Raw genomic sequence first — 1153433 nt, forward strand, 5'->3', positions numbered from 1 at the left:
ATGAAACTATTTGTTAGGCACACTTAAGCTATTAGAAGGTTCTTGGGGATGTCCAATAATTTTTATTTGATCCATTGCCTCACAATTTCCTCTAACCTGGTCCATTATCTGCTTTCATTCAGTCTTTTGCTTTATTTCAAAGTACAGAGTCCAAAATGGTCTTTTATTGAATATTTTGAGTTGTCTTGCTGAGCACATACAACACTAAAATTTTTTTGCATTAATCATTGCTTTTATTTGTTCAAATAAGGGTACAGGAAAAGTTAATGGAATTTATAGAAAGGTGCATCAACCAACCAAAACTTGTCAATATTTTTTACGCTCTGGGCCATCTATGTATAAGGGGCTCATTTTAGTCATATAACTTCACTTTAAAATTTCAGTAGTGGAATGTTTTAGTTAAAACCTGAGGAAACAATATTACAATTTTACTTGAAAAACATTTACTTCCTTTTAAAAAATGGCAGCATCCAAGAGCTTACAAAGGTTTAAAGTGGACTTTATTTTTTAAGTTTATATATTTTTTAGAGTACTTTAGATTTACAGCAAATTTGAGAGGAAAGTACAGAGTTCCCATATACCCCTTGCTCCCACAAGTGCATGGCCTCCGTCTTTATCAATATCCCCCACCAAAGTGGTATATATGCTACAGTTGATTAATCTGCGTTTGACACATCATAGGCACCCAAAGTCCATGGTTTCTATTAGGATTCACTCTTGGTGTTGTACATTCTGTGGGTTTCAGCATATGTGTAATGACGAGTATCTACTATTACAATATCATACAGAATAGTTCCACTGCCCTAAAAATCCTTTAAGCTCCTCTTGTTCATCTCTACCAACCTCCTGCTACTGGCAGCCAGTGATCTTTTTACTGTCTACATAATTTTGCCTTTTCCAGAATGTCATATAACTGGCATCATACAGTATGTGAGCCCTTTTCAAGCTTCTTTCACGTAGTAACGTGAATTTCAGTTTCCTTGACATCAGGAGATCTCAAATATAGCATCCTTCTTCTTTAATAGTCCAGCTAAAAGTTTTCATATTAAGTAACTTTTGTTTTCCCATTTAAAATATTCTGATTCCACATTAGATCTAAAGTGAGACTGGTAAAAGCTTTGGTTATTGATTACTGAAGTTTCCCAAGTAGCCTGTTTTTACCCTATTGACCTCCAATATTTTGTTTTCATAACTAGTATCAAAAATTTATTTTCCTACTAATGGGATTTCCCATGTAACATCACTTCTTTCCCTTTTCAAATCCTATGGTTTGTAGATACAAACATACACATATATTTATTTACAAATATGTATACGTTTTGAAATTTTAAGATTTTCGTATATTTAAAAGTGACAAGATGTTTTCTTTTACCCAACACCTCTTTAACAATTAGGTCTATGGCTATTACCTTTTTTAGTCATCTTCTGAAAAGTTATTTTTAAAAAGAATTATTAGTGTACCAATAAGATGAATTATGGCAATAAGCAATACTTATATTATTTGTTAAAGAAAAATTTAATAAAGAATCATAATTATAAATCAATCTTTTATTTGTTTAACACATACCATTTAATGATTGTATTGTATATTGTACTGGCATGTCACTAAATTTAATTCATATTGATTAACATAAAGGTAAAGAAGTAGAACTATAAAAGAAAATATTTATATTCTTTGTCTGAATTCCAGGTTGAGACATCCATTGCATGTCATGTATTATTTAAGTTTCCAATCTGAAATCATAACATAACGTAATTTTATGTCTGGGAAATTGCGGAGGTTTGAAGAAAAATGTATTTCTTTTTCAGTTGTTTTCCTACATTGACATGTGATTCTTAAATTCTTATTACATTCTGAAAGAGATTTATTCATCTGTAAAATAGTTCAAAAATACACTTGCATTTTACAAATTCTCTATTGCGATATCAGTGACAGATACATTAAACATTGGTCAACAGGTTCAGTGGTCTTCAGAGTAGGGCACCTGCACACCTAAATCACTATGCAAATTGACCCAGTGGTGTTAGGGAAGAAAATGTTAGAACATACATTCTTGTTAACTTTTGAAAATCTGATCCATTTAACATGGCTATTTTTATGAATGATTATATATAATATTTGTACAGGAACACATGTATGTTATTTATAAATAAATAATAGATTTAGCACTTCTTTTTTTCCTAATAGTATTGCCCAACTTAAAAATTTTGTAGATGCTGACTCTAGATATAAACATTATTGTTCTCTTTTGTATGGCTCATACCTCATATAGTGCTTGACACAGAGTAGAGATGCTCAGTAAACATTTGTAAATGCATAATTAATCAGAATGGGTAGAGAAGAGCTCCATGCATTATTTAAACCTGGGAGTGCCATGGAAACAGGCCCAATATATAAATAGGCAGAGTAAATGTTTTCCAGACTCTTTTTAGGACACATAGACTGAGTGGTTGCTGTGATACTGGATTGTTCTGGGAAGCACAGAGCCTTCTGAAATACATTCCTCCCTTTTTTTTAAACTTTCTATAGAATTAGAACAAAAGCAAATCAACATAAGTGGTTGATAGGCTAGAATTCCATTTGAACTTAACGAAGAGGGGATTAGGGAAGAATTTACTATTGACTCTAAAAATATGGAATGGGAGCAAAATGAGGTACTGATACAGATACTTACAAAGCCATAACTTCTGCTAATGTTCAAAGCCCAAACTTTAAGAAGGAATGTAATTTAAATTTGTCATGTATTTATATCTTTAAGTTTATATAGGTTTCTTAGAGTCTTTAAAATTAAGGAGAAACAGAAATTCAGGAGAGGATTCTTTTCAAAAAGGAATGAGTGCTTAGCTTCTCATACAGAAATGATAGCCCTATTGTTTAGGAGGGAATGGTAGTATTTCTGCAGTGTGGGCCTCAGCAAGGTGTAGGAAAGGAAGAAAATAAGATTACTTTTGTACAGTTGAACTTGGCGATCAAAGCAGACTATGTATGCAAAGTAACTAGAAAGATAAGAGTCTTGGCTGCATGAATTACCATGTCCAAAGGAAGACTTGCCGATAAGGTGGGGGATACTCAGTCAACGAGCACCTGCCTACCTAGTAGCTGGGCTTTATAGTATTTGATCTCCAATGAGTCTTGGTGTAGTTATGGATGCAGAGAATGATATCAGTGAACTTTAAAGGGGATTTTTTGCTTTTGTTTTTTTAAAGCAAGACCATATTCCTTCTGAAGTTCAAGTTAGTGTTTCTGCTTGATCTGATTTCATCCCAACAAAGGGCCTTCTGAACAAATGGCCTTTTTCTGATTTGGCTGCTCACAAGGGCTCACCTACAAGGAGAAAAATATACTGATGATATGAATTTGGGTTTTTCCTGATTCTTATGACAGTGGTTTCTTAAAGTGAACCAATTAAGCAGTTTCCGATGATGTTGGGGGTCCAAGCTGAGAAGGTGACCATGCTGAAGAGGCTAGCACTCCAATCTATGAGAGTTTTTGTCATGCATGAACTGGTGTTTTCTTCTAGTTCAAATTCACCTTAGGAACCATGAACCTTGCCCAGGTCTTATCATTCTTGATGAGGATAAAAGTGAAGTAATTGGCATTACAAAATGGCCTGAATCATTGGCAGTCCAATGAACTAGCCTTTGCTTAAAGAACTTAGTTTGGCTACTTCTTCTGTGTTCTCTCTCCTGTACCCAAAAAGGAATTTGAACACAAAGCACAGAGTCCTTTCACTTCTGTGTAAAAGAACAAAGAAACTACAAAAATAGAATTATTGAATAACTTGGACATTTTTTTGAATTTTCTTAAAAGGGCTGCACAGTAATTTTTCACTATTCAGCATACAGCAAACAACCCTCCCTACCCCCCAACATCCCTCCCCCAAACACAAAGACACAAATATTAGCAGCTCTTCTTCTCCAGGCTTTCATTGTTGAGCAGCTATTTAAAAATGAGTCTCTTTCCCCATACCTTCTCTTTCCAAGTAGTTCTCTCTATCACCCACATACCCTGCACTTAACCCTCTGCCTAGACCCCTCCAAAATCCTGCTTGACATCTGGTTTGCCGTCCCCCCAAAATAAGGGATAATTTCTTATTTTAGCATAGGCATAAATTCTTTAAAAATATGAAAATAGCATATTGGGAGAAAATGATTACTCAGACCTTTGAATTAGGTAATAAATGACCTTATCACAGCTATAAAAGAAAGAGTTTTGAAAAGAATTCCAGGAATATTTGGAAGTATCTACTAATGAAGAAATAAAAGAAATGCATTTATTTTTAATATTACAGAGCCAATTGCTAGAAAAACCTTCTTCCTAATCTCAAACTATTACCCAGGTTACTGTATTTAAAAAAATAAATTGGTGGTCTTTTACTTTTCTGTTATTATAACCATACTATAAATTCATTGTATGGATTTCTTTTTTCCCCAGCTTTATTGAGATATGATTGACATCTGTATTGATTTGATACATGTATATATATTGCAAAATTATTATCCCATAGCATTAGCTAACACCATCACATTACATAATTGCTACTTCTTTTTTTGTGGTGAGAATATTTGAGATTTACTCCCTTGAAAGAAAATTGAAAGTGTTAATCACTCAGTTGTGTCCAACCTTTTGCAAACCCACAGACTATAGCCCACCAGGCTCCTCTGTCCATGAAATTCTCTAGGCAAGAATACTGGGATGGTAGCTATTCTCTTCTCCAGGGGATCTTCCTGACCCAGGAACTGAATTCAGGTCTCCTGCATTGCAGGCAGATTTTTAAAGGTCCTTGTATGTTGTTTTTATCGTATTTTAAGGAAAACCACTTGGCTAGACTTGGCCCTATGTCAAGCCACGTGATGTTACTTTTCTTTGAACTTAATTTTCTTCATCTGTAATGTAGAATTAATATTTGCCCTGCTACAAGATTAAATTATATTATAAATATCTGTGTAATGAGGAAAATTTTAACAACTGGCACCATGGTCCTTCCTAGGGAGAAAGTTAGGGGACAATTGTATATATGCTAGAACGTAAGGTGAGAGTTTTGGTTTTTTTGCCTTTGAGACTGTTTATCCCTCCCATAGAGATAACAAATCTTAAATTCAAATCTTATGAGACATTATTTCAGAAGTTTCATGTTGGACGACTAACAATTGTTTGGGGAAGACCTGCCTGATACTGCTTCAATCAATGTTAATTTCAGTTGTTTATCAAGGTCACTCAAGAGACTCAGTTACAAAAAAAAAGGCAAAGAAATTTAACCCAGCTGTAATCATTATTCCCCAGGACAATCTCTCAATTGCAAGTGTTGAATGTCATTGTGAATAAGACTTAAAGGTCACTTTAAAAAGCAATAAATTAAGTGGTTACATTATGGAGAACACAAATAACAGGTTGATTCTTATGGTTTGGGATAAAATTTCAGTGCCAGCAGGCTGACTGGGTTAAATATGGTGTGTTTGTTGGCCGCTCAGTTGTGTCCAACTCTTTGCACCCTGTGTCCTTCAAATTAGTTAGAAAGAAATGAGCTTAGTGAGTTTTAGAAAGCTGTGTTGGGTGACTCAACAATGGTTCTATTGGTGGCAAAGACACCATGTCAAATATGAAGAATTTGTCTCCCCAAGTCCTGTGGAGCTCCTGTACTTAAGTCCCATGGGCCTTCAAAGCCAACAGCTTTGGGGATTCCTCCTCCTGATGCCAGACCTTCAGGTTGGGGAACCTGACAGTCTCGGAACTCTCACTTTGGTGGGAGAAACTCTGCAATCTGTTCAATAAGTGGTGCCAGGAAAACTACAACTACATGTAAAAGGATGAAATTAGAACACCCCCTAACACCATACGCAAAAATATACTTGAAATGGATCAAAGAACTAAATATAAAGCTGGGTACTATAAACCTTAGAGGAAAAAGTAGGCAGAACAGTCTTCAACATAAATCCTAGCAATATCTTTTTGGATCCATCTCCTAGAGTAATAAAAATAAAAGCAAAAATAAATAAGTGGAACCTAATTAAACTTAAAAGCTCCTGCACAGCAAAGGAAGCCATAAACAAAATGAAAAGATGGCACACAGGATGGGAGAAAATATGTGCAAATGAAGCAAATGACAAGGGATTAATCTCCAAAATATAGAATCAGCTCATGCAGATCTACATCAAAAAATAAATAAATAAATAAAGGTCAATCAAAAAATGGGCAGGAGATCTAAATAGATATTTCTCCAAAGAGGACATTCAGACAGCCATAAAGCACATTAAAAGATGCCCAACATCACTAATTATCAGAGAATGCAAATCAAAGTTGCAAAGACATATCACCTCACACTGGTTAGAATGGCCATCATCAAAAAGTCTACAAACAAGAAATGCTGGAGAAGATATGGAGAAAAAAGAGAACCCTCCTACACAATGGGAGCAAATGTTAAGTGGTTCAACCACAATGGAGAACAGTATGGAGATTCCTAAAAAAACAAAAATAGAACTACCATATGATCTAGCTGGGCATATATCCAGAGAGAATCATACTTTGAAAAGATACATGCATCCCAGTGTTCATTGCAGCACTATTTACAATAACCAGGACATGGAGGCAATGTAAATGTCCATTGACAGATGAATGGTTGAAGAAGGTGTGGAACATATATGCTATGGAATATTACTCAGCCATGAAAAGAATGAGATAATGTCCTTTGTAGCAACATGGATAGACCTAGAAATTATCATACCAAGTGAAATAAGTTAGAGAAAGAATCATGTTATTACTCATATGTAGAATCTAATTTAAAAAAAAACAAGCTTATTTACAAAACAGAAATAGATTTGCAGATATCAAAAACAAACATGGTTATGAAAGGAGAAACACTGGTGGGAGGGATAAATCAGAAGTTTGGAATGAACATACACGCTACTGTAGATAAGATAGATAACCAACAAGGACCAACTGTGTAGTACAGGGGATTCTACTAAATATTATGTGATAAGCTGTATGAAAAAATAGTCTAAAAAAGAATGAATATATGTACATGTATAACTGAATCACTTTGCTGTACACCTGAAACTAACCCAACACTGTAAATCAACTATACTCCAATTTTAAAAAGCAATATAGGTCTCTATAATGGATTCTTTTAAGTATGATTGTGTGATTAAATTGATAAGCTCAAAACTGTAAGTAGACATTTGACTATTCTATATCAATAATTTATATACATGTTTAAGTTGGCTAAAACTTCTTAAAGAGGATCTTCTCTTTTGGAAAATACATTCTTGGTCTCTTATATTCAGGCATATTTAGTATATTGATGAGCATCTTGTTGTAGAAATTGTGACTCTAGAGATGGAGAGACAAATTTGTTTACCCCTGAGGCAGGTAGAGATAGAACCTTCTGAAAGTATGGGCCAAGAATCTCCATGGGGAGAAGGGCCAGAGCACATTCCCCATGATGGAGAGACTGAAGGATAGGGAAAAAGCAGAGAGGAATATGTTCATCTGAAATTACTTGTGTGCTGAAAGATAAGCCCTTCCAAGTCTTCCATCAGACATAATCTTCAGAAAATTCTGTATACTTTGACAAGCTTTTGGAGAGCAGAATTTTCTGGGGAACTTGAGAAGGGGGATGTTTTGCATCTGAGTTAACACTGGAGCTAGGTCAGAAGGAGCCTGGTGGCCAAACTGACCTTAAGAATACAGAATATTCTCTATCCTCTCACCTTGTACTTGTGTAAAACTTGAGGAAGGCTCAGAGATTTCACCAAGCTAAAGTCAGGTCAGCCTCTCCCAGACTCCATGGGAAGGGGACCCAGATGATATGTGGGCCACAAGCATGAGAGTTGGCAACACTAATTCACTTCATAAAGTTAAGAGCATATTATTATCTAATGTAATTACTATTGCCTTCTACCCAGTAACTTGTAATTACTCAGCCATAAAAAAGGAAAAATTTGAGTCAGTTGAAATGAAGTGGGTGAACCTAGAACTTACTATACAGAATGAAGTAAGAATGAGAAAAATAAATATAGTATATTAATACTATTAACAGACTATTAATCTGTTAGTATTAACAGATTCTATATATCTGGAATCTACAAAAATGGTACTGATGAACCTATTGGCAGGGCAGGAACAGACATAGATGTGGAAGAAGCTCTTGTGAACACAGAAGGGGAAGAAGAGGGTGGGATGAATCAAGAGAGTAGCACTGACATATATACACCATCATGTATAAAGTAGATAGCTAATGGGAACTTGCTATATAGCAGAAGGAGCCCTGTGCTCTGTGATGTGCTAGAGGGCTGTGATGGGGTGGAGGTGGGAGGGAGGATCAAGAGGGAGGAGATATACACATATATATATATATATATGGCTTATTTGCATTGTTCTATAGCAGAAACCAACACAGCAGAGCAAAGCAATTACCCTGCAATTAAAAAAAAAATTAACTATGTTTGATAAAAATACAGTGCAATATGTTCAATATGTTAACTTTGTGTAATTTTATAACTCATATTAATTTTATCCTATCTCATTTGAGCCCTATTTTTTAAAAAGAATATTTGAGTAATTATTAATTTGGAAATAAGTACTTTATGAAATAAATTATGGACCTAACAGAAGCAGAGATATTAAGAAGATGTGGCAAAATAAACAGAAGAACTATACAAAAAAGATCTTCATGACCCAGAAAACAATGATGGTGTGATTGCTTATCTAGAGCCAGACATTCTGGAATGCAAAGTCAAGTGGGTCCAGTTGAGCTATTTCAAATTCTAAATGCTATGAAAGTGCTGCACTTAATATGCAAGCAAATTTGGAAAAATCAGCAGTGGCCACAGGACTGGAAAAGGTCAGTTTTCATTCCAATCTCAAAGAATGTTCAAACTACCACACAGTTGCACTCATCTCACATGCTAGCAAAGTAATGCTCAAAATTCTCCAAGCCAGGCTTCAATAGTACATGAGCCGTGAACTTCCAGATATTCAAGCTGGGTTTAGAAAAGGCAGAGGAGCCAGAGATCAAATTGCCAACATCTGTTGGATCATTGAAAAAGCATGAGAGTTCCAGAAAAATATCTATTTCTACTTTATTGACTACACCAAATCCTTTGACTGTGTGGATCACAACAAACTGTGGAAAATTCTGAAAGAGATGGAAATACCAGACCACCTGACCTGCCTCCTGAGAAATCTGTATGCAGGTCAGGAAGCAACAGCTAGAACTGGACATGGAACAACAGACTGGTTCCAAATCAGTAAAGGAGTATGTTAAGGCTGTATACTGTCACCCTGCTTATTTAATTTATATGCAGAGTACATCATGTGAAATGCCTTGCTGGATGAAACACAAGGTGGAATCAAGATTGCCGGGAGAAATATCAGTAACCTCAGATATGCAGATGACACCACCCGTATGGCAGAAAGCAAAGAAGAACTAAAGAGCCTCTTGATGAAAGTAAAAGAGGAGAATGAAAAACTTGACTTAAAACTCAACATTTGGAAAACTAAGATCATGGAATCTGGTCCCATCACTTCATGGCAAATAGATGGGGAAACAATGGAAGCAGTGAGAGACTTTATTTTGGGGGGCTCCAAAATCACTGCAAATGGTGATTGAAGCCATGAAATTTAAAGACACTTGCTCCTTGGAAGAAAAGCTATGGAAGAAAAGCTATGGAAGAAAAGCAAACTTAGACAGCATATTCAAAAGCAGAGACATTACTTTGCCAACAAAGGTCCATCTAGTCAAAACTATGGTTTTTTCAGTAGTCATGTATGGATGTGAGTGTTGGACCATAAAGAAAGCTGAGTACCAAAGAATTGATGCCTTTGAAATGTGGTGTTCGAGAAGACTCTTACGAGTCCCTTGGACTGCAAGGAAATCCAACCAATCAATCCTAAAGGAAATCAGTCCTTAATATTCATTGGAAGGATTGATGCTAAAGCTGAAACTCCAATACTTTGGCCACCTGATTTGAATAACTGACTCATTTGAAAAGACCCTGATGCTGGGAAAGATAGAAGGCAGGAGGAGACAGGGACAACAGAGGATGAGATGGTTGGATGGCATCATCGACTCAAAGGACATGAGTTTGAGTAAGCTCCCGGAGTTGGTGATGAACAGGGAGGCCTGACATGCTGCAGTCCATGGGGTCGCAAAGAGTTGGACATGATTGAGCGACTGAACTGAACTGAACTGAATGAAGCAACTTTATTCAAAACCTTGATTGATGACTGTGTCTTGAATTTCAGACTTTTTATCTATTGCTATTAAAAAGAGTTTATTATTTGAGGCCTTGGCACAGAGAAGGGACTCTTCCCTAATCTTTAGCCAAATATCGCCTTAAGAGATTCTGGGGGAAAGAGAAGAAGTTGGGGCAGAGAAGGAAAGTGGAGAAAGAGAATAGAAAGAAGAAGAGGGGACAGAGAAAAGGAAGGGTGGGGAATAAAAATTTGGGGGGAAATTTTCCAGCTCTTTGGGACTAATGGGCTAAACTGCTTCAGTTGCCTGTTAGAGGTGAGTGGCCTGCTTGACTACAACTCTACTTTATAATGTCAGCTGTGCTTTGTTAAAGGAAGCCCTACCCAACTAAGACAAAAAAGGGCAAAACATATGCCTGTTTCAGTTTTCCAAAGAAAACATAAGAATAACATTGACTTCCATGCATGTATCATCAGACATTTTGCAAAGGTCATCACAACCAGTATAAAATTAGATCCTAACTGAAGACTTACCTGGTACATCATGATAGTCATTTTTACAAACTGGGAAAGCAGAAGAAGGAAGGTGATTTGTGCAGTGTGACACGGGGTGATTTTGTGTGCATGTGTGTGTGTGTGTGGTTTAACACAATAAAAATTAATTTCTTGTTCCTACAAAGTCCATTATAGGTTGGGGGACTCTCTAGAACAGATACGTCTCCCCAGTGTGGGGGCTTGACATTGCAGACTGTTCAGACTTGTGGCTTCTCTCTCTGTATGTGTAAGTTCAGATGTTTGAACTTGAACCCAGACCACTGTTCCTTGTAAAACCCTAAACTTCTCTCATAACAGCCAGTCTTCACACCATGATGTCATCTGAAAATCTAATAAGAAGGTTTTAATATCTTCATGAAAAATCAATAAAAGTATTTAAAGGGCAATTGTTAGACATATCTTCTAAAGATGACATATGGATTTCATCTTGCAAGCCAACTATGATCGTTTGGGAGGGGCTGCCAATCCTGTGTATTGACGAGGATTCTGAGGTCATATTAGGAAAGAAAACCAAAATTAACAATGTTAGCTACAGGCACAGGAAGTGGGGTGTACGGCACGTGAACTCAGGATGACAAATGCTACTCCAGCCCTGAGAACAGTATGGGGTCCTCTTGGTTGAACAAAAGAGTTTTCCAGTGGGAAGAACGAAAATATAAACAAGGTTAGCCAAAGACATTTTTAAAAATTCTGCTTTGAGTTGCTTCTCTCTGGTTGCCTCTCTCTGACCTTATTCTCTGTCAGTATGGAAAGTTGGAACCTCAAAATTAAATTCTAAAATATATTCCTCACATGAAGCTTTATGTATGTGGAAGATAATGAGTATCTGAAGGATAAGGTCTTCAAGATTTTACAGTAAATGCATAAGGATTGATAAGGAGAAGCAAAATTTGTTCAAGAACATTCCTAGCAACTGTTTCACGGTTGGTAGAACAACTGGATATATAATCAGGGAGTATACAACTTTGATTATAGTGGATTACACCAAGAGACATAATAATACTGCTATAATTACATATCAGTAGTTAGGCCTCAAATTCTTTTTTTAGAAAATAGCTATGAGTTTTGTAAAGCTACAAGTTTTACATAAATAGATCCAAGATAACAAGAAACAAAAGGATCAGAGTAAAAATCCTTTGTGACTAAGAATGTGGCATACTGTCCCTCCCCACTCCTCCATCTTAAACCTCCTCAAAAATAAGTCCTTCCTACACAGGACAGTAAACAGCAAAGCATATTTAGTTTTTAACTTAATTGTTTTTCAAGCATAAGATAGATGTCTGCTTTCAAAACAGATACATGCTTAAAATGATTTAAGAAGTTAAATAGCTCAAAAGAGACTGACCAATTTAGCAATATTTACTAACAAATAACTTCATATAACTGCTTTCCTTATGGAAGCTTATAAAATGCCACTTTATAAGAATGATGGAAGTTTTTTTATTGCTATGGAAATAAGAAATATATAAAGATCACTTTAGAATAAAATCAGAATATGTTTTAATTCAATATTATTAACTTTTAAAAAGTTATGATTCTTAAAGCTAAAGTTTTTTCCAATTTTAAAGTGATTTTTCTAAAGATATCTGAGCTATGGGCGAGATGATTGCTTCTTCTAGTATTTATGTTTCTTAGAAAACCTCTCTAGTAACATAAATAATAAAATCGACTTCTAACATGGTTCTTTGTAAAATAAAGTTATTAACTAAATTATAAAATTATATACAGAAAAATTGAGCAACTATGTGACTCTAGCAAAAACAGTCACATTTCATGTAAAGATGAAGGGAGGAGGATTCAGACTGATTCAGTGACAGGCCTGACTCACTAAAAACATGGAACTTTCCTTTTTTCACAAAGTTCAGTTCAGTTCAGTCACTTGGTCATGCCCAACTCTTTGAGACCCCAAGGACTGCAGACCGCCAGGCCTCCCTGTCCATCACCAACTCCTGGAGCTTACTCAAACTCATGTCCATTGATTCGGTGATGCCATCCAATCATCTCATCCTCTGTTGTCCCCTTTTCCTCCCACCTTCAATCTTTCCCAGCATCAGGGTCTTTTCAAATAAGTCAGTTTTTTTAATCAGGTGGCCAAAGTATTAGAGTTTCAGCTTCAGCCTTCCAATGAATCAGTCCTTCCAATGAATATTCAGGACTGATTTCCTTTAGGATGGACTGGTTGGATCTCCTTCCTGTTCAAGGGACTCTCAAGAGTCTTCTCCAACACCACAGTTCAAAACATCAATTCTTCAGTGCTCAGCGTTCTTTATAGTCCAACTCTCACATCCATACATGACTACTGGAAAAATCATAGCTTTGACTAGCTATGTAATATCTCTGCTTTTAAAGTAATGTCTCTGCTTTTTAATATGCTGTCCAGGTTGGTTACAACTTTTCTTCCAAGGAGCAAGCATCTTTTAAATTACATGGCTGCAGTCACCATCTGCAGTGATTCCGGAGCCAAAAAGAATAAATTCTGCCACTATTTTCACTGTTTCCCCATCTATTTGCCATGAAGTGATGGGACCAGATGCCATGATCTTAGTTTTCTGAATGTTCAGTTTTAAGCCAACTTTTTCACTCTCTTCTTTCACTTTCATCAAGAGGCTCTTTAGTGTCTCTTTCTTTGAGTTCTGCCATAAGTGTGGTGTCATCTGAATATCTGAGGTTACTGATATTCATCTACTGAAAAAAAAAAAGTGAGGTAATAGTCAGATGTTACCTGCACTGGTTTAAATGCAATGTCCCCCACTGCAAGGTTAGTGCCAGTTCTGGCCACAGAAATTTATCAGTACTAACACTCAAAAGCTATCTACTGTCAGTAAGAGTCACCTTAGCTTTCCAGCCCGTATTTGGTCAGGCTAATCTGCGTATATCCAATAATACCAAGAGTGTGAAGAACAATAAATTCTGGTGAAATAGTCATAGAATAGGAGCACTTCACTACAGAGAGCAGAACCCCAGGCTTCTATGGCTGGATGGCCTTGCTCCCACAGCAGGGAGCCATTGCTCTCTTTTCTCCACACAAAAGTTGAGGCTCTAGCCAGAGATGTGGATTCCACTTGACTCTCACAATGCAATTTTCTGTCTAACAGCAGCCCAGACAGTTTCATGGGAGAGAGGAAGCTTTCATACCTACAAGGCAACCAATGGAACAATGCAGGTATCCACCTAGAGACCTCACCCGTCAGGAATGTATGTGTGAGGGAGGAAGTTGCATGTATTAATGGAAATGGCTCTACATTTGTAATTCTGTAACAACTGTAAGAGAATTATATTCCACTTAGTACATCAAGGTTGTGGATGTTATACTGCCACTGTCTATCTGACCCACCAGAAGCTTTTAGGCAATAGTTTCAATCTCTCAGTACTTTGGGAGTTCTTTTCCAGAAAGTCCCCCACTCCAAGGTTAGACTCTTCTGGAAATGAGAAGATCCCCAGTGATTATATTAACTATGGCAAGTCCCGCTCACCCCAAGTCCCAGTCCTGTGAGGCAAACAGGCCCACACTGATGGATCTGGGGAGACCCACTCTGGCTGATTCTGACAACTGTAGGACTGAACAGGGGCATTAGGAACTTTCATCTTGCCTGTGGTGGGCGGAGTGGGAATAGACATAGTTTTCGGTTTAGTATTCAGCAAATCTTGGGCCTCCATGTATTGAAAGCACTGGTCTTCCATGCTGATCAGTCCCTGCAGTGAGGGTCTGGTCAGTCTACTACTTCTGCCTCAATTTTCTGTCCAGCATTCCAATTCTCTAGAGAATTATTTACTCTAGTACAGCCCTTAAACCTGAGCAGAAAAGGCCCCCGTCCTGAGCCTTGAACTTTGGGTAGCCTGCGTATCAGAAATATCAAATTGCAAAGATTATGAGAATGTTATTTTGGATGCTTGGTGATGATAGAACAAATGGGAATTATAGGAGAGGAATTTATGAACTGAACTGGGCATTCATCCAGCCCAGAAGATACAGCGCTGAGAACCCTCATTTGTGAATGTGATGGTGAGAGTGGGAAGGGGTGGATAGAATAAGATCACAGCCTCTGCCCTGGGGAAGCAGGGAGAGGGAGTAGTTGCTCTTATTTGAAGCTGGCCACTATTTATTCAAAGTTACACCTATGCAAACTGGATTCCAAAGATAACAGTTCTCCCTTCTTTTTTGGGAAATGTTAAAAATTCTACGAAGGAAAAAGTTCATTTGGGAAGGAGAACTTACTCCCTTCAATATTTTGGGGATTTTTTCTGTATCTTTGGGCTAAGGCTCAGTTTCTGCCCTGCCCTGCCTTACCCCAGCTAATCTGTGCTTGACCAGGAGACAGGCTTTATCCTTCAGCCATCAAGGCTTCAAGGCATTACCTGGGATACCAGTGGGAGAGGAGGTGCCTTGGAAAAGAATGTGGGCCACACACTACACTTTTGCCAGGCCCTCGTGCTGGGTAACATGATGGGGATTGAAATCTGCTTCTGAGAATCAGGTCATGGTCTGGAGTCTGACTCAATAAACTGACTACCTGGAAGAACAATGCTACTGCCTGGTCTTCTGGGTTTGAGTTGTTGCTGCCTAGGGACTTCTGTTGCTATGCCCGTCCTCCCTAGAAACCTCAGTATCTCAACATCAGCAGCACAACTATCTTGGATAACTTAGCCTGAGCTAATCCCCAGTTTGCCTTGGGATGTTGGATATTAAGCAAAATCAATTCTCCCTTAATCCTATTTCCTTCTAGGCCTGACTCCCTGGTAAACAAGATTTCAGGCCATGTGAAAAAAGATTTCAAAAACTGTGGGTTAGTCACTGTGGTTCATTTTCTAGGGCTGCCATAGCAAACTACCACAGACTGGGTAGCTTAAAAAAGAGAGATTTATTTTCTCACAATTTTGGAGGCTAACAGTTCAAGTTAAAGGAATTGGCAGGGTTGGTTTTTTCCTGAGCCCTGTCTCCTTGACTTGCAGGTTACTGTCTTCTCACAATGTCTTTCCTCTGTGGGCACATGTACCTGGTAGCTCTCTTCTCTTACAAAGACAGCAGTCAGATTGGATTAGCATCCACCCTAATGATTTAATTTTCACTTAATTATTTCTTTAAATTACTCCTTTTTTTCTGCCTCACTATTGCAGCTGGGACATCTCATTTCATCTCTTGCCCTCAGATTGAGATTTATACCATTGGCTTCCCTGCTTCTTAAGTCTTCAGACTCAGACTAAACTATACTGCCAGCTTAGGTCTCTAGCTTTCGAACAGCAGACATGGGATTTCTCATCCTCTATAATCACATGAGCCAGTTCCTCTTAATAAATCTCTCTCTGTGTGTATATATATAGGAAATATATATTGAAAATTGATTCTATGAAATCAGAGTGTTTCAAATACCTAAAAGTGTGGACACAGCTTTGGAACTGCATAGTGGGTACAGGCTGAAAGAGTTTTGAAGTTCATGTTATATAATGGCTACATTTTGAATGGATCATTAAAGGTCATTTTGGTGAGAGCTTAGAGAGGAAAGAATAGAGCTGTAAAGAAAACTTCAGTCATCTTAGAGAATACCTGAGTAATGCTTAACAAAATATTGGCAGAGACATGGATGGTAAAGACCATTGTGGTGAGATATCAGATGGACATGAAGAACATGTTATTAGAAACTGGAGAAAAGATAATCCTTATTATAAAATGGCAAAGAACTTGACTGATTTGTATTCATGTTGTAGTGTTTTATAGAATATAGAACTTGTGAACAGTGAAACTTGATATTTTGCTGAGGAGATCTCTAAGGAAAATGTTAAAGGTTCTTTCCGTCTGCTTACAGGAAGATGTGACAAGAGATAAATCTTTTATTTAAAAAATAGAATTGTTAAGCAAAAAAGAATTGGAACTTAAAGACTTGGAAAATTCTCAGCCTATCAATACTGCAAAAATGAGAACGTGTATTCTAAAGAGAACATTAAGGGCACAGCCAAGAGATAATTTGATAAGCAGATTAATGTGGATGTGAATCATGGACCTAAAGGACCATCTCAGCAGAAGCCAGACACTCTTGTCCAAGACAGGGGAAGAATGATACCCTGTCTTCCCAAAGTGATGCAGATATCATCAGGATTGTCACTTCCACCACAGGCCCAGAGTGAAAGGGGCTGCGGGGCAGAATGGTTTCAAAAGGTGAGTCTGCCTCTCCAGTTCAGATGGTCTAGAGTGTCCTTGTCCAGAGCCTCTGTGATAGGGCCCCAGTAGAGCTGCAGCAAGGGCAGGGCCACTGCAGACAGCATGGCGTGAACAGCACCCCACTGAGTCATGGGGTGATATTGTTACCGCAGTGGGACCAGAGGGCAGAACCTTGAGCCAAAGAGGATTATTCCTGAGCCTCAAGGCTTAATATTACTGCCAGGTTAGGTTTTGGATTTGAAACCACTAGTCCTTAAGGTCCATGTAGTCAAAGCTATGGTTTTTCCAGTAGTCATGTACAAATGTGAAAGTTGGACCATAAAGAAGGCTGAGTGTCAAATAATTGATGTTTTCAAACTGTGATGCTGGAGAAGACTCTTGAGAGTCCCTTGGACAGCAGAGAGATCAAACCAGTCAATTGTATTTAGGAAGTCAATCCTGAATATTCATTGGAAGGGCTGATGCTGAAGCTGAAACTTTAATACTTTGGCCTCCTGATGCAAACAGCTGACTCACTGGAAAAGACCCTGATGCTGGGAAAGATTGAAGGCAGGAGGAGAAGCGGATGTCAGAGGATGAGATAGTTAGATGGCATAACCAATTCAATGGACATGAATTTGAGCAAAGTATGGGAGATAGTGAAGAACAGGGAAGCCTGGCTTGCTGCAGTCCATGGGGTTACAAAGAGTCAGACACAACTTAGCAACTGAACTGCAAAAAGTTCATTTTTCTTTCTTACTTCTCTCTTTTGGAATGGCAATGTTCACCCTACCATTGTATTTTGGAAGCTCGCAACTTGTTTGATTTGAGAAGTTTAAAGTTGTAGAGGAATTTACTTCAGGATAAATTTTACCTTCTGTCTCATCCATATCTGATTTAGATGATAAATTAGATAAGACTTTGGATTTAGACTTTAGTGTTGATACTGCAACAAATTAAGACATTTTGAGTTGTTGGGATGAAATACATGTATTTTGCACATAAGAAGAACATTAATTTGGGGAGCTCAGGAATGGAAAGCTACCTACTGAATATTTGTGTTTCCTCAAAACTTGTATGTTGAATCCTAATTCCTAATATGATGGTATTCAAGGTGGGGACTTTGGAAGGTTATTAGGGTCATAAGATTATTGCCTTTACAAATGAGAACTCAGAGAGCTCTCCTGCCCTTTCTTACTGTGTATGGACTTAGCAAGAAGACAGTCATCTATGAACCAAGTGGTAGACTCTCACCAGACAATAAATCTGCTGGTGCCATGATCTTGGTCTTTCTCTAGAATTGTTAGAAATAAATGTTTGTTTGTTTAAGTCACATAGTTTATGATAATTTTGGTATAGGAGCCAAAACTGACCTTTGTCACATTGATTTGGGGGGCAATGTTTTACCCTATAACCTCACTGCTGTGATAGATCGAGTCATTAATTTGTTCAAGTTCATACTTTTTATTAGAAAAGAGAAATAACTTCTAGGATCCTTTCATGCTGGGCTGGATACCAGAAGTCCCTGCTGAAATTATTTTTTCAGAAACACATTTTTGATTAGGGCTGAAAAGCAAGATTAAAGGTTATATTACCAGGTTAGTATGAGATTAATAGTATCCAAAGCACTAAATATTTATTCAACATGTATTTATTTGGTCCACTAAGTTGTGTATTAAGGCTCTAAAATTGTACTAGCTACTGAGAATATAACAGGAACCAGATACAATTATCATCCTCAAAAAGTTAGAGGCAAGCAAGATAGGAAAAACATGTAATTACATTTTGAAAAAGAAAAAAATTGTTCCAAATCTGATCTGAAAAAGAACATGCTTTGAGTGATATACGTCATATTGTCCTTTTGGGAGAAATTATTACTTCTGATTAACTTTTAAATAATTTCCATACAAACTTTAATAGCTAAAATGTTGCTCTGAGGAATCAAGTAACTCACCATCCAGATGACTCTCAGTTGAAAGTCTGATGAACTTCTACCAAATATTCTTTCCTTCTTTCTCTGATTCAACAATGACTATCTAATCATTCTTTTGACTATAAAAATCTCTCACCAAGAAAGAATCTTTAGCATATTCATAGGCCTTTTCCTCACAGCAAAGTTGTAATGAAACTTTGACACATGTTCATAACTAAATTGGCTGAAAAGCAGCACCAAGTGGCCCTCAACAGATAACTAGATGAAGAAGATGTGGTGTATATGCACAATGAAATATTACCCAGACATAAAAAGAGTGAAATATTGCCCTTTGCAGCAATGTGGATGAATCTGGAGAATACTATGCTTAGTAAATGAGTTAGACAGAGAAAAATAAATACTATATAATATTACTTTTATGTGGAATCTAAAAAATAATACAGATGAGATATATGTACAAAATGGAAACAGACTCACAGATAAGAGAAAACAAACTTGTGGGCTTCCCTGGTGGTGCTGTGGGTAGGAATCCACCTACCAGTGCAGCGGCAAGGGTTAGATCACTGCTTGGAAAGAGTCTACGTACTGTGGAGCAACATGCCCCGCAGCTGCTGAGCCCACGCTCTAGAGCCCACAAGCCACAACCACTGGGCCTGTGTGCTGGAGCTACTGAAGCCCGAGAACTTAGAGCCTGTGCTCCACAACAAGGAAGCCACCACAATGTGACGCCCATGCACTGCAGCTAGAGAAAGCCCATGTGCAGTAACAAAGACTGACTGCAACCAAAAATGAAATTAACTCATTCATTAAAAAATCTTTAAAAGAAAAGAAAAGCCTAGGGTTATGAAAGGAGAGATAAATTAGAGGTATGGTACTAACAGATCCAAACTACTATGTATAAAATAGATAAGCAACAAGGATATACTATATAGCACAAGAAATTATAGCCATTCTCTTATAATAACCTATAATGGAGTGTAATCTACAAAAATACTGAATCATTATGCTGTATATCTGAAACTAACACAGTATTGTAAATCAGCTATACTTCAGTTTAAAAAAATAGAAAGAAAATTACTAAGCATTATAATAAAAGCACACAGATAGGGGAGGCATTTGAATTTGGGTTGTAAGAGTGGGTGAGGTTGGGGATGGGGAAAATTTTTCCAGAAGTGACATCTAAATTAAATACTACAGAGTGAATAGAACAAAGGGCTGTGGGGAGATAAGAGGAATCTAAGAGTAGTAAAGACAAGAAACCTAGAAGACGGAAAACATTATCTGTATAGCAGGCCTGTCAGATAGGGCAGGCCTGCCCTATCTATGTCCCTTGGCTTGAAAACATCCTTGTTCTCAGGGCACTCCCACCTCTTTGTACCTGCATCTCCACCTGAGACTTTTCCCCAGGACAGCAGAAGGCCATTCTTTCCTCTTTTGGGAAATGCTGGTAAAAAAAAACTTGAGGACTGACATCTCCAATAGCAGCCCTGAACCAATGACAGAGTGGTGCAGTTAATATGAAAACACCCTAGTTCCTTCTCCTCCTATCTCCTTCAAGTGGGATAATTCTGGTAAGTTTCCCAGAATTTCCCCAGGGATTTAGTTCCAATCCCCCCTTGTGGGTCTGGCTTCCTTTTCCTGTGCTGTTTCTCAGCTCCCTACCAATGTTTTCCCTACTTTTCAAAATGCTTTCCCTCTAGCCCTTGTCACATGGTCTGCTCTGGGGAATCCAGACTATGCAGTCTTATTGAGTGAGTTGCAAGTGGCTGGACAACAGAGAAAATTTGTAATATCCAAAGAGGTTTAAGCAAGGTTTGGCCAGAGTATACAGGGCCCTATTTTACCAATTTAACATATAAAACAACAGAATGCTTGGGTAAGCTTTAATTTCAGATAAATACTAAGTAACATTATAGTATAAGTATGTCCCACGTATTGAAAAACTACTTATTATTTATCTGAAATTTAACTAGGCATCCTGCATTTTATCTGGCATTGCTACACAATCTAGAAAGGATTTGGAGCGTTATCTATAGGATACTTTGATTACAGCTTGAAACATGGATTTGGGAAAGGCTGGGGAAACCAGTGAGGAGGCCTGGGCCTGGAAAGGTCAGGGAGATGGGAAGAGTGAATAGAAAGCATAAGGGCATTTAGAAAGCTATCTGCACATCTCAGACTAGCTCCAGGGCAACAGAACTCTCTCGCTGGACAGAATGGGAAAAGACTTCCAAAAACTGAGTTCAAGATGTCTGAAAATACCCCCCTAACTGTTTAGACAAAGATATCAAAGTAGCAGTAGAGGCCTCCTTCCCCTGCCTCACCTGTGCGCTTATGCCCATACAGTGAAGCACTCTTCTTTGGACCCAAACACCCAGCCCTCTAAATCAGGCTGCAGGGACCCTTTGGGCCTAGACCACTTCTCCTAAGCTGTTCTGAAGACCTGCATTAGAATGGACTCGGCTCAGCCTTGTCCCCAGACAAGCCTCTAACCAGATCTTCTGGGAATTACCAGCTGTGCATGGCAAAGAGCACTAAGGAAAAGCAAATTCTCTTGTTGGTCATTTTCTCTTTGTTACTGTGGCTTTACCCCGAGATGGACCTTGCCCTATCTGATAATTCCAGCCATAAAGCCCACATGTCTCAGTGATCTCGCTGAAAATTCAACCTCATTATGGAGATGAATGGAGAGCATACTTTGCTTTATCATATGGCTTTCTCTGTGTAAAGAACTCTTCAGTTTCATTTCAACTTTCATGAAGGAAATTCTACTCCTGTGGGAATCTACTTCAAAAACAATATATTAAAAAAGAAGAAAAATGAAACCCATTTTACCAATGGTAGATTCTTTATCTGTTTCATACTGTTTCTTCAATTTGTAAAATGCGCACCAAAGACCACTAGGGAACATAATTTGAATTTCTTTATAGGAAAGTTAAACTGTTGAAAGATTAAAAAAAGAGAAAAAACTGCATCAAAATGAAAACAGGCCTTCATCATTTTCTAACACCTGAATTTGATTATAACTTTCATTTCTGGAATTGCATAAGGCTATTTCTTCAAACTAAATTGTGAATACTTGTGTCAGACATTAGAAAGGCATATGCATGAATGGTTATCTTGAAGTCATCTGTTTTCTACCCACATTCACATACACACAGACACCACTGTATGAGTGATTTGAGTTAGCATGTAACTGGGAAGGGTTAATTTTGATCCCATATTGGATCTGTGTCTGTAAGTTTAACCCTTGTTTTGCCACTTTTGTAATTATAGCAAATATAATGATCTACCTCAAGGAACTCTGCCCCCCTCCGCCTGACCCTTAAACTAAAGTGCCTTTGTTTAGCTCACAGGGAGATAACCTGACCCTGCCCACCTGTGAAGGACTGTGACATTCAGGCGTGGCTCAAAAATTCACATTTGGGGGGCCAGAATACAGATAGCTGTGGCATCCTTATTTATTAATATGGCATGAGATATTCCATTTCACACCACCTATGAAATGGCTATCAGGAAGTGAAACTAGCACATTCTCCTACCTGAGCTTTGCCATTTTAGGAGATATTTGCAAGAATTAAATGGTCTTTTTACTTTGTTTCCCCTCCTCTCATCTCTGATCCATAAAAGAACCTGGCATCCAGGCCCCAACAAGATGGTTATTTTAAGACATTAGTCTGCTGTCTTCTTGGTCAGCCAGCTTTTCAAATAAAATCACATTCCTTGCCTCAACAACTCATCTCTCAGATCTATTGGCCTATCATGGGGTGAGCAACATGAGCTTGGACTCAGTAACAAGCAGAGCTGTTAATCACATTAAGCCATCCCACAGTAATCTTGGTACCCTAGGGTCTCTGATCTACTCTGTGCCAAGGATCATTTTTATTATTTACATATAGTATATGTTTAATTCTCATAATAACTTCATTCTCTCAAAAAACCTTCTCTACTTTACAGCTGTAGAAACTGAGACTTAAAAAATTGAATAATTTTCCCAAGGTCACATAGTCAATAAATGAAAGCTTTGTGCTGAATTTTGTCCCCTCTAAAATGTATGTATATTTAGGTCCTAACCTCTAATATGTCAGAATATAACTGTACTCCTTCCTCTGCCTTTTATTCTATTCAGGCCTTCACTGGATTGGATGATGCCCACCAACATTGGAGAAGGCAATCTACTTTACTAAACCCACGGATTCAAGTGCAAATCTCATTCAGAAATTCTGTCAAATTTACCCAGATATAATATTTATTCATTCCTCAGGTACTCTATGGCTAGACAAGTTGATACATAAATGTAACCATCTCAATTGAAGAGACAGATAGACACAGAGAATCAAAACTAGCTAGATCAGCAACCCATGAGAGCCTGTGCCAAGGTTGGAAAATTTAAGCTATAATTGATGAATTGTCAGAGGCTTAGTGTGGACAAATTTGAGAATTAAAAACTCCAAAGAGACCCAATCATAGAGAGAACCCACAGTATTGTGAGATTTACCTCCAGGAGTTTCTACCAGGCCCTCATAGTGAATATCAGAGACAAATCTCATCATGCTTCCAGCAGTGGGAGGGGAAAAGGATTTTTCTGTATTTTCAAATTCACCAGAGCATTCTGTTCTTTTTTTTATTTTAAGTGTTATTGGAGTATAGTTGATTTACAATTAGTTTCTGCTGTACAGCAAGGTGAATCAGTTATCAGTTCTGTTCAACTCACTTCAGTCGCTCAGTCATGTCCAACTCTCTGCGACCCCATGAATAGCAGCACGCCAGGCCTCCCTGTCCATCGCCAACGCCCAGAATTCACTCAGACTCACGTCCATCGAGTCAGTGATGCCATCCAGCCATCTCATCCTCTGTCGTCCCCTTCTCCTCCTGCCCCCAATCCCTCCCAGCATCAGAGTCTTTTCCAACGAGTCAACAGTTTACATGAGGTGGCCAAAGTACTGGAGTTTCAGCTTTAGCATCATTCCTTCCAAAGAAATCCATTCAGAATGGACTGGTTGGATCTTCTTGCAGTCCAAAGGACTCTCAAGAGTCTTCTCCAACAGCACAGTTCAAAAGTATCAATTCTTCAGCGCTCAGTTTTCTTCACAGTCCAGCTCTCACATCCATACATGACCACTGGAAAAACCAGTTATAAGTATATATATATCCACTCTTTTTATGATTCTATTCCCATATAGGTCATTAGAGAGTATTGGGTAGAGTTCCCTGTGCTATACAGTAGGTTCTTATTAGTTATCTATTTTATATATAGTAGTGTATATCTGTTAATCCCAATCTCCCAATTTACCCCTCCCTCCCACCTTTCCCCTTGGAGAGCATTCTGTTCCTAATGAATTTTGCCCTCAGGAGAAATTATTTTACCAGAACCTAACTTGCTCGGATTTTGTCAGAGCTTAATCTACTTGAAGGAAGGGAAATAACCAAATCCTACTGATTTAGCCTTCCATGTGGGAGAAACAGGAACATATGACTTCCCAGGTAAACTTCACCAAACATTTAAAGAAGAGTTGATACCTATTCTTCTCAAATATTCTGAAAAATTCAAGGTTAAGGAACACTTCCAAGCTTATTCTATGAGGCTAGTGTTACTGTGATACCAAAATCCAACAAAACACTCCAAAAAGAACAAAAACTTATAGGTCAATGTCTCTGATAAGCATAGATGCAAACTACCCCGCCCCAAATATTAGCAAACCAAATTCAGCAATACATTAAAAAGATCATATGCCATGATTATTTGGAATATATTTCAAGGATGTAAGGATGCTTCAATACACACAAATCAGTCAATCTGATGCACAGCATTAATGAAATGAAGGATGGAACTCACATGGTAACTTCCATAGATGCTTAAAAAGCATTTGACAAAATCCAACATCCATGTACAACAAAACTCTTAACAAAGTGTGTGTAGAGGAAATATCTCAACATAGCAACAGTCATATACAACAAACCCACAGCTAACATTATACTCTATGATGAAAAGCTGAAAGCTTTTCCTCTAAGATCAGGAATAGGACGAGAATGTGATCTCACTGAGGCAGAAGATCAATGTTGGAAGTCTTAGCTACAGAAATAAGCAAGGAAAAGAAATAAGAGCATCCAAATGGAAAGGGAAGAAGTTTCACTATAGAAATATAACTATTTGCAGACAACATGATATGATATATAGAAAATCATAAAGATATCAAAAGACTGTTAGAACTAATAAATGAATTCAGTAAAGTTGCAAGATAAAATTAATATATAGAAATCTGTTACATTCTATACACTCATAACAAGCTATCAGAAAAATAAGAAAACAATCCCGTTTACAATTTTACTAAAAAGAGTGAAGTACCTAGGAACAAATTTAACTGAGAAGATGAAAGACCTGTACCCTGAAAACTGTAAGACATTGATGAAAGAAACTGATAATGACACAAATAAATGGAAGAATATGTCATGCTCATGGATTGGAAGAACTAATATTGTTAAAAATATCCATACTACCAAAAGCAATCTATAGATTCAATGCAATTATTAAAATAATATCTTTCACAAAACTAGAACAAATAATTCTAAAATTTGTATGGAACTGCAAAAGACCCCAAATATCCAAAGCAAACTTAAGAACAAGGATGGAGGTATCATACTCCTTGATTTCAAAGTATACCACAAAATTATAGTAATCAAAGCATAATGGTACTGGCACAAAAACAGACATAAAAATCAGTGGAACAACAACAAAAAAATCAGTGGAACAGAATAGAGAGCCAGAAATAAACCCACACTTATATGACTAATTAATCTATGACAAAAGAGGCAAGAATATGCAATGAGGGAAAAATTAAGCTCTTGAATAAATAGTGCTGGGAAAATTACACACAAAAGAATCAAATCAGACTACCTTCTCACACTACACACAAAAATAAACTCAAAATCAATTAACAATTTAAACATAAGACCCGCAACCATAAAACTTCTGGAAGTAAACATAGGCAGTATGCTCTTTGACGTTAGTTTTACCAATAATTTCAAGGGTTTTTTTCCCAAAGGCAAGGGAAACAAAAGGATGGGACTACATCAAACTAAAAAGTCTTTGCATAACAAAAGAAACTATCAAGAAAACAAGAAAGCAGCCTTCTGAATGGAAGAAGGTATTTGCAAATAACATATCTGATAAGGGATTATAAAATCCATTTGTAATATGCAAAATATACAAAGAACTCATAATGCAATATCCAAAACAAAACCTGATTAAAAAATAGGCAAAGGATCTGAATAGATATCTTTCCAAAAAACAAACACAAATGGCCAACAGACACATGAAAAGATGCTGAACATTGCTAATCATCAGAAAAATGCAAATCAAAACCACAATGAGATATCACCACACCTGTCAGAATAGTTATTATAAAAAATATAATCAATAACAAGTGTTGGTGAGGATATAGAAAAAAGAAAACCCACATGCACTGTAGACAGAATGTAAATTGGCACAACCACTATGGAAAACAATATATAGATTTTTCAAAATATTAAGTTTAAAAATACCATACAATCCAGCAGTTCTACTCCTTGGTATTTTTCTGAAAGAAAACAAACCATTAATTTGAAAAGATATATGCACTCCTATGTTCACTGCAGCATTCTTTGCAAAAGTTAAGACATGAATATGGCCTAGGTGTCCATAAATTGTTGACTAGATAAAGAAGATATAGTATATATATATATCTATAATGGAACGTTACTCAGCATTAAAAAAGAATGAAATCTTACCATTAGCAGCAATCTGGATGAACCTATAGGGTATTATGCTATGTGAAATGTCACTTATATATGAAATCTAACAAAACAAATGAACACACACACACACACAAAACAGAAACACACATACCAATAAAGGAAATAAACTAGTTGTTGTCAGAGGGCAGGGAAGTGGGATAAATGAGCAAAATAGGTGAAAGGGATTAAGAAGTACAACTTCTAGTTATAGAATAAAAAAGTCATGAGGATGTAATGTACAGCACAAAGAATAGTATTGTGATAACTTTTACAGTGACAGATGGGAACTATACTCATAATGGTGATTACTTCATAATGTATAAAAGTGTTGAATTACTAGAACTGAAACAAATATTACTTCGTAAGTCAACAAAACTCCAATAAAAATTGAAATAATAGTTGTGAGATTTAAAAGGAAAAAGAAAAACCAGAGCTGAATAGCCAAGAACTGTGAGACAACTATAAAATGTAACATCTAGAAAGATTAGGAAGAGATAAAGAAACAGAAAAGAACATTGAAGCAGTTATGGCCGAGAATTCCCCAAATTATTGTCAGACACCAAACCAGATTCAATAAGCATAAAGAACATGAAACAGAATAAATGTCAAAAATACCTACACTTAGACATAGCATACTCAAGTTTCAGAAAATGAAAGAGCAAGAAAAATCTTGAGAGAAGCCAGAAACAAAAAAAAACCTTACCTTTAGAGGAGCAAAGAAACCTTGCAAGGAAGAAGAGCATGGAGTAAAACATTTGAAGTCTAGACAAAAACAAAATGAAAGAACTACCCAGAATCCTGTACACTGGAAGACTAGGCTTCAAATAAAGGAGAAATACTTTCTCACACAAACAAAAGTTGAAGGAATTTGTTTCCAGTAGACCTACCTTGCATGAAATATTACAAGAAGTTCTTTAGAGAGAAGGAAAATGATAAAGATCAGAAATTCAGATCTGCATAAAGGAACACCATTGAAGAATGAATTTGGGAAGATAAAATAATTTCACTTTTATTTTTAATCTAACCATTTGTTCAAAATAATAAAAGCAACAATGTACTGAATTATAACTTTACATATCAGTCAGTTCAGTCGCTCAGTCGTGTCCAACTCTGCGACCCCATGAACCTCAGCACACCGGGCCTCCCTGTCCATCACTGACTCCCAGAGTCCAACCAAACCCATGTCCATTGAGTCTGTGATGCCATCCAACCATCTCATCCTCTGTCATCGCCTTCTCCTCCTGCCCTCAATGTTTCCCAGCATCAGGGTCTTTTCAAACGAGTCAGCTCTTCACGTCAGGTGGCCAAAGTATTGGAGTTTCAGCTTCAACATCAGTCCTACCAGTGAACAACCAGGACTGATCTCCTTTAGGATGGACTGGTTGGATCTCCTTGCTGTCCAAGGGACTCTCAAGAGTCTTCTCCAACACCACAATTCAAAACATCAATTCTTCAGTGCTCAGCTTTCTTTATAGTCCAACTCTCACATCCATACATGACCACTGGAAAAACAATAGCCTTGACTAGATGGATCTTTGTTGACAAAGTAATATCTCTGTTTTTTAATATGCTGTCTAGGTTGGTCATAACTTTCCTTCCAAGGAGTAAGCGTCTTTTAATTTCATGGCTGCAATCACCATCTGCAGTGATTTTGGAGCCCAGAAAAATAAATTCTGCCACTGTTTCCACTGTTTCCCCATCTATTTGCCATGAAGTGTTGAGACCAGATGCCATGATCTTAGTTTTTGTATAGATTTTATGAATTATGGCAATGACACAATGAATTGGAAAGAGAAATTAGAAATATTTTATTATTATAAGGTCATACACTATCTGTGAATTGCTACAGTGTTATTTGAAAGTGGATTTGGACTAATTGTAAATGTATCTTCACCAAAGAAGATATACAGATGATGAAAAGCATATGGAATGATGTTCCACATCATATGTCACCAGGAAATTGCAAATTAAAGCAATGATGAGATATCCCTACAGACCTATTATAAAGGCCAGAATTTAAAACACTGACAACACCAACTGCCTGTGAGGATGTGGAGTAAGAGAGACTCTCACTCATTGTTGGTGGGAATGCAAAGTGGTACAGCCACTTTGGAAGACAGTTCAGTAGTTTCTTACAAAACTGAACATACTCTTACCATAATCATACTCTTTGGTATTTATTGAAAACATTTTTGTTGTTTACTTGATAAGTTGTGTCCAACTTTTCTGCAACCCTATGGACTGTAGCTTATGTCTACACAAAAAACCTGCTTAAAGAGGTTTAAAACAGCTTTATTCATAATTGCCAAGACTTTCAAGAAACTAGGATATCCTTCAGTAAGTGAATGGATAAATAAACTGTGGTACATCTAAACAACACAATATTATTCAATGCTAAAAAGAAATAAGATACTAAACCACAGAAAGACATGGAAAAACCTTAAATACATATTAGTAAATTAAAGAAGACAAACTGAAAGCTACATACTACATGATTCCAACAGTATGATACTCTGAATAAGGCAAAAATATGGAAACAGTAAAAGATCAGTGATTGCCAGGGACTGGCGGTAGTGGGGTGGGATGAATAGGCAAAGCCTATCCCAGAGGAATTTTAGGATAGAGCAATGATTCTGTGTGATACCACAATGGTGGATAGATGTTATACATTTGTCAAAACTCACAGACTATACACCACGACAAATGAAACAATGTGAACTACAGACTTTGAGTGACAATCCCTGGTGGCTCAATGGTAATGAATTTGCCTGCAATGAAGGACCTGCGGGAGACGCTGGTTGGATCCGTGAGTTGGGAGGTTCCCCTGGAGGAGGAAATGGCTACCTACTCCAGTATTCTTGTCTGGGAAATCTCACAGATAGAGGAGCCTGGCTGGCTACAGTCCATGGGGTTGCAAAAATTCGGATGTGTTTGAGTGTGCATGCATGCATATGTAGCATAGGTTCATCGTTTGTAAATAATGTACCTCTCTAGTGTGGGAGGTTCATAATGGATGTGGTTGTACATGTGTTAGAACAGGAGGTATATGAGAGCTCTCTGTACTTTCCACTCAATTGTACTATGAATCTAAAATTGCTCTAAAAAAGGAGTTTATTAATTAAGAAATTTATTTGTACAGAGATTTTCTTTTTCCCCCCTTTTGTCTCCAAAAGCCTCATCAGATCCAGTCATTTCCCAAGGTGAGAATAATGGAAAAGGCCTTTTAGTAAAGCTGACTAAAAGAGCTGCTAAAAAGATTTTACCCAGGTAGTGTTTACCTTGCAGTTACCTCCTAATACAGGATTAGAATCTCTTTCTGTCCCTAGCTCTGTCTGGCTAGGAACAATCTAACTCAAGAGGTTAAACCTTTGGTTTAACCTTTGATTAAAGAAGAGAGTGGACTCTGAAAGATAGTGAAGAAAATATTGCATGATCCCATCTGTGTGCAATGTCCAGAATAGGCAAATCCATAGTGACAAAAAATAGATTACTGGTAGTCAGGGTCTGTGGGAAAAGGGCCACAGCTAAGGAATGTGGGTTTTTGGAGGGACTGATGAATATGTCCTAAAATTTATTTTTGTGATGGTTGCACAAATCTGTGACTATACTAAAAACCATAGAAGTATATTATATGGTTTATAATTTATATTCCAATAAAATTGTTTTTGAAAAAGGAAGGCAAGGCAAAACAAGAGCTAAAATGACCAAGGAGTGGGAAAAAGAAGAGGGACAGGAAAGATAAAATCAAAAGGGGCAAAGTTTCCTGGTCATCCTGCAATGTCCAGCCTCAGAGGAATGACCACATGGGTATGCCTTAGCATTTTAAATTTTGAGCTTCAAGTTTTTAAGGAAATACAGACAAGAGTGAAGAAGTCAACTCTGAATCTCAGTGCTTCTGTGAGCCATGTAGAGACTGCAATAATCAACTGGAACCCAAGAGACAGTTTTGCACATGCTTCTGGACTCTCTCTGTGTGCCTGTCTATCTAACGGTGGTTGTTTGGGATCCATCTGTTTTTACTACAAAGGGAAACTCACAGTAAAGAGTTACTTACTTTTGAATTCCTCTTGATGTTTTAAATTTTAGGGTAGGATCAAACATAAACCTCAGAGAACTGTGTACTCATATTGTATTCTTTAGTCATCATAAATTGCTTGTAGTTAGTTGGGTTTTGTTGTTTTGCCATCTGCCTCCATTGAAGAATGCACTGAAAAAACAATCTTTAAAATTCAGCATCATCTTTATTGAGTTCACAAGACCTGATATCAAAAGCACCTGAAGCTCTTATCAAATGCACAGATGCAAAGATAGTGAATTATAATCCTGAGACTGCAACCAGAAATATGATTCTATATGTTAACATATAATTATATGTTAACAAAGGCTTCTTCTGTTGCATTTCCCAGCTGAAAACTACTGTGGTACATCACCTTTTCCTTCTTTATAACACCCCAGAAATGTTTTTGAGAAAAAAGTTGAAGTCCAGAAATAAAGTTATTTAGAGAGTGAGAAGGCTTGGATAAGATGGCAGATCTCTTGAGTCTTCACTCAGTGTTTTTCTTACCACACCATATCGATGTCACTTACTGATCTGCTAATTTTTAGGGATCAATAAAGGAGAGTCAGTGCTTCTCATTCCATGTAAATACTAACCTGAGGGAAATACTGTGGCTTACCCAAGACTTTAGAATTAGGAAGACCTTACCAACTGAGATTAGCACATGAAAGGAGTTGGGAACTGCAGGGCCTTGAGTCATCAGGTGTGAAACAGTCCAGAAGTTCACAGGCCTTTGCTTCATTGCCTGCTGGGTTAGTCTGACCTTCCTCCAATCTATCCCTAAAATTCCAATCTCTCCACCTTTCAATGAGAGCACCTCTTAGAAATATGAGATGCCTTATATTTCTGTGGAGAAGCTCCATATGATATAAGCATTTTCAAAGAAAAGACAGTTCTTTGAAGAACATTTTATTGATGGGATTTTTCCCCCTAAGAAATAAAAGGTTTAATTTGAAAAGCCCAGATATTAGATGGAATTATTCATACTTTGGGGTTTCCAGGGACCAAAAAATGTGCAAAATCACAATACTCAGAAGGGTAATTTATTTATATTATATGTCAATTAGCAATATGTAGATGTCCCAAAATTGGTTATAGTTATATACTGCAATGGGAATTCCCTGGCCACTCAGTGGTAAAGAATCTGCATACAATACAGGAGACAGGGGTTTGATCCATGGGTCGGGAAAATCCTCTGGAGAAGGAAATGCCAACCCACTCCAGTATTCTTGCCTGGGAAATCCCAGAGACAGAGGAACCTGGCAGGCTACAGTCCATGGGGTCACAAGAGTTGGAAACGATTTAGCAACTAAACAGCAACAACAGATATACTGCAATAACTTCTAATCTGTTACTCATGTAATGACAATGACAAATTGCAAATTACAAAATGCAACAACAACAAACCTGATTCTTCTTGACTGAGACTGCTTCCATTCTGGTTCACTTATTCATTTTTTTCTCTCTACGCACACACTTGCACACACAAACAGGGCATTTCAGTCACTCAAAGCTACAGCAGTTTGGAGATCAAAGTCTCTACATGTTCAGGTTAGAAGTTCTCTTGAATAGTTAAAACTAGTGTGAAATCACTTAAATTTCCATAAATTTCATTTGCTTTTTTCAAGACACATCTTACCTGGCTCATCAAGATGGAGTGGTAAGGAAATTGCTTGAGATTAATATTCAAATGGTCCTAGAAATAAACCAACAAGTTGAATTAAAGGTAATATGCATTTGTAGCAATTGTTCAACTACTTAGATTCAGTTTTTTTGATTCCAGAATTTATGCAACTGAATATAGGGCCCACCTTACAGTTTGTGGTCTGCTCCTTAGATTGATAATGCTTTGGGTTGTATTGTCGGTTTAAATTCTTGAGCCTTAAAGGGAAATAATGCAAATGTGACCAAGTTAGACAAGTTACCTTACTTCTCAGAATCTGTTCCCCACCTATTAGTTTCTCATCTTTCAAGTTTGTAGTGAGAAATGGAGATCATTGATGTGAATCACTAAGTATAGTGACTGGCATATTAGAGAAAGTTATTGTTATTAATGATACTAACAAAGAAACTTTTGCTCAGCCATGATTAAAAAAATCAACTGGTTTTATAGCACAAGTAGAACAATTTTAATTAGAAATTACTTTCCATTTTGTTCTACAAGCAGCACCTCTATTTTCCTTGAAATCCCTAAGAATTATCAAACAGTTCCTGAGTATTTACAGTCCAAAATTTTCTGTAAAATTATGTATTGATAATATAGCATATTGACACAGCTTTTTTCAACATAATAGTGCCTCATTTCTGCACAAATAAAGTAATGTTATATTGACTGACACCTTTTGTAGAAGCAAATGTAGGAGCCAATGAATAAGCTGATCCATAACCTCTTTATTAGCAAAATTTGTTTTGATATCCTTTACTTTAACACATTTTATAATGTGCCAAAATTTTCTTCTTCCTTTCTGGTTGTGTATGGTCACTTTTTGATATTCTTCTGGCATTTTTTGTACTAGAACACCTGTCACTAGCAATATATTTTTTTAATAGACCTTATTTTTTTTAAGCAGTTTTAGCTCTTTTGACATCAGTCCTGAGGAAACTTTGATGCTACAGTTGCTTCCTTACTCCACCCGAGTTGGCACAGATGAGAAGATCACGGTTGTTGGTTGTAAGCTGCTTAGTTTTACAGCCAATGATGGTGACACAACTGCAAAAACCAAAATAAAAGAAATATTTCTTCCAGGTTCTCATGAGTGGATTATAGTATATATAAAGATAAAGATAATTGCACATTTTAAAATATTTTGTTGAAAATAAAAAAGCTGTAACCATAACAAAAGATCACAAAAATGGCAGTCAATGTTGTTATCTTTTTCTTCTGGTTCATCTAGTATTCAAAAATGAAATACTGATAATGCATATTGTGATATTCTATAACTTCTTATTAGGATGTATTTCCAGAAATCGATGTCTCTAAAATCAAAAGCTTTTAACAAGATCTACAAACATTAATATTGAAGTATTGTACTAGTTCTGACTGCCATAACAAGTACCAGAGACTGGATGGCTTAAATAACAGAAATTAACTTCTCACATTCTGGAGGTTGGGAAGTCCAAGAACAAGATGCAGGAAAAGTCAGTCCCTGGTTATGGCTTCCTGGATTGCAGGCAGCTGCCTTCTTGCTGTACCCTCACATGGTAGAGAGACAGACAAAGAAGGATCTAGCTTCCTCTTCTTATAGGACTACCAATCCTATTGGATTAGAACCTCAGTCCTACAACCTCATTTAACCTTGGTTACCTCCTAAAATCTCTATCTCCAAGTACAGTCACATTGCAGATTAGCACTCAATTCTATGAATTCTGTGGGAACACAATTCAATCCATAGCAGGTATGTTCCCTGGTAGTTCAGCTGGTAAAGAATCCACCTGCAATGCAGGAGACCCCGGTTCAACTCCTGGGTCAGGAAGATCCCCTGGAGAAGGGATAGGCTACCCACTCCAGTATTCTGTCCTGGAGAATTCCATGGATTGTATAGTCCATGGGGTTGCAAAGAGTTGGACATGACTGAGCAACTTTCACTTTTACTTTCTAAAATAGAATAGGAAGGGAGGGCAAAAAATGAGGGAAGGGAGAGAAATTTTTCAGGGTGTGAAGATATAACTGTTGGTGTCTTGGTCTTTTCAGCTTCTGAATGAGCTGCCCTTAAGTTTATGGCCTTAAGTTTTACCGCTACAAGCAGCCATTAGCTGTAAGAAACATTTCCTGGCAGTCTGTCCCACACAAAGGTGTAAGCTAGCATCTTCTAGCAAGTTTCCACAGAATTCTCTGTTAGCTGGCATTGTTATAGCAACCGAAGTGCCAATGGAGGCAGTCATGGTCTTCATCATCAAGTATCACTATGGCAACAGGAGTCTCTGGAAAGTAAAAGTAAAGAAAAAAAAAAAACACCTTAAACTGTCATCTGGAATCAAAGAGGTTTGTGAAGGAAAAAAGGTGGAGGCTGAAATGAACATGAGGCTGGAGCAAGGGGCAGAGCAAAGAGAAATGATTGTACAGAAGCTGAACAAACAAGAGAGAAAGGAAACAAAACAGAGGGCAGAGACGTGGCTCACATAAGAAATAAGGCAGGAAAAAACATATTCACACAAAATGGTGAAAAGTGTTCCCCAGTGAAGGATTTGTAATATTTATTGATTTAATAAACATAGGATAGTAAGGTCTATGTTGTTGGAACTATCCAGTATGTTACTATTGCTATTTTTTCATGTATTTATTTTTTAATTGAAGGATAATTGTTTTACAGAATTTTGTTATTTTCTGTCAAACATCAACATGATGTCACTATTACTATTAAAGAAATATTTAGAATGAGGCCACAAGATAGTAAGAAAGGATAAACCAATTTATGGAGTACTTTTGGCATAGCATCCTGCTGACTAGGAATTCTTGTAATACTTGATGTTCAGAGGCACCACACTTAAATGTGCTTCTTTCTTTATTGGACAATGTGATTGCTTCAGACAAGGGCATATTGCCATTTGGTCCATTACAAATATATATTTCCTTCATTAGAGGTTCTAAATGGATGTTGTTTTCCAAGAAAGAATTAAGGTAATTACTCTAATACTATTAAAAAGTAAGTGGTAATGTCATTGGGCATAAAACATTTTTCACTTAATATTTTCTATTTTATTAGTGCTCAGACATTGAAGTTTTTCATGGCCCAATATTAATTTTTGTAAAGGGAAAAAGATCTACTTTATGAAAATGTGTCACTAAATGTTGATACATTTTTTTTTAGAATTAAGAGATGATTTTGAGAAATGAGAGATTAAAGAATAAAAATAGAGACAGGAAAAGATGTGAGATGGTGCAATCATAAAGAAATAAAACAAATGAAAAATAACAAAAGCTTGAGATTAAAACAGAAAAAAACCAGCAGTCTTGGTGCTTTGCAGAACTCTGTTCTCAAGAATTTTTGTTGTTGTTGTTCAGTTGCTGAGTCATGTCTGACTCTTTGTGACCCGTGGATTGCAGCTCGCCAGGCTTCTCTGTCCTTCACCATCTCCCAGAGTTTGCTCAGACTCATGTCCATTGAGTCAGTGATGCTTTCTAACTAAGAATTTTAATAGGATTTTAATTTTTCCTGATTTTTACTTTCACGACAACTATTTCTTTCAAGCACCTGTATTTCATGTGTCATTTGCTAACTTGATAAGGAGTGGTTTGTGGTCATTTCTCTTCTGCTCAGAAAAATGTCAGCTGCTTAACACTAGAGAGGAGCAAACCTCATCAGGAAGGCCCACATTTTAGTAGCCATTGGCCCCCATGACCTGTTCCCACTGGAAGTACAGACCAAGCTCCTGAGCAGATCATAGGAGAGATACCCATCTGGTCTCTCAGATCCTTCCCCAAAGCTTGGATGACAGCAGTGATAATGCCTTTTTGTCAAAGTTCATGATTAGAAAACCAATGCAAAGTTTTTACTAGATGACACACACTTTCAAACAAAGTTTATTTTTCTTTTGAATATTAGTTATGTTTTAATTTTTCCCTATTTTTCTAACAACACATACACCAAGCATCATCATTTATAGAAAATGTATAAAGTTTTATGAAAAGCATAAATTAAATAGCCAATTTTTAAAATTCCAGATACTTAAGAAATGAAACAAAAGTGAGATAGCATGCAAACAGAAGTCAAATTATGGATTATAACTTAAAAAAAGAAACCTTTTTTGTGAAGTATAATATATAAGCACAAACTACCTAAAAATCATAAATGCATTGTTTGATGAATTATCACATAGTGAACATACCTGTTTAATCACCCAAATCATGCTGTGGAACATTATACTTTTCTAGTGGTTTTCTGATTGTGTCAGAAAAGAATTTTGACATATTTTAAAACCACATCCATTTACATTATAAGATGGATAAGCAAAATGAAAATATTCTATTCCATCTTCTAAGAATTTATTGTACCATGTGCAGAGAGAGACCCCTGCTGGAACGATTTTTTTTTAAAGACAATGTCTGAACCAACCCAAGGAAATTATTTTTTGGGGAAAAAAAAGCTGCCACCAGTTCTTATAGCACCCTTGTAAAAATTAGAAGGTGCCCATTTTTTAGTACCCCTTACTTATCTCTGCCAGGAGATTGATTTACTATACTTATGTTAACAAATTAACATTTGTTAAGAGCAGCCCAGAGTATTGAACGGTGAGCCACAGTTCAGCAACAGATCCAAGAGAAACTGAAATAAAGAAGTTATTGTTCACAAATCCTGGAGGAAATGCCCAGTACATCTCAACGGGCCACATACAAGGGTCAAGTCAGAAAGAGAGAGGCAAGATCTTGGCACATACCTTGATTAAGCACTGGTGAAGTGCTTTGGGATTTCCAAACAAGGGCCAGATTGACCAATTCAAACCAAAAGAGCTGGGTTTTGGTAGGTCCCATGAGGGTCTTACCTAAGGGACACATAAGGCTAACCAGGCTCTGGGAGGCAGGGGAAATCTGATCACAAGGGCTGTTGGAGAAGTCATGTGAGGAACTGTTTTTTGCTTCTGATTCTATTGTCTGCTGCTGTCTGGGGCAAATACTTGTATGGCAGATCTAGTGTCCATTTAAAGTTACAGTAGGCTTCTTGGGTGAACAAAATGGATGTGGAAGCAAGAATACTATAGAGTAGCTTAGCAAAATTCTCAATACCTTAGTTTGTTGAAACAAAACACATTTCTTCTATCTGCCAGAAAAAAGTGTTGCAATAACTCTAGGATGTCTGCAGTGGGAATGATGCCCCTTTATATGTGGTTCCCCTAAGGATTGCAGACCTGCATAATGGTATACAGCGTTTATGGTCATGAGAAAAAGACGCAATATGTTAGCATGCCTTGGAAATCCCCAGAAGTATTTGAGTGCGAGAAACTGCTAATGGAAGTAAGTTAGGACTGGCTAAAGAGAACATTACTACTTTTGTTTGCATGCATGAATGATGTTTTTAAACAGTTACACGGAATGTATATTAATGCCAGACTAGGCATTAATATAGATGACTACATAGACACTATAGTCCAGTGCATCTACAGTCATCAGAAAGTCCCCTGTGAAGACAGTCTAAGACTTTTCCCCAGACACTTCTTTAAAAAAGAAAGACCGAGATGTCTGGTCACCTTGTTCAAATCCAAAGAACTGGATCCTTGTTGACTCTGGCTTAATCTTCCTCTGTCCTGAAAGATGTAAGATGTCTAGCATTTTCTGTTTATTTCTGAAATCATCTATTCTTACTTTTCAGGCAGCAAAGAATTGGAACGCTAACTGAGGTGACCAATGCCAGGGCTAGATGTGAGAGCTGTCTGGTTGGCCTGTGGACTATGAAATGCAAAGAGAAACGAATTCTGCTTTGGCGAATGGGGGTAGCTAGTAAGATTGGATTGATATGGAATATTTGATCTCATGGGGGAAATGGGAACAACAAGCATATGAGAAGCAGAGAGTCTAGAACAGATGAAAACTGATTTGGCAGGGTCAGGAGGTGAAAGTGGAGAAGATACCTTGGGTTGATGCTGCAAGAGAAGACAACCCACATGGAGAAACCCAAGGGAGAGGAGGGAAGTACTACAAGGTTAAGCTGGTTCAGAGGGGAAATTTGTCACCTCTGTGATTGTTCAGAATCCAAACAGCATTTTTAAAAATTCATTTGGCTGCTCCACATCTTAATTGTGGCACATGGGATCTAGTTCCCTGATCAGGGGTTGAACCCTGGCCCCCTGCACTGGAAGCAAAGAGTCTTTAACAACCAGACCACCAGGGAAGTCCCCAGAATCCAAACACTTTTCCTAGCTGAGGTTAATTCCAAATAGATGAGAGACAGGACTCCCCTTCTCACCAGAGGATCATAAATGAGGCAGGGGCACTCTTCCAGCTTACTGACGTGGGACATGAGCATTGCAACCCAATATCAACCATCTGACTGCTCCAGCCTGGAAATGTGAAAGTTAAGGGTATGACACTGACATAGCACTGGTTCTCTAGACAAAAGGGCCTAGAAGAAAATCTTAGATGCCAAGTTGTTGTTGTTGTTTTAATTTGCCAGGGAAACAAGAGTGAGGAGAAAAAGAAGTGGAGTAGAGCAGGAGGAAAGAAAATACAAAGTGGTGGATTACAGATCTGGCCACAGCTTCTCAAGAAGATACCATTGGTAGCTTCATTATGTGAGACACAACCACAGTGTGTGCCCAGAGGTCAGTCTCAGAACAGCCCAACAGGGGCAGAGAAGAGGAAGAACTACCAAAGTCCTCCTCATTTGGGTATTAACTCTCCTGCACTTTAGGCTGTGTTAACCTGCTCTCAGGAGCAAAAGCTCAGCATTTGTGGACAGATTGGACCAGCCCTGGACCTGCTTTGGCCATGCAAAACCTAACCCCGTCTCCAGGGAGACTGATAAAGTAGATGGTAGTAGAGATGTGTTGACATTTGCAACAAAGTGTTTAGCACCACAGAAAGAGCATGAACCCTCTTTGGAGCTGGGTAGGCTGCAGTCCATGGGGTCGCTAAGAGTTGGACACGACTGAGCGACTTCACTTTCACTTTTCACTTTCATGCATTGGAGAAGGAAATGGCAACCCACTCCAGTGTTCTTGCCTGGAGAATCCCAGGGACGGGGGAGCCTGGTGGCTCCCATCTGTGGGGTCGCACAGAGTCGGACACGACTGAAGTGACTTAGCAGCAGCAGCAGCAGCAAGCCAGGCAAGTGGCTCAGGCCTGAGGGCATGAGGGCTCAGTAGCCCTGGGGTGGCACCAGGAGATAGTCAAGGAAACCAGTGAAGATTATTTAAGGACACATCTAGTGTCTCGAGGTGGCCATGCCAATAGCAATATGGTAACAACTGTCCCCATGACCGCAGAAAAATGTAAATGAGCAAACATTTTTTTAGTTTTCTGTGGTTGCTTTAGCTACTAGATTTCATTCCAATAAATCAGCTGTCAGCATGAATAACCAAAGTGGAGCTTTCTTGCTTACATCAGAATCCCCAGATATCCATCATGGCCATTTACCCTTTGGTTTGCTAAATGCATTACTCTCTACTTGCTCTGGATGGAGCGTGTGTGTGAACATTAGCATATATGCTGGGCTTGAGACAGGAAAAACTGTTTTTATGGCTCTAGAACAAATCACCAGTGAAATATTTTGGAAATTATTTCAAGTTTGTGAGATACTATATTACAGAGTATGAAGAAAGGAATTACCATTTGCTGGGGGCTCATTCAATTCACCATATACATTATGTATGCTATTTAAGTATCAGAACAATTTTTGTGATAGGCATAAACCAAGATCCCACAGAAAGTTTCAACATAGAGTGGGCAGGCAGTCCTTAATTGCCATTTCTTAGACATCTAAACCTCTGTTTTATATAACACTCTCCTCCTTAGATATCTTTATTAATGTTTTTGCTGATATCTTTGAATTCTTTGCAATACTTCTAACATAGTAGGCCTTCAAAACATTCAGCAAATGGAGTTGGACTTATATGCCATATACTAACAAAAGCTGCCTTTACAGAGTACATAAAAAGCTACTTTGTATTCACTCTGCAGGTTTTAGCAATGGATTTACATTTTCTTAGGGACCCTGATCAGCATAGCAATTGATGTCTCATCAAACTTGTTAAGAGAAGAATTTACCTGTCTGTAGATGTCTGTGCATGTATAAATCTTTTGTTTTGGAAAATGACAGTGACTGTGGTTACTACCTGCAAATCACTTAAATGACTGCTGTATAATTAGCAATCATTTCTACATTGTGCACACACAGAGTCTCGTTTGGTTTTAACCCATTGTTGCTATTTGTGTGCTGTTTGCACTTCTGTTTATGATTGCAAGCCATTACTTAGATTTACTTTCAGGCTTTATGAGACAGACAGGCATCTCTTGCCCCAACAGCTCCTGATGGTGCCACATTTGTTCACTTAGTGACTATTTATGAAGCAGCTGCTGTGAGGGCTTTGGTACTATTGGCTCAAATGGATTCTAAACATTAACTTGATTTTTCACGGGGGACCTAGATTTTTCTAGTCTAAATTGCTGTAACAAGGAGCCCAAAAAGCCAGGGGATTAAGGAAGATTATTTCTCTCATCTAATAGTGGTCCAGGGTGGGTTGGTGAGCTGGTCCCCAGCTATTCAGGGACCCAGCTTCCTTCTCTCTGGCTTCCACTGGAGGTTGTCACCCTCATTCATGTGGTCAGAGGTGGGTCATAAGCACCAACCTGTTCCATTTCACAGAAGGGAAAAGTGGAAAGGAGGCTGTATATAAAGGCTCAGGCCTGGAGTGAAGCACATCACTTCTGTTCACAGGGCATGGTCACACCTGGATGCAAAGAGGCCTGGCACATGGTAGTCCCCGGATAAGTGATCACATATGTAGGTACAACTGTGCTCACGTGCAGAAAGGGAAAGTGGAAATTTGTCTGTCACAGACATAGGACATTTGGAACTTCTTATGTTTTACAGCTAATTTTTTTGAGCAGCATCAATCACTCCCTTTTTATAATCACCATCACAGAGCCATTCTGAGGCCTCACTTTTGGAAATGAAGGTTTTGATGGCCAACTTCTCTAGAATTTTATGCTGGTCCAGGAAAATGACATTTTTCTTCCCGGTTTTGAGGCAGCACCTTCCCTTCATCTATTATTTCACTTTCCTAGATTCATTCCTAAGCCCAGATCACCCCACCTCTACCATATCTCATTGTTCATGGAACTTGCTTGCTCAGAAATCTGTTATTGTTAAAGTTAATTCTTGTGGCCAGGTAATTTATTAAAATACCTACTGAGATATTAATTGGTGTCTTTATTTTCTGTTTTCAGAAAAATCAGAGAGATACTTATGTTTTTTATTCTCTAAATATTTATTGCACACCTATTTAATTGAGATATAATTGATATATAATATTATTTTAGTTTTAGATGTATGGCACCATTCAATATTTGTAGATATTGTGAAATGATCACCATAATTAGTCTAGTTAACTTCCTTTACCATAAATTGTTACAAAGGTTTTTTTTTATCTTGTGATGAGAACTTTTGATTTACTCTCTTAGCAACTTTCAAATATGTAAAACAGTATATCTAACTATAGTTACCATATTTGATGTTACATAGCCATGACTTTCTAGTTTTATAATTGGAAGCTTAAACTTTTTAACTCCCTTCACCAGTTTTGCCCACTTCCCATCCCCTACATCTGGCAACCATCAATCTGAAACCTGTAGGTACGTGCTCATTTTTTTTTTTAATGTTCCACATATAAGTAAGATCATACAGTATTTGCCTTTGTCTGACTTATCTTACTTAATATAATGCCCTCAGGGTAAGATCTTATTCTTTTTTATGCTTGAATACTGTTCTTTTTTATATATACCACACTTTTTTTAATCTATTCATCCACTGATGGATGAACAGTTAGCTTTTATATCTTGGCTACTATAAATAATGCTGCAATGAATGCGGGGGTGCATATATTTCTCTGAGTTAGTATTTTCGATTTTTTTAGATAGATAAACAGAAGTGGAATTGCTGGATCGTATGGTAATCACTGCAGATGGTGATTGCAGCCATGAAATTTTAAAAGACGCTTACTCCTTGGAAGGAAAGTTATGACCAACCTAGATAGCATATTCAAAAGCAGAGACATTACTTTGCCAACAAAGGTCCGTCTAGTCAAGGCTATGGTTTTTCCAGTGGTCATATATGGATGTGAGAGTTGGACTGTGAACAAAGCTGAGCGCCAAAGAATTGATGATTTTGAACTGTGGTGTTCGAGAAGACTCTTGAGAGTACCATGGACTGCAAGGAGATCCAATCGGTCCATTCTAAAGGAGATCAGTCCTGGGTTTTCTATGGAAGGAATGATGTTGAAGCTGAAACTCCAGTACTTTGGCCACCTCATGCGAAGAGTTGACTCATTGGAAAAGACTCTGATGCTAGGAGGGAATGGGGGCAGGAGGAAAAGGGGACGACAGAGGATGAGATGGCTGGATGGCATTACCGACTCAATGGGCATGAGTTTGAATAAACTCTGGGAGTTGGTGATGGACAGGGAGGCCTGATGTGCTGCAATTCATGGTGTCGCAAAGAGTCAGACATGATTGAGCAACTGAACTGAAGTGAACTGAACTGATGGTAATTTTATTTCTAATTTTTTGAGAGGCCTCCATATGTTTCCCATAGTGGCTGCGTTAATTTACATTCCTACCAACAGTGCACAAAGATTCCTTGTTTTCCACATCCTTGCCAACGCTTGCTACCTTTTATCTTTTTAGTAATAGTCATTTTAATAAGAGTGAGGTGAAGTCTTACTGTGGCTTTGATTTGCATTCACGGAAGATTTGTAATGTTGAGCGTCTTTTCATGTGTCTGTTGGCCATCTGTATGCCTTCTTTGGAAAAATATCTGTTCAGATCCTTTGCTGTGCAAGATGCTTATGTGTTGTGTTATGTGTTTATTTTATTTTATTTTATTTTTTTGTTACATCCAGGCTTCTTCCTTCCTTGTCCTCAAGTTGGGGTGGAGTGCTATTTTTGAAAGCTAAAAACAAAAATTACCTAAGTTCTTGCTTTCAAAACTGAGTTATTGAATGCATTGTGTTAAGGTCAGTCATTCTTAAAATGTACCCTAGAATTAGAGTCATGTGGAGGATTTGTTAAAACACTTCTTTCTGGCCCTCTACATCAAGACTCTAATAATTTACATTTCTGACAATCTGCCTCTAGTACTGCTGCTGCTGATCTTAAGATCACAGAGAACCCGGGGAGAGAGGGAAGGCGGGGAGGAGAGTGGCCCAAGAGTACTTCAGAAACAGCATAAGAAAGGAAAGCAATTTCCTCAGGCTGAGAAGGGGTCAGAGTTCCCAGGGACCTGAGGCCTACTAGGTGTCCTGGGGAGATCCTTCTCCCTAAGAGAAGCAGTGCCCCTGACTTCAAAGGAAATGTGGGCTTTGCTAACGTGCATAACGAAGAAGGACTGAACTTCTGGCTGCTTCTCATCCTTTGAACTATTCTTTGCCGTGCAAGATCCCCAGGACTTTCCCATGACCCTGGCGAGTGGGCCTAATAATCCTGACACTGAATTTCCCAACAGCTCTGATCCATCAAGACTGAGATTGAATTTGAATAAATAAAATGCCATTCTTGCACATCTAGGGCTATAGGGTAAAATTCCTACATGTTTCATTGACTAAGTTACTATTGGCTTAAGGGACTAACTTTTCTCTTTGTCCCTGTACATCTTTCCAAGGCCACAGGGAGAGTACTTCAGAAGGTCACTTATAAGCTCTGTGACTTAGATCTAGAAGAGGAAGGAGCAAGAGAAAACTTCCTAAGCTCATGTCCATGACCATGATCCTCTGTCCATCCAGCACAGCCAATACAAGTGTTCTGAGGTTAAGAGGGAGGAGATCTGGAACCCCAAGTCAGTTGACCTTCATTTAATCTAGACCTCAGGGCTACACTCTACTGCTACACTTCTATAAACTCTTTCTCATTAAAGTAGCACTGAAAATGTTTTGCAAAATTTATTACAGTTCCCCAATTATCCCAAACAAAAGGCTATTTTGTATACACCAAGATGTTTAAACATTTGTCTTAATGTTCTAAGTCAGAAATGTTTACTATCCAGACATTATAAACAAAGGAACTTTTTTTTCATACACTTACCCAAACAAAGTGTTTACTGGGACCAAGTTTCTTCTGAGCTTCTAATGAGGGAAATCTTCAAGGTATCTGGAATATTTCTTATAATGCTTTTCTCTGTCCATTCAAAATTATCCTTCATTTTAACTTTAGCCTGTTCTTTATTGACTGAAGTTCTAAGCATAGCCAAGAATAATATTTGTTTTCTGAATTATTTTCTGGCCATTTTCACAGAAACATGGAAGGAGATTGTCATTATACTTAAAGGACCTGACAGTAGAAAGAGAAGATGACATAAATAAGGCTTAAATACTTATCAGGTATTGATAGTGAGATAAACATTCATGAAAGAAAGCAGAAAATATCCCTATTATAAAAGCATGATGTTCACACTGGATCATTAATTCATATCCTGCTCTGTATAGATCACACAACTATTTGACACAGAACTTGCCAAGTTTAGTCTCAGACTTTTGGGACTTGAGTATGGCTCAATGGTTCATACAGTAAAGAATCTGCCTGCAATGCAGGACACCAGGGTTTGATCCCTGGGTCAGGAAGATCCCCTAGAGGAGGGTATGGCAACCTCCTCCAGTATTCTTGCCTGGAGAACCCCATCGGCAGAGAAACCTGGCTGGCAACAATCCATGGGGTTGCAAAGAGTCAGACACAGCTGAGTGATTAACACTTTCACTTTTCACTTTCAAGCTCTACATTGTTTGCACAGAGGCCCTAACTCCTCACTTTCTGCACAAAGATGAACTCTGTCAAGTTGTATAATATATGGCTCTATTTAGTACTTTATTGGATGTGGCATAAATGGAATACAACATGCAGCACCCCTTCAAAAGGCAACAATGGATTATTATTTATATATTGTTATAGATTGGGCCTGATATGTTTGGTAGTTGCAGAAATTGATGACTATAAAAATAAACAAATTGCACATTGGGACCTCTATTGCTTCACAGTTCTAATTTCAAAATAAATTAGTCAAAAAATATCAACTTCTGCTATTGTAAATGTATCATTGGATCCAAAACAGCAAAGAGATATTGTGTATAGAAGTTAATTCCAAGTCAACCTCTATCCACTGTCATTTCAAGCTCTCTTTTTTGGTTAAAATGTAGAGAGCTCTTATATTTGCCATTTGAATAAGATATAGAGAATTCTTATATACTGTGCTAGGAAATGTGCATATATTTCTCATTTAATCCTCACAATAACTCTATGAGGTTGGCACTTGTTTTAACTCTGACTGCCATAACAAAATACAATAGACTGGGTGCCTTAAACAAGAAAATATTTCTCACAGTTCTAGATGCTGTAGGTACAGACTCAAGGTGCTATCAGGGTTGTTGTCTGCTGAGAGTTCTCTCCTTAGGTTGCAGACAGCCACCATCTCCCTCTGTCCTCACTTCACCTTTCTTTGGTACATTTGGATAGGGAGGACAAGCAAGTTCTCTGGTATCTCTTCTTTAAGGGCACTAATCCCACCATAAGGGCCTCACCCTTATGACATCATCTAAGCCTTAGTATCTCCTAAAGGCCTTATCTTCTAATATAATCATATTGGGCATGATGATTTCAACATATAACTTTTGAAGGAAATAATTCATCTCATAGCAGTACTATTATTATTTCCATTTCATGCATAGAGAAATCAAGCACTGAGAGGCTTAGTCAATCAGTGGAGGAGCCAGGAATTATACCCATTGTGTCTCCAAATTCTGATCCCTGGAAGACCATACGACCTTCATAGACCTATCCCTGGGACCTAATCTCCCAGCCTTAACAACTTGTTTCTGTAAATGAAACTGCACTTCCAATTGGACTTTTCAGCTTATTCAGGAGCTCATCCCTTTTCAGATTGCAGCCCTCCTGTCTTTTAAGGAAATGACAGTCAGATATCTCCTGTGGGCAATAATAATGAGCCTCAGTAAGACTGTCTCTCCACAGGTACCTGTCCTCTCCATCCGCAAATACTATGCTTCACCTCAGGCTGAGATCCTGGAACCTTCAAACCTCAGACTTCCTACTGGAAATGTTTATTGAATGTCTTCTGTGTTCTTGGCACTGTGCTTCATTTACCACCATGGGTGAAACAGCATATAACTAGTGAAGTATTATGTATGTATGTAACTACAAATTTTGATACATGTTTGAAGGTTTCAAACACACGTTTTTCAAAGGGAAAAGTACATCTTTCTCTTTTTACGAATGTATAAAGAAAAAAAATCTAAAACTTAGAAATAAAGGCAAAAACATAACTGTGTGCTCTTTCAAAATCATACTAGACTAGTGATTCTCAACCATGGAAATTTTGTCCCCAAGTGTCATTTGGCAATATCTGGAAACATTTTTAATTTTAGAAGAACTAAAGAGCCTCTTGATGCAAGTGAAAGAGGAGAGTGAAAAAACTGGATTAAAATTCAGCATTCAGATAACTAAGATCATGCCATCTGGTCCCATCACTTCATGGCAAATAGATGAGGAAACAGTGACAGACTTTATTTTTTTTGGCCTCCAAAATTACTGCAGATGGTGACTTCAGCCATGTAATTAAAAGATGCTTGTTCCTTGGAAGAAAAGCTATGACCAGCCTAGACAGCATATTAAAAAGCAGAGACATCACATTGCCAAAAAAGGTCCGTCTAGTCAAAGCTATGGTTTTTCCAGTAGTCAAGTATAGATGTGAGAGTTGGACTATAAAGACCACTGAGCACCAAAGAATTGATGCTTTTGAACTGTGGTATTGGAGAAGACTCTTGAGAGTCCCTTGGACAGCAAGGAAATCCAACCAGTCCATCCTAAAGGAAATCAGCCCTGAATATTCATTGGAAGGACGGATGCTGGATCTGGAACTCCAATACTTTGGCCATCTGATGCAAAGAATTGACTCATTTGAAAAGACCCCGAGGCTAGAAAAGATTGAAGGCAGGAGGAGAAGGGGATGACAGAGGATGAGATGGTTGGATGGCATCACCGACTCAATGGTCATGAGCTTGAGTAAACTCCAGGAATTGGTGATGGACAGGGAGGCTGGCGTGCTGCAGTCCATGGGGTTGCAAAGAGTCGGGCATGAATGAGCAACTGAACTGAACTGAAGATTGGGAGTGGAGGTGCTATTGTTTACAGAGGGTAGAGGCAAAAGTTCTGCAGAACATCACACAGCATACAGCATCATACATCATACAGAATAACCCCCCACAACAGTTATCCAAATTTTCTGGCCCAACGTGTCAACTGTGCTGAGACTGAGAAACCCCGTACTCTAGAGTATTGTCTACCAAGCCTGATTAAGGGTCACCTGGTGCTCCAGGGACTATAACTTTGATTTCCTTTTTACTGTTGATTAAGTCTTAGACAATGTAAAGTTGGTTGTTAACATATAGAAGATTGATAAGCTGCCAGTGATTTCTGTCTAGTAGAAAAGTTGTATTGCCCTGGTAGTCATTGACCAGTTTTTTTAAATCTAACTTTGCAGTTTATTCCAGCATTCTTTTTCTCTGAGTCTATATATACAGTTTATGCTCATTGTTTGTAGTAGTTATATTCTATAAAGTCACTGTGAATTCTGAATTAGTGAATACTGAACCATTGCTCCTAGAGGAAATATGGGGTTAGGTTCCTTCAAGCTTCTGGTCACATTTAATCAATTAAATCAGTATTTAATCTTGATTTGTATCAAAGTGTTTCTTTTTAAAGGCAACTTATTTAATGTATGCTCTTGATTCTTTTGGAGAAGGCAACAGCAACCCACTCCAGTACTCTTGCCTGGAAAATCCCATGGATGGAGGAGCCTGGTAGGCTGCAGTCCATGGGGTCGCTAAGAGTCAGACAGGACTGAACGACTTCACTCTCACTTTTCACTTTCCTGCGTTGGAGAAGGAAATGGCAACCCACTCAAGTGTTCTTGCCTGGAGAATCCCAGGGACGGGGGAGCCTGGTGGGCTGCCATCTATGGGGTCGCACAGAGTCGGACACGACTGAAGTGACTTAGCAGCAGCAGCAGCAGCAGCTTGATTCTTTAGCATTGAACTCTCACTCAACAGCACTACAACTCATGCCCCATCAAAACTCTATGTAACAAACAAAATTTCTCTGTGAGGTGTATCACAGCTTTCTTGAGTTTAGAAGTAATAGACAGAATCCTAACAACATATGTGGGACTTAATCTGAACAATAAAGTCACCAAGAAAAATACAAAAATGGAAAAAATGTGGCAATAAGTAGACCTCAAAAAAGACATTTGTTTACAATATGAGAACTGAAACAAGAAGGCAGAGTATATATTTGTTTGACCTTGGCTAGGAACTTATGTGTTGGGAGACTGGAATTTTTTGCCTCTCCTAAAATGACCTCTGCATGTCTTTGAACACTCTGCAAATGATGACAAAAGTAGTGCAAGTATTGATTTGGGGATTACAAATCAATTTTAGTGAGCAGACAAATTTGCAACTATGGAATCTGTGAGTAGTGAGGATCTACTATATTAGTTTGTAACGTTCTATTTTGAAACAGCTTTTCAAAATGGATGTTAGTTCCTTCATAACTGAATTAAAAATTTGACACATGCTCATTATATTGGCATGAGTTATGTTTCTAGCTTTTTGAAAATTAAAATAGAAAATTTAACCCTTTTCAGGTGGCACAATTTGTTATTTAGATACAAATGCCCAGTGTTTTATGATGATTTAGCCTCTTGATGAAAGTGAAAGAGGAGAGTGAAAAAGTTGGCTTAAAGCTCAACATTCAGAAAACTAAGATCATGGCATCTGGTCCCATCACTTCATGGCAAATAGATGGGGAAACAGTGGAAACAGTGTCAGACTTTATTTTGGGGGCTCCAAAATCACTGCAAATGGTGATTGCAGCCATGAAATTCAAAGATGCTTACTCCTTGGAAGGAAAGTTATGACCAACCTAGATAGCATAATCAAAAGCAGAGACATTACGTTGCCAACAAAGGTCCGTCTAGTCAAGGCTATGGTTTTTCCAGTGGTCATGTATGAATGTGAGAGTTGGACTGTGAAGAAAGCTGAGCGCCGAAGAATTGGTGCTTTTGAACTGTGGTGTTGGAGAAGACTCCTGAGAGTCCCTTGGACAGCAAGGAGATCCAATCGGTCCATTCTGAAGGAGATCAGCCCTGGGATTTCTTTGGAAGGAATGATGCTAAAGCTGAAGCTCCAGTACTTTGGCCATCTCATGTGAAGAGTTGACTCATTGGAAAAGACTCTGATGCTGGGAGGGATTGGGGGCAGGAGGAGAAGGGGACGACAGAGGATGAGATGGCTGGATGGCATCACTGACTCGATGGACGTTGAGTCTGAGTGAACTCCGGGAGTTGGTGATGGATAGGGAGGCCTGGCGTGCTGCAATTCATGGGGTCGCAAAGAGTCGGACATGACTGAGCAGCTGAACCAAACCGAACTGAGGGCAGTAGCTCTTCCAGGTGTATTTTAGGGACATAAGTCAAGTGGGACTGGACTCAGAAACAAATGTACATGGTAGACAGCTTGCTGTGTTCACAGTCTTCTGTCCCTTCAGGTGTTCCTGGCTAAGCCCCTGTGTCTGACACCTATTTTCCTCAGTGTGAGTTCTCCCTCAGGAGGCTCTTAGCCGTCAGGGAAACAGGTTGCTACTGAGCCCACTGGATGCTTTCCAGAAATGCCAGGCTAAATTCAATCTGGGACTTTTAGGAAGAGGTGGTAAGCTAGTCTTTGAGGTCACGGCAAGGGTAAAGTCCAGAGGCTAAAGTCATGAAAGTTTCAACAAGGTTAAACCAAAAATAATTCTGAGGAAAAAGGCTCTCCACAGAGTGAATTTTCACTTTAGGGACCAAAGAAATTCTCTTTCATCATAGAACTTTCTGGAACCTAAAGAAATAAGGCCCAGGTAAATAAGGCCCTATAGTAAAATAAGTGTGCAGCATCTTCAGTATGCAATTGAAAGTTTATCAGAAGATTAACATGCAAATAGTCTTTTCCAGTAGGAAATGCTACATTATATGGTATAATGGGGCTGCTAAAGGAAGGCTGATATCTTGAGAATAAAAAGTAGCTTTATAATCCCTACATAACTAGAATCCATATGAGTTATATTTTTAAATACTATTATACATTTTTTTGCTTGAGAAGTTTTAAAATTAAAAATAGTATTGAGGGCTTCCCTGGTGGCTCAGTGCTAAAGAATCTACCTGCCAATGCAATAGACGTGGGTTTGATCCCTGGTCCAGGGAGATCCCACATGCTGAGGAGCAAATAAGCCTGTGTGCCACAACTGTTGAGCCTGTGCTCTAGAGCTTGGGACCCACAACTACTGAGCTCATGCTCCACCTGCTGAAGCCCATGCATTGTAGAACCTGTGTTCCAAAACAAGAGAAGCCTGGGCACCACAGCTAGAGAGTTGCCCCAACTCGATGCAACCAGAGAGAAGCCAACACAACAACAAAGACCCAACATGGCCAAGAATAAATAAATGAATAAAGTGATTTTTAAAATAGTATTTTAAAAGTTCAGCAAGGGATAAAGTAACATCTTTTTTCTTTCCCTTCCCTTCCTCCTTCTTGTCTTTTCACAATCTTCCTTTTAGGCTTGTGATGATTCCTGGGTTGGTGTTTTCATCACTTTAAGCAGTGGTTCTGTTACTGACCTGTCTTGGTCTGCATTGGACCCCAACAAGGGTTCTTCTGCCCAGTGTCAATCGAGAAAATAGAATGAGACCAAGCTCCTTTCAGAAGCAAAGGAAAGCTATGTCTGATTCATGTTGATATTTGGCAGAAAACAACAAAATTCTGTAAAGCAATTAGCCTTCAATTTAAAAAAAAAAAAGAATGGAGAGGTACGAGCTTGGCTCTGGAGTACACTCTGTCCCTTGCTGGATTTTGGAGGGGCTTCTGCATAGGGTTCTCCACTACAGAGGGGGGTTCTCCACTACAGAAGGGGGTTCTCCACTATGGATGGAGTGCTTACGGGTCCTTGTAGTTGTGTTGGTCACAGTGCTTCAAACTGAAGTGCTGGGCATCGCTTCTCTGTACCCAGTGTGCTATTGCCATCTTGAATTGCAGTGCTGTGGGCAGCACTTCTGCACACAATCTGCCAAGTTGGGGTGTGGTGCTTCTGAGCTGGGAGCTCTAATCCACGAGGTAGGTGCAAGACTTTGTCACCAAGATTCCATCTTATTCCCTTCACCCCAGTCCCCAGTGAGCTTCGCCCATGACACTTTTCAACCAGGAAAGATTTTTGCCCCTCAGTGAACATTTGGTGATGTCTAGAGATGTTTTTTGATAAAGGATGGAAGGGTGGTTAGGGAGTGGTTCAAAATATCAATAGTGCTGAGGTTTTGAAACTAGTCTAATCAGGGATCAGAAAACTGCTTCTGTAAAGGACCAGATAAGCATTTTAGGCCATACTCTGTTGTAACAACTCAACTCTGTTTGTAATTTGAAACTAGCCATGGGCAATGTGTAAATAAATGGGCAGCTGTGTTACAATAAAATTGTATTTATGGACACTGTTAAATTAATTAAGCAAGGAGGCCATTAGGCTGAGGTAGGTCTAATGCTGGGACTGCCTACATAAGCAAACCAAAATCTAAGCCTATAAATGCCACAAACATAGGAAATTGAAACCTAAAGCCAATCAACCACAAACAGCCAACTAGCCTTCAAGCTGTACCAATCAATAATTTCCTTTCTTTGCTTCCGCATTGCTCTATAAAAGTCTCTCCTGAGTTCCTGTCAGCAGAGCTGTCCTAACCACTTCTGGTTTGGCAATGCCCCATTTAAATCAATTTTTACTCCCAAATAAACTCTTAGAATTTTTAATATGAATCAGTTTATCTTTTAATAACATCAAAATTTGAATTTCATATAATTTTCACATATCATAAAATATGATTCTTCATTTGATTTTTTTCTTTTTCAACAATTAAAAAATATAAATGAAAAACCAATTCTAGCCTGCAACCATACAAGAGGTTGTGGGCTTGATTTGGTCACAATGATCCCAGTGAATAGACAGACTTTTCCTTCTTTTTTAAAGGAAGCACAGTGTTTTCATTCAGCAAAACCATTTATTCTTTTCTTTTTTTTTTTTTTGCTTGCAGCATTTTAATGTATGATTTGTGTCGTGTGATTCAGTGATTCAGCTAAGAAGAGCTGTGGATGAAGAATAGCCCTTTTTATGTAAGCAGTTCTGTTGTGTTCTGGTCATTAAGAACTGAATTTTTAACAGACTCATAGACTGAGGAAACTTATTCTTTTTCTTAAGTGTTTATGATTTGCTTATTTAATCTTTGTCCCCTTTTCAGTTTTCTTGGCTTCTTTTGGCTCAGCACTGGATATTCCGAGTGAAGCAGACTCAATTTTCTGTGGGTCTGAAATTTCACCAGGGGTAAGTTCATTCAGATTCGGGGTCATTTACATTTCAAGTCTGCAATTTGATCTGATTATCACTGGCTGAAAAGAAACACCAAGGGCCTTTTAATGTGGGTTGAACTGGATAACCCATTCCAAGGGCTAGGTAAAACAGGGAAACTGGGAAGTCTGGAAGGTACTTGCTTTTTATTTCTCAGCAGGGGGATATCATGGGAGAGTCTTATAAACACTAATTTCCAAAGAACAACTGAGAAAAACTTGAGATTTTTAGTGAAGAACCAGGGACAGAGAAAGGCTTCCTGCCGGGTTGAAAAAGAAGAATGGAAAAGGAACAAAAAGGGGTTATTGTGGAACAGGCTGAAATGTGCCTGAGGGTGAAGGGTATAGTTATCATACTTCCAGTACTTTCTCTTTTCCTAAGAGATGTAAAGAGTACCTGAAAAAACTTCTAGAACTGATAAGAGTTTGTGAAAGTGCCTAGATACCATATAAAATATACAAAATTCATTAATTTCTCTGTTTACCTATTAGAAGACAGGATATGGAAAACAAAGGATCCCATTCTCAGTGTCAACAAAAGACATACAATAGCTAAGAATAAGCCTACCAGTAAGTGTGTAAAGCATACATAATGAAAACTATATTTTACTGAGAGGTATTAAAGAAAAATTGAATAAATGGAGAGCCGGTTTTCTGGCAGTGAGGCAGAACCATTAAGAGTAAAGAGAGTAAGGGATTTTTTTCAAAGATTAGACCTTACACGACTGTGGTAACCAGTTGAGAAATCCATGTAGAATAGTTGGCTTTATGCATCTGGTGCTGACCTCATGTCAGCAGAGTTGGCAAATGGGAAAGAAAGGTGGTCTAAGGTGGGGAGAGCAGGGAAAGACTGGAAGTTGCTATTTTTTTCTTTTTCTTATCACCTCCAGCCTTAGTGACATGGGTGATCTGGAGGGTAACTGGGACCCTTCACCGTGGTGACCCTGGCACATGAAGCTGATGCTGAGAGCTGGAGGAGGAGATCTAGCGTTAACTGGTGGAACTTAGGTCCGGATGCTCTTCATTTCTTCCCTTCAGATATTTCTCTTAGTCAGTCCCAAGAGAAACAAAGTGCTGTGCTAAGTCACTTCAGTGGTGTCCTATGGACAACTCTTTGCAATCCTATGGACTGTAGCCCACCAGGCTCCTCTGTCCATGGGATTCTCCAGGCAAGAATACTGGAGTGGGTTGCCATGCCTTCCTCCAGGGGAGCTTTGCAACCTAGGGATCAAACCCAAGTCTCTTGTGTCTCCTGCATTGCAGGCAGATTCTTTACCCACTGAGTCACTTGGGAAGCCCATATAGGGGAGGAAAGTAAAGCATAGTTCCAGCTTAGCTAAGGTGACACTGCATAAAATGACCATACAGACTTTGTCTCTTGATGACGATGATGATGATATAGCAAATATGACATTAACTACATGTTACACACTTTTCTAGGTTTTTTACATTAACTCATTTTAACTCTCACCACAACTCTCTGAGATAGGGATGATTAGTAGCCTTATTTTGTAAATGAGGAAACAGCCTTGAGCGGTTAACAGCCTGCTGGTGGCCACATAACTTACAAGTGGCAAAGTCATCATTCAAACCCAGACAGTCTGGAAAGACTGCACTTCTTAAAATGTTAAGTCTCCTCAGGTTAATGTATTTTAATACAAGCTGTTAAAATCCCAATGGGCTGGGTATTGAGAATTTGTAAGAATTTTTCTAAAGCACTTCTTAAAGCCTACATGTGAATACATGTGTATGTGAATACATACAATAAAACTCCAGTAACTGAAACAGCATATTTCCATATAAATCAGCAAAGAATCGAAGATAGCTCTAAACAGAGCTTAGTATACAAACCTAGAAAAGAAGAGCTGCTGCTGCTGCTAAGTCACTTCAGTCGTGTCTGACTCTGTGCGACCCCATAGACGGCAGCCCACCAGGTGCTAGAACATGACAAATGCATCCTTGAACAACTGGCTTCTGGAGAAGAATGCAATGAGACCCTCCTCTCCCTGTGACTCACTGTGACTGTGACATCACAGAGGGGAGGCAACATCACTTTCATACTTTCTCATGCCATCCTGGCAAACCTGCACATCGGCCCTGTTTCTTTCTTTCTTTTTTTTTCCCCCTGTGCACTTGAGAACTGTCCTGGGCAGATAGGTCCTACCATTTTTCAGCCATATTTAGATAATAAGTCTCTCTAGTCACATCAGTCATAATAGTAGGAGTGAAAGGGGGCAGAAAGTTTTGACAGGGAGAGCTCCTCTGCTATTCACTCCCCGGGGCTGTTGAATATGTTTAAAGTTGGCTCCTTATTATGCAAAAGTTTTCCGAAGATGAGGAGGGGTTTACCCTAAAATACTTCTGCTGGATCGCTTTCACAGCAGATCCCAGGAGAGGCAGTGTCTCCTGACTTGGTTCTTCTACCTTAGCCTCTTCTGAGGTCTGTTTTGCCTCTTTTTTCATAACTTCTTGAGCAGTTGTGCAAGGTGACCAACCACCTTGGTTAGGCTGGGACTAAGGAGTTTCCCAGGATATGAGACTTTCAGCGCCAAAACTTCAACAGCCCTGAACAAACCAGAAGGATTGATCACTGTCAAAGTTCCCTTTTGAATACCTCTGCACAGCCGTGCCTGTCTACCTTGGCTCCTGAGCAATGAACACTTCTGGTCCACTATTACATCCTAAATACAGCTTTCTGAGTCCATGGATCACTATTCGTAAGAGACTTCCGTGTTACTCTGGTCCACTGTGTCCCCAGATACCAGGCAACTATACATCAAGCTCTCAGAGTGGCCTTCTAAAAGCCTCCAACAGGGCTTGAGGTGAAAGGAAAGAGAGCTACCAATCCCCGCCTTCAGAGTAGGTGTGGAACTTGCACAGACAACTCTCGGTAGAGAAAGCCGCCCCCTCTTGGCTTTTTTCACTGTCAGTCCTTGTAGGGGCTTTCTCTACTGCTGGCTCAGGGCCACACACTGGTGTTTGTCATTCTTTTGCAGTGCTGTTGAGGCAGTAAAGTTTAGCCATCCCACTTTAGCATGTGGGAGCACCTGACATGCACTTTTTTGGTCATGAATTTTTAAGCCTCAGAAAAAAACTGTGACATGATGGATTAGAGTTTTAATATTATATTTCATAAAACTTTTAAGCAAAAAAAAAAAAAGAAAGGAAAATTTCAGGGCAAGTGAGGATAATGAAGTTGGAAAATAATTGACTTGATACATAGAATTGTTAAGTATCTGTACATCAAAAATTGTATACAAATTTAAAAGCTAAATGACAACCAAGAATGTATCTCCAACAAAGTAACAAATAAGAAGCTAATATACATAATTATGTAAACAAAACACTTTTACAAGTAATAGAGTCCACATCTCACCACCTGTACCCCCAGTTCCCCTTCCCAAATCACTCCAGTTTTCTGCCCTAAAAAGCATAGCGATTTAGGATAATGGATACCTCTCTCGTCTCCTTATGTTCTATTCAGTACCAATAGTCCGAATAATCTTTTAAAATTGTAAATAAGATCCTGTCATAGCTCTATCTAAATTGTCTTTATGGCTTTTCTTACATTTAAAAATGAAATCCAAAGTCCTTACACACCATAGTGCAGAAGGCCTCATGCCATCTGGTGCTGGCTACATCTCTGACCTTATTCACACCCTAGCCCTCTGTGGGAGCAGGAACTTTGTTTATCAGTTATCTCTTTGTCCAATATCACAAAATGCTATCACTGAGAACAGCACCTAGCACAGAGCAGAGCACCACTAAATATCTTTTGAGTGAATAAATGAATGGATGGATGACTGTAAGTAAAAAAGATCAATGAACTATGAGGAGTTTTCTAAAAGAAAGAATACTATGCATCATTGGTTAAGAGCACAAGCTGGAATCAAGATTGCCTGGAGAAATATCAATAATCTCAGATATGCAGATGACATTACCCTTATGGCAGAAAGCGAAGAGCCTCTTGATGAAAGTGAAAGAGGAGAGTGAAAAAAGGCTTAAAACTCAACGTTCAAAAAACTAAGGTCAAAAAAAAAAAAAGTAAGGTCATGACATGCAGTCCCATCACTTCACAAATAGATGGGAAAACAATGGAAACAGTGACATACTTTATTTTCTTGGGCTCCAAAATCACTGCAGATGGTGACTGCAGCCATGAAATTAAAAACACTTGCTCCTTGGAAGAAAAGCTATGACAAACCTAGACTGCACATTAAAAAGCAGAGACATTACTTTGCCGACAAAGGTCCATCTAGTCAAAGCTATAGTTTTTCCAGTAGTCATGTATGGATGTGAGAGCTGGGCCATAAAGAAAGCTGAGTGCTGAAGAACTGATGCTTTTGAACTATGGTGTTGGACAAGACTCTTGAGAGTCCTTTGGACTGCAAGGAGATCAAACCAATCAATCCTAAAGGAAATCAATCCTGAATATTCACTGGAAGGACTGATGCTGAAGCTGAAGCTCCAATACTTTGGCCGCCTGATGTGATGAACTGACTTTTTAGAAAAGACCCTGATGTTGGAAAAGAAGGCTGGCAGAGAAGGGTATGTCACAGGATGAGGTGGTTGGACGGCATCACTGACTCGATGGACATGAGTTTGAGCAAGCTCTAGGAGTTAGTGATGAACAGGGAAGCTTGGCATGCTGCAGTTCTTGGGTCACAGAGTTGGACACGACTGAGTGACTGAACTGACATATACTGCTTGAGGACGTATATTTTTAGACAATTTGCAGGGAAAACAATTTGGAAATAATGTAAAGTATATGAAGTTCATATAATTTTAAGATTTAGAAATTTCAATTCTAGAAATTCAGAATATACACACCTATTGATCAGAAAAAGAAGCTTATTATAGCATTATTAGTCATAATAAAAAATTGGAAACAATCTAAATGCCCAACAATAGCAGAAAAGTTTAATACATGTGTGCTTATTCACATGATGGAAAGTTACATAGGTATTACCATGATTTCCAAACAAATTTTTGCTTCAGATTCATCGCTAAGTAAAAGAACAAAATACAAAATTTAATATATTGTATGATTATAATTAAAATGCTATGCTAAGTCACTTCAGTCACGTCTGACTCTGTGCAACCCCATAGACAGCAGCCCACCAGGCTCCCCCATCCCTGGGATTCTCCAGGCAAGAACACTGGAGTGGGTTGCCATTTCCTTCTCCAATGCATGCAAGTGAAAAGTGAAAGTGAAGTCGCTCAGTCGTTCCCGACTCTTAGCTACCCCATGAACTGCAGCCCACCAGGCTCCTCTGTCCATGGGATTTTCCAGGCAAGAGTACTGGAGTGAGGTGCCATTGCCTTCTCCGTATAATTAAAAAACATATGTATAAATTAAAAATCTGAGCAAATCATTAATGTTACCATTGATTAATTTTGTTGATGGGATAAGTAGTGATTTAAATTTTCTTCATTATACTTTGTTTAAATTTCAAATTTTGTTATGTTTAGAATCAGAAAAGACTACAAAACTTACTTTTAAAATAATTACAGTTGATAGAGAAACTACTGATCAATGAATGCTTGCAGTCTTTAGTATTTCCACAAACAGATGTGGGCCAGTGACATGATGATTGTGAATCAAATGTGCATAAAATTAATTTCCAACAAAACAAGGCCAGAGAACCTTATAAGAAGATTTCAGTTCATGCCTGTGGCTCAGATATGCATAAAAAGGAACTTCCTCCATTTTATTCTACATTTTTTCATGCTTGTGATAGAAAATACTTGATTTGTCAGGTGAAGTTGTCTCCATCTCATACAATTTGAAATGGTAATTGCTCCTTGCTATTCCATCTCTTCCTTCTCTGGTTGATGTAAATTTGGGGGTCATGGTTTATAGGTTTGCTCTAGAGATGTGTCATTTCATCCTTGCTGGACCTGGTTACAGTATTTCACTTCATTTGACCACTTGCCACATCTACCTCAGTGTCTCTTGACCCCTCAGTGATTGGAGTCCTATTCCATCAATTGTGAGAGGGAGGTTGGTCTCATCTGGTGTTCGGGGCAGTGTTCGCAACTGATGCTTATAACAACTAAGTTTTATTGAACACATGTCACGTGCAAGATCATGTGTTCTAACAACTTGAGGGGCACTAGCTTGTGCAATTCTCATGGCAGCCAGCTCTGTGAGACAGATACGGCTAAGGAAACTGTGGCTCAGAAAGGGTAGGTACTTTGCCCATAGTCTATCACGTGTCAAAGACAGAATGTCCATGGACCTTGTTATTGCCCCCAGTTGTCAGGTCCCCTCTTACTGTGGCCTTCTCATTTGACCCTGGGTCTCCTTGGGACCCTTTCTTTACAGTTCCGGGAACCCTCGATTGCTTCTTCACAGGAGAAGTTGGGTGCTATGAGATTGTGCTCATACTTAGGTACAGGTCTTTACCTGTTCCCCAAGCATTGCTGCATTACCTTGCCTTGCCCCGGTGTGTTGGAGTCTGTAATGACAGGCTGGAAGTTTTCCGAGGATTCTCTCAGGAAAAGTAGGGAATTTGACTTGCTGTCTTCAGTTTTCCAGAACCTGCCTTCCCAAGAACTTCCCAGAGACTCACTTTCTCCCCAGTCTGTTTTTCTAGCTTCTGGACAAGCTTTTTCCTTTGTGAGCTTTCTCCTTTTTCTTCCTTGTCTGATCTTCAAACTTTAGAACTTGATGAGTGATACCCAGGTGTGGGATATGTGATAAAATCATTAAAAAGTCAGGTTATTAGTATGAAAAAAAGTCTTACTAGAAAAAGAGTTCAAATAAGTCTTCCTACATGCAGTTTGTTACTTTTCTGGCTTTGTCTTTGTGATGAAGAGTTGAAGAGGAAAAAAAAAAAAAATTACACAAGAAAGGACATGGGTGATATTTGAAAACATTATCTTCAGCCCTGAAGGTCCATGCCATCCTGTCTGCCCCTATCTGGATGCACTTCTTCCTGTTTTGGTCAGTGGTCCTGCCTTTGCCATCCTGCCGTTGCACACTCAGTAGCTATTAATATCTACATTCTGCCACTCATGATAGCATTTGGAAGGCTCTTGGGTTTCAAAGGGCCCTTATTTGAACTCCACACTGGTGAAAATAAAATCTTAAGCATCAAATGCTGACATCTTAGCCACAACTCACTTATGTGTTATGAGCGAAGGTGAGAAAAAGATCTCAGAGAGGGAGCCCATAGAGGGCCAGTGAGACCATCAGCATGTTGCCCAGAAGACCCTCTTCTTTCTAGTGTGAATGCTCTCATTGCACAGGGGCAGCACTGTGCTACCGGTGCAGAAATAGTCGTTGTTGTTCAGTTGCTCAGTCTTGTCTGACTCTTTACCATCCCGTGGACTACAGCGCTAGCTCACTTTGACGCTCAGCCTTCTTAATGATCCAACTCTCACATCCATACATGACTACTTGAAAAACCATAGCTTTGAGTCTAAGTACCTTTGTTGGCAAAGTAACGTCTCTGCTTTTTAATACACTGTCTAGATTTGTCATAGCTTTTCTTCCAAGGAGCATGTATCTTTTAATTTCATGGTTGCAGTCACTATCTGCAGTGATTTTGGAGCCCAAGAATACAGTCTGTTACTGTTTCCATTGTTTCCCCATCTATTTGCCATGAAGTGATGGGACTGAATGTCATGATCTTCGTTTTTTGAATGTTGAGTTTTAAGCCAGTTTTTTCACTCTCCTCTTTCACCTTCATCAAGAGACTCTTTAGTTCCACTTCACTTTCTGCCGTAATGGTGGTGTCATCTGCATATCTGAGATTATTGATATTTCTCCTTGGCAGCCTTGATTCCAACTTCTGCTTCATCTACCTTGGAATTTCAAACGATGTACTCGGCATGTAAATTGAATAAGCGGGGTGACAATATACAGCCTTGGCATACTCCTTTCCCAATTTTGAACCAGTCCCTTGTTCCATGTCCTGTTCTAACTGTTGCTTCTTGACCTGCACTCAGGTTTCGCAGGAGGCAGGTAACATGGTCTGGAATTGTCCACAGTTTGCTGTGATCCACACAATCAAAGGCTTTCGTGTAATCAATGAAGCAGAAATAAATGTTTTTCTGGAATTCTCTTGCTTTTTCTATGATCCAATATTTGTTGACAATTTGATCTCTGGTTTTTTTCTAAATCCAGCTTGAACATCTGGGAGTTTTTGATTCACATACAGTTGAAACCTAGCTTGGAGGATTTTGAGGATTACTTTGCTAGCATGTGGGGCTTCCCTGGTGGCTCAGCTGGTAACGAATCCACCTGCAATGCAGGAGACCTGGGTTCAATCCCCAGGTTGTGAAGATCCCCTGGAGAAGGGAAGCCACTCACTCCAGCATTCTGGCCTAGAGAATCCTATGGACTGTATAGCCCAGGGGGTTGCAAAGAGTTGGGCACAACTGAATGACTTTCACTTGCTAGCATGTGAAATGAGTGAAATTGTATGGTAGTTTGAACATACTTTGACATTGCCTTTCTTTGGGATTGAAATGAAAACTGACCTTTTCCAGTCCTATGGCCACTGCTGATTTTTCCAAATTTGCTGGCATAGTGAGTTCAGAAATACAGTTGCAGTTTAATGTATCTGTTTAATACTAGCAAGTCAGTTATCTTTCATTTTGTCCATATATCCAGGTTCCCGGTTATGTTTTACTTATGCAGGAGAAATAATCAATATTCTCTTTTCATATCAATGTGTTTAGACTCACATTATAAACTTTGTTTAAACATATTCTATATTTTGATACGTATTCTCCAGCTTGGGAACTTTCTAAGGTGAATAAAAGTGAACAAACAGGCATGCAAAACCCATAGACTATGTTTACAGTAGAAGAAAATAACCCGAAGAATCGCTTTTCACAATTCTTAGATAGTGTTACAAAACCGAACTTGGGTCCTCTTATCCACCACCCAGCAAAGCCAGTCTACTGACACCTCTTGGTGGTGAGGGAAAGTACAGTGTTTATTGCAGGTGCCATTCAAGGAGTACACAGGTGGCTCATGTTCAAAAGACCCAAACTTCTCAATGGTTTTCAGGGAAGCATGCTGCTGCTACGGCTGCTAAGTCGCTTCAGTCGTGTCCGACTCCGTGCGACCCCATAGACAGCAGCCCACCAGGCTCCTCTGTCCATGGGATTCTCCAGGCAAGAACATGAGTGGGTTCAGGGAAGCATATTTAAAGGTAAAATTTGGGGAAAGGGCTGCTGCAGGGTATGTTTCTTTCTTCTCATTTGTTGGTGGTAAGGTAACAGGTGGTGTTCCAGGAATCTCAGTCCTCAGCCTACTGTTTCTAACCAGTCTGGGTCCAGTGCTGGTACTCGGCCTGGACTAAACATTCTCCACTTGGGTGGGGACTTTCATTCCTGTGGAAGAACTCAAAGATAAGCATCCGATTGTTATGTATATCCCTTGAGGAGGACCAGGACACTGCTTTGTTGCTGCACAATTGTTCCTTGACTGCTTTTCCTTTGTTTCTGAATTCTCTCACTTCCCTAGTCAGTAACTGTATCTGCCATTTGGAGCTCAGGGAAGGTCTAGGAGGCTGAAGGCTTTTTCTTGCCAACAAGAAACAGGGACACAGAAAGGCTTTTATAGGCAGAAGGAACTGACCTCAGGGCCCTGCTTGCTTTTAATACCTTTACCATAATAATTTTAATCAAAACAGTTTTGCCTCAAAGTTGAGTCAACAGACAGTCCACACTCCTGTGAAATTTGATTCTTCCTGCTTTCAAGGGCTCAACTAAGTAGAGGAACTACTGCTCTTCAAGAAATCTCATCCTGCCTTAGAGACAAGTTCTAACTTAGCATTTAACAGTTTTCCTCTTTCTTCATTCTTTAAATATTGTCATGTGCATGATTCCTTAAGTTATTAAAAATAAAGAAAACTCCCCTCTTATCATTGGTTAGCTTAGAGGCATTGTAACATTTGAATCATGAAATTTTTAAAAAAGCAAACACATCAAGAAGACATTTCTTCTCTGATGTCCATTATTATAAGGTTCTTGCCTTATAGGAAGGAACTGTCTCTGTCTCTGTCTGTACCTTTGACCTCCGCACTCAGAGAGGCTTTGAAAGCAGTGGTTGCCAGTGGGTGAGAGCGGGTTCATTGCAGAGAAGCAAGATAATAATAATGATGATGATGATGATGAAGTTTTTGCTTCACTCTTTGGAGGACCAAGAGTCTGAGCAGAAATTCAAAGGAAAGGAAATGTGATTGCACAGAGGCTTAGCACCATTCATAACGAGAGAAATGCTTATTACTCAGATATACCAGTTTCACCCACTAGATTGACAAAGATCAGCAAGTCTGATAACACTCTCAGAGAACATTTTGGAAAACAGAACCAATACTCTCAAAATTAGTGCTGAGATTTGGCAAGATCTAGCAAAATTGCCAAAGCACATAGTTGTTGATCCATAAGCTTCATTCCAGTAGATTTACCCTATAAATATACTCACACACATGCAAAGTGATATAAAAGTTTACTGTATAGTTGTTTTTAAACTTTTTTATTGGAAACAATCTTAAATATGTCAACTACAAATTGGCACTTGCCAAGAGCATTGCCAGCAATTGAACAAGAACAAGGGCATTTGCCATCTGCCTCTGTGGAGACCGAACCCTGTGCTGCAACTGCTGACCTTCAACACCCTCTGAGGGGAATTCAGGGTGGAGAGTGAGATTCTGCTCCAGAGAAACTTGTGCAATAGGTCTTTAGATAGATATTTCTGTCACGCAAGTGTATGTTCCTCGGTTCTTTGTCTCATCACAACAAAGATTTGGAGCGACGGACATTAAAGCCCTCAGCGCATCACAGCTCTCGGGTCTCGGACAAACCGTGCTACAGCTCTTAGGCAAATCAGTGTTACAGCTCTATTTTATTTAGAAGATAGCAGGAGAGTGAGAGAGAGAGAGAGAGAGAGAGAGAGAGAAAGAAAAGAGTGCATGCACGCGGGAGAGAGAGTCCGTGAGAAAGCGCTATGGCTCCTCCTTTTATATGTTTTTTCCTCCACCTGGGCCTGCCCTATGCAAATTGGGCGTAGCCAGGAGTGCTGTTTGTTCTGCCTGCAGTCTTCACTCTGGTCCTCGGACCTTCCTTGTCTTTTAGCCACCGCCATTTTAGACTCCTCTTCCCTATTCTACCTACCTAACATTTCCAAGAATCAATTTTAAGATCCCAATCCTTGCATCTCTCTTATCTAAAAAAAAATCACTAAATCCCTTCATGGTGACATCAGCTCCTCATGACTAGTGAAAAACCTTTTGTAAAATAAGAGTTTGATTGCATTGAACTCCTCCTTCACCAAAATTTTATATATTGACCACCCTCCACTGCCTCTTTGGAGCAGTCTCTCAGAGCTATCTGAGGCCCTGTCTCCCAGGCTGCAGTCCTCATTTTGCCTGAAATAATACTTAACTCGCAACTCTCACCTTGCACATCCTTTGAGTCAACAAATGTTTATTAACAGGTCACAGGTTGAATACTACATCCTTACATCTGACTAAGCAGCTTTAAAAAGACTGAGAAAAATACATAGATACATAATGAGCTCTAAATATGGGTTAAAGAGCAAAGTACTGAAACAGGGGATACCATTTGTATAAAAGACTTGCAGGGGAGCTCTTTATATATGTGCATTTTCTTATAGTGTCAAGAAATAGCCCAGGAAACTGATGTCACATGTTCCCTCAGAGGGGACCCAAAGGTCTCAGGAGTGGAAAGGGAGTGACATTTTCCACTATATTTCTATCTATCTATATAGATGCAAACAAAAACACAAATTATTTGTGTTTGAATTTGGACCACACAAATACATTATCTATCTAAAAAGTACACACACTTTTCTGTATAAGTAGCAAACACTTTTACTTTTTAAGTAACTGTGAGCTGTTTCTTGTCAAGCCTGTATATTGTCACCCTGCTTATTTAACTTATATGCAGAGTACATCATGAGAAACACTGGGTTGGATGAAGCACAGGCTGGGATCAAGATTGCTAGGAGGGATATCAACAACCTCAGATATGCAGATGACACCACCCTTAAGGCAGAAAACGAAGAACTAAAGAGCCTCTTGATGAAAGTGAAAGAGGACAGTGAAAAAGTTGGCTTAAAGCTCAACATTCAGAAAACGAAGATCATGGCATCCGGTCCCATCACTTCATGGGAAATAGATGGGGAAACAGTGGAAACAGTGTCAGACTTTATTTTGGGGGGCTCCAAAATCACTGCAGATGATGATTGCAGCCATGAAACTGAAAGACACTTACTCCTTGGAAGGAAAGTTATGACCAACCTAGACAGCATATTAAAAAGCAGAGACATTACTTTGCCAACAAAGGTCTGTCTAGTCAAGGCTATGGTTTTTCCAGTAGTCATGTGTGAATATGAGAGTTGGAATATAAAGAACGCTGAGCACTGAAGGATTGATGCTTTTAAACTATGGTGTTGGAGAAGACTCTTGAGAGTCCCTTGGACAGCAAACAGATCCAACCAGTCCATCCTAAACGAAATCAGTCCTGAATATTCATTGTAAGGACTGATGTTGAAGCTGAAACTCCAATATTTTGGCCACCTCATGCAAAGAACTGACTCATTTGAAAAGACCCTGATGCTGGGAAAGATTGAAAGCAGGAGTAGAAAGAGTCAACAGAGGATGAGATGGTTGGATGGCGTCCCCAACTCAATGGACATGAGTTTGACTAAACTCCAGGAATTGGTGATGGATAGGGAGGCCTGGCCAGAGAAGGTAATGGCACCCCACTCCAGTACTCTTGCCTGGAAAATCCCATGGATGGAAGAGCCTGGTGGGCTGCAGTCCATGGGGTTGCTAAGAGTCGGACACGACTGAGCAACTTCACTTTCACTTTTCACTTTCATGCACTGGAGAAGGAAATGGCAACCCACTCTAGTGTTCTTGCCTGGAGAATCCCAGGGACGGGGGAGCCTGATGGGCTGCCATCCATGGGGTCGCACAGAGTCAGACACGACTGAAGCAACTTAGCAGCAGCAGCAGCAGCAGGGAGGCCTGGCATGTTGCAGTCCATGAGGTTGCAAAGAGTTGGACACAACTGAACAACTGAACTGAGCTGAACTGAGCTGTTTCTACTCATAACACTTCTGACATAAAATGCATGGTTTTTCCAGCATCAACAAATCCTCCAACTATTCAACCATCGACTGGGTGTTCTATAATTTAATTTAATTCTTAATTAATTAATTCTATAATTTAATTTAATTACCTAGAGTTAGCACAGAACCCATAGGCTAAGGGTCATTCCCAGGTAGTACTGACCCTACCTCAAACATCAATTGCAGGTCCCAGACCACCCTACTTCTGATCAACCAGTTATAAAGAGGGTGTTCCCATTATTCCCTCCTCGGGTTGATAATCTGCTAGTATAGCTTAGAAAACTTAAGAAACACCTTAATCATGAATACTGGTTTATTATGGGCTTCTCAGGTGGTGCTAGTGGTAAAGAACCTGCCTGCCAATGCAGGAGACATTAGAGACTCAGGTTTGATCCCTGGGTCCAAAAGATCCCCTGGAGAAGAGAATGGCTATGCTCTCCAGTATTCTTGCCTGGAGAATTCCATGGACAGGAGAGCCTGGCAGGCTACATACAGTTCATAGGATCGCAGAGTTGGACGTGACTGAAATGACTGAGTGTGCATACACACACTGGTTTATATAAAGGGTACAACTCAGGAATTAACTCAAGGGCTTCTGTTCCTTTCCTGTAGGTTAGGCAATGGTGCCAAAAGTTCTAACCCTCTAGTCATGCCTTGGTCTTTTTTGCAACCAGCCCCCATTCTGAACTTACCTAGGGTCCCTCAGTCAGCAGTCATCTCACTAGCATACAAGAGACACTCTATGGCTCCAGAGAGTCTAAGGGTTTTAGGAGTTGTATGTGGAACCACATACAAAGACAAAACTTACATTTGTTGTATCACAGTAACACAATATCACTTTACAGAGGATGTGACAGATTATATTTTCCAAAAGTAGCTACACCAGTGTATCACACCTCACAAGCTCTTCTTATAAGACATGCTGACGCTCCCCTTGAATCTGGGTGGGCCTGGAACCACGTGGAAGTGACTATTTGACCTTCAAGGTGAGGTCATAAAAGATGAACTAGCTGCTCCAGACTCTTCCTTGCTAGGGATGTTTGCTCCTGGAATCCAGCTACACTGTTATAAGGAAGTCAAGTAGCCCTTTAGAAAAGTTCTGTGAAGTTGTTTCCACCCTCGCCCCAACTGAGGTCCAGATGGCAGCCAGTATCAACTGCCAGACTTGGGGTTAAGAGAGTCAGCCCCCAGCCTTCAAGCCATCTCAACTGGTGCTGAGTAGAGCAGAGACAAACTGTCCCCTCCCAGCTCTGCCCAAACTTATAAGCAAGATAGATGATACGTTGTTTTAAACTACTAAGTTTTGGACGGTTTACTGTTACACAGCAATGAGTGAATAACTAGAACAGAAGATAAGTTGCTGGAAGGCTTTGAGTAGACCTCTGGAGCACTTTCATGAAATAAAGGAATGGTGAAGCTTGATGTTGTGCACAGCTAGAATCAGATTGGTCACTTCCACAATTTCCCCTCTATCAGTTTCTTGCCATGTGTTGGTCACTGCTGCTTCTCTTTTTCTGCATATTATTTTCTTAGATCATTTGATTTCACAGCACACTTTCCCAATGTCCAATTCCCAACTTGGCCCTTCAAGAAGAACTAAACCTCTTTTCCTTGTTACAGGTTTCAATATGCTATAAACAACTTTGGATCAATCAAATGTGCCTATAGGGAAAGTCTTATAACATTTGGCCTAGGGGCTTGCTGGAGAGTTGGCGTTATTTTCTGAGAAGAGAAAACTGCAAAATGAGTAGCCCTCATTTTTGACTTTGGGTGATTATTTAGGGAAATAATAAATTGCTTTCTGTGTGAGTTTAAATCCCAGAGTCTCAAGCAAAATGAAGCTCTAATTTTATGATAGAAATCAGTGGCATGTAAGATTAGCTGAACAGGAATTCCTCTAATGGTACCATCTTGGATACTTCTATAAAATCATCAAGATCAACTAATTAGGGAGCTTTCAGGATGTCAATGGTAAATGTAAAGGGAGATTGAGAAGGACAAATTCATCCAATGTGGCTTTGTGTGTTAACTAATTTTACGCAGCAGCAATACATTATAGTTGTTAGAGACCTGGGCCCTGGAGCCAGATGGCTCTGCTCAGTGTGGCTCCAACACTGGTTGTCTTTACAACATTTAGCAAGTAATCTATGTGCCTCAATTTTCTCACCTGAACATTGGCTCTAATAACATTCCTGCCATACAACATTATTATGGGATTTAATAAATTATATGCTAGGCATTAATATTACTGTTTGACACAAAAATGAGTCCTCAAGAAATAATGACTCTTGCTTTTGCATTTCAGACATCAGATATGATATCTGCAGAATTTGTCCTTAATTGTCTTTGTCATTAGAACTTATAATCCAGTTAAATTTTTAAAGTGTGAGCAAGTCCTAGCCAAAACTTAGTTGCTAAAGGGAAATTGCTTTCTATTGCCCTTTGGTCCTTGTCTCTGTCCATATTTTGGAGTGGAGAGGTGTTATAGAATGGTAGATTGCCCCTCAGCATCAGTTCCAGCCTCCTCCACATATGTTTGGAGTCTTGAAGATACTCATGTACTAAAACCTACTTTCCTAAACTTCCACATAGGTGGTGTTCTGGATACTGATTAGACTCTTTAGTCAGATGCATTTATGCAAAGCCTTTAAAGTGGATATGAGATGGGTGCCATCTTCCTGTTGCTCTGAATCCTTCTACTGGCAAATATGATTGTGAGAGATTTGAGTTTTTCTGGAGAAGTCCAGTGTCCCTTACTATTTCTGTGTGTACTGAGAGGCAGCTGTGAGGGGAGGCCAGTGGCTGCAGTTCCCTGATTCCAGGTCACAGTAGGTGGCAGTAGGTGGGTTTTGAGGTCAACCAACACAAACTTTCTCAGCTGGTACAGAATCTGCCAGCAATGCAGGAGACCTGAGTTGGATCCCTGGGTCAGAAAGATCCCCTGGAGGAGGGCATGGCAACCCACTCAAGTATTCTTGCCTGGAGAATCCCCATGGACTGAGGAGCCTGGCGGGCTGCAGTCCATGGGGTTGCAAAGAGTTGGACATGACTAAGCGACTAAGCACAGCACAGCACAACCCAAACATAATCTCCTAAAACCCCACATTTCTGAACATATCAGAAGTAACAGCTCTTTTGGCTAGCCTGTTATATGATGTTGTTTGGGAGTGATTTCTCCAGCCCCTACACCAATAAGCACCCAATTTCTAACACTGTACCCTCTCAGCTCCTTTTCTTGCAACCAAACTGACTGATTCAGACAGGGAGCCACAGAGGCTGTCTTCCCTTGGCTGTCCTCTGTCAAGTGACTAATTTTTCCAACTTATTCCATATGAACTTGCCAAGCTTCTCTGTAAAATGGAGATAAACAGGAAAAGGAGGGTGCGGGCTGAGGAGCTGGATTGCTGATAAAGGACGATTCCTCAAAAAATAAGCAAGTTGATCACGTACACAATGGGGAAAGCCACTTATCCGCTGCAGCACTGTTACGGCAGTACGATGGGGTCGTGTAGCGAAAGCACCTGTGGTAGCCCCCAGGGTGATCACCCCCAAAAGAATTTCACTTGACTTTACAAGTTATTGTTAGATCTTTCCACTTGAGCAGAGTGATTCGGATCTGTTTTAATCTCAGCTGTGCCACCTTGAAAAACTTAACTTTTTAATGCCTGTCCTTTTTCATCAACACCAGTACTGGGTTCCCCAAATGTTCCCAGCTGCTTTCTTCCTTGCCCCTATCTCCACAGAGCATAGAAGTTATACACTACTGCCCTCTCTTCTCTCGCCCTAGCAGGAGTCATATGATCCAACTCTAGTGGAACTCTCCCTGGAGTAGTTTCTAGAAAAGCTTTTGTTTTCCTTTAAAAAAAAAAATATGGTTGTAAGAGTTTCTTCCTCCTTTCTCTCCTAACTTAAAAACATAAATGTAGTATCTGGAGTCATAGCAGCCATTTTGTGAACATGAGGTGACAAGCCAATTTACCAAAGACGATAGAGGGGAAAAAAAAAATGAGTTAAGACCGTTGATGACACCATAGAGTCTCTACATTTGCCATGAATTTCTTACCCCCTGGGCTTTTCCTTAAGTGAGAATAATAAATTTCTATTTGTTTAAGCAAGTACTTGTAGGGTATTCTATTCCTTGTAGTCTCATTTCTATATATTTGTTATTTATACCTCTTAGGGATTTTGTGGGATCTAGCAAGATAACTGGTATGAGAGTACTTTGAAAAACTATAAAAAGAGACCTAATTTTAAAGTCCTGTTTTAAAGGGAATCAAATGTTTTCCGAGTAGCTCAAGGTAGAGGAAGTTTCAGTGAAATGATAAATGATTGAAATAAATATCCCACATATTTCTTTCAACAACTCAGATGAAGGCTTGCTTCTTTCTTAAATTATTAATAACCCCATTTAGTACTTTCAAAGTGCTTTGCTATCATTTGATATTTAAGCCTCAGAATTTCCCTAGCAGATTGCAAAATCTCATTTTACAAGGGTAAAAGTGAAAGCAAGGTTTTTCAAAGACTTTCTCAGAGACACACACGCCTGTGGCAGACTCAGAATTAAAAATCAAAGAATCTAACAGTCCGGTGTGTAATTGGCTTCCTCATATAAGTTTGATATGCAGGAAATGACACAGCCTAAGGAAGCCCTAAGGCCAAAGCATTTAAAGTTTCAAAGTATATGTATATTCAAGCTAAGGTCCAGCTAACCACATACTTTATACTCTTTATCCTTGTGAATAAAAGTCTTTATGAACAACATCAGAAGAGGGCAAGGAAATAACATCCTCAACCAGTAGTGAACTTAAAGTCTGTTTACACACTGCTCTATACATGTAATAGTTATGTGTGCCCCTCCCCCCTCCAATTCATATGCTGAACCTAATCCCCAGTGTGATGTGGAGCATTTGGGAGATGACTAGGTCATGATGGTGAAGCCTTCATGGATGGGATTAATACCCTAAAAAAGAGACCCCAGAGGGCTCTTTAATCCCTTCTATCGTGAATACAGAAAGATGGCAGTTTTTGAAACAAAAAGTAGTCTCCTTAAATATTGAATCTGCTGGTGCCTTGGCCTTAGGCTTTCCAGCCTCCAGAGCTCTGAGAAATAAATTTTTGTTGTTCATAAATCGCCCAGTCTACAATTTGTTATAGCTGCCCAAACTAAGGCACACATTGAAAGCATCATCCTACCATGGCATAAGAGATTAGATCATATTACTTTCTGAATGTACACTGTTATAAGCAGTAAGAAGGTGATTCCTTTGACACTATTTTGCCCCTATTTAAATGGGCAAAATGTCTAACTGCCTATATAGGAAGTGGATTCATACTTTTAAAAGCAAGGGAAGAAAAATCATTAGTGATCAAAACTTCTTTCAGGATTGTGCTGCTGAGAATGTCCCTCCACCTTCAACCCAAGAAAATGTTCTGGTAATTTTAATCATATTTTGTTCGATGAAAGGAAACTTGGTCTTTAATTAATGGTGGTATTTTCAAGAACAAATTTATGCATTTAAAATCCTTATATTCTAATTCTGATTTAGTGAGACTTACATGACATGAGATCAAAGAGAGGAAAAGGAAAAAAGAGTCCAAAAAGAAATGCAAAAAAGTCTTAATAAGTCTATATTATTACGATCTTTATTTTCACATCCAGAGAGGGATGATGTAGGAGTTTCCTGTCCCAATTCTACTACTTCCTAGCTGTGGGACTTCAGGCAAATGACTCCCTCTGTGTTTAATTTCCTCAAGTAGTAAATAGGCATAACGATAGTACCTACTCCACTGGGTGGTTAAGAGGATTGCATGAAATGGTATTGTAACAGTAATGTTAGCTATTACTGTTGTCTGTAAAAACCAGGAAACAATAGGCACAACGAAGTCAGGGACACCTACAACACATACTACAAAGCTGCAGGACCTGTGTCAAACAAATTTTGTAAAATACTAAAGGGTAGGTTGTTGAGAGATGACAGAGAGCACACTTAGATCCAGCTCTGCTGTTTCCAAGGGCAACAATGGTCACTGGATTGAAGAGGACACAGTTGAATTTGAGGAATCAAAAAGGTGGTGCTCAGCAAGAAACAGGGATGTTCCTGAGCAGAAATCCACTGTAAATGGAGAAAATTACCAAAAATTATAAAGGGATTATTATTGGTCACAACAAGGAGCAGATGGCTTCCCAGAAATGTGCTTCCAGAAAGCCTGAATAGTGGAACTATGATTAGCCCTCTGGATTCTTGTTGAAGCTTGTGAATTTATGGGGGAACAGCACACACCCTGGGAGGATGAGAATTTTGTTAAGATGTTTAAATCCTTGTGCCTGGTGTTTTAAAGGCTGCTGTATATGCACATTTTATATTAACTGCTTCTTCTTTTTTTTTTTTTAACAAATTAGGTTTTAAATTTGTTGTTGTTGTTGTTTTATTTTTTTAATTATTATTATTTTTTTTGGCCACACTGTGAGGCATATGGGATCGTAGTTCCCTGACCGTAGATCTTGCTGTAGAAGTGCAGAGTCCTACCCACTGGACCACCAGGAAAGTCCCTGTAAACAACGTCTTCTGCAGCAGTCTCATAATAATTAGAATAGAGGAGTGAAGTATCTTGCCTGTTTCATATAGCAGATATGTTTAGGATGCAGTGTAATTGCATTGGGGGAGAGATAGGAAAATGCAGCCAGAGAAGGCAAGTGCTTGAAACTGGTAGAATGAAACTGGCTAAACTCCAGGAAAATAAATGTTCCTAGCATAAATGTCAGGCCAATCTTGGCTTCTAAGTTTTGTTACTTTCAGGAGTGCCCAGACAGGACAAGACCCTTCACCAAGTGTCTGCAAGGTCCCAAGAGCACCTCTAGTGTTCCCTGTTTGCCTTCCGTGTGGCTCAGTCTCTCCTGAGTAAGTGGACTGAAAGCGGAAGTAAGATGAAAAAAGGGTGAGGAAGAAGAGACAACAATGAAAAAGAGGGAACCAATGAAGAATACAGAGAAGTAAGAGAACACTGAGAAGAAGGGAAAGAGAAAGGAAAAGAAAGGAGGAACTGAGATAAAATATGGGGAAGAAAGAGAAGAAAGCATGAGACTGGGACAAGCACGGAATCACAAAGATGTCACCAGGAAGCTTGGACTGGAGTGTTGAGCTAGCGCTGGATACAGGAAAGGAGGGAGGAGACACTGTGTCAGGCAGGGCTTCCTGAGAGCAAAAGAGGTAGGATAAAAGGAGGCTAGAGGAATAACGGAGAAGGCAATGGCACCCTACTCCAGTACTCTTGCCTGGAAAATCCCATGGACGGAGGAGCCTGGTGGGCTGCAGTCAATGGGGTCGTGAAGAGTCGGACACAACTGAGCGACTTCACTTTCACTTTTCACTTTCATGCACTGGAGAAGGAAATGGCAACCCACTCCAGCGTTCTTGCCTGGAGAATCCTAGGGACGGGGGAGCCTGGTGGGCTGCCCGTCTATGGGGTCTCACAGAGTCGGACACGACTGAAACGACTTAGCAGCAGCAGCAGCAGCAGCAGAGGAATAAAGAACACACTACTTGTTATCCCAGATGTCTACATCAATAATAATCTTTAAATCTATTGTGTCAAAGCTCTTAGTGACATTGTGGGCAGAACCACATCCGACACTGTTTCAAAATAATGATGCCTTTTGGTGAGGCGGAGTGTATAAAGGAGAAGAGAAACTGGATCAATCATGAAGGAAGAGATAGGAAGCCAGGACAGTGAGACACCACAGGGAGATGCTGATGTTGAACCCTTGGGAATGAGGGTGATGCAATGCCTGTGAAAATGAGCAGGATGTTTACTATCTTTCTGCACAGTTTAAGAAAAGGGAATAATTATAGCACTGGCTACACGCAACACTTTCTTAAAGAAGAACGTATTGGCATCTGTTTTATCTAAGATTGAGTTGTCACCTTGAGTATTTGGCATATGTTGTTTTATTTACGTGTGATGTTGCATACTAGTTATTTACTGTTTTTTTTTTTAATCAGGCTTTGGCTCCTTTCTACATTTGCTCTTTTTATTTTATGATGTAAGTCATTTATTGCCTTATCCATACATTTATCAAGTTATCTCTTGGACCAGTTGTTCTCAAATTTTAATGAGCATCAGAACCATCTGGAAGGCTAGTTAAACATAGATTTCTGGGCATTTCCCTGTCAGCATTTCTTATGTATTCAGTGGTCTGAAGTGGAAGAGTTTTCATTTCTAACACGTTTCCAGGCCATGCTGATGCTGCTGGTCCAGACCTTGCTTTCAGAACCACAATATTTGACAAATAATAGTGTTCCTACTGGAGAAGGAAACGGCAACCCACTCCAGTATTCTTGCCTGGAGAATCCCAGGGACAGAGGAGCCTGGTGGGCTGCCATCTACGGGGTCGCATGCATGCGTTGGAGAAGGAAATGGCAACTCACTCCAGTGTTATTGCCTGGAGAACCCAAGGGATGGAGGAGCCTGGTAGGCTGCCATCTATGGGGTCGCATGCATGCGTTGGAGAAGGAAATGGCAACCCACTCCAGTATTCTTGCCTGGAGAATCCCAGGGATGGAGGAGCCTGGTAGGCTGCCATCTATGGGGTCGCACAGAGTCGGACATGATTGAAGCAACTTAGCAGCAGCAACAGCAGCAGTGTTCCTACTGGATGCAAATTCTGTTACTGCAAAGATATTGAAACACAAGATGGTATTTCCAAGGATGGAATTCTTAGCATACAGAAAATGTTAGAAGCAGTACTACACCAAATTGTCAGTTTGCTATTATATCAATAGTAAAAATCAAAGAGTTTTATGAATGTTTTCAGGAAACTTCTGAATTTGTGAATCTCTGATTACATGACTCATTTGAAGTTCTGGCCTTACCACTGTAGTTTCCTCAATTTTAAAACCTCAAACTTAAGAGTTGTGAAGGAAATATACCTGAAACTAACACAACATTGTAAATCAACTATACTTCAATTAAAAAAAAGTTGCAAATAAAAATTTCCCCTCTTCTTCACATGATTGCATCTTGGCCCAGATAGAGGACACATTCACCAATAACTGTCCTCTCAGAATAGCCCCGGTGAGGAAGCTTGCTCTCCCGTATCCACCTGAGCTGGACAGAGTGTGATACTCACTGGGCCATGTTGCTGTGTGAGGACTGTGCCCAAAAAAAGAGAGGGGGCCACCTTTGTCTCTGTGACTCCCTGAACTCTTAGGTGCCAACAGGCTTATCTGCACTTCTCATGCCAAGCAGTAAGCCCACCTGGGCAGCATTCTTCTATAGGCAGCAGTCTGCACAAATTCAGACTCATCTTGCAATTGACTGGGTGAGTGGATGTAGAGTCCTTCTGCAACCTGGCCACAGCCCCAGGGTGAATGTGCAGATCTTAGATCTAAGATAACTTCAGGTCTAAGCTGCACACTCCAACATACTTTACCAGAAGCCCTGCTAAACCTTTAGTACAATTGACTGTTCTGTAAGTGTTTGCTTTATCAGTCAGCTCTCTGAAGGGGAGCAGAATAGAATTTTAGATCTAAAAGGCCTTTAAAATATAGGCTGGGAAACAAGTATACACATAAGATGGGCATGTGGGCAATAAAAGGCAACCTAAGGAGAGCAAATATCTCAATGTAGGACTCACTGGTAAGGTTGGGCCAGGCAGCTCACAGCGGTTTACACCACAGCCGTAGCTGCTACAGCAGGCATGGGATGCTCAAAAGCAGGGTTCTGATTAAGTGCCTCCTCAAAATATGTGGTCTTCACTTGTGAGGCTTTTTTAGACATTTGTGGAAAACATGATTGCTACTTTCATGGTGTCTTTTTTCTCCGTAGAGTGCTTGGGGGCACAGGACTCTAACGTGTTCATTCTGACCTCCAGTTTGTTAGGATCAGGCCTGAGTAACAGCTCTAAATCAGTTCCAAATCTGACTTCTTCACCTTATTTTAAATTACATCAAAAGTCAAATAGTCTTTTGGACTCATGAGGCTCCATTATAGGATTCTGGAAATATACAATCTCTACCTTTGGGTTGCAAATTAGCTCTGAAATGGGTACGTTAGAAATTCTTCTCGTGGGTGTGGATTTATCCCAGCTATAGCGTCAACCATGGAAGGGTAGTACAACAGACAAAGTGGGATGTGGAATTTCTCCAAAGGAGCTATGTCACATTTTTAAGCTGGAGTAGAGTTCAGAAGAAAACCATCCTCACTATTAGCCAATGGCTAGGAGGATCAATTTCAAGATTTCCTTCCAGGACACTCTGTCATTTAGAATTTGGCTTGCCAAGTAACATACTGAAGAGAGAAAAGTGGAAAGAGGTTTAATCTTGCAATCAAAACATCAATGAGAAAAAGTAAAAACAAAAAATGAAGACATACGCATTGAGAAGATCAGTAGAATAGAGAATGAACTTTTATCTTTGATGAAAGATTGAATTCTTGAAAATAGATATTACTAGGGAAAAGGGAAATATTTTAGCTGTTATTCAGTCTGGGAGTTTGGGGAGCTCACAAAGTCAAATAAAGGAAATGAGATTGAGAGAGCTAACTGGATTAATTCTCCCAGTAAGAGTCCTGATAGAGAATACTGTTGACTTAAATCTTTATTGGAGTATAATTGATTAAAAATGTTGTGTTAGTTTTCTTCTGTATAGCAAAGTGAATTGGTTATACATATACATGTATGTGTGTGTGTTTTAGTCACTCAGTCACGTCTGACTCTTTGTGACCTCATGGATTATAACCCACCAAGCTCCTTTGTCCATGGAATTCTCCAGGCAAGAATACTGCAGTGGGGTGACATTTCCTTCTTCAGGAGATTTTTCCCATCCAGGGGTCGAACCTGGGTCTCCTGCATTCTTTGCCTTCTGAGACTGCAGGGAAGTCCCATGCATATGCATATATCCAGTATTTTTTTAAGATTCTTTTCCCATATAGGTCATTACAGAGTATTGAGTAGAGTTCCCCATGCCATATAGCAGGTTTTTATTAGTTATCTATTTTATATATAGTAGTGTGTACATGTCAATCCCAATCTCCCAATTAACACACTCCTCACCCCCAGGTAACCATACATTTGTTTTCTACATCTGTGATTCTACTTCTGTTTTGTAAATAAGTTCATTTGTACCCTTCTTTTTTAGATTCCACATGTAAGCGATATCATATATCTCTCTCTCTATCTGACTTACTTCACTCAGTATGACAGTCTCTAGGTCCATTCATGTTGCTACAGATGGCATTATTTTGCTCTTTTTTATAACTGAGTAGTATTCCTTTGTATATGTACCATATCTTCTTTATCCATTCACCTGTCAATGGACATTTTTGAGAGAGAAACGTTCCTTTCCTTTTCCTCTCCTCTCTTCTCTTCTCTCCTGTCCTCCCTATCCCTTCCCTTCTCTTCCTTTCTTTTTCCTTCCTTTGTTTTCTCCTCCTCTTTCTTATTTTTAAAAATATTTTAACTACAGCAATTTTCTAACATACACAAAAGAGTGAATGTATTCCGTTCTCTTCCATATGTTCATCTTGCAGCTCTACCAATTACCAACATACGGTCCTTCTCGTTTCATCCGTACCCCTCCATTCTACCCTCAGCCCCTCCTTACCTGCTGGATTATTTTAAAGTTAATTTCAGGCACCATATGATTTCATCTGTATTGTCTTAAAGAAATGAGGATTTTAAAAAAAATTTTGGCTGCACTGCACAGCATGTGGGGCCTTAGCTCCTCAACCAGGGATCTAACCCACATCCTTATTGGAAGGCAGAGTCTTAACCACTGGACCACAGGGGAAGTCCTGAAATAAGGATTTTAAAAAGCAAAATTTAGCTGCAAGGTCTTTTCATGTCTAAAAATATTAATAATGACTCTAGGAGTTCATAAGCTATTATACCAAAGTTCCAGTATACAATGTTAACATACAAAAGTCAGTTGTTATCCTACTCACAAACAATAAGCAAGTGGAATCTGAAATAAAAAATGCAGTATCATTGAGAATTCCCTGGTAGGGTCCAGTGGTTAAGACTCCCTGTTTCCACTGCAGGGGTACACATTTTATCCCTAGTTGGGGAACTAAGATCCTGCATGCTGCATGATGTGGTGGGGGGGAAAAAAGTGATATCATTAACATTGACAGACTCACCTCAAAGAACTACTTAGCTGTAAATCTAAAAAATATGTACAAGATCTATGAAGAAAATCTTAAAAACCTGGTGAATGAAATCAAAGAACTAAATAAATGGAGATACATTCCATGTTCATGAGTGAGAAGATTCAGTATTGTCAAGATAGTTCTTCCCAACTTGATCTGTAGATTTAAGCAAAATTCCAGCAAGTTATTTAAGGAATAAGTTAGCATACTCATTCTGAAGTTAATGTGGAGAGGACAAAAGACCCAGAATAGCCAAAACTGTAGTGAAAGAGAGGAACAAAGTTGGAGAACTGAAACTACTCAACTTCAACACTAACTGTAAAGCTACATTAATCAAGATGGCTTGGTATTGTACAACATGGGGAATATAGCCAATATTTTATAATAACTATAAATGGAGTATAACCTTTAAAATTGTGAATCACTATATTGTAAAACTTTCAGTGTGGTGAAATAATTTTTGTGGCCATTGTTTGGGAGATGTTCAGGGAAATCATAATGTTAAGACTCTCAGCAAAGATTTAGGGAAGATGAGGTACAGTGAAAGGGAGCCGTGGAGATTTAAAAGGGGTCAGTTCTGGACCAGGGTCAGGTGCTGAGCTGATGGAAGGCACTTTGGGTAGAATTATCAAGCTTGGGACAGTGAGGGTGACTAGGTATGTTTGAACAGTGAACACATTTGGCTGAGCCAGAACTCACTGATTTCATGCAAGGGATCCCAGAACAACTGTCTGGTTTGAAAAAAAAAAAAAAAATGAGGTCAGGAACTCTGACCTAGCAATAAGTGTTATACACGAGGAAAGAAAATTCAAAGCTTTGCTGAGCCTGCAGAATTTATGGAAGAAAAGGAAATGGAGCAACAAGGGATATCAAACTGCTGTAGGAAAAGAGGTAGCTAGAGGAATAGCTCTACTACTAATGATGTGGGGAAAGAGATGTTCAGGGTCTGAAAAGCCCAAAAGCCAAGGAAAGGTTACGTTTTGGGGGAAAGCATGTGAAAAGGAACAAAGTGATCCTCACCTAGAACTATCCACAGCTAGGGGTTTACTGAGGCTCATTCTTTATTATTATTATTTTTATTTTGAGGATTATTCTTTAAATGAGTTCATCAGGGTGGTAAGAGGGAACTGCATCTGTAATAAATGGCTCCTTCAATTAAGATTAGAGGAATTCCAGCACCAAATCTTTTCCAGTACAGGCTAAAACCCTCTTGAGTTTCTACTGTGGATGGAGAAATAGAGAAGGGAAAGACATTAAGATTATATAGAGTGGAGGTCATGAGTGTACTTAGAAGGGGATGAGGGCTACATCACTAGGCAGAGTTCAAGCTCTGAGAGGAACTGGATACTCCAAAAGCAGAAATCAAGAAGGAACTAAAACTATAGTTAAAAATTTTGAATTATACATAAAAATAGAATAATATATCATTCCCATCATGCAGCCCCAACAGTCATAAAATTGTTGTCATTTTTGTTTTGACTATCCCTTCACGTGATTTTATGGTGGAGTATGTTAAAGGTCCAGATGTTTATCATTTAATTAATAAATAATTAAGAGGGTTTCACCATATAGGACAGATACAGAGCAGACCAATGAAGCCTTAGGTTAATGCAGAGGAGTGGACTAGAGGTGTCACGCTTGCACATTTCAAAGTTACAGAAGATAGTATTTTATTTTTTAATGTTTTAATACAACCATAGTTGATTTACAATACTGTGTTAATTTCAGGTGTACAGCAAAGTGCTTCAGATATATATAGATAAATTTTTTTTTCAAATACATTTCCATTATTGGTTATTCCCAGATATTAGTTCCCTATTCTATATAAGAAATTATTGATTATCCATCAATATTTATATATAGTAGGAGAAGGAAATGGCAACCCACTCCAGTGTTCTTGCCTGGAGAATCCCAGGGACGGGGGAGCCTGGTGGGCTGCTGTCTATGGGGTCGCACAGAGTCGGACACGACTGAAGCGACTTAGCGGCAGCAGCAGCAGCAGCAGAATTACATTTGGAGAAGGCAATGGCATCCCACTCCGATACTCTTGCCTGAAAAATCCCGTGGACGGGGAGCCTGGTAGGTTGCAGTCCATAGGGTCGCTAACAGTCAGACACAACTGAGCAACTTCACTCTCACTTTTCACTTTCCTGCATTGGAGGAGGAAATGGCAACCCACTCCAGTGTTCTTACCTGGAGAATCCCAGGGACGGGGGAGCCTGGCGGGCTGCCGTCTATGGGGTCACAGAGTCGGACATAACTGAAGCAACTTAGCGTCAGCAGCAGCAGGAGCAGCAGCAGCAGTGTATATCTGTTATTGCCAAATTCTCAATTTATCCCTCGCTACTCTTTCCCCTTTAGTAACCATAAGTATGTTTTGTACATCTGTGAGTCTGTTTCTGTTTTGTAAGTTAGTTAATTTGTATTATTTTTTTAGATTCCACATACAAGTGATATCTGACTACTTCACTTAGTATGATAATCTCTAGGTCCATCCACGTTGCTGCAAATGAGAATATGTCATTCTTTTTATGGGCCACACATATTCCATTACATATACTGTTGCTGTTGTTCAGTTGCTCAGTTGTGTCCGACTGTTTGAGACCCCGTGGACTAGAGCATGCCAAGCTTTCCTGTACATAGATAGAGAGAGCTATAGATATAGATATCACAGGTGGGCAGTGGTAAAGAATTCACCTGTCAATGAAGGAGATGCAGGTTTGTTCCCTGGGTTGGGAAGATTCCCTGGAGTAGAAAATGGCAACTCACTCCAGAATAGCTGCCTGGAAAATTCCATGGACAGAGGAACCTGACGGGTTACAGTCCATGGGGTCACAAGTATTGTACACAACTGAGCACACGTGCACACGCATTTTATATATATCACATTTTCTTTATTTATTCTTCTCTTGAGGGACAGTCAGGTTGCTTCCTTGTCTTGAGTGCTGTGAACAGTTCTGTTATGAACATTGGAGTGCATATATCTTTTCAAATTAGAGTTTTTATCTTTTCTGGATATATATCTAGGAGTGATATTGCTGGTTCTTATGGAAACTCTAGCTTCAGTTTTTCAAATGACCCTCGATACTGTTTTCCATAGTAGCTGTACCATTTACATTCCCACCAACAGTGTAGGAGGGTTCCTTTTTCTGTTCATCCTCTCCAACATTTATTATTTGTAGACTTTTTTGAAGATGGCCATTCTGACTAGTATGAGGTGATACCTCATTGTAGTTTTGATTTACTATTCCTTTAATATTTGGCAGTTTTGAGCATCTTTTCATGTGTCTGTTGGCCATCTATATGTCTTCTTTAAAGAAATGACTATTTAGGCCTTCTGCTCATTTTTTTATTGGGTTGCTTGTTTTTGTTTTGTTTTTTTTTAATATTGAGCTGTGTGAACTGTTTGTGTGTTTTGGAAATTAAGCCAAATTACATTGTTTGCAAGTATTTTCCCCCAGGTTGTCCTCTTCTTTTGCTTGTTTATGGCTTCCTTTGCTGTGCAAAACACTGTAAGTTTGATCAGGTCCCACTTGTTTATGTTTACTTTCATTTCTTTTGCCTTGGGAGACTGATCTAAGAAAATATTGCTCATTTATGTCAGAAAACATTTTGTCTATGTTTTCTTCTAGGAGTGCTATGGTGTCATGTCTTATATAAGTTTTTAAGCCATTTTGAGCTTATTTTTGGGTACGTGTGAGGGAGTGTTCTAACTACATTGATTTACGTGAGGCTGTCCAGCTTTCCCAACACCACTTGCTGAAGAGACTGTGTTCCTTCCATTGTATATCCTTGCCTCCTTTGTTGAAGATTAATTGACCATAGGTGTGTAGGTTTATTTCTGGATTCTCTATTTTATTCCATTGATCTATATGTCTGTTTTTATACCAATATCCATGCTGTTCCAATACTTATCTTTGAAGTATTGTCTGAAGTCAGGGAGGATTATGTCTCCAGCTTTGTTTTTTCCTCAGGATTGCTTTGGCAATTCTGGGTCTTTTGCAGATTCATATGAGTTTTAGGGTTATTTGTTCTAGTTCTAGGAAAAATGTCATTGGGTAGATTGATAGTGATTGCATTAAATCTGTAGAATGTTTTGGATAAAATTGCCATTTTAACAATATTAATATTAATCCTTCCCATCCAAGAGCATAAGGTATCTTTTTATTTCTTTGAGTCATCTTTGGTTTCTTTTATCATGTTTATAGTTCTCATTATATAGGTCTTTCACCTCTTTGGTTAGGTTTATTCCTAGGTTTTGTTTTTTTTAACCTAATTTTAAACAGGGTTGTCTTTTACTTTCTCTTTCTATTTAATTGTTAGTGTAAAGAAATGTAACAGATTTCTATATATTAATCTGTATCCTGGTACCCTGCTGAATTCACTTATTAGTTCTAATAGTTTTTGTGTGAGTTCTTTAGGGTTTTCTATATAAAGTATCATGCCATCTGTATATAATTTTACTTATTCTCTTCCAATCTGAATACTTCTTATTAATCTTGTCTGATTGCTGTGGCTAAGACTTTGAATTTGAATAGTAGTGGCAAGAGTGTGTATCCTTGGCTTGTTTCAGGATTTAGTGGGAAGGCTTTCAGTTTTTTACCATTGGATATTATATTGGCTGTGGATTTGTCATAAATGGCTTTTATTGAGATATATTCTCTCTATACCCACTGTGGTAAAAGTTTTTATCATAAATGGATGTTGGTTTTATCAAATTCTTTTTCTATAAGGAGATAGCACTCTCAATGCTTCTCTCTAATGGTGAAATGAATTTCCAAATGAATTTCCCCATCGTTGCAGGAAATGTGGTATGGCCATTAATGGGCAATTTCTCCCATGTGGGTTTAAATTTGCTGGAAAGGATTTCTCGACCACATACCCAGATTGATGTCTGTGTTGGTTAGCCTGAAAACAAAATATTTTATCTATAATTGTGCTTTCTTCATGTGCCTGTCTTTCCCTAGGATACAGCTCAGTAATGTTCCTGCAGATAACAAAGAATAGACCTAGACTGTACAGTTTACAAAACTGGAAACAAATAATTTTGCTTGGGATAAGGCTCTAGTGGCAAAGAAATTGCTTGCTTGTATTTTGTAAAGTTTGTTATAATAAGCTTGGTGCAGTGATTCTCGGGCACTGCAGAATGCATGAGTAATTTGTAACTGGGTAAATTCAACTTTGTAGCTGCTGAAGAAGCTATAATTATTCTAGTGCTTCAAAGATGGCACAAAATACTGCAGCTGCTAAAAGAAATCTGGCTCCATCACAGTTTGATAAATCCATTAAAACCAGAAAAATACAGAAAAAAATGTTGAATTTCGTTTACAAGGGGAAGGGGAATTTGATTTAGAATATTAGTACTCTCTTACTTTAACAATCAAATAATTAATATTCAAATTTGGGGTATTTGAATGTTGTTTGTATGGTGTGTTTTTTGAGTAGTTTTATGCTGGCATGTGGATCTTGTATACATTTTTGAGCTGTGATTTGCACAATGTGGATCAAAACAACTTCCTAAAAAAAGAATTGAATAGGAATGAGTTTCTACCCTTTGGTGTGGGGTGGAGTTTAGGCAAATTGAAAGAGTTCTTATCCTTCTTCTAGGCTTCAGGGCCAACAGTTAGATCACTCAACACACTGTCCCAGGAGGATGCAAAAGAAGCATCCTCATGAACACGGGAGCAGCATTGCTCAGACAAAATGCTGATTTCTATTCTGAAGTGGGTTGATCTGCTCTGGTTGACCGCAAGCCTGAAGCAAAGCCCAACGAACACCTGGGAAGAGTTCATGGGGGACATTTTGTTCCTATCCTCACATTCTCACACTGGTTCATACAGGAGGAAATGTCCACCTATGCTTCTGAACTTTTGCAAGTGCCATGAAGGAGCTTCTGCCTCACTCTTGATCACTTGGAATAAGAATGTTCAGTGGGTGATCCAGACGTCACATTGGCTTGGTCACGTCTTATTAGAGGAGTTTCCTGGGCTCAGGAGCAAACAAGTTTGAACTGTTCCTTTCTTTGAATTATACTGTCAAAGTGAGGTTAAGGGGTGACTGAAGCTCCAACATTCTTTCTTTCTTTTTCCTGCTGTGTTGCTGCAGGAGATCTCCCTTCTTAAAACAGGCTGAGTACATGGATGTGAATTCTGCTTTGCAGGAAAGGTCTTACATCAGCAGGTGTGTCTTTGAGTGTTCTCTCCTCAGCCTCTTTGTAGATTTGGGATGAGGTGAGAGACCTGAGGTCTAAATAACTTGTTCAAACATAGTTCACCAAAAATCTTACATTTTGTATGTGACTATGTTGTTCAGCTGTTTGTTTTGCCTGTATTCTCTTTTGATTAAGGTGGTGGCAGGGAGGAGCTCCAACAGAACAGTTCCATTTTGCACATGGAGATGAATCTAGCTATTATAGTAGATTTTGGTGGAATACAATAATATTTCAATCTGACAAGCAATTGACTCTGCTTTTTCCAAATTCAGTATTTCTTAAATATAGTGCCTTAACAGATTAGGTTTACATAAGTTCAAAGTAGAGTTAGAAAGACTTTTTCACTTAAAAAAAAAAAAAGATTCTTCATTTAACATTTCAAAACAAGTAGTTTATAGTTCCTCAGTTTTGAAGTTCAAATGTACTAAAGAAAAATTCTTCTTTTAGCAGGATACTAAGAGTGAGTAAATATTCAAAATTATCCTTTTTTTTTTTTTTTTAGTAATTTTGTTGAGGAACCTGGCAACCTGGATGAGCTGCTCTAACACAGTGTTCTCTGTTAAGCTTTAATTGAGATTTATAACCCCTGATAATGTTTTGAGGAACACTTCTTTTCCCCATCTAGGGTCTTAGTATATCTGGGCTGCTATCACCAAAATACCATAAACTAGATGGCTTACACAGCATTTGTTTTTCACAGGTGTGGAGGTTGGGGACTGCACAATCAAGGTGCCAGCAGATGTGGTGTCTGGTGGAGACCCACTCCCTGGTTTACAGATGGCAGCTGTCTTCTAGCTGGGTCCTCACACGGTGGAGGGAGCAAGGGAACACTCTAAGGTCTCTTTTGTAAGGGCACTAATCCTCCCATTTGTGAGAGTTCTGCCTCCATGACCCAATCATCTCCCAAAGGTCCCACCTCCAAATCTCATCAAATGGGGACAGGTTTCAACATATGAATTTGGGAGGGGAGAGAATACAAACATCCAGCTAGAGCTTAGAAATGAAAAAGGATGATTTAGGTATTTGGATCTTACTGAATAATTTAATTATTATTTATGTATCCATAAAGGAGTACATCAAGGCTGTATATTATCACCCTGTTTATTTAACTTATATGCAGAGTATATCATGAGAAATGCTGGACTGGAAGAAACACAAGCTGGAATCAAGACTGCCGGGAGAAATATCAATAACCTCAGATATGCAGATGACACCACCCTTATGGCAGAAAGTGAAGAGGAACTAAAAAGCCTCTTGATGAAAGTGAAAGTGGAGAGTGAAAAAGTTGGCTTAAAGCTCAACATTCAGAAAACGAAGATCATGGCATCTGGTCCTATCACTTCATGGGAAATAGATGGGGAAACAGTGGAAACAGTGTCAGACTTGATTTTTTTGGGCTCTAAAATCACTGCAGATGGTGACTGCAGCCATGAAATTAAAAGACACTTACTCCTTGGAAGGAAAGTTATGAACAACCTAGATGGCATATTGAAAAACAGAGACATTATTTTGCCAACAAAAGTCCGTCTAGTCAAGGCTATGGTTTTTCCAGTGGTCATGTATGGATGTGAGAGTTGGACTGTGAAGAAGGCTGAGCGCCGAAGAATTGATGCTTTTGAACTGTGGTGTTGGAGAAGACTCTTGGACTGAGAGTCCCTTGGACTGCAAGGAGATCCAACCAGTCCATTCTGAAGGAGATCAGCCCTGGGATTTCTTTGGAAGGAATGATGCTAAAGCTGAAACTCCAGTTCTTTGGCCACCTCATGCAAAGAGTTGACTCATTGGAAAAGACTCTGATGCTGGGAGGGATTGGGGGCAGGAGGAGAAGGGGACGACAGAGGATGAGATGGCTGGATGGCATCACTGACTCGATGGACGTGAGTCTGAGTGAACTCCAGGGGTTGGTGATGGACAGGGAGGCCTGGCGTGCTGCGATTCATGGGGTCACAAAGAGTTGGACATGACTGAGCGACTGAACTGAACTGAACTTAGCCCAGGTAACAAACATTCTTGCATCTACATATGATGAAACAACAAAATTATGATTGTAAGCTTTATCATTCTTTGTGAATTTTTATTATTTTTCCACAGCAATGCAGGTTATTTTTACAGAAATAAAATCACATGGTCCTATGACATTTCTTAAAACTGCTAGACTGGATTGAAATGAATATGTAACCACATATTGTTCATTTAAAATTTATTTGGAGGAAGACCATGATAGAGTTTCAGTGAAGTGCATTTTAGTATGTGCATATGCCAAATTACATAGCCTTCAATCATGGCACCCCACTCCAGTACTCTTGCCTGGAAAATCCCATGGGCAGAGGAGCCTGGTAGGCTGCAGTCCATGGGGTTGCAAACAGTCGGACACGACTGAGCGACTTCACTTTCACTTTTCACTTTCATGCATTGGAGAAGGAAATGGCAGCCCACTCCAGTGTTCTTGCCTGGAGAATCCCAGGGAAGGGGGAGCCTGGTGGACTGCTGTCTATGGGGTCGCACAGAGTTGGACATGACTGAAGTGACTTAGCAGCAGCAACAATGAGTCCCAGAGTAGTTTTAAACTTTTAGTTTAAAATTTAAACTTTAGATATGACATATCCACCACAAAGTGACATTTCAAAGCGAACTGAATTTCCTCTCCACAGCTGATAGGAGACTTTAATTCTGCCGGCCATTGGGCATGATTTGCCTTCTTATCTAAGAGACCTATACTGTTTGTCATTGAATTTATCATGTAGTTTTGTTGCTTTAAGCATAAATAAAATTTAACTTATGTGCTGCTTATGGGATGTTTTGGCCACACGCATAAGGTGGGGTTTCCCGAGTAAAGAATGCACTTGCCAGTGCAGGAGATGCAGTTTTGATCCCTGGATTAGGAAGCTCCCTTGGAGAAGGAATGGCAACCTACTCCATCATTCTTGCCTGGAAAATTCCGTGGGCACAGGAGTCTGGCAGGCTATACTCCATGGAGTTGCAGGAAAGTTGAGCACAACTTAGCAACTGAACAGCAGCAGCAGCATAAGTTGTGGTATTAAAGTTTCAAAGTGCATAGACCCTACGAAGATATGGATGAAATGGGGAACGGATTAGGGTAAAATTTTATTTCTGAAAAATGGTATTTCCTAGTCTTTGTGCAATCTTCCTCAGTTGGGATTTTTGGGGGCCATCTCCTGACTAAATCATCTGCACCCAAATCCTTGTCTCAGGCTCTACTTTTTTTTAGGGAACCCACATTGAGATGTCCTCCAACAAAGGCTGTTTTAAAGACTGCTTTTTAAATTAGATTTAGGAGGGACTGAAAGAAATTTCTGTCAAAATCTGCTTGGCATTTGTGTACTTCATTTCAGAAAAATATTCCAAGCTTACACAACATCACCTTGTTAGGAATTCTGTCTTCTCTGTACCTTTCACTGGAGAAATATGTAGAGGTAGGGAAAGGCGAGGGGCATGGCACCTTCCTTTGTTAGTTCATATAACATTTTTTATAATTTAATAAATAAATGATAGGGCAAACTATCTTTTCGCTAATCAGGTCAGAGTTATTAATTTGTAAGACACAGAGTAGAAGTTACTTCCAAGAAGATTGTGAATTCATCATGTGGATGCTTAGGTCAAAGAAATGCATTTTTCAGGTCTTTGGTTGCAGGAAGTTTGCATTACAGCAAGCTGCAGCTTGGAGTGTCAGTGCTCCATCTTGTTCTCCCATCCTTGGCTTCAGAGCTCGTACTTCTTCCCAACTCTGAAGCCTCCATCCTGGGTTGTAGCGGAGGTTTTAGCCACTGTGGCTGGCCTGCATTTACTCTGCCTTGTGGAGAGCAGACAGAGACCGAACACAATAAAAAGCCAATGGGTGATTTTTTTTTTTTTTTTCACAACTGACCTGTCAATATGTTTAAGACAGAAGTGGGGACCAATGGAGTGAAACATTTCTTTTTTAAAAAACATTTTAAAAACTGAGATATAATTAGCATGTAACCTTTATCATTTCTTAAAAAAGGTTCTGTCTACAAAAGAAAAGGGGATGATATCCCATGGATAGACATCTAGGGACAAAGGAAGAGGAGAGACAGAATGAGAAATCAAGGGATATTCAGGTGGGACCCTCCTCTGAGGCTTTAGCTGTGAGGCCCTGGCCCTTTGATGACACAGAGATGATGCAGCTGGATCACAGGCAAAAGGCAAGACTTGCCTCCCTGCAGCTCTGTACAGCTTTGAGATTCTCTGATAAACTACTTAGACCCAGAGGGATGGGATGGGGAGGGAAGGGGAAGGGGGTTCAGGATGGGGAACACATGTACACCCATGGCGGATTCATCTCAATGTATGACAAAACCAATACAGTAAAGTAATTAGCCTCCAATTAAAATAAATAAATTTATATTTAAATAAAAACCTTAAATAACAAGTGGGACCCAGTGTGTATTTGCTGGCACAAAGCCAACAAGTACATCTAGTGCAAATGCAAGCAGATTCCCCTGTTCTCTGCTCATCACTGGTTTGGGGACCTTATTATGTACTCACACACATCTAGCATGAAAAATCCAGAGACAAGGCCTCACTGGGAAAGCAGTAAGCTCTGTACCCCAGAGAATAGCTGGAACCTGATAGGGTAGAAAAAGGAAGAGGTCTTCATTTATACATACATTTCTATATATGAGTTGTTTTACAAAATTATACAGGACCTCTCATTTTCACTTGTTTTCAGTGTTCTTTATTTCACCTTGCCACCAGAATGAAGAACAGTGGAAAGAACATGCACTTGAGAATTATGTCCTAGGTTCACGGTTCTTAGCCCGATAGATTTGGACTCTTCAGAGTCTGAAGAGGAAAACCAGTTATTAGTGAATTTCTTTGGGACTTACTATTGTCCAAGCATTTATCATGGAATTTAACTTTCTGTGAAAGTTTTGAACCTTCATATCTCTGGAGAAATCTACTGATGGGACTGGTTCATATTGTTCAAATTACTGGCATTCTTATGCTAAACATGTGACTTCTGGGGAGTAGGGAAAGCTAAGATGTGGTAAAAGATAAACTAAGGCATGTTAAAAATTTCAAGAGTGTATCTGTGCACATGTGCACGTCAACTTTCAGTTCAGTTCAATCACTCAGTCGTGTCCGACTCTTTGCGACCCCATGAACCGCAGCATGCCAGGCCTCCCTGTCCATCACCAACTCCCAGAATCCACCCAAACCCGTGTCCATTGAGTTGGTGATGCCATCCAACCATCTTATCCTCTGCCGTCCCCTTCTCATCCTGGCCTCAAATCTTTCCCAGCATCAGGGTCTTTTCCAATGAGTCAGCTCTTCGCATCAGGTGGCCAAAGCATTGGAGTTTCAGCTTCAACATCAGTCCTTCCAATGAACACCCAGGACTGATCACCTTTAGGATGGACTGGTTGGATCTCCTTGCAGTCCAAGGGACTCTCAAGAGTCTTCTCCAACACCACAGTTCAAAAGCATCAATTCTTCGGTGCTCAGCTTTCTTTATATTTATAGACCAGCTCTCTCAGTCCATACATGACCACTGGAAAAACCATAGCCTTGACTAGAAAGACCTTCGTCGACAAAGTATGTCTCTGCTTCATAATATGTTGTCTAGGTTGGTCATAACTTTCCTTCTAAGGAGTAAGTGTCTTTTAATTTCATGGCTGCAGTCACCATCTGCAGTGATTTTGGAGCCCAGAAAAATAAAGTCAGCCACTGTTTCTACTGTTCCCCCATCTATTTGCCATAAAGTGATGGGACCAGATGCCATGATCTTAGTTTTCTGAATGCTGAGCCTTAAGCCAACTTTTCACTCTCCTCTTTCACTTGCATCAAGAGGCTCTTTAGTTCTTCATTTTCTGCCATAAGGATGGTGTTAACTGCATATCTGAGGTTATTGATATTTCTCCCAGCAATCTTGATTCCAGCTTGGGCTTCTTCCAGCCCAGCATTTCTCATGATGTACTCTGCATAGAAGTTAAATAAGCAGGGTGACAGTATACAGCCTTGACATACTCCTTTTCCTATTTGGAACCAGACTGCTGTTTCATGTCCAGTTCTAACAATTGCTTCCTGACATGCATACAGGTTTCTCAAGAGGCAGGTCAGGTGGTCTGGTATTCCCGTCTCTTTAAGAATTTTCCACAGTTTATTGTGATCCACACAGTCAAAGGCTTTGGCATAGTCAATAAAGCAGAAATAGATGTTTTTCTGGAACTCGCTTGCTTTTTCCATGATCCAGCAGATGTTGGCAATTTGATCTCTGGTTCCTCTGCCTTACTAAAACCAGCTTGAACATCTGAAAGTTCACGATTCACGTATTGCTGAAGCCTGCCTTGGAGAATTTTAAGCATCACTTTACTAGCGTGTAAGATGAGTGCAATTGTGTGGTAGTTTCAGCATTCTTTGGCATTGCCTTTCTTTGGAATTGGAATGAAAACTGACCTTTTCCAGTCCTGTGGCCACTGCTGAGTTTTCCAGATTTGCTGGCATATTGAGTGCAGCACTTTCACAGCATCATCTTTCAGGATTTGAAATAGCTCAACTGGAATTCCATCACCTCCATTAGCTTTGTTCGTAGTGATGCTTCCTAAGGCCCACTTGACTTCACATTTCAGGATGTCTGGCTCTGGGTGAATGATCACACCATCGTGATTATCTGGGTCATGAATATCTTTTTTGTATAGTTCTTCTGTCTATTGTTGCGCCTCTTCTTAATATCTTCTGCTTCTGTTAGGTCCCTACCATTTCTGTCCTTTATTGAGCCCATCTTTCATGAAATGTTCCCTTGGTGTCTAATTTTCTTGAAGAGATCTCTAGTCTTCCCCATTCTGTTGTTTTCCTCTATTTCTTTGCATTGATCACTGAGGAAGGCTTTCTTACCTCTCCTTGCTATTCTTTGGAACTCTGCATTCAAATGGGTATATCTTTCCTTTTCTCCTTTGCCTTTTGCTTCCCTTCTTTTCACAGCTATTTGTAAGGCCTCCTCAGACAGCCATTTTGCTTTTTTTCATTTCTTTTTCTTGGGGATGGTCTTAAATTCTGTCTCCTGTACAATGTCACAAACCTCCGTCCATAGTTCATCAGGCACTCTGTCTATCAGATCTAGGCCCTTAAATCTATTTCTCACTTCCACTGTATAGTCATAAGGGATTTGATTTAGGTCATTCCTGAATGGTCTGGTGGTTTTCTCCACTTTCTTCAATTTCAGTCTGAATTTGGCAATAAGGAGTTTATGATCTGAGCCACAGTCAGCTCCCAGTCTTGCTTTAAACAGCCTTGTCTAACTCAGTGAAACTAAGCCATGCTGTGTGGGGCCACCCAAGATGGACAGGTCATGGTGGAGAGGTCTGACAGAATGTGGTCCACTAAAGAAGGGAATGGCAAACCACTTTAGTATCTTGCCTTGAGAACACCGTGAACAGTATGAAAATGCAAAAAGATAGGACACTGAAAGATGAACTCCCCAGGTCGGTAGGTGCCCAATATGCTATTGGAGATCAGTGGAGAAATAACTCCAGAAAGAATGAAGCGATGGAAGCAAAGCAAAAACAACACCCAGTTGTGGATGGGACTGGTGATAGAAGCAAGGTTCGATGCTGTAAAGAGCAATATTGCATAGGAACCTGGAATGTCAGGTCCATGAATCAAGGCAAATTGGAAGTGGTCAAACAGGAGATGACAAGAGTGAACATTGACATTCTAGGAATCAGCAAACTAAATGGACTGGAATGGGTGAATTTAACTCAGATGACCATTATATCTACTACTGTGGGCAGGAATCCCATAGAAGAATTGGAGTAGCCATCATGGTCAACAAAAGAGTTTGAAATGCAGTACTTGGATGCAATCTCAAAAACGACAGAATGATCTCTGTTTTTCCCCCAAGGCAAACCATTCAATATCACAGTAATCCAAGTCTATGCCCCGACCAGTAACTCTGAAGAAGCTGAAGTTGAACAGTTCTATGAAGATCTACAAGACCTTTTAAAACTAACACCCCAAAAAGGTGTCCTTTTCATTATAGGGGACTGGAATGCAAAAGTAGGAAGTCAGGAAATACCTGGAGTAACAGGCAAATTTGGCCTTGGAGTACAGAATGAAGCAGGGCAAAGGCTAACAGAGTTCTGCCAAGAGAATGCACTGGTCATAGCAAACACCCTCTTCCAACAACACAAGAGAAGACTCTACACATGGACATCAACAGGTGGTCGACACTGAAATCAGATTGATCATATTCCTTGCAGCCAAACATGAAGAAGCGCTATACAGTCAGCACTTCAACTTGGGCAACACCAAACTGACAATGATTAGGAACGTTCCACCAATGGAAGCTTAGAGGGAAGTTTTTATAGAAAAGATGGGGAAATAAGCAAGGACACTATTTGACTTGCTGTAGATTACCTGGCTACCTTGTTTGGGAAATCTCCGTTGGCCATTTGTGATTGGTTGTTCTTAAATTCCTCAGATTTGAGCTCATTGACTCTGGCTTAGGTTTGTTCTGCATGCATAGGTACCAAGACGTTGGAGTTACCCTGGTCTAATAGTGCCTCATTTAACCACTTTAAGTCTTCCCAGGTGGTGCTCGTGGTAAAGAATCTGCCTGCCAATGCAGGAGACATAAAAGATGCGGGTTTGATCCCTGGGTCAGGAAGATCCATCCTCTGGAGGAGGAAATGACAACCCACTCCTGTATTCTTCCCTGGAGAATCCCATGGACAGAAGAGCCTGGAGGGCTACAGTCCATAGAGTCTCACAGAGTTGGACATGACTGAAGTGACTTAGCACTGCAAAATCACTTTAACAGATGGATTCATGGCAAGTTTGAAAATAGAACTTTGGTTGGGTGCATTGTGTGGCTTTCAAGTAAACTTAGTTTCAGTCCTGTCCTAGTCTATTTTATAACCTTGGGGCAAGATATGAAACTCCCCTCTCACTAGTCTCAGAGAGGGTTAAGTATCAGGGAAGAGGACAAGAGAGTGAGGAAATGGGATTTCCCTCAAACTCAGGGCCTGGGTTGACTTGAGAATTTTCTGTTAAGCCCAGTGGTTGAGAGGGTAGCAGCTCTTACACTAGGAAAGCATCCCTTCTTGATCCTCTGAGCCCACAATCTCCATTGTCCTCTCCAAGCAAAGGAACCCTCAAGTGATTGGCTAGATTATGGAACACATTCTCTGGGTTCTAACTGGTCAGATTCACTAATAGGTGAGGTTACTCTGCTATACAAGGTTATTGGCTTGGAGGCCTCATTAAGTTTTTCCTTCCATGGGACTGGATGGACAAGCTGAGGCAGGGCATATTCACTGCATAAACTGGACCATCCGGCTTTTCTCTTTACTTTCTTCCTCTTACCAGCATGTTGCACCTTGCAGCAAGAACCTCTGACTCAGTGGCCAACAGGTGTTAAGATCTGTAAGAGACAATCAACAATTCCTCTTTGAGCCTTATGTTTAAGTTTTAAGTTCTATCCCAACTTCATTAGAGACCTAGTACTAAGGTTTATGTCACCAGCTAATAAAATAGTGCCTTAATTTTTAACTGACTTTTTTTTTTTTTTTGCTGAATATCTCCCTCAGGAATCTCATAAACAACAGTCATTTTTGATGGTACCAGATTTGTAAATTTGGGGAATCTTAAGGTTGACCTATTGTCCTGGTTTGCTTGTGTCTGAAGAGTTTCCTGGTTTGTAGCACTTCTAGTACTAAAACCAAGAAAGTTTCTGACAAGCTAAGATACATTAATCACTCTAGCTGAAATTCCATCTTTTTTTCCCAAACTTTATTAGACCTTTACTTCAGGAGAGCAAGATGTAAAGGAAGGAAAAGTGCTTATCAAATAGTCAATTATCAACTAGGAGGCTATGCATAATAACAACACAAAATATTTTATATTATCTAACATATAATTTTTTATATATGTTATAACATGAAAAAATAAAAAGCAAAAAAATTTGAACATAAATGTTTAGCTCTAACACATCAACATTTGTTTGTTTGTTTGTTTTTCTTTTTGGTCTCAAGCAAGATTTCCTCAAATTTTACAGCAAGTTTTCCTCACTCTCTTGAGTCATGGCTGTGGATTACAGCTGTGAAATGCCATTGTAATACCATTAAATCCAACCTGTAAATTTAATTCTTACAGGCTGTGAAAACTGGATATATTACCAACCCTCTCTGAGCCTTAAGTGCTTCACATACAGGTTTTCTATAAATATTATATTAAACTCAATTAAATTTCCCAGCATATTTCCTGGTTCGTGTGTGTCTGCATGCCAAGTTGCTTCAGTCGTGTCCGACTCTTTGCAACCCTATGGACTGTAGCCCGCCAGGCTCCTCTGTCCATGGGATTCTCCAGGCAAGAATACTGGAATGCATTGCCAGGCCCTCCTCCAGGGGATCTTCTCAACCCAGGGATTGAACCTGCATCTCTTACATCTCCTGCATTGTCAGGATGGTTCTTTACCACTAGCACCACCTGGGAAGCTCTTCCTGGATCATGAATATGTGTATGAAAGTTGCTCAGCCATGTGGACTCTTTGCGACCCCATGGACTATAGCCTGCCAGGCTCCTCTGTCCACGGAATTCTCCAGGTAAGAATACTGAAGTGGGTAGCCGTTCCCTTCTCCAGGAGATCTTCCCAACCCAAGGTTCAAACCCCGGTCTCCCAAGTTGCAGGCAGATTCTTGTCAGTCTGAGCCACCAGGGAAGCCAGGTTCATAGTAGATACCAAATTAATATGTGCTCCTAGTTCACTTTCTCATTTTTCTTGGCACAGAAGAATATTAAATGATATCCTGTGAGGAAAACACAATATAGGGGGAATTCAAATACTTTTCTGAATTGAAGAATTGGAAAAGATTCTTAAGTCTACTTTTCAATTTAATGAAAAGAAATTTTCCTGATGTTAAATAGTATCAGGATTAGACAATGGAATAGTGAATGCATTCCATTACTGGAATAAACCAGGGGCCACATATTCAAGTGACTGTGGAGGCCATGCAGGGAACATAAAAATGAGTGAAATAGGATGAATGGGACTGTGGCAGACAGGTACCCCTCAGCCCAGATTGTGGCCACATGAGAAGGAGTCCAATGTGACAGATCCTACCAGTTTTTCCTAGAGAAACCATGTGTTTGACTTTTTTTTATGTGAAACATACCTTTTTTCATATGTTTACATCAAGTTTAGGATTTTCTAAAACAGTGTATTAGCCAATCAAAACATTCCATAAGCCTTTAATCCTCTCACTGAGTTGCTTCATTGAGTAAGAGAGTGAAACTGGATGTTGTAATAAGACAACCAAAGAAAGTTAATTCTGCCCAGATGGAATAATCATCATTATTAAAAGTAGCCAAAGCAATTAAATGATGACAGAAAATTTTTAAAAAGTTACGAAATTGTCAAGTTTTGAACTTGGGTATCTTGTAAATCTAATAACTCAAGGCTAACTTTGTGGGTTTGCAAAATTATAAAGGTTGAACCTGCTAGCAAAGCTTGGTAAAATGCTTGCAAGCATTATCTGACAGATTTCAAAACAGTTTGAATATTAGTCATCACAAATAAGTCTGCCAAAAAGGGTAGTGTAAAACATCTGCAGCCCACATAAATACCCCCTGCTGAGTTAAACTCAGGAAATCAGCTTCAAAAGTTGCAGGAGGCAAAGAAGCTGAAATGGCAGAATTTTCTACTAAGTGGTTGATAGACTTTCTATGTGAGTAAAACTGTTGGGGAGGAACCAGTGAGCTTTCAGTATATCCTGTGTTTAAACTTCGGCTTTTGGTGACAAGATATTCTGAAGCTCTATTGGACTTATCCTACTTAGTGAATCCCTCACACGGTATAAACTGAATCCTAATTCTGTTGAGTTAGGGGATGTTAGACAACTATTAAACTCCTGAGCTACAATAATTTTATGAAATGATGAAAAACCTCACTTAACTGCATTTAATTGTACTGCAGAACCAATAAGGCAAACGTATCATCACAGTTATTAAGAAAACAGCAGAGCCTAGAGTCTTGAACTTTTTCAAAAAGCATAAAATTTTAATTCAAACAGAACTAACCTGCCAAAGGCAAAATGATCTGAAGAATCATCACTGTCCGTGTCCTGGAATCCTGGAAACTTCAGTGTTAGTGGCAGACTATTCCTCAGTGAGCCACATCATTTTGCCATAAGACAGAGGAGGTTTGTGATCTGTGGCAGATTCTGTGAGTCCTGAATGTCTGGATCAGGAAGTTTATAAAGAGAAATCCACTAATGTGGCATTACTGGGAATGGCTGCACGGTTTCTTCCTTCAGAGATACATTTCTTTTCTTTTTTTTGACTCAATACATAAAAACAGCACAGCTGTAGAGAGGAGGACAAAATTCTTTTTGTCTTGTGTTTTCATTTATTCTTGTTAAAAGAAAAACAACTGATTCAGGTTTAAATACTGTTGTGGTGACTACCAGTTATGTAAAACCAAACAGAGAGAGAGAGTGTGTCATATACAAATTATTTTCTTCTCAATTAAAAAAAAAAATCCTTATGAAATCATTTTCAATCAGTCCCCATCACATTGCTAGGCTTTGGTTGGAAAGGAAAAATCTTGCATATGAATGAGGTTATGATTCAGGAATTGGCTTTTTGAACTTAGAAAATGTTGCTGATGTAAGATGATCTGTTCTATTATTAATCTACAATTCACCAGTTATGCAGCTTAAGAAGACTTGTTCTAAATGATAAGATCATGATTTGATATTTCAGAACAACTGCTAGCAGGTTTGTCCAATATGAAAGTTAATTTCTTGGAATGAATCATTTAAAGACAGTAAGAGTCGATGATGAAACCACTCTCTGGAGTTTGAAAAGAGACGGGGCTGCTTTAAGAGAGAAACAGGAAGTTGTAACTAGAAGCCATCTGAATACTAAGCCAAGGCAGAATGCTCATGAAGTAGCAACTTAAGTGGCAGTGTTTATCCTGAAATCCTCAGGCAGCCAGACCGTCTTAGGCAAATCTTGATAAAATAGTCCTTGTCCAGGTTTTTATCTAAGGAATCCTGAGAAGACTGGAGAATGGAGAGAAAGCAAAGATTCATGTCAGAGAAGGATGAGTATCAGTTTCAACATCAGGGAGCGGTGGAGCTGCTTGTCTTTAATTTTTTGCTCATCCTTACCATTTTGACAATCTGGTTATTTAAAAATCATCGATTTCGCTTCTTGCATGAAACCGGGGGAGCGATGGTGTACGGTGAGTGCAGAAATTGTAGGATTGATGTGAAACTTGTTGCTTGGGCGTAATTAGAGACGTGCTCAGATGGCAAAGTACCAAAACTGGAGAAAATGTGCTGATTGAAATGTCATTAGCTTGATGAAAGGTGCTGCAGCATAATGAATGCTCATCTCTTTCCAGATGAGCTGCTGAAATTTGCCTTGTCACAAAAGTAAATGCCACAGTCATGTTCTCAAGAGGCACATAATGCGAGTCTGTTGACAGATGCGGGTCCATTGTCATGTGGGAAGTCAAACCGGGCTAGTTGTTTGTTTTTGTAATGATAGATATTGGGAAGTGATGGCTCTGCAGTCCGCTCTCTCTGGAGGGGCTGATGAGCATTATAAAGTTCTAGAAATAACATCACTTAAACATGTATTGAGAAAAACTCGGAGAAAGCACAGAGTTTCAAGAAGAAAACTTGCAGAAATGTATGTATTCCTCCCCTCCTATTGAAGCAATTTTGTTCAAATCTACTTAAATTATATGAGTGTTTTATTTTCTTAAAATACCAAGAGTTTCTTTATGCAGTGCTCTTCATTTCTTAGCCTGATTTCATACTTTCTAATTAACAATTATTAGTATTATTTGCTAAGTATCTTCTTTTTTTTTTTGGAGGTACGGACAAGATGTGGAAAAACATTTAACCTTTAAACTCCCGAGGTATTGCTCTTTCTGTGCAATTTACCATATCATTCCTTTCAGAAAGTTTATTAAAACATGACAGAGATTATCTAGTCTGTATTCTCATCTTTTAAAGTAATGGGTAAGACACTGGTAGTTTTAAAACTGATTTGGTTTATGAAATAGTTTTCTGTACCACTCTTATCTCTGCCTGATAATGGATAGGAAATTTGAACACAATGGAAATGGCTGAGGTATTGTTATAATTCATAAAAGAATATACTTTTATATTTCACTTCCCTTATTTTGGAAGTTCTGAAGCCTTTTACACTCCTGAGTTTCAGGGAATAGGATCAGTGCACATCTTATATGCTAACAACGTGACGTCCTGATAATAACAATATACAGTCATGATTTGAGACCATGAGAAACCCTATGCCTTAATTGGATCCAACTGTGAGATATTTGAGCTAAGTAGTTTTAGGCTAAGCAGAGTAATTTCTTTCAGGAGACTGATGTGCTGCTCCATTCAGAGAACAGTTAGGTTCTTTCCATCGAGGGTCTTAAAGCACACACAAACTCTCATTTGAGGAGAAAAAACTCACACTCAGGTTTAAGAGAAATAGTCAAAGAAAGTGATACCACTCGATGTAAAGCTCTGGGTGCCAGTCACTGCCCTCCTCCATCATCACTGGACCAGGCTTTCTCCTGACTTGTCTAATAAATAATCAATGAGGATGTGGGATGTAATCTGAGAAGTTAGAAACAGTGTAATACCTAGCATTAAATTATAGGGCGATTTATAGTTTAGAAAAACAGCCCAGGTTTTAAAATAACAAACCTTTATTAGAGGGAAGGATTTCTTCACAGCCCTGAATTTGATTGGCCATGACTCATTTACCAATTAAAGTTTATCTATGATGGAGATACTGTTTTGTAAAAGTTTTGATTAAATTTTGGTGACCTATTAAAATTCAACATACTTTGTACTCACAACACGTAAATGTAACTTTTACTTTGGAACATGAAAATTCCCAGGTTAACTTTAGTACTTAAACAGCTCCATGAAGTACTTTTAAGTTATGGTTAAACTCATAAAATATTAGCACATTTACTGCATAGCACAGGGAGCTATGCTCAATATCTTTTAATATGCTATCCTGGGAAAGAATCGAAAAAAAAGAGTATATATACAAGTCACTTTGCTGTACATCTGAAACTACCAATATTTCAAATGAGATGTAGTTTAATAAAAAGAAAAATAATTATCACATTGAACATTAGTTGAGATAGCATTTCTCTTAATTGCTATTCCTAAGGCAGTTTAAGCTTAAGGTTGTGTGAGATTAAGTTGAGCTATCTGATTTCTGTCCCTCTTTCATAAATTTTTTATACAAAAGTTATTGAAAGCAAGTTCTGAAACAGTGCAATGTATAAGGATATAAAAATTATGGAGACATGCACATATATGTGTAACTATCCCATTACTAGAAATTTTAGTATCCTTGAGTTATCTTGAACTGTATACATCAATGAAAAGACTTTTAGTGTTGCTTAATGTTTTTGTTGTTGACATAGAATTATAATTGTTGGAATTTAAGGAGATCTTAGAGGTTATTTTCTCTAGCCACCTCATTATACAGAGGAAGAAGCTAAATCTCAAAGAAGTGAACTTCCCCCAAACTGAATAGCCCCTCATAATAGCACCCTTGTGCTTTTGAGTACTCAAAAAAGCCTTAACTGATAATCCATGAGAATAGTCCATATGGATAGCACTGGTAATATCTGTGTTCTTTTTCAGGGATGATATAAATGTTATAGGTAAAATAATTCATAGGCAGTTTCTCTCAACGATGTAATAAAATCATTTGAATCTACAACAAAGAAACAAGATGGAACATTCTGATAAACTTTTTTAAATGGTAAGGGGAAAGGAGGTACCAAGTGAATGAATCTCCCAGTAGCTACAAATGAATTTGAAATTCATTTATTGGGAAGAAGTCAGAAATTATAAGTTCAGTATCTTCATCTCATGGATGAGGAAATTAAGACTTAGAGATGTGAAAGTCATGAAAGTAGCCAATACACCTGTAGCTGTAACCGACCTATGGCTTGGTTACATATTCACGTAACTGAGCTGATAGGCCTCTATCTCTTTTAAGAGATGCTGAAGATGCTTTAACATAAATTCTTTCAATGATTGTCCTAGAGAGAGGATGTATCTGTGAGATCCAGATGCATCCTCACATTGTTTACACTTTCAACATTAGTCAGAGAGATTCTATTTTCCAGGAAGTCCAAGAGAATGAAATTTCAGAGTAAGACCATGTAAGCCCTCATCGTCAAAGTATGGAGACCAGGGTTCTTGCTAGAGTCCTGTCAGAGGCATGGTGATAATCAATGTGGTAGAAAAGAAACAAAACTGTGGTTGAAATCAACTTTGAACTTTTTTTTTGGCTATTCTGAGTCTTGAGGCTCTTGTTGTATGCAGGCTTTCTCTAGTTGTAGCAAGCAGGGCCACTCTAGTATGAGGGCTTCTCATTGTGGTGGCTTCTCTTGTTGCAGAGCCCAGACTCTAGAATGTATGAGTTTCAGTGGTTGTGGGACACAGGGTTAGTTGTCCCACAGCATGTGGGATCTGCCTGGACCAGGGATCGAATCTGTGTCCCTTGCATTGGCAGGCAGACTCTTAACTACTGGACCACAAGGGAAGTCCCCACATTGAACTTCTAAAGGTTTTTTTGTCTTAGATGAATACTTGATAGTAAACTGTACTTTAGTCATCTCCATCTTTCCGACAGATATACTTGTAATGAAACATCTAAGATTGCTTGGTCCTGTATCTGATGCTTATCAATGAATTTGACCAGTAGTTCCCCTACTGGACAGAGTAGTGCTCTTACTCTCATCAACTATCTGTATAATGTGCCATTTTCCTCTGTGTCAAGAATCATAAATATTTTCTAAGGCACTGGATTTCCTCTAATACTTTAGCCCAGCCAGCATGTTACCTTTCTGCAGGCATCCCACTGATATGTATCTGTTATCTTTTAGAAAACACAATAGATGTTGGTTCATTTTATCTGTATATTGTTGTTCAGTCGCTCAGTTGTGTCTGATTCTCTGTAACCCTATGGACTGTAGCAAGCTAGGCTTGCTTATCCTTCATTATCTCCTGGAGTTTGCTAAAAGTCAAGTCCATTGAGTCGGTGATACCATCCAGCCATCTCATCCTCTGTCTTCCCCTTCTCCTCCTGCCCTCAGCCTTCCTGGGCATCAGGAAATGAGTCAGGTCTTTGCATCAGGTGGCCAGTGTTGGAGTTTCAACTTCAGCATCAGTCCTTTCAATGAATATTCAGGACTGATTTCCTTTAGGATGGACTGGTTGGATCTCCTTGCAGTCCAAGGGACTCTCAAAAGTCTTCTCCAACACCACAGTTCAAAGGCATCAATTCTTTGGCACTCAGCTTTCTTTATAGTCCAACTCTCACATCCATACATGACTACTGGAAAAAGCATAGCCTTGACTAGATGGACCTTTGTTGGCAAAGTAATGTCTCTGCCTTTTAATATGCTGTCTAGACTGGTCATAAGTTTCCTCCCAAGGAGCATGCATCTTTTAACTTCATGGCTGCAGTCACCATCCACAGTGATTTTGGAGTCCAGAAAAATAAAGTCAGCCACTGTTTCCCCATCTATTTGCCAAGAAGTGATGGGACCGGATGCCATGATCTCAGTTTTCTGAATGTTGAGCTTTAAGCCAACTTTTTCACTTTCCTCTTTCACTTTCATCAAGAAGCTGTTTAGTTCTTCACTTTCTGCCAAGAGGGTGGTGTCATCTGCATATCTGAGGTTATTGATATTTCTCCCGGCAATCTTGATCCCAGCTTGTGCTTCATCCAGCTCCGTGTTTCTCATGATGTACTTTGCATATAGTTAAATAAGCAGGGTGACAATATACAGCCTTGACGTACTCTGCCGGGGTCCAGCCCCAGTGGATCCAAGGGTTTCGAAGGGGAGACGGCTTCGGCGATCAGGAAACAACAGCTTACTTAAATGTTAATTAAAGATATAAAGAGTGGTTAAATAAGGATAGCTCAGTGAGGAAATTCAGTGGAGAAAAGAGGCTGAATAATTCAGCCAGAAGGTGAGAGAAAGAACGACATGGGGAGACCAAGCTTCGGTGAACAAGGCCCGCACTTTATTTTTCAAAGTAGTTTTTATACCTTAAGTTATGCACAGAGGATAATGGGGGACGGGGTAGAGTCATGCAGTAAGCCAGGCTTTCTTCCTGCAAACTTATCATATGCAAAAGATTAGGTGATTTGCATCATCTTCTGGCCTGGAGGCCTATTAACATTTTAAGACCCTTTCTTCAGAAAACTTATTTCTCTCTAAAGGTGATTAGTCAAGCACCACCCTCCAAAAGCACTAGATAAAGTTGCATTCCTACAGAGCAAAGGTGTGGTGGGCTATAACAAGAAAAAGAATTAACTCAAGGGTCCAAGGTTACAAACATTAAAGCTACTACTTACACCAATCATATTAATCAATACACTGCCAGGGACACAGCAGGTAAGGGATATGGAGACTTAGCAGTAAACATTGGCCCAAGAAGTGAAAAACTCTTCACCAATACAATTTCTAATCAATCTTTTAACTGCTCAAAGGAATCTGTATTTAGACAGTTTAGAACATCTCATGCCTCTCACAGTTGGGAGGCTCTGAGCAATCACCTGTGGCCGGAAAAACTATTCAGGCAGGCTAGAGGACTTCCAAAGGAGTTTGTAGGTTGAAACACTATCATACCCAGGAACTTTATTAACTGGAACTGTAAGTTAACTCTTTTTGTCAGAGAGAGGTAGTGGGGGACAGCCCCCCGTAAAGTCAGAGGTGTAGGTGAGAGCACAAAGCAGAAAGTAGGCAGACTCTGGTTTTGGGGGTAGATGCTCGAGAATTTCCAGGGGGACTCCTGAGGCTCGATCTCGCCTTTGCGTGTGCCGAGCCTCCTTCCTCATGACCTTTGCCGGGGCGGAGCTCCTGCTCCCAGCAGTACTCTTTTTCCTATTTGGAACCAGTCTGTTGTTCCATGTCCAGTTCTAATTGTTCAAGGGTCCTGCTGCTGCTGCTGCTGCTGCTGCTGCTAAGTCGCTTCAGTCGTGTCCAACTCTGTGTGACCCCATAGATGGCAGCCCACCAGGCTCTGCTGTCCCTGGGATTCTCCAGGCAAGAACACTGGAGTGGGTTGCCATTTCCTTCTCCAATGTATGAAAGTGAAAAGTGAAAGTGAAGTCGCTCAGTCGTGTCTGACTCTTAGCGACTCCGTGGACTGCAGCCCACCAGGCTCCTCTGACCATGGGATTTTCCAGGCAAGAGTACTGGAGTGGGGTGCCATTGCCTTCTCCAGTTCAAGGGTCCTAGGATGCTTTTAAAAATTAATGGTAACATTTTAACAATATTTTTGCTTCACTGATAACAGTGGTTGGTAATTGTGTCTCATGACATTCTACAATTCTCATTATTTCAAAATTGAAGGATTAAAATCCATAACTGATTTAACGTATAAACCGTGATGATATTCATTTAAATTGGACTAAAAGCTTAGAAGACTACTAATGGTCAAATATTGATTGGCAGCAGATGGTGCACTTAGCGCTGCTCACTTAGGGCCCTGTATCCCCTTCTCATTGTTCATAAAAGAAAAATTGCTTCTTGTTCTCTGATAGCATTAACAATTCCATTATACATCACTGGCAGCTCCCTTACTTTGTAGGACATTCCTAATGCCATGCATTTGAGGGGTGGGATCTGAACTTAGGAACAAAATAGTTTAAACCTCTTAGAATTCTGCCTTTGATTTCATGGCCTTACAATATAAGAAACAGTTTCTAAATGCACATGGAAATCTTGTTTAGCGGGCTGAAGGGAAAAATTAAGCTACAAAATTTAGATTTTGAATTCATTAAAGTATGTTAAACTATTGGGCTTCTCAGGTGGTTCAGTGGTAAAGAACCCACCTGTGAAACAAGAGACACAGGGCCTATCCCTGAGTTGGGAAGATCCCCTGGAGAGGGAAATGGCAGCCCACTCCAGTATCCTTGCCTGGAGAATCCCATGGACAGGGGAGCCTGGCAGGCTAAAATTCATGGGGTTGCAAAGAGTTGGACATGACCGAGTGACTAAACAACAGCAACATATTAAACTACTGACCTATGTTCCTCTAAAAAGATATTTACCAGTTTAATAGGTCCCATTGAGTTCACTCAACATCCTGTTTTTCAAGATTTAAAGAAAATATAGTTCACAGTCAATCACTAACCCTATCTTTCTTTAACAATCACAAGGCATTCATTTTACCCTGGCACTGCTTGGAGGCTCCTCAGGACAAGGCCGGGCTGTTGGACATGGTGTGGCTGTCCCCTACTGATCCATTTCACTCTGCTGCGGTCCAGCCCTGCCTCCATGACCTCCAGGCCCATAGGAGACGTTGACTGCCACTTTATACCCTTCTCCCTGCCTGGAAGCCCCGTCTGAGGCTTTTTCCTTATTCAAATGTGGCCTGCTTTATGGAGAAAGCGTTGGATGCTCTCTTGTGGATTTGAGTTTTAAATCCTTATGATTTTCCTTCTTTCTTTCTTTCTTTTTTTTCAGTAGCTAAATGCATTACTTTGGGCAAGTGACTTAATTTCTAGCCTTACTTTTCCCACCTATAAAATGAGGAGGAAGTGAAATAGATGATCACTAACCTTCCTTCCAGCTGCAAAAGTCCTTCAAAATTCAGGTCAAGGCTGACTTTTTCCATCAGGCATCTCAGTTACTCCAACCCAAATCAAGACCTTTCCTCCCAGAACCAGCCTATAGTGACATCCAGGTCCTTCTCCCAGGCAGAATTTTAGTTAGTGTTATATTGTCATTCTTAGTTCTTCCAATCCCTCTCTGATTTTGTATTGCATGCTCAGTAAATCCTGTTGAATTCCTGTTAGAAAGTTAAAGAGAGAAAGTTATCCTGTCAGAACAGTGAGGGCTGGCTGTGGATTTGAGGGTCTGTGGATGCATATCCTATGAAAGTCAGAGTGGCTCTGGTTTAATCTGAAAGGGTCTGCAGGAAAGGAAATTACGGTTAAGAGCCTAAGGAAGGAAACTTGCTTTCCCCTTTCGTTTAAAAAAAAAAAAAAAAGGTTGGTTTTAAGGACGCCAGAGATCAGGGCAAGGTTTTCCATGCTGTAAAGTGTTAGCCAGAGAAAGTTTGAAAAAGTGGAAAAAATTGAAGGCAAATTGCTCTGTGTAGGTTTCTGAAAGTTGATTTTAAGAAATTAACCTCCTATGTATTCTGCTGTGCTCCTGAATCAGCAGGGAGCTACAGAGAAAGCTCTGAGAGCAAACTGTGTTGCCTCAAAGAATCTTGTCTCAGGTTCTAAAGACTAATGGGCGAGCACATCAAGAAAATGAATTTATGATTTGAACTGTTTATGGAGATATTATATGTAGTCTGAATTAAAATTATATGGTCAGCAAGTGGGGACATGAAGAACAAACATTTGTTAGGGTTTATTATAAAATCAGTCAGTTCAGTCACTCAGTTGTGTCCGACTCTTTGCGACCCCATGAACCACAGCACACCAGGCCTCCCTGTCCATCACCAACTCCCAGAGTCTACCCAAACCCATGTCCATTGAGTCGGTGATGCCATCCAACTATCTCATCCTCTGTCGTCCCCTTCTCCTGCCCTCAATCTTTCCCAGCATGAGGATCTTTTCAAATGAGTCAGCTCTTCACATCAGATGGCCAAAGTATTGGAGTTTCAGCTTCAGCATCAGTCCTTCCAATGAACACTCAGGACTGATCTCCTTTAGGATGAACTAGTTGCAGTCCAAGGAGCATCAATTCTTCAGCGCTCAGCTTTCTTCACAGTCCAACTCTCACATCCATACATGACCACAGGAAAAATCATAGCCTTGACTAGATAGACCTTTGTTGATAAAGTAATGTCTCTGCTTTTTAATATGGTGTCTAGGTTGATCATAACTTTCCTTCCAAGGAGTAAGCGTCTTAATTTCATGGCTACAATCACCATCTGCAGTGGTTTTCGAGCCCAGAAAAATAAAGTCAGCCACTGTTTCTACTGTTTCCCCATCTATTTGCCAAGAAGTGATGGTACCAGATGCCATGATCTTAGTTTTCTGAATGTTGAGCTTTAAGCCAACTTTTTTCACTCTTTGCTTTCACTTACTTCATCAAGAGGCGCTTTAGTTCCTCTTCACTTTCTGCCATAAGGGTGGTGTCATCTGCATATCTGAGGTTATTGATGTTTCTCCCGGCAATCTTGATTCCAGCTTGTGCTTCTTTCAGCCCAGCATTTCTCATGATGTACTCTGCATATAAGTTCAATAAGCAGGGTGACAATATACAGCCTTGGCGTACTCTGTTTCCTATTTGGAACCAGTCTGTTGTTCCATGTCCAGTTCTAACTGTTGCTTCCTGACCTGCATACAGGTTTCTGAAGAGGCAGGTCAGGTGGTCTGGTATTCCCATCTCTTTCAGAATTTTCCACAATTTATTGTGATCCACACAGTCAAAGGCTTTGGCATAGTCAATAAAGCAGAAATAGATGTTTTTCTGGAACTCTCTTGCTTTTTCAATAAATAACATATAATAAAAAACAATAAAACAAATGACAATAATAGCTACCACAAATGGCATTTGCTGTGGGAACTATGCTCTCATAAGTACTTATATATATATTAACTCATTTAACCCTCACAATCACCATTTTATAGATGGGGAAACTGAGGCACCCCAAATTAAATAACTTGCCTAATGTCACACATCTACTAGATGCCACAGCTGGGACTCAAGCCTTGGTAGTTTGGCTCCATGAGGCCACAGGGTATCACAAACATGGGTGTGTGTGTGTGTTACAGGGAAAGATATTATCATTTTTTTAAGTTACAGATGCTGAAACAAACATTCAGAGACATGCTGTGACTTGCTGGTAACCACCAGGGCTGAACTTCAAACCATAAAACCCATGTTCTTTTTCCTGAATCACACATTTAGTTCTAGGAAGGTTGCTGTTATTCAGTTAAATGTCTACTCTGTGCCAGGTGATAGTTCCTTAGAAAGTTTATAGAAGTAAGACAGAGAATGAGAGATCTAACTTTATACTAAACCTCATTGCTAGTCATCACTGTATCCATGCCAAAATAGGCCTGAAGACCTTCAGTTTGTATGTTAGGAAACAGAAACTCAAAAAATTTACAACTATGGCCAAGGTTTCCCACAATAATTGGCATGAACACCATTTTTGGAAGCTAGTGCTCTCAAATTCTGGCCACAGTTGACTACTCATCGAAGTCTTCTGCTGATATTTAGCTCTCCCATGAAGTCAGGAGTGGGGAGAAGTAGGGGAAGGAAGGTATTAAGTTTTCTTTTTTACCTTGAGGCCTCAGAAACAGTATACTGTCCATAGCAAAAAGCCCAGGATGGAAAACAGATGATAAATCATTTCAGTCATGTCCAACTCTTTGTCACCCTATGAACTGTAGCCCACCAGGCTCCTCTGTCTGTGGGATTCTCCAGGCAAGAATACTGGAGTGGGTTGCCGTGCCCTCCTTCAGGGGATCAGCCTGGGGATTTAACCCATGTCTCTTACTTCTCCTGCATTGGGAGTTGGGTTCTTTACCACTAGCATGGGAAAGACAGTGGGAGCAACATTGTGAAAGTGTGTTATGCCAAGTAGCTAGGTTGCAATGTCCCAGGGAGAGTGATAAGGCTGACCAAGAAACACTTGCTCCAGCATCAGGGTGGGTGGTGTTGCAAGTCCACAGTCATTCTGGTTTTAAATGCCTATGGTTGTTGGAATGGGTGGGGAAGATCCTGCAAATGCCTTATTTATGTGGAGTGGGCAAAGTAGGCTTTCATAATATGTTAGGTTAATTGAGTTAAATTTTTGGAAGAGATTGAAGATAAAATTGATTATACGTCTGGACTCTCCAAGCTTGATGAAACCTATGTGCATGAACCTGAGGTGACATGGATATTGATAGAGTTCTATGACTGTGATGTCAATCAGACTGGTAGAAACTGTTGTCTTCCAGGATAGTACTTGTCACAGTAGGGTCCCAGGACCAGCAGCATCAGCATTATCTGAAAACTCACTTGAAATGCTCATATGTGGGCCCCAGCCCAGACTTATTAGGTCAAAAATTTGGGGCAGAATCCAGCAAAGCAGTTTTTCAACAGACCTTCTAGAGGGTTCTGATGTGCCAAAGTACAACCACTTCATGTCACTCCTACTTTTGTTTCTTTTGTTTTCTTTTATATTTTTTTCTTTCTCACTTCATTACCCTATTGTGACAAAAAGGGGAGTTTGGGAGACAATCTCCATGTATTGGAGAGTCTGTTCCTCTTTCACTATCTATAATACTTCATGAAATTTCCACCTGTGGTCTGAGAAAAAAAAAAAGAGACTGTTTTTGTGTAAACATTATAAAGTAAGAAATTAATTTATTTTAGTCAGTGTGTATCTAGTTTGATATCTCTATTTTCGTATTTCTTCTGTAAACTTGCAAAGCTGATTTCATGGAAGCATGTTAGCTCTGTATAAGCTGGTGTCTGAGATAGTTTCTAGAGAAAAGTTACCTATAGTGCTGTGTTAGGAATCCAGAGTACTATGAAATGTGTGTGTTGTGTGTTTGTGTGCTTGCATGTATGTGTTTGTGTATGTTGTGTGCATGAGTGTGTTTGATATACACCAAGGAAGGAAGTGTGCTTTGAACAGCCTACCATGGTAGAAGATCTCATGGTTGGAGTTCTGTCATTTCCCATATGACTCTAACCTGTGAGGAGACAGAACTTTGAATGGATGAGGCATCCCAAGGTGGAACAGCTTCACAGAGACCACTTTCCCACCTTGGGATATCATGGGATACTGTTGCTGGCAGATGCCCCAGACAGACTTGTTCTGAAATCCTATGGGATGCTTTTTCTCAACAAGTTGATAATGAGCCAGCACCAAGCAATAAATTATGTCCCTTTTAGCAGCACCCACACTTTCTTTTAGTCCTTTGAATTTAGGAGGTTGGTGGGAGGGCAGAGAGAGAACAAAAGCCCTAAATAACAGAATGCACTGTGTATTTTTACTTTTGGTCCTATCCCTGACTAATCTTAGTGTAAAATTAAACTGCTAGAGTAAAATGTTAGGGAATGCATTTAGCATTTGAAACTCAAACCCACATCATCTCTCTAAGTCAGTGTTCTGACAAAGACTTTGATAAGATGGTAGAGGTGGACAAATACCAAATAAACAGTTAAAAATTGTGGAGATGCCAGGTAATGTCTAATATTTGTGAATCTCCACATTTGGATCCCTAGTTCATACATATTTGTTTTAATCTGAGTGACTAAAATAACATCTTACATTCCCTGCCTTAAAGAGTCTCCTGCTGTAAAAAGTCTTAAGATTGGTAAAGAACACTCTTTCTTCCTTGGGCTTTATTTTATTCCTGTCATCTTGAAATTCCTCTACTCAAATTCCTTTGCTAAATTCTTTTTCACATAAATATACACTGATTCTGATGGTAACTTTCTCTGCAGTTGCCCACTGTATCTCATTTCTCTTTTCTCTCTTCTGATAATTGTCTCCAAATGCTCTTTCCTCTGCTCCAAAACAGAGCAAATCTGCCTCCCCCAAAGCGGGTTACCCTGCCTTTCCTCAGGATCTTCTCGGGAACCATTTCTCCTTCTTGAACAGCCTCTGTTTCTCAGTTGTGCTGGGGCCCTTGGCCTCACGTGCCTGAGTGGGCCACCCCAATTGCTCCAGGGTCCTGATTAGGACCCTGCTCATTGATTTCCATGGGCTTCTCCCTAAAAAACTCCACACCCTCTTCTCTACCTGGCAAACCCTATGCATCCTTAAGAACCTTTTCTGTAAGGCCTTCCTTAATGCTTTCATGGGGCAGAGTTAGGGTTCCTGGGGACTTTTATATTCACTTAAAAATTATGTCTGTTAGCATGTATTCAGCTGTATAGTCACAGAAATCCTGACTCAAACACTCTTAAGCAGTGTGGTCATTTATTATCTCACATAGCTGAAGCCTAGAGGAGAGTAATCTTCAGGGCTGGTTGACTCAGCAGCCTGCTATTGTGTTCAAGGACCCCGGCTCTTTCCTTTACTCTGCTATTCCTGGTGCTGACTTCCATGTCAGACTGAGAGTGAAGTGGACATGGCAGTTTCTACTGTCCTAACCAGGCCCAATAATAGTCTGAGGCAGAAGACAACTCATCTCTCTTCTGCCTCTCTCTTAGGATGACAAAGCTTTTCTAGGGAGCCTCCTAGCAAGCTTCCCTTCACATCTTACTGACTGAAATAGAGTCACATGCCTTCTAGTACCAGTGGCTCAGATGGACAAGTATCCTGCTGCAGGCAATGCAGGCGATCTCCAGGTTCAATCCCTGGGTCAGGAAGCTCCCCTAGAGAAGGAAATGGCTACCCACTCCAGTATTCTTGCCTGGAGAATCCCATGGACAGAGGAGCCATGGGATTAGCTGAACAAATCAGGGTTTTATTGGGATAAAGGGGAGATGGACATGAGTTGTCAGTCAACAATATCTGATACCCTTATCAAGTTGAAATATTATATTATACACCTTAAGGATTCATCTTTTTTTGTAAGGGACAATAATTCATTTATCTAGATTATTCTTAGAAGCCACTCAGTGCATAGAGTGAAAGAAATATAAAACTTGATTCTTCTTCAGACTTCATGTATTAATTGCATTTTCTTTCAGTTCAGTTCAGTTCAGTTGCTCAGTCGTGTCCGACTCTTTGCAACCCCATGAATCACAGCACTCCAGGCCTCCCTGTCCATCACCAACTCCCAGAGTTCACTCAGACTCACGTCCATCGAGTCAGTGATGCCATCCAGCCATCTCATCCTCTGTTGTCCCCTTCTCCTCCTGCCCCCAATCCCTCCCAGCATCAGAGTCTTTTCCAATGAGTCAGCTCTTCGCATGAGGTGGCCAAAGTACTGGAGTTTCAGCTTTAGCATCATTCCTTCCAAAGAAATCCCAGGGCTGATCTCCTTCAGAATGGACTGGTTGGATCTCCTTGCAGTCCAAGGGACTCTCAAGAGTCTTCTCCAACACCACAGTTCAAAAGCATCCATTCTTCGGCACTCAGCTTTCTTCACAGTCCAACTCTCACATACATACATGACCACTGGAAAAACCATAGCCTTGACTAGATGGACCTTTGTTGGCAAAGTAATGTCTCTGCTTTTGAATATGCTATCTAGGTTGGTCATAACTTTTTTTCCAAGGAGTAAGCGTCTTTTAATTTCATGGCTGCAGTCACCATATGCAGTGATTTTGGAGCCTCAAAAAAAGTCTGACACTGTTTCCACTATTTCCCCATCTATTTGCCATGAAGTGATGGGACCAGATGCCATGATCTTAGTTTTCTGAATGTTGAGTTTTAAGCCAATTTTTTCATTCTCCTCATTCACCTTCATCAAGAGGCTTTTTAGTTCCTCTTCACTTTCTGCCATAAAGGTGGTGTCATCTGCATATCTGAGGTTATTGATATTTCTCCCGGCAATCTTGATTCCAGCTTGTGCTTCTTCCAGCTCAGCGTTTCTCATGATGTACTCTGCATAGAAGTTAAATAAGCAGGGTGACAATATACAGCCTTGACGAACTCCTTTTCCTATTTGGAACCAGTCTGTTGTTCCATGTCCAGTTCTAACTGTTGCTTCCTGACCTGCATACAAATTTCTCAAGAGGCATGTCAGATGGTCATATTCCCATCTCTTTCAGAATTTTCCACAGTTTATTGTGATCCACACAGTCATAGGCTTTGGCATAGTCAATAAAGCAGAAATAGATGTTTTTCTGGAACTCGCTTGCTTTTTCCATGATCCAGCAGATGTTGGCAATTTGATCTCTGGTTCCTCTGCCTTTTCTAAAACCAGCTTGAACATCTGGAATTTCACGGTTCACATATTGCTGAAGCCTGGCTTGGAGAATTTTGAGCATTACTTTACTAGCATGTGAGATGAGTGCAATTGTGAGGTAGTTTGAGCATTCTTTGGCATTGCCTTTCTTTGGGATTGGAATGAAAACTGCCCTTTTCCAGTCCTGTGGCCACTGCTGAGTATTCCAAATTTGCTGGCATATTGAATGTAACACTTTCACAGCATCATCTTTCAGGATTTGAAATAGCTCAACTGGAATTCCATCACCTCCACTAGCTTTGTTCGTAGTGATGCTTTCTAAGACCCACTTGACTTCACATTCCAGGATGTCTGGCTCCAGGTGAGTGATCACACCATCATGATTATCTGGGTCATAAAGATCTTTTTTGTATAGTTCTTCTGTGTATTCTTGCCATCTCTTCTTAATATCTTCTGCTTCTGTTAGGTCCCTGCCATTTCTGTCCTTTATTGAGCCCATCTTTGCATGAAATGTTCCCTTGGTATCTCTAATTTTCTTGAAGAGATCTCTAGTCTTTCCCATTCTGTTGTTTTCCTCTATTTCTTTGCATTGATCACTGAGGAAGGCTTTCTTATCTCTTCTTGCTATTCTTTGGAACTCTGCATTCAGATGCTTATATCTTTCCTTTCTCCTTTGCTTTTTTTTTTTTAAATTTTATTTTATTTTTATTTTATTTATTTATTTTTTCTTCATATATATATTTTATTGAAGTATAGTTGACTTACAGTGTTTCAGGTGCACAGCAAGGTAATTCAGTTATACATATACATTGTTTATATTATTTTTCAGATTATTTTCCATTATAGGTTATTACAAAATATTGACTATAGTTTCCCGTGCTATACAGTTAACCTTTGTTGCTTGTGTTGCATATCTATTTTTTTCTGAATTTTAGATATAAGAAAGAGGAGGATTATACCTCAACACTTTATTTTTTTTATTTATTTATTTTTTTATTTGATAAATTTAACGCCTTTTATTGCCATAGCTCATTTTACTGTGCTTTGCTTTAGTGAGCTTTATAGATACATGTTTTTTTTTTTTTTTCCTTGTTAATTTTCTGTTTGGTTGATCTATCCATAAGTGTGAGTGGGGTATTAAAGTTTCCCACTATTATTGTGTTATTGTTAATTTCTCCTTTCATACTTGTTAGGATTTGTCTTACATACTGCGGTGCTCCCATGTTGGGTGGATATATATTTATAATTGTTATATCTTCTTCTTGGATTGATCCTTTGATCATTATGTAGTGACCTTCTTTGTCTCTTTTCACAGCCTTTGTTTTAAAGTCTATTTTATCTGATATGAGTATTGCTACTCCTGCTTTCTTTTGGTCCCAATTTGCATGGAAAATCTTTTTCCAGCCCTTCACTTTCAGTCTGTATGTGTCCCCTGTTTTGAGGTGGGTCTCTTGTAGACAACATATGTAGGGGTCTTGTTTTTGTATCCATTCAGCCAGTCTTTGTCTTTTGGTTGGGGCATTCAACCCATTTATGTTTAAGGTAATTACTAATAAGTATGATCCCGTTGCCATTTACTTTATTGTTTTGGGTTCGAGTTTATACACCATTTTTGTGTTTCCTGTCTAGAGAATATCCTTTAGTATTTGTTGGAGAGCTGGTTTGGTGGTGCAGAATTCTCTCAGCTTTTGCTTGTCTGAAAAGCTTTTGATTTCTCCTTCATACTTGAATGAGATCCTTGCTGGGTACAATAATCTGGGCTGTAGGTTATTTTCTTTCATCATTTTAAGTATGTCTTGCCATTCCCTCCTGGCTTGAAGAGTTTCTATTGAAAGATCAGCTGTTATCCTTATGGGAATTCCCTTGTGTGTTATTTGTTGTTTTTCCCTTGCTGCTTATAATTTTATTTTATTTTTAAACTTTACATAATTGTATTAGTTTTGCCAAATATCAAAATGAATCCACCACAGGTATACATGTGTTCCGCTTTTCACTTCTCTTCTTTCCACAGCTATTTGTAAGGCCTCCTCAGACAGCCATTTTGCTTTTTTGCATTTCTTTTCCATGGGGATGATCTTGATCCCTATCTCCTGTACAATGTCATGCACCTCAGTCCATAGTTCATCAGGTACTCTATCTATCAGATCTAGTCCCTTAAATCTATTTCTCACTTCCACTGTATAATCATAAGGGATTTGATTTAGGTCATACCTGAATGGTCTAGGCTCCTAAATTCTCTCCAATATCTTGTGGCATTGAAATATACCTGTGTAGTCATCTGATTATCAGATGTATGTGTATAGTTGGGCTTGTTGCTTTATGTTACTCCAGAGAAGTACCACCCCTACAGAATAAGAATCTGAAGGGAGCTTTCTGTGTGTGCCATGCGGGTGGCAGTGTGTGTGACAGTGTGTGAACACAACTGTTGGTCTGAACGTAGCCAAAGAGGTTTCAACATGTGATGTTTTCAAAACCATTCTGTAATCCATTTTATTATATATAAATATAACCATTATATGTCAAAGTAAATCCCCATCCATATTTCTCTTAGAAAACACCCTTTTAGGAGGACATTTCATCATCATGTAGAATGACTGTCAGTAAGATGCAGGGGAACTGGTTATGAAACGCAGGCTTAATATAAGAAGACACTTAGGAAACACCTGTTGTACCTTCTTCTTACCAGAAATTAGGATCACAGGACTGGGCAGAAGGTAGATTAAAGTATTTTAATATTGTATGATCAGAGCCATATTTTGTTCATTTTTATAACTCCTACAAGTCCTAGAACAATTCCTGTCATGTCTATAGCATGAAAGCAGAAGGAGGAAAGAAGGGAGCGTGTTTGTTTTTTTTTTCATATTTTCAATATGAAGAGTGGAGAGTCAGTTTGGAGAGATGAGGCTCACGTTTCTAAATGCTTCTCATTTTGAGTGCTCATGAGGCTCTTTTTTGTCCTTCCCTCTTTTCTCCCACAAACATCACCATGTCCACTGTATGTCAGGCATCTGCTATGAGAATTATACTGCAAGCAAGCTCTGTAAGGATGGGAACATCACAGCATTTGGTGTGATGCTCCTCACATGTGACATTTTAAAATGCTGGTCCCGACTGACTACATAAACTCAGAGGAGTTTTCTTCTTGAAATCTCCCTTTTCGTCTTGAATCCAAGGGAGTTTGTGAACTTGGAGGAAGTTGGGCTGTAACTGCCTAAAGTGTTTGGCATTTCAAGAGGGAAAAATAGAGATGAGAAATAGCACAGCTTCTGCCCTAAACCATCTCCTTGTCTAGTGGTGACAAAGCCGAAGTCTGCATAGCAATGCTGAACAATTTATGTCTTTATATAACATTGGACCCAAAAGGGTGTGGTTCAAACTGTAAGTATTTAAAGATTAGGGAACTTAGTACAGGCCGCATCAGAGCCCAGGTCTCCCTGCTGGGACTTGGGATGTTCTTTGTTGGACTGTGAGTACTTTAGGGATGAGGACTGTTTGTCCAGCTCTGACTTGGGGGTTGTATGCTGCTGGAGCAACACCAGGGCTCACTTGAGAACAGCTTCCCACCGCTGTCACTCTAGTTACCCAGAAGCTCAGACTTGTAGACCCAGGGGACACATTTGGACTAGAGTTTCTGCTTGAAGAAGGTAATGCCACCAGCCGGCCAGGTAACAGAGCTCAGCAAAGTGTCATACTTGGAGGATAAACCTGGGACCAGGGCTGTGTGCACATGTGTTGGTGATATTGTTTTGCTGGGAGAGGCTGCCTTCTTTTCTCCCTGGGCAGGTGGGGTCAGCTTCATGACTTACCAAAGAGACTGCTAGTTTGTGTCTATAAATCATGGTAGATAGTCTCCTCTTTCCTTCTTCTGCATACAAGTGGCTGATACTTTCTTTATCCTGTATCTTTGTGGGGGTGTAAAAACGATCCCTTTTCATTAGCATTTTCTTCTTAGCAGTCCTTCTTTATCTGTCACCTACTCTAATACTGGGTAGGAGCGTGTTCACTCAAGACTCCACATTTGTGTCAAGATACAGCTAAAGCTGTGAGTGATTTAGCTAGAGCTAAAATTGTGAAGCTCTGTGAGTAAGTAGTCTGGCCTCCAACATTAAGGATTTTCTAGTTGCTGCTACTGCACACAGATGGGTGGATGTGTTTGTTAACCAAGTTCATAGGGAAGCTGCAGCTCCTCCACTGATCCTTATCCTAGGCTAAGATGACTCCTCTCAACCCTTGGGGTAGGGGAGAAGGAGGGCCAGGGTCTTTTGTCTAGTGTGTTAATTTGAGTCTTCCAAGAAGCAGATACTGGAAAGAGATTAGTTGTGCAAAAAATTTATTAGGGGAAATTCTTTTGAGGAAAAATGGGGAGGGAGACTGAGGATGCTGGGCCAGCTGTCAGGCCTTGGTGCAGCCCCAACCAACTCCTGTGGAGAGAGGGAAGGACAGGAGGCTGGGGAGGAAAAGGTTTAAGCTGCAGTCCAGCTTTAAAAAAGGTTTGACAAGGCTGTTAAACAGTCTTTGAGCCTGGGGCCTTCAGAGGCCTGCTTAGTGCCCCTGATGAGATCAGTCATTGGCTGATTTCTTAAGTGCCTCCAGTTGCCTCTTCTCAAAGGCTGGACCCAGGGATGGCACAGAGGGCCAGGCACGGCCATTTAGGTTTTGATTCACTTGTTTTTATGACAAATTCTCATTTTCCCTGCTTAGGAAAGAATGATGGACACTTCATGTTTACTCCCTGTTATTGTACCGAAAGCACATTGCAAAAATAAAACGACTCACCCTTTGGGAATTTCAGCCCTTATCAACAATATAGTTTCTCTCTATTCAGGTGCACATAGTACCTTGTTTCTCTTCTATATTTTCCACTAAGCAGAAAGCTTAAGAGGTCATAGTATCATGGTACTTGCCAAGTGACACTTAGAGAATAAATTCTCCCTGAGATTTCACTAGAGTGTTGGAAAAGTGATGTTCTCACACAGGCATCCTAAGCCATGCGCAGCGTATATGGTGTGTCTTCCCTCCTCTTTCCCGACTAGTTTTATTACAGTCATTTGACGCTGCACGTGGAGGGCTGCTCACTGCTCTGTGATAGGTCAAGTGCTCATGGTGGTTACAAACCCATCACTTATTTTTTTCTTTCTGACAAAAGTTAGCATTAAATATTTCTCACTATTATGGGGGAGTGGACCAAATAGCGAAGCAGGAATAAGTAAGATAAAAATATTCTTGACAGAAATCTGCTTTCATTCTCACCTCTCACTCAAGTTTTCTGCTTTATCACCAGAGTGATGGCTCTTACATGAAAATGTGATTTTACTGTCCTGCCTAAAATTTTACAACACTTTCATATTACCACTGGGTTAGAAGTAAGAACTCCTTAGCAGGACAGAGGAGCCTCTTTATAACCTGGCCCCTGTAGTCTAGTTTCTCTCTCTTTCTCTCTCTCTCCCTCTCTTCCACTTACTCTCTTCTTACAATCCACTGCTGATTTCCTAAATCCATCAGATTTCTCAAGTTCCTTTGTATTTATATGGTATAATGTTAGGTTGTCCTAGTGATCGTTAACACAGAAGCACTCACATTTCAGTGAGTGCACAAGAGAAGTTCACCTTTCACTCACATAATGGTCCAGTGCAGGTTTTCCTGGTTTGTGGATGGCTTTCCCCCACCTGGTGTCTCAGGGACTCAGGCTTCTTCAGTGTCGTGACTCTGTCTACCTACAGTATTGTTTTCCCCCCTCCATGTCCATCTGATAGATGGCGAAAGAGAAGGGAGAAAGCACACCTACTTCTTCAACACTTCTGTGGCACACATCACTTTTTCTTATAATCCATCGGTGAGAACCCATCCAAACTCGAGACAGCCAGAAACACAGTCTCTGGGTGAGCAGCCACTCCCTGACAACTATTCCACGCGCTGGTGAATCAAAATCCTGGGGAACATTTAGTTGTCTCTGCTGTTACTCACGTGCTGCTACCAACATGTGCAGCCTGGATCCCAACTCATTCCCTGATTCAGCTCATCTGGACAAATCTTATGTGACCTTTTAAGATTCATCTAAAGCTTTGCAGCATTCAAAGGGCTTTGGAGTGTCTCCTCTCTGTACTCATATAGCACAGAATCCTTACCAGCTGTCATAGCGCATGTCATGTTGTATTATAATTGTTTGCTTATGGATCTTCATTTCACAAACTTCAGCTCCTGTAGGACTGGGAACTGTATCTTTATTTTAAATCTATAAATGTCTGGCACAAAATATGCACCCAAATATCCACATTCATTTATTTAATGTATTATTAAATAAATGAAAGGCAATTAGATGACTTGATTCAGAGAAGAATGGCAAAACCCCCAGCATTTGATTTTTTTTAAAGAGTAAACTGTGGATTTATCCTAAAACAAATACATCAGTTCTAATTTTAAACTGAGGAATGTGTACACTTCTAAAGTTTCTTTGCTTTTTTTGTTAATAAATCCATAATATTAAGAGAATTCACATTTATCAGATTACCGTGAGCATCCAAACAGTTTATAAACTTAAAAGCCAAAGATTGTCACTTGAGTCCGACACTTTGCTAAAGGAATATTGTGTCATTAAAATGTGTTTGGCTGCAGGTAAGGATAAACTTGACTTTAAATAGTTTGAAAAAAATTAGGAAATGTGTTATGTCACATAATAAGAAGTCTAGAGTTAGGGTAGGGCTTCCCAAGTGGCAAAAGGGTAAGGAATTCTCCAGCCAATGCAGGAGACATGGGTTCAATCCCTGGGTGGGAAAGATCCCCTGGAGTAGGAAATGGCAACCAACTCTGGTACCCTTGCCTGGAAAATCCCATGAACAGAGGAGCGTGGTGAGCTACAGTCCATGGGGTCGCAAAGAGTTGGACATGACTGAGCGCCTGAACACACACTCAGATTAGGCTCCGGGTAGGTTGATCCAGGGCTCAGTGAAGTTATTCAGGACCTAGATTCTGTCTATATCTCAGTCCCACCATCCTGAGTGTTCTGACTCTGTCCATGGACTGTATCCCCTTAAGGTGACAGGATACCTGCCAGCAAAATGTGGAGAAATGTATTGCCTTGATCATGTCCTGAGGGCGAGAGAGAATAAGAAGACTTGTCCCCTAACCGTAGTACATAAGTGCTGCCTACTAGGCTGATGGGGCTCTCTCAGATATGTGCTCATCTGTGGACCAGAAACTTTCTCCAGGGGAATTCCATCTCCTGACTGATGAGATTACTCAGTATCTGTCACAGAGCCAAGGTTTTCTTGAAGCAATTGGATGGAAAAAAAGAGGTGGGTAGCTCTTCTCTCCAAAATCTGTGGGTCCATTAGGAAGGGAAAAAAGGAGAGGTACTAAGTGTCCACTGCAAATACTGTAAGAATACAATCTTATCGACTCACAAAGAGTCAGACATGACTTAGTGACTGAACAACAAAAATCTAGTGGATTGGTGCCAATGGAAGGGTAAACAATTTTCTAAGCCAGGTAATGATCCTTCCAAATCGTATATTTGAAAACATGGAGTAATAAACATTTTAGATTATGTTCTCCAGTACAGTTATTTATTCTTTATTTTAGGCCTCGTAATGGGATTAATTTTACGATATGCTACAGCACCAACTGATATTGAAAGTGGAACTGTATATGATTGTGGAAAACTGGTCTTCAGCCCATCAACTCTTCTGATTAATATCACTGATCAAGTTTATGAATATAAATACAAGAGAGAAATAAGCCAACACAACATCAATCCTCACCAAGGCAATGCTATACTTGAAAAGGTAAGGACCCTTTCTATCTGGTCACATATTTTTGCTTCCCAGTGTAAATAATTGTGTCATATATAAGCCATCATAGAGAGTGCATTCACACACATACATATGCCCCCTTAAACACCATACTCATGGGGCAATTTCATTTACTAAGTGGTTAATGTCTTGATATGCTCTTATTGTAAGCTCGGTTGTCTGTATGTTTCTTCTAGAAGTTGAGAAAGAGTGCTTCTTATTATAACTGTTTTGCAAACCACAGTTATATTAGGGAAAAAGATAACAATAAAATTCAGCTGACTCTACCTTTAATGATACTTGATTCAAGTTTTCACACGTGTGTTTTAAGTGTCACTGCATATATATATATTGTGGTTGTTGTATATGTTACCAGCTGGGTACGAAGTTTAAATCTCCCTTAAGCCAAAGGGAAAATGAAGGAGAACGAAGACATTTGCACTTGCAAACCTTGATCTAGAATCTGACTTTTAGCTGCCAACATAAAACACTGGCCCCTTGGCTGTTTATAAATGCACTGACACACAGTCGCTCTCAAAAGATCTTGACTCCATCTGTCTAGTTAGAGAATCTTAGATTGAAAAAAGAAAAATCGTGAAGTTATTCACCTTCTAAAAATGGTTTTATTATTGCAAATGTGTTAACCGCTTCAGTTATTTTGGAAGAGAAAATTTCTTTTGCTCTCAGGACTCTGGGTTAGAAAACAAGTGAGGTGACCTTTCTGCTGCCTTGAGTGTGGCTCAGTCTTTGTAATAAAGTGAATTTGTGTTTAATAACACAAGTGCATGCTAAGAATCAGGATCTCGCATGACTTATTCTAGCTCCTTTTGTCAGAGCTGAGTACTTCCTTGAAATTATGGAAGTGCATTTTATCACTTTTATTCCATACAGATTTAATTTTCTTTTAAAATACACTTTTTTTCCCCTCTCCATTTTGAGAGATCTGGGGCGGGAGGGAGATACATGACCTGCCATTTTTCCTCATTCAAGAGGAGTAATCTTTAGTATTTTTTTCACACTATCTCCCAACTAGCAAATTTCTAGATTAACTTCCTCCTAGCACATGGAAGGGCTCTGGAAAGTCAAACTGATTATAATACTAACCTAAATCATGCTTAGGGAAGTGAAGCGAAGCACAAGAAAGAAAATTAAATAATGTTTCTGAAGTAAGCAGGAGCAACTTCTAGATCTTTGACTTTCTTGAGTGATCTCTTCTGTGAGATTCTTTCTATTCCCGTGAACAGTGGAAAATAATCTATCTTGAAATAAATAATTTTTTAAAGTGACCTTGTTAGCAGCATAGGATTTAAACAGCCTTGTCTGTTTTAATTTTCTTAGTACCAGAATTTAACTTATTTCCCTTCTCACTCTCTTATCTGGTTTTTATCTGCATTTCTAAGCAGCACTACTTCTTCAAACAGGTTTGAGTCCCATCCCCCACAAAGGTGCTGATAATTATCTCTGTCATTATAGCAATTTGTTTTATAACAGGACGGCCAACGAGCACCTGTTCAGAAATTCTGTTATGGTGTTACTGACATATTGATTTTTATCAACAGCCAATTACAGTGTTTGCTTTTAAAAAATTAAGGCAAGAGATGGAGAAAAATATGGAGCCTTCTTGGTTTTTCCTCTTGGTTGGATTTTGAGTTCTCACATGAAATGTTGAATTGACTTTGAATGGTTCAAGTATTTTATAGACTAACTTCTAAAGCATGTGACTTATTGAATCACAATTAGCATTTGTTCCTCTGGGCATTCCAGGCTGGCCATGGGCAGCTCAGTACCCAGGGTAAATCCCCAACAAGTCCCTTGCTGGTGGAACAAGGAGCATCTACTGATACACTTACCTTATTAGACAACTTTAAGTAGAAACGATGTTTTTAATAAATAACCAGAGTATATTTTAACATACATTTGTTGCTTATGTGCTAATGTTGGGGGACCCTACTTAGTCTGTGAAAAGGAAATGCTCATAGTCTGTCTTCCTTACTGAGAATTCTCCACTGCATGCAGTTATTCATATGAATCAAGCAATTGCTCAGTCTATGTCAGATGCAAAAGAATTCCAAAATGAGTCCAGTTTTTGAAAGGTTTAACATGGAGTTACAGAGGTAACATGGAATAATGGGGAAGAAATTCAGGACCAGAAAGACCTGTCATCTATCTTTAGTAAGTTCTTTGAACTTCCTAAGCTCCAACTTTCTTATTTGTAAGGTGGGTAGATTAGAACGGTTTTGTAGGTTGTTTCAATGTTTAAGTGAGATGATGTATAGAAAGTGCCTGACTGCCATGGGCCTTTTATACTGCATGGCCCTCACTCCTTGTTACTGTTTCCACTGCCACTTCTAATACCACCACCGATACGATCACCACTGCATGACTTTTAAGACCATTTAAGTGCTACCATTGCTACTTCTAGATAATATTGGAATGCTTAATGTATTCCAGGGATTAATGGAATATATGTTTTTTCCCTCATTTATTTAATATCTTTGGGGGAGATAAGACCAACATATAATATATGTTAGCATATGATTCAGTTCTAAATTATATAGACTATGAGTTTTCTTAAAACTTTACAGATTAGTTGTCATAGATATTTGAGCTTGTTAGGGAGGCTTCCTGGAGGAGGTGGCACTTGAGAGGGCTTTCAAAGGTGGGGGTGGCTTGGATAGGCAGCAGGATTGAGTTCAGAAAGATCTGGGCAGGATTGGAGGATGAGGCTGCACGAAGTGGTTAACTAGGTGGGAAGGGAAGAGGGTCTCATGGATTCTTTGGGTCAATAGAATCTGCTTGATTTATAGGAAGAGTGTGAAGAGAAGAATCTAAGGTTCCAGGGTTTCAAGCCTGGCTGGGAGAATATGAGGGTCCCCGGATAGTGGGAAGGGAGAGAAAGATTTGTGGAAAAGGATGGGTGAAAATGACCTGTGGATCTGCAATTAGAGAGAGATCATCTAATTCAGAGCAAGAAAAAGACCTGATTTCATGATGTTGAACTCCGTCATTTAATAGATGAGTAAACGAACTTGAGCACTAAAATTGATTTAGTGCTTTATTCGGTAATTTTCAAATTTGTCTGAAATTTGGAATCACTTGAAGCTTCAAAAAATTCTGACGCTTGTATTCTGTCCCTGGAGTTGGCGATTTTACTGGTTTGGGGTGTAGCCTGAGCACTGGAAATTTTGGAAGATCGCCAGATGAATCTAATACACAGGCAAGTTCTGGAGCCACTTATTTAGGTCCTATGTTATGTTTGGGTGAATATAGTGAGGAAATAAATGCCGTGTTTCTGCTTCTTCTCACTTCTACTGCTGCAGATCTAACAGCCCGCTTTACACGCAAAGCACTTTTCTCACTTCAAGACCTCTACACATGTTGTTCTTAGCATATGTTGTTTAAATTGGTCTTATTTCTGCTCTTTGGATGTCAGAGCAATGACAGGAATACTTCCTATTCCTGGAATCTTGAAATACCATCTCTTCAGAGAGGGCTTGTCCTGTGATTTTCTCACATTGCATCCCCTCTCTCTCTTTTGCCCTCTCTCTTATTTCAAAGTACTTTTAGCACCATCTGAAATTTTATATGTATTTTCTTGCTTATTAATTATAATTCTTACATCATTTGATGTCCACTAGATGGTATACTTCACAAAGCAGGGTCCATGCCTTTTTTTATTGACCAATGTGTCCCCAAAGCCTACCATAAAGCCCAGTGCATACTGCTGCTAAATAAATAGTTTGTGAATGAATGAATGAATGAACGGAGGAATCTGAGTGCTTGGTAGAGTATATGCTGCTGCTAAGTCACTTCAGTCATATCCGACTCTGTGCGACCCCATACACGGCAGCCCACCAGGCTCCCCCGTCCCTGGGATTCTCCAGGCAACAACACTGGAGTGGGTTGCCATTTCCTTCTCCAGTGCATGAAAGTGAAAAGTGAAAAGTGAAAGTGAAGTCGCTCAGTCGTATCCAACTCTTAGCGACCCCATAGACTGCAGCCTATCAGGCTCCTCCGTCCATAGGATTTTCCAGGCAAGAGTACTGGAGTGGGGTGCCATTGCCTTCTCCAGGTAGAGTATATACAGCTGGAAAAATTGAAAGATATTATCTTGGAGTTGGTAGGAGAATGTCCTAGACACTTAGTGGTTGAAGAGACTAAGATATTATATAATCTTAGTTGTGTTCATTGCAGCCATGAAATTAAAAGACGCTTACTCCTTGGAAGGAAAGTTATGACCAACCTAGATAGCATATTCAAAAGCAGAGACACTACTTTGCCAACAAAGGTCCATCTAGTCAAGGCTATGGTTTTTCCAGTGGTCATGTATGGATGTGAGAGTTGGACTGTGAAGAAAGCTGAGCGCTGAAGAATTGATGCTTTTGAACTATGGTGTTGGAGAAGACTCTTGAGAGTCCCTTGGACTGCAAGGAGATCCAACCAGTCCATTCTAAAGGAGATCAGTCCTGGGTGTTCTTTGAAAAGACTGATGCTAAAGCTGAAACTCCAATACTTTGGCCACCTCATGCGAAGAGTTGACTAATTGGAAAAGACTCTGATGCTGGGAGGGATTGGGGGCAGGAGCAGAAGGGGACAACAGAGATGAGATGGCTGGATGGTGTCACCGACTCGATGGACATGAGTTTGAGTGGACTCCGGGAGTTGGTGATGGACAGGGAGGCCTGGCGTGCTGCAATTCATGGGGTCACAAAGAGTCGTGTCTGACTGAGCGACTGAACTTAACTGAGTTGTGTTCATATAGATATAAATTCACATACAGAGAAATTACATGGTGGGCCCAGGGTCCCAGTAATTCTATTACTGGTCAGAGGCAGAACTGAGGCCCATAGCACTTTACTCTGAGTACTGAGTAGTTTATCAAATTGCATACCACTGGACAAGCTCCGGAGTGGCCTTGTGGACAGAGAAGGGCTGAGGCCTGAACAATCTGACACTGAGATGTGTGGGGGGAGATGAGGACCAGTACTAGAAAGGGAAGATTTACAGAATTGCAGAAACAGGCCTAGCACAAGGGTGTCACGGAAGCCACTGGTGTGGCTGCACTGGGTCCTTTTCTTTGTGGTGCAGGTTAAAGGGAGTACTTGGCCTTTGTCTCTAAAAGTTACAGGATGAGGAAGTAAGTTTTACTCTCAAGATGCAGTTTAGGGGCTTGGATGAAATTTCTGACTTCAGGATTTGAAGAGGCTGGAATAAATTCTTGAGCTATATAATCATCTCTTGGAATACCAATAAAAGCACATGTATTTCTGGGATGGTTAGGCCTTGACGTGCTTGGAAACAGCACTGGGCTTGATGGCTCCCTGGGTTTCTTCCAATAATATGGTATAAAACTGGAAAATAGGAGAGCTGTTGGCATCTATATAAGCAGCAGTGTACTGTGCTTTCATACCACATTGTAAACATATAAAATTTTTAAGAATTACCATATGCCAAGCTTCTTTTGTTCATGCTCAATACAGATAAAAGTGTAGAGAAGAAAAAATATTTTCACTTAAAGATGTGTGAGAACAGTATTTTTCTATATATTACGAGCAGCTGATGATCTCAAAACCATCTTCTGAGAGACTAAAACTAAAATTATGTTGATTTATATCTATTCAATTGACATTTCCAGAACTGTTTGTCAAATTGTTCTGTGGATCCACTATATCCTTTAGTAATTTTAATTGAGTGGGGCCTATATTCTATTATATAATATCTTTACAGACATTAATTTGTTACAAAATATTTAGGAATACAAAAATGTCTACTAAGTATTTTCTGAATTTAACATCAATAGGAAGTTAAAACTTGTTTTTGAAAAAAGATCTGTCTTTCATTCCTTCAAAACAAATGAACTGATTTCCATCAGTTTTGATTCTAAATAGGAATGATCTCAAGGAGTTTATTAGTAAATCTGGGGGAAATGCAGCATATGAATAAGTGAATAAATATACCACAAGACAGCTATCAAAGGAGTGGGTCACATACCATAGACGTTCAGAGTGGGTGACGTTATTTCTTGTTAGGGTGATAGGCTAAGCACCGAAGAATTTATACTTTTGAACTGTGGTGTTGAAGAAGACTCTTGAGAGTCCCTTGGACAGCAAGGAGATCAACCCAGTCAATCCTAAAGGAAATTAACCCTGAATATTCATTGGAAAGACTGATGCTGAAGCTGAAGCTCCAATACTTTGCTGCCTGATGCAAAGAGCTAACTCATTAGAAAAGACCCTGATGCTGGGAAAGATTGAAGGCAGGAAGAGAAGGGGATGACGGAGGATGAGATGGTTGGATGACATTACTGATGCAATGGACATGAGTTTAAGTGAGCTCTGGGAGATGGTGAAGGATAGGGAAGCCTGGTGTGCTGCAGTCCATGGTGTCACAGAGTCAGAAATGACTGAGCGACTGAACAACAACAAAGGGTGATAGGAATGATTTTGCGGAAAGATTGACTCTGGTAGTGATGTATGTAGTGTTTGGAGGTTGGAGAGTCATTCCAAGCATGGGTAGGAAAAGGGGTAGAGACTACTCCGAGAAAGAAAGTCACTTCTAAGTTGTTGAACTATGGAAGATCAGTGAAGCATAGGGTGGGATAAGGGCAGAGTCTGGCTACAGAATCACTTAAATTCCAGGCTGAGTAATGCCCACTGTATTTGTAGTCAGTGGGAGAGTGCAGTGTTGACAAAAGCAAAGAAATAGGCTGCTGTGTACAAGGTAGAGAGTGAAAGCAGAGGGACAGCTAAGTTTTAAGGTTGAATGGTAACCAAGGGGCAGATAGAAGAGAAACAAGGAAGGAAGACACTGTAAAGTTTAGATCGGTTGGGCACGAGGAGGAAGGATGAAGAGCTAATTCTGCTGTTGTGTCTTGTGGGTTCATAGAAAGTGGCAGGACAGAAGTGGGTACCTTAGAAGTTAAAGGAAGGAGCTGTTTTATAGTGAAAAATCACACATATAGTTTAAAACTATGATGAATGAATGAATCAATCTTATTTATTTATTTTTCATTGATTTAACACATTATGATTTTTCTACATTGAATTGGAAAGGTCAGCAGACCATTTGGCTAGAAAAGTCTTGCAGACCTAGTAGATTTTCAAAAAGTTGTCAGCACAGTTAAATTTATACTTCCTATAATTTATAAATCAGTTGACTGTAGTGTCAAAAGTCAAAGGAAACCCCAGTGAAAAGTTTGCCAAACCTTCACTTCCTGTGTGACAAATGACACTATCATTTGGTAACGAAAGTTATTTTAGGGCAAGTTAAACTTCCAAACAATCTGTCTTGTCTACTGTTTCAATGAAGAGAATTATCAGGGAAATAGGTAACACTGAAGCTATTATCAATTGTGTTCATAGTACTGTGTATTTTTGAGATATTGACGTGAGTCTGAGTGAACTCTGGGAGTTGGTGATGGACAGGGAGGCCTGGCATGCTGCGATTCATGGGGTCTCGAAGAGTTTGACACGACTGAGCGACTGAACTGAACTGAACTGAACTGAAGGAAGTCCTTACAGCAACAGTAATTATATGACTTTAAAAAAATAACTTTGTATGTGCAGTATTAAAATATCAGTGTCTGATATTTTCTCACTGTCCGACTTTTTCTGAAGATGATTTTGACTGTTTGTGGTTCAGAGTCTTAATTCTCACATATTTATTTGTAAACTACTTTTGTTCTTTCCAGTCTTTCTTTTTACTTGATTATTCTGGCTGCAGAGTCCAGAAGGCAAAACTCTTCTGCTAACAGGGACAGCTTGATCAGAAAGAGTTATTAGACCATGAGATAAATATGTGCACTTAGTGCTGGGACACTTTGGGGGAGGATAAAGTAAAGACAGGAAAGGAATGTCTAAAACCGTTCTGGCCACAATGAGAGAAGCAAGTGTCACGATGAATCAGCACTTGGGGTTTGGAGAAACCCTTATAGAATACTATCAATTATTTCTCCACTCTGTAGAGATCAGGGATTCATGATGTATGTTTCTCTATCAAGACCAGTCTTGATTCTTACACATGAGGTGGTTGCAGGGAATCTCAAGTTTAGCAGTGCATGGGATGAGTCTCTTTGGATAGACTTAGATACTTTTATCGTAAACCTTCCTTAAGAGATTTATTGTTAACAAAGAAACCTAACATTTTTAATTCATTTTATCTATTTTCTTCCACCTTTGCTCAACTTTCTTTGTAGAATTTTGGCCTGATACATGATTTCAGAAATGTCTCAAGACTCAGTATTCCGTTAAACTTTTTCCAGTTCTATTGAGATAAATTAACACATAAGATTATGTTAGTTTAAGCTGTACAACATAATGATTTTATATAGCTACATAGATATCTATCTATAGGGCTTCCAAGGTGGCGCTAGTGGTAAAGAACTCATCTGCCAATGCAGGAGATCTAGGAGATAGGAGTTCAATCCCCTGGAGAAGGAAACGGCAACCCACTCCAATATTCTTGGCTGGGAAATGCCATGCACAGAGGAGCCTGGTGGGTTACAGTCCACAGGGTCACAAAGATTTGGACACAACTGGAGGGACTTAGCATGCATGCACGCATGCATATATATCTATGTATGTGTCAAATGCAAAATGATTATCACAATAAGGTTAGTTAACCTTCATCAAGTCATGTAGTTACAAATTTTTTGTCTTGAGAACTTTTGAGTTCTTAGCAACTTTTGAATATACAATGCAATGTTATTAACTATAGTCACCATGCTGTACTTATATCCTCAGGATTTATTTATTTTATAACTGGGAATTTGTATCTTTTGATGACCTTCAACCTTTTTTCCATCCCTCTTCTCTCACCTCTGGCAACAGTCAATCTGTTCTCTGTTTCTATAGTTCTTTTTAGACTCCAAATAAGTGAGATGATATAGTTTTGCCTTTCTCTATCTTATTTCACTTAGCATAATGTTTTCAAGTTCCATCCGTGTTGTTGCACACAGTGGACTTTCCTGCTTTTGCATGGCCAAATAATTCTATTGCGTGTTAATCCAATTATCCATCAATGGACACTTAGGTTATTTCCATGTCTTGGTTATTGTAAATAATGAGACAGTGAACATAGGAGTGCAGCTATCTCTACAAGATTGTAATTTCAATTTGGGGGGATATATTCTCAGAAGTGGGATTTCCGGATCATAATGTAGTCCTATTTTTCATTTTTTTGAGAAACTGCCATACTGTTTTCCTTGCTGGCTGCACCAATTTACTTTCCCATAAACAGTGTGCAAGTGTTCCTTTTTCTATTCCACATCCTGTGGAATAGAAAGATAACACTTGTTACCTTTTGTCTTTTCTATGATAGGCATTTTAACAAGTGGAAGATGGTATCTCCTATTTCTTTGTGCTTCTGACTTGCATTTCCCTGATGATTAGTTCCATTTGGTTTTAATTTAGTCATTGAACAACATAAATTTTCTGTATTCATTTAGTCATTCAACAACTATTTATTGGACACTATTCATATGCTAAGTACTCGTTTTAAGTGATGCAGATACAATAGTGAACAAAACAAAGCCCTCACTCTCATGGTGCTCACATCCTAAGGGGGAGCTAGAAAAGGTACAGTTCAGTGTAAGTATTTATAATCTAATGTCAGGAGAAGACATGTGCTATGAAGCCAGGTTAACAACATGAGAAGATGTCAAGAGAAGTGTATTTAGATATGCTTTGCAGGGAAGCCCTCATTGAAAAGGTGAATTTGGAGCCTAAATTATGAGGAATGAATGAATGAATGAATTTGGGAGTAAGCCACACAGAGAACAGGAAGAAGAGAACCAAACTAAATAATAGAAGATGTCTTTACTTTCTTGAGGTCAGTTTTTCCCTTTGCCAGTTCTTTGCTGTATTTTCATGAATATCCAAGATCATTTTGTCTATAATAGAAGTTCTGGAAAAATTATATTCATTGTGATTGAGAAAGGTGGAGGGGAAGTAGAGAGATGTCAGCTTGGAATGGGCAGTGAAAATACAGAAAATGCAGAAATAAGAGGAACGTCATGCCCCAAAGGCTGGCGCTCTTGACCTAACATCCAGGCCACTTTTGCAGTCTTGGCTTTAGAATGCAGAGTCCAAATATGAAGTTGTTTTGTGACAGTTTAGTTGTAACTTGGAGCACTCCAAAGGTGAGATTAGTAATTACCCTTGTTGTTGTTTAGTTGCTAAGTTGAGTCTGACTCTTTTGTGACCTCATGGACTGTAGCCCCCCAGGCTTCTCTGTCCATGGGATTTCCTAAGCAAGAATACTTGAGTGGGTTGCCATTTCCTTCTCCAGGGGATCTTCCTGACCCAGTAATTGAACCCATGTCTCCTGCATTAGCAGGTGGGTTCTTTACCACTGAGCCACCAGGGAAGCCCAAGAATAACCCTAGACAGCTCTGTTAGACAGTTTGGGTTAAGTCCTTGCCACCTGGAATGCAGCTTGGCTTTTTCACACAGTGGTATGGACGCAGCACTCAAAAATCCTTCTGACTTCCTATCTTCTTCACAGTTCATCACACATCATCACTCAGTGTTCTAAGGAAGCTGACTACTGGGACATTTATTTGTAGCAGGATTGAATTCCAACCAGATGTCTAGTTTTATTTCTTAACAAAAAACCTAGCTATTCAAAATAATGTAGAAGCTGCTGGTGGCAATGATCTCTTGGATGTCATGTGATTAGAGCACAGATTGTACTGATGTCTCTCACACTCACTCTTGGATGGCAAAGAAAAGGAGTCATGTGAAAGTGTATGAGCAGGATGAACACTGGCCTTGGTGTACTTCCTAATGTGACAAAACTGGATAAGAGGAGAGTGGCTATGGAGTAAAGGGAACGCGTCTCAGGTTCTGGACTTTGAGCCCAAGAAAGTACCCCTGACCACCGTGGGGAGAAACAGCTGATATGCCCACCCATCTCCCAATCACGCCTTCCTCCCGACTGATGCCTGGTTTTGGACCATCTCAGGTCATCCATTTGCCTAGTTCCAGAAAGGCCTTAGTGGCATCACAGACACTTTTTAGGAACTACAGGAGCCAGCATGGCAGACTGCAACATGGACTAGCATTTTGGGATGTTGAGTAGCCGTCCACTTAGATATCAAAGTTTCCTGGTAGCTCAGATGGTAAAGAATCTGCCTGTAGTGCAGGAGACCAGATTCAATCCCTGGGTCAGGAGGATCCCCTGAAGAAGGGAATGGCTACCTATTCAAAGGATAGGTTTCCAAAGCTATTTTAGGGAGTTGTGGGTGACTGGGGGCTCTAAAGCTATTCTATTCCCCTGTCCTACTCAGTTCAAGATCGTGGTGAAACATGTTCCGTGAGAGGCAATCTTTAAAAACTGACTTAAAACTTGTTATTTGATACTATTTTCTGTATTTACTAATGTTTTATATTTATTGTGTGTTATCTCAGAACAAAGTATTCCTCATAAGAGACCTTTCCAAAAAACCACAAAATATTATTCTTTTAAATATCAACACATACATGATAGGAACTGGCATGTATGAGACAGCATAATATGTTAAGAGCCCCATTCTGCAATCAAAATCCTTGGGTTTAAACCTCTGGTCTACCTTTAACCTGCTGGGTGATCTTCAGCATCTGACTTAATCCTTGATGCCTTTGTTTTGTCAAATGAGGCGATACTAGTACCAACCTCAAAAAGTTATTATGAGAACTAAATGAAATAATTCATATAACCAGCTAATGAGCTTTAGCATTAATAAATCCTCAGTAAATATTACTTGTTATTATTGAGCATCAGGTACTTGCCAAGTAATTTAAAACACTGATTTCCAAAGTTTGATACATGCATCAGTTAAACTATTGAGTATGTGGACCTTATATTTGCCCATTTATTTATAAATGACTTGCAAGTGCTATTGTACAATGTATTGTATATATTATAAAGTGAAAGTGTTAGTCACTCAGTCATGTCTGACTCTTTATGACCACATGGTCTGTAGCCCACCAGGCTCCTCTGTCCATGGAATTCTCCAGGCACGCATACTGGAGTGGGTAGCCATTCCCTTCTCCAGGCAATCTTCCCAACTCAGGGACTGAACCCCATCTCCTGCATTACAGTCAGATTCTTCACCATTAGCGCCACCTAGGAAGCTCAGGTAATACTGCTATGAGAAAAGAGTATCAAACTAGAATTTTTTAAAGGATGAGAAAAAATACAAAAAGTTTTTTGCACACTTAAGTGGATAACATATATTCACCTCAACTTAAAGAGCAATAAACAGGTCATATTTTATTAAAATTTTATTTTTACTTTATTTTTGATATTTTTCTTGAAAATAATTTTCTTGAAAAATTTTGCTTTTTTCTGAAATCTCACTGTATTCTGAGTCTCAGCAGTACCGATATGCACATGGGCTCTAGGCCTGAGGCAGGGATGCTTTTAGGGGTTGTGAGCTTTGTGGAAACATTCAGTCCCACCCCAGGAGACCCCACATTACTATACTTCAGTGTCTAGTTCTAACGTCTTAAGGCTCCAGCTGATGTTCGCCCACTATATCTTAGCTCAGATGTAAATTAATATTTATGTCTATGATGTTGGGTTACTGTCTATCTTCTCACCAGACTTCAGGAGGGCAGGGACCAGCTCTGTCCATGGTCCACTGTATTCCCAGCTCACAGCAGCGTGCCTGGCACCTGGTTGATACTCTGTGGACCCTGGCAAGTGAGTGGATGATATAATGAAGTATCTGTCTCTGCTTGTCAGTTGCTACTTCTCAGTGCCACTCTGTCCTGTCTTCGCTGTTGGCCATTTTATTCCCAAGCATCTATCACAGATTTCTCCTCAGAGTGAAGTATCAGGGCTCTGTGATGGTTTTTTAGCTACTCAGACAGTTGAATTGTTGGCAGTCTTTTTTTTTTTTTTTGGTGGTTGTTTATTTATTATTGTGGTATAATTCCTTAACAATGTTGTGTTGGTTTCTGCTGTACAATGAAGTGAATCAGCTATATGTATACATATAGTCACCTCCCTCTTGAGCCTCCCTTATCTCCTCCCCCATATCACCCCGCTAGGTCACCACAGAGCACTGAGCTGAGCTCCCTGTACTATACAGCAGGATCCCATTAGCTATCTATTTTACGCACAATATTGTATATATGTCAATCCCCATCTCCTAGTTTATACCCCAGTCCCAACCCTCCATGTCCACTCATCTGTTCTCTGCATCTGTGTCTCTATTGCTGCCCTGAAAATGGCTTCCTCTGTACCATTTTTGTCTAGATCCCATATATTTGTGTTAATATATGATATTTTTCTCTTTTCTGACTTATATCACTCTGTATGACAGACTCTAGATCCATCCATGTCTCTACAAATGACCCAATTTCATTCCTTTTAGATGGTAGCCTTATCTCCAAATAATTGATCAAGGATAGAAGGAGAGGGAGACAAGGAGCTGGGCACAGGAGAGACAGAGAAGGAGGGAAAAAGGAAGGGAGAAAAAGAGATTTCTCGTGAAGATTTATAGTATGAGTACATACAACTTAAAATGGATCTTTCAATTCCTTTCCTGTTTGCTCTATTCCTTCTAAAACATTCAACTTAGGCAAGACTGCACATTTATCATCGCTGGTCTCTCGCGAGCAATTATATAAGGGTCCATCCAACTGCATTTCCTGGTTCTTCTCTAAGGTCACTAAGAAGCTCCTCATTAGTAGCTTACACAGCCTGAAGGCAGGGTAAACATAAGTGGCACAGAGGGCTGAGAACAATCAGAAGGAGTGAGGACCTTAAAGAAGCTGCGCATTTAACTGGCTTGTCTCCTGATGCTATTTAAGCCTGTCTTGTGTTAGGGGTCTCCCAGCTGCTCCTCTCAGATCCATTTTTAGTTATACTAAGTCTCCTACATACGAACCTTCAAGTTGTGAGCTTTCAAAGATATGTATGTGTATTTGTGTGTCCAATCATGTAAGTTAGTTCATGTGTCTGGTGTACATTGTCGCATGTGTAATCCTCTGCCAGAGATTGTGCTTTTGTATACTTTATAGTACTGTAGAGAGTATAGTAGTACAGTATCTTTATGTCAAGCCCAGGGCTGTAAGCAAGCGTAAAAACAGCAGTGATGTATCTGGTACTACTGTGCTTTTCAGGGTACTATACTGTAAGATTAAAAATGTTTGATCTTTTGTGCTTTTTATGTATTATTTGGGTGAAAAGTATTCTAAATCTATTACAGTACAGTACTACACAGCTGGCTGTGGTAGTCGGGTATGTATGGGCTGTGTGCTCAGTCATGTCTGACCCCTTGCGACCTCATGGACCGTAGCCCACCAGGCTCCTCTGTCCATGGGATTCTCCAGGCAGGAATACTGGAGTGGGTTTCCATTTCCTTCTCCAGGTAGTTGGGTACTAAGTAACTTTGTGTACTTATGAACATGCTCTCAGAACAGGACTCAACTATATGTAGGTGACTTACTGTATAAGGCTAACTGGACATGGTCTGATTTACAGAGTTCTGCCTCAGGTGGAGAAGGCAATGGCACCCCACTCCAGTATTCTTGCCTGGAAAATCCCATGGATGGAGGAGCCTGGTGGGCTGCAGTCCATGGGGTCGCTAAGAGTCGGACACGACTGAGCGACTTCATTTTCACTTTTCACTTTCATGCATTGGAGAAGGAAATGGCAACCCACTCCAGTGTTCTTGCCTCGAGAATCCCAGGGATGGGGGAGCCTGGTGGGTTGCCATCTATGGGGTCGCACAGAGTCAGACACGACTGAAGCGACTTAGCAGCAGCAGCAGCCTCAGGTGGAGGTGTGTTGAATGAGGATGTCTCACAGATTCAGTTTCTTTTACTGTTGTTGTTGTTTGTTTGTGTCACATGGCATACAGGGTCTTAGTTCCCCGACCAGGGACCAAAGCTGCGCCCCCTGAAGTAGAAGTGCAGTACCAATCGCTGGACCACCAGGGAACTCCCCTCTACACCATTCTTTCTGACCATTGAGTTCCTAGAGGACTCCGAGGTAGAGTTTAGTGAGCAGAATGGTTAAGTGAGCTTGAGATCAATATCTTATGAATGGAAGAGGAAGGAAACCAGAGAAGGCCAAGGGAGAAGTTAAGCTATGATGCAGGCTTGACAATTTTGTCTAACTCCTTGGCAAGTTCTGAAGTTAGAGTGGCTCTTCAGAGTCCTCTGCCATTGGACTGAGATGGCCTGGACTCTAAAACACCAAATCTTTTTGTCTTTGGATGTGGGCCTCTCTGGAAAGGGCATGACTTTGTGTGGGGCAGTTCTTTTCAGTCTTACCAATCTCTGAAGGTAAGCAGCAGAGGTGACAAGGCCTTCATTGGAGGAAAAGCCCAGTATCTAACATATTGTAACCCTAATAGGGGAGGAAAATCTTTCTTTCTACCTGTCTAGGTTTTTGCCTTAGGGCCCTTGTAACAAAAGACAGATGAACAAGAGAAAGACACACAGAAGTTTATTTCATATAGGCCTGAGAGAAATCTAGAGAATGAGCAGTCCAAAGAGCTGGCTTAGAATTCAGGCTTCAATACCATCCTCAGCTAAGATAAAGAAAAGTGTATAGGGGTGGCAAGTTTTAGGAAGGTGACCTGGAAATGTCTGGTGAACAAGGGTAAAACTGTTGTGCAGATTTAAGTCTGTGCCTTTTTTATTGATAAATTTCATATGATTTAGACTTATCTTTCTCTTCCTGGTATCAAGCAGGGGACACCCTTACAAATGGAGGTTTCCTTGATGTAAATTTCCCTTGCTGTTGTTGTTGTCCAGTTGGCCAGTCGTATCTACTGTTTGCGACCCCATGGACTGCAGCACGCCAGGCCTCCCTGTCCCCCACCATCTCCCAGAGTTTGCCCAAGTTCATGTTCATTGCATCAGTGATGCTGTCCAGCCATCTCATCCTCTGACATCCTCTTCTCCTTCTGCCCTCGATCTTCTCCAGCATCAGGGTCTCATCCAACGAGCCATCTGTTTGCATCAGATGACCAAAATCCTGGAGCTTCAACTTCAGCATCAGTCTGTCAGGCGAGTGTATGCTCCTCGGTTCTGTCTCATCTCAACAAAGATTTGGAGTGACGGACATTAAAGCCCTTGGTGCGTCACAGCTCTTGGGTCTTGGACAGACCATGTTATAGCTCTCAGGTCTCGAACAGACAAATCAGTGTTACAGCTCTGTGTTACAGCTCTATTTTATTTAGAAAACAGCAGGAAAATCCATCCTCGAGGCATGAGGGCACGTTGACCCAAAGACGTGAAGAGAAGAGAGCCTCAGCACACGAGAAAGAGAGATCCTTGGCTCTTTGGCTCCTCTTTTTATATGTTTTTTTCTCCCCCTGGGCCTGCCCTATGTAAATTGGGCTAGCCAGGATTGTTGTTTGTTCTACCTGAGGTCTTCACTCCGGTCCTCGGATCTTCCTTTGTTCTGTCTTCGCAGGCTTTTCTCTTCCTTGTCTTTTAGCCACCGCCATTCTGGACTTCTGTTTCCTATTCTAACTGCCTAACAAGTCCTTCTAGTGAATATTCAGGGTTAATCTCCTTTACGATTGACTGGTTTGGTCTCCTTGCAGTCCAAGGGACTTTCAGGAGTCTTCTTGTGCACCGCAGTTCCAAGGCATCAATTCTTTGGCATTCTGCTTCTTTACAGTCCAGCTCTCACCACTGTACGTGACCACTGGAGAGACCATAGCCTTGACTCTATGAACCTTTGTCAGCAGGGCAATGTCTCTGCTTTTAAACCACTGTCCAGGTTTGTCATCTCTTTCCTTGCAAGAAGCAATCATCTTCTGATTTCATGGCTGCAGTCACCGTCCGCAGTGATTTTGGAGCCCAAGAAGAGGAGGTCTGTCACTACTCTACCTTTCCCCCTTCTATTTGCCATGCAATATAGGGCTAGATGCCATGATCTTAGTTTAATATTAAGTCTTAAGCTGGCTCTTTCACTTTCCTCCTTCACCTTCAGTTCAGTTCAGTCGCTCAGTCGTGTCCGACTCTTTGCGACCCCATGAATCGCAGCACACCAGGCCTCCCTGTCCATCACCAACTCCTGGACTTCACTCAGACTCACATCCATCGAGTCAGTGATACCATCCAGCCATCTCATCCTCTGTCGTCCCCTTCTCCTCCTGCCCCTAATCCCTCCCAGCATCAGTCTTTTCCAATGAGTCAACTCTTCCCATGAGGTGGCCAAAGTCCTTCACCTTACAAAAGGGTAATTTCTAGTCTGTTTTCAGAGCATCTCCTTGTCTACTCTTTCTCAAAATAATCAGTTCAAAATAATTCTATGTCTAAAAGGCAAGTTTTTTGGGGAGGTTATGTAATAGATTCTGGTCTCCTATACCCTCCACAGTGTGAGAAGCTTTATATATTTACGTAGGTCATGTGCTCAAGCTGCTAAGTCACTTCAGTCGTGTCCGACTCTGCGCGACCCCATAGATGGCAGCCCACCAGGCTCCCCCGTCCCTGGGATTCTCCAGGCAAGAATTCTGGAGTGGGTTGCCATTTCCTTCTCCAATACATGAAAGTGAAGAGTGAAAGTGAAGTTGTTCAGTCTTGTCCGACTTGTAGCGACCCCATGGACTGCAGCCCACCAGGCTCCTCCATCCATGGGATTTTCCAGGCAAGAGTACTGGAGTGGGGAGAGTACCCAAATGATGAGTTAACACACAGCTGAAGTAAAAGAATGCAGTGGAGTACTAGAACAGGCTTGTCTGTTCTCTGAGAGCTGATTATTTATTTAATATCCATAATCTTACAAGCCAGTTGACAAACATTGGCAGCTTGAAATGGGTCATGGTGGGAGTATTTAGAAACACCATCAACTGCTGCAAATCCAGGCTTGTAGGCTTTTTTCTCTCTCCAGAGAGATGATTTACTAACATACCACTAAATATATGCCTACTCTTTGCATTTTTAGGAGAACTGGAAATATCCACACACCTCATGTTTCATCTCACAAAAAAGTTTTTTCTCACATGAGGCTTGTCTTAAAATCCCACTGTTAGAGATTCCTATCTTTAGCTTGAACTAACTGCTTCTACGGTGATACAGAGAAAAGCATAAGGATTTTGTCTTAGTCCTTTTTGTCACCTGTAACAAAAATACCATATCCTGGGTGACTTAAACAACAAACATTTATTTCTCACAGTTTTAGAAGCTGGAAAGTTCAAGATCAAGTCATCAGCATATTTGGAGTCTGGTGGGAGCTAACTTCCTGATTCATAGATGGCTGTCTTCCTGCTGTGTCCTTATGTGGCTGAAAGAATGAGAGCCCTCTCAGTTTTCTTTTATAAGGACATTAATCCCCTGTATGAGAGTTCTATCCTCATGACCTAATCACCTCCCAAAGGCCCCACCTCCTAAGACCATCATCTTAGGGGTTAGATTTCAACATATGAATTTTGACAAGACATACATATTCAGTCCATTGCAGTTTTGCAATTATACCTTGGGCTGAATCCTATCTCTGCCACTTCTAGCACTGAGACCTTGGAGAAGTTAACCTCTCATATTTTTCTTTATAAAACAGGGATCGATCATATCCACTTTACAAAATGAATGAGAAAAAGTTGTTAGAAGTGCTGTAAATATTACTCTTCTTCCTTAACATCTGCCCTTGGCAAGCATGGATTTCCCCCTTGGGACAAAGTTTGAAGTAGTTATGTTGAAGGAAGTTTGGTATTGTTTTTTAATGCATCATTTTTAAGGTGAAAGCACTGTTTGAAAAACACATCATTTTAATTTTAAATCAAGCTGTTTGGCATCTATTTTCTGCTGATTTCAGCTCATCCCCTCTACTTCCCCCAAATCCCCTCAAGCATGCCTGCTGTGACTGGTCCTTGCTGATTCAGCCCTTCCCTGTCCAGCTTCCCCAAGCCAGTTGCTCCCTGCTGAGGCCTTATGATGGGGAAGCTGCATGCACAATTCAAAGCTAAGGACCGAAAAAGATAATGGAAACTCAGAAAATTGTAAGGCAAAAAGAAACTCTGTGGGACTGTGATATTCCTATATATAATGAAGGTCAGAAAGCAGTTTCTTTTGCTTTATAATATTAAGATTGGCCAAGATGAATATCAATTCCAGATGGAGAGGGAATCATTCTTGATGCACAGGCTTGTCTTTCCTTTTGAAATCCTCACCCAGGTATTGAGGGATGAATACTCTTGGTGAGATGAAGAACCAAGCCCTTCTCACATTCACCTGTTATTTTCTCTTCCCTTGTTGATATGAAGCCAGGAAGTCCCCTTGTCATGTTAATACCACTTCTAGTGGGGTGATGGGAGGTAGGAAACTCACAGCAAGGGGCAGGCCTATAGGGGACCAGCAGCCAATCCAAGCTATGGATAAGGAAATAAAGGCCAGGAGTCTGTCCAGAGTTAGCAATAGAAAACCTTATCATTTGATTTTCAAGCTAGAACTCTTGTGTGTGAATGAGGGGCGTGAGTATTAATTAAATCAGGACAACAGCTACTACCTGGGACTGTTCTGGTTAAGCTGGAAGGTATAGTTACCTTAGTAAAGAGTCACAAAGGTAACAGAGGTAAGTTCACGTGTCAAGAATCTTGTTCCGAAACATAGGAGACTCTGGCCATTGGTGTCTAAATGCTGTAGCAATGACTTGGAAAATGGAGGTGGTCTTTTTGTATTTGCAGCTAATGAGGACACATCCAGTAGTGGGGTGGGTAACCTGAACCCATAGGTGGATGGAAGATGGAATATTTTCGTTAAGAAGGTAGTCCCTGGAGCCATATTACTTGGTTCAGCTGCTTTTTACCAGCTAAGTGATATTGAGTAAGATGATTGGTTTCTTGGTGCTTCAATTATCCGTTCGTAAAATGGGATATCCCTAACTACTTGGTAGGATAATTGTGAGTTGCAAATGAGAAAAACTTGTAAAGCACTTAGACTAGTGCCTAGCTCATAGTAAGGGTTCAAAGTATACTATTAGTTTTATCATTATTGTTATCAATAAAACAATGGACTCACAATTAGAAGCTAAGATATGAGTACAGGTCTTGATACTTACAAAGTCTGTAACTGTAAAAGTCATGTAACTGTGTGGGATGTTCACAGTACTTACCTCAAACAGTTGTTGCAAAGAAAATATGAGAGTCTATGTATGAAGGTGCTTTTAAAAAAATATATATATTACTTACTGTTACGATTAATTGACAAGTGGTAATAGCAATCTATTAGTGAGGAAGACAGACTCTGAACTTCAGCTCTGCTTAAATTACAATAAATATGCCTTCCCTTTTCAAAGATTGTTATTTCCATTTTAGTCTCACCATGTTTCCATGAGGTGAACAGATATCACCCCCATGTCTCAGAAACTGAGACTCTGAAAACTTATGTGACTTGGTCATGATTGATCTGTGGCAGAACTGGTCTTAGGAAAAGGTCTTCTGGCTCTGAGTTCAGTGTACTTTCCACAACTCCATGCTGCCAAGCTAAATATTTAGAATTATATGAATGTTTTATTCTAAATTCTCCAGTTAAATTTGCCTGGGTTTGTAGACATTACCTGGGCTTCCCAGGTAGCGCTAGTGGTAAAGAATCCACCTGCCATAAGAGATACGGGTTCGATCCCTGGATTGGGAAGATCCCCTGGCAACCCACTGCAGTATTCTTGCCTGGAAAATCCAATGAACAGAGAAGCCTGGAGGGCTATAGTCCACAGGGTCACACAGAGTTGGACAGGACTGAAGCAATTTAGCATGCCTGCACACACATAGACATTACCTACCTCCGATAAAATATCAATGTTTATATCTGTCATTTTTGCACGTATAAATTTCACAATAGTGTATTTCTAACTTCTGGAATTTCAACTACTTCAAAAGTCACCATGGTTTTGTGGTATGATAGTCTCATAATTTCTCAGTGATATTAATAATTCATGATTATCATTACAAGGAAAAGTATTTACATTCATTTTACATTTTTCCTATGTGATTTAAATCAGGTGGTCTCTAAAACTTTGTAACTTGCTTTATTTATATTCAAACCCTAACCTTTCCTCAGGCTTTTAAAAATTTAGGGTAAATAGCCAATTATAAAACCTTAGGAGAAAATATATCTAGTCATAAATATAAATATAGTCAGGATAAGGAAAGATTTTTTAAAGATGTTACCAAAAGCTGAATCAAAGTAAAAAATGGAATAAATTTTACTACGTTAAAATGAAAAAAATCGGCATGAAAAAGACACCAGTGACAAATTTAAAAAAATGTTAAAGGTTTAAGAAGGTAAGAGAATAGAAGAATATATTTGAAATGTAAATAACCAAAACTGAATAGTAACCATATTGTGTGAAGCATTAATAAATGAGAAAAAGTCATACTGGGTAAAAGGTATGATCCAAAAACTCATTAAAGAGATGTCACAAAAGACCAAAAAAGACACAAAATATACTTATTTCGTTAGTAATGGGAAATGCAAAGAAAACAGTAATATTAAGCAGCCCTGATTGGTAAAAATTGGAATTTGTTAATACTAAGCATTGGTTAGAATGTGGGAAAATGCTCCTACACTCTTCTATAGAGTGTAAATTGGTGTGACCACTTTAAAGTAACTTCAGTCTAGTAAAGTTGAAGATTCAGCATCCAGCAATTCTACCTTTAGTGTTTTCCACTTCTAGAGAACTTCACAAGCATTATATGCAAAGGCTTAAGTGCAGGAATATCTACTGCATTATTTCTAGTCATAGTAAAAAATAGGAAACAACCTAATTGCCCTCATTCTCTTGTTAGAGTAGGGAAAAAAACAATCATGATATATTCTTCCTACAGAAGGCTATACTGCAGTTAAGCACATGGACAAGATCCACTTGTAGTAATACAGATAAGTTGTAAAAAAAAATTCTAAATGTAAAAAGCAGGATATAAAAGGTTGGTGTTGTGTATTTAGTCACTTTAAGCCATGTCCAGCTCTTTTGTGACCCCATGGACTATAGCTCACCAGGCTCCCCTGTCCATGGGATTTCCCAGGCAAGAATACTGGAGTGGGATGCCCATTTCCTTCTCCAAGGATCTTCCTGACCCAGGGATACGACCTACGCTTCCTGCATTGCAGGCAGATTCTTTACCATTGAACCGCCAAAGAATCCCATATAAAAGGCTATTTATAGCTAAAATTCTGTAAAACTTAAAGATGCACAAATAATAGTAATCATTGCTATGGATACCTGTATATGAAGTATAAGAACACAGTCATGGAAGAAAAGAACACTCTCTAACTTCAGGGTATTGGTCACTTCTGGCGAAGGGGGAAAGAAGGGTCTTTAACTCTGACATATCATTTAAAACTTGTTTAAAGCAAAGTTAAGAATATACTATAATAAAAAGAGGAATAGCTCTGGTCTAGAATTTTTAAGTTCAGTGGTGCCTCTGAGTGACACCTTGACATTTCACATGTTCCTTGAACTTTCTAGGGGACAATATTAGGTCAGGGTCTGCTTCAAATGAAGCAGAGGAATGCTTCATTCAAAGAAAATCTTAAAACCCTTCTCAATGTGTAAAACAAATCAAAACTGCTCAGGCAGAACCGGAGGGCAGAGCCAGGGTGGAGACCAACACTCTTGTTCCCACGTCCCATCACCACCACTCCCTCCGCAGAGCCCAGGAATTGACAGAGATCAGTTTGCAGACCCCTAAAACAGGGGACCTCTCAGGCAGGTTCTCCCTTTGACTGCCTGTGGCTCTGTGTATTTCTTAATAAACAGCCTGCTTGAGGTAGAGCCTGTTTCACTGAGGAGTCCCTGCCACATATATGGGCCCAGCAGGAAACCATCTGGGGAACAGAAGAATACTTTTCACTGTGAATAACTATCTCTTAACCTGGCTGCTCCACAAATTTGAAGTTTGAGAGAAAGATTTCTTTCCATATTTTTTTTAAATTAATTCATTATCATTTTGCTGCTTATATTGCTTCCTTGGGGCTTCCTTGGTTGCTCAAACTTCTGCAGTGTGGGAGACCCAGTTCAATCCCTGGGTTGAGAAGATCCCCTGAAGAAAGGAATGACTACCCACTAGTATTCTTGTCTGGAGAATTCCATGGACAGAGGAGCCTGGTTCAGGCTACAATCCATAGGGTCTCAGAGTCAGATACAACTGAGTGACTAGCACACACACACACACACACACCCCACTTCCTTACCTCCCTAAACTTAAGCCTTCACCATTCTTTGTCCTGATCTGCTCCTTTGCTTCCTTCTTTCTTAGCCTTTATCCTTTTGTTTTTCCTTCATCTCCTCCTAGAGCAAGTTATTGGACTCCTGAAAGTGCTTGACACTCAATCTCCCAAATGAAGGTTCTAAACCCATTGCTTCTACATTCCCATCACTCACTTTTTCCTTTACTCCCTGTATCCATTTCTTGATTGGAATCAATCGAAAAGGATTGACAACCACTTCCTAATTAAGAAATTCAAAGGATTCTCCTCAATCTTTGAAATTCTTTTCTTAGTCATTGATATTGGGCTGAAGAGTCAGTGGCTCCTTGGTTATTCATCTCCTCAGTCAGTTCAGTTCAGTCGCTTACTCGTGTCCGACTCTTTGGGACCCCATGAATCGCAGCACGCCAGGCCTCCCTGTCCATCACCAACTCCCAGAGTTCACTCAGACTCACGTCCATTGAGTCAGTGATGCCATCCAGCCATCTCATCCTCTGTTGTCCTCTTCTCCTCCTGCCCTCAATCCCTCCCAGCATCAGAGTCTTTTCCAATGAGTCAACTCTTCGAATGAGGTGGCCAAAGTACTAGGGTTTCAGCTTTAGTATCATTCCTTCCAAAGAAATCCCAGGGCTGATCTCCTTCAGAATGGACTGGTTGGATCTCCTTGCAGTCCAAGGGACTCTTCAAGAGTCTTCTCCAACACCACAGTTCAAAAGTATCAATTCTTCAGCACTCAGCTTTCTTCACAGTCCAACTCTCACATCCATACATGACCACAGGAAAAACCATAGCCTTGACTAGACAGACCTTTGTTGGCAAAGTAATGTCTCTGCTTTTGAATATGCTATCTAGGTTGGTCATAACTTTTTTTCCAAGGAGTAAGCGTCTTTTAATTTCATGGCTGCAGTCACCATCTGCAGTGATTTTGGAGCCCCCAAAAATAAAGTCTGACACTGTTTCCCCATCTATTTGCCATGAAGTGATGGGACCAGATGCCATGATCTTCGTTTTCTGAATGTTGAGCTTTAAGCCAGCTTTTTCATTCTCCTCTTTCACTTTCATCAAGAGGCTTTTTAGTTCCTCTTCACTTTCTGCCATAAGGGTGGTATCATCTGCATATCTGAGGTTATTGATATTTCTCCTGGCAATCTTGATTTCAGCTTGTGCTTCTTCTGGCCCAGCGTTTCTCATGATGTACTCTGCAGATGCAAAAACACAGGTTCACTTTTGATTTTCTATTTTTTGTTGTTTTCAGTTGATCAGTTATGTCTGAATCTTTTGTGACCTCATGGATGGTAGTCCTCCAGACTCCTCTGTCCATGGGGTTTTCCAGGCAGGAATACTGAAGTGGGTTGCCATTTCCTTCTCCAGGGAATCTTCCTGACCTAGGGACTGAACCCACATCTGCATTGCAGGCAGATTCTTTACTGCTGAACCACCAGGGAAGCCCCTTACTATTTTTGCTTCTCTGTTTATTGAGTTTCAGGTAAGTAACAAATAATTGAGCAAAGCATATCCCAAATGCAGTGCTAAGAAACTGTTTTGAAAAATTATTGCTTATCTGAAGTTCCCATTAAACTGGGTGTATTTTTACTTGCTAAATCTGCAGTCTTGTACAGGGAAGAACACCTCCTTCTTATACCACACTTCTCCTTAGTTTTCTGTGGCCCTGACCCTCATTCTGCTTGTCTCGTGATTGCTCACTCATTGTCCTTTCCCATGATAGTACCACCTCTTCCCATCCCAGGGTCTGTTCTTGATTTTCTTCTCTTTCCTATAGTACTTACTCCTTCAAAGGTCCTGCCTATACTTGACAACTCCTTTCCTCTATGCTGATGATTTTGAACCGTTTCTCCTTGGCCCACCTGTCCCCAAGCATGTATTTCCAAGTGTGTCACAGACACCTCAGACTCAGGGAACCAAGACTTCAATTAGTCCTGAGCTTTCCTGACTCCTCTTACCTCTGCCAAGTCAGCTTCTCTTCAATCATTTTTTATTCATCCATACTCCTAAGTGCAAAAATATGGGTTCCTTCTGTTCTTTTTTATCATTATTTTTGCCTCTCTATTTTACCTGCAAGCTCTGCTGCTCCTCCTTGCCATGTGCCTGGCTTATTCTCAGTAAATATTGTTGAATGGATGAATGTCTCCTGGGTCTGTTTCTTTCTTTCCATTCTGTGATAAACACCTTCATTCACATTGTTGTTACCTTGTGCTCATTCTGGCAACCGTGGCCTGATAATGGTTTCCCTTCATCCAGGCCAATACTTAGGGCCCTTCAAACCAATCTACCTGAGACATCTTTTTGGGGGGGAATTACTTCAATTTATTTTTTGAGTAGGTAATGCATTCATGTGGCTCACATTCAAAAGGTACAAAAGGGTATGTTGAAATCTTAAAGTTAATGATACTTAAAGTTATTCAGTATCATCTCTTATGCCAATCTGAGTTTTTAGTTGATAGTATTTATTAAAATTTTTGTTGTTGCTGAGGTAGAGTTGCCCATCTGATTTTGAGCTAGTTGAGACATAGATACAGCAATGAGAAAGATGGAGATCAAAAGCTAGGTAAAATAATGAGGCTCAGTTTGTAAGCTGGCTTGCTCATCTTTAGCCCCAGAATTAGAAAGACTTATCAAACCAGCCGCAGATCCAGCTGGACAGAAAGCCTTCCCTATGTTTGGGAGGAGCTAGGGGCATCCACTTTGAGCAAACAGGCTGATTTCAACATGGAGAGAGAGGAGGCTGAGATGCACACTCTCAATTTCTTTTCTCCAACTTAGATTGGTCACTCTCTGTGTCCTGGGGAGGATGAGTGAACTATGATGAAATGAGGGCCAGGAGTATTCAGTTCTGTATGGCGCTCCCCAGCTGATGTGCTAATGGATTACAGCTGCTCCACAGGCTTTAAATCCCTTCATCCTTGGGCTGAGGATGGTCAGAGTCCCAGTCTCATCCTTTTAGCCCTGAATTGTCTTACCAGGACCCTAATTTCCCCACAGTTTCCTCCACTGACCAAATATAATCACTTTCTGTGTGTATGTAATGATGGCAAAAATCCTGGATGCACTGCACTAAGCAGCAGTCACTCTGTATCTATAGATAAAAGCCAGGGCGAAGAGAGTCATCCTTCCCTAAGTAAATACAGAAAAGCCTTCTCCAAGCCACCACCCTTCCTGCCACCAAGTTCTAATCCCTGGTCTCCCCAGAGGAACTGATTGTGTGTGTATATATATATATATATATATATATATATAGAACATGGTAACAATGGTGGTTTAGTCACTAAGTTCGACTCTTGTGACCCTATGGACTATATAGCCCAATAGGCTCCTGTGTCTGTGGAATTTTCCAGGCAAGAATACTAGAGTGGGTTGCCATTTTCTTCTCTGGGGGATCTTTCTGACCCAGGGATCGAACCCAGGTCTCCTGCATTGCCCATGAATTCTTTACCATCTGAGTCACCAGGGAAGCCCCATATATAACATATATGATAATATAGATACAATTTACAATAGTATGTGTATGCACACACACACACATATATATAATATGCAGGTAAATATTCTACACTTCCTCCTTTTCCACATAAATCTTGGAACAGGCCAAATACTTTAACAGACTACCCCCAAATCTCAATGTGAGGTGGAGTGAAAGTCATTCAATCATGTCCAACTCTGTGCAATCCCATGGACTATACAGTCTATGGAATTCTCCAGGCCAGAATACTGGAGTGAGTAGCCTTTCCCTTTTCCAGGGGATCTTTCCAACCCAGGGATTGAATACAGGTCTCCCACACTGCAGGTGGATTCTTTACTAGCTGAGCCACAAGGAAGCCCAAGAATACTGGAGTGGGTAGCCTATCCCTTCTCCAATGGATCTTCCCAACCCATAAATCAAACCCAGTGTCCCCTGCATTGCAGGCGGATTCTTTACCAACTGAGCTATCAGGGAAGCCCAAATCTCAACAACTTAGTACACTGAAGTTTATTTATTGCTTGTGTTCAAGTCCACTGTGGCCTTTGCAGTCTTTTCCAGAGGCCAGTAATCATTTCCAGCTTCCTTTAATCTAGTGGCTCTGCCACTCCCTAGTATTTGGGACCTCTGCCAGATGTTCTCTGGGAACCAACAATGGCAGAAAGACAGAGAACATAGGAGATCTAGGGGATTTTATAGACCAGGGTTGGAAAGGTCTCTAAAGACAGAGAACATAGGACATCTAGGGGATTTTAGAGACCAGGGTTACTTATATTACTGTTATCCATATTCAACTGGTCAGACCTTTGTCATATGTCACACGTGATGACAAGTAAATGTAGTCTAGGTATCAGTCCAGAACAGAAAAGAAAAGAAGTGTGGTGAGAACATAGCAAGTTTTATTACACATGCCAGATGGACTGTTTTACACCTTGCTGTTTTAGCTTCACAACAAATTTTAGAAAGCAGCCATATCAGTTCCTAGACAGTTTCCTCAGCCTTTCTAACAGTTGCATAGTATTCAGTTTTACAGATTGTAGTTGACTCTTGAACAACACAGGTTTGAACTGTGTGGGTCCACTTATGTGCAGATTTTTTTCAATAGCAAATACCACAGTCCTACATGATCCACAGTTGGTGGAATCTGCAGAGGCAGAATCATAGATAAGTAGGAGTTGCAGAAAGAGAAGAATCTCGTATATAGAGGGCCAACTGTGAGTTATACCCAGATTTTCGAGCATGGGGAGTCGGCACTCCCCTACCCTGATCAAGGCTCAGCTGTATACTGTGATTTTTTAACCAGTCTGTGGCTCAGCCATCCTCAATGTTTTCTTTTTTTCCCATTCATCCATCTGCAATGAATACTCTTGTCCTTATGTCATTCCACACATTTGCAAGCATATCTGTGGGATAAATTCTCAAATTAGGTGTTGCTGAATCAAACAGTATGGATATTTGACATTTTGATAGCTGTCGCTAAATTACCCTACTAAAAAGTTATACAAATTTATACTCTCAATAGCCATTTTATTGTTTAATCTTGCTGGGTAAAACATTTCTACTTTTCTCTGTGTTTGAATGAATATTTCTGTGCCTCGTGCTTCCAATCCTCAATCCATTGTGTCAATAGTTTCTTTCATTTCAATTCAAGAACAGTGACAATTTCTTGAGAAACAATCAGTGTTGGGTACCACGTAGACCCCTTTACATCTCTTATTACATCTAATCATAAAAAGCAAGTCTAGGAGGTAGGCAAATTACAAATGAGGAAACTGAGGCTCAGAGAGATTAAGTAGACAAAGCTCATCTAATTTGTAGGTGGTATATTTTCATTATATATTCTGAAGTTATTCATCTTTTACCCCCTCTGGTACTTCTCACACCAAAGCATAACCTAGGGCAGAGGAAAGGAAACTCTCATTCTTATGTTGTCTAGAGCTGCCTTCCCTAAGCAAGCCAAGATTTCTTTGAAGTCTTCTATATATATTAAAAATGCATGCAAGTTTTGATTTTCACTTTTAAGTATATCTGCATGCTTAAAATATTCAAAATATTTCAAACTACTTGCTCTTAAGTATAACTGAAACTTCAGGAAGCCGCCAGTTTCCCCTGTGGCTTGGTGAACCCTGGCCCAGTGCTCCCAGGGCAGACAAGGGAGCATGGTTTTGTATGTTGGTGCCCCATGGAGAGGCTTCTATTCATCCTTCAAAACCCAGCTCATGTGCTGCTTCAAGATCAAGGCTCCCTGCAGGGTCAGCAAGCCCAGAGTGCTATCTGTCTTCTAAAGAACTCTGGATTGCAGCAGAGAAGGGGCTCACTAGATTTCTAATGAACAAATCATTGCAGATAAGCAAACACATTATTGTGTTAACTACTTTTATTTTTCCAAAGGAGTCGGGAATTGCCAAAATAATGAAGCCTATTTCTGAGTGCCAACCTCTCTTAAACACTCCTAAATCTTGGTTTAAGCAGTTGTGTTAGCCCGGTTCTCAACTGAAAAGCACACGTTTAGTTTGCCCCTGCATACATACTCTGTTCCCAGTGATATCCCTGTCACATTGATTGACACCGGGCATGCCTTTCATTTCTTCTCCTGTCTCTGGAAAAAGGGCATAATTGCATCTGCCAGCTACCACGCAGGAATGCTGTCAGAGTTGATGAAACAATGTTTTTAAAAGGCCTCTTTGGAAGGAATATGCCACATAAATCACAGTCCCCCATTAAAGTGGTTATTTTAGTGCTTATTTAGTTAGTAGTTGCATAGAACACATACTTTTTCCCAGGTAATTCATATTGAGTCACTGGATACCTTAATACTTAAGCCCAAACAGAATTTTGTATCTATAACCTTCTGATGACCTTGAGAGTTGAACTTGGTAGCTTTCCTTTCTACTCTTGGAAGTTTTCAAGTTGATTATCTCTCTGAATGTATGTCTGGGCCATTCCTAGCCAAACACTAGTGCATATTTGAGATAATAGTTAAAACTACTGCACCCTTGTAGTAGTTGGACATATTGGTATTTTTATGTCTCATACTATCTGATGTTTTAAGAATCGAATCCCAATATTTTAAAATCTCGGTTTTCATGACGCAGTCATAATTCTACCATCTGAGTGGCAGGTCTGTTGCTCCAAATTAATCATTCCTTATGTAGGGCGATAAACCATCTAAAAACTGAATGGTCTGAAGTTTTAAATTCTAGTACCTGTCTGTAAATATACTGTCCCATAGTTACTGGCCACAGAAAAATAAAAATTTCAGTCCCTCCGTTCCAGTAGTCTCCAGTTCAATTGCTCAATAGATCATATGACCCATGGCTACTCTATTGGGCAGGACAGTAACAGAATACTTCCACCATCACACAAAGTTCTGTTGGATGGTAGGGTCTCTAAAACTTGTATTTTAAGAAAAGTGTATTTAGCTTTCTGTCCTTCCATTACACACCTCTCTTAGATTTTTTCCCCCCTCATACTATAATGAAAACTTTTAATTGTTTGGGCTTTTAAACCAGTCTCACCTCCAAGGCCATGATTTGAACACAAAGTCTGAAGAAGATGGCATGTGGAACCGCCATCTGGAGGCTGGTGCAGTGGCAGATCCAGCCATTTCTGAGAAATTATCTGGGTTTGGAGATACTCCCAGAACTCTGATTTAGCAGTTCCTAAGCTTATAGCAAGTCTGAAAGGAACACAAATCTGTTTTGTATATACAAATAAATCCTCGTACTCTGCATGCCATTCTCAGCCTGCCAGTTTCATCTGGCTGCTCCAGAAAATATAATTCAATAGCACATTAGTTAACCTGCATGCAGGGAATGGGGCACTCTGATTATTGAAATGTTCTGGTTGAGTGATTAACCTTATTTTTGCAGAAAAACTGCAGAGGCGAGGGATTTTCTGCCCAAGATGTTGTGCCACTGTAATCCTCTCTTCCAGATGATCACAGATCACAGCTATATGGCTTCACTCCTCCAGAACACAGAAATACATCTCTTTGCAAAAGCCTTCAAATATGCAATTGATAGACTCTTGAAGAGGCCTCAAAAATAGATCAATAATGGTGTTTTAGATAATCTTAGAAAAAAAGAGTAAACTTAGAAGGAGAAGTAATCTCTTTGCCCAAATGTTGCACGCTGTAACACTTAAGAGTTCCTGACAATGGGGCAGTTTCTTCAAATCATATAACTTTACCGTATCAATTCAGATATTTCCTTTTCTTTAGTAATGAATTCTTAAAAGTGCTTGCTAGATGTTAGGCAATGCTGCAAGAGCTTTACAAGTATTAATTCACTTAATTTTTCCAACCACCTTAGAAATTAGGTATAAAATTATTGTATTCATCTTAAAGATGAAGAAACATGAGAGGCACAAGAAAGCTATGGATGGGCCAAGCTGATCTACCCGAATACTCACTGGTCCAAGAGGTTGTGGCATCAGTGAGAGAATAACTAGGTTTATAAGTGGGCACCCAACTGAGTTACATGGCTCCTACTTCCCCAGCCTACCCCTTCCCGAATATTAGATGGGTAGAGTCAAGGAGCCAGTGTGGGGAAGGGAGAAGAGGGACTCTGGCAATGCTCAATTAGGCCCAAAGTAAATAGTGGAGTTAAGAAAAGCTTTTCTTAATTTTTACTTAAGTAATTCATACCTGTGATATGTAAGGTTTTTAGGGATATATATATATATATAAAATTAATTCCCTGGTGGCTCAGATGGTAAAGAATCTGCTTGCAATGTGGGAGACCTGGGTTTGATCCGTAGGTGGGAAAGATCCCCTGGAGAAGGGAACAGCAACCAGTGTTCTTGCCTGGAGAATTCCATGAGTAGAGGAGCCTGGTAGACTACAGTCCATGGGGTCGCAAGAATCAGACACAATTGAGTGGCTAACATTTTCACTTTTTCATAATTCACTCTATTTTACTAGATTTGACTTTCAAAGGCAATTAATTTTTTTCCCAATTGAGATAAATGTATCGAGCAATAAGCTAGCCCTGGGAGGGTGAAAGCAACACAGAATTGACCAAAGCATCACTGTGATCCTTGATGGGTCCCCAGTCTAGTGGAAGAGACAGTCAAACAGAAACTGATAACTTATGTTATGAAATATATGCTACAAGGGAGGGTATAGAATGCTGAAAGAGCACAGAAGAAAGTACAGTCGGTTTTAACTGCGGAAATCAGCATGCTTCAGAGAGAAGTAGTTTTTGAGAATCAGCTTCAGAATGAGCAAGAATTCGGGCAAAAAAGTATAGAAAGTGTAGTTGTAAGACCTGTACGTCTGAAAGGTTTTGATGAGTGTTGTAATGGTAAGAAGGCCTTAGTGGAGAAATAATGAATGGCAGTGTGTGTGTGTGTGTGTGTGTGTGTGTGTGTGCGTATGAGAGCGAAAGACAGAGTGTGAGAGAAGTAGAGAAGAGGATGAATCTAAGGAAGCTTTTAAAGATTAAATTAGTTTTCATTTTCAGACTACTCAGCACAGAGCATGTATTGGATTCAAGAATTTCTACATCTCATTTCATCATACTTCACACTAAGGAATTTTTGCCAAGTTTATTTTACCATTTAAGTAAAAGCCAATAAACAAACACTAGAAAAATCCTGTTTCTCTTTCAAATGTGTTTTTCCAGAGTCTGGAAAATATTTTGAACTTTGGAATAGGATAAAGTAGGGAAAACTAAGACTAAATTTCTAAAAATGTTTTTATTTGGGAAAATTTTAAATAAATCCTGTCAGAAGCTAAAATGTTTGAACGCTACCAATCCCCTCAACCAGAAAAAAATAAAATAGAATAAAAGCTTTTAAAATATGAAGAATGAATAGCTAATCAAAATAAAAGCAAAAAATTTTCTTTGCCTAGAAAGGTTTCATTCAGATTTTATGTTGTTCATATTAGCTACAGAATGGAACATAAGTTTTACATTTAATATATTACTTTATAAGTTATACTCAATCATAAATTTCTAAGTTTGCATTTTCTCTTATTTTTATCTCTACTAATTTAATAGCATGTTGATATGTCTCATACAACTTTAGCAAAGACAACTGTAACTTTTTTTAAATTTATTTTTATTAGCCCAAAAGAGCATCTTCCTAACTACATATTTGTCTTTTTTGGCAGATGACATTTGATCCAGAAATCTTCTTCAATGTTTTACTGCCGCCAATTATATTTCATGCTGGATATAGTCTAAAGAAGGTAAATATACAGTGATTGTTTTCTTCTTTTATCATTAAGTAGAGAATCTTGCCAGCACTAATGAAAAAAAAAAAAGCATCATTTTATTTTACGTGTTTACCTATTTGGTAAAAATACCATTATCTTAGATTATGTGATGCAGATTCAAATCTGACATGCTTAGAATTCTAAACTGGCTCTGTCCAGTATACTGATTGATAGTCACGTGCAGCTATTTAGCCCTTGAAACTTGACTAGTCTGAATGAAGATGCACTTTAAGTATACAATATGCACTGGATTTTGCAGGCTCGGTATAAAAAAAGAATGTAAAATATTTCTACAATGTTTTATATTTATTTCATGTAGAAATGATAATTTTTGAATACATTATATTATAAATGTTCATTTTACTTTTTAAAAACTTAATATGACTACTAGAAAAGTACATATGTCATTTTATTTTTTTACATATGTCATTTTAAATGACATATATGGTTTACATTATATTTCTATTGGGCAATATTATTCTAGATGATTATAACCAGAGTTTGCTTTTAATTAACATTGAGTTTATAGAAAGTTGAGTCTTACATTTTTTGCACCTGCAAAACATGACTTATGTGTAGCCTCAACATGTACATTTCCTAAATTAGTAATTCACACCAACGTCTACATGCTAGCCTCCCCAGGGCCAAAGATCAAGGCTCCAGTCTGAATGAGTTTTGAGATGCAGAGTTAATGTGGTTGCTTTCCTGCTGCCCACTCCTAACTCCAGAGATTCCTAGGGCTCTCCTCCCTTTGGCCTGTGGGCTTCAGCAGCCTTTACTTGTTCAGTACAGACTTGATTTTCTTGTGTACTTTGGGCTCCCTCTTGCTGTCAGTTCTGGCTACTTAGCTACCATTTACAGAACTGGAAGGGAGTTTTTCCAAGCAAGCGTTTGAAAAGATTTAGAAAGCTGGATTTATTCCGCTCATCCTTCTTCATCCAAGCCCCAAGACTAAGCATCATTTTGTGTGATTCATTAAAATAAACTGTTGTAGGTGATTAAGGTTTGGTTTCATCACTTTCAGAAAAACAGTAAATCAGAGATCCAATAAAAGTCAAACGGCAACTTAAATCTTTTAGAACAGTATATTTAAAGTGCTAAAGGGGTTTCAGTGACAACAAAACTTCTTAAAAACTCTGTCTTCCTTTAATCATTCCAGAGTCCTGCCTGACCATTGCCCCAATCCCTTCCTCCTCTCTCAGGGCCAGCCAGTTCTGGCCTGTCACTTTCCAGATGTATTTTTTCCCTATTTGTTGGCAACCTCTGTCCTTTACAGTGTAAATCAGTTAAGTTATCTTTGTACAATAAGGCCAGCAACTGAGGCTCCAAAAACAAAATCGGCCTTAACAGTGAGGAAAGGGAGAGGCTGTGAAAACACATGCATTTGTTTTTATTTCTTGTTATGCTAAGAAGAAAAAATCTGATGTACTATATGAAATCTATCTTTTCCTCCCCAGAGACACTTTTTTCAAAACTTGGGATCTATTTTAACATATGCCTTCTTGGGAACGGCCATCTCCTGCATCGTCATAGGGTAAGTGACATTTGGAGCTTAAGTTCCAGAAGGCTGTGGGGCCAATCTCACATTTCCTGGCCTCACACTGTGTGGGTGAATTTTTTTTTTTTTTTCAGTATATCACATTTTGACACTTTTTTTCTGACTCAATTCCAAGGCTTGCATGTCTTCTGAGAAACACAAGGCTTCAAATCAAAGCAAACTAGAATTAGATTGTTGGATTTTCTCTGTGAGTTTTGAACTTCTGACTTAGACAATGTGGCTAATTTGGTTTGAATTATGTGAAGCACATTGCCTTTTTTTGGCATAAATAATGCAGATAAGCACACACTGTATTCTTTTTCCATCTTTGCAGGATCTTACCTGTATTTGACAGGACTACAATAGTAATATATATCAGGGGTTTTCTTTCTAAGGGAAAGTTAACAAGAGAGCAGTCTGAGACAGACATTTCTAAATATCAGCAGAGTTGTTTAATGCTGGGATGGCTTTTTGGTCGATACACTGTAGAATGCAGACTTGTTTTTTTCTCATTATATTTTATTGGTTATGCTGTGAGCCCCAAACTCTGGCTTGCAACTCATCATAAAGCAGAATGTGGTGCAAAATGGTGAAGCCAATCCAATTCACTTACAATTCTATCCAATACATTAAATCTCCACTGTAGAAAACACATCCAGCTGCTCTGACTATGATGGTGTGGATGTCTTAAATTGTCTAATACAGCCAGTTCTACCCTGAAATTTTACTGCATACAGCTGTTATATCCCTAAAACAAGAAACTGAGGCTAAAAACACACATTAGTCACTCACCCAGCCCTTTCCTTATGAAGTGTTTAGTGTGTGTCACTGGAAGGCTAAGGAGCTATCATTACTTGGACCTGAAAATGGGGAGTAGGGGGGGTTATGTTGAATTCGCTCTTAAATTTTTATTGGTTCAAGCCTAGAACAACTCAGGCTACATTATATGAAAATGTCCAGCATGGTTAAGTTAGTGAGGAAGCTGAAGATTTTAACAGCTGAAGCTGGAGGCTTGCAGAGATGTAGACTGGGGACCCTCATAAAGTCTGGACAACTAAGGGGTCTATCAACTGTTTGTGATTGAGAGTCACAGTGCATTGGATCCTTCTGGAAGCTTGTTCAAGGGAGGGCTTTTCTGCTCTGTGAGTATGCCATAGCTAAATATTCAAACTTCAAAGCTGGCAAGGGCCTCAGAGATCTGTGTGATTAAACTCTTCCTTCTGAAGATGAGAAATGTAACATCTTGAAAGGCTAATTAATTGTTTCAGTCTCACCATCTATAAGTAGTAGGACCTTGGTCAGGACAAAATTAAAAACTGCTGCTCTTGATCCAGCAGCTCTTGCTATCACCCTCTCTTTATTTAACAATTTATCTTTAATTCCTACACATCCCTAATCATTGTTCCTATACCTCGACTCAAGACTCTGAGATGTGTAAACTTTCAACAGATACTTATCAGTTTATAGCAAAGATTGATTTTTATCAGTTCTATAATATGGAAATCTGAAATTTATAATAGATCTAAATTCTAAACTTGTAGCCAAAATTATGGCATAATCAGTTTCATTATTACTCTGTTTCCTTGCATAACTGACTTCAAGTATACTTGTTTGTGCATTTACATAACATGCTTTTGCTATTATTAAAACTCTATACATCTCTTTTGTAAAGCACAATATATTGTGTGTGTGTGTGTGTGTGTGTGTATACTAACATGCATGCATTGTATGTAATTGACTTGTTCTTAAAAATTTCAGTTCAAGAGATCCAGTAATACATATTTATTGGAGCTGAGAAACTCTTCTAATTGATTTTTAAGGCCACAGTTAACCATTTATAATAGAAAGTGATTTGAGTAAGATATGCAGCTTGGCAAAACCTTTAGAACCATGTTCTTTGCTTGAACAACAAAAACTTATAGGGTGCCTTCCTAATGTGGATCATTAGATTGAAATGCAGAAGGGATAGATAAGTTAAAGATTTTAGGATCTTATGCAGCAAGGTAAGGGAAACCCTTAAAGAGCTTTAGCTCGAGAGTGACAAGATCAGATTTACACTTTGGGAAGGTCATTCTGGTGGCCATGTGAAGTGGGAAAAAGGCAGCAAGGGGACTATTTCTTGAGACAATTTCCAAGCTAGGTTGGAAATGATGAGGGCTTAGTATCAGGCAGTGGCAGTAAAGATGGATATCGAATCATCAATTTATTGAAATCCTGAGAGAATGAGGTCATACAGAGCAAGTATGTGGAGTGAGAAAGGTAGGTATCTGGGCAACAGCACTATCTGAAGAAGGGGAGAGGTGCCCACAAAAGACTACGAAGTACTGGGCCAAATAAACAGGAAGCAAACCAGCAAGGAATGTCTGGAAAACAAAGAAAAAGGTAGACGGAGGGTGGACCGTGTCTAACACAGGAGTGGTTAAGTGGGACAGAGGTAGATCTCCATTGGATTCAGTCCCTGGGAAATGATGGGTGACTCCACACTTGTGCGATGGGCAGAAATAGAGGAAGAACACTGGCAGGTTCGATTGCTCAGGGTATTGTATGATGACAAACAATCATTGTTTTATGCTGCTCTCCAGAAACAATTTCAAAAATTTTGAAGTGAAGTTAGTGGTGGTTTAGTCACTAAGTTATGTCCAACTCTTGTGACCATATGGACTGTAGCCCACCAGGCTCCTCTGTCCATGGGGTTATCTAGGCAAGAATACTCAAGTGGGTTGCCATCTCCTTCTCCAGGGGAACTTTCTGACTCAGGGATCAAACTCACGTCTCCTGCATTGGCAAGCACATTCTTTAAAACTGAGCCACCTGGCAAGCCCCAGCTTAATTTATAGGTATGCTCAAAACATTCCATAAGCAGCACCTAAGATAAATTTTATTTATGCTTAAAGCAACTAAATTACATAATAAATCCCACGACAAACAATATGGGTCTCTTAGATAAGGAAATCCCCCATTTCCTTCTTCAGGGGATCTTCCCAATCCAGGGATTGAACCCAAGTCTACTGTATTACAGGTGGTCTCCTGCATTGCAGGCGGATTCTTTACCAACTGAGCCACCAGGGAAGTTCATTGAAGGAAAGGCACACACTTAAATTCAGTGATACTTTCATAATTTGGTAACTCCCATTTTGTGAATCACTCGAATTTAAACTTAAATCTTAGAAAACAACCAGTTCTATTCTCCTGATAAATTAATAGTGACAAGAACAATACAACAAACATTTATTGAAAGCTTGATATGTACCATGCCCTTTTAAAAACTGCTTTACAAGGATTATTTCATTTAATTCTCCAAATAATCCTATTAAGTAGATACTATTATTACCCTCATTTAACAGTTGAGACAGCTGAAGTTCAGAGAATAACACGGTATAAGTAGTAGGGCTGATATTAGTAACCAAATAGTTTGGCTCCTGAGTCATATTCTTCATGCCAAAAAATTGCTTTACTTCTATTTTTATTAGCACAAAACATTTAAAATATTAAAATAAAAAATAAAATGGTAGAATAAATATTTACTAACATGCCACATGTTTCTTTATTTATCCCCTTAAAAGTTCTCATAGACATGAGAGATTTTTATCAAGAATCCCATCTAAAAAGAGTCCACATTTTTAAGGGGAAGAAGGAATGCCTGAGTTTATGCAGATATATTTATATTTGGATAAAATAGGCAAGAGGAGGGACTGAGGACAATCAGTTAGAATGGAGGCTGAGAATAATTTTAAAAAGTGGGTAGATCCTGGGTAGTGATTTAGTGAAGAGGGATGAAGAAGTTGGATTTTACATACTATAAAGTGTGTTAGTCCTGGTGGGTATTAGGAATATTGTGCAATTTTCCATGTTGGAGATCAGTCTCACAGAGTGATGTAAGAGAATGTGGGAACTGGAGTGCTGGAGAGTCAGCTGACAGATGCCCGTGAATCTCAGGATCAGAAATGTATGAGGATGTGAAGATCATGAAGAGTGATTGTGGAATATGCATGAAAACTCAGCCTGTGGGCCATGATCTTCTCCTGGTAAACCCTGTAACCAAACTACAGGTTAGTACTAGAGCTGGACTCAGATGTTCTATAGGATTTGAGATTGTTGAGTCCATTTAAATGAAAAAGCTCTTAAGTTTTATTAACTTCATTTCATTTAAAAAAATTAGGTGTAAGTCATCTTTCAATTTACATGGGAAAGTTTAACAATATCCCCCTGGGAATAAAGTTGAAGAAATTTTTAAACATTTTTTTAAGGTTAAATTGTTCATCTTTTCTAGTTGTCTCCCCCATTTTATCACTTAAGAAATATTTAAAATATGTCTCTGCTTTTAAATAAAATCCATGTATTTGAATTATTTTGCTATTCGTTTCCTCCAGCTTTGAGAGCTATTCCTTTACTGTTGACTCAGTGTCTCCACTTTCATGGTCACATAGGTGTATCATCACAATGCCAACCTACCTAGGGTTTACTGGCATCATGTTTATTTTTGTCCTAAGAACTGATCAGTGTCTGTGAAACACTTCTTTAAGAGAATTGAAAATGATATACTTTTAGCTTCTCTGTTAAGGACAAATTAAAACAAGTACCACAGCTTAAAAAAATATTTTGAAAAAGGGGGTATGGATCTAAATGATGAAGAATGGGGTGTTAATTTTAAGAAAAGCTCACTTTTTAAATTGCATTCCATGTGCCAGACATTGACCTATGCTTTTTACAAGTATTATCTCATCTTATTCTCATAGTGCCCCTATGAGACAGGTACTATTATCATCTTTCTTTTACATGCAAGGATGCTGAAGTTGAGACTTGCTCAAGGTTACATAGCAAGTAAGTGGTAATAAATGGCACAGCCTGTCTGACTTGAGAACAATACTCTTAGAGTCTCTTTGTCTTCCTCCTAAGATGAGGCATTATATTTCCTATAGTGTTTTGCAATTAATAATTAAATATGCAAGACAAACCAAGCCCTCAGTAATTTTATATTTTCACATTTATCGTTGTTGCTATTTGTCACTCAGTCATGTCTGACTGTTTGCAACCCCATGAACTGCAGCATACCAGGCTTCCCTGTCCTTCACTATCTCCCAGAGTTGCTCAAACTCATGTCCATGAGGCAGTGATGCCATCCAACCATCCCATCCTAGCAATTATGAAAAATATGAATGTTTGATAATGAGCTATGAATATAACTGCAGTGTAGAAATTGAACCTGTCCTTTCTTACTGGAGATAGTTGGAAGGATGGTATGACTTCATTTTACTTCCTTAGAATTGCTGGATTTGGGGTAACTCACTCTGGAAAGCCTGGATTCAGGTGTGAGGTTGTTTATATTATTCGTATCAACATTCTTCAGGAATGTTGTTTTACCTGCTGGACTCTCTAATACGCCACAGAAGCGTGCCTGACACAACCCTCTTGTGTGATCATGCCCGCTGAGCTGGGGCCTGTAGGCCTGAGTGCCCATGGAGCTAGTTATGGAATCAGTGTTTCTCTGTCGTTGAAAGGAATAAGGTTTGTTGATGTTCAGCAGTCTCAAAAGGCTGACTCCTAAACCTGGAAGAAGGGACAAGGGTCTAGAATCAAAACCTGAAGAAGTATGGTTCATGGATGGAGGCCAATATGTCAGTGCCTTAAGCTCTAACGCTGTAAAGAGAATGATTTACAGCAGTTCTTAGTTACTAATCCAGTTCTTAATCCAGGAAACACAGACCATTAGATGTGCATAGAAGGACTTCAGCAAGGCAGTCAACCCCCTTAAATCATCCATGAATTTTTTATGAGAGAGAGTCTATATAGATTTCACTGTTTCATCAGCTTTGCTAGGGAGTTTTTTTTTTTTTTTCTAATTTTATTTTATTTTTAAACTTTACATAATTGTATTAGTTTTGCCAAATATCAAAATGAATCCGCCACAGGTATACATGTTGCAGTTCCCAAAGAAGATGTTTTTCAAGAACCTAAGCAAAGAGAGAGCTGGGAAAGGAAGGATTTTACACATCTCCATGTTTAATTAGAACTGAAGAATTCTCTAGACTGCATTCAGGGTAGCTCTAAAGTCCGAAAATATGTGTGCTATTATTTTATCTGGACTATAGAGTAATAACAATAAACCAACTATTAGGTATTTGCCTGTGTTCCCAGACTTGGTGGCCATTCTGTATCCATGCCTAAGACTGGAAGTGCCGGTGGTAGGGTCTACAAAATGATATTCATTTTTACAAATGAAAAATCGTCTCCAAAGCAATTGTTCCTTGTAATTTTTGGCAATTTAATTGGAATGATATGAAATTCTACTGTAGTCTTTATTTTTATTTTCCTGATTGTTAATGAAATAGATTATATTTTCATATGATACCTGACCAAACTTTTTATCCATTTTTCTAATGAATTGTTTTATTATATTTTTATTATTGTTGTTTTATCATATTTTCATTATTTTGCCTGGTTTCCTTATATATTCTACATGATGATCTGTACTTAGTTACGGATGCCACAAATATTTTCTTCCAGTTTGTGTCTTATGCTTTTACTTTTTTCATGATTCTCTTAATGAACAGAATTTTTAAATTTTAATGTAGTTAAACTTATAATGTTTTTCTTTTACAGCTAGCATCTTAAAATTTTATTTACTAAATCCTTCCTGGCCCCCAAACCAGAAAGATATTTTCTTCTAAAGTGTATTCAAGTTTTACCTTTTGTAGTAAGTCCATTTTCTGAAATAGATTTTTGTGTATAATATGCAGTAGACATCTAATGAATTTTTTTCTCTCTCAAAGTGACAACTAATTATTCTAACGTCATTTATTGTTCTGCCCCACTTTCCCCCCAGATCTGCAGTGCCTCCTGCGCTGTGTTGTAGTTTCTGTTTGGGGCCATTAATTCTTTCTAATTGATCTCTAATCTCTCCCTGCACCAGTACCACACTGTCCTAATTATGATAGCTTAATAATTAGTCTTTACCCTTCTTCACGAGCACCTTGTCTAATATTATTTCTTTACTCTAGAATATAAATTTATTCCAATGTTTACATTTATGAGTAAATAATTTTAAAATTTATAAATACATTCTTACATACTTTGTACATATTTGTATATCTTATATTTCTTTTTTTTAAATTTTATTTTATTTTTAAACTTTACAATATTGTATTGGTTTTGCAAAATATCGAAATGAATCAACCACAGGTATACATGTGTTCCCCATCCTGAACCCCCCTCCCTCCACCCTCCCCATACCATCCCTCTGGGTCGTCCCAGTGCACCAGCCTCAAGCATCCAGTATCGTGCATCGAACCTGGACTGGCGACTCGTTTCATACATGATATTCTACATGTTTCAATGCCATTCTCCCAAATCTTCCCACCCTCTCCCTCTCCCACAGAGTCCATAAGACTGTTCTATACATCAGTGTCTCTTTTGCTGTCTCGTATACAGGCTTATTGTTACCATCTTTCTAAATTCCATATATATGCATTAGTATACTGTATTGGTGTTTTTCTTTCTGGCTTACTTCACTCTGTATAATAGGCTCCAGTTTCATCCACCTCATTAGAACTGACTCAAATGTATTCTTTGTAATGGCTGAGTAATACTCCATTGTGTATATGTACCACAGCTTTCTTATCCATTCATCTGCTGATGGACATCTAGGTTGCTTCCATGTCCTGGCTATTATAAACAGTGCTACGATGAACATTGGGGTACACGTGTCTCTTTCCCTTCTGGTTTCCTCAGTGTGTATGCCAAGCAGTGGGATTGCTGGGTCATATGGCAGTTCTATTTCCAGTTTTTTAAGGAATCTCCACACTGTTCTCCATAGTGGCTGTACTGGTTTGCATTCCCACCAACAGTGTAAGAAGGTTCCCTTTTCTCCACACCCTCTCCAGCATTTATTGCTTGTAGACTTTTGGATCGCAGCCATTCTGACTGGCGTGAAATGGTACCTCATGGTGGTTTTGATTTGCATTTCTTTGATAATGAGTGATGTTGTGCATCTTTTCATGTGTTTGTTAGCCATCTGTATGTCTTCTTTGGAGAAATTTCTATTTAGTTCTTTGGCCCATTTTTTGATTGGGTCATTTATTTTTCTGGAATTGAGCTGTAGGAGTTGCTTGTATATTTTTGAGATTAGTTGTTTGTCAGTTGCTTCATTTGCTATTATTTTCTCCCATTCTGAAGGCTGTCTTTTCACCTTGCTTATAGTTTCTTTTGTTGTGCAGAAGCTTTTAAGTTTAATTAGGTCCCATTTGTTTATTTTTGCTTTTATTTCCACTATTCTGGGAGGTGGGTCATAGAGGATCCTGCTGTGATGTATGTCAGAGAGTGTTTTGCCTATGTTCTCCTCTAGGAGTTTTATAGTTTCTGGTCTTACGTTGAGATCTTTAATCCATTTTGAGTTTATTTTTGTGTATGGTGTTAGAAAGTGTTCTAGTTTCATTCTTTTACAAGTGGTTGACCAGTTTTCCCAGCACCACTTGTTAAAGAGATTGTCTTTAATCCATTGTATATTCTTGCCTCCTTTGTCAAAGATAAGGTGTCCATATGTGTGTGGATTTATCTCTGGGCTTTCTATTTTGTTCCATTGATCTATATTTCTGTCTTTGTGCCAGTGCCATACTGTCTTGATAACTGTGGCTTTGTAGTAGAGCCTGAAGTCAGGTAGGTTGATTCCTCCAGTTCTATTCTTCTTTCTCAAGATAGCTTTGGCTATTCGAGGTTTTTTGTATTTCCATACAAATTGTGAAATTATTTGTTCTAGCTCTGTGAAGAATACCGTTGGTAGCTTGATAGGGATTGCATTGAATCTATAAATTGCTTTGGGTAGTATACTCATTTTCACTATATTGATTCTTCCAATCCATGAACATGGTATATTTCTCCATCTATTAGTGTCCTCTTTGATTTCTTTTACCAGTGTTTTATAGTTTTCTATATATAGGTCTTTAGTTTCTTTAGGTAGATATATTCCTAAGTATTTTATTCTTTCTGTTGCAATGGTGAATGGAACTGTTTCCTTAATTTCTCCTTCTGTTTTCTCATTATTAGTGTATAGGAATGCAAGGGATTTCTGTGTGTTGATTTTATATCCTGCAACTTTACTATAATCATTGATTAGTTCTAGTAATTTTCTGGTGGAGTCTTTAGTTTTCTATGTAGAGGATCATGTCATCTGCAAATAGTGAGAGTTTTACTTCTTCTTTTCCAATCTGGATTCTTTTTATTTCTTCTTCTGCTCTGATTGCTGTGGCCAAAACTTCCAAAACTATGTTGAATAGTAGTGGTGAGAGTGGGCACCCTTGTCTTGTTCCTGACTTTAGAGGAAACACTTTCAATTTTTCACCGTTGAAGATAATGTTTGCTGTGGGTTTGTCATATATAGCTTTTATTATGTTGAGGTATGTTCCTTCTATTTCTGCTTTCTGGAGAGTTTTTATCATAAATGGATGTTGAATTTTGTCAAAGGCTTTCTCTGCATCTATTGATATAATCATATGGTTTTTATTTTTCAATTTTTTAATGTGGTGTATTACATTGATTGATTTGCAGATATTGAAGAATCCTTGCATCCCTGGGATAAAGCCCACTTGGTCATGGTGTATGATCTTTTTAATGTGTTGTTGGATTCTGATTGCTAGAATTTTGTTAAGGATTTTTGCGTCTATGTTCATCAGTGATATTGCCCTGTGGTTTTCTTTTTTTGTGGGATCTTTATCAGGTTTTGGTATTGGGGTGATGGTGGCCTCATAGAATGAGTTTGGAAGTTTACCTTCCTCTGCAATTTTCTGGAAGAGTTTGAGCAGGATAGGTGTTAGCTCTTCTCTAAATTTTTGGTAGAATTCAGCTGTGAAGCCGTCTGGACCTGGGCTTTTGTTTGCTGGAAGATTTTTGATTACAGTTTCAATTTCCGTGCTTGTGATGAGTCTGTTAAGATTTTCTATTTCTTCCTGGTCCAGTTTTGGAAAGTTGTACTTTTCTAAGAATTTGTCCATTTCTTCCACGTTGTCCATTTTATTGGCATATAATTGTTGATAGTAGTCTCTTATGATCCTTTGTATTTCTGTGTTGTCTGTTGTGATCTCTCCATTTTCATTTCTAATTTTATTGATTTGATTTTTCTCCCTTTGTTTCTTGATGAATCTGGCTAATGATTTGTCAATTTTATTTATCCTTTCAAAGAACCAGCTTTTGGCTTTGTTGATTTTTGATATGGTCTCTTGTTTCTTTTGCATTTATTTCTGCCCTAATTTTTAAGATTTCTTTCCTTCTACTAACCCTGGGGTTCTTCATTTCTTCCTTTTCTAGTTGCTTTAGGCGTAGAGTTAGGTTATTTATTTGACTTTTTTCTTGTTTCTTGAGGTATGCCTGTATTGCTATCAACTTTCCCCTTAGGACTGCTTTTAAAGTGTCCCACAGGTTTTGGGTTGTTGTGTTTTCATTTTCATTCATTTCTATGCAAATTTTGATTTCTTTTTTGATTTCTTCTGTGATTTGTTGGTTATTCAGCAGCGTGTTGTTCAGCCTCCATATGTTGGAATTTTTAATAGTTTTTCTTCTGTAATTGAGATCTAATCTTACTGCATTGTGGTCAGAAAAGATGCTTGGAATGATTTCTATTTTTTTGAATTTACCAAGGCTAGATTTATGGCCCAGGATGTGATCTATCCTGGAGAAGGTTCCATGTGCGCTTGAGAAAAAGGTGAAATTCATTGTTTTGGGATGAAATGTCCTATAGATATCAATTAGGTCTAACTGGTCTATTGTATCATTTAAAGCTTGTGTTTCCTTGTTAATTTTCTGTTTAGTTGATCTATCCATAGGTGTGAGTGGGGTATTAAAGTCTCCCACTATTATTGTGTTATTGTTAATTTCTCCTTTCATACTTGTTAGCATTTGTCTTACATATTGCGGTGCTCCTGTGTTGGGTGCATATATATTTATAATTGTTATATCTTCTTCTTGGATTGATCCTTTGATCATTATGTAGTGACCGTCTTTGTCTCTTTTCACAGCCTTTGTTTTAAAGTCTATTTTATCTGATATGAGTATTGCTACTCCTGCTTTCTTTTGGTCCCTATTTGCATGGAAAATCTTTTTCCAGCCCTTCACTTTCAGTCTGTATGTGTCCCCTGTTTTGAGGTGGGTCTCTTGTAGACAACATATGTAGGGGTCTTGTTTTTGTATCCATTCAGCCAGGCTTTGTCTTTTGGTTGGGGCATTCAACCCATTTATGTTTAAGGTAATTACTGATAAGTATGATCCCGTTGCCATTTACTTTATTGTTTGGGGTTCGAATTTATACACCGTTTTTGTGTTTCCTGTCTAGAGAATATCCTTTAGTATTTGTTGGAGAGCTGGTTTGGTGGTGCTGAATTCTCTCAGCTTTTGCTTGTCTGAGAAGCTTTTGATTTCTCCTTCATATTTGAATGAGATCCTTGCTGGGTACAATAATCTGGGCTGTAGGTTATTTTCTTTCATCACTTTAAGTATGTCTTGCCATTCCCTCCTGGCTTGAAGAGTTTCTATTGAAAGATCAGCTGTTATCCTTATGGGAATTCCTTTGTGTGTTATTTGTTGTTTTTCCCTTGCTGCTTTTAATATTTGTTCTTTGTGTTTGATCTTTGTTAATTTGATTAATATGTGTCTTGGGGTGTTTCTCCTTGGGTTTATCCTGTTTGGGACTCTCTGGGTTTCTTGGACTTGAGTGATTATTTCCTTCCCCATTTTAGGGAAGTTTTCAACTATTATCTCCTCAAGTATTTTCTCATGGTCTTTCTTTTTGTCTTCTTCTTCTGGGGCCCCTATGATTCGAATGTTGTAGCGTTTAATATTGTCCTGGAGGTCTCTGAAATTGTCCTCATTTCTTTTAATTCGTTTTTCTTTTTTTCTCTCTGATTCATTTATTTCTACCATTCTATCTTCTAATAAACTAATCCTATCTTCTGCCTCTGTTATTCTACTATTTGTTGCCTCCAGAGTGTTTTTAATTTCATTTATTGCATTATTCATTATATATTGACTCTTTTTTATTTCTTCTAGGTCCTTGTTAAACCTTTCTTGCATATTCTCAATCCTTGTCGCCAGGCTATTTATCTGTGATTCCATTTTGATTTCAAGATTTTGGATCAATTTCACTATCATTATTCGGAATTCTTTATCAGGTAGATTCCCTATCTCTTCCTCTTTTGTTTGGTTTGGTGGGCATTTATCCTGTTCCTTTATCTGCTGGGTATTCCTCTGTCTCTTCATCTTGTTTAAATTGCTGAGTTTGGGGTGTCCTTTCTGTATTCTGGCAGTTTGTGGAGTTCTCTTTATTGTGGCATTTCCTCGCTGTGTGTGGGTTTGTACAGGTAGCTTGTCAAGGTTTCTTGGTTAGGAAAGCTTGTGTCAGTGTTCTAGTGGGTGGAGGTGTATTTTTTCTCTCTGGAGTGCAATGAAGTGTCCAGTAATGAGTTATGAGATGTCTATGGTTTTGGGGTGACTTTGGGCAGCCTGTATCTTGGAGCTCAGGGCTGTGTTCCTTTGTTGCTGGAGAATTTGCTTGGTATGTCTTGCCCTGGAACTTGTTGGCCCTTGTGTGGTGCTTGGTTTCAGTGTCGGTAGGGAGGCATTTGATGAGCTCCTGTCAGGGTTTGGACTTAAGTCTCCTGCTTCCAATTATCAGTCTTATTTTTACAGTCGTTTCAAAACTTCTCCTTCTATACAGCACCATTGATAAAACATCTAGGTTAAAGATGAAAAGTTTCTCCGCCATGAGGGTCACCCAGAGAGGTTCACAGCGTTACATGGAGAAGAAAAGAGGGAGGAGGGAGTTAGAGGTGACCCAAATGAGATGAGGTGGAATCAATAGAGGAGAGAGTGAGTGTGTTTTCCTTAGGCACCCTCTTGCACACATGCACCATGTATAAAAATGTTTGTATCAACATTATTCATAATAGCAAACACTTTTAGACAACTCATATTTCATGAAAAAAAGGAAAATAAATGTATATAATATTATACAGCACTGAAAACAATGAAATAAATAAAACTGCTGATGCCAATGTAGGTGAACCTTGGAAACAATGTAAGATCAATAAATCAAGCTCCATGTTACCTTTTTATAAAGTTCATAAATGACCAAGATTAAACAATGTTGTGTAAGCATACATGCATATAGGTGAGAATGCATATATGTATATGTGTAGCAAATAGGGAATTAAGATCACAAGATTCAGCAACGTGGTGATTTCTGGGAAAGAGGGAAATGAATGGGATGGAAAGAAACACACAGAGGAAATAAGTTATTGGTAATATTCTGTCTCATGGCTTGAAGTGGGTTTCCTGGTAGTCAGTATGCTATTATAATTTATAATTTGCATATATATTCTATATATTCTCCTCCATGTGTCAATTATATTAAAAAGAAAATAAAAGGGAAAACAAGTTGAGGGGGCTATCTAATAGGTTTATGAATATAAGCAGCTTGATTATGCTGCTTACTTCAAGAAACTCTGATTCTTCTATTGTTTCTCTTTGTGTGTGTTTTAATAAGAAGAACTCTGGTTGGCCGGCAATAGCAGAGATGCAAAGTGCCAAAAGTGTATTTGCCAGTATCCCCTGGTTAATTCTTATCAACTACAAAGCTCTCTATTTTCCCTCTCTCTTATCTGTCTCCACCTTCTCTCTTGTTTCTCCCCGCTCTCTTCCCCTCGTTCCCAACCATGTTTGTCTCACTGTCCCCTGAGACTCTGGGCTGCTGCTCTCTGAGACTCCATGTTCAGGAGGCTGCAGCCCAGCAGAGCTCAGGAGGCTGTGGGGAGTCTGACTAGAAGGCCCCATGCCTCTTCAGTGCATTCATTTACTCTCTGGATGTGGAGCTGGCACAGTAATAGCTGTCACTGCTGTCAGAGAGTAAAATAAATAATGCTGCTGCCCTGACACAACCAAATAAGAAAAAAATAATCTCTAATCTGTCAAGGACAGCCTGAGCTGCTTAGCAGTGTGGTTTCTCATATCCATATCACAGCAGGCACGGGCTGTATTTCTGGCAGCAAAGAGAAGAGTGAAGTTTGTTAGGAAAAGAAACACAAGGCAGGTTAGAGGGGATGCTGGAGAAATCAGAGATGTAGTTTGGAGGTATAGTTTGGAGGTGATGTCTTACAGCCGTATGTGTTAGTCCATTTAGTCCTTCTATCACAAACCTGAAGTTGTGGGCAATAAGGATGACAGCACAGGACAGAGAAAATAAACAGATTCTAAAAGGAAGAGAAATGTGGAAAGTCATGTGGAAGGAACAGAAGGATGTGTGAGATTGTTGACATGAAAGAAGAGAAATGTCTTATAATAAGAAAGCATAAAAATAATTCAAACAAAAAAACATAATAATTCAAACATACTCTATTCTGAAAAAGAATTTACCTGACAAGTCTCATTATTAAATAACTCATTCTAAAGATCCTAACTATGGGATTCCTTTTAAATGAAATATTTAAGTCTTTGAATTATCTAGTTTATCTTCATCTCCAGGACCCTTGGGTACAATGTCAAACATTTTTTTCAATTTGACCAAAATCTGATGGAGGAGCTACAGTAAATGTGGCACACATACACATACCCCACATCACATGCAGAAAAGGGTTAAAAAAAAAAAAGCTAAGGGAACTGTATCAGTTATCTGTTGCTTATATAACAAACCACTCTCCAAACTTAGCGGCTTAAGACAGCAACTGTTCTCTCTATGTGTGCTCAGTCACTTCAGTTATGTCCAGCTCTTTTCGACGCCATGGACCATATCCCACCAGGCTCCTCTGTCCATGGATTTTCCAGACAAAAATACTGGAGTGCGTTGCCATTTCCTCCTCCACAGGATCTTCCCAACCCAGGGATTGAACCTGCATCTCCTGCATTGCAGGTGGATTCTTTTACCACTGAGCCACTGGAAGCCCATTAGTTCACAGTTATGTAGCTCAGCCATTTAGGTTGGAATTGGTTGGGCAGTTCTCAGACACTCATCTGAGGTCATTCATGTGACCAGTCATCTGGGATTTGACAGGGAAAGGGTGGTCTAATATGTGCCTCCCGGTAGGCTAGCCATGGCTTTTTCCCATGGTGGTCTCAGGGCGGTATTCCAAGATGGTGGGAACTGAAGTGTAAGACTCTTAAGGCTCAAGACCAGAAGTCCTGCAGTATCGTTTTCACTGCATTGTCTTGGTCAAATTATCATAAGAGCAGCCAAGATTCAAAGCAAGGGGAAGTAGGCTCTTGATGCAATATGTGATAAAGTCACATTACAAAGGGATATATATATACAGGGATGGAAAAATTATTGTGGTCATTTTTGTGAATAATCTAGCACAGGAAGGAGCTATAAAATATCTTCAAGATAAGAGCTTGCATTAAAAAATGGGGCTCAACTCATTGCTATTTACCTGAAACTATCACATTGTTATGGAGAAGGCAACAGCACCCCACTCCAGTACTCTTGCCTGGAAAATCCCATGGACGGAGGAGCCTGGTAGGCTGCAGTCCATGGGGTCACTGAGGGTCGGACACGACTGAGCGACTTCACTTTCACTTTTCACTTTCATGCATTGGAGAAGGAAATGGCAACCCACTCCATTGTTCTTGCCTGGAGAATCCCAGGGATGGGGGAGCCTGGTGGGCTGCCGTCTATGGGGTCGCACAGAGTCGGACACGACTGAAGCAACTTAGCATCACATTGTTAACTGGCTCTACCCCAATACAAAATTTAAAAAGTTAAAAAAAAATGGGACTCAAAACTTGTTATGAAACCTATGGCTATGAAATGAAAACATGGTGGTGAATCAAGTTGACCTTACAAGGGTTAACTCATTGGCCTCCTCTGTTAGGCTTCCTGATAGCCTGAAACCAGTAACAATGAATATGTACCCTGATGATCTGAGTGACTTACGAAGAAGTATCTTACAACGTTCTTTGTTTGTACATAAAATGTCTATGGAAAAATATGCATAAAGTTCAAAGAAAATAAAGTGGAGAACATGGCTCACTAAGATTTTATGCTACCAAAAAAACGGCATTCATGTTAAACTGAGCCTTACTCAGCTACAGTGGGGAAGTATGAAAAATTTTTATTTAACTTGAGAATTTCAATTTCTCCTTAACCACAAGTGATGCAGAAAATGTGGAGGCCATGTTATCTGCAAAGGCAACAGTCTCTGTTGAGGAGGTTTCTCTCATGACTGCACATCCTTGTGAAAGGCTGTCATGTCAAGCCTGGTTTGTATCCTTGTTTGTCTGGCTGGTCATGGTGCTTTGGGAAAGGGCGGCGCTTTGGGGATGACTAAAGCTTGATCTTGGCAGCTTATTCATTTTTCTTGAACAGCTTAAGAAAAAAATAGGTTAAGGAGTTATGCCACATGGCCTTTATTGCACTTTTTCAAGGCCTGGAGGATTACCTTAGAATGAAAACCCATGAATTCTTCACTGACTGTAAGCTCCATTGCCAAAGCTGTCCAACTTTCCTGGGCTCCTCCCCATGGTCCTTTCCCCGCATCCCCAGAGGTAGATCTTATACTGAATTTTTACTTATAGTTTTTCTATATGCTTTCAAAATTTATGAGAACTGTATCATACTTTGTCATCAAGCCATTTTTTCTTTTTTTTGCCCACTCATGATTTTTCTAAGATTCATCCATTTTATGGTTTTCAGCTGTGGTTCATTCACTGTCATTGGTAATATGCAAAAGTGGGAATATTTCATGCTTTGCTGCTGCTAAGTTGCTTCAGTCACGTCTGACTCTGTGCGACCCCATAGACAGCAGCCCACCAGGCTCCCCCATCCCTGGGATTCTCCAGGCAAGAACACTGGAGTGGGTTGCCATTTCCTTCTCCAATGCATGACAGTGAAAAGTGAAAGTGAAGTCACTCAGTTGTGTCTGACTCTTAGAGACCCCATGGACTGCAGCCTACCAGGCTCCTCCGTCCATGGGATTTTCCAGGCAAGAGTACTGGAGTGGGGTGCCATTGCCTTCTCTGATTTCATGCTTTACTTATTCTCTTATTGATGGAGTAACTTCCATCCATGAATGTTCTTATACAAGTCACCTGGGGCCCTTGTAAAAGATTCTTTAAACAATGAACTTAGAGTGATATGTGCAATACCAAATTCTTTTTCCAAAGTAGTATTCCTACTCCAGCTGGTCCTGTTACTTCATGGCAAATAGATGGGGAAACAGTGGAAACGGTTAGAGACTTTACTTTCTTGTGCTCAAAAATCTCTGCAGATGATGACTGCAACCATGAAATTAAAAGATGCTTGGAAGAAAAGCTATGAACAACCTAGACAGCATATTAAAAAGCAGAGACATTACTTTGCCCATAAAGTTCCATCTAGTGAAAGCTATGTTTTTTTCCAGTAATCATGTATGGATGTGAGAGTTGGAGTATAAAGAAAGCTGAGCACTGAAGAATTGATGCTTTTGAACTGTGATGTTACGGAAGACTCTTGAGAGTCCCTTGGACTGCAAGGAGATCCAACCCGTCCATCCTAAAGGAAATCAGTCCTGAATATTCATTGGAAGGACTGATGCTGAAGCTGAAACTCCAATGCTTTGGCCACCTGATGCAAAGAACTGACTCATTTGAAAAGACCCTGATACTTAGAAAGATTGAAGGTGGGAGGAGAAGGGAATGACAGAGGATAAGATGGCTGGATGGCATCACCAACTCGATGGACATGAGTTTGAGTAAGCTCCAGGAGTTGGTGATGGACAGGGAAACCTGGCTTGCTGCAGTCCATGGGGTTGCAAAGGGTAGGACATGACTGAGTGACTGAACTAAACTGAACTGATTCCTATCAGATGGTATAAATGTTTCCATTGCACAGCACGCTCACCAAAGCTTATTATTGTCAGACTTCATGATCAATCTGTCTAACCCTGTGACAATATCACACTATTTTAATTATCACTGCCTTCTACTAATTAACTCTTGATATTTAATAGGAATAATCTGTCCCCCCTCCCCACCACACACACCCTGCAATATTCTTCCTCAGTGTTGTGATAGCTATTTGGATCTTTTTTTACTGTAAACATTTTAGAACCATCTCATCAAATTCTTTGACTCACTATATCAATATTTTGATTAGAATTACATCAAATCTATAGATCAGTTTAGGGAAAATTGATGTATTTATTATATTGTTTCTCTATTCTTAAACTTTTATATCTCTTTTTACTTAGGTTTTCAAGACTCTTCCAATAAGAGTCTTGAATAAATTTTACAAAATTTATTCCTAGGAATAGTGTATCATATTATAAATTGTTTTATTTTCAACATTTTATTTTCTTGGTGTTACAATTTAGCGATCTTGATGAGCAGGAAAATGGCCCAGTCCCAGCTGGCCTGGAGCTAACAGTCTATAAGGGAGGCAGACATTCATGAGGGAGTCACACATTCATGAGGGAGTCACACACACACGGAAGAGCACAACTGCCATGTGTGTGAGCAAGGAGAAGTGAATGGTGCAAAGAGATCAGAGACTTGGAGGATCTGCTTGAGGGTTGGGTCAGGATGATATGACTGTGATGCGAGAGGTAAGGGAGCTGTGGGAGCACACTGAGGGGACCAAGAGAGGCTTCTGGGAAAATGACCAATAACCTGAGACCTTACATTTATTCAGAGGACACCAGGAAAAGATCTGGGAGAAGGCATGCCAGGCAGAGAGGATGTTATGTGGGAGGCCAGAGTATGGATAGGAAGCAGTAGGAGATAAACAGGGAATTTATCCCAGGGACTAGAGACCTTGTTCTGGAGGTTGGACATAACTCTGTAGGCTGTAGAGAACTACAGGAGATATGCCCTTTTATATTTTTACTCAAATTGGAATATGAAAATGGGTGAGAGAAGGTCAAGATGGGAAGCAGAACAGTTAGGAGGTGATGCTACTTTAAACCTGGGCTGCTTGGGAGATGGAATTGATAGTACATGGCTATTGCCAGATTTAGAGACATAAAGGCCATCATGGTAACTGTCAATTTTCTGGCTTCAGCCATAAGCTCACTCTGAACTTGTCAAACCTAGCACAATTTGTACCTCATGTCCAAATGAGTGCTATCCCCTTCCATCCTTATTTTATGTTCCCTGGTAGAATTAAACTCTTGGTTATTATGCCCTTACTTTTAGTAAAAGTCAAGAACTCTATTGCCAAGTGAATTAATGAAAAGATTTGGAAAATGTATATCATTTGGCTGACAAAGGGGTCATAAAAATGACAAAAGTTACAACAAAAGCTAGCTTTTGGTGCATTTTTTGTTGTTGTTTCTGACCTTGAACTGACCATTCTGCATTTATTATCTCATCTAATCTTCACAGCAAACAGCAGAAATGGGTAATTTCTATTGTTCCCTTTTTGTAAGTGAGAAGCTTGCAGCTTGCATCCCTTAAGTAACTGTTCCAAAGTATGACTGACTCCAGTGCTTGTATGCTAAACTCATCCTTGAAACTTAAGTTGCATCTTTGAACCTGCAGTAGCACCTGGAGCTTGTTAGAAATGCAGAGTCTTGGGCTTCGTGCCAGACTTCCTGAATCATAATCTATATATTGGGCTTCCCTGGTGGCTCAGACAGTAAAGAATAAGCTTGCAATGCTGGAGATACAGGTTCGAACCCTGGGTTGGGGAGATCCCCTGGAGAAGGGAATGGCAACCCACTCCAGTATTCTTGCTTGGAGAATTCCATGAATAGAGGAACCCGGCGGGCTACAGTCCATGGGCTTGCAAAGAGTCAGAGATGACTGAGCAACTAACACTTTCACTTTCAACCTGAATGTATATTAATGAAGTAAAGTGAAAGTTGCCCAGTCGTGTCCGACTCTTTGTGACTCCATGGACTATACAGTCCATGGAATTCTCCAGGCCAGAATACTGGAGTAGCCATTCCCTTCTCCAGGGGATCTTCCCAACCCGTGATCAAACCCAGATCTCCTACATTGCAGGTGGATTCTTTACCAGTTGACTCACCAGGGAAGCCCAATATTAATGACAGCCCTGAGTAAATTTGTTATACCTCACTTCCAAACCAGTAGTGAGATTTAATATCTTACTTAGGGATTTAGTAAGAACAGGCTATAGGAATCAAGATGATTGTAACTTATGTTTAATCCATATTACCCAGGTGTCATTGAAACAACCAAGTTAATTTTAATTTCATAATTCATGTCCTCAAGATTTATATAGCTACCTATGTCAGTGCACATGTTCAGGGCAAATATTGTATGTGTGGTATGTAGAGTATAATTGGTAGATTACTGTTAGTTGGGCACACAGAGCCATCTCAGTGAGAAACGCTCAATGTGCTGGTCTAAGAGTTTCAGTGTGGGAGGTGCTCAAGCTGATTTAGCAATTACACTCTGATGTCATTAAAATGAAATGGCTCCAATAAAAGGAATAGAAGTCAATCTTAACTACAGTTCTGAGATGCTTTATTGCTCTATCTCATCCTTACTTACTAATTCTCACTGTGTGAGAGGTAGCTATAAAGGTTTCCAATAGGCAGGCTACATTATCAACAGAATCATGAATATGAATGATGACATCATTGTTTTAGCTTCAGTGAGCTATTTTAAACTTGAAGGTCACTGCTACTGGATGATAGGTACCTATCATTTATTTATACACAATTCTTGACTACTTGCCCTGTGGTTGCACCTCCTTCCTGCATGTGATTTCAACATCTATATGAATTTGACCTGCTTTTGACTGGATTTTTCTTGAAGCCTCTGTTCTAGTGTTTGGTGAAGTGGATTACTCAATCTTTTCTTTTAATTTCTCTAGGATAACATTTCATTTGGTCCCCTTCTTTGAATAAGGTTTACAACTATGAGAACTATCAACTGTAGTGATGATAGATGCTTGCACTGAAGCGAGTTCTGTCCCTGGGTTGGGAAGATCCCTCCCCTGGGTGGAGGAGTGCATTGCAACCCATTCCAGTATTTTTGCCCGGAGAATCCCCATGGACAGAGGAGCCTGGTGGGTTATAGTCTATGGGGTCAAAGAGAATCAGATACAACTGAGCATGAGCACCTCACTGAGTATTTACTTTGTGCCAGTTACTGAAATGCACTCTACACACATTAAACTTATTCATTACCCCAATCCCCCATTTAAAGGTTTTTCTCACCACAAGAATATATGTTTTTATATTGCTTATTAAAACAATTTAAAATTTTCCTTAGAATGTTAAGAAGTTTAGCATAATATTTTTATAAATATTCTTATTTATAGAATAGATTTTGCTGAACTTTTGCTAATATGCAGTAGAAACTTAGGGTTCTTAACGAAGAAAGTCCTCAAGGATGAAAAGAATGAAGCCTATTATAGACTATAGACTTTAATAATAATGCATCAATATTGACTTATAGTACTGGAAACTGGAGGAGAGTTATGGGATATATAGGCACCTATTTTGAGATTTTTTTTTAGTACTTTCTACTCAATCTTTTTGTAAACCACTCAAAAATAGAGCCTATTAATTTTTAAAGCATCCACATTATTAATCTCTTACAATCTCTTTCTTCTATAACACACAGAATATACCAAATATTTCCCAAGGCCCCAGTGGTTCAATGTTGTATGAAAACTAGAGGTTCTTATCCTTCTCTAAACCTAAGACTCTAACTCTTTTTGGCTCCTGGACTCTAAAAGCCTACTCAGCCTGTTTTAATGGTAGCATCTAGGTTTACCAGTTTGGCAGTGGCCCTACTATGCTTCATCTCTATTACAGTATCAGGGTCCTAAGAATAGCACTAAAAGCTGAGCTCTTTATGGCTACTGGGAAACTTTCCCTCTGGTAAGTTTCCATTATATGGTGGCCACCTTCCCAATCCCTTAGAATAGTACTATGAGGATGATGCTTTCTTAATCGCCCAAGTTATATCATATTTCTTCTATTATTTTTGTTTTATTTTTACATTTTTGAATTATTTTTTAATTGGAACATAATTGCTTTACAATGTTGTGTTGGTTTCTACTCTACAACAATGTAAATCAGCAATAAATGTACCTACATCCCCTCCCCCTTGAGCATCACTCTCCCATCCCGTTTCTCTGGGTGATCACAGAGCACTGAGCTGAGCTTCTTGTGATACACAGCAGCCTCCCACTACCTATTTCTTTTACACGTGATAGTGTATATATGTCAGTGCTACCTTCTCAGTTTGTCCTACCCTCTCCTCCTCATGCTGCGTCCACCACTCTGTTTCTTCTTACTTCTCCTCTTTAAGTGTCCAAACTACACTACGGACAAGTCATGATTGAATACAAGCTTTTCATGGGAGTGATCATAGTGTATCATCAATCCCTGATTGACTGTGATTCACTAATCCCATTTCTCAAGATCATTTTCTCCATGGCTATGATCATAATATCTTCATTATGTTTTTTGGTTGCATGTAATGTGCCAATGTTTTCTTCTGTCCAAAATATTAACTGTAATTTACTCATCTGTTGCTAATTGATTCTCTCTCTGTGTGTAATGCATGCTTTCTGTTTCCAAGTTTACTTATGTATTTAATTTTTCCTGTTGATTTTGAACCACTTGGCTTCTGTTATTGGGCTGTCCTCTATTCAGGTAACCTAAGGGTTCTAACATATATAGATAAATCCCTTACATGATTGTGAAGGCATTGCTTTTAATTTGCAGCAAAAATGTATCTATACTAGGTTGTGAATTAAAGGCTTCTACTGGAATCAATAACCTGATTATTGATAACTTATCTACTGTGCTTCACAGGGCTAAATACAATTACAGCCTTATTCCAGCGGAGAGAAATTAAGAGTATAGGAAAAGGCAAACAGTATCCTCTAAGAGTGGAAAGTAAATGGAGACTCATTTGGAAGAATGTTAGTGGTTATTGTGGATGGCACAAGGTTTAGGAAAGAATTTTACTTTAAAATGACCTGTTTTTATAGGACTGATATGTTAAAAATATGGACAAAATTTACTATTTTCATAGTTCCCTCCTCACAAAATGTATTCATTTGCATTTTATAACAACCACACCAGACAGGCAGGAACAGAAATTATCCTACTTTATGGATAAGAAGTATTTGTCAAAACTGGTAATAATACCTATTTTTTGTAATTCCTAGATCTCTTCAAATGCTCTTCATTCTTGGTTAAGGTCTATCCCAGTTTTGAAACCTACTCTCTTGTTGATCATTCAATACAACAAGGAAAGTTTGAGATTTAGAACAAACATGATAAATAATAATAGTATATTGCTATGCTATGCTAAGTCACTTCAGTCGTGTCCGACTCTGTGTGACCCCATGGACAGCAGCCCACCAGGCTCCCCCGTCCCTGGGATTCTCCAGGCAAGAACACTGGAGTGGGTTGCCATTTCCTTCTCCAATGCATGAAAGTGAAAAGTGAAAGTGAAGTCGCTCAGTCGTGTCCGACCCTCAGCGACCCCATGGACTGCAGCCCACCAGGCTCCTCCGTCCATGGGATTTTCCAGGCAAGAGCACTGGAGTGGAGTGCCATTGCCTTCTCCGAATAGTATATTACATATACTTTATGTATATATGTGCATATATATGCATATATACACATACTTATACACACACACACACACACACACACACATAGACACCACGTTCAACTTTTAATTTTTTTTAACTTCCCATCAAGCCAGCTGGGATGTAAGATTTTGCCCCAAAGACATCCCTAAGCCAGATGCAGAAATGAATATAAATCCAGTGAAATTGTTTAGGACATTGGAGGTGTAATTTCATATCATTGCAAGAGTCCTACATTAGAAATAGTCCTCTGTTCACAGAGGTTTGGAGAACCGTATTTAGTTAATCTCTGGAGGAAATTACATACACAGAGCATGCAAGTCAACCAGCATTAACTCACCCAACTGCAGCCCAAATTATACTTTTCAGGAGCTGTGCCTCTAATCTTTACTTAGATTCAACTGTTCTATTACTTCCACTGATGTGCAGTTTAGCTTGGCTACTTCGAATGAATAACTCTTTGTAAGCAAATTGATTTTCCTGTTGGAAAAAAGTACAGAAGTTTCCCCAAAGCTTTTTCTCTTTTTCCTTCTAAATGTAACTAACTTTCCACAAATCAGATTAGGGAAAATACAGCTTTTTTAAAGATATTTTCTTTAGAAAATAGAGTTGCCTGATGATTTCCAACCCTCTTTTTTCTCTTCCTCCCTGCCTCCCAGATGGATATGTTTACAAGGGACATACTTAGTTAGGCACTGATATTCAGTTCCAAAAGCTGTTCTCTGACTCCATTCCTCCCATATTGAATAATTTCAGCATTCAGCAAGTTATGGGGTTTTTCTTTTAAAGTTTACAAGATGAAAGGGACTTTACTTAAACCTTGAGTCATTCATAGCTATTTAGATACTTTGAAACATATTTTGAGCAGTGTTAGTACTCTTCCAACAATGTAGTTATGAGAACATATCAATTTTTTTACAACCTTGCTATAAGAAGAAAGACCATGAGCAAAATTCTACTGAAAGTGTTGTCTGCAGACCCATACCAATCTGTGAGCTGAGTGCTACTGGATTGGGATTAATAAATGCAAAAAGTGAGAATAAGCATATAGGAACATTAACAGTCACTTGATATCTGTTGAATAATAAAATATCTGGACTTGCATTTTGTGCAATGTAAAAATACAATTTATGGAACTCTAATTTTTATTGCATTTTATAAAATCAGTAGCAATAACTTAGAAATAAGAATAATAGGCTAATTAATTAATACTCATTTACCACAGAGAGTTTAAGAAGTAGTGCTCAGGAAGGTCAATTCAAAGATGTCCTTATGGTAGGGGTATTTCATATAGGAAAAGAAAGTGGTTAGAAAATGATTTCTAGGTTATGGTTAAAAAGAAGTTTGGTTAAAGTTCTCTGGGCTTCCCTGGTAGCTCAATCAGTAAAGAATCTGCCTGTAGTTCAGGAGACCTGGGTTCAATCCCTGGGTCAGGAGGATCCCTTGGAGAAGGAAATAGCAACCCACTCAGTGTTCTTGCCTGGAAAATCCTATGGACAGAGGAGCCCAATAGGCTACAGTCCACGGGGTGGCGAGAGTTGGACACAACTTGGTGACTAAACCACCACCAAAGTTCACTAGGTGGATAACTAGTTTCTCAGAACAAATCTTAATTCTATTAAAGTTTATCAGAAAATTACTTAACCATTTTTAAGATGTGGCATTTATTTTTATAGGAGATTTTCAATTATACACACACACACACACACATATATATATATATAAAATTCAGATAAACTTTGCTTCAAATTTTCTTTTATCAGAATCAGGGAGGAAAGAGGTCAGTTTTGCTGAATACTTGAAATCTAACTTAAGTATATTTCCTCCTGACATAAGCTTCCCATATTGAGTGAGTTTCTTTGAGGCAACTGGGCTTGCTTCATGTAATTCTGGCTATCCAGTTTTTACTGAAAATGGATGCTTTCTAGGAAGGGCCCAGTAGAACTGAGCTGTAGGTACAATCTCTGATGGGTACACCAACAACAGTCTAGATTTTTAAGAAAGACAGAATGGGGCCAAGGAAGAGGTGACAAAGTGCCCTTTAGGGACTTACCTGATGGTCCATTGGTTAAGATTCTGTGTTCCCACTGCAGGGGGCCAGGGTTGGACCCCTGGTCAGGAACTAGGATCCCACATGCTGCAACTAAGCACGTGTGCCATAAAGAAGACTTGCTGCAACCTAAACAAGGGAATAATCAAAATAAAATTATTTTTTTAAATGCTCTTTAGTAACCTCCTTGGTACCCCAAAGAACTAAACGAATGCACCATTCACCAGGTAGATATTCAGTTCCTGAATGTTATGAGTTGCTTCCCCAAAAGAAAAACTTTATATTGAGAATATATCTTAGCTCTCTCTTAAGTGAGTTTACAAAATTCTTATGATGAGAAGTGTTCAAATTTTTCAATCTTTCTAAAATGACAAACATACTCAGGGATGGTTTTTTTCTCAGTAGAAGCAACAATCCTACCAAGGTGTGAAATTCATCATATTGAAAGGGAAATAAAATATTGCTTTAGAACATCACTTATAATTAAAAAGAAATCTGATCTAGAAAATTATCCCCCTCTCAATTTTTATATTTCAACATCTAATGATATTTATGAGACTTTTTGTTTTATTACTATGAATTTTAGTCTTTTTTCTTCAACGTCCCAAGAAGAAGTTATAATTATGGAACATAGCTTTTATTTTAAATGGCATATCCCTACTCTGTCCTTTGGAGAAAGAGAGGTGAAAACTATACAAATTGCATTCCTTAGAATGGAAGAGTTGATTTTATAATTCTTTATAATTTATTTTCATCACCAGCCTAGCTGTTCACATTGTTCCAGGTGTTCAGATGTTTTCGTATTAGTTTGCAACTTCACTGGATAAGTCCATTAAATCACTTTGAAAAACATTTCAATACTAGGGGAAACTCCAGGGTTTGGTGATGGACAGGGAGGCCTGGCATGCTGCAGTCCATGGGGTCGCAGAGTTGGACACAACAGTTCAGTTACTCACTCGTGTCCGACTCTTTGCGACCCCATGAACCGCAGCATGCCAGGCCTCCCTGTCCATCACCAACTCCCGGAGCCCACCCAAACCCATGTCCATAGAGTCGGTGATGCCATCCAACCATCTCATCCTCTGTCGTCCCCTTCTCCTCCTGCCCTCAATCTTTCCCAGCATCAGGGTCTTTTCAAATGAGTCATCTCTTCACATCAGGTGGCCAAAGTATTGGAGTTTCAGTTTCAACATCAATCCTACCAATGAACACCAAGAACTGATCCCAGGGAAAAAAACCTTTTAACATAATTTGATTTGAAGAGATGGAAAAAATTATACAATTGGCACAAAGATATACATAAAAGATCTAATGATGATCTTTATACCTGCTCCTTTTGAAGGATAGGATTAATACATAGGATAGGATAATACATTAACACATTATTATATGTGTTAAAATCCTTTCAAACCATGTTAAATATACACATGTTTTGAGAAAGCAGAAAATATAGTTTTTTTTTTTAAATTGTGATGTTTTATATTTAAAGAACATACATTTGAATTTTGAAGATTAGATTTTATTTAGAACATGATAAGGATGTGTATTTTTTCAGTGTCCTAAGAATTTACATATAAACTAGATTCACAGCACAAAACAAATTGATAAAGCTTCATCCTTTGCTTTTTAACCAAACACCCACGCCGAGTTGAAGCCAGATTTTAGCAGTGTTTAAAGGCAACACAGTGTGTTATTGTAAGTTTAAATTTCAAATTCATCTCAAAGTTACAATTTTTTGCCTATTGGAAAGAAGAATTGGAACTTTAAAAAGGTCTGTTTCAATAAGCAGATGTGAAAAGCCATTTTGGTAAATTTATTTGCAGATTTCAGACTCAGGCAAACCTTAAACATGAGAAGAATGGAGTGTGGATTATATTAGAATGGATGTTAAACAGGAGGGGGCAACTGTCACCACCTAGGAAGCTGAAACTCCATTCCAAAATCAACAGAATGAAATAATTATATATGGTAAATGAAACACCAGCTGGAGCTCCACAGTCATTGGCTTTTATATTGTGCCCTCTGGTGGGAAAATGTATAAATCACAATTTTAACAGTTACGAACTGAGAAAACATGTTTATTGTTTCTTACTTCTGAGCTTTATGTATAATCAAACTTTAGCTTAAGGGAGATTGCATGATGATTTTTTTTTTGTTTTTTGAGGTAGAGTTGCCTTAGGTATCAACTAATCCAACCTCCAAGTTTTACCTGGAGATAATAAATAATTTAATCAAGGTTAAAAAAAAGAAAAAAAAATTTTATTATTTAGGTCTCCTGTGTCCCAGGAAAGTATTAATTATTGAATATCCTTTAAGTGCCAGACCCTATATAAGCATCATTTCATTTAACTTCATTAACATGGAACAACATGGAACAACAGACTGGTTCCAAATAGGAAAAGGAGTACATCAAGGCTGTATATTGTCACCCTGCTTATTTAACTTATATGCAGAGTACATCATGAGAAACACTGGGCTGGAGGAAGCACAAGCTGGAATCAAGATTGCCGGGAGAAATATCAATAACCTCAGATATGCAGATAACACCACCCTTATGGCAGAAAGTGAAGAGGAACTAAAAAGCCTCTTGATGAAAGTGAAAGAGGAGAGTGAAAAAGTTGGCTTAAAGCTCAACATTCAGAAAACAAAGATCATGGCATCTGGTCCCATCACTTCATGGGAAAGAGATGGGGAAACAGTGGAAACAGTGTCAGACTTTATTTTTCTGGGCTCCAAAATCACTACAGATGGTGACTGCAGCCATGAAATTAAAAGACACTTATTCTTGGAAGGAAAGTTATGGCCAACCTAGATAGCATATTGAAAAGCAGAGACATTACTTTGCCAACAAAGGTTCGTCTAGTCAAGGCTATGGTTTTTCCTGTGGTCATGTATGGATGTGAGAGTTGGACTGTGAAGAAGGCTGAGTGTCGAAGAATTGATGCTTTTGAACTGTGGTGTTGGAGAAGACTCTTGAGAGTCCCTTGGACTGCAAGGAGATCCAACCAGTCCATTCTAAAGGAGATCAGCCCTGGGATTTCTTTGGAAGGAATGATGCTAAAGCTGAAACTCCAGTACTTTGGCCACCTCATGTGAAGAGTTGACTCATTGAAAAAGACTCTGATGCTGGGAGGGATTGGGGGCAGGAGGAGAAGGGGACGACAGAGGCTGAGATGGCTGGATGGCATCACCGACTCGATGGACGTGAGTCTGAGTGAACTCTGGGAGTTGGTGATGGACAGGGAGGCCTGGCGTGCTGTGATTCATGGGATTGCAAAGAGTCAGACATGACTGAGAGACTGAACTGAACTGAACTGAACGATGAACTTAGCCCTGCCCTATTACCTTAAGATCTTTCCTGTGCTAAAACATCACCTCCAGTCTATTCATATTTGCCAATACAAATTTTAAATGTTATTTGTTTCCTTTCCCCTTTCAGAGAGGGATCAAAGAGGGGCAAGACCAGCAGAGCAGGAAAGGGTCCCAGGAGGTGCTACTCTTTTCAGCTAATGAGACTAGAAGCCTGAGACCTGGGGTCCTTCACACAAATTAGCAGTGGGACTGGGAAATCCAACTCCAGTCACTTATCCTGGGCCAGATATGGACAAAAGTCCATGGCAATGACCCACAATGAGGCTTGTGAGCTGAGAAAGCTGAGCAGGCAGGTGAGAGGAGGCTGATAGGGTCCAGGGATCAGGGACGGGGTCGCGGGAACACCATGGGGCATTTTCACCCATCCCTGGGCTTGTCCACATGTGCTAGGTCAATTTGGAAGGCTCAGAATTGGCCAATGTGTATATACTATGAACATTTTTAGAACTAGAAAATGTTGCAACAATATGTAGTTCAACTTTTAGATTTTTTAAAATTGCCTTTTTTTCTGTATAACATGATACATGTATGATACACATAATAATATAATAGCTCACCTTACAGGCCATCTTTTGTGCATGTATTTTATTCCAAGTCTTTCATGTATCTTAACCCATTCAGTCCTCATATACATCTCATGGAGTGGATGGCATTTTCGTCCTCAGTTTGCCAATGAATAGATCAGAGCCCAGCCCATGACAGACATCACGTGGACAACACTTGTGAAGAATTAAGGCTCAAACTCAGGCCAGCTGGCTTCAACCTATGCTCCTAACGAATATGCCATGCCTACATGAAATTATGAAGCATAATAATAAATCAGCTATAACCCTTGGTTCAACTTTTAAAATGGACGGCATCACTGGTAGCAGGGAAGGCCCCAACCAGTGAAGATGCTTTTCTCAGAATGGCTAAGTGACTGTCCCACAACTCGTTATTATATCTTACTGAGTTTAAAACTCAGCTGTTGAGTTTATATGGATGCTACATAGTAGCTAAAGTAGAAGTTTACTAGTTGATTTATTATTTACTGAAGCCAAGAAAATAGAACTTTTGTCTTCCATGCCTTTCTGCCTGGAGAAGGGAATGGCAAACCACTTCAGTATTCTTGCCTTGAGAACCCCATGAACAGAATGAAAAGGCAAAAAGATAAGACACTGAAAGATGAATTCCTCAGGTCAGTAGGTGCCTAAAATGCATCTGGAGATCAGTGGAGAAATAACTGCAGAAAGAATGAAGAGATGGAGCCAAAGCAAAAACAACACCCAATTGTGGTTGAGACTGGTGATGGAAGCAAGGTATCATGCTATAAAGAGCAATATTGCATAGCTACCTGGAATGTTAGGTCCACAAATCAAGGCAAATTGGAAGCGGTCAAACAGGAGATGGCAAGAGTTAACATTGACATTTTAGGAATCAGCAAACTAAAATGAACTGAAATAGGTGAATTTAATTCAGATGACCATTATATCTACTACTGTGGGCAAGAATCCCTTAGAAGAAATGGAGTAACCTTCATAGTAAAAAAGAGTCCAAAATGCAGTACTTGTGTGCAATCTCAAAAACGAAAGAATGATCTCTGTTCATTTCCAAGGAAAACCATTCAATATCATGGTAATCCAAGTCTATGCCCTGACCAGTAATGCTGAAGAAGCTGAAGTTGAATGGTTCTATGAAGACCTACAAGACCTTTTAGAACTAACACCCAAAAAAGATGTCCTTTTCATTATAGGGGACTGGAATGCAAAAGTAGAAAATCAAGAAACACCTGGAGTAACAGGCAAATTTGGCCTTGGAGTACAGGATGAAGCAGGGCAAACACTAACAGAGTTTTGCCAAGATAACACTACTGGTCATAAACACCATCCTCCAACAACACAAGAGAAGACTCTACAAATGGACATCACCAGATAGAAGGTCAACATCAAAAGCATGTTGATTATCTTCTTTGCAGCCAAAGATGGAGAAGCTCTATACAGTCAGCAAAAATAAAACCAGGAGCTGACTGTGGCTCAGATCATGAAATCCTTATTGCCAAATTCAGACTTAAATTGAAGAAAGTAGCGAAAACCACTAGACTATTCAGATATAAAAGATCTAAATCAAATCTCTTACAATTATACAGTGGAAGTGAGATATAGATTTAAAGGACTAGATCTGACAGACAGAGTGCCTGATGAACATTGTACAGGAGACAGGGCGCAAGACCATCCCCAAAAATAGAAATGCAAAAAAGTAAAATGGCTGTCTGAAGAGGCCTTACAAATAGCTGTGGAAAGAAGAGAAGTGAAAAGCAAAGGAGAAAAGGAAAGCTATATTCATTTAAATGCAGAGTTCCAAAGAATAGCAAGCAGAGACAAGAAAGCCTTCTCAGTGACCAGTGCAAAGAAATAGAGGGGAAAACAATAGAATGAGAAAGACTAGAGATCTCTTCAGGAAAATTAGAGATACCAAGGAAACATTTCATGCAAAGATGGGCTCGATAAAGGACAGAAATGGTATGGACATAACAGAAGCAGAAGATATTAAGAAGAGGTGGCAAGAATACACAGAAGAACTATACAAAAAAGATCTTCAGGACCCAGATAATCACAGTGGTGTGATCATTCACCTCGAGCCAGACATCCTGGAATGTGAAGTCAAGTGGGCCTTAAAGCATTACTATGAACAAAGCTAGTGGAGATGATGGAATTCCAGTTGAGCCATTTCAAATCCTTGAAGATTATGCAGTGAAAGTGCTGCACTCAATATGCCAGCAAATTTGGAAAACTCAGCAGTGGCCACAGGACTGGAAAAGGTCAGTTTTCATTCCAATCCCAAAGAAAGGCAATGCCAAAGAATGGTCAAACTACAACACAATTGCACTCATCTCACATACTAGTAAAGTAATGCTCAAAATTCTCCAAGCTAGGCTTAAGCTATATGTGAACCATGAACTTCCTGATGTTCAAGCTGGTTTTAGAAAAGGCAGAAGAACCAAAGATCAAATTGCCAACATCTGCTGGATCATCGAAAAAGCAAGAGAATTCCAGAAAATCATCTATTTCTGCTTTATTGACTATGCCAAAGCCTTTGACTGTGTAGATCACCACAAACTGTGGAAAATTCTCAAAGAGACAGGAATAGCAGACCACCTGACCTGCCTTTTGAGAAATCTGTATGCAGGTCAGGAAGCAACAGTTAGAACTGGACATGGAATAACAGACTGGTTCCAAACAAGAAAAGGAGTACATCAAGGCTGTATATTGTTGCCCTGCTTATTTAACTTCTATTCAGAGTACATTATGAGAAACACTAGGCTGGATGAAACACAAGCTGGGATCAAGATTTCCGGGAGAAATATCAATAACCTCATATATGCAGATGACACCCTTATAGCAGAAATTAAAGAAGAACTAAAGAGCCCTTGACAAAAGTGAAAGAGGAGAGTGAAAAAGCTGGCTTAAAGCTCAACATTCAGAAAACGAAGATCATGGCATCCAGTCCCATCACTTCATGGCAAATAGATGGGAAACAGTGGAAACAGTGGCAGACATTATTTTTTTCGGCTCCAAAGTCACTGCAGGTGACTGCAAAACCATGGAATTAAAAGACACTTATTCCTTGGAAGAAAAGTTATGACCAACCTAGACAGCATATTAAAAAACAGAGACACTACTTTGCCAACAAAGGTCCATCTAGTCAAGGCTATGGTTTTTCCAGTGGTCATGTATGAATGTGAGAATTGGACTATAAAGAAAACTGAGCGCTGAAGAATTGATGCTTTTGAACTGTGGTGTTGGAGAAGTCTCTTGAGAGTCCCTTGAACTGCAAGGAGATCCAACCAGTCCATCCTTAAAAAAATCAGTTTTGAATATTCATTGGAAGGAGTGATGTTGAAGCTGAAGCTCCAATACTTTAGCCACCTGATGCGAAGAAGTGACTCGTTTGAAAAGATCTTGATGCTGGGAAAGATTGGAGGAGGTAGGAGAAGGGTATGATAGAGGATAAGATGGCTAGATAGCATCACCGACTCAATGGACCTGAATTTGAGTAAACTCTGGGAGTTGGTGATGGACAGGGAGCTCTGGTGTGCTGCAATCCATGGGGTCGCAAAGAGTCAAACAGGATTGAGTAACTGAACTGAACTGAACTGCCTTATATGTGGGGATCATCCCATCCACCCCTTACTTGATTTTAAACAGACCTGAATCTTACTGCATTTGCATTTGGAAGACTTCTAGACTCAGATAAGTACTCACTAATGAACCAGTTAATTCACCAAGCATATGTATAACACCTACTAGGTGGCAATCACCATGCAAAGGACAGGGCAACAATTAGTAGTGCACTCTAGTGGCTTGTACTAGTTCCCAAAAGCCAACTGTTAACAATTCAGGACTTTTGTGAGTCAGTTGTCAAGTATATCCATTATCAAAAATTAAATTATATGAATGTACAAATATATAAATTATAATAAAACAAAGTTAATAAATGGTGAAACTTATCAGTTTCTCATCTTTTGCTACATTTTTATTATGCATGCTCTTGAGGTTATTTAGAATTGTATGGTGGAAAGAGTATGCTAGCAATTGTGCTTTTTTTCCTACTCTACTTCAGAAATCTTACACTGGTCGCTTGAAATTCCCCATTGTGCGTTTATGTCATAGAAATCATCAGATGCTATAAACCAGGGCTTTTCTTCTCAAATAGCTACTTTTTCCACTTTTAGCAGCACACCATCAGATACAGTGAAGATTAATATACAATCTCTACTAAAAAAAGTAGAGATCTAATATAACTAGTTATTTGAGCAATGTTAGTGTTAGTCGCTGGAGAAGGCAATGGCAACCCACTCCAGTACTCTTGCCTGGAAAATCCCATGGGTGGAGGAGCCTGGTAGGCTGCAGTCCATGGGGTTGCTAAGCATCAGACACGACTGAGTGACTTCACTTTCACTTTTCACTTTTCACTTTCATGCATTGGAGAAGGAAACAGCAACTCACTTCAGTGTTCTTGCCTGGAGAATCCCAGGGACAGCAGAGCCTGGTGGGCTGCCGTCTATGGGGTCGCACAGAGTTGGACACGACTGAGGCAACTTAGCAGCAGCAGTGTTAGTCGCTCAGTTGTATGCGACTCTTTGCGACCCCATGGACTGTAATCTACCAGGCTCCTCTGTCCATGGTGATTCTCCAGGCAAGAATTCTGGAGTGAGTAGCCATTCCCTTTTCTAGGGGATCTTCCGCACGCAGGTATCAAACCCACGTCTCCTGTATTGAAGGCAAATCTTTACCACCTGAGCCACCTACACACACTCAATATGAAAAAAGAAAGGAAAATAGCTGAACAAATTAAACACCAAAATCCACCAGGGTCTCCAACAATGATAATTTTATACTGTTACCTTTTAACATAGTTAAAATCAACTTCATTTCCATATTTCTCTGGAATTTAAAGTTGGAAATACAGAACTGATGCCATGCTTCCAAAATTGAAATCTGTTGGGCAGGACCTCTGAAGGGCAGTGGTAAACGTTTCTAGTCACAGCTCCAGTCACAGTTTTCCACAGACTGGACTTTGGAGCAACCAGTGAGCTTGCTAATTAGCACTTCACAACAGTGGTCACCACTCTAGTTTTGAAGTGAAAAGACTTTCTGAAGGTTTTAACTAAAAACAATGGGGGTTAAGTGCTACAGTTCCTTCCAGAACTTGTTCTCCCTTCAGGTTACACCCGGCAGAGAGAATGCTCGGAAACATCCACTCGGTCTGCGAGCTTACAGGATGAACTGCTCATGACCAATCTGGAATTTGAGGTCCTTCTAACTAGAACTTTCCTTCTTAAATATCTATATTCAATTATACTGACTGTCCTTAATCCACAAGCTTTAATGTACCAGAAAGAAACTTTTTTTTTCATGGACTTTGGTTGCTTTACTTTTGGCCCCAATTTTTCTCTGGTGTGTGTGTGTGTGTGTGTTTCTTTCCATTGGAGGATAATTGCATTACAGTCTTCTGGTGATCTCTGCCATACATCAACACACATCAGTCATAATTAGAAATATATCCCCTCCCTCTTGAGCCTCCCTCCCGCATCATTCCACACCTTTAAGGTACTCACAGAACACCAGGCTTGCCTCCCTGTGTTATACAGCAGGTTGAATGTTAATGCTGCTTTCTCAATTTGTCTTACCCTTTCCTTCCCCTGCTGTGCCCACCAGACCATACTCTACATCTGTGCCTCCATTTCTTCTCTGTAAATACGTTCATCAGTACTATTTTTCTAGGTTCCATATATATGCATTAATATATGATATTTGCTTTTCTCTTTCTGACTGACTTCATTCTGTATAACAGGCTCTAGGATCATGCACCTCATTAGAACTGACTCAAATTCAATTTGTATGGCTGAATAGTATTCCATTTTATATATATAATGAAATACTATATACATCTGTCAGTGAACATCTAGGTTGCTTCCATGTCCTGGCTATTATAAATAGTGCTGCAATGAACATTGGGGTGCATGTGTCTTTCTGAAAGTAGTTTTCTCAGGGTATATGCCCAGTGGTGGGGTAGTGGGTCATATGGTAATTTTATTCCTAGTTTGTTAAGGAACCTCCATACTATCCTCCATAGTGGCTATACCAATTTACATTCCCACCAGCGTGCAGTAGGATTCCCTTTTCTCCACATCCTCTTAAGCATTTATTGTTTATATATGTATATTTTTTATAATGGCCATTCTTTTTTCTTTAATAATTCTTTTAAATTTTTTAAAATTAAGTTATGAAAGTATGATAACACAGTTACAGGAGACTTGGAAAATACAGAAAAAAAGTTACATTTAGTTCCACTATATGTTACAATTATTTTTAAGTGGATAAATGAATATTTTTAGTTGGAGTTTCAATATCAAGCTCTCTATTAATTCTAGAATTAATAGACAGAAAAGCAGAAGGATATAGTATTCCTGAAAAGCTCTATGAACCAATTCAACACAAATCTTAAGATTTATACAATTTTCACTCAACAGCAGAATACAAATTCTATTCAAGTTCCCATAGACTATAAGCCAGGAGACACTGGAACATATCCAGGGACATAAAACAAGGTGCAAAAATTTCATGGTATCTAAATCATATGGAGTCTATTCTCTTATCACTGTGGGATCATGTTAGGAATCAACAGGTGATGGCCATTCTGATTGCTGTGAGGTGTTCCCTCATTGTAGTTTTGATTTGTATTTCTCTAATAATGAGTGATGTTGAGTTTTTTTTATATGGTTATTGGCCATCTGTTTGTCTTCTTTAGAAAAATGTCTGTTTAGATCTTTTGCCCAGTTTTTTTTTTTTTTTAATTAGACTGTTTTTCTGATATCAAGCTGGATAAGCTGCTTGTATATTTTGGAGATTAATCCTTTGTCAGTTGCTTCATTTGCAATTATTTTCTCCCGTTCAGAGGATTGTCTTTTAATCTTGTTTATTGTTCCCTTTGTTGTGTAAATGTTTTTAAATTTAATTATGTCCCATTTATTTTTGTTTTTATTTCCATTACCCCAAAGATGCTACCAGAAAACTACTAGAGCTCTTTATATAGTTAAGACAAAAGATATAAAATTAATACACAGAAATCCCTTACATTCCTATACACTAACAATGAAAAATCAGAAAGAGAAATTAAGGAAACAATCCCATTCACCACCACAACAAAAAGAATAAAATACCTAGGAATAAACCTACCTACCTTCCCTGGTGGGTCAGACAGTAAAGAATATGCATGCAATGTGGGAGACCTGGGTTCGATCCCTGGGTCTGGAAGATCCCCTGGAGAAGGGAATGGCTACCCACTCCAGTATTCTTGCCTGGAGAATTCCATGGATAGAGGAGACTTGTGAGTTAAAGTCCATGGGTTCCCAAAGAGTCAGACACAACTCAATGACTAACAGCAATAACTAAGAGCAGCAACAAAAAGACAAAAGACCTGTATTCAGAAAACTATAAGACACTGATGAAGGAAATCAAGGATTACACAAACAGATGGAGAGATATATCAAGTTCTTGGATTGGAAGAATCAATATTGTGAAAATGCCTATACTTCCCAAAGCAATCTACAGATTCAACACAATCCCTATCAAACTACCAATGGTATTTTTTACAGAACTAGAACAAAAAATTTCAGTTTGTGTAGAAACACAAAAGACCCTGAATAACCAAAGCAATCTTGAGAAAGAAAAACAGAGCTGGAGGAATCAGCTCTGACTTTCTGACTTCAGACTGTACTACAAAGCTACAGTCATCAAAAGAGCATGGTACCAACATAAAAACAAAAATATACACCAATGGAACAATTTAGAAAGCCCAGGGGATAAACCCACCTATGAGCGCCTTATCTTTGACAAAGGAGGCAAGAATAACAATGGAGAAATTCCAGCTTCAATAAGTGGTACTGGGAAAACCGGGCAGCTGCAAGTAAAAGAATGAAACTATAACACTTCCTAACGCCAGAAAGGCCAGAAACTATGTGTAAAGCTCTTACTGGAGAACATAGGCAGTATACTCTTTGACATAAATCACAGCAAGATCCTCTTTGACCCACCTCCAAGAAATTTTCTTTACTTTTTCTCTATAACTAAAATTAGTTTCTATTTTGAGGTTTTACTATCCTGTCTGGATGGCTGAAACTAAATCTCTTCCCTATGATCATGTCCAATACTAGGAGACTTTGGAGCCCTAAGGTATCGTGGGTGGGAGAGCATCCTCTAGGCATACTAGCTTTCACAGAGACACCATAGGCTGGACTTCAGGCATTGGTCTACACGTTTCACTTGTATATTCTCCCTGTCCTAGCAGCAAAGTCTCACTAAGACTGCCTGCAATCTGAGTCATGTGTGTGCCACCCTGGAACCCATGAAAAACATTCTGCTGCCCCCATCCCCAACACACACACACACACACACACACACACACATTCTAGGGCTCTTCTGAGGCTGCCTTGGACCATATGACCAGGTTGGAAGCCTAGCTGTGGTTTAGCAGACCATCTGGCCATCCACTAGCACTTCCTCTTCCATTTCTGCTGCCCAGAATGGAGGCTAGTCTGGAAAGGAAGCTGGTTCTTCCTCTCTTGTCAATTCAGGAACAAATGTGGTCAGTTCTCCAAGTGATGACAAGAGGCAAAAAGAGTCTGAGTAGTTTCCACTACTTTCACAGCCAAAAACATGACAAGGAATGGCAACAAGAATAGAGAGGAAATCATAATGTCTTATTAACTGAGTCCACTCCAATGTCAGTAAAATTCCTCAGTTATAACTGAGGAGTTTCCTGGGTTTTCAATGACACGTTAGCCTGAAATGGGACAGTTCAGAGTAGAGGATAAATTTCCATTCAGTGTCGTAATTCTCGAGCTTGAGATCTTAGCCTTTCCCCCATGGCACCTACTGTTTGCAAGGTCAGAGTGTCTGTCTATGTGTATGTGTGTGTGACTAATAACAACCGTATTTGTCTTTAAAAAAAAAAACAACAAACAAGCTTTATTCAGTCTAGTTGCTCCATCACTTCCCTTCCTTGGTACACACCACATACTACATGCAGTTGAATCAGAATCCCACCTAACATGTCATAAGAAGAAAATATATATCATAAAAATATCTCCTCCTTAACCTGACTGACATTCAATGAGCATTGGTTGTATGTAGAAAATACTCCTTTTCCAGTTCCCTACAGATGTTCTCATCAGCTATTATAGTTCAGGCCTGTTCTGAGATCTCTTTGCTTCTTTGCATTGTTGTGTTGTATGAACAGAGTATTTGTGTCCCCCTCCTAAAATTGATATGTTGAAACCCTAAAATGCCCCAAAGTGATGGAATTTGGAGGTGGGGTCTTTGGGAGGTAATTAAATTTAGATGAGAGCATAAAGGTAGGATCCAATGATGCAGTTCTTGTTTTTATAAGAAGAAGAAGAGAGATTAGAGCTTTCTCTGCCAATGTGAGGAGAGTGAGAAAGCAACTTGTCTGCAAGCCTGGAAGAGGTCTCTCACCAGGAATGGAATCTGCTAGGACCTTGATTGTGGACTTCCCAACCTCCAGAACTATGAGAAATAAATGCCTAAGCCACCCAGTGTATGGTATTCTGTTATAGCAGCCCAGCTAGAAGATTATATAATATGTGCTTGGAATCAGGTCTGCAAGTGAAACATAATAGGGAAAGCATTTTCCCTCTATAAACCTTTTGATCTGATTGTTGACATTTTGATAGGTGAAAAATAATAACTTTTAGTTTTCATTTATATCTCTTACTGTGAGTAAGGCTGAGTATTTTTACATTTGTTTAAGAATTGTTTATATTTCCTTTCAGGAACCATCTTCATAATTTTTATCTATTTTGTCTTTTATTAAGTTGTATGGGCTTCTCCGGTGGCTCAGATAGCAAAGAGTCTGCTTGCAATGCAGGAGATCTGAGTTTGATCCCTGGGTCAGGGAGATCTCCTGGAGAAGGGAATGGCTACCCACTCTAGTATTCTTGCCTGGAGAATTCCATGCAGAGAGGAGCCTGAGGCGGCTACAATCCATGGGGTGGCAAAGAGTTGGACACAACTGAGTGCCTAACATTTTCAGGAGCTCTTTATACATCAACAAGACCATCTTCAGTGATGTGAGCAGCAAATAATTTTTCCAGCTTGTCATTTGTTTGTAATAGGGCTTTCTTTTCCAGGAAAATATATATATTTTTTAATGTCACTAATGTTATCAATACTTTATTTTGTGGATTTAGGTCATTCTTACAAAGGCCTTTCCCAGTCTACATTTTATTTCATTTCTTTGTTTTCTCTAAGTGTTTTCATGTCTGTTTATTTGTATTGTAGTAATTATTTGGCCTATCTTCAATTTCTGGAATAAAAGTTGTGATGTAAGGCTCTAACTTTATCCACCCTCTATCCAACTCCCCGCCAAACACACACACAGTATAGTTACTCATTTATTTCTAAAGGCATTTGTCTAACAACTCATCTTTTGCCCACTCATTTTAAATATTATTTTTATTAGATACAAAATTTGCACATTTATTTGGGGTTAATCCTGAATAGTATACTCTGTTTTATTTGTTGTTTTTTCCCTAAGAACGAGTACCTCACTATCTTAATTATTATGGCTGTAAAATATGTTTTAATATATGTTAAGGTTAATGTCTTTTCTTATTTTTCCCCAAACTTTTCTGACTATTCTTGTTTGCTTATTTTCAATATTAGCTTATGAATCACCTGTATGGTCTTGAATCAAATTCATCTAGAATCCCACCTGTTCTTACTGGAATTGTATTAAATTGATAAATTAACTTCTGAAAAATTTACATATGAGGTCTAGTCCTCATCTTTGAGAAATATGATATATTGCAAGTATCAATAATTTATTATGAATAGTAAAGTATCAATAAGAGGAAATAATTTATATCTTTATGTAGTTAGAATGAATTTCAGGCTACCCATAAGCATGCATGCTTACTTGCATGCAGATACATCTTTTCTTGAGTTGGGGAAAAAGACCACCGTTGCAACTAGTTCCCTAGGAGTTCCACACACCTCTTGACATCTCTTATCTCTGTACACAAGAGTGTGTATTCTTCATGTAAGCATCATCCATCCTTGTGTCACAGTGGGGAGAAAAAGGTTTTGAATTTTAGCCAGGGCATATGCTCTGACTTATCTAACACAGATTGCTGTGCTTTCTTGACCTTTTCCTTGAGTACTACCTTTTTCAGATCACCATTGTCCTAACTAGCCACTATATTTTTATGTTTTTGCATGTTTGCACTTTTTATTTATTAGCTCACATGGAATTTCAAGTTAGCATAGCTTCTTGGAAATTTGGCAGCTACAAGGCTACCTTTAGAAAACAGCAAAAGACAACATTTTTAATAGTGTGGAAAAGAAACGGTTCTTATCATTTCTAGTGTTTTTGCCCAATTTTGCTTTTGTTTTAGAGGAGCAAAGAATCGGACATGACTGAGCGACTGAACTGAACTGAACTGAACTTAGGGAATGAAGAATGAAACATTAAATAGACTAGGCTAGTATCAGCAACTGAATTCAGTATGGGCTTGTTTTCACTAACATTAACATGGATAAGGATGGTATAAATGCCCTGATTCACATAATAGTAAGAGCTGAAGAAGCTATTCTCTATTTTTAAGATTATAAATACTATTTTATTTTCATTAACTTTTACAGCTTCTCGGTTCCCCTTTAATTACTAGTAGTAACAATATTTCTTATCTACTGTGTGTCAGTTGTGAGTAAGCATTTTACTTACATTTTCTCCTTTAATCTGATAACTCTATCATGTTGTTTCTTCCCACTCTGTAGATGAGGAAATCTAGGCTTAAAAACGTTAAGTAATTTGGTTAAAGTCACACAGACAGTAAATGGGAAAACTTGAGTGAATACTTGAACTCTTAACCACTAATCCATGCTTAACCTTTTATAACAGAATAAAACACCTTATTATTTTAAAGTATTTATATTTTAATTTGAAATATTTACACAAAGTGCCAAAAAATAAACATTTGTACTAAATGTTGCATAGAGGTATATAATCTCATTTTAAATAACATTAGTACTTTGGAATTGGAAACTTTACCAAGACATCCCATTTCCTTTTATTTCCCTTATTTTACTGAATGAAGACATTCATGGAGCATTAATATGCCATGCCATTTATTCAGCAGTTACTTTTAAAGCATGTATATAGATCTTCCCTGGTGTTTCAGACAGTAAAGAATCTGCCTGCAGTGCAGGAGACCTGGGTTTCATCCCTGGTTAGGAAGGATCCTCTAGAGAAGGGAATGGCTACCCACTCCAATATTCTTGCCTGGAAAATTCTATGGACAGAGAAGCCTGGTGGGCTACAGTCCTTGGGGTCTCAGAGTCAGACACCACTGAGTGACTTACACTTTCACTTTTTTTCATCATGTATAGAGCACTGGATATCTCAGTAGCCTCACTGTAATGAATCTGTGTCTATGTGTATGCACGCATGTTTGTGTGCTCAGTCATGTCTGACTCTTTGCAACCCGATAGACTGTAGCCTGGCCAGGTTCCTCTGGCCATGAAATTTTCCCATCAAGAATACTGAAGTGGGTTGCCATTTCCTTCTCCATTCGCATGCAAGAGTAGGAGTTATTTCCCTTGAAATTGCCCCTTGGTATCTGAAACACATTTCCTCCTGTGTTTTGTTAGATGAGATACACTCCATCCACTTTCAATACCTCATTAAGTAGCGTTCTGTTACTAGATTCATATGCTCAGAGGAATGTGTTGCATCTGATTCTGAGAGAACAATGCTTCATTCTCTTAAAAAAAATGGAACAAATTTTCTTCAACATCTCTAATTTGGGGACAAAATACAGGGCAGTTTGTTGTCAAGATTAAATGAACTAGTATATATGTAGTTCTTAGAATTATGTGAGACTCATTTTGTCCCCTCAGAGAGTAGTGTTCTGATTGCTTATTAACATGGCCATCACTGTTATTTATAAGTAGAAATGTTTATTTTTTTTCCTCTTGACTGAGAGTCATTGAGAGACAGCAGCCCTTCAGGTGTGTAACCTTAGTTAGTGTCTAGCAGTTAATGGGTGAATGTTGTATGAATGCAAGAAGAGGGCATGGTGTGAAGAATAAGAAGGGGAAGGAAATGGTAAGAAATGTGGAAAAGTCTAGCTGGAGGAGGGGTAGCAAGCAGGATGGTTATAGAGAGGACCTGTACAGCTGCCATCTATTTACCTTTAATTACCTGCCAGAAACTTTGCAAGCATGAGAATTTATACCAGCTCTCTTCAAGAGAATATATATTGGTCATTAAAAAATTCTGAGGGAGTGAGAGGCTTGAAAGATATAATTACTGTCTGTGTAGTTAATTCTAAATCATTAAGCTTCCCATTTATAATCATTTAGTTATAAGATAGAGAGGTGTCACAGAAATGCATGAAGTGATAAAGATGATTGGGAAACCAGCCATCTAAATGGCCATTTCATTAAGGAAATAGGCTGTTATTTTTAAACAGTCAATGAAATTTTTTTTAAATCATGCTGTGAAGGATGAAGGAAAATTCATACTTACTATTGAAAAAATTCTAAACCTTTCATGGGTATAAAAACAAGGCTGCACTAAAAGTTTCCTGCTATGAAAGAATAGAAACAATGGAACATATTTGTTGAGAGTCCATGATGTTCATTCCAATGGGCTCAAATGCTACAGGTATTTAAGAGTTAAGATGAGTTCCTGGCCATAGTGAAGTCACTCAGTCGTGTCCGGCTCTTTGTGACCCCATGGACTGTAGCCCACCAGGCTCCTCCATCCATGGAATTTTCTAGGCAAGAGTACTGGAGTGCGTTGCTGCTTCCTTCTCCAGGGGATCTTCCCGACCCAGGGATCGAACCTGGGTCTCCTGCATTGCAGGCAGACGCTTTACTGTCTGAGCCACCATAGGGAGCTTTCTAATTGAGGTTAATGAGATGTTTGTTTATGTAACTATCCTTCCAAAAAAAAACAAAACATGATAGTCAGTTAAGGTAGCCCTTGAAGTCAATTTGTTTTTTCACTTTCTTGCCCTTTCTGTTTGAGTAACAGAATCATATGAAGGGCAGTGATGGAGGATCATCCACATCGTCAAAGGTCTCATTGCCCAATCTTGTCTGAAGATATCCTGGCATGAATAACATGCATGAGGTTTGATCAAGTTATTCTAGTTAAACATCAATTCTTTCCTTCTGTCCCCTGCAAAAACATCTAGAGATCTGATCAAGGGGCATACCTCCTGAATGGGACATATGCTTTCAACATCCTAACCATGTTATTAGCATAATTCTCATGAAGTATTCCTCAGCTCAGACACACTCAGATCATGGTAGTATTAAATGCTACAGACATGACTTTCTGACTGCATACAAGAGTTGTGGGCATGACTACCATGCATAGTTTCTCAAAGCAATTGGTATACTGAAATAATAGTTATGGGACATGTGGATAGACTCCTCTAGCCTATCCCTCCACTTACAGCCAAAAAATCCCAATACTTACTTGTAGAAATGCAATTTGGAGTTCCTTAATATTAGCAATCATCCCACTATTTTTAAATGTGATGAGAGGGAAATCCTGTTTGGTAGCCATTCTCTTCTGGCAGAATCCCTCCCTTCCATACATGTTAGTTAATAATGGTTTTATTGATTCTGGTCTTGTGGCCTGATACTATATCCTTTTCAACTTTCTTAAATGTCAGCTTAGCTTCAGCATGGAGGATTTCCTCACTTTTGTTCCCTCTAGTTCTCATTTTTCAAACTCCCATGCTGCTACAGTTCTTCTTTGCCCTCAGGAGACCATTTCTCAATAAGAACTTCCTCTGGTTAACCCCTAAACCATCTCAAAACATAGTGTGCATCCTCTATCGGTTACTTATTGCCTCATTAATGCTGCATAATGAACTACTACAAAAACCAGTGGCTTAAGGTACTAGTAGCTCAAGAATCTATAGGTCAGTGATTCAGGCTTTGCTCTGTTGGCTGGTTCTTCTTGTATCACTTGGTCTCAAACATATGTCTGATATTCAGCTACGGTGACAAGAATGATTGGGCCACTTACCTCTCATCTTTGAGCAGGCTTGCCTGATACATCTTTTCATGATGGTGGCTGTGATGTGAGAGAGCAGAATTGTGCAAGTACCTTGTCAGGCTTCTGTTTGAGCCAAGTCTACTAACATTCAATTGGCAAACAAGTCACAGGGCTGAGGCTATAGGCAGACTGGAGAGCACTACAAAGTGACGTGGCAGACAGATGGGAAGGTGAGCAAGTAAGGCCGGTAATGTAATCATTACACCATAATATGACAGGAAAGTAATACTGAATTTGACTACACAGAGCTCAGGGTGACTATGAAGCACAAATTTATGTCAATGATTTATATGAGCAATCACAGACATATCTTTCATAGATAGCAGTCTTTTTACCAACTGCCAACTAATGCTTTTTGGTTTTGGAGTAAAAAAACTATTACTATGTGAATTGAATGCCAATTTATTTAATAAGCATTTATTTACCAAATATGATGTGTTGGTCATGAATAAATGGCTAATCTGTTGAACAACGTACTTAAACAAGATCCCTACTGAACCCCAAATGGATAGTGTGACAGACTCATAGAATCTAAACTCAAGGTGTTAAAAAAGAGGGAGCCCTCTTGGTTCAATGAACTCTCAGGGATCACTGGTAATGAACACAAGTGCCAGAAATGAAATACCAGACATGAAGAAGAGAAAATGGGAAATTCAGGGAAGGAAGTCTTAGTCTTTCCGTATCACTGGGGTGGCCATGAGGCAGTAGCTACACCTAAAGGTTTTCTGGAAGTTACTCTGAAGGCAGCATTTAGCTCTGCTTGTAGAAGTGTAATTTGCATTGCATATGTTTTACCTTTAAAGGGAAAAAAGATCATAAGTGGTCTGTCTGGAAAATGACATGCTATCATTGAAATTTCTTCAGTTGGCTGCACAGAAACAGTCTGTCTTCATCCTGAGAAGTAGATGAGAACCCATGATTTATTATGTCTCCTTAACCTATCTGAGAGTACTCACATCATCTCTTAGATACCATATTAGCAACTTTCTCCATCAAACTTTTGATGAGAATTAATGACTGGGAGAAAAATGACCTTTCCTGGGCAACTGTCCCCTTATCTTTCCCTAACCATTCAAAGTGGATTTTTTTTAAAGCAGTGTCTTCCAGTATAAACTTGGCAAAGGGAAGAAAGAGCCCAACTATCTTGCTTAGTCTATGACAAAGAATGGTTTTCAGAGGTTAGAGATCTTAGTAGAAAAGATCTCTTAATAGTAACCTGGGAAAATGTGAACTCTCCCAGTTAAAAAGAAGCAATATTGACTTATCATATCAGACTCTCAATAAATATATTCTGTGTAGAAAAAAAAATCACTCATCTGATTTGATGGCCCCATTTCCTCAAGTTTCTTCTGTTTTAGAGCTTTTACAACAGAGTTATCATCTTAAACATTCCACTAGGTGGAGATCCTGAGCCATATTCCACGCTTTATGACAAAAATGAAGAAACATGAAAAATATTTTATTTTGCTTTCTACTTCATTTTTCATGGCTTTTTTCCTTTTGAAAGATTGCAGAGTACAACTATTTATTGGTTGCTATATTAAAGAAAATCTGGCATGTACAAACAAGCTCTCCAAAGACTTTTAGTAACACCTATCACACAAGATTGAATTGATACCAGAAACTAGAAGTATAAAATACCATGATGGTATTTTTTTGTGAAAAAGAAGACAGGTTTTTGTTCTTTGTTTTGGAACCACAGTGACCAAATCACACACCTACTATTTGAACTTATCTGTTTATAAAGACATTTACCTTAAATCAGATTAAGGGATTTTTTTTTTAACTCAAAATTTCTCTGTCCAGAGTCTAGTAAGATGAAGTCAAGATGGAAAAAAAGTAGACGGGTGTAAATTTCCAAAGCTTGTGAACTAAAGGCTCACTTTGGTAATTGACACAGCTATCTGAATGTCATTGTGGGTTATATCTCATCACATTATCCAGGTTCTGAAGGAAGAGGGTGGGGAACTCCCATGGCTCACAAGAAGAGAAAATGAATTTCCATTTCTGCCCACTGTATAGGAAGCCAGTAGAGAAGCTGCCACCGAGAGCCCCAATGAAAAGCTAGCTAGGTCTTCTAGAAGCATCTGTTCTGTGCTATTCTAAATCATTTCAGCAGTGTCCAATTCTTTGTGACCCTATGGACTGTAGCCTGCGAGGCTCCTCTTTCCACAGGATTCTCCAGTCAAGAATACTGGGCTAGATAGCCATGCCCTCCTCCAGGAGATCTTCCTGACCCAGGGATTGAACCTGCGTCTCTTACATCTCCTGCATTGATTGTCAGGTGGGTTCTTTACCACTAGTGCCGCCTGGGAAGTGCAGAGCCATCTGAGGACTCTCCAAAATATCAAGAAACCTTTAGGACTAGTTTTATCTCCTTTCCTTTTTTTCAAGTGGAACCCCAAAACAGCTCTGTAAATGGCTATTCAACTGGCTGCTTCTCATGTGAATTGATCTGAGTTTCTCAACCGTAGGTTACCTCTTAATGTTATGAAACTCGTAAAAGCCACAAAGCCTCTTCAAAGAAGTGAAATGTAAAGAGCTTTAAATCAGGAATGTCAGCTAACTCAGGATCCAATGCTAACCATGCCCCTAAACTGTGTGACCTTGCTCTTTAGGCCTCAGCATCCTTATCTGCAAAATGAGGACAATGGGGAGAAAGTCTCTTTGTTCTATCTGTTTATCCACAGGTATATTCATTGCTTGGGCAAGTTCAGGTCAATTTGAGAAAATAACCATGGTCAGTATCCTTGCTTCCATCTCCCTCATAACAACATAGTTCATGTGGGAAAGTTGCCTTGGAGAGCATCACACTATTTAAGCAAACCATTGCAGTTTTATTTGGGGGTATAAATTCAAGCTTCTATCTGGCTGTTTTAATTATTTATCAAGGATTACAGTAGAATTCCATTTTAATGAAACTGGTAGACTATCAAAATAGCCCAAATACCACTAAAATTAAAGTCCACTCTACAAATAAAAAGGGTATTTATGGTATTAGATGTGATGGTGGTGATGACTATTGTTATCATTTTAAAAGCCATTTCTATAAAGCAAAAGTGTAGTGTACACCCTGTTCCCAGTATTTCTAGTAGGAAGTGGAAGTCTACTAGTGTCTGTGATATTATTATTGTCCTAAGACTAAATCTCAGAGGGATTTAGCAAAGTGTTCCTCATCTGAAAGAAGACAGAAAATGTTGATGAAAGGGATACATGCTTAAGGCAGTAAAGTGCATAAGAGGAGATCGAAACTACAGATTGGAGATCTCTTTGTTGTTTTAGTTATACCTCTTTGGTTGTAAGTGACAGAAACCAATTCAGGGCAGGTTTGGCAAAAAGTCGGTGCTCATTATGAGAACGGAAGGTATCTCATCAAATCTGATGGCAGAAAGGAGCTGGTCTGGAAAAGGGGACTGGACATATACTAAGGACCTAGGCAATGCTCCCTTCCTATCTCTGTTCTGTGTCCTTCCAGTCATTCCCCATCTTCTGCCTCTAAGTAGACCTGAAGGGAAGGAGGCAGACACCTGGTAGTCCCTGCACTGCCATTTTCTCAGCATAAAAGACTGATCCAAACTGACTGGTTATTTCTATCTGAATTCCAAATGATTGGGGCAGGGGAAGAATCTGAATGGATAACTTGGTGCCAGGTGCCCACCTTGACTTGAACAATTCTGTCCTGGGGAGGGGCTAGTTGTTGTACCCAAGGCTTCTGGGGTGTCCACTCTTGGCAGAGGGTAGGGATAATTCTCAAGGAGTCTGTCATCCTGGGAGTAACAGAGAGTGTGAGATGTGAAATGAGGCAGGGTCACTTGACAGTTAAAAGCGGAAATTTGGAACCAGATGCCCGCCTTCAGATTCCCATTCATACCCATGTGACTGAGTTGAACAAGCTTTTTAACCTTCTCCGCCTTAGTTTCTTCAGCTGTCAAATGAGGATGCCTGTAGTGTTGAGATGAAAAAAGTTAATTCATCTATTTATGACATAACATTGCCTACAGCATAACTAATGAATATTAGTTGCTGATATTATCATAATTATTAAAAGGTACTGAGGTCTTAAAAACACATCCAGAGTAATTTTGAATCAGTTCTGAAGCTGTTAGTGACCTCTTATTTTGCAATCCTCCCTTCTTTGTCAATAAGCAAGGACATTACATTTAAAAGCCCATCTTTATAACAAGGCTTAGAGGGTTCCTTCCTTCCCCCTCTTCCACCCCTCTCTCATGTCCCCTCTCTCCCTTGCAATGCATATCCAGAATACTAGTCTTTGCTTCTTTGCTAGAACCAAGCTTAGTATCAGTTATACCTCCTGACCTTTCACTGCCCTGGTTATTCCACCTGGCTTTACCTATATCTGACACTCCTCTATTTTGAATTTTTGAAATTGTCTTGACCCAGAGGGATGGTATGGGGAGGGAGGTGGGAGGGGGGTTCAGGATGGGGAACACATGTACACCTGTGGCAGATGCATGTTGATGTATGGCAAAACCTATACAAAAAAAAAAAAAAAAAACCAATACAATATTGTAAAGTAAAAAAATAATAAGATTTTAAAAAAATACTAAAAAAAAAAAAAGAAATTGTCTGACACCTATATTCCCACCCCCTCCTCGGTTCATTTCCTATTCTCTGTTAACAATTTTATTCCAAACATCTTCAAATCTGCATATCCCTGAGACCCTTTTTTTTTTTAAACCTTTTTTAAAGATATGAGTTTCTCTGGTGGCTCAGATGGTAAAGAATCCACCTGCAATAAGGGAGACCGGGGTTCAATCCCTGGGTTGGGAAGATCCCCTGGAGAAGGCAATGGCTACCCACTCCAGTATTCTGGCCTGGAGAATTCCATGGACAGAGGAGCCTGGCAGGCTAAAGTCCATGGGGTTGCAAAGAGTTGGACATGACTGAGCAGCTTTCACTTCACTTCACTTCAAAGATGTGAGGGTCATTACTCCAACAGGGAGACTCTCAACAGTCATTAAGTCCTTATAGGCAACAACATTCTCCACTCAGAGAAAACGAAAAACTGTACTTTGAGAATTGATGCCAGATTCACACAGGATATTATAACATGTGATCATTCAAAAGTAGTTTCTATTTCTGAATGAAACAGTATATCAACAGATGTGTTAACTAGGTTGACTGGTAAATGAACAATGATTTGGGAATACAAAACTCTGTCTTACATGAGTTTTTCGTTTAAAGAAGCTAATTATATCCATAACAGCAACCTTGGGTTACTGTGGGTTGTTGACCATGAGTTGGCAATGGCCTCATTATGTAGAATTGGATGTTATAAATGGTAGTCATTAAGACAGGATTCTAACTTAGTTTAGGGACCAAAGATATGAATGCAAAGTTTCTCAAATTGGGCATTCTGGGAAAGTTCCAAGGTGATGGAAGAGGATGAAAGGGAGCAGCTTTGAAAAACTGTGCAGTGGTAGCAATAATAAAAATCACTAGTCCAGCCTCCTTCCCCACATACTTTCCCTGCTGTTTCCTTTGCCTAGTGACTGCATTGACTTGTCCTTTGATCAGTTTCTCCTCATCTCATTATCTTCATATTTCCTGCCAACCCCTTTATAGTACCCTTTCTAATCTAATGTAAAACAAAGGAAATGATCCACTATTGTACTGTTCTCCTTAAATCCTGAAAATCATGTTGTGAATAAGGAAAAATATGAGGTCAGATATAAAAATATAGAGAGGCAGAATAGTTTAGCCGTGGAACCAGACCCTGGTTCTTACTTTTGGGGTGAGGTGGGAAATGCATTTGAAATTTGGGATGTTGAGGGGAACACTCTCATTTGCCTGAATGCTTCTATAGCTTTTGATTCCTGGGAGACCTGCATGTCCATACACATGCAAAATCCTGCACAGTGAAAACTTATTCCACTCCAAGTGCCAGCATTTCCACTGTTGAGCAACTTTAGTGGGGTGAAATAGGTTGATTATTTAGAGCAGGGGTCACAATATAGCCATTGAGCCAATAACCGTGGTCAACAGGTATGTTTTGTCTGCCTTGAGGCTTGTTTTATAAAAAAATTAAATGTGAATGGTGGGAAGGAATATTTTTCATTTCCCCATAAGACCCACCCTCTACCCCACCTGCTGTGGTTTTTTACCACTTCATTAATAGCACCCACTTACAACTTGAAATTGCTTGGTGATTTTGGTTTAGGTGTCACAAATCTGTATTTTTGAAAAGAAAAGAGAACCCCAAGTTCTCCCAGTTACTGTTTTGATTTTCCTCCTCCAGCATCATAAACTGTTTGGCCCTGTGGACCTGACATTGTTCCTGGAGACAGTTTTGGGGATATCAGAGGAGCCTTTATTCTCTCGTTTGTCCTGTGCCCTGATATGGATCTCTTGGTTCATCCTGCATCTTACCTAAATCCCTGTAGGAAGCACTTGTGTTTTATTACATTTGCTTATACATTATTTATATCTTTTAAAAAAGACTTTGAGTCAGCTTACAGTAGCAAGACAAAAACAGAAACAGGACCATTTAAGAGATCAATTAAAAGGAGAACTACTAGGATTAATTTGATACTTGAGTCAGACATTTAATTTAAGTCTGTGCTTTGGATTAATCAAAGAATAGATTATAGAATTCTCTTGCCCAATTAAGGGAAGCACGCACCTTTGTTTGGAGAGACAGACCTCTTGTGCTGATACTGAAGTCTACAAATATGTTATTGCACAAATTCTTATAATGTGGTAATTCCTATGAATATTTTCAGCCTGTCTCTATTTATTATTACAAAAACAGATTATCCATTCAATAAACCAACAGTCTCCCCAGAGTGCCTTGGTTTCTTAGGTTCGAAGGTGTGGAGGACCAATGAATGGTTTTGAAAGTAAGCACTTTTAAAAATCTTTGCCTGCTTAACATACACAGGGTAACGATTATAAGGTAAATGGATGTTTGTTCTAAAATTTGTTAGGCAACAGAAGCATAGATATTTTTAAGAAAGAACTCTAAATACACGGGACTAGAATGAGACAGTGTGTGAGAATGACAACTGTAAATCTCTTTTCATGTAAAGCCCTTGCCTGGTGAGTCAATGGCTTTAATTGGTTTATTCCAAGGATTTATAAAACCTGGATACTGCCACTGTTCTGTGAAGAAGAGCTTTTCTTTCCTGAATACTGAGGTCTAATTATGGGATTGTGGCCTTCATGTTTTGTAACCACAGGTACAGAAAGGCCTGTATATATTTTCTCTTTATGAGACAGTGTGATGGATGAAAAGTGATTTGTTTGACTTTGGGTGCAGAGATTAGAAAGAGGTCCCAATTGGTAGCAAACGGTGATTTAGAGACTTGGTCCCTGGAGTCCCCACTGCATCACCAAAGACATGCCACTGAGCAGGTTTCTCAGTTCTTCCAATAGTGTCCTTTTGTCTCCCCCATTCCCCTTTGTCTTTTTCTTGCAAAGAGAAATTTACAGCCAAATTACTTTAACTTGCATCTTAATAGCCAACACAATTCTCTCCTGCTCATTCTTTGCTACATTTTAAAAATTACATACACATACATGCATTCATGCATATTTGCACATGTATAATAGATATATTCGGCATAATATAGATTAGACATTATATTCTAAGTGACTTCAAGCTATTTTTGGAAATCAGAGGAGTATATATTATAAATACATTAGATACGTAATAAATTATGATTTTTTAGTACGTTTACGTTTTAGAGATCCTGCCATATTTCTGTCTCCCACCTGACTGTTTAACAGGACTGTTTAACATGTGGGCACCTAGGAGGCTCACAATAAATATGTCTTGGATTTCTTGAACCCCATTGCTTCCAATAGGAGTCTAACACAGTTTCAAAACAGGTCTTATAAATTTTACTTTTTTTTTTTTTTAGTTCTACCAGTTTATTGTTACCAACCCATCTCCCTCCACCCTCATGCCTGCATGCTCAGTCATGTAACCCCAAAGACTGCAGCCCACCAGGCTCCTCTGTCCATGGACTTTTCCAGGCAAGAATACTGGAGTGGGTTGCCATTTCCTTCTCCAGAATTTTACTATTAAATTACCATGACCTAGGTTGCATACTCATTTATGCAGTCCCTCTTTCCCTGTGTCCTTGACTAATCTGTAAAGCTCCTCTTTGCTCAGAGATGCCCATGAATATGTTAAATGCTTGAGAACACACTTGTAGTCATTTCAAGGAGTACCCTTTTGGAAGAATCAACAAATCTCATAGATGTGTATACTAATGTGGATATAAATGTGTTCACCTTGAGAAGCCAATGCAGTGAGCCTTGGCATTCTATGGAGAGGGGATGTGTCTTCAATTCATTCAAGGGTGGCCTGGGGGCAGCTGGAAAGAGCCCACAGGCTCCCAGTTCTCCCTGAGAAGGGCTGGAAGCTCCTAAATCACCCATTGTACAAACACCTATTCACTGGCAAGATGTGGTTATAAGATTCTATGTCCACAGCAAGGTTTTGATGGTGTTGTAAACCACTCAAGCTCAGCTCTTGTAATTTATAGAAACATCAATTCCCCTCAAGGGAATTACAGGCTGATAATTACCATTTGTCCAGGTGCCATAAACGTCAAAAGACCCGGGTTTCTCCATGGCAGAACTAAATATTATCCTATGTTGCAATAATAGTGTGTAGGGGGGGCAGAAAGCTTTTCTAAAAATTAAACAGCCTAACAGACAAGAACTGTGCCTCCCAGATGAGGTTCTTTTGCTACACATATTCCCTCACCTTTCCTCTTTCCACCCTTGTCTTAATCCCTGAAAATTCCTTCTTTTGGAGGAGCTTCTGTGATAACCAGCTCTCCTTTGAACATCTCAGGAAGCTTCTGCGTTCATCACAGGCTTTGTCTCAGGACTTCTGGCCCCGTTTCCACCCCTCTGTTTTCCCCTTGTCACTTTGCTCTCCGGCGCCTGCCTCTGTCTGACTCGTCCTTTTCAGTGGCTCAGCCTTTTCAGCCACTCGACCACATGGGGAAAAGCCTATTCTGTTCAGGGACCCACTGAGGCTTCCACATCAATAAGGCAAATTGATGGCAGGTTTAACACATTTCCCAATTATTGTCTGCAGATGCTTTTCAGAACAAACAATCCCCAAAACCCTTCACATGCAAGAAAACACTCCCCTGGCAAAATGATCTTGTTGGGAGCTTGAAAAGGAAAACCCCGACAAAGGAAGAATAGAAAATATTCATTGGCAAGAGTTTCCTGGCAATAGACCTTACTCCTGTTCAGAGGGATAAGAGCAGGAAAACACCCCAAAGCATCACAGCCTGACACTGGGGTTGCCATATTGGAATTAGCTTTTAATGAGAGAGGGAAGCTGCAAGAACACTTTATTTCATCAGCTCAGTGGCTATGTTTTTCTATATTTTCTATTTCCTTGGTCTCACTTTTCCACTATTGTGGATTCAGGTGACTAATCCTGACAGCTGGTCCTCTCTTTTCCATACTTCTATCTTGAGTCTTGCAGAGATGATTTCTGAAAGGTCTATCCAAAACTGTGGAGGATGGTTGGGCTTCAGGCCCTTCCCGTGGCCCCTAGGAAGAGAAAGAGAGATCCTGAGATATCCAGACACGCTCGATTACGGGGGAATGTTCAGCACCTGTGTTGGTCTGTTCCCTGGTGGCAGGCAAGGTCTTGGGAGTTATTTGCTTTTTCTCTTTGTAAAAAATCAGTAACCCTTTTTCCTTCCTCACTCTCCATAAAGAATTAGAGCATATACTTAGACAAAACTACAATTCAAAAAGATACATGCACCCCTATGGTCATAGCAGCAGTATTCACAATAGCATGGAAACGACCTAAAAATCTATTGACAGAACAATGGATGTTGTACATAAACACAATGGAATACTACTCAGCCATGAGAAAGAAAGAACGTCATTGGCAGCAACATGGATGAACCTAGAGACGCTCATACTAAGTGAAATAAGTCAGGAGGAGGAATACAAATCCATACGAATTTACTAATATGTGAAATCTAACATACCATACAAATCGACATACTTGTGAAACAAAAACAGACACTGATATAGAGAACAGACGTGGTTGCTAAGGGCGGGGTGGTTTAAGGGAGGGAAAGAGTGGGAGTTTGGGAGAACAGAGGCAAAAGATTATATATAGGACGAGTAAACAAGGTTCTACTGTATAGCACAGGGTACTATATTCAATATCCTGTGATAAATCATAATGGAAAATAATATGAGAAAGAATATATACATATTAGTGAGTCACTTTACAGAAGAAATTAACATAGCACTGTAAATCAACTATACCTCAATGAAATTTTAAAAAAGATCAACTCCTAAAAGAAAAAAAAAATTGTTTCATGATCTTTTTTTATATCTGTTATTATTACACACCTTTCTGGGAAGCAGTGGTATGCAGGCAATGCCAGCAAGCCTGAGGATCAACAAGACTGAAGGTCTGAGAAGACTGAGTCCCCTCCCCGCTCAGCGGTGCCCATGTACAGCAAGCGGCCACCAGGGTTTGAAAAGCTCTAGGGGCTGCCACAGTGGAGCGTCAGTCCTGGAAATCCTCTAATGTTGCTGTGGGTGGTCACTCTTCTGAAACTCACCTGTAATAACCTGTTAGGGCCCTAAAGGAAACCAGGAAAGAACAAAGACCAGTGGTGCACCAGGCCCAGGGGAGAGCCTCCATCAGCTTCCTCTCTCTTCCTCTCTTGGAAGAAAAATTCCACCTTATTTTCCCACCCATCCAAAGAAGGGGCTGGAGCTCTATATGGTTACAATTAACAAAAATGGTGTGTGTGTTGGGGGTGTGGGGAAAGTAAAATTTTCAATCGATATTTGGTGTCTCTGCAAAGTTCCACAGTCTGTTACTTCCTAACTTGCATGCATGTAGAGTCAGTAAAGTAAAAGATCCACGCTTTTTTTTTTTTTCCCCCACATAGACCAAATCCTAATTTCAAGGAGACAGAAAAAATCTTCCAAATATGGCAAAATGCAAAGCGAAACTACAACCAAGGGGTGGATGTGAGCTTTCTAAAAGCAGAGCAAAACTTCTTGGAGCCATTCTGCTCAAGGGAGTGGGGCAAGAGAAGGAATGAAGGCCTGAACTTCAAAGAAATGTAAATAAAACATTCCTCCTGCTCTGATTTTAATCTCTTTGTTGGCCGCTTTCTGTGAGAGGGTGCCTAAGTGACTGTATTTGCCTACCCCTTCAACAAATCAAAGCTTTTCAGAACAGGATCATCAGTGGGGACTCCTTACCCCAGGCAACTGTAATAGGTGGTAAATATTAATTTCAGAGGAAGGCCTTTGAGCCTAGAAGTGCAGCAACAATGTGCCTCCAAGGAGCCACTTCTTTTCTTTTCTGTATCCATTGGAAGCAGGTTGTGGGAGCAAAGCTTATCTCCCATTTTTTATCCATTTTAACAATGCTCTGCCTACTGCTAGTTAAACTGAGCTGCCTTAAGCTCAATACAAAAAGCTCTTTTCAGAGCATCTAACAGATAACTTAAAAAAAAAAAAAGGAATCTTTTCACACAGCCTTCCTGGTGCCCTTTCAAGAGATATGGCTGTGTGCAGACAGCAGGCCTGAGGTGGCTTTTGGGGACAAAGGCAACACCAAGAATTAAGTCTACGCTTACTCTTTAAAGTTGTCACCATCTTCTTGTCTCTACCTTCTGCTTTTCCTCCAGTGCCCACCCTCACTCCCCGCAAGTGGGTAGGCCCATGCTGGCAGATTTGATGATGGTTTTTCTTTGCACATTGGTCAGTCACGCCTGGTGAGGTGAGGATCTCCTGTTTTAAATCATGTCTCACCTTCAAGTTGAAGTGAAAGTGAGTTGCTCAGTCCTGTCTGACTCCTTGAGACCCCATGGACTGCAACCTGCCAGGCTCCTCAGTCCATGGCATTCATCAAGTAATTGTGTCTAAAACCCACAGTGTCATCTGGAGACCCACTAGACCACCTGTAGTGAAGGTGATAAAAAGGAGAATTCATAACAGGCAGGGTGGTGGCTGGATTCTGCTAGAGGTCTGTGAACAGTTTGTTTCCATACCAGCCTTGCTGAACGTGGATTTCTGTTCTCTCTGCTAATGAGACAGACCACTGGACTGCCATTTCCCTTCTCAGGTAAGGGCAGGAGAGGAGCCCTTTCTGCTGCTGCTGATGAGGAGATTTCTGAGAACACTGGAGTTTATTTTAAAATCTCTGAACCTCCCTTTGAAGTAAGGCTTCTTTGAAGTCACTCTGAAGTTGTTTCTGAAGAGCTTGATGAGTGTCTGAGAGGTGATTAAAAATACTGTGGATGGAGGAACAGCCTTTCCTCCCAACCTGAGTTGTCCTTTTCTCTCAACAGCAGGCCAGGTTGGCGAGAATGATTTTTCACTAGTCAGACTCATTGAGGATGCCCCTGGCTCTGGTCCAGAATCCACTTGACTCAACTCAGTCTGAGGGGAGAGGAAGACATTGCCCACTTCATTTTGGTCTTCAGTGTGGCCTCCTTCTCCCCCATACTTCCAACTACTTTCCCTTATATCCATCAACATGTGCTTACTGATGCCATGCCCACCTTGTTAATCTGCCTTTGATCAGTGTCATGCCATTTACTTCTTCTGGAAAGGAATTTTCTGTCATCTCTGTCACAGGCCAGTTTCTCAGGAAGCCAACTCTGCAGAAGACGTTAGTGTTATGATGCAGGCCTGTGGAGAAAGGATGGGGTGGAGGGAAAAGCTGAGCTACAACACAGTTCCAAGAAAGGTCTCACCTTACCTTAGAGGATGGGAGGCCCTGGAGCCAGGATGGCCCTTCAGAGTTGTCCCAAACTGACACAAGGAGGCCAGGCCTTTATCCTCTTTATATCATTAAATGCAAGCTGCCCCTGGAAGGAAGTATGCCCTTGCAAAAGGTGGGTCTCTTCAACCAAGGCGATCCCTGTAGGGGCCTGACAGCAGCAGGAAAATAAGTCCTGCGTTCCTGAAGGGATATGAGGCCGTGCCTCACATCTACTATAGTCTCCATGTTAAACCATCACGTGGGCCTGCCAGAAACATCCTACTAGTGATTTAAAGGCGATAGGTACTTAGAAAGAAGGATGCCCTCCAGTAGCGTGCATCCTCCTGTTCATATAGCGGGAACCTGATTGAGCAGTGGCAAGAAGGGCAACCTCGATACAGTGTCACATTGGGGTCCCAGCTAGCCTGGCTTCAAACACAGAATTGTCCATAATGATGACTTCCTATTTTATTGAAGTAGCATCTGCTGTGTATCTCCTCCAGCAGCCCTGGAAACCGGTTCTGCCAGCTGCAGAGGAGAGAGCCAACAGCTAGACACAACAGGAAGCTTGGATTTCAACACAGAGAAAAAAATATAAATATTTATCTAATCACATAATTAAAGAAATCCACTGTTCCTGTACAGTTGCTATCTAAATGGCCCACTTCATTAAAATGCAAAAGTTTTGTGAATTACTTTAAAATATTTCCTGAAAATGTTCTTCCCTTCATGGATTTATTTTTTTTAAAAGAGGAAACAAACCAATATATTTAAAAGAATACATTTTTATTTAAGTATATATTTTGTGTGCCATATGTATATGTATATGATTATGTTTTGCTTTTACTCTGTACCTTCTTCCCACTTTACTACAGAATGGTTATCAGTTATTGGCACTTAACAAAAACGTTACCAAACAGTATTATGAAACATTTTCTTCTCTGCTGTATTACCAGGTAGCGGGTAGATTCATCTACACAGGTGAGGAAAGTGGAGAGCTGAATTATTCAATGACTTTGATTAATGTTTATGTCAGAGCCGGAACTAATGTATCAGTAATGGGGAAGTTCAATTAGTGCTTTAATTAATTAGATTCCTGTTTTTAGCTCTATTGTGAAGGATAATTATTTGTTAGATTTGCTTAGGACCTGGGTGAAGGCCTTGATTACAGGTATCACCAAAAATATGGCGCTGAGTTTGGGGCTCTTTGAAGAAATGTGAAGCTTGTGAAAATAGAAAATGTCAGTGAAAATTCAAACACATTGTCATTTGCTAAGCCATTAAAGGCTTAGAACAAAGTTCAAAATAAATAATTTAACTGAAGATAGGATTATAAGCAAGACCTCTTAGATACAATAATTGTCTTCTATTTGAATTTAGGGCCACTTTGACTATAGTATCAAGACAATACAGTCTTATGCACTTAACCAAGAAGCTGACTTGAGACACTCTCTCTCCCTCTTTCTGTTGGCTAGGAACTTTTATCCTTACAATGATAAATCTACTAACAAATATCAAGATCACAGAGGTGTAGTCTTAACAAAAAATGGAGTAACCCCTGCAGAGGAATCTGCATGATTTAGATTTCTCCCGGTTCTCGCTGCTAGGATTTAATCACATCTGAAGGGCAGAGTAATTTTGATGCCTAAGCATCTACATAGATTCCCCTTTGTTCCTTATTTTAGTCTGACCAGTATTTCTGAAACATTAAGGTGTGCTCAAAGATTACTGAAGTATGTTCTTAAAACTAGGATAGTTGTACCTCATGGACCAATTAACAGGCATTCAAGGACAATTTTGGCTGAGAATTATAATAAGAAGCACATCAACGATTTAGCCACTTGGGTCTAATGTGAACTAAAGATCAAAAGTGTTGTCCCAACTAACTAGCTATTCTCCTCAACTCTAGCTTTCAGATGTAACACAAATATTAGGCTTCTGATAAAGTATTGAGCCTTATGAATGATTTGCTTTTTACTTTTGAATGAAGTAGAGAACATTAAATGTTAGACCCATAAAGGAGCATGCCTAATCTCTGGCATCTAGGAATGTTTCCCTAAGTGGGAGAAAAGGAATTCCAACTAAGTCTCCAGAAGTAGAATTCTTAGCCTAGTTCTTTAATGCTGTGGGTTGTCTTTGAAAGTACTGTAGTGTTTCTGAAATGTGATTTTGCAGTGAATTTTCTTCTTAACTCTTAACTGTGGATACATTTTTCTAAAAGGAAGAAACAAAGAATAGAGGAAGAAAACATCTTGATTGTGTGTGATAAAGAGTGACACCATAGCTATCTGTTTTTAACATCTAAAAAGTTTCAGTTCTTTTAAAACAGGGCAAAGAGATTTATGTAGCATTTATGAATATCAATTTAAAATAACAAGCAAATACATGAAAGTATGTGTTCACAATATTTACAGTAATAAAATACTTTCAATTTTTAAATAGTCTATACTTGTCTTTGAGAACCACATGAAAGTCTAGAAGGAAACCAAAATTTAAAAACTTAAGTTCAGGGAGAGGGAGAGGGTGGGGAGATTTGGGAGAATGGCATTGAAACATGTGTAATATCATGAATGAGACAAGTTGCCAGTCCAGGTTTGATGCACGATGCTGGATGCTTGGGGCTGGTGCACTGGGACGGCCCAGAAGGAGGGTATGGGGAGGGAGGAGGGAGGAGGGTTCAGGATGGGGAGCACGGGTATACCTGTGGCGGATTCATTTCGATGTTGGGCAAAACTAATACAATATTGTAAAGTTTAAAAATAAAATAAAATTTAAAAAAATAAAAAAAAGAAAAATCATCAATTCAAACTAAAAAAAAATACATATGCCATATTTAACTTTTTTATAAAAATGACACTTCTATTATTTGTGTGCTTGTGTAATGCTACTAGGTACATCTTTATCTTTATGTTTGTTTTTTTTTTGCTCTACAATTTTAGTTTTATTCCTGTCTTCAGTTAGTACCTTCCTTTTTTTAAATATCTTCTTTTACTGCTCTTTCAACTATTTTATATAGTTGAAATAAATCTCTCATATTTTATATTACCCCTTTAAGACTTCTGAAAACTTTTTTATGAAGAAAGTGTGTATATGTTTGTGTGCATGTGGGTATATTTGGGAAGGAGGATAGTGGCACCAAGCAAGCAAGTAAATAAACAAAGACACCTTAAAATATTTTTGTTGTTGTTTAGTTGCTAAGGCATGTCTCACTCTTTGCAATGCCCTAGACTTCAGCATGACAGGCTTCCTTGTCCTTTACTATCTCCCAGAGTTTGCACAAACTCGTGTCCATTGATTCATAGATGCCATCTAACCATCTTATCCTCTTGTTGCCCACTTCTCCTGCCCTCAATCTTTCCCAGCATCAGGATCTTTCCCTAAACACACACACACACACACACACACACACACACACATATATATATCTTTTCTATGTTATATATATATATGTATACATGGCCCTGCATCTCTTACACAGCTATACTTTGATAAACAAATTAATGCAAACAAGAAGAAAGGCTGTTCTTAGATTTCATATGTATTACATGTATGTAATTAACATACATATTCTTGGGGTTATTAGATGTGCTTCTCACTAACAGGAAAAAAATGATTGATAAGATGTGACACTTGCTTTCAGGCAGCTCATGGTCATAGGAAAAGACAGAACAGTATACAACCTATCACTCACTGTTCCATGAGATAGTGAAAGTCACTCAGTCGTGTCCGGCTCTTTGTGACCCTATGGACTGTATAGTCCCTGGAATTATCCAGGCCAGAATACTGGAGTGGGTAGCCTTTCCCTTTTTTAGGGGATCTTCCCAACCCAGGGATCAAACCCAGGCCTCCGGCATTGTAGGCAGATTCTTTTATCAGCTGAGCTACAAGGGAAGCCCTCCAATGAGATAAGTTCTGGAAATACTTGTGCTTAGGCCTGAAGGAATTGGAAAAGGAAATGGCAACCCACTCCAGTGTTCTTGCCTGGAGAATCCCAGGGATGGCAGAGCCTGGTGGGCTACCATTTATGGGGTCACACAGAGTCGGACACGACTGAAGCAACTTAGCAGCAGCAGCAGCAGCTGGCCTGAAGGAAGAATAGGAACTCCCCATTAGAAAGGTCCTCTCTGTTATCAAGGCAGCAACATCCAAAGCAGCAAAAGTATAATAGTCAAGTCTCCGAGGTCCATTGGAGGAATAGGTTCTTTCTGTTTATGATGGGAAAGAGAAGCACCGGGGTACCAGTTAAGGCGTGAACATTCCTGAAGCAAGGAAGAGGTAGTGAGCCCAGAGAGTCATCAATCACATATCTTGTCAAAGGGATGAGGGTGAAGAAGACTGGCATTTATTAAAAATCTCATGTGAGATGACTGACAGGCTCATTGAGCCCTCAGAGCAAGCCTATGATAAGTGTTCATTCAGGATATAGTTATGAGCACAACGCTATGCTAGGCACTGAGAATACAGCTGGGAAACAGCAAATCCCTGTCCGCACAAGGCTTCCACTTCATCAGGAGAATCAGTCAATAAGGAAACCGACTAGTGAACATGTGATAGCATGACCCTGGGAGGGACACTCAGGAAATGATAGTTGATCTGGGAAGTGCTTGGAAGAAGGGGTCTAGGCCTGAGGCAATGTGACGGAAGAACATTCTATGCAAATACAAAGGCCCCCAAAATGGAAATGAACAGAGAGTCTTCAAGGAACAAAGGAAGGAAGGTGGGTCTAGAGTAGAGACTCTGAGGTCACTACAATGGGGAGGTGACAGGCAGGTGAGGCTTCATGAACTTACAGGATGTGCCCAGTGGTGGAGCACAGATTTGAGGCCAAGTCTGACTCCAAAGCCCCAATTCTCTCCTATTGGATCCTCTCCCCTGTTAGTTGTAGTAATGTGCCAGGAACTTGTACAAGCACTCTGATCATGGAGTTCAAGAACGCAGAATGCTTTTTCAACTGGCTATCCAACACTAGGACTTGTGCAAACCAGAGGAAGTCCCAGACCTATTCCTGGGTCTCTAACATTTGTGGGGCCCAGGACAAGAGCGTAAAGAGACGCTCATATATGTGCTTAAATATTTTAAGTTAAAAGGCAAGGAAATTCCCTGGGGTCCAGTGATTAGGACTCCAAGCTTTCTCTGCCAAGGGTGTGGATTCAATCCCTGGTCAAAGAACTAAGATCCTGCGAGCTGTGCAGTGTAGCGAAAAAAGAAGAAAAAAAAAGGAATGGTTAAAAATAAAATTAGTAAAGTTAAAAGGAAGGCCAGAAGACTGCTAAATACACATTCACACTTAAGCCTTGACAAATATACCTTTATAATGACCTAGAAGATCTGTTCCAATTTGCAGTTCTCAAGATGCCAAGTTCAGGGCCAGAATACAGGGGCAGTGAGAGTGTGAGTCTCTGACCTCTGACTCGCAGCCTACTTTAGGTCCATCTCAGACTCAGGAAAAGGACCCACAGAATCCCAGGAGCTGGCTTGGCACCATTACTGGCAGGGGATCCTGGGAGTCAGAGCCAGTGTGTACCCTAGACATGGGGGTTATGTGTTCAGTGTGGTCACATCTTCTTGGCCTGTGAGCCTTTCACCATGTGAAAGGAGAAGAGACAAGGTCGATAGCTGGGGCTCTAGATCACGAGTGCTTCCTTGGCCAGAGGATCATTTTACCAGATCTGAGAGCAGTGCTGCCTGCCCAGTGAGCCTAGAGGTGAAGTGGGAAGCTACGGAAGACAGAAAGCAGACTAAACCCCCAAATATAATTCTTTAAAAATGTAACTCAAAGCATGCTGCTGCTGCTAAGTCACCTCATTCCTGTCCAACTCTTTGCAACCCTATGAACTATAGCCCACCAGGCTCCTCTGTCCATGGGATTCTCCAGGCAAGAATACGGGAATGGGTTGCCATGCCCTCCTCCAGGGGATCTTCCCAACCCAGGGATAGAACCCAGGTCTCTTGTGTCTCCTGCATTTCCTGGTGGGTTCTTTATCACTAGCACCACCTAGGAAGCCTAACTCAAAGCACATTTCTGTATTGCTTTCTATGACTGCTGTATGAATTTCTACAAACTTGGAAGCATAAAATAACAGAAATCTATTCTCTCACAGTTCTGGAGGCCAAATCCGGAAATCAGTTTCCCTGAGCTAAAATCAAGGTCTCAGCAGGCCTGCTTTTCTGCTAGGAGTTCTAATGGGGAATCAATCCTTTCCTTCCTCCAGTTTCTGGTTGTGGTAGCGGCTGGCATTCCAGCTTCCTGTGGCTGCACCACTCTGATAGTCAAGGCCAGCATCTTCGAATCTCTCTTCTCCATTTTCACCTCTCCTTCTCTCTGTGTTAACATCTCTCTCTTCCTCTCTTATAAAGATATATGTAATTGCATTTAAGACCCATATGAATAATCTAGAATAATCTCCCTACTTTGAGATTTTTAACTTAATCATAACTTCAAAGTTCCTGTGTCCATATAAGGTAGTTACCAGGTTCTGGTCATTAGGACCTGATCTAGGCCCATGGTTCAGCCTACCACAGCACTGTCTTTGATGGTTCAAGTTGTAATATTGGTCAAAAAGAATTAAAAATATTACTTTTGAGGTAAAAAGCAATTAGATTTGTCACATAATTTAATGTTGTGTTAGTTGCTCAGCCATGTCTGATTCTTTGTGATCCCATGGACTATAGCCCACCAGACTCCTTTGTCCATGAAATTCTCCAGGCAAGAATACTGGAGTGGATAGATATTCTCTTCTCCAGGGGATTTAATATAGAGAGATAAATATTTTCATTTTGAATATTGTCAAGACCATCACCAGGGAAGACAAAAATTTTCTATTTGGTCTTCTTTTTCCGTGGTTAGGGATGATAACTGATAGCAGATGACCAAGAAAGCAAAGATTTCTAGCCAGTTGTTTTCCAGTTTTTTTTTTTTTTTTTTTTTTTTTTTTATCAGCACTATTTTTATTTAGAATAGGCAGGTGACAAACCTGTCTATTTCCACCACATTGGAAAGAAATTATTCCAACACTTAAAAAAATGGTGAATGTACTCAAATAGGCAGGGCTTGATGGCAAAGCTTTTTCCCTGAGAATTTGAGATAGGAGTCTTGAATTCCGTTCAACATTTTAATTAAACCAAAAACATTTGAGACACTACTAGATGCCAGGCGCTGGGCTTTGGAAAGAGAAAGATAAATTATATCCCATACATGTCCTCCAAGAGCTCACAATTTAGTATGTGTGAGAGGCACAGAAACAAACAATTAAGAAAATGAAAACACAATGTGTTATGTGCTATGAGAGGGATGATTGAAGTGCTGAGGCTAAAGGTTCAAGAGGAGAAACAAGAGAACTCAGGAAACTATCGGATATACAAGGAGCACTCAATAAATATCTGAATGATTGAGCCACTGCTATCTCCTTCCCAACACCTCCTCCACCAGCTCTGAGTTTAAGTTACCATCATCTCTTGTCTGAACCACTCTATGCCTTCCAAATTAGTCCACCAGATCTATTGTCATGCCAGAAATCCATGGCTTCTTTGCTTAAATCCTCTAATTTTTTCTCACCAAATTGAGAATAAGATTCCATCTATTTGCCATGGTCTGAGCAACATAGTTTAGCCCTGCCTACCTTCTGATTGTTGCTTCTGTTCAGCTGTCTCCAACCACACCAGCCTTCTTTCTCTTGCTGGAAACTTAATTATTCCTGCCTCAGAGCCTTCTCTTCTTGAGGTTTCCTTTGTATCTTGGCTTCTGTTTAACCAGTCTCTGCTCAGGTATTCTCTATTCCCTGATAGAGGAATTTGTCTGATCACCCATTGTATGGGTTTCCAAAGTGATTTCCTGTGTTTATTTATTTTCTTTCTTTTCTTTTCAATTGAAATGCAATTTCCATGAGGCAGGACCTTGTTAATCTTATACAATGTTTTTCCCCATTGTTTGTCAGAAGATAGATGTAAACTTTGACCCCTGCCATAATATGAAAACTGTAAATCTATACTGCCCCAAATCAAGGCCTTAATGACAAGAATTGCCAGAAAAATATACAGCAAACTCCAGTGTTCTAGGTATTGGTGACAGTATTATCCTGATCCTTTAAGTAGGCTTAAGAGTTAATCCCATAAAGGCTGCATTGCACAGCTGTAAAGTTTTCATGAAAGATGATTTTCGTTTTCTTTCCAGACTTCTAGGCTAGTCATTGGGCTAGAATTATGACACAAAAGTAAATATGGACTTAAAAAAATACAGGATCACTTTAAAATGAGAATAGTCCAGGAGATAAAATTGTGACAATCTGAATTCATTATTTGAAAATCTCCTTGTTTTCTTTCTCTGGAGGCTTTTATCTGCAACAATAAAAATATCTGTAAATGCTTTGCAATCAGAGAAGCTTATTATAAAAACATATCTCGGTTACTTGAAAATGCTCACTGGTCAGTACTTTTCATTTATTAGTCTCTATGCAGTGCTTTGTCTGAAAGCTCCATCTCTCTCTCCTCTGAGTTATTGCCTGAGCATCAGACTAGTATATTTTGTATGCCAGTTATATTAAATTGGGGGTTAAACTGAAAAAGCTCCTTTGTGGAAAGGTCAAGCTCTCTTTAAAAAGCTCTGGCATTCAAAGCTAAAGCAGTAAACAACAAAAGAGGATGGCAAAGTTGAACAAATGGGGCTTAATTGGCTGTTAGACTTGGACTGATTTAAAAAAATAAATGCCTAACTTTGCATTCTGGGTATCCAACTCTAAGGTAGTCCCCCTTAGTGGGCTCACTTCAGATAAATATCACCTAATTCCTTTCTCATTAAAAACTTCCTCTGGATATTGGCACAGTGAATACCTGCCATAAAAGGCTACCCCTGGCTCATCCCCCTTGCCTCTGCTTCTCCACTTAATCAGACTTAATCATTATTCATTTGCCTAATTCAGGAAACATTTAAAGCTGTTTTTCTCTTAATCATTTTGACTAAAATAGCTACAAGACCAGTGGAGATTTTTTTTTTAAGCCCGTTAAAACCTTTAGAGCATAAAATGGTGAATTCTAATTATTATCTAATAACAGGGGAAAAAAAGAAACAGGAAGTTCTTTTTAATGGCAGAGGAACACATGCAGGGCCTGGGCAAGCTGCGGAGCGAGTGGGGTCCTGGGGAGAGAGGAGCCATTTTCTATTCTTGTGGCGGAGCTCTGCAGGGGTTTTGAGTTAGGGACACCTGTGTGGGAATGACTATGCAGGTCACTGTCATTTTTGATTAGCACTGCCTGGAGTCCTGCGACGAGGGAGACACATTCAGGGCCTGGAAGAGTCGGTCTCCCCAGGCAATAGGTGCCACGAGGGATGTCTTTGACAGGTGTGAAGTAGCCATTGCCAACGTTCCTAAAGAGGATGGGGCAGCAGCAGGTTTCTACCAGCTGAGCGGACGTCTGGGAGCACCAGAGCCTAGAGCACAACTGGGACTCTGGGATGCTCTGAAGCAAAATTGAGAACTGGCATTAACTTGGAGGCATGAAAGACTCTGAACTTGTCAAAAATTGCCTTGAATTCTATATGGCTGGTGCCTGGGACTTGGTTAAGTATTTAATTGATGTTGCTATTATTATTACTATTAATCATATTAGCTACTCACCACCTGCATCCACAGAATCAGAAAGCCTAGATGGTCATCTGGTCCATCAAACCTCTGCCTTTAGGGGCTTAAAAGTGTCAGAATATATTAAAGTTAAACTTCTCACTTGCATTCATGTCTAAAGAATTACACAGCCAAAGGAAAAAAAAATATTCTCCTCACCGTCATGCTTTCTGTCTCAAAACAGGAATGCCGCAGGAAACGGACACAGGAACCAGCACGTACTAACGCCTTTCTACAAATTAAACAGAGCTGACCCCTGTGAAGGGGTGCAGTCTCTTACCTAGGCCATGGACTGTGTAGGCAGAGTGGGAGTTGGGTTGCAGCCTTGACTCACCCACCTAAACTGGTATAAATTGGAACGAGATGAACAGAACCTCCTGGGAACAGGCAGCAGGCTCTCTTAGAGAGCTGCGATATATTTATTTTCATTTTTTAAATAATAGGCTATATTTTAGAACAGTTGCAGAGTTAACAGAAAAATTGAGAGACAGTACAGCGTGTTCTTATTATGTCTCCCGCTATGCTCCCCACTTCGAGGTTTCCCTTATAATTAATGTCCTAGCATTAGTTTTGTTAAATAACAACAATTCAACTGAGTAAATTTTAAAGATCTGATTGACTTTATTGAATGAATCATGAGTCAGGCAGCAACCCCTCTAGCAAATAGAAAGGACTCTGAGGAGCTGTACAAAATGGAAGGCTTTTCTAGGCAGAGGGTGGAGAGGAGGAGGTTTCAGGCTTAGGTACCTACCTATGGGGGATGGAAGGGGACACGTGGCACATCACTTCTTTGGTTCTCACTAGAAAATTCCAGACTGATTGGTTGAGACTACATTCCTGGGAAAGGTTGCAGCTGCAATTAGGGTAGGTATTAAGTCTTTTTTCACAGATGTGAGGCTTGCCACAAGTGACTCCATTTTGGGCCAGTTGTTTCCTTTATAATAGTTTGGTACATTTGTTACAGGCTTTCCAGGGGGCACAGTGGTAAAGAATCCACCTGTCAGTGCAGGAGACACAAGAGACATGGGTTTTATCTCTGCGTCATGAAGATCCTCTAGAGTAGGAAATGGCAGCCCACTCCAGTATTCTTGCCTGGAAAATTCCATGGACAGAGGAGCTTGGTGGGCTCCAGTTCGTGGGGTCGCAGAGAGTTGCACATGACTTAGCAGCTGAACAACAATGAACCAACACAATACTGATATATTCCTATTAACTAATTTTCTCTCCAAAAGGGAGAACCATTTGCTTAATTAATTCCAAAATAAGTACAGCAGTATCAGAGTTTTTAATTCATATGTCCATGAAACAATTTTGTCAGCCAAAGTATTTATGTACAGTTCCTTTTGCCTTTAGTTTTAGGTCAGCCTTTTCCCCCTTCTTTTTTGAGTGACTTGTTTCATGTTTGTGATACAGCTAGATACTCTTATCTCAGTCTGCATTTTTTTCCTGGGATTCTTTAATGAAGAGATGTGATAATTTAACACATTAATTAATCTCATGTTTACCAAGCATATCACTGGTGGTATGCAAGATGATTTTTAAATAGACCTTTTTATTTTAATAGCTATGCATTTATTTTAATTTGTACTAGAAAAAAGTATTTAGCCTATCAAAGCTATGATTTCATGACTATTATTGATTAGAACAAAGGTAAATATATTTAATTTTCAGACTGGGTCATACTAATGAAAAATAGCAGAGACAGGGAAAGGCCTAAGTTGGGGAAAAACTGAAGTAATTTAGTTTTTTAATTTTAGTTTTTTCACCAGGCCCATCTCTATCCTACCACAGCCAATTAAGAATTCTACTTCAGCTTCAGATTCTCAACCTATAACAACCTATAACATTCTCAACAGTTCGAAACAATAATCTGGTGTACAGATAATAATGATCTGTTACACATTCTATACTTTCTCTTTTATCTCAAGTAGTGATGCTGCTTTCTCTGATCTGCTGCTGCTGCTGATGCTAAGTCACTTCAGTCAGGCCTGACTCTGTGAGACCGCATAGACGGCAGCCCACCAGGCTCCCCTGTCTCTGGGATTCTCCAGGCAAGAACACTGGAGTGGGTTGCCATTTCCTTCTCCAATTCATGAAAGTGAAAAGTCAAAGTGAAGTCGCTCAGCTGTGTCCGACTCTTCCTGACCCCATGGACTGCAGCCCATGAGGCTCCTCTGTCCATGGGGTACCAGAATGGGGTGCCATCGCCTTCTCCAATGCATGACAGTGAAAAGTGAAAGTGAAGTCGCTCAGTCATGTCCAACTCTTCGAGACCCCATGGACTGCAGCCTATGAGGCTCCTCCGTCCATGGGATTTTCCAGGCAAGAGTACTGGAGTGGGTGCCATCGCCTTCTCCACTCTCTGATCTAGTCTCATATAATTTTATGACACATGAGGCAGCTCTCAGTTCATAACTCTGGCCAACTTCTCACTAAGTTCACAACTTCTTCAAATGGTATAACCTATAGAACTCCAGGATATTGATGTGGCAGAAGCTGGATTTCATCTGACTCTTAAAGAAGACAGCTCTGATTGACAACACTAGCTTTCTAACTTACCTTATGGAAACCCAATTAAGAGAAATAGCATCTCATTGGAGCATCAATAGGACCAAGATACCTTGACATGAATAGGAATAGAGATGTGAAAACTAGGCAAAAAAACCTTAGAGGATTTATTAAACACAGATTTCTAGGTCCCACTCTCGGAGAAGGCAATGGCAACCCACTCCAGTACTCTCGCCTGGAAAATCCCATGGACGGAGGAGCCTGGTAGGCTGCAGTCCATGGGGTCGATAAGAGTCTGACATGACTGAGCGACTTTACTTTCACTTTTCACTTTCATTCATTGGAGAAGGAAATGGCAACCCACTCCAGTGTTCTTGCCTGGAGAATCCCAGGGACAGGGGAGCCTGGTGGGCTGCCGTCTATGGGGTCGCACACAGTCGGACACGACTGAAAGGACTTAGCAGCAGCAGCAGCAGGTCCCACTCCAGAGTTTCTAATTCAGTAGGTATAAGTGGGCCCCAAGAATTTGCATTTTTAACAAATTTCCAGGAGATACTGAAGTTTGGGTTACAGGAACCACACTGTGAGAACCATTGGTTCAGGTGCTCAAGCAGTGGCTTAATGGAAGCAAAAGAACAGATTAGCCCTTTATATGTTATTATGTGCTAAGTTGCTTCAGTCATATCTGACTCCTTGCAATCCCAGGACTGTAGTCTGCCAGGTTCCTCTGTCCATGGGATTCTCCAGGCATGAATATTGGAATGGGTTGCTATTTCCTTCTCTTCTATGTTATTATAGAAAATATAACTGCTTGAAGGAAAATACAATTTTAAGTATCTAAATGAAATTAAACTTGAATTTGGAATTTCCTTAATTTTATTGTGGCCATTGATCTCAAGACCAGGTAAGGTTAGTAAGAAAATATTAACCTATAAATTTAATAAATGTGACAGTTATCAGCATCATCATCTTTGATTCCTTTCATGACAGATTTTAAGTAAGTATTGGATAGTTATTCTATTTGGGTTTGACCTTTTTAAAATTAGGAATATTTTTGTTGTATTTTTCAAGAGGATTGATTAATAGGAGCAAGTGGTTTGGGCAATAAGAATTTTTTTTCATTTTTCTAAATTTTGTTTAGTTTGAAAACATACTTCAAATTTGCTTCATTTTCTCATTTGAAGATTTTTTAATACAAGTTAAATATCAAAGAAATTTGTTGCCTGAGATATAGTAACCTAATTTGTAGGCATCTCTCTTTATGGTACAATACAAAATGCAGGTAAAGTTGGGAGCATTATTTAAGAGTAAAAAATGGAATTTGTCTCAATCTCCAATATTAAAGGAATGTTTAAATATGTTAAGTAAAATGAAATGTCCTGTGACTCTTATAAGTTAAGGTATAAATAAAGAAAATCATGTACCATATGAAAAAAAGCAATTTGCAACATTTTGTAAATAGTATGAGTCACAAAGGGGCTATCCAGGTGGCACTAATGGTAAAGAACCCCCCTGCCAGTGCAGGAGATGTAAGAGCCTCCGGTTCCATCCCTGGGTGGGGAAGATCCCCTGGAGAAGAAAACAGCAACCCACTCCAGTATTCCTGCCTGGAGAATCCCATAGACAGAGGAGCCCGGTGGTCTACAATACATGGGATGACAGAGTCAGACATGACTGAATCACTTTGGCACAGCATGATGACACATGGGTCACAAATGGGTTAAAATACATAAAAATTAGATTGGTATAAAATGTATTGAAGTTATATACAATTTTCATAGGGCTTAAAGTGCTGCCTCTGGATGCAGACTGTATGAGCATAAACCTCAGCTCGAACACTTGGTAGCCATGTGCCCTTGAATGAGGCTGTTAGTCTTTTTGTTCTCCACCATGAAATGGTACAATGGGAAATATATATTTGATCTCTGTCTTGGGTTTCTGGCACACAGCTTCTAAAACCTTTAGAAGTTTTAGAGTGATAGGCGTGTCTTTCATTATTTATAATAAGCTCGTTTCAACTGTACCTGTGTTTGTGCTTATGAGGTAACTCTTGCCGTCCTCTAGATAGTTTCAGGATGAGGGTTGATTGACAGAAAGATCAAGGCATGATTAGAAGCCTGGACTTTCAGCTCTGCCGCACAACCTCCAGGGAAGCGAGAAGGGCTAGAGATAAAGTCAGCCACCAAAGGCCAATCATTTAATCAACAAAGTCTTTGTAATAGAACCTCCTTCCAAGCCCTAAATGATGGGTTTCAAATATGTGTTCCAGGTTGGTGAACACACCAAGGTACTGCAGGGCGCTGTGCCTGGAGACAGCTTGGGAACTCCGTGTCTTTTTACCCCAGCCCCTATCCCCTGCCACCCCACTGCCATTACACCCACTGCCATTACACCCGCTGCCATTACACCCGCTGCCATTACACCCGCTGCCATTACACCCGCTGCCACTATCCTTGCCTCGTACATCCCATTTGGCAGTTCCCAAGCTGTGTCTTTTATAATACATCAGTATTAGTAAGGAAAAAGTTTTTAATGTGTTCTCTGAGCTATTCTAGCATGTTATTAAACTGAGAGGGGGCTGTGGAAACTCGTGATGTGTAGCTGGTCAGATCAGATCAGATCAGTCGCTCAGTCTTGTCCGACTCTTTGTGACCCCATGAATCGCAGCACGCCAGGCCTCCCTGTCCATCACCAACTCCCGGAGTTCACTCAGACTCATGTCCATCGAGTCAGTGATGCCATCCAGCCATCTCATCCTCTCTCGTCCCCTTCTCCTCCTGCCCCCAATCCCTCCCAGCATCAGAGTCTTTTTCAATGAGTCAACTCTTCGCATGAGGTGGCCAAAGTACTGGAGTTTCAGCTTTAGCATCATTCCTTCCAAAGAAATCCCAGGGCTGATCTCCTTTAGAATGGACTGGTTGGATCTCCTTGCAGTCCAAGGGACTCTCAAGAGTCTTCTCGTATAGCTGGTGGGTCAGAACTAAAAGTGACTCAGGACTTGTGACTGGTATTTGAATTGAGGAGTGTCTTGTGGAACTGAGCCCTTTAACCTGTGGAATTTGATGCTAACTCCAGGTTGATAGTGTTAGAATTGAATTGAGTTGTTGGTCATCCAATTGGGGGCCAGATAATTGGAGAACTGGTTATTGACCTTGTAAAATACCCCAGGAGTCATATTATTATTTAGCTATAACACTAACCGTTCATTTAAGAAAACAGATCCACTCTAGATATTTCAAGCAGAAAAGATGTAATAATATTTGGGGTTTACAAAACTGTTCAAAGGGCCAGAGAGGGAAGTCAAGAGGGTGGCCACTAGATTTTACAACTGTGTCCCAGAGATCCCACCCAGTGGTGAGGGACTGTAGGAAACCTTGCTATTATCCAGTTACGCATATGTCCTATGGCATGTGACTGGAAGGGGATTCAGAAGACATTGAAAGATCAATTTCTCTCAAGGCTCACATATCTGTCTTTGAAGGAGGAAGAAGAATGAATTCTGACTCCTCTTGTCTCCCAAATCTAGTGCTAGAGTATTTCACTAAATTGCAAAATGTGAATTACTTGTAGAACCCAAGTGATAATGGAGTCTAGGACACGTAGTTCTTGGTCTTCCAACCCCTCAGACAAAGGGATAAACACAAAGATCCATGGGAATATTATAAGCTAATCACTTAAAATAGTTTTAAAAATCCAGCATATTATCTCCAAGGGTTTTGGGGGGACTAAATTTAGAGAAATTCACGAAAAGTATTAGCATGAAGAGCACGTGAGCACATTTTAAGTATTAAGTTAGTGTAAACATTCTTGATAATGATAATGATTAGGAAGTGAGGGAGATGATGGATAATCTCTTGCTCTATACTTTTCCCATAGTTTCACATTTTCAATAGTAAAAACTTACTATATATTTAGAAGAAAACTAAATAAAACCAGCATAAATGCTAGGAAATTATATTTTCTGTAGGTATATATAAAATATTAGTATAGAGTACCATATTAGAAGAAATTATATATAAATTCATAAGCAAAGTATATTTTCTACACAAACCAAATACATTGACCTTCACTCCTGCACGTATTTGAAACTTGAGATTGAAACATGCCATCAGCACAATCTTTACTAGCTTTGCCATGCATGGGAGTTTTCAAACTCTCTTTGGTAGGGTTCTTATTTTAGTTATTGAGTGAACTCTGAATCAGGCCTTTATTTCTGTGATTCAAACTTAATTATTCTACCTGCTGTCTTCCAAAAATAAAAGTGCATCCAATTCCTGTGAGAACATCTTGGTAAAAATTGGAAAAGGCAAATGACTAACAGGAAGAACATCAAATGTACCTGGAACATAAAGAGTAATAGGAACATGAAAATAGCTAATTTTTCAGTGAACCCAGGGAGACAATTCCAGTTAAAGGACTAATTAAAATACTGGGACAGAAAATGTTGTTTTCATGATGAAATGATGTAAAGACTTAGAAAGAATGGTGCTTCCAGGGCAAATCTTAAAATACGACCTTCTGCCTTGACATTTATAATGTGGTGAAGTCTACTGAGTTATTATTATCATAAATCTTTAATAATATAAAATATTATAACCTAGCATTTTAATCAAAGAGTATTATTAGAATGACTCAATATCTGAGCTTTGCTCTACTTAGTGCATTAAAATAATTCTTTCAAATACACCAATTATGATTGTCGGAGTAAGTGGAAAATAATTTATTTAGGAAGTAACCACATTCTAATGTTCCCTATCCACTGACTCAGAGCTGATTAATACTTTACAAACCAGATGTGATTAGCTGGCAGCCTGGCTCAGAAGATTCATCTCATTACTGGCCCATTATCCTGTTAGCCCTTTGCTCAAAAACTGATTAGTGAGCCAATTAACTATCCTCTCCTTAGTGTACAGGAGCATAGCATTATGGTGTGTTCATCTTTTACAGATGTCACCTACCATCATCATTTATTTTGCATGTCATGAGAACTAAGAACAATGAGAAGAGAGATTTCCCAGTCTTAGACCTTCTTGCTATGGGTTAAAACAAAACACCAGAAATTTAGATAAAACTTGAAACAGGGAGTAAATAGTTACTTCCACAGAGCCCCCCTGTTTAGAGTATGCTCTGTGTCTGTTCAACATCTATTGAATATTCACTTCCACTAAAATATTGCTTCTAAGAGGGTAGGGTTTTATCCTGATTACCTTGGAATCCACATGCTGAGAATTTTGCCTGCCATATAATAGATGTTCAATAAACATCTGTTGAATGAGTAAGTTAACACTTGACATGATGCTAGCGTATAATGGCAAAAATAATTAGAAGAGAAACACATGAATTTACTTAAATATAGGGTAGTAGGTGACAAATTATAATAAGATAGGAGCAAGGAAGACTGTGAGTCAGTTCAATTCAGTTCAGTTGCTCAATTGTGTCCAACTCTGTGACCCCATGAATTGCAGCATGCCAGGCTTCCCTATCCATCACCAACTCCTGGAGCTTGCTCAAATTCATGTCCATCAAGTCGGCGAAGCCATCCAAACATCTTATCCTCTGTCGTCCCCTTCTCCTCCCACCTTCAATCTTTCCCAGCATCAGGGTCTTTTCCACTGAGTCAGTTCTTCCCATCAGGTGGCCAAAGTATTGGAGTTTTAGCTTCAGTATCAGTCCTTCCAATGAATATTCAGGACTTATTTCCTTTAGGATTCAGTAGTTGGATCTCCTTGCAGTCCAAGGGACTCTCAAGAGTCTTCTCCAATGCCACAGTTCAAAAGCATCAGTTCTTTGGCACTCAGCTTTCTTTATGGTCCAACTCTCACATCCATACATGACCACTGGAAAAACCTTGGCTTTGACTAGATGGACCTTTGTTGGCAAAGTAATGTCTCTGCTTTTTAAAATGCTGTCTAAGTTGGTCATAGCTTTTCTTCCAAGGAACAAGTGTCTTTTAATTTCATGGCTGCAGTCACCATCTGCAGTGATTTTGGAGCCCCCCAAAATAAAGTCTCTCACTGTTTCCATTGTTTCCCTATCTATTTGCCATGAAGTGATAGGACCAGATGTCATGATCTTAGTTTTCCAAATGTTGAGTTTTAAGCCAACTTTTTAACTCTCCTCTTTCACTTTCATCAAGAGGCTCTTTAGTTCTTCTTTGCTTTCTGCCATAAGGGTGGTGCCATCTGAATATCTGAGGTTATTGATATTTCTCCCGGCAATCTTGATTCCAGCTTGTGTTTCATCCAGCCTGGCATTTTGCAGGATGTACTCTATGTATAAGTTAAATAAGCAGGGTGACAATATGCAACCTTGTTGTACTCCTTTCCCTATTTGGAACCAGTCTGTTGTTCCATGTCCAGTTCTTTTGCTCCTTGATCTGCATACAGATTTCTCAGGAGGCAGGTCAGGTGGTCTGGTATTCCCATCCCTTGAAGAATTTTCCACAGTTTGTTGTGATTCACACATTCAAAGGCTTTGGCATAGTCTAAAGCAGAAGTAGATTTTTTTGGCACTCTCTTGCTTTCTTGATGATCCAATGGATGTTGGCAATTTGATCTCTGGTTCATCTGCCTTTTCTAAATCCAGCTTGAACATCTTGAAGTGCACAGTTCACAAACTGTTGAAACCTGACTTGGAAAATTTTGAGCATTACTTTGCTAGCATATGAGATGAGTACAGTTGTTTGGTAGTTTGAACTTGCTTTGGCATTGCCTTTCAATAGGATTGGAATGAAAAGTGACCTTTTCCAGTCCTGTGACCACTGCTGAGTTTTCCAAATTTGCTTCCATACTGAGTGCAGCACTTTCACAGCATCATCTTTTAGGGTTTGAAATAGCTCAACTGGAATTCCATCACCTCCACTAGCTTTGTTCATAGTGATGCTTCCTGAGGCCCACTTGACTTCACATTCCAGGATGTCTAGTTCAAGGTGAGTGATCACACCATCATGATTATCTGTTTCATGAAGATCTTTTATATATAGTTCTTCTGTGTATTCTTGCCACCTCTTCTTAATATCTTCTGCTTCTGTTAGGTCCATACCGTTTCTGTCCTTTATCGAGCCCATCTTTGCATAAAATATTCCTTTGGTATCTCTCATTTTCTTGAAGAGCTGTCTAGTCTTTCCCATTCTGTTGTTTTCCTCTATTTCTTTGCATTGATCGTTGAGGAAGGCTTTCTTATCTCTTCTTGCTATTCTTTGGAACTCTGCATTCAAATGGGTATATCTTTCCTTTTTTCCTTTGCCTTTCACTTCTCTTATTTTCTCAGCTATTTATAAGACCTCCTCAGACAACCATTTTGCCTTTCTTTTCTTAGAAATGGCCTTGATCACTGCCTCCTGTACAATGTCATGAGGCTCTGTCCATAGTTCTTCAAGCACTCTATCAGATCTAATCCCTTGAATCTGTTTGTCACTTCCACTGTATAATTATAAGGGATGTGATTTAGGTCATACCTGAATGGTCCAGTGGTTTTCCCTACTTTCTTCAATTTAAGTATGAGTTTGGCAATAAGGCGTTCATGATCTGAGGTGCAGTCAGCTCCCAGCCTTGCTTTTGCTGACTGTATAGAGCTTCTTCATCTTTGGCTGCAAAGAATAAGATCAATTTGATTTTGGTATTGACTATCTGGTGATGTCCATGTGTAGAGTCTTCTCTTGTGTTGTTGGAAGAGGGTGTTTGCTATGACCAGTGTGTTCTCTTAGTAAAACTCTGTTATCCTTTGCCCTGCTTCATTTTGTACTCCAAGACCCAACTTGCCTGTTACTCCAGGTATCTCTTGACTTCCTCCTTTTGCATTCCAGTCCCTTATGATGAAATGACATCTTTTTGGGGTGTTGGTTCTAGAAGGTCTTGTAGGTCTTCATACAACCATTCAGCTTCAGCTTTTTCAACATTACTGGTTGGAGCGTAGACTTGGATTACTGTGATATTGAATGGTTTGCTTTGGAAACGAACAGAGATCATCCTGTCGTTTTTGAGATTGCATCCAAGTACTGCATTTCAGACTCTTTTTGTTGACTATAAGGGCTACTCATAGTCCTGTGAGTCAGAGAGAGACTAAATTTAGTGTCAGGAGGAGGTGTTTGGGGTAGGGGCAGAGCAAACTTTCCAGGGATGAGGATGCATAGATTTTAAATAATTGTCAGGAAGTCCACAAGCCAAATGGAAGGTTCCAGGGAAAGAAGACTACATATATAAAGGTATGGTTTCCTAGCAAAGAATCATCTATTAGAAATATCTCAAGGGAAATTATCAGTATAACCCACACTGTTTTGAGGTTTCATGGTTATGATTTTCAAAAAGAGAAATGATAAGATCTAGAGAAAGAACAAATAAGTTGTAAGGGGAATCTGAAAATGGCACATTAAAATCATTTTTGAAGAAACTAAAGTTTAGAGAGACTAAGTAACTTGCTCAGTGTTAGACAGGTAGCAAATGGGAAATCAGGAATTTGAACTCATCTCTAACTCTGACCTTTGCTGACAAAGGTCCCTATAGTCAAAGTTATGGTTTTTCCAGTAGTCATGTACTGATGTGAGAGTTGGACCATAAAGAAGGCTAAGTGCTGAAGAATTGGTGTTTTCAAATTGTGGTGCTAGAGAAGACTCTCAAGAGTGACTTGGACTGCATGCAAATCAAACCAGTCAATTCTAAAGGAAATCAACCCTCAATATTCATTGGAAGGACTGATGCTGAAGCTGAAGCTCCAATACTTTGGCCACCTGATAAGATGAACCAACTCATTGGAAAAGACCTTGATGCTCGGAAAGATTGAGGGCAGGAGGAGAAGGGGGCATAGAGAATGAGATGGTTGGATGGCATCACCAACTCAGTAGACATGAGTTTGAGCTAACTCTGAGGGATAGTGAATTACAGGAAAGTTTGGCATGCTTCAGTCCATGGGGTCATAAGAGTTGGGCATGACTTAGTGACTGAATGACAGTTACTCTCCAACCCATGATCTTACTAACTCTTGACAGCATCTGTGAGGCATCTGCTTAGTTCATTTTTTCCTTGAATTACTATATGCCTGAGAAATCAAATTAGTTATTCAAAGCCTTATTTCCTGAGTATGAAATGTGTGGTTTTTTCCCTAAAGGAAGCCTACTGTTTGAATGTTTTCTAGAATCCGACTTTCATATTAGCTTTCCACAGGTTCATTGCTTCCTTCTTTCAGTCAGCAGTCCCTAGCTCGTGTATGCCAGATGCCGTTGAACACTGACTCATAACATTCCTTGTCCTGGGCTTTATGCAGCAGACAATGAGAAGAGTCTTAATTTCCAACTTTACTTTATCAGGCTCACTGGAGTGTTAATGCAAATCTAATTTGGCAGATAGCATATCTTTTAAATCTACAATTCCAAGGTTGAACGAAATATAAATTGAGTAATTCTTGGAGTTCCCCAAAGGGCAGGAGTTCTTTTATTTGAGGCCTTTGGGGTCTAATGTCTACTTTGCTGCTACACATTATTGATTGCAGAAGCTTTAATCATTATTAAGATTTTCATTTAGGTAGTTGGTCCTCAAAAGTCATTCCGGTGATTGCTTTCTCACTGAGGAATGGGGAGAAAGAAGAGAGCTTATTTTCATTCTTATATTACCCGCAGGGCAAGAGATATGGCTCTCAAATGCGTTAAGGTTAATTTTGTCAGGAATTGCATTCTGTATCCTAGCAAACAGGTCCTTCCTTCTACACAAAACAAGTGTGTGACTCTGAGTCCACTAATTATTGTCATTTGTTAAATGAAACTGATTGAGCAATAGCCAGATTAAATCGGTGCATCTTTACCAAAGTGCTGGCCATCTTAGCCATTTAGAGAGGGAAAGTAGAGCAGAGTATGGTCATGTTATTCCACCTTAGTTTATCTCCTAACTCTGTCACCTCTGTGTCCTTGAAATGTTATTGAATCTCTCCATGATAGAGTCTGCTCATTCACAAACCTCCCAGCAGAGTATTTATGAAGATTAGAGACAGTGCCTGCATGTAAAGTAACCAGAACATTATCAGTAGTTAGTGAGTGCTAAGTGCTGATATTATTATCTGGGAACTCATTAGGGTGGTAGCACATATACATGGGAAAACATGAGAACATTGAAAAAGAGTTAGAGAAGAACCACAAGATTAATTTGAAGGTTGAAGAATGAGCTTTGGAATAGAAGGCTAGGGAGACTGAAGTTTGTGATGTTATAGACAAGAAGGAGAAAGATAATTCATTGTCTTTGAGGTGTTGAGCAATATGAAGTGTTATTATCCTAAAGACAGCTATCAGCTGTTTGTTATTTAAATGAATAAAAAGTAGGAAAATTGGAGTCTATAGTATAGAATGGGGACTAAAGGTAAGGTGAACTGTTCCCACAGTGTTTGCACACACTAGACTCTTGATACACTGGTTGAATGAAAACTTACATGAACTAATGAGCAAATTTAGAATAATTTTCTAGCACTTATGTTTCTTGAACATAGATTATTACTGAGAGGGGTTAAGGAACTCTTCTATCTGGTGAAATAAGGAGATCGGAGATGTGATTAAAGAGAGGCCATCAATTGTCTTGAAAACATTGTTTGAGCTCTGTGCATATGTATTCACTATAGTTGTATATTGATTTATTCATTATTTTTTAATATGTTAAATATTGCATAATACATTTAGAAATAAAATATTATTATAGATTCAGGTGTCTTACTCTCCAATACTTTGGCCATCTGATGCAAAAAGTTGACTCGTTGGAGAACACCCTGATGCTGTGAAAGATTGAGGGCAGGAGGAGAAGGGCACGACAGAGGGTGAGATGGTTGGATGGCATCACTGACTCGATGGACATGAGTTTGAGCAAGCTCTGGGAGATAGTGAATGACAGGGAAGCCTGGCGTGCTATAGTTCATGGGGTTGCAAAGAGTCGGACACGACAGAGTGACTGAACAACAACGCAGGATAGAGTCTTTTGGCAGTGAGGCTTAGTGATGAGAAGGAATGACGGGAGAAAAGGATGCCAAAGTGCTCCTTTTGACCGCGCCTGTGGAATATTCTGATCCAGCTGTCCAGGATTCAGCATCCAGGGGCTGGGCCACAGATACACATTGTTCCACTGCTCTAGTGGTCTCTGCCCCAGGATGGAGACTGCTGTAAAGCAGGAAGCAAAAGCATCCTGCTGGAGACAGCTCACAACTCCTGAGGTCTTTCCCAGGAGAAGCCAGGCTGGCTCTGAGCACATAACATGAGGGGATGTGACCTCATGCTCTCCTCTTGGCATCTCATTGGTCTGCAGTGGTGACAAGTATCATCAGGATTCTGTGTTTTCCTATCAGATTAGGAAAAATTTAAACTAGTGCTCAGAGGTAGTTAAGTGTCAAGTGAATGAAAATAGGGCATCTTTCCAAATACTAAAAATAAAATTGTAGAGAAATATGATCAATTAACAGTTATGAGTATTATTGATTCGAGTAGATAGACTTTCCTCCTTTTGTTTCCACTGGGCAGTTGCTTACAGCTTTGGCTCCAATTTGGTCTTTCTCCCAGAGTACCTTTTGGAATACTCTGTTCAGTGATCAAAATGCCTGTAAGTTACAAGCAGTTATTGTGTATCCTGGACCCTTACAGATGGAGGGCCAAAAGGAGACCAGTTATCCCTGTTCTTCCTTCCTCTGAATTGTGAACCCCTAACTTGTGACCATTAGCTTGCTCTTCTTTCTCCCCTGATGCCTGTCAACATCTTCTTTGTGGCTATCCTGAGTATAAGACCCATGAGTGGTAGGCAGTAGGGACAGGGTTCCTTCATTTTTTTTTAATTGTAAAAATATATATATGTAACATAAAACCTGTCATTTTAAACATTGTGAGTGTACAATTCAGTGGCATTAATTGCATGTCCAATGTTGTACAACCATGATCACTATTTTCAAATCTTTTCAAGATACCAAATAGAAACTTCTTAATCATGAAGTAATAACTCTCCATTTTCCCCCTCTCCAAGCACCTGATAACCTCTAATCTGTTTTCTGTCTCTATGAACTTCAGTTCAGTGGCTCAGTAACATCCTACTCTTGGCGACCCCATGGACTGCAGCATGCCAGGCTTCCCTGTCCATCACCAACTCCTAGAGGCTACTCAAACTCATGTCCATCGAGTCAGTGATGTCATCCAACCATCTCATCCTCTGTCGTCCCCTTCTCCACCTGCCTTCAATCTTTCCCAGCATCAGGGTCTCTATGAACTTACCTGTTCTGTGATAGATATTTCGTGTAAGTGGAATCACACAATATTTTTTCTTTGGTGCCTGGCTTATTTCGTTTAGTGTAATGCTGTCAGGGCTTATCCATATGGTAGTGCATGTTAAATGGAGAAGAAGATGGCAACTCACCCCAGTATTCTTGTCTCATCCTCTGTTGTCCCCTTCTCCTCCTGCCCTCAATCTTTCTCAGCATTGGGGTCTTTTCAAATAAGTCAGTTCTTCGCATCAGGTGGCCAAAGTATTGGAGTTTCAGCTTCAACATCAGTCCTTCCAATGAACACCCAGGACTGATCTCTTTTAGGATGGACCGGTTGGATCTCCTTTCAGTCCAAGGCACTCTCAAGAGTCTTCTCCGGCACCACATTTCAAAAGCATCAATTCTTCAGAGCTCAGCCTTCTGTATGGTCCAACTCTCACATCCAGATGTGATGACTACTAGATAACTACTGGAAAAACCATAGCTTTGACTATACAGACCTCTGTTGGCAGTGATGTCTCTGCTTTTTAATACACTGTCTAGATTTGTCATAGCTTTTCTTCCAAGGAACATGTGTCTTGTAATTTCGTGACTGCAGTCACCATCCACATTGATTTTGGAGCCCAAGAAAATGAAATCTTACACACCATTTCCAATTTTTACCCATATATTTACCATTAAATGATAAGACTGGATGCCATGATCTTAGTTTTTTTTGAATGTTGAGTTTAAAGCCAGCTTTTTCACTCTTTTCTTCCACCTTCATCAAAAGGTTCTTTAGTTCCTCTTCACTTTCTGCCATTAAAGTGGTGTGCTCAGTTGCTCAGTCATGTCCAACTCTCTGTGACCCCAAGGCTGTAGCCTACAAGGCTCCTCTGTGCATGAAATTCTCCAGGCAAGAATATTGGATTGCCATTTCCTGCTCTAGGGATTAAAGTGGTATCATCTGCCTATTTGAGGTTGTTAATATTTTTTTCCAGCAATCTTGATTCCAGCTTGTGAGTCATCCATCCCAGTATTTCATGTGATGTACTTAGCATATAAGTTAAATAAGCAGGGTGACAATATAAAGCCTTGACACACTCCTTTTCCAATTTTGAACCAGTCCATTTTTCCATGTCAAGGTCTTACTGTTGCTTCTTGTCATGAATACATGTTTCTCAGGAGGCAGGTAAGGTAGTCTGGTATTTCTATAAATACATACCTTCCCATGTATACATATATATGTATTATATATACATATAATCTGTCCAAAATCTCATGTATAAAAGCTATGTAACTTTATTTTCCATAATTTAAATCAACATTAAACCTGAGGGCAAAAACAAAATCTTGACTAGTTATATTAATTCAAGGTTTCAATTAGTCAATCTAAGTTATCCTCAGTCAGTTCAAGATATTCTCTATTTTCTTGAGGATTCTCTAAATTCCAGGAGTTATGATGTTGGACTCCTGGAATTTAGGAGAGAAATGGAAAGTCAAGTCATGGGTATTTCATTGTTTTCTGTCCACAGTCCATGACTAGGTCTGAACACTGGGTAGTTTCTCATCTTTGGTTCAAATAGATGACCACTATGTCTTCATTGTTTGTACACTAAGACCTCTTAGGTCTGTTGGTGATCATCCTGTCTGTTTACCAAGAATCACACCAGGGTACCTAGCAAAAGTTGCCTTAGATAGGTACCTCATGCCCCTATTTCTACCTGACACCTCTCAAGGCAGGTTCCACCAACGACCACCTCCATCCAGTGAGGTGGATGCCTTCACTAGGGCCTAGCTAGAAAACAGTCCATACAGCCTGTACTCTCGGATTGCCCCAAGTCTATCTGAAGAGTGGCATCTCTCTTCCCATCCCTACTCCTACCCTGCAGCCAGGGAAAAACCCAGGTGTAAAATCTTTTCTTCACCCTCCTCCCATCCCCATCTCTTCTCTCCTTCCAGTTTCTATCTCTGATCTGGATTTGGTGCTAGGATATAGAGACTACAAAAAACCTGCCTGTGGCTGAGATGGCATCCTCCCACAACTATTCATTATGATTGAATCCCTCAAGGACTTGCTTTGGTCATTCAAAACCTCAGCTTCTGAGAAAAACTCAAAAGCCATTTTCTCCCCAGCCTTTGTCTATTTTAAAGTTCAAAATCTGAGAATTAGAAAGCCAAAAGCTGAGCCGAAGTGAAACCAAAAATAAATAATAATAGTTCATGGACAGACTATTTGGGGGAAAAAATCAAATATCCAGTTGATGTAGAAAATAAGACAAAATGTAGTCTTTACTTACTCATGGGTCAGCTGATGGTTGTGAAAACTTTTTAATCCTTGTTTCACCATTCCAGACGCTAGTTACCACTCAGTATATTCAGTCTAAGACAGCCATGTGTTCTCACTGAATTTTTTCTAAGGATAGTCATGCCATATTTTACTACTTCTCTTATCTCTGATCCAAATTTCATTTCTTTTAAGTTCACAAACTGGTCATTGTTATTTTCTATGTATAAGAAAAGCTCCTTTAGAGAAGATAGCTCAGCAGTGTCTTGAATTCCTAGGACGTGTGGCCAGGGAGGAGGTTAATGAAGTATTTAGATGGATTCCATTGAAGCATGGATTTATGTGTTGTAAACTGGACATTAAACATTTAAGGAAGGCTTTGTTAATGAGAAGTTAAAGTCAAAGTGGTCAGAGGCTATCTTCAAATCCCCACTCACAATCCCCATGGGTCTCTCTGAGATGTTCACATACAAAGCTGAAGGCAGTGTTGCATAAAGCTCTTTCTTTCAGGCTAACATGATAAACACATGCTTTCATTTATAAGAAAAGGGTTATTAATGGTACGTGTGGGGTATCAGTCACATAAAGAGAGAAGGATGAAGAGCTGCCCCACTCTTCTTTGTAAACTCTACATTGTCCATGATTAGATAACAGATTAGACACAAATTAAGACATTTACAGACAAAATACAGAATAGAATTTAGAAGGTCAAAATAAGAGGCTTATGGATTTTTCACAGAGAGGCATAAACTGCCACCAAGTTTCAGACAAAGTGAAACACTTTAAATTCATAGCACAGCATGCTTATCTTTTGAAGTGTGAGATCTGGGCCTTCTGTTGTCGTCAAGTTCATCCTCTGAATCAGTGACACATGCTCCAATAAACATCAAGTGACAGCTCCTAGTCACTAACCAACACAGGGTTCCTGGAGCGAATCCAATCCTCAAGAACAGAAGCCATGTAAATAAACTCTGTTGGGCAGGTCATGCACTGAGAGCGAACCAGACTAAGACATCAAGGAAATTCCTGGACAGATTGCTATAGCTGAACAGATGGCAGGCAAGAGGAGTGCTTAAAGGAGCCACTGGAGCACAATTTCAAGTGATGTCTCACATCGTTTGATGGCTGGAGAGTGATAGAAGCAAGCAGATCATGGGGATGTATTATCGCTTGGAAAGGAATGATTTCGTTCAAAGATGACCTGGGCAAAAGACACAGTAGATCTCCTCAGAAAAGGGCAATGGATATGGAGAGGTGACTGCAACTTGGACACCATGGACCTATCCTGGGTCAGAAGTATAGCAAGGGTGACTTTTTCACATCTCAAGAGTCTCATGTTCACTGTGGGCCACTGCATCCCAAATCATCTTAACTGTAAGAATATTCGATATTATCAGAGGCCAGGTATATTCAAGCACTTCTTGGCTCAGAAGTATGGTTGAGAACATGTTATGAGGTTGAGCCTGCAGGTAGGAGGATGAGTGAGGACAAATTGTGGAGCAGGAGAACCAAGACACAGAGGGAAGATAGTGAAGGCTGCTGAAAGCAGGAGCACTGTCCTCATCCTGTGATGGACACTGCATAGGCCCGGGCAGGAGCAGTAGAACTGGGGATGCACATTGTATAAGGGAGTCAGTTGGGAATTATGACTGCCCAGCATCCTCTCTTCCTCCCCGCTGCTACCAGAACCTCTATTCTGTTTAGGCAGCTACCCATTATCCACATGGCTCTGAGGATGGTGATCTCCTCCCTAGTTCAAGAGTAAAACTCTGTAGATGTGACTAGACCCCTTGCCAGAGACTGGTTGGGATTGTGAACTAGTTCTAGCTGGTGAAACTTATGGGAGAAATCTCTGAAGGGCTTCTTTGGAAAGGTGTCCTCTCCCCTAAGGGGAGATAGCCCTTTCATCTAGATTTAAGGGTTGGAGGGGCTTCCCAAGTGGTGCTAGTGATAAAGAACCTGCCTGCTAATGCAGGAGGTATAAGAGATGTCAGTTCAATCCTTGTGTTGGGAAGATCCCTTCATAAGGGCATGGCAACCAACTCCAGTATTATTGCCTGAAAAATCCCATGGACAGAGGAGCCTGGCAGACTATGATCCATAGGGTCGCAAAGAGTTGGATGCATCTGAAGCGACTTAGCATGCATGTGCACTTAAAGGTTGAAACACCTTGTTTCAACCATCTTGTGACCACAAAAGAACCAGCATATGTTGATCAAGTGAAAATGGCTGAGCAGGAAAATTACCAATATGAGTCAAGGGTTTTTTGGTCACTGTACCTATAGCATCTTAATTTCTAGTTTTGTTTTTTTTTTTTTAAAGTCAGGTTAACTTTTCTGAAAGTTTAGTAGAAGTCTAAGGGAGGGAAGCTGGCTTTGTTTGAAAGGCTCTATCTTCTGCTCTGCTCATCCATCCATCCATCTGTCATTTATTATGTGCTTGCAATATGCCAGACATTTAGATGATGACTGAAGATACGAAGATAAAGTGGAAATAGCCCTGCCCTTGCAGTGCACAATAGTCCTTTATTATCAGATGGTATTATTATATGTGTCTTGTAAGATAGGGATGTACAAAATATCTTGGTAGTCCAGTGTGGGTAGTGATGAGCTCTAATCTCCAGATTAGATGTAGAGTAGGACAGAGATGGATTAGAACTTGCCCAGCAGAAAGTATGTTTCAGGGAGTAGAAACTGAAGAAGTGAATAGAGGTAGTAAGGAAAGCCCAATCACTTCACTCCAAGATGTATATCCATGCAGAAAGGCAGGCCATATAGAAGTGGACTGTCTGCATCTTAAGGGAAGCCCAGAAAATGGTGAACAAAATAGTCAGTTTACTTATTTAGATGCTGCAAGAGGAAGAAGGTAGGTTTGAGAAAGTATGAGGGATGTTTTATAAGACTAATCCTTGCTCTTGAGTTACACAGTCACACCAAAGTCCCCCAAATACCCTCCTTTCAAAGGTGTTCCAACAAGTGAATATGCTTCATGAAGCCTTTGTGACCTCCTTTCTGCTTCTAATTTTCAGAATTATATAGGGCCACTCCCCTTGGCCTTAACATGTGCACTTCAGTTCCAAAAGCACTTATGTATTCAACCACTTGCTATATGTGATATAATTTTAAGAACAAGATACAAATACCAGGATTTGTACCCAAATAACTCAAAGGATTGAAAAGAAAACACACACATAACACACACCTATCATAAAATAGAAAGCAATTATAATAAAAGTATGTGCATAGGTGAGATCCTTGAGGGATACAATGGAGAGAGATTGACCGGGTACAGAGAATAGATTATATTTCTGTTGGTCCTGAATGATAAGTAATGGTAGGAGTTTCTAAGTTGGGAAGGGACTTTCAGATTAAAAGACCAACAAAAACAAGGAAGCCCATAAGAAGAGGACATTTAAAGTGAGAAGATAATCTAGGGGACAAGAAGTTACAGTGAGGTGAACTGGATGGCGTTAACACAGAGGAGTGGATGAGCAGAGTACATCATGAGAAATGCTGGGCTGGAAGAAGCACAAGCTGGAATCAAGATTGCCAGAAGAAATATCAATAACCTCAGATATGCAGGTGACACCAAACTTATGGCAGAAAGTGAAGAAAAACTAAAGAGCCTCTTGATGAAAGTGAAAAAGGAGAGTGAAAAAGTTGGCTTAAAGCTCAACATTCAGAAAACTAAGATCATGGCATCCAGTCCCATCACTTCATGGGAAATAGGTGGGGAAACAATGGAAACAGTGGCTGACTTTATTTTTCTGGGCTCCAAAATCACTGTAGATGGTGACTGCAGCCATGAAATTAAAAGGCACTTACTCCTTGGAAGGAAAGTTATGACCAACCTAGATAGCATATTCAAAAGCAGAGACATTACTTTGCCAACAAAATCCGTCTATGGTTTTCCCAGTGGTCATGTATCGATGTGAGAGTTGGACTATAAAGAAAGCTGAGCACCAAAGAATTGATGCTTTTGAATTGTGGTGTTGGAGAAGTCTCTTGAGAGTGCCTTGGACTGAAAGGAGATCCAACCAGTCCATCCTAAAGGAGATCAGTCCTGGGTGTTCATTGGAAGCACTGATGTTGAAGCTGAAACTCCAATCCTTTGGCCACCTGATGCAAAGGGCTGACTCATTTGAAAAGACCCTGATGCTGAGAAAGATTGAGGGCAGGAGGAGAAGGGGACGACAGAGGATGAGATGGTTGGATGGCATCACCAACTCAATGGACACGGGTTTGGGTGGACTCTGGGAGTTGGTGATGGACAGAGAGGCCTGGCATGCTGTGGTTCATGGGGCCGCAAAGAGTCAGACACAAATGAGCGACTAAATTGATTGATTGATTGAATTGAGTGGTTGAGAGAGGTGACAAGATGAGAAAGAGCTTACAGACTAGTGAAGATACTGTATATATTTTTGAGGAGTCTTCATTTAATTGATTTTGTATGTGTCAGGTGTCTCCCATGTGCCCAGGAATTTTAGGATCCACAGATACAAAGACAAGTCTTAGTCCATACTCTCGAGGACATCTGGACCAATGGAGGAGTCAGATGTATAGATAGCAGTAAGGGGAGTCATTGTTTGAAGAGCCTTGACCTTGTACCACACTCTACTTCAGTTATATGATGTTTGCCTCACAGTGTACCATGAAGTAGATACTATTATTCTGGTTTTACAGACAAGGAACTGAGGTAAAGCATAGCCAAATAAATTTTCCAAGACCTCACAGCTAAAACAACAGGGAATCTAGATTCAGACTCAGGTCTGTTGGATTCCAGGGTCAACACAACGATGGGGTTGCAAAGAGTCAGACATGATTGAGTAACTTTCACTTTCTAAGCTCAATAGAGTGGTACTTAACTCAGGCTGAGGATCAAAGGAAGGCTTCCTTAAGGAGATGACGTGTAAGCTAAGTTTTAAAAATTAGAAGCACTTGGCAAGGTGATGAAGGGAGGACATTCCAGGCAGAGGGAAGAGCATAGGCAAGGATGTGAAGGTGTGAATATAGGGAACTATCTGGTGTTAGAGCGAATTAGGTGTTGGTATCACATATATTATGAGGCAAGAGGGAAAGGAGATGAGTCTAAATATGTAAGCAGCAGCCAGATTATGGATGACCTGTACATTATAAGGAGGAGATGTTGTCTATTCTAACATGAGAAAAAACATTTCTTTTTCAACCATTTCACCATTGGCTTCCTGCAAAATATCTCCACCATACTAGTTATTGAAACCATTATGTACCCGGTTGTTAAAACTAGACTTTTATAGTCATCCTTGATTTTTTCATACCCCAATCCCCTTATCTAATGAATCAAGAGTTAAGTGAGATCATTTCTCCCTTCTAAATATATTTCTAATCTTCTCCCCACTCCATCCCCATTGCAACTTCCCGAGTCTAAGCAGCTCAGTCTTCACCTGGATACAGTGAGAGCCTTCTTTGTGACCTTGCATTTCTGCTCAGCAACCACAGCAGTTTTCTAAAAATATCACTCAGACCACCTACCTCCTCATCCCTGCTTGAAATCCTTCTGTGGCTTCTCTTACATTTCACATGAAACCCAGATACCTTACTATGACTGGCAAAGCTCTGCTTTCCTTTCCAAGCTGACCTCACCCCTCTGTCTCTTTCATCCATTTTGCTCTTCTTCCTTAAAGACTTTAGAATACGCTCTACCCCTTGTCTTGAGGCCTTTGTCCATGCTGGACTCCTGCCTGCAAGGATCACCTTCCAGATCTTGACATGACTTCCTCCTTGCCATCTTTCCGATTCCAGCTTAAACAATGCTTTTGTTGATGCATCCTTCCATTCTCCTCCATCCCACTTTGATTTCTTCTCCATTATTGAATATTGTGATTTTCTTAGCATTCCCACCACAAGCAGTCACCATATATTTTTCTTATTAAATGTGTCTCTTCTGTTGCTCTCTAAACTTGCAAAATGACAGAAGTTTGTTATTTTGTTCATTCTACCCTGAATGCCTAGCCCAGAATAGTCACAGTCCTTAGAAGTATGGCTGTCTTCCATTGTTTAATAACAGCTCCACCAACTAACAACTGGAGACTTAAAACAACTTTAAGGAACAGTATGAGATATAGAAGAATATGGAGAAGAAATAAAATTTGTGTAGGAAATATAGGGAAGCATGATGATAAATTCAATTTAGCAGGCATGGGGAGAGTGACTCCTCTGGACAGTGCCTGGCACAAAACAGCCATCAATAAATATTTGTTAAATCAATTAATGTTAGTTAAATAATTGAATCTATTGACATAGATGACTAATCCAGTTCTAACAGACCTCATAGTGACAAACAAAAGTAACAGCCCAAGTTGTGCATGCATACATGATCAGTCACTTCAGTCATATCTGACTCTGTACCCCTGTGGACTATAGCCCACCAGGCTCCTCTGTCCATGGGATTTTCCAGGTAAGAATACAGGAGTGGGTTGCCGTGTCCTCCTTTAGCCTAAGGTGAGTCATTGTCAAGAGCATTTTCTTCATCTGTGATGGGAAAGCACTCAGTGAATTAATGTTTTATTTTCTCAGCCGTTTTTTTTTTTTTTTTCAATATACAAATCTGAAGCCAAGATATAAGTTGTTATGGAAGATGAGCCCTGCTGGCCATATCATTTTGGCAGGAGAGAGGCATAAGTCTTTTCCCTTGGTGGTAAATAGAATACAGTTCACTAAGAGTAATCTAATTCAGTGAGAGAAACAAGTATCAAACCTAAAGAGTGTCCAGAGAATCTTTGGTTCTTGTAGGCTAATCATGGATGGGGATATATTTTAACTCTAAATTTTATAATTCAAACAGCACAACACACCAGGTCATTGGAGTTGGATTTGAAAACATAGCGACGGTTCCCTTGATGCTCCAAGTAGGACTTACAGAGAGAGTGTTTAATAATGCAGATTTTCTTTACTCTTCCCCTTTGATATTTGGATGTGCAGTCTATGTTTGAGCTGCCTTGGTTAGAAACAAAGATAAGATTTTAGACAGTTGTATCCTCTTCTTACAGTACTCAGAAAAAAATTTTTATCCCTGCTTATCAGACAAGTATTTATTGAATATCTGCCATGTGCCAGACAGTATTAATTAAAATTTGTTTCTCCTTTGTCATGTTAAAAATCTAGGCCTTTGTCATTGTTTGCCCTATAATTACGAAGGTGATTTCTTTTCTTACTATTCATGGTTTTGTTTTTACAATTACTCAGGACTTTTTGTAGGGGTATGGGGCCTCATGTGTAAAATCTTTTAGGATTCATCTCAAAACTCAAGTGATTACTAAAGAGTCCCACAGATGGAGGAAGTCCAGTCTTCAAGCACTGGGATGAGACCTTTATACTTTCTGCTGGAATGATGGATTCCTTGAGAATTAAGTAAAGATAACTACTATCTTCACTATTGTATTTCCAGTTAAGCACATTCTCCCAGAGAATTCCCCTCAAGCATTTCAGAAAGGAGGTACTTTTTTTTTTTTTTTCAGTGTTTAAAGACACTGGCTCGATACTTTTTTAAAACTCTGACTACAAAAATATACATTCACCTCTCCCTGCCTCCTTCTCAACATACTTATAGCTTATTCATGGACAAGTAGCTTATCCACTGAAGAGAGACATCAAAGACTATATTCAGTCAGGGGCAAACACAAGTCCCATAATGATGAGACAGAAGATTAACAATATATATGATTATCTTTTCTTTTACCTTTTAAGATGAACTTTATCATGTATAATCTTCATACAGTAAAAGGCACACATTGTATGTGTACAGTCAGATGAGTTTTAACAAATGTAAGCCCATTTAAATACCATCTCAATCAATATGAAGAATGTTTCCATCATCCCCAAAGTTTTCTTGGTGCCTCTCTGTAGTCAGCCACCCTCAACCTCGTCATAGGCAACATTGATTAGGGCTCTATTTCTATTATTCTAATCACTGGGCAGAATAAAGGACAAGACACATCTCCTCTACATCTGTGTCTCTATTCCTGCTCTGGAAATATGTTCATTCATACCATTTTTCTAGATTCCAATGTGTTAATATTCGATATTTGTTTTTCTTTTCCTGACTTCATTCTGTGTGACAGACTCTAGGTCCATCTACAGCTTGAAGCTCTGTGATGACCTACATGGATGGAATGGTGTGGAAAGAGAGGTCCAAGAGGGAGGGGATATATGTATACATGCAGCTGATTCACTTCATTTTATAGCAGAAACTAACACAACATTGTAAAGAAACTATGAAAGTGAAAATTGCTCAGTCATGTCCAACATTTTGCAACCCCATGGACTATACAGTCTATGGAATCTCCAGGCCAGAATACTGGAGAGGGTAGCCTTTCCCTTCTTCAGGTGATCTTCCCCACCTAGGGATCAAACCCAGGTCTCCCACATTGCAGGCAGATTCTTTACCAGCTGAGCCACAAGGGAAGCCCAAGAATACTGGAGTGGGCACCTATCCCTTCTCCAGGGGATCTTCCCGACCCAGGAAATGAACGGAGTCTAGTGCACTGCAGGTGGATTCTTTACCAACTGAGCTATCAGGGAAGCCATGAAAAGCAACTATACTCCAATTAAAAAAAAAGAGAGAGAGAGAGAAAAGAAATATCTCCTGCCTTAGAAGTCTTATAGAACAATGGAAATAATGGAAACCAAAAAAATTCAGTAGCAAGATAGTCATATACTCAAGAATCACTGGGGTAGGGAGCAGGCAGAGCTGGGCTGGGAGGAGGCCTAGACTAAGCAATCCAAGGCTTGGGTTCTTTCTTGTACAAACTCTTTTTCTAACCCCCTGTCTTAGTTTTCTACTTATAACCTGAGAAACTTGAACTACCTGACCTCTAAAGGCCCTTCTAGTGTCCCACCTTTATGTTTTACTTATAAGGAGGGAATGCTCGAGTCCCTGGGACTGCCGTTGGTGTGGAAGTCTGTAATTACTTTGTGACAGGTAAAAAAGTCTAACTTCACTTGCCAAATACATTTTCATAAAAGTTAATTTTTTTAATGTTTAGTATATTAGGCTCTTCTCATCAGAAGCAATCAATGGAGTTTTATTTAGTCTATTTACATAATTTGAAATAATTGAAGGAGCAACTTTTTGGTTCAGTTTGAGAAATATGTTAATTGATGTTTCCTAGCCAGGATATTGGCTTCCCTCATAGCTCAGTTGGTAAAGAATCTGCCTGCAACAGAGGAGACCGTGGTTCAATTCCTGGGTCGGGAAGATCCACTGGTGAAGAGATAGGCTACCCACTCTGGTATTCTTGGGCTTCCCTTATGGCACAGCTGGTAAAGAATCCGCCTGCAGTGCAAGAGTTCAATCCCTGGGTTGAGAAGCTCCCCTGGAGAAAGGAAGCTAGGTTCAATCCCTGGGTTGAGAAGCTCCCCTGGAGATCGGAAAGGCTACCCACTCCAGTATTCTGGCCTGGAGAATTCCATGGAATCTATAGTCCATGGGATTGCAAAGAGTCGGACACGACTGAGTGGCTTTCACTTTCATTTTCAGCCAGGATATAGCTGCTAGAGATGGCCTTAATTCCCCATGATCTCCCCTGCTGGCCGGTCTCCTTTACTCAGAGGTGGCTTTCCACAAAGTTAAATCTCCAGAAGTTACAACTCAGACAGGAAATGAGATAGGGGGTGAAGGAAGAGGTAAAGAGATCTCCACAGTGGCCTTCAATTCTAGCAAGGGTAAAACTTCCATCCCGAAAAGTGAATAAATAATTGGGCAATTATTTAAACATTGTTATAGCTTCTCTGACTGATAGGAGTGTTTTATTTTTCTTCAGTAGGCTTCTCAGACTTCCATGAGTTAAACTTCTCAAATTCTCATCACCTGGGAATCTTGTTAAAATGCACGTTCCAAGTCAGCAAGTCTGGGGAGGGGTCTGAGATGCTGCATTTCTAACACACTCCTGGGTGGTGCGCATGCTCCTGGATCAAGGACTTGGACAGGTGACTGGAGTGGTGAGATGTCAGATGGGTTACCTTTTCTGGATAACTGATCGACTGAGTCCAAGTCATAACTCCAAGTTACATATGTTATTCAAGGTGCATAGTTTGGAAATGTCAAATTATTCAGGAACCATGCTTCCTAGAAGTTGAGTCTACTATAGAATCAGCCCTCTGAAAATGTTATTGAAATACACATTTTTCCATTGGGCAACCAACCCACTAGTTTAACCTTTTGGTCAGAAAGTGTTTCATCCTTTGGATTAACATGAGAAATAGGAAAATTCTCTCCTGCCCTAAAACTTGTATTCAGGAAGTAGAGGCCTCATCCATTACCATCCTGGCTTTCTGATGGACTTAAACTTGAGGCAATGGCATGTTTGGATCCCTCTACCCAGGATACTTGTTTTTAGTGTTTAGCTTCTAACTCTCTGTGTGCAGGAGTCTGATCAAATTTTTGTCCTGACTGTGGTTTTCAGGAACACAAGTTTTTTTTTTTTCTTCTGTTTATTGGTTTGTTGATTTCTAAAAGCAATCTTTGTCCCATCAATCACTTACCAGGGAGACATATTATTTTTATCACCTAAAGAAGACAGATACTGCAACTCAGAGCAGATTTATATGTTGTTGGATTTATTTATCTGCAGGGGTACCAGAACTCAATCAGCCTGTGACTAGTGAGGAGTGCAGTGGACAGTAATCAGCAAACTGTAGTCAGGAGGCCTGGGGAAAAGTTAGGAGACAGTCATGTTATTGGTGTCCTGAGCCCTGTTTGTACTCAGCAAATATTAAAATACCAATTTTCAAAAATAATTGGTCCTTGAGTATTTCTAAGTTATTTCTAAGGTATTCCTAAGAGAATGAGTAAATAAATAGAAAATAGTCTTGGAAAACATAATACAAATTACTGCCCACTGAAGACAAAATTGACCAAAATGAAAAGGACATTGGGAAGGAGTTGGGGAGTAAAAAGAAAATGTCCTTTTCCCAAGGAAGCCAACAAAAGGAAAAGAAAATTAAGGCCAGAGGACTTTGGATCAGGCAGAGAGAGAGGGAAGCGTACATTCTGTGTGATTCTACAGTTTGTATGGGACTTCAGGAAGCCAGATCTTTGGTACACTGGCTTGGCCCTGGGGTGTGCCATCAATTTTATTGATGACTACAATGGCACCCCACTCCAGTACTCTTGCCTGGAAAATCCCATGGACGGAGGAGCCTGGTAGGCTGCAGTCCATGGGGTCGCGAAGAGTCAGACATGCCTGAGCGACTTCACTTTCACTTTTCACTTTCATGCATTGGAGAAGGAAATGGCTACCCACTCCAGTGTTCTTGCCTGGAGAATCCCAGGGATGGGGGAGCCTGGTGGGCTGCCGTCTATGGGGTCATACAGAGTCGAACACGACTGAAGCGACTTAGCAGCAGCATGACTCATTTTAACCTGCAGAAAACTGATGAATTTAGGAGGAAGGAGAGTGTTACCAGATTTACATCTGACACAACTTCACTTTATTTCCCAATCTTAACCCATTAAATTCTTTAAAACTTAACACGATACTGCCTTTCTTCATTCACTTAAAAAAATTGTTTTGGTTTACAAAAATCTTTGTAAAGGTTATGTTTTCAGTAATACTTTTGTTTTAGACACTGACTAGTCAGAATGCTGAGATGAAAAGTAAATCTTCTGTTGAAAAATTGATATGTTTTTCCTAGGCTCTTCTTCATATGTCTTTGTCTGACTTCCATCCAACCCTCAGTGTTAAAGGTCACCTCAGAAATGGCTCCCCACTTTCTCTCCTTGTATGGGCTGCTACTGTGTGGGGATTTCTCTCCCTCCTCCCCTGTCCTCTGTCTCCACTACTGCTGAGCCTTACAACCATAACCACCAGTGATTCAGTGCCTCACTTCTTCCCAAGGCTGGTAGTAAAGTATAGTAAAGTAACTATAAAGTTACTGGGGAAAAGTTAAGGGGATGGGGTTAGAGCAGGGTTACCCACCTCAGAGCCACTGTTGCAAAGCCTCTCCCCAGGACCTAGGATGGATTACTGGGGCAGCGCTTCCCCTCCACTCTCTTTATTAACCACCTCCTTCTCCAGAGACTCCCTTCCTTCACCTTTACAGGCATCCTCAGATTCAGAGAGTGGAAACTCACCACTTCTAAGTGTTTCTTTATACCATTACATTAAAAAGATACATCAGTGGAAGTTGCTAGCATTTCTCCTCCCTATATCTGCCCACACAAGGAGGTTCTGACTTGGTCCTCTCCTGTAGCTCCCTCCCACCAGCTCTGAGGGAGCATGTGGTGGTAGCAGATGGAAGATATAAGGGAGAATTTTTAACAGGTATTGCTGGGACTTTTGAAGGTACAAAAATTATACCTGATGACCTGACTGTACTTTTTAGGTATAAAAATTATATCTTATAACAAAGATAAAGCTTAAGGAAAATACTTAAGAACTGAAATATATATGGGTTATTGTGGAAAAATATTAAGTCAGCCCTCCCTGTACCTAAACAGCTAACATGTTCATTTCCCAATTCTTCTGCCTGCCTAGACTGAACCTAGAAAAGAGATGAACATAAGAACCTAAGAAGACACTTTTCAACACTGTCCATTTTCATGTTGAAGGCTCAGGGATAGGTGGGTGGGGTGGAAAGGAGGGAGGAGATGAGACTGCTGGAAGCAACAGAAGGTGGAGGTGGAACAGGATACTTTGCAGTTATGAAGGGTGTGACAGGACACCCGTGGGCCCAGGAGGCATTTTGAGGAGGCTTCCTGACATCTCTGTGTGTATGGGTTGAATTTAAAAAATAAAAAAAGTAAAAACTCTGCACCTGCTCCTTTGCTTTTTCCTCAGCAAGTGAGGCCCGAGGCATTGGCAGCCAAAGCCATTCTCCTCGGGTGGCCTCCAGTCTCACAGTAAGTCCTGACTTCAATTGCCAGGCAAAGAACAGCAAAGAAAAACTCTAGGTCTGGGTAGAAATCTCTCTTGCTTTTTTCAAACTATTTATCGTGTGTATAGCTATATGGATAGAGCCTTTGGAATATCTGCCTTATACTTCCAGTAGAGCAGCCATACCCAACCTTTTTGACACAAGGAAATCGATTTTATGGAAGACAGTTTTTTCCACAGATTGGAGTGGGGGTGGTTTTGAGATGATTCAAGCTCATTACATGTATTGTGCACTTTATTTCTATTATTATCACATCAGCTGCACCTCAGATCATCAGGCATTAGATCCCGAAGGTTGTGGACCCTTGCAGTAGAGAACCCAAGTGTGGCATATTTGTGTGTGTGTATACTTGCATATCAGAATCTTTACAGATATCAATTAAGTTTAATTTAGAACGCTTATTTGGAAACCTTTTAAAAAGACTGCCAGATATTTAGGGTTAGAAATTACTGGCAAGCATGAGAAAAAAATAGATGAACTATTTAGTCGTATAATTATTGGCCATCTACACAGTAGTAGGAACAGTAGTCTAAGCAGTTTTTTCAAGATGAAACTTCAGGGAGTCTCCATGTAAGAGGGTCTCTGATTCTCTGATTAAAAGTATTACCCTTTTTTACCTGCATACATATGAGGGGATGAGGGAAAAAGGGAGAGTGATATCCCAGAATGACAAGAGGTCATACACAGAAGTAGGATTGGAGAGAGTTCAATATTGCTACCAGAGTATGGCTTTTTTTCATTTCATAATTTTTTTTTCAAGCAGTGCTTTATTGGGGTCCCTTCTACAACAGTAGGGAGCAAAAACAAACATTATTTACCTGTTTTCTAAAGGGGATGGGGAGCCGGTTCCTTCAATGTGGTGAGGGTAGGGTTGTGGCCAGGGGGTCAGGCTGGAAGGGTGGCTTAGGTATTTTGCCCACCCCTTAGGTAGTGTTGCTTGCAGGGGGCATGTGCAGTATCCTGCTTTTGTTCCCGACCCCCTTATCATAAATGTTTTCAACAAGCAATTATTCATCACCTCGTAAGTGCCAGGACCTGTGCTAGGTACGAAAATAAAAGAAGAATTAAATACGGTGCCTGCCAAGGGAATCCGCAGCCTGGTTACAGCAAGTAAACAAATGTTCCAAAACAGTGAGATAAGCTACACCTACCAGGGATCCCAAAGATTTCGACAGGACTGAGTGAGCGCACACCAGGGAATCATGGATGGGAAAAGAAAGGAGAGAACACTACTTTGGAAGACCCAGTGTGAATGGTGGATAAGTCCAGATGCCTTCCCAAAGATAGTGGCCCCTGAATTGAAACTTAGAGAATAAGCACCAAAGAAAAGATGCTTTGGACTGTAGTACTGCTGCTAAGTCGCCTCAGTCATGTCCGACTCTATGCGACCCCATAGATGGCAGCCCACCAGGCTCCCCCATCCCTGGGATTCTCCAGGCAAGAACACTGGAGTGGGTTGCCATTTCCTTCTCCAATGCATGAAAGTGGAAGTGAAAGTGAAGTCGCTCAGTCGTGTCTGACTCTCTGCGATCCCATGGACTGCAGCCCACCAGGCTCCTCCGTCCATGGAATTTTCCAGACAAGAGTACTGGAGTGGGGTGCCATCACCTTCTCCGAACTGTAGTACTAGAGCAGACTCTTGAGAGTCCCTTGGACAGCAAAGAGATCACACCAGTCAATCCTAAAGGAATATTCATTGGAAGGACTGATTGCTGAAACTCCTATACTTTGGCCACCTGATGCAAAGGGCCGTCTTTGGAAAAGACCCCGATGCTGCGAAAGATTGAAGGCAAAAGGAGAGGAGGATGGCAGAGAATGAGATCACTTGATGGCATCACTGACTCAATGGAAATGAATTTGAGTAGACTCTTGAAAATAGTGAAGGACAAGAAAGCCTGGCATGCTGCAGTCCATAGGGTCGCAAAGAGTCAGACATGATTTACCGACTGAATAATAACAACAAAGATTATTTCAAGGGCTGTTCAAGGGTAGGAGTGGTGAAAGTGGAAGGTATTCCATGTGAAGGAAACAGCAAGTACCGAGGTGCTATTTTATCAGCCCTACATGTTGTTCAGCAAGGAACATCATGTACATACTTGAAAATATTTTATTTTCAAGTAAAATATGGACCCTTGTATTTCTCTAGTACCACCACCTTCCACATTGTTAAGGCTCTTACCATCTCCCAATTAGGAAAAATAACCAAATACTCAAATAAAATAGTAACTAGATTAATTAAGGCAAAGAAAATTAAAAGCTGAAGATCCCAAAACTGTCTTTTAAATGAATTTCTTCCATTCCTGAAAGGGCTTATTTGAAAGCTAAAGAATATATTTTGATTGCTTGTGTTTTTATTAAAGATACAAAAAGAGACTTTTTCCCAAGTGAAAACAGATTGTAAATTCACAATTGACTTTACCATCATCTAGCATCATGCCTGTGCATTTGGTGCCCCTGGGCTGCAGCAGCCCACATGCCTCCCCATAGGAATGGAGGTGCCTTGGGGGAGCTGTGAGTCCTACCCAGAGATCTTATAAAATAGAAAATGGCAAGTCACCTGTCTGCAGGAGGAAAATCTGAGCCCTTTATCTGCTCAGATTTGTATTCATGGAATACAAATTCCCACAGTTGGAACCTCTCAGTAGTGTGCATTGTGTTCTATAAAGAAGCAAACATGAATGGAAAGAACACATTAAGAAATTAACGTCCAGAGCACATTAGCATGGATTTTTAAAAATCTTTTTAAGATTCAACAGCCATTTGTTTGGCTACCTGCTGTGTAACAACCTCCCAGGTCGGTTTTGTTATCCTCATCTTACAGAGAAGGAGACTGACTTTCTGAGAGGCCAAACTGTCCTCATTCAGTTCAGTTCAGTCGCTCAGTCGTGTCCTACTCTTTGCAACCCCATGAATGACAGCACGCCAGGCCTCCCTATCCATCACCAACTCCCGGAGTTCACTCAACTCACATCCATCGAGTCGGTGATGCCATCCAGCCATCTCATCCTCTGTCGTCCCCTTCTCCTCCTGCCCCCAATCCCCCCCAGCATCAGAGTCTTTTCCAATGAGTCAACTCTTCGCATCAGGTGGCCAAAGTATTGGAGTTTCAGCTTTAGCATCGTTCCTTCCAAAGAAATCCCAGGGCTGATCTCCTTCAGAATGGACTGGTTGGATCTCCTTGCAGTCCAAGGGACTCTCAAGAGTTTTCTCCAACACCACAGTTCTAAAGCATCAATTCTTCAGCGCTCAGCCTTCTTCACAGTCCAACTCTCACATCCATACACGACCACAGGAAAAACCATAGCCTTGACTAGACGAACCTTTCTTGGCAAAGTAATGTCTCTGCTTTTGAATATGCTATCTAGGTTGGTCATAACTTTTCTTCCAAGGAGTAAGCGTCTTTTAATTTCATGGCTGCAGTCACCATCTGCAGTAATTTTGGAGCCCCCAAAAATAAAGTCTGACACTGTTTCCACTGTTTCCCCTCATTCAAGCAGCTACTAAATAGCAGTGTTTGGAGTTGAACCCAGAGTTTCTGACTATAGGTCAACTATTCTTCCCCTATATTCAGTTCTCACCTTGAAATTCAGAAAGCAACATCCTCAGGAATGAAATTCATGATTAAATAATTTTTATAGGAGACACGATAAGGAAATTTTCAATGCATAAGATACCTGGGTGGGCTGACCCAGGTGAGCTGCTGCGAGGCTGGGCCACTTGTGGTAGTCGCTCAGTTGTGCCCGACTCTTTGCAACCCCATGGAATGTAGCCTGCCAGGCTCCTCTGTCCATGGGATTCTCCAGGCAGGAGTACGGGAGTGGGTAGCCATTCCCTTCTCCAGGAGATCTTCCCCACCCAGGGACTGAACCTGGGTCTCCTGCATTGCAGGCAGATTCTTTGTTGTCTGAGTCACCAGGGAAGCTCATGGAGGGTCAGGACAATAGCAGAAGCTGCCTGTCCAGGCAGTAGGTGGGAATGGGCTGAGAAGGCCTGGAGCCCAGGCATTTCACCCTGGGAGGGGTTCAGCTCCAGGTGAGATGTGCTGGTACAGCAGGCATGACAGCCTGCTCCAGTCTCACTCACACTTCGCTGCCTGAAAGCTCTTAATTCCATAGCAAGGGCAGAAATGTTCATTCTGCAGGGACTCTGCTGGATACCGCTTCAACAAAAACAAGAAAGAATTATGAAAGGAAAACATTTTCCCCTGAGTTTCTTCTCAAAATTGTATGTGTGGGGGAGAGAAATATGTAAGAGGAACAGAAAAATGTAAGTAAACAGTGCAAATCAAACCAGTAGGCGAGCTAGCACAGCCAGCACATCCCAAGGCTGAAAGAGGAAAAAGGAGTTATTCCAGCCTTATGTTGTTCTCTCTGAATGTTTCTTTTTTGTTCTTGATGTTTTCAAGTCAGAGGCTTGTAAACTTGCCAATTTCTAAGAAATGGCTTCAGTGGGGTATGCTGTCTTTCTTCCTCTTCTTGGCTTCAGTCTTTCTTTCTCCCCTGTTTAACTCCCCATAATCTATTTAATCTTGAGCTTCTGTGGCTTGAATTTCCTTCACCAATAGGATCTTTCAGTTGTCATTGAACTTGATTAGCTGCTTGATTCTTACCCCTTGAGAACGTTACATTGTGATGTGTGAACCTACTAACCCCGCCACTGTTTATTCAACTAATCATTCTTTCTCTCTTTTTCTGCAAAAGGGTAAAGCCACCTTGCCAGAGAAAATGTGTTCTTTCTGGACTCGCTTGCATCCTTTTTAACAGTGACATAGCTTTCTAAAATGGAAAATTGTGTTGATAATGAAAAAGACTTTCTGGAAGCAAAATTGTCTTTCAAAAAGAGAATGTATCTCAGTTCCAACTAGCATATCTGAATTTAGACACAAATTCAGAGGGGGATTAGGCAGGGGATGTAACGATGGAAGCTACCTAGATGTAAAAGTAGTTCAGACTATGGCAAGATAGGGAAGCAGGAAGCCACCGTTCATTTCCAACGGGCTGCTTCCATGAGGGAACAACATTCCAACATTGCTGGATCTTATTTTCCAAAAGACGCTCGTAGTCTGAATTTTTTAAATAAATTTAAAATTGAAGGATAATTGTTGTATAGTATTGTGTTGGTTTCTACCAAACATCAACATGAATCAGTCATAGGTTCACCCATGTTCCCTCCCACTTGAACATCCTTTCCACCTCCTCTCCCATCCCGCCCCTCTAGGTTGTTACTGAGCTCCGGTTTGAGTTCCCTGAGTCATACAACAATTTCCCATTGGCTATCTATTTTACATATGGTAATGTATATTTCCATGTTACTCTCCATACATCCCACCCTCTCCTCCCCCAGCACCCCCAGCCGTGTCCTTGTAGTCTGAATTTTTATGTGTGGTCTTTTACTCTTAGCCACTAATCCTAGCGATTTTCAAGGCATTCAACTGCCACTCAACAGCCAGCTTAAAGTCTCTGTGGTAGGTGAGAAATGAAATAGACATGCCATGCTGGGATAGCACCATTCACTGAAAAATACTGACCTTGTGTATAGTTTGGGCTCTTGCTCCTTGTAGTGTGGTCCATTGACCAGCAGTATTCATATCACCTGTATTCAAATCTGAATGTATCAGAATTCAGAATTTCAGACCCCATCCTACATCTGCTGAACCAGAGTCTACATTTTAACAAGGTCTCTACGTGTTTGGTGTGCACATTAGAGTTTGAGAAGCATTGATATCTGTGTAAGATGATGACTAGTGTAATGACCACTTCGATGTTCTTGAAGTCGTCTTCACCTTGTTCGCCCATCCTGGAAGGCATCAAGGAAGCTTGGTTAAGTTCTAGGAGCCACAGACTGTAAAGCAGCCAAAGGCTGTAATTCATTTGCAGTTCTCTCTCCCTCACCTCTTGCCCATCCTCCTTTGCCCCACCCCGGTCTCACCAGTTGTGGTTGGAGAAAACCTTTTTGTTGCTCCCCACGGATGTCCCACAGGGCTTCCCCGGTGGTGTTAGTGGTAAAGAAACTGATTGCCAATGCAGGAGACATAAGAGACACTGGTTTGATCCCTGGGTTGGGAAGATCCCTTGGAGAAGAGCATGGCAACTACTCCAGTATTCTTGCCTGGAGAATCACAGGGACATAGGGTCACAAAGAATCAGAGAGGACTGAAGTGACTTAACATGCATAGATGTCCCAGACATCCAAGTCAACAGGAAAAGAGCCACAAAAAAGGCTTTAGCAACCTCCTCTACTTTCACTCTGTAATTATCTCTCCCTTTTCCCCTTTGTCTGCTGTACATTCCCTTACCTACCACCTTCCCCTTGGTCATCCATCATCTTGCTTATTTTTTGTTTGGTTGTTTGATTTTATTTTGTTTTGTAGCAGCCTTTGTTCATCAGCATTTGAAATGACAACCCCATGCTGGGCTGATTTTCTAAACTTGGCCTTGTATTCCCTTGGGATGTTTCTCTGTGCGGCCTTCCTCCTTTCACAACCACAGAGCAGGAGGAACACGCCTGAGTTTAGCATAGGGTTAATGGTGACCACTCTTCTCTATTTGTCAGGAGTCTGGAATGAAGCTCTTTGATTAATTTCTTCTTTGATGTGAACTGATAATTAACTGGTAATGCTTAATAAGAAATTAAGTTTGTGGTTTTTTTCTGAGAAATATGAAATTTGAAGAGAAAAAAAACTCCATTTTTCATTTGAAAATAACTCAAAGTAATACCTGTGTCAAATCCAGCCAACTTTCTTGTGGTGGCTTGGTGTGCAGTAACAGAAAATAAATTACTCTTTGGGGTATAAACCTCATATTTTAAAAATCCATGTAATTGAAGATAGTCTCTTCAATTGACAAATAATCTATTGTGAAAAGTATCTTTCCAAAGATTGTTGTTGTTGTTGTTTTAATGTCATACCTCCCCCAACTTATCTATGACAGTGAGAGGATAATCTATGGTTTGTGATGGTTCTAATCACTCTGACTGGGGATCTTTCACTCCTGCCTTGGCCTTTCTCTCTACCTCCCCTTCTACCCCACTCTCACCAACCCTCTTATTTGATAAATAATTATTGAGCACCTGTGTGTAAGCCATGGTGTTACAGACAATAAAGAATCTGTCTGTCTATAATGGGGGAGATCTGGGTGCAATTCCTGGGTTGGGAAGATCCCCTGGAGAAGGAAATGACAATCAGCTCCAGTCTTCTTGCCTGGAAAATCCCATGGACAAAGGAACCTAGCAGGCTACAATCAATGGGGTCACAAAGAGTTGGACACAACTGAGTGACTAAGACATATGTGTAAGTGTTCCAGGGATTGGGAAATGGCTAATACAGGGATGGCTCCTATTCTCATCCTAGCAGGAAAGACAGATATCAGACAGTCTGTTACCCAATTAACCATTTAATTTTATGGTGAGTGCTTGGAAGAAGGATAGCATTACAAAAGCTTCTATTAGGCAGATCTGACTCTTGCAGAAGGATCCAGAAGAGTTTCCATGAAAGAGTGATGTTTGAGGACTATTTAAAAGATATGTGGAGGGCAAAGAAAAGACCTAAAGGGTAGACCAGTTTCCCAGGGCTAGTAATGGGGGGGGGGGTACCATTATCTGAGGAGGAAAGTGATGAAACCATACTAGAATCTGAAGACATCTGTGTAGACAGGACCAACTGAATGGAGATGTGACCTTTTTGAAGGACAAAGAGCACATGCAGACCCTGAAGGGAGAGAACTGAAAGGGTAAAGAATAAATATCCCAACCTTACTCTTGTTTCCCTCCCTGGACTCCTGCCTGTGTCCCTCTACCCCTTTGCCCTGTTGGTCAAATCTAAACAAAATGCAGAGATTAAGAGGAGCCCATTGATGGAACCCATACATATTAGCCTCTTGGGATACAGAACAGGGTGGAAAGGATGAAGAATGGACCTGGAAAGGAATAACCACCACAAGTATTTTGGCCTTTAATCTGTGAGCAATGGGAAGTCATGAAAATGATTTTAACATAGAAATGCATGGTCAGATTTGTGTTTTACAATGATTCTGGCTACACATTGGTGGGAAGTGAGGGGATAAAGGAAGACAATTTCAGCAGGCATAGAGATAGCTGGAGGAGATGTGGTCTAGGCTAGACAATGGATGTATCTGAAACCAATTCAAGAGATAAACAACAGTTTAGCAATGGATTGCCTGTGGGGAGGGGCATGGGAAGGAGAGAGCTAGAGATGTGTCTAAGATGACCTCCAGTCTACTGGGTAGGAGTTGCTGCCTTTGCTGGGAAAAAAAAAATGGAGACACTGTAATAACCCCAGTGTTCTGGATAAGATCCTAGTTTAGACTCAAAGCTAGTGAGTTTGAGGTGCCCACAGGTCCTCCCAGAAGCCAGAACAGGAGCCTGGGTATTAGATAAGGTAGAGAAACTGCTAGACATCCTGTTCAGAGTCATCCAGGAAAGAAAAATGAGTGGTTCCCCAGACTTGAGGAATTAAATGACTTTTGTGGATGTCTCTTCCCATCTGCTGGGAGGGCTGAGGCATTTGACACAGACAAGGATAACTTCATCTGTTTTCATTCTAATCCCAAACTAAACGTTTGTGAAAAAGCTACTGTCAGGTTAGGAAAAGAGTACTGGTTAATCAAATCAGTTCCTGGTGCCAGATTTTAGGTCCCATCAAACTTGTCTTTATCTGTACTTTGACAACTGACTAAATGCTAAAAAATATTGTCAATTACAAAGTTTCCCATCTTCCTCTCTTGGTCTTTGCTTTCATTTTTTTTTCTTGAGATTTTTATAAAATCATTAAGTTCTAGAGTTAGAAATTATCTTAAAATTCATTTAGTTCCACCTCCTAAATTCCCTCCCTCAAGTACACCTGAATCCTTTTTATATAATAGACTAATATCATTTATGCATAGAATATTTAAGGGATGCTAAAGCTCCTCCAAGGAAGGAAACTCCTTCCCTCCCACAGTACTGCATTCCTACCACACTTTGGACAGGACAATAGGTTGATCTGACTCTTTGTAATGTCCACCTCTCTCCCTCCCTGGTTTCCCTCTAGTTTTCTGGAGGAACACAGGTTAGATTCTCTTTCTCTCTTCTTACGACCACCCTCCCATTGCAAACTCTGGACCCCATATTGCTTCTTGGTCTTCTCTAGGTAGCAAACCCAGCTCTGCATTTCTTGCCCATCTAACATGTTTCTAACCCTTCAGTAGCTTAAGTGGCATTTTCTAACAGGGTATTTTGAATAATAAAATATTTTAGCTAAGATGTGACCAATGTTGAATACAGTGGAATTAGTCTGCATCAAGGTCTGCACAAATATACCTCCATTGATATAGGTGTCTTTTCCCTCAACTACTTTTGCCATAGATCTGCCTTCTCTTCTCTTGTCATATCACTAGGCTTTGGGATTTTTGTGATATTTGTTTGAATATCTTTATTATGTGGGTGACTAAACACTATTAATCTATTTGTGACCTCCTGGCAAGCTGCTCTTCACCATCTTAAGCTTGGCGACTTGATTATTTTCTTCAGGGGGACCCAAAATTGGATATGATGGGGTCAGGAGAGGTGGTCTTTCTGATGCATGCTGTGGCAATGACTCTAGATCCAGTTTAAGAATCATTTAAAGAAGTAGTATCTTTGCCAGTGAGGTCTTGGCAAATTCCTATGGTGAAATTAGATGAGAACGTATGTTGCTATGCTTCTTTTGCTAGCTCCAAATCTGAGTCTTTCTCAGTTTGCTGATTCTCAGAGGGAGATGTTAATGCTAAATGGCCTTTTGTGTTTCTAGACAAAAGTAATAGCTGACAGAACTAAATAAACCCTTGGGTCATTCAGCAGTGGTTCTCCGGTAATAATACGAAAGGATGAATTTTTATACCTATTTTATGGATAAGGAAATTAAGGGAAAGTTGAGATAAGTAAATTGCCTAGTGTCAAAGAGCCTGAAAGTGGCAGAAACATTATAGCTATAACTTAGTAGATATTAATAACTTAATAGATATTAACAATCTGTTTATTTCTCTACAGACCCAAGTAGATTGCTCATTATCTTTTATTTTTCTTTCCATTTTATGCTCAGCACCTAGCAGGGTTCTGGGATTTAGAGTTGTTATTTTTCAGTTGTTCTGTCATATCCAACTCTTTGCAACCCCATGGACTGCAGCATGCCAGGCTTCCCTGTCCATCACCAACTCCCAGAGCTTGCTCAAACTCATGTCCATTAAGTCGGTAATGCCATACATCCATTTCATCCTCTGTCATCCTCTTCTCCTCCTGCCTTCAATCTTTCCAAACATCAGGGTCTTTTCCAGTGAGTTGGTTCTTTGCATCAGGTGGCCAAAGTACTGAAGCTTCAGCTTCAGCATCAGCCCTTGCAATGAATATTTAGAGTTGATTTCCTTTAGGATTGACTGGTTTGATCTCCTTGCAGTCCAAAGGACTCTCAAGAGTCTTCTCTAACACCACAGTTCAAATGTATGTGGGTATATAGTCGGCACTCAATTAAAAATGTATTGTATGGCTTGATATTTAAATTTGATTCTTACCTCTCCCTCTGAGCCTCATTTTTATAAAGAAGATGCTTATTCCATCTACATTATATTTTTAAAGATTAAATTATGCTTAATCATATCAGGTGCAATTCCTCTCAAGAGGAATGGAGTTATTAAGAAATCAAATTATGAGCTATTGGCCACGTACTTGGGTGAGTCATCTGCATATGGATCATACCATGTCTGTCTTACAGCAGAATTAAATGCCCATTCAACTCCAGTCACATGGGAGCATGCTCAGCTGTCTACATCTTAGTTTAATGCCTGGTAGAGTAAAGCAAGTCCATATATCAGGTGGATGGGGTTTAGTAAACAGTGGTAGGGGCACAGGTGCAGAGTAAGTTATATCCAAATTCATGGTTACCGGGGAGAAGGATGGGTAGAAGGGATAGTTAGGGAGTTGGGGATGAACATGTACACACTGCTATATTTAAAATGGATAACCAACAAGGACCCCTTACTTAACACAGGGAACTCTGCTCAATGTTTTGTGGCAGTCTGGATGGGAGGGGAGTTTGGAGGAGAATCGGTACCTTATATGTAGGCATGAGTCCCTTTTCTGTCCGCCTGAAACTATCACAACATTATGTTGTTCAGTTGCTTGGTCATGTCTGACTCTTTGCAACCCCATGGACTACAGCAAGCCAGGCTTCCCTGTCCTTCATTATCTCTCATAGTTTGCTCAAATTCATGTCCATTGAGTCACTGATGCCATCCAACCATCTCATCCTCTGTTGTCCCCTTCTCCTCTTGATCTCAATCTTTCCCAATATCATGGTCTTTTCCAATAAGTTGGCTCTTCTCACCAGGTGGCCAAAGTATTGAAGCTTCAGCTTCAGCATCAGTCCTTCCAATGGATATTCAGGGTTGATTTCCTTTAGGATTGACTGGTTTGATCTCCTTGTTGCCCAAGGGACTCTCGAGAGTCTTCTGTAGTACCACAGAAGCATCAATTCTTCAGCTCTCAGCCTTCTGTATAGTCCAACTCTCACATCTGTACATGACTACTGAAGAAACTGTAGCTTTGACTATATGGACCTTTGTCAGCAATATTAAATTTTTTAAAAATTGTTTTTTAAAAAAGTGAGTTATATCAATTATCTGGTGCTGTGTACTGGTGGATAATTGTCAGAAATGTTCCCATAGATTGGTCAGGCTGGCCCCGTGTAGATCTAGCCATGGAGTCTGGTCATTTAATATTACAGCAGGGAAACTTGGGAATAACAGGATGTGTGTGTTGAAAATGTGTGTGTTGCTGGGGTGATGGGGAGCAGCAGCAGTGATCCAAGCTCAGGATCGATAAGGGAATACATAATTTCCTTATGGATCTAAATATTTTATTATTTTCTAAATGTTTTCTAAATCATTTTGGTGATTTCTTCTATGTTTGATTAGTTGGTAAACTCTGTTATTAGTAGAAAAGCCCATGAGGACAACCTGTCTCTAGGCTCCAAAAAGTGATTTGAAATATTGCAAAAGAAATACACATTACAACTACGAAGGGATTTCAAGTAAAAGCTTGTATTACATGCGTCATAAGCAAAACGGGCTATCTGAAATTCTCCATTCTAGATCAAACAGTTTTTAAAAATATATTGAAGTGGTTGAAAAAGAAGAATCAGGGCAAGAAATGAATGTTTGATTTTCATCACTCTCAAGATAAATTATTCATTCTATCTTGTTACCAATAATGATAATATATTTTAAAGCCATCAATCAAACAGTAAATAGTGTAACATCTTACTCTGAGCTAAATATGTTTTAAAAATCTACATTATTTATGAACTTGCTACTTGCTAGAAAATTGATCTGATTGGAGAAAATCCAGAGAGTTGCATTTTCTTGTTATTTACTTTCTGTTGCCACCAGCAGTTGGCTTTAGGGTTCCAAATGGTACAGCTGAAGAACATAAATATGCTTTAGGGAATATGAGAAAGGATGAAAAGTTTTCTAGGAATAATAGATTAGGCAAGTTATATTCAGATCACAGATTCTAATCCCTTTGCTGAAAGGGATTAGAGATGCTCTCCTAAGCAACTGAGCATCTACGGAAACTGCGAGTTCTGGTAAAATTTCTTTAGGAAAAAACTGGGCGTCCAGTTCTGGCTCCTCTATCAACTGAGTTCAGTGTGAATTTGACCAAGACCTTAGCCTAGGTGGGCCATGGTTTATATCTTTAAATAGGGATTCTGAATTGAATTTTTTTTTCTGGATCTAAATAACTGTTCCAAAGTGTTTCTCTTTCAAACCTGAAGAAAGTGGTAGAATAAAGACTGTGAAGTGGCGAATAGGTTGCTCAGGTCCTTGTGACAGTTACTCCCTCTGTGAAAGTAAGATGATGGAGCTTGACTTTACCCACCTCCCAGGGAGAGCAAGAAGGGCAAGAGCAAGAGAGGCAGCAGCTATGCATGTGCTTTTCCTTTTGATAGCTTTATTTATTTATTTAGCTGTGCTGGGTCTTACTGCATATGGGAATGGGATCTAGTTCCCCAAGCAGGGGTCAAACCTGGGCCCCCTGTCCTGGGATTGTGCAGGCTTAGTCACTGGACCACCAAGAAAGTCCTGTGAATGTGTTTTTAATGATGAAGAGTAATGGTCAAGGGCCCAGCTGTACAGGGTAGCAGGCTTCTCTCTTGCTGCTTTAGGCTGGATGAATTTCATAGCTGTAGATATGTTGTACAAGTTTCAGTTCAGTTCAGCTGCTCAGTTGTGTCTGATTCTTTGCAACCCCATGGACTGCAGCACTCCAGGCCTCCCTGTCCATCACCAGCCCCTGGAGCTTGCTCAAACTCAGATCCATTGAGTTGGTGATTCCATTGAACCATCTTATCTTCTGTTGTCCCTTTCTCCTCCTGCCTTCAATCTTTCCCAGCATCAGGGTCTTTTCCAATGAGTCAACTCTTCCCATCAGATGGCCAAAGTATTTGAGATTCAGCTTCAGCATCAGTCCTTCCAATGAATATTTAGAACTCATTTCCTTTAGGATTAACTGGTTTGATCTCCTTGCAGTCTAAGAGACTTTCAAAAGTCTTCTCCAACAACCACAGTTCAAAAGCATCAGTTCTTTGGCACTCAGATTTCTTTATAGTCCAGCTCTCACATCTGTACATGACTACTGGACAAACCATAACTTTGACTAGACAGACCTTTGTTGGCAAAGTAATGTCTCTGCTTTTTACAAGTTTACTTTTTGGTAATAAAAAATTCTATGTATATATGGGTATATACATACACATATTTGTACTGCCATCAGAGCTTCTAAGTTGAAGTAGTTCAGCTGAAAACAAAGAAACCAGTTGCCTTTTTTTTTTTTTTTTTTTAATAGGCACAGTATTCCTTTGATGGGCTTCCCTGGTGGCTCAGATGGTAAAGAATCTGCCTGCAACGCAGAAAATCTGGGTTTGATCCCTGGGTCAGGAAGATCCCCTAGAAGGAAATGTCTACCCACTCCAGTATTCTTGCCTGCAGAATTCCAAGGACAACATGCAAATTTCTGCTAGAATTAAAAAAAAAAAGTTAAAAGAAAAATTTGAAGATTCCCTTTACCACTTTTGAAAATGGTAGAGCACTGCAGTGACCAGCTTCAGATGTGATGAGACCAAAGCAGTCATCCTGTGTCAGTGAAGGGCAGGTCTTTGTACCTAGGACAGAAGTGTCCGTGGACCTATAGATCAAAGGCATAGCAGCAGTCTGTTAACTTTTACATTTTACTGGGGAGACATTCTTTCACTCCCTCTTCCCCACCCCTTTTCATTTTCTTCTACAAAGAGCTCCAAATTGGAACTGAGATGTAACAGTACCTTGATTCCTAATACACTATTCAATAATTCTCATCACTCATCCACAGATCAGCAGGGAGACCAAGTCACCATGCAGTGGGTATTAGGTGCTTAACTGTATGTGATCCCGTATTAACTGCATGTCAGGCAGGCTCCATTTGTGACTACAAAGCGCTTCCTCCTTAAAGAGTACACAGTGAGATCCAGAATGAACACAAGTGGCTGAGTGATTTTGCTTAGTTAGCAGCCTCCTCATTTACAGTCTGTGACTCAAAGTGTGGCATGGGACAAACAGCATCAGCACCTGCAAGATATCAGAAAGGCAGAATCTCAGGCCCCACTCCACAAGCTCATCCCTTAGCTCGTTGGTCTGGATACTAGAGACATTATGTATTGATTTAAAACAGTAGTTCCCAAACTTTTTGGCATCAGGGACTAATTTCATGGAAGACAGGTTTTCCATGGACCATGGGTGAGGGGATGGTTTGGGGATGATTCAAGTGCATTGCATTCATTGTACACTTTATTTTCTAATCTAACACTGCCACTGATCTGACAGGAGGGACTGATCTGTGGCCTGGAGGTTGGAGACCACTGATTTAGAAGATTTGTTCTAGATCTGGCTGCATAGTCAAGCAATATAAGAACTTTAAAAAATACTGATGACTGGGTCCCACCTACAGAGATTCTAACATGCTTGGTCTGGGATGTAGCCCGGGCATCATGATTTTTCAAAACTCCCTATATGATTCTAATATCCTATGTATGCACCAAAATTTGAGAGCCATTGAATTAGACTATATAGTAATTCATAGTGGAAGAATCTATTGGGTACTCACCCTGAATTACCCAACTTTCATTGTCCACACTTCATGTGTTGACACCTACTGTTTTGGGGGCCATGTTAAATTTTCCATAGTGACCACCCCTTTCCGTGACCACAATTCATGTCTGACTCTGTCAGTCCTTCAAGAAATATGCATCTCCAATGCTTTCTTCCCCCAGACCATGGTTCTCCTTTCCTCCCCTGAACCCTGTATGACTTTAGCTTTCTTCCCAAACGTGTTATTTTTCACTTAGCAGTCCAATTATTCACACACACAGTTTGTCCCTTTTCCTAAGCTGTCAGCTCCCAGAGGGCAGAAGCTGTATCAGATTCATCTTTGTAACCCTTAGTGTCTAGAAAGCTGGGTAATGTGTGAATAGAATGGAGATGGGAAAAGAGAAAGCAGAAGGCAGAATAGAACAGATGCGCGAATTCTCTTCAAATTAGTCAAGTAAGATAGTACACAAAGGACACAAGAGTGGAATTTAGAATCTGAATGAAAGAAGGGAGATTTGTTAACCACATAAAGGGACAGATAATGCGGATACAAGTTGGATGCAGGGTACAGGGATGGAAGGAGGAGAGAATGATGGCATCCAGTAAGCATTAAGTGAGGTTCTCTGAAAGGGCAAGATGCAGGATACAAGGATGGAAGCAGGAGAGAATGATGGCATCCAGTAAGCATTAAGTGAGGTTCTCTGAAAGGGCAAGGCAGGAGGCCCAGGTTGTAGAGAGAGATGAAGAGCTGAGGTTCCTCAGAGCACTTTAAGGGCCAGGCCACCCCAGGTCCTGACACAAGCTGACCAGCTCTGCAAGGGAGGTTGTCATTTAGGGTCCATGATGCCTTTAGTGTGACTGTGTCCCACACTGCCTTCATCATTCCTCAGTCTTCTCAGAAGCAATCTTCTTTCAGGCCCAAATGAGCCAGCATGCTCCCAGAAAGTGGATATGAGTAGACATGAAGTCAGGATGCCTGGTCAAGTTCTCACCTGTGTGTAGTTCACCTTTCAGTAGATCTCAGCTTCTTATGCATTTCAGCATTGCAACTTACATCCAATCCATATGCATGCTTGAAATTTGTATCATTTTTCCTCCAAGAACTGTGAAACACTTAATAGGAAGGAAGCTTGTTTCCCTGAAGGCACCTCTGTAGATTGCTGTTGGGCCTCCAGGGAAGACCCAAGAAAGTGACATGTTGACAGGCAAGTGGGCAGTAGAGTATGGGAAAATGGACTCACTTAACTCTGTTCCAAGGGTCTCAAGATCCCAAAGCCTTATACCCCAGCTATGGTTAAAGACAAATATATTTCATCACAACTGCCTCTCTGCAGTCTTTCCATTCTTACAAATCATAGTGACCATGTTTTTTTCTAGGCCCATAGGAAGCCTGATATAAAACTGACTTAAAGGAAAATCATGAAAGGCCTGGTGCTTTCCATATCCTCTTACAGTCAAATTTGATGCTGAAAAGCAAGGTCTTCTAGGCCATTCCTAACTCTTGAAAAGCTGGTCTCATTGTGTATCATGTCAAAAACATTCTACCAAAATAATATAATTGTACAATAAGGATTGGCAGTATCTCACCATGACTGCATATGAATGTAACTTTTCACTCAATAATCCTATTTATATCAATTTACTTTGAAGATTCATCTTCAAAAATTGAAACAAAATATGCACAAGTTTATTCATTGTAGTATTATTTATAATAGCAAAATATTGAGAACAATCTACATGCATATATGCAGAGCAGATTGATAGAATGTCACTATATGTCCATGCAATGGAATAATATGCAGCTATAAAAATGAGAAATATCTCTATAAATTGATATGAAGTGATTTTCAGAGTATTTTAAATAGAAGACACAAGTACTATGCTATATTTTTGTAAGAAAGTATGGGAAATAAGAATACATAACCATTTTTGCAAAAGAAACATAGGAAGGATAAATCAGAAGTGAGTGAAACTGATCATCTGAAGGGGGTGAGTTGAAATAAAGAAGAAAAACCAACAAAGAGACAGAGATGTCTCTAAATGTACTGTTTTTATAGTTTTGATTTTTGACCCATGTAAATATTTTACCATACAAAAAATAAAATGAAATTATCAAATATGCAGAAAGATCCTAAAACTGAATACAAAAAGAAAGAAAGAAACCCATCCAAATATTAAATTGGTAAGATAACTATACAGAAGGAAAAAATCTAATATAAATAATTTTTGGTGATAGTAATTGGACTATACTTCTCAATGAGACATATTCTAAAAATAACTGTGAAGAAATTTTGAAACTTTCTAACAGTATTTTTTTGGTATTCACATGAATGTAATAATTTCAAAATCATTTGCATATATCACAGCAATGAGCAAAGGAGTAAATATATTGGTATTGTTGAGAACCAGGGAGGTTGAGAACTTGGAGAAAATCATTGTGGAGGAATGTGATACAAAGAAAGAATGGGAAAAAGAGAGGAAAAATCTGTAGTATTGGATTGGAATTATAGGTGTTAATGGGCTTCCCTGGTGGCTCGGATGGTAAACAATTCGCCTACAATGCAGGAGACCCGGGTTGGATCCCTGGGTTGGGAAGATGCCTTGGAGAAGAGAACTGGCTACCTACTCCCATATTCTTGCCTGGAGAATTCCATGGTCAGAGGAGCCTGGTGGGCTACAGTCCATGGGTTTGTAAAGAGTTGGACATGACTGAGCAACTAACACTTTCACTTTTCACACAATAAAGATAACAAATATTTCCATCATTAAAAAAAAAAAAATTCTACCAGAAACAAAGAATGTAGCAATTGACTTTTTGAATTCGAGAAGTCAAGGCAAAGATATCTTAAATTTTTCCACATAATACTAAATGCTAAATAGTAGTACTAAATACTAAAAAGTACAAAGGAACATATGTCGAAGTCTCATTTCTATCCTTTGCTGGATTTTCTTGTCTGTAATATCTGTAATATAAGATTCATGATGGCTGCTTAACTGGTGTGTGTGTGTGTGTGAGAGAGAGAGGATATAAAAAATAGAAAATGCATTAACATGGTAGCTCTACAGAGTAAGAACTCAACAAATGCTCATATGTTCACTCTCTTCTTCCTTCACCCATTTTTATTTCTATTATTTTCATTCCTTCTTAAAATCTCAGGGCCAGAGAGCCACCTACCCAATGACAGATAAGTGCCTTAAGAAGAACTAAAGTTTTAATCCCATGAACTGTAGCCTTCCAGGTTCCTCTGTCCATGGAATTCTCTAGGCAAGAATACTGAAGTGGGTTGCCATTCCCTTCTCCAGAGAATGTTCCTGACCCAGGGTTTGAACCCAGGTCTCCCACATTGGCAGGCAGATTCTTTACTATCTGAGCTGCCAGGGAAAGCAAGAAGAGAGTAGGGGGGTAGAAGCCATGGACAAAAATGTGGGACTACAGTCATCTTTATGATGACTGTTGCAAACATTTTTGATTGGTCAAATGTCCTGGCATAGAATTTTCCAACCTCAGTACACACTTCTGCTGTTGACAATGAACACTCCCCTCATCCCTCTCTTCCTCCTACCCCCGTCCCATTCCCTTATCAGCCTCCTCTTTCCACACAAGGACAGAAAAGTTGGATGCAACCTTTCCCTTCATCTAAAACCTGTCTCCCTCTACCCCTTTCAGAGGAAAGAGGATCAAGGGCAGGCAGTCTGCAGTCTTCCTAGGTCCTTGTCCAAGAACTGGACAGGGGCTCGCTTGTCACCATGGCAAAGCTGAGTGAGGCTACTTGATCCCCCATTTTCTTTTAAGTTGTCCACAACCCACCCAGTTGACTCCTTCATCCTATTCTTCTCTCCAGTTTTCAATAAAACAGAAGGAGACACAAAATCTTGGGACTGGTGGGAAAAGTAGAATGGGCCAAAGAGGTCATCTAGTTTGTGAGATCTTAGTTCTTGATTTAGCTACAGTAGGGCCCACAGACTTCATGGGTTTCTTGGGGCAGAGCGATCTGTACTGGTTGCTGAGGTAAATGCCATAAATAGAACCACAAAGGAGATAGGACAAGCCTTTCCCCATCACCTCTGCCGTGAGCAATAGATGGCAGATGGTTCTCCAGATTGCTAAAGCAGAGGTTTCATTTCTTTGTCCGTTGGATTGTGTACTGTTCCATAAAGAAACTACCTTTAGTAGGAAAGGAATTCCCTGGTGGTTCAGATGGTAAAGAGTCTGCCTACAATGCGGAAGACCCAAGTTTGATCCCTGGATCAGGAAGATCCCCTGGATAAGAAAATTGCAACCCACTGCAGTATTCTTGCCTGGAAAATCCCATGGACAGGGGAGCCTGGTTGGCTATAGTCCACAGGTTCGCAAAGAGTCAGACATGACCGAGCAACTTCACCTTCACTTTTCTTAGTACGAAAGGTTTTGCATTCTAAGGGAAAAAAATCAGTAGTTTGGGCATCTCATATATAGGTAGGGCATTACAGGCAGTCTCCTTACTTGAATGTGTATTTCACATTCAGCAAATATGCTACTTTCTTCTCAAAGTCTTTCCTGTGTCCCCAAGGGAGCTGCTTCTCCTCTGGGAATTGAACGCCCTTGATGTGCACCTCTCCTGCAACACTTAGCACTTTCTGTCATGTATTCTGCTTTTGTAGGTGACTTGTCTCTCACTCCTGAGGATGTAAGTCATGGCTGGCTTATTTTTGCATTTCTCATAGGCTTTAGTAAAAACTTTTATGACAGGAAATACTGTATATGTACATATGTATGTATACACACACACACACACACACATATATAGAGAGAGAGCATTTACTATCATATATATATATATACACACACACACACACACATACACACACACACACACACACACACATGCATACATACTCAGTGAAGAACAATGACAAAGAGGAGAATCATCTCTATGACACCTGTAGGAGTTGCCCATGGTCCTATAGACCCTCTAAGGTTCATATAATTTCACCCAAATTCAGAGACTCACCATTTTGTGCCACTGATCTTGATAATGCAGAATTCTTATTTTGTAACTCTTTTTTTGTGTGTAACAGATGTTTGTGAGCATCTGTGAGATTTGAACCTCTTCACAACTTCTTCCTCATATCTTTTATATCAACTCAAGTCTCATCCCAATGTTCCTAATGGAGAAAGACCTGACTCCCCTCAAAACCAAACTCCCCAAAGGATGTTGCCTGTCTCAATTTCCTCATTTTCTAATCTCACTTTAGTTCCCACATTCCAAATGACCCCAAATAAAAGGGCCCTCTTCTCAGCACTCAGCTCTATGCATCGTTCCTCCTTGAAGCACTCTTCTCCTGACTCCTATGACACTCTACCAGATTTCCACTCATGTCTCTGTTGACTGATTCTTGATATCCTTTGCTCCTCATCATCTCTACCTCATCTTCAAATGCTGGAGTTCCCAGGCCCCAGTCATGGGTCCTCGTCCACTTTATGTTCTCTTCACTCTTTCATCCACACCCAAGGCTGCAATAACACATACCACACAGTTCTCTCATATTTGCTTTTAAGCAAATCTTCATTCAGTCCAACTCCGAATGCCCTACAAGCTAGAAGACCTTGGCAATCCCACCCATCCCAGTATTGATTAATTATGAATTCTCTCATAGAAACAGAACAGATTGATGGTTGCAGGAACAGAGGGCAAGGGGGAGATGGGAGAAGTGAATGAAGATGGTGTAAGATGCAAACTTCCAGTTGTAAAATGAATAAGATCTGGGGATGTAATATGTATATGGTAACTATAGTTAATAACACTTTCTGGTGCATTTGAAAGTTGCTAAGATAATAAATCATAAAAATTCTTCAAAGTTCTCAGCACATAAAAAAACAGACTATAACTGTGAGGTGATGGATATGTTAATCAACCCTATTGTAATCATTTTGCTATATACATATATATAAAATCATCATATTGTACACCTTAAACTGACATAATGTTATATGTGAATTATATCTCAATAAAGCTATAAAGAAAAAGAATTTCTTATTTTTCCAGTGGGATATTGCCCTTGAATGTGTGGCAGAAAAAAATAAACTGTGAGATTGAAACTGTCTAAAATGTGAATAAATAAATGGAGAAACAACTTATCCAGAGGAAATGTTTTGAGTGTAGAAATAAGAAATCTAGGTGCAGATTATAATCTTTGTATTGCTTTCATATTCTGTTGGTGCTGTGCTTTCCCACTGCAGAGTGAGGTCCATGTAATGGTCAGTTTCACGTGCCTTCACAGACAAGGATGTGTCTCTTCTGACAGTTAACAGGCCTGGTCCATACAGCTGTCTCCAAACTAACAGCAAGTCCCCTTGCTTGTCTCTAGCAATTCAAAAAACTGCCTTTTCTAGTGGATCTATTCATAGCTTGATCAAGATTGTTTTTTTAAAAGAAGATGTATTCTCAAAAAAAAAAAAAAAAAAATTCCTGAGAGAGACTGAGATGGCACACTTAAAAATCATCCAAGCAATTGAGACTTCTGGAACTTTTTGTTTTGAAACATTTTTGCAGCATGCCTTTAGGTGTGGAGCTTTAACAGTGTGAAACAAGCTCATGGAATTTAAAATCAGTATATGTGTCACAAACACTCAAGTATCTGGAGCTTTGTGTAGAGCATTTCCCCAAATTCTTTTTTATCCAATGCCTTCTGTTGGCATAAATTATATGACTGCCATCCTGTAATACTCTGTTCTTTGAAGGCAGGTCATGGATTTTCACCTTTGTATCCTCCATAGCATAAGCACTCTGCTTTTTAAAGAATAATTCTAAGTGGCTATTTGTTGAGATCAGTGTTATCAGCAATTTTGCTTTGTATATGGAAGTTCTTCTGCTTCTGCCCTTCTCTGTGGCCTATGAAAGTCACTCAGTCATGTTTGACTCTTTGTGACCCCATGGACTGTATAATCCATGGAATTCTCCAGACCTGAATACTGGAATGGATAGCCATTTCCTTCTCCAGGGGATCTTCCTAACCCAGGGGTTGAACCCAGGTCTCCCACATTGCAGGCAGATTCTTTACCAGCTGAGCCACCAGGGAAGCCCTCTCTGTTACCTGGGATGTCCCCCACAGACTGACCCCAGAAGGACATCTCACTTGGTTTCATCTACCATCTTCACAGCATTGCATGCACTGGACTTCACCGGCTCCCCTCTCCCTACCAGACCATATCTTTCCTGTATCCTGAGCCATCTGAGATGCTTCCTGTGAAGTGTTGATAGAACATGCTGCTCTACGAGAATGTGGTGGTTGCTAATGGGTTCACTTTTTAATTCTCCCAGTTAATATAGTTATAACTAGTTGGTTACAATAATGTAGCAACAATAGCAATAGTTACCATTTATTATAAAAGTGCCTGGCATATAACAGATACACACCAATTATTGACAGTGTAATCACCAGTGACAATGACCATTGTTATTAATAATAGCAAAAAGATCATATTGAGCTCGTACTGCACCGGGCTGTTTTTCTCTTGCCTATCTCAAAGAAGATATTGGAATTATAGTTATTTTGTGTCCGGGATTTATTTTGGAGTTACAAGTCATTTAATTTTTTTTTAAAGCATACAAACTGTGTATACAGGGGTGTGTGTGTGTGTGTGTGTGTGTGTGTGTGTGTGTGTACATGCACACGTGTTTCTCTTCATTTCAAAGCAATTCCAAAGCTTTGTGGAATGGCGGTTATGTATGCAGGTTTTGGCATCTAGCTGTGCTTGTGCTTAGTCACTCAGTCGTGTCTGACTCTTTGCGACCCCGTGGACTGTAGCCTCCACCAGGCTCCTCTGTCCCTGGGGATTCTCCAGGCAAGAACACTGGAGGGGGTTGCCATGCCCTCCCCCAGAGCCTGGGTTCAAATTCAGCTTTGTCACAAGCTAACTTCTGTGATCTTTGGCAACTTAACCTCTCTTTTTAAAGAATAGCACTTTCACCTTTGTAAAAAGGAATAATTATAGTATCTAGCTCATAGTATTGTGAAGATTAAATGACATAATGAGTGTCTGTTGGGTCATACAATAGCACTCACTAGTGTACATTGCTTTTCTTTTTATTATTACTGTTATTTTAAAAGAACTGGAAAATACAGAAAAGGAAAAAAGAAAATAGTCACATACAATTCCATTTTAATAACCAGTAGTAACATCCCAGACTATGTGCTTCAGATCTTTTTCTGTTTATAGATATGCCTATGTTCAGTTTTTGTAAAATTAGAAATTATTATATATCACCACTTTATAAGTTTACTTTTCTTTGCCTAATATACACTCTTGTATGTTGTATTGAGTTGCATATTAGTTCATTATATGTGTGTTCTGTAATTTATTCATTGGACATTTAGATTGCTATGAATTTTTCACTCATGAATACCAGCAATGTGAAATAATCTAATTACCTTTGGGGTTGTATTCAGATTAATTTCTTGGTAATTTATAGAAAATCATTTAATAAGCTATAGATATAAAACATTTAATACTTTTAAATAAATTTGAAAATTGGCTTTCATAAAAACTTTAATTTTATTTTCATCAATAGTATATAATGTTTTTAGTTTCCATGTAACCTTGCCAAGCCAGCATAATATATATGCGTGCATATATCTTATCTTACCCAGTCTAATGACTTCTATTGAGCAATATGGGGCAAGTTGTTTTAATTCTGAGCCTCAGATTCCTAACCTGTAAAATTAACTAACGAGAGTAGAATTCAGAAATACAGTCACAGGTTCTAAAGTTGATATTGATTGCAGAGCCTCTCCGTGCTCCATCTGGGAAGTGTAGCTCAAATGAGAAAAGACTGTAGTGGAGTCGGGTTAACACCAGATGAGGCTGAGGGGATGATTGTCAGCGAGCATCTCCCTGGTGCTGTCATGACTGCTCAGAATGTCTCAGTGTTTATCAATGTTCATCAGACATGCATATTCTAATTCAGAGGGTGATGTGCATAACATATATAATTAAAATCTATTTTATTTTATTGCCAGCTGCTTTGCTTTAAAATGCATGCTCCATAAGGACAGAGATCTTTGTCTTATTTATTGATGTATTTTAAACACCTAACACAGAGCCTGACATGTAGTAAAGTTTCAGTAATAAATATCTATTGAATAAGCAAATAAACTGAATGAAGCTACCCTATAGCTTTCCAGAGGCTTCACCCTCTGGTAACCAGCAGAATGCCCTCCCCAGGATAACCGTAGATGAGCTGCCATGACTGGGACCTCTTTCCAGAAACCACTGCTATGTCCCATGACACAGTCTTTCTCAGATGTGTTAATACCTGCAGACTGGTTAAGATCCAGCCTCCCCTTCTAGAATCCACATACTTCACAGAAATATTGGGTCTTTCTACTTGAACTCATGTTGGTTGTGTTAATGGTTTGACTCAAGAGGAGTATTATTTCCAAGTTCCTAGGGACCCTTTCATTGCTGCCCCTTAGTACTATGTAGAACTACCACTTTATGGACTAGTTGAGAGAATATTATATGATATAACATATAGTAAGAAAGATAGAACCGTTCATCTAAGCAATATGCTGTGGTGGTTAAAAACCCAGGACCCAGAGTCAAATTTCCTCAGTTCAAACCTGGATTCCAAAATTTAACAGTTCTGTCAACTTCAGCAAGTTACTTGATCACACAGTGTTCAGTTTTCTCATCTGTAAAATGCAGCTCGTACCTACACTATAGAATCGATGTGTGGGTGAAATGAGTTAAAACATATGAAGAAGTAGAAATAGTAAGTGAATATTATTACTATATCTGTAATAATTGCATTGAAAATTTACTATGTGTCAAAACCCAAATTTATATTACTTCAGATAGTCTTTAAAACAACTCTGTAGACTGACCATTATTGTTATTCATAACTCATGAATGAGGATATTGAGGTTCAGAAGGTTTTAGTAATGCTCTAAAATCACATAGCTAGTGAATGGTGGAAACTGGGTTTAAATGCAGATGTGTATGAAATATTCTCTCATGGAGAAATTTTTCTTAGAATTAAAATATCTACATTCTCACTGACATTACGATTACTATTATCTGATTTATAGTATTTTTAGTCATGCTTACAACCCTAGAACATTTTTCAAGAAACTAGCTTTACATGAATATGAATATCTAAGCAACCATCTGTGGGTCTGAGGGTCTATTGTTTCTAAAGACTCTTACAGTCACTTTTAGTGATTCAACTGTGGTCCAGTTTATGCGTGTCTGTATTTCCTTTCCTAGGACTTAGAAAAACTCAGTCAATTAAATAGTGAAATACAATTTAAAAATTATAAGGTGACAAAAGATGACCAAAAACAGATAATTTGCATTCCATGGTGCTGGTTTGGTAAACATTATAATCTCATCAAAAGAACAGCTATCCTTGAAGATCAAAATGCAATGATTTCAGGATTCATTCAGCAGTGTGTTGAAGTTACAGGCACGCTAACCCAACAGTGATTCTGTGGGTGTGGAAGTGCCCTGACACCAGCAGTTGTAGAGACTCATGCACTCTAAAGTAACTGGTTGACCAAGGGCCCTGTGAGTGGCCAATATCCTTCTCATCACAGTAACAGACTTGAAATTTGAACCCTTTTCAGATATCCTAGCAGACAAAACAATAAAACTGAAAAGTAATCCATTTAAAATGTCTGTGCACCTCTGTATTTGTGGGCATGATTTGCTATGCCATATTTCACGGATAATTTTTTATACCCCTGAGATACGTGTTTTCATTGAAGCACACTGTAAAACGTTGTGCTATCTTTTGCCAGGGGAATGAGTTGTGATATTTGGTAGGCAGTGTCCTGAGAACTAGCATTGCTACAAATTAGCAGAATAGCGGTAATTTGTGCATCCTGCTTATTCAGGAAACCCATTAGAATGTTAACTCTGATGGCATGGGTTTACACAGGATTCAACTTGATGTTTAAAGATCCTTTTTTCTCCTCAACAGGTTAATTATGTATGGCTTTGTGAAGGCTATGGTATATGCTGACCAGCTGAAAAATGGAGACTTTCATTTCACTGACTGTTTGTTTTTTGGTTCACTGATGTCTGCTACAGATCCAGGTAATTGCCCAAATAATATGTTTTCTTCTTTCTGAGAGTCAAACATTTAAATTGAATTTTTCTCTAAAGAGCATCACCTGAGTCAACATAATAATTCCTTATTCCTTTTCACCTGCAGTTGACATATCTGTTAGTGATTTTAAAAAGCAGGTGAATATTCTAACAGCTCTCAAAAAATGGTTCTCAAAGCAACTTAAAGTAATGGGGAAGACTCTTTGAAATTCTCCATTGTCCGCTTCCCTAGAACATGTAGCCATCTTGACTTATGGCTCTTAATTCTTCTCTGTTTAACTTGTCTTCTTTCAAAAATGCTCCATCGCAGTGGTCCCCAACCTTTTTTGGCAGCAGGGACCAGTTCTGAAGAAGACAGTTTATCCATGTACCAGCAGATTGGGGGGTGGGGTGCGGTGAATAGTTTGGGGTTGATTCAAGCATCTATTAATGCCACCACTGATCTGACAGGAGGTAGAGCTCAGGTCATAATTCCAGCAATGGGGAGAGGCTGCAAATACAGATGAAGCTTCGTTCATTCAACCACTGCTCACCTCCCCCTGTGCGGGCCAGTGCCTAACAAGCCATGGACTTGGTACTGGCCTATGGCCCAGGGGTTCAGGACCCTTGCTCTATTGAGTTAAATGGTAAAAGATAATTTTGAAAATTGATTGCTATATGTTTCAAGCATATTAAGAATAGGGAAAATAGTAAAAAGAGTTGTCATATACCTTCATATTATCAAATTATGATAATAATCAAATCTGGCCAAAGTGTTTTATCAATATCCTCCTACATTCCTTCTCACTATGACTAAATTATATTAAAAACAAGTCTCAGACATCATATCATTTTATTTGCAAATGTTTTAAAAAATGACAGTTGTCATTATGAAACCTAAAAATATTAACAATCTTAATATTATCAAAGTGCTATCCTCTGTTCAAAAAGGCAGAATTTTCTTATTGTCATTATCATTATTAGTTCATGTAGTAGTTTGTACAAATTAGAACCCAAATAAGGGCTATACATTACAATTGATGGATATGGCATCTAGTATTTTTTTAATCTATATGTTACCCTTCCATCTTCTATTTTTCTTGTCACTTATTTATTGCAAAAAGAAAGACAATTGTCTATGGTTGAATTAAATATGATTGCTTAAAATGTTCCCCTAGCCTCAGGATTTCTTGTAAACTGATGGTTAAATCTAGAAATTGAGTCAGATCAGGGTTCATTTGTTTGGCAAGATTACTTGCGTGCTCTGAATCTCTACAGAGTCACATCAGGAAGCACAGTGTTTGGTGACCCAGCCATCAGTCTGATCCATCACACTGCTGAATTGCTGCTCCAGCAAAGACCACCAGAACACACCTGTAGTTGAATAAGACATGTTTATTACATGTTATAATGAAGAAACTGCTCATCAGAGGAACACTGGGACCTCTCAGAGCGTGTTAGAAAGGAATTGTTATAGGATGTGGGCTAATGCTTGGTGATTTTAGGGAGGGCTTAAGGAATCGGGGTTTTTCTCTGGATGAGATGCTGTCAGAAAGCACGAATGATTGGACATTTTAGTAAATCTTCTCTAGCAGGAGGAAAGACTGAATAGAGCCGAAGCCTACAATTGGTAAAGGAACAGCATCACTCATAATAACCAGGATAGAGATGCTGTGGTTTGGACAGTGTTCATTATTTGGGTTTAAATGTGATTACCCAGTAGTCTTGTTTTTGTCTTGATTCTTTATGGTCACAGAGTGAACTTGTCTGATGTTTTATGTGAAATTGTTTACACTCAACAAGAGAACAACAAGGCCCAGCTGATAGTAACAGGCCAGCTCCCACATACCAGGGGCTGCTCCTCTCTTTCTTAGAATAGCCCAGCAGCATTGGCACCATGTGGCACCTTGTTTTAAATACAGCACCAGAGCTGCTGAATCAGCTTCTAAAATTTAACAATATCCTCAGGTGGTTTATTAATGCATGCATGCTTGCCGGCTCAGTCACTTCAGTTGTGTCCAACTCTTTGTGACCGTATGGACTGCTGCCCACCAGGCTTCTCTGTCCATGGGATTCTCCAGGCAAGAATACTGGAGTGGGTTGCCATGCCTCCTCCAGGGGATTTTCCCAGCCCAGGGTTTGAACCTGCATCTCTTGCATCACCTGCATTGCAGGTGGATTCTTTACCCACTGAGCCACCTGGGAAGCCCCAAGTGGTTTATATGCACACTAAATTTTGAAATTTAGCTAGTCAAATCAAATCCCAGTCATGGGGAAGTTCTGTAATCAAATGACCTTCAACCAGACCAATTTACCTGGCTCCTGAGAAATTTGTATGCTGGTCAAGAAGCAACAGTTAGAACTGCACATGGAACAATGGACTGGTTCAAAAGCAGGAAAGAAGCACATCAAGGTTGTATATTGTCACCTGACTTATTTAACTCATATGCAGAGTACAGCATGTGAGAGGCTCAAGCTGGAATCAAGGTTGCCAGGAGAAATATCAATAACCTCAGATAGGTAGATGATACCACCCTTATGGCAGAAAGCAAAGAGGAACTGAAGAACATCTTGATGAAAGTGAAAGAAGAGAGTTAAAAATTTGGCTTAAAACTCAACATTCAAAAAACTAAGATCATGGCATCTGGCCCCATCATTTCATGGCAAATAGATAGGGAAACAATGGAAACAGTGAGAGACTTTATTATCTTGGTCTCCAAAATCACTGCAGATAGTGACTGCAGCCATGAAATTAAAAAAGACACTTGCTCCTTGGAATAAAAGCTATGACAAATCTAGACATTATATTAAAAATCAGAGACATCACTTTGCCGACAAAGATCCGTATTGTCAAAGCTATGGTTTTTCCAGTAGTCACATACAGATGTGAGAGTTGGATCATAAAGAAGACTGAGTGTCCAGGAATTGATGCTTTTGAACTGTGATGTTGGAGAAGACTCTTGAGAGTGCCTTAGACAGCAAAGAGATCAAACCAGTCATTCCTAAAGGAAATCAACTCTGAATATTCATTGGAAGGACTGATGCTGAACCTGAAGCTCCAATACTTTGGCCACTAATGCAAACAGTTGACTCATTGAAAAAGACCCTGATGTTGGGAAAGATTGAAGGCAGGAGAAGAAGGGGATGACAGAGGATGAGATTGTTGGATGGTATCACTTACTCTATGGACATGAGTTTGAATAAGTTCCAGGAGTTGGTGATGGACAGGGAAGCCTGGTGTGCTGTAGTCCATGGGGTTGAAAAGAGTCAGACACCACTGAGTGAGTGAACAACAACAAATTTTAGCTAATGACGTTAGTACCCATCAATGATTATGTTTAGTCTAGTATGTATTAGGGGTTATAAACTAGTGCTGTGTTAATTCTATCCTACCTTTTTGCATGTATTAGCTGGTACTCTCCCAAAAGAAGTAGTTTTCCAGATCAACAATTTGAGTGCCTGTGATATTATTTAAACAAAAAAAATCAGGATAAATTATTGATCTTTGTATTTACTAATTTTCAAAATAATGAATTATTTCTCTAGCATCTCCCACATATGATCAAGGAAGTAAATTTTTCCTTTTCTTACTTTTTTTTTTTGCTTGTCTTTTTTAAAAAATTTATTTATTTATTTTAATTGGAGGCTAATAACTTTACAATATTGTAGAGGCTTTTGTCATACACTGACATGAATCAGCCATGGGTGCACATGTGTCCCTCATTCTGAAGCCCCCCTCCTACTGCCCTCCCCATCCCATCTCTCAGGGTCATCCCAGTGCACTGGCCCTGAGTTCCCTGTCTCATGCTTCAAACCTAGACTGGCGATCTATTTCACATATGGTAATATACATGTTTCATTGATATTTCATTGATCTGATAGAGTGCCTGATGAACTATGGAATGAGGTTCGTGACATTGTACAGGAGACAGGGATCAAGACCATCCCCATGGAAAAGAAGTGCAAAAAAGCAAAATGGCTGTCTGGGGAGGCCTTACAAATAGCTGTGAAAAGAAGAGAAGCGAAAAGCAAAGGAGAAAAGGAAAGATATAAACATCTGAATGCAGAGTTCCAAAGAATAGCAAGAAGAAATAAGAAAGCCTTCTTCAGCGATCAATGCAAAGAAATAGAGGAAAACAACAGAATGGGAAAGACTAGAGATCTCTTCAAGAAAATTAGAGATACCAAAGGAACATTTCATGCAAAGATGGGCTCGATAAAGGACAGAAATGGTATGGACCTTACAGAAGCAGAAGATATGAAGAAGAAATGGCAAGAATACACAGAAGAACTGTACAAAAAAGATCTTCATGACCCAGATAATCACGATGGTGTGATCACTGACCTAGAGCCAGACATCTTGGAATGTGAAGTCAAGTGGGCCTTAGAAAGCATCACTACAAACAAAGCTAGTGGAGGTGATGGAATTCCAGTTGAGCTATTCCAAATCCTGAAAGATGATGCTGTGAAAGTGCTGCACTCAATATGCCAGCAAATTTGGACAACTCAGCAGTGGCCACAGGACTGGGAAAGATCAGTTTTCATTCCAATCCCAAAGAAAGGCAATGCCAAAGAATGCTCAAACTACCGCACAATTGCACTCATCTCACACGCTAGTAAAGTAATGCTCAAAATTCTCCAAGCCAGGCTTCAGCAATATGTGAACCGTGAACTTCCTGATGTTCAAGCTGATTTTAGAAAAGGCAGAGGAACCAGAGATCAAATTGCCAACATCTGCTGGATCATAGAAAAAGCAAGAGAGTTACAGAAAAACATCTGTTTCTGCTTTATTGACTATGCCAAAGCCTTTGGCTGTGTGGATCACAATAAAATCACAATAAACTGTGGAAAATTCTGAAAGAGATGGGAATACCAGACCACCTGATCAGCCTCTTGAGAAATTTGTATGCAGGTCAGGAAGCAACAGTTAGAACTGGACATGGAACAACAGACTGGTTCCAAATAGGAAAAGGAGTTCGTCAAGGCTGTATATTGTCACCCTGTTTATTTAACTTATATGCAGAGTACATCATGAGAAACGCTGGACTGGAAGAAACACAAGCTGGAATCAAGGTTGCTGGGAGAAATATCAATAACCTCAGATATGCAGATGACACCACCCTTATGGCAGAAAGTGAAGAGGAACTCAAAAGCCTCTTGATGAAAGTGAAAGTAGAGAGTGAAAAAGTTGGCTTAAAGCTCAACATTCAGAAAATGAAGATCATGGCATCTGGTCCCACCACTTCATGGGAAATAGATGGGGAAACAGTGTCAGACTTTATTTTTGGGGCTCCAAAATCACTGCAGATGGTGACTGCAGCCATGAAATTAAAAGACGCTTACTCCTTGGAAGGAAAGTTATGATCAACCTAGATAGCATATTCAAAAGCAGAGACATTACTTTGCCAACAAAGGTTCGTCTAGTCAAGGCTATGGTTTTTCCTGTGGTCATGTATGGATGTGAGAGTTGGACTGTGAAGAAGGCTGAGCGCCGAAGAATTGATGCTTTTGAAGTGTGGTGTTGGAGAAGACTCTTGAGAGTCCCTTGGACTGCAAGGAGATCCAACCAGTCCATTCTGAAGGAGGTCAGCCCTGGGATTTCTTTGGAAGGAATGATGCTAAAGCTGAAACTCCAGTACTTTGGCCACCTGATGCGAAGAGTTGACTCATTGGCAAAGACTCTGATGCTGGGAGGGATTGGGGGCAGGAGGAGAAGGGGATGACAGAGGATGAGATGGCTGGATGGCATCACTGACTCGATGGACATGAGTCTGAGTGAACTCCGGGAGGGAGTTTGTGATGGACAGGGAGGCCTGGCGTGCTGCGATTCATGGGGTCGCAAAGAGTCGGACAGGACTGAGTGACTGATCTGATCTGATCTGAATATACATGTTTCAGTGTTAAAGTATCATATCAATACATGGATTTAAACATAGTTGATATGTTCCCATCTACTACAGCAATTATACTTTTTGATGAGCAAAATATTCCATTTTTGACAACTAGGGGACTCTTCAGATTTCTCCTACATCCTTTTGCCATAAACCAAAGTCTTTCAGACATTTCTTATTTTGGTGCAGGACTAGACGTTCCAACCTTATCTTGTATGTTTCCTGTACCCTGACGTGGAAACAAACATTTCTCTAAGAAATCTTGGTTCTTTATAAGAGGGAAATTTATTTAGAGCTTAAAATGTGGGCACTACTTGTTTTCATTGCTATTGGATTAGTCATTGTTTCTAGATATTTTTATTTGTTTCGAAGGAGAAATAATATCACAAGTTCATATGAATATTGTTAGTTTCAATTTATGTTTACTTAACTGCCTTGAATTTACTTTGCATTTAAATTTTTCTTCTGCTACTTTTCTTCTTTCTGTTACATTAATATAATTTCTTATGTCCTTTAAATATATTTTTTCAAGGTTACGATACACATTATCACTAAAAATATGACTATTGAAAACTGCTTAGATTTCATTGCAGTTCTTTTTAAACTTTATATATATGCCACTAGGATGAATAGCTAAAAATTACTCTGTTTTAAGAGTTCTTCAAATAATCCTCTATTTTCCACAAGTCAAATATACAATAATGTTCATGTGCTTCACTTTGCTTTTAATTTCTGTTTTAAAATTAGATTAAATATCTACAGAATTCCAAAATGAAAACAGTAGAAATGAAGAGAAATCTAGCTTTTATCCCTGTCCTCTCTACTGTGATTTTTCAACCATTTTGGCTGGTTTTTAGTTTACTCTTCTGCTTTAAATCTAAGCAAATATGCATGAATACACCCAACCAGGCACCCATGGTTCATCACCTTGCTGTTCTTTAATTAGCAGTATTTTGAAGAGTAATCCATAGCGACATATAAAGAGCTTTTTCATTTTCTTTTATAGCTGCGGAGCACTCTGTAGTTTATTCAACCAGTTGTCTGTTGATAGACATTAAGGGGATTTTTTTGTCTTTTGTAGTTAATGGTGTAATAAAAAAACTTTAATAGCTTTTAGCATTTTGCCACTGTTTCTTTGGGACAGGTTTCTAGAAATAGGTTAAAAAGTATTTGTAATTTTCCTGGATGCCAAATTCCTCCCCATAAAGTTTGTACCATTTTCCATTCAAACTAGCAATGTATTCTAGTGTTACATGTTCTGCACAGCCTTGCCAATGCAGAATTCTGTTACAATTTTTAATTTTTACCCACACAATAGGTGAGGGTTTTTATTTCTCTGTGGTTTGACTTATTGCTTTTCTTATTATGAGTAAGATTGAATATTTGCTTATATGTTTAGGGTACATATGCATTTTTCTTGCCACAAACCAAATGCTTTTAAGTTGCCCTTTTCCTGGTAAGGTTGTTGATATATTTATTTTTCATGTTTCAGAAGCCCTTAATATATTAACCCTTTGTCTATAATTTAAGTTACAAATACTTTTTGCAGTTTTTTTTTTAATGTATTATTTTGTTTATGGGATGTGGGAGTAAAAAGCACTTATTAATGCCTGATGTTGACCTGTTTTCTGGAAGAAGGTGAAATGAAAGTATGTCTCAGATTTGGAGCCTGAGGTATTGATTAGAGGATCATAGCTGCAGAGTGGAATATGGGGATAGACCACTTCATCTCCAGGCCTGGAGACGACTGGCCATGAAGTCATTGCTGGAACATTTCCGCCTATTGACTCTCAGTGCCAGGGAAATGTAGAAGTCCTTTGGCATCCGTAGAAGCAAGACCCGCAGATAAAGTATTTTGAACCCATCAGTGACTTCTAGTTTGTTAGAGTTGTTGGATACTTTGTTTTTCATGGTCAAGTCCCACTTTAGGTCCCCTTTGAACAAATCTGCATGTTGAAAAGCACTGTATTCACTGTCTCTTAGTTCCAGTGCTCATGGCCAAGTTGTTGCCGTCTATGGAACGACTCAGCCAGCTCCAAGCACAAGCTTTGCTCCTCTGTGACTAGTGATCATTCCTGAAGTTATGTTTACATGACACGGGAAAAGTGATTGAAATAGAAAAAAATATCTAGCTCAGTAAGATGGCTATTAATCTGTATCGTATCAAACAACTGAGCTGACTGACTTTTTTTAAAATACAGAATTGACTCACAGCCATAAAGAGAATCTTGGGAACCAAGTCCACTTTTCAAGCCTGGCACAGACCAGCTGTGCAACTCTGGGCACCACTTTACCTCTCTAGATTTTATGGGTTCCTGGAAGTGGAAGATATTTGATCTCATCTTTTCCAACCACTTCATTTTACAGATGAAGAAACTGACTTTTCATCTGTAAAATGAAAAGTTTTGACTAGAGCCCTTTGCAGCTCTAACATTTTGTGATTCATAAGAATTTCTGTGACATTTTTTAAAATTTTAAACAAGTTTTTTTTTTTTTTTAATAGTAGTTCAAAGTGAAGCTAAAGCCCTTCACCCAGACATTTTGGAGTTCTAACCCCAACTCAGCAAATGTTAGAGAAGATCTCACATAGCAGAGACCCACAGATGAACAGAAATACTTACGCTCCCTTCTATTCTGGGAATTAATTGTTATATTAAAACACACTGAGTATACTGTCTGCTAAATTGGTACAATTTAAGATCTTCAACAACCTTTACACACCTAGTTAATCTTATCCCACAATTACACATTTATTGCCTAAATTATTGTGACTCACTAATGAGAACCTATGCTTGTTCTCCAGGTCTGATTTTTCTTGGCCTTCTTTAAATTAATTCTTTCCCATTTAGCCTTAGCTAAATCTTAGATAGCTATTATTAACTATCCATATTTTTCTTTTATAGATACATATTTAGACTTAAATCTAATTCTTCCTCCATGTTTCTGACTCTCTTCAGCCAATTTTCAGTTTACCTCCAGTTAGGATGATTTGGCCATTATTTGATTGATTTAACTTCCTCCTTTCCTCTCTGAAGTTAAATCGGGGTCGCTAAGAGTCGGACATGACTGAGAGACTTCACTTTCACTTTTCACTTTCCTGCATCGGAGAAGGAAATGGCAACCCACTCCAGTGTTCTTGCCTGGAGAATCCCAGGGACGGGGGAGCCTGGTGGGCTGTCGTCTATGGGATCGCACAGAGTCGGACACGACTGAAGTGACTTAGCAGTTAGCAGTTTCCTCTCTGATGAAGGTCTTATTAATGATGTAAAGGTCATCAGCATCCCTTAACAAAAAGAGTGGATAAGTAAAGGCAGAGGCCCCAAAGAGACTGTGTATAAGAAATTGCAGGGTAGAGGAAGAGAGAAAGAGGGCTTGGTCACTGAACTAGCTCATACTCAGTTGTGTCCCGTATGTGTGTGCTCAGTTGCTAAGTCATGTCTGACTCTTTGTCACCCATGGACTATAGTCTGCCAGGCTCCTCTGTCCATGGAATTTCCCAGGCAAGAATACTGGAGTGGGTTACCATTTCCTCCTACAGGGGATTTTCCCCTTCCAGGGATCAAACCTGCATCTCCTGTGTCTCTTGCATTGGCTGGTGAATTCTTTACCACTGAGCTACCTGGGAAGCCCCAGGTTTATGTAGACAATGATAATAGGAGGATGGGGAAGGGGAGAGAAACAACTGATAACATGGCAATACTGTACAGTAAAATTCCCAGCAACTGGAAATAGATGCCATAGTTAACATCCTTTACTTTACAAATGGTCAAAGCCTATCAGGAAACCCTCTGGCCTAATATTATCCTCCAGTCTCTTTCCTCATTGACTTGGGTTCCAGTTTGGTACATTTAGATTATCTAAGATAATTATTTTTATTATTAAGTTTGAAAAATCCCTTTATATGGAGTGGGTGAGACAGAGAGGTCATCAATGTATGTAAAGACACTTGGGAATCACAAAGTACCTGTGTGCTGTTCTTTAAACATGTCAATCTTATTTTTTATTACTGACTAGTCAATTTACAATATTATATTAGTTTCAGAAGTACAACAAAGTGATTCAATATTTTATATATTATACTCCATTTAAAGTTATTGCAAAATAGCAGTTATATTTCCCTGTGCTGTACAATATATCCTTGTTGTTATTTTATGCATATTAGTTGGTATCTCTTAATACCATACTTATATCTCGCCCTTCCTCCCTTTTTCCTCACTGGTAAATACTAGTTTGTTCTCTATATCCGCAAGTTTTTTTCTGTTTTGTTATATACATTCACCTGTTTTACTTTTTAGACTGTACATATAAGTGGTAACATGGGCTTCCCTGGTGGCTCAGACAGTAAAGAATCTGCCTGCAATGCAGGAGACCTGGGTTCGATCCCTGGGTTGGGACAATCCTCTGGAGAAGGGCATGGCAACCCACTCCAGTAATATGACCTGGAGAATCCCCATGGACAGAGGAGCCTGACTGACTATATAGTCCATGGGGTCAGAAAGAGTCAGACATGGCTGAGCGACTAATCGCATAAGGGATAGCACAGTGTACTTGTCTTTCTCCAACTTATTTCACTAAGCAGGATACCCTGTAGGTCCATCCACACTGCTGTGAGTGGCAGAAACTTTTTGGTGGCCAAGTAACAATCTGTTGTGTATATAAACCACATCTTCTTTAACCATTTGTCCATAGCTGGACACTTAGGTTGCTTCCATAACTTGGCTATTGTGAATAATTGTGTTATAGATATTGAGGCACATGTGTCTTTTGGAATTAGTGTTTCCTTTTTCTATGGATATATACCCAGCAGTGGGATTGCTGGATCATATATAGTTCTACTTTTAGTTTTGGAGTAATCTTCTACACTGTTTTCCATAGTGGCTGGAACAATTTACAATTCCACCAGCAGGATACTAGAGTTCCCTTTTCACCACATCCTTGCCAACATTTGTTATTTGCAGAATTTTTGATGATGGCCATTTTGGCAGGTGTGAGATGATATCTCATTGTAATTTTGATTTGCATTTCTCTGGTGATTAGCATTGTTGAGCATTTTTTCATGTACCTATTGGCCATCTGTATATCTTCTTGGAAAAAAATGTCTATTCAGGTCTTCTGCTCATTTTTTAATCAGGTTGTTTGCTTTTTGATATTGAGTTATATGAACTATTTATTTATTTTAGATATTAACCCCGTATTGGTCATATCATTTGCAAATATTTTCTCCCATTCAGTAGATTGTTTTCTTTTTGTCAATGTTTAAATTTGTTGAAATTTAAACTGTTGAAAGCTGTTAAATTTAATTAGGTCCCACTTGTTTATTTTTGCTTTTATTTGTTTTGCCTTAGAAAAGAGATCCAAGAAAATTTTGCTAAGATTTATGTCAAAGAGTGTTCTACCTATATTCTTTTCTAGATTTTTCATGGTTTACATCCTTATAGTTAAATCTTTAATTCACTTTTAGTCTGTTTTTGAATATGGTCTGAGGAAATGTTCTAATCTCATTGCCTTCCTTGTAACTGTCCAGTTTTTCCAGCACCACTTACTGAAGACACTATCTTTGCCCCATTGTATATTCTTTCCTCCTTTGAATTGAAGTCACTGACTCAATTCCAAAGTGTCCGACTCTCTTCGAACCCATGGACTGTAGCCTACAGGGCTCTTCTGGCCATTGGATTTTCCAGGCAACAGTACTGGAGTGGGTTGCCATTTCCTTCTCCAGGGAATCTTCCCAACCCAGGGATCGAACCTGGGTCTCCTGCATTGCAGGCAGACACTTTACCATCTGAGCCACCAGGGTGCCTCTTTTATCATAAATGAATTGGCTCTAAGTGTATGGGTTTATTTCTGAACTCTCTACTCTTTTCCATTGCTCTATGAGTCTGTTTATGTATCAGTACTATGCTATTTTGATGACTGTAGTTTTTTGTAGTCTGAAATCAGAAAGTGTGATACCTCTAGTTTTGTTCTTTTTTCTCAAGATTGCTTTGACAATTCTGGATCTTTGTGGTTCCATATAAACTTTACAATTATTTGTTCTAGTAAAAATGCCATGGGTTTGTTAATAGGGATTGCATTAAATCACTGCTTCAGATAGTATGGCTATTTTAACAATATTACTTCTTCTAATCCAAGAGTATGAGATATCTTTCTATTTACTTGTATCATTTTCAAATTCTTTCATCAGTGTTTTAGAGTTTACAGGGTATAGATATTTTACCACCTTGATTTAGTTTATTCCTAGATATTTTATTCTTTTTGATGTGATTTTAAACAGTATTATTTTCTTGCCTTCTCTTTTTGATAATTCATTATTGATGTATAGAAAAACAACAAATTTCTGTATATTAATCTTGTAACTCTACTAGATTCATATATTAGTTCTAATAGTTTGGAGGCTTTAGGATTTTCTGATAGAGTAAGATTTCTCATGATAGAGTACCATGTCATCTGCAGATAGTGACGATTATACTCTTTCCTTTCTAATCTGGATGACTTTAATTATTTTTCTCGTCTGGTTACTACAGCTAGGACTTTGAATACTGTGTTAAATAGAAGTGGTGAGAGTGGACATCCTGTCTTTTTCCCAATGTTAAAGGAAAAACTTTAAGCTTTTCACCTTTGAGTATGATGTTATCTGGGACACACCAGAGGCACAGTCTGGCTGCTGCCTCTGGGCATTTGCATTTGTTGTCTCTTTCTCCTCAATTTCTTCAGGTCTTTGCTCAAATATCACCTCAATGAGATCTTCTCTAAACATCCTATCAAAAATCATACACTTCATTCCCCTGAACACAGTTGACCCCAAATCATTGTTTTTCCCCACATTTTCCTTGACTTATATTCTTATACAGCATTAATCACTGTTGATCCATTATTTATTTCCTTATTTTTGTCCCCTTTGAAAGAGAAGCTTTTTTTCTATTTTTTCTGTTGTTTTCACTCTTCTATTTCTAGTATTTAGAATAGTAGGTTTTCAACAAATGTTTATTAAATTGATGAATAAATAAATTTGTGGAAGAAACTGCAGTGTGGAGCTTGAAAGGGTATCTCTTCTCAAATATGAAACGTGAAGCAGGTGAATGTCCCAGCTCACTGTTGGAGATAAGGAGTCTCATGGCCCCAGGAGGGACAGTGACTCAAAATGAAGGTGGAACTCCTAGCACATAGCTGAACTTCAAGCACAAGCTGGGTGGAAATATTAGTTTCTGTCCTCAGGAAAAAAAAAAAAAGATATATTCAACTAAAACAAAAATATGTGTCTTTATTCTTGTTCAACCATACAGCCAGTATTTATTTCCCGTTTTTCATTGTTGGTCAGTGGTTTAACACTTTCCAGAAAGCACCAAGCCATAGGTTGTAGACTTACAGAAGCAGTTATAATAGTGTGGAATTTTTTTTTCTTCAGTCAGAAGATGTCCAAAATAGGAGCTTCCTTTAGGAAAAGGAAGAACTCAGCACAATACCTTAAATATTAATCACCCAGAAGATGCCAGAAACTCATGCTGGTATTTACAGGACTAACATTTCTTCCAGGGTCTGCAGGAAGCCATTCATTCAGGCACACGTGGACTGTGCATTATTTCACGTCATCAATTTTCCTGTTTCCTATTTGGATTAAAATGTCTTCATTTTATATGATGCAGCTGCATTGAGATTCAAATACAGCTGTGCTATTCTGAATTCCAGAAGTATTAGTCCAGTATTTAAAACTAGAAAAGAATTCTTACTTTGTAGAATAGTCCTATTTTTTCTCAATAAAATTAATCCAGGTTGTCCTGATTTAGGTAACCTCAGACAGGGTTTACTCGCGTGTTCCTGTGTCCAACATGGTGGCCAGAAGCCACATGTGGCTACTTGAAATAATACTGGTCAAAACTGACAGGCTGTATATATAAAATACACCCTAGATTTCAAAAACGTAATGTGAAAAAAGTAAAATATGTCACTAATAATTTTTATAGTGATTATATTTTGAAATTATAACATTAATTGTATATTGAGTTAAATAACATATACTATTAGAATTCAGTTCAGTTCAGTTGCTTAGTGGTATCTGACTCTTTGAGACCCCATGGACTGCAGCACGCCAGGCTTTCCTGTCCGTCACCAACTCCCAGAAGTTGTTCAAACTCATGTCCATAGAGTCGGTGATACCATCCAACCATCTCATCCTCTGTTGTCCCCTTCTCCTCCTGCCTTCTATCTTTCCCAGAATCAGGGTCTTTTTCAGTGAGTCAGTTCTTTGCATCAGGTGGGCAAAGTCTTGGAGTTTCAGCTTTAGCATCAGTCCTTCCAATGAATGTTCAGGACTGATTTCCTTTAGGATGGACTGGTTGGATCTCCTTGCAGTCCAAGAGACTCTCAAGAGTTTTCTCCAACACCACAGTTCAAAAGCATCAATTCTTTGGCACTTAGCTTTCTTAATAGTCCAACTCTCAGATCCATACATGGCTACTGGAAGAGCCATACCTTTGACTATATGGACCTTTGTTGGCAAAGTAATGTCTCTGCTTTTTAATATGCTGTCTAGGTTGGTCATAGCTTTTCTTTTAAGGAAACTGGAAAGATAGAAAGTGAAGTTGTTCAGTCGTGTCCGAATCTTTGTGAGCCCATGGACTGTAGTCTACCAGGCTCCTCAGTCCGTGGTATTTTCCAGGCAAGAGTACTGGAGTGGGTTGCCATTTCCTTCTCCAGGGGATCGTCCCAACCCAGGGATTGAACCTGGGTCTCCCAAATTGCACGCAGATGCTTTACTATCTGAGCCACCAGGGAAGCCCTCTTTTCCAAGGAACAAACGTCTTTTAATTTCATGGTTGCAGACACCATCTGCAGTGATTCTGGAGCCCCCCCAAAATAGTCTCTCACTGTTTCCATTGTTTCCCCATCTATTTACCATGAAGTGATGGGACCAGATGCCATGATCTTAGTTTTCTGAATATTGAGCTTTAAGCCAACTTTTTCACTCTCCTCTTTCACTTTCATCAAGAGACTCTTTAGTTCTTTGCTTTCTGCCATAAGGGTGGTGTCATCTGCATATCTGAGGTTATTGATATTTCTCCCAGCACTCTTGATTCTAGGTTGTGCTATTAGAATTAATTTTGCCCATTTCATTTTACTTTTTTAAGGTGGTCACTATATAATTCTGAATTATATATGTGGCTTACATTATGTTTTTATCAAACAGCACTGCTATAGAGCAATATAGATAGGGAACTGTTTTAAGACAAAAGTATGATTTTTCCCAGCTTTGTTGAGATATTATTGACATATAACATATGTACATTTAAAGTGTACAGGATGAAAATTTGATATTCATATGTATCATGAAATGATTACCACAATATGGTTAGTTAACACCTATCCCCTCACATAATTACCTTATGTGTATGTGTGTGTGTGGCGGGGTCGGGGGGGGTTATTATTCAAGATCTGCTTACTTAACAATACTCAAGAGTATAATACAGTATTATTAACTGTATTCACTGTGTTGTATCTTAGATCCCCAGAACTTATTCATCTTATCATTGAATATTTATACCTCCTCTCCTCTTTTCCAGACCCCGGCAACCACCATTCTACTCTCTGTTTCTGCGAGTTCAGCTTTTTTCCATTTCACACAAATCGTGTTCCTTAATAGAAATTCCACAATTTAAAGTTGAGCAGAAAAATTAAGCACATGTAAACACACTGTACAAATTATGACTTTTGGTGAAATACAGGCACTTTATTTTTACAAGATTGAACTAATATGTCTGAAATTTTCTTTCTAAAGTCTCTTTTCTTGGTCTTATTTTTCTTCTCCAACGCATAGTAACCCATAAACTAGTTCACACCCGTGTTTCAGAAGCAAAGCAAAAAGAAATAAGAGTAAATATCTGTCTGATTTTAAATATCACACAACAACCTCTGACTTGAGAGAAGCAGATTAAATAAATTCCTGTCCAAATGTCTCAATTGTGTTCCTTTCCCTTAGTAGGACATAAATAATAAGTTCTCAAAGTCTGACAATCTGAGTTGTTTTTTTAATGCCCATTACTGTTTTGCTTTATGTAGCTTGTCAGAAACTCAAGAAACTTGACATTCATTTTGTTAGCTCTGTTTCAAAGTGCGTTTAATATCCCTAAATTGGGTGGACTCAATATCAGGAATAAATATTTATCCCAAAGTAATAAAGAGGCTACCTGTGTAGCCTGTGGGTAAAATACGGTTGTTATTCTTTTTATTAAATTTAAAAATCAAGTTGATGTAAATTATTAGTTCAGTGCTCCAATTAAAGTCAAAATAAACATAGTGCTTAATAGAATCCATTGGTTTTTCTTTTTTTGTTTTGTTTTGTCCATGCCATGTGGCCTGTGGGATTGTAGTTTCCCTAACCAAGGATGAAACCTGGGCCCCCTGCAGTAAAAGCGCAGAGTCCTAACTACTGGACTATCAGGGAGTACCTGAGAATCCATTTCTTTATTGACTTTCCTATTGGCTCGGATGGCAAAGAGTCTACCTGCAATACAGGAAACTCAGGTTTAATCCCTGGGTCAGGAAGATCCCCTGGAGAAGGGAATGGCAACCCACTCCAGTAGTCCTGCTAGAGAATTCCATGGACAGAGAGAGTCTGACAGGCCAGCATCCATAGGGTCACATAGAGCCAGACAATACTGAGTGACTTTCACTTTCATTTCTTTTTAAATAATATTTAATCACTAGAACTAAGAAAGCATCTACAGATGTATCAAAGTACAGAAGGTCTAGTGAGTTTTGCACAGTGTACAAATAAATATTTATTGAATAAATGCAATGTCATTGAATATTGGTTAGAAACACTGTCCATGGCATGTTTAAATCCCCATTCTGTCTGACCCATTTGAGCCCCAGTTAATGATAATAATAAGACTTATTTTAAAGGTTCTTTATAAGAATTAAATGAGATGACAATTTTAAAACCATTAAGTTGTCATTTTTATGTCATTCTAAGCTAAGGCTGCTATTTTACCATCAGCAAGCTGTTGCATATTTTTGCTTATTTTCCTAGTAATAGTAGTGGCTTTCCATAAATCTACATACTTATTTAGTTACTTCCCTTGACTGACTCATTTGGTCATGAGTTGGGAGTGTAATATATAAAATATGGCTATTTTGCTTTGGATAAAACACAAATAAGGGCACAATAAAGGACAAAAATGGTATGGACCTAACTGAAGCAGAAGACATTAAGAAGAGCTGGCAAGAATACACAGAAGAACTATGCAGAAAAGATCTTCATGATCCAGATAACCACAATGATGTGATCACTGGACTAGAGCCAGACATCCTGGAATGTGAAGTCAAATGGGCCTTAGAAAGCATCACTACGAACAAAGCTAGTGGAGGTGATGGAATTCCAGTGGAGCTATTTAAAATCCTGAAAGATGATGCTGTGAAAGTGCTGCATTCAAAATGCCAGCAAATTTGGACAACTCAGCAGTGGCCACAGAACTGGAAAAGGTCCGTTTTCATTCCAATCCCAAAGAAAGGCAATGCCAAAGAATGTTCAAACTACCACATAGCATTCATCTCACACGCTAGCAAAGTAATGTTCAAAATTCTCCAAGTGAGGCTTCAACAGTACATGAACCATGAACTTCCAGATGTTCAAGCAGGATTTAGAAAAGGCAGAGGAACCAGAGATCAAATTGCCAACATCTGCTGGATCATCAAGAAAGCAAGAGAGTTCCAGAAAAACATCTACTCTGCTTTATTGACTACACCAAAGCCTTTGATTATGTGCATCACAACAAACTGTGGAAAATTCTCAAAGAGACGGGAATACCAGACCACCTGACCTGCCTCCTGAGAAATCTCTAGGCAGGTCAAGAAGCAACAGTTAGAACTGGAAATGGAACAACAGACTGGTTCCAAATACGGAGAGGAGTATGTCAAGGATGTATATTGTCACCCTGCTTATTTAACTCCTATGCAGAGTGCATCATGTTAAATGCCAGGCTGGATGAAACTCAAGCTGGAATCAAGATTGCTAGGAGAAATATCAGTTACCTCAGATACGCAGATGACACTACTTTATAGCAGAAAGCAAAGAAGAACTAAAGAGCCTCTTGATGAAAGTGAAAGAGGAGAGTGAAAAAGCTGTCTTAAAACTCAGCATTCAGAAAACAAAGATCATGGCATCTGGTCCCATCACTTCATGGCAAATAGTTGGGAAAACAATGGAAACAGTGAGAGAATTTATTTTCTTGGGCTCCAAAATCACTGCAGGTGGTGACTGTAACCATGAAGTTAAAAGATGCTTGTTCCTTGGAAGAAAAGCTATGACCAACCTAGACACCATATTAAAAAGCAGACATTACTTTGCTGAAAAAGGCTCATATAGTCAAAGCTATGGTTTTTCCAGTAGTCATGTATGGATCTGAGAAATGGATTATAAAGAAAGCTGAGCACCAAAGAATTGATGCTTTTGAACTGTGGTGTTGGAAAAGACTGTTGAGAGTCCCTTGGACTGCAAGGAGATCCAACCAGTACATCCTAAAGGAAATCAGTCCTGAATATTCACTGGAAGGACTGATGCTAAAGCTGAAACTCCAATACTTTGGCCACCTGATGCGAAGAGCTGACTCCTTGGAAAAGACCCTGATGCTGGGAAAGATAGAAGGCAGGAGGAGAAGGGGACAACACAGGATGAGATGGTTGGATGGCATCACCATTTTGATGGATATGAGTTTGAGTTGGCTCCAGGAGTTGGTGATGGACAGGGAAGACTGGCATGCTGCAGTGCATGGGGTCACAAAGAGTTGGACAAGGCTGAGCAACTGAACTGAACTGAAAACACAAATATATTTTTAGATTTATATTTCACAGGTAGAAGATAGCAATCTGTGAAAGCAAATCCCAGACCTTGTCATGTATCCTCATATATATTGGTATGCATATCTGTAGTTATGAACATTATTTTCACATGACCATGAAGTGATTATCAAATCTGCGAATTTTCCCATAATCCAGTGGCATTATCTAATACCCAGTCCACATTCACTTTCTCTAATTTTTTCCTTTTACTTCAATCAGAGCTTCACATTTGACTTCTAGGTATTATATATCTGCATTCTCTTTTAGTCCAGGACAGTGTTTCCCTCTTTCATGTCACCACTTTTTGTGCTATTGAGTTATTGAGGATGTTGGTCAGCTGTATAGGATGTCCCACAATCTAGATTTGTATATTACCTTACCACAAGTGTCATTTTATTTTTCCTGTATTTCTATGTTGAGAATTAGTTCAAAAAAATCTTGATTAGATTCAGGTTCACCAGTTTTTCCAAAAATATTACATGGCGGGGGCGGGGGGGTGGTTCTGTATAGCTTATGTTGCATCACATCAAAAGTTATACATTCTCTGGGTGTTGACTTTTAGTGACCAGTTGGGTTTAAGTGGTCATTACCTGATTCCATGTGATTAAAGACTTGCAGTATGGATATTACCTGGAATTATCTGGGTTGCCTCAAGCTTCTCACCTGCAAGCATGCTCAGGCTTGTCTGACTCTTGGCAGCTCTATGGACAGTAGGCTGCAAGGCCCCTCTGTCCATAGAATTTTCCAGGCAACAATACTGGAGTGGGTTGCTATTTCCTCATCCAAGGGATCTTCCTGACCCAGAGACTGAACCCTTGTCTTCTGCATCTCCTGCATTGGCAGGAGGATTCTTCTGCCACTAAGTGACCTGGGAAGCCCAATCACATGGGTCTGTAAAAGCTAGAGAACCTTTCCTGGCTATGATCAGGGATAGATGTGACTATGGAAGAAAGATACATAGAGTGAACAATTTTCTAGATTTGAAGATAAAGAAAAGGGGCTATTGACCAAGGAATGTGGAGGATGGTCTCTAGAAGCCGAAAAGGACAAGGAAACCAATTCTTCTTCAGAATCTCCAGAACGTCCTGCTGACAACTTGACTTTATTCCATGGAGACTCATGTTAGACTTCTGACCTCCAGAACCATGAGAGAATCCATTTATGTTGTTTTAAGCCACTGAGTTTGTGATAGTTTGTTATAGCAACAATAGAAAACTAATTTTTAAGTGTTATGAAATATGTAGCTAGATTTAAATATCTTGAATTATCTCATGAAACTTTTTATAGCTTCTCTCTTAGACCAAGTATCAAGACAATATCTCCACATTCCTTTTAGATGATATAAGGAATTCCTTTTAGATGACAGAATGAATAATTTGAAGTAATAAAAGTGTGGGATATTTTTGCAGAACGAGGCTTTAGAAATCATTTAATGTAACACTCTTAACTTTACAAAGACCGAACTAAGGTTTAGAGGTGAATGACTTGATCCTAAGACAGTCATGTCAAAACAACATTATAATCACTCCAAAAAATTTATGAAGGTCTGCAGTGAGTTCTGGGAAAGTGATGGCCTTAACTTGACTTCTTTGCTTTAGTTACACACACCAACCTACCTGATTTTGCTAAAATCAAATAGATGCCTATATGCAACCAAGGGCTGGTGAAGCAGTGAGCTCAGCACAGGTGAGATAGCAAGCACTGAACTTTCTCTACCATGAGGAGAATGAGCATCTAGATGCCATCTTCACAGATGTTTCAGATGGCCACTGGAAAGCTGTGAATATTCACCAAAGATTTGGGTTTGCAGAAATCTGTGGGTCTTGGTGAGGAAAAAGGAGGAATAGGTTGAACAGCTCGCTCCTGTGTTAGTGAACTTGGTCTCCTCGATTGCTGGGCAAGGGGGTAGCCTTCTCACAAGTGCCTGAGGGTAGCCCACCTGCTTCTACGCCACTGGCCGAATTTCTGCCACTTGTACTGTGCTGTGCGTAGTTGCTCAGTCATGTCCGACTCTGCAATCCCATGGACTGTAGCCTGCCAGGCACCTCTGTCCATGAGGATTTTCCAGGCAAGAATACTGGAGTGGGTTACCATGCCCTCCTCCAGGGGATCTTCCCAACTCAGGGATCGAACGCAGGTCTCCTGCATTGCAGGCAGATTCTTTACCGTCTGAGCCACCAGGGAAGCCCACTCTCTACCCCTTATGCTATGCTAAGTCACTTCAGTCATGTCCGACTCTGTGCGACCCCATAGACGGCAGCCCACCAGGCTGCCCCGTCCCTGGGATTCTCCAGGCAAGAACACTGGAGTGGGTTGCCATTTCCTTCTCCAATGCATGAAAGTGAAAAGTGAAAGTGAAGTCGCTCAGTCGTGTCCAACTTCTACCCCTTACAGGACTGCTATTTGTAGGGTAGTCCAACAGTCTTAAGCTCCAATAACCCAACAAAGAAAAATAAAAACACAACATTAATTTTTATTAGCCTGAGGGAGGAAGATCAGTCGAAAACAGAGCACACTAAATTACTGAAGTAGTCAGAAGACAATTTGAATAACATTCTTATGAGAAAACTTAAGAGGGTTGGGGGGCGAGGGGGGGCAGATAAAATTTATGATTTTTCAGAATAAACAACTGAATAGATAAATTAAAAGATGATACAGTTAAGACTTTCCCTTCACAACAGACAATTATCTGGCCCCAAATGTCAATAGTTCGAAAATTGAGAAACCTACATTAGCTAATTTCTTGGGTCAGGGTTTAGACCCTTGGGGAGAGACAGCATTGGTAATCTGCCAGCTGCAGGATTTGTATGGAAAGAGAACGCCTAAAATTCTCCGTAACTCGTCACCCCAGGAGATCTTTTGTACTGGTGTGATATTACTGTCATGAATACCTGTCCTAGTGTTTAGCTAATTGTGTATGCTTTGTGTGGCAAGGACCTGGGCAATAATTACTCCATGAAAAGCAAATGAGCCAAAAGGGTGGGGCTTATATATATATATATATATATTTTTTTTTTTTTTCCTAATTTGTCTTTTCACTGCTGTGTCTAGCTGCCTTTTCTGGAATCTGATGGACCCCTCCCACCTCCCTCACCTCCCTTTCACAAGCTACAGTTCAAAACCACCTTCTTTCTTCCTGAGGACTTCTCATGGTTTTTGTTGGTATTATCATTATTATTTGTTTGTTACAAGTCCATTTTCTTTGTATAATCTCTCTATCAGTGATTTGGGGGAAGAAACCAGTAGCTTACACTAGCTTATCGTCTTGCTGATAGGAAGAATGTACGATAAATATGCCACTTTTACCTAAAATAATATCAAAATTTAATGCAATTCTCATGAAAATCTAACATTTTAAAAACTGGAACTGGATAAAATTATCTTAAAGTTTATAAATTAGAATAAAAGCATGAGGGCAACTGCCTAACCAGATGTAAGCATATACTACAAAGCTATTATAATAAAATTAATATGGTGCTGGCCTAGGAATAGGGAGATCAGTGGGAAAAAAAGAGAGGATCTAGAAACAAGTCTTAGTATAAGTGAGAATTTGAGGAATCGTATTTTAGTTCAGTGGGGAAAGGACTGTATATTTAACAAATGGTACTTGCATAAATTGCTGGCTATCCATTTAGAAGATTTTAAAATTGGATGCTTATCTAACCATCTGCAAAAATATACCCAGCAGAATTAAAATGTAAATGAAAAAATAAAGTAAATGAACTCCTGAAATAAGATCTGTACATTTATATTTGCAGATTATTGATAAGGAATTTCTACTTAACAAAGAATGAAAATCCAGAATCTATAAATAAAGAATAGACATATTTGACTTTATAAAATTGTTTTAAATGAGAAAAGATACCATAAACAAAGACAATAGACAGGAAATAGCTTGGGGAAGAAAGCATTTAAATATAGAGGACAGCGTATTCATATGTCTACTATATTAAAGCACTTAAAAAGTGACAGTCTGGCAATAAGTAAAGGAAAAATGGGCAAAGACAATAAAGAAGCGATTCATAGAAGTGGAAATCCACTTGGGCCACAAATGTGAAAAGTTATTCAAACTCATCAGAAATCATGGAAATGTAAAATAAAGTAACAGCATATCACTTTACCCCGAGCAGTTTGGCAACAATTATAAGGCCAAGTAATAGTCATGGCTGGCAGGGAGGCAGGAAAAAAAGTGCACTCTTACACATTTCCACTGGAAATTTAAATCATGAACAGACTTTTGGAAAGCAATTTGGCAACAGCTATTAGAATTTAAAATACATAGCCTCTTCTCCCAGTGATCTGACTCCTGGGAAACTGCCCCACACAAGTAAAAAGTCTAGTTCTTAAGGATATATGGACAGGGATGTTTATTGCAACTTTTTTTTTTAAGTGGAGAGTGGGTTAAAAAAAGAAGCATAATGAATCCTGTCAATAAGGTGATCTACCCAATGTTGTGTAGCCATTAAAAAGATAAATTAGTGTTCTTCAAGCTAACTTGAAAGTTTTCCAGGAGACATTGTTGACTATGTAAAGCAAAATATGGAAAAGTATATATTATTTATGATTCAAATTTTTTAAACAACAATCATCCCCATATATTTATGTATAGATAACTAACACCCATGCCTGTATTAGTATTTACATATATATATTTATATATACTTGTAAATTCATTTACAAATATGTAAATACATATTTACATATATATATATATATATATACACACACACACATACAGCAGGAATCAGGAGGTATAACCATAGAAGCTGCTTTTTTTGTCCATTGCTCCTTTAAAAATATTCTTTTAAAGGGCTACTCCTTTCCTACCTGCTCAAAAACTTTTGGCTTTTAAATTTCAATCAGAATGTCAATTCACCAATGAACATGTCCAATATCATGTAATATTACAAATTTTCAATTTAAGTTAAGACTTTGCCCTACCTTTCCTAGCCCATTGAAAGCAAATATGGTTGGGGTCTTCTTTCTCACATGTGTCATCTACCCCTTGCTAGATGCTGTCCTGACTTCTACAAGATGGGAGTATGAGATAAGGAAATCTTTTATTTGATTAATGATGAGCCACCTGGGCTTCCCAGGTGGCGCTTAGTGGCAAAGACCCCGCCCATCACTGCAGGAGATATACGAGGCACAGGTCCAATCCCTGGGTTGAGAAGATCTCCTGGAGGAGGGCACAGCGGCCCACTCCAGTATTCTTGCCTGAAGAGTCTCATTGACAGAGAAGCCTGGTGGGATCCATGGGATCCCAAAGAGTCAGACACGACTGAAACAACAGCACGTACACGTGTAGCACATGCAAGCCACCGTTAGAGCAACTGGACAGCCACATCCCATCAGACTTCTCAGGTGAGAGTCAACCAGTATCCCACTGTACTCTCAAACTCCAGGGGTCACATCTTAAGCTGTCTGATTGTCGAGACAAAGGCACTTTTCATTGGATCACGGTAAGGTCAAACATCCCCAGCTCTCCTCTTACTGGAGTGTGAGATTCACAATTCACAAGTGGCAGAACACCATTCACAAATCTTTAGCCTGCTAGGCTAAAGTCTAGAGACCCTTTCACCTTCTTAAGGTAGGTGAGAAGTTTAAAGGAGTCATGTAACTGGTTTTTGGATAAGTACTTTAAAATTGAGCATCTCACTATGGAAAATGTGAAAATATGTTTTCTTTCCTTTCAGTTTAAACTTCTGATTTAATCTGTTATAAATGCATATGTATGTGATTATTATAAACAGACTTCTCATTTGAAGAGATATTGTTGGGACATATACTAGATTGTAGAGTTGGATTATTTGGGAAGGAAAGGAAGAGATGGGGAAAGGCAGTCATGCGAAATAGGAAAAAAAAAAGTTATTAAAACAAAGCAAACAGGGCTTCCCTGGTGGGGTGAAGAATTCCCCTGCCAATGCAGGAGACAAGAGTTTGATATCTGGTCTGGGAAAATTCCTCATGCCTCCGAGCAACCAAGCCCATCTACCACAACTATTGAGCCTGTGCCCTAGACCCCGGGAGTCACAACAAGAGGAGCCACTGCACTGAACGGCTGGAGCAACTCAGGTAGAGAGAAGCCCTCACTCAAAAAACGTAGCCACCACTGGAGAAAAAGCCGGCACAGCGAGAAAGAGCCAGAGCAGTCAAAAATAAAATGAAGAAATAAAAATTTTAAAACTCAAAGCAAACAAATAAACAAGAATATTTACAACATGACATTTATAGCAAAGGAGAAAAGAAAAGATATAAGCATCTGAATGCAGAGTTCAAAAGAATAGCAAGAAGAGATAAGAAAGCCTTCTTCAGCAATCAGTGCAAAGAAATAGAGGGAAACAACAGAATGGGAAAGACTAGAGATCTCTTCAAGAAAATTAGAGATACCAAGGGAACATTTCATGCAAAGATGGGCTCGATAAAGGACAGAAATGGTATGGACCTAACAGAAGCAGAAGATATTAAGAATAGGTGGCAAGAATACACAGAAGAACTGTACAAAAAAGATCTTCATGACCCAAATAATCACGATGGTGTGATCACTGACCTAGAGCCAGACATCCTGGAATGTGAAGTCACGTGGGCCTTAGAAAGCATCACTAGGAACAAAGCTAGTGGAGGTGATGGAATCCCAGTTGAGCTATTTCAAATCCTGAAAGATGGTGCTGTAAAGGTGCTGCACTCAATATGCCAGCAAATTTGGAAAACTCAGCAGTGGCCACAGGACTGGAAAAGGTCAGTTTTCATTCCAATCCCAAAGAAAGGCAATGCCAAAGAATGCTCAGACTACCGCACAATTGCACTCATCTCACACGCTAGTAAAGTAATGCTCAAAATTCTCCAAGGCAGGCTTCAGCAATACGTGAACCGTGAACTTCCAGATGTTCAAGCTGATTTTAGAAAAGGCAGAGGAACCAGAGATCAAATTGCCAACATCCGCTGGATCATCGAAAAAAGCAAGAGAGTTCCAGAAAAACATCTGTTTCTGCTTAATTGACTATGCCAAAGCCTTTGACTGTGTGGATCACAATAAACTGTGGAAAATTCTGAAAGAGATGGGAATACCAGACCACCTGATCTGCCTCTTGAGAAATTTGTATGCAGATCAGGAAGCAACAGTTAGAACTGGACATGAAACAACAGACTGATTCCAAATAGGAAAAGGAGTATGTCAAGGCTGCATATTGTCACCCTGGTTATTTAACTTATATGCAGAGTACATCATGAGAAACGCTGGGCTGGAAGAAGCACAAGCTGGAATCAAGATTGCTGGGAGAAATATCAGTAACCTCAGATATGCAGATGACACCACCCTTATGGCAGAAAGTGAAGAGGAACTAAAAAGCCTCTTGATGAAAGTGAAAGTGGAGACTGAAAAAGTTGGCTTAAAACTCAACATTCAGAAAACGAAGATCATGGCGTCTGGTCCCATCACTTCATGGGAAATAGATGGGGAAACAGTGGAAACAGTGTCAGACTTTATTTTTCTGGGCTGCAAAATCACTACAGATGGTGACTGCAGCCATGAAATTAAAAGACGCTTACTCCTTGGAAGGAAAGTTATGATCAACCTAGATAGCATATTCAAAAGCAGAGACATTACTTTGCCAACAAAGATCCGTCTAGTCAAGGCTATGGTTTTTCCAGTGGTCATGTATGGATGTGAGAGTTGGACTGTGAAGAAGGCTGAGCGTCGAAGAATTGATGCTTTTGAACTGTGGTGTTGGAGAAGACTCTTGAGAGTCCCTTGGACTGCAAGGAGATCCAACCAGTCCATTCTGAAGGAGATCAGCCCTGGGATTTCTTTGGAAGGAATGATGCTAAAGCTGAAACTTTGGCCACCTCATGAGAAGAGTTGACTCATTGGCAAAGACTCTGATGCTGGGAGGGATTGGGGGCAGGAGGAGAAGGGGACGACAGAGGATGAGATGGCTGGATGGCATCATTGACTCGATGGATGTGAGTCTGAGTGAACTCCGGGAGGGAGTTGGTGATGGACAGGGAGGCCTGGCGTGCTGCGATTCACGGGGTCGCAAAGAGTCGGACACGACTGAGCGACTGAACTGAACTGAACTGATGCACCCATATGGAAGCACATCTATGTATATAAACAAGAAAATTTCAAATTTTCATAGAAATGGGAAAATGAAAGGATTTTTAATATATTGTTAGTAAATTACTATGATGTGTACTGAGAAGATGTTAAAGGCATATGTTCAAACTCAATATATTATGCATAGCATGAATTTTAAAAAATTCAATGACTGCATACATATTATGTAAGCCACATATCTTGACTTGCTCCAGCAACTAAAGTGTGCTAAGAATCCCAGGTGCTTGATGAAGCCCTTAGCACTGGGTTTTCGTTTTCACAAGGAGACTGCTGGCTCATGTTAATTGAATTTACAATATTCATTCTGGCATTATCCTGTCTGAAGCCCAAATTAAATGCATGGATGATAATTCATTTATTGAAATTAGAACCCAGGAGGAATATAGATACAAAGTCTCTGCTTTACTAATATCAAGCCCAACTAGCTCCTACTTGATAAGTGTTGTAGCACCATGTTATTTATATTGTGGGGCACTAGGAGATCAATGGCACCCCACTCCAGTACTCTTGCCTGGAAAATCCGGTGGATGGAGGAGCCTAGTAGGCTGCAGTCCATGGGGTCTCGAAGAGTCGGACATGACTGAGCGACTTCACTTTCACTTTTCACTTTTCACTTTCATGCACTGCAGAAGGAAATGGCAACCCACTCCAGTGTTCTTGCCTGGACAATCCCAGGGACAGGGGAGCCTGGTGGGCTGCCGTCTATGGGGTCGCACATAGTCGGACACGACTGAAGCAACTTAGCAGCAGCAGGAGATCTAAGGTCTAGTTCAGATCCTGCTACTAACTTACAAATTCAGGTGCAAATTCACATGCCCACTTGAGCTTTCTGGGCTTAGTTTCTTCATATATATTTGCTGGGAGGAATCAGAAGATTGCTGAAGTCACTCACTTTCTGTTTTCTATTAGTGATCCTCCAACTTGAGCATAGATAAAACTCCTATGTAAAATGCATGTTGCCAGGCTCTGCTTCCAGAGATTCTGATTCAGTAGGTCCAGTTGGGATCCAAAACTACAATTCTAACAAATGTCCAGTGATACTGATGATCCTAATCCAGAAGCCTATGAGTATCAGAATTGATGAATGAAATATTTGCATTTCTGAGTATACCTGGTGAATCATAGAGAGTGAAGTAGGCTCAGTACTGATGTTTTTCAGTTCAGTTCAGTTGCTCAGTCATGTCCGACTCCTTGTGGCCCCGTGGATTGCAGCATGCCAGGCTTCCCTGTCCATCACCAACTCCTGGAGCCAACTGAAACTCATGTCCAATCGCATCAGTGATGCCATCCAACCATCTCATCCTCTGCCGTCCCCTTCTCCTCCTGCCTTCTGTCTGTCAGCATCAGGCTCTTTTCCAAGGAGTCAGCTCCTTGCATCAGGTTGTCAAAGTATTAGAGTTTCAGCTTCAGCATCAGTCCTTCCAATGAATATTCAGGACTGATTTCCTTTAGGATGGACTGGTTGGATCTCCTTGCAGTCCAAGAGACTCTCAAGAATCTTCTCCAACACCACAGTTCAAAAGCATCAATTCTTTGGTGCTCAGGTTTCTTTATGGTCCAACTCTCACATCCATACATGACCACTGGAAAAACCATAGCTTTGACTAGAAGGACATTTGTTGGTTAAGTATTGTCTCTGCTTTTTAATATGCTGTCTAGGTTGGTCATAGCTTTTCTTCCAAGGAGCAAGCGTCTTTTAATTTCATTGGTTCAGGCACCATCTGATGTTTTTAGGCTGAGGTAAATACCAGTACACACAGTTGTAGGACATTTGTGTAACTCCAAGGGTGGCAAAATTTACTTTATAGTGTAATTGTAGTAAAAACAAATATTCACTGCAATATATGTTCCCTCCTCAGAGAATGTGAACTGTAGAAGTCCTAGCTCCCAGAAGATCACAGAAGTGTAGAAAGTGCTGCTAGAAAACCTCTGAAACTTCCACCTCTGTTGACATTCTTCCTTTCTCCTGGCAGTTTCCGTTACCCAGCTTTCCCAGCATGTACTACCTAAAGTTGCAGCTAGGTGTCACGCTAACTCTGGGGAGGGTTGATCTAAGGGTTAGAGGTGTGAGCCAGGGCACTGGGGAATACATTACCAGGTCCTATGTGTGTGGGTTAAAGCATTTAAGAGAGCACCTTGTCCACATAAAAGGAGCACAGCTTGGGATGGATCATAAACTTTCAATTCCAAGAGGAATTGTCACTAAAAATAAAATAGGTACATGAGGGTGTAGGTTGTTGTCCAGTTTCTCAGGTGTGTGCAACTCTATGGACTGCAGCACACCAGGCTTCCCTGTCCTTCACCATCTCCTGCTTGCTCAAACTTATGTCCATTGAGTCAGTGATGCCATCCAACCATCTTGTCCTCTGTCTTCCCCTTCTCCTCCTGCCTTCAATCTTTCCCAGCATCAGGGTCTTTTCCAATGAGTCAGCTCTTCGTATCAGGAGGCCAGAGTATTGGAGCTTCAGCTTCAGCATCAGTCCTTCTAATGAATATTCAGGATTGATTTTCTTTAGGATTGACTGGTTGGATCTCCTTGCAGTCCAAGGGACTCTCAAGAGTCTTCTCTAGCACCACAGTTCAAAAGCATCAATTCGTCAGTGTTCAGCCTCCTTTGTGGTCCAACTCTCCATACATGACTACTGGAAAAACCATACCTTTGACTAAACGGACCTTTGTTGGCAAAGTAATATCTTTTTTTAAAATATGCTGTCTTGGTTTGTCATAACTTTGCTTCCAAGGAGCAAGCATCTTTTAATTTCATGGCTGCAGTCACCATCCACAGTGATTTTGCAGCCCACAAAAATAAAGTCTGTTACTGTTTCCATTGTTTCCCCATCTATTTGCCATGAAGTGATGGGACCGGATGCCATGATCTTAGTTTTTAAATGTTGAGGTTTAAGCAAGTTTTTTTTCCCTCTCCTCTTTCACCTTTATCAAGAGACCCCTTAGTTCCTCTTTGCTTTCTACCATAAGGATGGTGTCATCTGTACATCTGAGGTTACTGATATTTCTCCTGGCAATCTTGATTCCAGCTTGTGCTTCATTCAACCTGGCATTTCACATGATATACTCTGCAAAGAAGTTAAATAAGCAGGATGACAATATACAGCCCTGGCATACTCCTTTCCCAATTTGGAACCAGTCCGTTGTTCTATGTCTGATTCTAACTGTTGCTTCTTGACCTGCATACAGATTTCTGAGGAGGTGAGTGAGGTGGTCTGGTATTCCCATCTCTTTAAGAATTTTCCAGTTTGTTGTGAGCCACACATCAAAGTCTTTAGCATAGTCAATGAAATAGAAGTAGATTTTTTTTTTTTAATTCTCTTGCTTTTTCTATGATCCAGTGGATGTTGGCACTTTGATCTCTGGTTCCTCTGCCTTTTCTAAACACAGATGGTATAGAAGAGTTATCTAAAAATGAGGTCAGTATAGGGCCTTCCAGTGGCTAGATTATCATGGATATTGCAAGCATCTGTTCATTAAGTTAGGATCAGTGTCATGGATGAATGGAGCACCACACTTTAGTGATTTAGCTTCTTTGAACTTCATTTTCCATGTCCTTAAAATAGATACTGCAACAACAAAACATCAAGTACCTTCAATTTCTTCACATAATTCTTGTGAGATCAAATGAAATGTTATTTGTAAATTGATAGGTGTTATTAAACAAATTTTTACTAATGATGAGTTTCTCTGAGTCACTTTATTGACCATTTAGATGACACTGTCATAGCATTCTTACTTGTTTACAATTTAACATGAAATTGCCAGATATCCATTCTTTTCTTAAATAACCATGAGGAAGCAATTGTTTTCTTGTGATATTCCATTACTTCTCCACCCACTGTCATGGTAAATGTTAAATATAAAAAGTTTAAAAAGAAACAATTTAATTGTACATATCTTTGTGTGACTTCTGGAGCGGATAGCCTATCCCGTCTCCAGCAGATTTTCCTGACCCAGGAATTGAACCGGGGTCTCCTGCATTGCTGGCAGATTCTTTACAAACTGAGCTATGAGGGAAGCCCTAATAGCATCTAGTGTACCTTATTTATTTATTTTTATTGAAGAATAATAGATTTATAATGTTGTGTTAATTACTGCTGTACAACAAACTGATTCAGTTATATATATATATATATATATATATATATATATAATCCTTTCTAAATGTTCTTTTCCATTATGGTTTATCAAAGAATATTGAAAATAGTTCTCTGTGCTATAGAGTAGGACCTTGTTGTTCATTCATTCTATTTGTAGAATTTTACATCTGCTCACCCCAACCTCCCACTACATCCCTTCCTCAAACCCTTCCCCCTTGGCAAACATCAGCCTGTTCTCTCTGTTCATGATTCTGTTTCATAGATGAGTTCATTTGCATCACATTTCAGATTCCATATATAAATAATGTCATATGGTATTTGTCTTTCTCTTACCGAATTACTTCACTCAGTATGATAACCTCTAGCTGCACCCATGTTGCTGCAAATGGCGTGATTCTGTTCTTTTTGTGGCTGAGTAGTACTGCATTGTGGAGAAGCCAATGGCACCCCACTCCAGTACTCTTGCCTGGAGAATCCCAGGGACGGGGGAGCCTGGTGGGCTGCAGTCCATGGGGTCACTGGGAGTTGGACACGACTGAGCGACTTCACTTTCACTTTTCTCTTTCAAGCATTGGAGGAGGAAACGGCAACCTACTCCAGTGTTCTTGCCTGGAGAATCCCAGGGACGGGGGAGCCTGGTGGGCTGCCGTCTCTGGGGTCGCACAGAGTCGGACACGACTGAAGCGGCTTAGCAGCAGCAGCAGCACTGCATTGTGTGTAGGTAGCACATCCTCTTTATCCAGTCATCTGTCAGTGGATAGTTAGGTTGTTTCCGTGTCTTGGCTATTGTAAATAGTATTGATATGAACATAAGGATGCATGTATCTCTTTGAATTATGGTTTTGTCCAGATAGATGCCCAGGAGTGGAATTGCTGAATCGTATACTAATTCTAATTTTAGTTTTCTGAGACACCTCCACACAGCTTTCCATAGTGGCTCCACCAACTTATATTCCCATCAACATCTAGGAGGGTTACCTTTTCTCCACACTGGTTCCAACATTTATTATTTGTAGATTTTTTTGATGATTGTCATTTTGACTGGTGTGAGGTGGTACTTCATTGTAGTTTTGGTGTGTTTGTTGTTTAGTTGCCAAGTTATGTCTGACTCTTTGCGATCCTGTGACTGTAGCCTGCCAGGCTCCTCTGTCCATGGGGTTTCCTAGGCAAGAATACTGGAGCGGGTTGCCATTTCCTTCTCCAGGGGATCTTCCCAACCCAGGGATCAAACCCACGTCTGCTACTTTGGCAGGCAGATTCTTTACCACTGAGCCAACTGAGAATCCCAAGGCTTGGTTTGCATTTCTCTAATAATTAGTGATGTTGAGCATCTTCTCCGTGTGCCTATTGGCCATCTACACTTTGTCTTTGGAGGAATGTCTATTTAGGTCTTCTACACATTTTGGATTAGGTTGTTTGTCTTTCTGTTGTTGAGTTGTATGAGATGTTTGTATATTTTGGAAATTAAGCCCTTGTGTTGGTCACATCGTTTGCAAATATTTTCTCCTATTCTGTAGGTTGTGTTTTTATTCTGTTGATGGTTTCCTAGCGTACATTATTTAAATATTTAAAATTCAGAGTAGTTTCCCTATGCTTCCAAATGCTGCTCCTGGAGTCATATCAGGCATTCCAAAACGTATTATAAAGGCTTGAATACTAGCTTCTGTTTTGGAGTATATAGATCATGGAATAATTGAGTATGCGTGCTCTAGCCTTTTATTACCTGCTTACCCACACCTCTTCAACCCATTCTAAGCCTATCATGAATTATAAAGCCAAATTCAGATCTGTGTTTGGATTGATGCTTACCTGCTTTTTCAAGCCAGTTCTACTTCTCTAATTATAGGCTTCTTTTCTTTGTAATTTGACTCAGGGCCACACCTTAAGTTACCTACTATAGCTCATCCCACATAATGTGTGTCTACAGTCACCATTGACCATAGCTACCCTCTGAGTTCATAGGCACAAAATATTACTTCTCATCCTACAGGGCACCCAAGGGTAGGGTTTTTCTCTTTAATAGATTTTCAAACTTGGCAAAATGATTATTATTGTCTCCTCAGCATAATCAGAAGCACTGGACAAATGAGCAGCATTGAGTTTTCATCTTTAAGAATGTTCCAAAATGAAAGGCATTTTTGTACACCATACTTGCAAGTCACTATTTTCATTTAACATTTAAGTTGTAGGGGAGAAAAGCCACCTTTATTCTTTAAAGTTTGCTACAGTGTAACTATTCCAGAGGCACGTGAACTATCTTACCTTTGATCGTGTTGATAATCCGAAGACCCTTTCCGTTTGGGGTTACTATGGTTACGGCTGCATGGGTGATGTGTGAGCTACACTGCTGTTTTGATAAAAATAGGTATTAACTACCAGTCATAGTGCTTCTCATTTCACAGTAGTTCTTGCAGAAGAACAGCATATTAAAAAAAAGAGCGGGGGGGAGGCGAAGAAAGAAAAAAAGCCTGACCGGAAAAGCATGAAGGAAACTCTGCGTAAATAATGGTGATTGGTCATGTGTATAAAAATATTTTTAATTAAATTCTTTTTAATTAAACAGGGCATTTTGCTGAATCCATCTCTGTTATTTGCACCAAGCTTAGCCTTGAGGAAGATGGCTGATTAATAGACCCAAGAACCTATAATTAAAAACAGAACTGTTATTTTTAGAGAAAAGCCTCTCCAATAAGGGTGACTTAATTGGGCTGTCTCTCATGTTTTTCATTTGTCTTTGAACTCTCTGGTTAAAATTTTGACTTTTTTTTAATATATGGGAGGAACGACTGTTAACATTGTCATAATCAGAAGTCTTTTCATTGTTTAGTCTTGTTTTTCTTAGATCCCTTTGACCACACACTCCCTTCACTGTCGTTTCTCAATATTTAATTGTGGCCTTTTATTTCTTTTGTTATATATTCTTTTTACAATCCTATATTGTTCTTTTTCTTCTCTGGCCCTCTCTGTCTCTCCACTTCAGTTTCAGGATACACCAAGTTTGTGGTTTCTCATCACTGGCGTTATCAGCATTCTGCACAGAAATTCAGGAGAAAGCTGAATAACTTTCTCTCCTCAGACAAAAAAAAATAAGATGTAATGTACAAAGCAGTCCCTTCAGCACCAGGGGTGGCTTTGAGAACAAAGTCAACATTCATTTAATATCTGCTAAGCAGCATAGAAAGAGATTGAGATGGTTTTATGCCTGTATTATCAAAAAAAAAATACTCGCATAGAGTATACGGTCCATGTCCCTAAATCACCTGCTTAGTTATTGGTAGAGAAACTTGTATGAGTCTACTTTTATTATTCAATATTTGGTAGAGAAGTATTGTATTCATATTGCTGTGGAAGAAGGCTAGAGTGGGAGATCATTTGAGGTCTTTTCATATGCTTTCATTATATTCCAAGGGGAAAAAATTACACCGCTGAGGATATCTGAGGATATTAGATCAGCATTCTTCCCATTGAAGGCAGCGGTCTTCCAGAGACTGCAGACAGACCAGCCATTTTTACCAGGCAATCTTTGCTTCAAACCTGCATAAAGTGTCATTTACTAGTATTTGGCTGCATTTTCTGTATCTGTCCAATTCCATGTTATGAAAGCATCAGTATAAAAAGTCTCTATATAAACCTAGGTCTATAAAATGCCATCATATAGACCTAGATTCTATTCTTGAGCAAATTTACCCAGAAATAAAAAGGGCAGCTTGAATTTATATTACGTATCTCTTTCAACAAACTCAAATAGCTTTCACATGCAGTATTTCAATTACTTTCACATTGCTTTCTTGGGTAGAGAGGATCCATTTCTTAGGTGAAATAATTGAGGCACAGAGAAATGTTGGGTTTTTCTTCAGATTTTATAGTAAGTCAATGAAAGATTGACACAAAAGCCAGGACTTCTATTTTCTTAGATGACTATGTTTTTTGTAAGACACTAACATCTGTGTGATCAAAATAAATTATTGACTTCAGCTAACATGCGGCCAGCTCTAAAGTCAGTAATGTCCTTATTATAACCATTAAAGCATCTGTGCACTTGAGTCAGTATTTAGAGTCCAAAGCTACCAAATAGTAACAAATGAAAAACTCTATCTGAATGTTTCTACCTGGAAAGTTTATCAGTTAGTGATAAGCATTAACAGTGTACACATATATCATCTAATCTGATCATTACCACAGCCAGTCGATTATCTACATTTTAAGAAACTTAAGATTCTAAGTACTAGGCCCATAAGTGGCAGAGATGGGAGATAAAGTGTATTCAATATTCTTTGTCCATGCATGCATCCTAAGTCTCTTCAGTTGTGTTTGACACTTTGCAACCCTGTGAACTGCCGCCTGCCAGGCTTCTCTATCCATGGAATTCTCCAGGCAAGAATAGTGGAGTGGGTTGCCATGCCCTCCTCCAGGGGATCTTCCCCACCCAGGGATCCAAGCCGCATCTCTTATGTCTCCTGCATTGGCAGCTGTGTTCTTTACCACTAGTATCAGCTGGGAAGCCCATTCTTTGTCCTATAGCACTGTTATTTCTCAAAATAAAAAAGTAATGTGACAGTCAAACTTAGCACAAATGAAACCCAATAGTCAAGATCTCACTTCTGATTGATTTCATTTAACAAACATTTATTCAGCACCTACTATGCACTAGATACTGTAGGAGTGACTGGGGAAGGGAGAAGCAAAACACAGATCCTGCGTTCAGGAAACTCCTGTCTAAAGGCAGATGTAAATGCAATAACTAGCACTGAGTTTAAAAGATAAGACAGAGGTAGTCAGGCAGCTTTTTAAGCCCAGAGGAAGGACTCCATGAACTCCTGCATCACTCTGCAGGGGGTGGATAGAGAGTTCTGGGAAGACCTTAGGGTCTCCTTCATTTCAAAATAATATTTTGCTTGATTGAAAAAGATGACATGTTAGTCAGAGGAAACACAAAACATGTTTCCCTCCTATACGAGATGGCTCTATGAGTAGGGTTTTTTAAATTGCCATTCAGGCCACAGATGACATGACTTGCTGAATATTAGCAAGATCTTCCTAGGCTCAGACTCCCTTTGGGGGTGTCCTGCCTTCACAGTCCTGGGGGTCAGGGTCAAATAGAGAGCACACACAATTGCTATTATAACAGCTCTCTCCTCCCTTATGCAGAAGAGTCAAGCACATGATCATCTGTCCTTGATACTATTCTGCACCTGTTGCTCTGCAGTGCTGTGCCCAGGTTCCAACATAATAGACAAAATAGACACTCTCCACAACTGGAATCTACAGTTTGGAGTTTAGGTCTGAGAGCCACAGAATTTTAGCTTTGGAAGGACCTTAAAGACAACCTCTCTCAGTCTCATTTTTGGACAGGGATCTTGAGACTCAGAAACGTAAAATAGAGACTTCTGTGGCGGTCCAGTGGTTAAGTCTTCACCTTCCAATGCACAGGGTGCAGGATCGATCCCTAGTCAGAGAGCTAAGATCCCACATGCCTTATGGTCAAAAAAACAAAACATAAAACAGAAGCAACATTGTAGCAGCTTCAATAAAGACTTTAAAAACAGCATCAAAAAAAGAAAAAAAATATTTTTTAAAAGAAAGAGAAAGTAAATATAGGAGTAGGTGTTCTTTCCAAATGCAGAGATTGGAGCAGTAATTTGGGAGAAAGGGAGGGAGGCAGAGAAGAGTCTTCATGACTTCTCTGCTTGATAATATCTATTTATCTCTCTTAAAGGCATTTTTGAGTATCAAAGGGGAAACACACAAGTAGAAGGTGTCATTCCACTTTTTAATGGACAAACCCGCTTGATGGTTTTGATGACATGAGTAATAGCATTAATAATAACCACCATTAATTGAGCTACAATATGCCAGACATTTCACATAAATTATCTCACTTAATCATTCTCCAAAAGCCTATGAGGGAGAGAATATTTTTATCTTCTTTTTGCCAGTGATGCTTCCTGAAAGCTTAGTGAGGTTAAGTAACTGGCTCAAGATCACCAAGTTCATTTGCATTGCAGTAGGGATCTGAACATAGGTTGCTTTGACATCAGAGTCAAGTTCCCAACCATTACCTCTACTTCTACTTTGGGACAGAGTTGTGAATAGCAAGGTCTTGGCACGAAGGTCTTGCTTCAGAAATTGGAAGCCTAGTTATTTCCAGAACAGAATTAGAGAATATAATGGGTGACAACCAACTATATACATGCCTCAGGATATTGAAAGTGGATAAAGCAAGACTCCAGGTGTTCTGAGGGTGGAATTTCAAGAACACACTGAAAAACCATTTGAAGCAATTCAGCAGCTCCGTGGACAGCTGGGAAACAGCTGTGGCTGACAGACCTCTCTGGCTCGCTGCTTTAGGGGACAGAATTGCTCTGTTTAAATGAAAGCAGCTCATTCTCAGCAGTGCTCAAAGACAGGCCTGCAGAACAGAAGTTTGGAAAGTCAGTGTCCAGCCCAAACTTTCCATTTATGTGTTAAAGAAGACATTGCATATTGTGGTGAATAGGATTTAGAAAGTTTTAAGACTGTTTCCTTGGACGGTAGGCTGTCTGGCTCTCTTTAGGGCTCGGCTTGGCTGAATGAGGTCAAACTCACAGGGCAGTGAGGCAACTGGTGAGTCATAGTGAAGGCGGCACTCACTCTCAGTCAGATAAGTGCAGAGTCAGCACCTCCACAAACTAAAAGTGGGCACCTCCTGATGCCCAGGAAGATGCCCAGGGAGCCAGGAGAGCACCGTAAACAGGGCTGAGTTCCCTTGCTCTACAAAGCTTCTCAGGGGCCCCAGGGGTTAGGATTCCTTGAAAAGTAATTTTCCTCCTAGAACACAGCCTAGAAATGATACGGACTGATCTTTTATCTGGGTTTTATAGATAAGAAACATTGTAGTTGTCAATGTATTATTTTGAGCTGAAATGTACACAGCTTTTCATAACAAGCACTATCAGGTCAGTGAGTTATCGAAAAAGTCCCTGATCACAGTGGGAGAACACGAGAGAGGCGGGAGCTGGTCTGATCCTCAAGGAGTCAGACACGGGGAACACGACCTTCAAGTTTCATTCATTCATTTATTTAATCACCAGAATTGCCTGCTGCTTGCCAGAAACTATTGAAGACATCAACAAGTATATAGATGAACAACCAATATCAGTGACGAACAACTTTTTATCCAAGAAGACCAATTCAAAGAAAAGCTAAAATGCTTGCAGTCTACTTTTTTGGGAGTTTTTTTTTTTTTTTTAAATACTGCTTTCACATAAGGAAAGGCATTTATCTGCAACTGAACTTCTGCGTTTTTATTATTTTCCAATCCAGAATGAATTTCTGTAGAGGGCTAAAATTTCAGACATGACAAAGCTAGTTAATAGGGCAGTATCTGATGTAATAGATCACCACAGGAACTGGTTTCCTTTTCTTTCCTTGACTGTCTTTGTAAACCACTTAATTCCAAAGTGTGGCTTGTCTCTAATAAAAATGGCAAGCAGTGGCCACATTTATTCTTCTTTGAACTTTTATTTTTTTTTTGTATTTTGTAATTTTTATACAATAAGCATGAATAAGAAAGGATAAAAAGCCATCTTGAAAGTTGGCCAAACTTAATAAAGAGATAAACCATGCAATTCAGAGTCTCTTCCCACGGCCCAGGATGCCATATGTGAGCACTCCTCTCCCCTCCCTTTCTCCCAGAACTTCCCCCCGGGTTTCCAGACTGTCGAGTCCTCTATGTGACATGCCACTGTGGACCCTTCATATCTCTCCGAGCACTCTCTTTTGCGTTGGGGGAGACTAACTTCTAGTTTCTCTTTGACCCCTCCAGCCCCTCTCTGCCAAACTATACCCTATAATGCCAGAGAGTTTTCCATTGTAAATAAGTTACATTTTTTTAGGATATACTTTATTTAAATACATATATTTTTTAATTTTTACAATGTTGTGTTGGTTTCTACCATATAACAACACAAATCAGCCATAATCATACATACACTCCCTCCCTCCCCCCTGACCCCATCCCTCCAAGTCATCACAGAGCCCCAGGCTGGGCTCCCTGTGCTGCACAGCAACTTCTAAACAGCTATTCATTTTACACCTGAGAGTGTCTATAAATTGATGCTAAGATAAGTTACATTTTTTTGTTCAATACAAACATAAGTTTCTGGCTAAGTGACGATGCCATTTCTTGAATTTGGTAATTCAAGAGCAAAAGCAACAGATTGATGAAGGCTGGTTAGACGACAGGGCATCTACAGCACCTCCATACCCAGTGCCAGGCACACAGCGGTGCTTAGTAAGTATTTGTTCCAGTAGAAGAACTCCAGGTGGAGTTGTCTTGCCAGTGGCTAGATATGGGAGCCTGTAGTTGAGGAGAAGAAGGGCTGGGCTGGAGACGGAGACAAGTGAATGTGGATGAGATTCTCACAGAGACTTGGTAGAATGAGGAGAGAACTGAAGAATTCTTGGGCAGCATTTGTGTCAAAGGGGTGGGTTTGCCAAGGAGAGAGAGAGAGGCTGGAGGGGTCAAAGAGAAACTAGAAGTTAGTCTCCCCAACACAAAAGAGAGTGCTCGGAAAGATAAGATGAGTCCACAGTGACATGTCACATAGAGGGCTCGACAGTCTGGAAGCCCAGGGGGGATGTTCTGGGAGAAAGGGAGGGGGAGAGGAGTGCTCACATATGGCATCCTGGGTCGTGGGAAGAGACTCCGAGTTGCATGGTTTATCTCTTTATTAAGTTTGGCCAACTTTCAAGATGGCTTTTTATCCTGTCTTATTCATGCTTATTGTAGAAAAATTATAAAATACAAAAAAAAATGTTCAGAGAAGAATAAAAATGGCCACTGCTTGCTTTTCTCACGAGGGTGGCTTTAGGACTTTTGACTTGCTCTTTTCAGTCTTGGCTGGCCCGACTGTGCTAACCTTCCACCCTGGTTTGGGCTTCATCATTCCCACCTCAGCACCAGTTCTTCACAGTGTAGCTCAGATAAAATAAACACCAGAAAATAAAGTGATTTGATGAGCTATAAAATAATACATTCTGAGTAAATGATTGATCTGATGATTGCACCAAGGGAGACACACATAGATAATCAGCACAGGGGGCCTCATGGCAGAAACATTTGCAAATCCACAGCCTTCTCATCGGTTCAGGTTTTGTCCTTGCTAAAGTATGAGCTAAAAGATGGATTTGTCTATGTGACTTCTTGTCTTCTTCCGGGGGAGGTAGGAGAAGGGAGGACTGAAGGGCCCTTCTACTCAGTAACTCATGTGTTGAAAAGTCAAATGCCTGGGAGTTCAGGCTGCCTACCATTTGTAGTTCCTCTGGTGAGAGGGGATCAGAGTGCATTCATTTGTTAGGGCTGCTGTAGCAAATTACCAGAAATGTTGCAGCTTAAAGCAACACAAATTTATTATTGTACAGTTCTGTAGGTTGGCTGGTTGACCTAGGTTGGCTCAACTAGGATCTCTACTACACTCTTGAAAGGCCAAAATCAAGGTGCTGACTAGTGGGGCTCTCATGGTGAAGCTCTAGGTTCATTCCATTTGTTGACCGAATCCATTTCCTTGTAGTTATAGGACTGAGATTCCTGCTTTCTTATCTTGGCTCAAAGAGGTCTCTCTATGACCCTCACAAGTGAGCCCCTGCAGCTCAGAGTTAATAATGGCATGTGGACTACTTCTCACACTTGGAATCTTCATGGCTGCTGGCCCCCCACCCCCACCACCCTTTTTTAGTCTCTCTTCTGCCTTCTCTTCAGCTGCATCTCTGACCCAGGGAAACAAACATCTCTGCTTTTGAGAGCTTGAGTAATTAGGTTGGACCACCCAAATAGGTTCAGTTCAGTTCAGTCGCTCAGTCGTGTCCAACTCTTTGCGACCCCATGAATTGCAGCACGCCAGACATCCCTGTCCATCACCAACTCCTGGAGTCCACCCAAACCCATGTCCATCGAGTCGGTGATGCCATCCAACCACCTCATCTCTGTTTTCCCCTTCTCCTCCTGCTCTCAATCTTTCTCAGCATCAGGGTCTTTTCAAATAAGTCAGTTCTTCGCATCAGGTGGCCATAGTATTGGAGTTTCAGCTTCAACATCAGTCCTTCAAATGAACACCCAGGACTGATCTCCTTTAGGATGGACTGGTTGGATCTTCTTACAGTCCACGGGACTCTCAAGAGTCTTCTCTAACGCCACAGTTCAAAAGCATCAATTCTTCGGCACTCAGCTTTCTTTATAGTCCAACTCTCACATCCCTACATGACCACTGGAAAAACCATAGCCTTGACTAGATGGACCTTTGTTGGCAAAGTAATGTCTCTGCTTTTTAATATGCTATCTAGGTTGGTCATAACTTTCCTTCAAAGAAGTAAGTGCCTTTTAATTTCATGGCTGCAATCACCATCTGCAGTGATTTTGGAGCCCAGAAAAATAAAGTCAGCCACTGTTTCCACTGTTTCCCCATCTATTTGCCATGAGGTGATGGGACCAGATGCCATGATCTTAGTTTTCTGAATGTTGAGCTTTAAGCCAACTTTTTCACTCTCCACTTTCACTTTCATCAAGAGGCTCTTTAGTTCTTCTTCACTTTCTGCCATAAGGGTGGATCCAACATAATTTGCCCATTTTAAGCAAACTTTAATTACATCTGCAAAGTCCCTTTTGCCACGTAAAGTTATATATGCACAGCCTCTGGGGATTAGTTCATGGACGCCTTTCTGGGGGAGGTGGGGGAGGGGTTGTTCAGTGGCTCAGTCATGTCTGACTCTTTGCGACCCCATGGACTGCAACACACCAGGCTTCCCTGTCCATCATCTCCCAGAGCTTGCTCAAACTCATGTCCATCGAGTCAGTGATGCCATCAAACCATCTCATCCTCTGTCATCCCCTTCTCCTCCTTCCTGCGATCTTTCCCAGTATCAAGGTCTTTTCTAATGAGTTGGCTCTTGGCATCAGGTGGCCAAAGTATTACAGCTTCAACTTCAGCATCAGTCCTTCCAATGAATATTCAGGATTGATTTCATTTAGGATTGATTGGTTTGATCTCTTTGCAGTCCAAGGGACTTTAAAAAGTCTTCTCCAACAACACAGTTCAAAAGCATCAATTCTCCTTTATGGTCCAACTCTTACATCCATACATGACTACTGGAAAAACCATAGCTTTGACTATATGGACCTTTGTGGACAAAGTAATGTCTCTGCGGGAGTGGGAGGGGGCACTATTCAGCCTACCCCACAGAGTGATGGCAGGAATGATTGGACTCATGGTATGATCCCTCTCCTCCTATCTTCCCCACCCTGCTGTGTCACACAGACCCAGTGTAGCCTCTTAATATTACTCTTGTTCACCCTTAGCAGCTTTTCTAATCTATTTAGAAAGCAGAAATAGGCACCCTCTACTTTGAAATCTTTCTGTAATGTCTCTCAGGGTCATTATCCACAGATTGGGCGATGATGGAATACCTGCTTGTCTCATGTCTTTTTGTAGCAAGAGAAAACTTTAGTTGTGAAACTCACTTATATAAATGTGTACCATGATCATGACTCACATTATCATATTTTTCCTACAATTTTTGTTATGTGTAATGGGTCACAGTGATATTTTTACCTCCCATTGTTGACCCATTCAGGCTTTGTCTGCTTTATGGCTCCACAGAGCTTTTCTCTGAATTTATTTCATGATTTGTAGTCAAACCCTTGCTTACCACATTCATTTTTAAAATGGCAAAATGCTTAAGTCATAATCCTGATTGGAGAATGCTAGTACTACAGGGTAAGTCATCTTCACTCAGATATTGAACAGACTACAAAGATTCCCCATTAAAACTGCACCATGGCTTATTAAACCCCATTGGTGAGAAAATTGGGTCTTTGTTAAATGTTTATGTTCTGTGCTAATGTTAAATTTAGAATATTTCTGTTATAGGTACCTTTGGGAAAAATTCTAAAGCACCAGCTAAAGTGCCAAGAGATATTAGCCATAGTTCCCAAAGAGAGGATCTGGAAAATATCTCCCCACCCCAGTGTTTATTCCCAGGTTTCTATCTTGCTAATCTTTATATTTCTTTTTTGTTTTTCTTTTCTTAATATCAAACCTTGTGATATTCTGATTACTTTTTTATATTCTCAGTAACTGATAAGCTCTGTACTTCAGGTTTTAAAGCAAAAGAGGGAGTAGATTATCTGGAACTATGTTTGACCATGTTTGAAATCAAGGAAAGGACATGTGATTGTCCGTGTTTTTAATATGCATCTGTATGTTGAAGAAATAATCTCTGTCCACAAAGCACTTACATTCCAAAAAAGGACTTAAACGAATGCAAATACTTATGACAGAAATGTGATTCCAGAATGTGCTGTTTTAATTTATCTGAAAAGAATAATTTCCCCTCATGTAATAGTTATTAGAAATCCTCTACATACATTCCAAAAGAATCAGTTGGTTATTGTGTGGCAAAAGTTATTTAGAGCTAGGGAGCCTTTCTCAACAGGAATCCAACAAAAGAATTAAATTCCACTGAAAATGATTTGGGGAACTATTTTCTCATTTCTCTCAGAGATGATGCTTCATAAGTATCATTCTGGCTGCACAGGATGTAAATTGATTCATTACATACAACAAATGTCTTTGGACAGTGGTTCTCAAGCTTTTTGGTGTCACAAGCCTTTTAAAATTCTTCAGAATTAGGAAGGACCTCAAGGAGTCTTTTGTTTGTGGGTGTTATATCTATCAACATTTACCATGTTAGAATTTAAATTTTTAAACATAATTTCATTGATCTATTTAAAATAATAATCATGAACAATTTACATGCTAAATGATACTTTTTATAAAAACTGAATTTATTTCTAAAACAAAAAATTTACTGGGGAGAGTGACACATGTTTGCAAGTCCTCTTACTGTGTGGTGTGACAGAAGACAGCTGGATTCTCACATTGGTTTCTGAATTCAGCTGCACTAACACACATCATATAACCTCTAAGTTCCACTCTACACAGATAAAATAACAAGAATGAAAAATGCAAGTAACTCTGTCATAGTATTCTGAGATAGTTTTGACCTTGGGAACCATCCTGAATAAGTCTCAGGAACTCCCAGGTGTCCCTGGACCATACTTTGAAACTATTGCCCTGGGACATTGGAACTGGTTTCTCCGAAGTATCTCTAGGGGAAAGGGCTGTAATGATGTGCTAACATATGGTATTTTCTCCACCACCAACTCAGTACCAAAATAACGTATCATATTGATGGCCAAAATAAAATTGAAATGGTTTAGGGCTAAATCATTCATGATGGTCTGTGTAACTTCTAATTTACAATATTGTTGTTTAGTTGCTAAGATGTGTCCAATTCTTTTGAGACACCATGGGCCTGTAGCCTGCCAGGCTCCCCTGTCCATGGGATTTCCCAGGCAAGAATACTGGATTGGGTTGCTATTTCCTTCTCCAAGGGATCTTCCCCACCCAGGGATTGAACCCTCACTCATGCACTTCAGGAAGATTCTTTTACCGCAGAGCCAAATGACCTCAATGAAATAACATCTAGTGGTTAACTTTCTAGATCTGGCATTGTTTCTCTGACCTATTTCAGAAGGGTTAGGATTTCTAGTTGTATTTCTAGGATATGACTGGCAAAGCTTGATCGGCAAAACTAGTACACTGATTCTCTGCCAAGTCTTCACTGAGAAGATTGAGGCTCAAACTAATTTCAGTCTTCCAGCATACTAGAATACCTCAGCTATTTTGGAGCCTCTCCTTGTAATCTCACTATGTACAATATTTCAGAAAAGTGGGAAGAGTTACAGGAGAATTTCTTGTATACGAATTATAGGAGGGAAAAAAAATCCCACATTTTCCCAGTAATCACTTTTGGAAATAGAAATTGCTGCTTGGCTTATGAGGCTACCAGGGGTCTCCACCTGTCAGCCTGACAAGGTTCCACTGCACAAGCCAGAGACGTTTTTGATTCTCCATGTGTCAGGGACAAGTGTCATACATACTGATTTGCACAGAAAACCACAGAGAGCACTCCCAGGGAGAGCCAGCATTTTGACAAGGCTGAGTGATGACTTAGAGCAACAGGGGTAGGAACTATTGTGTGACGCTGTCCATAGACCCAGGCAGAGCTTGTGCAGGTTGCTGAGAGTCCCTATATTAAAATAGCATTTGAAATTTAAATTCCTTGTAAAACACCAAGAAAATATGGGTCAGAGAGCTGTTAATGGAGATCTAGTGAAGGAACTGTCACTAAATCACCCTGAAGACTTAGAAGTGACTGAAAGAGCATTAGGAAAGAGGTTAGTTCAAAAGATAGTAATAAAAAAAAAAGTAAGACATTATTCAAGTCAATATATTGAAGTAACAAATGGGGTAAGGTGGTCATTATCTGAATTTTTATCTCTAGTTATGGTTATTGCATTTGAGATGAGAAAATATGAGTTCTCTTCTTTTTCCTTTGTTTTCAACTTTATTTCTGCTTATTCTGTTCAATCTGTATTAAATTAGAAATTGAAGAGAAAGCCTCCATTGGCTTTCTACTCCATAGGCTTCCCTTTATCACAAGCTTCTCAGAAGTGCCATCCATACCACTGCCTCATTCATTCTCCCAAGACCCCTCACTGTTTGACTACTGAAACTATAACATATTCTCAGAAAATGGTTGAATCATTATTGTCATTCATTGAAGCACTATTATCTCCCGTAATTCAATGGTGTGTCTCAACCATCCACTGCTCTTACATGGGAGTAGGTGTGTGTGTGTGTGTGTGTGTGCGTGCATATTTGAGCATAAGGTTATATATGCTTGCATTCCTTACTACCAATTCAGGAAACAAAACAGATTTTTCTCTAGCTAAAAAGTCAAGTATGAGGAAGGAACCCCAAACCCCAAGCTGAGTGTTGAAACTCACCACTAAGTGATGAGAACTAACTAAAGTATGACAAAGGTAAGCATGACACAATTCCCTGGTAAAATCAGAGGTCAAAGAAATCAGACTATGTCTTCTCCTCTTCCTCTCCACACGGTGTCTGGAATGTTCTCCTCAGACTGTCCCAAGCAGTCTGATCAAACTATGCATGGCTCTTCAGCTGAGCCTCGGACCTGGGTTGTCCTTACAAACCCAGCAAGGTGCGAGCAGAGCCAGTGTGAGCATGTCCACAGCTGTTCCAAGAGGTTCTCTCTTGGGAAGAGGTACCATGAGAGTCTTGGACATTGTGTGTGAGACAGCCCTGCCAGCGAGCTAATTATATGCATTTTTCAAAGCTCTCGGCTCAGCAGTGAGAGTGGGTGGCTAATTTCCTGACTCACCTATTCAACTCATTTGTGGTCCCAGCAAATATTCCCTCTTGTAGAACACACTGCCTTGTTTTATTTCAAAGCTGTTCCATTTCTTCACAGGGTAGATAGGAATGCCCAAAGTAAGAGCTTTCTCTTGTGTGGGACAGCAGTTATGCAGTGGAGTTCAGTTCTTTGTGCGAAAAGAATTGTGGGAATGTCAGAACAGTTTTGAACAAAACTGGATATTCACTTAAAAGCCTGTCCTTCCAAAGGCCCAAAGCTCTCACTGGAAAGATTCAGAGTCCATCCTAGCATTGGGTAGACTTCATAAGTGGGGAGGTGGGGAAAGAAACCCAGGGCTTTACCTCCCTATTTGTGAGCCCAGGAAACTCTTGTGCCTGGGAGTGCAGACAAGCTGCAAGTCATCTTCAAAACTTGGAAATACAAATAAGGAGACTAAACTCCGTATTAGTAGAACTTCCATGATAGAATTTTCTAACTTAAGAATAGCTTTCCACCAACAGTGTAAGAAGTTTCCCTTTTCTTTACACCCTCATCTGCACTTCCTGTTGGTAGATTTTTTGATGATGGCCATTCTGACCAGCATGAGGTGATACCCCATTGTAGTTTTGATTGGCATTTCTCTAATAATGAGTTATGTCGAGCATCTTTTCATGTACCTGTTGGCCATCTGTCTTTTCCGGAGAAATGTTTATTTAGGTCTTTTGCCCATTCTTTTTATTGGGTTGTTGGGTTTTTTTGATATTAAGATCCATGTGCTATTTGTATATTTTGGAGATTAATTGATACAGCCACTGTGGAGATCACTATGAAGGTTCCTTAAAAACTAAACAGGTAACAACAACAACAAAAAACTAAACATAGAACTACCATATGTCCCAGAAATCATACTACTGGGCATATACCCTGCTGCTGCTGCTGCTGCTAAGTCGCTTCAGTCGTGTCCGACTCTGTGCAACCCCATAGATGGCAGCCCACAGGCTCCCCCATCCCTGGGATTCTCCAGGCAAGAACACTGGAGTGAGTTGCCATTTCCTTCTCCAATGCATGAAAGTGAAAAGTCAAAATGAAGTTGCTCAGTCGTGTCCTACTCTTAGCAACCTCATGGACTATAGCCTACCAGGCTCCTCTGTCCATGGGATTTTCCAGGCAAGAGTACTGGAGTGGGGTGCCATTGCCTTCACCAGGGCACATACCCTGAGAGAACCATAACTCAAAAGACACACATACTCCAATGCTCATTGCAGCATTATTTGCAATAGTTAGGACATGGAAGCAACTTAGATGCCCACCGACAGATGAATGGATAAAGAAGATGTGATAACTATATATAATGGAATATTACTCAGCCACAAAAAGGAATGAAATTGAGTCAATTGTAGTGTGTGGATGAACCTAGAGCCTGTGATACAGAATGAAGTAAGTTAGAAAAACAACTTTCATATATTAACACATATATATGGAATCTAGAAAAATGGTACTGATGAATCTATTTTCAGGTCAGAAATAGAGATGCAGACATAGAGAACAGACTTGTAGACACAACAGGGGAAGGAGAGGGTGGGATGAATTGAGAGAGTAGCATTAACATATATACACGACCATGTATAAAATAGACAATTACTGGGAAGCCGCTCCGTAGCACAGGGAGCTCAGCTCAGCGCTCCGGGATGACTTGAGGGGTAGGGTGGGGGTGGGGGTGAGAGGGAAGCTCAAGAGGGAGGGGATGTATGTATACATATGGCTGATTCACGTTCTTCAGCAGAAACTCACCCAACATTATAAAGCAATTCTATTCCAATAAAAATTATAATTTTACTTGTATTCCACACAAAATTCTAGTAAAAGGAAAATGTTGGTAATTCAGACTCCCAATTGTGAACTTCCCTGGTGGTCCAGTGGTTACGACCCTTTACTTCCAAGGCAGGGGGCACAGTTCAATCCCTTGTCAGGAAACTAAGACCCACATGCCTATGGTGCGCCAAAAAACAGACAAATAAAACTCCCAACTGAAGCCTTTTTGTTTTGATTCTATTCAGGATCTTGACTCTATCCTATCAGGAGAAAGAGGTTACTTAGCAGAGATAATCATCAGTTCCCTCCCACCACCACCTGCAAAGTTCAGACATGGTACAAATGTGAACAGCTACATACTATTAGAGGGTACATCTCTGCCATTCTATCATGATTAAGGATCTACTCATCTAGAATAACGAAATTGACTCTATGCCTAGTAAAATGGAATCTGGCTAATTGTCATGCTGATTCATGGCATTTTGTATTTGTTGTCTCTTTACCCTAAAGCTAGTTGTTGAGTTCAATACTCCTTTCCCTAGGATAATCTTTAGTAAATAAAAATCTGTTCGTGATGGATATGGTTTTCAGACAACTTGCTCATGCTTAGGATCAGTTCAGTTCAGTTCACTCAGTCATGTCCGACTCTGCGACCCCATGAATCGCAGCACACCAGGCCTCCCTGTCCATCACAAACTCCCAGAGTTCACTCAGACTCAAGTGCATTGAGTCAGTGATGCCATCCAGCCATTTCATCCTCTGTCGTCCCCTTCTCCTCCTGCCCCCAACCCCTCCCAACATCAGAGTCTTTTCCAGTGAGTCAACTCTTCGCATGAGGTGGCCAAAGTACTGGAGTTTCAGCTTCAGCATCATTCCCTCCAAAGAAATCCCAGGGCTGATCTCCTTCAGAATGGACTGGTTGGATCTCCTTGCAGTCCAAGGGACTCTCAAGAGTCTTCTCCAACACCACACTTCAAAAGCATCAATTCTTCGGCGCTCAGCCTTCTTCACAGTCCAACTCTCACATCCATACATGACCACAGGAAAAACCATAGCCTTGACTAGATGAACCTTTGTTGGCAAAGTATTGTCTCTGCTTTTGAATGTGCTATCTAGGTTGGTCATAACTTTCCTTCCAAGGAGTAAGCGTCTTTTAATTTCATGGCTGCAATCACTATCTGCAGTGATTTTGGAGCCCAAAAAAATCAAGTCTGACACTGTTTCCACTGTTTCCCCATCTATTTCCCATGAAGTGATGGGACCAGATGCCATGATCTTCGTTTTCTGAATGTTGAGCTTTAAGCCAAATTTTTCACTCTCCACTTTCACTTTCATCAAGAGGCTTTTTAGTTCCTCTTCACTTTCTGCCATAAGGGTGGTGTCATTTGCATATCTGAGGTTATTGATATTTCTCCCGGCAATCTTGATTCCAGCTTCTGCTTCTTCCAGTCCAGTGTTTCTCATGATGTACTCTGCATATAAGTTAAATAACCAGGGTGACAATATACAGCCTTGACGTACTCCTTTTCCTATTTGGAACCAGTCTGTTGTTTCATGTCCAGTTCTAACTGTTGCTTCCTGACCTGCATACAGGTTTCTCAAGAGGCAGATCAGGTGGTCTGGTATTCCCATCTCTTTCAGAATTTTCCACAGTTTATTGTGATCCACACAGTCAAAGGCTTTGGCATAGTCAATAAAGCAGAAATAGATGTTTTTCTGGAACTCTCTTGCTTTTTCCATGATCCAGCAGATGTTGGCAATTTGATCTCTGGTTCCTCTGCCTTTTCTAAAACCAACTTGAACATCAGGAAGTTCACGGTTCACGTATTGCTGAAGCCTGGCTTGGAGAATTTTGAGCATTACTTTACTGGCATGTGAGATGAGTGCAATTGTGCGGTAATTTGAGCATTCTTTGGCATTGCCTTTCTTTGGGATTGGAATGAAAACTGACCTTTTCCAGTCCTGTGGCCACTGCTGAGTTGTCCAAATTTGCTGGCATATTGAGTGCAGCACTTTCACAGCATCATCTTTCAGGATTTGAAAGAGCTCCACTGGAATTGCATCACCTCCACTAGCTTTGTTCGTAGTGATGCTTTCTAAGGCCCATAGGACTTCGCATCCCAGGATGTCTGGCTCTAGGTCAGTGTTCACACCATTGTGATTATCTGGGTTGTGAAGATCTTTTTTGTACAGTTCTTCTGTGTATTCTTGCCATCTCTTCTTAATATCTTCTGCTTCTGTTAGGTCCATAGTATTTCTGTCCTTTATCGAGCCCATCTTTGCATGAAATGTTCCCTTGGTATCTCTAATTTTCTTAAGAGATCTCTAGTCTTTCCCATTCTGTTGTTTTCCTCTATTTCTTTGTGTTGATCACTGAAGAAGGCTTTCCTATCTCTTCTTGCTATTCTTTGGAACTCTGCATTCAGATGCTTATATTTTTCCTTTTCTCCTTTGCTTTTCGCTTCTCTTCTTTTCACAGCTATTTGTAAGGCCTCCCAGACAGCCATTTTGCTTTTTTGCATTTCTTTTCCATGGGGATGGTCTTGATCCCTGTCTCCTGTACAATGTCACGAACCTCATTGCATAGTTCATCAGGCACTCTATCTATCAGATATAGGCCCTTAAATCTATTTCTCCCTTCCACTGTATAATCATAAGGGATTTGATTTAGGTCCTACCTGAGTGGTCTAGTGATTTTCCCTACTTTCTTCAAATTAAGTCTGAATTTAGTAATAAGGAGTTCATGATCTGAGCCACAGTCAGCTCCCGGTCTTGTTTTTGTTGACTGTATAGAGCTTCTCCATCTTTGGCTGCAAAGAACATAATCAGTCTGATTTCGGTGTTGACCATCTGGTGATGTCCATGTGTAGAGTCTTCTCTTGTGTTGTTGAAAGAGGGTGTTTGCTATGACCAGTGCATTTTCTTGGCAAAACTCTATTAGTCTTTGCCCTGCTTCATTCCATATTCCCAGGCCAAATTTGCCTGTGACTCTTGGTGTTTCTTGACTTCCTACTTTTGCATTCCAGTCCCCTATAATGAAAAGGACATGCTTCTTGGGTGTTAGTTCTAAAAGGTCTTGTAGGTCTTCATAGAACCGTTCAACTTCAGCTTCTTCAGTGTTACTGGTTGGGGCATAAACTTGGATTACTGGGATATTGAATGGTTTGCCTTGGAAACGAACAGAGATCATTCTATTGTTTTTGAGACTGCATCCAAGTACTGCATTACGGACTCTTTTGTTGACCATGATGGCTACTCCATTTCTTCTGAGGGATTCCTGCCGCAGTAGTAGATAGAATGGTCATCTGAGTTAAATTCACCCATTCCAGTCCATTTCAGTTCACTGATTCCTAGAATGTCGACATTCACTCTTGCCATCTCTTGCTTGACCACTTCCAATTTGCCTTGATTCATGGACCTGACATTCCAGGTTCCTATGCAATATTGCTCTTTACAGCATCGGACCTTGCTTCTATCACCAGTCACATCCACAACTGGGTATTGTTTTTGCTTTGTCTCCATCCCTTCATTCTTTCTGGAGTTACTTCTCCACTGATCTCCAGTAGCATATTGGGCACCTACTGACCTGGGAATTCCTGTTTCAATATCCTATCATTTTTCCTTTTCATACTGTTCATGGGATTTTCAAGGCAAGAATACTGGAGTGGTTTGCCATTCCCTTCTCCAGTGGACCACATTCTGTCATAACTTTGTATGGTTACAACCTTTAAAATGTTTTTTTTTAATTTCTCTTTTGCTGTGCTGGGTCTTCATTGATATGCAGGTTACTCTCTAGTTGTGGTGCGAAGGCTTCTCACCATGGTGACTTCTCTTGGGGAGGACAGGCTCTAGGGCACTTGGGCTTTAGGAGTTGTGACTCCCAGACTCTGGAGTTCAAGCTCCATAACTGTGGTGCACGGGCAAAGTTGCTTAGCGGCATGTGGGAACATCCCAGACCAGGGATGAAACCCATGTTCCGTCCATTGGCAGGTGCATTCTTCATCACTGAGCCACCAGGGAAGCCTCTAGTGATAGCCTTTTACTTCTAGCTTTCTTATTGAAATTTCCATTTGAAATTCCATCTGCCTATTTAAGTCAACATATCAAAAACCAAACTTGCAAAATTCCCCTGCCTACGAATTTCTCTTATGCAGCCCATTTACTGCCTGCCGAGGGTTGAAACCCAAGTCTTGCTGTCTCTCAGGAACCAAGACCTACCCATTCTTCATCCCAAATATATTGTGGGTATTATCGCTTCTGCTCTATCCTCCCTGACATTATCTTTTCACTCACTAAAGCTTACCATAGTCTAGCAACATGCTAGGGGTTAGAGACCCAGAGGGAAGGTGAGAACCAATGAGTAAGTAAAATACAAAGCACTGTCGTAACTGACCTATGAGAGCCCACGGTGGTGGATCTTCAGGGAAGAGCAGGATGTACGAGAGTCGAGGAGCCTGAATCTAGGACTCTTCCAGTCTTGGTACAACTCATCTCTTGCCAGAACATTCGGGAAAGCTTCCAGCCGCATGTCCATTCTGTCCTCTACCCTGCTGCCTAAACTTTATTTCCAGGGTTTGAATCAAGCTATGGCACTCTGTCACTAAAACCCTCCCATTATGGCAGGACAAGTGCCAAACTTATTGACCCTACTTACATAACAGTCCAACTGAGCTTTTTTTTTCTCCCCAGCACTCTCTTAGACAACACAGTTATTAACCTCACAGTGCATGAAATAGGAAAGGAAAGAACAGAAATGAAAATGCCCATTCTGCCTTAAAAATATACCATCAGTATCATTTTCAACCACCCTCTTTTCCCGTTTGGTAGTCCACTCAGTGGATCATTCTCCTAATGATAGCTGTTCACACTTTGCATGACTGTTTCAAATATCAAGATACTGAATAGTTTTGGTGAACACAGTTAGTCAGTGTGTGATTACTCACTGCCCAGGTATATGCCCAGAGGCTCTGTATGACTATACGGTATATAGGAGCCATGAAGCAGACTGCTGAAAATGAACCTTAGGCCCTGCTCTTAGGAACATTGGGTTCATCTGTATAGATGAGTGTGATCTTGAGAGAATGAGAGCCAGGTGCCAACCACCTCTCCCTTCACAGGAATAAGCTGCTGCAACAACCTTCATTCATTCACTCACTCAGTCATTCACACATCAAACACTTCTTGAGCATGTGCCAAGAAATGGTATGTTCTGTGATCCCAAAGTCTGGGATCAAAAAGGAGTGACCCAGATATTTACTGAGGGATCAGAGGGCTGGGGGAAAACTTGCTGCTGCTGCTGCTGCTGCTAAGTCGCTTCAGTCGTGTCCAACTCTGTGCAACCCCATAGACTGCAGCCCACCAGGCTCCCCTGTCCCTGGGATTCTCCAGGCAAGAACACTGGAGTGGGTTGCCATTTCCTTCTCCAATGCATGAAAGTGAAAAGTGAAAGTGAAGTTACTCGATCGTGTCTGACTCTTAGCGACCCCACGGACTGCAGCCTGGCAGGCTCCTCTGCCCATGCGATTTTCCAGGCAAGAGTACTGGAGTGGGGTGCCATTGCCTTCTCTGGGGGAAAACTTGAGAGGCTTTTAAAGATTGAATAAAGGTTTGGGGGTTTTTTGTAGCAAAAAGTGTGTGTGTGTATGTGTGGGTTTATGTACTTAAGGGAGGAGAATGGTAGCATCTGGATGAGAAACAGATAGCTGCCCTGCTAAAGTGAACCCAAATGCCAAGGTAATTAGAAAATGACACACGGTATTCAGGAAATTCTGACAAGTTCAGTGTGGCTGCTGCTGCTGCTAAGTTGCTTTAGTCGTGTCCGACTCTGTGCGACCCCATAGATGACAGCCCACCAGGCTCCTCTGTCCCTGGGATTCTCCAGGCAAGAACACAAGTGGGCTGCCATTTCCTTCTCCAATACATGAAAGTGGAAAGTGAAAGTGAAGTCGCTCAGTCGTGTCCGACTCTTCGAGACCCCATGGACTGCAGCCTACCAGGCTCCTCTGTCCATGGGATTTTCCAGGCAAGAGTACTGGAGTGGGGTGCCATTGCCTTCCCCATCAGTGTGGCTAGAGGGAGGCAACAGAGCAGGGGCAGGGAGAGCAGATAGAGATGCTGGAAGGCAAACAGTGCACAGATTATAGAAGACTTGTACCAAGGAGCTCAAGCTTTCTCTGTAAGCAGTGGGGAGCCCAGAGAAATCTTTTAAGCAGGGGAGTGACGGATGAGGTTGATTTTGGTTAAAGGTTCAGTATGTATATATTGATGGATTTGAGAAGATGAACATTTAATGAGTGCTTTATACAGGTGACCACAGCCAAGGACAAGTCTATGGCCACATCCCAGCTAACTCTGTATATTTGTGTGTGTCTCCCCTAGTGACGGTGTTGGCCATTTTCCATGAGCTGCATGTCGACCCTGACCTGTACACACTCTTGTTTGGGGAGAGCGTGTTGAATGATGCAGTCGCCATAGTCCTTACATAGTAAGTACCAGAACTTGGCTTGTGCTTCTTTGACCAAGTGAAAGATGCTTCAAATATGGTGATAATTCCTAGGGGCTTTAATAGTATCTTTTCTCTTATATCATAGAGATAAAGGCAATTTCTAGCTTTTAAGGAATAATTACCACTGAAGAGCTCCAGTAATGTGTACATTTCATTGTACACTTAATTTCTAACACTATTAAGTTTCATGTTTCCAGTCTATGATAAAAAGCTACTCAGAGGGTAATGCTTTTTTTTCTTGGTGTATATATTTACCTGATTCACTTAGGGTTCCTAAAATGCACATAAATAAGCTTTCTTCATTTTATTTATTTATTTATTTTGCATTCTTCATTTTAAATCAGTATTATTTAATTTTTTCAAGTCATTTTTCCAGATAATAGACTAATAGAAACCATTGTATGTATAAGAATTTGGGCAAATCAGAGATAGAAGTTGAGAGTCATAAATCTCTATTTATCAATGCAAATGTCATGCATTATAGGAATACACACATTCTAAAATCATCCACGTGATAAGTAAAACTGATGAACCTTCTGCTAACAGGTAATATAATTTCCCTTTCATTCTGGAGGAATTTTCATTTCAGGATGAGAATTAGTGCTCTCTTCTCACCTCCCCTTCAGGCACTCACCATTTATATTTAATAAATGCCATTTTGGTGGCTTTCACTATGTCAGAGGTCTCTTCTTGGTTTTAGATTAAGACTAACATTTTGGGCAACTGTCAAATACCCCAAAGGAAAGTATCCATCTAATAATTAACTGTGACAACAAGATTCAATTCAGGGTGCTAATTACTTTGAATGCATTTGAAAATGTATTGCAAACTAACAAAGGATTTTTCAGTCAGACCTCACAGAGCAGTCTAGGCAACAGCAGAGCAGCACCTCTCTTTTTTTCTCCCAGCTGACATTTCTCAAGTCTGCTATCCCAAAGTTACCACTGTATTCAGCAACGTTCAGGAAAGAGTCAAAAAAAAAAAAAAAAAAAAACCTTATATTTCACCTGGCTCCCAAGAAGTGCCTTTCCTGCTTTTTAGTAAAATATCAGTGAGTCCAAATTAAGAGCAAAAGCCATGGCACATTCACAAATGCCAAAGGATGCTTATAAAGAAACACCAAGAACAGTTCACTAAAACATCAGGAATCTCTGTCCAAGAAATACTAGTATTAAGGGAACATTTGGAGTAAAACTTGTTTAAAATCTGCTGAGTCTCTCGTCTTCACTTCCTGAACTGCCAAGTTGTAAAAGGCCAAGCAAAGCGAAATCACTAAAGCACAAATGAGCTTGGGAAAGAATCGTGCAGCTACAACCAAGGAAAGATTTGGCCTTTCTGCTTTCAGCACGACCATTCACAGTAGTTTTCCATTAAAAATGCAGACTCCAAGGATGAATGTTGATGCTGCTGAGCACAAGCCTGGAGGACATCTGGAACAATCCATTTAATATCGCCTCGGGTCCATAGGTGGTTATTAACTGGCAGTGCATTTTCTACTCCCCTACCCGTGCATTGCATGTTGTAACAAAATGTGTTTCGCACCATATCAGGATCCCTTCCTTTCTAGGCACCAGACACTTGCCATTCTAACCAAAATCTTGTGCTTCCCAGCTTTGACATTTCAGGTATTGTACAGAGTGACCCCAATGAGTTTTAACTTTAAAATAAAGGTAAATCCTAAATTAGGAGTTCTTGACATGGACACTGCCACACATTGAAATCTGCAGGCTCTTTCTTCCACCCAGTGCATGCGGATTCCATCGGCCCCTCCCGGGAGCTCTACTGAGCATTAATGCACAGCTGTCCCTCTGCATCCACAAGGGACTGGTTCCAGGCCACGTGTGGATACCAAAATCCACAGGTGCTCAAGTCCCTTATACGAAATGGCACAGTACAGCCAATCCTTTCCACCCGCCAGCTCCCTGTCTGCAGAGTCAGCTAACTAACCTCAGATTGTTGGATGAGGAACCTGCGAATTCAGCAGGCCACTTGTACTTAGGTTACGCTGGGTCTGGACTCTGTCCACCTCTCCTGTCTATTAATTACTTGTCTCATCTTGCACAATTGTCCATGTGTTTCACTCTTCACTTTTCTCACATGCGTCTTAAACTTAGTTTACAGCCCATATGACAGTCTCATTTTATACATCTACTTACCCATACATTCCCTCTCCTTTTAATGCTGCACCCCACCCTCTCTCTTCCAACTATCTTCTATTTACCTTGCAAGAGCCCTACTAAAAAGTTTTCCATGACCTTCAGACCAGAAGTTCAACATTTGTCTCTCCATTTTCCTCTTTCTTCACTCTAAACTTCACATAGTGCCCAGTCAAGTCTCTGACTTGTAACCTATGCTTTTCTTTACCTGCATTAAGCTCTCTCTTCACAGCTCCTGTTTTTGGCTCATCAAGTCTTTTACCACATACCTCAGACTCCTCCTCTGGGAACCACTAGCCCACATGCTAAGACCCTACCCTTCCTTTCTGTGTGCCTAATTCTCTGCCAGCTCAGCAGTGCACTCTTAGGTTTGCATGTATATTTGCGTCTCTAGATAGTAACATCTGAAGATGGAGTCTTTGCACTTGAAACATACATTGAAAGAGAAGATGAAAATCTGTTTTGTATTTTCCCTTTTTCAGTTCCATCTTTGTGTGGTTTTGAAGTTTAAGAAAAGAGATAGAGTTTTTTATTGTATCATGGAGAAGAAAAGACACATTTTGATGTGAAATCAAGTACAGTAAGGGACCTAAATCATCGACCACTATGGCCTTTGCAGTGACTCTGGAGCCTCTTTGGAATGGTCATACACTTTCATTTACCTTCTCATCTTCCAACAGCAAATCTCCTTGTTTAAGTACCATCCTCTTAATATTTAAAAAAGTTTTATTGTTAGTTTTGTGACAATACTCTGTTCTAGCATTTCTCATTCAAATACAGAGTAATTTAGCCATATTTTAATTTAAATTGGGCTTGCCTGGTGACTCAGTGGTAAAGAATCTGCCTGCAATGCAGGAGACACAGGAGATGGGTTCAGTCCCTGAGTCAGGAAGATCTCCTGGAAAAGGAAATGGCAACCCTTTCCAGTATTCTTTCGTGAAAAATCCAATGAACAGAGAAGCCTGGTGGGCTGCTGCTGCTAAGTCCGTCCAGTCATGTCTGACTCTGTGCGACCCCATAGACCACAGCCCACCAGGCTCCCCGTCCCTGGGATTCTCCAGGCAAGAACACTGGAGTGGGGTGCCATTGCCTTCTCCGCTGGTGGGCTGCATAGGGTCACAAAGAGTTGGACACAACTGAGCATGTGTGCACACCATAATGCCATAGTTTAAATTAGCTTTTCTGTGCTAATCTAAGTAACAGTTATAATACTTTTTCTTAGGCTAAATGTGCTCTGAATTTCAAACAACTACTGTAATGTATAATTGAATTTGATGATCACAACTCCTGAACATAGCAGTGCATGGTGGGTGGTGTCCCTAAGACTTAAAATGATCCAGAGTTACCTTAAGATGAAAGTAACTTTATTTAACAAAAAGTTTTGGAATTAGCTCTTCTCTGCTCCATACGATTGTTCCAAGTATATAGGGAATGTCATGCCCAAACATGTATGCATAATGGCTCATGAATGAATTCCACGTGATGGATTTGCATTTCTAAGAATGCGTAATAGACTATGAAGGAAGGCAAAAGATACAATGAAGACATCTTAAAAGATGTGTGTTTTTGAATCCTGAACAAAGAGGCAACATGGTAGGGTAGAAAGAGCCTTAGATGTAAGTCAAAAAGCTGGTGTCAGGATTGTCACGAATTAACTGTGCAGTTATTACCGTTGACATGGAATCAACCCAAACTGGAGTAAACACAAGGGGAATCTGTGTGAACTGAGGTAACTGAACAGCACGAGTAGACGTGGCTCAGGAAAGGGCCAGTGAAACAAACACAGCTCTCTCCTCACTCAGCCTCTTCAGGGTTATCTCACACACCTGGTCACAGATGGCTGCCAGCATCTCCCAGGGCTGTATCTTTAATCAGGAGAGTAGGGCCAGAATCTTTGTCCCATTATTCCCAGAAATAATCTTGGTACATCTTGTAGGTTCTGATGCCATTCCAGACTCACTTGAGGCCAGGGAGATGTGCTGAGTTTACTGTCTCGGGTCTAAGTCACATTATTCATGAATTTAAGGCAGTAATTGATTTTAATTGAAAGCACATGAACTGAGACTGGGGCAAGGTGGGATTATCGCTCAGAGTAATACTGCCACAAAAAAGGAAGAGTGGGGACTCCCCTGGTTTTCCAGTGGTTAAGAATTCACGTTGCAATGCGGAGGACATGGGTTCTATCCCTGGTCGAAGAACTGAGATCCCTCATGCTGAAGGATAACTGAGCTCACGCTGCTACAGCTAGAGAGTCTGTGCACTACAACAAAGATACCACGCAGCCGAATTTTGTTTTTAATTTAATTTAATAAAATAAATTTAAAAAGACAAGTGGATGTTTGTTGCTGTGTGTGGCAACTAAGACCCCATGCAGCCAAACTTTTTCAAAAAATAAAATTAAAAAAGAAGAGTGGAGGCTGATCAGAAACAAAATAAAACGGCAAAAACCATGACGGTGACTTTATATGACCATAAACTTTTCACACTTGTTTCCTTACCTATATTATGTAAGAACACTGGTTCTGTATACATTACAGAATTATTCTGGGCAATAAATAAAGCAATATAGTTGGAAAGGCTGTATAATCTATATAATCTACATAATCCGTGCTTGTAAGTATATATATACTTATAATTTATATAGTCACGTAAATCAATATCTTTCATTCTACTTATACATATCTCTGGTTTCAGTGAAATGACTAAAGAAAGATCTGCTTCTAGTGAAGCATTCCTTCATAAATATGACATTTTATGAACCAGGGAATAGAGAGAATAACCATTTTTACATGTGATTTCCCCCATTAGGAATGAATGACTTAGTTAAAGCACACAGTCTAAAATCAAGAACTAGAAGTTGAAGTATATTATTTAACATTATATAGGTTCTCACAACCAAAGCTGATATTACTTGTGAAAGCTAATTGGCGGAGGAGAGAGAAAAGCAGGGCTATGTTACCTGAAACACCATGTCTCTCACAGTAAGAAATCAATTTTTACATATGGAGTTGATAAGTCAAGAAATGAAAGTGTGTGTGTATATATATACACACACACATAAAGTCTGAGTTGCAGTGCAAAGGCCACAGGTTCAATCCCTGGTTGGGGAACAAAGATCTGACATGCTGTGGAGCAACTAAGACCTGACACAGCCAAATAAATAAATGTTGGGCTTCCCAGGTGGCTCAGTGGTAAAGAACCCTGCCAACGCAGGAACTGCAGGAGACGCGGGTTCCCGGAGTCGGGAAGATCCCCTGGAGAAGGAAATGGCAACCTACTCCAGTATTCTTGCCTGGAGAATCCCATGGACAGAGGAGGTTGGTGGGCTACAGTCTATGGGATCACAAAGAGTCAGACATGCATGCAGAATCACAGGGCAGCCATCCGAAGAAATAAAGACATAAATGGTTAATAAGAGATACTTTTGCTACGTACGACAATGATAAAAGTGAAAAGATAATTTAACTCTATTTTGTATCCTTTCATACTATCTGAATGTTTGTATGCATTTGAATTAATGTATTCAAACTATTCTTCAGGTGATCAAAATAAAAGAAAAGCCAATTTATTTGATGAGAATAGAGTCAATCAATCCTAGCAGGCAAAAGTCACTACAAACAAAATTAAATGATGAAAGATAGACCAGCGAAAGTAGTTTCAACAGACACACTGATGTCTTTCAAATATGTATTTTGATTGTCAATCTTTTTAGTATACCAAGTGTAACTAAATCAGGTAACTAGTTCTGTTACCTGAGGTAAATTACTTAACCTCTCCTTGCACCAGATGTGTGCTTTATAAAACAGAGATGGTGATATTAATAGCACTTACCTCATTGGGTAGGATTAAACAAAAAGCACCTGGAATAGGGCCTGACTTATAACATTCAGTAAGCACTAGATATTAGCTTCTGATAGTACTCCTGTTACAAAAGACCAATAAAGAAAAAGTAAATGTGATAGAAAAATGGGCAAAAGATGTCAGTAGATAATGAACAAGAGAAGAAACATAAATGGCCAGTATTCTACTGGCCATTTAATTATTTATATTATAGTAATTAATTTTTTTACTTATTATAATTTTTACTTATTTTTTTACTTATTATAATTTATTATTATTATTTATCATTTATTATTATTATTACTTATTATAATTATAATTATTATTATTTATTATTATTATTATAAATTTTTACTTATTATAATTTACATTATAATAAGATCAGCTTCACTAGTAATGAAACAAATTAAATATCATTTTTTGCCTAGCAAATCTTCAAATTTTCAGAACTCAAGAGAGAACAGTCATACTTGGGGTAAATCAGAGTTTGGGGAAATGGGAACCCTCCCCCATTACTGATAAAAAAAGAGAAAAGGAATAGAACATTGATAAAGGCAGTTTGGCAATATTTATAGTCATTAGAATTTGTGAACACTTTCACCCATTTACTTCATTTCTAGAAATTTGTCTTAAGCATTTAAGGGTATGTGTAAAAATTTCTTCATGAGGATGAGTGCATTGCTTTGAACAAAAAGGTGTACTTAAATTACTAGTTGGTTGAGTAAATTATATTAAAATCATGAAATTCTATGCAGACATTTAAAAAATGATAGAAAAATTATTGATATTAAAAGATATTCACAATATATTTTGAGGTAAAATAGGAAAATGTTACTTTTATATATTTTTAAATACTTATTTTTATTCATTTATTTGGCTGCACCGGGTTTTATTTGCCACATATGGGCTCTTGCTTGAGGCATATGGAATCTAGTTCCCTGACCAGAGATTGACCCCAGGCTCCCTGCTTTGGGAGCATGAAGTTTCAATAGCTGGACCACAAGGGAAGGCCTGAAAAAAATTTAAATGGTGTATACTATAAGACCTATTAATTTTTGGTTAAAAAAACCACAGCCAAATTTATGTGTGTATAATTATAATATATTATAATTTATATACAAGATCAAAGTGTTAGGTGGGATCACAGGTGATTTTTATATTCTTTTTGGCTTGGATATAAATATATACAATGATCAGCTTTGGTCCAATGAATTGTCCATTAACATACTTGATAATTGGCAATCTTCATTTAAATGTAGATTCTAGAGAGCTTTAAATCTGACATTTTTCTACCCATGAAGGAGAAGAAAGAGGACGATGAGTGTTCTCAGTCATTTATCTGCAAAACTGAAGTACTGCCAGTATTGTACTGAAATATCTTCTTGTGAAATAATTGCACAGTGTACAAATGCTTCCAGATTTTCTTAAAGATAAAATCAGAACCTCATTAAACAGCTGGCTGTTGGATGATAATAAATACATGCTAGGTTCCTTCATTTTCTGGTAAGCAAATGCTTACAAGGAAATTCAATGTAGATTATTAAAAGAGGGTGGGAAATGGAGCACTGTTTTCTTTTTTTAAATAAGAGTGTTACGCTGCTTAGAGGTTCTTACTAGAAAATGTCATTTAAAGTGTGACACTGGTGAATGCTTGGCACTTAGCGTGAGTGACATTTTGAAAGAGCACATTTCTTATAGTGCATGCATCTTAAGAGAAATTTAAAATGGAAATTAATGGGATGGCTGTGAGACTCCAAGTGCCATGCAACTAACAGGAACCTTGAGATGTCATCCAGTCTTTCAGCAAAAATGTACTGAGGACCTATAAGCAGACATTGTGCTGAGCCCTGATGATGTAGAAGGATGGGCACAGCCACCTATCCCTGCTCTCAACTTAACTCCTCAGTGAAACAGGTGAATGATAGCTAACGCAGGATTTAATATGTGTAACAAAAACTTGCTCTAAAAATTATCCCAGAAAATAGCTCTGTAGAGATGGGTTCTGAACATACAGTGCTAAGGAAATCTATTCTTCCTCTTGGTACCAGCATCTCTACGTAGATTACAAGCTCCTCGAAGGCAAATAGGTGGTTCTCCATCACCCACGACATGAAGCTAATTATCTGGAAGTTCCTCAACCTTTCAAATACAGATGGGGACATTTTACTAATTATTAAAATTAAAATTCATTCCAGAGGATGGGTGTTTAATATTCTTCATATCTCTTCTTCTAAATATGTGAAAAGCCTTATTTGTTATCCTCATTAGCTCTAATTCCCCCGTTTGACCCGTAGCTGTAAACAAAGAGGTGATAAGAAGATGTCTCCTTTGGATGAGCATGGACCAAAACTGTTATTCCAGCCAGAAAGTGCAATATTTCTCATAAATCTGCTTAACTTAAAAACAAATTTCTTGTATCTTGACATATCTTTCTGAGGATAAGTTACTTTTATATTTACCTTGGAAACTGATAATCAGCATGAAATGCATTTATTCTGATGCCTGTCTGGATACTGCTGGTATACATAATTGAAAAAAAGAAAAAAAATTATGGTCCTCTTGGCTTAAGGCTCCTTATCCTGGCAGGGAGTTCCATGCCAACTTCATCTTTTGGACACCAGGTGGCGGCACCTGGTAGGGATGGAAAGGGGTCCTGGTATCTTTAAGAAGCAACTGGGAGGCAGAGCTCAGCTGACCTCCAGCTTCAGTCAGAAAGCCCAGCGTGTGCTGCCACACCCATGCCTGCTACAGCAGCCTTGTTTGTTTTTTCTCATTCCTGATCCCTGGTTCCTGTTTCCTGGATCCCTGGTTCCTGGCTATGACTCTGGAACCTCCCCTACCCTGCCTCTTAATGTCCCTGTTCAGATGACAGGAACTGACCTTGGCTTCATCCTGGGACTCCATCCCTTGTCTCTCAGATTAGATCTGACATTTGCTTACTATTTCTCCGAAACTCAGAACTGGCTTTGCTTCATGTCAAACCATGCACTGCAAACTGACCTACCAAGAATAAATAAATAAAAGAAATCCATGTTGATGGTATCTTATTTCAGTCCCACTATAAGTTAGTTTATTGGTATGTAAATCAGATGTAAGTGACAGAAACCCAATTCAAATTAGCTTAAGCAAAGGATTTCACTGGCCTATTTAACAGGAGTTGAGCTGACTCTGGACATACCAGGATTTAGGGGTTCAAATATCATGGTCTTCTTTCTTGGCTCTGATTCCCTCTGAGTGCTAACATCATTCTTTCCTACTGCAGATAGACTGCACAGATATATGTGTACATATCTATGCACAATAAAAATTTATATATATATATATATATATACACACACACACAGACTGCAGGAAAGGGTAACTGATGCTATCTCCAGGCTTATATTGTTCTAGCTCAAAATAACACTTAATTCTCCCAGTATTTGCATATCAGCCACAGAGAAGGACTCCTGTTGGCTCTGCTTGTATCAGAAGATCACCTCTAGACCAATCACACAGGACTCCATGGAAATTAAACATGGTGACTGGCCAGATATGAATGATATCCTCATCCTTGTGGCCCGTGGCATGGAATCTACTATTAGAAGAAAGTGACTGAAAAGACCAGTTTAATCCCAGAATAACAACTACTGATTTCACAATAATGGAATGTTCAGGACATAATGAACTGAAATGAAGCAGATAGGCCCCATGCCTTTACAAACTTAAAAAAAAAATGCTTTATCTAAAAAGGCAAAAAAATATCTTCTAAATGTAGGATTTATTTGAAGAAGAGGAAAAGAAATTCCCTAAGTGTAAGAAACAAGAGAATCAAGGCTACAGTGGGAAGCTGCCATTGTCGGTAGCCACATGATTTTGTGTGGGATATAGACCCAGAGGTTTGGGAGCTGGAGTCCCATTTCCCTGTGGAAATCAGAGCTCTGTCTTATAAGCTCATTCATGATAATATACTTGTGCAAAGCTCTTTGAATAAAGCCTGCAGTCTCAAAGTGCTCTCTCCATCACAGACTCTGTCCATCAGCCTTAAGAAATGGTGAGGACACTTGCCTTTTGGATTTTGCATCAAAGTCCCTGATCCAGGAAGTTGTGTACAGGAAATACAAGCCAATGAATTAAGATTAAAAGTTTTTAGGACTATTGAAACTCCTGCCCCTGACTTATTTTCCTTCCCTTATTTCTAAATATGCTAAACTTCTCTGAAGTGATACTATCTCAACTCAGAAACATGGAAATCCCACAGTAAAAAAACGCTTCCTGAAAATAAATTCACAGTAAAAATTTACAAGCCAAGGAAGGAAATGACTCCACTATGAAGAAAACCCAGGAGGTAACCAAAAGTAAATCAGAACAAGCACTCTAAGGAACTAAACAAAAAATATAAAATATTGAGATATATTATAAAAAATGAGCATATTAAAGTGACTAAAGAGATAAGTGGAGGAGCAGAAAACAAGTTAGGAAAGAATAAAAAAAGAAGAAGCGAAAGACTGTTCCAAAATGAAAAATGCATATATTGACATTAAAAACTAAACAGATGAGATAAATGTCCTATTAAATGCAGATGGTTAATCAAAAGATAAAATTTGCAAATGAACCAGGATGCAGAGCAGAGTTAATTTGTGGCACTACTTGAAGAAATAATGGATGGTAATTTTCCAGAATTGAAGAGAAAAATTAAGACATCACATTATGTCCAGAACTGGATAAATTAAAATTATCTCACATCCAAATATATTATAGTGAAGTATGAGATCATCAAAGACAAAGTGGAAATCTGAAAAGCAACCAGAGAGGAAAGATGAATTGCTGACAGTGGAAAACAATTTAGAAGGCAGCAGTTTTCTTATTAGCATTAATAGTTGCCTGAGGACAGTAGAATAATACGTACTAAGTACTGAGGGAAAATAATCCATAAACAGGGTTCTAAATAGCCTACAAACAAGGTTACCATTCTAGGGAAAGAATGAAATAAAGACATTTACAGATTAAAAAGAGTTGACCACTCATGGATAATCAGTGATAGAAATAAGAAACTGAACTAAATAGGAGTGGGAGACAGGAGTGGTGAGCAAAGAAATTGGTGAAATAATCATAAATCTAATCAGGAATGACCATGGCAATAATAATGATGATTAGTGGAGTAACTTATGTGAGAACTAGCACTCTGTTATTCACTACAATATTCAGAGGTAGTAGACATTGAATGTGATTGGACTGAGAGATGATGCTGAGTTCAGGAAGTAGAAACACAGCAAAAGAGCTGTTTTAAAGCAATCCAATTTTCACTCAAGCAGCCGTGTTCATTAAAATATTTATCAAAATGGCCGAAGAGTATGACAACAAATGATCCTTCTCAGCTTGGTTTAGAAATGCTGAAATCAGTTTAAATGGGCTATGAAACTTTAGGTAGTCTTTAATACTTTCAAACTATATGAAGTATTTCTTCAGGTTAGAAAGCTGGTGAAGTATCTTTCTTGGGATCCTTTCATTTGTCTGCTCAAGATTATAGGCTCTCTCCTTTGTACTTCTAGTGTCTCGAGTGTGGGACTCCAGGTTTTCTCTGGATGCTGTCCTTCATCGTTCTCATTGTCTTCCTAGTTTTCTTCATTCTTGGTTCTGATTGCCTCACTTTCCTTATTGTCAGATTTTATGATCCTCACTAGGAATTTATCTATTCAGTTCTTACCAAGTCCTGGGAAGAGGTTACCTCCCTGGGTTGGAAAGCAGGGATGTTTTCTGCCACATCCGTTCTTGATATGCTATGTGATGGAGATTCTTTAAAATATTGTCATTTATATCCTCAAGTAACTTTGAGTTAACATTCTAGGCAACAAACCAGTTTTGAGAGAACATTGGAAGGGATAGTTTTGTCTTCTGACGTACATTGTTCACTAAATCACAATGAACAATGTATGTAACTCCTTATTCATTTTTGCCTCTGTTTGAAATTTTGGTTCTCTCTACATGAAAGAACCTGATGATCTCTAGTCCAGGCTGGGATGACCAGCCATGTACTAAGATAATGATTTGTGCTAAGCAAAGTATGTATGAGGCAGAGGCGGACAGCAGGGCACTGATATAAAAAAAGCACCAAGAAATTACTGATCCATGGCCCAGACTATCCACATTAGCTTGATCAGTTCATTTTCTTTCTATAGTCAAGTTATGTAGGAAGCTGAATCATAATCAGCATCCACTTTATTATTTACCACAGGAAATTGCTGTCACTAGGATTTCAAGCACCCCAAAGATCATATGACAAAAGCAGTCTCCCTATAGGCTGACCTGCGTAAAAAGATAAATATCTAGAGGGTTGTATGATCAGCATGGGAACAGATGAAGAAGAGTAGATTGATGAATCATTTGTTTTATCTGCATCTTTCACACAATAGGTACTATTTCCCCCCCACCAGAGGTAGTAGGCAACCACTCGCCAAATCCATTACCAACATTTAGGATAATTTAAAACTATTCAAAGTATGTTAGCATAACTAAACCTTACTCTCTCCCCACTACATAAAGCTGGGACTGTCACTCACAGAGTTTGTGTGATTCTTCTTGATTCTTCTGTGACTAATCAGTCCTTCAGGTTGATAGGTTGCATGTTTGTCACTACATCTGAAAGCCTTATCTCTATTTAATGTCCTTGAATACCTGATAGGGGGATTGATAGAGATTCTCTCTCCTCTGTGTTGTAACCTGTGACATACATTCGCAAGACAGTGGACTAATGATAGGCGACAGTTCATCACTAGGTATCTGGGACATCTCTGAGAAGAACCAACCATGACTTTGGCTACACGGGAAGTAAAATTTCCGGCGTTGTCAAACTGGCTTCTGTTCATAACATGATCTGAAACACTGCCCATTCAACTTTTGGGGAAGAGGCTACGAAGTCTTTTAGAATCTCAGAGAAGGGGGCATGCATCTGAACTTCAGGAACTCGTGGTTAAGATGTTTTTGTCCTAAGGCGTATTTATTTCCGGTGTGTTTTAAGCTTGAATTCTCATTTTGAACAACCAAAAAAATGCCTTTTATTTTAAGTGATCAACTCTGAATATTTTTTTCCAGGAGAAACATTTCCAGAGAACAAGGGGTCAAATCAGTATGCAGTCATAATTTTGATCTAAATTAAAAGCTCTCTTTCAGCCCAGAGAATATAATCTGTTCATATTACTTGGGCTCCATAATGAATTTACATGGCAGGCTTATTGCAGGTTTTATGTGGGCTCTGCCTTGCTGGGGCATGTGATGCTCAGGGAGTCTGATTAAAATTTGGGGAAGGAGCAGCTGTTCAACTATAGAGGTGAACTCAGGGCCCGTTTTTCAGAGTATGACTTTAACGCCTGACACCCTTGCCAGCTATTGGATGATAAATTAACTGTCTTTAATGCTCAGTTCCTGTGTTAATAGCTTTAAAAGATCAGTTGTTTATGGGAAAGAAGTTGAGAGCTCTTATCAATTTTCCTGTCCCAAGGGTCCTCAAATACATCATTTTTTTCATTGCTAGAATGGCAGGCAGTGTTTAATGGGAAAGGAAGAAATTCTTCCAGCATTTAGTCTACTCTTCATTGGTTAATGGCAAGAAGTTTCTCATTTCAAAAGATAGTGGAGTGAGTACCCAGTGAATTCTTACATAAAACAAAACACATAAAACTCAGACCATGTGATTGCTGGTATTATCCTATAGGATCAGAATCATGATGTAATTTCATCTGATTTTTCTGAAGCTACTTAATTCAACTGAACATGTGAAAGTCAAATTCTGAAGCCTGTGTTGTTATTGTTTAGTTGCTCAGTTGTGTCTGACTCTTTGCAGCCCTGTGGACTACAGCACACCAGGCTTCCCTGTCCTTCACTATCTCCCTGAGTTTGCTTAAACTCATGTCCATTGAGTAGATGATGCCATGCAGCCAGCTAATCCTCTGTCATCCTCTTTTCCTCCTTATTCTTTCCTAGCATCAGGATCGTTTCCATTGAGTCGGCTCTTCAGGTGGCCAAGATATTGGCGCTTCAGCTTCAGTATCAGTCCTTCCAGTGAATATGCAGGGTTTCCTTTAGGATTGACTGGTTGGATCTCCTCACTGTCCAAGGGACACTCAAGAGTCTTCTCCAACACCACAGCTTGAAAGCATCAATTCTTTGGTGCTCAGCCTTCTTTATGGTCCAACTATCACATCAATACATGACTACTGGAAAAGCTGTGGCATTGACTGTACACACATTTGTCAGCAAAGTGATGTCTCTGATTTTTAATATGGTATCTAGGTTTGTCACAGCTTTTCTTCTAAGGAGCAAGTGCCTTTTAATTTTATGGCTGCAGTTATTGTCCACAGTGCTTTTGGAGCTGAGAATATAAAGTCTGTCACTGTTTCCATTGTTTCCTCATCTATTTGCCATGAAGTGATAGGACCGGATGCTGTATTCTTCATTTTTTGAATGTTGAATTTTAATCCAACTTTTTCACTCTCCTCTTTCACTTTCATCAAGAGGCTCTTTAGTTCCTCTTAGCTTTCTGCCATTAAGATAGTATAATCTGCATATCTGAGGTTATTGATATTTTCCCCTGCAATCTTGATTCCAGCTTGAGCTTCATCCAACCCGGCAGTTCGCATGACATACTCTACATATAAGTTAAATAAGCAGGGTGACAGTATACAGCCTTGATGTACTGCTTTCCCAATTTTGAACCAGTTCGTTGTTCCATGTCTGCTTCTAACTCTTGCTTGCTGACCTGCATACAGGTTTCTCAGAGGCAGGTAATGTGGTCTGGTATCCCCATCTCTTCAGGAATTTTCCACAGTTTGTTGTGATTCACCCTGAAGCCTGTGCCATGTTGCTTATTTTCAGAATGGCCGTTAAATGGTTAAATCTTATCTAGTGCCATTGATGTGAGCATACTATCCCTGATGTCACTAAATTAAAGTGAAAGTGAAAGTGTTAGTCTCTCAGTCATGTTGGACTCTTGTCGACTCCATGGACTGCAGCCCACCAGGGTCCTCTGTCCATGAAATTCTCCAGGCAAGAATGCTGAAGTGGGCAGCCATTCCCTTCTCCAGGGGATCTTCCCCACCCAGGGATAGAAGCCAGGTTTCCTACACTGCAGGCAGACTCTTTACCACCTGAGCCACCAGGAAAGCCCCATTAAATTAAGTCCTAACCCTAATACATTGGGAGTTTACCCTTTTTTATCTTTTACCACATGCCCACCCTCATCTCCCTACTTTGTTTTTATGGACATCAGAATATCTTCTAAGTGGAATCAATTTTTAATTATGTGACTGTTGAACATGCAGATTTTCAGACATTACTTATTATTCTAATAGCAGAGTCTGCTTTTAGCCTTTTCATTAGCAGGTTTATAAGGACAAGTTATAAAAAGTAAAAAATACATACATGTAGGCACTCAATTTTATTTGGAGTTCTGATAAAAGTTTTGGTGAAAGAATTTTAACCTTAGAACATACTTCACTTGTGAATCATGTGTTTTTCTTTCTGCATGAAAAAGTGAAGGCTGATCTGAGGGTCTGGATGATGACTCTATCATTTACTAGCTTTATTCCACTAAGCAAGACAGTCAGCCTCTTCAAGTCTGCTTATTAATGTCATCAAGGTGTACACGTCAGTTTACACATCTATTCCAATTTAAAATATAAAAATCTATTGGGATTTTAGAAGTAAAATTGATTATAGATTATAAAAGCAGAGAGGATCAACACCATGGGAAAACAAAATTAGAGAAAACAAAAGCCCAAAACATAACTATTTACTAAGATAGGAGAAAAGACTATATATATCCCAAAGATAAAGGTAATTTGAAATTTTAAAGAAAACTTAAAGAAATTTGAAATATAAATGTCAAAATAAGTTACTTAATAGATAAGCTGATATGACTGTCTACGTAAGAATACAAGAGACTCAAATGGAAAATTTTAGAGAGCTCAAAAATCTGGCTGGACAGAAGACTGATACACAAAAATCAATAGATTTTTCAGACTTCAGTAACAACTGATGATAAAATGCCATGGGAAAATTATTTTGTTCACAATAGCATTCTAAAATCTAAAATAATTAGAATAGCTCTAAATAATAAACCTACAAGATATATAAGAATAAAACTCTTAACTTTAGTGAAGGACAAAAGAAGACAACCTTAATAAATCAGGAACCTTTCTATGAAATAGGTTGGGAAGATTCAATATTGTAAAATAGTCAACTCTCCCCTCAAGTAAACTGTACCTTCAGAATAATCTCCCTCCTCAAATACCAACAGCTTTTTTTAAGGTAATTCTAAAGTTCATGTGGAGCTTCTGCTTAAGACAGCAGAATAAAATATTTTATTCTACTAAGCTCTCTCAAAACAAACTAACACTATGAAAAACATTGGAAAATAGAGAGGGAATTTTCATAACACATGAAACAGAGAAATAGTCACAACTCTAAACCACAAGCTATGAAATATTTACATATGAAGTATTGCTGCCAAATATGAAAACTTGAACGAGAGATGGAAAGTTGCTGAGCCAAGTCACTTCCTCTCAGACCTGACCGCACATCACATCACTGAAAAAACCAGCTAATATTCCATTGTTGAGAACACAGATAAGATCAGGTTGGATGGGCCAAGGGAGAAATGGGGGGAAAATAATCTGACCCTTCAAAATGCAAGATAAGCAGAAATTATGCTGACCTACATTCTAGTTTCGCAGCTAAGGCATTGCAGGAGGCTATTTGCATGGAGGAGGGAGGCAACAATTTTCGAACCAAAACATAGCTTTTCTGCTACCCTTGTGTTGGATCCTCCAACTTCTTTAGAGCTTCCCCAACTGATACCACTGAACCTACTGTGTGCATGCTCAGTCGCTGAGTAGTATCCAGCTCTTTGTGACCCCATGGACTGTAGTCCACAAGGCTCCTCTGTCCATGGGATTTTACAGGCAGGAATACTGGAGTAGGTTGTCGTTCATTTCTCCAGGGGATTTTCCTGACCCAGGTATCCAACCCACGTCTGTTACATCTCCTGAATTGGCAGTCAGATTCTTTACCACTAGTGCCACCTGGAAAGTCCCTGAATCTGCTGAGCTCTGCCCAGTCTGCAGATCTGTAAACCAAGCAACTGACTGTTGTTTTAAAACACTAAGTTCTGGGGTGGTTTTTTGCACAACAATAGATAAGCAGAACAAACCCAAATTAACATTGTAATTGGCTTCTTCTTACTCAACTCTATTCTACGCATCCCCCCATAACCCTGAACCAAATTTTCTTTAATAAATGGCCAGTCTCTTAAAATTAGTAATAATCAAAAAGGAGGAAGTAGGACATGTTCATCAAAACTGCAAAATTTTTAAAACTTTAAGCCAAAGAAAAACCCTTGCATGCATGATAAGTCATTTCAGACTCTTTGCAACTCTATGGACTATAGCCTGCCAGGCTCCTCTGTCTATGGGATTCTCCAGGCAAGAATACTGGAGTAGGTTGCCATGCCGTCCTTCAGGGGATCTTCCCGACCCAGGGATTGAGCCTGCGTTTCTCATGTCTCCTGCACTGGCAGGGAGGTTCTTCATGCCAGTGCCACTTGGGAAGCCCAAGAGAAGAACCCACAACCGCCACCCCCGCAGTCAAATTTACCAAAATATCCTAGAAAATTTTAGGCAAAACTTTCTCCATTATTATGAAAGACAACATCAACTTTTCGTCTCTAGATGTAGATATACATATACGATTCAAGGTTTCCTAGAAGAGACGTAAAATAACCAAAGGAGATTAAAAGTGGACTGGCAGGACTCAGGAGGAACCTAGAGTGATAACTACAAGTACTTACAAGATTAAACTTTGGAAGCAACAAAAAGACAATGAACTTCTCTGAAAACACTGTCAGGGACATAGAAGACGGGTCTGAGGAAATAATAAAAAGCAAAGTAGAAAAGAACCTAGGTATGACAATGACTATAGGAAATATAGTAGAAATGGATGGTAGGTAGTTAAGTGATTTTGAAGAAGAATGGAAGAAGAATGGACATTAGTTAATAACACAATAAAACGATATTCTCCAATATTCTCCAATACAGTGATGTAGTAAGTGGATTGAAAGACTTTAAGGGCCCACTGAATGCCAGGAAAATTTCATTTGGAATCATCATGATGATGAGATAATCTGGCAAAGTTATTGAATTTCAAGTTTAAAGAAAGAATTATGGGGACATCTAGGCAGACAATTCAAGTCACCTACAAAAACAGAAATAATGAGGTTGGCCTTGGACTTGACTACAGTGACATTCAATTTCAGAAGATGGAAAGGCCGCACATTTTCACTTCTGAGGGACAGAATGTGAAACTCAAGCCAAATTGTTCTTCCAATATAAATGCAACAGATTAGGTGGGCCAATGCGCTGTTCCTTTGGGAGAAAAAATTAAATACCTAATTCACATCATACCTAAAAAGTAATTCTAGAGGGATACAGAGCAAAATGTTAAGAAAAAAGTATGAAAATACTAGGAGAAAATTCAAAAATTAATTCTATAATTTTGAAATGTTGATAAACATTTGAGTCTTTATAAATAAGACTCAAAACTTAAAAACAGTAAAATAAAAAATCAACTGACTTGATACACAAATTTTAAAAAGTAAATAACAGCATAGATAGGGGGCAATTGACAGACTAGAAGAAAATATTTGCAACATCTTGACAGTCTTAATATTTTAAATGCCCAAAGAACACCTACATATTAATGTGGAAAAGGTAATACAATAGAAAGTTGAATAAAAAATATAAACAAATAATTTGCAAATCTCTCTCTATATGTGTGTATATACATGTATTAATACATATACATACTTATAGTCAAGTAAAATGATTTGTATTTAAAAATGGAGAAAATACAAATTCAAATGAGATGTTTTACATCCATCCATCTGGCAGGAATTAAAAGGTTTTTTTCATGTTTACTTCAGTGTTCTCAAGAATGAAGAGAATCAGCTGTTGTTATATACTTTTGCCAGTATCACCCAACATTTTAAATGCACCCAGTAAAACTACCTCCAGTAACATAACTCAAGAAATATTTGCTTATGCGGACAAAGATACCTTTATGGTCATCAGTGTAATGACAACAAAGCTGTAAACAGTCAATGATGTCTTTTCATAAGGAAGAAATTAAGTATTTTGTGCTACATACAAACTAGGGAACAAGTCGGAACCTCTAAAAAGTAGGTGACAGAAAAATCTCCAAGGCATTTTTACTTACAAAATAACATTTCTGAAAAAATGCATATTTATGATAGCATTTATGCAAAAGTGACATTTGTATGTGTGTGTATGCTAAGTCGCTTCAGTCGTGTCCAACTCTTGGTGACCCTATGGACTCTAGCCTGCAGGCTCCTCTGTCCATAGGATTCTCCAGACAAGAGTAGTGGAGTGTAGGATAGAATAGTGTGTCCATAGGATAGAATAGTGGAGTGGGTGGCCATACCCTTCTCCAGGGAATCTTCCTGATCCAAGGATCAAATCCATATCTCTTATGTCTCCTGCATTGGCAGGCGGGCTCTTTACCACTAGCACTGCCTGGGAAGCCTGACATTTGTGTGCAAGTACATATGAGAAATGTGTAAGGGAAAGGCTTTCACATTTTACTCTATATACTTTTACATTGCCTTAGTCTTTAATACAGAGAGTATATTTCTGTTTCATTCTCACCTGTTGCCTAGTAGAGGTTTTAAGTTGTGTTTACTGCTACATTTCGAGCACCTACAAATGGCATAATAGTTGGCCATCTGTTGTAAGTAGGCCTCAGTTTAATGAATGAGTGAACAGGAATTTGATGTCGATCCAATGGGAGGGTGGTTGTAAAAGTTTTGTATAAGCACAGGTATTTGTGTGATAGAAAAATTGATTGTACATTAAAAGAGTGAAACCCTAGAAATGTGTGGCTATAATTCCAGAACAGTTGATTGAAAATTTAAATCTTTGGCCAATCCATTTAGATCATTTTTGAAGTTCCAAATCCCTAAACACACAAAAATGTTTAAGGTGTATCAGATGTATCCATCATGAACTTGACCCATGAGTATATATTTACATAAAATCAATTTTTTTCCCTTCATATTAGTGACAATGCATTTCTAAGTAGTTTGCGAACAAAGCAGATAATATGAATTTGTGATGGTCTAGGGTACAAGACACGGAGAAGGTGATGGCACCCAACTCCAGTACTCTTGCCTGGAAAATCCCATGGATGGAGGAGCCTGGTGGGATGCAGTCCATGGGGTCGCCTGGTGGGCTGCCATCCGTGGGGGTCAGACACGACTGAGAGGCTTCACTTTCACTTTTCACTTTCATGCATTGGAGAAGGAAATGGCAACCCACTCCAGTGTTCTTGCCTGGAGAATCCCAGGGACGGGGGAGCCTGGTGGGCTGCCGTCTATGGGGTCGCACAGAGTCGGACACGACTGAAGTGACTTAGCAGCAGCAGGGCATAAGACAACAAAGAGTGGTGGTGGGGTCAGTGATTCAGTGGAAGGTACATGCTTCCAAAATGACTTGAGATTCAATTTTAATCCTAAACTTGGTGATAACCAAGCATAACTGGAGGTGACCAGTTTGAGATCCTGGGTTTAACTGACAAAAAGCATCCTCTTCCATTAGAATCTTCTCATTGTCACCTCCATTCAAGCCATCCTCATTTCTACCTTAATTCTTTTGCACCTGTCCTTTTATCAATTAGGAATTTCCTCCCAATGTTCTGTCTCCAAATTGTTATTGTTTTGCAAAGCTTAGATCACACCCTCCATCTCCAACAAACATTATCAAGAACCATCAGCCCTAGATGCCTTTCTCTGAACCCCCAGAGAAAGCTTTATTTGGAACCATAGCCTCTCAGAGTGAAACAGGGCGTTAAAGGTCAGTCAATCCAGTCTCAGGTAAGACTGCCTTCCCACGTGACCAGCAGGAGGTCATGCCACCCAGAGCTGGTGATGGAGGGAAAGCAGGGCAACTCTGAGGAACAACTCATCTCCTGCCTGATTCCCTGTACCTTCAAATTCTTTCCCGGGGTCCTGGTCTTACCCCCAGAAATCCTGTAGTAACCAGCAGCCTGGTTTTGTCGGATTTTCCATGTTGATTGCCAAAGTGTGTGTGTGTGTGTGTGTGTGTGTGTTTGATGTGAATTTATTGCCCAGGTTTAAAAATCAAGAGAATTAGCATAAAAACCCAGATTTCTGACTACTTTTGAAAAAGCTGTTAGCTGTACTAAGACTAAGACAGCATAGCTAACATTTCCCCTGACCAGAATTAGCTGACATGAGGAAACCGCCACCCCTTCCCTTTAACCCTGCACAACACTTCAGTTAGTCATTGATCCCACCACCCCATGTGGCCCCTAAATTGAGCCCAGGAAGCATCTGCCATTGGCTAGTGAGTAGGCACAGTAGCTTTGTACAGGAGAGATAAGAGGAAAAGCATTATCTCTTGTGTTTCTGTCTCCATCAAAGGAGGAAAAGGAAGATAAGTCTCTCCTCCCTCATTCATATTACCTGCCCAAACTCTGTGAACTTTGAATTTGCCACCTTAGTATTGAACACCTTCTCTTTCGTATGAAAGCTATTTATATATTGTGTGTGTTAGTCAGTTAGTCGAGTCTGACTATTTGTGTCCCCATGGACAATAGCCCCCAGGCTCCTCTTTCCATAGGATTCTCCAGGAAAGAATACTGGAGTGGATTGCCATTTCTTTCTCCAGGGGATCTTCCTGACCCAGGGATCCAACCCAGATCTCCTGCACTGCAGACAGATTCCTGACCATCTGAGTTATAAGGAAGTCCACATTTATATATTAGAAAAAGTAAAACTATCGAAAAGAATTGATTGTTTTCTCCTCTGCAAATCCCTATTTCTGTTCAACATAAAACATAATTCTGATTTCATTCATCCTCCTAGTTGCTGTACTGTGAACGAGTTTGCTGCTATGTTTGCAACAGTGTATTAGAATTGTTGACCCAAATTCAAGGATTTATTTTTAATTCCTACCGAATTTTGTTTGGATTTATGCAAGGGGCTTGTCCTCTCATCAGAATCTCATGGAATAATATGGAGAAGTTAGAGTTGGTAAGAAGGAAAATTAAGTAATTGGGTATTGATTTAAGTAGCAATAAAAGTCAATATTTCTAGTAGCTGGGCAGAGAGCTCTATTTAGGGACTTTTTCTGTTCAATATTTTTCTTAGTGACTGAGATGGAGGAACAGATTGCAGGCTTGTCAAATTTGCAATTGATATTAATCTAAGAGGTATAACAAATATACAGAGTACTATGTTGAGATTACAGGAGATAATAACAGGCTGGAGAAATAGACTACCACATGTACTTAAGATTATTAATAGCTTGACATAATTAGTCTCTGGATTATTAATTATCATATCATAATCATCCTATCTCATCCATCTCATCCTCTGTCGTCTCCTTCTCCTCCTGCCTTCAATCTTTCCCAGCATCAGGGTCTTTTCCAATGAGTCAGTTCTTCGCATCAGGTGGCCAAAGTATTGGAGTTTCAGCTTCAGCATCAGTCCTTCCAGTGAATATTCAGGACTGATTTCTTTTAGGATTGACTGGTTGGATCTCCTTGGAGGATAAGATGGTTAGATGGCATCACCGACTCGATGGACATGAGTTTGAATAAACTCCAGGATTTGGAGGAATGGGATGTGATGGACAGGGAAGCCATGCTGCAGTCCATGGGGTCGCAAAGAGTTGGACATGGCTGAGCAACTGAACTGAACTGAATCATCCTATCAGATTGCTTTGTTTTTGGTTATTAATTGATGAAAAACCTAGGTAAGAGCATTTCTAAAGAAACATACTTTAAGCAAAGTCCATAATATTCAGAAAATACATTTGGGTATGAATTTATTTTTTATTTGTTCAAATAAGCAAATTAAAAATTGAGCTTTAAATCAGAATTCCATTTCTTCCCCTTAGATTTTCACATAATGAACTCAGCTCTTGGACTGAAAACTAATCTCTGATCATTTTTCCCATGAACTGCATTACCATTAATACAGTAGATATTATTTTAAAAATCTCAGATACTTATCAAAGTAGAAAGAATTTGCCTTGGCGTCTATGACGAGAAGAATGATTCTGTGCTCTTATCACAAGAGTCACTTCTTTCCCCCAAATGAACTGATCTTCAGAGCAAAAGGACAGTTCACTTGGGTATAAGGTATTTGTGGTTATCCTGGAAGTTCCCAGATGACTACATTTCTAGAATTTACCCTCTTTAGGGGGGTCCTTCCTCTCATCTAGAGTATCTCTGCTGTTCTTGAGACACACTGGATTAAACAATTGGTTGTTTTGTGTTTGTGTCTTTGGATCTTTTTCCTCCACTTGTGTTAATTGGTTTAGGGAGTTATTTAAATGCATCTGAATTTTCTCTAGAGAATTCATTTTACTTCCAATTGATTTTGAGGCATTTTATTGATGAGTAACACAAAGACAGTTATTGTAAAGGATAACACAAGGTTGTCAATTTTTTTTTTCTTTTTTTCCCCTGGACAAGATGAGGATAAATGGTTGTTGAATTCAACAAAAATACATATTTTTGTTTTTTCATTGAGCCTTATATTAGCACTGAGGGAATAAAAATGGTATACTTGAATTATCTTCCATCCCTTTGCTAAGTATGATTTCATTTCTGCTATGCCTTGTCATCCTCAATTGGTTCTTTAGACTGGTTGGTCCATGAGAATGGAGAATGCTTTGGTCCTACTCACCACTGTATCCCCAGTGCCTGACTCGTAATAGACACTCAGTGAATACTTGCTGACTGGATGAACATCTTAGGGTCTTTGAACATGCTATTCTTTTTTTTTTTTTTTAATAAATACTTTACCCCTCCCACACCTACAATAACATCCCATCATGCCACCCTCTTCCTTTCCTGGATTGCTTCTTTTTTCTGTCCATCTCAAATTAAATACAGTGTCTAGAGTTAGCTTTGCTTGACTATCCAATCTAGTATATCTCTCCTCTGACTCACACACACACACATACACACACATTTTTTACACTGGTAGAATTGCCAGATTTAACAAATAAAAGTGTAGGACCCCAGTGAAATTTGAACTCCAGATAAATAATGACTGCTTTTAATATATGTAAGTTTAATACTGACAATCCTAAACATGGTGCCCTGATCATAACACTTTCCATGATTTGCAATTATATAGTCATTTACTCATTTATTGGCTATTATCTATTATTTCCTACTATGTTGTAAATTCCATGAGAGCAGAGACCATGTCTATTTTCCTTACCAACATGTCATTATCACTCAACGTGGTTCTTTGCACTGGTAGATGTTCAAAACATATTTGTTGAGTGAGTAGATTGGAGATCAGGTGAGCTATCAAGCTTAATAAATGATTTTTCTGATTGATGTGTTGAGCAGAAAGAGAATTTATTGCTTAGTGCTTTCCCCCCAGCACAGGTGACTGATTGCAGTCAGTTACATTTAAAGAATATTACCTTTTTCCTTTGATGACATCACCAAAAAGATGACCTCTCTAAGTGCAGATGACCCAGAGGAAACAGAAATGATCATGGATTTACCCCAAAGAAATTTTGATTAGTATACCATTGACATTGCAGCTCCACGAATGATGGTATTTATGTCTGTTTTAATGTTTTTAGCAAAAGAAAAATACTTAACTAAGCTACATTTAAATTTTCTATTTTATTTTTAATTACTTTGCACAAGAAATTTCAAATGCATTGATATTGGAGAAAATAGGATGGTTTACCGACAACATTTCAGAGATACATTTGAACATACTCTTTGGGCCTGATTTATATCATCTATAAAATGAGTGTTGATTAAATGCCTCTTATTTTAAGTAGTGAAACTCTGATATCCCAAAGTATAGTTTAGAAGATAACTTCATAGTTCAGAAAATGATTGTTCTAACAAAAATAGTCAGTTTGAATGACTCAAATAGGTCTCTATATTCCATTTTACTAATCAGGAATATTAAAGGGTAAGCTATTATGTTACTCTCTCTATCCACTTACCCTTCCATCCCTCCATCCTAATCAATTTATCCCTCAGAGAATTAGCTTCAGCTCCCTAGGCTCTTACATTCTAAACAAAACCATGTTCCTTCTAAGAAGAGAGAAAGTATTGTTTTCCTAAGAGTGAGTAGAAGGGATTAACATATCCTTAGGGAGAGCCCCAGGGTAGAATGCAGACCACATTACATTAAATAAATAAAACACATTAAATACAGAAACATTAAATCAGTGATGGCCTGTCCTCCTGACAGCTCACAGTTTAACTGGAGATGGAAATGTTCACCACTGAACTTGTATATTACCAACTCCTTGCTAATTTTTTAAAAGTTTTTTTTCTCATCTATTTAGTGTTTAGTATGTATTTTGTATTGATAAGTGATTTGCATATGCCATCACATTTAATCCTCCCAACACTATATGATAGATGCTTCTATCCCCATTTAATAAATGAAATAAACCTAGATGTAGGGATGTTAAATTACTTGCCTAAAATTCCTTGGTTAGAAAGTGGCAGACCTTAGATAATAGACCCACTACACAGATAGTTGGCACAATTTGAAGTGACATAAATAGGACAGATGTCAAAAGAACAGGGCTCTGCAAGAAGACCCTTCCTTCAAATGAACCAAAGGATCATGTCTTGACTCCCAGACACAGGAACTGATCTCGGGTGGCCTTGGCCTGTGGTGGTTTGAAAGCTTTGGCTCCTGGCCAGAGATTGAGGTTGGGTTGCAGCAGTGAAAGCACTAATTCATAGCCACTTGACCAGTGGTCAGTGATAAGGCCCTGGCCCTTTGGTTTTGCAAAACAAGAATTCCCATGGAGATGGAATGGAGCGAAACAAAGTGTTTACTAGGAAGAAAAGAGTACAGTATGTGTGGATAGACACAGGTGGACTCAGAGAGTCACACCCTAGTGGTAGTTTAAGTCACTTTTATGGGGCATTTGTTCCGGGTTACCTTTAGCCAGTCATTTTGATTTGCCTGGTTCTGAGTCCATATTTGGTATAACTCAGAATCCTCCCGTGTGTACACACATATCTCTCAGCCAAGATGGATTCCACCAAAGAAGCCAATGGGTAGGTAGACTTAGCATCAGTCCTCCTTTGACCTACAAGAAGCTTTCTAGTCAGGAGGGTTTCCTTGACTGTGGGAAGGAAAAATATGTGGTCTCTTATCTGTTATCTGGGCATCCTCCTCTTTCAGTTGTCCTGCTATTCTTATCTTAAAGTATTGGTCACAGGGAATGAATCTCCAGTTGCTTATTCTGGGGGTTGGGGGGGTTGGTGAGGGAGACATCTACCTCCTGCTTCAGAACCACTGAAAGAAAAAGTTCTCCCAGTCTTGCTTCTGTTCCTTGGCCAAGGCACAGCTGGACACCCCAAAGATTGCCTGGGTTGAATCCCTACCTCTACTATTTCCTAATGATCCTAAAAATGTTATGCAACCTATTTGACCTGCATTGCTGTCATCAACAAAATAGAGCTGCAACTTTTATGAAAATTTAATCAGCCTGGCTCTTTGTTAAGTATAAAACACCATGAAAATGGTATTTATTATTTGGCTTCTTTGAATGGGTCCACAAGTTGTGAAGAGACTGGGAAAGAAAAGGCCATTCTTAGAAGTGCTTCACCTCAGTTCTTCCCCAAATCTCTGGCCATGTGGGTGGCCCTCCAGAGTCAGCTGGGGGATAGTGGAGATTAAGAAGGACTAGTTTATCCTCTTACCCAAAGCTATTGTCCTGGCAAAATGAGGATTTGTATGCCTTTCCTCAGGATTGATGCAGCATGACAGTACAAGATGAATTTTTATCTGGGGCAATGCAAAATGTTGCACACATGCATTCTACTAAATAAAAGGTTCTGTAAAGATTTTAATATTTGAATGCTATGCATGGAAAATATGAGTATATTATGTACAAAATGCAAATTTTTGCAAATTTGAAAATCCCATTTTTATTAGACAAGCATAATGGTTCTTGTTTGCTTCAAGTAAGCTTCCTTTCTAAATATTAGTTACTGTTTGGAGATGTTTTCTTTCTTTTTCCTCCATACACAAACAAGATGACTCTGCTTAGAGCAGTTATCACAAGTTCTCTCAAACGGCAAGCATTGTCTGAGATTTTGCTTCAGAAACTGTAATCTTTACAGTGACCGCATTTTCTAGGTTTCCTTTTTAACCTCTTTGCTTTTCCCCCTGTCTTCCAGTTACTCCTGTGGACTTTCTTCCACATATCTCTATAATATTGATAAAGTATAGGGCTTAGAAAATTGCCTCAGCTACTCTTCTAAATGAATTTGATAGAGGTGTGTGGGTTGTTGAGGAAAAATCTTTTCTCTTCTCTAAGATGCAGTTCACTGTCATGATGAACTTGATTGGGGAAGATACCACAACTTTCAAAATTCAGGATGCTGTGATTTGACTTCTTTCAATGTGATGCTTCATGGAAACTGCCATTTCTTATTTGTCAGAGAAATGACCTGAATGCTCTGTGTCTTTCATTCTCCATTTGGTCAAAATCTTTAGAAAACCCTATTGATTACTTGTTTGATTGTTGTTGTTGTTGTTGTTGTTTTCTTCAAATGAACACCTATTTTGAGATTATCTCTCCATGCTACAAGTGAAAGTAGAATTTCAGTCCTCCTTACTACTTCAGTTCAGTTCAGTTCAGTTGCTCAGTCGTGTCCAGCTCTTTGCGACCCTATGAATCACAGCATGCCAGGCCTCCCTGTCCATCAGCAACTCCCGGAGTTCACTGAGACTCATGTCCATCGAGTTGGTGATGCCATCCAGCCATCTCATCCTCTGTCGTCCCCTTCTCCTCCTGCCCCCAATCCCTCCCAGCATCAGGGTCTTTTCCAATGAGTCAACTCTTCGCATGAGGTAGCCAAAGTATTGGAGTTTCAGCTTTAGCATCAGTCCTTCAAAAGAACACCCAGGACTGATCTCCTTTAGAATGGACTGGTTGGATCTCCTTGCAGTCCAAGGAACTCTCAAGAGTCTTCTCCAAAACCACAGTTCAAAAGCATCAATTCTTCAGCACTCAGCTTTCTTCACAGTCCAACTTTCACATCCATACACGACCATTGGAAAAACCATAGCCTTGACTAGGCGGACCTTTGTTGGCAAAATAATGTCTCTGCTTTTCAATATGCTATCTAGGTTGGTCATAACTTTCCTTCCAAGGAGTAAGCGTCTTTTAATTTCATGGCTGCAGTCACCATCTGCAGTGATTTTGGAGCCCAAAAAAATAAAGTCTGACACTGTTTCCACTGTTTCCCCATCTATTTGCCATGAAGTGATAGGACCAGATGCCATGATCTTAGTTCTCTGAATGTTGAGCTTTAAGCCAACTTTTTCACTCTCCTCTTTCACTTTCATCAAGAGGCTTTTTAGTTCCTCTTCACTTTCTGCCATAAGGGTGGTGTCATCTGCATATCTGAGGTTATTGATATTTCTCCCAGCAATCTTGATTCCAGCTTGTGCTTCTTCCAGCCCAGCATTTCTCATGATGTACTCTGCATATAAGTTCAATAAGCAAGGTGACAACATACAGCCTTGACATACTCCTTTTCCTATTTGGAATCAGTCTGTTGTTCCATGTCCAGTTCTAACTGTTGCTTCCTGACCTGCATATAGGCTTCTCAAGAGACAGGTCAGGTGGTCTGGTATTCCCATCTCTTGAAGAATTTTCCACAGTTTATTGTGATCCACACAGTCAAAGGCTTTGGCATAGTCAATAAAGCAGAAATAGATGTTTTTCTGGAATTCTCTTGCTTTTTCGATGATCCAGTGGATGTTGGCGATTTGATCTCTGGTTCCCCTGCCTTTTCTCAAACCAGCTTGAACATCTGGAATTTCATGGGTTGGTGCAAAATAATTGTGGTTTTGCATTGTTGAACTTTGCTGTTTGATATTGGAATGCATTCTTAAATAAAAATGGTTATGCTATATTTCATTTTAATGTGCATTTCTCACTTTTATTTGCTGATGACTTTTTGCTTGCTATTTATTTCATATTTATTTTAGACTATGGAAATGATGTTAAACAAAAAGCAAATTTGAGCAATTTTCTTACTCAAGTTCAAAATGAATCATAAAGCAGTGGAGACAACTTGCAACATCAGCAATGCCTTTGGCTCAGGAACTGCTAATGAACATATAGGGCAGTGGTGTTTCAAGAAGTTTTGCAAAGGAGATGAGAGCCTTGAAGATGAGGAGTGCAATGGCTGGCCATCAAAAGTTAACAAGGATCAACTGAGAGGAGCATCAAAACTGATCCTCTTACAACTACACAAGAAGTTGCTGAAGAACTCAATGTGGACTACGCTGTGGTCATTTGGTATTTACAGCAAATTGGAAAGGTGAAAAAGATTGACAAGTAGGTGCCTCATGAGCCAACGACAAATCAAAATGTCACTGTTTTGAAGTGTCATCTTCTCTTATTCTGTGTAACAACAGCCAACCATTTTTCAATCAGATCGTGACATGTGATGAGAAGTGGATTTTATAGGACAAGCTGTGAAGACCAGCTCAGTGGTTGGATGGAGAAGAAGCTCCAAAGCACTTCCCAAAGGCAAACTTGCACCAAAAAAAAAAAAAAAAAAGGACATGGTCACTGTTTGGAGGTTTGCTGCTGGTCTGACCCACTACAGCTTTCTAAATTCCAGCAAAACCATTACATCTGAGAAGTCTGTTCAGCAAATCAATGAGATGCACCAAAAAGGGCAGCTCCTGCAGCCAGCATTAGTCAACAGAAAGGGTCCAATTCTTCTCCATGACGATGCCCGACTGCACATTGCACAATCAACGCTTCAAAAGAGATGAATGAATTGGGCTATGAAGTTTTACCTCTTCTGCCATATTCACCTGACCTCTTGCCAACTGACTAGCAGTTCTTCAAGCATTTTGACAACTTTTTGCAGGGAAGATGCTTCCACAACTAACAGGAGACAGAAAATGCTTTCCAGGAGTTCATCAAATCCCAAAGCATGGATTTTTACACTACAGGGATAAACCAACTTATTTCTCATTGACAAAAATGTATTGAGTGTAATCGTTCCAATTTGATTAATAAAGATGTGTTTGAGTCTAGTTTTAATACTTTAAGAGTAACAGTCCAAAACCACAATTACTTTTTCACCAACCTAATATTAGGTAGGAATAGATCCTTCTTGGAAAGCTCATGAGGGTCTTTCCACCAGCAGGCAAGAAGTGACTTGTTTGTTATGCATCTAAGGAGGCTGAGAAGAATGATGTGTTAGTCACTGAGTCGTTTTTAACTCTTTGCAACCCTATGTACTATAGCCTACCAGGCCCTTCTGTCCATGGATTATCCAGGCCATTATACTGGAGAGGGTTGCCTTCTCCAGGGGATCTTCCCAACCCAGGGATGGAACCCAGGTCTCCTGCATTACAGGCAGATTCTTTACCATCTGAGCCACTATGGAAGTCCTAGTAGAGAAGAATGATGAGCTCCATTTATAGTCCTAGCTTGGTCCTGAGGCAGGCACATGGATTTAGTTTTGGAGACAGAATTAGGAAACAGGCACATGGATTCAGTACTATCTCCGAGCCCTTGTAAGGTCTCTGAAAGTGAAAGTGAAAGTGAAGTCACTCAGTCGTGTCCCACTCTTTGCGACCCCATGGCCTGTAGCCTACCAAGCTTCTTGGTCCATGGGGTTTTCCAGGCAAGAATACTGGAGTGGGTTACCATTTCCTTCTCCAGGAGATCTTCCCGACCCAGGGATTGAACCCAGGTCTCCCGCATTGTAGGCAGATGCTTTACCGTCTGAGCCACCAGGGAAGTCCTGTAAGGTCTCTATATCTATCTATATCTTTCAGACTTTCCAAATCTGGGATTGTACATTGGACCCCAAGACTCTAGCAATTCCATTTCTCCCTTTGACTACACTCATGTTCTACCCCTACCTGTAATGGAAGGCCACTGGCCCCAGATAATTTTTATAGTCTCTTCCAAACTGCTTCTCTGCCCCACCTCAACACCTGACATCCCCAACACTCCTGATGCATTAGCTGTCTTGACCCAAGGCTGGTCAATCAACCACACAAAGTAAGCTCTATGCTTTATTGATTTTGGGAATCTTGAGAATCCCCAAGTGGGATTTCAAAAAAATGGTCAGTGTTAACACTCTTCCCCAAACCATTCTAGTGGTTAGCTTTTGTCAGTCCAGTACCTAATCTCTCTGAGATGTTTTCCTTCTTTATGGAATGGGGCTAATTTTACATCAGTCAGTTCAGTTGCTCAGTCGTGTCCGGCTATTTGTGACCCTATGGACTACAGTATGCTAGGCTTCCTTGTCCATCACCAACTCCTGGAGTTTGCTCAAACTCATTTCCATCAAGTCAGTGATGGCATCCAACCATCTCACCCTCTGTCATCCCCTTTTCTTCCTGCCTTCAACCTTTCCCAGCATCAGGGTCTTTTCCAGTGAGTCAGTTCCCTGCATCAGGTAGTCAAAGTATTGGAGCTTCAGCTTCAGCATCAGTCCTTCCAATGAATATTCAGGACTGATTTCATTTAGGATTGACTGGTTAGATCTCCTTGCAGTCCAAGGGACTCTCAAGAGTCTTCTCCAATGCCATAGTTCAAAAGCATCAAGTCTTCGGTGCTCACTTTTCTTTACTGTCCAACTGTCACATGCATATGTGACTACTGGAAAAACCATAGCTTTGACTAGATGGACCTTTGTCAGCAAAGTAATGTCTCTGCTTTTCAATATGCTATCTAGGTTGGTCATAGCTTTTCTTCCAAGGAGCAAGTGTCTTTTAATTTCATGGCTGCAGTCACCATCTGCAGTGATTTTGGAGCCCAAGAAAATAAAGTCTGTCACTGTTTCCCTATCTTATTTTCCATGAAGTGATGGGACCGGATGCCATGATTCATTTTTTGAATGTTAAGTTTTAAGCCAGGTTTTTCACTCTCCTCTTCTACTTTCATCAAGAGGCTCTTTAATTCCTCTTCACTTTCTGCCATAAGGGTGTTGTCATCTGCATATCTGAGGTTATTGATATTTCTCTTGGCAATCTTGATTCCAGCTTGTGCTTCATCCAGCCCAACATTTCACATGATATACTCTGCATATAAGTTAAATAAGCAGGATGACAATATATAGCCTTGACATGCTCCTTTCCCAATTTGGAACCAGTCCATTGTTCCATGTCTGGTTCTAACTGTTGCTTTTTGACCTGCATAAGATTTCTCAGGAGGCAGGCAAGGAGGTCTGGTATTCCTATCTCTTTAAGAATTTTCCATAGTTTGTTGTGATCCACACAGTCAAAAGCTTTAGCATAGTCTATGAAGCAAAAGTAGATGTTTCTCTGGAATTCTCTTGCTTTCTCTATACTCCAACAAATGTTGGCAATTTGATCTCTGGATCCTTTGCCTTTTCTAATTCCAGCTTAAACATCTGGAGGTTCTTGGTTCACATACTGTGGAAGCCCAGCTTGGAGAATTTTGAGCATTACTTTGCTAGTGTGTGAGATAAGTGCAATAATGCAGTAGTTTGAACACTCTTTGGCATTGCCTTTCTTTGGGACTGGAATGATTGAATAAATGCAAGTGGGGATGTATGCAAATACAAGATTCCTTTTCCAATCTTGTGGCCACTGCTGAGTTTCCGAAATTTGCTGGCATATTGAGTGCAGCACTTTAACAGCATCATCTTTCAGGATTTGAAATAGCTCAGCTGGAATTCCATCACCTCCACTAGCTTTGTTCATAGCGATGCTTCCTAAGGCCCACTTGACTTCACACTCCAGGATGTCTGGCCCTAGGTGAGTGATCACACCATTGTGGTTATCAGGTTAATTAAGATCTTTTTTGTATAGTTTTACATATATCATGCAATTATTTTAATGAGGATGATAAATTATTTATAGCATCCAATATATAATTAAAACTCAACAAATACTGCCTGCTGCCTTTATTTTACCATTACTATTGGCTCTGACTTACTTCCTGTGATTGTTTTAATATTGATACATGAACTTAAGCTTTCATAGCCATTTTTTAAAAATTTCAGATATCTGGGTTCACAGCTGCCTTTTGAAAACCTGAAACTGTCATAAATTATATAGTATCTGAGAGCACAAGTACCCCACCTGACACATAAAAGGATCCCATAAATGTGGAATCTGAATTGATAGTTCTACCACCCACTGTGAGAGTGAAATGTTTTCAATGTCCTAACTATGGTTGGCATTTTTCCTATACTAATAAAGAGACCAAAAAAGAGAAAACCACCTTAAATCATCCTGGATCTCTCATGAATGCCATGTGAGCAAAGACATGATCCAGTCATAACACATTCAGAGATCAATTTCTCCTGATTTTATTAGGCAGTCAGTAAGATGTACCCTATTGTCTGTTGGAAGACTGTGAATTAAAGTGCCTGGAATCAGAAGAGAGATCTGCATAGTCTGTTTTCTCCTAAGCTAGAGGATCTCTGAATACGTTTTGTGGCTCATTAGAAAAGAGAGTTGGAGAAGGAAATGGCAACCCACTCCAGTGTTCTTGCCTGGAGAATCCCAGGGACAGGGGAGCCTGGTGGGCTGCCGTCTATGGGGCTGCACAGAGTCGGACACGACTGAAGCGACTTAGCAGCAGCAGCAGCAGAAAAGAGAGTAAGAAGTGATTGAGAGCCAGAAAGACTGATCAAAGAACTAAATATATAGTTTACCAAATGATGCCCAGTAAGAGTGGTGGTTGGGTGGAAGGGGATCAGAAATTGATACAAGCTTACCACAAGTAAAAAGACTTGTTTAGACAGAAACTGAGCCTAGGAAATACTAGGCTTAACCCTCAGAGGTGGTGTACTCATCACATGGCTTGTTGAAGACGCCCCCAAAGGAAACAAAGGAATAACCCAGACTCATTTAAACTACTGGATGCTGCCCCAGAGTCGACGGACGATGGAAACCACAAGCAGAGGTAGGGCTCAGAAAATACAGGCGGAGAATTATAAAATCTGAAGAGGGGAGAGATACACTACTACACAGGAAAATCCATTATTAAAAATGTTAATTCTCCCCAAATTAAGTTTAAAATGTAATACAATTCTCAAAAGTAATCTTTTTCTAAAACTGGATACAATTTCAATTTTATATAGGAGAATAAGTGAGTTATAATAATATCTAAGTTCTGAAAAATAAAGCATAATGAAATGATACAATTACAATTATTGCAATATGGTACCAGTGCAGGAATAGATAGGTCAAATAAACAAAATAGAACATCCAGAAATAAACATTTGTATCTGTGGACATGCACACACACATGTCATATGTTTAAAGTAACAATTCAGTGAAAAATGAAGAAGATGATGAGGTTGGGACATTTTGCTGGCTAATTATAAAAAGACAGGAAGAAAATATTACAACTCTACTATCATACCTTACACAAAAACAAATTCCAGATGACACTGTAAAAAAAATGTACATAAAATCACCAGAAATACTGACTTTACTACAACTTAATACTACCTAGTAGCACTTAATAAATATTTGTGGTAGATCTCATGGTCATAAGATTTAATTGCAAAATTTGAGAGGTTTTAATATACTTTGAAGACTGGAGGGCAAGGCTTCAAACATTAAAAGTACAGTAACTTTCATAAATTCTTTATGGTTCTATATTTAATTTTCTTGTTAGTAAATTTTTATCCATAACTGCCAGAAAATTAATCATTGCTATTGATATTTGGAATTCCTTTTACACCCTTTTCAATTTGAAGGTGCATTTTGAAAAGAAGAGAAAAAAGAAAAAGATAGGCATAACTCAGGGCCCTGGCCCCTCTGCCTTCTTAGACATTAATCCTGTGACTAACCACAGCAGAGCTTACAGAAGGAAAGGTAATTGATCACAGTAAAAGCACCTTGCCATAAGAAAATGTTTTGTATCTTTTCAATACTTCCTGGAGTCAAGGAATCAAACTGAGAAGAAAATACAAGCAGTATGTTATTGGGAGACTATCGCAATCAGCACAGCTGCTTCCAAATTGTTTGTCACATATTTCAGCCCCTGCTGAGTTATTTTCTTTTTTTTTTCCTACATTAGGGGGGAAAAAAAGTCCATATTGGTCTGATTTAGCTTTCTTAAAGTGCTTTAGGTTTCTAAGGCAGTTCTTTAAGTAAGTTGCTAGTAAGGAAACTCCTTTTGTTTACATATAATGTTCAAATTGAAATCACAGTCTTCCTCCCTAAATGGCAGGCTGGAATATTTCAGTGAGAAGTGTCATGGAGTTTGCCCTCTGGCATGTATGAAACTATAACTAGGTGTAAATTAGCTGGGGATTCCTGTGCATGTCATTTAAAATCTGCTCAGACTAGTTGCAGGGATTTTGGTCTGTTTTTCTATAAACAAAAGGATACTATGAAATGGAGGTTTGATAAACAGACAGTTCTGTTGGAGAACCTTGAAATCGCCTCAAAGAAACAATTATTAACCTCTGTTTTCAATTCTGCTTCTGTACTGGCAATCTGGCATCCTAACCCCGGGGTTTCTCTTGCAAACCTGTCAGAGTACAAGGGCTCCGCCCTGAAGGTCAGTGTGATTGCAAGCCAGACCAGATGCTTGCTCATTTATATAAGATTAGCCCATGAGTGGGAGAGACTGTCTGAAGGCAATAGGATTGCCTAGGATTTGCTTCTACCTTGCAGACAATATTCTGTCTAACTGGGCTGCACTCATGCATATTCACAAGGGTTCAGGGTTTGGGACCTTGAAACAGGCTGAAAATGCAAAGATTAACAGCTGTGCTGCTATACGCAGTGCTACACACGTCTCTTCAAGCTCGTGCTGCCAGTGGCCATCACTGTCGTGCCTGGAGAGAACGCCAGTGTAGCTCTGCAGGGATGTACCCTGTGCGGGGCAGGCTGGGATGCTGTTTGGGGTGGAGTCCAGCACTCATCACCTGTCTTTTAGATACTTCTAACATTGATGGGCTTCCCAGGTGGTGCTAGTGGTAGAGAACCCTACTGCCAATGCAGGAGACAGACTAAGGCTCAATCCCTGGGTCAAAAAGATCCCCTGGAGGAGGGCACGGCAAACCACTCCACTATTTTTGCCTGGAGAATCCCATAGACAGAGGAGCCTGGTGGGCTACAGTCCTTAGGATTGCAAAGAGTAGAACACGACTAGCAACTTAGCCGGCATGCAACACTGATGATCGACTGGAAGCTTTGACTTAAAAGTATTCCCTATGCTATGCTATGCTATGCTAAGTCGCTTCAGTCGTGTCCGACTCTGTGAGACCCCATAGACGGCAGCCCACCAGGCTCCGTCGTCCCTGGGATTCTCCAGGCAAGAATACTGGAGTGGGTTGCCATTTCCTTCTCCAGTGCATGAAAAGAGAAAAGTGAAACTGAAGTCGCTCAGTCGTGTCTGACTCTTAGCGACCCCATGGACTGCAGCCTACTAGGCTTCTCCATCCATGGGATTTTCCAGGCAAGAGTACTGGAGTGGGGTGCCATTGCCTTCTCCAAAAGTATTCCCTGCTTATCTCCAATTGGTTCATGCTGACCTCTATAATATTGCTGTCCTTAACCTCTTGCTTTTTCCAACCCAGATTCACTCTGAATCAACCCAGTCATGCTCCTAAGCACTAGGACACTTCCTTGTCATCTTGCAAGACAGGATCCAATTTAAAACTACTTTAAAGACCAACTGACTACAAATAAGCTGATCTTTTGAATACAATAATATTTTTCCATAAATGAATATTCCTTTTTTTTTTTTTTTATGTAGCAGCTTGATTTTTGAGGTGCCCTAGATCAGGAGAAGGCAATGGCACCCCACTCCAGTACTCTTGCCTGGAAAATCCCATGGATGGAGGAGCCTGGTGGGCTGCAGTCCATGGGGTCTCGAAGAGTCGGACACAACTGAGCAACTTTACTTTCACTTTTCACTTTCATGCATTGGAGAAGGAAATGGCAACCCACTCCAGTGTTCTTGCCTGGAGAATCCCAGGGACGGCGGAGCCTGGTGGGCTGCTGTCTATGGGGTCGCACAGAGTCAGACAGGACTGAAGCGACTTAGCAGCAGCAGCAGATCAGTTTTACAGTCCTTTGTTCTCCTCTGATTACTTCTTTTTGTTTTTTTGCTGTTTCTTCCACCTTTCTTCACTCCCACATCATCCCATCTCCCAGAATACAGAGAAACTAAATGTTAAAATATATATATGCTACGTTGAAAAAGAACCTAAAAACTCAATAGTTGGGGGTTATGCCTGCCATAATTGTTTGAAAAAGTTTTTAATGGATTGAGGGTAAACAAAGAAAAAGAATATTTCCCTTCAGTCTATCATAACTTTATAGCTTTTTGTATAAAAGGCATGAGGCAGTATTTAAGGAGACCACAGAACAGGCCTCACTGCTAAGTAGACACACTTGACTAAGAATTAACTCCAATTTTATAAATTAAAGGAAAGTATCTAAAAGGCCAAGTCTAAAAGATTTTAGTACTTTTCCTTTTTTGTGTTTTTATTTCTTTTCATCTATACATAAAAATAATTTATGTACCTTAGATACAAATCATAAATTGCAGAGAAACAAAAAGATATACATCAGAACCCCCACCATGATCCAACCTACTTAAGAGACAACCACTATTATAAATATAACATTTTTTGCTCATACATATGCAAAACATATACATATATACCTTATTCAGAAATGATATTATACCATATTTAGTGTTTGAGAATGTTTAACCAGTCATCTATTGTTGGATATTAGTTTTATTTGTGTGTGTGTGTTTTGATAAATTTTTCTATTACAAATAGGTACAATAATAATGATAAAAATAGATATTGAAAATTTAAGGAAAAAGAAAAAATATTCTGGAAATTAACAAGAATATTTTAAAATAAAACATGATAAAATAAGCTGAAGGAGCACCAGGTTACCTGTTTGTGGGTAAAAACGTGTTTTTGATTATTATTTTCAGCAATTCATTCTTTTGACTGAACTATCTTATTTAACAAATTTCTTGTGAACTATGTCCAATCACCTTTATTGGGTCCCTTTAAAGTTTTGCTGCAAGTGTCTGTCTCTCATGAGGATTCAGAGAGTGATTCATCCTGAGCCCCAAGTGTTCTGCCATTTAATATGTTTCAGATCTATTATATGCTCCTTAAGCCTCTGATTCTTTCCCCCTCCTTCTGAATTTCTTCAGTCGTTGACTTATAGTAATACCCAAGTCATCACTTATAAGTTGACTTTTATACAATCAACCAGACTTTAACATACCATCTATCCTAACTTTACCTTGTTTTTTAATTTTTTTTCTGCTCTTTGAAATTGGCAATATCTTTTTTAAAAAATTTTTTGGAGTATAGTTGCTTTATAATGTTGTGTTTGTTTCTGCTGTACAGCAAAGTGAATCAGCTATACATATACATATGTGTGTTCTCAGTTATGTTCAACTCTTTGCAACCCCATGGACTGTAGCCTGCCAGGCTCCTCTGTCCTTGGGATTTTCCAGGCAAGGATACTGGAGAGTGTTGCCATGTCCTCCTCTAGGGGATCTTCCCCACCCAGGGATCTAACCAGCGTCTCTCCTGTCTCCTTCGTTGACAGACAGATTCTTTACCACTGCACCCCCTGGGGAGCCTTATATATATACATGCTGCTGCTGCTGCTGCTAAGTCGCTTCAGTCATGTCTGACTCTGTGCGACTCCATAGACGGCAGCCACCAGGCTCCCCCGTCCCTGGGATTCTGCAGGCAAGAACACTGGAGTGGGTTGCCATTTCCTTCTCCAATGCATGAAAGTGAAAAGTGAAAGTAAAGTCGCTCAGTCGTGTCCGACTCTTAGCGACCCCATGGACTGCAGCCCACCAGGCTCCTCCATCCATGGGATTTTCCAGGCAAGAGTACTGGAGTGGGGTGCCATTGCCTTCTCCAATATATATACATACATCCCCTCTTTTTTGGATTGTCTTCCCATTTAGGTCACCACAGAGCACTGAGTAGAGTTACCTGTGCTATTCAGTAGGTTCCCATTAGTTATCCATTTTATACATAGTATCAATAGTGTGTGAATGTCAATCCCAAAGTCTTCTTAATCTTTTCGTTAGTATCAGATAAACCACCCTTCTTGCTAGAGTGACTGTCTTCACTTGGATTCTCATCCCTTTGTGTCCATTTTAAGGCTTTATCTCTAAGCTCATATCTTCCTCTATTTTGTGTATCACTTATTCTGTATCATCTCCTTTATTGTTTTCTTTAAGCTATGCCCTTATTTCCCCTCCTTAAATAGAACTTTTGCTTGTCTCTATGTACTTTTACTATGAACGTATTTTTCTTCTTCCTTGCATCACCAACACGAGTACATGAATTGTACTACTCTACTTTCTCAAAGCCCACCTTAACCCCTGTAAACTGACTTCCATCCCACTGACTCCCATCCCACTGACTCAACAAGCCTGCCTCACCTTTCCTTTTGGTTCTATCCAAGCTGTGCTTTACAAGAACTTGGCCTTCTTCTCTGAAGCATCAAAAACTGTTTAAGCACCTACTCTTTTAGGACTCTCCCCACTTGCATTTATACAAGGAGATTTGCTCAACTGTATGTTCCAATTTTGAAATTTTCATTTCGGCTCTTATATTTTTCTTTCTAAAAGCCCTTTCTTGTTTTTGATTGTTTCTTTTTCTAGGGTCCTATTCTTGTTTCATGAATGCAATATTTTCACTTGCCTCAGGATACTAATAATAGGTTTTGGAAGATTAAGGCCCAGGAAATGGGCTAGAAGCAAGTCTAGACTGTCAACTGGTGAGTCTTATTGTAGGCTAATTGGGGAATCTGGCCTTTATTTGGGGGCAGCTCCAAATCTAAGTACCTGTGAATTAGTGAGCATCTACAAATAGTCCCTCTGCTGCTGCTAAGTCACTTCAGTTGTGTCTGACTCTGTGTGACCCATAGACGGCAGCCCACCAGGCTCCGCCATCCCTGGGATTCTCCAGGCAAGAACACTGGAGTGGGTTGCCATTTCCTTCTCCAATGCATGAAAGTGAAAAGTGAAAGTGAAGTCACTCAGTCGTGTCCGACTCTTTGAGACCCCATGGACTGCAGCCTACCAGGCTCCTCCGTCCATGGGATTTTCCAGGCCAGGGTACTGGAGTGGGTTGCCATTGCTTTCTCCAATAGTCCCTCTAACCAGAGGTATAAGTAGATTACTATCATGCTGGGAGTAACGCATGGTAAAGGATCTAAGGGCTCTCACAGTTTGTCATATGGGCTTCTATTTACCCGACCTCTATTCAGTTCTGTATCCCACTCTTCCTCCTCTGTGCCTGCTGTCCCCAGTCTAGAACCTCCCTGCCTCAATTTCCTCAGTAAATCCTTTACAGGTGGAGTGTGTGATAATGGCTGACTGCTCAGAGAAACAGACTGGATATTTTAAACTTAGTAGAATGATGCTAAAGCTTATCTGGAAAAATAAACATTCAAGGAAAATTCTGAAAGTCCTGAGTAACACTCAGGTATAAGATCTACCAGATACTAAATGTATTATGAGACTCTAGCCATCAACGTTTGTGTGAAGGAAAAGGCTGGCAGCTTTATGGAAAACTGCTGCTGCTGCTAGTCACTTCAGTCGTGTCCGACTCTGTGCGACCCCATAGACGGCAGCCCATCAGGCTCCCCAGTCCCTGGGATTCTCCAGGCAAGAAAACTGGAGTGGCTTGCCATTCCCTTCTCCAATGTATGAAAGTGAAAAGTGAAAGTGAAGTCACTCAGTCGTGTCCGACTCTTCGAGACCCCATGGACTGCAGCCTACCAGGCTCCTCCGTCCATGGGATTTTCCAGGCAAGAGTACTGGAGTAGGGTGCCATCGCCTCCTCCGTATGGAAGACTAGAGTTAGAAAAATCCACACAAACATTTGTGGGAATTTTGGATATGATAAAAGTGGCATATCTTTAGGGAAAAGAGGATACTTATTACAACATTATTTGTAAAAACAAAGAATTTAAAATGACCTAAATGTCTACCAATATAGACTTGCTTTAATAGATGTGATAACTTTATAGAATATTTGCCACTGTCGAAAAGAACGAGATAGTTATATATGAGCTAATTTGGTAGATATTCAATATATTACTTTAAGTTAAAAAGCAACTTACTGAATAATACCTATGATATTATTTCATATTTATTCTAAAAAAATGAGAGTTATATATTTGGTAATCCATGCATAAAAGTTCTAGAAGCAGAAGAAATATTAATAGCACTTCTGGGAGTGTGAATTAAGAGCCTGGAGAGGGAGGAAGAGTCTTTCACTTTTCATTTCATACCCTCTGCACTCCAAATTTTTTTTTTTTCATTTTTTCCCTATGAGAATACATATTTCATACAGCCAAAATTTTGCTAAAAATTAATAACTACAACACTGCTAACTTGCTGTCCAAATACTAGATTGTGAAACAGTGTTTAAATGTAATTGAAAAAATATTGATTCTAAGCTGGCTTGCCCTATGGCAAATTGGCCCATGATCTGAGATTTCTTCAGGCTTGTCATTATCCTATATTTTTGCTTACACTGACTCCAGCTGCCAGTCATCATGCTTTCTTATTTCTTGGAACACTCTCCACAGTTTTTATTTACTCAGTCTGTTGCAGCATAAAAGTTTCCCAGATATCTGTTCTCATAGGTCATTTACTACACTTGGAGCAAATCTGAACCTGAACAGATTGATTGAAAATAGACTTATCTTCATCCTTACTTTAACTCACTGGAGTGTGGAAATAGGTTGGATAAGGAAGTTATAGAACACCGCATACAACAGACATAATAAAACATGTTCCATCATAGATTACTAGAAAATTGGCATGATTTCACATTTGTTTTAGAGAAAAATATTTAAAGTGATTCAACTACATAGATGTATACAGAAAAAAATGTACCCATTACTCAGATTTTTTTCCAAAAGATTGATTTTACCTTAAGACTCTTTTTTAAGGAATAAAAAATATAACTACTATTTAGTCCTTTTCCTTCCAATTCTCTTCCTTCCCCATTTTCCTTCTCCCTGAAGGTAGCTACTACCCTAAAGTCATTGCTTGTCCTTCTCAACCATTTCTTAATTATGTCCTATGTCTGTATGTATCTGTATATATTATATAACACATTTCTGTACATTTTATGTAAAAATTTACAAAAATAGTATTTTACTGTACTTATTTATTTCAATTAGGTTGTGTTCAGCAGCAAGTGACAGAAAAATACGCTATAGGATACTAAATAGTGAGTGTTATTTGTCTCACAAAACAAGAAGTCTAAGGAAAGTGGGTCCTGTTCTGATCCCATGGCTCAGTGGCATCATCAGAGAGGATAGTGATGTCATGTGTCACACTCTGCACCGTCCCTGGGTAACTCTTCACCTGCTGGCTAGTTGTCTATGAAACCTCAGTTCATATTCCAGGGGGGACAGAGAGGAAAGGCACACTCAAAACCTTTTTCTTTCTAACTTTTGTCATTTTATTTAGGAAAGGAAAAACACCCAGAGAGAATTGCATTCATCTCATTTGCTAGAACTGATATACCTTTTGCTGCAAGAGGGGCAAGTTATCGAATATTTTAGCTTTTCAACTTCCTTAGAAAAAGTCACCAGGAAAAAGGGGGACTGTTAACTCTTGAGTAGCTAATCATGATGTCTGCTATGTTATTCTTTTAAAACTTGCTTTTTCCACTTGCCATCATCTTTTTTTTATGATTTATCCATATTCGTAATTCTAGGTATAATCCACTCATGTTAACTACTGAGTTCATGATATAAATATATTAAAATTAAATTTTAATTAAAAATTTTATTTACTAAAATATAAATGTATTAAAATTTGTGTATTTTCCTATCAATGGGCCTTTAAGTTGTTGCCATCTTTTTGCCATTACAAAATTAAAATCTTTGTGTGTGTGTGTGTGTGTGTGTGTGTCTTTGTGCTCATGTGAGAAGTTTATGTATAATATTAATGTAATACATAATACATATATTACGCATTATATGATGTACAGTTTACTATATATTATTACATACAAAATATATATATCTAAATGGTGAAATAGGCCAGTAGAGCATGTCATTTTCATCTCTGTTTGCACACACAGATGCATGCACACATATACCTTACTTTGTACTTTTGATGTAAATACTTTTCAATACTTCCTATTTTCTCCTTTTCTGCTTTCATTTGAATTATTGAATGATCTATGTCTCTTTTATATTTTTGTTCTACAGTGTGAAGTGATTCATTTCAGTTTCTTTTGTTACCTTTGTCATTATCCTTAAATTTTAAATATATAATTCACATAGCATCTGTAATTAACAAAGTCCAAAACAAATAAATATCTCTAGCATCATCCTGGATAACACCAAAAAATGAAAATGCTTTAACTCTTCTTACTCCTTCCATCATTCATGTGATTAATTATGCATTATTTTAATTCCACCTCATTTTTAATCAAATAATTATTGTCGTTACAATTAATGCTTATTTTGGTTTATCTTACATTTAATAGTTTCTTTCATTAACATTGCTTCATAAACCTGCTCTTTCTTCTGTGTCCAGCTTTCTTTTTTCTAAAACTTTTCCTGTAATGATTATTTTACTAAAGGCATGAGATTTTTGGCAAATTACTTCAGTAGTAGTAATTTTCCAGTAAATTATTAGTCTTTGGCTTAAAATTTTCTTTACTTTGTCCTCACTTTTGAAGTACAGTTTATCTAGCCATAAAATTCGAAGTTGACAAATATTTTCCCTCAGAACTTTGGATGTATTAGAAAATTGTATTTTGAACTTTGTCACTATTGATTAAAAATATACTCTGTGACCATCATCATTTTTAAAGCTGATCTGTCTTTTCTCTCTGGTTGATTTTGGTTTTCTTTTTATGTATTGTAATTGTGCAGTTTCACTACAGCATGTCTAAGTGTGCCTTCAGTTCAGTTCAGTCACTCAGTCATGTCTGACTCTTTGCGACTCCATGAATCGCAGCATGACAAGCTTTCCTGTCCATCACCAACACCCAGAGCTTGCTCAAGCTCATGTCCATCGAGTCGGTGATGCCATAGAACCATTTCATCCTCTGTCGTCCCCTTCTCCTCCTGCCTTCAATCTTTCCCAGCATCAGGGGCTTTTCTAATGAGTCAGTTCTTCCTATCAGGTGGCCAAAGTATTGGAGTTTCAGCTTCAGCATCAGTCCTTTCAATGAATATTCACGATCGATTTCTTTTAAGATTGACTGGTTTGATCTCCTTGCTGTCCAAGGAACTCTCAAGAGTCTTCTCCAACACCACAGTTCAAAAGCATTAGTTCTTCGGCCTTCAGCTTTCTTTATAGTCCAACTCTCACATCCATACGTGACTACTGGAAAAATCATAGCTTTGATGGTGAAGTAATGTCTCTGCTTTTCAATATGCTGTCTAGGTTGGTCATAGCTTTTCTTCCAAGAAGCATCTTTTAATTTCATGGCTGCAATCAGCATCTGCAGTGATTTTGGAGCCCCCCAAAAATAAGGTCTCTCATTGTTTCTAATGTTTCCCCATCTATTTGCCATGAAGTGATGGGACCGGATGCCATGATCTTAGTTTTCTGAATGTGTGCATTAATTTTAGTTTATTCCACTCAGAACTTAATATGATTATCCAATTATATAAAAATTCTCCTAGAATGTAGTCTCTCCCTTGTCTCTTTTCTTTCTTTTAAAACTGTTATTAGATATATGTTGGATCTTTTCAATTTATTCTGCATGTGTCTTATTATTTTATTTTTTTTCCCTCTTTATATTATTTGAATGATTGACTCGGATCCTGTTCTCTAATTCTCTTTTGAACTATGTCAGCTGAGTTTGGGGGGCTTCCCTAGTGGCTCAGACAGTATAGAATCTTCCTGCACTGGGGGAGACCTGGGTTCAGTCCCTGGGTCAGGAAGATCCCCTGGAGAAGGAAATGGCAACCCACTCTAGTATTCTTGCCTAGAAAATCCCATGGACAGAGAAGTCTGGTGGGTTACAGTCAGTGGTGTCACAAAGAGTTGGAAATGACTGAGCAGTTAGCATTTACTTTGTAGATTTTGGTTTGTTTCTTTTTAAAATTGGCTATGTATTTTCATTATGTTATATATATTAATGTATTATTAATTATTTTAAATGTAGCTGTTTAAGAGGGTATTTCAGACTATGCTGCTGTTTCTGTTTGTTTTGGTTCTAGTTCTCCCTTTTTGATTTTTTTTCCTGCTTCTCCTTCACAGTGGTTTCTGTTTCTAAACTGCGTATATATTTTTAAATCTTTTTATTAAACAAAGTTAGAATGAAAAGTGAAGGATATTGCTTTGAATTCTCTTTCCGGTCAGTTAAGGAAAGCACACAAATTTGTCTTTGTTGAGGGTTTTGTGTTGTTTTTTGTTTTTTTTTAGTAACATCAAGTGGGGCTTATTCTTGCTTTCCGTTTTCCTTTTGTTTCTTACTCTTGGGAATTTCCATTTCTTTATTTTGCATTCAGCCATGAGTTCAAGAAGCTGTTATAGTTTATGTATAAACTTATATGCACTAATACAGGAAGGGACTGTATATTAGTTTCATTCTGCTGGATGCATGAACCACCTATTAACAACTTTCTGAGGGCACCTAACTTCCCTAACACTGCTGTGTCCTCCCGTCAGCACTAGGCGATGTCATAAAGTCATTGAAAACAAATGCACATCTTAAAAGTGGTTTCTGAACAATTTCTTAATATGTGCCACAGATAACATCTGCTAATATAAATGCCTAAGGCTGAAGTTACAAACATACGTTCTACTGGTCATAACCCACGTGCAGGCACATGTTGTTCAGTCCACACAGTGTTCAAAATCTTGTTTTCATTTCTAACATTTAAAAATTAGCCAATCTTACATTATGGTTAAGATTTTCAGTGTCTCTTACAGACAAATAAAAATAACCAGAAAAGCATGCCTGTGCTACAACTGAAAACAGGGAGTCCTCAGCCGGCCCTCATTTGCACAGCTAGTTCCTTTACGTTATAGGCGTGGCCTTGCTGGCACCTGAGTTTGTAGCTTCTGGTCTGAAGAAGTACAAAAATTTGTGGAGTGCCATCAAATAATTTACCATTAAGCTCCTAATAAATATGCAAACGGCTGATTAATCTGGTTTGTTGCTGAATGCTTTAGTGTTTAGGCACTTTAACTCACTAAGGTCAGAATGACAATCTGCTCTTTTGACGCAGTCCAGTATTTTGGCCACCTCATGTGAAGAGTTGACTCATTGGAAAAGACTCTGATGCTGGGAGGGATTGGGGGCAGGAGGAGAAGGGGACGACAGAGGATGAGATGGCTGGATGGCATCACCAACTCAATGGACGTGAGTTTGAGTGAACTCCAGGAGTTGGTGATGGACAGGGAGGCCTGGCGTGCTGCGATTCATGGGGTCGCAAAGAGTCGGACACGACTGAGCGACTGAACTGAACTGAACTGAAGGGAAGCATATTTATTTGGGGGAGTAATCCGAGGTCTTGTAAAGAAAACATACTACTAATTGAATAAATGTAAACACAGTGGGTTCCAATGTGGTTTAGACCAACAGAAAAGAGCAGAAAAGGCTTTCATTTTTGCTTTGTATTGGTGCGTTTGTATCTTTGTGAGGTTTCTGGTTTTTCTGGAAGCAGGGCCTCCAGAATTCTCTCTAACTCTTGTTTCAACCAGCGGGCCCCTTTTTGGAAACGTGACAGGATCTGTGGATAATTAATAAGAATTGGACACGTTTCTAATTTTAAATTATTCTTTCTTTCTAGTTGTGCAAGAACTCAGCAGTATTACCGCTGAGTGGGAGTGCTGTACACTGTTTTTAAATAGCTTTATTATTCCCTTGCAGGTTAGCTATTTATTAATTTGATCAGTACTCATGTGGAAAAAATGGCCTTTATTGTGCTGCCATCTCTTCCCTATACACTGTGTTCCCTGGTAGTCAGAAGCATATTACTTGTTTTCACTTGTACCCCATACACTTCCACTTTCATTTCACCCCTACTTGAGCCACACTAAGCTTCTCACCATAATCAAGATGAGTCTTTTTTAAATAATTATTTTATTTACTTTTGGCCGCACTGGGTCTTCATTGCTGCGCACAGGCTTTGTCTAGTTGTGGTGAGCGGGCGCTCCTCTCTAGCTGTGGTGCATGGGGGTTTCTCTTTAGTTGTGGCGCACAGGCTCCTCAAAGCAGTGGTTTCTCTTGTTACGGAGCTCAGGCTAAAGGGCCTGGGCTCAGTGATTGCAGCTCAGAGCCTTAGTTGCCCCCTCAGCATGTGGAATCTCCTGGACTAGGGATCAAGTTCATGCCCCCTGCACTGGCCACTGGACCACCAGGGAAATCCTAGATGATTCTTGTTTTCCCTGAGTAGTAATGCCAGCCTGTCCCTCTTCATTGAGTCCAGTTTTGGTTTTGTCCCAAGTCAGGAATCATTTGTCTCTCCCAACACTTTCATCCTGCTTTATTCACCCTGTGATGAACAGGACTGTCAGCTGGTTTTATGACTGGCTCTCCATGTAATTGTTCAATACTAGATTTTGAGCTCCTTAAAAGGAAGCCTTACTTCTTGTCTTGTTCGAACATCTTTGTATTTCTAGGGCCTGCTACCCTGCTTTGCACCTAATGATTACTCAACAAACTCGTAGTATCTGAATTAGCCTTAATTATATCCACAAAGGACTTGAGTTAATTTATGGGACTAAGGAACATTTACTTTCAAAAAGGGTAATAAGTAAAAGATAAGACACCTCTTAAATAAGAAGATGAGTATCTGGCACCAATTAGATACTTAGTGCATGCATGCTTAGGCATGTCTGACTTTTTGCGATCCCAAGGACTATAGCTCGCCAGGCTCTCTGTCCATGGGATTTCCCAGGCAAGAATACTGGAGTGGGTTGCCATTCCCTTCTCCAGGGTGGCTTCCCTACCCAGGGATCAAACCTGCATCCCCTGCATTGGCAGGAGGATTCTTTACCACTGCACCACCCGGGGAGCCCATAACTAGATACTTAATTTGGCATTAAACTTTGTTCAGAGCTTCCTGGCAGCAAAGTGAAAAGGGAAGTATGTCAGTTTACACGGTTCTCCAAGCCAGCTAAAGAAAATACACAAATTATCTGCCAGTGTTGTTATTGAAACGTGAAAAGTAGGGTGACATAATAGACAATGTTCTTGATTGTAGTCTTATGAAAGACACAAAACTATCCTTCAAATTGACCTTTTAAAAAGCTGCCAACTACAAAAGCTAAAAGTAAAGCAGTAATCCCTAACTACATAAAGCCACTGCTATTATATAATAGTTCTTTAAAGTTGTTTCCTGATGATCTGATGTAAAACCAAGTTCCACTTAACAAGTTACTTAAGTAACTATCAAGTATCCATTGCTGGGTAGCAAATTACCCAACAACTTTGTTACTTGATATGGCAAACATTCATCACCACTGAGACCCTCTGGTTCAGGATCTCTCATGACTTTGCAGTTAAGCTGTTGGCCAGCACTGCAGTCTCTGAGGACCCCACTAGGACTAAAGGATCCACTTAAAGCTCACTCACATAGCTGTTTAACTTCCACGCCACACGTTCTCCTCCATAGGGCTGGTCATGACTGAACTTCCCCTTCAGAGAGCAATCTAAGAGAAAGACTGAAAGATTATGACATAATGCATGTGAGAGAAAGAAAGAGCAACCCAAATGGAGGCCGTGGTAACTGTTTAATCTCAGACGGGATGTACTATCACTTCTGTTGATCACACAGACCAGCACTGGTACAGTGTGAGAGGGGAGTGTCGATACCAAGGGTCAAGAATCACTGCAGGCTATCTCTAAGGATGGCTGCCACGGCAACCAAGGATGTTTGGTTCTCGGGTGCTTGAGATGGTCCTTCTCACATCTCAGATGTGACCACGTGTAAGTAGTGTATGAAGACCATTCAAAGTTGACTCCTGTGGTTGCAAGTCAATATTTACGTGTTGATTAATGAGAGACATATATACTTCTTTGGGCTTCTCAGGTGGCCCAGTGGTGAAGAATTTGCCTGCCAAAGCAGGAGACACAGGTTTTATCCCTGGGTTGGGAAGATCCCCTGGAGATGGGAATGGAAGCCCACTCCAGTATTCTTGTCTGGGAAATGCCATGGACAGAGGAGCCTGGAGGGCTACAGTCCCTGGGGTCACAAAGAGTAGGACACAGCTGAGCACGTACACGTGTATACTTCCCGTCCCAGGAGACAAATGCTCCTTGTACAGGGTAGAAATACATAGACCTGTTGTGAGTGTTTCTTTCCCACCCTTGCAGTGATAAGACCAACAGTTTCCATGAAAGATAGCTGATTATTTTGAATTTCTTACAAGAGCTGCACATAGGTTTCTGCTCATAAAATATGGAAGAAAACTCTTGGCTTTAAAACCCTTAAGCTCATGTGCGGTCACAGGCATTCTCAGCCTCTGCTATTTCACATGCTTGATTTTTAGTAGGACTGAATCTTAAATGGTCCTTGGGGTGAGAGTTAAAGAAGGGAACCATCTTAAACTGTGAAAGGGACTTCCTTGGAGAAAGCCAGGTACTCTTATCATCCCCATTATACAAAGGGATTAAGTAATTTACACAGTGTTACAGAGCTAAGCATCGGTTATATTCAGCCAGGAAAAAAGAGACTAGGCTGTCTTACTTTAGACTACATGCAGAATTGTCCCACCTGTGCCTATATTTCCTTTAGCCTTTTAAAAGGATTTATTAAGCCATTAAAAATGAATGAAATATTAATTAAAAAGCACACAAATGCTAGTATTAAATAGAGTTAAAGTTAATGTACTTAAGTATTAAGAATTTCTAAAGGATAAAAAAATTGCTTAAATTCCCTTTAAAGGGAGCTAATGAATGTTTGGAACAACTGACCTGGTACAGATGGCTTTCGTCGCCAATAACTTCTCAAGGGGCAGACTGTAGCTAAGATCTCACCGTTGTGATCTTGAGAGGTGTTGACCTAGAGCCCTTGGGTCTGAGCCAGAGCCTCTAACAGGGTCAGGAGCACGCACAGGAAGGAGGCCTGCGGCTGCAGGGCCAGCTACGTGCTGCTGGTCTCATAATGAGTAAACCAGCGAGTTTTCAAAGCAAACTGGTCCAACAGGCCTCCCCAACTCTCAGCCACTTTGAAACATTAAATAATACAACAGCAAAGTTAATTTTTTTATATGATAGCGTTAAGGACAAATAAAACCTGCAGGAGTAATAAGTTTTTAAAAATTGAAGAAAGGTATTGTGGAAAAATTTTCAAATAAATAGGAAAGAGAACATGGGAAAACTGTTTTCTATAGGTTGAAAATGTAATAGAGGAGAAGTTCTCCAGAAAATTTCCCCAGCAGGGCCTCAAGTCTTAGTCAGGGCAGGGTCAGGGGTCAGAGGGATGGTAATAGAGGTTCTAGGATGCTGGGGGTGGAGATGAATGTGGGAGCAGTGGGGATGACGGTCTTGAACCCAGTGGGGATTCTGCCAGAAGAATCTGCAGATCCCCCAGAAGAGTCTGCAGGGGGAACAGGGCTTTTGTGCAAACACATGGACACCTTCCATCGAGTTCAGGCGCTTTTCAAAATATGCAGAACTGGGTCTTCCTTCTGGATGACTTTAAATGACAGCTAGATAACAGGCTCAATAAAGAACCCCTAAAAGGTGTGCTTTGCAGGCCTCTGGGCTTGAGAACCTGGGAATTAGAACACCTGGTCTGTTAGCTGGAGTTTTGCTCACACCACGGCACTGGCTCCAAATTTCACCAGAATACTTAGGTCCTCTTGAGTGGAAATAATGAGAAGCCTAGTCTAGCTACATGTCATCTATCAGACAGCTGATTTAGAAGATTCTTTTTGTGATAATTACACTTCACCATTCACGAAGTCTTCCTACATCTATTGTACAATATGATTCTTATGACAACCCTGAGATAAGTAAGGTAAACTAATATAATTATCATATCTTTTTTACAAATGAGGCGACAAAGGCAAAGAAAAGTATCAGTGACTCCCCAGGGTGTCATATGTAACCATGGTGTTGTGTGTACCACACATGGCCTCTTATCCCCACCCCCACATCCCCCACCCGCCATCCCCAGCAAATTCACTGTAAGGACACCAGTCCTGTAAGCTACTGTACTCAGTTAAATCACTGCCTCCAGGGTAGCAAAAGTTACTCTCAAACCCCGAGGGTCTGGCACTAACCCTGCTCCCTTCACAGTGAAATTTGAAAGCAGTAGTTAATCCACCATGCTGTAAATTAGCAATACAGAGTGGAAAGGTTAAATACATGACTTTGGAGAATTGTTGATAGCTCAGTTGGTAAAGAATCCACCTGCAATGCAGGAGAACCCAGTTCAATTCCTGGGTCAGGAAAATTCCCTGGAGAAGGGATAGACTACCCACTCCAGTATTTCTGGGCTTCCCTTGTGGTTCAGCTGGTAAAGAATCCTCCTGCAATGTTCGATCCCTCGGTTGGGAAGATCCCCTGGAGAAGGGAAAGGCTACCCACTCCAGTATTCTGGCCTGGAAGATTCCATGGACTATACAGTCCATGGGGTCGCAAAGAGTCAGAAACGACTGAGAGACTTTCACTTTCACTTGAAAACTGTATCGTCCAGTTCAGTTCAGTTCAGTTCAGTCACTCAGTCGTGTCCGACTCTGCCAGTCCATGGACTGTAGCATGACAGGCTGTACATAGGTACACAAAATGCTAAATTAATCCTGGAAGTGGTATGATACAGTAAAAGAGCAGAAGTTTTAAAGAAAGATGTTCTGAATTTATTTTGTTTATTTTTTGGTGCCTGGATAGGGGCATGAACCCTGGACCCTCAGATTAAAAGTCTGATGCTCTACCAGCTGAGCTACCTAGGCTATTAAGATGACGTTCTGAATTTAAACCCTGGCTTCCCTGTTCACTCTTTTTGTTTGTTTGTTGTTTGATCATTTTATTTATTTATTAAAAATTTTTCTGTTATACTGGGGCATAGTTGACTAACAGTGTTGTGTTAGTTTTAGGTGTACAGCAAAGTGATTCAGCTATACACACATGTATCTATTCTTTTTCAATTCTTTCCCCATTTGTTGTTGTTTAGTCCCTAAGTCGTGTCTGCCTCTTTGCAACCTCATGGACTATAGCACACCATCCTTCCGTCTCCTTCACCATCTCCCTGAGCTCGCTCAAGCTGGTGTCCATTGAGTCAGTGATGCCATCAAACCATCTCATCCTCTGTCACCCTCTTCTCCTTTTGCCTTCAATTTTTCCCAGGATCAGGGTCTTTTCCAAAGAGTTGGCCTTTTGCATCAGGTGGCCAAAGTTTTGGAGCTTCAGCTTCAGCATCAGTCCTTGATTTCCTTTGGAATTTACTGGTTTGATCTCCTTGCAGTCCTAGGGACTCTCAAGAGTCTTCTCCAGCACCACAATTCAAAAGCATCAATTCTTCAGCACTCAGCCTTCTTTATGGTCCAACTCTCACATTCGTACATGACTACTGAAAAAACCATAGCCTTAACTCTAGGGACTTTTTCAGGCAAAGTGATGTCTCTGCTTTTTAATACGCTGTCTAGGTTTGTTATTTTCCCATTTAGATTACTTCAAAATACTGAGATCCTTGTTGGTAATCTCTTTTTAATATAGCGATGGGTACATGTCAGTCCCAGGCTTCCAACCTATCCTTGCCTCCACCTCCCACCCTCATCCCCTTCCCCAGCAATATTCACCGTTTAAAAGAATTCAGCTGAGTCACTTAACTTTGCTTAATTTCAACCCCTAAATCTACATAATGGAGCTTTCATGACAAAGCATTTCATTGGAATATGAAGAAACTCAGATAAGATATTGTCTCTGAAGTCACTTTATAATTTTAAATTTTGAATTATTTCAAATCTGTTTGGGGAGGGTAACAGATCATTTCCAATCTCAAAAGATTGATTGTTGGTTTTCGTATTTATTGTCTCTTTGCCTCCCCATGCACCGCCCCCCCTCACTTATATTGACCGACATATCACCATCATCTACAATAGTGCCAGGCACTTAGTAGGCACTCAGCAAATATTCGCTGAATGAATAAGCATGAAAACCAATAGAAATAATCGTATTGGAATTTAATTAAAGAGAAGAAATTTTGAAAGATAGACTGTCTCCCTCTAGCTTCCCCAGGTCTAAGGGAAATGAAATGTGTGGTTAAATACACTGGCATCATTTCCACTTACATCTCCAATCGTCGCTTTCTTATACCCAGTTAAAATAAATCACACAGAGCTTCCTCCCCGTACTGTTTTCTGATCTTCAGCAAGCCCTGCCAAGAGCTAGAAACACAGCCCAGTGGGTCTCTTCTCTCAGCCCTGGGCACAGTGAAAAAAGACGGTTTGAAGTATTTGAAAGCATTTGTTAAAAAAAAAAAAAAAAATATATATATATATATATGTATGTGTATATATACGTATGTATATATATTTCACCCTTCTGGTCTATTTAACATTCTGTGTTGCCCATATTTCATTACCTTAGCTCCTCGCAATGACTATGAAATAATTTCCCAATTCTTTCCTTATCCATGGTTGCTGGTCCACTTGAGTGACTTCATACTGATCAGTTTTTCTGATTTACTGAGAGTTGAGTTTTGGGACAGTCCTCTCAAATCCACTGAGGAACAAGAATGTCACCAACCTCTGTTCCTCATTAATATTAAAAAGCTAATAACATTTATTAGCGTTAAGGATTGACTTAGCAATGTTAATATTTAAATCTGATAAATTAATGAGTTCTACTTTTGTTTATTTTTTGCATGCTTAAAGAATTCTAATCTGTCTAGAGGAAACTTCTCTGTTTTAGTTACTTTTCAGAGCAGCAGAATATCTGCAGGCAGCACTAGGGATATAGGTAAGAAGCCAAGAAAACCATAGTTAGAACAGTTATTACTTGCTAAACTCTGGATGAGTGACTTCATTCTCCATATTTCCTTTGATTTCTGAGGTTTTTTAAAAAAGAAAAGAATGAAGAGAACCACTGATTTCCTAATTTGCAATATAATGAGAAGACAAATGAAATATTTTGATTTCTTACAGGTCTCAAGGAACCACAGGAGTTTGTTTCATTTCCATTTTATTATATATTTTATTATGGATGACATTGAACATTTCAGGGCACTGTGAAGTAACGTGGATTCCTTTTGCCTCCAGGCCTAGTCTGTGGTCAGCCTCAGCATCGTTTGCATTGCTATAGCACAATGGAAAGAAGTGGCATTTTGCTAGGTCACAGAGAGTGTCAGTGCCAAGTCAGGACCAAACACAGGCAATTGTTTCGCTCGTGAAGCCCCACAGCTTCCCGTGGATTATTTGTGGGTCACATCTCAACCTTATGTTTAATAACCACTACCACCACAAAGATTGCTGATTACTCAGATGTTAAGCACAGCCATTATTTCTTTGCAAATAAAGGCTCTCCTCAAAGAATAAAAAGACCACTTGTGCTTTCCAAGTAAAATCCTTTTATTATTAGATTCTGGGCATTTGGTGACTTATACCATATAATATATACTTATAATTCAATGATCTTAATAATAACAAAATAGCTATAACTGATTGTTTGATAAAATACAGAGAATTCCAGAAACATAGCTATGTTTTTACAAGATAAATCATAGTATGAGAAAATTTCTTTTCAAACCCTTTTCCCATGAGGCATATGGTAGACTTTCTTTTCCCACTTTGCTGCTCAATCCCACTCCTGTCTTGTGTGACAGCAAGAACTATCCCTTCAGCTTTACAAAGGGAGAATTAGAGAATTAGTTCAAATTTTGTTTAGAATGGGGGATTGAGGCTGCCAACATTTTTTAAATGTATTTATTTATTCGGCTGTGTTGGATCTTAGTGGCATCCTTCAGGATCTTTTGTTGCAATGCATAGACTCCCTAGTTATGGCTCATTGGCTCAGTAGTTGTGGCACGCAGGCTTAGTTGTTCAGGGGCATGTGGGATCTTAGTTAACCTGACCTGGGATCGCACCTACATCCCTTGCATTGCAAGGAGGATTCTTAACCACTGGAACCAGGGAAGTCCCAAGGCCACCAACGTATTGAAGCTACTCACATCATTCTCCAGTGGCTCAGTCAATAAAGAATCAGCCTGCAGTGTGGAAGAACTGGGTTCAATCTCTGGGTTGGGAAGATCCCATGGAGAGGAAATGGCAGCTCACTCCAGTATTCTTCCCTGGAGAATCCCTGTGGACAAAGGAGTCTGATAGGCTACTGTCCATGACACCACAAAGATTCAGACATGACGGAGTGACTAGGCACAGCCCATCATTCTCAGCCTCTGGTTTGCCATGCAAATCAAGGCAACAAAACAGCAAAAGTGTCCTGTCCCTTGAGAACCATAATGTCATTGTTAAAGAATACGGCAACTCCCCAGGTATCAACTGTTTTTTATATTTGTCTTCATTGATGCCTACTGCACCCCACACAGAGAAAACCAAACTTTTTTCCCTTTTGAAAGACCAGGACAGCAACAGGCTGCGCGGTCTCCCCAAATGGAAATTGGGGAATTATTTAAAATACATTGCATTGACTCCCTTGCAGCATTTTAATAACACATAGGTGTGGTCTATGGAACTTCAGATAAGTAAGTCCTGAGCGAGTGCTATCAGTAGAGTTTGCTTCTGGAATGTTCTGGGAGTAGCATGGAGATTTGGGGGATGAGGCTCTCTTTTTTAAGGCAGCTACTGGAGAAAATTATTTTAATAACAATGACCTAGTGCTAAGTATCTGCCTGGGAAAACTGGGGATAAGTTGAACTCGCACAGCTCTAAGTCACCCTCCAATAAACCCTTATGGGGTCAGAGCCACAGCCCCATCTTTAGTTCTGTTTGGACTTGTACACATGTCCCTCTCATTCTGGCGAAAGGCAGTAGCATCATTCCATCTGGGCGTGTTTTAGGATGCCTCCTGGAAACAGCTGTGTTGCCTGTCTTTGTGTGGATACAGTATTTTTTAAAATGAAAATCACCATGGCAACAGCTGCAGTCACTTATTACAGAGCAGTGGAAGTGATGCTGGTATTTGTGAGGAAATCTATGCTCTCAGAATAATGTGCCCCTTACAATGGAGTGGATTTTTCCTGCTAACATTACCATTAAAAAAAAAAAAAAAAAAAGTGTAAGAGTGTGTGCAAAAGAAATTTACCAGGGAACTGGAGAGTTCAGGGAATTGGTAAGCAAGAATGGAGCCTTTTATCTGTGGCCCCTGAGTTAAAATCAAACCATTTGCTATTAGCTCTCAACGCCGGGGTTCTAGGGAGAGCAGTGCTTGTTATTTGTTTTTGACTCCCTGGTATCTAATATGGCACTCTAAATAGAACTGCTTAATGATGGTGATGATTAGAGTTAATTGAAGCAGTTTTCTGCTGCTTTTAGCACCACACCTCCCTTAAAGGGTTGAGGAATCTCTAAATTGGGGACTGTAGGAACCAATGTGCTCTCATCTCAGCCAATAAGTATAAAACAGTTTAAGTTTGGTTTTCTTTCAACTCAGTTCTGAAATTAATAACATCTTTCATAGGCCCGTGCTTAATTTTCTGGCAATTTCTATTTGCTAAGCATTAAGAAGGAGAGTGAAGAGGAAGCTAACAAAGAAAGATATGCCTTGACATATGTTCAAGACTCTGTTTATTATGGGGGAGCATCTGTGTGCTGAGTTTTGAATGAGTTTTTCATATTCCCTAAGCGTGATGTTACATCATTTAGTGATCAAGAACATAGACCGTGTTCTTGATGGACGCAATCAGATAATTCAACAGGAAGCACTTAACTATAAGGAAAGAGAAGAGTGATACCGACTGTGGGTAATTTATGGAAATAATAAAACCTCAAAAGCTGAGGTCTCTAAGACTACAGATAAAGGAGCTTTGAGCACAGCACAAACATTCTTCAAAAACAAAATCCTTTACTCCAAAAAACTCTAACATCTGATGAGATGTTTCAGGTGTGCAAGTAGGATGGGTGGGCAGGAGAGTGTGGTTACTTATGTCTCTGAGTGTGCATGTGTGTTGAAAAGAGAATACGACTTATATTATGTGCTTTATCTCTCATAGTGTTCAAATCCCTTAAAGAAAAGTTATTGCATATATTTTTTGGCTGTTGGGCCCTAAAGTTTTAGAGTGTATATTTCACTACCAAAATTATATTTCATCTAAACTTGGTTAAACTATGTTGTGCAATGGTTTGTTTTCTCCCATCACTCAGAAGACGCAGAGAAGCCCACGGAGAAAGTTTTTTGCCCTGGGCTATCGGAAACATATTGTAAAAAGGCTCCATCTCATCCTATTCCTGGAAATGACTGCAAAACAAAAACATTTCCCCATTTAAGCCCAGTCACAAGGGATTGTTTCATTTTTATTAGAAGACAAGGAAGCATATTAGAATCCACTGAGCAGCAAGCAATATGTCCATCTCTCTCCTTTCTGCTGTCAACTTTGTTTCCCGTTCAAGTCAACCAAGCAACTGTTACACAAAATAAGCCAGAATTTGGGATTAGAAAATGATTGGATAGAGTCTCTCCAGAAAAATCCTTAGTGCTTATGATTTACATCCCCCTTTTATTTCTACATCCACAACTGGGTGTTGTTTTTGCTTTGGCTCCATCTCTTCATTCTTTCTGGAGTTATTTCTCCACTGATCTCGAGTAGCATATTGGGCACCTACCGACCTGGGGAATTTATCTTTCAGTGTCCTAGCTTTTGGGGGTTCTCATACTGTTCATGGGGTTCTCAAGGCAAGAATACAGAAGTGGTTTGCCATTCCCTTCTCCAGTGGACCACGTTTTGTCAGAACTCTCCACCATGACCTGTCCATCTTGGGTGTCCCTACACAGCATGGCTCATAGTTTCACTGAATTAGACAAGGCTGTGGTCCATGTAATCAGATTGGTTAGTTTCCTGTGATTGTGGTTTTCAGTCTGTCTGCCCTCTGATGGAGAAGGATGAGAGGCTTATGGAAGCTTCCTGATGGGAGAGACTGACTGAGAGAGAAACTGGATCCTATTCTCTAACCCAGGTCTCCTGCATTGTAGGGAACTCTTTAATCCCTGAGCTACCAGGGAAGCCCGGGGCATGCTCAGTAAATCTTTAATCCAATTTTCTGTCAATGGGCGGGGCTGTGTTCCCTCCCTGTTATTTGACCTGAGGCCAAACTATGGTGGAGATAATGAAGATAATGGCGATCTCCTTCAAAAGGTCGCATGCACACACTGCCACACTCAGTGCCCCCAACCCTGTAGCAGGCCACCACTGACCCACGCCTCCACTGGAGACTCCTGGCCACTCATGGGCAAGTCTGGGTCAGTCTCTTGTGGGGTCACTGCTCCTTTCTCCAGGGTGCTGATGCACACAAGGTCCTGTCCCTGCTCCCCAGAGTCGGTTTCCCCAGTCCTGTGTAAGTTCTGGCAGCTCTGTGGTGGGATTAATGGCAACCTCCTCCAAGAGGGCTTATGCCATACCCAGGTCTACTGCACCCAGAGCCCCTGACCCTGCAGCAGTCCACTGCTGACCCCTACCTCTTCAGGAGACACTCAAACACAGTTGTCTCAGTCTCTGTGGCGTCTCTGGGTCCTGATTTCACCCCTCCTACCATCTTGCTGGGGCTTCTCCTTTGCCCTTGGATGTGGGGTATCCCCTCAAAGTTGTTCCATCGCCGCACAGCCACCACTCCAGTGCCTACCATCTTGCTGGGGCTTCTCTGCCCTTGGATGTGGGGTATCTCTTCACACCACGCAGCCACCGCTCCAGTGCCACACAGTTGCAGCACCACTCTGTGAATCAAGACAAATTGGAAGTGATCGAACGGGAGGTGGCAAGAGTGAACATTGGTGTTTTAGGAATCAGCAAACTAAAATGGACAGGAATGGGTGAATTTAACTCAGATGACCATTATATCTACTACTGTGGGCAAGAATCCCTTAGAAGAAAGGAAGTAGCCATCATAGTCAACAAAAGAGTCTGAAATGCAGTACTTGGATGCAATCTCAAAAATGACAAAATGATCTCTGCTCATTTCCAAGGCAAACTGTTCAATATCACAGTAATCCAAGTCTATTCCCTGACCAGTAATGCTGAAGAAGCCGAAGTTGAACGGTTCTATAAAGACCTATAAGACCTTATAGAACTAACACCCACCCCCCCCCCCCCCCGCTAAAAAAAAAGATGCCCTTTTCATTATAGGGGACTGGAATGCAAAAGTAGGAAGTCAAGAGATACCTGAAGTAACAGGCAAATTTGGCCTTGGGGTATAGAATGAAGCAGGGCAAACGCTAGTAAAGTTTGGCAAAGAGAACACACTGATCATAGCAAACACATCTTCCAACAACACAAGAGAAGACTCTACACATGGACATCACCAAATGTCAATACCAAAATCAGATTGATTATATTCTTTGCAGTCAAAGATGAAGAAGCTCTATACAGCAAAAATAAGACTGGAAGCTGACTGTGGCTCAGATCATGAAACTCTTATTGCCAAATTCAGACTTAAATTGAAGAAAGTAAGGAAAACCACTAGACCATTCAGGTATGACCTAAATCAAATCCCTTACGATTATACAGTGGAAGTAACAAGTAGATTCAAGGGATTAGATCTGATAGACAGAGTGCCTGAAGAACTATGGATGGAGGTTTGTAACATTATACAGGAGACAAGTGATCAAGACCATCCCCAAGAAAAAGAAAGGCAAAATGGCTGTGTGAGGAGGCCTTACAAATAGCTGTGAAAACAAGAGAAGCAAAAAGCAAAGGAGAAAAGGAAAGATATACCCATTTGAATGCAGAGTTCCAAAGAATAGCAAGGAAAGATAAGAAAGCCTTCCTCAGTGATCAGTGCAAAGAAATAGAGGAAAACAATACAATGGGAAAGACTAGAGATCGCTTCAAGAATATTAGAGATACCAGGGGGACATTTCATGAAAAGATGGGTACAATAAAGGACAGAAATGGTACAGACCTAACAGAAGCAGAAGATATTAAGAAGAGGTGGCAAGAATACACAGAAGAACTATACAAAAAAGATCTTCATGACCCAGATAATCACGATGGTATGATCACTCACCTAGAGCCAGACATCCTGGAATGCGAAGTCAAGTGGGCCTTAGGAAGCATCATTACGAACAAAGCTAGTGGAGGTGATGAAATTCCAGTTGAGCTATTTCAAATCCTGAAAGATGATGCTGTGAAAGTGGTACACTCAATATGCCAGCAAATTTGGAAAACTCAGCAGTGGCCACAGGACTGGAAAAACTCAGTTTTCATTCCGATTCCAAAGAACAGCAATTCCAAAGCATTCTCAAACTACCGTACAATTGCACTCATGTCACATGCTATAAAGTAATGCTCAAAATTCTCCAAGCCAGACTTCAATAGTATGTGAACCATGAACTTCTAGATGTTCAAGCTGGATTTAGGAAAGGCAGAGGAACCAGAGATCAAATTGCCAACATCCATTGGATCATCAAAAAAGCAAGAGAGTTCCAGAAAAACATCTACTTTTGCTTTATTGACTATGCCAAAGCCTTTGACTGTGTGGATCACAATAAACTGTGGAAAATTCTGAAAGAGATGGGAATACCAGACCACCTGACCTGCCTCCAGAGAAATTTGTATGCAGGTCAAGAAGCAAGAGTTAGAACTAGACATGGAACAACAGACTGATTCCAAATAGGAAAAGGAGTACGTCAAAGCTATATATTGTCACTCGCTTATTTAACTTATATGCAGAGTACATCATGTGAAATGCTGGGCTGAAAGAAGCACAAGCTGGAATCAAGATTGCCGGGAGAAATATCAATAACCTCAGATATGCAGATGAAACCACCCTTATGGCAGACAGTGAAGAGGAACTAAAGAGCCTCTTGATGAAAGTGAAAGAAGAGAGTGAAAAAGTTGGCTTAAAGCTCAACATTCAGAAAACTAAGATCATGGCATCTGGTCCCATCACTTCATGGCAAATAAGATGGAGAAACAATGGAACCAGTGACAGACTTTATTTTCTTGGGCTCCAAATTCACTGCAGATGGTAACTGCAGCCATGAAATTAAAAGATGTTTGCTCCTTGGAAGAAAACCTATGACCAACCTAGACAGCACATTAAAAAGCAGAGATGTTACTTTGCCAACAAATGTCAGTCTAGTCAAAGCTATGGTTTTTCCAGTGGTCATGTATGGATGTGAGAGTTGGACTCTAAAGAAAGCTGAGCACTGAAGAATTGATGATTTTGAACTGGGTGTTGGAGAAGACTCTTGAGTGTCCCTTGGACTGCAAGGAGATCAAACCAGGAAATTCTAAAGGAAATCAAGGACTGAAGCTGAAGCTGAAGCTGAAGCTCCAAAACTTTGGCCCCCTGATGCGAAGAACTGACTCATTTGAAAAGACCCTGGTGCTGGGAAAGATTGAAGGTGGGAGGAGGAGGGGATGACAGAGGATGACATGGTTGGATGGCATCACTGATTCAATTGACATGAGTTTGAGTAAGCTCTGGGAGTTGGTGATGGACAGGGAGACCTTGCATGCTGTAGTCCACAGGGTCACAAAGAGTCGGACACGACTGAGCGACTGAACTGACTGACATTTCTACACTTCATCTAAACCAACCTAATCAGTTTATTCATGACATTGCATTATATCTTACTTGAGAGTCTCAAGAGGAAGGTAACTCTAACAACTTAATTTTCATTAAACTAGGCGAAAAGGAAGGACATGCTGATTCAAATTCTGATGCAGGAAAGGGAATTTAAGCAGCAATAAAGAAGGAAGACAATCATCTTCTTCACAAGAAGTCAGTACTTCTCCTGGATTTGGTAGCCTCAGGCAGATAATTTGATAACAGTTGTCAGTGGAGAAGGAATCACCGTTTGGCATGAAATGCATCTGAGTATAATTAATTTCTCATTAATAAATGTATTGAATTTTGTTGAACCACCTCTGAAGCCAAAGATGTAAGATTCTATTGGGAGACTCTTGGGTCTGCAAAAGGATCAGGTCTACCTTTTTCTGTGTGCTTAGGTCACAAGAAACCACTGCCCCAATTCTTGTGTGTTTTAAAGCACAAGTCATGTGTTCAAAGAGAACTCATCAAGGCTCACATTTCTGGATGACACCTGTTTTCACGTTTGCCTTGGTAGGTCGGCTTCCTTCATTTTGCACCCAGAAGAGTCTCCATTTGGTATGACATTGCATTCTGATAGAAAAATAATGTTTTGATTATCCAGAAAATTTAGTAGCAGCCAAGGACAGATATGCTACTTCCTGCCAGATAACAGGCAAAACATCTACCCTTCAAACAAAAACATTTTCTTAAGCCTTTGGGAAGGACTGGAGAACAGTTGACTGTATAAGTTCTTCAGTTTCAATATCCCTTTGGGCTTTTTTTTTTTTTGCTGGTTTGCTATTAAGTAGACATACAAAGAAAGAATTAAAGAAATATACAGATGCTTTAAAGGTATCACTTCACCTGTAAAGATTACTTAAGGGAAGAACTTACCTATTGGGATCACCACATAAAACTAACCTTTTAGTGATGCACAAATTTGCCTACAGTTTACTGGGGGTGGTCAGGGAGAGAGGGGGCAACCCAGGAGGTTTAGAAACAGGTTCTAATACAGGTCCTACCACTTACTAGCCATGTGTAAGGACATGTAGCTTAACCTTCCTCAATGTCCTCAATTTCTCCTTGTAATATGTAGATAACATTATCTCTCCTGTGGGGCTATTGCTGTCATCCGCTCCTAAGTCATGTCCCACTCTTTGCAACCTCATGGACTGCAGCACGCCAGGCTTCCCTGTCCTTCACTATCTCCTCAAGTTTCCTCAAACTCGTGGGGCTATTGTAACGATTACAAATAACATATACAAAATGCTGATCACAGTTCTGGCTTGCAAGAGGCCTTCAATAAATGGCAGCTATTAGCATTGCAATGTGGAAAGCACAAAGTCCAAGAGAATGTTAACACAGAACATTTTGCAGGAGCAGACCACCTATGCTTTCTAAATTCAGTATTTAAGACTCTAAAATTATGTTGGCTTTGCACGGACTGATCACTCAACTGACCAACAAACTGCCTTTGTGTATCTTGCTGGTTTATTTTGTTATGGTTAGAAGAGAAAGGTTTTTTTTTTTTTTTTTTCTGTCATCATTTTGGTAATTTATTGAGTTCTTTTTTTAAATCCAGAAGTTTGAAGGCAGGGCATTTTAAAAGTAAATAATTTAATAGAAGCAATGTTCTCTTTCCTGTCCAGTGTCACCTACACAGACTGGTTGGTGCCAGGGCCTAAACTGTCAGGCAGTTCTAGGGCAGAAGATGGCAGAGGCACTTGTCCAGTTCCCTGAGACTTTCCATTTCATTACAGTCCCCAAATTCTGGCATCAGGCCTGTGGGGATTATCATCCTCTTCCTGTGATGAAGCTACCTAGGGCCTCACTATCACATCCCATATGCATCCGTGGTGCTGTAATCTCTAATTATGCAATGACCTCCTCCTGATAATGTTTCATTAGCATTAAGTGATAAAGCAGGTTTTTCACATACAAAACCATGGATTTTGCTATTTCTCAGAACAAAATTTTTAAGAGTCTCTCTCTCTCTAACACACACACACACACACACACACACACACACACGATGGGTATGACTGCAGCACAGTCCTCTATTGTTTTCATCTAAATGCCATTCTCCTCTCCTATCACTCACTCATTTCTGTTTCCATTTGGATGCTTTCTAATAAAAGCCCTAAAGCATTTTTTTTTAAATTGGGTTTTCCAAAAAGGTCGGGATAGGTTTGAATAAAAATCTAGTGAATAGATTTAATCCAGAGGAGACAGTGAGGTATAATTCTGCCCTTTTTCTCAAAGACTTGGTGATTTCTATATCCCCTTAGTCCCACTTAAGTAAAGTTCAACACTAGCCGGTAGCATACTCAGTAAGTGGTGGGTAGGATGATAATGCAAGAGAGCTGACCAAAGAAATACAACAACAGGCAAAAAACTGGAGAAAGAGACAGACAGACAAAGAAAGAGCTCCCTTCCATAAAAGGAGCAAGTGGAATTATTCAAAAGCAGCCTTCACCACCTGCCACTTGCCCTTCAAATTAAGAGGAGCCCCACCTCCTGCACCTTGTACCAGTTCCTCTTTCTGACCCACACTGGCTACCAGTTTCTTCCCTTACAAACAGTATGAACAATTCACTAGTTTTTAACCCATCTCAGAAACAGACAGCTGCAACCCAAATGCATTTTGTTACCAGCATGTTACTTATTTCACAACTAAGCCATCAAGGCACATTTCTCTCCCAATTCCGTTTCTCCCGTGGGTTCTCATGACATATAAATAAAGACATTGGGTCTTTTGGAGATCTTGCCCTGGGTGCAGTAAACAAAGCCTGGGAGCTGTTGTGTCTCACACATTCTGATAGACCTGTGGAGAGTCAAGCCCTGGTGGTGGTGGTGATAGTAAGTTCAGGCATGTGACTTTGGATGTTTTGAATCAATGAAATTGACATAAGCTAGACCATGAACCGGAACCGGAGAAGGCAATGGCACCCCACTCCAGTACTGTTGCCTGGAAAATCCCATGGATGGAGGAGCCTGGTAGGCTGCAGTCCATGGGGTCGCTAAGAGTCAGACACAACTGAGCGACTTCACTTTCACTTTCCACTTTCATGCCTTGGAGAAGGAAATGGCAACCCACTCCAGTGTTCTTGCCTGGAGAATCCCATGGACGGAGAAGCCTGGTAGGTTGCAGTCCATGGGGTCTCACAGAGTTGGACACGACTGAAGCGACTTAGCAGCAGCAGCAGCAGACCATGAACAGAGAGGATTGATTCAAGCCATGGTTAATTTATGCTTCACGGTGTTATCTGCTATACTTCCTCTGTCATTTATTCCCCTGTAAATACAACTCTCAAAACCTCACCTCTCTCTGCAGAGATACTTAGATGTCATTATTTACTCATGTTCTCCCATTGCCTGCTAGCCCACAGCAGCCATGTAAGATCCCTACCAGAGCAGAGAGTGTGCAAAAGGCCATGGCTTAAACACAGGGTTTCCCCCATGATCCCACTCCTATTCTCTGTGCCTTGCTCGGGTTAGCTGATTCTCTGATCTTACCTTCTGCAGTTACTGTTGGCCTCAGTTTCTGACCACTCCCTCCTTGGTCTGCCATTAGTATTTGCGTATCCCCACTGCAGTGATGTGTTACCTTTTTGAGGTCATGGACTAAATGGAGAAGATGTATGAAAGTTAAGGACTGTCCTTTCAGAAAAGTGCGAGCGTGCATTTATGCAGCTTCACAGCCATCCCTGGTCTCCTTTGATCATTAATTCTCTGGCTGCGTTGATTGTTGTTTATATATTCACTGTGGCTTGCTCACCTGATTCTAACTTGAAGGATTGCACTGACCTGTCTCCACCCCAATCCTCAACTGAGTCTTCCAGCCTACATTTCCCCCAGTTTCTGAGCTTTTGTCTACTTGAAGTGAAAGTAAGTGTATGTTGCTCAGTCATGTCTGACTCTTTACGACCCCATGGACTGTAGCCCACCAGGTTCCTCTGTCCATGGAATTCTCCAGACAAGAATATTGGGGTGGGTTGCCATTTCCTTGTCTAGGGAATCTTCCCAACCCAACAATCAAACCCAAGTCTCCCACACTGCAGGCAGATTCTTCACTGTCTGAGCCACCAGGGAAGCCTGTTATCTTCTGACATGTGCAAAAACCATCTTCTTGAATCTTCAGACTGTTTCAGGGCCCAAGGTCCTAGCCCTAGGAGCTTCACAGCTGATCAATGACCTTGGTAAATGAAGTGTTCATCCTGGTGCTTGGCATCTGACTCCAAGTCTTAGCAACTACCTTTATTACATGGGTGGGATAGACCTATTAATTACCTGAGTTAGAAATCTCTCAATTTGTACAAGTTGTATTGGCTTAGAGATTCAAATATACTATAAAGTCTACATCCTTGTCCCAGACAAAGCTGTGTCCTGAAGATGCAGTATCAGAGATGACTCTACTGTGGAACATTGCATTCTGCAATATATACTTTACAGCAACTGCTACACACATAAAATGTAATTTAAAGGCATTATGTGAAAGGAAAACCCTCTTTGGTAAGATTTATTGGTCCACAGCTCCCATGCCTCAAACACAAAATCAAAATCTGTAGAGGAGAGGCAACTGCTTTGGTAAAATGCATTAGTTTAAGAAGATAACTGTGCTTTGCCTCGAAAGATAAATTTGTGCTCAAGTGAAATTATCTGCAACTCTAAAACGATGGATGCAGATTCTCAATTAAGTTGCGATTTGGGATGCAGATGCTCACTTAATTGCTAATAAATAGAAGAACAGGAGAAGGATCTGGGGATATGAGTTGATCAGTGCAAATATTTTCTAGGAGTTGGCTTGTCACCAGGTGAAACTCCATCAGGCTGTCTCAGAAAGCTCTTTACAATCTGAGTGAGTTTGTTATACACAGGAATGAAAGGTGCCCAGATTAGGAAAGCTTTTCATAGGACCTTATCTATGAAAAGTCCTTTGACCCAACCAGAGGCAGCTAGCATTTCATTCAGCCCCTCATCTCTGTCCTCAGCACACATTTTTGAAGCACTGCAGGCTCCAATGCAAGAAAGTGCCTGTTTTTGAATTCTTTTCATCTCTATGTGGCTTGCAGTGAGCTGTGGATTGATGATTGCCATGAAAGCAAATGCCATAGGTTTCATGACTTTTCCTTGATTGTTGCTGATCAGCAATTCCACACAACTTTATTAGATACTTTCTATTCATGATTTTTTTTTTTTCCTGCTTTACATATAGCAATGAGGTAAAGAATCTGCCTTCAATACAGGAAACACAGGTTGAGTCCCTGGGTTGGGAAGATCCCCTGGAGGAGGAAATGGCAACCCACTCGGGTATTCTTGCCAGGAAAATTCTATGGCCAGAGGAGCCTGATAGGCTACAGTCCATGGGTCACAAAGATTCGGACACGACTGAGTGGCTAACAGACTTAGCAATGAGATTTCTGTGGTATGTCTACCTTGGCTACTAGAAGCTCAGCTCTGTTGGATTTGCAAGACAACCATGGATCTTTTGGTCTTAACTATTGTTAGCAATTTACATGCATCTCCTTCTTTGATACTATCCCAGAAATCTTCTGCTTTACAAGCCTCATTAAGAAAAAGATGAATTCAGCATTTGATCTAACTCTAAATGTATTACTCATTCCACCTCAAAAGAGTCTTGAAATGTTCTGACACATTAATTGGAATTCTAAATGTGCTATATTTTTAGAAATAAAGTTCAGTTTTTATTGACTTCTTTTGAGAAAATGGTGAAAAACAGAGTAATCACTCTAACAATAATATTAATACAAATAACAGTAACAACAGTTAATAACAGCTATCATTTATGGAGTGCTTTCTATGTTCTTAGTAGAAGCACTGTACGTATATTAACCCAATGAATCTCCACTCTGTGAAACTGAGCTGAGTGCCTACCATTCCAGGAAGAGTTACTTGGGGCAACTAATTTACCATCCCTGAGTCTGTTTATGCCCAAAATGCAAATACATGCTTCATTAGATTGTTAGAAGGATTAAATGAGGTGAAATACACAGTTACTTAATTTCTCTAAGGGGCTTCCCTTGTAACTCAGTTGGTAAAGAATCTGCCTACAATGCAGGAGACCTGGATTCAATCCCTGGGTTGGGAAGATCCCCTGGAGAAGGTCATGGCAACCCACTCCAATATTCTCGCCTGGAGAATCCCATGGACAGAAGAGCCTGGCAGGCTACAGTCCATGGGGTCGCAAGAGTCAGACATGACTTAATGACTAAACCACCACCACAATTTCTCTAAGCCATAGTTTCCTCATCTATAAAATGCAAATCAAAATAGCACCAACTTCAGGGAGTCACAGTGAGTGTTAAATGAGATAATGTTTATTAAAATGTTTAACCAGCACTTGACACGTAGTGAATGCTCCATGGTGGAAAAAAAAAGCAGGGAATAATAAGCATTTTGAGTGCTCAGTCAAGGTTGGAACACCTGACCCCCTTCTCCATTTCAGCCTTGGGGATTAATATTTGGTCTTTCTTGTGCATATTAATCATTATATTTTAATTTTAACTAGCTTTCCATCTTTAGTGACTATTAACCTACTTTTCCATCTTTTTCTATCTATTATGACTATAAGTTTCACACATCAGAGTACTCTTTGGAGCTAAGGTTTCATTAGTGAGGATTAAAGCAACTAAAAGTTGGAAACGGGTTGAAGTTCACATCAGATCATGAGAATTAGTCCCTCTCTCTCTCTCTCTCTCTTTTTAAATAGGCTCACAGTAGTGGGATTCAAATTCTTGTCTCTGCTTTAGTAAAGGAAGAAAGAAAATGAAATAAGAAGAGTATTTGCAAGTGACTTTTATCTTTAAGACTATCTCAAATTCACTTTCCTCCCAATATTAGGTATAAGAAAAAATTTCTCAAAGCCTGCAGACTAATTCAATTCTGACAAGACTTTTCAGGCTAAATTGCAAAGTAATTTAAGATCTCCTTTCAAAGAAAATGCACATATAATTCATAACAAACCTCGTTTTACTCTTCTTCCCTTTTAACCAATTTTAAGCTCAGAGCTCTCTTCGTCACTTTAGAGTTGGAACTTAATGGACCAGAGCCACTTAGGAATCTGTCAAAGACTTTATTCCCTGCTGAAATTTGTAACTGTTCTTGATGTCATGATCAACCTGGCTCCAACCTAAATCATCAGCGTCTTCCTTGCATCTCCACTTACTGCCCCTTGCTTGCTGAATGCCCCTTGCTCAGCCATTTTCAGTGGCAGGATCTGGGTAGCACAGAAAACCAAGTCCCCTATCCCTCACCTGAGAGTTCTGGAAAATGCTGAAAATAGAGAGTCATTAATTCTGGGGGCGGGAAGTTCCTCAAGGCCATGTTATCCAACAGTCTAGTGTATGAATATTCTCCATAGCACCCTGACAGGTAATGGTTTCATTCTGTGTTTAAGCATCTCCAGTGACAGAGAACTTACCTTTTAAAGATCCCATTTCATTTTCCATCAGATCTAAGAGGAAATTTCTGAAATAGAATATAAAGCTGAAATCCTTCTCCCTCTGATGCTTTACTTGTAGACTTTATCTTTCCTTCTGGAAACATAAAGAATGAGGCCAGCTCACTGTACCTGTTTCTGCTAAATGCATCTATCATTTAAACTCTTCTCCTTCCTTACATCCTCTTCCCCACCATCCTACTCTTCCCCCTGTGATCTGCTGTGGTTTTTCAGGTTTCGTTCAGATGGTGGTATCCAGTCCAATGAAGAAAGGCCTGGTCTGCTGCAGCCGTGGGAGAGTACAGCGAGGTCATGCCCACTCCTGTCCAGCTTCCTCTACTCCTACGAACGCAGCCTTCACCCGGAATGCTCTATTACATGCTCCCCTACCCTGAACCCTCCATTAGATGCCCTTTCACCGTTAGAGGAAAATCTAAGTCCTAACAATGTCCTGGAAGCTTGCATAAGACCTGGTCCCAGCCCCATCTCAGCCTGTCTCCTACCACCCTTCCCTGGTCCATTTCCCTCTAGCCATACCGCCTCTGCTTCCGAGACTAGAAACCCCTCCCATCATCCTCATATAGGACTCCATTCAATAGTGCTTTTCAGAGAAGACTTTCCTGACCACCCTAACTAAACCAGCACCCTCATCACTATCTCTTCCATGCCTTCATGCTGCTTCCTTCTCTTTTCTGTCTCTGTCCTTAAGTCAAATATCTATTTGCTTAGCTATTTATTATGTGGTTTTCTTCCCTTGAATGTCAGGAACATGAGGTCAGAAGCTTTGCTGTATTTCCTGCTGTGTCTTTAGTGTCTAGAACAAAGTCTGCATGTAGTAGGTACTCAAGAAATATTTGTTGGTGGGAGGAATCTGCTAATTCAGTCTGAGATTGTATTATTCTGAGGGCAGCCACGATATACTAACTCATACTTCCCACAGAGTTCTCTTTCTCTTTTTTTCTGTTGTGCCAGATATCAAAATGGTATTCGTCGAGGATTTGGAAAATCACTCTTTGGAGTGAATTTGGATTCTTAGTCAGCAGTCATGAACCAAACAATCCCTTAGAAGCTGAAAGAGTTAATTAATGTGCCTCCCCAAACACAGCTCTTTGCCCTACAGGGTCTTTAGCCCTGGGGAAGGTAAAACCCTAGTTCTAACTCAAGCTCAGCACACTTCTGGCCAGAACCTCTTATTATTAAGAGGCAGCTCTTCTAACCTCCCAGGGTGCCTGGAATGCCCCCAATTCCTGAAGTCATTATGTTTTACAGCAGGTTCTCTTGACAGAGCTTCAGAGGCCTTTGGCAGAACATAAGCCAGAATAATGGGTGAGCAGATGCCAGGATGAATTCTGATGTGTACACACAATTCTTGGCCCCATAAAAATCAATTCCTTATTCATAATTAAGCAACTTCTTGAGAAAGGGCAGGTTGGTACAGTTATTAAAAGATAAATAATAGATAAGGATCCACTTGTTTCTTTTTAGGGGGACGATAAAAATTTTAAACGCAAAATAGCACTGTAATTAGTTTTTCTTCTACGCTGCTTCTTACCTGTGACACTCAGGGCCAACCAAACAGAGCACTTTTTACAAATTTCCATCACCCCTCTGTGTTGTAGTTCTCCTTAAAATGTATCCTTCAGAGCATAATAACAGGCAACTCTAGATAGCTGGGGAGAAAAGAAACTAGAAACACCCAGAATAAAGGTCACAAAATGTGTCAGCCTATGGGCTTTTTCCTGTTTTCCAAACTGGGTGTAAGGAGCAGAACTGAAAACACAAGTAGCTAAATGCATCCATTCTAAAAGAAGCAGCAGGGCTCCCCAGCAGTAAGAAACACGTACCTCCCAACAGGCTTCACTGGCAAAGAATTGGCCTTGTTTCCTCCAATTCCTACCCCATCTTCTTGGTCTCAAAAAACTGTATGAAAGGGGGCCTCCTTGGAGAGAGGGCAGTGTTTGAGGTGTGAAGCTGTTATCCCTCCCCATGAGGGAGCTTCCACTCCCCTAAGTCAAGTGGAAGGGACCCCATTAGAATCACCCAAACAGACGAGGGCTGCCTGCAAGAAGAAGACTTCCAGCTTATCCCCAGCGGAGGAAGCTGCAGAGAGCCTGAGGCCCTCTCAAAACAGAGCAGGGAAGGGAGTTCTTGGGTGTGGCTTCTTGGAGTAGAGATGCAGAACACAGGGACTGGCCTACAGATTGCTGAAGGAATCAGCTGGAACCCTCTGTGTCAGCACGGCTCCCTGGTTTGGTGTGTCTGGGGAGTGGGCAAGGTGAGCCCACCCAGAGCAGTGGTCCATGGTCCCTGGAGGGAGTTCAGTGCTGCCCCAAATAAGAGGACTACAGATCAAGAGAAAGGTGAAAGCCACTGATCTGTCCAAGTGGCCCCTAATCCAAGCCATAGAAAAGGGCTGGGAATGTGTATAACTGGCGGGGCAGAAGGAAAATTGAGTGGCCCCTGGCGGGGCGGGACGGGATTCTTAATAAAACGGAGGTGTCACTGTGAAAGTAGGGACCTCCAAGAAAGGGACCAAGCAGGAACAAGAGTGAGATCAGGGACCCTGTCCATGGTGGCCAAGCAAAAGGTGGACAGCTTGGCTCCCTGTCCTTCCTCCATGTCTCTGACACTAGGGGGCGCTGGTGCCCAAGTGGGAGTAAAGGGACATGTCTCTCCTCCCTTTCAAATCATCCTGCTCTCTGCTTTAGAATATTCTGCAGGGAGAAGAATCTTGCTTTGAAGATTTAGGTTTGAAGCTAGACAGCACTAAGTTTAGATAACTGAAAAGAATTGAATAATGGAATTTGACCAAGACATCATTAATAGAACTATATATCCAGCACAAAGAAGGATTCCATACAGTACAATGGGAAGCAGTGATTAGGAAAAAAAAAAAAAAATTCCTATATATGTCCCAACTAATCAAGAACTCTGTAATAAACTTGGGACAGTGGTTTAAATATTTTCTGTTAGGGATTAAAGATTTGGCAGAGAAAATGGAAGTGCCTTTGGTATATCTTTGGCTATGGTAATCATCTTCCCATTTTTTTCTTGATGACATTCATAGAAATTCTAAAAGGAATGCAATCTATTTGCTTAAAACTTTCCTTTTAAAATTTTAAAGTGGTATTGATTCATGTTAACAGGAGAAGTGAGACTGAACTGGGAGACACAGAAGTCAATTGTTCCAATCAGGCACTCAGGACCATGAGTGGCTTGTGGGAGCTGGGAGGGCCAATCAGAGGGACAGCGTCTTTATGAAAGAATGGCTGCCCGGGAGCTGGAGGTTGTTGAATAGTGTCTGTGAGTAATTATGGGGAAAATAATGTAGCAGTAGCAGTGCAGAGTAACAGGAGGGAGTGGTGATGGAGACTGGGTGGTCCTGAAAAGATTGTAAGAATCAGGAGAGATGACTCAATAGGATCCAGAGTGGGGAGATGCACAGCATTTTGGAAGGGGCCATTGGCAGCAGGGAGAGTGGTTCCATTTACAGACTGCTGTTCATATATGATCTCATCGTCACTCTCAGCATGATTGCAACACTTTTCCCCCTGCTTCCTCTTCTTCTTCTTTCTTCTCCTCCGTACCTCTTTCTCCTTCTTCCTCATCAGTGGCATTTATTGAGAACATACACCACATTCCATTATATACAAAACGATTTGTAAGATCAAATGATACCTGATACCCAGAGATTCTAGACCAGGGACTAGTCAGTGTGAGACAGTTAATGGCATCTCAGTTCTAATTTGCTTGAGGTAGTACTGATTGGACATCTAGTTTGGGTTACTTCTTTTAGAACTAAACCAATCTCTCAGTTCAATAGAAAGAGACAGAGGGAAAGAACAGACAATGAAGAAGGACAAGAAGAAGCAAAAGGAGAAAAAGGAGGAAGAGGACAGAGTAAAAGGAGGAGGAGGAAGGGTTATTTGAAGAAGGATGACTTACCTAAGAAATGCTTATCTAGTTTTGACTTTGTACCAGGTACCATTTCAAATGCTTTATAAACATTAATTGATTGAATTCTCATAGCAACCTTATGTGATAGGTATATTTATTATTACCATCATTTTATTATCATTTTTAATCATCATCATAGGAAACTGAAGGGCATATAGTCTAAGTAATTTGGTCAAGGTCACACAGCCAGTAAGTGGCAGAGCTAAGATTCTCACTCAGATCTCAGATTCAGGTACTATGCTCTTAACGCTACCTAAGCTGCCAGGGGGTTCCCTGTAGGAACGTTGGAAAGATGAAAAGATGGGCTGTTGAGAACACTGGAGTTTCAGTCGTGTCTGTGAACCTTAAATGATACAGTGAGCACTGTGATCCTTATTCATGTTGCTCTCTTCAAAGAAATGTAGGCTATTTCATCCATTTCAAAAATTTTGAATAAAAGATACGTACATTTATTTCTGAGACTGGATGCAATACACGATCATCAAACTAGTTTTTGCTGAATAATCTGTTCCTGAACAGAATGAATCAATAACCTGGCCTTATTTCCAATTTATAAGATGAATATTTAAACACCACTGTGTAGTTCTGGTCATGTTATTTTCAAGGATATTGGTTGTATCCAACTCAAATATTCTTTTCCAGAAATCTGCATATCACAGATCTACCTTCACCAGATTATGCTATAAACAGTGCATCTTCAGAGAGGTGTCCCATAGAGCAAGCACCACAAAATCCAGTTCTTCTTCCCCACCTCTTCCCAGTCTGATATTTGCCCCCACTAATTGTTCAAATGGCTCCCTTGGTGCACGGGAGGAGGGATTTACTTTTTAAGTCCAAAGTGCTGAAACCAGCAGTAGGGCTGGCTGGAACGTGATCATCCTTCCTCTGTCAGGTTGAGGTTGGAAAACTACACATGCTACCCAAACTCTTGGTTGTTTCTGAAAACACCCTCTGTAGCTGCTGCTGCATAATCTAGAGGCTTTGTGTTGCAGCTGAAAACTGGAGCCCAGAAAGATGCCTCCTTTGCCAGGGTGTCAAGACTGGAGGAATAATTTCCTAAAATCCAGGCAGTCAGAAGAAATTCAACATCCCTGGGCTATAAGGCCCCTTCTTTCTTGGCTTCATCCCTCACCAGAAGCCAGAGAGTTTTGCCTGCAGATTGTCCCCCGTGAAACCTGGGGAGATGTGACTCAAGCTCGGTGTACTGGCCTGTCCTTGTCCTGGAGCACATCGTTGTCCAGGCTGCTGAGGATGCTCCTTTCTTCCTTCATCCATGGAGCCAAGAGCTCCACACAAAACCAACTAGCATCACTTCTATGGCCATTTCCTCCCTGGAGACCCTTCCGTTCCCATGCAGAAGCAACTAGGTCCTCTGCAGCACAGTGTGCTGGGAGGGGAGCCGCACCCCATCAGCCCATGCCTGGAACCAAGGCCTGGTTCAGCCTGCGCACTCTGCTGTCTGTCACTGTGAGCCTGTGGAAGGTCTTAGCATAATGATGATGCAATTATGGTGGTGGTGATGATGATGGGCAGCATTCTTTGAGAGTCTTATTTTTTGTGCACATTATCAGCACTCAATGAATGGCCCTACAACCTATAAGACACATATATAAGAGTTTTGGGGTTTTTTTCCATCTCATTTATTTATTTGGTCTTGTAGCATGTGGGATCTTAGTTCCCTGACCAGAGATCGAACCTGTGCCCCCTGCAGTGGAAGTTCAGAGTCCTACCCACTGGGCACCCTAGGGAAGTCCATATATATATAGGTGTTTAAATATACTTCATATCCTTGCACATTTCTGGAGCACAAGTACTACTATGTCCATTTTATAGACTTTGAAACAGAACCTGAGTGATGAAGTAACTCACCCGAGGCCATACAGCCAAGAAGGATCAGATCTTTGAAGCTCAAGTTAAGAATCTCAAGTGTCCCCTTCAGGCTTGAATTGGTGACCTTAAAAGTAATCACAACAGGACAACATATTGTTGCTGTTCAGTCGCTCAGTCATGTCTGACTCTGCAACCCCATGGGCTGCAGCATGCCAGGCTTCCCTGTCCTTGACTATTTTCATTATATCTACATATCGTCACTGCCTAATAAAAATCTGTAGATGATGATTTATTTTAAAGATGACTCATTTTGGCAAGACTCCTCCCTTCCTGCATTTCTTCCTTTTTCCCCTCTGACTTCCAGTCAGCCTGCCCTCATTTCCTCAGACTTTGTATAGTCTGCCATGGGCCTGTGTCCTGGGCATACAAAGAACAAGACCCAGACCAGATCCCGCAAAGCTTAAGTGCTGGAGCAGAAGCCAGACACGAAAGCAGGTTGCCAGGAGAAGCCCTGTCTCTTGCTTGCTCATAGAATGGGAGAGGGGGTGCTGTTGCCCCACACAACATCCAGCATGTTCTGCACTCTGCCTGCATTTGTGAGGGCGCTACTCATGTCCCATCCGGGCGTGAAATGTAAGGCTCTGGTACCTGAACTCCAATTGCCTTACATCACAGCCACACTCACTCAACTATGCTGATGCGGGTTTAGGTTTTCCTTCTAACAAATCACTTTTTCAAGGTAGAAAGAAGAAATCTACATTTGGAACTTAGTGATCTTTATTTCCCTGACTCTTAGTTGCTGTATTTTATTTTTAAAAAGGCAAGGGGAGGAAAGATAAATATACGCGCCCTAATTACCTGGCAGAGATGCTATCAGATCAAACACATTTATAAGGCAGGCATAAGAGGACTAAGCATTATGTAAATGCGAGGGCTTTTTGTATATTCTTAACGTGGGGTTTAAAGTTTTGAGTGATGCCATCTACCTGCCTTTACCCTCCACCGGGGCTCATACACGTGCTCCCAGTCTCCTGACATAACTCTATGCTTCTACCTTTCTTGTTGTTTAGTCACATTTTGTTTCTTTTGCAACCCCATGTACTGTGTAGCCCAGCAGGCTCCTCTGCCCATGTGATTTCCCAGGCAAGAAGACTGGAGTGGGCTGCCATTTCCTCCTCCAGGGGATCTTCCAGACCCAGGGATTGAACCTGCATCTCCTGTATTGATGGGCAGATTCTTTACCATCTGAGCCACCTGGGATTCCACCCTCAATTCTCTGACTCCTTGTCTTTGCTACCACTCCAGTGGGAATGGCACTGGGAATGGCAACCCACGCCAGTATTCTTGCCTGGGAAATCCCATGGACAGAGCAGCATGGCAGGCTATAATCCATGAGATTGCAAAAGTCAGACATGACTGAGCAACTAACACTTCGGTTTTGCATTTGAATAAAAATGAGTTAGTTTAAAAACAAACATTACATAAATAATCATACAGAATATGGCCAAAAGATGTGATGGTGCTACTTCAAACTGGGGAAGCATCAGGACAAACAAAACTCTTCTGGGGAGTGTGAAGGTAGAGATGGGGGTGAAGAGATGCTTGTTCTAAGGATCAGATTTGCTGGAAGCAACCTTAGGAATTAATAGAATTATTTACAAAAGAGTGTGACTGTGCAAAAACCTGTGTTTCAAAGGCAGACTGCAACTGAAATGTTTTCTCGTCACTATCATTTCTTCATTGAAATGAAGAAATATGTTCAGATCAACTCACACACACACAGCTGTGGGCACTGAATTTCAGAATGGCCCTGGGTTTTATAGTCTTTCCCAGGACTGTCAGCCACAAAGGACCCAAATGTGGGTTTGCGTTTCCTTTTTTCCTGCAAAGCACAACACTTTACAAAAAGAAAAACACTTCAAAGGCAATCCCTTTCTCGCATACATTTCAGGGCTCCATTTGAGATCCGCATTTATCTTCCTTATCCAATTACGTGATCAAAGCAGAAGTGTTTGGCCTACTTTGGGGTTTAAAGACATCCAGGGAAAAACTAGAAACATTTAAAGCTACCTTTTTTATGCCACACATTTTCCTGGAGGAGAATTGGAATCCACTCTCCCTGCTCTCTCTTAACTCTCTCAGTCTCCAGACACAAAAAGTCAGGTCAGAGAGTTAAGATACTTTAATTGTCCAAGCCATAAAAGATTCAGTTACATCTCTGTAAACACCTGTCTAATCTCAAGTCAGTGTGTCTGGTATCCTCTTTGCTCTCTACAGGGCTACTAAGTTCCTTCCAGAAGCTGCTGAGAAACTCTTGATTTTGTCTGATTAGTTTTAAAGAACGTGTATTAAAAAAAAAAAAAAAAACCTGAAAAGGGACTTTATTAGTCTCCCCAACACTACTGGGTCTAGCATATCTGTCATGTTAATGCTACAAGATGGAGCTCATGTTTCCTAAAATAGGTCACACCTTGTCCTTTACATCAACACTGTAGGGTTTGAGGCCCTGGCTGAAAAAAATAGCAAATATGACGTCTTCAAAAATATTTCAGTGAACAAACCACCTATTGGTGGATTGATTTTTCTCTGTGGATATAAATCTGTTGTCAGCCCCCAGAATCGGGGCATAAAAGATGACCTCAGGCAGCTGCTGCCATTTGTTTCGGTGGGAAAATGAGGGTTTTTGTCTCTCCCCAGAGGTTAATCCTGTGATGCTCTGAATGTCGTCTGGGCTCTGTTTCTGAAGGGTTACACTGGAGAGGAGCAATGCTTTGTGGTTTATGACAAGATCACGGCAGAATATTTTGTGCACGCTGTGATTTGTATCGCCCATTTGTGCACAGGCCATAAAAGTGCACTTTTTATCAGGAACATTTGTGAATATATAACAGCACGAAGACATATGGCCACTAAATAATTCACAGTTATCTATCTCCTCAGCAGATTCCATACATACCTACCATGTTTTAATGCCTAGTTTGCTCAGAAACAATATTCTTTACGACCCTTCCAATATAAAAATGTTTACTGACTGGCAACAATATATGGATACCAGGGGATTGGGCTGTAAGGAAGGGGAAAGCTTTCTGCCTTCTCTCCTCTCCTTGTCCTCATCTGTTGCCACTGAATGCTTCCATCTGGCACCTAACCTCATAGGAGAAGGTGTCTTTCCCAAAATTGGATGCTAAATTCTGACTTCTGGTGTTTGGGCCATGAGATAGGAGTCCCTGACTAACCTTCACCCTCTTCTCTTTTCAGTTCTATATCCATTTACAGTCCCAAGGAGAATCCAAACACATTTGATGCTGCAGCATTTTTCCAGTCCGTGGGGAATTTCCTGGGGATCTTCGCCGGCTCGTTTGCCATGGGGTCTGCATATGCTGTTGTCACAGCACTGATATCCTTTGTCTGTGTGTGGGAAGCTGGGGACTGTTAAGAGCAGGCAACATCCTTGGGATGTTTCTGAGGACTAACAAACTCCAGACCACGAAATGGCTAGATGGTCTTGTTGAAGTGTAGTACAGCACCACTGGGGCCATCTTGATTCTGAAGCACAGGCTCATACCAGTGGAAGAGGGGCCCAGGCTCTTTTCCTGCCCAAGGCCAATTCTAGCACTGCTCATACTGTCTGATCCCAGGATATCAACAGTCTTAAAAAATTCCCACCTAAGAATACAGGTGGCCAGGGGGATATCAGGCTTGGCTATATTAAGATCAAGAAGAAGAAGTGAATATCCAAAGTCAAGAATAAAACAGGATTGACTCAAGAGTGACATAGTAAGTATTTTCTGCATCCTTTGTAAACTCATATCAATTGCTAGTTCAGAAGGTTGGCTAAATCAAGAATCACTGTGGGTTTAAACGACTATCCATAGCTATTTTATGAAAGAAGAACAGCAAGCAACTTAGAAATGATGCTTGCCATATCCAGGCAATTGTGTCATCCCACTCCCTCTTTTTCAGCACAGAGGTGGGAGGATGGATAGAGTTCCTAGAGAACTTGAGTCAGGGAAAGAAGCTTGTCTGGTGGTCTCCTCACTCACAGCAGTTACATGGGACAAAAAAGTCAGATTCTAGGAGGAACCAGAAGGCTAATGTCAAGTATGTGGGCTTAACAGAGTTCAGAGAGAGGAAGCAGGGCAAAGGATTAGAGATCTTGGGGGGAAAGGGAAGGACTAAAGGAGAACGGTGGAAGAGAGGTCAGGGATCAAGGCAAGTAAAGCAAAATGTTGGACTCTTTTTCCATGAGGACTGACCCAACAGTTCACTGAGCAACTGCTAAAAGGCTAGGTTCTACTAAAGCTTTCTCAGGTAAGTCAGAATATGAATAAAACATGGACCCTGCCTTCAACTAATGACAGGCTTGGAAAGACAAACTCTACAGAAAGAGTTGGATAGAAAGTGAGTGCTAAAGCTGCAGCCACCTTATTAAGGTTATAAAAATATAAGGATGAGGCCACCGTGTCTGGAAAAGTCCAACAGACTCTTGGCCAATCTGATGATTCTGGAAAATAACCTGAAAAGCAGGATTTACATGCGGGGGGGGCGGGGGGGGGGCGGACTTAGGCTTGACCTGAAAGATAGGTAAGATGCAGGAAAAGACCACATAGGTAGTTCACGAGAAGATCAGCATTCACAAAGGTCAGGGGTGGGCGGCACTGACATGACCTAGAGCAGTTGTCCCAGGGAGGACCTTAGAGCTCGGGCTGGTGCGCAGTGCAAAATGAGCAGACACAAGTGTGAAGGAGTTAGCTTGTGGAGTACCTTGGAGTGCCACTCAAAGGAGCCTGAGCATCTCTCTATAGTCTACAATATGCGATTCAAGTTTTCTCCAAGGATCATGACACACTGAAGGTCTTGTGTTTAAAACATAAATAAGGAACTGGTATGAAGAATGAATGAGAAGAGGAAGATTGAAATCAAAGAGAACTGTGATCATGACCTGTAGGAGAAAGTCAGAAAGGAGGTCAATGTAGAAGACCCTCTAGGACTCAGTGATTGGTTGGTTCTATGAGATAAACAAGAGGAGAAAATCAAAAGACCACCCCAAAGTTTTGTCCTGGAAACCCTGGAGAATGTCAACTCCATTGACAAAAATAAGTCAGAATATGTAGGATTGATTTCCAACAAAAAAGCAATGATTAACAATCTACCCAGTACTGGTGATATGTCAGGCCTCCTGACGTATCACCTCCTACTTGTTTTACATGTAATACCTCATTTAATCTTCACAATGGTCATATCACACAGATGCTGTTTTTCCTGGAAAAAAAAAAGCTTAGAAAGCATAAGCCCAAGGTCATGCAACTAGGAAGTAGACCCAAGGGCAAACCCAGGGAATGAAACCAAGAGACAGACCATGCCCAGACCACACTCTTGATCACTACTCCCCTTTTTTTTTTGCCTCATAATCATTAAGGGGAATTACAATGGAGGTTACATGTTGTTTGGTGTAGAGAAATAGTAATGATGATAGTTATGATAATGAAGAACTAAAGAGCCTCTTGATGAAAGTGAAAGAGGAGAGTGAAAAAGCTGGCTTAAAACTCAGCATTCAAAAAACAAAGATCATGGCATCTGGTCCCATGACTTCATGGGAAATAGATGGGGAAACAGTGGAAACAGTGTCGGTCTTTATTTTTTGGGGCTCCAAAATCACTGCAGATGGTGACTGCAGCCATGAAATTAAAAAGTGCTTGCTCCTTGGAAGAAAAGCTATGACCAACCTAGACAGCAAAAAAGGAGACATTACTTTGCCAACAAAGATCCATCTAGTCAAACTATGGTTTTTCCAGTACTCATAATGGATTTGAGAGCTGGACCATAAAGTAGGCTGAGCGCCAAAGAATTGATGCTTTTGAACTGTGGTGTTGGAGAAGACTCTTGAGAGTCCCTTGGGCTGCAAGGAGATCAAACCAGTCAATCCTAAAGGAAATTAGTCCTGAATATTCATTGGAAGAACTGATGCTGAAGTTTAAGCTCCAATACTTTGGCCACCTGATGCAACGAACTGACTCATTGGAAAAGACCCTGATGCTGGGAAAGACTGAAGGCAGGAGAAGAAGGGGATGAAAGGATGAGATGGTTTGATGGCATCACCGACTTGATACACATGAGTTTGAGCAAGCTCTGGGAGTTGGTGATGGATAGGGAAGCCTGGTGTGCTGCAGTCCATGCGGTCGCAAAGGGTCAGACACGACTGAGCAACTGAACTGAACTGAATAATAGTGAGAAGGTTAGATGGCATCACCAACTCAATGGACATGAGTCTGAGCAAACTTCGGGAGATAGTAAAGGACAGGGAAGCTTGGCATGCTGCAGTCCATGGGGTTGCAGGGAGTGAGACAAAACTTAGCAACTGAACAATAGTAATGATCACAACATTTTGTGAATGTCTAGCATGTGTCTTTATATATATCTCCTCATTTGAATTTACCCTATAAGACATATTATTATTATTCCTGCTTTACACATAAGGAGATTAAGTATTCATAGCTCACTCTGAGTCACACATGTCAGTCATAATGGGCATGATATTAATATCATCTTATATATGTTGAGAACCTTACCAAGTGCCACCCATTATCTTTTATATTTTGCATAGATTATCTCAGAGAGTTTTTATAAGAATCCTGGCAAGGAGATACTATTATTCTCTCAATTTTCAGCTGAAGAAACTGATGCATAATTTTAGACAACTTGTCCAAGGCCACACAGCTAGGATATTTTAGGGCGAGGACTTAAACCCAGGCTTTCATCCCCAGGGATGGCATGAAGCAGAAGAGCTGAGATTGGAACGTTTCTCTGCCTGATGTGCAGGAAATGTATGAACACATAAGTGAACAGATTTTGATAAGAGAAGGGAAAAAATTCCTGGAGACTGGAAGTCTGCCCTGACATTGGATCAGATCTGGGGAAAGGGGTGCTCCTCCTGATAAAAAATTGCTTCCATATCCTTACTGAATCTCTTTCCAGAAAAGAGGTTTCACAAAACAGATTCACTTAAATTACACTAATTGAAAAACTTACACATCCATTGTCACATGCCAGGCACTCTTCTATATACCTAGAAGGTAGATTGTACTACTTATGCCCATTTTCAGATATGGGAACCAAAGCACAGTGTGGCCAAGGTACACGTCTAAGCTGATACAATGAATATGAGCCCAGGTAGAGTTGCCTTTTAGAGGTCATGCTCCCAACCACGATATAATCCTGGTATTGTGTGCTTTCTAAGACTTTACAAAACATTTTTAATAATGTCATCTCATGTTACTCTTCACACTGTGGGGATCGGTATTATTCTTATGCCAGTTCACCTTGGATACAAATAAGGCTCAGAGAGGTTATCATACTGGTCAGAAATCATACAGCCAGTGACTGGCAAAGCCAGGACTCAAACCCAGATCTTGAACTCCAGAGGTCATGCTTTTTGCTCCCCTGCCTGGCTGCTAAACATCTCTTAAGATGGAATCTCTCTTAGATTTTTTTCCAGAAACATAAAATTGCAATGTAACATTTCCTTGTCTGTCAGGGCATTTTCTGCCTAATGGTGGATACAACTGCAGTTGTAGCCCTTTACCATCCATCACATACTCCTAATCATCTCCCCATAGCCCATTCTCTGCAAAGCTTAAATCACTGTGCCTTTGTTCTATTTGCAATTTATAGATGATTGGCCAAGTGTCATCTTGGCCAAAATGAACAACTGCCCGTCAAAGGGCATCTTGCTTGACTTAGAAATAATACACATTTTCCTCTATCCTACTTATGCAAAGAGAGCCTGGGCAGCTTCCCCATCACTGAACAAAAATGCTCCTCCTGATCCAGTTTCCATCCCTAAGAGAAGAAAAGGCTCTTCAAAGTGATCTGTCCATAGACCAGCATTCCCTGGGGAGCAGTGGCCTGGGAGGCCACTCCTGGGAGTGACCGGCTGGCAGCATCTCCATGAGACATGCTCTCCTTGACTTTATTTTTCCAGATCTGCCAGTCTCCTGAAGGGCACACCCAAAGGGTTGAGGCCAAATTTAAGGGGTTTTGTGTCTCCACTTAGCTGACTTCATCCTCTTAGTAAGACATCTTTTTTAGTCTCAAGACCACTTTGCGTTTTTACAGCAGTGTTCAGCCCCCAATGAAGCATGACTCATGCGGGCCTTCAAAGGGAGTCTCAGCAAGAGAAACAGTCAGGTCTGAGAATTGGTTCTCTCCTCTAAAACTATCACCACCAGAGTTTTCTCAGCCAAGAGGGAGATTCATTCATAAAAGAGTTGTTTCCCTTAACGCCTCTTTGTCACTTGACCAAATTCACCAAACTGTGCGAGTTCCCTATGCTGGAAACGGGCCTGTTTTTCCTCCTGTCTTGGAGCGCCTTTCTGTCTGCAGAGGCCGCTGGCCTAACAGGTCAGTGCTTCGTCCTGGGCAGCCCACCGGATGTGTGAATACCTGTGTTTCCCGCCCCTCACCAAGCCCCCCTCCCTGACCCTGCAGGAGGTGAAATGGATTGTGTCAGAATCAGCCTCTCCTGGGAGGAGAAAAAAAAAAAAAAATGCATCCATTATATGACAGCTCAATCCAATCGGAAGTCTCCAAAGTGCCGATTCCTCTTCTCTTTGCTGGTCAGGAAGGGGACGTTGAAATCTACGAATGACCAATGTACAGATGGTCCGTTTTACACACAGGAGTCTCCGCTCAGAGTGTGAAGGGACGCCCGGCTGCTTTGTGGGAATGAGTGCTGGCTTTCCACTGGCTGTTAACAGCGATGCCCACGTAGGCTGTCTCTCCGGGTGTGCGCCTCACCACACCCAACGATATTTTAAAATCTTTGCCTACGTTCGGTGGCACACCAGAAAACAAGGAGCTAACGCGGTGGTTTCGGTTCAGTGTCTCTTACCGTAGAAGGTCTATATGTAGAGTCCTCTGAGATGGAACGGTTGATGGAGAAAGAGGCAGTCCCTAAGGTCCCCCGGGAGGAGAGGGGAGGCCCGCGGGCGGGGGCCAGCAGCTTGCATCCCGTATCTGAATTCTGCAATTAGATTGCCTTTCTGCAATAGCGAGGGTTTACGCTTGGGTAGCTGCAACGATTGGGTGCTTTTCCATGTAGAAGAATCACCGTGGCTCTGAGCAAAATGTCAGAGCTATTTCTTTCCTTTGGCCTAGTCTCCTCCTTCTCCCGGGTTTGAGTCCTGGATCCCTTGCTGTTTGCCACATCTAAATTGATCAGATGGTGAGACCCCACCCCCTGAAAGCGCTAACTGGGAATAAGGTGTGCCTCCGGGGTACTCGCATTTTAATAGGTGGTTCTTTAAGTGTAAATAATAATGAAAGTTGATACAGAGAAAGCTTACAATGAGCCAGGTGCTGACTAACTGCCTTTCATGGATGTTTGGATTAATTTACAGAAAGACCCAACATTAGGGACTATAACCAGTTTACTTGGCCAAGAGCCAGTGGAGGAGCTGGGATTTCAGACTAGAAGCCTGGGCATCCAGAGCCTGGGCGCATGGGCACCAAGCACTGCGACCTTGAATGAAATTATATCTTTGGAATATGAGGCAGGCCTTCAAGAGGAGGAGGATATTTGGGGTCCCAGGGGCCTGCCTGGTCCCCTTGCTTCTAGGCTGGTTTGGGCTTTACTATGAAAGCCATGGCAGATCTTTTTTTGTAATGATAATCTGTTGCTCCAGGCATCTGACCCACCTTACTTCATAGCCACAGGGAACCAGGCTGTTGCCACAGGCTTTGATAATGTTTGTTGCTGATACAAACAGCCACCTGCCAGCTTTTATGACCCTAAAATCAAGACTACATTACCAGAGTCCACCCAACCAGACCATGTATCATTCCAAACCACTCTAACACAACATCCATTGTATTGGAGCTTTGCCTTGTTATTAGAAAGGTTGCTAAAGAGCTTATGCATTGCAAAGAAAATGGATACTTAGTGTCTCTTAAATGAAATAATGGAGTGAAAAGTTTACATAGGTCATTCGGAAAGTTGTTCCCTTTCCTCCACATTTTATGCCCTTTTCAGCACTTAACATGGTATAAAATAATGTAAGCAATGTTAACAATAAGAATACATATTTGACCTTCTGAAAAGGTAAAGTATCTTAACTCACCTGATATTTTTTAGTCTACAGTTTAACATTGTAATAGAACACACAAACATACACACATATCCCAATGCCTAAGATTGTTTCTGTGTGTGAAAACTGTCTTATTATTTCATGATCCAATTCAGCAAGATCATGTTTTCTTAACTCATTTTAAGATTATGGTCCATGTATAAATTATTGGTTTATCTGCGCCTTGCTCTTTTGCTACACTTTGGACCCGATATCCTTATTGGATACCATGCAGACCTCGTCTAAAGAGCCAGTATCATGAGTTGAGTGGATGCATGCATGGGCTTTAGTAGCAGAAAGACCCAAATGCCCACAGCTATACCCAGGGGAGCACTTAACCAGAACAGAACTTCAGATTAAGCAACAAGTCAGACAGGTGTTTGATACAAATCAAACTTTTTAAGTGTGAGCATTTTGTACTGCTAAAGACCAAGCCTGCTTAGTCCATATTACTTATGTGTTTGCTTATTACTTGATCCCTGCCTATTTCTAAATTGGCTTAGAGGCAACTCATAACATGAACCATGCATATCATGGGACCATTTAGTTGAGGCTAGACACTCAAGTGCTTTGGGATAGAGTCATTCTGCAAAATGAGACAGCTGTTCATTGCTGTGGTTTGGCAATAAATATGGCTCTGAGCTTTCTGGCAGCCAAAGCCAGAAGAGAAACATGAGTTGTACAGGAATAACACAGTATTAAAAAAGGAAGTCACAATTATTTATAAAAATGGGTATGCTTTTTTTTGCTAAAATTTTAGGTGAATTTATCACACGCATCTTCATATAAGGGCCTTTGAGCACCATAACGGACAATGTATTGTTTTAGGAAAGATGGAGATCCGTTCTTTATGTAGTCATTTCTCATATCAACCTTCAATAAAATCTGACAGTGTGGTATTAAATTACAATTCCCTGGGGATATTTCATGTAATAGAAAAACCCTTTCAGTTCTAATCCACAAGTAAACTAATATAATACGAAGCTAAAAATGTAGGAAATTTTTCAAAAAATGCTTAATGAATAAACAGATGATGATGAATATAGTGAATGAAATGAAATAAGATATAAAGAGTGTATGAGTTTCTGCAGTAGTAACCAACCATCCTGGGGCTGTGTATGGGTTCCCTAAGAATACCTCATGTATGTCCTTGAAATGGTGCTTACACACAATAGTTTCTCAGCAGAATTCCCCCAACCCTGCCATTGCTAGGTGGGGGCTAGAGAATGCCAATCAAGTGAGCACCCCCACTTCACCCCTTTTATTGGTTCCACAGATTGAATTTTCATCTAAGATTTCATTTGGGGGCAGGGGAAAGGATTTCTGTTGCTTTAAACAGAATAATATTTTTAAAAATCTTTTCTTACTACCAAGATAAGGCATTTTTCTTGTAGAAAATTTGGAAAATGTAGATTTACTGAAGGAAATAAAATTAGAGTTACCTGTATTCTCACTGGAGAAGGCAATGGCACCCCACTCCAGTACTCTTGCCTGGAAAATCCCATGGACAGAGGAGCCTGGTGGGCTGCAGTCCATGGGGTCGCTAAGAGTCGGGCAGGACTGAGTGACTTCATTTTCACTTTTCGCTTTCATGCATTGGAGAAGGAAATGGCAACCCATTCCAGTTTTCTTGCTTGGAGAATCCCAGGGAAGGGGGATCCTGGTGGGCTGCCATCTATGGGGTCGCACAGAGTCAGACACGACTGAAGCGACTTAGCAGCAGCAGCAGTATTCTGACTGCCTATTAATAACTATTGTTAGTATCTGTCTGAATTCATCTATGCTATGCTATGCCAATGCAGGAGACATGGGTTCCGTCCCTGGGTCAGGAAGAGCCCCTGGTGAAGGAAATAGCAACCCACTCCAGTATTCTTGCCTGGGAAATCCCATGGACAGAGGAGCCTAGTGGGCTACAGTCCCTGGAGTCACAAAGACTTGGACACAACTGAGCATGCACACAATATGTGTATCTAACTATATTTTTATTTTTAAATAATGATTTTTTTTCACTTGACAATTTTATAGTGAATATTTTCATGATATTAAATATTCTTCTATATTATTTTTTATGGCTGCCTAGTATTATACTGAAAGTGTTAGTCACTCAGTTGTGTCTGACTCTTTAAGACCTCATGCACTGTACCTGTCAGGCTCCTCAGTCCATGGAATTCTCCAGACAAAAATACTGGAGTGGGTAGCCATTCTTTTTTCCAGGAGATCTTCCCAAACTTAAACCAGGATCTTCTGCATTGAAGGCAGATTTTTTACCTTCTGACCCACCATGGAAGCCCCACTATAACATATTAACTTGCTATAATTTATTATATCAACCTTTTGATCATTTATAGTTTTCAACATTATTAATATGATTGCTGTGATCATCCTTTTAGCTTGATATATAAACTTCTATTTATATAACTACCTAAAAATAAAAATCCTGGGTTAATGAAAATGCTAAAATTTTAATGTCTTGGAAAAATACATCCAAGTTATCCTTCAGAAAATTTGTATTCCTTTATACTTTCACCAACAATGTAAGAGAGAGCTCATTCACTCACATCTTCACCCCCTGAACTCATATTCCCTCCTGCTAATTTGATAATCAACCTCCATTTCATTCTGATTTAAATTTATATATTTTCACTGAGGAAAGGACTTTAATTATATGTCATCATTGGCAATTTATATTCCTCCCTTGGTGAACTACCTGTTTATGCCCTTTGTCCTTTTTTTTCTACTGAAGTGTTTATCTTTGTCACAAATTTTAGAGGCTCTTTATTGAGTCAAAAATATTAACTGTTGACTATCTTGTAGGCTACAAATGCCCTCCATTCATGGTTTTGTCTTTTAAATATATTGTATTTTGTTTGTTTTACATAAGGGAAAAGTTTGGTTTAGACATTTTGAAGGTTCATATGGTTAATTTTTTCTTTCCTTAGAAAGTTCCAAGTTTTATTAATTTCTGCTCTTTGTTGTTGTTTAGTCACTAAGCTGTGTCTGACTCTTTTGCAACCCCATGGACTGTAGCCCTCCAGGCGCCTCTGTCCATGAAATTCTCCAGGCAAGAATACTGGAGTGGGTTGCCATTTACTTCTCCAGGGATCTTCCTGACCCAGGGGTCAAACCTGCATCTCCTGCATTGGCAGGGAAATTCTGTACCACTGAGCCACCAGAGATATAATTTCTGCTTAAGAAGCCCAATATTATTAATAATAATTTTTACTTTATTTTTATTTTATTTTAATATGTGTCTGGTTTTTTACACATTAGAATCCAAACTGGAACTTGTTTTGATGTGAGGAATATGAGGTGTGAGATATAGCAAGGATTTGATTTTCTTCCTAGATTGTTATTCACTCATCCTAATACCTTTCAACCTTAACCTATGAATTTTTAACATAATGTCCATGTATGTAGGTACATATATGTGTATATATGTTCTGGCTTTCTGTTATTCCACTGAGCTTTTAGTCTTCACTGCTTTCATCATTTCAGCTCCATGGTTCATTTTAATGGTTAATAGATCCATTTCTCATTCCCCTCCCCCATTTTTAAGAGCTTCTTTGCTATACTCACATGTTTATATTCCAGAATCACTTGAAAATAACATTATGTCTCAAGCAGAAAATAACTTTAGGACTATGGTTAGGGTTGTATTAAATTTTTAGTTTAATTTGAGGAGGAGTGATGTTTTTACAATGTTGAGTCTTCCCACAGAGGAATATGTTATGTCTCTCCATTTATTCAAGTCATCTTTTATGGCCCTTAGTAAATTTTTATAGTTGTCTTCGCATTAGACCTACAAATTTCTTGTTAAGTACTTTTTAAGCTATTTTATATTTTTGGCATACTATGATGAATGGAAACTTCTTATATGATAGTTTCTGCATGGCTATCGTTTATATGCATCTAGACCTCACTATGCTATTTGATTTACTATCTGCAGCTCTGAAATATAGAACCTGAGCTGATGTGTAGAATTAGGATTGATGGGCCAAAGTTATATTAGACTATCAGGTTCATGAGAGCTATATCAGCACCAGCAGTGTGGCTGAAGCATTCTAGGCAGTCAATATCTTTTGAGCAATGGAATGAATGATTTTAGCTCAACAAAAGGAAAAATTTCTAAAATGTGAGTAACAGACTGTGTCTTAAGTTAGTGACTGCCTTATCCCTGATAATAGTCTTTTCTTTTTCTGTATTATTTATTTAGCGTTGCACTGGGTGCATTGCTGCACACAGCTTTCTCTAGTTGTGGTGAGCAAGGGCTTCTCTGTGTTGCGGTGCACAGGTTTCTCATTTCTCTAGGTGCACGGGCTTCAGGAGTTGTGGCCCATGGGGTCTAGAGCATGGGCTCAGTAGTTGTAGCACATGGGCTTTGTTGCTTCACAACATCTGGAATCTTCCCAGACCAGGGATCAAGCTTGTGTCCACTACATTGGCAAGCGGATTCTTATCCACTTTACAACCAGGGAAGTCCCTGATAACATTCTTATGAATTCTTTATGACCACTGGTCAAGGTATTTCAGAGCACTTTCATACATCAACTAAAGGGTGTATCATAAATTACATTAAGCTGCAATTTCATTTCTCTAACTCTTAACTGAAAATGGAGACATGTAGACCCAGGGAAACAAGAGCCTAGTCTACAAGAATATGGTGGGCATATGTTGGCTTTGGCTACCCAGCATCCATTCTCACTTTCACTGGTAGAAGCATCCTGATGTTACTGAGTGAACTACCTTTCTCCATCAGATACCATCTTGTTAACCAAGGTACCCCATCCTCACCTGCCAAAGAGAAAGGGGGCATCTGAAGCAAGGTCAACCAGACACTCCTTCCTGGGGGTGTGAACCTTTAGGAGGAAGTTAGAAGGATGTGTAACTGTTGGCACCCGGACTTTCCAACAGAAAAACCCTGTTGGGAATCTCTATTCTTGCCATAGATCCCTGGAGCTGCCTTTATGCTTCTCCCCTCCAATAAATTCCCTTCTGATCACAGTTGCCAGAATTAGTTTTCACTGCTTGCAAACAGAGAAATCTAAATAGTACAAGGGAAGAAATAATCCATGAGGGTATTTCAACAAAATAAGCTGTGTAACTTGGTGACACTTCAGAAGGGAAAAGAGGCTCAAGGACAGCACAGCCTCTAGGCTTAGATGCTTGGACTGTCTTATGCCAGGTGCATGGTGATACACAAACAAAAGGAATCAAGCTCACAAAGACAGTTTTCACAGTGTTCATTATTCTTTTTGAATTCATCTCCTTGTAAGATTCATTATGAACACTTCAGTGTGTGTGTGGGGGGCTCACTCATTACCACAATTTTCTGCTTTCACTTTCAGTTGTTACTAATTTGATGATGATCATTTGATTTATTTTGATCATCTTTTGCTTCAAGGGCTACATTTGCAGCCGCCTCGTCTCAGTCTCTTGGAAATTGCACCTGCAAATGTTCAGTCGTCACATAGAAGAACTTAGTTTTATGGAAACAAGTGGCTTTTAGACATGCAAATGAAGGTTGGCATTTCTATTACCCAGAGGTCTGATACTCTGCTATTGGAAATATACAAGCGCAGTCTGAGAAAAGTTTTATGTAGGAAGACTGGGCAGAATGTCAAATGCTAGTGAGAAGTCTTTCTGGAAGATGAGGGTGTGTAGATAGAAACGGAATTTAAGGAGTCTTCACAAGCCACAAGCTGGGACAGCAGAGAAGGAAGAGAACGTATGTACAAGTGTCTGCCCTGATTACAAAATCAGCCACTGAGGGGTCTCAGATTTCTAACTCTTCTGCTAATTTGCGGAAGGATTGGAAGAAGTCACCCTATTAATTGGTATGTCAGTTTTCTTTATTGCTGAGGTAAAAGGATTTTATCATTTTGTAGTGGAAGGACATTGCACACATACACACAGAATGTGGCTTTTGAGTAAATACAGGACCCATGGGACCCTCTCTATGAGGTACCTGGTACATATGCATACCTAAATTCTGATCAAGTAGAATTTTTCTTGGCCAAGTTTTTAAAAGTCATCAGGTTACTGAGTCATTATTCTAAATTGAATATGGGAAATAATTCAGCAGTATTATTTATAGCATAATCTCTGGTGGAATTGAATCCTGTCACAGAAGCCACTTTTTCAGTTTATAAAGATAACCGAAAAGCACAGCTGGACAGGTTGTTTGAAAATTCATTTTTATAATCTGTTTCCCAGCTGAGACTTTGGGGGTCAGGTTTTTGCCAGAAGCAAACTTTCAGGGACTGTCATTAAACGCTGGAAGAGTAAGATTTCTAATGGCAACATTGGCACTGTGTCTAATGATTTCTCTGCTTCCAGGCACTGCTGTAATAAAGGCAGCTTCCATTTTTAGGTTCCTGGGGCACATTTTATGTCTGCTGGAAGTGAAGAGGGAGGAGGGAGACGGTTGGCATTCCTCACTTTCTCGTATAGAAAGTTAAACAGTATAACCCATCATTTACTCGGGTTAAGATGGTTTCCATCTAAGAAAATAAACATGTAAAAATCCAAAAGAAAGAAAAAACAGCCCTGATTACTAACCAATGCTATTGGGCTTTATAGTCTTGTTCTAGAGAGTAAAAGACTGAAAAAATTTTTTGAACATAGAAGAGTAAAAACGAGTGACTCCCTGGCCCATTTACTGAGGAATTGACCAAGATGTCTGAGAGAGAGCACTCAGCACACACAAGCATCAGGGGCAACAGAAAAAGTTAATTCATTCCAATCCCATCACCGAGGTTTGTTCCCCCATTGGTTTCAAATGACAAGGGCCTAATTACATTGTCATGATAAGGAAAAGCTGACACTTGAAAGCTCGGGTCCTGCTTATCTGTCAGGTCAGCTCTTGAAAAGCTTTTGGAGAGTAAGTAGTCAGGAAAAGCAGAACCTGGGAAAGTCTTTCTTTTTTTTTTTTTAATAGACAAGGAGGGAAGATTTCCAAATGAAATGACTATTACTGGGCATGTTGCAACTTTACTTGGTCTGAGTAAGTAAGCCGGCTCATTACTTCTCATCTCCATCATCTCTCAGCTTGGCAAAAGCTTGTCTGAAACTCTTAAGAAGGCTTCTAGTTCAGAGGTGAATGTGTTCCATTTGTCCTGCCACTGAACGCATTGCATGACTGGATGGGAAATACATTTCTAGATCTCAGTAAGTAAATTCCCGGGAGAGAACTTAGTTTGCCTTGTTTCTCAAATCAAGTCTGGCCAGTTTTAGCTTCTAAATACATGTCATTGGCTGACACCTCAGCTTCAAACTGTTCTTGCTTTCATATTGACAGGACCATATGAGTCCAACTTATTAGCCAACAATTCAACAATAAATGAGGTGTATTGAGTGTTTTCCAAGCCAAAAAATAAAGCCGGAGGCTCAGACTATTTATTAGGCATTCAAACTGCAGCAATAGACACCCAAAATTCTCAAGGGGGTTTGTTAACCAGCTCACTGAACTGAGAGTGAACACTCAATGACACCATCTCAATAAACACAGGTGTAAAGTATATCTCCTCGCATAAGATCTCATTAACTCACACCTGCACTTTCTTGAACCAAATGGCTCCTGGTTTCAGTATGCAAACGACTTTGCACATGTAACTTGAATAGTGAACAAACTTACCTCTGTTTTCTTCACTGTAAATATTTTCCGTCATTATTTAACATCTCCTCATGGTGCCAGCAGGCACAGGGAAAAAAGAAACCTCTTTCTCTGTTGCTCATGTTCTGCCCAAGCGTGTAAAAATTTGTCCGAAGATAGATGGCACAAATAATTAACATACAGGTGAAGGAGAAAGAGGAGTCGAGGATACTGGGAATTATATCAAATGGATCAATGGCTCATTTCAGCAAAATGGGGTATATAAGTGAATGAATACATGTCGTAGAGGGAGACACAAAAATTAGTTCATTCAAAAATCTGGGCTCTATGCAAGTGTGGAACCTCCACACATAAAGGCCATTGAGGCTACTTACTGGAGCCTTAGGTGACACTGGTATGTCCATGTATTAGCTGACTCCAAGGAAATGAAAACTGAAAAGCAGTAAGCCTGACAACACCAACCTTAAGGTGGGAAGTCAGGGATCTAAGTAAAAGGGTGTTTTTCTTCACTCTGGACCTCAAATTAATTTGCCTAAGTACTCACTACTACATTGTTGAAGGAATTTTTGTTTGTTTTAAATGGAAATTTATAAACCTTGCAACATGGACGGAAAGTAATCTTGAATGCATTGGAGGATCTAGAAATAAGAACATAATTTGTGGTGTTTTCTATATTGATATTCTCATATCCCATAGACTCATGTTTCATCTGCGAACTGTAGCATTGCGCAATATGGTGAATTAGACCGTAATTGTACTCTTGGCAAATTTGGAATCCTTCATATTCCCTAAAGGAGATTTCCATCTTGTTAAATCTTTGACTTTTCAATTCTAAGTTCATGTTCAGCAGTGGTGTAGGAAAACTGTCAGAAATGTCTCTTTTTACTAGATCAAAAATAAATAAAAGTGTGGCATGGAAAAATAGCCCATCAACCTTAAAACCCCTCAGAGTGCCGTCTGAGAGCAAGTCAGTTTTTCTTTCTCACTTGTTCTCTTTCTGTGTTCTGATGATATAATCAATATTTCCTGTCCAAAAACGCAATATTCTCCAGTCTTAGAAACCCCTCAAGTCTTCATTTAATGTCAAAGAAAATCATGCTCCATGTGACAGATGTTTATTTTTCAGCTTCTGTATCTGAAGGCTTCATCAACTTTTAATGAGAAAAGAACTACTGAATAATGTTATCAGCAGCAGAGACTATATATAGGTGACAATAGTCTTGAATAAGAAGATTTAAATATTAGAAGAAAATAGACTCTGCCACTAATAAATCCAGATAAATGTCTATTTGTATGTGAGGATCAAAAATAATTTCGCCTGCTTTCTCTTTTTAGAGCAGATAAATATTTCTTGAAATAGAGATTTATTCCTTTGACAGACCTGCCTTTGAGTGTCTGCTGGGTACTGTTATAGGGTTGGGGGCAATGCAAAGAGGGACATGATAGACCCAGCCTTTGAGAAGGTCCAGGTCAAGAAGGGACACTAGTAATTTAGTTGTCAGGAAGCCCATTGGAAGCTGTGGTGGCCCCATGTAATTGTTCAGTTCCGTATACAGTAAGTCCCCTACATACAGAGCTTCACGTTTCAAGCTTTCAAAGATGTAAACGTGTTCAGATGTCCAGTCATGTAAGTTAGCTCAGGTACCTGGCATGCATTGTCACATGTATGCATCCTTGTGCTTTTGTGTACCTTACTGTCTAGTACTATACAGGGTAGAGTAGTACCGTATCTTTATTTCAAGCCCACGATGTCCAGAGGCAAGTATAAAAGCAGCAATGATGTAGCTGGTACTACTGTGCTTTTCAGGGTACTGTGCTGTAAGATTAAAAATGTTTGCTTTATTTTTTGTGTTTGCTTATGTATTATTTGTGTGGAAAGTATTAGAAACTTATTACAGTACAATACTATATAGCCAGTCGTATTAGTTGGGTACCTGGCTAACTTTGTTGGACTTAGGAACAAACTGGACTTATGAAAGCACTCTCACGAGGGGACTGATTTGTGTTTGGGGGAATTTCAGTAAGCAGTCCTTGAAGCAAATGTAAAAACAATAATTCAGGTCATAGATGTTTAAGATAGGAAAGTGCTTAGGGATCATCTAGAGCAGTATTTACCAGAATTTCTTGATCCTACCCACTCCAGTGTTGTGGCCTGGAGAATTCCATGGTCACAAAGAGTTGGACACAAATGAGCAACTTTCACGTTCATATACTTTCTTGATCCTTATTGGAAAAAAAAAAATAGTTTATCATGCCCTTATCTGCACACAGCATATTTTTGTCCTCAAGGGCACTTATATAGTTTAAAATATATAGACGTGGGAAGAGGGTTCAGGATGGGAAACACATGTACACCCATGGCTGATTCATGTCAATGTATGGCAAAAACCACTACAATATTATAAAGTAATTAACCTCTAATTAAAATAAATTAATTAAATTTTAAAAATACAATACACAGATGTTCTAATTAGTAATTATGAAGTTATATTTTCTCCTAACCTTCTGTGGGTTTCTTATATACCCAAATTTAAAGAACACTTATGCAGACCATCTTTTTTTAATTCACTGAAAACAATGGACAAGGCAATGATTTGAATTGCTCTAGTCATTCAGCTAGTTAGGTATCTGGACTATGCCAAGTAGATCCCAGGTCTCCTGGCACCGATTGTAGTACATTTTCTCTTACATAATTTGCAATGACACAATGAAACTTCATATCATGTAAACATATGTTTGTACATACATGTGTGTGTGTGTATGTATATAACACTAATGCTCCCTGACAGGGTCCAAAAGAGGGAATCACAGAGAACAGTGTAAATGGTGTTCTGTTAACCAAAAGGAATTAATTGTCCTCTCAAAACTGATCTCTCTAGAAAGAACTTACTTGCCAGCAGAATCATCATTCTTCCCAAAGAATTATGGACCTCCTCCTGCTGTTTCCTAAACTTCTTTGCTTGCCAGTAATTTGAATTTAACTGTGTACCTCTTTGTGGTTTCTCAAACAGCTCTTTTAGTTAGTGTCATAAAGTATTGGTTCTAGTCCTTGCTCAAAATTGCAGAAATGAGTCCTTGCAGACAGCTCTTCAGGGAGCTTGCCCACCACTGAAAACTCACTATGCAAACTGAAAGGCAATTTTGAGCACACGCATGAGTCAGAAACTCTTATCATTATTTTCTCTAAGTCATTTCTTGATTTCTTTCAGAGCTCCTTATTTATTTTAGTTCTCAGATACTTTTGAGCATGCTCCACTCCCCATGGACCTGGATGTATGTACTTAGTTCTATTTGTCATTGCCACGGGATCCCATAAATACAAGTTGAAACCAAGACTTTAGACATGCAACCCAGCAGTTGCATTAAGGACCACTTGTTTTTCAGAAAAGATGGAAACAGAATGATCAGATTTTACATCTGCTGGGAAAGAAAATGAAGTAATGTTTTGCCAACAGAAGATTGTCATACTTGGTGCTTCATAATTCTATTTTGTGAATACTAGCAGTAATAAAACATATAAGAGAAATGCTTTCGTACTTGTAATAATTAGCTTGACCATTTTTAAAAAGTATTTATTTGGCTGTGTCAGGTCTTAGTTTTAGCATGGGGATCCTCTGTTGTGGCGCACGGACTGTAGTTGTGGTGCACAGGCCTCGCTTTTCCTCAGCATGTGGGATCCTGGTTCATTGACCAGGGATTGTACTCATGTCCCCTGTACTGCAAGGCAAATTCTTAACCACTGGACCGACCACCAGGGAAGTCCCTACCTTGACCATTTTAAACATAGAACATATTAATTGTTTCTTTTAAATTTTGTATTTAGAAAAACTATGATGAATTAATTCAATGTGTATTTATTGCCTAACCTATAAACAGATTCAAACCCAAAGTGTGCAAGTAAGCTGCCTGTTCATGTGTAGTCCACACAGTCTCCTGGCTGTCTCCCCTCACTCACATTGAATTCCCTACCACTGATTCTACACCCTCCCCAATGTTCTTATTCAAGACCTAAATGCCTCTCCATCCTTTAGGAAAACTTTCTTCATCTCTCTTCTACCTTCCCCAGCCCAAAAGAAGTCACTGCCTCCCAGAATTCCTATTTTATTATCACTTACTGCATTCTACCTGCTATTAGATGTGTCTGTGTACATGTTGTCTCTGCTAGGAGACATAAAGGTAGTTGAGGTCTAGGATTGGGTTCATTCATTCTGGCATTTCCCAGCAGATGGATAGCATTTGAATGGATGGATAGCCAGTACCCAAGCGAACTCATGGGCTTCCCTGGTATCTCAGTGGTAAAGAATCTGCCCTCCAGTGTACGTGATGCAGGTTCCATCCCTGGGTCAGGAAGATCCCTGGAGAAGGAAATGGCTGCTCACTCCAGTATTCTTGCCTGGGAAATGCCATGGACATGGGATTGCAAGAGTCAGATACAACTTAGCAAGTAAACAATGACAAGTTAACTTGCAAAAATCTAGTACCTTAACTGTAGTGCTACTGAGAATTGTCTAAGTTTGAGTTACAAGACTAGAGATCTCTTCAAGAAAATTAGAGATACCAAGGGAACATTTCATGCAAAGATGGGCTCGATAAAGGACAGAAATGGTATGGACCTAACAGAAGCAAAAGATACTAAGAAAAGGTGGCAAGAATACACAGAACTGTACAAAAAAGATCTTCACGACCCAGATAATCATGATGGTGTGATCACTCACCTAGAGCCGGACATTCTGGAATGCTAAGTCAAGTGGGTCTTAGGAAGCATCACTACAAACAAAGCTAGTGGAGGTGATGGAATTCCAGTTGAGCTATTTCAAATCCTAAAAGATGATGCTATGAAAGTGCTGCACTCAATATGCCAGCAAATTTGGAAAACTCAGCAGTGGCCACAGGACTGGAAAAGGTCAGTTTTCATTCCAATCCCAAAGAAAGGTAATGCCAAAGAATGCTCCAGCTACTGCAAAATTGCTGTTATCTCACATGCTAGTAAAGTAATGCTCAAAATTTCCAAGCCAGGCTTCAACAGTACATGAACTGGTTCCAGAAAGACAATCTATTTTTGCTTTATTGACTATGCCAAAGTCGCTGATTGTGTGGATCACCACAAACTGGAAAATTCTTCAAGAGATGAGAATACCAGACCACCTGACCTGCCTCCTGAGAAATCTGTATGCAGATCGAGAAGCAACAGTTAGTACTAGACATGGAACAACAGACTGGTTCCAAATAGGGAATGGAGTACATCGAGGCTATATATTGTCATCCTGCTTATTTAACTTATATGCAGAGTACATCATGAGAAACATTGGGCTGGATGAAGCACAAGCTTGAATAAAGATTGCTGGGAGAAATATCTATAACCTCAGATATGCAGATGACACCAACCTTATAGCAGAAAGCCACGAAGAACTATAGAGCCTTTTGATGAAAGTGAAAGAGGAGAGCGAAAAAGTTAAAGCTCAACATTCAGAAAACTAAGATCATGGCATCTGGTCCCATCACTTCATGGGAAATAGATGGGGAAACAGTAGAAACAGTGACAGACTTTATTCTTTTGGGCTCCAAAATCACTGCAGATGGTGACTGCAACCATGAAATTAAAAGACGCTTACTCCTTGGAAGGAAAGTTATGACCAACCTAGACAGCATATTAAAGAGCAGAGACATTACTTTGCCAACCAAGGTCCATCTAGTCAAAGCTGTGGTTTTTCCAATAGTCATGTATGGATGTGAGAATTGGACTTTAAAGAAAGCTTAGTGCTGAAGAAGTGATGCTCTTCTCCAACTGTGGTGTTGGAGAAGACTCTTGAGAGTCCCTTGGACTGCAAGGAGATCCAACCAGTCCATCCTAAAGGAAATCAGTCCTGAATATTCATTGGAAGGACTGATGCTGAAGCTGGAACTCCAATACTTTGGCCATCTGATGCGAAGAACTGACTCATTTGAAAAGACCCTGATGCTGAGAAAGATTGAAGGCAGGAGGAGAAGGGGACGACAGAGGATGAGATGGATGGATGGCATCACCAACTTGATGGACATGAATTTGAGTAAACTCTGGGAGTTGGTGATGGACAGGCAGGCCTGGTGTGCTGCAGTCCATGGGGTTGCAGAGTCGGATGAGTGAGTGACTGAACTGACTGGGTTACTAGGAGTGAGGAGTACATTTCTACCTGCTTCTTGATGCAGGAGATAATGTGGGAGAGAAGGCAACAGGTAATGATTAAAGACATAAAATGTGTGAGATGTACTAGATGCTTTCTGTTTCTTCCCCTAGCCACTGGCTGAATAGGAAATATTGTGGTTATACCTGGAATGTGTTTTTCTGAGTTATTTCTCTTTTTCGTGTCATCTTCCTTTCACCTACTTCTAGTAATTAGAGCAAAACCTTATGATTATGTATTGGTATTTAGGTTACAAATCATTTTAAAATCCATCATATCACTTTATACTCAGAAGAGACCTGTGAGACAGGTGGACAGGTACTATCCAAATGTGAAAATTGTCTTGGGTGCCTGAAGCCCTTGGCCAACATCACCCGCTGTATATGGGTCTGGTCAGAGAACAGAATCCTGGAGCAGATAGAGAATCCTGGAGCAGATAGACACGTGAGGGTCTGAGAGGCATGGGCCACACTGTCACTTTATAACTCTTCATTTTACTAACCAAATCTACTATTTTTAGAATGTTCTCTTTGGCTATATTGTTTCATTTTTGTTTATTTAGTTTTTAATTCTACTGTTTTAGGGTCTGTTTTTATGTCTTTTGTCTAGATTCTTGAGGTAAATAGTCCATTTTTTTTTCAAATTTTTTTTTTTCTAAACAGGATGCATATAAGACTATAATGTTTCCTCTGAATAACCCTTTGGTTTTATCCTGTTGATTCTTGGGGGGAAAAAATGTTTACCTTACACTTATTTGTACATAAGCTAAAAATTCAACTTTGACTTCATCCGCAAATCCAATTTTGTTTAAGAATACAATTAAAAATCCCTGATGGATACATTTATGCAACTATGCTATTTGTTAATTTCCAGTTTTATAATATTGTGGTCAATGGATATGCTTTGTTCGTTTGTTTGTTTGTTTGTTTTTTGGAGAATTTATTGAGCTATTTGATAGTAAAATATATCATCAGTTTTATTCCATGTGAGTAATTTATTTTACATCCCAAAGTTGCTGAGAAATTATGATTTCTTAAATGTTCTTAATGGACAATTGTTCCATGAAGCTAAAATTACTTCATAGAATCTTGTTAATACTATTAATATAAAGTTACAGAAAGAAAAACAGGGAATAAGATGCAAAAATATAATTTAAAAACATGTTTTTATAGCTAGCAAAAGCAATTTACAAACTTTGTAAATGAAAAATGAAAAAAAAGGCAATTAAAAAACGTATTTCTTCTTTGGAGCAACCTTGTAATTGTTCCAAGTTGCTAAAAGAGCAATATTAGGCACAAGTCTCTCTTTTAAGGACCATACACATTCAAGGCCAAAGCACAGCAAAGGAGAGTTGACACTAATACCAAAGTGTTGGTCAGCAGAGATTTGTCTCAAAGTGGGATGATAAAAGACCAGTAGCATGGACATCCCATTTATACAATGAACGGTCATATAAATGCAGATTCTTGGGCTTCGAGATCCTGAATCTTCACTCCAAACCTAGGGAAGTAGAATCTGTATTTAACAAGGTTCCCAGATAGTCTGAATGTTCATTAATAGTCCAGTGGCATTAGGGTAAAGTTCTGAAACTTCTCTTGCCTAATGCGGACTCTTGGACCACAGTTGACCCACAGCCAGGTGGGGTCAAGTGCTTCTGATGTGCTGGGTGGTGAGCAGGATAAGCTGTGAATTAAGCTTATCTTGGAGTGACAAGCAACACAGAGGGGTGAGGAGCAGAGGTAAGAGGGAAAAAAGGAAGCGGGTTCCTCTGAAGTGAGCCGTGTATGTCCCTTCCACACAGCCACTGGGGTTCGCCCTTTTCAGAGCTCTCTGACCTGAAAGTTTGTGTTCTAGAGATTTAGAAACATTTTCGACACAGAGGAGACATCCTGAGTTCATCTTTAAACTTCATAGCTTATTTGAAAAAATTTAGGTTTTTTCATACCTTCAAAAAATTGAAGGTATGCTAGTGATATGTTTAAAATTTTTATTTTAGAGTAGCTGTCTGTCTAAATTTGAAAGAATATTTGAAAGTCTCTAAGTTTATCTTGTCTTTACTTTTTGAGAAAGTCAGGCTGCCTGTATTCAAAGTATCTAAATTTTTCCTTTAGAACCAGTATTATTGTCTTGACCTGAACTTAAAAACAAACAAAAAATTAATTGAGGTATTAATCCTACTGAATTAATAAAATAGTATATAAGAAAATGACAGATCCACAGAACTGTAGGATATCCAAATTTCTACAACACTTTATGTAAAAAATTCTATAACAGCTCTGGCAGATGATCATTCAGCTCATACATTTCAAATGATAGGGAACTTGTCACACTTCAAGGCAGTCACTCCATTGTAGGACAGTTCTCATATTTTGAAAAATCATGTGATGGAGAATCAGAAAACATATGTCCAAGTTAACTTACTCCTATCCCCAAACCACTTGCTCCAATCTAGTGGCTCAAACTAGAAAAAAAATTCCAATCACAGGTCAGATTGAAATAAGCCTGAGCCCAGTCCCCAGGGATTTGGCACAGGATCTCATGTGCGGCTGGCATCTCCCATTGTCCCAGTTATAATAAAGAGAATAGAGGTTGAATCTTATTTTCAGATGACACACCTTCAGAGAACCATCAAAAGTTTAGAATAGAAGGAACCCACAAGAGAGTCCTGGTCGGGGTTCAGTCAGGAAAAGAGAAATTAGCTGGCTATTAACAGAGTTTAATGCAGGAAATTGGATACACAGAAGATAGCTGCAAAAGTGAAAAGGGGGTCACTGAAGCAACGCACAGGTAGTCATTGCAGGAAGCAAGTATGATGCCTCAGACAGGAGGAGCAAAGGGAAGAGAATCTAGAAACTCCTAAGAAAGTGTCATGGAGCTGGGACCCAGCCCTCAGAGGATACTGTCTGGCTGTTGCTCCTCCTTCCTCTCGGCTAGGGGCGAGTCCCAGGAGGCTGGCCTGGAAGTGAAGGGAACAGAAAAAATGAGAATATCCAGCCAGCTCAGATATATAATCTTCATCATCAAATCTCTATTTCCCTGGGGCATCATAAATTATATTTTTAGATTGCTTAAGATTACCTTAAAATATTCACAGATGGTCTAAATACAGGCAGAAAAGCACAGGGGCTCTGTGAAATTTTGAATCTCAGCTCTGCCACTTTCAAGGTGATCTTGAGTAAATCACTTTGGTTTCTTGTTACCTGGTGATAAGAATGTTCATTTAGTTATTCAACAAATACATGGAGTACCTACCATGTGCCTGCCATTGCTCTAATGGTTGGGGACCAGTGAATCACTCTGCACTCAATGAGCTTTCCATTGCTGTGCAGGAAGGCAGGAAATAAACCAATAAATATATAAAATGTTAGGGGGCAGTAAATAATATAAAAAAAATAGATCAAAATAGGCAAGTAGAGAATGACAAGAGGGATATTTTTACAGAGTGCACAGCAAAGACCTGTCCAATGATGTAATATCTTAAGGAAAGGAGGGAGGCATGTAGAGATCTGGAGAAGAACTTTTCAAAGAGCAGGAACTGGACGTGCCAGGGTCCTGCAATGGAGCCTGCTTAGTGAATTCATTGAGTGGCAAGAGGAGGAGCCAGTAAGAGGGATCAGGAGCTGTGGGGAGGGGTTGGGAAGTAGGACTAGATCCTACTGAGCCTGTTCATCACAGGGTTCCATTGCAGAGTTGAGAGCAGAGGACCAACATGATCTGAATTGTCTTAAAAGTGCTGGGTTGAAGACAGACTGTGTCAGAGGCAGCCAGGGAGACAAGGGGCCATGTGGGAGGCTGTTGCTGTCATCTAGGCAGAAAATGATGGTGGCTTGGTAGCGGGTATTAGGTGGAGATTGGGTTGAGAAGTGATTGCATTACAGGTAACTTTTGAAGGGCAAGTCAACAACACTGTTGATATACAGAGAGAGGAGAAGTAAAGGGTGTTCTCAGAGTCTGGGCAGCAAGAAGAATGGAGATGTTACTGAGAAGGGAAAGAAAGATGGAAGAGGTGATAAGTCATGAGAAGTCTGTTATGAGATAATAAATTGATGAAATAAATAAGATGATGTAAATAAAACTAGTGTGTTCCTTGCTCACAGTAAGGTTTGGCCAATCTTAGCCCCCTTATCTTTTTTCCTTTGTTACCTATTTATGTTCTCAGAATGTATTTGTGAGCTATCCACACACCCCTCCCTTTTCACTCACTACTTCTCTGCAGATCAATATACAGTCAAAACATTTCCATGACAGGCAGAGGTCAGCTAAACCTCACCCAGAAAAACCTCCAACAGACTGCAGAATCAGCAGAGATAGATACATTTCATTTTCAAATAAAGAAAGAAAAATATCTGATGCCAAAACAACATGCATGGCAATCCTCCTAGTTCCTCAAAGTCCTTGAAGTACTTCGGTACCTAAAAGTTTCTCTGGCACTGCTTGTTTTTTAATAGAAATTCTGTGAAGAGTGAAATGTAATATTTCATAGGCATTTTTCTTTGAATTTCTGAAGAGAGACTAGAAAACTGAAGTTACCAAAAAAAAATCTATTTAAATGCTTACTGCATATAAATCACTTGGCAAAATTTCCTGGTTGTTTTTATTCTTTTTGTCTAAAATTTTGAAGCATAATATTAAAAGGAAATAAGTGATGCAAATGTATTAGACAAATATGTCTTAGCAATATTTTATCAAAAGCCAACCCCCAAAATAACAAACATATAAATAGAAGCATACAGTCAACATACAAAAAATATGCTTGGTTCTTTAAAATTCTTTACCGCAGATTCATTTGAAATGTCAATATTCAGTTCACATATCTCTATACTCTTAAGAGTCATCAGCATTTAATTTATGAGTGTTTTTAGTGGGAAAGATTCTGCTGTTTAAAATTCAGTTCAATCCCCTTGGTTTGAGTTGAGGAATACTTACATCTTGTGTTTTTCCCAAAGCCCTCCTATAGAGCCCTCCCAATTTCCCATAATTAATCAAATCTTTAATCCAAGGTAGGAAGCAGCCCCCACCCGCCTTCCCCACCCCAGCTTAGGGGCAACAACAGAGAATAACAGAGCCCAGGGACAAATAACACGTTTGTCCCATGGTTACTGCTCCTCTGTTCCCCAGGAACCGTGTATGTATGGCTTCTAGTCTCTGTGTGGCTTCATGCAGCATTTGAAGCTGGGTGTAATGATGGCTTATGAAATAAATCCTACAACCAGCCAAAAAGCAGCTGAGGGCCCACTGTGGACAGGAAGCACACAAGAACAGACCAGCTTGCCTCAAGGATTGTGTGCCTTGAATGTGTTCATGAAATTACCCAGCAGTGGAAGGACAAAGTCCCCAGCTTTGCCAAGGAGACATAGAGGCGAACAAGGACCTCTTTCTGTGCTTGGCAAGGAGGAGCATTGGCAGAGGCAACTGAACCCTTGTAGACATCTTAGGTTTATGACTCATGGTTGTTAATACTAAATTGCGGTATGATAGGAACTTCTCAGGCTCCTCAAGGTACACAGTGGAAAGCCAAGTTCTCAGCAAATATGCCAGCATTTCAAATGCAGCAAAGTAGTTGGCACTGGCTGTGAGAGGCCTGGAACCGACTACACAGTCTTTTGTTCATGGGTTTCCAAGTATAACTTTCCTAACTCATGACCAGAAAACAATTTATCCCCAGGAAGAATCTACTTATTAATGCTTTTTTTTTTTTTTTTTAAAGCTTTAATCCTATAAGTCCCCTGTTTAAAGCAGGAGCAAGGTTTACCCAGGTTTCATCATTCTAATTATTAGCCATTTTAACTCTGCTGACACCAAGTCTGTTTTCTAACTGGGATAGCTCTGCCCTTTGACTTAGATGGGAAAGAAAATTGGTTTTGACTGGTATGTTTTTAAATTTCAGGGATAGTCGCTGTTCTCTTCTGTGGAGTCACGCAGGCACATTATACCTACAACAACCTGTCATCGGATTCCAAAATGAGGACTAAACAGGTAAAAGAAAAAACTCACTACAGGCTTTGTCTCTTTTCTCAGTGTAATGATTACGGAGCAATTCTGGCAGTGCACTCGGAAAGAATTTCATTAGCAAAGGAAGAAAGCAAGCTTAAGGCTTCATTATAGGTTGGATATTTATAGATTTTTTTTTTCTTCCTTCAGGATAACTATTAACAATTCTCTTGGTAAGCAAAAATATAATAGTCTTTCCCTCCTGAGAAATGTGGAACATAGACTGTCAGTCTTGAAGATGAAAGGCCCACAGTCAGTAATAATTCACAGTCACTTACATCTAAATGCATTGTAAAGCATGTGAGATTGGGTAGTTATATAGAGAGAAGGAAATGAAGAAGAAAGACAGGAATGTTTGGTCTTTAATTGGGTGCTTTTGCTTCCAAGTAAACTCAACTGCCAGTTGTCTCACAAGCAGAATGTATCTCCCATATGCCAGGAACACATCTGTTTCAATATTTGCACATAAACACTCAAAGATTCCTTCCACCAACATTTGCCACATAACCACTCTGTGCCGAGCACCATGCTAAGTACTAGGAATAAAAGGGCAGATAATACACGATCCTGCCTAATGTGGTTCATTTTCAAGTCTGTTGAGGAGGATCAAGATATGCAATGAGCAATTAATGATCCACAGTGTGGTAAGTACTGTGATAGAAATATCTGTAAAGGTTGTTTGAGGAAAATTCAATAGGGTCTCCTCCCATAGTTAGGATTGGGACAGTGAAGAGAAAGTGTCCAGAGATGATAAGCCTGATCTGGAGCTTGCAATGGTGAGGAATGAGAGGGTAGTAGGAAGGATATTTGAGGCCAAGGTTGTATTAATATCATGGACCAAAGTTTTGAAACAGTTGACTGAGCATTTTAAATAGTTCTAAGTGCCTGGTGAATGGGGAAGGGCTGAAGTTATAGTGGAATATAGTGTGGTAGAGACCGCAGACACAGCCAGAGGCCAGCTTATGGAAGGACTTTCATACCTTATGAAGAAGTTTAGACTTTATCCTAAAGACAATGAGGAGTGGCTTAAACAACAGAAAGTTATTCTTATGTCCCAGGTGGTGCTGGTGGTGAAGAACCCACCTTCCAATACAGGAGACATAAGAGACACGGGTTCCATCCCTGGGTTGGGAGGCTCCCTTGAAGGAGAGCATGGCAACCCACTCCAGCATTCTTGCCTGGAGAATCCCATGAACAGAGGAGCCGGGCGATCTATGGTCCACAGAGTCACAAAGAGTCAGACACGACTGAAGTGACTTAGCACACAGCACACGGTTCTGGAGGCTAGAAGTCTGAGATGAAAGTATAGGCAGGATTAGCTGCTTCTAAAGTTTGTGAGGAAGAATCTGTACTATTCCTCAATTTTGACCTTCTGGTGATTTTCTGACAAACTTTAGTGTTCTTTGGCTTGTAGATACATCATCCTAATCTCTGCCTTCATGTTCACATGACATTCTCCCTATGAGCATGTCTGTCTCTAAATTTCCCCTTTTTATAAGGATACCAGTCGGAATAGGGACCCACCCTACTCCAGTATTACCTCGTCTTGGCTTAACTAATTACATTTTTCAATGACCCTATTTCCAAAATCGTCAGATTTGGAGGTACTGGGTGTTAGGAATTCAACATGTGAATTTGGGAAAACATCACTAACAGAAGTCACTGACGTATCTTAGGCAGAATAGTTTCAGGATGATTGAAGTTCCATTTTAGAAATATCACTGTGACAGGCAAGAAGAGTGTGGATCAAGTCACACTTGTATCAGCTAGCTTTTGCTGTGTAACAGGCATCCCAGTGACATTCAACAATACACATTTGTTTATCTTGCATTTACAGGGTTCATCTCTTTTCACGTGGGTTGATCTGGGTGGCTCTTCTTGTCTTAACTGGACGGATTCACTGAGTTTGGTGGGGCTCTGTTCTAGAGTAGGCTTGGCTGGTACACCATAGCCAGTCCTGCATATCTGTCATTCTTCTCCTGGCAGAAGAACAAACCCCAGTGTACAGGACCATTTCAAGCCTTTACTTGCATCACATTTCCTAAATGTCCTATAGACAAAGGAAATCATATAGCTAAGCCCAGGGTCAAAAGGCTGAGCAGGTCATTAGCCCACAGTGGAGAGCACTGCAAAGTTACATGACAAGGATCATAGAAATAGAAAATGTATAGAATTGGACGAAATGATTGCAATCTGTCCCCAAATGCAAATGGAGGTAGACAGGTTCCCATACTAGGTCTAATGATGCTGAGAACATCTGATATGATATTGGGGCAGTGGGAGTGGAAAAAGCCAAAAAGACATCTCAGCAAATGTATAATTGGCTGGGAATTCCCAAATAGTTTTCAAAGACTTATCTTCAAGTTCTGTAAAATGGCTATTGTTTTCATTCTCTTTGTCATGTCCCAAGCTCAGCTGGACCTGAACCCAGCTCCCACCCACCCAGGGACTCTACAAGGTCACTCTTACCTCTCTGCTCATCAGAAGACTCAGAAGATACAATTGCAGAAATTTTAAGGACCCCCAATTTTTAAAATTGAACACAAAAAAGTATACCAATACCTAGAAATATCTAATATATAACCTTCCATCTAGGATCCTTTTAATTATGGAGACAACTAGCATTCTCTAGAGTTTAAAGGGCAATCTCTTGAGCTGGTTTTTCCTGACCTCATATGGTTCTCTGAATATTTGTATTCTGGGAAACTGAACTCTGTTTAGGGACTTGCACTTTTAAGTCACACTATCTAGATTGCTCAGCAGAACTTCAAAGATAACTCATCTCATGGCGAGTCAGCAGCCCAGCACCTAGGGGAGACAAAGCCAAAATCAGTGCCCCCACAGCCTTCTGTTCTCCTCTGAGTGGCTTGACAAGCACTCCCTGATGGGCTGCCAGCATCCATTTTTATAGCAGTTCCCTTTAGGGAAGGAGATTTTTGAAAGTTCATTCTTCAACATCCAGATAGCTGCATCCCTCCATCTTTGTTCCCCCCATTACCTTCTTTCCTGGTGCCTGGTTCATTGTAGGAGCTTAATGAATGCTAATTCCCTTCCCCTCCCTTCTCATAACTTTCTCACTTCTTTTATTCCAGGAACTCTCACTTTCTATTTATTTTTTTCTCTCAATATATGCATATGTAGCGTGTGTGCATATTCATACATGAATACATATGCATGCATCTACACACATATTCCCCAATCAAGTACATAGAGTCTGGGGTCACCATTTTTTAAAAATTGAGATTGAGCCTTTTAATTAACTTCACAGATCAGAAGTTCTTGGCCACATCTGCACCAACGTAGCAAGCAAAGTTTAAACTCCATGTGGGAAACCAATTACAAATTGTAAAGAAAAGCTGAAGCAGATATTATAGAGGTAGCCACTGTTTCCTTTCTGAAAGGGGCAAAGGTTTAGAAGGCATTAAATGACATGGTTACAGAATACATTATCTTCCTCTGCATCTCCCTGAGTTGTGTTTATTATCAGTGGGAAAAGTGGCCCCTTTGCCTCCATCCCCAGGACTGTTTAATGGGAGTGAAGGAAGTCAATTAACGAGTCTAGGGGAAACCTCTGAAAATCAGCTTTGTGTTTTAAAATCCTTAGGTAATATAATTTACAAAGGAATTTTATTCATGGACTGTGCCTATACCAGCTAATCAAACAGCTACAACTGGAGACAAAGACTTTTGAGAATTAATATATCCTTTATAGCTTCAAGAATTAGAGTGCCTCTTTAAAAATGCAGTTTTATATTAAAATATGTTTTGTACTTGATAATGACCATCTAGATTCCGGTGAATTGCTTTTCACTGCAGTCCATGGACATGTAACATCCCTGTGTGTTTAGGCATAAAGCAGCTTAATAGAGACACTCTGGTGCTGCTGCTCACCATGAGGATTTTTCATAGCAAAGCATTTGGGGAAAGAGTATATGAACACTGGCGGCAATCAGTTTTCCTGGACTCAGATTGGTTTGCTTATTTTAGGGTGTGCACATCTAGCCCTAAAGACAAACACATACTGACTCTTGACCTAGAAACTGAGAACCTCCAGAGATATTTGATATAGACATCAGCACATGGCACTCTGTAAGCTGAGAGATTTCACCCTGAACCATCCAGAAAACTGCATACACATCCCCTGACCCCACTCACACAAGCCTCAGCCTGCCTCTCAACCTCTTCCTCCCTCATACCCTCACCCACTAGCCAGGCCTGGGGGCTGGTAATCTGGGCCAGACCCCAGGGTGTTTCATCAGCTGTCTCTTCCTTGCTTGAGGCTTACTTCCAAAACCATGTACTTCTTTTTTTTTTGCAGATTAAAGGGTGTCCTTTAATTTTCCCTCCAACTTCCTATAAGGTTTTGGATTTTTTAAAATTTGTTTTTCAAGTATAGTTGATTTACAGTGTTGTGTTAATTTCTGCTATACAGCAAAGTAATTCAGTTACACACAGATATACATTCTTTTTCATATTCTTTTCCACTCTGGTTTATCACAAGTCTACCGTCTCTTTTAACTAGAAATTCTCCTTCCCTTCCGGCAGTTTTCACCTAAAAATTACTCCCAAAAGATACACACAAGCATATAATATTAAGTGAAATAATTAACCTCTATGATGCATCAACGGGCTTACCAGATAGCACAGTGGTAAAGAATTTGTCTGCCAATGCAGCAGACACAGAAGACTCAGGTTCGATCCATGGGTCAGGAAGATCCCTTGGAGGAGAAAATGGCAACCCACTCCAGTATATTCTTGCCTGGAAAAGCCCATGGACAGAGCAGCCTGGCAGGCTACAGTCCATGTGGTCTCAAAGAGTGAGACACAACTGAGAAACACAATGCATTAACAGATACAAAGTGAAAGTGTTAGTTGCTCAGTCCTGTCAGACACTTTGCAACCCCATGAACCGTAGCCCGCCAGGCTCCTCTGTCCATGGAATTCTCCAGGCAAGAATACTGGAATGGATAGCCATTCCCTTCTCCAGGGGATCTTCCTGACCCAAGAATCAAAACTTAAGTCTCCTGCATTGCAAGCAGATTCTTTACCATCTGAGCCATCCGGGAAGCCCAACAGGTAAAAAAAAAGTGCTTATTTCATTTTTACTCACTTCTTTACCTAAGAGGTGGCTCTTCTTATTATCACTGAATACCTTCATTCATTCATCTAATATTTTTTAAGAGCCTATTTTGTGCCAGCCACTCTTCAAGATGCTGGGATACAAGAGTGGATAAAAAAGAACTGTTAGTAGAGGAGCTTTAGAGTAATCAAAATAAATAAGCATACAGTACATTCATTGTCAGTTACAAGGCCAGTAATAAAGCAAGAAAGGGAGGAAGGACCGTGTGTCTGGGAAGGCGGGGTTGCTATATTAAACACTGTGGCCAAGGAAGGCCTCAAAAAGAAGATGATCCTTGAAAGAAATAAAAGAGGGAACTATGTGGATATTTGGAGCAGAGCCATCCAGAAACTGGGAACCACATACACAATGGCACCCTGGGACAGAGTGACAAGTGTGGCTGAGGTGGAGTGTACCAGGTTTGTAGGACAAAATCAGAGCAGGTCTTAGCATGAACAAGGTGAGAAAACATCAGAGGTTTTTAAGTTCAGGCGTGGCGTGATATGACTTAAATTTTACAAAAAGAAAGGTGCCATGTGTTAGCTAGGAAGGCTGCAAAGTGGCAACATTTGAGGGCAACCGAGAACCAAGGATAGGTTTGTTACATTTGAGATGTATGCTGCTGCTGCTAAGTCACTTCAGTCCTGTCTGACTCTGTGTGACCCCATAGACGGCAGCCCACCAGGCTCCCCCATCCCTGGGATTCTCCAGGCAAGAACACTGGAGTGGGTTGCCATTTCTTTCTCCAATGTATGAAAGTGAAAAGTCAAAGTGAAGTCGCTCGATTGTGTCTGACCCTTAGCGACCCCATGGACTGCAGCCTTCCAGGCTCCTCCGTCCATGGGATTTTCCAGGCAAGAGTACTGGAGTGGGGTGCCATTGCCTTCTCCCATGTATATATTAGGCCACAAAGTAGAGATGTTGATAGTTAGTTGGAAATAGAATTCTAGAGTTCAGTAGAGAAGTCTAAGCTAGAAATGTAGAAGTCACCAGATAGAGATGATATTGAAAACATGAGGTTGGATGAGATCGCTAAGGGAGTGACAGGAGAAATTCAAGAACCAAGCCTTGAGGTTCTCCAGTGGTGGTAAGAAATCAGAAACCAGCAAAAGGAGACGGTGAGGGAGTAGCCAGTGGGGAGAAGGCAAACCAAGAAAGTATTGTGTCCTGGGAGTCAAATGAAAAGAGTGGCTCAAGAAAGAGCCTAATGAGTGATGCCAAATACTGCTGAAAGGGAAAGTAAGATGAAGAGCATGAACATCATTGATATTATTGACAAGAACCATATTGGTGGAGTGTCAAGGTAAAAGCCTGAACGTAATGGCTTCAAGAGAAAAAGGAAAGAAATAAATTGGAAACTGTGTATAGACAAGTTTTTCAAAAAATGGGGAGCAGAGAAGTGATCGCTGAAGGGAGAAGTGAGGCCAAAAGATATATCTTTTTATTTTTAGATGGGAGAAATAACAGTATTTTTGTATGCCAATGGGAATAATACAGAGTAGAAGACCCTGTGTTAGAGGGTTCACCAAGACTTATCAGTGGGAGAGGCAAATTTTAAACTTGGACTTTTTTTTTTTTTTTTTAAGATTTATTTATTTGGCTGTGCTGGGTCTTTATTGCTGAACACAGGCTCTCTCTAGTTGCAGAGGCTGGGAGCTACTCCTCATTGAAGGGCGCTGGTTTCTCCTTGAGGTGGCTTCTGTTGTGGAGTATGGGCTCTAGAGTGCGTAGTAGGGTCAGTAGTTGGGGCTCGTGGGCTTATTTGCTCTGTAGCATGTGGGATCTTCCCAGATCAGGGATCGAACCTGTGTCCCCTGCATTGGCAGGCAATTCTTAACCACTGGGCCACCAGGGAAGCCCAAACTTAGATTTTGTGACTTTGTAATTCAAATTATTTTTGCCTCTTACTACATATTCTTTGATTAGTAGATAGGTTTAGTAGCAATTGTGGGGCTTAGCATCATTTATCCAGTAACCCTTGAGTGGATGGATAGGTGAATGAATGAATGTTTAGCTATTTTATTATATTTTCAGCTAATTAATCATTTATATTTAATTCTATCATCTTTGAAAGTCTACCAATTTCAGTGGATTTTAATTTTTTTTTTAACTGAAATATAGATTGGGATGGACATAGACATTTTCATTCATTTGTTTTTGAAAAGCCAGATTGTTTGCCTAGCCTTTATGGACAAAAAATGACATCTTCATCACAGCACAGTCTTTCCAGATGCTTATTTCATTTCCACTCCCTCCAGATGATATTTCAATCACCAATTGAATGGAAAAGTAGCAATGCAAATCCAAATTTAAATTTCCAATAAAAAGAAAAAATGTCAATGGGAGCCAAATTAGACATGATAAGCATGACCTTGTAAGAAAATCCAAGGAAAATAACAGGAATGTGGGGGAAACAAGATGATATGGTGAAAAGAACACTTAACCAAGAGGCCAGAAAGATAGAGTTTGTCTAGACAAGACAAACAACACAAGTTTTACCCTTGTCTCTACAACTAATGGCGAGGTCTTGGATAATTAATTTAGCACCTATGAGCTTCAGTTTTCTCATTTGTAAAGTCAATGATTGAACTCTGTGACTGAGTTTAAAGGATGATGCTCTAAACCTAATAACTCTCTGACCTGACATAGAACATAAAATATGCATCTGATTCCCACTTCTAGACTAGGATTGGGCAGTGATCACTTGATTACAGGGTACTGCATAGAGATGAGAGGATCCATCAGTTTGTCATTGCTCTGGCCAACAAGTCACCGGGTAAGTTGTCAAATCAAATCCAAGGGCGAAGCAATCAAACACCAAAGTCCCTGATTTATCCTGGGGTGAAACGTTTCACTGAAGCCTGGATAGTTCTTCCTGGAAAAATTCTCTGTTCCTACATGAGTGATTGTAATGGGTTCTTCAAAGAATGCCTGCATGCTTAGGGAAGAGAGGACAGAGTTTACATTGCTACCACTCAGTCTCAGAGTCTGACTGAAGGGCTTCTCAGCTTTCCATTTCAAGCATGGATTGAATGTGGACTAAGCACCACATGCTTCAATGACAGGCGCAGTGCTAGAATCCAGGGACACAAGGGAAATAAGACATGGTTCTCACCCTTAGTAGCAGTGGTAGTAGTGTTAGTCACTCAGTTGTGTACAACTCTGCGACCCCATGGACTGTAGCCCACAGGCTCCTCTGTCCGTGGGGTTCTCCAGGCAAGAACACTGGAATGGGTTGCCATTTCCTTCTCCAGGAGGATCTTCCTGACCCAGAGATCAAACCCAGGTCTCCTGCATTGCAGGCAGAATCCTTACAATCTGAGCTATAGGGAAGTCCTGGTTCTCACCCTTAGGAGTTCCTAATATAGCAAGAAGCACATGCATGCACACAAATGCACAAACAAGAATCACAGATTTTAACATAGAGGGATGGCCAACATGTCATGAGAACCAGAGGACTGAATTGCTTTCTGGAGGCAAGGTGTTCATGGAAAGCTGATTGTGGGTTAGGTATTTTAGAGAAGGGTGTAAGGATAATTAGGAGATTATCATTCAGATTTCATGGGAAATGAAAGTAAAAAGAGTGTGCAAAATCATACAACTAAGAGTGAGCTTGATAAGTCTCAGAGGCAAAGAGATGGCACACTCTGCCCCGGCTCAGGTTGCCCTGGGGAAGTAGACAGGGTTGGGTTTGGCCTGCTGGTGTATGTTGTGGAAAGGAGAAGGTGTGGGAGAGAGTTCAGGATTAAAATGGAAAAGTGAGTTCAGGTGGACATTTCAGTGTCTCACTCTGCTACATTTAGGAAAACTGTCTTCATACTTGCTTAGACTTTTTGACATAGAGATGATGATAATAATCAGATTTGTGCCTTACAAAGATAATGAAGGTAGCATCATGGAGGAAATGACATCAACCTATGACATCAATCTCCCTGTTCACCACATTTCCTTTTGATAAATACTTACATATGTAACATCTAAATTTATCTTAACCTTCTCTGGCTCTAGATATATTTTTGTCTTGCTAATCTCTTAGGATGTTGTGGTCTATGTGAAAAGTTTGTGGAAATTTACCATTTGGTTTTGTCTTGAACTTATGAGTTGCTGATTAAATGAATAGATGAATGAATGAATTAAAACCATTCATATTCCAAGATTAAAAATAGGGAAAATAATATCTGTTAATTAATGGTTTATTTAATCCTGATATGATGCATTAGTTTAACTGTCATGAGTTGGATGTACAAAGCAAATGTGTAAGGTAATCTTGAGATATTGAAAGAAAGATCAAGTATAATTCCATTGCTTGTGTGAGTTTCCTACAGTGTGCTTCTGCCTTATTGATTTGCATTACAGTGGTTTTTGATTATGGTTTTGTGCAATTTTGCTCCATCACTTCTAACAAAAGCAGGCACGTCCCATCCCAGTTACCTGTTTGAGGCACAGTGCAGAGAGAAAGTCGTGGGCAACAATGCCCACGTCTCCCTGGCTTCTGAGAAGTAAGATCAAAGATATCTTCATAAAGCATAGAATTGCCATTTTTAAAAAAACTCTAATTACATTTCTTTTGTCAAGATTTCTACCACTTTTCTTCTCCCCTTCATTCAAAGTACATTTAAAAATACCATCCTAGAAGGGTTGAATTCATAAATGATGGCAAAGTGTTTAAATTTCTCCTTAGCTAAGCTGGTGATTCTTTTCAATGAAACTCATTATATTGAATAAAGGACATTTAGTAGTTCAGCTAATAAGTGTTCTTTTAAATGCTAATGAGAGTAGAGCTCCCACATCATGGCAAGAACACACTGTACTTTCAGTGCCCAGAAAGAATTAATGTCTGTGAACCCCTAGTTAAGAAACCTTATGCCACAAACAACTTGGATAATAGTAGGGGCCAAAAATGACCATTAGGCACCCTCAGTAGTAGGTGTCTCCTATGTGCCAGGTACTGGGGCCCCAAGTAAGATGTGAGATGCACTTTCCCTTGAAAATGTTTCATGTAAATTTTTTTCTTTGATAAAGATACAATGGTACCATGTCTTCTTGATTAAATTTTAGTTCTTTTTACTTTTTTAACTACACATCTGTGTTTGTTTATCATAGTATATAATTGCAGTAGAAAATTTTAAGTCATAAAATCCAACAAGTTCAGAGAAAGGTGGGACAATAAAGATAAACATTTAAACCCAGATATTGGAAGAAACTGAAGCCCAAAGAAGTTTAGTGACCTGAGGGGTAGAGTCAGTTCTTTAACCCAGGGGCCAACTTGAACATAGATCAATGCTCAAGGGATATGCTAAAAATACACAGTACCCACCTCCAAAAAAGCAACTTTTGGTGTATTAGTTATCTATTGTCATGTAACAAATTAACCCAAAATTTATCTGTTAAAACAACAAGCTTGTACTATTTCATACTGTTTTTGAAGGAACAGAGTCTAGGAGCATTAGCTCAGGGTCTCACATAAGGTTGCAGACAAGCTCTTGGCCATGGCTACAGTGTACGAAGACTCAGCTGGGTGTGGAGGATCCACTTCCACATGGCTCACTCATACAGTTGGCAGAAAATGTCAGTGCTTCCCCATGTGTCTTTCCCTGTGGCTCAGCTGGTAAAGAATCTGCCTGCAATGCGGGAGACCTGGGTTCAATCCCTGGATTGGGAAGATCCCCTGGAGAAGGGAAAGGCTACCCACTCCAGTATTCTGGCTTGGAGAATTCCTTGGACTGTATAGTTCCTGGAGTCATAAAGAGTCAGACAGGACTGAGAGACGTTCACTTCACCATGTGTCTTCCATGGGGCTGCTAGAGAGTCCTCATTGTGTGAAAGTAAGTTTCCCCCATAGCAAGTGAAACCAGTGAGAGAGAGCAAGAAGAAAGGAGCAATGCCTTTTATTCACTAGTCTCTGAAGTCACTCACTGTCACTTCTGCCATATTCTATTTTTAAAAAGCAAGTCACTAAGACCAGTCCACACCTAATGGGAGGGAAATAAACCCCTAAATAAGTAAATAAACTCTTGAAAGGAGGAGTATCAAAAATTGTGAAAAATTACTTTAAACCTACCATGGAACCTGATGCCATTTTGGAAAGTAATTTTTTGATAATGGTTTCAATTTCTAAAATGATTGAATATTTAGGTTTTCTACTTCTTCAGTCAACTGTACTTTCTTAGTAAACCACCTATTCTCTCCAGAGTTTCAAAAATTTTAATAACAACAATTATTGAGCATACACTATTACCAGGCATTATAAGTATATATTTCATTTAATTATTTCACTTATTATTCACCAAAAATCCATGAGGAAAATACTAGTTAGATTTTGCCAGCCTTAGAGAAGGTAATAAGGTCACTCAAAAGCTAGAGTTGTGCACCATAACCCATTATTATTTTTAATGTCTTTTTCATATATTTGATTATAGACATTTCCTGTAGAAAATGATTTGTATGTATTTCTCCCTTTAACTTAGAAACTGCATATTATACTGATCATTTTAAGAAACAGCACTTGGGTTTATTTATCTCTTTGACTACCATGTTCTCTAATTCATTCTTTTATCACTATCATTTTCTTCCTTTCCTTGGGCTTCTCCTCTTCCTCCCTGTCCCCTTTAATAGATGACAATGAACGCAAGTCACCTTGTCCCTGCCAGCCAACACTCTTCCCTTTACTCTTCATTTCCTTTCTCAGCCTTAACACTGACCCAAGATGGCCTTAATATGTAGAACCAAGAATGACATTTTTTCCCCACCAAGTATTGATGCTATCATATCTATCCTAATCACCTCTTTATCTTCTGACATGTGCTTTATTCCATTTTACCACTGATGGGTTCCTCTTTCTTCAGGATTCATCAGTGTTCCACGTAGCTAAGAGTAACTGAATATTGTTGTTATTTTCTTCCAGTTCTTCATCTTGCTCATAAAGAGCTCTATACCTGAGTCACCTGCCAGGACTGTCTATCTCTACCCCAATAGGCAACATTTTGGGGATTCATATTAATTCACCATGACATTTCTTGCCAACACTGTTCCAAGTCTTCTCTGCATTTTTGTCTTATCTTCCAAAACTCTAAGAAAGTTTTGTTGTTGTTCAGTTGCCCAGTTGTATGTGACTATTTGCAGAGTCCCCATGGACTGCAGCACACTAGGCCTCCCTATCCCTCACCATCTCCCAAAGTTTGCCCAAGTTCATGTGCATTGCATCTATGATGCCATCCAGGCACCTCATCCGCTGATGCTCTCTTCTCCTTCTGCCCTCAGTCTTTCCCAGGATCAGGGACTTTTCCAGTGAGTCAGCTGTTTGCATCAGGTGACAGAAAGAAAGTGTATTTACCTCATTTATCATTTTCTAAAAATTTTACTACATTTGCTGCATTAAATTTTACATTTCCCCTCAAATAATGGTTTCATATTCTTTACCACTATGTAGAGCTTTAGCGTCTCAGAGAGGGATGGTCCTCTCCCTTTCTTTTACTCTCTCTTTTGCCTTTTGTCTCATTCTCTCTTTTCTCTCATTTCTTTCACCTTTAGAAAACAAAACAAAAAAAAAATTAATGCTTGAGTATCAACACATAAAAATATATGTGATTCATGCCCTTCTATGTATAAGTCTGATTCACTGCTTAATGGAAAAAAATTTATCTGAATAGGATTTAAGAGATCAGCTAGCCGTTCTGATGACATTCAAGACAGATGGTTGCTCATTATTACCTCAGAACTTCTAAGAATGGCAATGGCATAACCCCCTTGAATAGTCCATTATAGTTTTATCACCCTGCTTAATAGGTGTAGGTATGAAGGGCTTTGGTCTCATAATGGCATTTGGGGATGATAAATGGAAATTACTGTAATTTTTCTACTCACTTTAATTAAATTTTATTGATGCAGCACAGAAAATACCAAGGCTGAATATATGCACCAGAGTGTGTGTTTGTTAAAGAATACTGCCAAATTTAAGGCTGCCATTTTCTTGATGGTCTTGAAAGATGAAGCTAATGGATTTAGTAAAATGTTAAGACTTTGTGCAATTCCTTCAGAAGAGAAATTGAATTGCTTCTGGAGGCATTGCTCAAAAATCCAAAGAATCTCATCAGTGGAGAAAAGATATAGAATTCCAGAGTACCTGAAAGGAAAATCTAATAAATGAGAGTAAGAGTTTGGTTTTAGGAAAGTCACTTAATGCAGTTGTTCTGGGTTACATTGAGAAAGAACTTGATTGGCATCAGCAGTGACCAATCCATTCCTGAGAGAGAAGAGAATGTCCCTTATAATGGACCCAATGAACACGCAAGTAAAAAACTATTCCCAATGTATTTTTCCAAAGGTTCCAATAAAAATTATTCTTGAAAACATACTTTTTTCCCTGATAGAAAAATAAAGGAATTCTTCAGTTGGGAAAGAATGTCTAAGGTAAGTGAATTTATACAACTCTTCTCTTCCCCAGAGATCTGTAAAAATGTGGTGTTTGGGACTCAGATTGGGGGAAAAGTGTTATTTGGGGTTTCTAGGACAATGACTTCAGACCTCAGCACTAGTCATCCTCTGACTTGCTTTTCTTTTCTAAAGATGCTGTTCTAATGATACCTTTGGAACCTACAAAAAAGGAGCAAGGTGTAAGATCTCTCAACCAACTAGAAACAGATGGGGCTCTGGGTTAGGGCTAGAGTTTCAGTATTCTGAGTTCTCGGAGAAGGCAATGGCACTCCACTCCAGTACTTTTGCCTGGAAAATCCTATGGACGGAGGAGCCTGGTAGGCTGCAGTCCATGGGATCGCTAAGAGTCGGGCACGACTGAGCGACTTCACTTTCACTTTTCACTTTCATGCATTGGAGGAGGAAATGGCAACCCACTCCAGTGTTCTTGCCTGGAGAATCCCAGGGATGGGGGAGCCTGGTGGGCTTCCGTCTATGGGGTCGCACAGAGTCGGACACGACTGCAGTGACTTAGTAGTAGTATTCTGAGTTCTGACACAGCAGGTTTCTGGACTGTTAGCATGAAGTTCTATAAGCAGCCCCTGGGTCTTTCCTAGGGTCACAAGGAGAACTATATCTTAATGGTTTATGTCCTTCTGTAGGTGTTCCCAAAGGTGCTGTGTAGGCTGGTGTCATAATGATTCAATTTTACGACACCATCTGTACCCAGTTCTGGCATAAGGTAATGATTTACAGCACCCTCTGAGGGAAGCACCACCATTCTTCCCCTTTGTGCTGATTTATTATTTGGTTTTTGGTTTGCTTTTATGGTACCATGTTGAGGCAAGTGGTCTACAGCGGTCCTTTGCTTCATCCAGGTTTATTTGAGACAGAAGAGTTTGAGACCATCTAACCTTAGGCTTCAGTCCATGGGGTCGCGAAGAGTCGGACACGACTAAGCGACTTCCCTTTCACTTTTCACTTTCATGCATTGGAGAAGGCAATGGCAACCCACTCCAGTGTTCTTGCCTGGAGAATCCCAGGGACGGGGAAGCCTGGTGGGCTGCCGTCTATGGGGTCGCACAGAGTCGGACACAACTGAAGTGACTTAGCAGCAGCTTAGCAGCAACCTTCCAGGGAAAAGTAGTATGATTTTAAAGGAACATTTCTGGCTTGTTTGGCCCTACTGAAAGTTAATAGCTGGCCTCTTGCCAGGATTAGATACACACCCTATGGAATAAAGCAAATTTCCTTGAGGGTCTTCCTTGGGGAAAAATATACCTATTTAGAAGCTCCAGAATGTTCCCCCAGGCATGAACACAGGCATCTAGCCTGATATCTGATTTGTCCAAGATCCAGGCAACCCAAGGGAAGGAACCTGAATTTTATTCCTAACTGGGCTTCAGGCAGGTAGTGATATGGGCTTCCCAGGAGGCTCAGCAGTAAAAAATTCACCTGCCAATGCAGGAAATATGGCTTTGGTCCCTGGGATATCCTGAAGAAGGAAATGGCAACTCACTCCAGTGTTCTTGCCTGGAGAATACCACAGACAGAGGAACTTCATGGATTAATTTCATGGGGCTGCAAAGATTCGGACACAGCTTAGTGACTGAGCATGTATGCATATGCAGTAATATATGTGTGAGGAGGGGTTTAATGACAGATACAGAGGGAAATAGCCAAACTGTTAAGAAGGAAATTCCTATAAATGGGAAGGCATCTATTACAGCCTGACAATCAGCATCTTTTCTTGGGACAGTGTGAGAATGGAGGCGGTCCTCCCAACATACCACCTACTGGCCTGCCTACATTTTCTGAGGACAAGAGCACTGATTGGTAAAATGGGGAGCGGAGAACACAACTTCACGACACAACTTAGCATTGTGTCCCTGCTGGGACCCTCCTCTATTCCCAGAATATTGGGTGATAAACTAGAAAGAATTTAAGCAGATGTCCAGATAACTCCAGATATTAAAAAGCAGAGACATCACTTTGCTGTCAAAGGTCCTTATAGTCAAAGCTCATGTTTTTCCAGTAGTCATATATGGATATGAGAGTTGGACCATAAAGAAGGCTGAACGCAGAAGAATAGATGCTTTCAAATTGTGGTCCTGGAGAAAACCCTTGAAAGTCCCTTGGACAGCAAGGAGATCAAACCAGTTAATCTTAAAGGAAATCAAACCTGAATGTTCATTGGAAGGACTGATGTTGAAGCTGAAGTTTCAATACTTTGCCACCTGTTATGAAGAGCCGACTCATTGGAAAAGACCCCGATGCTGGAAAAGATTGAAGGCCAAAGGAGAAGGAGGCAGCAGAGGATGAGATGGTTAGATAACATCACTGACTCAGTGGGCATGAGTGTGAGCAAACTCTGGGAAATCCTGATGGACAGAGAAGCCTAGAGTTCTGCAATCCATGGGGTCACAAAGAGTCAGACACGAGTTAGCGACTGAACAACAACAACCAGATAACCTTACTAAGGGACCATCTCTAAAAGAACTGGATACAAGAAAATGAAGTCCTCCCCTACTGGTTGAAGCAAGAGATAAATGAAAAGACCAGGAGGCAGCGGAAATGGAGTTTAAAGTGCTAGTGGCAAAAATAGCCAGTGCCCCCAGGAGTGAAGCCTTCCTAGAATTGCAGGAGACAGGCAGCAGCAACACAGGCCGATGGAGAGCATGCTCAGCAGCTGGGAGTAAAGTGAGAGGTTTACCACGGGTGTGACTGAGCAGAGTGAGCACGTGGCCCACTAGAACTGAGGCATGGCAAGTTCTAGACTCTGATCATAGTTGCCACCCCTGCTCCTTCTTCCTGGAAGCTCTTAGGGCATCATTCCCAACACTAAGACTCTGTTAGAATCACTGAGGAGCTTTTACAAGTCCCAGACGCCTGAGCCCTATGTCCAGGAATTCTGATTTATTTACTCTGTGGTGGGGCTGGGCTACAGTATTTTTTAACTCTGAGTGATTTTAACTCTGGCTTCCCTGGTGGCTCAGCAGTAAAAGAATCCATGTTGCAATGCCATAGACAGGAGACATGGGTTCATTCCCAGGTGGGGAAGATCCCCTGGAGGAGGGCATGGAAACCCAATCCAGTATTCTTTCCTGGAGAATCCCTGGTGGGCTACAATCCATAGGGTCACAAAGAGTAGGACACAACTGAAGTTACTGCGCACCCATGCACTCACGCAAGTGATTCTAATGATTGACCAAAGTTGAGACCCTAGAAAGACACTGGAAGGGAAGGACTGAGGTCCTGGCAGGTGGGTTTTTGATCCAGTGCACAGAAAACAGCCAGTCCCTGTGACTTCACGTGGGGTGAAAACTGCACACCCTTGGGCTTGAGGCCCTGGCTCTTCAACCAGGCTGCATAGTGGAATCACCTAGGAGTTGTATCAGGTGCTGCCCCCAGGGATTCTGATTTAATTGGCATGGGGTAGCGTGGCCCGGGCGGCAGAGTTGTTTAAAGCTCCTTGGGTGGCTTTAATGTACAGCGATGCTTGAGAACCAATGACTTGTGGGACATTAAAGGCACTCATGAAACTGCCCTTTGAGATGCCTACAAATAGTCAAGAGAAAAAGAAACTCTGGAAGGAATTTTACATTCCATGTGAATAGGCAGAGGCTCAGAGCTATCAAGATTTAGAAGTTCATACAAATGCCTTTATATCAATATTTGTAGTCAGGATGTTTCAGGGACATTACCCAGATAAGTATTTCCACAGTTCTTAGATCTGGGAAGGCGGTCAAACCAACAAGCGGAAAAGAACAATTGACAGACCCCCTCGCAGGGTGACTTACTCACCTGTCTTAAGCAGACAAATGGAGGTTTCACTTTAAGATTCACAGATTCGCTGTAGTAAACACAATGTACAAAAGTGTTACACTACATAAAAAATGGGACTTCACCTAGAATGAGCTGTTTAAGGGTATCTATTTCACTACTTTCGTCTTTAACTTGGGCGAATGCAGATGTGATTAATACTTACTGAATATCTAATAGGTGCCAGTCACAGTCTAAGGTGGTTCAGTGAAAATTAGTATATTTAATCTTCCTGACAACAAATGGTGAGTTAGGTCTCAGCAGCAGCTATTTTACTGACAAGGAAATGCACACAGAGATCACTCATTTACCTGGGATCACACAACAAACATGGATGGGATTAGAACAGATCCCAAGTTTTTTTTTTTTTTTTTTTCCCACCTCACCAAGCTGCCTTTCTCCATCTCTACTAACCGACTTAAAAGTATCTCACAGTTTAATTCTCATTTGCCAATTTTAGTTCCATAGAATCATTTACTTGTGATGGATTTCATAAAATACATTTGGAAAGTTGCTAAGTATAGGATCCATATGAATCTAGTCTTACCTACAGAATCTAGACTGACCTACAGTATTTAGACTTACCTCTGAAAGTGTTCGGAGAAGGCAATGGCACCCCACTCCAGTACTCTTGCCTGGAAAATCCCATGAATGGAGGAGCCTGTTAGGCTGTAGTCCATGGGGTCGCTAAGAGTCGGACACGACTGAGCAACTTCCCTTTCACTTTTCACTTTCATGCACTGGAGAAGGAAATGGCAACCCACTCCAGTGTTCTTGCCTGGAGAATCCAAAGGACGGGGGAGCCTGGTGGGCTTCCGTCTATGGGGTCGCACAGAGTCGGACACGACTGAAGTGACTTAGCAGCAGCAGCAGCAGCATGAAAGTGTTAGTTGCTCAGTCATGTCTGACTCTTTGTTACCCCATAGACTGTAGCCTACCAGGCTCCTCTGTCCAATAGTATCTGTAATTTTACGATAGAGAATTTTTTCCACCTTAATTTATTTGAAACCTCAGTAAGTAATATCTTCTTAGAGTCAGTAATCTTGACAGTGTTGAAATCAAATCTATAATTTCATCAGTTGAGGAGGTTGCATTCTTAAATGACAGTGATTCTAATTATTGTACTCTACCCTGTATGAATTGGGAGAAATTGCCATGTCTGTTTCCCAAAAGCTATGGCTTAGGTATACTCTGATAATTTTCAGAACTGTGCAAAAGAAAGTGAAATGTTTTCTATTGGATGGGGTAGACACATGTAAAGAAGAATCAAATGTGTGTTTAAAGTTATAATCTATGTGCAATTATAGTACATATTTAATAATTTTAGATTCTTTAACATTCTCAAAAGCTTTCATCTTAGACCACCTTATTCTACTCACTGAATCCCTGCCCCACAAAGAACACATTTGTGTCATAAATTATAAGTACTCTAAAAGCTCATATGACCATAAGGAAGATAACCCTGTCTATGGCCTGCTAGGTCACTTCAGTTGTGTCCAACGCTTTGTGACTCTATGGACTGTAGCCCACCAGGCTCCTCTGTCCATGGGATTCTCCAGGCAGGAATACTTGAGTGGGTTGCCATTTCCTCCTCCAGGGAATCTTCCCAACCCAGGGATAGAACCCAAGTCTCTTATGTCTTCTGCATTGGCAGGCAGGTTCTTTACCACCAGCACCACCTGGGAACCCTCAAGGAACATACTCAACTACTTAGGAAAAAATGCTGTTTCCAAAGTGTGTATTAGTACTTAATGTCAGCAATTCACACAATGTTTTTCAGAGTTCAGTTCAGTTCAGTTGCTCAGTCGTGTCCGACTCTTTGCAACCCCATGAATCACAGCACACCAGGCCTCCCTGTCCATCACCAACTCCTGGAGTTTACCCAAACTCATCTCCATTGAGTCAGTGATGCCATCCAACTGTCACATCCTTTGTTGTCCCCTTCTCCTCCTGCCTTCAATCTTTCCCAGCATTAGGGTCTTTTCAAATGAGTCACCTCATTCACATCAGGTGTCCAAAATATTGGAGTTTCAGCTTCAATACCAGTCCTTCCAATGAATATTCAGGACTGATTTCCTTTAGGATGGACTGGTTGGATCTCCTTGCAATCCAAGGGACTCTCAAGAGTCTTCTCCAACACCACAGTTCAAAAGCATCAATTGTTCAGCACTCAGCTTTATTTAGAGTCCAAATTTCACATCCATACATGACTACTGGAAAAATCATAGCCTTGACCAGACAGACCTTTGTTGGCAAAGTAATGTCTCTGCTTTTTAATATGCTGTCTAGATTGGTCATAACTTTCCTTTCAAGGAGTAAGCATCTTTTAATTTCGTGGCTGTGGTCACCATCTGCAGTGATTTTGGAGCCCCCCAAAATAGTCTGCCACTATTTCCACTGTTTCCCCATTTATTTGCCGTGAGTGATGGGACCGGATGCCATGATCTTAATTTTCTGAATGTTGAGCTTTAAGCCAACTTTTTCACTCTCCTCTTTCATTTTCATCAAAAGGCTCTTTAGTTCTTCACTTTCTGCCATAAGGGTGGTGTCATCTGCATATCTGAGGTTATTGATATTTCTCCCAGCAATCTTGATTCCAGCTTGTGCTTCCTCCAGCCCAGTGTTTCCCATGATGTACTCTGCATATAAGTTAAATAGGCAGGGTGACAATATACAGCCTTGACGTACTCCTTTTCCTATTTGGAACCAGAGTTTCAGAGTTAAGCAAAACAAAATATTCATTGACAATGTCCAACTGGACATGAAAATAGAACACCCTGGTATCATTGGCAGAAGGTGATAGCATTGAACCTGACTTCAGGTTTCTGTTTATAACATGAATTTTTCTTCAGAAATAATATGTAGTAATGGATTCTGTGATACAGAAACTTCTTTGGCAGAACACTACCATGTTCTAAGCTGCCTTAAGATTTGCTCCAATCTCCATGTTCATCAATATCTTAATGTTAATTTGACTTGAATGTATATATTTTATGCCTTCTCAGGACTTTTAGTTCAGTTCAGTTCAGTTCAGTTCAGTTGCTCAGTCGTGTCCGACTCTTCGAAACCCCATGAATCGCAGCACGCCAGGCCTCCCTGTCCATCACCAACTCCCGGAGTTCACCCAAACTCATGTCCGTCGAGTCAGTGATGCCATCCAGCCATCTCATCCTCTGTCATCCCCTTCTCCTCCTGCCCCCAATCCCTCCCAGCATCAGTCTTTTCCAATGAGTCAACTCTTCGCATGAGGTGGCCAAAGGACTGGAGTTTCAGCTTTAGCATCATTCCTTCCAAAGAAATCCCAGGGCTGATCTCCTTCAGAATGGACTGATTGGATCTCCTTGCAGTCCAAGGGACTCTCAAGAGTCTTCTCCAACACCACAGTTCAAAAGCATCAATTCTTCGGTGCTCAGCTTTCTTCACAGTCCAACTCTCACATCTGTACATGACCACTGGAAAAACCATAGCCTTGACTAGACGGACCTTTGTTGGCAGAGTAATGTCTCTGCTTTTGAATATGCTATCTAGGTTGGTCATAACTTTCCTTCCAAGGAGTAAGCGTCTTTTAATTTCATGGCTGCAGTCACCATCTGTAGTGATTTTGGAGCCCAGAAAAATAAAGTCTGACGCTGTTTCCACTGTTTCCCCATCTATTTCCCATGAAGTGATGGGACCAGATGCCATGATCTTCGTTTTCTGAATGTTGAGCTTTAAGCCAACTTTTTCACTCTCCTCTTTCACTTTCATCAAGAGGCTTTTTAGTTCCTCTTCACTTTCTTCCATAAGGGTGGTGGTTTCTTTCCTAAATGCTTTCCTTGGTTGTGATTTATTATGATGAATTAAGTGAATCTGTAGAAGTTAGACTTTAAATCTGCTTTTAAAAGAGAAATGATTTTATTTCTGTTGTTCATCTGAATATCCTAATGATATATGCAATCAAAGCTACTTTTTCTATCATTTTTTAGAGGCTTCCCTCAAACTAGAAATTCCAGTTTTTAAAAAATGCTTTTTGATTTTAAATTGCAACAGACACTTCAGTTTATGCCACAGAACACAAAAGTGACTAAAAGTTCTTTTTAGTAAAATGTTAGTTGTACCATTAGTTTCTAAATAACTTAAGGTTGCAGTTCAAAGAAAATCTCATTCCAAATTTACCTACTCAAAATGTGTTTTTCTGATCCCAGTGTCCAGCATTCCAATTCTTCCACCAGTTTCCAAATGTCAAGTCAAGTAACCAATAGAGTTGATAAAGAAACACTTATATCTACCCTGCTCATCATCATACAAGACTTATGTGGATGCCAGGATGCTCACCTCTGTCCTGGGAATAAACCCTAGCTCTCTGGACCCAAAGAGTGTGGGGTTTTAAATTAACCCATGATGTTTAACATGAATCAGCGATCCTCCTGCTAAAATATGCCCACTACCTGCATCTAATCACTGCAGATGGTGACTGCAGCCATGAAATTAAAAGATGCTTACTCCTTGGAAGGAAAATTATGACCAACCTAGATAGCACATTCAAAAGCAGAGACATTACTTTGCCAACAAAGGTTCGTCTGGTCAAGGCTATGGTTTTTCCTGTGGTTATGTATGGATGTGAGAGTTGGACTGTGAAGAAGGCTGAGCACCGAAGAATTGATGCTTCTGAACTGTGGTGTTGGAGAAGACTCCTGAGAGTCCCTTGGACTGCAAGGAGATCCAACCAGTCCATTCTGAAGGAGATCAGCCCTGGGATTTCTTTGGAAGGAATGATCCTAAAGCTGAACTTCAGTACTTTGGCCACCTCATGCAAAGAGTTGACTCATTGAAAAAGACTCTGATGCTGGGAGGGATTGGGGGCAAGAGGAGAGGGGGACGACAGAGGATGAGATGGCTGAATGGCATCACCGACTCGATGGACGTGAGTCTGAGTGAACTCCGGGAGTTGATGATGGACAGGGAGGCCTGGCGTGCTGCGGGATTCATGGGGTCGCAAAGAGTTGGACACGACTGAGTGACTGATCTGATCTGATCTGACCTGCATCTAAAAAGCATTATTACCTGCCCGTAGGGGAATGATTCCAGGGCCCTGGAGGAGAAGCCCAAATGTAGTGGCTCTGGGAGAAAGCCATGACCACAGGAACATCAGACTTCACAGTGGCCATGTTGAGAAACCCCGTAAAAAAGAAAAAAAAAAATCAAATTTTGTGGTCATTTAACTTCATAAAGTCACACTTTATCTTTCAAAGTTTAAACTAGGTGAACAGAGGCATGATTTAATTTGTGGTTCTGCTGCATAGAAGCTACACATCATTTAAGTTTAGAATTTATTTTCAAGTGTTTAAAAGCACCAGTAAATCATTTTTCTGTATTACCGGCATTCAGATTTACCTGATCCTTGAAACGTTGTTATAGTTTAATTATTATGAGCTGGTCTTGAGTTTCAAAGTATCATTTGATAACTGATTTAATTTTCAAGATATAAAATATGGGCTCTCTTCCTACAAATAGAACTGCTTTTTTTAAAAGAGAAATATGGTTAAGATAATTATTACACTCAGTTTTTATCATATGAAATCTTTAATAAGAAAAGCTTTTTTTGCTGTAGCTTGTGAATTGTTCCAACTTGCAGTATATGATTCCATTTATTCGTAGATGCTTATGTTAAAAATTGCATTATATTTTAGACAGTAGGTTAGGTGGACTAAACCCAGACATTTATTGCATTATGGGGAAGATCTATGCAATTATTTTTAGAAAAATATGCATAATATCTCTTCACCAATGTTCACCTCATTAAAAAAGAAATACCATTTCACTTTAGCTACAAAGACCTTTCATTGACAGAGGCATGTTGGCTACAATGATCTGTTGGAATTCTTTTTTTTCTCTCTCTCTCTCTCAGATACATTTTTAAAATACCTCTACCTCCAGATGATTCAAAATATATGATACTTAAAGATGCAGGTTGTTTTTTTCATGGTTACGCATCAGTAAAGCAACAAAGGTCAGCTTTGCTCTGTTTTGCATGTGATATGCTCGTGTGTCTGACTATTTCCACCTGTCTAGACTCACTTACTGCACTTTTCCAGATTTCATTGTGTTTGTCCTTTTCAAAGCATCTTGTGCTGCGTTAGAGCCGTGACTTTTTGAATTATTAGCACCGGTACAGTGCCTCCCAGAAATGAGACAATATGAGTACTGAATTATCCTGTGTGTCTCCAAGTCGATTTCCATACAAGCTTGGCATCTGAGAAGCAGGAAAGGTGGGATAGCTAACACTGGACATAGGAGACCTGGCTCTTGGTCTGGGTCTGCTCATGCACTGGTGGTGTGCCCCTACACAAAAGATTCTTTTCTTTTGTACTATTTTTTAAGCTTTTTAAAACTTACTATGCTATAGGTGATGTTCCAGGCCACAGTATAGATATCCTTCATTAAAATGAGGCTTGTGGAATTATCCTGAATACCAATTAAGATACCAAAACAAAATCATTTGGTCTTGTTTTTCTTACAACTTATCATCTATACCCACATTTTGTATTTTATAGTGAGTTAAGCTGTTAAGAGAGGATGAGAAGGAACTCAGTGAAGGAAGGTTTATGTAGACAGACTCTTCAGACAAGCTTCCCACATATCATGTCTTCCCTGGTTTAGTGCCTCTTCTAGCAGGAAGATGGACTGTGGACCATTTGAGGTTTAGGTTCTTTCCTTCCCTCATCTGAATCCCAGTTCCCAAGGACAAGAAAAGTTGCCCTTACTACTCTTTCTAAGAGCATCAAATAAGGAAAACTCAGCTGAATGCACTGGGTTCTGGAGAGTCCAGAGCAGAATTCTCAGGAGAGAGGAATTTCAGGGATTGCAGTTTGCTTTGGTAGCTCAGATGATAAAGAACTCACCTATCAATGCAGGAGACCCAGGTTTGATCCCTGGGTCAGGAAGATCCCCTGGAGGAGGAAATGGCACCTTACTCCAGTATTCTTGCCTGGGAAATCCCACAGACAGAGGAGCCTGGTCGTCTACAGTCCATGGGGTGGCAAAGAGTCAGACAGGACTGATCAACTAACACTTTTCCTTGACAAGAGAGCATTCAAACTCTGAAGAGCTCAATGAGGCCAGGATACCCAAGAGCAGGCCTGAGGGGGTGAATCCAGCTCATTAGTGAATGCAGATAATGATAGCTTCTGTTTTAATACTTGATGGCACCGGAATCTGTAACAGTGCTCAGCAAATAGCTGTTGACAAGGGAATAGAATTGTTGTGAGGATTAAATTAGCTTTCACACATTTCGTTTTCACAGTGTTTGTGGCACTTACATGCATGTTAGGTTTTGTTTTGGTTATTTTGTTTTGTTTTATTTTGTTTGCTTTCTAAGTGCTAGAATTAGGACTCATAATACATCTCTCAGTTCAAGCTTCTGATCTGTAATGGAATTATCTTATTCCACGAAGTCAAATTTAAAATGCTAAAAGAAGATAGGTGGACATAGACAAATCCTGAATCACGTGAGAGCAATTTTTCAATGAATTTAGATAGCGTAGCTACCAATCTGAAGCTGGTTAGACCAGAAAAAGGTGGTGAAGAAGGCACATCTTGACAGAATAGCAAGAGTCTAGGTGTACCCTTTAGGCAGCTGCCTGATTCTTGTCTGTTTTCTACCTGTGGCGACTATTTGAATAGCGTTTTGAAGACTTCTGATAGGCTTGAAAAAATGTGTGGGCAGTCTTCTACCTGGTCAGTGAGGAAAAGCCTTGACCAGATAAAATAATTTGAATAGTCTTCCAACCATGATAATTTACTTATATATTAGCCACTTCTTGTTTGTTAGCCAGAAACCTCTCCCTTCCTCAAAGGCAGGTTTTCCTTCCCTTCTGCTTGCTCAGAGAATGTCACAGACTCAGTGAATGCGGGCTGAAATAAACCACAAGGCTGAAATGAGGCTGTAGCTGCCTTCCAGTCTCTAAGAACAGGTAATACTCAGACTAGCCTCTGGGCAAGGCCAATCCCAGGTTTCTCATTCTAACTTCTTCATCCTGGACTCATGGGGGTAGCACCCTTCCTCTCATCATAAATTCAAACCAAAGTAAGACAGACTTTTCTTTTGTGAAATAAACTAGAAATACAGCATCAGATATAGTGTCCAATTCTTTTTAGCCTTTCATTTGTTGAATTCTTAACTTTTTAATATATAATCAACAACTTTATCATTTATAAACACTATATGTACATGTGTACATGCTGAGTTGCATCAGTTGTGTCCGACTCTTTGAGAGTCTTTGGACTGTAGCCCACCAGGCTCTTCTGTCCATGGGATTTTCCAGGCAAGGATACTGGAGTGGGTTGCCATGCTTTCCTCCAGGGATTCTTCCCAACCCAGGGATCAAACCTGCAGCTCCTGCATTGCAGGCAGAATCTTTACCACTGAGCCATCAGGGAAGCCCATAAACACTATATAACTTTATATAAATATCATGTACTTGATACAATTCCGTAGCTTTCCAGTCTCTCTCTTGAAGCCTTGTAACCATTCATAGGTCACAGAGTCCTTGGACTTGAAATCTATGACTTCTATTTTCATCTTTGTTAAAATATACTTCAAATTTTCTTAAGAGTTAAAAATTGCTTCTCTAGTGTGTTCAGTTCATCCAGTATATAAAATTATCCAACAAAACAAAATCCTTCCAAAATTCACTCACAGATCCTTTTACAGGATGACATTCCCCAAACAAAACTTCATAATGCCCTTGTTTTATCTAAATCTCTTGAGAGGATTACATATCAAAAACAATTAAAACTTCAGTAGAAATGGGGTCAAAATGCTTCAGATGAATAAGAAATCCTCTAGATCTATTCTAAAAGCCAATAAACTTGGATTTTTTCTCCCTCCTGTGTTTTATAAAAAAAAATTTTTTTTTAAGTTTAACTTTTTTTTCTTAACTATCTCAGTGTTGCAGTTTAGGTCATGAAATGTGGCCTTTCTTCCAGAAAGGCATTTCCCACCATAAGTGAGATATTGTGGTTGTTGCTCCAGAGGCTTGGCTGGGTCTCTGAGTCTCAAGAGTTAGATTCCCCCAGGGTCCCTGCACCCTGTTCAGAGGCTCTGTCTGCTCCCTCCACAGCCCTGACTCTCTCCTCCTCCTCTGCTTTCAGATGCATATGTTCTCCTTCAGACTTTTTTCTTTTCCTTCAGAGTTAATACTCTTGCTGGCTTTATATTTTCATTTTTTCATGCTGTTGATTTCCCCCATGATCATGAAGATTAACCAAAGTAAAGATAAATTTCTGGTTTGACAAATTGTGTAAACTCTGGCACAGAGTGCATACTCAAGAAATATCTGTGGCATTTTATTTCTTTTGAGTTAAAGGGACAAGCTAAAGTTTAAAAGTTCCCTCCATCCCCTCCTAGCCATGTTAGGACTTTTTACTAGTTTGGACCATATGAAGTTGTGGCTCTTTGATGATTCTGACCTACAGAAATGACAACTTCATATGATTCAACTCATACCATGCTGCTAAGCAGCTGGGTGTTCGGTTTATAAAGAGCTCTCACATGCAAGACTAGGTAACCAACCAATGGTCTTGGTTAACCCAGCACTGAGGGGCTCCCAGGATACGAGATTTCAACTCTATAACAGGAAAGAAAGGAGTTAGTCACTCAGTCATGTCCAACCATGGTCCCCAAAGACTGTAACTCACCAGGCTCCTCTGACAATGGGATTCTCCAGGCAAGAATACTGGAGCAGGTTGCCTTTCCCTTCTCCAGGGGGTCTTCCTGACCCAGGGATCAAACCTGGGTCTACCGTATTGCAGGCAGATTCTTTACCACCTGAGCCATCAGGGAAACCTCAGCAAACTGGGACTAGTTGGTCAGGCAACTCATTACACTGCAGTCAAAATTCTGTTTTCTATGCTTCCTTGTTTCCTAAATGTGTACAAAAAAAAGAAAAAAAAAGTCCAAATTTTTCATAATAATATTAGGTTGGCCACAAAGCTCATTTGGGTTTTTCCATAAGGTGGAAAACGAACAAACTGTGGCCAACCCAATATAATCATCAATAAGATTTATCAAAAGCCCACTGTGTGCAGACACCTCAGTCAATCTGTGTAATCTTTCCAATAATTCTATGAGGAAGGAAGTCTTCTATCTTCATTTTCAGTTTCAGTTCAGTCGCTCAGTCGTGTCCGACTCTTTGCAACCCCATGAATCACAGCACACCAGGCCTCCCTGTCCATCACCAACTCCTGGAGTTCACTCAAACTCATGTCCATCAAGTCGGTGATGCCATCCAGCCATCTCATCCTCTGTCGTCCCCTTCTCCTCCTGCCCCCAATCCCTCCCAGCATCAGGGTATTTTCAATGAGTCAATTCTGCACATGAGGTGGCCAAAGTGTTGGAGTTTCAGCTTCAGCATCAGTCCTTTCAATGAACACCCAGGACTGATCTCCTTTAGGATGGACTGGTTGGATCTCCTTGCAGTCCAAGGGACTCTCAAGAGACTTCTCCAACACCACAGTTTAAAAGCATCAATTCTTCGGTGCTCAGCTTTCTTCACAGACCAACTCTCACATCCATACATGACCACTGGAAAAACCATAGCCTTGAATAGATGGACCTTCGTTGGCAAACTAATGTCTCTGCTTTTGAATATGCTATCTAGGATGGTCATAACTTTCCTTCCAAGGAGTAAGCATCTTTTAATTTCATGGCTGCAGTCACCATCTGTAGTGATTTTGGAGCCCAAAAAAATGAAGTCTGACACTGTTTCCACTGTTTCTCCATCTATTTCTCATGAAGTGACAGGACCAGATGCCATGATCTTCGTTTTCTGAATGTTGAGCTTTAAGCCAACTTTTTCTCTCTCCTCTTTCACTTTCATCAAGAGGCTTTTTAGTTCCTCTTCACTTCACTAGTCGGTAAAAGGAGGCAAAAAAAAAGAATAACCTGACGGGGGTTATGGAGCCTGAAGTCGTAGAGCAGGGAGCTGAGCACAGGGAATCTAAACTCAAAGTCAGTGGTCTTTAGTATAGTACACTGGTTCTCATTAGTTATCTATTTTAGACATAATATCAATAATGTATGTATGTCAGTCCCAATCTCCCAATTCTTCCCACCTCCCCTTTCCCCCTTGATATCCATATAACTGTTCCCTATGTCCGTGTCTCTATTTCTTCTATACGTGTCCAGCTCTTAACGTGAGAAGCCACTCTCTGTCCACTAGGACCACCACTCCCTACAAACGGCTTCATCTATGGTCCATAGCCCCCTCCCCTTGGCTTTGCTCCCACTACTAAGGAGCAAAGGGGAGGAGGGCTAAGCATCACCAGGTGGGCAGGTGGCTAGGTTGTGGAGAGTACTGAATCTTGAAAGTCATGCTGAACAATTTGGCTTTTACTTGATCAACAGTAAGGAGCCAGCTAAGGCTGATCAGCAATGGCATGAGCTCACTGTTTTAGGAAGGTAAGTCAGAAGATCAGCTGGGGCACGGAGTCTCTCAGATTGCTTTCATTAGATGAGCACTGACAAACTCTGATGCAATGGTGCTCACCGCATACTATGTTGAACCAAGGCAATTAGTCAGTTAAATGAAAAACATCAACCTAATCCAGTTACATCAGCCTATGATAATGTTCCCTATTTTCACTCTCCAATAGAAAATGCTCACAATAAAAAGACACAAGTTGTCAAGTTTTGTTGTGTCGATTAAACACTTTAGCTGTATCGGATCTTACTGTGTTCTAATATCGCTAATATATTTAGTTAAAATGTAGTTTATTACTCTTATGTTAAGCCTAAAAGGGTTTGCTTCCCTGGTGGCTTGATGGTAAAGAATCTGCCTGCCAATGCAGGAGACAATCTACAATGCAGATTGTAGCCTGGTGGGCTATAATCCATAGAGTCACAAAAGTCAGACACAGACACGACTTAGCAACTAAACCACCACCACAAGGCTTGAAAAGGAGTGACTGAACACACATCATGCTATCTATGAAAATCAGTGAAAACCAAAAACAAAAATGAAAATGTTAACACTGTGAAGGGGAAACGAGTGCTGAAATATGTTACCAAACCATGTTATCACTGTTCTGTGATTATTTGTGGATTCTAAGTAATTTGCCTAGAACTGCATGGAAGGAGTTTCAGAAAAAGAAATGTAAAAACCTGCTTTAAGTTAAGGAAATATCTCCCCAATGGATACATGTATATGTATGGCTGAGTCCCTTCGCTATTTACCTGAAACATTGTTAGTTATACCGCAATACAAAATAAAAGGTTTAAAAAATAAAAAGACAATAACTCCCCCACCACCACCCTGGTCCCTATAATGGGGCTGTTGTTGTTGTTCAGTCACTAAATTGACTGTGTCCAACTCTGCAACCCCCATGGACACAGAGAGTCAGACGCAGTCCGACTGCCAGGCTCCTCTGTCCATGGGATTCTCCAGGCAAGAATACTGGAGTGGGTTGCTATTTCCTTCTACAGGGGATCTTCCTGCCCCAGGGATCAAACCCACGTCTCCTGCATTGCAGGTGAATTCTTTACCTCTAAGACATGAAGGAAGCCCCTATTATGGGATAGATCTGCTTTAAGATGAATGAAACAGTTTTCTACATCCATATCCATAGTTCAGCATGGGTGTCTGAGCCCCTCACACCACAGGAAGCTTGATATATATTTTAACATGTGAGATAACATATACTTTGCACTGAGACTTTCTTGCTAAACTCAAGATCCTTACAATGGCTGCCAACTCCTAATATTTCAAAGACTGTCTACATTAATATCTTTCAAAGCCCCAAACCTTGGCAAGGAACAAAAATTGTTTTTGAATCTTCTTCAAGAATTAATATTAGAGAATAGGAGGTTCTCCTCTCAGCAAATTGAAGCTGAATAAATTGGTCTCTGTCTCTCCTTAGAAATGGAATTGATTGCTGGAGGTGAATGCTGCTGCGAGGAGGCAGGGTGCAGTGCTGAGGAGGGAAGACGCGTGTGGGCTAGAGGGGCCTTTGTTCTCTTAAATTATTGGCAGATCTGTTTCTTCAAACCCCCCAGTATAGATGCAGGAAATAAGTATATTAGCTTGGAATTACATTAAAAACAGCTGGAGTGGCTGGACGATCACTGCCTATTTTCTCTGATGACTGTGTGCCCACAGAGTAGCCTGCTCCCAAGCATTTCTGGGCGGCCGCTCACATCCTCGCCACTGTGACAGATGAATGGAAGCAATCCCGCGCAGACCTGCATTCGGTCTTTTCCTTGGAAAAAGACAACAAATCCAAGAGACTTTTCCTTGTGGTGTTTCTGGCATCTGCTTTGTCACTCCCTGCCCCATACAAGCAGCGATTCTGTGGTTTGAGGATTTGGTGTAGTTCTCCTTGTGAATTTAAAAGACCCAGAGTTCAAAGCCACCTCCCAAAGGTTCTGGTAATGGCTTTGTCTTTATTTTTTTCTATTTATAAAAATGACATAATTCTTGTAATCTACCAGTAAATATCAAACAGAATAATGAGACTAAAAGAAAATCTTACTTCCTAAAAGCAGCCACTGTAACTGCTAATATTTTGGCAGTTTTTTCTCCCAGTCTTTCTTAGCTGTTTTAATTTAGCCAAGAACAAACTGTGTGTGTACAATTTTGTATCCTGAACTGTCTACCTGACTGTTATAACCTAAGCATCTCCCATTAATTCTAAATCTTCTTTGTTTTGTCATTACTGGTCAAATAAGTGTATCTAGATCCATCTATTGGATTAAATAGAAAAAAATAGAATAGAAAAATGGAAGAAAATATTGGATTTTCTTCTCCTACAACCTGTGGATTTTTATTATTTCATGCTTTCTTATTTATGTATCAAATTAAATCATTGACACCATCTAAGTGAAAGGTGTCTTTCAAAGGGATAAAGTATTCTTCATTATAAGCCGAGCAATATGCTCTAAGGTTGTACTGACATTTGAATGCTAATTTCTAAAACAAAAGAAGAAATGGTTCCCCCAAGACACTCACAGAGCAATAAGAAGATTAGAGGGAGATTTGAAGGATGAGACTCATATGCTACTTCAGCATTCCAGAAAAAGCATCCATCACTTAGCTGACAGAGTCAGGGTCCTCACTTGTCACTTACCTGCTGTATGATCTTAAATATGTCACTGAACTTCCCCACAGAGGCTTTATCTGGGAAATGGGAGAAATAATACTTGCTTCATATACGGACTATTTTTTTTGTTGTTTCATCACTAAGTCGTGTCCGACCCTTTGTGACCCCATGGACTGCAGCATGCCAGACTTCCCTATCCTTCATTATCTCCTGGAGTTTGCTCAGGAGGTTTAGCATAATCTAGTATATAATCTCGGAGAAGGTGATGGCACCCCACTCCAGTACTCTTGCCTGGAAAATCCCATGGACGGAGGAGCCTGGTAGGCTGCAGTCCATGGGGTCTCGAAGAGTCGGACAGGACTGAACAACTTCACTTTCACTTTTCACTTTCCACTTTCATGCACTGGAGAAGGAAATGGCAACCCACTCCAGTGTTCTTGCCTGGACAATCCCAGGAACGGAGGAGCCTGGCGGACTGCCGTCTGTGGGGTCACACAGAGTCCAACATGACTGAAATGACTTAGCAGCAGCAACAGCAGCAGCAGTATATAATCTGGAGAAGGCAATGGCACCCCACTCCAGTACTCTTGCCTGGAAAATCCTATGGATGGAGGAGCCTGGTGGCCTGCAGTCCATGGGGTCGCTAAGAGTCAGACATGACTGAGCGACTTCACTTTGACTTTTCACTTTCATGCATTGGAGAAGGAAATGGCAACCCACTCCAGTGTTCTTGCCTGGAGAATCCCAGGGAAGGGGGATCCTGGTGGGCTTCCATCTATGGGGTCGCACAGAGTCGGACAGGACTGAAGTGACTTAGCAGTAGCAGTATATAACAACTTTTTAGCATATAATCAATATTTGTTGGAGCTCTGTCCTTACTATTCAAAGTGAAATCTTTTCATAGTAGATTTGTGTTAATGTAAACAATATAAAAATAGAGAAGTGACATTTTCAAAGGCCTTAAAAATATAAGAACCAGTTCCTTAACTGCATCCTCCTATAGCTAGCATTTTTTAAAAACAGATAGCCCATATTTTGCCTAGGCTGACAAATTTTTTTTTGACATCTGTATAGCACTCAGTATACTTTGTTCATCTTGGTTGACTATGGATGTAGATTCTCAAGAAATTTAATTTCATTAGTTGATCATAATGATGCACACTCTGGAAACCCTAATGATTAGTGTAGATAGAATTCTAGGGCCTTGTTTCAAAAAGTGTATGCATAAATCGCTTTTAGTACAGTCGAGCATTTTCAAGACCATTATATACATATAAAGAAACCACATGGCTGCCACACATTCATTCTTCCATGATTATTACAGTTGATCCACTTCCTCCTCTTTCTGCACGTTCTTCAATCCCATGCCTCCCTTGCCTTCAGCTTGACTGAGACAACAGGCTATCAGTTGGATGGGGAATCTATTAGCCTCCGTCCCTCGTCCGGATTCAGCCTCTACCCTTCGCTACTGTGAGGGCAAGGACTTGGATGTCCTCAGGGACTTGGTCATCTTCTTCTGCCCTTGTGTCTTCAACCTCTCTACCCCTTCTAGCTGTTTCTCCTCCGCACTGTTTTTCATCACCGACAACTGATACAATCTTCAATCCACCGCTTTCCATGATTTCTCTGAGACACTCAGTCCTCGCCTGATCTTCCTCCTCTTTTCTGGTCTTCTCTTTTCACTCTCCGATCTGCTCTGCTCAGGCATCAAAATCTACATTCAGAAAGGACCCCAGGGAATTCCATGGCTGTCCAATGATTAAGACCCTGTTGTTTCACTGCCATGAGCCCAGGGCTCAATCCCTAGTCAGGAACTAAGATCCTGCAAGATGTGAGGGAAAGCCAAAAAAAGGAAAAGGAAAAGGACCCCAAAACCATGTCCTTTGAGCATGTCAAAGAAAGGTAACATTACTGTTGGACTTCATTGTTTGACCTGAGTAAAGGAGACATCCATATTATCCATATTCAACTTTTTCTTCTCTTTATATAGCTTGTGTGGCAGAAATAAAACTAAATGTATGTACCATCAATCTTTTGCTTCTCATTGCCTTCTTACCTAAGAAACACACAGTACACACAATCTTGACATGATTTGTTGTCTTTCAATGATTAGTAATTAAGAATCCCTATGTGCTAGACTTTGAGGGATTACAGAAAAATATAATGGTAACAGTTACCCTCACTGAGCTCCTCATGTTTGCCGGGAGGTTTACGTAACAACAACTTGGCACAGTAGGATTAAATTCTCCAGTTCTACATGGAATAATGTTGAGGCTTCAAGTTTTCAAGTTCACACAGCTTGTAACCAAAGGGCTAGAATTCAAGCTGTTTCTTTATGACACAATACTTTCTCTTTATGACTCAACATTAAATGTATATAACAGCTCCTCAGAGGTACAAATTATGAGGAGGGGTAATCACTGTGGTTAGCTTTGAGTTTTGATCAAATTAATCATGTGGGGTTTTTTTAATTTATTCATTTGTTTTTCTAAAAACTAAGAAAAATATGCAGATCTACAAAACTTGAGTTTTGAAAAAAGTAAAAAAGTCACTCCTATCCTCATTTTTCATTTTAATTTACATATCAATTTTTGTCCTGCCTCATAAAATCATGTACTTTGGAAGCAAAGATAAGCATTATTTTATGAAAATACATTCAGAAAAGTTAAATGCTGGCCCTTTGCTGGTCATTCCTAAGACCTGTAGAATAGGAATGTTTACATGATTCAGGAGGTGTTGAAACTGTGTCTCCTGAAAGTTCATTAATTATGGACATTTTCTCTTTTTCTCTCCATGGAATTCTAGGACTGGAAAAGACCTTGTTATGTAGCTCCAATATAAAAATAAACAATGACCTGAGAATAGAATGTAATTGGGGCAGGCCTAATGAGAGTCAGGAGTATGCATAATGAGAGGCAGGCAGTGGGCCTAATGAGAAACTTTACAGACTCTGTTTCTTTCTATTACCCCTTTTCTATTTTTCAGGGTAATCTGTTAGGCTCTGTTTTACTGAAATTTTCAGCATATTTTCCCTTATGCTTTCTTACGAGTTTCTAATGTAGTGAATATAATGGCGTGATGTGGTAAGGTTTACTGTAGTGTAGGTAGATATCCAGAGCAGTGTTAAAGTAGCAGAGAAAAATCCTTGTTAGATCTGGTGGTTCTGTGCCGTTCTGGTGCCCAGTCTTTTCTCATCTTGAAAGCTAATTATAATTGGAGGGAATACCAGATGCTTAAGGGCTTTCTCCTAGGTCAGGAAAGACAGAAAGAGATGATATATGAAGTTGAACTGACAACATGAGATAAAGGTGGAGTTTATGGCTGTTCCCAAAATCAATGGAAAAGAAAGCTGTGATTAATATTAAATCCTTGTCACATCATGCCAGTCCATGGGGTCGCAAAGAGTCGGACATGACTGAGAGACTAAGCACGTACAGCACATGTCATGCCTAGCCTAGGTTTTGACCATTCCTTTATAACAAGACTGTAAAGCCCTCTATTCAACTATTAACTCCTTGAAAATATGAACTGCTTTATTCCTTGTTGTATCTGCACTGGCTAGTACAGCTTTAGCATAAATAATTAGTCAACCAATATTTGGAAATAAATGGAAAATAAATTAAGAGAATATAAATAATTATTTTAAGCTATTTTGAAGTCTAATTTCTGGGCTAGACTTGTCTCACAAATAATTCTTAAATGTGAGCTGTGATACCTACAATAACTCAGAAAATATTGGTAGGGTTCTAGATGGGAAAGATGTATCCCCTGAGAAATTTGACCTCATATTTGACCTTATGAGAGTCTATGGTTTAAATTTATGTTGCTTATGATATCCACAATACTCAAATTTAGAAATAAATTTAAAATGTGGTCCAGTTGGAAACAGCCCTGGAACAACTAGCAAAAACAAACCAAAGCATCTTTGGCAAGCTACGTTCCAGATGAGGGCCACAAAGATGTCACCTCTGCTAAAAGTCCACCAACACTAGCTCATAGTCCAAAATCAAAAATATATAAGGAAACAAACCACCACGAGACACAGTATAAATAGCAAATAATAAAATTAGATTCTAAGATTTTCATATAACAAATAATTGGATAATGATTACAAAATATATTTTTTAAATGATTAAAGAAATAAAAGAAACAAAAATGAGAAAAGAAAATAAATTATTAAAATAAGAAGCAAACATATCAAAGAATTTTAAGTTTTTAAAAGGGAATATTAACAGAAATTCACTTTATGTAAAATACATATGTTATAATCAAATGCGTCACTTCCAATCCAGCAGACAAATAAAGAAGAAAAAAGTCAGCCAATAAAAAAGCAGGCAGAAGATGAGAAAAACAACAGCAACAAAAATCCAAAGCATAGAAAAGACAGGGTAATTAGAAAACAGACAGTAGAAATAAAATAAAAACACATTAATAGTAAACAAAAGGTAAATGGACTAAACTCATAAGTTAAAAGGAAGGGATTATCATACTTAACTTTCAAAAATTTTTATCAAGGTATAGTATTCACAAGGGGAAATGTGTGTAACTGCACAGCTTGCTAATTTTTTGTGAACTGAACTCACCTGTATAAATAGCACCTGGGTCAACAAATATTACCAGCATCTCAGAAGTCTCTCTCTTGCCTCTTTCAGTCATTTCCCTACTCTTCCCCTGAAGAGCAACCACTATCTTGACTCTAACAGCATAGATTAATTTTCTTTTTATTCCCAGTTTAAAGATGTATAAATTTGTATGCAGGTCAGGAAGCAACAGTTAGAACTGGACATGGAACAACAGACTGGTTCCAAATAGGAAATGGAGTTCGTCAAGGCTGTATATTGTCACCCTGTTTATTTAACTTCTATGCAGAATACATCATGAGAAAGGCTGGGCTGGAAGAAACACAAGCTGGAATCAAGATTGCCGGGAGAAATATCAATAACCTCAGATATGCAGATGACACCACCCTTATGGCAGAAAGTGAAGAGGAACTCAAAAGCCTCTTGATGAAAGGGAAAGTGGAGAGTGCAAAAGTTGGCTAAAACTCAACATTCAGAAAACGAAGATCATGGCATCCGGTTCCACCACTTCATGGGAAATAGATGGGGAAACAGTGGAAACAGTGTCAGACTTTATTTTTCTGGGCTCCAAAATCACTGCAGATGGTGACTGCAGCCATGAAATTAAAAGACGCTTACTCCTTGGAAGGAAAGTTATGACCAACCTAGACAGCATATTCAAAAGCAGACACATTACTTTGCCAACAAAGGTTCATCTAGTCAAGGCTATGGTTTTTCCTGTGTTCATGTATGGATGTGAGAGTTGGACTGTGAAGAAGGCTGAGCGCCAAAGAATTGATGCTTTTGAACTGTGGTGTTGGAGAAGACTCTTGAGAGTCCCTTGGACTGCAAGGAGATCCAACCAGTCCATTCTGAAGATCAGCCCTGGGATTTCTTTGGAAGGAATGATGGTAAAGCTGAAACTCCAGTCCTTTGGCCACCTCATGCGAAGAGTTGACTCATTAGAAAAGACTCTGATGCTGAGAGGGATTGGGGGCAGGAGGAGAAGGGGATGACAGAGGATGAGATGGCTGGATGGCATCACTGACTCGATGGATGTGAGTCTGAGTGAACTCCAGGATTTGGTGAGGGACAGGGAGGCCTGGCATGCTGCGATTAATGGGGTCGCAAAGAGTCGGACACGACTGAGCAACTGATCTGATCTGATCTGATATGTAAAGGAACATACAAAACTTTTAGAAGACAGTCTTTATGATCTGAGTTTGGAAAGACATCTAAAGCACAAAAACATATATAAAGGAAATAATTGATCAGTTTGACTTCACTAAAAGAAAGAACTTTTGTTCATCATAAGACATAAAAACAATAAATAATCTAGTCACAAAGGAGAAAATATTTGCAATTTGAAATATAACCACCAAAGGATCAGTATCCAGAATATATAATTCCTATAAATCAATAAGAAAAAGGTAAACTACCTATTGACTTGAAAACTAGATAAAGACTTAGATATTTCATATGAGAGGAAACCTTAATAGCCATTAATATAGCACTAGATATTCAACATCAGTGGTCATATAAGGAATTCAAATTAAACAGTAACCACCAGGTTGAAAAAAAATGAAATATTATAGTGATTAAGGGTACAGCCTCTGGAGCTGTCCTGGCTGGGTTCACACCCCAGATCCGCATACCTAGTTATGTGCTCTTGGGCAAATTATCACACTTCTTTGGGCTTCGATTTCCTTATTTATGAAATAAGGCTATTAATTCTTCCTACATTATAGAGGCATTAACCTCATTAATATTGTTTTGTTTAGGCCAAAATCCTTCTTATCTTTGACTTCATCTTTGGCCTTCAGGAAGTCCTCTCAGTTCTATTTTTAAAATATATACAGAACTTTCTCTCTTTACCACTCCTATCACTACCACTGTGGTCCAGATTCACTGATACATCTCACCTGGACAATCATGATCACCATCTGAATGGCCTTTCCACTTCAGCACTGACCTCTGTAGGCTATTCGCAACACAGGAGCAAGAATGCCAGAGAAGGCGATGGCACCCACTCCAGTACTCTTGCCTGGAGGCTGCAGTCCATGGGGTCGCTAAGAGTCGGACACGACTGAAGCGACTTAGCAGCAGCAGCAGCAGCAGCAGCACCAAGAATGCAAGTGCTGAGGCATTTTCAGAACCATGTCACTCAGTCACTCAAAACCCTCGCGTGCACTCCCATCTTGCCCTGTAAAAGCCAAAATTCTGACTACGTTCTTCAAGTCCTTCAGGTTCCTAGATCACCTTGTTTCTGGTTCTCACTCTGATCTCCACTTCTTCCATTCTGCTCCTCCGTTCCAGACACGCTGGGTTCCTTGCTACTTGCTCTAATCAGAATGCTCCTCTTCCCCATGTCCACCTGGCTTGTTAATTTACTTCTTTTTTAAGTCTTCACTTTATCTTTAAGTCAGTGATAGCTCCTTTGGGCACTGTTTAAAATTTCAACATCACTTGTTTTTGTTTTTGTTTTTTCCTCCAACCTCCAATGAGGGGACACCAAAGACCAAAAATAAGCTGGAACTATTGAAATTTATGGGACAAAGTTAGAAGCCAAAGGAAGTTGTTTGGCCAACATATTGAATAACCCTACTTTTTCCTACTTAGCTTGGCTACATGGCGTATCAGATCATTTCTAACCTCTGTACTTTCCCTCTCCAATTTTCTCCATCAGGCTTACCCTCTCCTGGGGTGGCAGGGTCTAACTCAAGTGTTCATTCCTTCAGGCCTGAGTATCAGGGACTGCTGTCTAACACTTGTGGTTCTCATCTCCCTGGCAGCAAAGTGAGCTCCTTGGGGGAAAAAAAAAACTTGATATCTCCTTTTTTGCCTTTTTTTTTAACCTTAGTTCATATCACTAATATACTATATTTTAGCTGTGAAACTAAAACATAACAACAATCTTGTTTAGTGTTTCCTCTACAGAATTTAAGTTCCAAAAGACAAGGATTTTTTGTTAAGTTTGGCCCACTAATGCATTTTCAACACCTAGAATAGTGGCTGGCACACTGTAAAGCCTCAATAATTTTTTGTTGAGTGAATACATAAATGAATGAATGAATGAATGCCTAGTTCCGGCAAGAGTATGAAGCAACTGGAAGCTTTACACGTTGCTGGCAGGAGTGTAAATTTGAATGACTTTGAGGAGTAACTTGACAGTACTGGTAAAGCCAAAGATGGATGTCCCTTCTGACTCAGATGTTCCAGTCCTGGCAGATACTCTTTAGTTAAATGCTTCATATGGGCAGCAGGAGACAGGTATGAGAATAGTCAAAGTTCCACCATTTGTAATAGAATAGGATTGGAAACAACCCAAATGTTCATCAACAGAATGGATCACTGCATTTCCATTGTTTATACTGTATAGCTAGAAAAATAAGTGAATTAGGACTATAGCAAAACAACACAGATGAATCTCAAAAACAAAATATTGAGCAATATATTCAATGTGATTTCACTTATATAAATTTGAAAAACATAACAACCAAGTATGTTGTTTAGAAATAGTAAGATTTTCAGGCAAAACCAAAAACATAAAATTTAGGATAGTGACTCCCACAGTGGCAGAAAGGAAGAGATGGAATCACAGAGGACAGAGAGCAGTTCCGAAGTGTAAAATCCATGTTTTCTTTTTGTTTGTTTTATTTATTTATTTATTTATTACTTTACAATATTGTATTGGTTTTGCCATGCATTGACATGAATCCACCATGGGTGTATATGAGTTCCCCATCCTGAACCCCCCTCCCACCTCCCTCCCCATCCCATCCCTCTGGGTCATCCCAGTGCACCAGCCCCGAGCACCCTGTATCATGCATCAAACCTGGACTGGCGATTCATTTCACATATGATAATATACATGTTTCAGTGTTATTCTCCCATATCATCCCACCCTCACCCTCTCCCTCAGAGTCCAAAAGACTGTTCTGTACATCTGTGTCTCTTTTGCTGTCTCGTATATAGGGTTATCGTTACCATCTTTCTAAATTCCATAATACGCGTTAGTATACTGTATTGGTGTTTTTCTTTCTGGCTTACTTCACTCTGTATAATAGGCTCCAGTTTCATCCACCTCATTAGAACTGATTCAAATATATTCTTTTTAATGGCTGAGTAATATTATATTACTTTACTAGCATGTGAGATGAGTGCAATTGTGTGGTAGTTTGAGCATTCTTTGGCATTGCCTTTCTTTGGGATTGGAATGAAAACTGACCTTTTCCAGTCCTGTGGCCACTGCTGAGTTTTCCAAATTTGCTGGCATATTGAATGCAGCACTTTCACAGCATCATCTTTCAGGATTTGGAGTAGCTCAACTGGAATTCCGTCACCTCCACTAGCTTTGTTCATAGTGATGCTTTCTAAGGCCCACTTGACTTCACATTCCAGGATGTCTGGCTCTAGGTGAGTGATCACACCATCGTGATTATCTTGGTCATGAAGATCTTTTTTGTACAGTTCTTCTGTGTATTCTTGCCACCTCTTCTTAATATCTTCTGCTTCTGTTAGGTCCATACCATTTCTGTCCTTTATCGAGCCCATCTTTGCATGAAATGTTCCCTTGGTATCTCTAATTTTCTTGAAGAGCTCTCTAGTCTTTCCCATTCTGTTGCTTTCCTCTATTTCTTTGCATTGATTGCTGAGGAAGGCTTTCCTATCTCTTCTTGCTATTCTGTGGAACTCTGCCTTCAGATGCTTATATCTGTGGTGTTGGAGAAGTCCCTTGGACTGCAAGGAGATCCAACCAGTCCATTCTGAAGGAGATCAGCCCTGGAATTTCTTTGGAGGGAATGATGCTGAAGCTGAAACTCCAGTACTTTGGCCACCTCATGTGAAGAGTTGACTCATTGGAAAAGACTCTGATGCTGGGAGGGATTGGAGGCAGGAGGAGAAGGGGATGACAGAGGATGAGATGGCTAGATGGCATCACTGACTCGATGGACATGAGTCTGAGTGAACTCCAGGAGTTGCTGATGGACAGGGAGGCCTGGCGTGCTGCAGTTCATGGGGTTGCAAAGAGTCGGACACAACTGAGTGACTGAACTGAAATGAACTGAATATTACATTGTGTATATGTACCACAGCTTTCTTATCCATTTGTCTGCTGATGGACATCTAGGTTACTTCCATGTCCTGGCTATTATAAACAGTGCTGTGATGAACATTGGGGTACACGTGTCTCTTTCAATTCTGGTTTCCTCAGTGTGTATGCCCAGCAGTGGGATTGCTGGGTCATATGGCAGTTCTATTTCCAGTTTTTTAAGGAATCTCCACACTGTTCTCCATAGTGGCTGTACTAGTTTGCATTCCCACCAACAGTGTAAGAGGTTCCCTTTTCTCCACACCCTCTCCAGCATTTATTGCTTGTAGACTTATGGATAGCAGCCATTCTGACTGGCGTGAAATGGTACCTCACTGTGGTTTTGATTTGCATTTCTCTGATAATGAGTGATGTTGAGCATCTTTTCATGTTTGTTAGCCATCTTATGTCCTCTTTGGAGAAATGCCTGTTTAGTTCTTTGGCCCATTTTTTGATTGGGTCGTTTATTTTTCTGGAATTGAGCTGCAGGAGCTGCTAGTATATTTTTGAGATTAATTCTTTGTCTGTTGCTTTGTTTGCTATTATTTTCTCCCATTCTGAAGGCTGCCTTTTCACTTTGCTTATAGTTTCCTTTGTTGTGCAGAAGCTTTTAACTTTAATTAGGTCCCATTTGTTTATTTTTGCTTTTATTTGGGATGTGGGTCATAGAAGATCCTGCTGTGGTTCATGTTGGAGAGTGTTTTGCCTATGTTTTCCTCTAGGAGTTTTATAGATTCTGGTCTTACGTTTAGATCTTTAATCCATTTTGAGTTTATTTTTGTGTATGCTGTTAGAAAGTGTTCTAGTTTCATTCTTTTACAAGTGGATGACCAGTTTTCCCAGCACCACTTGTTAAAGAAATTGTCTTTTCTCCATTGTATATTCTTGCCTCCTTTGTCAAAGATAAGTTGTCCATAGGTGCGTGGATTTATCTCTGGGCTTTCTATTTTGTTCCATTGATCTATATTTCTGTCTTTGTGCCAGTACCATACTGTCTTGATGACTGTGGCTTTGTAGCAGAGCCTGAAGTCAGGCAGGTTTATTCCTCCAGTTCCATTCTTCTTTCTCAAGATTGCTTTGGCTATTCAAGGTTTTTTTGTATTTCCATACAAATTGTGAAATTATTTGCTCTAGTTCTCTGAAAAATTGTATAGACCTATGTTATATTATCTATTTTTATGTTTCATAGTTATAAATATTCTACATTATCTACTTTATATATAATAAAACTAATTTAAAACAAAATTTAATGAAAATGATTAAAGAAAAAGATAGACAATTCATTGAATAGGAATTCCCACTGGTCAAGAAACAGGAAAAGCTGCCCAAACTCACCATAAATCAGGGCTAGAAATAAAACAATATTAAGGTAATATTTATGAAGCTGGAAAGCTTTTCAAAAGTTATCAAAGTAGATGTTTTTCAGGTTTTAGGGAAACAGATATTCTAATAAACTGCTCATGAAAAGGTAAAAAAATATACTCACTTAGAGGGCAATTTTGTTTTATCTATTAAATTAGTGATGTGTAAACCTACAGCCCGGAGAAGGCAATGGCACATACTCCAGTACTCTTTCCTGGAAAATCCCATGGACGGAGGAGCCTGGAAGGCTGCAGTCCATGGGGTCACTAAGAGTCGGACACGACTGAGCGACTTCACTTTCACTTTTCACTTTCATGCATTGGAGAAGGCAATGGCAACCCACTCCGGTGTTCTTGCCTGGAGAATCCCAGGGACAGGGGAGCCTGGTGGGCTGCCGTCTATGGGGTCGCACAGAGTCGGACACGACTGAAGTGACTTAGCAGCAGCAAACCTACAGCCAGCAAATTTTCAAAATGGTACCATTTTTCCATCAGAATATCTTCAAAATAATACCATTTTTGGAAAACATACAAAAATAATATTTTAATGAGTATATCTTTCTAGGTAGAATAGACTACATGGGATGGGGCCAGGAGGAATAGTCAAAGGGGTCTCTATCTGTAATGTTCTAATTTTTTTTAAGCATGTTTATGTATTGCTTGTTTAATTATGTTTTCTTTTGCAAAAGAAACACAATTAAAGCTGCATACCAAAATTTGCAGCTAATTAAATGTAGTACTTAAATGAAAATAGAGCATTTATAGCCTTTAGTGTTTATATTAAAAACTACAAAGAACTTGAATTTAATGAGTTAGAATATCAACTTAAGAGTGAGAAAGGAACAAGCAGAACAAGTCCAAAGAACAAAATTAAGTTAAAAATAAAGATAAAAGTAGAAAAAGATAGGAAAAAAAAAACTGCAATAGAGAAGATCAACAAAAACCAAAAGTTGTCTCCTTGAAAAGACCAATAAGGAGACTTCTCTGGAGGTCCCATAGACTCTGACTCCCAGTAGAGGGGGCACATGTTCAGCCACTGGGGAGGAACTAAGATGACACATGCTGTGCAGCCTAAAAATCAGAACAATAGCAAAAACAGAACAAAAAAACTGAAAAGACCAACAAAATAGACAATCTTAATAAGGCAAAAAAAGAGAACAAAAATTAACAATGTTAGAAAGGAAAAGGAGGGCATAATCACAGTGCTGTGGAAATTCCAAAGATAAGAACATGTAATGTAAATAAATCTAAAAACTTAGATGAAATGGACAATTTCCTAGAAACGTGCAACTTATCAAAACTGTCTGAAGGGGGAAGAAGCTACATAGACCTTAAAGAAATTGAATCTGTTGCTAAAAATCTATTCACCAAAAAATACACAAAGCCCAAGTTGTTTCATAGGTGAGTTCTATTTAACTTTCAAAGAACGGATCATTTGATTTTTATATAACCAGTTTAAGAAAAAAGATAAAGGAGGAATGCTCCTCAAATCATTTAATGAAGTTATTATAATACTCCTGAAATAAAAGTCAATGGCTGTAATAAAAATGAAAAATACATGTTGATCTCACTTATGAACATAGATGCAAATGTTGTGAACACAGTATCAACAAGATAAATTAATCAATGTAAAAACAAGCACATTATGACTGAACTGGGTTTATCCCAGGAATGTTAAGTATCCTCTAATATTAGCATATTGTAAATATAATTTGGGCTTCCCCCAAATTATAGTGGTAAAGGTGCTAATGGTAAAGGACCCGCCTGCCAATGCAGGAGCTGCAAGAGATACAATTTCCATCCCTGGGTCAGGAAGAACCCCTGGAGGAGGGCACGGCAATCCACTCCAGTATTCTTGCCTGGAGAATCCCAAGGACAGAGGAGCCTGGTGGGCTACACAGTCCATAGGGTTACAAAGAATTAAACAAAACTGAAGCAACTTAGCTTGCCCATGAGTATAATTTAACAAATGAAAAGAAAATATCTCTGTAGATATAGAAAAAACATTGAATATGAAAGATTCAACAAATATTTATTTTTTAAATTCTTGGCAAAGTGTAGAAGGGAAGAATTTTATTTATGGATAAAATGTATCTGATAAAAACCCATAGGAAACATCACACCTGGTGGTGAACCTTTAGAAGTTTAATCTCTTTAAAAATTTTAAAGTATTCTTCTTTTGATGTATGTTTTGGCTGTTCTCTATATCTTTTTATCTTAAGCAGTAAACATCTTGATGTAATCTATGTATACTTAGAACGTTGTTTGCTTAGGAAAAATTCCAAGAAGTAGAATTGTTTAGATCAAAGTTTAACATCCTATAAATTGTATTATATTTTCCTAAATATCCATGAAGGAAGATTGTGCAAACTTACAGTGACAAAAGGAAATTTCCAAAGGAATTTGAAATAATATAAACTTGGAAAATAAAAAGGAAGTTCCCTTTTTATTCATTTCAATTATTCAATAGATATCACTATTGAGCATCATGATATGCTAAACTCTCTGCTGGGAGTTGGTATTCAATGACAAACACAGCAAATATGCTTGGTGCCCTTCTGAAGCTTGCAGATTAGTTTTGAGGTCATCTGCCTATCTTCTTTAAGAAATTACTTGTGTGTGACTTACCCATTTTTCTGAGTTTTCAGTTTGATTCTACAGAAGCCAAAATTCTAGGGTCTTCAGTATCTGGAATATAGAGTCCAAGAAATGAGATCTCTTCAGGTAGAGTAACTTTGTTTTCCAAACCAAAAATTGAATGGATGGTAGAAAAGCACAATAGTACTTAGATGGGGACAAGGGAGCAAAGTATCTGAAAACAGGTCCGTCCCCGAAAAGTCTGAAACATATGATTTCCTCACCCATGGAAAGGGAGGGAGTGCTTACACACAGAGAGGCTGGGGACATAAACCGCAGGCTACATCATATCCCCAGTTTTGCCTTGAGTAGGTTCTACAGTGATTTGGCTGAAGTTAAACTGGCGTGCTGCAATTCATGGGGTTGCAAAGAGTCAGATACAACTGAGAGACTGAACTGAACTGAACTGAAACTCAGAAACCACTATGGAGGAGAGCCCTTCAATAGCATTTATCATTCTCAATCAGCAACTTTAATTTTATTAATAAAAAATAATAATAATAAAAACCTCACCAATGACAAGAGAGCAGACTAGCTTTAGCTACTCCTTCCTCCCAAATCAGACGTGAATAAACTATGTAATTGAGAGAAAGCATGGAACCAAGCAAATCGTAAAAAGTATAAGAACACCTGGAGAGGTGAGAGGTAGTCTTGATGTGGTGTGGAAAGGGGCCACATCTGCACAGCAGCCAAAGCAGGAGCCCGAGGAGAGGATCGGTTAGAGATGTGAACTTCTGTGTTCACTATTGCTCTCATTATTTTGGACTGACCTTCATCCGCCTCATTGCAATAACCTCAGGCATCAATTGTCATATCAGGAGTAGCGTCTGAGTTGTGAAGATGTTGATGAAGGTGGAAGATGACCAGTTGCCCTGCCCTTGAGCATCCTCTCCTCCATCTCCTGTGCCTCTAAATTCCCAGGCTGATGGAAAGTAACCTAGAGAGACTGCCTCTTGCCAGTGTTGCTATGTTCTAAGGATTTAAGGGTCAGTCCCTGACAGAGGAATTGCCAGAGGAGTGAACTCAGTTTAATTTGGGGGTGATCTAAAATCTGATGGTGCTGGAGGCTTTCTCCACTGTGGAGCACATCCCTTCCCATCTCCTAAAAATCTCTGAAGGAACACTCTAGTGTGTGTTCCTCCTAACATTTCTTTGTAACATTTGGGGACAGGGTTGACCCCAGAATTATATGAGCTCACAGGCCAAAATAACCAGATGCCCAAGGAGCACCACCAATGAAAAACAGAGTCCAAAATCTGGACATAGACCACAAGAAGCAAAATTATTGAAACAGGCAAGCTGATAATTTAAAATAGGCATATTGAAGAGATAAAGAATATGAAAGATAGATATTAGATAAAGATATTTAAAGATAGATAAAGATATTAGATAAATATAAAATATTAGAGAATAGTAGTAATTTGGGACAGATACAAGATGTTGTAAAAATATTAATATGGAAAATATTAAACACAAAAAAAGTTAAAATAGAGAAAAAAGGATACTACTTTTATCTAAAAGAAAATCGAAGTGAAAAGTTGCTCAGTCCTGTCTGACTCTTTGCGACCCCATGGACTGTAGACTGCCAGGCTTCTCTCTCCATGGAACTCCCCAGGCAAGAATGGAGTGGGCAAGAATTCCTTTCTCCAGAGGATCTTCCCAGGCAAGGGACTGAACCCCGGGGTCCTGTATTACAAGCAGACTCTTTACCATCTGAACCACCAGGGAAGCCCGAAACAAAATTGGAATTAGTTAATTAATGGAAAAGGCACTTAAAGCAAGGAATCATTTTTAAATGACACAAATACCTTCGACATTTTTCACTTACATAAATGCATCTTAATTTGCCAATCTTTTGATAGTCAATGCTTTTTCTTTGAATCTTAGAGTTCTAGGATGTCTTTCTTGCACAAAGCACACTCAAAATATATCTACCAGAACTTCCAGTTTCTATTTCTGTGTCTTTAATTCAGAGCCAAGAATTAAAAGACATGCGCAAAGTATGTAAGTTGAGTCTTTCTGTATTTCAGTGTATTTTTGTAACATTTTACAGTTGTCCTGCTTACTACTAATTTAGTAGCATTTTCTATGCAACTAATTTTTACCACGTCTTTCCTACACATTTAACTTAGTGTTTTGAAAAAACAATTCTTTTTCATAGTCACGCTTAATCTGCATAGATAAATTAACCGTTAGGATTACCAGTTTAAAGCAAACATATAAGATTTTGGGAGTAATGGAATTGACTCTTGTTAAGCCTAAAAATTTATGTGGTGAGTGTAGGAGTGACCTGGGCAACTGGAGAGTAATCTGGTGCCATCAGCATTTGCTGTGCAGAAGGCATTGGTTGCTGTGCTTTCTGGCACAGTCTTTCCCTCCATATATGTTCATGATTTATTTTGTGTACAAACTCATTCTGAACATCATCAAAAATACACATGTAGCCAAAAAGAACTTTTTGCAGGATCTTTGTGGGATAACTTTGAAGTGCCTAAACAGTTTGGAAACAAAATAAAAGTAGCTCTAAAGCACCAAAGTAAGTCAAAGCTAAAACTTTCATTCAGATTAGATTTTTGCATGCATGGTTCTTATGTGAAAATAGAACTGCATTCCTTGGAAACAAAGGGAAATACATTCTTGTACTGTAATAATTCATAATTTTTGACATTTTACCTATATTGTCAAGGATGTGAAGTAGCTTCAATACAAAGAGACCTTAAAGCGGGAGCTTAATGAATCTTGCTGAAAAAGAAAACTCAACAAAGTTAATCAGTGTAAAATAAGAGTTTTCTGGAGTTCAATACAAGCAGTGACAATCTACCCTCACCACACTTTAACTCTCACAAAGAAACAAGTCAAGCAAGCTTAATTTTCATCAGCTATTGATTTATAGATATTCGTGTCTTCATAAAAATCATTTGGTTGCTGTTTTCTAATTAAGTGGCATTATTCAAATGTCATTTTTTTTTTGTCTTCATTTTCATTGATTTCTCTGATTTATAAACTCTTTCACATGTTCCAATTTCTTATCATGTTTAACACAATCAATGTTCTACTCTAAGCTTCAAGCCTTCTATTGAATGCCTTTACATAATCTAATCTGCCATAGTTCAGAAATTGAATTCAAACTCTTCTTCATAATAAAAATTATTTTAATCTTTTGCGGTAATTTTTTCTTTCCTTTGTCAGTCAAATTAATGAACTCTTTAACCATCTGGAAAACAAAAAAATTAAGAGCTTGAATATTGAATATTACTATTTACGTATAGTGTTATATACTTGTATCAAACTTAAAATCATTTTGAAATACACAAGAAAACAATCTGCATTCTAAATTGTAAAATATGTACCTCCACGTATTGTACAAAAGATGACCCCAAAGCAAAAAGAAAAGTTGAACAAAGAGTTTGGCTATAGGCTAAATAGCAAATCAGTTGAATTAGTCTTCAAATTATTTTCCCTCAAAAATAGAAGATGGGGTAAGAATGGTAAAATAGTTTTTTGTTTTCTGAGATGTTCTGGTTACTGTTGGACCATTATAGTAAAGTGCTCAAAATTAGCTAATTCAGAAAGTTACCAAAGGGATTCAAATATGATAGATACACTAACAAAAATGACAGTTTTTATTGGGAGTAACATAAAGTGAAGCAAAGAAACTGGAACTTTTCAAGTTAGTGATATAACTAAGTATTATTCCAAACCATGCTTCCACTTCTCGAAATTGAGGCAAAGCCTTTCTCAATTGCTTTGGCTCTAGTGTGTTCATTTGTCCCGATACTCTATGCATTACACTGTGAAATAGCTGATCATAAAACAACACTGAACAGTGTCCTCAGTCCTAGGCATTGTAGTTTGCAACACTTTCATCAAGGAAATGGGACAGCATAAAGCTCCCAGTGTTGTGGCTCAATATTCAATTTGTTGCCAGTGACGAATCTTCATGTAGACGGACCACACGGTCCTCATGGAGGATGGAATGGTGTAGTTCCAGTCATGTTGTGGATGCTTGTCCCTCATGCCAGTGGCAAGGGCTGGGGTACTGGTATTCAACTCAGAGACCCACCTAAAGAAATGAAATCATTAGATATCTTCCTTTTTAGATACATTCTTCATACTCCCATTCAAGAAAGAATTCAGCATAGGCTAATAATAAAGATAAAAAGACACACAAGATGAATAAGAAAGGAGATTAAGAATAGCTGAATGTAGAAAGTAGAAGAAATGGATATTAACCTTTAAAACTTTTGATAATATGTGTATTTTATCAATGCCTAACGATATCAGTGTTTCTCTTGGTTTCACTAAGAGTTTTTTTTAAGCATAGTTTTAATTTCTTCAGAGAAAATATATTAGTTCAACTAGTTAATTTTCTTTATTTATTGGCAAGGCCACTGAGAAATTAATTATGCTGTGCCATGTCTCCCTTTTTTTCCTCTGAAAGACAATACTATTAGATTTGCTGAGAAGATCCTTCTGGAGGACATTTATTTGAACATAATTCTGGTCACTGTAGGCCCCCAGCCCTTGCAGATATTCTAGACTAGAGGCCCCATGTGCCAACTACAAGCTTCTAGCAAAATGTTTACTTTCAAGACAAATAAGACAGTAGAATGAAAAGTGGCCGTTGCTGTCTAAACTCTAAGATTTTACCTAAACTGCAACTCTTCTGATAGAAATCCTCTTTCTGCTGTTAGAGCAAGCAGGATGAAATACTTGACTCTTATTTTTTATGAGCTGAAGAAGTAGAAGTAGGAGAAGCAGTTGAAAGTGATAAGAGAACCAAATTTCAATTCAACGAAAGGAAAGATCTTCCAACAGTAGTGCTCTTTGCAACCCTATGAACTGTAGTCCATTAGGCTCCTCATCCATGGGATTCTCCAAGCAAGAATACTGAAGTGGGTCACCATGCCCTCCTCCAGGGGATCTTCCCAACCCAAGGGTTGAATCTGCATCTCTTATGTCTCTTGCATTGGCAGGCAGGTTCTTTACCATTAGTGCTACCTGGGAAGCCCCTCTAACTGTTACAGATATCCAAAAATGCCATTTGCTTCCTTGGATAAGAGGTGAGGTTTCTGCCTTCAGCCGTGTTCAATTATAAGCCAGAGAGCCCTAATCAAGAGTATTGGAACAATCAAGCACTGGCTAGACGTCTGGTCTACATACATCACAAAGTAACTCTGGCTTTGAAATTGATGTTCCTATATTTTAGGCTATGTGTGTATGTGTGTGTGTGTGTGTGTGTTTCCAGTCATTGAAATAGATCTAAGACCAGTCTTATGTGGGGAACTGATATTCCTGGTCAATATCATGATAATAAGCACTTTGAAGTTGCAGACTTGAGAAGATATTCTTAACCTAATGGTGCATTAACTTAAATGCAACCTTACAAAACTCTGTACTTATCCATTAATAGCCTCCCAAAACAGAGAGAATCAAAAGTAGAAAACCTCGAGAAATAAGAATACTGTTATCAGTGTTTACTGGCTGAAGTAATTTAGCAGACTCATAGAAAATAACCTTCCCTTTAAGTTATAAGCTCAAGGATTTCAAGAAAATCTGACTACAGTATTTATTCAGTTTAATGAAGCTCAATTCCTTGTAGCTGTAACTACATTTCTTTCCTATATTAGCTTTACTTACTTAATGATGCCTATTCATCTTCTTAAAATGTGTTTTGCTGTGTTTTTATAGGCTGTGCTTTTGGAAGTCTCATGTTTTTAAAAAGTCAAATTAAGTTTAAAGGAAGACAATGAAAAATACAGGGGATGGGAAAGGGCTGGATAGCAGCCAGGAGTGCATAGGGAACCCCAAAATTCTCAAAGAAATGACAAAGATGCAGCTCTCTGAACACTCAAGCCCTGTGAATGGCCTTTACTACAGGACCAGTAGAGCCCTGACCTTGAAGCATCTGATCTTGGATTTGAAGCCCATCTCCTGCAAATAGGGCAGAGACACTGCATGAAGTTTGTCTTATTTTAGGACATAGATAGATATAGATATAAAAATACACAATATATGTACAGCAATATTATAAAACTGTACAATCATTATATAAGACACAGTCCAGAAATTTCTCTAAGGGGAAAAGAGGTGATAGGAAAGGAGATCTGTCTTGATGTTACAAAGGTATGGCAAGACCTTTGGTTTTACTTTCATTTTTTGAGAGGAGGAAAGGGTTAGAAGGATTGGATTGGAGGGGATGGTAAATAGACATTGTGGGGAGAAAAGTATCCCCCATCTTAAGTCACCCCCTGCTTCCACTGCTGCTGCTGCTGCGTCGCTTCAGTCGTGTCCGACTCTGTGCGACCCCATAGACGGAAGCCCACCAGGCTCCCCCGTCCCTGGGATTCTCCAGGCAAGAACACCGGAGTGGGTTGCCATTTCCTTCTCCAATGCATGAAAGTGAAAAGTGAAAGGGAAGTCACTCAGTTGTGTCTGACTCTTAGCGATCCCATGGACTACAGCCTACCAGGCTCCTCCGTCCATGGGATTTCCCAGGCAAGAGTACTGGAGTGCGGTGCCACTACTTCCACTAGTTGGGTACAAAGAAATTTACCTTTTAGGTTTCTTTACTTAAAAAAAACACATGATCAGAATTACAGATATCTTCCCAACCAACAAAGAACTGCCCTGATGATCAAACAAGATGTATGAAACTCTGCTTTGTAGACTCTAATGTGTTTACAAGCATTCACCAATACTATTATTAATTGTCATTAACAAACATCTTGCTGTCCCTAAACCTGGATCTTGTCTAGTGGAGAGGCAGTGTAGTCTGGCAGAAGGGGTGTGGACTGTGGATAAAACTCAGGACAGCTCAATTCTTCCCTTTATTGTGTTTTATGTGGACAAATGCATTAATATGGTCAAGTGCAGTTGTCCCAACTGTAAAATAGAAATAATAGTATCAATTTATGAGTTTTCTTGTTATAATAACATGAATTGTTAAATTTTTTGAAAGCCTTTAACACATTCCCTAGCACAAATCCTAAAAAGTGAGTCCCATTGGCATTATTACTATTTTAGAAGTATAATAGTAATACTGATATTATTTTGTTGTTGTTATTTAGTTGTTATGTCATGTCCAACTCTTCTGCAACCCTACGGACTATAACCTGCCAGCTCTTCTGTCCATGGGTTTCCCCAGGCAAGAATACTGGAGGGGGTTGCCTTTTCCTTCTCCAGAGGATCTTCCTGACCCAGGGATCGAACCCATGTCTTCTACATTGGCAATTCTTTACCACTGAGCCACCAGGGAAGCCCACTGATACTATTACAATGTCCTAAATCTAGAAAAGGACCTCAAAAGATTGCACTTGTACTTATTTGTAAACCTTGTACTTATAAAGCTTTGGCTTCGTAAGGAGAAGCTTTACTCTGGGTACCATGATCTTGACTGGCAAGAAAGCTTCTGTCCTGGTGGTAAAGATCACAGGTCTTCAGCACAATTCATCTCCTATGCTTACCTCTAGACCCCATAGGAATTATTGGGTTCATCTTGAACAGATTCCCTCAGGATTTAGGACCAAGCAAGTATTATAATCCCAGGAGCAAAAGTTTATAATTCTAACAGAATATATTATAATGTTTGTTTGCAAATCCCCCCAATATAGTAATAAAAATTGTTTACTGGTACTCTAGTTGGCTTCTCATGTGTCTCAGTGGGTACAGAATCTGCTTACAATGCAGGAGACACAGGCAGATGTGAGTTCAATCCCCAGGTCAGGAAGATCCCCTGGAGGAGGGTATGGCAACCCACTCCGGTATTCTTGCCTGGAGAATCCCATGGACAGAGGAGCCTGGTGGGCTACAGTCCATAGGGTCACAAAGAGTTGGACACGACTGAAGCAACTGAACACACACACAGCCCGGTTTGTTCAGAATAGTTGTAGATATACCCAATAACTTATAAAAAACGAAATCTGAAATATTCTCTAAAGAAGGCTCCCAGTTAAAAATAAAGGCAGATTTTATTAACAAAGAAAAAAGCTAATCCCAGGACAAAATTATGGAAAAAATAAAAGAATGCATTTAGTTCTTACTTTACTTTCACTTTTATTACAGTTTTATATGTTCTTTAACATCCAAATTAAAATGAATTTCAGTGCACTACTTGGACAAGTAGATGAAGGTCAGTATGTTGGGCCAAACTTTACTAAGTCAAATAGAGGCCACTTTGAGGAGTGAGTCCATGTGAATTTAATTAGTTAATCTGGGTGTAGTGAACTGCTGTAATATTTCTGCACATGAACCAGAGTAATATGATAGTTTCATTCTTTCACTATTAGGAGAAAGAATCAATCAGAATTCATAATAAACATACTTTATAAAACAGATATATAATAAAAAAGAAATGCTTCACCATGGCACCAGGTTTTCCTTCCCTTCCTTTCATGTTTAGAGTTGGTATGATTTTTTTGATCCAAAAGAATTCAAGTTCTGGAAGATTCTTTGTGTAAAAGGTTGTAGTAATACTTGAAAAATGATCATATGTAAAATCTTCAATATAGTCAATATCAATTCAAGATAAATAAATAAATAAAACAGATATGATTTTTTTTTACTTTCTAGTAATTACAATAAGTAACACCAAATGAAAACATAGTATCAAAGAAGCCTGTAAAAAAATGATTTGCTGACCATATTAAGTTGTATAATTAACATAGGCATGATTACCATGAATTTTTAGAGCTTTTAAAGATAGATTGTCCTCTTATGCAGTTTAAATATTCCCCTAGTCTTGTTTGCACTATTAACTTGCTTCTTTTTCCTGAAGAAAAGCTTTCCCAAGCAAATATTATTTTAAACCTGAGTCCCCGCCAAATGCTAACAAACTGTGAATTAGTGGAAATGTAACGAATGTTGTTTACTGTACTAGATAAATAAAATGTTAATTCAAATTATTTTTCACTGACCCTGAGTGGGAAAGAAGTAGATTCAAGGTTATTCATATTGAATACTGTATCAACTATTTTGACATTTGTTGTTATTATTGTTACTACTCTTTTTGGTTTTGGGGTAGAGTTTGTTCTTTATTTTTTCAAAATTGACCAATAAATCTATTTCCTCGGTAATTGACTACTCTGGGCCAGACTGGGGCAATGAAGATTTAATGACCAAATTGGTTGCTTCTGTCAGCTTGGCCAGTAGTCTTTTCGGCACAGAGGACCAGTTTTGTGGAAGACAAGTTTTCCATGGACCAGAGGATGGGAGATAGTTTTGCGATGATTCAAGAGCATTACATTTATTGTGCACTTTATCTCTATTTTTATTATATCAGCTCCACCTTAGATCAACAGGCTTTAGATCCCAAAGGTTGGGGACCCCTGCAGTAGAACTTAATGTAGATTCTCCTTCTGAAACATGTCTTCAGGAGATTTTTGCATGTGAAATACAAAGTTGAATTTGCCCACACATTTTCATTAAGTGCCCCAAGAAGGAAGTTATTATGAAGTTAAAATTCAGAGGAATTTTGTTACATGATATAAATAGACAAAGGAGTGCTAATCAGTGCTACCGCCTTGCTTTGAAGGGTATCTTTTTTAAAATTCTAACAACCAGCTACAATTTAAAATGAGTCTATCAAATTGTCAAAGGTTTTTTTTTTTAATTGATAAAAATTAATTTTGGCAAGAATATGAGGAAAACACAGCCTCCACACCATTGTTAGAGATGAAAATTGGTATAATCTTTCTGATAGGCAGACTGGTAGTATGTTGAAAAAGTAAAATTAATGTCTGTCCTTTGACAGAAGTAGCCCATATCTGGATATTTCACCTAAGGAATAGTCACTCAGCTGAGGAGAGAGGTTTGTATAAAGATGCTTATTGCAGTTTTGTTTATAAGGAGAAAATCTGAAACAACCAAATATCTAATAATGGATAATAATGGACACAGTGAAATAAAATTTGATATGAAGATACAAAGAGATTGTGCTGCCATTAAAAACTGTTTAATAAATTCAAATTTATTGCCATGGAAAGAGGCTTATAAATATCATTGAGCTAATGAAAGTAAATTATATAAAAATACAGTTAGATTTATGTAGCATTTTGCATGATGATTGCCCTAATGGCTCAGTATAAAGAATCCTCCTGCCAATGCAGGAGACACGGGTTCAACTCCTGGGTCAGGAAGATCCCCTAGAGAAGGGAAGGACTACCCACTCCAGTATTCTTGCCTGAAGAATCCCACAGACAGAGGAGTCTGGCGGGCTACAGTCAATATGGTCACAAAAGAATCAGACACAACTGAGTGACTGAGCACACACACAGATAAGGATGATTGATAATTTCCTAAAACTAAAAAGATGAAGAATTGTGTGAAAGCAAGGCTAAAGAAAGAAAATATTTGGGAAATATCTTATTCTACTCTATTTTTTTAATTTTCATTTTTAACTGAAGGACAATAGCTTTACAGTGTTGTGTGAGTTTCTTCCATACAAGAGTGTGAATCACCTGTAAGTATATGTAATCCCCTCCTGCTGAAGCCTCCCCCCACCCCTTCCATGTACCCATCTAGGTCATCACAGAGCACTGAACTGAGCACCCTGTGTTACACAGCGGCTTCCCACTAGCTGTCGCTTTTACGCATGGTAGTGTATATCTCGGAGAAGGCAATGGCACCCCACTCCAGTACTCTTGCCTGGCAAATCCCATGGACGGAGGAGCCTGGTAGGCTCCATGGGATCCATGGGGTCGCTAAGAGTCGGACGCGACTGAGTGACTTCACTTTCACTTTTCACTTTCATGCATTGGAAAAGGAAATGGCAGCCCACTCCAGTGTTCTTGCCTGGAGAATCCCAGGGACGGGGGAGCCTCGTGGGCTGCCGTCTCTGGGGTCTCACAGAGTCAGTCGGACACGGTTGAAGCAACTTAGCAGCAGCAGCAGCAGTGTATATCTGTCAATACTTCTCCTTCAACGTGTCCCACCCTCTCCTTCTGCTGCTGTGTCTACAAGTCTCTTCTCTATGTCTATTCTGGTCCTGCAAGTAAGTTCATCAATACCGTTTTTTCTAGATTCCATATATATGTATTAATATATTACTTCAATATTTGTTTTTATTTCTTGTAGTTTAATTCAGCTTTCTTTTTAATTCTGAAAGTAATATGTTTGCAGTAAAAAATTAATACAAACGTCAAATGTCTGTAAAGTGAACAAGCTGTTTGTACATGTGTATGTTAATACACTTGATGGATTCATCCATATACAAACATATTTTTTGTTTCAACTTACTTTTTTTTTTATGTCTCACATTCAGAAGTCCTAACTCCAGCTAATAACAGCTGAATTCATCACACACATTCCTGAACCAAACACACTGGTCTGAAAATGGGTAAAGAAGTGGACCCCAGAGACAAAATGGGGTACGACCACTAAGAAGAGGCTGAATGGATCCTAGTCAGCAAATGTCCTCTCTAGAGTAAAATACACTTGGAATGGGGACCCAAGAAGGGAAGGACCTATACATTTAACCTTGATATGTGGTTATTAAAGCTATGACAAACCTAGACAGTGCATTAAAAAGTAGAGACATCACTTTGCCAACAAAGGTCCATATAGTCAAAGCTATGGTTTTTCCAGTAGTAATGTTTGGATGTGAGAGTAAGACCATAATGAAGGCTGAGCATCAAAGAACTGATGCTTTTGAATTGTCGTGCTAGAGATGACTCTTGAGAGTCCCTTGAACAGAAAGATATTAAACCAGTCAATCCTAAAAAACAACTCTGAATATTCATTGGAAGGACTGTTGCTGAAGTTGAAGCTCCAATACCTTGGTCACCTGATGCAAAGAGCCTACTCATTGGAAAAGACCCTGATGCTGGGAAAGATTGAAGGCAGGAGGAGAAGGTGGTGACAGAGGATGAGATGGTTGGATGGCATCACTAACTCAGTGGACATGAGTTTGAGCAAGCTCAGGGAGATAGTGAAGGACAGGGAATCCTGGTGTGCTGCAGTTCATGGGATCACAAAGAGTTGTACACAACTTAACAACTGAATAACAACAGCAATGTGATTATTAATGTCAAAAACTGAGTAGTCTCTCTGGACTGAATATCTTCCCCCGTCTTCCCCCCCAACAAATTCATTTGTTTAAGCCCTAATCCTCAATGTGATGGCACTTAGAGGTGGGCCTTTGGGAGGTAATTAGGTCATGAGGGTGGAGTGCTCATAAATGGGATTAGCACCTTCAGAAGGTGAAACAGTAGAAGGAAGTTCTCCCTTTCTCTCTGCCATGTGAGGACACAGCAAGTAGGTTGCTGTTTGCAAGCCATCAAGAGGGCCTTCATCAGAACCAAATTGCCCAGCACTTGGATCTTAGAATTTCCAGCCTCCAGAACTATGAGAAATGAATTTCTGTTGTTCAAGTCACCCAGTCCATATTATTTTGTTATAGCAGCCTGATGTGTTATGGCACATAGGCAGCAGCCAAATCTCACATTTTGAAAAAGTAAAGATATAATGAAATAGAAAAGCGTCCCCCATCTCCTGTATTTTCCCACATATTTTCACATTGTCTGTGGCTATTTGGGTTACAGTGTTTGTTTAGATGGGCTGGCCTAGAATGTAAAGTGAGTGCTCAGGATAATTGATGATCACTACCGCTGCAGAAAGACCAGCCTGTACCGAAAGAGCTGTGTCTTTTTAATCCATTCTTTCTATTACTGGTTTTAAATAATGTGTCTGACAAGATTCTGCTTTCTTTCTGTCAACTGTCAGTGAACAGGTATTGGGCATTATTTGTGGGGCTGTAAACACATTACATGAAAAAATAATGAGTCCTTAAAAAGTCAAGAGAAATGCCTCCAGAGACGTTTACCTCACATGGTGATTTATGTAGGTCTGGGAAGGAAGTTTCAGAAACTTCCAAAGGAAAAGTCTGGAACATAAACTAATGTCTCTTCCAAATCTGCCTTTGCTGTAGCCCCTGGACATATTTCCCTTTCACTTCTAACCTGGAAGTTGGAGAATGTTTCTCATGTTCAACTTAAATTGTTTAGTTAATGGTCTAAGAATAACTCTTGGGAGCATCCCTCAGCATAACATGTTATTACTCTATCCCTCTGACTGAATCTGATGTATCTATTGTGTTCTTGCTGAATAAACTGATCCCTGGGATTAATCATTTTCTTTTTACCAGCTAGAAATTGTAGACATTTAATGGATATGCCTACATCAGTCAATTTAATGAGTCTCATTGTCCAAAGTTTGAAATATACTGATCATTCTAATGTTGAAATATAGTTCACATTCATCCTTACCACAAGTTTCTAAGTTCTCCAAGTTTGTCTCTCCTGCCTGCCTGAGGAAAATAATTTAGCTAAAGCTTTTTTTTTTTTTTTTAATATAGTTCTTCCAGGGTCTGAGAACTCAAGTGCACCTTCTGGGTGATATACAGCAGGGGCTAAAACATTCTTGCATGGTTCACTACAGTGCACATTAACCAAATCACGTAGTGTCGGTTTCTGCTAAGAGGGACTGTTCTGTCATCTTGGTAGGAATTGTGCCACTGAGGATCATGTTGGTAAATCTCAGCCTGGGATATCACTGACAGCCTTGCAGTTGGAAAGGAGGCTGAGATGCTGACATGGATGTGGCATCTGTCCCTGGGCAGAAAGGCAGGGTAGTCAGCTGGCCTGGCCAGGATGGGCAGGTCCCCTGTTCCTCTCCAGAGGCTGAGCCTAGGGATGGCCTTCCCCATACAGGAGGACCATCTAGTCACCAAACACAGCACAGGAAATTAAATGGACTCAAAGCTGAAGCATAATTCATGGCTTTTGTTCTCTGTTTTGTTTCCAGTTGTTTGAATTTATGAACTTCTTGGCTGAGAACGTCATCTTCTGTTACATGGGCCTGGCACTGTTCACGTTCCAGAATCATATCTTCAATGCTCTTTTCATACTTGGCGCCTTTGTATCCTTTGAAATACAGAACACAAGGAGAAGAAAACAAACTACTTAACTTTAGGGATTATTCTTTTAAACTGTTCATTTTCCTCAGATTTACTGCAAAGTTCAAATTCAAAACATGTAAGTAATTTGAGTTAGAGGAGAAAAGCATCCTAAGAAATATTGGGGCCTTTATTAAATGTCTGTGGTTCAAGATATAAAGTTTGGAAATTGCTGAGGAAAATAAAGGGAAAAAAACTGAAAGAGGAAGACATTTTTTGAATATTCAAAATATGTTTAAAATATGAATCATTTACATAAAAATTATGTCAATCCATTTTTTATGTTTAATCTGTGTTAGAACGTATCAGAAGACAGCCAGGCCTTAGAATATTAGAAATACTTTCACTGAAAGATGGTAAAATCTTTTTTCCAGTGAAGACTTTGTAAAAAGGATAGACAGAGTAAAGATCAAGTCAAATTACCATGATGGATGTGCTTTCACTATCTTAAGAATTGTGCACATGTAAGTTTAATAAGACAGCCTCTTTCCTGTAAGTAAAAGAACAGGTAAAGTCTAGACCTCACTTTTAATGCAGGGGGCTTTTCTTGCTCTAGGTCTGGGGTCTAAGCATTCCCAGAGGGAATGGATGTCTATCAGAAAAGATACTGAGCCACTGTGGATGTTCCCAGGGATAGTCAGCAGCTGTTATCCTTGTTCCTAGTTGGAAAATGGACAGATGCCCTCTGGGATCACAGGTAGATGATCCTAACAGCCAAGAGAGCCAACTCCTCTCCGGAAGCCCTGGTCCAACTAGGCACCAGCCCTGGCCTCTTGTTCCCTTTTCACTGAGCGGAGAAGTGAATTTTCAAATTCCATCCAAATCTTAGAAGGACACTCCCTCTTTCATTTGAGGACAAACTAGCACAGACAATCAGGGAAGATGTCCAAGATGTCAAAAGGGGAGAGATGACTACCACCAGTATTTTCATAGATTTTTTAACCTGTATAGCTTGGATTTTAGTGAAATGCCTCTTAAAGCAGAAGTTGTTTTATACATTTAGACAGGCAATTCCTCTCGAAATTAAATTCACTAAAAGAAAAAAAAATAAGTGAAGCTTGCTAGATTTAGAGAGTATAAACTGATGGAAAGTAAGATGATAATCGTGAGCCAAAGCACATTTATCCTTTCTCAAGTGCTGCTTGAGAGGATAATGGCACAGCCTCGGAACAGTCTCTGCCTCACATTTTGCAGCAGAATTGAGCGTAGAGTCAGTTATCAGCCACATAAATGTGATGAGAAAATTTACGGTGATTGAAATGGTATTGGGTTAACAATTTTAAACCAAGTATATGTTCAAAGAAGAGAGTCCTCTATTATTTCTGGAAAGGAACTGACATTGAAAGATGAATTTTGGAAGCAGTTTGGACATACATGTATCTACATGTTTATTCCTATTTTCTGGGTCATAATATAGAGAAGCTTAAGGACATAATATTTAAAGCCCAAGGACTATCACACTTATGACAGCAACATTTTCCTCAATGTTTCCCTGCGCTTATCCACAGGTAGCAATTTTTGTAGCCAGAGCCTGCAACATATATCCCCTCTCCTTCCTCCTGAATCTAGGCCGGAAACACAAGATCCCCTGGAACTTTCAACACATGATGATGTTTTCAGGTATGTGAATTTTGTTGTGTGTTCGTGCAACTTTTCTCTCATATTTTTTCCTTGGACTTGGGAAACCGTGTACACTGTACATTATACTTAGAGACTTTTTGGGGAAGCATAACTTCTCTTTACCCCATTGTACCTACTTTCATGCTGCTATCCATACAGTCTGTGCACCAGTGGCATTTCTTTCCAGAAATAAAATGAAATTAAAGAGAATCTGGTTAAGATAGCCACGCGTTTCAATATCTGCCCCCAAACTGGCCAGAATCTAGCCTAGAATAGCCACTGAACTTTTCCCTGGCCTGTGCTCAGTTACTCAGTTGTGTCTGACTCTCTGGGACCACATGGACCACAGCACACCAGGCTCCTCCGTCCATGGGGATTCTCCAGGGAAGAATACTGGAGTAGGTTGCCATGCCCTCCCCCAGGGAATCTTCCCAACCCAAGAATTGAACCCAGCTCCCCTCATTGCAGTCGGATCCCTTAACTGAGCCACCAAGGAAGCCCTTTCCTGACCTATTTCAGATCAATTTTCAGTTGGAGGAATTTGCATAATTGTTTCACAAAATGCAGACCTACAGATAAATAGTGTGTAAGTGGTGCCGTTTCTGTCCAATGTTATGGCTCCTTCTCCTTAGAAGCCTTGCTGCTTCCCTATGCACAGCTCCAGGGAGTTTTCATGGTTAATACAGAAGCAAATCACATCCAAGTATGATCAGTTATTAGTTGAGAAAAGCGTTAATAGCAATCCACCAAATACCAAGAGCTGTCCTACACACAGGTGGATGAAACCAGCGAAATCTCTACTCTCAAACCATACCTGAAGGCCCCTTTTTCCCAAAGAAAACAAACAAAATGAACTTGCTGACCCTGATCTGCTCTGGGGACTGTGCTTCTTTATGTTCAATTAATTTTCCTACCATCAGCCTTTTCTTATTTGAAGACTTTTCCCCTTACATGTCTTCTATGTACTTGTACACTTATATTACAGTCAGAGGCAGTTCACTGATAGGTACATGAGAGTAAAACAAAGCTTCACAACAGAGCAAACAAAATGTGGGTTATACAGGAGGATATGGAAAAAGTGAGAAAAACTATCATTTACTGAATATCTGCTATTTGCTTCTCATTATAAATCAATCCTAGTGAAGTGAAAGTTACAGTCGCTCAGTTGTGTCCAACTTTTTGCAACCTCATGGACTATACAGTCCATGGAATTCTCCAGGCCAGAATACCAGAGTGGGTAGCCTTTACCTTCTGCAGGGCATTTTCCCAACCCAGGGATTGAACCCAGGTCTTACGCATTGCAGGCAGATTCTTTACCAGCTGAACCACAAGGGAAGCCCAAATTAATCCTATGAAGCAAATATCAATCCATTTTCTAGATGGAAAAAATGAGGTTCAGAATCTCAAAAAAGGTTAAGTAACTTGGCTGAGGATGAAATCATTCCTAAGCCAAGGTCTGTGGAACTTCACCTCAAAACCCAACAAATCCACATTTTTAGAAGTAGGAATAAGGGCTTCCCCTGTGGCTTGGCGGTAAAGAATCTGCTTGCAATTCAGGAGACACAGGTTCAATCCGTGGGTCAGGAAGATCTAGAAAAGGAAGTGGCAACTCGCTCCACTATTCTTGCCTGGAAAATCCCATGGACAGAGGAGCTTGGTGGGCTACGGTCCATGGGGTTACAAAGAGTCAAACACAACTTAGTGAATGAACAACAATAGCAACTAGGAATAAAAGGCTTGTTTTACCTTCACTTCCCTCCTAGCCTGTTCCACACAGTAAAGGGTGGCAGCTTCCAGGTTGACAATGAGTCATTTAATCAAGTGCAGGCAAATGGAGATCCAGAGTTTTAAAATGTCCTCCTGTAGGCCTCTGACAGTGCTTCCCTATATTTCCAGATATGCCGGTGTGGCGTGCCCGAGACAGAGAGTCATACAGAGTGTATTGTACCAATCAGTTCAGTTCAGTTCATTTCAGTCACTCAGTCGTGTCCAACTCTTTGGGACCCCATGAATCGCAGCACGCCAGGCCTCCCTGTCCTGTTGTACCGATAGGTGATCTTTAATTTAAAGCAGTGATGAACTTTGGTAATGATTAACTCTTTTTTTTTTAATTTTATTTTATTTTTAAACTTTACAAATTGTATTAGTTTTGCCAAATATCAAAATGAATCCGCCACAGGTATACATGTGTTTCCCATCCTGAACCCTCCTCCCTCCTCCCTCCCCATACCATCCCTCTGGGTCGTCCCAGTGCACTAGCCCCAAGCATCCAGTATCGTACATTGAACCTGGACTGGCAACTCGTTTCATACATGATATTTTACATGTTTCAATGCCATTCTCCCAAATCTCCCCACCCTCTCCCTCTGCAACAGAGTCCATAAGACTGTTCTATACATCTGTGTCTCTTTTGCTGTCTCATACACAGGGTTATTGTTACCATCTTTCTAAATTCCATATATATGTGTTAGTATACTGTATTGGTGTTTTTCTTTCTGGCTTACTTCACTCTGTATAATAGGCTCCAGTTTCATCCACCTCATTAGAACTGATTCAAATGTATTCTTTTTAATGGCTGAGTAATACTCCATTGTGTATATGTACCACAGCTTTCTTATCCATTCATCTGCTGATGGACATCTAGGTTGCTTCCATGTCCTGGCTATTATAAACAGTGCTGCGATGAACATTGGGGTACATGTGTCTCTTTCCCTTCTGGTTTCCTCAATGTGTATGCCCAGCAGTGGGATTGCTGGGTCATAAGGCAGTTCTATTTCCAGTTTTTTAAGGAATCTCCACACTGTTCTCCATAGTGGCTGTACTAGTTTGCATTCCCACCAACAGTGTAAGAGGGTTCCCTTTTCTCCACACCCTCTCCAGCATTTATTGCTTGTAGACTTTTGGATCGCAGCCATTCTGACTGGTGTGAAATGGTACCTCATAGTGGATTTGATTTGCATTTCTCTGATAATGAGTGATGTTGAGCATCTTTTCATGTGTTTGTTAGCCATCTGTATGTCTTCTTTGGAGAAATTTCTATTTAGTTCTTTGGCCCATTTTTTGATTGGGTCATTTATTTTTCTGGAGTTGAGCTGCAGGAGTTGCTTGTATATTTTTGAGATTAGTTGTTTGTCAGTTGCTTCATTTGCTATTATCTTCTCCCATTCTGAAGGCTGCCTTTTCACCTTGCTAATAGTTTCCTTTGATGTGCAGAAGCTTTTAAGTTTAATTAGGTCCCATTTGTTTATTTTTGCTTTTATGTCCAATATTCTGGGAGGTGGGTCATAGAGGATCCTGCTGTGATGTATGTCAGAGAGTGTTTTGCCTATGTTCTCCTCTAGGAGTTTTATAGTTTCTGGTCTTACGTTGAGATCTTTAATCCATTTTGAGTTTATTTTTGTGTATGGTGTTAGAAAGTGTTCTAGTTCCAGAAAATTGCAGAGGAAGGTAAACTTCCAAACTCATTCTATGAGGCCACCATCACCCTAATACCAAAACCTGACAAAGATCCCACAAAAAGAGCAAACCACAGGCCAATATCACTGATGAACATAAATGCAAAAATCCTTAACAAAATTCTAGCAATCAGAATCCAACAACACATTAAAAAGATCATACACCATGACCAAGTGGGCTTTATCCCAGGGATGCAAGGATTCTTCAATATCCGCAAATCAATCAATGTAATACACCACATTAACAAATTGAAAAATAAAAACCATATGATTATCTCAATAGATGCAGAGAAAGCCTTTGACAAAATTCAACATCCATTTATGATAAAAACTCTCCAGAAAGCAGGAATAGAAGGAACATACCTCAACATAATAAAAGCTATATATGACAAACCCACAGCAAACATTATCCTCAATGGTGAAAAATTGAAAGCATTCCCTCTAAAGTCAGGAACAAGACAAGGGTGCCCACTTTCACCATTACTATTCAACATAGTTTTGGAAGTTTTGGCCACAGCAATCAGAGCAGAAAAAGAAATAAAAGGAATCCAAACTGGAAAAGAAGAAGTAAAACCCTCACTATTTGCAGATGACATGATCCTCTACATAGAAAACCCTAAAGACTCCACCAGAAAATTACTAGAACTAATCAATGATTATAGTAAAGTTGCAGGATATAAAATCAACACACAGAAATCCCTTGCATTCCTATACACTAATAATGAGAAAACAGAAAGAGAAATTAAGGAAACAATTCCATTCACCATTGCAACGGAAAGAATAAAATACTTAGGAATATATCTACCTAGAGAAACTAAAGATCTATACATAGAAAACTATAAATCACTGGTAAAAGAAATCAAAGAGGACACTAATAGATGGAGAAATATACCATGTTCATGGATTGGAAGAATCACTATAGTGAAAATGAGTATACTACCCAAAGCAATTTATAGATTCAATGCAATCCCTATCAAGCTACCAACAGTATTCTTCACAGAGCTAGAACAAATAATTTCACAATTTGTATGGAAATACAAAAAACCTCGAATAGCCAAAGCGATCTTGAGAAAGAAGAATGGAACTGGAGGAATCAACCTACCTGACTTCAGGCTCTACTACAAAGCCACAGTTATCAAGACAGTATGGTACTGGCACAAAGACAGAAATATAGATCAGTGGAACAAAATAGAAAGCCCAGAGATAAATCCACGCACATATGGACACCTTATCTTTGACAAAGGAGGCAAGAATATACAATGGATTAAAGACAATCTCTTTAACAAGTGGTGCTGGGAAATCTGGTCAACCACTTGTAAGAGAATGAAACTTAGAACATTTTCTAACACCATACACAACAATGATTAACTCTTATAATGGGACAGCAAAACGCAGATTGGATCACATAAAGAAGTTGGCACTGGGGTGCATTTTTGTAAAGCATTTCTAGGAGTTGGGAAGCACTGTTCCTTTTTTGCCATCAAAATATCAGTAGCTTCACTCTGGAGAATTGTGGTTTATTTTTAAAACTGGGATATTATATTTTAAACAATGCTTTATTTTACAAAGAAGATTTTGAGAAAAGTACAAGGTTTAAATAGCTATCTTGGGATGTGAAATGTCTGCCCAAATAACCTCGTGGCTTGCTGGTTTTCTGGATTTGGCATCTTTTGTGTTTGCTTAGCTGTCAAATTGGAGCTGCATTAAAATCTGAGGCCAGCAATATAGTATGTACAGCCAGGGGATGTGAGGAAGCCCAGAACTTGGTGATACCCTTGTGATATTCTAAGGTGGGGAGTCAGCGAACTAGGGCCTTTAAACCAAATCTAGCCCCATGAATTTTGTAAGTAAAGTTGGAACATAGCTCTACCTCTCTTTATATAATACTGCCTGTGCTGCTTTATGCTGTGCATGCTGTGCAAAGTCACTTCAGTCATGTTGGACTCTGCAACCCCATGGTCTGTAGTCCACCAGACTCCTCTGTCCATGGGACTCTCCAGGCAAGAATACTGGAGTGGGTTGCCATGCCCTCCTCCAGGGAATCGTCCTGACCCAGAGATCCAACCCACATCTTGTATGTCTCCTGCATTGGCAGGCAGGTCCTTTACCACTAGCACCACCAGGGAAGCCCCATCTTTATGCTACAAGGGCAAAATTGAATGTTGCAGTAGAAACTATATGATTTACAAAACCTAAAACATCTACTACCTGGCCTTTGTTCTAAAACACCTTCATCCTCTAGAAGGAAAACTACAACTCCATCACATTAATGGGATTGGAGTTAATAGTTTAATTAGGAGAATATCCATCTGCCAGGTCCTATTATTAAGAACATTGACTTTTCTGCTATAAAGCTATCTTCTTAGCTTTAAAATGAGGAAATTGCTAGGTTACATGGTTATGTAATTGAATCATAGATGGTCAACTCTAAAATCACTCTGTACCTTTCTAACACCTTTTGTGGGTATGTTTTGAGACTCATCTCCAGGGCAAGATAGGCTAGGCATTATTGGTCTCTTTCTGTGGATTAAAAAAGAGAAGGAAAGAAACGCATGGAGAACTTTGGAGTATCTTGCTCACAACCTGGCAACTAGTTAAGAGATGAAATTGAGACTTAAACCTGGGCCTCTGGACTTTGAATTTCGATCCTTCTCATCTGCCTTGACAGGACTTCAGATTTACCCTCCAGGTCATGAGAACAGAAGTTAAATCAAAGCCGTGCCCTTTCTAGAACAGGCAAACTCCAGCATCCAGTTCACAGTAAGCCACCCATGTGAGCGACACCCTTCCCCTAGCCATAGGCTCAGTTCTATGTTTTACCCACTGATCCCCATCAGAATGTAGGAAGGATCAAGGGAGTTCACCATGTGGAGGGCGATAGTTTTCTTCAAAAGAGAATGCTCCAGACTAGGCTTTGATTTTCTGCATGAATCCTGATATTCCATACCTCATATTCCACACCTCACTCAGGACCTAAAGTTTTCAATGTATTTGCTGGGAAATAAAGAATTTAAAAGATAAACTTAAGGTAATGTAAGCCAGAGGAGGAAGTGAAAAAGCAGATCTTTTTCTGGGTATGTGGACACCACAGCTGCTGAGATCAGAAAAAAATGACTGACCCCCTTAAAGAATATTTGCATTATAATGTAGTTTAATGTTCTTAATTATGTCCAGAGGGGTTTTGATCATCCTGTGAGAAGGAAACTTTAAAGCTCTCTGGTGGGACCTAGTTGTCCTTGCCTCACTGAGAAATGAAGATGGAGCCTCTCTTTACACAGCTCAAAGCATTTTTCAGAGTCCTTCAGATCAGATCAGTTGCTCAGTCATGTCTGACTCTTTGCGACCCCATGAATCACAGCACGCCAGGCCTCCCTGTCCATCACCAACTCCCGGAGTTCACTCAGACTCACGTCCATCGAGTCAGTGATGCCATCCAGCCATCTCATCCTCTGTCATCCCCTTCTCCTCCTGCCCCCAATGCCTCTCAGCATCAGAGTCTTTTCCAATGAGTCAACTCTTTGCATGAGGTGGCCAAAGTACTGGAGTTTCAGCTTTACCATCATTCCTTCCAAAGAAATCCCAGGGCTGATCTCCTTCAGAATGGACTGGTTGGATCTCCTTGCAGTCCAAGGGACTCTCAAGAGTCTTCTCCAACACCACAGTTCAAAAGCATCAATTCTTCGGTGTTCAGCCTTTTTCACAGTCCAACTCTCACATCCATACATGAACACAGGAAAAACCATAGCCTTGACTAAACGAACCTTTGTTGGCAAAGTAATGTCTCTGCTTTTGAATATGCTATCTAGGTTGGTCATAACCTTCTTTCCAAGGAGTAAGTGTCTTTTAATTTCATGGTTGCAGTCACCATCTGTAGTGATTTTGGAGCCCAGAAAAATAAAGTCTGACACTGTTTCCACTGTTTCCCCATCTATTTCCCATGAAGTGGTGGGACCGGATGCCATGATCTTCGTTTTCTGAATGTTGAGCTTTAAGCCAACTTTTTCACTCTCCACTTTCACTTTCATCAAGAGGCTTTTGAGTTCCTCTTCACTTTCTGCCATAAGGGTGGTGTCATCTGCATATCTGAGGTTATTGATATTTCTCCCGGCAATCTTGATTCCAGCTTGTGTTTCTTCCAGTCCAGCATTTCTCATGATGTACTCTGTATATAAGTTAAATAAACAGGGTGACAACATACAGCCTTGATGAACTCCTTTTCCTATTTGGAACCAGTCTGTTGTTCCATGTCCAGTTCTAACTGTTGCTTCCTGACCTGCATACAAATTTCTCAAGAGGCAGATCAGGTGGTCTGGTATTCCCATCTCTTTCAGAATTTTCCACAATTTATTGTGATCCACACAGTCAAAGGCTTTGGCATAGTCAATAAAGCAGAAATAGATGTTTTTCTGGAACTCTCTTGCTTTTTCCATGATCCAGCAGATGTTGGCAATTTGATCTGGTTCCTCTGCCTTTTCTAAAACCAGCTTGAACATCAGGAAGTTCACGGTTCACATATTGCTGAAGCCTGGCTTGGAGAATTTTGAGCATTACTTTACTAGCGTGTGAGATGAGTACAATTGTGCGGTTTGAGCATTCTTTGACATTGCCTTTCTTTGGGATTGGAATGAAAACTGACCTTTTCCAGTCCTGTGGCCACTGCTGAGTTTTCCAAATTGGCTGGCATATTGAGTGCAGCACTTTCACAGCATCATCTTTCAGGATTTGAAATAGCTCCACTGGAATTCCATCACCTCCACTAGCTTTGTTCGTAGTGATGCTTTCTAAGGCCCACTTGACTTCACATTCCAGGATGTCTGGCTCTAGGTGAGTGATCACACCATTGTGATTATCTTGGTCGTGAAGATCTTTTTTGTACAGTTCTTCTGTGTATTCTTGCCATCTCTTCTTAATATCTTCTGCTTCTGTTAGGTCCATACCATTTCTGTCCTTTATCGAGCTCATCTTTGCATGAAATGTTCCTTTGGTATCTCTGATTTTCTTGAAGAGATCCCTAGTCTTTCCCATTCTGTTGTTTTCCTCTATAAGAAAGTAAATGACAATGACCCTCTATCTAAAATGGGTGAAAGTGAAGTTGCTCAGTCGTGTCGACTGTTTGCCACCCCGTGGACCATAGTCTACAAGGCTCCTCCATCCACGGGATTCTCCAGGCAAGAATACTGGAGTGGGTTGCCATTTCTTTCTCCAGGGGATCTCCCTGACCCAGGGAGTGTGAATTTATTTACACAGCCCCTCTGTCATCACCCAGCTACTCATTCCACAGACAGTTCCTTACAGGCTCCCTTAGGTAAGTGTTTGGATGAACTGAGACCAAGCTGAGAACCCTGCCCTTAAGGTGGCTTGCAGTTTCAGAGAGAGAACTTGGCTTTGGGCCAAGGTTCACTAAGCCCTTGCAGCACAGATGGTTCAAAGGCCAATCAAATAAGAGCCAGAATTTCTGTCTTAGTCAATTATACCTGCTATGTGACAAAGCGTTTTCCTCCATCATCTTTACTTTCCTCTTGTACATGACTTTTTGGCACTGGGCAGGAAGAGGGCTGGTGATGCTTTAGAAGTAAAAGTGGATTCACTTGTAAAGTTAAAGGAGCTTCAGTTTGAAGCTCCCCAGGTCACTGTTCCAAGACCCTGGGATGAGCCCTACCAGTGTGTTCTGATGGTATATAAAATCTGTTAAAGATATTTCTGTCTCATTTTTCTTAAAAAGAGTCCCAAATATATAAGTCTCAGGCCCCATAAACCTGAATCAGCTCCTATCTCCATTCTGGAGGCACCTGAAGATGAGAGTTTGCAGGGGGATCCCGGGCTCATTACTTACCTCCTGGTGGGGAGGGCCAGCACACAGGGCCTGCAGTGAGCACTGAAGTATGGGTTGGAGCTTCGTAGATGGTGGGGGTTCAGCAATGTTCTGGGGGATCCTCACATTGTTCCTGGATGATGACTGTACTGCCACTCCACCACCCCCTGCCCTCTCCCCTCAATCTTCCACCTTTGGCTTTTAGAGCCAGTTAAAGTAAGCAAAGCCACTGTCAGGACCCAGGCTGAATTTCTCACCTAGCACAGGCCCTTTGCTAAGTCGCTTCAGTCGTGTCCAACTCTTTGCGACCCCATGGGCTGTAGCCCACCAGGCTCCTCTGTCCATGGGATTCTCTAGGCAAAAATACTGGAGTTTTCCAGGAAAACTCCAGTATGGCTTGCCATTTCCTCCTCCAGGGGATCTTCCTGACCCAGGGATTGAACTCGTGTCTCTCATGTCTCCTGTACCACTGAGCCACCTGGGAAGCCCAGCCCCTACCCGGTTTATTTTGTATAGACTCGGAGTCCGCACATGCGCAGCCTTGGAACCTAAAAATGAGGAATGGTCTCAAGGTCAGGAGGAGTGTGGTCTCTTGCTTGCTCAGTCTTGAGAAGATTTTAATAATGCAAATTCTGGGTTTTTTGGTAGCTAGGTTGCAGCTCAGAGTCAGTTGGGGAAGTTTACCCTGAGACATTTTAAGACCTTCTTTAAATTCAAGGCCAGGAGTCCGTCTCTGCTCTGTTGTATCCTGTGACACCCAGCACAAAGGGCTTAAGAGGACTGCTCAGCATCCTGCCCCCCTCCCCGAAACTGTCCCTTTGGCGCTCAGCACAGCCCCAGTTAATGCTTAGAGTGGGCAGCCCCACCCAGCACTCAATTCATTTGAAACCGAAGAGGCAGGCCTCTGTGGTTTAAATTAAAGGAGGAGATGTGCTTTGCACAAATTAGCTTTCCTATTGATATGGTGCATATTACAAAGATCAGGCCTCTTGTTTTAATTCAAATTCGTGTGCTGCAATTTTTATTTAATTTAAAACTAAATAAGAGCCAAGAATTGCTAGAAGGCGGGGAAATACCAAGCCCAATTGAGCCCTGGCAGCCTTCCTGAAACCAATGTAACCACCAGGAACTGTAGACTAGTGGGTTGTGGAGGCTCGTGCAGAGCTGCTCTTCCGAACTGGACAGAAGGGAGGCCCAGAGTCACCTGGGCAGGTTGAAGGAGCCCAGCAGTGTGTCAGAAGACATGATTTGCCAATTTATCCATTTCTGTTGCACTTTGAAGAGACTCTGTAACCCTGAAGTGTCCTATCCCATGAACTCAGAAGGGTTTTAACCTGGAAAATGTGATCGCAGTATATGGATATAACATAAAACCTCATCCATGAGTTTACATAACCATAAAGACAGCAGCCCCAGGTGTGGCCCGGCTTTGCTGCTAATGTTGTTTGTTGCTCATTTGCTTGCCCACCAGCACTCATTAGCATCCAAATAGCTGTTGGCACTAAAGAACTAAGGGGAAGTCATGGAAGAAAAACTTTAAATTAAGAAAAATTTCCCATCAGCATTTATCGTCCCCCCTTACTATTGAAAAGACTGCCATTACTATTCAAGTTTTGGAAAACACTGTGCTCAGTATAGAACCCCAGTGTTCTATAGAACAGCTTAAGAACTCTGCCCACGTGTAGGTGAGCATTTTTCTCTGTCTTTTTGGTGAGCTACTGATCAGGCTGTGGTCAGAGCCAGTCTGAGACTTTGACCCCAAAATGGCATTCCCTTGTTGACATTCAGTTACAGGAAGGAAAAACACATAAAGTGAAGAGACTAGGTTATTGTTTCAGCAGTACCTAGTAATAGGACTCTCTGCTGCTGCTGCTAAGTCACTTCAGTTGTGTCCGACTCTGTGTGACCCCATAGATGGCAGCCCACCAGGCTCCCCCGTCCCTGGGATTCTCCAGGCAAGAATACTGGAGTGGATTGCCATTTCCTTCTCCAATGCATGAAAGTGAAAAGTGAAAGTGAAGTCGCTCAGTCATGTCTGACTCTTAGAGACCCCATGGACTGCAGCCCACCAGGCTCCTCCATCCATGGGATTTTCCAGGCAAGAGTACTGGAGTGGGGTGCCATTGCCTTCTCCAATAGGACTCTCTATGACCACCTAAATAAATGGAACCATATTAAACCATCAGACTGTCCCACACAATTACCAGCCACCATGTAAAAGGAGTACTTCCAGGCTTTCTTGATCCTTTGAACCCAAAGCTGTGGTCCTGGGACCGGCAGCTATGACATCACTTGGGATCTCTTTAGAAATGCTGATTCCAAGTCTGCCTTCTGATAAGATCCCCAGGAAATTTCTGTGCGTGTGAAAGTCTGTGAAGCGCATCCCAGAACATAATCACAGTGCATGGTTTCTGTTCTGAACCTCTCTCTTCAATCCATTCCCCTCACCTTATTCACTTTTGCTTTAGACCCTTCTGTGATGCCAGTTTTGCTTCTTTTTTTCCATTTGCCAGTCTTATCAGCAGAGCAATATTTACCCAGTTACCGAATTTCCTCCAGTTCCTCAAGCATGTCGAGATCTTTCCCACCTCCACTCCCCGAACCTCAACCCCTGCCATTTACTAAGGTTCTTGGTCTGCCCTGACCCCTTTCCACACCCACCACCTTTACTCTTTTACTCAGTAATTGGTTTTATCCTTTGCATCTTGGCTTAGACATCACTTCCTGTAGGAAAACTCTTGCTGCTGTTGTTCAGTCACTGTCAAGTCCGACTCTTTGCAACCCCATGGACTATAGCACGCTGGGCATCCCTGTCTTTCACCACTATCTCCCAGAGCTTGCTCAAACTCATGTCCATTGAGTCGGTGATGCCATCCAACCACCTCATCCTCTGTTGTCCCCTTTTCCTCCTGCCTTCAATCTTTCCCAGCATCAGGGTCTTTTCAAATGAGTCAGCTCTTTGCATCAGGTGGCCAAAGTATTGGAGTTTCAGCTTCAGCATCAGTCCTTCCAATGATTATTCAAGATTGATTTCCCTTAGGATTGACAGGTTTGATCTTCTTACAGTCCAAGGGACACTCGAGTCTTTTCCAATTCCACAGTTCAAAAGCATCACTTCTTTTATACTCAGCCTTTTTCATGGTCCAACTCTCACATCCATACATGATTACTAGAAAAATCATAGCTTTGACTAGATGGACCTTTGTTGGCAAAGTGATGTCTCTGCTTTTTAATGTGCTGTCTAGGTTTGTCACAGCTTTTCTTCCAAGGAGCAAGTGTCATTTCATGGCTTCAGTCACCATCTGCAGTGATTTTGGAGCCCAAGAAAATAAAGCCTCTCACTGTTTCCATTGTTTCCCCATCTATTTGCCATGAAGTGATGGGACCAGATGCCACGATCTTAATTTTTTTGAGTGCTGAATTTTTTAAGCCAGCTCTTTCACTCTCCTCTTTTACCTTTATCAAGAGGCTCTTTAGATCCTCTTTGCTTTCTGCCATAAGGATGGTGTCATCTGCATATCTGAGGTTGTTGATATTTCTCCTGGAAATCTTGATTCCAGCTTGTGCTTCATCCAGCCTGGCATTTTGCATGATGTACTCTGCATATAAGTTAAATAAGCATGGTGACAATATACAGCCTTGACATACTCCTTTCCCAGTTGTCTGGGTTGATGTCCCTCACCTCTGTTTCTGTAATACCCAACACTTCTCCTCTCCTAGTACCCATCTCATTCTACTATGATTTTTGGTTCACCCGACTCTATGCTCCTCTAGACAGGGAGCTTTGTGAGGCTAAATGCTTATTTATTGGGTTCACTCTGTACACTCAGCACCCAGCCCACTACTTGAACCTGAGTAGCCTTCTACAAATAAGTGACAGATAAATAGTCAGATGAATGAACAATTTAAAACAGTGTCTCAGTCAGTCAGTCAGTTCAGCCACTCAGTCGTGTCCGACTCATTGTGTCCCTGCACTGCAGCACGTCAGGCTTCCCTGGCCATCACCAACTCCCAGAGTTTACTCAAACTCATGTCCAAAGAGTCAGTGATACCATCGAACCATCTCATCTTCTGTCATCCCCTTCTCCTCCCACCTTCAATCTTTCCAAGAATCAGGGTTTTTTTCCAATGAGTCATTTCTTAGCAGCAGGTAGCCAAAGTTTTGGAGTTTCAGCTTCAGCATCAGTCCTTCCATTGACTATTCAGGACTAATTTCCTTTAGGATGGATCGGTTGGATCTCCTTGCAGTGTCTACACAACAGTGTCTACACAACTTAAATGGTATACTTCACTAAAATGCCACTTAAGGACTCTCCATTCCTGTTCTATCAGCCTGGGAACTTCAGAATCCAAAATCGCCCCATATGCAGCTCTCAGACCAGGCTTGCCCAATTCTACAGGTGCAAGCCAAGCAACAATACACTTAAGGAAAGAGATCCACAAATAAAACCTTTTGGTTTTGAAATGGAAGTATTTTTCACCTAGAAAAATACTGAGTCTTCCTAACAGTAGACATTGTTAACACTTCCTTGTAAGTAAGTAGTGCTCTGATATGAGACTGTTTTTCAAATCTTCACTTGCTTTGTGTTGGGGGATGTTTTTGGTTTCCAATTAAAAACTTTAGATCTCATTTAAAACCCTAAGATTTTTATATGAGCCAAGTGATTTGAATCAAGAATCAGGCTTAGCTTCAGCTTAGGAAAAAAAAAACAAGATTTCTGTAAACGTATATGCAAGGGTTGTCTGACAATCTGAGGCTTCTCTAAGCAAGAGGACTCTGTTTTTGTTGTTTTTTGAAGGGGAGGGGAGGTGCACTGCAAAGCACACAGGATCTTAGTTCCCCACCCAGGAATCAAACCAGGCCCGGACAGTGAAAGCATGGAGTGCTAAGCACCAGACTTCCTGGGAATTTCCAGCAGGACTTTTTCTGTTCTTGTCTCTTCCTTTTTCATTCTCTCAGAGAAAGACAACCTGGATGACATCATCACAGCATCAAGCATTCCTTGCCAAGGCTTCCTCTTCAAAGCCTCCTCCCCCAGAGTCCAGTGTCCTCTCCTGTTCCCGAGATACATCTCCTTCCAGCTCCTGGTGTATCTCGTGCAATTAATTAGGGCACTATCTCTTCCTTACCACTACAAGACCACTAACCAGCTCACAGGGCACAAGCTCAGGATATTTGTTTTCTCCACTAGAGAAGATGAACCACATCAAGTCCCCAGCTCTCACTGAAGCCTGGGGCGGGCATGAGTGGGCAAGTGGGCAAGTGGAGAAGGTCTTCTGAGGTCTTCAAATAGGAAGGAATGAGGAATGAGTCATGAAAATGTTCTAACCAGTGTATCATGCAGTCACAGAAAAAGTCATCGTAAATAATGAATAGTCACATGCCACAGTGCTATGACAAAGTAGACAAACGCATAGGCCCATATGAACTGAATATTCCATTAAGTCTGCATGTGTGCTCAGTCGCTAAGTCATGCCCAGCTCTTTGCAACCCCATGGATTGTAGCCCTCTAGGCTCCTCTGTCCATGGAATTCTCCAGGCAAGACTACAGAAGTAGTCTGCCATTTCCTTCTCCAGGGGATCTTCCCAACCCAGGAATCAAACCCAACTCTCTTGTATCTCCTGCATTGGCAAGTGGGTCCTTTACCACTGAGCCACCAGGGAAGCTCTCCATTAAGTCCTCATGTAGTTTCAAATGCTGAAAAAAAAGTGTGAATATGGCGAATTGAGAACATCTGAGAACTAGCTTCAAACTACAGCCAGTCCCATAGTTTTCTCCTATTATTAGGTCAAGATAGCATATTCTTCACTTAGTTCCCAAATAAATTTAGAGTAAAAGTTATGAGCCACTGTATTTTTAAGCAGAATATTAGATTCCTCTATTTGGCAGACAATAATATTTTCTAAGGGAGAGGGCAATGGCAACCCACTCAAGTATTCTTGCCTAGAGAATCCCAAGGGCATAAATAGGAACTACTGTTTTAGTAAAATGCAGAGGGCTCATGCTTTAAAGCAGTCTTAGCCATGGGGAGCCGTGTGGTTAACCCTCTCCAAACCTCACCTCTCTTGGCTGTAAAATGGTGTTTACCATAGTTGGTCAGTGTTGAAAACCAAACTACAAAATGTATATAAAATGCCTGGCACAGGGATGGCCACTTAGGAAACATTCAACAATTGGGAATTTCCGTCATTTTCTTTAACCACCACAGAAAAAGATAGCCATTAGTGCTTCATAGAGACTTGATTCCTATAAACCCACAACTGTTCTCAGAAAAACCTTCTATCAGAGATGAAGTTTTTTATTCCTAATAAGATATGACTGTCAGATCACTACTGAGGACCTACCTGTGCTAGTGCTACTGACATACCCATGGATGGCAAGAACCCCCGATCCATTCATTTAAGGACAATTGCTGATCTTCTGCTTTTAGTTCCAGCAGCAACTTATTCCGGGCACTAAGACGTGAAATGTTATAAACTCAAAGTGAAACTCAAAGTAACAGTTTTTGTGAGGAAAATATATTGTAACCCTCTCTGGGACACTACCCTTATGGTAGAATCTGTCACCTTTATGGCAGATGACTCCACCCTTATGGCAGAAAGTGAAGAAGAACTAAAGAGCCTCTTGATGAAAGTGAAAGAGGAGTGTGAAAAAGTTGGCTTAAAACTCAACATTCAGAAAGCTAAGATCATGGCATCCAGTCCCATCACTTCATGGCAAATAGATGAGGAAACAATGGAAATAGTAAGAGGCTTTATTTTCTTGCCTCCAAAATCACTGCAGATGGTGACTGCAGCCATGAAATTAAAAGACACTTGCTCCTTGGAAGAAAAGCTATGACCAACCTAGACAGCATAATAAAAAGCAAAGACATTACTTTGCCAACAAAGGTCTGTCTAGTCAAGGCTATGGTTTTTCCAGTAGTCATGTATGGATGAGAGTTGGACTATAAAGAAAGCTGAGTGCCAAAAAATTGATGCTTTTGAACTGTGGTGTTGGAGAAGACTCGAGAGTCTCTTGGACTGCAAGGAGATCCAACCAGTCCATCCTAAAGGAAATCAGTCCTGAATATTCATTGGAAGGACTGATGCTGAAGCTGGAACTCCAATACTTTGGCCACATAATGCTAAGAACTGACTCATTTGAAAAGACCCTGATGCTGGGAAAGATTGAAGGCGGGAGGAGAAGGGGACAACAGAGGATGAGATGGTTGGATGGCATCACAGACTAGATGGACGTGAGTTTGAGTAAACTCCAGGAGTTGGTGATGGACAGGAAAGCCTGGTATGTTGCAGTCCGTGGGGTCACAAAGAGTCAGACATGACTGAGCAACTGAACTGAATTGGGACAAGTTGACACATGCAAAATGTCACTATCTACTTAAACATTTATTGAGTGTGAAAAAGTGGTAAGACCTTGTAGATTACCCAACCACGCTATATATAGAGCATGCCAGCCCCTGAGAGACTCTGAGTAATGAAAGGGGACAACCCAGAATGCTTGTCACCTCTCCCTATATCTCAAGACAAGGTCTTAGAAAGATACAGAAAAATAAATAATCTTATTTAATTTGGGGAACTTATAGGTGCATTTCAGTTTTTCAGGCATGTCACAGGTATCACAAATATCTGACTGATAGTTTTAATCAAGTGAAACTGTCTACTGAGGGGGAAAAAAAATAGACTACATTGTTTTTCCCTGTTTTCTGCCTGAATTTGCTTCCTAATTGCTTGCTTGTTTCTGACATTAGGTTGACATAACCTTAGAAAACTATCAATACACAAAGCAAGCTCAAAAAATAACTCTGTCTGTGCCATGCATAAATCCCTCTAATTCCACCCTCAGGTTCTGTGGATAGAGTTCAGAAGAAGTCAATAAGATTGATTCAAGTAAGTTATATGTGCAAATGAGCAAGAAGCAGTTACATTTGAAAATGCCTTGTGCTAAATTTTCAATAGAGCCATTATGTCAATTAGGAATTTTCAGCATTTGCTCTGATATACTGGGGGCCTTCAAAAGCCGTTTGGGCAACCAAATTCTTCACAGACAGACCAAACCTCTGTGAATAGGGATGGGTTCCAGACCCACTGACAGGTCTCCCACTGACCCTCTTCCAAAACACTGGGAACTTTTAAAGCCCTGTGGTCACATGAGAGGGCAGAGGGAGACACCAAGGCAGGTGCCCTGCCTGTGAATAACGCCTTGCCCACCCTTTACAAGACCCTCAGTCCCCCTCACCAACTGTTCCCTCAGTGCTTGAAAACTGCCACTGGACCTTCAGGGAGCTGTTTTCAATTCTACAGGTAAACATGAAGCACACATGTTAACAACTATCTCAAAAAGCAAGCCCTTCAGAACTGTGTGCTTTCCTTTCCCCAGCAGATTTCTTCCTTCCAGTTTTCTTCCTGGCAGGAAGCTCGATTTGTCTACATGGGGAAATGAGGGTCTTGAAAAGTCAGAAACCTATCATGTTAGAATAGGGCGGCGTGGGCTCAGGTGGGGGTGGGGGGGCAGCACAATGGCGGTGATGTGGGGAAAGGGAAACAGAGACTGACACAGAAGGCACAGAAAGAATTAGGGAGGGAGAGCAAAAGGCAAAATATCTTTTTCAAAACGTTGCCTCAGGTTGATCTTCTGCCTAGGAAAGGGAAGACAATTTTCTTCTTCACATCTTTCCTAAAAATTCAAATTCTTAAGATAATCATGATTTTTTCATCTTTGTTATGGATTACATACTCAGTTGGGAGAATGAAACACAGATTGAATAACTAGTCATACCATCTACTATGTAACCTTGGCCTCTCCATCTCTCCGAACCTGTATTCCCTCATCTGTTAAGAAAATACCTGTGATTCTGCAGGGACATATAAGGGAGAGAGACATGGGGTGAGCAGATATACAGAATCCTCTGGTAGGCTAAGCTGTGGAGCACACAGTCTCCCCAAATTCAGTTCTTGAAACATTGCAGTAAATCCTCTCTCATTCAAGTCATAGATCAGGGTTGATATTGCTGGGGGAGTATGTAATTTCCTCGGTTCTGTCTCGTCACAACAAAAATTTGAAGCTACAGACCAGTGTTACAGCTCTCAGATGGACGAGTGTTACAGCTCAGTTTTATTTAGAAAGTAAAGGAAAATACATCCTCGAGGCGTGAGGGCATGCCAACCCAAAAGACGTGAAGAGAAGAGAGGCCCCCAGCCCAAAGTAGGCTCCTCTTCTAATATGTTTTTTCTCCTCCCCCTGGGCCTGCCCTATGTAAATTGGGCTAGCCAGGAGTCCTATTTGTTTTACCTGAGGTCCCCACTCCAGTCCTTGGACCTTCCGTTGTTCTATTTTTGTGGGTTTTTTCCTTCCTTGTCTTTTAGCCACCGCTATTCTTGACTCCTTTTTTCCTATTCTAGCTACCTAACATTTCCCCCCTCAAGAGACAGGATGCCCAATTCTTTGGGAATAGGGGCATCAAGGTCTTTCTGGCTACTTCCTGCTGAACTGGGACAGCGAGGGGCATTAGGCCTCCCCCTCTTGCTAGTCTCAGGCCTCAGAGTCCTTATAGCAGTGTCCATCTAAGGGTGAGTGATATTTTCTGTGGTCGGCTGTAGTTTTATATATTCTTGTTGAACGGGCACTGCATGTTGTAGCTTGTTGACCTGGACAGAGACAAAATGGGTTAGAAAATTGATAATACATGGAGCCATCACAAGCAGCATCAATATGTTGATGACAGGGTCTAGTAGGGGCATTAGCCAACTCCAAATTTCCCATTTCCAGGAGGATCCCCAAAGAGAGATTGTAGCCACCTGGAGAACTCCCCAGCTCATTCTTTGAGATCCTGTGGGGTCTGAATGTTTTTCTTGAGGACTGTGAGACTTTCTTTAACTTAGCTGGAGGTATTTACCCAGAAACAACATGTCTCATTCAAGATGGCTCAAGTCCCTCCTTGTTCAGGGATCAGAAGATCTACCTCCTGTCTGTTTTGGAGTACAACTTCTGGCAAGCTGTGTTGGCTCTTCAGAGCTGTCCTGAGAAATCTTATCCCCAGAAACTTAATTTTGGGGTGTTCATTAGAATGGCACTCATTTGTAATTCTGATTAGGTATCTGAGATTTCCCAGGGGCTAACAGGTGTATTGAGTGTCCTCCACTGTTTTTTTCCACAGCTTGACTCGTGAGTAGTGAATCCAGGAGTCATGTCCTGGTACCTTGACTGCTGTGGGCGTAGAAAGTATTACAGGGTAGGGGCCCTTCCACATGGGCTGGAGTTGTACCTTTGGGGACCCATCTTTCCAGACTTTAATTAGGACTTGAGTCCCTGGAGCATATAGTGGTGACTCCTTAGAATCTTTTGGGTCTTGGTTCATACCCCACAAGCGTATATCCTGTTGGAATTGCCCAATGGCCATGGTATAAGACCAGAGGGTCTGAGCCTTTGGATCTAGGAAGAGGTCATTGACATAAACAAAAGGTCTCCCATATAGCATCTCATAAGGACTAAGACCAATCTGTTCCTTAGGGGCAATACGGGTGTGGAGGAGAGCTTTGGTAAAACCTCCTTCCATCCCAGTGAGGTCTCCTGGGTTATATTTTTTATCGCTGATTTTAAGAATTGGTTGGCTCTGTCTACTTTTCCTGAAAACTGAGACCTCCAGGCACAATGGAGATAATAAGTAATGCCCAATGCTTTAGAGACCCCTTGGGTGACCTTAGAATAAATGATGTCCCATTGTCACTTTGTAATGACCTGGGTAGACCAAATCTCAGAATGATTTCATGGAGCAATTTTTTTACCACCTCCCCAGCCTTCTCAGCCCAGGTGGGAAAGCCTTCAATCCATCCTGTGAATGTATCTATCATGACTAATAGGTATTTATACCCTGGAGAAACTGGCATCTGGGTGAAGTCCATCTGCCAGTCCTCTCCTGGGTAGGTCCCACATCGTTGGACAGACTGGGCCAGCTGGGGTCTTTGAGCTCCTTGGGGGTTATTTAATTGGCAAGTGGGACAAGAGGAGACCACTTGCCTTTTAGTCATTTGGAGGCCTGTTCCTCTGAAGGACCTTTCTAGTAACCTTTGGAGGGCCTTCTCCCCTAAATGAGTGGTGGCATGTAAGGAGTTAACTAACTTTCATTGGAGGTTCCCAGGCAGAAAAAGGAGTCCCTCCTTTTGGAGCCACCCCATGTGATCTTCTTGAAAACCCTCACTCTTGCCTTTAAGAGTCTCACCTTCAGTATATGAAGGAGTTTCTGGCAAATTAGTTTGTGGAACTAATGACCTAATAGGCAACTCCTATTAGGTCATTGTTCTGTAATGCTGCTCTCTCAGCTGCCTGATTAGCTGCTTGGTTCCCTCATGCCACTTCTGTGCTCCCTTTTTTGTGTCTTTTGCAATGGGAGACTGAAACCTCAGCAGACAGATGGACTGCCTCCAAGAGCCTAAGGATTTGATCACCATATTTGATTGGGGACACTCGGGTGGTCAAGTGGCCTCTTTCTTTCCAAATAGCAGCATGTGCATGTAGCACCAGAAAGGCATACTTGGAGTCAATGTAAATGGCCACTCTTTTTCCTTTTCCCAGCTCTAAAGCTCAAGTCAGGGCTATGAGCTCAGCTAATTGGGCTGAAGTACCTGGTGGCAAAGGTTTAGCCTCTATGGTCTCAAAATTGGAGACTACTTCATATCCAGCTCTTTTTTTTTTTTTTTCCATCCAAGACAAAGCTGCTTCCATCAATGTATCAGATTTCCTCAGGATTGGTCAGAGGATCTTGTGACAATCCCTCTCGAGGTTTTGTCTGATGGTCCAAGGTTTCTAGGCAAGAGTGAAAAGGGAGAGAGCCCTCAGGAGTAGGCAAGAGGGTGGCTGGGTTAAGAAACCCACAGGGGGATATAGTGAGGCCTAGATTTTCCACCAGCACTACTTGATATCTGAGGATTCTTTGATTGGACATCCATAAATGGCCTCTCCCATTTAGGAGTTGTTTCACTTGGTGGCTGGTAAAAATAATTAGTTTGCCCCCAAATGAGAGTTTTAAAGCATCTTCTACCAGGATTGCAATAGCTGCAAGATTTCAAAGGCAGAGAGGCCAGCCTCAGGCGGTTGGGTCAAGCCTGTTGGATAAGTAAGCTATAGGCTCAGGTCCCAACATTTGAGTTAGCATTCCTAAGGCTATTCTTTCTTTTTTGTGGACATAAAGTTGGAATGCTTTTTCTGTGTATGGCAACCTCAAGGCAGGTGCTTGAGTTAAGGCTTGTTTTAGTGTAGCCTCTTCCTTCTTTTGAGAAGTTCCCCACAATATTAACATAGGGGTGGAGGATGGATACCTCTCCTTCAGATGGTGATTCAGATGTTACCAAGCTCCTTCCATCTTGTGGCATCATAATCCCCTAAGACAAGGGTTCTAAAAATGTAGTACCTGGGCCAGCAATATCAGCAACACCCAGAAACTTGTTATAGATGCAGATCCTCAGGCCCTACCACAAACCCCCTGAATAAAACAATCCAGGTGTTGAGCCCAGCAATCTCAGATTGAACAGGTCCTCTAGGTAGTTCTGATGTACTTAAAGTTTGGGAACCACTGCTATAGGAACTTATCATAACTTATAACTAGCTGGTGGAAAGGGAAAGAGAGACCAGGGTAGGAACAGCTGTTTCTTAAAAGCCTTGGCCCAGAAATGACATGCCTCATCTCTGGTCTCATTTCCCTGTTGAGATCCAGTTTTATAGCTATTCCTAGCTGCAAGAGATGCTAGCAAATGTACTTTATGCAGTTAGAGCATCATACAATGGATACCAGTGGACATACATGGATACATACATACTTACCTGGATACTGTGGATACCAGTGGACACATAGCTATCTTTGCCAAAATAGCTCTTTGTAGTAGCAATAAGATCAAGATTTTTAGCTTTGGTCCTATGAGAAAAAAATCCAGTGTCTAAACTAGGGCTTCTTAAACCAAGCAACTATTGATATTTTGTTGTTCAGTTGCTCAGTCATGTCTGACTCTTTGCAACCCCATGGACTGCAACACACCAGGCTTCCCTGTCCATCACCATCTCCCAGACCTTGCTCAAACTCATGTCCATTGAGTCAATGATGCCATCTAACCATCTCATCTTCTGTCATCCCCTTCTCCCTCTGCCTTCAATCTTTCCCAGGTCTTTTCCAATGAGTCAGCTCTTTGCATCAGATAGCCAAAGTACTGGAGATTCAGCTTCAGCATCAGTCCTTCTAATGAATATTCAGAGTTGACTTCCTTTAGGATTGACTGGTTTGACCTCCTTGCAATCCAAGAGACTCTCAAGAATCTTCTCCAATACCACAGTTCAAAACCATCAATTCTTCAGCACTCATCCTTCTTTATGGTCCAACTCTCATGTCCATACATGACTATTAGAAAAATCATAGCTTTGAGTAGATGGCTCTTTGTTAGCAAAATAATGTTTCTGCTTTTTTTTTTTTTCTTTTTCTTTTTTTAATTTTATTTTATTTTTAAACTTTACAATATTGTATTAGTTTTGCCAAACATCAAAATGAATCCGCCACAGGTATACCCATCCTCCCCATCCTGAACCCTCCTCCCTCCTCCCTCCCCATACCCTCCCTCTGGGTCGTCCCAGTGCACCAGCCCCAAGCATCCAGTATCGTGCATCGAACCTGGACTGGCGACTCGTTTCATACATGATATTATACATGTTTCAACGCCATTCTCCCAAATCTCCCCACCCTCTCCCTCTCCCTCTCCCAGAGTCCATAAGACTGATCTATACATCAGTGTCTCTTTTGCTGTCTCGTACACAGGGTTATTGTTACCATCTTTCTAAATTCCATATATATGTGTTAGTATACTGTATTGGTGTTTTTCTTTCTGGCTTACTTCATTCTGTATAATAGGCTCCAGTTTCATCCACCTCATTAGAACTGATTCAAATGTATTCTTTTTAATGGCCAAGTAATACTCCATTGTGTTTGTACCACAGCTTTCTTATCTATTCATCTGCTAATGGGCATCTAGGTTGCTTCCATGTCCTGGCTATTATAAACAGTGCTGCGATGAACATTGGGGTACATGTGTCTCTTTCCCTTCTGGTTTCCTCAGTGTGTATGCCCAGCAGTGGGATTGCTGGGTCATAAGGCAGTTCTATTTCCAGTTTTTTAAGGAATCTCCACACTGTTCTCCATAGTGGCTGTACTAGTTTGCATTCCCACCAACAGTGTAAGAGGGTTCCCTTTTCTCCACACCCTCTCCAGCATTTATTGCTTGTAGACTTTTGGATCGCAGCCATTCTGACTGGCGTGAAATGGTACCTCATAGTGGTTTTGATTTGCATTTCTCTGATAATGAGTGATGTTGAGCATCTTTTCATGTGTTTGTTAGCCATCTATATGTCTTCTTTGGAGAAATGTCTATTTAGTTCTTTGGCCCACTTTTTGATTGGGTCATTTATTTTTCTGGAGTTGAGCTGTAGGAGTTGCTTGTATATTTTTGAGATTAGTTGTTTGTCAGTTGCTTCATTTGCTATTATCTTCTCCCATTCTGAAGGCTGCCTTTTCACCTTGCTAATAGTTTCCTTTGATGTGCAGAAGCTTTTAAGTTTAATTAGGTCCCATTTGTTTATTTTTGCTTTTATTTCCAATATTCTGGGAGGTGGGTCATAGAGGATCCTGCTGTGATGTATGTCGGAGAGTGTTTTGCCTATGTTTTCCTCTAGGAGTTTTATAGTTTCTGGTCTTACGTTGAGATCTTTAATCCATTTTGAGTTTATTTTTGTGTATGGTGTTAGAAAATGTTCTAGTTTCATTGTTTTGCAAGTGGTTGACCAGTTTTCCCAGCACCACTTGTTAAAGAGATTGTCTTTAATCCATTGTATACTCTTGCCTCCTTTGTCAAAGATAAGGTGTCCATATGTGCGTGGATTTATCTCTGGGCTTTCTATTTTGTTCCATTGATCAATATTTCTGTCTTTGTGCCAGTACCATGCTGTCTTGATAACTGTGGCTCTGTAATAGAGCCTGAAGTCAGGTAGGTTGATTCCTCCAGTTCCCTTCTTCTTTCTCAAGATAGCTTTGGCTATTCGAGGTTTTTTGTATTTCCATACAAATTGTGAAATTATTTGTTCTAGCTCTGTGAAGAATACCATTGGTAGCTTGATGGGGATTGCATTGAATCTATAAATTGCTTTGGGTAGTATACTCATTTTCACTATATTGATTCTTCCAATCCATGAACATGGTATATTTCTCCATCTATTAGTGTCCTCTTTGATTTCTTTCACCAGTGTTTTATAGTTTTCTATATATATGTCTTTAGTTTCTTTAGGTAGATATATTCCTAAGTATTTTATTCTTTCCGTTGCAATGGTGAATGGAATTGTTTGCTTAATTTCTCTTTCTGTTTTCTCATTGTTAGTGTATAGGAATGGATATCCTGCAACTTTACTATAATCATTGATTAGTTCTAGTAATTTTCTGGTGGAGTCTTTAGGGTTTTCTATGTAGAGGATCATGTGATCTGCAAATAGTGAGAGTTTTACTTCTTCTTTTCCAATTTGGATTCCTTTTATTTCTTTTTCTGCTCTGATTGCTGTGGCCAAAACTTCCAAAACTATGTTGAATAGTAAAGGTGAAAGTGGGCACCCTTGTCTTGTTCCTGACTTTAGAGGAAACACTTTCAATTTTTCACCATTGAGGATAATGTTTGCTGTGGGTTTGTCATATATAGCTTTTATTATGTTGAGGTATGTTCCTTCTATTCCTGCTTTCTGGAGAGTTTTTATCATAAATGGATGTTGAATTTTGTCAAAGGCTTTCTCTGCATCTATTGAGATAATCATATGGTTTTTATTTTTCAATTTGTTAATGTGGTGTATTACATTGATTGATTTGCGGATATTGAAGAATCCTTGCATCCCTGGGATAAAGCCCACTTGGTCACGGTGTATGATCTTTTTAATGTGTTGTTGGATTCTGATTGCTAGAATTTTGTTAAGGATTTTTGCATCTATGTTCATCAGTGATATTGGCCTGTAGTTTTCTTTTTTGTGTGGGATCTTTGTCTGGTTTTGGTATTAGGGTGATGGTGGCCTCATAGAATGAGTTTGGAAGTTTACCTTCCTCTGCAATTTTCTGGAAGAGTTTGAGCAGGATAGGTGTTAGCTCTTCTCTAAATTTTTGGTAGAATTCAGCTGTGAAGCCGTCTGGACCTGGGCTTTTGTTTTCTGGAAGATTTTTGATTACATTTTCAATTTCCGTGCTTGTGATGGGTCTGTTAAGATTTTCTATTTCTTCCTGGTCCAGTGTTGGAAAGTTCTACTTTTCTAAGAATTTGTCCATTTCTTCCACATTGTCCATTTTATTGGCATATAATTGTTGATAGTAATCTCTTATGATCCTTTGTATTTCTGTGTTGTCGTGATCTCTCCATTTTCATTTCTAATTTTATTGATTTGATTTTTCTCCCTTTGTTTCTTGATGAGTCTGGCTAATGGTTTGTCAATTTTATTTATCCTTTCAAAGAACCAGCTTTTGGCTTTGTTGATTTTTGCTATGGTCTCTTTTGTTTCTTTTGCATTTATTTCTGCCCTAATTTTTAAGATTTCCTTCCTTCTACTAACCCTGGGGTTCTCCATTTCTTCCTTTTCTAGTTGCTTTAGGTGTAGGGTTAGGTTATTTATTTGACTTTTTTCTTGTTTCTTGAGGTATGCCTGTATTGCTATGAATTTTCCCCTTAGGACTGCTTTTAAAGTGTCCCGTAGGTTTTGGGTTGCTGTGTTTTCATTTTCATTAGTTTCTATGCAAATTTTGATTTCTTTTTTGATTTCTTCTGTGATTTGTTGGTTATTCAGCAGCGTGTTGTTCAGCCTCCATATGTTGGAATTTTTAATAGTTTTTCTCCTGTAATTGAGATCTAATCTTACTGTATTGTGGTCAGAAAAGATGCTTGGGATGATTTCTATTTTTTTGAATTTATCAAGGCTAGATTTATGGCCTAGGATGTGATCTATCCTGGAGAAGGTTCCATGTGCGCTTGAGAAAAAGGTGAAATTCATTGTTTTGGGGATGAAATGTGCTATAGATATCAATTAGGTCTAACTGGTCTATTGTATCATTTAAAGTTTGTGTTTCCTTGTTAATTTTCTGTTTAGTTGATCTATCCATAGGTGTGAGTGGGGTATTAAAGTCTCCCACTATTATTGTGTTATTGTTAATTTCTCCTTTCATACTTGTTAGCATTTGTCTTACGTATTGCGACGCTCCCATGTTGGGTGCATATATATTTATAATTGTTATATCTTCTTCTTGGATTGATCCTTTGATCATTATGTAGTGACCATCTTTGTCTCTTTTCACAGCCTTTGTTTTAAAGTCTATTTTATCTGATATGAGTATTGCTACTCCTGCTTTCTTTTGGTCCCTATTTGCATGGAAAATCTTTTTCCAGCCCTTCACTTTCAGTCTGTATGTGTCCCCTGTTTTGAGGTGGGGCTCTTGTAGACAACATATGTAGGGGTCTTGTTTTTGTATCCATTCAGCCAGTCTTTGTCTTTTGGTTGGGGCATTCAACCCATTTACGTTTAAGGTAATTACTGATAAGTATGATCCCGTTGCCATTTACTTTATTGTTTTGGGTTTGATTTTATACACTGCTTTTGTGTTTCCTGTCTAGAGAATATCCTTTAGTATTTGTTGGAGAGCTGGTTTGATGGTGCTGAATTCTCTCAGCTTTTGCTTGTCTGAAAAGCTTTTGATTTCTCCTTCATATTTGAATGAGATCCTTGCTGGGTACAATAATCTGGGCTGTAGGTTATTTTCTTTCATCACTTTAAGTATGTTTTGCCATTCCCTCCTGGCTTGAAGAGTTTCTATTGAAAGATCAGCTGTTATCCTTATGGGAATTCCCTTGTGTGTTATTTGTTGTTTTTCCCTTACTGCTTTTAATATTTGTTCTTTGTGTTTGATCTTTGTTAATTTGATTAATATGTGTCTTGGGGTGTTTCTCCTTGGGTTTATCCTGTTTGGGACTCTCTGGGTTTCTTGGACTTGAGTGATTATTTCCTTCCCCATTTCAGGGAAGTTTTCAACAATTATCTCTTCAAGTATTTTCTCGTGGTCTTTCTTTTTGTCTTCTTCTTCTGGGACCCCTATAATTCGAATGTTGTAGCATTTAATAGTGTCCTGGAGGTCTCTGAGATTGTCCTCATTTCTTTTAATTCGTTTTTCTTTTATCCTCTCTGATTCATTTATTTCTACCATTCTATCTTCTAATTCACTAATCCTATCTTCTGCCTCTGTTATTCTACTATTTGTTGCCTCCAGAGTGTTTTTAATTTCATTTATTGCATTATTCCTTATATATTGACTCTCTTTTATTTCTTCTAGGTCCTTGTTAAACCTTTCTTGCATCTTCTCAATCTTTGTCTCCAGGCTATTTATCTGTGATTCCATTTTGATTTCAAGATTTTGGATCAATTTCACTATCATTATTTGGAATTCTTTATCAGGTAGATTCCCGATCTCTTCCTCTTTTGTTTGGTTTGGTGGGCATTTATCCTGTTCCTTTATCTGCTGGGTATTCCTCTGTCTCTTCATCTTGTTTAAATTGCTGAGTTTGGGGTGTCCTTTCTGTATTCTGGCAGTTTGTGGAGTTCTCTTTATTGTGGCCTTTCCTCGCTCTGTGTGGGTTTGTACAGGTGGCTTGTCAAGGTTTCTTGGTTAGGGAAGCTTGTGTCAGTGTTCTGGTGGGTGGAGCTGTATTTCTTCTCTCTGGAGTGCAATGAAATGTCCAGTAATGAGTTACGGGATGTCTATGGTTTTGGGGTGACTTTGAGCTGCCTGTATCTTGGAGCTCAGGGCTGTGTTCCTTGTTGCTGGAGAATTTGCTTGGTATGTCTTGCCCTGAAACTTGTTGGCCCTTGTGTGGTGCTTGGTTTCAGTGCAGGTATGGAGGCATTTGATGAGCTCCTGTCAATTAATGTTCCTTGGAGTCAGGAGCTCCCTGGAGTCAGGGTTTGGACTTAAGCCTCCTGCTTCCAGTTATTGGTCTTATTTTTACAGTAGTTTCATAGCTTCTCCTTCTATACAGCACCACTGATAAAACATCTACGTTAAAGATGAAAAGTTTTTCTACCGTGAGGGTCACCCAGAGAGGTTCACAGCGTTACATGGAGAAGAGAAGAGGGAGGAGGGAGTTAGAGGTGACCCGGATGAGATGAGGTGGAATCAATAGAGGAGAGAGTGGGCTATCCAGTAATCTCTTCCTTATGTGCACTCCACAACTGGACCGCTCAGAGTTGTTCATGGAGTTATACAGAGAAAAGAAGAAGGAGGAAGGTGACAGAGGTGGCCAGGAGGATAAAAGTGGGGAATGAAAAGGAGGGAGACAGATCCAGCCAGTAATCAGTTCCCTAAGTGTTCTCTACCGTCTGGAACACACAGAAATTCACAGAGTTGGGTAGAGTAGAGAGGGTTTAGGGAGGAGACACAGGCGACCTGGTGGAGAAAAAGGAGAGTCCAAAGGGAGAGACAGCAGTTAAGCCAGTAATCTCGCTCCCTAGTGATAAATGGGTACTGAAGATTGGGTTCTTAAAGGTACAAAATTGGTAAGAAATACATAAAAGCAAAGATTAAAAATCTAGAGTAGAGTTTGGAATTTCAAAAATACGATGTTAAAGAAAAGAAGAAGGAAAAGAAAGAGAGAAAAAATGAACAAACAAAAACAAACAAGGTCGTGAAAATTATAAAGAAAATATAGGTACAAAATTGATAACTAATACCAAAAAGCAAAAGTTAAAAATCTAGAGTAGAGTTTGAAATTTCAAAAATACAATGTTAAAAAAAGAAGAAAAAGAAAGAGCGAGAAAAAAAAAAAACAAGAACAAACAAAGTCACATAAATTATAAAGAAAATACAGGTACAAAATTGATAACAAATACCAAAAAGCATAAATTAAAAATCTAGAGTAGAGTTTGGAATTTCAGATATACAATGTTATTTAAAAGAAGAAAAGAAAGAAACAGAGAAAAAGAAAAAGAGAAAATAAAAAAGGGTCACAGAAATTATTAAAAAAAAAAAAAAAAACTATAGGTACAAAATTGATAACAAATACCAGAAAGCTAAAATTAAAAATCTAGAGTAGAGTTTGGAATTTCAAAAACACAACGTTAAAGAAAAGAAGGAAAAAAAACAAACAAGGTCAAAAAAAATATAAAAAATGTATATATGAAGTTTGCTTTTAAAAAAAATGGGGTCTTCTTTTTTTTTTTTTTTTTGCAAAGTAATCAGTTATAAAAGTGAAAATTAAAGGAATAATAGAGGACTTAAAAAAATTTTTTTAATTAAAAAAAATAGAAAGAAAGAATGATCGTAAAAATAGTAAAAATATATCTAGGACTTTCTCTGGTTTTGTTGTGAGTATTACGGGTTCAGTTCATTTTTGGCTAGTTCCTTGGTCCGACTTATATTTCCCAAGATCTATAGGCCCCTTCTTATGTAGTTGGTACTAACCACAGGGTTTTAATCTATTGCCTGTAGCTTCCAAGGCTGTTATAGCTTCTCTCTGTTATAGCTTCTTCTGTTTGCTGGTCTCTTCAGTGTCTGGTTTCCGCCCTGACACAAAGGGGATGGTGGAGGACACTTTTTTTTTTTTTTTTAGGCTCACTTGTTCAGTTGCGCTGAGGGGAGGTAGGGAGGGATGCTGCAAGCAAATAACACTGGCGTGTGCTCGCAGTGCCTCAGCCACACTGGGTCTGCCCCCCATTCACGGTGTGCAGCCTCCCTGCCCACGCTGCTCAGGCTCTAGGTTGCTCTGCCGGGAACCATCTGTGGCCGGCCTTGGGCTGCCTGCACTTCCAGGTCCAAGCCGCTCAGGTTCAGGCACTCGGGTAGTCCTCAGAGGCGCAGACTCTCAGTTGGGCCTGTGTTTTGTGCCCTTCCCAGATCTGAGCAGCTCAGGTGATGAGGTGTTTGGCGCAAGCGATTGCTGCGACTTATCGCCTCCCTGCCGCTCGGTTATCTAGGTGTGCACCAGCACACCTTCTCAGGCAGATGTTGACCGTCCAGACCCCCAAGAAGTTTTAGTTAGCAAAGAAGCCTGCTTACAGTTTTATAGATAATGTCTCTCTGGGGCTGTGATTGTCCCCTTCCAGCTCTGGCTGCCTATCACCGGAGGGGGATGGTCTGCCGCCGGCTATCTCTGTTCAGTCCTTTGTTCCGTGCGCAGGCCTGGCAGTGTCTTAGGTTAGGGCTGGCTTTTCGCGTGGTAGATATCCCACAGTCTGGTTTGCTAGCCCAAATTATTTCGCTCAGATAGCGCTCAGGGTATTCAGGCCAGTTCCTTGCCATGCAGCCCGCGCCGCGCCTCCCTGCCCAGCCCCCGCTTGCTAATGGCCGATGCAGGCGTCTGCGCTGCTTCTCCGCTGGGGGAGTTACCGTAGGGCTCGCAATGTGCGGGTTTTAATTGTTTGTTTATTTTTCCTCCCTGTTATGTTGCCCTCTGTACTTCCAAGGCTCGGCACAGATTCAGCAGTGAGAAGGTTTCCTGGTGTTTGGAAACTTCTCTCTTTTTAAGACTCCCTTCCCAGGATGGAACTCCATCCCTCCCTCTTTTGTCTCTTTTTTTGTCTTTTATACTTTTTCCTACCTCCTTTCGAAGACTTGGGTTGCTTTTCTCAGTGCCTGATGTCCTCTGCCGGCATTCAGAAGTTGTTTTGTGGAATTTACTCGGTGTTTAAATGTTCTTTTGATGAATTTGTGGGGAAGAAAGTGTTCTCCCCATCCTACTCCTCTGCCATCTTAGCTCCTCCCCCTGTTTCTGCTTTTTAATATGCTGTCTAGGTTGGTCATAGCTTATCTTCCAAGGAGCAAGCATCTTTTAATTTCGTGGCTGCAATCACCATCTGCAATGATTTCCGAGCCCAAGAAAATAAAATCTGTCACTGTTTCCATTGCTTCCCCATCTATTTACCATGAAGTGATGGGACTGGCTGACATGATCTTTGTTTTTTGTATGTTGAGTTTGGGGACAGATTATTTCTTTTTCTGGGGTCTGTCTTGTACATGGTAGGAGATTTAGCAGCACCCTTGGGCTCTGCCCAGGGATTCCATGATGGCTCAGATGGTAAAGAATCCAGCTGCAATGCAGGAGACACAGGTTCAATCCCTGGGTCAAGTAGATCCCCTGGAAAAAGAAATGACAACACACTCCAGTATTCTTGCCTGGGAAATCCCTTGGACAGAGGAGCCTGGCAAGTCCATGGGGTCACAAAGAGTCAGACATGACTACTAGCTAACACTTTCACTTTTCACCTGGGCTCTACCCACTAAATTAACAGTAGTGCCTCCCACCTTCCAGTTGTGGACAAACCATAAATGTCCCTGATGCTACTGCTAAGTCGCTTCAGTCGTGTCCAACTCTGTGCGACCCCATAGACGGCAGCCCATCAGGCTCCCCCATCCCTGGGATTCACCAGGCAAGAACACTGGAGTGGGTTGCCATTTCCTCCTCTAATGCGTGAAAGTGAAAGTGAAGTCACTCAGTCGTGTCCTACTCTTCGCGACCCCATGGACTGCAGCCTACCAGGCTCCTCCGTCCATGGAATTTTCCAGGCAAGAGTACTGGAGTACTTGGTGCCATTGCCTTCTCTGATAAATGTCCCTAGATATTGCCAAATATTCTCTGAGGGACAAAATCCCCAAGATGAGAACCACTGGTCAAACAGAAAACTTATGAGTTGATCCTTGGAACACAACCTGGCCATAAGTTGGGGGTTACTGCTCACAGAGTGTGGACTTTCTTCTGATCTCTGTCAGCCTTTCTGAAACCCTCCATTAAAGTTTTCAGCTAGTGGCAAGGATTATTCCACAGTTTCCTACATCCACCTTTCTTACATAAAAATAAGCTTCCAAAGCCAGAGGCATCTATGCATGTAGACTCAGAGCTGTGACAGAGCTAATCCTTCTGACAATTACCCTTCCTGGCTGCCTAAGGTGTCCAAAAACAAACTTCATTTTATGCAAAAATATACTAAAGTTACAGCGCATTCCTCAGTGGCCTTAGGTTTAAATGCTTCAAGTTCAGGAAGAGAGATGAAGGAAAGAAGGTTCTGCTTGTCTGACACAGGCTTAGTTTCCAGAAAAACTCAATTTATTTTTGAATGCAGAAGGCTTTTTCACTGAAACAATCTGTTGGTTTCACTTCCATGTGATAAAACGATGTTGAACTGAAAATGGGACTGTGTAACAAGGTGGTACTATCTTGGAAAAATGTATTTTGAAACCAGACTGACATTTTTGCTGAAAGTAGTTACCCTTTGCAAGGTCATGGGACTTCAGCAACGGTAAAAAGCAATGCATAATTCAATTTTAGATCCAAACTATGGTTTGATTTATCAGATTAATGATAAGAATGTGTTAAATCTTTGAAATCAATCCCTTCACAGTACTTGAAGTGAAGGGGAAAAAGAGATGGCAAAGAATTTCCAAAATGGAAAGAAATGCAGCAAAATAACTCATTTCAGGGATATTTGTATTGAAGAACGGGTCAGTTTCTCAGGGACATTTCTGCATCTCTGCCCAACTACTCATTTTCCTTTGGGTTCCACTTGTGCTTCATATGCAAAGTATGACCTTTCCCTCGTCCATTCTCTCATGCATTTATCCAATGCTTGCTTGCGTGATAAGTCACTTCACTCAAATCTGACTCTTTGTGGCCCTATGGACTGTAGCCTGCCAAGATCCTCTGTCCATGGAATGCTCCAGATTAGAATACTGGAATGGACATAAAAATTCAGATGGTGTAATTGTAATAAATGACAAGCAAAAAAAAAAAAAAAAGACCTGGATTAAAGTGGAGGGCAATTAGATGGCAGGATCATGACAGCCTTTCTGACGCCTGAGATGATGAGCAGCCAGGTCATAGGGGAAACTGAGGGGAAGGTAGGAAGGAGAAATGAGGAAAGCCTAGGAGCACCCCTCAAGGTTGGAGGAGCAGCACAGAGGCCTTGAAACAATATAAAATATGGCTTAAAATAAACTTTATCTTCCCACATTTTTTGAACTCCAAACTTTCCTCCTGTCTTCTTACTCTCTCCAGTAAAAAGACCTTTCCCCTGAACTCCAGACTCTTAGATCCAACCACCAGCTCAACCTCTGCACTTACATGACTACTAGGCATCTTGGATTTTGCCAGGCTGGAATATATCCCTGGATCTCCCCTAGACACCCAAATCTGCTCTTCTCACAGAATTTTCCTCAATTCTTCCCATTGCTCAGGCCATAAGTTCTTGGAGTTCTCTCATCTTCTCATACTCCTTGTCCAACTCATCAGCAAATATCATCAGCCTTTGACATTATTCCAGCACTTATGATGCTACTGTTGCAGGAAGGTGGACCCCTTCCAGGGCCTGAAACTGGGCTCTTGTCTAACACTCAGAAATGAATTGTCTGAGAAGACACATGTACTGACAAAACAAGAGATTTTATTGGGAAAGGGCACCCGGGTGGAGAGCAGTAGGGTAAGGGAACCCAGGAGAACTGCTCTGCCGCATGGCTCGCAGTATCAGGTTTTATGGTGATGGGATTAGTTTCTGGGTGGTCTTTGGCCAATCATTCTAATTCAAAGACTCTCCTGGTGGTGCACGCATCACTCAGATTCTGAGAAATGGACGGACACGTGGTGTCTCCTTTTGACCTTTTCCGAACTCTTCCGGTTGGTGGTGGCTTATTAGTTCTGTATTCCTCATCAGGATCTCCTGTCATAAAACAACTTACGCAAATGGTTACTATGGTGCCTGGCCAGGGTGGGGGGTTTCAATCAGTGTGCTTCCTTCCCCTAACACTACCAGTCTGTTCTGATCCACTTTTACTTCTCATATGGATTATGCAGCAGCCTTCTCACTGACCTTCTGCCTCCAGTCTGAAGATCTGTTTTTCAGAGCCAGATGGATCATTTTGAGCATAGAATAGGTCATATCATGACCCTGCCGAAAACCTTCCTGAAGTTCTCCATCTCAAAATAAAATTAAAAAGTCATGCTGTTCAAGAGCCAAACATGATCTGGCTCAGTTACCTCTTTGATGTTATCTTCTTCCACTCTCCCCCAAAACTTGCCCCCTATTCATCTTGCTCCAGCCACACCAGCCCCTTTGTTGCTATGTGAATGTTGCTATGTGAATGTATCAGGCACATCCTTGCCTCAGGGCCTTTGCACCTACTGTTCCAGGAGCCTGAAGTGTTTTCTTCCAGATGCACACATGACCTCTCCCTCATTAGGGTCTATGCTCAAATGTCACCTAACCAAGTGGCTCTCCTAATCACCTTGAAAACTCCCATACTTCACATAAATACATCTTCTGTCTTCTTACCCTACTTTTGTTTTCTTCACGTTACTTTTTGCCTCTTTTTAAAACTAATCTGGAAGCCCCTTTAAGGCAGAAACTATCTCTTGCTTTCTGCTACCCGCTGGAGCCCAAATGAATGCAAACACACAAGAATGTCAGCACCTCATACCTCCAGGGTTTAAAGCCACTGCAAACATTCAATTCAAAAGCATTCACTGAGTTTCATGTTTTGAATACTATGAGAGATATAAAGCTGCGTAAAGAAGTTGTAATCCCAACCTTTTAAAAGATTAATAATTGAGAATAAAGAATAGATCACATTAAACTACTGATTCATCTCAGACTATCATTTAAGAATATGAGTGGCATGAACAACATGTTTTATAGGATTTCTAAGAAAGAGCAATATGGCCTGGAGTATTCCAGAAAAACATCATGGTGTTGGTATAGAAGCAGAAAGAAGTTAGTTATGGGCTTAACAGTAGGATCATTGCAAAGTGCATACTCAGTTGCCCTGTCAAGCTCAACTCTTTGAGGTCCCATGGACTGTAACCCGCCAGGCTCCTCTGACCATGGGATTTCCCGGACAAGAATACTGGAGTGGGTTGTCATTTCCTTCTCCAGGGGATCTTCCTGCATCCACTCCAGGGATGAATCTGCATCCCCTGCATCTCTTGCACTGGCAGGGGGTTCTTTATCACAAAGCCACCTGGAAAGCCCCATGGCATAGAGGCAAGAATAACAATTATTTCTGGGGAGAAGGAAAGAAGACCACCTTGTTGGTATGCAAAGCTCTCAGTGAATGAGAGAAGGGAAACAAGGAAAGAGGGGGTTGAAATTCTGATTGAGGGGTTTCTATGGGCTGTAGGAAACCACTTATGGTTGCTGGATCAGATTACTGAAGGAGTCTTTGGGCCTAGTAAAGAATACAACAATCTCAAAGGCCCTTGCTGAGTCATCTAACTTGGAAGAAAACAAAACAGGACTTTAGGTCCCACCCTGATGCTCCAGGCCAGTTGCATCTATCTGGGACTTGTCACCCCCTGTCCAGAAACCTTCCACCCCTTACACCTGCCCAGAAGACTCATCACCCCCTGTCCGGAAACCTTCCACCCCCTACACCTGCCCAGAAGACTTATCACCCCCCGCCCAACTACAAATGTCATCTCAACTAAAGAATACGCAAAACATCCAGCCTGATTAACATTTCCCTTATTGCTTCCACAAACCTCCCTATAAATATGGAGCCTCCCTAATCCCTCTTGCCACTCAGCCTGGTCATTAGGCCGACTGTTGCCCCTCCTTGCCTGAATAAAGGTAGCCTACTTCTGTTGAGGTCGTCTTTCCTTTTCGGCCTCGGCCCGAACTATACCTTACAATTACCACCTCATAAAGTTAGATTTTGAGGAAATTGTTTAGAGGGACATTGATAGTTTAGAAGGAGGGAAGGGTGAAAGCTGTGAGGCTAAGAGACCAGAGAGTCAGTCAGCGGCACAGTCAGAATGTGAGGCGATGGGCCTTGGACCAAGGTGATACAGAGGGAAGGAAGAGGAGTCTTTGATGTCAGCTGACTCATTCTCTGCTGGATACAGATCTCTAGAGTTAGGGCAGTAGCATGAGTGACTCATACATGTTTAAGTTTCACAGCTGATTGTGATGTGTGCTCCTGACTCAAGACCGTAAGCTAGTCTTAAAACCTCCATTTAGTGATGAAACAACACAGATTCAGATAAGGCAATCTGCTTATGATCATGCAACCTGTCAGGACAAGTCGGAACAAATTCCAGGTCTCTTGACTCTCAGTATGAGCCAATAAATAGTAGAATAGCAAAAGCCAAACTTGCAGAAACTCGACCACTCCACTAAACTAAGAGGTATCGATCACTTTTCCATTTTTCCATGTAATCTGAAACCATGAAGAATCAGAACATTCATCCATTCACTGATCTTTTATGTGCTTGGCATTGATGTGTCTGCATAAACACAAAGTCAGCCAGTTACAGTGTAATGTCCTAAATCCCCTAGACCAATCTCAGCTGGTACTAGGAATGTCAGTTAGCCTAATCCAGGCCCAGATCTCAGAGGAGGCTTCATGCAGAAATCAGAGGCTCAGCTGAGCTCTGAAGATGAGTGAGAATTGGGTGAAAATTTGGGTGAGTTATAGAAGAAAGAACTAGAGAATATTTGAATGGGAGAAAAATGATTCAAGTACAGAAAATCAGGTATGCAAAGATCTCTTTTACCCCACCATTGAATTCAGTGTCTTAAACATTGCACATTTGTTGACAATGATGTATTTGGGCCCTCATGCAGTTTAGCAGTCTTATCTTTTTCTTCATCAGGGTATACATGCAAAGCATACTTTTCATACATCTGATGGGCTTTCCAGGTAGTGCTGTTGGTAAAGTATCTGCCTGCCAATGCAGGAGATGCAAGAAATGAGGTGTTCAATCCCTGGGTCAGGGAGATCCCCTGGAGAAGGGCATGGCAACCTACTGCAGTATTCTTGCCTGGAAAATTCCATGGATAGAAGAGCCTGGTGGGCTACAGTCCATGGGGTCACAAAAAGTCGGACAAGACTGAGCACACACGCATACATCTGATACACTTTGTCATAGTTAACCTGTTGAAAGAGAGTCATTTTTGTAGGACCACGAGCCCTGGAATACAGGAACCCAGGCTTCCTCATCATTGCATCCCCCCACTCTATCTTGGGTAACATGTAGCACAGAGTGAGTCCTTAATAAACATTTAGGTTTAGACTGTTGCTTTGCACTTTCAGTACTCCTTCGGGGGTACTTGTATTCCTGTGACTTAAATGTTGCTGTATATGACCTTCACCCTGTTCAGAACACATCTGCAAATTTATAATAGATTAAGTTTCACTTTTGCTGTTTGAAAATAAACAGGAAGCTGCACATTTTCTGCAGTAGGGGTCCTTGCCCAAAAGCATTTCTTGGTTCAATAGTCTTCTATTGTTATGAATAGAACATCAATATAATTAACATAAGAATCCCTTAGAGGCCAATTTTAAATGAAACCACATTTAATTGCAGGTAATTCTTTTATTTCCCAAGATGATGCTAACTTTCCAACTGAGTATGTGAAATATGTCAAGTCTCTGAACAGTAAACCCATCTAAAACAAAATGATAGAGTCTGTCAATCCCCAAAAGTATAGAATTATGTTAATTAGTTGGCCAAAACAAAGAGAAAAAGAAAAGTAAATCCAAAGAGTCAAAGTACCCATAAAACAAAACAAAACAGGTTCTGACAATGAGTTCAGAATTTCCTGGTTTCTAAGCAAAATGACATGTGTTCTTTGCAAAGAGTCTTTTGCTAAAAGAAACACCCAAGTGAATACTAATCTTCAATTTCTAGTATTTTGCTAGTAGCCTAAGTAATTTATTTCAATCCTAAAGTCCTCTGTTTCCCAAATCCATGGTGTGAAGAAGTTAAGTGTGCCCAGAACCTCCAAATAGCAGATAATCAGCACATACTGCTATGGACTGAAATGTGTTTCCTTCCCAGGTGGTGCTAGTGGTAAAGAACCTGCCTGCCCAATGCAGGAGATGCAGGTTCATCCCTGGGTCCAGAAGATCCCTTGGAGGACGGCATGGCAATCCACTCCAGTATTCTTGCCTGGAGAATCCCACGAACAGAGGAGCCTGGTGGGCTACAGTCCATAGGGTTGCAAAGAGTTGGACACAACTGAAGCAATTGAGCACACACACATACAAATTCAGAAATTGAAGCCCTAACTTCCAATATTATTTAATTGGAGACAGAGGCTTTGGGAGACAATTAGATGAGGTTATGAGGGTAGACAGAGACCCTATGCCGGAGAAGGCAATGGCACCCCACTCCAGTTCTCTTGCCTGGAAAATCCCATGGATGAAGGAGCCTGATGGGCTGCAGTCCGTGGGGTCGCTAAGAGTCAGACACGACTGAGCGACTTCACTTTCACTTTTCACTTTCATGCATTGGAGAAGGAAATGGCAACCCACTCCAGTGTTCTTGCCTGGAGAATCCCAGGGACAGGGGAGCCTGGTGGGCTACCGTCTATGGCGTCACACAGAGTCGGACACGACTGAAGCGACTAAGCAGCAGCAGAGCCCCTATGACGGAAGTAAGACCCTTCTAGGAAAAGACACCACAACCACTGAGCTTGCTCTTGCATGGCACACAGGTGGCCTTCTGCAAGCCAAAGAGAAAACTCTCACTAGAACCTGGCCATGCTGGCACCCTGATTGTAGACATTCTGGTTTGTACAACTGTGACAAATATTTTCTATTGTTGAAGGTACCCAAACCATTATATTTTATTATGTCAGACTAAGACACTAAGACATGTATGTATTGAATGAAGCAATGAGTGACCATTGATTTGATATTGTCTAGGCTCTAAATGTGTGATCAGTAACTTTGGCAATCACAAAGGATGAGTGAGATATAGATAGCCGTTCCCATCTAATGTTCTAAATGAGCTTCACTTTGTCCACTTAGTGACCTCACCTTTCTCAGTTCCGTGCTTCCCCTGCCACCAAGTCATCTCACGTGTTGTTGTTGTTTAGTCACTCAGTTGTGTCTGACTCTTTTGTGACCCCATGGATTGTAGGCCCCCAGGTTCCTCTGTTTATGGGATTTCCCAGGCAAGAATACTGGAGTGGGTTGCCATTTCCTTCTCCAGGGCATCTTCCCAAACCAGAGATCCAACCGGCATCTCCTACATTGGAGGTGGGTTCTTTACCACTGAGCCACTGCAAAATCCCCCATCTCATATGTGGTATGGGCCATATTTGCAACATGCACAGCAAAACGTGACACACCTTTTAGGTGGTCATTATATGGAAAAGACCTTCTCTTATAGAGCCATCTTGGAGTTGTTTCTTCAGTTCAGTTCAGTTCAGTCGCTCAGCCGTGTCCGACTCTTTGCGACCCCATGAACCGCAGCACGCCAGGCCTCCCTGTCCATCACCAACTCTTCTTAGTATGTCACAAATATAAATACAAGACAGTGGCTGAATTTATTTTTTTTACTTTATGAGATCTCTACATTGCATCCCCTGGAAATATAGTTTTATGTATAGAGTACAGATATTTTAGTCAGAATAACATATATTTTTGAGTATATCTTTAGATCAAGAACTGCTCAGGTATAGATAATTTAGATTTAAGAGCCTAGTTGTGCTAGTTTAACATAATAGCAATTTTAGGAAGATAAATGATAACATTCTTCCTTGTCCTTGATAACTAACATGAAACATTTATAATAAGTGTGATATAGCAAGTTTTAACTTTTATTCCAGTCTCTATTCATTTCTTTATCACAAAATTCAAAGTAAAACCAAAACAAAATAGAACAAAACCCAAACAAATACACATATACACAAATATTCAATAAAATGAAAACAAATACTTAGATTCTCATCACTTCAATATTTCTAACACACCACTTCATTTAGGGTAATGCCTTTTTGTGGACATTTCTGGCAATAGGAGCTTGAGAGAAAGAAAACGAAAATACCACCTTTCATCTCCAATCTTGTCCTAATTAAACACTGTTAGGAGCTTTACCTTAACCTATAAATTTTCTCCTCAGATATAGAAGGCTGTTGCAAAACTGTTTGCTTCTGTTCCCATTCCCTAATGACACCATTCGTATTTCCTGGAGAGAACATTATTGAAATATTCTCCAGTAAGAAGGGTTATTAATATCTTCACTCTCTTCTTCCCAGCTGGGTCTCAATGAATGAACATCTCTGGTGGGGAACCTTTCTTCTTGACTATAGCCATATAAGTGTTCAGAATTTCTGATGTATAAGAACTTTTTTTTATTAATACCTACTTCAAATGTTATCTTCCTTATCTTCAGGCCATTTCCTTGTCTACATGGAGATTTAGAATAATTTTCTTCTTCCATTACATTTTGTTCCTTGAAGGTAATTTTATAATCAGAGTGCATGTTCCTCTCTCTTTTTGAGGCTTCCTTGTTTCAGGCAAAAATATATTAAGTCTCTCTAGTCTAATTCTCTGAATCTTGTGTTATGCCACTTGTGTCTTGTATATACTCAGCATGGAGATAAGAAAGGAGTACTATGTTAAGTTGGGAACCCAAGGATAAAAACCAAGATAGTTACAGTTTTCTTCATCCTATCCTGTATCCAATTTCTAAAAGTCTTTTAATGTATGAATACAGATTTAGAAATTTAGAAATCTAGATGATACAATAAATACTTTTAAAAAATAGACCATTAAAATTTTATGTATGTAACTTAACCTTCCTTTAAAAGTAACAAAATCACTACATTTGACTTGCTGTCATTATAAATGTTTATTTGCCCTATTACATGGTATTACAGAGCCTGTAAATCTCTTATAAGTCTTGTGTTACCCAAGACAGATTTTCCATTTTAACATTTTTTATTTTACTACTTGTACTTTTATTTACTCTTCAAAGTCTACATCTGTTTTTATAATACCATCCCATTTTGATTTGAAATTTTCACATTTAATCTTCTGTAACCTCTCGCAAGTATATTTAATGTGGATTCATAAAAATTCAATTAGCATATTATTATTAAAGAGGAAAGATGAGGCAAAAAATCAAATTTTAATATGTCAGTTCAGATTACAGACTTTGTAAAAGTACATTCTCAGGCTAGAAGAATTCTTAAATGTGATTTAATTATTTACTCATTTTCAATGATCCATAAGCTTGGTTTTCCTTGTTGTCTAACACATTTGATTTTTCCAAAAATTATGTGTGCCCAGAAAGACTTTTTTTGGTAAATACAGACAATATTTTTTTAATTGCATGGTAGAGTATTTAAAATAATTTTGAAAATGAAAAATAAGAATCACTCTACCTGATATCAAGTCCTACCATATACCTACAATAATCATGACAGTATACCATCAGAATAGGAATAGACACACAGATCAATGGAACAAAATAGAGAACCTAGGAATCAAGCCAACAAATCCGCAGAACTGATTTTTGAAAAGGGTACAAAAGCAATTCAATAGAGCAATTAAATATCCATGGACAAGAAAAGAAAAGAAAAAAAAGACTCTCAACCTAAAACTCACCACTTATGCCAAAATTAACTTAAAATGAGCATAGACTTAAATGTAAAATATAAAGCTATGTAACTTTAGAAAAAAATTTAAAACATAAGGAAAAATCTTTGAGACCTAGAGCTGATATAGAGTTTTCAGTGCTGTGCTTAGTCATGTCTGAGTCTTTGCGACTCCAGGGACTGTAGCCTACCAGGCTCCTCTGTCCATGGGATTCTCCAGCCAAGAATACTGGAGTGGATTGCCATGCCCTCCTCCAGGAGATCTTCCCAGCCCAGGGATTGAACCCAGGTCTCCTGCATTACAGGCGGATTCTTTACTGTCTAAGCCACTAGGGAAGACCAAGAATACTAGAGTGGGTTCAGTTCAGTTCAGTCGCTCAGTCATGTCCGATTCTTTGCAACCCCATGGACTGCAGCACGCCAGGCCTGCCTGTCCATCACCAACTCCTGGAGTTTACCCAAACTCATGTCCATTGAATCAGTGATGCCAGCCAACCGTCTCATCCTCTGTCATCCCCTTCTCCTCCTGCCCGCAATCTTTCCCAGCATCAGGGTCTTTTCAAATGAGTCAGCTCTTTGCATCACATGGCCAAAGTATTGGAGTTCAGCTTTAACATCAGTCCTTCCAATGAACACTCAGGACTGATCTCCTTTAGGACTGGTTGGATGTCCTTGCAGTCCAAGGGACTCTCAAGAGTCTTCTCCAACACCAACAGTTCAAAAGCATTAATTTGTCAGTGCTCAGCTTTCTTTATAGTCCAACTCTCACATCCATGCATGACCACTGGAAAAACCATAGCCTTGACTAGACGGACCTTTGTTGGCCGAGTAATGTCTCTGCTTTTTAATCTATTGTCTAGGCTGGTCATAACTTTCCTTCCAAGGAGTAAACATCTTTTAATAGCCTATCCCTTCTCCAGGGCTCTTCCCCAACCCAGGAATCAAACCGGGGGCTCCTGCATTGCAGACGGATTCTTTACCTGCTGAGCTAGTAGTTCATAGACTTGACTGCAGATAGATGATTCATAAAAAGAAACATCAACAGATTAAAGGTCATCAATAGAAAGCTACAAAGTGGGAGGAAATATTTGCAAACTATATAGCCAACAGAAGACTATTATCTAGAATATATAAAGAACTCTCAAAATTTCACAATCGAAAAATCCAACAATTCAATGAGAAAATGAGATAAAGACACAAAGAGCCATTTCACCTGAGCAGGTATACAGATAACAAATGAGCACATTAAAAAATATTCAATACCCAAGATGGGGTGGGGAACATGTATATACCTACAGCTGATTCATGTTGATGTATGGCAGAAACCAACTCAATGATGTAAAGCAATCATCCTCCAATTAAAAATAAATTAAAAACAAGAATAAAATATTAAATTCCATTAGGCAAATGGAAATTACAATCCCTATAAGCTATCAGAATGACTAAAATTTAAAACAGAGACAACACTAAAGGCTGATGAGGATGCAGAGAAACTGGATGACTTATATATTGCTGATGAGAATGTAAAATGGTAGTGTCCTTCTGGAAAAGTTTGGCAATTTCTTTTAAAACCATGCAAATACCATATAACTCAGTGATTGTTCCTGGGAATTCATCACAGAGAGTTGAAAACTTATGTTCACATACACAGCAGCCTTTTTTGTAACAGCCAAGACGAGGAACTACCCAGACGGTCTTTAACAGTTAAACAAACTGTGGAACATGTATACCATGGAAATACTTACCACTCAACAGTGAAAAGAAACGAACTATTGATACATTTGACCACCTGGATGAGTATCCAGGGAGTTATGCTGGGTGAAAAAAAAGGCCAATTCCAAAAGGCTACCTACTTTACAATTCCATTTATATAAAATTCTCGAAATGGCAAAATTCTAGAAAAGGAGAATGGATTAATGGTTGCCAGATGTTAAGGAGAAAGTTTGTGGGAGAAAAGCGGGTAACATGAGGGATCTTTACAGTGATGGGAATGTACTGAATCTTGCCTGTATCAGTGTCAAAATCCTGGTTGTGATGTTGTTACTTGAGTTTTGCAAGACGTTGTCTTTGGGGAGGAAATGGGGAACAGGCACGCAGTAAGTCCCTATTATTTCTTACAACTACAGGTGAGTCTACAGTTATCTCAAAATTAAAAGTTTAATTTTAAAAAGAAGTTGTGTTTGTCAGTAAATGGTAAATATAAATTCAATGAAATGAGAATGAAACTTGTATAGATGTTTACTCTCCTTCCTTTGGTGTTTCTCTGTAAGGTTTGCGAGGAGCGATAGCCTTTGCCTTAGCTATTCGGAACACAGAATCTCAGCCGAAGCAAATGATGTTTACCACCACGCTGCTCCTCGTGTTCTTCACAGTCTGGATATTCGGAGGAGGAACAACTCCCATGCTGACTTGGCTTCAGATCAGGTGGGTGACGCTGCTTAACAAAGGAAATGACTATGAGGTATGATTGTGCTGTTCCGTTTCAGATGTTGCTGACTGGCCAAGAGTACAGTGGCCTGTGTGTGCATTTACTTTCCCTGGGGTCAAGTCAACCTTCAATGACAAGGTGAAACAATATGACTGATCACCAACAGAACTGACTTTACCAAGAGTTCTAGAAATCTCAGGATGATGTCTGTTCACAGTCTACCGTCCCTAGAAGTGACTGTCTTTATCTATGAGTTCTTCCATTCAACCAGATTTATTGAATACGATGTGACATGCTGTGGAGTTGACAAAAATGAGTAAGACACCAGTCTTGTCTTCAAGATACTTATGATAAAATGCAATTTATACAGAAAAGGCTGTGATACGAAGGAAAAAATGTTTTGTTTTTAATTCCTATAGCACTTAGGATAGAATTGAGGACACAGGAAATGCTCAAGTGTGTTTGATTATTCAGCCATATGTTTAGCCAGAGGGATGTTATAAACACAGATTAGACAACTTCTCAAAGGAAAATGGGGTCAAGGCTTCAGTCAGGGGCCGTTCAATAAGCAGTGCTTGGAAGATGATTGCTATGAACCCGAAAGATGCAGGTAGTAGACGATATGATGAAAAATGAATAGCTTGTGGCAACTGCGTAAAGGGACAAATCTGTTGTAAAATGCTCTTGTCTTTATTTAAGTGTTTCTTTGACCTGGATCCTCATTTTCACATGCCAGAATGTAACAGTGCTTTACGTAAATCACATTTTATTTCCCAAAGTCATACACCTTGATGATCCTGCAGCCCCTCCCTGGTCCCCCCTATTCTCTGTGAGGCAAATCCATACCCATCACATCCGACAGGATAAGATTCGTCTGACTGGGAAGGGGCTTCCAAGAAGATTGTTTTCAGACCAAGGACTCTGTTATTCCAGCACCAGTGTAGTGCCTGGCACATAGAAGAATTGAATAAATAATTGGTACATGAAAAATTAGCTGGATATAATAAACACACACATATATTTCTTTTGTTAAGCCTTTACTAACAGATTTCTACCCACTTGACAAATAGATGCAAGAGCAGGACTAACGAGTTTAGGATAAAAAGCTTATCTTTAAATTGGACCAAGTGGCTATGTGTAAGCCAAATTCAAGGGGAAAAGGGCCTTTTAAAGTATTGTGAATATTGCTAAACACTTAAAAGCGCTTTGACCAAAGGTCGAAATGGAGAGTGTTTTGAAATGCTTGTTGAACTATTTTCTAACCATGTAAATGTGACCTGCAATTTCTTTCACAGTGGTAGCTACTTGTAGGCTCCTCTGGATGAGCACAAATATTGCATTAAACACTATAGTGTCGGCTCCTCTGTAAACTGATAGTAAGATAATAGTGTGTTCAGGTTTCTGGAAAATAAATTCAGTAGGTGGATCCATGCATGGAAAAATTAGGACTTGGAAAGCAGAAGTTAGAGGATACCAATCCCCACAAGAGAAATATATTGAATGCTCTATCAGGTAAATTAGAATATTCAGAACATAAAGTGGTGCTGGCAACATTTTCTTTAAAGTAATTCAAATATAACTTACTTTCTATTATTGTGTTTCTTTACCCTGAAGGATTTGTCCCCAAAGCAATAATGTGTTTTACCCTAAAATATTTACCGAATTCTCCTATGCACGCGTGCGTGCTGAGTTCCTTCCGTTGTGTTCCACTCTTTGCAATGCTGTGGACTGTAGCCCACCAGGCTCCTCTGTCTGTGGGATTATCAGGCAAGAATACTGGGGTGGGTTGCCATGCCCTCCTCCAGGGGATCTTCTAGAACCCACATCTCTTACATCTCTGGCATTGACAGGCAGGTTCTTTACCACTTTTTTGAAAGGCATCCATTGGCTTCAGATAGATGTCATAGCTTATGCAGTCTCTTAACAACTGGACCAGCAGGGAGAAGGTAATATAAAATGGGGCCTTAGCCGAGTTAGAAGGTTTATCAAGTATAGTACAGTGCCTAATAGAGAAAGATAGTAACATCAACTGTAGCATCCACAGTAAGGAGTCCTGGAGGTCATCTTAGCCCAGTGTGTTATGGCCTGCTGAGAGGCACAGTATGGAGTTGCCAGGTCATGGAAATGCCCCAGTGAGAACTAGCTCCAAATGGCCCACAAATTCAATGCCAGACCTATCCACCAGCCAGAAGGGAAGAAGAGTAAAAGTTAAAACCATAAGCTTTTAAACTCAAATGAACATCAGAACCACCTCGAGGGCTCATTAAACTCCAGATTGCTGGCCCCAGCCTCAGAGTTTCTGATCCAGTAGGTCTGGTTCAGGGCCTAAGAATTTGTATTTTAACCACACTCCAGGCAATGCTGATATGGCTGGTTCTGAGACTACATTTTGAGAACCACTGGTTTACACTTATAACCCCACGTGGAAATGGGGCTACCTTGAGGAGAGAAATTCATGGTGCATTGATCAAGAAGGAAATAGAACATACTAGAATAAACATAAAATAATAAGACCATAAGTTAGTGTGTGTTCAGGCACAAGCACAACACACATTTGGTTTGACCGTGTAATAGCGGTACTATCGTATGCTCTACTTCCATCATGGTTTATAATGCTATCAAAGAAATCCTCAATTTCATTATAGCTTTTAAATATAGTTGTCCATCATTTACACTGTATGTAGGGAGACTTTGCTTGTTTACAGAGAAACATCTCATTAACCATCTTTGATGTCAGATGCTTTCCATGAAATGCCAGAATGTTAGCAAACTGGGGCTTCAATCAAATGACACATAAAGGGGAACCCAAAGGGCAGGTATGCAAACATGACATAGAATGAACTCAAACGTCCTCACTTGGCTATGATTTATTTATACACTTTGCCTTCCCTCTCATATATATTTTACATTCAACTTTTTTTCTTTTTAATTATTAGGTATGTACTTGAGGATTTTTTTTTTGTCCCTATAAATCTGTCATTCAGCTGCAAACTATCACAGTAAGATGCAGTTTTATGTAAGGTAAAAATTGGTAACATTAATATGAATTGCACTTTGATAGAAATAACTTGAAATGGCAATGACTTAAGCTTAGAGAAACTCTATGTAAAGAATGATCTTTACATATGAAACAAATTCTCCATTGGCTAAGTCTTATCATGGGACTTCCCTGGTAGCTCAGATGGTAAAGAATCTGCCTGCAATACAGGAGACCAGGGTTTGATTTCTGGGACAGGAAGATCCCCTGCAGAAGGATATGGCTACCCACTCCAGTATTCTTGCCTGGAGAGTTACACGGACAGAGTTTTATTAATAATAACAAAATACTTTTAATGCAGCATTTTAATGCATTTAACACAGAGACCTTTGCTTCTTAAAATTCTAGAGAAAAAGATTCCTCCAGTATTATTTTGGAGGTTTTCGTGTAAAAGCAAGCAGAATGGTCTCTTGATTAGAATCCAGGTCTCCTCCCTTCTGTTAAATACATTAATCCTGGTGCTTAGGAAAACTCAGCTCTCAGTAGCCAAGGACTAGCTCTGCTGTTAGCCAGGAAATAAGAGATCAAAGGTGTCAGGTTTTGCCCTACAAGGCCAGTAAACAGTATTATCCACCAAAGAATCACACATGTTTACAAAGAAAGTTCAGAGACCAACAGAGTAAAACTTTCTGGCAGTGAAACTCCAGTACTTTGGCCACCTCATGAGAAGAGTTGACTCATTGGAAAAGAGTCTGATGCTGGGAGGGATTGGGAGCAGGAGGAGAAGGGGACGACAGAGGATGAGATGGCTGGATGGCATCACTGACTCGATGGACATGAGTTTGAGTGAACTCTGGGAGTTGGTGATGGACAGGGAGGCCTGACGTGCTGCAATTCATGTGGTCACAAACAGTCGGACACGACTGAGCAACTGAACTGAACTGAACCCTACTTAGTTAAGAGTAGGGTGTCACATGGAGTTAATGGAATGAGAGCCCATTTGTTGTTCAGTCGCTCAATCATGAATGACACCATGGACTGCAGCATGCCAGGCTTCCCTGTCCTTTACCATCTCCTGGAGCTTGCTCAATCTCACGTCCATTGAGTTGATGATGTAAGCAAACAATCTCATCCTCAGTCATCCCCTTCTCCTCTTGCCCTCGGTCCTTCTTAGCATCAGGATCTTTTCCAGTCAGTTGGCTCTTAGCATCAGGTGGCCAAAGTATTGGAGTTTCAGCTTCAGCATCAGTCCTTCTAGTGAATATTCAGGGTTGATTTCCTTTAGGACGGACTGGTTGGACCTCCTTGTAGTCCAAGGGACTCTCAAGAGTCTTCTCCAACACCACAGTTCAAAAGCATCAGTTCTTTGGTGCTCATCCTTCTTCATGGTCCAACTCTCATATCCATACATGACTACTGGAAAAACGATAGCTTTGACTATACAGACCTTTGCTGGCAAAGTAATGTCTCCTTTTTAATATATTATCTAGATTTGTCACAGCTTTTCTTCCAAAGAGGAAGCATCTTTTAATTTCACAGCCACAATCACCATCTGCAGTGATTTTGGAGCCCAAGAAAATAAAGTCTGTCACTGTTTCCATTGTTTCCCCATCTATTTGCCATGAGATGATGGGACCATACCACAGTGAAAACACTTCCTAGCTTCTCCCAGATAGGAATGCCAGATTCATCTCTTCAACACATCTCAGCCACAGTGCAGAAAGCCTAGTTTACCAGAGCAATTCAGAACTTGTATTCCAGACAGTATGAGAAAGTGCCCCCAGCAAGATGACTTATACAACTTCCAGATTTTAGCTTCCAATATCACAAAGAATAATAGTTGACTTTTATTGACAATTTATTCTGTGCCAGATATTAGAAAATAAAGTGCAAGATAAAGTACAAAACCTCCCTGCAACTCTGCCTCTAATCTGTGAAATGGAGATGATGGTAGTAGCTTCCTCCTAGAGTGGGTGAGGCCTGACGAAGTGGCACAGTCGCATTGTCTGGCTGCAGAGTCAGACTCCAAGGCCAGGCAGCCCGAGCCCAGGGCCTGCACTCCCAACTAGTTCCTTCTTCTGCCACTGAAAATGCTATGCTATGCTAAGTCACTTCAGTTGTGTCCGACTCTGTGTGACCCCAGAGATGGCAGCACACCAGGCTCCCCCATCCCTGGGATTCTCCAGTCAAGAACACTGGAGTGGGTTGCTATTTCCTTCTCCAATGCATGAAAGTGAAAAGAGAAAGTGAAGTCACTCAGTCGTGTCCAACTCCTAGCGACCTCATAGACTGCAGCCTACCAGGCTCCTCCATCCATGGGATTTTCCAGGCAAGTGTACTCGAGTGGGGTGCCATTGCCTTCTCCGGCCTCTGCAAATAAATGAGCTTATTCCTGATGCCAGCAATCTACCTTGATTAACAAATCCTCTGGGGAAAAAGAGATGTACTTTTATAACCAAGACAGGCCAGTTAAAAACAAATACAGGGAATCTTCATCCATCATGAGTGATTGGGTTGACTTGCTCACTCAGCACAGAAATTCTTAGATACAAATTTTCTCCTTGACCTAGAAAAGTTAAAGGTAAATAAGGCCAGCCCTGGTCTCAGGTAGCCAAGGAGGGAAGTTTGTCTACCTCAGTTGTAGAAATTTGAAATTAGAGGCATTTGTTACCCTCAGGCTCATTTCCCAACCCCATTTGGGATTCCATCAGCCCTCCATCAGCCTCTTTCACAGATCAGACAAAAAAATTGCACATCCTGCTCTGTGTCCATTGCAGAATGAAAAACTTTTAGGTAATACAGTGTCTCCGCTAGCATTATTTTAGTTAAGTCTTTAAATTTTATTTGGGGTTTATGTCCTCTTCTATTTTATGTCATCCTAGAATGATTTTTTCATCAAATGTCCCCACTGACTACAAAGTTTTTAATATCAGTCACCATAGGAATGCATACAGAGGTAAAGAGAGAACTGTCTTTAGTAATATTTTTTAATCTTAAACAATAATGAAGTTAAATATACCTGCTTACATACTGATTTCCCTTATTGCTGAGGTGAGGAAATGACAATCTAATGTAATAGAAGATCAGATCAGATCAGATCAGTCGCTCAGTTGTGTCCGACTCTTTGTGACCCCATGAATTGCAGCACGTCAGGCCTCCCTGTCTATCACCAACTCCCGGAGTTCACTCAGACTCACGTCCATCGAGTCAGTGATGCCATCCAGCCATCTCATCCTCTGTCATCCCCTTCTCCTCTTGCCCCCAATCCCTCCCAGCATCAGAGTCTTTTCCAGTGAGTCAACTCTTCCCATGAGGTGGCCAAAGTACTGGAGTTTCAGCTTTAGCATCATTCCTTCCAAAGAAATCCCAGGGCTGATCTCCTTCAGAATGGACTGGTTGGATCTCCTTGCAGTCCAAGGGACTCTCAAGGGTCTTCTCCAACACCATAGTTCAAAAGTATTAATTCTTCGGTGTTCAGCCTTCTTCACAGTCCAACTCTCACATCCATACATATAATCAAATTCCCTTCATATCCAGCTGGGTTCTGCTTGGTTTTCTTTTTGGCATCCAGAGTCTTATGCATGTTTAACAATTTATTTCACTGGTGAGTTAACATAGTAATTAAGCTCACACACTGTGAGGCAGACAATGTGGGTTCTAATCTTGCCTCCCTCTCCTACTAGCTGTGGGACCTTGAGCAATAATTTAACCTCTTTATGCTTCAGTTTTCTTATTTGTAAGCTTGAAACAATAATAACTTCCTACCTCTTTAGATTTTTATATGGATTAAGTATTGCATGTATAAATTTAAGGCACACAGTAAGTGCTCAATAAATGTTGTGCTGTAGTTATTTAGTCGCTAGGTCGTGTCTAACTCTCTTGTGACACCATGGACGATAGCCCAGCAGGCTTCTCTGTCCATGGGATTTTCCAGGCAAGAATATTGGAGTGGGTTGCCATTTCTTTCTCCAGGGTTTCTTCCCAGTCCAGGGTTCGAACTCGAGTCTCCTGCATTGGCAGGTGGATTCTTCACCACTGAGCCACCAGGGAAGACCAAATGTTGCTGCAACACTACCCAAATCACCACCTATGAGCCTTGCTTATCTAAACATCCTTTTTCTGCCTATGGCATGTGTGTATATATATAAATGTATACACACACACACACACACATACACATATACACACGTATATATACACATATATGTGTATATATATGTGTATACGTATACACATATATATACACACATATACACACACACATGCATACATACACATAAAGAGTTATTAATTAATTGTATTTATGAAAGCATGGCTTACATGGGAAATAGAAATAGTCTCTAGGGAGTTTATTTCATTTTATGTAGTGACTAGATTCATCAATTTTACAGGCAGCTCCTATTTCTGCATTCAAAATAATGAACCTCTTAAAGAAAAATGCTCACAAAAAGCGTAATATTTATCCAGCAACTCAGAAAGATTCTTTCTGGAACATGCTTCTGTTTGCTTCTAAGTAAAATAATCTTTGTCTCAGATCTCTTCAGAGATTTAATTTGCACCATTTCATTGATATATATTAATTTATTATTTTGCATTGATTTTGTACCAATTTGTACATTTTGTATCAGTTTGTATTAATTGACAAGTCTGAGAAATACCCTCTGTCTTGTAACATGGAAAATGAGTTTACTCCTATGAATGTAAACTTATACTCAATATTCCCCACCTCTAACTCCCATTTAAAATTATGTTCTATTTTCTGTAGGCTTTTCTAAATATTGTTTCAGAACTCCAAATATTTATTGCTTAAATTAATTTAGTTTGATATATTTTATTAAAATTATTGGATGACTCTAGTAACCTGCTGTTAACCTAAATATATCCTGGGTTTTTAACAAGTGTGGAGAGCAGCTACTAGATTTACCTTCAGTGCCATCTGGGTTTTTTAATATGTTTCTTTCTGCATACTGAATCTTCCCAGTTCCAGAGATAATAGACTTTATCCTCACATCTGCCAGCTATCCTCCACTAGGCATGCGCTTATCTTCTTCAACATGCTCTTGAGAACATCAGTATCAATAAGCTTCACCCATTTGTGAGGTTTACCAAACAATGAACATTCTGCTCTATTGAAGGGTATTTATTAGCCTGCTATCATAAAATGTGATCAAATATAGGTGCCTTACTTTAAGTAATAAATGTGTCGTTGTTACTGTTGTTCAGTGGCTGAGTTGTGTCCATCTCTTTGCAACCCCGTGGACTGCAACATGCTAGGCTTCCCTGTCCTTCACCATCTCCCAGATATTGCTTAAACTCATGTCTATTGAGTGATGCCATCCAAATACCTCATCCTCTGTCATCCCCTTCCCCTCCTGCCTTCAATCTTTCCTGGCATCAGGATCTTTTCCAATGAGTCAGCTCTTTGCATCAGGTGGCAAAGTATTGACACTTCAGCTTCAGCACCAGCCCTTCTAATGAATATTCACGATTGATTTCCTTTAGGATTGACTGGTTTGAACTCTTTGCAGTCAAAGGGACTCTCAAGAGTCTTCTCCAGCACCACAGTCTGAAAGTATCAATTCTTCAGTGCTCAACCTTCTTTATGGTCCAACTCTCACATCCATACATGACTACCAGAAAAACTATAGCTTTGACTATATAGATCATTATTGGCAAAGTGATGTATCTTTACTTTAGATAATACGTGAAGTCTGAAAAGAATATTTTAAATACAATAGATGGAACTTGTGACCCAAAAGGCTATAGAGGGGATTCCAGTTTGGGTCAAGACGGAGTAACCATGCTTAATCCCTTCTGTATCTTTCTCTGAATGCAATTAAAATCTCTAGACAGAATGCCTGTAGCTGCTATCTAAGGACTTTTAAGAGTAAATGATGGATTGGGGAAGGAAACAAATTCAGAGTACTATTAAACCAGTGGTGAATTTCCCTTTTTTTTTTTCCCCTCTATGGCTTCTCAACCTGAACTCAAAGCAGTTTAAAGGTCAGAATTGCACAATAAGGAAGAGAGTAAGAACCGCAACAGAAGTGATCTGTTTGGGCATAAGGAACAGGACAGAGGACTGTCATGGGTTAGAGGAGTGGGGAATTCCCTGGGTTTGTTGTTATTGCTTACTTCATTGTCATTTCAATACCAGGCAGAGCTGAGGCAGCAGCGGTAATGATGGCAGCAGCGCCGGTTGGATGGACCCCAAATTCCCAGTCAGGGGAACTAAGATCCTGAGGCCTCACCTGAGGCCGCAGGAAGAATTCCCATGGCATTATTTTCTCTCTTAATCTTATCACTGTTTGACCTTGAAAACAGGCCCAATATTGCAGAAAAGTCATGGGAAAACACGTAGAAGCACAGGGAAACAAAAACCCTGGGCTTTAGGAAGCCAGAAAATATGGGGGAAATTGTGGTGTGGAGGGAGCACAGGAAAGTTAAAATTGTGTATAAACTTTTGGGCTCACCTCCAAGCTGCATAAGCATATATCTGACCCTAAACATCACACCAAAGCGTTTGAGAAATGAACTGCAAGAGAGAGCATCACTCAGGTCCCATATATACACTGCACAGCTCACATGAAGGGCATGTATGGATCTTAGATCAAAATGTAAACTATAAAACTTCTAGAAGAAAACATAAGAGACAAATCTTCATGGCCTTAAATTAGGCAAAGGAGTCTTAAATGTTATACCAAAAGCATCACATACAAAATAAAAAAAGTGATAAATAGGACTTCATCAAAAGGAATCTCTTTTGCTTTGCAAAAGACGCTGTTAAGAGCATAAAAATGCAAACTACACACTCAGACTCTGAGAGAATGCATTGCTGATGGGAATACAAAAGAGTGTGGCCAATCTGTAGATCACTTTAGCAGTTTCTTATAAAGTTAAACATACAGTGATTATAGGAGTCAGCATTCCCTCTTCTAGACATTTAGCCTAGAGAGTAAAGTGGGGATAACAGAATCTGTCTCTGAAGATTAAACATGTGAACATTAAGTAAAAAAATACATGTTAAAATCCTTTGAGCAGAACTGAGGACTCATTAGTAACTATTTTATTCACAGCTTTTATTAGAAATGTCAGATAAAGTTTAATAGTGTTTTCAGCATATATTCAGATAATCACATCATTTTTTTCATCTGGTTTATTGATGTATGAGATATATTGATTGCTATCTTGATATTGAATTATATTTACAATATCAGGATAGTTATTTTTTTCCCCACAGTTCTGCTATCTATAATAATAGCCGAGGTTAGTCTATAATTTTCTTTTTTTTTTTTTTGGAAGGAGAGGGGGCTCTCTTTATTTAAAGTTTAAATAGTGTTAAGGATGTGCTATATTCATAGCATGAGCTAAAGACTTCTATTTTTTCATGGTATTAAATGAAAGCATAGAGTAGAAATGATCAGGTTTTTAAAGAGAAGTTAGGAGTCAGCTGTAAAACCATCTGGCTCCTGGAGTCCTTTTAATAGTAGGTCTTTAATCACCTTTCTGGATGTGAGAGTTGGACTGTGAAGAAAGCTGAGCACCGAAGGATTGATGCTTTTGAACTGTGGTGTTGGAGAAGACTCTTGAGAGTCCCTTGGACTACAAGGAGATCCAACCAGTCCATTCTAAAGGAGATCAGTCCTGGGTGTTCATTGGAAGGACTGATGCTGAAGCTGAAACTCCAATACTTTGGCCACCTCATGTGAAGAGTTGACTCATTGGAAAAGACCCTGATGCTGGGAGGTATTGGGGGCAGGAGGAGAAGGGGACGATAGAGGATGAGATGGCTGGATGGCATCACCGACTTGATGGACATGAGTTTGAGTGAACTCCAGGAGTTGGTGATGGACAGGGAGGCCTGGCGTGCTGTGATTCGTGGGGTCGCAAAGAATCCGACACGACTGAGCAACTGAACTGAACTGAATCACCTTTCCAGTGTCTCCTATGGTAATTGCTGTATTCAGATGTAAGATTGTGATTTTTTTTTTTTAGCTCAAAAGTGGTCAAGGATTGGCAATTTCATATGGTTAAATGTAGTAGTAAAATGGATATCCATATGACCTTTACCTAGTTTTATCCACTGTTAATAATATGCCCATTTTGCTTTCTTGCTTTTATAAATACATATATCACATATATTAAATGTGTTTTTATTTGCTTTTTTTTATTTTTCACTGAATCATTTAAATGTAAAAACAGACATCATACACTTCTAATCTAAGTACAGGATAATGAGTCTTTGAAAAACAAGGACATTCTATTAGATTACTAAAATATCATCACTGTATCTAAAAATATTAAAAACAATAATGTTATCAGTATACACTCAAATTTTCCCAGTTATTGCAAAAAAAATATCATGTGTAGATGTTTTTTAATTACATGATCTGATAGAGGTTATATATTGTATTTGGTCAGTTTTCTTTTAGTCTCTTTAAATCAGTTTCTCTGCTTGTTTTTTCCCCCATGGCATTGATTTTTAGGGGAAAAAAAAAGGTCAGTTGTTTCACACACTATTTCACATTCTGGACTTGTTTGTTTCCTTCTAGATCAATTAATATGTTCTTTTCTCTGCTATATTTCCTGGAAACTAGAAATTAGGTCAAGGCTTGAAATTCAGGTTGAACCTTTTTGGCGAGAATTTCCACTGGCAAATGAACAAGTCTTTCACTCATTAGGGGTATGTTTCAGGTACACCTGTTGGTCTGTATTATTTGACATGGTATCTGGTAACCCCTTGTGGACGTGGTTAGTCCCAAACTGAGATATACTATCCTGGGTAGTAAACTGTGTCCTCTCAAAATTCATATATTGAAGCTCTAACACCCAGTATTACTGTAGTTGGAGACAGGGTTTTTAGAAGGTAATGAAGGTTAAGTGGGATCATGAGAGTAGGGTTCTAGCTGATAGGAGTGGTGAACTTATAAAAAGAGAGATGGATTGCTGTCTCTCTGCACATGTGCTCCAAGGAACACAGTGAGGACATAGGGAGAAGGTGCTGTCTGCAAACCAAGACATAAGCCCTCACCAGAGCCTAACCATTCTGGCAACCTGATCATAGACTGCCAAAACTGTGAGAAAATAAATGTCTGTTGTTTAAGCCAAAAAGAATATTCATTGGTAATGCTATATACTTAATAATGTGTATTTCCCCCAAAATTAATAATGTACATTTCATATCAATAGGCACATAAAGTCAACTTGTCCCACTACTGGTGATGCTGAGTTTGTTCATATGGTTATAGCAGTAACTTCCATTGTAAAAGTATAGTTTTAACTCTGTAATTAGTTTTTAACCTATGGGGCAACACTTGAGAACTGTGTGAATCTCCTGTTTCCAACATTCTTTTAGCCATTGTTTTTGCATCCATCAATGATCTCTGTCTGATTCAGTGATTCATTTGAGATGACTGTTTTGATTTCCTTTGCAAGGTGATTTTTTGTGAGTTTCCTAGTTTACCAAATGATCACAATTTTGATTACCTTTTTTATTAGTAATATTTATTTCTAATACATTGAATTATAAGAATGTTTTACCAGTAACAATTCTACTTTTAACATATAAGATTTTTTATAATCAAATATGTGACTGATTTGGGTGTATATTCCATGGACACACACCAAAAAAAGTATTTTTGCTCTTTTTAGGGAAAAAGTTTTGTACATATGTATTGAATTTCTTGATGATGTTACTCAAATTCCCTACATCCTTATCTATATTTTCACTAGATATAGGATTCTGAAAGAGATACATTAAATTCCCCAGTAGAATTTTTTGTAATCAAAGTCTTACATTCTAATTTTATATAGTCTTTCATGAATCAGTATTTTTTATGTGTTGTGTGTAGTATACCACTTTATGATAGGGACTCTTCAAATTGCCTGGTATGTCTTTCTCATCCCAGAAATGAAGCTTAAATTGGTTGTATCCTTCTTATACGTTCATTCCCCTCTTCTATTCTCTAGTTATCATAATGTGACATCCTAAAATAAAGAGTGAAAGCAACACAGAAAACTCATTTTCGTTAGTACTAGACAGTGGGAACGCCTTCCTTCCTCCATTTCATTTTGGTTATAAACAAGCAGTGAGCTAGTAGATTTCAGTGTTTTGATCAACATCATTTCATTCCCTGAAGTCCTTAACTTCTCTTTAGAAAATAAAGTCTAATTTTTAATCTATTATCATCTTTTACCTGTTAGTATGCATTTTAAACCTTAATGAAATGGTTTAAGAAAAATTACTGCATAAAATCCGAAGAGTTGCAATAGAACTCCCATTTTGCATTTACCCTAAAGATCAATTGCAGAGCCCAAATATGGGATTTTAACTGGAGTTTTTAAAAATAAGTGCTGAGTTCTATCACACAGAATCACTTCGAAGAAATTGGTTAAGACAGGGAATTGCCCATTAGAGGCAAAATGTGCTTTAATGCAGAGTTCATTGTACTCAGTACATGGAATGTTTGGAAGACTATTAGCACTTCTTTTCTTTTCTTTTTTTTAACGGGAAGCGTGTTCCCCATGTCCCACTGCTAGATTTGCAGTGCAGAGTATAACTGACCAGTAATGAAGCAGTCCCCACGCTTGGAGATGAGGGTTGAAAGAATGTAACAATTGACTTCTCTGGGCATTGGCTGCTTATTTCTTATTTTCTGCAGGATTCAATGTGAACATCAAAGGTCACCACATGTCTCCTTGAGCTTCTTTGTCTCTCATTCTCCTTGGGCACAGCACCCACATATGAGCCCCACCAAGTAAACGATCGTCTTTGTTTGGAAAGTTGCAGCTAAAATGCTGGTTCAGCTCTGGGGCCACCACAACCTAGATTTCCTCACCTGCTGGCCCTCGCGGGTTTGTGCCAGGAGAGTGCAGCTGCCTGCCTGCAGCCTTTGTCCATGTGGGTTGTGATTTATTCTGGTCTAGCCAGCAAAATAATCCCATTCTTTTCTTTTTATTATTTTACTGTCACCATGGATCTACTCATTATTATACAGCACTCTTATGTCAAAGAGATCCTCAAAGAAAGGGAGAAAATATAAATGTTTGAAACAGCAATCTTAATTCTATTTTTCATGAACCATTACCAGACATTTAAGCAAGTATTTAATTTTTATGAGTATAAACTAATACATGCTTATTATATAAAATTTTAAAAACTAAAAAATTATTTAAAAAAATAAAATTCACCTGAAGTCCTTTTATGCCAAGATAATTACTAACAATAGTACATTTCTCTATTAATCTATAGATGTATAGATTTATAGATCTATAGGTTTTTTGGTAATCAAATTTTTTTTACAAAACTCAGATCTGTTATTTTTTTACTTAAAAATATAGCATGATAGCTTTCCAATTTTATTAGCTATCCTGTGAAATTATGTTTTCAAGGACTGAATAACAAAATAATATGAATATGCCAAAATTATTTATTATTTATTAGAACATATGAACCTAGAATTATTTTAAACAATTATAAATGATGCTGTGATTATTTCATACATACATACACACATAAAACTTCTTATATCTCTGATTTTTTTTTGGAATAAAAATGAAATTGAGGAGTCAGTGGTGGAATATTTTATAGAACTCAAAATATATTTTGCCAAATTGCTTTCTAGTAAGGTCAATGGCAACCCACTCCAGTACTCTTGCCTGGAAAATCCCACGGACAGAGGAGCCTGGTTGGCTGGAGTCCATGGGGTCGCTAGGAGTTGGACACGACTGAGCGACTTCCCTTTCACTTTTCACTTTCATGCATTGGAGAAGGCAATGGCAACCCACTCCAGTGTTCTTGCCTGAAGAATCCCAGGGACGGGGGAGCCTGGTGGGCTGCCATCCATGGGGTTCCTCAGAGTCGGACACGACTGAAGTGACTTAGCAGCAGCAGCAGCAGCAGCAAGGGCAGATTAATTTAAACAACAACAATGTAATCTATTCTTTCACTGGTGACTTTCCAACCTATTTCTTGTAGTCCAGGATTATTGCATGTTTTGAGGATGCCTAATCATTTTCTAAAATTTTGTCCTGATTTCAGAAGTTCATTTATTCTAGGTCTTCAAGAAGATGTTCCTTTTTCTTCACTCTGTAGAACATCTTGATAAGCTCTGTGCGAATTTTCTTGCCTCTGCTAGTTTTTGAATATGGAGAAAGCTTTCCAAACAGACTCAGTATTTGCCAAGAGACAGGTGTGTGGATTGCCCTGGTTCCCCTCAACACCCATCTGGCTGTTTGTCACCTTACCTTCTGGGAGTCATAGCAAGCAAATCAATCTGCAACAAATTTAACCAAAACTCTAGGATCAACCAAACACTCATCTTGAAGCTACGCCCTATGTGTGTAGAATTTTCTGTCATCCTCACTGCTCAGTCTTCAGGCCCTCTAAATGAATGCTACACACTCTACTGGCATGTCCCCACTTCCATCCTTGGGTACCACTTTACATATAGGACATTTATACTCCCAAAATGCAATGTGCCCTTGCAAATGCTGACCTCTGTCCCTCATCCTTTCATTCATTCATTCACATTCATTCAGTGAATATTTATTGAGTTTCTACTCTGTGCCAGCCACCAGATAAAGCACAGAAGAGACAACAGTCCCTGCCTTTGTGTAGCTGACACAACACTCCTAACTCCCACCTTCCACCCACCCTGTGACCTTTTGCTCTGGGTTTTCTGGTTGATACAAGATCTCTAAATTGGTGCAGGTAGTGGGGCTGAGGACAAAGTGTGTTTCAGCTGTCTTGCACGCACAGGCCAGGATGCTGTATTCCATGAAGTGGGATATGGGTGGGGAAACACCACTGGTTGCTCTTCATAAAATAGCTTATGATTATTGAAAGCTCCTAGGAGATTCTAATGCTAACCTGTCCATTATTTGAGGTTTTCAATGGGATTGGAGTTGTCTCCTCCTCTGGATCTTCAAAAGCATTTAAGTATGAAGTTAGGAGGGATACCGTTAGGTACTGCTAACTTGAAACCATTTTCAACAGTCACACAAGGCATTTATAATCTTCCAGTTGTGCTATTTCTTTTTATCAAGGTAAATTTTGAGGCAGTTGTTTTTGGAGATTTTGTTGTTGTTGTTCTAGTGGTAAAGAACCCACCCACCGGCCAGTGCAGGAGACTTCAGAATCCGATTCAGTCCCTGGGTCAGGATGGTCCCTTGGGGAAGGGAACAGCTACCCACTCCAGTATTCTGGCCTGGAGAATGCCATGGACAGAGGAGCCTGGTGGGCTACAGTCCATGGGGTCACACAGAGTCAGACACGACTAAAGCAACTTAGCACAGCACAGCAACCGAACAAAAGAAACACAAAACTACAGGAGCAAATTTTGTATGATGAATATAAATAGTATAGTTTGATACTTAATATTTCTGCCTTCAATCCTTCAACAGAAACATTTGGCTGTGATTTTTTTTTTTCCATCACTGATCCAAATCCTGTCTTTGTAACTCAGTAGGACACTAAGGTGAAGTGAAAATCTGGCCTGTGTTTATATCTTATAATTAACTTCTTTTTGGATTGTTTGGTGTGTCCCATAACTTCTAATACATGCTATAAAAATATCAACATCTTAATTTTGTCTTCTGCCCTGTGTATTTGCGATGGTGGTGGGTGGAGGGGCTTAGCAGGGAATATGGAAGTAGTTTCAAGTATGTTGTTGTTGTCGTTCACTTGAAAAGTCACGTCTAACTCTTTGTGACCCCACAGACTGTAGCACCACAGGCTTCCCTGTCCTTCACCATCTCCCAGAGTTTGCTGAAACTCATGTCCATTGAGTCGGTGATGGCATCCAAACATCTCCTCTTCTGTCTTCCCCTTCTCCTCCTGCCTTCAGTCTTCCCCAGCAAAAGGTTTTTTTCCAGTGAGTCGGCTCTTCACATCAGGTGACCAAAGGATTAAAACTTCAGTATCAGTTCTTCCAATGAATATTCAGGATTGATTTCCTTTAGGATTGACTGGTTGGATCTCCTTGCAGTCCAAGGGACTCTCAAGAGTCTTCTCCAGCACCACACTTCAAAAGCATCAATTCTTCAGGGCTCAGCCTTCTCTATGGTCCAACTCTCACATCCATACATGACTACTGGAAAAACCATAGCTTTGACTAGATGGATCTTTGTTGCAAAGTAATGTCTCTGATTTTTAATATGCTGTCTAGATTTTAATACACTGTGTCGATTTGTCATAGCTTTTCTTCCAAGGAGCAAGTGTCTTTTAATTTCATGGCTGCAGTCACCATTTTCAGTGATTTTGGAGCCCAAGAAAATTAAGTCTGTCACTGTTTCCATTATTTCCCCATCTATTTGCCATGAAGTGATGGGACCAGATGCCATGATCTTCATTTTCTGAATGTTGAGTTTTAAGCCAACTTTTTCACTCTCCTCTTTCACCTTCATCAAGAAGCTCTTTAGTTCCTCTTTGCTTTCTGCCATAATGGCAGTGTCATCTGCATATCTGAGGTTATTGTTATTTCTCCCGGCAATCTTGATTCCAGCTTGTGCTTCATCCAGCTCAGCATTTGCAGTGGCCCCCATTATTCCATCAAACTGTTCTTAACTGTCATTTTTTTTTTTTTTGCCACACACTTGGGGGCTTGTGGGAATTCCCCATCCAGGGATCAAACCCAAGCCCCTTTTGTGGGAGCATGGTTTCCTAATACTGGACCACCAGGGAATTCCCTGTTCTTACCGGTTTTGATGCTCTCCTACATATTGCTAAATCCAGTGGTCAAGTCTCACTTTTCAGTTTATTGAACCATCAATATTTAACTCAATCAATCCTCCTTCTTACTTGAAACCTCCTTCTTCACTTGGATTCTTGGACATACTCCCACTTTTCCTAATACGTCTGGACCACTACTCAGCTAGTCAGTTTTTGCTGCAGGGAAAATAGACCAAATACATCAATGACCTGCAACCACGAAGATGCTTCTTGTTCAAGTTACACAACAGCTAGAAGTCACCTACAGGTCTGCCTGATGCTACTGGGTTCTACTTAGTTGCAGCTCAGCCCTGCTCAACTCCTCTTGGCTACAGGTTGGCTGGAGTTCTACCATCTGTTTTCTCATCCTTAGACCCAAGCTGATGGAGCAGCCTTATCTGGAACATGCTGTTCTCTCATGGCAGATGACAAGAGAAAGTCTCTAAAAGCTTCTACTTGGACATGGTGTGTATCATGTCTACTCACATTCCACTGGGCAAAGTAAATCTACAAGTCGCATTGACTACAGGAAAGGAATAACACAGATGAGGCTTGCCCCTCACCTTAAGCCCCTGAGATGTGCTTCAGAAAGACCATCAACAAGCTTGATAAGTGTCCCCAGACGACTGAGAGTTCCAGTGTCAAACCTGCAGCCTGGTTCATCTGAGAAATCTGAAGGGCCAGGAGCTAGCTGAAGCAGCCTGCAACAGAGTGAGATCCACGGTCTGGGAAGTTGATACATTTCCACCAAGAATACATCTAAGCAGTGTGTTTTCTATTGGTTGATAGTGTGGTGGAATAGACTTCTATTCAATAGACTCCATTCCATTGCATGGAGTTATCACAGACTTAGCCCTAGAATGTCAACTGGAGAGACCAGAGATTACAGCAGAAGAAAGTCATGGCTATATAGTTGGATGTTCAGGGGCTGGGGGAGAGGTGGATAGAATGCACAATTCATGTAGGAAACCACAGAAGCAGAGAGCTTTCTGGGTTTCCCGGAGAGCCCTCTCAAATGCCAACAAAGGTCAGCTTTCAACATCCATCACAGCCAAAGAGAAGTGGTGCCAGCAAATGAAACCTTTCTTGCCTGGTTACTTCTCCTCCTTCTCCTGTCCCCTAACCTTGGAGAAGCTAGGATAGCAAGGGAATAGATTAGGAAACAGAAGGGGGATCAAAAGAAAGATGGACACTTCCAGCAAACCCGAGCTGGTGAAGGGAACTCACTTGGAATGAAATTCAGATTCTGATATTATTACATGCGACTGAACATAGTTAACACCTGAGACTATTTCTGTGATTACAGGTGACCAAAGGACTCTTTGTAAAATTATTTTATTTCGAATAGGAAATGTATATATAAGATACAAAATTTGAAAGGTACAAAAGGGTCAATAATGAAGTGAGTCTGCTCCGCTCTATTATACTGCGCACACATGTATTTTATTCGAGTAGAGTTGATTTACAATGTTGTGTTAATTTCTCATGTACAGCAAAGTGGTTCATATATTTTTCATATTCTTTTCCATTATGGTTTCTCACAGGATATTGAATAGAGTTCCATGTGCATTAACAGTAGCACCGTGTTGTTTATTCAGTCTATATATCATAGTTTGCATCTGCTAATCCCAAAGTCCTCCATCACCATGCACCCATCTTCCCCACTTGGCAACCACAAGTCTCTTCTTTATGTCTGTGGGTCTGTTTCATAGATAAGTTCATCTGTGTCATATTTTAGATTCTGCATATTAGTGATATATGTGATATTTGTCTTTTTCCTTCTGATTTCAGTTAGTATAATCATCTCCAGGTCTACTCATGTTGCTGTTAATGGCTCTTTCCATTCTTTTCATGGCTGAGTAATATTCCACGGTGTATCTGTACCGCCTCTTCTTTATCCATTCATCTGTCAGTGGACATTTAGGCTGATTCCATGTCTTGGCTCTTGTGAGTAGTGCTGCTATGAACATAGACATGCATGTATGTTTTTGAATTACAGTTTTGTCAGGATATATGCCCAGGGATGAGATTGCTGGATCATATGGCAACTCGATTTTTAGTGTTTGAGGCACTTCATACTACTTTCCGTAGTGGCTGCACCAATTTACATTCCTGCCATCAGTGTAGGAGGGCTCCTTTTCCTCTACACCCTCTCCAGCATTTGTTATTTGTAGACTTTTTAATGATGGCCATTTTGACCAGAGTAAGGTCAAAATGGTTATTCGTTGTCATCTAGATCAAAGGACTATTTTTTAAACTATCTGGGAGTAATAAAAAGTTATAGAATCAGTTCCACAGAGGGAAGTGTTGAAGCAGAGGTGTGTATATGCATAGTATATGTGTGTGTGTGTGTGTGTGTGTGTGTACGTGTGCACATGAACACGTGTACACGTGTGTGTTGGGTGGAAGGGAGGGAGACCTGATGGAGGTGCTTTCTTTCTTGCTCCATAAGCCACATTCACTGCAAGGGCTCTTGGCCCCTGACTGGTTGCTTCCATCAGCCTGGGTTTTCTCTGTACTAAGAAGTTGCATCATGACTTTGAGGCGACTTCACAGACATCTTTGATTGTGAGGCTCCAGGAGGCCAGAACCTTAGTTTACAGTTGGCTGCCCTTGCATTTGACCCTGTTTACGTAAAGGAAATCTAGGCATCTGGCCAATTCAGGACCAAAGAATTTTGCAGTGAGGGTGTTGATCTTCACTTCCTTTTTTCATTTATAAATGCAGTTGGGAGCTGATTTCAATGTGTTTTTAGGAAGTCAGTAAAAACATTTAGGCATAACTACCACTGTTTTATGAAATTTCATCTATTGTTTTGACCTTGCCTGGGCTTAAATACGGAAATAAAAGGCCTGGTATGGCTGTGGGGGAAGGGAGGGGCATTATATCATTACAGCACCTACTTCAGGTCAGGAAACTCCAAACTGACCATCCATTTCCTACTTTACTAAGCCAAGGAATGCAATCGAGTGTGTGACCAAGGGTAACATGATTCAGGCTAAGAACTGGGTCTATGGAATTTGTTTCCTGGCCGAGAGAACTCCGATTCAATTGCTGCTAGAGTTAAGTGGAAAATAAATACTTTTGCCTTCACTAGAACTATTGTTACTTTTAAAGACTTGTTGCGAACATAAGATCAAACTTAAACATGATAGCATGGATTCTCCTTATGGGAAACTAAGAGAGCCCTGGAAATAGAGCCTTCCACCCCCAGTTCTGCTTGTGCTCCATGACTGAGCTTGCATATCACACCTCAGTCCTTACACTTGAGAGAGAGACTGTTTCTCATTAACACTCAGCATTGGACAAATTAAAAATGCCCGCTTAGACACAGGTTTGACTAACGTAGTCTTATCCTTATGTGCATTTATTTGTTTATCTAGTTCTTCATTTCTTAAGATGCCATCCTTCACAGAAGCACCTGGGGCTACAAGCAGCATACTAAAACAGTAATTAAAAAAGGTAGAACATTACAGAGCAGCAATTGAGAGAGCAGCAAAAGAGGTTACATCGTAAAACACTATTATGCTTAAAACCTGAAAGCAGGATTCACCTCATCAGTATAGTAGGCACCCAGGCAAGCAGTTCTGGAGCCCTACAGTGGCTTTGAGAACTCATACATGGGAAGCACATGATGATAAAATTACTCCAAGTTTTACCTCAAAATGTAATTCTCCAACCCTCCCCACCTCTGCCCTACTCTGTTCACCTGTGGGTCGTCTGTTGCACACTGGGCTTCACGTGTCCGTTCAGCCAGAAAGAGTTACAGAGAATTCAAAAACCCCTTTCTTTCCCAGAGGCTGTAACCAGAGTCCTTGGTCATACTTTACACAGCTTAAATGGCAGTCGATGATGCTTAAGTACTGGAAACAATCAAAGGATCATAACCTCAGAGAACATTCTACCAACTGAAGTAGGAGAAAAACCTTGTCCTTCATCACCAGCTCCTGCCCCACCAGGCCCCACAAACCCACCCAGTTTCCTTATGCAACCCCGTGGGCCCTCTCAGCCAGTCACACACCTAATCCAGCCTAGGATTAATAACTGGCCTCACCACTCCTGTTTCTCTTTCCCCTTTTAACAAAGTGTACTTGAAAGATGTGGCTTTTAAAAGTTAGGATTTGCTTGGGTAGCAAGCTGCTTACAAAAGCTAATCACTCTGTGACAGGTTGTTCAGTGAGTGAGAGCTTGGTGAGCATTCTGAACAGGGAAGCTGAGAGTGGATCCCCTCCATTATGTTGATCCAGGGGCGTCAAGATGCTGTTCTCCAACACACTGAGTCCTTTCAGAACCCCCTCTGTAGGCTGTTTAACTTGTTTGTGTAAATGATCCTGTATGTCCATTTTGGTTCATATGGTACTTAAAAGGCAGCATCCGCCGTGCGTGCCAGTGTCTGCCTCTACAGCCTGGCTCCCTTCCACCCTCCCACCCCTTCTCACTCCCTCAAGGCCAAACCCCTCAGGGTGCTCAATTCAGTAAATAGAATTCCCAAGAACAGCATCTTTATAGTTCTGGGCTGAGCTCTGTAAAATAACAACCCACAGAAGTTATGCCAGGCTTATTTTAAAGCCTCTTCTATATGAACGTATTTAAACAGTTTCAATTTTGCCAGCAAAGCTCCTCCGGAGGATGTACTATTCAAATGGTTTTCTACCACAAAGTCCTCTGAAATCATTCTGAAATTCCATATCAAAGAGAGAAAGCATCTCAATGTTCAGTAAAGACCCTGCCTTGGGAAGCAAAGGCTTGCTGAGGCCCTTGGTGAGCGCCTCCAGCTAGCTTCCTATGGCTTATTTCATGAAGAACTGCATGTACCCAATGGGGTGTGCCACCGCTCTGCCAACAATAAACAATAGGGCCATCTCCCAGAATTCAAACCACATTAGCATAGTGGCGATTAAACAAATCATTAGGATGCCTTAAAGGACCTTTGGATTTCCTACAGGAAACATTATGAAGTCACTGTGCTTTCAGAGCTTATAAAATCCTTAGGTGGGTCTCGCCTGCAGAGGAAAATGGCAAACCAGAGTCAAACACACTCTCCCCCAGCATCAGCCTGTGTTCCCCTTGTTTCCTGCACCATTCACCCCATCTTAACTGTCCCTTTCCTGCTGTAAAACACAGTTTGAAGGTGGCTTAAGTGAGCATGAAGACAAAAAACTTGCACTGGCTAATCGTGCTGCCCGGGGAAGCCCACAAAGTCAGGGGCAAACTGAATTTGGCACCGGCGTAACCTCTGAACTTCTGACCCCATAAAGCCATTGTGGGCAAAACCTAGACATGGGTGCCAGAGCTTTAGAAGAGCCACCTCTGCCCCTAGCATGACTGCTTCTGCTTTGTCCTCATGGCCACACCTGCCCCAAACTTCTCTTCACTTCAGAGCCAGGGCCCTGTGCTCTCTGCCCACACTCTCCTTTCATTATCTGGTACTTTGGGTGCTCTGGGTGGAGGGCAGAAAGGTAAGGCATAATCCCAAAAATTGGCCCCAAACTAGAGGTACAGTTTACACATGAAAGCCACGTGACTCCACAAACTAGGGTGATGGCTGTTGTTCAGCTGCTACGTCGTGTCCACTTGCGAGGTCCCTCCTCCAGCCTTTGCTCTAGAAACCCCTAGAGTTCAGGCTGCCCTTTTTGCCCTAATTCTTCTCCCTACTCTGGGCTTCCCAGGTGGCAACTAGTGGTAAAGAACCCAGCGGCCAATGCAGGAGATGTAAAAGACGTGGGTTCGATCCATGGGTCAGAAAGATCCCTGGAGAAGAGCATGGCAACCCACTCCAGTATTCTTTCCTGGAGAAACCCATGGACAGAGGAACCCGGCGGGCTGGAGTTGCAGAATCAGACATGACTGAGAAACTAACACTTTCACTTTCTTCCTACTCCACCTTCCACCTGATGCTGATTGTGGCGACTGCTCATCCACAAACCTTCCCTGGTTCCACGTAGAATTGACCCCTCACTTACCATATCTCCACTGGACTCTGAAGGTACACCAAGTTTAGCCAGAGGCAGTGCAAGGCTGTAGCTAGGAAGACAGGAGGCCGACAACCATGATACTAAACCTAGGTCTCTTTAGCTGTGTGACTTAAAGCAAGCCTTTCTGTGCCTCTGTTTTGTCAACTGCAAGAATGTGAACAATAGCACCTACTGTGCAGAGTTGTTGTGAAAAATTAACAAAATTAACAGAAGAGACTCCGAATAGTGTCTGGCATGTGATAAATTCCTATAATTGTTGTATATGATTACTGCTGCCACTCCTGTTAGGCTATATGATTCCCCAGGGTATAGGCACTGCACATTTATCTTTATATCCCCACCTCCTTGAAGCTATGGGTAGCGCAGAGTGGACAACCATAGAAGTTTATGAAATACAAATTGAACAGCTGCATAAAGGACTGACCAACAAGTGAAAGGACCCAGGAAGGACAGATGGAGCAGCATCTTATTGCAGCAATAGCCCTGGGCCCAGAACCGGAGATGCCTGAGTTCAGCTAATACGGCTTGACTTTGCTCAATCAAACGAGCCCCTGAGTCCTCCAGCAGTGGGACTCCTGGAAACAAATGATGGGGTGTGGCTCTGAAGACTGGGATCCACTCCCCACTCAGGGGTTCAAGATCCATTTGACTCCAACATTCCCTGCCTTGGTTTCTTCAACTGCCAAAGACAGGCATTGGACAGACCAAAGGGTCCCAACCCTGTGGGCCATTCTGGGCTAAGGGCTTATACACTAGAGTTCTTACAGTTTCCTGGGAGACAGTTCCACTGTTTGGTGTGAGGCTGAGGATCAGAGTCTTAAAAAAAAAAACTCCCCAGGTGTTTGCAAATCTCAGACACAGGTTTCTAAACAGCTAGACTAGATGACTTCTCATGCCAGAAGGCAGAGGTGGCTGCGGGCCATACCCTGGAATGTACTATAGCACCACACTCCTCCCTGGGCTTCCCTGGTGGCTCAGACGGCAAATAATCTACCTGTGATGCAGGAGACCCAGATTCAATCCCTGGGTCGGGAAGATCCCCTGGAGAAGGAAATGGCAACCCTCTCCAGTATTCTTCCCTGGAAAATCCCAAGGGAGCCTGGCAGGCTACAGTTCATGGGGTCACAAGGAGTTGGATACGACTGAGTGACCAAAAAACAGTATACAACTATACTCCTCCCCAGCCCCTACCTCACCTGTGCATGCACATACATACATACGCACACACACACAAACACACACCAGGGGGATGCTAGGTAGAGCCCATCTCTGCCCTGCTCCTAAAACACAGAGCCTTGCGCACTGTCCAATCCCACATCAACTTCTGCTCCAGGAAGGCAGTGCAGTATTGTTACACTGAAGCCACTTTTCTGTGGAGACTGGTCTCCAGCCCCTAGCCCCTCCCCAGCACACACCTGACAAGTGATGGAAGGAATGACCACCTGCGATTGATCCATGCAAGTCCTAAACTGTTATGAACCTGGTTAATTGTTTTGCTTGTATAAGCACATTTTGCTTCATCCATTTGTCAAGCTGAAGGAAGGTTGTTTTATAAAAGGAGATTTAATTAAATGTTTCATCCCAGCCCAGGCTTTCTCTCCACATCTGCATTATGCTTGTGTCATATTTTCCCTGGAGGGCAGGAAAACAATTTAGTGAAAATGAAGGATCCATTGATTTACTATTGAAAAAGGAAATGCCAAGCTAACAGCTCCCCTCTATAATTTTCTAGTGACCATAAGCGAGAATCCAGCCATTTAACTTCCAGACGTGTGTTTCCTGATGCTTTACATCCTTCTATACCATTCGTGTGATTCTGTTTATGGCCTTGCTCTTGATTGAAATTATTTCTTGAACACTCTTAACAGCTATTTTTCTTCCCTGAACAGACAAGATGTTTCTAGTAATTAATATCCTTTCATTGTTTCCACCTCCAGGCTGGTGACTGGGGGGTGGGGAATCTTTCTTTCCCCAAGACCCTCTCAGTGGGATCATAATAGCCTCCCACCGTTTAGCCACAGATCTCCCTGTGAACAGAATTTAACTTGACCTACTTTTCTGCCTGTTGAGCTGCCTCAGGCCTCAAATGTTCTCCTAGCAGAGATCAGCGATTTTCTGGGTTAAAGTCTTAGATCTTCAGCTCAATACAGTATCCCAGCACCTCAAAAGAAGCAGGTAGAGGAGGCCGAATGTGACAAGACCTGCGCTGGGTGGCCTGTTCCTCCAGCCACCCTGTGTCTGCTGATTATCATCCTGGAAACTGAACCTGTGGCCAAGGACCAGGACAGCTCTAGAAATTTCATTCTGAAGGGAGGGAGTTCATGAGTGAATGCAGAAAGGAATGTGGGACTAGAAATCAGGAAAATATGTTTGCCATAAGGGGCACTGTGTCTTTGGGCACAATCTGTCACCTCTGAGGGTTTCAGTGTCCCTGCCAGTGCTAAGAGTCTGTGATTAATTCACTCAGTTTCATTGAGCATCCGCTAAGCAGCAGCCTCTGTGGCTGGAGCAGTTGGAACCAGACCCAGTCCTGCCATCACGGAGTTCCAAGTCTAGTGGGAAGAATGGGCTGGAACAAATTTGAGACAATACTCTGATTAGAGCTATACATGTAGGGCACACAAGACTATGAGACTTCGCCAGGAGATCTGGCTCGGCACCTGGCTAGAGAAAATCCAGGGAGTGGAGGAAGGCCTTTAGAAAGGAGTGACTTTGGGGTGAACTCACAAAAGATGACTTAGGGACTTCCCTGGTGGTCCAGTGTTTTAACTTTGCCTTCCAATGCAGGGGCTGCAGGTTGGATCTCTGGTCAGGAAGGTAAGATCCCACAGGCCTTGTGGCCAAAAAACCAAAGCATGAAACAGAAGCAATATTGTAGCAGATTTAATAAAGACTTAAAAAAAAGATGTGTTAACCAAGAGGAATATGACTCGGGCAGACCCATGCAGACAAAGGAGCAATGCTACCACAGACTTGTCAAGCACCCTGGCTGAGGATGCTCATTTTCCTGTGCCAAGCATCTGTCTTCTCTCCAGTTGCTCTATTAGGAAATGCACCTGCAAACCTCTGGACTGGAGCTGGTCAGCCAGAAAGCACTTATACCTAATTAGTCACAAGCTGCTATCCATAAAGAGGAAATGTTTTATTTTACTGTGTTAGACCAAGGATGAGGGCAGCTGTACTTCTCACTGTCACCTCTTCCATCTGCCCAACAAAGAAAGGAAGGGAGAGGACAGCGCTTCTGCTCTGATTTTCACAAATCATCTGACCAAATCACAAGTGGCTCATCAGAACAGGACAGTAGCTCACCTCTCAGTTGCTGATGGACCAAACAAGATATAACTGAAGCTGTCTTGCATTTATAGCACTGTCCACCCAGAGCCATCAAAATGTTTTGTGAGCGTGACAAGCAACAGGGTCTCATGCTAATGCTAAGTGCCCTCATAATCAATGTTCACAGGCCCAAGTCTGGCTTGTTAGCCAGTTGGGGTGGGGGCAGGGCATGCCTGGGATGGGGGCATGAGCTGAACCTGCCAACCGAGACCAGACCCTGTGCCCACCAGTCAGGGCTTTCTCCATGGATGCCGAGAGTGAGCCTCATGAAGACTCGAACCTACTTCTCCCCATACCAGGGGAAGCCCCCACATCCCTTGTATCTGGAGAGACAATGTGAGGGCTGATTGCCAGGAACCTGGAGCAAGAGAGGGGTGGAGAGAGACTAGAGGCAAAGAGGGAAAGTCCCGGCCTGAGGGTGAGGGAGGCTGAGGAGGAACATGGGCTGCATCCACGGGGTGATTAGTTTAGAGTGACATAAAAACTGGCACAGTCATCTTGAAGGACTGTTGTCAAGGTCTGTGACTTGCCTTTCTACAGCATTCCTCCTGCTCCTACCTCTGTCCCTACTATGTCCCTCTAAGGGAGGACATACTAAAAGTGTGGTGCAGTCCTGTTTGTATATAGTTGTGTTTGTCCTCCAGGGGTGTTAGTGGTCTCACTAAGCAGGGTAGAGAGATGGGCCCTCACGTGCCATTTTGGGCTGAGTGGCACTCAAGCTCCAGTCCCACAGAAGAGATCTAAGTGGGGCTCCCAGTCACCTCTCAAATCCTGCCACTCCAGGGACTGCTCTGGAAATCTGCCCTGGGCTACCAGGCCCCTGGGCCTTTCATTCCAGAGCTCTTGTCTCCTGGGAAGCTTGATTTCATCGATTCATTCCTTGAAGATAATTCAGTAAAAATCTAATGTGTCAGGCAATATGTTAGACTCAAAGTAAAGACATTTTTCCTTGTTCTGACTTCTGAATTTCCCAGATTTTCTATGGTGAATCTGCGAATTTTTTTGGACAATAAGATTTGCTATAGAATTAAAATTGAAAATGGAAATATGTAAGCTAAGCAGTTATTGTTGTTGCTGTTTAGTTGCTAAGTCAGGTCTGAGTCTTTTGCAACCCCATGGACTATAATAGCCTGCCAGACTCCCTGTTCTTGGGATTTCCCAGGCAAGAATACTAGAGTGGGTTGTCATTTCCTCTTGCAGTGGATCTTCCTGACCCAGAGATTGAACCCAAATCTCTTACCTCTCTTGCCTTGAGAGGCAGAGTCTTTACCATTGAGCCACCTGGGAAGCCCAAGCATTTATTAGAGAAAAGCAGATTATTATTACTTTTAAAAATACTACTTGAAACTCTTACTTTAAAACCTTGACTTTGTTATCCTCTTTACCAAGAAAATACAAGGCTTTCGGACTCCAACTTTCTCACCATCTACAGATGCCTTTCTTCCAACTCAGAGAATCAGGTTCATTGGGTTTATAGTGGGGAAAACCTCCTTAAGAAGCAAAGATATAGTCATGCAGGCTGTCATCAAAACATTTGCAAGATCAATGGTTAAAAGAGAAAAGACATCCAAAAATAGAATTTTCAAATATAATATAAAATATATTAAATATGACAAGATCAACAGGGATAAATATTTTTAAAGGTGTCTTAGTAAGATCTAAGAGATGCCAGTAGAAAGTGTTTACTCCAGCTGAAGGGTGGGAAAACTTGATGGCAAACACGGGAGCCATGCTTGAAAGGAAACAGGGTCCAGAGCTGCAATCAAGGTCAATATTGGGTGATCAAGGAGGGGGTTAACATGAGCTGTAGAAGAGAGGTCAGAGGAGGAGGCTCATGGGATGGACCACATGAGCTTGGTTAGCTAGCATGAAGCCCAGGAGACATAAAAGATGAATGTAAGGTTCATGAATCCAGCTCTCTCAAGCTGGATGGAGGGTGCTGGGAGCCAGGCAGAAGGATTTGATTCTATCATCAGAGGCCCAGGTGGCGCTAGTGGTAAAGAACCCATCTGCTGATGCAGGAAACGTTAAGAGACTCGGTTTCAGTCCCTGGGTCAGGGAGATCCCCTGGAGGAGGAAATGGCTACCCACTCCACTATTCTTGCCTGGAGTAATCCCATGGACAGAGGAGCCTGGTGGGCTAGAGTCCATGGGGTCACAAAGAGTCGGAGATGACTTAAGTGACTTAGCCTTCACCATTTCGGAGGCATTGAGATGATGGGGACTCTTCCCAAGTCAGACTGGTCCAGAAGCAGAGGTTATGGATCAGGGTGAGGAGAGATGGAAATTTATGAAGCTGAATCCAAAGAAATAAGATGAATACCTGATCTAAGAGAATAGCCATATGAATGGGGAGAGGGAGCAGACACAAGAGGCAGCTCAGAGACAGAATTGGTAGATTCTGGAGAAACAAGGATTTTTCTTCAACCTGTGCCCTGATATTGGATGGGGCCAGCAAGCGGAGGTTAGTGGTTGCAATAGAACTCGCAAGGAAAATTATAGCACAATATAGAGGCTGGAAAGGAAAATTACAGGATGTTCTTCCATGAGAACTTCTTCAGTTCAGACGCACAAGAGGAGATGCCAGCATAATGAAAGCTAAACATAGGATTTCCAAGTAAGCAAGAAAGATAACTTACAAGACTTCTCTTTCTGTCTCCTTTCTGCCTCTCTTATTTTTTTTTTTAAAGTCATATGTGCTTGCTCAGTCACTCAGTCATGTCTGACTTTTTGCGACCCCATGGACTGTAGCCCACCAGGCTCCTCTGTCCATGGGATTTCCCAAGTGAGAATACTAGAATGGGTTGCCATTTCCTTCTCCAGGGATCTTCCCAACCCAAGGATCAAACCCAGGTCTCCTGCATTGGCAGACAGATTCTTTACCAATGACCCACCTGGGAAGTCCTTTTTTAAGTCATCAGTTACTAAATATCTATAAAGCAGTTACAGTATGTAAAAAGCCAAAGAAACAAAATTTAACACCACATTCCTAATCTCAAATGACTCAATGTATTTGCAGAGATAGAACTTCATCCCCATGTCAACATAACATCATACACTGTAGTTCATAATAAAGGCCACCTTGGAAAAGATGCTGAAATGTGAATCAAACTTGAAATGTTACATAAATTAGGAGGAACTACGGTGTGTGTGTGTTGGGGAGGGGAAGGCAAGTATCATAGTATAGCGCTACTCTGTGCATTTATTTGACTTTTTATCTTATTCTCCTGCCCATATTTGCAGGGAAAGAATAGAGACACAGACACAGAGAATAACCGTGTGGACTCAGTTGGGGAAGGAGAGGATGGGACAAATCGAGAGAGTAGCGTTGACATATATACAGTACAGTGTGCTAAGTAGATAGCTAGTGGCAACCTGCTGTTCTCCTTAGGGAGCTCAGCTCGGTGATCTGTGATAACCTAGTAGGGTAGGGTGTGGGTGATGGGAGGAAGGCTCAAGAGGGAGGGGATATATGTTACTTATGGCTGATTCACGGTGATTACAGCAGAAACCAAGACAACATTGTAAAACAATCATCCTCCAATTAAAAATTTTTTAAAAGAGAAATAAATAAAACCCAGAGAGGTTAAGCAACTTGTTCAAAGTCACACAGCCAGTAAGCTGCAGAGTTAGGAGAGCCTGATTCAAAGGCCCGGTGCAACATATCACCCTCCAGTGAGGCAGAGGTCAGGTAGGGAGGCAGCTGAAGGCAAACGATGTGCAAAGAGAAGGAAGATGGAGGCTACCTAAATTTCAAAACCATTGAAACACTGAAGATTTGGTAGGCATCTCCGCACTTACTTTACTTTCCAGATGGTTTTAATAAGGGTTTCTGAAAGACTCCTATTGCTGCCAAGAATCTGCACATTTCCTCAAGATTTGGGGCAAAGTAGGACAGCAGCAGGACAAGATATTAATGGAAACACATGAGTAAATAGAAGATAAACGAGTTACTGACTGAAGTGAGTGTGAGAGTCAAACAGTTTTAATCCTTGCGCTGTTCTATGTCTGCCTCCTGGGGTTCATAGGGTTAAGAGACACCAACCTTTTATACTATCAGCACATCTTGATTAATCTGGCAAATGCTATAAATCAAGGGACAGTGTGAAATTGGACACTAAATGTATTGGACGTTATTATAAAAAGAGAAATTGGATAATTTCTACTCATTTCTATCCGAAAATGAAAAACCGCCAGGGTAATGAATCTCCTTGATCTGCTGAAATGCCTATCAGTTATAAAGTACCTTTCCATCAAAGAGATATGCGAAGTCATAACATGCAATAAAAATTATTCACCACAGAATTTTTAAATAAAAGTAAATAAATCTCCATGATGCTTGTGCTATAAATCCCCCCACCCCCCACCCCCCAAAAGACCAAGTTACCATCTCTGTTTTAAAAAGCCATAAAGTCAAAATCAAGACACATCTGAGTAAAGGGAGGACTTCACTGCCATTTCAGAAACTGTCTGCCCTTCCATGAAGTCAAGTGCCAACTTATCAGGACTGCATCTTATGGCCAAGTCCAGTTCGATTTTATTGAAAAGAAATGCTAGCCCAAGAGTTTTATTTAAATTCTCACCTTTATTGTTAAGTTCAAAGAAAGTTACAAGGGCTGCAACATCATCCCCAAGGGAGCTGGCTGATGCTGTTGGTCCAATCATATCATACTTTGGATTCTGATTTACCATAGGCAGAAAGGTGAGCGTGCCTTCAGCTGGGGCAATATCAGTCAGCCAGCTTCCACACTCAGGGAAAGAATACTGATTCCTGGACAGCCTACTCATAATAACCTCTTTCTTTGTGAGGTTCCTCAAACCCTCAACCCTATCTGTTTCCCTTTTCTGTATAAATTACTGATGTGATTGTAATGGATTAACCCTCCAGAAAGTAATGTTTGAAATCTTAATTCTTCCTTTATAGGATAAATATACCCTCTACCTATTAGTGAGACTAGTTTAAGTGGGGTAACTGGGATGGTAAGCACTCATCTAACTGCAGACTCTTCGGGGGCCAAGATCATAACTTTTTTCCCACCACATCCCCAGGACCTGAGAGTGTATGGCATGTGGTAGGTCCTCTGTGCCATATTGATCTAAATCAATTTATTCATATACTCAAAAATATTTACGTGCAAAGCACTTTTCTGGGCATTTGAAATAAGTCAGCTATCAAAAAAAAAAGACAAAAATGCTTTCCCTCGGGAAGCTTTCCTTCTGGCAAGAGGAAATAAAGCATAAGCAATTAGCACAATAGGTAAACTGTATAGTATATTAGACAGTGATGAATGCTATAGAAAAAAACAGAGTAAGGGAGAGTAGAAGGCTGGTTATAGGGAATGGAGATGGGTTGCAGTTTGAATTAGGTGGTCCAGGTAAGTCTAAAGAGAAGGTCTCTTGAGCAAAGACTTGAAGAAGGGGAGGATGAAGAGCTTTCTGGCAGAGGGAGCCACTTATGTAGATTGTAGGTGAGATGCGCCTGACACATTGAAGGATCAGCAGTGGGCCAGTGTGGACAAAGAGTTAGAGTTAGGTGGTGACACTGGAGAAAAGATGGGGCAGGGGAATCATAAGACCCTTATGTGCCATTTTTAAGGACTTTATCTTTTACTTTGAAAAAAGTGAGGAGTCACTGGCAGATTCTGCAAAGAAGTGGGATGTAACTGACTAGTGTTTTAAAGAGACCTCTTGTCTACAGTGAGAATACACTGTAGGGAGGCAGCAGTGGTGGCTAGGAGTCAAGTCAGAATCTGAGCAAATCAACAAGTAATATGTGGTTTTATGTGTTTTGGTGAGGGTACGAACAAGGCTAGACTTCAGAGCAGGGTGTGCGATCAGTTCCCAGGAGGACTTCTCAGGGCTATGATATTTGAACTGGAAGAAAGGGGTTTTGAGAAGGGAGGGAGGTGGCAACAGGTGAGATGGGAAGGGTTTTGAGGCATCAGATTGCAAAAGGCCTTGAATCTCAGGGTTTTTACTTGTTATGATACCATAAATATACCCAACTATATACCTTACACAAACAGGGTCTTATTTGTCTCATATACAAAAAGATCTGAGGATCAGTCCAGAACTAGTGCAGAAAATCCATGATGACAGTGGTGAGCAGGCTCTTTCCATCATCCTTGTTAGGTTAGTTTGTCATGGTTATAAGATGCTGCCACAGATCCATGTTCTCAGAAGGAAGTGGGGGGAGAGTGTGTATAACACATGAATCTGACACCGCCTCTATTTAACCAGGAGAGCAAATCCCCCAGAGGCCCCATCCAATAGCTTCTGCTTATGTATCTTTGGTCTGGCTGGGTCACGTGACCATCCCTACCTGGAAGGTGGCTGGACAGAGGGCTGGTGGACCAGGTGTGTCCATGACTAACAGCGCTGCCACAAGCTCTTAAGGCAGCTGATGCAAGTGAAGAGGATACTTTCCCAGAACCCAGGAGCAGCCGCACCACCTCCCACGTGCTGGAGGCAGGTTCAGTGGAAGGGGAGTGGCCTAGACGTGCCCATTCCCCACCTCGGCTGTCATCGCCTCACCCCCTTCCACAGGGGCCCAGGAGGGCCAGCTGGGCTTCCAAGTCCTCCTTTCCTGCATGTCTGTGAGCATCGCCAACTCAGCAGTGGGCTGGACATCCATGCTGCCTTTGGGATCTGTCTCTCTGTGGAGAAAAGGGATATATGTGTATACTTAACACTCAGCATTTCCCTAAGACTCCAGGGCTCGCTTTGGTTTTGGCAGAAGGGGCTTCTGTCCTGTCAGCCTAAGTGATGTAGCAAGGAGGCACCCATGTGAGGCGACCTGGGGCTGTGCCTGACTGAGCCACATTGTGAGTCTGCAAAACTTGACCTCAGTGGCCAGAACCAGCTCTCCCCGACCCCAGGTGCCTGCCACCCATCCCTCTTCACCTTCGTTCCAAATCTGTTCTTCCTAGAGGCTCTGACAAGGTCATTAACCCTGAAGTGTAAATGACTCATAAGACAGAAAATATCCCCTCCCCTAGGTGTGTTCTCATTTCAATAGCTGCCAAGTCCCTGTGCCTCAGGCCTAAGCGTGGCATGAATAGGGCATCAGAGCACTGGTTTCTATTTCCAGCTCTGCTGCTCACTGTCCAGTGAATCAGTATATCTTGTGGGCTTCAGCTGCCTCATCTGTAAAGTACCAGGTTTGAAGGAAATGACCTCTAAGACCAATGCCTGTGTGCGTGCTAAGTTGCTTCAGTCATGTCTGACTCTTTGCAAATCTGTCCATGGGATTCTCCAGGCAAGAATACTGGAGTGGATTGCCATGTCCTGGTCCAGGACATCTTCCCAAGCCAGGGATCAGACCCGCATCTCTTGCACTGGCAGCAAGTTCTTTACCACTAGCACCACCTGGGAAGTCCCTAAAGCCCATACAGCCACGTAGTAAACACTGGACTCTGTGACTCTGGCCTTGACTGCGACTTAGCTGTCAGCATGGATGCAAGCTTCATCCTACACACTGTTGATCAGGACCCCACACACTCTCTCTTCCTCTTCTTCAGCCAGGTTACACCCCTTCCTCCAAGACCTCTGTCTGACTTCCTCTACAAGTAGGTATCTGCAATGTGGACAGCCATGGAGAGGAGCTGCCTCTTGGTGAATCCACTAGACCATCAACCGGTTGAGGGCAGGGACGTGTCTGGGTCACCATGGTAATTGTGGCATCTACCAAAGGTCTGGCACACAGCAGGCATTCAACATGTTTGTAAAGCTGAAGTGTTCTAACTGTGGTTAGAAAGGCAACAAGAATAACCTCGTCCTCCATTTCTCTCCTTCCAAATAGACCCAGTGGGCTTTGCAATCTGCCATTACCTGCCTTCTCCTCTGCTCTCTTCCTAATGCAAGGCAATGACTGCCTTACATACAGTCTTATTAGGGAGTCCCAAGTTGACCTCTCATCTCAAACATCCTCCAAACATCCTTACAGCCTACAGAGCTGCCCAGGTCACCACCCAAGTCAGTTCCCTAATTTAAAGGTACTATTGCTTTGATTGTTCCATTAATAATAAATACCCGTAAACACCTTTTCAAGTTTTCCCAGTGTTCTCATTTATTCTACCCCCTCTCTTGGGAAAGGTAGTTTCGCAAGCTAATATCAAGCTGTGACTTCTAAGAGATGAGCTGACAACCAGCTAAGAGACCCTGGGGGGTACGGAGCCACAGGAGACATGACTGAGGGAAATATCAGCATTAAGTGCTAGTAGCTGGGCAAGGAATGAGGATAAAATGAAATACCAGGAGGCAAGACACATTTCAGCAACATCACACCGTTACTCTGTGCCAGTTAAAAGCATAATGCCAGGCTTGGTTGCAGTAACTATCTCCAGCCCTAAGTTTTCTGAAACCATCATTTTCTACCCACCCCTCCTCCCACCCTACCCACCTCATCATAACAGAACATTTGTGCTTGTTGAACTACTTGACCTTCTGTTGTAAGCTGCCTCAACTCCTTTTTGTAAAAGGATAGCATATGGGTAAGAAGTACCTTCTTTAATAATTATTAGAGACTGTTGCCCTGATGCACCAGGAAGAAGATACAAGAATAGTTTTAAGGGAGGAGGGTTCAGGATGGGGAACACGTGTATGCCTGTAGTGGATTCATTTCGATATATGGCATAACCAATACAATATTGTAAAGTTTAAAAATAAAATAAAATTTTAAAAAAATAGTTTTAAATACCTAAAAGGGAAAAGTGAAAGTGAAGTAGCTGAGTTGTGTCCGACTCTTTGCAACCCCGTGGACTGTAGCCCACCAGGCTCCTCCATCCATGGGATTCTCCAGGCAAGAGTACTGGAGTGGATTGCCGTTTCCTTCTCCAGGGGATCTTCCTGACCCAGGTATCAAACCCAGGTCTCCCGCATTGCAGGCAGATGCTTTAACCTCTGAGCCACCAGGAAAGCCCTAAATACCTAAAAAATACCCTAAATTTCTAAGTAATAATAATAGTTTTAAATATGTAGCCAAATATGATGGCTTCTTTTCTTAGAGCATGAGATCGCACAAAGAGGTATGGCTAACTCCAATAATCTTATGTGCATAAGCATGTTACACAAGCATAATTTTTGCCACTATTACTAGGGGTACACTTTCTAGGCATTTAACCCACTTTGTGCTTCAGCCTGGCTCGCAGTAAGCAAATGGAACATTTCCCAGGACTCTGATCAGTGTGGATTGTCAATCAGGATATGAAGAAGTTGCTTCTTAAATCTCTTTGGCTTCATTTTTATGGGTTTAAAAACAAACAAAAAAAACTGGTTCAATCTTGCTTCAATAGTCATCATGTTTTGTAGATATGAGTAGACTGTAGTGGCTGAAAACGTGGGCTCTGGGGCCAGTTGCCTGGTGTGAATCCAGCTCTGTCGCTCACAAGTTTCATAGCCATGGCCTAATTACTCAACCTCTTGGCACCTCCCTTTTCAATTTCATAAACTGGGGACTATAATAGAAACTACCTCAGAGGGTCATTGTGAGGTCATTAGCTGAGTTAAATTATGGGCAGCATACACAGTACTTAAAACAGTGCCTGGCACATAATAAGTGCCCTATAAGTGTTAGCTCTTATGATTATGAATAGTCATCTATTGTTACACTTAACAATTTCCATTTCTAGTGCCATTTTCCAACATGGCATTGCTTATTATCTAAATTATTAGCTGCTTTCAAATAGGTTGTCCATGTAAGGGTAATCATAAAATTTCTATTTGACCTTGAGCAAAAATAGCGCTTTGTATGTTCTGCATGCATGTGTGTGTGTTTGAAAAACATTAAGACTATAAGCCTATATTGAGATAAAAGAATTTATTTAAGGATCAACAAGAGTAAAAGGTTGGGGAAGGGGCAAGAAAATTGGGGCTACATTTCCCAGAAATGAAGAATCAATGAACTCAGAGATGGATATTTTAAGAAAGGAAACTGATAGGTTTCTACAAGATACTTCTCATAAACCCAGATCAACTTGGAAATTTACAGTGGCTTGATTGTGAGGGACCAAAGTGGTTCCACACTAGTGACCAAATCTAGAAGGGTTGATTAAAAGACTTTTTCAGGAGTTCACAGCCTTGGAAGTAAAGTCCCGGCTATAACCGGAGCCAGTAATAGCCAGTAAGCAGCTAATTACATTATAACGTGTGTTTTTTAATTGTTAATTATAATAAAAGAAGAAACAACCCAACAATAATTTGCCAGTTCGTACATCTGTGAAGTTTAAATGGGAAAATTGCCTCTTGTCTCAGCAAGGATGTAATTGATTCTTGGGCACTTAACAATATAATACCAGTTGCTGCCTGTTCTTTCTTCCTTCAAAGAGCTGACACCATTATGTCACTGATATAAATGGAATCTTGAAGATGCATCAAAAATTCTCTGCCTTTTGAGAAAAAAAAAAAAAAAGCCAGTCTGACTCTTTAGTTCAGAACAGGGGCATATTCAAGTAGGCATCCCAGGGTCAAGGTTAAAGTTCAGCCCAGCTGGAGATTTTCACTCTTTTCTATGGGGTGAGGTGGAGCCCATTTTGTCATGTTAGCAATGGTCATTGTGAACCTCTAAAATGTTTGAAAGTAACATTTTAGAAGACTGCCAAATGAGAGAGCAAAGAGGCTTTGTCAGAGCCCATCTGCTCTCATGTCAACTAAAGCTAACTGAAAAGAACCCAAGGTTCTTAAAACCGAATTTAATTAGTGGAGATGGACCAAAAAATTATGCATTGGGAGGTAACTAGCAAAATATTAGCCTTACTCCCCACCCCCAATCTCAGCTCCTCATATTGCATTATTCCTGCTTGATATTAATTATTCAAAGGGAAGAAAAGGAATAATTTCCAAGAATCAACATCAAAGTGCTATCTGTGTTTCCTTCCCAACAAGAACATTGTTTTAATTTCAATTTTTAAATTTCAATTTTTAATTGAATTAGCAACTCTTGGTAGTGGATACACTTTAATCCTTTATAATAGGCCCTGTGTATATATTTTGAAACTTCTTTAGAAATATCTTGTCAATGTATAATCACTTTTTCTTTATATTAATGCCTAGATTATTCCTAACACAACATTTTGGCCTGATATGATAATTATGTATATATATTAAAAAAAAAAACTAATCCCTATTGGGCCCCACATCAAAAAGTGTATATCCAAAGATTACAAACATATCAGTGTTATTTTAAACTCTCTCAGTCTGTGAAATCTACAGCCTTCTGCCTGAATAATAGGATTGACCACAGAGCAGATGTTTTCTAGCTGAATTCTATTTCTAGCTGAACAAGTCAGGAAGAATACACCAGATCTCTCTCCCTGGCATATGCCCTGAGGGGAAAAGATCACAGAGAATCATGTCATTGCCTACCAAGTAAGAAAAACAACCAGTAGTGTTAAGAACTGATTGTATTAAGTACTTCATTGTTGCTAACTCACAGGAAATCTATGTAGGTGCTTTTATTATCCCCATTGTGCAGACCAAGAAAGTAAGTCACTGATGATTTAGGCCACAAGTCATGTGGCGCTAGTGGTAAAGAACCCTCCTGCCCATGCGGGAGACATAAGTGACATGGATTCAATCTCTGGGTCTGGAAGATCCTCTGGAGGAAGAAAGGGCAACCCACTCAAGTATTCTCGACTGGAGAATCCCATGGACAGAGGAATTTGGTAGGCTACAGTCTAATGGGATCGCGAAGAGTCAGACATGACTGAGTGACTGGGCATGTACATGCATCACATAGCTAGTGACAAAGCTGGAATTCAAATCCAGAGCCTAAATAGTGTTTTTAACCACTTTACTATAACCCCTGCATGCACTACCTATGTTCCTCTTTACTGTTGCTTTTGTTTTGAGACTTTTATTGTGATATTTTTATTGTAATCTACAGGCAGATGGCTGTAGATTTCACACAAAAAATAATAAAAATATTATTTTTATTTGTTTTGATATTTTTATTGTGATATTTTTATCTTGAAAAATATCAAGCAAATTTCTTTTTCTCAAAAGGCAAGCAAAAAAATAGTTGCAAGCACAATACAAAGAACTTTTATTTCCTGGACCATTTGAAAGTCATTCACCTGATAAATCTTCACCTTTAAATACATTAATTAGCATGTAATTCCAATAAACCAGATACTCTCCTGAGTAACCACAACACAACCACCAAGATTAGGAATTTAACATTCAAAATATTTCTTTGGTCTAATCCTCACACCCCATTCACATTTCACCAGTTTACCACTAATGTCCCATAAAGCAAAAGACTGCAGTTCAGAATCATGTCTGTTGCATTTTTTTGGTCACATCTCATTGGTCACCTTTAATCTGGAACAGCTCCTCAATCTTTTAAGTTTCATGACCTTGATGCCTTTGAAAATTACAGGCCAGATCTTCCATAGCAACCCTTCCTTTGGTGGGCGACTGATATTTCCTTGTGATTAGGTTCAGATTTTGCACTTTTCATGGAAATATGACAGAAATGATGCTGAGTTCTTCTCATTCATGTTGTCAGGGACACAAGTCCTGGGCTTGTCACATTGCTGGTAATCTTCACTTTGATCACTAAATTAAGGTGATGTCAACCAGGTTTCTCCCCTGTAAAGTTACTCCATAATTAATAAGTATTCTGTGAGGAGATATTTTGAAGTTACATAAATAGTCCAGTTCTTATCAACTTTCAAGCCATTCATTTATTTATGAATATCAGCGAAGGCATGTGTTTTTATTTACTCAGTTGTTATAATGTATTACTATTGTTATTTATTTTGATGTTCCAATTTTCTTCTGTTGGCCTGTTGGGAGTTTCTTCAACCTGTCTACTTTGTTTTTTTTTTTAAATTTTTCCACCATTTTTAAAGCACTTCCTTGCTAATTGACACAATGAGATGTTCCAGGCTCATCTTGTACCTTCCTCACTGCAGCCTTGGCATCAACCATTTCTCTAAAGATTCTTGGTTTCTTTTAATGAAGAACGGTGTTTAGAAAGGAAGATGTGGTGTTGGTGTGCTCATCCTGGTGCTTTAAAGCTGGCCCTCTGGGTAGAATTTAGAATCTGTGTGTGGCTATGTATGCCTTTATATATGAGTTCACACATGCCTTCAGTGCTCGTCTAACACCATTCTAGTTTTTCCCTCTCCATATCTGTAGCTCCCTTCTCTGACAGCAAGAAACTAACAGCCTGTGCTCTTGACATCCTGCTGTATTGTTTGCCTCCCGGGGCCTCAAAGAAAAGGAAGAAAACTGGACTAAAACCTAGGATTGAGTCCTGGGCTTCCTTTTCAATAGCTGTATGACCATCGTGAAGTCACTTAGCGATGGTTTGTCATTCTTCGTCTGGAAAATAGCTGTGACCATAATACCTATTTCAGGAGGATGCAGAGGATGGAGATCAGAGCAAAGGGCCTGGGGCCAGACTGGCTGTGACACTCACTGGCTGTATGGTCTTAGGAAAATGACTCAACTACTCTGAGCCTTATTACTTCACTTTAAAAATGTAAATAATGAGACCGCCAAACTCCCAAGTGGTTGTGATATTTATCGTATACAGAATTGCTTGGAAGAGTGCCTGGTAGATAGAAACAATTAATAAATAATTATTCCCTTCACCTTTCTCCTCACCATAACATTAAGCAATAATAATAATAAAACAACTATAATTATGCCTATACAGAGTAAAAGATGTCCAACACAAGTTAAAATGATCATGTAATCTCTTAAGTACTGTCCAATGAGATAAGCGTCTAAAATAGCAACTGAGTATAAAAAGTTGCATTTTTATGGCATTTTCACCTTCTCTGAATATTTCCAAGGCATGATAAAACTATGAGTAAGAGATGACTGTGCTAACAATAAAGGGTGCATTTAAGAAAATTTTACCATCATGTTTTAACTCTGAGTAATAATAAATAATGATGGCTTTGGTTGATTGAATGCATCTTGTATTAGGAACTCTGCAAACTCATTGCTAATCCTTATAACATCCCAGCAAGGAAGGGCTTTTCATAGACTAGAGAACTGCAGTTTGGAAAACTTAATGTCTTCCTAAGGCTACCCAGCCAGTAAATGAGTGGGTCCAGATTGGATCCAATGTGTGAGGGTCTTCAGACCATCCAGGCACTGTCACATTACTCCCAGTGAAAGAACATGCCCAGGACATGACCCTGCCCACCTGATCTGTGGAACTCTGACCATGCCCCATTTAGTCAGAGACAAAATAGCTAACAACAAGTTCAGAACAGCACTTCCAGTTCCCAGCATTCCACATTCCCCATGCTCCAGAAATTCAAGAGCACAATGATTAGAGTTTTTTGGCATCTTGTTGCCAGAGTATTTCTGTCACACAACTAGAAGAGCTGGCATCTGCTCAGGGACCAAAAAGGCTCCCACTGAGAATGAAATAAATTCAGCATCATTGACCTGTTCTTTTTCCTTACATAGCTTGTTTTTCACAGGCTCTTGTGTCTGTGGGGGTTTACCTGGATCCTTTTTGTACTTTCCCTATCCATTTGTCTGATCCCCAGCTAGACTGAGTTCTGAGGACTACAAGGAGAGCATTTTGGTCATCTTTATCTCATTTGTGCTAAAACAGGGCAAACCTTTCATAGATAAATGTTGGCTGTTGGGATAGACAGTGCTTGTGATCATTATCCTTAATAATGTGAGTAATAAGGGGGTTACATGCAATGATATGGAAGTAAGGAAATAGCCTAGTTAGAGGTAAGTAGATCTAGTCTAAATTTTATCAGAAATCAAATATTTTAAAGACACAAACTTTCTAACTTCTTTCCAAGAGAAGCATAGAGGATCAGAGCATGGAGTCCAGAACAAGGCAGCCTGGTTGAATTTTAGGTCAGATATTTCTTCACTGTGTGACCTCATGCAGGTTACTTAAACTCCCTTTGCCCTACCTGTAAAATGGGGTTGTTGTGCAAAATGCATGTGTTCATATGTGTAAAGGGCCTGGCACCTGGCGAGTGCTATGTCAGTATGAGCCTTCGTTGTCATCTTCTGCCTTTGTTGCTTTGGTACAAAGAGATTAAGACCCTGATAGGGTAATAAAAAGAAAACATGGGACCCAAAGCCACATAAACTACTAAAATACTTTTTATCCAAAGCATTCCACAAATTAAATTATCATAAACTGGTCATTTACACATGTGTTCTCAGGGGCAAGGGACAGGGAAACGAGAATGAAGCTGCAACAAGGTGAGGAGATGCTAGTATAGTTCACTTCATCATTAACATAATATATTATGGAAAAACCAACACAATCATTGTGTAATGCAGACATTAGTGCAGCGTGAACGCACACCCCTGCAAGGAAGGACAATCGATCAGAAAGCAGCTCCGTGCCTTCTCCCTGCAGCACCCTGGGCTGCTGGAGGTTGCAAGAAATTCACACAATCAAGCCTTTGTTTTCACTTTAAATTCATGATCTCGAGACTCACATTGGCACTCAGTATTACTCAGCAAGCTTGCTAGATTTCTCTAGAAGGGTCATTTTTCCCCCTCTCTTAGACATCTAATTCATTCCTTCTCCAGCCCTTACCAGCCTCCCACAGCCCCTCCTCCATACTCTGCATGAGCTGATGACCTTGTTTCGGGCTTCACAGAGAAAACAGAAGCCAGCAGGCACACACGCCTCACCCTCCACTACCAGACCTGCCACCCCAACTTCTCTTGCTCCCATCTTCTTTGCCCAACGCAGTCAAGAGCATTTTCCTTAAGAAGCACGTGCCTAGGACCGACTGAACTGCCCATGCTTCAGTTCAAGGAACTGCCCTGGGTCCCCTGCTACTAAACTCAAGCAAGAAGAACAGAAAAAGACAATAAGAGTCAACACTGAGTGTTTACCAGATGCTAAGGTTTTTTTCATACATTAAATTTCTTGATTCACCACAAAGTCTACAAGATGAATGTATTATGGGCCCCACATTACAGATAAATCAAAGGCACAGAGGCTAAGTAATCTTCCCTAGGTCACAATACCACTAACTGGTGAACCCAGACATCTGGCTCCAGAGACTGAATTCTTACACTGGTACAGCCTCACCATGAAGCATAGGTGGCAGATATGGGAAGAAGAGGTAATAAATTATGAATTGGTGGCACTAATGGAAGGAGATCAGCCCTGGGATTTCTTTGGAAGGAATGATGCTAAAGCTGAAACTCCAGTCCTTTGGCCACCTCATGCGAAGAGTTGACTCATTGGAAAAGACTCTGATGCTGGGAGGGATTGGGGGCAGGAGGAGAAGGGGACGACAGAGGATGAGATGGCTGGATGGCATCACTGACTCAATGGACCTGAGTCTGAGTGAACTCTGGGAGCTGGTGATGGACAGGGAGGCCTGGCGTGCTGCAATTCATGGGGTGGCAAAGAGTCAGACACGACTGAGCGACTGAACTGAACTGAACTGAACTGAATGGTAAAGAACCTGCCTGCCAATGCAGGAGACATAAGAGACGCAGGTTCAATCCCTGGTTTGGGAAGATCCCCTGGAGGAGGGCATGGCAACCCACTCCAGTATTCTTGCCTGGAGAATCCCATGGACAGAGGAGCCTGGTGGGCCACAGTCCATGGAGTCACAGGGTCAGACACAACTGAAGCGACTTAACACACACATGTCAATCTTTCTGTGCTCAGAACAGACCCTCCTGCTGGGTCTCCTTCCTTCCTGGGGGTTGAGTAAGAATTAACCAAGTGGAACGCCATGGTAGAGGAACACAAGAAATGCGCATAACAAAGCTCCTTGCTCTAGAGAGTAAGACCGCAGAATCCTCGTACTCCTTCCTCTGAGAGTCTCCCATCATCTCAGCCTCCGTGACCATCACACAGAGCAAAGTTGTGATCGTCCCAAAGGTAGAGTTCCTCTGGGCCCTGGAAACTACTCTTCCACAGGTGTGGGGAGAGCCCTTGAGGGGTTTCAGTCTGCTCAAGCTGCCAGAACAAAATAACAGAAATTGTAGCTTAAACAATTTATTTTTCACAGTTCTGGAGGCTGGGAAGCCCAAGATCAAGGTGCCAGCATATTCAGTTCCTAGTAAGGAGCCTCTTCCTGCCTTGCAGAATCGTCTTCTGACTATGACCTCACATGGCCTTTCTTCAGTGTGTGCTGGTGGAGAGAGAGATCTTTTCCCCTCTTCCTCTTCTTTGTCACTGTTGCTGTTGTTCAGTTACTCAGTCACGCCTGACTCTGTGACCCCATGGACTGCAGCACGCCAGGCTCCCCTGTCCTTTACTATCGCCTAGTGTTTGCTCAAATTCATGTCCACCGAGTCGGTGATGCTGTCTAACCACCTCAGCCTCTGCTGCCTTCTTCTCCTTTTGCCCTCAATCTTTCCCAGCTTCAGGGTCTTTTCCATTGAGTCTGTTTCCTCTTTTTATAAGGCTACTAATCCTATGGGATTAGGACCTCACCCTTATTTAACCTAAATTACCTCCTAAAAGCTTTGTTTCCAAACACAATTACATTGAGGGCCAGAGCTTCAACATATGAATTTTAGGGGATTCAACTCAGCTCATAGCAAGGAGTGTTTCAGAGCCTTCCGCTATAGTTGCCACCACCTTGAGACCAGTAGCGCAGTCATCCAGCTTGGAAAGAGCCTCCTAACCAAGCAGAAGACTTGCCCCTTCCCCTCCTTAAGGCAACCTCTCCCTGAACTCTGAATTCTACCCTCTCTCACTTCTTAGATCTTCCCTCCCTTGGCCCTCCCTTCCCTCTTTTCTGTACCATCAACATCTCCCTTTGGAGCAGAGGGCTAATACCAGCATCCCAAATGTTGTCCTATGCCCTGCCCTCCTGCAGCACTGCTACAAGAATCAGGAAGAAACCTGAGCAAGATGTCATTTAGACTCTTCAGTCTAGCTTTTATAAAGAAATGGCTTGATCGTCAAGCTATAGTAGATATCTGATATATACATATATGTATTTATAAAATATAGATCTGTATTATCTGTACTAAATGTGAGCATGTGCACATACATACACATACCAACATACACAAATACACACATGTAGATATATACAAATATATACACATGCACATATATGTATAGATTTACACATGCATACTCCTGCACATGAAAATATACTCACATATGCACAGACATGCATACAGATATATGCACATATATAAAGGCATATACAACTTTACCCACATAGGCACATATACACAACACATACAGTCACATATACACATACAGACATACACATATGCACACGTAGTCTTGAAGAGATTGCAAAGAGGAAAGGAGAGATTGGAATGCAATTATAAAAACAAACGGTGTGAAAGCCAAAAAGAAAGAAAAGATCAGACTGAATCTCTACCTTCCCACTAAGTACTGACTGTTCCATTCTCAGCACATTTTTCCGGAACCTGCTATGTATCTGGCCCTGAGTGAGGCACTCGCCCTTGCCTTCAAATGGCCCATTTAAAGCAACAGCATGCTTAATGAGATTTGTCAAGGGGGCAATAGGCTCCTTTCCAGGAAGAGCTGGAGTATATTCTTACCCAGAGAAGGCTGCTGCTGATGCATGTTCACAATAAACACACACGCATCCACACACTCACTCAGTTGATGCTCTGGTCTCTATAACTAGTACCTTCAATATGACTTCCTGAGCAAGAGCAAGAAAATGCAGTGTGAGACCAGCTACTTCAAGGGACCTCAGGCAGAAAAATGATGAAAGCAGCCAAGATTAGGCTGTTGCTTATCCAATAGCATTATTTTTGCTCATTCCCAGTCACACACAGGTCTGGTGACAGGTGAGGGGTTCTTCAGAAAGTTCTGGTTGGTCTTTCCCTCCACAGGACACTCTTCTTTCCACACAGTAACTTAGCACAGTAACTCCTGGTCCCCTGTGCCAAGTCCAGCTTCTCTAAAACGTGGGAGTCTGTGGGCAGGCGAGAGGAGGGTGAGCCCTGCTTCATTATAGTCAGCCGCCTTGGGAAAGACATCTCCCAACTCTTCTTGTGCATTCTGTAGGACTGAACCTTGCTTCAATAATCATTCTACTTCTTAACGTGATGCATCTGTCAAGTGTCAGAGGCATTTCCCTCTCCAGCTTATCTTTGTAATGGTTCATGTATGACCCTATGTACCACAAGCTGCCAGGCTCCTCTGTCATGGGGATTCTCCAGGCAAGAACACTGGAGAGGGTTGCCAAGCCCTCCAGGGGATCTTCCCAACCCAGGGATCGAACCTGCACCTCTTGTGTCTCCTGCATTGGCTGATGGGTCCTTTACCATTAGTGCCGGCTGGGAAGCCCTCATGTATGACAGGTCTTATAAAAAGTGAACCTCTGGCCTTCAGCCAGCCGTCTTCTACCCGATGAAGCTGCATACTCCCAGGCAACTGAGGACAAGGCTCTGCGTGACATTCAGTGGTTGTGACTGACCACAAACCCAGTTACTCCACATCCCATCCCTTTCCTTACAATAGCACCTCCATAGGGTTGTAGAAAATAATTGGAACTCCTTCCCATGAGCTTCAGAGGCCTTTTCTAAAGGTGCAAGTCTGTAAACTGCTGCAGAGGACATCAGTTCTTCTGTTAAACTCCAGCATTCTACCTTAATTTAAAAAATAAAAAAAGAAAAGCTCAGGATTGTTCCACCCATGCCCAGTTCAATCATTTTCCATTGTCAGTTCAACACGACAAAGATTAAGCATTCATTTCATGAAAGACACTGTGAGAAGAGAGAAAATAGACCCAGAACCTGTCCTCATGTTATTTAGGATCTGGTGTGGGAGAGGCAGAGGCGTTTACAGGTAATTTGAGAAAAGTCTGGTTGTATTAAGTGCTGCTACTGGGGAACAACCAGGAGTAATAGGAGTACCAAGGAGGGAGAAATAAATTCCAGTTGAGACTTCCTGTCAAAGGTGGTATCTGAATCAGAGAACTAGGAGGATGCCAGAAGTCAGAGACAGGGAAAGGGGCGAGACTTCCATATGAAGGGAACTGTACATTGATCCAGAAGGGGACCGCATGACATGGGGCTGGAGAAAGTGAGGAGTTGGGTATGACATAAAGTTCAGTGCATCCTATTTAAGGAGAGTACAGCTCTAAGGCCTAGGGTTTGGATGTCGTGCTTAGGAAACAGGGAGCCACTTGATGGTATTAGTATTGTCATGCCTACATTTTAGAAAGATAACTTGGAATCTGAGAAGGTGACTGCCAGAAAGAAAGCATGGACTTGGCCCCAGTCCTTCTCAATCCCTTCTCTAGAGTCAATAGAAATGAAATTAGAGTCAGAGTTCAGAGAATGCACCAAGGGAGAGCATGCTGGGGGCTTCAGACTCCATGGCGATGTCAACTGAAAAAAAGAATGCCGTGTGAGAGTTGTGAGTTAAGTTTTATTAGGGGAAAAATGAAGACTGTAGCCCAAGAGACAGCACCTCAGAGAGCTGAGGAACTGCTCTGAAGAGGTGGGGGTGGGGGGAGGTCAGTACTTATGTGATTTTGGTGAAGGGAGAGTACATGCAGTCAAGCGCACATTTTTGGCAGAAAGTTACTGCTAGTCACGAGAAGCAGATGTCTCCATTAATGATTTTGGTGCTTTTCTAGATATGAGAAGGTGCAAGAATTTGAGCTCATAATTTTCCTCCTGAAAATAACTATCTGAAGGCTTGTTTTGCCAGTTTTTCCCAGAACACAGAGTGTCTTGTTCCTGATCCCCATGCTGAACTCCTTTCAAGGGTTGTTGAAGGTCAGCTGCTGCAGTGGCTCATAATTTAATCTTTGTAGAGGTAGACGGTGAGTGTCAATTTGTAGTTGGCAGCAGCCAGCAAGACCTGATGACCAGTAGCAGAGGAGGAGCTATGCAGTGAGGACCTTGAACATTGTGACTCCCTAAAGAACCCCATCTGGCCGATGTCTTTCTGACCTGCTTGAAAGGGGGCTATGTCTCTCCTGACTACAGATGTTGAATTCAAAGAGGTCACCAACTTACACTCACACTCTTCAACCTACATGGGGCCTCCCTTGTGGCCTGGATTCTGTTCTGTTGAGAGAGAATTTGACCCGAATCTCAGCAGACAGTCGGGCTTCCCCGGCAGCTCAGACAGTAGAGAATCTGCCTGCAATGTAGGAGACCTGGCTTTGGTCCCTGAGTTGGGAAGATCCCCTGGAAAAGGCAGTGGCAACCCACTCCAGTAGTCTTTCCTGGGAAATCCCATGGACAGAGGAGCCTGGTGGGTTACAGTCCATGGGGTCACAAAAGAGCCAAACATGACTGAGCAACTAACAAAGCTTCCAACCAATCTCAGCAGAAGGTAACAATTTGCCTACTTGCTGGCCATCAACCCACAAAAATGGACACCGGCATGCCTCCTGCCCCCTGCTCTGCCATTGCTGATAGAATTCCCCAACTGGCTGACTGGCACAGGTATTAAGGGGGCCCACAAGATCAGGAAGTAATGAAAAATTACAACCCACTTCAGGGGACTCTGTAGCCAGAGGGAGAAAGACAAGGCTGAGCAAGTAGAGCTGGCAACTTCATTTACAGTAGAACTAATGAAAGGGAGAGAGGGGACATTAATAAAAGTAATTAGAACAAGATATAATTAGAGCACAGAAAGGCCTGCTGGAAACAAGAAGGATGTTTCTGAATTTTCAAAGTTCAGTAGACAAATTGAAAAAATGAATGTTCACTGCTGAGAATAGAATTCATGTTCTGAGAGATCAAGACACAGAAAACTTGTCCCCAAAGTAGAACTCACGTGGAACAAGCAAAGAGCCGTAGAAGACATATCCAGAGGATCTACCGTATTAATATAAGAAGCAACAAGTGCACACACAATACGCAAGTAGTGGGAGAAAATGTCCCTAAACCTGGACCTTCAGATAGAGAAGATGAGTTAAGAGGGGAAAACAGCAACAGTAAAGCCTGAGACATATTCTAGTGAAATTTCTACATGGCCCTGCTCCCCCATGGGCCTGTGTCACCAGTCTAGGACTACAGTTGGCACATCAAGGTGATACATAAGCAACACTATGTTTCTTCCCTGGTGGCTCAGATGGGAAAGAATCTGCCTGCAATTCAGGAGACCAGGGTTCAGTCCCTGGATGGGGAAGACCCCCTGGAGAAGAGAATGGCTACCCAATCCAGTTATTCTTGCCTGGAAAATTCCATGGACAGAGGAGCCGGGCGGGCTATAGTCCGTGGGGTTGCAAAGAGACACGACTGAGCAACTTTCACTCACATAATATATTTCACAATATATATATTTTTTCATATATATATATATATATTCACTCACTGAGTCTAATATAATAGGCTGATCCCAGAAATGTATGGCCAAGCTCTAGAATGAGAGAGAAGAAAGCTCTATGCTTTCCACCCATCTCCTCTGCCACTCTGTTGACAGGGACTGTCCGGGCAGATTAGGGCTGGAGGGCGGGGGCAGACAGAAACAGGCAGGGTCAGCATTTCCTCAATCAGGCTTCATTATTCAACTCTAACGTCCTACTTAGGGAACAAGGGAGCTTCTCAAGAGACTTGTTCCAAAAGTAATTAAACACAACTTCACAGTTGTAGCTCAATGACTATTAAATACAGCTTTAGCACTTCAGCTCAGTTTATGTTTGTCCTTCAGTCCTGCCCCCGCATCCCAGAACCCCAGCAGCACATCACTGAGAAATCTAGACCTTGGGAATCAAATAAAGAATCATTGGTCAAGATCTCATAATATTCAGATAACTTTTTCAAACAAATCTTGTAATAAACATTCTGGATTGCGTCCAAGTCAATCTTCCTCCATAACTTCTATAAAAGCAGCAGGTCAATCATAATATTTGTTTGGGAGGAGGGGAAAAAGCCAGACAGTGAAGCATAAAGGAAAGATTTTTCTGTCCTATGCCTCTACTTAGTCCAGCTTTGTTTTCCCTTTAATGTAGAAGGACAGCTTCAGGCAAAGTAGGTGGTTTAGTTGCTAAGTCATGTCCAAATCTTTGTGACCCAATGGACTGTAGCCCACCATGGTCCTCTGTCCATGAGATTTCCCAGGCAAGAATACTGGAGTGGATTGACCATCTCCTTCTCTGGGGAATCTTCCTGACCCAGTGATCTTGAACCCAGATCTCCTGCACTGTAGGCAATTTCTTTACCAACTGAGCCACCAAGGAAGCCCTCAGGCAAAGTATATTTGCTTAACTCTCTACCACAAATTTGTGCCATGTTAATTTAGTCTTTTGGTGAAGAGGTTTAACTAGTGAATGAAATGGAAAGGTTGAATACTGGCAGCTGATTTTAATTACACTTTTCTAGCACTTTGATTGGGAGAAGGCAATGGCACCCCACTCCGGTACTGTTGCCCGGAAAATCCCATGGATAGAGGAGCCTGGTAGGCTGCAGTCCATGGGGTCGCACAGAGTCGGACATGACTGAAGCGGCTTAGCAGCAGCAGCAGCAGCACTTTGATTGAGTCTATGCTTTGTTGCTGAGAGGCTAAGTCGCTACTCTGGACTCCCAGAGATTCTTACAATATAGAGAGCTCAGGTTGGTGTTTCAGCTATGAACCTGTGTCTGAGAATGTCTGACCAGTATCCCAAAATGTTTTCTCCCAAGTTCAGGCCATGGAAGATCAGATCATTATGTTTAGCCACCACTCTTCAATCAAAAGAAATAGCAGGACATCACATCACTTACAACTGAAGCCCAAGTTTTTCTTTGAATTACTACCATTCACAGGCACAGCGACCTGACCTCATTCCAAATGAGCCCAAACCATGCTCAAGGAAAGTAAAGCTACAGATTCCCAAAGTAGTTCTGAGAACCACTGATATATCACTAGAGAAAAATGATATTCCTGAGCCCAGAATTATCTTCCCTCATTCTTAGGAAATTGTCAAAATACATCTGGGCGGGCATTCTCTTTTCTTCTTCTTTTCCTTTTCTTTGTGTGCAGCTCTTTTGTAAAGTTGGTCCTCATTTCTCCTGGCTGGTGATGCTTATCAGCAGCCCAAATGAAATGGTGGCAAAATGGCCTTATTCTTCATCTTTTTAAAGTTGCACCTATTTCTGTAGAGTGAATAATAGTATAAATTTGGAAATTTCGCCAGGATTTTTCTTCTCCTTTATGTGCTAAGATTATTTTTCTCATGTGGTACCAATGCTTTTGTCTCTTTGCATCCACTGAAAATGAACTTCTAATAATGCTCCAGAGTAAAGGGTCTTTCGTAATAGGCTTACAGATTTTGAGGCATGAAGCATTCATCTGAAGAATTTCACATATCTTATAATCTGAAAGGTACTGATCAAGGTAGTTTCAGTCAAGGTCATTTGTTGAAGAATTGATTGCTATTGAGATATTCTTTTCATGTCTCTGTGCTTTCTTTGAGGACATCTTACATATAAATTGGATGCAGTGCTATTATTCTATCAGCATCACTTCTTAACAAGTCTTAATAACATGATTAGCTGCATGTCAGCCTATTAATCATTGAGTACCCTCTCTCTGTCCTAAAGCAGAATGTGAGACCTTTGATTTTAGTTCCCTGATACCCAAAATGTGATCCAAAGGCCAGCAGCAATCTTCTCTCCTAAGAGCTTGTTAGAAACTCAGAATCCCAGGCCCCACACACGCCTACTGTTGTGGACTGAATTGTGTAACCACCCCAAGTTCATACGTTGATGCTAACTACCCCTCCCCGCAATGTGACTGTTTTGGAGATAGGGCCTATTAGGAGGTAAAGTGTGAAAGTGTTAGTCACTCAGTGGTGTCTGACTCTTTGCAACTCCATGCTGTTCTGTCCGTGGGATTCTCTAGGCAAGAATACTGGAGTGGGTTGCCATTTTCTTCTTCAGGGAATCTTCCCAACCCAGGGATTGAACCTGGGGCTCCTGGATTGCAGGCAGGTTCTTTACCATCTGATTAAGATTAAATGAGGTCATAAATGTGGGGCCCCGATCCTTTAGAATTAGTCTCCTTATAAGAGACACTGGAGAGCTTGTACTCTTTCTCAACCCACACACACACACACACACACACACACACATACATACAAAAGAGGTCACATGAGCACATAGTGAGAACCCAACAATGGGCAATCCAGGAAGAGATCTTACTAGTAACCAAATCAGCCATTACTTTGATCTAGGACATCCCAGCCTCCAAAACTGTAAGAAATAAATGTCTGTGGTGGAAGCCACCCAATCTATGGTATTTTGTCATGGCAGTCAAGCTGACTAAAACTCTTCTGGCTCAAATTCTTCATTCTAACAAGGTCCTCATTAAATTATGAGGATTACATTATTACAAGATGCATATTAAATTATGAGAAAGACACTGCTTATTTACCTTGAAAAAGAGAGTGTTTATCCCTATCCCTTATTATTTCATTTTCACATAAGTTCAGTTTAGTTACTCAGTCATGTCCAACTCTTTGCAACCCCATGGACTGCAGCACACCAGGTCTCCCTGTCCATCATCAACACCCGGAGTTTACTCAAACTCATCTCCATTGAGTCGGTGATGCCATCCATCCATCTCATCCTCTGTTGTCCCCTTCTCCTCCTGCCCTCAGTCTTTCCCTGCATCAGGGTCTTTTCAAATGAGTCAGCTCTTCGCATCAGGTGGCCAAAGTATGGAGTTTCAACTTCAGCATAAGTCCTTCCAATGAATATTCAGGACTGATTTCCTTTAGGATGGACTGATTGGATCTCCTTGCAGAACAAGGGACTCTCAAGAGTCTTCTCCAACACCACAGTTCAAAAACATTGATTCTTAGGCACTCAGCTTTCTTTATAGTCCAACTCTCACATCCATACATGACCACTGGAAAAACCATAGCTTTGACTAGACAGACTTTTGTTGGCAAAGTAATGTCTCTGCTTTTGAATATGCTGTCTAAGTTGGTCATAACTTTTCTTCCAAGGGGCAAGCGTCTTTTAATTTCATGCCTGCAGTCACCATCTGCAGTGATTCTGGAGCCCCAAATATAAAGTCTGTCACTGTTTGCACTGTTTCCCCATCTCTTTCCCACGAAATGATGGGACTGAATGCCATGATCTTAGTTTTCTGAATGTTGAGTTTTAAGCAAACTTTTTCACTCTCCTCTTTCACCTGCATCAAGAGACTCTTTAGTTCTTCTTCACTTTCTTCCATAATGGTAGTGTCATCTGCATATCTGAGGTTATTGATATTTCTCCCAGCAATCTTGATTCCAGCTTGTGCTTCATCCGCACTGGCATTTCTCATGATGTACTCTGCACATAAGTTAAATAAGCAAGGCCTTAACATACTACTTTTCCTATTTGGAACCAGTCTCTTGTTCCATGTCCAGTTCTAACTGTTGCTTCCTGACCTGCATACAGATTTCTCAGGAGTAAGGTCAGGTGGTCTGGTATTCCCATCTCTTTCAGAATTTTCCACATTTTGTTGTGATCCACACAGTCAAAGGCTGGCATAGTCAATAAAGCAGAAATAGATGTTTTTCTGGAACTCTCTTGCTTTTTTGATAATCCAAAGGATGTTGACAATTTGATCTCTGGTTCCTCTGCCTTTTCTAAAACCAGCTTGAACATCTGGAAGTTCATGGTTCACATACTGTTGAAGCTGGCTTGGAGAATTTTGAGCATTACTTTACTAGCGTGTGAGATGACTGCAATTGTGAGGAAGTTTGAACATTCTTTGGCATTGCCTTTCTTTGGGATTGGAATGAAAACTGGCCTTTTCCAGTCCTGTGGCCACTGCTGAATTTTCCAAATGTGCTTGCATATTGAGTGCAGCACTTTCATAGCATCTTTTGGGATTTGACATAGCTCAACTGGAATTCCATCACCTCCAAAATTCCAATAGCTTTGTTCATAGTGATGCTTCCTAAGGCACACTTGACTTCACATTCCAAGATATCTGGCTCTAGGTTGGTGATCACACCATCGTGATTATCTGAGTCATGAAGATCTTTTTTGTATAGTTCTTTTGTGTATTCTTGCCACCTCTTCTTAATATCTTCTGCTTCTGTTAGGTCCATACCATTTTTGTCCTTTATTGTGCCCATCTTTGCATGAAAAGTTCCCTTGGTACCTCTAATTTTCTTGAAGAAATCTCTAGACCTTTCCATTCTATTGTTTTCCTCTATTTCTTTGCACTGGTCACTGAGGAAGGCTTTCTTATCTCTCCTTGCTATTCTTTGGAACTCTGCATTCAAATGGGTATATCTTCCTTTTCTCCTTTGCCTTTCGCTTCTCTTCTATTCACAGCTGTTTGTAAGACCTCCTCAGACAACCATTTTGCCATTTTTCATTTCTTTTCCTTGGGGATGGTCTTGATCCCTGCTTCCTGTACAATGTCAGGAACCTCCGACCATAGTTCTTCAGGCACTCTATCAGATCTAATCCTTTGAATGTATTTCACTTCCACTGTTATCATCACTATATAACAGGACTGGGAAACTCTTGGAGGGCACAAACAGAACTTTGTGTGCACCAGGACCCAGGAGAAAGAAGCAGTGACCCCACAAGAGACTGACCCAGACTTGCCTGTAAGTGTCCAGGAGTCTCCGGCAGAGGCATGGATTGGCGGTGGCCTGCTGCAGGGCTGGAGACACTGAGTGTAGCAGTGCATGCATGGGACCATGCAAGGAGGTTACCATTATCTTCATTACCTCCACCATAGTTTGGCCCTAGGTAAATAACAGGGAGGGAACACAGTCCCACCCATCAATAGAAAATTGAATTAAAGATTTCCTGAACATGGCCCCACGCATCAGAACTAGACCCAATTTCCCCCTAGTCAGTCTCTCCCATCAGGAAACTTCCACAAGCTTCTTACCCTTCTCCATCAGAGGGCAGATAGACTGAAAACCACAATCACAGGAAGCTAACCAATCTGATCACATGGACCACAGCCTTGTCTAGCTCAGTGAAACTATGAGCCATGCTGTGTAGGGTCATCCAAGATAAACGGGTCATGATGGAGATTTCTGACAAAGCGTGGTCCACTGGAGAAGGGAATGGCAAGCCACTTCAGTATTCTTGCCTTGAGAACCCCATGAACAGTATGAAAAGGCCAAAAGATAGGACACTGAAAGATGAATTCCCCAGGTCAGTAGGTGCCCAATATGCTACTGGAGATCAGTGGAGAAATAACTCCAGAAAGAATGAAGAGATGGAGCCAAAGCAAAAACACCCAGATATGGATGTGACTGGTGATGGAAGTAAAGTCCGATTCTGTAAAGAGCAATATTGCATAGGAACCTGGAATGTTAGGTCCATGAATCAAGCCAAATTGGAAGTGGCAAGAGTGAATGTCGACATTTTAGGAATCAGGGAACCAAAATGGACTGGAATGGGTGAATTTAAACTCAGATGACCATTATGTCTACTATTGTGGCTAAGAATCCCTTAGAAGAAATGGAGTAGCCATCATAGTCAACAAAAAAGTCCAAAATGCAGTACTTGGAGGACATCTCAAAAATGACAGAATGATCTCTGTTCGTTTTCAAGGCAAACCATTCAATATCACAGTAATCCAAGTCTATGCCCCGACCAGTAACGCTGAAGAAGCTGAAGTTGAACAGTTCTATGAGGACCTACAAGACCTTTTAGAAGTAACACCCAAAAAAGACGTCCTTTTCATTATAGGGGACTGGAATGCAAAAGTAGGAAGTCAAGAAACACCTGGAGTAATGGGCAAATTTGGCTTTGGAGTACAGAATGAAGCAGGGCAAAGGCTAATAGAGTTTTGCCAAGAGAATGCACTGATCATAGCAAACACCCTCTTCCAACAATACAAGAGATGACTCTACACATGGACATCACCAGATGGTCAATACTGAAATCAGATTGATTATATTCTTTGCAGCCAAAGATGGAGACGTTCTACATAGTCAGCAAAAACGGGACCAGGAGCTGACTGTGGCAAGACCATGAACTCCTATTGCCAAATTCAGACTTAAATTGAAGAAAGTAGGGAAAACCACTAGGCTGTTTTCCCATGGAAAGAACTTAAGCCATGGAAAAACCTTGAAATGAACCTTAGACTTGGTTAGGCTCTGACTTTTTGGTTCAGAAGACCTTTGCCAGCCCCAGTTTGCCAATCTCTGAAGCAAAGAGAATCCTGGTTCTATTGTTAAGTGGAAAGTGAAGTGAAGTGAAGTGAAGTCGCTCAGTCATGCCCAACTCTTTGCAACCCCTTGGACAGTAGCCTGCACCAAGCTCCTCCATCCATGGGATTTTCTAGGCAAGAGTACTGGAGTGGGTTGCCGTTTCCTTCTCCAGGGAATCTTCCCGACCCAGGGATCGAACCCAGGTCTCCTGCATTGTAGACAGATGCTTTACCGTCTAAGCCACCAGGGAAGTGGAAAAGGTGCTCCTTAAAAACAAACAAACAAACAAAATGCTGTGCATCTGTGAGCCCAGAAAGTTACATGCCCTTTTCGGGAGAAGTCTATAAGAGGGTCAGCAGGAATTGTATGGTGCAAAACTGAACAAATAGCAGTTTTTTGGATTATAACAAAAGCTTCCCATCCTACAGGTGCCTTTATTTTTGTGGTGTCCACCTGCTCTTCAGGGGGGTGGTTTCATCAAGTTTACAGGGCTATAGTGTTTGGAACCACATTTACTCCATTTCAGAAAACCTAGATAATTTTCCATTGGATATCAAGAAATACTTGTTCCTTCCTTCCTTCCTCCTTGGTGTTAATAACATTTTGTGAGATAGGGTGCTAGACCAAACATTATTAATGGACAAATGTCTCTTTCTCAAAAAAGAACATTACAAATAGGAATTAGTATCTAAGATGACAAATGAGCAAGAAATACGTCTTTACTATAGAGTGGTACCAGGAAAATCCAGACCCATTTCTGGAGTAGGGGAAAAGAAGGTCTCTACTCTCTCTAAGTCTGTCTTCTACCACAGTAGTGGGAACATCCTAGGGCAGGCTTGCCACCTTTTCTTGTATGGTTTATGAGCTAATAATGATTTTTACATGTTTAAGTGGTTGAAGACACATTTCTTAAAGATTATTTCTTGACATGTGAAAATTATTGGGAACAAAAATTTCAGAGTTAACAATCAAGTATTGGAACATAGCCATTTATTCTTTATATATTGTCTATGAGTGGGTTCATGCTACAACCACAGAGCTGAGTAGTTGCAACAGAGTATGGCCTAAATTAGGGCTTTCCAGGTGGTACAGTGGTAAAGAATCCACCTGCAAATGCTGGAGATGCTGGAGTCGAGGGTTCAAGTCCTGCATCAGGAAGACCCCCTGGCATAGGGAATGGTAATCCACTCCAGTTTTCTTGCTGGGAAAATCAATGGACAAAGGAGCTTGGTGGGCTATAGTCCGTGGGGTTCACAAAGGGTCAGACCTGACTGAGCACATGGCCTAAATCACTACTGGCCTCTTACAGAATACATTTGCTGACTACAGTTCTAGGGGAATTGGACTGGGGATCAAGTAACAAAGTCTAAATTTTTTCTAGATAAGGTTTTGGACGGTTGGTGATAATCTGTGGTGAAAATGATGATGCTTTTAATTTAGACTTTATTTTAAACATTAGTTGGATAGCTTAATCGCAGAATCAATTCCCTGGAATAGGCTTTTGGGGCCAAACAGTATGTGACTTTCAATATTGCCTATTTGTTCTGTTCAATGCAAAACAGTTGCAGTGATTTCTTAACACCACTGACAGTTTAACGATATCTTTCCTTATGCTATGAACTAATGCCTTCCTAATGCCAGAGGATGTACCTGATTTAGTCCCTCATGTTTTTTCCTCACATTATAAAGTCCAGGATAATGTGGCAAGCCTCCCCTAAATTTTCTATTCTTTCTTTGTCATCACCATTCTGACTTCTTGGTCAGTAGTGACAGCAAAATAGAAATCCCTCTTGTTGCTTTCATTTTCTTCTAGTATAGTAATGAAATTGTCAGCAGGGAAAACCAAAAAATAATCAGGTGCCCTATGTTTAAAAAAAAAAAAACCTTATACTTCCAACAGATATCTGGAGCACTGCACAGACATACCAGCTACAGGAGCTCTTCATTCACAATACTAAGAGATTAGGTCAAGGTCTCTACCTAGCCTCTAAGTCTGTATAATACTCCCAGAATATAATCCTTCCACTTCCCTTTCATCCATGCAGAAACATTCTTCATCTCAATTCTTCACTAAGATTTATTTATTTTTCACTTAATTGTGTGTCTTTAAATACACACACATGGGCTTCCCAGGGGGCATTAGTGGTAAAGAACCTGCCTGCCAAAGCGGAAGACATAAGAGACATGGGTTCAATCCCTGGGTCGGGAAGATCCCTGGAGGAGGGAATGGCTACACGCTCCAGTATTCTTGCCTGGAGAATCCAATGGACAGAGGAGCCTCGTGGGCTATGGTCCAGAGGGTCACAAAAAGTCAGACATGACTGAAGGGACTTATTAGCACGCATGCACAAACACACACACATTTACACACACAGTGCCATTCCTCTAGTCTTAATGTTTCTTTTGAGCCAGTCCTGTTTTTCCACTAGTCTTAATCAAGTCGTGTATCGTCCTCAACAAAAATTCATAATACCAAGAAGAAAGAAGAGAGTGTTTATTGAACACCTAATGTTTTCTAGTAAATACACTGGGTGCCTTGTCGCTATCTCTGAATGTGATGTTAACTCTGCAGAGCAGGTCCTATTATCCTCTTTTTATAGATGAATAAACTAGTATTCATAGAAGGGATGTTTCTTGTCCATGGTCACACAGCTAAAAGGAGTGGGGCCAAAATTAAAACCTAAGTCATCTTGGTTCCAAAACCATCAGGCATGGTAGCACAATGTGTACCTAAAGCGTGACACATGTGCATACAGGAGTATTTTAGGAGGCGCAAGGATGAACTTTATTTTTTTAAGTTACACATTTGTGTTTAAACCCTAATATAATAGAAAAAGCAGTAAAGAACCTGCCTGTAATGCAAGAGACCACCTGCAAATCAGGAGACGCATGTTCAATCCTGGGGTCAGGAAGATTCCCTGGAGAAGGAAATGGCAACCTACTCCAGTATTCTTGCCTGGGAAATCCCATGAACAGAGGAGATGGGCGGGCTACAGTCTATGGAGTCACAAAAGAGTTGGACAAAACTGAGCAACTAAGCACATAATAGAAAAAAAAAAATCAATATTTACCATCTAGGTCCAACGTGCTTTTGCTTTTTATATTTAAAACATTTACAAATAATTTTCAGGAGAATAAAAGGATAGTGAAAAACAACTTTATCCAAAATTTTCATAAAGAATACAAACACATAAAACAATTTTTGTTATATATTTTTCCTCTTTCTAGATACATAAAAGAGAGAAATCTCAACGTGGCAACATTCTCTGAGTTCAGTTAATTTCTTGTCAACTATCATGCACACCCCTGAAACATACTCCAGATTTCAAACATATCACTAAGAGGTTCTAGCTTATCATTATTTATAGGCCTTCTTTTTGCATTTGCATCACAAAAGTGGAAAAATTTAATATTTTTTAAAATTTTTGATTAATCATAATATTGTTGAAGAGGTCATATTTTTAATTCCACATTATAAAACATTTCAATCTTAGATTTACAACAGCAGTTAAAGTAATAATACCTATTGAATTGTTTTAATTTTCTTTATCTATATATCTGATTCAGCCTTTGTCTACTTATGAATCATATCAAATAATTTTGGCTCTAAAACATCATAAAAGATAAAAGAATAAGGAATATATTCTTTTAGAAACATGGGATAATCCAAGTTCTTGTTGCAAAATATTACATGATAAAGTTCTTCCTCTTCAATGACTAAATTGATGAGAATGCCATATTTCCTTTGTTCTCGTAGAATTATATTCATCACTCATGGATTCTGGAGTTTAAAACAATTCATCTAGGATATTGTTATCGGAAGAATTATGGTCTAAGATTTAACTAATACAATCAATTTGACCATCATCCTTAGAGAATAGAGTTTTGCTGTCTCTTTGCATTTGTCTTCTCGTTTGTCTAATAATTGTGAAATGTCTTCTATTGTAAAATCTATTGTTCTTATCATTATGGGTGAGAAATGAAAAAATTCTGAGTTGTGTCCAGTGAAAGCAGACTATGACTACAAACTCCTCTGTCTTCTGTAAGACACCTTTTATAGAAGATGATGCAATACTTTTCAACAGAGGATGCAATACTTGAAGCAACATAATAAGAAAGTTAAGGATAATAAAATAATGACTCATATCCCTGTTGTACCCAGGCAATCCCATCAGTTTTCTTATTTTCCTATTAATTTAGTATTTTTAGCATCTTTTGAAATAATGAGTGATGAGGACATAATTTCTAGAATGATAAAATAGAAAAATTTCAAGACAGAAAAAATAAGATCACTAAGACTTTATAATATATTTTAGCTTTTTAAAAGGTCCAGTGGACCTATAGTGGGATAATTTTTTTAAGTGGTATTATTTTATGTTTTAATATGTAAGATTTCTCTCTGGGCTTTGGAAGACTTATAAGAAGAAAAATGCTGTTAAATAGCAATACTTACAAATAAAATGACTCAAAACATAAGTTAAATTTAGACCCAATGAATGTTGATGGTGTACGGAGGATAAAGGGATATATAAAATATATAGCTAGCATGTCAAACCATGATTTCACAGATATTATTGCTTAAGATAAACTAAGCTTGTAAGACATCAGTTGAGCAGGACTTCCAAAACAGAAATAAACTACATAATTTGTCCAGGCAATCCACTAAACAAACTAATAAAAAATAGCAACATCATCATGCCCTAGGGGTGGGAGATGGGGCTAACCAGAATCCAGAATTGGTACAATATATATCTATAATGTCTATTTTTGACAAAATATTATAAAATATGGAAAGAAACAAGATAATGTGTCCCTTGAATAGGAAAACAACAACAAATAAGCAATTAAAAACTGCATTTGAGGGAGCCTGGGTGAAGGAGACAAATACTTCAAAGCAGCTATTATAAATATGTTCAAACAACTAAAACCATGAACCATGTTTTAAAAAAATTAAAGGAAAAGTAGGATGACCATGGCTCACTGATAGGGAATATCAGTAAGGACATAGAAATCATATTGAAATGTAGAAATTTGGACGTTGAAAAGTACAACACTTGTTGAAATGGAAAATTCACTACAGGGGTTCAACTGTAGACTTGAACTAGAAAAAGAATCATCAAACTTGAAGGCAGATAATTAGAAATTATACAATCTTAAAAACTAAAGAAAAGAGTGAGGAAAAGTGAATAAATCCTCTGAGACACCATCAGGCACACAAACAAGCTTGTAATGAGAGTCCCAGAAGGAGAGGAAGGGCAGAAAAATTATTCAAAGACGTAACTGTGAAAACTTTCCAGGTATGATGAAAAACACTGATTTAAACATTTAAGTTCAATGAACTCCAAATAGGAAAAATGAAAGAAGAACCAACTCTAGACATATTGTAGTCAAAATGTTGAAAGTAAAAGACAACGAGAAAATCTTGAAAGCAACAGAGAAATCATGATTTACCACATAGAAGAAAATTCCAATGACATTACAGCTTACTTCTTATCAGAAACAAGTAGTCCAAAAAACATTTGATAACGTATTTTAAATGCTTCAAGAAAAAGAAACCGTTAGCCAAGAACACTACATCTAGCAAAATTATCTTGCAAAAGTGGGGAAAGCATAAAGACATTCCAAGATAAACAAAGACGAAGAGAATTAATTTGTAGCTAGCAAACCTGCCTTACAAATAATATTAAAGGAATTCTCCAAGCTCAAAAGAAATAACACTAGACTGTAATTTAATCTATGTGAAAAACCAAAAGTACTGGCAGAGGAAATCACCTATTAAGTATAAAAGACAACATAATTATGCATTTGTTTTCCTTTCTTCTCTTCATTAATTAAAAGACAGTAGGGTAAACAATATCTATAAAATTTAATTCTCGGGGCCTCTAGCATATAAAGATACATGTTTGACAACAATAATACAAAGGGGAAAGAAAGAAAAGACACTATATATATATATATATATATATATATATATATATATATACTGAGCAAAGTAGTGAAATGAGATAATAACTCAAGTCCACAGGAAGAAATAAAGAGTACCAGAAACAGTGAATAAGATTAATATAAAAAGTTTGTAAATACATTTTTTGCTTTCTTCTTAATTTCTTAAAATGACGTGAGATTATATAAAGCACATTATAACACTATACTGTTGTGTTTGTAAGATATATAAATGTGATATATATATACATTGTATTAACAATATAAAAGAAGTGAGAAGGAATAGAGTGGAACAAATTTTCTATATCTCACTGGAATTAATTTAGTATAAACATGTAGTAGAATCTGATATGATGTATATTGTAATTCCCAGAGCAACCACTAAGAAAATTACTCAAAAAATATTTTAAAAGTTATTAGAGGAGTTAAAATGGTACACAGAAAGTATCCATTTAATACAAAAGAAAGCAATAATGGAAGAACAGAGAAATAAAAAAACACATACTTGCAAAGTCACTTCAGACATGTCCAACCCTTTGCGACCCTGTGGACCATAGCCCACCAGTCTCCTCTGTCCATGGGATTCTCCAGGCAAGAATACTGGAGTGGGTTGCCACTTCCTTCTCCAGGGGGCCTTCCCCACCCAAGGATCAAACCCACATCTCAGAAGTCTCCTGCATTGGCAGGCATGTTCTTTACTACTAGCACCACCTGAGAAGCTCATGAAACATGTAGAAAAAACAGCAAAATGCAGAGGTAAATATGACTATAGCAATAATTAAATATGGATGAACTAAATCGAATGAAAAGGCAGAAATTATTGGACTAGATTTTAGAAAGATAAGATCCTCCTAGATTCAAAGATACAAGTAGACTAAAAGACAAAAAATGGAAAAAGATATACCATGGACATATTAACTGTAAGAGATCTGGCTGCTGCTGCTGCTAAGTCGCTTCAGTCGTGTCCAACTCTGTGCGACCCCATAGATGGCAGCCCACCAGGCTCCCCCGTCCCTGGGATTCTCCAGGCAAGAACACTGGAGTGGGTTGCCATTTCCTTCTCCAATGCATGAAAGTAAAAAGTGAAAGTGAAGTCGCTCAGTCGTGTCCAACTCTTAGCGACCCCATGGACTGCAGCCTACCAGGCTCCTCTGTCCATGGATTTTCCAGGCAAGAGTACTGGAGTGGGATGCCATTGGAGCCGTATACTAATAGAAGATAAAATGGACTGTCTCACACACACACACTTTGCTAGAGATTTCTTTATAATGATTTTTTAAAAGGGCCAATTATTAGGAAAATATAACAATTTTAAAGACATGTTAACAACAAGGCCCCAAAATACATGAAGCAAAACTGACAGAATGGAAGAAAGGTTAAAGAAAAATATTAAGGAAATAATGGTAGAAGTTGCTTTCAGTAATTTAAAAATGAGAAAGGGACTTTGTGAATTACTGCAGCTTGAGAAATACCACCCCATGCCACATTGCAGACATACTGTTTTCAAATTTCAAGTTCACTCTGTATTATTATATCCTGACACCTCAGGAAATAGGTATCTTCAGCTAATCTCTTCATTTTAATCTTTCCTTCTCCTAAAAGTCCATTCTCACCAAAGGATTAAAATGGTTTTAGAATCTCCCCCATCATTGTTCATCTGCTTATTCAAGGTAGGCAACATACAAAGTTGAAAGGAAACAACCTAAATTTTAGAACTGTTTTACATCTGGGCTCTATTACTTACAACTGAATTACCTCTTCAAAATAACCTCTGTGACTCTTGACGTTCTCATTTTTTACATGTGATGTAGGATGAGACCTTGGAAGAAAAGCTATGACAAACCTTGACAGCGTATTAAAAAGCAGAGACATCACTTTGCAAGCTATGGTTTTTCAATGTACAGATGTGAGAGTTGAACCTTAAAGAAGGCTGAGCACCAAAGAACTGATGCTTTCGAACTGTTGTGCTGGAGAAGACTCTTGACAGTCCCTTGAACAACAAGGAGATCAAACCAGTCAATCCTAAAGAAAATCAACCCTTAATATCCATTGGAAGGACTGAAGCTGAAGCTCCAGTACTTCAGCCACTTAATGGGAAGAGCTGACTCATTAGGAAAGACCCTGATACTGGGAAAGATTGAGGGCAGGAGAAGAGGGTGACAGGATGAGATGGTTGGATGGCATCATTGACTCAATGGCCATGAGTCTGAGCAAACTCCAAGAGATAGTGAAGGACAGGGAAGCCAGGGGTTCTTCAGTCTGTGGGGTTGCAGAGTCAGACACGACTGAGGGACTGAACAATAACAAAGGATGAGACCACCTGAAGTCCCTTCTGAGCCTTACATGAACTGTTTTCACCAAGCTCACCATCAGGAAGTCAAAAGGACCCAGATTGCTGAGGTGGTGAGATCCACCTCACTGCTTCTCTAGATTACGATTTCAGCTTCCAGAAAGCCTTCTGTGAGCTTTTAACATTTTCTATAGACTTTAGTAGTTTAAGATGGAGCATTTAATAAAGCACATTTTGCCTTTGGATGTAATAAGAGGATTTGGTTCTAGAACACTTTTATGCCTCCTGTTTAGGTCCTAATAGGTCTGTGAAATGATCTACACTCCTAATATCTGCAGTCAGCAGACTTTAATCTGAGCCACTCTAGGGCTGGAAGCCTTTATGTCAAGTTGGGCATGAATATGCAGATGCCCTAGAGAAACAGTTAAAAATGCAGTTCCAATTTTTATGGCTGGAAACAGAACTCTGTGTAAGATTTGTTTATTATACTCAGGAGTTCCTTGAGAAATTTCATGTCTCTACAAAGTCCCTAGTTCAAAGTAAGAACTTTCTGCATCTACATGCTTACACATGTGAAATATTCTATATTAGCCTGAATTTTGGCAGGAAACAAGTGATACATTCAAATTGATTCATTTAAAGAAAGTTAATAAAGGAAATATTTACAAAGATATGGGCTGGCCTAAGAAAACCAGCAAGGGATAGTGCAGCACCCCAGGACTAGGATCAGTGGAGAGCAGTTACAACCTCTACCTGAAAGGGCAGGGAAAGGGAGGATTGGCCAGAACCCAGAGAGAGTAGCTGCATAGAGCAGACTGACAGCAAGGAGCTGAGGCTTTGGGAGAGAGACACAGTCAACCATGGTGACCTAGTAAGGAGGGAGCCTGGAATAAATACCCTGTCTTCATTCACTTCCCTCCTTCCAGTATATTGGAAGGAGTACTTCCGTGCAGCCGAAACCAATCCAGAGTTAGAGGGCAAGAGAACACATTCGAGGCTGTTCACAGTGGTGAGAATCCCAGATCACAAGACAATGTGGAGGAGGAGGGAGGGAGGACATTGGGGGCAAATGGAGAAAGTCACACAGTTCCCAAATCCAGGGATGCGGGCAGCAAAAACAACTGTGAGGTTCTCTTATCCAAGATCAGGACTACAGTGAGGCAATCAAGGTATCTAAGATTTATAATTTAAGAAGATGCTCGATCTCAGGATCAGGCTAAGGTTGAGCACTTGCCTGATGGGGTCACCCAGTGCCAGGAAGCAGAGACTTGATTACCAAAATAAGACCAGATTTAGCCGGAGAATTGGAGTTGTTTACAAAATAATTAGCAGAGGGGATACATTACCTTTTGATATGTAAGTATAAAAAAATTGTTAAAAAGATTTAAAAATATCTCTTCAGAGACTTTAAAACTATTTCCTCAGAGACTTTTAAAACTTCTCTTTAGACTTTTCCCCAGAGATCCAGGCAGATAACACACTAGTTATACATGAACTATCCAGAAGCTAGTGTGTTTAATGGCCTGATTTGGCATGAAGCACTATTTTGGACTATTTTGTGTGGGTGTGTTATTGATTCCAACTGCACGTTTTTTTACATTCTATCATTGCCGAAGTCAATCTTGTCTTGTAATCAATGGAGTCAGAAGTGCAGTTAGTAGCATTTTTCTTCTCGTTGTTTAGTTGCTAAGGCATTTCCAACTCTTTTACAACTGCATGGACTGTAGCCCACGAGGCTCCCCAAGTATACAAAGTAATAGTGTACCTTGTAATTGATGGCATCTTTGATTTGGTGAAATTTAGTGTCAGTACTTTGAGCATCTAGTATGGATTTCATATCTAGCATTAATGGTCGTGATATATTCTCAACAGGATTTCATGAATGAATGAATGAATGAACAATTGAGCAAAGAAGGGAATGAATGAAAGAGTCCTCCTGTCCTAGCTGATATTTCCTTTTGGGGCTTGGATAGTGTGGTGTCGGGAAAAATATTAGTTCATATACAATAGTTTAAGCTATTATTGGGCTTCCCAGGTGACGTTAGAGACAAAGAACCCTCGTGCCAGTGCAGGAGACATAAGAGACACGGGTTCATCCCTAGGTAGGGAAGATTCCCTGGAGGAGGGCATGGCGACCCACTCCAGTATTGTTGCCTGGAGAATCCCATGGACAGAGGAACTTGGCAGGCTATAGTCCATAGAGTCGCAAACAGTCAGACACAACTGAAGCGACTTAGCACTCATGCAAGCTATCATCATGATCTTCTGGAATGATAGGCTAAAAAAGCCTGAATGTGGCATTAGCCATGAGTATTCACTTAATGCTCATTATTTCATTTTCTGCCAAATTGATGCAAATTCTGTGTACATGCTATACACTTCCTGTAGTTTTCATGATAACTTGAAACTGTTTTACAGCAGATTTTCACTCACTCATCTCATCTTCCTCTTTATCATCTGCTCTAAGATAACTCTTTCCAACACCTTTTTGTTAATTTTCAGCTCACATTGCTGATTTTACCCTCTGAATCTGAAATCAAGGTGCAGTTTCCAGTGTCATTCTATTAATAGCATTAACCATGAATTCTTTAAAGTTTTAAAATTTCATTTCCTTTTAACACAGTCCTGCATGCAGGCATACATTTTAGTCTCATGGTTAATAGCAGCTGGTTTGGCCAGAGAAAACATAATTCTTCTAGTGATTTGCTTTAATCCATTACTGCAGGAAACTAACATTATTTTCTTCTTTTTGATGAGCCATGTAGTAACAGCTTCCTATGTTAACCAATATCTCTTCCTGTCAATTAAATTAAGATATTTATTCATTTTTAGCAAAAAACAATATTGAGACTGGATTTTCTGACTTAACTCTCTTCTGGAGATAAGCTTTTCATTAATACATTATGTCACAAAGCTGAATATTAATTACTAATAAAATGGCCTTAAAAAGTGTTAACCACCCCAAAAGACAGTAGGATTTCAGTTGTTTTTAGAGGTTATGTATCACCATCTACTTCCAATTTGGGGTTTAAGTAATGGTTTTGGCAGCCATTATTCACCCCAAAGCTGTTTCCTTTTCAATTTTAGTGATTTATTAGTGTTGGTGAAACAATCTCCTTTGGCTATTTTTTTCATGTTTACATGTGGTTAATAATTCTGTACTATCTGCAGAATGTTGGTGATGGATAGCCAGAAGCAACAGATTTACTGGTGCAAAATTATTATAGAACTCAGTTCCAATGCTTTTTAATGGCTAAGTTAAAGAAACATGTTATAAATCTTTTTAAAATTTTTAATTATTAAGATACATGGTATTACAATAACTTCAGATCATCTTCTCAACCTCCATATGCTTTAGATAAAGCATGCATTTTATCTGACAAAGCACTCCATTAGCACTCAATGTATGCACGCATGCTCAGTTGCTTCAGTCATGTCTGACTCTTTGTGACCGCATGGACTCTAGCCCACCAGACTCCTCTGTCCACGGGATTCTCCAGGCAAAAATAGTGGAGTGGGTTGCCATGCCCTCTTCCAGGGAATCTTCCTGATCCAGGGATCAAACCCACATTTCCTGGGTATCCTGCATTGCAGGTGTATTCTTTACCACTGAGCTACCAGGGAAGCCCATAAGCACTCAATATATATTGGCTATTAAGCTTATAGCTGCTTTTTCGTACTCTTCCTTACTCCCATACTCCATTGTGCCCTCTCTCGGTACCTTGGTGACCTTTTGGCTTTTGTTCTTACCTCTTTCTGTTCTCAGGAATAAGCCTGGTCCAGTCACTTGTACATTGTATGAATACAAGTCCAAATATTACCTCTACCAAGTCCTTGCCTTTAAGTCTAGTCTTCAGCTGGGAATGAAGCACTTTATCTCATCCTAAGGAAGTTCAGGCATTAGTAGTTAGAGATGGTCATGATTTGGAGTAGTAGCCTTCTCAAAACATCTTGTAGATTACCTACAAGAGTTAAAACCAAGAGTTAAAGCCATGGGAGCCAAGAGTTAAAGCCAATTTGGGATAAAGAATTCAGGACAAGTGACTGGAATTATACCTTTTGCATCAATTGTCTTGTAGATAAATATCCTTCAACTTTGCAAAGCTTTATTGTTCTCTTAGAATTATTTCCAGGACATCATCCCACATAAATGTCTCTTGGTCATCATTTACTCCGGCTGGGTCAACTTCTCTCCAGGATTAGTGTTTAGAGAAATTAAATAGTTCGCTAAATGTATGTTCTGTATATCTCCCCCTCATTGTCAAAGTCCATTCTTGTTTCTTCTGGATGATTTCTCATGGGTAGAGTATATTCTTTGCATCAAGAAAATATTCCCGTCCAGGGTCCTTCCCACTGACGTCTGAGCATATCAAAGAACGGTGTGAAGCCTTGCTCTGAGGGGACATCCAGACCCACATCATACACCATGTGTGGTCTTTCCTGGAGAGCAGGGTTCAGGCCACAGTTCCGCCTGGAGTTCCTTACAGCGTGGGCTGGTTTGGAGTGAAGGAAGGAGATGTACTTCGATATTGTCATGGGAGCCTATTTGTTTGACTGTGAAGTAACCTCGATAGTTTCCAGGTTTTAAGTTTTCCACTTCTCACTCAGACAGCTGACAGTCTGGGATTTATTTTCAACCACTTTGGGTTTCACACCCACATTGAAAGCAGGCTGCTACAACCACTTTGTATTCAGTAATAAAGTATTTCTCTTTTTTCTCATCCAACATCTTCAGTTTGACATTGAGAAGACACCCCACCTGATAACACACTAGAATTTAAACAAGCTAATCCACTTGAAAGGATGTTTTTCTTCAAAGGGGATGAGCACTTGGCTCTGATAAATCCCTAATTGCCCAGGCAGGGCACCCAGAGTGAAGCCCTTAGGGAAGAAAGGGCAGATGCCTTGATAAGTTATTACATCTGTCTTCCCACCAAAGTGTGTCAGTGTGCTTCCAGCTTAGGTCAAAAGAAATTAGTCTGTATGTTCAGTCTCAATCCGCTTTCTAATTGACTCTTATCTGTAGCCTGAAATTAGCTTACATCTTGGCAGAACTAAAGACTCCAAACTCAAGGGAAGTTTTGCCAAATTTATAGAACAGGATGTAGAGCTGCCTTTGTGTCTGTGACACGTACTTGTTTACTGGTGTTTATTTTTCAAATAACATAACGTTCTCAGCATACTTTTATGTTCCCAAATGTACTTCTAAATTTTCAGAGTGTAAACACTAGTCCCATGACTCACCTATGCATCCAGAGCTCGCCTCTGCTTCTCAGTGTTTGCACTGTAAATAAGCCTCCACCAGAACGGAAGTCACATGGAAATGGACTTTAAGGTCAGGTGATAAAGGGTGAAACACAGCTCCATTGTGGAGATAATCACAGTTCAATCTTTATCCAGGAGACCTAAGCACCGAAGACAACAACATCCACAACCACCACAGCCGAACAGCAGCTACCACTTCTGACTGCTGTCTCAGTGAAGTCCTGTGCTGACCCCTTACACACATCAACTCACAACACCCCCGCGGAATAGTTACTATTTACATTTCATTTCATGGAAAGAGAGGCACAGCTTCTGGCCTGTAATCACACAGAAAAATGGTGGGACCAGCTTGTCAGAGTGTCTAACTCCTAATGATCATGTTATCTGCCTCTTGTTAGCTGCTAGCTAGTACTTTGAGTACACTGTGTCAACACACAATTAAAGAGAGAACAGATCCTTCTCTAGTCTGATCAGCCTGACAGTGACTCAAGAAATCTGTGCTGCATCCATAGTCTCATATAAAACAAATATCACATGGGCAATCATGGGACATCAAGACAGGAATGTGACATGAAACCTTGATCTAGCCGTTTTCAATTTGGGGATCAGACAAGTCCCAGGGATACAAATGTGTAACCCAGCAGAGCATACTGGAGACCAACAGATGACAGTGTGTCCGTGTGCTGGTGGAGACCCAGAGTGACAGCTTTGTTCTCAGCAGCATCCCCAGACTTGCCAGTATCTTGCTCATCCATGTGAGTTCACAGTCACATCAAATACTTCATGTCCCCAAATTATGGAACCTCCCATTCTCCCTTCACTTCAGTGGCAGATATATTATTTTATCACTCTCCAAATTTAACATCAGAGTTGCTTCTGAGTACACATTACCCTGTGAGCTCTAAATCCAGTCTTCTGATAGAAATGTCAACTGTCTACCCAGTTACTGATCAAGGGGACTTGCTATCACACCTCTGTGATATCCATCATTCTTTGCTTAAAAGCAAACAAGAAATGGTGGAGCAGGTAACTTTTCTTGATACTGAGCTCACATGGACTACATCTGAGTAACCTCCATGTGGTACTGTCCCGTGTAATCGATATTAATCCAAACTACAATTTTTCTACATCTATTGCCACAGCCTTCATCCAGAAAATGTTTACCTCTTTTCAAGACTGTGATAAATTACCCTCCAGAGCCTCTTTCCTAAGCCTCTCTGTAGCCCTTCTTAAATAAGACGTCCAAACTGTCTTCAAATACTGAACGCAGTACACCCTCTCCAGCTTCCATGAGCATTCCCAGTCCACTGACCTTGGCCTTGAAATGCCCATTTCCTCTTATGATTCAGCCTCCATTTCAGACAAGCAAATAGTTTAAACTGTTAAGAGGGAGGGGCTGCTTTTCTCGAGCTTATAAGAATGTAGAGAGCTGACCTTGCTTCACTCACAATAGAAGTGCTCAGAACTTACTGATGCTGAGGTTCAGTTCCAGCTTCCTAATAGGGTATGCCTCAGGGCACATTACCAAAAGGGAGACATGGGGGAGGTGATAAATTAGGAGATTGGGATTAACATATACAAAGTGCTGTATGTAAAATAGGTAACTGTATAGCACAGGGAACTATACTCAATTTTTGCAATAACCTATATGTGAAAAAGAATGGATATATAAATATATATATACACATGCATGCTCATGCTCAGTTGTGTCTGACTCTTTGGGACCCCATGGACTATAGCCTGCCAGGCTCCTCTGTCCATGGAATTTTCCAGCAAGAGTACTGGAGTGGGTTGCCATTTCCTACTCCAGGGGACCTTTCCAACCCAGGGATAGAACTTGTGTCTCCTATATTGGAAGGCGGATCTTTTACCAACTGCGGCGCCATGTAAGAGACATACATATGTATGTCTTCCCATATATATGGGCTTCACATAAACATATATGTATGTATACATAACTGATTAACTTTTCTGTACAACTGAAACTAATACAACACTGTAAGTCAACTATACTGCAATAATTTTTTTTAAATGAAAGAAAATCCACACATATTCCTCCATATATGGTTAAAGGCAGGGGTGAACCATTCAGATATCCTGAGTAGAAACTCAGAATCATCTCAGTAGATTCCTCTCCTTCCCTCCAGGTCAGTCCACCATATATCGCAACCCCCCGCTCCTTCATATACAAATCTCTCAAATCCATCTCTTCTCCACTACCGCTATCTTAACTTAGACTCTTGCATGGACCATTGCAGTAGTCTACTAAATGACCACTATACCTCTAGTTTATTAATATCTCAATTTTGCCAGTGGTTTTCCAGAACATGAATGTGATTGTTTCAACCCCTACTGCCTACAGGAATACGAAACAAAAAACACCCTCCTAAGCATAGCATTCAGCTTGAACATACAACATTCCAGATGTTCCACATTCCAGATGTTCAAGCTGGTTTTAGAAAAGGCAGAGGAACCAGAGATCAAATTGCCAACATCCTCTGGGTTATCAAAAAAGCAAGAGAGTTCCAGAAAAACATCTACTTCTGCTTTATTGACTATGCCAAAGCCTTTGACTGTGTGGATCATAACAAACTGTGGAAAATTCTGAAAGAGATGGGAATAGCAGACCACCTGACCTGCCTCCTGAGAAACCTGTATGCAGGTCAAGAAACAACAGTTAAAACTGGACATGAAACAACAGGCTGGTTCCAGATCAGGAAAGGAGTACATCAGGCTGTATATTGTCAACCTGCTTATTTAACTTATATGGAGAGTATATCATGTGAAATGCCAGGCTGGATGAAGCACAAGCTGGAATCAAGATTGCCGGGAGAAATATCAGTAACCTCAGATATGCAGATGACACCACCCTTATGGCAGAAAGCGAAGAACTAAAGAGCCTGTTGATGAAAGTGAAAGAGGAGAGTGGAAAAGTTGGCTTAAAACTCAACATTCAGAAAACTAAGATCATGGCATCTGGTCCCATCACTTCATGGCAAAAAATGGGGAAACGATGGAAACACTGAGACACTTTATATTTGAGGTTCCAAAATCACTGCAGATGGTAACTGCAGCCATGAAATTAAAAGACATTTGCCCTGTGGAACCAATAACACTGAAGAAGCTGAAGTTGAATGGTTCTATGAAGACCTACAAGACCTTTTAGAACTAACACCCAAAAAAAGATGTCCTTTTCATTATAGGGGACTGGAATGCAAAAATAGGAAAGTCAAGAAACACCTGGAGTAACAGGCAAATTTGGCCTTGGAATACAGAATGAAGCTAAGACTAATAGAATTTTGCCAAGAAAATGCACTGGTCATAGCAAACACCCTCTTCCAACAACACAAGAGAAGACTCTATACATGGACATCACCAGATGGTCAACACCGAAATCAGATTGATTATATTCTTTGCAGCCAAAGATGGAGAAGCTCTATACAGTCAAAAAAGCAAGACCAGGAGCTGCTATGGCTCAGATCATGAACTCCTATTGCCAAATTCAAACTTAAATTGAAGAAAGTAGGGAAAACCACTAGACCATTCAGGTATGACCTAAATCAAATCCCTTATGATTATACAGTGGAAGTGAGAAATAGATTTAAGGGCCTAGATCTGATAGATAGAGTGCCTGATGAACTATGGACGGAAGTTCGTGACATTGTATGGGAGACAGGGATCAAGACCATCCGCATGGAAAAGAAATGCAAAAAAGCAAAATGGCTGTCTGAGGAGGCCTTACAAATAGCTGTGAAAAGAAGAGAAGCGAAAAGCAAAGGAGAAAAAGAAAGATATAAATATCTGAATGTAGAGTTCCAAAGAATAGCAAGAAGAGATAAGAAAGCCTTCTTCAGCAATCAATGCAAAGAAATAGAGGAAAACAACAGAATGGGAAAGACTAGGGATCTCTCCAAGAAAATCGGAGATACCAAAGGAACATTTCATACAAAGATGGGCTCGATAAAGGACAGAAATGGTACGGACCTAAGAGAGGCAGAAGATATTAAGAAGAGGTGGCAAGAATACACAGAAGAACTGTACAAAAAAGACCTTCACGACCCAGATAATCACGATGGTGTGATCACTAACCTAGAGCCAGACATCCTGGAATGTGAAGTCAAGTGGGCCTTAGAAAGCATCACTATGAACAAAGCTAGTGGAGGTGACGGAATTCCGGTGGAGCTATTTCAAATCCTGAAAGATGATGCTGTGAAAGTGCTGCACCCAATATGCCAGCAAATTTGGAAAACTCAGCAGTGGCCACAGGACTGGAAAAGGTCAGTTTTCATTCCAATCCCAAAGAAAGGCAATGCCAAAGAATGCTCAAACTACTGCACAACTGCACTCATCTCACATGCTAGTAAAGTAATGCTCAAAATTCTCCAAGCCAGGCTTCAGCAATATGTGAACCATGAACTTCCTGATGTTCAAGCTGGTTTTAGAAAAGGCAGAGGAACCAGAGATCAAATTGCCAACATCTGCTGGATCATCAAACAAGCAAGAGAGTTCCAGAAAAACATCTATTTCTGCTTTATTGACTATGCCAAAGCCTTTGACTGTGTGGATCACAATAAACTGTGGAAAATTCTGAAAGAGATGGGAATACCAGACCACCTGACCGACCACTTGTGAAACCTATATGCAGGTCAGAAAGCAACAGTTAGAACTGGACATGAAACAAATAGGCTGGTTCCAAATAGGAAAAGGAGTACATCAAGGCTGTATATTGTCACCCTGCTTATTTAACGCATATGCAGAGAACATCATGAGAAACGCTGGGCTGGAAGAAGCACAAGCTGGAGTCAAGACTGCCGGGAGAAATATCAATAACCTTAGATATGCAGATGACACCACCCTTATGGCGAAAGTGAAGAGGAACTAAGAAGCCTCTTGATGAAAGGGAAAGTGGAGAGTGAAAAAGTTGGCTTAAAGCTCAACATTCAGAAAACGAAGATCATGGCATCCAGTCCCATCACTTCATGGGAAATAGATGGGAAAACAGTGGAAATAGTGGCAGACTTCATTTTGGGGGCTTCAAATCACTGCAGATGGTGATTGCAGCCATGAAATTAAAAGACGCTTACTCCTTGGAAGGAAAGTTATGACCAACCTAGATAGCATATTCAAAAGCAGAGACATTACTTTGCCAACAAAGGTCCGTCTAGTCAAGGCTATGGTTTTTCCATTGATCGTGTATGGATGTGAGAGTTGGACTGTGAAGAAAGCTAAGCACCGAAGAATTGATGCTTTCGAACTGTGGTGTTGGAGAAGACCCTTGAGAGTCCCTTGAACTGCAAGGAGATCCAACCAGTCCATTCTGAAGGAGATCAGTCCTGGGATTTCTTTGGAAGGAATGATGCTAAAGCTGAAACTCCAGTACTTTGGCCACCTCATGTGAAGAGTTGACTCATTGGAAAAGACTCTGATGCTGGGAGGGATTGGGGGCAGGAAGAGAAGGGGACGCTAGAGGATGAGATGGCTGGATGGCATCACTGACTCGATGGACATGAGTCTGAGTGAACTCTGGGAATTGGTGATGGACAGGGAGGCCTGGGGTGCCGCGATTCATGGGGTTGCAAAGAGTCGGACACAACTGAGCGACTGAACTGAACTGAAATGAACTGCCCCGTGGAAGAAAAGCTATGACTATCCTAGACAGCATATTAAAAGGCAGAGACATTACTTTGCCAGCAAAGGTCTGTCTGGTCAAAGCTATGGTTTTTCCGGTAGTCATGTATGAATGTGAGAGTTGGACTATAAAGAAAGCTGCATGTCTAAGAATTGATTCTTTTGAACTGTGATGTTGGAGAAGACCCTTGAGAGTCCCTTGGACTGCAGGGAGATCTAACCAGTCCACCCTAAGTGAAATCAGTCCTGAATATTCATTGGAAGGACTGATGTTGAAGCTGAAACTCCAATATTTTGGCCACCTGATGTGAAGAACTGACTCATTTGAAAAGACCCTGATGCTGGGAAAGATTGAAGGTGGGAGGAGACAGGGACAACAGAGGATGAGAGGGTTGGATGGCATCACCGACTCAATGGACATCAGTTTGAGTAAACTCTGGGAGTTGGTGATGGACAGGGAAACCTGGCATGCTGCAGTCCATGGGTCACAGAGTCAGACACGACTGAGTGACTGAACTGAACTGAAGCATAGCAGTCAATATCCTTTACGATTTGGCCTCAAATTACTTTCTGATTTCACCCAGAGTGACTCTTCCCTCCTCAACATACATAATAACTCTCACAGTCTACTCATACAGTTATTTGCTACGTCCTAAATCTACTTTGCTCTTTTAAATTTCTAGTCCTTTGCCCATGCTGTGCGCTCAGTCTGGAGTGCCCTCCCTCAACCTCTCTTTCACTAAATGCTCATGTGTTGTGGATCCCCGTCTATTAACAGTGATGCTCTGAGCTCAGGATGCCTAAGGCACTAACTCACCATACCCTTCATAGAGACCCCACAGACATTTCCCCTACTTGGGTCAACGTGTTGGCTAGACCAGCCCTTGTGGTCTCGGTTATGATTGCAGGACACACACTTCCAGAGACTATCAGGGAATTTTAAGGAACAAGACTCATTGCTCAGAGGGTATATGTGGCACTCCTGAGGCCACACAACAAAGTCATGGGGAGAGAGAGAGAGAATAGGGATCTGGGCTCTGTCTTTATTAGAACTGAGGGTGGAGTATCTAGGTTTTTGGGTGCTAACTCTTTATTGGCTAATTAAGCTGGAATTCGGGGGAAAACAGAATCTCAGTCACTCAAGCAGTCAGTCCAGTCCTCTGGGTTATCCTAGACTTTCTGAAAGAGGGAAATTTATGGGTGGACGCAACCTAATTCCTCACTGGTTGTTTTGCTAGGAACTGTGTCATTTAGCTGGCAATATGTTTATTGAAGATAGATGTCTTTAGAAATGGATGCCTCAACAATCAAAAGCTTAATGTCAGACACTCACACTACACTCCCTTTTCAATATCCAACTCCTCTTTGAAATGTGCCCAAGCCCTTCACAACCCATCTTGGCTGGACTCTGTTGATGAATTCCAATAATTCCGTGTACAGTGCCTACCTTGCTGTACTTTAGTTCTTTACTTCCAATGTCTGTCTTTCCAATTACATCTGGGGTCATTGATGGCAGGAATCCTGTCACTGACTTATGTATCTTAGCGTCTATTATTCATGGACTTCCCTTGTGGCTCAGCTGGTAAAGAATCACCTGCAATGTGGGAGACCTGGGTTTGATCCCTGGGTTGGGAAGATACCCTGGAGAAGGGAAAGTCGATCCACTCCACTATTCTGGCCTGGAGAATTCCATGGATTGTATAGTCCATGGGGTTGCAAAGAATCGGACATGACTGAGTGACATTCACTTCACTTCACTTCATCTATGATTTATAGACAATCTATTCTTGGTTTTAATCTATTCTGTATTTGCCATTCAATTTGTTGTTGTTAAGTTGCTAAGTCGTGCCTGACTCTGTAGCACTGTAGCCCACCAGGCTCCTCTGTCCATGGGATTTCCCAGGTGAAACTACTGGAGTGGGTTGTCATTTCCTTCTCCAGGGGATCTCAACTCAGGGATCAAACCAGCATCTCCTGCATTAGAAGGCAGATTCTTTACCACTGAGCCACCAGGGAAGCCCCACCATTCAGTTTAGGGTATATCAATTTCTCCCTAATATCAAGAACATAAGTTAATGTTTCATAAGTGCTTCTTAAGTGGCAGCCAACATTTTACACACTTTATATGTATTAACTCATTTTATTCTTATAATAATCCATACATTGATATATATTTATCTCCATTTACAACTGAGAAAGCTGAGGTTTAGAGAGATAAGTAATTTGTCCCAAAATTATAAATGCAATAAATCCTAGAAGTGAGATTTGAACCTATGCAGCCTTGCTACAGACTCCCAACTCATCTAATTACTGTGCTGCACAAAGTAAAATGAACTGGGATTTTTCCAATTATATTAGCCTATTTTTGTATTTCCCCAAAACCAATGTAAAATATTTGAGTGTTTAATTATATTAATTTTGATCATACACAAGCCCGACTAATATTTACTCAAATAACATGGGGTGGGGTTGGGGTGAAGTAGCAGATTGAGTCCCCATATGATGTTCCCATGGCTACACAATAGTCTCCAAGCCTCAGCGGGTGTCTTTCAGACTCCTCCATAGTCCTCCCCTATTTGTTGTGCTCAATATCCAGTCACTCTTCCCTTACTGAAAATGTCATTTTTTTTACATTCAGCCATCAAATACAGTTCTTAAAGGAAATGGTTTCTCCTCCCCCACCACCTGGCCCCGTCAGCCACGGGGGTGGGGGAGGGGTGCTCAAAAGAACCAAACTGAACAGTAAGACTATTGGAATTCACACAATGAGAGTAAACCCTGGTAATATTTCACTGCCTTTCCGGAGGTGCTAAGTGATAAGGATCAGAATGGATTTTGTTGGCTTTAATGGGAAAAGTGAGCCTTTTGTTAGTTACTTACCTTGCTTCCCCTCTAAGGAAAAACCCAACTTTGGAGCATTCGTTTTGCCGTGATTGGATATGGGAGCATCCTGAGACTTCAATATGTCTAATAAAACTCTCCAAAGAATGGAGGTGCCCTGGGAAGGGAGGGATGCCCAGAGATGTGTCTGGCTCTGAAAACAGCACTGGCTGCTTGCTGTAAATGAGGAACCTGGAGTGAGATGTTCCAGGGCACAGCTGGGAATATGTGCAAAGCTCATTTTCATTTTCATTTAAATACCATAGAGGCAGCACTCAACTTGCTTAAAATTAAAAGGTACATCAAAAATGCAAAACATGGTATAAAATTTTAACCAGTCTTTTTAGTTGCTTTTTAATCCTTTACTGGCTCTTCATATTCTCTGTATTCAATTCTCTATATTATTAGACATCTTCTTGGGCTGTGTGGTAGTTCCTCCATCCACCCTCAGCTTCCCTTTCTAAAGTTGCATGTACCTTTGTGGTTATTTATCCACTAGCTTAGCTATTCTTGGGCTTCCCAGGTGGTGCTAGTGGTAAAGAATTAGCCTACCAATGCCATGGACAAGAGATGTCGGGAAGATCCCCTGGAGGAGGGCACAGCAACCTACTCCTGTATTTCTTGCCTCGAGAATCCCATGGACAGAGGAGCCTGGCGAGCTACAGTTCACGGGGTCGCAAACAGTCAGACACAACTGAAGTGACTTAGCACATAGCACATTGCCTATTCTTTGTAATAATGTACTGTTTCCTTTTTACCTGCCTTCTCTTTGCTCTCTTTCTATCCATTCTTCCCTTCCTTCCCTTTGCTCTCTAAATGCCTTCCTTTCCTTCTTTGTTGCCCTCTCACCTCCCTAGTCTACCAGTAAATTGTGAATGAATTCCAATATGGGAAGCTCCATAAATAGAACTGATATTTTACTGTGAAACCAGAAATCCCTGCTGTGCCCTGGCCACTACCTATGGCTCCACTGTAGCTGTTAGTTTCTACCAGAGGGTTGCCCAGTGCGGAATCGGGAACTAGAAGGGCTGAGCAGTGAGCATGGCAGTACTGAGCTCTGGCCCCGCTGATTTTAAAAAGCACCGATAATAATAAAAATAATAACCTAGGGATTTCCCTGGAAGTCCAGTGTTTAAGACTCTACCCTGCCAGTGCAGGGGACGCGGGTTCAGTCCCTAGTCGGGGAACTAAGATCCCACATGCCAGGCAGTGCAGCCAAAAGATAAAAATGAGCAGACAATAAAGAGGTTCTAGAAAGAACGATTATTTGTAAATAATAATTACATGGACAATAGCTGCTAACATGTCTTAAGAGCTTAACATGTCCTAAGCTAACACTTAACAAGTATTTTCATTTAATCTTCACCATAACTCTAGGAGAAGGAAATGGCAACCCACTCCAGTATTCTTGCCTGGGAAATCCCATGGGCAGAGGAGTCTGGTGGGCTACAGTCCATGGGGTCGCAGAGTCAGACACAACTAAGCACACACACACAACAACCCTAGGAAACAAGTTCCATCATTATCCCCATTGTACTAGCCAGAAAACCTAGGCAGTGAGCAATGCAGGTCACACAGCAAAGAAACTCTTAACAACGGGGTCCACTCACCCCTCAGTGGCCACGGGGTGACCTTGGGTCTGGGATTACAGCCAAGACTGCTGTCTCCTGAAGAGCGCTGGCTAGCCGCATGGCTGGCTCTAACCTCAGGTGAAAAGAGGGTGGGCCATCAGGACAATCACAGGTGTCCCAGGAGGGGTTCTGTCAAGAAGCAGAGGACAGAATAGAAGACGTACGGCTACTTGCCATCAGAGTCAGTGAAAACTTTAAGTGATGGCACATCTGAACAAAGTTAGTTCAGCAAGATGGATAGTCCATGATGGTGATCAGAAGAGGAAGGGCAGGAGGGGGAAGTTCAGAAAAAGAGGCAAGGCATCACAGATGGCCAGAGATGGCCAGCCTGGCCCAACCACCAACTGGAGTTTACAGAGAGTGTTCGGTCAATGGAAGAGGCACTGATCCAGGCAGGGCCAGAGCACAGGGGCCATACTGGGCACTGAGGCTCAGAAACAAGGACATGTCCAGTTACCAGCCCTGAGGCACTGCCTCCAGGTCAGATGAGCAGAAAGCTTAGTTCAAGGCTGGGGGAAAGGTGCTGAAGAAACTGAGATATCCCCTCAGGGGTTGTACTTTATCCTACACACCCATGATCTCACCTGGGGAGCTTCTGTATACACATGTGATGCCACATGCCAGGGTGACGTGGTGTCTTCTTTCTAATAATCTCTCAAGATCCCATAGTATGTAGGTGATCTTATGCATAAAAGTGAGGGGACCTAAGGGTAACCCTTTACGGGGCTTCTTTCACAATCTGATTTGCTTTCTCAAAGAAGAGAGTAAGAGATACGTGTGCAACTGGCATGTTGGCTTAACCCTGGGGATGCCATGTGAATGTGCCATGCACACTGATGCCAGTATACACATCACAATTGAGAAAATTGTGCAGAAAATTGCCCTTGGAGGCAATGTGGGGGTGGAGGGAGTGTGGAGGTAGACGGTTGGTCTGTGGGTGTGCAGGGTGTAGCAGAAGACAAGCTATTTTCTCAGAAGCCCTTCTAGAATGCTTCAATTATATTATGTTGTCACATACATGTATGTATTATAAACTTAAAAAGAAAAAAATGTACTAAATCTGACCGTCAGGTTGTCATACTAAATACATACACCTATGGCTAATATGGTTGATGTATGGCAGAAACCAAATAAATTTTTTTAAATATCCTATGATAAGCCATAATGAAAAAATATAAAAAATAAAAAGGTGAGCACAGAGTTAATATGCTGACATATTGTTGCAGGCAGGAAATCTAATTGGCAGATACAAGAATTTCAAAAAGAAAAAGAATAGTAGCCAGGGACCATTTAATATGGGCATAAAGAGGTTCACATGCCTCTTGGAAATCATTATAACACAGTGAGTGTTAGATTTTATGGGGCCGGTGGCGATCCTGAAACCTCCAGTAAAGCTCCGAGTTACCCCCATCACACTGTGTTTAAGGAGGCAGGGAGCCAGGTAATATATTTTAGCAAGATTCCTATCAAAAGAAGCCAAAATCACCAGTGAGAGAAGGCTTCAGCCTTAGGTGCCTTTCCTTCATAGCCCTTAAATTATAATAAACATTTTAGATTTTTAAAAAATTAGATCTACCCAACTGTATGCCCTGTGAGGACAGGGACCACGTCTTCTCTGTTCTCCTAGTTGCCCCAGAGGGAAATAACTCCCACTCACATAGGGTTCTGTTTCCTCAAGCCTCATGAGACTTTTTTTAATATTTATGTTTTTGGCTGTGTCGGGTCTTAGTTGGAGCACACAGGATCTACATTGCATCAATACAGAACCTTTAGTTGCTGCTCGGGAGCTCCAGAGGACGCGGGCTCAGTTGCCCCACAGCATGTGGGATCTTAACTCCCCATCCAGGAATCAAACCTTCATCCCCTGCACTGGAAGGTGGATTCTTAACTACTGAACCACCAGGGAAGAACCAAGTTCCCTGAGATGTTTAGTCTGCTCTAGGCAAGAAAGACTGCAGGCCTGGCCTCGGGAGCAGATGCTGAGCTTCCATGAAATGGGAGGTGTGGGAGGAGATGTGTTCTTCCCCTGAGAACAGCAGATCTCTTGGACTCCCGAGATGCTCTTCACGGAGTCCCGCATAAAACTGAAATACATAAACTGTCCCCTCTTCTTCCTCTCTTCCACCTGGCTTCTGGAATAACTGAAACTAGCCTGGTCTACTGTGGTGGCTGCTGGGGAGGAAAGCCTAAACGTCAGTGGAAAATCTCAGTGCTGCCTCCAACTTTAAACGTTGGGTTTCTTGTGAAATTTGACTTTTGTTCCTTCCAGTTTTCTAGACAGAGAACTGAAAAAAGGGGCCCTAAACAGATGCAGCTATGGAAAGTCCAGGGCCCTCAGTCCAGTTCACTGCCTGCATGGGTGCTGGTTAGCTCTTGGGGCTGGGGAGGGGTCCAGGCTTACTCAGTAATAAAGGCTCCTGCAGAAGCTCAGGTCCACCAGAGACATGAGAAGGGGGGCCTGGGGCCCCACTGTTCACAGAGGCTGGGCTCAGGTTAGGCTCATTGCCTAGACTCACCTCAGAAGGCTGGGCCTCAACTCCTCTCCATTCTGCCTCCCCTACTCCTTCCTCCTTTCCTTCCAGGATCCCACACTATCTATCCTCTTCTGGCCCCCTCCTTCCTCTCCCCCCTCCCCACTTCCTCCCCCTCCCCCTCCCTCTCCCTCCTCTCCTTTACCCCTCCCCCTCCCCCCTCTCTCCCCTCCCTTCTCATCCCTCTAGGCCCCTCCTTTCTCCTTCCTGACCCCCTTTCCCTCCCTCCTCTCATCCTTCTCTCCCCCCAGCTTCAATAAAACAGGTCAAATAGCTCTTTCTACTCTAAGAAAGTCAAAGGTTAGCCTCCACCAGAGGCTCTTTCCAGTTACCTGAAGTCCAAAAGATTCCGCACCCAGTAAACAGCTACCTACTTCCCCCACCCTGGGTTAGCGAGAAGGGGCCCTTCAGGCCCAGAGGCCACTAGTCTTTGAAGAATCAGAGGTGTTTGCAACCGGCGCCTCTGCACAGTGGCCTTCCTTTCACAGGCTAGCACATCGGCAGGACTGGTGGTGTCCACCTGCCTCCCCTCCCCCACCCAGAGAACAGAACTGGAGCACTAAGGAAGAATTTCCGGGAGCAGGAGGGCTAGGAAAGACTCCAAAGCGCTGGAGGTTGTGGCGTTCTCAGGAAAGGCTCTGGCCGAGCTTGAGCAGGTGGCTGAGGCCCTGAGCCACCACCCCCCACCCCATCCTGCCTGCCACAGGCAGAGGCCCACTGCCCAGAGCAGAGGAAGTTCAAGCTCCAGGCCCTCACGCGCTCCGGCCCTTCCAAGGCCCTGGGAAGAGCCCCAGCATTGTGTTCCCAGGGTCCTATGTTTTTGTAAGATTTGCAAAAGGAGTAGATTTTAACCACTGTTGGGTTGGATCGCTGTTTCTTTCTACTACCGTCTCCTCTCGGTCTTACTTCGCCCCGGTCAGATGGCTCTGGTGTGGCCCTGGGCATCTGGGGGGTCTGACCAAGGGGAAACTGAACTGGGAGTGCATTCAGCTTATACTCAGTGGGGTTTTGTGGTCTGCTGTCACTCTGTGAAGGGCAAGCCACTGCTGTTCCTACTGCAGGGACCGCTCACAGGACCAGTGCCACGAGGCTGAATCCAAGTTGAATGTGTTCTGTGGTACCTGGCTTCTCAAGTCTATGGTTAGCGGAGGAAAAACAAGGCTTGAAATGTCCTGAGCCAGAAGCTAATCTGTGGAAAACTCTTCCAGTTGTGAGATGTGTAAAATTCTAAGTGGAGGATTCCGTTCTCATCAATGCGCCGTCAAAATGGAAATTCAAGAATACTTATATTCAGTGATGCAGCACTTACACTGATAAATGTACTGGGTAGTAGTGTTGACGAGAATCGCTTGAAGGGAAATTTATCAGAAATCTTGTCTTTTCAGGGTATTAATCTTTAGCGGTTTTGCACACAGCAAGTATGTCTGTGTAAGGAAGCACGCTATAATGACTCCCAATTATTAATAATTTCCATCAGTCTTACTAGAGGAAAGACTACCTTATCTTCCCATTCTCTCTTATACAAAGTCATTATATCATGTAAACAGAGTAAGAAAGTATGCAGGCAAAACTCAGGAGGAAAAGTTATTTTAGAGGTATATCAGACAGTAAATTAGTTAGAACATTATACGTCTTATAAATTTCGAGATGTCTGTTGCACAGATTTTAAAATTATTAATTGTGTTACAATTTATTTTCTTGTTGTAAAGAGTCACTTTCATACCTCATTTTGTATTTGTATTTTTGCATTAATTTGCTCAAAGAGAGCCCCCTAAATCGTATAAGTCCCACAAACCTGGATCCTCCCTACTGCCAGCCTCCATGAGCATCTGGATGAAAGATCAGATTTTTCCCTAAATAAAATATTGTAAAGCAACTAAAAAAACCTTTTGTTTGTTTGCTTGTTTCTGTCCTGGGAAGCCTGCTGCAGCCCGGGCCCCCACATCCCAGGAGCAGTGTGGTCAGTGAGTCCTGCCAGAGAAGCAGGTGGCCCTCCCTCCAGGAGCCCTGTCTGGGGGCCCTGGAGGTCTTTCCCTGAGGGCTTCACTCCCAGATTCTCTTGCTGGGAAAGACAGCAGTGGGGAACAGCTGTCGGTGCTCCGTTGCACCAGCTGTACAGAGGCCCAGCTGTGCGAGCTCTCCTGTTCCCATAAATCTATTTTATGTTCCCTGGACTCAGGGAGAGGTACAAGGATTTTCTGCCAAACCAGTCCTCTGATTCGTACTGTCTTTGGTTCAGGTGGTCTGACCTAAGAGACTGTCTCGTCTCATCTGCACAAGACCCTTACCAGTTCTCTCTTCTCTTTAACAGGGTTGGTGTGGACCTGGATGAAGATCAGAAGGAGGAACCCTCCTCACACCAGGCAAGTCAAAAAAGCGGAGGCATAGAGAACAACAGCCTGAGCTGTTCTGTTTCATAGCCAGGAAGCCCCATTCTAAAGGGGGGCTATTTTCTCAGATAAAACAAATCAGATGACTATAAAACACGTGGGAATTCAGGGTGTCTATAACCTTTGTATCACCTCTAGAGTGCTTAGGACCAGCAGACACTTGTGCCTTCTTTGTGGCCTCAGGAAGCCTGGAAGCTGCAGTGTGGGAGCAAAAGCACAGCTCTTGTCATCAGGCAGCCTGGAGTTCAAATCCCTGCCCAGCAACTTGCTTGCTGTGGTCATTTCAGTGAAATTGATTTGATGCATGTTCAACACATGTGGGGCACAAAACAGATGGGCCTGCTTCTCCTGCGTGACTTCTCATTTATCAGGTTGAGGTATACAGAAATACAGAAACGTTAAAAATCTGCAAAAGCACAGCCTGAAAATCCTAAGGGAAAATCGTTCAGGACAACATGCTGTCACCTCAAGTAAGAGAAGTGTAGTCTCCAATCTCTGGGCTTGAATCTAACATCAGAGTAAAATCTATCATTGGCAATTTCGCTTTAGTTGTTTTTCACTTGGTACCCAAAGTTAACAACTGTGTAGCCATGTTGCACCTTTTGCTGAAATTGCAGGTAGACAGACATGAAATCCCAGGTAGAATAGCATCATAAATAAGTGATGCTGCTTAATGAATCGTGTCCTGATCCTATCTGAATTTGAAGAGAATCCATCTCTTTTATCTCGTGGCTTCTTCCTACCATCACATCAATGAGACACAGCTGGTTAGTGCTGCCAGGCAAGATGCTGCAGCTTTCCTGGTTCACACAAAGAAGGAAGGATGTTATGCTCTACAATAAGGGCTGGAAAATTAAGTTGGCAATGATCCGGCTCATATGCACTTTGAATTTCTTTTGCCACATGTGTTCCAAGGTCAGGCTAGTGCTGTTTTCACTGACTTTATTGCCCAGGAAAGACACCTAACTGCAGGACTGAGCCCAGCAGGGGTGTCAGCACACTGGGATTAGGGCCAGAGTATTGACCTTGGAAAGGTGATCAAAACCGTCTCCTTACACTGGTGGGCTGTAATGAGTTAGCAGGAAGGGCTCCTGGTTAGGATCTTCACAAAGCATTTTATCTCATGCAGGTCAACTAATCCCTTCTCCTACTTTCAAGCAAAGCTTTTATCTAAGTTTTGTTCTTCTCCTGTATCTTTTTCTTTAAAAAAAAAAAAAGTGATATAATAAGAAAATTGATCAAAGAAAATTCTTCATCTTCTTCTAACTACCTAATACTTTACAGTTACATGTAATTATTGGTAAGATTATCTGCTAGCTTAAATTTTTTCTTTTATAATTTAAATGTATTTTATTTTCGCTCATTCACACCATTGTCAATTTAGTAACAATTCTTACCTGAAAATACTTTTAATCAGTTGAAAGTACTTTTTTGTTGTTCTTAGAAAAATGAGATATACCACATAGTACAGTGAAAATTGTACCCCAGTAGGTGAGTGACAAAGAATCCAACTGCCAATACAGAAGACGTGGGTTCAATCCCTGGGTCAGGAAGATCCCCTGGAGAAGGAAATGGCAATCCACTCCAGCACTTTTGCCTAGAAAATTGCATGGACAGAGGAGCCTGGCAGGCTACATGGGGTTGCAAAAGAGTCAAACATGACTTGGAGATTAAACAACAGTGAAAACTGCATGCTATTTAGATCTTCGGCAAGCTTTGTACATCTTTGAGTCTTAATTTTCCTATCTATGTAACGCAAATGATAATAATGTCTACTTCAGGTTGTTAAAACAATCAAGTGAAATTATAGTTAAGACTACCTAACTTAATCTCATTAAAACCATCTTATCTCATAAACTATTTGATGAAGCAGCTTATACCACCACATATGATAAAATAATAGTGAAATATTTTTAAGAATTTTAAAATTCAGTTTAAAAAATTTATAAAAGCAGGAAGACGAAAACCAGAGAAGTAAAAAAAAAATCATAAATAAAAGATCATAAGGTCCTATATACTTGCTAAAGTTGAGCCACAAGTAAGCTTGCTGGTAGCCAAAGAGGTGGGAAAGGAAGTAATAATTAGCAATATACTAAGTTATTATACTTAGAAAAATCACACTCACTCCCCAAGCTGTACAAAGCTTCACAGACCACAATGCTTTAAAAGAATTTTCTCACTTGAGGCTTCCTGTAGAGGACACGTAAGGAGCTGTCTAACTAACTTGCATGTAATTTGCATGGTTTCTACTGCTCTTCTGCTGCTTAAAAATAGTTTTAATTTTAAGAAGTGTCCTGGAATTGTTCTTATTCATGCTGCTTGACTACTAAGATGACTACATTTCAGATAAAGGTTTTCATCACACTTTGCAGTAATTTTTATTTTCAATGTCAAGTACAGGAAACAGTGGGCTCAGACCACAAGTAACAAACCACAGTGTCCATGCAGCTGCCATTTAGCCTGGACAGAGGGGATTTTGGGGGACTTTTCAAACCATGTGTCAAAAACCTCTTTGCCCTCCTCATTTTGCCTGACAGCTCTTTGCTTATTATCAGCATCTGTTGCTCTGACTATAGAGCATAAACTTAATTCTTAGGAGGACTGTATTTTTCCACTCAGTTTGCATTTTATTAAATTGGCCTTGCGTTAACAAACAGGTATCTTTGCAGTGGTCAACTTCTGAAAAAAAGACTTTATTCTTAGTTGTTGTTCAGTTGCTCAGTCATGTCCAGCTCTTTTGCAACCCCATGGACTGCAGCTCGCTAGGCTCCTCTCCTGGGATTTCCCAGGGCAGAATACTGGAGTGGGGTGCTATTTCCTTCTCCAAGGGATCTTCCCGACCCAGGGAACAAACCCGCATCTCCTGCATTGGCAGGTGGATTCTTTACCACTGAGCCACCAGGGAAGCTTGCCTTATTCTTATCAGAAGCTAAATTTTTTCAGATAATTATGGCAATTACTGATCATAATTTTGATCACTCTCAAAATCAATAATAAGCATATGTAATGACATGTACATATCTTTGAAGGAATTTCCTCTTTCTCTGTTTCTGGAGAGTAAAATAGCCTTTGGAAAGTAGGAACTTGCAGCTGTGACTACCCAGCCGTGTCACGATTTTCCTTTTTGCCTTGTAACACCTCGGAAGTGTGAATGGTATTACATTCTTACCCGTTCCAAGCCCAGAAGCTTTAGAAAGCATGTTCCACAAGCAGATACTAAACTTTAAATATATACTGTATGCAAATGTGCCACTTCAAGAAATGAAAGGTATTGCAGCTGTGAAATTTATTTCTCTTAAATGTAAAAAAAAATAAAAATAAAAACACCCTCAGACAAACTTCCCCCTTTGACAGGAAGTTTTCCTTGTACTTGATGCTGTGTCCTTGGCATCACAGCATTCAGAAAAGGTGAGACCCATTGGAGCACCATACCTGCCTTCTTAGTTCAATAAAAAATTCCTGCTACCCAAGAAGGGCCACCACTATGGCTTCTCCTTTTCCTGCTTGCTATCTTTCATGATCATCCTGATATTTGTAGAGTGCTAACTATTGTTGTTAGCACTTCTGAATGTTAATACTTTAGCTGTGTTAACTCATTTACCCAGATAAACCTATGGGTAGGTGCTATTATTATACTTGTATTTTAAATAAGGAAACTGTACACAGAGAATTTAAATAACTTGCTGAAGGACACATAGTGAGAAGAGGTGAAATTCGAACCCAGATAATCTGGTTCCAGAACTTCCACTCTTAATGGATGTGCATGCATCTGTTCATCCATTCATTCATTCATTCGTACAAGCCACTATGTCAGGCAGGAATCTAAGTGAGGTGCCTGAATCTAAGTGAGGTGAGGAGGAGGCATCAGTTACCAATTCAAAGTCACCCTCACAGAGCTTACACTCTAGTGGGGGACACAGAGAAGAAAGTAGTAAACCTCTATACACTGTCAGTTCAGAGAATAATAACAATGGAGCAGGGAAGAGGATGGAGAACAGCAGAGGAAAGGCTATGGCTGGCTTCCTTTCTGAGAAAGTGGCCTTTGATTAGACACCTGAACAATATGCAGAAGTGAGATGTGCACATAGGCTCTGGGGTCAACGGGCCAGGCAGAGGGAATAGCAAGGATGACGTCACAGTGGGTTACAGTGTGCTCCATACACCGCAGGCATGTATATGTATATGTATATGTATATGCTCCCTCAGCTCCATACCATGTGGCTGGAGCTGAGGGAGCAAGGTGGAAGCAAATGGAGAAGGTGTGGGAGAGACCAAGAGGGGCCAGATCATTGGCCATGGTGGTAGATCAATGAAAGAGATGGGAATACCAGACCACCTGATCTGCCTCTTGAGAAATTTGTATGCAGGTCAGGAAGCAACAGTTAGAACTGGACATGGGACAACAGACTGGTTCCAAATAGGGAAAGGAGTTCGTCAAGGCTGTATATTGTCACCCTGCTTATTTAACTTATATGCAGAGTACATCATGATAAACGCTGGACTGGAAGAAACACAAGCTGGAATCAAGATTGCCGGGAGAAATATCAATAACCTCAGATATGCAGATGACACCACCCTTATGGCAGAAAGTGAAGAGGAACTCAAAAGCCTCTTGATGAAAGTGAAAGTGGAGAGTGAAAAAGTTGGCTTAAAGCTCAACATTCAGAAAACGAAGATCATGGCATCCAATCCCACCACTTCATGGTAAATAGATGGGGAAACAGTGGAAACAGTGTCAGACTTTATTTTTCTGGGCTCCAAAATCACTGCAAATGGTGACTGCAGCCATGAAATTAAAAGACACTTTTAAGGAAAGTTATGACCAACCTAGATAGCATATTGAAAAGCAGAGACATTACTCTGCCAACAAAGGTTCGTCTAGTCAAGGCTATGGTTTTTCCTGTGGTCATGTATGGATGTGAGAGTTGGACTGTGAAGAAGGCTGAGAGCTGAAGAACTGATGCTTTCGAACTGTGGTGTTGGAGAAGACTCTTGAGAGTCCTTTGGACTGCAAGGAGATCCAACCAGTCCATTCTGAAGGAGATCAGCCCTGGGATTTCTTTGGAAGGAATGATGCTAAAGCTGAAACTCCAGTCCTTTGGCCACCTCATGTGAAGAGTTGACTCATTGGAAAAGACTCTGATGCTGGGAGGAATTGGGGGCAGGAGGAGAAGGGGATGACAGAGGATGAGATGGCTGGATGGCATCACTGACTCGATGGACGTGAGTCTGAGTGAACTCCGGGAGTTGGTGATGGACAGGGAGGCCTCGCGTGCTGCGATTCATGGGGTCGCAAAGAGTCGGACATGACTGAGCAACTGATCTGATCTGATCTGATGTATGATGGAAGCAAAAACTTTTAGGTTTGGAACTTAAACCAACTTTTTTAAAAACTCATTTTTCTTCCATTTCCAACTCTGCCAACTATTATTGTTCAGTTTAGTTCAGTCGCTCAGTCATGTCTGACTCTTTGCAACCCCATGAATTGCAGCACGCTAGGTCTCCCTGTCCATCACCAACTCCCAGAGTTCACCTAGACTCGCGTCCATTGAGTCAGTGATGCCATCCAGCCATCTCATCCTCTGTCGTCCCCTTCTCCTCCTGCCCCCAATTCCTCCCAGCATCAGAGTCTTTTCCAATGAGTCAACTCTTCACATGAGGTGGCCAAAGGACTGGAGTTTCAGCTTTAGCATCATTCCTTCCAAAGAAATCCCAGGGCTGATCTCCTTCAGAATGAACTGGTTGGATCTCCTTGCAGTCCAAGGGACTTTCAAGAGTCTTCTCCAACACCACAGTTCAAAAGCATCAGTTCTTCAGCTCTCAGCCTTCTTCACAGTCCAACTCTCACATCCATACATGACCACAGGAAAAACCATAGCCTTGACTAGACGAACCTTTGTTGGCAAAGTAATGTCTCTGCTTTTGAATGTGCTATCTAGGTTGGTCATAACTTTCCTTCCAAGGAGTAAGTGTCTTTTAGTTTCATGGCTGCAGTCACCATTTGCAGTGGTTTTGGAGCCCAAAAAAATAAAGTCTGACACTGTTGCCATTGTTTCCCCATCTATTTCTCATGAAGTGATAGGACCAGATGCCATGATCTTCGTTTTCTGAATGTTGAGCTTTAAGCCAACTTTTTCACTCTCCACTTTCACTTTCATCAAGAGGCTTTTGAGTTCCTCTTCACTTTCTGCCATAAGGGTGGTGTCATCTGCATATCTGAGGTTATTGATATTTCTCCCGGCAATCTTGATTCCAGCTTGTGCTTCTTCCGATCCAGCGTTTCTCATGATGTACTCTGCATATAAGTTAAATAAGCAGGGTGACACTATACAGCCTTGACGTACTCCTTTTCCTATTTGGAACCAGTCTGTTGTTCCATGTCCAGTTCTAACTGTTGCTTCCTGACCTGCATACAAATTTCTCAAGAGGCAGATCAGGTGGTCTGGTATTCCCATCTCTTGAATTTTCCACAGTTTACTGTGATCCACACAGTCAAAGGCTTTGGCATAGTCAATAAAGCAGAAATAGATGTTTTTCTGGAACTCTCTTGCTTTTTCCATGATCCAGCAGATGTTGGCAATTTGATCTGGTTCCTCTGCCTTTTCTAAAACCAGCTTGAACATCAGGAAGTTCACGGTTCACATATTGCTGAAGCCTGGCTTGGAGAATTTTGAGCATTACTTTACTAGCGTGTGAGATGAGTACAATTGTGCGGTTTGAGCATTCTTTGACATTGCCTTTCTTTGGGATTGGAATGAAAACTGACCTTTTCCAGTCCTGTGGCCACTGCTGAGTTTTCCAAATTGGCTGGCATATTGAGTGCAGCACTTTCACAGCATCATCTTTCAGGATTTGAAATAGCTCCACTGGAATTCCATCACCTCCACTAGCTTTGTTCGTAGTGATGCTTTCTAAGGCCCACTTGACTTCACATTCCAGGATGTCTGGCTCTAGGTGAGTGATCACACCATTGTGATTATCTTGGTCGTGAAGATCTTTTTTGTACAGTTCTTCTGTGTATTCTTGCCATCTCTTCTTAATATCTTCTGCTTCTGTTAGGTCCATACCATTTCTGTCCTTTATCGAGCCCATCTTTGCATGAAATGTTCCCTTGGTAACTCTAATTTTCTTGAAGAGATCTCTAGTCTTTCCCATTCTATTGTTTTCCTCTGTTTCTTTGCACTGATTGCTGAAGAAGGCTTTCTTATCTCTTCTTGCTATTCTTTGGAACTCTGCATTCAGATGTTTATATCTTTCCTTTTCTCCTTTGCTTTTTGCTTCTCTTCTTTTCACAGCTATTTGTAAGGCCTCCTCAGACAGCCATTTTGCTTTTTTGCATTTCTTTTCCATGCGGATGGTCTTGATCCCTGTCTCCTGTACCATGTCATGAACCTCATTCCATAGTTCACCAGGCACTCTATCTATCAGATCTAGGCCCTTAACTCTATTTCTCACTTCCACTGTATAATCATAAGGGATTTGATTTAGGTCATACCTGAATGGTCTAGTGGTTTTCCCTACTTTCTTCAATTTAAGTCTGAATTTGGCAATAAGGAGTTCACGATCTGAACCACAGTCAGCTCCTGGTCTTGTTTTTGTCGACTGTATAGAGCTTCTCCATCTTTGGCTGCAAAGAATATGATCAGTCTGATTTTGGTGTTGACCATCTGGTGATGTCCGTGTATAGAGTCTTCTCTTGTGTTGTTGGAAGAGGGTGTTTGCTATGACCAGTGCATTTTCTTGGCAAAACTCTATTAGTCTTTGCCCTGCTTCATTCAGTATTCCAAGGCCAAATTTGCCTGTTACTCCAGGTGTTTCTTGACTTCTTACTTTTGCATTCCAGTCCCGTATAATGAAAAGGACATCTTTTTTGGGTTTTAGTTCTAAAAGGTCTTGTAGGTCTTCATAGAACTGTTCAACTTCAACTTCTTCAGCGTTACTCGTTGGGGCATAGACTTGGATTACTGTGATATTGAATGGTTTGCCTTGGAAATGAACAGAGATCATTCTGTCGTTTTTGAGATTGCATCCAAGTACTGCATTTCGGACTCTTTTGTTGACCATTATGGCTACTCCATTTCTTCTGAGGGATTACTGCCTGCAGTAGTAGATATAATGGTCATAGTTACTAAATTCTGACTCTTTTGTGACCCCATGGACTATAGCCCTCCAGGCCATTCTGTCCATGGGATTCTCCAGGCAAGAATACTGGAGTGGGTAGCCATTCCCTTCTTCAGGGGATCTTCCCTTCCCAGGGATTGATCCCAGAACTCCTGCTTTTGCAGGTGGATACTTTACCACTGAGGAAGCCCTGTCAACTGATTAACAGTTAACTGCCAACAATGAACAAGGAGGTTAATTTTCATCTTTTAAAATATAACTTTATTTTTAATACTCTGTGCTCTCTTAAGGCTAACTTCCAATTTTACTTTTGCTTCTGAAAATCCCTTCACTGAAATTCTGATGTTTGTTGTCATTCATGCTTGTGTGTAACCTGGGTAGATCAGTTCTGGTCACCATAGCTTAAGGAAGTCAAAGCAGAGCTGAGAAAGGTCCAGAGAAGGGCAGCTTCAATGAGCAGAGGGGGTTTAAAAGAATCAGGATTTCTCCAGCAGAAATGACTAGCCCCACAAAGGGCTGCAACGAAGTGTCTTTAAAAATATGGAGCATGTGAATCAGGCGAACAAAGACTTGTGTGCCAGATCCCAGAAAACCATAACCTAGAACATCCTTAAATCTGAAAAAGCTCATTTGGAGAAGAATAAAAGTACTTGTTCTTCTGCACAATTGACACTTAGTACTCAGAGTCATCTGGAGTTACGAGACTGGAAATACAAGTAGGTTCAGCAGGGAAAGAGATTCATTAACAGATGGTAGGGTCATCTAGTCATTAAGTAATATTTAATTTTGCCTTGTGAATATTTTCTAATATTTCTAACAAACTTATAGGAAACAGGATAAAGATTCCCACAAGTATGTTCCTCAGATTTAGCAATTATCAATATTTTTTTCATACTTGCTATTGGAGTTGGCCTCATAGAATGGGAATCCCATGGTACATACCAACAAATATTTCAGAAATAAAGTACTAGCCTCTAAAGGGCTTCCCTGATAACTCAGTTGGTAAAGAATCCGTCTGCAATGCAGTAGACCCCAGTTCAATTCCTGGGTCAGGAAGATCCCCTGGAGAATGGATAAGGCTACCCACTCCAGTAATCTTGGGCTTTCCTTGTGGCTCAGCTGACAAAGAATCCACAATGCGGGAGACCTGGGTTTGATCCCTGTTTTGGGAAGCCTCTAAAATTGATCTGATCCATATGAGAGTTTTTTTTTTTTTTTTTTTAATGTTATTGCAACTAATAGTTCTGTATGAAAAAGTAAATGACTGTTTCAGAGCAAGTATCTTGAGTTTTTTGGGGGCCAACACTGAATTTATTTTGATTTTACTTGTTCATGCTTATACACTGAAAAGAGTACAACCTACCCACTACTATTTTTACTGAGTAAGACTAAATTCCATGTATATACATATATGTCTTACCTGAAGATTCTATAATTTCATGCTTTAGAAAGCAAAAGCAATAACAAGGAAGAGGGAGCAGAAGATGGTAGCTACTATTTAGTGGTTAGGCACCATATATAAAATCACATTTAGTCTCTAACTTGACCAATCAATATACATATTATAAACCTCACTTTTTTAAGAGTAAAGCTTTTATTTAGTTAGTTATGGCTGCACTGGATCTTTGCTGCTGCGTGGGCTTTCACTAGTTGTGGCAAGCAGGGGCTATTCCAGTTGCAGCGTGCAGGCTTCTCATCACAGTGGCTCTTTTACTGGACAGCGTGGGCTCTAGGGCCTGTGGGCTTCGACAGTTGCTGCAGGGGGGCTCAGTAGTTGTGGCACATGCGCTTAGCTGGCCAACGTCACGTGGGATCTCTCTGGACCAGGGATCAAACCCGTGTCCCCTCTGCTGGCAGATGGATTCTTAATCACTTGACCACCAGGGAAGTCCTAAACCCTATTTTATAAAGGATGAAATTGGAGTTCCAAGAATTGAACCAGCTTTCCCAAGACAACATAAAAATTCCAGCCACTGCAACAATACCCAAACTCAACTTCTAGTTCCACAGCTTATGAAACTGTTGTTCTCAGCTTGAATTGTTTTCTGCTTGCACTCTACCTCTTCACACCACCATTGGGAAAGGGCCTCCTGGCAGAACAAAAGGAGAATATAGGGCTCTTTTCATTTGTTTTCCTTCTTTCAAGGGTCACAGTCCTTTGCTGCCTGAACTCTATCACATATTTATGGCACCAGTTATTCTACCAGCCATTATGTATTTTGAAAGTAGTTTTGTAAGGGGAAACATTGTTCTGTTTCATTTCACTTTCAGGCAAAAATATAACACTCTGTTCGGTTCAGTTCAGTTGCTCAGTCATGTCCAACAGGCCTCCCTGTCCATCACCAATTCCCGGAGCTTACTCAAACTCATGTCCATGAGTCGGTGATGCCATCCAACCATCTCATCCTTTGTCATCCCCTTATCTTCCTACCTTCAATCTTTCCCAGCACTCAAATCACAAGTCTAAATGCAAGACCCTAATCTATGCTATGGTGTTCGTGATTTGGAGTACTGTCATTGGGGGATAGCATGAGCTAGGATCTTCTTCCTCCGAAGTACCTTTTCAACTCCAGTGCCTTTTACATGTAGAACTTACAATTCTATTAGTAGTATGTAGTTGTATCAGACTTCTACAGCTGCACAATAAATTGTCCTGAAAATTAGTGGCTTGAAATAACAAACATTTATTACCTCACAGTTTCTATGGGTCAGGAATCTGAAAGCAAATTAGCTGAGTGTTTCTGGTGCAGGGTCTCTCCTGAGGTTGCAGTCAGGATGTCAGCCAGAGTTAGTCATCTGAAGGCTCGCCTGGGACTGAAGGATCCACTTCCATGTTGGCAGGAGGCCTCAGTTTCCTTGCTCACTCTTCAAGGAGACTCAGACCCTTACCACATAGATCTCTCCACAGAGCTGCTTGAGTGTCCTAACGATATGGTAGCTGACTTCCCTCCAGTGCTTCAAGACAGACAGCAAGGAGGAAACCACAATGCCGTTTTATGACATACTCTTGGATATCACCATCGCTTCTGCTCCATTCTGTTGATTAAAAATGAGTCACTAAGTATGGTCCACACTCAATAGGAAGGGAAATTAGTCTCCATTTTTTTAACTCATGTCTACTATTTATTGGACAATCTGTGAAGCACTGTGCTACAAAGGGCTTCTCATGGAAGCCCTATGAGGTAGGGATTGCATCCACATCTCACAGAGAAGACAACAGTTTCAGAAGAATAAGCCACTTGCCCCTGATCACACTGCAGGGGAGAAAGGCTCCATCTTTTAAAGGAATAGGTACCAAAGAGTCTGTGAATCTATGTTTTTAAATCACCAAAATATTATACTTACCTGAGCTGATTTATTTTCACTGAATTAACTTGAATCCTTTGTACAGACAAAATTATTTTTGAAGCAGTCCCCATCCTTTTTTTGTGGTAGTGAAACCATGAGTTTAGCCCATCTGGTTATATATCTGTGATGTCTAAGTTTCCTCTTAGCAGTTTTCATTCATCCTTATCTGGTTGTTTCCTTCATTTTTTTTTCTCCCTAAGCATGTATTTTCTGACTATACCTTCTTGGGAACATTTATGAATTTATCATGGTGTGGGGAAGGTAGAAATGTTTGCATAAAATACTTGATATGTGGAGGCTAAGAATTAATTTTACTTTTTAAAACATAAATTTGAAAAAAATTTCCTTTTGCCTCTCAATTGTATATGCCCCCCCGCTCTTCAGAACCCAGAAATCTTTCCCTTTAGGGACAGAGACTCTAGTCCTCTTCTTGGTCATCATAAAATCAAGGCAATAAATTTGAAATTATCACATGAATACATTCCAAACTGGGGGAGATGGCAGGGCAAAAGTACTGCTATCAAATTCTATTCACACTTACTACTGGAAAAAGTGCTCTGGAACCTTAAGGGACCCTACAGACTTATTATGATAATTACCTGTCATTGTCATCATTCTGTACAACCTCCATTGACTTTAGTATTGAATACGAAATCTTGAGAAATAGAAAGGAAAATCTTCTCTCTCTTAATCCACCGAATCCCCATGAAGTGAGGAGCACTCCCATATGCTTAGCCCAGAGCAGAGGTTCATCTGGTTCACTTAGCAAAGGTCCCTCGTTTGAATATTGATAGAGGGATGTATTTACATTGGCTTAGTTCTTTCTCACTAAGGTTAATACAACAAACAATCCCCTCTTGCTTCAGCGTCTGGTTTTCAAAGATTTCTTGCCAGAGCCTTTTGTTTTCTCTCAGGGGTCCAAATAAGCATAAAACAAAGAGTACCTTCATAATTTCCCTCTTGCTCCCTTTCTAGGGTGTTGCTAGAGGGGTCACTTAAAAGACAACTACTCACTCCCTACTGTGCTCCGCCACTTCCCAACCTCTGATCTATTCCCTTGTTTAAGGAGAAAAAGGAAAGACACCAAATGCCCCCGTCGTTTGTACATTTTCCCAGAAATAGAGGATAATAAAGGAACCCGAAATTGCACATATATCAAACACTCTGCCTCTTAGAAGTATCAAGGACAAATAAAAGCTAAGATTCAGTGCCCTTGAATCTCCAATTCCCATTTACAGCTGTGAAACATGAGGCTCACAGTTGGAAAGTGTATCATTATTATTGAACGGGAGACAGTCGAGAGAACTCAAATCTTGGTCTTCAGTTTCTGGATCCTCCGCTCGTTCCAACATGTGTGCCACTTCCTCTCTGGCATCCAAAAACTCAGAAGAGAAGATATATTGCTAACAATAAAGAAAATATCACCATGTTCCAGATTTTTCTGATGACTGCTCACATCCATTGTCCTGGGGTGTGATCTGGTCTCAGCTTCAGAATGATCTAGGTAAATTGATGCTACCTGCTGTCCTCTGCCCATCTGGGCCCTCTCAGGGGCTTGCCCTCTGTGCTGCCTCATCAGATACTTCCCATGTTCCTGGGTGGCTGCAAAGGCTGGCCTTCCCTTGGAACATTAATCTTCAACCCCCAGTGAACAAGCAGAGCACAGAGTGGACTAACTCATTTATTTCTCCTCATTTATTGATGGCCTTTCATAACCAAGTTATTAAGTCATCAATAACTTCAGAGAAATAAATGAATGGATCCAGAACTGGGCCAACAGATATTTAAGACATACTCTGAACACTTTATCTCAGATCAGCAGAAAAAGTCAATGCTTAGGTCCTCAGTGGTATTTTCCTTACCTGGAAACACATGTTCTATATTTTATTGTAATGGAAACCCAGTATATTTCTCTATAAAGTAGTGAAATGACTAACATCTCCAGTATCCCAAGTAAATTAAAGTTTGAAAAATAGATTATAAGTGTTAACATTTTTTCCCAAAATACCATCCAGTATGTGTTGCTCTCATCAGCTGGCAAAAAAAAAAAAATAGTTTGGTATATTTGCCAGAAATAGATTATAAACTTTCAGGAGTGTTTGTAAATTCTGATATTCCCCTCTGGAGATAAACTAAAATGAAAAGGAGATGGAAAAGGGAGTGAAAGGCAGGGAGGGTTTCTAAGACCCTAAGAAACCCTTGAAACCAGTATTTAGGAGTCTAAAGAAATTTACAACACTAAAGTTAAGTTTCTATACAGATAACTTTCCGACATGTCAGTGGTTCAGCCACCTGAGAGGAGCCATGCGTTTTCATTATGTTTGGGGGTATATACAGCTGCTCTGTCTCAACCTTGGGTTGAGACATTTGCTCTAGTTTGCTCTTCACTAACCCTGGGACCTCACGATGAGAATCTTGGCTGCTGCTGAGAAGCCACAAGTGTGGTTGGAAACCTCTCTGTGCCACAGTTACCTCAGTTTCCTCTGTAAAGTGGGAATAATAATATACAAGCAGCACTTTGAATAGTGTCTGGCACATGGTATCTGTTCAAGAAGTGTCAGCTGTTATTGTTGTTGTCATTAATGATAATACAGTATTTTCCATATGCTTAGGACCTCAGAAACCAGTCAATCTAATTTCCTCAATTCATTTTACAGACAAGGAGACTGCAACCCAAATAGCTTATCAAGCAATGTACATTCTTTTCAACATTTAAAGGCTGAGTGAGAGACCAGCAGAAAGAACATCATCTTTGTTTTTTATTAACTGTTTATTTTATATTGGAGTATAGCCTATTAACAATGTTGTGATAGTTTTAGATGGACAGTAAAGGATACTGTCATACATACACATGTATCCATTCTCCCCTAAACTTCTTTCCCATGCAGGCTGCCACATAAAATTGAACAGAATCCATTTTGTATATAGCAATGTGTACATGTTGATCCCAAACTTCCTAACTATCCCTTCCCCACTCCTTCCCCCTGGCAACCAAAACTTTGTTCTCTAAGTTTGTGAGTCTGTTTCTGTTACAACATCACCTTTAGAATCCATGAGTCCTACATTCAAATACTAGCGCTGCAGCTTGCTCGCTGTGTGACTTTGGACTCACCTCTTCTCTTTGAATCTCGCTAGATCCTCACTTGTAAAATAGGTATAATACAACTTACACTGATGGATTGTGTGAAAACCGAAAAATAATGACTGAAAAAGTTAATGACTGGATAATGTGACCAACACACTGCCTAGGAATTAATGAGCATTCCATAGCTGAGGACTATTACTGCAAATGTCATTCAACTGGGCTACTGCAGAGTAGGGGCTAGAAGCCTGGGCCCCTGATTGCCAGCTAAGCTCACCACTACACAGCCCACCTTAGCTGAGAAACAAACAACCAAACAAAAAAACAGAAATTTGCTTAACTCCTTTCTATCAGTTTTCTTCAATGACTATCTTGTCATCAGTGGATGTTACTAGCTATCAAAATTAACTATGCCTCTTGATGGATTAAATTTATAACTCCTTATTGTTCTTAAAAAAAAAAGAAAGCAAAGAAAGCAAGAACTCCCCAGTGTTGGCCTAGAACTTTTCTACCTAGTTTAGTTTAGGGAGAACAGTTTTACTCTCCCAGCTGTGCCCCAGCTGCTGACCTGTTTGAGAGATGGTGACTCAGAAACAGCTTGCAAATGTTCCAAGATGATGAAGAAAACACTAAGTATAGCAACAACTTTGCAAATCTGACACCTTTTGCAAGATAGAAATAGCTAGAGAAAGGTTCAAGGAAGAATGGAAATTGAACTGGACACCCTGGTTTCCTTCTAGTGGAAATGTAATTAATAAATTCTAACTCTAGATAACAGGGCATGGCATTCCAGGTGTATCAGAAAACAGATCTATGGAACTCAAACATCCATGGAAAGATCATGGATGTCCCACTGAGGAGCTTGGGGGTGGGGCATGAGGTCAGGTAAGTTTGAGAAAAGCTTCCCTCTCAAAAGTTTACAATGCTCACTTATAAATTAAAGATTCTAAAAATTTCTATAAATAGCAATCCTGCTTAACATGCTCAAACCCACCTTTTCCTGAATGATTAGCACAGGATTTCCATCAACATCACATGGAACAGTGGCATGCTAAGGAACGCTATTTAGGAAACTGTTCCGTGTTGGAAATCAGAGGTCCTCAAACACCAGTGAGAAAGCCTGCCTGTTTGGGTTCTCATTCTGTTGTTGAGTTTCTGTTTCAATCATTTTAGACAGAGTTTAGATGGCTGCCTAGAAAGGGATCACACTTAAGCTTTCTTACATCCCCATTTCGTTTGTGAGGCATGGAACTGAAGCCCCTGCTGTGACATGTGTTTTGGAGCAGAATCCAGCCTTTTGTGTTCAGTTATTTATCATTAACCATCAGTGGTACTGTCTGGAGAGGGGAATAAAAAGTAAATACATTAAATGAAGCAAATTAACTTAGATTCATCTAAAGGCTGGCTTTGGAGCACCCAGTGGTTTGTCACTGTCTTCCATGCATCCTGATTTCTTGAGAATGTTCACTTACTTGTGGACTGTGAACTCTTGAACCATTTGGGGATGGAAACCAAGGGTCCAAACAAAGCAATGAAATCCATTTTAATATATAAATGCTTTTAATGATGGAGATAATTGCAACTGATTGAAGTCTGGAATTTTCTTTTCTTAATACGTGAAATGGGATACAAAGAAAAAGATTAAATGTCACTGAATCTCCTTCATACCACACTGCAATGTTCATTATCATCCACCTTTATAAAGTCCACAAAAATTTTTCACCTTTTCCCTTTTTCTCCCATTTTTATCATCTACTGTTACATAATCACCCACCAAATGCTTTCTTTTTGTCCTTCTTAATTCCTTTTCTTTGTCCCTCCCACTGTGGTCCTTTTGGAAAAGAGAGGGGAGGCAAGGGGGCTGGGAGATAAACACATTCAGTTATTATAGGCTTCTTAACAAGAATGTCTATTTCAAAATTTCAGAATTGAAGGGAAAGATATCAAGAAATTAACCAGGGCCTTTGGTAGTGATCTATCGAAAAGAAAATGAATGAAAACTAGTTTAACAATGATTAGACTGTTAGCCCTTTAGTCTTGACCTTTTGGTAAATCATAAATAAATACCATCCAAATTTGAGAGAAGTAATTGCCAAATTCCCACAACAGCAATCTGACAGAAATATCATTTTTATTGGTGTCAAAAAAGTGGCATTTCTAAGCTGTTTAATAAAACAGGGGTTATTAAGAAAAGTAAATGTTGAATTATGCCACAGGAGTCTCATCCATATGGCAAGATCTATGAGCTAATTGCTTGGCAGCTACTTCACCATTTAGATAAAAATGCCTCTACCTGGAAAGTTTTTTTTTTTAAGTGGTTTAATTTGATATATAGTTAAAATATACTGAATACATATTATATATTAATGTTGATATGTCAGTATTTTATATTGATCATTTCTCTAATGACTTCTTCTACTGTCCCTTCTCCAGGAAGCAAATAATTTGGGTAAAAGCACGACAAAATCAGAGAGCGCCTGGCTCTTCAGAATGTGGTATGGCTTTGACCACAAGTATCCTTTGGTAATGATCATCTTCCAGCTCCTTCTACACGGCAAACATGAACTTTGAGCACCTCATCACTGAGGTGTGTGCCTCTGCTCGGCAAGAAACACCAAAAGGTAAAGTGAATTTGTGACCAAATTAACCGAAAGGATGATTTCAAATAATCAAAACGTATGTCATTTATACTTACGTGTTGCGAAGAGCTAACGTGAAATCTCTCAGAAACAACTGGATTTGGTGTGTGTGTGACAGTCTACAATTTCCTAACGCCAGATGACAGAATCGTGGAGTCTTGAAAAACGGACCTATCTTACTAATTTTACTGCTCATCCCTTTGTAAAAATATCATATTTCTGGTGGAGTCAGTCAGGATGACAAAGCTCCTTCACCCTTCTGCTAGGGACCCATTTATCTGGTTTTGTTTCATGCTGTAAAAAATGAAAGGGGAGGGGAGAAGGGAGAAGGAATGGTCCAAGGAGAAGAGTGAGTCCCGTCATCACTGTGAAATAATACTACTTTGTTTTCCAGGAAACACTTGAGTAAGTTTTTTTTTTTTTTTTCTAGTGAAGGGCAATTTTAAAATTCTAGCAATCAGTGTAAACATGGTGGCTCGATACACGTTGCCCTGTGACTCACAGGGCTAAGAAGTCAGGCCTGGAGGGCTTTGCCATTGTGAGTTGCAGTAAGCGGTCCATCTCTAATCCCAGGCAAAAGCGCCACAGAAGAAAGGAAAGAAATGCGCTGAAAATTGAATGTGTTGGGTCTTTGTAGTTAGTTTTCCACAGTCACAAATCCCTCTCCTTTCAGGGAGAAAATGTCAGTCACTGGGTGATTTTAAAACAGCTTGGCAGTGATTAAAGCCACAGCAGATCAGTGGGAGAGGAAGAAGAATTAAGAACGGGTAAAAGAAAGTCAAAGAATAAGATGAAGAAGAGGTAAAAGTGGAAAGGGAAGAGGAGGCAAGAGAAATACAGGAAATTCACAGCAAAAAGGAAAACAAATTAGAGGAATAACTGCAGAAAAATACAAGTACGATTGACTCGAATAATCAAAAGTAAATCAAGGTTAAAATTCGAAAGCAATTCTGGGAAAGTAGAGCATTCCAAGAATTATGAAGTAGAGATGTGGAAGGTAGAGGCTTTCTGAGACTATGGTTTTATTTTTCCGTATTCCTGTTATCTATGGACAAATACCTTGTCTTGCTCAATCTTGAGCTTTCGTGGACAGTGTGAGCTGCCTGCACCCTAAAAGTGGCCCATCTTGGCCATTAACTGCCTCCAGGAGGTGCTGTACCCCATTAACCACTCACTGGTCCCTGGCTTTTAGCAGCTTATGCAGGTTTATGCTCCAGGTTGTGTTTCTTCTAGAAATACATCTCCCCTGCCATTGCTTAGGTATCAATAACCAAATTTGTAAGAAGTTGTAAAAAGCTGGCTAAAGAGTACATATGCTTGGTTATGACAAAATGTACAGGAAGATAAAGTTTTGGGGTTCCTGGACCCAAGATCTGACTTGTGTGAACAGAGGCTTCCCCATCCATCCAAGCAATGTGCTGGATACCAGCTCAGTGTCCTACAACTCGACTCAATCCTGACATTGCCCATCTGGATACAGTGTCAGATCCTCTCAGGTAAGGGCTTGGTCCCACAGCCCTCACCACTTCAGATGCCAGCCACAAGCCCAGGTTGCTACCTCTGCTTCCAATCTATCAGCTACAGGTTGGAGGTTCCATGACCTCCTCCTTGGGTTCGATTAATTTGCTAGAAAACTTCACAGAACTCAGAAAAACGTTTTACTTACTAGATCACTGGTTTATTATAAAAGGATATAACTCAGGAAAAGCCAGATGGAAGAAGTGCACAAGAGAAAGGACACGGAACCCCCATGGACTCTATGGGTACACCACTCTCCCCAAATCTCCGCCTGTTCACCAACCTCTAAATTCTCCTCAGCTCCATCCTTTTGAGGTTTTGTGGAGGCTTCATTGCATAGGCACAATGGATGAATCATTGGCCCTTGGTGACTGAAATCCATTACCAGTCCTTCCCTCTTTCCCAGACGTGGGGAAGGCGGGGCTTGAAAGTCCCAACCCTCTAATCACATGGTTGGCTCTCCTGGTATCCAGCTCCTGATCTTAGATGGGGTCCAAACGTCACCCATTAACATAACAGAGGATGCCTTTTTGCTTTCATCACTTAGGAAATTTAAGGGTTTTAGGAGCTCTGAGACAAAACTAGGGATGAAGACCAAATTGATATTTCTTATCATAAACCACAATATCACAAAACGGCAAATCAGAAATTTGATAAAAGGTGGTTCTGTTCAAATTCTGACAGTGTTGTAAGGAATGCTTTACAATGAAGAAAAGAAACAAAATGGAAAAAAATAACTGGGAGACAAGAAAACGAAAGTGGCAACCCTCCCCAAGTTGTATCTTAGAGCAGTACACTAAATTCAGATGATGTCATAGACTTTGTCCCACGTTTCACCAGGGGATTATTTCCATGTGATTATGGGCAGACTAGCAAAAAATGAAGGCAGACTTAACACTCTTAGTAATATCTCTTCTCATGGTAATTTGTCCTCCTGTGCATTCATTCTAGAAATTGCAGGACGACCATCACTGCATAAATATATTTTCTCTTAGACAACAGAGCTTTTATATCCCAGTTGTGCTCTGAATTCATACCCAGAGAGTAGCAAAACCTACAAATTTCCACTCTGTACACTCTTGATTTATCTGTATTTTTAGAGATAAATTATTCTCTTGGCATTTATGTTCATTCTGTTGTCCCCCCAGAACCCAGGTGCTGTGCCCCCATGGACCTCATGGGTAGGCTATGCCAGGTGCGATCAGGGTACAGCTGATCTCCCTGTTCCAGGGTCAGGTTGCCTGGCTCAGGCCAAAACAGAAATTGTGAGGCCGAAAGAAATGGACCATGCAGTTTGGAGCCGCTCAAGTTTCATTTTAGTAAAACTGCATCCTGCAAATGAAATGTCATAAAGAATTACTGGCAAAAGAAAAAGAAGAATAAATGAGCCTTTGTATGTACCTTTATCAGTCAGCATCCTCTGGAGAAACAGAATCAGTAAGGAGTACACACGCACACTCGTATACATACGTACACCTATACACATACACATACGCATGGGTTTACTTCAAGGAAATGGCTTATGAGTTTGTGAGGGTGGCAAGTCCAGAATTTGTAGGGTAGGCTCTTAATCTAGAAACTCTCAAGCAGGAGCTAAGATTCAGTAATCTTGAGATAAAATTTCTTCTTCCTCAGGGAAACCTCATTTTGCTCTTAAGTCCACTCAACTGATCAGATGAGACCCACTTATGTTACTGAGGATCATCTCTTTAAGGTGAACTGACTGTAGGTGCTAACCACACCTACAGAACCCTTCATAGCAACACCTAGATTAGGGTGTTGTTTTTTTAATTGGAGTATAATTGCTTCACAGTGTTGTACAGTAACATGAATCAGCTATAAGTAGACATACATCCACTCCCTCTTGAGCCTCCTTCCTACCCCTCGAGGTCCTCTTACAGCACCAAGTTGGGCTCCCTGTGTTATACAGTGGCTTTCCACTAGCCATTTATTTTCCTGTGGTAGTTTTAGAGTTTGATTGAATAACAAGGTAGTCTAGTCAAAAAAAGACATAAATCTTAAGTGTCACAGTACTCAGTTCACATTCAACTATTGTCCAATATTCAGACTCAAAGAAGAAACATCCTCAACTCACCATCGGTATCAATAAAAAACAAGTCACCATTGCTCATATAGTTTTGTTTTCTTTTTTTGCTTTATCATAGCATAATTAATATACACTATTGTTTTTGTTCAGTCACTGAATCATGTCTGACTCTTTTGCAACCCCATGGATTGTAGCCTGCCAGGCTCCTCTGTCTGTGGAATTTCCCAGACAAGAATTCTGGAGTGAGTTGCTATTTCCTTCTCCAGAGGATCTTCCTGACTCAAGGACTGAACCTGTGTCTCCTGTGCAAGAGGTATCTCCTGCCCTGCATGTGGATTCTTTACCTCTAAGCAACGAGGGAAGCCCAGTTAATACACATGCATTCCTATAAAAATTTTCCAGAAGCTACAGAAGAATAAAAATGATAAAAATTAGCATTCCATAAGGATGAACAATGGCCAAGTACTGTGTTGAGTGCTTCACATTATAATTTCATGTCACCTCCACAGCTCTGTAGGCGGGTAGGAGGGTCTAAGGGTATAATACCACACAAATGGACTACTGATTGTGTCCACCTCTGATGAAACAGCCTGAGCTCTCTCATTCAAGAACGTTGCTGGAAGCCTATGGTGCCAAAATTGATGATTAATTAAGATTGCATTATGATTCCCTGTGGGCAGCAATTCTGAGTCATACGATGCAAAGCAGAAATTGAGAAGGGGAAGATGTTACTGCACACCAGTGCTTTGCCATCAAGAACATTATTTTGTTTAATCCTAATAACCACCCTTTCAGTTTCATTCTCACAAAGCCTCTCTTTGAGGTGGAAGAAACAAAACCTCAAAGGACTTAAATAGCTTTCTTAAGGTTCCATACCTAGTGTCGGTTCCATGGTTCAAGCCCAGATCTATCACAGTCTAAAACCCATAAATACCTTTAAATGAACTTTATCATTAACAACTCTGTGTTCTTGATAGCCCTTATTTACATGCAAACCCCATCTCCATGCCTTCAGAATGTCACTATTAAAGCAGTGACTATTATGACTGCTCACACTGTATCGTGCAGAGCTCACATCTCATACATTTGTTGACTATATATGGGGTGATGCTTTGAGAAGACTCTTGAGAGTCCCTTGGACAGCAAGGGGATCAAATCAGTCAATCAACCCTGAATATTCATTGGAAGGACTGATGCTGAAGCTCCAGTACTTTGGCCACCTGATGCAAACAGCTGGACTCACTGGAAAAGACCCTGATGTTGGGAAAGATTGAAAGCAGGAGGGGAAGAGGGCGACTGAGGATGAAACAGTTGGATGGCATCACCGATTCAATGGACATGAACTTGGGGAAACTTCAGAAGATGGTGAGAGACAGGGAGGCCTGGCTTGCTATAGTCCATGTGGTCACAAAGAGTCAGACACGACTTGGTGACTGAACCCACACAAGGTTAGGGATCCTGGTAGGTCACCCTAAGGACCTACCACCCTACCACTGAGGAGTCTCCAAGTTTCTGAATCAGGTTCTCAGCTTTTCAGAGGCAGAGTTCAATATGCCAAAGACTCCAAGAATGGCCTAGTTTCATAGAGATGGATGCACTCTAGCCAAGCTCCAGGAGGGACAAGTAGAAAGCAAACGTCAAATTCCTAAATCATCATAGGTATCCTCATGGCAGGGAGGGAAATTCTTTTTTCTTTATTTCTTTACTTTTAAATCTATTTTCGGCTGCGCTGGGTCTTCGATGCTGCACATAGGCTTTCTCTAGTTGCAGTGAGTAGGGGCTACCCTTCACTGTGGAGTGCGGGTTTCTCACTGTGGTGGCTTCTCTCGTGTGGTGCACAGGCTGTAGGGCATGCGGGCTTCAGCAGTTGTGCTCCCAGGCTCTAGAGCTCAGACTCAGCAGTTGCGGTGCAGCTGCTTAATCGCCCAGTGATATATGGGATTTTCCCCATAAGTGATCGATCGACACACGGGATCAAACCCATGTCCCCTGCATTGGCAGGCAGATTCTTAACCATTGGACCACCAGGGAAGTCTGGGGAGGGATAGTCCTTCCCAGCCTTTGGAAGGGTCAAGTCACAATCTGGTCCCTGATGTCCCTCTGGCCCCCTCTCTTCGTCTTGCTCACTGGCTCACTCTACTCCAGCCCCCGTGGCCTTCCTGAGATGCACCAAGCACCTCACTGCTTCAGGGCATTTGCACTGCTCCTCTTCCTGCCCTCTCACTTGGGATACTCTTCTCTCAGACATTCACATGCCTCCCTCCTTCACCTCTTTTATCCAACTTGGCAGTGAGACCTTCCAGGTTCCATATTTAAAGTAGCTGTCCCAAGAGAAGCACTCCCCCACCCCTTCCCTGCTTTGTTTTTCACCGTTATGCTTATTACCATCTGACGCTGTGTGTATTTTTTGTATTTGTTATAATATTCTCCACCAACCAGGATATATGCTTTTTGGGGACAGGGATCTGAGTCTGTACTCAAGGCATAGAATAGTATTTAGCACACCATGAACACTCAATATATATTCTTTGAATGAATGAATCAAGCAAGCAAGTAACATTTTCTATCCAGGGCACCTTCATTCTACACACTGATGTAACAGAAAAATCCAATTAATTATCTGAAGGTTGCTAAGTGTGTATGAAAGCAGAGCAAGGCAGAGCAGGTAATCTTAGTTGTTTTCATCCAGGCTGCCTTTTAGCCCCAAAAAGCACACCCCCATGGACACCCACCTCTCCCCTAAGCCTCAGTGTCCCTGTCAGGGACAGCCACCACAGTCCACTTGGATCCCTATTGCCTCACTGATCTCCTTCCTATGGTTGGTCCATCTCCCTTAGGTTTAATTAGTACACCTGATCTCGTCTAGGCAAGCCTGGCTCTGGCTTAGAAGCCATTGTCTGTCTGAGAGACTGTATCTTATCTCAGCAATTGTGTATTGATTTTATTTGTGTACAGAAGTCAGAACTTTAGAGCTACCTATCATCCTCACTGACAATCTCTTATAATGAGAAGAAATTGATGCCCCCTTATTCAGATTTTAAGACACCGGATAAAACGGCTCGCTTAGATTCACAGTGTTACAGCTGGTGTGGGAGTCGTAGGTTGCCCCGTTCAGTGGTGACTAACAATGCTGCTGGACTGTCTGCTTCCTACTGTCTCTCTGTTTTATCATTTATTGTCTCTCTCCTTAAGTATGTGTATATATTTATTCTACAAATGTGAATGACAGAGGATAAGAACGACCTTTTCCAAAATAAAAAGGGCAGCCTAAAATCATTTTTAGCACTTCCTGTATGCCGACAACTGCCAAAAATAAGGAGTTATCCTGTGGTTGCCAGCATTTTACACAAAGAAAGCCCAAAGATAACAATGGATTGGCAAATTGACACAGTAATAGAATTACATAAAGTCACGTGGATGAAGACTTCCTTCCCATCACTGGTTTGAAATGAACTGTGCACTGAGATATTACTAACAAAATATAAGACCCATGGCAGACGTGTGGATGCTGTGGCATTTGAGTTTTCCATTAAAAAGGCTGGCAAGAAAAGTGGCAGATGCCAGACCCCCTCCTGGACCAAAGGGTGACAGATTGCCTTCTAGGAAAAGTCTAACGTGAACATCAGGATAATCCAAAATGATGCTTGGAACCAGGTATTTAATGGACTTAAATGGAATGGCATTGTAGTCTTAAAAGAAAAAAAAAGAAGGGAAAAGAACACGTTTCCTCTTAAAACTTGACAGAATTCATTATATCCCACACAGACGTGCTTATTTTAAATCATAGGTATGAATATTGTGAGCAGCAATTTCCATTTTAAATGATGATCACTGCATTGCAGTTTTTTCTTACTCTGACTAGCTGAAGCATCTATGAATTATTTATTGGACTGGTACTGTGGCCTTGTGAATGACTTGAGTTTACTTCGCAAAAAACTCTCAGAGAAACAAGGAATATTAGCTCTGTGATTCCTGTTTTATAAATGAGGCAACTGAGCCCAAACGAGGGAAAAGGCACCTCCAAGGTCAGTGAAGGACTTGGAGGCAGCATTCATAATCAACAAAGAGTGGGCTGTGTCCACCTGAAGAGTCCACGGGTCCCTGTTCCAGGAGTCCCTCCACTGAGCATTAATATGCGTGTGATGCTATTGCTGTAAGTGTGCCTGGCCTACAGTTGGCGGTTTGACATGATAGCTTCTTGAGTAGCTCATCAAAAACTTGACCAGTCTGTAAGTAGGGTGTGTTTTACTTTAAGCACAAATCCAGAAGGATAGCAGAGGATATAAGTAAGATGCTTTTTGTTGAACTTATTGAGTGCCTACTATGTGCCAGACAACATACTAGGTAGGTGTGAGGCCAACAGCAAACGAGGTAGGTAAGGTTGACTTTCCTGAGATCTTGATTATTTGACTCATTAAAATCAGTCCTGACCCCAAAGCTCCTTGAAATGCCAGGTGATCTATAGTGCGGGAAAGAGAGACATTGGCACCACCAGAGTTTAATGGGGGGAATTTTTTAGGGAGCCATAAATTAAAATAATTTGTCACCCTTACTTGCAAAATGTAACCAGATACCTCTGTAAGTGGTTTCAGAAAGCACCAAAATTTCATACTATTTGAAACAAATGTAAACAATCAGCTTTCTGAAGACTCCCTCTAAATACATCCCTGATGGTATCCCATGTGAGGATGTACATGGCATCATAACTGCTTCCCTCCCAGGATGCTGGCTGTAGGAAAGAGCTGAGCTTCAGCACCAGTGCAGCCAGCCCTCTCACGCAGGTGGTTAATCCCTTGGGTATGCAGCTTGGTTTTGGTCATCCTTGTCCTCACAAATGCTAATGTAGAAAGATCTTGTAGATAACCTTTGATTCAGCACTTAAGTGTAATGAAATTAAAATTCACTAAAAGAAAACACTAGCTTCCTGGATCCTTGTGTTCCTTGACTGCTTGGTGAGACCCAAAGTAGGGGGATGTTATCAGTACCTGGCAACAGCTGTCTTTGTTCAGGTCATAACTTCGCTCTAACATAATTTCTTCATCCGTATCATGGGAATAATAAACACTATGCTGTGTTTTGGTTAAGTCCATTGGAAAAGTTGGCTAGTTATTTACTCAGCTTTGTACTGATGGCAATTTGTTCAATCATCTCTCAGAGCCAAAACATGATTAAAACAGTTAAATGGTGCAATTTTCTTCAGACCCTGTGGCCTAAATACATTGAAGTATTCCATAACTGGACTGAAACTTTTCTGGAGTCTTGACAAGTGACGACAAGCATGACATTGTGAATTGCTGCCCGAACATGTTGCCTAACCTACTGTGATTGTGGAAAGTTGTGGATCCCAAGATGATAATTGAGTTTTTTACAATAATCTCAGGATTCTGTAAGAGTTTTGGCATCCTTGATTTGTTTTGCTTTATCCCCTGTAAAAGTTTTAATAATAATTCTGTTAAATGAGAATGCTTTCTCATTTCATCTTCCCTGTAAGCAAAATGAAAATCTGAATTTATGCAAACAGGAAATCAGGTGACTCCTCCTCTTCTAAAATAGATTCATAAAACAAATTTCTTTAAATCCATTTTTTTGAAAAAACCTTTTTTTTCCAAAACAACTAGTTTTATTGGTTTCTGTGACGTTTAAGATGGACCTGTCTCATTGTGGCTTCTTCTTTGTCTTTGGATGTGGGGCATCTTTTTTTTGTGGGTTCCAGCATCCTCTGTCAATGGTTGTTCAACAGCTAGTTACAATTTTGGTGCTCTCTCAGGAAGAGATGAGCTCAGGTACTTCTACTCTGCCATCTTGAACCAGAGGTCCATTTTTTTTTTATCTTTTGCATACTTTCTCATTGCAAAGCACAGTGTAAGGCTTTCCTCTTTTCTGTTTACTCATGTATTCATTACATGTTTATCAAGAGGCTACCGTAAGTCATGTACTATGTTGGGCATGAGGAATACAGCTGTTGACAAGTTCTCACAGAGCTCACATTCCAATCTGGTTCTGTTTTTAAGTTTCTGATTTACAGATGTCTTCCCAGAAAATGATAATGGTGTAAAGAAAGATACACGTCGACATTCTATTCTTGGTTCTTATCAAATAGAGGAAGGTCTGGCTAAGGGTCAGGGTTTGTGGATTTATTGTAGCTTACTCACTTACTAGATGTGTCCTTTTAGGAAGTTATTTACCCTCTCTGGGCCTCAGTCTCTCAGCTGAAAAATGGGACTAATCCAAGTCCTTACCTTATAAGTTTGTTTTGAGGATTAAATGAGTTAACCCAAAGCACTCAGCAAAGTACGCAATAACGTGAGCTGTATTATTGTCATCACTACCTGTTGATGTCTGTTTCTCTTAAAAGAAGTCATCATGTAATGTAATTCGTATTCATTGCCATTTATTATTTCTGGGTGACCAAAATATCCATGATCGTGTAGGCCTGTAATAATTTTTAGTTGCAACAGCCATATTTTAAAACAATAAGAAAGCCTCAGTATCCATAAACAAAAGCTTCCGCTCGGGTTGTAAATCAAATGCAACTCTTCTGACTCAATTTGAGTCAATGGACATGCTGGGCGTTCGACACCTCCTTGTGTCTCCTGTGATGTGCATGCGATTATTTCATTTACGATTTTTCTAAGTTATAGTACTTCATCCCATAGTTATTTTTCTGGAAATGACACCATAGAGAGCAATTTTGACTTGACTGAGAAGTGCAGCAATTTTTCTGCCCACAATGGAAGCTGCACAAACCTTCAATGATAATTATTCCTCTTGTATGTTCTTGTGATAAAGGAAATCTTTTAATTGCACCTGTTAGGTGAAGCCATCATGTTTTGTCATTAGCGTTGCAATGTTACATTTGAAGATTTCTAGGCCAGTACGTACCAGATCATTTTATTAGAAATAAAGAAGAAGGAAAAAATGTTAAGGTTGAGAAAAAATATGTATATATTATCTTAATGTGATCAGTTGTGAACTTAGTTTCAGGATTTCATCCCCATAGGGGAAAAAAAGAGTATTTTGTTTAAATTGTCTTTCATTGCTACTTGGTCACTCCTTCTCAATCGCAGGAACCAAGCCATTTACAGGCTGACAACAAATCCATGTGTTATCTGAGACATGTTAGCAGCATGAGCCTTGGTTGCTATGGTTCACATATTCTCACCTGATAGGGAGACAGAGGCCAAGTCTATTTTGTGGGTGGCAGATACTCAGCCCTGATCTGCATTTGAAGCTGCCACAGACATAGCACAAGGCATGTGGGCAGACATGGCCCTGCTCTGATGAAAGTTCACTCCACAAGGCGGATGGTGATGACATATTCTCAGCATATGTCACGCCAACTCATAAATAAGAATGGGTAAAGAGGTGTATGTGCTGGTGGCAAATGGAGGAAGAAACTGTGGGAGAAATCACTACTGTTCTAGTCCTGTGGGAAAAAGTCCAGGGAGGAACTGGGATTTCTTAACATGAAATTAAACAATGGGAAGGGAAGAAGAGTATTCTGAGCAGAGGGAATACCGTGGAGGGAGGTCTCATGACAAGTGTGGCATGAACAGCTCATAGAAGCCTGAGTAAAGCTGCCTGAAAGACAGAGTTGGGAGAAGAAAGAGGACATAGTCTCCAGAGAACTATAGTGTCAGCCCATGGAGCAGAGGAGGAAACTCTTATTCCCTACACCTAGTGCAATCAAAATTCTCTCTCACTGGGACTTCCCTGGTAGTCCAGTGGTTAAGACTTCACCTTCCAATGCAGGGGGTGTCAGTTCAATCCCTAGTTAGGAAACTAAGACCCCCAAATAAACAAAAATAACTCCATAAAACAGATGTGATGTTGTAACAAATTCAATAAAGACTTTCAAAAATGGTTCACGTTTTTTAAAAATCTTTAAAAAATTCCCTGTCATTGGTATTAATTTTTTTCTTTGTTTGGTTACTCAGATGGCTAGCAGTAGGGTAATGTGTCACAGGCTAAAGAACCTTGAGAGTTCCTTTTCTGGCACAAATCTGATTCATCTGCTGACAGTCATTTATCAGGTACCTATACATTTAATGCTTCCAGAATTAAATGGAATTTTAATATTTCCCCTGGAAAAAATAAATATGTTGTTTAAATTACCTTTAATCATTTTAACTAAATTTAGTTTTAATACTTCTTTTCCAGAAAAGAAAAATATATGAGTATGCTTTCTGGCTTCTTCTGAAGCCACAGAGATAAATAAGAAATGGTGGTTGCCCTCAAGATGCCATAACGAGGCAGAGACAGGAGCCACCACTCTAAGAACTATATTAAAGTTATGAGCAAAAAGTATTATGGAAACCAGAGGTGTGTGTAACCAATTCGCCAGTTTTGGAGAATCACAGAATCTGCACGGAAGTCACTTTGAAACCAGAGGGAGAAAAAAAGGGGAGAAGAAAGAAAGAATCCGTAAGGAGCTGGACTGAGGATGTGAAGGGCATTCTGACAGTCAAACAGCTCAGGCAGAGGCACAAACAGGGTGTGAGATGTTTGGAAAATGGTAAGAGTTTCAGTGCAGCTAGATCAGCGGGGAGTGAGACTAGAGAGCTCTCATGTGGACAGATTGGGCTGGACCACACCTGTCATAGTCAAGAAGATGGATTTTATCTAATCGCCAGTGGGAGACCAAGGCCTGGCTTCAAGCACAGAGTCGCACAGTCCGTTTTGCTATAATGAGAACTCACAGCTGTGCGGAGGGGGTGACAGGGAAAACTGTAAACTTAGGACAGTTCTGGACAGTTGCTCTCAAGAACACCCACCTGTTTTCTGGGTGGATGAAAATGAGGACAGAAATGTTCTTATTCTTCTTTGAAAAACATTTGGGAACATTTGATACGTGTTTCAGGGACTTCCCTGCCAGTCCAGTGGTTAAGATTCCACCCTTGCAATGCAGGGGGCGCTGGTATGATCTGGTTGGGGAACTAAGAGCCCACATTCCTACCCAGTGTGGCCAGAAAAACAAATAAATAAATTATCACTACAGCCCTATAAAATAGGTCATTTAAATATATGTGTGTGTGTGTTTCAAAACCAGGGTTCTGTAACAACCTAGAGGGCTGGGAAAGTTGGGAGTTGGGAAGGAGGTTCGAGTGGGAGGAAACATATAGGTACATGCGTGCTAAGTTGCTCAGTCTTGTCCAACTCTCTGGGACCCCATGGACCCCATGGCTACCCCATGTAGCCCTCCAGTCTCTGCTGTCCATGGGACTCTCCAGGCAAGAATACTGGAGCCTGTTGCCATAGATCTTCCCAACCCACAGATGGAAACTGCATCTCTTGCGTCTCCTGCATTGGCAGGTGGGTTCTTTACCACTAGTGCCGCCTGGGAGGTCTCAATATATGTACTGATGCTGCTCAGTCGCTTCAGTTGTGTCCGACTCTGTGCAACCCCATAGACAGCAGCCCACCAGGCTCCCCCGTCCCTGGGATTCTCCAGGCAAGAACACTGGAGTGGGTTGCCATTTCCTTCTCCAACATATGTACACCTATGGCTAATTCGTGTTGATGTATGGCAGAAATTTAACCAATATTGTAAAGCAATTATCCTTCAATTAAAAATAAATTTAATATATTTATGTTTCAAAACAAATATGTTAAAATAGAAAGGTGTCATTTCATTAAGAGATTTTTTTTTTTTTAGCTTCCATTAAGGAAAATGATCTGGTGGTGAAATTGTTAGGGTGTACCAGGAGGTTTTCTGGTTCAAAAGCCAACTGACTCACCTTAGCTTCTGGTCTTACAGTTACCTTCCCATGGTCAGAATCGGGAGCACCTCTGACAGAAAATGTCAGATTAAAAATCACTTTCAAAGAAAAGGCTGTTTTCTGTTCCCAAACTGATAAACTAGAATGCCACCAGCCTTCAGGCCACACTCAGCCCTGGGGTTAGCCACTTACCAGTGGTAACTGACGCTTCTGAATGTAGGGGAAGAAGCACAAGAGAGCTAACCTTTTTCCAGAGGAAACAGACACATCCTCAAAACATTGCCTTTGACACTCATTAAAGCCATTTCCTTGGAATTCCTTGAAGTCCACCAGTGTGCTGAGTTTCGCTGACCTGCTGCCTGTAAACATAGCCAGAGCTGCTTTCCAACTTACAAATAGTGTTTAATAGCTGGAACAGGAAAGACCACACGTAACTGCTGTGTCCCTTTCCTCACTACCCTTTCCTGAAGCCACAAACACCTCTCCCCACATCCCTCAGCACCGGCAGCTCTTGGTTGCAGGTGCCAAGCTCTTTGCTTTTCCTTCCCCTGCTTCATGTAGACAAAGGTCATACTTGCAGCTCCCAAGAGAAGGCCAGGCTGCCTGCATGCCCTACAAGAAGAGGAGACCCCTCTCAGAAGCAGGGACCCCACATCTTAAACAGCAGAAGCCCAGAAGCCTGGTCTTTAGTTTAACCAATTCTTTTTCCTTTATTATTATTATTTTTAAAAATTTTTACTCTCAGTCTCAAGTCCTCGGGCCTTCTCTGAACTGCAGTGTTCAGAAGATGAACATTATGGTAATTGGTGATTGCACAAGCACTTTGCAAACATCAAGTGCTTCATAAAGTTGAAATGATACCAAATCCAGTGACAGTTTTATAGGCCTGAAGGCCCTCAGACTCACTACGCAGATATAAACAAAGAACTTTATTACATTTTTATTATTTTTAAATTCTAGCTGATTTTCCTGCTCTATTCAGGATTATTATGAGCACACCAGTCTCTTCTCAGTCCACAGATAGGCCTTATTGAGAAATCTTTCTCCCCAGATCTCTAGCGCTCACAATCCCATTCTTCTGAAGATGATCCACTGTGAAATGGATGCATCCCATTCCTCTATCAATTAGCCTGTTAAGAATCCCTGTCCTTGCATAATCTCACGTACACGTGGAAGCCACGAAAGTCAAACTCATAAGAGCAGAGAGTAGGGTGGCGGCTACCAGGGGAGATGAAGAGATGCGGGTCACAGGGGGCAAAGCTTCAGTCATGCAGGATGAGTAAGTTCTAGGGATCTAATGTACAGGATGGGGATTACAGTTTGTAATTCTGTACTGTGTACTTGAAATGTGCTGAAAGTGCACATCTTAAGTGTTCTCACCACCAAACAGAAAGGTCACTATGTGGGGTGATGAATTTGTTGATTAGCTTGTGATAATCCTCTCACAGTGTATTATTGTTGTTATTCAGTCACTCAGTCATGTCCGACTCTTTGTGACTCCATGGACTGCAGCACGCCGGGCTTCCCTGTCCTTCACCATCTCCCAGAGCTTGCTCACAATCATGTCCCTTGAGTCAGTGATGCCATCCAACCATCTCATCCTCTTTCACCCCCTTCTCCTCCTGCCTTCAATCTCTCCCACCATTTGGGTCTTTTCTAATTAGTTGGCTCTTCGCATCAGGTAGCCAAAGTATTGGAGCTTCAGCATGAGTCCTTCCAGTGAATATTCAGGGTTGATTTCCTTTAGGATTGACTGGTTTGATCTACTTGAAGTCCAAAGGACTCTCAAAAGTCTTCTCCAGTACCACAGTTCAAAAGTGTCAATTCTTCACGATGTATATGTATATCAAAATATCACTATGTACACCTTAAAATATATAGTATCTTTATTTGTCAACTATTCCTGAATAAAGCTGGGGGAAAAAAAATCTCTGTTCTTGACCCCCCAGCAAGTAAAGCTGGTGCTCTTGCTCTCCAGCTGAGGCCTTCCTTCCTGGCCTTGCCTTTGTATGAGGCATTTGTGTTCCTAACAGGAACTGCAGCTTAAACCCCCAATGAACACAGTTCTCTTACTAGTTCAGTCTTTGTACAAATCTTTGAAAATTTGAAGATCTGGCTCGTAGGCCTGCCTCTCAGCTGTGGAACCTCAGGCTCTAGGCCTGTTCAGAGCCAACATTTTCTGATCTACAAAATGAGTATAATCATATCTGCCGCATTTAGTAACTACAATTTTCCAATGGAATAAGGTAAGTGAAACCACTTTGAAAACTCAGAAATATCAAACAAACACAAGATGTGCTTAGTAAGTTCTTCTGCATGAAGCAAAGGTCACACGTGAAGGTAAGAGTGTGTGCCTGGAACGGACTGAAGACAGCAGCTTGGCCCATGTAGGGCTGGCCGTAAGAGAGGAAGGGATTAAAAGGCTTTTCTTGGGGAAACCTGTGGAGATTTTGAGCATCACATCAGGTGAAAATGTCTGGATTTGATTCAGCAGCTAATGGAGAATCGGATGATCTGTAGACAGGAGTGACAGTCTTGTTTTAGAAAGACTGATCTAACAATATTGACGAGGGGAAAGAAACAAGGCCCTAAATGGAACTAGTTGCAATGGGACTAGAAAAAAAAAGAGGTAGATGCTAGAAAACCCTGGCCCCCAATCCATGGAATTTGATGCTGCGTTACTGAGGGCATCAGTGCTGCAGAGAGGAAGACCCAAGGAGGTGCAGTTTTTAGGAGGTAAGGGGCTGCAGGTAGCTGGGGTGGCGGGGCGGAGGAGGGGGGGTGGTGGTGGTGGTCCAACCCTCTGCTTCTGCCCATCACAGAAATGGGAGGCAGGAAGACTACAGGAAGTCCCCTACATACAAATGAGTTCCATTCCAAGAATGTGTGCCTAAGTCCAATTCATTCAAGTTAGCCTACGTACTCAACCAACACAATAGGCTATATAATACTGTACTGTAATAGGTTTATAATACTTTTCACACAAATAATACATATAAAACAAACTTGAACAATAAATAAAAATTATTAATCTTACAGTACCTTCAAAAGTATACTAGTACAGTACAATAGAGGGCTTCCTATGTGGTTCAGTGGTAAAGAAACCACCAGCCATCGAAGGAGGTGCAAGAGATGCAGGTTCAATCCCTGGGTGGGGAAGATGCTCTGGAGAAGGGAATGGCAACCCACTCCAGTATTGGAGCCTGGGAAATCCCATGGACAGAGGAGCCTGATGAACTACAGTTCATGGGGTCACAAAAGAGTTGGACACAACCTAGCGGTTAAACAACAGCACAACAGCTGGCCTACAGGGGCTGGCATACACTTTCCCTTTGCATCTTTGAAAGTTCGAAACAAAGTTTCGTAGATAAGGAACTTACTGGATCCTCTTGGAGAGAGGATGAGTGGTTGGTCCCAGCTCCCCCAGGTAGAAACCTGTTTATTAGAACTTGCACCATGTTCTTATTGAACCTGTTCTTTGGGACAAATGAGCCACTGGGCCAGTCTTGCTTGGCAAATACAGTTCTCTTGACCTCTGAGTGAACTTGGTTTGTTCTCCTGAGCTGCTCTCTTACAGGGAGATGCTCTACAATTAAAATTCTACTCAAAAAGAGGCAGAACACTTATTTTTAGTATTTTATGAAAATTCAGCCTCATCAATTTATCTTCTATTTGCAGACTTTGCTTAAATTAAACCTCAGGTTAAGTTATGTTATGAATACAGCCCTGATACCATATCCTACCAAGTCAAGTTCAAACTCATTAGCCTGGAGCAGCATGGGGGTGAGTCTAATAGTTAGGTTTGGTTATCTGTTACTTACTAGCTGTGTGACACTGCAGAATTTACTCAAAGTCTCTGAATCTTAATTCCCTAATCTGTAAAATGATGACGATGATCACGATAATAATACCTATCCCTCAGGATTGTTGTAAGTTTCGCAATGTTAAACATATGTAGCATAGACCTTAGAAAAAAATAGACCCTCAATAAAAGGCTGCTATTGTTACCCTTATTCAGGGATATGAATTGATGTGTCCCACCCTCCTTCCTAACCACACACTACAGCTTTCCCTAATTCCATGAGCTGAGGCTTAGCCAGCCCAAGGAGAGGGGTTTCTAGGGCTGACCTGGTAGCACCTATTTCTGCAAGAGCAAAAAGGCAATTTTTACTGCTCCTGTCTGTTAAGCCCACCCACAGGCTCTTTGGACAAAATAACTTTGTTCCAGCTCAACAGTGGTCCAAAAATGCCCCGTGTTCCTCACTGGGAGTAGCGCACAGAGGTAGGACCACTCCACGTGTATGTACCACTTCGGTCACCCTGTATCCAGGGGTTGGGGAAAGACAGGGTTCCCATGGCTGCAGTCTGCTGAGACCCGGGGCAGCTGACCTCATCCTGCCCCATGATCAGAAGAATCCTTGGGGAATCCCATCTGGCCATGAAAATAAAATGCTTATGTTTCTATCATAAAATATGATTGCAAGCATTACATTCAAGCAATTAAGTGAATAGAGTATTCTTTGTGAGAAAGTCAAGTATTCACCAGCTAAACCAGAAATCATATTCAACGAGTATGCAGCTGGGCCCCAGAGATCACAAAGCAGCAAGATTATGAGTCATGTGTCCTGGTTTGGGGTCCTGACTTTGAAGGCTATGTAAGCTTGAGGTAACCCATTCCAGCCCCAAGTCTCCTCATCTATGAGGACCTGGAATGCCCCTTTCTGTTCTTCATTTGGTTGTTTTTTTAGTTTTGGCTGTGCCATGAGGCATGTGGAAGCATGTCTACCATGAGTTCCCTGACCCAGGATGACCTGAGCTCCCTGCAGTGGAAGCGTGGAATCTTAACCCTGGACACAAGAAAGTCCTCTATCTTGTTCTCCAACCAGGAAGAACACTCCCCCAACACAGAGCACTGTTCCTGCAAGTTCAGAAATCCAAGGCTTTGACAGCCCATGATACCCACACAGTATCCCCCACATTTTTTTTAATAGGCTTGGAAGCTAGAATTTATTTTTCAGTCTTGCATTGTCTATTTATGCTTCCAACCAACACCACATTGCCCAATAAAAGTGCTTAAAACAAATTCTTCTGTGAGAAATGGGTCCCCCCAAAACTCAGTTTTATGAAAAGGAGTGTATATTCTCCCACGGTTGTGTGTGGAGAAAGGAAAGACACCTCTGGCTCCCTGTTGTATGTTTGGAATCTACTCTCCATGAATGGGGTGCACTTGTCATGCTTTTATCCTTGCAAACTTAACAAGATGTAATATCCCCTTTGGATGGCATGTAGTACATAAAGGTGTTTTCTTACACTCCCAGGAAGTTAATAATTGACATGGTAACTTCCTATGATTCAACCAAAGAAACATACATGAAAATGAAGGAAAGAAATGGAATAAAGTCCAATAAGCTGTTGTCAATAGCTGCTTACATTTTTCATCAGCTTTCAGGAAGAACGGATTTCACCCTATTTGTGATAGAAACAAAGAAAGAAATCTTATATCACTTCTGACAAGCCATGAACTCATCTTTTTTACGATGCTCCTAAAATTGTCACCTTTCAAATATTTTTTTCTAACTGGATCTTCATCAACTTGATTCTGAAATAATTCTTTCAAGACAGAGTTAGAAATAGCTTCTCTGCTAAGGTAGGTTGTGGATGAGAGAGGGCAACTGACCACAGGGGTGGCTTTTCTGTTCTAGCACAGAGCAGGAGACCTTCTTCCCTTCTTACAGAAAAAGAAACTGAGGTTCAGCAGAGATGGAACTAAAACCCATGACATGGGACAGCCCCATCCGGGGGCCCTTTGCTTATCTAGTGTTTCATCCCTGTGGACTTGCACTATTTGATTTCTGATTTAGCTGGAAACATTTACATTTTCTTATAACAAATTCTTTTTGGAGGAATTTTGAATTTGACTTTTATTCTTTCACTTATCTGTTTCCTTGAGTGATTTTCTTGATTTCCTCTTTTGTCTGGCTCATCAATCCATTTGTTAACACAAACAAACAAAACTATTTCTGCTCTTTTCCCAAGCTACCATCTGATTAAACCATACATAAAGCTGCTTCTCTATTAAAGCCCTCAATGATTAGTTGCCATGCTTGTGAACATTCTTGAACCAGTACTTGGCCAAATTCAAAGATGAAATATATCTTGGATGTTCCTTGCTGAGAAAAATGCTATCCATTATCTCATAGGCTCACAGATGGACACGTTCTGAGAGTCTAGCAATTGCTTCAATATGCCCCCTGCCAGATTCAAGTTCATGTCCTTGAATTCTTAGATGCTTTTTGTTTATTTGAGGTTTAGCTGGTGAGAAGAAATTCCGTTTCCTCTCATTTGCTATTCCAAAATAACTAGGCATTTTCCTCTCTGGAAAAAAGGCAAGTTAGCTTTGCCCTTGGCCATGATATTACTTATTATTTGGTGAAGGAAACTGACAACAGTCATCTGAAAAGTTTTCTGGAGATTGTATGCAATGGCCTTTCTCACGATTTTTCTCTTGTTTTCTAAAAGCTAGTGTTTTCCTTTTCATTTTATCCAAAGGTTTTAATAAAAATAATATAATACAAAAAGGCCACAGAGTACTAAGAAAGATATGAGACTTTAACATGATCATTTTAAGTTTTTTACAACATCAAGTATCAGTTTTCTTTCTCAATTAGCTCAGCATTCATTTTGCTGAGAATAATGGAAAAACTAAATGAGGTTCCCCTTTGAGTAAAGTTATGCTTTTCATTCTCTCCATTTTTTTCCTCATCTGGTCTCCAGTTCTTTGTATACATCCTTTACCCTTGGGCTTCCCTGGTGGCTCAGATGGTAACGAATCTGCCTGCAACGCAGCCTGCAATGCAAGAGACTAGGGTTCAATCCCTGGGTCAGGAAGATCCCCTGGAAAAGGAAATGCAACCCATTCCAGTATTCTTCCCTGGGAAATCCCATGGACAGCGGAGCCTGGCAGGCTACAGTCCATGGGGTCACAAAAGAGTCAGACAGGACTGATCGACAGACACTTTCACTTTACCCTTAGCAAAATAAAAAGATGAGAACATTTTCCCCACAAATTTATTATGCTGAGAGAGTTTTAACTGGAATATAGGGAGAAATCTACATTCAAATAAGGATTTATACAAATCTGAACTGGTCTTTGAAATCTGTTTAGTCTATGCTTGGACCTTCCTACAAATTTGAAGGGAGAGGGAATAGTTAAAATTGGGCTTAGTTCTCTTTTGCCCTTTAGTTTAATTAAAAAGAAATTCTTTATTCAGATATTTATAACATTAAATAAGACGTAATTTTTCCTCCTTCTGAAGACAAGCTGTTTTAAGAGTGGCATGTGCATAGATGAGACCCTTCTTTGAGGTGATAGAGATTCCAGCTCACTAAGGTCTATCCTTTCCCCAGTTGTCTACTTACCTAGATTGGAATCCACGCCCCATCGTTTCAATAACACCCTTACAAGCCCTCTATATTCCTCTACGTCTGTTGTCCTTTTGGTACGCCCATCTGGCAAAACCCAAGCATTGATGAACCCAACCCTCTACTTTTGGGGGAAACTGCACCTGAGTTGCTGAGACTAGTTAGAGTTACATACCTGGGAAGACTGGTTCCCTTATAAACTGTTAATCACCAACCTCACATGACTCCATACCGCTCAACTCTCCTACTTCACACATTGCATAATTTTTATCTTTACTTTTTCGAGCCTACATCTGCACTCCTCAAACTTCAACTCTCCAACTTCCCATCTCGCTGTCACCTCTCCCCTCCTCCTTCACAGAGAATAGAAGCCCTTTGATGGGAACTTCTCCCAGCTATCTGTCAAACATTAAAACCAACCTACTTCTATACTTTCACTTTTCTTATATTGTCAACCACTCCTTCTCAACTAAATACTTTGAAATACTTTTTTAAATTTTTTATTTTATTTTGGAATACAGTTGATTCAAAATGTTGTATTAGTTTTGGATGTAGAACAAAGTGATTCAGTTATACATATACAAGTATCTATTCTTTTTCTAATTATTTTCCCATGTGGATTATTACAGAATATTGAGCAGAGTAAACTAAGATCATGGCATCTTGTCCCATCACTTCATGGCAAATAGATGGGGAAACAGTGGAAACAGTGACAGACTTTATTTTGGGGGGCTCCAAAGTACTGCAGATGGTGACTACAGCCATGAAATTAAAAGATGCTTACTCCTTGGAAGAAAAGTTATGACCAATCTAGATGGCATATTAAAGAGCAGAGACATTACTTTGTCAACAAAGGTCCATCTAGTCAAGGATATGGTTTTTCCAGTAGTCATGTATGGATGTGAGAGTTGGACTATGAAAAAAGCTGAGTGCCGAAGAGTTGATGCTTTTAAACTGTGGTGTTGGAGAAGACTCTCCAGAGTCCTTTGGACTGTAAGGAGATCCAACAAGTCCATCCTAAAGGAAATCAGTCCTGGGTGCTCATTGGAAGGACTGATGTTGAAGCTAAAACTCCAATACTTTGGCCACCTGATACGAAGAACTGACTCATTTTAAAAGATCTTGATGCTGGGAAAGATTGAAGGTAGGAAGAAGTGGGGACGACAAAGGATGAGATAGTTGGATGGCATCACCGACTCAATGGACATGAGTTTGAGTAAACTTCAGGAGTTGGTGATGGACAGGGAGGCCTGGCGTGCTACAGTCCATGGGGTTGCAAAGAGTCAGACACGACTGAGTGACTGAACTGAACTGAGTGGAGTAACCTGCACTATACATTAAGTCCTTGTTAATATCTATTTAAAATATAGTAATGTGTATATGCTAATCTTAAACTTCCAATTTATCCCTCCCCCCAACCTTAAGTCTTAACTATTTCACAACTACAGTAGATAAAGAATCCACTTGCAATGCAGGAGACCCCGGTTCAATTCCTGGGTCGGGAAGATTCCCTGGAGAAGGGAATTCTCCTTCTGTGAGTAAAGAATACTTCACTCCAGTATTCTTGAGCTTCCCTTGTGGCTCAGCTGGTAAAGAATCCACCTGCAATGTGGGAGACCTGGGTTCAATCCCTGAGTTGGGAAGATCCCCTGGGGAAGGGAAAGGCTACCCACTCCAGAATTCTGGCCTGGAGAATTCCATGGGGTCGCAAAGGGTTGGACACAACTGAGCGACTTTCACTTTCATATAAATACAACCTCAAGTAACCTCACAACACCTTCATCAATCATCTTCTTTAACCTTCTCTTTTAAAGTCAAAATTCTCAGAAAAATTGACAATAGTCACTGTCTCCATTTGTTCTCCTTCTATTCAATCCTTGCCCCACTCAGTTCTGGCTTCCGTCTCAACCACATTACTAAAGCAGTTTTGTTAGGCCCACAATGACCCCCATGTTTCTAAACCATTCAGGTATTTTTTAGTCCTCTTCTGACATGTCTTTTTAGTAGCACATGATACTGTTGATAGCTCCCTTCTTGTCATGCATTTCTCTTGTCTTCCCTGACAGCACTCTCTTTGAGTTTCCTCCTGTGTCTCTGGCTAGTCATTTTCAGGCTCTACTTCCTATTCCATTAAGTGATGGAATTCATCAAGTTTCTATCCAAGGCCCTCTTCTCTTCTCATCCTATTCTCTATCCCTAAGTGTCCATGTATGTTTTTGTTATTCAATCACTATATCATGTCTGACTCTTTGCCACCACATGGACTGCAGCACACCTGGCTCCTCTGCCCTCCACTATCTCCCAGAGTTTGCTCAAATTCATGTCCATTGAGATAGTGATGCCATCCAACCATCTCATCCTCTGCTGCCCGCTTCTGCTGCCTTCAATCTTTCCCAGCATCAGGGTCTTTTCCAATGAGTCAGTGCTTCACATCAAGCGGCCAAAGTACTGGAGCCTCAGAATCAGTCCTTCCAATGAATATTCAGGACTGATTACCTTTAGGATGGACTGGTTTGATCTCCTTGCAGTCCAGAGAATTCTCAAGAGTCTTCTCCAACACTGCAGTTCAAAAGCATCAATTCTTTGGCGCTCAGACTTCTTTATGGTCCAGTCTCACATCCAAACATGACTACTGGAAAAACCATAGATTTGACTATATGGACCTTTGTCAGTAAAGTGATATCTCTGCTTTTTAATATGCTGTCTAGGTTTGTCATAGCTTTCCTTCCAAGGGGGAAGCATCTTAATTTCATGGCTGCAGTCACCATCTTCAGTGATTTTGGAGCCCCAAAAAATAAAATCTGTCACTGCTTCTACTTTTTCCCCTTCTATTTGCCATGAAGTATTGCTCTTGGATTAAAATAACAGGGAAACAGAGAAAAGTCACAAATTTAAACCTCTGTGAAACTCCAGGTACATAGATGTAACTTACTTGATAACCCCACGCATAGGCCTTAAACTCAGAAATTTCCCCTCCAAACTTAATCCATGTCTAGCATCCCCTCTATTCTGTTTTGCAGCAAAAAGTTCAAACATTTTTCTGGAGACTCTCTCCTTGATCCAGCTCTTATGTAAATCACCTCTCATCAGTTTTACTACTTTCAAAATTTACATTCAGGATAGCTTAGAACATTCTGATTGTTACTGTTCACTTAAATTTTTAAAAAGAACTACCTAGCACCTTATATTTTCCTCTAACCTCTTCTAACACAGTGAAACAAGAAAGGCTTATAAGTGGGAAGTGGTGTAAATGTAAAATACTGCACAGGATCAAATATTTTTTGAAAAAAAATTACATGGCAGGAAATATTTTATTTTTTTTAAAGAGAAGCAACATTAATAGTGGGCATCATGCTTGTCACCTTCTCAAAGTCAGGGTCACTAAGTTACACAGAAATGAGAGCACATAAAGGACTATAGGCACATAAAGGACTATAGTTACACCAAGAATTTCAGAAGGTCTAAATAGATTAATGTCTTATCTTAGATACATACATTTCTTCCATTTGGTGGAGTTGTAAAATGGAGTTTTAAAGTTAATTTTCTGATCATAAAATCTTAAAAATGGGCCCCCTTATCCTATCATATTTCTCAAGAGATCTGGAACATGGCCTGTAAAAGAAATGTCTCAATATATTTTAAAATACTATCTTTAATTCTAAGCAGAAAGCACTAGAAAGTTAGAGTGAACATTTGCCGTTTTTCTTCTGGTCCTGACTGTTTATACCCTAGTAAAGAATGATAGATTCTTCTGCAAAGCCTCCTGAGAATATGGAACTAAATGCATCCAAATATTGAATTGTTTGGAAAAATAATAGTTACATTTCTGCAGATAAACCCTCTACCTCTATTGAAAGCTAAGTATTCATAGGAATATTGATAGGAGCTTTCGCAAATAATATGCCTCCCTCTGCCAAAATACAAAGCAACCTCCATCAGTTAATAATGAGCATGACTAATTATTAACCTGAATAACACATGACATCAGAGAAAACTGGCATAAATTATCCCAAAATGAACTGTGAGTGAATCTGTCCACTTAATGAATCTAATTTACATGATTCTTCTCCCTGCTGTTCCCTTTGTAAATAATCTTTCATTTAAATCATTTCCAGCCCAAAAGCTGAAATCATTATTCTGAGAGTTATGTGGGATTGATGGGTAAGCCATTCTTTCAGCCATAACTTGCAAGCTGTTCAGATCATTGATCACTATACCTGGCTCCTGGTTTGGATACAATTTTGCTCGGGTAGTCAGCTCAGGACCTTGTTCAGAGCTCAGATCATAAAGAGAGGCTCTTTAAAGAGACCTAGAACCAGGCTTCAGAGGCAGCGATGTGGGGTAAACAAATGTATATCCTCTGTCATTTTTAACTTACAAATAGCAAACAAAAGCGCCTCCTTTTATACAAAACCACGAATCATCTTTGACATCATCAAAAGAATCAATGGTAGTCACACCGCTTTCACAGCCCTCCAAGGTCCAGCAGACCCTTTATTCATTTTGGGGGAACCCAGTAGGGACTCCTACCATTTTCTCTTTATAGCATTTCTTTGCTGAATCCCAGACCACATTATGAAGCCATGTTACTGATTTTATCACCACTTGTGGCAGTTCTCTCTTAGCAGTTAAAAATTACTTTTTTTTTTCTCTTAACATCTTGCTAGAACACCTCATTCTGAAAATTGGCTTACTCTCACCCTTCATTCCCACACTTTGCCTGGAAAAAGAGAAGGATTTTAAAAGACTGCCCTCCCGTGCCTGTCACTACAAAGTGAAAAATCAAAAGGAATTTAATATTTCCTGTCACACATGTGCTCGTGTGTGCATGATCACACGAAATTAGTCCCTCCAGTATAAAGAGGAAAAGAACCAAGGAGAAAAGCATCCATAACCTCTTTGGGTATTAAGTCTATGGAATGTGCTGTACAGTCAAACCATCTATTAAGGTCAAAACCATTATCTCCTCCTCTGGGTGTCTAAACTGCCCATAGCAGTCATTTCAGCAGATAAAGGAATAAAGACTAGGAAATGGGATAGTTGCAGATTTGAGAAACAGTCAAAGTGTCAGTGCCATGAATGGCAACACTACCACTTGTATTATTACAGTCATTTTTATATTACCAGCTTTTGAGGATTATATTATCTAGTATATGAAGATTGTTTGGGCAATTTGTTCAAAGAGAGATAAGATAGAAGGAAGGGTCTTTTCACAAAAAGAGGCATGTTTGTGTGTGTGTGCATGCACATGTGTGTGTGTGCCTGTATGTGCTTTAAAGACATACAAGGTACACCATACCTGACCTGAGTGATAAAACAGATTGCCCAATAGGAATTTTTGCAGCTAATTTTTAGTTCACTTGGTCTTTTGAAATAAGATATGTTATAGTCTTCACAGGGGTATGTGTCTATAAGCATTGTCTGACTTTAACAACTTGCTCAAGTTAATCTTGACACGTTCAGTGTAAGCTGGATGGCCTTGACAGCTGTTTGGCCTTGAAGGTTATTTTATTTGTGACTGTTGCTCTAGTGAAATGACTGATGCTGAAGCTGAAGCTCCAATACTTTGGCCACCTGATGCGAAGAACTGACTCATTGGAAAAGACCCTGATGCTGGGAAAGATTGAAGGCAGGAGAAGGGGACAACAGAGGATGAGATGGTTGGATGGCATCACCAATTCTATGGACATGAGTTTGAGCAAGCTCTGGGAGTTGGTGATGAACAGGGAAGTCTGGCATGCTGCAGTCCATGGGGTCGCAAAGAGTCAGACACAACTGAGCAACTGAACTGAACTGACTGCTCTAGTGGCTAGTGGATAATAGCATTGGGTGGGGTGTTTTAAATCTAAGGTAGTTCAGTGATAAATAGGAATATGTCCCCAAGAGGTTTATGAAGTGTTTCATGAGGAATCTTTCAGCTCAATAAATTCTGGATCAGGGCCTGCTGGTCAGAAGGAAGCATACGTTCTGGTGTTGGTCTCACTGAGAGTTCCCTTCCTAAGGGATCAACAAGCACCTTCTCACATGGTCTGCAAAGCTCCTGGATGTGCTAAGTGAAATGTGAAACTTAGAAACATAGTTTCCACATTCGCCTTTGCCTGCCTCCTACTGACATGGCTGGATAGCTGAGCCATGCCCATGACATGGCTTAGAACACACTGTACATGCAGAAGTGTATTTACCAAGAATCAGTGACATTTAACTCTAAGGGCCCTTCACTGGAGGGAGCCCCTTGTAAAGAATCTGCCTTTATTTTATACCCAAAGTTTATATTCTTTCTGTTAGGGAGGGTCCCCCAGACTGGCAAACCTTTGGGCTCCACAAAATCTGGATCCACTCCCATTCATTTGAGGAAGCAAGATAGAGAAAATACAACAAATATTAGTCTTGAAAAAAAAACTTTTTCAAGCATTTTACAAAGCAGATGACAATTTAAGTATTTATTTTATCTTTGGCCACACCACACAGCATTGGGGAGCTTAGTTTCCCAGCCAGGGATAGAAACTTGGGCCCCCTGCAGTGGAAGTGCAGAGTCATAACCACTGGACCACCAGGGAAATCCCAACTTTTCAGTCTTACTGTAATAATATTTGTCACATCACTGTGAAAGATTTCAATCTCCAGCACCCATTCAGCACTATTTTCTGCATTTGTTTATTGGAATCGTTTTGGTAAAAGAATATGTTTTCAATTTACTTGAGCAGGGTTCAAAAATTCCTTGGAAAGTGTAACCCTCAATTTGGAGCCTGAAGCTAATGTTATTCCTCTCCACACCTCTCCCCAAAGATCTTGCGCAGCTTCTCCTACTCCTCATACTATAGAAAGTACCACCTTGTTAATTCTTGAAAATTGTGCTTAAATTCACAGTACTCAATCATGTTTATTACAAGATCTCTTCCAATACCTGTCAATCTTCAGTCTAACTTTGCATTGTATAGCTAATGACCTAGAAGGACTCACTTGCCCTCCTTTGCCACTCAATCCAGTTATGAATTGATGATTATTTTTACATCTCACTCTGGATCCCCCAAACTGCCCCAGACCACAAATCCTTAACTTGCTTTGGAGGCCCCCAACTGGTGCTGTCTCACTTGTAGGTTCTCATGACCAAAGCTTCATGGGAGCTAGGCAACTGTAAGCCCTCCTCTCCAAAGGGCCTGCACAATAGAAACACTAAAGAACAGTGAAAAAGAGCCTAATTAAAGGAAATTACCTCCAAATCAGACCAAATTAATGCTATCCTGAGGTAAGCTCAGAGAAAAGAACTGATTATATTCAATGTAAATGCCAAAAGGCACTTGGGCAGAGTTTTCAGCTTGTAACATAGTGGGAGGGGCAGTCTTAAGAATTTTGTTAAGGATTTCTTAAAGAATTTTTTTGGAATTCAGTACCCTTTTCAGGTTTAATTATGATTCTGCTACCAGAAAGAGTGATAAAGTTCAGATGATTCCAACAGCACAAAATATGTAGAAATGAATAAAACCTTTGGTCCTGATGACTGACAAATTTCAATAAATTCCTATCTCTCTTCTTTACATTCCTCCTACCAAGTCATTCGTACTGGCATCTTAGAAAGAGAGAAAGAAAGGGTACCCGCAGACAGGTGTTTGGACCTCAAGAGATTCTTTACTAAACAGAGATTAGATCTGAGAAGAATCCCTTTCCTGAGTACATTCTGAAATATAGACACGTATCATAAGGGAAAATAATTATCATGAATTGCATCTGAAAAAGGATTGGTGCCTCCTTTCCAGAAGAAATCTTGTTTTAAAAATATTTATGTATTTACTTGGCTGCATCAGGTCTTAGTTGCGGCATGCAGGATCTTCCCTGCATCATGCAGAATATTTCCTTATGGAGCACGCAGTTTCAGTAGCTCCATGGCATATGGGATCTTAGTTCCCCAACCGACCAGAAATCATACCTGCGTCTTCTGCGTTGCAAGGCAGATTCTTAACCACTGGACCACCAGGGAAGTCCCTCCAGAAGAAATCTTCAAGAGTGTGTAAACAGAGAGCGCTGGGAAAACCCAAACCAAAATCTCATTGACGAAGTGTCTTCAAAGACTCTACTATAGAGTGGTTGTGATGGGAACCCAGCTTGGTTTTCTGCTGAGAAATTCCAGCTACTCATCAGTACCTGTTTTTTCATCAGGTACCACCATGCCTGGCACAAAGCAAGTGTTCTAGTAAATGGCTAATCGGCAGATAATCAAAAAAGTCCTTCAATTAAATAGTAGTAAAAACACAAATGTATTTCATCAAAAGGCTTGCTCTATTTCAGGCTGGTGTTGGGCATTGACTTTTGACCTCTGTCCATTGCTTTATTTCTTTATTTGCTTTGCACTTAATTTTTGCAGTTCAGCATGGCTGTGCACAGAATCTGGAAACTAAGTCTGTATTATGCCAGTCAAGCATGAAATGATAGCTTGTTGGCTGATAGTGCACAAGGGTGCCTAGGAGACTAAGCATGAGATAACAGTACTGAGGGCTTCTAACAGGAATTTGATCAACCATTATTCCAAGACACTTATTATTTTGTTTACAATTTCATGATGCACAAGTTCTCCTGATGTGTCTTTAATGCTTTTCAGAATTCTCCAATGCCTTAGTCTTTGACCTGATTGCTTTTTTCCATGTCAGTTAACACCTTTTGGGGGAGCTGTAATTGTATGTAGCACACTCCATAAGTCAGGCAGCACCCATTCTTTTACAGAAGCAGTTGTCACTCCCAAAGTCATATTAATAATTGTAAGAAAACAGTGAATTGAGCAACAGCTGTTAACATTAACCTAATGATCAGAACTGAGCACAGCCAAGCTTGGCTTTGGAACAGAAGAGGAAATTACCAGTGTAGATGTGAATGTTAAGAATTTCGGAGAACACCTCAACAATCTGCTCTTTTAGTAACAACTATTGTTCACTGGGCATAACAAGGGTTTTCAATGATGGGGCAATACAATGTGATAGAGAGAGCCTTAGGAACAGCAGTAAAAAGGATCTGAAGAGTCATTTATTTGTGTTAGAAACAAAGCAGTGTGTCACTGCAGAAGGAAGGAATGTGACATAAAGGGAGATGGGCGGGGAGGAAGTTTGTGCATTGAGCAAGAATCAAGCAGCCTGGAACCCAAGCAGATCTTCATCCAAGGTTTGAGCCCAGTAGATGAGCAAGAGAGCTGGGAACTGCATTTCTTCTCCCTCAGTTGCTCATCTCCAGTGAGGGGGTGGGGTAACAAATTATAATTAATTACAAAAGCAAAAGATAACAGCCAAGACACACTAGCAGTAAAGGAAGCTGAGGACACCTATCCAAGGAGTGGTGTGATGAGCCTCCACACCAGGAGGGGGCACTAGTGAGCATATTGTGAGACAGAGCAAGGTGGAGTTCCAGGGAAAATAATCACTGATGATGATTGAGAGAGAAGCCATCCACCAGCAGATAGTGGCATAGGGAAGCCAAAATTCTGTCCCTCAGGCTGTCAGTTGACACAGAGCTTTGTGTAGGAGGCATCAGGAAGCTTTCAGTTATGGAGTCTGAAGTTTTCCAGCATTCTCAACCATTCCATGGCTATAATTCCAACAAGGCCTAATAGAGAAGAGATCGCATGGCATTCTTTCATGATATAACCTAAGGTGGTATGACTTGTGGAACTTCAAAGGTCTTAGGATTCAAAACACATGTGTTCAGACCCCTATCTCTTTTGCTTAATATTGAATAACTGAGTGACCTGGAAAAGTCACTTTTCAAATCTCTGTTTTTTAATCTTCCAAAAGGAAAGAAGCTATTGTCATAATGGTAAAGTAGCAAGTAGTATGCCCACGTTCATGATTATTTAAGTAACTTGACAACCCAAAAAAGATGTCCTTTTCATTATAGGGGACTGGAATGCAAAAGTTGGATGTCAAGAAACACCTGGAGTAATGGGCAAATTTGGCTTTGGAGTACAGAATGAAGCACGACCAAGGCTAATAGAGTTCTGCCAAAGAACACACTGGTCATAGCAAACACCCTCTTCCAACAACACAAGAGAACACTCTACACATGGACATCACCAGATGGTCAACACCAAAATCAGATTGATTATATTCTTTGCAGCCAAAGATGGAGAAGCTCTATACAGTCAGCAAAAATAAGACTGGAAGCTGACTGGCTCAGATCATGAACTCCTTATTACCAAATTCAAACTTAAACTGAAGAAAGTGGGGAAAACCACTAGACCATTCAGGTATGACCTAAATCAAATCCCTTATTATTATACAGTGGAGGTGAGAAATAGATTTAAGGGACTAGATCTGCTAGACAGAGTGCCTGATGAACTATGGATGGAGGTTTGTGACATTTTACAGGAGACAGGGATCAAGACCATCCCCAAGAAAAAGAAATGCAAAAAAGCAAAATGGCTGTCTGAGGAGGCCTTACAAATAGCTGTGAAAAGAAGAGAAGCAAAAAGCAAAGGAGAAAAGGAAAGATATAAGCATCTGAATGCAGAGTTCCAAAGAATAGCAAGGAGAGATAAGAAAGCCTTCTTCAGCAATCAATGCAAAGAAATAGAGGAAAAGAATAGAATGGGGAAGTCTAGAGATCTCTTCAAGAAAATTAGAGATACCAAGGGAACATTTCATGCAAAGATGGGGTCAATAAAGGTCAGAAATGGTATGCACCTAACAGAAGCAGAAGATATTAAGAAGAAGTGGCAAGAAAACACAGAAGAACTGTACAAAAAACATCTTCACAACCAAGATAATCATGATGGTGTGATCACTCACCTAGAGCCAGACATCCTGGAATGTGAAGTCAAGTGGGCCATAGGAAGCATCACTACGAACAAAGCTAGTGGAGGTGATGGAATTCCAGTGGAGCTATTTCAAATCCTGAAAGATGGTGCTGTGAAAGTGCTACACTCAATATGCCAGCAAATTTGGGAAACTCAGCAGTGGCCACAGGACTGGAAAAGGTCAGTTTTCATTCCAATCCCAAAGAAAGGCAATGCCAAAGAATGCTCAAACTACCGCACAATTGCACTCATCTCACATGCTAGTAAAGTAATGCTCAAAATTCTCCAAGCCAGGCTTCAGCAATATGTGAACCATGAACTTCCAGATGTTCAAGCTGGTTTTAGAAAAGGCAGAGGAACCAGAGATCAAATTGCCAACATCCTCTGAATCATCAAAAAAGCAAGAGAGTTCCAGCAAAACATCTATTTCTGCTTTATTGACTATGCCAAAGCCTTTGACTGTGTGGATCACAATAAACTGTGGAAGATTCTGAAAGAGATGGGAATACCAGACCACCTTATCTGCCTCTTGAGAAACCTATATGCAGGTCAGGAAGCAACAGTTAGAACTGGACATGGAACAACAGGCTGGCTCCAAATAGAAAAAGGAGTACATCAAGGCTGTATGTTGTTACCCTGCTTATTTAACTTATATGCAGAGTACATCGTGAGAAATGCTGGGCTACAGGAAGCACAAACTGAAATCAAGATTGCCGAGAGGAACATCAATAACCTCAGATATGCAGATGACACCACCCTTATGGCAGAAAGAGAAGAACTAAAGAGCCTCTTGATGAAAGTGAAAGAGGACAGTGAAAAAGGTGGCTTAAAGCTCAACATTCAGAAAACGAAGATCATGGCATCTGGTCCCATCACTTCATGGCAAATAGATCAGGAAACAGTGGAAACAGTGTCAGACTTTATTTTGGGGGGCTCCAAAATCACTGCAGATGGTGACTGCAGCCATGAAATTAAAAGACCCTTACTCCTTAGAAGGAAAATTATGACCAACCTAGACAGCATATTAAAAAGCAGAGACATTACTTTGCCAACAAAGGTCCGTCTAGTCAAGGCTATGGTTTTTCCAGTGGTCATGTATGGATGTGAGAGTTGGACTGTGAAGAAAGCTGAGTGGCAAAGAATTGATGCTTTTGAAATGTGGTGTTGGAGAAGACTCTTGAGGGTCCCTTGGACAGTGAGGAGATCCAACCAGTCAATCCTAAAGGAGATCAGTCCTGGGTGTTCACTGGAAGGACTGATGTTGAAGCTGAAACTCCAATACTTTGGCCACCTGATGCAAAGAGCTGACTCATTGGGAAAGACCCTGATGCTGGGAAAGATTGAGAGCAGGAGGAGAAGGGGACGACAGAGGATGAGATGGTTGGATGGTATCACTGACTCAGTGGACATGAGTTTGGATAAACTCCGGAGGTTGGTGATGGACAGGGAGGCCTGGCTGCAGTTTATGGGGTCGCAAAGTCGGACACAACTGAGTGACTGAACTGAACTGAACTGAATTGACAGCCTATACAAAATCCTCAGGCTGCTGCAAGTCATTTTTTTTTTAACGTAAAGGTGATTGATTGCCCTCAATCATTCTGATTTTTTTTCCTCCAGCAAGTGGCTGCTCTGAGTAGAAGCAAACACCAGAAAATCCATCTCCTGGTTTGGGTGCAGTCAGGTGTATCATTGTTTTTAAAGTATTTTTCAAAAATATGTGTATGTATGTTCCAAGTTCTGTACACACACTGTGGGCTGGGAATGAGTTAAATCAGAAATAAATGACTAGGCAGAGCTGACTGGCTGCTGCTTGCTCCCTCTCCCTCCCTCTCTATGGGTTTCACAGAGGTGTTTGTTAATATAACACTGCCCTGTCTGCCTGGCAGGAGTCTGAGTCTGACACAGAAAGCCACAGGTCAAATTGGGCCAAAAATGTTTACAGTGCCCTTCCTTTTGCTACATTTTTGGTGCAGGCTGAAATATTACACAAAACAGGATTCAGTCTTATTTACAGTGAAACCTCTTAAAATGGATTTAGGCACAACTGAGTTGACAACCATAATACTTTGACATTATGTCAAAAATGAAAGCTCTTTTCTTCCTTAAAACTTTCCAAGACCACTAAGATGATATAGCCAGTTTGCAGCCTGGCATAAAAAAAAAAAAAAATGCATTCCTTACCTTCCCCAAATACATGAGTATATATTTAATAAACCCTTTATTTAAAGAGATCCATTGTTATTGTTGTTACTGTTATCCAGTAGCTGAGTCATTTCCAACTCTTTGTGACCCCATTGACTACAGCATGCCCTGCTTTTCTGTCCTCCACTATCTCCCAGAATTCACCCAAATTCATGTCTACTGAGTTGATGATGCCATCTAACCATCTCATCCTCTGCTACCCCCTTCTCCCTTTGCCTTCAGTCTTTCCCAGCATCAGGGTCTTTTCCAATGAGTCAGCTCTTCACATCAAGTGGCCAAATTTTAGAGCTTTAGCTTCAGCATCAGTCCTTCCAATGAATATTCAGGGTTGATTTCCTTTAGGATTTACTGATTTGATCTCCTTGCTATCCAAGGGCCTCTCAAGAGTCTCCTCCAACACATCCATATTAGACTCTTCTATACAAAAGTCACTTAACTGGCATTTAAGGATCCCTCCTTGTTTCCTTTACCCTTTTCTTAAGAATGAAAAAGCAAAAAAACATGTGGTTCTCCTTCATGGGGTCATGACTGGCTCCACTCTGGCCCTGGCAGAAGCAGCAGTGAGTTCTGACCTTCAGAGTAGCCAGACAGATACTCCTCTGCCAACAGAGAGGATGAAAGTCTAGGAAGGAAGGGATATGGCTACAAGGCCAGGGTTTCCAAATACTGGAGATTCCCCTTCCCACTACTTAGTTCCCCAAGAATCTTATTAGGGTTTGCCAAGCTGCCTGTAGAGCAAACAGTAGTTTCTAAACATGGAGGCAGCTCAGAATCCCCTAAGGCTTTGGTTAAAAGTTAAGATCACTGGTCCTCTTCCTGAATATTCTGATTTAACCAGTATTCCATGGGACTCTGCTATAGTAGGTCACCAGGAAAGTTTTGGGAAATTCCAGAAATCATCTGAAGGAGTTGCCCTATCGGGTTCCAGTATGTTCTGACTGCTGTGCCCATTTTACAGAAGAGATCACTGAGGCTCAAAGTCACAAAGCAAGAAAGGGGCCAAACTGACTCATGAACCAAAATCTGTTAGAATTCCAGAGTCCACACTTTGACTCACTGTGGGACAGTCTCTCCAAGTGCAGTGGGTGACTGTCAACTTACTTCCTCTGCTGCGGCTTCTAATAGTTTTCCACATGTCAGCTTCCAACAGCTCTCTGCTAATATATGCTGTTGAAATGGAATAACCAGCATTGTTAATCAGAAACCTTGTTTTTAAACCCATTTTAAGTCCATGGTCATGGTATAAGGGCATGTAGGTAGATGCAGATCTCTCCTAGGAGTCAAGTTCATGGGCTTTGTGACACCTCTTTTCCATTTGTGCTCAGGCCACTTTTTCAGACGTGCATGGGGTGAAAATTGGATTTCCAGACAATTAAAATTAAAAGAAGTCCAATTGCTTGACACATGTAAATGCTTACCAAGGGATTTCTTGATATAAGAAATCTAGTGCTGTGCTCTTCACACCAATTATAGCCTTCTTTTTTTCAAATATATAATTAGTAAAAGCAAACTGCTCAGGTTGAAGGCGGAATGAATATCTTAGAGCCTAGAGTCCAGCCGTTTCTCCACTGACCTTCTTCTCCTCCCCGTGAGATCCATTCCACACACCAAGGAATCTTGGGGCCCCACAGAACATAGCTGGAAAGCCAAGGTTCTAGTGTCTCCTTCCAATGATTAAAAAAAACAAAAACAGATGCTAATGAAATGCAGAAGATTTTGCCAAGAGAGTAAATCATAACAAATGAATAAAACATCTCTTACCTGGCTCCATTGTTAGAAATTAATAAAAACTGATAATTCTAGACTTTAGATTTGGAGTTAGGGACTTCTGCAGTCTGTTGTATGTTTCTGTGCTGGTGGCCTTTATTACCAGGGCAAGTCATGGGGCTTGCCTGGCTGCAGTAACTTGTGTCTCCTCAAGGCCTATTTTCATGGTCTATCGCCAGTGGGAAGCAGCCCACTGGACTTAGATAAACGTTGTCAAATTAAACATGTTCAGGGCTGCTCGTTACTATAGCTGCCTTGGTTGTGTAGGGAGATAAGAGAACTGAAGTTTCAGACCAAGTAAGAATTTAGTGTTTCCTGTGAATAACTAGTTTCCTGCTTATGAGTTCTGAGATGATTCTGATAGAGCATTAATTGGATTAATTGGGTGCAAAATAAAAACCTGCTTACTTGAAATGAACTTGTGAAAGAGACAAATCCAAGTTGTATATATATTTGCAAAAGGACATTTAAAATTAGCGAATGTGTCTGTTAATTTGAGAGGTTCGTTGTGCTATTGGTTCACAGAAATTACAACCAAGCAAACACGCCTTGTTAGAGCAATGACATGATATACTTACAATGAGGATTTAGGCCAACCAGAACACAAAGTGAGAGCACAGTTCCTGGTAGGTGGGGATTACCTTGTCCAGACCAGAGAGAGACATTCATGTTCCCATTAGGCCTCCATAAACAGACTACAGTCAATGTAAAAATCACCCATTTCCTTAATGCCATTTGCAGAGCTAAAGGTTACAGGTTTAGAGGTTAACATGCTAAGTGAAGCAAGTCAGACAGAGAAAGACAAAACCATATCATATCACCTATGTGTAGAATCTAAAATATGACACAAATGAAACTTATCTGTGAAACAGACTCACAGTCGTAGAGAACAGACTGTGGTTTCCAAGAGGGAGGTGGGTGTGGGAAGGATGAATTGGGAGTTTGTGGTTAGCAAACTGTGGCTAAATAACAAGGTTCTACTGGATGGCATAGGAAACTATATTCAGTATCCTGTGATAAACCATAATAGAAAAGAATATAGAAAGAGTATGTATGTACACACACACACATATAACTGAATTACTTTGCTGTGCAGCATAAATCAGCTATACTTCAATACATTTTTTTAAAATATCACCCATTTTCTGGGCCACACAGTGAGCCCAGACTACTTGCCAGAGCAACAGGCTCAAGTTTTAGTTCTCAAAAGTGAACTTGATCATACCTAAGAGTAGCAACATACTCCCCACCTGCTCTTATTTCTTCTAATAAATTTCCTGTGTTTTACATGTGATTTACAGTAAAGTCCTGAAAGTAAAATGAAGGAGTAAAAAGAATATAACTCTTGTCATCAGATTACCCTGTGATCGTAGCAAGTTACTTAAGGTCTCTAAGATGTGGTTACTTCAGCTGTAAATTGGGGATAATAAATACATATTTAAAAGATTAATGTGGGGATCAAATGAAATTATATATTTGCATATAAGTTAGCAAACACGTAAACACACAGAAGGCTGTCAAGAAAGCAGAGCCATTATTATTAATAGTTATACTATTTGAATAAATGCCAAACAATGGCAAATCCTTTCCCATCTTCCCCGAGCCATCTTCTCCCCTCTCCACAATTGTCAGGAAGGAAGATGAAACCTCTTATGTTTAATAATGTTCTCAACTAATACCCAGACAAGTGGATTTCATCCCCTAGGTACACATGAAATCATTTGGGTTCATTGGTTTAGAGTGCGTCCTAGGTATAAGATATTTTTAACAAGCACTCAAGTATTTCAGTGTACAACTAGGGTTGAGAACCAATGGCTTAAACTACTGAACACTCCAATCCATTCTCTAGTGAAACGGGCTTTCCAACAGTCAAGTCTGACGCTGTTATTTCTATATTTAAAAAGCTTAGATAGCTTCCTTTGCCTAGTGAATATAATGTTCCTGTGTTCCCATCCAGTAAGGTGGAGGTGGCTTCCTAAAGCTGTGTGTAGAGAAGGATTCCCTGGGCTGGCCTGGGCTCAGCAGGAAAAAGCACCATTCATGACAGACTGGGGATATCTGCTGTGAGAGTAGAAACAGGGAGCGGTGGGATTCGCCCAGTATATGGAATAAACGAAAGCACCAACATGACATTGGAGATCCTGCAAAAGGTTATTTCTCTAGTTCCATTTCCTCCCTATGAAGCCACAAACTTTATCCATAATCAATTTCTTATTTCCTTAATTTTCCTCCCAAGCATGAGTCCTTAACTCCATGACTTGACTCATACTATTCCTTTGCTAGGAAAGGAAAGGGCCTTGCCCTCCTCCCACCCCAACATCACCACTACTCAATCCCCTAATCCAGCTTCAAAATTCAGGCTGAATGTCACCTGTTCAGGGAAAATTCCTATGACTACACCAGATATAGTCTCTCTCTCTCTCTCTCACCTCTATCCTTGTGAAGCATTTTCCCCTATTTTTATAACTGACTTTGTCATAATACCATATGGTAATTTACTCTATGTTTACATATTCAAATCCCCCAGTGTTTGAAGCATATCATTAATGCTCAGTAAATGTTGATGAATGAGTGAATAGACTCCTTGGTGGCAGATACTATCACTGCTTACTCATCTGTTCCCAATGCCCAGCTAATAACTGACACGTAGTAGGAATTCAGAAGTCTGCTGAGCAACTGAGCCAGTGTCTAAAGGCTCTGCTACCATCCATATGGCACCATGATCTGGGCTCATTCTGAGTCACAAATCACAATCTGCCAGAAAACTTCCATCTGGAGTGATCACTCCCCTCAGCAGCTTTTCCTTTTAGTCTTTAGGCCTGTTTTGTTCTCTATTCAACAGGAAATAATTGAATGCTAGCACTGACTCAAAAATAACTTTGGAAGCTATAAAAACTGTAAAATGTCTATTAGTAATATTGTGCAGGATGCTTTATGACAGTCCTGCTGGGGGCCATCCATCTAGTTCTCAGGGTTTCTTTATGCATTTTTGTTGCACATGTTCTTCTTATCCATGTGGTCAAGGCAGCCCACCAGCCCCTCACACCCCGTCTTGTGTGCAGCACGGCCTTGCTGACTGCTCAGTGCAGACAAACTGATCAGATGTCTATGGTAGGGAAAAGGAAAGTGCTCAGGGTTTGCTCAGGATTATCCCTAATCAGTTAATGTTGTGCAGAAGAAGTGTTTAGAGCAAGAAATGGCAACCCACTCCAGTATTCTTGCCTGGGAAATCCCATGGACAGAGGAGCCTGGCAGGCTACAGTCCATGGAGTCACAGAGAGTCAGGCATGACTGAACAACTGAGCACACACACAGCATAGTATAGAAGAAATCATTGCATCTGTCCTTTCTAAAGCCCCCCACCTGAAACATAAATGCTGTCCTCTCTCCATTAACTAAAGGTGAAATTCTGCCCACAGAGAATTCTTTTGCAAGCACAACCATGCTGAGATGCACAAAGAGTTAAGCTTTCTTGATTCCTTGTGGTTTACTCATTTAAATCAGCATCGCCACAGAGCAGAAACTATTCTGGCTCCATGCATAAGTGGAACATCTAATATAAAATTACATTATAGTGAAATATGCGTTAATGCAAGCCTCATAAAGTGCTTTTCATGTTCTGTGGGCATCCAGAAGTTGAAAATGACTATAATCTTATTTTAGTTGCTGCTCAAATGATGATTCATCAGGTTAACACGCTTAATTAAAAGTCACATTTGAAACATTCAAAGGGATAGTTAGTTCGCTATTGACATTTGCTATAACATATTTAAGCATTGTGGAAACAAGACAATGGAATGTGTCACTCCTGCTAGGAATAGAAGGACGATCTTTTATGATCTTCAGGAAACAGCGTGTGCTTGACATCCAAGAAAATGTAACTAACCGTATCCTAAAGTATTAGCCATTAATAATACATTTGTGCTTTAAGAGATAATCTCAAAATAATATCCAAACCACTTAACTGTCTACTTTTAAATGAAAATGAATGAAAAAGGGGTATGTCCAGACGCTGTTTACTCTGCAGCAGGTCTGATTAGTTGACTGTTGGGTACAGTCCTCAGAAATGGACAAAGCCTGTCCAGAGACTGTCGCTTTCCATTTCTAATGACGCACCTGTTTCCAGTATTGAACGTGAGACTTAAAGCTAATAAAGTCCACTCCCCCCGACTTGACACTGAATTTAAAATAAAATGACTGAGCTCAATTCATTCACAAATGTCTTGACAATAGTCAAAACGCCCCAACAATAATGCTTTATCCTTTTCTTCTCTTGCCCTAAAGTCCATAGTGGTTTACAATGCAGCTGAGCCGCCCTCTGCTCGCCTTGGTCTCACCGACAGCTCTGGCCAGTTCTTCAGGTTGCACACAGGTCCTCACATCATCATCTGTTTCCTTCACTCCCAGGACTCAAAGCCTGGCACAGTGGGTCGTAGTCCAGGCAAATTCCACTTTTCCACGAACTGAGCCTCCAGCATTTTTTAAAAAGTATTTTGAAAGCTCTTTCTCAGGATTTCCTCCTAATTACCCTGTCTCTTGCATTAGGGAGAAAAAACACAGAGCCAAGTCTGGGGCTGTACAGGTGCTGAAAAAAGCTAGGGGAAAGGGAACCCTACCCAGGGGACCTGGGTGCAGGCACCACCAGTGAGGCCCCCACAGCCCCCGTGGAGAAGGAACCTGAGCATCCTGACGGGGAGCTGCCGGAGGCTGGGAGATGAACAGAAGGGCACTCCCTGGGCCAGGAGGCAAGTAAGCATGTCTCCATCAGTCCAAGACCCTTCCAGGCAAGAGGATCATCACCCTGGGCACTGGGAGGCACAGGGTGGTGCACACAGGCGTGCCCTGCTTCTCTGGTGTTAACCACCCTCCTCCCAAGACCTGGATGGGAAATTAAAATTGTTTTGCTAATCAATGATTTTAAATCTCGTGTCAATAGAGACTCTGTGCTACCAACACGAGAGGGAGTTTCCTTTACAGGGTCTAAAAGTTACTCATTTTTCATTTTGGCTACCTTGTTCCTCAAGGCTCTACTGAGTACCCTTCTCTGCCCCTGGTTTCAGCTTCTCACATTCTTTCTTTGCTCGCCCATCAACTCCCATACTGCCCCTTGTGCTGCAACACACAAGCATATACACACAACCTTCAAGGCACAATAAATTACCAGATCTGTGAAAGGCTGTCATAAATAGGAAACACCCTTTATGCGTTAGGGTTTATATGGAGCAATGTGTTGTTTGGATAATGGCTGTACTGAGGCTTAGAACAGCTCCCTGTCCTTAAATGGTTGGACTCTTGAAAGTTAGTTATTAACATGGATGGACCTAGAGCTTGTCATATTGAGTGAAGTAAGTCAGAGAAGGAGAAATATCGTATGCCATCCCTTCTATGTGGAGTCTAAAAAGAAATGATACAAATGAACTTACAAAACAGAAAGAGACTCACAAACTTAGAGAATGAACTTACTGTTGTGCGGGCAGGGGGAGGATAGGCGGAAGGGATAGTTAGGGAGTTTGGGATCGACATGTACACACTGCTATATTTAAAATGGATAACCAACAAGGATCTCCTATATATCACAGGGAACTATGCTTAATGTTATGTGTTAGCCTGGATGGGAGGGCATTTGGGGGGAGAATGGATACATGTACATGTATGGCTGAGTCCCTTTGCTATCTACCTGAAACTATCACAGCATTGTTAATCAGTTGTACCCCAATACAAAATAAAAAGTTTAAAAATAAATAAATATAAATGCTTTGCTGAAACGACTCCCCAAAAAAGAAAGTCAACTGTGCAGAATACTAAACAGCACAGAGCATGCATACCTGCAGACTGGCAAGAACAGCAATTCCAAAGAGAGAAAATCCAGGTACCATTCTAACAATCCTTCAGGTCCATGACAAGTAGGGTGATGGGGGGTGAAGCAAGCTCATCAGAGGGAACAACCAGGATTCCTCAACAGTCCAAGCTAACTGGTGGCAGAAACAGGAAGAGCCCTGTGTACAAGTTGCAGAAGCTGGGAAAATTCCAGGAATGGTAACAAAATTATTTCCAGGTGGAAAACAAGAAGTTCTGGTAAAGAGGATCACAGGAAGCTGGGCTGTGAGCACTGTGTAGGCTTTTTTTTTTTTTAATTTTAAATTTTATTTTATTTTTAAACTTTATTGTATTGGTTTTGCCAAATATCGAAATGAATCCGCCACAGGTATATATGTGTTCCCCATCCTGAGCCCTCCTCCCTCCTCCCTCCCCATACCATCCGTCTGGATCATCCCAGTGCACCAGCCCCCAGCATCCAGTATCGTGCATCGAACCTGGACTGGCGACTCGTTTCATATATGATATTATGCATATTTCAATGCCGTTCTCCCATATCATCCCACCCTCTCCCTCTCCCTCTCCCACAGAGTCCATAAGACTGTTCAATACATCAGTGTCTCTTTTGCTGTCTCATATACAGGGTTATTGTTACCATCTTTCTAAATTCCATATATATGCGTTAGTATACTGTATTGGTGTTTTTCTTTCTGGCTTACTTCACTCTGTATAATAGGCTCCAGTTTCATCCACCTCATTAGTACTGGTTCAAATGTATTCTTTTAATGGCTGAGTAATATCCCATTGTGTATATGTACCACAGCTTTCTTATCCATTCATCTGCTGATGGACATCTAGGTTGCTTCCATGTCCTGGCTATTATACAGTGCTGCGATGAACATTGGGGTACACGTGTCTCTTTCCCTTCTGGTTTCCTCAGTGTGTATGCCCAGCAATGGGATTGCTGGATCATAAGGCAGTTCTATTTCCAGTTTTTTAAGGAATCTCCACACTGTTCTCCATAGTGGCTGTACTAGTTTGCATTACTGTGTAGGCTTTTGAATCAGGGAGATGGAGGAAGAGGACTTTGGGGGACATGATCAGGACATCCTGACTCCAGTGTTGTGTCAGCACCCCTTCAAGACGGCAGAGTTCACCTGCTTCTTTGTGGTTCACTGTTACTGTGTTCTCAGGCTGTTGAGAACAGTTCTGTGAAATAATCTTTAAAACCATCAAAGATCTGGAAACCAGAGGAGCTGCAACTACTTTTATATATTTCTAATTGCTAGACTTTACTTTTTGGAGCAGTTTTAGGTCTGCACAGAGAGTATAGAGTCCCCATATACACCATCTCTCTCTGCATGTAGTTTCTCCTGTTATTATTAATATTTTGCATTCATCTGCTATGTTTGTTCCAACTGATGAGCCAATATTGATACATTATTATTAACCAAGGCCATAGTTTACATTGGGGTCCACTCTTTGTGTTGTACATTTTATAGGTTTTTACAAATATAAAAGGACATATGTCCGCCATTACAACACATGTAATAGTTTACTTTCTAAAGACAGCTCAGACTCTGATTTATAGATAGCTACCTACATGCGTGTTCAGTTGCTTCAGTTGTGTCCGACTCTTTGCAACCCCATGGACTGTAGCCTTCCAAGCTCCTCTGTCCATGGGATTCTCCAAGCAAGAACACTGCAGTGGGTTACTATGCCCTCCTCCAGGGAATCTTCCTGACCCAGGGATCGAACCCATGTCTCCTGCATTGCAGGCGGATTCTTTACCGCTGAGCCACTGAGGAAACCCAGATATCTATCTAATACTGATTAAAACCCACATAGACAGGGAAAATGGATAGTACTTGTACACAGAGCAGAAATGTCTGTGTAGAAAAACTCCCTCTGCTGACACAGGTTGCAATCCGGAAGAGAGGGGCCTTGCAGAACCTTTCTTTTCTTACTAAAAATAGCTCACCTAGGTTTACAACTTTTAGTGGAACCTGAACATTGGGGATTGGACTAGTTAGTGTTCAAGGAGTTTAGAATGAATTTGGAAGAATTGGTATTGCTCCTCATAAAACTTACTACATGCCCTTGATTTTTCCCCTAGATAGCTTGGAAAATCTAGTTACTACTACATTCTGGAACAGTGTGCCAGCCCACCAAAATTTTGAGGTCAGAATGTCCTAATAATCCTGAGTTATATTCAGAGTATTACCCTCAAGTACATTGAACAGAAAAATATTAGAGGCTATTTCTCTATCTCCAGTAGGTGACCGTAGATGGAGGATGTTTGTGGAAGAACTAAGAATGCTTAAGGCAGGGGAGAGGGGTGACAAAGGAAAATACTTCCAAGTTCAAATGATAGGAAACAAGAAAAGCCTCAGGGCTCAAGAAATGGAATCAATGTACTAGTAATAATAAGAGGAGCTGGAACAAGTTAAACAGACAAAAGCTGTGTCTCCTCTTGAATTAAAATTCATAGCTGTTCCATATGGCATTGTACTCAGGGACTTTTTGAACTGTCTGATCCAGTGTCTAAGTTGGTTTTCTTCTTTATTCCCCACATTTAATAGGCAAGTTCCTTTACTGTTCATTCACCCCACTCTACCCTCACCCCCACGTCTACTTTTATAGATTTTTTTTTCTATCATTGTGGGAGGTGGTGATTTTTTAAGAGAGGAAGTTTCGCTCTCACTTGGATTTATCATTTGCAATTTTGGGAGACTTTAGACTTCCTTCCTCTTTCTTTCCTGTCTGAAGGAGCCTCCGTGAGTGAGAGTTCTAGTTGAAATTCTGGAGAAATATGTTTCCAGCTCTCCACTGTACTCTCAGAATACTCACAAGGGCCCTTTCTGAGCTTTTTCAACTAAAATTATCCTTAAAAGACTTATTTCTGAACGTGTGTCTGCTGACAGATTCAAGGGGATCATTACTGCTGATGAAAAAAATTACTTTATTTCACTGCAAGACAGATGAATGGCCCCTATCACCATTGGTAAGAACTATGAGCACAAGGCAAGAGAAAATGGACCACTGAGAGAGAGACATGTGTGCCTGTTGATTTAAGTGCACAAACAAATAACACCTTGTTGATTCTACAAATATTTACTTAGTGCCTACTAAGCACCAGGCCAGCTTCCCAGGCGGCTCAGTGATAAAGAATCCACTTGCCAATGCAGGAGGTGCAGGAGACACAGGTTTGAATCCTGGGTTGGAAAGATCCCCTGGAGAAAGAAATGGCAACCCACTTCTGTATTCTCGCCTAGAGAATCCTGTGGACAGAGGAGCCTGGTCAGCTCCAATCCATGGGGTCACAAAGAGTCAGAAATTAACCAACAACAACCTCTAGGCACTATTTAAAGCTGTAGATGAGATCACCTAGATAGATGGTGTTTGGGGGAATGTAAGAGGGCCCAGGACAGACCCTCTAAGAATACCAGTTTTTAAAACTAAGTAGAAGATGGGAGTCTGCAGAGAAGGCTACAAAGGACAGACCCATGAATAGAAGAGGAGACAAGAGAGTACAGGGTCCTGAGAGTTCAGGCAGCAGAGTTTGGAGAAGGGTGGTCACTGTGCTGGGGGCTGAGGGACACAGAGAAGGGTACTCTGGAGTCGGCGCCACAGAGGTCACTGTTTGACCTTGACTACAGCAAATTCAATAGAGTGACAGGAGCAAAAACTAGGTGGAGGTAGATGGTGCTGCTGCTGCTGCTGCTAAGTCGCTTCATTCGTGTCCGACTCTTTGCGACCCCATAGACGGCAGCAGTGAAGAAAGATAAGAAAGTGATACAGTGAGCAGAAACCAACTCTTCCAGGTATGTGGGCTCTAAAAGGAAGCAAAGAAATGGGGCAAAATGTGGAGGAGAGTTAAATATGGAAGACACCAGATCATGTTTGTCTGTAGCTGATGGAAATGATCCAGGAGGGAGGGAGACAGCAGTGCTGAATGAATAAAAAATCCATTCCCTGAAAAGATATCAGAGGATGGAATCCTGATCTCAGGAGGAGGGCCTGGCCTCTGAGAAAACAGGACAAACAGAAGAAAGGAGCAGAGGAAGAGAGGGCAGGCCAGGCAGTGGGAGTTTGTTGATGGGACGGGGAGGTGGTTCCATCTGTTATAGCTAATGGCTCCTCTTATTTTCAATAGAATACATGGTGAGGTCGTCAGCTGACAATGAGGGTGGGGCAGAAAGCTAGAGGAGAGAAACGCAAGTCATTTCAGGGAAGAAAAGCACATCTTTTTGTTTGTTTTTTGCCCAACTGCACAGTATGCAGGATCTTAGCTCCCCGACCAGGGGTAGAACATGCATCCTGTGCAATGGAAGCGCAGAGTCTTAACCACTGGACTGCCAGGGAACTGGCAAGTTCCCTGAAAAGCAAATCTTACTTAAAACAAAAACAAAAACACCATAGGGTCATCTAGCTCAGTTAAGTACCCACAAGCTTCCCAGGTGACACAATGGTGAAGAATCCACCTGCCAATGCAGGAAATGCAAGAGACTCGCATTCGATCCCTGGGTCAGGAACATCCCCTGGAGGAGGGCATGGCAATCCACTCTAGTATTCTTGCCTGGAAAATTCCATGGATAGAGAAGCCTGGTGGGCCACAGTCCATGAGGATCTCAAAAGAGTCGAGCACAACTTAGCAATTAAACAACAACAAACAGCCTCCTAAAGAGTCGGACACGACTGAGCACACATATACTGGACTTATGCTACAACTCAGGTGAATGATTTTCCCCAAAACTGTCTAAAGAAGAAGATCTCTTTTTTCCCCTTCCTCCAGAAGAAGCCTGTTTACCTGCCACACAACATGTCCCTGTCCAGGTGTTAACACTAAGTTGCTTCAGAAGCACCCATAGAACTAGAAACTCCCTGTGAAGTGAAACCCTAACACTGTATAGGTTCCTGGGGAAAAGAAAGATCCAGGATGGCTGACAGAGAGAACTGGACACACGGAGAAATTTCTTCTAATCCTTCCCCGCTCCTTCAAAGTATTCTTTTCTCCAATAATTGGGTACAAAGACAGTCAAAATCTCCTCTCACTGCACATCCAAGATTTGTATGTTTTTTTTTTTCCTTTTCATTATCATGAACAACTTTTTATTGAATTTCCTATGAATATTCACATGCAAGCAAACACATGAAGTGCTTGCAGAACAGTCATGTGTCATAAGAGCAAACCAATACCAAGAGCCTCAGCCATAAGAGAGCAGATTCCTCCTTTCAGAAGCAGGACATTAAGCCAGGACACTGTGATGTCTCAGGACTGACTGACGGTACATCTCTACATTCTGGAAGCTGTGTGAGCTGCAGCTGATACACCCTCTGTGTCTGCCCTACGCTCATCCTGAAGACAGAGATCAGATCTGCAGGATTCACTGTCAACCATTACTGACAAGGAACCATAAACGGCTTATTATTGTCTCCTTTTGATGCCGCTGCTGATAGTCCTGATTGGCACAAGCCATGGGCTTTCAGAGATTTAAACACAGCACAGAGCCCAAGGGGAGGTCTCGTCCTATGGAACTGGCCAAGGCCTTCCAGGTGTGCCTGTGTTGCTCAGTTACTCCTGCCCACAGCCCCGTTGCTCTTAGCAACGGGGAAGGCAAGCCTTTGATCCTGATTTGCATGTGTGGCATATAAGTCAGGGCCCTGGTCTTTGTAGCCTGTGGTCAGAGACACAGGAGTGCCAGAGGGACTGCCTGGCTGACCTGGCCAGAGCAGAACCCACCCTGACCCTAAGCTTCATCTGAATCAAGGCCAAAGACAAGATTTGGGGTTATGGAGGGAGAGGAATGAGCGACGTGATTGCCTGTGTTCTGCAGATCTGTTAACAAACTCTTAGCAAGGGCAATATTTCAGGCACTTCCTGGGGTTCAAAATATTCAGTGCTTAAGCCCTGTGCTGGGTATCTGACATGCATTTTCCCATTCAATCTTTACACTGTGGTTTATAGCTGAGAAGAAGCTGGGGTGGGAGGTGAAGTGACATGGTGACATGGCCAATAAGGACAAATTCAACCGGGGCCAATGAACAGCGGGCTCAGAACTGCTCTCACCACTGTGGAAGAATAGCTTTTATTTTTTTTTAAATTTTTTCCTGGTCAGTGAGAAGAGACAGAAACACATTAAAAGGGAAAGAGCAGGTTGTCCATAATCTGACCAATCAGGGCAAAGGCTTTGGGGAATTTTTGCATATTTTCCATAGAAGATTTTTGATGACATTAAGAAGATTAAGCTGACAGCCATGTGCAAGGTGGGAGAAGCAGCATTTAAGAGGCTGCCGTGAGGGCATTAATGTAGATTAACGGAGAAGCAGCTACAATTTACTCAGCATCCACACTGTCAGCAGTGCTTGAGGGTCTTTCTTTACACGTACGCTGTCCTCACTCAGCCCCCCAGACACAGGTATTGCTTCCAGAAATGGGGGAACTCACCCAGCAGGGTCACACACTAGTACAAGGGAGGGCCCTGACCGCAGTTACAGCCCAGATCAGTCTGACTGCAGAGCGCTTTCCCACCCGCCTGTGCAGTTGGAGCTTTCAGGACCCAGAGATGCTGTGGGAATGGAGGGGATGACCTAGACCAGGCTCACTGGGGCCATTATTACAATGACCCCACGATGCTCCCACTCCTTCAGGAGGTCTCGTTCAAGGAAGGCTGCTATTACTCCCCTGGTCCCGTCTCTGCCTTTTCCCAGGAAAGCAGAAGTCTTTAATCCTAGTAAAGGAGAGAGGTGGTGATAACAGCAAAGGAAGTGACTTCCAACCTAACCAGTTACCTCCACCACCAAGAACAGACCATTCTCACACAAGTATAATACAAAGAAAAATGAATACATTGGGATCAAGTATAAAGGGTCAATTAAATAACCAGAAGATTAGCTAACCATTTTCTTAGGCTGCCAAACTGAAGACTAACATAAGCCAGGTTCAAGAATCCTTTTTAAAAAATATTAGTTTCCTCAGGTGCATATGTATGATAAGTGGAGCCACATGCTGACAACGAAGCAAACATAAGCATCTTTTATGATTACAGCTGTGTGAAACCCATGCCAGGCACTCTGGTCTGGAAACCTTCTTTCTTTTAATCTGTAGGCATCCTAGTTCACACTAATTAATACCCTGAAAGTAAGCCTTGGAATATCTAGTTTGTATACACACACACACACAAGGCCTAGATCCACTGAGGAGGAAGAGCTCACAGGCGAAATGAGGCACAGAGCCTGACTCCTCTTTCCCTGATTATATTAGTCAGGATTCTCCCGAGAAAGAGAAGCAGAAGGAGATATAGACACATATTTACACATGGGGAGGGCAAACTGCTTTACTCAGTTTGCTGATTCCCATGTTAATCTCACCCAGAAACACTCTTACAGATACACCCAGAATAATGTTTGACCAAATTTCTGGGCTCCCCATAGCCCGGTCAAGTTGACACATCATAGTAATCATCATGCTGGTGAATTATGTAAATAAAGGAAAAAGTCAGACTAGATCAACCAAGAGGTCAGGGCTCCTCCACTGTCTTCCAGAAAGCAAGAGGCCAGGACTTCTCTTCTGAAAAGTCAGTGGAGGAGCCAAGCAGCTTCCCCTTGTGACAAGCCAGGATGAAGAAGAAGATGGTCCACCTGGAACAGAGGAGGGATTCCTAACTCAGGGTCCAGACCCAAAGCATCATCCAGATGTATGTACATGTCCACCTGGAGAGATTCCATAACATCCTCAGATGCTCAAAGGGTCTGTCACCGAAACAAGTCTAGGAATCACTGCTCCAGAGTCTTCCTAAGGAGCTAAAATTCAGAATCAAGGACCTTGGCATTCCAAAATTGCTGGACGTTTTAAACATTCCTTAGTTACAAGAAGGAATGTACTTGCGAGCAATGGATGCACTATTTCGGCTGACTCTCTGGGCCATGGTGATTATGATTAGTGTGAGGGGAAATGTCCTAGAGCATAACTGTGTGTCAACACAGTGCGAGGGAGGCTCCAGAGGGAGCGGATATATGTATGCATATAGCTGACTCACACTGTTGTACAGCAGAAACTAACACAACATTTTAAAGTAATTTTATTCCAATTGAAAATGTTTTTAAATTTTTTTTTTTTTACTAACTGATACACCGATGGCAGTGTCAAAGGGATCCATAGCAGATCCCTTAATCTCACTGGAAACAGAGAATATAGACCACACAAAGTGAGAACTTGAAGCTCCAAAATGGAGGTCAGCCAGTCAATAGGTAGCTAGTGGTATCCATGACAACGAACATGCCAAGGGAGGCTAACCCCAGGAGAAAGGCCTCCCCAAACATGAAGGATTTCAGGGGGCCATATCAGAAGAGCAGACAGATCCACCCAGGTCAGAGAGCTCCTTGGCACAAGGGGAAAGCCTCCGTAAATTCCACAGCCTTCCCTTTCTTCCCATCCATGTCTCTTACCACTCTGACAAAGCTGCTGTGAGACTACCTTGCTCCACAGTGGAGGCCATAAGTAAACTGAGCTTCCCAGCAAGCGTGAGGAGCGCTTCCTGTCTCATTCCCCGAGGGGTCTCTTGTTGATCTGTAATAACCTTCATGTATTGGTTTCCAGGGTTGTTGTAACAAAGCCCCACAAACTGGGTGGCTTAAAACAACAGAAATGTATTCCCTCACAGTTCTGAAGGCCAGATGTTTGAAATCAGTGCTTCATCAAGGCAATGCTCCCTCCAAAAGTTCCTGGAAGGAATCCTTCCTCCCCCTCCTAGCTTCTAGTGGCTGCTGTCAGGCGATCTTTGGCATTCTTCAGTTCATAGATGCCTAACTCCAATCTCTGCCTCCATCTTCACATCATCTTCTCTGTGCACTTGTGTCTCTAGGTACAAATCCCCCTCTTCTTATAGAGACATCAGTCATTGGATTTATGGCTCACATGATCATTTTAACTTGATCATATCTGCAAAGACCCTATTTCCAAATAAGGCCATGTCCTCTGGTACCAGGGGCTATTATAGAACATGTATGTGTATTTTGGAGGGGCTACAGTTCTTCAGTACTTCAAATACAGCCTCTTCTTCTAAACAGTAGCTTGTCATCATTGAACTGGTAGCTTATAGAGAATAAGCAGTAAATTCATCCAAGCAATGTTTATTTAACAACAACTACACACCAGGCCAGTCCCAGGCACCGAGGATACCATAGTGAATAAGATGGACAAGGAGCCTTCCCTCTGGGAACTCACAGTGCTCTAAAGAGACACAGAGTATGAATACGTAAACAAGCCAAAGAACTTCAGAGGGTGGTAAGAACTGTCACCCCAGCTGCTCCAAAGTGGCCATTCAGGGGGCAGAGAACTGGGGAGGGGTGGGCGCCAGTGATAGACAGCTTGTGTTTGTAGGGCATGCCATAGCAAAGACCTTGAAGCAGTGGTGCTGATGAACGATACCTACCCTCAGGGTGTAGGTAGATTAATTAATGTTTGTCAAGTGGTTTGAAGATCAGAGTTTTTCACTGCTGTTCCCAAGAAGTCAGTTCCCTTAGAAAAAGAAGCCCTCTCCCAGGGCACTGGCTGCTCTCCTTCTGATGGGATAAGATCTTCCCCATGTTTTCATCTGTCAGAAGGGAAAAAAAAAAAAAAGGTTTGTTTAATTAGCAGGCAATGTTTTTCGGGAAACAGCTTCTGTGAATTAGCAAAGAGCCTGCAACTCCCAGCATATTATTATCATTTGTCTTCCCCCTTCCCCCCATCTGACATTTGCAGTCTGTCGAAAGTCACAAATTCCTAAAAGATAGATGTACTGAGGGGGAAAGCTAAGTGGTGAGCATGACACACCACTAAGGATTTCTGTTGCAACTGAAATTTAAAATCTTCAGGAAACATCTGCAAGATTATCGGGGCAAAGGGGCGGCAGAGAGAGTGGAAGCCTGGAGGAACGATGGGTGAATGCCTTGCTATATTTTGCATTTCTGTTTTCTCAGTCTGAAACAGGCTGATAATCCTTCCCTGTCCCTTTGCTCCCCTATCATATTTATCACTGGGGTCAGTCCTGTCACCTGTGTCTCCTGCTTATGCCTGATTCTCAAACAGGCAACAGAAATGGACATCACAGTCTAAGTGAGGATCAGGAATGACAAAAGAGACTCCATGCCATGTTAGGGAGAAGTGGTGGGAGAAGGGCAAGTGGAAGGGAGAAGTGGCAAGTCCAAGGTTCATGCCCCGTAAAGGGCAGCCATTTGTGACCGAGAGGTTGTTTTGGTTTCTTTGGTCCAATGCACGTGTCTGGTGGTTAACTATTACATTCACTGACTAATTGTGAGGTCTATATGGAGCTTCAAGTTCTGCTTGACTGCACTATGCATTCTGAACAAGCACATCGCTTTTCCTCTCCGTGTTGTTTCTTCAGGAGAAAAATGCCCCCAGTGACATTTGTCTCATCTTTACTTCACAGGGCTAATTGAATATTACGTTGAGTTCCCCAAAGAAATAATATAAAAATGCTGCTTAGCTCTCTTAAAGATAGCAGTAATGACAGCTTCTTCTCAATACGATTTTATGTCTCCTCTTCCCTTTGAAATAATCCCAGTCTTGACCTGTTGAAAGAAGGGTGAAATACATTTAGCAGCATTTTCTTTTTTTTTTATTTTGTTTTTATTTAATTTTTAAAAATTTTTTAATTATTATTTTTTTTTACTTTACAATATTGTGTTGGTTTTGCCAGACATCAACATGCATCCACCACAGATGTACATGTGTTCCCCATCCTGAACCCCCTCCCACTTCCCTCCCCATACCATCCCTCTGGGTCATCCCAGTGCACCAGCCACAAGCTTCCTGTATCCTGCATCGAATCTGGACTGGCAATTTGTTTCTATATGATATTACACATGTTTTAATGCCATTCTCCCAAATCATCCCCCCCTTCCTCTGCCACAGAGTCCAAAAGACTGTTCTATACATCTGTGTCTCTTTTGCTGTCTCGCATACAGGGTTGTCGTTACCATCTTTCTAAATTCCATATATATGTGTTAGTATACTGTATTGGTGTTTTTCTTTCTGGCTTACTTCACTCTGTATAATAGGCTCCAGTTTCATCCACCTCATTAGGACTGATTCAAATGTATTCTTTTTTAATGGCTGAGTAATATTCCATTGTGTATATGTACCACAGCTTTCTTATCCATTCGTCTGCTGATGGACATCTAGGTTGCTTCCATGTCCTGGCTATTATAAACAGTGCTGCAATGAACATTGGGGTACATGTGTCTCTTTCAATTCTGGTTTCCTTGGTGTGTATGCCCAGCAGGGGGATGGCTGGGTCGTATGGCAGTTCTTTTTTTTAATTTTTTTTAATTTTATTTTATTTAACTTTACAATATTGTATTGGTTTTGCCATATATCAAAATGAATCTGCCACAGGTATACATGTGTTCCCCATCCTGAACCCCCCACCCTCCTCCCTCCCCATACCATCCCTCTGGGTCATCCCAGTGCACCAGCCCCAAGCATCCAGTATCGTGCATTGAACCTGGACTGGCAACTCGTTTCATATATGATATTATACATATTTCAATGCCATTCTCCCATATCATCCCACCCTTGTATGGCAGTTCTATTTCCAGTTTTTTAAGGAATCTCCACACTGTTCTCCATAGTGGCTGTACTAGTTTGCATTCCCACCAACAGTGTAAGAGGGTTCCCTTTTCTCCACATCCTCTCCAGCATTTATTGCTTGTAGACTTTTGGATCGCAGCCATTCTGACTGGCGTGAAATGGTACCTCATTGTGGTTTTGATTTGCATTTCTTTGATAATGAGTGATGTTGAGCATCTTTTCATGTGTTTGTTAGCATCTGTAGGTCTTCTTTGGAGAAATGTCTATTTAGTTCTTTGGCCCATTTTTTGATTGGGTCATTTATTTTTCTGGAAATTGAGCTGTAGGGATTGCTTGTATATTTTTGAGATTAGTTGTTTGTCAGTTGCTTAATTTGCTATTATTTTCTCCCATTCTGAAGGCTGTCTTTTCACCTTGCTTATAGTTTCTTTTGTTGTGCAGAAGCTTTTAATTTTAATCAGATCCTATTTGTTTATTTTTGCTTTTATTTCCAATATTCTGGGAGGTGGGTCATAGAGGATCCTGCTAGCAGCATTTTCTAATCAGTTGGTAAAACAACCTCAGATATAGTTTCTGAATGTAGACTATCTAATAAAAAGTAAAAATAAAAAGATGACCGCATATCAATATCCAGCCCCACCAGTGGTTGTAACAATCTTCTAGAAATCCCATTGGGTGGCAAAAGCCCATAAAGAGTTGGGATGGAGAGAGAAGGAAGAAATGAAACACAGAACATATCAAATCTCTAGAAATAATGAATTTTGTAGACATTGCTTTCTTTAAAATAAAGAAAATATGTGCCTGCTTTCTGCAGTACCCAGAGGACCTGTCTTGGAAAACACTGCTGGGAAGTGTGGTTCATTAAATCTCGTCTTTTTCCCTCTGCCGTCCCTCTCACCCTCCCCTTTACCTCTCCCTGCACAAACAAACACCTCGCACTCTCCTGTTGGTGTGGGAGTCACGAGGATTTTTTTTAATGATTGTTTTAATTGTGGTAAAAGTCACATAATACAAAGCATACTATTTTAACCAATATTTAACTATATGGTTCAGTGGCAGTAAGTACATTCACATTGTTGAGCAACTCTCACTATCATCAATCTCCTGAATTTTTCACCTTTCCAAATTGAACTCTGTCCCCATTAAACACCAAGTACCCCCTTCTCCCTCCCCCACCGCTGGCCCCTGGCATCTACCAATGTCCTTTCTGACTGTATAAATTTGACTATTCTAGGTACCTCATATAACAGAATGGGGGGTGGGGGGGGGAGAAGGTACAATCTGCTTATGGGACATACAGTAACTTTAAAAATGCATTCCAATATACATTAGGAATTGGGAGGATTTTGACTGAAGAAAGCCATCTTATCTCAGTAACACTGAGACATCCAGCCTGAGAGAAAAGGGAGGGACAAATGAGGTGGGAGTTTCCCCTCCTTGGCCCTGGTTGGACAGAGCGAGTGGGCAAACTCCTGCCTCCTTTCTCCTTTAGGGGCAGGAAACAGTGCTTTTAATCATTGAGGAGTCTGCATGAGGTTGGTTATTTGAGAGGAGTTCATTTGTTTTTCTCTTGGAAGAGATCTGCAAGTGAGATTTACCCATGTTGGTAACAGTGGTTAACCTCACTGGAGTGCTGGCCACGTTTAGGGCCTCATTCTTAGCATTCGCCTGTATTTAGTCCACATAACAGGGCAAAGTCCACCTGAGGCTAGAACTAAGATTGACTCCTACGCCCACCACTTACTATTTGTGTGATACTGTGCCCACACCAGCTACTTGCCCTCTCTGAGCCTGGGTTTGCTCATCTCTGAAATGGAAATAAAAATCGCTTCTTTCATGGGAGGGTCACTGGGAGAATTAGGTGCAGTAACACTTGTCAGTTGCTTTAAGGGCTCAATATGAATTTTGTTGTTAATATCGTCAGATTTCCCTGGTGGTCCAGTGGTTAGGACTCTGCACTCCCAATGAGGGGGCGAGTGGTTCAATCCCTGGTTGGAGAACTGAGGTCTCACATGCCGCATAATGCAACCTAAAATATTGATAATATTGTCAATATATTATTCTCTACTCATTCCTTGGTGTGTCATTACATCCAGCTGATCCCCCACAGGGCTGATTTTCCCCTGTTCCATCCATGTCAGGTGGTCTGGATTCTATCAAAAGTCAGTGAAGTGAAGTCGCTCAGTTGTGTCCGACTCTTTGCAACCCCATGGACTGTAGCCTACTAGGCTCCTCTGTCCATGGGATTTTCCAGGCAGTAGTACTGGAGTGGATTGCCATTTCCTTCTCCAGGGGATCTTCCCAACCCAGGGATGGAACCCAGGTCTCCCGCATTGTAGACAGACGCTTTACCATCCGAGCCACCAGGGATCAAATGTCAAGAGTGCAGTATTTTGTACTTACATACCTGATAGGGAGTCTACTAAATGTTTCATTAATTAGTATTATGGTGTCAACATCAGTGCCATCTTAAATGCCCAAAGCATGTCACTGAACAGAGTACTGTCTGCCTGGCACTCTGTTGCATGCCAGCTCTTCTGGGAATGGAGGAGAGGTCCTCTTGCCTAGAATGGGAGTTTGGTAATAACTTCCCATCCTGTATATTCCCAAAGATCCCCATCTAGCCCCTCTCAGAGCACTGAACACAGAAAGTTGCATTGCCTTTCTGTCTCCCTCACATAGGAGTGAGTCTGAGGGAAAGAACTATGTCATAATTATGGTTATATCACCACTGACCAGCAGGCTCCTTGACATGCAATCATGACACACACAAACATTGGGTGGCTCGATGAAGAAAACGAAATAAAGCTGGCAACGTGCCCCCTGTAGCTGAATTTTTGGTCTTGTGAGTGGCGAGTGATTTTCAATATTTAAAGATGGGGGAATTTTTTTGCCTGTGCAGTTTCAACAATGGGTCATTTCCTCCTCATCTCTAGTGTCAAACTCTCTGACTCCCCAGCCTCAGCATCCCTCAGTGCAGGGTGCCTCAGCGAAGTGTCTACTCAGACACTCAGATACCTAGCACGGAACCTTCTGGCTGTAGCTTTGGGCAAGGGAACTTAGGTATCACCATGTTCCCTCGCTGCCTCCTGGCTTGTTTGTGTATATATATAAATTATTTATTGATTTATTTATTGATTTATTTTTGGCTGTGCTGGGTCTTCATTGCTGCTCATAGGCTTTCTCTAGTTGCCACCAGTGGGGGCTACACTTTCTTGTGGTGAGGCAGCTTCTCATTGCAGTGGCTTCTCTTGTTCACCTCAGGAGTTGCAGCTCCTGAGCTTAGTTGCACCTCGACATATGGAATCTTCCCATACCAGCGATCAGACCTGTGCCCTCTGCATTGGCAGGCAGATTCGTATCCACTGGACCACCAGGGAAGTCCTCACCTGGCTTCTTTCATCAGCCAAAGGTCCCTCCTGGCTGCCACTGGAGTCCTATTGTCCCCACCGCATTCCCAGGCTCTGTATCTTCTCCGGGACCTTCCGCAGAACATGGCCATGGCATCACATTCACTCTACAGGCATGCAGTTAATAGGCACTTTAGCATTACCCCCAGGGAAGCTTTAAACACTGGCTTTATTTTAGCTCTGCCCAAGTGGGAATTCTTCCAATTAAAGAAGGTAATATAAAAGCCTAAAACTGGTACAGACAATAAGTGTTACTAAGTCTCCTTGACCAAAGGACAAACAACACCCTAGGTCTTTATTAGCTTATGGTTCCTGAGTCATGATCCTCACACGTGGTTTTAAACAAACCAGGCAGGAAAGGGAGGAAGTGGCATCCTTCAGTTCTCCTTGGGGCTACACGGACATCGCCCAGGGCCGATCGTGTACTTACTCTGCGCTAAGCACTGGAGGACAGAGCGGACGGCTAGGTTTTGCTTTCTCATACCGCACAGCAGTACATCAATTCTGGAGACGCCAAGAATGCTTTATAGAGCTGAGCGGAACGGAATCGCCCCAGATGGAGTGTGTTGCTGCTAGAGGCTCTCACCACCCATCAGCCCTGTCAAGATGCACCAACTATCTCTTTGCAAAAATATAATTTTAGAGAGATCAGAGCTCAGTAATATGTGCCCAGTATACTGGGAATAAAATGTGACTTCCACTAGTCAGATGACCAGAAGATGTACTATAACTTGTCTTTGCTGGGGCCCTACAGCTGACGGTGTTTTAAATTTAATTTATTCTCAAAAATTGATTTTCTTTATTTAATTTGCCTTCTCTATCGGGCTTTCTATGAAGACTGCCCATGGTATAGCCATTAATAACCACAGGACTCTCTGAAATTTCCTTGAGTATCACCCCTTGAGGTTATCTGTTTCTGTGAATTCCACTCTTTAATTCTCTAATAAGAGCATTCCAAAAACCAAACAGTATTTTATGTTTAACTTCCCAAGTGTTGAGGGCTTCCCTTGTGGCTCCGCTGGTAAACAATCTGCCTGCAATGCAGGAGACCAGGGTTTGATCCCTGGGTTGGGAAGAGCCCCTGGAGAAGGGAACGGCTACCCACTCCAGTATTCTGGCCCAGAGAATTCCATGGACTGTAAAGTCCATGGGGTCACAAGGAGTTGGTCATGACTGAGCGACTTTCACTTTCACTTTCTTTCCCAGGTGCTGAAGGGCTATTGGAAATGGCACTTCCCATCGCCTATCAGCTACTCACTGTTGAGTCACTGTCAAGTGTTGTCATAGAATCCTTAGGGCTGCTCTGGAGTTCATCTCCAAGAGTGTAACTCTTGCCCCAAAGTGGAGCAAGCTAGCCTGGCTGCATCTGTCTTGGGCAATGTTTTGCGTGCAGCTTCACAGACAGTGCCAGGGAACTTGCTTAAGACCAGTTAAATCCGTGATAAGCAGCCTGCCAGAAAGAATTGAGATTCGATTTATCTCTGCGATGTGGGTGACCAAAGCCTCTAGAAGGGCTGGCCTTCTAGAGGGAAGGCAGGGTTAAAAGAAATCTTCCTGGCTGGTCCTTAGCTGGAGAAACTTCTTTCCTTCAATCCCTTTAGAATGATTCGTTTCCATGGAGTTTTGTTTTAAATTCTGAGTTCATTTGTAGTGATACTTGCTAATCAATTTTAAGTGGAAACAGCTGCTGTGTGTCACGCACAGTGCCCCTTCAAACCCTGAAAAAATATAATTCAAACCATCCTCTCCCCACCCCCAAGCTGACTCACAGTGAGCACCCCTATGGTTCCATTAGTCAGGTTCCTCGCCTTCACTCCATGGGGCCAGCCCTCTGGGGGCATGTCAGAGGGAGAATAGGGGAGAGGTGTGTGAGCAGGAGGAGTGGGGATCCTGACAACCTGTGGCATAGAGCAGCTTGTGACCTCAGCAGTCAGGAAGGTGATGCGCAGGAGGCAGCCAGCCATGCTTCTCCTTCCACTCGTCCATGACATGTTTTATTGAACAGCTACTATGCGCTAACAAACTATGCTGCCTGCTTGGGATGGAAATGAGAAGATGCAAACCCTGTTCTGGAGGAGCTCATGGTCCAGTGGGGAGACAGGGGTTAGAAAGTCATAACTCAGAGAGTTGAGTCCCATGATGGAGGTGGCGTAAGGGCAACGGGAGCTCCAGATTGGTCCCTGAACTCACTGACCACCTCTCCTGTGCACACCCACATCCTCAGTCTTATGAAGAGCCCGGTCTGGCATTGTGGTCAGCTTCAGGCCTGGGACTGGCATGGTCACTCCCGTGTGGGAGCAAGGCAAAGTGCTCTTCCCTGCCTCCCCGCCCTGTGTTCCTGCACTTCCCGTGAGTGGCAAGCACATTGTAAAGGCCAGCATCCCTCCCAGGGCCATTCTCCAGGACCATCCAGGAGAAGAGAGATGAGCTGCTTCACCTCTACCCAAAAGGGGAGAAAGGAGAGACCCAAGTGTGCCCCAAAAGCCAGGAGGTCAAAGACTGTGACTTTGCACTCCTTCATTGCTCTCAGGACATCAGTTCAAATTCAGTTCAGGCACTAAGTCAAGTCTGACTCATTGCAACCTCGTGGACTATAGCACACCAGGCTTCCCTTTCCTTCACCATCTCCCATAGATTACTCAAACTCATGCCCATTGAGTCAAATGATGCCATCCAATGATCTTGTCCTCCATCATTCCCTTTTCCTTCTGCTTTCAATCTTTTCTAGTACCAGGGTCTTTTCCAATGAGTTGGCTCTTCACATCAGGTGGCCAAGGTATTGGAGCTTCAGCTTCAGTATCAGTCCTTCCATTGAATATTCAGAGTTGATTTCCTTTAGGATTGACTGGTTTGATCTCCTTGGAGTCCAAGAGACTCTCCAGAGTCTACTTCAACACCACAGTTTGAATGCATCATACTTAAGCACTCAGCCTTCTTTATGGTTCAATTCTCACAGCTGTACATGACCTACTGGAAAAGCCATAGCTTTGACTAGATGGACTTTTGTCAGTAAAGTAACATCTCTGCTTTTTAATACACTGTCAAGGTTTCTCATAGCTTTTCTCCTGAGGAGCAAGCATCTTTTAATTTCAAGTCAGCAGTCTGGAGGTGATGGAATTCCAGTTGAGCTATTTCAAATCCTGAAAGATGATGCTGTGAAAGTGCTACACTCAATATGTCAGCAAATTTGGAAAACTCAGCAGTGGCCACAGGACTGGAAAAGGTCAGTTTTCATTCTAATCCCAAAGAAAGGCAATGCCAAAGAATGTTCAAACTACCGCACAATTGCACACATCTCACACCCTAGTAAAGTAATGCTCAGAATTCTCCAAGGCAGGCTTCAGCAGTACATGAACCATGAACTTCCAGATGTTCAAGCTGGTTTTAGAAAAGGCAGAGGAACCAGAGATCAAATTGCCAGCATCTGCTGGATCATCGAAAAAGCAAGAGTTCCAGAAAAATATCTATTTCTGCTTTATTGACTATGCCAAAGCCTTTGACTGTGTGGATCACAATAAACTGTGGAAAATTCTGAAAGAGATTGGAATACCAGACCACCTGCCCTGCCTCTTGAGAAACCTATATGCAGGTCAGGAAGCAACAGTTAGAACTGGACATGGAACAACAGACTGGTTCCAAATAGGAAAAGGAGTATGTCAAGGCTGTATATTGTCACCCTGCTTATTTAACTTATATGCAGAGTACATCATGAGAAATGCTAGGCTGGAAGAAGCACAAGCTGGAATCAAGATTGCCAGGAGAAATATCAATAACCTCAGATATGCAGATGACACCACCCTTATGGCAGAAAGTGAAGAACTAAAGGGCCTCTTGATGAAAGTGAAAGAGGAGAGTGAAAAAGTTAGCTTAAAGCTCAACATTCAGAAAATGAAGATCATGGCATCTGGTCCCATCAGTTCATGGGAAATAGATGGGGAAACAGTGTCAGACTTTATTTTTCTGGGCTCCAAAATCACTGCAGATGGTGACTGCAGCCATGAAATTAAAAGACGCTTACTCCTTGAAAGGAAAGTTATGACCAACCTAGACCGTGTATTAAAAAGCAGAGACGTTACTTTGTCAGCAAAGGTCCATCTAGTCAAGGCTATGGTTTTTCCAGTGGTCATGTATGGATGTGAGAGTTGGACTGTAAAGAAAGCTGAGCACCAAAGAATTGATGCTTTTGAACTGTGGTGTTGGAGGAGACTCTTGAGAGTCCCTTGGACTGCAAGGAGATCCAACTAGTTTATCCTAAAGGAGATCAGTCCTGGGTGTTCATTGGAAGGACGGATGTTGAAGCTGAAACTCCAATACTTTGGTCACCTGATGCAAAGAGGTGACTCATTTGAAAAGACCCTGATGATGCAAAAGATTGAGGGCAGGAGGAGAAGGGGACCACAGAAGATGAGATGGTTGGATGGAAATCACCAACTTGATGGATATGGGTTTGGATGGACTCCAGGAGTTGGTGATGGACAGGGAGGCCTGGCTTGCTGTGGTTCATGGGGTCACAAAGAGTTGGACATGACTGAGTGACTGAACTGAGTCACCATCCACAGTGATTTTGAAGACCAAGAAAATGGGTTTCTGTATCTGTAGACTGGGAGTGACACTGGAAACATGTGGGAAAGATCAGGGAGAAAATAGAAGTATGGATGTTCTGGTAAGAGAGTGTGAGGACATCTCATTACAGGCAATAAGCCATGTTCCTGGCGGTTGTAGCTCCCGGACAGAGCAAGACTATAGCCTAGATCACTCTGCCCATCCCCAACCAACTGGACCCTGGCTGTGTTTTGTGAATTACACATGGAGCTAGATTCCCATGGCTTCCAGGGGACCAACAAATGTAAACTGTAAAAAAACAAATGTAAAAAGAGGTAGAGACAGGATTTAACCTGGGGGGAGTGGGGGGTGGTACCATTCCCTATCCCTGGGCCCCTGCCCTCTTTTGAGTGTTCGGCCTTAGGATCAGTAAGACACTGCACTGCAGCTTTTCTACTCACAGTGGAACTGAGGCTCCATTTCCTCAAATACAAAACCACCAACAACCAAACCTACCTTGAAGAACCATCCTGAAGTTTAACTCTGAGGGTCCATGTGATCCACAGTAGAAAATTGATTAATTCTAAAGTTTTTTCTTTTAACCTCCTTACTCTTCGTGTTGTTTCTTGTTTAATATTATTAGCTTCCTGAAAGTCTCACAAGATGAATTAGTTAGTTCTGTTGCCCAGAGAATGACCTGAGAAAGATATTTGAAAAAAGAGGAAGTATCATCTTAACATGGAGAAAGGAATGGCAAGCCACTCCAGTATTCTTGCCTGTAGAATTCCATGGACAGAGGAGCCTGGCAAGTTACAGTCCATGGGGTCGCAAACAGTCAGACATGACAGACACATACACACATCATCTTAACAAGAGCTTGCAAATATCATATATTAAGGGCTTCCCAGGTGGCGTTAGTCGTAAAGAAACTGCCTACAATGCAGGAGCCACAGGAGATGTGGGTTCGATTCCTAAGTCAGGAAGATCCCCTGGAGAATGAAATGGCAACCCACTCCAGTATTCTTACCTGGAAAATCCCAAGGACAGAAGAGTCTGGCGGGATATAGCCCATGGGGTCACAAAGAGTCAGCTATGACTGAGTGAGAAAACTTTAATTAATTAATTAAAAATATATGGAATCTAGAAAATGGTACAGATGAACATATTTGCTGGGCAAGAATAGAGACACAGACTTAAAGAACAGACCTATGGACACAGTGAGGAAAGAGAGTGGGACAAACTGGGAGAGTAGAATTAACGTATACACACTATTGTCTGTAAAATAGATGGCTAGTGGGAATCTTGCTGTATAGCACAGGGAGCTGAGTTCTGTGCTCTCTGGTGACCTAGAGGGGGAGGGGAGGGGAGGGAAGCTCGAGAGGGAGGGGATATATGTATACTTATAGCTGATTCACATTGTTGTACAGCAGAAACCAACAACATTTTAAACCAATTATCCTTCAATTTAAAATAATATAAAAGTGTGTTCTCTGAGATGGAGATTGATGGGAGAATTCTTTGAGTCAGGAATGTAAGCCAGGGGTTATGTGGCATGAGAGGCCATCTTGCCCCTGCTCTAGGCAAGGTCAGAGGTGAGAGGGGGACAACATCAGTCCCAGATGTCTCATATTGTTAGAAAACAGTAGCCAGCTGCACTGAAGGAAGACACAGCATGAGGGACTCAGTTTCAAAAGTGAGAAGACCTTCCAGGAAGCTGGGGATGCTACCCCAAGGAATAAGTTGCCCGAAGGTAGGTATGGAATATCACTGCTCAGCCAGCTGTATAAAGCAGAAGAGGTTTTCATCCACTGGACAGAAAGGCAGGATGATGGAACAGATGACTGCACTGGGTCCCGCCTCATCCTCAGGCCTGGTGAGCCAGTGTCTAGTTTGGAAAGGCCATGCTTACCCCTGGTGGACACCAAATGGCTCACCTGCTTCTCTTCTTTGGGACGGATTCAGAGATAGTCAGATGGAGGTTGGAGCAAAGAGTTGAGAGCAGACTTTTTCCAGAGAAATGCTCATGCTTCCAAAACCTGCAAAGTCAGACGTTTTGTAGTGGTGCTTTGGTGGCATTACAATTGAAGGTTAGCCTTTCAGCAACCATTTCTGGGTTTCCACCAAAGTTCATTATGGCTCCTTGGGCTCGATATTGGGTTCAGCCTTGTTGCAATATATTTCCAGCTTTTCACCACTGCCCCCCACCCACACACCCACACATCTATCCTTGTTCAGCAGATGACAGAAGTAGGTTACACCACATCCTCTTTCATAGAGAAAGGGCAATCAGTATTTTCCTGGGGTATTTTGATTCTCTGTAACTTAAAAAGGATTTAACAAGTCAAATGGTCAGCATACAGCTTTTGTTTCTCCATGAAGATTGGAGCTAAATGCTTTTTTCACCTTCTGGTAGACAAATAGTATAGAATGTCTCTCATCCCTCAAAAGTACTAACTGATTTAATATTTCCTCAAGGTTAGGGAAGTGTCATGTATGTTAAAAACATTTCCTCAGGCTAAACTTAGGAGAATCTCAGAGAAACTAAATCATGGCATGGTTACTTTCGCTCTTCAGTCTCCTCAGGTTTAGGGCTGGAATTCAGTACACAAGGGAGCAAAGTCAGCCAGAGCAACAGCTAGAGACAAAAGAATATTCTCCCCCACCACTGTCAACATAATTAGAAGAGACATTTTTCCCAAATATTTTTATTTTATGTAATAAGATCTGGTATATCATGTGTTTCTCATCCAACTTTACTCATCCTGATTCCACCCACCCCTGCCTCCCACCGCCATTGCTGTTGTTTAGTTCTGCAAGGTACTGAGTTGGCCAAAACATTCATTCATGTTTTCCATAAGGTGTTACAGAAAAGCCCAAACAAACATTTTTGTCAGTCCAATAAAAAGTGTAGCTATTGTTAGTAGAAGCATCTAACCTGCCTGGGAGTGAAGTCTGCTTTTGCTGGGGTCCTAGAGAAGAATTTCTCATAACCTGGAAATGCTAAATTGTTTTAAGATGGAATTGAATTGGAATAAGAAGTCCCTGGGTCAAGCCCCACATCTGCCACTTAATTGTCTGCCCTTGAGCAAGTCATTCTTTCCTATGGTTTTAATTTCCTTATCTGTGAAAATGGGAACACGTACGTCACAAAACAGATATTTAGAGCAGATGAAATACTGTGTTCTCATTAACTGTTAAGTGTTGTACCAATATATAATAATGCATGATATTTCAATGGTTTGTTCCATTACACTTCCCAACTAACACTAAGAGAAGGTCATAACCAATAGGGAAAGCAGGCACGTTTATTTATTAATGTAGAATATTTCTGAACCCATACCAAAATAAGATGTCGTTCACTTCACCAGCCATGTAAGGTTTTTCCTAGATATACCCAAATTATCAAAACCTGGACTACCAATATTGATTTTGATTTTTGGCTCTCAGCAGTGTTTCACTGTCTTTTGGGTTCACCGAGCCATCCTTCCCTTTACTGCTAAGAATAAACCTTGCTTAGAGAGAGGACTTCCCAGGTGTCCATCTTCCTGCCAATGCCAGGGACAATGGGTCTGATCCCGGTAGCACCCTAGAGCCTGTGCTCGGCAACAAGAAAAGCCACCAAAATGGCCCATGCACTGCAACAAAGACCCAGCACAGCCAAAGATAGATAGATAAAATCATCTGCAAAAAGAGAGAGAGGCCAGGGCAGGTAAGAGTCCTAGCCACTCTAGACAAGGCAGTTGACCAAGGGCCAATTAAGTCACAAGAGACTTGCTTTTAAAGAAAAGACCACCCTCTCCCCCTGACCATGTTGGGTAGGTAAGGAGCCAGTTTTTATCCTGGCTGAACTGGACAGGAAAAGTTCTCTGGAAACCAAGTTGTTCACACAGAGAGCTTTTACAACCTAGGGCAACTCCACCTTTCTGGTTGCCCATTTCCTGATCACTAAAATAAGACACCTACGGACAGTTGAAATTCTCCCAAAATAAAAATCCAGTTTGACTGTGGGACATTCTTAGCCCTGAAGGATTTTAGGCCTAGAATATTTTTCTAGAACTTAAATTTTCTTCTGATTATCTATTCATGAAAATTATGAGTACCCATACTTATTCGTGTTTACAGAATCACATGAGCCTAAGAGACAAATTCTTACAGATACACCAATTCTCATCACTGCCCTCTCCTGCACACACAGGAGTTGCCCCCTAGTTTTCCTTCTCCCTCTAGCAGTCCCCAACCTTTTTTGGCATCATGGACCAGTTTTGCAGAAGATAATTTTTCCATGGATTGGCGGGAAGGGAATGGTTTCCAGATGATTCAAGCATTTTTCATTTCTTGTGCACTTAATTCCTATTTGCACTTCCCAGGTGGTGCTGGTGGTAACGTACGTGCCTACCAATGCAGGAGATGTAAGAGATGTGGGTTCAATCTCTGGGTGGGGAAGATCCTCTGGAGAAGGAAATGGCAACCCACTCTGGGATTCTTGCCTGGGAAATCCTGTGGACACAGGAACCTGACAGGCTACAGTCCATGGGGTCACAAAGAGTAGGACATAACTGAAGCAATTTAGCACACTTAGCTTTATTTCTATTACTATAACATGAGCTCCCCCTCAGATCATCAGGCATTAGATCCCGGAGGTTGGGGACCACTGAGAATGCTCCATCGACCTAAACAACTATACCTACCCTTGCAGCCCTATAATTTCTACAACTAGGAAGCATCACTGTGTTCAGATGGGGGCAGGAAGCAGAAAGTATCCATTTCTGAAATTGGTGCCAGCCTAGATTCTAAATTGGGATTTATTTTAAGTGCAAGACGTTCTGGGTTTGTTTTGTAAAGGCCACCCCACCCCCACATTTCACTACAAGATTCTCAGCCCTCATGTTGGCCTGATACCAGCCGAAAATTTCATAGCAGCCCCAGATTTCTGTGACTTTCTTCTAGAAAGGAGATCACTACACAGCCTATGGAAAAGGAAGACAGTGTTCCCCGGAAAGTGCTCTTAGTTTACAAACCTCATTCACAGGCTGAGTCATACTGGTTGGCAAATCACAGTTGCTTAGAATGTGAGCCTCTAGGCTTCCTTTCTAAGCTACTTGAAAATGGAGAGAAGGGGCTACTGCCCTATATCTCAGTGAATGTTGAGAGTGGTGCAAAAAACCCTTTCCCATTGACTCAGAAGCATCTGTCAGTTCAGGACCACTGAGGCAACAGAGGGGCAGATTAAACTAAAAGCAAAAAATTTAGTCTTCAATCCCCCTGAAACAATACACGCTTGATCAGGCCAGTTTGATGTTTGACCACATGAGCCAGTTCATGTGAAAAGTACAACCTTAAATTTTAAAAGATATGACTCAAAAAGTAAGCTGGATCCTTTGTCCAGAGCCAGAGCTCTCCCCATAAAAGGACCAGCATGAATAAGGGCAGGCACAATATTAGGGAGTAAGAGCATTTCCAGAGACACAGAGAGGTTTTTTTTTGGTCTCTAATTCTCACCCCTGGGAAAAGTTCAAAAATTTCCAACTACCAGGCACATGACCAGATGCCCCATAGTGAGGTCTGGTGGGAATTCACATGGACCAGACCCAGGGAATGGCTGAGAACATTCCTTCCTTCTTTCAAACTTTTCTTTTAGGGGGATGATTAGATATCCCCCAAAGACCAGTTGAGATAGAGGGAAACAAAAGGTTAAGAAGATGTGCTTTTAAAGGAACATCTGTTTATTCACCCTGGAGTACAGAAACATGAGAAGGAAGGGTCTGGGAATCCTATGCTCAAATAGGGAAAGAGGAAACCGTCTTCCTTACTAAATAGAAATGACTGGAGAAATCATGAAACCAAGCCTGCATCAGATGTCCTGGGTTGGAGAAATGGGAACATACTTGAAAAAAATATACAGTGAAGCCTGGAGGAAAATTTACCTTTTTTTTTTTTTAGCTTTTCTACTTTTTTGTTTTTATGAGAAAATTTTCAGAAAAGAATTATTACAGGAATTTCCCTGGCAATGCAGTGGTTGAAACTTCACCTTCCAATGCAGGGGATATAGGTTCAACCCCTGATTAGGGAGCTGGGATCCCATCTGTCCTACGGCCAATAAATCAGAATGTAAACAATATGGACCTAGAGTCTGTCCTCCAGAGTGAAGTAAGTCAAAAAGAGGACAACAGATACCATACTATTAATGCATATATATGGAATCTATAAAAATGGTACAGATGAACCTATTTACAATGCAGGAACATAGATGTAGAAAATGGACAGGTGGACATGGGCGTGGAGGGTGTGATGAATCGAGAGAATGGCATTGCCATATCTACACTGCCATGTGTAAAATAGACAGCTAGTGGGAAGATGCTGTGCAACCCAGGGAGCTCAGCTTGGTGCTCTGTGCTGACCTAGAGGGGTGGGTGTAAGGGAAGCTCAAGAGGGAGGGAATGTATGTATACAGATGGCTGAATTCATTCTTGTACAGCAGAAACTAACACTAACATTGTAAAGCAAGTATACTCCAATTAAAAATATTAATAAATGAAAAGAAGTTTAAAAAAACAATATTGTAACAAGTTCAATGCTTGTTGAACTTGTAACTTCTTGTAACAACTTGTAACTTCTTTTAACAACTTGTAACATGTTACAACAATATTGGAACAAGAAGCAATATCGGAACAAGTTCAATGAAAATTTTTTAAATGGTTCACATTTTTTAAAAAAATCTTTTGAAAACAAGAATCATTGCAAAGTATGATTATAAAGATGTCTTCTGATGTGTCCTTAGTCGGGAGAGAAACAGTCTCATCATCTGGAGGACCAGGGCCCGGTTCCTAACCTCCTCCCTCTCGTTCTATGGCTCCTGGCGAGGCAGCCAGCCAGCCCAAGCCTCAGACTGCTCACATGGAAAATGGGTTGACCTTTGAATTAGAGGAACTTTAGAAATCAGCTCCAAACCCTTGATTTATGTATTCAGGGTTGGGAAGAGAGATCCGTTAATATGAAAGGAGCTTGAAGGCCAGATAGAATCTCAGCAAACCCAGGGAGGGAGAAAGTTCTTTCAAAATAACATTAAGACCCTGTATATATAAATGTCATGGAGTTGGTCAAAACAGATTTAGAGCTGGTAAGCCCTTTAGAGATTTCCTGCAATCCCCATGTTTTATAGAGGGAAAAATCTGAGCCTAGAAAAGCTGAAGTGACTTACAAAAAAATCACCCAATTTACATTATGTCAAGGTAAGAAATCAGGACTCTGTTCTGAAAAGAACTGAGCAAGCCAGGGGGAGCCCAGGCCAGATGCCAGAAACAATCACCCACTCCTTCTGGACATCTTCCCTGGGCCAGGCACCATGCTCAGTCCTGTCAATGCTTTGGGTCATTAAGTTGCCTCAACTCTGGATGGTGTTATCTATAACCAGCACCAGCTTCATGGGCTTAAGATCAGGGGTGTTGCAAATAAAGCCCCCTCTCCCACCGATTCAGAAGGGCCCTGTGCTCTGTAGTAGTGTCTTGAATTTCTTAATAAGTTTTGAATAAAGGACCCCGCATTTTAATTTCACGCTGAGCCCCACAAATTATGTATCTGGCCCTCATTATCTCCATGTTATGGGTGTACCAACAGAGACTTAGAGAAATTAAATGGCTTACTTTTGGTCCTGGTCATTCATGAAGATGGGGGCACAGACAGAGTCAGCAGGCAGTGTGAAGGTGACCAAAGGGATTGGCTACATGGATGCTGTGCTTTCAAAGCCCCTTTGGGATTTCCCTTCCTCTGCTGTCTCTGAGCTCTCTGTGCTCTGAGGAGGGTGACTGACAGTTCGAGATTGCATTGGGACTGCAGGGGGTTCCCAAGACACGGGACTTTCAGTACTAAAATCAGGAAAGTCCAGGGCAAACCAGGATGACTTGGTTACCCTACTGTCCAGTTGCTGGCTTGGGGCTCTGGAGGCTTCCCAGACTTTGTCTCTTGTACCATGCCCTGTGCCCACTGGCCCACACATATCTCCTCTAAAGCAGGCTCATCCAGAGCATAGACTGGAGACCACAACCCGAGCAGAGGTAGGCAGCCAACTGGCTGCTATTATGAGACTGGGGACCAGGCAAGCGAGTCCAGAGAGACCAGTCTGTTTGGGAACAGTCAGGCCTCAATCTATATTCAGAGACCCAAGCCAAGCTAAAGCCAGTGTGGGTGCAGACAGTCAAGAGGAGAAGGCAACAAGCTGGAGCCAAGCCCTGAGGCACAGTCTCAGGGGATCTTCAGTTTACTCACTCTGTGACATTGGGGAAATCACTTACTTTGCTGAGCCTAACTCTCCTTATTTGAAAAACAGGAGACACATTACTAACTTCACGAGGTCATTGTCAAGATGATTGATCTATAGATGTCTATACAGATATAGATAGATAGATGAATGGATGGACAGATAGGTAAATAGATAGATTGATTTATACAGTATGCATTTCAGTATGGTCACCCTGAAAGTCTCAACTTAGACTTATTTAATTCCGTAAGTGGGCTTCCCAGGTGGCTCTGAGGTAGACTCCACCTGCCAATGCAAGAGATGCGGGTTGATCCCTGGGTCGGGAAGATCCCCTAAAGAAGGAAATGGCAACCCACACCAGTGTTCTTACCTGGGAAATCCCATGGACAGAGGAGCCTTGCGGGCTACAGTCCACAGAGTTGCAAGAGTTGGACACGACTTAGCGACTAAACAATAAACAAAATATTCCCACCAAGGCTGATGTCGGGGTGGAAATGTGAGGTCACTGAATACAGAGTTGGCTTGTGCCAAATCTGCTCTAGGGAGCCTATGTCAGCACTTTACTGAGCTCCCCTCTAATGAAAGAACAAACCTTAACACTGAAAGTGTTACAGAAGAGAAAGGAGAGGGGGAAATGGATCAATGTTATTTCAGACAGAGAGCAGGGAAGACCTCCTTGAAGAATATTTCTACTGAGACCTGGAGGATGCATAGACATGACCAGGGGAAGGAAACAGCATGTTGCCAGGCCAGGAGGAAAGAAAGAGAGGAAGCGAGGAAAGCATGTCTGAGAAAAGTGTAAGGCAGGAAAAGACAAGGCTGGAGGAACAGAAACCAGACAGGGCAGGGGCCGAGTTCACCAGGCTCCCAGGCTGGTTCTATGCTAAAGCAAGCACGGGCATAGCACTTACAGTATTTCAGAACCATCACCCAGGCTAAGTGTGGTCAGTGTTGAAAGACAAGAGGGCAAGCAGGGAGACCAGACAGGCCAGGGCAGCATCCCAGATGGAAGATGCTGGTGTCCTGGCCCAGGCTTTATATATCTGTTTTAACTGGTATATATTGAGTTTGTCCACGTAGCTATACCTGTGTGAGGTCCCGGTGATTCACCAATGAGAACACTGCCCCAGTGTTCAAGTGTTCAAGCCTTCTCACTTCTCATGCAAGTGAGAAACTGTTTTAAAAGATATAATAATAATGAACTCTGGAGTGTTTACTTCTTGCCAGGCATCGTACTTTATATTCTTCATACATTGTTTCATTTAATTCTCAATTAATTCTAGGGAGTAGGTCTAAATACCCTCAATGCCTAATACCCTTTCTTGACATATTAGGTCATAAACTGGAAGCAGGTGATTCATGGTGCAGGTACCTGGGTTTCTCTGGAAGGCAGATGGATGCTGACATTATGGTCGAATGGGATCAGGTGGTACAGGGAGCCAGCAAACCCCTGCTATCCTGTCCAGCACCCTGCTTCTGCCCTTCCCCACAGCCACCCCGAGGGTGCAGTAGAACCTTCCAGGAAGAAGTACAGCTAGTGTGGGACACTAAGGAAGACAATGCCCATGTTTGTCAGTGCCTCATATTAGAATGTTATGAAACTCCACTTCTGTGATTTTTCAGGTCATTCACACCAAAGAGGACAAAACAAATCTTCATAATCTGATAAAACTACCAAATATACTACAAAGGAGGTTTTGTTAGACTATTTCGCTCATTTGCAAGTAACTATGACTCTGACAAATAGCAAACATTCTTCTCCACCATTTGACAGCTGAGAAATTGAGACAAACCAGGAAAGAAGCTGAGGAGATGATTCTATAACTTAAGCTGTGTTTTTCGCCAAGCCACTTCTGGTCAAAAATATATTTCTTTCGTCTTCAGTCATTTCTTTTTGATGGGGTGATGGGCAGTTAGTTTGAATCAGAGGGCTTAAATAGAATTGACCTTTATTGACCAGACCCATCAAATCCACCAAAAGATTTCCTTGAGACCACTCCACTCTGCAGTAGTTGTATTTTCATTGGCAGCCTCTTCCTTAGACTTTCTCTTCCTATCAGTTCACTCTCCCCCAGCATCCCTGTCATAACAAGAGCAGAATCCACATAATCATGAACTTTTATGAAAACAACCAAACTGCTTTCAGGACCTTGAGGTCAGATAGACCTGGTGTTATTTCTTTTTTCCAATACTTATGAGCTGTGTGACTTTGGGAAATATACTTAATGTCTCTGAACCTGTTTCCCAACTGTAAAATTGCATTACCTCATATGTATGATTGTCAAGAAGAATAAATGAGGTAAAGAATATAAAGTTCTTAGCACTCAGTACATCTATTACTATTACCATCACTGTCAGGAGCCACAGCTATGTAACAAAATAATTGTGATTCAGTGAGAGGTTTGGAAGATGAGGCAAGGGTCACCCACCAGAACAGGATGAGAAGCAACAGAAGAAATGCCTGATGGAGTTTCTCAAAAAATTGGCCTCAACTCTCCCTTTCCCAATCTATCCAAATGACCCATATCAGTTGGCATTAGGATTCTTAAGCAGATATTGACATAAAAACTGTGACTGCCTTTTTACTTCCTGAGCAAAGGAAAAGAAAATTTTTTTCTCAATCCCAAAAATCTAATTTTGACATATGGTCCAAGATCAAATATCAAAATATAAAATATACTTCAAAGTTGTGATCCTTAGACCCAGATCAACTAGTCAACCCTGACTTAGAGCTGAGTGGCCACCAGCAGGAGGAGCTGGAATGCCAGTGTGTGTGTTTCTGTGTGTGTGTGTGTGTGTGTGTCTGTGTGTGTGTGTGTGTGTGTGTGTAGGAGAGTTGTGACCTACGGATGGCAATTCTCTTCACTGAGCTTGCAAATAGTCAACCCTTAGAAAAAAATCTGTGTGCAAAAAAAAAAAAAGGAATTTTTGTCCTGGACTTAAATTTTAATAGGAATACTTGAGAAGAAAGGGAAAGATGTTAAACCAAACTTAAAAAAAAATACTGATAGATGGATTTTGTATGTCTGAGGAAACATTCTCAGAAGTCATTATTGTTCACATTATCTTTATTGAGAGAAATCTCAGAAAGACTTCATCTTATCAGCAGTGATAATGCTAATTTATTGGCTTCTCTGAAGCTAGACCTTGGATGTCTCATTCATGAGTCAGCCTTGGCTGGACTCTTATCAAGTCCGTCAACTTGAAACCAAGTTTTTGACTGAGGCCTGAATGCCACCAACATGAAGCATAAATATCCCCTCTAACCCCCAAATGCCTCTGTTGTAGAACTCCAGATGACTAAGAGACTTTGGGTTCCTCTCTTGGTTTCATATCTTAGACACAGGATGCAGTTTTTCACTGCTGGAGAGAAACAAAGGCATTTCCCAGGCACAGCCATTAAGGTGGGTGTTTCCTGGATGGCTCAGCCACCAGTTATTCAGAAGATTAACCCCAGAAATTGGATTTTCAAGGCTCTTTCTCATCTCTCTCCTCCCTGAGGCCATCTCTCTGTTTGGTAGAAATCTCACCTGTGTACAGAAGACAGGAAAAGGAGAAAAATGTTTAAGAAATTCCATTTTCTTCTCATAAGCAGACCTGGAATGAAGTTATGTTGAAGTCCCAGACCAAAACCAGTGGTTACACCATCCAATGGCCACTAAGAGCTGACTGTCTTAGTTGCTGTCTTCCCACGGAGATCTAAGATATCACTGAGTCCTCTTCCCCTCCCCCTAGTTTCCCTCTTGCCCTCTTTTCAGTGGACAATATAAATATTTTCTGGAAATCAGTGCCAATAAATGCCCAATGGAACATTTTTTTGGTTCAGCCTCACAAAGACTAACCTGGTATAAATAAAGTCCTTCTGTTAAGAAATGAAGCAACTGGATTTTTTAAAGCACCAATATAGGGGCCCAAGGGGCATTCTGTGAACTGACCTGAGCCCAGTCCTTTGCAGCTTTAGAGGGAGGTGAAGAGGCCTAGCCAGTTCTGCAAGGAAAACCTCACAGGTCACTGAGGCCTGAGGTCCAGGTGAAAGCACAACAAAATGGAATCAAGTTACGGTTCTGTCATTAACTATGTGACATGGAGCAGGTCATTTATAAATACCCCTCTGAGGCTGAGTTTGTTCATATATATTAAAAAAACAAACAAACAAACAATTCCACATGTCATTCCTGCTTCACACCAGACATTATTTCCTGTAAGGTGACATCTGCCTCTGAGCCTGGCATTCAGGTTCCTTCATGACCTGGTTCTTCCCACCTGTTCTAACCTCATCTCCACTGCTTGGTCCCCTGTTCACTGCCTTTACACAAAGGCTCTAGCAATACTGTAAATCAGTTTCCCACCTCTGCTCCTCTCACAGGCTATGCCTGCTGCCCTAAGCAGTTCTCTCCCTTCCTTCCACCCACCTTCCCCCACTAAAACCATCTGGAAGAGGGGAAATTGTTCATCTTTGAAAACTCAGCCCAAATATCACTTTTTATGAGCAGATCTCCCCAAACACCTCTGTACACACACCCTTCTTTTCACCACAAACACACACACACACACACACACACAGCCTCCTCCTAGAGTCTCTGACTCTGTGACACACGTCTTGTTTTATCCCACCAACACTTTTCTTCAACTCATCTGCCCAAGACCTCAAGGGCCCCTTTTTCCAATGTGCACAGTGGCTGCCAATAGGCTGGCAGTGGCCCTGGGGGGTCCCTGGGGACAGGAAGGCGGCTTCAGAGTCTGTGTGTCACACCGACCGGAAGTGTCTGGAAGTCGGAGGGGAAATGCCTGGAGATGCAGCGGAGGCTCCGCGGGGAGGGGCAGGATGCTGTGGCTGGAAAGGGAGGCCCGAGGGGGAGGCTGCCAAGGAGTGGCCCGGGGGTTAGTAGGGGTTGTCAGGGGCTTAACTGGAGGTGGATTTGTAAGGTGGGAGGGGCTGGAGAAGGATAATTGAAAACAAAGAGGATTATGTAATTTGAAAATATCCAGAAAATGTCCTGAATGCCGACAGTGGCCCACTTCACTCTCACTGGTGTGACTGCCCCAGTCAGACCTTCGCCACTTGTGTCTGTCCTCAGTGAAGGGACCAACTGTCCTAGCTCGTGGGAGGGTCTGTCCTCCCCACGGCTCTCCCGCTCCCCCACCTCCTTCTTCCTACTTTTACTCCCCTTCCTCTGTCTTCAACTTCCTTCAGTCTCTAGTCAGTCACTACCTTTATTTCTTTCTCTCTGGTCATTTCCTCCCTTTTCTCTGTTTCAGCCACCCTGCCCCACCCCACCTCATCCCCTTGTCCCACATAAACCTCACCCAGGCCTCCTGGCCTGTTCTGCATCTCCTGATTCCCTCCAATATTTATTAGCATGAATACCTTATTTTTACCTACTTTTCCCCTTCAATATAATTTCCGTTCCTGTTTCCTGGAATCCTTTGGCTTTTTTTTTTTTACTTGTTTCTGCCACTTCATTCATTAGCTGGTCACTTCTTAAGCATCTACTCTGCTCCTGCAGTGTGCAGAGTGCTAGGGAAACTAAGATGGATGAGCCTGTTTCATAAAGCTGAAGTGCAGACAATCACCCAGAAGTGTGGGCTAGGGGACCAAGTGGGCCATTGGAAAGTTGTGGGACGTTTCCACTGGGGAGGTGGAGAAAAAGCCCGACCCTGCCAAGCCTGCAAAACCACAGCTTTTAAAAAACTGTTTCCACCCTTTTGCTGACTTCTCCTAGCCTCTGGGGTGTATTAAGCTTAAATTTTGTATGAATAGAACAGGAAGCAGTTGGTACCCTTATGAGAGAGAGATAGAAAACTATTGTTTAAATGTGACAGATTTTCACAACTCACTAAGTGTGTATTATGCACAAAGGTCCAAATGGAGTCAGCAAATCAGAACAATTCAGAGAAGTGCGCGCGAGTGTCTGTGAAGGCGCAGTGGACCATGTACCAGTCCTGTGGTCACTTTGTAGGATTAGCCAGGTTTCAAAAACGAGAAAATATGGAAACATAAACATAAAAAGATTTTCCAAGGTCGCGCTGAAGGTGGTGATGGAGAGAATTAGGAACTGAATACTCTCCTGAGTCTATTTGTGAGCTACTGTACAAATGCAGCTTCCTGAATACAGATGTTAAACAGGTTTTTGCCTTTAAAATAAGAGTAAAAAAGATTCTTATTTTGGCCATGTTTCAGTGCAGATCTCCTAGGGAAAAGGGGGTCCATTTGAAGGGAAATTAATTGCTTTAAGCTCCCAGAATATGAATCAAATGCAACTTCTCCCTTTGCCTTACTAAAGAGTACTGTGAACCTTAGAGAGTGGTTCTCAAACTTGACTGCTCATTAAAATACCTGGGAGTTTTGAAAACCTTAAGCTCAGGGCTCACCCTGGACCAAGTCAGAATCTCCGGGAGTGAGACCCAAGCATCATTATTTTTTAAAGACTCGATGGAGCCAAATTTAAGCTCCAGTGCTGTTGACACTGTACACATTGGGACAAGCTGAAGCTTCAACTAGGACTGATATTTTCATCCCACCCCTAGAGAGCAGGATTTAATTGGCTTGGAATATGGTCTGGGCTTAGAGGTCGCCAAATGATTCCAAAGTGCAACCAAATTCAAAAGCAACTGCTGAGGAGACTTGCCATGCAAAGTGTAAGTCCGTGGGCCAGGAGTGTGGTCCACTTGCGCTGCTTAGAAATGCAGGTTCTCAGGCTCTACCCTAGACCTATTGAGTCTGAATCTGCATTTTAATAACATTCCACAGTCATATGGATGCACATTTGAGTTTGAGAAGCATTGTTTTACACCAATGCCCCTGACAAAATTAAAAAAAAAAAAAAATTACAAGGTAAAAAAGTTTTTACATTTCTAAACAGTGAAGATTTGCCTCCTCTTCTAATAAGGTCCAGAATAGGCACAAGAATGAACTGCAAAATTTGAGAAATGGAAATAATAATAGATAATGATATGCATGATACCTAATGTTTATTAGCATTCACTCTATGCAAGGTACTTTGCATGCCAGGCCCTCTACATGTACTACTGTGTTTGGTATTTACTACAAACCTATGATATAGATGGGCTTCTCAGGCAGCACTAGTGGTAACAAACCTACCTGCTAATGCAGGAGACATAAGAGACAAGGGTTTGATCCCTGGGTTGGGAAGATCTCTGGAGGAGGGCATGGCAACCCACTCCAGTATTCTTGACTGGAGAATCCCATGGACAGAAGAGCCTGGCAGGCTATAGTTTATAGGGTCGCAAAGAGTCAGACATGACTGAAGAGACTTAGCACACACGTGTGATATAGATACAAGCATTGTGCCCATTTCACAGCTGACCAAACTGAGGCTCAGACCCAGGTGAATAGCTGCAAGACTGCACAGATCAACAGATAGAGGACCTACCCTAGGATCTCCATAACTTGAAAGCACTTGCTCTTAACCACTTAGTCTGACTTTCCCAACCAAACACTCAGGGTGGACTACACATGTGCCGATATAAAGATCCCCTGAGCCCTCCATCAGTCTAGTAGGGCTTGGGTTGGCCACTCACTACAGAAAAAATTATTAGGAAGCTCTGGTCTAAATTATGCTTTTTCCAAATTATACTTTTTGCCTTGTTGTTGTACAGAGTGGAAGCCCTGTCTCCTAGGGTTTACGTGACTTGCCTAAAACCAGGATGGGTCCAGAGCCATGGGGTCCCAATTGCCTGCAGGACTTCCCTGGTGGCTCAGACGTTAAAGCGTCTGTCTACAATGCGGGAGACCTGGGTTCGATCCCTGGGTCGGGAAGATTCCCTGGAGAAGGAAATGGCAACCCACTCCAGTACCCTTGCCTGGAAAATCCCATGGAAGGAGGAGCTTGGTGCAGGCTACTGTCCGTGGGGTCGCAAAGAGTCGGGCATGACTGAGCAACTTCACTTTCACTTTCACTCCTCCCACTAAGCAGCATTTCTCCAAGCATGGTCTCCAGACCAGGGGATCAACATCACTTGGGAATTGTGAGAAACGTAAATCTTCAGGACCCACAAGCCCTCCAGGCCGTCCTGATGTTTGCCCCTTTAAGCACCAGCATGCTGAGGCAAGCGGCCCCCTGGCCCTGCAGTGTGCTTGCTCACAACTCCTGTGCTTAAGCCCCTGCCACAGGCTGCAGCTTCTCCACAAAATACAGATGTCTTAAGGGGCTTAGCCTGGACTTAAGCTGAAATTTACATGCTGATTTAATCTTCTTAGGGCCTTCTTTACCTCTCAGGAATGAATCATAATGCTCTAGAAAAGAGAAAGAAAATAATGGATAACAGATAAAATATTAAGCACTCTTTCCATGCCTTCAGCTCACTTTCTGCTAGGGCAGCAAACACGTGGGTATCAGAAAAGGAAAAAAGAACTGCCATTTCCTGAGCACCTAGAATATGCCAGGCGTCAGGCACCAGTGATACAGCATATATACTCTGCTCACCTCTCATGTCATTGATAGAGTGATCTCCGTCTGAGAAATACGGAAACTGAGGTTCAGAGACTTGAAGTAACCTGCCTAAAACCAAAGTGGTGATGGTAGCCCCAGGGTTTTTCTGGCAGCCTGTATTTTATGTTCCTTACTCTCCAGCAGGAAAGGTAAAGAGCTTAGGGCACACTCACTATCTGGAATGATTGGATCTCAGAATTCTCAGAGCAAACTCCCAAAACAGATCCGCCTACTCAGAGCCCGGGGATGCCTCGCTCAACAACCCTCTTCTGTGTTCTGTGTTCTCGCTGCACTGTGGAAGCTGCTCGCAAAGCATAAGAATAGATCAGCCACAAACAGTGAAATAATTCAGCTGTGCCTGAGCACCCTAAACACTTAGAAAGCTATTCTTAACTGGCAGTGTCTGTTTCAAGGCAGCAGGCCCTGTGTTGTCAATGCCCTGCTAAGCAGCCTGAGCTTCACCCTTCAGAAGACCAAGGAACTTCTTTGCCACACCTAGAACTTGGGAAATGAACTCCCAAGAGAAAGGAACACATGAAGATCTTGATAGCAAGCAGGTCTTCCCCACATCCCAGTAGGAGCTGATGTTCATGCCATTAAGCGCAACAGGCTTGGAACTATGACCCAACATTGTTAGTTGCTCACTCATGTCTGTTTCTTTGCAATCCCATGGACTGTAGCCCACCAGGCTTTTCTCTCCATGTGGATTCTCCAGGCAAAAACACTGGAGTGGGTTACCATTCCCTTCTTCAAGGGAACTTCCTAATCCAGGGATTGAACCCAGGACTCTTGTTGTTGGCAGATTGTTTACCGTCTGAGCCACCAAGGAAAGCCCAATGATCCAACAAATGAAACAAAAAGGAAATTGGCTGATTCAAGCACAGAATCAGATGGACACCTGGTTAAAGGTTAACATTGGCTTGTGGATCCAGACTTCCTTTGGGCTTCCCTGGTGGCCCTAGTAAAAAAAACCCATCTGCCAATGCAGGTAGACATAAAGACTTGGGTACCATCCCTGGGTTGGGAAGATCCCAGGAGAAGGGCATGGCAATCCCCTCCAGGCATTGCCTGGAGACTCCCATGAACGGAGGAGCCTGGCAGGCTGCAGTCCGTAGGATCTCACAGAGTCAGACATGACTGACATAAGTGAGCATGCATCCATGCACAGACTTCCTTCATTGTCTGTTTGCCCCAGCACCTGCCCAGCACAACCTCAAAACACTCTCTTTCCAAGCACTATGTTCATCCGCAGATTAGACACAATGGGTAATCTGAACCCCAAGATGTGGGAAGCCCTTCCAGCACTTGGTCCAAATAGATCAATTCTACGGAGAATTCAGCAGGCAAAACAAAAATTTCAACTCAACCTTTCTCATTCATGCAAGAAGAACGCCATTTTCCACTCTGAGTAATTTTGTTTTGAATTATACGCTTTTGCCAAAATGCAGGTCAGTTATTTCTGTAAGGGCCTCCATGGGCCATTTTCCCTCTTGTTGGAGGTTAAGTCAGGGACTCTTTGAAAACCTGCATCCAGCCCAAGGGTTACCACTTGTTGTCACTACTGGGACTCCAAGTTCCACTTCATATTGTCCTTTCCAGGTAGGTACACCACCACCAAGGCTGACTCTCTGGTTGAAGTCAAGAAAAGGTTATTCAGACATGATGGGCAATACCATATTATTAACAACTGTAGGTCCTTAAAACAGGAGTGATGAGAGAAAGATCCATAATGGTAGTAGCCACATGCCAGAAAGTGTGGGGGCTTCATTTCTTAATGGGCAAAGAAGCATTGCTGTGAGCAAGTGTGGGGGGAGGCAGGAGCTTTTTGCATGTTTTGATCAATTGTTCCATTTCATATTATGAAAAGATGTTGCTGTGTAATTATAGTAATGCTGGAAATGGTCTGAAGCACAATTATAATCTACTTGAATAGAAGAGAACAAAAATGGCCTAGAAAAGTGTGATTTGAAAGGTTAGCTAAATGATGGATATGAGAGGCTGTTGGTACATTGTCAGTTTTAGCATCATCTACAGATTGGTGATGGGGGCAAAAATTTTTTAAGGATGTCTTAGAGTCAGTTACATTTACTGAGCATAATCGCATGAACTATTTAACTTCCCCCAAATCATTTATCATTCCCATGTAACAGATGAGAAATCTGAGACTCTGAGTGGTTAATGGGTTAGCCTGAGGTCATAGAACTGAATAGTGGCATGGTAGACTTTTTTTTAAATATTTATTTGTTTATTTGGCTACACCAGGTCTTAATTGCAGCATGTTGGGATCTTCAGTCTTCATTGCAACATACAGGAATGTTTAGTTACAGCATGTGGGATCCATTTCCCTGACCAGGGCTCGAACAGGGGCCCCCTGCATTATGAGTGCAGAGTCTTAGCCACTGGACCACCAGGGAAGTCCCAGCCTGGTAGATTCTTAAATGCAAGTCTCTCTTCTTTTCGCTTCTATTGCTTTTTGTATCAGGACACCCACAGGGACAAGGCAGGCTGGACAAATAAAAGGAGCTACCAGACTGGAGGGGAATAAAAGAAATAAAAACAACCGATACAGGGTCAGGGAGACATTAGGAATAGGTGAGGACTACAGCAAAGTGGAAAATGACAGACAACATCTAAAGTGAACAGCTGATATTCAGGACCATCTGTCAGCTTTCAGGAGAGCAGATCCAATTGCCAGATCTGCTGATTGTTCAGATTTTTATATAGGGTTTCCTGTTAGTTTGTTTTAATGTTAGTGCACAAAAAAAAAAAAAAAAACCTTAAACATCAGATGTTTACCTATTCCATCAACAGGCGAAACAAAACCTAGCTGCAAACTAATTTTGGTTCATGGGCTTCCAAAGGTAACCAGCTTTTTCTTGACCAATAACAAATTATTAAATTTTATCACAGATAGGATTTCAATCAATGATCTTCTGATCAGCATTTCCATCTTGTACATGAAAAATTTTCCAATGAGTGATACAGATTAATTGAAATTATAAATATTAATCCCCATGATAATGTTGCTTTTGACATAATTCTATTTCCTACATGGGGTGTGCATAGAAAAAACATGTTGTCCAATCAATGTTAGCATCCCAGCAGGAGTGTGACCTTAAAGCAAGTAACTCAGTCTTTCTGAGTATTGTTTCCTCATCTGCAAAATAGAGGCGCTGGCATGTGAATTACAAAATTTTTTTTTTTTTGAATTACAAAATTGAAATGAGATTTAAATAAGGCAACTATTAGAAGTTATAGTACTCAAAGCCTATCAGAAAGAGCTTGGGCAAGGCCCTAGGAAAGCTATAACCATTTGAATTCAGAGTTCCAAAGACTAGAACAGAGAGCAAAGAAAGCCTTCTTCAGTGATCAATGCAAAGAAATAGAGGAAAACAATAGAATGGGAAAGACTAGAGATCTCTTCAAGAAAATGAGAGATACCAAGGGAATATTTCATCAAAGATGGGCTCAATAAAGGACAGAAATGGTATGGACCTAACAGAAGTAGAAGATATTAAGAAGAGATGGCAAGAATACACAGAAGAACTGTACAAAAAAGATCTTCATGACCCAGATAACCACAAAGGTATGATCACTGACCTAGAGCCAGACATCCTGGAATGTGAAGTCAAGGGGGCCTTAGGAAGCATCACTACGAGCAAAACAAGTGCAGGTGATGGAATCCAGTTGAGTTATTTAAAATCCTAAAAGATGACACTGTTAAAGCACTGCACTCAATATGCCAGCAAATTTGGAAAACTCAGCAGTGACCACGGGACTGGAAAAGTCAGTTTTCATTCCAATTCCAAAGAAAGGCAATGCCAAAGAATGTTCAAACTACCGCACTCATCTCACGTGCTAGCAAAGTAATGCTCAAAATTCTCCAAGCCAGGCTTCAACAGTACATGAAATATGAACTTCCAGATGTTCAAGCTGTCTTTTAGAAAAGGCAGAGGAACCAGAAGTCAAATTGCCAACATCTGCTGGATCATGAAAAAAAAAAAAAAGCAAGAGAGTTTCCAGAAAAACATCCACTTCTGCTTTATTGCCTATGCCCAAGACTTCATGTGGATCATAACAAACTGGAAAATTCTTCAAGGGATGGGAATACCAGACCACCTTACCTGCCTCCCGAGAAATCTGTATGCAGGTCAATAAGCACAGTTAGAACTGGACATGGAACAACAGACTGGTTCCAAATAGGGAAAGGAGTGCATTAAGGTTGTATTTTGTCACCCTGATTATTTAACTTATATACAGAATCTATCATGCAAAATTCTGGGCTGGATGAAGCACAAGCTGGAATCAAGATTGCCAGGAGAAATATCAATAACCTCAGATATGCAGATGACACCACCCTTATGGCAGAAAGTGAAGAAGAACTCAAGAACCTCTTGATGAAAGTGAAAGAGGAGACTGAAAAAGTTGGCTTTTTTCATGAAGTCCCATCACTTCGTGACAAATAGATGAGGAAACAATGGAAACAGTGGCAGAATTTATTTTGGGGGGCTCCAAAATCACTGCAGATGGTAACTGCAGCCATGAAATTAAAAGACACTTGCTCCTTGGAAGAAAAGCTATGACCAACCTAGACAGAATTTTAAAAAGCAGAGACGTTACTTTGCCAACAAAGCTCCATCTAGTCAAAGCTATGGTTTTTCCAGTAGTCATGTGTGGATGTGAGAGTTGGACTATAAAAAAGCTGCATGCCTAAGAATTGATGCTTTTGAACTGTGGTGTTGGAGAAGACTCTTGAGAGTCCCTTGGACTACAAGGAGATCAAACCAGTCAATCCTGAGGGAAATCAGTCCTGAATATTCATTGGAAGGACTGATGCTGAAGCTGAAACTCCAATATGTTGGCCACCTGATGTGAAGAACTGACTCATTGGAAAATACCCTGATGCGGGGAAATATTGAAGGCAGGAGAAGAAGGGGTTGACAGAGGATGAGATAGTTGGATAGCATCACTGACTCAATGGACATGAGTTTGAGCAAGCTCCAAGAGTTGGTGATGGACAGCGAAGCCTGGCATGCTGCAGTCCATGGGGACACAAAGAGTCGGACGTGACTGAGCAACCGAACTGAACTAATTGAAGGCCTAGGGGTTTCCACTGCCCACCCTCATCCATATACTCTCCCTCTTCTGTAAATTTTCTTTTCTTTCAGCATTTGGACAACCCAGTTAGAACATAACTTATATTCTTTAAAAATTAATGTAAAATAGAAACTGGAATGTCTGCTTTTGTCTGAAGCAGGCTCCACCACTAGACTTCTGTGCTTCCTTGTCACACACTTACTGGGTACCTTGTTTGGCAAGAATCTTCCCTTCTTGTTTGATATATGATATACTGGAAAATGCACAGTAAGGATTCGAATCTTACTTAGTTGTTGGTGGTGGCTCAGACGGTAAAGTGTCTGTCTACAGTGCAGGAGACCTGGGTTCGAGCCCTGGGTTGGGAAAATCCCCTGGAGAAGGAAATGGCAATCCACTCCAGTACTATTGCCTGGAAAACCCCATGGACAGAGGAGCCTGGTAGGCTACAGTCTATGGGGTCGCAAAGAGTCAGACACAACTGAGCGACTTCACTTCACTTCACTTCACTTACTTGTTGTTTAGTCCAGTCGCTAAGTCACATCCAACTCTTCGTAACCCCAGGGGCTGTAGCCCGCCAGGCTTTTCTGTACACAGGGTTTCCCAGCCACGAATACTGGAGTGGTCTACCATTTCCTTCTCCAGAGAATCTTCCTGATCCAGGGACTGAACCCACGGTTCTTGCCACAATCCAACCCATCTCCTGCAATGGGAGCAGATTCTTTACCACTGAGCCTTACCTTACTCTAGAGGAAAACCCAGATTTTTCCTTCAACAGGAGGGGAGATCCAGTTCTTTTCTGCTGCATTTCTTTCCTGGAAAGTGAAAGTGAAAGTTGCTCAGTCATGTCCAACTCTACAACCCTATGGACTATACAGTCCATGGAATTCTCCAGGCCAGAATACTAGAATGGGTAGCCATTCCCTTCTCCAGGGGATCTTCCCAATGCAGGGATCAAACCCAGGTCTCCTGCTTTGCCAGCAGATTCTTTACCAGCTGACCCACCAGGGAAGCCCTTCTTTCCTGGGAGTCCCCTTTTTTACTCACACAGAGCCCTACACTTCTGATACTTCCTGTCAGCAGATGTGGAGGGAGGGTTGTCCGCAACAATGAGCAGGTCTTGGACATCAGCTGGATGTCCTACCGTTTAGCTCTGTCCTGACACTGTCTACCAGGAGATAGCCTCAGATCTCACAGGTAAGGGCTCAGTCCCACAAAACGGCTTCTCTCACCCCCCATTTCACACGCCAACCACAAGTCCAGCTTATCACCTGTGCTGTGGATTGATGGTTCCAACAGCTTTCTCCTCAGATTTTATTAACTCCCTAGAGAGGCTCCCAGAACTCAGGGAAATACAATAAGTCCCTTACATACAAACTTTCAAGTTGTGAACTTTCAAAGATGCAAACATGTGTTCCATTAGCATCAGGTAGGAGTGAAATTGCAGCTTGCTCTCTGTCTCCCATTGCTGATGATCCTTCAGCTCTACCGTCTTCCAGTCAGTATCTTTTCTTGCCTCTTCACTTGATGCCAGCCCCTGTATGCCAGCTGTTATATGGTACTACCATACTTTTCAAGATACTGTACTGTAAGATTAAAATGTTTTCTTTATTTTTTGCTTTTTGTATGTATTATTTGTGCAAAAACTATTAAAAACCTATTGCAGTGCAGTACTATATAGCCAGCTGTGTTAGTTGAGTACCTTGGCTTACTTTGTTGGACTTAACAAATAAAATGAACTCACTCTTGGAATGGAACTCATTTGTATTTAGGGTGCTTACTGTACTTACTTACATACTAGTTTATTAAAGATTATAAAAGATGGGGCTTCCCTGGTTGCTCAGTGGTAAAGAATCTGCCTGCCAATGCAGGAGATGTGGGTTCAATCTGTAAGTCAGGAAGATTTCCTGGAGAGGGAAATGGCAACCCACTCCAGTATTCTTGCCTGAGAAATGCAAGACAGTATTCTTGCCTGAGAAATGCAAGTATTCTTGCCTGAGAAATGCACAGACAGAGGAGCCTGGCCGTCCATGGGGTCTCAAAGAGTCAGACATGACTTAGGTACCAAACCACCACCAGTGCGCTCATCACTTAGGAATTTATAAGGGACTCAGGAGCCCTGTGTCAGAATCCAGGGTCAAAGACCAATATAAATATACATATTTTTTTATACTATCTCACACTTAGTATAGGTATTTGTCAGTTGAAAACAGACAGAAAACCAAAGCTCCTACCTCTTTCCCCTTTCCTGCATCAGTTGCCTAAATTCAGCACTCTCTTTTCCACTGTAAACAGCAACAATTACAGGAGCAGGTGGCAACTGGGGTTTAGTTTTCTTTAGTTTTATTTAAGGTTAAGTGAATCCCACAGCAATGAAAAATCAATATTGTATTTGGTCAGATAGACATTATTAAAGCACCTAGATTAAATGGAACATAAATAATAGTCGATTGATTTTTTTTAATCCAACTTTTTGTAATTTGGTTTACAAGAAACAGTTATTCACAATGCACTATGTGCTTGACTTGGCTGAGTATATTCTACGTTTTATATGAATTTACATTTCATCATCTTATCTTATTTGTTCTTTTTATTTTTACAGATGTATGTAAGAAAAGAGTTTTATAATTTTTTTTTTAAAATCTCTGGTTCCTAATTAAATACTTGATTTTAACAAGAAATACCTCCTACCAGAGTTCAGACACTTTTAAAACACGGACTTGTGCTCAAAGATAGGATTCTTCAGTATTAGTAAATTTTGCAGAATCATATTTTAAAACCTGATCATGGAGATTAAACCACCTTCTGATCTTGAGACTACCCAATTCTCGAGTATCACATTATTCAGGAATTTCCAATTCCAAACCAAAGAAGATATCAGATAAGCTCCTATGATTGACAGTAACATACTAAAATTCACAGCCATCAACCTCAGCCTCAGATCACATTCAACAACAGAAAGTGAACTTGGACAATGACAGGCAGTCCTCAGGTGGGTTCTGCTCTCAAGGTCTTCTCTCCCATAAGCCCTGAAGATCTTGAAGCAATTATCAGGAAAATGCCAATTATTCCAATAACAGAACAGCCATAGAATGATAAACAGCATGAATTAGTCTCCCCGCCTGAGCCATTCCCCAAAGTATCTGTTCATGACAGTTTTCCTATCTAAAGGTGTGATCACCAACCTAACTTTATTCACATACTATTGATTTTTGGCAGAGTGAAGCCAAATAATACAAAAATAGTGTAAAAATTGAAGAATACGTTCAGATGCACAAACCTGCCAGACCACTTGTTAAACTCTGCCTGAACCAGAGCATATAAGTAGGTCGTTGAAAGTCAATGCAAACCAGGGCAGCTCCCTTGGCAGGAGACATTAACCTGTAGGAGGAATCTTGCAGACAAGTGATACGTTTTAGCCGAGCAGCTGTATATTTTATTTATGAATTGATATAAGCATACAGATATATGAGGAGAGGGATGCATACTGTATGTATTCTTAAACACATTTCAAAACAAAGATAGATGGGAACAGAGATTTATACCCACACATTCTTCAGTTTAAAGGGTTTCTTTTCCCACCTCTACCCCCATCCCGTCCAGAATAATAATAATCAGAGCTCTAATTATAGTCCTGGGGCCTTAGTACACTTGAGTATCTTCCATTTTGTGCCCCCGCAAGTGTAGCTTTGACCAGCCCCAGGCTCCTGGCTCAGAGAAGACCACCCATGCTACAGCCAGAGACAGCAGTGCCTTCTAGGCACAGAGGGATCAAGGGATTCACATGACTCATTTGATCTAAAAGGCACCGGCTTCCCAGGTGGCACAGTGTTAAAAGAAAAAAAAAAAAAAATCTGCCTGCCAACGCCAGAGATGCGGGAGACACAGGTTCAATCCCTGATTCACGAAGATCCCCTGGAGGAGGAAATGGCCATCCTCTCTGGTATTCTTGCCTGGAAAATCCCATGGACAGAGGAGCCTGTAGGGCTATAGTTCATGGGGTCACAAAGAGTCGGACAGGACTAAGCACACACACCAAAAGGCACCAGGTTCTTTCATTTTGGGAAAAGAGGTCCTAAAGGGGGCAGATTTCCCTTCCTAGGCATCCACTTGGACGTGAACCCCAATTTTAGACAGTGGAACATGTGTTTGCTTCAAGTTATGGAATGAGAGGTCACGAAGGAATCTTCTAGATCATCCAACCCACAGATTTGATTTTACAACTCTGGGCCACATTGATGCAGGGAAGCACAAACAGAAGACCTCCACGTGGCCTGAAGGAGGCAGGATGTAGCAGAAAGAACATGGGTTCTGGAGCTAGGTCAACTTGTGTTCAAATCATAAGTGTAGAAACTGCATCAGATCTCTAACCTTTCTGATCCTCAGGTTGCTCCCCTGTACAATGGAATAATAGCATCAACCCACAAGCTGTCATCAATAGTGCAGAAATCTAAACCGCTCTGAAAAAAAAATTCCTAATTCATTTGGTAGCAGAGTCAGCCCAGACTGAACTTACTTGGAGGTATAAGCTCCCTGAAGGAACAAGGCTACATATGGTCATTCTTTATCCCATGGCAGCCTCTGTGTCTTCATCCTATGTGCTCAATGAAGAGACTGTGGATGCTTCTAGTCCCCCCACCTCCTGCCTGCTGTTCTGGTTAGTAGCAGGTTAGGGCCAAGAGGGAGAAGGCAATGGCAACCCACTCCAGTACTCTTGCCTGGAAAATCCCATGGGCGGAGGAGCCTGGTGGGCTGCAGTCCATGGGGTCGCTAAGAGTCGGACATGACTGAGCGACTTCATTTTCACTTTTCACTTTCATACATTGGAGAAGGAAATGGCAACCCACTCCAGTGTTCTTGCCTGGAGAATCCCAGGGACGGGGGCGCCTGGTGGGTTACCATCTATGGGGTTGCACAGAGTCGGACATGAATGCAGCAACTTAGCAGCAGCAGCAGGGCCAAGAGAATGGCTCTTATTCCTAGGAGCAAAATCTAAACATCTAAAGCAGTCTTTAGTAAGGCACAGGGAGAAGTCAGATTGATTCATGTTCTAGAAGCTTAAAGTAATTCATTTCCCAGAGGATGGACCCCCCTCTTCCCTAGAAGAGTCCCCTGGCCCTACCCTCACTGGCTTTGAGCCACAGTATAGGGCACCAGCCCCCCTCCCGACTCCCTTGCAGCACCTATTAGCTCAACTACAGAGCTTCACAATGGCATTCTCTGACTTTTTCCCCCCTTTTAGATTGGAAAAGGGTCTGTGAAAAAGGAGGAGTTTCAGCTTGTAGTTTCATGAAATGTTGTCAGTCTATAATAAATAATTAATTTGAAAGAAGGAATAGTATCTCAGAAGGAAAAAATATATATATACTGCAAAAAATTTTGTTCAAGGCAGACATTGAAACCTGCTCCAAGGGAACAGGGTTTAACTTTTGGGTGCCATCTTTTTTTTCTCCTCCATCAGTGAGTGGTTATAAGTTGGGTGTGTGCTTTTCTTTCCTGATGTCTCAGGAACAGCCTCATCTTCTTCCTTTTTGAACGCTGACCTGTGAGTTTCCCTTTGGGTGATGGACAGAACGTTTGACTTTGGTGCATGGCCAGGCCAGTCTCACAAGTGAGTGTAGACAGAGAGATGATGTACCATAGAGAGGCAGAAAGATCCTGCTCGAAATAAGCCCTGCCGCCCAGCCTTCTATCACTCAAGCTGCCCTCCCTGGAAGCCAGAGGGTGTTAGTTAGCAAGAACCACCTAAGCAAACACCCCTGGGTGAAACTAAGCCTCGTCAATTAGAGCTTTGGTGAACAGACTGTGACAGCCAAACCCCACAGGTGTGAACGCTGAGGAAGTGGGATGGGAACAGGGTGTGAGGTCACGGTGGGCACAGCTCAAAGGGAGTGTGGCCAGGTGCGACAGACAAGCTTCACCAGCCTCGTGGTTTCCTATGTTATTTTCAGGCAAGTCAGCCTCCTCCTAGGCAGCCTATAGGGCCAGTGTGGCAGGGTGACATGGTTCCCCCAACTCTAAGCTCTTTTGTCCTCTGTTTGAGTTTATGCCATTCCAGTCTACATGCAACAGACATTTTTTTGAGTGTCAACTGTGTGCCAACTGGTCTAGGCAATGGGGAAAGATGAGTAAAGTACTGGCCAGGCCTTGAGGGACACAAAGCTTTTATCTACCTAGAGATGCTGGAAAGCACGACTTTATTGGTTCTCAAAGCAGGTTTCATGGAACATGAAAGTTGGGAAATAAGAGAGGCTAAGAGGGATAGATTGTGTATCTAACTAAATTTCAGACATACTGCTTATTTCACAGTATTTAAAAGAGTCTAAGTGATAAAGATATCTGCAAAATTTCCAGCTGGACCCAGTAGCCATTTATCAATTAACAAGTCCTCACATCCTAAGGTGCTTATCCATCAGGAAACACACTTCGGGACCTGACCCATCTATTTCATCTCAGCCAGATGTGTTTTGGAATTCAGTATTTTGAAAGTGTTAGCAAGGCAATATGGTATTTTCTGTGCTATTGTGATGTCTGGGGACTTCTTCAGAGGAGAAACAGAAAACCTAGGTCAAGTAGACATCAAGACCTAACAGCAGGTTTGGGGACAAATGACTTTACATCAGACCCTAGAGTCTGAGACCATGTGACCAGACTCCTGTTTCTTTATCATATTCATCCCTTCTTTTATTTATTTCTAATATGCATTGAGCACCTACTATAGAAGCAACTACATTGAAAACTGGGTATTCTCTGTCATCAGGGACCTTGCAGTCTACCGGCTAGGGCTGGGCTAGGGGAGACCCAGGCAGTTAACAAATAATTTGAAGGTGTGATAAATGCCATGATTAGGGTCATTGAAAAAGACCCTGATGCTGGAAAAGATTGAAGGCAGGAGGAGAAGGGGACAACAGAGGATGAGATGGTTGGATGGCATCACCGACGCAATGGATATGAGTTTGAGCAAGCTCTGGGAATTGGTGATGGACAGGGAGGCCTGGCGTGCTGCAGTCCATGGGGTCACAAAGAGTTGGACATGACTGAGTAACTGAACTGAACTGAACTGAGGGTGACCATGCACCCTAGGTTTGCCTGGGTCAGTCCCAGTGTACACCTGTTGTCATCATAATATGTCCAAGTACTCTTTTCACTCCCTTAGTTGTCCCAGTTCTGACATTAGATCACAAGATCCCTGTAGTTACAATGGGTGCAGGTTGCGGAAGTCCAGAGTAGGGAGGGTCAGGGGAAGCTTCTGGGAGGACCTGACCCTTGACTCCTGAAAACTGAGGAAGAGGAGCCATGGACAGTGGACTCAGCACTCAGGTGGAAGGAATAGCAAGTGTGAAGGCTGAGAAAAGATAGGATTCAGCACATGTGGTTACACTGAAGGAGGCAGGAGCCAGATCTCAGAACCCCAGTTGTATCATGCTAAGAAGGTGAGACTTTTCAGGGCCATGGGAAGCACTTGATGGGCTTGTAGGCAGAGAAGTATCATGGTCAAGTCAACATTGCAGAAGAACCACTCTGGCTGTGACTGGGAGTGGAAGTGATGCAGTGAGCTGGGGGCAGTCAGTAGAGACCCTAGGGCAGTGAAGTGGCTGTTGAAGCCACCCAGGAGAAAAGTGCTGGCAGCCTGGGTGAGGACCACAGCTATGAGCTGGAAAGAAGTGAAAGGATAAATGGATGGATGGGTGGATAGGTGGATGAATAAATGGATGGATGCATGCATGCATGCATGGAAGGATGGATGGATAGATGAATGGATGGATAGAAAGAAGGCTGGGTGGAAAGGGAGATCTTTGGTAGGCAGAATAGACAGAACCTGGTGATTGACTGATTGACTCCGGTGAGGATGGAAGAAGAGAGAGTTGAAGGTCAACCCCATGCTGGCGTATGAAACTGGTTGATGGAGTCTTCTTCAGTGAGACAGAGAGCATACAGGGAGGAACAGGTTTGGGCAGATGAAGCCAAGGAAGTCAATTTTGACCAGGACAAATGTGAAGTGTCCTTGCTGTGTCTTGGCCTTTTCTAGAACTTCAGGGCTGAAAGGGTAAAGACAAAGGGGCATTTTAAAAAGTGACTCACAAACATTCTTGAAACTGAATGAAACAAAAAGCCAAGTCAAAGTGTACAGGAGCAGCCTTGTTACTGGCACAACATGTCACTGGCTGCTGTTGTTCGGGAGGCAGTGAATTGAGCCTCTAATGCCAAGCTCCTCTGTTTAGCCCTGCCACAGAGCAGGTATAGACAAGGGCCCTGTGAGCATCCCTCCCACCCACCCAGAGTGCAGAACCTTCTGCTTCCAGCCTGTGCTACCACTGCCAGCCCCACTGAACAGACCAGCAGTTATCAAGTGGTTTCAGCCCTTCCTCAGGCGGAGACAGGTTTACAACTGACAGCAAAGTGCACTTGAAGCCATTAGCCAGCCCCTGGGCCATCCACCAACACTGTCAGTTCTCTTGCCACTGCTTTCCTCCTCACCCCTGGGGCCGCTGTACAGTTTGGATGAGGGCAGAAGCAAGGGGATTGGGTTTCCTTTTGATCAGAGAAGATCAAAGCTTAAAACTGCCCTGGAAGCTCTTGGATCTTCCAAGGTCATTCGAAGTTCTCTACTTGACTGTCCAATCCATTTTGTCTTTAGGTTCTTGGTGCAGGGTTTATTCATATTACCGATAATGGGCATGGTCTGATGAGTTACAGTGACTGCATGGCTGTAATGGTCCTACTCTTTCCAGGGAAAGAACAGGAAAGATTACTTCCTGGAACATGGCTGCCTATAGCGCTGTGCTTGATAGTGATGCTGTAGCAGGGATAAAATTATCTCACCAAAAACTCTCTGGTCCTGGGCCTGGAAGATCCTGTTGTCTGAAACCCTGAGCCCTCAGCAGATGTATTAGTCACCCCCAAAGTCTCCTGTTGTAATTCAGAGGGCCAACCTTCGCATGCAAAGCAAGAAAACTCCAAGTTCAAGTTTCACTTCATAAGCTGTTATAGTGACCCAGGGTCAAGCTAAACCCTTTAAAGAAAGCCTAAAAAGAATTCTTGGCCCTGAAAATGCAAACAAGGAGAACCTGAACAGTGTATTTACATTTTACTTAGCAGTCCCAAGAAACCCACGAGCATTTGGGTTTTATGAAGTGTGATGTGTTCCTTAGTTTTTGTTATAACAGGAGTCTAGGCTTAGCTTTTTTTTTTTCCATGCTCTCTCTGTGTATAGTTGGAATTACAATCATCATAATCAAGCATTTAAGCAAACGAAAATAATCATTTGAAAGCCATTTTCCATAAGCGCTTTAGTTCTCAGTTCACTACAATTCTGTTCAGAGGAAAATGTTCCATTTTTTTTCCTATTGTAGTACTTACTGTCAGCAGTAGAAGCAATGACCAGTTCTCCACATATAAAATTAATTCCATTTCAGCTTTTCTGAATAAAAACAAATCAATCAAAAGCCTAAATGTGTTTTTCTTTGAGGTAGACATTTTTTGGTGTGACAAGCCAGAATCTACTGGAGGATAACATCTTAGTGATACTTAAGTATAAGCACTTGGCATCATTTTGTGCCCTTCTGGAAAAACCAAATTGTTTACCTCTGAACATTTTTTAATCTCTAAAATCCCCCTTGGTATCCACTTCGTGAGAATTCTCCTCACAGCCTACCATTCCTAATTAAAGAAGTGCAAAGATCCATAGATACAATGATTCTATAAACTAACTCACTATTATTCCATCACCACTGAAGGACAAGGTGCTGAGCAGAAAATGGGAAAATGATTGTCCTGGGCTCCTTGAATAGCAGCTATGGGAATTATTCCAAACCCGGGGGAATAGTTGCACATTCAGCTCCTTCATTGTGCCAGCAAAGAGAGTGAGTTTGCAAGGATAACTCAAACCAATGTGTGATCTGCTCCCGGTTCTTCTTTCCACTTCAGTCACCTGTGAATCACAGAAATGAGACACGAAATCACAAGAGGAGCTAGCAATGGCAAGCACAGGAGGAGAAGCTCCTGGAGGATAAAGAAAAGAGAAAAGAATTTTTCCCTCTGGTCCATAGCACCCTTTGATGTCTGCGCCTTAACAAGCTGTTTTTTGAGTCATCAAATTATTCACAGTTTGCCTTATTAGCACTTTTCTAAATGGGCAGTGGAAGACTGCTGGCCAAGCCCAAGGTCAAACAGAATATGGCAAATAGTATCTGTTTTGCCTCCTTCTCCCGGTCACTCTAATGGCTTCTCTACAACTGCCTTGCCTGGGCCTCCTCTGCTTGCCAGGATTACCTCCCATCCCACACCAGCTCAGCTACTAAAACAGTGTAGGCACTGAGAGATGGAGAATTTTGCTGACACATACTTTGTGAGGTCCAAAAATCCAGGGTGGGACTTCCCTGGTGGCCCAGTGGATGAGAATCTGTCTGCCAATACAGGGGACACGGGTTTGCTCTCTGGTCTGGGAAGATCCCACGTGCCTTGGAACAACTAAGCCAGTTGTCCACAACTACTGAGCCTGAGTACCTAGAGCCTGTGCTCTGCAACGAGAAGCCACTGCAATAAGCCCACACACCGCAACTAGAGTAAGCTCATGCACAGCAACAAAGACCCAGCATAGCCATAATAAATAAATAAAAATAAATAGGGGAGCCACCTTTTGCTTTAAGACTTCTAATGACTCTGTGGGTCGGGAAGATCCCTGGAGGAGGGCATAGCAACCCACTCCAATATTCTTGCCTGGAGAATCCCATGGACAGAGGAGCCTGGTGGGCTATGGTCCATAGGGTCACAAAGAATAGGACATGACTGAAGCGACTTAGCATGCACGATGACTGACGTGAGCTATAAGGACTCAAGTGTGGCCTGCCTTGGCACCAGTTTTCACAATCTATCAGACACTATGAAGTTTGATTCTGAAGGATTTGGACTTAATCTGATTTATCTGCCTCCTGGAGGAAACCCTGGGAGATGCTGATGTGCTAGTTATCTGAAGTCACTGAAATCTGGTGTGAATGTTTCCAGTTCCTCTTATATCCAGACTGCATCCCTAAACTGGGAAGAATCAATGAAAGAAAAAGAATGCGAGTCCACTGCATGAAACAATACAGCCTCAGCCTGAGCAGGAACATCCCATTAGGGCCCAGCCGAAGGCAAGTGTGGGGGCTGGAGGGGAGGTCACCGGGCTGTAAACCTCCATAATCGGCTTGACCCCGGGAACCACCTGAACTGAATGCCTTGGCCTCCTTTGCAAGTGTCAGATTTAGTCCAAGGGCTTCTGACTCTGCTCAGGAGCTCTGAGCGGCATCAGGAGCCCTGTGGTTCTGCTGACTCCAACAGAAAGAGCTATAGAATGCTTGGCTTGGCCTCCTCCAAATCCTCAAGAAGACTGCAGAATCTCTATGTCCAGCGACACTGTGCTCACGGCCCCAGGCCCTGGCTGTAGCCCTCAGCAGGTTCTGGGAAGGTTTATTGAAACTCCATCCCTTCACTACCACTACCTCCTCTAGAGCACACACTCGTCTTCCTTTGAAAACACTCTCAAAATCAGCCACAAAGAACAAGCCCAGTTAAGAGAAAATAATGACTCCTGTTCAATCAGTGGATGGCTCATGGAAGATGAAAACACCCCGACTTTTAGAGTGACTAACTGTTGAAGGTCCTTGACTTCCCTTTTCTTGGTTGAAAGAGAAGGAAATTTTCAGTTCTGAGTACAATGTTGTTGTTTAGTCACTAAGTCGTGTCCAATTCGTTTGCAACCCCATGGACTGTAGCCCACCAGGCCCCTCTGTCCATGGGATTTCCCAGGCAAGAATACTGGAGTGGGTTGCCATTTCCTCCTTCAGGGGATCTTCCCCACCCAGGGATCCAACCTCTGTTTCCTACATCGGCAGGCGGATTCTTTCCCACTGACCCACCCGGGAAGCCCATTACTAACCTCTATATTCCAATCTCTCCCAAGTTCTGGTTATAAGTCACATCTTATACTCCCTCAACTGTGTATTCAATTCCTCCAAGCCTCAAAACTCTATAGCTCATGAATAGAATCTCAAACATGAGAGAAAAGGGGAGGGGGAGACAGCCCAGCTCCCCTTCCAGGGTGTCTCTGCTTTCCTCTTTTCTTCTTTTCCCTCAAGAAACCAAGGATATGCGGGAAAAATTATTAAAACTCCAACCATTGCAAATGGAAGTCTCTAGTAAACTCCTCCATGGCAAATCCTTTCACACCGATAATTCTGCCCCAAACCCATGAATCATACCACAAAGTTCGTGGGCTGCAGTCACTATTAGGTTGACGGCCTCAGGTATGAATGGTGCAGAAGGCAGCCTCAGAGAACACAGAAAAGAGAAGGTCTTTTATAAGACACACCTCTATCACTTCTTTTGTGCTGTTTTGAGTTCCAGAGTCAAGATGAGAGACAGTTAGGCTGGCTGGATAGCAGCCCTAGTGTGCATTCTGGCTTCATCATCTCCTAGCTATGTGGTTTCATCTCCCTGGGCCTCAGTTTCCTCATCCATAAAATGGGGATAGTGATAGAATTACTTCCTTAGATGAAAGGAGATCATTCATGTGGAGCACTTAACACAGAACTTCCAACATACTTAATGTTTAATAAATGCTGAGCACCATTAATATTGCAGTTCTGAGCCTGAGGGCCAGAGAAGCATGAGCTTGCTGCTTTTGATTCTAACGCAGGTCAGAAACTTGACAGTGTTGCACAGAATGTGAAATTGGAGGGCAGGAGTAGCAGGAAATCACCCATACAGTAGGAAGACCCTTTGATCTTTACCTTCTCTATCCTATTTGTAATCAGTTGATAGGGATCTCAAGTCAACAGGGATCTACAACTCACACAGAGCTAAAGGATGCAGCCGATTTTTATCACTCAATTTGTCAGTGTCACTCATTAAGAAGGCTTTATTAGGCTTGGCAGATTAAATGATCACTTCCACGTGGGAATGGGGCAACCCCTCAGAGCACAGCCACATAGCAAGGACCCTCCCTCTTTGCAGAGTGGTTCCCATGAACTTAAAATTCTTGTCTAAATACCAAAGTCCTCTTAAATAGGGGAAAATCCCATAAAATCTAATTTCCTTACCAAATTCCAGTTCCTAAGATTCAAGTTGAGCTGGAAATGCCCTCAAAGTAATCATATTTCTGAGACGCTGCCAATATTTCTCACCCATGCCCCTACTGAGTAGGGAAAGTTCTCTGTCCTGCTAAAATATTTATAGAGGAATTCTGACTGAAGGTCACAACCAATTCAGCCTTACCAATTCCTCAGGGTGATTTCAGATTTGGGTTTCAAAAAGAGGCCAAGAGCCAAGCCCCACAGAAATTTCTGGAGCTGGCAGTAAACGAATCTTTCACAGAACTCTGAGCCACGGTTGGGTATTAACAAGGAGAAAAGAACAATTATCATTTGGGACTCCAAGTGCCACTTTATGTCACTTTAAAGAATGAATAGACTTCCAGTCCTACTCAGCTGTCTGCTCACAATTACAAAGCAATGGTAAATAATCGTGGCAAATGGAAGGTTTGATTTAGGAGAGTGAAATTGTATAATGACTTGGTGTTTTTTTCTTCCTTTTTCTGTGGCAAGTGGGACAGCTCCTGCCACTAGTTTGGCTTATATCCAGATCTTTGACTCACATATACACACAACAAAAAGACCTTGGAAACTTTTATTAAAACATACATACAAACACGGAGCAAAGCTACCAAAAACAGTTTTAATTATTTTTACAAAGAGGGAATAATCATATAATGTGGCATGGTTTAATTTGCTCTCCAGTGGTTTTATTTAGCCGAAGGATCATATTTGTCTATGGCAATAAGATTTTTGAACAGTTTTAACAGAAAGTGCATCTTTCCATTTTCTGTGTGCTGGTTTCTGAGGAGGCCCCCTGAGCTCTGCTCCTGAGAAGATGTGTAGATATAGTGAATATACAGGATTTCTCTCCTTCTGCACCCCGTAATTCACTGAAAGAGCAGCACAGGTTTTACACTCACTCTGAAAGGGGTCCAGAGCCCTGGCAGGCAAGACTTTGATCTAGCGCCCAAAAGCATCTTATCCAAAGATGCATTCATTTAATCTTGCAACTCAAGAGTGACAGACCCTTCCAAAGTGGTTTGGGAGGACCAAGGGGACAGGGCTGGGGCGCACGAGAGGCACTCACAGCTATGCCCAAGGAGCCAGTTATCTGTGATACCCAGTCTCGGGAGAGAAGCTTTGCCTCTCAGAAGGCAGGAGGGTCGAGGTAAGGCATTCCAATGCAGGCAGACTCCTCTAGGGATTTCCAGGTAGCGGCAAGGTTCTGTGTACGGAAAAGCATAACGGCAAACAAGAGCTACCCTGGGGAGATCCAAATCAGCTGAAACCCATGGCTGTGGTTTTTCCCACCTTTCCTTCTGTGGCCAGTCCAGCCCTACTCATCCCTCACACCCTCCTCTCAAAGGCCCTGTCCAGTGTCATTTCGCATGATGTTATTTCTTGCCAGTTAAATCCCGAATAAGCTTCAGGTTTCAGATAATACCCTTTCCAAAAGAATTTGCATGTTAACAGAAAATCCGAAATATGTTTCAAATCTTAATTTAATTCAACAAACATCAATTGAAAGGACTCATTCTGTCTGCTGAGCATTAAACACTGCAGATACAGAAAGGAATGAGACAATGTTCCTCCCTCAAGGAGCTCACAGTCTAACAGGGGAGGAGATATAAAGTCAAATAGTTCTTATATATTACAATAAATATAATCAGAAAGTTGACCGAAGGCCTATGGGAACCACAGCTTAAAAAAAAAAAAAAATCCCTAGTTAGTATACAGGAATAGATAAAGAAGAACTTTATGATTTGCCGCATGTAACAAAAATCCAAATAACAATAGCTTAATCAAAATAGAGGTTTCATCTCATGTAAAAGAAGTCCAGTATTAATCAACCTACAGCTGGTAACAGACTTATAGAATGTCATCAATATTCCTGTGGTCCTCCTATCTTTCTCTTCGATCATCCTTGGTATACAGCTTCTATCATCAAGCTTATCTCATGGCCCCAGAATGGCTGCTGGAGCTTCAGACGGCACATACAAGTCTCAGGCAAGAAGAGAGAAAGGACAAACTTGATGCTCTTTGGAGAGCTTGCCTAGAAATTCTACCCAACAAACTTCTTCCATTTCATTGGCCACCTAATCTACTGAGGAAATAGAACCTCTTGCGACTGTAAGGGAAAAAGGGAGACTGGATATTGGATAGGCAAAAAGCAATCTATCACTTAGACTTTAAAGAATAAATGGACCTCCTCCAAAGACAAAGTGAGGAAGGACATTCCCGGTAAAGGAAACAGAACATGCAAAGAAAAAAATCTATATAGTATTTGGTAAATATGGAAACTGTGAGTAGCCTACAAAGCCTTCCAAGTCTTTGTAAACCAACTTTGCTTTTTTAAGTTAGTGAATCTTCTAACTTTGGGGTATGTATTATGGTTATTGTTATTCATAGGAAGCTCTTTATTTAGAAGGAATTTGAGGGGGGACCCCAAGATGAAAAAGCTAAAAGAGAGCAGCTCTGGCCCAAGGTGGGAATGGAGGAGGAGAATTGAACTTTAATAATTAAAAGGTAGAGAGCAGAAAGTCCTAGGAAAGGAGTAAATAAAAGATCAATAATTTCAGAGGGGCTTCCCCGGTAGCTCAGTTGGTAAATAATCCACCTGCAATGAAGGAGATCCTGGTTCACAGTGACAGTTGAGTTTTATCTGAAGGAATGTAGGATTTCCAAGTGCCAAAGTGAAAAGAAAAACTGTTCAAATGGAAGGAACATCATATGCAAAGGCCCAGAGGTTCAGTGACACATAAACAGGAATCAGTGCCTCACAAGTATGGGGAATGGAGTTGAGAAGGTGTGTGGTATCAGCAAGGGATAAGGAAGTTCAAGTATCTAACCCAGGACATAGCCATGGTGGAGGCCTCTGATCTCACCCCTTGACAGTACTGTGGTAGCAGTCATGCATTTGTACTCCAACTTCTTTTAATAATAACTGGGATACATTTGTAATTTGGGTTCTCAATACACATAAGCTATTGATATTAATAAAATGTAGCATATATGAGGCCTGAATCTGGATCCACATCTATCCAAAAAGCAAAAAAAATCCCACAGAACACTACTCAGTCACCTTTGGAATTAGTCTGTGGTGCCTCCCCATCAAAATTATTGCATCCTAACTCTCTAAGTCTCAAATCACACAACTACTCAGTCCTTAAGTCACCCAACCCTGGCACTTGAAACCCTGAGGAGAGACTGCACTAGTGTATGCTCACCCTCCTCTATGGACGTCTCTCTCCATCCAAACTTTGGGGCTGTTAATGTGGCAGATGCTTTGGGAAAATGATTTGCAAACTGTACAAGGCTATCCATAGTAGGTCAGGGAATCATTTCAATAACTCAAGATCAACATTTCTTCAAAAAGAAAGAAAAGAAATATGCAAGAATACCACATTAGAGTAGGACAGACTACTCTGTAGTAACAAACACCTCCCAAATCTCAGTTGCCATCAAACACTCTTATTTTTCTCTTACTTAAAGACTGCTAAGGATGCAGATGACCCTCTAGAGTGGCAGTCCTCCGTGTGGCCACCCAGTGATGCAAGCAACTTTGATCTGTGACTCCACCGTCTCAACCTGAGACCTCCTTGGGTCACCATATCAGGAAGAGAGTCAGCTGGAGGGATGCTGGCTTCCTGTGTTTCAGGGCTGAAATGATACTAGTCACCATGACCAGGGGCTTCCCAGGTGGCACCAGTGGTAAAGAACCCACCTGCTAATGCAGGAGACAAGAGATGCTGGTTCAGTCCTTGGGTTGGGAAGATCCCCTGGAGGAGGGCATGGCAACCCACTCCAGTATTCTTGCCTGGAGAATCCCATGGACAGAGGAGCCTGGCGGGCTATGGTCAATGGGGTTGCTCAAGGTCGAACACAACTGAAGCAACTTAGCACACATGCATGCATCATGACCAGAGCACATTGGTCAGAGTTACTGATATGGCCCTAGTTACTTCAAAGAAGCCCGTGTACCTTCTTCAAAGATGCTGATGTACCAGAAAGATAGGAGACCTGGGTATTGGTGCATTCTAGTAATGCCCAAGATAAGCAAATAGAGGACAGAGAGAATGGGATAGGGTAGGATGGGGGAATAGGACTAGGAATAAAAAAAATAGGAGTAGGAATAGATCCAAGTGGACCACACAACTATCTTTAGTTTTATGACTCTGTAGATGTTAGGACATGTACTGAGAAGTAATTGTAAAATGCATTTCCAGGTAGGGGTTAGAGGTGGGGAAAAAAGTTTGCAAGTGACTGCAGCTGAGAGAAAAATGTGCCTGGAGAGGAAAGTGAGATTATTTATGACAAGTGACCCTGTAATAACACAGGGCTCTCCTCTTGTGTCCTCTCAAAGGAAAAAGATTTTCTAATGTCTCCTGAACAGGCTTCATTCCACAGCTCAAAATAACCCAGCATTGTATATCCCGATTCCCGAACGTGCAAAAAACTCTGTGGATTACAGCAGTCAGCATTGCTGGGGAGTGTGTGTGTGAGAGAGAAAGAGAGATTTGTTTTCCTCAAAGAGCCAAGGGATGTGCATTCTACTAGGAGTTCACTAAATGCCCAGGAAGAGGCAGTGTCTTCAGAGTACAGAAAAGTGGGATTCGCCTCAAGGACAACCAGGGCTTAGAAGAACACAGTGATGAGAAACGGCTGCTCTAAGGTGACCTTAAAAGCCCGATGCCCAACATGAAAACACCTCCCTTCCGAGCAAGTGTCTTACCCCTGTGGAGGCAGGTCATTCCTACATCAGGTGCCTCAGAATGTAAGTGCTCCATCTGAAGCCCTGCTGAAATGAAACAGTGAGCCAAGCCTCCCTGGGCACTTCTGTGCAGGACACAGCTCCTAGAACACGAGGGAATCTTCTGGGAGTCAGTGTAGCAGCCAGCAGAAGAAACAATAGGAATGCAGGCCATGTTAGCGGGGAGCAAATTGGGGGACATTTTAAATATATCTCTAATACCTACAATTCCTCAAAGGACACAGCGAAAACCAGTAATAATAATGTTAACTAATATTTGTTGAGCACTTATTATGTGCCCAGACCTGTGCTTTTTTATCTCACTTAATCCTCTCCCCTATGAGATCACTATTATAAGCTATTTCCATTTTATGGATGGCAAAAATGAGGCTCAAAGAGCTTAGGAAATTGGCTTACTCACAGATAATAAGAGTTGTGATTCAAACCCAACCTGTCTACTCCCCACAAATAAATAAAAAATACACTGAAGACATGGGATTATTCAGAAGAAGCAGGAAGTTATGAGCTAAATTATATCCCCCTCCCCAAAAGGTATTTGTCATTGTTCAGTCACTAAGTCATGTCCAACTCTTTGCAACCCCGTGGACTGTAGCACACCAGGCTTCCCCATCCTCCACTATCTCCCAGAGTTTGCTCAAGCTCATGTCCACTGAGTTGGTGATACTATCTAACTATATCATCCTCTGCTGCCCCTTTTTCTCCTGCCCTCAATCTTTCTCAGCATCAGACTTTTTTCCATTGAGTCAGCTCTTCACATCAGGTGGCCCAAGTATTGAAGCTTCAACCTCAGCATCAGTCCTTCCAATGAGTATTCAGCGTTGATTGGTTGACTGGTTTGATCTCCTTGCAGTCCAAGGGACTCTCAAGAGTATTCTCTGGCACCACAGTTTAAAAGCATCAATTCATAGGTGCTCAGCCTTCTTTGTGGTCCAACTCTCACATTCGTACATAACTACTGGAAAAACCATGACTTTGACTACACGCACCTTTGTCTACAAAGTGATGTCTCTGCTTTGTAATATGCTGTCTAGGTTTTTCATAGCTTTTCTTCCAAGGAGCAAGCGTCTTTTAAAGATAGATTGAAGTCCTAACCCCTCATACCTCACAATGTAAGCTTCTTTGGAAATAGGTGCTTTGCAAATATAATTATTTAAATTAAGACTAAGTCATAGTGGAATGGGATGGGGCCCTAATCCAATAACACTGGTTTCCTTATAAAGACAATCCTGTGAAGACCCAGGGGGACAGCATGGGAAGGTGAAGATAGTGATATAGGGATGTACCTACAAGGCAAGGAACACTCAGGAGTTCAGGCTGTGACCAGTATCCAGAAGAGAGGCAGCGGCCAGCTTGGCTCTCAGAGGCCTCAGAAGGAACCAGCCCTGCCATACCTTGATCTCAGACTCCTAGCTTCCAGAACTGTGAGACAGTACATTTCTGTTATTTTAAGCCACCCCATGTGTAGACTTTGTGATGCAGCCCTGGTAATCAAAGACACAAGGTAATTGCAATCTCTAAATAATTACCTAACCAGACCTACTGGAGCATCATGAGTCTCCTTAGTAAGGAGAAAATAGAGGCACCAAGAGTTGAAGACATTTGCTCAAACTGAGAGGCAGTCACAAGCCAGAACCTCAGCCATCTGTGTTCGGTGTCTGCTGCCTTCCTCCCCGTGAAAGCATTTGAGAGAGTCAGTTCCTAGGCAGGTTGATAGGGAGTCTAGGGGTCCCCAAGGAGAGAGGGGTCTGGAATTCTCAAGGAGGAAGAAAGGACAAACTTCTTTTTCTTTCTCCACATTCCTTAGGATTATATAACAATAATGTATCCTGCCTAAGGACAGTCTTTGGATTAAACCTTCTGTTATCTTAAAATGTAAATTATGGGAGTAGGTCTGATGAGGTCTTTACAACCTCCAGACATTCTTTGGATTATATAACTTCATTGTTAACACTAGCAAGCGGGTACTCTTTCTGCCCCCTTCTGATGCCTATGTCAGAAGCTTTCTCTATCTCCTTTATACTTTAATAAAACTTTATTACACAAAAGCTCTGAGCGATCAAGCCTTGTCTCTGGCCCCGGATTGAATTCTTCTCCTCCGGGGGCCAAGAATCCCGGTGTATTCGCGTGATTCAACAACAACCTTTCACATTGAAGGTAGTTTCCTCTTTAGCTCTGTGCTCTGAGCATCCTGACCCATGGTCCACGTTCAAGCTGTCAGTAGGGAAGTGACTATTCCTATTTCCCCGAAGCAGAAGATGAGTACATGGGGGCTCCTGCCCATGTCCACAGGAGGACGAGTCCCCCTCAGGCATACATTCTATTCTTATGTCCAGGAAAAGGGCCCAGGCTCATGGATGAGCCAGAGAGGGTTCGGGCAGGCTTAGGCACCTCCATATTAAATATGAACTCTGGGGTAGCTAGCTGAGACTCCAGCACTCACAAGACCACATTCAATCAGTGTTGGGGGGTTGGGGCAGAAATCAAATAAAAATTTCACTCCAAACCAGAGTGGAGACTCGGAATGCTGGTGCAGAGTCACTTCTCACAGCCCAGTTCTTCAAAACACCGCAAGGCAAGTGACCCATAAAGCCTCTGGTTGAAATCACCATGAGCTAACAGAGGGGGTCTGGGTCTTTGGCAGCACTTCCCCTAACGACCAGAAGGCTAGGAAAAGCCAAGATTCACTCTGTGTGAGTAACTGCAGCATTCATCTCCACAACTGTTTTCTGTCAAAACAATGAGCCAAGTGTAACCTTCTCCATGGTGCAAATGGACTAAACTGCAGCTGATAGGCAGCAAAGATTCCTGGAAATCTGTGATCCCATTCTGTGCCCAAAGGGAAAAATCTTCAGGACACAATAGTAGGAGGAGAAGCAATGGTAGTAAAAGTAACATTATGGTCATTGTTATCATTGCACAGTGTAGCCCACAGATGTGGCACGTCCACAACCAGAGTCCTTCAAGAGACGAGATGTCATTCTGCTCCACATCACTTAGACCACTTAGTGGTTTTCAAGGGGTTGTTATTATGCAGATTGCTAGGACCCTACCCAGGGGGGTCAGGGTCAATGGGTCGGAAATCTGCATTTTAAGAAGCAAAAAGCCATTGTAATACAAATATCAGGTGACCACACTTGGAGAAACTCCAGGTTTAGACTTTCTTTTGTATTTAGATCCAAGGCTGTGGATCAGATGAGCTCTCAGGTTTCTTTCCCTCCAGCCTCTTGATTCCAATATTTCCCTCTGTTTATCTTGTGTCCACTTGCCCTACTTACACCGGCTGCTTTGGTATCCTACAACTGTCTTCTTTCCTTTAACCTTTCCAACAAATTCCACTGCCCTTTCTCTGCCCATAGATTGTCTATCTGGAGCTGATAGAATTAATATTTAGTAGGAAATGGCACCCCACTCCAGTACTCTTGCCTGGAAAATCCCATGGACGGAGGAGCCTGGTAGGCTGCAGTCCATGGGGTCGCTAAGAGTCGGACACGACTGAGCGACTTCACTTTCACTTTTCACTTTCATGCATTGGAGAAGGAAATGGCAACCCACTCCAATGTTCTTGCCTGGAGAATCCCAGGGACAGAGGAGCCTGGTGGGCTGCCGTATATGGGGTTGCACAGAGTCGGACACGACTGAAGTGACTTAGCAGCAGCAGGTAGACCTTATAGATACCAGTGATAGAAACCAACTCCCTATACAAATAGGATAGCAACCAGGTCATTTTTTCGGTCTTTAGTCTGCCCTAGTCCTTAATACTTAATTGCCAGTTTCCTAGCTCAGGATCTCTAGGGGAGCATGGATACATTTTAAGGTATCTCTAAAATGTCCTGTGAAATTGTATGCAAATGATGAGCACACAGGCATTTTTTTGCTCGCCCAAGACCAGGGGAGGTTAAGAACCATGATTCCAGGTACCACTGGGTTCACCTGGTGTAACATAGGAAGTTCATTCTGGTAAATCAAACCTACAGTGGTTGAATTATGGAAAATTCCAAGTTAGCTTGGGCAATTCAGACAGAGTACAAATGTACTCTAGATTTACAAATCTAGCTAGACCACATCCCCATTCATTAATAATGTGCTGCTGCTGCTAAGTCACTTGTCATGTCTGACTCTGTGCGACCATACTATTAATAATTACCAATGATATAAGATCAAATAAAATACAGTCCTGGAGGGTTCTGGGAAGAAGACAGTGGCAACAGCAGTCTTTCAATTTCTGGAGCAGTCAAGACCCTGAGAGTTCTTAAAATTATGCACAAATGATGAGCACATGGGCATTTTTTTCAGAGGGCTCCCTTCCAGGTCAGTGTGCAGCATTCAGGAGAAAGGACCTTGGAGTGGCATCGAAATTGAGCGGCATAGAGATGCTAGCGATGATTGGAAAGGCAAGGTCCACATCAGCTGGTGGGGGTGTAGGGGGAGGCAGTGGGCATAGGAAACAGGGCAGGAAAGCTCAGAATGCAAGCTGCCATGTTTACCACTATATAAACACAGCAGAAGAGGGATCCCTGTGAAGTCAGGACAGCTTTCCTGAACTTAAAGAACGACTGCCTCATTCTTTAAGTTCAGGAAAACTAATTTTGCATAAAACTGAACAATAGAAAAGAAGTCAAATCCCATAGAGACTTATTATAAGGGAAAAAAAGAGGATAAGGAACAGAATAACATCTCTACAAATAATGAAAAAATGCCAGAAAGATGTACCCATAAATAGATCAAAACTATAACATACTATATTAAAACATACTATATTTTAACTAGGTTAAAAGACATTAAGAAAATGATACAAGCTATGAAAGAACAAAATAAATCAGAATAAGAAAAAACTCTGGAGACAATTTAAAAGTTTAAAAACATATATTTCAGAAATGAATAGCAAATCAGAAGGGCTACACAAGCAAATAAACACAATGGATAATACCTTAGGAGAAATTTCAGGTAAAAGGAAAGTGTTTTAAGTTAAAAAGAAATGAAGAAAAAAGATTTTAAAGGTTTAAGAGAAAGTGAAAAAAAATGAAGACAGGTAAAGAAGACTGAACATTCAGACAAAAAAGAATTCTTGAAAAAGAAAAGAAAAGCAAGGAAACAAGAGAAGTCCTAATTCAAGAGAACTTTCTTGAAACACAACACACTTAACACACTGGGAACTACACACTGAAAGAGCACACGATGTACATGAGACTATCAATTAGGAACAACAAATATCAGGGAAAATTAGTGAAATTAATGAACTTAAAAAAAAAAGTCCTTTGGGCATCTGAAGAAAAAATACATGGTTTATAAGGGAAAGAAAATTATATTTTCATTAGACTTTTCAGGGGCAATTCCTTACGTCAAAAGAAAATAAAAACATATTTAAGTAATCAACTAAAGAAAGCATAGGTCAACAATTTTATTTCCGGAAAACAGACTTGCAATATATAAAGGGCACTATTATCAATATGCACGAACTCAGAGAACATTCCCATGAATCCTTCCTGAGGAATCTACTAAAGAACAAGCTTCAGACAATCCAAATGACTAGAAAGACATTGACATAAGGCCTGAAGGTGAGCATTAAATATATAGTTACCTGTAGAGCTCAGATTTAATGAGGTCTGAGAGAGAATATAGAATGTAGTGGTTATATGTTCTGACTGTGTAAATATAGCACAATTATGTATAGCTGTACTGTAGATTTTCTTTATTTAATAAGCTAGAATGGCAGACAGAGAAGGCAATGGCACCCCACTCCAGTACTCTTGCCTGGAAAATGCCATGGACGGAGGAGCCTGGTGGGCTGCAGTCCATGGGGTCACTAAGAGTTGGACACAACTGAGCGACTTCACTTTCACTTTTCACTTTCATGCACTGGAGAAGGAAATGGCAACCCACTCCAGTGTTCTTGCCTGGAAAATCCCAGGGACGGGGGAGCCTGGTGGGCTGCCGTCTATGGGGTCGCACAGAGTCAGACACGACTGAAGTGAGTTAGCAGCAGCAGCAGCAGCAGAATGACAGAAGGATAAGCAGAAATGTTTAAATATTATAAAATATCCATATTCTGTAATTATTATGGTGGTATTATTATTATTATGAGATTACTATAATACTATGTATAAAATAAATGAGTCATTATAGGATATTCTAATTTTATCCATTTCCTATATACTTGAGAATCATAAATTCTTGAACAGAATTGGAAGTATCCATAGGAACTCATGAGATATATAACCAGTGGTGTGGTGAAGCTGGTTTACAAGAGCTGGTAAGAATAGGTTGTACACATCTTGCCCAGATCAACATTTAATGACTGCATGTTGATATATTAGAATAAGCCATAGTGGGAGTGTTTACACTGTGGAAATTGGGAAATGCTACAAATCTGCCCTTTTTTTCTAGTGAGTCAGTTGTTACACATTTACCAGCACCCCATTGTATACTGCAACCCTTGATGCCCAGATTGTCGTATTAAATAACCATCTCTCACTGAAAAAAACACCAAGGAATGTTGTAGAAATAGCTGGTTTGAGGTCCAAAACAGGAAATGTACAAGATGAACCTACAACTTGTCATACAGATGACAAGGAAGCTATCAAATATACTAGCATTATGTCAATAGGACTCAGAAGCCAATCTGAAGATTCCCATTGACCAAAAAGCTTCAGTTTGAGCTTCAGTGATGATAATAATGTCAATCAAATTCATTTAAATTCATTACTTCATGATGATATTTAAGCAAAGAAAAAGTCATTTTCAGGGAGTCATAACCAATCATTATCTGGAAAACAAGTAAACAGAGGGAATAAATCAAACATTTATTTTGCCCTTCCTATATTGACTATTCCACCGAACATTCCAACAGGACAAATGAAAAATGTCTCTTTATAAAAGTATTCTACCTAATAAAAGAACAAAAAGATAAAATTAGAATTTCACTGTTTGCACATCCCAGTGAGCAAATAGACATAGGTATGACACGTCAGTGGCTGCTGAGATCACACAGAGAGAGACAGCCAGATATGCTGTGCCTTCTTGAGTCTTGCTGAAGGGAGAGAATAGAATCTGCGTCTGATCCCATCTCTGGATCCAGCTGGTAATTTGAAGGAAATACAAAGGGCAGAGGAACATGATGGGTTGCACATGAGTTTACAACCAGCAATTCAGACTATGGGAAACTCCACAGGTCAAATGGCCCAAGCTCTTCAGCAGATAAATTATAAAGAAAAGGGTGGAAGAGTAATCTATAGATTAAAAGACATAATACATTTTTTAAATAGGCAAGACCAAACTGTAGTGTGTCAGAATGCACATTTAAGTGACAAAACTATAATAAAAACTCAAAGAAGTGATTAGTGTAACAGTCAGGATACAGTTACTTTTGGGGAAAGGAATAAGTTTTGATTAGGATGAGACACCTGGAAAGGGCTTCAAGGGTTAGGCCACATAGTTCTGTTTCCTGAAATCTGGAAGCTTCCACTAAGATACAATACATTAGGCTTTTGAGGTTTGATGTATCCCTTTTTCATTTTACAATAAGAGGTTTTATTTAATAATAAATTTCTTGCCCTCTGGCTTTCCAAGTGATTCAGTGGGTAAGCAATTCAGGAGATGTGGGTTTGATCCCTGGATCAGAAAGATTCCCTGGAGAAAGAAATGGCAAGCCACTTCAGTATTCTTGTCTGGAGAATCCCATGGATAGAGGAGGCTGGTGGGTTACAAAGAGTTGGACACGACTGAACAGATTGAGCACGCGCACACACACATCCTTGCTCTCAGGGAGCTTAGAATCTAAAGAGGGAGACAGAGATGTAAACAATTAACTTCAGGACAATGTGATAAATGCTATCAGGCGAGTATGTACACATTGACCTTGAAGGGAGACCAAATAGACACATGAGTGGCAGAACTCACAGATCAAGCTGAAGGGGGTTACAGTCACTCCTTGCTAGCTTATTCTAGACAGTTCTGCTTACTCATCAGAATGTTTATCCAGACTTCCGTTCTGCCCCAGCAGTTATCTAGGGCCATTTCCTCGAGAACGGTAAAGGTTAGGATTGTCAACCAAAGGTATACATGTTCATCCGTGTGTGTGAATAGCAGGTTTCTACCTTTTCCTTGATTTTAAACCAGAATTTCATGGATAGCCTAGGAGGACAAGGTGCCATCTTGATAGATTGTTCTGGAAATAGAGTGGTTCCTGGGACAGGATCTCATCCCTATGTTCCCTGTGAGTGCCTGGTGCAGAACTGAAGTCAAGCAAGAGAGAAGAGAGTGATGAAACAGCTTAAAGAGGAGGGCTTTGGTTGGACTCTTAAAGCCTTCCTCCAACCTGAACCTCAAGGACAACTTAGCAGAATGGTTGATCACATCCTTAGGCAAGATGGCAAGACAGTGAGTGTCTAATTACAGAATCCAATAAACCCAAAGGAAAGAGGGGGCACACACTCAACTTGTCAGCCCCCATTTCCCGTGAAACAAAGCATAAAGGGTGTGATTTGTACATTGAAATCAAAGAAAGACAGGATGTGTACAATTTGGGGATGTCCTCTGCTAGTTCTGTTCATGGATGCTGAGTAAAGAACCATGTGGGGTCTCAGCAAATGGGACGTAGTTTTATGAAGGTGAAAAGTGAAAGTCACTCAGTCGTGTCTGACTCTTTGAGACCCCAAAGACAATGGGCAAAAAATGATGATTTAAAATAATCAAAACATTTTACAGATGAGCCTGTTTATAGGGCAGGAATAGAGACACAGACATAAAGAACGGATGTGTAAACACAGTGAGGAAGGGGAGGGTGGGAAGAATTGAGAGACTGGGATTGACAAATACACACTGCTGCTGCTGCTGCTAAGTCACTTCAGTCGTGTCCAACTCTGTGAGACCCCATAGACGGCAGCCCACCAGGCTCCCCCCGCCCCTGGGATTCTCCAGGCAAGAACACTGGAGTGGGCTGCCATTTCCTTCTCCAGTGCATGAAAGTGAAAAGTGAAAGTGAAGTCGCTCAGTCCTGTCCGACTCTTAGCGACCCCATGGACCGCAGCCTACCAGGCTCCTCCCTCCATGGGATTTTCCAGGCGTAAAATAGCTAGCTAGTGGGAAGCTGCGGTATAGCACAGGGAGCTCAGCTTCGTGCTCTGTGATGACCTAGAGATGTGGGATGTGAGTGGGAGGGGAGAGAGCTTCAAGAAGGAGATATGTGTATACATATGGCTGATTCATCACTTTGTTGTACAGCAGAAACCAACAGAACATTGTAAAACAATAATACTCCAATAAAAACTTTAAATAAATAAAATAATCAAAGCAAAAAAGAAAAGAAGAGAGAAATCAATGTCACCATGTACTTTGGAAGTTAGTTCAGTTAAGCACTAAATTTAGGTCTGGACCTGCTGATAGCAGATGCATTTTCTCTTTTGGCCTGAGTTAATTGTCTTTCCTATTTCACGCATGTTAAATTCTGGGTAGAGCTCCAGCTTTTACTTACATCTCCTAAACCAAACTGCTATTCCCAAACTCATGCCCTTTAAAGATGAGAAAAGTCATTGGTTTTTTTCCCCTCCTAGAGCCTAACATTTCATCTCGATGTATTTCTAACTTATTAGAAAAGCGAAACTAGCTGTACCAAAAATACCCAGTGGGGAATATCTCTCTCTCTCCAAACATATACTAGAACCTGATAAGAAAAATAACCCAGTTTGCAAAATCAGCAGTAGGGGTTTTCTGGAGATCAAAAGAGTTTTCTTACTATTTTAATAATTCCAGTAACCCTGGTGATCTAGCCACTTTCCAGACCCTGCTCAGCAATGAAGAACTCAGAAAGTCACTGATTCCCCCATTCCAAATCAGTTATCCAATCAGATGAGACCTGTTACTTGGTGTCTCTGTAACAGAAGGAAGATGCTCAATGTGATGGAAATGTCTGGGATCTCAAGCCCAACGGGCTGGATTCCACTGAGCAATTCTTTTATTCTCTTTGAGCTTACTGTCTTCATCAATTCAACAACTATTTCTTAAACATCTAAAATATATCAACCACTGTACCAGGTGAAGGGGACAGCCCTACCCTCAAAGTGACCACCACCTAGAGACAAGAATATATGGCAAAAACACTTTGCAGTCTATACGGTGACAGTCGCTCAGTCGTGTCTGACTCTTTGCAACCCCATGGACTGTAGCCCACCAGGCTCCTCTGTCCATGGGATTCTCCAGGCAAGAATACTGGAGTGGGTTGCTATTCCCTTCTCCAGGGGATCTTCCCAACTCAGGGATTGAACCTGGGTCTCCCACACTGTAGGCAGATTCTTCAGCATATGAGCCACCAGACTGTAACTGTTAATTTTCTTATGTGGGTACCCCATTAGCTTTGCACATAAAATAAAAACATGTGAGTCTGTGAAGGAACAAATGAATGATCAAGCAAGTGAGATACGATGGCTGTTTTATAGCCACTTTATCTTGTGCCATTACCACATGGTCCCATTGGTCTAATATCTTAGTCCCAAGAAGTCTGTTTTGACTTGACCTTCCTCAGCCTTTTATCCTCAGGAAATCCTCATCTGTTGGCTGTCATCTGCCCCCTTCATTCTTCCCTTGGCATAGTCACCCAGAATCTACCTCCATCACTCAAAGCGCCTTTGAATATTTTCCTAGACCACAAATTCAATAAACATCCATTGAGCACATAACATTATATATGGCAAGCTCTGGGCAAACTAAGATGTTGGCGAACATAGATCCTGCTCCACGTGGTGTCTGTGGATGGCACTTACACATTCCATTCACTGCCACAGGATGTATGTGTTATTCCTTTGACCTGAAGCTACTGAGCCAGAATGGCATCATGAGTTTCCTGGAAGAAGAGTTTTATGACAACAAATTATCCTACCTCTCACCTACCACCTGATACCAGCCCCCCATACAATAATGTTTAACCCAAATAGCTATTTTTGGTGCAGGAGCAGTTTAAAGTTTCCAACTACTAAGTACTAGCTTGTGACTCCTGATACCACACCAAGGGCTGAGTGCCATTCTTTCATCTCTACCTTAGCATCATTTCTCCTGTGTTATGTGAACAACAATCAACACACCACTTTCTCCAAAAAGTATTACTTAAGAAATTTTTTTTTTATAAAATAGCATTTGAATGGCATGTGAGAGAGTCCAACACCATTTCCCCACATTATATCAGCTAACATTCACAGCAATACTTGAGGCTCACAGGGGTCAGTCACTAGACCATAGGTCATAGAGTCAGTGAAGGGGCAGAGTTACCAGTTGTATGCAAGTCTTCTGAGTTGGGAATCCCAGAGCCTGTCCAGAGGGACCAAATGGTAGCCCATTTGGTCCAGGCCTCACATTCACAGAAAGCCACAAAGTAAGTGATTAAGTGTTAGCTCCAATAATAAGACACAGAGAGTTAAAGAGATACCTCATGGAGGGCAAGAGGAGAAGGGGACAACAGAGGATCCAGAGATGGTGGGATGGTATCACTGACTCCAATGGACATGAGTTTGAGCAAATGGGAGATAGTGAAGAATGGGAAAGCCTGGCATGCCACAGTCCATGGGGTCACAAAGAGACGGACACAACTGAGCCACTGAGCAATGACATCAAGATGAAAAGAAGAAAATGTTCATTGTGCAATTTTAAATTTGTGTTTTCCTTTTGTGCATGGTTTTGGAATTTTGATTTTTCAGTATATTGAGAATCTCAAACAATGGAAGTTTCCCAGGCCTCTCCTAAACTTAGAACCTTGACAAACCCCATTTTTACTTACACAGTCTCGCTAAAAATGTTGCTTATTTGCTGTCACTTTTCCATCTGGAAATAAAATTGGCTGGATTTTCTTTGATTTATGTGCTGTGCTTGCTAAGTCACTTCAGTCGTGTCCAACTCTTGCAATCCCATGGACTGTAGCTCCTCTGTAGAACCCCAGGCTCCTCTGCCCATGGGATACTGCAAGCAAGAATACTGGAGTGGGTTGTCATTTCCTTCTCCAGGGGATCTTCCTGACCCAGGGACCGAACCTGCGTCTCTTGTGTCTCCTGCATTGGCAGGTGGGTTATTTACTACTAGCGCCACCTGGGAATCTGTCACTTTTCCATCTGGAAATAAAATTGGCTGAATTTTCTTTGACTTACACTCCAGTTATATGTTTGTGTGTGTGTATGTGTGTGTGTGTGTGTGTATCCTCCATCTCAGCTCCCTATTAAAAAAAATTTTTTCCCCTGACCTATGCACACCATAAAGCCTATTAGACCACATGCTCCTGCCTGAGCGGATCCACAGCTCACCAGCAGGGGTGTGGTCTGTGAGCTTTTCTCCATGAAGAACCAACTGGTCACATACTCAATCCCACCCTGAGAAATTCCCTTCTGCTAGCATATGATGTTTGTAGATGCAGATAGCAAAGGGAGCCTCTGGATTACTTAAAATCATCATATATTTAGGCATCAATGCCTTCATCCATAAAATGAAGGAAATAACACTCTGTAATAAAAATTAATGGAAGATCATCAAGAGCTTTCCAGAGTTGTGGATAGACTTGCAAGATGTCGCAGGCAATGGCAGGTGCTGAACTTTATATCTTCCCCATCCTTAACTGAGCACAACAGCTGAGCATCTGAAAGGAGTCATCAAGTTTTCTGCTCACAGTTGCAATCACAGACCCTCTTAAGTATCTCTTCAATCGCTCTCCTCACATCGTAACTAGGCTGTGTTCATGAGCCTCTCCTGCTTTGTCCCCACTGTGGGGGTGAATGATTCAAAGCCAGAGGCCAGTAGATTCCTGGCCTCCGCCAGCCGCATGCCCCTCTGTCCCACACACTCAGGGCATCCTGGAATGATGGAATGGTGTCATCCACCCGTGGATGGGCTCCAGTAGAGCCTCCACCAAGATCTTCTCTTGAGTGCCTGGGGGTGAGTGTGCATCTTCATGCACCAACATTAAATGCTTTTTTTTCCCCTCTCCCTATTTATTATAGCATTTCAGAAAGTTGACGAGGTGAACTATTCTCCAGCAGAGGAAATAATACAAAGCTTGAAAGTTGTTTCTGATGGAATGGTGAAATAATTTCATTACCTTTCTGGGAGGGAAAAAAAAAAAGGCAACGTGAGGCGGCAGCCTCTAGGGATTTCATTATTGCTAGATTGGAAGGAAACCTAAAGGCTTTAGATAAATAGGTTTTTCTTTTAACTCGTTAGAGCACTTTGGGACGAAGATAGGAGAAAGACAGGTATTAGACAGTAGAATAAACCTAGCTCCAGCTTATTTACATAATTTTGTATGGCAATGCATTGATGTATGAAGTATAAAGTGACTGTGTTGAATAGTGAAAATAACTATTTTGGCAAAATCTGTGTTTACTACCCAGTTCTCAAATGAGGGAATGTTTTATGAAATGCCTCTTGCTTTTTTGTGTGAAAATTACTAGTGGTTTAAGCTGTGTGTGCAGTTTTAGGAAAACACAATCTTTTATGCTATTATTTCAAATAATTATTAAGAATATATTCTCTAAGCAGAGGAGACATTGAATAGGAGAGGCGAGAAGAGGACCACTTACACCTCTCTGACATTGGCTGGTTCGGGTGTCATTTCCCCATGAGTAAAGACTACCAGGAGGGCTGGGAAAGTGTGGGGATCAAAGAACATAAATAGCAAATTTGTGCAGGCCACATTACTTCCTCAGTGAGAGAGTAGGGGATTTGAAGGTAAAAATAACTATCTTTCACTGCATGCAAAGTTTTGTGCTATGTGAGAAACTCAATCCTGACTTCCTCTTGGCAAGTATTCCTTAACAGGCCTCACAGATACCTGAAACCAATTCTAACCCACTCTGGTCCTCCACTGACCACCACGTTACCTGAATGGTGTGGCCCAATTTCCCGACTGCTCACCAGTCCTCAGGCCTATGGGGTGAGTAAACATCTCGTGAGGGACAGGCTTGGTGAATACTGATAAAACCCAGAACCTTGGGGCTATTTCTTCCCTCCTTGAGGAGGAAGCATACAGTTCTTAAAATTCACTGCACCAAGAAGCTTCTCTCTTTTCTTTTCCATTGCTGCTGCTGTGGGCTCATTCTTCTTTTCATAAATGCAATTTTTTACTGTCACCAATATTTTTAACCATAAAATGAATTTAGAAAAATATAGACTAAGTAATGTGAACTCACAAACTGCTGTTTTGAGGCTTTGAATATCAGGCCAGGTGCCTTATAGCTGAAGGGAGTAGAATAAAAAAAAATGCTGAGAAGCAATTAGACTCCCTCCCAGTACATCAGAGTGTCAGAGATGGGAGAGGAGCAGAATCTTGGAGTTTGTGGCACCCTTGGAGGTGGCCGACCCCATGTCTAAACAGAGAAAAGTCATCTCAGATCTCAGATGTGCTCAAAACACAACAGCCTGAGCCGGCGATTCTCGAAGTGTGTCCTTGGACCAGCAGTTTCAGCCTCACTTGGAAATTTGTTTTAAACAAAGATTCTCAGGCCCCACCTCAGAATAGTATCTGGGCTTCAAGGAGTGATTCCAGTACAGGCTGAAGTTCGAAACCACTGACCTAAGATCACCTAACCAGGGCTCATTCTACAGGGAATTCTGTGATGTCTTCCCAAAGCCAATGAAAGAAAACTTGAGATTTTAATTCCTTTTCTTCAAGGGGAGGACAACTTAATTGGCCAGATCTAGTTGGTTTCCACCATTACCCACCATGGAAACTTCCAACCACTTTTAGCCTTGGGATACTCATCCCATTTGAAACTTTTCAAAGAAAATATAGCAGACATTGAGTTAAAATATTAAAACCAATACTGGTGCATTCCAAAACCAATATTGGGAATCATTCTGTACTCTGAGGTCAAACGATTCTAAAAACTCCTCTCATCCAGGTTAGATACCCATTCAAAATATCGATAGCATTTTATTCTAACTCCTCTTTAGCATTTTATTTAACCCACAGACATGCTCAATTGGCACACGTTCTCTTACTGATGAGACTTGGAGACTTCTTATGATTGTGTGATGATGTCCATCTTCAAGGTCATCTTAGAAATGTTTCACAACTCCTGCGGACATGGAAAAGGTTATATGCGGCATACCAGAAACTTCAGCCAAGTCAAGACAGGACAGTGTAAAAACGAAAATGAACATCCTGTTCTCCTATACTGCAGGACTGCCATTGTCTTCTGCTTTTATCAAGTGAACTCTCTCTCTTTCTCTCCAAAATCTAGGAACATCTCAAAGAGGATGATGAATGCATTGTAAACCAGGACGAGCTTGCCATGAATTACCAGGAGCAAGGCACCTCACCCTGCAACCCTCCCAGGGAGGAACAGAAAGCTTCACCCCAGACTCCAAGCAAGGAAAACATTTACGAGGGGGACCTTGGCCTGGGAAGCTATGAACTCAAGCTTGAGAAAACTCCTAGTCAATCCCAGATGAACTGATGGGCGTGAACAGCGCAGACATGATCACAGTCATGCAGGGCTCACTGAGGAATATAAGCCAAGCTGATGAGGCCAAGTGCATGGAAAGAGGCTGGAAAGTATATGAAGGGCAGAAAGGAGAGATTCAAAACATACATCCTCTGGTGCCCACAGAAATGAGAATTTATTATCATCCCTCTATATTAGGCAACTGATTTAAGTTTTAGACAGTGCCATTTTTATTAATGAATTGGGGAAGGTGGGGGGGTGGGGGGTGTGGGGATAGGAGACAGGTGGCTAGTTGCTGGAAGGATGAAACAGTTGTTCTTGTGTGTGCAAGGTATTTCTTTCTGTGTACAGCTCTCCTGACCCTTCCCTCAGATTTGAGATTCTATTCCCTCATTAGGGAGAGGTTTAAAACTCTGTTTAAAAAGAGTTTCTGAGCTTAAACGCGTGGCTCCTAAGCTGAAGGGAATACCCATGTATTCAGGAAGTGACACGTTTTCATGTTTAGAACCTAGGGTCCCACTCGCTCCTAGTGATCCAGGGCTATTTGTGCAGATAAGTGCTCCACACCACTGCTGATGGCTTTGGTGCGTGGGGACCCCTGTCCTCCTGGGCATCATCTTCAAGCGGCTCCTGCCGCTACTTGAAGGGGTGGGTTCCTGATAGCTGGGAAGCACTCCGCACTAAACGCAATGCCGCTTTCCACCTTGGCGGGACCCCTTCCAGGGACAGTGGGGTTCTCTTCCCCGCACCAGGTTTCAGCTTTCCTATCCTTGCTTGCATTCGAGTCACTTCCTGGCTCTGTGGCAGGTCCTTCTGTCTGTGGGGCGATGAGATCCCATAGCCCAGGCTCCTCTCCAGTTATACTTCCACCTGAGAACAGCCGCGCGGTTTGGGAGCTAGAAGAGCAGGACTGCGCATGCGCAGAGCCCCCTCCCCCGCCCCGCCCCGCCCCGGCCCCCGCCCTCGCCCCCGGCAGCGCCAAGGACACAGCATCAGCACCCTCCTCACAAGACGTGGCTCGTGGCCTGTGGCGGAGAGACCAACACAACAGCTTTTAATTCAGCTGCACGACCTGTGCCTTTATGCCATTAAGATACCTCAAACCCAGCTTCTCTTGAAATAACAGATGTTCATATCAGACCCCAAAAGGTCAGCCCAAAAGGGCAGCCCGAGTCCTAGGTGCCCAGGTTCCGAAGAGTCTGCATCTGAGGGTGAGCATCTTCGTGGGGCCCAAAGCTTGAAAGTAACATATGCTTTGCTGACGAGTCTTTAGGCTTTCGACACGAACCATGGAGGTGCCGGGTACGCCGCTATGCACAGCAATCCTCTTGCTTTCTAAACGGTAGAATCCAGGGCACAAATTATTTTCTACTCAGCTAAGTATATCCTGGTCATTCCAGATAAATATGGCAAGCGGTAGAGCATGAAGTTTTCTAATTTGACTTAATCCTAATAAAACTTTGTTATAAAGTACGATTGTGTTCGCTAGTACATTATTTTAAAACGTCCTTTACTGTCCTGGGACTTACCTTGTAGCTCAGTCGGTTTACCGACTGCAATGCAAGAGACCCAGGTTCGATTCCTGGATCTCCAGGGAACATCCCCTGGAGAAAGAAATGGAAATCCACTCTAGTATTCTTGCCTGGAGAATCCCCATGGAGAAAGGAGCCTGGCCCGCTACAGTCCATGGGGTCATAAGAGCCGGCCACGACTTAGTGACTAAGCCACCATCTACCGTCCTTGCTAATTGGCAGTGCTAAGCCCTTACTCCTGAAGTGCCAGGTGAAAGGTGATGCAAGGGAGATGCAGGCATCCTCTGGCCAGGAAGAGTCATGGGAGTTTCTGGCCGAGTCAGTGATGCATGCAGAGAGCAAGAGGCTGGGAGGACATAAGGGAAGGTGGAATCAGACAGAGGAGAGCACCTCCTCCTTTCACAGGACAGGGGACCAGAAACCAAAAAGAGCTCCAAAAATAGGGGAGGAGGGACTAGAGGAGAAAGGACCAAAGGAAGGGCAAAAGAGAAAGTTTCATCTTAACTTCTGCCTTTATCATGTGAAAGGAAGGGACGGGAACTCATATTTTGTTTCTTTCCTTTTGCACGGAAAAAGACACACCAAGGAAAGAGAAGATCCCCCTGAAACAGACAAATGTGAGTGGGGGCAGAAGTGGAAAGGAGGGAGAGAAATATGACATGCTGGATAAAAATGAGGTGGGGTGAAGAGGGAAAGATACACAGTCTAACCCAGCACCAACTTGCTAAGATGGCAGAGTAAAAATAGCCTCCTAGCCACAGGCAAAACTCTCTTCTGCTTGGAAAAAGAACCTTTTTTCCAGCTAAACATCCTGAACCGTTACCCACAGGACATTGTGCATGTGTGCTCAGTCGTGTCTGACTCTTTGCAACCCCATGGACTGTAGCCCCACCAGGCTCCTCTGACCATGGAATTTCCCATGTAAGAATACTGGAGTGGGTTGCCATTTCCTTCTCCAGGGGATCTTCCCAACCCAGGGATTGAACCTGTGTCTCCTGCATTGGCAGGCAGATTCTTTACCTACTGTGCCACCTGGGAAGCCCCACAAGAAGATTGAGGGCTTCTTAATCTGGGTTGGACCACTTACCCCAGTGACTCCAGGTAGGTATGATATTGGGAGTTTGAGGAAATTGTGTCCCACCCCATAAGACAGAATTCTAGCTTCAAGATGTAATAACCAGCCTCTTTCCCTCTGAGTCAGCCCAAGACCAGAACAGAGGCTAACTGGTGAACCAGCTAGCAATTTATAAACCCCAAATTCCCTTTTTTCCCCTGTTGTGAAGAAAAATAATTTATGATCTTAAGAAATGCTCCGTGCTTTGATTATAGCATCTGGGTTATGCAATTCAAGCCTATTATTTACTTCCAGTTTCTAGTGAATAATAAAGGCAAAGGAGCTTTATTCAAACCACTAATGCTTGCATTCATTATTAGAGCTTTAAACAGCACCCTAATTAATTGGTTTATGGTTCTTCTTTGAACTTCTTACCATATATACGTCACACATACACACACGCGCACACACACACACAGTAGCTCTCACTGTCAGGGTCCCAGCTAACACCTCTGTAGTTTTCTGCCTGGTACTCAGCACATGTCTGAACGAGTTTGAAGCCCGGTGGCAAATGCTGTCATGGTCTTCATTCATAAAGTTTCTAGAAACTTCTTGGAGGACAACTTAATGGTATAAATCAAAGCTGAAAATTCAAATACTCTTTGACCCACCAGTTTTATGGGCAAAATTTTGATTCCAGATATTTGAGGATTTTGTACATACAAAGGATATTTATTAAAACAAATTAATTGCTACCCTGGTTAAATAAAACATGCCACAGGCATCTCATGAAACAGCATCATATGTACTTATATGGAATCATCTCCAAGATATATTGCTAAAGAAGAAGACCAAAGAAGAAGAAGAAGCCAGTATGACTGGCTCTTAAGAATTGAAGAGAGACCTAACAGTTTTGTATCTTTTGGGTTTTGTACACTGTTCTGTTCAGTTCAGTTCAGTCACTCAGTCGTGTCCAACTCTTTGCAACTGCATGAATCGCAGCACGCCAGGCTTCCCTGTCCATCACCAACTCCCAGAGTTCACTCAGACTCACGTCCATCGAGTCAGTGATGCCACCCAGCCATCTCATCTTCTGTCGTCCCCTTCTCCTCCTGCCCCCAATCCCTCCCAGAATCAGACTCTTTTCCAGTGAGTCAACTCTTCGCATGAGGTGGCCAAAGTACTGGAGTTTCAGCTTTAGCATCATTCCTTCCAAAGAAATCCCAGGGCTGATCTCTTTCAGAATGGACTGGTTGGATCTCCTTGCAGTCCTTGAGAGTCCTTGCAGTCCTCTCCTTGAGAGTCTTGAGGACTCTCAAGAATCTTCTCCAACACCATAGTTCAAAAGCACCAAATCTTCGGCGCTCAGCCTTCTTCACAGTCCAACTCTCACATCCATACATGACCACAGGAAAAACCATAGCCTTGACTAGACGGACCTTTGTTGGCAAAGTAATGTCTCTGCTTTTGAATATACTATCTAGGTTGGTCATAACTTTCCTCCAAGGAGTAAGCGTCTTTTAATTTCATGGCTGCGGTCACCATCTGCAGTGATTTTGGAGCCCAGAAAAATAAAGTCTGCCACTGTTTCCACTGTTTCCCCATCTATTTCCCATGAAGTGATGGGACTGGATGCCATGACCTTGTACACTGTAGATGCATTATTTATTCAAAATAATAATGAGAAGAAGAAAATTCCTATGAAATAACACATTGAGGTGCTGAGCTAAAATAGGAAGTATGGACTGGAAAAGCTATTTTACAACACAGTCTTTGAGACCTTGAGAATACCAAGTATAGCATCAATAGTACCAAGAGCTTCTGGTTTATTCATTTGCATCATTCAACACATATGGATGCAAACTATATTAAAGGTCTTTAAAATTCAAAGACATGTGACTCAGTCTCATCAAATATCTAGAAAAAGACAGACACTATAAGGTATCTAGACATATGATAAAGGTATAGTAACCAAAACACTGTAGTATTGGCTCAGAAATAAGCAAAGAGAACAAGAAAATCTGCTACAAAGGACAGAAACAAATTCATGACCTGTATTTAGAAACTTAGTTCATAAAAAATGTCATTTCCGCTTGGGAGAATAGATGGACAGACTATTAACCAATAAACAGTATAGACCAATTTGACATTCAGTATGGAAAAAATAAGAAAATTAGGTAATACTCTGAACATACACAAAATTAAATTCCAAGTAACTTTAAGAGTTAAATGGAAAAAGTAAACCTGCAGGATAACAAAAATATAAAATAAAATATGGATATGCATACGGATGGTCTTCCTGAGAAAGATACAAATGAAAAACAAAGAATGATACATTTGACTACACAAAAATATAAAATTTCTTATAATTAAAAACACAACAAGCAAAATTTTTAAATGAAGCAGAGAAAACTATACATATTCGTTGTTTGTGTGACTAAGGATTATTCTTCAAATTATACAAAGAACTCTTACTGATGCGTGAGGAAAAAAAAATTTCTGAATACAAAAATATGTCAAAAGTATGTAGAATCAGATATCCAGACTTCTTCTTTTATGCTTCCCTGTAGAAAAGAAATGCTTGGCATTTATGCATGAGGAGGTATACAAAATGATATTCATTGTGACACAGTTATTACAAAATACTGGCAGAGATGGGGAATATCCATCAATAGCAGGGGTTAACTAAACTGTATTATACCCGTATTCTGCAGCAGTTATACTCTCTGTAGAGATGGACCTATACACATAAACTCACATGGAAATATTTTCAAGATAAATTGTTAGTGAAAAAGTCTGGACTGACTCCCAGCAGACTGATAACAAGATGAGGAATGAGAATAGGAGAGCTGAATCAAGAGAGCCTTTTGGTTTATCTGCATTACTTTTAATTTTCACAATGATATTATTTTCATATATAATCAGCTCTTGCAGCTTTGGCTTCAAGATGGGGGAAGGCGGTGAAGGTGTGGTCAAGAAAGTTGTCATGGAGGAACTTACATCTGAGGGAGGTCTTGAAAGATGAGAGTGTTTGACCAAGCAGATATGATAGATGCTGAACTACGGGGCAAGAGGTGGGGTGGATCCTGTATTAATATTTCCAGTATTAATAGAATATGGAAAAGGCATTCCAATCAAAGGAGAGAACCTGGGCAAGAGGCAGAAGGGTGTGAAGCAGAGGGGTGTGAAGCATTAGAGGAACTATACATCATTCCACATGGTACTATTCATGTGTTTGAACACAGAAAAATGGAAAAGTAAAAGATAATTCTGGAAATGTAAATCAGATAAAGTAGTCTGAGCCATGATCCTTTGAGAATGGGGAGCTATTGAAATATTGTAAACAGGGAAGAAAATTACATGCATTGTGAGGAGATGGAATACCAGGAAGACTGGGTATTGGTACAATAGCTCAGTTAGGACGTTATTATTTCACTGGCCCAGGAGAGAGACGATGAGAGGCTCAACTAAGGCAGAATCCAGGAGGACAGAGAGGAGGTGGCTTCTAGACGGGTTTCAGAACTAGACTCAACAAAGCTGGTAACTGGATATGGAAGGTGAGAAAGCTGGGGGAGCGCAAAAGGACCCCATATTTAAGGTTTAGGTGACAATAGGTTGATGACTCCATTCACCAAGGGTTTTAGAAGGAGGAACAAAGAAAAGCTGATGAATTCAGCTCTGGATATGCTGAGTCTGAGGTTCTTAGGCAGAGCTTCATGGAGCCATCCAGAGGTTTACAAGAATCTGAAGTTTAAGGAAAAGGTCCAGGCTGGAAGTATGTGTTTGGAAGGAGAAGGTGTGCATCGGAGCTTCACTGAAAAGTTTCTCAACTGCCGCATGATTTTCCTCACCTCTCTCTAAGAAAGAGATTCTGATATGCCCTCCTCACCAAAGGACCATGTCAGAGTCTCCAAGAGGACAAGCAGATCTTTCCTCAAAAGGCCCCATAGATGATCCTTATTCAATCCTTGGGGAGAACCACTGATGGTAAGAAGAAAGGGAATCAGACAGAGGCTGAAAGGTGCTCCATTCAGTGGATGGACAGAGCATGCACCTGTGAAAAGAGCCCTGGACAAGCCCTCACTGAGAATTCAGGAAGCGCTGCATGCCCATGGAACAGGGAACTAGCTTGGACAGACATTCATCTCTACTGCTACTGTGTTCGTGGTCTTGTACCTTGACCCTGCCTCTCCTCAGCTATGATAGTTTCACGTGTCAACGTGGCTAGGACATAATCCCCATTCAATCAAACATTAATCTAGATCTTGCTGTGGATGCATATTTTCAGATGTAATTAACATCTGCCCTCAGTTGACTAGGCCAGCTAATCTGGGTGGGCCTGCTTCAGTCAGTCAAAGGCCTCATGAGTGGCAAGAAGGTTTCTGAGAAGTTCTGCCTATGACCCCAGTGCCAGCTCATAGTAGAGACTCCCAGACTGGGTACCCTGATAGCTGACTTGCCAAGCTATGTCCCCCTTCACCTGGTCTCTCCACCCTCGTTTTCCCCTCCCCCCTCCTTCCAGATTGGAACAGAAGGACAAAGAAGGCTAGAAGAGGAATGTATTTCACAAAATAAATGAAACAGATAGATTACCTGATCAATTCAAATGTTTTTGAAAGCAGCACTTCAGAGATTTGTTTCTTATAAGAAACCATACAATATTCTGATTTACACATGATGTTGCCCCGATTTCTTACCCCTTCTCCATACATAGCACAGTTCAAGGATAGCTGATGTTTATAGCATGGTCCTGAAGTACAATCTCAAAGTACTTGTGTGATTAGCCAAGAAGCCTTCAAGTGTGTGTTTGTCCTTCAGAGCAGGCTTGGTGTGGAGGAGGTTGCCAGGAGTAAGACGCCTACCTGTGGAAGCTTCCATATGCTTCCCAAATATTGGCCATCAACCTTTCATTCATTCAGTTTAACAAACATTTATCAGATACTTACAATATATGGCTGATAATCAAAGTTAGGAATTGCCAGTGTCAGCATCATTAATGGGATCAGTAAAGATGGGACAGATAAGCAATGGTGAGTCCCAGAAAGCACATTAATTCAAAGACATCTTGGCCCACTGCATCACCCCATCATGCAGATTGATTCGTTTTAGCAAAGAGTGAGGAGGAAAGAGAAGCTCCAACAAGTCAGGCTGGAGATAAAGGAGGGAACTGGGCCATACAGGGGTCAGTGTCTCTGTATCTCAGCATCCTCCTCTCTGCCCCCTCTCCCCTGGGAACAGATCAGTGGGAAGCAAACAGCTCAGCAAGGACCAGGTGCAAGAGACCAATTCGAATGCCCCCAACCTCAAGATGTGGCCTAAGCAATGCAGTTATACGGTGGAACTCACCCTTCAGCAACTGAAGGTCTCCAGGGAACCCTCGGTTAACCAAAGTCACCAGGCCACCCTCCCTGAAACCCTGCTGTCCACTCACCATCTTGCAGATGGCCAGCATTCAGGAGTGCTGATTTATCAGAACTGAACTGAATTCAGTCCTGGGTTGGTTGTACCTGGCATCATGCCATCATTTTCCTAGAAAAAGGAAAAGTGTCAAAAGGAAGAAAAGGAAACAAATATTAGTTGATTTTTTGCTATAGGCCTCACTTTTCCATATACAATATCTCATCTCAACCTATAACCACTCTGGGAGCATCACATTTAAACCCCACTTGATGTGCATGGACCTGGGAAACAGGAATGTTAAGTCCTGGCCTTAGATCATGTAGTTGACTCATGGCAGAGGGGAGTTTTGAACCCAGAACCCTATAGTTTCAAAGATCCTGACTTCTTCCCCAATCATACTGGACTGCAGGCTGACACAGCACAAGACTGTCAATAGACACTAAGAACCCTTGATGTCCCAGCATCAGGGGTAGAAAACCAAACAGATGTATCTCAGCTTCATGGAGTTTACAGTGATCAGACAAGTATATTTTTAGTGGTTTTATTTTAAGTTTGTTTATTTATTTTTGGCTGCAGTGGGTCTTCAGTGCTATGCATGGGCTTTTCCTAGTTGTGTTGAGTGAGGGTTTCTCTTGTTGCAGAACACAGGCTCTAGGCAGCACGTGGGCTCAGTAGTCACAGCTTGAGGACTCTAGAGTGCAAACTCAGTAGTTGTGGAGCAGGGGTTTAGCTGCTCCTCAGCACGTGGGATCTTCCCAGACCAGGAATGGAACCCATGTCCTCTGCATGGGCAGGCAGATTCTTAATCACTGGACCACCAGGGAAGTCCCAGACAAGAATTATGGTACTGGTTGGACACCGGATGGACCAGGAGAGCTTTACAAACTCCTAATGCCTGGATCCACCCACTGGATCCTGACTTGACTGGTCTGGGCTGTAGCCTGAACATCAGGATGTCTTAAATCTTCCCAGATGATTCTGATGTGCAGCCAAGGTTGCAAACCACTAGATGAAAGGGACTTTGGAAGCGGTTAGAGATGTCATCCAGTTGCAGAAAATCATCAAAGGGGAAGTGGTGGTTGAGATGGGCAGTAAAAGCTGGCAGTGTGGGGGAGACCATCTAGGGAAAGGGAGGAACAGGGCAAGATGTGACAGCAGGGGGCATGGACCCATCCATGGCGTCCCACGTACTGGGGTAACAAGGAAGCACACGCTGGCTGAGAGGCAGTTGAGAGGTGGTGGGGTACTGCTCTCATTTTGTGTCTAATTCTGAACCCGGGCTATAACTACGCGCATAGCCAAGACCACTGTCCAGTTAGAAAAGCACCAACTCACAAAACCTGTGAATCATCAAGTTCTAAATCCCTAGCAGGCAACACATTTGGGAGCCACAGCTGCTGCCTGAACAAAAGAAAGAAAAAATAACTGCTCCCTTCAAGCCTCCGTGACCGTGCAACGTCATCCACCAAATCATTTCAAATTGTCTCCTTTTCATAACACTGGGTCCAAAGATATGAGCTGCATCCAAGCTGGCCTTGGTCCCCAAGTGCATCCTTTTGCTGGTAAAACCTTGAGCCAAGGTTTTTTTTTTTTGCTTGGTAAGACCAAGAGCCAACCTGGCCCTCACTGTCCCCCACAATCTGTGCCAGCTAGAAGTGAAGAGATGACTCTATTCAGTCAGCACAGCAAACGCTTCCTTCCCTCCTTTCTAGGCTCTCTGGCTGGTCTAATAATTAAAGTGACATAAGACAGATACACAGGAGAAAAACAAATTTTGTACAGTGGGAGCCTTGTAAAAATATGAGATTCCCAGCAGTCAGGTAATTGAGGTTTAAACACCTTCCTGAGCTAAGGAGAAGGGAGGAGGGACCTGGGCTTCAAAGGGGGAAGAAGATAATTCTCAGGAAGATGGGAAGAACCAAGGCTTGGGAACAAATGTTTTGCCACACCATACAGATGAGTCTTTTGAATATAAAATTCCTCTCTGCTAATAGCTCTCTTCCTGGTACGGGCCTCTATCTAAATTCTTTTAAGCAGCTTAAAGGGGAGGTAAAAAGCTCTTCCTGAGTCTGTGTACATGCATGGTAAGTCGCTTCAGTCATGTCCGAATTGGTGGGACCCCATGGACTGTAGCCTGCCAGGCTCCTCTGTCCATGGGATTCTCCAGGCAAGAATATTGGAGTGGGTTGCCATTTCCTCCTCCAGGGGATCTTTCCAACCCAGGCTTTGAAACTGCATCTCTTATGTCTCCTGCATTGGCAGGCGGGTTCTTTACCACTAGTGCCACCTGGGAAGCCCCTTCCTGAGTCTGCTGAGTCCCATTGTCTTTAGCTGAAAATACTCCACATGGCAAAGTGGCACCTTCCAGGCGGCTCATTCTGTCCCCCCATTTCCTGTTCAGCTGGTGTGGCTGCCACCCTTAAAAGTCTGCAAGGCTGCTGTTCTTTATTAGGAGAGGAAGAACACCCTCCTGACATCCATCTTAGGAAGGGGTGTCTAGAGCATCACCTCTCAAACTTTCATGTACATTTGAATGCCCTGATGGTGGTGGTTTAGTCACTAAGTTCTGTCCAACTCTTGCAACCCCATGGGCTGAGCCCTCCAGGTTCTTCTGTCCATGGGATTCTCCAGGCAAGAATACTGGAGTGGATTTCCTTCTTCATGGGGATCTTCCTGACCCAGGAATCAAACCCAGGTCTCCTGCATTGCAGGCATATTCTTTACCAAATGGGCTACCAGGGAATGTCCTGAGGACTTGGTTAAATGCAGATTCAGATTCCGAAGTTCTCAGATGGGACCTGAGTTTCTACATCTCCAGCCAGCTCCTGGTTGATGCTAATCTGCCAGTCCCTGGACCACACTTTGAGTAGCTGGGGGCCGAAGCAGTGTTTCTCAGGCTTGGACTCAGTTAACAGGCAGTCTTTATCTGTCAAAGGGTCTGCAAGCAGTTTGGCGATTTTCAGAAATAAAGTGACAGAACGATTCGATTCATATGAACTGTGATATTAACTGATTTTCACAAAAATCCTTCTATTTTTCAAGTTTGTCCATGTCTCGTAAGGGTGGTATTGCTTTTTCCCCCCTAGTTACTCCTCACTTCACTTTTCAATTATCTAACCCTCAGTTTGGAAGGCACAGCTCAACTTGACTAACATCTTTTCTCACGTGGGAAAAATGGCTATGTTTGTCATATACGCATTTCGGTCATCAGTACTGTGTCACCATATTCCCAAAAATGGATCGCGACTCCAAAGTAGTTCATTGGAGCATAAAAGTAGGGATAGAAATAGTTATGTAAATACTGTGATTCAAAATGTTATATATATATATATATATAGCAAACAAGACTCAAACGAGAGCTTGGTTCTGTGGTTCCAGCAGCTAACCAGGCAGGTGAACCCATACGATGACGACTGCAAGTAAGCAGCACAAAGAGAAAACATCTGAAATTCAGCTATCAGGTCACCCTTCCCTCAGAAGACATCATCTTTTACAAAATTTGTCAGAGGAGAACACAAAGCTTTACCTTTACTTCAGAGCACAGAGGGAAACTCCTTTTGCCTTCTATGGTAAAACCCTTGTATCTTTTTTAAATACAAATATACAAAATAATACATTTCAACACAAAATGTGTACTGGAATGCACAATTTTTTGTACACAATGTACTAAATGTGTACTGGAATGCACAATTAACAAATGTGGCCCGAAGCTGAAGACGAGTTAGAGTTATAAGCCACAGAATCACGATTCAAAGTTGTATGCCCCACAGCAAAAAATGGATCAAACTATACTTTCACCAAAATGTGTATTAAACCAGTTTAATTATAAATACTCTGCTTAGAGGGAAAACAAGAGTAAACATCAGGACGTGATTCTTGAGGTGAAAGCCTACATGATCTTTGAGTTTGTAAGTGGGCATCTTCAGTTGGGCAATACCACCAATGAAAAGAATATGAATCAGCTCTATGCTTATGTGAAATAAAGTTTTTTTTTATAAAAATGCCCTGTACGTTTTTATTCTCTTTGTTACTAAAAACCTCTGCTACAGAAAAGACTCAATTTTGAAATGATTATTTTGTTCCTAGTGAGGTAGACCAAGAAAGGTTTGCTTGAGTCATGCTGACAAAACAGCTATGTGGCCAGGGAGGCCTTTGCTGGGCAAATAGAAATGTGCATATACACACTGCATCATTCAGAGAGAAACTCGATGGTCACCAACTTTTATTCTACAAATATTTAACGAGTACCTACACTATGTCAGGCACGGTGGCAGGTGCATAGGATCATGAGCAAACAAAGCAAAGTTTCCTATCCTACTAAAGCTTACCTTCTAGCAGAAAAAGACAAATTTTAACAGTGACTGTCTGGAAGATGACCAAGCAATAGCATCATTATGGGGAGGAAATAGAGCAGTGCAAGGCAGGTCAAGAACACAAGGGGGCTTCCCTGATGGCCCAGGGGCTAAGACTCCACGCTCCCAATGCAGGGGGTCCAGGTTTGATCTCTGGTCAGGAAACTGGATCCCCCGTGCCGCAACTAAGGATCTTGTGTGCCACAACGAAGATCGAAGATCCTGAGTCCTGCAACTAAGACCTGGCACAGCCAAATAAATAAATAAAATTTTTAAGAAAAGGATGAGGAGAAGCATGGAAGTTGGGGTTTTAAATAGGATGATCAGAGTCAGCCTCTCTGAGAAGGTGGCATTTGAGCAAAGACCATGGAGAGATACCTGAAGGAAGAGAGTTCTAGACTTGTTTAGAATGTTCAAGGACAGCAGTGAAGTATGTGTAGCTAGAGGAGAGCTAGTGAGGAGGCTTATGGAAGTCGAAGTCAGGGAGGAGATGAGTAGGGAGAAGTAGTTCATATGTGTTCCTATAAAAATTTCTGGTTGACCCTTAGTGAAATGAGAACCAGTGGCAGGGGCAACACATAACTGGCAAAATCTGGCTGCTAAAATGACCATTCCATCTGCTGTGATGAAAACAGACTTTAGGGAGGTAATGACACAAATAAGGTATTTTGGTCAGCTGTTGCTGCATAACAAACAAGTTCAAAAATCTCAGCTATACAAACGGTATGCATGTATTTAGCTCATGTGTCATGAGTCATTGTTGGGGAGATCTGTTAATCCAGATTGGATCCAGCTGGGGTGGCTCCACTGGTGTAACCTGCTGTACCTCCCATCCTTGTCTGGGACCAGCAGGCTAGACCTGGAATTTTCTTTTCATGAGAATCATTGGCATGTAGATGGTATTGTAAGTCATAATAGTGATGTAACAAAAAAGTTACATATCAAAATTGTGGCCACCAAGTGTAGAGTTTCTCAGTGTGACATGTTAAGCATGAACAGTAAATACTCTGACTCATCAAAACACTCTGACCGTCAAGGAGAAAGGAGCTCACAGGGTTTTGCTTTTTTTTTTTTTAACAGTTGATACGATTTTTTTCACTTTATGACTCTGGATTCCAGTAGAAACGTTTCTATAACTAATCACTTCAACTGTGTTGCTCAAGGTATTATCACAGGCGCACCTTCCATGTCTTGAACATCCTGAAGCTATCACTTCAGAGCTGAAATGCCATAATTCTTAATATTGGAAATGAAACATCAGATTTTTAAGAAACAAACAGTTGTGAGGACAACTCCATCCCTGCAAGTAACTATTTGTCTAGACAATTTCTCTAGTCTTCTGATAGAAACATATGGCTTATTAATAGATATTAAAAACCCTATCTGAATATTACAAAAGAATGTGAAGAAAACTGACAAATAAAACCAAAGAATACATGAGGAATCCATTCCCCATCATCCTCCTTGTTGAAACATCCCTGTTTTCACAGTAGGACTAATTGACAAGCGGGCTGATGGGCACCAAGATGATAATGAGAAAAAGCCCTGTAACTTGGGGTTCTTGTCCTTCCTTTTCAGATATTCAGAACTATCTGACAGAGTCACCCTACACATCCCTCCATTACCAAACACATAATTATGAGTAAGGGTTTTCAAATTTAGTAGAAACACAAACCCAAAAGCAGTAGATTACAGGGGATTTCATTTGTGCCCCAAACTCTCCCCCACTGAATAGATACATTATACATGTCTGTATATGTATATGGACATACATTAGTGACGGATGGTAGACTATATCATGTCTCTTGCCGAGACAAAACTATTGTTTCACATTTCAAATGCATTTTCACTTTCCTTTTTTAAAAAAATTGTGTTACCCCTTTTTTCTATGAAAATAGTGGCCCATAGACACATCAAATGGCTTCTAGGTTGTCGAATACTAAAAAATACATGCCAAGAAGCTGAAAATAAACCCAATTCAGTCACTCACCTACCACCTACCGACCACTCACCTACCAGTCAGGTTATACTAAGTACTTTTGACAGATAGGCCCAGAAGAAGTAGGAGAGGCTTTCCATTTGAAGGGAAAAAAAGTTATTCCCAATAATTTTCAGTCCACAATACCCGACGGTGCCAATAAGCCAAGCTAGTTATAAGAAAGATGAAATAAGTACAGCCATAAAAACAGTGACCCATCCACATTAAAAAGAAAACACACACACACAACTCCATTTAACAGCTCAATTGAGATGACCTCTGGCCATCACACTTGTTACAATGACAGCTCCTGCCTCCAACACCCACTAGACTTGGCCTTCTCCCGTGGCCTGGAAATGACAAGGGAATGGTGAGCTTTCTCTCTCAAGGCATCAGCATTTCATAAGCACTTATGGTGGCTCTCACCTCAAAAGAGCTCCTGCTCTGAGGGGTGAACTTTTCTCCAGCACATGTAATTAGCCCATTGATGCCTCTCCCACAGTGTTCTGATCCTCTGGAGGGAAGCATTAGGAGGTCAAGTTCAAGCGAGGAAGGCAGGTAGCACAGCTGCCGAAGAAGAGAACAAGCCCTCTGTGGAGAGGGGGCTGGACCCCTGAGGGTCTCTGAACAAACACTGATGCCCTGGGAGACAGGACCATCATTCGAACCTGATGGGCTGTGACTAACGCGTTGACAGGGGTTGGGTAGAGGACAGAGAGTGCGTGATTAGGCAGACTCCTCCCCTTCTGCCTTTCCCAGGAATTCTGAGCCAGATGAAGGCAGAGCCGGTGGTGATGGGAGAGAAAACAGGGGAGAGGAAAACCCAAAGCTCTGATAGGACCCGCCCCTGAAGGATGTCAGAGTCATTGAGGGTGTAGGGGGTGTGCTGTTGTTTCAACATAGTAAATGTTAATTAAACACAATTACAAGAAGCCATACCCAACCACACCTGAAATCTCAGCTGATTGAAGATGAGCAAGAAATCTTCTTGCTCAGCTAAGCAAGGGCTTCCCAGGTGGTGCTAGTGGTAAAGAACCCGCGTGCCAATACAGGAGACATAGGAGACATAAGAGAGCCTGGGTCCACTTGAAGAGGGCATGGCAACCCACTCCAGTGTTCTTGCCTGGAGAATCCCATGGACAGAGGGGCCTGGTGGGCTGCAGACCGTGGGGTCGCAGAGAGTCGGACACGACTGAAGCGATTTAGCACATAGCCAAGCAAAGTTGAGTTAACACAGCCACACAGAGGAGAGGGATGCTGGGACTGAGTGCCTTCACCAGTTGAGCTGTTCCCGAGTGTTCCATGTGTTTCTCTGTTCTAGATAGCTCAGAAACAGGAGGATTTAGCACTGCTGCAGAACACAGAGAACCACAACTTGAGTTTCTCAAGTTTTGAAGCTGAATTTTTATGCTTTTGAGAGTTCTGATTCAATTTCAACACTTCAGTCCCTTCCCTGTTCAGGAATTTGGGGAAGAAGATGAATACACATCCTGACTCCCTCACAGACATCCTGACTGTGCTCACGGGTCAGTTTCCTGTGAAGAGAGTAGACAGCCCCACTCCAGGGAAAAACAGAACCACACATGTGTATAAGACATGGGAGTGACCATAGGACCCAGCAAACATTCAAGAATAGACTTGCCCTCTGAGACACCACTTGTGAAACCCATACATAATGCATGAGTTCAGCCATCTGTGGAAAGAAACCCAGAAACTGTAAACGCGTGACTAAAAAGATTGGGAATATTCAAAACTCCAATCAAGGGGACCAGAGTGTAATTTTCAAGAAACAAAACCAAACTGTAATTGTAATTTAGAAAAATCAATCCTAATCAATGGTATTGTACCTAGTTTAAGCACAGTCTCTGGAACATACAGGGAATGCTTGGCCTGGAGCACATAGAGGGGGAGCCCAGAGGCCCCCATCACTGACTGTTTATTCAGCCCCATCGGGCTTGATGAGAAAGATCCCAAAGCCAGTATCAGCAAGGAGATGTGTCCTGCTATGGTACAGGGTTGACACACCAGGCTTGTCCCTAGAGGAGCCACGGTGGGTTTCTGAGGGCCTTTAGGGGCCACCACAGGTGGGGAGGAGCCCCATCCCTGATCCACCCAGAAGGGCTCTCCCTTGATAACGCCCACAAACTAGACTTCCCCAAACATTTTTAAAATTTTGTTTGTTTTTAAAATATTTATCTGTTTATTTTTGGCTGTGCTGGGTCTTCATTGCCCTGCACAGGTTCTCTCTAGTGGCAGCAAGGGGGCGCTTCTCTCTAGTTGCAGAGTGGCTTCTCATTGCGGTGGCTTCTCTTGTAGTGCAGCACAGGCTCTAGGGCACCCGCTCTTCAGTAGCTGCAGCCCAAGGGCTCCAGAACACGGGCTCAGTAGTTGTGGTACACAGGCTCACTTGCCCCATGGTATCTTCCCAGACCAGGATCAAACCAGGTCCCCTGCATTGCAAGGTGGATTCTTAAGCACTGAACCACCAGAGAAGCCCACATTTTAAAAAATTTTTATTGGAGTGTTGATTTACAGTATTGTAAATAGTTGATTTACAATAGTATGTTAATTTCTACTGTACAGCACAGTGATTCAGTTATACATGTACATATACCCACTCTTTTTTATATATTCTTTTCCCATATAGATCACGACAGAGTATTGAGTAGATATCCCTGTTTTATACAACAGGTTCTTGTTAGTTATCTATTTTTATATACACTAGTATGGAGCATAGCCACTGTAACAAATTACCACCAATTTAGTTGCTTAAGTGAATACAAATTTGTTATCTTATAGTGCTGCATACGTGCATGCTAAGTTACTTCAGTCATGTCCAACTCTTTGCGACCCCATGGACTATAACACACAAGGCTCTTCTGTCCATGGGATTTTTCAGGCAAGAACACTGGAGAGGGTCTTCCTGAGCCAGGGATCGAACCCGTATCTCATATTTCCTGCATTGGCAGGCGGGCTCTTTACCACTAGGACCACCTGGGAAGCCCCATATTATAGTGCTAAAGAAGTCCAAAATCACTCTCACTGGCCTAAAGCCAAGGTGCTGGCAGAGTTGATTGCTTCTGGAGGATCAGGAGGAGAGTCTCTGCCATTTTCTGCTTCTTGAAGCAGCCACGCTCCTTGGTTCATCACCCCCTCCCTGCATCCCTCCAACCTCTTGCTTCTATGATCTTATTTTCTTCTGCTGACTCTGAGCCTCCTGATCATTCCTCTTAGAAGGACCTTGTATGTACATTGGGCCCACAGGATAATCCAGGATCATCTCTACATCTTGAAATCCTTAATCATATCTGCAGAGTCGAAAGTAACATCCACGGGTTTCAGGGATGAGGGCCTGGGTATCTGTGGGAGCCATTGTCAACCAAAACAGCATCACAGCTGTGGGTGATGAGAAAGATAAACTGAGGCATATTAAAATTTTAAGAGTATTTGAGTGTGTATGCATGCTAAGTTGCTTCAGTCCTATCTGACACTTTGCAACCCCTATGGGCGTTCCTCCGTCCCATGGACGGTTCCTCCGCCCATGGACGGTTCCTCCGCCCATGGGCGTTCCTCCGTCCCATGGGCGTTCCTCCGCCCATGGACGGTTCCTCGTCCATGGGCTTCTCCAGGCAAGAATACTGGAATGGGTTGCCATACCCTCCTCCAGGGGATCTTCCTGACCCAGGGATTGAATTTGCCTCTCTTATGTCTCCTGCATTGGCAGGCCAGGTTCTTTACCACTAGTGCCACTGGGGAAGCCCCTCATTTGAGCAAAAATCTCTTTTATTTGGGCAGCACCAAACCAAAAGTGGTTAAGTGCTTGGCAGACAAGAGCCTAAGGAAAGACTTACACCAAGAAGGTGCAAAAGCAAAGAAAGGAGACTATTTGATTGGCTATAGCATAAAGTCTGGTTGGTGCTTTGTGACTGACTGTCCCTACTGTTTCAGTTTTGTAACCAGGAGGTACTTACGGGCTCAGGTCTTGGTTGGCTTACACTGGCTGTCAAGATGTTGGCGCCAGTCTGAAGGCCTCCTTATTTGATTAATGTAACAGCTGGAACAGGAGTAAATGGCACAACTGAAATGCAGTTGATAACCTTAAAGACTGAGCTCCAAAGGTCTGCATTCTAGAAGCCAGAGAACTCTTTGTACCTTAAACCTTGTTTCTGATTCAGAAAGAAGGTGCACGTCTGAGGAGCGCTGGCATGAATCCATGTGAGACACAAGTCACCACAGGACTTTAGCACAGACCAGCAGAACTCCCAGGACTGGCACAACCTAGGAGAAAATATGAACAGCACCAACAGACATGCCAAGCCCCAGCCAGCTCCACATTTATTAACTAGTCATTACTCCAGTACTCTTGCCTGGAAAATCCCATGGACGGAGGAGCGTGGTAGGCTACAGTCCATGGGGTTGCAAAGAGTCGGACACAACTGAGCCACTTCACTTTCACTTTCGTTACACTAGATGCTCAAATTAAGGAGCATCCAGTATGTTTAGGGTCTGTGTGGGTTTATTTTACAATATATAGGCTGGATGAAAAGCTGGCTCTACACTGTGTTCTTAATTATTCCTTCTCATAACTTTTACAAAGTTACAAGTAAAGATGCCTTTAGATCTTTTTTAAATTAATTTTTATTGGAATATAGTTTCTTTACAATGCTGTGTTAGTTTCTGCTGTACAGCAAAATGAATCAGCTATATATATATATATATATATATATATATATATCCCTTTCCTTTTGGACTTCCTTCCCATTCAGGTCGCCATAGTGAGAAAACTCCTTTCAATCTTATCAAGCAAGTAACCTGACCAGAGGTCCCAACTAAAGCTGCTGGCCACTATGCCAGGGCTTGAGCTCAGGTCAACACGACATTTGATCTATTCTTGTTGACTGTGACTTACTTTTTGATGTCAGCCATGCTTAGAGTACCTCCATAGCCCAAAATATCTCCCCAATATCTTCACAAGCCTATGATGAAGACCTGCTTCTATCGAGCTTGGCTTCCAAACTGGGTCTGTCTAGATACAGATTTTCACTCTTTTTAGCTGCATGAAGGTGAACTTAACCTTTCTGAATGTTGGCTTCATCATGTATAATATATGGGCTGTAATCTCGACCTTGCAGGTTATTGTGATTGTAATGAATAAAGTAGAAGTACAGCTAACATGGGAATATAACACTCTATACATAGGAGCTATTTGTTATTGTTATTCTTTTCTGAGTTGTGAAACAAGGATAATCACATGCACACAAATGTGTAAGAATGAGGTAACATGTGTTAACACCTGACACAGCACCTGGAGCATAGAGGATGTTCAGTGATAATTCATTTCCAATGTCCTCCTTCCCCATGTTCTTCACAATCACCTAAAGAATAGCTGCTGGCTCCAGAAATATTATACCAAATGGAAACACTTTGGTGGGAATGTAAGCTGGTGCAGCCACTATGGAACACAGTATGGCAGTCCCTCAAAAAACTAAAAATAGAACTACCATATAATCCAGTAATCCCACTCCTAGGCAGATATCCAGACAAAACTGGAATTCAAAAAGACACATGCACCCCAATGCTCATTGCAGCATTGCTTACAGTAGCCAAGACATAGAAACACCCTAAAGGTCCATCAACAGGTTAATGGATAAAGAAGATATGGTATATATGATTAGATCAATACATATAATGAATATTCCTCAGCCGTAAAAAAGAATGAAATAATGCCATTTGCAGCAGCGTGCATGGACCTAGAGATGATCATATTAAATGAAGTAAGACAGAAAGAGAAGGATAAATGCCATATGATATCACTTACATGTGGAATCTAAAGTATGACACTAACTTATCTAGAAGACAGACTCACAGACTTAAAGTATAGATTCACGGTTGCCAAGTGGGAGAGTGGTGGGGGAAGGGATGAATTGGGACTTTGAGATTAGCAGATGCAAACTATTATACATACGATGGATAAACAACAAGGTCTTACTGGATAGCACAGGGAACTATATTGAATATCCTGTGATAAACTATAATGTAAAAGAATACGAAAAGAATGTATATATACATGTAACTGGAGCACTTTGCTGTACAGAAGAAATGAACATAACATTGTAAATCAACTACACTTTAATAAAATAAGTTTTTAAACTCTGTAAATCTTTTACCTGAGACCACCCTCTGGTTGGCTCATCAACACAGATTCACTTTTCAGATGAGCTCGTCATCAGCACTGCCTGGAGAGCCTGTCCCTAAGGACACAGGAAAGACTAGGTTTAATGGGCTAGGCCAGGAAGGTATGCAAGAAAGTATTCGCTAAGGACCTCTTATTAAAGGATCCTGTGAGTAGCAGAAACACAGCATTAAGAAGCTTAAGAAAAGACAGGTAGGATGAAAAATCTGTTGACTCATATAACAGAAAAGCCCAGTGGGTGTATCTGGTAAATATGTCTCGAGCCAGATTCTCCAAAGATGTCGTCGAGAAGTCATGCTCCACCTCTTGGTTTTGCTTTCTTCCAATTTGCTTTTCCTTGTCTGAAGAAGCTACCCTCTTCTGCTTCTACCCTAGTCCCCAGGTCAGCAAAATGGACAGAGGGAGCCCCTTTCTCAAAAGTTCCAACAAAATGCCTAATTTGGGATTCTCTAGACCTTGGTGGTTCAGTGGTAAAGAATCTGCCTGCAATGCAGGAGCCACAGGAGACACAGGTTCGATCCCTGGGTCAGAAAGTTCCCCCGGAGAAAGACAGGGCAACCCTCTCCAGTATTCTTGCCTGAAGAATCCCATGGACAGAGAAACCTGATGGGCTATGGCCCATAGGGCCGCAAGAGTCAGACATTACTGAAGCGACTTGGTATGCACACACACATCAACTTGGCCAGGGTGACCAGCCCTATACAAGACACTGAGGTTGAAGCATTAGAATATGCTGTTGGCCAGGCCGAGGGGACATGCTCACCTTGCTAAAATGCATGGATGCTGAGAAGGCAGGTGAGTTTACACTTCCCATCTGAGCTCCATAGATTGAGTGGATAATGAGTAGCTTACCAAAGAGAGAGAACAGTGCTAAGATTACAAGAAGCAGAAGTAGATGCTGATGAAGCAAAACTTTCCAGAGGACTTGAGACATTGGCAGCCTAGGTTAACTGAGCAACACAAGGTCTCTGGCTGATACAGCAGACCCTAGATATGGGAGGAGAGACTCATGACTTCCAAGCAGCTCTTCTGCTTACAGGTCTTGCCCTGTTTGCCTTTGATTGAGTGGATTACCACATCCCATCAGTCTTTCAAACAGTCTCTGGACTACCCATGACTCATTTTCTTTACAACACTCTAGAAGATCTTACATTTTCAGAGTGTGAATCAATATCTGTCTGGGGTCAAATTCAGATGAACAGCCACTCAACCTTGCCACCCTGTCCTGGACAAGCTGTCATGGGCAAGGAGGAGGGCAGAGAGCTGGTCACTGACCCCTTTACGTGAGAAGCCTTGTCTCTCAAGGCTTTAAAATTGGGTAATAAAAATGAAATAATCTTAAAAATCAGCTTGTTGATCAGATCCTTGTGTGGGTCCCCACTAAAGCTTGCTTCAGTGAAAAATGCCCATTTGTTCCTGACTCCAGGCATCCTGGCTCTTAATCAGCCCTAATCTCCCACAGTTCTGCAGTTTTCCTCCCCTGTTACTAAATTCCCTTCTCATGAAGAACTTTGTCAAACACTTCTGGAAAGACTAAATAAATTAAAGCCACTAGTCCCTTTTATCCACGGCTTTATTTCAAGGACTTCTGACATGTTCAAGAGGCATAATTCTACTCACTCCAAAGGCATGCCAGCTTGTTCCATTCAATCAGGTACTTCAGAAGACTTTTGAGTGATTCAGTTTGCCTTATCCATCTCAGCCTCATTACAGAGAAGTTATATAATCCATCTTTAATTCCCAAGGATGAGATGCCTTCTTCAGCATCTTCAGAATACAATCAGTGCGTTCTCAGTCGCTTGAGTCATGTCCAACTCTTTGTGACCCTACGGACTATAGCCTGCCAAGCTCCTCTGTCTGTGGGATTATCCTGACAAGAATACTGGAGTGGGTTGCCATTCTCTTCTCCAGGGGATCTTCCTGACCCAGAGATCAAACCCATGTCTCCTGCATCTCCTGCTTTGGCAGGCAGATTCTTTACTACTGAGACATATGGGAAGCCCACAGAATACAATCAGATCAGATCAGTCACTCAGTCGTGTCCGACTCTTTGCGACCCCATGAATCGCAGCACACCAGGCCTCCCTGTCCATCACCAACTCCCAGAGTTCACTCAGACTCACATCCATCGAGTCAGTGATGCCATCCAGCCATCTCATCCTCTGTTGTCCCCTTCTCCTCTTGCCCCCAATCCCTCCCAGCATCAGAGTCTTTTCCAATGAGTCAATTCTTCGCATGAGGTGGCCAAAGTACTGGAGTTTCAGCTTTACCATCATTTCTTTCAAAGAAATCCCAGGGCTGATCTCCTTCAGAATGGACTGGTTGGATCTCCTTGCAGTCCGAAGGACTCTCAAGAGTCTTCTCCAACACCACAGTTCAAAAGCATCAATTCTTCGGCGCTCAGCCTTCTTCACAGTCCAACTCTCACATCCATACATGACCACAGGAAAAACCATAGCCTTGACTAGACGAACCTTTGTTGGCAAAGGAATATCTCTGCTTTTGAATATGCTATCTAGGTTAGTCATAACTTTCCTTCCAAGGAGTAAGTGTCTTTTAATTTCATGGCTGCAGTCACCATCTGTTAGAGATTTTGGAGCCCAGAAAAATAAAGTCTGACACTGTTTCCACTGTTTCCCCATCTATTTCCCATGAAGTGGTGGGACCGGATGCCATGATCTTCGTTTTCTGAATGTTGAGCTTTAAGCCAACTTTTTCACTCCCATCTTTCACTTTCATCAAGAGGCTTTTGAGTTTCTCTTCACTTTCTGCCATAAGGGTGGTGTCATCTGCATATCTGAGGTTATTGATATTTCTCCTGGCAATCTTGATTCCAGCTTGTGTTTCTTCCAGTCCAGCGTTTCTCATGATGTACTCTGCATATAAGTTAAATAAACAGGGTGACAATATACAGCCTTGACGAACTCCTTTTCCTATTTGGAACGAGTCTGTTGTTCCATGTCCAGTTCTAACTGTTGCTTCCTGACCTGCATATAGGTTTCTCAAGAGGCAGGGCAGGTGGTCTGGTATTCCCATCTCTTTCAGAATTTCCCACAGTTTATTGTGATCCACACAGTCAAAGGCTTTGGCATAGTCAATAAAGCAGAAATAGATGTTTTTCTGGAACTCTCTTGCTTTTTCTATGATCCAGCGGATGTTGGCAATTTGATCTCTGGTTCCTCTGCCTTTTCTAAAACCAACTTGAACATCAGAAAGTTCACGGTTCACATATTGCTGAAGCCTGGCTTGGAGAATTTTGAGCATTACTTTACTAGCGTGTGAGATGAGTGCAGTTGTGCAGTGGTTTGAGCATTCTTTGGCATTGCCTTTCTTTGGGATTGGAATGAAAACTGATCTTTTCCAGTCCTGTGGCCACTGCTGAGTTTTCCAAATGTGCTGGCATATTGAGTGTAGCACTTTCACAGCATCATCTTTCAGGATTTGGAATAGCTCAACTGGAATTCCATCACCTCCACTAGCTTTGTTCGGAGTGATGCTTTCTAAGAGGCCCACTTGACTTAACATTCCAGGATGTCTGGCTCTAGGTCAGTGATCACACCATCGTGATTATCTGGGTCGTGAAGATCTTTTTTGTACAGTTCTTCTGTGTATTCTTGCCACCTCTTCTTAATATCTTCTGCTTCTGTTAGGTCCATACTATTTCTGTCCTTTATCGAGCTCATCTTTGCATGGAATGTTCCTTTGGTATCTCTGATTTTCTTGAAGAGATCCTTAGTCTTTCCCATTCTGTTGTTTTCCTCTATTTCTTTGCATTGATCGCTGAAGAAGGCTTTCTTATCTCTTCTTGCTATTCTTTGGAACTCTGCATTCAGATGTTTATATCTTTCCTTTTCTCCTTTGCTTTTTGCTTCTCTTCTTTTCATAGCTATTTGTAAGGCCTCCCCAGACAGCCATTTTGCTTTTTTGCATTTCTTTTCTATGGGAATTGTCTTGATCCCTGTCTCCTGTACAATGTCACGAATCTCATTCCATAGTTCATCAGGCACTCTATCTATCAGATCTAGGCCCTTAAATCTATTTCTCACTTCCACTGTAGAATCAGAATACAATAAATGTGGCTTAAAGTAAAAATAGAGCAAGGTCCTTACCTGTTTAGCCATGACTCTACAGAGCCTGCATTTTAGGATAAAATAGGTCCATACCAAATTGGCAAGATAGCCAAGAATATTGGTTCTTCGCCCTAGTTATAAATAAAATCATTTAAGGAGAATTTTTAAAAAACAACCACTCCAAGCTTCACCCCAAACCATTTAAACACAAATCTCTGAGGTTGGGGCCTAAATTCTGGAATTTTCTTTTAAATGTCCAGCTAAGCTAAGAACTGCTGCTTAGAAGACATTGGGGTTCTCAAGATGTGGGTCCAGGTCATCACTTCTGATTCATCCTCAGGCTGGTGTAACCTGGAAAGAGTCTGCAAACGTCCTAGGAGCTGTGAGCCCCATTCACTGGGTCTTGAGCACCTGAGGGTGATGAACCTATGAATTAAAGGATCCCAAGGTCAGCTTTAAAGGAGGTCATATATATGGGATCTAGAAAAATAGTGCTGATGAACCTACGTACATGGCAGGAATGCAGACGTAGAGAACGCACATGCAGGTCCAGAGGGGGCAGAGAAGGTAAGATGAATTTAAAGAGTAGTATTGACATCTATACACTAGCATGTGTAGAATAGATGGCTAGTGGGAAGCTGCCGTGTAACCTGGGGAACTCAGCTCCCTGTGGTGCCCTGTGATGACATAGAGGGGTGGGAGGAAGGTCCAAAAGGGAGGGGGTATAGTTATACATACAGCTGATTCACTTTGTTGTACAGCAGAAACCAGCACAACATTGTAAAGCAATTATAGTCCAATGATAAAATAAAATAAAAATTTTTAATGAATTTGTTGTTGCTGTTGTTCAGTCATTAAATCATGTCTGACTCTTTGCAACTCCATGGACTACAGCATACCAGACTCCCTTGTCCTTCACTACTGTCTCTCAGAGTTTGTTCAAATTCAGGTCCATTGAGTCGGTGATATTATCTAAACATATTCTCTGCTGCCCCCTTCTCCTTTTGCCTTCAGTCTTTGCCAGCATCAGGATCTTTTCCAGTGAGTCAGCTTCACATCAGGTGGTCAAAGTATTGGAGCTTCAGAATCAGTCCTTCCAACAAATATTCAGGACTGATTGATTTCCTTTAAGATTGATTAGTTTGATCTCCTTGCAGTCAAAGGAACTCTCAAGAGTCCTCTCCAGCACCATAGTTCGAAAGCATCAGTTCTTCAGTGCTCAGGCTTCTTTATGGTCCAACTCTCACATCAGTACAGGACTACTGGAAAAACCATAGCTTTGACTATTCAGATCTTTGTCAGAAAAATGATGTCTCTACTTTTTAATATGCTATATAGGTTTGTCATAACTTTCCCTCCAAGGAGCAAGTGTCTCTTATTTTCACGGCTTCAGTTACCATCTGCAGTGATTTTACAGCCCAAGAAAATAAAATCTGTCACCGCGTCCACCTTTTAACCTCCTATTTGCCATGAAGTGTTGCAACCCAATGCTATGATCTTAGTTTTATTGAATGTTGATTTATAAGCCAGCTTTTTCCCTTTCCTCTTCCACCCTGATCAAGAGGTTTTTTAGTTCCTCTTCACTTTCTGCCATTAGAGTGGTATCATCTGCATATCTGAGGCTGTTAATATTTCTCTCAGCAATCTTGATTCCAGTTTGTGATTCATCCAGCCCAGCATTTTGCATGATGTACTCTGCACAGAAGTTAAATAAGCAGGGTGACAATATCTAGCCTTTCTTAATTTTGAACCAGTCAGTTGTTCCATGTCCGGTTCTAACTGTTGCTTCTTGTCTAGTATACAGGTTTCTCAGGAGACAGATAAGGTAGCCTTGTATTCCCATATGTTTGAGAATTTTTCACATTTTGTTGCAGTCCACACAGTCAAAATATTTAGCATAGTGAATGAAACAAAAGTAGATGTTTCTGGAATTCCCTTGCTTTCTCTAGAATTCAGAAAATTTTGGCAATTTGATCTCTGATTTCTCTGCTTTTTCTAAACCCAACTTGTACATCTGGAAGTTCTTGGTTCACATACTACTGGAGTCTAGCTTGAAGGATTTTAAGCTTATTTTGATAACCTTACTAACATGTGAAATGAGCGTAGCTATATGGTAGTTTGAATATTCTTAGGCATTGCCCTTTTTTGGGATTGGAATTAAAACTGACTTTTCCAGTCCTGTGGCCATTGCTGAGTTTTCCAGATTTGCTGACATATTGAGTGCAACACTTTAATAGCATCATCTTGTAGGATTTGAAATAACTCAGCTGGAATTCCGTCACCTCCATTAACTTTGTTTGTATTGATGCTTCCTAAGGCCCACTTGACTTCACACTCCAGGATGTCTGGCTCTAGGAATGGCTATATCATTGTGGTTATCTGGGTCATTAAGACCTTTTTAAAGGAGGGTAAATCTCCTGTACATATGAGAAAAAAACTATTCACAAAGAAAGATAGTGACAGGTAAAGGATGTCTGTTCGTGAAGCTATAAAAGACACAGGAAAGTCTCAGAGTGACACCATGTCTAGGCCTGGATGCTTGTTCTTCCCAGACTCTGACACTTATTTGCTATATGACCTGCCTTGTCATGTTCATCCACTTGAGGAATGGGCATGGCCTTCCTGGCCCTTTAAAGATCCTTTAAAGAGGGACTTGCCTGGTGGTCCAGTGGTTAAGAATCCACCTGCCAATGCAGGGGACATGGGTTCCATCCCTGCTCAGGGAACTAACATTTCACATGGCACAACTACTGAAGCCCTCGCACCCTAGAGCCTGTGCTCCCCAACAAGCGAAGCCACCACAGTGAGAAGCCCCTGAACCACAACTAGAGAGTGGCCCTGACTCACTGCAACCAGAGAAAAGCCCGCACAAAGCAACAGAGACCCAGCACAGCCAAAAATTAATTAATTAAAATTTCTTTAAAAAAATCCTTTAAAGAAACAAGAGGCATTAGCTCTCATCTAAAAATAATTTTTGACCTACAGTAATTATTTTTCTGGGCTCCAAAAGCACTGCAGATGGTGACTGCAGCCATGAAATTAAAAGACGCTTGCTCCTTAGAAGAAAAGCTATGACCTAACTAGACAGCATTTTAAAAAGCAGAGACATTACTTTGCCAACAAAGGTCTATCTAGTCAAAGCTGTGGTTTTTCCAGTAGTCATGTATGGATGTGAGACTTGGACTGTGAAGAAAGCTGAGCGCCAAAGAATTGATGCTTTTGGACTGCAAGGAGATCCAACCAGTCCATCCTAAAGGAAATCAGTCCTGAATATTCATTAGAAGGACTGATACTGAAGCTAAAACTCCAATACTTTGGCCACCTGTTCCAAAGAACTGACTCATTGGAAAAGACCCTGATGCTGGGAAAAATTGAAGGCAGGAGGATAAGGGGACGGCAGAGGATGAGATGGTTGGATGGCATCACTGACTCAATGGACATGAATTTGAGCAAGCTCCAGGAGTTGGTGATGGGAAGCCTGCTGTGCTGCAGTCCATGGGGTCGCAAAGAGTTGGACACAACTGAGCAAACTGAACTGAAGTGAATGAGAAAACAGGCTGTGGATGTTGTTAATGGGAGAGTGGGGCAAGTCCTCCTGGTAAATGCTACCTTTGTCCCCTCCCCATTACTCTACTTTCCTATTTACAGAAACAGAGACAAAACTACTGGAAATGTATCAAAATAGATTATGGACAAATTAAAACTCTCTAAGTGTGCTGAAAATAAGTGCTTTGAAAGTTAAGTTGATCACAGCTACTCAGAGTTGAAATATGTTCAGGGTAAAGCAGAGAGAAGTCTCCACAATTTGTTTAAAAAGCACAAAACCTCACAAGCTTTCAAAGAGCACCCCACATCTACAGATGAATTCATGCCTTGTCAAAATTCCCTTTTTGTTACAAAGAAGCAGGCAATATATTATAAAGTCATTAACCATGACAAGGCCTCTTGACAATAAAAAACTGGTACAGAAACGAAATGCTATCCAGTGAGAAAGACCAGAGTCAGAACTGACTTATACACGCATCTTGGGTTTCATGCTTTCAGAGTCTTCAGTACTCAGAGGTCAAGTAGCTGAGAAAGTAGACTTCAACTCTTTATATGATCGCTGTTTTCAGGACAGAACTTGGGAAGCAGGCTGGTTAATTCCTCCCATGCCCAGGAACCTGGCCCTAGTGGGCAATGTTATTTGATTCTGCAGAACACAGGAAGTAAATGGGTTTCTCTCCATGTGCAGATAACCAACCAGCCAAGATGGAACACCAGCAGTTTGTCTCACAATGTCATCCCCTGCGGCAAGCGCTTAGATGCAGACATCATATCTTGAAGAACCATCTACCTTCTTGATTTATTACCATCAAAATGATTCATTTCTTCCTTCCTTCTTCTAGTGACTCTTTCAGGAAACATATTGTATTTGTATGGTATGTCAAACTTAATGCTCTGTATGGTGAGTAAGAGCTTTTGAAAAAAAAATCCCTTCATTCAAGGAGTGGGGTAATCTAACTGAAAGTGGGATCTGGCTGCCCGCTGCTCAAAAGCCATTAAAGAAGTAAGGTTAGTGAAAAGGAAAGTTTGCTTTAGTTTGGATACGCAACTGGGTGGCAGGGGTCGGGGAGAGTGGAGTCCTGTTTAAAGGTCGATCCCCTGGCCCCTACCCCACTGACAATCAGAGAATAAGAGCTTCTATAGATGGAGAGAGGGCCTATATGCAGAAACAGCACAGTCAGCTTTGACAGTCATCTTGAAATTGGTTGTACAGTGGTTTGGTCAGCGTCATCTTGATTTTTTTGTTGCTGTTGTTGTTCAGTCGCTAAGTCATATCCAACTCTTTGCAACCCCCTGGACTGCAGCACGCCAGATTCTTTTGTCCTGCACTATCTCCCAGAGTTTGCTCAAATTCATGTCAAAAACAAAAGGATGTCCTTTTTATCGTAGGGGATTGGAATGCAAAAGTAAGAAGTCAAGAGATACCTGGAATAACAGGCAAGTTTGGACTTGGAGTACAAAATGAAGCAGGGCAAAGGCTAACAGAGCTTTGTCAAGAGGACACACTGGTCATAGCAAATACCCTTTTCCAACAACACAAGAGATGACTCTACACATGGATATCACCAAATAGTCAATACTGAAATCAGATTGATTATATACTTTGCTGTTAAGGATGAAGAAGTTCTATACAGTCAGCAAAAATAAGACTGGGAGCTGACTATGGTTCAGATCATGAGCTCCTTATTGCAAAATTCAGGCTTAAATTGAAGAAAATAGGGAAAACCACTAGACCATTCTGGTATGACCTAAATCAAATTGATCATTTTAAGTACAATTAGTCTTCAGTTCTAGGGTTGATTTGTTTCCATTTCTTTGAGGCTAGCTCTAAGAATTGTGGCGGCTTACGTCATGGCAACAATCTGGTCATCATGTAGTTAACTTCTTCCAGCTGATGAGAGTTTCAGTATCTACAAGACAGCTCACAGGATATGGCTCTGAATATTATCTAGAGTCCTTGAAGAGGAAATAAAGGTCTTTGACTGTGCTTACTGACTAAACTATTACTATTTAGTCTTGTTTGACATTTTTCCTCTATTTCTGCATTTTTTCACTTCTGTGGTTAAAATTATTCTTTGGCTAAAGTTTTTCTACAAACAAAAGGTAGCCTGAGGACATGGGGACAGGGACCACAGGATCCTGCTCTGTTTCAGTAAGAGCTGTGATGAAGGAATCCCTAAGATGCGATGTGTGATGAGGGGGAACCAAAGCCAGATTTGAGACATATAGTTGGGAAAGGCTTATGGGAGTATCAACTGAGCTGAAAAGAATAGCCCAAAGAAAAACAGTGAAAATGGCATTCCAGGCAGAGGGAAGAGGTTATGCAAAGCCCAAGAGATGTCCATGGATCAAGAAGTGCGTTTCAAGCCATCCAGTACATGTGGAGCATGAGGAATTTGAAGAGAAGGAAAAGAGATGGAACAAGCAGGAGGGGTGGACCGAACCAGAAAGGGCTTTGAGGATCTCATTAACGGGGCTGGATTTTAAAGAAGGTAACGTGGACCCACAAAAGATTTTAAACAGGAAGGCATGGCAACCTACTCCAGTATTCTTGCCTGGAGAATCCCATGGACAGACGAGCCTGGCAGGCTACCGTCCATGGGGTCCCAAAGAATCAGACATGACTGAAGTGATTTAGCACACATGCATGAATGGGTAAGAGCAACACGGTGAAGGATGGATTAGAAGATGGAGAAAATGGAAATGAGGAAACCAGCTGGAAATGCTCATTGCATAAAACGGTAGAAATCAAGGGGCACCAGGACAGAAGGCAGGAGGAGAGAGTCAGAGAGAAAGCGGGGATGGGGATGAGTCTGCTACTGTATTGGGTGACTGGGGGATGGTGGTGAGAAAGAAACCTCAGAAGAAAGCGCATTTGGGGAAAGGAGAGTGAGTTTGGTTTCAGTCTTAGTCATAAGCTGGGCCCCGTCAACTGTACGCATGCTTGTTCAGTTGCTTAGTTGTGTCCGACTCTTTGTGACCCCATGGACTGTAGCCCGCCAGGCTCCTCTGTCCATCGAATTTCCCAGGCAAGAATACTGGAGTGAGTTGCCATTTCCTTCTCCGGGGAATCTTCCCCACCCAGGGATTGGACCCATATCTCCTGTGTCTCCTGCGTTGGCAGGCAGATTCTTTACCACTGAGCCACCTGGCAAGTTAATGTGTCAATGTGGGATTGGGAAGAGAGGCTTGATCACTGTAGAAATACAAAACTAGGGGTACAGGATAGAGGGAGATGTGATTCCCTGCAGAAAACGCTTATGAGATGAGAATATGGTCCAGCAAGAATCCTGCCTCCCAGAACCTAAGGGTTGATAGTGATGGACTCTGTAATTATTAATAAGGAACTCAAAACCCCTTAAATGCATAAAAACAATGTACCAGTGCTGGCTACCATTCATGGGACAACTAGCAGTTTTCCAGGCAGGGCATGAGTAATCTCATGTCATTCCCAAACAATCAGAGACATGTCTCCCATTTTTATGGTCATTTTTCAATAAGCAAACCTAGATCTGTAGAGGTGAGGGGACATGCCCCGCGTTATACAGTCTAAGGGTAGGAGGAGAAGGGGGCAACAGAGGATAAGATGGTTGGATGGCATCACCGACTCAATGGACAGAGTTTGAGCAAGCTCAGGGAGACGGTGAAAGACAGGGAAACTTGGCGTGCTGCAGTCCATGGGGCCATAAAGAGTTGGACACGACTGAGCGACTGAACAACATACATTTGAAGTGAAGGAGCCAGGTTTTGCCCCTAGTTCTATAGTTAAGTCAGGTCCAACTCTTCTGCAAGCCCATGGACTGTAGCCCACCAGGCTCCTCTGTCCATAGGAGCACAGAGCACAAACCTTCCACATGCAAAGCAAATGCCACATGCTATTGGCAAAGAGAAAAGAACTTTTCTCCCCTCTGCTTCTTACCAAGACAAGAAGTAAAATGTTACAAATGCAAATTTAGAAGAAAAAAAAAACAATGATTTGGGGGCTAGAAGAACCAAGAAAAAAGGCATGGTTTACTAAAACAGAAACTGCCTCTGCAACCAGCCTGCTGGTGCTGGGGGCAAAAAGAGTGCAGTGTGGAACAGGCCTCCATCCGGTCCTCCCTTTCTAAATCTGACAAGTGCATGCTGACATGTTAGGATGCTTCGCACCACATAACAAAGAACAGGATGCAGGGCGGGTGGGCCAGGGACTGAGATGATGAAAAACACATACTTCGAGCAGAGTGGAGCTTGGCTGAAAGGGCACTTTTTTTTTTTCAGCAAAGCATCTGAACTGAGAGCATCTTTTCACTTACTTGACATCAGACAAGATGGTTCTCACACATTTTTTCCTTTTTTTTCCTCCCCCTGGGAAAAATGTATCTCCACAGGGCAGTCTCATCTTGAGCCTGGTTTTGCTTTCCACGATGTGTAGCATCCAGACCGAATCGTAGCAGGAGCCTGATCTTGTCTCAGAGAGGGAGGCCTGGAGGCCCATTGTGCCCATCAACCCCTTCAGCAGAATCCCACCCAGGGTTTTCCTCTTTGATTTCACGCTGGGTCCCATCATTTCCGGATCTGATTTTTTTTAAGGTGAGTGTTTTCCTTACTAACTCAAGACTGGCAAACCGGCTCCCACTCTCTATCTCCCCCACATCTCTCTCTCCCTCTCTCTCTCTCACATACACACACACACAGACACACACCCATCTTCCTTTCCAGCCACATCTTATTGCCTTGGCGAAGAGTGCAGTGAAGCAGAAAACAAATGTAGGAAGTGACAGACGACACAAGCATTTGTCCAATTAGCAATAAGAAAATCACAAGCACCGGTGGTGACCATTCATGTCGAACAGCCAACTCAGCAAAGAGCCCCGCTCCATGTCTCTCTGATCTAATTAGAACCACTGGGGCTGTGACTGCCCAGCCTGTCCCTGCATTTTTAGCCCATGCAGGGCAGGTGCCCGAGCTGGCCGATAATGAGAGATGTGAAACCATCAGTAGTTTTGATTAAGCCACAGACTACCAATTTAGATGTACCATACTTCACAGAGTCCAAGACAGGCTTCCCCACCCCCTACATCAAAACATCTTTAAAATCAACATGTGACTTAGAATGAAGGCAATCATGGCATAGTCCTCATGGTTTCTGTGTGATGAACTTAGTCCCAGCTGTTCATATTGTCATCATTTCAGCTGAGTTCAAAGCATGGTTGTAAGGACAGGTAAGGAGGTTCAGTGCTGTTTAAAATGCCCTCCAAAGAGTATCCTATATTTTGGCATTTTCACAATGACCTATTGTGGATGCAAAAAGAAACAGACAAGGGGGCTGTAAATTTGACATTTGTGAAGCAAATATTTGTTGCTACAGGAACAACTGCCATTTTATACTTTCTCACAAAGCAACAATCAACTGCTTTGAAGACCTCAAAAAAGACGAAATTTACAAGAAATGAAGCAGTTCTATTTGCCCCATATCCCGCAAAGCAACAGAAAGCAGGAGAAATTGACAAATCCCTTGGAAAAGATAAAAGAGATTTCACAGCAGCCAGGCTAGTATGACTAACTCAAGAGCCATGCAGTACTGTTAAGACATTATGTGAGAGTTTAAAATAAATTTTTATCTTAGACATTCACAAGGTAATGGTGAATCTGGTACTCCATGATTTCTTAGGTATGATGAAATATAGTCTGTTCAGAATAACTTTGACCCCCAAGAAAACACATAACTATCCTCTAAAGTGCTTGACAATTTGAAAAGGGTAAGTTCACAGTTCAGGAGAGTGCCCACTGTAGACGATGAGAGACACAGACAGGGCTGAGCAACCAAAAGCATCACCCTCGCTACAGAGGATGCTGTTGGTTGTCATCCACTACCCTATCTTCCTTGCTAGCACAATCCAGGGTTGATTCAAGGTTGAAGGGGCCTTGTGCTTCAGAAAAGATTTGGCCCTTCCCTACTCCAAAGAAGCTTCATAAACCAATTCCAACATGATGTTTCCTTCTCTTTCTCATTCGTTGTTTTAAGGGTGACATGTGACCCAGTTCTGATCAATAAGATGTGAAAAGATGGGAGTGGAAGTGTAGGGAAAACTTCTAGGATTAAAAAAAAGATACATGAGAAGAAAAGAAAGGTATCTTTTCTACCTCTGGGCTTAGTGATGGCTAGAGCTACTGCAGTCAATTTGCAAGCACGAGGAAAGCTAACTGAAGGACAAAGACACACACTGAAGACCTAAGTCCCTAGTGACATCATTGAACCCCTTTCTTAACCAAGACTAAACACTGGCTTCTGGTTATGTGAGATATTAAACATCTGTAGTGTTCAATCCATTGTTAGTAGTTGAGTTTTCTGTTCCTTTCACCCAAAGTCATATAATTGGTACACTCCTGCCTCCCCACTACTGTGGTGATGCCACCTTCCCTTCTAGGCTTCTTGAAACTCCCACTTGGGATGAACCAAGAGAAGTGTGGACTCTGAAATGGGCGAGGTGACAGTCCTGCTCAACTCTAAGCTGGGCTAGTCAGTCAACATAAGATATACTCATTTATTGGTGGAAGTGTGTGTGCGTGCATGTTAAGTTGCTTCAGTCATGTGCAACCCCATGGACTGCAGCCTGCCAGGCTTCTCTGTCCATGGGATTCTCCAAGCAAGAATACTGGAGTGGGTTGCCACGCCCTCCTCCAAGGGATATTCCAGATCCAGGGATCGAACCCAAGTCTCCTGCAGCTCCCACATTGCAGGTGGATTCCTTACTACTGAACCATCAGGGAAGCCCACCGGTAGAAGGAGAACACATATTAAGAAGAACCTGACAAAACAGAGCTGAGGCCTGCCCAAAGGAAAGTAACTAATATTTGTTATTTTACTGAATAGATTTGTCAAATGAATAACAAAGATTATGAAGTAACATCAAAATCACGTGAGAAGGGGAAAGCTGGAGAATATTTTATCCTGGGGAAAAGAAGCCTTGTTTGGGATGAAGAAGAAGGAGCCAGTCTTCAAGGAACTGAAGGGATAAAGTATATGAAAGAGATGACGTTATTTAAGAATAGAATACACCATTGTCATTCATTCTGACACTGTTTAAGAATAGAATACACTATTGTCATTCATTCATTCATTCATTCATTTGTTCAACAAAGATGACCCAAGTTGCTGCCCAACAGCCAGAACTCGCCTTCATGAAACTTATGGTCTATGGGGCAGATGGATGATAAGCAAACTAATCATTACAAAATACAAAATGTGCAAAGAAGGAAATGAAGCAAGGTGCTGAATTAGAAAAGAAGAGCAGAATTCTAAAGTAAACAGAACAGTAAGAAATGATGTTGCTAAGGCCATGATGTTTAAAGTGAAGCCAAAACACTGAAAGGAAGACCGTTCAGAGAGCAGGGGGAAGGATATTTAAGGTGAGATAACAATGGGAGGGAAAGAACAGGAAAATGATGGGAGGACCCATAGCATATAGGGCTTTAGGCCATGTAAATGTCTGACTTTTATGTTGCTGAATACAAAGAAAAGCCATTTAAAGGTTTTTAAAAGGAGAGAGGCCTAAGTCAAGTTAAAATTTCAAAAGATCATTGGCTGGGGCCTGAAGAATTATTTGAAGAGCAGAAAGCAGTTGGAGAATATTGTCCCTGTTCAAGGGGTTGCTGCTGGGGGCTTGTACAGAGAGTGCTGGCAGTACAGAGGGGAGACACATTCAAGACAAACTGTTTAATTCTAATAAATAGGACTTGTTGATGGGGGAGGGGGCAGGAAGAATGACTCAAAGCAAGAAATCAAGGGTCATTCTAGTTGAAACAAATTGGTGGATGGTGATACCATTTATCAGGATAAGGAAGAAAGCAGGTCAATAGGTCCAGGAGGGTGAGGAATGGAACATTCAGTTTTGGTTTGAGGAATTTTTTTTTCTTTTTTTAAATTAAAGTATAATTGATTTACAATGTTGTGTTAGTTTTGATGTATAGCAAAGTGATTCAGTTATACATATTTTTTTTCAGATTCTTTTCCCTTATAGGTTATTACAAAATATTGAATATAGTTCCTTGTGCTATACAGTAGGTCCTTATTTTTTATTTTATGTATCAGTTCAATTCAGTCGCTCAGTCGTGTCCAACTCTTTGCAACCCCATGAATCGCAGCACGCCAGGCCTCCCTGTCCATCACCAACTCCCGGAGTTCACTCAGACTCACGTCCATCAAGTCAGTGATGCCATCCAGCCATCTCATCCTCTGTCGTCCCCTTCTCCTCCTGCCCCCAATCCCTCCCAGCATCAGAGTCTTTTCCAATGAGTCAACTCTTCACATGAGGTGGCCAAAGGACTGGAGTTTCAGCTTTAGCATCATTCCTTCCAAAGAAATCCCAGGGCTGATCTCCTTCAGAATGGACTGGTTGGATCTCCTTGCAGTCCAAGGGACTCTCAGGAGTCTTCTCCAACACCACAGTTCAAAAGCATCAATTCTTCGGTGCTCAGCTTTCTTCACAGTCCAACTCTCACATCCATACATGACCACTGGAAAAACCATAGCCTTGACTAGATGGACCTTTGTTGGCAAAGTAATGTCTCTGCTTTTCAATATGCTATCTAGGTTGGTCATGGCGTATATATCTTAATCCCAACCTCCTAATTTATCCTTCCTCACATCTTTCCACTTCCAGCTTTCTATGTCCATGGGTCTATCTATGTTATGTATACACGTTCGTTGTATTGCTTTTTTTAGATTTCACATATAAGTGGTATTATATGATATTTGTCTTTCTTTGTCTGACTTACTTCACTTAGTATGATAATCTCTGGATCCATGCATGTTGCTGCAAATGGCATTATTCCATTCTTTTTACGACTGAGTAATAATCCATTGTATAAATATACCACATAGTCTTTATTAGATGGTCAAAAGGCACATGAAAAGATGCTCAACGTTGCTTATTATTGGAGAAATGTAAATCAAAACTACAAGGTATCACCTTACACCAATCAGAATGGCAATCATCAGAAAGTCTACAAATAACAAATCCTAGAGAGGGTTTGGAGAAAAAAGAACCTTCCCACAGTGTTGGTGGGAATGTAAATTGGTACAGACACTATGAAGAACTGTATGGAGGTTCCTTAAAAAACTAGAAGTAGAGCTGCCATATGATCCTGCAATACCACTCCTGGGCATATATACAGAGAAAAACATGGTTCAAAAGGACACATGCACCCAAATGTTCATGCCTCACTGTTTACAAAAGCCAAGACATAGAAGGAACCTAAATGTCCATCAACAGATAACTGGATAAAGAAGATGAAACATTCAGCTTGGGACATGTTAATCTGAGATGCCTGTGAGGTAGCCAAATGGAGGAGTCAAGAAGGCAGTTGGATGTATGAGTCTAGAGCTCAGAGAATTAGAGCGAGAAGGAACTACAAATTTGAGAGCCTGCAGATGGTATTGGAAACCATGGGAGAAAGATAGATGAACTCATATAAGGCAGCAGTATACAAGGAAAAGGAGGGCTTAACACCGTGCTGTATGAAACTTAGAGACGGCATAGAGGTGGGGTAGAGGCGACAAACCTAGACAGCGTGTTGAGCACAGAGACCTCACTCTTCCAACAAAGGTCCATCTATTCAAGGCTATGGTCTTCCCAGGGGTCATGTACGGTTGTGAGAGCTGGACCATAAAGAAGGCAAAACACCAAAAAATTGATGCCTTCTAACTGTGGTGCTGGAGAAGACACCTGAGAATCCTTCGGATTGAAAGGAGATCAAACCAGTCAATCTTAAGGGAAATCAACCCTGAAAATTCTTTGGAAGGACTGATAAGCTGAAACCAGTATTTTGGTCATCTGATGCGAACAGCCGACTCACTGGAAAAGTCCCTGATGCTGGGAAAGATTGAGGGCATCAGAGGATGAGATGGCTGGATGGCATCACTGATGCAATGGACATGAACTTGGGCAAATTTCAGGAGATGGTGAGGGGCAGAGAGGCCTGGTGTGTTGCAGTCCATGGGGTCGCAAAGAGTTGGACACTATTGGGCAACTGAACAACAACAAGAGGTGGGTTATCCAATAAGTAGGGGAAAAATCATCTAAGAGAAGAGCCGGAAGAGTATTCTATCATGGATGTCAACAGGGTATCTCAAGAAGGAGTGAGCAGTCAGTTATTAAGAAAATCATCTGAGGGGTCAGTAAATCTATGACAGAATATAGGAGACATTGAATTTATAAACTAGAGGTTGCTGGTAATTTTGACAATGGAGTGATGCAGACAAAAACTAATGGGAGAAGGCTGACCAGTGAATGAGAGGAAAGGAAGTGGAGATGACTTTCAAGGACAACTCTCATAAAGCCGGCTATGAAAAGCCTCAAGAGATACAAGCCAAAAATAACAATGATTACAATGAGAAAAGCTGATTGATGGAGCACCCACTATCAGCAAGCAAATTGTCCCTAGTCTTTACAAGGACCCTACATAGTAGATACTATTATGTTTTACAGAAAATCAATGAAGTTAAGAACCAAGCCCAAGATTATATAATACGTTATTCATTTTCTTTGCTGTGTAAAAAAATTATAAAACTAGCAGCTTAAAGTAACACATTGATTATTGTACAGTTTCTGAGAGTCAGGAGGTCAGAAATGGCTTAGCTGGGTCCCCTACAGAGCTGATATCAAGATGCTTGTCCAAGATGAGTTCTCATCTGGAGGCTTGATTGGAGAAGGTTCCACTTCTAAGCTTTCTCAGGCTGATGGCAGAATCTACTTCCTTGCGGCTGTATACAATTCATTACAGCCTAATTTTTCAAAGCCAGCATTGCAGATAGAGAGATGATCTGCTACAAACATGGAGTCTCATATATCATAGACATTACATAATTATGGGAGTGATATCATCTTGGTTACATGCTGCTGCTGCTGCTGCTAAGTCGCTTCAGTCGTCTCCGACTCTGTGTGACCCCATAGACGGCAGCCCACCAGGCATCCCCATCCCTGGGATTCTCCAGGCAAGAACACTGGAGTGGGTTGCCATTTCCTACATAACATAATGTAATTACCCATGTAACAGGAGTGACAATCCATTACTTTTACCATATTCTGTTGGTTAGAAGTAAGTCACAGGACTCACCTATACTCAAGGAAAGAGACTTACACAAAGCCATGAACGCCAGGAGACAGGGCTCAAAGACTCATCTTGGAATGTCTTCAACTCATACAGTTAGTAACTGTCATGGAACTAGAGACCAGCTCTATCTTGTTCCAATATCCATTCTCTTTTACTTTAGCTATGAAGCCTCAAAAATATAAAGTAAGTTTCTAAAAAGGTAGAGCCTTCTGCAAGTGGAATAGACTGACTGCAGAGGACCTAGCTTCTCTGTCACTAGAGATGTCCATGTTCAGGACCAACACTATATGTAAATGTAGCTGAAGGGGCTTCTGCTTTAGCAAGGATATCAGGGGGCAAGATGGGGAGGAAGCTGTAGAGTCAGGTGACTTCCAAGGTGTTTCTCAACCTTGCAGCTCTGATTCTTTCAAGCACATCATAGAATCACAGAATCTTATGGCTGAACAGAGTCTTTGAAATGAAGCCTCTGCATTTTACAGATCAGGAAACTGAGGTTAGAAAAGCCAAAACTTGTTTCAGGCTCAGCAAACACTGTTGGTGATAGAAAATAAATGGACTTAATACTTGTTTTCAAGAAGCCTATAATCTAATTGGAAGAAAATAGCAATATGTATGTGTGTGTGTATATATATATATATATATATATATATATATATATAAAACACATGATAGACAATAAACAAGTCCTGTGATGGAATATAATTTCAGGTACTCCAAAAACCCAGAGGAAGAGAGGAAGCTCAGGAGGAGGCAAGTTTGTGGGGGCAGATGATAAGTTTAGATTCACACCTGTGGACACTGCATACTTAAAGGACATCTAGATGGTGATGTCTGGTACTGGGCTTCTCAAACCTTAATGTTCACACAAATTCACCCAGAGACTGTGTTAAAAAGCAACTTCTGATTCTGCAGGTCTGGGGTGGAACCTGAGATTCTGCATTTCCAACCAGCTCCCAGGGGGTACAGATGCTACTTGTCCTCAGACCATAGTCTGCGTAGCAGTCTAAGAAGGTGGTTAGTAAACGTTCTTGAATATTCATTCTCCATTCCTTCCCCCCTCATCCCATTCTCCTCTCTCTGAAAAAGGGATAAGACCAGAGGTTTCTGCCAAAATGAGAAAGAGAGACACAGAATGCAGGGATTCCCAGGTAGGAGCACCTCCACGAGCAGCCACTGGAGATAGCCACATTACCTGGGAATGCCTTTTAGTCAATGCCAAGACTTCATCTACTATTCTTACCTTCTAGTACATTTACTGACTTTCCTCTCTAAAGAAATACAAAAATGAATAAGTCCACTGATGCAAGAACTTAGTAATGCAGATCAGCAAGCCTGATTAGCCAGGAACTCTGGGCTTGGTGGTATAATACATTTCAGTGTAGAGGGAGAAAACCAAAAGTAGGTAGGTAGGAGTGACACAGTAAAAGGAGAATCAGGGCTGAATGGAGAAGAGGCTAGAGCTAAAGGACAGTCTCCTAAGATGTCCTTTTCCATTTTCAAGATAGCCCATGACCTGATCGAAATGTACACCCTGCAATATTTAAAATGGATAAGAAACAAAGACCTACTGTATAGCACAGGGAACTCTGCTCAATGTTAGGTGGCAGCCTGGATGGGGAGGAAGTTTGGGAGAGAATGGATCCATGTATATGTGTGGCTGAGTCCCTTTGCTGTCCATCTGAAACTATCACAACATTCTTAATCAGCTATACATCAATAAAAAATTAAAAGTTAAAAAAAAAGAGCCCATGACCCACTCCATATAAGAATAAGTTACAAATGCGCTGAGTCTACCATCCTATGGAACTATTTTCTCCGTCAGACACTCTCGGCCCAGTGCTCATGTCATATGAACTCTTCAGGGACCTACAAAAATGTTTGAGGCCAGGATATAAAATCATTGACTCCCAGATGTGAAAAGAAAGCAACAAAATACCAATTAATAAATGTTTATTGCCAAAATATGACATTATTTTAACCTCATTAATTGTTCAGTTTAGTATTCATAAAAGTCCCATTACAGCAGAAAAACATTTATAACAGATTTGCTCACTTTGTAAAAACACCTGAGTAGGCATGAGGATTGCAAAAAAAATCCTAGCAAATTGTCAGTTAAGTAAGTTTCCAGAAGCCAGTAATTTCTAAAGAAATCTTTGGCCTATTTTACAGCAAAAAAAGATATATTTTTTTAATGCAAGGTTTGGGTGTGTATCGATACCATTATGTCTGAATGCAGTCTGAAACCTAGGACTGATGTTAGAATGTGACAGTCCTTTGTGAAAAACTATAAACCAAAAAAGAAAGATGGATCTCCACCTGAGAATAATTGTCCAAGTAATAGAATCTTTAGGGTTTCATTCAAAGCCATCTAAGGATAAAAGAGACAAATTCATTCAGTCATTGAGCACGTACTATGCGTCAGTCACAATCCTAAGGCAAAGCAATACAACAGTAAAGAAGTTAGATAAAGCACCAGGTAGCAATGTAAGGTGAGTTTCCCTGGTGGCTCAGCGGTAAAAAATCAGCCTGCCAATACAGAAGGCGCAGGGTCGGGAAGGTCTCCTGGGAAGGAAATGGCAACCCACTCCAGCATTCTTGCCTGGGAACTCCCATGGATAGAGGAGCCTGTTGGGCTACAGTCCATAGGGTCTCAAAAATGTCGGACAGGTCTGAGAGACTAAATAACTAGCAATGAAATGCAAGAGTACCCGGAGATGGATCTCACTGAACCACGCCCAACCCATCCACCTGAGGCAGGGCTAGGTAAGCCCAACAGGATGCCTGCAGTGGAAGGCCACCTTGTTTCCTCAGAAAGAAGAAAGAAAATTTACATTAAGTGCCCACTTTGTGCCACGACGCTAAGTGCTGTGTCATTCTTTCCGGTTGACCCCCCCTGCCCGCGGCTCAGTGCGGTCTCTTAATTCACATACCAACAGTAAGGGAAGTGAACCCCGCGCCAGATCAGACAGCTAGTTCCCAAGTGGGTTACTCAGGACTCAAGCCCAGGCCTCTCTAACCCCGAAACCACACTTCTTCGCTCAGACACCCCTGCTCGGGAAATTCCCAGAGCTGGTGTCCGGTAGGTGAAAGCCAGAGACAGGGAGGAAGTGGGGTCTTTGTCACTTCCGGGGGACACGGGCCCCATCCAGGCCCCCGGTTCTGTCAGAGAACCCCTGAAGGAAGCCTTGAAGGTTCTGGATGTGCTTGGTCTCTGCACTTAAATAAACACCTCTCTGGCCCCAGGCAGGTAATCTGGCATCAGGGGAGACTCTCGCCCCTGCCCTCGACAGCACCTCTAGTCTGGTGGATGGTTACCTGTGGCGCCAACGATGCTCTGCCTTGGGATCCGAGCTGTGTTCTCCGCAGCTTCTTTCCTCTCTGGGGGTCCTCTGCTCCCCCAGCCACCCCCAGGCCTGAAGGGACAGTGGACAGGCCTCTCCCAGGCTCTCTGCGCAGCCGGCCTTTAATCTCTCCTCCCCGCGCCCACCGCTCATCAGGTGATGCGGGGCCTGCTATCTCCCAGGAGCAGACTCCAGAAGCACCAGGAATAGGACTTCTATCCAGAGCAGCTGGCCCTTCACAGCTCTCACTTCCAGGCATCCCCACTCAAGGGTCCTCCTGTGCAGGCTGCTAGAAATGGTTAATGACCCCACAACTGTCTCGGGTAGCCCTTAAAAGTGGGTAGAAAAAAAGAAGTCAGGCTTCTGCTTAGTTTCCTGGTTTTTCTTCCAAGTACTTCAGTATAAAGGAAGTGTTAGTCCTTCAGTCATGCCCTACTCTTTTGTGACCCCATGGACTGCAGCCCACCAGGCTCCTCTGTCCATGGGATTTTTCAGGCAAGGATACTGGATCGGTTTGCCATTTCCTTCTCCAGGGTGAAGGAAGAGGCAGCAGTATTTACTTCCACACTCCCCCCCACCCACCCCATGCACGGTCCTGTGAAAGTGCAGTTCTAGGGAGTTGGGGGTAGGGGGTGTCCTAGACTTGATATTTGGGCTCTTTCCCACTCCCTACCTGATAGAAATCAGTCTTCCTGTCCTTCTAGGGGCTGCAGGTGCTGCAGTAAAGACCTGGTCAGAAGCTGCTGCTGCTGCTGCTGCTGCTAAGTCACTTCAGTCATGTCCGACTCTGTGTGACCCCATAGATGGCAGCCCACCAGGCTCCCCGTCCCTGGGATTCTCCAGGCAAGAACACTGGAGTGGGTTGCCATTTCCTTCTCCAATGCATTAAAGTGAAAAGTGAAAGTGAAGTCGCTCAGTCGTGTCCGACTCTTCGCGACCCCATAGACTGCAGCTGGCTCTTCCGTCCATGGGATTTTCCAGGCAAGAGTACTGGAGTGGGGTGCCATTGCCTTCTCTGGGCCAGAAGCTAAAGCTAATCAAAGCAAGGGAAAAACCATCCTGTCTTATAGCCATAGCAATGGAGCCCAACTGGTGTCAAAATACCCCCACAGAAACTCTCTCTCCCTCTCTCTGTCTCCAGCCAGCTTTTTTTAGCAGACACCACCAGTCACCTACTCAGCATGGCTACTCCTTCTCTTCCTTCATTGTGTTTAAAGCCTCCTCTCTTTTGCAGCTAGGCAGATGGGAAGATGACAGCTCCCCTTCACTCTATGAGGACTTTGGACAGGGTGACTCCAGATATGGTGGCCAAAGTAGAGTTTCCAAATAGGTCCATCCATTGAAAGAGACCCTACAAGTCTCATTCCTTTAATCTACTTGGGATTTATTTTTATAAATGATAGTAGATATGAACCCTTTTTAATTTTCTTCCAGATGGATAGCCTGTTGCACTTGCATCATTTATTAAATAATGCATTCTTCTACTGAATCAAAATACCACATGTTCATATGTAAAATCCTCCTAACAGAGGCAAACTATTATATACAGGATGAATAAACACAGTCCTATAGCACAGCAAACTATATTTAACATTCTGTGATATATCATAATGGAAAATAATATAAAAAGAATATAAATGTATGTATGCATGTATAACTGCGTTGGGCTTCCCAGGTGGCGCTAATGGTAAACAACCCGCCTGCCAATGCAGGAGACATAAGAGACTTGGGTTCAATCCCTGGGTCAGGAAAATCCCCTGGAGGAGGGCCTGGTAACCCACTCCAGTACTCTTGTCTGGAGAATCTCATGGACAGAGGAGCCTGGCAGGCTACAGTCCATAGGGTCGCACAGAGTCAGACACAACTAAACGACTTAGCACACATGTATAACTGAGTCACTTTGCTGTACAGAAAAAATTAACAGAACTATAGTTGTAAATCAACTGTACTTCAATATTTTTTTTTAAATCCTCCTATAAAATGGGACCTATTTCTGAATTCTCCATCTGTGTTCTGATCTAGATAGCTATCCCTCTGCCTGTATCATACTGATTTATTACAGTGGCTTTTTAGTTAAACAGATGCCCCCTTATTCTTCTTTCTACAATTTTGTTGGCTCTTCATAGGCATTTTTTTCCTCTGTATGAAATTTAATGTCATGATCTGTTATCCCCCCAAAAGCCCGAATTGGAATTCTAATTGAAATTGCATTGACATATTAATTGTGACATAATTGATTTTATTTGATATCAATGCTTCCATCCAAGAGCATAAGTTTTTCCATTTATTCAGATGTCGATCGTCCTATCTCATATTATTTATTTTACAGGTTCTGTATCATTCTTACCTATATTTTAAATTTTTTGTTTATTAGTTATCAATGAAATGTTTTCCCATTTCCATGTCTTACTTCTAGAATAAAGAAAAGCTTGTATCCCACATCACCAAATTCTTTTATTTCCTCTTAATTATCTATGAAAATTTTTTACTTTACAAAATTTTAAAACTAGAATTTCCTTGTTTTTCTAGGTGTAGAATCATATGATCATTTACCTCTTTTTTTCTCCAATGTTTATACATACTATTTTATAATTTTGTCTTTGTATATACAATAGAATCTCTAAAAATAGTGATAAAGGTAATCATTGGCACCTCTTTTTTATTTCATAGATTTTCTTTCATCATTTCAGTACATGGAGTGATGATTTTGTTTTCAAAGATAGTCTTTTGTTTTAATTGAGGTTCAGTTGACATATAACTATGTTAATATCAGGTACACAACATAATGATTCAATATTTGTATATATTGCAAAATGATCACCACAGAAAGTCTAATTAATATCTGTCCCCACACATAGTTATAACTTTCTTTTCTTTTGATGAAAACTCAAGATCTACTCTCTTAGCAACTTTCAAATAGGAAATACAGTATTGTTAACTCTAGTCACCATGCTGTACATTACATCCCCAGGACTTATTCATTTTATAACTGGAAGTTTGTACCTTTTGACCTTCATTCATTAATCATATTTAAATAGCTTTTCTTAATTGCTATTTACTTAGAGGGTTTTTTTTTTAGGAATAACTTCTGGGGTTATTTTCAGTCAATTTTTTTTTCAATATCTATTGCTCTGATCATATGGGTTTTCTTTTATTTGCTGATATGATTAATTATTGATAAATGGGCTTCCCTGGTGGCTCAAATGATAAAGAATCTACCTGCTAATGCAGGAGAGCTGGGTTCAATCCCTGGGTCGGGAAGATCCCCTGGAGAAGGAAATAGCAACTCACTCCAGTATTCTTGCCTGGAGAATTCCATGGACAGAGGAGCCTGACAGAATACAGCCCATAGGGTCGCAAAGAATCGGATGCAACTGAGCGACTAACACACACACACACACACACACACCCTGGCCTTTCCTCCTTGGTTATAATATACCATTCACTTGATACTTTGCTATATTTATTTGTATATATTAGGTAGGTCAGTTATATCTCTCAATCTTTGAGAAGTGGCCTTATATAGGAGACACCCTATGAGGCCCAGCACCATACTCCCCTCTGGTTTCCAGAGCTTTACCTTCTAGGGGTGCCCCTTATCTGGGTTGCGTGGACTTTTCTGTTGTGATGAGGTTTACTTCTGTGGTCCCATGGGTCATTGAAGTTGGCACCCAGCCCAGTTGGCTCCCAGGTCCTGCCTGATGTGGTGGTTGTCAGCCAGGTCAGGTCCCAGTGCAACTGGCTGCACAACCCAAAGTGTCTAGAGCTGGAGATGGCCCATGGCTGGGTGGGCTGGGGATGGCCCATGGGTCTATGGGGCTGAGTCCCAAGGCTGGCGCCAACCTGCTGGTGGGCAGGTAAAGCCCCTGGCATTGATAAGCCAGAGGGAAGACTCCAAAATGCCACCTGTCAGCACCAGTGTCCTCAGGATAGAATGAGCTCTCAAAAATGACTGCTGCTAGTATCTTTAATCCAAACTGCCTCCTGTCTCTCTAGGAGGCTTTCCAACATTGGCAAGTGGGTCTGACCCAGGCTTCAAAGCAGCACCTCTGCACGGGGACTTGGAGCATGGGAGATCCCTGTGTGCATCCTTTAAAAATGGAGTCTCCGTTTCCTACATCCCTGTCCCCACTTTAGGCCCCAGTGGCCTTAGAAGCCAGACATTTGGGGCATTCATCTTCCCGGTGCAGGGCTCCCAGGCTGGGGAGCCTAATGCGGGGCTCAGACCCCTCATTCCTTGGGGAGAACCTCCAATTGTGATAGTTCTCCTGTTTGCCTGCCCAGGGTGTGGATCTTGACTATACTGTCTCCACTCTGCCTACCCATCTCTCTGTGGTTCCTTCTTTATATCTTTCAGTTCAATTCAGTCCAGTCACTCAGTTGTGTCCGACTCTGTGCGACCCCATGAATCGCATCACGCCAGGCCTCCCTGTCCATCACCAACTCTCGGAGTTCACTCAGACTCACATCCATCTAGTCAGTGATGCCAACCAGCCATCTCATCCTCTGTCGTCCCCTTCTCTTCCTGCCCCCAGTCCCTCCCAGCATCAGAGTCTTTTCCAATGAGTCAACTCTTCGCATGAGGTGGCCAAAGTACTGGAGCTTCAGCTTTAGCATCATTCCTTCCAAAGAAATCCCAGGGCTGATCTCCTTCAGAATGGACTGGTTGGATCTCCTTGCAGTTCAAGGGACTCTCGAGAGTCTTCTCCAATACCACAGTTCAAAAGCATCAATTCTTCAGATCTCAGCTTTCTTCACAGTCCAACTTTCACATCCATACATGACCACTGGAAAAACCATAGCCTTGACTAGATGGACCTTTGTTGGCAAAGTAATGTCTCTGCTTTTCAATAGGCTATCTAGGCTGGTCATAACTTTCCTTCCAAGGAGTAAGTGTCTTTTAATTTCATGGCTGTATTCACCCATCTGCAGTGATTTTGGAGCCCAGAAAAATAAAGTCTGACACTGTTTCCACTGTTTCCCCATCTATTTCCCATGAAGTGATGGGAATGATCCATGGCAGATGCCATGATCTTCGTTTTCTGAATGTTGAGCTTTAAGCCAACTTTTTCACTCCCATCTTTCACTTTCATCAAGAGGCTTTTGAGTTCCTCTTCATTTTCTGCCATAAGGGTGGTGTCATCTGCATATCTGAGGTTATTGATATTTCTCTCAGCAATCTTGATTCCAGCTTGTGTTTCTTCCAGTCCAGCATTTCTCATGATGTACTCTGCATATAAGTTAAATAAGCAGGGTGACAATATACAGCCTTGATGAACTCCTTTTCCTATTTGGAACCAGTCTGTTGTTCCATGTCCAATTCTAACTGTTGCTTCCTGACCTGCATATAGGTTTCTCAAGAGGCAGGTCAGGTGGTCTGGTATTCCCATCTCTTTCAGAATTTCCCACAGTTTATTGTGATCCACACAGTCAAAGGCTTTGGCATAGTCAATAAAGCAGAAATAGATGTTTTTTCTGGAACTCTCTTGCTTTTTCCATGATCCAGCAGATGTTGGCAATTTGACCTCTGGTTCCTCTGCCTTTTCTAAAACCAGCTTGAACATCTGGAAGTTCACAGTTCACATATTTCTGAAGCCTGGCTTGGAGAGTTTTGAGTATTACTTTACTAGCATGTGAGATGAGTGCAATTGTGCAGTAGTTTGAGCATTCTTTGGCATTGCCTTTCTTTGGGATTGGAATGAAAACTGACCTTTTCCAGTCCTGTGGCCACGGCTGAGTTTTCCAAATGTGCTGGCATATTGAGTGTAGCACTTTCACAGCATCATCTTTCAGGATTTGGAATAGCTCAACTGGAATTCCATCACCTCCACTAGCTTTGTTCGTAGTGATGCTTTCTAAGGCCCACTTGACTTCACATTCCAGGATGTCTGGCTCTAGGTCAGTGATCACACCATCGTGATTATCTGGGTTGTGAAGATCTTTTTTGTACAGTTCTTCTGGGTATTCCTGCCACCTCTTCTTAATATCTTCTGCTTCTGTTAGGTCCATACCATTTCTGTCCTTTATTGAGCCCATCTTTGCATGAAATATTCCCTTGGTATCTCTAATTTTCTTGAAGAGATCTCTAGTCTTTCCCATTCTGTTGTTTTCCTCTATTTCTTTGCATTGATCACTGAAGAAGGCTTTCTTATCTCTTCTTGCTATTCTTTGGAACTCTGAATTCAGATGCTTATATCTTTCCTTTTCTCCTTTGCTTTTCACTTCTCTTCTTTTCACAGCTATTTGTAAGGCCTCCCCAGACAGCCATTTTGCTTTTTTCATTTCTTTCTCTTGGGGATGGTCTTGATCCCTGTCTCCTGTACAATGTCACGAACCTCATTCCATAGTTCATCAGGCACTCTATCTATCAGATCTAGGCCCTTAAATCTATTTCTCACTTCCACTGTATAATCATAAGGGATTTGATTTAGGTCATACCTGAATGGTCTAGTGGTTTTCCCTACTTTCTTCAATTTAAGTCTGAATTTGGCAATAAGGAGTTCATGATCTGAGCCACAGTCAGCTGCTGGTCTTGTTTTTGTTGACTGTATAGAGCTTCTCCATCTTTGGCTGCAAAGAACATAATCAATCTGATTTCGGTATTGACCATCTGGTGATGTCCATGTGTAGAGTCATCTCTTGTGTTGTTGGAAGAGGGTGTTTGCTATGACCAGTGCATTTTCTTGGCAAAACTCTATTCGTCTTTGCCTTGCTTCATTCCGTATTCCAAGGCCAAATTTGCCTGTTGCTCCAGGTGTTTCTTGACTTCCTACTTTTGCATTCCAGTCACCTATAATGAAAAGGACATCTTTCTTGGATGTTCGTTCTAAAAGGTCTTGTAGGTCTTCATAGAATCGTTTAACTTCAGCTTCTTCAGCATTACTGGTTGGGGCATAGACTCGGATTACTGTGATATTGAGTGGTTTGCCTTGGAAACAAACAGAGATCATTCTGTCGTTTCTGAGATTGCATCTAAGTACTGCATTTTGGACTCTTTTGTTGACCATAATGGCTACTCCATTTCTTCTGAGGGATTCCTGCCAGCAGTAGTAGATATAATGGTCATCTGAGAAATTCACCCATTCCAGTCCATTTTAGTTCTCTGACTCCTAGAATGTTGAAGTTCACTCTTGCCATCTCTTGTTTGACCACTTCCAATTTGCCTTGATTCATGGACCTAACATTCCAGGTTCCTATGCAATATTGCTCTTTACAGCATCAGACCTTGCTTCTATCACCAGTCACATCCACAACTGGGTATTGTTTTTGCTTTGGCTCCATCCCTTCATTCTTTCTGAAGTTATTTCTCCACTGATCTCCAGTAGCATATTGGGCACCTACTGACCTGGGGAGTTCCTCTTTCACTATCCTATCATTTTGCCTTTTCATACTGTTCATGGGGTTCTCAAGGCAAGAATACTGAAGTGGTTTGCCATTCCCTTCTCCAGTGGACCTCTCCACCATGACCCGCCCGTCTTGGTTGGCCCCACAGGCATGGCTTAGTTTCATTGAGTTAGACAAGGCTGTGGTCCTAGTGTGATTAGTTTGACTAGTTTTCTGTGAGTATGGTTTCAGTGTGTCTGCCCTCTGATGCCCTCTTGCAACACCTACCATCTTACTTGGGTTTCTCTTACCTTGGACATGGGGTATCTCTTCACGGCTGTTCCAGCAAAGCGCAGCTGCTGCTCCTTACCTTTCACGAGGTGGGTATCTCCTCACCACCGCCCCTCCTGACCTTGAACGTGGAATAGCTCCTCTAGGCCCTCCTGTGCCCCTGCAGCCACCGCTCTTTGGATGTGGCGTTGCTGCTCCAGCCGCAGCCCCTGGCCTCGGACGTGGGGTAGCTCCTCTCAGCTCCTCCTGAGCTGTCACAGCCTGGCACTCTCGGCTGTAGCCCCTGACCTCGGATGTGGGTAGCTCCTCTCGGCCATTCCTGCGCCATCACAATCTGGCACTCTCGGCTGCTGCCCCTGACCTCGGACGTGGGGTAACTTCTCTTGGCCGCGCTATGTGTGCCATCGCAGCTGACAGCGCTCTATCTTTAGTTGTGGAAAATCTTTTCTGCTAGCTTTCAGGTCATTTTCATCAATGGTTGCTCTGTAAACAATTGTAATTTTGGTGTGCCCATGCAAGGAGATGAGCTTAAGGTCTTCCTGCTCTACCATCTTGGCCACATCTTTCTCTATAAATACTAAAATGGTTATTTAAATATCTACATAAGAGCCTCAATTTACCTCTCACAAAGCCTAAAATATGTACTACCCAGCCTTCTACCAAAAAAAGTTTGCCCTGTTCTTGATTTTCAAATAGGTTACTGAATAGTTGCATGTGCAACATAATGATATTCTCTTACTAGATTTTTTTTTTGGTGTGAACCATTTTTAAACTCTTTATTGAATTTGTTACAATATTGCTTCTGTTTTATGTTTTGGTTTTTTATCCATGAGGCATGTGGGACCTAGTTCCCTGACAAGGAATCAAACCTGCACTCCCCACATTAGCAGGCAAAGTCCTAATCACTGGATCACCAGAGAAGTCCTTCTCTCGCTATTTTAACCCACATTCTCTGTTAGTTCTGTCTCTTTTCTTACTCCTGTGAAGTGAAAGTGGCTCAGTCATGTCCGACTCTTTGCGACCCCATGGACTATACAGTCCATGGAATTCTCCAGGCCAGAATACTGGAGTGGGTAGCCTATCTTTTCTCCAGGGGATCTTCCCAACCCAGGTATCGAACCCAGGTCTCCCACACTGCAGGCGGATTCTTTACCAGCTGAGCCACAAGGGAAGTCCTTTTTTACTCCCAATCTTGTATATTTTGTTCTCCCACTTTTGTTCTGAATCAAGCTCATGAAGAGATTATGTATACATTACCAATCTTTGCAAAAACCTAGTTTTGCATTTATTTATACATTCTACTCTTTCAGTTTTCTATTTCATAACTTTCCATTTTGGCTGGGCTGCCACATTTCATCATTTTTCGGGACACCACTAAGAAAAATAAAACACTTCCACACTATCTAGAACATAAGGCTTTCTTATCACTTAGAATGTTTATTTTGTACTTATAGGAAGAGCTCTTTTAGAGTCATTAGGCATAAATTTTAATCATATTTCTCCTATGCATCCATAAAAGAAAATATAAAATCACTGAAGATACTTCTGAGATGTCTTCTGATTGAGAGTCCAGCTCTTTTAAATCACCACCCACTCAATCATCAATGTTCCAAATTTTCTGCACAATTTTGTCCTCCGTGGGGGTGACACAGCATTTCCTAAAGGAATGTTCCACTACTGTTTCCAAGATTTTTCTTCCAAATTGCTGATACTAGCTCTCTCTTACTGGAAGTGTCATTCAAAGTATTTAAGGTACCAACCAGTATTCACAGCCCTTCTTCAAACAGCCCTTAAATGGTTTTTTGACTGACATCCCAAGGGATTTCAATCATGCCACCAGAAAGAACGGCCAAGTTCTTACAGGCACAGGTAATAAGAGGTCATATGGCTACTGGTCAACAGAAATTGAAGACACATTCTGATTTAAGAGATGTGAAAATAAAAAGGGAAGCAGGCCTTAGAACTGATAAAATATGGTAATCCTCACTTTCTGATTATTTTGAGTTATTGTATCTTTTTCTAAGATAGGCAATGTTATTTTCAGCTCTTCTATCTCCAGGCAAGACTAATGGAATGGGTAGCCATTCCCTTCTCCGGGCTATAATAATAAAGATATTTAAGGCTATGAATTTTTGTACGACAGTAGTTTTTGCAGTGACTACTAGGTTTTAAGGTAAAGTATTATATTCATGTGTTTAAATAGATTGTAACTTCAGTTTTGATTTTGGATGGTACCAGGTGTCTTCTGTTTATTTTTATTCTCCATGTAGTGGTATTTTGATTATTTTCCAATCTTTGCTTTTAACCGTTTTGAATTAGGACAATACAATTTGCCTGTAAAATCTCTACCTCTTAAAATGTATTAAGATGAGCTTTTTTGGTAACACATAACTAGTTTTGGGCTTCCCCAGTAGCTCAATGGTAATGAATCCTCCTACAGTGCAGGAGCCATAGAAGATTTGGGTTCAATCCCTGGGTCAGGAAGATCTCCTAGAGAAGGGCATGGCAACCCACTCCCATATTCTTGCCTGGGGAATCCCATGGACAGAGGAGCCTGGCAGACTACAGTCCATGGGGTTGCAAAGAGTCGAACACAGCTGAAGAGACTTAGCATGCATGCAACTAATTTTATAAATTTTTATGGGCATATACACTTATGATTTTACCCCAAAGAAATAAAATTAAAGTTAATTAAAATAAAATCCACTAAGAATTAAAATCAGTTAGATAATTTTCATTCAATTCCTCATTGTCTTAATTTTTTTTCCTACTAGTTATGAAAACAAATAATTAAGAAATCTGGAGAAGTTTGGAGCTTCTGGGTAATAGGAAACTTAAGTGTGTCTGGGGAGTAAGGTTCTGTTTTAACCACACAAGTGCAGCCACAATATTAGAAGTCAGAACAGAGCTATTTCTCTGGGCTCCTGACTGACAGGTTCCTGAAAAGAGCTTCTAGGATCCTGGTAATACTCTGAGTTAGTTTTTATTATTATCATTTATGTGCCAGTTCCATGGATATAGTCAATCTATCAAAATTCTACCATTTTTATAAATTTATTTCTATATGTTATTCTTTTTTAGAATTTTTTTAATATAGCACCACAAGGTAAAATTATTTAATGCCATTTCTTCTTTCTTTCCCTATTCCCCATTCTCTTCAACAAATATTGATGCAAGGGAAATATTAATTTCACCTTTAGACCTGTTTTGGGAAAACTGCTTTGTGTTTTGGCTCCTTCATTTTTCCCTAGGTCTTTTCCCATATATCAGTGAAGACAGTTTTAGTTCAGTTCAGTTCAGTCACTCAGTCGTGTCCGACTCTTTGTGACCCCATGAATCGCAGCACGCCAGGCCTCCCTGTCCATCACCAACTCCCAGAGTTCACTCAGGCTCACATCCATTGAGTCAGTGATGCCATCCAGCCATCTCATCCTCTGTCGTCCCCTTCTCCTCCTGCCCCCATTCCCTCCCAGCATCAGAGTCTTTTCCAATGAGTCAACTCTTCGCATGAGGTGGCCAAAGGACTGGAGTTTCAGCTTTAGCATCATTCCTTCCAAAGAAATCCCAGGGCTGATCTCCTTCAGAATGGACTGGTTGGATCTCCTTGCAGTCCAAGGGACTCTCAAGAGTCTTCTCCAACACCACAGTTCAAAAGCATCAATTCTTCGGCGCTCAGCTTTCTTCACAGTCCAACTCTCACATCCATACATGACCACAGGAAAAACCATAGCCTTGACTAGACGGACCTTTGTTGGCCAAGTAATGTCTCTGCTTTTGCATTTGCTATCTAGGCTGGTCATAACTTTCCTTCCAAGGAGTAAGCATCTTTTAATTTCATGGCTGCAGTCACCATCTGCAGTGATTTTGGAGCCCCAAAAAATAAAGTCTGACACTGTTTCCACTGTTTCCCGATCTATTTGCCATGAAGTGATGGGACCAGATGCCATGATCTTCGTTTTCTGAATGTTGAGTTTTAAGCCAACTTTTTCAGTCTCCTCTTTCACCTTCATCAAGAGGCTTTTTAGTTCCTCTCCACTTTAATCTACAGTTAATGCACTATTTCTCTGACTGAACTTGCTCACACAAAGCCTTATACAGGTCAGGAGAGCTTTCTCCATCTTGTCTTCACGTAAACTTCAGAGTAGCAGAGAAAGAGTAATGCCGAGGGTCCACCTGGCTTTTAAGCCACTTCCACCCTCATTGGATGTCCTGAACCTAACAACCATAAGGGGCCCAGAGGAAAGGAGCTATCATTCCGTGCCTGGTGACACGCCTTAATGAACTGCAAGAGCATGTTTCATGTGTCAACCCTGCAGTCTTCCCAGCTGTTCAAAAATCTTTCTTAATCCTGCAAACCAGCTCTTAAACTCATGAAACTGATATATTAATCCTTTTTCCTTTGTCATAAAACCAAACAATGTAAGTAAACATTTTGCTTTGTTAAGAAAAGACTTGTGGTTACCAAAGGAGAAAAGAAGGGGAGGGATAAATATGGGATTTAGGATTAACAGATACATGCTAATATGTATAAAATAGATAAACAACAAGGGTCTGCTGCATAGCACAGGGAACTATACTCAATATCCTGTAATAACTTATAATGGAAAAGAATCTGAAAAAGAATAGCTAAATATACATAAGGGCTTCCCTGGTGGCTCAGCAGTAAAGAATTCACCTGCCAATGCAGGATATGTGGGTTTGATTCCTGAGTAGGGAAGGTCCCCTGGAGAAGGAGATGGCCTGTATTCTTGCCCAGAGAATCTCATGGACAGAGGTGTCTGGTGGGCTGTATAGTCCATGGGGTCACAAAGAGCTGGACATGACTAAAGCAGCTTATCACACATGCACGCACAGCATATAGCTGAGTCACTCTGCTGTACACCTGAGTTGTTGTAAATCAACTATACTTCAATAAAAATTTTAAATTTAAAATTAAAAAGAAGGCAAAAAATTCCGGTGCTTGTTTCTAGTTAGGTTTGAAGTGGGAAAGAGAGAGTTTTGATCACCTATGCTTACTTATTTAACATCTCTCATTTTTCTATGACATTCCTTAGCACTTGTCCAATTGTACCTCTGATATTCTCATGGAATCCATTTAAGAAAAGAATCAGACTCATGAGTGGCCTGATCAGTTTCTATTCAAACCCATCCTGTGGGGCCTAATTTCCCCCCGTTCACTAGATGAAATTTAAGACAAGTCTCATGGTTTTATGTTCAATTATCACCAATTTTTTTAAAAAAAAGTTTTCCAGCTACATATAGTTCATGAAAATAGTCTCAGTTCAATAATTAAAATATCTAGTCTTACAGAATAGTCACAAGATTCAGTTCTATTTATAATGACATCTTTTTCCTAATAGACATGCTTTGAGAAGGAAACAGGTGTGGTCCATTCTTTTCTGTTTCTTCATCTTGAGTTTCTGTTCCCCACCACTCTCTAGGTTGTGTTCACCTCTTCCAGGCTTAGAGAGCAGGGAGAAGCCAGGGCAGAAATGTTCTTATTAGACAGATACTATCATGGGCTGCTGCATGGGGAACATACAGCAAGCCTGGAATAAACCTGAGCTATTTTACTCAAAAACGAAATGCATCAGCGTGGCACTGATATGCCATGGTGTGATTAATAGTGTCACTTCACAACCATGTGTCTGAGGAGTTCGGGATGTTTTGTACCAGCTTGTCAGCATTGTTTATTGATAACAGTGAGGTTGGTGAGTTGCACCTGGTCTTGGTGAAAGCCCCCAAAAGTCTCAGCCATCAGGGCTGATTGCATAGCAAAAATATACCCATGTGACCAGCAGAGTATGAGAAACCCTGGTTCAGACTCTTCTGGGCTCCATCCTTCCGCAGTATTCTGCACACACATCAGTGGTTCCTGAGCTGGGGTGGGGGTGGGGGATGAAACAGAGCTGATGTTCTGTTTCATCCTTTTCCTGAGCGAGCTATAGATTGTTAAGTGCTGACTATGTGAGTCCTGTCAGTCTTTAGCAATCCCAAGGAAATCAACCCTAAATATTTATTAGAAGGACTGATGCTGAAGCTGAAGCTCCAGTACTGTGGCCACCTAACGCAAAGAGCCAACTCATTGGAAAAGACCTTGATGAAGGCAAAAGGAGAAGGGGACAACAGAGGATGAGATGAATAGATAGCATCACCAACTCAATGGACATAAATTTGAGCAAACTCTAGGAGATAGTGAGGGACAGGGAAGCCTGGCATGCTGCAATCCATGGGGTAGCAACTGACAAAACAAAGTGTTTTGAGGGGTGCTTTTGTGGGTATTTCACAGGGTCCTCCCAAGACTGGGTTTCTCCCACAAGCCTCACCCAGCAGGACCCAACAGCACCCTCTCTGGACTTCACCTTGCCCTTCCAGGCAACCTTCCTGGTTGGCATCTAAGTCAGCCCTCCCGGGCAGCATCTGGTCAGAAGGAAACACACTTTCTTTGCTCCAGTCAGCTTTGGGAGTGGAAATCATCCCGTCTGCAGCAACTTCTTTTCATTCCTCTCTCAATAAAGCAAAGCAACAATAGTCTCTTACCTTTTGATGACTCACACATCAATCCATCAGGACACATTGTCAAATTCACTGGTGGGCCTTTTGAAGACCTTCTCTCTGAGCTTGAGGTCAGAGAAAAATGTCCCCCTTTCCAAATAAAAATTTCTTCTAATCTCTATTCAACCCTTCTATATTCTTGATGCTGAGAGGATACACGTTTCTAAATAGTACTGGAAACTTCCTGCAAGTCCTGCATGGTGGTGTCATTCCCCATTTTGTAATGTATATTAATTTCAAGTCTTGAAGTCCTGGCCAAATCTGATAGCCATAAAAAAAAATGTTTTATTTCAACATCCTATGACACTGCTCTAAGTGGAAAATCAAGATTTGAACCCCCAGTTAGTTGATTCCAAGTGCCTTATTCTTTGTACTGGGCCAGACATTTAAGTCAATTTAAGGATGCTGTTTAGAATTTACTTAGAACCTTTTGGATTGTCTTCATTTTGGTCTTGGAAAAGATGTCCTTTCAAATGTGTCTGTGCCACATCCTTCCTTTCTCAGTGCATTTTGTCCACTTTATTCAGAGAGGGAAAACCAAAGGAAGTTTTTAGGTTCCCTTTCCTTGGTCAAGTGGAAAATTTTAATTAGCTCCTCTGTTCAATGAATAGTGTGTTTAGCTGTTGTCAAACATAGTTTTGTGGTATGAATCCTTCCTTAGAGAAATGGTGAGGTAGAGTGGAGCACAAAAATTAAAAAAAAAAAAAACTTTCTCAACGATGCTTCGAAAAAGCATTTGAAAGCGTTTGCCACTGGTTACTGACTCTAAAGTCTAAGATTCCCAAATTTTCATTTCCAATTGGTGTCATATCAATAAATGTGCTAATCTCCCTGTGTTCTATGGTAGATATTGCTATATTCATTGTGGACAGTAAACTCAAGGCTCTCTGGCACCTCTTCTCAGTCTGAGTTTTGGCCATGTGGTCAGCCGGTCAGAAGTCATTAAAGAGGCATCTTCCCACGTTTAATTATTCCCCCAACCCATTCCACCCAGCTCATCCCACAGTTGCTTCATAATAGAAGTAAATAGAGAGATGTATGCGTGTTCCTACTTAGTCGTATCTGACTCTTTGTGACCCTATGGACTGTAGCCCACCAGGCTCCTCTGTCCATGGGATTCTCCAGGCAAGAATACTGGAGTGAGTTGACACTTCTTCCTCCAGGGGATCTTCCCGACTCAAGGATGGAACCCAAGTCTCCTTCGTCTCCTGCGTTAGCAGACAGATTCTTTACCACTGAGCCACCTGGGAAGCCCCAAATGGAGAGATAATATTGTGCAAAATACAACACTTCCTCTTTTTTCAATACAAAATAATCAGTCTTCCCAGTAGTCTTTATGCAGTGACATAAAAGAAACATCAGGAGTTCTATCCAGAAACAAGTTTGTAAGGATAGCCCCACAAGATCTTTTGTGGTGGTCAGTGATTGAGACTCACACTTCCATTGCAGGAGGCATGGGTTCAATCCCTGGTTGGGGAGCTAAGATTCTGCATGCTGCATAGGACAACCAGAAAATAAAATAAAAGTGTATTTTTTAAAAAAAGAAAAAGCTCTGTGGTAAACGGATCTCTTTGGGCCTAAAGAAGGCAGTTAGGGCTTCCTTGGGGGCCCAGTGGTTGAGTCTGCCTTGCAGTGCAGGAGACATGGGTTCCATCCCTGGTCCAGGAAGATCCAACAGGCCTCAGAGCACCTAAGCCCATGAGCCACAGCTACTGAGCCCACCTGCTGCAATGTCTGAGACCCATGTGCCTAGAGCCTGTGCTCTGCAACAAGAGAAGCCACCACAATGGGAAACCTGCTCGCTGCTACTAGAGAGCAGCCCCTGCTCACCTCAGCTAGAGAAAGCCCCTGTGCAGTAACAAAGCCCCAGTACAGCCAAAAAAAAAAAAAAACCAGAATAAATAATTTTTTTAAAAGGAAGGTAGTTTTTAAAAAAAAGAATAGCCCAAAACATAAATCTCAGGCAGATATAGCATCCTGCCATGGCAAAATAACAGGCTGGGTTTCTGCTCCTGAACTTTTACCCTAAAAGCTTTCAATTGCATTGTTTAAGTAAAACCTTCATGTTAGCTACTCCTATTTCAGAAAGGCTTGAAGTAATTTTTTCTATAAATTAAAAAAAAATTTGATTGTTATAAGTTCAAAAAATTATGTTAAAAGTGTGAACACTTCCTCTCCACCCCACCTCTTAAGAAATCAAAGTTAGAAGTTTGGCCATATACTTTCACACCTTTCTTCATGATCATTTAAACATCGTCAAGGCAGATCAGATTCTTTCACAGTCAGTCTAGTCGCTCAGTCGTGTCCATTTTTGAACCCATGGACTGCAGCACTCCAGGCTTCCCTGTCCATCACCAACTCCCAGAGCTCGCTCAAACTCATGCCCATCGAGTCAGTGATGCCATCCACCCGTCTCATCCTCTGTCGTCCCCTTCTCTTCCTGCCTTCAATCTTTCCCAGCATCAGGGTCTTTTTCAGTGAATTAGTTCTTCGCATCAGGTGGCCAAAGTATTGAAGCTTCAGCTCCAATAGTATTCTCCAGTCAATGGCTGTTCAGGAGTTAGTTGCAGTTTTTGAGTTCTCACAAGAGAAGATGAGCACAAGTCCTTCTACTCCACCATCTTGTAAGAACAGATATTCTTTCACATATACTTAAAAATCATATCATCCTATACGCATTACAACCGAAATTTTTTTTTTTTACTTATGTAAGGTGTTAATAAGCCTGGCTGCAGATAACAGAGATCCATGTTAAGAAGACAGAAGTTTCTGTCTGACTTATCGATTTCTAGGTAGAGGGTCAAGGGGCCTTGTGGAACTCTGCTCCAGACTATGGGCCAGGCAGCCAAGGTTTTCTATCTTGTTACCCATGCGGCCCAAGCAGTACTGCTATTCCACACGGCCTCAGTTTGCCATCACGGTCATGTTCAGGAAAGAAGATGGAGGAAAGAAGGCAGAAAGGAAATGCCCCCACCCCTGTAATTTCAGAACACAGCACAGAAGTTGCCCATCTCACTTCCTCGTATTTCATTAACTAGGATCTGGTCATGCTGACTACACTTTGCTGCAAGGAAAGCTGGGAAATGTAGTCTTTTCCCCTGGCAGCAATGTGGCCAGCTAAAAATCCTGGAAAGGGTTAGACTTACCAGAGGAGTGGGGGTGGGGTAACGCATAGCCTTTGCTCTTACTGTAATACATATCACTAACCATATCAAAAGTCAATGTTTTTACTAACTCAGTGCCGTGCCTTAGTTGCCACATGTGGATCCAGTTCCCTGACCAGAGATTGAACCTGCATTAGGAGCTCGGAGTCTTAGCCACTGAACCACCAGGAAAGTCCCTAACCATTCCTTTAATAACTATTCTTTTCAATAATCATTCAATTCTGTAAAGTGTGAGTGATCATACTTTATCCAACAATCTTCCTATTTCTGAAAATGTGCCCTATTTCCAGGCTTTTGTTTTCTCTTGGCCATAACAGGCAAGACTATTGAATTTGAGTGAATATTTATCAAATATATTTAAACAAACATGTCTCATTCTTACCTCTCCTGGACTGACAGGTGGAGGGACTGTCAAGTCTCTCTTCTTCTCTATTAAAGAACCTTGAGAAAAGATGAAGAAACTCATGTGAAAGGCCCTCTTGTTGTCCTTTGTCTCTGCTACTGCTGCTGCTGCTAAGTCGCTTCAGTCGTGTCCGACTCTGTGTGACCTCATGGACGGCAGCCCACCAGGCTCCTCCGTCCCTGGGATTCTCCAGGCAAGAACACTGGAGTGGGTTGCCATTTCCTCCTCCAATGCATGAAAGTGAAAAGTGAAAGTGAAGTTGCTCAGTTGTGTCTGACTCCTAGCGACCACATGGACTGCAGCGCACCAGGCCCCTCCGTCCATGGGATTCTCCAGGTACTGGAGTGGCTGCCAGTCCCTTGTCTCTAGGTGTTTGTTATTCCTTTCTCAGTGAAAAGAGCTGTTGAAGATCACGAAAATGGAACTAGACACATGTCCTTAACTAAGAGGAGACTGCCTTTAGGGAAGAACAATGATTTTGCTTAGTTTCTTCAGATAATATGTTGTGTGCTATACTCTGGAAGGTATACCCTTCAACTTAATTTAGCCTTCAAAGCTGAGAGTTTGTAGCTTTGGGATTCCTGGCAAGAAAACAGCTTTAGGTTTGAACAGGGATTCTCTGTAACCTGAATACACGGCCATAAAGCAGTCTTGGGGGATAAATTAAAAACAAAAAGGGAAACGAAAGAGAGGGAGAGAAGGGAGGAAGGGAAAAAATCAAGAAGCAACATCCAGGCACCAGAAGTCCATTTGGGAAAATGGGTCTCTGCTAGTTAAATCTCTTTGGTTTTAAGTCACAGACAATAACTCAAGTCAATGTAAAGATATAAGATATAGGAGACTTCCCTGGAGGACCACTGGTTGGGAGTCCACCTGCCAATACAGGGAGCACGAGTTCAATCCCTGGTACAGGACGATCCCACATGCCGTGGAGCAGCTGAGCCCAGGCACCACAACCACTGAGCCCACATGCCTAAGGCTCAGGCTCTGCAGCAAGAGAAGCCACCACAGTGAGAAGCCAGTGCACCTCAACTAGCGTAGTCCCCACTCGCTGCAGCTAGAGAAAGCCCTCGCACAGCAAGGAAGACCAGAGCAGTTGATTAAATTAACCAATAAGTTAATTAACTCATCCTTTAAGACATGGGAATAAGGATATAAGATATAAGAATTCTTATAAAGATATAAGAATATTTAGGAAGCAAAAGGAAGATCGATCTGGAAGCCAAAAAGAGGACAGCTCTATGGAATCTGCTTCTATTTTCCCACTGAAGACCAGTCTTTAATGCTTCTCTGTGATAAAGTGAGCAGAAGGGAAATGTGTCCCAGCTTCTGAGACCCTGTCCTCTAGCTTCAAAAGACCAGAAAAGACTGATGAGGTCATAGTCTCAATTCAAAGTTCCCAGGACAAAGAATACGGTTGATGTGATGTGGGTCAGGTGCCCATCCTAGCTCCAATCAACCATGGTCAGAAATGCAGCATCAGGAGAATAAATATGGCAGGCAGGATGAGACCCCTGTGAGGATAGGAGTCTTTATCCATGAAGCATGAGCTGGGAAGGTGACCAGGTACCTACTCAGATTAAAGGTCAAGCCAACCACCTACTCAGCTGTTTCAATAAGGGAAAGATAAAATACTCTGTGTGCATTCATGCTAAGTCTCTTCAGTCGTGTTCAACTCTTTGCAACCCTACAGACTATAGCCCGCCAGGCTCCTCTGTCCATGGGATTTCCCAGGCAAGAATACTGGAGTGGGTTCCCATTTCCTTCCCCAGGGGATCTTCCCAACCCTGGAATTGAACCCACATCTCTTATGTCTTCTGCAGTGGCAGGCAGGTTCTTTACCATTGGCACCACCTGGAAAGCCCAAGATATTCTACCTCAAATAATTATAAATTGCAGTGTGACCCAGGCCATCTCTGGACATGTTTCTTGGATTCAAAGTTCAAATGACATGGTTAAGGATGAAATAAAATGGATGCATCAGTTCTTGTCCACAATCTGTGCAAACCTTAGCGTTCAAACCAATAGATCAGAAAAAGGTCATTAGTGATGGCACAATCACCTGAACATTAGTCCATTCTCCAGGAAGGGAGGCTTGCCCTTGTCTCACCACACTCAGACCCAACCATCAGGAAAGTCATTTCAACCTTAGGCATATAATGACCTACTTCTCCTAGGGAGGTATAAGCCAGTACAAAAAGGACAGAGACATCTAATTTAGGAATGATCCTTCCCACACAGAGCATGGAGGGGAGCTGCCTGGACCAGGGAAATGAACTGTTCTCCAGGACCCATAAGCTATCCCTTGTGGCCATTCCTGTAGGTCCACCCATATGCCTCTGTCACCTGGGGGAAAAAAATCACAATGTGAGAGTTATGAGTTAAGTTTTATTGGGGGCAAAATGAGGACTATAGCCCAGGAGACAGCCTTTGAGAAACTGCTCCCAAGAGGTAGGGGGAAAGGTCAATATATATGTGATTTTGGTGAAGTGGGGTACATGCAGTCAAGCACACGTTTCTGCAGGTTTCCCCTATCACAAGGACCAGATGTCACTATGAATGATTTTACTGCTTTTCTAGATATAAGGAGATGCAAAAATAGGGCTCATAAAATCTGCTCCTGAAAATATCTGACTCTCTGTTGGCTTGTTCTGCCAGTTTTTCCCAGAGCACACAGAGTGCTTCATTCCTGATCTCCACCCTAAACTCTTTTTCAGTGGGTGTTGAAGGTCTGCGGTTGCAATGGCTTAATCCTTATAGAGGCAGTGGCAGCTGCCAATTTTTAGTTGGCCCCTCTTTCTTAGACTTCTTTGTCCCAAGTCTGCTAATCTTTCTCCTGCTGGGCCTCTGACCGATCAGTCAGGTCGTTTGCCACTGCCTAGGAGTCCATTCGTATTCTGACCTTGAACCATTTCTCCTTCCATAAAAGTACAGACTGGACGCATCACTCAAAATTCTGCCCTTTGAGGGGGTTTGGGTCTTTATCAATTATTCTTTTTTCTGCCATTCCTCCCAAGATGTTATAGTTTTCATTTACAGTTGTTTAAGGTATTTGGGCTAGCCTTGGGGCTCAGATGGTAAAGAATCTGCTTGCAATGCAGGAGATGTAAGAGATGTGGGTTTGATCCTTGGGTTGGGAAGATCCCCTGGAGTAGGGCATGGCAACCCACTCCATTATTCTTGCCTGGAGAATTCCATGGACAGAGGGGCCTGGCAGGCTACAGTCCATGGGGTCGCAAAGAGCTGGACATGACTGAAGCGACTAATACTTTCACTTCCAGGTGGCTCAGTGGGTAAAGAATTCATCTGCAGTGCAGGAGATGCAGGAGACATGGGTATGATCCCTGGGTAGGGATGATCCCTGGAAGAGGGCATGGCAACCCACTCCAGTATTCTTGCCTGGAGAATCCCATGGACAAAAGGACCCTGGCAGACTACAATCCATGGGGTTGCAAATAGTTGGACAAGACTGAAGCGATTGTGAGTGCCAATGTTTAACTCACACGTGTTGAAGTTAAGACAAAGGATGAGATGGTTGGATGGCAATCACTGACTTGATGGACATGAGTTTCAGTAAGCTCCAGGAGTCAGTGAAGGACAGGGAGGCCTGGCGTGCTGCAGTCCCTGGGGTCACAAAGAGTCAGACACGACTGAGCGACTGAACTGATGCTTAAGTTATCTGTTGTTGAATAATGTTACCACAAAATATGGGATTTAAAACAGCAACTAGTTTATTACTTAACACAACTCTGTGAGTTAACATGGGCCTAACCGGATCATTCCTCTGTTGATCTTGCTTGGAGTCTCTCATGCAGATGCAGCCAGATGTCAGCCGGGGTTGGAATGTCCAGGATGGCTGCACTCATGTGGCTGGCATCTTAGCAAAGAGGGCTGCCAGCCTGGGACCCCCTCATTCCATGTTTCCTCTTCATGTAGCTTCTTTATATGGCAGCTGATCCCAAGAGCAAGCATTCCAAGAAGACAAGTCCCTATGTGCAAACTCATATCAAGCCTTTGCATGCATCATGCCTACTCATCACCATTTTCCCAAGCTCAGATTCAGTGTTGGAGGAGACAACGACCTCAAAGCTGGTGCATTCAGGGCCACCAAAGCTACTGCTCGATTGACCATTAGGAGTACAGCAGCTGCCCCAAAGGCTTCCACTTTGCCTTTTCCACTACAAGAGCTCTAAACTTAGAGCCAAGGCATAAATATGGTGGTTCTGCAAACTATCAAGTATGTTTGTTCCAGGGAAATAACTTCTGGATGAGTCCATGGACTCAATGTACTCTATGAGTCAGACCTACACTATTAAAGAGGAAGGGACCCCAGGTATAATTTCTAAGACTGTTGGACTCTGGTGCCAACAGTCTTAGAAACGTTTGGGTATCCCCCTTTATCCTATGCAGTTAACTGAGTAAACAATTAGAGGCTCTCTGGGGAATCATTACCCAGAGGAATTATATCGTATTCCCCTGATGTGGTGTTGCAGAGCCATTCCTCCTAGGAACTTTGCCTATCCTGCATTTGACAAATTCTAAGTCCAAAAACTGGCTGAGGGGCTTCCCTGGAAGTCCAGTGGCTAAGACACCACACTCCCAATGCAGGGGGCCCCGGTTCAATCCCTGGTCGGAGAACTAGATCCCACATGACAAAACCAAAAGATCTTGCTTGCCACGACTTAGACCCAGAGCAGCAGAATAAACAAATATCTTTTAAAACAAAAACTGACTCAGGCCTGGAAACTAGACAAGGGATATTGTGAATTTTTATTAAATTAGTTCCTTCAACCTCCTGATAATCTAGCCTTGATTTCTTTTGATCCTATGGATTGAGCAATCCTTTGTGGCTGCCCATCTATTTCACCTGCAAGGTTGCTAAAAGTTCAGTTCAGTTCAGTTCAGTCACTCAGTCATGTCCACCTCTTTTCGACCCCATGAATTGCAGCATTCCAGGCCTCCCTGTCCATCACCAACTCCCAGAGTTCACCCAAACTCATGTGCATGGAGTCGGTGATACCATCCAGCCATCTCATCCTCTGTCGTCCCCTTCTCCTCCTGCCCCCAATCCCTCCCAGCATCAGAGTCTTTTCCAATGAGTCAACTCTTCTCATCAGGTGGCCAAATTAATGGAGTTGCAGCTTCAGCATCAGTTCTTCCAATGAATACCCAGGACTGATCTCCTTTAGGATGGACTGGTTGGATTTCCTTGCAGTCCAAGGGACTCTCAAGAGTCTTCTCCAACACCACAGTTCAAAAGCATCAATTCTTCGGCACTCAGCTTTCTTCACAGTTCAACTCTCACATACATACATGACCACTGGAAAAACCACAGCCTTGACTAGACCGACCTTTGTTGGCCAAGTAATGTCTCTGCTTTTGAATATGCTGTCTAGGTTGGTCGTAACTTTCCTTCCAAGGAGTAAGCGTCTTTTCATTTCATGGCTGCAGTCACAATCTGCCGTGATTTTGGAGCCCCAAAAAATAAAGTCTGACACTATTTCCACTGTTTCCCCATCTATTTCCCATGAAGTGATGGGACTAGATGCCATGATCTTCATTTTCTGTATGTTGAGCTTTAGGCCAACTTTTTCACTCTCCTCTTTCACTTTCATCAAGAGGCTTTTTAGTTCCTCTTCACTTTCTGCTACAAGTTACTATCTCCATCGCTCTCAGTAGGTCAGGGCTTCTGACTGCCATTTTGATCTTACCATTAACTATGATTTTTGTTCCCTCCTCACAGCTTCCCCAGTGGCTCAGAGGTAAAGAATCTGCCTGCAATGCAGGAGCTGCAGGAGATGCAGGTTTGATCCTTGGGTCAGGAAGATCCCATGGAGGAGGGCATACTAACCCACTCCAGTATTCTTGCCTGGAGAATCCCATGGACAGAGGATCCTGGTGGGCTACAGTCCAGTCCACAGGATCGCAAAGAGTCGGACACAACTGAAGCGACTTAGTATGCACGAATTTCTGATGGTGAAGTACTGTGGATCCTATCAGCCCCTTTGTTAGCGCTGAACTAGGTGCTCCAACAGCACCACCTTCTATTAACATCAGCACTGGCCTTCAGAATACAGCCACCACTGAACTTCTCAGTGATGTTCATGTCCTTCTGACCAGCTCAACCTTTATTCTTCTGGCTTTCTCATGGGATGTAGTCCACTAGTACTTTTTTAAATCCTTACTTAGTTTATTCTCTCTAGCGCGCTCAATTCTCTGAGCCTTTGATCCCTTCCACCATCTGCCACAGAGTTCTGGAATTTCTACTCCATGTAGTTAGACCATCACTTTCTCCAAGCTTCTAAGAGCATTCTAAGAGCTTATCAGTCTCACTCCCCAGGGTCCTTGCCAAGGTGTTAAATCATGTAATCCTGTGAGGTGTTTCCCTACCTATAAACTCCCCTTTAACCAACCTTGTACTTCCTCCTCACCTTCATCCCCACTTGATCCAGCCTCCCATGCATACTCTTCCAACTCTCGGTACCACATGCTGACCAGGTACAGCTGCTCCCTCTCCTCCCCCAGCAAGCACATCTCTTCTTTGGTCAGGTGATACTGTGACCTAACTCTAGCTATTGGTCTAAAGAAGAGGTAGAAATAGATCCTGGGAGTGGCTGGGGTATGTTGCTTTTCAAGGCAGAGACTTCCTCCTTGTCTTCAAGAAAGGGGCCACATTAGTCTTTAATAGTGAGGACTTTGACCGTGTCTATAGGCTCAGAGACTCAGGAGATTCTGGAGATTAAGAATCTAATTACATCAACCCAGGTGACCCCATTCCAAGTCGCAGAGTCCCACCTTTCTCATCAGGACCCCAAGGTAGCTGTCATGCCATGTTTAAGAATTCAACCTCTTCTGGATCACCATCACTCTTAAAATTAGGTCTTAGATTTGATGATGCTGAGTGTTTTCTGCCCTTTGGCTACAGGAAGTGAGAATCTTTCCATATGCTGCCAAGGAGGCCCTCTGCTTTTCACCCTTCATCTGAAATGGGTGATGAATCACCCTAAGCCTTTCCTGCTTTCAGTGCCTTGATATCTCCAACCACCCACTATTCAATTCTATAATCCTAAAAGAATATTTGCTTTCCCTGAACCGCTTGACTGCTGAGCTATTGCAACTGCTAGTGAATTCCCTTCCACCAGTATCCCATCCCACTTCCCCACCAGCAACTGCACCACATAATAGGGGGCTACTAGCAGTGATGGGGTCCTCCTTGCCACCTAGCAAGTGATCCAGCTCCAAAATCGTGTTTTTCTTTTGGGCAGTTCTTTTTTAAAATATTTATTTATTCTCATCCGATCTTAGTTGTGGCATCTGGGATCTTCTGTTGCGGCACACAGGCTTCTCTCTAGTGGCAGTGCCAGAGAGCATGGGGGCTCCAGCGTGCAGGCTCAGAAATTGCAGGGCACAGGCTGTGTTGCCCCAGGACATGTAGGATCTTAGTTCCCCAACCAGGGATTGAACCTATGACCCCTGCATCGGAAGGTGGATTCTTAACCACTAGACCACAGGGAAGCCCCCAGAATCCTTTCTTTTGGATTCCACTTGCTAGGACTATGTCTGATACCAACCTTTGTAGGTGAGCTTCCTGGAAAAAGACTCTGAAATTGAGGTTGATTAGGGTGTCTTATTGGAAACAACTCCTATAAGCAAGTAAGGAAAGCAGAATGGTGTGAGGTGAGAGAGGGGGTGGGGTGGGTATTTGAATTGTGATTCAAGGCAGGAAGACCTAAACCAATCCATGGGGAGCTGTGGAACTAGAATAGCTCCTATATCGAAGATTTTCAATATTGAAGCAAGGGGATCAACCTTTGTACCTCTGCACCGACCTCCCTTTGTCCAAGGACAGTTTCTGCTGAGCCATCAACAGGCAACACACCTACCTGCTGAGGAATGTGTTCCCCAGTTCCTAAGGGAGGAGCTGGAAAGCATATCACAGCATCCACCACACAGCCTAAAGAGAACTCACTACACAAACCTGATCTTGTAAATGCACTTATTAATAAAAATGAGATTCTAGGAAAGCATAACTATGTTTTAATAAGACTTAAAGATCTGGTCAGTAAACAATGATGGCAGGGCAGTGAGAAAGACAACAAATATCGGAAGCCTAAAAACATCATGAACCTAAAATCTCATGACTAGCAAGATGAACAGTTAAAAAGTGGACCAGCCAGAGCCATTGACCAGGGTTCTGGTTTAAATCATCTTGAACTTAAAAAACAGGTCCTGTATCCAGACCAAGAACCAATGGTCCATCCCAGAGCCTGCCCTCTAAGTTGGTCTGATGAAGTTATTGTTACCTTGGGAAGGTATAAGAACACAAGTGAAAATGAAGATACAGATTTGGGTAGAAAACACTGAAATCAATACTGTAAGTAGAAAAACAGGCCTGCGATCATTGTGATATTCTCTGTGTTTTATCTACCTCTTGGATGTTTAGAGCATTTAGGAGAATCCTAATACAAGGACCTGTGAAGATTTACTGTGTGAAAGCATTTAATCAAATAAATTTCTAAGTTTCAGGGGGGGATATCTTCTCAAATTCATCAATTTTGATGTATTAGTTGTATCAAATAGCATGCAACTCTTTAGAATCAGGAGGAAATGGCAAACCACTCCAGTATTCTTGCCTGGAAAATTCCATGGAAAGAGGAGCCTGGTGAGCTATAGTCCATGGGGTCACAAAATAGTCAAACATGACTGGAGCATGCACACACACACGTATTTAGAATGTTAATTATTTAATCACTTCTAATGGTTATTGTTTTATAAAATCCAAAAAGTTCATAAATTGAGCATGAAAGGAAAGATAGGTAGTAGCAAGTATTCCTCTCCAAACATAAAAAGCCCTTCAGATAGTAAATAATAAAATCAATAGAGACAATATAACGAGTCGTGTCCCCAGGGTTGGCATAGAATGTATAATTTGATATATATTGGTTTTGCTGTAACCACAAAATTCATTCTCTATATTTAAAAGACACCACTCAAGGGACATGCCTGGTGAAGCAGTGGTTGAGTCCATCTTGCAGTGCAGGGAACACAGGACTGATCCCTGTTTGGGGACTAAGATCCCACATGCCATGGAGCAACCAAGACCACTCGCCACAATGGAAATCCTGCTTGCTGCAACCAAGTCCTGCACAGCCAAATAAATAAAATAAAAAATTTTAAAAAGCACAACCCAATGAAAGGCAGTTCAAAGCTAAATATAAGTAATTGGATATCATCCACGACTTCTACCTCTTTCTGTCTGTCATTCCCATTTGCCAGACAATTGTGAGCTGACTCTACACGCAAACACCGATGGAATTCTCTTGGTTGGCTGTGATCCAGGAGGAGCTTTTTATCTGCCTCTCAGTCAACCCCTTCCATCCTTTGCTCTTCCTGGAAGGCAGCAGAGAGTGTGCCAGCATCCCAGCAAATGTCAGCTGGAATTGGTTATTGTTGGTGACTCTATCCAAAGTCATTTCCACTGATAAGCTTGCTTGACTCCCCAGGGTGGAAGAAAACCAGAAAAATCAACACAAATTCAGAATGATTTTTGTATGATACAATAAATAGAAAATGCAAAACTACTGACACTTCAGAGAAGCCAAGATCCAGGCAAAGATTCAGATTTGAAAACCGGTTCCCTGTTTTTAAGTACTCTGGCTTAAAAGCACTGTCTCCTAAATACTCAAGTTTCCAAAATGCACACTGCGCACTTAAAATGAGTCTCCTGGATGTATTCAAACAAACCCCAATGAGCTTATTCCCTTTCCTCTGTAAAGCATTTTAGCTCTGCACCTGCAATGGGAACTTCCTGTCCTTGGACTCATAACCTGTCACGGAAGTTTTTAATCCTCATGTAGAATGTAGGTGTGAGAGCTTCCTGCTGACCTGACTCAAAGCCACTTTGACGTCCAAAAAAGTGAGCACACAGTGCCCACTCTATTCTCACGGATTTGTTTGTGTTTTGGGGTTTTCTGTTTTGCTTTGTTTTCAACTCTTGATTTCCTTTTGATTTTATGTTGAGTTTTACTTACTTTTTAAGTCCCTTTCCTGAACCAGCTCGTCATCAAATATCAGCCAAGTTGGCCTGGAGTTGCCCTAGTAGGGGGGACAGGGTAGCCGGGGGGTGGTGAGCAGGATGTGTGGTTGATGCCAAGCCTGACTACCATCCTTCAGCACTCCTTCTTCCCAACAGATCCACAAAACATGGAGACTATTGTCCCCTGGAGAAAGAATTTCCTTGTTCTCCAAGGAAACTTTCCCCAAAGCGCTGTGAAGGAGAGGAAAAATCTCTGATCTCCAGGGGCCTCGATCCCAACCCCAGCACTGCCACTAGCTGGCTGAAGACCTTAGGCAAGTCACCTCCCCTTTCTGTGTCTGGGTGCTCCTTGGTAAAATGAAGGCACAAGATTAGATCATGTAATAAGAAGTCTGGCTTTTTTATGATCAGCAGTTGGAATTGGCAGTTTGGTTTTCTTTTAGCCTTATATCTTTTTTTAAAATATTTATTTATTTATTTATGGCTGTGCTGGGTTTCTCTCGTTGTGGTTCGTGGGGGCTACTCTTCATAGTGGTGCGTGCGCTCCTTGCGGCGGTGGCTCCTCGCGGCGGTGGCTCCTCACGGCGGTGGCTCCTCACAGCGGTGGCTTCTCTTGCTGTGGAGCACAGGCTCTAGGCCCATGGGCTTCAGTAGTTGCAGCATGTGGGCTCTAGAGCACAGGCTTCAATAACTGTGGCACATGGGGTTAGTTGCTCCTTAGCATGTGGGATCTTCCCGGATCAGGGATTGAACTCACGTCCCCTACATTGGCAGGTGGATTCTTATCCACAGCGCCACCAGGGAAGTCCTGGAATTGACAGCTTTTAACTTTCCCTTTCCCTCTTCCCCTTCTGCCCCACATCTGGAAAAGCTGAAAAGAAATCCCAGATGTTCCCTCCAAGGACTTTCAAGTCACTCAAGCTTCTGCCAGCACATGGGAACCCAGTTCTATCCCCAAATGGCTTCAAAAACCACAACCAGTCTCCCATTCCTCAGCTCTCAGGCTATTTTTGGAACCACCCAGGACTGACGCTGCTCTCCCCAGAGTGCCTCATTATGTGACTAGCAAAGTTTTTCGTCCCCTCTTGAGATGTGGCTTAATCAGTCTCAACATTTGAACCAAATTTAGTACTGAAGTGTATCCATTTCTACAGGGTGGTCACAGCAGATGGCTTCCAAGACCTTTGTTCTAAAACAACACTTCCAGGAGAAAAGAAAAGTTGTCTGCATGTGGAAATTAACAGTTTCTAGTGACCTTGAAAAATAAAAAGATGAAATCAACTTTAATAATACAGTCTACTTAATCCAATATAGCCAAAGTATTAACATTTTCAACACATAATCAACAAAAAAGTATTAAGGAGATATTTTAGCATTATTTATTTTCATATAGAAGTTTCCAGCCTCTGGTGACTTTTTCGTGCTACTGCACATCATCATTTGTACCAGCCACACTTCAAGTGCTCAAAATTCACAGTTTTGGCTACAGTTTTGGACGGTACAGTTCTAAGAGATCCTAATGAACCATTGTTGTTAATAAAAGTGTTACTATATTCATCAAAACTAAGATGCCACAATTATGAAATATGTTCATATTCATATGTCATATAAAATTGTAATTATAAGGCCATAAATTGTCAAATGAATTCAAAATTCAGAGATATTAAAAAGTGTACCTTAGATATTTAAAGTGTACCTCAGAATTGATTTTAAAATATATATTAAATGTATATACATAATACATATATATACATAATATGCATAGTATACTTATATACTATACGTATTATGTATATATACCTTAGAAGTGATTAAAATATATATTTAACATATATACATTATATATATTACATGTATATAATGTGTGTGGTGAGTATATATATATATACACACACATATATGGTTGGTCAAAAGTTTCATTAGGATTTTTCCTTAAGATCTTATAGAAAAACCCCAAAAACTTTTTGGCCAACTCTATGTATACTAGTTTTCCGTAAAAGGCCAGACATCTGGGTAAGCTGTGAGGTGAGAAAATCAGTGTCTTTGGTGTTCTTACCCATTTCGACCAGATTCTCTCTCTCCCCTTTGACCCTCTCCACTTAGTTCCTGCCAATCCTTGCTTTAATTATCATTTAGTGATGAGTGAGCACTCACTGATAAGCACTCATTGTATTACAGAAATCCTTGATATGGCACTTATATTTTCAGAGAGGACATTTTATTGAGCCCTGTGCCATGCAATGAGCTCATTTAATCCTTCCAGCAACCCTGATTTAAGCATTATTTTCATTTCCATGGGGGTGGGGATGGGGAAGAGCAGACTCAGGGACCCAAGATCAAACAGTATCTAGATGGCAAGTTTGGCTTCAAACCTAGGTGTATCTAACAGCCCAGGTATTTTCTCTGTAACCAAAAAAGGTGACTCAGACAGTAAAGAATCCACCTTCAATGCATGAGACTTGGGTTCAATCCTTGGGTTAGAAAGATCCTCTGGAGGAGGAAATGGCAACCCACTCCAGTAGTCTTGCCTGGGAAATCCCATTGACAGAGGAACTTAGAGGGCTACAGCCCATGGGGTCACAAAAGAGTCAGACACAAGTTAGTGACTAAACAACCACCACTAGGATGACAAGTAGGGTCCCAGAAGGCAACACTCCTTCCTAATAAGACCTCCTTATCCCTTCACAGATGCCTGAGGCTGGCACTGTTGACGGCCTCTCAATCACAAACCCCATCAGATGTCAGCTCTGGCCCCAGCATTTGGCCACCTGTGGTGATTCAGCAGGTTTCCTCTGCAAGTCTGCAAGAAGCATTGAAACCAAAAATTCCCCTTTAAAAACAATGCACTATCCTGAGCACCACGGAAATGCCTCAGTGAGCAAATGCAAATGCACACACATAAAGAAAGGACTGAACTGTGCATTTCTGGACGTGAGACTACACAGTTGAGCGGCCATGGCCCATCACTCAGGACACAGGGTCTACACAGCTGCCGTTCTCAGGAGTCCGTCGGTCACAGCTGGGTAGATGTGACTTGTTTTTCTTTTCTATACTTGACAGCAGCATCCCAAAGACCTCAGTCAGGACTGAAGGGCTACCTGGCAAGCCAGCCGGATTGAATTCCAACCCAGCTCAGCCAGCTGAAATGTGAGAAGTGGGTATTCTTCGGGATAACCAGGATCAAGGCAGCACATGGCATAAACAATGCTTTGAAACACACAAGCAAAGAACTCGTCAACCAAGGCTCTCAGCTGAAGGTGTGGGTAGGTATCAAAACTGCTCATCATTCTTACAGATAATTTAGAAAGGTACAGAAAGAATGACTATTATGTTTTGCAATGTCTGGGGTTTCTGATGTGACCATGGGAATGTGTGGAGTAGTGGGGTGGAGGGGAATCAGCATAATTATCTGAAGTTTTCTTCACTCAAATAATCTGGTTCCTGGGTGGGAATGACTTAAAGGCTGAGCTCAGCTGGGATGGTTAACCAAAATGCCTATGCATAGCCCCACAGAGTGACTTGGGTTTCCTCACAGCATCGTGGGCTCATAATAGCTGGACTTCTTTCATTGGGCTCCCAACGTGAATGTTTCAATGAACAGGGGGGAAGCTGTATCACCTTTTATGAATCAGCCTAGGAAGCCATCTAGCACAATTTCCACAGTAGTCTATGGGTTGAATCAGTCATAAGCCCACCCAGACTCAAGGAGAGATTAAAAAAACTCTCTCTCTCAATGGAAAGAGTATCAGAAAAAAAAAAAAAAAAAAAGGACCAATTTTTTAAAGCCAGTACTGTTAGCAAAAAAAAAAAAAAAAAGCAGGGACAAGTAACAGTAACAACCTTCGGATCAGAAATGAATTTCATTTTCAAAAAACAATCCCAGAATAACTGCAATTTTAGAAAACTAACAACATTTTGCAAACCTTGCTAGAGTGGATTTTCTTTTCAGCCTTGAGGTTGCAAGACAGACCACCTACCCACCGACTTCATCTATAATTTAGCAATCAGTCAGGCAAGTACTTTTCAAAATATATGAAGAACACATTCTCTACTCCCTAGGAGTTGAAAAGTTTAATGAGAAAAAATGAGCTGGTTTACAGATTCTTTTCTTTAGCCTTTTCCATTGGTTGGAAGTTCTGCATGCTTCCTAGCTAGTTCTGCCACTCATGTAAAATGAGCCCAAGTTCATTTTACTGTGTTTGCTCTAGCTTAGCCACCTGTAAAATGGAGCTAGCCATCCCTGGAGAGTGGGTTCTTGTGGCTCCTTTTCTCTATTTACAACAGACTGTCAGATCTGTGGAGACTGTGCTGTTTAAATGCAAAATGTTGCGACTATCATTTCATTACTTGAAAAACTAAATAGCACAAGGATGCTTCTGTTGCCACGTTGCTAGGTAACCAACAGATCTCCCTGTCTGCACTTAAATGTCGAGACTCACTGCAGTTTTGCACCAGGGCAGCCCTTCTTAAGCTGAGATGAAGGTGAGAGAGAGAGGTGGCTGACCTAGAGTCAAATTGCTATGGACATCACTGGGAAGAGAGGGGATTTAGCTCCCAAGTACCGTGGCAGGCTCCACTTGATCTTTGAATCTCACAACTCAGCTCATAGTATCAGTGCTAGAGATGGGCTCAACAACAAGACAGGCTTAGTGCTGACAAAGTTGAGATTGCTTCTCTGAAGGAGCCAAGCCCACATCCACTTCATTTTCTGGAGAGTAAGGGTTGTGATAATCAAATTAAGAAGCAGACAATAATACCTGGAATGTCTTTCATATACTCAAGGCATGGCATTGCCTATCTGACACATGTGACCACATTTTTTAAAGGGAGGAGAAAACAATCATATGCTATTAATTGTTGTTTAGTCACTACATCATGTCTGATTCTTTTCCAACCCCATGGACTGTAGCCCACCAGGCTCCTCTGTGCATGGGACTTCTCAAGCAAGAATACTGGAGTGGGTTGCCCTTTTCTTCTCCAGGGGATCTTCCTGACCCAGGGATCGAACGCAAATCTCCTGCATTGGCAGGTGAGTTCTTTACCACTGAGCCATCAAGAAAGCCCATTAATTCTATTTATATGAGCCATTAAAATATTCTTTCTGGGGCTGAGTAATCTTCTATTGGCAGTCCCAAGGCAGATGCTATTGGAAATGCCTAAAGGAAGATAATTTCTCCCAGATATGACATTTAGACACAATGACAAGTAACCACACACACACACACACACACACACACGGAAGGAGTTCTCGCCCAGCATACCTCCAGGTAAATGCTATTTACTGAATATACTCTATGGCTAAAGAAAACTTTCCAGAAGCTTTACCCTGGTGAGTCTTTGTCTCTTTAATAACAATTTAAATCTGGCAGCAGCACCCCCCACTCTCAAAAACCCAGGGATATTTTCTCCCTGGCCATGCAACCGTGAAGAGTAATTTTAGAAAAGTCTGAAATGATCTCATCAATGGGGATGTGATATTCAGTATTCATCTGAAATCCTCTACCCATCTGTTTCCTTCTAGAGCAACATGGGAGAAAAAAACAAGGAAACCAATAAAGTTGTTACAAATGAATAGGGGAAGGAGGGAAGGACAGAGGAGGGGAGTGAGAAAGTAAAATGGAGACAGATGGAAATCAAGCTGTTGTAGAATTCTGCTGGGGCAAGGCAGAGATGGGAGTGGCGATGATTCTTCCTCAGAAAACCAAGAAGTTCGCTAATCTGTCACCAAGGATGCACTGGGCACTTGTTCCAGGTGCTGGGGAGCCACAGCAGAGCCCTGGCAGGGAGGTACAGTCAGGACAGGAAAACCAGTAAGCACGCAAGTCAGTGCATACTTACAGATGGCATGGGAGCCAGGAAGGAAACCCCCAGGATGCCCTGAGCAAATACAGCTGAGAGAACTGATTTAGACCTGCAAGAAGTGGAAGACCAACCTCAGTTGGTGACATTTGCTCTTGAGAAACACTGGGAGCCTGTGGAAGGCAGTCAGGAAAGAGGCGGAGCTCTCAGCCTGCTCAGCATCAGGACCAGACCTCAAAGGCAACCGGAAGCGAAAGCAGAGCTGGTCTACTGCTCTCACTCTATCTGGACCAGGAAATTCACAGGAGCTGCAACCTGTGGGCTGGCTCTGCACTCCCCCGCCCCCATCCTTTCCCAGGGCTCCCAGGGAAAAGAAACCTTCTGTTTGCAGGGTGGTTTGTAAATACTCCCTCTTTCTTCCATCTAGAATGAGGTCAAAGAAATGTGTCTGTTTGCCTTTCTAATTTGACATATTATCCTCTCTTTTACTCCTTGTCACTTTTCATAGCATTTTCATCATTCTTTCATGCACATGAATCCCCCTCCCCTTAGTGCGTAATTAAAAGCTTCCCCAGAATCCAGTTGTAAAGAAGGCTTCACAGTAAGCTGTTTTGCACAATGAAATGGGACAGGATCTCGGTGTGTACAGACGGGGTGAATTTATTCTTTTAAAAAACAGAACGAAGGAAAAGAAAAGGAAGGTTCTGGAGTTGGGAGAAAGCATTTATTTCTCTTGATGTTGAAAGAGTCCCTTAAGAGGACTCCGAGAAACCTCAAACAGGACTACATCAATTAGCTGCAAATTAAGTCAAAATGATATAAACTTTGTGGGAAAGATTTAACAGTGTATCTTAATCCCTTGAATCATTTTTCTTAATGCAGCATGGCCACAACTTCCAGATGCTGGTAGCCTGGACAGAGACGAGAGGCAACATGCACAAGGACTGGCAGCGTTTATTCAGTCACAGCTGCCATCCTGCAATAAACATTCTATATGCAAATTGCCTCAAGTGACTCTCCAGAAATTGACTAGTTTCTTATGATGTAGCTTAGCACCAAAAGAAATTGAAAACATTTTTATGGCTTATGTCCATAATACATTCCTTCAGTATGTGCTGTGTTTTTATCTGCCAATATATTAAACTCTTCTCCTGCTTGCTTAGGCATCACCAGTTCATTTTTCTGTGTGACAATGGGAAAAAAAAAAAAAAACAGCTTGCCAAAATATCCATCTAAATGAGAGCTATTAATGGCCATCACCAAACTGCGTCAAGCTTCCTTTGTTCTTGAAACTGAATTGCTTTCAAAAGCAATAAGAAAAGTTGTGCAGATTCAAACCATTTATGATGTAGAAATTAAGCCCCATTTTTCCAGGGATGAAAGGTCTTGGGTGGACCCAATGCTTTGCTCTGAGTTATTTTGTCCTGGCCATAAAGCTTTGGTCACTTCTTTGCAACAGAATTTCCATCGAAGCTTTATAATCCAATTAATGAGATCAAGCAAAGCCACTGTCCTTCGTGTTTTCTTTTTAATGGTGAAGTGAAGATGATTGTGTTTTTGTTTTGTGAGTTCCAAGGGGGTATTAAATGCTTGGTCATGCTCTTAGAAGCCTCATTTTCCTTCTAATCCTGTTGCTCTTAAGAAAAGTTTGGCAGGGACCTTCAAAGCAGCTCCATTTCTTTTGTTTCGCTTCCCTGGAGCTTTGCAAAATGGTAACAGTGCCCACGGCTCCATGCCTCCAACATGAGGCCCACCTCCTCCCACTGAAAGCTCACATCTCACCCCTGCTTCAGAACGGCAACAATGGCATGATGGGGTGGTTTTAAATTTGTCTTTATCACAGCACTGAGCGCTAGAAAAGGTAAGAAATGAAACTAATTCCATAGTGCGCACAGTTCTTCTGTTTCTTACTGACTTTCATCTAAGGAGCAGTAGGTGGATGCGTTCAATCACAGTTCTGTGCGTGCCCGTGGACGCCAGTGCTGGGAGCTAGAGTTAACATTCTCTTCCTGGAAGGGACCACTTGCTGTACAAATTTTGCAACACGATTCATGCAGTTATGCACTGCTGTTGCTGGAGAGGTCTTAGAGAAGTCTTCATCAAATCTTCCTCACTTTACAGGTGAAAACACTGAGACCTAAAAATGCTCACCATTCAAGTTCATACGGTCAATTGGTGACAGAGCTGGAGCAAGGATCCATTTCCTGATTGCTGGTTCAGGACTGCTTGGGTCGAATCACACTTCTGCATGATTTTATAGGTTTATCAAAGATATTATGTTGTAGATATTTTACTGAATATATAGCAAGTTAGCTATTTGAGTACACAGGAAAATAAACCATGTTGGAAAAAGAAGCCTAGATAGTGAAAGATGCTATATATGTGTGCTCAATCACTTTCAGTCACGTCCGACTCTTCGTGACCCTATGGACTGTAACCTGCCAGGCTCCTCTGTCCTTGGAATTCTCCAGGCAAGAATACTGGAGTGGGTTGCCACGCCCTTCTCCAGGGGATCTTCCTAACCCAAGGATCCAACCGGTGCCTCCTGCATTGCAGGCAGATTCTTTAACCACTGAGCCACCTGCGAAGCCTGAAAAGATGCTACTTGTCTTGAAATTAATTTGCAGGCTTAATATATTGGGGCTTAGAAGTGTGCAGGCTTCAGCAGTTGCAGCACATGGGTTCAACAGTTGTGCCTTCTGGGCTCTAGAGCACAGGCTCAATACTTGTGGCACATGGGCTTAGCTGCTCCATGATCAGGGATCAAACTCGTATCTCCTGCATTTGCAGGCACATTCTTAACCACTGAGCTACCAGGGAAGCCATGGAGAGAATTCTTAATCCATAAAAGTCACATATAATAAAAGAGAGACATATCAATAGAAAAATGGCAAAAAGACATGAGCAAGAAAAATTACAAAAGAAGACGTGCAAATAGGATAGATAGACAAATATTTAGTTTCAATATCAATAACCTCAGATAATATCCATATCTCCATAGCAATAACCTCAGATATGCAGATGACACCACCCTTCCAGCAGGAAGTGAAGAGGAACTGAAGAGCCTCTAGATGAAAGTGAAAAAGGAGAGTGAAAAAGCTGGCTTAAAACTCTACATTCAAAAAATTAAGAGCATAGCATCCAGTCCCATCACTTCATAGCAAATGGATGGGGAAACAGTGGAAACAGTGACAGACTTTATTTTCTTGGGCTCCAAAATCACTGCAGATGGTGACTGCAGCCATGAAATTAAAAGACACTTACTCCTTGGAAACGGAGAAGGCAATGGCAACCCACTCCAGTACTCTTACCTGGAAAATCCCATGGGCAGAGGAGCCTGGTAGGCTGCAGTCCACAGGGTCGAGAAGAGTCGGACAGGACTGAGCGACTTCACTTTCACTTTTCACTTTCATGCATTGGAGAAGGAGATGGCAACCCACTCCAGTGTTCTTGCCTGGAGAATCCAGGGACCGGGGGAGCCTGGTGGGCTGCCGTCTATGGGGTCGCACAGAGTCGGACACAACTGAAGTAACTTAGCAGCAGCAGCAGCACTCCTTGGAAGAAAAGTTATGACCAATCTAGACAGCATATTAAAAAGCAGAGACATTACTTTGCTGACAAAAGTCCGTCTAGTTAAAGCTATAGGTTTTCCAGTAGTCATGTATGGATATGAGAGTTGGACCATAAAGAAAGCTGAGTGCGGAAGAATTGATGCTTTTGAATTGTGGTGTTGGAGAAGACTCTGTTGAGAGTCCCTTGGACTGCAAGGGGATCAAACCATTTCAATCCTAGAGAAAATCAACCCTGAATGTTCATTGGAAGGACTGATGCTGAAGCTGAAGCTCCAATACTTTGGCCACCTGATACAAAGAACTGACTCATTGGAAAATATCCTGATGCTGGGAAAGATTGAAGGCAGGAGAAGGGAATGACAGAGGATGAGATGGTTGGATGGCATCACTGACTCAATGAACATGAGTTTGTGCAAGCTCTGGGGGTTGGTGGTGGACAGGGAAGCTTTGCATGCTGCAGTCCAGGGGGTCACAAAGAGTCGGACATGACTGAGCGACTTCACTTAGTCTCCATAAGAATAAAGAATAAAAAACACAAAAGAAAAACATTGAAAAACATGTTCTCTTGTCATGTGGATAGAAAATCTTTTCTCCTACTCTTTTTTTAAAGATAATATCAAGTGTAGATGTTAGTTCAGTCAAAAGGGAATTCTTACACAATAACAACAACAACAAAATGTATTCCTTGATACAACCTCAACAAATGGACAATTTGGCAGCATGTATCATAAACTTTAAAATGTATTGAAACACTGTGGTCTTATCTGCCATTCTAAGAATTAATCCAGGAATAAGAGGTGGGGGGGCAGAAGGAGGTGGGGGCTTTATGAATGAGGATGTTTCTCATAGTATGATTTATAGTACAAAAACTAGAAATGTTCCAAAAATCAAAAGTATAAAATAGTCAAATAAATGGTACTGTAGCTATATAGTAAATATGATGCAACATCAGTAATCATATTTTGAAGAATATTTAAAGACATGAGCTATAAATTTTTCTAAAGACAAATAAAAACTATACACACTCAGTTCAGTTCAGTTCAGTCACTCAGTTGTGTCCGGCTCTTTGCGACCCCATGAATTGCAACACGCCAGGCCTCCCTGTCCATACACACTATATGCTACCTATTTCTTCTCGAAAAGCTGGAAAGATATACATCTAAATTGTAACCTTTTCTCTAGTTGATAGAATATTGTGTGATAATTTAATATTTTAAATTCTGAATTTTTCAAGTTTTTCACAGTGATCTTATATCACAAGATAAAAAATGTTATTAGTAAAATAACACAAAATACCAAGTTAGGAAGAGACCAGAGCTGGTCCCAGGTAGCATACCCAGCCCCTTCTCTAGACAATATAGATTTAAACATTGCTTTCTATTCTTGAGTCCAGGAGGTGTGCCATGCTGCTAATGGTTGTGGCTGGCCAGTGACTTTGTAGATGCCCAGGGATTGGAGGAGATGGTTTTAATCTCCTGACCACTCTCCTGACCACTGAGTTTTAAGAGGGAGAGAAAAAACTCACCATCATCAAAAATCCTATAAATGGAAGAAAGCAAGATGTCCTTCAATAGGTGAATGTATAAATAAACTACAGTATATGCAGACAAGGAATATTATTCAGCCCTAAAAAAGAATGAGCTGTCAAGCCATGAAGAGCTATGGAGGAAACTTAAATGTATATTACTAAGTAAAAGAAGCCAATCTGGAATGGCTCCATAATATATGATTCCAAAAATATAACATTCTGGGAAATGCAAAACTATAGAGACAATGAAAAGATCAGTATTTGCCAGAGCTTTCCTAGGAGGCTTGGTGGTAAAGAATCTACTTGCCAATGCAGGGACTCAGGAGACGTGGGTTGGGAAGATCCCCTGGAGGAGGAAATGGCAACCCACACCAGTATTCTTGCCTGGAAAATTCCATGGACAGAGGAGCCTGGCATGCTGCAGTCCATGAGGTCAAAAAGAGTAGGACACGACTGAGTGTGCACGCACATTGAAAAGAGGGAGTGATGAATATGTGGAGCACAGAAGATTTTTAGGGCAGAGAAAACACTCTACGTGATATTAGAATAATTCAGACATTTGTCCAGACCTGTAGACTGTACACCACAAAGAGCAAACCATAATGTAAACTATGGACTTCAGGTGATAATGATGTGTCAGTGTAAATTCATCAGTTGTAAAAAATGTACCAGTCTGGTGGGAGATGTGGATAGTGGGGGGTGGAGGGCTGCTACATATATAAGGAGAGAGGGGATATGTGGGAGACCTCTGTAACTTACCTTCGATTTTGCTATGAACCTTGAACTGCTCTAAAAATTTTTCTTTAGAAACAACAACAAAAAACCCTTTAGGGTGGCCTTGTACACAATCAACCACATTAAATACTAACCCATGCCCGAACCACCACTTAAAGACAGACTTCCCTTCTTCACATCTATCCTGCAAGCCACACATTGACTTTTTATAATGTCTTTTTCCCTTAAGCCTTCCCACAAGACTCACTTTATTCTGGCTTCACTTGGATAAAAATACAAAGGGTTATATAAGAAGAGCAAGCAGTGTGAGCTGCCCCCGGAGTATGAGTAGCTGAGATATCTTTCTGAAAGGGAAGGGTGGTGGGATCTGCTGTAGGAACAGATTTACTCAGCTCCAGAAGAAACTTACACTAATGTCCCATAGTAGAAAATCTAGTCCTCTCATTACAAATAGCAACAAGCAGTCAAAGCTCAACAAACAGATGAGGAAATAAACAACATGAGAGAAATTCTATGGCAAACAGAGCAACTGATTATCAAGGATGCATGGACAGATTAAAGAAGACGCCACATCTATCAAAATCAAAAAGGACACTTGAATGTGTGCAGAGACAACTACAACCTTTTGGGAATTATATAATTGTCAAAAGAAAAATCATAGGAGGACTAGAAGACAAAGTCAGGCTAGATTGTAGATTAGAAAGAAAGAAGGAGAGGTTTATAAAGGACAGAAAGAAAAAAACTAAAGCAATATGGTAGAACTAAATTCACTCTGAGAATTACAACACCAGTCCAGCAGGAACTCCAGAAGGAAAGGGGAGGAAAAAAGAACAGGAAGGAAGAAAGTCATCAAATAAATCATAGATGAAAATTTCCCAGTGTACAAACAGAGGTCTGGGATATACCAATTACTGAGCAAAAATACCCACACTTAAACATATTCTTAGGAAATTTTGAAGCATCAAAGATAAAAACTTCCAGAGGGAAGAAAATATCTACAAAAGAATTGGCATCACCGACTCTACTAGATGCTGGAAGATAGCAGAGCAACACTGGCAAAGTTCTCATAGGTTATTTCCAACCTATATTTACAGCCACCCAAAATCAAGTGTGAGGGCAATATAATGCAAGAACTTAAATAAACAAAGACTCAGAAATTTTACTTTCCACTTACCCATTCTGAAAAACTTACTTGTGGTTGAACACCAACAAAAACTTGTAAAAGAGAAAGACATGGACCAAACCAGAATTTCAATACAATGTCAAGATGATAGTAATAAACTGTATTACTGACATAGTATTACCACTATGCAGCAGTAATAAACTTGAAAGTTTAAATTGAAGCAGGAAGTCAGAAACCCTCACACAAAACATCCTCAATTTAGAAAAAAATAGATTTACTTCAATAATAATGCAATTAAGAAATTTCATATGCTTACTAATCAGGCAAAGACATCACAAAGTGATTAAAGTCTCAGTTTCCAAAATTAGACTGCTTGGTTCAAATTACAAACTATGTGTGTGACCTTGAGAAGTTACTTAAATTCTCTTTGGTTCAGTTTTCTTGCTTCAAAAATGAGTATAAAAACAATTTCTACTTCATGGGATTGTTGTGGATATTTAATGAAATAATACATGCAAAATATTTAGTGCATGAACCCTCAGTAACTTCACTAAAAAGATTTTATTTTATTGTTAGAATTTGCATATCAACAAGAAAAAAAGAGGCAAATAGAGATTTGGGGAAAGAAAAAACAAATGGTCAAAAAAATCATATGTCAAAGCAAATTAAACCACAGGGTGACTTTAGCAAGTAAAGGAGTATGGAGTGGAAAACAGAATTAATTTGACCTTGAAGACTGGATTTTTCTCCTTTGAGTGCCATGGGTTTGGTGATTTGGGATTATTTTTCCTTCTCTACAAGTCTAATCAAACTACTTGGTTCTACACTGAATAATATTTACATAATCATCGTTTGCAATTGCCATTTAATAGTATTCGATTTTAAGAAACTAACCTATCGTCAAAGCACAGAAGACTTAATTATAGTTGCAGATCAGAATATAAATGTAATAAACCTTGATCATGTAAAAGTAATGACTGAAGCTGAGAGGGGAGGGGCCAGATAAAAGAAGAAGGAAGTGTTGGTGTAAATTTCCTCTTCTTCCATAATGGGGAGTCAAGAAGTAGCAGTTTACATGTACTATTTATGGTTTAAAAGGTAACTAAAGGAAGACGTTTTAAACAATAATGCAACTTTTTAAAATGGACAAAGAGGGGTGAAGTGATGGTAATATGGTAAACTCCACAAACACCCGATACAAAGAGCCAACTCACTGTAAAGACCCTGATGCTAGGAAAGATTGAAGGCAGGCGGAGAAGATGACAGAAGATGAGATGGTTGGATGGCATCACCAATTCAATGGACATGAGTTTAAGCCAATTCCAGAAGATAGTGAAGGACAGGGAAGCCTGGCATGCTGCAGTCTACGGGGTCGCAAAGAGTTGAATATGACTGAGCTACTGAACAATATGGAGAAGGAAATGGCAACCCACTCCAGTATTCTTGCCTGGAGAATCCCATGGACAAAGGAGCCTGGTGGGCTACGGTCCACGGGGTCGCAAAGAGTCGGACATGACTGAGCGACTTCATTCACTCACTCACTCACTGAACAATAATATCAAACTTCAAAACCAACTTACTTCTTGAGAGTGAGACCCAGATGGGGAGCGGGCAGAGGTGGGGATAAACAGGGAATGGGGAGAGGGAGCGAGGTCCTGAGCACAGGCAGGATAATTTTACTTGTTTTATGCCTTGATGCTATTTAAAAATTTTCTCATGTGCTTGAATTACTCATATAATTCAATAAATGAAAAAGAATTAGTCCATTGCTCTGGTGGCTGGCTCAGACCGTGAAAAGTCTGCCTGCAATGTGAAAGACCTGGCTTCAATACTTGGGTCAGGAAGATCCCCCTGGAGAAGGGAACCCACTCCAGTATTCTTGCTTGAAGAATTCCATGGACAGAGGAGCCTGGCAGGCTGCATCCATAGGGTCACAAACAGTCAGAGACGACTGAGCAACTAACACTTTCACTTTTCACTTTTTTCCAGTTAGTTAAGAAATATTTACAGGTACATCCTCTGTGTCACTCCTTGTCTATAATCACAAGAGAAAGTCCTTGCTCTCAAAAAACTAACACTCTGGTGAGGAAGAGTAACAGTAAACATGGAATTTTATGAATATGCACATTTTAGACAGTGATGCTAAGAAGAAAATGGAGTAATGTGATACAGAGTCTACAAGGGGCCACGTGAAATCTCCTTTATTTACTGTAAACAAAGAAGATCTCTAGGAGGAGGTGAGTTGAACTGAATTGTGAATGATGCCCTCAGAGCAGCCACACAGATGTCTGAAGAAGTATCACATTCAAAGGGCTGGGACTGGAAAGAGAATGTTCTCAGGCTAGAAAGGCCAGTTGGAATGAGTGGGTAGAGGGGAGGCTGAGTATAGGAGGTAAGTTTAGAAATTTGGCAGGAGCCTTTTCAGCCATGATCAACCATTTGATTTTGTTCCATCGCAATGCAAAATCATTAAAGGGATTTAAGAAAAAGAGTAAAATGGCCTGATATTCACCTTAATAAGTTGTTATGCATGAATGCTCAGTCGTTTGTGTCTGACTCTTTGTGACCCCCATGCACTGTAGCCCACCAGGCTCCTCTGTCCATGGGATTCTTTATCCAGGCAAGAATACTGGAGCTGGTCACCATTTCCTTCTATAGGGCCGGGGATCGAATCCGTGTCTCTTGAGTCTCCTGCATTGGCAGGCAGATTCTTTGCCACCGAGCCACCCAGGAAGCTCCTTAATAAGTTGCCTGTCATTTTAATTAAGTTGTCATTTGAACCAGGCAGTCTGATGCCGTAAATTTTAACCACGCAGTGATGCCTTTACTCAACTGGTAATAAAGTAAGTTGAAAAATGAAGGCAGGGTGAGCAACTACAAGATGTTATTGTGGCTTCAGCTGAGGTGATAGCAGTGGAAATGGTAAAGCAGGCAAATTCAAAATATTTGAAAGTACAGTGGAAGGACTCATGGATGGATTGATGGATGGATGAATGGATAGAGAAAATTAAGGAATCTATTAGGACTGTGGGATGTTTATCATGAGAAATAGAATGAATGGTGATGGCCTTTGCCCCAGTGGGAAGTTGAGGAACAGCAGTTGAGACTGGGAGGAAGGGGTTAAACCCATTATTCTGTACAGCTAATTTTGAAACCCCTATTAGACATTCAAGTAGGCAACAGGATATACAAGCCCTAGCTAGAGATAGAATTTAGGATTCATCAGAGGATGGACTGTATTAAGACCAAGAGATTATTTGTGATCACCAAGAGAGAGTACAAATAGAGACAAGAAGGCATCCCCAGAGATCAAGAAGTTGATGTTAGAGACAGGAAGGAGAGATACAGGAAAGAAGTATGTAATGAGGTGAAAAAGGATGGAACAGGCACAAGTGGAAGGGTTTGCTTTGGATGGGATCAGGGATTCTGTCTCCACTTCAACAGAATGGAAAGCAAGGACTGTGAGTTACAATTCTTATAAACTGATGGATGTGATGGTAGGAAAATGAGGTACTTGTCATCTGATTGCACATCAAAATTGTAAGGTGATGCTAACCCCAGGGTGGGCTAGAGGAATAGAATGATGTTGGAGATTTAAGGAAGGAGAAGAGGTGTGAAATGGTCTTGCTGGAGGGTGGGAGGGTGAATATCAGGAAACTGTGTTGAGATTGTCTAGAAGTCTTCAGAGATGATTTGAGACTCATGATAATAATAAAAAAGTGAGAATAGTTAGAAGGTTGTGTGATCTTTCTTCAGAAACATTCAGATATTCAGGTGCAGACATGGAGTCAGTTGATGGGTGGGCTTGACCAGCTCAGGAATATTACCATGCAAGAAGAAAGGGAGAGAGGATACAAGAGGTATCAATACAAACCCTTCCAAAGGAGAAATTGTAATGCTGTGTCATAATTAAATTGTGTCCAAAGATAGCATCAACAATCCTCCCCCACCCTTTCCACGTGCTCTTTTGCACTGTAATCTTGCCCCTCAGAGATCAAGTTTATTTCTGCTCCCTCTGGATCTGAGTTCACCATATGTTTTGTTACAAGTAATGGAAAGCAGCAGAAGTGACGCTGTGTAACTTCTGATGCTGTGTGACTTCTGCAGCTTCTAGCTTTGCTAATTAGGATATTCACTCTTGAGATTCCAACTGTTGTGTAAAGAAGTCCAAGGTGGACACCTTCAGCGCAGCATGAATTGACAGAGACGGAGAGAATTATCCTACCATCACCACCAAGGTTCCAGACCTGAGACGGAAGCCATGAGGGACACTCCAATCTCAGTTACCATTTGACTACAACCTCATGAGAGATTCCAGCTGATGCCACTGTGAGCAGAAGAACCATCCAGTCAAGCCCTGCTCAAATTTCTGACCCTCAGGATTGTGAGCAAATAAAATGCTTGTTGTTTTGAACCACTAAGCTCTGGGGTGATTTCTTACACGGCATTACCTAACAGAATCAGAAAGTGTTCCCCCAGTTTGCTGCCAACTCCACTGAAAGGAAAGGAGGATTTCGAGGGATGTTACTATAAGTGGAATAATAGGGTCAATAAAGTTGTTGGATTTGAGGCTTCCATGAGTCAGAGGAATTTCTGAAGTGGGATTACTACAATAGAAAGTTGGAGGGACTTCCCTAGTGGTCCAGTAGCTAAGACTCCAAGCTCCCAGGGCAGGGGTCCCAGGTTCTATCCCTGGTTGGGGAACTAGACCCCACGTGCCACAACTAATAGCTCACGTGATGCAACTGAAGATTCCAAGTGCTGTGACTAAGGCCTGGTGCAACCAAATACAGAAAGAAAATTCTAAAAAATGCAAAAGAGGATTGGAAAAACAGGAGCTGACACCAGAGAGGGAAGAACTTAAAATCCACATTTGGAGATAATGCTGTTGTAACCGCAGCAAAGACCTCAGGAGTGAGTACCCGTGGTAGGACAGGGGAACCAAGGAGAGGAAGGATCAGAATGGCCAGAGTGTTGAGTGTCTGCGGAGACATTAAGGTTGCCAGGAATGTTAACAGGGAAACAGCTTACTACACTGTTTAAGGGTGTTTGCTCTGGAGCCCAGCTGTACTTCCAGCCCTGACTCTGTCACTAACTGCGTGTGATCTTAGGCAAAATAGATTTCTCTCTGTGTCCCAGCTTACTCATCTATAGAATGAAGATGACGATAGTATTCCTCTCATAGTTTTACAGGATTCAAATAAAATAATACTTTTAGAGAGCTTAAAAGAGTTCCAGGAGAAAAAAGAGCACTGGATAAATACTGTCACTGTTGTTATCATCAGCAGGAGAGATAAAGACAGCAAAGCCGGTGCTGGAGGCACCCAGGACTGAGGTCAGTTAATGACAGCAGCAAGGTGGGGTAGCAGGTGGTAACATCTGATGCTGCGCTTCAAAGGGTCTTTGAAGTTGGAAGCAAGAGCCATGATTAATTAGAAGCAGTAAAGGGGGGTAAAGAAGAGACTTACCCTTTTTCCAGGCTTTCAGATCCATGGGGTATGAAATCAAAGTGTCTCCTTGAGAGGACTGCAAAAGAGACAGAGTCCCCAGGGGGAGCCCGGTTTTAGTTAGAGTGAGAAGGTAAAGGGAACATTCAGGGGAAAAGATGAGAATTTATGTCTGATAAAGACAGAGCTCCAAAGGGCAAGGTGGAAGACATCAAGGCATGGAAGGGTCAGATTTTAAATGTGTGGAATAGTGTGGGGATAAGGGAACATGCAGGTGAGGGAAGGGTTATCATATGGGAAGTAAGGAGTAACGAAAAAATATTTGTAACCCACAGGGGACTGATCCAAGAAGTCTCTAAAAAGAAGTATGGAAAGATCCAGAACCAGCTGGCCATCTTTGTGGCTCAAAGTGGTGTGTGGGTCTAGGGGATGGGAGGGCTCCTCAGAGCTGTTCTGCTGGGCAATTCAATTTCTATGCAAGATTTTAAAGGTATGGGTGGGGGGAGGGGTGGTGAAGAGACTGTTCTTCCCATCTCTCCCTGGTAGGAAGGGCAAACAACCAGAGCATCCATCTGTGATCCATTCTTGGAAGCCCAAAGGGTTTTTATTCTCTTCCTGGCCATAGGGGCTAGGCCACATGATCCTGGATGATTGAATGGTATCAGGTGCTTAACATGTCCTATGGCAAAAGAGGAACTAATATTGCCCTTTACTGTATGTCTCAGTCTGTCTGGGCTGCTAAAACAAAATACTATAATTTGGGTGGCTTATAAACAACAGGAATTTATTTCTTGCAGTTCTAGAGGCTGGGAAGTCCAAGGTCAAGGCACCAGTAGCATCAGAGTCTGATGAGGGCTCACTTCCAGCTGTCTTTTCACTGTGTCCTCACATAGCAAAAAAAAAAAAAAAAAACCCACAGGAAGCTCTCAGAGGTCTCTTCCATAAGGCCACCAATTCCACTGATGAGCGCTCCACCCTCATAATCTATTCATCTCCCAAAGTGCCATCTCCTAAAACCAGAGATTAGGAAATTAGGTTTCAATATATAAATGTTAGGGGCACACAGACATTGTCCATGGTTCAGGATCTTTATTTTTTTTTCTTTCTTTTTTTAAATGTATTTATTTTTAATTGAAGGATAATTGTTTTACAATAATGTATTAGTTTCTGTCATACATCAACATAAATCAGCTGCAGGTATACTTATGTATCCTTCCTCTAGAACCCCTTACCCACCTCCCACCCATCCCACCCCTCTAGGTTGTCAAAGAGCACTGCTTTGAGCTCCCTGAGTCATACAGCAAATTCCTACTATTTTATGTACAGTAATGTGTATGTTTCCACGCTCCTCTCTCAATTCATCCCACCCTGTCCTTCCCCCACAGTGCCCACAAGTCTATTCTCTATGTCTGTTTCTCCACTGCTGCCTTGAAGGTAGGTTCATCAGTATATAGTTCAAGTGAAAAGTCAAAGTGTTAATCACTCAGTCATGTCTGACTCTTTGCAACCCCATGGACTATAGCTCTCCAGACTCCATTGTCTATGGAATTCTCCAGGCAAGAATACTGGAGTGGGTTACCATTCACTTCTCCAAGGGAATCTTCCTGACCCAGGGATCAAATCCAGGTCTCTGCATTGCAGGCAGATTCTTTACAGTCTGAGCTACAGGGTAGTCCCATGTACCACACTAATATACGATTCAGTATCTTAATGCAAATCAGGGAGAGATACTCTCCCCTGGCAGACGCAGCCTCCAAGGTACATGGCTTGACCAGCACACAGTGCTTTATAGGAAGAAAAAGCCTCTGCTTCCTGCAAGTAGGCACAGCCTATAGCAAGGACATCAAACCTAATACAGGCTTGGCCAGGCGTCCCCTTTATAATGTACAACCTGCACATAATATTTTGTGACACTGGTTGGAATCTGACTAAATGTCAACTGCACAGGGTTCTTGTGTTGTTTCTAATTATGCAAACTTGAGTCAATCGCTGTCCTTTTCCAAGCACGGTTAGGGATCTTATTTGGCTCATATGACAAATGCATAGGCTGGACTAATTCAATTCACATATATTTAAATGCTATAATGTGTTTGGCTTGTACCAGGCACCAAAGATGCCAAGATGAATTAGATACCCACGGTCTTGGGGGGAGAACAGACACACAAACATCTAGTTTCACACTGCAATTCAGGTGCTATGACAAAAGTGTGCACGGGTATCCATGGAAGCAAAGAGGAGTCCCTGTGTCTCCTGTCAGACATGTGACAAGTCATGGCCAATGAAATATGGAGTAGAAATGAAATCACTTCAAGCAAAGGTGGTGAAAATCTTCCCCCAACCCACTCCCACCAATTCTCCAGTCTCCTTCTATCCTGGTACAATGCTCTTGGGGAGGCCTCTTGTTGAGATGGTGGAACCATATAAGACCAAACATCCTGGATCCCTGAGAAACCACATGACAGATGGCTGCCTGGGACATACAAAGGACTTTGTACAAGCAATCATTAAGCTTACTCCATTGAGATTTGGGTGGTTATTTGTAACAATGACAAAATCTAGACTATCCTGACTGATGTTGGAAAGAGGTAATTAACAATGGATGATGCCTAAATTGCTCTCCAAGATGGATGGGTCTGATGAACTGCTGGGCTTTTGTTCAGCTGAACATCTATGCAAAACTATTCAACCAATGTTGAATTATTCAGGAAAACAGAGGATGGCTGGACACACTGTCCCTATACCCCTCAATCTCGTCACTCAGATCTCCTCCAAATAAATGCAGTACAAAATATTTAATTTTTTTCCTCTGGGGACCTGTCCTCCCATACTCCCTGTTCTTGTGAACTAACTCCAGGAGGGTGGGGGGTATACCTGGCCAGTTGTGGTCCCACATCTTCTTGGCCACAATGGGAATATGAACCAAGCCAGGCCATAGAGAGGAACCCAAGGTATCTGTCTGGAGAACCGCCAGAGGAAAAGATTTCTTTCCTAAGGGGTGGTTACATGAATGGGTTTAAGGCTGGAATTGTTAGACTGACTTTATCATGGCATAAGGAGAATCTTCCTCAAAATGAAGACAACTCAGAGGAGAGCAGAGTCAGAAATGAAGAGAGACAGTGGCTAACTGATACTGTTTCTCATGTCAAGATACCCACATGTAATAGTCCAGTCTCAGCACAGGAGCCACCAACCCCAGCTTGTGATCCGTGATGCTAAGCACAAACTCTGGCACGGACTTCCTCACCTCCATCCTCAAGGATAGAAATGAGGCCAGAAGCTCATGTGCTCTGGATATGTCCACCCTCCCCTAGTCTCCACACTCTCATTTGGCAGGAAACAAGAGGGGGCTCCAAAGCTCTGCATGATCCTGGGAAGACCCCATACATCTTCCCTGCCCACTCCCACCACCAACACTCACAGCTTCAACATCACTATCTGCTGTAGAGACCATCGGGTTTAATTCCACCATACCTCTCATCCCTGTCTAACAGCCTCTACAGATGTGTGACTCCAGACCATCCCTTACACCCCAGCCCTCATCCCAGGAATCCTCTACTCAAATTCTCCCTCCCACCCCTGCCTAACTCCTGCAACTTCCACACTGTGTCCTCTGAAACTCACTAAACATCAACAAAATCCCACATCTCAACATCTTCTGAACATCTCTATCACCTCCCTACTCCGATTGAAACCACCGTTCATCTGAAGACAATGCCCCCGCTTCAACCCTCATGCGTTGTGGGCTGTTTTCTTTCTCACAGTCCTGGGGTTGTCACAGTCACAGGGCCTGAAGATGGACTGGGTGACCTGCTTGCTCCTCACTGACATCTCACTTCTTCTAAAAATCTTCCATTTTTGCACGACCAGCCTGCAGCCTAGGTGTCCACTACTTCTCCTGTTGAGGTACTCTCCAGACCTTCATCACACTCCCTCATTCTTTAGTACTCTTAGCTACAAGTTCACAAACAACCTGGCCATCTTAATACTTGTTGATTTCAAGATCCATGTAAATGAACCCTTCAATATTCTGGCTTCCCAATTCCTAGACCTGCCCTTCTTCCCATGATCTTTTCCTTCTCTGCCACTGCTGACCTACTTCAACTGCCCAGTCACACAGTCACCCCCTAAATCTTGTCAGTATCGATAACTACATGCTCTTTGTAATCTTAGTTTAAATCTCCTGCTGCCCATCCACCAATTACACCAACTCGCTCTGGCACCCCAACTGCCACAACTCCTTGACCCACCAGGATAAAAGCATCGATCCTACTATTTTCGTTGCTTATTTTCTTGCTTCCCTCTCTACAAAGCTTAGCAGCAATGAGTCACCCCTGTAAGCATTTCCTTACCTTTTCTTCACTTCTTCTCATTCATCTGAGGAAACCTCAGATTAAACCTCAATTAAACCCCACACCCTCATGGATAAAGACTGGATGTGATTGGACAAAAGCACATAACCAGGCTTGATCTTAAGTTCAAGATCATTATCTACAGCCCTTCATGCTCCTAGATTTCTCCTGTCTCCTCTCTTACAACTTCCAATATCTACCCCCCATCCTCCCTCTTGGTTAATGACTTGACTTCCAATTTCTCTGAGAATATAGAATCAATTGGAGAAGAATTTTCACATGCTCCTACCATACCCTACATGATCCAATATTTTGTGCCTCTTTTCTCCCAGAGTGCATAAACCATCCATGCTTCTACAACCAATTTCTTCCCCCTCCCTTCTTAAGGCCCACCCAAAGATATTACTCCAAGATTTACCCCATCTTTTCTGCATCATATTTTTTTCTTTCTTTGCTAGAGTGTTCATATCTGCATATACACTTGCCCTAATACTAAGCATCTTTTAAAGACAAATCCTTAATAGGACTCTGTGCTGTCACTGCTGAGGACCAGGGTTGAATCCCCCATCAGGGATCTAAGATCCTGCAAGCTGCATGGTGCAGCCAAAAAAATAAACACATAAAGATAAATCCAACACTATACATGGAATCTAGAAAGATAGTACTGGTGAACATATTTGCAGGGCAGCAATGGAGGCACAGACGTAAGGAACTTGTGGACACAGCTTAGGAAGGAGACAGTGGGGCGAACTGAGAGAGTGGTAGCATGGAAACACACACATCACCAGATGTTAAATAGCCAGTGGGAACTTGCTGTATGACTCAGAGAACTCAAACCAGTGCTCTGTGACGACTGAGGGGGTGGGAGGGGGTGGGAGATGGGAGGAAGGGTCAAGACGGAGGGGACATATGTATAGCTATGGCTGATTCATGTTGATGTGTGGCAGAAACTAACACAATATTGTAAAGCAATCACTCTCCAATTAAAAATAAATAAATAAATCCTTTAACTCAGCTCCCCATGCCATCCCAATACTCTGCTTCACAGCAGAATTTCTCAAAGGAGTTTTAGGGGGTTTGGGGGTGAGGCATTGTTTGTTTTTATACCCACTGCCTCCAGATCCTCTTGTTGCCACCTCTCTTGGGCATGCTAAGTCACGGCAGTCGTGTCCAACTCTTTGCACCCCCACGGACTATGGCCTTGCACCTCCTCCAAACTTTCAGCCTCTCTACTTCACCAAAACAGGTCCTCTTCTCTGAAGTTATACATCTACTGTTGTTGAATAAATGAGTCCAGGGGTCAATTCCTAGTTCTCATCTCAACAAAACTGTCAGCAGCATTTTTTCACAGACGGTCACAGTCTCTTTCTTGATACATGTTTGCCCTTGGTTTCCAGCATACCACCCTCCCTTGGCTCTTCTCTTTCTCCTGTATTCATGATCATCTCATGTCCCTAGCTTGGGGCTCAGACCTGAGACCTCTTTTCTCCTCTCTTTACACTCAGCCCTTTGTAATCTCAACTGATTCATGGTTTAAAATACAGTAAGAATCTCAGATCTGTGATCTCCAACTCATCCCTCTGCCCTGAACTCCAGATTTACACGCACACCAACCTACTCAGTCTCACCACTGGAGTGTCTGCTAGGCCTCTCCAACTTAACTTGTCCGAAACCAAGTTCTTGATCTGCCCTCCCCAAACCTCCCCAACCTTCTCCTCCTACCACCTTCCTATCTCAGTATATGACAATCGCATCCTCTTGGTTTCCCAGCACAAACACCTCAGCATCGTTCTTGACTCCAAGATTTTCCCACATTCTGTATCCAAGCCATCACCAAGTCCCGTAACCTTCAAACACTTCTCCTTACCTCCATGGCCACAACCCAGCCTCATCCACCATCATCTAATGCTTGGATTATTACAAGAACTCATAGTGGTACTTTTACCTTCTGCCCTTGCCTCCTTACAGGTATACTCAACACACCAGCTCTGTAAAATGTAAGGCCTCTGACCCCAGAGACAACACTATACTGCATTTGTAAAGAAATACAATAGTCCCTTTGTCACTTTGATTTCTTTCCTGAAGGACTTTTATGATATTTTATAATAACTATCAACTATTGTGAAAAAGAAAAGATATTAAGAATTAGGCAAAATATATTTGGTATGTTTTAACAATTTTTCACAGTTTTGAAACAGAAATTTATGAATTATCCTCCTCTATTACATTATTGGGAATCTCTGATGGCTAATTGATAAATTACATTTACAAAACTAAAGAAATGTTCAAAGTATGTAATGTAGAAATAAATTACTGTTGGACTAAACTGACTTTTATTATATCATGAAAATAAATAAAATGTAAGGCCTCAATACCATGTCTCTGCTAGACCGCTCCAGTGGCTTTCAGAGGGCGTACCAAAGCCCTAACAGTGTCCAGCAAGCCCTTACATGACCTGGCAACTTGTCTGACCCATACCCCCCTCGCTCTTTCTGCTCCCATCACACTACTCTTCTCTGTCCTCGACCAGGCCAAGCACACATCCACCACAGGCCTTTTGTACCTGCTGTTTCTTTGTCTCTGAAATACGTACCTGACTTGCTTCCACATTTTCTTTATTTGTCCTTAAATGTCTCCTTGTTAGAAAGAATGTCCCTGATGCCTTGCCACATGAAACAGTCGTCCACCCAAATGCTTTCTACATGCTCATCCTGCTGTTTTTCTCCATTCCTCTTCTTGTCACCTAATAGATATATTCACTTTTTGGATTCTGTTCCCTGCTATATTCCTGGCATTTAGATCAATTCCTAGAACATCAATATTTGTTAAATAAATGAATACATTTGAACCCTCACTCCATTGTATTCTATGTACATGAACTTAAGTATATGGCTTAACCCTCTAAAGTTTAATCTCTTCATCCATAAAATGATATCAAAACCTATCTCACACTGGTGTTGCTAAAGTGACTGACATAATGCATGTGAAATAGCCTCTGTTGAGCCAGTACTTAATAGGAGTCACATGAGGAGTTTCTACCATCATTGTGGTCATCATAAGTGATGTTGCTGCTGCAATCCGTGGTCAAGAATTCCATTTTAAACATCATATATAAATGCACACGTGTGGAATCTAGAAAGATGGTTACTGATGAACCTATTTGCAGGGCAGCAGTGAGATGTAGACATAGAGAACAGAATCATGGACATGGTGGTGGGGCAGCGGGTGGGACAAATAGAGAGGGTAGTCTTGAAATATATACGTTATGGTATATAAAATGGATAGCCAGTGGGAATTTGCTGTATGATGCAAGGAATTCAAAGCCGATGCTCTGTGACCACCTAGAGGTGGGGGATGGGTTGTGAGGTGGGAGGGAGGTTCAAGAGGAGGGGACATGCGTGTACCTATGACTGATTCATGTTGCTGCATGGCAGAAGCCAGCACAATATTGTAAAGCACTTATCCTTCAATTAAAAATAAATGTTTTTTTTAAAAGAATTTCATTCTAAGAGTCTCCAGAAAACCCTCCTGACCAGTTCTAGAAACTTTGGGGGCCAAACACAATCCCGACCCGTGCCCGTTCCCAGCCAACCCTCAGAAAAATGTCCTTCAGTCCACCTACAAGACACATGCTTGGGACTTCCCTGGCAGTCCAGTGGTTAGGACTCTGTGCTTCCAATGCAGAGGGCTCAGGTCCCATGCCTGGTCAGGAACTAAGATCTCACATACCAGTGGTAAAAAAAAAAAAAAAAAAAGGCTCAGGCTCATGAGTCCCCTAGAGCCCACTGTGTAGAAATACTTTAGCTCAGAGAGAAAATAACTCACCTCTATGACACCAGTTCCATCTTCCAGGACACAGGGTGGTATTCTGTGCAATGAAAGCCATTTACTAAATAGTCCTCTGGTGCCGTGGAAGAGTGAATTCATTTTGCACGGGTCACAAGTTCACTTCCAGAGAGCAGTTTCCTCCCTGCCTGAGCAGAGCCAAGTCTAATGAAAAATTGAAAGGCAGCACTGAGAGTGCCTGCAGACAGCGGTCCCCACCGTCCTGGGCTTTGGGAACCCAGTTGAGGGAGACAAACAGAAGCAATAATGACCATGAGAAAGCAGAGTTGTTCTCTGTGCTGCTCTTGAGACTGTTGGGACCAAAAGATTGGGGGTGGCATGATTACCACCAGGCTGGGGTAGGAAGAGAGGACAAAGCCAGGGGTGCAATAATACCATAGTCAGAACCAGGTGTCCAAAATGCAGTGAACTTAGACCTGACTGTATTGAGAGAGAGAGAGAGAGAGTGTGTGTGTGTGTGTGTGTGTGTATGAAAGAGAGTGAATACAGTGTTCTTAACTGCATTCTTACAACAGGGTTGGGAATTCCAGCCCCCAGATGTAGACAAATTAGAGGACGAAGTGATACGATGACTACAGAGCCTTCAATAAATAACAAATCTCCATATCAAGCCCCCCCCCACATCTGTCATATTTCTGTGTTTTAAAAAGATCTCCTTTTCACATATGTGTGCACACTTCATAGCTGCTCTTCTCAGATAAGTAACAGAGTTTCTCACCAGATCTGGATTTAGAATCTGCCCTTTTTGAGCATTTAGAAATCACTCTAAAATGTCAAACAAAGGAGGCATTTGAGGAGACATCGGCAGCACACTCGGGGAGGGCAAGGGAGCTTCATCACAGGCTTCCCAGGTTCTCATCTGAAAGTGAAAGCGAAGTCGCTCAGTCGTGTCCGACTCTTTGTGACCCCATGGATTGTAACCTACCAGGTTTCTCTTTCCATGGGATTTCCCAGGCAAGAGTACTGGAGTGGGTTGCCATTTTCCAGTGGTCATGTATGGATGTGAGAGTTGGACTGTGAAGAAGGCTGAGCACTGAAGAATTGATGCTTTTGAAGTGTGGTGTTGGAGAAGACTCTTGAGAGTGCCTTGGACTGCAAGGAGATCCAACCAGTCCATTTTGAAGGAGATCAGCCCTGGGATTTCTTTGGAGGGAATGATGCTGAAGCTGAAACTCCAGTACTTTGGCCACCTCATGCAAAGAGCTGACTCATTGGAAAAGACTCTGATGCTGGGAGGGATTGGGGGCAGGAGGAGAAGGGGACGACAGAGGATGAGATGGCTGGATGGCATCACTGACTCAATGGACGTGAGTCTGAGCGAACTCCAGGAGTTGGTGATGGACAGGGAGGCCTGGCGTGCTGCGATTCATGGGGTCGCGAAGAGTCAGACACGACTGAGCAACTGAACTGAACTCAACTGAACTGAAGATCGGGAAGAAATCCAACGGTGTTATCCACAAAGGGAAATGTCAATTTAGGAGATTATTAGAGACCTTAGAAGGTGACTTTAGACAGTGCAAGCTAAAAGACAATCCTCTGTATCATTGTTTCACTTCTCAGTCATTTTTTTCAGCCTCTATTTGCTTGCCTTCTAGAAATCTCAGTCAATGCTTTCATTTTAAGGAACCCAATTAAAATTGTACAACACTGCTTCTACAGGATGTTACTAAGTATTTTGTGGAAAAAAATTATCCTTTGGTCAATTTAACTTTGTAAATTCTAGGTTGAAAAAGGTTAAGGATATGTCTTCCCTGCATATTTTTTGGTACTTTTAACATGTGTACTGTATATCTCAAATAATGGATATAGCACGTGAAGTTCTCCAAACTTACTTGATGATGGAAGCCTCTTTACAGGGAACATCCTATAAGGACATGTGCAAGGAACACATTTTAAGAAATGCTAGTTTGATCTTTCCCTTTTATTGGCTCAAAGAAGCATTAATGGATTCTCTTGTGGCAAAATTCTGATCAACAGTCTTTTGAGAGTTGAACACTTAAGTACTGGCCACTTTTGAAAAATCTTACTTTAATTGTTTGGTAAACATTTCAATTCATGAATATGGAAATATGAACCCCACAGTAATGAAATTACTCAAGCCTCCATTGAATGCACACAGCCTGGCCTAGTGGTTCAGGCCACAGACTCTGCAGGCAGAGTTCCTGGGTTAGAATTCCAATTTTAATCTCATTTATTAACTGTGCAGCCTCGTGTTAGGTACTCAGCCTCTCTGCCACAGTCCACACCTGCCCCACGTGTATAATGAAGACGATACTAATAATGGTATCTACTGACAGCGCTGCTGGAAATTTAATGAGTTAAAAATTTTATAGAGTACTTAGAATGGTAAACACCAAGCTTTTGAAAAGTAATATGTGATATCAATCATTTCAAACTCTCAGGAACAAAATGGTACACGTACCCTTTGAAACCGTAAGACTTATCCATTTCCCCTCTCCACCTAAGAACTGTCCCATTTTCTTGTCTTATATATGTTTATTTTTATTTACTTAGTCTGTGGTGGATCTTGGTTGTGGCATGTGGGATCTTAGTTCCTGGGTCCCACTGCACTGGAAGCTCAGTCTTAACCACTGGACCACCAGAGAAGTCCCAGAACTGTTCTATTTTCAACGTGAAAAAGAAACAATGGAAATTTAAGTTAGACATTTAAAAAATGTTGACTGGAAAGCTATACAGTATTCAGTTGTAGAATGAGAGACTGTTCAGTTTGAGCTATTTTAGAGAAAAATACCAAATTTGAATTAAACACAACTTAGCCTACTATCTGATCTTTCGGCCTGGAACCATTGAAATTTTGTGGAATCGGGTGTGCAGACAAGTTTGTATGGGTGCTTTTGTATACACTGGGCAATAACATTTTTAAGACTCTGGTATTCGAAACTGCTAAATTGCTGAATCGAAAAAATAACTACTGTGCCATGAAACCATAGTCATATCAATGTCATAAACCCTTCATGAGCAAGCAGATTTTCAGGACATGACTAGACTCAGTGTTTTTTGGCATGTTGATGATTACACATCGAGAAATCCATGTCCCACCACCAGCCCCTTCTTCCCTCACTTAGGTCTGAACCTTTGTGCCCTCTCTACCCTCGTCTATCTTGTCCCTCATCAGCACAAATGCAAACTTTGCATTAAAATAATCCTTCAAAATGCCACAGAGCACGCCAATCTCATAGACTCATATTCTCCCAAGCTGATTTCTTCAAAATAATTTTCTGTTTTTAAAGACATGACTGAAAGTTTTTTGGCAACCCACTCCAGCGTTCTTGCCTGGCGAATCCCAGGGATGGGGGAGCCTGGTGGGCTGCCGTCTATGGGGTCCACACAGAGTCAGACATGACTGAAGCAACTTAGCAGCAGCAGCAGCACCCTTGATTTGGGAAAGGTATTAAAAAAATTTTTTTTAATTGAAATAGAGCTGTTTTATGATGTTGTGCCAATCTCTGCTGTATAGCAAAGTGACTCAGTTATACACATATAGATGTTCTTTTCTTACATTCTTTTGCATTGGGGTTTATCACAGGATATTGAATATAGCTCCCTGTGCTATATAGTAGGACCTTGTTTTTTATCCATTCTATATATAAAAGCTTACATCTGCTGACCCCGCCTCCCACTCTGCCCCTCCCCAGCCCCCTCCCCCTTGGCAGACACCAGTCTGTTCTCTGTCTGTGAGTCTATTTCTGCTTTGTAGATAGGCTCATTTGCGTCATATTTCAGATACCACGTATAAGTGATATCCTGTGATATTTGTCTTTCTTTTTCCAACTCACTTCACTTGGTATGATAATCTCTAGTTGCAGCTCTTTTGCTACACATTATATTATTTAGTTCTTTTTACAGCTGAGTAGTATTCCATTGTACAAATATAACCACTTTATATTACGCAAATCTAGTAGGCTGAAGCACCAAATGAAGCCTATAAACTTCCTTGAAATTCATTATTGCTTGCAAAAGTGAGTGTATGTGTGTTGTGTGTGTTGTGGTTGGTTGCCTGCCTTCCCCCAGGTCCATCCTGACCCTTCTGTCTACAGCAGTTACAGCTCTGAGCCCTGGGGACCAACACCCAGGGCTGCATCAACCAGGCTTTGCTGCCAGCTGGCTCCTGGTGGGTTTGGCCAAGAGAGACAACTTAAAAGAAGGCCACATCCCTCCCTGACTCCAACGTGCACTGGCATGACGCAATGCACTCCATGATGCTCTGTGTCCCTGGGGCAGCAATGGCTCTGCTGTTTGTCTCTGGGGGGTCTCGCCATCCATGCTTGTTCCCGTAGCCCCGTTCACACCCTTGTAGGCAGCATCTTCTTTTTGTCTGTTTATCAAAGTTTTAAAATTTTTATGTGAAGTTATATTTGATTTACAGAGGTTTTCCAGGTGGCACAGTGGTAAAGAATCTGCCTGCCAATTCAGGAGACAGGGGTTCAATTCCCGGGTCGGGAAGATCCCCTGGAGAAGAAAATGGTAACCCACTCCAGTATTCTTGCCTGGAGAATTCCACAGACAGAGGAGCTTGGCGGGCTACAGTCCGTGGGGTCACAAAGACTCAGACGTGACTGAGTGACTGCGCAGGTGATAGTTGACTTACAATGTTGTATTTTCAGTGTACACCAAAGTGACTCAATTATATATATATATATTTTTTTTTTCTTCTTTTTCAGATTCTTTTCCCATTTAGGTTGTTACAGTATATTGAGTAGAGTTCCCTCTGGTATATAGTAAGTCCTTGTTGGTTATCTGTTTTGAAAATAGTAGTGTGTGTACAATAATCCTAACTTCCTAATTAACTCCCCTCTTTCCCTTTTGGTAACTTTAAGTTTGTTTTCTAAGACTGTGAGTCTGTTCCTGTTTTATAAATATGCTCATTTGTATTATTTTTTAGTTTCCACAAACAAGTGATATTATATATTTGTCTTTCTCTAACTTATTTCACTTAGTATGATAATCTCTAGGCCCATCCATGTTGCTGCAAATGGCATCATTTCATTCCTTTTCATTATAAGCAGCCTCTTCTTTGCAGTCTCTTGAACTACATGAATGGAATTCTGTTTATTGCTGGGATCCTGACTGATACAGAGTCTTACTAAAAATATAATATTTTATGCAAATTATAATTTTTAATGTGATTATTAAACAAAAATAGTATCTTTGCATATACATATAGCCTCAAAGGTAAGAAAAAAACAATTATTGTTTCTATTAAGCTCTACCACCCTGGTGAGCAAGAGACCCTCCTACAGGGAGTTATACTTATTTACAGATGTCTTAACTTTCGCTAGAGTCGGACACAACTGAGCTACCTCACTCTCACTTTTCACTTTCATGCATTGGAGAAGGAAATGCAACCCACTCCAGTGTTCTTGCCTGGAGAATCCCAGGGACGGGGGAGCCTGGTGGGCTGCCGTCTATGGGGTCGCACAGAGTCGGACACGACTGAAGCGACTTAGCAGTAGCAGTAACTTTTAAAAACTCAAGTAACATTCCTGACTCCTAAATGAGTTAAAGCTACCTCATAAATAGCATATACTTACAACTCAGAGACAGTTTTTTAGCAAAAATTAAAAATGTTTCAAAATGTATAAATTAATGTTCTCCAAAAATAAATAAATAAAAAGCTCAGGTTGAAACTTTTAACTTAAAATCACACGAAAGTTATCAACTTTAGGAAACAACCTGTGTCCCTCCCTCACCCTTGCTTTCTCTCTCTGCCTGCAGTTCTCCAGATCTCTTTACGGCTGGCTTCTACTTACCATTTAGATCTCAACTTGATAGTGACCCACCTTCTGCCTCAGTAGCTCAGTTGGTAAAGAATCTACCTGCAATGCAGGAGACCTGGGTTTGATCCCTGGATCAGGAAGAGTGGAGTGTAACCCACTTCAGTATTCTTTTTTTTTTTAATTAATTAATTTTCAGTTCAGTTGCTCAGTTGTGTCCAACTCTTTGCGACTCCATGAACCACAGCACGCCAGGCCTCCCTGTCCATCACCAACTCCCAGAGTTTACCCAAACTCAGGTCTATTGAGTCGGTGACGCCATCTAACCATCTCATCCTCTGTCGTCCCCTTCTCCTCCTGCCTTCAATCTTTCCCAACATCAGGGTCTTATCAAATGAGTCAATTAATTTTAATTGGAGACTAATTACTTTACAATATTGTGGTGGCTTTTGCCATACATTGATATGAGTCAGCCATGGGTGTACATGTGTCATCCCGTCCCAAACCCCCCTCCCACCTCCCTCCTTATCCCTTCCCTCTGGGTTGTCCCAGTGCACCAGCTTTGAATGCCCTGTTTCGTGCATCGAACTTGAACTGGTGATCTATTTCACATATGGTAATATATATGTTTCAATGTTATTCTCTCAAATCATCCCACCTTTGCCTTCTCCCACTGAGTCCAAAAGTCTGTTCTTTATATCTGTGTCTCTTTTGCTGTCTCGCATATAGGGTTGTCATTATCATCTTTCTAAATTCCATATATATGCATTAATATGCTGTATTGGTGTTTTTCTTTCTGACTTACTTTGCTCTGTATAATAGGCTGCAGTTTCATCCACTTCATTAGAACTGACTCAAAAGTGTTATTTTTAATAGCTGAGTAATTGTGTATATGTACCACAACTTTCTTATCCATTCATCTGCCAATGGACATCTAGGTTGCTTCCATGTCCTAGCTGTTGTAACCAGTGCTGCGATGAACTTTGGGGTACACGTGTCTCTTTCAATTCTGGTTTCCTCGGTGTGTATGCCCAGCGGTGGGGTTGCTGGGTCATATGGCAGTTCTATTTTCAGGTTTTTAAGGAATCTCCACACTGTTCTCCATAGTGGCTGTGCTAGTTTGCATTCCCACCAACACCCACTCCAGAATTCTTGCCTGGAGAATTCCATGGACAGAGGAGCCTGGCAGGCTACAGTCCACAGGGTTGCAAGAGTCAGACATGACTTAAGGGACTAAACCACCACCACCGCATGCCACCTCAGCATTCTAATTTAATCCTGTACATCGTTCACTGTTTGGTTTTGGGAAAAGCAAGTAATTTTTTTTGCTATTTGTTTGTTTGTGTACCTTCTCCCCACTAGAACATAAGCTCCCCAACAGCTGAGACCTTATCTATTTTATTCACTAACATATCCTCAGCATTTGTCCTATAGTAGATGCTCAAAAACAAAATTGTTAAATGAATTAATGAATGAATTGGCATTTTATAAAAGATAAGTGAAAGAAAATACTGTTCCTGCTCTCAAGGAAGTCATAAATGGGACAAAAAAACACATCTGGAGATTTATAGCAGAAGAGCATGCTGCAATAACAGAATACACAGAGTCCCACTGCCAACTACAGCAGCAATCAGCCCACTGAACAAACTACAAAAGTGTGATAAAATGAGAAAAAAAAAAAAAAACCTGTTTGAAGACATTGGAAACTCTTAAGCCAGGATTTGCAGGAACCCAGAAAGAGGAGAAACTCACTGAGATGGGTCCAACATTCCATACCACTTTTTTCCTTAGGGTATTTTCTGGTACGTACACGTTGTGTGTAAGGGCTAAGAAGCCAAGCAGAAAACAACTGCTGAGAGACAAAAAGCTGAGCAGCGCTTTTATCATCTCACAGAAATGGGAAGACAAAAATGGGAATTCAGAGCCAGCAAGACAGCCAGGACTTAAGGGGCCAAGATTCAGGAGGGAAGGGAAGCCAAATGGTGAACCCAACAAGCTGAGCCGCATTTCTCCCAGAGGCATTTACGATTCACACAAAGCAATCAAGGAGTGGCGGGTAGTGGTTTCTAAGACTATAAGAAGCTGGACAGAGCTCTCGGTGGCCCCACAGTGCTGGAAGATTTTTTAAATTTTCTCTGGAGGAAGAAAGTATTATTTAGCAAGAACAATATCTCCTTTCACTTATCTTTTATAAAATGCCAATTCATTTATAATCTCTGCATTGTTTATGCACATATCTAGCATTCAATAAAATAAAACCAGACATCCAAGAGAGATAACCAAGAGGCAGAAAAGACAACAGAAACAGACACCCTCCTCCCAACAATCCAAGGAGTTATTTGAATACTTTAAAAACTCCTGTGATTTATAGGTTAATAAAAATAGATGGCAAGATTGAGAAATTCACCAGAGAATTCAGTTCAGTTCAGTTGAGTTCAGTCACTCAGTCGTGTCCAACTCTTTCGGACCCCATGAACCGCAGCACTCCAGGCCTCCCTGTCCATCACCAACTCCCGGAGTTTACTCAAACTAATGTCCATCAGGTCATTCAACCATCTCATCCTCTGTCGTCCCCTTCTCCTCCTGCCCTCAATCTTTCCCAGCATCAGGGTCTTTTCCAATGAGTCAGCTCTTCACATGAGGTGGCCAGGGTATTGGAGTTGCAGCTTTAGCATCAATCCTTCCAATGAATACCCAGGACTGATCTCCTTTAGGATGGACTGGTTGGATCTCCTTGCAGTCCAAGGGACTCTCAAGAATCTTCTCCAACACCACAGTTCAAAAGCATCAATTCTTCAGTGCTCAGCTTTCTTCACAGTCCAACTCTCACATCCATACATGACCACTGGAAAAAAAACATAGCCTTGACTAGATAGACCTTTGTTGGCAAAGTAATGTCTCTGCTTTTTAATTAGAACCTACAAAAAATTATCAAATGGAAGTTCTGAAACTGATATCAGAAATTGAGAACTCAATAAATAGATTTAGTAGATTAGACACAGCTGGAAAAGGGACTAATAATTTGGAAGATAGGACAATGGAAATTATCCAGAATGAAGTACAGAGGGGAAAAAAAAGATGCAAAATATTGAAAGAGATATAGGGGACCCAGTAGAAAAAAATCTAATATAAGGAATTAGAGTCTCAGTGAGAAGAAGGCAGAGCAATATTTGAACAAAAAATAAACAAGAATTTTCCAAAGCTGACAAAAGACATCAAGCCACAGATTCAAGTAGCCCCTCAAACTCGAAGCAGGATAAATACAAGAAAAATACACTGCGAAAAACCAATTGCAAAGAGAAAAAACTTGGAGGAATATGCAAAATATTATGTTATATTATATTATATAAAAGGAAAAAAAATGATTTTGCTTCAGAGGATCAGATATTCACAAAGGAGGTAACAATTGATTTATTAATTAATTAATCCAACAAAAGATTCATTGAGTCATTAGCATATATCTATCGCTAAGTTGAATCTTGAAAAAAATGAAAAATAAAAATGACAGAGTCCTTTGTCTCTTGGAGATCAGGTCTGGCATACAAAAGAGACAGAAATGGCAAACAGAATCTCCAGAAAGCCTTCCAAAAAAGGTTGTTTTTAAAACAGAAGACAAATGTTTGGGGCAGGCAGGAGCGAGGGGCTAGGGGAAGATACAGGACATTTGCATGTTGCTTTCATGGAGACTCTAAAGGTGAAAACAAGTGAAGCAAAGTCACAGTGAGCATCTCTTTGAGCAAAGTGGGTTGTCTTTGGGTATTCAATGTGGGGAGATGGTGGGGAGTTGCAGAAAACGAGGCTGGAAAGTTTTGTTGGAAACAGATTCAATAGGAAGTGGGGGGACCCACCACAAGTTTTCAGCTGGAGAAAGGCATCATCTGAGTCATTCTTTAGGAAGAGAGCCTTGGGAACGTTATGAGGGTGTTTTTGAGAGGAAATCAATGACAGCCTATGTGACCAGTTAGGACAATTCTTTGTTGTCATGACCCAGGCAAGCAAGAACTATGGTGGTGGAAGTAGAAATGGAAACCTAAAAGCATCTTCTGTAGACATTTCAAAGTCAGAATCAACAAGACTCAGCCACCACGGATAGGAGGAGACAGAAAAATAAGACAAAGTTGATTCAGGCATGTGGAGGACGTCACGCAAGGGTTGCTTGCAGAGAATACCATGAAGTCACTGTTAGCATGTTGAGTTAGAAATTTCAACAAGACTTTTCTGAAATATTCATTAGGAAGGTAAAAAGTTCAGTCTAGAGTCCAGAAGCAAGATCAGGAGCTGACACCAAGCTCTCAGAGACCAGAAGGGGAAGATGGCATAGCAAGAGCTGTGTAAAGACCAGTAACTCCAAACCAAACACTGAAGTACAGACGATCCTAACAATATATTCTTGCGTTTCTTATTCTGAGATATGTGAAACTATGTTAAGTGAAAGAAAATCATTAATATGCTCATTACATAGGAAAACACTTTGAGAAACAAATCTATTACCCTTCCAATTTTGTTTTCCACAGCCTTTTGCTACGCCGCATCCCAGTTTTTTCTGCTTACACAGCAGAAACACTAATGATGTGAACTGTACTTAAAAATGCTTTCCAAGTCAGCTGGTTGAAAGCTTCGGTATGAATAATGCCAGAGGCACCAGGGATTTAAAGACTACATTTCTGCCACCTTTTTAAAATAATGCACATCAAATTAAGAAAAACACCGCTTAAAACCGAGATGAAGTTTTCATAATATTAAGCAACTACTTTGATTTAGGTATATACACACATATACCTACGCTGTTTACAGTCACTGGGGATATTTTTTTCTCTGCTATCAGTCATTTGGTTTCTCTCATTTCAGATTTTATTTGTGGGTAAGAATATAACTTTATTAGTGAGATTAGAAAGATTTTTGCAGCCTCCACATTATTGCAGAAGACTGAAGTTCAGGTCAAGAATAACAGACTTCCTTTGCTGTAGAAATTCTCTCACAGGGTTACACCGGATGCAACTTGAACTTTTGCGTTTTTCAGCTACTTGTGGTTTATTTCTTGAAAAGTCTGTTGATCTGCTTTAAGTCCCCTGAGGACTACAGAGAAGCAAACTCAGTTAATACTCACACATTTGGTCTTTGGAGATGATTCCCCCAAATTACTTGCCTACACCCCTAAAACCCAGCACTCTTTGGTAACTGCCCCATAGCTAGTCTAATTAGAGAGTAAAAACAATTAGTAGTTACCGACATGCTCGACATTGCTTCATGTGACAGGAAGTGAGGGAGCAGTGGAAGAAATGAGCTTTGAAGCAAATGAAAGACAGACGTTATTAAAGAAACAAACTAAAAATAGCTATAATCAAGGGCTGGAGAAGCAGCAAGTATTAAATGCTGTAAGATCTTCTGTAAAGGACTAATGTGTGTGGACTGCAAAAACCTGAAGGCTTCATGAAGAAGAGCGAATTTAACCCTGGAAACATTTGTGTGTCTCTCGCATACTCTTTGGTCTGAGTATAATACGTGTGCTGCATCTTAGCCAACCAGCCAGGGGAGAATGAAGTATCACAGGCCTGGTGTTTAGAGCAGGCTGAAAATGCAAACCCTCTGCCTCACATATTGAAGTAAATGGTTGAAACTCTCTTCCCTCATTCCCAAGCCCGCATGTGTGCAGCCCACCCCACTTCACACACACACACACACACACACACCCCAACATGAGTGCCTGAGAAGGCATAAAGATATGAAGCCACGAGAAAGGTATAAAGTTCCTTGTAGGTGGATATCTGCAGCCTTTTACATTAACAGGGAAGTTGCAGTCTGATTCCAGACAATCTCAGACAAGATGGTGGCATGATGGAGCTGTCCAAAACCTCGTTCTATACCTCCTCCAACAGCTCTCCTCTCATTCTCTTTTAGCTTCTCTCTGGAATTTTTCCCCTGCAGATTCAGATCTCATGAGTTATCATTCACCAAATATTTACTAAGCACCTATAAAGTCTTCCACATGAAGTGGATGGAATGTGTGTACCCCATGAAGGATGAACGGACTGCCAAGAAGTATACGATCTGTAAGGGAAGCAGACAAAAAATTCTAAGGCTGGCAGGGAGCACTGGGTAATAGAATTGTGTGCAGAACCAGCTATAGGGTGATGTAGACATGGGGACTACAAGTACAGGAATTTTGCGAAGCCTTGAGGTACTCAGATCTGCAGGGAAGGGAGGAGGGGAGTGCTCATCAGCCAGTTAACGCAGAATCTGCAAGAGAACCACTTTGAGAACTGCCTTGTGGTCAGCAGGGGGAGGGCACCCAGATGACACTCAGGGGAGAGGAGATCTCATTAGACTGCATATGAGAGAGAAAGGTAAATCTTAGAACTGTTAAAAAATAAATAAAAAAGGTGGGGATGGTGGGGAAAGAGGAAAGGGAGCCACTGATGATACACTTGGAAAAAATTCAGTGTTTGTCCAGTAAAATTTTCGTGAGCTTTCATTCTGCTGAAACTTTACCTCTCTTCCTCTAACTCCTGATGTGTGATGTTGTCAAAGCAGGGACTGGTTTCTATCTGAACAATCCCTAATGGAGAGAGGAATGAATTGGGAGGCTCAAGGAAGACTTTATGTAGGAGGCAGCATCCCAACCCAGCCCAATGGGTCGACTTTTAAAAGATAGTGATGGAAAAAAAAAAAAAAAGATAGTGATGGGAGGACAGCCAGAAAGGAATCCATGGCAAAGGTGAGTAGCACATTCAAGAAGATGCATGGACTCCAGAAGAGCTATAATATCCACATGAAGGGTAGGATGGGAAAATTTAGGAGTCCAGTCTGGAAGACTAGCCTGGCACTAGTTCCTGGAGCCTCTGTGTACCAGCCTAGACTGTTCACATGGGCACTGGGAAGTTGCTGAAGGTATCTGAGCAGGAATGGGGACTTGATGCCACCAAAAATTCCCCAAAGCTACTGATAAATACTGCCTCAGGTCCTGCCCTCCTAGAAATATTTATATTTCAATTTAAAACTTCCTGGATCTCCTGTGTAGCACAGAGAGCTCTGTTTAATAGTCTATAATAACCTAAATAAGAAAAGAATTTTAAAAAGAATAGGTACATGTACATGTGAAACCGAATCACTTTGCTACATACCTGAAATTAAAACAACATTGTTAACCAGCTAAACGCCATATAAAATAAAATTTAAAATTTTTTAAATAAACTCTCTAAAGGCAAAAAAAAAAAAAAAATACGTGTTCACTTATCCAAAAATATAGATGTCAAGTGAGAGAATATCTCCAAAGTATGTATCTTGGGACAGGGTCCCCAAGTGGTCCTCAAGTCACTGCTTCCACACCAGGATGGTCTTCCTTGAGGCCGTGAGATAAAGACAGTCTAGCTGTAAGTCTCCCTACCCTTTTTTCCCCTGAGACACCCAGGTCAGGTGACAGTCACAGACAGCCTACTCCCATGGGTGCATCTAGGCTCACGTGAGAAACCAGCTCATCAAACAGCCTGAAGCAAGCAGGGTTCAAACAGAAAGCAGCTTTGTTTTTTCCTCCAGCCACTGCACTCAGATCTGCCTGATCAGACCCCCCTCCTTTACGCCTTGACATACTTGAATGATGCTATATCTTTCCCGTCACTGCCAGTTCTAAGAACAAGCCTCATTTGGTCATTAAGACTCACTCTCAAGCCTGGTCCAGTCAAAATTGAAATATCAGCCCCATGCCATCCACTGCCCTTTCACACCTCCTCCACCTCCACGTGGTCCTCTTCTGAGGCGGGAGCAGGGAAAGGGGATGGTGCTAAGTGGACAAAGGGGCTACCAGATCGGTGCTTTTGTGATGCAGTGTTGGTGCCTCCGGGGAGCCCCCATCCCAGGCTTGGAAGGAAAAGCCAAAGCCACACGCTCACTTCATGATCCCTTTGAAATTCTCTTCTTCTCCTCCTAGAGACTGGAAGTGGTTGTTGGTTGAAGCTCACAAGGCTGGTTTGGCCCCTCTTAGTAGGTGCTGCAGGGACCTTGCTAGCAGCAACTCCCTAGGAATTTATCATCCATTCATTATCGGCTCTGGGCCTTTAGCTGAATTTTTCAAGACAGCAGAAGTGTCATTTAGCATCCGATGGGTACTCAAGTTACCACTCACTAATTGTTAAAAAATTTTCCCTCCCACTCATTCATGGACCATACCAAATGTAAGTCAGTGAGAATGAAATGATTAGACAGAAACGCCTGAATCTACTCTAATTTATTTTTTAAATATATTGCTAGCAAACTTGGATGCTATAAGCATGACTAATAAGTTTGTTTTGACACACCTCGTGACTGATGTTTTGCAACATAAATGGAAACTTCCCTTGCTGGGGACAACTATAATTTTATTTCAAGTGAGGGACTCAGTAGAGAGAGGCTCATTTATGCAGATATGTAAGTTCTAAGATTCCAGTGTTAAGTATTCCTTGGTATTGCTAACTCTCATGTCATGTGGGCAGGTAAAGGAATCCTGGATGATTGTACCTTGGATTTATTTATTTATTTATGCCAAACTGAGGCATGTGGGATCTTAGTTCCCTGAGTAGGGATCAAACCTATATCCCCTGTGTTGGAAGCAGAATCTTAACCACTGGACCACCAGGGAAGTTCTGTACCTTGCATTTCTGATTCACCTCTCTGACTGAGATGGGGAGGAAAGTGATAGAGAATCACAAGAGTGGAAAAGGACCATGGCAGAGAGCACTGGAAAAGACCCTGAGGCTGGGAAAGATTGACAGCAGGAGGAGAAGCGGGCAACAGAGAATGAGATGGTTAGATGACATCACCAACTCAATGGATGTGATTGGAGCAAACTCTGAGAGATAGTGAAGGCCAGGGAAGCCCGGTGTACTGCAGCCCATGGTGTAACAGAGTCGGATGCGACTTAGCAACTGAAAAGCAACAACAGAAAGCATGTGGCATAGAAGCAGTATTGATGGTTTCAAATATGCAGCCTTCACAGTCCACTCTGTAGCATTTTCCAGCCACTGATTTATGAATTCCTTTGGTCTCTGTGGTCTAATGTGTAGTGAACCAGCATTATAGGAACTGCCTGAAAGACCCAAATGCACCAGTGTTTAGACCCCGGTACCCATTCTCACACTTTGGTCCTTTTCCTGATTAGGGCCTTAAGCGTCACAGAGATTTATTGGATCACTACTGCATCCATTAACCTCTGCTTCTGTGAGCAGGCAGAGGTTGGTAAAGGATGGCCAATTTTTCTTAATTTCTCATCTGCTTCTCTCTTATCAAAAATATTTACAGTCACTGGCAAATCAATCAAGCAACAAATATCTAAGAAGTACCCACTAGGCACAAAGCCCTGTAGGGCTGTCCTGCCCCTACCCCCATCCTCCCAGTCCTAAGGAAAAGTACAAGCTAGTCTACCTCTAAGACTAGGGAGACAGGATTCATCCAATGATACTTTAGCTAACAGTATATTCCCTTTAGGAATGAACTTCAGGGTTTGATGTGGGTCAGAAGGGAAGGAAAGAAAAGAGAAAGCTCATCAAGAGGTAGAAGAGATGACAAATTTCTAGTGGAAAAATGTTCAATTGATAGTTAGAAAGTAGAGATGATGAAGGATTAGGGTTCTTAAGAAAAGACAGGTCAATGATAAAGTCAGTTCTAAAATCATAAAGTATGACTCATGCACAAATCAGATTCGTCCATTCAGTAGATTGGGTCGAGTGACTTCTAAGTCCTCATTATTGAAAGCATGGTCTTAGGCCGGCAGCAGCAGCATCACCTAGGAACTTGTTAGAAATGCAGGCTCTCAGCTTCCATCCCACAAACAGTGAATCCAAACCCACACTTTAGTAACATCCACAGGTGACTCACAGGCTTGTTACAGTTTGAGGAATTCTGGTCTGAGTGCCAAGCATTGGCTATACATGTATCTACAAACGGAGGCCAGGAAATCTGTTTCAACAGATCATTCTGAGCTACCGAGAAAGAACAAGTCCTAAGATTGTCCTCCTCTACAAATCTAGAGAATTCTCAAGCGGCTGGTGCCTCCCATCTGGTACCTAATTCCTTCAGTGGGAGACTGCTATGGTATGGCTGCTTTAAAATTCAGAAGAGCCCCCTTTTCAACCACTGGGACAGCAGAAGAAATGCTGAATGAGAACTCAGAATGCATTTTCCCTGTTGAACAGTGTTTGTTACTTGTCGTTATTTGTTCACATGATTTATACTTCTCAATTAATTTATATAAAGTATTTATACTCTCAAAAATTATCTGTAACAACTTATATATTCAATAAGGCTATTCAAATACAAAGAAAAATCAGACATTAGACAGGAAGAAGAAGCAAAAGGAAATGCTTCAAGCACCTTGAATATCATGATTATTTAAACTAAGCAGTAGTTATAGTTTGAGGTTGCTGGTAGCCAAACCAAAAAGAGAAACATGGTGAGTTCTGAAACTATCATTATCTGAAAATTACTACCCAAAGGAGGTAAGAGATATTTTTGAGAGATCAGTGTTAGGAGGAAGAAGTTAAATATGTGAAAAAAGAAAGATTAAAGACACAAGTCTGACTCCAAAATCTTTAGACAAAAAGACTTCAGATGGGTGTCAAGAGTAAATGTTTTGTATTTTATGTACATCCTTCAAACTCTGCCTAAAACTCTTCAGGATAAGAAATATGTTTCCTAACACTTTTGTCCCCCTACTGAGGTACTGAATACAACCTGCAAATTCAATACTAGTGAAAATATATTTCCTTCATTCCCTCTCCATTACAGACTGAGAATTTAAATCACTGAGACTTTCAAAACTTTTTCAAGTGTTACATTTTGTTTGACTTTCACAACCTTCTGAGATTATTTCCTCTGTTGAAGAAAGCAGACCCAGGAACTTCACAGCACTTGCCTAACATGACATAGTGGGTCAGCTCTGGAAGTTAATCTGAAATCTATATCTGCCAACACCCAGTCTGGTGTACTTGACTCTACAAGTTGCCCATTCTTGGAAGTCAAGATTTAATTCCAGTGAGCAGCCCCCAAATCATTTCCAACTACCAAACAGCATATTCTTCAGGGAAGGAACTCTTCAAGACAAGAAGAAGATAGATCTGTAATACATTGCAAGGCCAGTGACTTCCTGCACTTAGGAAGCTCGTTCTTAAAAGAGTCAATGGGAGAGGGCTCTCCAGCTAAAACATTCCTGCATTCATGCACTTGATAGCTCAGCTGAAACCCTAAGAGGAGGTTTTTAAAGTCTAAAAATAACTGCTAGAGGAAGGGAAAAGTAAGTCCACCATAATTAAAGAAACACAGCCAATGAAAGAGACGTCTGCTGGGGTGGGCCATTCAGCAACAAGCTGGTTCTGCCAGAATATAATTCAAGAAAAGGTGTCCACATCAAAACTGAAACTGCAGAAAAACAGCATGAGGATGAGCTGTGCAGGAGGGCAGGCTGGTCACAGAGAGGATGACCACAGAGATTCAGAATACAAATAATGTGATATCCACTGCAGGGAGAACCCACGCCACTCCAGGAGAAAGCCTTCAGAGTCTCCTTGCCAGGAAAACCAAGCCAAGAGCAAAAACATCTCTAGTTCCTCCTCTCCTCACCACTAATCCACCACTCAGGCAAACAAATTGGACACCTGGGACTCTGAATAACAGATACCAGCTCATGATGCTGCTTGAGTGCATCTGTGAATTTACCCTGGGGGCTGTTTAGTGACTAACCATGTTTCCCTTTTTGTTGCTGTGGCTAGGAAGCTCAGAGCCTGCCTGAGGTTCAGGATCAAATAGTGTCTATTTCTTTGTGGCTTTGAATTTACACTTATTTCCTACACCATTTTATCTGATTCAGTTCAGTTGCTCAGTTGTGTCTGACTCTTTGCGACCCCATGAACCACAGCACACCAGGCCTCACTGTCCATCACCAATTCCCGGAGTTTACTCAAACTCCTGTCCACTGAGTCAGTGATGCCATCCAACCATCTTATCCTCTGTCATCCCCTTCTCTTCTCCTTTATCTGGTAGGTGACCATTTTTATAACTGTGTTAAATTTACTTTGGAATGAGGTGGGATAAAGATGAGAAATGAATAGGAAGGAAGAAAAAAGGAAGGATCCATGACTCTGTGTGTGTGTGTGTGTGTGTGTGTGTGTGAGGGAGAGAGTGGGGGTGCAGGAGAGAGAAAGAGAAGAGGAGAAAGAAAGAGGATATGTGTGAGTTAAGAATTCAGGTGCAAATAAACAAACAGGACCTAATTAAACTTAAAAGCTTTTGCACAGCAAAGGAAACCATAAACAAAATGAAAAGACAACCTATGGACTGGGAAAAAATATTTGCAAACCATGCTGCTGACAAGAGATTAATTTCCAAAATATAAACAGTTCATACAACTTAATATCAAAAAAACAAACAACTCAGTTAAAAAATGGGCTGCTGCTAAGTCGCTTCAGTCATGTCCGACTCTGTGCGACCCCATAGATGGCAGCCCACCAGGCTCCCCTGTCCCTGGGATTCTCCAGGCAAGAACACTGGAGTGGGTTGCCATTTCCTTCCCCAATGCATGAAAGTGAAAAGTGAAAGTGAAGTCGTTCAGTCATGTCCAACTCTTAGCGACCTCATGGACTGCAGTCCACCAGGCTCCTCCGTCCATGGGATTTCCCAGGCAAGAGTACTGGAGTGGGCTGCCATTGCCTTCTCCAGAAAAAATGGGCAGAAGATCTAAATAGGCATTTCTCTAAAGAAGATTCACAGGTGGTGAACAGGCACCTGAAAAGATGCTCAATATCATTAATTAGTTCAGTTCAGTTGCTCAGTTGTGTCTGACTCTTTGCGACCCCATGAACTGCAGCACACCAGGCCTCACTGTCCATCACCAACTCCCGGAGTTCACTCAAACTCACATCCATCAAGTTGGTGATGCCATCCAGCCATCTCATCCTCTGTCGTCCCCTTCTCCTCCTGCCTCCAATCCCGCCCAGCATCAGAGTCTTTTCTAATGAGTCAACTCTTAGCCTGAGAAAGTATTGAAGTTTCAGCTCTAGCATCATTCCTTCCAAAGAACACCCAGGACTGATGTCTTTTAGAATGGACTGGTTGGATCTCCTAGCAGTCCAAGGGACCCTCAACAGTCTTCTCCAACACCACACTTCAAAAGCATCAATTCTTCGGCGTTCAGCTTTCTTCACAGTCCAACTCTCACATCCATACATGACCACTGGAAAAACCACAGCCTTGACTAGACGAACCTTTGTTGGCAAAGTAATATCTCTGCTTTTTAATATTCTATCTAGGTTGGTCATAACTTTCCTTCCAAGGAGTAAGTGTCTTTTAATTTCATGGCTGCAATCACCATCAGCAGTGATTTTGGGCCCCAAAAAATAAAAATAAAGTCTGACACTGTTTCCACTGTTTCCCCATCTATTTCCCATGAAGTGATGGGACCAGATGCCATGATCTTAGTTTTCTGAATGTTGAGCTTTAGGCCAACTTTTTCACTCTCCATTTTCACTTTCATCAAGAGGCTTTTTAGTTCCTCTTCACTTTCTGCCATAAGGGTGGTGTCATCTGCATATCTGAGGTCATTAATAATTAGAGAAATGCAAACCCAAACTACAATGAGGTATCACCTCACACTAGTCAGAATGGCCACCATTAAAAAGTCTGCAAATAAGAAATGCCAGAGAGAATGTGGAGACAGGGGAACCCTCCTACACAGTTGATGGGAATTAAATTGGTGCAGCCACTGGGGAGAACAGAATGGAGAGTCCTTAAAAACTAAAAATATAATCTTGCAATTCCACTCCTGGGCATATATCCAGAGAAAACTTAAATTCAAAAAGATACATGCACCCCAATGTTCATAGCAGCACTATTTACAATAATGAAGACATGGAAGCAACTTTAATGTCCATCAACAGATGAATGGATAAAGAAGATGTGAGATATATACATATATATATACACACACACAGTGGAATATTAGCCACACACACAAAAAATGAAATAATGTCATTTGCAGCAACATTGATTAACCTAGAGGTTATCATATTAAGTGAAGTAAGTCAAACAAAGACCAATATCATATAATATCACATATTATGTGGAATCTAAAAAAAATATACAAATGAACTTGCAAAACAGAGACTCACAGACATAGAAAACAAACTGATGGCTACCAAAGGGAATAGCAGGGTGGGAGGGAGATAAAATTAAGAGTCTGGGATTAACATGTACACACTGCTGGGGACAGCACAAACCTGGGCACCCAGAGCTCAATGCCCCTACCCTGGCTTATGAACTCAAGACCAGACATTTCCCCAGTCAACAAAATTTATTCCCTGCCTCCTTCTACTCACCCCAGGCTTGGCTAGGATACTCTGGGCCTTTCTTTCCTTTACCTAAAAAGGTAATTCATTATTCCTTAGGAGTAATATATCATAGCGTTTGGTTTGAGAGGTTTATTTATTTATTTGGATTTAAGACAAATGAAAAGGAGTCTGCTTCAACTTGGCTGAATGGACCAAAATGGAAACAAAGACATCAGAATTCTCTTTCCCTCCCCAATCCTGATCTGCTGATTTACCAGTGCACAAGCCTTCTTGCAGAGGCAATGTACCTTAAAAAATGATACAAATGAATTTATATACAAAACAGAAAAAGACTCATAGACACAGAAAACAAATTTATGGTTACCGAGGGGGAAGAGGGAATAAATTTGGAGTTTAGGATTAAAATATACACACTACTCTATATAAAATAGATAACCAACAAAGACCCACTATATAGCATAGGCAACTAGACTCAGTATCTTACAATAATCCATAATGAAAGAGAATATAAAAAAGAATATATATGTATAATTGAATCACTTTGTTGCACATCTGAGATTAACACAACATTGTAAATCAAGTATATTTCAATTAAAAAAAAAACTCAGATACTGAAAAAAAATTTTTTAAACGTATACACACTGCTATGTATAAAACAGGTAGACAGTAAGGACCCACTGTTATAGAACAGGGACTTATACTCAATATCTTATAACAACTTATAATGGAAAAGAATCTGAAAAAAAGGCAGATTTTATATACATCTGAATCACTTTGCCATACACTTGAAACTAACACAACATTGTAAATTAACTATTGTTGTTGTTCAGCCGCTAAGTCGTATCTGATTCTTTGTGACCCCATGGACCACAGCATGCCAGGCTCCTCTGTCCTCTACCATCTCCCAGAGTTTCTCCTGGAACTATACCTTAATGAAAAATCATGCCTTAATAAATATATATATGTACATATATATATATGATGCTGGGAGGGGTTGGGGGCAGGAGGAGAAGGGGACGACAGAGGATGAGATGGCTGGAGGGCATCACCAAGTTGATGGACATGAGTTTGAGTGAACTCCGGGATTTGGTGATGGACAGGGAGGCCTGGCGTGCTGCGATTCATGGGGTCACAAAGAGTCGGACACGACTGAGCGACTGAACTGAACTGAACTGAACTGATATCTTAAAAAAAAAAGAGTTCAAGTGCATCATTGTGAGTAACGATAATAAAATCAAAACATCTCCTAAAAGTCCCCTGTGAGTCCATAGGAGCCTCTAGGTAAAGATGGTTGACAGAGCTACCAACTTATTAAGGAAGCAGATCAAAACTAAAACTACTGATATTGTTGTCCATGCCTGTAATACCCACAGCCACCATTTCTGAGTAGTTACCCTGTACTGTGCCCTTTGCAACACTGTCCTTTTTTATTTAGCAATAATTTACATACAGTAAAATACACTTAAGTGTTCAACTCGAGTTCTGACAATTCTATACACTCTTGTAACCACCAGTCCTGTAAAGATAGAAATGAGCTCCCCTCCCCAGGCTTGCTTGTTACTTTGCGTAACTTTAAAGTCAGTTCCCTCCCGGGAAGACAACCAACATTTGATTTCTATCGCTATAGATTCATTTTGTTCTGTCCTAGAATTTAGCATAAATGGAATCATGCTATTTGTTCCTCTGCTTTCTTTCACTCAACATAATGAGATTCGCCCATGTTATGTATCAGTAACTTCTTCTTTTGTATTGCTTTATAGTATTCAATTACATGGATATACCAACCTACTCCAATATTCTTGCCTAGAAAATTCCACGGACAGAGGAGCCTGGAGGGCTACAGTCCATGGCGTCAGAAAGAGTCGGACACAACTGAGTGACTGAACACATTGCTGCATTGTATTCAATTACATGGATATACCATGATTTGCTTATCTTTTCACCTATTGATGGACATGCAGATTGTTTCTGGTTTCTAGATATTAAGAATGAGACTGCCATGAACATTGTTGCACAAATCTTTCAGGAACATATCTCTTGGATAGGTTTTCATATCTCTTGGATAAATATCTATAAGTTTAATTATAGAGTTATAGGGTGGATTATGCTTAACTTCCTAAGAAATTGAAAAACAATTCTCCATAATGTTTGCACCATTTAAATGTCGACCAGCAGCATATGAATGTTTCAGGTGTTCTACAACTTGGTGTTATCTGTTGTTTTAATTTTAGTCATTATAATGTATATCTAGTGGCATTTCATTATGATTTTAGTTTGCCTTTCCCTGATGAATAAAGATATTGAATATCTTTTCACCTATTTATTGTTCATTCATATATCTTCCTTTATGAGTTTCTCTTCTCAGATCTTTTATCCATGTTTTTATGGGGCTGTTTGTCTTCTTATTGGTGAGTTTTGAGAGTTCTTGGTATGTTTTGGATACAAATTCTTTGTGAGATCTATGCTTCCCTAGTTGCTCAGATGGTAAAGAATCTGCCTGCAATCCAGGATCGCTGGGTTCCCAGAGGAGGAGATGGCAACCCACTCCAGTATTCTTGCTTGGAGAATTCCATGGACAGAGAAGCCTGGCGGACTACATGAGGTCTCAAAGAGTAGGGCAAACTGAGCGACTAATACACACACACCATGCAGATATATGTATTACAAATATTTTCTTATTTTCTCCTAGTCTATGTCCGACCTTTTTATTTTCTTAACAGTATCTTTTGATGAGCAGAAAATTTTATGGTTAATGCTTTCCATGTCCCAACAAACAAGTCTTTGCCTATCCCAACATAACTAAGATATTCTCCTATGCTTTCTTTTAGAAGATTTATGGCTCTGATTTTATATTATGTCTATAATCCATCTCAAATTAATTTTGAATGTGAACTTGTAGGAGTCGAGGATCATTTCCCCTTGTAGGGCTATCCAGTTGTTCCAGAATACTTGGTTGAAAAGGTTTTCTTGTCTTGCATTGAAATAACTTGGCACCTCCGTCAATTACCATGTTACATATTTAATCTTCACAAGCCTGCGGTGTATTTTCCCCATTTTAGAGATTAGGAAAATGGGATACTATTCAGACATTAAAAAGGAATGAAATTCTGCCATTTGCAACAACATGGATGTACCTGCAGAGTATTATGGTTAGTGAAATATCAGATCAAGAAAGACAAATACTCTGTAATGACTTATTTGTGGAGTTTATAAATAAAACAACTTAGTGAATATAATGAAACAGAAACAGACCCACAGATATAGATAACAAACTAGTAATCACCACTGGGGAGAGGATGGGGGAGGGGTATTATGGGGGTAGAGAATTAAGAGATACAGACTACTATGTATAAAATAGATAAGCAACAAGGATATATTGCATTGCACAGGTAAAGATAGATTTTATAATAACTTTGACTAGAGTGTAATTTGTAAAAGTATTGAATCACTATGTTATACACCTAAAGCTAATATACTCTTGTAAATCAATTATGCTTCAATAAGAAAAAGAAAGTCATAAACTCCCTTCAAACATAGTTGTCTCCAGAAAACTGTAGTTTTGTCATAAATATGAAACATGTATGTTCTGCTGGGACACAGAGAGATTACAAAAGAGACTGAAGCCTGAATTATGGGGCACTGTCAGAAAAGGAGACTTCCAAGGTTATTGAGCTGCTGTGAGATGTAAGGTTACTGAACCGAGCTGCTGGCCACAGATGCCCACACTGGAAGTTCAAAGGGCACCAAGAAATGCAGCTAAGAAGCAGCACCCTTGCAGGGCAGGTTGTCTGGGGGTAAGAGAAGCCACAGCCCACGCAGAGGGTGATGTGGTTACCAAGTTAATTCTTCAAAAGAGCCTGCCCCTCAGAAGAGATGATGGAGCAATTTCCATCTCAAAGACACTGTCAGCAGGAAATCATGGGGTGACCCGAGCTAGAGGCTAAGCTCTCCAGGGAAGAGGGAAGGCAGTCTCTAGAGAAACACAGAGGTGATCCATCATGAAGACAGAAGGTCAGTGTCCACAAATTCAGGAGGGATTAAAAACAAAAGGGCAAAGCTCCTGATGAAAAGTGAAATCTAAGCAGTAGGAAGAGAAACTCCAGATATAGAAGCCAATGAGGAGTTTCACTTTAAAATCTCTTTGGCGGGGTCTGAGGAACCACCCTTCCTATCAGGACACAGTCAAACATTCTTATCTCTACAATCAAAGTGGATAATTCAGCACATCTCTGGGAAACAGAGAACAACGGATTTGGGCTTTTTAAGAAAGAGCTGTCTGTTGCTCTAGTCCTCTAAGTTATTAGAATATATCTTCAGTCCTACCTTCAGAGTTCTACAAATAGAACCTTGCAGTTAATGACAAGGCTCACCATTTCAGTAGCTCGTGAGAAAGTTAGATTGGTGAATCAAATCAGTGAAATGTCTCTTCAGGTCTTTGTAATCTTTTATTATTCTCTGAAGAAAATAGAAACAACATGGATTTTCTCACCAGATAAGAGGCAATTTGGTTAAAATACATGTGCAAACACAGGAACTCAATTACCCACACAAATGAAAGGAAGGACAGGTAATTCACAAACAGCCATTAAGCCACGTAGTATCAACAGCCACCCTTTATTAACGTGGTAGGTTTAATGTGGTAGGGCAGGCCCTATGCTCAGCACCTCACATACAGGAATTTAATCCTCGGGAAATTCTGTGATTGGGACTTCCCTGGCAGTCCAGTGGCTAGGAGTCCATGCTTTCACTGCAGGAGGCCCAGGTTCAATTCCTGGTCAGGAAACTAAGATCCCACACACCACACAGCAAGGACAAGAAAAGAAAAATTCTGTGATAATAACAACAATGGCAACTGATATAAATACTATTTCATTTGTTTCTCAGACCAAGAGTGGGAGGGAGACACTATCATTATCCCATTTAATAGATAAGGAAAGAATTTAAATACACAAAATAAATGTAAAGACACTAAATATAGTTCCTGTGGTCATGTAGCTAGGGATTGTGGACCATGGAATCAATCCAAGTGTCTGATCCTGTTATCTGTATCTTTAACTACAAGACACTCCCCACATTTAACAAATGAGGTGACTGAGCCCTAGAGAAGATAGAGCTCTGGTCCTCCTAATTTCAAGTCTCCATGCTCAAATGGATTTTCACACCCAACCTAACTTCTATTTGCATTTTTTTGAGGATTTCCTAAAACAGGAAGTCCCAGGGCTTCAAACCAACACCCAAGCTCCATGGTAAAGGACCATCTCAAGAGAAGCCGGATGGGTATCTGAGTGATGCACCCCGACCTACACACCACCCTGAAGATGGCCCTGAGCACCTTTTGGACAACAATGTCAACCATGTATCATCATTCGACTCCCACTTACCCTGGCAGGGAGAGGAGAACTATTTAGGACTTACAGTGAATACATGTAGGGAACATAGGGAAAGATAGTCTATTGCTCCATATTTTTTTTAACAATAAATTAACTTAAAGCTCAGAGCTGATGGAAGAAAGTTGAGTAATGGAAGAGAGTAGTGGACACCAGCTGTTGGCAGTTTACCTCCTTCTCCCCATTTGTGGATTTTTATTCAAAGTGTTCTGCCTTTCCACCACCCAGTGATGGCATGTGACTCAAGTTAGACCAATAGATCAATCCCAGAAATTCAGTTTTAACTGGAGACATGCAAAGAGAGGTTTCTTTTTTGAATTGAGTCACACTGGATAGAGTGAACATTGGTTCCTACTATGAGGTCTCCCAGAGCTTCTAAATCCCTATTCCTCTGTAACAGGGTCCAGCAGCTTTCTCTTCCGTTCTGTGAGCAGCCTCCAATACATTCCTTTTCAGCTAAGGTAGCTAGGGTTCTTTTCGGTTGCCTGCAACCAAAAACCCTTAAATGAATCTCAAGTTGGCCAAGAGGAGGCATCCCTTGACATGGTGAATCTCAGCATCAGAATCTACTGCAGAGATCAGAAAGTGACTGACGAACTGATACAGGGAAAATGAATGGAGAAATGGGGCTGTTTCCAGAGACAAGAAGATGAAAGAATAGGCTCTAGTTTTGTTGGTTTCTAATTACAGAGTTTTTCACCCCCTGGAATTCTCTGTCCCTTGCATGATTCACACCTTCTATGGTTACTCATCACTTAAGCCCATATATTTTTCATCCTGTGAGAAGTAACTCAGCTGTCTAGAGCATGATGCTAATGAGGGCCGCACTTCTGACTTGACTTTTGTGGGCTGGTTACCTTAGTTCTGAGTCACAGACAAGAATGACACTTGAAACCCAATCAAAGTTCTTTTAACATTTCATGGGGCTGGAGTAATGAAGTTGATGGACAACACTAATCGCTGTCACAAATTCAGGTTCAGCTCATATTTCTTAAAACTCAGAGCCATGCCAGGTAGTGCATTAGGCACTTCACAGGCATTATCTCATTGACCGTCAAGCAGGCACTCGTAACAAATGCATCCAAGTGGATTACAAATGAATGACATAACCATGTTGAAGACCAGTGAGGAAGGAAGGAACTGAGCTAAGCAACTTTGGAAAACAGTGTCTTAACTGGACACTACAAGGCTAAAGACATAAAGAAGTTTCTCTAGTTGGTAACTCTGCTACTCACAGGAGTACTGGGTTAGCAATTCTAAAACCACGTTGTGTGTATGCTAGGAACACATAAGAAATTATATTGCTGATCATAAGAACCAAATTTCCTACTGCTAGAGGAAGAAGTTACAAATAAGGAAAGAAGGAGGTGAGAATAATCTGTCATGCTAGATGACTGTGGGAGGTTAGCAACATGAATTTATTGCTAAATTTTTGTGGTTAAAATATACACAACAGACAATTCAGTGGCATTAACTACATTCACATTGTTTTGCAACCATCAACATTATCCATCTCCAGAGCTTTACTTAGTATCATCCCAAACTGAAACTCTGTAACTTCTCAGGGTCTCATTGTTCGGTTCTTGTAGTGTCTTTGGCTTTGCTACCATGGCTCATGGTTAATTGGAATACATATACAGCTACAAAAATATAAAAAGAAATATAGATATATCTGTGTGCATATGTTAGAATACACACACATGTGTCCTAGCTCAGACTATCTTCTGAGAGATCCTAGACATAGTAATAACTAGTAGCAATGAGCACAACTGCTACCCTGTTCTTGGTCTCTAAAACCATGCTACCATAAAAGGAACTCTCGCCCCTTGGAGAAGAGGTTGATTCCAGGACTGCAGCAGGAAAAATATAAAATGAACTTGGAGCATTTCACAATGGCAGAAAGTGAAAAAGTGAGTTTTTTACCAAAAAATAAGAAGACTGTAAGGGCATATTAAAAAGCACAGGCACCAACCTGAAAGAGCAAAAGCTGGAACAATTGGTGCAACAAGATAAATAACAATAGTATTGGATCATAACTGAAAGGTTAAAATAAATGTTCTCTGAGTCTATAGTGTAATAAATAAATGGTTGAATGAATAAGTAATAGATAGGAAAGGACAATACTTCCTTACAGAAGAATTGCAATAAATAAGTGTAAGAGGAGTTACAGAAATAGTAAATCACTATCAGAACACCACTGTAGTACCCACTGGAGGCAAAACCCACTGATGGTTATTAAAATTAGTGAGTTAAAATTTAAGGAGAAACAAGTGTATACCTGTGGCGGATTCATGTTGATATATGGCAAAACCAATACAATATTGTAAAGTTAAAAAATAAAATAAAAAAAAATTTAAGGAGAAACAGGATATTTTTATAATTTCAAACTATCTCCCCCAAAATAAATATTTATTCATTTCAAAGTTAAATGCAGTCATTTTAAAGCAGAGAAAGCACCTTAGCCAAATGATAAAGGCTAACATCAGTAGTGATGTCATTATGACATCATGCACCCTCCCATATGACCCACAGACAAGGGCACATCACCCCAGTGGTATTCATCCCAATAATCCACAACTCCAGTCTAATCAGAAGAAAATATCAGACAAACCCAAACACAGATATATTCTACAAAATCTCTGATCTGTATTTTTCAAAAATATCAAAGTCATGAAAAACAAGGAGAGATTGAAATATTGTCACAGATCCAAGGAGACTAAAGAGGCATTATACCTAAGTGCATCCTGGACTGAATTCTGGAACAGACAAAAGGTGTTAGAAAAACAGGAAATTCTACAATCATCTGTAGTTTAGTTGGTAATATTATGCCAATGTTAACGTCTGAGTTTTCATAATTATGCTACAGTTCTGTAAGATTTTAACATTTGAGATAGCCTGATAAAGGATATACAGAAGCTCTCTGTACTACATTTGCAACTTCCCTGAAAGTCTAAAATTATCTCAAAATTAAATATTTAATATCTCAAAATTAAAGATATTAAAAATATCTTTAGATATTTTTAAATATCTAAAGAAAAAAACAGACACACGGAATGAAAATTATGAGAGTCCTGAGACATGACCTTTCCAGGCAACAAGGGAACACTCATTTTTCATGAATTAGGAACTCACAGTGGGAGTTCACCGTTTCTCCCCACCAGAAGTATAAAGCCCTCAGGGTCCGTTGATGAGGCAACGGATTTAGGAAGCACTATGGCATTGGCTTGAGGCAGATCTGAGTTTGAATTTGGGGAATTTGTCAGGGAAAAGTTGTTCCACATCTCTGAAATGTAACGTTTCCAGATTTGTTGTGAATATTAAATGAGGTCATACTTCAGAAAGCACTTTTCCACAGTAGGTATTCACTGAATATCATTTTAGGGACTTCCCTGGTGGCCCAGTGGTTAAGAGTCTGCCTTGCAGTGCAGGGGAAGTAGGTTCGATCCCTGGTGGGGAAACCAGGATCCCACATGCCTGCGGAGAAACTAGGCTGGTGTGAGTCAGCGCACCACAGCAAAGACCCTGAATGATGCGACCAAGACCCAGCACAGCCAAATGGATAGTGAAAATCCTTTCTTTCCTTTGCTTCTGCTTTAAGCGTGTTAGAATATGAAAAGAAAACAAGACGTGTTCCCTGTTATGTCAGGGCCTTATAATCCAGATTGGGACAAAATGTACACGGGTGTAAAATAATGACCCAAGAACGGTTTCACACTCTGATACCAATGCTGCATTCACCTGGGAGCGGGACCGTGTGTACCAGAGCACAGTCCACACGAAAGGAGAGACGAGAGAAATGTGAGCCAGCGTCCCCCGGGCCGCCTTCGAGAGCAGCGGGACTGCCCTGAGCCTAGCGTCCGCGGACGAGGACTGGGTGGGGCTGGGGTGAAACTGAGCCCCCTTCTGGAGAGGGAAAGAGAAGACAAGTACGCGTGCGTGGATGCAGCTATTTCCACTTACTTTCCCATTATTTTTGCAGATAAAACAGACCACTGGGAGATATGTTCATTTGGAGCACAGGATGAATGTGAGGAAACAACAAACCCTCTTGACTAATTTAGGAGGAAGCAGAATTCTGGAGAGCTGAAATGCAGCCCAAGTTCTTCTGGATGCTGGAGGCAGAAGAGACTGTGGCCGGTTAGTGAAGAAAAGTAGGGCTCAAGGGAAGCACGATTTAGTTTGAACTGTATTTGATATACAGAAGTGAGTTTCTTTTGTTTTATTGTGTTTGTTTTAATCGAAATATAATTGATTTACAATGCTATGGTAGTTTTAAGTGTACAGCCAAGTGATGTGTGTGTGTGTGTGTGTGTGTGTATTCTTAGTGAATATATGTCTATCTAAGAACTGATACTGGTATAAAGTAGATAACTAATGAGAACCTACTGTGTAGCACAGGGAACTCTATGCAATGCTCTGTGGTGACCTAAATGGGAAGAAAATTCAAAATAGAAGAGATAAATTTACACACATAGCAGATTCACTTTGCTATACAGTAGAAACTAACACAATATCCTAAAGCAACTATACTCCAATACTCCAGTACTTTTGCCTGGAAAATCCATGGACGGAAGAGCCTGGTAGGCTGCAGTCCATGGGGTCGCGAAGAGTCAGACATGACTGAGCGACTTCCCTTTCACTTTTCACTTTCATGCATTGGAGAAGGAAATGGCAACCCACTCCAGTGTTCTTGCCTGGAGAATCCCAGGGACGGGGGAGCCTGGTGGGCTGCCGTCTATGGGGTCGCACAGAGTCGGACACGACTGAAGCGACTTAGCAGCAGCAGCAGCATACTCCAATAAAAATTAATTTTTAATATATATATATTCTGTTTTCCAGATTCATTTCCCTCATGGGTTATTACAAGATATTGAATACAGTTCCCTGTGTTATGCAGTTGCTGTTGTTGTTTAGTTGCTAAGTTGTGTCCAACTCTTTCGTGGCCCAAGGACTATAGCCTGCTATGCTCCTCTGTCCATGGGATTTCCCAGGCATGAATACTGGAGCGGATTGCCATTTCCTTCTCCAGGGCATCTTCCAGACCCAGGGATAGAACCCAGGTCTCCCACATTGCGGGTGAATTCTTTACCAGCTGAGCCACAAGGGAAGGCCAAGAATACTGGAGTGGGTAGCCTATCCCTTCTCTTCCCAACCCAGGAATCAAACCGGGGTCTCCTGCATTGCAGGCAGATTCTTTACCAACTGAACATATAGTAGGTCCTTATTATTTACTTATTTTAAATAAGCACCGAAGAATTGATGCTTTTGAACTGTGGTGTTGGAGAAGACTCTTGAGAGTCCCTTGGACTGCAAGGAAATCCAACCAGTCCATCCTAAAGTAGATCAGTCCTGGGTGTTCATTGGAAAGATTGATGTTGAGGCTGAAACTCCAGTACTTTGGCCACCTGATGCGAACAGCTGACTCATTTGAAAAGACCCTGATGCTGGGAAAGATTGAGGGCAGGAGGAGAAGGGGACAACAGAGGATGAGATGGTTGGATGGCATCATCAACTCGGTGGACATGGGTTTAGGTGGACTCCAGGAGTTGGTGATGGACAGGGAGGCCTGGCGTGCTGCGATTCATGGGGTCGCAGAGTCAGACACGACTGAGCGACTGAACTGAACTGAAACATAGTAGTGTGCATATGTTAATCCCAGACTCCTAATTTATCCCTCCCCTCACCTTCTCCCTATTGTAACCACAGTTTGTTTTCTATGTCTGTCTCTTTCTGTTTTGTAAATAAGTTTACTTGTATCCTATTTTTTTTTAGATACCACGTATAGGTGACATCATATGAGATTTGTCTTTGTCTGGCTTACTTCACTTAGTGTGATAATCTCTAGGTCAATCTGTATTGCTGCAAAAGGCATTATTTCATTCTTTCTTATGGCTGAGTAATATTGCATTGTATCCAAGTACCACATCTTCTTTATCCATTCATCTGTTGATGGAAATTTAAGTTGTTTCCATGTCTTGGCTATTAGAAATAGTGCTGCAATGAACATTGGAACGCCTGTATTTTTTAAATTAGTTTTCCCAGATATGTGCCCAGGAGTGGGATTACTGCATCATATGCTGCTGCTGTTGTTGTTTTTCAGTCGCTCAGTCATGTCTGACTCTTTGTAACTCCATGGACAGCAACACGCCTGGCTTCCCTGTCCTTCACCATCTCCTGGAGCTTGCTCAAACTCATGTCCATTGAGACAGTGATGCCATCCAACCATCTCATCTTCTGTCATCCCCTTCTCCTGCCTTCAATCTTCCCACCATCAGGGTCTTTTGTAATGAATCGGCTCTTCGCATCAGGTGGCCAAAGTATTGGAGCTTCAGCTTCAGCATCAGTTCTTCCAATGAATATTCGGAATTGATTTCCTTTAGGATTCACTGGTTTGATCTCCTTGCCGTCCAAGGGAATCTCAAGAGTCTTCTCCATCATACGGTAGCTCTATTTTTAGTTTTCTAATGAATCCATACTGTTCTCCATAGTGGCTGTACCAATTTACATATCAACAATATAGGAAGGTTTCCTTTTCTCCACACCACAGCATTTATTATATGCAAACTTTTTGATGATGGCCATTCTGACCAGATTGAGGTGATACCTCTTTGTAGTTTTGATTTGCATTTCTCTAATAATCATTCCCAAGAGCATTTCTTCATGTGCCTGTTGGCCATCTGTACATTTTCTTTGGAGAAATGTCTATTTAGATCTTCTGCCCATTTTTTGATGGGTTTGTTTCCTTTTTTTTTTTTTCCACAGAAGTGGTTTAAGCAGAGGAGTCCTATGATCATAGCATGGAATATTAGGCAGGATTCTGTTGCAGGGAAATAAAAACCACTTCAGCAATTTTAAGTGGAAAGAAAATTAAGTGTCTATAAAATCATTGAAAAGGCTGGAGACTTGGTCTCTAGGCTGTCCTATTAGAGGGAATGTAAATTGGTAAAATCTTTTTCAAAAGCTGTTGAATGGCACCTATTAAATTGTACATATGTATTTTTTAAATTTTCATTGTGTATCAGCATATCATTGATTTACAGTGTTGTGTTAATTTCAGATTTACAGCAAAGTGATTCAGTTATACATAAACATATATTAATTATTTTTCAGATTCTTTTCCCAATATTTTAATATCAATATTTCAGAATATTGAGTAGAGTTTCCTGTCCTGTACATTAGGTCCTTGTTGAATATATATATATATATACATATATTATATATATAATATTTTATTTAGGAAATAAATAAATAGAAAAACTCAGTTCTAGAAAAGAAAATTATGTATAAACACAAAAAGATTTACAAGATTGTTCATGGGAGCATTTTTTCTACCAGTGAAAAAAATTTTGTCTACTTCCTAAGTGGAAGAGGTTAATAAAGCATGATACTGTGCATTCATTAAAAGAATACATCGAGCCTTCATGGGAAAATCCCCCAGACATACTGTAAATTGAAAACCAAGTCACAAAGCAAAACTCACAGTATGTCCCATTATTGTGTTTTTAAAGTACTTGGACCGAACGAATGGAGAGCAGGGTTCACAGTGGGTGTCTCTCAGAAAGAAAGATAGTTGGGAGCATGCTCTGGAGAAGCTGTCATGTTTCCCTCTGAATATTCCTGCATTGTTTAATATATGAATATTCATGCATTCATATACTAGTAGTGTGGTAAAAACATGAGGAATTGGTCCCCTCCTCCAAACCTCTTGTTAAAACACAATAAGGAAAACAATGCTGATCCTAAGTTGAATCATGATAGAGATAGATGAGAAGTACCATTCTTCTCATATAAGAAATGGACTGTTATCCATCTCAAGTAGAAACAATTACTGAAAGTCAGCAGCAAGTCAGTTTCTCCTTTTGTCCTGGTGAGTTGGGAAGAGGAGGGAAGAATGGAGATTTCATTTTTCCTTTATGTGCCAAATACATATGACTTTAGCATAAGGGATGCTTTGAAAGACTGGCAGCAGAGCTCTGAATCCATTGGAAGACTGAAAATTGTGAGTTTAGAAAGCAGAAGAGGGCAAACCAGACAGCCCAACAACATACACAAGTCCCCATCTGGGCAGAGTGTGGTCAGGTCTCCCCCAGCAGGACCAACACCACCCACCTCTGCCTGCCACAACATATCTCCAATGGCCCCTGCATCCTTGCATCACTCCCTGAAAATCCCAAGCCCTGGTGGAAGCATCTTATTGACCAAGCAAGCAAGGAGTAAGGAAGGGTATCTGTTCCTCTCCTTGATTTAGTCATGGGCCTTGCCCATCCCCAAGACGCCAACAAGCAGAGACACGTCCCAAATAAGAAGGGCACTTTGGTGCTGAGAAAAACAATGACAAATGTCAACCACATGTGGGGAGTTCCACTCAGATTTGCTTGATTGTTGAAGAGATGCCCTATTGGCCTGTCCATTTGCCTTGGTCTAACGATTTCATTTGCTTTGGATTTTCGTTTATTTCAAGTCAGCTGAGCACTTCACAAACCGCTTGAGAGAAGGAGGCTCCTAGAGAGGAAGTGGCCTCACTTCTGAAGAAGGCATCGGTGGCAGCATCCATGAGACAGGTATTTATGGAGCTGAGAGCCAGAGGTGGTGACTGATGCCCTGTCCCGCAGCATTCGGTTGAAGCAATGTGCCCCATGTCAGGATCCCCATTGCATCAGGAAATGAAGCAAACGATTGGGAAGTGTATAGGCTGGCTGACTGTGGGGGCCAGCGGGTTGTAGCCACGCCTTCAGCAGACTGATGGGTTATACTCCAGAAAAGAGTTATTCAGCCTAGACTAGGGAGACAAAAAAGAAAATTCAATTGAGGTTCATAAAACTTATGAAGCATATGCTGAGAAGTGCCTCAGCAACTCACTCTCAGCCTTGTCCCATAAATAACACAAGGACAAAGGGAGAAGGAAAATGAAATTGGAGACTAGGAAAAAAAATCTCTTTCACACACCCAGGAGTTTAGATGAGGCATGCTCCTCCAGCAGGCAGTAGAGCACACAGGATGGCAAAATGTCTTTGGACGGGCCCATTTCATTTGATTTTTTTTTTTTTTTTTTTACCACGTTTGGCCTTTGCAGGTATGGGGTATTGGCACTTCTTGATTTTGAATGCAATTATATGTTTATTGGAAAAGGAGGGGCCAGGACGATGATGTGTAAGAGCAATTTGTAAATAACCATATTCATTTCTGCATTTCACCCCAGGCTCTCCATGTGATCCTCATCAATTCAGGAAAGGAAATATGTGAATTTCTTTAATCCAGGACATCTCTGGGCAGATGTGGACACAAGTGAAGAGAAATCTGAAGGTTTGGTCACATCTTGGCAGACCATCAGAGTCCTCGCTTGCTGACAGCTGAAGGAGCAGGCATAAGCTGTTTCCAGCACTTTCTCACTTTTATCAAGCCACAAGGAAGAGTGGGTGCAGCTCCTGGTAGCTGCACCCCAGGAGCCTCTTGCCTGAAACCACTTTTGTCTTTCTCATCTAGTAAACCAGCAGCTAAGGCAAGGGGGCTAATTGAGATAATACAATTACCTCGGAATGTATTGGTTACTGAATTTCTTTTTTAAGGGGCCAAGAAAAGCAAACAGGACCATACGGCTCTCTCTTAGGCCATTCTCATGGCTTTAGGCCAGCACTCCCTGTCAAAATGAAGGGACGAGAACTGCCTCTGAAATCATTAAATGCAGAGAGAGCAATATTTGTGTGGCAGACAGAGCCAAGAAGATGCTGGGGGATGTGACCAAAGAGGAAAAGAGCCAAGGCAAGAAATCAGGCTAAGCAGGAGCAGAAAGAACCCTGCCAGTCCTGGAGACATAAGTGGCCGGTCGGCGTCCTCACAAAGGATTGCTTCAATTTACATTTTTTTAAGGAACAAAAGACATAAGAGGCCAGATGCCATAATTTCAGACAAAGCAGTAGCTAGAAAGGCCAATTCTCCTACAGAGAACTAGACTGTATATTGTTCTCATTATCCACTCATATGCCCTCTGCTTTCACATAAAACCTAGTGCCCATTTCCAAAAGGGGAAATTTACTGCTGTCTACAAGCCCATTGTTATGGAAGCTGTTTGTATCAGTTAGAAATATCTGCAGATGCAGATAAAACGACTATCAGGGACTTAAATAGGTAGAGATTTATTGGTTTTATGCGAGAAGCAGCCTGGGGGTTTGCACTCTCACAGTAGCTTAGAAACTTAACACTGGCATCCAGATTCCAGGTTCTTCTCTTCATCCTGTTCCACAAGCCTTGTATCTTAAGCTTCTGTTCTCATGCTCGTTGCCGCATGGCTCCAAAATAGCTGCTTCATCTTAAATCATCACATTTAATTCCAGGCAGGAAGCAAAGAAAGAAACAGAAGGAGGAAGCATTGTATCCAGAAGGGGAATGTTTTTCCAAAACTCCTTTAGCAGCATTCTGCTTACAACTTGGTAACCAGAATGGTGTCCCATGGCCACTCTTAGCTGCAAGGGAGTCTGAGAGGTGGGCATTTTTAGTGAAAGGAGTGACTATGGAACACCATAATATCTCAGTGAGCTCCTGACCACGGGTCACCATCACAGTTGAAACCCTCTGAAAATCAGTCTTTCTCAGAGGAAAAACAAATATCGTATATTGACGCACATGCATGGAATCTAGAAAGGTGATACAGGTGAGTCTGTTTGCAGGGCAGTGATAGAGATGCAGATGTTGAGAATGGGCATGTGGACACGGGGCAGGGGAAGAGGAGGTTGAGACAAATTGGAACAGCAGCATTAACACATATACACTACCATGTATAAAATGGACAGTTAGTGGGGAGCTGCTGTGTAGCCCAGGGGGCTCAGCTCAAGTGCTCTGTGCTGATCTAGAGGGGTAGGGTTGGGGGATGTGAGGGAGGGGATATATGTAGACTTACAGCTGATTTATTTCGTCATACAACAGAAACTAACACAACATTGTAAAACAACTATACTTCCCCCCGCCAAATAAAAGTTAGTCTTTCTCTGCCTCCAATCCTTGATCTAGACCCTTGATCTAGACCCCACCCTGTGTCCCTGATATATGCATACATGCTAAGTCACTTCAGTCATGTCCAACTCTTTGAGACCCTATGGACTATAGCCTGCCAGGCTCCTCTGTTCATGGGATTCTCCAGGCAAGAATACTGGAGTGGGTTGCCATGCCCTCCTCCAGTGGATCTTTCCGACTGAGGGATGGAACCCGTGTCTCTTATGTTTCCTGCATTGGCAGGCAGGTTCTTTACCGCTAGCACCATCTGGGATTCATATGTCACATCAAATGTCTCTTGCTCAGGGAGGCTTTCCTGGCCACCTTCCTTAACATGTTTAGTTTTTCCTTATTCTCTATTTTTCTGCCTGGTGCTTCTGTTACATGTCTAAAAGCTCCTTGAGAGCAAGTATTCTGCCAATACTATCTCCTGTGCCTGAACCAGTGCTTGGCATAGAGAAGATGTTCAATAAATGTCAGCCCTATAACTTTGAAGCAAACATTTATCAAATATCACCAGGTATGATTCTCAATGCTTTACATATATTAATTCACTTAAACTTTACAGCAACCCTATAGGTAAATGCTGTCATCCCGTTTTTCAGATGAGAAAACTGAGGCTCAGAGAGGTTAAAACTGAACAATAAACACAGAGCTGGGACTCAAAGGCAGACACAGGCTCCGGAGCAAAGATGTTAGCCACTGCTTTATTCTGCCTCCACCTTGTAGAAGTTTTCACAACACGGTCAGGTGGGTTGTGGCAGTACCCGTCTACTCTTCCCGACATATTATCATAAGATTTCATTCAACTCAGTAGTTATCCCAACTTCTTTTTTTTTAAGTCTTTTTTTAATGTGAACCATTTTTAACATCTTTATTGAATTTGTTACAGTATTGCTTCTGCATTGGAAGGTGAAGTCTTAACCACTGCACTACTAGAGAAGTCGCTGTCCTTAGTTCTTAATCTTTTTCTCCCTTCTCTCCATGGCTAGACGTGACCCCAGGCCTCCTTTAATGCTTCATGAATTGGGCACAAAATAGGCACTAGTAAACATTTATTAACAACTTGTTATTGTCCTTAAATGCTTGGGAGAATCATCGTTTGTTGGAAATAACCTACATTTTTAAAGCCAACTGTAAAAATAGTTATACTTTTCTGTTCAGGGAAGTTTCCAGAAGGGTAGATGTAATTCATTCAATACCTACTTTATGCTAACATTGTGCTGGATGCTGTCTGTACGTTCTCATCCTTTCAACTATCCTGTAAAGAAAGCAACATTTTTCCATTTTTGAGATGAGAAACAGAGCCTTCAGGAGTTTCAGTGAATTGTCTAAAGTTGTGTCACAAGGAGCAGGTGGAGGAGCAGTATTCCAGTTCACCGGGTTTCACCATCTTGTGAAAGAATTAAATGCCTTCCCAAGCCTGAGCTCCTCACCAGGGAAATGTGAGGCGGTAAATTTTCAACCATGGACTCGAAGGAAATCAAGATCCATAAGAGAGTTTAACAGACAGAACTCTATCCCCCTAATGAAAAGGTATTACTCTCCTTCCAAGAGTATGTGCTGAGAGGTAGGGATTTCTGAAACAACCATAGAGCCAGTTCACAAATCATGCAAGGAAAGGAGCATTATGACTCGACGGTCTCATCGTATATGCCCAGCTTCTCCCAGGGAGAAAGCTCGCCTTATTCACAGCCCCTTTCTGCAAAGGACTTTTAGCTCTAATCCAAAAATCAAACCCACCTTCAAAGGATAAAGATTGGCCCATTGGGACTTCCCTGGTGGTCCAGTGATTAGGACTCTGTGGGTTTCATCCCTGGTCAAAGAACTAAGATCCCACAGGCCAAGGATGACACAGCCAGGAAAAAGAGAGAGATTGGCCCATCACTGGAGATGATGACAAGGTTGTAATTATCTCCAGTTTACAAGGGAGGAAGCACAAACTCAGAGCTTGATTCCACTGCCTGAGGTCATTCATTTTGTCATCAGGGGAGCCCAAGCTTGACCCCTCATCTTAGGACACTGAACCCATGCTCTTTCTGCATTTCTAAGAGGCACTTCATTGTCTAGGACGGGATATAGAGTCGAGGAGACAGAGGAAGAGGGAATATGTGACAGGCGTTGGTGGCGTCATTGAAATCAGCCCACCTCAGCTCAGGCTTTGACTGTGGAAGATGCCACATGGATGTGTGTTAAAAAGCTGTTGATTTACTTCACAACTCCTGAGATGTCATTATAGTCACATATAGTGACAACTCCTGAGATATTATGTGAAGGCTTGGTGGTTCTTGTTCACAGGGAAAAAATAGTAGGCCCTCTCTGGTAGAATGCATTCCCCCTGGACACTGGGGTTTAGAGATTTCTATTAGTAGGATTTCTGCTCATCTCCTCAGTCTAGCAAGTGGTGGGATTGAAGAGCCTCCTGAATCCCATGGGTGACAGGCCACCTGTCACAATGGCTTGGAGCTTTCCATGGGCTCTGGAGTCAGACAGACCTGCGTTCAGTTCCCATCTCTGCTCCCCACCAGGTGGATAACTTCAGTCTGCCCCACCAGCACAGTGGGGAATTGGTGCACTCTTTGAGAGCGGATGCGAGGGTTGGATGTGCTCATGATGCAGAGCCTTGAGCGCCCCATAGGCACTGAGCAAGCTCGCCAATATTTCAGCTGGAAACAGAGGATCCCAGGGGAGCCACTTCCACCCAGCTGTGGGGCCTTAACAGGGCAGAGGAGGCAAAAATTGCTCTTCCTTCAAAGGTCAGGAAGACATTGCCTAGAGGGACCCTGACTTCAGATCGAACCACGTGAGCTCCCTGAATGAATCACTAGAGGTGTGTGAGCACCCCTGCCTCCAGCCACAGCCAGCATGGGCGGTGTTTGCCAAGGGACACTGTCCCTCCCAGGAAGACAAGGGAGGCAAAGAAAACACCCAAAAGCAGCTTGTTTGCAAAGCAGCCATCCAGATTCTAAGTACACATTTTCAAGAAAAATGCACCAAAAACACTGTTTTTCTTTGTTGATAACGTTTCTAGCATTGAAACGCTGTCTAAGAGACACATTACCATAACTGCAGTCACCCTCTGTGCACAGAACCTGCTTCTTTCACAAAATATAATTATTCCCGCTCTCCAGGCTTTTAGCAGAAGATTAACTTGTAACAACTTAAAAGGTCAAAGCTGAGATCAGACTGCCTGCGTTTTAATCTCCAAAAAATGTAAAGTGGGCCAAAATTTCAAAAACAACAAGCACGGCAGGTAGACTATATATTCATGAAGAGTTTCCCATGACATCTGAACTGATCCTTGGAAAACAGGCTTTGCGTCAGAGAAGCAGATGTCATCTCTGATGAGGTATTTGCCGTGGTGCGGTAAAGGCTGATGCTTTATTGAAAAGAAACAAGCAAACAGAATAGAAATATCACAGGCTCCAAAACACGCCACAGTTGAAATGAAGGCTGTCTCCAGCATGATGGCTGCGATGATTTATCCAGCCAAATGTTTAAAATAAATGCCTCGATATGTTTGTATTGATTGTCCTTAGTTTTCACTGACAGAAATTGTGTCTACTAACTCCATCTCTGGGTAGAGGAGTCTAGATTTGGGGCTATAAATTCCAACAATGGCCACCATAAACCATCCTGAAAAAGAAAAAAAAAAAAAAAAAATAACCAAGCTCCACTTTGCAGAGAACGAAATGCATTCCTTTCCACATGGCTGTTCTTCAACAAGAAATAATGAAGGAAAACAGTGCTGAAATGTGCTGTGCCATTCTTAATGGCATTTTAATAGTTTAAATTAGGAGCGAAAGGCCACTCGGCATGCGGTTTTGCATAAACATTGCCCTTTCGTGATATTAATTGGGGTGAGGCGAGACGAGCTAGGAGAGAGATGTCAGATGGCAGAACTCAGCGTGGGCTCCACTGGGAGGTGGCCGGTGGCACAGACCCCCTTGGCTCCTGAGAAGCTACAGCCAGACCTGGATACCAGAGTACAGCAAATCCTATCAGCACCCCCGAATTATGAACTGACTTACAGCATGAATACACTCCACAAGCAGTTGAGAGCTTGCTGGTCTGGACTCTGCAACTGCTTAATTTATGTAATATTCAGCTAGGGAAGAAAACTTGGAAGTAAGAGAAAAATGACTCTTCTCTTACCACCAAAATCTGTCTTTTCTAATTTCTACAAAGAGGATGATCATGATCATAAAATTCCAAAAGACAGACAGCTCCAGGGACGTTTGTTGCTGTTGACATTCAGTCACTAAGTTGTGTCCAACTCTTTGCGACCCCAAGGACTGCAGCACGCCAAGCCTCCCTGTCCCTCACCGTCTCCTGGAGTTTGCCCAAGTTCATGTCTATTGACTCAGTGATGCCATCCAACCACCTCATCCTCTGCTGCCCCCTTCTCCTTCTGCCTTCAATCTTTCCAGCAAGAGGGTCTTTTCCAATGAGTTCCAGGGCCATGTGGGGATTCCAGGTACATGCAGGTTTACAATTTGGGAGGTACCTAAGACCATAGCATATGAATGTAGGAGGCACAGACCTGTTTCTTCCAGGTAAAGTTGATGTTCCATGTACAAATTGACACAAGCGTCAGGAATCCATTTTAAGATTTCAGCATTCCTGTTCTAAACCCTGGGGATGTGCCCATGACCAAAACAGACACGGTCCCTGCTCCTGCTCCCAAGGGCTTCCTATTCTAGCTGCCCAAGTGTCAAGTGTACCACCCTTAAGTGTACCACCCTGAACAAAGGTCCGTCTAGTCAAGGATATGTTTTTTCTGGTAGTCATGTATGGATGTGAGAGTTGGACTATAAAGAAAGCTGAGTGCCGAAGAATTGATGCTTTTGAACTGTGGTGCTGGAGAAGACTCTTGAGAGTCCCTTGGACTGCAAGGAGATCCAACCAGTCTATCCCAAAGGAAATCAGTCCTGAATATTCATTGTAAGGACTGATGCTGAAACTGAAACTCCAATACTTTGGCCACCTGATGTGAAGAGCTGACTCATTTGAAAAGACCCTGATGCTGGGAAAGATTGAAGGTGGGAGAAGTGGACGACAGAGGATGAGATGGTTGCATGGCACCACCAATTCAATGGACATGAGTTTGACTAAACTCCGGGAGTTGGTGATGGACAGGGAGGCCTTGCATGCTGCACTCCATGGGGTCGCAAAGAGTCGGGCATGACTGAGCGACTGAACTGAAGTGTCAAGTAGACAAATCAACCAGTAGAGTAATATCAGATCATGATGAATGCTACAAAGAAAATAAAAGTTGGGCAGGAAAGAGTGCCTACGCAGTCAGGGAAGCCTTTCTAGGGAGGGCATATTTAAGCTGAGACCTGAATGGCCAGAAGGGAACAGCCACATGGAGAACTCAGGAAACAGCATTCAGGAAGAAGTTACCATAAGTGCAAAGGCCCTGGGGTATGTGTCTTGTTGCCTTCCTTTCACCATCAAAGCAGGTCCATGTCATGTCAATCTTCCCATTGCAGCATTTCTTGAGCAGACGGTCTAGCTCTCTGGGGTGGAACATGGGGTGAGCATGTTTCTAATACAGAAAATGAGCATCTTTTTGAAGAAGTAAATGGAGTGCTAAAGAAGCATAAGGGTACAGGATCCCAGGAGGGTAGGAAAACATAAGTGTTGTTTTCAAGGTGCAAGAACTGGTTTGCAGAACCCCCTCTGAACGCTCTAGGGCAACTACCAATAGAAACAACATAGGAACTCAAAATGTAGGTGGGGTTGGGGGTGGTCCTGAGAAGATGTTTGACAAACACCAGATTGTTTGTGAAGTTTTTAGCAGATTATCAAAGGACAGCATATTCTGCTGCCAAATTGGCTGATCTGGGTCAGTAACGAGTTTTCCTGTGCCCCACAATTCTCATGATGGCAACAATACCACTCTTGGGTGTAATCTACAAGGTAGATTTGGTATTGAGGATTATCCACTGGAGAAGTAGGAGCCAACAGGAAGAAGAGTCTCTGTGTACTGGTGTGAGAAATGACTTCCTTCATCAAGAGCTCTGGATGAAGAAATGAAGTACCCAAGCGGCTTCAAAAAGGTATCATAGCAACTCCCCTGGTAATCCAGTGGTTAAGACTCCATACTTCCATTGCAGGGGACACAGGTTCGATCCCTGGTTGGAGAACTAAGATCCCCAATGCTGCATAGTGTGGCCATAAAAAAGAAAAAAAGAAAGGTTTTTTTTAAAAAAAACTATTTTACTATGCCTCAAAAGGCTAAAATGGAAAACTTGAACGGACCTTATTTTTTCAAAGTATAATTTTAAAGGAAGAACTACTCATAATAAGCACTCTTCCATTGAAAAGGTCCCGTGAAGCACACAGGAAGGTAATGAAGATAACTGGATGTCCTTTCCAAACCTATTAGGGATGTCCTTCTCTTTGAAGCTGGGTGACATGGTCGAGTCTGGTATACATCCTGTTCAGATGTCTCTCTTGAACAGCAATGACTTTTATAATCACAGCCCAGGTTTGATCATATCAGGAACTGCTCATCTTGGGGGGAACTGGCTCTAGACAATAGCAACGGAAAATTTTCCTTTTAAAGAATATAATTCCTCCGAATTTCTCTTTTGAAATCTTTCATTTTTCCTTCTTAACTTATCTTTTGTCACCAAATGCATCAAGTACAATGTAGAAAAGTCTTTGACTTTCTAGATAAGAAGAATTAGGTGTTTTGATCTATATGATTGCTCTAACTGCATTACCCATGTGGGAAATTGTTAGCTAGGTCAGCATGATTGAATCATGTTCCAGGGGTTTCTTCACTGCACTCCTGTTTGATCTATAGAGTGAATTTGATGAGGAACCCATAGAAAATGAAATAGAGACATCCTTCACCAAAACAGAAGAGATTAGCTTTTGCACTGGGAGATTTGGCCTTGAAGTTCATAAATTACCTGTTGACTATGCCTATAACTATGATATACTTTGGAGGAAGGAGTATTAGCTATGCTGATTTGATATGACTCAACCATCTTGGCAAATGTATTACAAACTGGGAAATTGAATTTCTGACTAAAGCTGTATCTACACAACAGCACAATTGTTTAAAAAAATGAAAAATGTAGTTAGTTGATCAGGATCTAACTATGCCAAACAACTAGCCAAGCTGATTTTTGCTTTACTAAATTGACCTGGAGCTTGAGCAAATGGGCTGAGTCAACCAGGTGATAAGGCATTAAGCAGATATAGTCTATTCACACCAACATGTACATGTATATCATCAGAGTTAGATTTTCCATAATCTATTTTCTTTTCAGCTCTAGTAGCAATAAATTTTGATGCTCACAGGTAAAAAGATGAATTATTAGAACAGCAAATATTCAATAAATATTTGTTGAAATGTAGTAAATAAGCATAAATATGCACACTGATATTTCTGTAACTGTTAGAACAGTGACTTATATCTCAACATCACACAGGGCATAAAACTAAATTGATAATAAAGAAGTAACTGAGCAGAAAAGTATGAAAAGTGGCAATGTGCAACCAAGTCCTCTTTCAGAGAGGCTTACATTTTGTTCTGGGTGATTACCAAATCTAGCCCTCAGATCTTAATTTTTAAATAACATTGTCTAATAGAAGAAATCATGGCTTCTTGGATAAAAGGCTGATTCCAGGACAGGGAAAGAAAATCCAAAGATAAACCTGGACCATCTTATGCTGTCAAAAAAGAGTAAGAAATGCTCAAAAAATGATACAAATATATTGAAATGACACAGGAAGCAAGTGACCTATCTGGGATAATTTCAGCAATAAAATAATGATAGTAATAGAATAGAATAAAATAAAAGTTACTAATCTGTGCTGATATAAGTAATTGAATAACCAAATAAATGAGAATGAAGGAAGAGTTCTTTCTTCTAGTATAATTCTAATTAATAAATGTAGAAGGAGTGATGGAAATAGAGAATTTGGCAAATCAGTTCAGTTCAGTTCAATCCCTTGGTCATGTCCAACTCTTTGTGACCCTATGGACTGCAGCATGCAAGCCCTCCCTGACCATCACCAACTCCCAGAGCTTACTCAAACTCATGTCCATTGAGTCGGTGATGCCATCCAATCATCTCATCCTCTGTCGTCCCCTACCCCTCCTGCCTTCAATCTTTCCCAGCATCGGGGTCTTTTCAAATGAATCAGCTCTTCACATCAGGTGGCCAAAGTATTGCAGTTTCAGCTTCAGCATCAGTCCTTCCAATGAATATTCAAGACTGATCTTTAGAATGGACTGGTTGGATCTCCTTGCAGTCCAAGAGTCTTCTCCAATACCACAGTTCAAAAGCATCAATTCTTCAGCGCTCAGCTTTCTTTATAGTCCAACTCTCACATCCATACATGACCACTGGAAAAACTATAGCCTTAACTAGATGGACTTTTGTTGGCAAAGTAATGTCTCTGCTTTTTAATATGCTATCAAGGTTGGTCATAACTTTCATTCCAAGAAGCAAGCGTCTTTTAAGTTCATGGCTGCAGCCACCATCTGCAGTGATTTTGGAGCCCCAAAAAATAAAGTCTGCCACTGTTTCCACTGTTTCCCCATCTATTTCCCATGAAGTGATGGGACCGGATGCCATGATCTTAGTTTTCTGAATGTTGAGCTTTAAGCCAACTTTTTCACTCTCCTCTTTCACTTTCATCAAGAGGCTCTTTAGTTTTTCGCTTTCTGCCATAAGGGTGGTGTCAAATAAGGATGGTGTGGTATTTGGCAAATACCACAGTAATAATTGTTCCCAGCAAGGGTTATCAAAGGGATAACCCATAAGTTATTGATGCCTAAAATTAATAGGCACAAGTATGAGATACAAGATGTTTACATGATCTCAGCATATCCCCTTAAAAACCTACTAGTTACAGAGAAGAAAATAGTAATTTCACAATGGAGAAACTTCTCAGACACTACCTGAACCACGTTTTCAAAGTTAATGTCTCCAGATATGATGGTGATTTAGTCACTAGGTCCTGTCTGACTCTTGAGACCCCATGGACTGCAGCCCACCAGGCTCCTCTGTCCATGGGGATTCTCCAGACAAGAATACTGGAGTGGATTGCCATGCCCTCCTTCAGGGGACTTTCCCAACCTGAGGAAGGAACCCAGGTCTCCTACATTGCAGGTGGATTCTTTACCATCTGAGCCACCAGGGAAGCCCAAGAATACTAGAGTGGGTAGCCTATCCTTCTCCAGGGGATCTTACCAAGCCAGGAGTCGAAACAGGGTCTAACACATTGCAGGCAGATTCTTTACCAGCTGAGCTACAAGGAAGCCCCATATTTGCACTCAGTTCAGTTCAGTTCAGTCACTCAGTCATGTCCAATTCTTTGCGACCCCATGAATTGCAGCACGCCAGGCCTCCATGTCCATCACCAACTCCCGGAGTTTACTCAGACTCACGTCCATTGAGTCAGTGATGCCATCCAGCTGTCTCATCCTCTGTCATCCCCTTCTCCTCTTGCCCCCAATCCCTCTCAGCATCAGAGTCTTTTCCAATGAGTCAACTCTTTGCATGAGGTGGCCAAAGTACTGGAGTTTCAGCTTCAGCATCATTCCCTCCAAAGAAATCCCAGGGCTGATCTCCTTCAGAATGGATTGGTTGGATCTCCTTGCAGTCCAAGGGATTCTCAAGAGTTTTCTCCAACACCACAGTCCAAAAGCACTCAGCTTTCTTATGTAAAATAGCTAGCTAGTGGGAAGCTGCTATATAGCAGAGGGAGCTCAATTTGGTGCTCTGTGATGACCTAGAGGGATACAATGAGGGGCAGGGTGGCTCAAGAGGTAGGGAATATATGTATACATATAGCTGATTAGTTGGATCATGGAGAAAGCAAGGGAGTTCCAGAAAAACATCTTCTGCTTCATTGACTATGTCAAAGCCTTTGACTGTGTGGATCACAACAAACTGTGGAAATTCTTAAAGAGATGAGACCAGACCACCTTACCTGTCTCCTGAGAAACCTGTCTGTGGGTCAAGAAGCAACAGCTTGAACTGAACATGGAACAACTAACTGGTTCAAAATTGGGAAAGGAGGATGACAAGGCTGTATATTGTCACCCTGCTTATTTAACTTATATGCAGAGGACATCATCAGAAACGCCAAACTGGATGAATCACAAGCTAGAATCAAGATTGCTGGGGGAAATATCAACAACCTCATATATGCAGATAATACCACTCTAGTCACAGGAATTGAACAGAAACTAAAAAGTCTCTTGGTGATAGTGAAAGAAGAGAGTGAAAAAGTTGGCTTGAAACTCAACATTCAAAAAACTGAGATCATGGCATCCAGTCCCATCACTTCATGGAAAATAGAAGTGGGACATGTGGAAGCAATAACAGATTTTATTTTCTTGTGCTCCAAAATCACTGTGGATGGTGACTGCAGCCATAGAATTAAAAGATGCTGGCTCTTTGGAAGAAAAGCTACCTAGACAGCATATTTAAAAGCAGAGACATTACTCTGCCAACAAAGGTCCATATACTCAGACTATGGTTTTCCAGTAGTCATGTAGGGATGTGAGAGATGGACCATCAGGAAAGCTGAGTGCTGAAGAATTGATGCTTTTGAATTGTGGGGCTGGAGAAGACTCTTGAGAGTTCCTTGGATGGCAAGGAGATCACACCAGTCAATCCTAAATGAAATCAACCCTGAATATTATTTGGAAGGACTGATGCTGAAGCTGAAGCTCTAATATTTTAGCCACCTGATTTGAACAGCTGACTGGAGAAAGATGCTGATGCTGGAAAAGACTGAAGGCAAAAGGAAAAGGAGGCAGCAGAGGATGAGATAGTTAGATGGCATCACTGACTCAATGGACATGAATTTAAGCAAACTCCAGGAAATCATGGAGGACAGAGAAGCCTAGCATGCATGGGGTCACAAAGAGCTGGACATGACTTAGCGACTGAACAACAACAACAATGCTGATTCACTTCACTGTATAGCAGAAACAAACAGCATATAAAGCAATTATACTTGAATAAAATAAATGTATAACCTGAATTCAATCATCTTGAAACCTGGACAAATCCAGTTAAGGAATATTGCACAGAATAGCTGGCCAGTACTCTTCCCAACATGTCAAGGTCATGAATGACAAAGACTAAGGAGCCAGTTGTCACAGATTAAAGGTAACTAGTAGACATAACAGCTAAGTACAACAGGCTATCCCAGATTGGAGCCTGGACCAGAAAAGAGACATGTGATGGACAACTGGAGAAATATGATAATGGTCTCTAGCTTATATAACAATATGACATCAATGTAGATTTCCTGGTTTTTATCATTTTACTGTGGCTATATGAAATGTTAACATTTGGTGAATCTGGGTGAAGGAGATAAGAAAAGTCTTTGCAGTATTCTCACAACATTTTGTAAGTCTGAAATTATTTCAGAATTAATCAGCAAAAAATAAAGAAAATGTTTAGAACTGCTACCATTGCAGCTGTGGTTGCTGTTGGCAAGCTGGGGACAGCTAGCTTTGTAGAGACCAAACTGTGTAGTCTGTCAGAGAGCCAAGGATCCAGCCACCAACAAGAGGCAGCAGTAAGCTGAGAGTGCAGGGTCTGGATTAAGCTTAAACTTTGCACTAACCTATTAACCCAACCGACACCTCTGACCACACATATATATACCCATGGGTGCTTCAGACGTCACCTTGCTTTCTGCTGCTGCTAAGTCGCTTCAGTCGTGTCTGACCACATGTATATATACCCATGGATGCTTCAGACCTCACCTTGCTTCCTGCTGCTAAGTTACTTCAGTCGTGTCTGCCCACACATATATATACCCACGGATGGTTCAGACCTCACCTTGCTTCCTGCTGCTAAGTCACTTCCTGCTGCTGTTAAGATGCTTTAGTGCGACCCCATAGACGGCAGTCCACCAGGCTCCCCCGTCTCTGGGATTCTCCAGGCAAGAACACTGGAGTGGGTTGCCATTTCCTTCTCCAATGCATGAAAGTGAAAAGTGAAAGTGAAGTCGCTCAATCGTGTCCAACTCTTAGCGACCCCATGGACTGCAGGCTACCAGGCTCCTCCGTCCATGGGATTTTCCAGGCAAGAGTACTGGAGTGGGGTGCCATTGCCTTTTCCGACCTTGCTTCCTACTGCTCTCCAAATGGAGAACAAACTCCTTAATGGTGCTTGGAACAAGGTACTTTACCTCTTCATTCTCCATCTGTAAAATGGGGCCATAATATTAAGCCAATCATAGGGCCATTGTGAGGATAACATGAAAAGTACTTAGCATGGAGTCTGACACTGAGAAAGTTCTTGATGTGTGCTGGCTGCTCTACCATATTTTTTTCTATCATTATCATCATTATTATTATTCTGCTTGCCAAGACTTACAAACAGCCTCACTGGAGTCTAGTTCCACGGGAGCAGGTACTCTGTCCAGCATGGTGATCTCAGTAAGCCCAGTTTCACACAATCCCTTCACAGAGGGGATATTCAATTAGCATGCCACTCAAAGGAAGAAAGAAACATCTGGCCCAGCTTCCCTCTTGAATTATTTTGAACAGAAACATAGCTACTTTCAAAGACACTCAGATTATCAGTAACTTAAACAAGAGAGAAGTTTATTTTTCTTCCACAGATCCATCTGAGCATAAGCAGCCCATGGATATAAGATGCTTCCAGGAACAGGACTCAGTCTTCTGTTGGGGCAGGGCCATTCCCAGAAAGCTCATGACCTCATCCACATTCCTGCCCACAGGAAGCAGGCAGGAAAGGGCAGGAGGAAGGACACAGTCTTTAAGCACACAGCCAACAGGATATACAGTCACTTCTGTTTCCTCCTCACTGGCCACAACTTAGGCATGGGCAATATCCAGTTGGAAGGGAAGCTGGGACATGTAGTCTTCGTTTTGGGCAATCATGTGCCTGGCTAGCATCTGGTGGTTCTATTACTATAGATGATCAAAACAGTCAATCTTAAAGGAAACCAACCCTGAATATTCACTGGAAGGACTGATGCTGAAGCTGAAGCTCTAATACTTTGGCCACCTGATACAAAGAGCCATCTCACTAGAAAAGACCCTGATGCTGGGAAAGATTGAGGGCAGGAGGAGAAGGGGGTGACAGAGGATGAGATGGTTGGATGGTATCAACAACTCAATGGACATGAGTTTAAGCAAACTCTGGGAGATGGTGAAGCACAGGAAAGCCTGGTGCAGGGCGGTCCATGGGGTCACAAAGAGTCAGACACGACTTAGTGACTGACAACAACAACAATTACTGTAGGTGAAGAGGATGATGCTATTGGGAAGCCACCAGCCATCCTGCCAATCCCTCCCACTCTAGACGCCAACCCCACTACTCTTCTCCTAGGCCTTTGCACCCACTGTTTCCCCTTCTTGGTGCCCTAGCCTGATCTCAATTCCACTCTTTTTAGAAAACCCTATTTCACTTTTCAGACCCTTAAAGAGACATCACTTCCTCTTGGAAGCCTTCTAGCACCCCACCACCATCCAGTAGGGATCAGGTCCTCCTCTCTCCATCCAAGTTTGTCTCTGCCCCCAAACTTATCCTACCACGGCACTTGGTGCTGTACCTAAAGTGTTAATCTGTCTCTCTACTACAATGTACAGTCCAAGAATGCAGAGAACATGTCTGTCTGTGTCCCTTGCACATTATAGTACTTTAAATTTCTGCTGAATTATTTTTATGTACTTTTGAAAATCTGCATTTGAATTTCCAAGCTACTGTTGCTTTGCCCCCAATGGAAGAATATTCTTGGCATAAACACAACCACGCTGGACCCAGACAGCTAGGAGAGAAAAAACTAGTGAAATCAGACCTGCTACTTAAGAGAGGAAGGAATCCAGATGCCGTGAGCCCCCACAGGATCCTGGGAATGTTTGTCTGCTCCTAACTCCTGTTTACATCCGGCTGACCTAGAGCACAACAGAGCCCCATCATCAACACCTCCCTCTATGAAATCAGTAAGACTCGGGGACACGTCTAACTCAGGACAGCACAGGCTTGTTTCCTGGTCAAAAAGCGATCAGGTGGCGATACCAGGACTCTGCTGGTTGAAGTCACAGCACAGATGGCTTATGAACATGAAAAGGCTGTTTAATGTTAAAAAGCCTTTGATTTTTTTTTTCCAGATTAATTCCTTCAGTGCCTGCAAGCTGTACCCAAAGCTATGAGCCAGGGAGAAAGGGCATTTCAACCAAAACTCTAAACATCCTTGCTTGGTATCATTTCTGTGAGTCCCAAATCAGGGTCTTAAATACATGTTTGTGGATTCGCTGTTTGTTTTGGTTTGTTTGAGGTAGGGGAGTGAAGGATACGGCTGTAGGCTGCTTTCCTTGCCCAAGTGTCAACAAAGGGAATGAGAAAATATTAAGCTCAGATGGAAGAATAAGAAGTTAACATTTGCAAATGTCTTAAAGGTTTCACTGGAGGGTTCTTCATTCACTCCTCCCAGCCTTTTTAATCAATACTTTGAAAGCAAGATGGAGAAGGAAATTGGAAGCCTGGTCATTCCTCAGTCTGGAGCATCTTTCTGAACAGAATAGGGACTGTGAGTTTCTGGCAACCAAAGGAAAGTCCTAGAAGAACACAGCTAGTGACATTCTCCAGTCAAAATGTTGGATTGTGGGTTCAACACGTTTTCTGTTTGTAGCTTTTGCTTTGGGCACAGAAACGATGAGCCTCTGCTCTGTCTCCTCCACAGTGCAATTCAAAAAAAAAAAAAGGTTGTCATTTGCAAAGGATGTTTTATTGAAGGAAACCTGACCTTAAACCTAATCCTAGGACTTGCCTGGTGGTCCAGTGATTAAGACTCTGCCTTCCAATGTGGTGGACATAGTTTTGATCCCTGGTAGCGGAAGGAAGATCCCACATGTTGCAGGGCAACTGAGCCTGCAATTCACAACGAAGACCCAACACAGTCAAAAAAAAAAAAAAAACCTAATCCTCTTTCTTTACTACCAGGCTTACAACCCCTGTTCATTGTCCTTTCCTCACTGAGTACCGTTTCCTTTATTTCCAAATCAGAGGTTTAAACAAGACTGTTGATGGAGGACTTGCTTTTGTTCGTTTGAAGAATAGTTCTTTCAGTATTAGACCATTGAGCACTCTAAGTATTGAGCTGTACCAAGAATTTCATCTCATTTAATTTCCTTGCCAATGTTATGAAGTCAATAACAACACAGGGTTCAGAACAGTCCCTAGCTCGTAAATGACGATGTCATCTCATCTGACACCCCCACCTAGAAAAGGAAACCAAAGATACAATGTTTTCTTTCAATACTCAAGGAAAGTTAAGGGAAACCCAGGAATTCTTTCTTGAGGAAGTTAATAAGCCCATGGATCATTCTGGGTCCTTGACTGCTAGTAGTCTATGATGTCACCAGCTTATAATACCACTGTTAATCAAAATCTACCTAACTTCTTGCTTCTTACTAGTCATTCGATGTGCTCAGTTGCCTCAGTCATGTCTGACCCTTTTTGACCCCATGGAATGCAGCCTGCCAGGCTCCTCTGTCCCTGAGATGCTCCAGGCAAGAATACTGGAATGGGTTGTCATTCCCTTCTCCAGGGGATCTTCCCCACCCAGGGATTGAACCCTCATCTCCTGTGTCTCCTGCATTGCAGGTGGATTCTTTACCCACTAAGCTACCTGGAAAGTCATTCAATAGGCCAGAGCGACTTCTGTGTAGTCCCTGGCTAACCAAATCTGTGCTCCGCAGCCATCCCTGTCAGTGAGCACAGAGCTATGACATGAGACAGTTGCACTTGTCATGCACAGGCAATGTCTTTATCCTTATTTTAAAGTACATAATACTGTGGAAGATGACAGGTTTGGCGATTTTTTTTCAACCTGCTATGAACATCACAGGATATTTTTGTAATGTCCTGAGGACTCAATCTCTAAAAACCAACATCCACATGTGACTAAGTTTTCAACGTGCTTTATTAATAAGGGGGTCACTGAGGTCCCCTGCTCACATGTCTGATTAAGAAAACACTTAAATAAGTCTTCCTAAATCATTCCACATCAGCTGATTCTCAATGGCACCAAAAGAGAAATAATTGCTTTCTTCTTGCACCCAAATAGGACACTGCCATGAAACTGTTCATTTGATTCCAAAGAGAGATGATACATGATGATGATTCAGTTCAGAAATTAGATCTTAATTGGGTCTCTGGATTAAACAACTTGAAGTTTTCTTTTATTTAAAAAAAAAAAAAAGTCAAAAACAAAGATCCTTCTGTAATTACCCACAGGTAAGGAAGGAGTTGTGTGATGTTTTCCTCTTCTTAGCAAATCATTTATTCTATTATAGGTTTTCAACTTAGAAGGTCGTTAAATTGATCTGAAATAAGAACTACAAAGTCTTTAACTGGGAAGATGAGTTGCATGCGAACACCTTGGGCTCTGAGCTGAGAAACTGCTGTTTCTCCTGGCTATTGGCTGTGTGACTGTGTGCAGATTACTCCACTTCTCTGAGCCTCATCTGTGAACGGGGCTGAGAAAAGTGGCTATCTTAGAGGCTCACTGGCTGGATGACATATATACACAGCACAGTTGCCAGAAGAGTACACTCAGTCAAGGTCAGCAAATTGTTATCATCCTCTGAAGGTCAAGGAAGGAGGATATTTTCTACCCATTCGCTGCCAATACAAAGTTGCTTTTGAAAAGTGAACCAGGGACTTCCCTGGTGGTCTAGTGGCTGGGACTCCACACTTGCAGTGCCAGGGCAGGGGGTGGCGGAAGAAGGGGTTGGTTTCTCTCCCTGGTCAGGATCATACCACATGTTCCAACTAAGACCCAGTGTAGCCAAATACACACATAAATAAACACTGTTAAAAATAAATAAAAGACACAAGATTTTCTTTTAAAAAAAAAGTGAACCAACCAACAGTTTGACAAATCTAAAAGAGCTGGTACCTCTCCTGGACCAAAGAAAGTGAAAGTGAAGTCACTCAGTCGTGTCTGACTCTTGGCGACCCCGTGGACTGTAGCCTGCCAGGTTCCTCCATCCATGGGATTTTCCAGGCAAGAGTACTGAAGTGGGTCACCATTTCCTTCTCCAGGAAGGCACTGTCTATGCCAGCCAGCTGATAGTGTACTCAAGCCCTAACCTGTTAGGTTGCCGCTGCTGCTGCTGCTAAGTCACTTCAGTCGTGTCTGACTCTGTGCAACCCCATAGACGGCAGCCCAACAGGCTCCCCCGTCCCTGGGATTCTCCACGCAAGAACACTGGAGTGGGTTGCCATTTCCTTCTCCAATGCAGGAAAGTGAAAAGTGAAAGTGAAGTCGCTCAGTGTCTGACTCTTAGCGACCCCATGGACTGCAGCCTACCAGGCTCCTCCATCCATGGGATTTTCCAGGCAAGAGTACTGGAGTGGGGTGCCATTGCCTTCTCCGACCTGTTAGGTGAGGTACCACCAAGTACATGTGTACGTACTAAATCACTTTAGTCATGTCCAACGATTTGTGACCCCATGGATTGTAGCCTGCCAGTCTCCTCTGTCCGTGGGATTCTCCAGGCAAGAATACTGGAGTAGGTTGCCATGCCCTCCTCCAGGGGATCTTCCCAACCCAGGGACTGAACTTGTGTCTCTTATATCTCCTGCATTCCCAGGCTGATTCTTTACCACTGGCACCACCTGAGAAGCCCAGGGACCACCAGGTAGGTGCATTCAAGCCTAATGTGGGCATTTAGTCCCACTTTGCTCAGTTCTAATATGTTAGAAGCTTCCTTAAAAATACATCTACATGCTCAAGGACATATATGTATATATCCAGATAGATGAATGGATATGAGATATAGGTAACTATCTATTGTCATGCTCTGGATTTCCCCCACGTTCTGAGGACTGGCCTCAGCCTTCGGCAGTGAGAGTCTGTGTTACCAACTGTGTCAAGTTCTTGCCCCATAAGTGTTCTTCCAGGCTACAGCCAGTTGAGCGTGTTCCACCATATGTTGCATTTAGGCTGTGATGCCTTTGTAAGCCATGTTGGCTGGCAAACATTATGGAAATAAAGGCATTTAAACTGCCACAAAGAAACAAAGGATGAACAACATGTTGGATATTAAAATGCAAGTTACCGCTTGGGTGTCCACTGGGACACTTTCATCAGAGTAGGTAGGTAATCATCTCAAAGCCAGGAGGAACTCCTGGAAGTCCTTAGATATTATCATCAGGCATCATCATATCACTGCAACCCAGAGGACTGATCCACAACTGACTCTCAACTCTATTCTGGAGGCTGGAAGAAATAAAGGCCAAAGGTCTGAAGTTATCCCATGTGGTTCAGAAAGCCTGGAAGAGCAACTGCCAATGGCAATGCCAGGACCACGTCCCCCTGGGGACAATGCTGACTCAGTCATCACTCTCTCGTCCTGGAGAGCAAACCGCAGCTAGGAAGAACATGACTGTGTTCCTTGCCTACCCCCAGCTTGAAGTCTCCAACCAGCTGTTTTTAAACAAACTCTTAAATTACAGAAAAGAAATGACTCATTCTTTCTACCCTGTCTTATACAGAAGTTATGCAAATAATTTGTCACATATACTTACATATAGAACATGCATATGTGATCCTTAGATGAGACGCTATAGATTTACTCAAAATTCATGTTATGATTGTGTGAAAAACTCTTATGGTAGAACAATATTCTTATTAAATGAGGTGAACAGAAGCCAGAAAAAAAGAAAAGATGAGCATTGCCATGTTTAACTAACATCTAATCTCTAGAGGGTTTGGTGAGACAAGTTTTCTTATCACCTGAAAGCAAGCTAAGAAGTGAGAGTATTTGTCATTTTTTCTGTCATTTATACAATGCTTGTTTGCTTTTGGTCCTCCAAAAAAATGCACTCACAAAGACTGAACATCAGACTCTGGACCCAGCCATGTGGCTAGGATGCTGCAGGATGGAAGCCCAGAGTTCATTTTGACATGTAGTATTCTCTTGACTGTGACAGATTTCAGGCTTCAATTAGCTTTCTTCAAGCTCCCCAAATCAAGAAGAATCTGGTGGGCTGTTAACATATTCATAAGCAAATGTTTGGTCCTTTGGCAGGTGGCCAGGATGTGGTGCCAGGGAGGGGTCCAGGCATCCATAGGGCAACCAGGGGGAGCTTTCACATCCCTCACTCCATGGGCCTTGACCAGCTGTGGATGCTGCTCCTGTTTTTCTGAGCACCTTTATCTATACATTTATAGAAGTGAGCAAGATGCCCGTGGAAAGAAGCCTGAAATACACCCGAAATCACTTAACTGATGGGGTACTGCTTGGCAAAACCACTCCAGGCTAAATGTTGGCGCAATGAAATTGCCTATGGGTCTGCCTCAAACTTGAATGTGAACATCAATCACCTGGGATCCTGTTAAAATGCAGATTCCAATCTGGCAGGATAGGGAGAGGCTAATGCTGCGGACCCGAGGACCCCATTTCCATTTGCCATTAAATAAGCATGGTTTGGAGGCATCTCAGGTGCCAGGCATGGTGCCTTCTGCTGGAAACACAAAGATAAGACAGGGGGCCCTGCCTTAGAGACGCTTGTGTCATAGGAGAGACTGCTTACAACACTCTGGGAAAATTCAGCATTCGTTTGGATTCTTTGCATTACAAAGAAGAAAACCCATCCAAAGCAGTTGAAGTGCAAAGGAAATAAAACTGGCTCCTGTAATTGCAGAGCCCAGGAAAGGTGATTTCAGGTTCGGTTTGAATCGGGGCTAAAATGACGTCACAAATACCTAGTTTCTCTTTCTCCACCAGTACCTGGTTTCTCTCTTTCAGCTCTGCTTCCTGTGGTTTGGCTCCTTTCTCCTGAAGGTAACATGGATACCCATCCATATTTCTTCTCCTCTTAATGAGAGTGCCTGCTTATCCCAGAAATCTCAGCAAAAATCTCAAGGTATCTCATTGGCTCTAGTTGGGTCACGTGTTCACCCCTTACCCAATCACTGTGTCTGGGGAAGTCAGAGTTCCTCCATGCAAACCCTAGCATTTAGGGTGGAGTTAGCTCCAGCAGAACCGCATGTACTAAGAGAGCAGGAGACATGGATTCCTGAAAGAAAATCAGGGGGTTGGATGCTGAGCAGCCAAAAGCCCACAGTCACCACACAGAGGTGTGATAGAAGAAAGTGCGTAAAGAAAAACACTGCTACCTGATAAGTACTGTCGACAACGTGCAAGTGTGTGTGTATGTCACCAGCCGTAGGCAAAGTGCACAGTTTCTGGAAAGGACTACTGATTGGTTTCTTGGAGGCCTTTAACACGACATTCTCCTACCTCCACTCCAGCCATGGTGTGCTTCAGGCACTCTAGAAATATTTCATTCACTGCTTCAGTGCAGGAGATGTGACATGAAAAGTATGGTTTAATTGTTTCCAAGATTAAAGTTGGAATTTAGTGAAGTTGGAATATAGACCAGATTGACACACATTGAATATTTTAAAGCCAGTACAAAATACTGTGTAGCTGAGTACCAATTTGTCCTCAAAGAAAGGAGGCATTGGGGTAAGCTGGGATAGAAGCTTCCACAGACATGAACACACAGATGGAAATAATGAGCTAGCTTGTGCACTGGGACATGAAAAGACCAAACTAGCTGTAGAAGAAAATGGGGTCAACTTCAAACACCAGGGATAAATGCAAGATTTGAACTCTCAGGCCAATGGCCTTCTCTCCACCATGGCCCAGACCACCATGACATGGTGAAAACCCATCTGACATCCTGGCCTATTTCAGCTTCTTAACATCTTCACTTTCAATCCAACCCTTGGCCGAGAACCGCACCATCTCAGAAATGTGGGTCTCAAGAATTCCTGACCACTTGTTATACATTCTATCCCTCCAGAACTGTATATATATAGAAATGTATATATAGAACTGTATGTGTGTGTATATGCATATATATAGTATATGTATATTATATATGATCTCAAATCTTTGTCATCATTGAAAGCTTCAACCCAGTACCTCTCCCACTTGTTCCCTATCCATTACCCATCATCCAATCCACCATCTTCTCTACACCTAAGCTTAACAGTTTAGGTGTAGAGCAGCAGAATGTAGCTATAGAAACAGGCAACCTTTAAATTCATTGTAGTCTCAAACGCCCAGAATAGTTACAATGATGATGATGTTCATGATGGTGGTGATATCATTAGCACCTTACATTTATGAAGTATCATTATGAGGCAGCCTTATTGTCAGTTCTGAGTCAGTAAACACATAATTCTCTTTGGCTTAATTTAGCTCAGTATTTCTCAACGGAACCACTATTGGCATTTGGAGCAGGACAGTTCTTCATTACCAGAGACAGTCTTACGCACAACGGAACATTCAGTAACACTGCTCCCCACTAATGCCAATGTCATGGCAACACACACGCATATATACACACACAGTTCTCCAAAGGCTGATCCTCAATTTTGCCCCCAAGTAGATTTCAGGGACAGTTGAAAACCAATGGCTAAATGGACAGAGTACCAATTTGGACATGAAACTGCCATTTACTGTATTTTGATCTTGAACGAGCTACTGAGCCTCTCTGAGAATCAGTTTCTTCTTCTATAAAAGATGGATCATAATTCTACTGCTGCCCAGTGGTAGCAAGTTTCCAATGATTGAATAAAATATTAGTGAGAATATTTAGTGTATTCATTAGGATTGTATGTGACTGTAACAAAAAAAAATTTGACAATAGCAGTTTAAACAATTAGGTGTTTATTTTTCCACACCACAGGTATTCTGAAGGTTAGTGATCCATGACTGGTACTGTGGCTTCATGATCGCATCAACACACCTGTCTTCTGTCTTTCTGCAAGTGGCTTTTACGTTATGACCGCTTCTCAGTCACAACATAGAGACCTCCCTTCCAGACTCCAAATAGACCAACAGAAAGGAGAGAGGAAGGAAAGAAGGAAGGTATGAAGACAAAACAGGCAAGAAAAAGCTCTATCTGAAGAAAAATGAAACACCTAAAATTCCCCAGCAAATTTCCATTTGCATCTCATTGGCTGTCGTGGGATCATTCCTACCTACAAGGGAGACTGGGAAGTATTTTTAGCTGAGCGTTTTGCCTCCTTGAACAAAATTAAAATTCTGTGAGTAAGAAAGAAGAGGAGAATGGATAGTGGGTAAGAAACCAGTAATATCTGCCATACTTAGTAAACTATAAAGTAGTATATTAATAGATGTGTAAGATGGCATTATTATTAGAGCCTGAATAAAAGTACATTACGAAACATGCTATCTCTATGAATTTCATTACTTGAATTAATTCCCATCACTTAAATAAATGAGCATTCTTATTTACATCCAAAAGCATGGCAGCCCAATTTACTAATAAGGTCCATGGCTGCCCATATTTTAACATAGTAATGCAAAGCAAAACATCTTTAGTGTGCTCTAAAGAAAACTGGGCCCTGATTATTCAAAGTAACAGGAAAATGTGGAAGTGTTAGCTGCTGTTATGTCTTATTCTTTTCGACCCCATGGATTAGTCCTCCAGGCTCCTTTGTCCGTGGGGTTTTCCAGGCAAGAATGGTGGAGTAGGTAGACATTCCCTTATCCAGGGGATCTTCCAGACCCAAGGATCGAACCCAGGTCTCCTGTATTGCAGGCAGATTCTTTACCATCTGCGCCACCAGGGAAGCCCAAGGTAGCAGGAGATAATAATAAAGTATATAAATGAATACAGAAGAGCATTTATTGGTTTAAGGCCACCTGGCATTTATTCCCTTACTTGTGATCATTGCACCCTGATTTTCTTGTGAAAAACTACTTTCCCACAATGTGTGCAGGTTGGTGGTGATCTTGGGTGACCTTGGCCTACAGTGGCTTGAAGCAGGATCTCAGTTCCCCAACCAGAGACTGAATCCAGGCTGCAGCAGAGACAGCACTGAATCCTAACCACTAGACCACAAGGGCCAGTGGCCAGTGACAAGGCCCTGGCTTGTCTGCTTTGGAGAAATGAATTTCAACAAGGAGACAGGGGATTTCCTGGTGGTCCAGTGGTTAAGAACCCACCTTCCTACGAAGGGGACTTGAGTTCGATCCCTGGCCAGGGAACTAAGATCCCACATGCCATGGAGCAACCGAGCCCAAGTGCTGCAACTAGAGAGCCCAAGTGCTGCAATGAAGACCCAGCACAGCCAAAATTTTTAAATAAAAAAGATAGAGTAGTAAAATAAGTACAGTGTTTGTTAGGAGGAAAAAGTATGTGTGAATAGATGTACACAAGTGGGCAGAGAAAGAGTCGCACGTCTGTGGCAGTTTAGGTCACTTACATGGGGCAGTTCTTCCAGGTTTCCGGTGACCAGTCATCTTGTTTGCCTGGTTCTGGGTCCCTGTTTGGTATAACAGTATCCTCCCCTGTGTGTGTGCATCTCTTAGCCAAGACGGATTCCAGCACAGAGGCCTGTGGGAAGGTTGACACCACCTATTATGGAGTGGTGCTCCTCCCTTTTGGACCCCCAAGGAGACGTTCTGTAGTCAGGGGGTGTCCTTGACCTCAAGAATCAGAAATATGTGGTCTCTTTATCTTTTATCTGGGCAGGACTCAGCTCCTCTCTGCCCCTGACAGAATCTTGGGGGTACTGTCCACAGGGAACAGACTTCAGCTGCTCAGCCTGGGGTCCACACATCTCCTGCCTCCGTGGGACTGTCAGTCAAGGTGCCCTGATCAGGTGCCAAGGAACAGACATCTGCTCCCAAAGTCAGCTCTGTCTTCCAAGACATTGAATTCTGAATGTGTGAAGCAAAGCAAACAAAAGCAAGAGAAAGGGGAAAGGAGAGAGTAAGGGAGAGGGAGGGAAGGAGGGAGGAAGGGAGAAAGGAAGATTAGGGGAAAAGAGAAAGCCAGGGCATCCAGCCTTGCTTTCGAGCTGTTCTTCAGGTCCGTGGCCTCCCCATATCTTTTCCAGTTAATGTCCTGCTTTGCTTAATGTAATGGAGTCAGGTTTTCAACCAAAGACCCTTAACTGGGACCTATGAGAATGACAAGGGCAGACCACCTGAAAACTCAGCTATCTGCTTTGGTTTCAACCTCATCTCTTACCAAAGCTTGACCAGAATCCCAAAGGACACTTCTCTGATTCCCAGACATTCTATAGCGTTATTGTGAAATACTGGAGTGGCCAAAAGATGGTGGGAGCCAAGGAAATTAAAAATTCTTAGGGCAGGGATGTGTCAGAGAGCCCTTGATTAGGAATCAGGAGCTGTTGATTTCTAGTTTGTGTAATTTCTCTGACTGTGGACACAGAGAATGTCTTTCAGCCTCTGTGCATCTCAGTTTACACACTTGTAGATGCCAGAGCTGTCTCTATCACATCACAGCTTTTATAACATGCCAGTATTTCCTAACTTTGCTAGGTTTCCACCTGCCCACCAAGTTCCTACCTGCAAAGCCCAGAGTACAAGCCATATATCCACCTCCCAGACACCCCTACCCCTTGAGCAGAGCTCACGCCACCTCATCCTTGAGATTTTAAATACAATAGCCTAGAAGCCCTGTGTCACAGCTGTAGAGAAATTTCCCTCCCCACCGAGTGCCTCCAGGGACAGCTGTGGTAAGCCCACACTTCTGCAGATCAATTCTAGCTCAAGTTCTGCTTCCTCTGAATTTGCAATCGCCTCCCTGCCTTTCACCTCCTGGTGTTTTTCACCCCATGTCATCCTGGGTGGCACTACTCTGATCTCTTTAAATCACCACGCAGTCATGAAGAGCCTGTAGCAGCCTTTGCTAGAGGTTTAGGAGTATTTGGGGCTTCCCTGGTGGCTCAGATGGTAAAGAATCTGCCTGCAATGTGGGAGACCTGGGCTTGATCCCTGGGAAGATCCCCTGGAGAAGGAAATGGCAACCCACTCCAGTATTCTTGCCTGGAGAATTCCATGAAGAGACGCCTGACTGCAGTCCATGGGGTCGCTAAGAGTCAGACACGACTGAGCTACTGACACTTTCAACTTTAGGGTAACAGAGGCAACCATCCTGCAGCTGAGGGCAAACACCTCCATGCTGAACAAGACTCTTCCTGTCACTAGCCATTCCCTTCTCTTCCGGGGCCAGTCCCTTCTCTTCAGGGACCATCACTCCTTGGTCTCCAGCATCCCTTCACGTTACTTGTCTCCTATTATTCCTCCTCAAACTCTTCACCTCTCCTTTCAAACTCTCTCAATCCCCAAATTTCCTGTTCAGATTTTATATAGCTTCTTCCCACCATCAGAATGGCCTTTTACATGTTTTGCTAAACAAAGGTCATTCTAAGAGGAATTTTGACCAACAGCACTTAAGCCAAAAATTCTTTCTGCTAAAAAAAAAAAAAAAAAAAGTATCTCTAATGATACTGATAACACCTGTTCCCTGGCTGAAGGCGTAATGCTTCCAGCATTTAGGAAGCATTTCTCAGAAAGCATTTGACTGGAACAAAAAGCTTTGCTATTTGGCTAATATCCTTTTTATGGAAACCATGTGAACTCTCCTGTACCAAGCAAAAAGAAAGAGGCTTTGTCACTTAGTAGCTGTGTGACCTTAAGAAAATTATCCATCTAAACCTCTATTTCCCTTGCGTAAAGTGGAACACGCCATCATCTCATCACAAGCAAAAGAATATTTTCTATTTCTCTAATTTTGTGTCTTTATGAGACAATGGATGTTCACTAAGCTTAATGTGACAATCCTTTAGTGATGTATGTAAGTCAAATCATTATGCTGTGTGCCTGAAACTTACACAGCGATGTATGTCAATTATTAAGTGAAGTGAAGTGAAAGTCGCTCATGTCTATAATGACCCCTAAATGAACAAATTTTTTTAGGCGCTTGAGACATAAAGTCACTTTTTTTTTCTTCTGAAGTTGTACCCAACTCTTTGTGACCAAAAAAGTCATACCCAACTTTTTTTTTCTTCACTCAGTCGTACCCAACTCTTTGTGACCCTATGGACTACACAGTGCATGGAATTCTCCAGGCCAGAATACTGGAGTGGGTGGCTGTTCCCTTCTCCAGGGGATCTTCCCAACCCAGGGATCGAACCTGGGTCTCTCACATTGCAGGCAGATTCTTTACCAGCTGAGCTACCAGGGAAGCCTAAGAATACTGGAGTGGGTAGCCTATCCCTTCTCCAGTGGATTTTCCCAACCCAGGAATCAAACTGGAGTCTCCTGCATTGCAGGCGGATTCTTTACCAACTGCAATTATACCTCAGTAAAATTGGAAGGAAAAATGGGCACAATAATAATAGTTACTCCATAGGATCGTTATAAGAGTCAGACAGCATCATACTTACAAAGAATTTTGCATAGTGGCCAGCCCAAAAACAAATGCTCTACAAAGGTGATTGTTTTCACCATCACCATTAGGACACTTGAAAGTGAAATTAAAATGGTGATAGAAAGTTATAAGGAGTACAGCACATGGAGAAGTCACTGGGGAAATGTAAAACTATAAATGAAGACTTAACCTAAAAAAGTGCACTCAGAGCTCACATTCTAGAAGGATACTCATCTCAACAGCAAGGTTATTTTAGCTCAAAAACAGAGCTAAAAACTATAAATGTGAATGCCCATTCTTTCAAAGAGAAAATGTGTTTCACTTCTATTTTGCTTTTAGAAAGAAATAACATAATACCCTCCTTCATCTAAAGATGCTGAGCACCAATATAAGAACATCAAATATCTTAATTCCTCCCAGGAGCTAGTTCAATCCTAGAGAGAATAAGGTTTTGCCAGAGTAACTGGGACATCTGAAAATGGAAATGTAATATTCAGACCTCCGTATCGTACCTTGAAAATTTTCCAGTCCCTGAAAAAGTTAAAAGACAATCATACCAGCGGTGAGAAATGCATGTCAAAATAAATACACAGGCTCAGCCTACATTATAGCAATACATTTTCCTAGTGGGCCCTTAAAATTGTATCATTTCTACATGCACCCCAGGGTTTACAGAAGCACAATTTACAATAGCTGAGATATGGATGAAACCTAAGTGACCATCAACAGATGAATGGATAGCAAAGATGTGGATACATACAAGGGAAACCTACTCAGCCGTTAAAAAAAAAAAAAAAAAGAATGCAATTTTTCCATTTGCAGCAACCTGCAAATGGACCTGGAGAGCACTATGCAGAGTGAATTAAGTCAGACGAGAAAGACAAATAGTGTATGAGCTCACTTCTATGCGGAATCTAAAAAATACAACAAACTAGTGGATATAACAAAAAAGAAGTGGACTCACAGATATAGAGAATGAAATAGTGGTAACCAGTGGGAATAGGGGAGGGGAATGTAGAGGTGGGGAGGCAGGAAACAAAATATCAGATGTCAGCTGGCCTCAGGATGCACTGCCCAACATAGGGAACACAGCCAATATTTTATAACAACTGTAAATGGAAAGCAACCTTTAAAAATTGTATAAAAATTTTTAAAGATGTGAAAAATATGCACATATATTATGCTCATAATAAAACTGTATCATTTTGTTTGACTGTAACTTAGCTGTTACCTTTCTTCGGGGGGGCTCCAAATTATTGTTGTTTCTGTTTCAAACATTTAATATGGAAGGACCCTATTTGAGGCTTTCCACGGATCTTTTTGGGAACTCCTTTTTGTCCATATTAATTTGTCTTGCTTTTTCTGCTTCTGTCTAGCACACACATGAAGCTCAGCCCATGGAGAAATGTCACATCTTAACTCAAAAGCCTCTTGGTCACTGTCTGTCTGGCTTCTTGGGTGACCCCTTTTATACAGCACTCACTTTTCTAAATTAATGTTTTTTAATTCACTTTATTGTTTATTTAATTTTTTGGCTGTGCTGGGTCTTCGTTGCTGTATGAAGGCTTTTCTCTAGTTGTGGCGAGCAGGGGCTACTCGCTAGTCACGATGCCTGGGTTTCTCCTTGCAGTGGCTTCTCTTGTGGAGCACAGACTCTACAGCCTGAGCCCAGCAGTTGTGGCACACAGGCTTAGTTGCCCTGCCGCATGTGTAATCTTCCCAGACCAGGGATCAAACCCAAGTCCCCTGCATTGGCAGGTGGATTCCTTACCACTGGACCACCAGGGAAATCCAGCACTCACTTTTTAAAGACTTCCAAGCAAGATGCTGCTTCGATGTTAGGAAGACACACACACAAAGAGGATCCAGTTTCTTTTCTCTTAAAGGACCATGACTGGGAGAGGAAGTAGATTATTAACGACAACACAAAATACCAACCTGCAAGGACACATACCAACAGATCTATGCAGCCAGAGTGAATAGGGGATAGAAAGACACTTCTGCATCAGCTGATAAATAAAAACTTCAAAGAGACCCAGGCTCTTTAATAATAAGCAGAAATTCACAAAATAGAGAAGACACAGAAGCCAGGAGGCAGACAGAGTATGGAGAACTTTCCCCAAAGGACAGCAGCACATACTATACCTACAAGGAAATAAACTTAGCCGCCGTACCTGGCATACTGAGAAAGCAGAGCAGCTGGCTCAGCAAACCCTGCACCTTACTCCTTGAGTTGATTGTAACTTGACCTCCTGCTTTTCTATACATAGACTCTCCCTCTCTATTATACACAAAGCAAATGCAGAAGGAAGTTCAGAAGGAACTGGTAGTTTCAGAAGGAAGGGAACATTGTCATCAGCAGAATTCGCCAGCATCCTCGTGCTGAGGACAAGGAGGTCAAGCTCTCCATCCTCACGCAAGACTGTCTGACCTGTTCTTATGGGAAGGGTTCCTCCAACAGCACAGGCTAAGTATACATAAAGTTATAGAAAATAACTTCCTGAACTTAAGAAAGAAGTAAATATTCAGCTCAAATGGGCTTGATGAATACTAGACAAAACTAATAGAAAGGGACCAGTTCCTATGGAAGCTTGACATTTTGGTTTTCATAAAAAGAAGATGGGGGGATGGGGGAGAGAGTAAAACAAACCAAAAGAATGAACAAATTAGTTACAGGGAAAGAAAAATCCAGACCAGAAGTTAATAAAGCAACATCCATCCTGAGCAGGATTGGTCCCAAGTGGTCTCAAGTCCAACTGATGACTTGGAGGACCTTGTCAATCACTGGCAGCAATCATGGAGGATTATTTGTCATGTATGCACTCGCTGCCTTTGAATTCAGCATACAGAGTACACTTGTTTCCCCAGGATGTCTGTGATTTAATGATAGTTACACATGATACCCTGCACCCACTTTCCAGGAACTTGTAGGTCACCACTGTTAATCCCCTCCTATAATTAAATATTTCATCTCTGTCTCTGGATGCAGGACTCACTTCGTGGCAAACAACCTGTGTAGTTGGTGGGCCCCATGCTCAGAACTGCCCGGGCTTGGTTTAATTCTCTGCTGCTGCAGAGTTGAAATGCTTCATCTTTTTTTTTTTTTTATGCTTTATCATTTTTTAGCAAGAGACCCCACATTTTCATTTTGCATGGAGCCTCACAAATTATGTGGCTGGCCCTGTCTGGAGGGCTCACTGCCTCAAGGTGCATTTCTATCAAGACTTGTCTACACACTCGGGATGGGAGCCATTACCAAATGGCTCTGAGTATAGCTTTTGTTACAATGATCGTTTTCACCCTCATTTACCTGGCAGGGTGACTGTCATCAACCTGAAAGTTCAAACAGCCCCCAGACACTTCTGACGTCCGATTACAAATAACTGGTTTGGTCAAAAGTTAAGCTTTGACCTTGGCCATCCTCTATCATCCTGCCAGGTACACAGACAGGCCCTGTTTCTTTAAGGCTCCTCTCAAGTTTATAAACAATCCCACCCCCTCAACACTGGTTCATAAAGTTTCCCATTCTACGAACTTAATGTGTTATTCAGAACCTAATGATTTCCTTAGCATAATTTGATGAAGGGTGTGCACAACTGCATCAGATGTAATAAAAGTCAAGCCCTGTAATTTCAATTATTAAACACTTGTACTGGAGCCTGTACCCGAGGAGCTCAGTGGCTCGTACTTGAACTGCCAAAGTAGCAGCTGGGTTGCCAGAAAGAAGGGACGGTGCAGAAAACCAGCCTGTGTTCTCAGCCATGACAGATTTGTAAGGGTCCTTCTCAAGATGAGTGACCAAAGGGGTCTATAGACTGTACATTTACCTCAGGACATCTCATCACATGGCTGAAATCATTCCTCAGATTGCAACTTTTGTTTTCTACATGTCCACCTTGGATCCTGACACAGAACTGTCACCAGCTCTGATAGATTCATCGCCCACACGCTCTCAGAGGCCTGAGAAAAGTGTCCCTCCCCACACGCCCATTTGTTGGTATGTTAATAAAAGCATGCTCTCTTCCAGACCTCGAGACAGTGCAGAAACACACTTGTATGTGCAGGAGGGTATGTGTGCTATGTGTTGGGAGGGAGATGAAGGAGGTCAGGGGAGGCTGAAAAGTGACACCTTGTCCTTATTCACAACTACAGATAAGACACGCCTTCTTACTTCCCTCTTAGTCTTTCTGAAGTCATCTCTAGAGACTGGGTTTCAAACAAGATTTTTATTTCATTGCTCAGACCCAGGGTATATTCATTTAATGGCCTCACTTAGATTTACATTCATTTCAGACAGGGAAATTCAGCCACAACTCTCCTGTGTGCAACAGAAATCCTGGACAGAACTGGCCACAGCCTGCATGGGGACAGGCATCCTTTGTCTCATCCAGCATCTACAATAGGACCCAATTCCTGCAAGTAACTATTCCCTGCCCGGGTGAAATTCACAGCACTCAGGACGGAAATAAACGTCACAGGCTTCTAGCTGGTGAATAGCACAGGAAGCTCAGCTCGGGGCTCTGTGATGACCTAGAGAGGTGTGATGGCAGTGGTGGGAGGGAGCCTCAAGAGGGAGAGGATATATGTATACATATAGCTGATTGACATTGTTGTACAGCAGAAACTAACACAACATTGTCAAGCAATTATACTCCAATTAAAAAAAGAAAAACCACAGGCTTCTGCAATCATGAACAACATCCCAGCCCTCCCTTAAGGTATCAGGGCAGCATTTATTCTGCAGATATGTTCTGATCCCTGCCTTTTATCTTGTTCATGGAAAAAACGAAGAATAAAAGTTGAATTCCTCATTTGGAAACTTTTCTCTCTCCCCATTCAGAAATTCTAATTCATCAGAGGGAAATGTTGGTCTATACACAGCAACACCCCCCTGCCCCCCAGGGCCCCTCAACAACCAGGAAATCTTGAAAGTGTTCCTAGCGCCTATGCCTCACATTTAAATAGAACCTAAGATCCACTCTCTTTAGCAAACTTTGGTGAACAGCCTGGCACTTTCTCCAGGTAATTCATTTTCCCACTCTTCCCCTTCTGAGCACTTTCAAAATTGGATAGTTACATATTTCACTCAGTAAGTACTTATCAAGTACCCACTGTGTAGTAGACATTGAAGGGAATAGGATTTGCCCCAGTCCCCGCCCACAAGGTACCCATGGGTCAGTCTGAATGAGGCCTTTGAGTGCCTCTGAGCTCCTTGAAACTCAAGCACCCAGCCTGGGCTGCTGCCTTTTTCCAAACTCATATTTGTTGGCTAAATGCACTAAGGAGACTTCGTTTTACAAATAGAGCTTTCTAATTAGCAAAGGCATTCCAAAGTCAAAGGGGTAAGTCAGGTGTGCTATGGGTTGAACAGAATTTGAAAATAAAAATCACTCTGATAACCTGCTCTGAAGAATACCTCCTCCTGCTGATGGACTTATTGCCAAGCTGAGAACAGTGAAAAGAACCTCTTTCACGTTTGCTGCTTCAGAAATGGTCCCAGCTTAGTTGCAATCTGTTGTGACATGAGATTGCGAGCACCAGGGACTGACCAAGACTGATTAACGCCCAAAACTGCTTCCCTCCTTCTCAGACCTGTGGAAGGTGAATGTCACTAATACGATGATCTCGGCTCTTAGTAGGAACACCACCTGTCTCACTTTCCTAGAATGCAGCGAGGTATAAATCTCCAGGAGCAACAATTCACCCTGTCAAATTACAGAGCCCAAGAGCGGCAGAGTGGAGCAAAGCAGCTGCTACAAAACAAGAAAATTACAGGCAGAAGCTCCGTTCAAGCACAGCAAGGGGAGAACTGTTGGTGTTCAGCTCAAAATTTCATCTGAGCAGAGACCACGAATGTGCTGCAGGCTGCCAAGCCTCTACGTGACATCTCATATTTTTTAAACGCAAGATCCAAAAACATCGCGATTTCATTTTAACACAATCAAAGTCCAGAGAGAAGAATGAATTCCACTGCTTAAAAATGCTTCACTCGAAAACTAAGCATGAATTTTACTGTGATTAAGTGAAAAGAGTTGATTCTAATGCCACATGAAATTTGTTTTTAAATGGTTCTTTTATTCAGAGCGGTTGCTTTTTAATGATGTTGTCTTAATTTTCTGCTAAACCTGTTTCATCTCTAGTCATCCAACATTAATATTTATTTTGTTCATTTACTTTTAAAATATTCTTAAAGCTGTTACAAATATTCTACTGCTGCTGAAGATAATTCAGCATAGGCGCTACCATGAAAATATCATAGAAACCATGATCAATGTGTTATAGCTGTAATCTGGCTTAATAAACACAACACTATAAACAATTTTAGTAAATTAAGAAATATCCATTCTAGAATGTGTTATAAAATCAACTGCTGAATACATCCTTTTTTTAACCTCTGTGCTTCATCCCGGAATTAACAGTGTAGATAGATTTCACATTGTAATGAAAATTATACTTAAAAATCATCTTGGGTTAAAGTATTTCCCATGTACATATTCCTTTCCATTCTATTTTCCTTAAAATAAAACCCTCAGCATTTAACCTATACAGATTGGCTTGCACAAATCTCACAATAAATTACAGTAAAATAGCTATGATGAACTTGAACTTGTACCGTATTTAATGTAATATATAACTACACTCTGGTTCCTATTTAGGCTTCATAACTTTATATCATAACACAACATTCTACAGAATGCTTCAGTACAAATGGGCTCAGGACGGCAGCAACACCATTACCATTACAGGAAAACTGCAATGGTTTTTTTCCCCTAGAAAATACCAAATCCCAAAATCCAACCTACTAACTCATAATTCACTTTCATTTCTTCTTCCCCATAATTTGCTTTCATATCTAAAAGAAGCTCTTGGTTGAAGCCTTATAATGTCAGAACATTTAGCTACTTCACAATTTTACTTTCAGGAAACATGATAAAGAAAAGCAATGTGCCCCACAGGCATCCTAAGTAAACTATTATTAATTCACATTCTCTTTTCATTAATTTGGCTAGGAAGCCGGGAATAGGGGGGATAGCCTGTGGGCGCCCTTACAGTTCTCAGATCAAAAACTTCCCTTTTCATATGCCTCCGTGGACTGTGTCAGAGGCAGAAACACTCCAAACTCAGATACTTGCGTCACTTTTCTAACCAAGGAACTTGTTGACTACCATTGCCAACAAAACATTCACACTAATTTTTGAGGTTTGTGTTCACACCATCAGATGGTTTTTGAACTATATACTTATCTTCTAAGAAAAAATTCTAAGACCAAAACATCGGTCTCTGGTTCAAGGTTTCTCAGTGTAACTCCAGGGTAATCAAAACCAAATGCCTTCAAACCCTCAAGGGGTTACTTCTTCCTTTCTGTGCCCCAAGTGGAAAGTAGTGCCATGCTTTTTCCTCCACTGCCCTGCTTGTTTTTTGCCTTTAGAATTTGAAGATGTGTTCCCATTCCTGGGCACTGGACAGGCTACAATTTACCTGGGAGAAAACAACTCCAAGGTAGGGATCAAGGAGTCAGAGGCTGCTCCCACCCATCTTAACTGTTTTCTAGGAAACAGATGGGGGGAAAGAGGGTGGGAACAAGGGAAGCAGATTCTGTCTGAAGCTGCACAGGACAAGGAACACAGGTAAATCCAGAGTAATGGAGGCAAATATTTTTTAAAAAAGAATATTATTTATTCTCTTCTTTATTAATACTCATGTATGACCTTTGCTTTTTACATATAAGTCTACTTTATAAGAATGCCTCCTTGGTTTAGCATGCCCAATGGGGCTTTCCCTCCAGGACCACTTTCTCTTTCTCCACCCACCCCTCCCCCCACATCCAAAGACTCTTCTACACATTCACAGATACCACGAAAATTTTGTAAACAAGATTTGCAGTTACCCGATCTTGATTTAATCAACATCCCACTTCAAAATGGAAGGCAGGTAGGGAAGAGGGGAAGAAAGGGGAAGAAAAAGGTAGAGGAGAGAGAGAAGAAGGGCAGCTGTGGTCAGAACTTTCAAGTCGCCTTTTCTGAGATGTGTGTGCATTGTGGCTATTTCTTGAAATTCCATGACTCAAAACATTGACAGCAAGTGCCTGTGTATTTATATTATGTATCTATAACAGAATATGTGGGCTTCCTCAGTTTGGATCTGGGCTGATTTTGTTGAAACACACCACAATCCTTCTGTGGGTGTCTCCACAGGGAGTCAGGTCTCCCCGGAACCCCTCTCAGAGTCGGGGTTTCCGGAGCAGGGTCTTGCTGAGGTCTTTGACCTCCTCGGGGCTATTGACCCGCTCGTAGCCCAACACGGCCATGGGCTGGTAGCAAAACTCCTCCACCTGTTTGATCTGCTGGAAGGTGAGGGCGGTCCGCCAGGCGTTGGCGGCCTGTGTGGCGTTGCGGGCTGACACCACAAAAGGCTTGGAGGAGGAGCCTGAGCCACTAGTCATGTTGAGTGCAAACTGCTCCATTTCGGGGCTCACCAACAGCCCCACAAAGTCGTACACCCTCCGCAGGGTTTTGACGGGGTCTCCCACCAAGTCCTCGTACCGCACCACCAGGTAATGGCCCTGCAGCCAGTCAGGGGGCTGCAGGGCCGTCTGCAGTGTCTTGGCCATGCTGTTGCAGATGACCTCCATGGCGCCAAGCGCGTGGTAGTCTGCCGGCCCTCCCATGCTCTCCTTCTTGACGCCCAGTTTGTGGCCGGGGGCCTCCAGGAAGGGCATGCGGTGGGCTCGCGGGTCCCGGCTGCGCACCACCTGCAGGCTTTCACGGATGAGACCGTGGCGCGAGCGAATGCGTGAGCTGGCCACAGCGCGGGGGTCCCGCACCAGATGAATGACCTTAAGGTCCAGAGCCGGGTCTCGCAACAGTGGCGCCAATACCGCCACGTCGAAGACCCGAACGCCCTTGATGACCAGCGTGCGGTACTTGCGGCACTCCTCCTCGAAGCGCGCCAGGCGCTGCGGCGGGCACTTCTTGCACACGCGGTCGTCCACCAGTCCCACGACCTCCTTGCGGTAGGCGGGGCACAGCGGCGAGGAGCACACCACCTTGTTGGTGGCCGCACCGAAGATGCCCAGAGTGGTGAGGTTGCGCCCCCCGCTGCCGGCGGGGCTGTACAGCTGGAAGACCGAGAGGTCGCAGCGGTAGAGAGCGCTCAGCATGTCCCGCGCCGCCCCTTGCAGGGAGACGGCGTCCCCTGGGTACAGTTTCTGCCACACATGCCACACCGGCTCGTAGAGGAAGAACACTTCGGGGTTCTGGTTGAAAAGCTCGCCGAAGAAGGACGAGCCTGAGCGCCACGTGGTGAACACGTACACCAACTGCCTCTTGTCCCCGCCGCCCCGAGTGCCATTACCTGGAGGGGCTGCGGCCCTTGCCGCCCCGGCCGCGACTGCCGGAGCTGCCTGGACTGCGGCGACGGGAGGGCGGTATGGGGTCCGGGGATCCAAGCGGGTGTGTGCGCGGGGCGGCACGGCTGGAGGAGGTCCTGGACGCCCCCAGCCGCCCGAAGCCGCCCCCGCCCCGGCACCCAGCGACCCGTCGGGGCTGCACTGCTGCAACGGCTCCTTGTGCCACTTGTAGTCCAGGAGGTTGAGCATGGTGAGCACCAGCAGCAGCGCGTAGCCCGCGCAGAGCACCAGCGCCTTCCTGCGGAACACCTTCATTCCGAGCGGGGACGCAGGCCAGCGGCGACCCAGGCGCCGGGGCCACGGCGGGAGCAGGGCGCGCGGCCCGGCGGCGGGCGCGGCTGGGAGCAACCCGAGGGGCGCGCCCGCGGGTAGAGCTCGCGGCGGGCTGCGGCTCATCACAGGCACAACCCGGGCCGGCAGCGCGGCGGAGGCGGCCCTGCAACCCGGGAGGGGGACTCAGCGGCCCCGCTTCGGGCGCTGGGACTTGGGCCGCGGCTCCGAGGCGGGCGCGGCAGCAGCGGCGGCTGGTCCCCGGCGCCCAAGACTGGCTCTCCCATGGCAGCGGCTCCGAGAAGGACCTGCGAGGGGAAGCGGAGTAAGCCGGTGCGCCCCAATTCTCCCGCCAGCCGCCTCCTCCCGCTAAGTAACGCCCACCCTCCGGTCTGCCTGGCTCCCCAGCTCACCTGGAGCCGCGGGCGCGCCCCGGGGCGGCCCAGGAGCACGGCCCGGCGTTCAGTCCTGCTGTCACTCGTTCCTCGATTTCTCGAGAGCTGTTTTCCGCCTGGGATCCCCGCGCCTCCGAGGGGGCCGCGCGAATTGGCAGCCCAAGCCTTGGGCAGACTTTCTGGGCAGCGGACGCCCTGCGGCTGGGGAAGGGAAACTTTCACAGGGCCCGGAGCCCTGCTCTGTGCTCTGCCGAGTTCAGTGCGCCCGGCTCCAGCGCCGTCTCCGCCGCCCTCTCGGGACTGTAGCTTCCTTCCTCGCTCTGGGGGGTGAAGCTGGCCGAGGGAGATGGGGGCGGGGGGGGCTTATACTGGACCCGGTTCACGGCAAAGCAGCTCCGCCTCTCTTGCTCTCAGTCTCTGCGCCCCGAATCTTCCCATCTGTTTAGCGGTGGTAGATGGGGCGCAGCGCGACCCTGCAGCCGCGGCGGCAGGAGCCGCTTCTTCCATCACCAGGAGGATGCCCTCCGGGAGGGCATTGCCGGCAGCCCCCGCCGCTTCTCAGCCTCCGACCGGCCCGGAAACCCCCTACATACACACAGCTCTAGGCAAAGGAACTGGGGTCTGCAGCGCTGTCTTGCCCGTCCCGCCCCCGGCACCAGGCTCTTCTGACCAACGAGGAATCCGGGCAGAGAAAACCCCCGCCGCAGCAGCAGCCGCCGCGCGAAAGCAGCGCCCAGGAGGATGCAGCTACGCGCCTCTCCCTACGCCGAGCGGCTGCAACGCGCTCGGGCCAGCCTCTGCGCGGCTCCTGTCAGCCCGCGCCGGGTTGGTGCGCGCCGCCGTCTGTCGCTGCGGCTCCTCCCCTTCGCCGTGCCGCCCGCCCCCTCGCAGCGCCCAGCTCCAGTCGCCGCCTTGGGGGTTGAAGATGCGGGGCCCGATTTACAGCGGCGTCGCTTGGGCCTCCATACGCTCGGCTGAGGCCGTAGCCATCCTAGCTCCACGCACCAGGGTACGGATGCGGGGTTCGGAGCGCTTTGGGCGCCCGGACCTCTGGGAAACTTGGATTCTTGTGTGTGCTGCTGCCGGGCTCAGCCGCACATTTTTGCTCTCGGAAAGAGTTGGTGACAAAGTTTGGGCAGAAATCCCCCAGTGGCTTCCCACTCCGCTCTGCCCCGCCCGGGTCGGCGCCGCCGGCTCCCGGTAGGAACCCAGGACGCACCCGCGCCTCGGAGCGCACCGAGGACGCCGAGCACCGCTCTCGGGCTTCCCACTCCCGGCGCGCCCATTTCATCTGGCCTGAGGCTTCTCCCTCACCAAGGAAGTAATAAATCTTTCTGGCCCCGGGGTCAAAGAAGAAGCTTCAGTTTTCCAGTGGAGTGTGCCGGCGGGGCGTCTTCTCCGCGCTTTCCTCTAACTATGGAGAGGGCCTCTCTGGTTTTATTACGCCCCCAGCAGACGCCCTCGGCATCTCCGCTCGTAATGACGCGCCCGCTGTGATTGATGTCCTCGAGAACTGGGGTGATAGGGGGTCGTGGGGTGACTATTTGTTCCAATTTACAAAAATACTTGTTTTGCTTCTTGGTTTTTAGAGACGCGATCAAAAGATTTGACCCTAAAGGAAACGCAGTTGTTGAAAGTAGATCATTTTAGGTTTAGTACTTTTTTTTTTTTTTTTAGATAATGAGGAACAGCCCCCTTCCCCCTCTCTTTCTCTTACCAACAGAGACTAAGCCGTAGCTGACTTTCAGCCACAAAATGGGGACACTTATAATAGCCTCCTGTATTTGAATGGTGATGAGGAGTTAGATGCCCAAATGATTAATCCCCAAATGATTCAGCCCTGGGCTGAATCGCTCCGAATCCCGAAGGTTCTTGAGGCTCAAAGTCCGCTGGTAACTGATCTCCTGGAGGCATTTTGCTGCTTCCGGTCGTGATGGAGTTTTTAAAAGTTTGACAAAATTGCTGCACGTTTATCTTTATACTATGTGGGGCAGCCTTTCTCGGCCAGAGGATACTTCTAAATTTAAAATATTGTTGTTTGCGCCATTATTCTTCAGTGAGTTTTACTGAAGTACGAATCAGTACTGTAGTACTTACTGAAGTGCAAGGAGTCTTAGAAAGTGACTTAATTCATAGGAATTTTCAGGGTAGAAAAATGTTCCAAGAACTTGATTTAGCCTCGTTTACAGAAATATGCAGAAAGCCACGGGTAGAGTTCAGAATCTTTTCTTCGGGGTTCTGATAAAGTGTAAGGATGAGACATTTCTAGGACAGACTTTTTAGAAATGAAGGGAGGGAGCATGAAGGTGGAATTTTATAGGTAGCCTTCTCAAGCAGAGTGGCATTTCCCCTGGGAGCACGTCAGGATAGACAGAGGTTTTTAAGCCCTGTTTACAGATAGTGAGAGTTTCATGGAATGACTTCCCATCTCTCCATTTCTGGGCCCACCCACTTCCCTTCCCCTGCTCTCTCTACCCCTCTCCCTTCTTCCCTCTGCTCTTTCCCCACAAAACTGGCATGATCCTGACACATGAAAGAGTGGAAGAGAGGGAGTTGGAAGGCAAGGAAATCTCGAGATTAGTATTCAACTTGGTTCTGAGAAAAATATTATCTAGTATTTAAAATTTTGTCCCTGGCTTTGTGGTTACTCAGAAAGCTCAGTGAATTGCAGTTATTTGATGTAAGGACCCCTTTTAAAACTATTGTTTGCATAGAAACGATTTTGTCTGCAATTCTGTAACACTTTTCCAAAGTTGGCAAAATAGTAAATCCTTTTGCCCGACATCCCCACAGGGAATGCTCAGCTGACATCAATTTACAGGGTCCAGCAACTCCACCCTCTCCTTGCTTGCAAATAATTTACCATTTTGCACCATGTCATGATTAATGCAAACTTCGTCACGACTAATGACATCCAAAAACATGATAATCCCTTCCTTTCCCTTCCCACATTGGTTCAGGACGTCCTTTCAATTGTTTTAATCTACATATCCCTGTAAAAAGTAATGACTGAGACATGTTAGAAGTCATGTTAGAATGGCCAGAGGAGCCAGTCAGGGCTAGCCTTAATTTCAAGGCTAGCCTTAATTTCAGCTCACTGTTGAATTTACTGCAATTGAGTCTTTTCTATGAGGCTCCTCAGTCTACTCTCTGCTGTCTGGGATGTGGGAAGGAAACTGCTGCTGGAAACTTGCTGTAGCATTTACCTAATCCTGGACAGAGAGGAGGTCTAACATTCTGGGGTGCTGTAGGCCCAGTGCCCAGTCTGTGGAATGTGGCGGAGAGGTCTTCCCAGACCTTCCTCTGTAGTCTGAATTGGGAGACAGCGTAAGGCTGGGTTACCTGGCCAGTATCTGGCCAGGCCTGTCTGTGTCCCTGTGGACCCACAGCTTCACCCCTGGGGAACGCCTACCACTGGGCACCAAGATCCACTCACTCACTCATTGTTTCAGCAAATACTTATTTCCAGTGGAACTTGAGTGCACAGAGTTGGATTCATCATAATCCTTAATTTAAAACATGTTGACATCATTAGTTCAAGGGTCGCCCTTTTCTTTTTTTTATATGGTTTTAAATAGTATGACCATTAAATGAATGACTCCCCTGGTGGCTCAGACAGTAAAGCATCTGCCTATAATTCAAGAGACCCGGGTTCAATCCCTGGGTCGGGAAGATCTCCTGGAGAAGGAAATGGCAACCCACTCCAGTATTCTTGCCTAGAAAATTCCATGGACAGAGGAGCCTGGTAGGCTACATAGTCCGTGGGGTCGAAAAGAGTCAGACACGACTGAGTGACTTCACTTTCTCTTTCAAATAGTATAATGAATACTCATGAGCCCATTATAGAGCCCAAGAGCCTCCAGAGGTAAACAACTCTGCTTAATTTAGTTTAAAAATTGAAACAAAATGGTCAAGTTCAAGGTGTGGGGGACCAGAGTGGAGGCTGGGGGCGGGGGGGCGGGTTGCCTTATGTCAAAAAAGGAAATAGCCTAAATAGTGTTATTTATGAAGGAAATAGTGTTATTTATGAAGGAATTCTTTTGCGTTTCCACCTTTAAATTCTAGTATGTAGCCCCCAGTCATCCTGAGGAACTCTAGCTCTTCATCAACACCAGTGACCTCGCCACTCACACACCTCCACTCCCACCCCCTATGCCCCCCAACAGTTCCCCCACCTGTGGAGGGGCATAGGGGGTGTGTGAGTTCCCCCACCGCCCTGAGTCTTTCTGCAAAAGCCCGCTCTGCAAAAGCCCACAGTTCCCCCACCGCCCCGAGTCTTTCTTCTCTGCAAAACACTTTACTACTCCCTTCCCTTCTGACACTGCAGCTCACCAAATGTGTGGATTCTGTGACACCAACTGGGTGTCCAGCAAATTAGCTCAATGCCGACACTGTTTACCTGGAGAGAGTGTCAGATCCCAGAGATTTAGAGCTCAGGGCCACTAGACTACCCACCATGTGCAATGTCAATCACAATCCAGATTATCACCTGGGGTCTGACCAGCCGGCCACAAATAAGAGGTTCCCATGACCTTCTTGGGTTCAATTAATGTGCTAGAATGGATCATAGGACTCTGGAAAAGTTTACTTTTATTGATTTATTATAAAAGGATATGATAAAAATACTGATGAACAGCCAGATGGAAGAGATGCACAAGGCGAGGTATGTGGGAAGGGGCGTGGAGCTTGCATGCCCCCTCTAGGCTCACCCTTCTCCCAGCACCAACACATGTTCACCAGCGTGAGGTTCTTTGAAACCCTGACTGTTGGAAAGTATGGAGGCCTCTCAGATAGTCATGACCAATAATTAATTTCATTTCCAGCCCTTCTTCCCTCACCGGAAGATGGAGGCTAGTGGGCAAATTCATTGTTTCTAATGTGACTTGGTTTTTCTGGTGACCAGCCCCCATCCAGGAGCCCACCCAGAGTCACTTCAACAGAGCAAAAGATGCTCCTAGTACTTTTTTTTTTTTTTTTTGGTTTGGACCGTTTTTAAAGTCTGTATTAAATTTGTTACAATATTGTTTCTCTTTTATGTTTTGGTTTTTTGGCCCAGAGGCATGTGGGATCTTAGGTCCCCCACCAGGGATGGAACCATCACTCCCTGCATTGGAAGGTAAAGTGTTAACCACTGGACCACCAGAGAAGTCTGCAGTACTCTTATCACTTAGGAAATTGCAAGGGTTTTAGGAGTCTTGTGTCTGGAATCAGAGACATAGACCAATATATGTATATTTCCTATTATCTCATGCTAACATTGATTGGGCCGGTCACTCATAACCACTGATCTCTTTTATGATCATTTAATTATAACCCCCCATTCAAAAAATAGCAGGAATGTCAAGTAGCCCACAAAGATAAACACAAGAAAATTGATCAAAGGGGAAAATAACATGAAACCAGGCATATGATCTGCACAACAGTTCATTTCATGAGGTCCTATGTAGTTCCCTGGCGGCTCAGACAATAAAAAGCATCTGCCTACAGTGTGGGAGACCCGGGTTCGATCCCTGGGTTGGAAGGATCCCCTGGAGAAGGAAATGACAACCCACTCCAGTACTCTTGCCTGGAAAATCCCATGGATGGAGGAGCCTCGTAGGCTACAGTCTGGGGTCGTGAAGAGTCGGACACAACTGAGCGACTTCACTTTTCTTTCAGTTTATGTACTTGTGGGCAATAAGTCCAAAAATTGACTCTGAGCTTCCTAGTAGGCATTGTAAAGAAGGAAAGTTGCTCAGGAGATTGACAACTTTGCCTGACATAGAGAACTAAGGTAATAGTTTCTCTTCTTTGTATCGTAAGCTTGATTCATGTGATTTCCTTGTTCACTGCTTTATTCCTAATACTAGTACCATATCTGGCATATGTGTTCAATAAATACCTGTTGGCTGATTACTATGGGTCCTTAAAAAGGAATTATGCAGTATGGAAAGTGTACTATGTCCTTAAATATCTATGATCTACAATAATAACAAGTGAAGAGTTGGGGCAGAAGGTACCAGTTCTTATTAGCCCAGTCAATGCAATCTTCCCTGAACTGAGTACTGATGTGTTTATGAACACACTTAATGGAGTAGAACTGGGAGCTTACAACATGCCTTGCTCTGACCACTGGCTTTTGTCTCCAGGCTGGAGCTCCAGCTTACAGGAATTGCTCCTTGGAGCAAACTTGTTCCATCCATGGAGAGCCTACCCATCCCTCCAACAGTTGGATGTCTGGAGATTAGTCCTCCCTGTATCCTGGGAGAGATAACCAATCTGCTCACTGTGGATCTTCTAGACCCATCTCTTACCTGGTCTCAACCAGTCAGGAGAAATGATTTTCACTGATTCCATAAAAAAAACACAACATTTGAAGAAGCTTTGCCATTGACATTTTAGTGTACGATCAGAAGTACTTTAAAAATCATCAACCAGTCACCAAAATCAACTGTCACACGGAAGCAGAGATAACGTCACACGGGTGGAAACTCCATGGGACATCCACAGGGCTGTACAATTATAGAATTCTGCTTAAAACAAATAAAGGGCTGTCTAGTGTAAAACCCCCATGCCTTCAATATGACTTCTAACCTCAGGTACCACAGTCTCTGATAAAAGGCTGTCAGTTGGAAAACCTTCCCTTTATTGACAGAAGAAATTAAGTTCCTTGAGATGTAGCAACAAGATATACAGCTCATGTACAGAATTTGAAATCGGCCCTGGATTCAGTTCCCTTCAAGTTTACTTACTGTTTCCATGTTCTCAGACAAGTCATGTCATCTCCCTGGGCCTCAGTTTCCCGTCTATAATACTGGGATCATAATAGCCATCTCCTTGAATGACTAGAAAAAGCCAGAGTGAGTGCAGAAGAAAGGCGCACTACATGGCTCAGAGTGGTTAAGACATGAAAGCTCCTGCCAATACCCCGGGGAGAAGGCATCTTCTTCTTAGGGGAGAAATTAACCCCAGAAGTCTGCAAGAAAGAAGCATGCCATATCACTTTTTTGAAAAATATTTATTTTATTTATTTGGTCGCACCGGATCTTAGTTGTAGCATATGAGATGCTGTGGGATGTGGGATTTTTAGTGGTGGCATTCTGGATCTAGTTCCCTGACCAGGGATCAAACCCAGCCCTCCTGCATTGGGAGTGCAGGTCTTAGCCACTGGACCACCAGGGAAGTCCCCTTATCACTTTCCTACCCCCTTTTTGGTGAAGACATTTGGGGAACTGGTTTGGTGAGGGCTTTTTTTCAGGGTGGGAAGTGTTCTGGTTGAGGTTTGTAGGGGCAGAAAAATGGAAAATGATTCAGTGATTAACCGAGAGGATGAGGCCATCACGACCTGGAGTTGACCTTGGGGTTCATTGGTCTTCACATTCCCTAGGCTTTGCTGCTTAAAATAAGATCAGTGGATGGGCTGAATCAAGGTCACCTGAGAGCTTGTTAGAAATGCAGAATCTCAGGCGCCAGACGGCTCCCATCAGAATCTGCATTTTAATAAGATCAAAGAGTGACCGGTCCACACATGAGAGTTTGGGGTGCCCAGCAGCCATTCTGGTGTTAATGGGCATAAACACCTAAATAAGGAACTTAGGGTCATGAAGATGGATGGATCGGTGTTTCACTTCCTTTTCCATTACATAAGATTATCAGGTGGCTAGGATAAGCTCCTGGATCAGTTGCTAGGAACATATTAATAATGGGGACTTCCTCCCCACAGTCCAGGTACAGCCCTAGGCCAGGATGTGCAGGCAGTGAGCAGAGTCTTTGTGAAGAATACAGCCATTCACAACCACATGAAGGCCTGTTCTTGGCACAAAAATAAGAAAAATAATACAAATTTCCAGAATTTGTCCATCACTCTCAACTTCTGTATTGACCAAAGCCATGGATAACTGCTTTGCTGGCATTACCTAGGAAGAAAAAGATATTATGGCCGCACTTAGGGCTTCTTTGTTGGCTCAGATGGTAAAGAACCTGCCTGCAATGTGGGAGACCCAGGTTCGATCCCTGGATAAGGAAGATTCCCCTGGAGGAGGGAATGGCTACCCACTCCAGTATTTTTGCCTGGAGAATTCCATGGACAGAGGAGCCTGGCAGGCTATAGTGGGGTCACAAAGAGTCAGACACAACTGAGTGACTAACACCCTTAGTAGCAGCACATCATGACCTCAGTTTTTTCTGAAGAAAGATAGGTGTTCTGGACACGTCCTGAGTCTCATGGTACAAAAGCAAATTCCATTCTGAGCAATGTTATTTCTTGTAACTTACAAACTATTATGCAGAAACAGCGATTTTCCACAGGTGACCTCTGTGCTTAAGTGTGTAATTTCCATGGTGTGTCGGGTGAATGAAGAGGAATGTAGCATTTTATGCTTATATTGTTTGGGCAGTCACAAGATAGAAAATCCAACTGGGGAAAAAAATTGGAAAAAGAAAGTAGGTCTCAACCTAGATAGTTTCATTTTGCATCTCCTCAGTCTACAGTTGGTATTCCACCCCCCTCCAACTTCTGTGGCAGCATTTGAGTTCTGAATTCCCAAAGTTTTATGTCAACTCTTTATACACTGGCTCAGATCTTGCCTAGTTACATGCTGAAAAGTTGGATGCAATTTTTGTCTCAGAATGTAACATCTCATTAGTTTTCAGATTATATATCCTTGTCCCCCGACAGATTTCTTTCTCAGTCACGACATAACATGTGGTTTTATTTACTTCAAAGGAGCAACCTTTCAGCTAAAACTCGGTTTCTGCAACATCCATTTCAAAAGCACAAACTGTTTGTTGATTTGTTGAGCTGTTTTGTTCCCTTCACCTTGTTAGCTGTCTATTTTTATGCACGATTTCATTGTTAGGACACAACTTATTATGCAGAAAAATTTCTTCTGCAAATCCATGCTCCACTTACAGTTTTGGGAGACAGTCTACATTTTAATGCCACAGGTCAAATTCCAATCCAGTAAATGTCTAAACTCCTAGTCTTCAAACAAAAATATATCATTCTCTTCATCTCCAGCCAATGCCCCATTTGTCATTTATTTCAGGATCTAACTGACTCGATGAAATTTCAGTACAACATAAGAAATTAGGAATTTATTGTACCATGAGTTTTTATTTTTATGACTAACATCTGGGTTCATCCAGATTTATGTTTCCATTATCATTTTAATGATGGATGTTTTGTTTATTTGCCCCGCCAAATCTCCTCTGCTCAGAGCATAGGAGACTGGTGGTCACTGCTTTGTATTCATTACAGAGAAGCAACCTTCAGCCATTGCCACCACCTGGATTCTATACTCAGAGAATGAAGATTTGACAGACAGCATCACAGCACACAGCATTGCACGAGACACAATGGCAGTGCCAACGAAGTGGGAATAATGGTCACTGATGGCAGAAGGAAGCCCTCTCCCTCTGGTGAAAGTTAATTCTTCTCAATTAACATGCATGGTGCTGCTCTGGCAGCTTGTGGGTCCCTGACCTGTTACCTGTGGCCCATTATGAGTGAAAGCCACAGCACATCATTAACTAGCCCAATTTGCAGCATTTTTGTCAGAGTCACCACATCAGAGCACTTGGGTACCCATCTTTCAAGTTTCGCTCTTCTGTATGCTGTGCTGTGTTGAAGAAGAACCCAAGAGAGAGAGTGCCATTTGGTATGTTTTGGCTGAAAGGCATTGTTTCTGCACACAGCTGGATTTGGCCAACTCTGTTGGCCATCAGCTTGGGTGTTTATGGCTCTTATGAAACTCCCATCTCACTCAGGCAGGCAATTGTTTACTTACGTTCTGCTGGAAACCCCTAGAAATACGTGCTCAATTGCTGCAGATGTGCCCACAGCTTGCCCACAGTCCCAGCCTGGGTCAGCAATCTTTTACATCCTTTTAAATAACCCATTCAGACTATCCCCTAACAGATTATTATCCATCTGGTAGTTCAAGTCAAAGTGCTGAATAGGCACTGTGTGCTTTGGGGGCTCACATTTAGTCTAATCCCATGGTTCCTCCCGATTCAAAAAGTCTTTATTTACCTACCAGACTCCCCACATCACCTATTCTTGCTGTCAGTAAAATGTAGATAATGCCATTTGTTTGCATAATCATGGTTCACTTTCAAAGCAATTTACAGGTGCTAGTCCTTAAAACCTCCCACCAGAGAAGGATAGAAATTTCAAGAAGACTGGAGATGAGGCACTAATTTCGCCCAAGAATAGCTAGGTCCAGTAGAATTTTAGCATCCTTATTTCATGGTGTTCTCCAAGGATGCCTGGCCCTGCATGAGGTTTATATAGAAAGCATGAACAGAGAACTGAGAAAAGCTCTCTCTCCATCTTCTCACATCCAAGCAGTCTCCTCTCAATCTCTCCCACAAAAACACCACGGAACTGGTAGCAAATATGCATGTAAGCCTCATGGGCCACGTGAAAGATACATGCATGTGCTAAACCTGCCCTTAGCTGGGATTGCGGTGGAGACAAGGAAAGGGGAAGCAGCCCAGTGGTGTGGCAAGTCTGTGACCACAAGAGTGATGCTGATTCCGTGCTTACAGGGTTCTGACCTCTAGATTACAGGCTCTCTCAAATGGTCCAGGTACCTGCGCAAAGTGAGGTTTAAACACTCCCCTCCCCCAACTCGCACAGTCATTATCTCCAAGGGCAGGGTCCTGGAAAACCCTCCAGCTGATTCTGATGCACTTAAATGGGGCAGGGCCGGGGCGGGGGCGGGGGCGGGGGGGTTGCTGTCAACTGCAGCACACACCTTGACTCTCAGGCTTTCGTAGTCGTTTCCCCATTTTTCGAGGCCCGTGGCTCCAATGCTAGTCTCCATCCACAGACAGACAGGCAGAAAAGGCTCTTCCAGGGAGACTTCTATGATTACTACAGGAAGAAGCACAACCATAGCCCAGAACTCTGTCTGTGGCTCATGTTTGAACCACTGAGTTATCTGATCAAAGATATATGTGCAAGTCTTACTTCTTTTTGGGCAATTCCCCAAACTTCATTCATTCCCCTTCTATTTTCATTCCTTCTTGTCATGTCCAGAGACCACCTGCTGTATTGTTTACTTAATATTTTTTTTTTATCTGAATCACTGTTCAGAGCTAACCTATATTTATTTAAGTAGAAATTTTATTATCACTACCACAATGGAAAACCATTATCATTTTTTACAAATGAAAGTAACCAAATATAAATGTAACCAAAAAAGGAAGTTGTTACATTCTAGTTAGATTATAGCCTGTAAAAGGTTTAGACATGCTCTCCCTTCGTTTATTTTACTTTTTTGTTTTGTTTTTAAGAGGAGGGGAATATTAGCAGATATTAAAGACAGACCAGCTGCAGACTAAAACTGAAAATTACTCCTCATTTTCCTGCAAACAATATGACATGCCATGAATGCTAGGGTTCCTAGTCTTTAAGAAACACTGCACCAGAAATGGAAAGTTTCTCAAAGACAAGAACTGTATTTCATGGGAAATGTTAACAATTCAAAACTAGACAGATTGCCACTTAAGAAATCGGTCTGAACATTTTATAATACCATCATGCACGTCTTTAAAACTGCCTTAGGACTTAGCACAAGTGTTTTGCATATGGAGGTACTGAACAGATATTTTTTGAGTGAATAAATGAGGAAATGTACAAACATCTTGGCTGTAAAATTGATTTTGTAACTTTCCTCCATTTAACTGCTCCATTAACCTTTAGCAGTTCAGTTCAGGATCTTCCTGGTATAATACAAACTCTACCCCATGAATGCCTTCCCCTGTGTGGTGAAATCCAATTACACAATTCAAGTAGACAGCACTTGATTTGCATGTGATTTGGTTAGGGCCAGAATGTTCATTAATGGAGGCCAAAGTGGGGTTTTTTGTTTGTTTGTTTATTGCACCTTCTGTCTTGTACGTCAGATCACCCCATTCATTTATGTTAGGTCATGAACCACACAGATTGTTGGAGCCACTGGTTGGTTTTTTGGTTCAGGTTTTGGTTTAGGATTGCATGTGTCATATTAAGCCTCCAGTCTCTAGCTTCTCTGTTGCTGAAGGTTTGTCTTTATGCCTGTGCAGGTCAAAGCAGTTTCACTCAACCTGCAGCCCTGGCTACAGCTCACTGAACAGCTTCTTCACGCTATTTCCTTATTAACATAATAAATATTTCCATTCCAGGCTCATGAGCATTGCAAAAGATGCTAGCAAATTCCATGCACCCAAAATCTGATAATTCCTTTGAAACACTTCTGTGAACTATATATACAATTTGCTTTCGTTGTTAAGATTTAGAGTTTTAAAAGTGCTTTTAAAAACTCTCAGTTCGTTTTTAAGCATATCTAGGCCTCCTTTCAAAATAGTATATAATCAATTATGTTCAAACATCAGAGCCACATGGGTACCACGCATGCAGTTACAGGGAGAAGAGAAAACACATTCTGCTTGCCATTACATTTGGCATTTTTATTCATGCAAAAGACTCATATATTCAGCACGTATTTTTGAGCACCTACTAGAAGCATGAAGTCAACATGATATCACCATCTAAATTAAATAACAAACAATATAAATAGCCCTTTTCCATGCTAAATCTTGTTCTGACCCACTTTGGGGTTGCATATTGATATCACGTTTTCCAGAGTGCCATATGGGGTGACATATCCAAATCCTTAAAAAATGTTCTACTCAGAAGGTACCGCTTCCACTAATGACAAACTCAGTTATTCGGATCAGCATAGCCACTTACTATAAAATTTGATGGCGTCAACTGAAAACAGCACAACCTAAAAGCTGAGAATTCGTTTTATTTGGCAGACAAAAACTGAGGACGTAAGCCCAGGACACAGCTTCTCAGGTCTGAGAGACAGCCTGGGAGAGGTAAGGGAGGAGCCAGGATATATAGGGTGTTTCGCAATGAAAGACCAGGTAGTCTGAACATAAAAAAATGACTGTTATTTAGATAAAATCAGATGTCTCAAGTTAACAAATTTAGCACTAGCCTGCATATGGGGAGATAAAGAGTCTGGGATCATTGAAATCATTTCTTTAATATGCACCTTAGCTCTCTGGGGCTGGTACCCTGTGCTCCCTCATCCTGAATCACCGAGGGGGATGAACCGTAGGGGGTGGTTTCAGTGGCTGAGGGCTTGGCAGCGGGCAGCATGTTTGTCACAATCCTGAGGTCCCTCAAGGTTCACCATCAGGGAGGCTGTAGTGGCTTGATGGCTGCAGCATCCTTTTTTACTGATTTATTTCATTCACAGTGGATATATAATGAAGAGAGGCAAGAAAAGCCAAGCAAAGCTCGAAGAAGAACAAGTAGGAAGATTTGCATGCATGCTCAGTCGTGTCCGACTCTTCGACCCTATGGACTGCAGCCCACTGGGCTCCACTGTCCATGGGATTCTCCAGGCAAGAATAATGGAGTGGGTTGCCATGCCCTCTTGCAGAGGATCTTCCCAACCCAGGGATCAAACCTGGATCCCTTATGTCTCTCCAGCTTTGGCAGGTGGGTTCTTTACCACCAGTGCCACCTGGGAAGCCCCAGGAAGACTCGCTATTGTAGTTATCAAGACTTAGTACAAATCTCTTATTATGAAGACAGTGTGGTATTAATGCGGGGTAAAATAGGCCATGGACTGGAATATAGACCAGGTAGTTCCATCACAGACTCATGCATAGATGGATCTGAGCTGTGACAGAGCTGCTAATGCAAAAGGGTAGAACAGAGACAACCTCTCAATACATGATGCTTGGACAATTAAACGCCCATATGGAAAAGATGACATTGGACACCTATCTCATACTATACATAAGGCTCAATCCCAACTAAATTACAAACCTCAGTGTGAAAGGTAAAACACTGATGCTTTTAGAAGACAATGGGAAAGAATAGCTTAATGATCTCAATAGAGAAAAACATTTTAAATATACAAAAGCACTATCCATTAAAAAACATGTATTTAACTACTAAACAAGTATTTAACTACTACTAAAAATAAGAGCTTCTGTTCATCAGAAAATAGCATAAAGGAAATGGAAATATAAATCATGGAGTGAGAGAAGGTGTTGCAATACATGTAAGTTTCAAAGGACTTCATTCCATGTTACACAAAGAACTCCCACAGCTTGGTAAGAAAAAGGCAGGTAACCTAATAGGAAAAAACTGCAAAAGATTTGAATAGGCTCTTCACGAAGGAATAAACTGAAATTGCCTATGGACACAAAAAGATGTTCAGTCTTATTAGTAATCAAGGAGATGTGATTAAAGACCACAATGTGGTATTACTACATACCACCAAATTGTTAAAAACATAAAAAATCTGGCAGTGCCAACTGTTGGTGAGGATGGGAACTCTTATTCACTGCTGGTGGGAATCATAAACTATTGCTATTTTGGGAAAAAAAGAGTTTGACATTGTCTAGTCAACTTGAAAAATTTCATCCCTATAACCCAGCAGTTCTACTCAAAGGGCATATTTGCAAGAGAATCTTTGGACCTGGGCATTTTTTCAGGAGATAGACCAGAATCTTCAAAACAGTGAATCCAAATCATCAAAATAGATCAACAAATTATACAAACAATAGAATATAAAATAAAAAGAAATGAACTAGAGTATAAGCAAAAATATGAATCTTACATTGTTCAGTGAAAAGCAAGACACACTGTATTATCTCATTCTTATGAAATTCATGACCAGTCAAAATTATACACTGTATTCAATATATATGTATATATGACATATATATGACAAAATTATATCATTTTAATCAAGAATATGCTTTCCACAAAAGTCAGCAGTGGTTATCTCTGTGGCTGCTGCTGCTGCTAAGTCGCTTCAATCGTGTCTGACTCTGTGCGACCCCATAGACGGCAGCCCAACAGGCTCCCCCTTCCCTGGGATTCTCCAGGCAAGAACACTGGAGTGGGTTGCCATTTCCTTCTCCAATGCAGGAAAGTGAAAAGTGAAAGTGAAGTCGCTCAGTCATGTCTGACTCTTAGCGACCCCATGGACTGCAGCCCACCAGGCTCCTCCATCCTTGGGATTTTCCAGGCAAGAGTACTTGGAGTGGGGTGCCATTGCCTTCTCCGAATGGAGGAGAAAGCAAATGTTGATTGAGGAAGCATGTGGGGTGCTTTCAGGGAACTCATGGTATTACATCTCTCAACTTAGGGACTTCCCTAGCCATCCAGTGGTTAAGACTCCACACTTCCACTGCAGGGGGCTCAGGTTCAATCCTTGGTTGGACAATTGACATCCCACATGCCACATGGCTAAACAAAAGACCAAATACATTTCTTAACTTGGATGGTGGTACATAAGTGTTTACCTGTGTCAGTATTCATTATAATGTATATTTTATGTGCCTTTCTTACATGTAGTATATTTTGTAAGATAACAGGAAAGAAAGGAGAAGAAAAGAAAGTAGACCAAAAAAAAGGAAAGAAGGAAGGAAGAAAAGATGGGAGGGAGGGAAAGAGAAGGAAAGGAGTGAGGAAGGCAGAAAATGAGAATGATCAGAGGCAGAAACACCGCAGTGCAGAGCCACCTGACCACAGACAGGCTGGTGACTCAGCTTTGATCGTGCAGTTGAAGACGATCCCCTAGGGGATGGCAGAACAAGAGGGAGGGAGCCTTGGTCCCTGAATGACCACACGGAGCTCAGCGGGCTCCCAACCTCGAGTCCACCAGCCTGGGCCCTCACCTTGGAGAAATAAATGTCCATCTTCTTCAATCCAGCATGTTGTGAAATGTGTTTGTTACACCAGCATTACCTTCCTACCATAACTAATACAGCTATCTATCTCCAAATCAGGAGATTTCACATAAAAATTCAGATTTCCGTTGAAAAACCAGAAGCTCTAGAGACCCTGGACTGTATTCTCCTAAGATAATCTTCCAGAGCCAGCCGAGTGGTGGCTGTCCGCTCAGAGGGGCCGAGTAGTGATGGACAGCTCACCAGAGCCCCCACCTGGTGTGCTTTATTCATTTATGGTACCTGCCTAGCTTCTGAGAAATGTGCAGTCTCAGCATTAAATGCATTTTTTTTTCCCCTTCTATTTTTTGGCCGTGTGGCACGTGGGATCTTACCTCCCCAACCAGGGGTCAAACCCAGGCCTCCTGTAGTGCAAGTACAGTGTCTTAACCACTAGACGCCCAGAAAAGTCCTATTAAATGCACTTTTATCAATCTGTTCTGTTCCACAGATTTCATTCGCCCCCCGCCCCCAAGATTTTCCCAAGCTCCTCATTCCAGCACTGCATTCTCATCCCTGCACTCATGTACTCCCGGAGCCCACTTCCAGGCCCTGGCTCCACCGGTCCCCTTGCCCAGGGAAGCCAGCCTCCTCCTCCTCTCTGCTCAGGCAACCAAACACACACACACACACACACACACACACACACACACACACACACACACACGGCTGCTCAGGGCCCAGTGACCTCCCATGCTCTAGGCTGCTGGGACACAAGTAAATTGTCTGTGCTTCTCAAAAGATCATAGAATGTCAGAGCCAGAAAGAACCATAAGAAAAGGAGAGAAAGAGTTGTAATGAGAGTGTTTGAAATGACAAAACTAATTAATGGTCAATTTCTGGATGGAAAAACCCAGACTCCCCAATACTTAGCCCTTTTCACTCCATCTCATTCATTAATTTCTCCAAGCCAGAGCTTCACACGTATTTTTTTTTATCATAAGGCACAGTAGGAAACCAATTTTACCTTACAACCCTGTACACACACACACCCCCACAGCCACTCATGCGCACAAGTATACCACTCATAAAACATAAGCGGTACTCTGATATTTTCTAGTCTATTCTACTTTTTAATACTGTCCTTAACCTCTGAATACTCTTCATGACCCATAAATTGTTTACAACCCACAGTATGAAAACCAGTCTGCTCCATGATTTCTCCTTGGCCAGGTAGCAAGGAGCTCGGCTTGTCTCCAATCTTTGATCAGTCACTTAGGGCACTCAGGCCTTGGGAAAGTTGGCTGACTTCTTTGAGTCTCTGTGTTCTCACCTGTAAGATGGGATAATAATGTTCACTGAGTTGTAAGGAGTCAAGACAATGTATACAAGTATTTCGGAGAAGGCAATGGCAGCCCATTCCAGTACTCTTGCCTGGAAAATCCCATGGGCAGAGGAGCCTGGTAGGCTGCAGTCCATGGGGTCACTAAGAGTCAGACACAACTGAGCGACTTCACTTTCACTTTTCACTTTCATGCATTGGAGAAGGCAATGGCAACCCACTCCTTTGTTCTTGCCTGGAAAATCCCAGGGACGGCGGGGCCTGGTGGGCTGCCGTCTATGGGGTTGTACAGAGTCGAACACAACTGAAGCGACTTAGCAGCAGCAGCAGCAGCAGCAGCATACAAGTATTTGATCACAGCGCCTCCTGTATAACAAGTGGTCCATAAACAGTGGCTGGTCATCAGTTTTCTTTGTTGTTTTGAATCCTATTCCTCAAATGCATGGCAGTTTTCACCAGAGCATCATGGCACCCTGAGAGCCGCTGTGTACCTACTAGGATCTCAGCAAGTACATCAAGGAGAGTGCCCTGTCACCTCTTTTGTCTTTGCCTTTAAGTCCCAACTTTAGGAATCAGCTGGGAGAGTCCAGATGGAAATGAGGAGGAGGAAATGTAGGAAGAAGGGAGGGGAGGGGCAGAGTTTCCCCTCTTCCTATACCTGTGATCAGGAGCCACCCATCCTCCCAAACATTGATTTAGAGGCTGGCAGTACTGCAAAGAGTCTTCAAGGTGACCAGAAAAGAATTCCTCATGTAGGGCCCAAAGGGGACATTGCCTAGCAGCCGCAGGAAGGATGAGTTAGAACAGTTCCTCAATTTGAGGAAGGGCAATTTTGGGGAAAGCAGCTTTTTTTTTTTTGGCCATCCTATGGCATGTGGCATCTTAGTTCCCCAGCCAGGGATCGAACCCATGCACCCTGCATTGGCAGTGTGGAATCCTAACCACTGGAACACCAGGGAAGTCCAAAGGCAGCTTTTAAAAATTGCATGCACAGACACATGGATATGTGCACATACCTACATATGCACACACTGAATCATCTGGTGAGAGTAATAATATAATATGGTGTAACAGCCCATTTTACAGATGAGGAAGCTAAAGTCCACAGAGTAACTGACTGAAGGTCACATGCTCACCCGAATTTGAGCCAGGGACAGGGTTCTTTTCTCAGCCAACACCTTTTCCCCTGTGCAAGCACCAGCTAGCTGCATGCTTTCAAGCTTCATTCAGATGCCACACTACCTCTCTCCCCCGATACAGTCAGGTTGCTGCTGCTAAGTCACTTCAGTCCTGTTCGACTCTGTGCGACCCCATAGACAGCAGCCCAACAGGCTCCCCCGTCCCTGGGATTCTCCAGGCAAGAACACTGGAGTGGGTTGCCGTTGCCTTCTCCAATGCATGAGAGGGAAAAGTGAAAGTGAAGTCGCTCAGTCATGTCCAACTCCTAGCGACCCCATGGACCACAGCCCACTAGGCTCCTCCATCCATGGGATTTTCCAGGCAAGAGTACTGGAGTGGGGCGCCATTGCCTTCTCCACAATCAGGTTACACATTGGGAAACTGCAGCCGTTACAGTCAGCAAAAACAAGACCAGGAGCTGACTGTGGCTCAGACCATGAACTCCTTATTGCCAAATTCAGACTGAAATTGAAGAAAGTAGGGAAAACCACTAGACCATTCAGGTATGACCTAAATCAAATCCCTTATGATTATACAGTGGAAGTGAGAAATAGATTTAAGGGCCTAGATCTGATAGATAGAGTGCCTGATGAACTATGGAATGAGGTTCATGACATTGTACAGGTGACAGGGATCAAGACTATTCCCATAGAAAAGAAATGCAAAAAAGCAAAATGGCTGTCTGGGGAGGCCTTACAAATAGCTATGAAAAGAAGAGAAGCAAAAAGCAAAGGAGAAAAGGAAAGATATAAACATCTGAATGCAGAGTTCCAAAGAATAGCAAGAAGAGATAAGAAAGCCTTCTTCAGCGATCAATGCAAAGAAATAGAGGAAAACAACAGAATGGGAAAGACTAGGGATCTCTTCAAGAAAATCAGAGATACCAAAGGAATATTTCATGCAAAGATGAGCTTGATAAAGGACAGAAATGGTATGGACCTAACAGAAGCAGAAGATATTAAGAAGAGATGGCAAGAATACACAGAAGAACTGTACAAAAAAGATCTTCACGACCCAGATAATCACGAGGGTGTGATCACTGACCTAGAGTCAGACATTCTGTAATGTGAAGTCAAGTGGGCCTTAGAAAGCATCACTACGAACAAAGCTAGTGGAGGTGATGAAATTCCAGTTGAGCTATTTCAAATCCTGAAAGATGATGCTGTGAAAGTGCTGCACTCAATATGCCAGCACATTTGGAAAACTCAGCAGTGGCCACAGGACTGGAAAAGGTCAGTTTTCATTCCAATCCCAAAGAAAGGCAATGCCAAAGAATGTTCAAACTACCGCACAATTGCACTCATCTCACACACTAGTAAAGTAATGCTCAAAATTCTCCAAGCCAGGCTTCAGCAATATGTGAACCGTGAACTTCCTGATGTTCAAGCTGGTTTTAGAAAAGGCAGAGGAACCAGAGGTCAAATTGCCAACATCTGCTGGATCATGGAAAAAGCAACAGAGTTCCAGAAAAACATCTATTTCTGCTTTATTGACTATGCCAAAGCCTTTGACTGTGTGGATCACAATAAACTGTGGAAAATTCTTCAAGAGATGGGAATACCAGACCACCTGACCTGCCTCTTGAGAAATTTGTATGCAGGTCAGGAAGCAACAGTTAGAACTGGACATGGAACAATAGACTGGTTCCAAATAGGAAAAGGAGTTCGTCAAGGCTGTATATTGTCACCCTGTTTATTTAACTTATATGCAGAGTACATCCTGAGAAATGCTGGGCTGGAAGAAACACAAACTGGAATCAAGATTGCCAGGAGAAATATCAATAACCTCAGATATGCAGATGACACCACCCTTATGGCAGAAAGTGAAGAGGAACTCAAAAGCCTCTTGATGAAAGTGGAGAGTGAAAAAGTTGGCTTAAAGCTCAATATTCAGAAAACGAAGATAGTGGCATCCGGTCCCACCACTTCATGGGAAATAGATGGGGAAACAGTGGAAACAGTGTCAGACTTTATTTTTCTGGGCTCCAAAATCACTACAGATGGTGACTGCAGCCATGAAATTAAAAGACACTTACTCCTTGGAAGGAAAGTTATGACCAACCTAGATAGCATATTCAAAAGCAGAGACATTCCTTTGCCAACAAAGGTTCGTCTAGTCAAGGCTATGGTTTTTCCTGTGGTCATGTATGGATGTGAGAGTTGGACTGTGAAGAAGGCTGAGTTCCGAAGAATTGACGCTTTTGAACTGTGGTGTTGGAGAAGACTCTTGAGAGTCCCTTGGACTGCAAGGAGATCCAACCAGTCCATTCTGAAGGAGATCAGCCCTGGGATTTCTTTGGAAGGAATGATGCTAAAGCTGAAACTCCAGTCCTTTGGCCACCTCATGAGAAGAGTTGATTCATTGGAAAAGACTCTGATGCTGGGAGGGATTGGGGGCAGGAGGAGAAGGGGACGACAGAAGATGAGATGGCTGGATGGCATCACTGACTCGATGGACATGAGTCTGAGTGAACTCCGTGAGTAGGTGATGGACAGGGAGGCCTGGTATGCTGCGATTCATGGGGTCACAAAGAGTCGGACACGACTGAACGAATGATCTCATCTGAACCTTCTGTTCCAAAATTTTTGTAAGAACCTGAGCTGGTTTTGGTTAATTTTTGTTTTTTAAATTTCTGGAGAAAGTAACATTGATGACATGAAGTAGAAGTAAAGCCAATCTACCAGCTTCTCCACGCCTGCAGCTCTTTGTGACCCCATGGATTGTATCCCGAGTGACCCCATGGATTGTACCTGCCAGGCTCCTCTATCCATGGGATTTCTCAAGCAAGAATACTGGAGTGAGTTGCCACTTCCTTCTCCAGGGGATCTTCCTGACCCAGGGATCGAACCTGTGTCTCTTGCATCTCCTACGTTGGCAGGCAGATTCCTTACCACTGAGCCACCTGAGAGGCCCCAAAGCATCAACAGTGGAAATATCTCTGCTGGTAATCTTTTCTGAAGGCACCATGTTGGCCATGTAAAAATTGTCTCTCTTCTCATCCTCACATTTGCTTCATTTGGTTCAGGAAACCAGGAATTAACCACCAAACTATTAAAATATGGTTGAAGCACTGACTGATGAGAAACCAAGTAATTTCGTTGGCAACTCGCACTGCTGGCTCCCCACCCAGCCTGGGGAAACACTGACTATTCAGGCCATAAAGTATGAGCCAGGCCCAATCCACTCAGTCTGCAAAATGCAGGAATTTTTCATCTACTGAAGGCTGAACAGCAGCCCAGGCTCTAAGTTTCTAAGCTTTCGTCAGTTTAAGTTAGGACTCTAATGCAATTTTAATAGGTAGTGATTTTATTTTGTATCTAATGAAATCAACGGAGCTTGAAAATAGAATCAGAATTTGGAAGATAATGAGTCTGTTAGCCTGGCTGCAAGCGTCTCTGAGCGAAGGTACAGTATTTAAGGTACGAAGAATAGCCCGCTTCCGAGGAGACTTTTATTAGCTTCATTAGGTGGACATCAAATGAATGATTTCATAGCAGATCTAATTAACCAAAGAATGTGCAGAGGCTGCATCTTCTTCCTGATAATTGGGCATTTAGACGCAAGGCATATTAGCTACCTTAGAAATTCAGCATACAGATAAACTTGATAGATTCTTTCTGGGAAAAGTTTCAGTGCAGGGGGCATTTAATAGCAGAATTTTTAACAACTCAAGATAAAAACTTTCTAACCTTTTGGCTCCTAATGTTGGACTAAGGACAATGGTCGCGCCCATCCCTTCCTCAGCTACCAGGAAAGGCAGCATCGATGAACAGAAATTTTGCGGAATCCCTGGGAAAGGGTTTGACTGCAGGAAAAAAGAGCAGGGGAGGAGGCAGTGCCAGAGAGTAGACAGAGGTGTAGGATGCAGGTCTGCCTAAGGGAGCCCTGGAGAAGTTGTGCCAAAGACAAAGGGCTGTCTCGAGGTGAATCACTGGATGGCAGAGAAGGCATTGAGGACAGTCAGGGCTATGGGCAGTGCCCACTGAAACAGAGGCAAGGCCAGCCGGCCAGAGTGAAGCGCTCACCCAGAATGCAGATCTCCTACTGATGGCCAGGCTTCCCTGGTGGCTCAGTTGGTAAAGAGTCCCACCCCCTTATTATGAAAGCACCAGCCTCTTGTTTCTGGAAAACAAAGCCACACATCAGCAAAGCCAACTCATATCTCTCATATCCACTATTGAGAGCTGCGGGAAATGGCCAATCAGAACAAAAGAAGAGAGATTAATTAAATCTATGATCACCAGTATTAAAAAAACAGAAAACAGAAGGAATGGTGGGAAAGACTGAAGAACAAGTTGATGATTTTAGAGGTAGAGTCAAAATCTCCCAGAGTATATAGAATAAAAAGAAAAAGAAATTTAAAAAATAGGACAGGAAAGTAGAGAAGGACAATATTCATGCAGTTTGACGTGTATCTGATAGTAATTCCTGTAGGAGTGTACGGTCATTACTGAAGATAAGAAATAATCAGAAACAATAATAAAAGATCCACTGAAAAGAAAGATGTGACTTTTCATATCGAAAGCTCTCACCAAACAAGATTAAGGAAAAAGACCCTAACCTGGAGACACTTTATCAACATTTCTCACTCCAGAAATGAAGAGAGAAAATTCTAAAAGCTTTCAGGAAAAAAAAAAAAAACAGACTTCTTTGGTAAAAGGAAAAAAAAATCAGGCTTCTTTAAGCAACACTGGATTCTAAAAGACAATCATGAAGTATATTTCATATTCTAATGAAAAATAAAAATTTTAGAGAATTTTATGACCTGGCAAATTAAATTAAATATTAGAGTAAAATAAAATATTTCTAGTCTAACAAGTACCAAAAGATTTACCATGCACACACTTTATAAGAAAGAATGAAATAAGCAAAATTAAACGAAATAAAACAAATCTACATCATGTAATGGGCAAACATTGATTATAATTTCATAAAAGTTGATGTCATTATTAGTGTCCCCATCTTTTAGATCAGAAAACTGAGAAACAAAGGGGTAAAGTAAGTTTCTTGAAGTTACACAGCTAAGAAAGAAATGGAGTTTAGATTTGAACCAGGCAATTACCTTCCCGAGTAAGTTATGCTTCCTGCAAAAGCAATGCTTTTATTCCTCCAATATTTTTAAGTCCAATTGGTTTTGAGAATCATAGCTTGTGCCAAAAGGGATTTTAAAGATGTAGGTAGACTCTCACAACAATGCCCGCCCTGTCCCCTGATTCACATCTTTTTGCGGTGTCACTTTGACACCCCCATCTAGGCCTCCATCTCCCCACTCTGTGTCTGGGCTGACCTTCTCTGTTGCTTTGAGCAAGAGAATGCAGCTTGTGCCACTTTGAGTCTAGGCCTTAAGAGGTCATGCAGTTTCCAGCCTCCTCCTCTCTGAAGTCCTGTGACCCACATGGCAAGAAGAACTCCAGGATGAAAGCTCACGTGGAGAGACGGGCCAGCGTCACAGGTGTCCCGGCTGAGACCCGCCCCTGACTGATGCCCCGGGTGAGTGGTGCGCATGTGCCAGACCAGCAACCCAAGCCCGGTCAGCGCACAGCACTGGAAACGATCCTTGGAGGCCATTAAGGTGTGGTGTGGTTTGTCAGCAGCCGTAAATAACTGGGACAGAGCTCAGATAGCACAGCCCACTAATTTTACAGCTAAGGAACCAGAGGTAAAGTGATTCACCATGTCCTTAGAGATGAAATTAAGATAGAGCCACTGTGACTTACTGGCTGACCCAGACAGAGAAAATGCCCATGCTAGCACTGCAGGGTTTGCATCCACGCTGCCCTGGAAGGCGAGCGGCCAGCTGGGTGCAGGTGTAGGTGCGGGTGGAGCAGAGTTCCAGCTGCAGACTGCAGCAAACTCACTCTCCCCTCCCCTCCCCTCCCCTCCCCTCTCCTTTCCTCCCCTTCCCTGCCTTGGCAAAGCCCCTGAATCCTCAAGCTTAGTGTGGGAGGGTGGGCACTGAGGGGCGGAAAGGGGCCAGTCTGCAGATGCTGGCTGAATCCCTGCTGTATCCGTGGAGCCTGAGCTCAGGGGTTGGCAAATGGGAGAAACATCAGCAATCATGAAATGGGTCTCCTCTTGATGACCTGAGGCTGAGCTGAGAGGCTGCGGAATTGGGGTGATCCTCCCTATCCATCCTCTTCTTGGGGGCAAGGCAGGCTGAGGAGCCCCAGACCTGCCACAGCCACTGCCCTGAGCTGTTTGGCCAGCAAAGCCAGACAGGCCTGAGCTGGGGTGGGGGTCAGGGGACCCTGAATGAGACAGGAAGGGAAGGGGGGCGGGGAGAAGGAGAAAGAGACAAGAAGCCCGGGGAGGGCTCCAGAAGCTCCCTTTCTCCCATCCGCGTCAGCTGACCTCTCCACCTGCCCACCAAGAAGAGGAAGATGGTGGATCATGTGGGGGGTCTCAGAGGGGTTCAGCCCCACCTCTCCTGCAGGGTCCTGGCGTTGTCTCCCTGAAAGCTTCTTTCCAGTGTTGACCACATCCAGCCTCTCCTCTCCACAGCCTGCCTCCCTGATAGCACAGAGGGAACTCTCCAACTCGTATCAGCAAAAACAAGACAAACCACTCCCCCACCCATGAGATTTCTTTTCCCAAAGCCACAGACACCTGTACTATCACTTCACGCTTTCTTTTAAAAAGTGACTCACTTTCTGACTTAGATAAATGTATCCTCATTCTAAGCAATAATACTCATGACACTGTGGGCTTGATGTGCTGTTTATATATAGTTTTCCCCAATATACATTAAAATAATTACATAACTGAAAAATGTAAATGTTGTTTGTGTGCCACCTCAGATCATCCCACTGACTCCATCACACTCTGAAGCCACAGTGAGAACCGTGTCACAATACTTGGGATGCAAGAAACAGGAATGGAGTCTGCTATCAGCAATGAAAGGAGATTTTATCAGAAAGCTATAGGGGTGGTTTGGGGGAGGGGGGAAGACAGTGTCACAGGAGAGAGGAAGGCAGAAGGAAGTCCCAGACCCCCAAAGGACAGAGCCAGTCTGGTCAGGGACAGAGTGCCCAGGAAACTGTGTTCCAGCCCCACCCAAGCACACCCCCACTGGAGTGAATGGCCCCAAGCATTTTCTGTCTCTAGGTCAAATGAAAAAGTGATTCAAATTCCAGGGAGGGAGTTCCATTCGTCCTACCTGGGGCCTTCGCTCACCTCTTGGCTGTTGGTTCAGGTGCAATTATAAAATGGATGTTGCACCATCCAAAAAAACCACCATCTGCTGGCAGAAATATTCACAGGTAGAATATTTTACCAACTTTACACTAAAGATGGAAATAGTTATGTGTCTTTTCCTCAGACTTGGTTCTTTGGGGGAATTTTTATATTAATTAGTTTGATGTTAGAGTCTTTTAGGAGGAAGATTGGGTCAGAGGGGACATTAACAACACTACAATTGTCCAGGTTTTTAAAATAAATCCAATTTAAATAGATTAAAAGTACTTTCATCATCACAATTTACTGATCACCTGGACCCAAAAGAAATTCCTTCTGTCTCCCATTTGAAGACCAGCTGCTTCTCCTCATTTAACTGGAAAGCTCAGAGCCAAATTTTGGTCCACTGATGGGAACTGTGTTGGTGTTTAGCCTCACTCCTTTTTTATATATTCATATTTGTTTTTCTTCTTTCCATCACTCCCTCCTAAATTCTACCTACTTCTTTTTATGCCATATTGCTTGCTTTTTGTATCCTTCAAAAGTAAAGATACATAAATAGGCTATATAACAAGCTGGGAGGTGATAATGAAGATGCAAAAGCAATACACATGCACGACAAAATGTTAAGCTGGGCTTCTCTTGGTCTCAGTTTTGCCCAAAGTTCCATATGATCAAGAACAAATTAACGGGTTGAAGAACATAGAACACATTAAGATACCAAAGGCTTATTTGTTGCTCTTCAGTCACTAAGTTGTGTCCTACTCTTTGCAACCCCATGAACTGCAACACACCAGGCTTTCCTGTCCACTATCTCCCTGAGTTTGCAGAAACTCTTGTCCATTGAGTCGGTGATGCTACCTAAACATCGCATCTTCTGCTGCCTCCTCCTCTTTTTGCCTTCAATCTTTCCCAATCTTTCTCCAATAAGTCAGCTCTTCCCATCAGGTAGTCAAAATATTGGAGCTTCAGCTTCAGCATCAGTCCTTCCAGTGAATATTCAGGGTTGATTTTCTTTAGGATTGACTGGTTTGATCTCCTTGCTGTCCAAGGGACTCTCAAGAGTCTTCTCCAATCACAGTCTGAAAGCATGAATTCTTCAGTACTCAGCTTTCCTAATGGTCCACCTCTCACATCCATATATGACTACTGGAAAAAACCATAGCTTTACTAGACAGACCTTTGTTGGAAAAGTGAAAGCTTTGCTTTGTAATATGTTGTTTAGGTTTGTCATATCTTTTCTTCCAAGGAGCAATCATATTTTAATTTCATGGCTTCAGTCACCATCCGAAATGATTTTTGAGCCCAAGAAAATAAAATCTGTCACTGTTGCCATTTCCCCCATCTATTTGCCATGAAGTGATGGGACCTGATGCCATGATCTTAGTTTTTTGAATGTGGAGTTTTAAGCCAACTTTTTCACTCTCCTCTTTCACCTTCATCAAGAGGCTCTTTAGTTCATCTTCACTTTCTGCCATTAGGGTGGTATCATCTGCATATCTGAGGTATGTAATCTTTCTCCTGGAAATCTTGATTCCAGCTTATGATTCATGCAGCCTGGCATTTTGCATGATGTACTCTGCATATTGACTATGCCAAAGCCTTTGACTGTGTGGATCACAATAAACTGTGGAAAATTCTGAAAGAGATGGGAATACCAGACCACCTGATCTGCCTCTTGAGAAATTTGTATGCAGGTCAGGAAGCAACAGTTAGAACTGGACATGGAACAACAGACTGGTTCCAAATAGGAAAAGGAGTTCGTCAAGGCTGTATATTGTCACCCTGTTTATTTAACTTATATGCAGAGTACATCATGAGAAACGCTGGACTGGAAGAAACACAAGCTGGAATCAAGATTGCCAGGAGAAATATCAATAACCTCAGATATGCAGATGACACCACCCTTATGGCAGAAAGTGAAGAGGAACTCAAAAGCCTCTTGATGAAAGTGAAAGTGGAGAGTGAAAAAGTTGGCTTAAAGCTCAACATTCAGAAAACGAAGATCATGGCATCCGGTCCCATCACTTCATGGGAAATAGATGGGGAAACAGTGGAAACAGTGTCAGACTTTACTTTTCTGGGCTCCAAAATCACTGCAGATGGTGATTGCAGCCATGAATTTAAAAGACGCTTACTCCTTGGAAGCAAAGTTATGACCAACCTAGATAGCATATTCAAAAGCAGAGACATTCCTTTGCCAACAAAGGTTCGTCTAGTCAAGGCTATGGTTTTTCCTGTGGTCATGTATGGATGTGAGAGTTGGACTGTGAAGAAGGCTGAGTTCCGAAGAATTGATGCTTTTGAACTGTGGTGTTGGAGAAGACTCTTGAGAGTCCCTTGGACTGCAAGGAGATCCAACCAGTCCATTCTGAAGGAGATCAGCCCTGGGATTTCTTTGGAAGGAATGATGCTAAAGCTGAAACTCCAGTCCTTTGGCCACCTCATGCGAAGAGTTGACTCATTGGAAAAGACTCTGATGCTGGGAGGGATTGGGGGCAGGAGGAGAAGGGGACGACAGAGGATGAGATGGCTGGATGGCATCACTGACTTAATGGACGTGAGTCTGAGTGAACTCCGGGAGTTGGTGATGGACAGGGAGGCCTGGCATGCTGCGATTCATGGGGTCGAAAAGAGTCAGACACTACTGAGCGACTGATCTGATCTGAGCTGATCTGACTCTGCATATAAGTTAAATAAGCAGGGTGAGTGACAATATACAGCCTTGACATATTCCTTTCCCAATTTTGAACCAGTCCATTGTTCCATGTCTGGTTTTAACTATTGCTTCTTGACCTGCGTACAAGTTTCTCATGAGAGAGGTAAGATGCTCTGCTATTCCCATCTCTTTAAGAATTTTCCACAATTTGGTGTGATCCACACAGTCAAAGGCTTTAGCATAGTCAATGAAGCAGAAGTAGATGTTTTTCTGAAATTCTCTAGCTTTTTCTATGACCCAACAGATGGCAATTTGACCTCTGATTCCTCTGCCTTTTCTAAATCCAGCTGTACATCTGGAAGTTCTCAGTTCACATACTATTAAAGCCTAGCTTGAAGAATTTTGAGCATTACCCTGCTAGCATGTGAAAGGAGTGCAATTATGCAGTAGTTTGAACATTTTTTGGCATTGCCTTTCTTTGGGATTGGAATGAAAACTGACCTTTTCCAGTCCTATGACCACTGCTGAGTTTTCCAAATTTGCTGGCATATTGAGTGCAGCACTTTCACAGCATCATCTTTTAGAATTTGAAATAGCTCAACTGGAATTCCATCACCTCCACTAGTTTTGTTCATAGTGACGCTTCCTAAGGCCCACTTAACTTTGCACTCTAGCATGTCTGGCTCGAGGTAAGTGACCAACCACTGTGGTTATCTGAGTCATTAAGAGCTTTATTATACAGTTCTTCTGTGTATTCTTGCCACCTCTTCTTAATATCTTCTTCTTGTGTTAGGTCCACACTGTTTCTGTCCTTTATTGAGCCCATCTTGCATGAAATGTTCCCTTGGTATCTCTGATTTTCTTCAAGAGATCTCTAGTCTTTCTCTTTCTATTGCTTTCCTCTATTTCTTTACATTATTCACTTAGGAAGGCTTTCTTATCTCTCCTTGCTATTCTTTGGAACTCTGCATTCAGATGGGTTATCTTTCCTTTTCTCCTTTGCCTTTCATTTCTCTTCTTTTCTCAGCTATTTGTAAGGCCTCCTCAGACAACCATTTTGCCTTTTTGCATTTCTTTTTCTTGGGGATTGTCTTGACTACTGCCTCCTGTACAATGTTACGAACCTCCATCCATAGTTCTTCAGGCACTCTATCAGATCTAATCCCTTGAATAATCTATCTGTCACTTACACTGTAAGGGATTTGATTTAGGTCTAGTGGTTTTCCCTACTTTCTTCAATTTAAGTCTGAATTTGGCAATCAAGAGTTCATGATCTGAGCCGCATCAGCTTCCAGTCTTGTTTTTGTTGACTGTATAGAGCTTCTCCATATTTGGCTGCAAAGAATATAATCAATTTGATTTCGGTATCGACCATTGGTGATGTCAATGTATAGAGTCATCTTTTATGTTGTTGGAAGAGGGTATTTGCTATGACCTGTGCGTTCTCTTGGCAAAACTCTGTTAGCCTTTGCCCTGCTTCACTTTGTACTCCAAGGCCAAACTTGCCTGTTACTCCAGGTGTCTCTTGACTTCCTATTTTTGCATTCCTAAGTCCCCCATGATGAAAAGGACATCTTTTTTTCAGTGTTGGTTCTAGAAAGTCTTGTAGGTCTTCATAGAAAAATTCAGCTTCAGCTTCTTCAGCATTAGTGGTTGGGGCATAGGCTTGGATTACTGTGATGTGAAAGGTTTGCCTTGGAAGCGAATCAAGATCATTTTGTTGTTTTTGAGATTGCATCCAAGTACTGCATTTTGGAGACTCAGTCAGTAAAGAGCCTGCCTGCAATGCGGGAGCCCTGGATTCAGTCCCTGGGTTGGGAAGATCCCCTGGAGAAGGAAATGGCAACCCACTCCAGTATTCTTGCCTGGAGAATTCCTTAGATAGAGGTGCCTGGTGGGCTACAGTCCTTGCAGTTGCAAAGAGTCTGACACGACTGAGCAACTAACCCTATACTGATATGGTCCATCATATAAACATATCCGAAGACCGCATTTTGGATTCTTTTGTTGACCATGTGGGCTACATCATTTCTTCTAAGGGATTCTTGCCCACAGTAGTAGATAGAATAGTCATCTGAATTCAGTTCGTCCGCTCTGGTCCATTTTAGCTCACTGATTCCTAAAATGTCGGTGCTCATGCTTGCCATCTCCTGTTTCACCACATCCAATTCACCTTGATTCATGGACCTAACTTGCCAGGTTGGTATGCAATATTGTTCTTTACAATATCCGACTTTACTCACACCATCAGACACATCTGCAACTGGAAGGCTTATTTATTACTGTAATATTTGTAAATATAGCTCTTTTATTTATTAAAAAAAATTTTGGCTGCACAGTATATGGGATCCTAGTTCCCTAACCAGAGTTCAAACCCTGAACCCCTGCAGTGAAAGCACAGAGTCTAATCACTAAATCACCAGGGACGTCCCAACATAGCTCTTTTAAATGTCAAATAAAACTGAAATTTATAAAATTTTTAAAAAGAACAAATCAATAGGCATCAAATACTGCCTGGATTTCACAAGTTGGTACTCAGCGACCCCCTCCCCCTGTACAAGTCTTGCCAAAGAGGGGCTCAAAATTTGCAATCCTTAGCTCAGTGCCACCTGGAGTGTACTAAAAGGGTGAAGCTGAGAGATGAAAAAATTTATGAGAGAGATGAGGAAATATTTCTCCCTCTCCTCCTATGGGGAGAAGTGAGAGGCTTGGAGGGGACAAGATAAGAGAACAAGTGGTTTCTTATGAGTCCTCATGACTCCTACGCTTTCAACACACCAGTTCTGCAAACTCAGTCTTTTTTTTCCCCTCCATTTTTTGGCCACGCTACACAGCATGCAAGATCTTAGTTCCCCAACCAGGGATTGAACTTGTATCCTCTGCAATTGAAGTACAGAGTCCAAACCACTGGACCACCAGGGAAGTTCCTGAAAACTCACAGACTTTGAGAGCATACATATCAATTCTTCACCCAGCATTGGTCCCAGGGTCCCTGGATACAAGTGTACCTGATATCCATGAGAAAGTCTATCGTGGAAATAAATGAAAACTCTCACTTGAGATTGGACCCTAGAATTGGTCTAAATCTAGTAAAACGCCACTCCATCAAGATGCCTAAAGTCCCCCTAGGGGATCTTTGGATTTTGTTTCTTGATCTGGGAGCTTTTCGAGCTTTCCTTTGTTTGCATTGGGCTGGGGCTGGACAGCTCTTTTGAGACTAAGGACTGGAAAACTCCTTTCCTTTTCTCACAAGACGCTGACAGAGGTCACTGCCCCGTAGCTGTCTGGTGTGTTCAGAGTCTGAGGAGGGAACGGGGGAAGGAGAAAGTGGGACCGGGAAGCAAGGAAATCCCAAGTTGTAACCCTTAGAAAAGCCTGAAACACACTGATCAGATTCTCAAGCCATAAATCACACCGTGGGGTCCTTGCCTGACTTCTCCGTAGGCTGAGAGGTTTAGCAGCCTTACTCCTTCAAGAACTGTAGTAGGTAAGCACAGTGTTCACTCGGGGGACGGACGCACTTCACCTAATTGGTAAACGCTTCGAAATTCGGTGTTTCTACGTCTCCTTAAGGATAGGTTGTACTGAATATTCAATATGTGTAGATATGGTAGGAAGATGACTGCGATTGAAAACAAGTGGTATGAAATTTCAGCAGATCAATTCACTCCAGGTTAAGTGTTTTATTACAATCACAGAAAAACTAAGAGATTCAAAGAAGAGGCTCCAAATAAACTCTTTCTTAGCTTTCTGAGTTTATGGCTTGAGAACATTATCTTTTCTAAAAATCAAAACCACAGCAAATGAGATTATTTTTTGTCCTCTAATTGTTTAATTATTCTTTTGTTCTTCTCTGAGACTTTGCCCAATAGCTAGAAAAACAAGAGATCAGGACATCCCAGGGCTTCTTATCAATGCTACACACCAAACATTCCCAAATAACCGTCTATAATAAACTGTTAACCATGAATAATTTAATCTGAGAAATAAATATATTTAATTATAAATGTGTGGTTTAGAGATAAGCTTGCTCTCAGCTTCTTAAACTTTTTATTGTTTCCCAGAAATTTCCCAAAGACAGATGTTGAAGAAGGACTTTTCAATAAGATATTTTTTGGTGAATTATCAACTCCTTAAAGAAATGGGCAAAAGATATGAAGAGGCACTTTGCCAGCAACCAGATCCATTTCCCATATTTGGAAACTTCCCCAACATGAGTCCATTCCATTGAGAAGCCAGAAGGGGGCTGAAGTTCTTGCTCCCTGGCTCTGCATGGAGGGCCCCGCACTGTGACCTCAGCTCCACTAAGTAGCCTTGCAGACACAGAACAGAGGACAGTCCAGCCTGACAAGAGGACTGCACCCTCAGCACCTCTTTGCCCACCCATTCTCTGAGTCTGGCTCACTGCCTTCCTGGTGATTCTAGGTGCTTCCCAGTAACTCTTTTTCTCCCCAGTCAGCACTAGTTGGTTTCTGTTGCCTTCAGCTAAAAACCTTGGTTTATTTGACAAAGTTGTAGAGAAAAGGGAACCCTCCCTACACTGTTGGTAGGAATGCAAATTGGTGCAGCCACTACAGAGAACAGTATAGTGGTTCCTCAAAAACTTAAAAAATAGAATTACCATATGATCCAGCTATTCCACTTTGGGTATTTATCCAAAGAACACCAAAGCACTAATCCAAAAATGATAGGACTTCCCTGGTGGCGCAGTGGTTAAGAATCTGCCTGCCAATTCAGGAGACATGAGTTCAATCCCTGGTCCAGGAAGATTCCACATGGCTTGGTGCAGCTAGGCCTGTGTACCCCAACTACTGAGCCTGCATTCTAGAGCTCTCAAGCTGCAGCTACTGAAACCTGCTCACCTAGAGCCCGTCCTCTGTAATGAGAGAAGCCATCACAAGAGAAGCCTGAGCACCACAGTGAAGAGGAGTCCCCAGATGACACAATTAGAGAAAGCCATCGCACATCAATAAAGACCCAATGCAGCCAAAAAAATTTTTTAAAAATTATATACTCACTCCAACGTTCATCACAGCATTATTAACAATAGCCAAGATGTGGAAAGAACCTAAGTGCCCATTAACAGATGAATGGAGAAAGAAGATGTGGTGCATATATACATATATACATAAAAAACATGAAACCTTACCATCTGCAACAATATGGATGGACTTTGAGAGTGCTGTGCTAAGTGAAGTAAGTCAGAAGGAGAAAGACAAACATTGTACGATTTCACTCATATGTGGGCTCTTAAAAACAAACAAAATAAGTGAAGAAATCAAACCAAACAAAAACAAATATGTAGATACAGAGAATAGAGCAGTGGTTTCCAGAGAGGAGGGAATAGTGGGAGGAGAGTAAGATGGATAAAGGGGATTGACTGTATAATCGTGGATGGAAGCTACATTCCTGGCAGTGAGTATGCTGTAGGGTATACTGAAATAGAAATATAAAGTTATACACATGAAACTTATATAACATTATACACAAATGTTATTTCAATAAAAAATTAAAATTAAAAAAAAAACTGAGCTGTTCATTTTGAATCAGAAATGTGAGAACACTATGCTCATACAAGATGCCAGACTTCAAATGTGCCTCGGCTTCCCACCTAAAACTTGGAGCTACTCACACCAGCTTGTTTCACTGAATTTGTGAAAAGAATAACTTTAAAAATGCAAACATTTTTGGAATTAAGTAACACGGACAAAACACACGTGTTTTTTGAACCAGCACATCGTATTAAAAGAAATGAAGGAATTCCCTGGTGGTACAGTGGATAAGAATTTGCCTGCCAGTTCAGAGGAAGGACACAGGTTCGAGCCCTGGTCCAGGAGGATCTCTCATGCCAAGGAGCAACTTAAGCCTGTAGTCCACAACAACTGAAGCTGATACACCTAGAATCTGTGCTCCACAATAAGAGAAGCTACCGCGGAGAGAAGCCTGTGCACACAGCTGGAGAAAGACTGTGCAGCAATGATGACCCAGTGCAACCAAAAATAAATATATTAATTTTTAAAATACGAAAATAAAAGGAATGCAAATTTCAAAGCCAGAGGAAAGCAAAAGGCTCAGTGCAGAAATGCTGCACAGAATATTTGTGTTCTAGTTTCTTCAGGACGTAAGTGGAAATCCAGCCTGCGCTGCCACCTCGGAATTTATGGAGCCACCTAGGAGAAAAAAAAAGTGTTTTTTCACAGACCCAATGATGCCATCTAAGACTTTGAAAAGCATCCCACACAGCCATAATTCTACCCGCGTGTCACAGCATCTCTGTGTTTCCCTTCTCTGTGTCTTTTTTAAGCGGCTGAGATAAATACAGAACCTCAGTCTCTTAAGAATTCATCTGTTGGAGCCTTTTTTCCTCTCACCAGCTGTAACCTCCAATTGTCGCATCCATGGTAGAGGCTGGGGACATGGTAATCAAGTCACAAAGAATGAGCCCAGAAGGAAAAGAGAAAGCAGCCCGCGTGAGGAAACCCTTCACATCAGAAGCCCATTCTTAAAAGAAAAGGTCACTTACCAGGAAAATTAAAAAGGAAATGATCATCTGGAGACTATTCCTTCATTAAGACTTTCTTTTAAAGCCCTTAAGGTCGAGGTATCCATAACCTTTAGAGAATATCACATGCTTTCATTTGCAAATCCATCCAAGGGCATCGTGTCCCCTCTAACTGCAAATATGTTGTTGATGAGGAGCAAGAGATGGCCCTCAGTGACCCCACGGTGAAAAGAGAGCCCCAGGGAGTACGAGGCATCAGACCAGAACACGCTGTTGGGAAATGGAGGTAACATTTTCTGCTGGCGTCAGTGACTTGGAAAGTCAACTCTATTCTACTGAGCCTTTGCCCTGCGTCACAATGCTCTGACCTCATCTTCTTTTCACACCTACAGCCTGAGGACAATTCTGTGCATCAGTCTCTCACCGGTCTGCCCTCTGTACATCAGCAAGAGGCACACGTGTGGCTGCAGCACCTGGCCAGAGGCAAACCCAGAGATTCCTTTTAGAAGAAGGTGCTACCAGAAGATTGTCAAGGTCTGGGCCCCCAGAAGGGAGACCTGCAGAACCGCTGCTGTCTGCAAAGGATAGGATCCTAGGTGGGGCAGAGAGAGGACCCCTGGGCTCCCCCTTAGAGGCTGAATTTGTTCATCCCTCCACACTTTATTTAAGCGTAGTTTGTTGATTTTTTAATAATGTTATTTGTCTGCTTATTTTTGGCTGTGCTGGGTCTTCATTGCTTCGAGAGGGCTTTTTTTTAGTTCCAAAGAGCAGAGGTTACTCTCTGTTGTAGTGTGTGGGCTTCTCATTGAGGCGGCTTCTCTTGTTGCAGGGCACAGGCTGTAGGGCGCACAGGCTTCAGAAGTGGCAGCCCACGGGTTCCATAGTTGTGGCTTCTGGGCTCTAGAGCACAGGCTCAGTAGTTGCGGCTCACCGGCTTAGTTGCCCCGCGGCATGTAGGATCTTCCTGAACCAGGAATCAAACCTGTGTCCCCTGCGTTGGCAGGTAGATTCTTTGCCACTGGCTCACACTCTTGGAAGGAATGCCCAGCAGACAGACAGATTCACAGGCGTGCATAGAGTTAGGTGAAAGGAAGACAGCGTGGTGAGGAAGTCCAGTTCCCATCTCTCCCTGCAGTTCTGAAGTCACCAGCCAAGCATGGTGCCCCCAGGTCAGCCTCAGGCCTGTGCAAGGGGCCTGGGTGCTCTGGTTCCCAGAGTAGGGGATACTGGGCACCCCAGGTTGCCCTCAGCCGGTGGTGCCCCTCACTCAGGCACAGTGAAAGATGGGCACTTCCCTTGCATACATTCAAAATGTGTGCAGCCTGAGTTTCAGCCACTACAAGTTCAAAGGCCTTCAGCTCTCCTTGGCCCTACAGACCACTTGGATTCAACACTAGGCCCAACACATCCCTGTAATTTCCATCCTATATGGTCCGTCCTGACTCTTCAGAGAGTTTAAACCATTTGCGTTAGCATTTTCCAACATTATTCCTAGATGAGACACAACTTTATTACCATCTCTAGCTGCCCTTTCCAATTCTAATATTCTCGTATTCTGTGCATCCCAAGAGGTCCTTTTCCTGACAAAGATATTTACCTTCAATGTGTGTAACTTCCAGGAGTCTAAAATATGATCATAAAGCTATTAGCTAACACAGTGTTTTTTAGCTTCTCCAAAGCAGAACTCCCATCATTAATAAGTCTTTTAGTATATTCACCTCTGGGTAGCTTTCCTCTATCCCTCTATGCGAGGAGGACTTATTATATTTTGGATCCACCAGGGGATCACAGAAATGAAGTCTGCCTAGCATTTTATTAGCCCAATAGATTATGTTCACGATGGAGATGGAGAAAAAAACATGTTAATGCCCCCAGGAGACTTGTAATGGTGCAAAGCTTTTCCTTTAGGCTGAAGTAAGAGGCAGAAACCTCAGCCTGGGCAAGAAAAGAGTCAGGCTCCTGCGTCTTCTCTCCCTGGAGGTCACTTCAGCCCTTCAGAGGCCCAAAGGTTTATGTTGTTCTGGAAACTGGCTCTGAGAGGCGTCCTGAGGATCAGAATTGGTCTAGATGGGGGTTTTCATACTTGCGCACCCATCAGAACACACAGGATGGCTGGTGGGAGCACAGATTGCTGGGCCCCAGCAGAGTTTCTGGTTCTGTTAGTCTAGGGTGGGGCCTGAGAGTTTGTATTTTTAACCAGTCACCAAGGATACTGCCCCTGCTGGTCTGGGAACCACACTCTAGAACCACTGGGGTTCCAAGATGGCTCACTGTTTTAGGACACTCTAAGGGGGCCAATAAAGGTCCGGCTAGTCAAGGCTATGGTTTTTCCTGTGGTCATGTACAGATGTGAGAGTTGGACTGTGAAGAAAGCTGAGCACCGAAGAATTGATGCTTTTGAACTGTTGTGTTGGAGAAGACTCTTGAGAGTCCCTTGGACTGCAAGGAGGTCCAACCAGTCCATTCTAAAGGAGATCAGTCCTGGGTGTTCTTTGGAAGGACTGATGCTAAAGCTGAAACTCCAATACTTTGGCCATCTCATGCAAAGAGTTGACTCATTGGAAAAGACTCTGATGCTGGGAGGGATTGGGGGCAGGAGGAGAAGGTGACGACAGAGGATGAGATGGCTGGATGGCATCACCGACTCGATGCATATGAGTTTGGGTGAACTCTGGGGGCTGGTGATGGACAGGGAGGCCTGGCGTGCTGCAATTCATGGGGTCGCAAAGAGTCGGACACGACTGAGCGACTGAACTGAACTGAAGGGGGCCAATGAATACACACTCTGAGAGCCGCCCCAGTCCAGCTGCTCCTAGGGTCCCCACTGCCCACTGCAAGCCCCCACTTCAGGAGTCCCCAGACAGGCCCTAGTCCTATTCACTTTGACCTCAGGGCCAGGGATTTCCATGCAGCAACCCCAACCCCACAAGAAGAAGTGCTCACTGGCCCTGCCCCTGTTTTCCCCTCTGCCAGGACCAGCCACATAATGTATGGGGTCCAATGTGTGTGTTAGTTGCTCAGTCATGTCCAACTCTTTGAGACTCCATGGACTAGAGCCTGCCAGGCTCCTCTGTCCATGGGATTTCCCAGGCAAGCATACTGGAACAGATAGCCACTCCCTTCTCCAGGGGATCTTCCCAACCCAGGGATCAAACCCCAGTCTCCTACCCTGCAGGCAGATTCTTTACCATCTGAGCCACCAGAGAAGCCCCAGTGGAGCCCAATGAAAAATTAAAATGGGGGCCACTTATTCAGGGGGGTTCAGTTTCAGTGACTATAGAGCATTAAACCAAGTATGCACACTTCTGCTCAGGGCTTGGTCTTCAGGTTTCCACACAGCTGGCCGGTCAGCGAGTCCTAATTCTTTCTCTGCCCATCCCTCCATCTCAAGTCTCTACACAAGAACTCACTCTCCTTCCACACCACATCCCACCTCCTTGACTCCACAACTCTGCCCTCAAAAAAGGGGTATTGATATATTTCCAGAGAAAAACTTAAATACCTGTGCAAATTATAAAGCGTCTCTCCAAAATCACTGCAGATGGTGACTCCAGCCATGAAATTAAAAGACGCTTGCTCCTTGGAAGAAAAGTTATGACCAACCTAGACAGCATATTAAAAAACAGAAATTTTACTTTGCCAACAAAGGTCTGCCTAGCCAAAGCTATGGTTTTTCCAGTAGTCATGTATGGATGTGCGACTTGGACTATAAAGAAAGCTGAGCACCAAAGAATTGATGCTTTTGAACTGTGGTGTTGGAGAAGACTCTTGAAAGTTCCTTGGACTGCAAGGAGATCCAACCCGTCCACTCTAAAGGAGATTAGTCCTGAATATTCATTGGAAGGACTGATGCTGAAGCTGAAACTCCAATACTTTGGCTGCCTGATGCAAAGAACTGACACACTGGGAAAGACCCTGATGCTGGGAAAGATAGAAGGGGGGAGAAGGGGACGACAAAGGATGAGATGGTTGGATGGCATCACCAATTCAATGGACATGAGTTTGAGTAAACTCTGGGACTTGATGATGGACAAGGAGGCTTGGCGTGCTACAGTCCATGGGGTCGCAAAGACACAACTGAACGACTGAACTGAACTGACATTTCAACATAGCAATTCCACTCCAGGGGACCCATTTGTCCTCCAGTGGACAGATGGCTTGAAGTGCACTCCCAGTGCTCACAGGATGTTCACTATATGGTGTTCGTGTGTGTATGCTCAGTCGCTCAGTTGTGTCCGACTCTTTGCAACCCCATGGACTACCCTCCAGGCTCCTCTGTCTATAGGGTTTTCCAGACAGGAATACTGGAGTGGGTTACCATTTCCTCCTTCAGGGGATCTTCCTGACACAGGGATCGAGCTCTGAACCCGCAGGCAGATCCCATACCAACTGCACCAAAGCCCACGCAGTAAGGAAATTGTCTTTGTGTGTGTGTATGTGTTAGCACATGAGTAGGAAAAAAGTCAGAAAATCTAAACAATAAATTGTTAGCCATTACCATCAGGAATTTTCACTTTACACTCTAAATTTTGAATTTTAAAATTACTTCTTTTATTATTAATATTTTTTAGTTTATAGGGAACTAAAGGCTACTTAGTCCACCAAAACTGTTTTCATCCAGAAACTTTTCTTTTACAGGCAAGGTTTTATTGGGGCCCCTGCTCCAGCAAGGTGGAGCAAGAACATATAACAGGTTCTCTTGCTGGCTGGCTCATTGAGAGGGGCAAGCTTATTCCTTATATGGGGTGAGCATAGGCATGTGTTCAGGGTTCGGGCTGGAGGGGTTTGCCCACCTCTTTGGTGGTGCTGAGTGCAGGGCATGTTCAGCATCCTCTTTTTGCTTCCAACACCGTTTTTGCTTCTGGCTCTTCAGAAATGGCAGTTGCGGATTTTTTTGGTCTCTTTGTATCCCTTTGTCCAGAATGTGAACTAACTGCACACGCACACAGCTATTTTCGGTCCCATACAGTTTCTCTGTATTTTGTTGCTGGAGGAGAGGTTTGCCCAGGTATAAACAATGCACACTGCAGCAAAGGGTCTCAGGTCCCAAACTGTCTCATTCCCCGCCGAGAGACTCTTCACCTTATTCTTAAGGGATAAGGGGCCGAAGGTCTCTTCTGAAACTTCTTCCTGCTGGACAGGGGCTGTAGAGCCCAGCCTACCCTAGAGGTGTAGACGTCCCTTGATGACTATTCCAAGGGACCTGCAGGGACCTCGGCTGCTCTCTACTGGAATGGGTTGAACTCCTCAAGCCATTGTGAGTCTACCTTCATGCTGTTGGAACCTAAAACACAAAAACTTAACTAAAAGCTTAAACAAACAGGGCCCAAAATAGACATTATAGGGCCTAGAAAAGGAAGGAACCGGGTTATCCAGAAACTCAGACCACCAGCCAGGCTGCTCCTCCCCGAGTCCCCCCTTCCTTCTAGCCTGGTCCCTTTTTGCTATTATGACATACATCGATCCCTGTAACTCTCCACCCACTGCCATGAAACCTCTCAGGTGCCCGGTCCAAGCAAGACTACAGCTGAATCTGCTGTATCTAAATATGCTCAGTTCTCCCAAAAATGGGTTCCTGTAAAAACCCAACATGAATATTGAAAGGAGAAGGAGCATTTATGGAATGTCTTTCAGATCTTTTGCCCTATTTACTTTTCACTCTGGGTATGAATGTATTCTGTCTTTAAAATATTTTAATTTTATTGGAGTATAGTTGATTTACAATGCTGTGTTAATTTCAGGTGCAGAGCAAAAGGATTCAGTTACATATGTACATATATTTATTCTTTTTTAGACTCTTTTCTCGTATGGGTTATCACAGGATATTGAATAGAGGCCTCTGTGCTATCCAGTGGGTCCTTGTTGATTATCTATCTTATATACAGTAGTGTATGTGTGTTTATGGATGTTTTCTTATCTTCAGATTGAGATTTTTAGAATAGAACAGGATGCCCACCCTCAATCAAAGTTGTCTCAAGCTCCATCCCAAGTTGAATTTTTTAAATTTTGATTTGTTATTCATCATGGATTTTTTTGCAGCAATTTTTATTATTTGGCCACACCCCATGGCATTTGTGATCTTAGTTTCCCAGCCAGGGGTTGCACCCATGCCCTCTGCAGTGAAGTCTTAACCACTGGATCGCCAGGGAAGTCCCTGAGTTTTATCTTGACCAAGGGCCTCCAGCCTCCTTGCCTCCTAAGACTCTAAACCATTCGTCTTTCTTTTTCTCAAGTCAGTTGAGGTATTAGGGTCTACTTCAGTTCAGTCACTCAGCCAGGCTGACTCTCTGTGACCCCATGGACTGCAGCATGCCAGGCATCCCTATCCATCACCAACTCCCAGAGCTTATTCAAACTCATGTCCATTGAATCAGTGATGCCATCCAACCATCTCATCCTTTGTTGTCCCCTTCTCCTCCTGCCTTCAATCTTTCCCAGCTTCAGGGTCTTTTCAAATAAGTCAGTTCTTCACATCAGGCGGCCAAAGTATTGGAGTTTCAGCTTCAGCATCAGTCCCTCCAATGAATATTCAGGACTGATTTCCTTTAGGGCGGACTGGTTGGATCTCCTTGCAGTCCAGTGGACTTTCAAGAGTCTTCTCCAACACCACAGTTCAAAAACATCAATTCTTCGGCACTCAGCTTTCTTTAGTCCAACTCGCACATCCATACATGACCACTGAAAAACCATAGCTTTGACTAGATGGACCTTTGTTGGCAAAGTAATATCTCTGCTTTTCAATATGCTGTCTAGACTGACCCAGACTTGCCTATGAGTGTCCAGGAGTCTCTGGTGGAGGCGTGGGTCGGTGGTGGCCTGGTGCAGGGTAGGGGGCACTGAGTGCGGCAGTGTGTGCATGGGACCTTTTGAAGGAGGTCGCCATTATCTTCATTACCTCCACCATAGTTTGGCCTCAGGTCAAACAACACTGAGGGAACACAGCCCTGCCCATCCACAGAAAATCGGATTAAAGATTTACTGAGCATCACTTAAAGCTCAACATTCAGAAAACTAAGATCATGGCACTGGTCCCATCACTTCATGGCAAATAGATGGGGAAACAGTGGAAACAGTGTCAGACTTTATTTTGGGGGGCTCCAAAATCACTGCATATGGTGATTGCAGCCATGAAATTAAAAGATGCTTACTCCTTGGAAGGAAAGTTATGACCAACCTAGATAGCATATTAAAAAGCAGAGACATTACTTTGCCAACAAAGGTCTGTCTAGTCAAGGCTATGGTTTTTCCAGTGGTCATGTATGGATGTGAGAGTTGGAGTATAAACAAAGCTGAGCGCCGAAGAATTGATGCTTTTGAACTGTGGTGTTGGAGAAGACTTTTGAGAGTCCCTTGGACTGCAAGGAGATCCAACCAGTCCATTCTAAAGGCGATCAGTCCTGGGTGTTCATTGGAAGGAATGATGCTAAAGCTGAAACTCCAATACTTTGGCCACCTCATGCGAAGAGTTGACTCAGGAAAAGACTCTGATGCTGGGAGGGATTGGGAGCAGGAGGAGAAGGGGATGACAGAGGATGAGATGGCTGGAAGGCATCACTGACTCGATGGACATGAGTTTGAGTGAACTCCTGGAGTTGAACATGACTGAGCGACTGAAGTGACCTGAACTGAACTGAGCACGGCCCCTCCCATTAGAATAAGACCCAGTTTCCCCTGCAGTCAGTCTCTGCCATCAGGAAGCTTCCATGAGCCTCTTATCCTTCTCCATCAGAGGGCAGACAGAATGAAAACCACAATCACAGAAAACTAACCAATCTGATCACATGGACCACAGCCTTGTCTAACTCAGTGAAACTATGAGCCATGCTGCATAGGGCCACCCAAGACAGACGGGTCATGGTGGAGAGTTCTGACAAAACGTGGTCCACTGGAGAAGGGAAGGGCAAACCACTTCAGTATTCTTGCCTTGAGGACCCCATGAACAGTATGAAAAGGTATTAGGGTAAGTAATGCTAACAACAAACTCCCACATCTCAGTGGCTTAACACAGAGGTTTATCTTTCCCTCAACAAGGTCTAATGTGGATGTTCCTCGGTGGTGGATGGCTTTCTCCTTGGCCATCCTGGGCCCCAGGTCCCTCCATCTTTTAGCCCTTCCTTCCTTTGGGTTCTCAGCACAGGGATAGTGTAGTGGGCTACAAGGGAGATGTTATGGGCCAGGCCTGGAAGGGAAGAGTAGAAATCACGTCCCTCTGGTCACATCCCAGTAGCCACAATTTAACCGCGTAACCCCACCTAACTATGAGGGAGCCTGGGATGAGTGGTGTAGTAGACACAATATAGGCCCAAAGATGTCCCCAGAACCTGTGTTCTATGTGTGTGTGAGTGTGTGCTCAGTCATGTCTGACTTTGCAATCACATGGACTGAAGCTCGCCAGGCTCGTCTGTCCATGGAATTGTCCAGGCAAGAATACTGGAATGGGTTGCCATTTCCTACTCCAGGGGATCTTCCCGACCCAGAGGTTGAACTTGTGTCTCTTTCATCTCCTGCATTGGCAGGCGGATTCTTTGCCACCAGAACCACCTGGGATGTGACATGCCAAAAGGACTTTGCAGATGTGATTAAGTTTAAAATCTCGTGATGGAGAGACTGTCTCGGATTATATGGGTGGGCCCAATGGATTACAGTGTCCTAAGAAGAGACAGGCAAGAGAGTCAAAGTCAGAAAAAGGAGATCTGAGGGACTTACCTTGTAGTCTAGTGATTAAGACCTTACCTTCCTATGCAGGGGGTTCAATCCCTGGCTGGGGAGTTGGGAGCCCACATGCCTCTCAGAGAAAGAACCGAAACATAAAACAGAGGCAATATTGTAACAAATCCAATAAAGACTTTAAAATGGTCCACATAAAAAAAATCTTAAAAAAAGAAAGAAATCAACTTAAAAAAGAAAGAAAAGAAAAAAAAAAGGAGATATGAAGATGAAAGCAGAGGTTGGAGTCACATACTTGAAGGTGCAGGAAGTAGCCCAAACCAACATGGCTCCTCCAGAAGCTAGAAGAGGCAAAGACAAGCTTCCAGAAGGAACGAAGTTCTGCCAACACCAGGATTTTAGGCTTCTGAATTCCAGAACCGTAAGCGAAAAAATTTGTGTTGATTTAAGCCACCAAGTTTGTGGTCATTTGTTATAGCAGCAGTGGGACTAATACACATGTCCAAAGGAGGAAAAGGCAATTGAATTTGGAAAATAACAGCTGCCTTTTCTCCAGGAGGAGATCCAGGCTACCCCTTCTACTGCTTTCTCATCTAGCCTCCAGCTCTGGCCGGCCTCCCCGCCTCTACTTTATGCCAACGTCTTTCCTCCTCAGCTACCCAAAAGGTTTTCCTAAATTATAGGTCAGAGAGAATCCCTTTTGCTCAAAAACGCCTGTATTTCCTATAGAAGAAAGTCCAAAATTCTCAGCCTCTCATTCCAAGTCGGCTCCTAACTGCTTTCTCACAATTGAGGGGGGAAACCTGGGCCTGTGAGAACCCATGACTAGAGGTCAAGGGATAGGGTCAACAGGGCCAGTCAGGTGCTTGCAGTTGGCCTGGGCTTACCCGCTCCCTCCCCTTCAGGCTCCATCACCTAACAAGACAGAGAGAGAAAGCCAGGGGTGTGCCTTCCGGATGTGAGGAGCAGTTTGAGAAAAGATGCTTCACATACCGATAAATAATACAACCCAAAGGCGCTTGTTCTGAGTCTAAATAATTGAAAGGGCAAACTTCAGGCAAATTTTCATTGACCTCCGTGGTTACTGGGAAGCCAGTTCTTTAGCCTGCAAGGCTGGACAGTCATCCCTGCCATCAAGCCCCATTCAGTGAAGTCCTTCGTGTGAAAGCTGAACTGCAGTCCTCCCAGTGATGAAACGCCTGAGGGTCCACCAAGGAGACTAGAAGTTTCGAAAGATCCCAAGCCCCCGCTTGTAGCTGGACTGTTTGTGAGCACGATGGACAAAGCTCGGGCAAGATGAAGGGGAGGCACCATCACGTCCACTGTCGCCCCGCTGAGTCTTCTCAGCCTGGGGTTTGTGTCCCCTCCCCCATCACTTGCTGGTAGCGTCCCTGCCCCAACTCCAGGCTGTGCCTTGTGCTCCGTGCCCCCTTTCCCCAGGCCCTGTGGTTTCCATTTTTTTTATTTCCTTAAACCTGATTTCTAAAAGCAGGATTTCTGGGTCAAAGAGTATGAAAATATTCAGGGTGTGGTCAAAGTGCATTTTTAAAAGTTGTACCAATTTCAAGTGCAGTGAGCAAAGAAAGAGAATATCAGACATGGAGATATTTGTATTTCTTATAAACATTTTAAAATAATTTCAAATATATTTTTGCTATTTTAATTGGCAAGAGGAAAAAAAAAATAGCATTTTGGAACTGGAATGAACCTCATTTCCAATCCAATGGTTTCCAAACTTGGCTTCATAACAGAATTACCTGAGGAGTCTCTTAATGAGTTCCATATTGTTGAGAAAGCTTGAGAAATGGCTATTTTAGGTCTGAAGGTAAAAAAAATGTATGAGTCTGGAGAGTTTGTCATTTCAGAAAATAAGGAAGCTATGAAAAAAGCAATGTCTTGTGTCAAAAAGTCTCAGGGTTAAAGCACATCAAATATCTTAAACCTATGAGGTTATAATGTTAATAATAATCATAAAACTTTAATGGTCACTTTGAAGGATGTAATGCATCAAAGAAGATTTTGAGGGACTTTCCTGGAGGTCCAGTGGTTAAGATTCCATGCTTCCAATGTAGGGGGCATGGGTCTGATCCCTGGTCAGGGAACTAAGATCCTGCATGCCATGTGGCAACACCAGAAAAAAAGAAAAGAAAAAAAAAAAGATTTTGAAAACTGGAAAATAAAGGGAAAGAATCCAGCATTTAGGCTGCCTTTCCTATCTGAACTGTAGACTAAGCAAATAATAGATGAGGGGAAGTTTTTTGCATCATCCCAGCTAACAAATGAAAAAGGAATGATAAACAGGATGTCACCATATACTGCTGCTGCTGCTGCTGCTAAGTCGCTTCAGTCGTGTCCGACTCTGTGCAACCCCACAGACGGCAGCCCACCAGGCTCCACCGTCCCTGGGATTCTCCAGACAAGAACACTGGAGTGGATCACATATACTACTATAATGAATTAATGGACACAGGCAATGACCATCAACAGCTGCTAATGCCACAAAAATATACACAAGCAGACCCTAGTGAAAGTCCACACCACCTCTTATGACGTTTCCTTGCCAAAACTTTTTTTTTTAATTTAAACTTTTTATTTTCTATTGAGGTGTAGCTGATTAACAATGATGTGACAGTTTCAGGTGAACAGTGAAGTGAACGGACTCAGCCGTACGTTTACATGTATCCATTCTCCCCTAACTCCCCTCCCATCGATTGCCAAAACTTTTGAACTTACATCAAATCAAATTATTGCTTCACCGAAAATAAACATGGTGGAAGAAAGAGGCGCAATCAGCAAAATCCAAACTACGGGAAAATCTTCAGGACACACACCTAAGCTTCTTCGACAAAAGTTTTAAAGTGGAAAAAAAAATTAAAAAGAAGGACACCAATGGATGAAAAGTTACTTAAGAGTTACATTGACTTCTCAGGTAGCTCAGTGATAAAGAATCCGCCAGCCAATGCAGGAAATGTGGGTTCGATCCCTGGGTCGAGAAGATCTCCTGGAGAAGGAAAATGGCAGCCCACTGCAGTATTCTTGCCTGGGAAATCCCATGGACAGAGGAGCCTGATGGGCTACACTCCATGGGGCCACCAAGAGGCAGACATTTAGTGATTAAACAGCAACAGCAAGAGATCAATAGCCAGTCATAATACAGGACGTTTTCTCGGATTTCAATTCAAACAAACGGGGGAAAACTTTTTTTAATAAGACAATTATGGATTTGTGAACACTGACAGGATTTTTTACAATATTAAGGGATTACTGTTTATTTTTCTCTGGTGTATAATGGCACTGTGGGTATTTTTAAAGTCTGTATCTTTTAGAAAAACATACTAAAATATGTATGATTGAAATGACGTCTGGGATTTATACAGATTAAAGAGGCTGTGAAATGATATTTGTTGACACCAAGTGATGTAGTCGAGGGGATTCATTATACTATTTTCTTGACTTTTGCGTATATTTTAATTTTCCACATTAAAAGAAAAGACCCCAGACCTGCCGAACCAGTGTCTCAGTGCTGGGACCTGGAATCTGAATTCTGAGAGCTCCCCAGTGATTCTGATGGGCTAGTCTGTGGACTGGTGTTTGGAAAACAGTGGTTTGACAGGACATTTCTTGCCTAAGCTCACACACCCAGTTCATGGGAGAATCCAAGATGCCTGACTCCGGTCCAGGATCCTTTTCAGAATAATAGGCAGCCTCTTGAATGCAAATGCCCTCGCTCCTCAATGTCTTCCCCTCTTAGGCAGCAGGATGCTTTGACCCAGTTCAAATGCATGTGGTCAGAAGGCACCCCAGGAGTTATCTAAGACTTTTCAGCACTTTGTAATCATCTCAAGGAGCTACCTGATCCACAAGGACCTCTGTGTCTTTATGAAAAAGGAGAGGGACTTTTGAGCCACATTTTGCACAGGAACTCACATTTCAGAACTTCCCCAGTTGTCTTCCTGCATTCACAGTCTAACAGTAGCAACATTTCCTGTGTCTGCAACATCTCTGAATGAAAACCAAAAAGCAACAGGACGTAGAGGATTTTGTTTTTGTTGGCCTGAGAATCCTGAACAGAACAGGGAATATTCATCACGAGATGAATTAGAAGGTTGGAGGTAAAGGACAACATGGGAATCTGGGGGACTTCATGGTAACTGAACATAAGCTGAGCTAAAGAACTGGGTAAATTCAGTCTTGGTGGATGAAAATAATAATAATAATAACGGTCAAGGACTTCCCTGGTGGTACAGTGGGCGAGAAACCAATGCAGGGGACACAGATGCTATCCCTGGTCCAGGAAGATCCCACATGCTTTGAGGCAACTAAGCCCCTGCACCACAACTACTGAGCCTGCACTCTAGAGTCTGGGAGCCACAACTTCTGAGCCCACAGGCTATAGCTACTGGAGCCTGAGCTCCTGGAGCCTATGCTCTGCAACAAGAGAAAAGCCAACGCAGTAAGAAGCCCGTGCACTACAATGAAGAGTAGCCCTTGTTTGTGCAGCCAGAGGAAGACTGCATGCAGCTATGAAGACTCAGTGCGAGCAAAAATAAAAAATTTTAATAAAAATAATAATGATAATAATGGTCAAATTGGTTGTGAAAAGCTGTGAAGAGAGAGAGGGGGGCCTGTGTGGTTTTCTCCTGATTACCGGAGATGTGAGGACTTCTTCTGGACCTTTGGTAAAGAGGGTAGAGGCTAAAGCAGGGTTCACTGCTATGTGACCCCTGTTGTTAAAGAGACAAACCCACACCACAAGCACTGGCCCCTCCCTGGCCCAGAAGCTGGGGATGTATTATCGCTAATGGCAACCAGGGTAGGAAGCTTCAGAGGTGTGGTTCACCCTTCTACCTTGCTACGTACCATGCTTGATGTTCAATATTGCTTCTCTTTAGATTAATCAAACACAAGATTAGGAAGATAAGAACCTTAAAGTTCAATTTTTTATTCTAGTAGTCATGTATGAGTGTGGCTCAGATGGTAAAGCGTCTGCCTGTAAAGTGGGAGACCTGGGTTCAATCTCTGCGTCAGGAAGATCCCCTGGAGAAGGAAATGGCAACCCATTCCAGTACTCCTGCCTGAAAAATCCCATGGATGGAGACTGAGTGACTTTACTTTCACTTTCAGTCAGGTATGAATGTGAGAGTTGGACCATAAAGGCGGCTGAACACCGGAAAATTGATACTTTTGAACTGTGGTGCTGTAGAAGACTCTTGAGAGTCCCTTGGACTGCAAGGAGATCAAACCAGTCAATCCTAAAGAAAATCAGTCCTGAATATTCATTGGAAGGACTGATGCTAAAGATCAAGCTCCAATACTTTGGCCACCTGATGCGAAGAGCTGACTCACTGGAAAAGACCCTGATGCTGGGAAAGATTGAGGGCAAGAGGAGAAGCAGGTGGCAGAGGATGAGATGGTTGGATGGCATCACTGACTCAATGGACATGAATTTGAGCAAACTCCGGGAGACAGTGAAGGACAGGGAAGCCTGGTGTGCTGGTCTATGGGGTCAAAAAACAGTCGGACACGACTTAGCAACAAAGTGCAGGAGGATCTTGCAGTATTTCACAACAAGTCATCTGGGAGGAGGGCAAATTTCCTCCTAACACTCTTCAGGATACAGTAGAAAAATGGAAACCTGCCTAAGTGGCCCCTGGTCTGGAAAACAGGACACACAGCATTGCTTAGCTTGATTTTTCTCATGTACCTACCAAAGATTTCTTCCTTTCTATCTCCCCTGATCCATCTTCTATAACAACTCTACTCAGACACATACATACGTGGAAAACTCACTTGCCAAAACCGAAAAAAAATTGAAAGCAGCTGAAGCCAAAGACTTACACTTAAGTTATTATATAATTTCTCTCTTCTAAAAATAATGTAAAATAGTGATTTTTTAAAAATTGAGTTACAAGAGATTCATATGGGGCGTCTTTGGCCTTTTGCCTCAGATGTCAGAGAAAATTAGTGCAGCTCTAGTAATATGCTGCCACTCAGTATGGCTCCTGCAAGTGGAATTGCTTTAGACCTACACACTTTTCCAGATGACTGGACCAGTTAGCTCACTCATCTATGCAGCTTGCCAAAATCACCCTCTGTTTTATAGATTCCAGAAATCTCCCAGCTGGGAGCAAGTAATTTCTTCCAATTTGAATTATTTTTTTTTAATAGTATGTCACAAATTCCCAGTGCTGGCAAAGACGTGGTGAAATATCCACTGCTCAACATTATAGAAAGTCTAAAACAGTACATTTTTGGAAAGAAAGTTGACAATAGACATCACATGAGCTTTAAAATACTTATATTCTTTGACCCAATTATTTCATATCTGGGAAGAATCCAAAAGTTCTTTTTAAAGAATGAAAACAAAAATGTTATGCATGGTGATGTTCATCACAGTATTATTTAGAAAAAAGTGGAAATAACCCAAGTTTCTCATAATAGAGTCTTGGTAAACTACACTAAATGATTGTTTGTAGCCATTCAAGTTATTTGTTTTCTAAACACTGATGACTGGAAAGCTAGGTCCACCAAATGCCCCCTTCCTGGAATCCAAACTTCAGGTAGAAGAACCCAGAGGCTGATCAAGGCTAGAGCTGTGATCCTTCCTGAGGGGGCCTGGCCAGACTGCCCACCACTGTGATTCCAGCTCTCTCACCTGCTGCCCTCCTCGGCCTCCTGACTCCCACATCCAGCTTTCCACCTGGCCCTGTCAGCTCTCTGAGTCTACACAGCCTTCCACTGAATCCCTTTTGGCTTAATTTAGCAAGAGATGGTCTCTATGATTTGTGCCCAAGGACTCTGATGCAACCCATCAATCAGATCATCAGATCCCAAAACATTTAGTTGCCCAATCAGTTTGAAAGTGTTTTCCAAAGTCTGTTCAGTGGAATTTTAGCCCTTGGAGATCAGATAAGTTTGGGAAATAGGACATCAAGTCTCCTGTCTGGGGATATAGTCCATAGTCAAGGTTCTGAGAAGGACTGCTGTAAAGAAGCCTATGTAGCCCGATGTTTCTCAACTGCTTTGACCACACCACTCCTTTCTCCAGGTAGCATCCATTAACACCCAAAAGTGCAGCAGGCAGTAGTAGCCGCAGGGGGGAGTGAACTGTAGATATGAAGGAATGCTGATGCAGTCTACTCAACTTGTAATTTCCTCAAATACCAGACAGACAAATTTTATTTTCTGGGCCTCCAAAATCACTGCAGACAGTGACTGCAGCCATGAAATTAAAAGACCCTTGCTCCTTGGAAGGAAAGCTATGACAAACCTAGAAAGAGTATGAAAAAGCAGAGATATCACTTTGCCAGCAAAGTCTGTATAGTCAAAGCTACGGTTTTTCTAATAGTCATGTATATTTGTGAGAGCTGGGTCACAAAAAAGGCTGAGCACCAAAGAACTGATGCTTTTGAGCTGTGGTGCTGGAGAAGACTTTTGAGTTCCTTGAATTGCAAGGAGATCAAACCAGTCAATTCTTAAGGAAATCAACCCTGAATATTCAGCAGAAGGACTGATGCTGAAGCTCCATTACTTTGGCCACCTGATTTGAAGAGCCAACTCATTGGAAAAGACCCCGATGCTGGGAAAGATCGAAGACAAAACGAGAAGGGGTTGGCAGAGGATGAGATGGTTAGATAGTATCACCAATACTCAAATGCATGAATTTGAGCAAACTCCAGGAGACAGTGGAAGACAAAGGAGCCTGGCCTGCTGCAGTCCATGGGGTTGCAAAGAATCAGACACAACCTAGCGACTGAACAACATGTACCAGCCTGAAAGCAACAGGGGTGCTATATCCGGATCTGGCTCAATTTGTCTAAGAGAGGTCAAGTGAAGTTAACCTTAAAGTGAATGCTTAGCCTCTGTGGGGAAGAAAGGAATCACAAGATCCAAGAAAATGATAAGACGAGAGGTTGAATTATTTATCAGAGAACTGCTATGTGCTCAGGGCAATGCTAGACACTTCACTTACACGATATCATTTAATCTTCACAGCCAAGAGCTTCCTAACTAGGTTACCTGTTTCTTCTCTTGCTGCTGTGCACAGTGGCCAGTGATCTTCTGTAGCTACACCACTCCCTTGCTTAAAACTGTCAAGTTCTTCCTAGCCTCACCTCCTGTCATGCCTTCCTTTCCTCAACTGGAGCCACGTTGACAGCTTTCCCTTCCTGCCCAGATCAACACTGCTTCATCCTTAACACAGTCGTTCCTGCAGCTTCCTCAGCCTGGAACACCTGGTGCCCTATTTTCACTTAGCCAGCGCTACCTTCTTACTCAGGTCTCAGAGCAAAATTTACCAGCTCTGCAAAGCCCTCTTTGACTGCTGCTGCTGTCCGACTCTTTGCAACCCCATGGACTGTAGCCCACCAGGCTCCTCTGTTCATGGAATTTGACAGGCAAGAACACCGGAGTGGGTAGCCATTTCCTCCCTGACCCAGGGATGGAATCCATGTCTCCTGCTTGGCAGGCGGATTCTTTACCACGGAGCCACTTTTGGCTACCTACCATGCATCTTAAAGAAGCACCCCTCACCCACTTTCTGTCTCGCCTCCCTGCTTTTTTTCAGTACCTTTTACCATTGGAAATGGTCTTATTTGATTTACTCTCTGGCTCTTCCTATTAGCATATAAATTCCATAAAAAAGACCTTATTCTAACATCACCCTACACCCCCTGTGCCTAGAACAGTGCCAGATGCAGAGTAAATACTCAATTTGTTGATGAACCCAGTAAAGTGGATGGTGTGCTCATGCTGGTAATGAAATCGTGACCATGACCACACAGCCGGGAAGTGACTGGAAGCCACTGTTTGCTACAGGACAAAGCTGAAAGAAGTCTTTGCAGTCCAGGGATTATGTTGTATGGTTTGGCCAAATCCTGCTGGGCTACAAAATACAAAGAGCTGGGTTCTCAAGGAGGTACTCGGCTTTTGTGAAGTTTCTATCAAGCCCTCGTGGAAGATGCTCAAGGTCAGAAATCCATCTTTAGAAATCACATTCCACCCAAAACAACCAAAGAGCTCTAAGGTCTTGAGGTGTCTGACAACTAGACTCATTCAGACATGAGGTGATGGAAGTGATTATATCTAACACGTTGTGCCTTTGCCCCATCCAGTCTTGCTTATTGCTCTGGGCAGTATTTGGGTTAGAGGTAAGTATCTGTACAAATTAATCAGAGAGAAATATCATTTTAGGCAAGATCAGATATTTTAACATATTTACCTTGTTGTCTTCAACACATTCTGCAAGGAAAGAACTGAAAGCTTCAGACAAAGTGGGGAGAAATAAAAGTCCTAGAAGGCAATCAGAAGAGGGAAGGCAGCAGGCAAGTCCTCTATTTTCTCCAAAAGCACATTATATCCTCCTCTATATTCAACAGAAGGGTCTGTTGAAAGAGGTACACTGTCTCCCACATAGATATAAGGAGCTTTGCAAGGTCTTCAAGGGCTTTTGGATTCTCAGTGGGTGCATGTAGGACATCAAGATAAACTAACAAAAGGCTGAAATCTAGGACAAAGACAGGTGGGTAGGTATTAGTGTACTCAGGCACTAAAAATAACTTGAAGGCTTTTTCCATATAATCCAAGTTTTATAAGGATATATGAAGTACAAGGAAAGCCACACTTGTGGTAATCTGAGTAGCTGAGAATTTTGAACTTTGTGATAAGCTATGGTACCTAAGAGAATCATCTTGACTCTTCACACTTGTTGTGGCTCAGTTGCTAAGTCATGTCTGACTCTTTGTGACCCCCATGGGCCGCAGCACACCAGGCTTCCCTGTCCTTCACTGTCTCCTGGAGTTTGCTCAAACTCATGTCCATTGAGTCAGTGATGCCACCCAACCATCTCATCCTCTGCTACCTTCTTCTCCTCTTTCCCTCAATCCTTCCCAGCAGGGTCTTTTCCAATGAGTCAGGGTCTTTTCCGATGAGGGTCTTCCCAATCAGGGTCTTTTCCAATGAGTCAGCTCTTCACATCAGGTGACCAAAGTACTGGAGCTTGATCTTCAGCATCAGTCCTTCCAATGAATATTCAGGACTAATTTTCTTTAGGATTGACTGGTTTGATCTCCTTGCAGTCCAAGGGACTCTCAAGAGTCTTTTCCAGTACCACAGTTCGAAGGCATCAATTTTTTGGCACTCAGCCTTCTTTATGGTCCAACTCTCATATCCACGGACATGATTACTTGAAAAACCATAGCTTTGACTATACAGACCTTTGTCAGCAAAGGTCCTACTCTTCACTCAGAAGGACACTATCAGTGTAAGTGCTATGATTGTTAATGATGTTAATCATGAAGACTATTACAAGAGAAGCTGTTCTAGAAATAGCAACAGATCTAGAATTATGCAACTTGTGAATGGTATTATAAGTTCTAAAACACAAGCAGGCAGAAAAATGCTTTATCTTAGCACCAAAACTTTCTCATTCTTCATACATTGTTAGTCATGGTTCTATTATGCACTAGAAAAAGAATACATTAGACCTCATAATACATGAAGTAAAGAATATTCTGAGGTTTCGACAAGTTCCAATCAAGACAGCAAACAGGTAAAAAGATCATTCCTGGCTTAAAGACTTTGTCTAACAAATGCCTAGTATTTGGGCTTCCCAAGTGGCGCCAGTAGTAAAGAAACTGCCTGCCAATGCAGGAGATATAAGAGACATGGGTTCGATCCCTGGGTCAGGAAGATACCCTGGAGGAGGGCACAGCAACCCACTCTGGTATTCTTGCCTGGGAATTCCCATGGACAGAGGAGTCTGGTGGGCCACAGTCCATGGGGTCTCAAAGAATCAGATACTGAGGTTAAGTGGCTTCAGTTTGAAAGCCACTTAACACTTAACAAGCCACTCAGTATGTTAGCAAGCATGCTTTAGGGCAATCAAGTCAGAATTCAACCAGTATTTTTATACGTTGAAACCTCTTGAGAAGTACTCGAGTGGTATTTCTGCTTTGTAGCACACATATATAGTATTTGGCACAGACCTGGACAGGCTGCAGATTTTTCTGGAGAGCATACATTCTTAAAATAAGAAGGATGTATCAGGGGAAGTTGAGGATAAGCACCCTATGAAATACATAAGGTACATATGTAATCTTGGAATTTAGAGTTGAAAGTCACATTAGCAAAATATTAGTGATTGGAGACTATAAAGATTTAAAAAAACCTTAGAACACCTTTTGTTTTTTGACACAGCACTGCACCCTGTGAGGGAGGCCTATAATAGGCCCAGATACCTAAGCTTCCCAGGAGTGAGTGAAGAGTTTGACAGAGCCTGTATTAAAATGTTTTGTTGTTCTTCAGTTGCTAAGTCGGAGAAGGCAATGGTAAACCACTCCAGTACTCTTGCCTGGAAAATCCCATGGACGGAGGAGCCTGGTAGGCTGCAGTCCATGGGGTCGCAGAGTCGGATATGACTGAGCGACTTCACTTTCACGCACTGGAGAAGGAAATGGCAACCCACTCCAGTGTTCTTACCTGGAGAATCCCAGGGACGGGGGAGACTGGTGGGCTTCCATCTATGGGGTCGCACAGAGTCGGACACGACTGAAGCAACTTAGCAGCAGTTGCTAAATCCTATCCGACTCTTTTTCGACCTCATGGACTGTAGCCCAACGGGTTCCTCTGTTTGTGGGATTTCCCAGGCAAGAATACTGGAGGAGGTTGCCATTTCCTTCTCCAGGGGATCTTCCTAACTCAGGGATCAAACCTGAGTCACCTGCATTGGCAGGCAGATTCTTAACCCTTGAGCCATTAAAACCTTAGCATGGCTAACCAACTGAAAAGCATCTTCCTTAATGTTCTTAACAATCTGCTCACTCCCAATAGCTATTGCAGCAATAAAACAAAATATGATGAAAGAAGAAAAACAATCTAATAGCCCTTCATGTAATAGAACTATTTAGATGCCAAAGTAGCCAATGGATAGTGAGGTACTCTTTTTGATTTCAATGTTTCAGTGATATGGAGGACCAAATAGTGTTTTTAATCAAAGTTTTGCTCTTCTAGACTCTTGTTAGCGCAGCTGCTGAGAACTCCAAAGATCGTTACCAATGTTCTGAAGACATATTACTGTGTAGTTGCTAAGTTGTATCCGACTCTTTGCGATCCCATGGACTGTAACCTGCCAGGCTTCCCTGTCCATGAGATTCTCCAGGCAAGACTATTAGAGTGGGTTGCCATTTCCTCCTCCAGATCATCATCCTGACACAGGGATTGAACCCGCATCTCCTGCATCGGCAGGCAGGTTCTTCCATCAGTGAGCCACCAGTGAAGCCCCTAAATCTATGAGTTTGTTTTCTATTTTGCATGTGCATTCATTTGTATTGTTTTTAAATTGCACATAAGTGATATCCAGCATCATACAAGTCTCCTCCACTCTTGGCTGCCCTAAATCCAGTGCAATGCTGTGGCAGAGAGGTGGTGGGAATGGAGCATTACCAGGTAGATAATGGGATCATTCACAGGAAAGCCATCAGCATTTCTTCCCAGTGGATAGTCGTGATCATTGAGCATGGAGCGCAGTGTATGAGTAGGGCTCTTAAGGAGTCAGGGTAGGGACAGAGGGTGGACTAGGAGTTCCCGAAGCTGTGATGGAAGGGAAAGAGGATTACAGAGACCAGACTCCCCCAGTCCTGAAACAGGCAACCCGACATTGAATCCCAAATACCTGTCCATTGCTGGAAGATATTAGTTACAAGACACACCCTCTCTGTGCCTCAGATTCCTCCTAGAAATAGTCTATTTGCTGCCTGATAACTGCACTTGTGTCCTCCCAGTTACCACCCCAAGCTCTGCCAAACTCATTCACTGCACTCATAAGGCGCTTTCTCCAATGTGAACTCTCCAATGATCAGAGACTGGATTTATCAAGAAAAGATTTCCTGCATTCACTCTACTCATAAAGTCTTTCTCCACTGTGAATCTCTGAAGATACCGAAGGCCGGAGCTGGCCGTGAAAGCTTTCCCACATCCACTGCACTCATTTTCCCTCCAGTGTGCACAGGAATTGAGGTGGTGCATTTGATTAAAGGATGTACCATCCTGAGTAAAATTTAAAGTATAATTTCCTTTTCAAATTCTATATAGTTTGAGCTCGCCATTCTAAAAGGAGCTTTAGGATACATTTCTTGTTTTGGCATAATCTGAAAATACAAACTGTAACTTGCAAACATACACAAAATAGAGGAGTCCAATTACCCTCACATTACTAACCTTGGCAGTCTTCCCTCATCCTATTCCCTGGCCACTCCTTCTGTGAATACTGCACACTGCTGCTCAGCTCTGGTAATCTGTATAACTTTTTTTTTTTTTTTACTTTGCATTTGGGCAAAGAATCCAGCGCCTCATCCTATTTTATACTATTTCCCAGGCTCTTTTCACATATACCCTATTTCAACTGTTTACATTTGGATTTTCCATTATGAGCTTCCTTTCAGAAATCTTGGTTAATGGAATTCTATAATAAACAACAGTTTAAAAGTATTTTTAAAAATCTACTTAATGAAAATGTCTTTCTCAAAGATTAAGAATTAAATGTCAACTGTAAGTAGTAAAGAATCCGCCTGCCAATGTAGGATACGGGTTCAATCCCTGGGTGGGGAAGCTTCCCCTGAAGAAGGAAATAGCAACCCACTCCAGTATTCTTGCCTGGGAAATTACATGGACAGAGAAGCCTGGCGGGCTATAGTCTGTGGAGTTGCAGAGTCAGACAGGACTGAGTGATTCGGAACAGCACAAATGCAAATCAAGTACAAAAATGTGTCTTATAAAGGTACCAGCACTATAGAACTGTAGTTTTGCTGTTTTAGTTAAAAGATGTTCCCATCATTAGTTTTCAGAACACTAAAAGTTTAACTACCACTGCATGATAACTACACACCAGTGACTTACATGTTATTTCATCCTTACAATAAACAGGCAAGGTTACTGCCATTTTATAGATGAAAATAGATTCCAAAGGATCACAAAGCTAGTAGTAGGAAAGAGCTGGTATTCAAGTATGAAGCCACAGCCCAGCTTCTTCCTCTTTCTCCATTACGCTATGCCACATCTCATTCAAAAGTCAGAAAATAAATCTTTAAAGTTTCATGCTCTGTGTTTTCTAAGGATAGGGAAAAAACTATAAAAATATATAAATAAAACAAATGCTTTTCCCCTCCTCTGTGGCAAAATTAACACCTAATCTAAACACTGAGTATACTAAATGGCAACATTTTAGTTTCCTTTTCACCAGGCAATGAAACTAAAAAAGCATTCGAATAGTCATTTATATTAACAGCTTCAAAATCACACATTTTAAAATGCTAAAATTTGTTTTTATTTATGTTTTGGCCACACTGCACAGCAAATAGAACTTAAGTTCCTGCACCAGGGAGTGAACCTGTGCCCCCTCCAATGGAAGTGTGGATTCTTAACCAATGGACCACCAGAAGTCCCTCAAAACTCACATATGCTTTGAAAGTGTATTTTGTACCCCAAATTATGAAGTGAAATCATATCACACATAATCAATCATGTAAAGAGAACATAGCACAAAAAATGTCTAAAAAAGTGGTAGTTGGCATATCTACTTGGTATTACTTTGTTTTCTTTTTTACAGTTTTTACTCGAAATAGAAAATGCTAATGTGCCATTTGGGAAAAAACTTTTCTAATTTTAAAAGCAAATACAGAAACTTTCAAGAAAAAGTAGGCTTGAAAAAAGAACCAACTCACATGCTACCACATGGATGAACCTGAAGGAACACTATGCCAAGAGAAATACGCCAGTCACAAAATGACAAGCTCTGTATGAGTCTACTTATTTGCAGTATCTGGAGTCGTCAAACTCACAGAAACAGAAAGCAAAATGGTGGTTGCCCAGTGTGGGGAGAAGGGAATTAAGTTGTTTAATACATAGAGCTTTAAGTTTGTAAGATGAAAAGTTCTGAAGACAGGTTATATAACAATGTGAATATACAAACACTACTACACAAAAATGGTTAGGATTTTTTTTGTTTCTTGTGATTTTTGTTATGAGTATTTTATCACAATTTAAAACATTTAAAGGAACCAGTGAGTTATTTTTAATGTGATGATACTACAGTTATGTCTTATGTCATTTAGAGACTAGTAAGTGGATCATCTGTAGACTGATGGGCACCAGGGAAGCTCATCCTATTATTCCACTTTCATGTATGTTTGAAAACATCCTCAATCAAACAGAACTTTTAAAAAATGGAACCAAAAAGAAAATGAAATTTCCTGATCAAAAAAATTATCTATCATGAAAATATTTTATTATGGTTTAAATATATAAAAACGTAGAACATTTTAGCTACAACTGATAAATAAGACACATCATTTACTTCACTTGGGAGAAAGCTGCTGAAAACCAGATATGGTTTGCTGGGCTTACGTTAGAAAAGCTGTATGGAGAAAATTACATGAACAGTCTAAAGTTTGCTATGAAAACAATGTATTTTATTAAAGTAATTCAAAGTCAAAAAACAACAACAAAAGGGAAATTCCACAACCTTTGCAACTATATAATCTTTATGTAGAAAAACTATAAAGTGACAGTCTGGAAAGCAGCTCCACAATAAACTGAATCCTTACATCAAGAGTAACTAAAATGATGGAATCAGTTCACCCAAAAGAAATTTAGTTTTGCCATAGAGTATTTCAGCTGAGCTGATTTCAACTGTATTATTCTCAATTCTGAAAAGTTGTCTTTCCTGATATTTCAAATCACCAAAGATACAACATACAAGAGCCTGCTGAAGTCAAAAGAACAAAACACATACTCCAAGCACAATTACATATAAAAATGAATGAGGGCTTTTTATCTACACATCTACAAAACTGTATAAATAACCAATTACACATATGATCTGTGTACACTGAAGCTCCATGAGGTGGTACTGAATAAACACTTGAGGCATAGAATTTTCAACACTGGAACATGGCTCACTCTGGTCAGCAGCGCATTCCCACCTTCTAGTCCAGCATCACAACACTTCCCCTGGGATTTGTATTTGTGTCTTATCTAAGTCCTGGGAAGTTGATAACAAATAAAGAAAAATGCCGAAAGGAAAATGGACGAAATATCATCTAAAATCTATTCTAAAACATGCCTGTGAAATATGAACAAACCAAGCATTTCGTGAGTTTTTACAGTCATGTTCCTTTAAACTTACATTAGTGTCTTCATTAGTACCTGCACTGAATTTTCTGTAGCTTTTCCATTAACATATAATAGAAGAGGAAAACAACAAAGAAAAAAAGCTCTTATTTTCTTAGAAAAAAAGTGGTACTATTTATTTTAAAAAACAACCTTCTCTGCTAAAGAAATCACACTATTGTGATTATGAAAATGGGTTAATTACTTTGACAATACAGACTTATTTTATTTTTAATAATCATAAACTATTACCATGGTCATATAATTTTTCAGAACTTATGAACATAATGGAGACAAATATGTACAGAATATTTCTAATAACCTATATTAGATCATGATTATAACTGTTAAAAATATATTCAAGTACTCAAGAATATTAAAGTTTGGGGGAAAAATGCAAAAGTCGTAAGCATTTCCTCCCTCTTAGATTCTTTAATTGGGATGAAAGTCTCACGGTAAGCCCACAGGAATGGTCTGTAATAAAGAAAAATTAGGTCAGTGTACAGTAATTTCTGCACACTTTAGCAGAAATGGCAAGAACACTTTGAGCCAAATCTAAGCATTCCTTTGGGTCAGGGCTTTTTGTTTTAGTTCTTTCATCTCTAACTTCTCAACATGTCACAGTTCAGAAGTGCCTATACACCTACTAACAGTAATAAGAAAATACAAAATCAAAGAAAAGATTCATAGGCATGATTCTTTTCAACCTTAGGCCTCTCTTTGATAAGAAATAAAGGACCGTTTTTTCTCTCTCACCTATTAAAGAGAGCGATTAAATGGTATTAACCTAGTAAGGAATACCTGTTTATGTTGGAGCGGAAGAGTTTAAGCCACGCCCTTTATAAAGAGTAGATAACAGAGGATTTCCTCCTACATGTAGCTGTTGGGGAGGATAGACATGTCATAGAACTGGAACAGGATACTTCCTATAACTGAACAGCCATGCCTACAAACATTTTCATGAACCTGCAGAAATTCTGCTAATTAAGTGTTCTTTATACAAGAAGCAATGAATACTATGCTTTTATAAAAATATGTGGAATATCTCCCCCCGTCCCATTCACCAATTTCTGACCATTAAGCTTTCACTGAATCCATAGAGAATTAAACACACTTACTCTGGATATTTTCTCATTAAGTAAAGCTGGAAATTATCTAACAATACCACTTGCAATTCCAGGAAAAAAAAAAAAATTCAGTACAATCTAATATGAACACTAGCAAGCTTCACAGAATACATATTCTATCAAGCCTACAGAATCCCCATCCATCACCCAAAAGGAAGTCAGTCTTACCCACTGCATAAAATAAAGATGTTTGTTACATATCTAGATGCAGATTAAAAGAATTGCTAAATTCTACTGCAGTAGAGAAAAAAATACAAATAAGCACTCAAAACCGACCTAACAATGTCTACTCACTCCTGCTTCTCCAGGCTACTTTTTTAAGAGACAGAAAAATAAGCATAACTTGCAATTTGACTGGCAAAATCACTTCCTGACTAATCATTTCTAAGCCTATACTAGATACCAATGATGATGGAATGCCCACAATCACCAGCAACTCAACCTTATTATTATTTCTGCAACAGTAATTATATAAAATTCCATTCTCCCAGGCAGTGAACAAGGGAGAAAAACAGGTTCTTTAAAAATGGCTGTATTTGTAGGTTTTTAGAAACCAGCACCAAATGTTCATGTTTAATTATTCTAAGTAACATTTAGTAATTAACTAAATGCCTATCAATATGGACAAACAAAAGAGTGAATGATAAGGAAATAACTTTCAAGCAATAGTGCATGTTGTTAAGAACCACTAAGTAAAATAATCTGACACATTTCTACAGCTTTTGTAGGTTTGCCCAGTTTGGAAATAACATGCCTCAATGCTCAGTAATATTCCTACCCTTCAAATCATGAGTACAGGTTTTTAATTTTGTGACTAGGCAAGACCAAGTACAACTTGAAAAGATACTTTTAAAAAACAAGCTAACTCAGAACAATCTGTTATTAGAACCATTACTCTATTAAGAAGGGAAAAAACCATCAAATCACTGTAAAAAGTGTCTAAATGAAAAACTGAAAGCAAGGTTCACAAACAGTAGCATCAGTTCAAGTCTACATGACCCTTTATTACATTGTAGCGATATTATGTTCAACATTACATAAGTTTTCTTATGTCTTCCTCACACTGCAATTTATCCCCACTGTACAACAGATTTCAACTCTGAAAATGGTTTAAATCAACTTTTTGCATCTTTAATTTACAAACCATTGGGTGTTATGTTTCATAAAAATTTATATCATTTTAAAATTCTACTTAAAAGCTAAACCTAAAACTAAACCCTTTAAAAACAAAAAACCAATGAAGGTGCTTTAAACAGAACCTTGTAGAAATATTCTGATACCAGTGTTTGAAAGAGAGACTACGGAGGGCTATAAAAGGGCAACCTTCATAAAAAAAATTCTATGGCCAATTACTGTTAAATTCTTTTAAATACATTTTTCTAATGATAGAAAATTAAATCAAAAGATGGAAGTTTAATTTTTCCCCAATAAGTAGTTGTTCAGGACATGGGTTAAGTGTACTGAAATCATATTGCTTCTTTGAAAAAAGAGATTTTAGCCAGGCATACCATTAACAAAAGACCACGCATATCTGCCTAGTCTCTTGATCTCTGGGTACTAGTATTACCTAAGGGAACATTACCCAAGAAATTGGTTGGCAAGCCTACCAAATATGAGTCTTGGGTCCCTCAATTTTGACAGTCATCTTAGCAAATACAAAACTTTAGCTACTTGAAGAGTGAAGCTTGTAAAGTGCATTAGGTGTAAGAAACACAACGGAAGTGCTAAACTCACTTAGCAGGATTTTAAGGGACTTGATGTCATCAACAGGGCAAAAAAACAACATTTAAGTTTTCTGTTCAGATTTTATTTGAAATCTAATTCAAATTGTCAAAGCTACAAAAGGGGGGAAGACATCTGTATTATTTTTTCTAAGTCACAACATCCTAAAACAAAATACTACTACTGCCAGCAGATCCATTATACACATTTCTGATGAAATTCATTAGCACAATAAAAATTTCATCTTGAGAAACAGCCACAACAAAAGTAATTTATACAATATAAAACAACAACAGGTCTACAGATGCAGTTACTTATGAGTTTACACATGCATTCACAAACAAATAAAAACCCCAGGAATGCTCTTTCATTAGATTTTTTGTTTTTCGTTTTTTTAAAAAAACAGACCATTCAGGCACAAAACAAAATCGCATTTCCAATAAGTGACAGCATCTTAAAAATTTATGTCAGTGTTTGTTTTTCTTTGACTTTTTATGAGACCTGTGTGGAGATCGGGACTGGGATCTGGATTTCTTCCCTGATTTTTTAGGGGATCTAGACCGTGATCGCCTAGATCTTTTAGGTGTCCTTGAACCAGATGGAGATCTGAGGAAACAAACAAAAACAATTTAACCAAAGTACTCACGTGATCAAAACAAATTATCCTTAAATTATCTAAAATGATCTTTAACAGGGCACAATGAAAGTCACTGAAATAAAAAAGGCTGTAAACTTTCCAGATTTATACTGTGCCTACTGTATGCACACACTCTCACACACACACATTTTGTACTTCCTATGCACCACATCAGTGATCACCGGTAGCAGGCATGGCAAGACAGACTCCCGAGCCCTACCACTGCTCTACTGACTCAAACTCTCGAAATCTGCATTTTAACAGCTCCCCAGATTATATAAGCCAAAGTTCAAAATGGCATCCAACATCATTCACAAAACTTTTGAACGCAGTGGCTTTGCAGCCTATCTTCAGGAAAAGCACCAACTACTGCAATTTCAAGGGAAAGACAGCACTCTGTAAGTGCTATGCATTAAAATTACCAAAACAAATAATTATATAATTTTCATGAATGTATATATATATAATATATGCACAAGTACCATTCAGAAAAAAGAGTTATCTGTTATAGAAAAATTTTACTAAAAAATGGCTACAATAAAAACATTTTAGGATAAAAAGCAGTTTCAGCTCTCAGGAAAACTCTATAAACAAAACACTTCTAAATCACCTTTCTGGAACTTGGAGGAAAAAGGTATAGAACACACTAAATTAAATGCTGAAGAAATAGTCCATGGTATTTATGTCCACAAGTCTACCCAAGAACTTGCTAATAAGAATACTGCTGGGTGGGGAGGGAACATGTATTTTTCTTTCAGCCTTGACAAAAACCAAAGACTATTCCATAGAAACTAAAGAACAGAAAGGAAAGAAAAGCAGCTACTCCTACTCCACAGAAAACTGATGCTTAAAATTCCTGGCTGGTCTTTACGTGTTGGAAGCTTTCTTGTGCTTTAGTCATGAGTAGACTGGGGTGGGGAGATGGAAAGGAAGAATCTAAAATGAAAGTATATCTGTTTGGTTTTCTAAAATCCTTTCAAAAATGGCTGCCAAACAAATTATTTTCAAAAGCTGGTGGAATGACAAGGAAACTGGCATTTGAAATATTACAAAAAAATGACTTGTGTTTACCTTTTGGCCTTTTTGCTAACATCTCTAGGAGAATCTTTGTGAGATGACCTGGACCGTGAGCTCTCTTTATGAGATCTTTCTGAACGCTCTGATCGCTCCGATTTTGGTGATGGGGATTTCACTCGTCTACCACTGCTACTGCGAGATGGGCTAGGGGACGTACTGTGTCGCCTTTTCCTATGGAACAAAGCCCCCAAAACATCCCGTAAGTGAGCAAAGGATCAGGTATATCATTTTCCTTCTACTAAATTAGCTTTTAATTCCTATCAGTTTACACTATCTTTATTTTCACTAACCTTATTAATGTTATTTTCTAACAACATTCAAAGCCTTTTTATACTTAGAACAAAAAAGTCTTAAAGATAGGCTGATCGACACAAAAACTGAATTCAACTAAACTGGATTTTTCTCTGCTCTAAGAGAGATTATTGGAACAATGGACAAAATTCCATCAAGATCTCTGATTAGATAATAGTGGTTTTTTTAATGTTAATTTCTTGCTCTTGAAAATTTTTTCTTTTTGTTCAATCTGGAAACTTTTACTGTGGTTAAGTATGTAAATGGGGCATCATGTAAGCAAGTTATTCTTAAATGATTGGGGTTGAAGGGAGAAAGGAAGAGGAAGAAGAAAATAAAGCAAAAGGAGAAATACTTTTAACACTGCGGGAATGAAGGTGAAAGGTATCTGGAAATTCTTTATAGCATTCTTGTAACTTTTCTAGAACTCTTATATCAAGATAATAATAAATGACAAAAAAGTGATAGATTTACTACTTTACCAATTAGTATAACCATGTGATCTTGTAACTATATGAAGAGTGACTAAGTCAAAATTTTTTAATTTGCATTTGCTTGGTTTTTATTAGGAAAATCTCAATTCTAAAGAACTTTCTCTACTAATCAGAGATTTAGGAACTGTGAAAGTAAGAAATAAAAACTACAAGAGAAATGATTTTGATTAGAATGAAGACTTAAAAGTGAGGACCAAGTCCCTACAGCCTAAGTACACAATTTCCCTTAACAAACAGGACTGGGAGACTCAAGTTTACAGGTAGCAGCCTCAGCACAAAAGAAAAGCTTATATTGGAGGTAAGATCTAGCAAGCTGCTTAGTTATTTAAGCCTTAGGTTCGATACCTAATACTGTAACTGAATTCTTGCCCTGAACTAAGGCTAAGGTACCTTATAAACCATGTCAAGGGATGTATGTCCCAGGTAACTAAGCCAAGTGCCAAATGCCCCTTTGCTCAGCTAATTCTGCCTTCTGCAGGCAGAACCCAAACACGTTTATCATACACACAAAAAAACCTTTTCCAATCTGTTGGTTCCAGTGATGAAAATATTACAAAATGAAACACGATTCCAAATTCTAGAGCCAGCATAGGCATTAAATGAGAAATGTTATACCTTTCTTTCCTTGTTGGAGTACATTCATCTTTCTCCTTCTTGTCTTTGGATCGAGATTCCAGTTTTTCTTTATCCTTCTTATCTCTTTCTCGCTCTCTTTCTAATTCCTTCTCTTTCTCCTGTTTTTTTTTTTTTTTCAAAGAAATATTTAGTCATTAAAAAACACCAATCTGGTTAATCTCATTTATGTAGTAATATTTTCCCTTCTAGTTAACTATTTATAAAATTACTACTCAAAGTATACCTACTCTTCCAGAAAGCCAGTCATTTCTTCTACTTCTCTACTTATACTGGATTAATAATGATACCAGCAACAGTGGCTGAGTATTTTCTGAATGCCTACCATAGGCCAAGCAATTAATGAACAACTTTCCATATACCACTGCATGTAATTCTTCAAAACATGCCTATGAATAGTATTATCCTTATTCAAAACATGAAAAATGAGCCTTATAAAGGCTCAGTGCCATGCCTAAGGTCATACAGGAATGAAGTCAGGATCTGAGCCAAAGCTCTAGAGTCAGGGCTCTTAAAGAGTGCTGTCCCTTCACTTAAACAAATTGGAAAAACAATATGATGACCTTTCCATCTCAGACTACAATAAAACTGTCAATAGTGATTCTAATTGCACAGCAAGTTGACTTAATCAAAGGAAAGCACTTATTAAAGTAATATACTAAAAAGGAAAAACATTTATTCACAATAAATGTCTAGCAAAAAGTCTTAGTATTAATAGTGGGAAACAAGTATCATATTGGAAATTTATAAAAGTACAAATTATAAGTCCTAATATAAAAGTACAAATTGACTACATAATTGCATAAACCAGAAAAATTACTTATTTGCTTATCCCCAACTGCTACAACTGCCACTTCTCACTTAAAATTATGACTGCTATTGATAATTAAGGGAGTGGCTACCAACAATGAACCCGCAAAGCCAACTGAGCTCTTCAAAAACAAGAATTAAAAAACAAAACAATTAAATTTCTCTATGATTTGTATGCATCAAGAAAGGTAACCAATACCTGATACAAAGCCCATACCAGATGTTGGCAAATGTTTTCTGTAAAGGGCCAAGTAGTAAATATTTTCTGCTTTGTGGGCTACAGTCTGTCAACTTTATAACCGTAGTCCAAAAGCTACTACAGATAATACATATATAATAACTGAAGGGGCATGGCTGTGTTCTAGTAAGTTTATTAACAAAAATGAAGTGATGGTTATAGTCTGCTGACCCCTGGCCTATGCCTTCAAAAAAACACGTTCTTTCTTCCAATTATAACCATGGAGGGCAAGGAGACTAAAATGGTAATAATGTGGCACCTCAAGGTGCAGTCTTCCATGCAAATCAAACACTTGCCACCATCCCCAAAGGGACTCAACAGGGTTCAGATATATAACATCTTTTTTTTTTTTAATCTCATGTATCTTTTTTCCAAATACAACTACTGAGGACAAATTTACAAAGTGATGTTGAAGAGACCAACTTCCTCTGGTGATCTGCAGGTTACATTTTTCTGATTGATACTTCACAGGAATCAGACTACAGTTTACTTATGATATTTTAAACACTTTAATAATAAAAAGTTAATGTTAACTATTATTTAATTCTTTGCGTGTGTGGTGCTAACGGTAAAAAATCTGCCTGCCAATGCAGGACACAAAAGATGCAGGTTCAAACCCTGGGTCAAGAAGATCCCCCTGAGTAAGGCATGGCAACCCACTCCAGTATTTTTGCCTGGAGAATCCCCATGGACAGAGGAGCCTGGTTGGGCTATACTCCATGGGATCACAGAGTCAGACACAGCTGAAGTAACTTAACACACACATACACAATTATCTAATTCACAATCCTGCAAAAACTGGACCATTAACCCAGCTTCACTGAGTAAAAGCAGGTTTCAGTGATGTGCCCAGGCATGCAGAGCAGAGCAGCAGCAGGAGTCCACACGCTGTGCGGCACCACAGCTGCTTTACCACACCACTGCTCCCATCAACGTGAAGAGCTTTGGATGACTCTAAGCTCCCTTCTACTTGTTGCTATTTCTCTCAATCATCCTTTTTTGTAATGACAGTCAAGATGTAGGTAAAAATTAATAACAGTACCAATCAATAAAATTCCTAGGTTCTTTCAACAACTATCCTGTGGGCTTCTTGTGTTAAAATTCCCTGTATATCCCTACATATCTTTTGATGTATAAGAATACAAGGTCCCTCAAAAGCTTAGAATTCACAGATGAGGTATTCTACCCCTTGCTGTTCCTCCTTGGACAAAATGTAAGAGTAGTCCTAACTCCATCTCTGTCTCTGTGCCACTACTTAGGGTTGTTGGTCACAAATGTGACTCTTTCTATAGTACCTTCCAGTTCTGAAAGTACGTCCTTAACAGGATGTTATGCTCCACAAGGATCCAGAATAAAAGAGCATGGTGTTGTTCTGAAACTGTTTTCCAAGCTGAACTAACTATAAAACATCAAATTCCAAAAGTTCCTAATTATTTACCATTATTCAGCATTTATATAAAGGATATAATTTGAAATATTCTCTTCCTTAAATACACCAATATATCAATATTATAGGCAGTCAAACAAATAACTGAAAAATGCATAATTGCGTATACTTATTCCTTACTCGCTGAAGAAGTTTATCCCTGTAGTGTTCTACTTGTTCCTGAAAGCTCTGGCCTGCTTTTTTAGGTCTTTTTCCAGATTCCAATTCATCTTGAAACTTCATAACTTTGAGCTGTGAAATAAGACATTTTTAAAATAAATCTTTTTAATCATTATAGCTTCTCAAGCAGTACTTTGCTCCTTTAAAAAAATATTTTCTTCTTTGAAACGTGTATAAGAAGGGAAAACAAAAATAGCAACATAAAACATAAAAACATACAGTAACTTATTAGGATTCAGTCAAAACATAACATCAGTGTATATAACTCCCTAATCTGAAGGCCACTTGTGAGACAAGCCCAACTGCAGAATTCAAGTGATCAGGCACAGGCCCATGTGCTCTCTGCACAGCCACACAAGATGACTTGAAAACCAAGACCTGTGCCTCATGCCCTTGAGAACGTACCTATTCTTTGACATAATGAGAATGAATTTGGTATCTGGTACCCCAACTTACTCCAATACTTTGGCCACCTCGTGCGAAGAGTTGACTCACTGGAAAAGACCCTGCTGCTGGGAGGGACTGGGGACAGGAGGAGAAGGGGATGACAGAGGATGAGATAGCTGGATGGCATCACCGACTGGATGGACATGAGTCTGGGTAAACTCCGGGAGTTGGTGATGGACAGGGAGGCCTGGCGTGCTGCGATTCATAGTGTCACAAAGAGTCAGACACGACTGAGCGACTGAACTGAACTGACCCCAAATTAGAAAGGTAATATTGTTAAAGGTAAGCGTAACTTCCAGCAAGGTAAGACAGTCAGCAGAACACAGGGGATAAACAACTATTAAAACAATCAAAGAGAGCAGCATTCTGGTTATAGCTCATAAAGCTATAGCTTGAAGTAAAATTTCACTCTGTTTACAGGAGAGTCTAATCACTCAGCATCAAGACATCCAGAAAAGGTTAAACCATATTCAAAACGTACTTTTAAAGACACTAAGTATACAGTGATTTAAACGAAAACAGAAAAATTCCCATTTCCTGTAATTTATTCATATATGAACAAAGTTTTTTGTACAAAAGTATTCACTACAGCATTATTTGCAAAGGAACGTAGACCACCTCCAGTTTATCAAGAGATTGCTAGCTGATTTTACGTGTGTGTGTGTGTGTGTGTGTGTGTGTGTGTGCACTGTGACTGTGAGTGAACTAAGGGAAGTCAAATATACAGTTAGGCATGAGGATTTAGATGATCCTGGATGGTACCACAGGACTACAGTCCCAAACCTGTAAAATCTTGTTTCACTTTAGGCAGTGAGAGGGAACACACTTATCTGACGCAATTATTACAGATGCAAACTTCTTTACCTATTTCACAGTTATGCCCTGTAAATGGACTAAATGCTACTATTTTACTTGTATTTAAAAAAACAAGACCTCACTTGTTTTAGTTTTTTCCTTCACTACAAATGAGACTTTCCAGCAGACTGGAAACAAGCCATAACTTCCACTCAAAGTGGTATTTTCATCATGTTTTACTTCATGAACATTAAGTTTCCAGATTTTTGCCCCTTTTCTACCTAATTCTACTTCTATTATCAGGATCATTTATAATCAGAGCTTTGAGGTTCTCTTCTCTTTCCTTAAAACTATTAAAAAGTACTTGCATTTTGTGTGTGTGTGTGTTAACAACTACATTTAAAAAGATAGTAAGATGTAAGGTAAAAGAGGGTGGGGGCTTGGGGGGGGGCAAGTTTTCAAGTTCATCACTGTGTGAAGCCTCCCATAACTAAAACGGCTGTTCCAGAGAATGTATTTGTGGCAAATCAGTTTAAAAGTTAAGCAAGCAAGAGTCAAACAACCTGAATGTTACTCACGTGAAAGGGATCCCTACAGTACCTTTTGAAAAATCACTATAAAATCCCTAGTTACAGATCCTGCTGATGTGGCCTAACTCAGGCACAAGCACAAGTCCAGGGTGCCCAAGAAAACATGCCACAAAGGTTCCCAACTCAAAAGAGAATAGCCCGTGCAATGGTTTGCTGGCCATCTCAAGTATATCACCTTTCCCTTCAACTATTCACTCCTTCCTCAGGGGTCAGGGCAGAAAAGGGATCTTTCTACTTCAGTAACAAAGAAGACCCTTCACCTGGCTCCCCACCTAGTGTTCCTCTCTTCCAATAATTCCAGCCCAGGCACTGTTCTAAGCAGAAATCTGAAAGATTACAAACTTGCTTCCAGTAAACACTGTAAGATCACATGACTGCGTATTTTCTAAGTGCTCTGCAGAAAACATCAATATTTTATAACATAAATCTTTGGTTTTTATTAATTCCATGATAAAAAAGGTTCAGCTATAGACATCTTTGTTACAATACATTTAGGGACGAGAAAAGCTTTTAAAAAGAAAAACTGCTAAGGTGGTAAAGAGTCTGCCTGCCAAGCAGGAGATGTGGGTTCAATCCTTGGGTAGGGAAGATCCCCTGGAGGCTACCCACTCCAATACTCCTGCCTGGAGAATTCCATGGACAGAGGAGCCTGGCAGGCTACAGTCCATAGGGTGGCAAAGAGTTGGACGTGCCTGAGCAACTAACACTTCCACTTTTTCACTTTTTTTTTTACACATACTATATATATTGTAGTATATAATAAAACTAATTAGAATTTTATTCTTCATTTAAGGGAGCACCAATAAAAAGGTATTCACTGAATTCTAAATTCAGAAACTGACATTCGAATTTAGGGGCAGAGAAGGGACAGTACATGAATAAAGCTCATGAGCCCTGAGTTCTAGCTCAAACTGGCCACCAGTTGTGGACCCTTACCCCACATGACTAAATCTCAGAGTAAATAAAGGAAAAGAATAGATAATTTTAAAACAAAGCCAAGAGCTACATTTTAAAATCAGATTTTTGGCTCACCATCCAAATCCCCAAAGAGTTAAGTAAATTGTGAGAGGGTGGCCACTATAAGAACAAGAAAGACAATCACTGAGTAGCAAAGAGAAGCCAGATTATCAAAGAGCATATAAAATAGGGGGAAAGAAAAAAAATATATATATATATACATATACAGGTGTGTTGGTGTATGTACATGCATGTACAGTACATATACAGTGTAGAATCATCCAAATTAACCAAAAAGTTAAAATCACATGGCTCTCTTTCAAATCAAGAGAAAAACAGAACACTAAGAATTAGTCTATTTTGGTATTTGTAAGAAGACAGTTCAATTATCAAGAAAATACATTTTTTTTTAATTGACCTCAGTCTTTGTTTCTACTCCAGTACTTCTATCAGGTCAGTGAGGCAGAGTTCAGTAAGACTGGGAGGAGTTCTGAAAGTTAAGAAGGGTCATGAGCAGCTTGAAAAAGGTCCACAGGTGAGTGCATTCACTGAGATAACACATCTTATTTTCCTGAAAATTTTATAAAGAATGTATATATCTCAGGAAAAATAAATCAACTTACTAATTCTGAAAATCCTACTTGTAACTGACATCATACTGATTCTGTGTAAGGCTGAAACAAAATGAATGCTTTCTCTAGTTTTCGGCTTGGTAATAGATATCTGAGAAAGAGGTGGGCAAGAACTTGTACCAGCCCAATAGCAGGTGGCGGAGAAATGCAAACTGGTAATTAATATGGTAAGGTATGGTCTTCCCTAGTGGCTCAGTGGTAAAGAATCCACCCACCAATGCAGGAGACATAGGTTCAATGCAGGAGCAACTAAGCCTGTGCACCCCAACTATTGAGCCTGTACTCTGAATGCATGTGCTGCAACTACTGAAGCCTGCACGCTGACAGCCTATGCTGCTTCTCAAAAAGAGAGGCCACGGCAAGGAGAAGCCCGTGCACCACCACTGGACAAAGTCCATGCAGCAACAAAGACCCAGCGCAACGAAAAATACATAAATAAATAAAAATAAAATTACAACATGGAAGGTATTACAAGTTAATAAAGGAAAAGCACAGATACACAGTAAGTATATAAAATACTGTTAAATGAATGGACAAAGTGTTACAATTCACTCTCATGTACACTTTTGAGATTAAGGACTGACTGCTACACTATTGCTAACATCTACTGGGAATGTTTCATCATCTGGGGGCAAGAAATAAGAAAGGCTCCCATTACAAAACCCTCCCCTCACTGACATGTCTGAATACCTTTGGAAATTTTTAAAAGACATCACAAAATGGAAGGGCATGGAGACAGAGAAGTCTTGAGAGTTTGGACTCTTCCTTCTTATGGTTAAGCCCCAATGTCTACTCTCTCCTCATCACTTGTGCAGACACTTAAAAATTTTGAGTGATGTATACATAACTTGAATGTGCCAGAAAAGATTTCACGTTTATTACATACTATGTATGCTCTAATATGATGGGTCTCATAAGGTGAGATATAATCTATTACATCAGTATCTGCAGATGGTCTCCTATGTGCTAGGCACTGAAGATATGATCGTCAACAGACAATAGACATGTGAAGGGTCCCTTATCCTCACAGAAATCACAGCCTAGAGGGGAATACAGACATTAAACAAGCAAGCAAGGGAAAAAAACATAAATATACACAACACAATACATGTAAAATCATAACAGACTAATATGGAGAAGTAAGCAAAGCCAGAAGGTTAAGAAAAGGGTACCAAGACAGAACAGGTGCTTGAACTAAGAGGCCTGAAGGAAGATAGCAGGTATGAAGGTTCCAGACAGAGAGGGAACAGTATGGACCAAGGTGTGATGCTGAGAGAAGCACAGTTTGGTGGAGAAGGTGGAAGAAGGTACAGTGTAGTTTAAACTTCAATGCAATACTAACCTCGATTTCACGGAGTTTAGCTCGTTTTTCCTCACTCATTTCAGAGTACTTAGAGAACTTGGACTCAGTCATTTCTTCTTTGATTGGATTAGAGTACAAATGATGTTCTTCAGATTTGGAACTCTGAGTATCTTCTTCATCTTCACTTTCTTCTTCTTGACTTTGGAAGTAAACAGAATACATTGTATGTCAAGGCAACAAGGAAAATAAAAGTTACATTTTAGAGTCTTGGCCTTTTTGATTTTTCATTGCCTTAGAGCTTAAGTAATGTTAACAGAACTAAGAGGACAATCATCATTAAAACATTCTGTACAAAATAATAGACAATTTTATAAAACTCTTATGTTTCCTCCACAGAAAAAATTTGTGCTTCAACATAATCACGCTTTTAAAAATTGCTTATGTTATTTTTATGCTTTTTTTCTGCCAGAAACCTTTGATGCAGCAGTTAAATGAAATGAATAATCAATCAATGATTTCGTATTCTTTGTAGTTCAGTAATTTTATGATGGTTAACGTTTAAAAAGCCAGATGTTTACCCTTCCTTCAGCAGAGTCTATAAACTAGAAAATACAAGAGTTTCAGTCAGTTTCTATGAAATAATCAACACAGCAGCAAAGGCCTTATCTATTAATAATTAACATATAACCCTAAGAATAAAACAATATATTAATTTTAAATATTAGCACATATTACTTCATGTCATAGTTGATTATGAAAGTTGGATTGGTATGTAAAATTAAAAGAAAATGAAAAACTAACTACCACAGCCAAGGGATACAAGGAAGAAAAATTCTCCTGTCTTCCAGAAGCAATCTAGTGGAAACAGACAAGCAACTATGACAAGCTGCTCATCATGGCCAGAATAGGATTAACAAGTCTTCTTCAATGTTCTTCAAATACAAAAAATGAAGTGACTTTAAAAAAAAGAAAAAAGTCGTATGCTCCAAGACTAGGCTTTGTGAGTGTTAAATTTTAAATCTGAGCAAAACAAGTGTTCCATGTACAAACTAATTCAGAAATGTTTATGTATACTGAAACAAAATTCCTCATAAAAAAATATGGTGATATGAACATGATTACCAGCATACCCTAGAAAACGTTATTTTCTCTTTAGTATTTGAACCCAATAAGCCCTTATATGTTGGTATTTGGATACTAACACTCTACCATGAATAAGGAGTCTTTTAGTGTATATTTACAACTATTTGTAACAATATAAAAACAATTATAACCATATTTATTCCAAATAAAATTTTAATTATTTTAGAACCTGATAAGACACACACTGAGAAAATTTTAAGCAAAGTAGATAACAATAAAGAGAGAATATACTGTTTGCCTTTTAATTTCTCATCTGCAGAATACTAATAAAATACTTTCAAACTTTATACTCTCAGAGCGCTACAAATCATTAGTAGCACATATAGGCATAACTCAATACAATACTTAGGTGAGGAAGAAAAACAGAAAAAAGTCAAAATCCAAGATTAAAAAAAAAAAAAAAAAAAACTTTTCTGAACTAAAATTTACATAATATTTCTTCTTAATTTGTCAGAAACTTGGGAGAAGGAAATGGCAATCCACTCCAGCACTCTTGCCTGGAAAATCCCATGGATGGAGGAGCCTGATAGGCTACAGTCCATGGGGTCACAGAGTTGGACACGACTGAGCAACTTCACTCACTTTTAAACACAGTTCTTAGCTAATTTTTCAGAACACAAGGATTTCTTGTCTTATGGTACAAAATAGTTCTACAAGTGCCTCACATGCTTTTAAGTGGTTAAACTGTGTGTGTGTGTGTGTGTGTGTAAGAACAGATGTTTACTGAAGGATTATTCTGGAAAGAGCCAGTCAGTAAAGATGCAAAACAGTTAATGAAATTGTGTGACGTATGAAGTGAAGAGTGCTTAACCAATTGTCTGTTATTGACAAACTCAAAAAAATTCAAAACAAATTTTTTTGCAATTCTAAATATTCCTTGATAAACTTCCTTGCACACTTATCTGAATACCTGCTTTCAACCAAGATGAATACAAGCAGATAAACATAGGGACTGACATGAAATAACAACACCCATGATAGTTCAATAAAAAAAAATAATGTGGGTTACAGAATAGTATGTAAAACATTATATAATTTATGCTTTAAATTTATGCATATTTTTATACAGAGGAAGAATCTAGGGAACTAGAAACTAAATACTAATCATATTACTTAAGACTTTTAAAATGAACTACACTACAGATGATGATTTAAAAAATATACACACTTTACAGTTATCATTTAAATTTTCTAAGGCTTGAGCAATCTGTTCTAAATGGCTTTGACTTTAGCTCTTATTTACCAGTTCTAGGTTCAGGTCTCACACCCAACGTGTCTTTTACTTTTAAAGAAATGGAAATTCAAGACTCTAAACCCATAAAGAATTCATTACAAATGAAATTAAATTACTATTTTGAACTTTTCTGCAAACTACTAGTGATATATACATACATATATTTAAACCAGTCTTCTGCCACAAATACAATAATTACTTGTCAAGAGCAGCTTCTTGGTAAAAAGGTATTTTTGGACTCAGCCACTAGAGAGCAGTAGTGAGGCGCAAGAAAATTTCAAGGAACGGAAAACAGAATTTTAAGTATTTTTTCCCTATTTTTCACTTTCATAAAGTTACTTTTGTTATTAAGACTTATTTGGAACTCTTAGGAAAAGTAAAAAATATATATTATACTCGTAGTGATCCGTGCTTCCCTGTATGAATGTATGATTACCATCAATACAAATGCATACGCATTTCAAACATTAACATAAATAACAAACTTACTGCAAAAAATTAGTATGCTTAGAAACAATACCACTTGAACAATACTTGAGTTCTGCAAAGGCTTTTCTACCCTTTATTTTCCTTGAATTAATTATTTTATAAGAACAGGTATTCATTTTAAAAAGCAGTGATCCTATCACAGTGAGAGATGTTAACTAATCATGGGATTGCAGACGTAAAGATGAAAACAAGTTGTACTGTTTTCAATTCCTCTACTTCTAAACAGACTCAGTCAGGTATTTCTGACAGCCAACAGCATCTATATTTTACAAATATGTTGTCATAATCATTGCTGACATGTTCTGATCACACTGTTTCTGCAAAGACACCACTGCAGACAAGTTTTCTTCATCATATCAAACTGTTTCCACAAATGCTTATCATATTTCCTTAAATTTAAATGCTAATAATACACATTTATTAGATCCATACAAATGCTCAAATTGTGCTGGGACACAAAGGGACTTTTCCTTTTGTTTACTCTTCCATTTGAAAACAAACAAACAAACAAAACCCCATAAACCTCTGCTTTGTGTTCTTGATGCCTTCTCTTTCCCTATTAAAAAAATAATTAACTTCCTTTGCATTGATTTTAAAAGGTGCCCAGTGTTACCAAAAAAACTACCAACATAAACTTGCAGAATTTGGGAGCAGGAATTCCTATTGCATTCAGTGCTAACCAGCAAAACTGAAAATTATAATAAATTTTCTATATGACGAAGGTAAGTGGTTTTTTCTTTTATTTTTTCTTAGTTCTTCTGGAGTGTGTACATTTAAATAACAAAAAGAATGGTCAGAATGCATTATTTTTCTTAGCAATGAGCATAACCTCCCCATTCACATTTTAAAAATCACCATTTTGTGGAGCCGAAAGAATCAAGATTTAAAACAAACACAGTTGACCATTTAGTAACTACAATGTGAGAATGTATAACCTAGCACAGAAAAATAAACTCAAAAGCAAAGTGAAACCAGATGCATCAAAACCAGAAAGTAAAAGCTCTTTACTCACTAGAAAAACAATGAAGAACTAAAAATGATCCTCTTAAAACAAGCTTTTTAAGAGTTAAGTTTTCCTCTTCCCTATTATTCAAGTACATCTCTTAATGAAAAAGAGAGTGTATATGCAATAAGAAACTGAATATATTCTAAACCTAGATTCTTACTTTTGATTTTCTTCTTCTTCTGATTCTTCATGCTGGTCAAATAACTCCCATTTAGAAGTTGTTACAGCTAAATAGAAGGAAAAACAGGATGTAATTCCATAAGGTAAATTAGCATTTTTGCAGCAGCACAGTAGAAGCCTAGCTTTAGAACTGAAAGGTTGTATTATAGAAGTTATCTACATTTATCTTTTCTTTGAATAGCCATTTCCATGTACTAAATCTATTTCCTTCCTCACACCTACACTATAATTTTATTCCAATTCAGGAAGTAACAAATAGCGCTGTCCTCCTTGTTTCTGTGTTAGATGCTAAGATTTGTTTCATTAGAACCTACAAAACACTAAATTAACAATTACACTAGGATACATGTCCAAGCAAGTATGAAAGGCAGGTCTAAACTGCATCTAATAAATCAATCACTATAGGAGACACAGTGATTTCGATTTTCTGAAACTGACCTCTAAATTTCCAAATAGGCATCCCACCTACATTTTCTACTGATTGGCTCAACCTGAAAGGTTTTCAATGATTTCTGATTACTCCAAGCATCCAAACTGAAGCATCTAAGAAAACTGTAACAGCAACTACACTGAAAACTTAGCCACTAGAAATATAAAATAGGGTAATACTGGGTCTTAAGGTTATAACATGTTTCAACATGTTATAAAACACAAAAGGAAAACTACACCTACACACACACACCAATGTTCAGTAAAATTTTAAGTACTCAATTTTCTAAAGATTTGCATTTACTGTACTTTAACTTACCCTGTGCTTCCAATTCAGATTCATCTACAGCTTCCCATTTTGATGGGGCAACTTTAAATATAGGCTCATTCTTCTTTGAATCTTCAGTTGCATCCACTAAGGAAGAAAAATGAGCCATCAACTCTGACTACTAGAGGATGACTTAAAGAGCTCATGAGTATTCGCTGTATTATTAAAAAGCAAAACTAAATAAGGTCACACACGGACTAATAATGCTAGTGTCAAGAATAACGGTTATGACTAATCCAACTCTCTGCATCTGAAGGCTAATTTTTAAATATCAATGTAAGTAAAAATAATATATATGTGTATATATAAAACACACAACCAGAACATACAGGTGGTTACTTCAAGCAAAGGGAGAAGTTGAGGAAGTAAAAAAAAACCCTTCAGTACCTTTATCTAATTATTTTTTTAAGTATAAAATTCATATTATTCAGTATTTTAACATACAATTCAAATGTACTGAAGAGGTACATTAGGTATACTTAATTCAATAAATGATTTCAGATAGCCAGAAAAATAAAGTATAAGTTAGGAAAACGAATAATAAAAACAGAATTGGAGAAAAGGGAACCCTCTTACACTGTTGGTGGGAATGCAAACTAGTACAGCCATTATGGAGAACAGTGGGGAGATTCCTTAAAAAACTGGAAATAGAACTGCCATATGAACCAGCAATCCCACCGCTGGGCATACACACCAAGGAAACCAGAATTGAAAGAGACACGTGTACCCCAATGTTCATCACAGCACTGTTTATAATAGCCAGGACATGGAAGCAACCTAGATGTCCATCAACAGACGAATGAATAAGAAAGCTGTGGTACATATACATCATGGAGTATTACTCAATCATTAAAAAGAATACATTTGAATCAGTTCTAATGAGGTGGATGAAGCTGGAGCCTATCATACACAGTGAAATAAGCCAGAAAGAAAAACACCAATACAGTATAATAACGCATATATAAGGAATTTAGAAAGATGATAACGATAACTCTGTATAAGAGACAGCAAAAGAGACACAGATATACAGAACAGTCTTTTGGACTCTGTGGGAGAGGGAGAGGGTGGGATGATTTGGGAGAAGGGCATTGAAACATGTATATTATCATATGTGAAATGAATCACCAGTCCAGGTTCGATGCATGATACAGGGTGCTCGGGGCTGGTACACTGGGATGACCTAGAGGGAGGGGATAGGGAGGAAAGTGGGAGGGGGGTTCAGGATGGGGAACACATGTACACCCATGGCGGATTCATGTCAATGTATGGCAAAACCAATACAATATTGTGAAGTAATTAGCCTAGAATTAAAATAAATAGATTTATATTAAAAAAAAAAAAAAAAACAGAATTGTTAAAACAAAGTACTTGGGATTATGCATACAACTGAACATAAGGTTGTGCCTCTAGTTTCCCAACAATTAAGACAGGAAAAACTTGCCAGTATTTTAAGAGGCTATCTCGCCCAAAAAAAAAAAAAACAAGTATGACCAGAAAGAATACGCTTTTCTTGGCATACTTAAATGTATTGCTGGGTATGTGAATTCTGAAAAGTCAAAAATAAAAGAAAGAAAAAAGTTAATTGACATCTTACTCAGAAATTATAACCTTCTTAAACATCAGCATGTGCAGAAATGAAGAGATTTGGAAACAAACTTACTAGCTAGATTTAATGACTTTGAAGTCTGAACTTACAAGGCACTCCATCAAGATCATCATCAAGGCTCTTTATAGGGACTCCATCAAGGTCATCAATAGGAGTAGCATCAATAGGAATTCCATCCACATCTTCTAGAGGGGCACCATCCAGCTCTTCCTCAATGGGGGCACCATCAAGGTCATCTGGTACATCCTATAAAAACATGTACTATTGTAATATGGGCTCGATAAAGGACAGAAATGATATGGACCTAACAGAAGCAGAAGATATTAAGAAGAGGTGGCAAGAATACACAGAATTGTACAAAAAAGAGCTTCACGACCAAGATAATCACGATGGTATGATCACTCACCTAGAGCCAGACATCCTGGAATGTGAAGTCAAGTGGGCCTTAGAAAGCATCACTGCGAACAAAGCTAGCGGAGGTGATGGAATTCCAGTTGAGCTATTTCAAATCCTGAGAGATGATGCTGTGAAAGTGCTGCACTCAATATGCCAGCACATTTGGAAAACTCAGCAGTGGCCACAGGACTGGAAAAGGTCAGTTTTCATTCCAATCCCAAAGAAAGGCAATACCAAGGAATGCTCAAACTACTGCACAATTGCACTCATCTCACACGCTAGTAAAGTAATGCTCAAAATTCTCCAAGCCAGGCTTCAGCAATACGTGAACCGTGAACTTCCAGATGTTCAAGCTGGTTTTAGAAAAGGCAGAGGAACCAGAGATCAAACTGCCAACATCCGCTGGATCATGGAAAAAGGAAAAGAGTTCCAGAAAAAACATCTACTTCTGCTTTACTGACTATGCCAAAGCCTTTGACTGTGTGGATCACAATAAACTATGGAAAACTCTGAAAGAGATGGGAATACCAGAACACCTGACCTGCCTCTTGAGAAACCTGCATGCAGGTCAGGAAGCAACAGTTAGAACTGGACATGGAACAACAGACTGGTTCCAAATAGGAAAAGGAGTACGGCAAGGCTGTATACTGTCACCCTGCTTATCTGACTTATATGCAGAGTACATCATGAGAAACGCTGGGCTGGAAGCAGCACAAGCTGGAATAAGGATTGCTGGGAGAAATATCAATAACCTCAGATATGCAGATGACACCACCCTTATGGCAGAAAGTGAAGAGGAACTAAAAAGCCTCTTGATGAAAGTGAAAGAGGACAGAGAAAAAGTTGGCTTAAAGCTCAACATTCAGAAAACGAAGATCATGGCATCTGGTCCCATCACTTCACGGGAAATAGATGGGAAAACAGTGGAAACAGTGTCAGACTTTATTTTTTTGGGCTCCAAAATCACTGCAGATGGTGAATGCAGCCATGAAATTAAAAGATGCTTACTCCTTGGAAGGAAAGTTATGACCAACCTAGATAGCATATTCAAAAGCAGAGACATTACTTTGCCAACAAGGGTCCATCTAGTCAAGGTCATGTATGGATGTGAGAGTTGGACTGTGAAGAAAGCTGAGCGCTGAAGAATTGATGCTTTTGAACTGTGGTGTTGGAGAAGACTCTTGAGAGTCCCTTGGACTGCAAGGAGATCCAACCAGTCCATTCTAAAGGAGATCAGTCCTGGGTATTCATTGGAAGGACTGATGCTAAAGCTGAAACTCCAATACTTTGGCCACCTCATGCGAAGAGTTGACTCACTGGAAAAGACCCTGATGCTGGGAGGGATTGGGGGCAGAAGAAGGGGACGACAGAGGATGACTGTAATATGTTCTTTTGCGTGCTGAAGTCTAAGGATACAATAATGAGTGAAAATGAGCTTTGGTCCCTTAGTCCCTCCTGTCATAGAGCTCAGGAGAACTTGAGGGGCGGAGAGGGCAGGGGAGTGGAGAAGGAGCCAGTCAATCAGATAATCACAACAGTGTAGGATGACTTACACAACAAAGAGATGCACTGTATTATTAGAATGTATAGTAAGTAGGTTCTACCTAAAGAGGTCAGAGAAGGCTCAATGAACTTATGCTCAAACTGAGATCTAAAGGGTCTGAGACAAGAGATGTTCCAAAAAGAGCAAAGAACATGTATAAAGGTCTACGGTAGGAGAAAACATTGATATTAACAAACTGAAACAGGACCATGCGGTTCAAGTGGGGAAGCAAATCAGGAGTATCTTGTAGAAGTGAAAGCGAAAACATGATAGATGGATCAGGATGGTGAAAATGAAGATGAAGGATTCAAGAACTATTGAGGAGGCTTAAAAAATAAACAAACCAGAACAGTGATGAACAGAATCTGCTACCACTGTGGTACACATCTTTTCAGGTATGTATTTACTTACATAGGTATCTTCAGTTTAACAAAATGAAACTGTGCTGCATATTTCGCTCTATTACTTGCTTTTTTTTTCTTTCTTCTACTAATATACAATAAATGTTTTCATGTCATCAAATAAAACACCAGTCATCAATTTTTACATAAGGATACAAAACAGAGAATTCCTGTTATATATAATTTCAACTCCTGGGCTCCAACAATTCCAGCAACAAATATCCACTATTTTGTGGTAAACAGTACATATTTTCCACAAAGAAATGTTAATCATATCTGTACCTCCAAAGCACCCCCAGAAATAAATTTTAAGATAATCAGACAAATACAGTGAATACCTACCTCTGCTTCCTTTTCTTCAATAATATTTACAAGTCCTAAGAAAATATTTTGTAGTTTGATCAAAAATGGTTCTGGATAAATTGCCCAATCTTCCCATGCTCTAAAGCAGGTCATTACCCGTTGCTAACAGGAAAAAGACAATGAATTATTATTCGGGACAATATGTATCAAACATCATCTCATGATAATGACCATCACAATTTGCTGAATTTCCATCACAATTTTCCTTTAAAGCAATATTCTTTTTAAAACTTAAGAAAAATAACTATCATTACAGTATTTTTTTATCATTACAATTATTTTTTTTAATCAGTTACCTCTCAATTAAAAGAGGAAAGATACTAAGAATAAATATAATAAAAAAAATCATAACTGCTTGCTCTTGGTCACCTAAGCTCAGGTTCCCTCCCAGAATGGTACACATTCTGGGAAACACTAGCCTAGAAACTAATGAAAGCTGGATACAAGTGTAGCCAAGTTCTGATCTGAATTCCTTTATGGTCTGATGAAATACTTCCTGAGTCCGATTAATACCTCTCTCTGGCCCATCCTCAAACTTTTCTATAATCTCTGTCTTATGGTCAAAATTTAAGATAAAAAAATTTTAATGGAGTTGTTTGTTTGAATCCCCTAAATGGTGGAGTCATTGGGAATCTTCCCAAGCTAAAAATTTCCTTAATGAGTGTTCTGCCCATGGAAGTATATCTATTTTTTTAACTATAAGTAAGGTATTTTGTTTGGCTTTTCTTAACGTTGGTCTATAACTTCAGAGTTTATAAAAAAAAATTAATTGCTGAATATACTTTCTAAACATAACTAAAATGTATATTTCTAATCCAGCCAAATTATATATACTACTACAAAACAAGTGATCTTCTGAGTGTTTTTTGTGAAAAAACTAATATTTTATTAAGATGTTTAAAAATAAACCAGATACCCAAAACACTACACATATTTTAAAATTTCAGACTTTTTCCGATACTGAAGGTAAAATGGTGGTAAATTCTAAACCAATAATTTCTGAAACACCTAAGTTACGTCTTACAGTCGTCTTACATACTCTTAGCTCTCCAATGTGGTTCCCAGCCCCCATGTCCCATTTAAAACACTAGGGCAAAATTAACCAAACAATAAACGTACCTTAAAGTTTTCAGACTGTAAATGGCCTTGAATTGTACGATAGGTAGCATTGAGGTCTGAAAATATCTGACACAACTTTGTTTCAAAACTGAAATTCAAATAATACATTACTTTAACTATTATTCTGAATTTTTCTTCTGCAAAAGCCCCCAAAGAGTCTTAAGAACGAGTTCCCTTGATTAACAAGGAATTTTACATCTCGGTTACTTTGGGCCATCTAGTCCAACCTCTTTGTTCCATAAAATAGGGAACAGAAAAGTTAAGCAACTTGTTCAAGGCAGAAAAAGGAATAGCAGAGCCAAGATTAGGGCTGATATCTCCAAATTTCCCTTCAGAGCCAGTTCTTCAAAGCTTCCCTGATTCATAAAATAAACACCAAAAAGGAAATGTCGGGAACTGAGCAAGAGTTTTACTATACTCTTTTCTGAGCATCTTACCCTTAAATATTTTATTTTAGGCATATCACCTTACATCACTATACTTACAATTTTCTATAATAGGAAGCATTGGCAACTTTGGCTGAAGAGTTGTATAAAACATCAGAAACCAAATATAATCTGGCAATCTAGAATACCAAAAGATAGCATAAAATGGATTAAAACTGAAAACCAACAGCAAATAATGTAGCTAACAAAAACTCCACATTGAATTTTTTGAATCAACAGCATAAGGACAATGTTTAGCTATAACTTAATTATAACTAAATAGAAGAATTTTAAGAAATTCTGTATCACCACAACCATGACTTTAGCAGGAATAAAAGTTGTAATTCATTTACATTTCAACCTGTTGATATTTTGTGTCAATTAACCTACATTTCCCAGGCAGAAGGAAAACAAAACTACATGGGAAAGATTTCTTCAGTTAAGTTCTTGATTCAAAAATGAAACCAATTTCAATCAAAGCAGAAGTCAGTTATTACCTCTTTTTCTTAATTAAATGTTCCATAAAGAAAAATCATTCCTGTACCTTTTTGGGAAGGGGTGTCTTTAAGATGGACAAGGACTCAGTAATGCAATCCACGATTTCTTCAGCAGCTTCAGCATTATTAAGACAGAAAACCATTGCATCTCCAATATCATTTTTCCTTGGAGTTAACCCCCGCAGAATTTCTTCTAATTTGTCTCTCTGTCTGAATACAAATTTTTTTTAGCTTGTAAGTATTTATAGACAAATTTTAAATACCATTACCATTTCTGCTCACAAACTAATTTCTTTAAAACCCACTCAGGTAAAATTCTGAAGGCTAAACTGTGTTAAGTCTGATTTGCGTTACATACTCCAAATGTGTTACATTTTTTTAAGAACTTATATGGGGAAGAACACTTTTCCAGGAACAAATAAATTACTTACTTCAGTGACTTTCAGTTTACAAATTAAGTAAATTAAAATTACAGTCATTTTTTTTCAAAAGTTCTTGAGAACATCACAGTTCTATTACCCTATTACACTGAAAAAGAACCTTCATGCTCTTCACTTTCCTTTGAAGTCTGTTACTTTAGCATGTCTGCATAGGATTAGGACAGGCTAAAGCGAGGGTTAACAAACTTTTCCTGTACAGGATCAGACAGTAAATATTGAGGCTTTGAAGGCCAAACAGTCACTCAACTCTGCTGCTCTAACACCAGAGGAACCACAGACTACAAGTAAAAGAACGGATATGGCTGTGTTTAAATAAAACAGGAGGCATCCAGATTTAGCCTATCTATGGGCTTAAATATATGCAGATCCCTGGGCAAAAGTGATGGTGAACATACATCTTTAGAACCAAATATACTCTCAAATACTACAGTTCTCTATTATCAATGCTCTTATGAACAATGCACCAATGCAACTATTAATAGCTTTAAGACTTATAGGCTAACACAATGAAGCATATAGTTATACAAGCTAAGTATCATTTTAGCCTTTTTTTCCCCCCAAATCAGGGATACAGAATTTCCTTTGAACATTTCAATAGTTAAATTTGTTTCTGCTTCTTAAACCAAGGTAACTGCACTGTAGCAGTGCTGAAAACTAACAATAACATGTTTCCATGGTGGCCGCACACAGCACTTCTTAGAGCAGCTTTTTGCATAGTCATCCATCTCACTTCACTAAGTCATACAATAATTTTCCCTCTTTATGCTGCACTCAGAGAAGCAACAATTCTAAGGGCCCTGAGATAACTTCTGTATGAATATAAAGTATTCCACTGCTAAACTGCCATCACTTAAGAGATCATCATCAATTTTTATCAGTAAGAAGAGGTCAAGTTCAGCAAGACACACATTTACACTTTGCCAAGATGTTTAAACGGCTTCCCTGGTGGCTCAGAGGTTAAAGCGTCTGCCTGGAATGCGGGAGACCCAGGTTCGATCTCTGGGTAGGGAAGATCCCCTGGAGAAGGAAACGGCAACCCACTCCAGTGCTCTTGGCTGGAGAATCCCATGAAGGGAGGAACCTGGTAGGCTACAGTCCATAGGGTCACAAAGAGTTGGATACAACTGAGCGACTTCACTTCAAGATGTTTAAAATGAAAATGCATATGTTAAGACATGCACTATTTAAAACAGTCACAAAATTTTAAAGACCATTTTAAGGTTAACACATCCTACTCCATTAATTAAAGTGACCATTAAATCATCTTTTCTGAAAATAAAACAAGGAAAAAAAAATCTTACTCTTCCTTAAGTGCTCCCTTTTTACTTGGCTCCTCTACAAAAGCTTCTGTTTCCTGCTCTTCTGACATCCCATGCAGATATGGATTTAATGGTGGTGGCCTCCAAAAAGATCCATTTTTGAACATACGAAAATCTTCCGTCCGCCACTTAGTTGGTGAATCTCCCTAATAAGTGCCAAGAATGCTATTAGAGAGATCCAATACCTCAGATTCAAAATTAACAAGGTAACTGATTATATACATGCCTGGAGAATAGAATAAAGCTTCCACCTATAGTAAACATGGGCTGGTGTCTGGTTTTCAAATAAGAATCTAAAACAAAAACAAACAAAAAAATTAAACATCACTTTTTTTTAATGCAGAAGTGCCTTCAAGTAAATAAAAACAAATGAGAAATTTTATTTGCCTATTTAGTTCTAAATAAAATCAAAAGCAAAGATCCCTGAAAAGAAATCCTCACCCTCACTCCAAACTGTCTTTTGACTGACATTAACACTCAGAAGGTATATACGCATCATGCTGAGTCTTACGATTAGTTTTATTGAACACCCCTAAGTCAGGGACTGTGTCTGGCAATGGAGAAGTCTTCCCAAGATGTAATTTCAAAAGCAGCAGTTTTTAAATTACTTAACTGTGAATGAATGTGTTAGATATCATAACTATCCAGAAGGTAAGTAGTTTTCTATAAACCTCATTTATTCTACCATATCTTGCTTATGACTCTTCCAGTGAAAAACAAAATGAAAAGTATTTTCCTCCAAGAAAATGCTAAAAACAATGCTAACTAACACCTGTGGCCATAATACAACTCTGGTCAATAATGTGTTAAAACTACCCTCTCACCCCATTACAAAAATAACCTCATACTTTCAGGACTTTATTCTTGGAATATTTTTGAAGTATTTTAGAAAAGTACATCTGAGGATAAACAGAATGTGGTGTGTGTGTGTGTATGTTCATCCAAAGATGAACCCTGAAGACATATGCTAAGTGAAATTAAGTCAGTTTCAAAAGTACAAACAAGGTATGATCCCACTCAGAAGAAGTACTTAGAGTATTCAAAGAGATAGAAAGTAGAAACATGGTTGCCAGAGGCTGAGGGACCAAAGGAATGGAGTTACTGTTTAAGGGGTACAGAGTTTCAGGTATGAAAGACTGCCACTGAACTGTACATGTAGAAACAGTAAATTACATGGGTATACTACATGCAAATTTTACCACAATTAAAAAAAAATGCACACCTGAACATAGGATTGTTGATCTCTCTGTTCATAATCATAGCTTCAAACATTGGCCCTTCACGTACAACAAACTCTATCATTCGATGTATCAGGGCGAGCAAATTCCTACAACAACAACACAGTTAAAGAAAATGGATTCAGACCTACCACTATATAAAACTACACTTGACCTAAGTTACTATAATTGTGCAGAAAAAGATTGTCCTGCTGACTAGTACAGAATTTATACCAAGAAAGTAACCTGGAGCATATGTTAATATACCTTGTGCATTAAGAGGGAGCAGGGTAATGGGGATAAGGGAGTGGGAGATAAGGGGAGGGGGGGTGGGAGACCACAACACAGCTTCATAGCAATAAAGATTTCAATTTCTAAATGCCACTCAACTTTATTTTTCAAATGCAAAACATTAAATTATGAACCACAACTAACTGGAAAGCTGCAAATATATAAAATCAGTAACTCAGAGCTTATATGTTATCATAACCATCTAAAAACTTACACACTATCTCAGTTTTAAAAGAAAACATTCCTAAGCCAAGCACTTTTCTGGTGATATTGAAATGTTATAGACATGACTATAGTTTGTAAAAATGCAAAACTAACAAGTTTAAGGCCTGATTTAAAGGAAAAAATCCATCCAAATCCTGTGTTTTTCTGGTACACATATAGCAGATGGAGTTTTTATTGAATCTGACCTTTAATGAGGCAACATCCCTTTGTATCACACTTCAAACTAGTTCACAGTTTATGACATGTATAATTCTGTCTGTGTGTTATGAATCAATAAAGCAATTATATTGCCAAAGCCTTAAACAAATGGAGTCCTCTTTCCAAAATATTTCAAAATACGGGACATGATGATATTCCCTTCCCATTTTTCATAACAATTACTTCCCAATATTTAAGCCAAAAATAAATATATGTAACTTTTTAGTTGTCGTTTTGTTGACTGGGTTTATAGAAAGTCTTTATTTTAAGAATCTGATACTTTATGAGACTCCAAACACAATTTCAGACATTGATTACAATTCCAGGCAAAAATAATTCAGTTTATTACAGCTACTTCTGATTTCTCATTTTATTAGTTGCCACCATATAAAGTCGGCAAATAGCAATTGGGAAAAGCAAAAGGATATTGGCTCTTGGTACAAGGCACACACTAAATTACACCTTTAGCATTCTCAGCTCAAATTAAAAGTTCATATAACTGCCAGAATATAAATTAAATATATAGTTATAGACTAAGGCATTTTTTGCTCTGTAAAGCCCTGCTTCAGAGTACATGAACAATAAAATAATTTATCTCATAGTAATTATACTTATTTTCTCAGGCAAACCTACTTAAGTGGACATTAAAATCTCTATGTAATGAAAAAAATGAATTTTTTTGACCTCTTAAAAAAGGTCAAAAAAATCACATGGAGGCTTAATAAGTGTTTAACACAGGGGGAACTATATATTAAAACTATTAATTCAACCTCATATTGTTAAAACCCCAAAAGCATCACTTAATTTTAAATCTAAAATTTATTTCTTTCACAAATGCTACTACCTGCTCTGCAAATATGCATTTCTTGACATCCAAATGAGAATGTATTCTCAGCATCCATACAGCTAATGAGTGTTTTAAAGGAATGGAGGTAATGCAATGTAAAGTACTGATTCAGTCCCAAAGCTCCCACTGGTATGCATCAAATTAAACTGAATTTTGTGTATCATATGACTAGGTGGGCAAATACTACACATCCAGAAACTTCTATGAATTGTCAAAAGCAACTTGCATATTAAAGATAGATGAAAAATGGTTTAGCAAGTTTAAAACAAAGGATTCATTGTAATGGTGAGTCAAGACTTTACAGCAAAATGTATACTCAAAATCTTATTTAGAAATAAGCTGAGCCACATGTAAAACTAATACTGGATATATACTTTCTGAGTGCTGCAAATACACTTCCCTGTGAGTTCTTTACCAGTGGGGGAAAAAACCCACTATAGTTTTAAACAGGCTTGTAACTGATAAATCTATTCTTAGAAAGTATAAAGTTTAAAAGAAGTTCTAAAGTGCTTCATGATTATTTAAAATCAAAATCTGACAATTAGTTGTTGCTAACTTAAATTCAAGATTCTTAAAGAATTGTAATCACTTATCCTTAAGGATTATGTGCTTATTTTTAAAAGGGTGACTTTTCTATCAGAATGAAACAGTGTAGTACAAAAAGATGATATAAGTGCATTATTTTATTTTAAAATGGTAATTATCTTATTCTGGGCAACAACAACAAAAAAACAAAAATTGTCTCTCAGTTATAATAAAACCACATTTACTGGAGTCGATCGTACCAATGTCTGGTCAAAAACTGTATACTTTCCCAATCCATCCCATGATGTTTTCCTGGTCCCCCGCTGCCGCAGACAGTTCAGCTGGTGTTGCTCACCAAGGCCAATGTCAAAGAGAATTTGGTATTCTTTTGTGTTCATTTATTATTCAACCAGTGTTGTGTTCCTGTGTTTGGGAAAAGGCTTAGCTTGACTGAGCAAGAGCATACCTAGAGCATGAATTCTTCTGCTTTAACATTATGTTGAAAAAGAAAAAAAGGAAGAAAGGAAAATAAAAGAATTCCAAAAACTTTTGTTATTAAGAAAAAATTCTAGTTATGTCCAGTGTTCATAAAAACAAAAGAAATTCCTTCTTAAAATCATTTAGGAAAAAAATACAGCTACGCTTTCAGTAAAGAAAACTCAAACTAAGGTTGTACATTAAACACAGACAATTCAGAACCAAGAAAAAATAACAGATCGGGTCAAAATGTAACATTACCTAAAATTTAAGATATATTTAAAACACCTATTTTCCCATCACAGTAGTCTAGTGTTATTAGACCAGCAACTCCAGATTAAATCTATTAAACACATTCTATGTGCTAAAGCTATAAAATTTCCTACATTGGTAACAATAAAAACAAAAAAAGATAATGACATAAAATTGCAAAGTGTACTAAAGTTGATTGAGCTTCACATATCCCCCCAAAAAGTACTGGGAAGGAACCATTGCTCAGTCAAGATACTACCTTTTCCTCAACACTATTTTTTTTTTTAAATTCAGAAGGGGATATTGTCTATATTTAGATCAGTAATAATAAAGAAAAACATGTACCTTTCTGTTGGGATAACCACTTTGACTATGGCTTGCGACAGAGTCTGTATATGAAGTCACATCAGATAATAAACATAGAATATGTGAGTATTGTTAACAAGTAACAAGCAAAAATATACATATGCATTGAAAATACTACACAACTAATCACAAGTTTTGCAGGCAATCACTGCATCTGAAGTAATTATACACTAAGCAATTACATAAATGCAGATGGATGTTTTCAGTGAACAATAAACGTTCACCAAATGCAAAGAATCAGAACATTCCTGCCAGAATGCACATCAATGCACTGAAATAGGTACTACACTGCGAATTATCAGATAAAGATTTTAATTTGTGAAATAATTAACTGTTTGCCTCTAGCCATACAGTTTGCTACTTTGTTCCCAAGCCTTTAAAACCAGCCCTGTCATTTTTAAGTGTAATTAATTCATAACAGAACCAACAAATTCTTATAATTTGAAATTAAGTTGGTTTTATGATTAATAAAAAGAAAATACTCACCCTTTGCTTTTAATAGAGTAAACTTTTTAAAAATCACATATGCTCTCAAATATTCTAATACCTCAGATCTTGAGAAGTTATTAGCTAGTTGCCATCCAAACAATTTAACTATTTAACTCCTAGAGTCTTTCTAATTGAAAAGGCACTTAACCAATACAAAGTATCACTTTCTCAAAATAAATTTAGATACTACACTTAAGCAAACCTGGATACAACAGAGGACAAAGAAAACAAAACAACAACAAAAAAAACTTAATAAGAGGTCAAAAAAGGAATGGTGGCCACAAATAAAAATATGATCTATTATCCCAGTACAGGGTTTCCATGGGCTAAGGCAGGGAACACATCTAAGTTATTTCTTTTTCTTTAACAGTTGCCAAACAGAATTACACACACATTTTCTATAAAATTGTTGAAAAGAAATACTACCACAGATTTAGTATTTACAAATTAGATGCGGCCCTATGTACATTTTTAAAATTACCTTCTCAAAATCCTCCTTGTTTTTAGGTGGTGGTAACATGGGAGCATTGGGGTTTTTTAACCGCTCTCTAGGCTGCGCATTAAAAGGCAGTCCTGATGGAGGTGGGGGAAGCGTATGTTCCATCATGGAAGGCGGAATGTATATTGGATGTGGAGGAATAGGCACAGCTTTACCCCAACCTAACTTCATTTCAAAAGACATAATCATCTTTCCTAAAAGAAAGAAAAGAAAAGTCACATTGGTAACTCTCAAAAAATCTCTAGTGATATGAATTAATTTCCACATTTAACCTTCACACTTCTGGTTCATTTTCCCCCTAGAGTTTTGATACTTTTCAAATCCAAAACAATGTCTAAATTCTATGATGGACTTCCTTACCATTTAAATTTTTTAAAGCTCTTTCAGCATCTCTTCTGTTCATAAAGGCCACAAAGCCACAATTTCTCTCTCTTGCCCTTTCTTCATCAGTTCTAGGCCACATAATTTTCACACTGGCTAATGGGCCAAATCTTCCAAATTCTTGGCACAACATTTCTTCATTCATCTATTAAAAGGCATAAGATATTTTTAGTATGCAAAGAGAAAATAATTCTATACAATGGAAAGCAAAGTAATTTTGCAAGATAAGAAGAAAACTATCAATGCTACAATTTTCCATCCAAGTACTAGGACCTCTGCAAGGGAAAAATTCTGCCTTCATTGGCATTCACAAATCTTTTCATACCAGAAACATTGTTTTACGTAAGTGGCCAGGTAAAGACACTGAGAGGCTGGAGAAATCAAAAACACACCTTTACCTTCACTCTTCCTCCTTTTGAGAGTCTGCATCTAAAATAAGCTACAGCAATGATTTGTTTTACAACAGTGATTTGTTCAGCATTTACCAACATTTTTCAGGCAGCAATAATAATCATACTTAAATCAAGGAGGAAATATTTGTTGGCAATGAAAGTAATAAAAGAGCCGGTTACTTTTTTCTTTTCCAGCACCCAGCTACCAGTGTAATCAAGAAAAGACAAAACGGAAAATGGTAAATATGCAATGAGGTCCAAAACATGTATTAAAGATACTATGCACAACCACCACTAGATTCAGTTAAGAACATAGCAGGGGAAAGAATTAAAATATAAAAGGCGGCAGAAATATTATTTTGCTATTATGGAGACAAAAAATGAAAAAAGGAAATCCATAAGGAGGCAGGCTATATATCAGAAGGAGACAGTCTAAAAAGAATACTGTCCACCACTGGTCATATCCTGATTTGATAAATAAAATCAGCACTTAGGAAAACATTTCAAAATCAGAGTACAGTCCAGCTATAAAAAGAGGAGACAAGTCCTCAAGAATTATAACAAGAAAATTTGGCCCACATCACTAAGGCTCAATTTCACAAGATAATTTCAGTTCCTACCTAGTTCTACCAAATCTGCTTATTTCACATTCTTGACTTCATCTTTTTTTTTAATGTTGATTGACAAAGCAGTTTTCCAACAAAAGCATACAATATACGAGCCAATATTCATCTTACTTTCCTAGTATTACCTGTGGATTAATGTTTCCAAGGTATAAATTAGTAGTGCTTGGATCGCCTACATCATGTGAGCCAGGTGCATAATCATCAAGAACTATGACAAAGAGGAAAAAAATTATAACCTGCAAAATACAAAGTTTGGACAATTTCTACGAATTAAAAAAGCAAGAAACTATATTACCACCAGATGATCGATTTCTTCTTGAAGGCGCGTCCACTTTAAAAGAAGAAAAAGAGAACAATTCTTAGTTTTTAGAATAGTTCATCACAAATATAAACATTAAAATAAATGTCACTTACTAGAACGACGCTGACCATCAGAATCTGACTGTGGAGGTTCAAATCGACTTAACCTGCCTTTTGTTTTATGTCTCTCGTCACGCTCTTCTTGAATTCTGTTGAAAATATATATAATCACTAATAATGAGCCAAAATTTGGTTGTTCACATTTGATAATCCAGAACTTATCCAGATGTCACCTTCAAATAACTTCAAAATATTTGTGTGACACACTGACAACCAAGACTAGAAGTGTCCCTCAGCTACAAATCACGAGCAAATTTCTGATGTATCGTATAAGCAAAAGAATACAAAGCCCACTTTTAAGATGAAAAGGAAATTCAACACGAAAAACACTTAAATTTGTTCTTTCTTGGCTAAGATAGACCACTCCTCACCCCTATCTCACTGACTATATTGTTTCCACTGCAAACAGGACTCCGGACATTAGTTAAATTCAACTTAATTGAATCCATATAATGCAAGCAATCTAGATGCTGCACAAAATGCTAATTTACTGTCAAGTATACCCCACAAAATATCTAAAACAGCTTTATGTAAGCCAGTTAGTAAAAACAAACTGGTAGACTACATTCTTCGCACCTGCATCTATAAGAATCAGCTCAAAATACCTATGAGAGCCATTCTCAACACTATAAAACTTACTGTTTCAATTCTTCTTTGAAGAGTTCCAAATTGCTTTTTTTCTTTTCTTTCTCCCCTTTCTTCAGTGGCTATGAAGGATATGATAAGTTATACTTTAAACAAAACTAATGGTTTGACAATCAGATCACTTTAAATATACTTTTATTTTTGTGCCAATTATGATCTAATTATTTAAATTAAAAAGAAAGAATGCTTCTGTTACCACTGAACTGTCTGTCCTTCCTGTTCTCTAAAACTAAGAATTTAACAAATTATTAAAACAACAAGCAGAAGTCTTAAAGTAAAGGAGACACCAACTTTATCCTCCCCTTAAATAAAGTCTATGATTGTTAGGCCAGAATACTGCCGGAGGAGCACTGGAGGAAAAACTAATAACCATAAAGTAACTGAAATGTCATGTAAATAACTGCCGCGAACAACTACCAGAAATATGCACTCTCAAAACAATCACCTTGGAGGAAATTAACTACTGAAACAAACAGCAACACTGCTGGAATTTCTCTCTTAAAACTGCTTCCAAAAATGCTTTTGGGATCCTTATTTTAAAAGATCCTTATTTAAAATCCTTATTATCTTATTTTGGGATGCTTGATTCAATGAGGAAAAATAGTCTTTTTAACAAAAGGAGGTAGGTAAACTGAATATCCAAACACAAAAAAGAATGAAATTGGACCTTTACCTCATTCCATATACAAAAATTAAATGGTTCACAGACCTCAATATAACAACCAAAACTATAAAACTCTTAGGAAAACATAGTGAATCATCATGAGCCTGAACTAGGCAACAGTTTCTTAGATATGACACCAAGAGAAACAAAAGAAAACAACTGATGTATTGAACATCATCAAAATTATAAAATTTTGTTCTTCAAAGGACACAATCAGAAAAGGACAAAAAAAAACCCAAAGGAAGAAAACAACATAGTTGGTAAGAGACCTGATTCCAAAAGCTGTAAAAATCTCTTAGAACTCAACAATAAAGAAAGTGAAAGTGAAGTCACTCAGTCGTGCCCGACTCTCTGCGACCCCATGGACCGGAGCCTGCACCAAGCTCCTCCGTCCATGGGATTTTCAAGGCAAGAAGTAATGGAGTGGGTTGCCATTTCCTTCTCCGGGGAATCTTCCCAACCCAGGGATCGAACCCAGGTCTCTCACATTGTAGACAGACACTTACCGTCTGAGCCACCAGGGAACAATAAAAAGACAACTCAATTAAAAATGTGCCAAGGATCTGAAAAGACATTTCTCTAAAGAAGACTACAAATGGATAAGAAATAAAAAGATACTCAACATCACTAGACAAGTGCAAATCAAACTGTAATTAGGTACAACTTCACATCGACTAAAATGACTAAAATAAATTTTAGCAAGTGGTGATACAATTTCACTAGGAATATATATTAAGAGAAAAAACATATATGTCTACAGAAGACTATACATGAATGTTTTCAGAAGTATACTCATAATAGCCAAAAAGTGGAAACAACCCAAATGTCTGTCAAGATGGATAAACAATACACAGCATTATCCATAAAATGGAATATGATTCAACCATAAAGAGTTGAAATCAGTAAATGTACTAATGGCGGTTGCCAAAGGCTGGGGATGACTAAAAGTATAAAGTTTCCTTTAGGGATAATAAAAATGTTTTGAAATTAGAGATTAGTGATTGTTGTACAACTGTCAATATACTTTAAAAAACACTTTATACTTCTAAAGGGTCAATTTTATGATATGTGAATTAAATAAAACTGTTTTTTAATTGCTTTCAGAGTCGGATAGGAAAAACCAGTTTTACTATTCAGTATAACCACATTTTCTCATCAAATCTGGCTCCTAATGATAAGACCCACATCTACCTACCATCCTCCAAGAAAAGTTTCACTCAAAAAATAAAAGATTTTCTAACCCTAAGAATATATAAAGGAAAATGTCACTAGTTCTGATAGTAATTATCAGATTACTTGGAACATTACCAAACATGTCCCAAGCAACAGACACATTGTTGGAGTATACAGTCTTCCAAATAATTGATATCACGCATGCTGATGTATTTAAACACCCAGTTCAGGATTGCTTAAAAAGACAATCCCATTATTTCACATTTATACCTAAAATATAGTTAACTTTTAACTTGCAACATACTATGAGTAACAGCGAAGGTTAACTGCTCAATGAATGTATAGAGTGTCATCTGTGTGTCCCAATTTGTTATCTCATATAGTAAGATTAAGCATCAAAACTCAGTATCTACTCCCAAAAGAATTAAAAACAAGAAACCAAAGTCCTGCTTACAGTGGAAGTACAGAAAATATTATTGGCAGTGCCATCCCTGAACCTAAAGGGTCACTTACTTAAGTATGACTTACAGGTTTTTTGGTTTCTATCACAAGAAGAGATGGTGGTCTTTCGTTGGATGACTGATTTGGGGGATTTTTTTGATCTGCAAATCTTGAAGATGGCTTATAGATTTTACCTCTTTTTTCATCTGTTTCATGTTCTTCTGAAATTTAAAATACTAAGTTTCAAAACTACTTTCACATTACATGGATTTTCTTCACCCACTATTTTTATTGAAAATAAACAAAAATTAGTAAATGCTTTTTAGTACTAAGACAGATGACCTGTGACTAAATATGATAATTCAAATACTATTACCTTATTCTCAAAAATACTAGTTTAATCATTTTATAGTAAAACTATAAAATATGTAAAATGGTACAGGTAGTTTCTCAAAAGGTTAAACAAATAGTTACCAAATGACCAGAAATTCCACTCCTCGGACTATAAAGTAGAACTATAAAATACATTTTTTCATATGTTTACAAAGATTTTTGCCCTCTTGAAACTTGAAAGGTACTATGTATTTTAAAAACTTTCCTGGCTCCAGTTTCTCATTAATCCTTATTTGGCTATTTATTTTACTAATAAGTAGCACCACCAGAGGGCGCTGATAGAAAGGAAAATGAAACTGAAAAGCAACCAAACTTTTTTCATCATTACCTACAGTCATTCAACCAAGACTTTTTAGGTTTGCTCAAGGACTGTAACATTCACACTAACCTTTTGCTGCATTAACAACACCTCCGCGCACAAACGTTTTCACTTTATTACCATCACTTCCTTCAAAAGCAGCAAGAAATTCCTCATAAATCTCAGCAGCTGCCTTTTCATCCTCCTAAATACACATGAAAATATTAATATCATTTGATATAAACATTATTGTATACAGGGTGAAACTCATCAAGGAATAATGTAAACAGAATCTCTCCCTCCAATGGGGAAAGCAGTTATTAAGCACTCCTATTAGGCAATAATACCTAATCCTTAGTAGATACTAATTAACACTGAAATTAAGAAGGACTTTGCTCCTCTACCAATAATCTGTGGAACAAAAAAAAAGGATCCACTAAATAAATGTGTTTAGAGACAACTCAAGGGTGCAACTATATGACAACTGACTACACAGACTATATTATTCTATTAATGTTTATGACAATTATAAGGCACAACAATTTAATTCAGTAAATATAAACATTTCCGTCACAAACCACCAAAGACATAAATAATTAGAAGTCTAAAGAAGCTTCAAACAGTTTGCATTAAATATCTCCAGAGAGTGTGCATTAAAGAAAAAACCTTCAGTAGAACCCTGACAATTTAACTATTCTAAATGTCCCTAAAACATGTGACTTGAAGGTCAAATAGAGCAGAACAGAAAATACAGAAATAAATCCAACAGAATTGGAAAATTTTGTGTTGTTGTTGTTTAGTCGCTAAGTCATGTCCAACTCCTGTGACCACACAGACTATAGCCCACCAGAGCCCTCCTCTGTCCATGCAATTTCCCAGGCTAAGAACACTGGAGTGGGTTGCCATTTCCTTCTTTAGGGGATCTTCCCAACCCAGGGACTGAATCCGCATCTCAGGCATGGCAGACGGATTCTTTACCACTGAGGAACCAGGGAAGCCCATGTGGAAATTCAGTATTCAACAACTTGATAGCTATTTAAAAGAAATAATAAAAATGAGCCAATTCTTCACATCATACACTAGGAGAAATTGCAAATGAATAAGATTTAATTTTTTAAAATGTAGATATGAGAAAAAAAGATGAGGAAATTCCTTTGTAAGTTTGGAATAAAAAAACAAAACTGAAAAACCAGAAATCAGAAGACTGATAGTAAATCTGCCCATGACTTGTTTCTGCGTGGAAAAAAAACACCAGAATCAAAATAAAAAGGCAATCCATAAACTGAGGGAAAAGCCCTGTACCTTGTGTCACACCCAAGTGTTACAATATACTTAAACAAGAATTTCTAAATACAGATATCCTTCTAAGAGAAATACTGGTTTAGATATAAGCAGACAGTAAACATAAGAAAAGTTGTTCAACCTTACTTATAAGAGAAATGCAAATTTAAAACTACCTTGAGATTCCATTTTTCACTTACTAGATTGGCAAAACTCCTTCAAAAATATCCTGTTGGCAAAGCTATGGGGAAACAATCTCTCAAACATTGTTTATAGGGATACAAAATGGACTCGCCCATATAGAGAGCAATTTAACACCATCTAGCATAACTATGGAGAAGGCAATGGCACCCCACTCCAGTACTCTTGCCTGGAGAATCCCATGGACGGAGGAGCCTGGTAGCCTGCAGTCCATGGGGTCACTAGGAGTCGGACACGACTGAGCGACTTCACTTTTACTTTTCACTTTCATGCACCGGAGAAGGAAATGGCAACCCACTCCAGTGTTCTTGCCTGGAGAATCCCAGGGACGGGGGAGCCTTGTGGGCTGCCGTCTCTGGGGTCGCACAGAGTCGGACACGACTGAAGCAACTTAGCAGCAGCAGCAGCAGCAGCAGCATAACTATAATTATACATTTACCATTCAATGCAGTAATCTCACTTACAGGAATATATCCTAAAAGTATACTAGGAGTAAACCCAAATGCAAAACACTATCCCTGACTGCACTACTGGAAACAACAAAAGACCAAAACATTAATTCCCTCAATAGGGATTGCAGCGAATGTAGGATTTTAGTAAGTAACTATCACATATCTATATAGCTTCAATAAAGAACAAGCAACGCTTCAATATACTTGCAGTAATCTCTGAGATACAATGTTAAGAAAAAAGCAGAGTGAAGGAAAGGGTACTATATAAAGTAAAACACTGTTCATCTAAAATAAAGCAGGCACAACATACATTTATACACACTTGCTTACACAAGAAGAATAGACCAGAAAATAACCAAAACTGTCACACAGAAGAGAGGAAATGATGAAGGGGGAAGGCATAAAGCTGGACCTTCACTGAATACATCTTGTGTTACAGACTTAACTTGGGGTAGGAGCTGAGAATACCCTGGAAATCAAGAATTTTTGAAAAACATTTCTCTACTGTCCATACACTTAAAGCCTCCTTAGGTACATTTAACTGACAGAGATAACTAAAAATACATTCTAAGCATTACCTTCTTCTTTAATTCTTCTTGCTCCTTCTTACTCAAAGTTCGCTTAGCTGTACTCATTTTTCCAATACTGAATGCTTTAAGCTTGTTTTCTAGAAGAGGCTGTGAAAAGGTAAAAAGCACACACCTTTACATACACATTCTCAATGTTATCTATAACCCTGAGGTTATTAACAAGTTAATTGAGTTAATAACATACAAAAGTCATTTTTAAATAAAAATAAAACACAAAGAGACACTAAGGCTTATAACACATTCAACCTACTTGTTGGTAAAAAGAATAAAAGCACTTGAGGAGGGCAAGTATATATGTTTCTGGGCAAAAGAAGCAGTGATAGAAAACAGACATTCAAATAGGGAGGAAGAACATATATTTCCATGGTTGAATAGCAGGAATCATTACCATCTAGAACCCCCAATTCAGGTGCAAAAATCACATCACTTCCTTTTATAATTCAGCAAATTACTCCATTCTTCATCAACAAGACTGATATTTATGAACACAATTTCATTTTCATTGCTGGGAAAATACCACATACTATGTTCTAGGTTTCAGGCAAGTATACAGTTACCAATTAATTTTGAATGAAACACAGTATTTTAATGAAGTCTTCATTTATGTTAAATTAGAAGCAATTTCCTTCTGAAATATGGTGTGAATAAACTGTAGACTCTTAATTGTTCTATCATTCATTTGAATGTTAATTTTGATTCATAAAGTTTTAAAAGAGAGGAATGTTTATTAAATACAGCCTAAATATTAACCTGCAATTGAAATCTGAATATTCCTCTCTCACCTACCAAAATGAGACTGACTTATAAGACTATCAGTCCCCCAGTTATTAAACAGGCCTGCTTTTGGTGAGAGACAGAATGGAAAGGTAATACTGCATTAATACCTTAAAATGACATTTAAATCCCTCTGAAAAGTTAAAAGCAGTTCATAACTCAAAAGTCACTACTGATTTTATGAACAGATTTCAAAGTGAATTTTTTTCCAAAATAGAAAGGAAAATGTTTGGCCATCATTCAGCACCTTTGGTTTCAACTTCTTTGGTTTAAACAAATGGTAAAATTACACATAAATTCAATGAAAAACAAATTTTTCCACAACAAAATTTTTGTCCTCAATTTTATTTATATCTTAGGAGCTAAATTTAGACACCTAAAAGAGAAATGGTTAAGGAAATCATGGAATATTTACTCAAAAAATATAATGATTCATTAAAAAGTTTGCTTATAGAATTCTTCCTAGAATTAAAAAAAATTAGACCTGAGAGTCTTTTAAAATGTGTTCCTATAAAATAGACCTCAATGAAATAATATATATTTATGCTTACAAATACTAACCAAGAAAAAGTATTATCAATGTCAACACTGGCTGGTAATAACTGCTTTATTATATTTTCCAAATTTAACCATGACAAGAAAACATTATGTGAAATTTAAAGCTAACAGAATACAAGAGTATTTTGCAGATACATGCAGTAGAGACACTCCTCTGGGTGCCTGGGTGGCCCTGGGCCCTGCACTGACCAGCAGAGTGAATAGCACCTGCTCCTGTTTGCTTCCCAGGGTGAGATTACATATGAGCTCCCTGAGAACAAGTGTGTTTTGGGAATTCCCTGGAGGTCCAGTGGTTAGGATACTGTGCTTCCACTGCAGGGGGTGGAGGTTTGATCCCTGACCAGGGAACTAAGATCCTTCGTGCCACATGACGTTGCCAATTAGGGAAAAGTATTTTAAACATTTGTATATTCCAGTGACTGGCCTCTGGCACTTGGTTCAGCAGAGGTTTGGCCTAAGGGGCGAACAATAAACCAATTAGCCTTTTTACATCCAAACACTCCTTGGTTTTTTTAAACAAAATTTTTAAATGAAACATTATCTTACATTTGACTTAAAAAAATTCCCTTAGGTGAGTTTATTTACTGTTAACCCAAACCGAATACTGAATGCTATTTTCAAATAGTACAAAATGAAACAAATACAAAACAAAGACACTTTAACTACCAAATTCAATTAAGGACACATCCAAATCATTAATTATCCTTTCTAATCTTTATCAATACTTACCCTTGAGAGATTCTGATGAGGAGAATCAGAAACATTTTCACGGGCACTCTCATTCCTATAATTATGTTTTCTTGGGCTCTTAGGTCGAGTCCGACTTGGCATATCACTATCTGAGGGTCCAGATGCATCCATCTTAAAGAAAAGGAAAATAAGTTCTTAAGAATCATACAAGTCGTACTGAAACTAGAAACAACCCAAACATTCCAATACTGACAAACTTCATTATATACTATCAAAATATATCACTACTGACCCCTTAATCTCATCCCTTAATACTACCACTGATTTCATCAGAAAGGTTCTTAAATATAGAAAGTTTTCAGTAATTCTAATTTGGACTTGAAAGTTCAAATTTTATCATTAAACAGATTGCTGTCTTCTTCAAAGGAACAGGTACCTTTCTTTCACTTTAAAGAAAATGTCTGCCAAACACCCAAGTCTGATTAACCAGCTTGTCAATCAGTTGTACCTTTAGGTAAAAATAGCACTCAATGAGAAAAGGAACCAGTTTTATTTCACAACTTAATCCCACAAGCACTTCTCCTTAAGACAAATACCACATTTTGGCAGGTAGAAGTGCCTCCCATTTCATCACTCAGAACCCATACAGACGGACAATATTTAATATTAATCATTTTTACTGTCTAATCAAGAAAAGTTCTTAAGTGAAACTAGTTTATTTTTACTGTGCCTAGTGGAGAAGACTATGACAACTACTTGCACATTTTGGTGACACTGCCTTGATTTGTGCTGCGATGCCAACAGCTTACCCTAATGGTATAAACTGCTTTTATACCATTAGTGCAAATGTCAACACAGTGAAGGCAAATGATGTCTTAGTATCATTACAAAAGAATTCTGAACTCAGACTCTCTGAAAAATTCTCAGTGACCATACTTTTATAGCATTGAAGACCACATTTCTATAGCACTGCTATATAACACATGGAAAGTAATGTTTATTGCATTATTCAAAAATGTCAAAAAGCTTTAAACAAAACATCTAGGCCTACCAACAAAGAAACGAGCTTAATAAATAATAATATACCTCCTGCATGGAATGTTAAGATGTCATTAGAAAGACGAAATTAGAGTTATAGCTGTTGACATGCAGGGATTTCCAAAAGGTGTACTGTGCAGTGTGAAAAGAATTGTGTATAAATGCAAAACTTGTTTAAGAGATGTATAAACACACACACGTATATATGCACAAAATTTTACAAGCACAATAAAAAAAGGAAATATAGGTATTTCGTTTCTAACATGGTTTAGGGGCCAACTTATGTGAATAATAGAACAGAAAAAAGAACTCAAAGTATCTAGCAAAAACGGTTAAAAGAAAATAGGCACATACAATGCAATCATATTTATTTATCAAGTAAAATCATAAGGGAAATATCAAGTAGGGATCTACACAATTAAAGTAAATTAAAGTAAATTTTAAGGAAAAAAGACAAAGACTGCCTCATACTCACATGGGCATCTGAAGATCCAGATGAATGAACATCTGATGATCTGGTCTGTAAGTATTAAAAACAAAAATCAACCTTTAAATAATGAGAAAAAGTATCATGCTGTCAAAATAAGTATTTTTCATGTTATAAAGACTTAATCTTTCCAAATTAATAGCAATTTCTTCTCAACTCATAAAATCAAACAAAGGCAATCTGACTTACAGAAAAAAAAAAAATTGTGATCCAAAATAAACGGGCCAGTCAAGTTCAGTCTTCAAATAATGGTGCTTTTTAGTAAGGCCAACTGTTAAAATTTCACCTTTTAAGTTGATAAATTTCAGATTACATATAGTATGTAACAAATTTGATTTTTCACTACGCATCTAAGGATGAAAAAGCCAAACTATAACTAATATGAGATATCTTTCTGAAATTCTTACTTGGAGGCCCAGAATTTAACTGTCACTCAGTCATTTTTATTTTTCAAGGTATTGTGTAGTGAGATTTTACTTACTTTGCATATATTTAAGTATTAAAAGTGAAATCAAGAAACTTGAGATCACAATTATCTCACCTGAGTACTAGACTTCAAAAACAAGGCACATTTTTAAGAGAAAACTGAAGATTTGTATGATGCAGAAAAGAGCAAACAAGATTCCTAAGGGTCCACACAGTACTTTTTTACACACATATCTTGTAGAAACATATGGCTCTGAACAGCTGATAGATTTTCATACTGAATTAATTTATTCCTCCACTGTACTGGACTGAGGCACAACCAGCCCAGGACAAGCAAGCACTGAGCCACTTCCCATCTCCACTCTTTCTACCCACCTTTTTTCTGTCCCTAACTTTTATTTTGTCTCTATTTCACTTCCTTCTCCCTGCTAACCTTTCCTAAAAGGCAAGATATATGGGAGAAATTTTTTTTATATTTAAATTTAACCCTGGGAAACATACTTTGAATCACAGTTTGAAATGTGCCTAGACACTTAAAAATCCAAGAATAAATAACTCCTCATAAAAAAGAAAAGTTCAGTCAAGAGACTGAATTGAACAGAAAAAAACATTGTTGCTCTTTGTTAAGCTACTAGGTAACAAAAATAACACCCTAGTCATAATAGCAAGAAAACACATGAAACACCTAGAAATCAACTAAAGAAATAACTCACTATTAAGACAAAGTCAACTATACCTAAATTTATTTTTGTATTTAATGCAATTTCATTCCATAGCTCAAAATCCTAAAGAGAAGTCTTTGCAAGGGACAAGGGGGATTGCCAAAAATAATTCTGAAGTTTGCCCAGAAGAATAAACATGAAAGAGTAGCTGCGAAAGTGCTAACATTTTTTCTTTATGCCACCACATCCAAATCATCATTTCTAGGATTTAAAAATAACAGCATAGCGTAGGACGGACGATGCATCAGCTGATTAACCCAAGATGGCACTGGACAATATTTACTGCAAACCAAACATTCTCCAGTATAACCAGCTGCAGCTACAGAGCATTCAGAATAAAACTTTTTTAGGCTTGAGAAGAGTTAAAGAGATGAAAGAGTAGTGAATAAAAAATTTAAAGGAATAACTAATTTCTTGAGCTAATGGTGCAGGTAAACAGTAAATGTAACACTACTTTTGAAGCCATGTCTCTGCCTCTACTTAACCTGGAACAGTACTATATTATTTGTCTTGGGTCTGGGTTTTATGTCTTTGCTGAAGAACACCAAATTAGTGATGTTTAATGAGCTTCTGCAGTGCACAGCACAATTCCTCATCCAAGTGAAAAGACCCAAAAGCAAGAAACAAAGGGGGAAAATAAGGGAGATTTGAGGCAATAAAGAAGCAGACACAAGAAAAATTTATCTCAAGATAGAGAAGCAAATATGTAATACAAATGTGGGGAAGGACAGCAAAAAAAAACCTTTTTTTAATAATTCTGACGGCTGCTGAGGAGAGAGATGAAGCCAACTAAACTTCAAAGTAAAACTTTTTTCTGACTGCTCCTACCTTTACTTCAATTGAAAAACCCCCACATCTGAGTTTTTCAAATTACCAAGCTACCCACAGCAACACTGCTCCAGTATTTCCACTCTGCCTGATCAGTTCTCCTATCCCATTTGTCTCCTTCCTCCTCATACCCTCTATACCATCAACTCACATCTCTGAAAGCTTAACAATCACTCCCAAAGGAAGCACATCAACACTTCTATTGTACCAAAATGAACCCCAATTTCTTATTTTCAACCTTGGTGCTTCTCCTGGGTTCCAATCTGTTCTTAAACTTCCTGGACATCTTCACCTGAATGTCTCCAAGTTCCTCAAATCCAGCATGTATAAAATTCCTCCCAAACTAGCTTCTCCTGTTGACCTGATTTCTGTCACTGAATGCTAATTCTCAGTCATAATCTGGAAGTAGTAACATCTGGAATCAGACTTCCTGTTTTTAGCACTTACCAGCAGCTTTGTAACCTCAGTTCTTTCATCTATAAAGCTGACTGTGGTGTTGGAAGGACAAAGACAGGTGAAGCACTAAGAACAGCACTAGGCCCATGAAAGTGTTCAATGAGTGTTAGCCAGCAGGATTATACCAGGGTCGTCCTCGACTCCTTCCTCACCCCCCATAATCAACTGAGTCACATTCTGTTTATCCCACCTCTACTAAAACTCTTCTCCGGGACCCTTTTTTCTAAAGATACTACTATGGTTCAGATCTTCCCTATATTCAACCCATTTACTGGCAACCACTTACTGGTACTGTGTCATGCATTAGAGATATAAAGTAAAATAAGACATAGCTCTTGCCCTTAGGAGCTAATAAAAAAGACAAGTGAAACAGTGCGGCTACACTACAAGAGCACAGAGAACAAGCAAATCTCAGCGGGAATGGAGACAATGTCAGCAAAGCTTCCCAGAGAGTATTTGAGGTGTGATTTTTGGAGCAATCTTTAATATTTATCAACAGCACTGCAAAAATCTTCAAACTATTCTCCTCACTCCCAAATTCTTCTTAAATTGTCTCCAGTATAGTTTTCCTAAAGGTCTTTCTTGTCTTGAATTTTCTATGACTGTCTTATTCCATAGGTTTCAAAGCCTCCACAATTTAGCTCAAACTAACCTTTTCATCTCAGAAACTTTTATTTCCTATTCCAGAGCCTTATAAATTGGCTAAAACAGACCATTTAGCAATCCATTTCCAAATGATTTTTATTTTCTTTACTTCACCCATCTCTTTTGATACCTGTGTCTACCCTTCAAAAGTCTGCCCATTGTTCTCAAGACTCAATCAAATGCCTCCATTCCTGAAGCCTCCCTCAACCCCAGCCTCCATTCAGCTGTCATTTCTTTCTCTAAACTTTTAGATGCTTCGGATAGCTCTGCCTTGAACTATTATACGTTGACTCTCTTCTTCCACTAGACAGCTTGCTCCCCAAAACTGAAGTCATCTTATTCAACGTTTTATTTCTCAGAGTTAAACACAACATCTGGCAAGTGACACAGTCTCAATACACTTGCTGATTCAGCTGGCTGGAACAAGTACCTACCCAACAAAATGATATTCCATAATATCAATATATACTAAGCTGCCCACTCACCAACAAGGAGCAACTGCCTAGCTGAATACCACTCTCCAAGACAAACCAAAGTCCACCTCTCAAAAAACTTCATAAACTCACTGAGACAAGCACTATTTAATAATGTTAAATAACAAGCCTGAAACTATCCTTAAAATTACATCCAAAATACATGAAACATTTTAAGTACATTTTGAATGATCTGCATTTAATCTAAAATGAGGGAAAATCTAGTGAAAAAACACTGACTGCTCAAGGAAGAGACATCTGACAGTACCAAACAGCCTCAAGTGCTTTTGGCAAATGCATCTTCCTTTAAAAAAAAAAAATTTCCGCAAAATATCCAGCAAGTGGCTGATATGCAATAAGCTGTTAAAGCTACTTAGTATAAGATGCAAATTATTTGCAATATTAGTATTTTTGAGTTTAATATCCTATAGGAACTTTTTTGCTTGTTTCTCCAAAAATGATGCTCTTTGTGAAAAAGGAACAGAGAGGCAGAAGTCTTCAACTTGCATGGCAAATGAATGTTTCCGTCGATTTGTTTTCCAGTCAAAACAAAGCTTCAGGAATTAAAAAAATCAATCCAATAAGACAGATATTTTAAAAACACGTATCAGTAGTCATATTCAAGAACCAATGCTACAAATACTCAAATTTCTAAAAGGCACTAATCAAAAAAACAAAAGCTCCTAATTCCTCTCTCCACCTCAAAACAGCCCTCCACATAGAAAACTGATCAGCTTATATTTTAAGATAAGGTGTATATCTTACAGTTTCAATCATATCACAATGAAGACTCAGTTTAAAACTGGCAAACAGGCTAATTTCTCAAGGTTTGTGTACAAGTTTGAAGTTTTTGGTCATATTTACTTCTTATATATCTTTGTGAAAGTGAAGTTGCTCAGTCGTGTCCGACTCTTTGTGACCCCGTGGACTGTAGCCCACCAAGCTCCTCCGTCCATGGGAGTCTCCAGGCAAGAATACTGGAGTGGATCGCCATTTCCTTCTCCAGGGGATCTTCCCAACCCAGGGATTGAACCCAGGTCTCCCGCATTGCAGGCAGACACTTTAACCTCTGAGCTACCACGGAATGTTGCTACATATCTTTAGGTACCACCAAAAAAAAAGTACACAGGCAATAATACATACCTAAGGATCACAAGCTATGAATGGATCCTCATCATACATTATTTCATGCAAATCAAAGAAATATTTTCACTAATCAGCAGTCCATCAAAATACTGATAGTTCCCACACCAATTTAGAACTGAGCATCCAAGGAAGCCAACAGCATTTTATACTTTGCTCATTTACCTCTCTAACCCAAGTTTTGACAATATGGGAAAAAAATAATGCACTGTCAGAGTAAAGTCATAGGGCACACAATTCCACTATACTTGCAGTATTACCAGCACAGGAGATGCAGAGGGAACAAGGATACCACATTCTCTTCATATCCTGATTGTGCTGAGCAAACAACTCTTAAAATCAAAAATTTTATGAACTAATTTTTATAAACTAAATTCTAAGGAAATATGCTTAATATTTTTCTAAGCAAACAATTATAGACGCTTTGCCTCTCCTCCCAAAATCAAGGCTACAACATGGCACCAAGACTCCTCTCCCCCAAAGCATTATTTTAGTCTGGTGATACAGGAATAAATACACAGGAAATTCTTAGCTAATTCCTAAAACCTTTGCCAGACTTTAAAATGTAAGCAGAGCAAAATTCCACAGAAAACAAAGGACATGGGGTTTCTTCATTAGGACAACTACACACAAAGGTTAAATCATTTGACCAAACACCCTTACGGAGAAGGCAACGGCACCCGACTCCAGTACTCTTGCCTGGAAAATCCCATGGACAGAGGAGCCTGGTAGGCTGCAGTCCATGGGGTCACTAAGAGTCAGACACAACTGAGCAACTTCTTTCACTTTTCCCTTTCATGCACTGGAGAAGGAAATGGCAACCCACTCCAGTGTTCTTGCCTGGAGAATCTCAGGGATGGGGGAGGCTGGTGGGCTGCTGTCTATGGGGTCACACAACTGAAGCGACACAGCAGCAGCATACACCCTTAATGTAATTTTTAAAGCTAAAAGAAACTGTGCTGCTCCTGCTCAGTTGCTCAATCACGGCCAACCATGCGACCTTATGGATGCAGGCTCCTTAGTCTGTGAGATTCTCCAGGCAAGAATACTGGAGTGGACTGCCATTTCCTCCTCCAGGGGATCTCCCAGGGTTCAAACCTGCATCTCTTGTGTCTTGTGCATTGGCAGGAGGATTCTTTACCACCAGCACCACCTGGGAAGTCCAAAAGAAACTATAGAGAATATCTATTTAATCTCTTTATTTTGTATTTAGGACAGGTCAAATAATTTCACCATTGTCAATAGCAAAAATTCCTGTCATACATTATATTTTTAAAATGTATTTTCCTGAGGTATAACTGACATACAACACTGCATTAGTTTCAGGTATACAATATGATTCATTATTTGTATGTTGTTGTTTAGTTGCTATAAGTCATGTCCAACTTTTTGACCTCCTCTGTCCATGAGATTTTCCAGGCAAGAATACCGGAGTGGGTTGCCATTTCCTCCTCCAGGGGATCTTCCTGACCCAGGGATTGAACCCAAGTCTCCTGCATTGGCAGGTGGATTCTTTACCATTGAGCCACCAGGGAAGCCCCAGTATTTGTATACATTGCAAAAAGATCACCACAGTAAGTCTAGTTAATAGCCATTATCAAACACAGTTAAGAGAATTTTTTTTTTCTTCCTGTGATGAGAACTTTTAAGATCTACTCTCTCAGCAGCTTTTAACTATGCAATACTTAAAACTGTTAACTATGGGCTTCCCCGGTGGTTCAGTGGTAAAAATCTGCCTGCCAATACAGGAGATGCAAAAGATCAGGGTTCATTCAATCCCCGGGTGGGGACGATCCCCCGGAGGAGGGCATGGCAACCCCCTGCAGTATTCTTGCCTGGAGAATCCCATAGACAGAGGAGCCTGGTGGGCTACAGCCCATGGAGTCTCAAAAGAGTGAGACAGAACTGAGAGCTCGCACACATTGTTAACTACAATCGCCATGCTGTACATTACATCCTCTTATGTATTTTTAAATTACTGTTTTTCTCAGAGTCTAGGAATATGATTGACAAGCCCGTATCAACAGGAATTTATGACCAAAGAATGAACATGAAACTGAAAAATCTGTTCACTCCATCTGTATGGTAGAACAGGTCACTCATCTGCACTCCCCAGAGGAAGGGAAATCAAACCAGAGATCAAAGACTAGAAATCCCAAATACTGCAGCATTAAACCAAAATCATCTTATATTCTCTCCAATAAATTCTGGACTTGGGTTAGAAATAAAAAGCAACAATCTGAGCTGTCATGATAACTGATGACAGATTCTAAATCTCAGGTTTAGAGTTTATCCTGACATTTTGAAAAGTACGTTTTGTTTCCTCTAAGAACAAAAGGGGAGAGGAAAGGAACCAAGGTTTTTAATGTACGTTATAGATATTCACTTATTTAATTCTTACATCCATCCTGTAGAAATGAGATTACATTCATATTACAAACAAGGAAATTTAAGGCTGAAAAAGTTAAGCAATTTGCCTTGATAGCACAAATGATTTATTATCAAGTCAGGATTTGAATCCAATTATCTTGTTAGCAAAATTTATAATCTCTCTACTACAACGTGCACCCTCCATATTAATGGAGCAAATCACATCAAGTCCTGAGATATTTTAATGACATCGGTAGAAAACCTCTTAACAGCATCAACTGATGATAATCTAAAGCAATACAGGGGACTTCCCTGGCAGTCCAGTGGTTAAGACTTCACTTCCAACAATGCAGGGGGTGAGGGTTCCATCCCTGGTCAGGGAGTTAAGATCCCACATGCCTGGCAGTCAAAAAACCAAAATATAAAATAAAAACAATATTGTAAACAATTCAATAAAGACTTTTAACATGGTCCACATTAAAAAAAAAAAGAAAAAAAAATTTTAAAAAGCAATATAAACTGAAAAGGTTTATTACTGGAAAATCTAACAATTTACTTATAGGGAATAGCCACACACAACCATGAGAAGTACTATTAGAGAAGGAAGCCTGAACATACACATTAAAATGTTTTCAATATATCCAAAACCTCAAATAGAAATACTTAAAATATTACTTTGAAACAAAGTAATATTTTAAAACAAAGTAAAACAAAGTAAACAAAAATAATGAAGCTTATGCCGTGAATTTTATGGATACACTAGCTTTCCTGCCCAGGTGGCGCTAGTGGTAAAGAACCCACCTGCAATGTAGGAGACACAAGGGAGGCGGGTTCGATCCCTGGGTTGGTAAGATACCCTGGAGGAGAAAATGGCAACCCACTCCAGTATTATTTCCTGGAGAATCCCACGGACAGAGGAGCCTGGAGGGCTACGGTCCATAGGATCGCAGTGAGTCTGAGGCGACTCAGCACGCAAACAGCTTTCCTAACAGTTCCCTAACAGTAAGGAGGCCTGGGCTGGTTTTGTCAGAGTCGGCTGAGGAAGTGGGAAATCGTGTACTCAACTATTCCCCTCCTTACCAAGGGAAAAGGTACTGGGGAAGGAAGAAACAAACAAGAAATAAACCCCGCATGTAAAGTAGCCAAAACTAGCCCTCTACCATAGTTTCTACACAACTGAAGGATTTCTGGAAAATCCACTACCGGTAACGAACTAATTATAAACACCATTCACCAAACGGCATAAAGATTACAATTTAACAGAAACTGAGGAAGCAAGTATACAACAGGTTGCGTTTCCTAGAACAAACTGCACATACCAGACATGCTCCGTCTACCATAAACCTAACTTCCTAAAAACCTACTAACAATCATACACACTCTGTAAGATGTAACAGTCCTTAGAACCTTTAAGTATTACACAACTTCTCAGATCAGCATCAAAAAGCGTTTAACAACTACTTCAGGCAGGACCTATTACTTTTAATATCGTGTTGGAGATGAGAAATTCAAAGCAAAAAGTCGATTAAAGGACCCGTCCAAGATGGCAACTTAGAACCTGATGCTAATCACAACCTAACTAACGCTAAACTACTTCCACAGCCCAGTAGTTTCCACAATACATGCACACGGTTCCCTGTAAACTCAAAAGCAATTTAGTAATCTTAGGTGGCTTCCGAATCTATGGAAGTTCTCTTTCCAGAAGATGCGGAAGATCCGGAGTCCTGGGAAATGAGCCCTCCAAATATACTTCCTCTTACGTGAGGTAAAACCACGTGTAGAGCGTAGCGTTAACCTTGGCGATGCATCGCCGCAAAGGGGAACTGCACTTCCCACCCCGCGTCCCTTCACTATTGGTCCTCCCCTCACAACTGAGGGCCCTAAAGATTATTTATCCCCCGGAGGACGTGAGGGAAACGGGGGGAGGCCGGAAGCGTGTGAGATCCAAAGCCAAAGGAAAAGGAGGCAGACACTTAAGCTCAGGGAAGCGATTCCCGCCTCTCCTAGGCTCTGCCCGGCGGCCTGAAGAGCGCAACAAGCTGAAATACCCAGCCGCGTTTTCCGGGATTTAAGACCTCGATCTAAATCCCTGATTTCACTCCAGTGCTAAGCTCGGGCCAAAATACTCACGCCACCCGCTCTGGGCCCCCCAGTCTCGAGCCGAATCCAGGCTGGGACTAAGGGGAGACACCAGGCCTCTCAACCTGCGCACCACGGTCCGTCTGCGCCCCGGCCTACCGTCGCGACCAGAACACGGACCCCGACCCCAATCTCCTCCCGCTGGCCAGAAGCGTCTATAGTCCCCAGACAACAGTGATAGAGCCACTGACTTAAGAAGTCCTCTAAGAAATTACCTTTGAACTGGCCTTCTGAGAGCCGCCTGGCGTTTTGTCCGCCATCTTGAGCTTTGCCCCTCCTTCGGCGGCGGCAGCAGCACGGGCGAGTCGAGCACCGAAAGGCCGGATCACAGCAGAGCCCGCCAGAGGCGCCTACAAGGCTGAATAGTCAACTGCCGACTTGAGGAATTCAAAGAGAGCGGCGCCACGTGACTTCCGGTGTTGAGCATTTCCTGGGCCCGCCCACAAAATACTTGAGGGCGTCTCTGTGGCGGGTTTTGTTATTGGGCCGGAGAATTTAGTGAATTTTTTTGTACTGTCTTTCGGGGCCGGTTGTTACTTCACTGTTTTTCCAGCCCCAACCCTAGATAGGTGCTGGGCGGGGAAGGAAAGAATTCTTAAAGAAGAAATGAATGATCAGCTGGGGAGGAGCTTTTACTTCAACTCAGAAAATAAATCTGGAGCCGACTGGGAGGTGGAGGGGGCGGGGCGGGGCGGGGGTTTGTCCTGCTCTCCTGGGATGAAGATGGTATCCGTGCTACCTCTGGCGTTCACGCCCTGCTGGGGGAAGGCAAACTTGCAGTCTGTTCAAGTTACTTTTAAAGAAAGTGGTGTCCGGAAGCAGAGGAAGGGAGCTTTTGACCCAACCTGAGACTCCGGCAGTGGAGTTTTCGGATAGACTATTCAGGTCAAAACCGGACTTGCAGAGAGAGGATGAATGAAAGGAAAATTATAAATAGACGGTGTTCTAAATCTAGCATCATGTAAGTTGTCGTTTTATAAGTTACATTTTACGGTTTAATCTTGTTTTCGTTTCTAATCACAAATGGAGGGGAGCATAAGTTCTCAATAGGATATATAGACCAAGAAGGAAAGCTTGCTTGAGAAGGTAATTCCTGACCCAAACCAGGCAAGGGCAAGGGAAACCAGAGGGACAGTCCAGGCAGAGGGAGTCGTGGAAATAAAAGTCTGGTGGCATGAATCAGGACAGCCCTGTTGTGCAGTCACGTTTTACTAGACCTGGTTTAGGGAATGGACACGGTTGGAGAAGTGGATGGGAGCTAGTGAGCCCTGAAGTAACCAGCGTGCTTAGGGAGTTAGAATTCTATTCCAAGGACGAAGAGCATCCTTCAACAGAGTTGAGTAAGGCTGTGATGTGGTCAGATTTTTTTTAAGTTATAAAGTATTGTTCTGAGCACTTGGGGAAGGGAGGAAGAAGGGTTCATGACTTCCTGAATTCATTTATTCAAAATATTTTTGAGCCCCGTATTGTGTGTAAAGAGATTCCGTTGTGGCTCAGATGGTAAAGAACCTGCCTGCAATGTAGGCGACCCAGGTTGGATCCCTGGGTCAGGAAGATCCCCTGGAGAAGGGAATGGCAACCCACTCCAGTATTCTTGCCTGGAGAATTGCATGGACAGAGGATCCTGGCAGGCTACAGTCCATGGGGTCGCAAAATGTCGAACACAACTGAGCAACTCACACACACTTACCTACTTGTTGTGTGTAAAGCCTGCACAAAGTGTTCAGAGGCTTACACAGATGACTAAAATATTATCTTCATATAATTTAAGATTTAATGAGGAAGCTGAGCGCCGAAGAATTGATGCTTTTGACCTGTGGTATTGGAGAAGACTCTTGAGAGTCCCTTGGACTGCAAGGAGATCCAACCAGTCCATTCTAAAGGAGGTCAGCCCTGGGTGTTCTTTGGAAGGAATGATGCTAAAGCTGAAACTCCAGTCCTTTGGCCACCTCATACAAAGAGTTGACTCATTGGAAAAGTCTCTGATGCTGGGAGGGATTGGGGGCAGGAGGAGAAGGGGACGACAGAGGGTGAGATTGCTGGATGGCATCACCAACTCAATGGGCATGAGTCTGAGTGAACTCTGGGAGATGGTGATGGACAGGGAGGCCTGGTGTGCTGCAATTCATGGGGTCGCAGAGAGTCGGACACGACTGAGCAACTGAACTGAACTGAACTGAGAGGGGAGAAGGGAAGAGCTGACTGACACTGTAGAATTCAACAGATACTGCAAGGAAGGATCACTAGCTGTGGGAACTCTGAAAGAATTAATTCTGAAGGTGGGGATGGGGTAAAGAGACAGAGGTTTCAGAGAGAAGGAAGCATTTAAGTCAACTCTGAAGAAGGAGAATTTTGTTTGTTGGATGGTATTGGGGGAGAGAGAGGGGAGATTGGATTGGTGGTGATCTGATACATGGAAAGGCTAACAGTCCTGTGCCAGGCACTGAGGAATCAGCAAGCTAGATAGGGCTCCTGTTCTGTGTGAGCGGGTGGGGGTAGAACAAACAGTAGATAAATAAGCAAAAAAAGAAAAAAGAAATGGTCAGAAAGTAACAAGTGTGAAATATCTTTTTTGTAAGTTTGGCCATCATGGACTATATATATATAGTTTTTATTTCTTTATCTTTTTTTTTTTTTTGGCTGTGCTGGGTCTTCCTTGCTGCAGGGGCCTTTCTCTAGTTCCAGTGCTCAGGTTCCTCATTGCAGTGGCTTCTGTTGCAAAACACAGGCCCTAGGGCAATCAGGCTTCAGTAGATGTGGTACCTGGGCTGAGTAGTTTCGGCTCCTGCGTTCTCAAGCACAGGCTCAGTAGTTGTAGCACGTGAGATCTTCCCAGATCAGGGAGCCAGATGGTGTCTCCTCCATCAGCAGGCACACTTCATCACTGAGCCACCGGGGAAGCTCCACTGCAAAATACTGAAGTAGAACGGTGGTTTGCAACCTCCAGTCCTACTGAATTTAATTTCAAGCCCAGATATTTTTAATTCTAGACTTCTCACCCTTACCCCACCCTCATCCTGTCCTCTAATTGAAGGTTAATCAGTTTTTTAATACTCTTATGGGAGATATACTTTCTCCAGGAAGACTTAACAGACTTCCCTCCCCCACCAAGCCTAAGTAAGTGACTCTGCTTCTGTTTCCATGGGAACCTGTTTCCCACTCAAGATACTTATCACATTAGATCTTAATTGTCTGTTTACAATCTAGGATTAGAAAGTGAAATCATCAGCTGAGATGAAGGGAGAAGTGTGGGCTTGTCCCTGCCTAGTCATGTTCTGGCGATACTTAAGGCCAACTTTGTCGCTATGAAGTAAATATATAAATGCTTTTCATTTAAATCCCTGAAGTCCTATTTCACATTAAATTCACCCTTATTAAATGTTGGGGCTTCCCTGGTGGCTCAGCTAGTAAAGAATCCACCTGCAATGCAGGAGACCTGGGTTCGATCCCTGGGTTGGAAAGATCCCCTGAAGAAGGAAACAGCTACCCACTACAATATTCTGGCCTGGAGAATTCCATGGACTATATAGTTCATAGCGTCACAAAGAGTCGGGAACAACTGAGTGACTTTCACTTCACTTACATTATTAAATGTTTACTCCTAAAGACTTATGATTATACAGTGGAAGTGAGAAATAGATTTAAGGGCCTAGATCTGATAGATAGAGTGCCTGTGGAATGAGGTTCGTGATGTGATACAGGAGACAGGGATCAAGACCATCCCCATGGAAGAGAAATGCAAAAAAAGCAAAATGGCTGTCTGGGGAGGCCTTACAAATAGCTGTGAAAAGAACAGAAGTGAAAAGCAAAGGAGAAAAGGAAAGATATAAGCATCTGAATGCAGAGATCCAAAGAATAGCAAGAAGAGATAAGAAAGCCTTCTTCAGCGATCAGTGCAAAGAAAGAGAGGAAAACAGAATGGGGAAGACTAGAGATCTCTTCAAGAAAATTAGAGATTCCAAGGGAACATTTCATGCAAAGATGGGCTCGATAAAGGACAGAAATGGTATGGACCTAACAGAAGCAGAAGATATTAAGAAGAGGTGGCAAGAATACACAGAAGAACTGTACAAAAAAGATCTTCATGACCCAGATAATCATGATGATGTGATCACTCACCTAGAGCCAGACATCCTGGAATGTGAAGTCAAGTGGGCCTTAGAAAGCATCACTACGAACAAAGCTAGTGGAGGTGATGGAATTCCAGTTGAGCTATTTCAAATCCTGAAAGATGATGCTGTGAAAGTGCTGCACTCAATATGCCAGCACATTTGGAAAACTCAGCAGTGGCCACAGAACTGGAAAAGGTCAGTTTTCATTCCAATCCCAAAGAAAGGCAGTGCCAAAGAATGCTCAAACTACCGCACAATTGCACTCATCTCACACGCTAGTAAAGTAATGCTCCAAATTCTCCAAGCCAGGCTTCAGCAATACGTGAACCGTGAACTTCCAGATGTTCAAGCTGGTTTTAGAAAAGGCAGAGGAACCAGAGATCAAACTGCCAACATCCCCTGGATCATGGAAAAAGGAAAAGAGTTCCAGAAAAAAAACATCTACTTCTGCTTTATTGACTATGCCAAAGCCTTTGACTGTGTGGATCATAATAAACTGTGGGAAATTCTGAAAGAGATGGGAATACCAGAACACCTGACCTGCCTCTTGAGAAATTTGTATGCAGGTCAGGAAGCAACAGTTAGAACTGGACATGGAACAACAGACTGGTTCCAAATAGGAAAAGGAGTTCGTCAAGGCTGTATATTGTCACCCTGCTTATTTAACTTCTATGCAGAAGTTAACATCATGAGAAACGCTGGACTGGAAGAAACACAAGCTGGAATCAAGATTGCCAGGAGAAATATCAATAACCTCAGATATGCAGATGACACCACCCTTAAGGCAGAAAGTGAAGAGGAACTAAAAAGCCTCTTGATGAAAGTGAAAGAGGAGAGTGAAAAAGTTGGCTTAAAGCTCAACATTCAGAAAACGAAGATCATGGCATCTGGTCCCATCACTTCATGGGACATAGATGAGGAAACAGTGGAAACAGTGTCAGACTTTATTTTTTGGGCTCCAAAATCACTGCAGATGGTGACTGCAGCCATGAAATTAAAAGACGCTTACTCCTTGGAAGGAAAGTTATGACCAACCTAGATAGCATATTGAAAAGCAGAGGCATTACTTTGCCAACAAAGGTCCATCTAGTCGAGGCTATGGTTTTTCCAGTGGTCATGTATGGATGTAAGAGTTGGACTGTGAAGAAAGCTGAGTGCGGAAGAATTGATGCTTTGAACTGTGGTGTTGGAGAAGACTCTTGAGAGTCCCTTGGACTGCAAGGAGATCCAACCAGTCCATTCTGAAGGAGATCAACCCTGGGATATCTTTGGAAGGAATGATGCTAAAGCTGAAACTCCAGTCCTTTGGCCACCTCATGTGAAGAGTTGACTCATTGGAAAAGACTCTGATGCTGAGAGGGATTGGGGGCAGGAGGAGAAGGGGATGACAGAGGATGAGATGGCTGGATGGCATCACTGACTTGATGGACGTGAGTCTGGTTGAACTCTGGGAGTTGGTGATGGACAGGGAGGCCTGGCATGCTGCGATTCATGGGGTCACAAAGAGTCGGACACGACTGAGTGACTGAACTGAACTGAAAGACTTAAAAATAAAGGAACAGGGACTTCTGTCTCTTTCTCATACAGTAAAGCTCCAAAGGAAGTCAAACGTGTGACCTGACTAGAAATTAAACATAAGCCTTCATTAAATCCTAATTAAGTACACTCTTAAAAACACAAGAGCATGATTAACAACAGAGTTTTCCTTCATACATATAAGTCTTCACTTTATGGCCCCTTTACTCAAACCACAAATGAAGGAGGATGAGATAGCATGCATATAAATACAAACATGTTTATAGAACCTGAAATTGTTAATTAGATTCACAGTTATTACCAAGTGACTACACATAAATAGTAAGAAAATTATACAGTTTGCTGCAATTAGTATTTTCCCAGTCATACTAAAACCATGCTATTCTTGCTGATGTGTTGGTTCTCTACTCTTAGACCTGTTTTTAAGGATTCTCCCTGCAGCTACATTTGACAGAGATTACAAAGTAGTGCCAGATGCAGTTCACAGAGGTGTTTTGTTTGGCACAAGCAGGAAGGGTTTATTCTTTGAATTAGGAGACTTGACTTTTTTCTAGTCAAGATTCCCAGTTTTTCTTGAAAATCAGGCAGGTCTGGGAACAATCCAGTGGGAGGGAGCCACATGGGACTCTGGGGTCACCAGGCCTTCACCACACTCGGTGGACAAATGCCCCACACAGGCCTGCTTGTAGGCCTGTGTGTTTTCTAACTTCTCATATACAGTGTCAAGTCTCAGCAGAGGTGATAATCAAAACATTTAGCAGAGCTCTCCTGGGCTCAGTGGTAAAAAAATCTGCCTGCCAATACAGGAGACATGGGTTCCATCTGTGATCCAGAAAGATCTCACATGCCATGTGAGCCACAACTACATAGCCTGTGCTCTGGAACCCAGGAGCCGCAACTACTGAAGCCTGCATGCCCTAGAACCTGTACTCTGCAACAAGAGAAGCCCCTGAAATGAGAAGCCCGCACATGACAACTAGAGAAAAGCCCAAGCATCAGTGAAGACCCAGCACAGTCAAAAATAAATAAATGTTTTTAAAAATTAAATAAAATCAGCTAAAACACACAAAACAACTCAAAGAAAATGGACATACAGAAAAGAGGAGGAAAGAAAGATAATATTCTGGGGTTAACCCTCAGGAAGAGGGAAAAAAAAAAACAGTCAGTCCCCCAGCACCGAGGTGAACTGGCTTACCCATTAGACACAGAAGGCTCAGTGCCTAGGGCCAGTATATTTTTAAGGGCCTCCCCAAATGTTTTGGGCTTCCCTGGTGGCTCATTTGGTAAATAATCTTCCTGCAATGCAGGAGACCTGGGTTTGATCCCTGAGTTGGGAAGATCCCATGGAGAAGAGAACGGCTACCCACTCCAGTCAGTATTCTGGCCTGGAGAATTTCATGGACTGTGTAGCCCATGGGGTCGCAAAGAGTCGGACACGACTGATCGACTTTCGTACACACAGAAGTTTTAATTTCTTTTAAACCAAGGGAGAGAAAAAGGTGGAGTGGAGAAGCTGAAACAAAAGCGTTTCACAATATACACAGTGAAAGATAGAGACCTTACCAGAGCTTCCCTGGTGGCTCAGTGGTAAAGAATATGCCTACCTATACGGGAGACTCGGGTTCAATCCTTAGTCTAGGAAAATTCCGCATGCCGGGGAGCAGCTAAGCCCGAGGGCCACAACTATTCAGCTGGTGCTCTAGAGCCCATGCTCCACGACAAGAAAAGCCACCACAATGAGAAGCCTGCGCGCCACAACTAGAGTAGCCCCCGCATTTCCCGACTAGAGAAAAGCAACTCAGCAATGAAGACCCAGCACAGCCCTACATAAATTAATTTAATTTAAATTATTTTTTAAATGACTGCCCCAAAGGTAACATCTCTATTGTGCCAATGGACTGCTCCTATTTGGTGGCACTTAGAGAAGCGACTTAGCAGCAGCAGCTGAGAATTTTTAAGCAGCTTCTTTCTGCTCTTTAGGCTTCAGGATATAGGCTGGTGGAAGTACAATCCTATCCTTGTGTTCATTTGGCAGTTGTTGAATTTCTAGCATCTGCCAGGCTCTGCAGAAAGAAGATAAGGAGGGAGGAAGGGAGAGCTAAAAATCCGACTTAGCTCTTCTGAGAGAGCCTAGCCACCTCTAGGAGTAGTCAGATAACAGTCTCCAAAGAGGGTGTGGTCTGTTTGAAATGGAAGATTCTTTGAGATTAACCTGATTGCCTGTCCCCGCCCCTCCCCCCTCCCACCACCCCATCCCATCCCACCACCCCACCCAATCCCACAAGGCTAGCCTGACAAGTAAGATTTCAGTGACAATAACAGCTTCTCCCTTTTCTCCACTTCTGTACCAAAAGAAATGTACTTATTGATGCTATCTAAAATTCCTTTGACAATAGTGATTAGCAGTGGAATTTTTTAAAAACAAGCATCTCTTTTTAGCATTTTATTTTATTTTTTAACTTTCTTGGCCGTGCTGTGCAGCATGCAGCATATGGGGTCTTAGTTCCCCAAAATGTGAAAGTGAAAGTCGCTCAGTTGTGTCTGACTTTGCTACCGCATGGACTGTATAGTCCATGGAATTTTCCAGGCCAAAATACCGGAGTGGGTAGCCTTTGCCTTCTCCAGGGAATCTTCCTAACCCAGGGATCGAACCCAGGTCTCCCGCATTGCAGGCGAATTCTTTACCAGCTGAGCCACAAGGGAAGCCCTTAGTTTCCCAACCAGGGATCAAATCCGCACCCCTTGCATTGGAAGCTTGAAGATTCAACCACTGGACTGCCAGGGAAGTCCCTAGAAGTGGAATTTTTTTAAACTACAATGCCCAAGATGTAGAGCGGTAAGAGGTATATAAAAATGGTGTCCAAAAAACATATAACCCAAGAGGCTGGTGACATGTTGAAGATCATAAAATGCTTATTTTAGCTATGCTCCTGAGAAGATTACCCTTCAGTTCAGTTCAGTTCAGTCGCTCAGTCGTGTCCGACTCTTTGCGACCTCATGAATTGCAGCACGCCAGGCCTCCCTGTCCATCACCATCTCCCGGAGTTCACTCAGACTCACGTCCATCGAGTCGGTGATGCCATTCAGCCATCTCAACTTCTGTCATCCCCTTCTCCTCCTGCCCCCAATCCCTCCCAGCATCAGAGTCTTTTCCAATGAGTCAACTCTTCGCATGAGGTGGCCAAAGGACTGGAGTTTCAGCTTTAGCATCATTCCTTCCAAAGAAATCCCAGGGTTGATCTCCTTCAGAATGGACTGGTTGGATCTCCTTGCAGTCCAAGGGACTCTCAAGAGTCTTCTCCAACACCACAGTTCAAAACCATCAATTCTTCAGCGCTCAGCCTTCTTCACAGTCCAACTCTCACATCCATACATGACCACTGGAAAAACCATAGCCTTGACTAGACAGACATTTGTTGGCAAAGTAATGCCTCTGCTTTTCAATATGCTATCTAGGTTGGTCATAACTTTCCTTCCAAGGAGTAAGCGTCTTTTAATTTCATGGCTGCAGTCACCATCTGCAGTGATTTTGGAGCCCCAAAAAATAAAGTCTGACACTGTTTCCACTGTTTCCCCATCTATGTCCCATGAAGTGATGGGACCAGATGCCATGATCTTCGTTTTCTGAATGTTGAGCTTTAAGCCAACTTTTTCACTCTCCTCTTTCACTTTCATCAAGAGGCTTTTTAGTTCCTCTTCACTTTCTGCCATAAGGGTGGTGTCATCTGCATATCTGAGGTTATTGATATTTCTCCTGGCAATCTTGATTCCAGCTTGTGTTTCTTCCAGTCCAGCGTTTCTCATGATGTACTCTGCATAGAAGTTAAATAAGCAGGGTGACAGTATACAGCCTTGACGAACTCCTTTTCCTATTTGGAACCAGTCTGTTGTTTCATGTCCAGTTCTAACAGTTGCTTCCTGACCTGCATATAGGTTTCTCAAGAGGCAGGTCAGATGGTCTGGTATTCCCATCTCTTTCAGAATTTCCCACAGTTTATTGTGATCCACACAGTCAAAGGCTTTGGCATAGTCAATAAAGCAGAAATAGATATTTTTCTGGAACTCTCTTGCTTTTTCCATGATCCAGCAGATGTTGGCAATTTGATCTCTGGTTCCTCTGCCTTTTCTAAAACCAGCTTGAACATCTGGGAGTTCACGGTTCACGTATTGCTGAAGCCTGGCTTGGAGAATTTGGAGCATTACTTTACTAGTGTGTGAGATGAGTGCAATTGTGCGGTAGTTTGAGCATTCTTTGGCATTGCCTTTCTTTGGGATTGGAATGAAAACTGACCTTTTCCAGTTCTGTGGCCACTGCTGAGTTTTCCAAATGTGCTGGCATATTGAGTGCAGCACTTTCACAGCATCATCTTTGAGGATTTGAAATAGCTCAAGCATCACTATGAACAAAGCAAGTAGAGGTGATGGAATTCCAGTTGAGCTATTTCAAAAGATCCACTGTTTCTGAGAATTAGGATATGGACATCTTCAGAGGGCTATTATTCAGTCTACCATAGAATCTAAAATGAACTTTCTTCGTTTATATTTTGTCCCTGGCTGGCAGGCACAGCTTTGATCCCACCAGAAAACTGACATGGCCCCAATAAATACCATTTTCTTGAAGCAGTTGAATTCTGAAATTGTTACTGGGAATTAAATGGGCTGAAGGTGTGGTTCCAATGAAATAGGATGAGACAGATCTCTGTTGTCAAAGGACTTACAGGGCATAAAGGAGACAGATGTGTCACAAGTATAATAAGTGAAGAGTCTGAAGTTTTAGTCTGATTTGTGCACTGCTGCATCTGTTGTGCCTCGAACAGAGTAAGCACAAGCAGGCATTCAGTGGCTATTTGCTGATGAAAAAAGTCCACAGCAGAGGTAGTTTTTTAGAAACATATAAGCATCACAATAAACTGTGGAAAATTCTGAAAGAGATGGGAATACCAGACCACCTGACCTGCCTCTTGAGAAACCTGTATGCAGGTCAGGAAGCAACAGTTAGAACTGGACATGGAACAACAGACTGGTTCCAAATAGGAAAAGGAGTACATCAAGGCTGTATATTGTCACCCTGCTTATTTAACTTACATGCAGAGTACATCATGAGAAACGCTGGACTGGAAGAAACACAAGCTGGAATCAAGATTGCCAGGAGAAATATCAATAACCTCAGATATGCAGATGACACCACCCTTATGGCAGAAAGTGAAGAGGAACTAAAAAGCCTCTTGATGAAAGTGAAAGTGGAGAGTGAAAAAGTTGGCTTAAAGCTCAAAATTCAGAAAATGAAGATCATGGCATCGGTCCCATCACTTCATGGGAAATAGATGAGGAAACAGTGGAAACAGTGTCAGACTTTATTTTTCTGGGCTCCAAAATCACTGCAGATGGTGACTGCAGCCATGAAATTAAAAGATGCTTACTCCTTGGAAGGAAAGTTATGACCAACCTAGATAGCATATTCAAAAGCAGAGACATTACTTTGCCAACAAAGTTCGTCTAGTCAAGGCTATGGTTTTTCCGGTAGTCATGTATGGATGTGAGAGTTGGACTGTGAAGAAGGCTGAGCGCTGAAGAATTGATGGTTTTGAACTGTGGTGTTGGAGAAGTCTCTTGAGAGTCCCCTGGACTGCAAAGAGATCCAACCAGTCCATTCTGAAGGAGATCAGCCCTGGGATTTCTTTGGAAAGAATGGTGCTAAAGCTGAAACTCCAGTCCTTTGGCCACCTCATGCGAAGAGTTGACTCATTGGAAAAGACTCTGATGCTGGGAGGGATTGGGGGCAGTAGGAGAAGGGGATGACAGAAGATGAGATGGCTGGATGGCATCACTGACTCAATGGATGTGAGTCTGGTTGAAGTCCGGGAGATGGTGATGGACAGGGAGGCCTGGCGTGCTGCGATTCATGGGGTCACAAAGAGTTGGGCACGACTGAGTGACTGAACTGAACTGAAGCTTGGTACTGCATAAAAGGAGTCAGGGAAGACCTCATCAAAGAATCTACAGAATTTTCAGGGTATCTGTCCTACTCTTAAAAGGTCACCTCTGGGGCTAACTCCTAGGAGTTACTAGAGGCCCTCAGAGAGAAGGATGGAGACCTTAGCATAGTATTGTCTCATTTTAAGAAAATGCAAATTTTGCTAATTTTAAGCAGACCGAAAAGTCTCCCATCCGGTGCAGATTTTGAAATAATACGAATCTCCTCTTCCTCAATCTAAAAAATTCTTTTTGAGAATTGTGTAATTTCAGGAGTTTCCTGGTGGTCTAGTGGTTAGGATTTAGCACTTTCACTGCAGAGGCCTGGGTACAATCCCTGGTCTGAGAACTGAGATTCCTGCAAGCCACACAGAATAATATTCCCCTCTCCAGCTCCAAAAAAAGAATTGTGTAATTCCTACAGACAGGCTCAATGGACTGCAAACATCATTTACTATTGTGCCACGTGGTGGCGCTGCTGCAGCTAGTAAATAAAAACATCCACTAGCCTTCGTTAGGAAGATCCCCTAGAGGAGGAAAGGGCAACCCCCTCCAGTATTCTTGCCTGGAGAATCCCATAGACAGAGGAGCCTGGTGGGCTACAGTCTACAGGGTGGCGAAGAGTCGGTCACAGCTGAGCGTACACACACACACTATTCTTCATAGGTGTTCTGTGAACATACATGGAACTTCTCTGAGTGGTCTTGGTGCTCAATTAAAAATCCTCCTAACATCCTGTCAACCAAGCTTTCATTGAACAATTGTACTAGCTTCTGTGCTGAAAAGAAAATATGTGCTAATAAAATGTAGAGGGGGAAGTTAAACGTGACAAAACCATGGTATTCTGTGACATTCATCGAGGAGGGAGGAGCTTACAAAATCTAAGAGAGAACAAAAATATATTAGAGATGACATTAGAGGTAATATCTTTTCAGCCCGACTTGTCCTGCTTCTCAAGGAGGGCAGGAATGGGGCTGAATCCTAGCCGCTATTACTGTGCTTGGCACCTATAGGCAAACAATGAACATTTACTGAATAAGTGAACATGGAAGACGGTACCTCATGCTCCCAAATATATATCCTCTTGCCCTACACAGAGACTAACAAAAAGTTGCTGACACCAAATTCCAAAATCTCAGCTGAGAGTTTCTTAGTATTCCAACTCAAGTTAGCTGCTCAGTCTTGGTCTAAGCAGCTGCATCCAGGGAAATAGAGCCACGTGATACACATGGCTCCCAGAGGCTTATGGTGGGATGAATGAAGCCTTCAGGTCGAGCGTGGGAGCAGAGAACCAAAACTACCCACAGAGTACGTGAATAATCGAGCTTAGGCATATACACAATTATTTTTTTTCAGATGCTTGGAGATGCAACAGTGATTGATAGGATACAGTTTGATTTATTGTGGAAAAATACACATAACATGCAATTTGCCATTTTAACCATTTTCAGTGTGCAGTTTAGTGGCACTAAATAAAATCACACTGTTGTGCAAACTCACACCACCATCCACCTCCAGAATTCCTTCATCTTCCCAAACAGAAACTATGCCCATTCAACACTAACTTCCCACCTCTCCTCCCCCCAGCCCCAGAAAGCTACCATTCTCTTTTCTGTGTCTATAAATGTTTTAAATTAGTTATTTATTTATTTTTGGTTGCACTGGGTCTTCGTTGCCTTGCACGGGCTTTCTTTAGTTGTGAAGAGCCGGGGCTACTCTCTAGCTTCGTGTGTGGGCTCCTCACTGCAGTGCCTCCTCTTGTTGCGGAGCCCAGTTCTACGCTGCAGGCTGTTAGACTCAGTAGTTAGGGTGCACAGGCTTAGTTGCTCACAGCATGTGGAATCTTCCCAGACCAGGGACCGAACCTGTGTCACCTGCATTGGTAGGCAGATTCTTACCCACTATAGCACCAGGGAAGTCTTGTCTCTCTAAATCTGACTACTCTAAATATCTCATAGAAGTGAAATCATCCTGTATTGGTCCCTTCATGACTGGCTTATTTCACTTAGCATATCTTCTGTGCTATAGCTATGATGTAGCATGTGTCAGAATTTCCTTCCTTTTTAAGGCTGCATAATAGTCCATTGTATGTCTATAGCACAATTTATCTGTTCATCCGTCGATAAACATATGGGTTACTTCCAGCTTTTGGCTATTGTGAATCATGCTGCTACGAACACTGTCAGAGCATTCTTGAGTTCACAACAGCTCTTTGTCAGTATCCCTATTCTCAATCAGTAGTCTTCAAAGTGTACCTACTATCAAGTGGGGATCAGCAGAAAGACTGGCAGTGTGGGTGCCCTCATGTTTGACATCTTTTTGAATCTTAGGAGTGTGTTCAGAGGAAAGGAATCCATGTCGCGGCACATCTGGAAATCAGCTCCTGGGAAGAAGGAATGAATAATGTCATTGGCCTGGAGCAGAGCAGACTGAAGGAAGCTATGGGAGCCATCTACAAGGAGCAAAGACTTTTCCCCTATTGCTCCCTAAAACCAATTAAGAGGCACCACAGCACCAGATTTCTGATTTCAACTCAATATATGAAATACGTTTTAACCTCTAGAGCTGTTTACTAATGGAATAATCTACCTTAATAGAATAAGTATTCCCCTATGAAAACACACAGAGAGAAGTTGATTGTAGAAGGGATTCCAGAACTTGGAAGGGAATTGGAGGAAAGCTGTATCTGGGTTCTAAGACTTCTTGACCCCAACATTCCCTGTCTTTCTAATGCTTAAAACATCCATAGAAAAGGCCAAAATGGCCAGAAAGTATAACGTTTCCAAAGTTAATACTTATTCAGTATAAACTTGACTTGATATTCATGAGTGCCATGTCCTCAAATGAGGCTGAAATCTAAGAAGTTAACTGCTGAGTGACCCACACAACTATCAGAGAGGGAAGTGTTATCTAAGATTGTAGTGACAAGAGCCAGCAATGATCAGCAGGTACACTGGGGCTTAAACTCAAGAGTCCTTAATCTTGTTTGCATATTATGTTAGGAAAATACCCCGGTAAATCCAGATCAAATTATGCAATGTTCCACTGTTAGTTACTAAAAATTAATGACTCCAATTTGTTTCTCTTATTAGACTTTGGTTTTTAGTTTTTCTCCTACGATTTCCCTTTTGTTCATTAAAACTTGTGAACAATGCCTTAAGAAGCTATGGAGAAGTAGACAGTTCTTCTGCTTTGGGGTTGGGGATGGCCATTTGGCCATAGTTATCAAAATGTGAAGGGAACATACCCTTTGACCCAGCAATTCCACTTGTAGGGATGAATTTCCCTCCATATGAGAAATCCCTGCAGTAAAGAATATGTGCAGGGCTTCCCTGGTGGTCCACTGGTTAAGAATCTGCTCTGCAGTGCATGGGAAATGCTGGTTTGATCTTCAGTCCCTTTGATCCTTGGTCCTGGAAGATCCCACATGCCTTGGAGCAGCTAAGCCCATGCTCCACAATAAGAGAAGCCACCGCAATGAGAAGCCCACGCACCCCAGCTAGAAAGTGACTGCTGGTCGCCACAGCTGGAGCAAGCCAGCACTCAACAGTGAAGACCCAGTGCAGCCAAAAATAAATAATCATTTAAAATTTTTAAAAAGAACATGTGCAGCAAAGCATTAAAAATGCCCTGACTGTCCATCAATAAGGGACTGTTTCATGAGGGACGACACATGCTGTACCAAGGGTAGAAGATCTTTAGGTACTGACCTGGAAATTGCTCCAAGATCCACTGTTCTATGACAAAAGCAACGTAGTAAACTTTGTGCTTTTTTAAAAAAGCATCTAGGGACTTCCTTGGTGGTTCAGTGATTAAGACTCAGTGCTTCGACTGCAGTGGGTGTGAGTTTGATCACTGGTTGGGCAACTGAGGATCCCACATGCTGCAGGGCATGGCGGGAAAATAAAAAAGCTCAAAAAAAGGACATCTATAGACAGAAATAGACACATGTGCCAGGCAGCTTCTAAGATGATCCCCAATGCTCTCCAACCCTTGGTGATCATGCCCTGTGTAATCCCCACCCCTTGAGTGTGGGTTCAACCTAGTGTCTTTTTTCTAACGAACAGAATATAGCAAGGGTGTCAATTCTGAGATTGGTTATAAAAAAAAAAAAAAAACAACTGTGGTTTCCTTCTTGTCCTTCTTGAATTTTCTAGCTCTTGTCACCTATTTGCTCGGATGAAGTCAGCTGCCATGCTCTGAGGAGCCCAGTGGAGAGGCCCATGGGGTAAGAAGCTGAGGGAAGCCTCAAGCAAAAAACCAGTGAAGAAATGAGGCCGTCAGCCTAACAGCCTGTGAGGAACTAAATCCTGCCAGCAAGGCCTTGAAGGAACTTGACAGCAGATAGTCCGGAGTGGAGCTATGAGGTGACTGCATTCTCAGCTGACAGCTTGATGACATCTTTGTAGCAGACCCTGATCCTGGAGAGCCCGACTAGGCCACTGGGACTCCTGATCACAGGAAATATGTGATAACAAATGTTTGTTGTTTAAAGCCACTAAGTTTTGGGGTAACTTGTTACACAGCTGCTGCTGCTGCTGCTGAGTCGCTTCAGTCGTGTCCGACTCTGTGCGACCCCAGAGATGACAGCCCACCAGGCTCCCCCATCCCTGGGATTCTCCAGGCAAGAACCCTGGAGTGGGTTGCCATTTCCTTCTCCAACGCATGAAAATGAAAAGTGAAAGTGAAGTCCCTCAGTCGTGTCTGACTCTTCGAGACCCCATGGACTGCAGCCTACCAGGCTCATCCATCCATGGGATTTCCCATACAGCAGTAGATAGCTAATACCAAATGCATGTTTGTTTATGCATGTATTTCTTTTTAAAAAACTAAATAAAAGTATCTACTTTATTTTTTTTTATTTTTTAAATTTATTTTTAATTGGAAGATAATTGTTTTATATTGTGTTGGTTTCTGCCATACATCAACATGAGTCAGTCATAGGCATACATAATGTCCCCTTGCTACTGAACCTCCCTCCCACCTCCTGTCCTGTCCCAACCTTCTAGGTTTTCACAGAGCACTGGATTTGAGCTCCCTGCAACATACAGCAAATTTCCACTGGCTATCTAATTTTACATATGGTAATGTATATTTTTAAAACCCTGGCCACTGTGCTTGCCACCAGGGAAAGAAATTTAAGATTCTAGGGTGGGAAGAAACTTACTTTTTAATATAGACTCTTTTGTTTTATCTCAGTCTATTGTTTATTCAACAAAGAGGCAAATAATAACATGTTTAATATTCTCCAATGAACAATCATTCCAAAGGCCCATTTCTAAAATTCTCAAATGAAGTTTTATTTTCTGTATCTATATAAGTTAGCTAACTCCCTCACAAAGAAACTTGTTCATACTTCAACTGGAGCACATATTATATCACTTCACACACACAGAAAAGGAGACTCTTTCCTTCACCTCTTTGGGGGAAAAGGAAAATGCCTTCTTCTCAGCCCCATTCTCTGTGGCCTGATAACTCTATGCTCCGGCCACACCAAGGGGTCCAGCTCCCACAGGGGCCCTGTTTCCATCTCTGTCTCTTAACTCACACCTGCTCTCAACTTGGAATTCTGCTCCTCCAACCCACCCTCCCCACTCCTAGCTAATTCTTATACCCAACTCTAGGCTCTTCCTCTGACACCTCAGACCACTCCTGCCCCAACCCCCCCTTAGCAATTCTGTTCCTGGATATGCATCCCAGATAAGTGGGTCTCTCCCTCCTTTGAGCTAGTCCTGTGCTTTAAACTTAGTCCCAGACAGGTCTGCACCCACCGTCACGTCATTTTTCTGTGTTCCCTATTAGACAGTAAGCTCCTTGCAGATAAGAGAAGATGTGATAGAAGGCAGACATATGGGACTATGGTATGACACACCCTGTTCACTCCCCCAATCCCTACCCAGAGCAGAGGCAGCAGATGTGGGAGCCCATACAGGGGTCACGTTCTCAACTTAAAGTCACAACAGATAATTGAGGATTTATACTTACATTACCTTAGGAAGCACGTGTAAGATACCTTTATGGTCCAAAATTTATACACCAAAAATATATACACCATAAAACCGTCATGGTGCTGGAGAAGACTCTTGAGAGTCCCTTGGACTGCAAGGAGATCAAACCAGTCAATCCTGAAGAAAAACCAGCCCTGAATATTCTTTGGATGGACTGATGCTGAAGCTGAAGCTCCAATACTTTGGCCACCTGATGCGAAGAGCTGACTCACTGTAAAAGATCCTGATGCTGGGAAAGATTAAAGGCAAAAGGAGAAGGGGAGCAGCAGAGGATGAGATGGTTAGACAGCATCACCAACTCAATGGACACGAATGTGAGCAAACTCCCGGAGATAGTGAAGGACAGGAAACCTGGCGTGCTGCAGGCCTTGGGGTCTCAAAGAGCTGGACACAACTTAGCAACTGAACAACAACACAGGATACCCAGGATACCTTTAGTCACAGCTGACAGGAACCCTATCACTTGTGTGGCTTACACTATAAGGAAATTTAATTACTTCATTCATCAAGATGCTCAGAGGCAAGACTCTCCCAGAATTTGTTAACTTAGCAGCCCAGTTTCATCAAGGGCCCACATTCTTCCCATCTCTCTGCTCTGCCGTCTTCAGGGGGGTCAGCCTGTTCCTCAGGCTAATTTCCCTCACAGTCACAAAATGGCTACCACAGCTCCCAACATCACACCAGAGGAAGAAGTGTTCCTTTCTTCTAGAAAGCTTATATATCATTTTTTTTAAGACTAAGAGAAAAGGCTTCTTAGACATCATCCTGTCAGACTTCTTCTTCATGTCTTATTTGTCAGAAATGAGTTGACGCCTATTCTACTTATGAGAGTAGAATGACCATGATGGGTTTTACATGGAGCACCTGGCTGATTAGGGTGTATGTTATCTGAGTAAAATCTGGGTTCTGCTAAAAAAAAGGAATAGAGTGGGTAATAACAACACTGTCTCCTACATTGTGAGGTCCTAGGCTTCTGACTTTTAAACTATTAAGCTAAATTGCACATATTATAATTAGAAAATACTACATCATTCCCAGCACCTGGAGATTTATTTTTAAAATTATCATATATGTAACCTGAATCTAGCTTAGAACATGGATTTTTAAAACTTTGAGTTTCAATAATACTGTGTGAAAAAAATGAGGCAATTAAACCCAGAAACATGCTAGTGTTTGCCAAGAGGCTGAGTTGATAAATTTTTTCCCTTTTCCCAATTGGTCAGTACTCTTCACTGGGCTCAAAGAACAATCAGACCAGGAGCTGATACACTGGGCATGTAGTAGAAAGGAAAACACACGCTCTCAAGCTAGACTGACTGACTAGTTTAAAATCCTAGTTTCACCATTTAACAGTACATGAACTTTGGGCATTGAAATTAGATTTTCTGGGCCTCTGTTTCCTTATGTGTAAAATATAGATAATAATACTGACCTAGATCATCACAATCATGGTATTAAATGTCACCTCTAAAAGTTAAAAAAATGAAAATACTGGCCTTGAAGCATTCTGAAAGAATTAAGTGAAAATCTGGACTGGAATCACATGACAGTGTATACAGAATAAGAATAAAATATCAAACCTCTTGCCATTGTAAAAGCAAAACAAACAAACAAAAACGGTGTGCTCATAGCACAAGAACTGAAAGTTTGGCCAATGGATTGGAAGAGCTAATGCAGGGCCAGTCGCACAGGAACTTCATACACAGCAAAGGTGTCAGCACTGCTCAATGGCGGAAAGAGTGATTGCTTAACAGATGGTGTTAGGAAAACTGACTCATTATGAGCAACAAGAAAATCCAATTTGGAGCATGGGACTGGGATGGAAAATGCCCTTCTCGCCTCTCGAACTGGCAGAGTGGTTTCAAGACGAATGGAGGTTCTAATTGTCTGAGAGAGAGCTCTAACATTAATGGAGGACATTGCAATAGGGACTCTTTGTGAACTTAGGAGTTACTAATAGAAAGCATTTCTTAAAATTTGACGAAGACAAATATTCTATGATATCACCTATATGCGGAATCTAAAATACACAACAAACTAGTCGATATAACAAAACAGAAACAGACTCAGATATGGAGAACATACAGTGGTTACCACTGGGCAGGGAGGGGCAACTGGGGGTTAAGAGGGACAAACCATTATGTATAAAATAAGCTACAAGGATATCATGTATAGCACAGAGCAGATAGCCAATGTATACATTATATATATAATGTATATATTCACGACTTTAGTGACATACTCAGGAGTGGAACTGTCAGACATAACTGAGCACACACACATGAAAAGTGAGTGTTAAATTGTTCAGTCGTGTCTGACTGTTTGCCATACCATGGACTGTAGCCCGCCAGTCTCCCCAGTCCATGGGATTTTCCAGGTAAGATCACTGGAGTGGGTAGCCATTCCCTTCTCCAGCCGATCTTCCTGAATCAGGGATCAAACCCAGGTCTCCTGCATTGCAGGCAGATTCTTTACTGTCTGAGCCACCAGGGAATGCACACATATATATATATGGTGATTCTATTTTTAGAAAAACACAGAAGTTCTTGATTTTTGAGAAAAGGAGGGGCTCTAGAATTCCAGAGTGTTTTCTTTAACCACTAGAGGGCACCCTGCATCGAGTATTTTGTTTTACTCATGTATGCTCTTTAAATGTTTATTTCAAGAGTGTCAAAGAGTAAAAGAAAGAACAGCGAACTCTGATTTTTCAAAATAAATATTTTTTTAAACTTTCATTAACTTCACAAGAAATGATTAAGCATGAAGAAAGTAACAAAACAAGAGGGAAAGAAGTCAAAGTCCTGGAAACCTAAAAATGGATCAATCCAGATACTGTACTTGCCAAAAAATAAGTAAATACATAAGTTTTTCTCTTCAATTACTAAGTAGTTAGAGAGTAAATCTAACTAAGTAGTTTAGAGAGTAAATCTAACTCCCCAGAAAGTAAAAAGAGAGAACTGCAGCACCAGGCAAGTGTCAATCCAGATACTGTACTTGCCAAAAAACAAGTAAATACATAAGTTTTTCTCTTCAATTGCTAAGTAGTTAGAGTAAATCTAACTCCCCAGAAAGCAAAAAGAGAGAGCTGCAGCTCCAGGCAAGTGTTATACTGTGAAGTGTCAGCAAAAGATGCTTTATGATGTTGTGATAAGAGGCAGTTCCCTACTTAAAAAGTCATGACGTGTTTTACTTACTTTGTTTTACTTACTTTTATCGGATTGCCAATATATGCATGTCATGAAAATTTTAAAGGTACAAAATAGTCTCTCTTCTCCCCATAATACAGTTCCCCTCCTTAGAAGCCACAACTGTTTCTGGTTTCTTACACATCTTTCAAACGAATCTATACATGTATAAGCATAGAACTGAACAAATACATTGAGTTCTACTCACCACAGAAATGACTGTGTGCTACCTACACTGTCCTCACTTTGCTTTTTTTCTTTCCTTTTTTTTTTTAACTTAATAATGTATCTTGGACATCCTTCTCTGTATGTTTGAATCTGCTTTATATCTGCATTACTATTTTTAGCAGCTGTTATTTAATGAGGTTACATTATTATCTTGTAATCCTATTGAAATTACACTTATAAATTTCATCACTATCCAGTAATGAACATTTAAGCTATTCCCAATTATTCCTTTTATAAATACTACTGCAATGAATACCGTTTGCAGAGGTTATTTTCACTGTGAATATCTGTAGAATGAATACCAGGACTGAGTCAAACCTAATACACAATTAAAGTTTTGATTGACACTATCAATTTGTCTTCTGCAAAGACTGTATTAACTAAATTCCCATAACCCTGTTATCCTGTACCTTGCCCACACAGTTTTTACTTAATTTTTTTTTTTTTTAATCTTGGCCAATCTGCTCTGGCAAAAATATTGCCTTGTATTTTGTTTTGTGTTTCTCTTAATATAAGTGAGTTGAGCATCTTTTTCACATATTTAAGGAAAGGCTGGTATTAATCAGAATGAACTCTACCATATAAAGGCATAGAATGTGGAGATATTATCACCCAAGTTAAGACTAGAGGGAAGTACATTTTCATGGGGAAAAGAGAATCTGGGAAACTCCTGAGCTGACCCCACAAAGAAGGCCTTCGACAACACCCCAAGCCATACTACTGCTTTCTATGCTGGGATCCCAGGTCTTCAGCAGATCTCTAGTGGCCCTCCCTGTCAAATTGAGAGAAGACCAGACACCACCTGGGGCCAAATGTACTAAAACACCTCTTATCCCCATTATTCTCAGCCCTGCTCTGACCTGATCCCCCTCTCAATCTTTCTAACTGCACTTTTATATCAACTCCGTCCAATAGAAATGTAATGCAAGCCACACATGTAATTTAAAATTTTCTAGGAGCTGCATTAAAAAAGAAGCAGCTGGGAAACTAGAGAGAGCCCACATGTACCAATGAAGACCCAGCACAGCCAAAAATAATAAATAAGTAAATCTTTAAAAAGCAGCAGCTGTAATTACTTGTTTTAAGTTTTATTGAAGTATCAGTTCAGTTCAGTCGCTCAGTCATGTCCGACTCTTTGCGACCCCATGAATCGCAGCACGCCAGGCCTCCCTGTCCATCACCAACTCCCGGAGTTCACTCAGACTCACGTCCATCGAGTCGGTGATGCCATCCAGCCATCTCATCCTCTGTCATCCCCTTCTCCTCCTGCCCCCAATCCCTCCCAGCATCAGAGTCTTTTCCAATGAGTCAACTCTTCGCATGAGGTGGCCAAAGTATAGGAGTTTAGCTTTAGCATCGTTCCTTCCAAAGAAATCCCAGGGCTGATCTCCTTCAGAATGGACTGGTTGGATCTCCTTACAGTCCAAGGGACTCTCAAGAGTCTTCTCTAACACCACAGTTCAAAAGCATCAATTCTTCGGCACTCAGCCTTCTTCACAGTCCAACTCTCACATCCATACATGACTACTGGAAAAACCATAGCCTTGACTAGACGAACTTTGTTGGCAAAGTAATGTCTCTGCTTTTGAATATGCTATCTAGGTTGGACATAACTTTCCTTCCAAGGAGTAAGCGTCTTTTAATTTCATGGCTGCAGTCACCATCTGCAGTGATTTTGGAGCCCAGAAAAATAAAGTCTGACACTGTTTCCACTGTTTCCCCATCTATTTCCCATGAAGTGATGGGACCAGATGCCATGATCATCGTTTTCTGAATGTTGAGCTTTAAGCCAACTTTTTCACTCTCCACTTTCACTTTCATCAAGAGGCTTTTTAGTTCCTCTTCACTTTCTGCCATAAGGGTGGTGTCATCTGCATATCTGAGGTTATTGATATTTCTCCTGGCAATCTTGATTCCAGCTTGTGCTTCTTCTAGTCCAGCGTTTCTCATGATGTACTCTGCATGTAAGTTAAATAAGCAGGGTGACAATATATAGCCTTGATGTACTCCTTTTCCTATCTGGAACCAGTCTGTTGTTCCATGTCCAGTTCTAACTGTTGCTTCCTGACCTGCATACAGATTTCTCAAGAGGCAGGTTGGGTGGTTTGGTATTCCCATCTCTTTCAGAATTTCCCACAGTTTATTGTGATCCACACAGTATTGAAGTATAGTTGACTTAAAATATTGTGTTAATTTATGCTGTATTGCAAAACGGTTCAGTTATGCAAATATATATATTCTTCCCATTATGGTTCATCACAAGCTATTGAATATAGCTCCCTGTGCTAAACACTAAGACCTTGCTGATTATCCATCCTATGTATAATTGTTTGAATCTGCTAATCCCAAACTCCTAATCCTTCCTACCACATCCCCCCACCCCTTTGTAATTACTTTCAATATTTTTATATAACAAAATATATGCAAATTATTATTTCAACATGTGATCAATATTAAAAGTTACTAATATTCTGTATTCTTCTTTGGGGACAAAGTCTTTGTGTATTTATGCTCACAGCCCATCTCAAGGGCTCAGTAGCAGAACGTGGCTAGATCAGCATTGTCCAGTGGAACTTTCTGCAATGATGGAAGTGTTAGATCCTTGTTCCCATAAATACCATCTAACCTCCTATATATTCATTTTTTCTCCAGAGCATTTTTTCTTCTTCTTACATCAGTGGGATTCAGGTCCTCTCCTAAGGCCACTACACCACCCCTGGGCATCTCTAGTGGAGGTCACTTATTCTTTTATGCCCCAAATTACCAGAACCAGCTCCTCATGAAGCTTCAGTCGAGCTGTGTTGTCCAATGTAATAAACACAAATAAGCATGTGGCTTCCTAGGTGGAGCAGGGGTAAAGAATCTGCTTGCCAATGCAGAAAACGCAGGTTTGATCCCTGGGTCAGGAAGATCCCGTGGAGTAGGAAATGGCAACCCACTCCAGTATTCTTGCCTGGGAAATCCCATGAACAGAGGAGCCTGGTGGGCAATGGTCTATGGGGCCACACAGAGTTGGACATGACTGAGCCACTGAGCATGCACACACCTACATTTAAGTTAATCAAAATAAAATACAAAATTTCATTTCCTCACTTGCACAAACCACAGTTGTGGGGCTCAAGAACCACATGTGGTTGGTGGCCGCCATACTGAACAGTACTTCTCTTCTACTTCTCTTCTACCACCAGAAAAAGCCATCTCTCTCTGGAGACCACAGAGCTCTAGAATCTTTCAACCATGCCCTCATGGGAATCATGGAGCTACCTCTTCTGAGTAAGACTTTTAGAGGGTTCTCCTCATCCTTCATCACCTACAGAGCTACCCCATGCTGTCCAGCCCAGCGCAGAACACCACACTGGGGCTTTGTACCATGTGTGTTCCTCTAGGTAACATCCTAGCTGAATATGTCTGGTACTTTCTTAGTTCCAACCTTGCCTTCACTCCATTTCAATCACTTACTCCCAGTACCCAACCTTGATCTGGTCATCACCTGGCAGAACTCCACCCAAGATATCTTTTCTTATTCCCTTATTGATAATTAATTCATAAATAATGCATACTAAAAAAAGAATTGACCCACACAGCTAAAAGGAAAGTCCCCTTTGGCCAGCCACCCCTAAAAATCAAGCCTCCAATCATGTGCCCATCTCCCAATCCCCTGTCCTTGTATTTCTAAACTTTGATAAGTGCATGTTGTTTTGCAACATGCTTGTTTTTCTTAACAATTTGTCTTGCAGACCTTTTCATGTCAGTGGATGTAGACCCACTTCTTCCTTGTTTTGTGTATGTAGGGGCGGGGGAGGTAGTATATTCACATAGTTAAAGCCCCAAAGGTATGTAAAAAGGTACAATGAAGTTTTCCTCCCCATTCTCGCTCCTCATCCACACCATTCCCATACCAGTTTCATAGGTAACCACTGTCGTTAGTTTTCTTACTATAGTTAGTTTTTCCTCGTGCATTTCAACCACATATGAATATAGATTCCTATTTCCTCCCATTTTATGCATATTTATACACTATTCTGCACCTTGAAGTGACTTTCCATATCTTGATTCCATATCAGAGTATTGAGAACATCTTCCTCCTTTTTTCAGCACCATGTTTTCCATTGTATCAAAGTGAAGTCGCTCAATCGTGTCCTACTCTTTGCGACCCCATGGACTGTAGCCTACCAGGCTCCTCCGTCCATGGGATTTTCTGGGCAAGAGTACTGGAGTGGGTTGCCATTTCCTTCTCCAGGAGATCTTCCCCACCCAGGGATTGAATCCTGGTCTCCCGCATTGTAGACAGACTCTTTACTGTCTGAGCTACCAGGAAATGTATGACTGCCCCATAATTTATTTACCCAGTCGGGATGGTTGTTGATGGAGTCCTGGGTTGTTTTCAGTGTTCACTATTACAATAAGTGCTACAATAAAGAACTTTGTACCTATATTACTTTCTGTACGGAAGTATACTTGTAAGATGAATTCCCCAAAGGGAAACTGCACAAAGGGTTTTTGATTGCTAATTTTGATCGATATTGCCACATTGCCTTCTGCAGGTACTGTACCACTTAATACCCCCGTCAGCATGTATCTCAGTGTTTCCAACCACTGCATAATACTCTGAAGACTATCACCCTTCCTCTTGGTGGGTATGGAGGACCGACTATACTGAGGATATAGACTGCATTGGGTAGGCTCCTCCTACTGATGCAGGACGTTGGGTTGTTTCCAATTGTTGTATTACAACGATGCTGTAATAAACATGTTGTCTGTGCTTCCTTGTACATGTATTTTTCCAGAATAATTAAAGTAAACAAAGGGCAAAGGAAGCAGCTGTGCAAAGGCTCCAGGGTGGAAGAGAGCTCAGAGTGATAAGAAATGGAGAGAGAGCCAGTGTGGCGGCTGGAGCTCAGGCACGAGGCTGGAGACATGAGGGCAAACGTGCACAGGGTCCACAGCTGGGCCAGAAAGCCATGGGTAAGGTTTTGGATTTTATTCTAAGATCAAGATTACCTGATTTACATTTCAAAGACCACTCTGGCTGCTGCAACGAAAAATGGTTTCAAGGGAAAGAGTGGAAGCACAGGGACTCCCCCGGCAGTCCAGTAGTTAAGAATCCACCTTCCAATGCAGGGAATGGGGAGTGGTTCAATCCCTGGTGGGGAAACTAAGATCCCACACATCCTGGCGGGGTAGCTACTAAGCCCTCCCATTCTAGATCCCGGGCTCCACAGCTAGAGAAGGCCAGAGCACTACAAGGAAGACCAATGCTGCCAGAAAAAAAAAAATAGTGGACGCAGACCAGGTAAGGATGAATGTCAGAAGGGGCACCAGAGGCCTGGCTAAAGTGAAAGACTAGGTTCCTAGCAGGTTGCCCAAATGAGAAGTCAGTGGACCAGGAAGGGCTCCGCTCCCAACAGACACCGTAGAGAGCATCGAGGGACACCTGGAGCCTCAGGCAGACAGAGCCTCTGCCTGTGAGGAACTTCTTCTCTAGCAAGGCATTTGGAGGTTAAGCAAGTCATTTCAAGTGTAGACAAGTCCTCACACAGTGTGATGGGGAATAGAGAAGTGTCTTTGACCTTAGAATGAAATAGGGTCATTTGTAGAAACTTGGATGGGCCTAGAGACTGTCATACAGAGTGCAATGTCAGAAAGAGAAAAACAAATCTCGTGTAGTAAGGCATGTATGTTAAATCTAGAAAAATGCTGCTGCTGCTGCTAAGTCGCTCAGTCGTGTCCGACTCTGTGTGACCCCATGGACTGCAGCCCACCAGGCTCCTCCGTCCATGGGATTTTCCAGACAAGAGTACTGGAGTGGGGTGCCATTGCCTTCTCCGAGAAAAATGGTGCAGATGAACCTAATTTCCAAGGCAAGAATGGAGACACAGATGTAGAGAATAAACATGTAGACACAGAGGGGAAAGGAGAGTGGGATGCATTGGGAGATTGGCATTGACATATATACCCTGTGAGTGCTAAGTCAATTTGGTCGTGTCTGACTCTTTCCACCCTATGGACTGTAGCCAACCAGACTCCTCTGTGCATGGGGTTCTCCTGGCAAGAATACTAAAGTGGGTTGCCATTCCCTCCTCTAGGGGAGCTTCCTGACCCAGGATCTAACCCATGTCTCTTATGTCTCCTGCCTTGGCAGGCGGGTTCTTTACCACTAGCAATACCTAGGAAGCTCCATATATATACCACCCTGTGTAAAATAGATAGTTAATGGGAATCTGCTGCATAGCACAGGGAACTCAGCTCTGTGCTCTATGGTGACCTAGAGGGGTGGGACGAGAGGTGGGGTGGGAAGGAACTTCAGGAGGGAGGGGATATATGTATACATATAGCTGATCAAGCCTATGGCTCAGATGGTAAAAATCTGCCTGCAATGCAGGAGATCTGGATTCCATCCCTGGGTCGGGAAGATACCCTGGAGAAGAGAATGGTTACCCACTCCAGTATTCTTGCTTGGGAAATTCCTTAGACAGAGGAGCCTGGTGGGTTACAGCCCATGGGTCCCAAAGAGTTGGACAGGACTAGGCAACTAACACAGAGAAGGAAATGGCAACCCACTCCAGTGTTCTTGCCTGGAGAGTCCCAGGGACAGGGGAGCCTGGTGGGCTGCCGTCTATGGGGTCTCACAGAGTCGGACACGACTGAAGCGACTTAGCAGCAGCAGCAGCAGCAGGGCAACTAACACTTTCATTAACACTTATAGCTGATTCACTTTACTGTATAGCAGAAACCAATACAACATTATGTAGCGATTGTATGCTAATAATATGCTAATTATATAGTAGTTTTTATTAAAAATTTATTAGCATACAATTGTATTAGAATACAATTTTTTATTTAAAAAAAAATTCTACTCTCCCACTTACTGGCTGGGTTACATTCATCAAGTTTCTCTGTCTCTCATATCTGATTTCTTCATCTACAAGAGGTAGTGAGAAGTTTAAATGAGATTCTTTTTGAAAAGCACCTAACACTGGTTTACAAAAAAAAAGGAGGTACTTAATAACATTTAGTAAATGTAGAGAAAAACACACTCCTTTTTCTCTGCCATCTGTCTTCTTGTGCCCCTGCTGCCTTTCCAGGCAATCATTTTGGTTCTAAATTTCTGCCACCTCCTACAACTACAGAAAGTGGTTACCACTGAAGTCAACCCAGCTCATTAACTCTTTGCACATGGTTTGCCAGAAGCAGGGGTTGCCAAGTAAATGCAAATTAACTGTTTATACTCCTTTGGGTCTATTCTTTCCCCAAAGTTATCCTTTTAAAAAGTAAATGAATATTCTTCCTCTTTCTCCCCTTTTATTATCAGGAAATTGTAAATATCCTAGTAACAGTGGATGGAGGAATTAATTTATTTGATTAATGGATACCAAACTATTATGGTTATGTTTATTGTTTCAGACCACAGCTCCACTGGGACATTAATAAATGTGATTGCTTTTGCTAGAATATTCGTTAATCCTGTGGTTTAGTGCACTGATAATGGAGCATGCTCTTCCCCTGACTTTTAATGAGTGTGCTCCACTGACTAGCAGAAAAGCAAAGAAAATAATTTTATGGATGTATATACACTAAGAAGAATAAGGTAGTTTTTAAAAGTCCATATGCTCTCAAAACTTGTCACAAAGGTGTTCTTATTTGTAATTTCTATTTCCTATAGGTTTTTTTCTATAGATCTTTTTAAAATTTAAACTAGAAATCTGAGAAGTGGTGCTCTTAAATTCTAAAACAAGATGAGTTATTTCTAGCTATTGGGATTTTAGAAGATTTTCTTTGGCTTGGAGGCCTTAATTAACATGATTTTTGCAGTTATGGGGTTTTGCCTTCTTTGTGAGTATATAACTCAAAACTGACAAAATAATATGATGATAATAAACATTGCTTCTTGTTGATTCAGGTCATAGCCATAGTTGAAAGTGAAATACTGTTATTTAAAAAATCATGAGAGCTTTCCACTGAAGGACAATAGATTGCCAATGTGTCCATTCAAATGTTAAGGCTCATTGTGTACCCTTTCCTACTTTCATCTGCCCTCATACAAATCTATTAAATCAATGTAGTTTTTTTTAAACCACATGAAATTAAAAGATCTTGCTTTGAGTGGACCATATATTTTCCTCCTGTCGTTACAGAGACAATCACTGTATAAATAATTATGATGGGGATGAGGAGGGATAAAATTAAAACAGCAAAAAAAACAGGTGAGGAAGTCACCAATGGACAATAATTTCTGGAAGACAATTCAGATAAAGCAGAGCAGAGAAAGCCAAACTCCAGAATACACTGGGGAGGAGGATGCAGATCCGGTGAGAGAGAACCCTGGCAATGATGTTTAATGTGGAGACCATATTTAAATGGCCTGGCACGGTGTTAAGTGCTCAAAAAATGTCAGCCATTATGTCATAACTTAGAACTTGCTTTTGTTACTCCAAATCAATACATGACATGTAATGTATTCTTTTGTAGACATAATAGTCCATAACATGTTCATCTATTTCCCTATTTGAGAAAACTTCAGATTATTGTTTTTTGTTTTTAAGGGGATGGTCTAAAAAAATTGGTGCAACAAACTCACTTATATACCTATCATTTAATGATTTGTGCTATCATTTCTATAGGCTAGGTCAAAAGATACACGCAAGCTTAATTTTAACTAATTAGACAACTAATTAAATTTTGTCACAAGTTGTAGCAGACACACTCTGGCCAGCAACACTGAGGACCACCTGTTTCTGAATCCTCCAGCCAAAGCTGGATGTTATCAGTATTATAAATCATAAATTTACAGATTTTTGTCATTCTGTTGAATTGAAAAAAGACAGTTCAGTCACTCAGTCATGTCCGACTCTTTGGGACCCCATGGACTGCAGCATGCCAGGCTTCCCTGTCCATCACCAACTCCCGGAGCTTGCTCAAACTCATGTCCATTGAGTCAATGATGCCATCCAACCATCTCATCCTCTGTCGTCCCCTTCTCCTGCCTTCAATCTTTCCCAGCATCAGGGTCTTTTCTAATGAGTCAGTTCTTCACATCAGGTGGCCAAAGTATTGGAGCTTCAGCTTCAGCAACAATCCTTCCAATGAATAATATTCAGGACTGACTTCCTTTAGGAGGGACTGGTTTGATCTCCTTGTAGTGCAAAGGATTCTCAAGAGTCTTCTGCAACACCACACTTCAAAAGCATCAATTCTTCAGCGCTCAGCTTTCGTTATGGTTCAATTCACTTACATCCATACACGAACTGAAAAAACTACAGCTTTGACTAGATGGACCTTTGTTGGCAAAGTAATGTCTCTGCTTTTTAATATGCTACCTAGGTTTGTCATAGCTTTCCTTCCAAGCAGCAAGTGTCTTAATTTTACGGCTGCCACTACTATTATAATTTGTGTATCACTGGCCTGATGTAGTTGAGCATCTTCTCAGACATTTACCAGCTATATAAAGTTCTTAATTGGTGAGTTGGTAATTCATATCCTTTGCCCATTTTTTTCTTTTTTTGTTTTTTATAAGATTGTAGGGGGTTTTTGTATTTTACAAACATTACTCTGTCCTATATTGCCTTTGATTACCATTTTTCGCTAGGCAGAAGTTCCTAATTTTTATGTTGTTGAACTCATCAGATTTTTCTTTTTGACTCTTCATTTTCCGTCTTCCTAGAGGCTGTCTCTCTCAAACTGAGAGTATACAAATATTCTCCTATATTTCCTCCTGCAGATCCAACCAGTCCATTCTGAAGGAGATCAGCCCTGGGATTTCTTTGGAAGGAATGATGCTAAAGCTGAAACTCCAGTACTTTGGCCACCTCATGAGAAGAGTTGACTCATTGGAAAAGACTCTGATGCTGGGAGGGATTGGGGGCAGGAGGAGAAGGGGATGACAGAGGATGAGATGGCTGGATGGCATCACCGACTCGATGGACGTGAGTCTGAGTGAACTCCGGGAGTTGGTGATGGACAGGGAGGCCTAGCGTGCTGTGATTCATGGGGTCGCAAAGAGTCAGACACAACTGAGCGACTGATCTGATCTGATCTGATCTTTATTGTTATATGTTTTAAACTTAGATCTTTAATTCACCTGGGACTTTTTGTTATTTATTTATTTTAAAGAGGGAGATTTTTTTTTTTTCCCGGCTGGGCTAGGTCTTTGTTGCAGTGCACAGACTTCTCATTGCTGTGGCTTCTCTTTTTGCAGAGCACAGCCTCTAGGCACATGGGCCTCAGCAGTTGTGGTGTGTGGGCTTAACCGCCCTAAGGCACGTAGAATCTTCCTGGACCAAGGATTGAACCTGTGTGCCTTGCATTGGCAGGTAGATTCTTAAGCACTGGACCACCAGGCAAGTCCACAATATCTTTTTTTATTGAAGTGTTGTTAATTTACAATGTTGAGTTAGTTTCAGATATATAGCAAGTGATTCAGTTAAACATATATATATATTTTTTTTTTAGATTCTTTTCCATTATACATTATTATAAGATATTGAATATAGTTCTCTGTGCTATACAGTAGGTCATTGTTGTTTGTTTCATTATACAGTATTGTATATCTGTTAATCTCAAACTCCTAATTGATCACACACACACACACACACACACACACACACACACACACTCGTTCACTTTTGGTAGCCGTAAGTTTCTTTGCTATATCTGTGAGTCTGTTTCTATTTTGCAAATAACTTCGTTTGCATCACATTTTTAGATTCCACATAACACTTGCCTTTGTCTGGCTTACTTCACTTAGTACGATAGTCTCTGGGTCCATCCATGTTGCTGCAAAGAGCATTACTTTATTCTTTTTCATGGCTCAGCTGTATTTCATTGTATATATGTGCCACATCTTTTTTATCCATTCATCTGTTAATGGACATTTAGGTTGCTTCCATGTCTTGGCTATTGTAAATAGTGCTACAATGAACATTGGGGTTCATGCAACTTTTTGAGTTAAGACTTTTTGTCTTTTCAAGATATATGGCCCCATCTGGGATTTACTTTTATATAGTGAGAAGAAATAATAGTAATGAGCAACAATAACAGGTAAAATTTACTGAACAATTTCCATATGCCAAGAGCTCTGTAAGCACTTGATTTACTTCACTGGATAAGAAAATTAAGGATTAGAGAATTTAAGGAACCAGCCAAGTTTATACAGCTGCTAAGATACAATAGAGTTTTGCCAAGAAAACACACTGGTCATAACAAACACCCTCTTCCAACAACACAAGAGAAGACTCTATACATGGACATCACCAGATGGTCAACACCAAAATCAGATTGATTATATTCTTTGCAGCCAAAGATGGAGAAGCTCTATACAGTCAGCAAAAACAAGACCAGGAGCTGACTGTGGCTCAGATCATGAGCTCCTTATTGCCAAATTCAGGCTTAAATTGAAGAAAGTAGGGAAAACCACTAGACCATTCAGGTATGGCCTATATCAAACCCCTTATAATTATACAGTGGAAGTGAGAAACAGATTTAAGGGCCTAGATCTGATAGATAGAGTGCCTGATGAACTATGGAATGAGGTTCGTGACATTGTACAGGAGACAGGGATCAAGACCATCCCCATGGAAAATAAATGCAAAAAAGCAAAATGGCTGCCTGGGGAGACCTTACAAACAGCTGTGAAAAGAAGAGAAGTGAAACTCAAAGGAGAAAAGGAAAGATATAAACATCTGAATGCAGAGTTCCAAAGAATAGCAAGAAGAGATAAGAAAGCCTTCTTCAGCGATCAATGCAAAGAAATAGAGGGAAACAACAGAATGGGAAAGACTAGAGATCTCTTCAAGAAAATTAGAGATACCAAAGGAACATTTCATGCAAAGATGGGCTCACTAAAGGAAAGAAATGGTATGGACCTAACAGAAGCAGACGATATTAAGAAGAGATGGCAAGAATACACAGAAGAACTGTACAAAAAAGATCTTCACAACCCAGATAATCACGATGGTGTGATCACTCACCTAGAGCCAGACATCCTGGAATGTGAAGTCAAGTGGGCCTTAGAAAGCATCACTACGAACAAAGCTAGTGGAGGTGATAGAATTCCTGTTGAGCTATTTCAAATCCTGAAAGATGATGCTGTGAAAGTGCTGCACTCAATATGCCAGCACATTTGGAAAACTCAGCAGTGGCCACAGGACTGGAAAAGGTCAGTTTTCATTCCAATCCCAAAGAAAGGCAATGCCAAAGAATGCTCAAACTACCGCACAATTGTACTCATCTCACACGCTAGTAAAGTAATGCTCCAAATTCTCCAAGCCAGGCTTCAGCAATATATGAACCGTGAACTTCCTGATGTTCAAGCTGGTTTTAGAAAAGGCAGAGGAACCAGAGATCAAATTGCCAACATCTGCTGGATCATGGAAAAAGCAAGAGAGTTCCAGAAAAACATCTATTTCTGCTTTATTGACTATGCCAAAGCCTTTGACTGTGTGGATCACAATAAACTGTGGGAAATCCTGAAAGAGATGGGAATACCAGAACACCTGACCTGCCTCTTGAGAAATTTGTATGCAGGTCAGGAAGCAACAGTTAGAACTGGACATGGAACAACATACTGGTTCCAAATAGGAAAAGGAGTTCGTCAAGGCTGTATATTGTCACCCTGTTTATTTAACTTCTATGCAAAGTACATCATGAGAAACACTGGACTGGAAGAAACACAAGCTGGAATCAAGATTGCCAGGAGAAATATCAATAACCTCAGATATGCAGATGACACCACCCTTATGGCAGAAAGTGAAGAGGAACTAAAAAGCCTCTTGATGAAAGTGAAAGTGGAGAGTGAAAAAGTTGGCTTAAAGCTCAACATTCAGAAAACGAAGATCATGGCATCCGGTCTCATCACTTCATGGGAAATAGATGGGGAAACAGTGGAAACAGTGTCAGACTTTATTTTTTGGGGCTCCAAAATCACTGCAGATGGTGACTGCAGCCATGAAATTAAAAGAGGCTTACTCCTTGGAAGGAAAGATATGACCAACCTAGACAGCATATTCAAAAGCAGAGACATTACTTTGCCAACAAAGGTTCGTCTAGTTAAGGCTATGGTTTTTCCAGTTGTCATGTATGGATGTGAGAGTCAGACTGTGAAGAAGGCTGAGCGCTGAAGAATTGATGGTTTTGAACTGTGGTGTTGGAGAAGACTCTTGAGAGTCCCTTGGACTGCAAGGAGATCCAACCAGTCCATTCTGAAGGAGATCAACCCTGGGATTTCTTTGGAAGGAATGATGCTAAAGCTGAAACTCCAGTACTTTGGCCACCTCATGCGAAGAGTTGACTCATTGGAAAAGACTCTGATGCTGGGAGGGATTGGGGGCAGGAGGAGAAGGGGACGACAGAGGATGAGATGGCTGGATGGCATCACTGACTGGATGGACGTGAGCCTGAGTAAACTCCGGGAGTTGGTGATGGACAGGGAGGCCTGGCATGCTGCGATTCATGGGGTCGCAAAGAGTCGGACACGACTGAGCGACTGAAATGATCTGAAGACACAAAAATGAAATTTTATTCCAAGCATTCTCACTCAGGACCTTATCCTTCCAAATATCCAGACGAACAGTTAATTATGCTAATCCCATTTAAGAAACATCTTTCCCATTTAGCTGAAACACACATTTCACAGGACAAATTCTCACATATAGCCAGTCTATCTCTGGCTTCTATTGTAGTTGTGTCACAACTATATTGTTCCAGCTTTAGTAGTTTTATAGTACTTTTTCTCTCTGGTGAGGTGAATGCTCTCTCCCGACTCTTCTAAATGTATCCAATAAAATTTAAATATTCTTATTCCATACAAACATTTAAACCATTTATTCAATTTCAAAGAAAATATATTTTCACATTTTATTCAGATTATATTAAATTTGCCTATTAATTCCTTTAAAAATTTACATATATATTAAATCTCTCTATCCATGAAAATGGCGTAATGCCTCATTTATTTAGGTTAATCAAGAAAATGTTAGAGTTTTTTAAAATATAATTCTTGTGGTTATATCACTGAATCTGGCTCTTTTTGTCACCATTTTGAGTGGGATTTTTTTCCCCCATATCTAATAGGCAATTGCTAATATAGAAGAAACAATGATTGGGCATATTTCTGGCATTTGGCAATTGAGTTAAATAAAACCTCTAATTGTTTTAATTGTTTCTTAATGGAGTCTTGAATTTTCTAGCTATATAGTCACGCTACTGCCAAAAATTTATCCTCTTTTCCAATATTTATACCACTTGTTGAATTTATGGAGGAGTCCCAATACATTACTTAAAATTTTCAAAAAGTGTTGAATAGTGGTAAATGTGCCTGTCCCAGCTTTGGCCCTGATTTTAATGACAGTAGCTTTAATTTTTCACTTGATAATATGATGTTGCCAATTGTAATTCATAATTTGTAGCAAGTTTAAGTCGCTTCCTTTGTTCCTATCATATTTGGAATTTTTATTAGAAAACCTTTGTCCAATTTTTTCATCTGGATTGCCATCATCACATAATTTTTAACCTTTAATGTGATAATATTCTAAATTATGTTGATATATTTCCTAACATTATAAAATGATATAATTCTGAAATAAGTACTTACATGAATATCCCTACACTTCCCAAACCGTCCCAGATGGTGAAAACAGTTGGAAAGCACTTTACTTCATTGAATGATTTTATCATATCCTTTAATACCAAAACCTACTACAAAATACAAAACACAAGAATGATGGAACAATTTTACTTATGAAAAGAGGGATGCATGCATGCTAAATAGCTACAGTCATGTCCAGCTCTTTGGGACCTTATGGGTGTGTAGCCTACCATGCTCCTCTGTCCATGGGATTCTCCAGGCTAAAATAATAGAGTGGGTTGTCAAGCCCTCTTCCAGAGAATCTTCCTGGCCCAAGGATCGAACCCAGGTCTCCTGCATTGCAGCAGATTCTTTACCACTGAGACACCGGGGAAGCCCTGAAGAGGAGGATCAGTTCAGTTGCTCAGTCATGTCGACTCTTTGTGACCCCATGAATCGCAGCACGCCAGGCCTCCCTGTCCATCACCAACTCCCGGAGTTCACCCAGACTCATGTCCATCGAGTCAGTGATGCCATCCAGCCATCTCATCCTCTGTCGTCCCCTTCTCCTCCTGCCCCCAATCCCTCCCAGCTTTAGGATCTTTTCCAGTGAGTCAACTCTTCGCATGAGGTGGCCAAAGTATTAGAGTTTCACCTTTAACATCAGTCCTTCCAAAGAACACCCAGGACTGATCTCCTTTAGGATGGACTGGTTGGACCTCCTTGCAGTCCAAGGGACTCTCAAGAGTCTCCTCCAACACCACAGTTCAAAAGTATCAATTCTTCACCACTCCGCTTTCTTCACAGTCCAACTCTCACATCCATACACGACTACTGGAAAAACCATAGCCTTGACTGGACGGACCTTTGTTGGCAAAGTAATGTCTCTGCTTTTGAATATGCTGTCTAGGTTGGTCATAACTTTCCTTCCAAGGAGTGTCTTTTAATTTCATGGCTGCAGTCACCATCTGCAGTGATTTTGGAGCCCAGAAAAATAAAGTCTGACACTGTTTCCACTGTTTCCCCATCTATTTCCATCTATGAAGTGATGGGACCAGATGCCATGGTCTTCATTTTCTGAATGTTGAGCTTTAAGCCAACTTTTTCACTCTCCTCTTTCACTTTCATCAAGAGGCTTTTGAGTTCCTCTTCACTTTCTGCCATAAGAGTGGTGTCTGCATATCTGCATATCTGAGGTTATTGATATTTCTCCCAGCAATCTTGATTCCAGCTTGCGCTTCTTCCAGCCCCACGTTTCTCATGATGTACTCTGCATATAAGTTAAATAAGCAGGGTGACAATATACAGCCTTGACGTACTCCTTTTCCTATTTGGAACCAGTCTGTTGTTCCATGTCCAGTTCTAACTGTTGCTTTCTGACCTGCATACAGGTTTCTCAAGAGACAGATCAGATGGTGAAGGGGATAAACTATTCTAAATGAAATATCAAATTAAATCTAGCAATGTGTTAGAAGAATGATAGCAAATGATGTGAGAGTATAATTAGAAGATATAAAGAAATTCAATGACAATAAAAACATAGTAAAGAATTTTGAAAAAAAGTCTAGATATAAAAAATTAATAATATAAAAAATCAATAGTTGTTCTGTACATAACCACAAGCATTTGGAATTGGAAATGTAAGGAAATCTTATTCATACCATAGTTTTTTGTTTTTGATAGTTTTTTTTGGAAGAAAAATTGTTTTTTGTGTTATTTGGGGATTTGTGAAACATAATCTTGAAAATGGAAAATAAACATGGGTGGAGCCCAGCATGTGGTCTAATGATTCATTCACAAAAGACCATTTAGAGATAGAACACTGGCTGCATGACTGACTCATCAGATCTTCACTCCCCAACCAGAACCACTGCACCAGGTGAATTCAAAATAATTCTGCAGGTTCCCTAAAAAGCATGGGTTAAATAGCACTTCACTGGAGTATTTCTGGAATGAATTTCCCGTTGTTTGGGCTGGTCTTTACATCAAGGCAGAGCTGGTGTTCACTTTATATCTGCCAAGTGTTATGTTGTCACTGCTAACCATTAAAAGAAACAAACTCCATAGGCACCCGGAATAGAAAGCCCCCTGGAGAGAAAGGACTTTGTTGTCTCATTGATTTCCTGTTTCTGGGAATAAATTCATTCATTCATGAATTTAACAAGTACTTCTTGCACTTCGGGTGCTGTACCAGGTCCTACAGGTCCAGCACAGCCGGACAGGGACCCACCCTCTGAGAACTTACGGATGAGTGGGCTGAGGGCAGTGCTGCACTTTTGTGATGAAATTATGATGCACTGTTCATTTGCTTTTGGAGCAAACAACTGGAGAGCAACTGATGAGTGAAGAACTGGTTATCTCACTCTTAAATGGACAAGTAGGGTCTTTTATCACTAAAAGACCTGATAACAGTATGTTGTTATTTGTTGTTTAGTCACTAAGTCGTGTTCGACTCTTTGCAAACCCATGGACGGTAGCCCACCAGGCTCCTCTGTCCATGGGATTCTCCAGGCAAGAATATTGGAGTGGGCTGCCATGTCTCCTCCAGGGCATCTTCCTGACCCAGGGATTGATTTCCTGCCCTGGCAGAGGTGTTCTTTACCACCAGCACCACCTGGGAAACTGATAACAGTATAGTCCTGTAAATTCTGCACCCCATGGACTGTAGCCCATCAGGTTCCTCTGTCCATGGAAATCTTCCAGCAAGAATACTGGAGTGGATTGCTGTGCCCTTCTCCAGGAGATCTTCCCATCCAGGGATCAAACCTGGGTCTCCTGCATTACAGACAGATTCTTTACCATCTGAGCCACCAGGGAAGCCCATTACTGCACATAAGAAAGTCCTTTTCCAGTTTATTTTGTTTCCTTCTCCCCTCTACCACATGTTTTCTAAGCAGAAAGAGAAGCAGTTTTTTCTTCTCTGCCTTCTGTCTCCTAGGCTGAGGTCAGCCTCAGGACAAGGTCAACGTTAGTAGGCTTGCCCAGTACTGACTCTCACCTCTGCTTCGAGGCCAGTCTTGCTAAAATCTTGATGAACAAATGAAGAGTGTCTATCCAGGGTCCTGGGCAAAGGTAGGGACATGTCCCTGTGGAAAATAGGATCTGAGACCTATATGGGCTCTGGGTTAACATGGTAGACAGAAAGAGATCTCAAGGCTTTTTGCAAAAGAAATGTGTTAGTCACGTCAGAAGCCACCAAAGTATTCATATATTTGATCTCATAATTCTATTTTGGGGAATTTATGGCAAGAAAACAACATAAAAGAAAAAAAGTGTCCAAAGATATTTTCTTAACAGTGCAATTGGTACTATGATAAATTCTTAGCATCCCAAATACTTCCAATGGAGAATTTTGATATAATCTGGATGCAAGATTATAGAGGTATTAAAAATGGAAAGGATGTGTACTATGTTAATTCATGGAAATATCTACATTTAGAACAGAAGACAAAATTCACACATGGATTATAATTATGTGAAACATCTGTATGAATATTGAGAAAGATTAGAAGAGCATTTAGACTATTGTTTTTTCCCCAGAATTCTCTATTTTTAAAAAATTATTCTTATGAAAATGAAAATAAATGGCAACTGAGACATCAACACACAGAAGCTACCCTTAACTAGACTTAAAAGACGGAAGCACAGAAGCAGTTGTTTGCATGTTGGGATTGGACAGTCTTCCCACCACCAACCTCTCCAGGACTGAACGTGAGATCAGGTTCTATGGTCCCCTTCACCTCCCAAGAGATCACCCTGTTGTCAGCTACTCAGACCTATAAGCATGCCTTTCGATTCCTCTGGGTTTCTGGGTTTTGTGCCATGTCCCTCCTTCGGGCTAACTAGGTGGTGTGACCTGACTGCAGCCACCTGCCCTGAGGTTGCCTGGCTGCCTGGACGCCTCTTTATCTGTCTTCATGCCTTTGCATGTCCTCCTCACACAGGCTTCTTTCAGGCACCATCAGGGGAAACTGTTGCCCTAACACCTAAACTATCTCTCTGCATGTAACCTCATTGCCCAGATGTCCACCCCATTACTGAAATTGTTAGTCAGTCGTGTCCAACTCTATGAGACCCCGTGGACTATAGCCCACCAGGCTCCTCTGTCTATGGAATTCTCCAGGCAAGAATATTGGACTGGGTAGCCATTGCCTTCTCCAGGGGATCTTCTCAGACCAGGGATTGAACCCAAGTCTCCTGCACAGCAGGCAGATTCTTTATCATCTGAGCCACCAGGGAGAGCCATTACTGAAGTTCATCTCTTTAGATCCTTTAGATCTCTTTAGATCTAAAGGCCCACCAGGGAGGGCCATTACTGAAGTTCATCTCTTTAGATCCTTTTCAAGGATCTCTACCAAAAATGAGCTCATGCTCTGTGATGGCCTAGAGGGGTAGGATGGAGATGGGGAGGGAGGCTCAAGAGGGAGGGAATATATGTGTTCATATAGCTGATTCATGTGGCTTTTCAGCAGAAACTAACAAAAACATTGTAAAGCGATTATACTTCAGTAAAAAACTGAAATAAATAAGTAAACACTTTTGAAAGTTGTACCATCTTAAACCAGTGTTTTGTAATATCCATTGCTTGGTTTGTTTTTCCTCAGGTAAGGTTGTGGGAGATCAAACCAGCCAATCCTAAAGGAAATCAACCCTGAATATTCATTGGAAGGACTGATGCTGAAGCTGAAGCTCCAACACTTTGGTCACCTGATGCAAAGAGCCGACTCACTGGAAAAACCTTGATGCTGGGAAAGATTAAAGGCAACAGGAGAAGGAGGATGAAATGGTTGGATGGCATCACTGACTCAATGGACATGAGTTTGAGCAAACTCTGGAAGATAGTGAAGGACAGGGAAGCCTGGGGTGCTGCAGCCTATGGTGTCGCAAAGAGTCAGACACAACTTAGCCACTGAACAACAACAAAATTGTGGGAGAGGTTGTAAGAAGAACAGTAACAGCTACCCTTTATTGATATCTAGTCTGTGTCTAGCACTTTTTATAGTCAATCTTCACAACAAAATTGCAAGACAGCATTACTTACAGGTTCCCTTTGCAGAACAGAGGTGAAGCAACTTGCCCAATGTCATCCAGTTGGTAGATAACAAAGTCATGTTTCAAGCCCAGGCTTATCTGACTCAAAGTCAGGGCTTACTATGGAAACAGTATGGAGGTTCCTTAAAAAAAAAAACTAAATATAGAGTTACCATATGATCCAGCAGTCCCACTCCTGGATAGATATCCAGAAAAGATTAAAACTTTAATTCAAAAAGATACACGTGCTCCAATGTTCACAGCAGCACTATTTACAATAGCCAAGACATGGAAACAAGCAAGTGACCATCCACAGATGAATGGCTTAGGAAGATGTGGTATATATACACAGTGAAATGTCAACCATAAAAGAGAACAAAATTTTGCTATTTGCAAACATGGATGGACCCGGAGGATATTATGCTTAATGAAATAAGTCAGAGAGAGAAAACAAATACTATATGTTATCACTTGTATGTAGAATCTGAAAAATAAAACAAGTGAATGAATATAACAAAACAGACTCACAGATGTAGAGAACAAACTAGTGGTTACTAGAGGGGAGAGGGAAGGGAGGAGGGACAAATTAAGGGTAGGGGATTAAGCGGTACCAAGTACTATGCATAAAATAAATAAATTACAAGGATATATTGTAAAACACAGGGAAAATAGCCAATATTTTATAATAACTTTAAATGGAGTATAATCCACAAAAATATTAATCACTACACTGTATACCTGAAACTAATATAATATTGTAAATAAACTACACTTCAGTTAATTTTTTTTTTTTTCTCTAATTTGTGCTGTGGTCTTAAAAGCTCTGAGACATTTGCAAACCTCCAAGCATTTTAAACCAGACTTTCAGGAAAAGGATCTGTTAAGTTCTAAAAGCTCAGGCCCTAGGGAAAGAGGGTGTAAATTTTTTATGTCTCAGCAGCGCTGTATCCGCACTGACATTTGCTTCTTTATTATCTCAGTGTAGGTGAAACCATGGTGAGAGAATCCTAAATAGCCTCTGCAGAGCTGCCGGGGTGTGAAATGATGCTATTAATAGAAGAGATTTGAGGAATTCTCTTTGATACAAACTACTTTAGAATTGACCTTTAAAATTCAAATCAAAGCACTGCTAAGTCTTCCTATCATGATGGCTCATGTTATATGTTCTTTCTTTCCAGATAAATGACTTGTCCACAAAGTGAACAGGCCTCTTTCCACAGGTTTCGCTGAGGGGAAGGGAGGGGTGTAGGTGGGGTGACAGGCATCTTTTAGGGGTTTGGTTTGTTGTTAAGATCCCTAAGTGATTGATTCTGAAGTGCAGGCACCACTGCCATTGTCACTGAGGTTCACAGCCAACAGCTTTTGTGTTTTCTATTTTTGGTTTAGCTTTTCTGGGCTTTGGAGATCAGTTCATCAGAGAAGAGTCTGCTTGAGCAGGGTCAATACAAATGTTCTGAATTGAGCCTAACTCTGGACTTGGAAAGCCTTAGGAATGGTGTCTTTTAAACCTTTCACAAATGTTAAGTGCCTACTGTGTGCCAGGGCCTTTGATAGGTGCTGGGGATACAGCAGAGAGCAAAGTTCTGGCCCTCAAAGAGCTTCTATTTTAGTAGGGAGAAAGAACAAATAAGTATATATGATATCATATATTACAGTGTCTGCTAGTAAAACAGGAAGAAAATAAAGCAGGCCGAGGAGGCAGAGAGTGACGGGGGCTGCCATTTTGCCATTTGGGTGGGTGGCAGAGTTTTCTGAGAGATGGTGTAGCTGATTAGAAAACTGAATGAAGGGAGAATGTCAGGGCAGAAAGCATTTGAGGCAGAGTGAGGCACAGAGAAAGAGCATGTGCAAAGGCCCAGGGGCAGCTATCAGCCCAGTGGTGACTCAGGGAAAGGCTTCCTTCTTCTGGGCAGACAGCCCATGTGTGGGCTGAGTGTGGCTGGCAGATTACAGGCTGCCTAGCAGACATCCCTGCCCCATCACCAGGCTGCTGTGCAGGGGACAGCAGGTACACAGCCCATGAAGCCTCTCCTGGAGGCACAGGCTTTAGAGGAACAGCTGGAAGGGTGATGCGGTGGATGAGAGAGCGCATAGGATGAGGGAGTGTGGGAACTAGTGACCTCTGTCTTAAAAGATGAGAGATGTAGAATAAAATCCTTTTCTTTGAAAATTATTTATTTTTATTTATTTTTAAGTTTTTAAAATTATTTTTTGACTGTGCCACCATGTGGCACGCAGATCTTAGCTCCCCAACCAGGGATTGAGTCCATGCCCCATGCAGTGGAAATGTGGATTCTTAACCACTGGACCACCAGGAAAGTCCCTAAAAATACTTTCAGTTCAGTTCAGTTCAGTCACTCAGTCGTGTCTGACTCTTTGCAGCTCCATGAACCGCAGCATGCCAGGCCTCCCTGTCCATTACCAACTCCCGGAGTTTACTCAAACTCGTCCACTGAGTTGGTGATGCCATCCAACCATCTCATCCTCTGTCGTCCCCTTCTCCTCCTGCCCTCAATCTTTCCCAGCATCAGGGTCTTTTCAAATGAGTCAGCTCTTCGCATCAGGTGGCCAAAGTACTGGAATTTCAGCTTGAACATCAGTCCTTCCAATGAACACCCAGGACTGATTTCCTTTAGGATGGACTGGCTGGATCTCTTTGCAGTCCAAGGGACTCTCAAGAGTCTTCTCCAACACCACAGTTCAAAAGCATCAATTCTTCATAGTCAGCTTTCTTCATAGTCCAACTCTCACATCCATACATGACTACTGGAAAAACCATAGCCTTGACTAGATGGACCTTTGTTGACAAAGTAATGTCTCTGCTTTTTAATATGCTGTCTAGGTTGGTCATAACCTTCCTTCCAAGGAGTAAGCGTCTTTTAATTTCATGGCTGCAGTCACCATCTGCAGTGATTTTGGAGCCCAAAAAAATAAAGTCACTTAAAAAAAAATATTTATTTGGCTGGGCTAGATCTTCATTGCTGTACATGGTCTTTCTCCAGTTACAGAGGGCAGGAGCTATGCTTTAGTTGTGGTGTTTGGGGTTCTCATTGCGGTGGTTTCTCTTGTGGAGCACGGGCTGTAGAGCACAGGCTCAGTAGCTGTGGCACACGGGCTTAGTTGCTCTGAGGCATGTGGGATCTTCCTGGACCAGGGATCAAACCAATGTCCCCTGCACTGCAAGGTGGATTTTTAACCACTGGATCACCAGTGAAAGAAGTGAAGGTCTTAGTCATTCAGTCAGGTCCGACTCTTTGCGACCCCATGGCGTGTAGCCTGCCAGGCTCCTCTGTCCATGGAATTCTCCAGGCAAGAATACTGGAGTCAGTTGCCATTCCCGTCTCCAGGGGATCTTCCCAACGCAGGGATCGCATTGCAGGCAGATTCTTCACCATCTGAGCTACGAGGGAAGTCCTGGATCACCAGGGAAGTCCATAAAAATCCCTTTCTTAAGTGAATATAAGAAAACCACCAACCACATGGGACAGGATTTAGGAGCCCCCTCCCCCTCACAATGGACTTGCCTCCATCCCTCACTGGGGTGATGATTTTCTGCCATCAGCCGTGAGGCTGATGTAGAATTTAAGAACCACATCAGCCCTAATGACAACACCATTCCAGTTTGGAAACTAAGGTAGGTTATTTCCATGCCCCTCTCACAAAGAGAAATTCTCTCTTCCTTCCCCACTTTATTTCTTCTCATGTAATATTTGTACAATGCTTGTCTCTCCTGAGTTACAATGTTCTGTGGCACAGCAAAGTCAAAAGATTTTTGGTGTAAGTGTAAAACCACTACTGCTTTTTAAATTACAAAATGAAACAAGAAAACTAGCCTTTCGTCACCCTTATTCCATCTCTAATCCCTTTCTTTATAAGACTTTCATTTTCTACTTAATTTCTGAATTGTTTAAAATGTCTTACAAATTTATTGCTTTGACAAGCCCACATCCAATTACTTGGTTTATGTTTTAGTTTTGTTTACACAATATGAGAAAACAAAGTGTTGTGTTATCTTGTGTTGACATCTACCAGACCTGGCTTAGCCTGTCTCCCCTAAGTTATTATAAAGGAGTTTGATACCAGTAGACAGAATATACATAAGTCACTGAAGGGCCTGTTAGAAAAGTTGAGGATTTCCGGCGCAGTCTGGAGCTGGCAATATGAGACAGAATTGTAGCCCACAGAGTCACTCCATTCCCAACCCCTTCCCTTCCGATACTCATCCAATTAAATAAAGTTAATATAATCAGAAAGCTTCCAAAACATGAGAGACCATTCATGCAGTTTAAAGTGGAAAACAAAGTATTAATAAGTTCCATCCTGCTGCATTCAAATCTATTTGTTTATTAGAAGTAAGTGAGACCAGGCACTGTTATGGTGAAGGAGAAATCAGAGAACTAAGATAAAAGCCAAGAGAGAGAGAAACAAATGACCCAGGATTGACAGTTCTCTCTGAGATGAACAAGTGTGGATGACTCGTAACTCCAGTTTTCCATGGTTTTCTTGCCAGATGGTGCTTAACCCTCACCCCAGCCTTGACCTTCGTGGATGGGGTGCAGGTGTCTGTCCGGCAAATTACTGAGAAGTAAAAGCATTGGAAACTTAATGGTGTTAGAAGCTGCATTGAAATACTGCTTGTTTCAAAATGGCTGCATTAAATAAGTAATCACAACGCAGCTGCATTGAAACATTGTGTGCCCATTTCCCCTGCAACTGAGAAGAGGGATGATTCTAACTTCTCTTGATTGTGCTCCAACTTGCTCCTCTGCCCTTTTATGCGCTGAGCATCTGGTGCCGGCTATAAGCATAATTGCGGTTTATCATTGCTTGTTAAATTAACAACTGGCCTATCTCCTGAATGCTTGCTATAGATTATCCCTACTCAGCACTGGGATATCTCTAACCAGTGAATTAAGTATGTATGAGAATGAGGTATCTAAAGTTGAAATAGGTGGAAAGAAGTTTAGAGGAGCAGGGTAAGGACCAAGAATAAAAACTAAAACATTACAATCTGCCAACTTCTAAATAAAGGGAATATTTTTAGTGAATATAGAAGGAAATAACTTTTATGTCACAAAATTCATATATTCAGCCATTCGATATTTTTCAAAATCATATAGTCATTGATATTTAAGAAAGCATAAAAGTAAAATGCTTTCTCTTATTAAATATTTACTTTAAAAAAGAACTAAACCATTTTAACTGTAGAATTCCCATAACACACAGCTCAAAGAAACGTGCCTATGGGTGACCAAGGGACTACATAAGTTCCTTAAAAAATGCTCCTTCTTTAAAAATCAATACATTGAATATATAAAATATGATATCTTCAATTAGTTTCATGATTGGTGCCAAGACCATTATGTTGATAAATTCTTTCAACAAATAGACACTGTACCTCAAAGAGAAGGAAAATCTTTACATTAAAAAATGAGATGTACAGGTATATCAAAAGATGCTCAACATTACTGCTAACCATAAGGGTAACTCAAAACCACAGTGAGATATCACCTCTCACCTGCTAAAATGGCTATTATAAAAAAAAAAGGGGGGGGGTAGTAATTTTGAAGAAGTTTGAAAAAAAAAAAGTAAAGAAAAAGAAACTCTTGTGCACTGTTGATTGGGATGTAAATTGGTACAGCCACGGTGGAAACAGTATGGAGATTTCTCAAAACATTAAAATACAATTACTATACAACCCACCAATTCTACTCCAGAGTATTTATCCAAAGAAAATGGCAATGCTAATTCAAAAAGACAGCTGCACCCCCTTGTTCAATCCATCATTGCTAACAATAGCCAAGATGTGTGGAAACAACCTGTGTCCATCCATGGATATATGGATAAAGATGTGGTTTGTGTGTGTGTGTGCTGTGCTTAGTCGCTTAGTGGTGTCTGACTCTTTGCACCCATGGACTGCAGCCCACCAGGCTCCTTTGTTCATGGGGATTTTCCAGACAAGAATACTGGAGTGGGTTGCCACTCCCTCCTCCAGGGGATCTTCCCAATCCAGGGATCGAGCCCAGGTCTCCCACATTGCAGGCTGATTCTTTACCATCTGAGCCACCAGGGAAACCCATGTGTATATGTATATATATATAATGGAATATTGTCGCTGTTGTTCAGTCACTCAGTCAGGTCCAACTCTTTGTGACCCCATGGACTGAAGCATGCCAGGCTTCCCTGTCCTTCACCATCTTCCAGAGCTTCCTCAGCCTCATGCTCTGCCATTAAAAAAAAGAATGAAATCTTGCCATTTGCGACAACACGGATGGACCTTGAGGACATTATGCTAGTAAAATAAGTCGGAAAAGGAAGACAAATACCATATGGGAGGTGGGGGGTCAAGGGGGTCAAAAAAGTACAGATTTCCAGTTATAAAATAAGTCCTGGGGATGTAAGGTACAGCATGGTGACTATAATTAATAATACTGTATTGCACATCTGAAAGTTGTCGAGAGAGTAAAGCTTAAAAGTCCTTAACACAAGGGAAAAAAAACTCCTGTAACTATGTATGGTGTGGATGTGGATGTTGACCAATTGTGGTGATCATTTCACAATACATACAAATATCAAATCATTAGGCACCTGGAACTAATATAATGCTGCAAGTTCATTATGCCTCAGTGAATTTTTTTTAATTTTTAAAAAGAAAAAAAAGAAACTAAATGAAACCCTAGCAGAATATTTTCCTTTCTGTATTAATTAGTCACTGTAATCAGTCATATTGTACTAAATGCAAGGATCATCTATGAAATCATAGAATCTGCTATTTGCATCTTTGTAGAGACTGAGACTATGGCAAGCCCCCTGGTAATAACAGATGTTAACTGTTTACAGGAAAATGCTCTTTATATGAAATGTACCTTCCAGCCACAGCTAATCAATATGCAGCTGTCACATACTGCACACACACACACCTTATTTGGCATCATTCTTTGCAGGGACTTTCTAACCAGATCCAACTGGTGACCACATTCAATAACACTTACAGTTGAGCTTTAGGCCAAGAAGCAATACTGGTTTTTTTCTCATCAGTTGTGCTCATTTATTTACAAAGTTCAAAAACAACCATTTTAAAAGCTTAAAATGGAAGGGGATACCTTATGAGGTAATAGGTGTCTTTACTGGAGATGTTCAAGGCTGGCTGCACAATAGCCTTGCTGGAGGTAGCATCCCAAAAAGGAAAGAGTTTTGGAATTAATGGTTTGACTTCTGATCTGCCACCCAACTGCGTCACATCTCTGAGCCTCTGATTTCTTGTCTGAAAACTGGGAGATTGTATTTACCTTACAAAGAATATTCTGAGAATTAGAGATAATATAGGTAAAGTGTCATTCCAATACCTGAATACAGTGTATGATCAATAAATTGAAACGGCTATCATAAATGGGAAGAGTTGGACTAGATGACCAACTCTCAAGATGACCAAAGAATTATACCACATTGCTAGTCTGAGATTCTAACCATTCAAAGAGTTACAGTACTAAAGAGAATTACCCCAGTCACAAATATGTGCATCCTTATTATGCACAAAGCACTGTGTCTCAAGGAAAATTGTCAATAAATAATGAGGAGCAGGCACTCAGACATCTATCTCACATACTAGTATCAGTTTCTAAAGCTAAATTAATGGAAGCCACCTAAAAGGCTCTACCAAAAAAGTCTCTTCCCAAAGGGTAAATCTGAATCAGGGTGAATATAACATGTAAATGAGCTTCCTTGATGACTCAGTGGTAAAGAATCCTCCTGGCAATGCAGGAGATGCAGGTTTTATCCCTGGGTTGGGAAGATCCCTTGCAGAAGGAAATGGCAACCCACTCCAGTATTCTTCCCTGGGAAATTCCATGGACAGAGGAGGCTGGCGGGCTACAGTCTCTCGGGTCGAAAAAAGTCAGATACAACTTAGGGACTAAACAACAAAAACACAAAATACAGAATCTATGTAGGAAGACAATACAGGCTCTAGACAAGAAAGAGAAAGAGCAGAACCGGGAGAAATAACTCCAGAATGGAGACTGTAAAAGCTCAGGAAGACTTTGGGAAGGGCTCAAGGCTCTGGGCAGGGCTGATCAGAGCCTAGGAACTGTTGGTGGACTCTGAGAGGCAGGACCTGAGAGGCAGGAAAGGGGAGTCTATCCTGAGTCCGGGAGAGGGGATGGAAGCAGACGGGACAAACAAGAGCAGTGGACTATGGGGCAGAAGTGGACAAACAGTTTTGATTGCGTGCCCTTTATCAGCCAGTGCTTAGATGCTCCCCACGCCCCAACGAATTTAGAAGGATGAGATCTACTGAAAGAGAAGTTGTGGCATTTTATTATTCCTCTTAGTCTTTTTATGCAGTCCACTGTGGAGACCACCAATAGAGAGCAGGTGAACCTGTAGGACAGAGGGGTCTGGAGCTGTCCCTCCCGGCAAACAATCTCAAAAGGTAAAAACACCTTCGACAAGGCTCTCTTAGCTTTTATTCAAAAAGGAACCCCGTTGGGACTTCCCTGGTCGTCCAGTGATTAGAACTCCATACTTTCACTTCCAAGAGTGCAGGTTCAATCAGTGTCAGGGAGCTAAGACCCCACAAGCCTTGTGGTGTGGCTAAAAAAAAAAAAGAGGGACAGAATCCTGCCACCATGTCAGTTACCAGGCAGGAACCGTGCCAGATAAGAACTCAGTCTCCCACCACTTTATCATTTCCAGCCCTCCACCAGCATTTGGATTGCACTTGCCCTGAAAGTTGTCACAGTTACACCTGATGCCACTGCCAGAAGCCTTTCCATCATCAAGCATCTGATTCTATAATCTGGTAGTGATCACATCTGACATGGAAGTGTTGGTTTTGTTTTTGCTTTTTAAAATTTTTTGTGGAAATATAGTTGATTCACAATGTTGTGGGAGTTCCAAGTGTACAGCAAAGTGATTCAGTTATACATACATATATATATATAATACATATACACCTTTTCAAGATTCTTCTCGATTCTGCTATATTGGAAGATACAATAAATCATAAGATTTTTAGTATAGTTCCCTGTGCTATACGGTAGGTCCTTGCTGGTTATCTATTTTATATATAGTAGTGAAAAGTGTTAGTCACTCAGTTGTGTCCATCTCTTTGTGACCCCATGGACTGTAGCCCACTAGGCTCCTCTGTCCATGGAATTCTCCAGGCAAGAATACTGAAGTGGGGTGCCATTCCCCTCTCCAGGGGATCTTCCTGACCCAGGGATCAAACCCACATCTTTCAGTCTCCTGCACTGGCAGGTGGGTTCTTTACCACTAGCACCACCTGGGAAGCCCATAGTACATATATTTTAATCCCAAACAACATGAAAGAGTTTGGAAGATAACATTACGACTGTTTTCAACTTGAGGGAAGGGAAGCACTTTGTTTAGACTGTATATTCTAAGGAGGGACTAAACCTTATAGAGTTCTCTTCATACAGTCACCGGTGCAATTAAACAGTGTTCACAGTCGGTTTTGTTTGCTTGTTTGATTGGTTTTGGCTAAAAATGAGACTAGAAAAAAAATTACCTCCTCCAAAACAGGTGTAGTATTAACAAATATCATAGCATATTTTTTTCTGCAGATTTTATAAATATTTCATCATTCTTATTAGAAAGCATCATATTTGCTGTGGAAATTTTATATATGCTTCATTTTATTGTTAAAAGATGTTTACTTCTTGGAAGAGAAGTTGTGACCAACCTAGACAGCATATTAAAAAGCAGAGACATTACTTTGCCAACAAAGGTTCGTCTAGTCAAGGCTATGGTTTTTCCAGTAGTCATGTATGGATGTGAGAGTTGCACTGTGAAGAAAGCTGAGCGCCGAAGAATTGATGCTCTTGAACTGTGGTGTTGGAGAAGACTCTTGAGAGTCCCTTGGACTGCAAGGAGATCCAACCAGTCCATCCTAAAGGAAATCAGTCCTTGGTGTTCTTTGAAAGGACTGATGCTGAAGCTGAAACTCCAATACTTTGGCCACCTGATGCGAAGAACTGACTCATTGGAGAAGACCCTTATGCTGTGAAAGATTGAAGGTGGGAGGAGAAGGGGACAACAGAGGATAAGATGGTTGGATGGCATCACCAACTTGATGGACATGAGTCCATCAAACTCCAGGCGTTGGTGATAAGACAGGGAAGTGTGGTATGCTGCTGTCCATGGGGTTGCAAAGAGTTGGACACAACTGAGTGACTGAACTGAACTGAACATCTTATTGTCATGGAGAGAAACACAAATAAACCTACAGTTGATCTACAAGAACATCAAAGCAAACCACAAGGTCAAAATCCATCTGTCCTGCTTGCTACAATTTCTACAAATGACTGCATTTGGCAGTCAGGACCCATTAGTACCCAAAGGTACACAGTCTGCACAGAACTGCGAAAAACACACTTCTATCCTTGGTTTGACAAGATTTCAACGGGAAGAACTAGCCAGCTTCTGCCTCTAAATGATGGCATTGACTTTCCAATGTAACGCGGGTAACTTTTCTCTCTCAGGAACTCCATCAGCTCCATAGTCAGTTCTAATTACCTTAGAGATGCCTTATCTCCCAGTTCACCTTCTGGGAATGGCAGGCAGCCCACTGTTTCTCTCTGTTTAGCCAAGCCCAGGGGACGGGACTGTGGTTCTCACTGCCAAGAGGCAGTTATTTTACTGGAGTTAAAATAAACCTCAAAAGCCAGCCTTTGTAGGGTGTGGGAAACAAGGTTTTATATCTCAAAAACCTTAAGGAAAATTAATTCTATAGATTGGTAGTAATTAAAAAAAATCATATTGCTGGTTCTTTTTTTGTTAAGAAGTTAGGTGAATTGTGGTGTATCCTTAGTTCCCTTTGACTTGGCTTTGTCAGGGAATAGCCAGGACACCTGTCTTGGCTGGCATTGGAGAGCTTTCAGGAAAACCACTTCAAAACTGCAGCAGATTCTGTGCCTCATGAGGGAGGGCAGTTACATGAAAAAAGAGAAAAGCAGAAATTGCAAAGACTTTCTGAAAGATTTATAAGAATGGTATGATGGATTTTTCGACTTTATATAAAATACAGAGTGCTTTAAAGAATGTCATCTTTTATCATAGCCAGTCTCATCCCACCCACATAAAGATAAATGTTATTTCATCTAATCAGAGTGTCTTTCACATTTATTTACAGTCAATTCCATTATTTCACTTGATGTGAACTTTCTATTATATTCTCCTCTATTATGTAAGTGAGCTGATTATGCAACCAAGAGGTCGGTAAATATGGGAATTATTATAAGATCAACATTTTTTACAGCTCAGGTTGTTTGTGGAATAACAAAGAGAAGAGAAAAAAAACTCTCTGTTTTCCAGTCTGCCCTGGATTCAGTTTTATCATTCCTAGGTTAGATTTATAAATGCCTGACTCTTAATCTCTTTTACAAATTAGCCTGGATCCTTAGTCCAAATGTGAAAGGAAATTAGGTTTTGCTTTAAAACAAGGCTATAGACAATAGCAAAAGAAAATACTAAAACAAGATACAGTTAACTACAGCAAAATCTCAGTTACTTAAAACCCATCAATAAGGAATTTGTGATAGTTCAGAAAGGCACAAGACCCAAGTGCACCTTTGGCCTAATTGTGTAAGAGCTTGCTAAAGCAGGTACTAATAGAAAAGTTGTGTTTTGGTTTTTTTTTGAAAGAGAAGGCTGAAACTTGTTTCTGATACCGTTAAGTAATTTTAGATGTTTACAATACTGAATGATTTCCTAGTTATAAATAATTCTTATCCATAACTTAAGTCCCCTGAGCCATCGCTAAGTAAACCTTCCTTGACCTACTTAAAGGATTTGTTATAGTGATGAAAGCGGCCTTTCATTTATGAAATGAAAATAGTTTCCTTTGAGCAAATCAGGTTGTTGGATGTTCTGCTTTAAGTACATAAGGTCCAGAAGCAGTTTGCAGGGTTATAACCCCCTTCTGCCAACTAGGCCCGTTATTTACCGTTGTGGCGCTTCCACTTCCTTATCTGCAAAATGGGAAAAATAATAATACCTAAATGATTTTTAAAACTGCAAAGCACTTAGAACAATGCCTGGCTCCTTAAATGTTAGCCTCTATTGTCATGACACTACACAGCAGGTCAGTGATGCAAATCAGACTCAGTCACACCCTCAGGGCATCGCTAAGAGAAACTTACGCGAAATGACAAAACATTTTACAGGAGGCAGGTTTTTTAGCCCCTCTTTTCACAAGGCTCAAGGGCATATTTTCACAGGGCAGTGCATCACAACCGTTTTCCATTCTTCAGTCTCCCTTTCTTCTGGCCTCCAGCCACTCAACCTAGCTTGCCAGGTACTTCTGCTAAATTACGCATAAAGCTTTTTCCAGGCCACCCCTCCCAATCTCCACGAATTCGTCTCCGGTCTCTTTTCAATTAGGGCTAGAACGCACCTCCTCCCTGAGGTCTTCCGTCATCAACATCCACTGCTTATAATCAGCCCTTGCGACTCGGGCACAGCTCTGCTTGGGAATCCCTTCTTAATAAATTTCTCAGATCATTACAGGCTTTCCGAATCCCCTGGTCTTCATCTGAAATTTTTCATTAAAATGCTGAGTTTGAGCATCCCGCCCTGAGTTGTAGGACTCTGGGCTCCAAACAAGATTCCTAGTTAAAGACACAGGAGCACGGGTGGGCTGCGACCCCCGAGGGCTGGTGATCACGACCACAGGCCAGTTTAGAGGGCCGTTCGTTTGAATCGGACAAGGACGAAAGGAGATTGGTGACGCACCTGAATAAGTCCGCTAGACGAAAGGAGATAAACTAACGCTTGACATGGTGCTGAGAGTGAGAACCGCGCGCGCGCGCGCACGCACGCACACACACACACACGCAAAGAGAGAAGCAGTCCCAGGTATCTGACAACGACACGGCCTGATCCAGACGCGGCCTCAAAGTCCCCAGATTGCCGGAGCGCCCCCGCCCGCTCCCGATATTACGGTCGGCGCATCCCTGCGCCCTGCCCCGGCTCGGACTCGCGCGCCGCTCTCCCCTCACCCTCTTCCCCGCCTTCTGCGGCCGCAGCTCCCCGCCCCCCGCGAACGCGGCTCCCCAGTGTCCTCTCGAACGCCCGCGTGGCTGTCGGGTTTCGAATCCCGAAGCCGACCCTCGCCCTCGGAGCGGGCCGCCGAGTCGCTGGCGCAGCCTTTGGCCCCAGCATCAATCATTAACGGGCCAGCTCGGGCTTCGGCGACCCGAGGAGCAGGGTAGGGATGGTACGGAACTCGAGACCGGGGACAACTCTATCCCCCGAGGCGGCCGCGAAACACTAGCCGGGGAGGCCCCCGCCCTGCCTCGGTGCTCCCGTCCCTCCCTCCCTCCAGCGCCTCCGCTCCCCCCATCCCCGCCTCCCGAGCCGGGGGCGGCGGCGTCTGCGCCCGCACCGCGCGATGCCCAGTCACCGCAGCAGCGCCGCTGCCGCCGCAGTCAGTCGCGCCGCCGCCGCTGCCGCAGCGCGGGCGGCCGCGAGCCGGTAGCGGGGAGCCTGGCGAAGGGGCCGCCGTGCCCCGCGGACTCCTGCCGGTTGGTACGCGGCTTGAGATCGGTGATTATTTGTATTTATTTCTTTATTTTTTAGGAACGGTTGTTCAGAGGCTCTGGTCTTCTCCTGAACCTGCAGCGACGCCCCCGGCGCGCGCACAAAGGCTCCGACGGCGGCCGGCGGGGACCGGCGTGCGCGCCGGAGCCGGCGCCAGAGGTCGCCGGTGCGCGTCCTAGCCAAGCCCTGGGCACCATGCCGCGGCGCCTGCAGCTCCGGAGCGCGGGCACAAAGGGCCCGCCTGGCACGATCGCGGCGGCTTCGGAGGCCGCCTCGCGTCCCCACGCCTTGGCCTCCGGGGACTCCCCGGCATCCGCCAAGCCGCTGCTGCGCTGGGACGAGGTGCCCGACGACTTCGTGGAGTGCTTCATCCTGTCGGGCTACCGGCGGCTGCCGTGCACGGCGCAGGAGTGCCTGGCCTCGGTGCTGAAGCCCACCAATGAGACGCTCAACTTCTGGACGCACTTCATCCCGCTGCTGCTGTTCCTGAGCAAGTTCTGCCGCCTCTTTTTCCTGAGCGGCCGCGACGTGCCCTTCCACCATCCGTGGCTGCTGCCGCTGTGGTGCTACGCGTCGGGCGTGCTGCTGACCTTCGCCATGAGCTGCACGGCGCACGTGTTCAGCTGCCTCTCGCTGCGCCTGCGCGCCGCCTTCTTCTACCTGGACTACGCGTCCATCAGCTACTACGGCTTCGGGAGCACCGTGGCCTACTACTACTACCTGTTGCCAGGCCTGAGCTTGTTGGACGCCCGGGTGATGACCCCGTACGTGCAGCAGCGCCTGGGCTGGCACGTGGACTGCACGGGCCTCATCGCCGCCTACCGCGCGCTCGTGCTGCCCGTGGCCTTCGTGCTGGCGGTGGCCTGCACCGTGGCCTGCTGCAAGAGCCGCACCGACTGGTGCTCTTACCCGTTCGCGCTGCGCACCTTCGTCTTCATCATGCCGCTGAGCATGGCCTGCCCCATCATGCTGGAGAGCTGGCTCTTTGACCTGCGCGGGGAGAACCCCACGCTCTTCGTGCACTTCTACCGCCGCTACTTCTGGCTGGTGGTGGCTGCCTTCTTCAACGTGAGCAAGATCCCCGAGCGCATCCAGCCGGGCCTCTTCGACATCATCGGCCACAGCCACCAGCTCTTCCACATTTTCACCTTCCTCAGCATCTACGATCAGGTGTACTACGTTGAGGAGGGCCTGCGCCAGTTCCTCAAGGAGCCACCGGACGCGCCCACCTTCCTGGGCACCGTGGGCTACATGCTGCTGCTGGTCGTCTGCCTGGGGCTGGTCATCAAGAAGTTCCTCAGCAACGCCGAATTCTGCAGTAAAAAGTGAGCCTCCTCCTTGGGGGAGGCTGCCGGCTCGCCCACCAGTTTGTTGGGAGTTTCTGTTGTTGGTTTGTTTTGAAGTTTTGTCGTGTTTCCTTTTTTGCTTGAGGAGGGTGCTGCGAAACCACAGGGGGAAAGTCCAGCAAGGCAGGAGGGTCTCAGCGCACCTGGGGCTTTGGAAGAGGGAGGTGGGGCAAATGGGAGGGATAGGGCAGCTGGTTCTTGTCCTTGGAGAAAATTCAGATGGTGTCTGTGGCATCAGGGATTCTTCTAAGGCAGCGAATAAAACCCCCACTAAAACCCCAAACGGTTCGATTTTCCAGTCGTCTTCTCCGCCAGAGGTAATAGCAAGTGACACTTGTGAGGTCAGGCATGGAGTAAAGAGGGTAAGTAGACGAAATCCCTGGGTACTTCCATTTGGTTCTGAGGAATGCTTGGATTTGTCGAGGAATAGACCTTTGTAGAAAATCAGCAAGGAGACACAAACCCAGGGTTTAACCTGCTAGAAAATGCATGGACTGTGAACACATGTTAATTATTTCAAAATGTTTTCTCAGATGTTATTTAAATAGTAATATATACAATGGTTTTTCATAATTTATCAAAGCCTGTGATCTGCACTGAATTTTCTTTGTCATGTAGTTTTGAATTTTGCAGCCCTTCTGCATTGCATACACTTGAACTGGACATCAGGGCAAGCTGCTTGAGAGTTCTCAGCTACTTTTTTTACACAGTATTTTTTGGAGGCCTATGTGTGTCATGATACAACTGTGAATTATTCTACTGTAGGGACTCTGGTTAAACTATTGAGAAGGAGCTAAATGGTTTGTATAGATCCCAGATTCCTGTTTACTTTAATGTATTCCATAAAACCCATCTGAATTTTTTTTTTTTTTTTTTGCTTTGTTTTTAATCTTATTCTCTCCTTCTCTACTGATTTAAATTGCCACTGGAATAAATGTGCCTTTTGAAGCAATGCCCAAATGACTGGTCCTCAAAAATATCAATGGTTTCTTACATGGGGAGAGCAGTAGGAGTAAGCTTTTCTTACTTGATTGCAAATCAAGGTTTAACATTCCACTCAGGAGGGTAGGAAGATGGTGCTGGTTGTTTTTGGTAGGACCGAAAGTTGCTTACCAGGACATGCAGAACATTTGCCTTCTCTACAAGGAGAAGGAACCAATCCACTATTGTAGCTGTGGTTCCTAATGTAGTCACTGGAGAATGTGACTGTGCCCATCTATCCTTGCTTAAAATTAAAATCATAGTATTCAGGAATAAATGTGGCAGTTGTGTTATGAAAAGTCAGGAGTATGTTACTTGAGCTGTAGTTTAAGCTAAATAAGATGACCTTTCCCTAGTTAAGCACTGAAGTCTCATTTGGGTCCAGACAATGGAAATGAACGGCAGTCACCCTAAGTCATTGAAAAATTTGGGAAACACATTCCTGAGATCCTGTCTGACAACCACATTGGCCAGTGTTACTTAAGATAGTTCTCATAAATGCTATCCTGGTCCTGAGATGGCAACTCTAGATTAACACAAACTAGTGAGGTGATTTAAATGCTTATCACACTTCCTGACAATTCCTTTTGGTGAAGAGCCAAATAAGTCATTGAATGGGGAAGTCTTGACTTCACAGTATAATTTAGATCAAGCACAGAAGGTAGATGAACACTTACCTCAGCACTGGTAGGCTGGTGCTCCTGCCAAGACTGCTGTTTTTGTTTATGCTTTTAATCGCTGCTGTATTTGTAATCAGAGAGGTTCGGCACAGCTCCCTGGAGGAACCAATATCCTTATGTGTTAACTGCACACAGACATAAACTTTATGTATGTCTGTATTTGACTTAGGACCTCTTAATGGGACCATGAATACACTTTGCAAGTCTGCTGATAGGTGTCAGTGTCTCATCTTTGGCAAAGTGCAAGGAGATTCCTGTTAGGTTATGTTACAGAGACTGAGAGTTGTGTGCCTGCCACGGATGTTAATACTCAGCTGTAACTTCATTCGGAATGTGTGTTCAAGGACAGTTGTGGAAATCAGGCTATTTCTGCAGGCAAACTCATTTGCATGTCATTGCTGTCTCTTCTAGAACCCCAAAGAATGTTGGTTTGGAAGCTAGATGAACAGGTTGAGAAGTATTTTGGGTCTTCCTGGTAAAATAGTGATCTCCTTTTTCAGAAGAAACTTTCTAGAGACAGACTTCTAAAAAATATCGATGAGTTTGAGAAATTAAGCCCGTATCTGCTGTTCTAAATTTTTGTTGGCGATCTTCCAGGCTCTCAAACAAAATTCTCTTCTTGCCCTGTGTCTTTGTCCTTAAGCAGAGGCCACTTAAGGATAAAATTATACCCATATCATTTTCAAGTGATTATGATGCATGAGCTCAGTAAGATGACACACTTTTCCCCTGGAAGGTTTCTGCAGGGTAAAGTCTCACTTTCGTTCCCTTTGTCTCTTCCTTCCCGTACTTTCCCTTTCCTACTCCATTTTGGTTTTTTATGTACCACAGACAGCATTGACAAAGGACATTCTGGTGGAAAACAGTGGTTTGGCTTTACTTTGTGTTCCAATAGGTACCCTATACACTACATAAGACCAAGGGATGATTTGTGAAACTATTTATGTTATTTGCTGAATGATATCAGATTTCAGTCAAGGTAAAAGATGATTTTTGAGAATCAGCCAGTATTTACTCAGTCTCCACATTTGCATGAAACTCTCCAGGTGTATTACATATTTCAGGGATAATACGGCAATCACAATATAATTGCTTGTAAAATATTTTTTCATGTAAAATGTTTTTTTTACACTCTCCATGTTGCTACATCCTTTAAAATTCAGTCTTAGTTTATAGTGTTCAGCTGTTCAAAATGTAGCGCAAATAATAAGTCAAAATGCACTCCCTTATCTCTGTGCAACCTATTTCAGCAGTAGAGTTTTGAACCCTATTATGTAATGCATTTTATTTTTACTTGTTAGTCATGATCTAGGTGACATCTCAAGGAGCAGTCATGCCTGGGAAATGAGGGTGTTTGACTTGCATGCCTGTCACCCCGTGGGTTGGCCTCTGGAACTGACTCAGGCTGACTTAATTGGCCAGGGTGGAGGGGGTCCCCTTCTTTCCTGTCACTCTTGTGTCTGCACCTTCAGGTGAGGAGGGTGACCTTCCCAGAGAGAGGAAGTGAGTTCTTCAGTCATGTCATGAGCGGCTTGTAAAAATCAACGTGATCTTTCCCCCGGCCATATACTTCCTATAAATAGCCCGGGAAGAAAGTGTGGGGCTTCACAGCTGGCCAGAGTGGCCTTCCCATGTTTCCATTCATAAATCCTGCCTGTAAGTGATTGCAGTCAAAACCCATTTCACCTAATTCATCTTACTGCTGCAGGGGAATCATTCTGAAGAATGCAAAATCTGGGGATGGAGATGATTTCTGTAACTTTTTCTGATTTGGTGCTGAATCTGAGAGCTAACAGCAATAATTAGCAGGGATTTTAATCTTCAGATCTCTTCACAACTTGATTTAATATGCACAAAACTCTAGTAGGAGAAAGATACTGTAGAGTTGTCTCCATTTCAGGGTTATACCATTGGCCCCCCAAGGTGACAGAATGTGGGGATGGTTGTGTGCTCACTTATGTTTACTAATTCACATGGCGATGATGCCTGGCCAAGCATATTGACACTAACTGGAAATATATTTTTTCCTCTTTTAATTGATTACCTTATAATTACAAAACAGCAAGGTTAGAGATGGCTGTCCTTGAATTTGGGCTTCCCAGGTAGCACTAATGGTAAAGAACTTGCCTGGCAATACAGGGGACATAGGAGACGCAAGTTCAATCCCTGGGTCAGGAAGATCCCCTGAAGGAGGGCCGGGCAACCCACACCAGTATACTTGCCTGGAGAATCCCACGGACAGAGGAGCCTGGCTGAGTACAGTCCATAAGGGCGCAGAGTCGCACATGACTGAAGTGACTTCACACACACACATCCTTGAATTTAGATTATAATGTTGTAAACAAAATGTTATTATTAACCACTTAAGTACTTTTTATCCTCTTGAGTTGAAGTTGTTGAAGTTCACCTGTTGAAGTCTGCCGTTGCTAATTTCACTCTGTGAGAGTCCTGTGAGCCGATTTTCATTTTTTTGTTCATGTAATGCCTTTAGTGATCATTGAGCACCTTCTGCATATAAGATGCTGGGCCAGGAACAATCCATATCATTACAGCGGTTACCCTCTGCTGGTGAAACAGAGGTAGGAATACTGGGAAAAACCCTCTGACCAGGGACCCAACTCTAACCTTGGCCATAAGCACAATGTCCTAAGCCACTGAGTTTGGTTCTTTTCTCCTATTACTCTAAGAACAATACATAGAATCTTATTTCAATTAACATCTTAATTTACCCACAATTGATTTCTTTCTTTTTCTTTCTTTAGTTTTCTTCCTTCCTTCCCTTCTTTTCTTTCTTTCTGATTCTAGGTCTGTGTGAATATTATAGGTAAAAATAACTAGAAAGTTTAATGAATAATCCAGGTGAAGGGAGATAAAGCATATGCACAAAGAATTGAAAAATTTGTCATCACTACTAATTAATGAAGGTAATTAATAAATAACAATCACTTTTGGAAGGTTCATAGTGTTCATATCACTATGAAGTAAGATTCATCCAAAGTGCCTAGACTGTGATATTATTAAGTGTGCATTTCATAGATAGTGTAATTAATTTTTTTAATGTGAACTTAAATGCTTATATCTCCAAAGATTAGCTAAGATTAACTAATGTTCTTTAGCTTTTCCCCTCCTTTAGGTGTGTTGTAAACTATGTACCTTGTTTCAGAAAAAAATTAACCTGGGGAAAATTATCTAGAAAAAAATATCAGATGTGAAAAAGCTAGGAAGAAGCATGGGAAAGGAAGAATGAGGAGGATTCGATTCACACAGTCAGAATGGGACAAGTTTAATTACGGACAGTTTTGCTGAGTCTTACATTTTGTCCCTAGAAAAGCATGTGCATTCCCAGGGCGTTCGTGCTCATATAGACAGATGAAGAATTCTGTTTGTCAGTCTGACCACATCCTGTAGGTTTTGACCTGAGCACAAGCACCACGGTATATTTTAAGTAGCACATGTAACCGTGGCTTCGTGTCTTTAATTTGTCTCCATAAAATTAGGACATAAGGCAGAAAGGCATGAGGGGATAGCACCAGCCAATTTTTAATCACCTTTTGAATCATTTTCTTGAAGGACTGCCAATACTCTCTGACATATATCTAACAGAAAGCGAACGAGTCTAGACACACTGAAAAAGGAAACAATCATTGGTGGAAGCTTAGTACTGCTGTACTGTGTTGTGATAATCTGCATGTCTTCCTACGGAAGAGTTTATCCTTCAATATTATGAATAACTGTTTCTTACTTGTGAAAATAGATGTCCACTCTTCTTAGTCACTATTCCAAAAGCCATTGCAAATTTTTGTCGTCATTAGAAAAGGGACAAATGAATTGCATTTCTGGTTTGCAGATTTCTAACCAGTTTGTGGACTTTTTGTTCCCAAACAGCTTCTTCAGAGTCTGTCAGTGAGTTGCAGAATTAGAGTGTTTATTTATAGGTTAGAGGCCAAGAATGCTGATTTGGCTGTTAATTGTGGCAGGATGTGACTTTTTAAAGCTCTGAACACATACCTAGATGCAGCAGAAATGCTCACATATTGACTGTTTAACTCAGTGAAACACAGCTTTGGGTTTGAGCTTTTGAAAATGTTTCCAATGTACTATGCTTCTAAATGCAGAAGCTTCTAAATGCACGGCCTTCAATATTTTTTGTTCTTGAACAATCTCTGAAAGCTGTTCCAAACATGGCATTTCTTGAATGTGTAACATTATTCTCGAATGTGTAAAAGTGGCTGGCCACCTTTCTCATGCCTTATACTCCACCTAAAATATGCAATAAGCACTCAAGCAGGAGTCGGGGGTCGGGGGTGTCTTCGGATGGTTTTTTAACCATCCTGAAGAAACGGCCCTTCTCCTCACAGCTCACCACAACCTTGAGAAAGGACCCCGTGTAAATAACCCTTGTTTCCAGATGAAGAACAGGGACACATTGATTTTATTTCTTCTTTTAGGTCAATCTCTAGTTAGATAGCATGATCTGTTTGTAGTATGCTGGATGCAAAAATGAAAATTAATAGGCAAAATTTTTAGAGAAGTATTCTAATTTTATATTTAAATGTTTATAATAGCAATTTGTTTGTAAAAACTGGCCTTAGCACACAGATGAGAACCAGCGCTTTTTGGAAAGCCTCATCTTTGTCCTGGGAATTTAATCACCTGGAGCTCTTACCCAAATGATAAAGACCTAGGAGGTCTTGAAACATGTAAATAGTGTATAGTTTAAAGATGGATAAAAATCATTTTCTAAAACAGAAGAAAACAGGTCAGCTATGTTATAGGTGTGTCACTAGGCTGCATTTAAAAGTCTTTTCAAAATTCTATTATAGTTAGAAATGTCATTAAATGCACTCTTCCAACAAAGCTGGACCAACAGACGGTCCACTTTTCTACCAGGTTTGTTTCCTTCTATGGAGGCTATGAGCAAAACGAAGCAACTGAATACCAAGGCAATACAGAAATGAGGCCCAGTTCACGTTGATGAGGGTTCAATCATCAAACGTAGTAGGCTTGTGGATAACATAGCCAGGAAAACGTGCAGCCCTGGACACTCCGCTCCTGGTTTCTCTGGAGCAGAAAGAAGAATAAAGCCTCATGCCATCCAGGAAAAGGCTCTATTTCAGGGATAGGGGAGGATACCATGCCCACTCTTCTCTCTAAATAAAGCACGTGCTAGCTCTGAGCTCTGTCCATTTCAGCCTTCTCCCAGACTGTGTCCACCACCCTCAAAGCCTCCACTTGCCACAAACCCAGCCTTGAAGACAAAAGGTTTCTAAAAGGATTCCATGTGTATTTAGGCCTTCTCAAACCATCTGCCTTAGGAGGTTCATCCATTTCTAAAGTAAGGCTTTAAGTACAATGACTGCACTCAAATTTACAAGGATGCACAACCCGCAGGTCCCCATCTGCAGTCATTAATCGAAGGGCCGTACACATTTCCCCCTCAGGTCAGAGGCAGAGAGGATTTACCAGTGACCAAACAGAGACCTCCTGGTGTCAGTATTTTTTAAGTTCATTTAATGGTGTTAATGGAGGAAGGGGAGAGTAACGGAAAATGCAGGCATGAAAAAAGACACTGAATAATGTTTTTCCACTGCTTGTTCAATTAATTCTTCTTAAGCAACCTTAACTCCAGTCACCACCTACATCCTAAACAGCTGTGTTTAGCTAGCTGGCGAGGCTTTCTCAGGGTGTGTGAACAGGGACTACAGTATGGTTTCAAATCGTTGGTGAATTCTCCCAGAAAAGCATTATTTAATCATAATCCCATATGACCTGATACATTAAGCAAAAATAGTCCATAGAAATAGCTATCACTTTGTCAGTTCTGTGCATGTAGCTGAACAAAAATGAGTCATGTTTGTTGTATAATTCGCCATGATTTCAGTTTCTTGAGACATTTGTTCCCTATGATCTTGAATATGAAAATCTGTATAAATAACTATGCATTTTTTGCTGAAAAACAAATGTATTAAGAATAAATTATTTGTAAGCATCATGTTTAGGACTGCATTTGTACATTCTCTGTATGTTCAGAAGACAACCTTCAGCAAACATTCCTAAATTCATGGCATGTATGACCCTAATATGGAGAAGGAAATGGTAACCCACTCCAGGATTCTTGCCTGGAAAATCCCATGGATGCAGGAGCCTGGTGGACTATATAGTCCATGGGGTCGCAAAGAGTTGGCCACAACTTAGCAACTAAACAACAACAATGGCACTAATAAACATAAGAAAAGACATTATCCTTTTTATAGAAATGAACAGGCAGATGGGAAAATGGTAGTTTGTCCTAAAGAAGCACTCTTAGTATATTACTTTTTTTTAATTAAAAGATTTATTTATTTATTTTGGCTGCATTGGGTCTCAGTTGCAGCATGTGGTATCTTTTAGTTGTGGCATTTCAAGTCTTCATTGCAGCATGTGGTGTCTAGTTCCCTGACCAGGGATTGAACCCGGGCCCCCTGCATTGGAAACAAGCATCACTGGACTACCCGGGATGTCACCTCTAGTGTGTTACAATTTGAGTTAGATGAAAAAATTCACGAGTTATTTTGAAGCCATATTGTCTAAGAAAATACATAATCCAAGTAATGAAGCTTTTCCTTACACCTCACTATTTTTCAAGGGCACATGTAGTCCATGGATTTCTATGCCAATGCAACCTGTCCCAGAACCCTGTGATGTGTTTGACTTTGCATCATCTCCATCCCAAATAATACTACCAAGGGAGACCCAACTTCAGTTCTCAAGCTCTGAGATTGTAAAGTCCTTAAATCATGTTGACTCCTGTTTCAGGTAGGGGTTTTTGGTTATTAGGAACAGAAAATTCTCCTCTCAGGACTGAGGGATTCCCAGAATGCACAAAGCTGACCAGCCAGACCTCAAGAAGGACAAAGAACAGGACAGAGCTTAAGATCCCAGCTGGGAGCTCCTGCCCCCAGCCAGCAGCTCTCCAGGGAGAGAGAGCCAACTTCAGCTGCTTTCTGGCCCTGTTGTATCTGTTCCCAACTCACATTCCTGGGAGGGAGTATCTGATTGGCTTAACCTAGCCCAGGTCACATGGACTCCTCTAAGGTAATAGGGTACCGGCGCTTGTGATCTACAGCCCTTTCCAGGACTACAAGGAGGGGAAAGTTCAGTTCCCCAAAGGAAGGGGTGACGGGCAGATAACAACAACAGCTGTCCACCTCATCATCCATCCCCTTGGCCCTCTGGTGCACAGGCATACCTCTGTAATCCTAACTCGGAGGGAGCATGAGGACAAGGACAAGGGGAGACTGAAGGTTTGGGCTGATGGGCACTGTGTAAAGCACGTGCCCAAGCTGGCACTGTGTAAAGCACGTGCCCAAGCTGAGTGTCTTACCCACGCAGGGTTCCTATCCAAGTTCTGAAGCAGCTGGTTACAGAAGGAAGGAGGAAAATACATGCCAGCAGACCCAAATGATAGCAACCACAGCCCAGCATATGGCTGGCTAGCCTACCCTCTTCTTTCCATGTATTCTTGGCTTATGTAATACAACTGTATAATCTAAGTGTGCTTGCCCCCTTTCCTAAAATCAGCCCCAAGTCCTGGCTTAGAACTGCAGCTGGCTTCCAGCACCCAGGATCTCCATGTGATATGAATGCCTCTCAGTGATTCGTTCAGCTACGCCCTGACTAACTGTAGGCAGAGAAGAATTGGATCACTGAGAGGCAAACTCGCACTCACAGTGTCATACCACTTCTAATAACATACTGTCCCAGCAATACCTGACAGTCATCACCTCCCAGGACTGGAGGCCAGGTCCTCCATGAGCTGGTTGTGGGTTCCTCAGGTTCTGTGTGCTGGGAGGAGCTCTGAATGCCTTGCTCCAAGGTCACTCTATTTTTGCTGTTCAATACCTCTTGAGCCAGGGCTTCCCAGGTGGCACTAGTGGTAAAGAACCTGGCTGCCAATGCAGGAGATACAAGAGACATGGGTTTGATCCTGAGTTGGGAAGATCCCCTGGAAGAGGGCATGGCAACCCATTCCAGTATTCTTGCCTGGAGAATTCCATGGACAGAGGAGCCTGGCGGGCTACAGTTCACAGGGCTGCAAAGAGTCGGCCATGACTGAAGTGACTTAGCACGCATGTACACATCTCTTGGGCCTGTGCCAGATATATCTGCCTGTTTGCCTACAGACCCATTTCCCTATCCTTCCGCTCGTTTGTTCTGTGATTCTGTGCCCCCTTCCCTCTGGCTTTTGTTAGGTTCTGCCAAGAGAAGAAGAAACAGTGGAAGAAGGCTGGTGTTTTTCCTCTTCCCTCTCCACTCTTTCTTCATGGTTCCAATTTTTTCTGGAGTCTTCAACCCTGACTGCTGCTAGCAGTCCAAGTGTAACCCTGAGGGAAGCCAGAATAAGAGCAAAGCCAGCACATGGAGTGCGCCTGAATAGAGTAAATCACAAAGGGAGCCTTGATCAACCTATGCCTGAAGTCTACACAATTTTTAACTTTTCCTTTTAAGTTAATACAGTTCCTTCATTTTACAACCCAGTTTAAGTTGTATTCACTGTATGTAATCAGAAACAACTGATCCATAAGGTCTTCTGCTGCTGCTACTGCTGTTGCTAAGTCGCTTCAGTCATGTCCAACTCTGTGCGACCTCATAGGTGGCAGCCCACCAGGCTTCCCCGTCCCTGGGATTCTCCAGGCAAGAACACTGGAGTGGATTGCCATTTCTTTCTCCAATGCATGAGAGTGAAAAGTGAAAGGGAAGTCACTCTGACTCTAGCGACCCCATGGACTGCAGCCTACCAGGCTCCTCCGTCCATGGGATTTTCCAGGCAAGAGTACTGGAGTGGGGTGCCATTGCCTTCTCCAAAGGTCTTCTAGTGTCCCAGTTATATATGGATAGGATTTGAACAGCTCCCATCCCACCTTCACTCAGCCAGTCCAGCATTTTAGAATCTGTATCTTTTTATTGTATTCAGCTGCTCAGTCATGTCTGACTCTTTATGATCCATGAACTGCAGCACGCCAGGCTTCTCTGTCCTTCACCATCTCCTGGAGTCCTTCACCACCTCTAAGATACATCTGTATCTTAGATATTTGAAATTTGTCATTCTTAATGTACAGATTTCCATATAAGGACTCAGGGCTGCCCAGTGACCCTCCTGCTCTCCATTGCAGGCATTTCATTTCTTTGATCCTCCTACTTCTACTGTCTCCTCAAATCTCTCATCCTACCCTTCCCATCTCTTTAAGAACCACACTCCATCTATTGCACATTATTCTTCCGTGTGTTGAACTACTTCTACTCGATAGGATTCTCCTCATAAACATTTTAAAATGTGCTACTAGTTTCTCCCATCTTCTAAAAAAGGAGTCACCCTCTTCCCACTATGCCACACTCTGACAGCCACCCCACTCTTCCTTCTCCTTCACAGTCAGGCTTTTTGCAAGAGTGGTGTACACTTGTATTTGTTTTCATACCTCCCACTCGCTCCTTCACCCACTGCATTCAGGCTTCATTAATCTCACTAGAATGGTTCTTGCAAGATTTCCAACCACCCCTTTATTGCCCCTTCTTAGACGGGACATTTCTTAGATCCTCTTTTCCACTCCCTTCTGCAGAAGCTCTTCCCTCAGCCTCTGTGACCCATACTCCCTGGATGTCCTTCAAGCTCTAGCTACTCTTTCATAATCTCCTTTGCTAACTTCTCTTCCCCTATTGCTATCTGATGTCAGTTTTCTCGAAGTGTCACTGCAGGCCATCCACAACAGTATACTTTATGGTGTACTGTTTAGCAGCTTGAGCCTGCCACTTCCTGTGAACTCTGACTCACAGCAGAGGCATTGTAATTCTTATTCCAGAAAGCTCAACTTTGAGCCTACTCCTCCAATCCTTCCAGTGGGTGACTAAGACAACCAATGCCTGTTAACAAATCCCCTTCAGCCCCAACTGTTGAGTGGATTCTGTTGTCTGAAACTGATTCCAAACTGATAAACTAGCTATGCAGAAAAAGATGGCGATCAGTACTGCTGTAAATAGGAAATCATAGCTCTTTATTCCCCAAACCATTCATTAGCAAGTAGCCAATTAGGCCCCTCCAGTTGACCATCACCAGATGGTCAATACTGAAATCAGATTGATTATATCTTTTCAGCCAGAGATGGAGACGCTCTATACAGTCAGCAAAAACAGGTCCAGGGGCTGACTGTGGCTCAGATTATGAACTCCTTATTGCCAAAGTCAGACTTAAATTGAAGAAAGTAGGGAAAACCATTAGACAATTCAGATATGACCTAAATCAAATGCCTTACAATTATACAGTGGAAATGACAAATACATTCAAGGGATTAGATCTGATAGACAGAGTGCCTGAAGAACTATGGAAGGAGTTTCATGACTTTGTAAAGGAGGCAGTGATCAAGACCATCCCCAAGAAAAAGAAATGCAAAAAGCCAAAATGGTTGTCTAAGGAAGACTTACAAGTAGCTGAGAAAAGAAGAGAAGCTAAAGGCAAAGGAGAAAAGGAAAGATATACCCATTTGAATGCAGAGTTCCGAAGAATAGCAAGGAGAGATAAGAAAGCTTTCCTCTATGATCAGTGCAAACAAATAGAGGAAAAAAAATAGAATGGGAAAGACTGGAGATCTCTTCAAGAAAATTAGAGATACCAAAGGAACATTTTAAGCAAAGATGGGCTCAATAAAGGACAGAAATGGTATGGACCTAATGGAAGCAGAAGATATTAAGAAGAGGTTGCAAGAAAACACAGAACTATACAAAAAAGATCATCATGACCCAGATAACCATGAAGGTGTGATCACTCACCTAGAGCCAGACAACCTGGAATGCAAAGTCAAGTGAGCCTTAGGAAGCATCACTATGAACAAAGCTAGTGGAGGTGATAGAATTCCAGTTGAGCTATTTAAAATCCTAAAAGATAATGCTGTAAAAATCATGCACTCAATATGCCAGCAAATTTGCAAAACTCATCAATGGCCACAGGACTGGAAAAGGTCAGTTTTCATTCCAACCCCAAAGAGGGGCAATGCCCAAGAATGTTCAAACTACTGCACAATTGCACTCATCTCACATCCTAGCAAAATAATGCTCAAAATTCTCCAAGCCAGGCTTCAACAGTATGTGAACCAAAAATTTCCAGATGTTCAAGCTGGTTTTAGAAAAGGAAGGGGAACCAGAAATCAAATTGCCAACATCTGTTGTATCATCAAAAAAGTAAGAGAGTTCTAGAAAAACATCTACTTCTGCTTTATTGACTATGCCAAAGTCAATAAAGTTTGTGTGGATCACAACAAACTGGAAAATTCTGAAAGAGATGGGAATCCCAGACCACCTGACCTACCTCCTAAGAAATCTGTATGCAGATCAAGAAGCAACAGTTAGAACTGGACATGGAACAACAGACTGGTTCCAAATTGGGAAACGAGCACATCAAGGCTGTATATTGTCATTGCTTATTTAACTTATATGCACAGTACATCATGCAAATGCCACGCTGGATGAAGCACAATCTGGAATCAAGATTGCTGGGAGAAATATCAATAACCTCAGATATACAGATGACACCACCCTTATGGCAGAAAGGGAAGAAGAACTAAAGAGCCTCTTGATGAAAGTGAAAGAGGAGAGTGAAAATGTTGGCTTAAAACTTAACATTCAGAAAACGAAGGTCATGGCATCCAGTCCCATCACTTCATGGCAAATAGATGAGGAAACAATGGAAACAGTGAGAGACTTTATTTTGGGCTCCAAAATCACTGCAGATTGTGACTGTAACCCTGAGATTAAAAGATGCTTACTCTTTGGAAGATAAGCTATGACCAACTTAGACAGTATATTTAAAAGAGCATAGACACTACTTTGCCAACAAGGGTGCATGTAGTCAAAGCTATAGTTTTTCCAGTGGTCATATATGGATGTGAGAGTTGGACTATAAAGAAAGCTGAGTGCCGAAGAATTGGTACTTTTGAACTGTGATGTTGGGGAAGACTCTTGAGAGTCCCTTGGACTACAAGGAGATCTAACCAGTGCATCCTAAAGGAAATCAGACCTGAATATTCATTGGAAGGACTGATGCTGAAGCTGAAACTCCAATACTTTGGCCACCTGATGCGAAGAACTGACTCATTGGAAAAAGCCCTTATGCTGAGAAAGATTGAAGGTGGGAGGAGAAGGGGACAACAGAGGCTGAGATGGTTGGATGGCATCACTGACTCGATAGACATGAGTTCAAGTAGGCTCCAGGAGTTGGTGATGGACAGGGAAGCCTGGTTATTGATATTTCTCCCAGCAATCTTGCTGTCCATGGGGTCACAAATTGAATTAGGCCCCTGATTTTTCACATTTAATTCTCCTTGGAAGGCAAAGCAGATTCTGAATCAGGCAAGAGACAGAAATCTCTTCAAAGAATTTGGTTCTGTTTCAAAGGAAAAAAGGAACATTAGGAAGAGGATTACCTATGATTTCTTTCCTCTAATGTTGACTCTAAATAGACAAAGGGATATATAACATGATACTTAGAACACAAAATCAAGTAAAAGAAGTCTAAAATAACACAACTAATAAATAATGTGACATTCCTATGTATCAGCAGAGTTTATATAGTTTCATATTGAGAACCAGCCCCTAAGAACCAAAAATCCATTATGTATAAAGAATGTACAAAATTATAACATTGGAAAGGAATTTCAAGAGTCTCAGATCTAAAAAATTAATTGTGGTCCTCCTACACAGTGGAAGGGGCTTTCTTGGCAGCTTAGCAGTTAAAAAAAAAAAATCCATTTGCAATGCAGGACACTTGGGTTCGACTCTTCGGTTGAGAAGATACCCAGGAGAAGGAAATGGCAACTACTCTCGTAGTCTTGCCTGGGAAATCCCACAGACAAAGAAACCCCAAAGACAAACAGTCCATGGGGTCACAAGAGTCGGACACAACTTCGCACTAAAAACAAGAGTCCCAGTGGCAGGCATCAGAAGTGAACCAGAACTTGAGCAGTTGCTTGGTTTTCTCTTTTTCTCGGTTTCCTTCTATCCCTGTAATGCACCCCCTGCTCCTTTTACCCTAAATTTCCTTTCAGGAAGAATCCATCCCACTCACTTTGGGAGAGTGCTCCCCCTGACTGTGAAGTGTGGAGCATGTGACCTAAGGCAGGCCTGCAAGCCCAGAGCATCTCTGGACTCTGTACTTGTCATAACTTGTTTGCATATGACTTCATGTGATTCTCTGAGCCACCCAGAGCCTTCAGTAAATTACTTCTTTTATTCTTCTTATTTTTTTCCCCTCCTTAAGTTAGCCAGAAAGTTTCCATTTCCTGCAACTAGACAATATTGACTGAGGACTTCAGTTTCTGGTCTGGCATATAAGAAGCTTACAAATTGTCACTCCATCCTAACAGCAACTAAAACTCGGAAGACACCCAGAAGATCACCAATTCTTCTTGGATCAAGAGAAGTGAGATCACAGAGCAAACCACTGTCCTCAAAGTTAGACACCCAGACAGGTGGATGCAAAGAATTACAACTTGCCATGTTAGGAATCCACAGAAATCCAGCAAAAACCTCTATAGGAAGAAATACTGGGTTCCTTTTCCTGATACATATCATGTCTAGCTTTAAATAAAAAACTACAAGGCTACTAAAAGGTCAAACCATAGTTTGAAGAGACAGAGCAAGCAACAAAACTAGATTCAGGGCAGGGCTGTTGGGATTATCAGACTAAGAATTTAGAACAACAATGCTAGAGACTCTAATGGAATAAGTAGATAACAAGCAAGAACAGAGGGTTTCCCTCATAGCTCAGCTGATAAATCATCTGCCTGCAATGCAGGAGACCCCAGGTTCAATTCCTGGGTCGGAAGATCCCCTGGAGAAGGAAATGGCAAACCACTCCAGTATTCTTGCCTGGAGAATCCCATGGACAGAGGGACCTGGTGGGCCACACTCCAGGATAGATCACTACAGTGTGATCTCTCTGGAATCGCAAGAGTCGGACATGACTTAGGGACTAAACCACCACCACCATGCAAAACAAAGAGATTGCAAACAAAGAGATGGAAATTCTAAAAAAGAATCAAAAATAAATGCTAAACATCAAAAACATGGTGATAGAAATGAAGAATGCCCTCGATGAACTCATTAATAGACTAGACACTGTTCAAGAAAGGATCAAGGAACTTGAGGACGTATCAGAAGAAACTTCCCAAATTGAAAAGTAAAGAGAAAAAAGACTGGGGAAAGAACGGAACAGAATAAACGAGAACGGTGGGACAATTACAAAAGGTGTAACATGCTCAATCGGAAGACCAGAGAAAAAAGAGAGGAACAGAGCATAGTAACTGATACAACACCTACTCAAAATCTGTGCAAAGGAAATTCTGCACATAGATATGAAAAGACTTAAAAAAATTTTTTTTGGAATATAGTTGATTTGTAGTGCTATGTTAGTTTCAGGTGTATGGTTTATATTTATATATATGTGTGTGTGAAAGGGTATATATATATATATATATATATATATATATATATATATTCAGGTTCTTTTTCCTTATAGGTTATTACAAAATGTTGAGTATCATTCCCTGTGCTGTACAGTAGGCCCTTGGAATCTTTTATACATATACATATATCCTCTCTTTTGGGGGCTTTCCCTGGTAGCTTACTGGTAAAGAATCCACCTGCAATGCAGGAGACTCTGGTTCGATTCCTGGGTCAGGAAGATCCCCTGGAGAAGGGAAAGGCGACCCACTCCAGTATTCTTGGGTTTCCTTGGTGGCTCAGCTGGTGAAGAATCTGCCTGCAATGTGGGAGACCTGGGTTCGATCCCTGGTTGAGGAAGATCCCCTGGAGAAGGGAACAGCTACCCACTCCAGTGTTCTGGCCTGGAATATTCCATGGACTGCAGTCTATGGGGTCCCAAAGAGTAGGACATGACTAAGCGGCTTTCACTTTTCTCTTTTTAGATTATTTTCCCATATAAGTCATTGCAGAGTATTGAGTAGAGTTCCCTGTGCTATCCTGCAGGACATTTTTAGTTTTCTATTTTATGTATGTGAAAGAAAGTGAAGTCACTCAGTCATGTCTGACCCTTTGTGACCCCATGGACTGTAGCCTACCAGGCTCCTCTGTCCATGGTATTTTCCAGGCAATAGTACTGGAGTGGATTGCCATTTCCTTCTCCAGGGGATCTTCCCAACCCAGGGACTGAACCCAGGTCTCCCGCATTGTAGACAGACACTTTACCATCTGAGCCACCTGGGAAGTCCTATTTTATGTATAGTAGGGTTTATATGTCAGTCCTAATCTCTCAGTTCATCCCTCCCCCCACCTTCCCTGCTAGGAACCATAAGCTGCTTTTTATATCTGTGACTCTATTTCTGTTGTGAAAATAAGTCAATTTGTACCATTTTTTAAGATTCCATATATAAGCAATTTTATATGATATCTGTTTTTCTCTAACTTCCTTCACTCAGTATGACAATCTTCAGGTCCATCCATGTTGCTGCAAATGGCATTTTTGTTTGTTTGTTTGTTTTGTTTTAATAGCTGAGTGATGACATGACTTTTGAAGGATTTGTAAGTAGTTTCTTTCCTTTCTGGGGAGTCCACTCTCAGTTTCTGATCTCCAATACTTTTTTCAAGAGCTGAAGGAATTCCTAAAATAAGATAGGATTTAAGAAACTTGGGGACCTTTGCAGATAGAATAATAAGTACTTATTACTTAAAATCATAGGATTAATAAACGATGTCCCATATTTTGCCTCCTCACATAATTTCTACCTTGAGCCTATATAATAGTGAAAAATATATGTAGAAAACTGAGAGGTAGAGAGAAGTAATGTGAGTGCCTATCAGTACCTATCAGTGCCTAAATGTAACTCTCTAAGAGCTGCGTTATTATTAAAGGTGCTCTGTAATTAGAGCAAGTGCTCTAATAAAGGTGCTCTGAGTGAGTTTTTACTCCTGCTCTTAATTCAATGGTTCACTGTATTCTTTCATCTTTACCCTGTATAAATCTGTTTTGGTGGTAATCTATAAATATCAGTTTAGAATTCTTTCATATTCTTATTTTAGTTACACAGAAATTTCAAAAACTGCAAAAAGAAATGCATTAAAGGAAATGAATATTTCTACAGATATATACATATAATACACCAACCATAAGAAGATTGTGATCCTATCTTTTGTATAAAGTAAGAAAAAGATGCATGTCCTCATTTTCTCTTGTTTGTTTTGGTTTGATTTTTTGGTTTTCAGCTGAATTTTTCTTTTGGGTTACGGTGTTTTCTTTGTGTTACTTTTATATCCTAGGAAAAGGTCAAACATAAAAAATGGCAGATATAAAATTCTATTGGAAGCCCCTCATTTTGACCTCTGATGTTATCTATGTCTTGTCAGTTGTAAAGCTTGTTCATTTATAGGCATCTACTTATCACAGGAATATAGGAAATCCAGGGCAAGTGGTATAAATCATGGCACCTGACTTCAATGTTTTTATGCAGCTGGCATCCCTCTAAAATGAATGTAAAGAGAGTACTTAAAAAGGAAAAGTTGAGGGCTTTTCTCAGCACAGGTGGCAGTTCCAAACTCTCTCCATCTGACTGGTTCACAGAATCATTTCGGCCCCAGAGCCATCATTTGCTCCTTGGTGGCTGGGGGGAGTGTCTTGGAAGGATGAGTCACAGCCATCCTGTGAGTCAGACTCAGGTCTGGTGAAGATGAAGTTCTTGCTTTCTTCCTGGACATATAACAACCCGGGACTCGTGCTATGAATAGCAGGGTACTTTAAAAACTAAACCTTTTCCTCCCCTTCCTCGCTGTTTAATGCCGTAAATAGTTCTGACACCTGTCAAGCCTCAGAGGTACTTGGCTCCACCCTTCCATCCCACCCCCACCCCAAGTGCTGGTGACTATTCACAAACCCTCCTAAGAGACCCCCAAGAGGAAACAAGTGCCCTGCAGTAAAATGAGGAGGCCGCACCTGGAATCGCTGCCCAGGTGTTTGGGCGTCTTAGCTCCCAGCCTGATGGTTGGAGGCCTGGAACGCTTGCCCCACTGTCCCCGCTGCGGCCAGGAGCTGGGTGGCTGCACATTCAGGCGACCTTGTGCTGTCTCAGTCTGAAGTTCCTGACGACCGGGACGAAAAAACTGAACCCCTCCCCCGCCCCCCCCCCCCCAACCTCCCCAGTTGGGGGTGGGGGAGTGGGGATCTTGCCCTTCCAGAGACTGGTATCTAAAGAGCTCTAGATGCATATACATACACCAAACTCAGACACGCTGGTCACTCCAGATGGCGAGATGACCCCCGAGCGGTACAGGTGCCCAGAAAGGCCACTCTCAGAACCACAGCAGGCGGAATGGACCCGGGAGATACGGAGGGGGAGGGGGGCGGGATCGGCTCTCGCTGCATTTTTTGCAGGAATTCCTGCAGGGCCGACACGGGATCAGAAATATATTCCGAGCAGCCGCAGGGATGCAGGGTGCTCTCTGAGTGTGCGCGGGGAGTGGTCGCCAGGGGGCAGGGGAGGGGGCGGCCGCTGCGCGTCTGGCGAGGGGCATCGGCGCCCGGGGAAGCCCGGGAACTGGGGGACGCGGGGCAAGTGGGTCCTGCGAGGACGCAGGCTCTGGCGGTGGTGCTGGCCTGAGGATCCGGGAGGTTGGTGCCTCGGCCTGGGCCAGGAGGGAAGCCGGCAGGACCGTGGAATGGCGATGGGGTGCTAGGGACCCACACTTCAGGACCCGGGAGGCCGCCGAAGAGCCCGCGATGGCCCCTACCCGAAGCCTGCTCTAAACTCCTGCCTCCTCTCACTGCAGCTCCTGGTCCCCGGCATCTTCAGACCAGACTGGTCTGACTTCTCGTGCCATGATTTCCTTGTCTTATCATCTTAGGACGATACTTGGCCCCTGTAGACCTCCATTTCCCCATCTATAAAATCGAGTTGGGAATATTCCTTATTTCACAGCGGTGTGAGAATTCAGTACATTTTAGCTAAGGTTATATTAGCTCAAACTCTTAAGAACTTATAACATCTCCGATCCATTAGGATCCTTGCGGGGTACGTGCTACTCTGGAAAAACCTGAAACTGAATTAACTTTCTAGATCAGTGCTAACAGAGATACAACACAAACCATATAGGTAATTTTCTAAAAGCCACTTAAAAGGGTAAAAAAAAAATCAGGTGAAATTAAATTTAGTGATATATTTGGTTTAACCCACTATATCCAAAATATTATCATTTCAACCTGTGGCATCAGCCACATTTCAAGAGCTTCAGTTTCTCCTGTGCTGGACAGCAGAGCTCTGACTCCTTGTCACTATTTGGGTCTCAGCTCAAATGTCACCACCAGCTTTGACTATGTAATTAGCAATCCCTGTCTCCTCCCGATGGGGAAAGAGTGGAAACAGTGTCAGACTTTATTTTTTGGGGCTCCAAAATCACTGCAGATGGTGACTGCAGCCATGAAATTAAAAGACGCTTACTCCTTGGAAGGAAAGTTAATGACCAACCTAGATAGCATATTGAAAAGCAGAGACATTACTTTGCCAACAAAGGTTCGTCTAGTCAAGGCTATGGGTTTTCCTGTGGTCATGTATGGATGTGAGAGTTGGACTGTGAAGAAGACTGAATGCCGAAGAATTGATGCTTTTGAACTGTGGTGTTGGAGAAGACTCTTGAGAGTCCCTTGGACTGCAAGGAGATCCAACCAGTCCATTCTGAAGGAGATCAGCCCTGGGATTTCTTTGGAAGGAACGATGCTAAAGCTAAACTCCAGTCCTTTGGCCACCTCATGCGAAGAGTTGACTCATTGGAAAAGACTCTGATGCTGGGAGGGATTGCGGGCAGGAGGAGAAGGGGATGACAGAGGATGAGATGGCTGGATGGCATCACTGACTTGATGGACGTGAGTCTGAGTGAACTCCGGGAGTTGGTGATGGACAGGGAGGCCTGGCGTGCTATGATTCATGGGGTCACAAAGAGTCGGACACGACTGAGTGACTGAACTGAACTGAACTGTCTCCTCCCCACCCATAAACACATATTCACTATGGCTTTACCTTGTTTTATTTTCTACACATTATTTATCACCATGTGAAATTAACTTGTTTACTGTTTCCATCTTCACATCAGAATCTAAGCTCTGCAGTATTGGATCCTCAGTACTCAGTACAGTGCCTAGCATATTGCAGGCACTTGTTTAATACTTGCTGAATGTATGAGCTAATGAGTTAAATGACTGGAAGTGGTAGTATCTACCTACTCTACAGACAGAACTACCCAATTTTGACTAAGAAGATCTCTCAGCATCATGGAAATTACCTTCTATTTGAAGAATATAGGCTGCATAGTACTTACAGGAATATGAAAACAGGCTTCTGTAAGTTTGATAATTAATCAGGCAATGACAAGTGACTTAGCCACCACCATGTGCCTAAGTTTATAAACTAACTCTCCCAACTGTGATGATGTACATTTCAGATGTTCTTCAGCTGTCACTTATTCGCTTTATAAATTATCTGAAAAGTAATGCCAATTCAAAGATATAGGATTTTTAAGAAGTTTTAAAAATAAAGATTAATATATAAAAATATTATGCTGAATCTAAACTGTGAAAAGCCAGTCCACTACGGAAGGGTTAACCTTCGCTAAAAAGAGAGTAGATGGCTTAAGAGTATGCATGTCTACTCTGCTGAAACTGATCAACATGAGAACTTTCTTGATAAAACTAACCATTTGGGTCATGGGTCAATAACAATGGTTAAAACCTATTTCTGGATAGGCAACCCAATTAAGGTAATAAATGTGTTTGTGGTACCAGTTCTAATGAACTCATTCACTGTTATAAACTGGTTAAACAGTGGTCTCTAAACCTAACTGCACGATAGAACTGCCTATGGAGTTTCACAACATAGATTCTAATTCAGGCATTCTGTTGGAGCTTTGCAGCCTGTCATTAGAAAACTCTCTTGGTGTCTTCAATCATCAGCCAGGCCTGAGAACCTCTGCAGAAGAATTGTCCAAATGTCACCAAAAGCAGATTAACCAGGACACCGAGGAGGCTCCATTTTCAAGGGCCTTCCATATGCAGGTGTGTGGGTGCTCAGTCGTTCATCATGTCCAACTCTTCATGACCCATGAATTGCAGCCTACCAGGTTACTTTGTCCGTGGAATTCTTTAGGCAAGGATACTGAAGTAGGTTGCCATTTCCTTATCCAGGGGAAGATATTCCAACCCAGTGATCGAACCCACATCTCCTGTGTCTCCTGCATTTGCCGGTGAAGTTTTTGACACTGAGCCACCTAGGAAGCCCCTTCATCTGCACGGGTCCCTCCCAAAGCTTTGTATCTAATTTCTTATTCGTAATTTTACATTTTTAAAAAACAAGTTCCCCTTAAGCTAAAAGGATGTACAAACTTTTTTTATTATGTAACCTGAATGGGATCCTGTACTGAAAACAGTTTTATGCAGGACATTATTGACACAGTTGAATGTATTTGAAGTGGGGATAGTTGGTTAGAATAAAGCATTACATTGCTGTTAAACTGCATAAATTTATTAATTTTACTGAGGTTACTTTTTAAAAAAGGGCTTCCCTAGTGGCTCAGTGGTAAAGAATCTGCTTGCAATGCAGGAAACTCAGGTTCAATCCCTGGGTCAGGAATATGCCCTGGAGGAGGAGATGGCAACCCACTCCAGTATTCTTGCCTGGGAAATCCCATGGACAAAGGTGCCTGGCCAGGATACAGTCCATGAGGTCACAGAGAGTTGAACACAACTTGGGAACTAAACAACAACTTAAGAAAATATCCTCTATCTTAGTAAGTGAAAATTGAAACATTTAAGTGATAAATGGTTAAAAAAAAAAAAGCCCATCCCCCCCCCCGCCCGCCACCCACCCACCGCCCTTGTAAAGGGGTCTCTCCTCATAAAACCTGGATCTGCTTTTGGCTGTAAACTATACTATCCCAGAACACTACAGTTATAGACCAAATCTGACCCTCAGCCTGTTTTTTTGCTTTTGTTTTTTTTTTTTTTACAGTCCATAAGAATGGCTATTACATTTTTAAAGGTTGAGAATTGTAAAGAAAAATAATACTTTATAATATGTCATGTGAAAAGTACATGAAATTCAAATTCTAGTATCTATAGGTAAAGTTATATTGTTTATGCTCATCCATTTATAAACTGTCTGTGACTGCTACACAATAGAGTTGAGTAGTTGCAACAGAGATTGTGTGGCCTTCAAAGCTTAAAATGTTTGCTATCTAATCCTCCAGAAAATGTTGGCCAACAGTGATCTTATACCATTGAATGATTACATCATAGATAAAACAGAAAATTTATTTGAAACAGTTAACTATTTAATGTCAAAAACATGATAGGAGAATTGTCTAACATAACTTATAAATACTCCCGATTGTTGAAAGATTTATTTTTGAAAATCTACAAGGTTGAGCACCAAAGAATTGATGCTTTCAAACTGCGTTGTTGGAGAAGACTCTTGAATCCCTTTCTGCAAGGAGATCAAACCAGTCAATCCTAAAGGAAATCAATCCTGAATATTCATTGGAAGGTCTGGTGCTGAAGCTAAAATACTTTGGCCACCTGATGTGAAAAGCCAACTCGTTAGAAAAGGCCCTGATGCTAGGAAGGATCGAAGGCAGGGGGAAAAGGGGATGACAGAGGATGAGATGGTTGGATGGCATCACCGACTCAACATACATGAGTTTGAGCAAACTCCAGGAGATGGAGAAGGACAGGGAAGCCTGGTGTTCTTCAGTCCATGGGGTTGCAAAGAGTCAGACACGACTAAGCAAATGAACAACACAAATGACTGCATGTAAATGTGAATAGCAAAGACTTTATAGAACCATAGCATCTTATTCAACATCATTTACAGTAAGCTGTACTTGGTCTATAGGTTGGGAGCAATGTAATGTAAGACGGAAGAGTTTGTGAGATGATTCAGGATAGGATGATTATCAGTAAAATCTTCTCAGGTAGAAAATTCTGGAAAAATCTTGGAAGATAGTTGCCAAACATGTGTGCAATGAATGATTAACCAGTAAGCATGAAACATTATGCTCTGGGTTGTGGGAAAGTATAGTACAATGATGCTAAAGTTATACTTCAAAGTTTAGCTCAGAGGAAGGATATAAAATCAGTTAGCCCAGTACTTCCAACAAAGCTAAAAACATTTGAACAATAATGACTAGACGAATTGGGCAAGAACTGTGACAGATCATTGAATTCTGGCAGCAAAGCAGAGCAAAAATATTGATTTGGCTGTCCCTCTTCATAAACATCTGATGGAAACCTATGCAGAGTAGTGAGGGCAGGTCTGAAGATGGAGGAGGTAATCTATCAAAGGACAGTCAGTATAGCAACCTGAGCTGGTGTGAATGCTGCTTGGACAGGTCCTATAGACATAACAGATTCCCCGGTCAGACAAACAACAGGTGGAAAACTAGACCAAAGGACAAATCAATTGGCAAGATTAGTCTGTGAAATGTCACTAGGTTGAGAGTTCAATGATAAAGGCAGAGCTTTTTTTTATCAGTAGGTTGACTTTACAGAATTTATGATTAGATTGTACAAAAGAGAACAAGAGGTCTTCAACTGACTCAAGGACCTGGTACTTTGAAGACTCAAGTAATCTGCCACTCCAGCTTCTGACAGAATCTTGGTTGTTTGAAGACAATTGTTTCTATGACTTTTGGAAGGAGCACAGTCCTCTGTGTTTCAAAGCACCGTGTGTCCTCTACCTGCCTTTTGTCTATGGAAAAACCTTAGCCAAAAAATAAGTTGAATCAGAGAAGTGAGAAAATGCACAAACAAAGGAAAACAGTCAAAGGGTGTTAGTTGCTCAGTCATGTCTGACTCTTTGCGACCACATGAATGGTAGCTCACCAGGCTCCTCTGTCCATGGGATTCTCCAGGCAAGAATACTGGTATGGGTTGCCATTCCTTTCTCCAGGGATTGTCTTGACCCAGGGGTCAAACCTGGGTCTTTTGCATTGCAGGCGGATTCTTTACCACCTGAGCCACCAGGGAAGCCTTCGAAACCAAAGATTAACTGTACTTAAAGCAGTCAAGATTAAATTGCCAACATCCACTTGATCATTGAAACAGCAAGAGAGTTCCAGAAAAACATCTATTTCTGCTTTATTGACTATGCCAAAGTCTTTGACTGTGTGGTCACAATAAACTGTGGAAAATTCTTCAAGAGACAGGAATACCAGACAACCTGACCTGCCTCCTGAGAAATCTGTATGCAGGTCAGGAAGCAACAGTTAGAACAGGACATGAAACAACAGACTAGTTCCAAATAGGAAAAGGAGTACGTCAAGGCTGTATATTGTCTCCCTGCTTATTTAACTTCTATGCAGAGTACATCATGAGAAATGCTGGGCTGGAAGAAGCATAAGCTGGGATCAAGATTGCTGGGAGAAATATCAGTAACCTCAGATATGCAGATGACACCACCCTTATGGCAGAAAGTGAAGAGGAACAAAAAAGCCTCTTGATGAAAGTGAAGGAGGAGAGTGAAAAAGTTGGCTTAAAGCTCAACATTCAGAAGACGAAGATAATGGCATCTGGTCCCATCACTTCATGGCAAATAGATGGGGAAACAGTGGAAATGAGGCTGACTTATTTTTGGGCAGCTCCAAAATCACTGAAGATGGTGATTGCAGCCATGAAATAAAAATGCTTACTCCTTGGAAGGAAAGTTATGACCTACCTAGATAGCATATTCAAAAGCAGAGACATTACTTTGCCAACAAAGGTCCATCTAGTCAAGGCTATGGTTTTTCCAGTAGTCGTGTATGGATGTGAGAGATGGACTATAAAGAAAGCTATAGAGTTGGACTATATATACAGTGGGACTATGTATATATATAGAGAGAGAGAGAAAGAGAAAGAGATAGAGTTGGACTCTATATAGAGAGTTGGACTATAAAGAAGAATTGATGCTTTTGAACTGTGGTGTTGAAGAAGACTCTTGAGAGTCCCTTGGACTACAAGGATATCCAACCAGTCCATTCTAAAGGAAATCAGTCCTGAATATTCATTGGAAGGACTGATGCTGAAGCTGAAACTCCAATACTTTGGCCACCTGATGCAAAGAACTGACTCATTGGAAAAGACCCTGATGCTGGGAAAGATTGAAGGTGGGAGGAGAAGGGGATGACAGAGGATGAGATGCTTGGATGGCATCATTGACTCAATGGACATGAGTTTGAGTAGGCTCCGGGAGTTGGTGATGGACAGGGAAGCCTGGCGTGCTGCAGTCCACAGGGTTGCAAAGAGTCAGACACGACTGAGCGACTGAACTGAACTGAAAGCAGTCAAGATGACACTGGTCAGACCACCAGTGACTAATATCAAGATGACTGTCTGAGCTAACTGCCATTTCTGCATGTAGCCCCCTCCTTCAGCCTATAAAATGTCTTGCCCCTGATTGTCAAAGGTGGGGAATTGGCCTTTGGACAGCGTCCACTCTTCTCCCGCACCAGTTGCCTGCATCCAAAAGAAAACAGATTTTCCTTTCTACCAACCTAGCCTCTTTAATGGCTTTGGAGCAGCGAGTGAGAAGACCCCCACTGCAACCAGATCCCCACTTTCAGTAACATTCTTGGGAATTAAGATCCCAACTGCAGTCCAACTTTTTTTAGAAGCAGAAGTGATATTTATTCCAAATTAAAGAATAAAATGAACCACAGCCTCAGAAATAGTTTTTTTTTTTTAAAGCAAAATGTTTCACTTTTCTTTGTCTGGAAAAAGTTTCTTATTCTTCCATTGAAAACATGGTATGAGATGGGAGTATATCTTCACTGAGATTTAGTTGAACTACACATAAAATAACAGAAAATTTTTCTTTTTGATGACCCATAAAGATATAGTTTATCAAAGTAAATATTTTAAGCTACTACCTACAAGGTGAAAAAATTGGAATTATCCTGCTACTGCTACTGCTAAGTTGCTTCAGTCGTGTCCAACTCTGTGGGACCCCATGGACTGCAGCTTATCAGGCTCCTCCGCCCATGGGATTTTCCAGGCAAGAGTACTGGAGTGGGTTGCCATCCTACTTGATATTAAAATGAATAAGTCAGTTACTTGTATTGACTTATTTATGTCAAAGCCCATTTAGTGTCCTGGTTGCTACTTTAGAAACCTTGATGAAGTACATTTTCCCACCACCTTTCCCCGCTGCAGTCCAACTTCTGTATTTTCATGATAAGAGAAGGGTCTTGAGAACTGGAAAGTAAGAGATTTGTTGAGTCAGTCTGAAGGCTGAGTGATTGACCAGGTGGACATAGGGCAAGAGGAAGGAAAGCAACATTCTGACGCACCTGCCTTGTGCTGGGTACTTTGCATATGTTACTCCATTATCACCACATCCCCTCAGTATAATTATCATTGATTCCACTGAACACCTGGGGAAACAGAGAGGCTCAGTTTCACACTTACAGCCAACCAGCCAGTAACTATAGAGCTGAAATATGAACACAGGTCTGTCTGTCTACCTGGCCCTGAGTCTTCCTCTTTCCTTCCTTCACCATCCTATTCCTGGCAGGCTCTCTAAGCAGAGAAAGTGACAAGCAGAAAAGCACAGCATCGTAAATGTTTTCCCACTTTGAGTGACCACTAAGACATTTCTTTACATTCATCAGAATTATAAAAATAAAACTAAACTAATCAAATCAGATCAGATCAGTCGCTCAGTCGTGTCTGACTCTTGGCGACCCCATGAATCGCAGCACGCCAGGCCTCCCTGTCCATCACCAACTCCCAGAGTTCACTCAGACTCACGTCCATCGAGTCGGTGATGCCATCCAGCCATCTCATCCTCTGTCATCCCCTTCTCCTCCTGCCCCCAATCCCTCCCAGCATCAGAGTCTTTTCCAATGAGTCAACTCTTCGAATGAGGTGGCCAAAGGACTGGAGTTTCAGCTTTAGCATCATTCCTTCCAAAGAAATCCCAGGGCTGATCTCCTTCACAATGGACTGGTTGGATCTCCTTGCAGTCCAAGGGACTCTCAAGAGTCTTCTCCAACACCACAGTTCAAAACCATCAATTCTTCAGCACTCAGCCTTCTTCACAGTCCAACTCTCACATCCATACATGACCACAGGGAAAACCATAGCCTTGACTAGACAAACCTTTGTTGGCAAAGTAATGTCTCTGCTTTTGAATATGCTGTCTAGGTTGGTCATAACTTTTCTTCCAAAGAGTAAGTGTCTTTTAATTTCGTGCCTGCAGTCACCATCTGTAGTGACTAAACTAATACCCTCTATCAATTAATAATACTGTCTCTAAGGTAAAAGGTCATATTACCCTTCGTAGCTGTCCTTAAAACAAATTGTCACATCCTAAACCTAGAAAATGTCCTCAATTTGGTTCCTTTCAATGTTTTTACAATTTAAACTCCCAAACTGGCTTCAAAAAGTACCTCATATGCTGATGTAAAGATTTGCTCACTGCTGGTTGCAAGACAGGCAAGCTGCTGTCCTGGCCTCTCGTTCCAATTGTGATTAGTGTCTTTTTCAGCGCACTCCAATTAGAAACACAGCTGTAGTTCTAAGTCTTTCCTCCCCAGGAGGATTCTTTACCCAGGCCATTACAGTAATGAATCACATGATCTTTCTTCCCTTAGGTGATGGTCAGTGGTAAAAACACATGCAGTAAATCGTTAGAGGAATTATTACCAGCTCCTTTAAAGATTGGTTAAAGAACATATGCTGCCATTTAGAAATCTTTTAGTATGTTATTTGATCAATTCGTAAATATTTTGATTCCCTCTAAAACTGCATCCTTTAACCTGTCAGAGCTTATTTACATTTTGTTCCTATTCACAAACCACTCAGAAGAGGCTGCAGGAAGAAATTACTACCAAGTAATGCTGTCTTAAAGCATTCTGGGACTTCCCTGGTGGTCCAGTGGGTGGGACTTCCCTGGTGGTCCAGGGGGTGGGACTTCGAGCTGCCAATGCAGAGGATGCCAGTTCAGTCCCTGGCCAGGGAACTAGGATCCTACATGCCATGTGGCATAGCCAAAAAGTGAAAAATAATTATAATAGAAAATTAAAAAAAATATTTAAAGCATCCTGTCTACTCTAAATTCAGTAAAATTTTTGTCAACCTAAGCCTAATCTCAGATTAAACAAAACAAATGGTTACTAAGTAGATGGCCTCTTTAAATCTGTTTACTTTGCCAAGGATGAAGGGATAAGACTATCTTAATTTGCAGTTCAGAAAGCACTCTTCCCAACTTAGAAGCAGAGGGGAAAAAGAAGTCCAAGCATCAACTTAAACATTTTGTAATTATAGGATTTTGGGTTTGGAATCACTTCACTTAATCTTTACATGACCCAGAACTCAACCCAAAAGATCAAAAGAACAGTATTTTCAATTCCACTCATGAAAATTAAGGACTTGGCTAGAGTTAATAAAATTGAGGAGAAAAAAGAAAAGTTGTTAGTCAAAGTAGTGTAATCCTTGTCCCAATGCCAAGTGAAAGAGTCTTAGTCATACATTATTTCCATTATGGTAGGTCATACTTTTGCTTATAGATTTGTAAAAGAAAACATAATATCCTGAAGGTGAATTGTTCCATGTGGGAGATCCATATTAAGATGTCACTGTTAGAGCAACCCCAGAAGCTTATCAGATCTAAATAAAAGATTGATGATGATTCTGAGTTTAAAATTTAATGTCCAAGGCTAGCTACTAAATTTTACATTACAAGAATGCTGACGGTACTGTAAATCAATAAAATCAATTATTTTCTCTTAAGGGATTGATTTTATAAGATAAAAATTATTTACATATCATTGTGTGTTTTTTCCGAGGACATTATTTATTTATGTCACTCACTATTATTTGTCAAGATTTTCATTTTGATGGATTTAATGGATAATATTCCATATATGGTACATTAGAAGTCCTATTCAGCTAAAAATGCCCTTTTCGCCTAAAATTGCTAATAGACATGATTGTTCCTACCTATAAACATGGCAGATTGTGTTTGCAGATACACTGTAATAACCTCAACACCCAAATTCAAAGAAACAATTCCCAACTTTTAATCATATTTTAAACTGACTCCTTGGAAAAAGGAGTTTCAAGACAGCTATACTGTGCTATGAAGACACAATCAAAATAGTAATCATAGCTATGAGGTGTCTTTGTAAACAAATGGTGTCTGTTTATCCAACACCTTAGTTACTATGAAAATCTTTCCTAAAACCAGGTTACCAATTCACAGGGGCTTTATCTTTGACTAAACCCATTTCTCAAGTGGGTTAAAGGCTTGTGCAAGAAAGTAAATGACCTTCTGTTGGTTTAAAATGGGCTGTGAGGTTAAGACCCGTGTAGTGCCACTCAAAGATAAGAGCTGGCAGTGTCTTCTCCAGGCTCTGTCATTAACGTTCTCAACGAACTCTCTTCCCCAACCTCCAGGAGGGAAGAAACTGTCTTACTAAATAATGCAAATACTGTAACAATATATGCCTCCAATTGTGTTTTCATAAAATTATATGTTCAAGGTTTTTGATCATTTAAGTTGATCAGACACTTGGTTATATTTATAATAAAAAAAATAACAGATGCCACTATGGAAAAAAGGCTCAAACATTATCATAAGGGATCAAAGTATATTTCAAAATAAGTTATCAAAAGTTATAATTAGTGTTGAAACTCAGAATTAGTATCTGGGAAAGACAAATTTCCTGGACAATAGTGACTTCATTATTTTCTTTTCTTAGTATAAGAGTGGTCTACTTTAATCATGGAGGAGAAATCCTTTTACTTATTCCTAAATATATTGGATTAAAGTCACATGTGCATTAGGAATAAGGGTGTTTTTAAGCAGTTAATCATGTGTATTCAAGATAAAGATACAAAAATCAATGATCAATTATATTTAAGTCCTGAAATCAAGAACTTACTCAGAAAAGCTTTTATAGGTTTTCATCAGCTAATATGATTATTTGTTTTAAAATGTTTCTAGTATTAAATTTGGGCTTCCTTGGTAGCTTAGCTGGAAATAATCCACCTACAATGTAGGAGACCCTGGTTTGAGTCCTGGGTTGGGAAGATCCCCTTGAGAAGGGATACGCTACCCTCTCCAGTACTCTTGGGCTTCCCTGGTGACTCAGACCGTAGTGTCTGCCTACAATTCGGGAGACCTGGGTTTGATCCCTAGCTTGGGAAGTTTCCCTGGAAGAGGGTATGGCAACCCATTCCAGTATTCTTCCCTAGAGAACCCCCACGGACAGAGAAGCCTGGCAGGCTACAGTCCATGGGGTCACAAAGAGTCAGATACGACTGAACGACTAAGCACAGACAACACAGTATTAAATTTAAACTTTTTACTTTTTCCAAGTAATTTGCATCATTTCCCCTCTATATATTCCCATATTTGAAAAAACACAAAATATATGACACACATCTAAAAACATTTATAGAGTTTTGAAAGTTACAAAAGATACAAACACCTATGTGAAAGTCAAACATCACAGATATGTAAAAAGAAAAAGTTATTAATCTTCTCTTAACTTTCTCCAATTCCATCCGCCTGAGAAAAACAATGTTAAATTTTAGTGTGTATTCTCCTCACTAAACAAATAGCTACATATGCATTTATTCAAAGTGAAAGTGTTAGTTGCTCAGTTGTGTCCAACTATTTTTGACCCCATGGACTGCAACCTGCCAGGCTCCTCTGTCCATGGAATTCTCCAGGCAAGAATACTGGAGTGGGTAGCCACTCCCTTCTCCAGGGGATCTGCACAAGCCAGGGATCAAACCTGGGTCTCCTGCATTGCAGGCAGATTCTTTACCATCTGACCCACCAGGGAAGTCCCATTTATTCAAACACAAATGCATAATTATAACGGTTCCATTTTATAGTCATAATTAAGTCATTCACATCATTTTACTTCTTAATCAGAACTCTGGGTAGCAAGTAACAGAAAGAGAAAGTAGTTTAACTAAAAAGTAGGATTTACTGGTTCACAAAACTGAGGCTTCAAGCACAGCTGGATCAGGGACTTAAACCAGCACCTGGTTTTACTATGTCCTGATGCTCTTCTTTTTTTTCCTGGGGATTGTCTTTATTCCTGTCTCCTGTACAATGTTACGAACCTCTGTCCATACTTCATCAGGCACTCTATTAGATCTAGTCCCTTAAATCTATTTCTCACATCCACTGTATAGTCATAAGGGATTTGATTTAGGTCATACCTGAATGGTCTAGTGGTTTTCTCCACTTTCTTCAATTTCAGTCTGAATTTGGCAATAAGGAGTTCATGATCTGAGCCACAGTCAGCTCCCAATCTTGTTTTTGCTGACTGTATAGAGCTTCTCTATCTTTAGCTGCAAAGAATATAATCAATCTGATTTCTGTGTTGTCCATCTGGTATGTGGAGAGTTTTCTCTTGTGTTGTTGGAAGAGGGTGTTTGCTATGACCAGTGCGTTCTCTTGGCAGAACTCTATTAGCCTTTGCCCTGCTTCATTCTATATTCCAAGGCCAAATTTGCCTGTTACTCCAGTTGTTTCTTAACTTCCTACTTTCGCATTCCAGTCCCCTTTAATGAAAAGGGCATCTTTTTTGGGTGATAGTTCTAGAAGGTCTTATGGGTCTTCATAGAACTGTTCAACTTCAGCTTCTTCAGCATTACCAGTTGGGGCATAGACTTGGATTACCATGATATTGAATGGTTTGCCTTGGAAACGAACAGAGATCATTCTGTCATTTTTGAGATTGCATCCAAGTACTGCATTTTGGACTCTTTTGTTGACTATGATAGCTACTCCATTTCTTCTAAGGGATTTCTGCCGACAGTAGTAGATATAATGGTCATCTGAGTTAAACTCACCCATTCGAGTCCATCTTAGTTCGCTGATTCCCAGAATGTCGATGTTCACTCTTGTCATCTCCTGTTTGACCACTTCCAATTTGCCTTGATTCATGGACCTAAGGGAAGCAAAAAGCAAAGGGAAAAAGGAAAGATATATCCATTTGAATGCAGAGTTCCAAAGAATAGCAAGGAGAGATAAAAAAGCCTTCCTCAGTGATCAGTGCAAAGAAGTAGACGAAAACAATAGACTGGGAAAGACTAGAGATCTCTTCAAGAAAATTAGAGATATCAAGGGAACATTTTATGCAAAGATGGGCTCGATAAAGGACAGAAATAGTATGCGTCTAACAGAAGCAGAAGATATTAGGAAGAGATGGCAAGAATACACAGAAGAACTGTACAAAAAAGATCTTCACGACCCAGATAATCACGATGGTGTGATCACTCACCCAGAGCCAGACATTCTGGAATGTGAAGTCAAGTGGGCCTTAGGAAACATCACTACAAACAAAGCCAGTGGAGGTGAAGGAATTCCAGTTGAGCTATTTCAAATCCTGAAAGATGATGCTGTGAAAGTGCTGCACTCAGTTCAGTTCAGTTCAGTCGCTCAGTCGTGTCTGACTCTTTGCGACCCCATGAATTGCAGCATGCCAGGCCTCCCTGTCCATCACCAACTCCCAGAGTTCACTCAAACTCATGTCCATTGAGTTGGTGATGCCATCCAACCATCTTATCCTCTGTCATCCCCTTCTCCTCCTGCCCCCAATCCCTCCCAGCATCAGGGTTTTTTCCAATGAGTCAACTCTTCGCATGAGGTGGCCAAAGGATGGGAGTTTCAGCTTTAGCATCGGTCCTTCAAAAGAACACCCAGGACTGATCTCCTTTAGAATGGACTGGTTGGATCTCCTTGCAGTCCAAGGGACTCTCAAGAGTCTTCTCCAACACCACAGTTCAAAAGCGTCAATCCTTTGGCACTCAGCTTTCTTCACAGTCCAACTCTCACATCCATACATGACCACTGGAAAAACAATAGCCTTGACTAGACGGACCTTTGTTGGCAAAGTAATGTCTCTGCTTTTGAATATGCTATCTAGGTTGGTCATAACTTTCCTTCCAAGGAGTAAGTATCTTTATTTCATGGCTGCAATCACCACCTGCAGTGATTTTGTGCTGCACTCAATATGCCAGCAAATTTGGAAAACTCAGCAGTGGCCACAGGACTGGAAAAGGTCAGTTTTCATTCCAATCCCAAAGAAAGGCAATGCCAAAGAATGCTCAAACTACCACACATTGCACTTATCTCAGAGGCTAGTAAATTAATGCTTAAAATCCTCCAAGCCAGGCTTCAGCAATATGTGAACCATGAACTTCCAGATGTTCAAGCTGGATTTAGAAAAGGCAGAGGAACCAGAGATCAAATTGCCAACATTTGTTGGATCATTGAAAAAACAAGACAGTTCCAGAAAAACATCTATTTCTGCTTTATTGCCTATGCCAAAGCCTTTGACTGTGTGGATCATAATAAACTGTGGAAAATTCTTCAAAAGATGGGAATACCAGACCACCTGACCTGCCTCCTGAGAAACCTGTATGCAGATCAGGAAGCAACAGTTAGAACTGGACATGGAACAACAGACTGGTTCCAAATAGGAAAAGGAGCACATAAAGGCTGTATATTGTCCCCCTGCTTATTTAACTTATATGCAGAGTACATCATGAGAAATGCTGGGCTGGAAGAAGCACAAGCTGGAATCAAGATTGCCAGGAGAAATACCAATAACCTCAGATATGCAGATGATACCACCCTTATGGCAGAAAGTGAAGAGGAACTAAAGAGCCTCTTGATGAAAGTGAAAGTGGAGAGTGAAAAATTTGGCTTAAAGCTCAACATTCAGAAAAAGAAGATCATGGCATCTGGTCCCATCACTTCATGGCAAATAGATGGAGAAACAGTGGAAACAGTGGCTGACTTATTTTTGGGCAGCTCCAAAATCACTGCAGATGGTGATTGCAGCCATGAAATTAAAAGACACTTACTCCTTGGAAGGAAAGTTATGACCAACCTAGACAGCATATTCAAAATCAGAGACATTACTTTGCCAACAAAGGTCCATCTAGACAAGGCTATGGTTTTTCCAGTGGTCATGTATGGATGTGAGAGTTGGACTATAAAGAAAGCTGAGTGCTGAAGAATTGATGCTTTTGAACTGTGGTGTTGGAGAAGACTCATGAGAGTCCCTTGCACTGAAAGGAGATCCAACCAATCCATCCTAAAGGAGATCAGTTCTGGATGTTCATTGGAAGGACTGATTTTGAAGCTGAAACTCCAATACTTTGGCTACCTGATGAGAAGAGCTGACTCATTGGAAAAGACCCCTATGCTGGGAAAGATTGAAGGTGGGAGGTGAAGGGGACGACAGAGGATAAGATGGTTGGATGGCATCACCGACTGGATGGACATGGGTTTGGGTGGACTCTGGGTGTTGGTGACGGACAGGGAGGCCTGGCATGCTGCGGTTCATGGGGCTGCAAAGAGTCGAACACGACTGAGCGACTGAACTGAACTAATGCTCTTCTACTCTATATTGGTTCATTCTTGGGAGAAACTTCCCTCGTGGTGGCAAGAGACGCTTACATCTTCACAGCTCCAAACCCAGGGGAAAAAAAGAGTTATTCTTTTCCAACAGAATAGGCTCTGGTTGTATCAATGAAATGTCCATTCCTGAGGCCAGAGGAATGCTCTCATTGTGATTACCCAGGCATGTATCATGGGTACACGTAGACTGAGAACAGTCTCCCTGCCGTAATAAAAATATACTAGGTTGGGTGGCTTAAATAACAAGCGTTTACTTCTCATACTTATAGAAGTTGCAAATCCAAAATCAGGAGCTAGATTTGAGCTGGTGTCTGGTGAGGATATTCTTACTGGTTTGCAGACCCTGAGAGAAAGAGAGAGAAAGACACAGAAAGGAGTGGATATGAAGGAGGAGGAAGAAGAGGAGGAAAAGGAGGATGCTGGGAGGAAGAGAAGGGGAGATGGAGAAATCTCTCATACCTCTTTTTATAAAGACACTGATCTCATTCATAAGGCTCCATCCTCATGAACTAATATCCGAAGTACCCAAAACATCCCACCTTCTAATATCATCACATTCTGTTCAGTTCAGTCATTCCGTCGTGTCCGATTCTGTGACCCCATGGACTGCAGCACATCAGGCTTCCCTGTCCATCACCAACTCCCGGAGCTTGCTCAAACTCATGTCCATTGAGTCCGTGATGCCAACCAACCATCTCATTCTCTGTCGTCCCCTTCTCCTCCTGCCTTCAGTCGTCATATTGGTAGTTTTTATTTCAACATAGGAATTTGGCAGGGTGGTAGCTGTGGACATAAACATCCAGTTCAAAATACTCCCAAAAGGAAAACCCAGGTTCTGGTTTTCCAAAAAGGTTAATGAATTCTGGGTCAGAAAAAACCACACATTGTCTGTTACCAATACATCCTGTATCTCTCTTTCTCCACTTAATAGTACATTATGGACATCCCTCCATATAAAGTAATCAGTTCAGTTCAGTTCAGTTCAGTTGCTCAGTTGTGTCCAACTCTTTGCAACCCCATGAATCATAGCGCGCTAGGCCTCCCTGTCCATCATCAACTCCTGGAGCTCACTCAAACTCATGTCCATCAAGTTGGTGATGCCATCCAGCCATCTCATCCTCTAACATCCCTTCTCCTCCTTCCCCCAATCCCTCCCAGCATCAGGGTCTTTTCCAATGAGTCAACTCTTTGCATGAGGCGGCCAAAGTATAGGAGTTTCAGCTTTAGCATCAGTCCTTCAAAAGAACATCCAGGACTGATCTCCTTTAGAATGAACTGGTTGGATCTCCTTGCAGTCCAAGGGACTCTCAAGAGTCTTCTCCAACACCACAGTTCAAAAGCATCAATTCTTCAGTGTTCAGCTTTCTTCACAGTTCAAGTCTCACATCCATACATGACCACTGGAAAAACCATAGCCTTGACTAGATGGACCTTTGTTGGCAAAGTAATGTCTCTGCTTTTCAATATGCTATCTAGGTTGGTCATAACTTTCCTTCCAAGGAGTAAGCATCATTTAATTTCATGGCTACAATCACCATCTGCAGTGATTTTGGAGCCCCCAAAAATAAAGTCTGACACTATTTCCACTGTTTCCCCATCTATTTGCCATGAAGTGATGGGACCAGATGCCATGATCTTCTTTTTCTGAATGTTGAGCTTTAAGCCAACTTTTTCACTCTCCACTTTCACTTTCATCAAGAGGCTCTTTAGTTCTTCTTCACTTTCTGCCATAAGGGTGGTGTCATCTGCATATCTGAGGTTATTGATATTTCTCCTGGCAATCTTGATTCCAGTTTGTGCTTCTTCCAGCCCAGCATTTCTCATGATGTACTCTGCATATAAGTTAAATATGCAGGGGGACAATATACGGCCTTTATGTACCCCTTTTCCTATTTGGAACCAGTCTGTTGTTCCGTGTCCAGTTCTAACTGTTGCTTCCTGACCTGCATACAGGTTTCTCAAGAGGCAGGTCAGGTGGTCTGGTATTCCCATCTCTTTCAGAATTTTCCACAGTTTATTATGATCCACACAGTCAAAGGCTTTGGCATAGTCAATAAAGCAGAAGTAGATGTTTTTCTGGAACTCTCTTGCTTTTTCCGTGATCCAGCGGATGTTGGCAATTTGATCTCTGGTTCCTCTGCCTTTTCTAAAACCAGCTTGAACATCTGGAAGTTCACGGTTCATGTATTGCTGAAGCCTGGCTTGGAGAATTTTGAGCATTACTTTACTAGCGTGTGAGATGAGGGCAATTGTGTGGTAGTTTGAGCATTCTTTGGCATTGCCTTTCTTTGGGATGGGAATGAACACTGACCTTTTTCAGTCCTGTGGCCACTGCTGAGTTTTCCAAATTTGCTGGCATATTGAGTGCAGCACTTTCACAGCATCATCTCTCAGGATTTGAAATAGCTCAACTGGAATTCCATCACCTCCACTAGCTTTGTTCCTAGTTGATGCTTTCTAAGGCCCACCTGACTTCACATTCCAGGATGTCTGGCTCTAGGTGAGTGATCACACCATCATGATTATCTGGGTCGTGAAGATCTTTTTTGTACAGTTCTTTTGTGCATTCTTGCCACCTCTTCTTAATATCTTCTGCCTCTGTTAGGTCCATACCATTTCTGTCCTTTATTGAGCCCATCTTTGCATGAAATGTTCCCTTGGTATCTCTAATTTTCTTGAAGAGCTCTCTAGTCTTTCCCATTCTGTTGTGTTCCTCTATTTCTTTGCATTGATCACTGATGAAGGCTTTCTTATTTCTCCTTGCTATTCTTTGTAACTCTGCATTCAAATGGATATATCTTTCCTTTTGTCCTTTGCTTTTCACTTCACTTCTTTTCACAGCTATTTGTATGGCCTCCCCAGTCAGCCATTTTGCTTTTTTGCATTTCTTTGTTCATTATTGACATTATATCTACACTGATATGTAGATATAATGTCAATAATGAACAAAAAAAAACCTTCTTTTTTGTAAATTCCCATAGAATATACAATTTCATTACTGATGGATATTCTGCTGTCTCCATTCCCCCACTTCCCACAGAGTTTTTTTTCCCCATATTATAACCGGTGCCACAAGAAACATCCTTGTATACTCTAGTTCATTTATTTCTACAATACAGATACCTCTAAGCGGGATTGCAAGTTCTAAATATAATATTTTAATATTCATTACCTGATGTTGGAGGATGGAGGGAATGAAAAAAAGCCACCAAACTAGAAAGACATCCTGAGACTGAAAAAATGAGCAGGCAGCTCCAGCTAATCCATTAATCAGTTTATTACAAGGTAACTTACTCTCAGGGTGTGATGCATATCAAGCAGATATGCCATCCAGCATTCCCATCTGCACTCAGTACCACCAAGGGGCCATTGGGACAACTTTATAGTTAACCGGGGTATGGAGGTGGTGCTTGGAAACAGGACCTAAGTTAGGATTTAGGAATGGATAACTAGTGTCTGGGGACCAGGAATATGTCAGTGAAGGTCTTCATTATTGTTTGGAAACTAATGGGGCAGAACCCATCTGTCCTAATGATTATTACAAAGCCCTTGACAACAGAGAAGTGATTTGCCACACAGTATAGTCCTAGGTAGTGTCAGTGGAGGGACAGGCTGAAATGAACAGACCCAAGGAGACGTTACTTACGCTGACAGCCGTACAGCTGATTATATGTCAAAATCTGTTGTTTGCATTCCCATCAGCATAGGATGGAAATGTTGGTTTCCTCACATTTTGGACAATGTTATTACAGAGTGTAAGTGAAAATAATAAAATTAAATTTCAGTGTATCAATTTTATAGTTTAGGTTGGGATGATTTAGCAGAACATAGGAAAGCAAGAAAATGTGTCATACGTAAACCGAATTAAGGATGTTGAGTTATGTTACTAATGTATGCAACTTGAGTTTTGTTTAACACTCTCTGCCAAAATACACTTTATTCCCTATAATTTAAAATGTGTATATATATATATATATATATATATAAGAGCTTATTATATACAGTATATATATAATAGTACTTTATATAATAGTATATTATATAATATATGTAATAATATATATATATATATATATATAATAGCTTATTATGTACAGTTAATTCCACTGTTTTGGGTGCAATAAAATAGATTTTGGAAAAAAAAATTTTTTTAATGTGACTGGAAGCCAACGTCCCACTTGAGAAGGCAGATCACCCAGTGGTCCATGCTTTCCCGTCTCACCATGTGAAGAATGGAGGCTCCATATTCAAGTCAGACCAACTGAACAGAGCATACCTGTCTGAAGGATATGAGAATAAGAATCAGCTCCTTAAACCACAAGATTGTTGACAAGGAGGTTACCACCGTTGTGATCAAGATACATAATGTGGAGTATTAAAGTTAAGTATTGACTGTGTGGTTCATTTTTATATTTATCTCAAAACTATATGGAATAGTTTTGCACTGTATATATAGTTTCAGGCAACTATATTGCTTGTTTGTTGCAGTTTAGGTGCTAAGTCATGTCCGACTCTTTTGCAACCCCTCTCTGCCCATGGGACTTCCCAGGCAAGAATACTGGAGTGGGTTGCCATTTCCTTCTCCAGGGGATCTGCCCAACCCAGGGATCATAAACACATCTCCTGTATTGACAGGCAGGTTCTTTGCCACTGAACCACCAGCGAAACTCCATTATATATGTTATTATAACCCTTTCAGTTTTTGCAAATCTCAAAGGTAAGAATGACATCACTTATAAAGAGAATGGCAAATTTGCACACATGAGAAATACTAAAAATCTGCCTGTCAATAGAAAAACAACTTAAAGTTGAAAACCAGAATAAGAAAATATTTGCTGCAGATATGACAAATGAAGGTTTGTCTCTAATTTGTGTTTCCTTAACAGTTTAACGACATTTTAACTTTTCCTATTTTTGTTCACCAACCTCTTCAGGTCTTTGGTTCATTTTTTAATTGGTTGCTGATATATTTCCACAAACTTTTTTTTTTCATTGTTGGCTGCAGAGCCTAGGATTTTTCCCTGACCAGGGATTGAACCTGCAGTCCCAGCTTTGGAATCTTGGAGTCTTAAGCACTGGACTGCCATGGAAATCCTTACGAACTTTAAAAGTTCTTTTTATGTTCAGAATGGTTTCTGAATTTTATCAATTCCTATTCTAGGGATGTATAACATGATTTACTTTTAATTAGCTAGTGCAATATTCTGAATTATGTTGATATCTTTCCTAAGATTGAGTCATCTTTGCATGTGACCATAGGGCATTATTTTCAACTCACTTTTATTGCTTTTATTTTTTTAATTGAAGGACAATTGCTTTACAGAATTTTGTTGTTTTCTGTCAACCATCAACACATATCAGGCATAGTCAACCCATTTTTAGATTCAATTTCCAGTTATTTTATTTTGGATCTCTCTATATAGAGATATATTGCTTTGCTTTGTAAATACATTTTATTTTTAAGTTTTTTCTACATATACACACTTATAAAAATTCCTAAATGTGAATGTTCAAAAAAATAAAATTTTTGCACCCCTCGTTCCCTTTTTTGCTTTGCTATTCTTCACCTCCTTCTTCTTATTACCTACATCATTCTTTCTCCACCCTCCCCTTTTCCTCAATGCCCATATGCCTCAGGTTAAAAATATACTGTAGGACTTCCTTGGTGGTACAGTGGACGGGAGTCTGCCTGAGAACGCAGGAGTCATGGGTTTGACCCCTGGTCCTGGAAGTGTCCCCATGTCTTAGGGCAACTAAACCGATGCACCACAACGATTGAGCTCATGCCCTAGAGCCCGAAGCCTGAAACTACTGAAGTCCATGTGTCTAGAGCCTGTGCTCTGCAACAAGAGAAGCCACACAATGAGAAGCCCACTCACCACAATGAAGAGTAGCCCCTGCTCGTCACAGCTAGAGAAAGCACATGTGCAGCAGTGAAGATCCAGCAAAGTCACTTACCTGTTGATGGGTGCTTAGGTTTCTTCCGTGTCTTGGCTATTGTAAGTAGTGCTGCTATGATCACCAGAATGCATGTATCTTTTCGAATTAGAGTTTTCCCTGGATATATGCCCAGGACTGTGATTGCTGGACCATGGTAACTTTGTAGTTTTTTAAGGAACCTCCATATTGTTTTTCATACTGGCTGCAGCAATTTGTATCCCTACTATATGTATACAGTTTAAAATTTGTCTTCTTAGGGACTTTTCTTTGTCAGGGAGGCAGGGGTGATAGTAACGGAGAAGACTTTTTAAATCTATAGGTGTTTTTCATTAGTTCTGGAACTTCACACAAGCACACAAATTCCAAGAAACAGACAGTCTTCAGGAAAAATATTAAATATACTAGGAAAAAAGGCACCATGAACAAGATCCAACAGAAAGAGTAGATGTCACTAAAGTACTCCAAAGACCTCATACTGGCTATATGAAACACAAAATATAAAATAATTGTGTTTAACAATCTTAGAAAAAATGCAAGCATGAAAATACGGACAGGCAACAATACACAATTTTAAAATGTCATAGACACTGAAAGACCATTTAAAACTTATAAGAATGAAAAATATAATAATGAAGTTAAAAACTCAATGGGAGGGACTTCCCTGGCGGTCCAGTGGTTAAGAATCTGCCTTGCAAGCCAGGGGACATGGGTACAATCCCTGGTTAGGGAAACTAAGATCCCACACACCATGTGGCAAGTAAGCCCAAGCATCACAACTACTGAGCCTACACCACAGCTAGAGAATCCGTGTGCCCCAACAAAAGATCCCACATGAAACAGTGAAGATCTCGAGAGCCACAACTAAGACCCTACTCAGCCAAATAGATTAAAAAAAAAAAAAAAAAAACTGTGGAATATTCCCATATATGGCAATATTGTTATCAAGATAGTTTGGACCATTCTCCCACTGGAAATAATAAAAAATACTGGCTATATTAGGGAAAAAATATGCCTTAGAGGCATCAAAGAGCTAACAAAATAATAAGAAAACATCAAGCCAAAATCTAGATACAAGAGGAAACACAGAAAAATAAACATAGTTATGAGGCCAGTACTTATTTATTCAAGATAATTCCTAAATGTACTCTTATTTTGTGCGAGGGCATTGTCTCATAACATCATATGATGACCCTACCAACAAGGACTCAACACTGAATAGCTATCCTCTACACCTTGGGGATGCTCAACAAGTAGGCTTATCTGGAAAGGGGCCAGTCAAGAGAGAGGTTTCCTAGGCATCTCAGAATTAGATCTGTTCCTTGAAAGTGTAGACCACAGCCAACTCTGCTGGACCAGCACCACAATATGCTTGCAAACCCTTCACTGACAATATCAAAATGGAATAGGATTGGAGTAAAAAGAACACCCCAAAATGGGAAAGAGTGAGCAAGCCAGAGTCATTCTTCCTTTCTGCTTTACCCACAATGAGGAGAGCAGTAGAAAGGACAGGATGCTACTCTCAGATCCAGGAGGAGCAGGCTGCAGGGCTAAGTTGAGACCTGCAATCTTTATGGTCACCACGTGACCGTTGCCTGCCGCAACCTCCTTGCCTGCGGTAGACACATTGGACTAAATTTAACTTTGCACGTGCCCCACTCTACCCATCTGCTATTGCTCACAGCTCTGAGAACACATTACTAGTGCTCCTGTATCAGTTAGGGTGCTCTGGCTTCGAGGAATAGGATGTCCAACTCAGATGCATTTTAGACAATAAAAGAGGATGTTTTTGCTAAAAGTTCTGGAGAGGGTTCTCAGTTTAAGCACTAAAAATTGATTTAGGCAATAACAAATTTGTTGATATGGTAGAATATCAGTTATCTCAAAGGCTAGGTAGAAAGAACCACAGCCAAAATTATGGGCCCAGAACCATTTTGGCAAAGACAGTGAATCATCTGACCCAACTTTTCATTCTGTCCTGGGGTATTAACTTCATGTCACCCTGTCAAGTGCTGATCACCTCCTGAAACAGCAAACAGAAAAACAAAAACAATAGCAAGCTGTTTTTCATGAACAAGAAATCCTTGAGAACAGCGACCTAATTTATCTTGATTTAGCTATCTGCCTGCCTAGAAAATGCCAGGGCTAAGGTAGGTGCTCAATAAAATGGTTGAATTCACACACACACACACACACACACAGATGTAGCTTTGTTCAGCACCAAATTTTGCTGACAAAGAATTGATTTCCCTCATTAAGACTATAATGGATGATGATGTTCATTGAACAATGCTTGCCAGACACTGATATCTCAGTTAAAACCCATGACAACCCTATGACTTAGGTATTTTTTATCAGAAAATAAAACTGAAGCTTAAAGTAATAAACTTTGAGTGCTGGCTAGATCTGGATTTTTGATCCCAGGTCACCTGATCCCAGAACTCATGGATGAATCTTTGAAACTCTGATCAATTTTACAAAATGAAATGTATTAAAATTGTACCTTGACCTCCCTGGTGGCTCAGACAGTTGTCTTGCTTACAATGTGGGAGACCTGGGTTCGATCCCTGGGTTGGGAAAATACTCTGGAGAAGGAAATAGCACCCCATTCCAGTACTCTTGCCTGGAAAATCCCATGGACGGAGAAGCCTGGTAGGCTACAGTCCACGGGGTCGCAAAGAGTCGGACACAACTGAGCAACTTCACTTTCAAAGTTGTACCTGAAACAACGATTACTCTTCTGAATAATTTTTTTTTCTTTTCTAGACTAATCATTAGCATGCACACACTTAAGCAGATTTTAGGAACCAAAAGCTATTCACCATATCATAATCATTTAAAATAGAAGGTTTTCAGCACAGCTTGCCCATAAACACCAGAGAAAGAGTAGAAGTGAACTCTTCCACATCAGAGGCTATTGTTTGCACTGAATCCGTGTTTGTTTTCATTTTCATTTCCAGCTTTGAAATTCCCTTCCCCACCTCTAGTTTTCCTTCTTTTTCTTTGTGCTAATGGTTAAATTACTTTTTGTGACCAGAAAACAGTGTCTGAGCATTGTGACAGTTTTGCTGCAGTCAATATTCTTTGTCTGAGTTCCCTAGAAATTAGAGCCTGAGGCACATTTTACGTTCTGAAGCTTTACCAGAAGAACACATATTCATGGAAGCACAAGAGAAAAGGAACAGGGCACTGAGGCAGGAGGAAGAGTAGGTAGAGGGTGCGTTTCGACTGACCTGGCCCCGACCTCATTAGAAGGCACAATTGGTTGCTCAGCTGTGTAGGAAGTTTCCAGAGGCCACGTTGAAACATTTCTTAGAAGAGTCCTTTGGGGAGAGGAAGGAGAAAAATCATCCATCCTCTCAGTGGCTTTTTGTTGCTGTTTTTTTTAATTGAAATATAATAGATGTCCCTTGGACTACAAGGATATCAAACCAGTCAATCCTAAAGGAAATCAACTTTGAATATTCATTGGAAGGACTGATGCTGAAGCTGAAGCTCCAATATTTTGGCCACCTGATGCAAAGAGCCAACTCACTGGAAAAAACTGATGCTGGGAAAGACTGAGGGCAAGAGGAGAAGGGAGTGACAGGGGATGAGATGATTAGATAGCATCACCAACTCAATGGACATGAGTTTGAGCAAACCTTGGGAGACAGTGATGACAGGGAAGCCTGGCATGCTGCAGTCCATGGGGTTGCAAAGAGCTGGACATGACTTAGTGACTGAACAACAACATAATTGATGTACAATATTATCTAACGTACAAGTGTAAAAAATAGTGGTTCACAATTTTTAAAGTTTATACTTCATTTATAGTTGTTATAAAATATTGGTTATATTCCCTGTGTTGTATAACAGAGACCCCCAACCTCCAGAATCAAATGCCTAATGATCAGAAGTGGAGTTGATGTAATAATAATAAAAATAAAATGTATGGGTCAGGAAACTCAAACAGGGGCTCTGTATCAACCTAGAGGGATGGGATGGGGAGGAAGATGGGAGGGAGTTTCAAAAGGGAGGGGATATATCTATATCTATAGCTGATTCATGTTGAGGTTTGACAGAAAACAGCAAAATTCTGTAAAGCAATTATCCTTCAATAAAAAATAAATTAATTTAAAAAATTAAGTATTCAGTAAATCTTATGAGCTTGAATCATTCCAAAACAATTTCCCTACCCCCTTGTCTGTGGAAAAATTGTCTTTCACAAATCTGGTCCCTGTTGTCAAAAAGGTTGGGGATCACTGTTGTACGATAATCCTTGTAGCTTATTTTATACATAATTATTTGTCCCTCGTAATCCCTTACCCTAATAGTGCCTTTCTTACTTTCCCTCTCCTCACTGGTACCCAGTAGTCTATTCTCTATATAAGATATGGAGTGGGTTGCAATGGAATACTACTCAACCATCAAAAAGAATGAAATTTTGCCATTTGCAACAATATGGATGGTTTGGAGGGTTCAAACAAAGAGACAAAGTGAAAGCACTTATGTGTGGAATATAAAAAATAAAACAAACTGGTATGTAATACCACTAAATAAAACAGATAAGAATCAGTAGTTAACACTTGCTTCATTGGGTGTTAACATCCTGTGCTTCTGGCATCATTTCTGGGCTCCTCCTGGCAGCCATGTGGTAACAGCCATGGCATCCACCGCCCCATGAGCAGGCACAAGCCAGGCACATCCCCTTTCTGCCTGCAGCATCCTATCAAGGCAGTGTGTTCCCGTGGTCCTGTTGTGTTTCGTACCTCTGTGGAGACAGGGAGGGCTCAGGGTGGGAAAGAAGGGGCTGAGGTGTGAGGCTCGAGGCAGGGTGATACCTGGGCTGTACCACGGGTGACCCAGAGAAGCTATATGACGGGCCCAGCTAACTGAGCAGGAGAAACAAGACAACAGCACGGCTTCCACAGGTGGAGTTCCATGAGCTTCCCTGTAACAATGGTCAAAACGACCTCTCAGAGGCCCCAAAGAAGGTGATCTTCCTGGAGGATCTTGAGAAAACCTTGCTAAGTCACTTTAGTCATGTCCAACTCTTTGTGACCCTATGGACCATAGCCCACCAGGCTCCTCTGTCCATTGGATTTTCCAGGCAAGAATACTGGAATGGGTTGCCATGTCCTCCTGCAGGAGATCTTCCCGATCCGGGGATGGAACTGTGTCTCTTATGTCTCCTGCATTGGCAGGTGGATTCTTTACTACTTGGGCTTCCCTGGTGGCTCAGATGGTAAAGAATCTGCCTGCAATAAGGGAGACCCGGGTTCGATTCCTGGCCGGGAAGATCCCCTGGAGAAGGAAATGGAAACCCACTCCAGTATTCTTGCCTGGAGAATCCCATGGACAGAGGAGCCTGGTGGGCTACAGTCCACGGGATCACAAAGAGTCGGACATGACTGAGCGACTAACATTTCATTTAGACTACCACTAGCACCACTTGGGAAGCCCCAAGAAAACCGTGGCTGAGCCTAAGAAACTCAGTTTGTCCAAAACATTCTCACACATGTCTTCTTGTGCACATACAAGAGATTTCCCTAAGGTATATATTTAGAAGTGAATGGCTGATTTAAAAAAAATTAGCTGTTTGCAGCAACAGGATAGACTCTGAGGGCATTGTGCTAAGGGAAACAAGTCAGACAAAAAGACAAATACTGTATTTTATTTATATGTGAAATCTAAAAAATACAGCAAACTGGTGAACATAACATAAAAGAAGCAGATTCAATATATAGAGGACAAACTACTGGCTACCAGTGGGGAGTGAAGGGAGGGACACTATAGCGGTGGGGGAGCAGAAGGCACAAACTATTGGATGTAAGACAGGCTTAAGGATGTATTGTTCAACATGGGGAATACAGCTGATGTTTTGTAATAACTGTAAATAGAGTGTAACCTTTAAAATTTGTACACAAAGAATTTTAGAGAAAGAAGTGAATGGCTGGATCATTTGAAATGTCTGTCTTCAACTATACTGGGTATTATCATATTATACTCCTAAATAATTACTTCTTATTGATTCAGTCTCTTTCTTTTCCTTCCTGCAGATATGTCTGAAACTCATCTGTCATTTAATAAATTCACCTGGGAGTGGGAGGGATCAGTGAATGTATCTTCCAGAATTTCTTCCTGTTTTTAGAAATCTTTTGCCAAACTCATAGGGAAACTGAAAATATGAATTAAATGGTGTCTATGAGGTATTTTGTACTTCTCAATAGGCTACTTAAATTCACATTAATTTTAAAACCAAAATTTCCCATTGTTTCCAGGAGAGGGCACAAATTTGTTTTATGTTTATTCTTAGCTCTCTTCACCAGCCTCCCTAACTTTACCCCACAGGCAAACTTGTTTGCATGCATACACACCCCGACTCCCATTTCACACTCACCCAATAAACACACAGCTTCTGCTCTCATTTCAGAACCGGATGATAAGCAGCCTTGGGGAGGCTCTTCACCCTGGTGCAAGACCCAGACGGTCTGCCCGGGCTTCTTGAGACTCCCATGGCTGTGGGAACTGGCCTGGAATGGGAGATAAGGAGGCTTTTACAAATTAAATACATCTGGCTTTAAATTATAGTTTCTATACCAGTTTTCCTCATTTCCTGTGCCATTGATGCTCCAAAGGTAGTCACAGGAATGGTCCCAGGCAATAAAGGAGTGGATTGTCTGCAGAGAGTTTTAAAACAATAATAACTAACTTGGTCTGCTTTTATTAATATTGATACATAATAATAAATAATATTAATACATAATCACATACTGGCAATTCTACACAATGTCACATACAATGTGAAATACTCTTTCTCCCCCTAAATATTTTTTTGTCTAAATTCTGAAAAAGTTCCGTGGTTACTATTCAGTTTTTTAATTTATTTATCTATTTTTTTAATTGAAGGATAATTGCTTTACAGACTTCCATTGTTTTCTGTCAAACCTCAACATGAATCAGCCATAGATATACATATACCTCCTCCCTTTTGAACCTCTCTCCCTCTTCCCTCCCCATTCCACCCCTCTAGGTTGATACAGAGCCCCTGTTTGAGTTTCCTGAGCCATACAGCAAATTCCCATTGGCTATCTGTTTTACATATGGTAATGTAAGTTTCCATGTTACTCTTTCCATACATCTTACCTTTTCCTCCCCTCTCCCCATGTTCATAAGTCTATTCTCTATGTCCATTTCTCCACTGTTGCCCTGCAAATAAGTTCTTCAGTACCATTTTTCTAGATTCTGTATATATGCATTAGTTTATGATATTTATCTTTCTCTTTCTGACTTACTTCACTCTGTGAATAGGCTCTAGGTTCATACACCTCATTAGAACTTTCTCAAATGCATTCCTTTTTATGGCCGAGTAATATTCCATTGTGTATATCTACCACAACTTCTTTATCCATTCATCTGTTGAAGGACATCTAGGTTGCTTTCATGTTCTAGCTATTATAAATAGTGCTGCAATGAACAATGGGATGCAGGTGTCTTTTTCAGTTTTGGTCTCCTCAGGGTATATGCCTAGGAGTGGGATTGCTGGGTCATATGGTGGTTTTATTCCTAGTTTCTTAAGGAATCTCCATACCATCCTCCATAGTGGCTGTCTCCATTTACATTCCCACCAACAGTGCAAGAGCGTTTTGTTTTCTCCACACCCTCTCCAGCATTTATTGTTTGTAGACTTTTTGATGGTGGCCATTCTGATTGGTGTGAGGTGATATTTCATTGTAGTTTTGATTTGCATTTCTCTAATAATGAGCAATGTTGAGCATCTTTTCATGTGTTTGTTAGCCGTCTGTATGTCTTCCTTGGAGAAATGTCTGTTTAGGTCTTTTTCCCACCTTTTGATTGGGTTGTTTTTTTTTCTGGTATTGAGTTGTATGAGCTGCTTGCTTATTTTGGAAATTAATCCTTTGTCAGCTGTTTCATTTGCTATTATGTTTTCCCGTTCTGAGGGTTGTCTTTTCACTTTGTGGATAGTTTCCTTTGCTGTGCAAACACTTAAATTTAATCAGTTCCCACTTGTTTACTTTCGTTTTTATTTCTGTTACTCTAGAAGGTGGGTCATAGAGAATCTTGCTTTGATTTATGTCATTGAGTGTTCTGCCCATGTTTTCCTCTAAGAGTTTTATAGTTTCTGGTGTTACATTTAAGTCTTTAATCCATTTTGAGTTTATCTCTGTGTATGGTGTTAGGAAGTGTTCTAATTTCATTCTTTTACATGTAGCTGTCCAGTTTTCCCAGCACCATTTATTGAGGAGACTGTCTTTGCCCCATTGTGTATTCTTGCCTCCTTTGTCAAAAATAAGGTATCCATAGGGGCATGGGTTTATTTCTGGGCTTTCTATCTTGTTCCGTTGGTCTGTATTTCTGTTTTTGTGCCAGTACTATGCTGTCTTGATGACTGTAGCTTTGTAGTATAATCTGAAGTCAAGAAGGTTGATTCCTCCAGCTTGATTCTTCTTTCTCAAGACTACTTTGGCTATTCAGGGTCTTTTGTGTTTCCATATGAATTGTGAAATTTTTTGTTCTAGTTCTGTGAAAAATGCCATTGGTAATTTGATAAGGATTGCATTGAATCTGTAAATTGTGTTTGGTAGTATAGTCATTTTCACAATATTGATTCTTCCTACCCAGGAACCTGGAATACCTCTCCATTTGTTTATGTCATGTTTGATTTCTTTCATCAGTGTCTTATAATTTTCTGAATACAGTTCTTTTGTCTCCTTAGGTAAGTTTATTTCTAGATATTTAATTATTTTTGTTGCAATGGTGAATGGGATTGATTCCTTAACTTCTCTTTCTGATTTTTCATTATTAATATATACAAATGCAAGTGAAATATGTGCATTGATTTAGTATCCTGAAACTGCTAAATTCACTGATTTTAGCTCTGGTAATTTTCTGACAGTATCTTTAGGGTTTTCTAATTACAGTATCATGTCATCTGCAAACAGTGAGTGCTTTGCTTCTTTTCTGATCTGGATTCATTTTATTTCTTTTTCTTCTCTGATTGCTGTAGCTAGGACTTCCAAAATTATGTTGAATAATAGTGGTGAAAGTGGATACTCTTGTCTTGTTCCTGATCTTGGGGGGAATGCTTTCAGTTTTTCAACATTGAGAATAATGTTTGCTGTAGGCTTATCATATATGGCCTTTACTATGCTGAGGTAGGTTCCATCTATGCCCATTTTTTGAAGAGTTTTAATCATAAATAGGTGCTGAATTTTGTCAAAGGCTTTTTCTGCATCTATTGAGATTATTATATGATTTTTATCTTTCAACTTGTTAATATGGTATATTACATTGATTGATTTGTGTATATTGAAGAATCCTTGCATCCCTGGAATAAACCCAACTTGATTATGGTGTATGAGCTTTTCAGTGTGCTGTTGAATTTTGTTTTCTAAAATTTTGTTGAGGATTTTTGCATCTATGTTCATCAGTGATAGTGGCCACTCTTCAGTTTTATAATAAATAAAATTAGCATATTTTATTGTTTATCCTACAATAAACATTGTATGCTTCATGGAAGTTAACTCACAGAATCCCCAGCATAACTGGATTTATTTACATGCATTTGTTTGAGAATTTGGTTCCTAATGGTTCAGAATCATTCAAGCTTGCTTTGAACACATTTCATGTCTCCAACTCCAGCGGAACTCTGCTTCTGCATTTGAACAAAAGATTCTAAATTTAAAAAGGCAATCTTGACTCTAACAGCTACTTCAGTTCTCTCTCATTCAACTGAATTTTCTCATTTTTCTGTGACCACTTGGAGCTTTAATGTGTGATTAAAATTTAAAACAGTGCAAACTGCAAGATGGAATATTTTTGTCTGATAAACACAGAAATTAGCTTATATGTGAAATTTAACAGCATTTGAATATTATCTTTGAAATTGAAATTGATTCATTTTTAGTTGTCATTTTTCTTATTTGTTATTTAATTACTATTCACCTGCAATGTTATTCATTTCTATGGCAGACTAATATACAGGTATATTTCCCCCATTTGTTTGAAAAAATAATAATGTAATTAAAAAGGAGTAACCCATTCCTTTTTCCTCTTTTTTGATCCTGTAATCATTATTTTATTGCCTAATTATTTATTTTTACTGGCATGATTATACAAAGTTCAACAAAAGAAAAATGTCATTGTGGTTTTTCCTGTTCCTATTATTATTCTCATGTTATTACTGTTACTGAAAATAATGTATAAAGGAAGATCTGTTAAACAATGATCTGCTTTGTGTGTCAGATAGGCAGGGCACACGGCTGCCTCCCAACACAGTGAGACCACCCTGCAGAGCCAAGGATGGGAGAACTGCCCCCAGCTAAGGAGGCTGCCCGCTGCTGCTGCAGTGTGAATCTGCCCGCAAGGGTGATAGAAGTTAACCTCACTTTACCCTCAATCTTCTTTTATTCCAAGATACGTAGTTAAGGGGGATTCCCTGGCAGTCCAGTGGTTATGATTCTGAGGTTTCACTACTTAGGGCCCAGGTTTGATCCCTGGCCAGGGAAATAAGATCCTGCAAGTGGCGTGGCCAAAACAAAACAAAACCAAAAAATTCCCAGAGGTGTATAGTTAATGAAATGACAGCTCCATGAAGACTCAAACTTGGTCCTGTCAGCCCTGATCCCCAAGAACAGAGAGGGCAGTCAACACATCCTTATTAAATGAAGGGAGGAATGTCGTGCCACTCTGCACTCCTGGGCATGTGCGTGTGTTCCTGTTTCTGAGTGTTCAGGGTGAGCATTCGCAGGAAAGGATGGGACCCCATCAAGAGCAGACATTGTGTGTTTTGCTTCCTTTGTACTTCCCCACAACTACCCCGACATGCCAGAGACTCCATGGTTGCAGACTGACTAACCAACTGACTACAAGGTCAAGACTCAAGACATTATTCTAATGAAATGTAAAATGGCCAAGGAGTCTTTGTAGAGATGTGGATGGACCTAGAGACTGTCATGCAGAGTGAAGTAAATCAGAAAGAGGGAAATAGTTATCGCATATTAACACATATGGAATCTAGAAAAGTGGTACCGATGAACCTGTTTACAGGGCAGGAATAGAGACCAAGGTGTAGAGAACAGATGTGTGGGCATGGGGCAAAGGAGAGGGATGGGATGAACTGGACGAGTGGAATTGACATATTAATATATACACTGCTGTTTAGTCAGTTAAGTCATGTCCAACTCTTTGTGACCCCATGGACTGTAGCTTGCCAGGCTCCTCTGTCCATAGGATTTTCCAGGCAAGAATACTGGAGTGGGTTGCCATTCCCTTATCCAAGGGATCTTCCCAACTCAAGGATTGAACCTGCATCTTTTGCTTGGCAGATGGATTCTTTACCACTGAGTCACCTGGGAAGCCCCATATATATATATTGCTATGTGTAAATTCTATGGCTAATGGAACCTGCTATATAGCATAGGGAGCTCAGCTCGGTGCTCTGGTGACCCAGAGGGGTGGGATGGAGAGTGGATGGGAAGGAGGCCCAGGAAAGAGGGGATATATGTATACATAGAGTTGATTTACTTCCTTGTACAGCAGAAACTAACACAACATCATAAAGCAACTATACCCCAATAAAAATAAATAAATAAAAAATAAAATGGTTAAGGAAGTAAAATTCAATAAAACAAAATAGCACTTTTTATTCTCTTCTTATCCTCTTACTGATTTCCTTTGGAGAGAGGGCTACTCACTAGAAAATAAAACACTCAACATATTAAAAGATACTATGCCTGATACTAATCTTTGCCAAATTTTAATAATGTATTGCTCATTTATATAACTGATGCCAGGAAAAATACATCTAACTATGTGTCAGAATTACTAAGGTTCTATTCAAAGCAGGAAAGTAGGGAGAATGTAACTTTTAAAGATCTGAGCAGCTCAGATAAGATGTTCTTTAAAAGATAAGTCCAGTCTGGGGGTTTCAGCTGTGGATGCGTCAAGTAGGTGCTTCCTCCCTTACAGTCATGATGCACAGGTGGGACCTGTGCGCGGCTCCGGCACCAGAATTCCAGCACTGACCATCGAGTCCGGCTGGACCTGGGCCTCTGGGACAAATTAAAAAATAAATAAATAAATAAAAGATAAGTAATAAGAATGTTAAAGACCCTAAAGATTACATAATCCAGCTTTGGTTTGTAAATAAAGATGCCAAGCCTGGAGAACACAAGACTTCTGTCAGTCTCACAGAAGAGGGAGAGCCAGGACCAACAGAAAGCAACCTTGACTTTTACCCCAGGTTCTTTTTCTATATGACCGAGCTTCTAAAGTACAAGAAAATGCTCTTTACTTGTTTATTGTATCAACTTGCTTAAAGTACTTAAGAGGTGTTGCAGAGTTACAGCTGTTTATGATGGCCATTGACTAAACAATGAAAAAGAAATTATATCCTTACATTGGCAAATAACAAGATACTGATTAATGAAGATTTGAAGATATCTTTAAGAACCACTTATTACAACACACATATTTATAAAGTAGAATGTGTGTTAATTGCTCAGTCCTAATTGCTCAGTCCTGTCCAACTTTTTGCAACCCCTTGAACTGTAGCCTGCCAGGCTTCTCTGTCCATGGGGTTCTGAATACTGGAGTGGGTAGCCATTCCTTTCTCCAGGAGATCTTCCCGACCCAGAGATTGAACCTGGGTCTCCCACATTACCGGCATATTCTTTACCGTCTGAGTCCCTAAAGAATTAAGAAATATTTACTGAACATCTACCATATACGTGACACAGAGTTATTTCCTATAGAGATTACTGGATGAATAAATAATAGACACACTTGCAGAACACTCACCATATGCCAGGCTCTGAAATTCTTCACATTCACTAACACATTGATCTTCACAGCAGCCTTCTATTATCATCATCCCCATTCAACAGATGAGGAAATTGAGGCAGAGAGAACTTCACCAAATCAAGCAGCTTATAAGTAGATCTCTACTAATCTGATCACCTGGCAACATAGACTGCACAAACTATTGGCTATGATCTACTTCTTGCTTTAAGGAACATAAATTAGGAAAGATGAAGGGCAGTGCAGTGCAGATTTAAAGAACACTCGAGTAAGACTCTGATGTCCTCCAGGCCGTCCACAGAGCTGAGGGGATGGTAAATCAGGGAGTTCTTTGAGTCCAAGAGGTAGAAACTAGATTAGAAATAGCTTTTAAAGAATGAAATAATGCCATTTGCAGCAATGTGGATGTAACTAGAGACTATCATACTGTAAGTCAGAAAGAGAAAGACAAATACCATATGATATTACTTATATGTGGAATTTCAAATATGATACGAATGAACGTATCTATGAAATGGAAACACTCATGGACATAGAGAGCAGACTTCTGCTTGCTGAGTGGGAGAGGCTTGGGGGAGGGGCGGAGTGGGAAGTTGGGGTTAGCAGATGTAAACTTCTATATATAGAATGGATAAACAATGTATAGTACAGGGAACTACAGTATATTAAATACCCTGTGATAAACCATAACGCAAAAAATATCCCGTGTAAAACCATAATGTACATTCAAAAGGAAGGTATATATGAGTCACTTTGCCAGACAGCAGTAATTAACACAACATTGTAAACCAACTATACTTCAGTTAAAAAAAGAAGTAGCTTTTTTAAAAAGGAAGAAAGAAAAGAAAATATTATTTACTTGCAACCCCTATTTGTTTTTATGTGCTAAATTGTGTCTCTACCCCAAAACCCCAAAATTCATTTATTGAAGCCTTAACCCCCAGTACCTCAGAATGTGACTGTCTGGAGAGAGGGGCTTCAAAGAGGTAATTAAGGTAAAATGAGGTCATTAGGGTGGGCCCTTATCCGATCTAACTGGTATCCTGATAAGAAGAAGAGATCTGGACACAGACATGACGGGAAGACCATGTGAAGACTCTGGGAGAAGGCAGCCTTCAGTTAGCCAAGGAGTGAGGCCTCTGAAGCAACCAACTCCGCTAACATCTTCATCTCAGACTTTCTAGGCTCCAGAACCAGGAGGAAACACATTTCTGATGCTTAAGCCACACAGTCTGTGGTACTTTGTTATGGCAACCCTCAGCGATAAAGAATCTGCCTGCAATGCGGAAGACCCAGGTTCAGTCCCTAGGTGGGGAAGATCCCCTGGAGGAGGAAATGGCAACCCACTCCAGTATTCTTGCCTGGAGAATTCCATGGCCAGAGGAGCCTGATGGGCTACAGTCCACAGTGTCTCAAAAGGTCAGCCACTACTTAGCAGCTAATAATAACGACAAAAACAAAAAGCAAAATTATATAGAAGGATACTGGATACTTTGCAGAATTGAAGGAAGAGTTAGTTACAGGAACCAGTCAAAGCCAGTAACCACCAGGACTAGAAAGAGAGCCTACACACACACACACACACACACACACACACAAAATCTCTCTCATCTGCGTTTGACTTCATCCTTCTCTTCTAACTCTGCTTTTCTCTCTCAGCTTCAGCATATAAAAATGTCAAGGATGGACTTGGTTGATCCAATGTGACTTGCATGTCCCACCATAGACCAGTCAGTCCATTCTCTTCTCTCAGCAAGGTGTCTCTGCACATCCTTGGCTGGTCCATATCCCTGAATCTAGAAGCTCCTCTGGGTCACTGTACACAAAGAGCAAACCTGGTTGCTGGGCTGGGAGAAAGATACTCATTTGTCTGCTGAGAGGAGGAACTTGGGGATCTGACTGTTCCCTCAAAAGACTTTCCATGAACCTCCTGTTTGCAGCCCTACCCCCTACCTTCAGAAGAATCTGTGCCTCTCAATCCTAGGGCCTTTCTGAAGTGTGGTGTCATTAACTGGCTTCCTTCTTAACTGTTTCCTATCTGCAGAAACTGTGTTTTGGCTTCTCAGCTCTGCAAGGTTAGTTACCACTCAGCCAGACCCTGTCCCTATTCCCCACAAAGTTGACATTAACTATTCACTCCTTCCCTCTGTCCTTGTGGACTTGGGCCATTTTGACTTGTTTGTTGTCATTTTAGTGGTGTTTGGGAAGGGATCAAAGAAAAGTGTATGCTTTTAAACAGCAATGTTTAACCAGAAGTCTATTCTGGGGATTTTCAAATAATCCTCCCTGAACATGCCACAGTGGCTGCCTTCCGGCCTGGGAGTGGTGGTGGGGGTTTGGGGGCAGAGGGGAGAGAGGTGGAGGGAAGTGTGGGAAGGCTCTGGCCCCCATCCCCTATCTCCAGCAGAAAATCTTTGCTTTTTTCTGCTTTATATTTTAGGGCTTCTCCCATTTCATTTGGACAAAAAGCCTTTAAATAAAAATAGAAAACCTTTAAAACCACTGCATAGCACCAGGCTGCCTCCTACATATTTTATAGAGCTGTAATCATAGTGTACACCCAGTTTGGTATTCTGGCTTGTTTATTTTACATTATGTTGCATTATAAACATGTTTTCATATTTCTGTAGCTTTTTCATTACCAGTTTTTCAACCCCGTGCCTGGCACATGAGAAGTCCTTAGTAAACAGTGATTGAATGAATGAATGAATGATAATATTTAATAGCTGCTATTTGGGGTTTTTTAAATTACTTTGTCTTTATGAAGCTAGTGAAACTTATATGTTGTACATGCTACTAGTAAACTTTAAGCCTAAAAAGTCATTTTACATAGAAAATTGCATGTCTTATATAGCTGTTTCAAATTGCTTCCTTTTTTTTTCTTTTTTTTAATTAATTTTTATTGGAGTAAATTGCTTTACAATGTTGTGTCAGTTTCTGTACAGCAAAGTGAATCCACTATACGTATACATATATCCCCTCTTTTTTGGATTTCCTTCTCATTTAGGTCACCGCAGAACATTGTGTAGAGTTCCCTGAGATATACAGTAGGTTCTCATTAGTTATCTCTTTTATACATAGTATCAATAGCATATATATGTCAATCTCAATCTCCCAATTCATCCTATCACCTCCCAATAGCTGCTGTTTCTAATTTCTTCTTATTATAGTAATAACTTGTGTTGAATTCATACATTCATTCACCTAACATGCCTACTATGTGCCTCACACTGGTGAATGGTGCTGAGAATATGGCAATGAGTAAGATAAACCTGGTCCTTTCCACACCATGCTTGTAGTCCAAATGAAGAATCTGGCAAGTGAGTTGAGAATCACAATACCGAAACATAAACACTATAGCAAGCAAAAATGACAAAACAAAAATTGGAGCACTGAGTAAGTGTGTGTTAGTCGCTCAGTCATGCCCGACTCTTTCTGACCCCATGGACTGCAGCCCACCAGGCTCCTCTGTGAGATTTTCCAGGCAAGGGTACTGGAGTGGGTTGCCATTTCCTTCCCCAAGAGTAGGGGCCACTAACCTAGACTTGAAAGTCTCAGAAGCCTCCCTGGAGGAAGAGACCAAGGAAAATCATTTTAAAAGTAAGCAGGATGTGCCAGGTGCAGAAGGGAAGACAAGTGCTCCACTCAGAGCAAGCAGCAGATGCACAGCTAGGTGCAGAGGAGACTATGGCATAGTCCAGGACCTGGAAGAGGTTCAAGATGACTGGAGGA

General features: G+C 41.0%; 4 protein-coding genes, 2 long non-coding RNA genes and 2 other non-coding genes across 20 annotated transcripts; 4 read left to right on the forward strand and 4 right to left on the reverse strand.

Moving 5' to 3' along the window:
* Positions 1–1901: 1901 nt before the first annotated feature.
* LOC101906694 (uncharacterized) lies at positions 1902–55194 on the reverse strand. Of its 5 annotated transcripts, none has more exons than XR_003035927.2 (7): positions 54616–55194; positions 44370–44615; positions 33196–33353; positions 32455–32524; positions 32283–32339; positions 30641–30793; positions 1902–3325 (listed from the first exon to the last, which is right to left on the reverse strand). It is a non-coding gene; the product is annotated as an uncharacterized lncRNA (long non-coding RNA). The 5 variants fall into 5 exon arrangements; XR_009495431.1 differs by lacking the exon at positions 1902–3325 and adding an exon at positions 18368–18446; XR_003035928.2 differs by lacking the exon at positions 1902–3325 and adding an exon at positions 22797–23934.
* Positions 55195–97143: 41949 nt separating this feature from the next.
* Positions 97144–760571, forward strand: SLC9A9 (solute carrier family 9 member A9). Of its 2 annotated transcripts, none has more exons than XM_059885432.1 (16): positions 97144–97464; positions 119640–119842; positions 152592–152669; positions 154154–154230; positions 277204–277319; positions 331709–331814; positions 410057–410195; positions 415093–415198; positions 436583–436671; positions 495565–495678; positions 497224–497335; positions 541284–541437; positions 625958–626013; positions 643025–643100; positions 757480–757585; positions 758895–760571. In XM_059885432.1, exons 1-16 carry the CDS (start codon positions 97290–97292, stop codon positions 759108–759110), a joined length of 1923 nt encoding a protein of 640 aa, XP_059741415.1. In that variant the 5' UTR covers positions 97144–97289; the 3' UTR covers positions 759111–760571.
* Positions 383730–383802, reverse strand: TRNAK-UUU (transfer RNA lysine (anticodon UUU)). Its single transcript has one exon. It is a non-coding gene; the product is annotated as a tRNA-Lys (tRNA).
* A 71685-nt stretch (positions 760572–832256) lies between the features above and the next one.
* On the forward strand, positions 832257–846611 carry LOC112447746 (uncharacterized). Its single transcript, XR_009495433.1, has 3 exons — positions 832257–832696; positions 834343–834462; positions 837354–846611. It is a non-coding gene; the product is annotated as an uncharacterized lncRNA (long non-coding RNA).
* Positions 846612–924567: 77956 nt separating this feature from the next.
* CHST2 (carbohydrate sulfotransferase 2) lies at positions 924568–929363 on the reverse strand. Of its 2 annotated transcripts, XM_005201895.5 has the most exons (2): positions 928606–929363; positions 924568–928500 (listed from the first exon to the last, which is right to left on the reverse strand). In XM_005201895.5, the coding sequence occupies exon 2, from the start codon at positions 928316–928318 to the stop codon at positions 926735–926737; it is 1584 nt and encodes a 527-aa protein (XP_005201952.1). In that variant the 5' UTR covers positions 928319–928500; positions 928606–929363; the 3' UTR covers positions 924568–926734. The 2 variants fall into 2 exon arrangements, with proteins under 2 accessions (XP_005201952.1, NP_001107241.1); NM_001113769.1 differs by lacking the exon at positions 928606–929363 and having other exon boundaries at positions 924568–928318.
* Positions 929364–987220: 57857 nt separating this feature from the next.
* On the reverse strand, positions 987221–1040595 carry U2SURP (U2 snRNP associated SURP domain containing). 6 transcript variants are annotated; one of them, XM_005201897.5, is made up of 28 exons: positions 1040527–1040595; positions 1031098–1031142; positions 1029624–1029755; positions 1027551–1027649; positions 1025129–1025243; positions 1024435–1024568; positions 1022064–1022131; positions 1021419–1021513; positions 1021303–1021335; positions 1021130–1021212; positions 1019966–1020131; positions 1019588–1019799; positions 1018597–1018640; positions 1015442–1015546; positions 1014446–1014512; positions 1014202–1014365; positions 1012508–1012670; positions 1012024–1012103; positions 1011539–1011626; positions 1010399–1010521; positions 1007806–1007962; positions 1006102–1006197; positions 1005334–1005400; positions 1001341–1001500; positions 996539–996649; positions 993906–994024; positions 992500–992676; positions 987221–991397 (listed from the first exon to the last, which is right to left on the reverse strand). In XM_005201897.5, exons 1-28 carry the CDS (start codon positions 1040569–1040571, stop codon positions 991259–991261), a joined length of 3087 nt encoding a protein of 1028 aa, XP_005201954.1. In that variant the 5' UTR covers positions 1040572–1040595; the 3' UTR covers positions 987221–991258. The 6 variants fall into 6 exon arrangements, with proteins under 6 accessions (XP_005201954.1, XP_002685082.1, XP_024851782.1 ...); XM_002685036.6 differs by having other exon boundaries at positions 1021300–1021335; XM_024996014.2 differs by lacking the exon at positions 992500–992676.
* Positions 1013840–1013911, forward strand: TRNAS-GGA (transfer RNA serine (anticodon GGA)). Its single transcript has one exon. It is a non-coding gene; the product is annotated as a tRNA-Ser (tRNA).
* Positions 1040596–1093594: 52999 nt separating the features above from the next.
* PAQR9 (progestin and adipoQ receptor family member 9) lies at positions 1093595–1096802 on the forward strand. 2 transcript variants are annotated; one of them, XM_024989615.2, is made up of 2 exons: positions 1093595–1094181; positions 1094544–1095870. In XM_024989615.2, the coding sequence occupies exons 1-2, from the start codon at positions 1094179–1094181 to the stop codon at positions 1095831–1095833; spliced, it is 1293 nt and encodes a 430-aa protein (XP_024845383.1). In that variant the 5' UTR covers positions 1093595–1094178; the 3' UTR covers positions 1095834–1095870. The 2 variants fall into 2 exon arrangements, with proteins under 2 accessions (XP_024845383.1, NP_001071419.1); NM_001077951.2 differs by having other exon boundaries at positions 1094020–1094172; positions 1094544–1096802.
* The last annotated feature ends 56631 nt before the right edge of the window (positions 1096803–1153433 follow it).

This window comes from Bos taurus, chromosome 1 (genome assembly GCF_002263795.3).
Source record: "Bos taurus isolate L1 Dominette 01449 registration number 42190680 breed Hereford chromosome 1, ARS-UCD2.0, whole genome shotgun sequence".
In the NCBI taxonomy this organism is placed as follows: Eukaryota; Metazoa; Chordata; class Mammalia; order Artiodactyla; family Bovidae; genus Bos; species Bos taurus.

What these genes read in the sequence shown, in the direction of transcription:
- SLC9A9 (XM_059885432.1), top strand. Translation starts at nt 97,290, where the DNA reads ATGGAGAGAAAGCAAAGATTCATGTCAGAGAAGGATGAGTATCAGTTT. An exon ending in ATGCTGTTGTCACAGCACTG is followed by an intron (nt 410,196 to 415,092) that starts ATATCCTTTGTC and finishes CCTCTTTGTCAC; the next exon opens with TTGACCAAATTCACCAAACT. An exon ending in CCAAAATGAGGACTAAACAG is followed by an intron (nt 436,672 to 495,564) that starts GTAAAAGAAAAA and finishes TTTTGTTTCCAG; the next exon opens with TTGTTTGAATTTATGAACTT.
- CHST2 (XM_005201895.5), bottom strand. Translation starts at nt 928,318, where the DNA reads ATGAGCCGCAGCCCGCCGCGAGCTCTACCCGCGGGCGCGCCCCTCGGG.
- U2SURP (XM_002685036.6), bottom strand. Translation starts at nt 1,040,571, where the DNA reads ATGGCGGACAAAACGCCAGGCGGCTCTCAGAAGGCCAGTTCAAAG. An exon ending in GTGGTTATCCCAACAGAAAG is followed by an intron (nt 1,015,547 to 1,018,596) that starts GTACATGTTTTT and finishes TTGTTGTTGTAG; the next exon opens with GAATTTGCTCGCCCTGATAC. An exon ending in CTAAACTCCGTGAAATCGAG is followed by an intron (nt 996,650 to 1,001,340) that starts GTTAGTATTGCA and finishes CTTATTTCACAG; the next exon opens with CTCAAAGTTATGAAGTTTCA.